Raw genomic sequence first — 1103273 nt, 5'->3', positions numbered from 1 at the left:
GTCATTGGCTGAGCCCTGTCAGTCCACCATTAGGTCATTCACTCCTGACCAAGTCCGGGCCTCATCATAAGACCCTATTGTTCTTAGATTCTCCATCCTTTTGGCTTCCTCAAAAATGTAACATTCGTTCAGGCACAAAACTTTACTTCCTAATCTTGGCAGGCAATTCGAACTTCCTGTCCTTGTTTTTTTCTTCAAGAACACATTCAACTCTACCAAAACGGCTTCTGCATTAAATGTTGTTTGTTCAGCAAAAAGCTCTTCTTTTCTGCGCATGAGTGAAACCTTCACTCTGGTCAAGTTTTCTTATTCTTTCCAGCACTGACAGTCATTTCTTAGGCCCATTCGAAAACTAATATTTAAACAAACACAAGACAATAATTAATTGAAGAATTAAAACTTATTCTGTTACCCACCCACCTTTGCTAAATATTAACCCATTAATATATGTTACCTAGCTTAAGCACAAGCCACATAATTTACAAACTTATGCCACATAAAAGACGAAAAGACATAACATAAGCACACAAATAAGCACATGCCATTAATTAATCAGCCGCATTTATTACTGACAAAGACAATAGACAAGGTTACTTTATTATTTACAACGTACTTGCAAGTGCAACATAAGAGCACATATATTAGTCCCTCGTGTCATGTAAATGTATTTTAATCTAGGTTGGTTAATAATTCACCACAAATCAGTTAATACGGTTATTTAATTATGGAAGTTTAACTTCGCGAGTCAGAACAAAATATTATTCTGAAACTCGCTCCATCACCACACATGGATTGTTGCAGGAGTTGGAAGTAAAATGTGAAGGACAGCTTGAGATTAATTAATTAAGAGGGCTGGCCAGTAACCCCTTTATGTAATGTTCATTTATTAATTCTGTTGATAACATGAAGCTGGTGAACCAACAAAAAGCTGTCTCTAGGCCAGGCCTAAACACAGGCACCTCGTTAATGTAGCATTACTAAAGTCGATGTATGCAGCTTCCTATCAAAGTATTTCATGCGACAAGCAGTCTAGTCAGCTGGACTGCAACATTCATCTTTTGAAAAGTATATTTAGTTTGACCCTAAATTAAGATCCGGGGACTTGTGGTAGATACCAGTGCCCAGGACACTATATGCAACAAACATTTGCAATGCAACAGGTCTCGAATTACTGAAAGTTTGTTCTAATGCTTGTTAGTTTTTTTTTTTATATTAAATAATATCCCAGCAGTAGCATAAGTAAGGGTGCAGTACCTCATGTGGCTAACACCTCTAGAGGGACATGTAGTTAAAGCCTGTGGTAATGCTCCCTTTTCTTGCTTCCTGAATTTAATTTTATTACTTATGCTACTGCTAGGATATTTTTAACTCCCTCCCCCCCAAAGAAAAACCAGTACAGTACCAAACATCATTTGCAACGCCAATAGCTCAACTTTTCGGCAATGCGAGACCCATTGCATTGCAAATGCTTGTTAAACCATCTTGGCGTTTTTTCCACTAATATTTTTTATATGTGATATGGGTTGTCACACCTATAGTTTGTTATAGGTTTAGGCTTCAAAGCTCAGTGTTCTTTGTTGACAACCTGAGTTAGCTGAAGGAGTCCTAAATGACGGTGTGTAATTTGGTAGCTGTTCTAAGTCTAGCTGGTAAAAGCTTTGTGTGGTAAAGGTGTGCTGTGCGGCAAATGTTCAATGCGATGTAGCTGTGTGGTAAAAGTTCACAGTAAAAGTTAGTCATTTAAGAACCGTTTGAAGGGGAAAAAGCGGTTGTGGCAAAATCAACCATATGGTAACCCTCAGTGTGATAAAACTCTTGGAAAGACCTGTGTGCATTGCTTCGGAGACATCTTTGTATAAAGATGTGCGTGGTGCAATTCCCGTATGAGGACACCGTATTTGAAAATAGTTGTCCTGGGGAGTGAATGTATCTTTGGTAACAGTGACATGTGTTGTCATTTGTGCTTGTTGTCTCAGTGCAGGCCTAGGGACGGCCTTGTGTAGTAACAGTCCATTGTGTCTGTGCAGAGGGATCTGTGAGTGTCCCATACAGGAATTCACTGTATCAATAAGGCCCGGTTGGGCCAGTATACCTTCCTACACATGAAACACTGCATCTGAGTGCAGGAATTTGTATCCTATGCAGTGAAATATGGTATGTACGTGCGGCAGGTTCAGTACTATTAACAACAATACACAGCAATACTACTTTGTTGGCAGGAGTACACAGACTGCTAAGAATACAGTGACTTTTTTTTTTAACACCAACCTGGAATGCCCCTAGCAGCGCTGCACTAACTAACAAATCAATTAGCCAACCATATATACCTAATTCACGTTATGATATTTAAAATGAGCTCCATGGGCAACCGATGGGTAGAGGAGGAGGAGGAGGAGGAGGAGGAGCTTCTCATGCAAGAAAGTCTGCGCAGGAGCACCACTGTCTGCAGGGAAAACGTAAGCCAACGCTCAGAAAACACGCAGTGTTGAGACTGCAGTACCACAAGATGTCACTAGGTGTCCCTGGGACCTCATTTGACCACACATGGTACTCCACTCTGCAACATGGTTAGGCAAAGGATATGACGCAGCGGTGAGAGCTGACGGCTGGGGATCCCGTTTCGAGTCTGCTGTCAGCGGAACATCCTGTGATAATGGGCTGATTGTTTAAATTTCTCAAGCCCATGGTTACGTACCAGCAAAACCGCAGTGGTCTCAGAGGAGTGGTGGGGGTCTGCAAGCTGCTTTGTGAGAGGGGGGAGGCACAGGGGATTTAAGGGATATGAACCAACCAAAGCAGTGTTTTGCGAGGGAGAGGCACAGGAGATAGTGACAGCAAGCAAATTATACCACAGAAGTTTCACTGCACATGTAAACAGAAGTTAACAAGCAAAGAGGCAGGCTAACTAAAGTAAGAGTTCTCTCTAAGTAGAAATAACTTGAACAGTAAGAACACATGTAAGAGGGCCAATCCACATGGAAGGATACAACATTTCAAAAGGAGGGACTACTAAGTGTATTTACCAATGAAAAGACAGCATTTCTCAAAGGACAGGAACTAATCAAAAAGTTGGGTGTTTTTTGAAGCCCATATCCTAGATGCAGCATTTCTCAAAGAGACTGCGTAGGGGCTGCCTCGGCGAGACCTAAGAATTGACTAAACTGGCCCTGAATCTTGAGCTAGAATTTGTATGAGATTTTATAAAGGCTACCCTTGTCAACCAAGAAAATGTCAATGCATCATTTTCCAGTCTTGTCTGCAGTAAAATACAAATCGTTTGTACAAAATTACACATTTCTTTTTCACAAAAGGCAGGAGGTGAGAGGCCATCGTGGAACTTTCAAGTCCGTACAAAGTTCCAACCTTGAACTGTGAGAGAGGGCTGAATAAAATCTCCAGACTCTCAAGCCCCAGATAACCGGCAGTTAGGATCTAATCTATGATGAAATACTTTGTTCTCCGATATGCTGGTGTGCAAGCCAAGGGGTAAAGATGAGGAAACGTATTTGCTCAAGAAAGGATGTATTCAACCATCTTGTGAATTTCCAGAATGCCATTTGCAGACTCAGATTAGCTGACACGAACAAGTTCTTTGGCTTCGGTAACACACTCTCATAAATTCTCTAACCCCAGATTCTCTACCTTGTGAACATCCCCATGTGCCAGACTAAATAAGGACAATTTTCTCAGCAACTTTCTCACTCGTTGGATGGGGACTTCTGCATCATCTCCTTCCTGCCCCAAACTTTGAAACCCATATATAATGGACACCCCCTGCTCTCACATGCCAGTTTCTTTCTGGACTCTGTGCCGTTGAATGCAGAGCAATAAACTCAGAGTAGACAGCGTGCAGATCTCTCATTTGGGACCTTTTTAGATGGAGAATAGAATCCTTCCTCAACAGGGAGGTGGAAATGTTTGCAAGGCATCTGACTAATGTTTTTCCCCTCTGAGGCGGAAGCCGGAGGTTAGCTTGCTCACTTGGACTGCTCTTTACAATTTGTGGAAACGATTGATTACTAATCTGTTGAATTTTAAAATTTTTATATATTTTAATCTGGTGCTATTTTACACCTCCGCCCCCCACCTCAACGCGAGATTAATTCGCTGAGGCATTTGATTTGTACATTTGCTCCCACAGCGCCGCTGCTCTCAGGCGCTGGGAAGCTTCGTCGAGCACTTTGGCCGCCATCTTGGTTTGGGAAGGCTGGCCGGTTTGCTCTGAGCCCTTCCCGCCATCTTAGGGTACTTAAAGGGCATTCAAACGATCTCAGTTGCTGACTAATGTTTTTCCCCTCTGAGGCGGAAGCCGGAGGTTAGCTTGCTCACTTGCACTGCTCTTTACAATTTGTGGAAACGATTGATTACTAATCTGTTGAATTTTAAAAATTGTATATATTTTAATCTGGTGCTATTTTACACCTCCGCCCTCCACCTCAACGCGAGATTAATTCGCTGAGGCATTTGATTTGTACATTTGCTCCCACAGCGCCGCTGCTCTCAGGCGCTGGGAAGCTTCGTCGAGCACTTTGGCCGCCATCTTGGTTTGGGAAGGCTGGCCGGTTTGCTCTGAGTCCTTCCCGCCATCTTAGGGTACTTAAAGGGCATTCAAACGATCTCAGTTGCTGACTAATGTTTTTCCCCTCTGAGGCGGAAGCCGGAGGTTAGCTTGCTCACTTGCACTGCTCTTTACAATTTGTGGAAACGATTGATTACTAATCTGTTGAATTTTAAAAATTGTATATATTTTAATCTGGTGCTATTTTACACCTCCGCCCCCCACCTCAACGCGAGATTAATTCGCTGAGGCATTTGATTTGTACATTTGCTCCCACAGCGCCGCTGCTCTCAGGCGCTGGGAAGCTTCGTCGAGCACTTTGGCCGCCATCTTGGTTTGGGAAGGCTGGCCGGTTTGCTCTGAACCCTCCCCACCCTCCCTGTTCCCGCCCAAACCATGCATAAAAATAACAGTTTTGCCCGGCCGCGCAGCGGGCGGGCGCAGCGGGCGCGCCAAAGGCGAGCCCGTCTGCGCCTGGCCCGGGCCTAGGGCCACCCCACCTGGTTCATCTCCCCTGTCCCCTCGTATATATTACTCGGCCGACCAGCTTCAGCGTCTCCGCCCCAAGACCAGCCAAACTTGCACTATTTCCCACCCTAACTCTCTGCTTTCCAACTCTGTCACCTTCTGCCCGGGTTGTCATACTAGGATATTTCCTATCTGCAAAGCCCAGAGTGACAAGATTCACCCCATGAAATCCCATATCATAGCTCTTACCAATGTCCGTTCGCTTGGCAAACATAGCCAAGATATTCATGAGTTAATCCTTGACCACAAAATAGATCTTCTGTTCATGACAGAAACTTGGATGGGCCAAACTTCCGATCCGGACCTAGTTATAGCTGTCCCGTCAGGGTTTACCACCCATAGATTAGATAGGCAAACCAAGAAAAAGGGAGGTGGGATTGCCATCATTGCCCGCGACACCTACACTGTAAGGTTCACCATTATCCCACAGACTTCATGCGAAGCCATAGAATTTGCTATTAAATTGTCCCCCTCATATACCTTCAAAGGGATCCTCCTTTATCGCCCCCCAGGGCCTAGACACAACTTTATTAGTTCTTTTAGGTCCTTTCTGGAAACGTCTGTACTTGACAATTCTTTCACCATTTTGGGAGATTTTAATTTCCACTTTGATGCCCCTGACAACCCTGATACAGCTACGCTATCAGCTGACCTGGCTACCTTCGGCCTTACCCCCTTGGTCCACTCTCCCACGCACGAAGGAGGTCACACCCTAGATGGCATTTTTTCCAATGCCACAGACTTTCAAGTCAAACAAATACTTCCCCTAACTTGGTCTGACCACCACCTCATTCTGACAACTTTGTTAATACGCGATTCCCTGACCACCAAATCAAATCCCAACCCTCGCCAGCCTTATTTGGCATGGGATGATATAGATGAAAGCAGGCTAAAAACTACGCTCAACGATACCTTCCCCACCTTATCTCCTAACCCAAACATTGCCACCACCCAATATCACAACTGGATCAGCACCGCAGTCAAAGACCTGGTTCAAGTTAAACAACGGTCACGTAACAGATCCACCCCATCGGCCCCGTGGTATACAGATGAAATACGCACACAAAAGCAACTGTGCCGAAACAGAGAGAGACACTGGCGAAAAGACTATAATCAGGAAGCTAAATCCCTGTATAAAGAGTCGGTAGCTATATACAAAAATCTTATTTTTGACGCCAAGAAAAAGTACTACAGTAGCAAAATTGAAGCCGCTCAAAATTCAAATAAATGCCTTTATGAGACTACTAAACAACTAGCTGGTTCTTCTGTGGATCTTACACCTCCCCCGTCCCAAGCTCTCTGTGATGCTCTGTCAAAGTTCTTTTTTAGCAAAGTTGACGATATTTATCGGATCTTTGCCAATTCCTCAACTAGCTCTCACAGGCCCCCCACCCACCTTGATGGACCCACGTTTCATCAGTTCAGAGAAGTGTCTCGTTCTCAGGTATTAAACATCACCTCTACCATCAAATCGGGGTCAGCCCTGGATCCCTGTCCCATGAAGGTTTTACGACCTATCATGGAAACAGTTCTTTCTGCCATTACCGAAATCTGCAATTCCATGTTTTCGACAGGCACCTATCCGGATACCCTTAAGAAAACTCTCATAAAACCGCTCCTCAAAAAGCCCACCCTGGATAAAGAAGAACTAAAAAGTTACCGACCCATTGCGAGTCTGCCACTATTAGCCAAAATAGTAGAGAAAAGCATGAACGAACAACTCTCCCTCTTTATAGAAGAAAACAAATGTCTGGACGACTCTCAGTTCGGTTTCCGTCGATTTCACGGAACCGAAACCGCCATGGTCAAGGCGGCGGATGACATTAGATCCATTCGGGATGCGGGAGGCACTGCTGTCCTGATCCTACTGGATCTATCGGCGGCCTTCGACACGGTCGACCACACCACCTTGGTCGACCGTGTCGAGAGTATAGGTATCCGAGGCAACGCTAAAAATCTTCTTGCCTCCTTCCTGGCTAACAGGACCCAGGTTGTCAGTGGAAGAGGTGTGGCGCCGCGGCCAGGGCGACTGACGCTGGAATCTGGGGACCACGGTTCGATCCCCGGCTCCGGCGGCAGGTTAGCCCAGCACCATGTGACTCTGGGCAATAGCTCGCTTAATCTTCCCGACGGCCCCCCAGCGCCTAGAGACCCTTACGGGTGATTGTGCGCTTTACAAATGTGGACTTTACTTTTACTTTAGGACCATTTGAATCACCTCCTTTGTCACTGCCATGTGGTGTTCCTCAAGGCTCATCCCTTAGTCCGACACTGTTTAACATTTATGTGTCGGACCTTGCCAATGTCATCAGAGCACACGGGATGAGCCTAACATCCTACGCTGACGACACCCAACTGGTCCTTTCTGTTAAGAATGACGGGCCTCAAAAAGCTGATATATTCAATCAGGGTATGCAGGCAATTGGGAGCTGGATGGCCCATAATTGCCTGAAATTAAACTCAGATAAATCAGAGGTCGTTATCTTTGGCAATCTTTCCCCGGAATGGTCGCCTTTATGGTGGCCCTCATCCATGGGTCAGCCCCCAGAACCGGTTAATAAGGTGAGGAACCTGGGTGTGCTGTTCGACGATCGTTTGAACTTCCTCCCCCACGCCAACCAGATCTCCTCTTCTGCCTTCTACAAGCTACGGCTTATTAAGAAAATCCTGCCTTTCCTGCCCGAAAATGCCGCCAAAACATTGGTTAGTGCCCTGGTTCTCTCCACCCTAGACTATTGTAATGCTCTGTTCCTAGGTGCCCAGGAGAGAGTGTTAATGAAAATGCAGGCCATCCAGAACGCGGCAGCCAGGCTGCTAGGGCGAACCACAAAATACCAATCAGTGTCCCCCATCATAAGGCAACTCCATTGGCTCCCAGTGAAGAAGAGGATCAAGTTCAAGTCATTGTGCTTGATCTACAAGGCCTTACATAACGCTGGACCAGTGTTCTTCACTCAGAATCTGACCCACTACTGCCCTTCTAGAACACTGCGTTCCTCCAGCTCCTTTGACCTGGTGGTCCCCCGAACCAAAACGGTTCATTGGGGTGACAGACGATTTTTTGTAGCGGCACCGAAACTGTGGAACACTCTTCCACTTTCTATCAAGGCCAGCACTTCCCTCTGGTCTTTTCGAAAAAACCTGAAAACCTGGCTTTTTAACTTATGATCCTGACTCTCACCTAGGCACCCCTTGTGGGTTTAACATTTCAGTTATCAGCGCCGAGATGCCCTAGGGCCTTCGTTCGCGCTCTACAAATGCTGTTATAAATAAAATAAATAAATCTGTGGCTAGCTAGAGTTTCTATCAGAAAGAGCATTACAGAAAGTAAGTAACTTGCTCTTCAGATGAATATTTCTCAACTCCGATACCTCACCTTCTTAAAAGATGCTAAAGCAGTGCTCCCAAGGTGTGGGTCTGTGAAATGTCTCAAACCAAAAGATCCTGTAGGACTAAACAGGCAAATTGGATCTCCCGCCGGACCTGGCTATCAAGGCAGTAGTGAATGTATGAACAGAGATACAAAGTCGCAGCGTGACTTCCAGGACAAGCGCTCCGCATGCCAAAACAGTAGCAGCATTGGTTGTGGTGGAATGAGCCTCCAAACCTTCATGGGCTGGATTTTTAGCCAATGTATAGCTAATGGTTATGGTGAGGACTATTCACCTTGAAACAGTTCTTTTCTGCACCCCCTTATATTTCTTTGCTCCTGTGAACCCCACAAAGAGACAATCGTCCACCTAATGGTCCTTGGTGCAATCAATATAAAATCTCCAGGCTTTTTTGGGATCCAAACAATGGAGGTATTTATTTATTTATTTATTTAGAAGTTTTCTATAGCGCTAACAAGACCCGAAGGTAGCAGAGCGCTTTACAGTAACAGGCGTGACATGGTGAACAAAAACACATGTAACAGGTAGAGGCAGTCCTCGAGAGACAATATTGGGGGAGGGAAAGTTCGTAAAGTGGGACTTTTGGTATAAGGATACATAGATAACACATAGTTCAGTAGGAGTTCTTAGTTATCTGGGACCTAGGGAGCGGATGAGGAACAAGGATTTGAGTTGGTTCTTGAATTCCGCATAGGACGGTAGATTTCTGATATGCGGAGGGATAGAGTTCCATATTTTGGGGGCTTTTCCAGTGAAGGAGCAGTCCGCAGTTTTCTTCTTTCTGGTTTTTGGAAGGATGAGCAGCAGGGAGTTAGAGCTTCTCAGATATCTGCTTTGGCCTGCTTTTTTGAGCTTGGTTGCCAGGTATTCTGGTTTACCGATGTGGAGGGCCTTGTGGGTTAGGCAGGCCGTTCTGAAGGTGCTACGCATTTCCACCGGGAGCCATTCGAGTTCTTTAAGTGCTGGAGAGATGTGGTCGAATTTTTTGCATCCTGTGATCATTCTTGCTGCCGCATGTAGTGTTGTTTTTAGTGGCGCCAAGTGTGATTTGGGGATACCTGTAAGGATTGAATTCCCATAGTCCAGTCTGCATAGAACTAGAGATTGTGTGGCTAGTTTAAGATCCTTGTTTGGAATGAAAGGTTTGATTTTGTTCAGCAGTCTGAGGTTGAAGAAAGCACTTTTTGCCGAGTTCTTTATGTGGTTTGTCAAGGTTAGTTTGGGGTCTAGGGTGAAACCCAGAGATTTGACGGAGTCAGTTGGCGTGAGTGAGCCTTTAAGAGCATCGATCGACTTCAGCCACTCGGTGACTTGAGGGTTGTCTTCTTTGTTGGAGATGAGAAGGGTTTCGGTCTTGTCGGGATTGAGTTTCAGGTGGTTTTTTGTCAGCCAATCTTGAACATCTTTTAAGACAGCATTTAGTCTATGGATGTCGTTATGTGAAGAGGTTTCCAGGTAGATCTGCGTGTCATCCGCGTAGAGGTGGAAGAGGATGTTGGCATTCCTGAGTAGTTTGGCGAGCGGTTCCATATAGATGTTGAAGAGCTGAGGAGAAAGTACTGATCCTTGGGGGACACCCTTGTTGACTTGCTGTGTTTCAGAAGTGTAGTTCTTCAGTTTTATTATTTGCGAGCGGTTATGGAGAAAGGAAGAAAACCAGTCAAGAACTACCTCGCCGAGGCCAGCTCTTATTTGCAGAGTTTTGATGAGGAGCTTGTGGTCCACCGTGTCGAACGCTGCGGAGAGATCAAGGAGTATTAGGAGGCAGCACTTGTCAGCGTCAAGAGAACCGTGAATGTCGTCTATAATGTTCAGCATTGCGGTTTCTGTGCTACGACCTTGTCTGAAGCCAGATTGGAGGGGGTCCAGGAGATTGATGTTATCCAGGTGATGAGTTAGTTGGAGGAGAACGCAGCGTTCCAGTGTTTTGGCGAGTAGAGGGAGGTTAGATATCGGTCTGAAATTGTTCAAGTCAGTAGAGTCGAGGCCGGGTTTTTTCAGCAAAGGGGTGACTTGTCCCATTTTTAGACAGTCAGGGACCACTCCGCTTTGTAGGGAGCGGTTTATAATTTTGCCCCAGATAGGTGCTAAGGTGAGCTTCATTTTTTTGACAAGTGAGGGGGGAATGGGGTCTGAGATGTGAGCTGATGGTTTGGAGGTCGAGATTAGCGAGATTATCTCCGTTTCATGCACGTGGCGAAAGCTTAGCCAAGGGAGGGGAGGGGGGCCGGAAGGGAGGGCCTGAGGGATGGTCGTGTTGCTGATATCTAGAGATAGTTCGATTTTTAGGACCTTGTCGTTGAAGAAGCTGGCGAAGTTGTCGCAGAGTTCTTTGGACGCCTGCAGGGGTGAGGGCCGAGGCTTAGATGTTTGATGTCTGATTATGTTGTAGAGTTCCTTAGGTCTGTTTTTGGCGTTGGCAAGTGCCTCTCGGAAGAAGTTGGATTTCTTGTTTTTGATATGGTTGTTATACTTCTTTCGGGCTGTTTTTAGTTGTAGCCGAAGGATGGTTGTTGGGTTGTTTCTCCATTTTCTTTCTTTGGCTCTCAATGTTCTGATGAGGTTGAGCAAACAATACATTAAGGAAGATGGATTGCCCCATGTGAAAAGGCATTACAACTTCAGGCAGAAATGCTGCCCTAGTCCGGAAAAAAGGAGGTGTATGATTGCTGAATGGATGGTGCTTGTAACTCATGCAACAAGCTGATATTATCAATACGAGGAAAAACGTTTTTAGAGTCAATTGACACAGAAGACCGCTATGCGTCAGTTAAAATGCTGTGCACATCAAGAATGTAAGGGCCAAATTAAAAGCCCACTGGAGGCATCACAAATAGCTTAGGTGGACACATTGGTCAATATCTTTAAACAAAAAATAAATGACAACAGGTGTTTTAAACAATGACTGCTGATCAGGTAACTACAGAAAGGCCAAAAGGTCTGACAATTAATCTTTAAAAGTAGCCACAATGCCTTCCTGAGCAAAAGAGAGCACAAACAAAATCATTTCAAGCTCAATTGTTTGATTTGGTATTTGCTGAGAGTCACACCAAGTGAAACTTCACCAAGCATCCAGCCTCGATTGTTTAGGTGTATAGACTCCTCGCTGTCAAGATAACATCTACTACCTTGGGAGGGAAGGAGGTCACAAGCAGTCAAGGCACTGCTCTAACTCCAAGCAAGGAGATGTAAGGCTGGATGCAGGACCCTGTCCTGCTGCTGTGTCAGAGGTTCCTCCCGAATCGGCAGTCGGATCAGAGGACAGATGATCATGGCCATAAGTCCTAGGTACCACTCTCCCCTGGCTCAATCCACAGCCACTTAGATGACTTGGTTGTTCCTGACCTTCTCCATAGCTTTAGACAAGAGAGGTAGAGGCAGGTAGGCGTACAGGAGTCCTAAGCTCCACTCTTTAAGTGAAGAGTCTCCAAGGAGGAACAGTCTTGGGAACTCTGACGCGCAAATGTGTTCACCACAGTGAATGCGCAGTGTTCAAACTGATCCAACCAGGGTTCTCCCCAGAAGACACCCTGTGCCAGCTTTGAGTGTAATTGCCATTTGTGATCCACTAAGCAACAATGGCCGAGTTTGTCCACCCTGATGTTTACAGATTGTGCCAGAGGGTGCACAACTACTGAAATACACTATTTCAAGACATACAAAGCCTCTTGGCATCAGTACCCAATGACCCCACTCCAACCTGCTTGTTGCAGTACAACATGGTGGTTGTGTTGTTCAAGAGGACAGGCACCAGCACCCCTTGATGGAAGGAAAGCTTTTAGTGCCAGGCAAATCACCCACAACTCAAACAAATTGACCTGGAATCGGGTTTCTGCAGGAAACCACAAATCCTCCTCCACCAGTCCCAGATAACTTCCTCAACCCAGTAATGAGGCCTCTGTCACTACAGTGAGCTTTGCAAGAGGCAGGAAGAAGGGCCTTCCACTGATCCAAGTGAGATTCAACAGCCACCACTGCAGATCTTTAGCTGTCTCCTTCGACAACTGGATGGAATCCAACAGGTTCCGTTTCTGTTTAGCCGACAGACTTCAGATCCCACTGCCTGCTTGCTCCATCTAGCGTGGTCCACTAGCAGGATGCAAAAGGCCAAGAAGTCTCAGAACTACTGTCACTGAGACTCAGGAAAAAGGCTGAAACATTGGGATTATAGCCAGAATATCTTGGACTTGTGGAGGTAGAGGGAAGGTTCGAAACTGCAGCATATCTATAATGGCTCCAACAAATGGGAGCTTCTATGAAAGAGTCTGGCGTACCTTGGGCATGTTTATCGAGGACCCCACAGATGTAAGGAGGCTTGCCGATGTATTGTGGTGGTCCACAACTGATGGAAGCGAGTGCGCCTTCAACAGCAGTTGTTAGAGTATGAGGAGACTGGTATTCCCAATCTCCAAGGATGTGCAGCGACCACCACGATCACTTTTCTGAACACCGGAGGGGCATGGGTGAGGCTGGAAAGGAGTACAGAAAACTTCAAATGCTCTTGGCCTACTTGGAACTGCAAGCAATGTCTGTGGGACTGATGGACAGTCCACTTAAGTAACCTCACCATAGGGGTCACCTGGATATAGGTTAGAACTTGGGCCAGGGTGACATATTTTTTTCAAAAATAAGTTCAAAGGGCGAAGATCTGAAATGGGATGAAGCCCTCTGTCATTTTTTGGCACCAGGAAATAATGGGAGTAGCACCAGTCCCTATTTTTGATATCGGCACACTCTGACTCCCTTGTTCAAGAGAGCCTGGACTTTCCTCTGGAGGATGGACATGTGGTCCTCTGGAAGCCTCTTTGGTGTATGTGTCAAGGGGTGGATAGGAAAGATAGAACATTTGAAGCAACCATCTGTCCGATGTGATGCTTTGACGCCCTTGAAGTAACACCTTATTCTGCCTCCAACAGGCTGACTGTGCTGCCAAGGGCAAGCTAAAAGGGTTTTGAAGCGGCGGCAGGGTGATTGGGTAGTATTCCTTGAAAGGGTGGGGAGCCTGTTATTGCAGTGCGGGACCTTGGCATTGCCTTCGCTGGATGCCCTTTGTGGAGCCCCGAACAAGGCAGACCTGTTTGGGATACTGCTGATTGAGTGCTCAAAAGCTAAGGACTCTGCTTTCTTTCGAGCTCTCCGGGGTAAAGTCTTCTTTGTCCCTGAAAAGACTTGTGCTGTCAAATGCCATGTGATGACTGGGTGACTCGGTGGTGTCCTACATAGATCGGATGACTTACTTCACAGTGTCTTGGCCAACTTGTATAATTTGTGGCAAATTGGCATAAAACTCCTCTAAACTATAGGCAAGATCTTGCTTACCATGAATAATGCATGCAAGTTCGGTTGTAGGAGGCAACTAAAGTTCACTGTTCTGAGAGCGAGTCTAGCAGATGAGAACATCTTTTTACCAAAGGTCTCCATATGTTTGGATTCCCTATCCGGAGACATAGTAGGAAAAAAGTTGTATGCATCGTGCTTGTGAAGCAGCAGTAGGGTGCTAGACGAGGAAGTGTGGGTCCCCCCAAAGCAGATTTGTGCCACCTTGCGATCTGTTTGCAAGCAAACGTTAATATAGGTTTTGCCTGCATACTCATTAAGGTTTCCTTAAGCGCCTCACTGAATGGAAGAAGCAGCTCTGTAGAACTCTGCAGGACTTCTTTGAGAGCATTTGGTTTAACCTCCAAACACAGCAGTTGAAGGTAGAGAACTTCTGCAGGCCTCCTGATTACCGTGACAAAAGAGGCTGACACCTCTATGGAAGCAGCAGGTGGAGAGTGTAGGGTGGTGTAAATTAATGTATGTGAGTGACTGTCATCCTGAAACAAATTGTCCTGCTTGTGGAATTGGCGATCTTTAGCCTTGTCGTCACCATCATCATGGGGTTCTGGATTTGAAAGACATCTTGATGTAGGGGCAATAACCCACACTGGTCTGAATGGGATGCGTCTGAGATTGAGGTGGGCGAGCCTGCTCAAGGTTGTTGAAAAGTGTTTCTTTTTTACATGGTCACCTCCACATTTTGCCCTAGTACTGAAGCTTTTAGGCTAAAAGTGCACCGGGTCCCTGCTAACCAGGCCCCCAGTGCTCTTTTCCTTAAAACAAGGTACATTTCTAACTGTAACACAGTTGGCACGGCCTTTAACACCCCTGTAAGAAACTATTAAAATGGTACCCTGGTACTTAGGGCGTGGATAATAACGGTCCCATAGAGCTGCAGCATGTAATATGCCACCCAAAGGGACCCACACACCAACAACCATCAGACTGCGTGATATGGTGCAAACTCTTTTGAAAACACGACATGGCACACTCCCTGTGTTTCATGCCCACAGACACTGCATGTAATATATGTAAGCCACCCCTACAGCAGGCCTTCTATCCCTCAGGCAGTGTGCACTATATTACAAGTGAGGACATATCTGCATGAGCAGGTATGCCCCTGTGATGTCTAGTTTGAGTACTATGGGGCAGATTTATGTTGGGAATGCGCCACGTTTGCGTCACGCAACTGAGGCGTAAACGTGGCGCATCCCTACGACCCATTTACAACGTGACGCATCTAGGCAGATGCGTCACGTTATAAAGCCCTGCGCAACTTGTGGGCGTTCCGGCGCAGGGTGGGCGTTCTGGGGCAGGTGTGCCTCGCAAAAGTGGCTGAGTGAAATCTATAAGATTTCACTCAGTCACTTTCAGGCCAATGTTGCGTCAAAACCCTGCGCCTGCTTGAAGCAGGCGTAGGTCTTGACGCAGCATTGTAAAGATGGGGCACCCCCGAGCCTTGCTGGAGCTGCGTTGCGCTTGCGACGCAACTCCAGCAATGCGCCACCTTTACGGCACAGATGCGTCACGCATCTGTGCCGTTTTTGCCCCATGGTGCGCCGCATTGTAAATGTGGCGCACCATGGGTGGCGGAGCAGCGGCGCAAAATAACTGGCGCATCCCTGGGGATGCGCCAGTTATCATAAATCTGCCCCTATATATTGTAAGGTATCAGGGAAGTCATGTTGAGGACATGTACTGGGCACTGGTCATTAAGAGTTACCCAGCTACATGGTGACTTCACTTAAACTAATGGTGTTTGGTATCAAACACCTTCTCTTAATAAATACTGTTGCCAGTATTAGATTTGTTATGACATGCACCTGGAGGGCACCTTATAGGTGCCCCCCTGAAAACCTACTAGTCCTCTGGTGTTATGGCTGACGGGTATCACCCAGCCTGCCACCACAGACTGGTTTCTGGCCCCCTGTAGGTGAAAGCCCACGCTCTGAGGTCAGGAACAATGCCTGCTACGGAAGGTGATCACACTTCCTGCAGGATGGGTAGTGATTTACCATATCCAGGCAGAGGCTTCAAAGCCTCTACTGCATTTGGTATGCAACTTCGGCTTCCCCAGATCTGGGAGATGCCACCGCCTACCCTAAAACCCATTTAGCACCAGGACAGGAAAAGCTAGCCATAAGGAGTGTTAAGTCTCAGGCTAGTCACACCCCTAAGGTGAGGTTACTGAAGTGGACAACGAAAGAAGGGTTTCACTATCTTGTTTTTGGTGAAACTAGGAACTCTGGGTCAGGATTATACCTACTTCTAGCAGGAAGTGGTCATATTGGGGGTGTAGTCACCCTAGTGGTAAGTAGCCTATTGGCTACTACCCAACAATCCCATTATCGGCCCGAAATTCTATATTTAGGTTGCCCCTGGACACCAGGAACTCAGATTCGACTACTGGGAATAGAGGAAGGACTGACTGAGCAAGAACAGTACCAAAGATTGGCGCCAAACCCTGCCAGGCTGCTAGCAGAGACTGGTTGTCCAAAAGCTGCATATTCTCCCCACACCTTGGAGCATCTCAACAACCAGCAAAGATCTCCCTTAAGGTAAGGAGCCACTCCCCTGCATCTGCAGGCACCAACTGTATCTGCCAAGTTCACTGGTTTGCTGACCACTGGGCCCACAAAGGTAGCTACTTGCCAGGAGGAGGTCACAGATTCCAGGAGGTCAGCCCCGTCACTTCACCAAGCCCTGAGATGCTGAGCCTTCCTGGGTAGTGGAGGCCTTGCAATTACCAAGGCTTGTTGTGTGTCCAGTCCAGACACCACCAATGCCAGCATTCACCTGCCAATGAGGGACGTCAGGATCTCCGAGGCCATCATCAAGAGTAGCCCTGCAGTCTATCTTTCCTCCCCCTGTCCAGGTCTGCCACACAAAGTGAAAGCCTCCAACTGCAGCGACCTGCTGGACAAAACACCTGCACCAAAATCCCAGCCCGGGTCCACTTAAAACTAACAGTCTCCCTGTTCTCCAGAAACCCTCGGGAGCCAAGCCTGCCTTTGGTTTCTGACAGACTTGTCCCCAAGTCCCCGCTTGCAGCCTTTCTTTCCACATACTTTAACACCATCACCCGGACACACTAGGGCAGGTAAATCAGAACTGCTGGTGGTTCTTTGGCCCTTGGCCCCTAAGCACCTTAATTCCAGGAGAGTAACCCTGAGAATCGCTTGTAAGTGTATCTATGCAGTGAATGTTTCCTCCATAGGCTCATGCCTCAAATCTGACAGCTGTGATTTTCTGTTTTACCTGTAAAAATCTATAACGTCTGAAGTACCTAATTTCCATGATCTTGGCGTCTCAAATTATTTAAAAATCTGTTATTTTTCTACATTGGTCTCGAATTTCTTTTTGACTGTGTATCTCGTTTATTGACTGTATGTACAACAAAGGCTCAACACTACCCTTTGACAAGCCTAAGCTGCTCGTCCGCACCACCACAAATAGAGCACTTGGGATTTTTAATTTAAGCCCTGTAAACCAATAATGGTCGTCCGAACTTTCTGTATAGTATACCATATTTTGGAACATAGAAAGCCAGCCTCCTACAGAGATTGTGGCAGATTTGCTTGAGTCCAAAAGAACAATCTTTTCTGCCTGAGGTGTGAGGATTTTCTGTGCTGGTTAAGAAGTCTGACAGGCGTTGGGGCCGGAGATGGGGCGTACCCTGCAGATGGGTCAAGAGGTACAGACCACGTTGGAGACAGATTTACTGGCAGTAGTCTAACTTGAGCCCGCCTACTGATGTGGAGGCACCCTGAAGCCTGCATGACTTCTGTTGATTAAAGTCATGGGTGGAAGGGGACCACATTTTCACTTCTTGGGCTTATTCTTGGACATTTTGGAACAGGAAGCGGACCTCTCAAGAACAGCCTTGAGTACAAGAACGTATCCGCGTCATAGACTTCGAGCTATACCAGGCCTTATGTGCTTTACGATGTTGTTCGGCTTGACCTGCTGGTCTTGGATGGCCTTTATTTATTTTGAAAGTTTTATAGAGCGCGAACAAGATCTTTGCAGATAACAGAACGCTTGGCAAGGGATAAGTGAGTGGTAGGGTGGGTACACGAGGGAGCATAGTTAGGAAGGTAGGTCATCAATGCAAGTAGTACAAATAAGAGGGAGCATGAACAATCAAGCAGGTCAATAATACAAGTAAGACACATGTGCAAAGGGATCAAACAAATAGTACAGATCGATGCAGAGTCTTAAAAGATCAAAAGTAGTAGTTCAAGTGTATTTAGCCATGAGGATAGCTTTAACTTCTTTCTTAAACATAAGAGTGGAGGAGATGAGCCTGGTTTCAGGAGGGAGTGAGTTCCAGATCCTAGGCGCCATTCCTGAGAAGGAGCGTTTGTAAGTTTTTTCTTTCTGGAATCTTCGAGGCTTCAGCAGAAGATTGTTTGTACTTCTGGTGGTTCTGGACCCGCCGGAAATTGTCAACTTCTGCGTGAGGTAGCCGGGTGATTTCAGGTGTATCGCCTTGTGCGTCATGCAGGCAATTTTTAGATGTATTCTGGCTTCAAAAGGCAGCCAGTTCAGGGAATTAAAGTTAGGGGAGATATGTGAGTGTTTTTTAGATCCAGTGATGAGTCTTGCTGCCGCGTTTAGTGAAGCTCTTAGGGGTGCAGTAGTAGTTAGGGGGAGACCGCAGAGGGCGATGCTGCCGTAGTCTATGCTAGGGATGACTAGTGCTTGTACTGCAGTTTGGAAGTCTTTGGCTGGGAGGAAGGGTTTGAGTTTCCTCAAGGTATTTATTTGGAAGTTCGCTCCCTTAGTTGCCTTGCTGATATGCTGCTGCATGTTGAGATTGGCGCCAAGTGTTATGCCTAAAGATTTTGCCGAAACCACGATGGTCGGTTGGACATTGAGTGCAGTTAGGTGCTTAAGCCAGGTTTGAGTGGTAGAGATTTTCGCGGGAGGGGAGATCAGAAGGAACTCAGTTTTCATAGCATTGAGTTTGAGGTGGTTATCGGCCAGCCAGGATTGGGTGCTTCTGATCGTTGAGTTCAGACGCATAATGTCTTTGGGGGATTGTAGTTTGAGATATAGTTGAGTGTCATCGGCGTACATGTGAAAGTGTACATTGGATGCTTGTAGCAGGGTGGTGAGAGGTTCCATAACTAGGTTGAACAAAGTAGGGCATAGGCAGGATCCTTGGGGGACACCTAACGATACAGGTACTGGAGAGGACATCAGGTTGTTGCTCTTGAATTTCAGAGACCGGTTGTGTAGAAAGGAGGTGAACCACTGAAGAACAGTCCCAGAGAGACCCATTCTTGTGTTTAAGAGTTCGAGTAAGTTCTCATGTTTCACAGTGTCGAATGCTGAAGAGAGATCAAGAAGGATGAGGAGGCAGGTATCATTTTGATCTAAAATTTGGAGGGCATCGTCAATTATGTGAGTCATAGCAGTTTCGGTACTGTGCCCTGCTCGGAAGCCTGATTGATGAGGATTGAGGAGATCAAACTGTTCTATGTGCTTTGTCAATTGTAGCTGAACGCATTTTTCCAACAGTTTGGCGAGAGTGGGAATGTTGGTAATCGGACGTTGTTTAGATCAGTGGGGTCGGCTGTTGGTTTCTTAAGTAAAGGTGTAACTTGTCCAACTTTGAGGGAGTCAGGGATGGTTCCTTGTTGAAGTGAGCTATTGATTATTTTAGTCCCGAGTGGGAGGAGTAAAGGGGTGAAGTCTTTTACAGCGTTAGCAGGAAGAGGGTCAGTGAGGTGATTGGATGGTTTCAGGGTGCTGAGTAGTCTGTCAATTTCTCCTTCAGAGTAAGTGCCAAATGATGACCACGTCACATTGTTTTTTGGTTCATTGGGTGTTATGCAGTGGGGTTTGCAGTAAAGGCTTGCGTCAATGAGAAGATCGTTCCTTATGTTGTCAGTTTTTTTGTTAAAGAAAGCAGAGAAATCTTCACAGGAAGGTGCATTGCCCATAGTGTCGACTGCTTGGGGTTGTTCCTTGGATTGTGATCGGATTAGCTCGAACAGTTTTCTTGGACGGTTTTTTGCTTGGTCGAGCTGGAGTCTGAAGAAATCTGTTTTTGAGCGTTTTATTTTCCTGAAGTATGCGTTTCTCTTTTTCTTCAGAGTTTTTAGGTGCAGTGCCGAAGGAACAGCTCTCCAGGTGCGCTCTGCCAATCGCATGGCCCGTCTGTCTTCATTGAGACTCCCGTCGTACCAAGGGTTGGAGATCTTGGTGGATACTCTTTTCAGTTGTATCGGTGCAACCTCATTGATTATTGAGGTCATAGCGTTGAGATAGTGGTCAGTTAAATACTGAACGTCAGTAACGCTGGTAGGGGGGGGGAGTAGGAGCTTGCAGCTGTTAGGGGGTAACTAATTTGGATTGAGTTTCTTCAGGTCTCTTTTCCAAACTTTGGGCTTGGAGGATTGGACCGGGATGCGTTTAACTTTTTCCTTGATGAAGAATGTGACAATATGGTGATCTGACCAGTCACAGGGTTGGATTGAATCAAGTTGAGTAGTACCTTCTTTGGAGATGATAAGGTCGAGGATAGAGCCTTTGTCATGGGTCGGGCTGTTGCAAATTTGGGTGAGGTCAGAAGCGTTAAGGACATTTTTGAGGCGATTAACCACTGCGTCCCTGCAGTCATTCCATGAAGATTGTAATTGCCAAGGTAAATTTGTGTGTTTTGCCGTCCTGAGTTGATTGAGATTGTGTCCATCTTGTACAGTTGTCACACAGCATAGAGTTGTGTGATGAGCTAGACACATGAGACAGACCCAGTGAGGGTCCGTCAGTTACCTATTTAGGACAGTGCTTGGCAGGGTTCGAAGCCAGTCATTTTAGGGAGAGACATATCCCTTGCACACCGAGTTGAAACTGATGAAATATTTTGTCATACAGAAACGTGAGGGAGCTATCTCCAGAGCTTTGTTCGAAGACTGAAAACAAAATGAGATAATGTTGGCGCACAAGGGTGTTGGTTAAATGTGTCTTCTGTGTCATTTCCGGGGTAGGATGGAGTCGAGAGCCGCGTGACTCCACCTATCGACGCCAGGGGCGAATTAATGCAAATTCTATAGATTCAGTCTGGAACATAAGGGTATTCACAAGATGAGGAATCTGCGGTTAGAAGTACCAATCAAAACATATCTCATTAGATCGGAGTGATATCGCACATCTGAGTTAATGGCAGGTGTGAGAATTAGCAAGGCAATGGTTTCCAGCCACTGACCAAGGTGAGTACACTTTTGCACTTTATATGCACAGGCAGAGCCACTTTTCTTCAGCACCTGCTTGCCAGAAGAATATTGTCCCTGCTAAAAAGGATACTTGAATTTTCCTGGTGATTAACTCTGTTGGATTAGCCCACTCTACAGGCCCCCCGCCCTTTGCCTTAACCCCTCCTGTGTTCTGAATGCATTTTTATTGACATTAGGACTCTGTGCTCTATACCACTGCTAACTATTGCTTAAGTGATTGAGATCTCGCTTTTAAACATGCTATAATGGGCCTACACCCAATTGGCATATTTGGCCTGTAAATTAAATACTACTAGCGGATTAGCAACACTCATTGCGTCACCGAGTAAAGTAGCACTTTAAACCATGTCTCAGGCCTGCCAGGTAAACCTGTGGTGCAGTTTTAAACTGCCAAGTTGACCTGCCAAAATAAACTGCTTCCAGGACTATACCTTCCTTTATTATACATGTCACCCCTAGGGTAGGCCTTACACAGCCCATAGAGCAGAGTGCATTGTATTTCAAAAGTAGGGCATGTCTTTTTAAGTTTTACATGTGCTTATAGTGGAAAAACTCCTAAATGTGCTTTTTCACAACTCTATGGCCTACCGCTCCCATTGGATAACATTCGGGTACCTTATTGTATCTAATAAGTGCTAACTTTTAATTAGGAATCGATGAGGATATCTAGTTTGGACTCAAATGAATTATAATTTAAAACCCTCTTGAATGATGAAGTTGGATTTTAGGTCACAATTCTGAAAGTGCCAGTTCTAGAAGACTGGCATTTTCTTGTCCTAACCATTTGGTGCTTGCTCACAGTATTGTGGATCACATGAGTATGAATGGCTTAGCTGTTGGGCTCTGTGTATTCCTTTCAGTGGGACAAAAAGGGGGTGGGCTAGGTGTTGGCAGGATGGCCAGGGGTGGTGTGTTCCCTTACACTTCAAATGGATTGGCTCCAGCACACACAAAGGCCCAGGACACTAGCCTTTTGCCACCCCAGAAATCTTGGAGCTGGGTGAATAGTGGGAAAACATGCAAACCTTTCCAATAAAGATGTAGCTTTGGTGTCCGACCCAACACCATAGAAAACAAATTTGAGTCCCTGTGAAGCCCCAGTCTTAGGTTTTTCAATTACAGCAAGGCATACCTCACACAAATATCCAAAGTCTATATCCACACAGAAATGAGCAGGGCAAAGGTATCTAAAGTATATGACCTCTCATAAAGGCCATGCTGTCACCGCCCACATTGTATCAATCTGAGCTTAACAATGCTATGGTTGGGGAGGGAATTGCGGGATGGGACATCTACGGAGTAACCTTGGTGGTAGACATTTACTGGGATGGAGAATTGCTCCCCTTTGAGGACTAGGCTGTGGAATTTGGCATTACATGTGGCCAATTCTTACACCACCAGGCAATAGTGGCCACAATCCAGGTCGGCAGGGGAAATCAGAGCCCACGGTGCATCAAGGCTGCCAGCTGCTTTGTTTGTACCACAAGTCGAGTTCAAGTGATTACCTGCCTATACCGAGCCATGCACACTAACATTCTTACTGCCCTGACCGACATGAAGGTAAAATGGGAGCTCGATTTGGAATTATAGCTTACAGATTCGGACTGAGATAGAATACGGAAGAATATCCCAGCCATCTATCGAAATGCCAAGTTCAAACTGATTAATTTTACTTCCTAAAGAGGGCAGGATTAATAGGTTTTATACCACCACAGTAGCCAAATGTACTCAGTGTGAGGAACTTGTGTGTGCCTGCCCCTCCTCGGTGGAGTCATGGGAAGCAGTGATAGATTGCATTAATATTATTAATCACTGGGCAATCCCTTGCGCCCCTCTGGCTTGCCTCCTTGGGATATTCCCATGCCCAGCCAATCGAAAAACAACCACTAGATGCACGGATTCTGGTGAAAATGGAACTCACTATGCACTGGAGGACCAAGACTAGCAAAATGGTGAGAGGAACTCACCAAATGGTCAGGTCTTGGAAGTACTACACCACTGCTGGAGCCGAAGAGGGGACTGAGAACAATTGCTACGGCTAGAGTATGGGAAACACCTGGTGGCTTGTCTTATGGCCCCAGACGAGGACACACTCTCTGTTGACCACTGAGTGACAGCGCCTGATCATCTTTGCATCTGAAGAAGGGCTGCTAGAGGAGGGAGCTGAACACACAGAGGATGCTCTAAAACTTTTTGCCCAGTGTGGGGATTTATGTGCAATAGCATTGCTATGAGTATGTGGGAATTAGTTCAATGTTAGTGGAGAATCCATTCTGAATATGCAATGCTCTTCACACTCGTAGGTAAAAGATGGGACCAGCTCTGGAGCTATGCAGTGCACGAAACTTTGAATAGGTCGACTGTGATATGTCTCACTTGCTACTGTTGTTATACGTAAAAAAAATTGTTTAAATAATTTTTATTTTTTTTAAACACAACACAGTGCCAGGGTTGGAGCAACCACCTGACAAGCATGCCCGACCTTCGGGAGCACTGACCAGACACAGAATTCAGGTTTGTTCCACTATTAATATTTTTCCTCGAGACCTTTTCAAAGCATGGAGTTAAAAGCTTTCGGGCAAACCACCAAGGTCATACAGATCATGTGTGCTTGTGTCTGGGCCAAAAAGTGCCCCTCGGTCCCTATGTACTGCATCTTCTACATTAGCATTTAATCTGACCTTCCCTTTATATCTTACAAAACCCCACAGCAAGCCATATGATCACAGTACCCACTGGCGCCGTCAAACAAATGAGTTTTCAGCCTTTTCCTTGTTAGATGGAGTACATGCCATAACTCTGCTCCGAATAAAGAGGGCTCTTTTACTACTTCTAAAGAACTTGAAGTTTCTCTAACAATCCAGAGATAGAACTTCAAGAGACAGATACTCACGACAAAAAACCTAGCCTGTATATTTGTTGTTCCAAGATTGCAGTTATGATCACTGCATCTATGGCAATAGGCGCCATATTATAAATGTTTGTATCCAAAGCATTTAAATGAAACTTGACGCTGGCTGTAATGACAATCTGTTACGAATCCTACCATTTGTAACTATCCTGGAACTACTTTGGACACTACTGTACAAGAAGATAAGAAGCAACCAGAAACACTGTTGAAAAAGACCGTAAAAAAAGAAAGAAAAAAAAAAGTCTCCTGTTTCTCCATTAACCACCTACAAAAAGAGGCAAGGAGCAACATTGCAAAGACATAATGGATGTTATAAATAACTTAGTGCATAAAATGCGATTTACAATTTAGTATCAAAACAAACAGTACCGGGTCTCCTCGAGAACCTGTTACAAGACACTGGAAGCAAGAAAACCAGGTATAGATTGCATTTGTGAAGACGAGAAGTTGGTTTCCTTTGTTTAGTAGTGAATTCCTCTCTTTGTAATTGGGTCACATCAAGTTACTCGTACAAGAGATTAAGCAACAACAAACTGGTGATAAAGCATATCAAATTAAAACAAACTTCAAACTTAACAGGTTATTTTTATTTTTTATATTACAATGTATTTACAGTGCAAACATATCACATTGCCATCAATGTCTGTTCCCAACTGAGAGCATCGTTACTTCGCAAGTGTCTCGTTTACTTCTTTCCAGATGCTCTCCTGCAGCTTTGTAGTATCATACTCCTTGAGCATGTCAAACTCTTCCCAGGGCTTTCCGGTCTTTTTGGCTTCTTCCATCTTTTCTTCACTGATGTAAAGATCAAATCTTATCCCCTTAATGTTGAACGTTGGTCGTTCCCATCGTTTAGACCAGGGTTTGGGCTTCATTCTGACTTTAGTCTAGGAGGAACACAGAGGTTATTAAATGAACTGGTGCAATAGAATACAACACTGTAATGTCTCTCAAAGCTCTCCTTCTTCCCAGCCAAACAAAGATAAAGTCTCAAGCAAATGTTGAGCTAATTAGTAGGTTATAAAAAATAAAAGTTCTAGGTGGAGGGGGCAACGAGCAAACCACAATAGCAAGCATAATAGATTGAGTCCCACACTGGCGGCGATTACTATTTTGCTGTCCTCAGCTCAGCAGGTATGCCCAGGCCCCGTTCCCACTAGTTCCATGCTGCAACCTACTGACGAATCCCAAAAAGCCGAGAGGGGATCTGACCTGGCGATTTAGGCTGGACTTGTTCCTATTGTAACAGTGCAAAGGCTGATTTGTATATGCCTGATTCCTGTCTGAGGTGCCAAGGTGGGCACAAATTAATGGACTGGGATGCAGCTTGAGTGACTACCAAAGGCTGAAATTGAATCAAGAATGCCACCAATCATATATTTTAGTTCTCAGTGCACTTCCCCAAACACAAGACAGGCCCTGGTACTTGTGACTGTAATGTCAGATTTCAATTCTGTTTTTAAATTTGTCAACAAGTTTTGAACACGTTACACTGCTCACTTTAGTTTGGCGCAGCGCCATTATTAGATTCACTTAATGTTAATGAGTTGCTCCAAAGAAACAATGATGCTATTTTGAACAAACTGCAGAACCTCAGTACTTATAACAGAAGCACATGGACTACCATTACCAGGAAAAACTATTTACTCACCAAGGAGCATTGTTACTGATTAGGCAACAGCACCATCATAGGCTCACCTCATGGGCCTAATGGTCCATGTCTGACATGACATTCAAGGTACCCATCAGCGGCATTGCTGCACTCCAAGAGATTGTGTGACTGAAGCACAGCTGACCCTACGCTGTAGTGTCTCATCTTTTGCATTTCCCTACACGTGCAGTATTTGCAAAAGAAAAAACGTACTCTTCAAGCAGACGAGCAGATGTCCGATGTTACATCGTGAAACAAAGTTTTGAATCACAAATTTAGCTTTCTTGCTCGCCTTCAGTGTTGAAGCCCTTCTTGTGTTTTCTCCTTTCACAGTTGTATCTAAAAAGATTATCCTCTTGCTTCCTGGATTTGGCGTCTTTCCGGCTACTGTCTTTAGCCGTCTGCCCCACTCGGTTCTGAATGTTCAAACGTGCTACTCTTTTTACTCTGTGATGGGAATAGTTTTTGCACCTGGAATCCTGACCTTATTTAAGCCTGTTTTCTAGAGGACGTTGATGGGAAAGTGGTACCTGCATTCAGAATTCCACTCCCCATGACATAGTGTTGCTCCTCTAGTGAGAGCTGGCATATCACAGCAAACTACTGCACAGGGTTCCATGTTAATTTCTGCTGCTTTATTTATAGAGTTAACATTAACAATGCCCTCAACCCCACCCTTCCTTTGAAAGCCTGCAAAATGTTTGCAAGTCCCTGCTCATTCCAGCTCTAATCCCTCAATCAGTTCTGTGTTGCAGAGCACTGTTTCCCCTCCTTGGTGGTTCTCATGCAAGGTTCAAAGGCACTGTTAACTGGTTGGATGGAAGGGATAAAAAAGTAAAGTGGGCAAAAATATCTTGCAACTGAAAGCAATTTATATTATCTACGGATGTGTATAATATTGCGCTACCTACCTGGTTTATAGGAACCTCTGCATTTGGTAAGGGTACCGGTTTTATATTCACATCAAAAGTACTGTATTCTGGAAGAGCATCTCTTAAATACATCAGGTTGTCATCTAGTCTCTTCTCCAACTTTAACACCTCGATAGATTGGATGCGGGGATTGTATAAATCGTAGCGAATTTCAATACCTGAAAAAGGTCATAGAAGAAGCAAACTGTAAAAAACAAACAATTTTGTCCTTTGCACACAAAAGCTGGTTCAAAATTGCTAAATGCTGAAAGCAAAACAAATTTGTTTCGGGTATCATCTCCATACGCAAGAACATCTTCATGCTATTTAATGCAATTTACAATAAAGGTACAGTACTCTGGACATCCGTGAGTACAATAAAATGATCTCAAGAGAACAAAAATCAAACTTGGTGCAATCTGATAGTCACACTATTGCCACCAGGTGATCACTGTGCCAATATAGGATACTGATTGAAAGCAGGAACACACTGGTGACCAATCATTCACTTAATGGCATTCGAACAATACATTTGATGTTAACGTCTTCCCATTCTTTGTCTTTTTGTTGATTGAGATTCTCGGATTCAGAAAAGAAGCATCACGCCCAGCTGATACATTCTGTCCATGAATGGCTTTCTGAAGACTCCCGTGTAGTTACTGTAGAGGCAATATTCTCATCAGGGTTACTAAATGTAGCATGCCAATTCTGGCGTCAAAATAGTTTTACTTGTTTGAGTTAATGAAACACATACAATAGTCTGTAAAAGATGATACATAAGGAGTTCTCGGTCCACATTTCAAGAGGTATTCGTTCTTTTGACACAGAGCTGTGGTACCTTGGAGTTGATCATTCTATATGAGGAAAAATGGATAGATCCTAAATCCATACATGTGACCTTCACGTTCACAAGTTGAGAGGTTTTCAACTCCCCTTTACAGTGTGTCCGGCGTAAGCTGTATCCATTTGCCAAATTAGACGTTGCATCCAAAATACGGTGAAAGAACTCGCATAAACCTTTTCACTACTATTAGGGTACTTGCCTGACTCGCTTACCACAGAAGACTTAAAGGTGCAGCATTTCATCTCACACGCGGGGCTGCGGATACTATCACCAATTCCAAGGGACCAAAACTCTGAATACCTTGAGTACTATCGACAGGAGATCTCCTCCGTTATCACCTCATACTTTAATTTAACCAAGCAAGACCATCTTAGAATTGATTCGCTGTACTTAGTAAATCTAGCTATATGATGAAGGTGAACATTTTGTAGAAATTCCGTTACTCCAATATTGGAACTTTCATTGATTCACATGCTAGAATCATTCCCTGTTGTTGAGATGGGAGACCATGGTACCATATAAAAGAGACCAAATTTATACTTCAGCCAATCAGACTGCACTGCCCTCTGGAACACTCCTGAGTTCCATTCCCTTAGATGTTCTACCGAATGTAGCATTAGTGTCTCTCCACTAAGCTCTGTTAAGTTATTTTCCTATTTGGAAACTTTCTCCGAATATTTCCCATATTTTGGTTCTGTGGAAGACTTTCTTGTTACCCACAGAGTTTGCACCATACAGATCTGACTTAGTCTTTATTTTAACATCTTGTCAGATAAGAAGAAAAGTCTATTCAGGTCCTTCAATACCTGCAGTAAAAAGACTTCAATCTAAAGACCCGCACCCAGATTGTATTTACTAGCACTAACCTTTTCATCCAAGACTTTAAAGGATAGAGAAGGAAGGCTGCTAATCTGGCTTCAAAAGCTCAAAACTAGAAAGCAAGCAGTGTCTGAATCAGAAAGTGAGGACTTCTCTTCGTCCTCTAAAAGATCTCATAAGAGGGAGAGATAACCTCATTCTTGATCCTCCCTTGAGAAGCCAAGAAACGCCTCAAAAAATACCACTCACTGGTCTTACAAAGGCTGCAGTCCTAAATTTCCTCACAGATCAAAATGATCTTCGGCCACACCCTAATATTTGTACAGAACCCACCATCGAACCCACCGCTCACCTCCATTCCCAAACATCTGCTGAAATTGGAGGTCAAGCCCATGCTATGGAAGTGGGGGGGCGATATAGAGGGTCCCTCTTTCGCAAGGAAAGGGATTCTATTCTTGTATCTTTCTGATTTGCTAAGAGAAGAAGGAATGGCAGCCTAGTCTGGATCTCCGAGATCTCAACACGTATTTCAATAAAACACTGATTCGGAATGGGAACATTACAAGATATTCTCCTACGTCTAAACCACGGAGATTACATCCCTTTCTAATAGCGAGACGCAAATCCTAAATAGCGAGACGCAAATAAATTGCAACTTGCTAATTGGAGTATGTACATGGCCCTTAGGTATTTTTGCATGCGCAAACCCGTGTGCACACGCAAAAATACTTTGTACATATGGCCCCAAGTGTCACTGTAATTAGACGACTGACTTGTTAAGGCACATTCCAGTCAAGCAGCACATACAGCAACAAACGCCTGCATAGCCCTGTTCACCCTGTTGAGTCTCACTCTGAATTGTAAAAAGTCAAGCCCACAACCATTAAGCAACACTAGATACTATAACCAACAAGGCCTTTCCCACATCAGAAAGGCAAGAGAAACTAATGTTATCGGCAATGCCCATCCAATGAAGAAGTCTCTTTCAATAAGCCTCTACAAATTGTTATTCGGTATGATGGCATCATGCATTCCTCTAGTTCCGCTCTGCAGGCTAAGGGTGCGACCCCCTACAGGAAGAACCAGACCTCCAATGGGTGCAGGTTGTTCGATAATATCATCCGAGTCATTCCAGGCGTAATCAAAGCCCTAGCTTTGTGGACTCAACAGACACAACTTTCACTTGGCCTTCGTTCCTAGCTAAACCCTCTCCACTGGTCATTCCCACCAACACTATCTTGGAGGGATAGGGAGCATACCTTCAAGACCACCAGGTCAGTGGCAAGTGGCAAAAATCTCATCAGCTCGCGTTCAAGGCAGTACATTTTGCCTCGCAGGCTTTCCTCCCCAGGATACAGAACTCAGATGTTCTCATACAAAGGGACAATGCAACAATGAGGCACTACATGAACAAGCAAGGAGGTACAAGATCACTTCTCTCTCGAGAATCACAAGACATCTGGAATTGGACCATCTAAATGGAGTGCATCTATGAGCAGAGCATGTCCCAGGAAAGCAAAACGAGATGGCGGACACACTCAGCAGGCTGAGGTCATCCTGCCATGACTACATATTCTCACAGTGGGGAAACCCCAATCTCGACCTCTTTGCGAACCCAACTTTGCGTGATGGCATTTCGATTCATGATCATGGGGGAATGCATTTTTGATGGCATGGTTTGGAATCTTTGCTTACGCCTTTCTACCCATTCCCCAGATTCCAAATATCCTCATGAAGATCGAATGATGCAGAATGATATTGACAATCCCAACGTAGCCTCGCCAACATTGGTTTAAAGATTTCCTCCTGCTGTCTGAGAAACATCATATCCCTTTGAAGGCCTCAGCTTATCTCCTGACGATGAGCAAGGGCCAAATCCTGCACCCGAATCCTAAGTCTTTTCCACTTAGGGGCCTGGCTCCTGAGCACGAGTTCACCTATCCATGCATCTCTCTTGAATGTAGGGAGATACTTTCCAAGGCCTAAGCAGACCGTACTAACAAGATTTATTCATCCAAGTGGAAGAGGTTTTGTGAATGCGTCAACAGGAGCGGATACATTCCTCTCTCCTCCTCAACTGAGCGGATATTACCATACCTGTTGCAATTGGCATGCTCAGGTTTAGCTCATGCATCCATGAGAGTTCATCTGGCAGTGATTTCACCATTTAGACAAACATCCAAAACACCTTAATTATTGTCTTCCAGGATAATCAAACAGTTCCTTAAATAGTTATTTAGAGAATTTTAGCTAGTCAGACCTCCGCCACCATCTTGGCATCTGAACATGGCGCTATCACAGCTTATGGAGCACTCATCTGAGCTCATTCACAGAACACATTTGAAGCACCTGTCTTGGAAGGTTGCTCTCCTTGTGGCCTTGACGTCCGCCAGACGATTTAGTGAGAAACAAGCCCTCGCTATTCAGGAACCCTACAATTTAGAGAAGACCGCATAATTCTATGTACAAATCCAAAGTTAATCCCTAAAGGCCCCACAGACTTGCACCTTAACGAGTCTCTGAGTTTGAAGACATTATTTCCAAACCCTTCAACACCAGCTGAAAGGGCTCTTCATTCTTTGGATATGAAGAGATGCATCAAGATCTACATTGACAGGACCAAGAATTTTCATAAGTCCAACCAGTTGTTCGTGTCTTACAGGGCACCACGGAAGAGGCAACCCCATTCCAAACAGAGTACTGCTAGATAGATATCTGCTGCAATTCACTTCTGTCACCAAGCAGCAGCAAAACCGTTACAAACTTCTGTGCATGCTCACTGTTAGAATTGGGGGTCTCTAGTTGGCAGAGGTGAGTACCTTTGACCAAATAGGGACCCTTACTTCTAGTCAGGGTAAAGGGGTACACACTGTAGATAACCCCTGCTCACCCCCTTGGTAGCTTGGCACGAGCAGACTGGCTTATCCCCAATGCAATGTGTAAGGTAGTTGCACCAACATGCACAATAACTTAGTGAATCGCCACAAATTGACACCACACAGGTATTTATAAAAATATATATCTCTTTATCTAGTTTAGGCAAGATCAAAAATCAACAGGGCAATGCCAACATACATAAGAACTTCTGTGGTAGATGAGAAGGAAAGCGGTACTTGTCTAACCAAACAAAAACGATGTCTGGTAATGTGGTATTCCAATAGTTCAATTGTCTTTGCCAATAAAAAAAATACAATTCCAGCAGTCATGTGAGGAGGGGCCTCAATTACGCGGTAGTCTCTATGTCCCACTAACGCAGCGAGTATGGCAATGCTGCGTGATTTCGCCCCGGGACTCAGACCATTACACAAGCCCCCGCTGCCCCCCCTCTCTTCGCACTGCCAGCGGTCCCTACACACTGCCGCGAGGCTCCTCTCAAGGCCTCCCCACCTCGGTTACTTATATTCTGCTCGAAGGCGCCGTTCGCGGCTCCTCTTCCCCGCGCCAGTTAACAGACTGTCTGATTACCTTCGGGTGCGGGGAAGGAGGAGGCCGCCACTCTGTCAGCTACCGGCGTTTTCGGCGATGGTGATTCAAGCGCTGCCCAATCCTAGCGCGGCTCACTGGACGAGCCCCCTCTGACGCGGCAGCTCTTCCAATCCGAGCGCGGTTCACTGGAGGAGCCCTCTCTGACGCGGCAGCTCTTCCTTGCGCTCAGCCAATCCGAGCGCGGCTCCACGGGACGAGCCTCCTGCAGCGGCCCAATCACAGCGCGGCCCCTTCGGTCTCGTCAGCGGACCCGGAGCTGAGAGCGACGAGGTTCTTCGGCGATTCTTTAACCCGGGCAGTGGCGGTGATGTGCAACCCGGGCTATTTGGGGCGTGGCAGTACCCCTCACAGGGCGTAGGTCGCTGGCAAGCCGCCCACGATGCCACAATGTCACTTAGGGGAATTGCTCACGGGGGGAGGCCCAATGATCCCACGGCCGCCAGCAGTTATGTGCCGATGAGCACACCGATCCTTCCACACGGCAGGCAGTTGAAATAAAGCACAGAGGGCGAACAAAGGACGTTTTCCACAGCGTCTTGGATCTTTTTGGAAACTTTTTAACCCTGGGTTTCCAGGAACAGGAGGCCAGCTCTTCTCAGGCCCTTGGAGACTCTAAACAGACACAGCAAAGTCTTGGTTGCAAGCAGGTGGGAGGGCACAGCACACAGCAAAGTCCCCTTCTTCTCTCCTTTAGTTGAAGCAGCAAAACAGGTCAGCCCCAGAGCACATAGCAAGGGCAGTCTTCGCCAGTTTCTCCAGATGTTCTTCTTACGGCAGAGGTTCCTCTTGATTGTAGAAGTCTGATTTTCTGTTGTCAGGGGTCCTATACTTATACCCCTAAAAGTCTTTGTTCTCTTTGTGCAAGTGGGCCCTGAGCCCGGTCTGAACCAGTTCTGGGTGTTCCTTGAGCACTTTGTTTTCCTGGCTTCTCCTTTCCTTTCAGAGTGAGGGGCAGGGTCGTCAGCTGCCCAGCAGGAGGTGGAGCCAGCATTGTGGTAGGCAGGCACAGCCCTATTCAGTCCCAGGTGCTATCTCCTCCCACCACTCCAGTTGCAAATGCAGTCATTCAGCCTAGGGCTGACCCAGCCAGCCTCCTGGGGGCTCCCCAGCCCCTGTCACCCTCAAACCAGACAGTCAATCCACAAGCAGGCCCAGGCACACAGAAAGGTCAGACAAGAGAACAGCTACTTTCTAAAAGTGCTGTTCTCAAACACAGGATTTAAAAATAACCTTTCCTAAAAGATGTGTTATTAAATCTGAGTTCAGGGATACCAGACTTTTATGTCCTATCTTGTTCCTATGGGAAGATATGCTGGTAGCCATTGTAGCCAGCATCCCCCATTATAGCCTATGGAGCAAGATAGCCTTGCTTGCAGCAATGACAAACAAAATGCCTGTCGTTCACTACCAGAGCATGTCACCTGCACCAGTACATGCTCTACCTTTCACATACACTGCACCCTGCCCAAAGGGGTACCTGGGGCCTTCCATAGGGGGGGGACCAATGTGCACAGAAAGGGAAGGGTTAGGCCCAGTCAGTGGGGACACAGACCAGGAGGACATGGCAGTTCACAGACTGCTCACAGGCACCGCGGTGGCAGGCCTGAGACACTATTTTAGGGCTACTCAAGTGGGTGGCACAATCAGTGCTGCAGGCCCACTAGTAGCATTTGTCATTACCAGCCCTGGTACACCTGGTGCACTTTACTAGGGACTTCTTGGTAATATAAATATGCCAATCATGGATAGCCAATCATAATAACAATTTCCATAGGGAACACTTACACTCTGGCACTGATCAGCAGTGGCAGAGTGTCAAAAAGCATCCAGCACAGCATCAAAAATACAGGAGGTAGAGGCAAAAAGATAGGGGGAAACCACGCCAAGGATGCCAGGTCTAACACGTGTCCCCTCCAGCTGAAAGTGGGGAGAACTACCCACCCTCTTGGGAGTTCTCTTGACTAAGGTGGAAGAATCTGGACAGACCATCAGTGTTGGCGTGTTCTGTACCAGGGCGATGTTCCACCGTAAAGTCCATTCCCTGTAGGGAGATGGACCACCTCAACAGTTTTGGGTTCTCACCCCTCACCTGCATTAACCCTCTGAGGGGCCTGTGGTCTGTCTGAACACGGAAGTGAGTTCCAAACAGGTAGGGCCTAAGCTTCTTCAGAGCCCAGACCACAGCAAAAGCTTCCCTCTCAATTGCACTCCACCTCTGTTCCCTGGGGAGTAGCCTCCTACTAATGAAAGCTACAGGTTGGTCCCCGCCCTCGTCGTTGATCTGTGAGAGTACAGCTCCCACACCATGCTCTGAAGCGTCTGTCTGCACTATGAACTCACTGGAGAAGTCAGGTGCCTTGAGCACCGGTGCTGTGCACATGGCAGTTTTCAGGGCATCAAAAGCAGTTTGGCAAGCCTCGGTCCAATTCACTTTCCTGGGCTGATTTCTAGAAGTCAGCTCTGTCAAGGGGGCAACAATGGTGCCATATCCCTTGACAAACCGTCTGCAATACCCGGTGAGTCCTAAGAAGGCTCTCACCTCTGTCTGGGTCTTGGGGGGTTCCCAAGCCAGAATGGTATCAATCTTTGCCTGTAGGGGCGCCACCTGGCCGCTCCCTACCTGGTGTCCCAAGTACACCACAGATCCCTGCCCTATCTGGCACTTGCTGGCCTTGATAGTGAGGCCTGCCCTTTGCAGAGCCTTCAACACTTCACAGAGGTGTTGCAAGTGTTCCTCCCATGTGGAGCTGAACACAGCAATGTAATCCAGGTATGCGGCGCTGAATTGCTCCAGCCCGGTCAGTACCTGGTTGACCAGTCTATGGAAGGTGGCAGGGGCATTCTTCAACCCAAAGGGCATGACCCGGAACTGGAAGTGCCCCTCTGGCGTTGAAAATGCAGACCTCTCTTTGGCCCCATCAGTTAAGGCAATCTGCCAGTACCCTGAAGTCAAATCAAAGGTACTGAGGTATGTATGTATTTTATTGCTTATTGAGCGCATCTGTCACCCAAAGGGTATCCTGGCGCTGAGACCTAACCATGCATCTAATAAAAACTACATTACTCTGGGAAACAAGTAAGTTTTAAGATCCTTTTTAAAAGTAAGCAGATCAGGGCAACTCCTTAATGCTAGGGGGAGAGTATTCCACAGCGTGGCAGCCGTAAAACTGAAAGCGCGACCACCCATTCTCATTCTATTGATTTTAGGGACTTTTACCAGGAACGCCGAAGATGATCTTAGAGGTCTAGCTGCCTGATACCAGAGAAAAAGAGTCTGAAGAGGTATTGGTCCCAGTCCATGCAGGGCCCTAAAAACAAGACAGAGAGCTTTAAACGCAATTCTCTGCTGGACTGGGAGCCAATGCAAGTCGGCCAAAGCTGCCGATGAAGAGGCGGATCGCGGTCGAGACAAGGCCAGTTTAGCGGCCATATTCTGTATCCTTTGGAGCTTTAGGACCAGATTCTTCGGGGCACCCAGAAGTAGTGCGTTGCAGTAGTCAATCCTACTGAGAATGGAACTACGCACTACCTCAACTCTGGAGCCCCGTGGGAGAAGTGGCAAAATTTTCCGTAGAGCACGGAGCAAACCCATACACGTTGCTGCTGTTTTGTTTACGGAGGCATCAAGCTGCAAATTGGGTTCGAATAGAACTCCCAGGTTACGAGCTGACTCTGCCGCTTCCACCGAGCCCGGGATGGACACTGGCCAGAAATCGGCCGGTAGTGTACGGGGAGTTCGGTCCAAGGAGCAGTGGAGTACCTCTGTTTTTGACCCATTGAATTGCAACGCATTGGCTCGCAACCATGCTGCTGTGGCTGCCATACAACGGTGAAAGGCATCCCTTGAGATGGACTCTGAACCCTCAAATGAAAAAATCAACTGAGTGTCATCGGCATAGTTGACAACAGATATGCCGAATGACTTTATCAGTGCTATCAAGGGACGGAGATATATATTAAATAGGATCGGACTAATTGCCGATCCTTGAGGGACTCCCTGTTTCACCTGCCTAGTGGCTGATCGAAATGGTGGTAACGCCACGGCTTGTTGTCGGTTATCCAAATAGGAAGTGAGCCAGTCTAGGGCCAGACCGCTCACTCCTGCACTCCGAAGACGGCCAAGTAGTACTTCATGGTCCACCGTGTCGAACGCGGCCGACATGTCAAGTAGCACCAAAAATGCAGACTTGCCCTTGTCGACTCGCGTTCTCAGATCATCCAACACGGTGACCAAGGCCGTCTCGGTGCCGTGCGCTGGCCTGAAGCCGAATTGTGCAACATCCAGACAAAGATTTGTTTCCAGGAAGTTGGATAAGGCTCTTGTGACCCATCTCTCCAGAATTTTTATCGCAAATGGTAATAGCGAAATTGGCCTGTAATTAGCCGAACAGAGAGGGTCCAGAGAAGCCTTTTTCAACAAAGGTGTTACAATAGCCAACTTCCAGCTGTCTGGGACTAACGCTGTGGTCAATGATTGACAGCAGATGGAATGCAGCGGAGGGAAAAGCTCATCTTGAAAGGCCTTCCAGATCTTATGAGGCATTGGATCCAGCGGTGACCCTGATGATACACTGCTTGCCAAGATAACAAATTCCTCTAATGAGGGAACGGGAAAGCTGGACAGCTGAGGCATATCTTCCTTGTCAGGTGCCCAATTGGAACCCAAGTTGTCAAGAGGGTCCAAAAAAGAGACTGCAGATGTTACAGATTGTTCAGTCTTTTTGAGTCCAGTCAGGATGATCCTGATTTTCTCCTCAAATGCAAGGGCCAGCGAGTCGCACAATGCCTGCGAGGCCGGGATAGTAGATGCCATGCAAGGCGGGTCAGACAAAGTCTTAACCAGTCTGAACAGGGTCTGAGATTTGTTAGAGGCCTTCGCCAGAGTGTCTTCCAAAAACTTAGCTTTTGCGATTCTTAGCTGGGCCTTGTATTCGTGCAGGGCTGCTTTATAAGCCGCCTTATCCCGCTCCCTATATCCTCTCCTCCATGTGCGCTCCGCCTGTTTGCAGCGAAGTTTGAAGTGCCCCAGCTCTTCACTGAACCAGGCATTTAGGCCTCTGGGCCTGTCTCTCACCTTACGCAAAGGGGCCAGGTCATCAAGAGATGATACAATATGCCGGCAGAGGGAAGCATAGCTCTTATCCACATTCTCCTCCATCTGAAAGGTTCCCGGTAGCAGTGTGGGTCGAATCGGCTCCCTAAGGAGACGACTCCATTGTCGATTCAACTTCCTGCCAGTCGGTTTATTGGGTCTCCATGGGACAGGCATGAGGAGGGACAAAACAATCAGGGAATGATCGGTCCAACCCTGGGCCTCGACCCTATCTACCACAACCAAGTTCTTATCAGCAAATACCAAGTCTAGTATGTGTCCCCTGTCATGGGTGGGTACCTGGATCAGTTGAGCAAGTTGGATATTGCTACATGCTTGGCACAGTTCTCGAAAGGCCGAGTCGTGGGGGCCAGAGGGCCACAGGTTGAGATCACCCAGTACTAGAAAATTGGTATGCGAGTTGGAAAGGTCGTAGATCAGATCAATCAGAGATTGAAGGGCTGTCGTGGGCAGAGAGGGCGGTCTGTAGCATAAAAGAACTGCTACTAAAGTACCTCCTTGAGCCACGATGGAAAAGCCCTTAAGCTCAAACCCTGCTACCTCCGTAATCACCAATTCGGTCAAGGAGATAGAATCTCTAAAAATGTAGCCTACCCCACCACCCCTACCTGAGGTACGAGGAGTGTGCCTTATCAAATAGCCTGGCGGGCAAGCCCAGCCCAGTTCCATGCCACAGTCCTTTGTGGCCCACGTTTCAGTCACAAATAGTATATCTAGCTGTGACGATTCAATTAATAGAGCAGTCTCAGCGTGATGCTTTATCAAAGAACGTGCATTCAACAAGCCGCAAGACAATGTCTTGTGCGGGATACGAGTGGACTCGGGCTCTAAGTCCTCAGTGGGAACAGGGCGGGGATCAGCAGGGTATGGAGAGGCAGGTGCGCCAGGGGCGCCCGGGACGCGAACGGGCGCAAACGGGCGCACCTCTGGCGCACCTCCGGCGCATCTACGGCGCCTCCGCTGCACGCATCCGCTGCGCGTCTGCCTACACATCCTAGTTATGGTATTACGCCGAGCGGGCTTCCGGTTGCTCGAGCCTCTGACCCAACCAATATGGCGCCTGAGAATCTCCCAGAGCGTCACGACCTACTCAAGATGGCGGCCGAATCACCGGGACCAGGGACCCCTCTAACTCAGTCCCGCAAACGCGGCTTGTGGGGGTACAATTTAGATGCAAGGTAAGCCTATCTAATCCCCAGGTGACAGAAATAACAAGCGCCCAGAAAAAACAAATACAGCAGCGCAAATACGGCGACGCAAATTTAAAATAGTCGAGCTGTGCAAGTTAAAAACAGAAGTAATGCGCGTGATGGCAGGGAAGGTCTAAAGAGCGGGAGCTAAGAGCAGCTTTTATAAGCTCTCCAAATGCGGGCTTCCGGTTGCTCGAGCCTCTGACCCAACCAATATGGCGCCTGAGAATCTCCCAGAGCGTCACGACCTACTCAAGATGGCGGCCGAATCACCGGGACCAGGGACCCCTCTAACTCAGTCCCGCAAACGCGGCTTGTGGGGGTACAATTTAGATGCAAGGTAAGCCTATCTAATCCCCAGGTGACAGAAATAACAAGCGCCCAGAAAAAACAAATACAGCAGCGCAAATACGGCGACGCAAATTTAAAATAGTCGAGCTGTGCAAGTTAAAAACAGAAGTAATGCGCGTGATGGCAGGGAAGGTCAGGTACCGGGCAGCTCCCAACCGATCCACAAGGTCATCAGCTCTGGGGATGGGGTGTGCGTCAGTCTTGGTGACCGCATTGAGCCCACGGTATTCCACACAAAACCAGAGTTCTGGAGGGGCGCCGGGCGCAGCAGCTTTTTTTGGTACTAAGACCACTGGGCTAGCCCTGGGGCTGCTGGAGGGCTCAATTACCCCTAGCGCCAACATCTTTGAAACCTTTTCCTTGATGCTGGCCCTGACCTTGTCAGCTACCCTGTAAAATGTTTGCTTCACAGGCAGACTATCTCCAGTGTCCACATCATGGACGCACCAATTGGTGACACCTGGGGTCAGGGAGAACAGGGAGGAAAACTGACCCAACACCTGGCGACAGTCCCTCTGCTGTTCTGGGGTCAGGGTGGGCGAGAGGACCACACCATCCACTGACCCATCTTGCTCTTTGGCTGCCAGGAGGTCAGGGAGAGGATCACTATCCTCTTCCCCTCCAGCATCTGTAGCCATGAGCATTGTCACTTCAGACCTCTCAAAGTGAGGTTTGAGGCGGTTCACATGCAAGACTCTTAGAGGCAGCCTGGGAGTCTTCAAGTTAACCAGGTAGGTTACATCGCTCTTGCGCTCCACCACCTCATATGGCCCATTGCATTTTTTTTTTGCAGAGTTTTATATAGCGCGAACTAGACCCGAACTGAATCAGGTATCAGAGCGCTTTACATAGCACCAGTTACGTTACATGAGGACACGCATTCATTTTAGGCACGGGGAGATTAAGTGATTTGCCCAGAATCACAGGAGGTTTTTGGCGTCGATACCGAGACTCGAACCCAGATCCCCAGGTCCGAGGTCGAGCGCCCTAGCCGTTAGGCCAACTCCTCTCCCCCACTTGTCTCGGAGCGCGCAAGGCTCCACCGGCGCCATCACCCACACTTTCTATCCAGGTTGAAATTCAACCAGAGTGGTATTCTGGTCGTACCATCTTTTCATTTCTTCCTGGCTAGATTCCAGGTTCTCCTGAGCAAGCTTCCTGAAGCGTTTTGTCTGATTGCGGATGGCCAGCACATAGCTGAACACATCCTGGGGGGTTTTCCCACGGGATTTCTCCCACCCCTCCTTCACCAGTGTGAGAGGTCCTCTAACAGGGTGGCCATACAGCAGTTCAAAGGGACTGAACCCTGAGGACTTCTGAGGCAACTCCCTGTAGGCAAACAACAGGCATGGTAACAAGACGTCCCACTTCCATCTCATGGGCTCTGCTAGGCCCATAATCATACCTTTCAGGGTGCGGTTGAACCTTTCAACCAACCCATTTCCTTGTGGGTGGTAAGGAGTGGTGAACTTATACATTACCCCACACTCCTCCCACAGAGACTTTATGTACCTAGAAATGAAGTTGGTACCCCGGTCGGAGACCACCTCTCTGCGGAACCCCACTCAGGAAAAGATCCCCATCAATGCACGGCCCACCACGGGTGCTGTGATTGTCCTGAGAGGGACTGCTTCCGGGTACCAGTGGCAATGTCCACCAAGACCAGGATGAACCTGTTGCCTAAGGCTGTCTTGGGGTCCAGGGGCCCCACGATGTCTATGCCCACCCGCTCAAAAGGGGTGCTCACCACAGGAAAGGGTTGGAGGGGTGCCAGCCACTTCCCCCCGCTCTTGCCACTGGCCTGACATGTTTGGCAAGACCTACAAAAGGTACCGACGTGCTTCTTCATCTAGGGCCAGTAGAAGTGGGTGACAAGCCAGTGGTAGGTCTTGTCTTGCCCCAGATGTCCTGCGAGAGGCACGTCATGAGCCAGACCCATTTGGAAGTTCCTGAAGCGCTCGGGTACCACCAGCACACGGGCTGCACCGGGCTCAGCGAACTTAGGCTCACTATAAAGTAAATCACCTTCCCAGTAAACAAAATGCTCCTTGAACCCTAGACCTGCTGCCTGGTCTGCAGCCTGTTGCTGCATACCAATGAGAGAAGGGCATTCCTTCTGCGCCTTACAGAACTCCTCCCTGGAGGGACCACTCTCTTGCTGCCAATGGGTCAGCTCAGGCAGTTCCCCCAGTTCGGCCACCTGCTCCCCTGTAGGTTCCAGGACATCCCCCTCAGGTTATGCTCGTACCTGGACCGTGGGAACGCTGGGGCTGGTTTCCCACGCCCCGGCCTCTTCCTCTCCTGGCAGGGCCCTGGGCCACTGTTTCAGGCTCCAGTTCTGCTGAATCACCCCTACTGGCTGCCATAGCACGTGTGGTCACACAGATCCACGCAGGCAAGCCTAATATCTCCAGATGAGTTCGGTGCTCCACATCCTTCCATGGAGAACTCTCCAGGTCATTACCTAGCAGACAGTCTACAGGCAAGGCATCACTGACAACAACTTCCAAGAGACCAGAGACTCCCCCCCCATTCAAAGGGAACAAGCGCCACTTTGCAGAGGCGCACTGAGGTGTCAGCTGCAACTACGGGCGGAGTACATTGGGAATGACCTGCTCTTCAGACACCACTGACACCTCACGGATTTCACACTGGCTCCGGTGTCTTTCAGAGCCTCTATCTCCCTCCGATTGATGGTCACCTTCTGCCCGTGTTTCTTAGTGTTAGGGGGCAGCAAGGTTTCCTGGACCATCTCTTGGTCTCCTAAAGAGACAAGGGTCATCACTGTTAATCCCTCCTCCCCACTGGAAATCAAATCCTCTCCCAAAACTACATTTGCTAACCCTGGGGCTTGGAGCACCAGTGGGTGCTGGGGGTTTGTTGGGGCACTTAGGGGCAATGTGTCCCACTTCCCTACATGCATAACTTGTGGGCTGCGCTCGGTTGTCCTGTCTGCCCTTAGAGGGCCAGGACCTCTTAGGCTTGGGCGGTTGGGACTCCTTCTCCTGGGAACTATTTTGGGACCCTTTAGAGAACTTCTTACGGTTACCTTTGTCCTCCCCACCCTTCGGCTGGGGACCCTGCCTACCTTTGGCTGTGGAACCCACCACCCCCCTGTGGACCCTGGTGCTCGTCCAGCGGTCCGCCTCCTTAGCAAGCTCACTGGGATCAGTTAACTTGCTATCCAAAAGATGCTGGCGCAGCTCTGGAACACAGACTACTCAAGAGCTCCCAACTAATTAAGTGACACAACCCCACATAATCAGTTACCTTGCTGCCCTTTATCCAACCTTCCAGTGCATGCGTGTACATACTCAAACACTCCACCCAGGTACTGGAATCAAGTTTCTTGAAGTTTCTAAACTTCTGGCGGTACTGTTCTGGAGTAAGACCATACCTGAGGCATAAGGCCTCCTTCATAGCGGGGTAGGTTAGGGTACCTGCTGACTCTAAGGGTGCCAAGACATCCCTCCCAGAGGCCTCAAAATGCTTCCACAAACCTGCTCCCCAACTCATCTCAGGCACTTCATTCATCTTCAAGGCAAGCTCATAGGATCTAAACCATGCATAGATATCCTCACCCCTCTGATAATTCTGTACCAAATCTTTGGGTATGTACACCTTACCCGCTGTTGAAAACTAGTACGGTTTGGTGAACATTATCTGCGCCATCTTGCCTCTTCCCCTGATGCCACACTTTTGTCGTGCGCACCCGCCATTTTAAGATGCCCTGATCAGAACGAACCCTCTTGCATGCCGCTGGCCCCTGACATAGCCCTTCACCCTCACCAAGCCTGCACGCCGACCAACCCCCCTGCTTGCACCTGCCTTGAATCATAAACCCCTCTTCAGCGCTGCTCTGCCCCAGGCCCTCATCCTGTTCCCAGCGCGACACCTCCCTTCTTCCCTTTCATGATCCCCGGCCCTTAGATGCAAACCCCCTTTTTCCCCGTGTGCCCGTTTGTCTTCCTCGTTCCCAGGCCGACACCCAGCTCTGCCGATACTGTTCCTTGCCCCTCCCCGTACAATAGAAAGCTTCCCCCATCAAGGGATCCCCTGGTTGATCAAAGCCCCCACCCCATGAGATCCGATCGAACCCCGCATTCCATGAATTGACGGAATATCCAGCTGCGCGATACTCATCACCTGTTGTGACCAGGAGGGGGACCTCTACTGTAAATATGTGTGGGAACGGACCCGGAGGGGGGTTTCCGGGAATGTCTTTCCGTACATCAAAGCTTTATCATGAGTGTGTAAACTGTAATAAAAACCGCAAACACTGTATATAAGGGGCCAGGCCTCAAACATAAGTTAGAGCACCTCAGAACGATACCTGCTGTCCGTTTTGCTGTGTTCTCCTCCGGAGAGAATAAAAACCTTGTTTCCTGCTTTCCAGTCTCCAGCGCCTGCCTCTTCTTTTATTAAATAATTCGAGGGTCACAGAGGCAATACCGCCGGGCAAATATCGATTGTCCCCGACTCAAACCTTTATTTTAACAATTGGCGTCCCAAGCGTGGGGCCCATCAGCGACTCGTGGATCCAGTGGGAGAGGTCCCGATGACAGAGTGAATGACTGCAACGATCGGGAGAGCTCTTGCCCAATAGACCCTCGTCTGGCAGCCGATCATCCGAACTTCACTAGTTCCGAACAGACCTCTCTCGAGTGATCTACGGTCCTGACTGGGGACCATTAGGAGTGCCGTGAGAAATACGAGAAAAAGAGGACGAACGGGCGCTGGATTCGGAAGACAAGAAACTGTCCATACGGTCCGGGTAAGGTCGTGTAAACACGACGGATTGCGAAAATAATTGATTGCTTGATTGTTTACAAAAAAAATATACTAGTATTACTCTTTGTTTGACCTATTTGGAGATTCACTGTCTGCACACGGAGAAACAGTAGGCTCCTTCTCTTTTGCAAACAGTGAAGGATAGGTAACGTAACCGTCGCGCCTATTTTTTTTCCCCCCACTGACTCCATTATTTCTTAACGGTTTTTGGGAGACTCCCTCTCCCTCACTGACTAACTGGGTTCTTTGACCCCGAACTACTGTTCGCAGATTGTCTTCTGGAGATTCTCTGTCTGCAAACCGGAAACAACAGATTCCTCTTTGCGGATAGTGAAAGGGTAGAGGACGCAGACTTTTGCGCCCTACTTACTCTCCCCATTGATCTTACTCTATCTTATTTATTTATTGATTGTTTGATTGTTCCTCGTTATTTGTTACTTTTTGTTCATGAGGTATTCACTGCCTGCAAACAACGTAGAATAGGAATATTCTGTCTAGTCTTTGCACCTAGTGATAAGATAGGCAGTGCTGACTTTTTAGTCCCTCGTTACGAGCCGTCATGTCTGTCTTCTCCCCACTGATTGATAATTGGTTCAGCCCGGACCGTGTATTAGAAGTGGACCATATAGCTCCATTAGAAGGCACCCCTAATAAGGACATGTTCATAAACTATGGATTAGTTACCATAGCCTATAATAAATTGTGGCACAGGTATACCAAAGAAAGTCAAGACAAACAGTGGCCACTGGCAGGATCCTTTGACCTTGATAAAATAGAAACGTTGGAAATAGCCCTTCGCAATAATAAGACAACGCCTATTATGCTCGACAGTCTCGGTATGTGGCGCAGAGAGGCTATGCAACGACAGAGAAAAGACGAGGACAAACCAGGTAGAGAAATATACCGACAGGACAACCCCGGGACACCACGACCCAAAAGTTATCCCCCGACACAACGCAAAAGACGGCCAGACTTAGGGCAAGACCAATGCGCTTTTTGTAGATATGTCGGACACTGGAAAGCCCAATGCCCGACTCTACTGAGCGTGAGTAAGGGCAAAGGGCCGACAGGAATGACAGGCCAGCAGAATGAGAAAAAGCGCGAGACAAAGAAAAATCCGACTCGCACGGACAGACCAGACAGAACCACCGCGTTTGATTATGCCCGATGGCACAGGTTCCGCCAGAACGATTTCAGCGACATGTTCGAGTTTTCCTAGGTCGGACAATATAAAAACGGGAACCCAGCCTAGCTCTAAATTAACAGACGGAAAAAGATAATTTTGGCCAAATAATCACTGTTTTATGTTTGTCTTTGGATCTTGTGTGTCATACTTTTCTATTACCCCCGCCCGTCTTAGTTTATGTGTACGTAAATCTGCGTCATCCCCCTGCACGTGCTTCCATGTTACATAAACTATGTTAATAGAAATTTTAGCATAAAACAACCTGGAAAGAAAGAAATGGGAAACGAAATCAGTAAGCCACTGATAAACACGAACTTTTATTTTAACATAACAGGCAAAGAAAAACACAATAACGCTAGAAAAACAAGAACGGTAAACTGTAGAACTTGAAAATCAACAGAACATTCGTCCCCCCCCCCCACCTTCTGCAACCTTCCAAAGCAGGGTAGGGTTACGGCTACGCCCAACCGGCGGCAACCCATATAAGGCGGGCCTTGCTGCCAACTCTTGGTCAGGAAATCTTAACGTATTGGGGAGCCGGAGGAGAGGAAGGGGCCAGCGGCCTGGGCAGTTACAGGTAGTCCCGCCACATGTCTCCTCGGCCAGCCGCAACGGGCCTGGATAGTCTCAGGTAGTCCCGCCACATGTCCCGAGAAGAACGAGACACCTCTTTCTTTTCCCTTCCGTAACAGCCGCAGCAGCTCTGGACGGCGGGATGTCCTGCACGTACCTCCGCAACAATTTGTCCAAGTTGGGCTGGGAGGGAGAGGCGACGCGGACGAGCCTCTCCCACCTCCACGGATAGGAGGTCTCCCAGCCCCCGGCCCAACGCCGAACACCCCCAACCAGGCGATGGTGCCCCAATACTTGCGCAGCACCGAACGTGCAATGGTGCCCATATTTTCGGAACACCGAACCTGCAATGACTGCACCGATACTCGTGCCGCACCGAATGCGCGCCACAGGTGGCCATACTCCCACAGCACTGAGCACACGACTTGGGGAGCACCGGATGGGGAGAGACCTTCGTGCGGGCCGATGAAAAAGAACAGCATGGGGTGCACCGGAAGAAGGAGACGGCGCGAACGAGTCTCCCTCGCCCCCCCAGGCGGGGGCATCACAGCTGCACCCCAGCCGAACGTCCCGCTTTCACAAAACAGAGCCCTCTTCCTTTCACTCCAAAGGATCTCTTCCACTCTTGCAAACTCGACGAGAGTGGCCCCTGTAGGGCCCCAAAATGGCGTCTGGGTCCGCTGGAAGGCGGGCCTCGGCCGCTAGAGTAACTTTGACCAGCAATATAACTCGGTGGCTCGCCCACCGGAGCACGAGCCCCCACCTCCGACAACATCTCCACAGCCTTGAAGATTCTACAAAGGTCCCCGAAGGAGCCCTCGGCCACTGCAGGCCTCCGGTAAGGGGCAACTGCCTTGATCGCCAACGAAATAAACATGACATTGCCACTCCTTCTGTTAGCATGAATTCTAGAACTGCCGAAAAGGACTCTGGTCCAACTGCCGGTTGTAGGAAACATTTTTCCCTGATGCTACTTCCGGACTAACCCGGCCCCGCCCAAAATGGCGCCGGTATCAATAGGAACTTACGAACACCTCGTGGTGTCCCTTTTCACTATACAAACTTAATGTTCTGATACATATATGACCCTTTGTACACTTGACGAGAAGAACGGAGAGCTCACTCGAGGAACATGTAAAAGGATCGCGTTAAAAATGATGATTATAAATGTACAATGTATTATATTTTTATAGCCGATGTATATCCTCGCTTATGATGCACGCGCACGGTATGCATATAGGAAATCTGATTGCAACTAGTATGACTATGCTTCTAAATTATGAAATAAACGCCCCCGAACCCCCCGGCCAACTGATAGACGTTCTGGTTTGCTACAAATGAATTGCTAAAACTTTCAGATGTTTTTTTTTTTATTGCTGCCAAACAACACCCCCCACTGTACGCACTTTAGCCATTGCCGTGCCCGGCCAAATACGACTGCACCCTTATGAATCCACATACTATGATCTCGCAAAAATAAAGGTCCCTTTTTTCCAAAATGATGAACGGGTATTGCTTGCTTTATTTAAAATGTGGGATGGGCGGGAGAGTTCTTTTCTGTGCACCCTACTATGCTCTCTCTTTAAGGTTATTAAGAAGATGGCTGCCCAGCCCTGGAGGACGGATCGGATCGACAACACAACGCTCTGCCTTCAAAGTACGCGACTGACTCATGAACTCTCGCATGGAGGAAGACCTCGACTTCCAAGGATGGGTAAAACGAACGGTATAAATGAGGGAATGTAAAAGAAGGGTAAAATAAAACGATGTAAATGTTATAAAATACGACGTTCAAAGGTATTAGGGAACAGAGCTGACCCAAGAACCGAAGAACCTTAGAACGTCACAGCGCTGAAGGAGGTTTAAGGATCCCGATAGTGAGATACATCTTTCGACTAGATACCTCGCACTAGACACCTCTGGTTCCCTTTTCACGTTTCCCCGCACACGACCTATAAGGACACACTGCCCCCCCCCCCCCGACTCCAGAAACGATACCCCCGGGGATTCTACCCCGAGGAGGAAAGACGAGTATGAGGTAAGTAAAGGATTTTCGAATCCATGTATTGGATGTGCGCGAATGTTGTCCCCCTCCCCGCCCCTCTTTTTTCCTCCCTCTACAGGGTACATCAGGGGCCGCAACCAAGGTATGGCGAAGATCTGAAGCCTTGCCATGTCTAATACACGAAACAGACCAGCGCTGCAAGGTGGCACCTAAGCACGCCTGCAAACTACTCACGTAGCAAACAAACCTGTAGAACTAGTATGATCTGATGAAAAGTGATCACTCTTAACCCAGGCTGCGCGAATGAACCTATGTCACAGATGAATCAAAACTATGAGAGAATGTGCATGTGTGACTGAAGCATTGACTCAACGGGTCGAAGGACCGAGAATGCAAGAAAGTGCGACACAATGGTACTTCCCTTTTCTTTTTTCCTTTTTCTCGAAGCATGTCCCCTCTACCCTGTCTAATGCTCAAACTGCATGATTTCAAGATTCTAACGCAGACCCGTGAATGTCCTTTACTGTGTAATGCACTAAATAGCCTTCCTTAAATACACTGCCACTCTCTCTGTCGCACGTGTACTATTTAGCCTGCCGTTGCACTCTCTCTCTCTCTCTCTCTCTCTCTCTCTCTCTCTCTCTCTCTCTCTCTCTCTCTCTCACACTCTCTCTCTCTCTCACACACTCTCTCTCTCTCTCTCTCTCTCTCTCTCTCTCTTTTTCACACTCCCACTCTTCCGAGCGATTAGCCCCGAAATTGACAGACTGCCACCCCTAGCACACCACCCAATTGGCTTCAAATACCGCCGGTATTTGCTCAAAACTTGTCTTTAATAAAATCACCCTAATACTGTGTCACCACCTCTCCTTTCCGGAAATGTTTTGATGAAATCGAGAATTGGTCAAAAAGGAAAGGACAGGTAAGCTGACTGAGGTTCCCTAAATCTGACCCGAAATGAGGGAACTACATGTTAGCGGCTACTACTATGGAATAAAAGTGCCTCAGATAACGCGCCCCTCCCCGTCCCAAATTGTCGCGATACCCAAAACCATAAAGGTAACCGAAACCCCCCCATCTTCTCAGGACGCTCCCAGTATTGCGTTCAGTTGCCCCCCCCCCCATCAACGTTTTCTATGTACCTAGGTGTCTTCCGATGAGACCCCTGTCTTCTCTAATTTAGTAATCTGGCCGCGAGAGGCTGCATAGGGACCAGAATGATGTTTTGCAAAGTTAAAGATTAGACCGGAGCAAAGAAAACCATTACACTGAGCCTTGTCGAAAGTGAAAATGTTTAGTTAAAGGGCAGAAGGCATTGAAGGTTTAGCCTATGTTCGTCCCTCAGCGAGAAGCCTATTAGTACCATGCGGTTAGCTCACACCACTTTTTATTAGCATTGCCCGGCTTACATTACAGAGGTGGGCCCCCATCAGATGACCTGTCGTGACTATATTAAACAGTTGTGAAGGAAAGCCATAGTAAACCCAGCAGGTCCACCATCGATCATTTATATGTATAGCGAACGTTCCTATCTTCATTTGCCTTGAGCTGGGAGAGAAATAGACTTATGTGGTTACTTTCCTCTACCAAATCTCTAAAAACTGTCTTTTCAAACTCCTTCAAGGGTACGGCTGTTGGAGGAAAGAAGGACCGGATGTGGGAGCACGTGGCCTGACTACGGACTGTGGAACGTCTGTGACATGGGCCAAGGCGAGACCGCGACAGAACAGAGCTACAGGACGAGGCACTACCTCCAACAAAGTGAGAAGAAAGGGCTAACCTGATGCCCCCGCTCTATGTTCGAATGTGTGCCGAAAGGTCCCCGCTCTCTAGACTCGGTCATGAGCCCGCCTATCTGAAGTCTCTCGTTCCCCTAGTTTGTTCCTGATTTGGCCTTGCTCCATCCCCCTTTTTCTCCGACCCACCCTATGGACTATTTTGTACACTCTTCTTCCACCTGAACTTTTGACTATTGATCCCAAAGGACACCGGGCGAGAAAGACCCTTTTTCTGACCAGAAACGCGAGGAAAGGGTCGTGCCCTGCAACACGGAACTTAGAATAGAGCTGGACTCGTAGCTCCACCGCCGGTGCTCCACAGTGCCAACGGAAGACGAAGAATTGCTGAAAGCTTACTAAACCTCGAACATTCCCGATCATTTCTGCCACGTCTCGTTTCTCTCCCAGCCAACATTGTATTGATTATGTAACAATCCATCAGTTCGCCTTATGAAATGTACTCACTGCTCTGCATTGCATTACTATGACTTTCCTGCTAAACAAGTTTATCAAAGTTTATCAAATAGGTCCGCCTCCTAAAGACTAGAAATCTCAAAATGTATTGTTTACAACTCTTTCATCCAGGGTTCCTACCGTCTTCTTTCTCATGCCCACCACAATAGAACCGAGTAGAAAATGAACCAGCAAGATGTCTTGAATATGTTAAAGGGAGGACTGTTGAAAACTTGTACGGTTTGGTGAACATTATCTGCGCCATCTTGCCTCTTCCCCTGATGCCACACTTTTGTCGTGCGCACCCGCCATTTTAAGATGCCCTGATCAGAACGAACCCTCTTGCATGCCGCTGGCCCCTGACATAGCCCTTCACCCTCACCAAGCCCGCACGCCGACCAACCCCCCTGCTTGCACCTGCCTTGAATCATAAACCCCTCTTCAGCGCTGCTCTGCCCCAGGCCCTCATCCTGTTCCCAGCGCGACACCTCCCTTCTTCCCTTTCATGATCCCCGGCCCTTAGATGCAAACCCCCTTTTTCCCCGTGTGCCCGTTTGTCTTCCTCGTTCCCAGGCCGACACCCAGCTCTGCCGATACTGTTCCTTGCCCCTCCCCGTACAATAGAAAGCTTCCCCCATCAAGGGATCTCCTGGTTGATCAAAGCCCCCACCCCATGAGATCCGATCGAACCCCGCATTCCATGAATTGACGGAATATCCAGCTGCGCGATACTCATCACCTGTTGTGACCAGGATGGGGACCTCTACTGTAAATATGTGTGGGAACGGGCCCGGAGGGGGGTTTCCGGGAATGTCTTTCCGTACATCAAAGCTTTATCATGAGTGTGTAAACTGTAATAAAAACCGCAAACACTGTATATAAGGGGCCAGGCCTCAAACATAAGTTAGAGCACCTCAGAACGATACCTGCTGTCCGTTTTGCTGTGTTCTCCTCCGGAGAGAATAAAAACCTTGTTTCCTGCTTTCCAGTCTCCAGCGCCTGCCTCTTCTTTTATTAAATAATTCGAGGGTCACAGAGGCAATACCGCCGGGCAAATATCGATTGTCCCCGACTCAAACCTTTATTTTAACACCGCCTGCACTGGCTGTGCGCTGCCACCATTGGAACTGGACTCCACTTGTTTAGATTTGAGATCCAGCTCCCTTAGACTCAACTCATGAGCCCACTGGAGTTTTTTTCCTTCCAAAGCGAGAGCGTTCCTGCTCTCCTCCGCCTTCTTTTTACTGTCAAGGCGTAACTTCCTCTCTTCTGCTTGAGCCTTGAGTTTAAAAAGCTCTAACTCATGGGCCCTGATCCTCTGATTCTCCTCCAGCTCTTCTGGAGAAAAGCCCCTACTGGAATGGGCGCTGCAGCCCTAGAAGCTGGCCTGCTCACGGGCAAATCCTGGGATAAAAAAAACATTCTCCTGTGTATCCCCATCTCCAGTGACATCCTCTGTCTCAACTTGTTTGGCCTCCCACCAGGCCCTTAAGGCCTTTTGTAGCTCTTCCTTTTTTGAGCTGTTCCTCATGGGACATCCAAACTTTTTGCAGAATTGATTCAACTGCTCCACCTTGTATGTGAGCAAATCCTGAATTTCAAATTCCAATTCCACACTTTCACTTGCTTCCTTCTGAGACATGATGCTTCCTAGGGCTTCCCAAAAATAGGATCAACAAAAATAGGTGCAGTATGTGGCTGCGACGTGGTCTGCGCTAAACTAGTGGTGTACACAAATTACTGTAGGTCAAGTGCAAATACCAGTTCAAATCCTCACCGCTGACCACCAATGTTAGAATTGGGGGTCTCTAGTTGGCAGAGGCGAGTACCTTTGACCAAATAGGGACTCTCGCTATTCAGGAACCCTACAATTTAGAGAAGACCGCATAATTCTATGTACAAATCCAAAGTTAATCCCTAAAGGCCCCACAGACTTGCACCTTAACGAGTCTCTGAGTTTGAAGACATTATTTCCAAACCCTTCAACACCAGCTGAAAGGGCTCTTCATTCTTTGGATATGAAGAGATGCATCAAGATCTACATTGACAGGACCAAGAATTTTCTTAAGTCCAACCAGTTGTTCGTGTCTTACAGGGCACCACGGAAGAGGCAACCCCATTCCAAACAGAGTACTGCTAGATAGATATCTGCTGCAATTCACTTCTGTCACCAAGCAGCAGCAAAACCGTTACAAACTTCTGTGCATGCTCACTGTTAGAATTGGGGGTCTCTAGTTGGCAGAGGTGAGTACCTTTGACCAAATAGGGACCCTTACTTCTAGTCAGGGTAAAGGGGTACACACTGTAGATAACCCCTGCTCACCCCCTTGGTAGCTTGGCACGAGCAGACAGGCTTATCCCCAAGGCAATGTGTAAGGTAGTTGCACCAACACGCACAATAACTTAGTGAATCACCACAAATTGACACCACACAGGTATTTATACAAATATATACCTCTTTATCTAGTTTAGGCAAGATCAAAAATCAACAGGGCAATGCCAACATACATAAGAACTTCTGTGGTAGATGAGAAGGAAAGCAGTACTTGTCTAACCAAACAAAAACGATGTCTGGTAATGTGGTATTCCAATAGTTCAATTGTCTTTGCCAATAGAAAAAATACAATTCCAGCAGTCATGTGAGGAGGGGCCTCAATTATGCGGTAGTCTCTATGTCCCACTAACGCAGCGAGTATGGCAATGCTGCGTGATTTCGCCCCGGGACTCAGACCATTACACAAGCCCCCGCTGCCCCCCCTCTCTTCGCACTGCCAGCAGTCCCTACACACTGCCGCGAGGCTCCTCTCAAGGCCTCCCCACCTCGGTTACTTATATTCTGCTCGAAGGCGCCGTTCGCGGCTCCTCTTCCCCGCGCTAGTTAACAGACAATCGGATTACCTTCGGGTGTGGGGAAGGAGGAGGCCGCCACTCAGTGTCAGCTCCCGGCGTTTTCGGCGATGGTGATTCAAGCGCTGCCCAATCCTAGTGCGGCTTACTGGACGAGCCCCCCTCTGACTCGGCAGCTCTTCCTTGCGCTCAGCCAATCCGAGCGCGGTTCACTGGACGAGCCCTCTCTAATGCGGCAGCTCTTCCTTGCGCTCAGCCAATCCGAGCTTGGCTCCACGGGACGAGCCTCCTGCAGCGGCCCAATCACAGCGCGGCCCCTTCGGTCTCGTCAGCGGACCCGGGGCTGAGGGTGGTGAGGTTCTTCGGCGATTCTTTGACCCGGGCAGCGGCGGCGATGTGCAACCAGGGCTGTTGGGGCGTGGCAGTCCCCCTCACAGGGCGTAGGTTGCTGGCAAGCCGCCCAAAATGGCGCTTAGGGGAATTGCTCACGGGGGAAGGCCCAAAGATCCCACGGCTGCCAGCAGTTATGTGCCGAAGAGCACACCGATCCACCCACACGGCAGGCAGTTGAAATAAAGCACAGAGGGCGAACAAAGGACGTTTTCCACAGCGTCTTGGATCTTTTTGGAAACTTTTTAACCCTGTGTTCCCAGAAACAGGAGGCCAGCTCTTCTCAGGCCCTTGGAGACTCTAAACAGACACAGCAAAGTCTTGGTTGCAAGCGGTTGGGGGGGCACAGCACACAGCAAAGTCCCCTTCTTCTCTCCTTTAGTTGAAGCAGCAAAACGGGTCAGCCCCAGAGCACATAGCAAGGGCAGCCTTCCTCAGTTTCTCCAGCTGTTCTTCTTCCGGCAGAGGTTCCTCTTGATTGTAGAAGTCTGATTTTCTGTTGTCAGGGGTCCTATACTTATACCCCTAAAAGTCTTTGTTCTCTTTGTGCAAGTGGGCCCTGAGCCCAGTCTGAACCAGTTCTGGGTGTTTCTTGAGCACTTTGTTTTCCTGGCTTCTCCTTTTCTTTCAGAGTGAGGGGCAGGGTCGTCAGCTGCCCAGCAGGAGGTGGAGCCAGCATTGTGGTAGGCAGGCACAGCCCTATTCAGTCCCAGGTGCTATCTCCTCCCACCACTCCAGGTGCAAATGCAGTCATTCAGCCTAGGGCTGACCCAGCCAGCCTCCTGGGGGCTCCCCAGCCCCTGTCACCCTCAAATCAGACAATCAATCCACAAGCAGGCCCAGACACACAGAAAGGTCAGACAAGAGAACAGCTACTTTCTAAAAGCGCTGTTCTCAAACAGAGGATTTAAAAACAACCTTTCCTAAAAGATGTGTTATTAAATTCTGAGTTCAGGGATACCTGACTTTTATGTCCTATCTTGTTCCTATGGGAAGATATGCTGGTAGCCATTGTAGCCAGCATCCCCCATGATAGCCAATGGAGCAAGATAGCCTTGCAGCAGTGACAAACAAAATGGCTGTCATTCACTACCAGAGCATGTCACCTGCACCAGTACATGCTCTACCTTTCACATACACTGCACCCTGCCCAAGGGGGTACCTGGGGCCTTCCATAGGAGGGACCAATGTGCACAGAAAGGGAAGGGTTAGGCCCGGTCAGTGGGGACACAGACCAGGAGGACATGGCAGTTTACAGACTGCTCACAGGCACTGCGGTGGCAGGCCTGAGACACTATTTTAGGGCTACTCAAGTGGGTGGCACAATCAGTGCTGCAGGCCCACTAGTAGCATTTGTCATCACCAGCCCTGGCACACTTTAGTAGGGACTTCTTGGTAATACAAATATGCCAATCATGGATTGCCAATCATAATAACAATTTCCATAGGGAGCACTTACACTCTGGCACTGATCAGAAGTGGCAGAGTGTCCAAAGCATCTAAACCAGCAAAAACGAAATCCAGCACAGCATCAAAAATACAGGAGGTAGAGGCAAAAAGATAGGGGGAACCACGCCAAGGATGCCAGATCTAACACTCACTCAACAAGGACTATTTCAACCTTTACGGCACTGTTTGCAGATGTTGCACTCCAGGACATTTGCAGAGCAGCTACCTGGCAGAATATGCATACCTTTAAGCAACACTACTGCCGGGATTCTACTCATCAAGGAGATGTAGCAGTAGGACAAGCCGTTCTAAGACATCTTTTCCGGTAAAGTTGAGCTACCTCTTGCTTCCCACCAACCTCTTACTAGTTCTGCACACTGCGTATAGCATAATGTGTTTTCTGTCTTTGTAGTATACAGAAACGCTTTCAGATGTTGGACAACTTGTTATAAGAAATATACATAGTTATGTCTTTGTTTATTCTATGGCAAAGGGCTCTCTCTATAGAAATGTATTCCTGACAAGTCACAGTTCAATGTGCCACACTACTGCTTTCTACTTGTTTCAAGGATTGGAATCTATGAAAGTTTCAATCCTGGAGTACAAAAATAAGTTACTTACTTGTAACTGTAGTTCGCCAGTATTGGAATATTTCATAGATTCACATGGGATGTACCCTCGTCCCCTGGGAGGCTCACCTGTCCCTCCTTTAAGTGGTTCTCTGGCACTCGTGCTATAAAACGGAATGAGGGAATGGAACTCTCAGGAGTGCTCTAGAGGGCAAAGCAGCCTGATTGTCTGAAGTACAAGTTTGGTATTTTTTTTAAATTGACTAGACTATGGTAGGATGCAAAAGTGAAGGGCCTATGGTTTTCATGCACTATCGTTATGTTATAAAGCCATCCTGTGCCCTGAGCCCCACCCAACTTTTTGCTGACTGATACTGGTGGTAACTGATTTTGACTGGCTCTGCCTAACCAGGCCCGGGGCCAGTGCTATGCTGAAAGACACATTAGAATACAGTTAATACACCTACATACACTAGGGTACACAATGGTATGGTGGGGTACCCATGTGATTGGCATGACCTCCCCTATAGGCTCCTAGGATATAATAGGGCAGGGGGATTGAAACTACCTAGATGATCCCAGTACCCTGGGGCATGGCAGTTTAGAGGCCAGCAGCCTTTTTCTGCACTTGCATGTGTGCACTGCTGAAGCCTGAGGTCAGTTTAAAAGCAGCACTGGGTGTCAAGACTGCTTTTAAAAAGGAAATCGTGCCCAAACTCGAGTTTGGTGCACTTAAAAATGGATAACCTACAATGTTGTGGCATATTAGGGACCCCCAGGGTCTCCCCTAGGTATCCCAGGGGTGGGGGTCAGGTATTTATAAGGTACACCCTTATAAACTGAGTTTTTATGTGCCTGGGTAAAGTGAAATTTCCCATTTCACTTCCTGCATTGTGGTAAAGTGCAGCTCAAATTCGACTTTCATGCTAGCAGCACTGTAGAGGGAGAATCTGCAATATTTCTACAGATTCAGAACCCCTAAAGTCTCTCCTAGTTGCACATGGTGGGGGGTTCTTGTAGATATGAGGCAAGTACTTATAAAATATGTTTTTGTAAGTCCTGGTTCTGGAGAAATGGCCCAAATCATTTTTCCCATGGCAAATCCCCTGTTACATAGGTTAACATGGTAGAAAGTTATTCATTAATAACTATTGATAGGAGGGATAGAAATGCCATTCAAAGACTTCCTAGAATGGTATTAATAAATCCAACAATATCATATTGTTGAATTTCCCCTAAAGTGTACATTTAAGAAGTTGTAAGACTTTCTTGTTTGTAGGTCCAAATTCAGCCTACCAGTGGTCTGCCCTGATTGGTCAGAGTTAAGTGGATTGGCAGGGCTGTCTTAAAGAGGTGATAAAGAGCCCCTGGGGTTAACCAGCTCTGCTGGCAGGGCAGTGTGCTGTTCCATAGGAATGCCAGGCCTGGGGAGGGGGCCTGGACAGGTAACCTCATATCTCACGCTGCTAACGCTGCTGTGCACGCGCTATTGGTTTTAAAAACGTCCTGTTTGCTATTTGGTTTCATTATTATTTACTTTTGTCCTGCTTTTAGCTGTTTTCTTCCCTGCCCACCTACCTGCACTCTAATTTGGATTCCACCGCTGCTCGAGCGGGTCTGGTCCTGGGGGTCAGACTTTGCGCTCGCCATATTGGGAGCGAAGGGGTCACTGCAGGGCGCCATTTCGGAGCGTTCTAGCGCTCCTGGCAATTCAGATCCGCCTACTTCAGGCGCACGACTCGCCGCGCAGCGGGAGCGCCTTCCCTGCGCCTGTGTCGTGCCAGAGTCCTGCCCGTCAGCGCTAAGACGGCGCTAGACGCGCCATCACACCCTACTTGAGAGTTTCCTTCGTAGATGCCATCAAGGTATGTTTACTCTAGGGCCGATTTGCTCGACATCAGATATTTCATTCCTCGCTGCCATTATATGCCGTTAGTCCTCCCTGCGGCCCTCATACCTGTAATTGTGGGACATGGTCCCTCACTGACCCCGCCTCGATTCGTGTTATAAGGGAGTTTATTTAGGTTAAACCCTCTGTCAAAAGACCTTCAGGCCCTCAAGATATAATGGTCTGGAATTTGAACATCAGATCTCTTCCGAAGCATTTTGCAGAACTTAATGATCTCATCAGTGAAGAACTGCCAGATGTATTTTTTATGACGGAAACCTGGCTGCAAGAGGCTGATGTGGCTGCGATTAATCTTGCCCTTCCATCTGATTATTCCATCTTCACGCATAACCGGCCCTCTCGGGGTGGTGGCATTGCTGTAGTTGTAAAATCTTGCTATCCATGTGAATGGAAAGTAGTGGACCTAGTGGGGTGTGAATGTGCTTTTTTAAAAATCTCTATTAGCCATCAGTTCACGCTATCTGGCCTCCTAATTTACCGCCCTCCTGGATGTGATGCTGCCTTTCGAATGGCTCTCCCCGATTGTGTTATCTCTTTGGCATTGGGATGCGCCAATTTCTGTATTCTTGGAGATTTGAATCTCCATTTTGATTGCACCCATATGCCCACTATTAGCAGTATTCTGGTCGATTTGGAGGCCCTTCAGCTTAGTCAACTGGTTACCTCCCCCACTCACTCGGGGGGGGTCATATTCTTGATCCTTTTTTCACCAACCTAACTGGGGTCAAGGTAATTAGACCCACTTCTGTAGCTTGGACTGACCATTCTTTGGTGAGAATCTCCTTTGTGATCAATGAGCACTCGTTCATGCCTCAAGACAAAGTAGTGATGAAGCGTAATTGGAAGAAACTCAAACTGGAAGATTTCCATCATCTTCTGGAGGTCAACCCACTAGGCTCCCACCTTAGTGTTGAAGCTTTGAAGCTGGGTATGACGCCTTCTGTGATTGGGTCTCCAGTGCGTTAGATGCTCTGATACCTGCTGCCTGGACTAAATGCCACTCTAGAGCACCCAGCCCATGGTACGACAGTTCCCTGGCTCAGTTAAAAAAAACCTGTAAACAGGCAGAAAGGGAATGGCGTAAATCGTACGAGGCTGGGAAAAAAACTGCCTATCTCGCTAAAATCAAACTGTATCATAGAGCGGTATGCAGAGCTCGTGCGGCTTATTATGCCCAGGAATTCAGAAACAGCCCTAATCCATCTAAGCTAGTTTTTAAAGTCCTTAAGGACTTGACGTCCAAAAGAGTTATGGACGCTGATGTCCGCTCCGCGGACCACTGTGAAAATCTGGTTGCCTTTTTCAGGGAAAAGTTCTGGCTATCTATCGTGCCTTTCCTACTACCAATCAGGATGATGAGTTTTCTTGTCCTGTTGCTACTAGAGGTGAGGCTTTATCTTCTCTACCCAGTCTCTCGATGGAGGTATTTTATAAACTGGTCTCTAAAATCAAATCTGGCTCTCCAGAAGACCCTCTGAAGCCTGTACAGTTTAGAGAATCTGCTGCTGTCTGCCTTCCCCAGTATGCCATCTCATCAACCTCTCTCTCACTTCGGGCATCGTCCCACCAAAATGGAAACAGGCTGTTGTGACACCCTTTCTCAAGAAGGCCACCCTAGACCCCCTTAAACTTGAGAGCTACCGTCCCATCTCCCTCCTCCCTTGGGCCGTGAAAATTGCAGAAGCCCATGTGAATGCAGTACTGACTGAACATCTTGCGAGGGAGTGCATTCTGGACTCTTCCCAGAACGGTTTCCGTGCGGGTCATAGCACGGAAACCGCCCTACTCTCTATGACGGAACATCTTCGTTCTGTGCTTGACTCCGGTCAGACTGCGGCACTGATACTTCTCGATCTCAGTGCCGCGTTTGACGCGGTTTCGCACGGAATCTTACTTCAAGGTCTGCGAGAGGCTGGGGTCGAAGGCATGGCACTCGACTGGTTCCGCTCATTTTTATCCCACCGAACCTTTAAGGTTGCTACTCCTCCGTTTGAGGACAAACTCCACCCCCTTGATCTGGGTGTGCCTCAGGGTTCATCATTGAGCCCCACTCTATTCAATCTGTATGTGAGGCCGCTGGCCGATGTCGTCAGGCGGTAGGGTCTGACTATGGCCTTGTATGCGGACGACACGCAGCTGGCGGTCACCTTGAGTGGGGACTCAGACCTTGACGCTCCCAGATTCCGGGAAGGACTCCTGGGAGTGGCTAGCTGGATGAATACCAACTGTCTCCAGCTCAACGGCAAAAAAACTGAGGTTATGATTGTGGGTAAGCGAGCGGACCTTGGGGGTGATGAGTGGTGGCCCCCTGAGCTGGGTGTAATCCCTATTCCTGTGACAGAGGCGAAAAACTTGGGGGTTTGGCTTGATCCTGCCCTCAGCTTTCGTGGCCATACGAAGAAAGTAGCGGCCACATGCTTTGGTATTCTTCGAGGGCTAAGACCAATCTTGAGGTTTTTTGATGCCTCAACTAGGCAGCTGGTCATTCAAGCATCTATACTATCACGGCTTGACTATGCCAGCTCATTACTTTTGGGGGCCAACCAGGCTGAAATCATGCGGATGCAACGTATCCAGAATGCAGCAGCCAGAGCCCTTGTGGGGCTTCCAAGGTTCTGTTCTGCTGAGAGCACCATCCGCTCGCTCCATTGGCTTCCGGTTACACACAGGATCTATTTTAAGACCCTTTGCTTGTCATTCAAGATTCTCAGGATGGCCTCCCCGCCGATTCTTAACAATCTCTTGAAGTTCTATGTTCCCTCGCGCGCTCTGAGATCCTTGGGCCAAAATCTGGTTGTGATCCCTCGATTCAGATTGAGTAGAGCCGGAGGTCGTTCCTTTCGAGTTCTGGCGGCTAAGCTGTGGAATTCTTTACCTTCCCGCATTCGAGAAATTGATGAGCTGTTGAGCTTTAGGAAAGCTATTAAAACTCATTTGTTCCCTCATCCCTTTTAAACTCCTCTTTAGTATATCTCTCCCACTGTTTTGATGTGTTGTGTGTGATGACCTTACCAGAAGCGCCGGGACGCCCCTTGGCTGGGGCAGCTGTGCGTTATAAAAATGTTATTAACATAACATAACATAACATAAACTATGCTCCTCAAAGGGGAGAGCAGAGACCATTGTCATTTACAGCTATGAACTTCCCACCTTAGTCAGATGGTAGGATTAAGGAAGGTATGAGCAGATACAGGGGGAGAGTAAGTAGATTAGCCATCCTAGGGGTGTGTTTAGCCAGCTCTTACCTCCCTGCTGGAAAATCAGCCATTATGGATTTGGAAGATTTGAGGAGTTATACTGCTCCTATTGGTCAGAAGTGACCTCCTGCATGACCCAGAGAACTTAGAATAAGTATCTAGGAGGGGCAGAGCACTCCAGAGCCGCTGCTTGAAAGTGAAGAGAATCAGAAGGATCTGTCTGCACTGAAGATTTTGAAGTGCATTTCCAAAGGCAAGGACTCCGAGTTTGCGCCTTTTTAGGTCTCGACCTCTGCCAATGCCTCTGGCATTGCAGATGTCGAGAATTATAGAGTTGGATCCAGGAAAGCTAAACCAGGTGGATTGCGCCGAGTGCATGTGAACGTGCACGAGCTTTCCATTTGGTCTCCGAGCAGCCTGCCTCGCATCATTGCATCAGACCCGCCACAGCAATGCCGAGAGCTTAACTTCAAAGGAATGCTCTCCCCCGCCCCCCTCTGTGCAATGCCCCTCCGAAGACTTTTTTTTAAACGCGATGAAATACAACCTTGAAAGTCAGTAATGTAGAACTGCTTTGCCTCTCTCTGCGCATCTTTTTTATTTTCTTCTCCCGTGCTTCTTGTGTTTTTTAAACGCGATAAAATACAACCTTGAAAAAGTCTGTAATGTAGAACTGCTTTACTCAGTTGTGGTTAAGAGCTATTTACAAAATTCCAACCCAGTTAATGTTTATCATGGGGCATTCGCCACCGAGGGGGAAGTCACAGGAGAGTGTGAGAGGAATCCCGCTGCTTCTGACAGCTGCGTACATTTGCATATTAAAAGGTGCAGCTCGGCTCGAGCCCCGGACACAATGCACACGCCCCCTCACAAGCCATGCAAGGAATCACCAGCTCTAACCAACACTTCCGCCGCCTCACTAAGCACTTTCAGGGTGATTGCTTTCTATTACATGTCTGGCGAAGGCAGAATGGTCTCGATCATACGTTTGTTTCCCTAACGTGGTTCAATGGCGAAGCTTGCTTGTACCTTTGCAATGTCCTAAATACATTTATTAACAAGTTAGAGGGCTCACTTAGAAAACTCGGGGCCCACCTCACAGACTCGTATACTCATGAGGTACACTAAACCAGTACCACCAGGCGGAGTGCTAACACTTGTTATGGGCTGAAAGGCCAAAACTAAGACCGGTCCTATATAATAATGCAACCCTTCGTAATACAACTAGAATAACATACTACCAGCAGTTAATTATTATATTACACATCACCAAGGAATTTTGGGAGATATAAATAACACGACTAAAGGCCCGGGTGCTTCATACAGTCCGCAGCCGTAAAACCGAACTGTGAATTATAATATCCACAATATGCTAGATAGGTGTAACTTAATATGTTACCAAATGAAAATACCACTTTCCTCCTTCAGTATAAAAGGGTGCTTAGAAGTTGGGGAAATGTATTTATAAAGCATGTCTTTCGTTTTTGGGAAAAGCAAATATTTGCAAATGAACACCTCCCTGGCAGGTTAGGAGGTTTTCGCGCATTATTTTATTGCTTAAGTTTGGCAGGAAGTGACATCATACTCATTTTGTTCATACATAAAACAAGTGCTTCCGTTTTTTTTAGCTGCTTGTGGGCCTCTTCTATTAACTGGAAGGATGTTTTGTTAGTGTTGATTACCCTCATGTTTACCACAAACATTGACTGCAACAAGCATAGGAACATGCAGTCTCCCATACCTTTCAAACCAAGTATACGGCGTGCCTTTGTATGTTCAAGACTGCCACGATTTAAAATCGTGCACACTTTTTAAGCTATCTGATTCGCCTATGGGTGCCACTTTTAATTTGGTGCTGGGCCCATTTCCTGACCCTGTCCAGCCCTGCTTTACTTAATCTAGCATTGTGCATATTAATATATACTGACTGCTTCTACAGTGTATTTCCATTCAATTAAGACCCTTGCATTGTGCATGAAAAGAGAAAAGCGGGTCCTCTATACGTCTGCATGCATTCACTTTATGGGTGGTTGCATTAATTATGAAGCATGACTGAAAAGCTTTGGAGTGAGTATTAAGGCAGTGAGAGATTCTTACAGTGCCTTTTGCTGGCTCATAAAAGTGATCGTACCACATGCTCATCCAATTATTGGCCTCCTTACAGAGAGCACATATTATGGTAAAGCCTTCCCTTATGGTAATCCACATAAGTGATGCAGTTCCTGTTTATATTTAACATTTTACCTGATCTTGCATTTCCTAAGAGTTAATCCTTTTTCCAGATGTGTTTCCATTTCTCGTGCAACATCTGATAATTTTATAGCACATACTGTGAACGAAGTTGCTTCTAGGTATCTGGAAGAGTTCAGATTATAGGTGGGTTGCAATTTAGTGCACAATTGGTAACTCTGGAGTTGAGGCTGACGTTAGAGAACTTTTCTTACAGTACCCCTCGGTAGGTCATAAAAGTTATTTCGTCCACATCCTCATCCGATCTGTAGCTTCTCTGCAGAGTGCATAGACCGACTGTCACACGTGCCAATTGTAATTATTATTTTATGGGAAGGAGATACACAGCTGTCTAAATACTGCTGTATTTATAGGGGAAACGAGAGAGAGAGTTGAGTGAGCAAGCAGAAGGTTGTGACACAAGGAAGTAATGCAGAAAGATGAGGTGAAGACAGTGGTGATGATGGACATGACATGTTAGATATGCAGATGAAAGATTTCTGATAGCTGTACGAAAACAAGCATTGAAAATGCAATAGGTCTCGCTTCTGATTAAGTTAAAGCTATTTGCTTTGCTAATGGTATTTTATAGCAAAGCAAATGGCTTTTTCTCTCTCTATCTCTCCTCCCTCTCTCTCACTCTCTCCTTTCTCTCTTATCTGTTGATCGTCCTCCCCCACACACAACACCCCAAACACATCCCCACACACACACAACCCCACACACACACACAATCCCACACACACAACCCCCCCACACACACAACCCCACACACACACACAACACACACAGCCACACACACAACCCCCCACACACACAACCACACACACAACCCCCCACACACACAACCACACACACAGCCACACACACAACCCCCCACACACACAACCCACAACACACACAACCCACACCCACCCCACACCCCACACACACCCACCCCCGCATGCACCCCCCACCCCCCCACACAGCTCCCCCACCCCCCACACACACAACCACGCACACACAACCCCCCACATACACACACAAACCCCACACACCCCCACCCCCCCACACACAGAAACCCCCCCAAACACACAACCATCTATCTATCTATTGCCCTCACTCTATCGCCCTCAGTATATCTATCAACCTCACTATCTATTTATCTATCGCCCTCACTCTATCTATCACACTCACTCTATCTATCGCATCCTCACAGCATCACTCAGCACCATCACTCAGGGGCACCACAACATCACTCAGGGGCGCCACAACATCACTCAGGGGCGCCACAGCATCACTCAGGGGCGCCACAGCATCACTCAGGGGCGCCACAGCATCACTCAGGGGCGCCACAGCATCACTATGCGCTACCACAACATCACTGAACGCCACAGAATCACTCGTCGCCACCACAACATCACTCAGCGCCACCACAGCATCAATCTGTGCAACCATTCAACAGCAACTGGTTCAAATATGTTCTCTCAATGTTTCAAGCTTTATTACAAATGTCACAAAAAGATGTTAATATTTAACTTCTGTTCTTGGATTTGTCGTCACAATAAAATACACTGAACATAATCTTCACAACAGTTATTTACAAAAGTTTAAGCTATTGCCATAATAAATTACAAAAACTTTAAGTATTAATTATTTTTTTTTAAAAACATTGTTATTTATAATATCAATACATCGAAGTCACGTAAATACAACACATATTGCATTACAAATGATATAGGTGTCACATTTGCGAAAGTTAAAAATATTGGCATTGTAAACGACAAAGCTATTCATTTTGCTATTTTCAAAACCAACACATAAATAAAATATTTGTCATTTACAATACCAATAGCTCAAACTTTCCTAATGCGAGACCTATTGTATTGCAAATGCTTGTTGCACCATTGGAAACTACAGCCCTGTGGATCAAAACCTGCTTCAAAAGGACTAAAGAGTGGACTCCCTGCAAGCTACAGGTTAACAGAGCTCACCTGGACAACCCCACAAATAATTCCCAGCCTGGAGTACCAGTGGATTTGTAAGGGTTTTGTTCAAGTGGATTGCGGAATTGAAGTTTCACACTTTCAAGAACCCTCTTGGAGATTCCAGAACCTTGGATTGTGTGTTGGATACTTTGGGACCCGCAAGCAGAACTTAAGGAAGGAGTTGTAACTGGACCCCGCCTGCTGAAGAAGGCGGCACCACACACTGGTGTGATTCTCCAGAACAATTTCTAAAGGGGTGTCCCTGTCAGAGAAAACAAAAAGACTAAAAGGGGCACTGTTGGTTTTTACGCACTAGAACGTGAGTAATCTTTAAAAATTCATATCACTGGTTCCCTACAGTGGATTTGTTTCGTTTTGGTGTCATTTAAAAGATAAAAATATTACCTACGTTTATAAATTGGCGATGGATTTTTATTTTGTGTTGTGTCTTAATTATTTACTGAATTGGTGTTTTTAAATGCTTTACATACCTGTCTTTGAAGTTAAGCCTGCCTGCTCGCAGCCACGTTACCAAGGGTTGAGCATAGGAATAATTTTGTAAGACCTATTCTGAGCCCTTTACTGTTTTAGTGGCCTTATTGCCAGGGGCAGATCTATATTTGCCCCTACCAAAAATCCCCTTTCCAACACTTTAACATTAGATTACTGGGGCTTCCCATCTCGCCGACAGGGAATGTTTCAAGCATGTGAATCTATGAAAGATTCCAGTATTTTAGGACTATAGTTGCAGCCAAGTAAAATATTTTCATCCAGGCCTACTTGTGAGTTTTTTCTATGCTCTTCTGATCTAAGCGAGAAATACTTACCTGTCCATGTCACAGATTCTATTAAGCCTTCCACTTTGTACACATTTCCAGAACAAATGTTACCTGTCACTTGCTTAGCAACCCTAATGCCTATCATCTCTGATAATGCAAGCTGGATGGAGTACGATTTCAATGATCTTTGGTGAGTCCGGCCTACACTATGCAAAAAACACAGCCAGTGTTTACCTGTGTGGCCTTTCTGCAGCACTTTGAATGCTTTGCCTTTGCCAAAGAGATGGCAGAGAATGCACTATCAGATTCAAACTGAAGGCCCTCAGAGACACTTCCATAGCAGGAAAATGCAAGGAAAACGGAAGGACAAACACAACCAGGGAAGCAATGAGGAGTGGAGTTCCATTTCCTTGCACCAATCTCTTTACAAATGCTAGGGAAAACCCTAAAGAAGAGAGCAGCAAACATATTGCAGAGAAGTGGTTGACTTACAAGGGAAGACAGTTCTTCTAAAGCAACCAGTATAAACAGGCAGTGGAACAGGTTGGAGGTAGGGATTTCTCCTGTATTCTGGCTTCTATATTTGTTTCCCATGTAAGCACCATGTGTAGTGTTAGGTTGGTTGGAAATGGAGGGAAGGACTGAGAAGGAAAGAAAAAAGTTGAAAGTCTAGGAAATTCTCCTGACTATATCATTCTGTATTCTTTTCGAGGAGAAACAATTCCAGGATAGGAAGTATTGATTATTTCCAAATGAAAGAGACACTGAAATCCACTAACTGTTTGTTTTGTGAAGTATATTTACTGAGAACATGGAAGTTAGAAAGTGCTTTTAACTTGCACTTGGATGCTATGGCATAAATCCCAACTCAATGTAATTTCCATTGAAATCAATGGAAACTCCATGACGAGTTACCCTTGTCATTAGCATCCAAGTGGTTAAAGTCTATATTGTATGAGACTTATTCACTCTTTTTGGTCTTGATAAGAAAAAAAACATGAATCATCATTTATTTAAGTCATGGTACAGGAAACTAAAAAGTTGACGTCCTGAATTACTCAAACTAAGAATATGCCTTTGAAATGTTATCCGACCAGACGAAATACACAATGGGTCGATAGTCTCACCGTAATCAGAAAAGGGGACTATAACAGATATTAGAACATTGGGAGCTGCATTGAAAACAAGGGAGTGTTCCGGGCTTCTAACGGATGGTAGAAGACCGGAGCTCCAACATTCCAAATTTGTCGTTCACAGGTGTTGCTGTGAACAAAGACCTCACAGAGCCCGAGGAGATTCTACTTGATGCCTTTGTTTTAATTGTTAGAACATTCTGCCCTCTCTTGGTGGAATAGTCTAATAGCCTCTGTAGCGGGCTATACCGGCATTAAAGTCCCGCTCCCTTGTTATAGGTTCACTGCTCTGCCCTTAAATGGTAAGTTTAGCCCTCTACGGCAGGCTATAAGGCTATATTAAAACTAAGACTTTCAAAAACATAAAAACATCAGGGAATTCATCTGCTTGGGCAATTCGTTGGAAAGAAAAAGCCTATTTAATATGAGAGCATCTTCCTCTGTGAAACCAGATAAGCAATATCAATTGGGTACACAATGTGAAATCTTGTAACACAAGTACTTAAGACGTGGCTCGGTATGCAAAGAAATGACAGCTGCAGCCTCAGAGCAGGGCAGCATGAGCAGAGCTGGCAGGATTGACTGTGAAAAGCAGATGCCTATTATTCACTTTATGCAATTAAACCTAGTCACTGGTGACAGGCCGTTCTACCTAGTAGTACCCCTTTGGCATACACAGAGGGTAGGTTTGCATTATCATACAACTTTAAAGTGTATTTTAGGGTCATTCAAAGCAGAAGTCATTAGGAGTGACAAAGTGGTAGACTCAAGGTGTAGGAAAACACGGGTCAAAGATAATATCCAGTTCACTTTGAAAAAGCATCAGTTTTATATACACTGGAGGCAAACAATATAGAAAAACAAAATTACAACAACTTACCCTGTCCTTCTATGATATTGCGAAGCACAAAGGTAGCACCAAGACCTGACCCCGATCGCTTAATGCATATTCCTACAAATCTGTTTATTTTTCCACTGGAATATGGGTCTGCCATGGTCACAGCCATAATGCTTCCTATTAGATGTAAAAGCAAGAAAGATATATATATATATATATTTTTTTTTTTTAAACCTTAACAGTATTTTTTTTTATTTTTTTTTAAATCAACAGGACTGTGAACGAGAGTGTTTTACAGATGTTGGCAGCATCAACTAGCAATAGGTCGACCATCGCTATGAATGGTTTAGAACAGAAAATATATTGCAATATACAAGGATTAGGTCACCTTTCAGAGCATTTACCATACCATTACAACATTCTTCTTCTGATGACCATGCACCCAACACAGGGCTCATACACTTGAGTTCGTCATTCGAAGACAGATTACATCAAACAGCCCCACCAGTATCAAGGAATGTTCTCTAATTAGCCCTACATTTACCACTGTTTACAAATGTCCTCCTAACTGAACTCACAGAGGCCAACAAAACACTAATGGCATCACCATGCTCAAACTTGGTGCATGGAGGCACATCTAAACACCCGAATCACACAGACTCTCACAATATTCCAATCCGGGGCAGGGAGGCACACAGAAAGACATGAAGTATATTGACCCTCACAATGTTACAAGCTACACCAGTGGTGTAGACGGAAAGCAGTGAGGCAGACAGAAAGGCATGAAGGATACAGACTGGCAATGTTTGAAGCAGGAGCAGGGCGGTCGATAGAAAGACGTGAAAGATATGGACTCTCACAATGTTACAAGCAGGAGCAGGGAGGCACAGGGAGGACACCCACTCAAGTTTGTATTTCAAGATTTGGAACTCATACGAGATCCCTTGAGAAATAGTATAGAAAACGGTAATAATATGCAAGTATCACATATGGAAGAGTGACAACAATCATACATATGTAAAAAAAACAGGCAAAAACTGTAAAATACACCTACATTTAATTGAAATGGCTCAATAAAAGAGGACTTGGCAAGTACAATTAGCTCCAATCCAATACAAATCTAAGAAACATTTAAAATTTAAAAACGCGTATACAAAACATTACATTAGGTGGAAACGAACATTAAATGAGGGGCTTAAGTGCCGTTCTTGCATGATATTTTAAAAACAGAGGTCTCATGAACCTGCAGTGAAAAAGAAGCTATACAGAACAAACAAATACATGGTTCACACCCTGTACACCATACTTACAAAACTTACATACATTATTCTTATTTACTGATTTGGACCAATTGGCAGTTAAGGCTTTTAGAGGCAGAATATTTAAGCTTAATAGAGTGTAAAAATATCTAACCCTGTAATCTATATTCCATGTCAAATATCGTTGTAGTTTTCTCAGGATGGAAAAGTTCGTTATCATATCAAATATAGCTTTACCACGACAGTATTCAGAATCTAGACATAGGCTTAAATTGCAATAGGAATGCTTGTAAAGGGATTTGTAAATGTGTTTCTGGACAAGAATATAAACATTCCTGGTTCAACTCTAGCAAGCTAAATGTGAAATAAAAATTCCTATAAAACAAAGCTTTCTTTTTCACTTTAAAGGTCTTTATTCACATGTAATTTCTTAATTAATTCACCACACCACTTTTCAAAAGCCGCAAATCCCATCGTAGCACAGCCATGAGACCATGTAGAAAAGCAATCTTAAACCCTAATTCTAATTGTATTGCCTGGGTAGCCGGCCTTTTAAAAAAACTGCACAGTTTCCTCAAATTTGCCCTTCAGTGTTGTCTAAGTCTAATTTCATCACATCAATTAGTTCTATAGCGTAAAATAAATTAGAATGATTTTTAGCCCAATACGCAGAGTAAATGAGCAAAATACTTTCGACCAGCCACTTAATAAAAAACACTTAACTCACTAGCCTGTGATTTGGTCTTACAGATGTTATGAACTATGATTTCGAGGTCATTCAGGCAGCTTGACATAATTTTCCCCCAAAAAAGGATAGGACTTGACTACCTCCAATTATTCTTTACTGAGGTATCAAGTTAATTGCGATATTTCTGGAATTTTTTACCATTGAAGATCAAATTTTACTTTGTGAGACATTCATTTTCAGAAAATGTGCATCAGCAAACTGCTGTGGAGATGTCTGTTCAAGCCCCTTGGATTCAAGTCAAAGATCAGAATGTAATGTAATCTACATGTAACAAACAAATTAATGAATCGCTAGAAATATTACCCACATGGGAAGGCAAGTCAGAGTCACAGAGAAAATAACATGGGGGCAGGAGGCCAGCCCAGTTTCAACCTGTTTGGAGGTTACAGTGAAGACTAATCTCAAACCATTAAGGGAGGTTTTCATGAACAAAGGGGTTGACAGGATTGCGAAGTGGGTGATTACTTTGCAGGAATATGATTTTCAAGTGGAATACATGCCAGGTAAAAGTAACGTGGTGGCAGATTGTTTGTCTAGAATGGTCGATGAGGGTGGCGGAGTAGATGAGGTGAAGATATGCATCATTGGCAAAGGCACAGTGGATAGAGAAGAATGGAAGGTGGAGGTTAATGTAGATGTTATGCTGCAAAAGGACATGATGATGTTGGGTGGATAAGAAGTTGTTTGAAGAGGAAGTGAAACCGTTTTGGTGTGTTAAGGATGACCTGTCATTGAATGAAGGTATGGTGTATAGGGAATCTAGGTTGGTTCTTTTCAGAGTCATTTTGTAAGAAGTTGATTGATATGGTCATCATGGTATTGTCAAAGCCAAAGAACATTTGCGGATGAACTACTGATGGCAAGCAATGGACAAGGAGGCAGAGAGGGAGGGTATGTGTGGAATGTTGTTCAAGTAACAAAGTGTGTTGGTCCAGAGAGCAGACTATCGTTATTAGGGGGCTGCCAAAGAAAGATTTGGGATGAAATTGCAGTAGACATAGAGGACCATTGAGCGGGGCAGCGAAAGATAAATGCATCATTGTGCTGGTTGATTTACTTTCCAGATGGCCAGAACTGAAGATTGTGAATGATGTTATTTCTAGCATTGTGACAGTTTTTATCAGAGGTTTTTGATAGAGAAGACTTATCAGGGTCACTAATGACAGAAAATGGAGTACAAATTTGTATCAAAAGATATGTGTATTTTTGAAGGAGAGAGGATTCAAACATAAAAAGTGTGTTCTGTATCATCTTGAGACGAATGGGGGACAAAGCTGATTGAACAGAATGACAAAAGTTGCCATACAAATGACAAGAAGTGTGGTAAAAGGATTGGAGAGTGGAAATTAATAAGTGGTTGTGGGCATATGGAGTTACCCTTCATGGAGTCAGGGGAGGAGTTCCATTTGAATTATTCAGAGAGAGGAAAACTAATACAGTGTTAGCCCCAGTGTGGGTGAATGAAGGGAAGAGTGTGGAGGGTGGGGTTTTCGATAGTGAGTGGAGAGGTAAAGAGAAGAGGATGGTGGAGGAAAGGAAGAGATATGTGGATGAGAGGAAGGCTGCCAAGCGTCTTCATACTGAAGTGGGTGATGTGGTGAAGGCTCCTGTTACGTGAATCGTATCAGTGATTCATAAGAAATGAACCATGACATGACAGAAATGGGAAGTCCCTATGTGAAGCTAGATTAGGTAACCCACTGGACGGTGGGGAAAGGAGACCAATCCTTTTGGTTTATTTACCCTTACACACCCTAGTGGTGTCCTGCTTCATCATCCGATCACCCTGACGCCCAAAAGTCAGGGTGGGCTCGACCATATTCCAGGGAGCTCTTCGTGAGATAATTGGCCAAGGGGAGTTTAAAGATCAAAAATCCGCAGGCAGATCCCAGTTTCCCTTTATTATTGGATCCGACAGGGACATTAAAAATAGAAATGACAGGGTCAATCAGGTTATTATGTTCCTAAGACCCTAGTGCCAACATATTTCAGTCCACTTCTGCCCCAGCAGGGTGCTGGAATCTCTTCAGTGTGATGGAGAGAACCTCCCTGGAACAAGAAAGGGGATTTCCCTATACTATTTTTTTTTATAAAAGGGCAAATAGCTGCTCCTTTTCTGGACACGATAAGTTTATCTTGTCTGGTACTCCATCTGTAATACAATGGAGAAAATGAAACCAAACAGTGTATCAATGATGGAAACACTGTTATTTCCAATGTGAGACGTGGCCGTCAATGCACCTGTGTACTTTTAACTGTCAGGTGAAAATGACATCATCCAACATACCTCTTTGGTGTGTGTAGGAGATTACTATTTAACGTTACCACACTCACCTAGGTGATCAAAGCAAGTGTGGTGGCGGCATTTGTCGCATACTGTCAATATCCACATAAATGCTCATGTAAAATCATTGTGAAACAACCGTGTCTCTCACTCCAAAACAGTAAACGCTGCTATCACTCTCCGTGTAATGCAAACAGACAATTCATTCACCCTGCAATTCTTACCCCAATGTGGGAGAAGACATGTCTCTCACGTATAATGGGGTAGCCCTGTAGTCACACACTTATGTAGTCATAAAACATGTCCCAGAACGTTAGCGAAAATATATGTAAAAGGAAACACAAAAAGAACCAATGGCCAGATCATTGTCCAGTAAAACTTGGCCCCGCATTGGAGCAAAGCTCGCACGTACCTTTAGTCAAAGTGGCAGTGCCAGAACTACTTACACCATCAAGAGTCCTGCCCCGCTCGGTAACCTGTCCGCGTGTGTCCCTGAGCTTTTTGCAGGGAGGAGACCAGGTTCAAATGTTTATAAAGACCCAAAAGAACGCCAAAGGGTGGGAACCACCCATGCGGGAGAACAATTGTAATTTTTGTGGTTTAGTGTTAACACACAGGAGGGTGTACTCCCTCTAGAGAGTTCCTCTCAGCCCTTGCGGTGTAGAGAGAGGGGTCACTCTCTCTCTTTATACCGTTTTGTGCATCACGAAGGCTCCTGTTACCCATGAACGGTTCTCTAAATTCAGCAAGTCTATGGAAGTCATCAAAGTGTTCAAGAATGTGGTGAAGACGGAAGATAATCGTATTTGGAATTTGAATACAGGAGTGAGAGTTAAGTGTGTGGATGATCAAGGAGGACGGGAAGAAGTATAGCACAATACATTGAGGAACTCGCCAAGATGATAGAGTATAAGTACTAGAAAGCCTGTAAGACTGAGGGACTTTATTGTATATAAAGGATTTTGTTGTTTATTATTGGTTTAGGTCTTTATTTGTAGTGTTCTTTTATCATGTGTTGTATATAGAAAGGGAGACTTTTGGCATCATGCGGTGGAATTCTGGAGTAGGTCCGTTGTTGTACTCTAGCATGATCTGATGTAAATGGGTTTGGAATGCGAGTGTGGTTCAGGTGATGCAGGGAGACATGGAGCTGGAGCGTTGTATGGAATAAACCAGTTACTTAATGGAGACTTTATGGCTGCTGGACTTTTTTACTTACTTGACTAGCTGAACACCGCACGATAATGTGTGGAAATCAGATTTCAGGACATATTTCTCACTTGCAAATCACCAAGTAAAGCGTTCGGAATGATTTTGATGCCTTTAAAATCTTTGTTTGCATCACACTTTATAATTACATAGAAAATGTGCTTTCCTAACTACAAATATATTGTAAATATTTGTGCAGTTCAGTTACAAGGTATTTGAACATTGTGTGTTAGAAATAAAATTGATGGTACAGGTTGTACCGCTTTTGTTTTTTTATAGGTTTGAGTTTATGAGTCCTTTATGTTTCCTGTTTATTTCACTTCTGTCATTACTGTTCTTTAGAGTGAGGTCAGGCGATAAGTATATCTAGAATTATACTTTTTTGAGTCCAGAGTATCTTTTACACATTGTTTCAAATTGGCACCCGCTGTTCAACATATGAACTATCAGTCAGTAAAGTGAGTTTAATGTTCAAGTTTCAAGCTACAAGATTTATTAGTGTGAGCAGCAATATAACAATAATAACATGTAAATAATTGAATACTAGCTTGAAAAAAAATATGGTGTGATCCAAATGAGGCCTATGGGGGAGGAATCAATTTTGTTCATGAGGTCCCATAATGAGGGCTTAAGTCCTTTAGGAAAAACCAAACAGAGCTCCAAAGTTCATCCATCAATTCTTAATGGATAAATGCCCCTCAATTATTGAAGAGTTGCCGGCGTGTTTCAACCTCAACCTCTTAATCAGAATTGCTGGATAGACTTTGAATCTTTATTTGGTCTCTCCTAAACCAATCAATCAGTCAGGGAATTGTAAGGGTGCTACTTACCCGTGAGGGTCTCAAGGCACTGGAGGGGTAGGGGGAGAGAGGGGTTTGCAGTTCCATTTAGTCGAAGAGCCAGGTCTTGAGAGCCTCCCTGAAGATGTTCAGGGAGGAGGCGTGTCTGCTGTCAATCGAGAGCTTGTTCCAGGTCTTGGCCACGATGTAGGAGAAGGATCTTCCCCGTGCTTTGGCTCTGTGGATGCGTGGAGTTTTGGTGAGGACGAGGTTGGCGGATCGGAGGTTTCTTTTGGGTGGGTGGAGGTTGTGTAGGCTTTGTGAGTGTGGGTGACTTTTCTCGATGGGGAGCAAGTGGAGCTTCCATAGAGGTTGGCTGATGTGCGCGTGTTGAAGGATAATGAGGGCGAGTCTGGCAGCAGTGTTCTGTATCATCTGGAGCTTGTGGAGTAAAGACTTGTTTATTCCGGCGTAGAGGAAGTTTCCGTGGTCCAATCTGCTGGTGATGAGTGCATGGGTAACTGTCTTCCTCGATTCGGGGGGGGGATCCATTTTAAAGTCTTACGGAGGATGCGGAGGGTGTTGCAACAGCTGGAGGTGACGGCATTGACCTGTCGGTTCATGAAGAGGGAGGAGTGGAGTACGATGCTGAGGTTTCTGGCGTGGTTTGTGGGCCACCAAGTGTTGTTCCATGTCGATGGGGTGGTTCCGAGGACGAGGAATTCAGTCTTCACCAAGTTGATTTTTAGGCAGCTGTTGCTCATCCAGGCTGCAACGTCTTGCATTCCTTCCTGGAAGTTGTCTGATGGTGGTGGGGTCCTTGGTGAGGGAGAGGATGAGCTGGGTGTCGTTTGGCGTAGCATACTATGCGGAGGCCGTGCTGTCGGATGATGGCGGCGAGCGGGGCCATGTAGATGTTGAAGAGGGTTGGGCTGAGCAATGATCCCTCTGGGACTCCGCAGTTGATTTCCGTGGGTTCGGAGAGGAAGGGTGGCAGTCTGATCCTTTGGCTTCTGCTGGTGAGGAATGATCAGATCCAGTTGAGTTCAGTTCCTCGAATGCCGGAATGGTGTAGTCTGGCTGCAAGTGTGCGGTCGGAGACATGTTGAATGCTGCTGACAGGTAGAGTAGAATCAGAGCTATGGTGTGGCCTTGGTCGAGGAGGGTGCGGATGTCGTGTGTGGTGGTGAGTAGGGCGTTCTTGGTGCTGTGGTTGCTGCGGAATCCGGATTGAGAAGGGTCGAGTACAGCGTTGTCTGCGATGAACCTTGTCAGTTCTGTGTTGAAGGTCTTTTCAGCTACTTTCGGCAAAAAGTGGAGGAGTGAGATGAGCCTGTAGATATTGAGGTCCGTAGGGTCTGCTGAGAGCTTCTTGAGCAGGGGCCTGATTTCTGTGCATTTCCAGACCCCGGGGAAGGTGCCAGTCTCGAAGGTGGTGTTGAGTGTGCGTTGTAGTTCGGGTACGATGGTGGTGGCGGCTCTGTGGTATACAGGGGTCTGTGTGAGCCCCCGAGTGGATGCCTTTCATTGTCGATGCGGTTTCTTCAGTCGTGACCAGGGTCCAGGAGGATATAGTTTGCTGGCTAGAGTTGCCTGAATACACTTAAATCTAATCTAGGAAGAGAGATTAAAGTGTTGGAATGAGAACATAGGAATAGTAATAACAGAATCACATTTGATCATATTAAAGCTCTAAAATATTAATCTAATACCATAGCAAAAGGTGAAGCAGTTCATGATAGATACACAAAACGCTTGTGCTTTTATTGGAAGATATAAACCAGGCAGAATGTTGGCTAATTATCTTTAATCGAAGAACAGTATCACACATATAATGTAGTCAGAACAAATGAAGGTCTGGTGTATGAATAATTAATTTGTTCCACTAGGAAACGCCCTAGGCCAGGATGTGAACAGCCAAATATATTTTATAAAATGTTTAACGATTTAATGACAATGTATCTTGTCAAGTTATTTATCAACTTTTACAACACCAGTATAGCACGAGGCGCTTATACTAAAGCATCCATAATATTAATTCCATAAGATGAACCCTTCAGAATTAACTGGCTACAGACCTATATCCTTTAGTTAGGAATGTAAAATATAGGCTGAAATTCTGGCTAAGAGGCTATTCCCAGTCCTACCAATATTAAAAGTACAAATGGACTTTATGAAGGGAAGACTATTAAGTGACAAAAAAAACGGAATATTTATACATAATATACAGCAAGCTTGCAAAGGTTTAACCTCAACAGCAGCAATCACGCTAGATGCTGAGAAGGTGTTTCATAGAATGTGATGGCCTTTTTTTACACAAAGAGAACAATTGATGGACAGAATGCAGAACAATGTCATACATTCACCCCAGTACAGAGATCTGGGCCTAAATCCATCGTTTTTCTGCTCACCATGCCATTCCACTGATTTGCATATGGCTGGGTCCAAACTGGGGTGTTGTGGTGAGCAAAAGAATGATGGATTAAACCCAGATCCGTGTGACTGGGGTCGAATGTTTGCATTGTCCAGCATTCCGTCCATCAATTGTTTCTTTTGCATAGGCTTTTTTTACAAGCAACAATGTGGAAAACGGAATTGGGGAATGCTTGATTTAGAGCAGCCATAGCACTCTATCAGAGCCTGAGAGAGAAACATTAGGATGAAAGGGCTGTCTTCAAATTTCTTTTCTTGAAACATGGAGCTAGACATGACTGTCCATTGTCTTCCCTTCTATTTCTTCAAGCCATTAAGCTACTCTTGAATCCTTCAAAAACAACACTTCCTTTGAGGGTGTTCAGATTGGACAGAAAACTTCTTAAATGGCTATTCTTGCTCTGAAATCATTTCAGACACAGCTTCAGATAAGTGATCATCACCCCATTTGGGGCAGACGTAGTTTGCTCCTATATGGGATAGTAAGAAAATAAAGCTAGGTGGCAAAACAAGAATATCAGGACATTGGATGTGGAGAGGGTATCCACTTAATAGGAGACTTCTTCTCTTCCATCGTTTACCCACATAAAATGGAGATTCAATTTATCCAATTTGGATTTTTATAATTTTCTGAAGCTGAAAAATGCCTTTTCAAAGGTCCAAATCTTATACATACTACCAACATTTCTACAACTATTTAAAATATCAGCGAAAAGAGGACATCATGCCTCCCCATCTATATAATTTTAATAGAATTAGCTACGGAGTCAGGGATCAACCAACCCGAATGTCGACAATGCCAGAGACTTAATGCACTGGAACTGATATGACGGGCAAGTAGAATCGGGAAAAAAACGTTTTTTGGCTTAAGGGCATAAAAGCAAATTACAATTGAATTCGATAAAAATATCGACAAATACATTACAAAAAATAAAACGGACATGTAAATTAAAACGGACATAAAAGTATAGCATTACAGCGGTTCCATAGTGCTTCTTTTTCATAAGTGCACTTATGATAACATTTAAAACAGCATAGCATATATCGAGTCCAAATAGTTTCAGTGCATATGCCAAGGCAGCATAGTGTTGTCTAATGTAGCAGCATGCAGATGGGGTGCCAAAAAACATCTCTAAGAGGAACGCTATTAATTGTGCAAAATAACAAAGTGGCTTGTTCTTTGAGGTTGGTGTAGATCGCAATGGCATATAGGTAGCAAATCAAACCACCTGCTCTGGTTTGGGAAAGCCAATATAAAATGCACAGTACTAAGTTTAAACGAGTAAAATAAAATCGGTTTTGAAAATTTTGGATTAAAGTCAAATATGGTTCTGGCCCTAATGAAACACTTAGGGCTGAATGTGCAACCACAGTCCTCAATGATTCTTCCTTTAAATGACACATCCTAGCCTTGTATGTTAAATATGTGTTTTTATGGTATCTTTAGAAACTATACCCAATACCCAGGCGTTATCACAAAAACTGGGGGATGCCCATGTCAGGAAGAGTATGTTTCAAATATAAAAACCACGGGATTCGGAGTACATTATCAAGACCCAGGCAATCAATTAAAAGGGATTCTGACAATCCAGGCTCCGGTTGAGGCAGATTTTATGCTACCATAAGATTGGGGCCAACCCAAACAAATCCTCCAGGCAGTTTATCCCTGCTTCAGTGTGACAGATTATGTTAGTTGTAGACCTTGGTACTGTAAACAACTTACATAGGAAGCTATCTTCAACTCTCTGAAGTAAGAGGGAGTTAGTACCCCCCAAACTCCAGCTCCATATAAAGCCGTTGCAGAGCATTTTTACCTTATAAATGTGAAGAAGTTCCTTCACAGGTATATGTCGGAGTCTTGATGCAAATCGAAAGAATGCATAGACAGCTCTCTGAAACTGAACAGACCTGACGTTAAGTAGAAAAGACCACTTTATTTATCAATAAGGACCCTTTTGCGTGTATTTTAACCTTAGGTTTTCTAGGTCTTGCTACCAAGGTGCAAGACTTGGACATATTTACCTTTAGCTCAAGCAAGTTCATAACGGAGGTAAGCCCATCTAACAAAACGTGTAGCCCATTTGCTTTTCTTGCAATAAGCACAGCATTGTCCGCATATAAGAGGACTGGCATATCTAGCTCCCCAATCTGGGCATATCCCTGCTACAGTTCGTGAAATTGTCATCCAGGCCATTTACATAAAGAAAGAAGTGGAAGGAGGCCCAGATACATCCTTGCCTGACCCCCAAAAATGTACCATTATGGTGCGGTTTCCATCTTGGGAGTACGCACCTTTACAAAGGTGTCCCAGTGCAGTCGACAAAGAAGACCAACCAACGCTTGTTCAACTCCCATGGATCTTAGCAGGTCCCATAGTTTTACATGGTTTACAGAGTCAAAAGCACAGAAGAGGTGAATGCCATCTGAATGACACCCTTCAGCTTTTACATACATCCCTAAAATCAACGATAGATTAAGACAGTGGGACACTTTATGGAGAGTACAATCTCACTTTAACAATCTGCAATGCACTGAACTATGGACGAGATTAGACTTATTTCTATAATTATCAAAACCAGCGCAAATCATTTTAACTTCTACTACCTTTAGGGAAGAAAATCACGTTTCCCCGTACTCCCACTGTTATATAATTCATATAATGTATAATTTAGGTCTTGTAGTAGTACATGCTTCAGATAAAAGTAAAATTCCACATAATCACAAACATATTTCTTTAATTCTTTCCCTCTTATGTTCCGCTTTCTTTTCCTCTTCCTTCCTTTACGACGTCAAATATGATTAAATGAGTCTTGCAAGAATAAACAAGCCAGGAGACACAGTTAAACGTGGAGTTTGTTTAAAAATTGGACTAACTAAAAGCCAATGTCAGATTAAATTAGAACATTCCTTATTATATATTTCTTTCTCAAAACTGAAAAACAGACCACACGGTCACATTAATAAACTGCCTGCATACTTCTGATTGAAATCAATAAAAATATATATTTTTAAAAGGAATCTGAAAGTTACCATTACAGCCTACAGGAGTCCTGTCTGTCAGCACATAAATTAACATTCTGGTGCTTCTCCTCCAGTTTCTACTATGCCCTATGTTGGTAGATTGTTAAGGGATGTTTCATACTCGCCCTCATCTTTCATAGGCTATAGCCTCAGGAGATAGACCAATATGACAGCATAGAGAATGAATGAAAAATGTGTTAAACCAACCTGGGTAGAACTCTGGAATGTTAAGCACTTTCCGTCTCTCTACCATATCTTTCCGTTCAGCATAGTATTTGAAAGGGTCTTTTCTTGATCTGGGTGGGATGAACTCCGGGCTCAGGTACCTGTAGAATGACAAAACAAAGTTCCAAACTCAGAATTATCATAACATTAAAATATTAGCACTATTTGGTTACCAGATTTGTTATGGGTATATGGCACATCTTTGCTTGCTCTTCATCCATAACATGAGAAAAAAACATTGTTATAAAACACAGCAGGTTAGAAACATGGCATTTTTAGGAGATAACTTGGTATCCAAAGAGCTGAAAGAAGTATGGGCTAGATATGGCTTTACAGAAGGTTGCCATTGAGAGTACCCACAACCAGCAGACAAAGGTCTGCATAACAGGACAGAAATGATGAAAGGAATAGGTGAAGTGTGCACTGCACAAAAACCCATGTAAGGAAATTTCCCACAGTTGTATCACAAAAACGGTTTCCTTTGGACAGTAGTGTAGCTTATAGGAACCATATGTTCTATATATTGCATTCAATCCAAATCTCACGCATTCGGCTAAACACCATATATACACAGGAAGTATAACCATATATCCCAGACAGATAATCTGGACAATTTCCCACAGCCTGCCAAATACACGTACCAGCTTTGAAGAGACAAAAGACACATTTTATTCCAAAGTCTGTCGTGGTCTTCTTAAAGCACAATGATTTGGAGACTGTCTTCGTAACAGAGTACTGTCCTGATTTAGTCTCACCTTCCTAACCCACTCCTGTAGTCGAGATCCAGACTTGAAATATTCACGATTGGTGGAGCATTTTGTCACCCTAAGCAGTGACTTTTGCCTTCAGTGTCAGAAGATGAGACAAAATGTTGCATTATAGGCACAATCTCACACTCTAATCTTGACCATCACCCGCCAATATGGCTGACAAGCTATGGCTATCCGGGGACTTTCAGCACACCCGCAGGACACCATCAGACTGCTCTGTCCATTTGAATGGAGAAAATGTCAGCAGGGCGCTGTGTTAAATGCCCACCATTAACCTTCCATCTGTTGCAATCAGACAGGTGCAAAAATATCCCCAGTAATGCACATTGTGAAATTGGACCAGGGTGTGTTGGAAAGAGGCATTAGAGTTTGGGAAAGAAACAGACAAGGAGGTGCGCAAAATAACTAAACGGTCCGTGATGAAGAAGAATCACAGAAAGGAAAGGAGTTTGTTGTTAGAGTCCTGAAAAACAAACACAATTAATTTCATCATCGATTATCTCATTCATCACCACTATCATATTCGGAGAACAGAAATCCTCTTCAAGTCTGGACTAACAGTAAATTCAGTTATTCCAGTTCATGAAACTCTATATTCCAAAATAGTTCTGGTGATGTGCAGCTGGATCATCTGAAGCAGTGAAGCAAATAACTTCTTTAGCAGTGTCAAAGAAAGAGTGGATCAAATACATCTCTTGCGGAAGCTTCAGAGAAAGGCAGATAAACTATACTTAGGCATTGGTGAGAAGCACAAAACTGAAAGGGAAGGTTCTTAACTAAATGTTGTTGAACGTCTGTCAGTGAAAACCATTTAACCACTTGGATGCTAAGGCTTTTCCCCTCCTGCGCTGACATTTATTGAATCCCATTATACATGACGAGTTCACCTTGTCATGAGCACAGCTCCAGTGTGCCTCATGACGAGTTCACCTTGTCATTAGCACTGAACAGGTTAAATGGCAAACCACATTAACACCGATATCTATTACCTATCACTGAGGGCATAAGGGATGAGGTAATAACAAATTCAGAGTGACAAAAAAGACCTCTGGGCCCTGGTTTTATGCCAGATTTTTCCTACTTGAATTTAGGGTCACAACATACAGATGATGGTCATTCATGACAATGAGAAATATAGATTTAATTACAAAAGGTCCACTCCCGATTTAAAAAGTGCTACTAGAGATCACTTTTTTGAATGCCACATTGACGGGTATGACAAATGTTAATCAGAAAAATTCATTAAGGCAGACTGGATTCAATAAGCTTCATTCAACTACAGATAATGGGCCAATTTTTCCAATAAGTAGCAGATACACCTGTTAAAAATAACAATATGTATGTATTGTATGTATGTATTGCAGTCTTATATAGCGCAATACTATTACCCAAAGGGTATCCTGGCGCTTTGACAGAACATAACTGGCACACGCTCACAGAGATCACACTACTCTTGGAAATAGATAAGTTTTCAGATTTCTCTTAAAGGATGGAAGTTCGCTTTGGCTCCTCAATGGAAGCGGAAGAGAATTCCAAAGACTAGCAGCGGCAAAGCTCAAAGAGCGACCTCCCCTTCTTGACCTCTGAAACCTGGGAACCGTTACCAGGCATGCAGAAGAAGAACGCAAGGTTCGAGGAGCAGTATACCAGGAGAAAAGATTCTGCAACAGAACAGGTCCCTGTCCATGCAACGCCTTAAAAACCAAACACGACGCCTTAAAAAGAATCTGTTGCTGGACAGGCAGCCAATGGAGATCAAGCAGTGCTGAAGTGGAGGAGGCAGTGCGCGGACGAGAGAGAGCCAACTTGGCTGCCATGTTTTGTATCCGTTGGAGCTTACCAACCAATGTTTTAGGTGCTCCCAAAAGCAGTGCGTTGAAATAGTCCAACCTCCTTAAAATAATCCCCCGCACGACTTCAGGTCTGGCCTGAGCTGGGAGCATAGGAAGGACTTTGCGTAACATACGGAGCAACGACATGCATGTGGCAACGGTCTTATTGGCGAAGGCATCCAGTTGTAAATTTGGGCCAAACATAACTCCCAGATTGCGGACAGATTCTGCTGCCGTCACTACCCCCGAGAAGGAAGAGGGCCAGAAATCCTCTATGTCTATGTTAGTGAATTAACTTCCACACAGCATTGACTCTAGCAGTAGCATGGGAAGTTGGTTATTCAAGGGACGTCTATATATTAGAAGTGATTTGCTTACATGGCACAGGGTTAAAGTTCAGTTGAGCAAAGTGGGGTTGAAGGGTCTTCCAAGATAAATCATGGTTCAACCCTTAAATGACAAAAGCTGTTTTCTTCACAGATGATTAATAAATACAAATACAGCTTTAGAGCAATACACATAACATACATTCACAACACAATAACTATAAGCTTTTCTTGCTTAGCCCCTAAGCTGTGGAACTCCCTCCCTCTCGCACTCAAGTCATCTTGTTCCCTCTTTTCTTTTAGGAAATCCCTAAAAACTACACTTTTTCCCCACTAAATTCGTTGTTCCCCTGTTTCCTCCCCTTCTTTCCCAATCCAATCAGCGCCAGGAAACCTCTGGTGTCAGTGCGCTTAAGAAATTTGTTATAACATAACATAACATAACATAACATAAGTGGGATTTATTTACATAGTCAGTCAATGAAACTCGTTTATTGGCATTGGTTATGCTGAGCATGGGGAATTGGTCTTACGCATCTGGACATGTGTAGACCACCTCTGCGGCTGACAAATTATGTTTTTATTATAACTAAACATGTTCTAAAAATCAACTTAAAAGTAAACAAACGTGATCATCTTTTCCAAGGTACATAAAGTTATCCCATCTGAGGTTATATGCAAAGAAATAACTGATTGTTCCTATGGTGCAACTGGATAAAATGAATTATGTTTTAGTTTTACTCGAATAGGAATTTACCTTGCAAAAACAAGAGGCGTTTGACAAAACAGGAACAGTTGGTTTAACAAAGCATGGAGCACAACTTAAATAAAAGTGTCTGAGGACTGTCTCAAAGTACAATCAATCTAAGCGATTTATATACAGTTTTGGGAGCAATAAAGGTACATCTGGCGTTCTTTCAGAAGAAGAATATGGGCCCTGATAAATGCAGATGGGCCTCTGCCTTGCGTGGACACAATTTGGGCCAGTGGTAGTGTGTCCAGATGTCCGGCATGAGGGGGCGCATGATTACTGTGTGTATTGTATCTTGATTGGCTGCTTGTAACTAGCTTTACACGGCATCTGACTTGATGGTGTTTTGAGAATGTGGGCACCCCTACAGCCATGTGTGCTTCATTAGGGCCAATTTACTTGGATCATTGTGGTGCTGCTGCACTTATCTGGGGATGGACCTGAGTTTTGTGTTTGCGCGTTTGTCTGCTGGCTACGTGCCACCCCACTTGTGACCAGTCAATCAGTTACCGCGGGCCTAGGTTGCAGAGCCTGTTTGAGTATGTATTTTCGAGTCTGGTTGATGAAGAGTTCATGACGGGCAAATTTGACAAAAGCGATGCGGTTTCATTTGTGTATGCAAGTGTACCATCATACTCATTAAGATAGCTTTTATCAAGATCAACATTAGGTTAAGAGTTTTTAATGAATTTCCCATAAATATCAGCATAAGAGTTATGTGTAAAGTTAATTGTATGGTCATGCTAAGACAACGCTTTAACACATAAAAAGGAACTAGAGTTACTCAGGGCAATGATCAAGCTGTCAAACTGGGGTGGAAGTCAGGGACAATAAGCATGAGAGGTCTATCTACAGACCCAATTTGCTTGCAAGGTACGACATGCAAGGTAAGCACAATAGCAGGGCTCAGCTATAAATGGCATTTACAAGAGACAAAATAGTATTTCCTGCTTTTAAATGTTGAGAGTGAAATTGGGTGTTGGGTAAGTAAAATACATTTTTCAGAAGAGAGGCCTTGTGTTAGGCTCCATACTTTTCAGGCTAAAAGGTCACATAAATGAAAACAGCAGACCACATCTGCCTTCTGTTGCTGACAGATAGTTTCAAATATAAATGTTTTTATAGCGTTCTGTTTATAATGTTTAATGTAGCAAAATATCATCCTCTATCCCATTCTGCATACAGTGGGAGCACAGAAGGTATAAAAGAAACAACTGTAAAGGACCCTGGATGAGGGTCCTTTACATTTGTTTGTGATTACAGTGAATTGATGCATACCACTGACAAAATTTGAATACTGGTAAAGCACAAAATGACTTACCCTTCTGAGGTCGTTAATCTGGTATTTACAGGTCTTAGAAACAATAAATGATATATTTGTGCATACATCACTACCTTTCGTTCATGCGCAAGCTTCATATTACCCTATTTAACAAAGGAGTTGGGTTTGGGAATTAAGAGCCCAATGCATCAAAAGGCTTTAATTCATTCTACGTTAATGGGGAAATATATTGATAGTTAAGGCCAAAGTCACAATTTTTCCATTCCCATTTCTGGAACAAAGATCCACATATAGGATTGAGAAGCTTTTCAGGTTTTCAAATTTGTAACTAGGCAAAATGTGGGCTAGAGTAGAAAAGATCTGAAAATTTTGGATTGTTCAGCATCTGTAGAGTAGGACATTGTAATTGTTGGTCTAATCAACTTTGTCCAGGCAAAAAGGCTCCTCTGGAGGAGCAATTAGTTGATTAGCCCCTTCTTTTGCATAAAGCTTGTTGCCACCTGCAATGAATTGCCTAGAGAGAGCAAAGACCTTCATCTACCTATCCTTTATGTCTATGTAATGTGAGGAGGTAGGGAACCTGCTGCTCAAAAGCAGAAAACTATTTTCCAAAATGGTGGATGTATAATAATGGGTTTCAGCCATCATATTAGTAATTTATTTTAATATTGTTTTTGTTACAGGTTTTCCATTGATTTAAATTTATAAACATGAGCGAAGCAGGTGGTCATAGAGGATCTTTACCTCCTGACACAGTGTTGCTAACTACAACATTTGATGACTCCTTCAACAAAGAAAAATGTGTCATATACTAAACAAATCCGAAAGAAAAGCGAACATCAACTGCGGCTGGACAGAAGAGAGTTTGAGATGCTGAAGAAATACAGCAAGACCAAGTTCACAAACGACTGAAAGTGATGGGTGAAGAGGATCAAATATTTTATCATTGTAACAACAAGTGCTAAAAGTCATATACAATGGAAAAAAGCCTGAAGAAAAATTGTCAAAGTTAGTAGAAACCAGTGAGTCACAACAAGATCCAAGTCTTCTGAGAAAGCGACGGCAACCAAACCCAAAGCCCATCCAATTAGAAGATCAATAGCTACCCCTCATCCACCTAAAACAACTGATCAGAAAGCAGAGGAGCTTCAATGTGTTATCTGTGGTTTAGTCAGAAAAAGAGCCAAAGGGATTGACGAAAGAACAAAGTACAGAGTATGTGAGTCTCAAAGGACAAACTTTTTTTATCTGCAGCTAGTTTCCTCCAAGATGACGTTTTCAGCTGAGTAGCTAATCTAAACACAGCTCCCAGCAGCAAAGTAACCGTCAGCCTTCAGTTAAGTTTGCACTCTATGAGAAATCAAAAGGAGTCTTAAAGCCACTTGAGTGCTGGCTACGGGTTCACACTCAGTGAAATCAGAGAATTAATGGTCAACATTGATGAAACTGTATTGATCTATAATAATAAAATTAAGATTATTTTGGTGAGAATGTACAATGACAGAATTTGTTTTTGTCAGTCTAACAAAAAGAATGAGCCACTTATGGTGTTCTCAGCTGATTTGACTCCTGAAGTTCTTGCTGCTAAAAGGAGATCCCAGGATGCAGTCAAATTAGCAGAAACCATTTTAAGATACGTCCTGAAAGATTTAGATTTTGGACTTAATGACAAATCATGGAAGTCAACAAAAATGAATGCCCGATGTGGTCTTAACATTTTTTACATTACTGTTTAATATCAGCAAAGCAAAAAACTGTTACAAACTAAAGTTTTTGAGTTTGGAACAGAAGCCGGTAACATTGATGATGGCTTTGAAGATATAAGCAAAAAAATGGAAACCAATCCCATAAATCGACAGGCTTATGCTGTACAAATGTACTGTCTTTTCCAAATAATGTTTTATGAATTACATCACAGCAAAAAGAAAACCCCGCTACACAGATGATTGCCCGCGCAATCTATGACAAGTGCAAAAGTAGAGAGCTAATCATTTCAGTGAATAGGACTGGAGTATCAACAAGTTATAATGACATAGCACAGACCAGGAACTAGGTAGCAGTTCATGCTGTAAAACCTTGTGAATCAGACAACACACCATTTCCAAGTCATTTTACCAGGAAAGGATTTACTTTTGCTGCTCTTGATAATTTTGATTTTGAAGACAGCTCTTCTTTGTCTGGATTTCCAGCACACATGATACTGCCATAGTGCTTTTTCAAGACAGTACCAATGAAATAGCTGCTAGAAAACAAGCTGTTTCAGCTGTAGGCATAAACAAAAGAAGCTGCAAAATTATATCTCAACAGGCCTTGCCAATGTGTGCAAAATCACTAGAAGACATCTAAACGTCCGAGTCTACCACAAAGTTTTAAAGTAGCTGATTACATGGATCTTCCTCTACCTGATGCTGCGATCCACAAAACTGATTTAACCGAATTTATCATATCGCTTATTCGGTGTGCACTGAAGGATAAAGAAAAGCCAGTTCCTGTGTGAGCTGGAATTCATGATCTGATCTCCCAGAATACCGTCCCACTGAAAAAGGTTGGGTTTTTACCAGTAATACCATCTCCAGTAATAAACTACGCATCAGTATACACACTCTAAAAATTTCAAAAATGTGCATGCTCAGCGTGAAGACCAGCATATCCTGCCAATTTTTTGCGATGAAGGTGTTTTCTGTATTGTAGCGGACTTTTTTATGAGCAATCCAGTCAAATTCGATAATCTTTATCCAATGATGGTTGTGTTCCACATGACAAAAGTTGTGTTGCGGTGTGTGGGAAGTTCTCAGTGGATGTGGCATAGACTATACACTTATTGAGGCTGAAATCTTAGGTAGCAAAACCGTCCTCTCAGTATTGAGCAGAACTCATCATGTTCGTTTGTTAAAAGGTATGCTCATCATATCTGAGGCTATAGAAACATTGAGTTAGAATGCTTTCTGGAACAAGAATGACCAATTGGGTTTTGCATACCTTATCTCAGACGTGAACAATGCACTCAGTGCACTTCATTCAAAAGACATAATGCAAAGCCAGGCAATGTTCAATGCACTCAGTTCAAAATCAAAAAACCTGAAAACAAAGTTTGTAGAGTCTGTCAAAGAATTTGAAGAAATATCAGAACTTTGCAAGTACTGGGGAAATGTTTTACACATTTTAGGAGAGTAGGGCCTGCTTCCTATGGTCACCCCCACTTTTTGCTGTGATTCTCTGGTTTTTCGACTTTAGTGTGTCTGTGGGCCTGCTAATCAGACCCACAGCCCAGCTGTTCTCTCTCTAAACTGATACCATGTACTTTAGGTACATACCTGATTGGGTATTGGGTCACCTTTGTGAGCCCCTGTATAGTGTACCATAGGTACCCAGGGCATAGGTGCATCCAAGGCCTACCAGGGGCTGCAGCATGTATTATGCCACCCCTGGCTGGCCATTCAAACTGACACCACAGGCTGATCACTCAGCTTGGGTAAGGTGGTGTAATCACCTCTTACTTAGATATAGTATATCTATATCTACCTTATATATAGACACATAGATTGATTGATTTAAAACTTATATAGCGCGTACTGTCACCCCACGGGTATCCTGGCACTTCAGACTAAAAAGACCAAGGTGGAAACAGGTCCCAGCAGAAAGAACTGAAGGGGACTAGGGCTAAACCTTGGGAAAGAGCCAGGTTTTTAGGTGCCTCCGAAACTCTACTAAAATGCTGAGCTGTCTAAGGCTCTGGCGTAGTTTATTCCACAGACGAGCACCAGCCACGCTAAATGCCCTACCTCCTAACCTAGACCGTTTAAATCTAGGTACCGTCAGCAGACCGGCACTGGAGGAGCAAAGCTGCCTTGTAGGATGATACCAGGAAAACCTTTCCTGCATAGGAACAGGTCCTAACTCGTGCACTGGTTTAAAGACCAGGCAAAGGGCTTTAAAATGAACCGTTTCCATTATGGGCAGCCAATGTAACTCCCTCAAAGCTAAATTTGTAGAGGAGCCACGTTGCCTGCCCAGGGCCAATTTGGCTGCTGCAGACTGGATTATTTGCAGCCCCTGGAGAATGTAAAGTGGGGCCCCCAAATACAGGGAATTACAACAATCCAGCCTGCTTCCCACTGTTCAGCATACCACCAGTGAACGCGACTCTTTAGGTATTAGAGGTAGTATTTTACGCAACATACGTATTAAGGCAAAACAGACAATGGCGGTCTTGCTTGCCTGTGATTCCATCTGGAGGTCCTCATCAATCAGCACCCCCAGATCATGTACCTTGCTGACCGGGATTAGTGGTTCCTCCTCTGGGGTGAGCCTAAATTCAGATGGAAATTGTCTGGGCATCCTACCAGAGGAGCAATATACCACCTCGGTCTTTCCACCGTTGAATTGTAGCGAGTTCCTTCTGAGCCAGTCAGTTGTCCGCCTCATGCATTGCTGGAACAAATCCATGGATAAAGCATGGTCGCCTTCTAGAGAAAATGCCAATTGCGTGTCATCGGCATAGTTGACTAAGCAAACTCCAGAGGACTGTATGATGGGGAACAAGGGCTGCAGATAGACATTAAATAAAATGGGACTAATCGCAGAGCCCTGCGGCACCCCATGGATGACTGGTGACTTACTGGAAGAGAACGGTGCTAGTGTTACCACCTGATGTCGTTTTGCTAGATAGGATTGTAACCATTGCAGGGCCCGGCCTTTCACTCCTATCTTCTTGAGTCTTTCCACTAGGATAATGTGGTTCACCGTGTCGAATGCGGCCGACATATCGATAAGCACTAGAACAGGAGCATTCCCGTTGTCGGCACGCATGCGCAGCTTATCCAACACTGTAACCAGTCTCCGTCCCATGACCTGGGCGGAATCCACATTGGTCTTTATCAAGCAGGGAGTTCTCCTCCAGAAAGCACGACAATTCCCTACTGACCTTTTTTTCCAAGATTTTCACCGGGTAGGGTAGGAGTGAGATGGGCCTAAATGTGCCGGTACAGATGGATCCAGAGAAGGCTTTTTGATCAGTGGAGTTACCACCGCCAATTTCCAGCCTTCCGGCACCACTCCTTCTTCCAAGGACTGATTGCAAATTTGCCTCAGCCAAGGAAGAGTATTTCGGCCCGATGACTTCCAGATTTTAGAGGGAAAGGGATCAAGCGGGGAACCTGAAGAGACACTATCCACCAAGCTGTCAAATGTAGCTTTTGTTAAAAGTTGGAAGTTGTCCAAGAATATCAACTGTTTCTGATCCTCAGCTCACCTCTGTCCAAGATTAGGTTGTTGAGCCTTATTGTTAACATGTATCCACGATCTTTGCGATCTTATCCTGGAAATGTAGCGCAATCTCATCGCATAGTTTTTGAGATGCTGCTACTTTATTATCCATACATGTAGGAGCGGACAGTGTCTTAATGATTTTAAAAAGAGCTTTTGTCCAATTTGATGCTTGTAAATTGAGCTGGCATAAAAATCTGCCTTAGCCTTTAGGATGCTCTCTTTATAAAATAGTTGTTTCAACCATAGATCTTTTTTATCTTCCTCCCGGTATCCATTTCTCCATTTCCTCTCCGCCTTCTTGCAGAGCATGCGGAGCCGTTTCAGCTCCTCATCAAACCAGGGAGCAGTGGCCTTCCTCCTATTTTTTAGCCTTTTCATAGGGATTGTCTGGTCTAAAGTGTCAGTAATGTAGTTGGTATAGACTATGTAGTTCTCTTCTACAGTCATCGTGGGGACAAAGCATGTAGCATCTGGGTCAAATGCAATAGTTCTAGTCTTGTCCAGTTTCGCCCATTCCCTGCCTATCCGGTAGGACCTTTGCTGACCCTCATTGTCCCTTGAGTACCTCATCCTAATACTCGAATGGACTAGATAGTGGTCCGACCAGTTCTGAGGCACTATATTTAGTACCCTAGTTGTGGCCTGGTTAGAGAATAGCAAATCAAGAACATGCCCCCCTTGATGTGTCGAATTTTCCACCATCTGGGTAAGATCCAAGTTCAAACAAGTATGCCTCAGATCTCGCAATTGGCTATTAGTCTTCCCGTCTTCCCAGAGATTGAAATCTCCTAAAATAATCGTTCTAGAGTGTGCCAACGTAAGATTAGTGATAGTATCAAATAAATTATGATAATGTGTGGTACCCCCCGGCGGCCTGTAGCATAACAATCCAGTGAGTAGACTCCCACTTGAAGAATGTAGGAGTAACCTATAAGTCACTCCTATGGCAGGCCATAACAATCCCGGAGGCAGAGTGCTGGGTTTTATGTGAGAGGGTACCCTAGCATGAGTTGAGCCCCTCTGCAGCTTTCGGAACCATGTCCTTATAGCTGTTCTAGGATATAGCCATACCATATACTCTTAAGTGCATTATAATCCTCGCGGTTAATGCTAACTTTGGTTTGGCTTTATCAAAACATGTAGTGTAAGGTGTCAAACACTTTGGAATACTACCCCCTCCCCTGCCCATTCTGGCGGCGGGGGTAGCATTCCACCCTTCCAGAGGTAAAAGACATGTATGTTACTGCTTTACCTGGTTAAAGTTAAACAGAGCCTCAGCATCACAAAATGGATGCTGCTGCCACAGACACGAGTCTGACCTCCTGCAGCTGGGGGAAACACCAGCAAGGGAGGCCTGGACAATAGGTTTCCTGTCAGCCTGTAGTGTATTGGGGCAGGGTGGGTTGAATGGAAAGATGCTTTTCCAAACACTGCCTGGGGCACACAAGGGGCTCCATGCATAGCCCGGCTCAAACCAGTTGCTGGGGCACTCCAGCCCCGCTCTGGCATGAAACTGGACAAAGGGAAAGGGGTGTAACCACCCCCTTCTCAGGTCCACCCATAGGAGGGACCTAGCAGGAATCCAGCCCATTTTCTTAGTATAAAGATAGGTTCTGTGTCCCCAGGACTTTGGATTATCCTGGAACGAAACTCTGAAACAAAACTCTTGGACCTACGACGTTCTATTTCGACTAGAAGACTGAAGACATCTCCCTTGGGGTCAAGGAGTGACCACCCTGTGCAAACAGGCACCACCAGTAACTTGCCAGTCTGCTTTGTCGACGCTCCCGACGGATCCCGAAGACTCAGCGACTCAGGAACTGGACTCTCAGACTTCTCTGACTCCGATCCACATCCACAGCAAAGCGGAGACCCGTGGCGGACACGAGAGATGTGGAACCGGACACCCTGGACATCCTGCATTTTGCTAACAGTGCAGCTACCGAGGCACCCTTGCAGTTGTGCATTGGGGTACGAGAAGCCCCAGACCAGAGCGCCATTTGCACCGAAGCTCAGCCCTCCACACTCCACGAGTGGCGCGTGGGGCCCGCTCTTGCATTTCAGCTCAACGCGTCTTCCCGGTTGCTAGCCCGTTGGCTAGTGAGCCCTCTGAAGAGGAACCTTTGAAACTAAACAGCTTTCCTGGTTGCTTCAGCTTCCCTACAAAGGAGAAGCTCCCCAGACCTTGGTAGTCTGACTCGAAGCCAATCTTCACTTCCTGCGTGGATTGCGTTTGCCATGGCTTGTTGGGTCCAGTCCGGATACCGACACCGCAGTCAACTAGATCCTCCGTGGGACAGCTCGAATACAGCTCCTGGTCGTTGTCGACACCTCCTGGTCCTCGTGGCTGCAGAGACAAGCTTCACTTCTTCACCTAATTTCATCGCAACAACGCCTGGTTCCTTCCTGGTTCCTTCCTGGTCACTGGCTAGTGCCCCCAGACTTTTTCCCCTCTGCTTTCAGGTTCTTCAGTTCTTCGATCCACCCTTGGATCCACCCGGACACTCTACCTTTGGCCGCCTGCAGCACTTCTTTTGCAGATCTCCATTGAAAGAATCGACGAAACCCGACACGAAAAGACACCTATGCACCCAGCTTACCTGGGTGAGGTAACTCGAGTACTCTGGTGGTCCCGTCGGTATTGACTATCCAAGCGTCCTAGTTTAAAGGGGTTTTGTCGTAGTCCATCTGGAAGTGGCCTAAAACAGTAACTTTGTAACTTCTTCGTTCTCCATTATAAGTCAATGGTAACTCGCGACTGTGTTCCCACACTGCACGCGTCTCCCGTGGGTCTCCTACTTCCTAACCTTTGGTTGTGTAGTGTAGCCCCAGCAATTCCCTAGCCCCTAGGCCTATTCACTATTCCTGAAGTGGTTCTTATACCACTTACTTAGTATATGGTTTGTGAGGCCCCTAGGACAAAACTGTATTTGTGCAACTTATTGTATGCGAATTGAGTAACTTGTGGTGTACTTCGATCTCTGACCTCATAAAGAGTGCAGAGGAGTTGTGTTAGAAATAAATACATATATATTTGATATATACCTTGTGTGGTGTCCTTTCATTTGGTATTCAAGGGATTATAATTGGTAAAACAGCTTGCTTTACATGCTCTCTGAAGTATTAGCCTATGACTGCTGGTCAATGCTACCACTAGGATAGCTTGTCTATAAGGTTGACTTTACAAACCACCATCAATAAGGGACGTTTAGACTGGTGCAAGGTGCCCACTAGAATAGTGGACATCATATGCCAGGCTAACTTCTCACACACATGATGGCTCAGTATAAAACTTGGTACATGCTGATCAGGAGCTGCATGATAAAACAGTGGAGTCACTGATTACTGTGTTTCGTGAATTCGATTGCATAAACTAACCGAGATATGGGTCCTGGCATTTGGAAAGAGTGAAGAAGCTAGAGGTGAAAAAACCATACCTCTACAGAAAGATCATCCAAGGACATTTTGTGGTGAAAGACAGAGAGAAGGTTCAAAGCTGTGGCTCCACATATGAAACGGGAACAGACGATCCAGAGATCACACAAAAGCTCCAGGGGGATTGTTGGTCAGACACATAAAAGTGAATATGTAGCTCAATGGCAGCTAGTTTACCATGAAGTCCTTAATTTCTGCACTGTTTTCACGGAGAGGACATTCTAAGTTAATGGACCATCATGAAGCTGTTCCTGAACACGAACTTGTGGGAAAGAGAGGGGAATTGTTTAGTAAATATGTTGACAGCCTACTTCATTTCAGGCAGCAGCCAGGCACCCCATTGAAATGACTGAGCCTGTGCAACCACACAAATTTGTGACCAAACAATATGTGGCTATCGATATGAAGACACATCTAATCGATGTCCTAGAACATGGATCAAAACTATATGCAGAACTGGTGCAGAGATTTGTATTGAAAGAGAAAAAGCTGTTTGACAATCATTAAAGCTAAACTTCCACGCTTTAATTGCCATAGTAAGAGTTTCGTCCAAACAGCCACTCCAAACAGGTTACATAAAAACAACGTTCACAAGCACAAAGGGAGATGGATCTAGCAAAAGAAAGGGGTGACTTTATCAAGGACATTCAGTCGCACGATCTTCTACAACAAATGCATTATTTGATGAAGATGGGGCAACCAAACCAGTTAAGCACAAACTTGTACAACAGCTCCAAAAAAAAACTTTCACCTGAGGAATTTCAATTCGAAAAAGTGTTCTCATTCAAAACTGCTATTATTGTGGACTATATGTCACAATTTCGAATGGTCAAGATTTCATCCATGCAAAACTTCAGAGGTCGTTCAGACTGTTCTACAGATATCAAAGTCAGTGTGCACCCTGCAAGAACTGCACAGTATCTTTGACAGTTATCTTGAAATATCTGTCAAAGAATGTGAGCGAATCAGACGAATGCCTACAAATGCAACAATTGACCTTACCTGCATCAAAAATTCGACACCTATACAACTTGATCAATTCTGATCATCAACATCGAACAAGATGAACTTGGGGATGTTAACTCGCAAAAACATTGCTGATGCTTCAGTGAACACTGAATTTACAATCATTGTAGTGGAATGATTGTTAACGAGGAGCTGGTGCCTCCAGAGATATATTCAAAATGTTGGGGCCATATTGTTCAATAACTTAACACAAATTGAAGGAAGTGACCTTCGTGTTGCACCACAAGTTGAGTGGGCTGTTCGAAATAGTTCCAATGAAGTCATTATACTGTCAAATAACATATGTTATTATTGTGCTACTTAGATTTGTTGCAATGTTCACAAGTCAAGGATTGTCTAAATTATGGAATAGGCGAGAAAAGACACTTAAATCCTGCTTCATATTCTGCCCAAAAACTTGACTAAGAGATGCCCAGTGTTCCTATGAAGGCACATATTCTTATGGGTGATAACACTATGAGTAAAATTGTAACAAAGCTTGGAGCTTTAACTGCTGAACCAGTGAAATGTCTAAAAGGATTTGCTGAGACATAAGAAGAATGTGACTCAGGCTTGTGTGGAAAACAAGTGTTAAATGTCATACATTTAACGATCTTCGTTACAGGGAGTTCAAAAGATCAGTCCATCTAAGTCACCTTCACAAGTGGTCTTCTGATCACTAAATTGGGGATGGTTAAGGGTCAAATCCCACACGCCGCGCACAGAGAATAGCAACAAACATATAGGCTGAACATAGGAGTGATTAAGAGTCCTGGTTTCGCATAGCTCTGACCCTTGTATCAGTTTGTTTGCTTCTAACTCACCTTCCACTGATGCCATATTCTGTGCTTATACACATTAAAAGCGTATTCTACTTGATCAGAAGATGTGTAAATGTTTGGATCATGCATATGTAAAGAAAGATCCATGTGATTGGGAAGATATTGATGGAGTGCTAAAACCTAAGAAATTTCTAAAGCCTCTACCCACAGAACTTAAATGTACAAGTACTCGCAAAACTTGTGCTACAAAAAGATGTCCTTGTCAGTATACTCTTTTCAAACATTCAACATTCTGCAAATGTACCATGAGCGATTTCTTAAACAAAGTGAACTATGAAAATGTGTCTAAACTGGAGTGATAATTATTTTTCTCGTATTCAGTTCATAACCAGAACAAGGATTAAAAACCATTATTATTTGTTTCGTTTATATATAGGTGTCTGCTACCTCTAATATAGTCGCCATTTTGGAAACTAGCAGAAGAGTTGCTCTGAGGAGTTATTTTCTGTCTAGATAAGATTACTTGACCCCCAAACCCTGTGTTTTAACACCAAAATGAAGTATATAGGTCTCATGATTCCTAAAATATTACATAATCACTGCAAAACATTAAAAAAAATGTTGTCCAGAGAAATTCGGCCTAGATCAGCAATGTCTACCGAAGCTAAATTACTTTTCTAGTGATCAAAAAACACATATCAAAAATGTAAATCTCTGGACAACAATTTTTTTTACGGAGGTATATCAGGGGGCCGGGATTAAAAACAGAATTTGAACTACTGTTTTTTTAAAAAAAATTGCAAATCAAACTTAAATATCTGATATGGACTGTAAAAAAAGAAGCTAGGAAGATCTAAAAAGTGCAAACTTTAGGAGGAAACATAGCCATGTGCAGCATATAAATTTTAGCCAGAAAACCTAGATATGGTTAACCAAGTAGAACTCCATTATACAAATCAATCCACAGTATCGCAAACTCAGTGACTTAAATTAGCTTTCCAATTTCAAGACGGCAATGCATCGGCCAAACCAAAATAAGTAATAGCATGGACAATGAAAGACATCTCATTGCTTGGAATAAGGATGTATATATCTTACTTCCTCTGGGATTCCTCGGATTTACGTTTGTCCAGAATCACTGGTTTCGGAGGGGGCTGAAATTTTGTTGGTTCTCCATCTCCACCTGAGGTGCTCAGAAGTCGATGTGACAAAAACCATAGTCCTTAAAAGACAAAAATGGGGGTCACTTTCAAATTAAAAATCTTTAACATAGAAAAGTAAAAAATGCACCTCAAAATGTAGGTACCGCTGACCAAACAGAACTCTGGTTTACTGCAGTACACAGCATATCTCAGTGTAAATCCTGCCTATTTCTTGTACGGCCAAATAGATTATCATATTTAATTATGAAGCTTCAAAGTTTATTGCATATTCAAATAGGATACAAATATGAGCATTCTCGTCTAAACAAATCTGCAGTTAGGTGTACACTATATTGTACCATATCTCCGATGTGTGTCATTTTGCACCTAGACTCATAGCAGATATTAACATTTTTGCATTGTTGTTATGTTATATTAGAGGAATTTGATATAGCACAGACAAATCACATGGAATGAGCATTTAGCTGCTCGGCCCAGTAAAAGGTAAACGAGAAAATCAGAATACCAAGTTTTTAAAGCTGTAGAAAATTAGAGCAAGACTGGATGTGAAAAGAAACTTTGTTCCAGTGATGGGGAGCAAAGTAAAAAAAATGACTGACCACCGAATTTAGCCATTCAAATGAGGGACGGTCAAAGGAGAAGTTGGACTTACTGCCTTTTTAGGATGGGGGGCTGCCCCCAACTCAGAAGGTCACCAACCATCCGAACAGTAGGCCGGGCCTTGCCAAATAGACGAATCTTCTTCTTATCTCCATTCAGCTGGAAGCAGTTTCAAGGCATCCAGAAGGCAACTTTCCTCATGCATTCAACTAAATATGATTGATTGTGTCATCTGCATACAAGATGATTTCAAAGCAAATAATTTTACAATTTGGGAAAGGAGAGCTAAATAGACGTTAAAGAGAGTAGAGCTCAAGAAGGAACCCCGAGGAACCCCCTTGCCCAAAGTCATTGTGCGAGATTTGAATGACTCAATAGACACTGTCTGGGTCCGGTTATTTTTTCTTTTTTTTTTGCAGAGTTTTATATAGCGCGAACTAGACCCGAACTGAATCAGGTATCAGAGCGCTTTACATAGCACCAGTTACGTTACATGAGGACACGCATTCATTTTTAGGCACGGGGAGATTAAGTGATTTGCCCAGAATCACAGGAGGTTTTTGGCGTCGTTACCGAGACTCAAACCCAGATCCCCAGGTCCGAGGTCGAGCGCCCTAGCCGTTAGGCCAACTCATCTCCCCTGGAGAAAGTCTTTGAGCCAGCCCAAATCTCTCCCACAGATACCAATCTCAGAAAGTCTCTGAACCAGGATGGAATGCAAGATGGTATTAAATGCAGCAGACAGATCAAGTAACCGCTACAATGATGGGAGGCCAGTATCAAAGGAAAGTCTGATGGAGTCCAGTACAGCCACTAGCGCTGTTTCTGTGCTGTAAAAAGCCCTGAAACCCTACTGGGTAGGGTCCAGTAGGGAATGGACTTCCAAGTAAGAGGAGAGTTGTTTATTTACTAAGTCCTCTAAAATGTTATTAAGGTCAAGGAGGAGCGAGATAGGTCTATAGCTGATGAGCTTATTAGGGTCAGCATTAGATTATTTTTCAGAATTGGCCTGGCTTATGTTGCTTTCCATTCCATTGGCATGATTGCGGAGCTAACCGAGGAATTAAATAATGAAGTAATGACAGGAAGGAGAGAGGCTAAAGTCACCATGATGTACGGGAGGGAGAGATCAGAGGTGAGCCTGATTTAATTTTACTTGTGTCAGAAACTTGCTCTAGAGAGTGTTAGGTTTTAACTCCGCCACTAAAACTGGAGGGTTGATAAGTGATTATGGGGGCAGCAGCAAGCAGCAATGTAGTATTAGGGAAGTTCTGATCAGGGCACAAGTCCTAAAAAAAGAAGTGGGGGGACGCTCCAAGGTAGGTGGTGTCACCGGAAGTGACGTCACGACAGGAAGTGACGTCACAAAAGGTAGTCAGTCCCCTCTCATTACAGGGAGTCCAGCTTCACTTGGGGGGGCCACGTCGTTAACCCACTGTGGAATGTAGTGTCATTGTTAATAAATCAGTTTATTTTATGTGATTGGAGGAGCCATTCGGGGGGAGAGTGTCACTGGCAGAGGCAGGGTTCTTACGTCACTCAGGCCCATGCACGAGTAGCTCGTCCTGTCCACGTTTTCTCTTTGCATTTTAGGACATATAATAGCCAATTTTACAACGAGATCCCTAGGGCTACAATTCTGATAATGCAGGAACTGGGTGAACGGCTCGCACCTGGACCTAGGACATTTTAGAACTACCTGTTGGTAAAATTAAATAAAAGACAAAGTTGGTTAATCTTGCCATTGTATCGCTGCAGTGCTCCAGACACTGGGCAGACAGTTTGTGGTTTCCATTTCCAAATCGCTTTTATCTGGGTGTCTTATTCCAGTGAGTTCATTTGAAGAACATTCCTCCAGAAAATGCCGAAGGGCACATGTTTGTAAAGACAAGTCCCAGAAATGGATGTATAGCACGGTTGCCGCCTGGCATGAAAGGGGTGCGGCGGTGATGTGGCTGGCAAATGTATTTCCTTCTGTGGCGACACAAAACGAATGCTTTGTTCTGCAGGCCTGAAATAAAGGTTTCATCTGTTTTTTCCCTTTGCGTCTAATGTGCGTAACCCCCAACCAATGTTATGTTTTTCACAACTCTCAAACAACCTGCAAGTTCCAGAACAAGTAACTTGTGCAAACGTGTAAGCCCTCTTGGGCGGTCGATAAAGTGTTAACTGCTGCTGAAAGCGCCTCTTAACGCTCGCAGGTGTGAAAGGTCGCTATCGAAATTATTAACCGCTTAGAAAAGAAACTGGAGGAGTCTCCGAGTGAAAAGAAATGGTTTCGCATCAGTCTTGATGTCACGCATTTCAACCTTCAAATAGTAAACGTGTTACAGTAGACCTCAGAGTCACCTGCAGGTGATTGGTGATCGATTCTTGTAAATAGGTATCAAAGTAAGTTACGGGCCAGGGGACCCATAACAAAAACACGCAGGTTTACCCACCTTGGGGAGCGGGCGGGCACATACAGTGCGGGTGCCAGAAATGCCAACGGCTCTCTTGGGCTATGTAAATGTATTAAATTGCATCGAAGGGCCGTGTTTGATGAGTTTCTTCTTCACAGCTTTTGGGCAGGGGGTATGGCGTCCACCCGGTAAAATAAGTGGGGGGGGACGCCGTCCACCCTCGTGGTACCCCGACTCGAGCCCTGGTTCTGATAGATTTTCCCCTAAAAATTGTTTGCCTAGGTAGCAGGTGAGCCCGCTGCTGCATCTTATCCTGGTAGCATTCTAGCAGAACAGGTAATGCATGGCACAGTCTGCTATCAGGATAGCAGTCTGTGCATCGTTTGATACATATCCATGTAAATGTTTTGCTATTGCCTTGCCTTTCTGCGTAGACGAGCTTGTTTCTGTAAGCTATACTGGCAATAAGCGAGCTAGGTTCTGCTCAAAATCTAGTTGGCAGCGAATGTGCTCCAGTGTGTCTTCTTGGGAAGCAGTTACCTAACCCTATCCTAGCAGCAGTGTGCGAGTGGTTCTTTGCGAGGAAAGCCAGAGTGATGGGGTCAAACCTTATCCCAGGAGCAGCAGGGCACTGTACAATGTCCTGCAAACCTTAAGCATTCTCAGTGCAATATCTCATTCGGACAGGAGATGTGCTCAAGTACGTACTCTGCTCTGATAGGAGTGGATGTCCTTAGCATCGTACTCCATCACCTTTACAGCAAGCAGTACGTTTGTCACTGTACCCTATAATGCTTGTAAGGGTGGTCAGCTCTGTCTTTTTTTGGCAGCAGCAGTTGAGCTTTAGTGCTGTTTTACGCACTATACTGTGCACTGACATCAGTTGGTGTGCTGCCTCTTTGCTGTCATCAGGTTGGTGGCAGGTGAGGTGTATGCCTTATTTACTTTGCAGCAGTAGGCGAGATCAGTGATGTACAATATATGGTCACTGACGGCGTGTTTAGGGATGTGTCCTTGCCTACAAACATCTTGACATGTTACTCTTATACGGATTGGGCGGAGTGTTTTTATGCAGTCCCATCGTGCAAGCTGTGGGCATGCGTGACCTTTAACCCATTACAGCGGTGGCGATTTGGTGTCAAAGAGCAGCTGCACTATACACACGTGATGTACTAGGATAGTGAGCATGGAGAAGGCGTGCTTATTTCCGTACATTTCCCCACCAATACTTGGTCTGTGCCTTTATTTTGCTAGTTGCTAAACTTATGATTTACTAGTGACCCCAACAACAGAAGTCAAGCACATGCTGTACTTGAGGTAACGGTCAGTGCCCTATCTCGGGGTCACTGTGCGACTCTTTCCATATCTGCAAACAGTGATGGTCTTCCCTCTTCCTATTCCGCTGCGCCCGTTTCTGCCTCAGTCTATGCTGCCACTTCATTTCATGTGCCAGGTTTGACTCTGTACTCACCACTCCTCTGTACTGCACAAAAGTGGGATCGCACAGTCCTACTGCAGGTCGTCGCCATGACTCCTCCGAACCCCCGTCCGAACGTATGCGTGGTCCGCAACATAGAAGAGGGACTGACGACTACAGACCGGTCAATGTGACTCCTTTCTCTGTGAAACTGACTGATAATGCGGAAGAGTGAAGGAATGGACCTCTGCAAGCGGCTGCCATCTTGGAAAAGGATCCGGTTTAAACGAATCGAAGTTACCACACCAGAAGCATTATTTGCGGAAAGGCTCCAAATGCTTCCTGCAATTTAAAACTGTTAAATTCTCAATAGTGACTTAAAAAATGATGGACAAAGGGTAACATTTACTCAGAAATGTTTAACAAAACCTTAAGTTTACGTACCAGAGAAAGTGAACTAATCATACGAAACTAAGTAAATGTGCGTCGGATACACATGAAGTCATAGTAACTTTTATTTCTATAATATGTAGCCGTCTTGAGGAAACACCAACGTCCGACCGATTTACAGGCAAGTGTCCTGCTCCCCATAAAGGCATCCTGGCAATAGCTCCCTCCCATACACATGCTCCTGCACACCTATAAGCAGGGCCACTGGAATTATGTGACTGGGGAGGACAAAATTTTATGGCACGACACGGAGGCCATATTATGCAAATCTCCTTTATTACCACAGCTCAGCAGCAATAATGGAATAGAACTTTGTGAACATTCTGAAGAGGTAACAAGTCCCTCTCTGACCAAGTATCTTCCTTCTTTGTTGCTGCTGCTCAGAAAGATAAGTACTACTGATAGAGCGCGCGAGGCCACCCGACCAATAGTTTTCGCCGTTTCCGGCTTCAGGGCCCATATACTTTTCAAATCACCATATACATCGATCAGGTGACTTCACGAGCTCTACCAAGTTGGTGTGTGTGTGTTCCCTGCTACCAATTTTCGGTGCACCCGACTTACCATCCACTGATGCGGGTGCCTAATGACCACAATGAATCAGGGAGCTAGCTGTAAAAGAAAGGCAGCAAAATACAAACCCAACCAATAACATTCAAATACTGTTTAAAATGACCACGGACAACTGGAAGTTTTAAAATGTTTATCTAAAGTTCATTATTTTCTTGCATGAGGTACAATAAAACAAGGCAATCAATAATCAAGATAACGTAAATCACATAGGCATAAAGAAATAATGACAGAGTAATCATCAAAGTACTAATAAAATGTAACGAGAAAAGATACTATGCAAGTCAGTATTATCTAAACAGGGATAGCCTAAGTGTGAGTGACTATAGGAGAGCTTATAATGAATAACACGCTTCACTTAAGATGAAGGGCCTTTGAACAATCTAGGCAATGAAGTTCTAGACCATATCAGGAAATGACACACTGCTATGAAAAATATAATTTCTAACCAGTGAGAAGGCATAAGAACAAAAACCTCACGGAAAAATATGTATTTAGCTTTCAATGGTTGCGGAAAGGCATGGAAAATATAACATATGCAATGATGAACTTTATTAAAGCAAAAGTCAGAAATTTAGAAGGTGCAAGATTTAAAGAGTTTTCAGAGCAATATTTACCTAGAAAGGTGTGGAAACCAAACCCTGGCCACGGGTCAGTTAAGGACAGGAAACCCTCAAGGAAGGATACCCCTCAAAGGACAGCAGGTGCAGAATGGACACCCAGGATAGGACAGGATACCCTCGGAATAGGAATCAGGACAGGACCCTCAGGACAGGACAGCAAACCCTCAGGACAGGACCCTCTTCAGGACAGGACCGGAACCCACAGTTCGGAAGCAACGCCTGCGCTCCACCCGCTCTGCAGCTATCGATCAAGACCCCGATTGGGTCAGCGAACTCCCAGCTAAGTGCTTTGCCAGCACTTTAAGGTTCAGTAGAACCTTAGCCTATGGTCAAATTCGGACAGAGTGCTCCGCAGCGCTCTGTATCTTCAGTCACCTATTGAGTGCGTTGGGTCAGTGACAGGTCAGCTAAACCAGACAAGTCGGACGGTTCACTAGGTGAACCCAGGGTAGATATACAGTTTGGGGACAGTGTACCACCCCCCAATGTTGCAAAGTGTCAGAATCCCTCAATTTCGATTGGTCCTAAGGTAGGATTTGGGTAACACACCAATCAAAACAGTCTATTTGTATGCCACATTAACATTTTCTGGTACCGCCTATTGAGATAGGGGTTCCCATGAGAGACTACACGGCAAGCAGCAATACATTTACATTGTAACATATAATAAGCCACATTCGCTGTTCTCGCAGGGCAGAGGTGACTTTCTCAGGAGCATCTTGCCCATCACTGCCAACTGGCGGTGTTCCATCTGTCAAGGTCCCTCGTGCTGCCGAATGTCGCACAGGCGCAGAAGGGACCTCCAATATGGCTCTCCTCTCACTCAGACCCCCATTTCCCGCGGTACATGAAAAGTAAGCGAAAACAAATTAATACATAATAATGTCATTATGAAAACACATCACAGGGTTTGTACTTTTAACTCATCATCAAGAAATAAACTTATTGCATCTAAAAGTTAGCTACATTGATACGGGCACAAGAGCAGTGGCACGAGCAGTACCACATGATAAGCACAGCTATGAATTACGCATGCGCATAACTTTCCCTCCACTTCTGCAGACGCGTCAGGACACGTGAGTGTGGCTGACGCATGCGCAGTAACTAAAATACAAGCGGCGGCCATATTAGAGGACACGGATTAAATTCATTAGAAATACACATAGGCAAGCTTCGGGAACTTTGCCTAAACAGAATAAATGTTAGTAAAACATACATTTTGTTACCTTATTACACATAAACGAGGTTCTTGACTTCGGCAAGCCGCAAAATATGCGAAGCTTTGCTTCATCAATCCCCTCTTTGATGATATTTACTATCATCACAAATTATAATGGAACCAGATGCCAACTTTCTTTCATACCTTATAAAGTTCTATTTCTTCCAGCAGCCGTTCTAACTTTTCTCTCTCAGTTTTAGCAGGGTGAGAAGTCTTCACCTTTTTGTATATCTGATCATTCACTTCCTCTAATTCAATCTCATCCACACTTCGTTTCACTCCTCTTGCATTTACCTCGTGCTTTTTGGTGCGCTTGCGGTATTTACAGCATAAGAAAATGGAAAGTATAATAAGACCTATAATACCAATTGGCATCAGAATTTTGAACAATAAGCTTTTACCTATGCTAGCAAGCCAATGACCTACATTTGAGAGACCATCTACCAGTCTCTTCCAGGCACTATCAACCTCGAGTGGTTTGAGTTCCTTTGCCAAATTAGTAATGTTTTTCACATATCTTTTGATCTGTACACTTTTATCCGGAATATAAGTGCAACAATGTTGCGCCTTCAACATCCGGCAGACTCCGCCCTCTTTCGCTAATAAGGTGTCAAGAGCAAGTCGATTTTGTAAAACCATTGATCTGATCGCAACCATTTCGGTATTGACCAGCAGAAATCCATGAGCCGTTTCAGTAGACAGCACATCTACTATAGTAGACAATTTGCAAATTCTGTGAGTGTTCAGAACCACTCCCACTCCAGGTATCAGTGCACTGAAAATACTACCCATAATTTCACCTATACTTTCTCTTTTACTACGCACTAAGCCATTAGTATCTTCATTGCTTCCAGCTTTTCCATTCACATGGTATATTTTCGGGAAGACAATGCCAAAGTAGCAGCTTCCATACCAGTGATCCGGCAATTTGAAATAAGCCTTGTCCCCACAAATATAATAAATTCCAGGAAACACAGGCTCTGACCCATTTTTGAAACCCCAACCTCCAATTACCTTGTAATTATGTTCGCATTCACTGGAACCAATGAAAACATTATTATAATAGCTAGTCTTCTCGCGGTGAAGACATAGCTTGCCTTTCTTTTCAAAATCCAGCAACAGAGCAGGACCCGCTCCACCAGATGAGGTGCCTTCCATGTTCTCTGCCCACTTTGGCTTTTTCTTACTTTCGTCATTAGCCTTCTTTTGAATTTTAATTCTCCTTTTCTCTGCCATGTTCAGGAACATCTTTTCCTGCTCACGCAAAGAACAAGTCAAGTTATCTCTGTGTGCGTCTGCTATGTCAATGTTACCTATAGTCAGAAAGTAGTCTCCCATATATCTTATGGTGTCAGTTTTGGTATGTACAGGATTCAAGTTCCCACGTATAGGAAGTTCAGAAAAGATCACGTCATTGTTAGAGTAATAGTACTGTAACGGTCCTCTTTTATAGAATAAACTAGCTAAAATGCTACAGGATATTCCATATGTCAATGGCAGATGATGGTATGTCACGCCCTCAGCCACCGAAGTAGGTAGCTTCATGCAGACATAGCAATCTTCAATTTCCATAGTCTCTACATAGTGTATTAACAAGTTTGCGAAAACATTTAAGTGTGTCCTGTTCTTCATTCCATGATAATGTAGTCCTCCCTCATCTGATGCTTCTAAGTTCTGCTTTGTTTGCCTCAAAGCTCTCTCATGTCGTGCTACACTCTGTGTTGTTAGCTCCTCATTATCGGTATTTACAACTTCAGTAGGGACAATGTTAGTATCTTTACTTACAGCAAAGGGAATGAAAATTGTTAATCCTATCCAGATAACTATCAGTACTACTACACTACATATACACACCTTGCAACACGTCTTAAAACGGCTGCAACTAGGTCTACCATTCACTGTTGAATCAGACATTTTGGCTCAGAAGGAGTCTCTCGAACCCCTCTTTTTGGCTTCACACAATTAGCTTACTTTGTGCAAATTCACGGTGGTTCGTCTTCCTCTTCAGCTGAGTACTCTGGGACGGGTTCTCCGTCGCTCACGTCAGTTATATCAAGATCTTCAAGTTCCTCCAAAACCAGTGTCCATTCAGGAGATTTGTACTTTTTGTTTTGTCTTTTTATTCGCTCACTCCTTCTTTTGGAAGAGTCTTCTTCTTGCTCTGCTATTCGAGCACTTCTTCTTGCTTCTGCACGTTTTTCTTCCACTGTCTTTATCCTTAGTCTCAATCTTTTTACAAACCTAGGCTCAAGGTTGTTTCTTTTCTTTAGTCTCTTAGTTGGTACTTGGACTTCACTTTCTTTTCTTATTCTCTTGTTCTCTTTATCTTGTGGTAATTCTTCTCCACTTTCTTCTCCTACTTCCCTTATCTTGCTAGTTCCAGGGCTAACATCAAATTCTTCTGCCTGGTTGCTAATCTGGCCTTGTTCAGGAATATTTTGTTTTTGGCTTTCGATTGTCTCTGTTTCTGTTTCGGTTTCCTGAACCCGTTCTTTTAACCCTCTCTGATCCTGTTCAAGCACTTCGATCTCTTGATTTTCTTCTGCTCGAACTATCACTCTATTTCTAGTCTCTCCCTTATCTGCATCAGGTGTTAGCGGTGGTGTATCGAATACCTGCTCTGTCCCTGTCTGACCTTCTCCTTCCTCAGTTTTTATTTGAATCTCAAGCGGCTGAGGTTCTTCGCCTGTGCCTTGCTTTTCCTGACTAGTCCACTCTCTACCTTCACTAAGTCGTTCTCTTGTTCTGATAGGATCTTCGGTCAGATCAATCATCGGTATCCATTCTTCTGGCCATATGCTTGGCAGCTCGTCTTCAGCTACTCCTGGCTCAGTTTCCTGGACCTCTTCCACAGGCTGGTTTCTTGGCAGTTCGTAGTCAACTACTCCTGGGCCAACGTCTGCTGTTCCTGCAACCTGACTGGTGCTGGGCTGCTCGTTGTCAGTTGCTTCTGGTCTGGCTCCTTCAGGGTCCTCTGCTGGTTGCCCTTCTTCTTCAAATCCTTTGTCTGGCAATACCTTCTGGGTGTGTCCAGCGTGGATCCACTGGGGAACACCTGCGACCTTCACTGCAGTGGTTGTTACCAGGATTACTTGGCGTTTCTTTCCCCACCTTGGTGCCAGACAGCTTGATCGAGTGTGCTTCTTTATTTTGACCCAGTCTCCTGGAACCAAGCTGTGGAGAGGAGTCGTTGGATTGAGGATGCCGTCGTCTCCAATCTGGCGAGAGATAGAACGCACTTGGTCACCCAATCTTCTGCAGTATTCAAGCACCAAATCATCAGTAATACTCAACAGTTTGCTTCCTGGCACCCATGCTTGTCTCATCACTCTTCCCATAATGATTTCATGGGGACTTAGGCCTGTCTTGCGGTCAGGAACACTTCTCAGTCCCATCAGGACCAGGGGCAGGGCCTTCACCCAGGTCATGCCAGTAGCATCTGTCAGCTTTGCTAGTCTGTTTTTGATAGTTCCATTTACTTGTTCCACTATTCCAGAAGCCTCTGGGTGGTATGCACAATGGAGTTTCTGCCTTATTCCAAAGGCCTTACACAGTTCAGCCAGTATTTCATTCTGGAAATGTCCACCCTTATCTGATTCAATAATGTATGGTATTCCGAATCTAGGTATCAGTTCTTTTAGTAAACACTTCGCTACTGTCAGTGCGTCACTTTGAGGAGTAGGGTAAGCTTCTACCCATTTTGAAAATACGCAAACAATGACAAGGACATATCGTTTCCCTTCACAACGGGGCATGGTGATGAAATCAATCTGTATCCTTATAAAGGGACCCCCTGATCTCCCAATCCTGCTCAGTTCAACCATTGTCCTCTTGCCTGGGTTCATCTGTTGACATGACAGGCACCTCTGGCAGAGGGACTCTGCTACCTTCCTGAACTTTTTACTGTACCAAGTCTGTTGAAATACCAGAATCATGGCATCCCTACCAATGTGTGATCCTTCATGTATTAATCTTGCCATTGTGCCAAGCAAGTGTCGGGGTAACACAGGCATACCAGTTGGGCCCAAAATCACACCATCCACACGTCTCGGTCTACACCCATCCTCCTTCCATTTCTCTCTTTCTTGCCAAGGAGCCGATTCCTGCCACTCTCTCACTTCATCCCACGTAGGCACTTCTTCAAACACCTGAAGCTGGCAGCTGGTTCCTGGCCCCCCTCGTTTTGGATTTACAATATACCGATCTTTGGCACACCATTGGGCCACTCGATCAGCATAATCGTTTCCCAGTGATACTTTGTCCATGCTCCTTTGATGAGCAGCACATTTTACCACTGCCAGTTCTTTGGGCAACTGGATGGCCTCTAAAAGGTCATGAACAACCTTCGCATTCCGAATGGGAGTACCTGAGGAAGTCATGAATTCCCTCTGTAGCCATAATTGGCCAAAGTCATGCACAACTCCATAACAGTACTGACTGTCAGTATACACTGTTATGCGTAAGTCCTTCCCAATTTTGCAAGCCTTTATCATGGCTATCAATTCGGCTACTTGTGCAGACTTGATGTTATATAGGTAACCTGCTTCTTCAATTTTGGTGAAAGACACTACTGCATAAGCAGCACTCAAGCCTCCTAGTTCATGTCTTAGACAGGAACCATCCACAAATAGTTCTTTATCATGCTCAGGCAATGGTACTTCTTTTATGTCTGGGCGTGGCTTAGTACTGAACTCTGTCAGGTCAATACAATCATGTTCATCATCATCCCCACCTTCTATTTCCAAGGGGTCGGGGAGTAAGGTGGCAGGGTTCAGAATACCGCACCTAACAATGCTTACATTTGCTGCACCCACAAGAATCCTCTCGTATTTAGTCAGCCGACTAGGGGTGAGATACTGTGTTTTAGTTCTGGTCAATAGAATTACCACTCCATGTGAAACATACACGGTCACAGGATGTCCCATGACAATGGACTCACTCTGTTCCAAACTTGCACAGGTAGCAGCTACTGCTTTCAGACAGCCTGGTAACCCAGCAGCTACTGGGTCCAATGTGGCAGAGAAATAAGCCACAGGCCTTCTGGTCGTGCCATGTTCTTGAGTCAGGACTGACAATGCGCAATTATCGCGAGTGTCACAGAAAAGGGCAAACTCTTTGGAATAATCTGGCATTCCCAACGCAGGGGCTGTACACAGACAGTTTTTCAGTCTTGTGAAAGCCATTAGACTTTCATCGTCCCACTCTACAACATCTGGCATTCCTCTCGTGGTCATTTTTATCAAGGGCCTGGCTAAAGCTGCAAATCCCAGAATCCACTGTCTGCAGTACCCTAATACCCCCAGGAACATTCTGACATCTTTTTGAGTACGGGGCAACTGCATCTTTTGAATTATTCTCACTCTTTCCGATGTGACTTTTCTGACACCCTTTTCTATCTGGTGTCCTAGATATTTTACTGATTTCGCACAGAACTGTAGTTTGTCAGGGGCCACTTTATGCCCTTTCTCACACAGATGATTTAGGAGGGCAATGGTGTCAACTACACAGTCCCTGTGACTTTTAGACGCCAGTAGAAGGTCGTCTATGTACTGTACTAACACAGAGTTCCCAGGTAAGATCAAAGTCTCTAGACATTTTTTCAAGATCTGATTAAAGATAGAGGGGCTCTCTGTATACCCTTGAGGGACCCGGTTCCAACAATACACGTGACCCTCGAAGGCAAATGAGAAAAGAAATTTGCTGTCGGGGTGCAGGGGTATCGAAAAGAATGCATGACATAAATCAATCACAGTGAACCATTCAGCATCCCAAGGAATCTGGTACAATATCACTGCAGGGTTTGGGACAATAGGGCAGCAAGGAACTACAATTTTGTTAACCTTTCTCAGGTCCTGCACTACCCTATACTTGCCACTAGGCTTTTTGATGCCCATAATCGGTGAGTTGCATGGGCTGCTCATCACTTCCTGTATGATGTCTCCTTCTAATAATTTTTGTATTTCCAGAGTGACACCTGCTTTCACTTCAGCATTCATTCGGTAGGGCCTAGTGTTAGGATATACTGCATTGTCCTTGATGGCTATCTGTATGGGGTCCACATCTTTCATCAACCCCACATCCTTTCCAGTGAAATCCCACACCTCTGGCTTTACGGCTTCCTGTAGTTCTTGGGGCAAGTCCTGCAGGGTCAATCCTTTAATTTCTGAGTCAGGTCTAAGTAACAATAATTTATAAATGCCATCTTCATCTGGGGTCTGTATTTCCACACCTTTTGGTGTGCAAAAGATGGTACAGTTCATTTTGCACAGCAAATCACGACCCAGTAGATTCACTGGACTGGTGTCACAGACGACAAATCTATGCATCTGTTTAAAATTTCCAATTGAAATCTCCATTGGTTCGGTAACAGGAGTACTAATCAATTGATTAGATACACCCACTACTTGGATATTTTCTCCCGAGAGGGGTAGGTTTGGAACGTCCACTGTTCTTACAGTAGAACGGGTAGCGCCAGTGTCCAACAGAAAGGTGACATCATTTCCGTCAACCTTTCCTTCAATATATGGTCCAGACTGGTCTACCGGCAAGGAAGCGCCAAGTACGCACTCCTCGTCCTCCCCTCTCAGGCCCCGTCAGTCCTGATCATTACAAAGGAAGGTATCATTCAGCAGATACTGCGAAGTTGCTGTATTTCTGTTCTCCCCGCTTTCCCAAACCTCTATCTCTTCATCTTCTGCCTGTCTTCCCCTGTATACCTGCTTGGGTGCTCGAGGCACCTGAACTGTTTTTACCTGGGGTTGAGTCTTTCTTGGTCTTTCTTTCTGCGTCTGTGGAGTTAAATCAGGAGTTTTTTCATTAACATCGACTAATTGAGGACACTCGTTTCGCCAGTGTCCAATTTCGCCGCACTGATGGCAGGGAAATTTCTTCATAGCCTCTTCCCTGCTAAATTTTGGCCGGGGCTTTCCTCCACCCCCTCCCCCAGGACCTTTGTTCTCAGCATTTTTAACCATGTTACTCAATTGTTTTTCCTGCTGTTCTGCGAGCTTCACCTGAGCCCACATCACCTTTTCCTTAAGGGCCTTTTTCTTCTCTGCCATCTCGTCCTCGCAGTACTTAGCGTACCGCAGGACCTCATCCATTTTTTTTGTATGCCAACAGATTTTATTATCTTTTATCCACTGACAAATTTCAGGTCTTAAACCATTTACAAACCTGTAAATAAAGTGCGTCATATCCTTCAGGTCGATGTTATCAATACCACTGTATGTTTTAAATACCTGCAATAACCTCTCATAGAAGGAGTGCACTGTCTCGTCCCTTTCCTGTGTTGTTCTATCTATTTTTGTCCAATCAGTTTCCTTTGCGGGCACCTTTTCTTTCAAATGCTGAATTACCTGCTCATATTTTCGCATGACATCCTTTGATGGCTCTCCAGTTTCCTTGTTTCTGGGGTACTCCTCACTCGGCCAGTCTATGTTTATTTTACACTGGGTCCATAAATCTACTGGAACCACAATGTCGAAAAACCCATCCAGGTCTTTCCACAGACATTTCTGTACCTTCACGAACCTTTCCACCTGCCTGTACCAGTCAACTGGTTTCTCTCGTAATTTTGGAAAATCGTTCGTGAAGGACACAATATCCTGCCTAGACCAGGGGACATGCACATATTTCCCTCCTGGAACTTCGCGCATGGGGCATAACTGCTCAGGTTTTTCTACCTCTCTTAAAGCAAACTCGGGAGTCACTTGTCGGGAGCGAACCTCTTCCCTCTTTTTCGCCCACCTGCTTCTCCATTTTTCCACATCTCCCCATTTCTGCAGTACCCCCATTAATTCTTTAATCTGCAACTTCTTCCCTGCCACATTCAGGTGTTCTATATCTTTGTCTGAGAAGTCTGCTCTGTACGGTTTCTGTAAGGGCTTGGATTTTGAGATATCTACCCCCATACTAACTGCTGTTTCGGTCAGTTTTTCGTGGAGCACTCTGGTGTTCCTTGTAAAGCTTTTACATATGAACGACAATTCTTCTTCAGAGTAGGTATTCAATCGATCCAACCCCACATTACCTGCCATTAATTCTTCTATTTCGACCCTCAGCTTGTAGAGGTCTAAAGGTTTTGTTTGCGGAGTCTGTTTCTCTAATTCACGACTCCAACTCTCAATTTCATCCGGAGTTACCAGAGAGACATTCCTAGTACCTGTTGCTGTCTCTAATTTAATTTCTTTTGTATTAAAAGGGTTATGCCTCTGCTGTATTCCCTTTCCAGTCTGTTTGTTTGGCAATTCCAAAAACGCAACTTCAGACTCGCACTCACTGGACTGATCATCTATGATGATCGGTTCCTGTCTCGGGGTTGCCATGACTGGGGTCATAACTGGAGTAATCGGATTTCCCTGACCATTTCCGTATAACGGGACCACCGGTCCAATAGTTACTGGAATAGTCAATGCCTCAGGACTGGTATTTAACTGGGAAATTTTCTGAATTATTTCTGTTCTTTGTCTAGCTAGAGCCTCTTGCTCCTTTTCCACTAGTACCCTTCTTAAAGTTGTGTCATGTAATATCTGTGGGGTCAACGGAGGAGTAAAACTCGGGGCAGTAGGATGCGTTTCACTTGGTCCTCCCCCATAATTAGGTTTCGGGAATAAAGTTCCAGTATTAAAGGACCTGCGCTCTTCCCCATATGGAGGTTGAACAAAAGGCAGTCCTGAATTCGATGGTTTCTCTTCGCTTTCATACAAGGGTCTGGGAAAAAAGATTTTCGTACGTGAATATTTTTCTTCCTGGCTTGCGGGCACTTTGGGATATATATCCCTTGTTTCCGTCGGTTCGGGTTTTTCAGGATAGGGCAATACTTGACCACCCCCTCCCAGTCCCAGGGACCTGTCTTCTTCCTTTAGGAAGTGGCGTCGGGGAACATCTCCTACACTGGAAGGTCGGGTTCCCTCATTGTAAGGTGGCGGACTTCTGGTACAGATGTCATCTATTAGTTCATCATCTGAATCCCCCAGGGCCCCCCAATGCTTACATTTTTCAGTACTTTTCTCACCCGCTCCAGTGTTATGACATGCCGGCATCATGGGAAACAGACCCTCAACAATCATGCTCTGCCTCCACTGTTTCATCCTTTTATCCCTGGATTCCTGTTTCTGCCTAGGGTACCACTTGGTCAAACCCTTGTCCATTCGGGGTCTTTCTCTTTCAAAAGCCTCAATCTCCCATTCCTCTAATGCCTCATACTGCGTTAGTCTCGGTCTGGGATGCAGTTCATTCATTCGGGTTCTTAAATTAAATAAGATCCTACCATTGAAAGTACCATCTAACGGAAAAGCCAATACTCCGTCATCTTTTGTGTACTTCACCCAATTCTCCAGCCACACACAGGTATTGTACCCTCGGTCAAACATCATGAATGAGGCGGGAGTATTGGGTGCTGGGACAAGAACACCTTCCCTAGATTTAATCGGTTTGTCCGTTTTAAAATAATTTTTCACCTTACTTACAAGGGACAATTTTCTCTTGGTTCCGTACATAATATCGTATCTATTAGTTTTCCACTGATCCCTTTCAAACCCTAGGTGCCTTGGATCAGGTCGAGTTCCTGTAGTCTGCGAGTGCCACATACGACTTCTGCGCTAACTTTGTTTACAAACTACCTCCAATCAGAACGCGCTTCAGAAATTCGTGCAACCAATGGGTGCGCGACACTAAATAAGCTCCGCCAATGGGTGCGCGGCCCCTTCGTGAGACAGTTCCCACGCTCCGGCGCTCACCCCTCCTTTACAATACCAGCTCCGCTACCCGCCCGCTGCTTCTACCAATCCCAGCGCGGCACAGAGTGACGTCAGAGGCGCTTCGCGACTGACTCCCTCCCTTCACAAGGTAACGGAAACTTTCTTTCTTTTAAAGTGCTCAGTGCTTGGTTATTTTACAACAAATACACATTCGCCACAGTGCTCAAGTGTCTAGACAGAGAAAGAATTGTTTTACTGCAAGTAAACTACTTCCATTTACTTTTCACGCGCTGCGGGCAGATCTCTTCCGCCTACCCTTCACTCTAGCATCGGTGAACCTGTTATTCCCCTAAACTCATCCACTTCTTTCCGGGATATATTCCGAGTTTAAGGTTTCTCAGCGGACCCCTCTGCTTTCACGCTAGCTCCGAGGAACCTGCTACTCTTCCGATGTGACCCTTACTAGGTTACGCCACTATGGGAATTTTGCCAATGAACCCCGTTACTGTCATTTATTCACACATGTATTCAGAAAACCCTAGTTAGTGCTTCCCGGTTATCCTAACCTGCACCTAACTTTCCTCGAACCTGTGACCTCAGGACAATGGATTCTATTCACCACTTGCCCTTTCAATTCCCCGGGGAGTTCGGACAACATACAACTAAACGATTGACAATTGCATGGATTAGTACATATAACAATATAAGAACAAGAATAATGGCAATACAGTAATTCATGAATTTCAGCAGCGTATTCACAAGAGAGTGATCAGTTCCCTCAGAACAGCCGCTCTTATAGCAGCATTAATATAATAGCAGCTTCCGACTTAACTAGTCCAACTAATCCCTGCCTTACTCTCAACTAGTCCCTAACCATCCTCTAGCTACCAGAAAACTGATAGAGCGCGCGAGGCCACCCGACCAATAGTTTTCGCCGTTTCCGGCTTCAGGGCCCATATACTTTTCAAATCACCATATACATCGATCAGGTGACTTCACGAGCTCTACCAAGTTGGTGTGTGTGTGTTCCCTGCTACCAATTTTCGGTGCACCCGACTTACCATCCACCGATGCGGGTGCCTAATGACCACAATGAATCAGGGAGCTAGCTGTAAAAGAAAGGCAGCAAAATACAAACCCAACCAATAACATTCAAATACTGTTTAAAATGACCACGGACAACTGGAAGTTTTAAAATGTTTATCTAAAGTTCATTATTTTCTTGCATGAGGTACAATAAAACAAGGCAATCAATAATCAAGATAACGTAAATCACATAGGCATAAAGAAATAATGACAGAGTAATCATCAAAGTACTAATAAAATGTAACGAGAAAAGATACTATGCAAGTCAGTATTATCTAAACAGGGATAGCCTAAGTGTGAGTGACTATAGGAGAGCTTATAATGAATAACACGCTTCACTTAAGATGAAGGGCCTTTGAACAATCTAGGCAATGAAGTTCTAGACCATATCAGGAAATGACACACTGCTATGAAAAATATAATTTCTAACCAGTGAGAAGGCATAAGAACAAAAACCTCACGGAAAAATATGTATTTAGCTTTCAATGGTTGCGGAAAGGCATGGAAAATATAACATATGCAATGATGAACTTTATTAAAGCAAAAGTCAGAAATTTAGAAGGTGCAAGATTTAAAGAGTTTTCAGAGCAATATTTACCTAGAAAGGTGTGGAAACCAAACCCTGGCCACGGGTCAGTTAAGGACAGGAAACCCTCAAGGAAGGATACCCCTCAAAGGACAGCAGGTGCAGAATGGACACCCAGGATAGGACAGGATACCCTCGGAATAGGAATCAGGACAGGACCCTCAGGACAGGACAGCAAACCCTCAGGACAGGACCCTCTTCAGGACAGGACCGGAACCCACAGTTCGGAAGCAACGCCTGCGCTCCACCCGCTCTGCAGCTATCGATCAAGACCCCGATTGGGTCAGCGAACTCCCAGCTAAGTGCTTTGCCAGCACTTTAAGGTTCAGTAGAACCTTAGCCTATGGTCAAATTCGGACAGAGTGCTCCGCAGCGCTCTGTATCTTCAGTCACCTATTGAGTGCGTTGGGTCAGTGACAGGTCAGCTAAACCAGACAAGTCGGACGGTTCACTAGGTGAACCCAGGGTAGATATACAGTTTGGGGACAGTGTACCACCCCCCAATGTTGCAAAGTGTCAGAATCCCTCAATTTCGATTGGTCCTAAGGTAGGATTTGGGTAACACACCAATCAAAACAGTCTATTTGTATGCCACATTAACATTTTCTGGTACCGCCTATTGAGATAGGGGTTCCCATGAGAGACTACACGGCAAGCAGCAATACATTTACATTGTAACATATAATAAGCCACATTCGCTGTTCTCGCAGGGCAGAGGTGACTTTCTCAGGAGCATCTTGCCCATCACTGCCAACTGGCGGTGTTCCATCTGTCAAGGTCCCTCGTGCTGCCGAATGTCGCACAGGCGCAGAAGGGACCTCCAATATGGCTCTCCTCTCACTCAGACCCCCATTTCCCGCGGTACATGAAAAGTAAGCGAAAACAAATTAATACATAATAATGTCATTATGAAAACACATCACAGGGTTTGTACTTTTAACTCATCATCAAGAAATAAACTTATTGCATCTAAAAGTTAGCTACATTGATACGGGCACAAGAGCAGTGGCACGAGCAGTACCACATGATAAGCACAGCTATGAATTACGCATGCGCATAACTTTCCCTCCACTTCTGCAGACGCGTCAGGACACGTGAGTGTGGCTGACGCATGCGCAGTAACTAAAATACAAGCGGCGGCCATATTAGAGGACACGGATTAAATTCATTAGAAATACACATAGGCAAGCTTCGGGAACTTTGCCTAAACAGAATAAATGTTAGTAAAACATACATTTTGTTACCTTATTACACATAAACGAGGTTCTTGACTTCGGCAAGCCGCAAAATATGCGAAGCTTTGCTTCATCACTACCTCTCCAAGCTTAGTACCATAACTTATGATTTAGCCTTACTTATAATGTATGCTGAATGCTTGATTGCTTAAGGGTTGATACAATGTTAATACGACAATCGTAGGGATGTATTTATCTGTTCTAGCATGATTTAATTGCCTCCTATCAGCAATGCTTTGTCAGCAGTGACTCTTTACTAATTCTAGTTTGGAAGCTCCCCCCTTTCTTTCTGTCCTTAATGGCCTCACTCCGCTCTTATTTCAAATCGATATAGTCCGTAATGGGTTGTTTTACCCAGAGTTAGAGATCATTGTACGAACTTCCAATACAATAACTTGACCGCGCCACCCCTTTCACTCAGGCGGTGTCGTTTGGGCTTTTAAAAGAGCTTCCGATACCAACAAATTTGACCGCGCCACCCCCTTTCCTCATGCGATGTCGTTTGCGCTTTAAAAGATTACACCTCATGCGCCGAGCAGCCTCGCGCTGCTCTCGCTCCGATCCTACCTTCACAGTTGACCCCACCGCTCCATTCCTCTCCCCGCGCCTTCCTCAATACGCCGTCCCCGCGCACACTACTCAACGGACATGATCCCTTCCTAAACAATGACGTGCTTTAGAGGAAAGCACCTTAACGGGAACCACGCACGTCGTAACCTGCGTGGCAACCATTTTGTATACCTCACAACCATTCCCTTCGGCATTAGATGAGCGACAACGGTCTTTTCCTCACGATCTGATACCTCTATTAGAACAACACCCCAACTTCGCGATTTTAATCGGTAATTTTTCCGATTAACTAGCTCTTTTCCCCTCATAAAACTTATAACATTATTAAAAAAAAAAAAAAAGAAAGGAAGCAGAGGCATACCTATTTACAAGGGGATACCTATCAATAAGGGGCATAATTACTAACATGTCTACATCCCCATCTCTCGATCAAAAGCTAGAGGAACTTGTCAATAAGGCCCCAGAGAAAGCCCTAGGCTCAATTGACGACGCTATTATTAAAACATTGGACTCCCTTTCCAATATACCCTCTGCACCCTCTACTAGTAAGACCAATGGGGTATCTAAAAGTAATAAGAAGAGGGCTATTATCACGACTCAATACAAGAAGAGCGCAAAGAAGCTAAAGAGCTCTATCTCTACAGGCCCTAGGGGCGCTGACCAGACTGGTGCCTCGGGCACCCCAGATGGGCAAGATATAGGCCCAGAATTTCCTATCCACATCAACAGCGACGAAAGCTGTGAAGAAGAAATTGAGCTATCATGCTCATCAGGATTTAATACAGATGTGGAGGATGAGAACGTTAGACAAAGCGGAAGCTTAGATGGAGCCTCTAAGGCCTCAGGTTCTAACAGTATGCCTCTAGACCCATTCGGGGAAGAAATGTTTGATCCCCTTCTAATTAAACACCCACTCTCTCCAGAATGGACCCCCTCGCAGCATATCGTTGACTACTTGTCATTCTGGCTTAGAAGGGAAATACCCCAAGAAGTCAGATCTAGACTCAGATCTGAATGCCCACGCCCATCCCTACCAAATAAAATCGCTATGACCCCAGAGTTAGACCCTAAGGTTGTGGCCTTTATAGCCAAAAACAACAGGGACCCAAGGAAAGGTCTAGACAAAGGACTAAAATCATGCCAAGATCGCCTTCTCGATGTAATAGGACCTCTTACTAAAATATTCGAAATGACAGAATCTGCTTATGTAGGGAATAACCAAATTGATGTCAAGGAGCTACGAGAATGGGTGCAAAGAGCGATATGCCTTGTTGGCAATGCTAATACGGCCATCTCCACAGAAAGGAGAAAAGGGGTCCTATTTAAAATAGATCCTAAACTCATTGAACTAGCCAAGAAAGACAGAGGTGCTGACTCACAAGGTCTCCTCTTTGGCGAGGACTTCATAAAAGAAATGGCCAAGTATGTGAGCGCCTTCAGCTCAATTCAAAAATCGCAAAAAGATATTAAAAAAGTATTCAATGATAGAGTTTTTGCCAGGGCCGGGAGAATACGGGGTCGTTTCCCCGGCCGCGGAACTCAATCTTCAAGACCCTTCAATACCCGCGGAGGAAGATTCTCCAACAACTACGGCTCCCAATTCTTTCCACAAAGACAGAGAAACCGAGGACGTACCTTCAGAGGCGAACGGAGACAACGTTCCTTTTCTTCAGGTAAGAACCTTAAAAGACCATTCAGATATCCCTCCAAGGGTGGGAGGGAGACTACGCCAATTTGCTGGGAACTGGAACTTAGTAACACAAGACAACTGGGTCTTAGATACAGTAAAGGGTTACAAAATAGACTTTCTAGGTATTCCCTTTCAAACACGTCGCCCTCACGAGATCACTTTCTCTCTCAAAGACCGAGACCTAGTCTCCAAAGAAGTACAAGAACTGTTACACAAAGGGGCAATAATCGAGACGGAAACAAGAGGTTTCCTCAGAAATGTTTTTCTAGTGGAGAAGAAGAACAAAGAACAAAGACCCGTAATAAACCTAAAAGACTTGAATCGTTGGGTAGTTTACCAACATTTCAAAATGGAGGGTATACACCTTCTGAGAGACATTTTGCGGAAAGGGGACTGGCTCACGAGGTTAGACCTGAAAGACGCTTACTTAACAATTCCCATCTGGGAACCTCACCAGAAATTCCTCAATTCACTTGGTTAGGAAAACTCTACCAATTCTGCAGTCTCCCTTTCGGCCTATCGTCCGCTCCCTGGTGTTTCACCAAGGTACTACGCCCTGTAACCGCCTGGCTCAGGGGGAGAGGGGTAAGACTGATCATATACCTAGACGACATCCTTATAATGGCCCAATCGAAAGAGACTGCATCTCTCCACACCAACCTTACAATTCAAATTTTGGAACATCTGGGTTTCATCATAAATACCAAGAAATCTTGTACTATTCCCAACCAACAAACACAGTTCCTAGGCTTTACGGTAGACACTCTCAAGGCGGAACTGAAATTACCCTCCGAAAAAGTCAGGAAAATGAGGAAGGAATTGAGGAAGGCTCTTGCGAAAAAGACCTTCCCTCTGAGAGTACTAGGAAGAATCGTTGGCCTCCTTTCCTCGACGATCCAAGCTATCTTCCCGGGACCCCTCCATTATCGGGCACTCCAAAGACTAAAGGCGAATGCTCTAAGATCGAACCATTCATATTCCCATATGATTTCTCTAGATCAAGAATCGAGGACGGAACTCCTCTGGTGGCTCAGAAATGCGGAAGCATGGAACGGCAGAGCCATTTTCGGGGAACAACCGGATCTGATAATAGAATCAGATGCGAGCTTGGCAGGATGGGGAGCGAGATGTGGGAAATACTCCACAGGGGGTCGTTGGACCACTCAAGAGAAGAGATTGCATATCAACTGCTTAGAATTACTGGCAGGTTCACTTGCAATTCGCTGTTTTACACCCAAAACAGCGAAATGCTGTGTGACATTACGCATGGACAATGTTTCGGCAGTCCGTTATGTCAACAAATTGGGCGGTCCACATTCCAAGGGCCTAACGGACCTTGCGAAGAGTTTTTGGGAATATTGCTTGAACAAAGGTATTTCGGTTATAGCGGAACACATTCCGGGCCTGAGCAATGGTGTCGCAGACTGGTACTCCAGGAATTTCAGAGATTCAAGCAACTGGAGACTAGACAGACAAACCTTTCTAACCATTCAATCAATATGGGGCCCATACAGGACAGATCTTTTTGCGGACCGTCTAAACACACAACTGAAGGAATTCTTCAGTTGGAGACCGGACCCGCAAGCTCAGAATGTAGATGCTTTTCTACAAGATTGGAGAGGTCTGAAACCTTATGCCTTCCCGCCATTTGCATTGCTTCCTCGGCTTCTCCTTCATGCTCGACGCTACCACGACATTATAACTGTAGTAGCTCCTCTTTGGAGGTCCCAAGCCTGGTTTCCAATCATTCTGGAAATGAGCATAGACTTTCCAATTCTAATACCCTCCTTCAGGGAAATACTCTCGGGTCCAGAGGGAGACGTCCATCCCCTCGTGGATCAGGGTCTTCTAACCCTGACGGCCTGGAGGATTTCAGGAGACAATGGCAAATCCCTGGGCTTTCGCCGAATGCTTTCAGACTCATTTCCGAGTCGTGGGCTCAAGGTACAAGGAAAGCATATCGACTGGCATGGAACAAATGGGTTCGCTGGTGTCTTCAACGAGATCACAATCCCGTTTCAGTTGATCTAGTTCATGTTATCAACTACCTTTCTGAACTCTTTACTTCAGGACTCTCCTATAGAACCGTGAATGTCTATAGATCTGCAATTTCTGCAGGTCATTCCCTCATTAATGGTCTCTCCGTCGGACAGAACTTGCTTACTAAAAAAATTATGAGAAGCATGAGAGTCATTAATCCACCAACCGCTAAATATTCCGCCCTTTGGGACGTAACACTGGTACTCCGAAATTTATCATCTTGGGGAGAGAACTCCTCCCTCTCTTTAAAACGTATCTCTTTCAAACTTACTGTTTTATTATGTCTGGTATCTTTTAGAAGAACCTCCGATGTCAAAGCTCTAGATATTTCTAGTAGATCCTTTCAACCAGAGGGTGTATGTTTCTACCTTAAGAGAAGAACTAAAACTTTATCTTCCTCTATCTTCTACCCCTTTTTTCCGCAGAATGAAAGACTCTGTGTGGTTAAATGTCTGAAAGAGTATGAGAGGAGGACCGCCAATCTAAGATCAAATGAGACTCAATTATTGATTTCCTTTAGACTTCCCCATAAAGGAGTTTCTTCTCCAACTCTAGCCAGATGGGTGAAAGAAGTTATGTACGAAAGTGGTGTGAACACCTCGATCTTTGGAGTTCATTCCCTTAGGGGCGCTTCTGCTTCTAAAGCCTATTTCCTTGGTGGTGGTTTACAAGAAATTCTTAAGGCGGCAGACTGGTCTAATGATACTATGTTTAGATCTTGTTATTTTAGACCGATCTCTAATGTGATTGATAATGTTCTTAATGCACTTTGAACTTGCATAATATGGCCTCCGTGTCGTGCCATAAAATTTAGATTTTTCACAGCCTGCTGGGCAGAAAATCTGGATTTTATTAAGGACACGGAGGCTAATATTATCCCGCCTCTATTTTTTAATCTGAATTGTAACCCACCCTTTTATTTGAACAATGTCTCGGAAATGTATTCTTCTTCTTTCAGAATAAGAATCTACTGGATTAGAAGTTGAAAGTTTACTCGTTGGAATCCTGTTCCTTTCTTCATGTTGGACATCTTTCTTCGCAGCCTGACAAGAAGGAAGATACTTGGTCAGAGAGGGACTTGTTACCTCTTCAGAATGTTCACAAAGTTCTATTCCATTATTGCTGCTGAGCTGTGGTAATAAAGGAGATTTGCATAATATTAGCCTCCGTGTCCTTAATAAAATCCAGATTTTCTGCCCAGCAGGCTGTGAAAAATCTAAATTATGCGGCAGAGGGGGAGGAGCCTAGCTCGCGACCGAGATGGCCGCGTTTTAGCTCGGCTCCGTTCAACCGCCTGTTTTCTTCGATTATCCTGTATTTCTCCTGCCCCGGGAAGCCCTCCTTGCAGTGTTTCGGTATTGCGGGCACTTTGCGGACACTTACCCGTTGCTCCGGTGATCCTGGGTGCTGTCGATCCTGTGCGGTGGTCCCGCTCGGAGCCTTCGGGGCGGACTGGCCTGGACCTCCTTGCAGCGACGGGACGTGACGGAGCGCGATGGTCGGCCCTTGCTGGCGCTGTGGATCTGGTTGCGGAGGCTGATGTGCGAATAGGCCGGCTGTGCCCGTTGGCGGACCCGTCTGGCCTGGGCCTTGGGGTGCGGGCGCTGCCTCCTGCGGGAGAGCCTCTTCGTTTATCCGGCTTGGTCCCCCCCTTTGTTCCCCGGCCCGGCCATTTTGGATTTTCCGCCCGGGCTCGGAGAACGGGGCCGGCGGCACAAGAGGGCCGACGAACATCCTTCTTCTGGTGGGTCTCCTTCCTGCCTGGGGGCGCCCCGCCGCAGTTCGGCTGACCTCCTTTTGCTTTGGTGTTGCCCCGGCCGGGGCCCCCGACGACCGAGGGCTTGCTGGGCTCCTAAGATGGCGGCCGACCCTGAGAGTCTCTGCCGGGCCTGGGCGAGCACTGGGGGCCCGCCGCACGGCCCGGATGTCGGATCTTGTGAAGGGTTTCCTGCACTTCAAGTTGTCCTGGATGCACTATACTCCTGGCGGTCTTCCGTGGCTGCGCCTGTTTCCCCTGTGGAGGCCGACCCACTTTTCGAAGTATGCGGGCCCCCATCGTCGGATTTGGCTTCCTCGTTGCAGGGTACGGCTGGTGTGCTCCTGGTCACTGTGCCTCCGGCGGAGACCGCATCCTTGGATTGGAGACTCTCCGACGCCCTTCGTCGTCCTGCTTTGTTGCCTCGGCCGCTGGTCTGCGGTCCGTTTGCATCCTGTCCAGGCCTCGATGATCCTTTCTGTTTCTCATCGCGTCGGCTCCCCGGCCGGGGCGCCTGTGCCGACCCAGCTGGGCTTGCCTCGTTGGACCTGTCCTTAGAACTGTGCCTGCGGTGCGAAGGTTGTACCGTAATTTCTTTGTATCCTCCGTATTTTCTTTCACGTTTCTTCTCAGGACTGCCGCTGGAATTACTCCTGAACCCTGTGTCCCTCGTCGTTTGGACTTTGTTTGTTTGGATGATTACAACCTTGGACAAAAGTGGTCAGGGCTGAAATGACTTATTATAGGCGGTAGTCTTGTTTTTGAACTAAGACCGACATGTGCTGTTGTGATGTTGCGTAACTTCGTGAGACTCCTGAAACTCATCCTGATATTAACTTCCCGTGGGCCCTGCTTCTCCCCTTTTCACAGGTGGTGGGATGGTTGCAGATAATCCTGTTTTTTCGCCCTCTCCCGTGTGTATTGTTCCCTCCTTTCCCTGGCCCTTCTCTTTTGCCTTGTTTCTACCTTGTTTCTTTCTTCTAAATTTCGGGTTCTATTTAGGGCGACAGGCACGCTGCTGGGGGGTTGGCCGTAGCCTTCTGCAGGGGTGTAGGGTGGGCTTGTAGGGTGGGTGGGGGGGTCTGTTGCTGTTTTTGGGGGATCTTTTTCCTCCTTTCTTCTCCCCTTTTGGTTCTATGGCCCTTGTGTATCCTCTCTTTCGGGGCTCTGTCTCGTCGTCTGTCCCCCTGGTGTCTTTCTGGGATATTTTTCCGGTAACACGATGTCTCTGATTTGCTGGGTGTGTTTTCATTATTTTTAATGTCTATTTTGTACCGGGTTATTGTTTTCCTGTTTCGTCACCCGGGGGCGGGTGTATGGGTGAGAGTCCCTTCCTTTTCCTTCTTCCCCCTTCCCTTCCCCCCCCCCCTTATGTGGGGTTCTCTTCTTTTATTGGGGGTACGTTTCGTATTGTTTTTGTAATTGGGTCCTTTTTGGTGCTGTTCGGTGGGACGGGTGGTAGCTGCGGTGGGCGGGCATTGGACGATGTGTGCAGTGGCCTTTCCTCATGTCCGTTGTTTTGACCGGTGCTTATTGGTATGCCTATTTCGTATTTGTTTCTCCTGTGTTTTTTACGATCGTTGTGTTGCTGCCCGCCGCGGCCCCACCCCTCTGGTTTGTTTCTCGGCCCGCCATACTCCTGTACTCCCTAACCAGTCCTTTAAAAAATAAGAAAACTACCTTTCTAATTCTTATCTCCTGTGACCGCTCTAAGATGCTTGTTATTTCTCCTGTTTCTTCGCCTTTGTGTACTCTGATACTCTGTGCCTTGCTCCTGACATTCGGCTCTGTGGTGGCCAGCCCGGTGGGTTGTAGGCCCGTATTTGTGAGCTCTCTCTGTACAATAAAGGTTTTAAAAAAAAAAAAAAAAAAAAAAATAAATAAATTATGCGGCAGAGGTGACTAAATTATGTGGCAAGAAAAGGTAAATGATGTGGTGTAATGACGCACATTTTATGGTAGTATTACATCATTTTGGCATTTTTACACAAGTATTCATTTTTAGGGGCAGTGATATCACTTCATTAGTACCACTTTGCTACCCAAATACAGAAATAAGCTACATAAAGATGACCAGACAACCTGAGCATAGGGCTGTGGTGCCAAATTTTAGTAACTTTCGATGCAATTGAGATTTTTTTTTGCAGGAATCTACAAATTATGCAGCAGATGATGGATTATGTCGCAAATGCAGCAAAACATTCATAACGCAAATACATTTCACATTGGCAAAATCGCACACTTCCCGTGGCCTTGCCATTAAGGCAAGCAGTAAAAAATGCGTTGAAGTACATTTTCATTACACATAGTCCTACTTAGGGTTGCTTTATTTCTCAGAGAAAAATACTGGCTATTTGTTCACATTTTAAGATTTTGCCAAGGAGTGGGCATGATACTTTTTTTATTTTTATTTCTTTTTATTGAGAGTTTGGTGAGGATATATGCAAGTACAGCAATTCATAAACATGAGATATGTTGCAATTCAGTGTCTAAAGTACTACCAATCAACAACAGTGGATTGTAGGTTTTATCCAGCGCAGGGCCTCTTAACATTGATTATCTGATGGGTCCTTCCTGTCGACTGAGAGGTGATGGGAGTTAGCATTAATTAAACAATCTAATTAACAGTGTAACCCATTTGGCTACACAATAAGGACCAGGAATCAGTGATAAAAGTTAAAAGGTGTATTACAAATTAGCAGTAAGGTTAAGGTATATGAATCTAAATACCATGCTGTAACAATACATAATATCAACAGGATAGCCTAAACTCCCAAAGAAGTTCAGGCAGATCAGCATCAGGCAAACAAGAAGTTCAGTTACAATAATACAGAAGATTAATAATAAAATTTGATGCTCAGAGAAGAGACTTGGGTCCTCTCTCGTCAACATGAGTAAAGTCTAAAATTATCTAATTTAAAGTCCAAACTAAGGAGGATGGTTAAGTTTAAAGGGATCTCAAAAGGTTTAGGAAAATGCAGGAAACGTGAAAAATATGGGAAGGTACCAGCATTTCAGAAGCTCGGTCAAGAGCCTTCAGGGGACAGGGAATATGTGTTAGCATAAGCCAAACTCAGCAAAGAGTCAAAGAGAAAAGCATAGAGGTCTGTACCTCTCAAAGTCCAAAAGAATAGTGGCCAGCCTCAACCTGTGAGAACACCAATTATTACCACACAAATCCTCTTGGGTAACACACTTGCTCACACCATGAGAGGCTCCATTGTTCTTTTCCATTACCACGTTGTGAGCTGCAACATTCATGGATTCTCCCACACCAAACCTGGGAACGATATCGTCCTTCGGTACCTGTATCTCCTCGCAACATTATTGAATAGAAACTGTCAGATAACTCTCGGGCTCTCTACGTCCTTTGGCAAGGACGTCTTCTCAGACTCGCTATCGCTAATACAGAGTTACATCTATTCCCATTCTAACAAACCACGTGAATGCACCTGCAAGGAAAACATGCAATCAGAATTGGGAAAAGCAGTATTTTATGGAAAAGAAATACAGGCAATGGTGTTATATTGCCCCTGTGCCCATCTGAAAATGGACCTGGGTTTTATGTCGGTGCATTGTCCCGCACAGAATAGATACTGGTTCCAACAGGTTGTCAAATTGTGCAAGGCTGATCCATGCCCTCAGTACTGTAAAACATAGTGTCCCCAGTTCATGATTGGTCTCCCATACCTGGTATAGCCCAGAATATTTTATGCCGTGCATTTTTCAGAGGCTCAGCCTCACCCCATTGATTAATCCATTCCATTCATCTCCTTCAACTGTACAAAGTACAACAGTTGTCAACAAAACAAGCAGAAAGAACTTAGCAGCAACTCAGTACATTCAGTTATGAATACACAGCTCCAGATACAACAAGATGGCGTACGGGGGCAGGGGGGCAGGCAGAGTCCCCACTCCTCAGCTGCCCTACACACTCATACCTCATATTGACCATCTCAGCTCTGGCTAGGGCAGGCATGTGGAAACAGCCTTGAAGTAAGTTAGGGGGTCTGTGGCTTCACCATCGTGAAGCCTGCAGGTACCTCCCCATCTCTCATTAGATCCCCAGTTTATATTGCGTCGTCCTGGGGGCACTCTGAGATAGCATCTTGGAACCATATGCAAATCAGTCTTGATCCTGCTCCCCAAGGGAACAGTTCAGCCCGAACTGCCAGGCCATGCCCTCCCTGGACCGGAAACAAGCATCCTGGGATTGGCTTTGGGGTTATCATCCCCTTCATCAGCAAGGCTAGTTTGAATCCAGTGGCATAGTGACCCATGTCTGGGCATACCCTTCCCACTCTGGGCGACAAAAGGAAAAAGACAGGAGGTGTGGCGGGGGAGGGTGTTTATAGAATAAGACTTTGTGGGATTGGTGTCTGGGGAGGCAGCAGGGTTCAAATGCAATGACTACAAGCGAGGGAAGGACGGGGAGGTAATGCTGTTTTACCCTTTTATCCGTCAGTTATTTCACCCTTCAATCCACCTTTTCATCCCTTTTGACCCTTCCTTCTTGTCAGTTTTATTTCCACTTGTCCTTCCTTTCACTCTTCCTTCCAGGCATCTATCTCTTCCTCTCACTCTCTTTTTCTCTTCATTTCTCTGCTGTGATTATGGTACAAACAGCCTGGTTCTGTGCAGGTCGGTAATATCAGCTCCACAAGTCCCAGTGCTCGCTATTGAAATACAGGCCGGATTGCTCAGTCAGGGTGGACTGATAGTTCTCGAATACCTGTAAAATTCTGTGTTTCTTAAATGTTTCACTAGATGGCAGTACATCCCTCTATAAAACGTTTTCCAGAGAAATTCACACTGTTTAAATACTTCAAAGCTTAGATTCGCGACTCCTTGGCAACGTACATGAATCCTCTCAACAACCATTGGCAAAGCCAATAGGTTTCGCTTTTTTGACCTACCTGAGTTACAAATGATTTTTGCCAATGCTGTCGACAATCGGTGAAAGCAAAGTGTAAAGGGGGCTGATGGTGCTGGCAGATGCATCATTCCATAGCAGCATGCATGTGTGATGACGTATGTTGATGTATGTATCACCACAGGGGTGCACCCCTATGGAATGATGCAGACAACATTTTATTTATTTTTTGTATTTACTGATCCAAGATGGCATCAGTCACTTGGAAAGTCGGAAAGGTAAAAACTTGGGGCCAGATGTACGTCCATTCCAAATTGCGACTTGCAATTTGCGCTCAATTGCGAGTCTCAAATTGTGAGTCGCAATTTGGAATGTACTACAGTGTCAGAGACACTGATTGTGATTACCAATGGATTGAGCCACTCGCAATTTGCGACCCCATTGGGAATGGCTGGTCCTCCCCGGGATGGTGGCCTGCTAGGCTCAGCAGACTTCCATGTATGGGACAGCTTGTCAATAAAGTAGTTGTTAAAAAAAAAATCCAGCCTGGTTTCCTTAAAGGAAAACGGGATGCATTTTTTAAAAAAATGAAAAGTTTTTTAAGGTCAGGCAGTCACTGCCTGCCCTTAAAAAATATTGTTAGAGGAAGTCACAAAGGGTAAGGGGTCTCCTGGGGACCTCTTCCCATATGCGATCCACTCCCACCTTCTTGAAGAGTTTTTTGCGTCTGCAATGGCGGTCGCAAAACATTCATACATGGCTACAGAGTCATTATTAGGAAGGGTACGCCACTTCCTAGTAGCGAGACGCAAAACACTATTTGGCGAGCCGCAATTTTTTGCGACTCGCAAAATAGTGTTTGTACATGGCCATGTATGTTTTTGAAGTGACCAAATGGGTCGCAAACCCGTTTGCGCATGCAGAAATTGGTTGTACATCTGACCCTTGAAGTTTTACGTGCGCAAAAGCACTTTTTTTGAAAGCAGAGAAGCTAAGCAGCAAATGGCAGTTGTCAGGCCCTCCAAAAAATGAAAATAACATATTTAGCAAGAGGTGAGGGCACAATGAGGCATGTGTTGCAGCTGTGGGGGTGTGGTTGGTAGGGACACCATGGGGAATGGTTGGGAGGTGCAATAGATAAGCTTCAGATCAGGCGGGGAAATAAATAAAAATAAACAAAGAACACACCAACGTAGGAGAAAAAATGAATGGGAAATGCAGCAAGCGGTGTAGCTTGGTCAGTAAGACTGGGGGAGTAGGGTGGGTTGAGCTTCAGATTTCCCAACTATGTAATGTTAAAATACACTGTACCACAAGCAGGATACTTGAGGGGATCTTAACGGGCAGCACAAAGAAGGGGAATGTGAATTTGTAGGGGTGCTAAGTGAAAGAATTCACAATATTTTGTAAAATAATCAACATTTTTGAGAACTTTAAAAACAGAGAAATGGTGTGTGATTTGATTTGATAAAAATTTATAGTGCGCAAGACAATAACCCGCAGGTATCAAGGCGCCTAACAATACCATCAAAAGATTGAATCATACATCCTTACATATAGGCTTGCAAAAAGAGGCGAGTTTTAAGCGCACTTCGAAATTTCTGTAGGGAGGGTAGAGACCTAAGATCTAGGGGAAGATCATTCCACCATTTGGGAGCTAGGGTGGAGAAAGCCCTGCCACCCCATTTGGCTCTTCGTATACGGGGAACTGTCAGGAGCGATTTCCCGGAGGAGCGCAGGTACCTTCCGGGAGTGTAGAGGGAGATGATGGAACGAACTCCCAGGTCACTGTCTTTTGCAATGGCTCTGTAAGTCATGCATAGGACTTTGAACCGTACTCGGTGTTCTACCGGTAGCCAATGCAACGTTTTCCTGGCCAGCGTGGCCGAGGAACGTCTAGGGACATCCAAAACAAATCTGGCAGTGGCATTCTGAACTACCTGTAAGCGCTGCAGGAGGCTCCTGTTTAGCCCCACATACAGCGCATTACAGTAGTCCAGACGGAAGCCAATGAGTGCGACAGCTATTTGCTTTCTGGACTGTAAGGAAAGGTATTTCCTGATCCTTCGCAAGGTGTGAATTAATCCCCAGCAGGTGGAGATAGTTCTACTCACCTGCCTGCCCATGTCCAGGGCAGGGTCTAGCATCACGCCAAGGTTCTTAGCAGATGTTGTAGGGGAGGGGCACTCTCCTAACGAGTCAGGCCACCAATTGGCTGACCAGATGTTCTCTTTCCCTCCAAACACCATTACCTCAGTCTTCTCCCCATTCAGTTTGAGTGAGTTCTGGATCATCCAATGACCAACCGCCTCCATACAAGATCTAAACTTGGAGGCGGTTTGTACATCTGAATGGAAGAGAGAGACGAGTATTTGGGTGTCATCTGCGTAAGAGACTACCTCCATCCCGAAAGTTCTTATAAGTCTGGCTAGTGGGGTCACGTAGATGTTGAATAGGGTCGGACTAAGAGCCGACCCTTGTGGGACCCCACACAGCACTGGTCGGGATGGAGATAGGAACTCCCCCAGCTTGACTCTTTGTTCCCTCCCGTCAAGGAAGGAAGTCAATAGATCTAGAGCTGCGCCCTTCACCCCCACATTCCTCAGGCGAGTTGTAAGAACTGAGGGGGAGAGGGTGTCGAAGGCCGCAGTTAGATCTAGCAGGACCAGGAGGGTGGTCTGGCCCCCATCCACTGTTGTGCGGATCTTGTCAAGCACAATGGTGAGGGCCGACTCGGTGCTATATTCCCTCCTGAATCCATGCTGTGAGGAGTCCAGGCAACCCGAGCTTTCCACAAAGGCAGCGAGATGCTTGTTTAGGTGTGCCTCAAGCATCTTCGCTGGAGCTGGGAGCAGCGAGATGGGACGAAAGTTTTTTAGGACCTCCGGATCAAGGGAGGCCTTCTTTAGCAGAGGTTTCACTACTGCACTCTTCCACTCCAAGGGGAAGATCCCCTCTCTCATGACTAGATTCATTATTTCTAGCAGAGGAGGTAAGAAGGTCTCCCTGCATTGCTTGATGATTTTCAGTGGGCAGGTATCCAGGGGGAACCAGACTTGATCTTATTAAGCAAAAGCTCCAGATCCTGCAAAGCCAGCGGGGGAAAGGAGTCCAGAGTGCACGATGGGGAGATGTCGGTGGTGGTCGTATTCATCTCAACCCGAACAGAGGGCATAGCGGTGGATGCTCTTTGCTCCTCAAGAGCCAGATGGATGTCCTGTATTTTAGTGTGAAAGAAGGAGGCAATCCTATCACATAGATCCTGCGATGGTACAACAGGATCAGGGGCTTGTAGGTTGACTAAGGAATCAACAATATTAAAAAGCTCCTTCGGCGAGGAGAGCGAAGTTGTCAGAGCCACAAAATGGTCTTGTTTGGCCTGCACAATGTCAGCCTTGTATTTCCTGACAAGAAGTTTGTGGGCTTCCTTGTTCTTAAGGTCCCAACTAGAGTGCCAAAGCCTCTCCTTCCTCCTCACCTCTTGCCTGAGGAGTCTGAGGGACTCTGAGAACCAGGGGGCAGATGGTCTCTTTCTGGCTCGGCGGCGGGTCTGTACTGGGGCCAGTTCATTCAAGGCCTTAATAGTAACCTGTTCGAAATGGCCAACCGCGGACTGTACGCTGTCCAAGCCAGTAATAGAAAGGCTGGCAGCCCATGGCGCAAAGGAGTCACTGCTAATGTTCCTAAAATTTCTGGCAGTTTCCATTATGTGAGTCCCTTTATTACTTCCATCCACCCTATGATATTCCAAAAGGAATGGAATCGCAAGATGATCGGACCACGATAGATGCACCGGCTCCTTGATGGTCAGACGACGGTCATTAGAAAAAATGCCGTCTAGTGTATGGCCTGCACGATGTGTGCCCCCACTAACTCGCTGCGTGAGTCCACAGGACATCAGGGCCTCAGTAAGGCATGATGTATCGAATAGGTCATGCCGTTCTAAATGATAGTTAAAGTCACCTAAAATGGAAAAGTTTTCTCGACCGAAGTAGGGTTCTAGGGACTGGAGGAGGTTGTGCGTGAAATCAGTCCTCGGGCCAGGAGGCCGATATAATAGAATTCCATTAAAAAGGGGACATTGCACTTCCTTTATTGTAAAATATAGCGCTTGGAAGCAGTCCGGAAAATCAGGTATGGGCACAGTGTAGCATTGCAGGTGGTCTCTGTGAAGGATCGCTATACCCCCTCCCACTCGTCCCTGTCTGTCCAGTCTAGCCAGGCAGTACCCTTCAGGGACCGCTTCGATTAGGTCAGGACCAGATGAATCTTTAGCCCAAGTTTCGGTGACAAACACTAGGGCAGGCATTCTGTCGAGGATCATTTCCCTAAACATTATCTTGTTTTTGACAAGGGAACGGGCATTGACCAAAATGCCCTCTACTTTCACTGTCCTAGGACTGACAGCGTCTGGTTGGCCAGGGGAGCAATGACGGGGGACAGAAATAGAAAGCCTACGTGCGTGGTGACAACCACATCGTAAAGAAATAAGAAGTTCGTCAGGCTCAAAGGAGTGCGAACATCCTAATCTTCGAGGTTTCAGGCGTAGCATCTCCTGGTGGGAGTATCTGTAGGGGGGTGGAATGACTTCGCCTGCGTCCAGAGTCCAGCCGCCCAGCGCGTCCTCAGCGTGGACGGGCGCAGACGGGCTGGACTCTGGCGTGACTCCGGCGTCACCACGGCGCACACGCTGTGCGCACACGCTGCGCGCCATTACGACCGGTTAATATAGAGCTCTAGGCAGTCCACCTGACTGCTAGAGCGCAGGACAATGGAGCGCTTCCCCGAACCCTCCCAAGATGGCGCCCAACCAGATCCAAAGCGCGAGGGTGTGTGCGTTGTTGTCTATGTTTATGTAAAAAGTCCTGGAGAAATCCGACAGACACCTCCTCAAACCAGACTGAAAGTACCTGTACCCAACTGTTTTAAGAAAATATATTTATTGGTGGGTATAACACACCAAACACCCCTCTTGAAGCTACACCCCTGAAAGCAGCACACAAAGTAGAGTGCTAGTGGGAGGACGGGATATCCACCACACTTCTCCTGGAGGAACCCATTCCTCAAACTCTAAATCAGTCCTATAGTCTTTACTCAGCGGTCTAGTTTTGTGGGAAGTAATGGTCTCTTAGATTCTTCACAGACCAGTGGTGGCTCCTCTGCTAAGGCGGAGGAGCATCGCCCCACTGCTTTTAAACAGTGTCACCAAAGTAAAAGTAAAATGTGAATAACTGTTATTGGACCAGATTCACAGAACTGACTTAAGACAAAATCCTAAACTTACTACCATTTACTCATTTTGGTATTCACACAAGGCTTTGTTGATATGTAAGAGTTGATCACAATCCACCCATGCCGGCGATTCAAAGTTGTTAATTTATCTTCGAAGAGAGACTTCTTCTTTGCTATATTAATTTCCGATGTACCAAAAACAACCCGGTTTACCAAGCTGTTCCATGTCATTTGTATGTCAAGTTCCGCCAATGATTTTCTCAGAGGGGCTCCCCATGAATTTGGAATGTCTTGATCCATCTGGATTTTAATACATAAAATCATAAAGTAGATGGCCACCGAGGCCAACAAAAGAGTGTTATAAACATCAGAGAGGGCACCACCAGCCCTCAAGCTATAACAGGATATGTAGTTGGGTGGAGACACCCAGACGGTCACATTGCAGAAGTCCCTCAGGAAGCACACCTATTCAGCAGACATGACCAAGTAGACCAGCCATATTAGTTATAGAGCAAGAAGAGAAGTAGTAATCAAGTTGAGAATCTGATCAGAGCATGAATAGGGAGAATGAAGGTATAGAGTTGAGTGTGGGAGAAAGAATATCAGTGTGGTAAAAGGAAGGAAGACGCAGACTAGTGTAGATGGGAGGCCTGATGGTTGGACAGCAGAAGGGCAGCTAAGAAAGAAAAGAGCCAGAGGGAAGTTCAAGGTGGGAGGGTGGTATGGAAGAAAGTGCATTGGAAAGATTTGAGGCATGAAAGGGCAGAGGCAGAGACAAAGGAGAAAGTATGGAAGAAAACTGAGGATCTTGGTCTTGGGTGACTCCCAAAGTATTTCCATAAAATAATTTTTTTCAGTGTATTGTGAACTTTCAGTAAGTTATTTTGCCATCTTATTGCGACTGTGAGCGAATTTCAGAGAAATGGGGTGGCTCCTGAAATGTAGCTCTTTCTGAACAGGACTGATGTGGTCGAATGTTCACATTTCAGATGAAAATTGGGCTGACAAATGTAGTGTCCCCATCAGAAGGGAGAGTGTGAATTTGGGAACCACAATGAAGATGCCATTCCCATAATCAGGTCAAGGGATAATTGGGGCTTCTACCACTATTCAAAGTCAGTTTGGGAAGAGTAGTGTTGCTCTGGTAGATTTTACAGTATGGCCTAACTGTGGGACATAGAGAGATTCCCAGAGTCTTTGTTCTATGTTTTAGGAGAGTTTAAACCCTTAGAATTTAGCCCATTTCTTGTTGAATTTGGGCTTTTAGTTTCTCTGAAGAAGAATATATTTGTTTTTCAAAGGGTTGAGCCTGTGGAAATGTAATGCTATGCAGTCAAGAAAGCCATTGAGGCATACTTTTAGGATTTGGATATCTGTGATACAGTTGGTTTCCAGGAAGATGTGAGTGTTGTCTGTTTATTTGTGTCTCAATATAAGCCTCTCCTCTATTAACTCCTTCAGTAATTCCATGTAGAGATTGAGCAGCATAGGAGCCAATATAGAGCTCTGAGGAACACTGGGTTGGAGGTAGCTGTAGTCATTCTGACTAGCTTTTTATGCTAAGTGAGAAAGGGGGTAATATATCAGAGGACCTTCCAACTGTTGCGTAAGATGTCACTTTGGCATAGTTTTACAAGGTTTGCTTTCCCACTCAAGGGAGACGCAAGAGAACTCTGTTCAATGCACAACACTGAATGTGAAAGACAGGTTATTGTAGCTCCACATAACACCCTACCCCCAATAACTTATTAAAGTAGTTATTGCATTTGGATTACCAACAATCCCTGCAAGGGGATCAGGGGAACTGTGGTAACAAAAACAGACCTATTTCATTATTCACAATATCACACACACTCACACACACGCACACTGCGCTAAGAAGAATAGACACTTTTAACTAAACATGTTTATTACAACAGGGCTAACATGTTTCTCAGCACATCTAAAACATCTACATAGGATATCATAAAAACAGCAAGAAGGCAAATTGTGAGTAACGAAAATAAAAAGGAAATTTCTAACAAGATAAAAATATCCTCTGTGCGCTATGCTAAAAGAGCATTGAAAGTAGAGAAACTTGCAGTCTAGAGTTTCTTAGGGAGATGAGATGCACTAGATACCTTGTTGACAGCAAGAGCTATTGTTGTAAGCGAAGGCGGTGTTCTCTGCGAAGGGCAAACACGAGCTGTGGTAGGACTCAGCTTTATCAGCATCAGGCTAGATGTAGTATCTTCGAAGTGTGCTAGCAGTAGGTGAGACCGTCTCTGGCATGATCTTGTGTGATAATCCGGGTGAAGGAGCTCTCCTGATAGCGGTCAAGTGGCAGCCCTTATATACCAAATTGTATCAGAGATTAGAATTTATGATATAAGTTTAAGAATGACTGGCATAGATTATGTACATCAAGGTGTGCATCCCAGATGTTTCATATGAAGGGAAAGAATGTCAAATCAAACTACACTATTTTGGCTTTATGTCTGTATTTACTTTTATTTGACCTTGACACTTTTTCCAGACTGATGTCGCATCAGGTGTTATAGCCATGTCATTATCCAAAAGACTTGACACTTTCATGGTTTCTAGAAAGATAAGGTCAGATTACATCTGCGTCAATGGCAGACATGACAATGATTTTGCATGAATCAAGAAAAGATTGTGACTTACAGTACCTAAGATGGAGTCGGGACCTACTCATAAATGGAGTCGGGCCATAGGACTTTACGTCTCCAAGACATAAGAATGAATGAATGATGGACTTATAGAGTATAGAGCTACTCCAAGGAGTGTCCTGGCCCTAGCCGGCATAGCCCAGGTGTGCAATCCCACAGCAGAAGATTTATTTCCCCCTACAGTAAAAACAAATGTTAACTTTTTTCAGAAGATGAGCTCAAAAGTGATCAAGCGCAGTTCCCGGGGGAGCTCATTTCAAGCCTCAGCAGCCATGAAGGAGACGGTTTTGCCACCTATTTGGACACACTTGATGCCTGGGATAACCAAAATGGAAGCAGAAGCTGAGCGCAGCAATCTGGAGGGAATATACTGAATGAATCTCTCCGCCAGTTAGCCAGGACTGGAAAGAAACACTGCCCTCTGAACCATCGCTAGTGCTTTTAGTAGAATCAGTTTCTTAACAGGCATCTAATGTAGGGCGTTGAGTGCAGCTGCCGTCGAAGAGCGCCTAGGCAGATTAAGAGGTAACATAGCTGCCACATTTTGGACCACCTGCCGGTGCTTTGGTAGCCCCTAAATATATGACATTCGTGTAATCCAGACGCAAAGTAATCAAGGCATGAATCGTTACTCTTCTCGCCTCCATAGGCAGGAGGGGGAGGAATGTCTTAATAGTACGGAGCAGCGTGAAGCATTAGCCTACCACTGCAGACATCTGAGCCCTCTTAGAGAGACATTATCCAGCTTCACCCCTAAATTATTAACCACTAGGGAAGTGGGTGGAGGGGCTCGCAACGCAGGGGGCCAAAGATCTTCCCACCAGTTGGACACATGTGACCCAAAAGCAGGGCCGGCTTTAGGGCAGTGCGACTGGTTTGGCCGCACTGGGCACTGACCTGGGGAGGGGGAGCTAACCCCAGGAGGGGCGCTGTGCTTTGAAATATCTTATATTTCAAAATAACGTCTGCAGAGTTCCTTGTGTGTCCAGCTTTCAGGCAGCAATGAAAATGTCACGGTAACGCTTGTGAATAATGTTCCTGTTAAAGAGAGGGATCGGAATTTTGTCTGGTGGCATAAAGTAGCACAGAGGGTTAATATGCCAGCTACAAATCTGTATATTGTATGGATAGCTAAGTGGATTACTGCTTTTGTCACAGAGATCCTTGTGTTACCGCAGTACTTAAGACACATCCCTAATATAGAAGAGTGACTGTTACGAACTCGAAGAACTGCATGCAAACTGCATAAAATAGTATGTTTTTCTCCAGTCTTTCATTATGTACTCCTAATGTTGCTAAAAAGGGTTTGTTTGAGTAGATATACATTCTTATACATGACCTAATGTGTACCTGTTGAACATACAAATATAGTAAAAAGCAACAGAAAGCTAGCCTTTATCAGCGTTTTAAAATGAATGAAATATATGTGAGAGAGGGTCTGTAGAGAGATAAAGGGCACTTTTACCCACTGGTGGTCATGCAATTTGAGGTGGAGGTCATGAGGGGGGCTCTAAAACTGATTGTCGCACCGGGCGCCAACAGCGCTAAAGCGGATTGTGCCCAAAAGAGATAATTGCCGTATTCTCTGCATTGCATTTGAGCTGGCTGCTCTCCATCCAATCAAAGACAGCACACATGCAGTCGGAGAAAGGAGCTACAATAGAGTCAAAGAGCAGTTCAGTGTCATCAGCGTAGGAAATTATTTTACATCCAAACGGCTCGACAATAGAAGGCAAGGGGCCATAAAGATGTTAAAGAGGGTAGGGCTCAGTGAATAGTCCTGCAGGACCCCTTGGTGACTGTCTTAGCCTCAGAAGAAAAAGGACCCAGCCCAAGCGATTGGCCTCTGGTAGTCAGGAATTACTTGCACCAATCCCACAAAGAACCTCCCACACTCAGAGCAGAAAGAAGATGCAGGAGGATAGAGAGTGGGACTGTGTCAATTGCAGTAGGCAAGTCCTAAAGAATCAAGGCTGCGTTTGTTCATAAGTCCAACATCCATTTAATATAGTCAAATATTTCCAACACTGCTGATTCCGTACTATGGGGGAAATGAAAGCCCGATTGACTCGGATGTAACAGTTTACCCTCCTCAAGATATTCCAAAAGCTGAGCGTTGACTAGCTTTTCCAGCATTTTTTTATAGACTAGGAGCAGAGAAATGGGCCTGTAGTTGCAAAAGATGCAAAGGCCCAATGCAGGCTTCTTAAGCAAAGGGACCACTTTAGTAAGTTTCAAGGTATCAGGCACATCCCCCAAAGAAAGAGAGAGATTAAAAATGGGGTTGATCAGCTGGTTGATAATGTCCACAGCCTCTGCAAGCAGCGTCGGTGAGCAGGCATCAAGGGGAGGGGACACAGATTTGCATTTCAGGATGGCATTCCTGGACTGTTCCAAGGATATGGGCCTAACTGAGTAAGCTTATGGCTGCACAGATCTAGATCAGAATGACAGACAGAAGGGGTAGACACCACCTCGACAGGTTGGGGCTGATTCACAGAACGAATTTGAGATAAAATCTTAAATGTACTACTTTTGGAATTCACAGAAGGCATTTAGTAGTAGTAAAGTTAGGAGTCCTAACTTTGCTACTACTAAATCATTTTTAAAGCTTTATTCGACATTTGTCATAAAAGCGTTCACCTAGCCCTAATACAATAAATACTACATATAAAAATAGTTCTAAAAATACATATTAAACATTAAATGCCGAATGAATACATGATAAAAATACATCAAAATACATCAGATTATCACAATTCTTAAAAAATAAATTTTCTAGGATAAAATACAATAATCGATATGACAAAGTGCAAAATACATAATTTCATTAAGATGCAATTGCCATTAACGATCGGGTACGAATTAGCCATGACCAAGCCAAAAATTTTGCCACAAGCAATGTGGAACAATCTGTGTCAAGTATCCTGAGGGCTTCGGATTGGCTACGGGTTCCCAAGTTTGAGCACAAGTTTGAGCACACAGGTTTTAACCATTTACGTCTGGGGGACGAGTACAGAGGACAACAGAACAAGAGATGGGAAATGTGTTCAGTTAGTTCATTACAATGGTGACAATGTTCATCCCATGCCGGGGACCAATGCTTCTTAAATGCATTCAGCGGAAGTGTGCCTATGCGAAATTGAAAATAAAGTTTTCGATCGTAGGGTTTTTCAATAATATCCCAAAAAGGTTCGCAGGAAGGGTACATTTTTATATTTAAGAAGCGAGATGTTAAATTTGAGCTTGTACTGTCACTGAACATTGTAAAATATACCATTTCCCAATATAGCTCTTTTAACTTTGTCTTTGTTGGGAAGCAAGTTACATCTTTGGATTCCCACAGATAATCCAATTTCAATTTTATAAGGAGTCCCCGGAGCTCCCTTAACCATGGAATACTATGGAAGCGGTCGAATTTAATGACGTCCGTCAATGCCGCTGCATAATGGCTTAGTTCTGGGGTCACCATAATCCGTCTCCAATATAGTAGAGGGCGTAGCCTCGCTATGTCCTCTATGGATTTTCTTCCCAGATCCAATTTAGCGGGATTGTCGGAGTACTTTGGGGGACCATCACAATCCCTCGTAAAAACCTGTTTTCAGCTCGACCCAGTTCTCTCAAATTTGAAAACCCCCATAGTTCAGAGCCATATAAACAAGCCCCCAGGACTTTCATAGAATAAATTTCCAGCACACAGTTTACTGGCTTTGTCAGCGAGGTGCGGTGTTTTAGTGTAATTGCGCCTGCTAGCTGCCTAAACTTTAATAAGGTTGTGGTTATATGTTGTTTCCAGCTCATATTTTCTTGAAGGGTGATGCCTAGGTAAGAAAAAGAGTCCACTCTTTCTAGGGGTGTACCTTTGTATTTTATTACACCTTTGAAGGTGGACTGCTGGTTGAGGCACATGAATTTTGTTTTGGTGGTGTTCAATTCAAGACCCCTCCCATCGCAAAATACACCAAAGGCATCAACCACTTTTTGGAGCCCACTGGGGGTGCGGGAAAGTAAGAGTGTATCGTCCGCAAACATGAGGACTGGTACACGAGAGCCAGCAATTACTGGGGCGTCACTAGCAATCTTCTCTAGATGTTCGACGATACCATTTATGTAAATAGAGAAGAGGGTTGGCGCTAGGACACACCCTTGTCTCACCCCACGTTCTACCGGAAAGGGATCAGTTACTTCTCCTTGTTTGCCCCATCTTATTCTTGCAAAATTATTTTCGTGAAGACGAACGAGGAGTGTAAGCAATTCCTGGCTTAAGCCTACGTCCGCCAAGGTCTGCCAGAGTTTTTCCCTGGGGACCAAGTCGAAAGCGGCTTTTAGGTCCACAAAGACTGCATACAATGTCCCCTTCTTTAGAGTAACGTTTCTCCAGTAGATGGTTAAGAAGTGGAGAACTTGGTCAACGCTACTAGTTGAGGGACGAAACCCAGCTTGATAAGGTGACAAAATATTTTTTTCGTCGATCCATTGCTGCAGTTTGTTTTGGACTAAACTGAGATAAAATCTTAAATGTACTACTTTTGGAATTCACAGAAGGCATTTAGTAGTAGTAAAGTTAGGAGTCCTAACTTTGCTACTACTAAATGCCTTCTGTGAATACCAAAAGTTGTAAAGTTAGGATTTTGTCCCAGTTTAGTAGTAGTAAAGTTAGGAGTCGTAACTTTACTACTACTAAATGCCTTCTGTGAATACCAAAAGTTGTAAAGTTAGGATTTTGTCTCAGTTTAGTAGTAGTAAAGTTAGGAGTCGTAACTTTACTACTACTAAATGCCTTCTGTGAATACCAAAAGTTGTAAAGTTAGGATTTTGTCTCAGTTTAGTAGTAGTAAAGTTAGGAGTCGTAACTTTACTACTACTAAATGCCTTCTGTGAATACCAAAAGTAGTAAGTTTAGGATTTTATCTCAGATTAGTTCTGTGAATCGGCCCCGAATTGTTTTCTGAATGTCAGAAATTTTGGTTTCGAAGAATGTTGTCAACTAATTGCAAAGCTCTTGAGAGGGACCAATAGCTCTGTGCCAAGACTGTGGCAAGAGAAAGGACTTCATTATCTGGAAGATAGAGTGGGAACTCTGCTCGACAGTATTGATTTTGTCAGTGAAAATCTGGCACCTGGCCTGTTTAAGAGAAACATGACAAGCTCTGCGGACCGATTTATATGCAGCTTTATTATCAGAAGAGTAGTCCTTGCGCCAAATGCTCTCAAGCTTTTTACAGGTTTTACGCTCCTCAGCCAAGTTGTGAGAAGAACCACGGGGCATGTGCATGTTGTTAGGATCTTGATGATTGTTTGATGATCAGTGGTGCCAAAGGCGGCCAAAATATTGAGGGGAAGGAGAACGCAAGTGCTGCTTTTGTGTAGAATACTTTGTATATAGGCTAAGATTTTTTGGGTAGCCATTTCTGTTCTCCATTCGTACAGAAGCTAGACCGGTAAGAGGCAGTCTCAGTTTCTGGTGGTGTGTGAGGATATCTGTATTCACACTCTTTATTGTTTGCCTTTACCCAACCGTAGGAGTTTAGTGAGTGATCTTTAGAGTGAGATCATTTGGGTCTGTCTCAGGGTTTCATTGTTTTAAACAGGGTGACTTGACTAATCTCTAGTATGTCTGGGAAGATACCCTCATTTAAGGATGTGTTTATTAGTTGGCACCAAATTGTTTTGAAGAGTTGATTCTTTTTGATGATAAAGACTTGCATGGGATCATTGTGAAATTAGGTTGGTTTAAATTTTTTATGATACTGTGTAGGTTAATGTTTGTTATTTCTGCATGATTGGTAGGCCAAGTTAAATCCTATGTTTGTTTTGGATGCACTTTAGAATGAATTTCTCATGGTTTATACTTTGTTGAGAAAGAATTGTTGAATTTCTTCACATTTTGAGTTAGTTTGAATGGGATGGTATTTTGTTGGAGGATATGGGTGTTTTTTTAACTATTTGGTACAGGTCTTTGGTTTTGTTAGGTAACTTATTAATTTTATTTGGGGATTCAGAGCTTTGAAGTTTATAGCAGCTTGTTTGTATGTTTTTCTTGATGGCCTTAAGGAAAAAAAAGGATTGTGGAATTTTGTCAGATCACCATTTTATTTCTATTTCTTTTCCACGTTTTTTTTCTTTTCATTAATAACTTGTCAAAGCACCAGGGGTTACCGAGTTGAAATGGTTCTACTTTGTTAATTGCTTAAGGAAAGGTTTTATAAAGGATTAGCAGCCCGTCCCGACGTTGTCCGGGTATGAATTGCTGCCGGCCAGTAGTATATTGTTTTGTAGGATTTCGTTTTGATAGCATTTCTTATCTGTGACAGGCCTGTGAAACGCTCCGATTCACAGTGCACTGCTGATGCACTTAAGAGTGCGCGTTCAGTAGTGTGTGAACTCGAGTTTCCCTACTTTATTTTTCCTTGCAATATTATATAGCGCGAACTCGACAACATGGCATGAGCACAATTTACATTACAGAAGAACACGTTCATTTGTGGTAGGCATGGGGAGACAAAGCGATTTGCCTGGAATCACAGGATGTTGAGCTGATACCGAGATTCGAACGTAGCTTCCCAGCTCTAAAGTTCGCAATTCTAGAACTTGTGGCGGGAGGTGTGTCTAAAAGTGTATGTCGGTGCTGGCCATCCATGAGAGAGATCTGTGCATTTTTCAAATGGGTGGTGAAAAAATATGAGTATGTCGCTGGAGATGTGGGCCACCGTGCCACCAATGTACTTACCGGGGGAGGGTAAATACCCATTATTCCGCAACTTTCTTTCCACATACCATCACTCCGCGTACTTTCATCACGAAAGTACCATGACTCCGCAATGCCATTATAACGCATGGCATTACATTTTATATGCTTTTGCCACGCACACATTTACAACGAAATTCGTTGTAAATGCATGAATGGTAAAAGCATGTTTTTTTTATTATGTTTGGATAAGGTAAGTATGGGTATAGGGGTATATGTTTTGGGGTACTGAGGTATATGTTATGGGGTGTTTGGGTATTTTAAGGGTTCAGATATAGTTTTGGGTTATGGGGTACAGGGGTAGTTTTAGGGTTTAGGGATAGGTCTGGGTTTTGGGGTACAGGGGTATTTTTAGCGTTCAGGGCTAGGTTTGGGTTTTGGGGTATAGGGGTATTTTTAGGGTTCAGGAGTAGGTTTGGGTTTTGGGGTACAGGGGTATTTTAAGGGTTAGGGGCTAGGTTTAGGTTTTGGGGTACAGGGGTATTTTTAGGGTTGAGGGCTAGGTTTGGGTTTTGGGGTAGAGGGGTATTTTAGGGTTCAGGGGTAGGTTTGGGTTTTGGGGTACAGGGGTATTTTAATTATTCGGGGCTAGGTTAGGGTTTTGGGGTACAGGGGTATTTTTAGGGTTAAGGGCTAGGTTTGGGTTGTGGGGTACAGGGGTATTTTAGAGTTCAGGGGTAGGTTTGGGTTTTGGGGTACAGGGTTATTTTTAGGGTTCAGGGCTAGGTTTGGGTTTTGGGGTACAGGGGTATTTTTAGGGTTCAGGGGTAGGTTTGGGTTTTGGGGTACAGTGGGATTTTAAGGGTTCAGGGCTAGGTTTGGGTTTTGGGGTACAGGGGTATTTTAGGGTTCAGGGGTAGGTTTGGGTTTTGGGGTACAGTGGTATTTTTAGGGTTCAGGGCTAGGTTTGGGTTTTGGGGTACAGGGTATTTTTAGGGTTCAGGGGTAGGTTTGGGTTTTGAGGTACAGAGGTATTTATAGGGTTCAGGGCTAGGTTTGGGTTTTGGGGTACAGGGGTATTTTTAGGGTTTAGGGATAGGTTTGGGTTTTGGGGTACAGGGTATATTTATAGGGTTAAGATGGGTTAGTGTTTAAGGGTGTTGGGGTATTTTAAGGAGTAAGGGTGGGTTATGATTATGGGGTGCAGGGGTATTTAAAGGGAGCAGGGTGGGATTAGCACACGATATGAGACTTGGCATGAAGGGCGGAACGTACCGCACGCCCCCAGCGTTTGTCACGCCCCCAGCACACGCCCACAGCACAACGCAGACAGGCCCACTAGGGACTTCTTTGCTGGCACGGTTCTTTTACCTTTTAAATGTATATGCTGGGCGTCTGCATAGCCTATGTCCTTCTCCTGCAACTGCCCTTTCCAACGCTGTATTGGGTGTTGTGATTGGTGCTGTGGTTCCTGAGATTACCCGCCTCAAAGGTTTGGGCTCTCTCTTTATTAAATTAGTATGGATAAAAAAAGGGTTTGGTGTCATTTCATTTTTGGACATTCATAGTGGCTGTGGCTATAGCAAGTGTGAGTTGTCTTTGGTGACACGTGTGAAGGACTTTGTTTAAATCACTTCTTCAGAGTTGTGTAAGGTTTTGGATAACTTTATGTGAAAGTCACACGCATGATAGCATGATTAGACCACTTCTACTGGTTTGTGGCAGATTACTGTGACACTGTCTGCAATTACTAGGTCTATTATCTTGCCTTTGTTGTGGGTGGTAAGTTAACATAGTAGTTTTCTGCTGAGAGTTTGTAAAATTTTTTGAAAGAGAAGGTTGGAGAAAAATGGAGAACCCTCCCCAATCGAAGTACAAGTCACTCGGGTAAAGATTTGTACATACATTATTTTATTGCTCTGCTCAATCTATACTAATGTAATAAAGAGAGAGCCCAAACCTTTGAGGCGGGTAATCTCAGGAACCACAGCCCCAATCACAACACCCAATACAGCGTTGAAAAGGGCAGTTGCAGCAGAAGGACATAGGCTATGCAGACGCCCACCATATACATTTAAAAGGTAAAAGAAAGTGCCAGCAAAGTAGTCCCTTGTGGGCGTGTCTGCATTCTAATGTTCTAATCTTGGTATGTGTTAGAAGATGTGAAGAAGAACGGTCTCAATGGCAGAAAATTGCCAAGCCGAGGGAAGAGGATGTGGCCTTACAGCTAGAGCGGTAGACCGCGCAACTGGGGAACCAGGTTCGAGTCTCAGCAGGGATGCTCAACATCCTGTGAGTTTGGGCAAATCACTTAATCTCCCCATGCCTACAAAATAAATTAATGTGTCTATTCGCGCTATATAAAACTCAACAAAAAAAGAAAACATTTTCTTTTTCAAAACTCTTTTTATTGATAGATCTGGTATGAGACACAGCACTCCGTACCCCGGAGAAGCTGCCTCAAGTACATTTTAGCATAATCAATGATCCATAAAACAATTTAATACATAATCCCCGCCCCCCCAACCCCCTCTTCCCCCACCCCATAGCTCTTGTCCTCCCCCCTCCCCCCCTGCACAACGTCTCGACCATTCTCTAGAAAATCGATAGTCAGCAGAAAACATAATGTGTATGATTTCGCCTCTATGACACCATCATCGTAACCCCCCATTCTCATCCAGCGGCGCCGGGGGTTCCAACCAAATACCCCTGTAATCCGCCCACTGTTTCCATATTTTGTGATGTTTCTTAGGGCAGCCCCGGCCTCAAATATCGGTCGCTCCAACCCCATACAAAAGTCCAGGCCTTTCTGCCATGCGACCACTATGGGGGCCCTGGGATTTTTCCAAGCCTGAGCTACGTCCCTCTTAGCTACTGTAAGACCCAGTAAAAGTAAATGCCTCTTGTAGATGTTGCCACCCACGCCCTCAAGCAAATGAAGCAATCCCAATTTGGGGGTACGAGGTAGGTTCCAGCCCAGCACCTCCGACAGACAGTCCCACACCCCAGTCCAGAACCCAGCCAAGCGTGCACAGCTCCACACAGTATGTATGAAGGTACCCTCTTCGTGTCCACACCTTAGGCACAGTGGAGACTCAATCAAACCCGCCCGCCACAATCGCTCCCTAGTGTAGTAGGCCCTGTGTAAGTACTTGAATTGTATAAAGCGCAGGCGCATGGCAATAGCCGCTCCTCTAGGAGCCTCGAGGGCTTCCCTCCAATCCTCCTCCTTCAATTTCCCCACATCCTCCACCCAGTGGTCCCGTAATGTTTGTAAGTTGGAGAAGCAGTGTGTAACTAGTGTTTGGTAAATTTGGGATATTTTCTTATCCTCCAGGTCCCCCATGAATATCTTTGCCTCTATCGCGCTGAATTCAGGCACGGAGTCAAGTCGCTCCAACGCGGGCGTGACGGCATGCCAGAGCTGTAGGTACTTAAAAAACTGCGTGAGAAAAACATTTTTAATGATTCAAAAGAATCGAGCAAGCATGCTTCTAGGTTTTTTTACATGCGAAAGAGCTCAGTTGAATTACTATTTTTTTTTATTATTAGTGTTTTATAAAGCGTGCAGCTACCCGCAATGGGTTTCCAATGCCAGCTCTGGAGAATTAGAACCTGTCTCTTCAATTTTAGGTAAACCGGGGGAACCGAATAAAATCCCCAGGATTCAGTTGTTTATGATGCAGATTTATAGTGGCCACACAGTGGCACTATTTCATAACAGAATGGACTTAAAATCTTTATTTTGTCCATTAAGCCATGTTTCTGTGAGGAATATGAAGTTTTACTTGAGCTCCTGAATTTTATCAACAATGTAAGCATGATGTGCCTTGACTAAGTTCCAGTTTTTAGTGCTTAGTTAACAGAAAGTTCGGAGTAATTTTTTTTGTTTTAGTGTTAGTGGTTATCCCTGGGTAATGTTTGAAGATAAGCTGCCTTCGGGACTGTCTTGATTTGTTGGGGTTGGTGATTGTTTGTGATAGTAATGGGATTTACATTATGATTGTTGATTAGTTGTGTTTTTTTATGAAGTTCTGTTATCTGTAGAGACTGAAATTAGAATTATCTGAGCGGGTGGGCTGAAGTAGTTCTTGGAGTTGTCAGTGCTAATTGCACCAAGTTAGTTAGAGTGAATGAGTAGTGCAGGCCAGAAAGGAAAGTGGTGATAGCACTTGGAATGAAAATAAGAGTAGTCAAGAAAGTAATGGTAGAATACCAGAACAGTGAGTCAAATACGGGGATTGCAGAGAGATGTTTTTTCTTAGTATGTTTTGGACAGGGTGGACCCCAGTATAGCTAGATGAGGGGTGAATTGTCTTTTGAGTTTAAGTATTCACTGTTAATTGTAATAAGTTTGCTACTTTTGTCTTATAGAAGTTGAAGGTTTTATGTTTTTTGCGTTTTCTTATTGCATTGTGATTTATGGTGTAGAGCTTATATTAGCCACAAGGTGGCGCTGCTAACCTGAAGCGTGATTAGTTAAACGACTGCAACTGGGACATGGCTTTTCAATTCCCGAGATTTTTTTGGCCCCGCTGGACCAATTGCTCAGAATTAGGGACACAGATCATACAATGCACTGATTTGTAAACGAAACGCAGAATTGGAAATTAATTCTGGTGTCCTTAAATTAAACATAGCCGACAGGATGACTGCCTCTCTCACCTGACAATGAGACTGTCTGTACTAAGTACACTTTCCATTGAAATGCATTGGTCTGAAGATATAATTTGTATGTCTGCTGCAGGGCAATGGTAATTTGTATTGACTTAAAAGTGCAACTTGGATTTTCCAGGTGAGTGGTGACCAACCTTTTAAGCTCATTTATATTAAAAAAGGGTAGCTCCCTCTCAACACAATTACTCATTACTCGGATCATAACGCTGGATGAGAAAAGTGCTAGGGATTTGGAGGGGGAACTGCGAAGTTCCTCAGGGATCCCTCTCGCGCATCCATCCTCAAGTTCTCCCTCTGCTGCTTACTTTCATTTATAGCACAAACCCAGACCCTCACCTTCATGGATGTGAAAAAACGAATTCCTCTTTCTAGCACCCTATTTAGCACACAATACATCCATATGTTAGAACACACACATACATCTGTACTTGATTTTTTACATGCTGCTTGTTACCAATGAATTATAGTTTTTGCAGCACTGTAAAAGTTGTTATTATTACCCAAATTACTGGTAATCATTTTATCACCCCCAGAAGGATGTAAAGCTGGGTTGCATGCTGCAAAATTGGAACTTGCGTTTGCTGCAGTAAGAACAGTATCTGCTGGCCAAGAGGATCTGCTGACATGACCATTCTAGCTGCTTAGATCAGTCTAGCATAGGGTTTGTCCTACCCTTCTGTTGTACAGTTCCTACTACTTCAGTAAGACTGTGCGTTTATGTAACATAAGCTTCAAAACTATGTGGGACCAAGTCCTCTCATATCATCAGAATATGTTGACCTGGTTCTTGGCTAGCTCACAGTGCCCCACCTGGACCTCTCAACCTTATAAGGTACTTGATGGTGTCTGCAACCTCAGAGCATGGCAACCCTAATTCCTTCAAGGAAATCAGGGAAACAGATCTACCCTTTCGCTGTTAACTGAAGCATGCACAAAGGGATACACAAGAAGTACACAAATTGGCGTTTCAAATATGTATTGAAGTAATTGAGATCTTGTGAAAAATAAGTTTGCTGCAGTCATTGAAGGTAATCAGCATTATAAGAATGGTGAAAAAGATGAACAATTCAACCATTGTGCTGTTGCATTGATTATATGAATACACATAAATAAATACATATAATTATACTCCTACCTAGTGCTTACTATTCTAGTAAGCATAGGGTGTGCGAGTCTTCTCGACTACCTTGTAGTGGTCTAACTCCCCATTTACCTGCGGGCATGTGTCATCTGGTAGCCTGTCTTGGTGTAGAACAGGCTACCATAATTCTCAGGATGATGATCGAATTCAGCTGGGCTAGAATTCGACGATGGGCAACCTCGATAATCCATCAAAATGATCCTCCGTCTAAACAAAGACTTGGTGCACTTTATATAATAAACTGATCCCATTAGTTATGTGACTGAGCTCTGGTCCGGCTGTCAATATTGATTCTACCCACCCAGAACTGTCCCCAAATGGACAACAACAAACAACGACATATTGCGCAGTGTATCCAGTCCTTGTACGTAATGTTCTAAGGCCTGATAATGTGCCTACGAAGAAGTGTAACTGTAAGCAAACCATTTCTGAGTACCACTGGCGTAACATAAGCCCCAGCAACCCCTGTGGTGTAGGGGGCACCCAAGCTCCAGGGCCCCCCTCAACAAAAGTGCTAGGTGGTGGGCCAGGGAGGGGACCCCCCTCCATGTACTTTCTCAAGTTTTGTTATGCCACTGCTGAGTACATTATTTCATTGCGGACGTGCAAGCAAATGTGGTTTAAAAGTCATCATTTAAAAAGATGTCAACTTTAAACATGAGCATGTAAAATGGAAGTGTTTGTGCCCGGGGCCTATGTAACCTCACAACATTGCCAGTATAAGTTCCATGGGCTAGAAAAACTCAAAGAAATACCATGCATTGGATGTGTGCTGTGCACTTCAGCACATATGCAATGTGTGGGTTGTTTTAGGAAATGAACACCGTTCCCTTATTTACTGCCTGCTTCAAGAAGGTGTTATTTTTTTATGCAGAGGCCATTCTTGCTATTTTATCACATCAGGATTTGTTTCCAAAACTATGGGTGCTTCTGCTAATACACCCCGGGTAACACACAGGAGTAATTCCTCCTGGCTGCAAAGCAATGCAAAGTGCTTTTTGTGCTGAGAAACTGACATCTTTCATCACAAACAGCCTGATTCATGTACGGGCCGTTTTGCGTGTCCCTAATAGCGATTAATAGCGACTCGCTATTGAGGAAACGCAAAACGGCATTCATGTACTTTTCGGGGAAAAAATAGCGACTCGCACGCGGGCGCTAAAGCCGTTAGCGACCGACAAAAAACGCAGAAAAATCGCTATTTCCGGCTGCCTGCGATCGGGATAGCGACTCGCAATCCCGATCGCACGGGATAGCGACTCGCAATCCCGTGGGATCGGGAATGCGAGTCGCTATTTCGCGGGATCTGGAAAACGGGAAGACGCATTACGAGCACCGTGATGACATCACAACCAGGAAGCAGCCAAATCCCACCCCCAAACAACACAGTGACGCTATCAGTCGAGTGTTGAAGACCGAAAGCTGCCGCTAAACTGCCGTTAGCGACTCACAACCCCGCCGAAATAGCGACCGCCATGTCGGAGGAACCCCAGCCAGGCCCCAGCAACAGCGCTGCCCGCAAGCGCAAACTGAAATTCTCCGAACAGGAGCTGGAGAACCTCATCGAAGGGGTGGTGGCCAACCACGACCAGCTGTTTGGTGCCAACTCCCGGAGGGTCCCAGAGCAGGAGAAGAGGAGGATCTGGGTTGGGATTGCCTCCAGTGTGAACTCTGTGGGCGTTGCGGACAGGTCTCTGGAGGAACTCAAAAAGCGGTGGTACGACCTCCGAGGCCGTGCCAAGGAGAGGGTTGCGGAGCGCCTTGGTGAGGCATCAGGCACCGGAGGTGGTGGACCGACTGTCCCACCCAACACCCCCCTGGAGGACCAGGTAGAGGACACGTTGGAGAGGGAGGCGTGTGTTGGCGTGACCCCTCTGGACTCCTCCCGCCCCACCCAAGACACCCAAGGTAAGTGGCATGCGACTGCGACCCTGTCCCCTATGACCGCCCCTGACCAAATAGGCTCACTCATTGGCCCTTAGTCATGCCTATGTTGTGCATCAGGAAATGCCCTGAAGCATTGTGGGAGACGTAGTATGTCCACAATGTAGTAGTACCACAATGCGGCCAGAAAGGTTCCAAAGTGCGCAAATACACAGCCACCCACGGAATGACACCCAGCATGCATGTAACATCTGCACGTCTGACAGTCACATGCACCTAATGAGTATCCACTTACCCTCACAGGTGCGGGAGACAGCAGTGACAGTGAGAGGCTGCTGATCGATGAGGAGGCCCAGGAGGAGGAATCCCTACCTGAGACACAGCCACCAGCCCCTGCAGCAGCGCCAACACCAGCAGCCAGGCCCCCCGCCTCTGCTGCATCAACACCTACAGGCCCACCGGCTGCCAAGGCCAGGCCCCCCGCCTCTGCTGCATCAACACCTACAGGCCCACCGGCTGCCAAGGCCAGGCCCCCCGCCTCTGCTGCATCAACACCTACAGGCCCACCGGCTGCCAAGGCCAGGCCCCCCGCCTCTGCTGCATCAACACCTACAGGCCCACCGGCTGCCAAGGCCAGGCCCCCCGCCTCTGCTGCTTCAACACCTGCAGGCCCACCGTCTGCCAGAGCCAGGCACCCCACCAATGTGCCTCCAGTGGCTGCGGCACCTGCAACACCAGCTGCAACAACACCTGCAGCACGGCCAATAAGATCTGGCCCAGCCACATCCGCTACACAGCGGCCCAACAGCAGGCGGGGCAATGGGCATCTCCATGCCTGCCTGAGCGTGGAGCGGCGCATGCTCCGCATACATCAGCGGCAGTCCCAGCAGCTGGGAGCAATCCAGCTCCAGCTCCATAAGATAGGCCGCAATGTGGCTGGAGTCGGGGAGAGGATGGACCGCATGACGGCGGCCATGGACCGCATGACGGCGGCTATGGAAGACAACACTGCAGCGCTGGTGAAGCACCGCAGTGTTGCAAGCAGGCGCCACCACCAGTTGCTGAGCCGGCTGTCCACCTACAGCCGCTCCAATTATGTCTCGGCAAATGCCACCACCCTGCTTGCGCGGCGCTCCCTGACCCAGCAGCACCAACTGGTCCAGTGCTGCGAAGATATTACCCGGGTGCTGGAGCATTTGACCACCGCCGTCACCGCACTGCACGCACCTGTGCTACCGGCAATTGTGGGGGGTGATGATGCTAGTGAGGGTGCCTCCAGTGTCAGCAGCCACTCTGCCACGCAGGCCCCCCCACCTAGGCGCAGCACAAGGGCTACGCCTGCTCCAGCTGCCCAGGAGGAGGAGGAGCCTCCCAGGCGCATGCAAATTGTGCGCCGGAGGCGCCAATGACATTGTGTCAGGGACACAGGCGCAGGCTGAACTTAAGCCTGCCATGGACCGTGTCATGCAGTATGCATGAATACTGCATTTTGTAAATAGTTGTTTCCAAGACCCATTATTTTTTGTGATAATAACAAATACATTTATTTTGGTGCACACATACGCCTTGTGTAATCATTACAGTTTGCATGCAATTGTGATATGTGGGGTGGGGGAAGGGGGTGGGCTAGAAATTGTTAGCTGTGATGTGGTTGCGACGTCTGTGGCCTTCAGCTGGGTTCTCCCCGCGTGCATGGTGCGCATGTGCTGGTGGCCGGTCGTCCCCCTCAGATTCACTGCCTGAGATGTCAACTGGTATCCGGCGCTTGGTTGCAATGTTATGAAGCATTGCACAGACAGCCACAATGCGGCAGCACGCTGCAGGACTGTAATACATGGCCCCACCTGTCTTGTGCAGTATACGGAACCTGCTCTTGAGCAGGCCAAATGTCCTTTCAATACAGTTCCTTGTCCGGATGTGCGCAACATTGTAGCGGCGTTGCTGAGGTGTGGCAGGGTTGAGGTAAGGGGTCAGGAGGTATTCCCGTAGGGCGTAGCCACTGTCACCTGTATGAGAGGAGCAGATGTTGATTGCCTGTGCAGCGCAGTTACTTCATAGCAATGTGACATTGTCGACAAAGTGTACTTACCGAGTAGGTGTCCTTCCCCAAACTCTCCCCTGATCAGTCGTGTGTGGAGTCCGCTGTGCCTGAAGATGAAGGAGTCATGGGTACTCCCTGGGTACTGGGCCACAATGTCAGTGATGATGGTCTTGGCATTGCAGACCATCTGTATGTTGAGGGAGTGGTACGACTTCCTGTTGCGGTACATATACTCCGTGCCAGCTGGTGGGCAGATGGCTACGTGGGTACAGTCTATGCAGCCAAGGACATGGGGAAAATGGGCAACATTATAAAATTGTAGTTTTGTGAGGTCCAAATCCTGTTGGCTCGTGGGAAATGTGATGTGCCGGTGGAGCTGGGTGAGCATGGCGTCAACAAAAGTGTGGAGGCAGCGTGACATGGTGGGCTGGGATATCCCCCCAGCAGCGGCTACTATGCCCTGGAAACTGCCGGATGCCAGGAGGTGCAGGCTGCACAATACCTGCACATGTGTGGGCACAGAATGGTTTCGCCTTGTTGGGTGCTGCATGATGGGGTCGAGTTCTTGTATCAGCCAGGTGATCATTTCCCCATTCAGCCTGTATTTAGCATAAATCTGTTCTCTGGTTTGCCCCAGCAAGGTGACCCGCTGCCGGTAAATCCTTGCCTGCCTCATGCGTCTCCTCCGTGCTGCTCGCTGTAGCCTTCGCCGCCTCACCACCATGTACATCCCAGGCATTGTGGAACGCCTATTGCTGCTGCTGAATGTCCTTATGTGTGATTGGTCAGGCCTGGACCTGTTGGTGATTGGCTAACAGTTTTTCAAAATTTGGTTAATCATGGCTTTTATGGTTACCACCTGCTTTGAGTTGTCCTTAAATTGCGCCGCGCAAATGTGCGATTTAGCGCTTTTTCGCTAATGTATTTCTTTCATGAATGCCGATTGAGACAATATTGCGTTTCGCTATTCAATTCGCAGATTCCGTGGTTGGTCGCTATTTCATTATCGCTAATGCTCGGCTTCCCGGAGTCTGCGACTTTTACAGCGTAATCGCTATTCCGGTCGCTATTATTTTTTAGCGATTTCGCTATTTCGTACTTGAATGCCGATTCCGTGTTTTGCACCCGCAATTGCGTTTTCGCAGCCATTGCGGGCGCTATTTCGCTTCATGAATCAGGCTGAAAATACCTTTTGCACCGGAAAGTAAATACCAATATGTCACTTTGCAACTTTTTGTGACTGCTTCACAAGTTAGTAAATCTGGGCCCGGCTGTTTTGTACCCTGATACCTGTCCAATCCTCACTTGTTTATGGAACATTAGCCTCACATCTTTAATAAAGTCAGGTCAAATGGAGAGGATCATTTGCCCTGCACTCTGCAAACTGGCCAATTTGTTCTAGGCCTGGTCAACATTTTAATTATCTTGGTGGAATTTGTGTGGTAGCTGAATGTCACTATGAAAGAAATTTGAAAAGTTTTTTTACATTTCATATTAAGTAATTTTGCATAATGTGTGCACACACAAGACTTGTTTGCACAGAAAAAGTCTCATCCAAGAGCCATTTGCTGCTAAAACTAGTCTTCTGCCAATATCTTGGTGGTCTTTATTTATGCAAGGTGCACACTTGTGTAACAAAAAGTCGCACAAGATACTGGCAAATCACATTTTTTAGAATGTTGTAAATTATTTATGGGACTTTGGATATTTTAATGCAAATAATGTGATTTTGCACTCCCTTCATTTGTAGAAGAAATGGGTGCAGATCATGCTATCTGCTCTGTACTGCAGACAGGACCTTCAGGGTGCAAGGAATAATGTACAGGCCACATAACATGGGCTCAAACAATTTCCACTGACCATTGCCTGCTAGAGATAACATGTCCAACAGCTACCAGAGGCAGGGTTATTTAGACTATAGGACATGTCTGAAGTATATGCACTGTGTATTTCTGGGCACCCTTGTACCAAAGCTAGTCGTTGCTTGTCAAACTCAGTCTTTCTACACTTGTTTCAAACCCCATATTCAACAGTATTAATGTCATGCCTATGAGTTATATTTTTTTAATGCTTAATTGAAATAACATTGTGCACATGAATTATAAATTTCAACCAATTAAGAGCATAGCAAGAAGTTTGATGTAGTATAGTTTTAAAAAACATTTGCTACAAAAAAATATGTCACAAATAACATGTTACAGAATTCTGGTGATGTTCACAAAATTACTCTGGATTAGAATTGTTTTTGATGTCATAAGAACCCCAGAGCGGAAGTATAGATTTACAGTTTTGTGAATTATAAACTTTCCAAACTTAGAATGATCCAGAGAAGGTTCCTTCTTGATCTCAATATCTGGATACAGCACTTCTTTTGCTCACTTTTTTGTTTAGGCAGACTCAGAACTCCATCCTTCCAAAATGGACAAGATAAGTTACATCAATTGGACAATAGCCCATCTGTTATGTCTATAGTGTTTAGAAATGGCAGAAATACAACATTTAGTACTGCATAAAAACATGTCACTGGGGGGGGCGTGGCCTGGACGCTGAAGATGGTGGGCACGGCTTAGGAGGCGATTACAATCTCGCTAGGCAAGCCCTTGGTACGACTCTGATCCGGAGGGCTTTCCTAGCGAATCGCGCTGTGCGAGTCCAACTGAATGAGTACGATGCAGCTGTATGTTGACGGACTCGGCTCACTCAGACTCCCATTCAACTCTATGGGAGCCTGTGTACCGACGTGTACACCGGCTCCCATAGCAAAAAAGGGGTGGGCGAGGAAAAGCATACATCCTGTGGCGGGTACCCCATGTTGCCCGCCACACTGTGCATGCTTGGATCGGGGGGACCCAGGCGCACCCCCTCGCGACTGATTCGGAGGGCTCCGGGTGAAGGGGGACCTGCTATGGCCCCCTGAAGTCCGATTCCGACAGCCGTTTCTTCTCGCTGACACCGAGTCGATACAGCTGTCCGAATCGTGCATTGTATTCGCTTGTTCGGAATCCTGCTCCATTGCGCGGCACGATTCAGCTCCGAACGAGTAGGATGGACAGGATCTGGTACGGAAACGATTCAGTCCACGCGGAAGAGATCTTCGCATCGTACTTTGTCGTTCGGAATGGGGGACGACTTAGTCAGATACATAAGCTCCGAATCAGATTTGCTCGTACTGGAACCCGTTTGGAGGCCTTCCTAGCGAGATTGTAATCGGCCCCTTATTACGGCTCAACGAACTGGGAACCCAATTTGGCATAATCCTGCCCATTTTCTACCCAACCACAGAGATGCTGAGGTGATGATTCAGTGCTCCCAACACCGGCGGTAGCCTGGGCCCAAACGACCTCTATTGGGAGAGGTGCTGCGGTGCATCATGATCTGTTGGGCTGTGAAGGTTCTCTGGGACTTGTGTGGCCGATGGCGAGAAGGCACCACCAACGTTGGTTGGGCGCTTATTTAACAGTCTTTCTGAGTAGTTCAGTTGTGCTGTACTCAGAAACTCCTACTCACCTTCAAACCGGAGACATCTGTGGTGAGAAGGAAATATCCACCTCAGCTGAGTAGGTACGCCCTATGTACTGGCTGTAGGTTATTTAAGCTTGTAGTATAACATTTTCCCACATTGTGTTAACCCTATCTCCATAAATTCATTTAATTAATTACTTTTTTCTTTTAACAATGACCGAACAAGCAGATGATGTTGAAGAACAACCAAATAGATTAAATATTACAGATAACTGCAGACATGCAGTTACTCTGACATTATTACATTACGGCCTCCCGGCAACGGGTGGTGATGTTACCTTTGTGATAAGTGTACTGGGGATGCTCAGACGTGAGTCCCAGGCACTCCACACCACTGGAATCAAGCCAGCCGGGCTGAAGAGAGGTGTTACCTCGAAACCGGGCCGGTCCTCGGATGCTTGTTTCCGTTCTGGGAAGGACATGGCTTTTGTAGTTCGGACTGGACTGTTCCCATGGGGCACAGGGTCAGCGCTGATTTGCATATTGCCATTGTCTAACCCAGGGTGGTGTGGAGTGGAAAAACTATGGATTTGGGCCCAGATCTTTGGACTGGGGTGAATGTGTGACATTGATCCACATTCTGTCCATCATTGTTGTGTTTGCAGTTACCGCTCTAAGTGTACTGGGGATGCTCAGACGTGAGTCCCAGGCACTCCACACCACTGGAATCAAGCCAGCCGGGCTGAAGAGAGGTGTTACCTCGAAACCGGGCCGGTCCTCGGATGCTTGTTTCCGTTCTGGGAAGGACATGGCTTTTGTAGTTCGGACTGGACTGTTCCCATGGGGCACAGGGTCAGCGCTGATTTGCATATTGCCATTGTCTAACCCAGGGTGGTGTGGAGTGGAAAAACGATGGATTTGGGCCCAGATCTTTGGACTGGGGTGAATGTGTGACATTGATCCACATTCTGTCCATCATTGTTGTGTTTGCAGTTACCGCTCTAAGTGTACTGGGGATGCTCAGACGTGAGTCCCAGGCACTCCACACCACTGGAATCAAGCCAGCCGGGCTGAAGAGAGGTGTTACCTCGAAACCGGGCCGGTCCTCGGATGCTTGTTTCCGTTCTGGGAAGGACATGGCTTTTGTAGTTCGGACTGGACTGTTCCCATGGGGCACAGGGTCAGCGCTGATTTGCATATTGCCATTGTCTAACCCAGGGTGGTGTGGAGTGGAAAAACGATGGATTTGGGCCCAGATCTTTGGACTGGGGTGAATGTGTGACATTGATCCACATTCTGTCCATCATTGTTGTGTTTGCAGTTACCGCTCTAAGTGTACTGGGGATGCTCAGACGTGAGTCCCAGGCACTCCACACCACTGGAATCAAGCCAGCCGGGCTGAAGAGAGGTGTTACCTCGAAACCGGGCCGGTCCTCGGATGCTTGTTTCCGTTCTGGGAAGGACATGGCTTTTGTAGTTCGGACTGGACTGTTCCCATGGGGCACAGGGTCAGCGCTGATTTGCATATTGCCATTGTCTAACCCAGGGTGGTGTGGAGTGGAAAAACGATGGATTTGGGCCCAGATCTTTGGACTGGGGTGAATGTGTGACATTGATCCACATTCTGTCCATCATTGTTGTGTTTGCAGTTACCGCTCTAAGTGTACTGGGGATGCTCAGACGTGAGTCCCAGGCACTCCACACCACTGGAATCAAGCCAGCCGGGCTGAAGAGAGGTGTTACCTCGAAACCGGGCCGGTCCTCGGATGCTTGTTTCCGTTCTGGGAAGGACATGGCTTTTGTAGTTCGGACTGGACTGTTCCCATGGGGCACAGGGTCAGCGCTGATTTGCATATTGCCATTGTCTAACCCAGGGTGGTGTGGAGTGGAAAAACGATGGATTTGGGCCCAGATCTTTGGACTGGGGTGAATGTGTGACATTGATCCACATTCTGTCCATCATTGTTGTGTTTGCAGTTACCGCTCTAAGTGTACTGGGGATGCTCAGACGTGAGTCCCAGGCACTCCACACCACTGGAATCAAGCCAGCCGGGCTGAAGAGAGGTGTTACCTCGAAACCGGGCCGGTCCTCGGATGCTTGTTTCCGTTCTGGGAAGGACATGGCTTTTGTAGTTCGGACTGGACTGTTCCCATGGGGCACAGGGTCAGCGCTGATTTGCATATTGCCATTGTCTAACCCAGGGTGGTGTGGAGTGGAAAAACGATGGATTTGGGCCCAGATCTTTGGACTGGGGTGAATGTGTGACATTGATCCACATTCTGTCCATCATTGTTGTGTTTGCAGTTACCGCTCTAAGTGTACTGGGGATGCTCAGACGTGAGTCCCAGGCACTCCACACCACTGGAATCAAGCCAGCCGGGCTGAAGAGAGGTGTTACCTCGAAACCGGGCCGGTCCTCGGATGCTTGTTTCCGTTCTGGGAAGGACATGGCTTTTGTAGTTCGGACTGGACTGTTCCCATGGGGCACAGGGTCAGCGCTGATTTGCATATTGCCATTGTCTAACCCAGGGTGGTGTGGAGTGGAAAAACGATGGATTTGGGCCCAGATCTTTGGACTGGGGTGAATGTGTGACATTGATCCACATTCTGTCCATCATTGTTGTGTTTGCAGTTACCGCTCTAAGTGTACTGGGGATGCTCAGACGTGAGTCCCAGGCACTCCACACCACTGGAATCAAGCCAGCCGGGCTGAAGAGAGGTGTTACCTCGAAACCGGGCCGGTCCTCGGATGCTTGTTTCCGTTCTGGGAAGGACATGGCTTTTGTAGTTCGGACTGGACTGTTCCCATGGGGCACAGGGTCAGCGCTGATTTGCATATTGCCATTGTCTAACCCAGGGTGGTGTGGAGTGGAAAAACGATGGATTTGGGCCCAGATCTTTGGACTGGGGTGAATGTGTGACATTGATCCACATTCTGTCCATCATTGTTGTGTTTGCAGTTACCGCTCTAAGTGTACTGGGGATGCTCAGACGTGAGTCCCAGGCACTCCACACCACTGGAATCAAGCCAGCCGGGCTGAAGAGAGGTGTTACCTCGAAACCGGGCCGGTCCTCGGATGCTTGTTTCCGTTCTGGGAAGGACATGGCTTTTGTAGTTCGGACTGGACTGTTCCCATGGGGCACAGGGTCAGCGCTGATTTGCATATTGCCATTGTCTAACCCAGGGTGGTGTGGAGTGGAAAAACGATGGATTTGGGCCCAGATCTTTGGACTGGGGTGAATGTGTGACATTGATCCACATTCTGTCCATCATTGTTGTGTTTGCAGTTACCGCTCTAAGTGTACTGGGGATGCTCAGACGTGAGTCCCAGGCACTCCACACCACTGGAATCAAGCCAGCCGGGCTGAAGAGAGGTGTTACCTCGAAACCGGGCCGGTCCTCGGATGCTTGTTTCCGTTCTGGGAAGGACATGGCTTTTGTAGTTCGGACTTGACTGTTCCCATGGGGCACAGGGTCAGCGCTGATTTGCATATTGCCATTGTCTAACCCAGGGTGGTGTGGAGTGGAAAAACGATGGATTTGGGCCCAGATCTTTGGACTGGGGTGAATGTGTGACATTGATCCACATCCTGTCCATCATTGTTGTGTTTGCAGTTACCGCTCTAAGTGTACTGGGGATGCTCAGACGTGAGTCCCAGGCACTCCACACCACTGGAATCAAGCCAGCCGGGCTGAAGAGAGGTGTTACCTCGAAACCGGGCCGGTCCTCGGATGCTTGTTTCCGTTCTGGGAAGGACATGGCTTTTGTAGTTCGGACTGGACTGTTCCCATGGGGCACAGGGTCAGCGCTGATTTGCATATTGCCATTGTCTAACCCAGGGTGGTGTGGAGTGGAAAAACGATGGATTTGGGCCCAGATCTTTGGACTGGGGTGAATGTGTGACATTGATCCACATTCTGTCCATCATTGTTGTGTTTGCAGTTACCTTTGTGATTGAGGCACACAAAGCATTCTGAACAGAGGTATTCTACATAGCACTCAAGGGGCTGTTGGACCATGGCAGGAGGAGCCGTTTGACTTTGGCGTGCCCAGCCTTAGTGTGGTGACGTGAGAAAAAACAGGGCTGGGCCTGGATGCATCTTTGGCGCCGGGCAGCCCCAGTCCGTTGAGGTGAGTGGTTGGGCCAGCTGGGAGTGTAGAGCAGGGGGCTGCGGCCAGTTGGGCAGCCCCCCTTCCTCCTGAGGTGCTCCTGTTGATATACTGCACCCGACCCACCTACTGGAACTGGCGAGGCGTGGCCTGTGTGCTCTGGCCTGTAGCCTCTGATGCCTAGGGCAGGGGCCATGACTGAGCCGGGTGTCTGCCCTCCCGGGCCTAGACACATACTCACGGGCACTGCTTGCCTCAGCAGGGGCTGCCATACCCTGTGGTCGTGGTCACCTGGTGTGTGATCTGGACCCCCTATACACCAGATGGACCAGTAGACTGCGTGTGCCGCCCTGCAGGCCTCTGTTGAGCACAGTCAGGTCGCCTTGGGTTACAGCCTGGCTCCAGGCCTTTCGGGTGTGCAGAGGTTCTGCGCACTACCATTTAGCACTCGTTTGCCCAGTACCTGAGAATTAGACACTAGAGGGCCCATTGTGGTACAGCTTGACATCTGTGGACCAGCAGCTGTGGCCTGGCCCTTGGAAGCCCCACCTGCAGGCGCCGCTTGCACTGCCAACAGCCGGTACTAGCTGCCCCCCATGCTACATGTCCAGGACAGCTCCTGTGTGACCTGAAGGGCTGAAGGGGGAAGAGTAGCCAACTGCTCATGCTGCCCTGTGGATATCCGTGTGGGGCTGGCGGGTCTGACCGAAGTGGCATTTGGGGCCCAGGCTGCAAGACCTGTTGTTTTATCATCCAAACCATGGTGAATGACAGAGTGCTCTCCCAAGGTAAACAAAGCGCGTTAGATACATTTACTCTAGCCGTGATGAAATCGACTGGGGCTTTGTCAGAAGGGGAGGAGACATCCACGCCACCAATCCCAACACTGCTATGATCCTGGCCTTGATAAATCAGTCCAGAGACACCCTGGAGGTAAAGATCATCACAGTGATGTATGATGTTACTGCATCAAGACCTACAAAAGGCCAGGGATAGAATCACCGAGATGGAAACCAGGGCTTCCAATGTGGAAGACATGATCTCTGACATGCTACTGTCTTCGATCTTCAGAGGCCTCACTGCACGGTTGGAGGATGCGGAGTGGAGGGAAAGTCGGAACAACCTCTGTTTCATAGGCTTCCCAGAGAGATGCGAGGGAAGCTCACCCGAGGCATTCCTAGATTAGTGGATCCGATCTATTATACCCGCCATGTCATTATACTCCTGCTTTGTCAGTGAGAGAGCACGCAGAGCCCTGTCCCAGAAGCTGCACCCTGGGGCCACTTACTGACCTATGATTACAAGCTTGCTCAATTATCTAGACAGAGATGCCATACTCTGTCATGCTCGATATCAGGAGTCACTGCTGTGCCAATCCCACAACATAACGATCTAACCGGACTGTGCTAAAATGGTCCAAGATCAACGCAGTAGGTTTATTGAAGCCAAGAAAAAATTGTGCAGCCTTAACATTAGATATATGTTATTGTTCCCTGCCAAACTTAACCCCTTGGATGCAGGTTTATTTCCCGCGCTGTGCAGGAGAAATAAACGGGCGGTGCGATTTGGACGGCCGTCATGAGCATACAAGGGGTTAAAGAAACCCTCTTTTCCGATACTCCGGAGGCGGTGTTCAGTGGGTTGATGAGTGGTGGCAGCCTCAGCCACATACCTCGCCTCCTCTACAAATACCAAATACCAGCATTTGTAAAGCACACAGCTACCTCCGGAGAGGTGTCCCAGCGCTGGGGGCTATCGGGAAGATTAACCGAGCTATTGCCCAGAGTCACATGGTGCTGGGCTAACCTGCCGCCGCTGATAGAACCGTAAACCCCATGGTCCGGAGTCAGGCACCCTGGCCGCTGCACCACACCTCTTCCACATACATTCTACATACACCCTTTCCACCTGATGTGATCTCTCAGCCTTCCCTGCGGAGGACAAGAAATAGGGTTAACAATAGGAACCTTTCACTCTCTTCTTGGCATTGGAAACCCAATAACATGATTAGGGCACATAGTACTCGAGATTAAGTGACCGGGCGGACTCAGCTTCCCCAGACGTGGAGATGACAAGACCCAGTGCGCCTCCTTAGGAGATTGTATGACGTGTCACAAACAGACAATTGCCGATGACTGCTATAGAGTGACACTTCTGGTACGTGTTCTCTGCTGCGACAGCCACCGGTGTTGAGTAGCTACAGGCATAATAGCTCTTAACTTATAACTGATTTTGGGGCTTTGGGTGCAGATGCTGTGGAAGTATCACCATGGATCCTCCCCCTCCCAGTATGTGGCTGCTTGCATTGGACAGGGTCTTAGCATTGGTGTTGGTCGGCTGCCACCGATATTAGTTTGGTTTACTAGTGGTGGGATCTATTGGGGCATTACTTCATTATTGTTGGAGGCCATCCTGTCCCGCAATAGACACCTCATGTTCTAGGAGTATGGGGTGGGGGTTGGGAAGATTACAATTGTGTTTCTATTTAATGTTGTCGGTTACTGTTATTGTTTAAAGCTTTTTGTTTTTCGGTAGATGGTGCTTCCAATACACCTGACGAACATTGTCCAACACATTCTTAGGGCCCCTGTTCTCCCAACTCAGGGTGACAGATGACGGTCAGTTTTGACTTGATTTGATTTACCTACTGTCTCGAAATGTTAATGACCTGCTGGACAGGATCAAGAAAATAGCCATCCTTCGCGTCGTCAAATATCTTCACGCTGCCGGCCTGTTTCTACAGGAAACCTACCTATTAGGGAACAAAGATATATCCAGTGTTTTCACTTGGGATTCACCAGTGGCTCCAGGGGAGTAGCAATTCTGCTCATAGGACACAGCCCCTATATGGTACACCAAACTTGGATCGACCAGTGGGGCAGATACATGGCTGTTACTGGACACCTGTTTGGGGAACCCTTGACACTAGAAAACATCTCTGCACCACCCCCGCTCACCAACTTCATCCTAGAAGTACTTACAAGACTCCTTGATATCTTCCAGTGGGACCCTTAGGGTTGGGCAGAGATTGGAATGGGGTAATGAGTGAGAACCTTGGCAGATTACACAAAGGTGGTAAACTGCTGCACAGCCACTCCTTATTGCAGCTGTTCATAGAGGCATTGGGTCTGTCGGAAGTCTGATATGGGTTTAATGGGGGAGACAGGGGTTACACATTCTATTCTGGGGCACACAACATGTTTGCCCAGCTAGACTACTTTTTTCTCCTGAAGACTGAACTCCATACTGTGATAGATGCGCAGATGCTTCCTCGTGGACTCTCAGGCTATTCCCCCATAGCACTCGTCTTACACACTGCACACTCACTACAGTCATTCCGATGGTGCCTGACCCCAGGGTTCCCTCCGAGACACGCCCCTCACCTCACACTTGCGGAAAACAGCAGTAGACACTTACCTCGCCCAAAGTCAATACTCCGTGACATCGCCGAGCATGCTGTGGAAGACCCTTAAACGGACGACACAGGGAAAATTATTAACTATTTAGCCGGTAAAAAGCGTAGGAAGCGGCCAACTGCTTGGGGTTTAGAAATCCAAATCCAAATGATAGAAACATGTTATATTTACAGCCCTGACCCTAGAGTGCTTAGAGGCAAACTAGATGCTGAATCCCAGTTGCAGCACCTGCTCCTGGATGAAGCAAAAATGATAAGCCTTGCTTCGCAGTCCTGGACTTATCAATGGGGAGACAAGGCCAGTAGACTGCTACAACACCTTTGCTTTAATATCTGACACCAAACTTTGATTCTATACTTGCTAGACACTGCAGGCTCACGTGTATCTGGAGATCGAGCTGTGGCTCAGCAATTCGGCCGTTTCAATGAAGATGTATACATCTCGCGTGACCACCTGCTAGACACGTAGATTATTAGATTACTGTTGGACCTACCCCTCAAAACCCTGCCCTCGACCGATAGAGCAGGCCTAGATGAAGATCAGGCTTCAAGGGAGCTAAAAACTGCTGTAGGTGGCCTGCAATCTGGTGCTGTAGGCAGTTGAGGCAGGGAGGCGTCCTCCTGACTTTCGCAGAGCTGAGATCATAGTTATCCCTAACCCAGACCAATGCCCCTCCTAATGCCCAATTTCTCTTATATCTCTCTCTTATATCATCGCGCTCTGCGCATACCACGTGGACTCAGGATAGCGCTCAAGCCCTCGCTATGTAAAAATTCCAAAGACTTTCAGGAACGATGGAATGCTATTTTAAACAAATGCAGCCTAGACCTAATCCTATTGATCGTGGAAGAGCTATCAAGCATACTTATGGACCTATCTAAAGAAATCGATTAAATTGAATAAGAGTTGGAACAATCCATCTCACCAGAGGATTTGACTAAAACCATGGAAGAAATTAATTTACAACTTGACAGACACACCAAAGACATCAATGAAAGGAAAATCCGGAAGTTCCGGCGAGATACTTTAGATTACAAATTAGGTGAAGTCTACACCTGGGCGGACATATACGCCCAAAGACGTCGCAACAAGCCCTACAGCCAACAATCAGACACTTCATCCTCAGGCAGCGAGACGTCTAATCGCCCACCCAAACGTACCACTTTCAGCTCGACTACATCAAGAGACACCCAAGAAGTTGGTCCCAGTATTAACTCAACTAAAATCAGCATCCCTACCCCGGAGCCTTTTTTAGAAGAGGGCCCGAGGAAATCGAAGACTCCGGCGGGGCAAAAGAAAAGGACACAAACCAAACCGAAACACGAAGCTCAAAGAAGACCAACAAAAAGAAGAATCGTTAGTCATTAACATTTCAGACACGACACTCACTCCACATGAAATCAAGCTTTTACAAAAAGGTACATCGTTCATCCCAACCCATTCCAGCAACCTTCTTGAATTGGAGATAAGCACATTCAAATTAACCAGAAAATCACGGCTAAGACACTTTTTCAGTAATGTGTTAAAACCTACCACAGACGTAAAACCGGATCAACTACTTGGCTTACGTCCCAAAAGCACCTATATGCCACCATGCAGTCACAAAAGCATAGATACCTTTGAGACCCTTGTCAAACAAGACATTGCTAAGATCAATTTCAAAAAGAGGACACATCCGAACATCACCCAAAAAGATAAGGATACTCTTAGGAAAATAGCCAACAACAATCAAATCAAATGCCTCAAGGCAGACAAAGGTGGCGCCATAGTCATCGTAAACACCAGCATGTACACAGCAAAAACTATTGAACACATTTCAGACCATAACACGTACATGCCCCTTGAAGGCAATCCAACCCTTGAATACATGAATGAATTAAGGGAACTCATCCTTAAAGCCACTAATGAAGATACTATAGACTACAGAACCAGAAAATATCTCACGGTTGAACATCCTCGAAGTCCGACTATCACGATGCTTCCTAAAATCCACAAAAATATGGTGGACCCACCGTTCTGCCCAATCGTCTCCACCCAAGGTTCCTTCCATGAACCGGTGGGGAAGTTTTTGGACCAATATCTAGAGCCGCTGGTTAAGAGCCAAAAAAGCTACATTAAAGACACCACCGAATTTTTGAGTAAACTATCTAAAGTCACCATTGAAGAAGGAGATGCACTCATCCTGTGCACTGCCGATGTGAACAGTTTATACACTTCAATCCCACACGGCGGAGGGATCGACGCCGTGGATAAAGCATTGTTACACAGCGACATTCCTACATCTTTACAGCCTTTTCTCATGGAGTTGATGGTCTACACACTTTATCACAGCTATTTCACTTATGACAAACACTGGTACCTACAACTGTCCGGAATGTCCATGGGCAATTGCGCCGCGCCAACCTACGCCAACATTTATATGGCTGAGTTCGAAAACACATTCATCTATGGCAACACAAACTGGACAGATAACCTTAAAATGTTTGTCCGTTACATCGATGATCTTTTTTTCATATGGAAAGACACAAGGGCCAATTTAGAAGCTGCTCTCACCGAGCTAAACACTAACGACAACAGAATCCAACTGACATGGCACATCAGTGATCATATTATAAATTTTTTGGACGTATCCATTGAACTCACAGAAGGAAAACTAGAAACAGACTTATTCAGAAAAGCAACAGACCGCAACAACACACTCCACCATACGAGCTTTCACCAAAATTCCCTCAAAAGGCACCTTCCATACAGTCAAATGTTACGAATCAAACGCATAACCTCAAATCCCATCACTTATCAAACTCGTATCAAGGAAACAGGCATCAGATTCATGAACAGGGGGTACCCTCAAGAGGTCATAACTGAAGCTACCATGGGAGTAAATAACATCTCACGCAATGAAGCCCTCACCAGAGCAACTAAAAAAGAAGACAATAGAATGGTGTTAGTTTCACAATACTCCCACAGAGAAAATAGCGCTTTATGCAGATGACGCCCTAATCTCCATAACTGATCCGACTACCTCTGGTCCTGAGTCCTCCAAATCCTTCAAATCTTTGAAGAAACATCAGATCTCTCCATTAATATGGCTAAATCTACTGTTTTCTCTGGTCCCTCTTCACCCTCATGATCTGGGATGGGCTACCGGCCTACATGTACCAGCACAGAACATCAAATATTTGGCAGCACATGTTGCACCCCTCCCAGCCATTGGGGATGAAGATCCAACCGCTTTTAGACAGGCTGACTGTAGACGTAAAAACGTGGTCAGTCCTCCCTCTTTCTCTCATAGAGCGCTCAGCCACATTCAAAATGGTCTCCCTTACCCGATCTTATACCACCCTTACAGTCTATTGCGCCATTTTTTCAAACAATACAATTCATACTGAGCAGCTTTCTTTGGAACAGCAGCTTGCCCCACATAGCCCAATTCAAATGCTTTAATTCCCCTTATGATGGGGGAATTGCTTCAGTTCATATTGAATCCTACAGTTGAGACGCCTACTTAATAATTAGTAATGAATGGGTGTATGACGCCCTAGGAGACTCCACATGTGCGCCAGAATAATGGGTGCTCCAAAACACCCCGATTCAACATCTTTTTCACAGGGGGAAGGCGTAGTCTCCGAAGCCTCTGGCAATGAGAGTGTGGCTGCAGAGCTGAAAAAATACGTTGGCGATGATGGGATGGAAGCGGAAACTCACAGCATTGACTCCACTAAGGGCAGGAACAGTGCTGCACAAGGTGACAATGCTGGAGGTCTCCTCTAAATGGGATGCAATAGGGATATCAACCCTGGGAGATGTGATGGAGGGCGCCACGTTGAAATCATATTCCTCCCATCAGAGTGAATTTCATTTTTCACCGTAATCAGTTCTATCGATACTTTCAACTACACCACGCCCTAGAACCATATATACGGAGGTTAGAGGAGGTACCTGACTTAGACCAAATTACTTTTGGGAGAATTGGAGGCTCTAAAGATTAAACTAGTCTATCGCTCCGTAATGCATCACATGCCCGCCTCCTTTGGTACACTGCGAACAGCCTGGAAGCAAGACATAGGGGCCTTAACGGATGAGGACTGGACAGAGGCTAGGGCGTCCGTGAGATGTTCAGCGATCGCCTCAAGGCCACAACTCATACAGCTGGAATACCTTCACCGAGTATACCTCACATGGCACAGACTTTGGGCCATGGGAGGTATCTCCTCCCACTCATCCATTCGCTGCTGGGTGTCAGAGGGCATTTTTTTGCACAGGGTGTGGGAATGTAGTGCGATACAAACTTTCTGGACTTACATCCTTGCCTGTCTGGGTCAAATACTGGGGCGCCCCATACCACGAGGCCCTAAATCAATCCTCCTTCACAGACCAGCCGTGTTTCTGAGCGAACGATACACAACCACCTTCGTATGGCTGGACCTGACACTAGCCAAAAGAGACATTCGGCCAGATTCATGAAACGAAAATCGGCTCGCAAAGGGCCAGATTCTGAGAATCTGGCCCTTTGCGAGCGCAATTATTGCATTTGGGATTCATCATCCCAAATGCAATAATCGCTATTATAGAATTCACAATTGTGCGAGGAATTGCATTTAAGGAATCTCTATTTGAGATTCCTTAAATGCAATTCATGAAACATATAAAAATTGCGAATTCGCAAATTTGGGCTGCTATTTACCGCGAAGTCAAACCTCGTGGTAAATAGCGGAAACTTAGAAAAATGCACTTAAGTGCATTTTTCTAAGTTGTATGTTACACACACACCAGCGTCCAATGTCATTTCAGGGGTGCAACAGGGTGTCCCTTGGACACCCCTGCAGCCTTGAAATCGCAAACTCAAAATGCAAATCGCTAATAGCGATTCGCACATTGATATGTCTTCCCATTCATTTCTATGGGCCTTTAGGCCCATAGGGATGAATGGGGAGTTACTCCTTATTTGCGATTAGCAATTAGCTAATCGCAAATAAGGAAGCTGTAGGACTCGCAAAAAAAACTGAGATTTGTACATGAATCCCGTTTAATAATCGCTATTACAGACTCACAAAAGGGGACTTTGATGAATCTAGGGGATTGTCCGGTACTGGAAGGCTAACATACTGCCCCTGTTTGCAGAGCAGAAGAGGGGTCTAGACTGGTGCCAGAATAGAGAAAAAACAATCTACGATGCTCGGGATATCCTCAAAAATATGTACAAATATGGCAGGGTTGAGCGGAGTACAGGGGGATCCTCCTTGCCCGCCCTGTAACTCATATGACCGTACTAGATACACATATTCAAAATGATGCAGCCGAAACATAGGCACTGATGATGGCACTGATTCTGGAGACCGCCCCCCTGGTGTGTACATGAGACCTCTAGTTCATCAGGGAGTATGCGGGGTGTGTGGTTATCACGTTATCTTGTATCGTAATATTTTGTTTATATCGAATCAACATAAAATCCAATAAAATGTTGCTGTTTTTAAAATTATAATTTAACTCAGTTTTATATAGCACATAAGTTAGGAATGGCCACACAGCAAGAAAACGTGAACCACTACAAGGCTAAGCATGTTCTATTGTTATGCCCATGTTCATTCGCTTTTCTTGAAAGTGAAAACATATTTTTCACATTTTTCTATCTTATTACAGTTGTGGGAGCCAAACCCCAAATGTTTAACTCTTACGATGCTGCTCCTGCACCCTTGATCTTGCGATAAGAGTCACTACTGTCCTCAACATCAGGCCCAGAATACAGTTAAGCAGAGTAATAGGATAGTGACTGGGTTCTATCAATAACTAAGTTCTAGATCAGTGAAAAGTAAAAGGGTTTTGTTACAAGGCTCTCAAAATAGACATTATGGAGAAATGCAAAATATACGCCATAAAAGCTCATATAGACAGTAAATTGTCAGAAGTCAGAATTATTCTAAATCCCATTATGCAACAAAATCAATAAAGCATTGGACAGTTTTTATACATATATGATGAATAGATAATCAGCAAAAACTGCACATTCAGCATAGCATGAGTAGTGATAGCAGGTATTGAGCAAAATGAAAACTCCATTAGCTTCCCCAGCAACAGCTCAGTTCGGACATGTACAAAACAAAAAGAAACAGTTTCAAAGACTCCTACACTACTGTGCTAACAGGCCTACATCATAACTTCTAGTGGAAGTGTCCTTCAGAATAATTCATTCGGTACATGCTGAAAGTTTCCTTCACAATACATAGGGCCTTATTTATGAAGGCCTTGCGCCACCGATGCGTCACTTTTAAAATGGGAAAAAGTGACGCACCGGTGGCACAAGTCCTTCATAAATAAGGCCCATACAGCCTGATTCATGAAGCTAACAGCCTGATTCATGAAGCTAAATTGCACACGCAAAGGGCCAGATTCTGAGAATCTGGCCCTTTGCGAGTGCGATTTTTGCATTTGGTATTCATCATCCCAAATGCAAAAATCGCTATTTAAGAATTCGCATATTTGCGAGGAATTGGATTTAAGGAATCTCTAATAGAGATTCCTTAAATGCAATTCATCAACCAAATAGAAATAGCGAAATCGCTATATTTGGTCTCAATTTACCACCAGGTCTGACTTGGTGGTAAATTGCGTAAATAGTGAAAAAAGCACTTTAGTGCATTTTTTTCTTTTGCATGTTACACACACACATGTCCTTTGGACATGTGTGTGCGCAACACCTGTTCAAATGTGCATTTAAGGGGTGCTACAGGGTGTCGTTTGGACACCCCTGGCACCCTTTAAATCGCTATCTGATTTGCGAGTAGCAAATTGCTACTCGCAAATAAGGGATACTCCCCATTCATTCCTATGGGCCTTTTGGCCCATAGGAATGAATGGGGAGTTATTCCTTTTTTTGCGAGTAGCAAATTGCTACTCGCAAATAGAGAACATGTAGGAATCGCTATTTATTTAGCAATTCCTACATGAATACCGTTTTGCGTGTCCTCAATAGCGAGTCGCTATGATTCGCTATTAGGGCCACGCAAAACGGCCCGTACATGAATCAGGCTGTTTATGCGCTCACAAAAGGGCCAGATTCTCAGAATCTGGCCCTTTGCGAGTGCAATTTTTGCATTTGGGATTCATCATCCCAAATGCAAAAATCGCTAATAAAGAATTAGCAAATATGCGAGGATTAGCATTTAAGGAATCTCTATTAGAGATGCCTTAAATTCATGACACATTTAAAAATTGCGAATTTGCAATTTTGGGCTGCTATTTACCGAGAGGTCAGACCTCTCGGTAAATAGCAAAAACTTAGAAAAATGCTTTTAAAAGCATTTTTCTAAGTTGCATGTTGCACACACACATGTCCCTTGGACATGTGTGTGCGCAACACCTGTTTCAATTTGCCTTTCAGGGGTGCTACAGGGTGTCCTTTGGACACCCCTGGCACCCTTTCAATCGCTATCTTATTTGCGATTAGCAATTTGCTACTCGCAAATAAGGAATGTGTAGGAATCGCTATTTATTTAGCAATTCCTAAATGAATACCGTTTTGCGAGTCCTTAATAGCGATTCGCTATGATTCGCTATTAGGGGCTCGCAAAACGGCCCGTTGATGAATCAGGCTGATAGTCTCTAAGGAAAATAACCATTTGCGTCACAGTATCCTGTGCTCTGCGAAGACTGTGGGGAGAGAAGACATGCAGGGGACATTGATTGGATGGATGGGTAATGAGCAGGAGCAAGATGAACAGAACACCAAAACAGCATCCATATCAATAGAATAGTGTTTCTTCAGACATGTGGCATAGATAAACGACATTAATAAACACCTACACTTCTAAATAAAATCATTCCAAGTGCAACTTTAATAATTCATCGGTTTTAATTATATTCATCATAATAATCATAGCTACTCAACAACAAAACAGTACCCAAAAATTGCACTTTTAGAAAATGCTTTGACATCTTTATTTTGTCTCTTTAATACATTATGATGGGACAGTGCTGTATTCTCTTTTGTTGTAGTGGGGGCGTCAGAGGATGCCCCTACATCCATTCATCTTTCATATCTCAGCTTCCATCCCTGCTGACTTTTCACATGCCCCCAGGCACTTAAAGTAGTGCAAGTCATTGTTGGTTATCATGAAAGTTAAGTGAGTAGGCCAAGAGATCTTGGTGCAAGCTTCATATGAACTATTTCTTTTAAAAAAGAACAAATGGTGACTTTCTAGCTGTGAAAAGTCCTTGGGTGGGTTAGGAGAGTCTCCTAAGTGGGCCTAACCCTCCTACCCTCCATGCTCCCCTCTTAAAACCAGGCTTAGTTCTTGCAGTTTGAAGTTTATTGTGGACAAGGTGGTTAACCATTCGCAGACAGCAATAACCAGCATGGTTGTCATCTTCATATAGGCGACGGACTGTTATCTGTTTTCACTCTGAAATTGACATCAGGCTCATCATTTTGGAATTTCTCTGTGATGGTCAACTTCAGAGCTGAGAACTAAAGTTTGTGGGCAGGATTGTTTTTTTCAGCCAGACAGTAAGGACCTGATTACGAGTAGGTCAGTTAATTCCGACCAGTGCGTAAACCCCTGTTTATGCGAGGTTCAGAATTAGGAGTTTGGTTGTATTTCACTCACTTTCGGAAAATTCAGCAAGGCAAACCTGCAGAAATTTAACAGGGGAAAAGCATATGGTATTTACCGTATCATGTCAATTTTATTGTGTTAAGCATCAAAATCTACATGTTATTCCCCACAAACTTGTAATTGGTGCTGTTTATCGCACCCGATAAATATCATACCCGCAGGCCTATAAAATTTGCAGTCTCAAGAAGCAGCTGTCATCTAAATTTAGTTACTATGGCTGGCTAGATCCAAAGCTAGGCAAGGATAGGTGCTGTTGATAGCCTGTTGGTCTGTGTCCTAAAGGTTAGCTCAAACTATTTTGTCGCTTGAAGTCTAAAAAGCTGTCTCAGCACTAGTGATGAGACTATTCCAGTAGGTTTATATTTAGGCCCTGATTGCTAGTGTAAGTTCCAATTATCCTAGCTGATAAATAACGATACCATGGGGTACGTTATTTATCAGGTGCAATAAATAGCACCTCTTACAAGTTTGTGGGGAATAACATGCATGTTTTAGGCCCTGATTATACTGGTACTATTTATCACAGCTTATAACGATACCACGGGGTACATTATTTATTGGGTGCAATAAATAGCACCTATAAAGAGTTTGTGGGGAGTAAAATGCAGATTTTGGTGTTTAACACTCTGAAATCTGCATGATACAGTAAATCCTGGAAGCTTTTCCTCCTTTAAATTTCAGCAGGTTTGACTTGCTGAAATTTAGCAAAGGTGTAGGGTTATAATACATGTGTTTATTATCGGATGCGTTAAATACAACAAACTCTTAATTCCAAACAGCGGTTAGCACACAAGTCGAAATTAACTAACCCACTCGTAATCAGGCCCTTAGCCTTTTTTCTGTGCTGCAGAGCACCTTTTTGTCAATTCATTCAGGCGCCGGCTAACGTTAGCAAAGTTTGACACAAATCGTTGACAATAAATACAGGAAGTTTTTTAACCCCATAAATGCAATGGAGCAAGCTGAACCGCAGATCAAATCGTTCTCGGCTTGCTACTGTGCTACCTTGAAGTCACTGAGGAGAATGTTGCATTTGGTACCGGTGGTGTCACGGAAGACCATTGTTCATGCCCTGGTTAGCTCAAAATCGGACTATGTAAATAGTCTATATCTGGGCCTTTTCATGCTACTTACTGCGATGGCTGGAGATCATCCAAAATGCGGCAATGCTCCTTAGTCTTAAGTCTCCTATGCATTATTCTGTTTCTGCTCATCTTCGTCAGTTGCACTGGTTACCGGTCATTAGCCACATCAAATACAAGGCATTTGTCTTCGTCTACAGAGTTTTGAAGCAGAAAGGTCTGCAGTATCTAAGAAGAAGACTTAAGGCCTATTGTCAGGGCAAATCCCTGAGATCCAATTCACATAGGGCCAGGCGAGGTGGGCGATCCTTTGCTTTCCTAACTGTGAAATTCTGGAACTCGCTTCTGACTGCTCTCTGGTTTGCACAGTGAGAAATGGTCTTTAGGAAAGGTTTGAAGGCTCATCCGTTTAATGCTTAGGCTGTTGACTGAGGTTGGTAGTCTGTTTTTGCATGTTCCTAGCAATTCGATGATGCATTTCTATTATTGCTTGTGGAATCTGCCTCACGGGTGACAGACATTGGTGTATTTTCTGCCAGAATGGTGCTCCACTAATGTGGGCCATCACATGACTGATTGAGCAAATTTGGCTGAGAGACCTCTGCATCTCTGGAAGATATGTTGAGATATCCACTTAAACGCACAGATGCTCAGAAGCAGTTGAATGTATTTTTATCTTGAGCTTTCTTACACATGTGAAACTGGTAATAACTACTGCTTGATTCCATTACATGGCAATCAATAGCCACAAAATAAAACAACATTATTCCAGGGTCACCATCAAATGTGGAAGGCCCACCATTGTGCTAGAGAGAATCCCTTTGTGCGCGTAGGTTCCACTGGATGCCATTGGTGGTCCTGGATGCAAAGGATTCCCATCAGAGCCACACTGCCTACCAGAGAACACCACCATACAGGCAACTCACACATAAACACACACACACATGAAGATACACAACTATGTGCACACACAAGCACCACATATATGCTCATATGCTCACACATAAACACACACATTTGTGAATGTGTGCACACACCACACCCATTCCTCTGCAGGAAGTGGGACACTTATGTATCTCCTATTCTGCTCTGGCTCCTGCTTTCCTCCCTTGCCGGCTATGTCAGTAAAGCAGTTAGGATTTATTTTCCTACTCTCAAGCCACAGCTGAAGGAACATCACTTGGTTTGCACAGGCCTCAAGGAGGAGCACCTGCTCGACATAGCCGGATTCTACTGAACCATGGCAATTCGTTTTTTGATGTGGGTTACTTACAATAACTCTTCACTGTATTTCACACAGGGTAATGTGTTTTCCCTAGTACATTGCTGACTGGTCCTATACCATATCAGAGCTTCTCCCCTGACTCTGGTTGTCATATAGAACTTCTAGAGTGGAAACATAACCTCCTTTGCAGTGATGCCTGGCTTTCATGTACAGTAATGTGCTTGGCTGTGTAGCTTCTCAGGCTAAATAAAGGGCCTGGTAGAACCAGATGCAAAAATCCTCTCCCGCTTTTGCAGTGTGCTGTGTTGGATTTATCCGGTTGTGGGGACTTCTCTCTTTCGATCTCTCTGGGGACAGCATCCTTATTACACACTTTCTTGGAGGCTGAGGTTTTTTTTGTCCTCTATCACCATAGTGTCTGCAAGACTCAGGCCGTTTTTACAGTTGCTGACCGACTCACAGGCTGCTGCATTCGCATTGGGCCCAACCGCACCAACCAAGCCTACATGCCCGTCACACAGAACGGAACCTTGGTGTAATCATAGGACCTCTCGTTCTGTCGACTCTGCACCCAAGATTCCACTCTACCTGGTGAAATCAGCCCATACCTTGTTTGCCCCGCCAGGTTTACCCTCAATGGATGCTGAGGTCTTGTGTATAACCCTGATCTCATCAGCAGCAGTATGGTAGTAGCTGCTATGTTGGGAATCCACTGCAGGACCCAGAACTGGTTATGAGTCTGGGTGGTAGGTGCTTCTCCGCAGGACGGATTATGTGAATCCCTGGCTTGCACAGACAGGGTACCATTGTGACACTGCACTGACTACTTGAACTGATACACTGAGGTCTGATCTCTTCAGACAGCCAGACCTCTTCCAAAGTAGACGAGGAAGATACTGGATGGAACACTGACCAGACAATGTTCTTTCTGGGCTCACTCCCTTCTGCAGTGATGCACGCTGCAGTATGTTGCTAGCCCACCAGGCCTCTCCTCAGGGAATGCCAGCAGCAGCTCTACAAAATGATTTGAGTTTTCAGGTCTGACAGGAAATCTGGTGCATAACAGAAGATTCCATTCTCTGTCCTCCCTGAGGGAGACTGCCCCAACGAGGCAGGAGTTCACCTAAAATGGGAAGTCAAAAGATATGGGGTGTCTTGAGAAGTATTTCTGCAGGGTTCTCTGTGCTGGAATTATATATTTATGAGGTGAACTTCCCTCGCCTCAGACCTTGTTTTGGGGGCGGTAAGGTGGTATAGAGAAATAGCAGGGCACTTGAGCCAAACACAGCTGGGAGAAATTGTGGGTATACCCTTCACTATGCATAATACCCACTTACGTGATGAACAACATTTACATGTACAATTGATGAGAGAATAGTACTTTTTTTTATTTGGTTACCATAGCAGCTAATCCTGGCTAGTGTAGACATGTAAACAATAACTTTATACACCATCAGTTTGGAGCCTAGTGTCCTGAGACCTACCCTCTGGGGCACTCCTTCCCCAATATTTAGCTGTGTTGGCATTCAGTTGGAGTACTGGGAGAACATTATGGTATAGTGGGAGCTGAGCAATGATATTGCATGCTGGAATTTGTAGTCCTGGTGAACCCATTATAAAAGCAGTACTACAAGTCCCAGAATTCAATGATCATTCTGGACTGGATGAGCTACTGATGCATGGAATTAGGTAACCCAAGTGCTCTGATTCATACATTCATGATTGCCACCCCGCCCATCCTTTCCATCACCGGCCCCCAACCTCAGACTGTGCCAAACCCCGATGGGACTCAGGCCGCTTCACTTTCAGCAGCAATCACTGTGCATCTTCCCTGTGTGACTCCATATCAGTGAAGCCTGTGATCTAAGGTAGCTGCATCACTGCAGCTAGACAAAATGTCAGCCCTCCTAAAATGATGAGTACATTAGCACCCGTTTTGCGAATTTATAGCACACTTCTGTAGGCAATTGTCTGGGGCAGTGTTTCCTTTACTGAGTCTGGCGAAATAAAGTCCATTTTCGCCTGAATGGCCTATCTCCCCTCTGCTCAGGTGCCCCAGGATTTGTGGTTGATTTCCTTGTATGATTGTAGATGCATGGTCCGTGATGTATCTGGGGTCCTATATCCCTTGTGTGTCTGTATGCCCCTAGTGTCCTCAGAGTACTGCTAGTTATACTTAGTTTACTTATACTGCTCTCACTAGCTTTTACGTATATTTATGCAATAGTGAATGGATGCTCACATCTAAAATTCCCCATTGTTTAAGTGGAATACGAATTATGCACAAAAATAAGGGACATTAGCAAGCTGCACTTGTTTTGTCTGACCACTACTGTGAATATGGCAATGGACTATGAAAGATCCTGAAAGTGGCAGCTCCATTATTGTGGTTCCAAAAGGAACCTGTAACCTCTGTAAAAGCTAGTGGATAATTCCAAAGTTTTCCTATGCATGGACTCATCAAATTCAAAATGAAAGCAATTTATGTGATTGAGATCTTAAAAGTTCAAGTGTTCACAATATATAAGAATTTGATACTTGACGATGTTTGCTTCTCAGCGCTGCCAGTTCTTTATTTGCAATCCATACACTTGATTAATTGAACTCGATACAATTGTACTATTATGCTATAAAAAACGAATTTCAAAATAAAATAGCAAATTAAAATATAGAAGTAATTGTAACACGAGCAGGCCTCTATACTACAAAAGCTAAAACAGAAATTCATCATTGCTAAGTTATAGTCACATGATCAAATATTTTATACAATTTATCCAAAAATGTAATTGAATTATAACAGATTACATTTAAAGAACTCTCCGGACATAAAACCGTTAAACTTCAACGGTGAGTAAATATAGCTACTCAAAAAACAGTGTTTTGCATATATCGGCTTCAAAGTCCCAATACCCTTGAGCAGTCACATTAAAATTGATAGAAGTTTCTGTGTCCAGTGCACATTAAAATTGATAAAATGTTCTGCATCCAGTGCACACACTCAGGAAGGTCTTGATTTAAACTAAAACTTCCAACTGTTCATGGTCTAATTCCAATGCTAATGCATTCCAAAATAATATAAACATTTGCAATGTTACTGGAAGAATAACTACTGATAAATATGTATGCGTGGGAAACCGTACTCGACCAATTTCTAAGGTATAAATCTCTAAATAATTAGCACAAAGACTGGATTTACTCCTTGCAATGTTCTCACGCAGTAGTGCTTTGATTGTGCAGTTGTAAGGTTTTAGCTTTATCTAAGTTGTGCATTAGGGCTGCCTTATCAGAGAACTTGCCAGCCCCTAGATGGGCTAAGTCAAGTCGAAGCCCTGGAGGAGCGCTTTGTCCTAAGCTCAATAAACTCCATGTGCTGTACCTTCAATAGTATTTACTGTGCATTATAACTGCATCTAAGACCTATGGAGCCATGACATATTATATTATGAATTTTCGCCTAAAGCACTTAACAGCAGAAAGCAGAGCCAAGGAACCACATGGATTATAAAACTTACTATTACCAGGGCCACTGGAATTATGCGAATCAGCGGCCGCTGCTTTTTTCACATAAGTATGGATTTGCAGCATTTGCCACATAATCCATCATCTGCTGCATATTCTGCAGAGTTTAACATAAAAATTGTTTCTAGCTCAGAAGAATTAAAAATGACTAAAAACATGGCAACGTGTTTGCGAGCGCCGTGGAAGGGCCTTCGCAGAGGTTAACTGGTCATCTTTCAGTTGCTTTTTTCTGTATTTGGTTGTTTAACTGGTACTAATGAGGTGAAATATTTGGCCAGACAGCATTGCCATGTGTCAAGATGACAAACTATTAAAGTAATATTAGAAACAAATGTGCCGCATTATGCCGCATAATTTGCCTTTTATTGCCACATCCATTAGTCAAAATTGCTGCATAATTTGGTGCTCCTCTGCCTCATAATTCCAGTGGCACTGACTATTACTAACCCTATCTCTCAAGCACTTTTGATTTACAGCTCCCCCTTCCCAACTTTGAGTAACTGTTAGACCAAATAATCATATTGTCTTACACCGTCAATGTAACAACCAGAGATTGTGCACTTAAACGTTTCTGCTGCCTTGTCGTAAGGCAGAATTGTAATCTTTCTTGGTTACAAAGGGTCTCTGCATAATGCCTATTGGCATAATATAATTTGCAAACCTCCAGGTTTTGCCTCAAACCTAGTTTATGGGGGTTGTGGCTCAAAACGTAGGCTCCTTTATGCCTTTATACATAATCATTAAAGGTTAGAATGTTGTTGGTAATGTCCAATTAAGAGAACAAGCAATCTTATCAATAACCAAATCATATTGATGCCTGGAGGCTTTGAACAATAGCATCACCAGCGTACTGTTAAATGCATTTCTTGCGGTATAGGCTGTTGTGAGAAATTAGGTTGTTGGTTGAAGGAGGTGTGAGCTCTTCTCAAGTAACATCCACAATCCTTGTCAGGGTGAACTATAAAAGTCATTAAATTAACCTGTGATTAACCATCTGGTAGATTGGCACAAAATATTCTGGCTTAATTTAAAGGCAATGCGTAAAATATATTTGCAGCACTTAAACAGTAAAAAAGTATGAAAAAACAACACAAGAAAAACTCCATATAAATTTAGAAAGATAGTGCACAATTTAATAAATTAATTGACACCAACACAACAAAAATCCAATCAGTAGAACTGGAGAGATGCAATTTCAAAGCCTTAGGTAAAAGTAGCACCAAGATGAGCAAAGCACCAACTGTGGTTATCTAGTCACGCCGGACCGGGACAAAGTCACAATTTCAGGCTGACCAGAATGGAGTGTGACCCAGATACAGGGACCAGGATAGTCATACTGAGAATTGTACCTTATGTCCTTGATGCGAAGCGCTGCGTCATGCTACTTCGGTTCCAATGAGGAGCTGTGAGGGCTGCAATGCGAGGTCCTGCATCAAGTTGAAATGAACTGCTTCAAGTTTCATTGAGGATCTGCGAGGTCTTGCGCTGAATTGTGCTGTGTTAGTTCCAATGAGGCCACTGTTCAAGGGCTGCAACGTGCAGAGATGCGAGATCCTTTGTCACAATGCGTCAAGTTGTGTCGGGATGAGTTTTGTCCTGAGGAAAACCACAGTTGGGCTAGAAGGAGTACACTCTGGGCCCAGCCAAGGTTCTAGGACCTGGGGGCAGCTCTTGGGGATCAGGACTCACTCCAGCAAAGGCTAGCAGCAGGGCACAGGCAGGTCCAGTTGAGTTTGTGCAGCTGGGCAGATAAAGGGCAGGTCTCTGGAGCTTATTATGTCCCTATAGCTCAGAACAGGAGGCCAGTCAGCCAGTTCTTGGAGTCACTGTGGTGGTTCTGAGTTCAAGGAGCAGATCCAGTCTTCCTTCCTCATGCTGCAGGACAGTCCTTCTTGCATCAGGGCAGTCATCCCAACAACAGGGCAGTAAAGTAGTTCTCCTTCTGAGTCTCCCACAGTTCCAGAAGTGATCTGGAAAGTGAGTCTGAGGGTCCAATACTTATACGTGGTGCCAGCTTTGAATTGGGAGTAACCTCTAGAGGCTTCCCCACCACAGAAGTGTCTGAAATTTCCTGCCCCCGTCCTTGTCCCAAACATGTCTGGGGGCACGAAAGGCTAGTGTGAAGTTCTTTGTGTGTGTGTGCTGAGGCATTACCTTGAAGTGCAAGTGGGGGTGTGCACAGCCCCCCCTCATCCTGCTTGGATGGGCCATCCTCCCAACACCCAGTTCCTCTATTGTGTGGCTGTCTGGAAGGAATACACAGAGGCCAACTGCCAACTGCATTTAGTCATGTGACCAAGGAACAGGCTGAAGGCACCAAATAGTTAGGAGAAGAAAATGCTAAATTTCTAAAAGTGGCATTTTCAAAATTGTGACTTAAAATCACCAAACATGACATTTGGCCCTGCCCCAAACAAAAGTTCCCACGTATTAAATGTAATACAGCAACACAATGTTATCCTATGGGAGAGGTACAACTCAACAGTTGTGAAAAACAAATTTGTGTATTTCTCACAACCCGGACATGTAAAACTTCAAAGTACATGTCCAACTTTTTGAATACACTGCACCCTGCCCCTAGGCAGTTTTGGGTCTACCCTGGAGGCGACTTATATGCATCAAAAAAGAAGGCTTAGGTCTGGCAAAAGGTTTACTTTGCCAGGTTGAAATGGGCGTTTAAAACTGCCCACAGAATGCAATGGCAGATCTAGACGTGTTTAAAAAGGCTATTTAAGCGGGTAGCATAATAAATGCTGCAGGCCCAACAGGAGCCTTTAAGTTACAGGCCCTGGGTACATGTAGTACCACTTTACAATGGATGTATAAGTAAATTAAAAATGGCAATTAGATATAAGCCAATTTTAGTATGTTTAGAGGAGAGAGCACTGACACTTTAGCATTGGTCAGCAGTGGTAAAGTGCACAGAGTCTTAAAGACAACACAAATGAATTCAGCAAAACAGGTGGGGTGAAGGCAGAAAGTTTGGGGGGACCCTAGGCCCCCCTCAGAGTTAATGGACCCTCAACAGAGAGGGAGGGCACACTGTGGAGATACATTTGAATTTGTATATGGAGTAAACAAAATCTCTCAAGACTCAATACGTCAAAACGAGTGCTAAGACTAAATAGATTCAATTGACTTTAAAGCTGTGGAATTAAAACTACACGATGTGTCTGAAAAAGATGTTGGTCTGGAACCAGCTCAAGAGAAGATGTAAACCAGACTAGGGTTTGTGCAAGAATATTAAGTGATTGTGAACACTTCCCTTCAGCAAATTGTTGCCTCTTAACAATGTAAAGTACAGAGTGTTCTGAAAATAGGAGCACTGGATAACCTGCTGAGGGGGTCACTACTGTGAGTACTGGTAGTCCCTTCCTCTATAAATGAGGGTGAACTGAAGGTGGCACTAGGAAATGTTCTTGATGAAAGGAAGACACTAGAAATGTTAGGTGAAGTCATGCTGCTTTTATCTGACCCATAGAAAGCGGATACAGCCTGCTCTGCTGCTCCTGCGTCGTGTAGGGCAACAGTCTCACAAGAACTTCCATATTAAAACCTAAAGAATACTCATTGTAACATTTTACTCAATCCTGGGCCAAAGACCCGTCATCAGGAACCAAACCATGAAAAAACTTTGACACACATGACAATAAGATACTACATATCCCCACCATTACCAAAGTTTTAAACAATGAGGACATTCCTGAACGACATTCGGTCACAATACAAATTAGCACAAATAATAATACAGGCGTAAGAACTAAAACCAAGAGCAAAACACGCATTGGATAAACCTATAGATCTCTTTGAGACCTAGTTGCCTTGCCTATGCCTTTAATTCATGCTGTGCAGCATGGGCAAAAAAATGTTGTTGCATGAACAAAAGAAACAGACGAAAAAATATGTGAGATCATGAATATGAAAATGAAGTAATATGAAAGCACTTTTTTATTTATAAAGCAGATGGGTTGGCAGTATTTTGCTGCCTTGCCATCCACAAAAATACCTAATACTATAAAAACAAAAAGGATCACAGGAGTGGGGCATTTTGAGGGAGACGGTTGAAATGGAAGTAGTGGGCGTGGGAAGTAAGGGGAAAAAAGCACATGAAGACGATGCAACAAGACGATTGCAAGCAAATGAGAGTGACAATAAAGTCAACCAATGGTAAGCATTGATTGGGCTTTACGCCTATTGTACATTCTCAGTAAGCTAACAGCAGGTCTTTTGCAACCAGACAGCTCATACTATCTAGTGGCCCAACCTAAACAGTAACTTGGCAGTCAGGCAAGTGTGGCAACAGTGAGGCAAAAATCAAGCACATTTAAGACAGGTGTCTCCAGGGAGTAAGTTGAGAGCTACTGGTTGCTCTCAACTTACTCTACTACCTGTAAGTAGCTTGCCTGTGTGCAACCCAGCCTACTAAATCAATATATATGTCGAAAAAAGCTACCCTTTACTTACCACCTGACAAAAATAAAGCTGACCTGGACACTTCCTGTACTTTGTCCTCAGGTCAAAACTCGACATCCCCTTTCCTCACGTCACTGTCCAACCTAATACACACCATGTCCGCAACCTTCAAGTCACGTCCTTTCACATAGTGCAGCACACTGTAACATGACTTGACCAGAAATTGCTTTTCTCCCACTCTGGACTCGTCAGTTCTTTTTCTACATTTCATGCACTCTACTTGCTCTACACGCCTCATCAAACAGCAAGGTTCCAAATCCCTAATCCTTTTACGTCCTTTTAACGCTTCAGTAGGTGTAATCCTGTTGTGGAATGCGGAGTAGAATCATAAGACCACCACATTTCCCTTATAATAATGCATTTTGCAGGGTTTTTCTGATGACACCTGTATGTTATATACAAATCAGGAGGCCTAAATGTTTGCCAAACATGAGTTCTAATACTTTGAACAGTGATAATAGATAACAGAAGGTAGGAGATTATCATATTATTTTAGAAGCAGCTTGTCATTAGTCATGTTAACAAAAGTAACAAAAATGCAGTGAAGAGGAAAATATCAATTTTGCTATCCAGGGAACTATGGGTCTGATTTAGATCTCGGCGAACGAGTTACTCAGTCGCAAAGGTGGCAGAAATCCCGTCCACCAGAATATAAATCCCATTCTATCCTATGGGATTTATATGTCGGCGGACGGGGTATCCACAACCATTGTGATGGAGTTACCCATCCACTGGGATCTAAATCAGGCCCTATGTATAGGACGTAATTTTGCAATGCCATCTGCCCCAGCGTGGGGCAACATGGAAGGAAGGGTGTGCTGAGACATATGCATTCCATCTGGACTTGTCTATAGTTGAGGCATTGTTTGTTCTGTGATGTGGATATGAGAGACTTCACAACATCTCCTCCTTCTCTCTCCATAGAAAATGATTGGGGAGAAAGGTATAAGAGAGCTAAGAGTCGGGGAGAGGCAGACACAAAGAATGGTTGCTTGGGGGAAATGCTAGATAGCAGTTTTATGATTTCAGACCTGGAAGCACATAATACATGGGATGATAATAATGTATATAAAACACTAATTCATTCAGTACAATGACCATGGGACTGATAATAACTTACATGTAGGCGTCAGGTAGAGTTTTGACCAGTTCACTACAGCTAGTAGGGATGTGCAATATGAAATTCTGAGAGTTTTCTGATGTTCCTCTTACTTTTTGTTATGGGTGCTAAGATTATTCTAATACTTTTCATCTTTCTGATACAAAATGTTTGTGTGCTGACTGTATATAAGAAATAACCTATTATTATAAAGCACTAGAGGCTGCTTGACTACTGCTTTCAAGGTTGAGGGTCCACACATCTACAAATATCCTCTGCAGATAAGAGCTTCTCTAGCAGGGTTATTTGATTCATAACTTCAATCAGCACCTGTCCAATTTCATTCCTCCTGAAGAGGGTGCAACAAGGGAAATCCCCATGTAGCACTCATGGCATGACACTCTTTCTGGAGAGCCTCAGACCCTGAAGTGAGTGATGAACACAGAATTTAACAGGAGACATCTGGGGTGTTTTATTCTCCTCAGAGATAGGAGAGGTGTCCCTACTCCCAATAAGGTTTATTGAGCACTTCACAGATATAAATGATTGGGCATTATCATGAGTACCATGTTTGATCCTTGTGAACAATGGCTGGACAGACAAGGAAAATTGGACTTGAAGAGGTAGAGAATGTATGCCCATTCCTACTGTGTTCTCCCGGAAGAACAAGGCAGCACATCATTTTGCTATCCCGCTCGACAACCCGCTAATAGCGCACCTGAGCAGGAGATTTCTTATCTTTCCATATCAACCCATACATATCCGCTGAGATTTTTTTCTCCCTCCTGACAGTTTGCAAATAGCGTACCTGAGCAGGAGTTTTTCCTATTTGTTTACATCAGCCCACCCATATCAGTTTGGATACTTTTCCTTCCCCGACAGTTTGCAACAAGCGTGCTAAAATAGAGGATTATTTACTCTGCTCCATTTACCCATCTGCAATCCTTGTTTATGTTTTAACAGACGGGAATTATTTCAACCTGCTCGAAAATCCTGCAAGCACGGATGGTAACACCTCTCGTGATCCCTTTCGGGGACTTTTTGCTATCGACTGGTTGTAGCTGGATTTAAACTTGCTTCTTCTGAAACTTAAACGCTACACCCTGCAGTTTATTGCCCAGCAAAATTGAAATGAGAATATAATCTACCTTCTACTGCGCCCTGATGAAGGAATACTGTATACTGGCACTGTTTCCGAAACGCGCGTCGGCGTTTTCTCATGTTTTGTGGTTCTAAATGTGTTCACAGTGTTCTGTTTTGAGATATATGATGATGGCTGTATGTATGTATGCCTGGAAGTATGAGTGGTTTTTTTGTATATAATGTTTCTTCTCCTTCTGTGCTGGGCCAATTTTGCTATGTATTCTATGGATGTTGGAAAAAATTCTATTTGAAGAAAAAGAAAAAAACCTTTTATGAATGTTTTTCTAGTGATTAACACATGAATATTAAATAAAATGATTTGATACCGTATTAGTTTTCTGTGGGCAATTGTCAAAATGATTTTGAACGCTTAGTCCTCTAGAGTTATGGGAACTTCCCTCTCATGTTTTTTCTGTGATTGAACTCCCTGGTGGGTTGTTCCCCTTATCCTTGCTTGAGGTTCAGGGTCCCTTGTTGTTTTTCTACTTGCCCATTCCTACTGCCCATTTGAAGGACAGGGAATTCCTATTAAAAGAGGTGAAGTAGATCAGGGGTGGGGAATTCCTATCTCCCGACGCCCGAGACATCTAGATTTCTTAGGAGGGCAAGAAGTTTTAATTAGCATTTTGTCCAAAGGACAAGTAGACAGTTTATTGGTGCTGGGGCCCGCACTTTCATTTCCCCAGAGCAGAACAACAGAGATAAAGCAGAGCTCAAAGTTGCAGCCAGCTCCATAAGCTTGGGTGGCCCCCAGGCCCGCCCCTGTTCCTTTTATTTTCTTTGAGCATGAGACAAACAGCGTGCTTCTGCAGCTCCAGAACACTCACAGCACTGTCATGTAAGAGGCTGCCTTATCTGCCTCTTGGCCCCTTGCTCTGACTTGAACTCTATGACCCCTGCGTTTTAATGCCTGCTCCACTCTTGGGCCTCATGCCAAGAGCAGTGCTTTCCCTTCTCATGCACCTCGTGCCCCCCCCTTCTTTGCACTTTTCCTTTCCTGTACACTTTATGTTTCACCCGGTGCCTAAACCTGCTAACACCGCCTCTCTGACAGCCCGGACCTGCTCCCCTTGGCCCCTCGTTTTCTCAGTCATTCAGGGCGTACATTAAAGCTCATAGGTTTCTCCATGAGGCTTCCATGCAGTCCTAAAGCCACCCCCATTTCTGTCCTTGCACTGGGCCTCTCATCTCACTTTGTGCATACACCAGGGGCATTTTGAACACACTGCCATAGCAACTACAGCAGCTGTGGAGTTCTTGATGGGCCTCTTCAGTCTGCAGGTCTGCACACAAAGGTCCATAATGGATTTGAAAGGGGTGGGTGGATGAGTGATAGGGTGGATGAATAGATGCATGGATGAATGAGTGAAAGGGTGGATGGATAGATGCATGGAAGAATAAGTGAGGGTGGATGTATAGATGCATGGATGAATAAGTGGAAGGGTGGATGGGTAGATGCATGTATGAATGAGTGAAAGGTTGGATGGGTAGGTGCATGGATGAATGGTGGAGTGAAAGGGTGGATGGATAGATGCATGAATGAATGAGTGAAATGATGGATGTAAGGAAGGATGCGTGAAAGAATGGATGGGCAAAGGTGAAAGGATGGATGGCTGAGTGGATGGATGGGGTGAAAGTGGATGGATGGGGTGAAAGTGGATGGATGAGTGAAAGTGGATGGATGGCTGAATGAAAGGGGGATTAATGGGTGAGAGATAGAGTAGATGAATGGATGGATGGATGGCTGGGTGAATCGGTGGGTGGTTAGGTGGCTAGCTGGGTGGAAGGGTGGATGGATGGGTGGATAGTTGAGTGTAAAGGTGGATGGAGGGATTAGTGAAAGGGTGGATGGATATATGAGCGAAATGGAAGATTGATGGGGTAAAAGGGTGGATGGATGAGCTAAAGAATAAATGGAGGAAGTGAAAGGGTGGAAGGATATACAAGTGAAAAGGAGGATGGGTGTATGAGCAAAAGGAGGGATGAGTGAAAGGGTGGATGAATATGAGCGAAAAGGAGGATGTGTGGGGTGAAAGGATGGATGGATGAGCAAAAGGATGGATGAGTGAAAGGAAGGCGGGATGGATGAGTTTGATAGATAGGTTTGGAGATGGAAGGATAGGTATGAACAGGGGCTTCGTGAACACCCCACTTTAGCAGCTACTGTAGAGGTGGAGCTCTTGATGGGCCTCTTCTGTCTGCAGCTCGACAGACAAAGGCTCATAATTAATGTGAAAGGGTGGGTGTGAGTGAAAGGATGGATGAATGTGTGAGTGAGTGTAAGTGTTGCTGGCTAAATGCATGGATGAATGAGTGACAGGGATGGTTGAGTGACGGGGATAGTGGATGGACAAAGGATGTTATAATGAAGGAAAAGCTGAATGGATGGATGGGTTACAGGGTGTATGGATTAGGGAGCGAAAGGATGGATGAGTGTAAAGGATAAATGGATGAGTGGAAGGATGGATTGATGGGTTGGTAGAAGGGTGGGTGGATGGATGGATGAGTGAAAGGGTGGATGGATGAGTGAAAGGATGGATGGATGAGTGGATGGATGGATAGATGAATGGAGGGAAAGGGTGGCTGTATGGATGAGCGAAAGGATGGACAGATGGCTGAAATGGTTAGGTTTGGAGATGGATGGGTGGGTTTGGATATTGATGAGCAGATGGACTGACAAATCAACAGATGGACGAACATATTGGTGAAAGGCTAATGGATGAAAGAATGGATGACCATGTAAAAGATGAAATGCTAGATATCAGTGGATGAAAGGATGAATGGATGGATGCTTAGATGGAAGAGACAGAGCAATTCTGGAGAGGACTCCAGTGACTTTTTTCGCTTGCTTGGTGGCATAAGAGCTTTGGATCAAAGTGGGGGGGTATTTCAATTTTCTGGTTACTCACTTGGCCTGCACTATGCTCCTTTCTCTACCTGGGGATTATCAGGTAGGTGTGGTGCTGTTCGCCAGCACGTTCTTACTAGACAGGCAGTATTTGGTCTCATAAAGGCCTCATTGCCATAGACATTCCTGGTACTGAACAAAACTACTTTGTAAAAGAGCAGAATGTTGTCACACACAATGAAAGAATTGAGTGTTCCCTGGGTTATTAATTCAAATGGGGAACCAAATCATTCATTCATCTCATTATATTGTCGCTCAGCCTATTCATCAACCCTGTGCTATAGTAGAACCACAAAAACATAGATTTTGTGTACAAAACTTCAGAATCTTTATTATAAAAAAAAATTTTGTTTAAAAAGTATTCAATACATTATAAAACATAAATTCTCCACAGATAGTTAAAAACAATTTCCGTCTGTTCAGTAGTGCCTAGGTTTCGGTATTTTTTTGGTCAAATACATAGGCACAAGATGTACAGATTAACACACTTTCCAAAACATCAAATTACAATAAAAATAATTATAAAATATACACATTTAATACATCCCCTGGTACCCCGCAGGGGATGTATTAATTGTGTATATTTTTATACTATAGCACAGGGTTGATGAATAGGCTGAGCGACAATATAATGAGATGAATGAATGATTTGGTTCCCCATTTGAATTAATAACCCAGGGAACACTCCATTCTTTTTTTGCAATATTACCCTGTTCCTGTGGGTGTTACTAGAAGGGTACTCTCTTTCCTTTTTAACTAGTCATACACAATGAAGCCAGCCGATAGATAGGATGAGAAAGCATTTAAATAAAAACAAAAAGTCTTGGTTAACTCAGATTGAATTAGGGGCTCAAATGTTAAAGTAAGTCACAAAAGTGCACCCAGGATATATGTCCTTATATTAAAGCAGATTTACGTTTTTCATGAATTCACATGAATTTCCTTAAGTAGGCCAGGAAACCGTAATTCTACAAAATATTTGCGAATTGCATTTTAGCATGAGCAAAGATAAATTTTCCCCTAGTGGAAATCTGAGTGTTTACAAGTTAACTTTTCCTCGAACCACATTTTCCCAGCCCTGGAAGAAACTTTACTTCTGCCGTTGTCAGGGGTAGTAAATTTCCAACCTTTCTCAGTATGGGAAAAGATTAGAGAAAAGCTAGTGAAAACCCCCAAAAGTCAAATCCTTTTATAGTATTAGCCTGACATTAACCAGAGAGGCTACTATCAGAGCTCTTCTATATTGAGATGGCTGCCATTATTTTACGGCGCACTATGTGGCACCAAAGGGACAAGTGGATTTTGTTACAGGACAAGTAGATTTATGAAGCTACTTGTCCTTTGGACAAGTACATATTTCATTAAATTCCACACCCCTGTAGATGCTCCTAGGTTTTATCTTAGCGAAGAGGGATATAGATAGAGCCTGGAAGGCGGCGGTTGTCCTTTCAGTTTCAGCTTGCAAAAATGGGCTGGACTTCTGTATGGGCCTTGAAGTTCCCATCTTTGAAGCTCGAGGGTGCCACCTGAAACATTACAAAATCTGGAGGCGCTGGGCAGATTATCGGGGTCTGGAGCTAGAGCCACCGCGAGGGCGCCGGGGCCGAGACCCGGAGTAACCTGTTGCCTCTCCCATACTTTGTGCTTTTCTCATGTGGTGCTTGCAGATCCTCGGCGGGAGATGGAATGGTGGACGTTGAGCTCTGGTGTAGATCAATGGCATTCTGAAACAGTGATATATTGTTCCGGAATAAGGAGACGGTGCACTGGGAGTGGGGAGGGAGGGGGGATGTTGGTTGTTTTGCAGGGATTGATTTTATTTGTATTGCCTTTCATATTTTCCTTTGCATAAATGTGTAAAATTGCCAAAGCCCAATTTTTGTATCTTATATGCGGCAGTCGTCTCTGGGACTCAAGATCCGCATTGTATGTACTACTATGACAAATAAAATCTGTTTAAAAAAAAAAGAGGTGAAGTAGTAGTAGTGGTTGGAGCGGATTAAGTATATACTACAGAGGAATATTACTCCTGGATTGAACTAAAAGTTGCAGATGCAGCGGAGCTATTCACAAAGTATGCCAAGATTGACTCTCCATCTGAATATAATACATTTATGTATACTGAAGTGCCTTAGACACACAGTGAAGACTTAACAGAATTTCAGGAAAAACTCCTACATGTGGTGAAAAGGGTACACTTAAGACCATTTACAAAGCCAAAACAAACTTGGCCATTGCTAGCTACATAGACTGCAACCAGAATGAGACCGCATCTCTATGCAAAAGACTAATGACATTCTCACTGAGTTTATAAATATTTATAGACAGCTGAGACCGTGTGTATTATAACATTTAGGTATTGACATGGTAGGGGCTGTGCAAACACCCACACAAAAACAAGCTACGGCTATTAATCCACAGACAATAAATGCTACAATGGGGCGTTGCCCAACCAAATAGAATGAAATACCATTTTGGTTAGCAAGAAAATGCTACCAATTAGACGTGTTATTCCCCATTATTATGCTCTGCAGCATAAACACGGAATACTAAACGTGTTTGGCACTGAGCATGGTACCAAAAAACACACAACAGTTTCAGTCATGGGGAAGTGTGTTTGCTACCCTATACATCACTACATGTGGTATGCCTTCAATTGCAATATTGCCAGAAATATTGAAACAAATACAAGAAGAGCATGGAGCTTCACACAAAGTAGAATTAGGAATGAAACTTATAGATAACACAGACACTGTAGCTGAGATAGGTCTTAATAATATTAAACGTGATACAGCATTATTGGCTATCGTAGGCAACTCCACAAGATCAGAAAGAGGTGGAATTACCCCCAAAAATTTCTCAAACCTATGTCTCCAGAGAGAGATATATTTGGGGGGGTCAGATTACAAAGACCCTAATTACAAAGGAGGGCAGAGAATGAAAATCTTCCAAAAGTAACGAAGTTGGAGCTACAACAGCCCTAAGGTGAGAGTAGGAAATTTTGAGGTGGATTTAAAAAAGCAGCCACAATTTCATTCTAAAGTAGAAGAACAGGGAAAATATAACCTGAGAGATAGAAAAGAAATAATGACTCCAAAAAGAAATCAATCCTCTGATGAGCGCAATTCTTATTTTTTGTGGAGATAAGAGGGCAAAGTCAAGTAAATCTGCCTGTTCTTTCCCAGGACCAGACAAGGGATCAAATTTGCAGCAGAAGAGAGGAGACAACCAAGGACTAGGACCCTCAAAACCACCAAAAAGGTAGATGGAGAGAGTTAACAAGATGCATCACAGAAAGAGTTGTATTGAGGAATATAACATGGGTAGTGGCCGTATTAGGCAGTGTGGTGGAAATAACTATAGCCCAACAGAAATTCAACCTTCCCCACCTGATTCTGGTGGAGACTAGTTATAATGTACAAATAGAAATGCCAGACGGGTGTCTAAATGAACCCGATTTAATCCGTAAAGTTCGAATAAAAAGTGAAGTTGATATTAAATGAACAGTCTCAATGAATTTATGGACTAACTTAATTGACTCCTGTGACGTAATAGTAACGGAAGAAGAATGGCCCCTCACAAGAATGGGAAGCCTTTAAAGTATCGATCCGGGGTGTTTCTATGGGTACGTTGGTGGGTGCCAGACGGGAGGTCGCTCAGGACATTACAGAACTAGAGGCACATTGCAAACACTAGAAATAATGGCCCAGACAGGTACAGATGTGGAGAAGAAACTTCAGGAGGCTAGAATAAAGTAGGTAGAGTTGTTGGAACGACTCAGAGTAATTGATCTAAATGCATATACCCTATGCACACATGCAGAGTCAGATAAGTCCAGTACATTATTAGCTCGATTGATGCAACCACACCCCTCACCTACACTAATACCGGCAGTATATGACAGACATTACACATTCGTTACCACCCAGGCCGAAATTAATAGGGTGTTTCAGGACTATTATACATGTCTCTACAAATCTCCCTCTCATGATGTAGCAGAAGCAATCACTGAATTCCTTGAGTCTGTAATGCTCCCAGTTGCCTCAGATGCAAGTATCGAAGATTTAGCGACTCCTCTTACCTCCACAGAGATCCGTGGTGCAATGAAGGAACTTGCTCGTAATAAAACACTGGGCTCAGATGGGCTTCCCATTGAGTTCTATTCCACATTTGTGCCTCACCTAATCCCAAAGCTACTGCTGTTATATAATACCTCACTTGAAGAAGGAACCCTATCACCCACAACTAGGGAAGTGATAGTAACTTCATTATTAAAACCTGACAAACCCCCAGCAGACCTCTCTTCCTATAGACCCCTATTTATTCTCAATACATAATATAAAATCCTCAGTAAAATTCTGGCATCAAGGTTGCTCCCCCATCTCCCTTGGTTGATACATATTGACCAGTGTGGCTTCATACCCAAATGCAGTACTTCACTGAACATTCTCCGATTTTATGCCTCATTGCATGCGGCTCAAGATCAATCTCCATGTGCAGGTTGTCTCTCGTTAGATATACAACAAGCTTTTGATACTTTGAGCTAGTCTTATATTCTTGCAACACTTGCTAAGTTTGGGATTCCTCCAGAATTCTGTCATTGGGTAAGGCTACTCTACACCAAACCAACAGCACGAGCAAAAACAGGTACCAGCATCTCCACTGCATATTACATTTTCCGAGGAACATGCCAGGGCTGCCCCCTCTTGCCACTATTGTTTGTGTTGGCATCAAAGCGCGAGCAGAGCATTTATGCCAAGTAAAGATGACATATGGCATACAAGTTGGCTCAGCAACCCACTCTGTGTCGCTCTATGCCGAGGATATGTTGCTATATTTTAACGGCATGGATTCAGACATGCACCCCGTAACCACATTATTAACTCAGTTTGGGATAATATCCGGCCTCCACCTCAATGCCTCCAAGACTGTAGCATATTCCTTTTATGACCATTATAATCTGCCCTGCCTGTAGTTTGGCCCGCTGCAACTTAAGATAGAGCCAGTTACTTTTAAATATCTGGGAATCCACCTATATAGAACCACTACTGACACAATAGATGGAAATGTGGTCCGTACAATTAACTCTCTAAAATCACAGATGGTGTTTTGGAACAGCCTGCCACTAATGACAGCTGGCAGGCTGGCTGTATCCAAGATGGTCACGTTGCCCAGGCTCCTGAACCAATTTGTGATCCTCACTGTGGTTATACCGACATGGATCTTCAAAAGTCTAACAACTTTGCTGTAGGGGTCGGGTCGCCACAGATTCGCCCTTACTAAAATGCAGCTGGCGAGCACTGGGGGAGGTATGGGAGCCCCAGATTTCAAGGCATACTGCATAGTTGGACAGTTGCAGTGGTTGGCATATTGGCTGTCTGGCCATAACTTCTTTGAAATGGGATACTCGTCTGAGCAGCTAAGACCTGGATCACTACCGGTGCTACTCTGCCATGACTTCGGAAGAAAATAGGGACGCCCCCTTCATTCTCCAGACGGCACTTCACTATTGGAAGTTAGCACTGAAATATCCCAAAGTATCTACTCCATATGCCCTGAATATTCCACTTTGTGTTCTGCCAACCCTATGGGGGTTCTGTTAGCTAGTAGTTTGAGGAGTTGGGCAGAGGCTGGAGTTAAGACGGTGGGCGACTTATTTACAGATGGAAACCTAATGCCCCATGATGAGTTTGTGCGAGTTAATACAGTACCATGCTGTAATTACACATTTTATATGTCGGCAGTGGCTGGTGGATCAGAGAGAGCCCCACACCTTTCAATTATTACAGACAGTTCACATAATGTGCCATGGAAGCCACCTGGTTAGATGGTTAAACTGAGGATTAGGGGGACACTTAGACATTTCGCTGTTGTCCCTTTGCTAGAAGTGAGAAACTGACATAGTCAGGGATCTCACTGACAGGGAATGGACGATGGTTCTAGAGCATCCTCAGTGAGTCTCTCGCAATGTCAGACTTAAATTTATATGGCTACTAATTTTGCACAGGGCTTATGTAACACCACAGTCGATACAAGCAATGTTCCCAACTGCTTCCTCAGACTGTCCTAGGTGTTGTCGATCGGATGCTGATTTCATCCATATGATGTGGTCCTGTTCCTCCTTGAAGAAATTTTGGATTGAAGTTACACTGGGCCTAACCCAAATATCCGAACGCTCTTCTTGGTCCACTATTGAGGCCTGTCTCATGGGTCTTTACCCGCACCCCAAAAAGGCAGTGGTACTGCGCCGCTTTACGGGGCTTTCCTCAATATTGGCTAAGAGATTGATCACGCAATGCTGGAAATCTAACGGAGCATCACATATCGGAGCGTGGAGAGAAGAAGTACTCAAGTGGGCTACTGCCGAAATGGCAGCCGTACAGCGTGAGGAGTACAGGTGACTTATGAAAAAAATGATTTCAATGGAATGGGTCCATTTGGTAGAACAGTTCAAAATAAATACTGCTGCTGATCAGGGAGAATGAATGAATGCTAACCCACCCCCCCATGTCTTTAACCGCATTGAATGTAATGGCGCATAATAGATGTTTTGCCGTAAATCACTGGCTTGATGGTGGTACAGCCCTGCCCCGCCACCCCCCTCTCCCTCGCTCTATCACTATCATCTCATATGGATATCATACACGAAACAGGTGCTGAGACCATAGTGGCTTCTTTTTAGTTGTTCTGTTTAAACGGGGTGGGAGGTTTAGAGTTGAACAAGTTGATTGCCTTAAATGGTTATCCTGATATATGTATGTAATACGTCAATATATAGACTCAATTAGAAATGTTTTTTTATTTTAAAAACTTTATTTGTAAATTTTCACATCAAACTGAGCGGTCATATACAGAATCCTTCAAGTAAATATCCATCGACTTGTTTTCAATACACACATTAGAGTCCCAGTCACATAGCACAGCTGAATACACTTGACACTTTTCACGGCTTAGCAGCAGATACAGCATCATATACAGTTAAGATGACACAGGCACCAACCTTTAGATACTATTGTCACCATCAGTCTCGGCAGTCTGTTCACTACCTGTCCCTGTTGAATTCAACAATTCTCTGCATAGCTCTCTCCAACTTGCTATGTCCTCTTCCCACCGTTCGTCCCTACGGCAGGCTTTCATGTGTAGTTCCTCCACCAAGGGCCACTCCCCCATGTCTCTCATCCAATTTACAAAAAAGGGGGCCTGCTCACCCATCCAGCAAATGGCAACCCTCCGTTTAGCCAATACCAGAGTTAACTGTTGTACCTTGTTGGCCATTTTCCTCTTCTTGCGTTGCGGTACTAGCCCTAGGAGGCACTGCTCAGGCATAGCCTCCAGCTCAATTCCCACCCTTCCATAGAGCTGGGCTACTACCTCAAGCTAATACTGATGTTATTCTGGGTATTCCCACACCAAATGCATGAACCCAGTATGGGCTTCATGACATCTAGGACATTCATGCGAGCTGGAGGCATTGATACGATACAGCCTCGCTGGGGTCATATACACCTGTTGCAAGAGGTTATAGTGCAGCAACGTCAACCGGGCATTGCAAGACACCTTGCATGTTAGTGTACATATTCTGACCCACTCCCTCTCCAGTAACGGCACCTGTAAATCCTCGTTCCAAGCATCCCACACCCAAAGCGCCAAAGACCCCGAGTCTGCCCTCATAGCCTTGTACAACAAAGGCACCAATCTAAGCCCCCTCTCGACATGTTAACAATATGTCCAAGGTCTCAGTGGTCTGGGGCATATCCGGATATGTGGGCCATGTCACCTTAGCCACTTCCATCAGGACAACATATTGTAGATATTGCCCCTGTCCCAAACCGAACCCTTCACACGCCTGCTGAAATGTAAGATAGGTATCATTTATATATAAATCTGCCAAAACCATGCAGCCACCCTCACTCCTTGCCTGGAATGAAATGTTTTCCACCATCCTGCGCACAGGGACCAACTGCCAGATTGACAATTCCGGGTGGAAGGGACCCGGCCCCAGCACTCGTCCCACAACTTTCTGCCATATATAGGCCTTTAGTCTAACAACATATGGCAACTCCGCGCTCACCCCAGCACTCTCCATCGAAATCGTAGGGAGATCCTCTGGCTGAACTCATCTGGTTAATAAACGCTTTTTCCAGTGTTCACCGTCATCCAACCACTGCAACGCATACTGAAGGTGCACTGCATAATAATAAAGATCAAATCTGGGTACTCCTAGACCACCCTCCTTATACCATTTCTGGAGCGCCTGCAGCACAACTCTACAACGCTTTCCTGCCCAAAGCAGGGTAACCAGGAGGGTATCAGTTGCCGAAACACTTTAGCAGGAATCAGGCACAACGCATTCTGCAAAGCAAATAGACATCTCAGCAGTATCACCATCTTTGTCACTGCTATTCTACCCATTAAGAACAGCGGCAGCATATTCCAAAACTCTACGGAGTGCCTCAGCGACTCAATCACCCTGTTCATATTCAGCTGGAGCAGCTTAGCGTCCACATGAGCCACCTGCACCCCTAGGTATCTAAAATGGTTTGTCTCCCATCTCAATCCCAGGCTAGTCAACTCCTGCGCCTCACTGTCTCTCAGTCCAGCTAGGGGGAATGCCAGGTATCTGATTCTAAACCGTTTAGACTATTGTAACCCGTTGCTGATCTCAGCCAATGAAAAGGACATATCTAGTACAGGTTGTCCAAATCACCACGGCCCGTCTGGTTACCAATGCCCCCCCAAGAACAGCCTCCCTCCCTTTGCTACAGGAAATACATTGGCTACCCATTCGGAAAAGGATTCATTTCAAAATATGCTGTATAGCTTATAAAGCCGTACACAGATTAGGCCCTAGTTATCTCAATGACAAATTTGTTAACTATGTGCCTCTTAGACCTCTCCGTTCAGGAGACAAAGCCCTGATCTCAGTTCCACGCTTTAGAAAGTCTCGACAAGGTGGTAAGGCCTTCTACCATCTTGCCTATGGAACGATCTCCCCATTCACCTGCAACAATGTACAGACTACCTGGCCTTTAGGAAACTCCTGAAAACATCAATCTTCTAAATTAGTCTCCTCAGTTTGCTTTTGTGGCTCGAGCGCTGAGATACCCTTATGGGGTGATTAGTGCGCTTTATAAGTGAAAAAGAAAATTAGATAAATTTGTAATTTATTCCTATTTATGCGCAGTCCTGAATAAGTCACGTACTTGTCCATCAGCCTCAGTAAGCACTGTATGACTTCATGCAGAGACGTAACATAAAACAGCCCATTATCCGCATGGAGTGAAATAAGATGCGTACTATGCCCAATTTGTATGCCCAGCGACCCAGTTCCTGTCTTGCTCATATTGCCATAGGCTCAATGGCCAGAGAAAACAGCAGTGGCGACAGTGGGCACCCCTGCAGCGTGCCCCACTCCAACAACCACTGCACCGATCTGATTTGACCCATTCGCACACATACCGCTGGGTTTGTATATAGTATTTTAACCCATCCACGAAAGTGTGGTCCAATCCCCAACTTCCTAAGGATTTCGAGCAAGTACCCCGAATCCACTGTGTCAAACGCCTTTTCAAGGTGGATGAACACCAACGCCAATTCCTCAGGGGCCTCCTGCATCTCATGCAATACATGCGCCAGCCACCTTTTGTTCACTGACGTACTACGGCCCGGGATAAAACCGCACTGTCCTTGTGGACTAAATGGGGCATATGTAGTCCCAACTGTTTGGCCAGCACTTACATAAAATTTTTACATCTGCATTAATCATCGTCAGGGGTCGAAATGCCGCCGGGTCCTGGACATCACCGCCCGGCTTTGGAATCAGACAGATTTTGCCCTCACACATCATAGGCGGCAATGTTCCACTCTCAAAGGACTCATTAAAAGTTTGCAAGTATTGCTGAATATGCTTGATAATACTCAATGCATAATACTCAATGGGCAACCCGTCCCCTATCGGTGTCTTGGCCCTAGGTATTTCTGCTATCGCCTTCATCAGCTCCTCCCCAGTGATCTGAGCATCTAGTTCCGGCCTAACCTCGTCAGATACTTGCCTCAACTGTAGACCCTCCAAAAAGGGGACATAATGGTCCGCACTTACCAGGGGGTCTGCCCTGTACACTGTCTGCAGGTGTTGCTGGAACACCTCTAGCATAGCTGCCCGAGAATAAACCAGCTCACCCGACAGCGCTCGAAGACTGGTAACTAAAGGGGGGGGGGGGGCTGTTCCTTTCGCAATACCCAGGACAATAACCAACCAGATTTATCTCCCTCTGCATCTAGCCACTGGCGATATTTCGTAAGGGTATACTTATCCAGCCTATCCCAAGCATCTGCAACCTGCTCCGGTAACACACGTTCTCGTTCCTGGGTATCATCTTGCCCCTGCGGCCCTGACTGAACTTCAGCTAACGTTTTCTCCATATCCTGTAGCTCACACTGTAATTGCCTCTGTACGCCATATGTCAGCCCCATTGCCGCCTCACTAACCACCGCCTTCATCAAATCCCACTCATGGGCTCTATTGCTTGCAGTGCCCCAATTAAGGGACATATACCCCATTAATGCGTACGAAATTTGCCACCTTCCCAACCGGATCCTCCAGAATATCAGCAGGGAGCCACCAACTATGGGTGCCCTGCTACCCCATTGCCCACCAAACAATAAACAGGCGCATGATCAGACAAAAAACGCGCCAGGTGTATAATCTCTGCTGCCATAAACGCTGGGTGCTCTGTCGCTAGTACCCTATCTAGACGACTGTGTGTGTTATGAGTGGGTGTAAAACAGGTGAGAATTTTCTGAGTCGGGTGGTGCTCCCTCCAAACATCCCGGATGCATAGGTCACTCATTAGTTTTTGCAACTGCTTAGTCATACGCAGCTTGGTGCCCCTTCGTGGGGGGCATCTATTCAACTCCGGCTCCACCATGCAATTCAAGTCTCCCAACCATAGTATGGGAGTGTCCAAGTCTACAGTAATCAAATCCTGTAAAGCCAATATTAGGGGCTTAGGTGTTTAGTATACTGATATATTTGCCATCAAGCTTGCCACGCAATAGCACTTAACAACCCTCTACGTCTACTTTGGCATACTGTGGTGTGACTGGGGCCCCAGGTGCCACCCAAATCAACACCCGCCTGGCAGAAGTAGAATACGATGAGTGGAACACCTGCCCCCTCCACTTTTTGGCCAGGCACCCCACCCCAGCATCATCCAGATGTGTCTCCTGCAAGCACGCAATCATTATGCTATGCTGCTTAAGGAATGAAACGACGCTATGCCGGTTGGTGCAGGTGCCTAAACCCCATACATTCCAGCTAAGGAAATTTACCACGTCTTCCATGATCATACATTTGCACTTTCTGTCTGGCAACACGCCAGGACTCCGCACTCTTCTGCAATGACTCACTCTTGTGCACAACACCACCAAAGTTCACACAATAACAACTAAACCAACAAAAAAAAACTCCCCCCACTCACGGATAATGCTCGACTACCATCACAGACGATTTTGCCCACCCACTGCTCATGCCAGGATGTGCACAGCATCCCACTAAGCCAAACAGAGGCAACAAGAAAGCACTGCATCCCCTGTCCTCCCACCCACCACAGATCAATGATCCCACTGCCCTGCTGAAACACACCAGCTTCATATATACTTAATCCAGGCAACATCCCCTCCCCTAGATCCTGTCAAGCCCACAAGTGGTGCCGTTCTCTCCCCCTCAAGTCCCAGAGTGATGAATAACACCATACAGCATTACCGCTCTCCTGCGTAGTAGTCCTGGATCAGCAAGCAGTAGTCCAACAGTCAATGATTAATCACTTTCACTGACATCCTCAGAAAGATCCTCCAACAAGGTCTATTGTTAGGTGCAGTGTCTGATCCTGCATATCCCGTTCAGGGGAAGCAGCTCCCAGCAAGTCGACCTCCGTAGCACTCTCCGCAAGGGCAGCAGACTGCAGCGTTCCATCATCTCCCACTGTTATGCTCCACTGCGACATCTCCATAGAATTTTGTGAGTCCGTTCGATTCTACTGCCGTCGCCAGCCCCTGTCCGGCCGTGTCCCCCATCGTCGCTTCTGACCCCTTGCTTCTCCAGGCGGCAATCCATCACCACGGATCTTCAACTACTTCCAAACATCTTCCGGGGAGTAAAGGAATTGCGTCTTACCCCCGAAATCACCTTCAGCTTGGCAGGATACAGGAGCATACATTGCATGTTTAGGTCTTCCAGCTTACGCTTTACACCCAGGAAGGATTTCCGAAGTTCCTGAACTTGCATAGTGTAATCTGGATATATAGTCACTTTATTGTTTTCATACTGAAGGTTCTAGTGTACCCTTGCCGCCCTCAGAATGCAGTCTCTATCCTAACAGTTGGGAATTTCAGCTATTATTGCTCGTGGCTGCAGCCCCAGAGGCGGGGAAGGGACGAAAGCCCTATGCTCTCTCTCAATCACAAACACATCCTACAATCCCTCGAGGCACAGCTGGGTACGAATCCAGCCCTCAAGGAACTGCTTGGCCACCCCGAGTTCCGGCTGTTCCAGGATGCCAAGCACTCGAATATTGCTGCGTCTTGCCCTCCCCTCGGCTTCCTAAGCACGATTTTCCAGTGCTTTCATGACCACAGTCATCTGCGCCACCTGCTGCTTGAAGGTAACCACCTCTCCTTTAAATTCTGCCATATCTCCCTCGGCACTTGTGACTTCATCAGCTACCTTCTGGAGGTCCGTGCGTAGTAGGTTCACATCCACAGAGGCAGTATCTATTCTGTCCTCCAGCGCCTTCCTGGAGCCCTGTATGGCCACCATGAGTTCCGCCCTGGTGGTCTCTGGGCTCTCCCCTCATGAATTCTGGTCCATCCACCCAGTTTGTCTGGTCAAGCGCTGGGTAGGGGTGCCTAGGCGTAGTATACTGCGTGATGCTATTCGGTCGTCTTCTGAGGCTTGTCTTTGCCCAAAGCGACCCCCGACGCGTGTACCTGGTGCACCCGCCGATACGATGCACGCACCAAGAGAGTCTCCTCAGTGAGGGTCCACTAATCAATCCAAGCCAGCAGACGCAATTACACACAGTGAGAGAATCCAGGTAAATGGCATACACTGCCCCCTCAGTCCCAGCACAGGAGCCAATGCCAGTTTTAAGCCTGCCCTAGCAAGTCCACACATAAAGCAATTCAGATCAGCAGGACCAGAGCTAGGGCACTACAATCCACATAGGCAGTGGGCGTGGGGAGGGCAAGATATTGCGCAATCAATACAGCTCTTGGGCTGCTCCCTGTTGTGTCCCTCTCCCTAAGCCCTCAATTATGCACTGCTGATTTTTCATGGGCCCCACACGCTCACCAGGAGCTCCACAGTAGAGCCGGCATATCAGTGAAACCCAGGGGGGCTTCCTTAGACCTTACCCCACGCAGAAGTAGAGATTTCAGTGGAGCATCGCGGATAAATGCAGGATTTTTGGGCGGCCGGACGGAGAGCTAAGGAGGCTCACGTCCTGTCGGCCATGTTGTTAGGCCACACCCTCTGACTCAAGTAGAAATGTATAATGAAATTAATATATCCAATACTATGTGTATGTAATAGAAGAATGGAAATATTGCACTGTAGACTTGTTAAACTTAATCTGTATTCAAAGCAAAAGTTGTATCATATGTATAAACAACCTGACAATGAATAAAATATGTGTTAAAAAAACCATGTATATAATGCTTTCAACATATAGCTTTATATTGTTTATTATAATAGTTTAAATTACAACAAAAGTTTTAATACAGACATTATTTGACATATTTTGTTAGTATACACTTACATATTTTTCTTCATCTTTTTAACATGTTATAATTTTTCTTTTTTCACAATATTATATATACCTATGTAAATATATTTTTCTCATTGCTGTGCATTGTTTTTTCACATATATTAAAATACTGCTTTTTTAACATGTACATTTCTGTTTCAAAATAAACATTTGATAAACATTTTTGTATGCAAATATTTATTTCATTTATTTAGTTATTAATATTTGTAAAAGTACTTTTAAATATATTTTGCTAGTAAATATGTACATGTTTAATACATTTTGGTCCATTTTATCAATACTGTTTACATATTTATTAATGACAAGAATGTTATACATATATTTAATAGTCATTTATTTTTATTGATGTACAGTCCTCTTTTATTTTTCGTTTACCTGCATTTTTTCATTTCTAAATCTATTTGTTGGTCTATTAAGTGGAGAAGTGTGGCTCACCGATTAGAGCGGCAGACCCTGAGGCAGGGGTCTGGCCCGGGACCAGGGTTCAATTCCCGACGCGGCAGGGTCTTGGGCTCAATGTCCACGGACTCGATAATTCTCGCCTCAGTGCCTACTCTAATCATGGGTCCCACTCTGCAACTCTGGGCAATAGCTTGCTTAATCTCCACAACTGCCTCGAAAGCGCTAGGATGCCTGGCTTCACCTTGGGGGTGCCCAGTAGAGGGCATCTCACAGGGAAAGCCAGGAAGGGTTCCACAGCAGTATACAGTGCCAGGATGCCTGAAAGGCGATAGTGCGCTTTACAAGTATACATACATACATACATTTACATTAACATCATTTTCAGTCATTCTCGGTTCATTTTGGTTGCATTTCCCTGCTGGTGCTCTCAAGATCAGATAAGACTACTTTTAAATAGTGTTTTGGGGTTTGGGGATTAGGAGGATGTGGTTACGGGTAGTAAACCTAATTTAGGGCCAGATGTAGGTAATTTGATTTTACCGATTCTTAAATACCGAATTTTACCGAATGGGTATTTAAAAATCGGTAATCGAGATGTAGAGGAAAAATCGTTATTTATTACCGAATCGGTAAAAATCGGTATCAGAGTTTCGGAAAATACCGAATCGGTATTTACCGATCGGTATTTCCAATGCATTCCTATGGGCCAAAAGGCCCATAGGAATGCATTGGAAATACCGATCGGTAAATACCGATTCGGTAAATACCGATTCGGTATTTTCCGAGTCGGACAGCAAACAAAAGTGAAACTTAACACAACAGCCAATCAGGTGCAACCACCCTCCCCCTTGCCACCAGGAAGTGGCTACACAGGCAGCTGCAACTAATTAGAAGGTTTTGGAAAGGCAGTTGGAGCAGAGAGACTGAGAGCAGCAGCAGCAGCAGACAGAGCTTGTGATTTTTTGAAAACTTTAACATGGAAAGCAGCAAGGACACTGAGCAGGCTGAAAGGAAAAGAAAGCTTAAATTCAGTAGTATGGAGCTACAGGTCCTTGTTGAGGAGGTGGTAAAGGTGCACCATAGACTTTTCGGAAAGCAGTCCCTTACTGTGTCAGAATCAACAAAAAGGAAAATATGGCTGGAAATCTTAGATAAAGTTAATGCAGTGGGAGTGACCACCAGAGTCACTGAAGATTTAAAAAAGAGGTTCTATGACCTAAGGAGCCTCACAAAGAAAAAATTGGCTGACCGCCACAAACAGTCACAGAAAACAGGTGGAGGAAAGAACACTGCACCCCCCTCACCGACCTGGAGGAGCTGGTAGCCACAACCCTGGAGGCTGAAAGTGTCCATGGACTGGGGGAAGTGGACAGCTCAGAGCAATCTGCAAAAAAAAAGGTAAGATGCATGTACAGCAATCCTCCTCCCACCCCCATCCATCCCTCACCCCTTGCAGCTAAGTTACCCCAGTTCCAGGGTGTCTGTGCAAAACTGTAGCAATGCATCATGGTACACGTAGTCAGTTATTGAAAGACCATGTCACACAGCACTGTAACCAACAAGTTATTTAAATGAATGCAGACAAAATGAAGGGCAGGCAGCATGTACAAAGTGCAATGTTATATGTTTAATTGTAGTGGCTGTGACACATTTGCACCTAGCTGATATGTGCTCATATGTCCACAGGTCACACATCCAGAAGGCAGTCTGAGGAGGCACCCGAGAGGGATGACAGTCAGGAGCCAGGGCCCAGTGCATCCCAGGACACAGGTGTTCCGAGTGGGCAGCCACCCTCCCAAGAGACTGACATCAGTGAAGAAATGCAGGGCTCCCCAATTCCTTCACAGTCACCACTATTGGTCTCATCACCAGAAATGCCTGCATCCCTTGTAGTAGTAACACCTGTTGCACACCCTAGCAGGAGGCATGTCGTTTCCCCACTGCTGGAAATGGAGACAGGTGCTGATGAAATGGTGGGTGAAGACTCACAGAACTTGTCTCAAGCTGACATCACTGCCACACTGCAGCCCAGCACAGAGCCTGTACCAAGTACCACTAGAAGGCGCACAGTACAAGGAAGGGGTGTAGGTGCACGTGGGGAGGGGTCCAGTGTCTTCCAAGGCCTGGAGGGATCCATGGTCAGGATTCAGAGGATGCAGGGCAAGGGCATCATGGCCTGTCAAAGACAAATGCGAAACCTGAACATCAACATGCAGGAAATTGGCAAGGGCATAAAAGAGCTGGTGGAAGTGAACAAGAGCATGGCAACAGGCATACAGCAACTGTGCACAAAACTTGACTCTGAAATTGCTTCAAGGCGCAGGGACAAGCAGCGCGCAGAGAGAACTGAGAAATCCATACACCGCCTGGCAACAGCCACATCCCTGCTATGCAGGCGTAGCATCAATAGTCAAGAAGTCCTGACTCATAATAGCAACCAGTTGACAAGGGGCATAGCTGGAATGACCGGGCGCTGGAGGCCCTACTCAATGCACAAAGTGCACAAAGTTCTGCTATTGACGTGCCGGACACTGAAGCTAGCACCAGTAGGAGCAGCACAGCTAGCCCCCATGGCGTAGAGCCAAGGAGGAGCAGCAGGCGACAGGGTGAGGCTACAGGCCAAACGCCCAGTGAACAGGCTGAGCCACAGACACCTGCCAGTGCAAAGCGTGGCCGAAAATGAACAGTTGTAACTATGGCCTACTGCCATTGGACATTTGATTCATAGTTAATAAAGTTTTATTTGCACATTTGTGCCATTTCAACCTGCCTAGTGACAATATACAACTACGGTGGGTAGATTCAACACTTGTCTGAGTGTGTTTGCTCACTGTGAGCGTTCCTGTCAAATGCTTACTGTTGCACTTTTGTTCTTTAACATATATTGACAAAATATAATTAAACAGAAGCTTGTGCTTTCAGCATAGCTCAGTGTCTTCACTTACTCAGAAATAGTTGTGTGTAATTTCATCACGTCTGTATCTGCCATCACTTGGTGTTGACACTCCAGTAGGTTGTCTTTCAGACACAGCAATGTTGTCGTCATGATCCTCATAGTCAGATAACTCCACCTCAGTCCCCTTCTTAACAGCCAGATTGTGCAACATAGCACAGGCAGCAATGATCTTACAGCAGGTGATGGGGGTATACTGCCTTGCACCTCCGCTCTTGTGCAAGCATCTAAACCTGCTTTTCCAGATACCAAATGTTCTCTCAACAACATTGCGTGTGCTCTTGTGTGCCCGGTTGTATCTCCTTTGGCTGGGTGTTGAGGGGTTGAGGTAGGGGGTGAGTATGAAGGAGCGGAGGTCATATGCACTGTCTCCTAAAATGAAAAGGGAATAATTTACTCACATGCATACATGTACTGCTTATTGCAATAGGTGTAATAGGTGTCGCACGCTGTCTCTTACCTACGAGGTAGCCTTCACCAAATTCCCCTGCAGTCAGGCGTGCATAGATGCCACTGTTTTGAAATATATAGGAGTCGTGGGTACTTCCCGGGAATTTTGCTACAAGGTCTGTGATGACATTCTTTGCATTGCAAATCACCTGCACGTTGATGGTGTGGCTTGACTTCCTATTGCGGTAAATGTATTCTGTGGCAGCAGGGGGACAAATGGGGATGTGCGTGCCATCAATGCATCCAATGATATGGGGAAATCTTGCCATCTGGTAGAAGTCAGATTTGGTTTGAACAAGTTCAGCATGGGTGGATGGAAAAGAAATGTAATGCTCCATCCTATGCAACATGGCGTCAAGGAAATTGTGAAAAAACCTTGAGAGGCTGCTCTGGGTCACCCCTCCCACCACAGCTACCATGCTCTGGTAGCTCCCTGACGCCAGCAGGTGGATGCTGCACAGCACTTGTACATGGGGTGGAATTGCATGCGCCCATGGGGTGGGGTGCTGCAACAGTGGTTTTAGGTCCCTGATGAGCTCCAAGATGGTGTCTGGAGCCAACCTGTACCTTTGTAGTATCTCTTCCTCTGTGAGCATGAACAGGGTCGCCCTCTGCCTGTAAACCTGCTCCTGTCTCAGCTATTCCCTCTCTCCTTCCTCCTGTAGCCGTAGCCGTCTTGCAATTACATAAAATGCCGCCATTGTGCAAACAGAATTGCATTTTGGGTCCATTTTTATAGGCTGCACCTGGTTACCACCTGATTTGAATCCATGGTGAATACCGACTCTTAAATACCGATTTTGGAGCAAAATCGGTATTTCAGGGCCTCCCTACATCTCAATCTTCAATTTTAGCTATTCTTAATTACCGATTCGGTATTTTACCGATCGGTAAGTATACCGATCGGTAAGTTTACCGATCTGTAAGTTTACCGATCGGTAATATTTCCGATTCGGTTTTTTACCGATCGGTAAGTTTACCGATTCGGTAAATTTACCGATTTGGCCTATTTTCTATCACCTACATACCGATTGCTCAATACCGGTCGGTAACGGCCGAAAATCGGTATTTTTGGCCGTTACCGACCGGTAAAAGCCTACCTACATCTGGCCCTTAGTGTATTGTTTTGAAGTGTTTGTGCAGACTCATTTTAGGTTTATTTGGCTTTTACGTACTGCAGTGATATAGTGTAGAAATAGACAAAATCTCTAAGACCCAAAAGCAAACTCCGTCACAACCACCTGAGTGAGAGAAAGAAAATGTATTTAACGTGCACAGGAGCCTCAGTTGGGTGCTGAGTGCTCGAATAAGCAGAATTAAAACACAAGCATTTATAGTTACAAACCACAACATTTCATTATAATTTTTCTCCATAACAGGTCATGTCTAGGCCCTCATGTCCTGGCAGGGGGTGAATAAACATTTTGTGCTTGGAAACTTACAGTACATCGTTACACAAGAATAAGTTTGAAACCACCCTAAGTGTACATGAAAATTCCCCTGTATCTAAAGTCAGACAGTTAACTATTATTCTATCTTTATCTGTGTCTGGATATACAATTGAGCCCTGTTGCTAAGGCAAGCAGGCAGAATTGCAGTAACATGGGAATGTACTCTCTAGTGCAAGCCTTGCAATATGTTGCTTTACTGGCAGGCAAAGTTCTAAATATCTTATTAGGACTGTCACACGAGTTCAAGAAATGATTATATATTTGTCCACAATTTGTCTACAATTTCCATCATAATTGAATTATCACAATGTCAAGTTATACAAAATGGATGCCAACATGGTTATCTGAACTTAGCTTCCACAATAGGACTAAATAAAATATGTGTAGTATATTTGTTTATTATATTTGTGATTACAGTTGCTTAGTGAATGTCATGATGTTTGTAATGTACTCTCGTTATTTGTTACATGTGGGTGGGTATATTATATTTGTTTTAAAAAATGTAAATAATGTTGTTTAGATTTTAAGCAGGATTACAATTTTAATTTCATTTTATTTTTCCCGTATTTGGGGTACTTGTTACATGTGGGTATATTATATTTGTTTTAAAAAATTGAAATTATATTGTTTATATTTTGACCAGGATTACAGTTTTAATTTCATTTTATTTTTCCCATTTGAAGGAGCGGTTCTCAAATCTACTTTTTCAGGTTTTTAAAAGTTTCCAAAAATTATGGATTTATTTTAGGGATAATTTCTTTCTCTTTCATTTTTGTATTTTGGGGGATTATTTTTCCCAATGATTGTGGATTTGCTTTTGTGGACTTAAAATCAGGGACATCAGCTATAAAATTGTAATTTAATTTAATTTATATTTATTTCTTTTTTGTGCATGGCAAATATTTTTTTTATAGTTATTTATTTTAATGTGTTATATTAACTGTTTTATATTTTATGTATTTCTTATTAATTGTTTGTTGGTTTTTACTTATGATTTAGAGTTGTATATTTGTTTGTAACATGTATTTATTTATTTATTTTACATTCATTTATTTTTACTTAGCAGTCTCACTAGATTTTATTCAAAATAATGTTTATATCTGACTGATTTGTAAAAAACATTTTAAGCGATATTTATAAGTAAACTAGCTTACCCGTCGCGCGTTGCTGCGATCTCAGAAGAAAGGAAATTCAAGGAAACTTGTTATGATAACATTCAATTTACATTGTGTCATTTTTATTGAAACTTATTAATTTTAATATGGAAAACATTTCAAAGTGTCGTTTTAATTCTATTTATTTATTCGAGTGCTTGTGGATACATAAATGGAAAAATTCAGTATTACTAGATTATGAGGGCCCTGGGGGGCCGATATTTAAAAGAAATGTATGCCAGAAACCTTCGCGGGAGTGTACTCAACAACTTCCCAAAGTTTCATGGCGATCGGATGAATGGTGTAGTAATGCATATGCCAGAAACTTTCGCTGGAGTGTACTCAACAACTTCCCAAAGTTTCATGGCGATCGGATGAATGGTGTAGTAATGCATATGCCAGAAACCTTCGCGGGAGTGTACTCAACAACTTCCCAAAGTTTCATGGCGATCGGATGAATGGTGTAGTAATGCATAAAGGACAAACAGACGGACAGACAGACAGACATACATTTGTTTTTATATATATATATATGTTTTGTTTTGTTTGTTTCCTAACATTGGTTTTAGTTTAATTTGGATTGTTTTGTTTTTGCAATGGATTCTAAGTAGTGCAGTACTTTGTTATGAATAAAATATTTTACTTTGTATTGCAACATTTTGTAGATTTCTGTGTTTTTCTGGGATATTTTGGTTTAATTTGGATTACAGATTGCTCTATTGTCAGTTACTGGTAGCTTTGTTATTTCTCTAGGCTTTCAAGAAATTTATATGGGGTAGGGTGGCTTCCGCTTAATGCGGCTTGGAATGTGTTGTGCCATGCTGCTACTGCATTGTTCATTTGGCTTGTTGAGCCATGATGCAATCATATATGTTCCACCATGGCATTTGGTACTTGGGTTGGCATCTGTGGCCATAACGGTGACGTCTGCCAACCCAAGCATCTTTGAAATGGTCCATTAGGGGACTAAGGGCCTGATTTAGATTTTTGGCAGACAGGTTACTCCGTCACAACAGTGACAGATATCCCATCCCCCGAAATATAAATCCCATATTTTGGCGGGGACGTAGTAACCTGTCCGCTGAATTGCATAGGCAGGTGGTCTCCGGAGTAGGTGGAGAGCATTTGTGAGTGCTTCACAAAAGGCTGTCCTCTGGGGCCTCTGTCTTGCCAAGTTGCAGGAGTGTCAAAGACTGGATGGCCCCCATATTGAATCTTGTCACTTCCAAGCAGCCAGTCTTTGGAGCTGAACCAAGGTGCAGATGTTTGACCCACCAATGGTCATGATGTATGCAGTAATTGATGAACGTGAAGCAAGGTGCTTCTAAGGGCAGCTGAACCAATGGACATAGTTACAGGGAAGACTTAAGTTGCTTGGAATCATTGTCCTTTAGATATTTGGCACACAGTCTTCATCACGTCCCTTTTATTCCTTATGTAGAGATTGCAGGCTCAGACTAATACTTAAGTTAATCCAAGAGGGGCAATACAATATAATACAGGCGATTGACCCCAAGACTGCTTGCATGATTGGTTGCTTCCTACCACCCAGAGTGAGTTCAAGACAAGAGTTTCTGGTACTTATGACCCACAAAGAAGATACTCAAACAAACATACCACTGTGTGTTGTAACAACAACGTCAACGTGCCTATGTGTAACAACAAGAATCCTGTATTTGAAATTGATCTTTGTCACACTCAAATCGTCAGCAACCAACAGCAAAGTTTTTGACAAATCTTACAAGCAGCCAGATCTTTGTTTTTAGATCTGGCTTGACAGCACAACTGTCTGTCAGACCATATGTGATAAAAAAGGGCTTTGGGAGTACTTCAGAGAGGTACTGTGGCTCTGCTCAGATATTGGTTTACCAGAGTACAGCTTTTGATTTGCCAAAAGCTGTCTACTTCCACAGAAAGAGTTCTTGCTCTCCAAATGGCTGTGATCATTTGTTGAGCCAGCTGCTTGAGACCAGCGCTTTATCAATTTTACTCACGCACATGCCACTGTGATGTGCGGATGGAGCTTGCCCATTACATTTCACATTTTTAGACACAGAGGGCCCGATTCACAGAATGAACTTAAGACTAAACCCTGCACTTACTACTTTCGGGATTCACAGAGTGAACTTACTACTTTCAGGATTCACAGAATGAACTTACTACTTTCGGTATTCACAGAATAGATTTAAGACTACTAACTTTAAGTCCGCACTCGGGCCGTAAATTCCGGCCCTGGGGCGGAGCTTCCGGCTTGGGGGCGGAGCTTCCAGCCCAGAGGCGGAGCTTCCGGCCCAGAGGTGGAGATTTTAGCCACGGCTAAATCCTCACCTCTGAGCCGGAAGCTCCGCCTTCAAGCCGCAAGCTCCGCCTCTGGGCCGGAAGCTCTGCCTCCAGGCCAGAAGCACCGCCCCCAAGCCGGAAGATCCGCCTCCGGGCCGGAATTTACGGCCCGAGTGCAGACGTAAAGTTAGTAGTCTTAAATCTATTCTGTAAATACCGAAAGTAGTAAGTTCACTCAGTGAATCCCGAAAGTATTAAGTGCATTCTGTGAATACCAAATAGTAGTAAGTTTAGGATTTAGTCTTAAATTCATTCTGTGAATCGGACCCAGAGAGATTAAGTGATTTGCTGAGGATCACACAATGTGAAGTCAAGCGCAAAGTCAAGATTTGAACCTGGATCCCCAGGTTCCAAATCTGGTAGTTCTAGCCACTAAGCCACGTCTCCTGAAAAGTCAGTGGGCGTGATTTATTTGTTTTAAAAAAGACGTGTTAAAGTCAATAAGCATTTAAGGGTGGATTATTATTACTCTATTAATATATGCACATGAGATCTTTTTCTCACAGTTTACTGTCATATGCAAGGGTTTTAATGTTGCTTACTGTCGACAATGAGCTCTGCTCATTTAATCCCATGGATTTTTTGCTTATTCACCACCTGGTTTTGGAATTTTACTGTAAGTGAGCCTCCCCTCTTTTGTCTTACTCAAAGTAAATTCTGGGGAAATAGATTGCGAGAGCTAGCTGCCGGTGCCTGCATTTTAAAACAAGATCGATGCAGAGCAGCTAGGGAAGATGCACTGGGCTGGTAATAAATGAACATGTCAGCCCATGTATATGCACACTTGTGCAGACTGGGCATGTGAGAGTTTTTTCTAGCTCAGCTCATTATCTATGCACAGGTAGCCTGTCACAGAAGGGACCCTTCAGGCATTGGTGCTGACCTAGTATAGTCCTTATAATGTGACTGGCCATTCATAGTGTAGGTCTATAGTGGTTACTGAAAAGGTTGTATGGTCACTGCATTATACCTTATGGCTGAAATCTGTACCACCACACAGTTTTTCTGTACTTATGGTAAACATGTACACCGAGTGCAAATCCATTGCCACTTTTGTGATAAACGTACTTCTGATAACCCTTTGAGAATTGCCATATTCCTTCCCTGGCTCAGCCATAATCAGATTCTGGGCCTGGACCAGGCCTCGATCAAGTTAATCAGTCTGCTGGCCAGCAGGAGGATCAAAAGCCTCTGCCCCGTTCCTGGGAAAGAAGAGTTAGGGAGGAAAGAGGCATGTGTTAGATAGCCCTTCACACTGCACCTGGTGTGGGCAAACCCAGGCCCACAGAAACAAAAGAGAAAAACCCGAACAGAACTACTCTGGACCTAAACACAGGCGGGGCCCCTCTTTCAGGTTTTGGTGGGAAGGGGGTCAAGCACCTGTATTAGTTGTGGATGTGTCTGAATCTCTCAGCAGTGGCGGCTCGCCGAGGGAGTGCTGCAGGGCGATGAGGCAGGGGAAGGTCAGGGGGTGGGGCAGTAAACTCCGGCATACGGCACAACAAAGTTCAGTAAATAAATAAAACAATGAGTGAGCTGCATCGCCGAGTTGGCGTTGCAGCGCGTGCAATTTAATTTTTTTTATTTATTCACTTAACTCCGTTCCGCCGTATGCCAGAGTTTACTACCCTCCACCCTACCCCTACCCGTCCCACCACCCAACAGCTCTCCCTTGGTGAGCCGCCACTGGCTCTCAGGGAAGGTCTTTCCATAGACCACCTAAAGTTGCCATTCTGCAATGTCCCAGAATGCTGTGCAGGAGGGTCAGGGCAGGGGCAGAGTGATGACATGGCATCCTAGGACTAGGCAGAGGTGCTTACCTTCCAGAACTTTCCACCCCTATTTTTAAAAAAAACAGCAAAAGGGAGAGACATTTGAGAAGAAAATGGACCTTGAACTGCAATGCAGGAAGAAGATCCCATAACCTCTGAACCGATCTGGCACCCAGGACTAAGATGAGTCTCTTCAGGGCCAGTGGTTCTGGCCCATTCGTGCCCCCTGAGGAACAGTAGGTGGAATGGACTTGCTGGAGAATTTTCATTTGAATTCTGTGGACTGGCCTCTCACTCAACTGACACACAGGTGCCTTGCACCTAGTAAGAAAGCTGAGTGCAGTAGGGAGGGTATTCTGCTTATGTCTGGGCAAGCAAAAGAGAGCATCAAGAGCTCAGGTAGAGGACAGGTTTCACAACAGAGCAGCAACATCAATATCTCCAACTAAAAAGTATTCTTTAGAGGCAGGGGACTTAAATAGAATACCCCTGGTGGCCTGAGCTGGACACCGGGAGCAAAATGAGACCATGATCAGTAGAATCAGCCCAAGGGGCCAGAAAAACAGCCCTCTGAAAATCCGCCCGCTGGGGGGACTGAGAGGGAAAAGGAGTGAGTAGTACCTCCACTACCCACATTTTAAATGACCCCAGGGAGGGCCAAGCCTGCAGGGGTGGGTGCGTCCTTGTGGTATTGACTTCCATTAGGAGGAGGCATGTGTGTTGCCCCCTTTCTTCTGAGATTCTCTGTGGCCCGAACATCCCTATCCACAGGGGCCCAATGTGCATGAAGATTGTCTGATGGGACCCCATCCCCCAGGACAGAAGGAGCCAGACTGTGTGTGGGGCAGACCAGAGCCACAGAGCTAGGCAGTGTCCCTTCCCGTTGCTCCTACCCCTTCCTAGGGGGGAGGGGAGCATACCACCAGCACCATCCCACCCTCGGGCGTGAAAACGCGTTACGCTGAATCCTTCTTCTGTCTGTGCTGATACCAGTAAGCAAGAGCGCAGAAGGACCCAGCAGGATGTGTGGAAGTGGGCTCTCTGTGTGGTGCCAGTGAAGCACTGACGGCGGGTGCCCAAATTAAAGGGGTAGGGGCACTCGGCCTCTAAAAAATGAAAAGTTGCAGTACAAGGCTACATGAGTATCAAAACAAAGTGGCCCAGGCAAGCTGCAAAGCCACTCATATATAATTCATCATTGGTGGGGAGGGGGAGGGGAACGCCCCAGTATCATAAGGGACACTCCGAAAAAGTGCATACTTGTTTCTTGTGGTGCTCCAGGGAGGGCAGGGGCACCACAAATATTTAGAGAGTGCATTTGGGGGGTGTGGGGACACCAGCAGCCCCTGGAAATTGTTCCCCAAGAGTGGCCCTGAGAATTTTTGTGCTGTTTCAGGTACTCCTGGAGCCTGTACTTTTACACATAGGATCTGGAGTGAAAGGACCTCTATTGGATGGTCCTTAAAATGCATTTGTAGCCAGTTAAAGTTAGAAATAAGACTCTGGGAAATGTTATTCAATCTAATGTTTTATTGGCATCACATGTGATTGACCATGCAAAGTTTCATATTCTAAGAAATTGTATTGAACGTTGACACTATCCCTATTGATTAGAATGGTAGATTATAACACGTTTTCTGTTTGGCTAATGTAAATGTGGAATGTGTGTACAGTCTATGGTCCTTAGTATGTTAGGATAGCCGGATAAGGTATGAAACATATCTTTGTATGCAGTACATGTATGAGAGTGAAGTCGGAATACAATGAGCAAAGCTGCTGTCACATGGCTTAGTATTTTTGAAAACCTGGGTGTGACATCCCATGCCCCTGTAAGCTGTGTTCTGCATGCTGCAAGGAGTTCAACAAATGCCAGAAATTCGAGGGCCCAGATTTATTTTAAGGGGGGTACACCCCTCTGTACCGCAGGTCCCCTTCCTGGCCTGTTTAGAAGCATTTTGCCACCTACAACTGCAGCGCTATTTAATCAGGCACTACAGTGCATGCAGCAAAATATATGTGTGTGCACCTCACTCACCCATTCCCCTATTTCTACCTCTCACTATTACTCCCTTCATTACTGTCCTCTAAACGCTTCCTGGTCTAACCTCCTACCACTTCTCACCCCCAAAACGTCTCATCTGATGCTGTTTTGTAGGATACATGGGGATCATTTATGAGCTTGCGAGGCAGAGCAGTAAGTTACCTTGCTGAGCTGCACTGTGTGACAGGGAAAGGGCAGAAATGTGCCGTATTAAAGTCAATATATTCCTGTCCTTTCACTTGTGCCGGTGACCTTTAGGCAGCCTAGTGCCAATGCAGGCACTTCTGCACCATGGTGCAAGGGTGCCTGTTCTGCATGCAGTATTGTTTTTGTGCAATAAGGAGTACCTTCCATCACAAAAACAATCCAGGGAGTCATACTCCTCTTTCTATGTGTGCTGCAGAATGTAGCACACATAGAAAGAGGAAACACATGGAAACTAGAGATATTTCTTCTTATTGCATCTGCCCTGGGAATGTGTAAGATTTTTGAGCATCCTCAGGTTTACAAGTTCTTGTAAATCTGGCGCTGCGTCAATATCCATGGGAGTTGAATGGGAACACCCACGCAACGCCTTCCCCGAGCAGAGTAACGCAATGCAGTGATTTGCGCTGCGTTGAGTTACTCCAGGTTTTTTAAGACACTCCGAGCCACGCAAAGTGTCTTTGCATGGCTTCGAAAATCTGACTTAGAGGTTTGCGTCACGCGTATACCACGTTGCGTGGTGCAAACACGGCGCAAGCCTCTCATAAATAAGCCCCATGGTGTTTCCGATAAGATCTTCACAGTTACAACACCTTCCTCTTCCCCTTTCTGCTATGCCCTGCTTTCCTCTCCACTAGTATTTTCTTCACATGATCTTTTGTACCTCCCTAGTGCTTTGAGGCCGCCTGACAGCGGGCTAAAGCGCTGTACAAGCAATCAACAATTCCAGGAAAAGAGATTTCTTTCCAATTATTGTTATTATTCCTATGTCATGTAGGAAACGCCATCACGGCGTCTGTTTCAACCCACTATCAATGAGAGCCGCTGCATTCCTTGTTTACAAGATACATTTATCTGCAGTTCTTCCTGTGAAGCTCACCAGTGGGGCGGGCAGAGGGAACCCGAGAGGCTGCTTTGAGGAGGGAACCTGGACCAAAGCCAAAAAGATGCTATCTGGACCTGTTGAGTGAGGTCATCATGGCGGAGACTTTACTGTGCTTTAGATTTATTTCATGCACACGGCAGGGTCACAGCTGCTCCTATTACCACCTGGGCAGGATTTCCCATATCTGTTATATTTAATGTTCTTGCAATGAATACGCATGCGCCTTTTTGTGTAAATCCAGTCTTTTAAGTTGTTTCGGACATGCTTCATCCTGCCAGATTAATTCAAGATTTAATCTGCAATAACAAATTATCATTTTCAACTGATTCTTAAGAAGTAAATTAGTAGCCGATAAAGTCGCCTGACGTGCTGAAGATTCCTGGATAAGCTCCGTTTAGGCGCCGAACACATAGGCTTTTCTGAAAATGTAATCGACAAAAAATGAATCCATTATTAGATTTGTGGTGAATACACGCGTTCCTTTGTCATTTTTCAGGAAAACAACTGTTCTGTTTCTTCCCTCAGAGTTCGGCCTGGGGTGATAAACCCTGTCGAGTTTTCGGAATATGATCACGCGATATCGAAGCCAGAGTCGGACGAGCCCAATTACGTCAAAACTGAGGGTGGTGAAAGATCAATGAATGCTCGGCACACTCCATTGTAGGGAGACGGGGGAGTCAGCTTGAGCCATTGCCGGAGCCCGGAAACTGTGCCTGACGTCCCAGGCGAAGGTAAAACCAATTCAGGCACTAACAGAGGTCTGACCTAATCCACTTATCAAATAAACCTTCAAAGTTTGTGTGTGGAGGAAAAAGGCACTATTTCAAGTGTTATCAATGGAGAGTGGATGTTATAAAAATATAGGGTATTATTTAGAGTGTGGCTGATGCCTCTCCAACCAAACTTGCATTTCATCCGCCCCATTTAGGGATGGAAAATCACTAGGGGTCATATTTATCATTTTTTCACGCAATACAGCAAGACACCTTGCTGCGCTGCGTGAAAGTAAGAAGGTAGGAATGCGCTATATCTATCAAAATCTGGCGCATTCCTGCTCTGTCCGTGCGCTGGGGCACTTTTGGCTGCCTAGCGTCAACGCAGGCAGCCTTGCGGCATGGTGCAAGGGTGCCCGCGGAGCAGGGAGGATTGTTCTTGTGCAGGAAGGGGCACCTTCCTGCACAAAAAGAATCATTTGAGTCTTTTTTTTATCCTCTTACTACATGTGCTTCAGAATGCAGCACACAGAGGAAAACACTAGTTGAAATAAAGACATTGCTCCTGTTTATGCCTCCCATAGGAAGGCACAGCGTTTTGACGCATTCCCAGGTCTACCATTCATGGTAAATCTGGGAATGCACCCAAATCTAAGGGTGGGGCGGTGGGAACACCCACGCTCCACCCATGGAACACCTCCCAGAGGTAGAGTAACGCAAGGCAGAGACTTGCGCTGCTGTGCGTTACTCCAGATTTACCAAGCACCACAGGACCACGCAATGTGGCCTTGCATGGTTGGGTAAATCTCACCTAGGTTTTGCATTACCCTTGTGTTGCTTCCATGGCGCAAGTGAGAAGCAAGACTTTGACATATATGCCAGTAGGTTTCCGCTTATTTTAACAAACAAGGGTGCCCGAAAAGTAACTAGGGACCTCGGGAGTCGATTATTTTTGGGACAGCGGTCCTTAGTAGAACATGTATAAAGGAAAACAGATACAATATAGGCCTTAATAGGTACTATAGTTTTTCAATGCCCAGCCGGACAGATTATTTTAATTTTCAAAATAAGAGAAGTTTTGTTACAATAAAGACACAAACAATAAACCGGGACAGAGTCCTGCACCCGATATTTAGGAAACAAGGGGGCAATAGACATTAAGAAGACAGAACAGAAAGACACAGGCAACAGTTTGAGCAATGGGAGCTTGATTTGGTCATACAGTGAAACAAGCTAACCCACATAGTAACCACAGAAAAACAGGGGAACCTGTCAGTTACAGTTATAGAATACATTTGCCAGCATATTGAGAACATGGACACCATTGAGTTGTGACTAACATAGCACTCAGTAGCTTGTTGAGAAATGACAACCAGGTGCTGGTGAACATTGTGTAAAAAAACATGTCTTAACAGTCGCAGGTTAGTCTCTATGACACCGTGGTGAGGGTGTGGCAGCGTTCGGATTCTGAAGAAAAAGGTATAGTCGTTTAATTACATGTCCCTGCGTGGAGCGCCTCATAGACGCGGACCCAAATGACAGGCATAGTGAACCGCTGTAAACTCTAAAGGGAACCATGCGTTCGTGAATCTCCAAACATACAAACAAAGGTAGAGATCCTCCGTTTTTGGTGATGCTATTCAGTGCACTAAACAACATCGGAAGGCACGGAATACCGGCAACCAATCTTGCTGAAATGCTAAGCCGTGCATCATATAATGGTCGTGTGGGCGGTTAAACTTGATGGTCGCGGGATGTCGAGGCAGTTTTTATCTTGAAGGCTATGGTGTGGGCGCCTTAGGTTGCGAGTAGAATGCCTGTTGGGTAAACGGCAGTGAATCCGAGCTGTGAGAAAAGAGTATATTGAATAAGTACCAGGGGCGTGGGTATGTGAAGGTGGGAAGGTTATACAAAAGGTTTTACCTTACGCAATATGGGGAAAAAACCATAGTCTGAGTACAGGGTATTTCCTAATAGTTTTTTGGGGAGAAACGATGATCCCAAAATGCCTCGTTCAGCATTTGTTAGGAGTCCGCTGTGGGGAGATAAAAGGGGAGGGCGGGTTAAGGATGAAGAAGGTGGAGGGGTAGCATCTAACGCTAGATGGAGGCGATCCACTTACCGCCTGTAGAGGTGACGGCGATGCGTGTGTGGTTCCTTGCAAGGATGGCAGGAACTCGGTAAGTGATCTGGGGCGTGAGGTATAAGGAGCTGTTAGGCACCATCTTGGGTGAGTGGTTGAATAGACATTGAAGAAAGACTAGTCGCAAGGCATAGAACGGGACTATCTGATTGCCGTCGGGCTGTGGATGGGCAGTGGGATAGAAAATGTCTGGTCATATTCATTAGTTACGTGCACATGCACTGAGAAGAAATATAATATCAAAAGATGGTTAATGCGTGCAAAGTAGAGTGAAGGGCAATAATTACACTCGCGGGAATGCTGCATTAATTACATACAAAAATCCACAAACTATCTAGAAAAAACATGCTGGTACTAAAAGAAAACAAGCGTTCCTGTTAACGCAATTATTAGTAATACAGCCCTGAGAAGAAATATAATATCAAAAGATGGTTAATGCGTGCAAAGTAGAGTGAAGGGCAATAATTACACTCGCGGGAATGCTGCATTAATTACATACAAAAATCCACAAACTATCTAGAAAAAACATGCTGGTACTAAAAGAAAACAAGCGTTCCTGTTAACGCAATTATTAGTAATACAGCCGCTAATGCACATGAAACCGATCATTGGTAACGGTGGGAAATTTCGCTGGCACGAAATTGCATTATGCTACATCTTGAGAAGTCTGGAAAACCAAGGTTAGGGATTGTAAAACACGTAATCAGTAATTGACAAGCACTCAAAGTTAACAATGGCATGGAAAGTTTAGGAAGGAAATCCAAAAAGAATTATAGACTTCCCAGAGGGTGCATCATTTCAGGATTTAAGGACAAACATTGATAATCTTGAAAGAAATTGCGCGTAGGTGAAGAACAAGTTATAGCAATGTTGCCCAGTCCTCATTTCTGTTCATTCCGCTTTTAATCGTGTCGAACATGATTATTGACTTCAGCTCCTCTCTGTTCAGTAGTGCAGCCAGGTTACCTCCTCTAGGTGGGAGTTTCAATACTTTCAAAACTGTCCACCTGATATAATTTTCCGAGTGATTTGATGATGTAAAGTGTTCCACAAGAGGGGCATTCAGTGTCTTACACCTTATCCTGCTTCGGTGCTGGCAAATTCTTGTCTTTAATTTCTGGGTTGTCTGCCCAACATACAGTAATAAACAGGGACATTGAATCAAGTACACCACATTGCACGTGTTGCAATTTGAGAAAGCTCGACTGTTTACAGTAATGTTGTTGAAAGTGAAGGATTTCCCTTCCATTGTGAATTCACAGACGTTACAACAGCCGCATTTGGAGTGGCCAACTAAGGGGGAAGCACCCCATAGAGAGTCAATTGTTGTAGAAGGAATTGGGGCAGTTAGTGCGCCACATACTAAGTGATCTTTGAGATTTTGACTTTTTCGAGGCATTTTGGGATCATCGTTTCTCCCCAAAAAACTATTAGCAAATACCCTGTACTCCGTCTATGGTTTTTTCCCCATATTGCATAAGGTAAAACCTTTTTTATAACTTTCCCACCTTCACATACCCACGCCCCCCGGTACTTATTCAATATACTCTTTTCTCACAGCTCGGATTCACTGCCGTTTACCCAACGGGCATTCCGCTCGCAACCTGAGGGGTCCACACCACTGCCCTCAAGGTAAAAACCGCCTCGACATCCCGCGACCAGCATGTTTAACCGCCCACACGACCATTATATGATGCACGGCTTAGCATTTCAGCCAGATCGGTTGCCGGTATTCCGTGCCTTCCGCCGCCATACTTTTCAAATGTTATTTAGTGCACTGAATAGCATCCACAAAAACGGAGGATCTCTGTCTTTGTTTGTATGTTTGGAGTTTCACGAACGCATGTCTCCCTTTAGAGTTTACAGCGGTTCACTATGCCTGTCATTTGGGTCCGCGTCTATAAGGCGATCCACGCAGGGCCATGTAATTAAATGACCATACCTTCTTCTTCAGAATCTGAACGCTGCCACACCCTCACCACAGTGTCATAGAGACTAAACTGCGACTGTTAAGGCATGTTTTTTTTACACAATGTTCACCAGCACCTGGTTGTCATTTCTCACCAAGCTACTGAGTGCTATGTTAGTCACAACTCAATGGTGTCCATGTTCTCAATATGCTGGCAAATGTATTCTATAACTGTAACTGACAGGTTCCCCTGTTTTTCTTCCCCTGTTCTTTACCCCAACAGGCAAATTTTTTATCTTAAATACCAGGCAAATCTATTGTTTTAGTCCTGATGATGATCCCTATTTATCTGAGCCTGGGATCGAAATGCCGTCGACATACTGTTTAGTGCCACTTATTTCTATTCTACATTTGATTAATGTGGTTACTATGTGGGTTAGCTTGGTTCACTGTATGACCAAATCAAGCTCCCATTGCTCAAACTGTTGCCTGTGTCTTTCTGTACTGTATTCTTAATGTCTATTGTCCCCTTGTTTCCTAAATATCTGGTGCAGGACTGTGTCCCGGTTTATTGTTTGTGTCTTTATTGTAACAAAATTTCTCTTATTTTGAAAATTAAAATTCTCTGTCCGGCTGGGCATTGAAAAACTATAGTACCTATTAAGGGTTATATTGTATCTGTTTTCCTTTATACATGTTCTACTAAGGACCTTTGTTCCAAAAATACCATTGGACCATTGGCAGACAGATTTGACCAGCAGCCCATCTACTACAAGGTCATTGATCAATTCAGGTCACAGGCTCTGCCTGCGGACCCACCCCTCTCCAGGGCCGTTTTCCCGCTTCTCGCTGTCCAGCCCTCCCCAATACTACTCAGTGGCGGCCTCTGCGCAGTGAAGGAGTGATCTTACTGACCTTATCCGTAAATTGCTTCCTTTGCCACATATCTCCGCCTGGTATCTGTTGGTCCCTGTTCCTTCCAGGTCCTGTGTTTGAGGCCCGATCCCTGGTGGTCCAGTGGGGCGCACATCTGCTCTGCTGCTGCTCTCTGCCTCCGTTTTTCTGCCTTTTGCTCCTCTGCTCTCTTTTACCTTCCTTTTTTCTATCTATTGCTTTTATTTCTATTTTTTGCTTTTTCACTTTCTCTTATTTATCCTCTATTTGCGCCTTGTTTCCCTTTCCTGCTCATCCCCCCACGACCCTGCCCCCCTCCAGTGCCGGTTTCTTGCTTCCCACCTCCCAGCTGTCCAGCCCTCCCCAACACTACTTAATGGTGGCCAAAGGCAAGCCCGTCTATGCCCGTCCGTACCTGGATCACGCCCAGCCCCAACAGCATAGTGATGACAAATATTAGCACATTTTTTTTTTCTTCTATTGTGAACAACATTTTTGTATGTCTTCTCGGACCATCCCTTGCAAGGAATCCAGCCCCTTCACTTCCTCCACTGCAGAACATCCAGAGCGCCTCTGCCAAACTCATCCTGAACTTCCCGTGCCACAGCCAAATCACCACCCACCTGAGAGGCCTTCACTGGCTACCCATCAACAAAAGAATTACCTTCAAGCACCTCACTCACACCTACAAAGCCCTCCACAACGCCTGACCTGCTTACCTCAACCACTGTCTCTCCTTCTATACTCCCACCAGACATCTCCACTCCTCCCAACTGGCCCTGGTCACCATCCCATGGATCCGCAAGACCACGTCTGGAGGAAGATCCTTCTCCTTCACCTCAGGCATTCACCATTGTTGCCACAATTCAGGAAGGACGTCAAGACCTGGCTCTTCGGCTGAACCATAGATCCTCCCGCCCCCCATTCAGCGCCATGAGACCCTCACGGGTGAGTAGTCGTGCTTTATAAGAAAACTGATAGATTGATTGAGTTAGGGTTGTCTTTCTAACATTTATTTTTTCTTTTTCAGGTCCATCAGGGAGACCCTTGTGGTCCAAACAAGAAACAAAAAAATTGTCCTAATGAGTTGGGACAAAACTTCCAACGAGTCATAGCTATTGATTTCTTGGTTCTCAGTAACAAACTTCCTCCTTTAGTGTTATGAAAACCAAAAACGTTTGCTGTCCGGACGTATCAAACATGGCTGCCACTCGCCACAGTTTCAGTGCCTTGAATGAAGCCATGATAGTAGTGGCTGTGCTAAAGGCAGAGAGATCTCCACCTTCCTGGCAGGGTTCTCATTACATGGCAGGTGGTCTTCTGTCAGGGGAGTAAAGGCCAAAGCCTCAACCTGGCCTGCCACACTTTAACTGAGGCCTATAATCTCTCTTGACCCATACAATCACTGAAAAGAACTAATGTTTAATTTGATATGTTATATATGATCAGTAGCTTCACAATATAAAAGAAATTAAAAAATTCTCAGAAAACGTTTCAGTTGAAGGGACATATTATCTGAAATTTTGAAAAGCACTGAACATCACAAGTTAAGGAAGCTAAGCAGCCAGAACCGTCTCACTAATGCACTGGCCATAACCTCACTACAATGTACATATACAGTGGTATTACTGCATCTCCCACCTACAGCTCCACCTGCATGCAATCCCCCACTCCTTTGGGCAATCTCTTTTGAAGTGTGCAACTGTGGTGCAGGGCAATACCACAGACCATATTACACTCCCAATCACTCACACCAACTTCCTGTTGGGCAGAGCTTTGGGCCCTGCCTAGTGGGTTTAACCACAGGAAATGGCCTGTGCCCAATCACTTTGCCGAGGGACTCAACCTGCAGTATCTGTTGGGCATATGCTACGGCAGTGTGAACTACACATGATCTGGTGGTGTGCCCAGCAGCCGCTGAGCATAGGATGTGGCCTTCACAGACATCTTTGTCCTCATTACCAGTTGTGGTACTGAAAATTCTGGACCAGTGTCATGAAACATCATCGTATCATGACGAATTTGGTATCAGCAGACTGGAAATGACGAGTATACTATGCACAATCATTTTCGTCGCATTCGGGTGAAGAAAGCACCCTGAAATCAGAGTTTCCATCTTGAACCCTCGGGTTCATTTTGTGAATAGCAGCCATTTCGTGGATTGCCCTTACAGTAGGTCTTCACTGTGGCAGAACAAGTATTTAAGGACATAACCTTAGCATGGGTTTCTCTGTCTCTGAATGAATTACAGAGAGTAACCCTTTTTCACCTGGAACTGACCTTTCTGTAAAACTAATTTCCCTAGCTGATGGTTGTCTAAGTGTTTCAATTACTGATTAGGACCTTGTTAACCATTAAGTTTCCTTGTGCATGTGTTATCTTAAACAACATCTAAATGTATTCTTTCCTTAAAGACTTTCTTTTCTGAAACTTGGGTTTTTGTTATGTGTCGTGACTGCCATCTAGTGTTACTTTTTATATAGGCTTCAGAAGTTAGTTTGTGAGCCAAACAGTCGAATCATATATACATATTAACCAGGGATTTCTTCGTGCACTGGAGTTAATTTTAGAAGCTGGCCTTTCCTTGCCAAACCAGTTCCTGCCCTTTAGTTGATCAAGATTATAGATCAGAGCATAGGACATTGTAAAGATTTATTACAGACAAACGTGCCTATCTTACTTCCATCTGTTCTTGTTCCTGCCTCCACGAGCTATTTATGACATGGGCTGTGACCTTACTGTTTTGGGTTTATCCGGCCTTGTCAGCTAGAGAATGTATGCATTATGTGGACATTGTTTATGGCCTGGACTTATCTTGAAAGTGGGTTTTGCATCTGTGTGCACGTTCTGGGAATGTACTTCAAATGTGTGCCTAGGGCACAATGCATGGTATAAAGGATCTGTGCTCAGACCATTCAGCAGACTGCCTCATTCAATTGCTAAGGCAGTTGGGTGACGTAGACTCACAATTAATTGTAATAAAGATGTATTTTCATATTTCAGATTCTCTGTTGATTTCTTTGCTGCATTTGAATGGATTACTTATTGGTAAGACCCCTGAGAAGGAGTTTGTGGATTTTTGGAACCACAAATGGCGCGACCAACCTGGGGCTCATCAAGAAGTGACTATCTGAAGGGGTAATCTTGTCAGAGGACAGAAATCTACTGGGGAAGGCAAGACAGAAATCTACTAAAAGAGGTACTGTGCACAGAGGTTCTGGGGGATTCTCTGTCTTTGCGGCCCAGTGTATTTTTGATTGTTCTGACTTAAACTCTCCAAAAGATGTCACTCCTGACTGAGGAACCTTTTTGGCGTAAGTGGTTTTTTTAAGAAAAGAGACTGTTAGTGCAGTTAGAACTTGGCAGTTAGAATTTGGACAACTATTTGTTTGGTATAGCTTTGATAGGTTTGTATATGCAAATTGCAATTTGTGTAGGCAGGTAATGAAGGGATTTTTTTCTCCATCTGCTTTAGTTGAGGTATAAGTGGGTCGCTCCCAGTCCTTTGTTCTTTGGTTCTGTGGTTCTTTGCTTAGATTGTTTGGTCCTTAGTTTATTTGAAGATTGCAATTTTCAATAACCAAGGGTTTTGTATATTTACAAGTGTATCTATAGAGGTAGCCCCTTGAAGTTGGAGGCTAGATCAGTGAGCTATAAGATGCCTGATCTTAGCGAATTTGGAGATTTGTGTTGGCCAACTTTGTATACGTTTGGATTTGCCGGCTTCCCCTAAAGGGAATATCTAAATAGGTTTAGATATACAAACATATTTCTTCCTTGGTGACTTTGTATCCCCAGGGAATTAAAATATGACATAATGCAAAACAAGGATCCTTTGCTCTGTGCAATTTTACATGCAAAACGATTTTTGGTGTTCTGCCACCTAAAGCTAGTGTATTGAGTGTATTTTTGGTTTCCTGCACATACAGTGGTCTGTTGAGCTGTTTATGCAGTCTTTTTTGAACACTATTGAGAAGTGTTTCTTGTAAATATGGTTACAGCTACAATGGTTGGGTCTTGAGTACAGTCTGGGCTGTCCTGTTTTCGTCCTGAGTGTTGATTTGTGGGTTTGATGTATGTTTAAATGTTTATGTGGCTTTTTCTCATTAGTGTAACTTTGGTATGTGAGTGGCGTTTGCGCAATTCATGAAACAGATGCCTGAAAGCGCTGTATTGTGCGTCCTCAATGTTTTAACACTTTCTGTTTATGTCTGCAATGAGCTCAATGTGTGTGTGTGTAGATCATGTACAATAGATATAAATAAGGCCCCAAAAAGAAAAAAAAGAAATTGTCTATTTTTGCAAAAATAAATAAACAGCTTTTTTTCCTTAGTTGCACTGTATTAGATGTTCACAGGCAAGCCTTTCAGCTGCAGTATATTTGATAGGAACAGTGGCGGTTTTCCCATGGGGGCGTTTGGGCGCCGCCCCCCCTGCTTTCTCGCCGTGCGAGAAGGCAGAAACAAATGGTAGTTATTTATAACTACCATTTGTTTCTGCCTTCTCGCACGTCGAGAAAGCAGAACTAACTTCCTGGTTTAGAGTGGGTGGTGTTCGAGGGCAGGGGGAGTGGCTTGGGGGAGTGGCTTGCCCACTGTTGGTAATACTGACTGTTTGGGCTGCCTGAGGCCGCCCAAACAGACAGTATTACCAATAGTGGGAAAGCCACTCCCCCAAGCCACTCCCCCTGCCCTCGAGTAACACCACCCACTCACTCTCCCCTGTTCTCTCTGTATGCATACAGAGAGAACATGAGGTAGCCTGGGGCAGCCGGCCACACCAATCAAGAACGAGGCGGTGGAGGGGCGGGAGGCTGCCTGCAGCGCCGCCTTCCTGATGACGTGCTGCTGCAGGACTTGAAATCGAGGATGGCGGGATTCGGGATGGAGTCTCGGACGGTGAGTTTACTTTTTTATTTTATATATTTTTCGTTTCCAAACCCCTCCCGCCTCCCCCCTCATCCCCTCGCGAGTGGGACCCCATTTCCAAACCCCCCTCCACCCGCCCGTAATGCCGGCCGCGACTGTGTGAAGTCTAGTTTGCAAATGAAAATCTAACTTATGGCTTTATTACTAGTTTGGAAATCTGCGGTATGCTCTGGCATTCCCCTTCCGCACATTGCTCTAGAGCACGGCTGTGTTCAAGGTGCACTTTGCAGTCAGAGAAAGGTAAATAAAATGCAGAGTTCTGTGTTTAAATAAGGCCAGCAGTTTGCCAAAAGAGTTTGCGTGATATTTTCCAGTCTTTGGAAAAAACAAAATTCTCCTGGGCCTCTTGTTTGTTTGGTGTGTGTTTACTCTGCCTCTGAAGTCTGAACTCTTTCAGTGTTACCAGAGGGTGTTGTAGCTGCTCCCGCATCCCTATTTGAGTCATTTTTTAGCAAAAGCAAATCAAGACCCACGGTTAGAATCTGAAAGGGAAGAAATAATCAAGGTCGAAGGGCTTCACTGCAGATTTCTTATGCAGGTTTATCCTTGTGTTTGTTTAACAGAGGACAACCGTTAGCTGTGAATACTTGCTGCGTGCTTGTATCATAGGGCCGGGGACGTCTAGTCTGGCTTAATTATTATACATGAAAAATATGTTTTAAAATGATGCTGCCATACATGCCAAAATAAAGCTATTTTCATTTAATACAGGTTGACTCAAAATGAAAGATGTTACCAGTAAACCAGCTGAAATAGTAAAATTGTTTTAAATTAATGCGATGTCCGATGTAGGATTTATAATCTGACAGCATGGATCTGGCTACCTTCATGTTATAGTCGCTGCATTGTATTTTATTAAAGCTTCCTGTTACCCGTGTTAGCAAATGATTAAACTAGCTAGAAAGGGAAAAGTGAAATATAAAAATGAGCAGCTGATTACTCTGGAGGTCCTCGTCTACTGTGCATATCCATACATACTTTAAGATTGTTTTATTAGTAGTCCTATTGTGGTTTGGTAGTACTAGTAGTATGTATTCTGGCGACTGGTCGATATATTTTGTAGCAGATTCTGTGGGCTCGCTATGCACAGTTTTGTAAATGATCTCTACAATGGTGTGCCAATAAAAATGTACACGAACTGTACAAGGCAGTGCTGTACTGACTGTCCAGGTGTGCAGTAGGAGAGGAGACATTGTGTACACTGCCAGTGCTGCATCAGCGTTGAAAGTGTGCAGTGTTGAGTGTGAACTTGTATGTTCAGTGACAAAATGCATACACAGTTGTTCCAAAGATGCTAGGGTGTCCCGGCCTGCTTTTGAGCATAGTGCTGTGAGGGGAGTGAACAGCGCTGTGGGGGTGTGCTGTATGCCCGGTGGTGTGAGGGGTCTGATAGCATGCACATGTGTTGTGAGAAGATTAAAAGTGCACAGTGTTGCACTGTCGTGCATGCAATGATGTTTCGGGATTGATGCTTACAGTGGTATCCCTGGTGACTGTGCACGGTACTGTGTAAGGAGTGCCAGTCTACTCTGCCCTAGAAAACCCTACACCAGCATTGTCAAACATCCTTCTGTGTGTAGGATACTGTATCGAGGTTGGCCTTGTGCACAAAGCTGCACAGAGGCTGGGCATGTGCACAACAATGCTTCACCAGAATTTTACGCCCACCACTTTCAAATGTCACCAGCCGCCACTGGATAGGAATGTTCATTTGGCCAGCACTTTTCCAGTTAAACATGGGTGGAATTTTGCATAACCGTCCTTTTTAGATGTGGCGCAGAAATGTGACGCAGGAATGTGACGCGTTTTAAGTTAGGCATATGCGCTCAGGTTTGTGAGTTAATGCATCCAAAATGATAGGCAAGGGATGCAATGGGCTCTTATATGTAGAACAATCACAAAAAGGAATAATTGGTTTTATTTGAAGAGAAAAATTATTAATTATGAAAAATAATTATTAAAAAATAAGTGCTACAAAAATCGTTTTTTAATATTTATAAAGCTTAACACTCATACTATGACCTCCTAGCATTAAAATTTGATTTAAGTTAGGTTGCATCACTAAAATGACAAGCATTCGTGTGTATAATTTTCCCTTGGCATAGGCGCAAGCAAGCTCATTTTTGTAAAATATAAGTTATTATTTTCAAATGCCTGACTCTTGGGATTTGTAATAGACATTCTAGTAATGCATATTATGCAAGAAAATTGTAGGATATTCATTTTTTAATGCCCAAAATATGAAAGTCGATTTTGAGTAAAAGCACTGTTTAAACTGCATTTTGCTTTCATTCAGAGTACTTTTAAAGTGTCTCAGCCTTAAGTAAATGCATACATTTAGGTTTTGATATATATATATTTGCAGGTTGTGCCTTCTTATGAGTCAGTGGGTTAATGTGCCAGTACAAAGGCTTGTTTTAAATATCAGGGTTGAAGGTTCTAGCTTCAGCTAGGCCTACGGAGAAGTCTGTTCATTTAAGATTGATGAAGTGTGTACCATAGGATTGCAACAAGCATTTACTCTAAAAAAACTGGTCTGTGTGTCTTTAGGTTTTGAGAAACATTGACAGTAAATGTAGTTTAATGATCTGGGAATAGAGATAGTTTTAGCGCCTAAAAAAAAAAAAGGAGAATTTATTTTTCAAAATAGAGTGAATTATTGCAGGTTAGGCCTTCTGGCTTTGACAACGTCAGTGTGGCAGAGGCTGAGGGCTGAGGTTATGCAGAGGCTGGCTGAGCCGCGCTGCTGAGATGTAATCTTTTAGTTTTCCTGTCGGGCAATGGAGAAGGCCGTCGTGTTGACATTTAGGACTCTTTTTATTAGGACTTTGCCTCTGAGGAATGCAGAATGACCTCTGAACGGGCCTCAAAGGTAGGGTTTCTGATTTCTCCGTGAGAACATCAATAAAATGAAAAAATTCAATTTAATAGGGAAAATAAAAGGGGTTTCTTTTCCAAATGTCGTGTTAAATGCTCTGCAGAACTGATACATTTGTGTCTCCACGCTAAGAAAATTAATGTTTGCCAGCTGCGTTTATTTGACAGAAAAAGAAGTGTTGCATTAAGTCTTAGATAGAAAATAAGATGCAGCCCTTTTCCAAAATTCTGAAGGCTACAGGCCTGAGTGGAAAATAAGATTTGCTAAAAGGAATTATTTTTCACCATGGAAATTATAGGTGCCAAATTAATATGGAATGTCAGTGTAACAAGAGGGCTTCATGTTGCAAGGTGATTGACAAGATGGTAACAGTTAAGTAATGGAAACTTATGTTTGTGTTTTCTTAATGTGTACCATGTTTTGTCTCCTGATTAAAAGTTATAATTGATATTCGTTTGTGGGCAAAAATGTCTCCCTTGTGTGTTGTGTATTTTTTTCTGTTGCTTCTGCCTACAGACCATTCATGGATTGTTCTGGGTGATTTAAAGCAGACAAGACACGTGAGTTTGGTTAATTGAAAGGAAATGTGTTTTTTGCGTGATTATCCTGTATGTTAGAAGAGAGACAGTACATTTGACAGTGGACTCCAACTGCGTTGTGTTCTACTGTCAAAAGGAGGGTACAGGCCTACAGGCCCAAATATTGGGTTTTTGGGCTGCAGGTTTACAGTGCATAAAGTACATGTGCCATGGTGCTGTGTGTCACCTCTTTATTTTTTGTATGTTTTGTTTTATGTTGTTACTATTATAAGTTCCCCAGTGTTGTGAAAGGATCCGTATGACGATACGTATTGTTTCACAACAGTTGGATGGATTTGGTATAAATGATAAATTTCACAGATATGATTTTTTCATATTGTGAACCAGACAGGCAGCAGTTTTTCCAGTGCACGCCTAAATTTGGCTATAATGATATTGAAGAAAACGAAAAGGTATACAGGTTCAAAGCGTATCACCTGATGTTAGTCACTTACTGCACATTCCCTTAAAGGAATAGGCAGCCCCAAAAATTATATATCCTGATTGGACGTAAGGATACAATTATAGATCTGTGACTCAAGGTGGCCTAATTTCTATATTGCATTACCTAATCATGTTCTGTTTCCCAAATAGCATATGGCTTTGTCCCTTGAAAGGAAACCAGGTTTCATTTTTCCCTGAAGAAGGAACTGGAACATTAGTTAGGATTACCGTATATGGTGTAGTTGCCAGTACTCTTGGTGCTGTGTCACAGGCCTGAGGCACCCAAGCAAACTCTTGTTCTTCCTATAGATTTTTCTTTTGTTGCTTCTTCCCTGACCGATGTCGCATCATGCTTAGTTATTGGGGATTTTAGTTGTGTCCTACTTCCATTTCCCTTTTCCATATTCCTTTCACCAGTCAGCCCATTTATTATTATGGGTGTATTGTTTATGCGCACACTTTTAGACTAGAGTGATGTATCAGGGACCCCCCATGTTATGTAAAATGTTTTTTTCAGACTGACTGTCGGGGTAGTGACAGGCTGGTTAACTGACCCAATATTATAGTAAGACACGTTTTCCATCTGAATAGGAGATATCTTAAGTTTACCTTTTTGAACACGACGAATTTTCAATGTCTATTTTTAATTTTTCAGTTCTCTTGTGTTCCTGCTGCTTTAATTTTTGGTGGGATCAGATGTGTTCTAATCATGCAAATACCAGGACTTTCTAGTGTTTGTCCTTTGTCTGCACATTTGATCATTAGCCTTTGTATTGCATAGTGCACTTAATGCACATTTTTTTAAACGGACTTTTCTTCATGTTCTTGATAATCTGTATTATGTTATTTCTCTATTTGAGATGTTCTAGATAAGGAATTTAGGAACACCTAGGCTTAATCATTGAGGAAAATATGTATTTGCACCATTAGACAATGCCACCATATGTGAAGACATCCATTTAGATAGAATTTTTGTGTAGTTATTTACCCTTAGATGATGAAGGATATGCTCTCACGCGGAAACCTAATTGAAAAACCTAGAGACACTGTTTTGCCTACTGCCTTTATGTTTGAATTGCTTTTTGAAAATGACAGTGCATTCTAGACCAACATTGTCCCATGGCGTGTGGCCACTCCCTTGCAGATTGCAGGCCACCTGCTTGCAGTCCCCTTGTTAAAACCCATGAACTATTTTTGTGCTTGATTTGAAGGAAACTAGCAATTGTGTTACATTTCCTATATCACTAGGTTCTGCGGGATCTTCCAGAGTCAAAGGAAGAGTGATACCCTGCAGACCTGTGATCAAGACTAAGCCCACTCCCCTACAGATGAATGCAGGTTTCTTGGCTCTACAATTTCTGCAACCAGAAAGTCGTGAGGCTGAACAGCGATCATCAGCGTGCCGTCAATGGTACCTCCCAAGCAAGGCGTTTGCTTCTTTGGAAGGCGTTGCAGAGAAAAAGAGGAGCTGGTTCCTTGTTGGCCACAGAATGACAGTTTTGTTTGTGCTCTGTACCTGTTATGTGCTGGAAACCTCTGTCAGTGTACAGTCCCTTGAGCTCTTGGCCCGAGTTTTGGCCACACACACACCTCTTTTCCTTTTGCTCCAACGGAATGGCAGTGCACTGGAAGGTCTAAGATTGGAAGAAGGCACTACATGTGTGGTATCCATGAAAGAGCAGCCTGAGCATCCTCTGACACTGAGTGAAAGTGTTAGAGCCTGAAAGTGTTGAAGTTTGTTGCTCTTTTACTTGAGTTTGCACGAGATGATCTGTGCTCATGATCCATGAAGAGCACACTGTCTGTAGTGTCTGCCACAAAGGAGAGAGATGAGTGCCATACCTTGAGACATTGAGACTTTGTGAATGAGCTATGAGTGTTTGCCAGGAGGGCACTCCAACTAAGCAGTACTTTTTTTCATGAAAAGCCTGAATGAAGAGGCCCAACGCGAAGAAGACACTGGAAGCGGATTTAATGGACAATAGAAGCCTGCCAGGAGAGGCTTTGACGGACTCTGGGTATTTTCTGTGAGCTTGTATAGAATTGGAGTTTGGAAACTGATTTTTTTTTGCTGCTTTGCTGGCATTGTTTTAAAGTACTATTCTGTTTAGTAAAAGCAGAATAAAGTCCACTCTCTGTGGAAGAGTATCCCTTTTCATCTGAGAGCATTGATAAGGAACACCACTGTTTCACTTGACATAATAAATTACTGAAATGCATAGGAAGCTATATAAAATGTACAAGATAATTTTAGGAATTACTTTTTGCTTAGGGTTGTGGAAAATTATGATTCATTTGTAATAGCGGTCACTATTTTGTCTATATGTTCTTAATGACGTGTTTTCTAGTGTTTTTTAAACATGGCATTGTCTTTATGGGTGGGATTGTTTTTGCTGCCCAATTCACATCTGTACCCACCTCCAAACCTATGTCTTTTCCTACTTCTACTTCTTTGCATCCTGTCCAGATTTTACCTGAACATGGATAGTTAGGAGATCAGAGTTTACTGATAATTCCTTTTGTACAGTTTCTGCATCAACACCAGTTAGTAGTTGAACATCACTGATTGTTGGGCGTGTGGTCTTATACCACATACTACAGATAGAGGCATTCCCTATTTGGTCCTGCCATATATGGCCTTTGTGCCACTACGTGTGTAAGGAGACCTGTCCCGAGAGAGTTGCTAAGTAATAAGATGATACTACAGCAACACCTTGATGATCTGATGAGTATAGACCTAGATTCAGACTGACATGGGTTTAGGTTATTGCCTATGTAAGGGCAAAAGGAGCGTCTGTGGTACTGAAAATTCTGGACCAGTGTCATGAAACGTCGTCGTATCATGACGAATTTGGTATCAGCAGACTGGAAATGACGAGTATACTATGCACAATCATTTTCGTCACATTCGGGTGAAGAAAGCACCCTGAAATCAGAGTTTCCATCTTGAACCCTCGGGTTCCATTTTGTGAATAGCAGCCATTTTGTGGATTGCCCTTACAGTAGGCCTTCACTGTGGCAGAACAAGTATTTAAGGACATAACCTTAGCATGGGTTTCTCTGTCTCTGAATGAATTACAGAGAGTAACCCTTTTTCACCTGGAACTGACCTTTCTGTAAAACTAATTTCCCTAGCTGATGGTTGTCTAAGTTTTTCAATTACTGATTAGGACCTTGTTAACCATTAAGTTTCCTTGTGCATGTGTTATCTTAAACAACATCTAAATGTATTCTTTCCTTAAAGACTTTCTTTTCTGAAACTTGGGTTTTTGTTATGTCGTGACTGCCATCTAGTGTTACTTTTTATGTAGGCTTCAGAAGTTAGTTTGTGAGCCAAACATTCGAATCATATATACATATTAACCAGGGATTTCTTCGTGCACTGGAGTTAATTTTAGAAGCTGGCCTTTCCTTGCCAAACCAGTTCCTGCCCTTTAGTTGATCAAGATTATAGATCAGAGCATAGGACATTGTAAAGATTTATTACACACAAACGTGCCTATCTTACTTCCATCTGTTCTTGTTCCTGCCTCCACGAGCTATTTATGACATGGGCTGTGACCTTACTGTTTTGGGTTTATCCGGCCTTGTCAGCTAGAGAATGTATGCATTATGTGGACATTGTTTATGGCCTGGACTTATCTTGAAAGTGGGTTTTGCATCTGTGTGCACGTTCTGGGAATGTACTTCAAATGTGTGCGTAGGGCACAATGCATGGTATAAAGGATCTGTGCTCAGACCATTCAGCAGACTGCCTCATTCAATTGCTAAGGCAGTTGGGTGACGTAGCCTCACAATTATTTGTAATAAAGATGTCTTTTCATATTTCAGATTCTCTGTTGATTTCTTTGCTGCATGTGAATGGATTACTTATTGGTAAGACCCCTGAGAAGGAGTTTGTGGATTTTTGGAACCACACAGTGGGGCACATTTTGTGCCATACTGTGCACCACTTAGCATAAGACATAGCTTTCATATATCTTCTGTGGTTAGTCCTGATTTGGAATGTCTGCTTTTGCTTTCTTACGTATACAAAATTGCGATAGTAATTTCAAGTGCAAGTTATGGAATACCCTCATAACATTCCCACTTCACCAGTTTGTATACCCCTCTTCATGATCAAACTTAAGTGGGCGTGTTTTGCTTTTGTAAAATTAATCTTTATTTGTAGTACAGGGTAAAAAAAAAACTCAAGAAATTATTTTTCAATGGCTGCACACAAATCCAGTGTGTGCAGTGCACAATGGGCATGGGCCGTTACACTGCACATATCGCTATCAGTGCGGACTTAAGGTTAGGAGTGTTGAGCTACGTTGTTCGGATCTCAGTGACAACCATGTACCAGATCTTTAAGCTAAATGGCCAATGGCGACACCCGCCATTGGATCCTTTCTGATCTGTTGCAGCCTTCATCATGGTCAACCACAAAATCCTGCTTGATATTCTACAGGATCATTCCTGTGACTGTTCTCAAATGATTTGCCTCTTACTTTAGTAACAGCCCACAGCAGATCATACTCTTTAATCCTGTTACTATTCTCCAAGTGATACCACAAGAGTCTATTTTGACCTTGTGATGTGTTCACATATTTTTTCTGTAGGTGCCCACAATGCGCCTGCCCACCATTGACCTAGGTCCTTTGATCATTCATTGCTGTTTCTGTATTATGAAAATATAAAATGCATTGCCAATGTCTTATGCATTATTAAAGTGGGTCTTTAGTTCATACATTCATATAGTATATGATCTTTTATTTTAGACATAGTGCTTTCCTACAGTCATTTATAGGTGGGACTGTAAGAATTCACATGAAGTTCTTCCCAAACTCTATATCTTCTCCAGTCAAGAGTATCCGCATTCTTAACAAAAAACATGTATAAAAATACAAAGCAAAATCAGGAATTGCTAATCCCCCACGTTCAATTGGTAAGGTCAAGAAACGCATAGCCCTTCTTGGTTTGCCCGGTGCCCATACAAATTTAGAACAAATAGACTGTAAATGTTGCAGTTGAAGCGTAGTGAATTCTAACGGTACCGCTCTAAACAAATATAGTACTTTAGCTAACACATTCATCTTAATGACATTGCTTCTGCCAATTAATGTGAGATGAAGTCGTGACCATTTATCTAATGAATCCTGAATATTGTGTACTAACGTAGCCCAATTGACATCTGCTATTTCCTGCATAGATGATCGAATTTTAATGCCTAAATAAGTCACTTCTTTTTCAATTCGGACATCATCCATAATGACTGTTTATGAAATTAGCACTTGCGTTTTGGCTGCGTTTAATTTATACCCTGATGATTGACTGAAAATTCTTGCCAACCATTCTATCTCTTGAAGTGCCAAGTAAGGATCCGAGGTAGCAATTGCTACAACATCCGCATATGCGAATACAGAATATGGGATATTATGTACCATAAAAGGTTTAATCAGAGGATTAGTAGCCAATTGTTCAATGAATGGATTGATGTACAATGCAAACAACAATGGTGAACAGGGGCACCCTTGTCGAGTACCCCTAGTGATGTTCACTATCTCTGATGATATTCCCATGGCAGAGACTTTAGCATTCGGTGAAGTGTACAAAACCTGAAGGGCTGTGAGGAAGCGTTGACCAAACCCCAAATACCGCATTAGCTCCCACAGGTATGCCCACTCCACACGGTCAAACGCTTTTTCTGCGTCTAATAAAATTAGACCCAGATCCCACTTTGCATGCGCAATGTCAAACAATATCACTACCTTATTAATATGCAAAGGTGTGTTCCGTCCTGTAATAAACCCATGTTGGGTCCATGAGACCAAAAAGCTGACTACTCTAGACATGCGAGTGGCTAATATCTTGGAGTAAATTTTGCTATCACAATTTAATAATGATATTGGCCGGTATGAGCCGACCAATGCCGGATCTTTACCCTTTTTATTGAACACTACTATAGTGGCCTCTGCCCAGGATTTAGGGGCCCCAGGTTTTAGTGGATTCAGGATTTGGGCTCCAGGATTTAGGGGCCCAATTCTTCAAATGCTGTTAGGACCAGTGGTATGTCTATTTAAAGATATAGATGGAAGTTACTTTAAATGGACAAGGTTTAAGGTGCTGATAGCAGCTTTCAATATTTGGAAAAAAATACGAAAGTTAAGTCAAATGGAAAAATTATCATGGGATACCCCTACTAATGCTACAAAACTTTTACCTTCCATTTTTTGGGATGGTGTAGCTATTGGGTGGCAGACCAGAGGCATTGTTCAATTGGGAGATTTTTTAGGTACACATGGCTCTTTACTATCCTTTGCGGATATGTCACGGTTGTATAACTTGCCTAAGTCACACTTCTTTAAATATCTGTAAATTCGTGACTTTATGTTACGGAAATGGATTACTTTGTCTCCCAATTTAGTGGTAAAGGCCGCTCAACGACAAGCTAAAATAGGGGAGGTGTATCAGCTACTATTATTATACAGGAAAGATGATTTATAGAAACAGGCAGGTAAATGTTCTGAATCTCTGGGGGTTGACAATTTATCGTTGAAAGATGCTATTTTAATATCAAGGGAATCATTACTTTTTGCCAATCTGCGAGTACAATGTTATAAAAGTTTTTTTATTTGTATTATACTCCGGCACGTATGTCTAAATGGGGAATGGGACAACATGGAAAATGATTTTGATGTGGGGGGGATAATGCTGATATGTTACATATTTTTTTTAGTTGTGGCATCTGGCGAAATTTCATTGGTAATATAGAAAAGTTTCTAAGTAGAGTTATTGGAACGCCGATTGTTATTACCTCCACAATTATGCTTTTCGGCTTGGGCCCACAATTAGAGAAGGGTGCCCCACTATTTAAACATCGATATTTGATTTTCATTGCTGTGACTGTAGCAAGGTTGTGCATTGCGACAGATTGGCTTCAGCCTATAGCTCCATCTTTTGTGTGCTGGAGTACAAAGATGTATAATTTGTTCAATTCGGAATTTAGCTTGTATTCTGTTAAAGGAGTGAAGAAACAAAAAATTGTTTTGGCAATATGAGGATTGTTTGCCGAACATATGCAAGTTTAAAGTGATGCAGTTGATGCTTTATTGTTTGTTGTTAATATACTGTGGAATAATAAAAAAAATGAAGTTCTTCCCAAACTACATCACTAACCATTGGAACAGTTTCTCAATATAGGTCTGTGAAACAGGACAAACAGTGCATCTTCAGGTTTTGCAGGCAGAAAGATGTATCTTGGATTTAAGGGAGTTCATTTTTCCACTGCAAGGACACTGACCCATAACAAACTGAGCTCTCGCAGACAGAGCTTAGACATGCAGGCACCGAGTAGGCAGCCTGCTTGTGCCAAACAGGTATGCAAGAATGTACTTCTCCTGGCAGACTGGAATATGACATTTCTAAGTAGCAAAGACTTAGGGCCTAATTTAGATCTTGGTGGAGGGGAATACTCCGTCTCAAACGTGACGGCTATCCCGTCCACCGTATTACGATCCCATTTTATCCTATGGAGATTGTAATACGGCTGACGGGATATCCGTCACGTTTGTGATGGAGTATTCCATCCATTCAGATCTAAATAAAGCCCTTAGTAGGAAGGACAGCTATATTGAATAACATGACATATTATTTACATCCTGTAACATTAGTGCCACAGTTATTATGATATTTGCTATCATAATTCTGCATACATTCTGCACTAATTTGGTATCTAATAAAAATATGTAGTAATAAATATCCAGCTGTCTTGCATATGTGCGTCCTCTTGAGAAAGGGTGGGTTGAACCCAAGAAAATATCTGTACTCTCCAGAAGGTGATGTATGTTCAAGGTAAGTTTGTGAGAAGTTCATGGGACATCTGTCCTTTTTCCCTGCTACAACAGTTTATCTGCACTGCCTAGAGCTAGGGAACAGCTACAGGGTGTGACCAGAACTGGCTATGTACTAAAAAGAACTCTGTTCTCGTTAACCTTTGTCTCAAACTTCTTAGAGCTCACATGTGATGAAGACCATAAGGGTCGAAACGTGTCATGCCTTTCTGGCTGGAATAAAATAATTTTGCAGTACAGGTGCTCTGGCGTGGCCCGCTTATATATATAGTTGTCACTCTTTACATTTGTTTTAAATAAATGCTATTCTCCTATCAGTCTGGGCTCCAGAGAGCAGGGTAATTACAGAGGCCACTTGGCTCTCTCTTAATGTGCAGAGTCCCCAGTTATCAGTTGTTAAGGAACTCACTCTGAACTAGAAATCTTGTCACTCAAATCAGTACAGAAAACAATATAAAACAAATTACTCTAACGCATCACATAAATTGTACAATGAACTGATGCTCTCACTGTAAGAATGATAATCATAAGGTGAGTAACAGCCAGAACCTTAATAGATATAAAAATACTATGCAGTAATACAACTAAGGCCCTGACGGAATGTCATCCAGCAGATGCGCGCTAACTTAGATGCTGGGATTGTCAGGTCTTTGCTTCTGCATAGAACAATACTTTTAAAATTGCTTTTTAATTGAATTTAATCTGAATATTATTTCCTTGCTTTGTTTACTTGTTCGGAGCTGCACTGTTCACTCCCCGGTACACCGCAAGTGCAGCTTGTTTGTTGTGGAGGGAGGTCCTGAATTTTTTTAACTTTTCACTCACTTCCGGTTGCGAGGGAGGTTGGCGCTCTAGTGCCCCAATCCCCTCTACTTAACCGGATGCCCCAGACAACGAGCAGCAGAAGCGCGCTAAAATAGATGCTGTGATTGTCAGGTCTTTGCTTCTGCATAGAACACTACTTTTAAAATTGCTTTTTTAATTGAATTTAATCTGAATATTGTTTCCTTGCTTTGCTTACTTGTTCTGATCTGCACTGTTCACTCCGCGGTCCACCGCAAGCGCCGCTTGTTTATTGTGGAGGGAGGTCCTGATTTTTATTGACTTTTCACTCACTTCAGGTTGCGAGGGAGGTTGGCGCTCTTGTGCCCTAACCCCCTCTACTTAACCGGATGCCCCAGATGACGCGCAGCGGATGCGCACAGCGGACGCGTGCAGCGGGGGTGCCTAAGGCAAGCCCGTCTGTGCCTGTCCGCGCCTGGACGTCTTCAGGAGCCAGGACCCCTGGTCAACCCACTTAAAAAATGGGCATACCTAGGCCTTACACTAGACAGGAGTTGCCTGACTTAAGAGTCAATTTTATACCTCCCTGCCACCCTGAATCCCTGCCATTCGTAAAAGGTCCTTTCGCCTGCAGAGTTTGTCAGTACTAGAGCAACTCTGGCGAATGTGGCGCCGACTTATGAAACACCACGTCATCCCTTATCCAGTCTTGGCCCCACTAGCACAGAGCCCATCACTTTTCAGGACCAACTTACTAAGAATTCTATAAATAAATCACAGATGGGATGGAAAAGTATGTTGTGTAACGTCCGTTTCCTGCCTAGACATTCCACTGAGATTTGGGATTTATTATCTACTGTACAGCCTGAGCTTGGGTTTCTAACTGAAACCTGGCTTAAGCCCCACTCCACTCCTTCTATTGCTCTCGCCATACCCGAAGGTTACAAGCTCATTAGGATGGAAAGATCACTCAGGGTGGGGGGGAGGAATTGCTATTGTTCATTAAGCCAGCATTAATGTCTTCGCACTGGATGAGTCTTGCAATGCGAAGATAGAAGTCCTTATCTTTCTAATTGACTTCTCTTCCCAAGTCAGCTGGAAGGAGGCCTTGGTCTATCGCCCCCAGGACCTTTAGCGGAATTTTCGCTATTACTTACCAAATTAATAGCTCCCCATGTGCTCGCAAGTAATAATTTCTTACTACTAGGCGATTTCAGCACTCACAGCGAATGCACCACTAACGCTGACTCACAAACTCTCTTGGATGATCTTGCACTCCTAGGCCTAAATAAGCTGAACGAAGGCCCCACCAATACTGCTGTCCATACCAGGAGATCATCTTTTCTAATTCTCCCAATGTTCAGTGTGAGCCCCCACTACAATTAACCTGGTCCAACCATGCACTAATTGAATTTTCTATCCAGGGCCCTAAAGAACTCAAGGGACAAAACTTGGCCTCTCATCTGACTCATAGAAAATGGCAGAAGGTCTCCTCGGAGAATTTCCAAGCCTCCTTTGAAATGCCACGGAATAATCCATCGGATAATTTAGCAGAAGCTCTAACTAAATACAATCTGGCACTAACTCGGACTATTGACCATCTTGTACCTCTGAAACGACCCCCTATTCACTCCAAATGCCCTCAGGCCGCCTGGTTCTCTCCCCAGCTGCATGCACAAAAATAACTCTGCAGGAAACATGAAAGAAGGTGGCACACCACCCATGATGAAAGGGATAAAACACAGTTTTTAGCCACCCTGTCCAGCTACCTTAGTAACATCAAAACTGCACGCAAAAACCACATTGCCACCCAACTTGCATTGGCTGGCAATGCTCCTTAGGTTTTATATTGCATTTTTCAGTCATTCACGAAACCCAAGGCCTGTGAGAACCCTGAGGCACCTACACAAACATTGTGTAACGACATCGCGCACTATTTTTCACAAAAAATAGAGTGAATCTATGAGAAAATCGTTTTGTCCGGAAGCCAGTATCTGGCTCCTTTGACTATGGATATCCCAGAATCAGCACCTCATCTGTTGCTTAAAAGCTTTCCCCCACTAACTACAGCAGATGTAATAACTTTAATCCGTAAAGTAAAATCTGGTTCGCCCTGTGATCTGATTCCAACTAGAGTGGCCACCACCCTGGCTCCTCAACTATCCCTGCAGATTGAATATTTTCTCAATCTCTCATTAAAAGCGGGTCACGTCCCGTCGGAATGGAAAGCTGCGCAGGTTATGCCGATCCGTAAGAACGCCAAGGCCCCTTTGACTGATCTGACTAACCCCCACCCCATCTCACTCCTTCCCTTCCTGAGCAAACTACTTGAGAGACATGTCAACAAACATCTCTCAAACCATGTCGAACTCTCTGGCTGTCTAGATCCCTCCCAGTCAGGTTTTAGGCCCAAACATAGCACCGAATCAGCTCTGCTAGCGGTCACTGACAATATCAGAATGACTCTGCGATTCTGGTGCTATTGGACCTATCTGCCGCGTTCAACACGGTTTCTCATCAAATACTGCTCAGGAGACTGAAGGAGATAGGACTAAGAGACTCCGCTTTCATTGGATGTCGAGCTTTCTATTTGGCCAATCTTAGACTGACAACTTGGGTCCATATCATTCGCACCCATGGAATTGTTCAAGGGAATGGAATACCTCAGGGCTCATGCTTGAGTCCCACTCTGTTTATTATCTATGTTGCTCCCTTGGCCAATGTCCTATGAACACATGGGTTTATCCCAATATCATATGCCGACGATACACAGCTGCTCTTCCCTTTCGACAAATTCACTCCTTCCATACAGATGACCTTCTCGTCAGGAATGAGAGCCATTTCACACTGGATGAAGAGTAATCTCCTCCAATGTAATGTCGGGAAAACAGAGACTTTGCTCTTCGGAGAGGCCCCCTTACTTTGGTCGCCCGAGTGGTGGCCGACTGACTTTGGTGCACCTCCTGTTCCTAAAGTCTCCCTTAAGAACCTAGGCGTCCGTCTGGACCAAGCCCTTACCTTTCTAGCAGCACGTCGCTCAGACAGTGGGCACCTGTATTTATACTCTGGGCCTACTTCGTCGAGTCTTTCCTCTCCTTCCCGAATCTATTCGGAAAACTCTGACTCAGGCACTTATATTAAGCCGCCTGGACTACTGTAATGGTCTTCTGATCTCTGCTAATGAGACCTCAATCAGCAGACTTCAGGTGGTCCAGAACACAACGGCATGACTAGTTCTTAATGTGCCATCAAGGACGGCCTCCCGTCCTCTCCTTCTGCAACTTCATTGGCTCGCCATAAGTAAATGGCAAAAATTCTAAATCTGCTGCACCATTCATAAGGCACTCTTTAATCTTGGTCCCAGTTATCTTTCGGAAAAATGTATTCCCTATCGACTCTCAAGGTCTAGCCGTTCTAGCTCCAAACATCTGTTGGAGGTCCCCCGAGTTAGGAGAGCAAGATTAGGGGGGAAAGTCCTCTCCTGCCTTGGCCCACGGTATTGGAATGAGCTTCCTTTACATCTGAGACAATGTTACAATCATCTCCACTTTAGAAAGCTGCTTAAGACTACCCTCTTCTGTTTCTGATTCCAGCTGCACTTGCATATATTTATGATGCCCATCTGAAGCGCAGAGATACTTCTTTGAGAGTCGATTCTGGCGCCATATGAACAAAAAAGTACATTTTGAGTTCCTTTGTTTTTTGTTGATGAAGAAGTCTGATTTGTAATGAAATTTCTAAGTTGTAGTATGACCTCCCTTTATCAAGTCAGTTTCGGTCACTTTGTATCCAGTTAAACCTTTGGATTTTACTGAACTATTCTGTTCTTTGAAGTCCACACTGTTAGACCTGACATCCTTGGCATGGTTTTCCCCCATCTTTTTGCCTCTGACTCATGTATTTTTGATGCTGTGCTGGATTTCGTTTTTGCTGGTTTAGATGCTTTGGACCCTCTGCCACTGCTGATCAGTGTCAGAGGGTAAGTGCTCCCTCTGTAAATTGTCATATTGATTGGGTATACCTGATTGGCATATCTGTATCACCAGGAGGTCCCTAGTAAAGGGCACTGTGTGTGCCAGGGCTGGTGATGACAGATGCTACTAGTGGGCCTGCAGCGCAGATTGCGCCACCCACATGAGTAGCTCAAAAAGGGGGTCTCAGGCCTGCCAGCGCAGGGCCTGTGTGCAGTCAGTGGACTGCCATGTCTGCCTGGCCAGTGTCCCCACTGGCTGGGCTTAACCCTCCCCTGTCGGTGCACATCAGCCACCCCTATGGAAGGCTCCAGGTACCCCCCTGGGTAGGGTGCAGTGAATGGATAGGGTAGAGCGTGTACTAGTGCAGGTAACATGCCCTGGTAGAGAGCAGCAGCCACTTTGTGTGCTCACTGCTGTAGGGCTGTAGGGCTCCCTAGGGTAGCCTGGGGAGGCTGGTCCCATTGGATCCCAGCCTATCTCCCTATAGGAACAAGATGGAACATCCATGAAAGATATCCCTGAACTCAGAATTAAATGACACATCTTTTGGTGAAGGTTGTTTTTGGATCCTGGGGTTGAGAATAGCATTTTTAGAAGTGGCTGTTCTTTTGTATAAACCTTTCTGTGTGCCTGGGCCTGTGTGTGGAATGCCTGCGTGACAGGAGCTGCAGGGCCCCGGAGGGGGTTGGAGTCAGCCCAGGGGTGAAAGGCGACATCTGTTGCCCGGGGAAGGGGAGAGAGAAGAGCCTGATAGTGCTGGGCTGTGCCTGCCTGACCACCGTGCTGGCTAACTACCCTGCCGACCCACTGTCACCTCTGGCCCTGAAGCTGTCAGGAAGAAGAACACCAGAAACATTCCAGAGCCAAGGATCCCCTTGCACAAAGGACTTCAAAGGCGTTCAGGGGTATAAGGGAAGGACCCCTTACTACAGAAGATTAGATTCTGAAATTCTACAATCAAGACGGACCCTCTGCTGGAAGGAGGACGGCGAGAGAACTAAAGGAAGATTGCCTTGCTGTGTGCTCTAAGGGCTGACCTGTTCTGCTGTATCACTGGAAGCTGAGGAGGAGAAAGGGACTTTGCTGTGGGCTGTGTCCCTGCCTGCTTGAAACTGCTGAGACTTTGCTGTGTGCTGTGCCTACAGCTTGAATCTCCAAGGGCCTGAGAAGAGCTGGCTCCCTGTCTGCAACCCAGGAACATAAAGGTTGCCCAAGGCTACAAGAATCTGCTGGCCCCCCCCCCCCTGAAGCTGCTGTGTGGCGAGGAGATCGTGCAACCGTGTGGTTTGCCTGTTTAGCGCATTGGCTGCTCTCTACTGCTTGAGAGCGCCGCGCTGACCCAGCCTGCTGCAGGGCCAAAGTCGACGTGTTCATCGACACGTGTGTGGGGCAGACCGGAGACCTGTGAGCCTCTGCAGCGCAAGGGGCGCTGAAAAACAATTGCTGGCCGTATCACCGCCGCTGCCCGGGGCCAGAGAACCTCCGAGGGAAGCGCCATCCTGATCGGCGCTGAACCGGCGAAGAACGAAGCCGCCGCGCTCCCATTGGTGGAGGGAGCCGAGCCCCCTCACTAACGCCGCGACGGGATTGGCCCGTGCGGCGCAGCGTCATCAGCAGTGCTGGGCCGTGATTGGCCTAGGGAGCGGAGCGTCATCGTTGCCTGTCCCGGGAGCCGCACTGCCATTGGCTGACTCCCGGGTGCTGTGGAGGCTCGCCTCAGGAGCCGCGAGGGGATTGGCTGCCTTCGCTGAGGAAGCCGAAGAAGCCGAGGAATCATCGCGATCCCCGCCGGGCCCGGGAAGAAGTGACCTGACCTCGCCGAGGGATCTCCGCATGTGCTCCAGCCCCTGGCCTGCCGTCTCTGCTCCCCGCTGCTCTTTGAAGGATCCAGAGCGGGCGGAGAGCGCCCGGAGACCGGCCGGGCGGGAGCCACACTGAGCCTTCCCCCGCGAGGTGCCCCTGGGGGACCCGCATCACCGCGAGCACGGGGAAAGACGTCCCCCCTCCCTCAGGATACCGGGTGAGACGCGCTAGGAGCGCTTGTGGTCCCTGAAGCCAGGGGACCATTGGGGCATAGTTTAATAACGCTGGCATTGTTTCTTGGCTCATTTGGAGAGCATTGTCAACCCAATAACTTTGGCATATCTTCTAAACGCTGGCATTGTTTGGACTGCTCGTTTTTAGAGCGTAGCCATTATAAATCGGTGGCATTAGGTTTAATACTGATTTGAAGAGACTTGAGACATTTGTTTTTATGTGACAACTTCCTGAAACTACGTACCACCATTAAGATTAAGTGCCTCATTTTAATAATGAAGTGATTATCGTGCAACTGCTTGATTTACCTTGCTGAAACTAGATAAAGTTATATATTTTTATAAAAATATACTTACCTGTGTGGTCTCAGTTTGTGGTGGATTGGGGATTATTGTTGTGTTAAGTGCAAATGTTATCCACATTGTCTCCGAGTTTAGCCTAGACTGCTCGCGCCATGCTACCTAGAGGGTGAGCAGGGGTTATCTCAGAGGGTTATTCCGTCGCCCTGACCGGAGCTAGGGGTCCCTACTTGGGCCAAGGTACTTACCTTTGCCAACCAGAGACTCCCGGTTCTAACATTGGTGGCTCGCGGTGCGGATTTTGAACTAATAATTGCACTTGACCTGCAGTGATTTCTTGTACATCACTAGTCTAGTTTAGCAGCACAGGTTGCGCAAGACTTTTTGGTGAAACCTTTTGTTGAAAAGGGAAGGAAGCATCATGTCTCGGAAAGCGCCAAGCGTGACTGTAGAAGTGGTAGGGGAATTTGAAATCCAGGAGTTGTTCATCTATAACAAGGATCAACTGAAAGCATTCTGCAAACAGCTTGGATGCCCAGCGAAGGGCAGCGCAAACAAGGAAGAGCTACAGAAAGCTCTGAGGGCCTGGTGGGAGGCCAAACATGGTGATCTAGCGGAAGCTACTGAAGTGGACGGCACACAAGAGAATGTTGTTTTGCTCAGTGATCTGCCAGTGCGGTCAGCATCTAAGGCTGGCAGCAACCACTCCAGTAGGAATATTTCTCCAGAGGAAGTGGAGGAGAATCAGAGAACTAGGGCCCATGAGATTGAGCTTTTGAAACTCAGAGCGGACGCCGATGAGAAGAAACTGTGCCTGGAAATTGAGAGAGAGGCGCAGGAGAGAGCGGCGCAGGAGAGAAGGGATGCTCTCGCTTTGGAGGAGAAGAAGCTCGAATTGGCTCATGAGAGGGGCATGAAGGAATTGGCCATCAAATATAAAGAGAGGGTGTCCAGTTCTAATGGTGGCAGCGCACAACCAGTACAGGCGGGTAAGGTATACATACCAAAGGATCTGGTACAGAATTATCAGAGGGGTGATGATATTTATGCGTGGTTTAGAGCGTATGAACTAGCCCTAAGGATGAATGAAGTGCCTGAGAAGAATTGGGGAGCAGGATTGTGGAAGCATTTTGAGGCCTCTGGGAGGGATGTTTTGGCACCCTTAGAAGCAAAGGATGCTTTGTCCTACTCCGCCATGAAGGAGGCTTTGTGCCTCAGGTATGGGCTCACTGCTGAACAGTACCGCCAGAAGTTTAGGAACTTCAAGAAGCTTGATTCAAGTACTTGGGTGGAGTGTGTGAGTATGTACACGCGTGCACTGGAAGGTTGGATGAAGGGCAGCAAAGTTACTGATTATGTGGGGTTGTGTCACTTGATTAGTAGGGAGCACTTAAGTAGTTTATGTGTCCCAGAGCTGCGCCAGCATCTTTTGGATAGCAAGTTAACTGATCCCAGTGAGCTTGCTAAAGAGGCGGACCGGTGGACTAGCACCAGGGTCCACAAGGGGGTGGTAAGTACCCCAGCCAAGGGTGGACAGGGTCCCCAGCAGAAGAGTGGGGGGGACACGGGTAATCAAAAGGAGTCTTCTAAAGGGCCCCAAACTGGTTCCCAGGAGAAGGTGTCTCAACCCCCCAAGTCTAAGAAGTCCTGGCCCCGTAAGGGCAAGCAGGACAACAGGCCCCCGCCTACCTGCTTTACATGTGGGGAGGTGGGGCACATTGCCCCCAAATGTCCAAAGAAACCTCCAGCACCCTCTGGTGCTCCAGCACCGGCATTGGCCAGTGTAGCTTTGGGAGGGGATTTGATTTCTAGTGGGGAGGAAGGGTTAGCAGTGATGACCCTTGTCTCTTTAGGAGACCAAGAGATGGCCCAGGAAGCCTTGCTGCCCTTAAACACTAAGAAATATGGGCAGAAGGTGACCATCAATGGAAAGGAGATAGACGCTCTGAGAGACACCGGGGCCAGTGTGACATCTGTCAGGTGTCAATGGGTGTCTGAAGAGCAGATCATCCCCAATGTACTCCGTCCTGTGGTGGCAGCTGACAGTTCAGTGCGCCTCTGCAAGTTGGCACGGGTTCCATTCGAATGGGGAGGAGTCTCCAGTACATTGGAAGTTGTTGTAAGTGATGCCTTGCCTGTAGATTGTCTATTAGGTAATGACCTGGAGAGCTCTCCATGGAAAGATGTAGAGCACAGGACTCACTTGGAGATGTTGGGTTTGCCTGCGTGGATCTGTGTGTCCACCCGGGCCATGACAGCCAGAGAGGGCGGTCTAGCAGAGCTGGAGCCTGGAACAATGGCCCAGGAACCTACCAAGAGAAGAAGGGGTAGAGGGCGCTGGAAACCGGCCCCCACTGTTCCCACGGTCCAGGAGGAGGCAGACCCAGAGGGGGATGCCCTGGAACCTACAGGGGAGCAGGTGGCCGAACTAGGGGAATTGCCTGAGCTGTCCCAGTGGCAGCAGGAAGGTGGTCCCTCCAGGGAGGAATTCTGCCAGGCTCAGAAGGAGTGCCCTTCTCTCGTTGGTGTGCGGCAGCAGGCTGCCGACCAGGCCGCAGGCCTGGGGTCCAAGGAGCATTTGATCTACTGGGAGGATGACTTACTTTATAGTGAGCCTAAGTTCGCTGAGCCCGGCGCAGCCCGAGTGCTGGTAGTGCCCGAGCGCTTCAGGAACTTCCTACTGGGTCTGGCTCATGACGTGCCTCTCGCAGGACATCTGGGGCAAGACAAGACCTATCACAGGCTTGTCACCCATTTCTACTGGCCCCAGATGAAGAAGCACGTCGCTGCCTTTTGTAAGTCTTGTCAGACTTGTCAGGCCAGTGGCAAGAGCGGAGGGAAGTGCGTGGCACCCCTCCAACCCTTTCCCGTGGTGAGCACCCCTTTCGAGCGGGTGGGCATTGACATCGTGGGGCCCCTGGATCCCAAGACAGCCCTAGGCAACAGGTTTATCCTGGTCTTGGTGGACCATGCCACTCGGTACCCGGAAGCCATCCCGCTCAGGACAGTCACAGCCCCCGTGGTGGGCCGTGCCCTGATGGGGATCTTTTCCCGGGTGGGATTTCCGAAGGAGGTCGTTTCGGACCGCGGGACAAACTTCATTTCTAAATATATGAAGTCCCTGTGGAGTGAGTGTGGGGTGACATACAAATTCACCACTCCTTACCACCCTCAAGGAAATGGTTTGGTTGAGAGATTCAACCGCACCTTGAAGGGCATGATCATGGGCCTGGAAGAGCCCATGAGGCGGAAATGGGATGTCTTGTTGCCATGCCTGTTGTTTGCCTACAGGGAGGTGCCTCAGAAATCCTTAGGGTTCAGTCCCTTTGAGTTGCTGTATGGCCACCCTGTCAGAGGGCCTCTTACTCTGGTGAAGGAGGGGTGGGAGAAATCCCGTGGGAAAACCCCTCAGGATGTGTTCAGCTATGTGCTGGCCATTCGCAACCAGACCAAGCGCTTCAGGAAGCTCGCTCAAGAGAACCTGGAGGCTAGCCAGGAGGAAATGAAGAGGTGGTATGACCAGAACACTTCTCTGGTTGAGTTCCAACCTGGTCAGAAGGTGTGGGTGATGGCGCCAGTGGAGCCTTGTGCGCTCCGTGACAAGTGGTCTGGGCCATATGAGGTGGTGGAGCGCAAGAGCGAGGTTACCTATTTGGTTAACCTGAAGACTCCCAGGCAGCCCCTGAGAGTGCTACATGTGAACCGCCTCAAACCCCACTTTGAAAGAACTGAAGTGACTATGCTCATGGCTACAGATGTTGGAGGGGAGGAGGATAGTGATCCTCTCCCTGACCTCCTGGCAGTCAAGGAGCAAGATGGGTCAGTGGATGGTGTGGTCCTCTCCCCCACCCTGACCCCAAAACAGCGGGAGGACTGTCGCCAAGTCTTGGGTCAGTTCGCCCCACTGTTCTCCCTGACCCCAGGTGTCACCAAATGGTGCGTCCACGACGTGGACACTGGAGACAGCATGCCTGTGAAACAGAAGTTTTACAGGGTGGCTGACAAGGTCAGAGCTAGCATCAAGGAAGAAGTTTCCAAGATGTTGGCGCTTGGGGTTATTGAGCCCTCCAGCAGCCCCTGGGCTAGCCCAGTGGTCTTAGTGCCTAAGAAAGCTGCTACCCCCGGTGGCCCCCCAGAACTTCGGTTCTGCGTGGACTACCGTGGGCTCAATGCGGTCACGAAGACTGACGCGCACCCCATCCCCAGAGCTGATGAGCTGGTGGATCGGTTGGGAGCTGCCCAGTACCTGAGTACTTTTGATTTGACTTCAGGGTACTGGCAGATTGCCTTAACTGACGGGGCAAAGGAGAGGTCAGCATTTTCAACGCCAGAAGGACACTTCCAGTTTCGTGTCATGCCCTTTGGGTTGAAAAATGCCCCCGCCACATTTCAGAGATTTGTCAACCAGGTACTGGCAGGGCTGGAGCAATTCAGCGCAGCCTACCTGGATGACATTGCGGTGTTCAGCTCCACTTGGGAGGAACACCTGCAACACCTCACTGAAGTGTTGAAGGCTCTGCAGAAGGCAGGCCTCACTATCAAGGCCAGTAAATGCCAGATAGGGCAGGGATCTGTGGTGTACTTGGGACACCAGGTGGGGAGCGGCAAGGTGGCGCCCCTACAGGCAAAACTTGATACCATTCTGGCTTGGGAACCCCCCAAGACCCAGACTGAGGTGAGAGCCTTTTTAGGTCTCACCGGGTATTACAGACGGTTTGTCAAAGGCTATGGCACCATTGTGGCCCCTTTGACAGAGCTGACATCTAGGAATCAGCCCAGGAAAGTGAATTGGACTGAGGCCTGTCAAACTGCTTTTGACACCCTCAAAACTGCCATGTGCACAGCACCGGTGCTTAAGGCACCTGACTTTTCAAGTGAGTTCATTGTGCAAACTGACGCTTCAGAGCAAGGCGTGGGAGCAGTGCTCTCACAGATCAATGATGAGGGAGGAGACCAACCTGTGGCTTTCATTAGCCGGAGGCTAATCCCCAGGGAACAAAAATGGAGTGCCATTGAAAGAGAAGCTTTCGCTGTGGTCTGGGCTCTGAAGAAGCTGAGGCCCTACCTGTTTGGGACTCACTTCCGCGTTCAGACCGACCACAGGCCCCTCAGATGGTTAATGCAGATGAGGGGTGAGAATCCAAAATTGTTGAGGTGGTCCATTTCCCTACAGGGGATGGACTTTACGGTGGAGCACCGCCCTGGTACCGAACACGCCAACGCTGACGGTCTGTCCAGATTCTTCCGCCTTAGTGATGAGGACTCCCAAGAGGTTGGGTAGTTCTCCCCACTTTCAGCTGGAGGGGACACGTGTTAGACCTGACATCCTTGGCATGGTTTTCCCCCATCTTTTTGCCTCTGACTCATGTATTTTTGATGCTGTGCTGGATTTCGTTTTTGCTGGTTTAGATGCTTTGGACCCTCTGCCACTGCTGATCAGTGTCAGAGGGTAAGTGCTCCCTCTGTAAATTGTCATATTGATTGGGTATACCTGATTGGCATATCTGTATCACCAGGAGGTCCCTAGTAAAGGGCACTGTGTGTGCCAGGGCTGGTGATGACAGATGCTACTAGTGGGCCTGCAGCGCAGATTGCGCCACCCACATGAGTAGCTCAAAAAGGGGGTCTCAGGCCTGCCAGCGCAGGGCCTGTGTGCAGTCAGTGGACTGCCATGTCTGCCTGGCCAGTGTCCCCACTGGCTGGGCTTAACCCTCCCCTGTCGGTGCACATCAGCCACCCCTATGGAAGGCTCCAGGTACCCCCCTGGGTAGGGTGCAGTGAATGGATAGGGTAGAGCGTGTACTAGTGCAGGTAACATGCTCTGGTAGAGAGCAGCAGCCACTTTGTGTGCTCACTGCTGTAGGGCTGTAGGGCTCCCTAGGGTAGCCTGGGGAGGCTGGTCCCATTGGATCCCAGCCTATCTCCCTATAGGAACAAGATGGAACATCCATGAAAGATATCCCTGAACTCAGAATTAAATGACACATCTTTTGGTGAAGGTTGTTTTTGGATCCTGGGGTTGAGAATAGCATTTTTAGAAGTGGCTGTTCTTTTGTATAAACCTTTCTGTGTGCCTGGGCCTGTGTGTGGAATGCCTGCGTGACAGGAGCTGCAGGGCCCCGGAGGGGGTTGGAGTCAGCCCAGGGGTGAAAGGCGACATCTGTTGCCCGGGGAAGGGGAGAGAGAAGAGCCTGATAGTGCTGGGCTGTGCCTGCCTGACCACCGTGCTGGCTAACTCCCCTGCCGACCCACTGTCACCTCTGGCCCTGAAGCTGTCAGGAAGAAGAACACCAGAAACATTCCAGAGCCAAGGATCCCCTTGCACAAAGGACTTCAAAGGCGTTCAGGGGTATAAGGGAAGGACCCCTTACTACAGAAGATTAGATTCTGAAATTCTACAATCAAGACGGACCCTCTGCTGGAAGGAGGACGGCGAGAGAACTAAAGGAAGATTGCCTTGCTGTGTGCTCTAAGGGCTGACCTGTTCTGCTGTATCACTGGAAGCTGAGGAGGAGAAAGGGACTTTGCTGTGGGCTGTGTCCCTGCCTGCTTGAAACTGCTGAGACTTTGCTGTGTGCTGTGCCTACAGCTTGAATCTCCAAGGGCCTGAGAAGAGCTGGCTCCCTGTCTGCAACCCAGGAACATAAAGGTTGCCCAAGGCTACAAGAATCTGCTGGGCCCCCACCCCCTGAAGCTGCTGTGTGGCGAGGAGATCGTGCAACCGTGTGGTTTGCCTGTTTAGCGCATTGGCTGCTCTCTACTGCTTGAGAGCGCCGCGCTGACCCAGCCTGCTGCAGGGCCAAAGTCGACGTGTTCATCGACACGTGTGTGGGGCAGACCGGAGACCTGTGAGCCTCTGCAGCGCAAGGGGCGCTGAAAAACAATTGCTGGCCGTATCACCGCCGCTGCCCGGGGCCAGAGAACCTCCGAGGGAAGCGCCATCCTGATCGGCGCTGAACCGGCGAAGAACGAAGCCGCCGCGCTCCCATTGGTGGAGGGAGCCGAGCCCCCTCACTAACGCCGCGACGGGATTGGCCCGTGCGGCGCAGCGTCATCAGCAGTGCTGGGCCGTGATTGGCCTAGGGAGCGGAGCGTCATCGTTGCCTGTCCCGGGAGCCGCACTGCCATTGGCTGACTCCCGGGTGCTGTGGAGGCTCGCCTGAGGAGCCGCGAGGGGATTGGCTGCCTTCGCTGAGGCAGCCGAAGAAGCCGAGGAATCATCGCGATCCCCGCCGGGCCCGGGAAGAAGTGACCTGACCTCGCCGAGGGATCTCCGCATGTGCTCCAGCCCCTGGCCTGCCGTCTCTGCTCCCCGCTGCTCTTTGAAGGATCCAGAGCGGGCGGAGAGCGTCCGGAGACCGGCCGGGCGGGAGCCACACTGAGCCTTCCCCCGCGAGGTGCCCCTGGGGGACCCGCGTCACCGCGAGCACGGGGAAAGAAGTCCCCCCTCCCTCAGGATACCGGGTGAGACGCGCTAGGAGCGCTTGTGGTCCCTGAAGCCAGGGGACCATTGGGGCATAGTTTAATAACGCTGGCATTGTTTCTTGGCTCATTTGGAGAGCATTGTCAACCCAATAACTTTGGCATATCTTCTAAACGCTGGCATTGTTTGGACTGCTCGTTTTTAGAGCGTAGCCATTATAAATCGGTGGCATTAGGTTTAATACTGATTTGAAGAGACTTGAGACATTTGTTTTTATGTGACAACTTCCTGAAACTACGTACCACCATTAAGATTAAGTGCCTCATTTTAATAATGAAGTGATTATCGTGCAACTGCTTGATTTACCTTGCTGAAACTAGATAAAGTTATATATTTTTATAAAAATATACTTACCTGTGTGGTCTCAGTTTGTGGTGGATTGGGGATTATTGTTGTGTTAAGTGCAAATGTTATCCACATTGTCTCCGAGTTTAGCCTAGACTGCTCGCGCCATGCTACCTAGAGGGTGAGCAGGGGTTATCTCAGAGGGTTATTCCGTCGCCCTAACCGGAGCTAGGGGTCCCTACTTGGGCCAAGGTACTTACCTTTGCCAACCAGAGACTCCCGGTTCTAACACACACCCTACCTGTATATAATACATTCCCACCTAGATTTTCTAAAGACATATCCCAGGTTGCACGACAACTATTATGCAGGTTGGTTGAACCAGTCGTTGCCAATCAACTGTTTCTCTTTTAATGAAAGACTGTATTCATTTTCACTGTTTTAAAAAAGGTGAATCCTGACCCAAATCCAAAATAACTTTCATCACATTGCCAGCCTTTCTTTTGATTGAAAATGTACAGACAGTGTTACATTTCCAGGACCAACAAAAACACTACGGTAGGGGGGGACCTAGGGGAAATTTAAAGACCAATCTCTGGATACAATCCCCAAGAAAGCCTATAAACAACAAAGGTACCAGAGGGTCTCGAAGATGTGCCCAGAAGTAACGGAAAGCCAACCAGTCCCTAAATTCCAAAGGGATGCGTCACAGAAGGTTCTCAGCAGGATGGGAAAAATACCCATCAGTCACCATACGGATCCGCCCTTCATCATTTGGGATTTTATCCGTACCACCCGTCTGAGAAGATCGGTGCCACAATCAGAGGTCAACCCGGTGGTAAGGGGGTTCCTCAAAAGGTATAGGCAATGACAGTGTGGTATGCCACTCGATGTTTATGAGTGGCCAGAGACATGGGACTGGGGTGTGCAGTGCTGGAAAAAGTGAGGGAGTGAGAAAACCAAGAGAGAGTGTATTAAAATTGGTTTGAAGAAGGCACTTGACAAAATTTATTCGGTGTGTGCCTAACATACCAATGTTAAAAATCAATGCAACCTAAGGCTGTCTGATTATGTAGACCGCCTGAGGTAAAAATGGTCGACTAGTTTCTGCAATTGAGGGACTATTGTGTCCTTGCATTCATCAGGACCAAAATACAATTAAAGCTACTGCACCAAGTGAACTAAGTGAAGTGAAGGGTGACACCAGGATATCAAAAACAAGTGCACATGGTCACCTGAATGCTCCGGGTGCCCTTACAGTCTGTGTTGATCACTATGGAAAGAGAAGAGGGTTAAGTATAGCTATCATGATCTAATGGGCTGACAGGAAAGTCCATTTTATGTGGATCAAACATAACATCACACTCAGAGTATTGGAATACAGGCACTTAATACTCGTATGGCCCGATTTTAATTCATTTGGAAAGAAATTTCATAAGCCAAATGTCTTTCAGTCCTTACCTCGATCTGTAAGGTAGACTGACCTCACCCCACCTGGCAGCGGCTCAGGGGAAGATGAAGCACCGCTCTAGAAAACATGTAAAACACACGTAAAACACAGTATGCACATACAGGGACAATGCACTTCCTGTTATCGGTAGCCGACAAGAAATGGTATCGGTATCTTTAAAAAATAGTACCCAGCAGTAGCGGAGCCGAGACCCCGTTTAAGAAAAGACACCTTTTGTTGGAAGAGCGCAGCATTGCGGAAAGAAGAAGGAAGGACTTCTCTTACCTATCCGTCGGTACTCCAGGGCCGGCGTCCTGGCCGACTGGGGAGGTAACGAAAGGCCAAGGTGCGGCTGTTAATAAGCTGCGCTGCCATTGGTCGCGCGGTCACGTGGGGCGCTTCGCTGACCCGTGTAATTGGTTCAGAGTCGAACAAGCCTGCGTTCTCATTGGCTATTAGACTAAAGACCGGGAGAGGTCATTGGTCGATCGGTCGCTTGGTAGTCATAGCGACGGGAATAAGCACATTGCGAAGGCGAGTGTAACCTGACCATAAACACAACGCGAGCGAAGTCCCGTGGGGGCTAAAAAGGCTAGGAAAAGGAAAACAATTCGGTCCTGTATTACTAGTGATGGAAAAAATGCAAAGCTTAAGGTCGGTGACACCGGATCAAGTGGTCAAAGGTGGATTTGCCCTACGGGTCAAAAAAGCTGAAAACTGCCATTCATGGCAGCTGACAGGTACAGTGCCTTGTTCAATGAGCTCTGAATACAGATAAAATACAGAAAAAACTTTCACCCCACCTTTATCTTAATATAGTCCAGCTGTAATAAGTATGGTATTGTAAGTGTTAGAGCGAACAGCTGAGAGAATACGGGAGAAAACGGGAGAAAGTCCCAAATGTGGTCAAGATGGACAAACTCAGTAGGGTGTTGTCACTCCACCCAGTGTGTTCATATCTAAGAAGGGGAGAGTGTCCAAGCAAGAACATGATTTTAGTACCCTCCTAATCTCTAGGGCAAATACTGTCACAATGGACAAACTCTCACAGGTGTATTCTCTACGACCAGTGTGTAAGCGTCAAAGAAAAGGAGAGTGTCCAGACAGGAAACATGATGTACTGGGGCCCTGCTCTGTTCACTATGGCTAAATCACAAAGCAGACCAAGGAATATCATCGTTCAAACCATCTTTGTGAGTCTTCAATTTAAGTACCCATCTTTGTTCTTTAGTCAGCAGGTACTTAGTCACATCTGCTGTGTGTTTTGGGATAAAAGGTTGCTCCAAAACAGTCCATTGGAATTCAGTGGCTAGATGTTTCGCCTCTAGAAAATGGGCAGTTAGCTTTGTGGCTTGTCTGGCACACCTGATGGTACTCTTGTGCTCAGATATCCGTATGCGGACCTTTCGTGTGGTCATGCCCACATACTTGTAGCCACAGGGGCAGGTAATGAGATAGATCACATGATCACTGTTGCAATTGGTAAATTTTATTTGTTTCCACGGTCTAGCAGTGCCAATATCGATCTCCAATGATTTCGTTGTTTGCGCACAGACCTGACAATTGCCACAGGGGTGGTGTCCCTGAACAGGAGGGAGATTCCATAGTGAACCTATCGCCCTTGGCGGATCTTCACGTGGCCTAGTATGCACCAGTCTATCTCTCAGGTTTGGGCCCCTCTTAAATGAAACCAAAGGGCGAGAAAGAGTTAAGCGTCCGGAATTCAGTATTGGCCAGTGTTTCCTGACAATGCTTTGAATGCTGTTGGAGAGGCTTCCAAAGGTTTGAACAAAAGTGAGGCGATCTAAGTCAGGCTTGGGAGGTCTAGGTTCCAGCAAAGCTTCACGATTGTTATTCATTGCCCTTTTCATGGACCTTTGAACAAGTTTGGGGGGATATTTTCGGGCCACCAATTGCATGCTTAAATCCTTGGAATGTTTTTTGAAAGCTGTTTTCGTAGAGCAATTCCTTTGAACCCGTAAGAATTGACTGAAGGGTAGACTCTCTTTTAATGCTTTCGGGTGGTTGCTGTCAAATAGCAGCAGAGAGTTCCTTGCAGCGGGCTTCCTGTAGAGCTCCGATTGTAGGCCCTCGGGACCAGCAGTAATCAGTAGATCGAGGAAAGCTAATTGTTGTTGACCAATTTCGATGGTGAACTTGAGGTGGTTATTTCTACTATTCAACCAACCCAAGAATTCTAGGCACCTGTCACTTGTCCCTCTCCACACAACAAAGACGTCATCGATATACCTTTTCCAGGTCTTGAGGTTATCGATGAAAGGGTTCACATCGTTCAATACATGATTTTGTTCGAACGAGTGAACATAAAGATTCGCTAAGCTGGGGGCGTAAACACTCCCCATGCTGGTACCCGATGTTTGTAGGTAAACCTGTTCTTCGAATTGAAAAAAGTTTTGTTTCATGGCCAGAGTGGCACAGGCCATTATAAATTGGACGGGAGTAATGCTGTTTAATTCCCTGGACTCCAAAAGTTGGTGCACAACGTCCAATGTCTCATCCTGGGGGATGGAGGTGTAGAGTGCCTCTACGTCAAATGAGACTAAGAGATCCCTATCTGTATCAAATTCGATGTTGGGTAGCAGTCTTAACAAATCAGTGGTGTCTTTGAGATAAGTGGGCATTTCCTGCACCATCGGTCTCAAAAAGTGATCCACAAAGGTGGAGAGGGGTTCCAGGGCTGATCCTATCCCCGAGATAATCGGGCGTCCTGGAGGCGGTCGTTGCTCTTTGTGAACCTTGGGTAAGGTATAAAAGTAAGGCATCTTGGGGTGTTCCGTGCAAAGGTACAGGGCTTCAGCTGGTGTGATCCATCTCTCCAAAGATGCTTCTTCAACCATTGTTTTAATGTTCCGTTTCAAGTCGTCTGTAGGGTCGTGATTCAAGGAAGTATAGGCATGTCTAGTGTTAAGTTGTCTGAGGCACTCAGCTCGATAGACCTCAGTGTCCAAAATCACAATCGAGCCGCCCTTGTCGGCTGGCTTTATTGTTAAGTCCTTGTTGTCAGTAAGAGATTTTAGTGCTAAATGGTGTGATTTAGGCAAATTTCCAGGACCACCTTGCTCAACTGATCAATATGGCTTTCAGTGCAGACACAGTATAGAGATGGCCAGTTTTCATGTGGTGGATGACATTCTATGAGCTGCTGTTGAAATGGGCACCAAAGCCTGGAGGGTTTGGAAGACAGGCATTGGAAATTAGGTCCACACAAACACTAGGTTGCCCAACCAACTTCACCTTATGTCCCCACTTCCTGGTTAGCTTGATCACTTCCAGGAGGTTAGCGGGAAAGTCATTGTTACTGTTGTTCTCTGCTTAGCTTTAGTATGCAATTGTTTACATATCTGTGTACTTTTGTTGTTTTCTCCCTTTCTCTGCCCCCATGGTTAAGGTTTCACTTTAATTCATTTCATGGTCTCTGTGTTTGGCACCTGGTGTTTCCCTGCTTACTGTTTTGATCTTTAGCTTGCGATCTGTCTTCTTGTTTTCTGGCGTTTCCGTGTGGAATCCTGGTCTGATGGGAGCCCTTTACAAGACAATCTGCCATTACGAAAGGTGAGCCCCATTCTATCCTCCTGCCTAGTCTTTTTGGAATCCTTCATCTGCCATATTCCAGACTTTTAAATGAGTGAAAGTGAAAGTCCAATCCTGGTTTTCTCTGAGCCCTGTAACCTGTTTCCCCCTAATTCCTCTGACCAGCATTTCAGTTACCTGATACCTCCATGCAGGAATTTAGGGACATCAGGAGTTCCCAGCAGATATGACTGATCGGAACCTGACAGTCTGCTAATGGTGCTGGATCTCTCAGTGGCTTTTGATACTGACAATGGGACTCTAGTTCCTATTCTTCACAATCATGTGAGATTAAATGGAAGGGTCCTGTATTGGATATCATGTTTGGCACTAGTCACATCTAATGTGTCCAGATAAGTCCATCAACCACGTCATCCACTCACTGCCAATATGCTGTGGTAGGTCCCAGCTATCCACTTTGTCACTCATTGTTTTTGGTTTGCATATGGAGTATGTCCATGCATCAGCATGCTGAGATAAACTCTGTTACATCCAAGTAAGCTCCAGGACTGACAACTAGCGCCTTAGGAGTTGCCTCTCTGGAACTAAAGCCTGGATGAAGGTGTCCTGCTTACATTCCAATCCTATGTTTCTGCTTATCTCACCAAGAACACTATGTGTGTTTTCTAATTCCTGATTATCACTTCTTACAGAGATTGGAACCCTTCACCTCATTTAACTCTTCAAAATACCATCAATTTTTGTTTGATTTCGAGCGTTCTCTTTGTAATAATGTTGCAAAGAAGGTGCAGTCTGCTCAGGACCGGACTGGGAACCCAAAGATCCCTGGCAATTTTTCCTGACCAGCCCCCCATGAGGCAAGAGTGAAGCACTGCTGCTTTGTTATTGGGGGCCGATATTGCAGTTTCCCGGGGAAACACCTGATGCTCGCTACAGCCAGTCCGGCCCTGTGTCTACTGATTATCTGCTCTGCCTTGCAAAAAAAATCTAATCCTTTCTCCCTGCTGACAATCTTTATTCAGTGGTTCAGGCTCTTGTGCTTTCCTGTGTAGATGGTGATAGGGCAATGTAGTTCTATTTGGGCTCCTCAAAGCACATGTTTGCCTCTAATGAGTGTCTTCAACTTTGCATGCAACATATTACACATGCATGGCAGTATAAAAGGCTCACTTTCATTTTCTGGTCCCTCCATTGGCTGTCCCTTAACTCTAAGTCTCAATTTAAGATGGGGTGTTAGTTTCTAAAACTCTAATGATGGATGAGGCCACCAGTGATTGCTAGATGGCTTGTTCCAGCTAGATGTAAAGAAGTCTTATGTCTTCAAATTCCTAGAGTTCCAAAATTTTGATTTTTTTCACAGGCTTTTTCAGTATTAAATCCCGATATCTGAAATTCCCTCCCTTTAGCTGTCTGTCTTGCCACTTACCATATGTCTTTTAGGAAGGAGTTCAAAACTTATCTTCTAACTGTTGTCTGTACTTTATAAATGTGTTATTTTTGGCTATGCTGAAGATTTTATTTTTGTATATTCATTAATGCTCTATTTGTTGCTATGTTTTTTCATTGTTTTAAGTGTACACTTCTCCGTGAGCTATTTTTTGACAGCAGTGGTGCTTAACAATGGAATACAATAAAGAAAGAAATACAAATATTTGTTGCAGTCATCTTTCAAGGATGTTTTGGCCTGTGGTTGTTTAAGTGACAGAAAGTAATTCAATATTATTAAATTCATTTAAAGTCTTAATAAGGAATATGCCTTTTCTGTGTAGTCAACGTTGATTTTTCACCTTTTGCCGAACCCTACTTTTTCAGTAGGTGTCCCACCTATACATGGTTCACATTAATATTAAGTTTGAGCATAAAATCATTAAAACCATTTAAAAGATTTTGGAGATCATTGGCTGTCAGTGCTAAGAGAAGGTGTCATCCGCGTAAGGCAGTACCGGGACTGCCTGGGTGCCGATTCAAATGTTATCTTTTCTGGATGATCTTAAAGCAGTGTCTAAGGAATTGATATAAAATAAAAAGTGGAAGGGGACCAATATGTAATGCCTAACTCCTCTGGCAACCTTTATTGGGCCTGTACAGTCACCATTCTGCGTGTAAAATACTTTTGATGGAGAATACCAGTGCAAGCAACTTACAAGGTCTAACAGAGGGGTGTCAACTCCCGCCTGCTCAATCAATACCCACAGCATACCCCTGTCTACTAGGTCAAATGCACAGGAGAGGTCCATATAGGCCATGGGCAATGCTACTCCTGTGGTTTTGATGTATTTGCACAGGATAAGTGTCAGATTGAGAGTTTGCTCCACAGTCTCTAGACCGTGTTGGAAGCCATATTGAACTGGTGAAAAAAATGAGTTAGCCTCTGCCCAGGACTCCAATTTATCCAAGATGGCCCGCCCTAAAATCTTTGTTGTAGAATCAATCAATGAAATTGGGCGATAACGGAGAGTGCATGTGTTTGTGGAGCAAGATGGCGGCGGTATGGTAGACCGCTGTTAGATGCGTCCTGACCAGTGCCAGTGGTAATGGAGACCGCGAGAATGGAGCACCGCTAAAACTCGGGATACTGCTGCACTAATCAACTTTAACCCGGTGATGATGATCGATTGGCTTTGAAATCGTTAATTTCCCAGAAGATGATGAAGACGGGAGTATAATTCCCCCTTGAACTTACGGAAGCAGCAAACAACGAAAGCAGGGCGGCATTAAAAACCCAGCTTTCCCTTTTTACTTCCCTGATTGGTATTACAGTTCTGCGGCTACTTGGGGGCTCACGGACAACAGAGTCGGGCCAAGATAGTATACAGCAGACTGACTCTGAAATTGACTCTTACCTGGTTCCCGTGTGTGACGGTGCAATCATGGCTCCGAAAAACGCTACAGCGCTGGCGGCGGCAGCCGCGAAGACCAGAGCGGCAAAGCAGGCTCTGCGAGACCGCAAACTAATGCTGAAGCGGGGGAGGCGCTGCTGGAGCTGGCAGCGGTCAAGTAGGAGGGCCTGATGCGGAGGTAGCGTTAACCCCGAAGTTGACTAAATAGTCGGTAGTCACGCCTGGGCCCTCGGTTGTAGACATGCTCTGTAGAGCCCCTGGGATATCCTCCTCGAAAACACCCCTGAGGCTACCTGTTTCTGGTGGGGAGAGTGCTCAGCCGGCAGCGCTGACTCCGCTGAATACACGGGAAGAAGCGGAAACCAGGGGCGGAGTACCAGTAAAGGAGCGGACCGGAGGGGCTGAGGCCGATACTGCCTCTACAGAAACGCTCGCAACTGTAACTACTACAGATGGACTGGAGGTTGGTGAACCATCCGTGGATGAGGAGGAGATGGTACAGTTTGAAGGTATGACCCCCCAAACAATAATTGCAAATCTCCCCAAGTCTGTTTTATCAAAAACTGTTGAGACACCCAGTGAAGGAAACGATATGACTTGCTTGTCAGCTATCCTTGGACCTCCAGTAACACCAGGGCTGGTACATGATGCTGGGGAGGTTAATCCTGTCAGTCAGGAGATAACCGATAAAACTGAGAGATTGGAGGGAAACGAATCGCGCATCATTAATGTTGCTGAGGCAGTAGCCGAGACAGTAGATACAGTAGAGACGGACAAAGACCCTACAGATTTTTTTTCATTTTCTGAGGATGCCGGCTGGTCGGGTGATACTGAGGAGGATCTTGAGGAAAATCCCGAGTCCAATTTCACCACAGAAAGTGACCAAAATTTGAAACACAATGACCCTAGAGCTGGCTGAAAAACAGCCCTAAAAAAGAAAAAAAGTCACCATGGTGCGACAGACCTGACCTGGGACTATTCTCCATCACTGCAGGCTATAAATCAAAATCACCATCCCCATTCCTCGCGGTCACTGCCACTAGATCACCCAGATCAATCAGGGGCTACACTCACCTCAGTTATGGACACCGTTCTTCAGGCTATTGCCTCACATCGGGAGGAGACTTCCAGAGATGGGTGCAAGGCTCAGGCAGCCCTTCATAAAGTTCATGGGGTCGTACGTAACTTAGCAAAAACTGTGGGCACTTTTAACGAGCGTATGACAGAGATGGAAGCTCGCATACTGTCCAATGAAACCGAGGCCGTTGCAACCCAGGAACGAGTCGACTCCCACGGTGCAGAACTAGAGGACGTAAGGTGGAAGCTGGAAGACTGTGAAAACCGCCTACGTCGAAACAATCTGTGTGTCCTAGGTATTCCAGAAAAAATTGAGGGAGACGATGTCCGTGCATACATTATACAGCTATTCCGAGATACCCTCCCTGAACTTTCCAGCTGGAACTGGGACTTGGAAGTACAACGCGCCCATAGAGTCCCACTGACATTTAAAACTGTAGCGAAAACGGGTGGTTACCCCCGTGCCATTCTAGTATACTTCGGGAACTTTCTTTTAAGACAAGCCATCTCTGATAAGGCTAGGCCCGAAGCACGACGCAGCAGAAACCCTATCTCGTATTTCGTCCGACCGGACTTCTGCCACGTTACAGTGGAAAGGAGATGGCGCCTCCGACAACTGATTAAGCCATTCTTAGAGAAAAATGCGCAGGCATATCTCAATAATCCGGCCAGACTGAAAATAGTTTTTGGGGGCCAAACAAGTTTTTTTACCTCTGAGATTAAGGCGAAAGAATATTTAGATAGCCTGAATTAATCATAGAATTAGGAGAGTAGTGGGGGAAAAGTGGAGGACAATATTGCTATAGTATCTTCATGGGTACATACAGAACCCTTCATTTCTGCTCGGCAGTGGTTTAAGCATGTGGCTTCTTCTTCTTTCTTTTAAAGGCCTAATGAGATTAAGATCATTTATATTGATATTTAAGAGCAGAAAAATCTGCTCGGCAGAGTAAATGAGTAGAATAACTAAGAGGGTTCTGTCTTCTGTCCATATTCTTTCCTCCTCCTATCCCTCTCTCTCCTCGTCTTTCTCTTCTGTCTCCGCATAGTAATTTTTTTTCTTTTTGTTCACTGTTTAAATACTATTAAGCACTTGTTAGGTAGCATTACTCCATCACCACAGACTCTCACAGAGTCTCATTGCCCAAATATTGGGTTCGAGGGAAGGGGGGTTTGGGGGTGGGTGGGTTCTGAAGGGGAGGGGGGAGGGGAGACAGCAGAAAAATAAAAAGAGCAATCTCAAATGACCAAAGGCTATATTAAAATTTGTAACAAGTGATATCAAATTAACTTGAAGGAAATTTGGAAAGTTGAAATTGTGGTTATATTTATTTAGGCGAATAATGATATAATGTGCTAGTGATGGTCTGACTGCTCAATATCTAAGATGGGGAAGTTAAAACTTTTTTGCTGGAATGTCGCAGGTCTCAACGATAGGGATAAAAGAGCACAACTCTATCAGACAATTCGGCAAGGCTCGTATGATGTACTCTGCTTACAGGAGACCCACATTTCTGTGGGGGACAAGGAGCTGCTAAAAATACCTGGGTATAATGTTCTTGCTCTAACAACAAAAACGTCTAAGACACAAGGGGTTGCTATTTTAGCAAAAATCGCTTTGGGTCAACCCAGACGTAGACTAGTCGACCCCCATGGTAGGTGGGTGATAGTTCAATTGGAATTAGGCATTACCATCTGTTCACTTTATGGGTCGAACCAAGATGATTCCCAGGTATTTCAAGATCTTGAGCTCGAATTGACATCTTGGTCAGGCTCATTAGTGGTCTGTGGTGATTTTAATATAGCCCTCGGCTTTTCACAGAGTAGTCAATTACAGCAGACTTATATGGGACGTAAGCCTAAAGTCTATAGGGCAGTAAGGCAACTCTTGGATAGCCACAATTTAATTGATATTTGGAATCTGAAAAATAAAAATGATCCTGGATATACTTATTTCTCCTTTCCCCACAATAAATATGTCCGGATCGATTATATAATGACATCTATGGAATACGCTGTAACCGCGGTGTTAGCTAAAACCCCTAAAACATTGTCAGACCACAATGCGCTTATCCTCACCCTTGATATTACCAACTATAAGAGGCCCTACTCTCAGTGGTCATTTGATCGAAAGCTTCTGGTAAACAGAGAGTATATAAAATATATAACGCTCTGGGCACAGGAATTTTTTGACTATAATCAGTGTAGTGCCTCTAGACTAGTGGTCTGGGATTGCTTTAAAGCAGCGCTAAGGGGGGAGACCATCGCTTTTGTGGCTAAAAGTAAGAAGGACCAGGATAGGGCAAATGAACAACTTAGTTCCGAATTAGCAAACCTAGAAGAGCAAAATGCCACCCAGATTCACCGTGGGGAAGAATGTGAGAGCACTATGCATAAAATATTAGTCCTTAAAACAGAGATCAATAGTGGCCTGACCCAAAAAGCAGCTGAGACTTTTCAAGCGAATCAAAACAATATTTAAGAAAATGGGGAAAAGGTGGGGAAACAATTAGCCCTCCGTACACGCCAGAAACAATCCTATAATGCTATACAATCTATTGAGTTTGAGGGGCAGAAACATACGTCATCTGTAGACATTGCAGGTGCTTTCCAATGTTACTATCAAAAGCTCTATCAAAATGAGGATCAAGCTTCAGTAGCGGCCACCAAAGATTTTCTAAGTGACTGGTTACTTGATTCTGACTTAGTTAGGACGCTCGACGAACTAACTAGGGAAGATCTGGAAAAAGAAATCTCAATTACCGAGCTTGAATTAGCACTTTCCGAGCTTGCTAATGGAAAAGCCGCCGGTCCAGATAAAATTCCTCTGGATCTTTATAAAGTACTTGGAAAGCAAATTATGCCATATTTATTAGACCTGTTCCTTGGCGTGCAATGGCACGGCAGTCCACCTGAATCATGGAAATTCACAAATATAGCCATATTTCCTAAAAAAGGAAAATCTCCCGAGTTGCCGTCTTCATATCGGCCCATTTCGCTCATAAACTCCGACTCGAAGCTCTATGCCAAGATCCTCGCTAACCGACTCAGCAGGATTGTCGAACATCTGGTCTCCCCGTGGCAACATGGCTTTATCCCTGGAAAGGGCACTACAGATCACACCCGTAGAGCCATCTCCCTCTTTGACATCATGGGAGTGACGGGGGGCCAGATGTCGATGATCCTGCTTGATGCCGAGAAGGCTTTCGATCGAGTCTCTTGGCAATTCCTATGGGGAGTTTTGGAACTAAACAACTTCGGTCCAAGCTTCGTTAAATCCATCAAAGCACTATATGTCGATCCAAAGGCCAAACTTACCATAAGGGGCATCGAATCGGAAGTTATCAGTATTCAATGGGGCACGAGACAGGGATGTCCGTGCTCCCCAATCTTATTTGCCCTCTACATCAATCCACTAATTTCAAAACTGCTTATTTCCAATTTAATAGAACCTATGACAGTGGGCATATTTCATACCAAAATTCTAGTTCATGCCGATGATGTGGCGGTATTAACACCTAACCCTACTGAGGCAATTCAGGAGATTAAACAAATCACCCAGACCTTTGGCTCCTACTCAGGGTATTCCCTGAATAGGGACAAGACAATGGTTTAATGTACAGAAAATATTTCATTTGAAAGCTCGTATAGAGTCAGTCAAGCTATATATCTGGGAGTATGTATTTCTCCTAAGGTAAAAGAAATCAACCAACTTAACTATGATCCACTGATTAAGAAAATTAAAAAAGATCTTTTAAGAGTTAATAATCTCCATCTGTCAATCGTAGGTAGGGGGAATTACCTCAAAATGAATATTTTCCCGAAAATATTATATTTATTTCGAGCAATTCCGCTGATGGTCGAGGATAACATCATTAAAATTATGGACTCTTGTATGTCTAAATTTATATGGAACTATGGAAAAATTAGGAGGGCAATGCCATATTTGACATTACCACAGCACAGGGGAGGGTTAGCCATTCCAAATTTGACTCTATATTTATGGGCGACTCTCCTTCAGGAAATGGCCCCTCTGTTTAACATCAAGCCAACAACAGCTGCTGCATTAGATCATAACATACCCTCGATATATGAATTGGCACTAGGGGACAAAGCTAGAGGGCTGTTATTAAGGCAAGTAGAGCCCTCATACTTTAAAAAAATTAAATGTAAAATTATTACTGACGCATGGAGGATCTGGAAACGCACATCAAAACATCTAGCAATTCCGAAATACACCAACTATACCCTCTGGCATAGCTCGATCGTACCATCTCGGCTTAACGATATCACTTCTAGAAAATGGGAGAACTTAGGGATTGCCATTGTGGGCGACTTTCTTGGTCAAGGACCCACAGCGTCATTTGGGGATCTACAGCAGAAATTCTCGATCCCTTCCACTGACTATTTAAAATACATACAAGTTTATACTACCATTCAACAACTCTCACCAAAAATCCAGTCAGAGATTATCCCCTTCTTTGAAATTATAGCTAGGCAGGCCACCAGGGTAGGGGTTATATATGATCTGTTGATAAAGAGCCACCGGGATGATATGGAGCGTGTTGAGAGAGGATGGGCAATAAAACTAGACAATCCTAATGTAGATGTTGACATGTCACTGATGTTATCCTCTAAATTGCTCTTAACATTCAATTTAAAGGCCCAACACTATAGAACAATATATGATCTTTATTATACACCTGCAAAATGATTTACCTGGGGCCAAAGGCCTAATGATCAATGTCCAAGATGCGGTCTGTCACCAGCGAACCTTATACACATGTTTGCCGACTGTCCTAAATTAGATCTAATTAAAAGAATGATCTCCGACTATTGGACAGAAATCTTTCGGCACAATTTAAGAACTTCGTCAACTTTTTACGTATTTGGCTATAATGAAACTCTTTGGGGTATAGCAAAGAGGAAGTAATGTCTGTATTTTTAGGCATGGCTGTGTTGTGAATCATACTTGCTGCCCGCTGGAAAGATCTAGAGCCACCTACCTTTCAAATGTGGCTGAGCCGATTTCTGGGGACTTATAAACAAGAGACAGCAATCTACGCAATAAGAGGGAAGAAATCTAGATTGCTTGGGGCCTAGATTTGGGCTCCTATTACTCTTTGGTATGAGAATGAAAGGGGGTCTTAAAATCCTCATGGGATAGTAATTTGAACTCTATACTCCTATTATGACTGTACATTTATCATTTTCTTTCTGTATAATTGGAGATCATGACTTGGGAACCTTGGATGTATCTTTGTGGTATTAACCATGTATGTTATTTGTTACATATGACTTATTTCTTTCTTTGATTGTTGTATACTTTTGAACTTGCTCAAATAAATACAAAAAAAAAAAGAAATTGGGCGATAACATGCAAGTGAGTTCCAGTAAAATGTTTTGTAAATGGGTACTATGGTAGCTTCTTTCCAGGAATCAATAAGGTTGCCCCTCACTGCCGCCCTCGATACACCTTTATCCAGTGGAGTCCAGAACTCTACATTGTATTTAAACAAATCAATTCGGACTCCTGCGGGACCAGGTGCCTTCCCATTTGCGGAATTCATAAAAGCCTTGGTGACAGTAGCAAGGTCTACAAGCACAGATACCTAACTCTCATTGATAGGGTGGGTATCCCATCAGTTATCCTTAACACCCCCCCTTCCCCTCCTCTTTGTCTGAGTTCAAAATGGGGGAGAAGTGTTTATCCCAGTATTGTTCCGAGATATAACACTGAATGTTGGTGACTGGGGTACTTTTTGACAGCAGTGGTGCTTGACAATGGAATATAATAAATACATAAAAATATTTGCTGCAGTCATTTTTTAAGGATGTTTTGGCCTGTAATTAGGTGACAGAAAATAAATCAATATTATTACATTAAATAAAGTCCTTATAGGATATATGCCTTTTCTGTGCAGTCAACTTTGATTTTCCACCTTTTGCCGGACCCTATATTTTTGCAGGCTTAAGAACTGTGTGATCTTCACCCCTCTTAACCAGTAGTCAAGTGCCTGTGCCCTTCTTTAACCAGGGGTAAATTGGCTCATTCTGGAATAGCACATTTACCTTGCCTGTAAGACCCTAAGACCCTAGCATATAGTGTAAAAAGTGCACTCAGGGCCTGGAAGTAACATTCCACGTGTATACTGCAGCACCTATTGTGCCTTCCACTGTGGTGGCAGGGCACACATGGCTTCAAGCCTACCCTGTATAGCCTGACTCTTGCATTGTAAACATGCATTGGGCTATGTCAAAAGAAACCCTTTTTGATAGGTAAAAATCTCCCTTTTAAATATTAGCAGGTCCCCCAATGTAAGCCTGTAGTCCACAAAGTAAGGTGCAGAATATTTAAAAGACGGACAGCTAGAACTTTAATGTTACCATATCCCTACTGTGACAAGGCCTTACAAATATTTTCACTGTAGCAGTTCTAGCCATCTTATGTAGAAAACCAAATTACAAGTCAAAATACTAATATTGCATATTGGGAATGGGACCAGCTAGAAAAATATTTAAACCATTATATTTAATACTTATTAATTTCCAATTCAGGGCCCGATTCTGATGCGTTTAGGATGGTTGGAGATGTTCTGACCGCATTGAAATTGCCTGTTCGGATTCCTTTCCAACCGAGCCATTTCGATGGCCTCGGTCGGAAGGGAATATGAATCGGATTACCGAACGGCATCCGACGGGCTCAGAGAGCCCGACCGCCATTCAGGAATCTTTTAGTAATCCCTCGGCCGGCTCTTTCCGGATGAGAGATTACGATGGCAGTTTCCCACTGCCTTTCTGTGCCGGCCTTTCCAACACAGAAAGGTATTGGGAAACTGTCTTTGGGGGCCTCCAGCATGGCCCCCATGGTGCAAGGCCGCCGAATGGCTGCTAGGTGTCCACCTGTTGATCCCTGCACTGGGTGGCAGGCACCTTATGGTACCTGCCACCGGGTGCAGGTATGAACTGCCCCTCTCCTCTTTGCTATGACCATAGCAAAGTATAGGATGCGACCGAACAGGGTTCAGTCCTAATTGCTGGGCTGAAACCGATGACAGAAGGTCTTGCGGTTCCATTTCCAGAGCAATGTTGGACGGACTCCGTTCCATCCGACATCGGAATCGGGCCCCCAATGGTAAAGTCAGATCTTTAATGAATATTAAAGAAAAGTATCTTTTATAAATTTACCCTTTACCTTCCTGAACTCTCAGAAGGCTAATCAGTATAAGTGTCTGCCAGTTCTTAACCTGCGCTCAGCCTTGAGTAGGTGTGAAAAAAGTGCAAAAAATAGGCTGTCCTGAATGGGCAGAGATGACTCAATAGAATACGCAGGGTGGGAGGTAGAGGGCATCCTTTTTGACACTGCAGTGTCAAATACTGCTTGACAGGTCTGTTATACCACATGTAACACTTGGGGCATAATTGAAAAGGAGAAGACAGGAAGCTAAGACAATTCTTGTGCATCTACTGTCTCGTGGCTGCAAAACTGTGTTTGTCCTACAGATCTCTGTCTCTTGGTTGGTTATGGGTACAGTGCCTGCCTCCAACTGCATATTAGTCTTAGATGTGGGAGGGCACTAGGATTACTGTATTACACTCCCCTTACACACACACAGTCCTCAGAGCCCAAGTTTAGTGTAGTCAAAGGCTTTCGTTATCTTGAAAATGCTCTGGCACATGGCATTCTGGGCCTGTTTTCTGTGAGGCAAACAGGAACGGCTGCAAAAGTGGGTACGGTTACCACAGGGAACTTTTACGGTATTGGTTATCCCATGCCTATGATGCATTCCCACCCTCTAGCTAGTGCCAGACATAAATGTTGCACTTCCAGGTGCCCACCTCAGAACACTCTGTGGATCTGAAGAAGATCAGAAGAGGGCTGGACCTGCTGTCTGAACCTGAGAGGAGCCCTAAAAAACAGGACCTGCTCCTTTTTGTACCCAGGAAAAGAAGTGGCTTGCAAGGGTCAGTTGTCTACAGGGAGACAAAAGGTTGTAAGAAGTCCTTTCTTGGAAGTACCCAGCTGACCAGTGGCAACTGGATATGGACTAGTGTTGGCCTCTGCCTGACACCCTGTGAGTCTCTAAGTACCTCCCCATAGGTCCTGGGGATGGGGGGAGACTTTAGAAGTATCCTCCTGTGGTGGATTGGAACTTAAAAGACTAACTAAGAAGGTAAAATCTTTTACCGGGACAAACCTGATTAATGTATCCGAACCATGATCCATTACAGTCAGCTTGAAACTGCGCCTGGTTTACTACGATCATAGACTGTAATTGACGCCTTGTGCTTTTTGGCACAGTTTTGACTTAAAACTTTCAAAATTCTTATCTCTGGATCCCTTTATTGTATTTTTGTCATTTTTATTGCTTTCCTTTTTGACTTTATTACTGTTTTGATGCTACATAAATACTTTAAAGCAAAACCAAAGGGAATGATGGACAGAGTGTTGAACATTGCAAGCACTCACCCCCAGTCAACTGATCTGGGTTTAATCCATCATCATTCTTTAGTTCACTCCGCCACCCCAGTTCAGACATGGCTATATGCAAATCAGTATGACCCTGTGCCTCATAGGAACAGTCCAGCCCGAACTGCCAAGCCATGTCTTCCCTGGACTGGAAACAAGCATCCTGGGACCGGTTTCGGGCTCACAGCCCTCATCAGCCAGGCTATCTTGAATCCAGTGGCAAAGTGAGAAAGGGACCCACTTCTGGGCATACCCTGCCAACTTAGGGCGAACACAGCAAAACCAAAGGTGATGATGGACGGAGTGTTGAACATTGCAAGCACTCACCCCCAGTCAACTGATCTGGGTTTAATCCATCATCATTCTTTAGATCACTCTGCCACCCGAGTTCAGACATGGCTTTATGCAAATCAGTCTGACCCTGTGCCTCATGGGAACAGTCCAGCCCGAACTGCCAAGCCAGGTCTTCCCTGCACTGGAAACAAGCATTCTGGTACCGGTTTCGGGCTCACAGCCCTCATCTGCCAGGCTATCTTGAATCCAGTGGCAATGTGAGCAAGGGACCCACGTCTGGGCATACCCTGCCAACTTAGGGCGAACAAAACAAAACCAAACGGGATGATGGACGAAGTTTTGAACATTGCAAGCACTCACGCCCAGTCAACTGATCTGAGTTTAATCCATCATTATTATTTAGCTCACTCTGCCACCCCAGTTTAGACATGGCTATATGCAAATCAGTCTGACCCTGTGCCTCATGGGAACAGTCCAGCCCAAACTGCCAAGCCATGTCTTCCCTGGACCGGAAACAAGCATCCTGGGACCGGTTTCAGGCTCACAGCCCTCATCAGCCAGGCTATCTTGAATCCAGTGGCAAAGTGAGCAAGGGACCAACGTCTGGGCATACCCTGCCAACGTAGGGCGAACAAAGCAAAACCAAAGGGGATAATGGATGGAGTGTTGAACATTGCAAGTACTCACCCCTGTCAACTGATCTGGGTTTAATCCATCATCATTCTTTAGCTCACCCCGCCACCCCAGTTTAGACGTGGCTTTATGGAAATCAGTCTGACCCTGTGCCTCATGGGAACAGTTCAGCCCGAACATCAAGCCATGTCTTCCCTGGACTGGAAACAAGCATCCTGGAACCGGTTTCGGCCTCACAGCCCTCATCAGCCAGGCTATCTTGAATCCAGTGCAAAGTGAGCAAGGGACCCACGTCTGGACATACCCTGCCAACTTAGGGCGAACAAAGCAATACCAAAGGGGAGGATGGACGCAGTGTTGACCATTGCAAGCACTCACCCCCAGTCAACTGATCTAGGTTTAATCCATCATCATTCTTTAGCTCACTCCGCCATCCCAGTTCAGACATGGCTATATGCAAATCAGTCTGACCCTGTGCCTTATGGGAACAGTCCAGCCCGAACTCCCAAGCCATGTCTTCCCTGGACCGGAAACAAGCATCCTGGGACCGGTTTCGGGCTTACAGCCCTCATCTAGATGGAGCTATGACATTGTACAGTGCAGACAAATGTTCTATCACCATTCCAGGTGGAGCTAGGACATCGGACTGTGCAGACATACAATTGCATCTATCAGACCATCCACCCATGTGCTGACCAAAATTTGGTAAACACAAGGAGATGATGGACAGAGTGCTGAAACTTTTCAGACACTCACCCCCTAGTCACAGATCTGGGTTGAATCCATCATCATTCTTAGGTCACTCCTCCCCCCTTCTCCCCCCCTCAGTTGGGACCCAGCCACATGCAAATCAGTCGTGACCCTGTTTCTCATGGGAACAGTCCAGTCCAAACTGCCAAGCCAGGTCTTCCCTGGACTGGAAACAAGGGTTTTGGGGAAACACCCCTCATCAGCCAGGCTAGCTTGAATCAGTGGCAAAGTGATCAAGGGACCTACGTCTGGCCCTTCCCTGCCAACTTAGGGCGAGCAAAGCAAACACAAGGAGATGATGGACGGCGTGCTGAAACGTTTCAGACACTCAACCCCCAGTCACAGATCTGGGTTGATTCCATCATCGTTCTTTAGCTCACTTCGCCACCCCAGTACAGACCCAGCCATAGACAAATCAGTCTTGACCCTGTTCTTCAGGGGAACAGTTCAGCCTGAAGTACTAAGCCAGGTCTTCCCTGGACTGGAAACAAGCATTCAGGGACCAGATTCGGGGTAACACCCTTCCTCAGCCGGGCTAGCTTGAATCCAGTAGCAAAGTGAGCAAGAGACCTACATCTGGGCATACCATGCCACCTAAGGGTGAACAAAGGAAACACAAGGAGATGATGGACAGAGCACTGAAACCAAAATTCAGTGACCCGATATGCTAGATGGGGGTGCTGTGCAGAGCAAGGGCTGTCTCCCTGGTACACCAAATGCCACGAGGGAGTTCTGTCACCATGTACAGCATGTGACCACGAAGAACAATGTGTGCCCGGAGCCCTGACTGAAGCATAGGAAGTGGAATGACTGCCCCTGACTTGTCAGCGGGATCAGAGGAACATGCTACATCATCAATGGAGGGTGGCGGACAGCAAGCCACCTTGTGTGCAGCGACGAGACTTCCACTCTTCGCTGGCAGCTGCTCCAGTCCACCGCAACACTGGATTGCTGAATACTCCCAGGGTCCTCTATATTGCAACACCAAGATTGGGTAAGACTGATCGTTACACAAGAGATCCCAGGGGAACTTACTCTGCCTCATAGCGCTAAAGAATTGGAACAGTTTGACTTCTAAAAGCCATTGTGGAACTTATAAGACTCTGACTTCTGAGGGGGCCTAATCTGAATGCTACCTATCGTAAATGGGGTACAAAGACTGCCAGTAGACAGGGATGCGGGAGTCAGGACACTGCCCAGACAACCTCATAGAGCCAATCTTAGGCGGGCTGTGTATATAACTTTTGTGTTTGTCATAGTTCACTTTGTGTTGTATATAGTTTTGTCATGAAAGTGTCTATCTGGATGGATGCTAATTTTGTTGGGGTTGCTGAACGTATTTTGAGTATTGCGCCTGTGTTCACCTTGCACCTACCTCTACGCCAACAAGCCTTGGACAGCTCGACACACACTACTACTGACAGTCAAGCACTGAGGGGGAAGTGCTTGGCCCAGTCACTCAGGACCCATAGTTAGTCATGCCCCAAGTCAAAAAACATTACCCTTTTTTTCCCTTCATTTTGGGTATCTCCTGACAAGGTACTGTGAGTCCAACCCCACCAGCTGACAATAGAAGACATGGCGGTGGCTTGACCAGCCTACACAATAGTCAGGAACTGCCTATAGAATACACTGGACCTGGACCTGCGGAATACACAAACTCTGTCTGCAAACTTTGTATAAATATGGGGCAGAACCCATATGCCTGGGTACCAGGATTTCTCAGAAAGTAGTACATGTGGCTCCACACTCATGGATTCTGAAAAAGACCTTTGAGCTCTAGGTTTGGGGTCCCCGACTCCCAACTCCTCATTGCCATTAGGGAATAGGAACCTAGAACTTCTGCTTCCTGCCAGAAATGCTGTCTTGAACTACTTTGAAGGAAAGAACTCACTGGCTGTAGGTGGAGGCTATTGGCGGTATTGGTGCAAGCAGAACCCAGTCACTCTTTGGAGTAACTGTGCACTTTATAAATCATTCATTCATTCATGAAGGAAAGACTGCCAAGAAGAGGAAGAAGTCAAGGGGTGTGCAGGAGAAACTGACCCATTGTAGCTCAAGGAGGCATATTCACCACCAGTCCCTTCAACATGACCAAGAGTGAAGTGACTTTGTCACCGAACCTGTACCGGCCTGAGGACATTTGCTCCACCCTGATGAGTCCACAAAGAGAGGCAGAAGGCTGCCAGAGAGAAGGGAAATCACTCCAAAGGAGAGAGTATCAGAAGAAACCAATGTAATGGCTTGGTGCTAGAAACATCCACAACTGTGATTGTTAGTCTGACAGTCATAATTTAAAAAAAGTACATGTGACAGCTTGATGCTGGAGAAATTTGGAATTGCGAGTGGCGGTTGCATCTCATCTGTGATTTGGAGGGGGCTCTTCGTTTAGGGGGCGGGCTTGATTTTGAGCCTGAAGAAGCCTCTACCAAGGAGACTTCCCATCTCCCAACAGACGCTGATGAGTCTGGCTTTGAACTGCGTGTACTTATGCTGCCCCTTCTTTCTCAAATCAGGGATGTGCACCTTCGCACCACCTATACACTGTCCACACCTTGCAGGAGATGGTGGGGCAGAGGCCGAACCCTGTGCTGCCATCTTCTCATAGCGAGTGTGATCCATCCTGGGGGAAGTGAGCTGTGCCCCCCAGTCCTTGGCAGCGGCTGAAAGTGTTGTTCCTGTACCTCTGATTTTCTTGTGCTACAAGTGAGATCCCTGGAGCATCATGCGGTAGTACTGAATTAATACTAAGTATTACTATTACCGACATTATGACTAATATTATTGTTAGCGTGGGTGAGATTGCAATTGTTAATACTGTTACTACTAATAATATTATTATTGTCCTTATTAGTGATCGTTTGTATTAATTATGCTATCCATTCATATTTGCATTGTATTATTATTATTATTATTATTATTATTAATAGTAATAATGTTAATGATAATTGTAACAATAATTGCAATTATAATATTGCCACCTATTCTTATTTTTATTGTATTTTTATAAACATTAATAATAATAACAATTGTAATAATATTAATTATTATTATAACAATGCCACCTAGTTGTATTTTTATTGTATTTTTATTATTAACAATAACAACAATAATAATAATAATTGTAATTATAATCATAATAATGCCACCGATTCTAATTTTTATTGTTTTTATTATTAATAATAATAATAATTGTAATAGTAATCATAATAATAATACCAGCTAGTCTTACTTTAATTTATATTATTATTGTTATTATTAATAATACTACTACTGATAATAATGCCCAGTGCTGCGCTGTCCATTATCCGGTGCTGAACTGGACGTCCAGCGGTCGCACGCAGCACTGGGGAGGTAGTGCCCGTGACGACCGTTGGCCGACGGCAGCACTTAAGGGGATACCACATATGCTTATTTGTATTGTATTATTATTGTTGTGTTATTATTATTGTAGCTATTATTATTTCTGTTAATAATAATAATAGTCATCATCATCATCATCATAATCATAATATTATTACTAGTTACATAATACCAGGAAAGCGAATACCGGTGGGGGAAAAATGATGTTTTCCAAAATTTTGAAATACTTGAATTGAAGCTTCTTTGTTTTGATCTAGCCTTGAATGGAGCTGGTATAATTTCTGCTGTCTCTTCAACCAGCATGTTAATTCACCATTCCTTACTAGTACGGCGCAGCAATGTGTTCGAAGCTGTGGGTGAGCAGGTAAGACGCATGGCCTTGTATACAAACAAATGCCTGCTGCGTCACAGGGACACCTTTGGATGGGTCGGGGGCCTTGGCATCCCTGAGGCTAGTGGCAGGAGCCGGCCGTGCTTAGGACCCCGCGGACGCCGCGCCGCCTCAGGTAGGGCTCTGAAGTGCGCTGAAGTTTCTGCCTGGGAGTGCTCGGTCCCATTCATTCCCGGGAGGGAGGCATGTGGAGGACCGGGAAATCCCTGCTGTCTGCCCTGGCGATGGGACCAGCAGCCTCCGTCTGCGCCGCGGAGTGACTGGCAGGCGGGAGGCGAGGGTCGGACTGAGCCCCGTGGAGTGGAGTCAGTGCAGCGGCGCCGGGGCACCGGGATGGACCCCCCAAGCCCCTGCCCGGCTTCTGCCCTGCTCCTGGGCGTCGTGTACCTCACTGCCTGCAGCCACTTCGTCAGGACGTCCCCCGAGTTCTCAGGTAGGCGCTCCATGAACCTACCTCTCCCCTGGGCTGCTGTGCGCGCGTTTCATGTAGAACGGTGTAGTTGTTGTGTTTGTATTTTCAGTCAGTGGAGGGCTAGTGTTTTTCCTCACAGGACTTGTAAAGAAGAACATGTTTTATTTTCCGCGTGTAGTAGTTGCAATGCGGTGCATTTGGCAATAGTAGGACGTGTTTACATGCTTGTTCTTGGCCTGTGGATGCTATTCCATACTTTATATCAGAGCATGCGAAAGTTGTGTTTTCCGTGTTGCGTACAGGGCTGATGATTGTCTTCTGTAGCAGGAACACCCCTGGCTTTAGGGTGTATTTCAGGTTTGTTGAGTTGGCTGGCAGCACATTCATCTGATGAGATCTTTTATTGCGAACAGAACTGGTCTTTTATTATTATTATCTTTTAATAGTTTGCAGCTTCTGTTTCCCTCTGTCAAGTTGCTTTTTGAAGCCACTAAAGTGTGACCGCGGTTTTGTTGACACACATATAATGGAGTGACTTTCAGGAGGGGGCGTCCCCCCTTGCACGTTGTATTGTTGAAGAAGATGCTGCGTCGGACCGTGGGCGCGGAAAGCACCATGCTGGACGCAGGGGTCAGGAGAGGGCAGCCGATCATCCTGTGTGGCATTTCTGCTTTGTGCTGCTGAGCCTGGCAGCCTCTCCTCGCAGCGCATTCCTGGCGTCTTAGAGCTCAGCTCCCGCGTGCAGAGGCGCACACTGAGCATCTGTCGTGGCTGGCTGTCTCTAAGGCGCTGTGATGCCTACAACTCGGAAATGTGGTTAAAGTGATGACAATCTTAATGACACTTTCTATATATCACTCTATGGTATCTGTAGTCTATTTTATTCAAGCCTGATTAATGTGATTAATAGCCTTAATGTTAATGCATTTATACATTCATATTCACAAAGCCAGATTTGTACTACTGAGTTTGGTTATAGCTGCACCTGTCATTCAAAGCGCTACAAAACAGCAAAACCGGGACAGAAACAGCCATATAGAAAAGGCTATTTAACACAAAAACTATTATTATATAGGATTTTGTATAGTTGTGGACATAAGTGCCAGCTTCTAAGCACTTCCTTGTTTATATAAAATGTAGGTGATCAATGTTTTAATCGGTTTCCAGGGCTCTTTCTTTTGTCCTGCGATAAGCATCAAAAGACAATTTCTGTGATGTTGGTTGTGTTTGCAATCATGATAAGTAAAGAAAAGTAAAGGTAGCAAAATACCTTATTATGGTTCAATGTTCTCGTATTTGGAATGGCCTGTTGGGGGAACTACGCTTGGCCAGTTACAACTGGGCTTCCTAATGGATCCAGTTCAGCTGGAAAAATGTCCAATTGGTTCCAATTTCATTACTTGTGACTTTTGCATGTAGTTGGTCGCCCTTTATCAGAACTGTATGCTGGACTAGTCCAATGGCAAAAAGCAAAGCCCAAGACCCTGTAAAAACCATTTACAATTGGTCTTCTGGAAGTTCCACCAGTCTCCAACAGATTCATTCTTAAAAACAAGTATATTTTGTAGTAAAATCACCTTCTGAGTTGTTTTTTTGTGATCTGTTTTTTTTTGTTGAGTAGAATCATCAAGAGCTGTTGCCTGGCCACTCGGGCCTTTCTACGAGTGTGGTCGGTGTTGTGACAAATGCTGTGAGTGGAATGTTTGCCTGGCAGCGTTTGTTGACATGGTGTGTGCAGCCTCCCTCCCTGCTCTGGGGCTCGGTGGAACACAGCCTGTCCTCGCTCGCCTCGTCTCTCCACACTGTCCCTGCCAGCTGAGGAATTAGCATTTTACTGAGGGGATTTTATTTGGTAAAAGGAGGTGCTTTCTCAGGCCTTCCATTGAGAGGGGCTTGGGCTACAGTGGTCTCACGCCATTCACCCAGAGGAATGAAAGGGATCAACCTGCCTGCTCCAGTCCCCCCCACCCCCTCCTTCTTCAGGGCAGGGCAGTCCCTTTCCTTCTATTCAGGGAGGATTTGCTTGCGCTCGGAAAGCACCAATGTTTTTCCAATGCGATGACATTTATTGAAGGGCTGCGGTCAGGTGGTGAAGGTGCATTGATAGAATGAATGGGCATTATCGGACCATTAGATGCCCCTTAGACATGCACGTCTGGAGCTCTGTGAGGGAGGGAGCTTGGGAGTCATCTGGGTCCTTGGGGCTTGGGCCACTTAGGGCCTCTGGCACATTAAGGGCCAGTGTGACCCTTTATGCAGCAAATGTGGCCCACTGGACTCATGCATCCTTTGACACCAAGGCCTCACTTTCAAACTCAGGTGGGTCTACTCAACCTTTCATCTTTCCGAGGTAGATAAAATGACGTTTTGTTTGGGTTGGGCTAAAGCAAGCATTTGTTATCCGTCAGTGCCGCCAAGAGGTACCCTCTGGGGTGAATCTACACCCTTCAAATATACCTGTTACGTTATTTTCAGGAGAGTAGGCAGTGTAAACTTACTTAGCCTTTAGCAGCATACACCATTTCACCCCTCTGATGCCATGTATAGAAAGGTATATCTTCCAAATGGCCCCATGCGTGACGTTTCTGCCAATCCTAGTTTTTTTTAGCCAAGAGCATACTGCAATGTCGGAGCTGTAATATAAACTTCAACAGTGGGTAAGTTTGGAATCAGCAAAACTTGCACACAAAGTAAAGTCAGTCCTTCACTCCATGTCATTAAGGACACTGTTTTCATTTCTGGGCTTTTTACCTGCGAATAACTGGTCTCAGATGTGTTAGTTTATTTAGTGCGCTGTATGCAAACCAAGACTACATTACCCAGAATGCATTTGGTTGTCACATAAAAGCCGCAATGACATGAACTGAGGTGGTCTTCGTAACACAAAGTGCGGTTTAGCTAAAAAGCCAGGAGTGGCTGAAGGTACCACACATATTATGGGCTGTGGCAGGAACAGAACGAGTAGTCGACAGAAGTAGTTCACATTTCATAGGACGCTATAGTGATCTAGTGGCTAAGTAATTTCCCTTTTGAAATTGGAGAAATGCCTTTTTTTTCAATTCTTTTTTTTATTAATGACATAATAATGGTACAATAAATAAAAACAAAGAGAAATATATTTAACATTTTTAAATGTGATACCAATACATGAGACCTGTAGATTACATTAATTACAATATAAACATAGAAATGTTACATGTCATATATGTTTGCCTTTCCCCGACCCTTTATTGGCCCCAGAGACCCCATCTACAGGGGGCCTTAACACCTATAGGTGGGTGCTCTGAAGCCCACCCAGGGCACCCACTATACTCTTGTTGGGGGCTGCAGGGAGGGGGCAAGGCTTCTGGGGGGGAGGCAGGCGGCAGAGAGCAATATTTTGATCTGTTTCCCTGCCTCCATCAGCGTGGGCAGGGGAACAGATCAAAAGCCCGCTCCCAGCTGGCGGGTGCATTTTTAAACCTCCCGCCTACTGGGAGTAGACTTGGTGTTTGCTCATGCTTGGCAGAAGATTAAAAAATACTCCTGCCAAGCGGGACATAGCATGTGGGCAGGCCTCCTCCCCATTTTATGTAATTTCATCCCTGGGGTGGGCTCCCCCTGGCCTTTAGGGGCTTGGGGAGGGTGCAAATTTCAGCCCGGGTGTGGTCTCTCCGTGGCTTTTAATGGCTAAGGGAGAGGGACCGCATGGCCCGCTCACCTTTTTTGATGCTTACGGCCCAGGGGCAGGTTTCCCGAGGCCTATAATGGCTCTGAAAGGGGGCCAAGCAGCTTCGCTTCCATATACGAATGCAACCCCGGGGGTGGGCTCCGTGGCGCATAAATGTAACAAATGCGGCTGGGCTGCCCTTTATAAAAAAAAATCCAATCATGCATGAGTCCCACAAGATCTCTGCATATTTTGCCAATTTTTTGTTTTGGGCTGGGTGGGAGGGTCCCTCTGGGTCCCTCCCCATTGGCCCTTGGGAGTCAGTGTATCTTTACACTGACCCATTATACTTATTTTTCTTTTTGTACTTCAGGACAGTAGTCTAAATCCCCGAGTTCGGTAACGGTTTGCAGCAACATTTTTCTCATGTTGCTGGCAGCCAATCTTGCGGGAGCGAGATTACCCACCGGAAATAAAGCTCCCATGGCCAATCAGAATATTCCATCTTAAAATCGTCACTCCCGCAAGAGTCTCTCAAGCCTCTCAGTGACCCAACCGTCCAGATATACAAATATTTTCTACCCATAATTTCTTAAAAACTACTGAAAGGATTTACACCAAATCACAAAAAGCGCAATCTGCGGACCAAGATCTAGCTTCCTGCCAAATTTGATTTAATTTTGTTCAGAAGTTTTTGCATTACCCCGTCTTGAAGAAGTCTGTGGAAAATGGATGGTGATTTTGAATTTTGTGACCCCCCTTTCTTCTTGGCCCCTTCTTGACCAATCACCCTGATACTTTCCATGCACAAACTAGTCAAAAAGTAGCTCCTTTTTATAAAGTTTTGTGGAGATTTATCATACGGTGCCAAATTTATTAACAAAACAAAAAAGCTATATATAATATACTGTGGCGCCCCTGCCTCTGTTGGCATCCATTACTTCACGCCTCTATTCGCACACATACCCACCCGCAGTGGTAGCGTGCCGAGGGAACTTGTCCAATTAGGCGCAGATGGACAAAGGAGAGGCAGAGACTCCCAGAGAGTAACAGAATGATAAATGAAATAGTGCAACAAAAAGTTTCTTTAGCTCTAATCCTACATTCAGCCCCGTTGAATGTGGGCGGAGCAGACAGATAGACTTATTTCCAACCTTAGACAGACAAAATAAAAGCATTCTTGGTTGTAGCAAGCCGAGTTCACCTCTGATGCCTTTCACAATACTGAACAAGCATTTACAATGCAATAGGTCTCGCAGCATTAAAGTTTGAGTTATTGGCATTGTGTATGACAATGCGTTGATATGCTGATAATAAAGATATTAGAGGGCTTTACCTGAGCACCAATTACCTTACATGGAGACACACACATGATGAGCCAATAACACAGGCAGGAGGCATGAACGCACAGGCAGGAGGCAAAGACTTACAGACAGGGGGCGTGAAGCCACATACGGGAGGCGTGAGGGCACAGACAGGGGGCGTGAGGGCACAGACAGGGGGCGTGAGGCACAGACAGGAGGCGTGAGGGCACAGACAGGAGGCGTCAGGGCACAGACAGGGGGCGTCAGGGCACAGACAGGGGGCGTCAGGGCACAGACAGGGGGCGTGAGGGCACAGACAGCGGGAGTGAGGGCACAGACAGCGGGCATGAGGGCACAGACAGCGGGCATGAGGGCACAGACCGTGGGCATGAGGAGGAATGCATGAGAACCCAAAGTCTGGAGTCAGGAACGAGCAGGCAGGAGGCGTACAAAACACACTGCCAAAGAGGACAGAGTTAAAAGGAAGCAAGTCAGAGGAGGGTTTACACTCACAGGTAGACAACAGGGAGGAGGTGAGAGGACAGACCGACAGGGAGCCACAGGACGGACAAGACAGGATAGAGGAGGAAAAGATCGAGGCAGCAGTACACCCTGAGATAAAGGGAACAAGAAGCACACACCAGGAAAGACGGAAGAGGAGGACGCAGGGTGCCCGCTCCCTAGAAGCACCCACAGGGGTCGTGCCAGGACAAGCACACCACAGGGACATCGGTGGGACATAAGGCCGGGCAGAGCAGGGCACACACCCGGGCAGGTGCAGCGGGACCCCCCCAGACAGTGGCAGCTCACTCAGTCATCCGCAGGACACGCCCAGACAGGAGCCGCAGATCACACAGTCAGGACGACCCAGGCGGGCACGCCGGGAGCGGGTGACTTACCGGGGGCCTGGCAGTCGGCGCACACGCTGTTCCCCGGCCTCTGGATGAGCTCCTGCAGGGCTCTCTTGTTCCTCTCCTCTGCCATGGTGCCCGCGGGCGGCTGGAGGTGCCCCGCTCCCCTCTCCGGTGCCTCCTACCTCCGGGCGGACTCTGGGCGCAGGGGCTGAGGGCAGGCGGCGGGCTCCTCTCTCATCGCGGGCGGCGCGGCATTACCTGCAGCTCCGGAGTGTATCCCAGCCGGTGCCCTCCTCCTCAGCCATTCAAAGTGCAGCTCATTTAAAAGCGCTATTGTGTGCTTCCGCTTTGGCCGGCAATGCTTCCGGGTCGCCGCAGGCAGCGCGGCGGCCCGCCCTGCACGGGGAAGGGAGGCAGCTTTCGAGGAGGACAGCACCTGGCCGCAAGCGCGTTCTCGTGCGCGTGACCTTAACAAATCGCCGCGCGCGGCCAGTGCTGTCCTCCTGGAAAGCTGCTGGAAAGCAGACACGCTGACTATAGGTCTTTGGCGAGAGCGAGCTTCGCTCGCTTTACCGAGACCTAAAAAGGGAACTAGTGCATGACTTCAATACATTGCCTATGAGAAAATGAAAGGGTTGGTCAGGTTCTGTTCATTGTCTTCGCAAGCAACAAGTAACTATTTACAACCAAACCTGCGCACAGCTGATTTAGTGGGCTTGATAAAATGGTGTGTGGGAATTGGGCACTGAGATTGGGCAGCAAGTTTTGTAACTGGACTTTGTGCCTTTAATGCAAGGTTAACTCCCCTGCGTATGTATCACTGCTTTTGCTGATGTTCGTATACTATGTAATCAGGTGAGGTAGGATCTTGGATTTCTTCAACAAAAGGCTTGTGAATCATTTAATTTCTTAAAACATAATTACTGTGCCCTTAATGTTTTGGAAAAGTTTTATTAAGAACTTAGTGAAAACTGCTAGTGACCGGACACCCCAGAATCTGTGCTTCTATCCCACCATCAACATCCAACACAAACTCTTTGGCTTTATCCTGTGTCTATTTAAGCTTCCGGTTACTAGCACTCATGCAGGCCTGATCCCCACCTCAGTCGCCCTCAACCAGCAGCTAACTCCTCCCTCTGGACCCTCTCCCCGGCACCTCGCCCACATTGTAGTTTTAATGTTTTTCTGTATTTCTGTGCTTGTACACCATTCCATTGCTTTGTAACAAGGTTCATGCTTTTTAAGTTGCTAACACACACATACTAAAATATGGTGCTTGTGTGTGTGAACCCAGGCATGTTTGCTGTTTGTGCTATCTGGTGATGCAGGTTTGTATAACTGTACGTGCTTAGTGCAGCTCTAAACATATAATTACCCCATTTTGCAAGAAATTGTCTCTTTGATCAGTCAATGACGTAATCATTCATTATTAGATCTACACTAACAAATCTTTTCTTCTAATAGACTCTGACCATATACTGACAATCACATTGCTAATACATGTAGCAGTTCTCTTTTTTGTTAATACACCCATTATATACATGAACAACAATATATATATATATTTAATTCACTGCCTTTATCTTACATTTAGATTTAATGTCACCTAATGTAATAGAGTCACCTAATGTAATAGAGATTGGCTTTGTGTTCACGGTCATGGGAAGGATCATTAAAATATGTCCCCATTCAGTCTCTTCTTAGTTTAATACAGTAGTCCAGTTTTGCCAATGAGGTGTTTCAGTACAATCCAATAGCTGCTGCCTTCCTCAGGATGGAGTTTACATTCTTTATTTCAACCTTCTGTTTTCAGCAGTCAGTTAAGCAAGGAGTACATGCTCCTGGGAGACACACTTTATAATGAGTGAGGGTCACATCTGTTTTTGTTGTGGTCTCTTTATATGTTATTCTGAGTCGATCTGTCCGGGGCAACCCCTTTGTTGATAATCATCCCCTGGATTTGCCCTTGGTTAGTGACTTGATGGACAGCCAATTCCCTATGACAATTATAAGGAAGAAACTATCTTTATCGAGGTGCATGATAAACAAAAGTCACTTAGCGTTTTGTTGGGATTAGGGGAAACTGATGCATAAGTGAGATGGGGCATCTCCCTCACTGTGGTAGTCGAGAGGGTATGTATCTGTGGTTTGGGGTATGCATTGTAATATCGACATTTCATACTTGTATTGCATTGGACAAGTCGCTTTCACTTTGTGTGCCTCAGTTACTTTAGGAGGCAAATTTGGACAAGGCTACACCAAAATATGTGGCAGATTCGAACAAATTCTGTTGCATTGAAAAAGTTGTTTGTTCTGCATTTTGCATGAGAAATAGCTTTTTATGAGCTATAATCTGTGGTCTTCTTATTTAAACATTACCACCGTTAACATATTTACGTATTGCTGTAGACACATTTTAAATGTTTTTACATGTCAGTTCAGTGGAGACCAAGGAAATGTTATTCGCCCACAGTTAAACGTTTTGTCTCGCATTGAAACACCATTTGAGTGTGATCTCCACCATATCCTCTCCTATCTGCATCTCAAAGTAAATTTGTTTGTAAAGAAAGAAAACCTACAGTGTTGCAGTTACATGTGTACATCTCTTGCAATTACATTTGTAACTGGTTTCATTTGCCCCTGCCAGTACTGTATTAAAACTCACCCTTACAGTTCAGGGTGCAATTTTTTGTGTTTTTTCTGTTCAGGGGTAATTATTGGATTTGCCGGTCTGCAAATCAGTCCCAGGATGCTTGTTTCTGGTCCAGGGAGGACCTGGCTTGTCAGTTCGGGCTGAACTGTTCCAATGAGGCACAGGGTCAAGACTGATTTGCATATGGCTGGGTTTGAACTGGGGCGGCGAGTGAGCTAAAGAACGATGATGGACTCAACTCAGATACCTCTTGACTCTGGGTGAGTGTCTGATTCATTCAGCATTCCGTCCATCATCTGTTTGTGTAACACCACCTGCAAATCTGGCATTGGTTGATGGGCCGCCCAGACAGACCAGTGTTCAGGCTGTGTGTTTTTAAGTTCCGTGGGCAGTTTTTTTGCTCCCTTGAGGCAGATTTTGGCAGCATCCAACCCGCTCTATTACTGTACAGCCAGCAGGTGCCACAGGACAATCACTGTGTAAACCATGCCATTTTTGGGGGAGGTGGGCCTGTGACACAGGTGGTGTCACCTTGGGTAATTACATTTAAAATCCACAAACCATGCCAGCAGCAACCTATATGTGTGCACCCCTCAAAGACCATCAAGGAGATATGTCACAAGGAACCACTGTATGAGCTTTATCTAATTAGAGATTGATCTTTTTCAATTACCCCCTCGTAAGCACCGCCATGTATGCTTATCTACAGCACTTAACGACGGTAGGGTTAGTTCATGTGTTTTACGTTCTTTCTCAAATGCTATTGGATGGTGATGAAAGCAGGCGATGGTCTGTCCTTGACCGTAGCACGGCTTGAATGGGAACAGTTGATGTGGTGGTTATATGATAGCTCTTGTCTACCATGGCCGGGAGGTTGTGAGCACCAGAGCATCTGTTACAAATGTTGAGATGTAGTTTATTAGTTCTAAGTAGGACTTGTTGTTCTGTGCTATCGCTTCAGGGACATGCCAGATCAAAATGTAATGTTAGTTATGCCAATGGTTGTGAATTGTAAACTCAATAAAATATGTTAAAACAAATAAGATATGTCACAAGCTGCCACGATTTGCAAATAAGTGTCACCTTTTATTTACATAAGGCAACTTTTTTTTCTGGTGTAGGTGACACTTTATTTTGGTGCCAGGGCCTATCTTTTGTCCCAGTTCGACCCTTTTGATGGGTGCTGTAAACACCACTTTCTCAGTCCCAACACAGTTTCAGTTCAGTAGGAGAAAGTACTCTTGACTTGCATGATTATGTAACAGTGGCTTTGAATTTGCAACATAATCGTCCATCTGCTTAATACATTTGACATTTTAACAAAAAATAATTGTTTCTAGGTCAAAGGAATAAAAAGTTATTTAAAATGTCACACGGGTGAAACACCACCACCTTGCAAAGGTTTACTGTTCACCCTTCAACACGTTGATTGCTGGACTAGGTTCTTGGAGAGGTGATCATTTGGCCAAGATGGTATAGACATTCCCAAATAAGATACTGAGTGAAGTGCTTTGTCTGCAGCAAGAAACAACATTTTTGATATTTAAATGTAATCACAAATGGAGGAAATAATAATTCCTTCTTAGTCATCAAAATATTTTGCCTTAATATTAACACAAATTCCTGCTTCCATCACAGTCACCATTGTCAAAACTAAATCTATTTCAAAAGCGCTCTAGTTTAGAAGAATTCTGAACACGTTGCATCTATTTTTTGGTCTGGTGTCTTGAATTCCAAAACACTTTCCAGTGAAACATGTTCATAATAAATATGGAATGTACTATGTGATTCAGCAGGGTTGTTTCTTTAGTGTTTTCCAGAGATCACATTGAGTGAAATGTAAAGATAAGTTGTGAAATATAACTGGAGTGCACAGAATAAATGTGACACTCCGTTTATTACAAGATGTGTATACACTCATTTTTTGCATAATTCCATAGTGTACATATTTCCACCAAACTGTTTTAACTCTGGGAAGTAGAAAGGACAGTTTCAAAAAAATGATGAGCTGTTGCATCCTTTGAAAGTGAAATCGTCAATTATAGATTAATGCAATTTTTTCATAACATATTTTATTTATAAAGTTTTATATAGCGCGAACTTGATCCCGAAGGATATCAGAGCGCTTTACAATTTGAGGCAAAGGTAACAAATCAGAACATTAGTCTAACATGGGGAATCTAATGATCATTGAATCAACTAGTACAAGCATAACAGCTCAATATATCCTGAGTGCACGAAGATCATAGGATGCCTTTTAATTCAGCAAAATCCTAACAAAAACATATTATTTCGCTTAAAGACAGTGCTTTCTAAACCAACGTAAGCATCTAAAATGATAGTGTACATCATTTTGCATTTGACAACTGAAAACCCAATTGAGACCATCACTAGAAAATACAGTATGTCTAATCTAATGTCAAATTTAGAAAAAATATATGTGATCCTTTTCCAACAGTTACAGAGCCACGTGAGGTCAATGCAACCTGTTTACTACAGATGCTTTTCAATGTGGTTTCCTCTAGGAACTATATATGCATGCAAACCAGATATGCCTAAGCAATGACACCCCCAATGGATTTTGCCGTAACTAGTCAAGACTGCAACAGTGTATGTTTCATGCTATGGATCAAAGCCCCTTGAGGAAAAATAGGTGCCGGGGAGTCCCACCTACAACCACCAGCTTAAATTAAGCACTGCACCTGCGTCGTAATATTTACAGTTCTACAGCTTTGGACAACTATGTAGTCTTATAGAATTCAGATGCCATTACTTTCAATGTGGGTTAACATTTCAAACTGCGTAAACTGCTATAGAATGTGCTACATAATTTGTTTTTAATTTCATCCTATGCAGAAAAACTTGTCTCGAATGACCTCATAATTTGCATTTCTTTGCCATATAAATCCTGATGCATATCGTTGTCCCTCCATTGGTGGCCCCGGATAGGAGGCATTTGAGGATTCATCAGGAGTACCGAAGGTGCCAAAGATATCCCAAGTTAGGAAACAAATGTCAAATCTTTACAAAGCTTCAGATTTTGTCACTGCTCTGTAAGGAGAAGTGATCCTTTGACCTTGCTGGCATGAATATATTTATGCAGCTCATATTATATTTTCTTTGTTAAAGCTTAACTGTTGAAAGAATGCTGACATGTCTGACTAACACTCAGTTCGCAACAATGGTGGAATTATTTTCTCCACTATGCTGTTCAAATAGATTTTTCGTCACTATTGATGATTTACCTTATACAAAGCATAGAAACACCTCTCTCTCCTCACTGCAGCGTTTAACAGGTGTCTGGAGCCTGGGTTTGATCTTTTGAGTCTCCAGAGCTGCATTTGGATTTTCATATAACAATTGATCTCTTGGAGACAGATATAGTTTTTGCTTGAATCGATAGCTAGTGTAGCAGATGATGGATTATAATTCATATGTGGCAAACCCCAATTATGCATATTGCATTAGCTTAAGGACTATCATAACTTCTCCTTGGTATCGATCAATCAATCAATCAGGGTTCTTGTAAAGCGCGACTAATCACCCGTAACGGTCTCAAGGCGCTGGGGATCGTTACGTATCGATACATGTGAGCTCTGCATACTAAGCATTGTAGGTTACAAATATACGGTTATATATATGTTTGGGTTGGTTGGCTGCATTATGTCGACATAGTCAGAGCCACTAGAACTATGTACAATGGAGAAAAAATTATGCGGCACGTTTGAGTAAACTGTGTGGCAAGAAAATGCAAATGATGTAGAAGTCACTTAGAATCTCTTTCCTTTGAAAGCATGTCTGCAGAACAGTATAATACACATAGCTAGTTTCAGTAGACGGTAGTTTTGGATTCACAACATGGGACATTAAAAACGTACACAACATGCATGGTCAGCGACTAGCTGCCGCCTCCCCCCCAATCCGGCACCCAATACCCAGGAACGTGGACACGAGACGTCTTTTACTTTTTGGAAGGCGGGCGCTAGTCGCCCGGCCGTATTTATTAAAGTATGAAATTAAAAAAGGTTTTTAATTGCATAATCAACAATTTATACAAAAATTCTGCAGGACATTTAGGTACATCATCCTTAGCAACACGTTTGAGAGCCTGACTTTAACAAAACTCTAATACATGTTATTTTCCTAACTTATACTAAACATCCTCATCTAGAATTTTTGTACATTTCTGGCCATATGGCAGGGTCACTACCGGTGTCAGGTCCTACTAGCTGCGCCTCCCCTCTGGATGTGCGCATGCGCAGTGTTACCCCGGGAATTGCCCGGTCTACGCCCTGAACTCCATTTACCCACTAAAGGAGGGCCCTTACTCTGCGCCGGTGGCGTCGTGAGTCCACGCGCGCGGGGTGGCTACCAGCCTAAGGAAAGCGTGAACTACTCCTACCCGCGCTCCTTTGCTTTGTAGCATCCATTACCTTGCCCCTGGAGTTGTGGGAGTGGCCCGCAGGCCCCTCCCCCTGGGCGGGAACCTCCATAGGATGATGCCCGCCCCCTCAGACCTCAAATATGTGCTCACCGATAATGACCTTACCGCATGCCCCATACCTAATAAATACGACGACCTATGGGAAAAAATTCTAAAGGACAGCTACACTGGCTAATAAAACCGTATCAACGTATAGCTACAAAGGGAAAAAAGGCCTAAAGACACATAGCATTAAATACAGTTCACTTCAAACAGTATCAACGTATAGCTACAGCGGGAAAAAAGGCCTAAAGACACATAGCATTACATACAGTTCACTTCAAACAGTATCAACGTATAGCTACAAAGGGAAAAAAGGCCTAAAGACACATAGCATTAAGTACAGTTCACCTCACACATGACTTGCTAAGAAGGGGAAAAAGTTCCTTAGACAAAAGCATCAACAAAATACACCAACAGTTCCTCTCTATTACCCTGTGAGACCCGTGGACCGTACATCCAGAACTTACGCTTCAACCAGAGATAATAACTGCTACCAAACTTTTGTTCCAAGGGATGGTGGGTGGGAAAACAAAGAAGCCCCGAGCGCGGGGCACACCGTTTCGGCGAGGGAGCGTCCAGGGACAAGGGGGTCTCCTGGGCGCTCCCTATCTCTTTATTCCCGAGGGGCCAGGTGGCCCCTCCTCTAGCCCGCCCCCCCTGACCCGGACCCACTTCCCAGGATCCGGGTCAAGGAGGCCGCCAGCCAATCGGCGGTGGGCCGCGCCCCCCAGGGCACGCCCCCACCGCCGAATGGCAACAAAGGAGACAGTGGGGGCGACGGTCGCCGCGCCGCCATGCGTGCGGGGGGGCCGAGGGCCCCCCCTTTTCACATGGTCAGCGACTAGCTGCCGCCTCCCCCCCAATCCGGCACCCAATACCCAGGAACGTGGACACGAGACGTCTTTTACTTTTTGGAAGGCGGGCGCTAGTCGCCCGGCCGTATTTATTAAAGTATGAAATTAAAAAAGGTTTTTAATTGCATAATCAACAATTTATACAAAAATTCTGCAGGACATTTAGGTACATCATCCTTAGCAACACGTTTGAGAGCCTGACTTTAACAAAACTCTAATACATGTTATTTTCCTAACTTATACTAAACATCCTCATCTAGAATTTTTGTACATTTCTGGCCATATGGCAGGGTCACTACCGGTGTCAGGTCCTACTAGCTGCGCCTCCCCTCTGGATGTGCGCATGCGCAGTGTTACCCCGGGAATTGCCCGGTCTACGCCCTGAACTCCATTTACCCACTAAAGGAGGGCCCTTACTCTGCGCCGGTGGCGTCGTGAGTCCACGCGCGCGGGGTGGCTACCAGCCTAAGGAAAGCGTGAACTACTCCTACCCGCGCTCCTTTGCTTTGTAGCATCCATTACCTTGCCCCTGGAGTTGTGGGAGTGGCCCGCAGGCCCCTCCCCCTGGGCGGGAACCTCCATAGGATGATGCCCGCCCCCTCAGACCTCAAATATGTGCTCACCGATAATGACCTTACCGCCACAGGCCAGCATTGTTAACCGACGATCTGGCCCCCCCCCTGCCTTGACCTACCCTAGAAAACTCTCACTTTTAGGAAAAAACCTTCCAACCAGGCCCTCACCTTATCAGACCCCAGGACCTTCCCCCCCTCCGTCTGGTAATCCCTCCAACCAGGCCCAGCTACTGTCAGACCACAAGACGTTACCTGATCCATTCAAGTGAGCTCCATCCCCCACGTAATACCGTCCGCCCCCCGACACGCCCATGAGGTATCGTCTGCAACAGGGGGGGCTTGACATAGCTTTTCAACTGTGTGTCGATCCTCTTTACCGAGTGATTCAATGCCCTGACCGAATCCCCCGCCCACCCCTGCGACAGAGTTATGAGTTGTGACCATACTACCGTGCAACCCGGGCAGATCCTGGCACTCCACCCTGCAGTTGATATAATCTCCTCAATCAAAAAGGCGCCTTCCCAGTGTATCCCAATCATTCTCCCCCAGGTGAAGTATCACCACTGAAGGGGGAAAGTGTCGGCTCGCTAACAGCCCTCGGAAGTCATCCCTAACCTGGTTGAGACATAACCCCCCTCTCTAGAAGAATGAGATGTCCAGGAGACCCACCCGCAGTGGAGATGAGCTCATCACTGAGTATTCGCCTCCCAAGTTTGGCCAAGTCATTCCCCCCTAGGTGAAGTATCACCACTGACGGGGGGGGGGGGGGTCGGGCTGCTGCGCTAAGAGTCCCTGAAAGAAGTCCCTGAAGTGACCAAAGCACAGACCCCCAAACCAAATCTACCCTGTCCCGTGTCCAGCCTGTTGCTTGTGCTGGCACGTTGTAGCTCCTTCCCTTCCGGTGCTGCGTTCCTCCCCTGCGTCACAGGTTTGGGAAACTGCAATAACCAGGAAAAGACCAAGAAAAACCTGGGGGACAATTCCCACTTCCCCCTTAGGAGATGGGTAGCACTTACACCTGCCAGCAATACTTGGGCCCTTGGTGTCCTCTTTCTCAACGTATGCTTCCCTTTTGACGTCCACCCGCTGCAGATGTTGCGGTGTGGAGCAACCCCTCCGGTATCCGCCATGGACCCGGCCGTGACTGACGTAAGCATCCTTTGGGCTGTCCACCTGTTGCAGCTGTTTGTGATGTGGAGCACTCCGGGTATCCACCATGGACCCAGCCATACATAAAATGGAAAGATAAACACACACCATTAGTGTTTCTGGCGATAACTGCTGTCCACGTGCTAGTCTTACATTACCCTTAGTTGCTAAGTTTCAGATGATATTAGTGCCAGGTGACCACTCACTAACACGTTGACAGTAAATGTTAAGCCAAGCCTCAGCTTGTGCTCCATGTATTGCGATTGAATTAGTGCTACCAAGAGTGCCCTGCAGAACGACCTCTATTAGGCGTACTACCCCGTGTGCAGTACAGTGACCCAGCGGCAGTGTCACACTATCCCGTGTGCAGTCCAGTGACCCAGTGGCAGCGCCACGGCACATTTATGGTTCTTAAAAAGGCTGCCGTAAACCAGGACCTCACCTCCTGTTCCTGGTTTTCCACCCATTTTGCATAGGATCTATGTGTGACACAAGACAGTCTACTTAACAGTGCAGCATCACAGTCTACAGCTAAAACATTTAGCACAGCCCTAACTCCGCCAGGCCATAAGCTGGCCCCAGGGCCTTTTTGGCTCGCCACTTTGGCTTCCGGGAAACATCATCCTAGCCAACCGGACATGATCACAAGCATCCCCAGAACTATGTGATGCCACAACTAAGCTCATGGGCACCTTTTTATGTGTGACATGAAGGTGTGTGTGATTATCAGAACCCCAAGTAGTCTTTCTACAGGCTCTAGGCCCCATCTCTATGCCATTCGTTGTACCCCTACCACAATATTAATATATGGCTGTGGTACACCCCTAGAGTACCACGTATATGGTGCGAAATAACTGTGTGCCTTTAGCCTCGGAAAGGAAGTAAAGGGATGTGTGTGGGACAAATACGTATATTTGTTAAACGCCTGTTCTTTTTCATTTACCCATTCATGAAGTCATAGACTGGTAAAACACGCTGCTCCACATTCCCTTCAAGACTTAGCCTGAAGGCTGTACGCAATACGGTTACCACTAGGATAGCTCACTAATAATGTGGACTTTAACCTATCATCCATGAAGGACCATTTGGACTGGTGTAATGTCCCCCCCCCCTGGAATAGCGAACAGCACCTCAGATGTTTATCACCCTCACAACGAAATAAGTCCCTCGTTTGTCGATCCACGATTGTTCTAACTATCCCCTCAGCAGACACCAATAATAGTACTTATAGAGTGTAAAATTTAACTTCGGTCAATGGTTGTTCCTTGCGCAAGATAAATAAGGAGCAATCATGGCTTGGATAAAACATTGCAAGTGCCTGGAGGACATCAGTAAAGAAGCCCAGGAATGAACCCAAAGCGCTTATTTTTCCAGAAGGACAAAAAGCATTTCCAGGCAAGGTCTGAGAAGGGGGGGAATTATTTTGCAAATGTCCCTAGCACCAAACATTCTATGCAATATGAATGCATTATACGCTCGCTGTGTAGGGGAATCCTTCAGCACGTGCAGATACAGTCCACTACTAAACCTGCATCCCATACATACGCATTGGCGAAATCCTTGAAATACCTGTACAGCCTTTTATAAAGCTGTAACCCCAATATGCAATGATAACAGTGCCCTGTCTCCATATCTATGCCAAAATGTCCTATGGAGCAGACGGGTAGTTCATGAATCCCGCAAAAGGCAGTGCAAACTGCGCTGTGTTTCAAAACTCATCCTTCCCCACCCTGAAGTCATTAGCGAAACAAGGAGAAATTCTTTTATTTCCCCTCATTTTTTGCTCCCTCTGTGTGCTCCGCATTCTGCGGCCCAGACAGAAAGAGCAGACCCCGGCCCAAGGCAAGACCCAGTAGTTTTGTCGAACCATTTGTAAAACGCTTTATAGCAAAGTACGCATTTTACACTTCGGCTAGTGTATTTGCAATAAAACACCTTCAAATTTGATATTAGATGTAAAATGAAGACTCCTTAACATATTAATATCCTTACCTTGGGCACGGGTGATTACGTTATTTGCCCTGCATCACAGGAGGTTAGACTTGTGCATTTACTACTATTCTTATCTTAATAAAATAGTCGAAAGGACCGATGCAAAGGCCACAGTAGGGTGTGAACTTGCTGCCTCGCTTCTTCACTGGGTACCCGCCAGGACCATGTGGGAAACCATGCCACTAATACAGTGTTGATATGTCCAGGAGTGGTCCACAATGACGCACTTCTCAGAGACTCATCATTAGTGATTAAACACTGAAAACAGCATTCGGAGGCAGTTCTCGTGATGTAAGCCGTTTTTTCTGTGCTGCCACTTTTACGAGGCCCTCTGGCCTTTCGAATCACCCTCTACGCTTAACCTGGGCATATCTGCTTTTCCTGGCCCGCCACTGATCCCTGAAAACGCCCAGCTATAGTTCGCGCGCGTGCTGTGTGCCAGCACGAGCTTTGGACTGGGAAGTGATGATAATTCGAGCCTGAAAGGCGCTTCTTGTAAGCATCACATTAAAGAGCCCTTGATCTGGGTATAAGCGATGGGGCCGGAAGACTCAGCCGCCCCTGGGCTAAAACACAAAAGATTTTTCGATCAGCTAAATGAATCTATTTTCCGCCAGAAATTACTTCACATAGTTGCATCAAATTAAACTTCTGCCAAAATGCATGAGCGTGCATGAAGGGAACCCCCAGCCCGCAGTTAATGAAACTTAAAAAATACACATTATAAAGAGGAAAACACCGAAATACATTTGTTCGCAAATTGCCTGTATCTTGAGACACCGTTAAAACTATCCCTTGTTTCTTTAAGATAGGACAGCTCAGACTGTTGAGTGTTCACCGAAGTGATGTGTGTGTAACTTCAAAATTGCATAAAGCCCTCAACCGTTCATTCTTCCAAGGTTGACAAAACAATTGCCAGCACGTAATCCAATGCATATTATTTAAATGCCAAACTAAAACGGGTTTTGAGTGTCACCGCTGCTCCAAAATGGACTTTCTCGGAGGTGTGGGAAGGTGAAATTCGTGACCTAGAAAGGTTACTTTCATTCTGCTCAGATGACCATAGTAAACCACGCCTACTGTCATTAGACCTTTTTGAGAAAAACACGCCTCGCCTAGGCTTACGCAACATACATAAATCCAATATGAAAATTTTTAACACAATCACAACACCGCACACATCCGCCTCCAGCAGTACACATTATGCAGGATATCCGAGATACAACCTGCATTCAATCTGCCCGATCAGTCAAATATTACACAAGAAAATAATAGCTACACTTTCCCTTATCCCTCGTGCATCCTGCTGTATCTCGTAACTTCCGTCCTTGCTAGATATACTTTCAACTTTTCCTCTAGCTATTGGCATTCGTTTAAGCAGCACTGAAGACAGATAAGACATTGTTTAAGAGAAGCTAACGCTACAGAGTATTACACCAAGGGCGCCTTACTCTCCAAGCAGTGGAAGCAAACGAACAGCTTGCTGTACAAAATTGGCTCAACTTGACCGCGATAGCTGCTTATCTCGCTATGAAGGCGGGGCAGAGATTGTAGCCGTATTATGCCTCATTTTCATGCAGAGAGTGTAATAAATCAGGAGACTCCCTCTTTAATTCCAGAGGTCAGTTCAAAAACGAAATAAAAAGGTGTATATATCTTATGGCACAAAAGCCAAACAAACAGGAGGTCAGATTTACGGAGGGGAAATGTCAACCCGCCAAGTAAGGATTTTCACTGACGATGGGGAAATACTAAACTGACCAAAGAAAAAGTGACAACCTAACCTGTACTCATATAAAAGACAAGTTTCAAGTAGAAGGCCATGCACATAGATAAATAGAATGCTGCCATATTTACATGTAGTCTGCAGAAAACTACCAAACGTGTGCAAGCATGAACGTATAAAATGCAGTACTTTCGCTTCCCGTACCTGAGCGAGTTTCATTTTTTGCAGAAACACATTTTTTGGCGTCGTTTGCGAGACTCGAACCCAGATCCCCAGGTCTGAGGTCGAGCGCCTAGCCGTTAGGCCAACTCCTCTCCCTCCCAGAATGAGCAAGCATGTACGTATCCAAAATTAACACCTTGCAGAACTCCCAGAATGAGGTTACCTTCTGTCTACTCCGCAAGGACATACATGCTATTTCGCGCGCTCCACGACTGGATTGTTTGACAAACCTTTACACATATAGCGCGCACTAGACTCGGAGAGAACAGACACACAGTTAACGTCATCCCCGAGCTCCTTAACATTCACAACCCAGAGCCGTCCTGCTACGCAAGGGAAAACCCGTACTAACATCGCATGCCGAGCCCATACTTAACTTGCGCCAAGGTACACTCTGCCACGACCCATCCTCAATCCGGATCCTTCCTTGGGCGGAAAAACTGGCCCCCCGGTCCTTCTGTTCCTCGTGGAGCGCCCATTCCTCGTGGAGCGTCGCCTTGTCCCATTGTCCCGTCCCACGCAGGAGCACCGCAGTCCTTCGCCAAACTGCTCCTGTTGACGGATTATTCTCTTCCCAGCGCTGGTCCCACACCGGAAAAAAGGTGACCTGGAAGAAAAACGAAAGAAATTACCAAAAACAAAGAAGCCCCGAGCGCGGGGCACACCGTTTCGGCGAGGGAGCGTCCAGGGACAAGGGGGTCTCCTGGGCGCTCCCTATCTCTTTATTCCCGAGGGGCCAGGTGGCCCCTCCTCTAGCCCGCCCCCCCTGACCCGGACCCACTTCCCAGGATCCGGGTCAAGGAGGCCGCCAGCCAATCGGCGGTGGGCCGCGCCCCCCAGGGCACGCCCCCACCGCCGAATGGCAACAAAGGAGACAGTGGGGGCGACGGTCGCCGCGCCGCCATGCGTGCGGGGGGGCCGAGGGCCCCCCCTTTTCATTAGTGGTTGATCTAAAGTCCGAGTGTCCTGTTGAAATAACTCCCACTTTCGGAACATTGTCTGGGATATTTGCATTACAATAATCAAGAACAGAAAGTGACTAGTTACATTTCACAAACTGCCCGGTGCAGAACTTCATCCCTTCCGCAGTGATTTAAATAAGGTTAGATTCGTTTGAACTAGAAACACTAATTTTTACAAACTGCAAATTATACAGTTGATGATGGATTATGCGGCAAGTGTAGCGAATGCATTTTTATGTGAAAAGCATTGCGGCCACAGATTTGTATTTTTCCAGTTGCCTGGTTTCTGCATAATTAGGAATTTACTACAGTTGTCTCGTAATAGATCATCTGCTGCACAATTTGCAGATTTCAACCAAAAATGGTTTCTATCTCAAAGGGATAAATTTAATTATAAAAAAACTCTACAAATAGTGTCTTGCAGTGGCAGACCTGATGCAAAGGTTAACTGTCCACCTTTTAGTTGCTGATTGCAGTATTCACGTGCTAAACGGCAACTGATGAGATGAACCAAATCCACACAATATTAATGCATCCAAAAATGATACAATAAGCATGCCACAAAATACACATTACAACCCCCAATTGATTTGATTTGATTTGTGGTTTTGTAAAGCGCGCATATGCCCTTGGGCGTCTTGGCGCTGGAGAAAAATGTGTGACTAAATGCAACAAGTGGAGGCATAGTTTATCGGGAGTTGAACCGCCAGGTTGTTCCGGATTTTCTAAAGGACAACAGGGAGTTGCTGTTTTTGATAACAAGAGGGAGTCGGTTCCAATCCTTGGCTGCATGCAGTAGGAAGCTTCTACCCCCCCACCTAGCTTGTTTGAACCGGAGGACCTGTATCAATTTTGCCTGGCTGGAACGTAGTTCTCTTATGGGGACATATGGCTTGAGATGCGTTCTAAGGAACAGTGATCCCGAGCCCTGGAGTGCCTTGTATGTTAGACATAGAGATTTGAATTTAATTCGTTTTACCAAGGGGAGCCAGTGTAGAGTATCCAGGTGATGAGATATATGTTCTGATCTAGGGATATTTAGTATCAACCTTGCTGCCGAGTTTTGCAGACGTTATAGTTTGGCCAGATGTTGGGCCTGCATCCCGGCATACAACGCATTCCCGTAATCAAGTCTCGACAGAGCTAATGTGGTAACCACAGTTTTACGGGAATCCATAGGGATGTAGGGTAGTAGATTCCTGATCATTTTCAGGGTAAGCCACATAGTGGCTACTAGTTTGTTGGCTTGGGCATCAAATGTAAGTCTGTTGTCTAGCATCATACCTAGATTTTTAACTTTATTAACCGGTGATGGACAGTTACTGACATTGGCAGGCCAACAATCCGGGGACCAGATTTAGTTATTTGTTCCCAGTGGCATAACTTCGCTTTTGTCCCCATTAAGTTTTAAACAGTTTCTCTCCATCCACAGGCTGACCTGCTTCATGCAATTTTTAAATTTGTCTGCAGTATCTAGGGTGTCATCTGTGATTGAGACCACAATCTGCGTATGACACAGGAAGGAAACCACATGCCCTAATGATTCCGGCTAGCGGCGCTGCATATAGATTAAAATGAGTTGGGCTGAATGATGACCCCTGTGGGACCCCACACGGGGAGCTGAAAGGTTTAGATTTTACCTCTCCCAGCTCCACTGTGAATGTCCTGTTATTCAGGAATGACGCCAGCAGTTCTCTTGCATCTCGGTGGACCCCCGCTGTTCCCAGTCGATCCAGGAGTTTAGCCTGGTTTACCGTATCGAAGGCCGCCGAGAGATCCAACAGGATCAAGACGGCCTTCCCCCGGCATCCAGTACACTCCTGAGTTCTTCCACTGCCATCAGCAAGGCTGTTTCGGTACCGTGCCCCTCGCGGAAGCCGTACTGAGAAGGGTCAAGGATATCCGCTTCCGCAATAAATTGGACAAGCTGTTTGTTCAGCAATTTCTCGAGGACCTTGGCACCGAAAGGAATCCTAGCTATTGGTATATAGTTTCCAGGTTCTGATGGATCTAAGTTGGGTTTTTTGAGAAGAGGTAGAACTGATGTTGATTTCCAGAGGACTGGGTAGATGCCTGAGTTCACTATGTGGCCCATGAGCCCGACCAGTTGCTCACTAAGAAGCTCCAGAAAAAGATGGAATATTTTTGGTGGACATGGGTCCACAAGTGCCCATGATTTCGTTGACATAACTACCTGATATACCTGCGGTTGCCCTGGGGACAGAAATTGAGCGGCAGTTTGGATTCTGTGCCAGGACTCGGTTCTTTACTTGGGTTGATGTTTTCAAGAGTGGGGGCTTGCGGTTTAACCGATTTAAAGGATTCATATACAGAGGTCACTTTATCAATAAAAAATTGATCCAGAGTGTTACAAAAATCCATACTGATGGGCATATTATTGTCAGTTTTTATTTTAGATAGTTTTTTTGCAGTGGAGAAGAGTTCTCGGCTGGAATTTTTTTGCCTCCTCTATTTTCTGGATAAAGAAGTGGCTCTTAGCTGAAAAAATCAGCAGACATGCTGGTGACAGGAGCGTCATGATTGGCTAAGGGAGTCTGGGAGCCTAGGTACTGGCCGCTGAATCAATGCGGAAATGTGGTCTATTATACAGCCTAAGGCAGCACTGAGCGTGCAAGCTTTATCCTGCCAGGCAGGGGCCAGACCCACTGAGGTGCACAGCAGCTATGAGTAATGATGACAGAGACGAGACGGTGCAGTACAGTGTACTGGACGGGTGACAGGGCACCAGACTACAGAGAGGAGCAAGTCTGCCTACTGCTGCTGATCATACAACAGACAGGCTATATATAAAACAAATGTTGCTCGTGGTCCAACTTACTCTGACCCTGAAACATTCCAATACTCTAGTGCATTTCAATGGAAGTGTAGGGATGACCAGCACTTTAATGTACATCAACTCATTACTTCTCTGGAAAGGGTATCACGTGTGGTTACTGCTTTTAATCATGCAAGCAACTATGCAAACATTACAGCTAAATACTACCACAATGTCTCATAAGCCACTGCGCCTGTAAATTCATTAAAGAGAAACTGTCATGTAATGAGAGTTCAACCTGTTTTTTTTAATACACACAGGACAAGTTATGACATCTTTTTCAGACACGTCCACAATTCGAGAATAAATGCATGCTTGAAACGTTCTTAAACTGTGGATCAAGGAAAAGTAACAACTAAACAGCAGGACTGGAAACAACCCGGCATATACTAATTTGACAATTTCATTTTCATCAACTAGGCAAATATACCTGCAAAAAACAGCATGCAAAACATATTTTTAGGTTTAGGGGTCCCTATGTCCCCGAAAAAAACAAGTCTTGGTATTCCATTTCCCCGTTTCGCAGTTATTTCTTTATGTCAAATAGTTAAAAACAAACAGTAAACTAGTACCCAAAGAGATAGTTGTTGCTTAATTCACTGTAAATTCCGTATAAAGGTGCTTTGAGGAGCAGGGATGTACCCGATCCCAGGCAGTCGCGTAAAAGTATGGCCGACACCTGTCAGGCCAAGCCGGGCCAGGCTGCGCAACCATTGTCGCCTACCTGTTGGTATCGGCCGCTGCTGCTGGGATCCGCCATGGCGGTGCTGGAGTTGAAAACACTCACAGGCAGCGGCTGGGGAGGCAAAAATCCACCATTAAAGGCACTCCGGCCTCCGAGGTTTTCCATCACTGGAGGGGGCTACTGGGAATGGGAAAACTCCGCAGCTGGGGGGGCTCGGATCGCGTGTGGTCAGCCAGCATTACAACAAACCGCACGGGGGCTGGCCAGCAATGATACAAAGGGCCGTCATTGGTAGCGCGCTCGCGCGCTACAAGATTGACGGCCCTGGAGGCTGGGATGGACCAATCCACCACCAGCAGTCAAGCAAAGCAAAAACAAACGCGGTTAAGCGGGACATCGTCGCGGCTGCGGCGGCAATTTTGGCAACACTGTGCATAACTGGGCCGCGCGCGCGCCACTGGTGACCCGTTGCGGCCGCAGCAGCCTTTATATATTATTTGGGGACACTGTGTTCCCAAATAAATTATAAAGGCGGCCATGGCCGCAACGGGACACCAGTGCCGCGTGGCCGCCCCAAAATAGTGCCGCCTGGGGCGGACCGCCCCCTAGCTACGCGGGTGCACCCAGGCTGTGCAATACATTTGGTTGAGAACATGCTAAGTATGCATGGCTGTTTGGCCGGTCCAAGACGGCCAGTAAACTGTCATGCACACTTAAGAGAGTGCCCACCTTTCCTCCCCGTGCTCTGCACAGCCCAGCCCAGGCCCGCCTCAACCAGCACCTAGAACTGAGCCAGTAGAGAAAAATAGTGGGATAATAACATTGTGTTATTATTATATAATTTTTCCTTTTTGAACTGCTCACAGAGCAGTGGGGCGACACTCCTTCGCTTTAGCGGAGGAGCAGCCACTGCTTATATATAGCTAGTTGTATACAGAGAGCAAATGTTGTTTTGTTGTATTTACTGCATCAGGCTTTCTTAAAATATTTTATTGAGGACCTAAAATGCCAGACCGACAGGCCTTGCCACCAGTGTTTGATTATTTATGTGCTTTCAGGACCAAGTTGAAACGCACAAATGGTAGTGTAATGTCACTATTGTACTGAGCAGTACATTTCTATTTGTTCCACTCTCATATCAATTTATAAAATTAAGTGAATCCTTAAGGGAAAGAATAATTAGTCAGATAATTTTCCATACTTACTTTACTTAAATATCTGGCAGATGCATCAAAGTTATGTTTTGCAAGTCCTTAATAGCGAATTTTAAGGAATCGCTATTAAAGACTCGCAAAACGGGATGCATGTAGGAATCGCAATGTTATTAGCGATTCCTACAGATTCCTTATTTGCGATTCGGTAATAGGAATGGCATTCCAATTCATTCCTATGGGCCTAAAGGAATGAATTGGAAAGCCATTCCTTACTAGCAATTAGCTATTACCGAATCGCTAATGTTCCGCTATTTCAAGGGTGCCAGGGTGTCCAAAGGACACTCTGTTGCACCCCTGAAATGGACCTGTGCACAAATGTTACACACACACATGCCCTGAGGGCATGTGTGTGCGCAACATGTAACTTTGAAAAATGCACAAAAGTGCATTTCTCAAAGTTTTAGCAAATTACCACGAAGTTCAACTTCATGGTAATTTGCTCCCCCTATTAGCGAATTCGCTATTTTTTTGGGTTTCATGCATTGCATTTAAGGAATCTCATTTTGGGATTCCTTAAATGCAAGAGCAATTTAAGTAATCGCTATTTAGAGATTCCTTAAATTGCGATTTCTGCATTTGGGATGATGCATCCCAAATGCAAAAATACCGGGAGCAAACGGCCAGATTCTGAGAATCTGCCCGTTTGCTCCCGGTATTTTCTTTGATGCATCTGCCTGAATGTTTCTTATTTTTTCCTTGCTTTCCCAATAATGGTAGAAGGGACAGTCGTATATTCCATTATAGAATTTATTTCCCAAAATGGGTTTAGGAAGGGCTAACATACAGAGATAGTATGTCAGCTATTCGGCGCGCAGACAGATATATTTGACAACGAATGTAGTAGTTGCACTAGGCACTATTGTAAATCTTTATCAGATGCCATATGTTTGCGCAACATGTCTAAGGGCTTTTCTGCGGTTTACATTTTGATGGTTTATATAAGACCCTCGGGTCAGAGCTTCCCACTACAGTTACTTTTAATGTTGCCTTTTTCTATACGAGTGCCTATACTGCCCTTTACTGGAGCACAAGAAATACAAGTGAATGGAGTTGGCTGTGGGGGTTGGAGCCGATGTACAGGTTGCTTAGGACTGAAATCGCTCCTTCTACACTAGTCATATACATTTCATTTTGGTGACAGGGCAATTAGTACTGGCCAGGGGGAGTGGGTGGGAAGTTGAGAGGCTCCTGGGTGATGGGGCATTAGGTTACCAGGAAAACGAGTAAAATAAATTAAATCTTGAACAATTCCTTAAATTACAATGAGTGTCAACACAGGGCATGAAAGTAGACCATGGCACAATGTTTGCAAGTAACATAACGCAGGGCTTTTTTTGAGACACTGGTGAGAATTATATATTTATTTATGTCATTAAGTATTTATTCTTATGCATTTATATAATAATTCCGCTGCTGGCTTAGTGCCATGCTCTCTGTGAGGCTGTTGCAGGGTGCTTTAAATTGGCTTCATTTGCTGAGATGACGTAACCATAATGGTCAGCCAATCTATAGGTGTGTTACACTTAGAGGGGCAGATACCACCACAGGGTACAGGAATAACTATGGTTATGGTGGTTGGCTGATCGCGATCTTTCAGCACATGGCTTATTGGGCTAGGCTTCGCTCAAGCATCTACCTGAACGTAAGTTGTCCGGAGTTGGGAATTCCACGCTTTGTCAATCACAGTAGCAGATATTGTACCCTAATCATGAACTTTTGGGTTCAAATATTTGTATTGGTTTTTGCAACAGAAAAAACTGAAGGTTCTAGGAAAAAACACGATTTCATAATCTGAGAAAACGCGAAGCAGCATGGATTACTAAACTTAGGTCTGTGAACTATGGTCTAAATAAAGATAGGGAACTCTTTGTATTTCTCAAAGATTGAATTCGTACAGTATAAAAACAATAATTCTTTTTGTTTGAGATTTTATATGCATTTGTAAGTTTGATGAACATGAAGTCGTCTCTGACATAGCCTTTTACTTTGACCTACATGTAGCTTGTTTGTACTGTGTTTGCTATTTATGTTTCTTTGTGTCAAGACGAGACAATCATGTAAGCATGTTTGAACGGCAAATGAGTGCTGAAAATGGCTTTGTAATGTCGTTCTAGTATGCATAAAAAGATAATAGCATGTTACTATTTATTACTACCTTTGAACAACTTTTCATCTATCTTTGCACGGATGTTGACCTACACGCTGTCTATGAATTTTTTTCCCCTCTGTTCCACGTGCTGTTTCTTTGCTGGGGATCTACTACTCTGGCTCTAACACACTGGTGCACCCACAGAATCTGTACTTTAAAACGTTGCCTGCGGCAGGAATTCCATCCCGGTGCTGGACATTACAATCGGGGGCGGGGTCGTGACAGAACCCAGCCGTAATGCGCACAGGCCACCCGTGGCTCATGACGGCTGGGTTCCGTCACAAGCATCGAAAGGGTTAAGCAGTTGTGTGTTGCTGGGTAGAGAATACTTTCCGTAGTCACTACAAAATGGCTATTATGTTTTGACTGATCTTTGGGTCCAACACAGTCCAATTTCAATGTCGACCTGCTCGTGCACAACATCGCAGCTTTAAATGTTTCAGCCGCTCGAAGCGCACAGACCTGCGTACTCGCTGAGATGCTACGATAACCGTTACGGGTGAGTTACATGGCTCTAAGTTCAGCTAGAGCCGCTATATGGGTGTTGTGACACCGACATAGGTTGGCTTTGTCAGCCTTGACCTATCTTTAATTTAGATTTTGCCTTACATTTTGCAGGCACCTTCCTCTTATTGGGCCGACAATAGCCCTTATATCTAATCGAACTTTCACTACACATTCGAGAAACATGCTATCAATTTTGAGGTACGGGTTGTCTTATTCCGTTCTTATGTTCATAATTGACTTGATCATTCTAGTCTTTGTGAATTACTGGCCTATCCAACAGTGTTTAGTGACTGACTAGATTTGCTGCTTGTACTACAAGGGCGTGACTTCATGCCGTCAACATTAACAGGATGTTACTTATGCTCACTTTGTTTATATGTAGTTTTGGTGCTCGGACTAGCTTACACACAGACCCGTACGGGACGTATCGGTGTGCCACTGTCTAATGGCTAGTAAAATATATTTATGAAGTAATACTGAGGCTGGTCATATTCGTGGCCCTAGTCACATTTTGGTGTTCAGACAATCGAGCTTGGCTGTCATTATGTTTCGGATCTTGATGTACACAGGACACATTACATTCGTGTGTCTGATTAGTTTATTCACTTTTTACTATTGCAGCATATTTATCTTCTGAGATTACTCGTATGTAAAGACAATCATTTTGATTAATTGATGTTTTAGTGGCTCCAATGACCCTTTATTCCGAAGTATTACTCAACATTATTCTTCGTGAGTTCACTGCATCTCACTTCGGAATACTTGTGAGGTAGTTTCAGAAATCATCAGGAACAATTTTTACACCTAGAGGTGTTTTCTCTATTGGTACTTTTTTCTTTGGGACTATGTGGGTTAATTTCCATAATATGTGGAAATAATGGCCCCCTTTCCTCGCTTAGTTTGTAATTTTTTCTTAATGGCTCTGTTCTTCTGTCTTTTCACTTTAACACAATGGTTTTTGGTGAATTCACTTGTGCACTTTTCTCTTCTTGGGAATCTTGATTATGAAATTGTGATTTGCTGCATGTTAAAGTCAGCTTCCTAAACATGATGTAATTTTTTTCTCCCATCCTTCTGTCGGGTATACGCTTGCTCTTTACATGTTTTAAGATTGTGTTAATATGAAAATAGTTCTTTTTAGACTACATATTGAATTATAATGATTGCTTTTTTAATCATCAGCCTTGAAAAAGTCGTCTTCTCGACGAAACACGTGTCAGCTGATTGCTGTCATCTGATACTGACCTGTGTGTCAACAGAATTTTTGATTCATGTGCAAAATTAAATGCTGGATCTGTGTACATTGTCAGATCAAAAACATAACATTTGTGTAGTGCTCCGGATTTTATATATAATTTGTTAATATAGTTTAGTGTGTCTACTCTCTATTTATCTACGCTACTTGGGTGGCGTAGTGTTTATCCATTGTAGCACACGTGCTTACTGTTGTTATATTTACCCACCGTAACTTGATAGTGACTGTGCTACCCCTTCTTAGTTCCACTGCCATCTTATTTCTTCTTTACATAATAGCAATGGGATCAAGCATCCCTTAGGAGAGTTCACCTGGTAAGCATGTCTGTCTGAGACCCCTATGATGATATCAGTCAAGAACTTTTAATGTTGGCACTTGTTCACTTTTGTGTGGTCACAGAATGATAATTCTTTGTGCACAGTAGATAGACAGAAAAGCAGAATGATATTGTGTCCCTCAGAAAATCGATGGAGAACCTGGAGGATGTGCATTATATGGTCAGATTCTTAAACTGAAGGATTTTGTTTGTGTCAATATTTGGATTGCTTTTAGCTTTTCAGCTGTAGTTATGGGGACCTACTTTTGACAGAATTGAACAATTCTGACCTAAAATAAGGCTCTGAGTAGATATGTTTTATGGTCAGGAGTAAACAAATTAATTATAATTAAGGCTCCCGGTTTTCTGTTTTACTGCTTTTTACAGATAATTTCAGACAGAAAACAAAGTGTTTCCTTTCTGTATTTATTTTTAAAAGCGGAAAAATGCAGAAAAGTGTGCTTCTTGTGAATGACTCTACATGCTGTTTTCCGTGAGTTCTAGGACAACATGTGAGCAGATAAGATAGGCTGCATGGCAAGTTAAAAATAGGTTGAGATGTCCCTGCATGCAGGTGTATGGTAACATATATTTGTATTATAATGCTGATATTCACCTGAAGGTGTAGTATTTTACTATATATTTGGCTGCTTAACCTGCTAAAATGAGACAGGCAGCAATGCATGAGTGCATGTTTATCAGTTAAATAAATATGTAAATATACCTTTTCATGACTCCATATATTCGCAAAACACAAAATAAATATGGATAAATACCAGTGAGATGTTCAAAAAATAAATATGGATAAATTCAGACCGAAATGTTAAAAAAAAATACCAGAAAACCAGGAGCCCTAATTATAATCTCAAAGCAGAGAGTGTAAAAATGGATTTTATGACAAGTTGATTTCAGGCTGGTGAACATTATCGCGTGAACAAGACTCTATGGGGTCCATTATGATGACGGGCGGACTTAGTCCGCCCGCTATCACATCGGGACCCGGGACCGCCCGCCATAAGGGCGGGGGTCCCGATCAGGGCATTAGGATGCGCCCGCCACACAGGCGGGCGCATCCTGTATGGTTGCAATTGCGGCGGGCGGAGCAGAAATCTCCGCCCGCTGCTATGTGAAAGGTGCACGTTTTGCTTTTCAAATTGCAACATGACAGGCACCGCGCGGTGCCTGCCATGTTGCACTTTGAAATGCGGGGGGGGGGGTACCATAGGTACCCCCTATGTGCAACCACCAAGCCACGGACTCCGAGGGGGCCCGCAACGGGCCCCCACAGGGAGTCTCCGCATGCCTTTCCGTGGCGGCATTGCCGCCACGGAAATGCATAGTGAAAAGCACATTGTAATATGGCGGGCGGTGTCTACAAGACACCGCCACCATGTTACAGGTTTTCTGCCCCGGACGCTAGGCGACCGGGGCGGAAAACAGGCGGGCGGTGTTTCGCACCGCCACGGTCCCCTCCGCCATCCTAATATGGCGGAGGGGAATTGTGCTGATGATGTTGGGCGAATTTCCTCCGCCAGGCTGGCGGTAGCCACCGCCAGACTGGCGGTGGAAATCCGCCCGACATCTTAATGGACCCCTATGACTGTACTAGGGTTATCAAGACTGGCTCTTGATTGTGATACTTGGATAGATGGAAAGGAATTTTAGGGGAGGAATGTCGACTACTTAAGAAGTCAAACCCCATTTTATTGTCTGTACAAGATTCTCTATTGATTCCATGAGTGTAAGTAAGAATGTGACATTCTGAAACGTCAGCTTGGTTTGGATGCTGCTTAGAATATTTTATCCACAGAGATGGGAGAATCCATGTATAATCAACGTCCGTTTGGGTTTCAGGTAGCATCAGGTGATTGTGTCAGTCACAAGGCATACGTGAACGCAAAATGGACTTTGCAAACTCTATCCTTACCTTCCTCAAAAATATAGATTAGATGGCAACCATTATGTCTTCATAATACAGTTAGAAAGATTGATTTACCATCTCAATATAAGAAGTTAATGGAGAATCAGTGGCCAGGACCAGTGTGCTGAGTCTCATGGGGATTTAGTTGAATGAATTCTAGGTACATCTGGGAGATAAGCTTACAAAATCTCCTAAGATTTACTGCGCCATACCGAACAGCGCCTTGCGTCTCACAGCTAATGGTGATGGTAAAGAAGCATAAGTTACATTTTCAATTTATGGCCATGTAATAACAGAATGACCAGCATTTTCAGCATTTTGTAGATTTGGGGGTCTTTTGGCAGACCACCAAAGGTGTCAGGGTCACCCTATAGTCCACGGGGGTCCGGAATACAAATTGAGACCAACACTGGAGCCAGAGAGAAAGGATATTTATTACAATCTCATGAGATGGAGAGGCATCAACAACAGACACCCATAGCTGTCTGAGGAGGCAGTCTGTAGAATGGTCTTACTTCCCGTGTTATACTCTTTATCGTGCCCCAGGCATGTAAGGGAGTTGTATCACTAATCTTTTATTGCATTCCTAAACAAATAGCCAATCTGGAGAATCAGCAGGTGAGTAGCCTTTGGGTTTTTTCGCAGTATATGGGCAAAACATTATAATTACATAGTACACAGAGATAACTCTGATTAATTCGTACTGCAGGGCATAGCCTGATTACCTGTCAAACAAAAGGTTAATCTGATAAGCACAGGTAACGTTGAGGACCCTGCAGGGTGTAGGCAAAAAGCATATTTATACAATCGAGTCCATAAATATTTGTCGTTTGGACTACAGCAGGGAAAAGGTGAGAGGTATGATTACACAGCAAGCAGAGATAAGTCTTGATAAGCCTCTTGAAGGACGCCTGCAGGGCATAGTATGCAGGGTGATGACGTCTAGGAAACTCCATGTCCGACTGGTTGAGCATTGGCTGGTCAGTTTGTGGCAGGCCAAAGCATGAACAGAGTGTCCGTGCAGGAATGTCACAGGTCAAAAGTGGAGCTCCAGAGTGTTCGTGAGACAGAGAGAAAGTCAGTCATGAAGGTTGAAGCACAAAATGGCGGAGTGAGTGTCAAGATAAAAAGTCTATTTTCCACAGTCCTTCCTGTTGACAGGAGCGAAGCAGAAAGTCAAGAGGTATTGTCTCAATCGTTGGTACGTGTGGCTAGTGTGACTAGTTGGAAGACTGTCTTATTTCCTGTTGCACTTTTAAAAACTTTCCCGAGGAGTAATGCAGAGTCTCAGTGGTTGTACTTGTAAACAGAAAAAGCAACCGTTGGTGCCTGTCTTCAAGTAATTTGAGAGGTTACTAGCACTTCTTATTACTAGGCACTTCCAAATATGAAGAAAGCAAAATGGAGAAGAAGGTAAAGATGTTTTGTTGCCACATCTTGCAAACTGAGGAGTTGGGTGTTGGTTTCTCCGGACGTTATTAGTTGATGTAAGCTTGGGGTCTGCTCACACACACACTCTTCCTTTCTCAGCTGTGTGGAGCATGTGCAACCCTTCAGAATGAGCTTGAGATGCCATTTTTACTTGGTGGTTTCGGTGGAACACATGTAGTTTCTGTGTAGCTCCTAGCCCCTTGCGCAACCCCTCAATCGCATGTGGGATGAATGCCAGTTCATTGTCAGAACCGAAAAAAGGAGATGGTACTTTAAAATGCAGTATGAATTCTTTCAGGATGCATTTGGCAATCGTTGGTACATTGCAGTTCTTGTATCGGTATGCCTCAGTCGGTGTGCTGAACATGCACACAATAACCAACACGTACTTGTAGTTTGAGTGGGGGGCAAGCTGAGGAAGTCCATTTAATGTGGGGAGGAGTGAGGTTCTGTGAATTCTGAACCCGTGGGTTCCATTTTGTGTACGGCAGCCATTTTGTGGTTGCCCTCACATAGGCCATGATTGTGGCTGAAACAAGTCTTTTAAGGACATGTAGACCTTAGCTTGAGTTTGTGCTGACTCCTGTTTGACCTGAGTGAACTGACCCTGTTGCCTGAAGCTGACCTTGTTAAACCAGTTCCTGCCCTTTAGCTGATCAAGATTGAGGATCAAAGCACAGGACATTGTAGAGTTTGGTGTGCACACACACACCCCTTATCTGTTTTCTGTTCCTTCTTTTATGGTCTGTTTATGATATGGGTTGTGGTCCTTTTATTATGGGTTTGTCCGGCTTGTGTAAGAAGGAATGTTAGGTATTTTGCATGCTTGCAAAAGCTAGGACTGCCCCTTACTTGTAGGCTGAAGTTTGTAACCCTGAGAGCATATAAAAGGCCTCTGTTCTCTGTATTCCTCAGACTACCTCATTCAGTTGCTACGGCTTCTGTGTGACGTGGCCTCACTTATTAAATTTAATAAAGATGTCTTTTCATATTTTCAGCTTCTGTGCCAAGTTCTTTTTATTAGTAAGTATTCCCTGGGAATGAAGATTTCAGTTCTTCAAATGGCGCGGCCAACGTGGGCTTCATCAGAGAAGTGACTATCTGTGGGAGTGATGTGGTCAGAGGACTGAAATCTACTGAGGAGGACAGAACAGGATTCTACTAAGGAGGTACTCTGTGCACAGGGATTCTGGTTATTCTTTGATTCTGCAGCCCAGTATATTTCTGATCTTCCTGATTTTGATCCTCCACATGCTGTCACTCCTGACTGAGAACCTCTTTGGCGTGAGTATTCTAAAAAAGACCGTTAGGTCATGTAGAACTTGACAGTTAGAATTTGGATAACCTTTTGATTAGTAAGAATAAGAAGTACAAGTGGGTCGCTCCCACGACTTTGTTTGGTTTCTTGGTTTTGATTTGGTTATTGCAATTACCAAAGCCGAGGGGTTTGGTTTCTTGGTTTTTGATTTGGTTATTGCAAATTACCAAAGCCGAGGGGCTCGTATATTTGCGAGTGTATTGGTAGAGATAACCCCTTGAAGTTTGAAGCTAGATTAGTGAGCTATAAGATGCCTAATCTTAGCATATTTGGGACTGTAGCTTTGGAACTTTGGAATTTGTGTTGGCCAACTTTGGATTTGTATAGGTTTGTATATGCGAATTGCAATTTGTGTAGGCAGGCAATGAGGAGATATTTCTCCATTTGGTTTAGTTGAACGGTGCACGTACGAAAAGTACCTTAAGCACCACTTTGATTATAATACTTGCGTATTCCGCAGTATTTTTTTGGCATGTCTGTTCTCAAGCTCACATGGAAAAATGTGTTGCTTTTTTGGAAGGTACCATAGTGTGATGTGAAGTAAATTAGCCGGCCCCCCTAGCGGGAAATATTTAAATAGGTTTAGATTTACAAACATATTTCTTCCTTGGTGATTTTGTATCCCCAGGGAATTAAAATATGGACATAATACATATAAGGATCCTTTGTTCTGCGCAATGTTATGAAGGAAGATATGCAGAGCGATTTTGTTTGGTGTTCTGCTAGCCAAAGCTAGTGAATTTAGTGTATTTTCGCTTCTTGGACATACATCAGTCTGTTGGGCTGTTTTTGCAGTCTTTTTGAAACACAATTGAGAAGCGTTTCTTGTAAATATGACTTACAACTAGTATTTACAAATGGTTTGGTTTAAGTACAGTCGGTGGGCTGTCCTTGGTTTCTGTCCTGAGTATTGATTTGTGGGTTAAATGTGTGTTTAAATGTCTATGTGGTTTTCCCATTAGTGCAATTTCTGTAAGTGAATAGCGTTGGCGCTATTCACGAGATGCATGGCTAAAGCGCGCTGTATTGTGTGTCCTTAGTGTTTTGACCCCTTTCTGTTTATGTCTGAAATGAGCTCAATGTCTGTTTGTGGTTTTTCTTGATGTTTTCAGTCTATTAAGCAACATTTTGTAAGCATATTCTTGGGTCTGTTGCTAAATAAAATTGCCCTTTTTAGAAAGAAAAAAATGGCGCAAACATTTTGTCATGTTTCAAGTTAGGCGTCTGTGCTTGGGCTTATAAATGAATGCATCTAAAAATGATAGGCAAGGGATGCAGCTTGCTCTTATATGTGGAATTATCAAAAATAATTGGGTTTATTAAAAAAAATATTAATTATGAAAAATAATTATTAAAAATAAGTGCCACAAAATTCGTTTTTTACTATTCATGAAGCTTAATACTCATACTATGACATCCTAGCATTACAATTTAATTTAAGTTGTGCTATTCCACATAATGAGAACATTAGCATATGGAATTTCACTTAGCGCAGGCGTACAAAACTCATTTTTCTAAAGATTTACATGTGATATGTCTGATTAAAAATCTCTGTAATTTGTAAAGAACATTCTGAGGATGATTAATATGTATCACAAGTATAGGATATTTATTTTTAAGTGCCCCAAACATCAAAGTCGAATTTGGGTAAAATAGACCATTTAAAACAGCATTCTTGCCATTTATGATAGCTTTAAAGTGCTTTAGGCTTCAGTAAAAGCATACATTTAGGTGTAATACAAATTTGCAGGCTGTCCCCATTTGGGGTTTGCTTTTAAATGGCCCAGTGAGATTCATTTAATGTTGCTGAAATGAGTACCATTGCATAGGGTAATAGCAAACATCTGTTCTAAAGATGGTATGTTATGTTATTATGTTTTGCAAATTAGTCACAGTAACTGTTTTAATAATCTTAAGTATAGAAATAAATTGTAGCCCCTAACAGGAGTAATATATATATATCATGTGTTTTAAATAGGGTTGGTTATTGCAGGTTAGAAAGAGTTGGGCAGGTTTTTTGTCTTTTTTCAGCCTTAAGAGCGAGGAAGAGATAGAGGGCTGAGGAGCCCGCAAGGCAGATTTTGACCTTAAGGTCAGTAAGGTGGGAGTTAGGAGTAAGTGTAAACAGATGGAGAAATGATTGCTTGGAAAAGCAGGGCCTCAAAGGGTGTTGGCGCACGGGACACGCAGAGTGTCAGTGAAAGAATTTTACTTTTGGAAAGTTAAAATGGCTTCATGTTGCAAGCTGACTGACAAGATGGTAACAGTTATTATTATTATTATTTAAGAAGCTTATAAAGTGCGCAGCTACCCCAGTCGGGGGTGTCCCGGTGCTAAGAGAACAAGTTAATCACTAGAGAGGGAAGCCTGGGTCCTACCATCCAGCCAAAGATTACAAAGGCACACCTGATCAGAGTTGGGAAAACAGCCAGGTTTTTAATTTGCGACGGAAGATCTGCTCTGACTCAATGAACCTGAGGTCCAAAGGGAGGCCATTCCAGATTTAGCCGCCGTCACACTGAACGTTCTGCCACCACTCCGGGCGAGCCTAAATCTAGGAACAGTCAGTAGACGGAGACTATTGGATCTTAGGTTCCTTTCTGACATGGATAATTTGAGTCTTTTACTCAGGTATGCTGGGCCAATTCCATGGATAGCCCGAAAGGCAAGGGTCAGGATTTTAAACTGAACCCGACGGGCGATAGGAAGCCAGTGTAGGTCATTGCGATATGCTTTAACCGATTTGCGGGTAGGGATGTTTCCAATAAGGCTAGCTGCCGCATTTTGAACGATTTGCAATTGGTCAATGAGATAAAGGGGAGCTCCGGTATACAAGCTGTTGGCATAATCCAGATGTGTCGTGATAAGAGCATGGACAATCGTTTTACGGGACGTCTGAGGGAGGTAGAGAAAAATCTTCCTAATCATGCGCAGCTTGCCAAAGCAAGCCGCGGTGACTTTGTTGACCTGAGCTTTACAGGACATGGTGTTGTCAAAAAGGAAGCCGAGATTGCGGGCTGACTGTACTGGAATGGGGGGGGGATTCAGGATCGTAGGCCACCATAAGGCGGCAGGGGGAGCTGATTTCTGGCTAAAAAAGAGTACCTCAGTTTTGTCTGTATTTAGGGCCAGATGATTGGAAGCCATCCAAGAACAGATGTTGCCAAGGCAGTTACGAAAGTTGGAAAAGTGCGAGTCAGAATGGTCTCTAAAAGAAAAGACAAGCTGAGTGTCATCAGCGTAAGAGACCACCCTGACTCCCCACGATTCTACTACCCTGGCAAGAGGGCCCAAATACACATTAAACAAAAGAGGGCTTAAGGCGGAGCCCTGGGGCACACCGCAAACAAGGGGTTTGTCCTCTGATTCGAAGGGAGGCAAAAATACTCTTTGGGATCTCCCTGAAAGGAACGATTTGATCCAAGCCAGAGCTGTGCCTCCAATTCCCAGCTGCTGTAACCTAGTCACAAGTATATCATGAGACACAGTATCGAATGCGGCGGACAGGTCGAGGAGAACCAGCATGGCCTCCTCGCCCCTGTCCACCGATTCGCGAATTGTCTCCGATACCTCTAGAAATGCGGTCTCGGTGCTGTAACCGGTTCTAAAACCGGACTGTGAATCGTGCAGCAGCTGGTTGGATTCTAAGTACAAGGCCAATTGTTTCTGGACCACTTTCTCCAGAATTTTAGCAGGTTTAGGCAGAAGGGAAATGGGACGGTAATTGCTAAATTGGGATGGATCCGCATCTGTTTTTTTTAAAATAGGGAGCAGCCTAGCTTGTTTCCAAACTGAGGGGAATAGGCCAAGGGTCAAGGAAGCATTCCATATTGAAAGGAGAGGGTTGATTAAAACAGGGGCGAGATTACCCATCACTTTAGCGGGAACTGGGTCCAGCGGAGATCCTGACTTGACCTGGTTTAAAAGTGACAGAGCTGCATCTGGAGTAAGCCCATCAAAGGAATTGAATGGGCAATGCTGGATGTCTGATACTCCTGGCTGGGGACTAAAAGATGCGGGATCAAAGGAAGACGATAGTTTGATAATTTTTTCCTGGAAAAAATCAGATAGTCCATTACAGAGGGCTTGAGTGGGGGAACACAGGGCTTTCAAAACAGGCGGATTCACGAAATCCTTCACAATAGTGAAGAGAGTTTTTGAAGAATTCTCTGCCAGTTGAATAAGTTTAGAGAAATAAGCTCTCATTGTGACCCGCTTAATTTTTTGAAATTTGTTTAAGGCCGTTTTATAAGCTAGTTTAATAGTAGGGTCATAGGACTGGCGCCATTTGCGTTCCAACTGTTTGCACCTGCTCTTTTCCTCTCTCAGCATGGGGGAGAACCAAGGAGCAGATGGGCGAGACCTAGAGGAAGTCATAGGGACTAGAGGAGAAATGATATCTAAAGCAGTGGTGAGAGCGGAGTTATATCTCACTGTTTCCTTGTTAAGGTCTTCCGATGAGTTAAAATGATAATAAAAACAGGGATCAATGGCCTCACAGGTAACTTTAGACCATTTACAACCTATATCTCTGTTGATGGAAGTAGGAAGGGGCAGGGAGGGAATAGTGATATCAAAAGGAAGGAGGAAATGGTCTGACCACGTGAGGGGTAGGGAAGGAAGAGGGGTAATGCCAGGATGATTCGTAAAAATAAGATCAAGCGTATGTCCAGCATTGTGGGTAGGGCCCTTAATTAATTGGGGCAGGGTTAATCCTTGTAAGGTTTCAAGCAACAATGATGCTTGGGCACAGGCGGGATTGTCAACATGAAGATTGAAATCTCCCACCACTGTGAAATAAGAATGTTTAAGGGAAAAATCCGCGATTGAATGTAGCAAAGAACAGAGAGAGGCGGAAGTGGCAGTAGGGGGAGTATAGACCCCAGTTAAGTAATGGAAATCTTTTTTTTGTGTCTGTTAATGTGTATCATGTTTTGTCTTCTGATTAAAAGTTATAATTGATGTCTGTTTGTCATGAGAAATGTCTCTCTTTTGTGTGTTGTGTATTTTTTTCTGTTTGCTTCTGCACACAGATCATTCATGGATTGTTCTGGGTGATTTTAAGGTTGACAAGACACGTGAGTTTGGTTGGTTGAAAAGAGATGTGTTTTTGCGTAATTTCTTTGAAAAGAAATGTTTGTGCATTTGACATATTCTTGCATTTTATCCTTTTATGAATTGTTCCTGCCGGTCCTGTGTGTCAGAAGTGACACACAGTAAGTTGCATTTGACAGCCAAATCTCCACTACCTGGTGATTTGCTGTCGAAAGGAGCTGAGGATTTTAAACCTGACAAATTAAGCAGGCCCGAATATTGTTAGTACATGACCTGGTGTTGTGCGTCACCGCTCATTTATATATGCTATTGTTTTGTCTATGCTTTTTGTGCTTGATATACAGTGAGTATATCTGATGGCTTGACATGTCCGTTTTGTGCGTTTTTTTGCATGTTTTTGTTTTATGTTGCTGCTTATAATACTATTACAAGTTTACCTGTGTTGTGAAGGGATATACATGACGATGTGTATCCTACAAACAGTTGGGTAGATTTGCTTTGACACTAAATTTCACAGAAAAACAGACAACATTTCATCAGTGTATGTCAAATTTGGCTTTAATGGTATTTGAAGGAAAATAAAAAAGAGATATACAGAACCAAAGTGTGTCACATGCTGTTAGTCACGTACTGCCCCTCCCCTTAAGGAACAGGCAGCCCTAAAATTATGTATCCTGAATTGGACGTAAGGATAAATTATAGATCTGTGACTTTTGTGCATGGTGACCTAATTTTTATATTACATTAGTCAGTTTTGTTCTGCTTCCTAAGTAGTGTATGGCCTTGTACCATAAAGGAAACCAGGTTTCATTTTTCCCTGAAGAAGGAACTGGAACATTAGCGGAGATTACCGTATATGGTGTAGCGGCCAGCGGTAGAGTTAAATTTGAAAACTATTTTGACTTTTTGTGTATCACCCATACTCTTGGTATTGTGTCACAAACTTGACTATCACCTGAGTAATTTCTTGTTCTTCCTATAGATTTTTCTTTTGACATTTCTCCCCTGATTGATGTCACATTGTGCCTAGTAATTGGGGATTTTAGCTGTGTCCTAGTCCCATTTTCCCTTTTCCATATTCCTTTCACCAGTCAGCCCTTTTATTATTGTAGGTGTGTTGTTTAGGTTCACACTTCCAGATTGCAGTAATGTACTAGGAACCCCTATATTATGTATAATTCCCTTTTGTATGACTAGACTGTTTTTTTAAGAATTTTCTTTAGGCCTAACTCAATGTTTTTTAGTCTAACCGTCATGGTAGTGATGGACTGGTTAACTGACTCAATGCTATTATAAGACAAGTTTCCACATTTTGATTATTAGCCTGTGTATTGCGTAGTGCACTTGGTGCACAGTTATTAAAAGGGAGGTATCTACATGTCCCTGATAATCTATATTATGCAATTTTTCATTTTGAGATGTTCTAAATAAGGAATTTAGGAATACCTAGACTTAATCTTGTCGCTATCTACCCTTAGATGGTGAAGGATATGCTCTCACACGGAAACCCAATTGAAGAGCCTAGAGGCACTGTTTTGCCTACTGCCTTTGTTTTTGTATTACCTTTGAGAATGACAGTGTATTTCAACGCAGAATTGTCCCATCGTGTATGGCCACTCCTTTGAAGATTGCAGGCCACCTGTTTTCAGTCCCCTTGTTATACAATGAACTGTTTAAAGCATCGCACTTGCTCCATCAGACGGCATTGGACATCACAGAACCAGAATTTCAGTGCAAAAGAGCGCCGGTCATGTACTGGTAACCTCTGGCAGTGTGCAGTCCCTTGAGTCCCTTGGCCTGAGTTTTGGCCACCCCCCCCCCCTTTTCCTTTGCTCCAACGGAAGTGCAGTGCACCGGAGGATCCAAGATTGGCAAAAGGCACTCCATTCTGGTGCCCATGAAAGAGCAGCCTGAGCGTCCTCTGACACTGAATGATGAGTGTTGGAGTCTGAGAATGGTCCCGGGTCTGCACGAGATGATTTGTGCTCATGATCAATGAAGATCATGCTATCTGTAGTGTCTGCCGCAGAGGAGAGATACTGGTGCACTGCCTTGAGACATTGAGACTTTCGAATGAGCTATGAGTGTTTGCCAGGAGGGCACTCCAACGGATACTGAGAAGCATCATTTACATGAAAGGCCCGAATGAAGAGGCCCATGCGGAAGAAAACAACAAAAGAAGATTTGATGGACAATAGAAGCCTGCCAGAGAGGTTTTTGAACGGACTCTGGGCATAGTTGGTTTCACAAGTGGTTTCCGTGCGATTGCATATAATGGGTGTTAAGAGACTGATTTTTGCTGTTTTGCTGGCATTGTTTTAAAGTAGTATTCTGTTTAGTAAAAGCAGAATAAAATCCATTCTTTGTGGAAGAGTATCCCCTTTTCACCTCAGAGCATTGATGAGGATCCCCACTGTTTCACCTGAACATATAATAAGTTACTGAAATGCATAGGAGCCATAGAGCCATAAAAATGTTACTAGATAATTTTAGGATTTGCGTTCTGCTTAGGGTTGTGAAAAACGATAAATTTTGTTTGTAATAGTGGTCATTACTTTCTCCTGTTGTCTATATGTTCTTAAAAACGTGTTTTCTAGTGTTTTTAAGCATGATGTTGTCTCTGATGGGTGGGATTGTTTTCACTACCCAATTTACTTCTGCACCCACCTCCCAACCTATGTCTTTTCTTACTACTACTTCTTTGCATTCTTTTCATATCTTACCTGAACACGAGCAGATTAGAAGGTCGGAATTTGTGAATAATTCCTTTATACAGCTTCTGCATCAACACCAGTTAGTAATGAACACCACAAATTGTTGGGTGTGTGGTTTTATGCCACATACTACAGATAGAGGTATTCCCTATTTGGTTCTGTCATTTAGTTACAATGGGTCTGTATGGGCATATCAGAAGATGTTTATTTATGCAACGAAGTCTATCCCTTGCGTTCCATGAAAGATAATTCGAGTAATAATGCCTTAGTGAAGGGAATAACGGATAATATTGACATCGATTCAGATACAGACTGAGTGATTGCCTATGTAAGGGAAAAAGGAGGGTCTGAGGTTCTGTGAATTCTGAACCCGTGGGTTCCATTTTGTGCATGGCAGCCATTTTGTGGTTGCCCTCACATAGGCCATGATTGTGGCTGAAACAAGTCTTTTAAGGACATGTAGACCTTAGCTTGAGTTTGTGCTGACTCCTGTTTGACCTGAGTGAACTGACCCTGTTGCCTCAAGCTGACCTTGTTAAACCAGTTCCTGCCCTTTAGCTGATCAAGATTGAGGATCAAAGCACAGGACATTGTAGAGTTTGGTATGCACACACACACCCCTTATCTGTTTTCTGTTCCTTTATTTATGGTCTGTTTATGATATGGGTTGTGGTCCTTTTATTATGGGTTTGTCCGGCTTGTGTAAGAAGGAATGTTAGGTATTTTGCATGCTTGCAAAAGCTAGGACTGCCCCTTACTTGTATGCTGAAGTTTGTAACCCTGAGAGCATATAAAAGGCCTCTGTTCTCTGTATTCCTCAGACTACCTCATTCAGTTGCTACGGCTTCTGTGTGACGTGGCCTCACTTATTATATTTAATAAAGATGTCTTTTCATATTTTCAGCTTCTGTGCCAAGTTCTTTTTATTAGTAAGTATTCCCTGAGAATGAAGATTTCAGTTCTTCAGGAGAAGTGGCCAGGGGTAGCGGAAGTACCTTTTCCCAATTCAAACTTTGTACCAACATCAAGGAAAACAGTCTGATCATTCCTTTACGTCCTACAAGTGGTGAGCCATGAAAAAGTAGGGTAATGGGGGCAAGCATTATCGCTGTTAAACATATCTTTCCATGTGGGCCTACCCATATTCCTTTTCTGTTCGCATACATCCTCCCCTGTTCCCTTCTTCCTTTTCCTCCACCCAGCCCCTGCAATGATATACTTAGGGTCATAGTACATATCATTATCCTTAATCTTTATACCATGCTATCGTAGGTAGCAGACGCAATTTGAAACATTGTATATTCACAACCATGATACATAGTACTTGAAAAAGGTGGGTGCAGCACACTCTATAATTGAAACTTTGGCAGCAACAGGCCTTGCAATAGTTGTGCTATTAATGGCGCATGCTGTATCTGTTGGCTTAAAAAGAAATCCATTATCTCCAAAAGCAAAAAGAAGGATTAGAACATTGAGCTACAGTTTGTCCTAAAATACAGTTTAAAATCTCTGTCATAGTGACACCTCTGGGAATCAAAATTCTTGTAATTGTCAAACTGTGTCAATTCTTTACCTTGTAATCCCATTGCAAATACCTTTAAAGACTGCACCTGTATACTGAAAGACATATTAGATCTATACCAACGGTATCCCAAAACAGTATAATATGAAGCACAGTTATTCGATGCACACTGTCCTTCTGTATTTACATATACTAATTCTCATTACTAAACCTCAATACATAAATTTATTCCTACTATATATTATCCATCCTCGGTGGTCCCTGGTGAGTGCACTGCAGTTAGAATGCATTTTAGCACATTCCACCTTACAAAGTAATTTTGTTACAACAATATTTTCTTTAACTCTGCAGAATCTGGAAATAAAAACATTGATATGCCTATATATTATTTCTTTCGGGTAGATATATATAAAATAGTACTTTGACAGAGATGCCAGAAAAATCCCACAGATGTATGAAATTAACCTGAGAGGGGAGACCTGGGAAACAAGCATTGGAAATGCAATAGGTCTCGCAGCATTAGAGTTAGTGCTTTTAGAATTGTTTATGGGTTTTTTGTAAATCTTTAGCATTTTTGTTTCCTGTAGCCAATGCTAAAGAATTAAAAAAAAAAGCCATAAACATTTCTAAAAGGCCCGCAAGTCCTTACCTGCCAGCGAATTACGAAGGATTACTAAATGGCGTGTTTAGGCATTCGGAGCAGATGTAGACCCTCCCTCTTAGGGTGCCCGCACACCTGACTCGGTTCGCAGCCAGGGAGCATTTGATTTCTGCATTCTGTGCCAAAATCGTATTTTGTCTTTTGCAATTCTGCAGCTAAGAGATGAGCTTTTATTGTTAAGTAGGCGTATTCGAATTGCATAAAAATTGTACATTTCAATAGTATGATATTCTACACATTGTTGCAGCAGGGCCTACTGTTACAAAGGCTGGATTGGAAAGATGGGCCGTTTTTTTTAATATACATTTTTTGATTTTGCACCGATTACCGTACATGGTCGTAGTGCCAGCACATGGGGGCATGTGTATTTGTGTAGAGTAAAGGGACGAAAGTAAAGACATGAAAGGCGCTGGCTGGTGTCCATATCACACACATGCTTTGTAGCCTTTGTGTTTTTCGCTCATTCGAGTTATTAGTACCCGTTGTTACTTTCCTAAATCACAAGGGACTAAAGCCCTCTTGTTCGTACTCATTCTGGTGGCAGTTTCCAGATCAGGGCGCGGTCTCTTTGAGAGCAACAAATGAAAACAAATGAACTAGGAACACAGCTTCAAGTCATAACAAGCCGGCGTTGTGGGCTGATTCTGCTTGCAAAGGCATCATCAGCCTTCATTAACCACCAATGCCAGGCCCTGCCCAAGCCTCTAACCAGCTGCAGCTCCACTGACTTCACACATGGGGAGATTACAAATGACACGTCGGGTTACCCTGGGCCGCAGCCTTTTCTGCAGCGAGCAGCTCACCAGGCTGAAGCGGTTTAAAAGGGTCAGCGAAATCAAAAGAAAGTATTCACTCCTAGACTGACCGACTGTGACAGCGTTGTGCAAATTAGTGAGAAGGCACGAGATGAAAGGGGCTAGCGTGCTAATTAACATGTGTAATAGTTACTGCAAACAAACCAGTTACACCATAACTTGTTAGCCCCGTTTAAAGGACTCGAGAAAGTACGGGACCATGTAGGTTCCAATAAAAAGAAGAATAGTGGCATCTCCCAGTCGCAGTGCGGAAAAAAACCGAAGTGCGGTATCAAGCGCTAGATAACATACGTTATTGGAATAATTATCAGTTTCTATAGAGCTTTAACTTATTTTAAAACGGAACTCTCCCGACTTCCTTTTCAAATTGCTTTGACAGCATTTTCCATGTAAAAGACGTTTAAAAAGTGGAGTTTCAACAGCATCAGCAGTGCACCAATCTCACGCCCCCACTACACACACACGGAAGCCCATTTTCTGTAATTTCATTACAAGCCTCTCTCATACATGCATCAAGCATGTTAAAGCAAAAACGGTAACGAAACAACCCATACCCACAAAGGTAAAGCGCAAGAAGCAGCAGATAGCCCCAAATGACAACAAGACGGAGGGAAGAGAGGGGAGGGGGGAGGAGAAATGCGACACGGCGGGAAGGGGCAGGCAGGATGACTCAGGGGAGGGGGCGGACCCGACTTCCTTTTCAAATTGCTTTGACAGCATTTTCCATGTAAAAGACGTTTAAAAAGTGGAGTTTCAACAGCATCAGCAGTGCACCAATCTCACGCCCCCACTACACACACACGGAAGCCCATTTTCTGTAATTTCATTACAAGCCTCTCTCATACATGCATCAAGCATGTTAAAGCAAAAACGGTAACGAAACAACCCATACCCACAAAGGTAAAGCGCAAGAAGCAGCAGATAGCCCCAAATGACAACAAGACGGAGGGAAGAGAGGGGAGGGGGGAGGAGAAATGCGACACGGCGGGAAGGGGCAGGCAGGATGACTCAGGGGAGGGGGCGGAGCGGGGCAGAGCGGCATGTGGGTGTGAAGAAGCCGGGCCTTTGAAGTGAAGCTAAGCTTCACTTCAAAGGTGTCGGAGGAATGCGGGCGGCTGTGCACGCGCTTTTAAGCTCAATGCACATGCGCATTGAGCTTAAAAGTCACGGGCACTGCAAGGAATCGCCACGATTCCTTGCAGTGTGGATAAAGAGTGGATAACTCGCAATACTCTCGCCTTGCTCGATGCGCATGCGCATCGACAGGCGAGACCTAAAAAAGGGATTATGAACTATAGACACCAGGAACTCATGCTCCCCCCCCCCCCCACGGCACAGTAACATAGGGGCCAGCTGTATTAACTGGTATCATGAATCTTTTTCTGCCCTTCCTAGATCGCCCTGTGGACTGTTTTCAAAGGTATTCAAATCAAATGTCAATAGTCATCATTGTAAAAGCTTCTGCCTGTTTGTATGCTTATAGTGCGGAAATCTTTGACACCATATTTTGATTCTTAGATCCTCTCGCAGAATCCACAGCCAAGCAAATATACCTTGGCAAAGGCTGTTTGTCAATACATGGAGTCTGGTGTTTTTCAATAAAAAGGTCAAAATGTAACGCATAGCCTTCATCTAATCTGCCCTTGTCCTGGCTAAATCTCCCCCCCTATGTTTGGTTTCATCTCAATCTGTTCTGCTCTTTCATCAAAATCTGCCTTTCCCTCTTCTGCATCTATTCTCTACTCTGCATCCTTCATTTCTACATTGAAGTCTTAGTCTGAAAAGTGTGATTGCACCAATTCTGCTTCTATTCCTTGTGACTGAATTACCCCTTCCTTTTGCCATCGTTGTTTGGCCCTGCAAGTTAGGGCATTCGTTCTTTCAATAACCCTTCCTGTAAATCGTAGGCCCACCTATTTTGGCCTAGTTCTCCACCATGTTGCTGCGCCAGATCCGGTGAAGGTTGACCAGCCTCTTTTCCATTGTCCTCCTCCTCTTCTGCATATTTCCCATTAATTTCTGTCTCCTCTGCAAAAAGACCTGTTATAATAACATTCTAACAAGACTTTCTTTGTTCAATTTTAAATAGCTTTCATAATAACAATATGTCTGACGAGAACAACCCTGTGCAACATGGTCTGTAAAAAGGCATTGTTAATTGTACTTTTTCACGTTAACTGTGTTTTTATAGCATTTAGCATCTAGACACTCTAATATTATCTGGGGTCAGAACTCTGGTCCAGAGGGTTGTAGAGACATCTGGTTTTCACTGTTCGTCCTAATTTTATGTGTAATCTAATTCTCCTGGGTGTAATAAAATGCTTTTCTTTTTATAAAAAGTAAAGCACTGACCGGCCATTTAGTCCGTCATCTGGCAGTACAGGGGGTGCTGTATTCTGAATGTCTAACTGCATCTCACCTCTTTGAGTAAGCCTTGGACTACCCTGTCTTTCTATCATCAGAGCCAAAAACGAGTAGGGAACTCTCTAGTTGATGTAATTGGAGCATAGCGACCCTTGGATCCCCCAGAGAGCTTGTTCGAAGAGGCTGTGAACCTGGGGCGGAATGTACCTTCACAGAAACAAAAGGACACAATTGAATGGGCTAGCATTTGCATAAATCCCTGTTAGAGCACCATGTTTTGTGCATCCTAGGCAAGGGGGTGCCGTCAGGCCGTTTGACTAGCTGGCCCATGTGGTGGTTGACTTGGTAATGACATTATCACCTCGGCAGGAAGCATAATAATTTGGAACTCTTTTATCACTAATACATTTGTAAAACAAGGCATACAGTAGGAGGGCACTGTCATTATAGCATCATTTTTTCCTTTTTTTCTTTCATTGAGATGGCCAATAAAGGTTTCCCACTAACGTGTAGTGTTACTGACAAAGGTACATAGTGTACAAACAATGTTTGGAGGTCGATATTCGGCAAGAATACCTAAAGTTTGCACATCAGCAAGCAAATCATTCTAATTTGTTCTGATCCTATAAAAAAAGATTATTTTTCCTATCAACCCAAATTTACAAGAGATTGTTTTCATAATTGGCAAAGTATATTTGAAATGTTTGAACTGTTCACTTATTAGCTATTTCAGTGCAGTTTTGGAGAAAAAAAGGAAAAGAACCCTGGCATCAAACAGCCCTTCATTTCACATGTTTTTCACAGTGCAATTGTTACACAGTTTACCCTACAAAATCCTTTAATTTCAGTCACAGAAAACAAACTGACTTTTGACCTCTCTTTCTGGTTGACTTGGTAATGACATTGTCACCTGGGCAGGAAGCATAATAATGTAGAACTCTTTTATCACAAATACATTTGTAAAACAAGGCATACAGTAGGAGGGCACTGTCATTATAGCATAATTTTTTCCTTTTTTTTTTTCTTTCTTTGAGATGGCCACTAAAGGTTTCCCACTAACGTGTAGTGTTACTGACAAAGGTACATAGTGTACAAACAATGTTTGGAGGTCGATATTCGGCAAGAATACCTAAAATTTGCACATCAGCAAGCAAATCATTCTAATTTGTTCTGATCCTATAAAAAAAGATTATTTTTCCTCTCAACCCAAATTTACAAGAGATTGTTTTCATAATTGGCAAAGCATATTTGAAATGTTTGAACTGTTCACTTACTAGCTATTTCAGTGCAGTTTTGGAGAAAAAAAGGAAAAGAACCCTGGCATCCTACAGCCCTTCATTTCACATGTTTTTCACAGTGCAATTGTTACACAGTTTACCCTACAAAATCCTTTAATTTCAGTCACAGAAAACAAACTGACTTTTGACCTCTGTTTCTGAAAGCTGAGAAAATGTTGCACGATAACAATATTTAAAAGCATTGTCATTTCTTAGTCAGTTTGCTGAGTAAGCAGGACACCTGTTGTCAATTTGCCATGGTAATCCTTTAAAATAGCTTGTTTACATTAAATCTTTCTCGACACTGTGCAAGCCCTGCTAATGTGGTGCATGTTTTTTTTCCCATTTTCGAAAGCTTTCATATTCATCTACCTTCATTTTCCCTTAAAAAACGTAAATACTGTAATTTTGTTTTAAAATCTAAGGCGCCATCCAGCAGCCACTCAAACCTTCATTGTCCTTTGTATATGTCATAGATATAAAAAACTCTATTCCAAAGAGTCACCTCAAATTTCACCTACATCCTCCAATTTAGAGGTAGGAAGCTGAGCAATCTGCTCAAATGTGGGATCCCAAAACGACATAGTAATGAGAAATGCATTTCCTTAGTTTACTCGTTGTCCCCTAAAATCAGGGACCTTCAATAAATGAAAAAAACTAATAACTTCAGTCTCCAATCTCCCAAAATGACGAGTGTCTCTAATTCAATTAATTGCGCAAGCATGCATTTAGAGCAGGGCTCGCCAACGAGTATCTCGGGAGCTTTTGCTCGGTTAAATTAATATAGGTATTCCAAAATTGAAAAAGGGTTTATTAGGTAAACATGTGAACTCATAAGCTGATGATTGGAGAAAAATGGTTGACATTATTTAAACGTCGTGAAAGTAAATGAAAAATCATCTGGCTTTGGGCAAACCTAATATTCCTCTTACGAACTTTGGGCCAGGAGTATTGCTGTTGGCAACCCCGCCTGATGTAATAATATGAACCCTGTTGGTAATCTTGCATATGGTGGTCATTAATTTAATCCTGGCTGAAGTGGTCACTATTTCAACTTTCATAATATGGGTAGGTCAGGTCGTTTTTCATTGAACATAAATATCTCTCATTACAGAAGAGGTTTGAGACCTTGAATTTGGAGCAACCTCACCAAGTGAAGGTGGGGGTGTAGGATTAAATTGTCCTCCTGGGGGTCTGATCGTACTAAGGGGGTATATCGCATAGGCCAGGCAATATCTGAAGCCGCCTTCTCTTGTTGTGATTCTGCCATACTGTCTTCTGGGGTCGGGCCTAAGCTCTCCTCTCTCTTTTTATAATTTCCTCCTTCCATAACTCCCAGGAATCAAACATGGATTGTCTAGATCTGCGCCCATGCGATTGAGCTTCTACTGTCTCTATTTTCTGAGGGTCAAAGGAGCCATATTTTGGCCAGGTATTATCCCTATCCTTTGACATGTATTTGTCCCAAAATGTGCTGTACATTTATAGGAGAAATACAGTACTTTATGTATATTTCTCTACTCTGGATACCCTCCGGGGGAGCCGGCTGACTTTCTTCCATTATTTGAGATCAAGAGGTGTGACAACAACACCATTCGTGCAAACTTTACTAAATGCGGGCATGTTTTTCTAATTTCTTAAACGTCTCTACAAATTTCAGAAAACTGGACAAATAGTCCACCTTACCCGCTTAACTTTTGTTATTTGCAAATATCGAAATACCAAGTCTGGATAACCAAAATACCAAAATGAGGTGTCATCAACAACCTTATCAAGCGGATTTACCAAGTACGGGCATGCTTTTCTGTTATCTTAAATAATATTTCTACAAATTTCAAAGGTCGGACAAAAAAGTCCACATTACCCGTTTTATCTTCAATCTTTACAAAGAGTGAAATTAAACAAACCAGACAACCAAAACCAAGTACAATCAAAAAGGTGTCGAAAATCAGCGACCCTACCAGAATCCTTTGTCTCGTTCTCCAGGTGGTCTCTTTACTGCAAAGATCGTCCAAGTCTATCGAGGGCCCGAGTCAGGACTGGAGCCACTTGCGGGGGTCTTTTTGGATGTAGTGAAGGTCGGGTGGTGGCTACGAAGACAAGGGTCTTTTTCACGTAGACCGGCCCCACCACCGTCCGTTCAACTTCCTTGTCGGGACCCCACGACTGGGCAACCGCATCTCTGATCGTCCCCACGTTGGGTGCCAATTGTCGATTTGGGGGTCTTTTGGCAGACCACCAAAGGTGTCAGGGTCACCCTATAGTCCACGGGGGTCCGGAATACAAACTGAGACCAACGCTGGAGCCAGAGAGAAAGGATATTTATTACAATCTCTTGAGATGGAGAGCCATCCACAACAGACACCCATAGCTGTCTGAAGAGGCAGTCTGTAGAAGGGTCTTACTTCACGTGTTATATACTCTTTATCCTGCCCCAGGCATGTAAGGGAATTGTATCACTAATCTTTTATTGCATTCCTAAACAAATAGTCAATCTGGAGAATCAGCAGGTGAGTAGCCTTTGGCGGTTTTCGCAGGATATGGGCAAAACATTATAATTACATAGTACACAGAGGCCACTCCGATTAATTTGTACTGCAGGGCATAGCAGGATTACATGTCAAATCTGATAAGCACAGGTAACGGGGAGGACCCTGCAGGGTGTAGGCAAAAGGCATGTTTATACAATTGAGTCCATAAATATTTGTCGTTTGGACTACTGCAGGGCAAAGGTGAGAGGTATGATTACACAGCAAGCAGAGATAAGTCTTGATAAGCCTGTTGAAGGACGCCTGCAGGGCGTAGTGTGCAGGGTGAGGACGATAAACATCTGGGAAACTCCATGTCCGACTGGTTGAGCATGGGCTGGTCAGTTTGTGGCAGGCCAAAGCATGAACAGAGTGTCCGTGCGGGAATGTAACAGGTCAAAAGTGGAGCTCCAGAGTGTTCGTGAGACAGAGAGAATGTCAGTCATGAAGGTTAAAGCACAAAATGGCGGACTGAATGGCAAGATAATAGATATACTTTTATATAGAGTACAAAATGGCTGAGCAAGTGTCGAGATAAAAAGTCTATTTTCCACAATTTAGCCAGCAATACTTGAAGAGCTTTCAATGGCAGCTTTATAGATAATACGGTATAGGTTTCTGGTGCAAATGCAAAGGGGCAGGTTCACACAGGCCTGGTTGCAAGGCTGAGATGCACACACTGCTCAACACAGCTGTTACACCAGGGCCAGATCACATGGAAGTTCCTGATTGACAAAGATGAAATGTGTGCTGTGGCATAAGAAAAAGAAGATTGGTAAATGAATAGGATGGGCACAGACCTAGATACAGAGTACAAAATGGCTGCGCAAGTGCCAAGATAAAAAGTCTATTTTCCACAATTTAGCCAGCAATACTTGAAGAGCTTTCAATGGCAGCTTTACAGATAATACGGTATAGGTTTCTGGTGCAAATGCAAAGGGGCAGGTTCACACAGGCCTGGTTGCAAGGCTGAGATGCACACGCTGCTCAACACAGCTCACATGGAAGTTCCTGATTGACAAAGATGAAATGTGTGCTGTGGCAGAAGAAAAAGAAAATTGGTAAATGAATAGGATGGGCACAGACCAAGATCAGGAAATGGAGGTACTTTTTAGCTTTACAATTGACGGTATTGTGTTTAAACATACCGCCTCACTTTGAATCACGTGTCTTATCGTTTGACTTCATTAGAGTACATCATGTATTCCTATGATCTTTTAAAATGGACAAATGCAACACTCGAGTCAATGTTGGGAGTAAGCTGCCATTACTGTCCAGTTCCACAATGTCCTCCTACTGCTCGCGTCCTACTGCGGGTTACAATAGGGCCTTCGAGCAGTGTTCTTGATGACATGCTGCTGCCTGATTGAAAAGCATGCAGGGTAATGGAAAGTGGAGAGTGGCGAACAACAGACCACACCTGAAAACTGTCAGTGCTCTTTCTGCTTCCCTACTTATTCTTTTGGAACGTTTGGAGCTGGCCATAATGAACAGTGCCACTAGCTTTTCCTCATAGCAAGGTGTGTAGGGGACCAAAGGTCACCGCACGCCAATAGTTTTATACAAAATGAATGTAAGATAGCCCCTCAGACAAGATTAAAATCCTGAGGAGGTCATGAGATTGCAAGAGCTATTGATGTTTGGGGGTCCATGGGTGTTTAAGGGGTCCATGGGTGTTTAAGGGGTTCCGAGGTTAATGTGGACTAGATCACACTCATTTATTTAAGTTTGCCTGAATATTTGTAAACTGGTTATATTTCCTGGCAGAGCTACTGGCATCTGGGATGACAACCATGGCAAAAAACAATAGGTGGGAGGTGTGAGACGGGAACTCGAACAGTAGGTGAAGAAACATGTCAAATACCACTGCTTCCTGAAATAAAGCCTGCCTGTTTATCAGCGCCGCGCACCCCTCTGCAGACTCCCCCTGCATTCCAAAGTCAGTCACGTGACCTCTTCCCGAGGCGCGCGACGTGATCCGATTCTTTCTGCCATGCTGAAACAGCAGAAGTTCACGCGCGCAATGTAATCCTATGGCAAAGTGATGCGCGTGGCCAGCTCTTGTCTCCACTTTCCTCTCGTTGTCGGCTGAGCCGACAGCTATAGTTCTCTGGCGAGAACGCGCTTCGCACATCCTAGCCGAGACCTAAAAGGGCATAGATTGCAATAGTAGGTCCCAGTCTCGCGGGTGGGGAGTTAAGGGGACCACGCGGGAAGGGGTGAGTCGTGCGGGGAGAGTCACGCAGGGGTGTTCATTTAATTATTAATAATAACAAATATTTAAACCTACCTGTTCGCCGGCCGTGGTCCAGCATCTTCAGGAAGCAGGCAGCCTCCCTCCCCATAGCAAATCACAATGCTCCAGGGGAGTGTTGTGATTGGTCGGAGACGCCGCCCAGGAAGGGGTTTACGGGGAGGCCATGTTCTCCATGTAGGCTGCATTGCATGGAGAACGATAGAGTGTGCATGACTTTTTTGGGCGGCACCAGAGGGCCGATCAAACAGTCAGCTCCCTCAGTAGTGGGCACACCACTCCTCCCCTGCCCTAGAGCAGACCTGCCCGCCCCCAACTTAACCCTTCTGCTTTCTTGCAGTGCAAGAAGCAGAAACATAAAATGGTAGTTATTATCATTTTATGTTTCTGCTTCTCGCACTGCGAGAAAGCAGTGGGACGGCGCTTCTCCGCCCTAGTGGATGAGCTGTCTCTGGTAGGTCCTCAAAACGTTTGCGTAACAGTGCTGTTTGCAACTATTTCATGACTAGTGTTTATACTCTTCGAGATCTTGGGCTCGATTTACAAACATTTTGCTATGAGTTGGTGTGACTTAATCTGTTGGTACTCATTGTTTACTCCTGAATTCCTAGCTTACTTCTGGCTTGGTTCTGGAATTCAGGAGTAACCCAGGAGCACTATAAGAGTCGATTCTTTTGAATATGGTGCCTGGATTAAATAATTCTAGCAGGCTTTATTACTTGTACCTGTGGAACTCTTTTTTAGTGTCCTACCCTTCAGAGGAGGGTCCTGGATACCTTCTAAACCCCTAACTATTGTTTGTTAGATCTCAGAACTGAAAAGGCTTTGGCTTGTTCAAATTTTGTGCAGAAAACTCTGCTTCTCTGACATGACGTGAGAGCATACTCTGTAATGGTGCAAGGATTATCAGCACCATAAGCACATTGCATTTTTGCCTGAAGTACCTCTTCCCCCAGCAAAAAAGTCTGAATGTGCCATACCCGCATTCACTACGACAATCTTCGCTGTCCTCTGCTGGTAGAGCCTTAGAAATGCATAGCTTTGGGGTGTTACAAAAATAGGGTGACATTGGTTCAATATTCCATGGCCTATTGCTGCCTAGTTGTCTGCCTCTTTACAGCAGCATAAATACTCACATTGGTAAAGACCTCGGCTACACACAGTATCTAAGAGGCTCTACCAACTCGAGAGAGCCGACTGGTATGTCAGGGGAGCTGGGGCCATGGGGGATCTGTGGCGCTTGCCTTGGGCCGTTGAGGACGTCCCAGGGGAAGGCGTGGTTACTGCAATGTGACCCCCAAAGCGTGCAAGCGGCAACCGCAGAGCCAAGAGCCCCACCCATTAAAAGGAGCTGCAAGCTAGTCTCTTTTCTCCTGCTTGCCACCTGAATAATATCACCCCATTGCTCCTCGCAGTCTTTTTGTAAGACACGCCCGCCCCACATCAGGATACCAGGATGGCCACAGCACTATAGACGGACCCTTTCTATTGCCCCTCCGGAAGACCTTTGCACGCCTCACATAGGAGTGGCCCAACACCAGTACCTCTTTAACACCGCTTGTCCTCGCGTTAACAGGAGCCAAAGGAGTGTCAGGCAGCCTCATCACCTTATTATGCCGTCCACCTGCGTTGCCAGGAAAATACAATAAAGAAATGGAAAAGATGAATGCCAGAACATCACAACATGTACATTTTGACATAGCGCTCGTAACAATCAGATTTCCACCTGCCTATTTTTTGCCCTGATTATCTTCCCAGTCCCATGCCTGCTGCCGCGGTGGCTGCACCTATCCTGAATGAATGAAAGCTATATTCATCAGGGTCTAACCCCACTGACATCAGGGCCCTACTGAGGAGCCCGTCAAACTGAAACTTTGTTTGTGCTGTCCCATCTTCGCCTACCAACACGGTGCCCACATCCATCTGCGCCCGTAGGGCCATAAAAACCTACACATTCCCCAGCAGACAGCACTCAATCCCCGGCACCCTGTGCAGTAGTATATGGTTCCCCACTACCTATCTGGTCAGTCTTATAGCAAATGAAAGTGACTGCCAAAAAAACATTTGGCCATTGAAACCCCTACCTGCAAGCCACCATATTTATCCTTTTGCTACTTGCAACTAGTTCCCCTACTCTTAGCGCCCCATAGAATGCCAGGGAGAAAGCTGCCATGAAAAGGTGAACCTCCGCTGGTGATCTGCACACCTTCTCCAGGCTGCCCATGATCCTAGACAGTTTTAACATGTCTATGGGACGCCTGGAATCTTGTATGGTCCCCTCCAGTCTCAGCCAGCCTTTAGGCACCCCTTGCAAAAGGTAATCATGAATTTGGGAGGCAATGACTTGGTAAAGTTAGGGCACAAAGACTTTTTTGAGCTGATTTTATTTTATTTTGAAGGTCTTATATAGCGCGAACAAGATCCTTGCGGATATCAGAGTGCTTTACATTCAATCAGGTAGGGTATACAAACGAATAACTTACCATGAGCCATGAGAGCGTGGTCCAAAATTATCCCAAGGATGAACTGGAGAGGTGGCAAGTCTGTCAGGGCCCACAATGAGTCGGCATAGTGGTTAAACAAAAAGGTTGGCAAGTTATTGAACACGGTCAGTTTATCATCTATTCCTAATTGGTGCATCAAGGGTGATCTTTGTTTTTTGAAGGCTGGCATACACTTATCACAGGAGGGTAACTCAATGTTTTTGGAGAACTTGCTAGCTTGGCTGGTACAAGGCACATGGTACGGAGGGTGGGGCAGATAATAGGGGAACTCTGCTGGCCTGTGGCGGGTGAGATCATAACTGGTGGGGACATTTCCAGTGGCGTAACAAAGGCCCCTGCAGCGTCTGCAGTGCGGAGTGCCTCGAGCTCCAAGTGGCCCCCTCAGTGCAGCACCCTGGCCTGAAAACTCCTGAGTCCGGAAGGGGGTTCCTCTATGTACTTTGCAGGGTGGCCCCCTCAAGTTTCATTATGCCACTGGAAAATTCGGACTCCTACAGAATCTTTTTATACCAATAAACATCAGCATCACTGAACCCTCGGAGGGGTGCTGACAGCAAGTGTTGAAAATTAGTACGTTTTGGTGAACATTATCCGCGCCATCTTGCCTCTTCCCCTGATGCCACACTTTTGTCGTGCGCACCCGCCATTTTAAGACGCCCCGATCAGAACGAACCCTTTTGCATGCCGCTGGCCCCTGACATAGCCCTTCGCCTTCACTAAGCCTGCACGCTGACCACCCCCCCTGCTTGCACCTGCCTTGAATCATAAACCCCTCTTCGGCGCTGCTCTGCCCCAGGCCCTCATCCTGTTCCCAGCGCGACACCTCCCTTCTTCCCTTTCATGATCCCCGGCCCTTAGATGCAAACCCCTTTTTCCCCGTGTGCCCGTTTGTCTTCCCCGTTCCCAGGCCGACACTCAGCTCTGCCGATACTATCCCTTGCCCCTCCCCGTACAATAGAAAGCTTCCCTCCTCAAAGGACCCCCGAGTTGATCAAAGCCCCCCCACCCCATGAGATCCGATCGAACCCCGCATTCCATGAATTGGCGGAATATCCAGCTGCGCGATAGTCATCACCTGCTGTGACCAGGGTGGGGATTTCTACTGTAGATATGTGTGGGAACGGGCCCGAAGGGGGATTCCTGGAATGTCTTTTCGTACATCAAAGCTTTATCATATGTATGTAAACTGTAATAAAAACCACAAACACTGTATATAAGGGGCCATGCCCCAAAACGTAAGTTAGAGCACCTCAGAACGATACCTTCTGTCCGTTTTGCTGTGTTCTCCTCCGGAGAGAATAAAAACCTTGTTTCCTGCTTTCCAGTCTCCAGCGCCTGCCTCTTCATTGATTAAATAACTAGAGGGTCACAGAGGCAATACCGCCGGGCAAATATCGATTGTCCCCGACCCGACTCAGGTTTCAACAATTGGCGTCCCAAGCGTGGGGCCCATCAGCGACTCGTGGATCCAGTGGGAGAGGTCCCGACGACAGAGTGAACGACTGCAACGATCGGGAGAGCTCTTGCCCAATAGACCCTCGTCTGGCAGCCGATCATCCGAACTTCACTAGTTCCGAACAGACCTCTCTCGAGTGATCTACGGTCCTGACTGGGGACCATTAGGAGTGCCGTGAGAATTACGAGAAAAAGAGGACGATCGGGCGCTGGATTTGGAAGACAAGAAACTGTCCACATGGTCCGGGTAAGGTCGTGTAATCACGACAAGGTGCGAAATGATTGCTTGATTGTTTGATTGCTTGATTATTTATAAAATACTAGTATTACTCTTTGTTTGACCTAATTGGAGATTCACTGTCTGCACACGGAGAAACAGTAGGCTCCTTCTCTTTTGCAAACGGTGAAGGATAGGTAACGTAACCGTCGCGCCTATCTTTCTCCCCCACTGACTCTATTATTTCTCAACGGTTTTTGGGAGACTCCCCACTCCCTCACTGATTAATTGGGTTCTTTAACCCCGAACTACTGTTCACAGATTGTCTTCTGGAGATTCTCTGTCTGCAAACCGGAAACAACAGCTTCCTCTTTGCGGTTAGTGAAAGGGTAGAGGACGCAGACTTTTGCGCCCTACTTACTCTCCCCATTGTCCTTTTTCTATCCTATTTATTTATTTATTAATTGCTTGATTGTTCCGCGTTCTTGGTTACTCTTTTTTATTTTTGTTCATGAGGTATTCACTGCCTGCAAACAACGTAGAATAGGAATATTCTGTCTAGTCTTTGCACCTAGTGATAAGATAGGCACTGCTGACTTATTAGTCCCTCGTTACGAGCCGTCATGTCTGTCTTCTCCCCATTGATTGATAATTGGTTCAGCCCGGACCGTGTATTAGAGGTGGACCATATAGCTCCACTAGAAGGCACCCCTAATAAGGACATGTTCATAAACTATGGATTAGTTACCATAGCCTATAATAAATTGTGGCACAGGTATACCAAAGAAAGTCAAGACAAACAGTGGCCACTGGCAGGATCCTTTGACCTTGATAAAATAGAAACGTTAGAAATAGCCCTTCGAAATAATAAGACAACGCCTATTATGCTCGACAGTCTCGGTATGTGGCGCAGAGAGGCTATGCAACGACAGAGAAAAGACGAGGACAAACCAAGTAGAGAAATATACCGACAGGACAACCCCAGGACACCGCTACCCACAACTTATCCCCCGACACTATGCAAAAGACGACCAGACTTAGGGCCAGACCAATGCGCTTTTTGTAGATATGTCGGACACTGGAAAGCCCAATGCCCGACTCTACTGAGCGTGAGTAAAGGCAAAGGGCCGACAGGAACGACAGACCGGCAGTACGAGAAAAAGCGCGAGACAAAGAAGAACCCGACTTACATAGGCAGACCAGATAGAACCACCACGTTTGATTATGCCCGATGGCACAGATTTCGCCAGGACAATTTCAGCGGCATGCTCAAGTTCTCCTAGGTCGGGCAACGTCAAGACGGGAACCCAGCCTCGCTTTAAAATTCACAGACGGAAAGAGATAATCATGACCAATAACTGTTTTATATTCGAAGCTGTGGGGAACGGGTTTTTTAGAAGTTCAGGGAAATACTGGGCGCACAACTTACGTAAGTGTAAAGAAAGGTTAGGTCTGGGTGCAAAAAGGTGAGGGGAAAAAGGCCCTAAACCCCTCTAAAGAGTGTGCAGGGCACACGTTTAACAAATACAAAACAATTACCCAATGCACACCAATAAACAGTACAGAAAGAGATGTCTCAATGGGCATAATATTGTACAAATGACCAAGTTCAGAACAGAAAAGAGGGAAGCGAAGTTGTGCGGTTCCTCTTTAATTGTATGGATGGCCAGCCGACACGTGTTTCGTCGTTAAGCGGTAACAATGCTTGTACGACTCATCAGGGCTGTAACGCGATGAAATAGGGCCATAGGTCGCTAAGCCGGTGATACTTCCAACCCGGCCCCTGCTCGAGACCAGGTTACTGCTCGTCGGTAATTGGTGCTCCAAATATCGAGAGTACTGCAGTTAGGGCACGCTCTGTGTTTCAGAATCGGTGCTCCAGGCACCGCACCCGGAACCGCTGTGAGGAGTTACACATCCCACAGACTGTGCCACCAGCAACTCGCTTCAATCTCTGTACGCACATACTTGTGCGAGCACTAGCATCTTGGACCACCACTACGGATCGTCCAACCCAGACATTTAAGCACCACGTAAACAGAGGCTTCGCTTTATTCATTTGTGGCTCCGTATACACCATAATTGCCTGGAGCACCGATTCTGAAACACAGAGCGTGCCCTAACTGCAGTACTCTCGATATTTGGAGCACCAATTACCGACGAGCAGTAACCTGGTCTCGAGCAGGGGCCGGGTTGGAAGTATCACCGGCTTAGCGACCTATGGCCCTATTTCATCGCGTTACAGCCCTGATGAGTCGTACAAGCATTGTTACCGCTTAACGACGAAACACGTGTCGGCTGGCCATCCATACAATTAAAGAGGAACCGCACAACTTCGCTTCCCTCTTTTCTGTTCTGAACTTGGTCATTTGTACAATATTATGCCCATTGAGACATCTCTTTCTGTACTGTTTATTGGTGTGCATTGGGTAATTGTTTTGTAACTGTTTTATATTCGTCTTGGGTCTTTGTATGTCGTACTTGTACTGTCCCCCGTCTGAGTTTGTGTGTATGTAATGTACGAATCTGCGTCATCCCTCTACACGTGTTTCCGTGTTACTCGACCTCTGTTAGCAGAAACTTAGCATAAAAGCAACCTGGAAAGAAAGAAATGGCAAAACAAAATCCGTAGACCATTGATGAACTTGAACTTTTAATTTAGCACAACAAACAAGGAATAATAACGGTAAAACTGTAGAAAATGAAAGTCAAACAGAACATTCACCCCCCCCATTCTGGAACCTTCCAAGGTAGGGCAGGGTTACGGCTACGCCCAACCAGCGACAACCCATATAAGGCGGGCCCCGCTGCCAACTCTTGGTCAGGAAATCTTAACGTATGGGGGAGCCGGAGGAGAGGCAGGAGCCAGCAGCCTGGGCAGTTGTAGGTAGTCCCGCCACATGTCTCCTCAGCCAGCCGCAACGGGCCTGGATAGACTTAAGTAGTCCCGCCACATGTCCAGAGAAGAACGAGGCACCTCTTTCTTTTCCCTTCCGTAACAGCCGCAGCAGCTCTGGACGGCGGGATGTCCTGCACGTACCTCCACAACAATTTGTCCAAGTTGGGCTGGGAGGGAGAGGCGACGCGGACGAGCCTCTCCCACCTCCACCGATAGGAGGTCTCCCAGCCCCCGGCCCGACGCCGAACACCCCCAGTCAGGCGATGGTGCCAATACTTCCACAGCACCGAACACACCATGGTGGCACCCCAGTACTTGCGCAGCACCGAACGTGCAATGGTGGCCATATTTTCGGAACACCGAACCAGCAATGACTGCACTGATACTCGTGCCGCGCCGAATGCGCGCCACAGGTGGCCATACTCCCACAGCACTGAGCACAAGACTTGGGGAACACCGGATGTGGAGAGACCTTCATGCGGGGCGATGAAAAAGAACAGCATGGAGTGCACCGGGAGAAGGAGACGGCGCGAACGAGTCTCCCTCGCCCCCCCCAGGTGGGGGCATCACAGCTGCACCCCAGCTGAACGTCCCGCTTTCACACAACAGGGACCTCTTCCTTTCACTCCGAAGGATCTCTCCCACTCTTGCAAAACTCGACGAGAGTGGCCCCTGTAGGGCCTCAAAATGGCGTCTGGGTCCGCTGGAAGGCGGGCCCCGGCCACTAGAGTAACTTTGACCAGCAATATAACTCAAACATTTGCCCGCTGGGGCACGAGCCCCCCATCTCCGACAGCATCTCCGCAGCCTTGAAGATCCTACAAAGGTCCCCGGCGGAACCTTCGGCCTCTGCAGGTTTCCGGTAAGGGACGGCTGCCTTGATCGCCAACGAAATAAACGTGACATTGCCACTCCCTCTGTTAGCATGAATTCTAGAACTGCCGAAAAGGACTCTGGTCCAACTGCCAGTAATGGGAACATTTCCCCCTGATGCTGCCTCCGGACTGAGCCGGCCCCGCCCAAGATGGCGCTGGTATCCATCGGAACTTACGAACACCTCGTGGTGTTCCTTCGCACTAATATAAACTTGATGTTCTGAGACTTTATATGATCCTTTGTACACTTGGCTAGAAAAGACAAGGAGAGCTCACTCGACGAACAGTATGAAAGGATCGCGTTACAAATGCTGATTACAAATGTACAATGTATTATATTTTTTTATAGCTGATGTATAACCTCATCTACGACGCACACATACGGTATACATATAGGAAATCTGATTGCAACTATTATGATTATGCTTCTAAATTATGAAAATAAATGCCCCCCCCCGAACCCCCAGCCAATTAATAGACGTTTTAGTTTCTTACAAATGAATGAATAAAACTTTCCGATGTTTTTATTGCTGCAAACGACACCCCCCACTGTACGCACTTTAGCCATTGCCACGACCGGCCAAATACGACCGCACCCTCATAATCCACGTGCTGAAATGATTTTGCAAAATAAAGTTTTTTGAAACTATGGACGGGTATTGCATGCTTTATTTTAAAAATGTGGGATCGGTGGGAAAGTTCTTTTCTGTGCACCCTACTCTGCTCTCTCTTTAAGGTTAAAAGAAGATGGTTGCCCAGCCCTGGAGGACGGGTCGGATCGACAACACGACACCCCGCCTTCAAAAGTACGCGACTGACCCATGAACTCTCGCGTAGAGGAAGGCCTTGACTTCCAAGGATGGGTAAAACGAACGGTGTAAATGAGGGAATGTTAAAGGAGGGTAAAATGAAATGGTGTAAATGTTATAAAGTACAACGTTCCAAGGTATCAGGGAACGGAGCTGACCCAAGAACCGAAGAACCTTAGAACGCCACAGCGTTGAAAGAGGTTTAAGGATCCCGATAGTGAGATACATCCTTTTGACTAGATACCTCGTACTAGGCACCTCTGGTTTCCTTTTTACGTTTTCCCCGCACACGACCTATAAGGGCACACTGCCCCCCCCCCCCTGACTCCAGAAACCATATCCCCGGGGACTCTGCCCCGAGGAGGGAAGACGAGTAAGAGGTGAGTAAAAAGGACTCTTGAATACATGTATTTAAATATGCGCGAATGCTGTCTCCCCCACCCCCTTTTTCCTTCCCTCTGCAGGTTACATCAGAGATTACAGCCGAGGTGTGGCGAAGATCCGAAGCCTTGCCATGTCTAATACACGGAGCAGACTAGCACCGCAAGGTGGTGCCTAAGCACGCCTGCAAACTACTCACGTATCGAACAAACCCGAAAAATTAGCACAACCTGATAAAAAGTGATCACCCTTAAACCAGACCGGACGAATGAACCCATGTCACATATGATGCGAAACTATGAGAGAATGTGTGTGTGTGACTGAGGCGTTGACCCAACTGGTCGAAGGACCGAGAATGCGAGAAAGTGCGACAAAATGGTACCTCCTTTCTTCTTTCCTTTTTCTCAAGGCGCGTCCCCTCTACCCTGTTTAATGCTCAAACTGCATGATTACAAGATTCTAACGCAGACCCATGAATGCCCTTTACTGTGTAATGCACTAAATAGCCTTTCTTGAATACACTGCCACCCTCTCTGTTGCACGTGTACTATTTAGCCTGCCGTTGCGCTCTCTCTCTCTCTCTCTCTCTCTCTCTCTCTCTCTCTCTCTCTCTCTCTCTCTCTCTCTCTCTCTCTCTCTCTCTCCCTCTATTTTTGCACTCCCACTCTTCCGAGTGATTAGCCCCGAAATTGGCAGACTGCCCCCCCTAGCACACCACCTAATTGGCTTCAAATACCGTCAGTATTTGCACACACAAAAAAAAAAAAAAAAAAAAACTTGTCTTTAATACAATCACCCCGAGACCGCGTCATTACCTCTCCTTTTCCGCTAGAAGTCAATGAACCGAGGTTGGGCCGTAAGGGAAAGGACAGGAAAGACGACAGAGGTTCCCTAATCTGGCCCGTAATAAGGGAACTACATGTCAACGGCTCCTATGGTATAAGAAAGGACCTCAGAATACGCGACCCTCCCCACCCCGACTTGTCGCAATACCCAAACAGGAAAAATGATCACCCCTGTTACATCCCCTGTATCAGCCGCCCAAAAACGGTAGTTATGAAACTACCCCTCATTTCCGGTTGTGAGAGATGGGTCGATTTACGCCCTTACCACAAGTTTCTATGTCCCTAGTCGTCTCCCACAAAACCCCTGTCTTTTCTGATTAAGTACTCAGGCCGTAGGAAGTTACGTAGGACCCAGAATGATGTTTTACAAGGTTAACTGACTAGTCCAAGGTGAATCATCGAAATGAACCCCGTAGTAGTTGAAAAGCAGGATGCATCGATAGAAAAGAAATGTTTAGCCATGTTCGTCTCTCAGCAAAATGCCTGTGTAGTACCATGTTGACAACTCACAGTACCCTTTGTAAATGTAAAACTCTAGAGAACGGCATATCTTTGCCAGGTTCGTCTCACGAAGGTGGGTCACCATCAGATGAACTGTCGTGACTGTAATAAATAATTGTGAAGGAAAGTCATAGTAGATCCAACAGGCCCGTCACCGGTCATTCATATGCCAGTTGTGAACACTAATATAACGGGCATTTTCATTCTCTGCCTGGAGCTGGGAGAGAAATAGACTTTTTGATTATCTTCATCTGCAAATTCTCTAAAGACTGTCTTTTCAAACTTGTTTAAGGGTACTGCTGTTGGAGGAGAGAAGGACCGGATGTGGGAGCACGAGGCCTGACTGCAGACTAAGGAACACCTGCGACATTAGCCAAGGCGAGACCACGACAGAAAAGAGCTGCAGGACGAGGCACTGTTTTCGACAACATGAGAAGAAAGAGCCGACCTGATGCCCCTGCTCGATGTCCAGTGTTTGCCGACAAGTCCCCGCTCTCTGAATTCGGTCACACGCCCGCCTATCTGAAGTCTCTCGTTCCCCTAGTCTGTTCCTAATTTGGCCTTGCTCCATCCCCCTTTTTCTCCGACCTACCCTATGGACTGTTTTGTACGCTCTTCTTCCATCTGAACTTTCTGACAATCACCTCAAAGGACACAGGGCGAAAGGGACCTTTCCGACCAGAAACGCGAGGAAAGGGTCGTGCCCTGCAACGCAGAACTTAGAATAGAGCTGGACCCGTAGCTCCATCGCCGGTGCTCCACAGCGCCAACGAAAGACCACAAAGAATAATGAGAACTCGTTAACTTCGAACATTTGACATCCTCAATCACCGTTTCTGCTATGCCTCATTTCTCTCCCAGCCGCCATTGTATTGATCCTGCTCCAATCCGAATCTGAGATATGTAATAACCTGCCAGTTCACGTTATGATATGTACTTGCTGCTCTCGCTACAGAACCGTTTTTTTGTATTACATTCCTATGACTTTCCTGCTGAACAAGTTTATCAAAGTTTATCCAATAGGTCCAGCTCCTAAAAACTAGAAATCTCAAAATGTATTGTTTACAACTCTTTCATCTAGGGTTCCTACCGTTTTCTTTCTCATGCCCACCGCAATAGAACCAAGTAGAAAATGAACCAGCAAGATGTCTTGAATATGTTAAAGGGAGGACTGTTGAAAATTAGTACGTTTTGGTGAACATTATCCGCGCCATCTTGCCTCTTCCCCTGATGCCACACTTTTGTCGTGCGCACCCGCCATTTTAAGACGCCCCGATCAGAACGAACCCTTTTGCATGCCGCTGGCCCCTGACATAGCCCTTCGCCTTCACTAAGCCTGCACGCTGACCACCCCCCCTGCTTGCACCTGCCTTGAATCATAAACCCCTCTTCGGCGCTGCTCTGCCCCAGGCCCTCATCCTGTTCCCAGCGCGACACCTCCCTTCTTCCCTTTCATGATCCCCGGCCCTTAGATGCAAACCCCTTTTTCCCCGTGTGCCCGTTTGTCTTCCCCGTTCCCAGGCCGACACCCAGCTCTGCCGATACTATCCCTTGCCCCTCCCCGTACAATAGAAAGCTTCCCTCCTCAAAGGACCCCCGAGTTGATCAAAGCCCCCCCACCCCATGAGATCCGATCGAACCCCGCATTCCATGAATTGGCGGAATATCCAGCTGCGCGATAGTCATCACCTGCTGTGACCAGGGTGGGGATTTCTACTGTAGATATGTGTGGGAACGGGCCCGAAGGGGGATTCCTGGAATGTCTTTTCGTACATCAAAGCTTTATCATATGTATGTAAACTGTAATAAAAACCACAAACACTGTATATAAGGGGCCATGCCCCAAAACGTAAGTTAGAGCACCTCAGAACGATACCTTCTGTCCGTTTTGCTGTGTTCTCCTCCGGAGAGAATAAAAACCTTGTTTCCTGCTTTCCAGTCTCCAGCGCCTGCCTCTTCATTGATTAAATAACTAGAGGGTCACAGAGGCAATACCGCCGGGCAAATATCGATTGTCCCCGACCCGACTCAGGTTTCAACACAAGTCGGAAGGAGGTGGTTGCAGTAGTGCAAGAGTTTAGGGCGGTCTCTGACATGTGGTCGTTACCTGTCAACCACGAGTTTGGGGGACGAAGAACTTGGGTACAGAGGGTGCCCGAGGTAGGTATCCTAAGGGCAGCCAGACCCCTTCCAGTGCGGGAGAGCGAAGATGGAGACCTCTAATATGGAAGGTCCTATCCTCTAGATGGTGGTTTGAGAGAAAGGGTCACGGAACCAGTCATGATCTCACTCTGGAATGGTTATGTTCTTGGTTGCACAGGAACAAACTAGTTATGGTTAGGTGACTCCCATGTACTTGAATCTTTCTTAAGGTTAGAATTTCACTTATAAACAATATGTAAATAATGTAGTTATTGTGCAAATTTTGATGTCTTACAAAATTGCGTTGTGTGTAAAAATAAATACGGCCCAAGAGATCTCGCGATCCCTAATCCAAAGAGTTGGTTTCAGGCCTGGTCATTGATGAACAGGTGCTGGGCGGGAGATTGTTGTCTACAAATGCTTCTCACTTTGGAGTCAGAGAAAGAAAAGCAAGGAGAATTATGTGACAATCTTGCTGGAGTACAGAGAGTGTGAAAGGAATGACTTTTAGGGTGTCCGATTTTTTGTAACATCCAACAAAAATGTAATTACCTGTAAATGAACTATGCACATTCAGCAGTTTGGAAAGCAAAAAGGAAGCACATTTTTTGTAATTCTGTAATTTTAATTGGATCAAAACAAATCGAGACACTTTACTTGGTGATGCACAAATGATAAATATTCACTGAAAATTGATCTCTAACTTTAACATTTGTGTGCAATATAGTTTTATCAGTAAAAAATGTATGTCTGTGTAAATTTCGTGGCTATTTCAGTGGAAAATGTGTTTTCTGTAAATTACAGCGCAGTACTACACAAAGTTTTAGGTACATAAAAAAACACCTGTTGCACGTCCATTAAATCTAGGTGGGTCACGAAAGTTTGTCATGCTGAAAAGTGGGCTGTGGTTCTAAAAAGCTTGGGCATCACTGTATTAGGTGCTGATTTTGACACAAGTACAGATTGTATTTGTCCTTGTAGCCCTACTGCATGGGCTAGAGCAGTGGTTCCCAAACTTTTGACTCCTGAGGACCCCCATTGAGTCACCACTGGAAGCCGGGGACCCCCAAGCAATTTGTATGAGTTAAATTTTAAACATTAAAACAGTAATTCGAAAAAAATACACACGTGTGCACACAAGACAAATACTCAAAGTACTAAGGATTTTGGGGCCAGATGGACGACCATTTCTTTTAGCGCCTCGCAATTGGCGACACATTGCGAGTGCCAAATTGCGAGTTGCTAAATGAAATGTACAACAGTGTGTTTAACACTGTTTGGGATTCCCAATTGGGTCGCAAATTGCGAGGTTCATTAATATTAATGAGCCTCTTGCAATTTGCGAGCCCATTTTTTTATTTATTTTATGCGATTTTTAGAGCGCGCAAATACCCGTGAGGGTGTCTCGGCGCTAGTGCTACTGAACTCACTCTAGAGGTAAAGGATGGGTTTAAGATGAAAACAGCCAAGTTTTAAGGTTCTTTCTGAAATATAGTAGCGAAGGGGCAGTTTTAATGTGGAGTGGTAGTGTGTTCCATTGGGAATGCCAGCCCTCCCAGCGATAGTGGCCTGCTGGGCTCTGCAGGCCACCGTGTCTCGGACTGCTTTTAAATAAAGCAGTTTAAAAAAAAATGCAGCCTGTTTACCATGCATTTAAAAAAAAAAAAAAAGAAACTTTTTCGTTTCATTTTCTAAGGGCAGGCAGAGGTCCCTGGGACCACTGCCTGCCCTTAAAAAATAATTTTGCATGCATTTGCAAAAGGGAATGGGTCCCCTGAGGACCCTTCCCATTTGCGAATGCATTACCATCTACTTGAAGTAGGTGTTAATTGTGACTGTTTTGCGACCGCAAAACATTTGTACATGGTTTTGAGACTCGCTATTTGGAAGGGACTACCCCTTCCAAATAGCAAGTTGCAAAACCTATTTAGAGAGTCGCAAACAAATTGCGACTCGCTAAATAGGCTATGTACATGGCCCAATAGGTTTTTGCATGCGCAAACGGGTTCGCGAATCCGTTCGCGCATTTAAAAACAGATCGTACATCTGGCCCTTAGTATTTTATATTGAAGTAATAGACCCTCTGTCACATGTATTTCATTTGTTTGATAGCATCTCTCATACCATTGTAGGATGTCAGAGCACTTTACATCACACACACATAGAGACATTGAATCATACATGTAAATCAGTGTGTATATAAAATGTTTAAAGAGTGCTTGGTCTGGAAAAGCACAAACTCAGGATTCAGAACATAACACAGTGGCTAGCATTGACTTTAACATTAAAAATGTATTTCCACCCAAATATATCTTTTTAGCAGCATCAGGATAATGAATAACTGGGACAGAATAGAAGTTACTAACTGGTACCATGCAGTTTGCAAGCAGCTCTTTGATGACAGTTTATAGGTCCCTATGCTAGATTACGATTGTCACTTATGAAGTGCACAGTAACAAAAGAAACTCTGTGACAAAAGCAGTAACCACGAACCTAGGCACAGAAAATACTGCTTTTTAAGATGCATGTTACACGTTCTTTGCAGTAGGCACATTAACCCTCTACGCTACATTTGTTAAATCAAAGCTGCCACTGAACAAAACTCTCCTCGTTCTCCAGCAGGTACATTAATCACTGGCATTCTCTTGACACTTTTATTGTTGCTGGAAAGCTGCTAATTATACTAGAAACGTTCTGTGTTTTTAAAACTGCTGCCTACGGACCCCCTGGGAATGTGTCACGGACCCCTGGGGGTCCGCGGACCACAGTTTGGGAAACACTGGGCTAGAGGATCCCTTCGGTCTGGAACACTTTCAGTACAGTCAAAAAGATGCAGACACCCTTGTCTCCAGTTCAGAAAAAAGTCCATGAATCTATGGCTGACTGTTTGGAATTCTGAAAGAAAACTAGGAATATACCTTGGAGCCAGTGACAACCACAGCTTTCCAGAAATACTCAAAATACTAAACAGTTAGACAAGGATAATTCTTCATGGTGAAAAGACACCGTCCTCTATGTTTGCATCAATTGTGTGGGTGTTCCTGTTCCATTCCTATGCCGGCAAATGATTTACTCCCATTTTGGGTAGGAGTAAATCTCCAACCATTTCTATGGTGGGCAAAGCTTAGTGAATATGGGTGTGCACTATTTTTTTCAGGCATCCATGTTTGAAATGCCCCCTCGTCGCAACTGGTAGAAAATGTACTCACATGAAAATCTACGTGAGTAAATCGTTCTTCTACAAATGTAAAACCTCGTTTTGCGTCACGGTTGTAAAAAACAGGCTACCTTGCAAATGGCTTTGTGAATCGTGACCAAGGTTTCTTCTTGACATGCATGTTAATATAACTTTGAAAAGTCAAACTGCTTTGACTTCTGCGTCAAGACAGGCTCCATTGACTGAAGGGCCAGCCCATGTTCATATGTCAGGTTGCTACATGCCTGCCTGACTCGCGTTATTAGGGAGAATCCGAGCTGGTTGATATTAATTAATGCCTGCTCAGTGCTCAATGCTCCGGTGCCCGAGCGTGGGACATGTTTCTTCATGCCTTGCACAAGGAGAGACATTTGGGAGCTGGGAAAGTTTTGTAAATTAAAATAAAGAAGATGGTTTTTTGGTGGGGGAGGTGCCACAGACGAAGGAAGGGCGGTGGGAGGCCTTGCATAAACAAAGGGGGAAGAAAGAACATTTTTGAAAGTAAGCGGGCATAGCTTTGTTTTCATGCACACACAGGGAAGGATTTTTCAGATATTTGAGGACCAGCGGGAAGAGAAGAGTGGTTTGAAAAAATTCCACACTTTTCGTCTTGAGTGATAAGGTGTGGAGAGATGGGATAAGTGAATGGAAAGAGGTGGGAGCTGGTGAGGCGGACAGTAAAATGAGATATCTATAGGGGCTATGTTTATGGGGGTAGCTGTGCTCTCACAGAGCAGTTTAATGACAATAGAAGCAAATACAGTTATAAAATCCAGGTTAAAACAGAGTTCCACTACATATATATTTATACTCACTCTTATTTGTGCATAACAAACGTGAGCGAGAGCACACCCTTGCACGCGCATGATATTTACGATGCAAAATGTCAGAATCATCCCCCAAATCGTCATCAGTATAGATTAATTCTTAACAACTTTCACTTCCCCCAATACACTTTTTAAAACTTGTAGACAGCTCGGAGAATTAAATACTGTTGACCTTTGCAGCAATGTGCAGTTCAAATAATAGAATGGGGTACTCAGCCTCTATCCTTTTATTGTCGGTAAATTGAATACCCTCAGATTGAGCAATGCCAAAGCCTGTTGTTTAGAAAACTTAGAAACCTCGCAAGTGCAGTATGAAGAGCTACATACATAGATAAAGGTTTTTACATATTATATCGGAAATCATTGACATCGACCTATACCATGGTTCATGACCAGTAGCGTAGCCAGTGTGTCAAGGGCCCTAGTGCAATGAAGACAATGGGCATCCTGGCTGTTAGAATTATAAAATGCAACAATAATCTGGGTTCAGTGGCCCACCTCAGGCACCTGGGTGTCACTGCACCTGCTGCACCAATGGAAGCTACGACCCTGTTCATGACTTAAAAAGTTAAAAAGAAGGTTTGGGTGGAATGCTAATTAAATCAATCACACTACTCACACAGCTCCACCCCACCGTTTCTTGAGGACCCAAATGAAGCACATATAAATCCACAACTAAGTTTTTATATAAAAACATGTATTCCTCAAATTTATTTTATCAAAAATGGTTTCACAAAATACAAATTATACATCATTATACTTCATATCAATACAATTAAAAACACAACAAATATTAAAAAGTTTAAAAAGGAGAAACTACAAAGACAATGCACTCTGTCTTTACTTGTGTTAATTGGCTTAATCAATAGAGAGCCTAGAGCATCGATCTGTTTTTCCTGTCTCTAGTTTGATGCTAACTTCGGCCCAATTTAACACCCCTTATCATCAGGCGTCGACGCGGTTCGATGGCATATCTAATATTGATACCATCTTCTTCAGGACATACACTTTGTTCTCCCTGTATGATACAATTAAATTTCAGAAATCTGATCAAAATCGAACCGGTGCCTTACTGCACTCTGGAGTTTTATCCCTTAATTATGTTGTCACGAACGAAGATTATAGACGGATGATTTAAAAAGGTTCCTCACGGATATTTTAATCTTTTCCGATATTCAATATTGGGTTGGTGGTTAATATGCCGGTAATCCCCAGGTTGCCTCTGGTGAACACTCCACCATCAATTGTTTAGTCCGGCGGTGTATCAATTTTACGGCACCGTCTGTTTCTTATTCCTTTAAAAGAACGTTTTCCTTTGTGGTTTTCAATCAATCAGATACTTTGCTCGTGGCTTTTTATTCCAACGAGCGCAGCGTTTCACCGGGTTCCATGACATGACTTTAAAAGTACAGATTTACCGGTCACATGTTAGCCAACTATCAGCACACCTGGTTAAAAGTCGGCCGGTTTTTAGGTCTGGTTACAGGCAGCTTTTTATGGTTTCACTGCAAACAGCTTCTTGCTGATGATTGTACGGCTTTCCTGACTATGTCAGTTCCTTGATTCTTATTGAATGGCGTTTTCCCTAGTCTGTGTTTGTTCCTCTCTGAGAGCGTAGTATTGTTTACCATTGCTAGTCATTGGATAAAGTGTATCCTTCCACTTCTAATGTATCAGGCAACCTGGCAGACACCTTTACTTACAAGATAGCCGCCATGTTGCATCATCAAGTTTCTGTCACACAAGATGGTGGCCATCTTGAAAGTAAAGAAAACAATGTGCTCTTTAGCTTTAAGATGGCCAGTTGCTGTTGTGGGATTTGCCAGTGCCAGAGTATTTTAAAAGCATCCCGCCTCACATCATTGGCAACAAGAACAATTGGCTTTGCCAATGCTTATTTGTGTGCATAGTCGACAAACCTATTTACAATTATAAATACTTTTCAGTGGGCTCTTTCCACTCTGGATTTCTTTCTTGTTTCTTTAAATAGGTGGTCCTAAACTGTGATGGTGGATGCTATTTAACTGACATAACAATTCTAAAAAAATTGGAAATATGCTGACCTTGGACTTTTTTGTATTATTAAAGAATTCAGGGCATGATTTGCAATGGTACTTTGCACTTCTATTAAAAACATCCATGTACTGGTGTAAATAAACGTTACTGACTCCCATGGCCTGAATTACAAAGATTTTGCCATTAGTTGGTGTGACTTGCTCTTTTAGTGCTTGCGGCTTTAGCTATATTTTGGAGTCGATATGTATGTTCAAGCCGATAGTTCTGGTGTGAATATTTTGACATATAACACCCACTGTGGGGTGCTGCTGGAGTTTAAAGTATTCTGCTATAATTGTTATGTGCTCCATTTTAAAGCCACGATACCAGTGCCAAAACTGGAAAAGAGGCCCACTGCACTGTAGAGAAGAAACAGGCCACAAAGGTTTGCTACATGACTCCACGCCACTGAGGACATCATATCCCAGCCCTGGAACTTCAAGGCCTTCAATAAACTGCTATACACTTATTATATTGCATTGTAGTTGCATTTATGTAGCACTTTCTCTGTCCTTCCCTCTCCTATATATTCCTTTGATGGTGTAGGTTCTGTCCCTGGTCTACACTAGCTTGGTGTCACCAGGAGAATAATCCTCAAATTAAAATTGCATCGGGTGGGCTAAATCATTTCTATTTCTTCCCAGATCACACTGCAAAAGAGGCCTTCTTCATGTCCTTTCTCTGTGTTTCTCTCCCACTGTTTGTTTGTTGCGGTTCTGGTTTGGTGGGTCTGTTGCCTGTGGGTCTTAAAGTTTTGATGGCATCCTCTAATGCCGCTGTGCTCTTGTTCTCCGGGCTTCTTGCAATGCTCAGAGTGGTGCATGCCTTGTTGGGATTGAGTAATGGACTTCCTGCTTTGGTGTATCCTCATGTAATAAGGACTGGGGAGCAGAGGGTTGAGGATGCAGTGTACCTACTTCTAACTGATAATCATCATTACTCGGATTACTGTTACTCATCCTAGTATTCATGAACCTTCCGCCATTTCCATTGCCATGGCCTCAATCCACTGTGCTTTGGGATGCCAAAAAGTCAGTTTCACTGGAATTATGCAACTGTGCGGCCGCAGCGTTTTTCACATAAATATGGATTTGCCGCATTTGCCACATAATCCATCATCTGCTGCCTAATCTGATTTAAAAAATATATATATTTTCTAGCTCAAACTGTTCAAAAGTTACTAAAAACGCAGTGAGGCGTATTACTACGAAGTGGAATGCCCTTTGCAATGGTTGACTGGTCACCTTTATGTTCCTTGTTGCTATCTTTAGGTGTTAAACTGGTACTAAAGAGGTTAAACCTAAACCCAGAGAGTGTGAACAATTGTACAAAAGAGGAAATGATAGTATCACAAAATGTGCTGTGTTATGCTGCATAATTTGTTTTTTCTTGCCGCATAATTTAGTTAACCCTGCCACATAATTTGGCCCTCTCCTGACGCATAATGAAGATTACTGGTAAGAAATTATTGCATTAGCCTATGAGAGGCCTCGTCGAAGATTATTCAGTTAACAAGACAGCCTGTTGTTTACCATACCTACATCTGTCCTAATACCAAGCCAAGACTTGAAACGTGTTTACTTTGCCCTTCCCGGCCTGTGTGTGAACTGTGCATTTGATCAGAGTGAGTCCCTCAGTGATAAAGTTTGTGGCTGCTCGTCATCAGCTTTGCAGGTGGGGTACTTGCTGCTTCCTTCCAGAACAGTCTGTGCGCGCCATTTTTGTTTACCTTCGAAGGCGCTGTTTTGTCTCCCTCACAAAGAGATGTTGGGATAGAGGGGAGACAGAGCGGAAAGATAATACAGTTTATCTGTAAACTCTCGGCCTGTTTCGACCACGTTGTCTCACCAAGGGCTGGCATTCCACACTTAAAAAGCAACCAAGGGTGACCCTTTAATGAAGGTGAGCGCTGGAGCGCGGGCCGATACCTCAGGCAAACGTGTCCTTGATCAGTAAACTTGTTTATCAGGGGATGCCCTTAATTATACAATTAGCCGCTGTTAAATTACAACGGAACGTAATCTGTTGGCAAAAGTGTTGTTTGAAGTTCTGATAATGATTCATTAATCAACGTGTCTGACAATTACACACATCCACACCATTACAGGGTGACCACAAACTGTTTAACTAGTGCCCGTGAAGGGAACCCCCCATACTAATGTGAAATGGAGCTCCTAGGGTGCTTAAGACACACTGTTCAGATCAGACACCTCAGTGCACCTGGCCACGTGCTTCTTTTGAGAGCCCTCGCCAGTTTTACTAGTTTAATTAATTTGTACCTTCCTAATGCCAGGTCGAACGAACCCAACGCTAGCCAACCTCTAGTCCAATAAACATATCTCTAGGTAGTAATCTCTTAGTTTAACTAACCTTAAGCTAACTGATCTTTCTAATTACTTAACTACAACTAGGCGGTCTTTAGCCTAACTAATCTTTAGCTAGTGATCGCTAGTCTAACTAATCAATAACTAGATATTTCATTTTACTATAGCTAGCTGGTCTCTAGTCTGACATACCTATAGTATAGCTAGTGATTATGATAAGGCAGATCAGTTACCTACTGGTTAGGTAGCCTACAGCTAAGTGATGTATAGTCTTGCCGACAGCTATCTGATCTGTAGGCTAACTGACGCATAGCTAACACATAACCGTCTAATTAACCCTTTAGCTAGTTGATCTTTCGTTTTGATTAACTATAATTAGCTTTTCTCTAGTTTTACTAGTCTATAACTCTCACTACGCCAGTCAAAGATATTGCTAGTAGATTTAATGAACTGACCCATAGCTGGTAAATAATTGATGGAACTTACCCATAGCTACTTGACCTCTAGTATAACTAATCTTTATCTACCAGATGCCCAGTCTTATTAAACAACAGGTAGGTAATTCTAGCTTAACTGAAATACAGTTTACTGCTTTGAAGTCTAACTGCTAGCTAATTGATCTCTACTCTCACCTGTTACAGTGTAATCTCTAGCTTCACTGACAACTGCTAGCTAGTCCCATAGTATGACCTAGATCTAGGATCTTTAGCTATACCTGTGATCTAACTAAAAAAGCTAACTGATCTCTACTCCAAATCACAGTTAGTTAATCTCTTGACTAACAAAACTACAACTAATCATTCCATAGGGGGAGCCTTTTCTGTTCCAGAGTGCCGAGTGTAGGCACTAGGCAGGATCTAAGTGCCACATGTCATATACTATGCTAGACTGAGGTACACTACACTTTTGAAAAGCATATAAAAGTTGTCCAATTCTCCAGGCTCTAAGATTCCACAAAGGCCCGCTTTACCTCCACACTTTCTTGATTCTCGCAGTCATTATTACTTTCAGGAGATGACTTTGAGTCCTCTGGACAGGCTCTCCACTTCTCTAATTGTCCTCGTTAGTAAAAGCTTGATTAAGCCGCTCATCTGTCCTGGGTGTGGCCATAAATGACCACATAACAGACGTCATCCTGTTGTGTTTGTATAGCTGGAAAGGCAATACTTTATTCCTCGAGGCGCTTTATTTGCATGGCTGGAACCAAGCACAGACCATTGTTTGCATGTGCAAAGAACGGCTTCTTGTGAGGTGTGGCAACGCACAGTAAAACACAGATGAGGCCAGTGACGGGTGCATGCAGATAAAATAAAAATATATAATAAAAAACACTTACCTCACTACAGTACCTCCTTGCTCTGGACCTCGTCGCGACAGCAGTGCAGGCCGAAGCAACTCCTTGACAAATCCTGGCGCTGCTCTCTCCAGTATGAGAACAGAACCCTGATTGAAGGGATTGGCCTGCCTCGCTGCTCCACAGCGCTCTGCAGGCCTGCACTTGCTCCAACATATCTGTCTTAAGACAGCTGGGTTAGAGGTTTCAAAGTGGGCATGTCTGGATGAACGTCTCAAGATAGCCGGCCTAAGGGACATGCGCACTTCGAAAGGTGCACATACAGCCCACCCTCTTCCCTGCTGCTGCTCTCACTAAGTCCCGTCCTGACTCTCGGTTTGGGAGGGGAGGCTGAAAAATAAAATGGTAATGATTTACCATTTTATTTTTCATCTCAGGGATCAAGGGACATTTAAGTGGGGCGACGCTCCTCCGCTTCAACGGAAGAGCCACCCCTGGATCATGAGGCTGAGCGATGGGGAGAAGGCTGGAAGGGTGGGTGGTTGAAATGATGGCATGATGAATAGATGGCAGGCGTTTTGGATGGTGGACAGAGAGATGAGGCAGGATAAAGGATGTCCAAGAACGCAGGTAGCTGTAAAGGTAGATGGATGCATCAATGAACTGATGAATAGCAGGGTAGGTTGAGGAATCATGCAGATGGATGAATGGTGGAGTGGAACAATAGATAGATGGATGAATGGTTCAAGGAATGGAAGGATAACTGATCGGTGGACAGATTTTTGTAGGTATCGGTGGATGGATAAATGAGCTGATGAATGGCAAGATGGATGTCGTGAAGGATGTGGAAGGAGGGATGCAAGCATGAACGAATGGTGGGGTGGATGAATAGATGAATTGATGCATGATGGTTTGATTGGTTTGTGAATGGGTGATAATATGTATGAATGGAGGTATATAGATGGGTGGAGAGTGAGATGTAGAGGTGTGGATGAAAATGGATAGATGGATAGATGGAAGAAGGCATGGATGGATGGATATATAGATGGATGGAAGATGGGGTGGATGGATGTATAGATGGGTGAATGAATGGAGGCAGGGGTGGATAGATGGATGGTTGGAGGCAGGGATGACTGGATGGATATATGGATGGATGGATGGAGGCAGGGATGGATGATGGATGGATGGATGGAGGCAGAGATGAATGGATGGATAGATAGGTGGATGGAAGCTTGGATGGATGGATAGATGGATCGATGGAGGCAGGGATGGATGGATAGATATATGGATGGATGGAGGTAGGGATGGATGGATTGGTGGTGGCAGGGATGGAGGCAGGGATGGATAGAGGCAAGGATGGATGGATGGAGGCAGAGATGGATGGATAGATGGATGGATGGATGGAGGCAGGGATGGATGGATGGATAGCTGGACCGATAGAGGCAGGGGTGGATGATGGATGGAGGTAGGGATGGGTGGATAGCTGGATGGAGGCAGGGATGGATGGAGGCACGATGGATGGACAGATAGATGTATGTATGTATTGCTAGAGGCATGGATATATGGATGGATGGAGGCAAGGATGGATGGATGGATTGATAGATGGATGACTGGAGGCAGGGATGGATGATGGATAGATGGATGGATGGATGGATGGATGGATGGGGCAGGGATATATGGATGGAGGCAGGGATGGATGGAGGCACGCTGGATGGATAGACAGATAGATGGATGGATGGATGGATGGAGGCAGGGTTGGATGGATGGATAGATGGATGGAGGCAGGGATGGATGATGGATAGATGGATGGATGGAGGCAGGGATGGATGGATGGAGACAGGGATGAATGGCATGATGGGTGGATAGATGGATCGATGGAGGCAGGGATGGATGGATAGATGGCTGGAGGCAGGGATGGATAGATGGATAGAAGGATAGATGGATGGAAAGATGGATGGAGGTAGGGATGGATGGATAGATGGATGGAGGCACCATGGATGGATAGATGGATGGATGGAGGCAGGGATGGATGGAGGCAATGATGGATGGATAGATGGAGGCAGGGATGGATGGATGAGGCAGGGATGGATGGATGCATGCAGGGATGGATGGATGGATGCAGGGATTGATGAGTGGATAGATGGATGGAGGCAGAGATGGATGGATGCAGGAAAGGATGATGGATGGATGGATGAGGAAGGGATAGACGGATGGATAGATGGAGGCAGGGATGGATGGATGGATGGAGGAAGGGATAGATGGATGGATGGCTGGATGAGGCAGGGATGGATAGATAAATGGATGGAGGCAGGGATGGACACAAGAACTAATTAATGGGAAGAGGCTGGCATGGATGTTTGGATGATTTTTGTAGGTAGATGGGTAGGTGGGTGAATGATGGATGGCCGAGCATATAATTGTACCATCCATTGTTGTTCATCTGCTCGCCAATTGGGAATTTCGGTTAGGATGTTTTCTAATGTTGATTTATGTATGTACATTACGTATATGGTATGAACTGTGCCAATACTAAGGAGATTGTTCAAATTATTTAGTTTGTATTTGACAATAAATATTGCCTGAGAATGCTATCCTCAAACCCTGGTCATGGTACTCTGGCTGCTTCAGTGCTTGGGTACTGATCGGGGCATTAGTTATGGTTGGGTGAGTGACTTTTCTTGCTCACAAGTGGGGGGGGTTCCTTGCCTACATTTTATGGCAACTCCCTGGGGCCGACCCGATATGCAGCTTCTCTGGTAGTTTCCACTTGTCGAATTATCAGCTGCGGTTTAAAGAGGAAAAATAAAATGGTAATAACGCAATCTTATTATCATTTTATTTTTCCGTTCCTGCTTAGGTGCGGGCTGGGCTTGCCACAGCAGGGGTCAGGGGAGGAGTAGTGAGCGCACTCTTAAGTGTGCCTGACGGTTTGGCCGGCTGTCTTCGGCCAGCCACACTGTCATGCACACTTTGCTTGCTCTCCACCTGCTGTACTGCACATCCTGGGTGGAGAACATGCACAAGCTCATAGTCCCCGTCTGAGTGCCGAACCACGCTGCTCAGACCAATCACGACCTTGCTGGCAGGAGCATCATGATTGGCTAGTGGAGCCTATGTGCTTCCTGCGTGTTGACGACCGAAGAGAACCGGCCACAAGACAGACGTAAGTCTTTTAAGAGTGCTGGCACGGAAATAACTGGGGGTGGGGGATAACTAGGGGTCAGGAATGACTACAGTTCATCTAAAAGGAATGACTACAGTTCAGACTTTGCTGTATGCCGGAACCACCCTGCACTTACTCCTGTCACTCCTCACACCCGACACTCACACGGGCCCTCCTCTCACATTGCATTCATGCAGATCCCACTCCAGTGATAGATAACTATTTAGCAGGAATTTCGAGTAGCAAATTTCAAAGAAGAGGCAGAAGTGGAGTGCACACACACAGAGGCAGATTTCCCAGCATCCTTTTAGCCCGCGGCTCCGTCAAGTAGTATGTGCTTCTCTTGGGATTATTCCTGATTCAGCAGCTTCATCATTCCTGAGGCATTTGTGACTGAGACCAGTGGCGTAAAGTAAAATGATAGGGCCCCCTGCAGATAGGGCCGGACTGGGAACGCAAACCGGCCCTGGAAAATGAGTGGGGGGCTGTGCGTGGAAAACACTGCAGCTGCTTTTGTTACAGGGGGCTGATATTGCAGCTATGGGCAAACCGGCCCCAGAACAAAACTGGCCCCCCAGGGGTCCAAAACCAGTCCCCTTCTCCCCCCCCCGCAGCCCTCCAGGGAAACACCCGGTGCCTGCTACACCCAGTCTGGCCCGGCCTGCAGAATATGAACAGGAGTCTTTGAGTCTACCATATACCACAGATATCCACTGGACATGGGCCACAATGTGGCCTCCATAACGTCCCTTGGTAACCTACTTTACGCCCCTGACTGAGCCCAGAGCTTACACCTGCTATTGTGCGTGTTGTTTCCTCATCACGGGTCCCGTACTGGTGTATCTCTGTAAGGTTAATTCAGTGATGTCTTCTTCACCCGAGTAACTTCTAGGCGCCTGCTCTGATGTCGTCAGAGTGAGCCCATAAATGCCCTTGAATGCGAGGCCTGTCTTTTGTTTTCCGGGTCAAGGTATCCTGACAGCTTTGGTTGGTATGAAAATAAATGACCCTGAATCTCCTTCCCAGACGGTTCCTGTCCATCCTTTGTAGTCACGGTGTTAGAAGTGGACAAGGCGTGCTGACCTCTGAACTCTTCCCATACCCTCGGATACAATGCCCGGTTAGTACAGTGACTTCTCTTTGTGAACGGGGTAAAAGCCGCCGCTCGTGAATCTCTTTCTTCCTCCTCCCTGGCGCCCACAAAAAAACCCCTTTTTTAGCTCAGCCCTGCATCGGTCAGCGGGTATAGGGCCTTTCAGTGAAGCCCCGCCCCCAGGGATGAAGGATTCTCTCGGAAGGCGCCTCTAAAGGTTTTGTTTCCTAGTTATTTTGTAAAACCTAACTTGAGTGTCTCTCAAGGACGTTTGGGGTCAGAGGGAGGTTGTGTGCCAGTGTGGTGGGTATAGGTGTGTTTGGCAAGGAGGGCTTTGTTCCCACTTGCGATGCACATTCTCTGTCCCAAAGAGCTGTACTATAAGTGTCAACATGGCAACGACCTCTCATCTCTCATTTTATCACTGGAGAGTGAAAGCCCAGCCAGCTGAGCTCTTTTGAAAACACTGATCTAAATGGAAGTAAATGAGGATAATATCCAGGCAGCATCATGCTTCAGTACATGGTAGGTGTCAACAAAGGGCCTGGCTTAAGCCCGATGTTAATGCTAAATTCCTCAGATTTGTGGAAAAAGTGCTAAATTCCGAGGAGAGAATGCACCAGTGGAATTTCCTCCACCACAGTGATATCATACAGTAGGATATTCGGCGGATGAATGCTCTCTTGGATTTAGCACTTCCCCAAGAAATTGGAGGAGTTTCCTCTTAATATTCAGCACTAAATCAGGCCTCTGGTACCACGTCCTGGAAAGCAGTTGTACATTTTATGTACATCTTTATGCTTTTTTACAAAATCCACCTTGACAGTTTTGTTTTCATGAGCGACTCCAATTAAATGTACTTTGCTGCTGTCCTTTCCCCCACAATGGCCCTCGTTGTGAGTTGCACATTTAATTCCAGTATGTGTAGTAATTGTCTTTAAATATGCACCACTTATTATTTCTGAAATTAAATTTTCTTAAGATATAATGTAATATATCCAGAGTATATCTTGGTAGCCTACTCCGCCAGCGAGCTGAACTTGACGCGCACCACTATCATAATCTTGCAAGCTGCACAGATGCTTTCTTTGGGGAGATTACCATGTCTCTGTGTGCAGGAGGATGGAGTGCAGGAAGTGGATGTCTGAGGCTCGATAAGGGATCTCTTACAATGGAGTGTATATGAACTGCACTTTCTCACCATCTCCTTGAGTGACTAGTTAAGCTCGGTATACAATGCACTTCTTGTCTCGATTATAGGTCTTACAAGACATTGTCTGGTTCTTCCACGAGGAGTGTTTTTAGCTATTCAATAAAGCAAGTAATACAGCAGAACCCAGAGAGCGCTGTGTAAACAGCACGTCTGTGACATGAAGGCAGTGTTGTTGCAAGAGATGTGAGTGCGAATGGGTTTTTAAAGGGCTGTCATGCTCAACAAATGTTCATCTGACAGATAAAGTCCTTTAAAAGGGTCCAATAATCACATTGAGCCTTGGGGAAGTGTTGAGATATGTGGTGTACAGCCTTCTCTTCTTATAAGAAAGCAGAAACTTTTCAGCAATCCTTGGGTGCATACCTCTTAACTCACACGCAAGGATGGAGGCGCTCTGGAGGGTGTCTGTGCCCTTGGAGTCACCTTCACCCTCCAAACAAGCCAACAAGCCTTCCTTAGACTTTACTGTGGTCACTTGCACTGAAAACATGTATAACTATAATAACAATTGTTTACCTCGTAGACTTAAATGGGATCATCCTTCAAAAACATCTACTTTCACCCGCTCAAGAGATAGGGAAATATGTGGACAAGGGCCTTCTGAACTTCCCAGTCAATGGTCTCGGAATGCGTCTAGTCATCCACAAGTAGCGCTTAGATTCAGGCATCACTTAGCACTCTAACAGCAACAGTTTTGGGACATTTAGTATTTCTGTGTGTTGCTCTTTTATAGAATTGTGTGACTTTCAATAAATGATTGTCTTGAAAAATGCGTGCTCTATTGATTCTGCAAATCATTTTAATGGAAATGTTTAAGTTTGATGTTTACAATATTGTTATCATTTTGCAAACTAGAACTCCCAACAAATTCTACTTCTGATATTAAGTAAGAAATGTTTAAAATTATGTATAGTATGGTGCCCAGCATATTTCAAGATTCTCTATGCTGATTTCCACAAGGCAAAATCTTACTATGACTATTCAGTACCATAAAATTGTATTATAAAAAAAATCAAATCAAATTATTTAAAGTGATCAAATTCATCTTAAAAGACATCTCAATATTTGTTATATTTAGTAGCTGTTTTTTCAGCTACTAAAATGAGCCATTGTTCATTAAAAAATTTCCCATCAATTGCCTTATTAATATTTTGCTGCCTTGAATTTTTGGTAAAGATTCTTTATTTTCAAAGATTATACAACATCACTTCTTGTGGTGTTATCAGAGGTCAAAGAGCATATGATGTCACTTCCCATAGCCCTGTGATTTCGGCAAACTGCCCCAGTATGACTATTTTATGGATCTTAAAGGCCCTTTGAGTTGTGCTTCAATTACTTAAAGCAGCCTTGCTATTTCTTACTTTTAGTGTTTTTTAATGTATTTTATAATAACGCACCATCCCCAGGAAAGCGAAAGAACAGCAGGTATTAGGATGGGTGTTAGGTGGATACGTAGTCGGCTACGGTGCATGCTAGGGAGTGCTAGAAGGAAGGACATGAAGAGCAACAGTTAAAGAAGATGTGATGAAATCAAGCTGTACACATGGCTTTTTTGCAATCAAGGAGCCTAAATGGGAGTTATAGGCCAACAATCTGGGTATAAAGTCTTACACAAGAGTGCTCTCCCATTGGTTAAATATGCGGAAGAACACTGAGAGACTGTCATGGCCTCGGAGGCGTATCCCAATTAGTATAACATATAGGAAATTAGTATATCTAAAAGAAGGGAGCCAGCTTGGCGTAAGATACAGTCGTTGGAGAATAAGGGCTTTTCATCATTAGTTACCACATCAGGGGAAGAGAGTGGTTGGAACTACAGAAAGGATGGTGGTAGGTGGGTCTCATTTTCATTAAAGTTAGTGTAATGGGGGGAGTTTTAGCTGTAAGAGTTGCAGTGGGCAATAGTATAACCAAGAGTGTGATCAACTTTTTGGTTAGGTGGAGTTTACATATACGTCAAGGCTAAGTTGTAATTTTAGAAGAAGCATCGGTATTAGCATGTTGTGGAGTCTGCAAGGCTGTGGGCATGGCAGTGGGGCTATGCTAATGCATTTGTCTAGATTTGAGCAAATACTTTGTGGACACTTTGATCAGCTCCAGGAGTCATGGAAAGAATGTTTAATCCATTTTTAGACATACCAGCTTATGCAAGCAACATTGACAACTGCTATTGGGACTTAAGTAGAACAGTCGTCGACACTCATCCTCATCAATTTAAATGTACCTAACTTACATTTCAGTTTATATTAGAACTAAGGTGATATTTAAGTGTAAATTAGCGGATAACATGGCTTGCGTTTTCAGGCTTCAGTGCATTGTTCTATCACTGTTAAGCACTCAAATCAAGTTTTGTCGAGAGTGGTGTGGGTGAATAAACACTTTCGGAAAAGGATGGATGGTTCCTTGGAAGGAAAACAAGGGTGTTGGGGACCAGGAAGGTTGTAGTTTGGAGGAAGTAACACAATTCAGATGCAAGGGAGTTTTGTTTGCGTGGACTCTGGGCATGGATTTACAATTCATTTGACTATGATGATAGGTCAGTTCTTCGACTCATCTCAAATTCACGATGTAAACCCTCACTCCTGCTGCTGACAGGCTAGAGGATGGCATAAGACTGTTTAGGTAAGCTTGGGTGGGCCGGTGGGACTGAGATGGACTGAGATGGTGATGCCATGTTTTTATTGCAAACAGACTAGCCCGGTTATCCATTAGGTCCTGAATGGTGAGGAAGGCCTGGCAGGTTCAGGATATAAAAGAGGTTTGGTAGTTGCAGAAGGTAGGCGGGACAGTAGTTCCCAGGGACAGTAAGACAAGTAGTTCCCAATAGGTGCCAATGGCAGAAGACTAGTACTACCAGGTGGAGTGGGAGGACTAGTAGTTCCAGGAGGTCAGTCCAGTTAGTCTTAGAGGTTAGACGAGAGCTGGTAGGCTAGTGAAAAAGAGACTGAGCAGTTTGAGCTAGTAAATTAAAAGAGTGCTTGTCGCAGGTAGGGACACCTAGAAGACGACAGGGGTATAAGTGGGTTACGGGGAGGGTTGTGGAAATAGTGAGACAAAAGCGAGTTATGAATTTCTAGATATTTTGTTTGCTTGTTTTGGATAGTTTTGAAAGGCAAATACCTAGATGACTTGAATATTTTCCGACCTTGTAGGGGTCGTTTTGGACCAGTCCCTTTCTCCTTGAAAGTAACCTGCTTAAACACTAGGTCTCTTCAAAGGCACCATCTTGAAATCTTTTCTCTCCTCCAAGATGAGGCTATTGATATTTTAACTCTTACGGAGACATGGTTGGGCAAAAATTCCCTGCCAGACATTATAGCTGCCCTTCCCAGTAATTATGATGCGGTATGGCATAACCGCGCGGAAAATGCTCGGGGGGGGTAGCAATCCTGTTTAAGAAAAACCTAAAAGCTGTCAAAATAGTTGCTGAGACCATAGAACTAGCTGACATACTTGGAGTAAAGATCGCTTTGAATAACTCATGTCTAGTGATCCTTACCGTTTATCGTCCTCCAAACTCCACCTCAGTCTTCAATGATTTATTTGCCCCGATCATGTCTGATCTATGTACTAGATACCAAAAAATTGTCGTGACTGGGGATTTCAATATGCATTGGGATAAAGCCCAGAAAGACCTGCCAGCTAGACATCTGGAGAATACTATGGCCTCACTGGGTATTAGACAGCTTGTGGATGCCCCCACTCATGTTAAGGGGCACATCTTGGACCTTATCTGGACATCAGACCCAAGGGTAAACCTAGTGGACATTGTACCCTGTATTTGGTCGGACCACTATCTGGTGAACTGTGAGATCCCTATAGCAAGCTATTTGTCCCAAAAACCTCCTAAATTGAAGAAGGTCCGGCAATGGGCAAAAGTGGATTTACAATCCTAGACCTGCAGCCTTTCTGATCGGGTCCAAACTTTAGTCTCAAATGGAGACCTAGAACAGGACTATAAGGATATAATGCGGAACCTGAGTCAGGCAATTGACCAGATAGCTCCTGAGAAACTACAAATAGTAAAAGGAGTAGTAAAAGGTGCTCCATGGTTCACCCCGCTCCTGAGGGACCACAAAAGGAAACTCCGTTGTCTAGAAAGGACCTGGAGGAGAACTAAAGATGGGACAGACAGGGAGCAATACAAAATCTCACTTAAGTCATATAAAAAATTGATTATGGCAACAAAAGCAGATTTTTACGAATCCTGTATAAGCCAAGCAGACAACATTCAGAAGGAAACGTTCAAAATTTTAACTGAGTTGAGCAAAAAACCAGAAATGACGGAAATAACAATAACTGCGGATAGCTTTCAAAGCTTCTTTCTTGAGAAGGTGGAGATTATTCTCTCTGAGATCAAGAATAGTGCCCTGAAGGGCCCCTGTCCGTCACAGGAAACTCAACTCTCCTTCGAAGTATATATTTCTAAGCTTCCTGAGCTAGATTCTCTAAGTCTTGAGCAGCTTATGGACAATATAAAGTCAGGCTCCCCAGCGGACCCGTGTCCCCCTAGGGTCTTTCGTTTGGCGCGCCCTATCCTGGAAGATTATATTATCTCCCTTCTTAACAGCTCAATGGAGACCGGCCATCTACCATCAAGTTTTAAGGAGGCACGTGTTAAGCCTCTGTTAAAAAAGCCAGGAGCCGACCCGGCCATTTAAAAAAACTATAGGCCGATATCCCAACTGCCCTTTCTGTCCAAGATTCTAGAGCAACATGTGCTGAGGTCCCTTTCCTCTTCCCTGGAATCACACCATCTTCTCCAGGAGCGTCAGGCGGGGTTCCGTGCACATCACAGCACCGAGTTGGTGATGCTCTCGGTGCTGGATGAGCTGAGAGGTATCGCTGACAGTAAGAAACCGAGCGACCTGATACTTTTAGATCTATCGGCGGCGTTCGATACTGTCAGCCATTCCCGGCTATTGGACAGATTGGCTGCTTTTGGGATAAGGGGTCAGGTCCATCAATGGCTCCAATCCTTCTTGACCGGTAGGACCCAGGGGATCCAAATGGGGGACGCTATTTCTGAGGTGGGCATTCTGGAGTGCGGAGTCCCTCAGGGCTCCGCACTATCCCCACTGCTTTTCAACCTTTACCTCCAGCCGCTAATTGACTCTTTAGCTAACATGGGTTGTCGTGTATTTAATTACGCTGACGACACCCAGTTGCTGCTGAGTCTAGACAATACGATCCTGGCACAAACTAGCGCTCAGAATATTCTCAGACATACGGTCAGCTGGATGACGGCAAATCTGTTGAAAATAAATCCGGAAAAAACAGAGGTATTGGTGGTCTCCACCTTAGCCTCGCCCTGGAGTGACCTTCATTGGCCCCAGGAATTAGGGCCCTCACCGATACCGCGTGACACAGTAAAAAGTCTTGGAAGCAAGATTGACAATGAGTTGTCAATGGCCAGTCAGATTTCCTCAGTAGTAGGGATGTGTACTGGCTTGATCAGACAGTTACGAAAGCTGGCCCCTCTCCTTTCCTTCTCCGCACTCTGTATGGTAGTCTCCGCCACCATCGTTTTGAGGCTGGATTATGGGAACGCCCTCTATTTAGGTCTGCCTAAAATCCTGATTAATAGATTGCAGGTGGTCCTGAATGATGCGGCGCGTCTGATCTTCAAGGTACCTAGAAGATCCCATGCCTCTCCTCTACTGCTCAAGCTACATTGGCTCACCATTGAACAGAGGGTGGAGTTTAAGAGCCTGTGCACAGCCCATAAGGCTATCTATGGGCAAGCCCCTACGTACATTAAAGAACGCTTGGAGGTGTATACCCCCAAGCGAGTCTTGAGGTCCGCCGAATCCCAGCTTCTGGTCTGCCCTCGCTACAAGTTAAAAACCAAAGGAGGGAGGTCTTTCTCGGTTCTGGTCCCACAGATCTGGAACAATCTACCAGAATCACTTCGGAAAGAAGCGAACCTCCTGTGTTTCAGGAAACTGTTAAAAACCTTTTTATTTAGGGAGGCACTTGACCCAGTTAAATAAGTCATATTACTCGTCCCTGCCACTCTCTTGTCCTCACTCACTGTTGTTTGTTATCTGGTCTTGAGCGCCTAGAGACCTATAGGTGAGTTGGCGCTATAAAAAACTAAGTTAATAATAACAATAACAATACCCAAGTTTAACAACATTTTGTGAGTTGAGACCTTTCAAATTAAAGTACCCTTTTGTAGACTACTTGGGTGTCTGTAGTCGATTGTGCCTCTTTGACTTAGTAATACTGCCATTCAGTGTCTACATTAAGTAAAACGTGGCCCCTGTCAACTGCAGCCATGTCGTGAGAGGGATGTTGAGCCAGTCCTAGTCTGTCAGCACTAACTATGCTGAAACATGTACCCGCACAGTATCAGGGAAATTATAAACTATTTACCCTGGCTGTTGACTGAAATACCAGAATTGTCTCAAAGTCACCCTTTTGACACTGACCTATTCAAGACTTGACAGGGCGTAACGGACGAAGGAAAGAATCCAGTACAGTTGATAGTGTTCAGAGTGAGATAGACTAATGTCTTCTCAGTCCACAAGCCATGAAGTAATCCTTGACAGAGGAGCAAAATCTTTTTAAAGTCACATGCATTATCTGATGCTGCTACATATTCATGTAGTGACGTATTTCCTATTTTTTCAGAATGTTCCTAAAATCAATGACTTATCAGGTAATATATCTGGACAATTGTGCTGAATATTTAATAATGTATTCCCATATAGATAATAAAGCTTGGACGATTTTAAGATCATTAGTTAGTATGATGTTTTTTATAATTAACATAAGAAGTTTTAGTTGATAGTGGGCCCATTTTTAGGTCGAAGCCTGCCAGACAGCGCAGCTGGTTGCAAAAAGACTTCTTGTGGGCATTCTGAAAGCTTCCCTTGGAATTCATTCCACCAATTGCTTACCATTGGCTTTGTGGTTTGGAGCTCACATTTTCAGGCTTTTGCTGACTTTATTTGTTTTAGGCTGTCCAGCATGTCTTCGTCTCTCCAGTGGAGCAAAGCATGTTCACTATCGCTCCTTGTATTCTTACACAAATCTTCGCTTTCTGTAAACAGGCCTTTAAATTTTATTCTTATCTTGTCACATTTGCTGTGCGTTCCGAGACAGAGGTAAAATGTCCGGCTCTGTCATCTGAGGGAGCTTGGTGTTTACTTTTCTTTCTCTGACTTCAAACTGAGAGAGTTTATGTGACAATCTTTACGGATACTAGGAAAGAATAGGTCTTTTTCTAGCACACAACAAAAATTAAATGTCTGTAAATCAGCTGTGCAAATATTTCAGAATATATTAGAATTAGGAAAGCATAAATAAAGAAATTGTTTTTGTAATTTGGAAGTGTGGTGGATACAAATGTTTTAATATGATCAAAACAAAATCAGTACTCCTGATATGTGCAATTGTAGTGGTCATGTCAATTGAAATGTGTTGGCTGTTATGGCAGTGTTCTAACACACTATGCATACTCCACTCTAAGCCACTCCAATCTACGCCACTCCACGCCACACCACTCTACGCTACAGGACTCCAATCTACGCCACAACAATCCACTACACGATACTCCACTCTCCTACATGACACTCCACACCACCCTGGCCCACTCTGCTCCACTCTACGACACTCCATGCCACTCTGCAACACTCTATTTATAAAGTTTTATATAGCGCGAACATGACCCAAGAGGGTATCAGAGCGCTTTACATTTAGGATTGTTGTGCTACAAGTTACATCAGATACAAGAGCATAGTAAGGTACAGTGCACATAAACAATGTTTCAATAATTCGTAGGAGGGAGGGGAGGAAGGAGTAATAGCGGGGAGAAGAGGAGGAACTATGCCCAATGTCCGGCTGGGTAGGTGACGGTCAAGGGGGAAACCAGGGCCAATCTCCTCATTAGCTGTCAAGCAGCTCCACCGGTCATCAGCCATGTTGCTCAGGTCTCAGAGTTTAGGAAAAAACAGTTTTTAGTTTATTTGATTCGCGACGGTTATATAGCACTATCTAGACCCGGAGGTATCAGAGCGCTTAACCAGGGGAACGTTGCATTAGAAGGTACATCAAAAAGATTATAAAGCGCTGGCTAGACCCGTAGGTATCAGAGCGCTATAACAGAGGAACATTGTGTTACAAATTACATCAGTTGCAATAACGTAACGCACAGTAAACAAACAACGAGGTTGAGAGAATTCCTAGGAAAGTAGGGGAGGAAGGAGTCATTGCAGGGAGACGAGGAAGAACTGTGTCCAATGTCCGGCTGGGTAGGTGACGGTCGAGAGGGAAACCAGGGCAAATCTCCTCATTAGTTGTCTAGCAACTCCATCGGGCATCAGCCATGTTGCTCAGGTCTCAACATTCGGGAAAAACAGTTTAGAATAGATGTATAGGTTACGAGGATAGAAATAAGAGAAGAAGGTGGGGGGAAGGGCATAGAAACAAGCCAGAGAGGGAGCTGAAGACTCTCCATGCCACTTTACTTTACTCTATGCCACTACTTGCTACACCACTCCAGTCTATGACACTTTACTCTTATCCACTCCACTCTACACTACTCCACTTCAACCTACAATACTCTACTTTACGACACCTTACTCCACTCTACGCCCCTCCAATATATGCCACTCGACTTTAGCCCCTCAACTCTGACACTTTACTCTACTCCACTCTACCACACCCTACACCACTCGACTTCACTCTATGACAATCTACTCCATTGCTTTCCACTCCACTACACTCTACAACATTCTACTCCAATCTATGCCACTCCACTCTACCCCACTTCAATCTAGGCCACTCTACTGCACTCTATGCCATTCCACTCTACGACTCTACTCCATTTCACCCTGTTCTACGCCACTCTGTGACATCCCACTGAGCGACACTTTATTCCAGTCCATGCCCCTCGCCTCCATGACACACCACAACACTTTCTTCCACTCTTCGCCACTCTGCTTCACTCTACTCCATTCTTCCTCACTACAATCTATGACTCTCCACTCCATGACACTCTCCTTCATGACACTCTCCTATACGCCACTAACCTTTAGCCACTTTGAACAGCAGCCACACTGATGTACAACGTGGCTAAAACACAACATGGCTAAAACATAATGGCAAAGTCAATAACGCTTGCATAGGCGAGATCTGTTGGCTTTGCCACTGCTTGTTTCATAGTAGGTATGTGTGTCTAGATTAAGTCTGTTGTCTAGTGCGAAGACATATGATTTGATATTGTGCATTATTTTAGAACAAAGACTGGCTTGTTAGAGGCTTATCTGCCAGTTCATGTTAGGGTCCTGACTGATTATGAGCAACAGTTTTACCTCGATTTAGTTTTCATTGCTGAGCAGTCATCCATTTCTGTATTTTAGAAATGCAATTCATGACATAATGAATCAATAACTCATAGTTGATTTTAACATACATTTCCGTATCATCAGCATATTTCATGCATTATTGTTCAAGAGAAGTCAAGAATTCTCCTTATGGTTCTGAATATAAATAAAGCAGAACGAGGTTCAGTATTGCTAACTATAGGACTCCAAAAGGAGTTTTTATGGTGCACGAGAAAGTGCCATCGGTCTTAGCAGTCTTACTGTACTCATCCAGATAGGAACCACTTTAGAAAATCTTATGAATACCAAAGTGAGTAGAAAGGGTGCTAAGCAATATGTGGCGGTCATACTCAAGGCAGCAGAACTGTCAATCAGGATCAGTAGGCGGGCTTAACCTTATCCCGCATCTGATAGGCATCATCTAAGATGCTGATCGTAGCAGTTTTGCTCTTGTGCCATGATGTGAAGCCAGGATGAAAGTTATTCAGTTGTGCATGTTTGGTGGTATATTATTTTAGTAGTTTATCTACACTTTTTTCAATAATTTCCCAACAAATAGTAGACTAATTATGGGACAGTAACTTCCGGGGCTGTCTGTGTCAGACTTTGCTTTCTTTTTGTTTTCAGAGTTGGCCTACTAATGCCTTTCTTTGAGAAGATATGAGTGAAACCAAGTTCAAGAGAGGTCTAAATGAAACATTTCCAAAGAGGATGGAGAGAGAAACAGGATTTGGCATGTTGGTATGGGTCCAGTGGCTCGCATGATGTCTTAGCAGAGGAGACTATTTCTTTCCAGAGTTGTAGAGATGATGAGGTTACAAGATGTTTCTGTCTGGAATGTGTAATAATATCAGGGGTTTCTGCTGTAGATGTAGACCTATATCAGATCTGTCTATCATTTTTGTTGAAGCAATTCACCACCAGTTTACAGCACCTACCTAGAGTTTGGGAATTAACAATGTTAAAGAGGTTCCTGGTTTGAGTTCTAGCTGCTTTTTTTTATCTTTGAGACAGAGTTCTAAAGTGGGGAGTGGGCTGGATATGTATTTAGCGGCCAGTGGCTGAAGTGGAGAAAAAATAGTAGGGAAACTGTGGGTGGAGAATTAGAGGGCGGGAATAACCCAAGGACTGGATCAGTAGGTGGGGTCAGAGGTTTGGCAGAATGCACAAAACCTGCCAATGTTTATTATTTGTTTGGCATTTGACTGACCAGTTACATCATATTATGTTATTTAATTCAACCAATAGACACACATGATTATTTAAGGTTTAACATGAGTTATTGACATAAAAATACGTTTAAAAAAGGGGTATATGTTTCCAATCACAGAATGTCCCACATGTGCTTGAAAGTGGAAGCACAAGCCATTTGTCTCAGTGGCATGCAGTTTCTGTCATCAGCACTTCTCCTCCCTTCACAAGAGCAGGTCAAACATGAGTAGCAAAATATCTAGTTTGCAAATGTTTTCCAGACAATTATGGCTGTGCCATATTTTCCACATTATATAACATCTGCAACATAATCTGACAATAACTAATACATTGTTTGTAGCTCAAACGGATCAAAAGTTACTAAAAATGTGACTTGTGTTGCTGTGAAGTGGACGGCCCTTTGCAAAGGTTGACTCAAGACCTTTCTCACTGCTGCATTTGTATGTTACACTGGTACTAAAAGGCAAAATTCTTTTCAGAGACTGTTAGCAAGTGTAAAAATGTCAAACTAATAACGTATCAGAAAATATACTGCATTACTCTGCAGCCTTTTTTGCTACATTATTTTGTCAGCACTGCAGCATCATTTTGTCCCCCTTAGCTGCATAATTCCAGTGGGCCCAAAGCAGGCAGCACATGCTAAAAGTGCTTGTGCATGAAGCAGAGAGACTGTGAAGTTTGCAAGCTAAGTTTGGTGTGTGTCCAAATCCTGCATTGCCGATCACTTGTGAGTTGCAGCGACTACTGCTGAAACATGGCCAATGAAGGTACCAATGGGTGAGGTAGACTGGCCTCAAGGCCTGGGCCGGCTTTAGCTCTTGTGAGGCCCAGTGCAACGTTTATTGGTGGCCCCCAATGACCACCTCCACCATGGATCGCCTCACTACCACCCTTTAACAGTCCCCCGGATGTATGACATTACAATGCATGCTTTTACCATGCATGCCTTTACAACGCGGTATTTACAACGCATGCCTTTACAACGCATAGCGCTTTGGGGTGCTGGATTGTGAATAGTTTAATTTACTATTCCAACTCCAGTCCCCGTGGATAGTAGGGAAGGTGTTGGATAGTAAATTAAATCTATTCCCTATCCTAGAGCGCCCCCCAGCGCAATGTGTTGTAATGGTTTGCGTTGTAAATACCGCGTTGTAAAGGCACTACGTTGTAAAAGTTGCGTTGTAAAGGTTGTTCACCCAGTCCCCCTCAAGTCTCCATACTCACACTCTCTCTCAGATGCATTTAATGTGTTTTACAGCACCACTCATACCAGTGTAGGATGTTGTAGCACTTTACATCACATACATTACACAGAGACAATCAAAGACTGGGGGAAAACCCATAATGCTCTAATTTATACCTTGCAGTTTGCATGCGGCTCTTAGACGATAGGTAATAGTTCACTGTTCTATGTTAGGATTTTGACTTATAAACTGCAAGTAACAAAAGGATCTCTCTGACAAAAGCAGTAACCCAGTGACCCATTTAAATTATGTGCACTTTGTGATCTGCATGGTACATGTTCTTTGCAGCAGGCACATTAACCCTCTGCGCTACCTTTCCATCAGTCACAACTTCCACTTGACAAAACTCCATCTCTCTCTAGGAAGAACATTAATCACTGGAGTGATCATAAAATCTTTATTGTTGCTGAAAATTGCTGGAGGCCAGGAAGGAGGCAGCAAGCCCTTTTAAAATAATAATATGTTTGCAAACCCCCACCCAAAGTCAGCACCCGTCACACCGCCCTAGAGCCGGCCCTTTTCAAGGGTCCTGTGACCTCTGTGACAGAGTTACTGTTGCTCTAGGGAGTGCTGCTTTATACGCCTACCCGCCAGACTGGAGGTGAACTTCATTATGGATTGTGGTGGACAGGCTTTCAAGGTTAACCCACACTTGCCACCACTAGGGTCCACCTGCTGGAGCTAAGAATCCAGAGCTACTAAGGTCTTGCGGGGACTTCTAAGGTCTAGATTGGGAATGTGTCCCCTCAGGAGAGTGATCTGGGGCACTGATCATGAATGCTGGACCTGGTTCCCCAGTTCCAAATTCGGCAGCTCTGACCATCGTGACACATCCTCTCCCCCACTGACCACCATACTGCCACACTGAGAGAAACTCTTGCTGCCTTCAACTACAAACCAATTGTGACCACTATAAACACCTGAATGGTACTCAATTCAAATTATGCACTAGACAAGAGTAATATCCTGCCTAAAGAAAAGTAAAAACATCCTGGAAAAAGCAAACAATCATAAGGGACCCCAGATTAAGTAAAGCATGTGAAATGTAAGCAGAAACAACATGGTTACCTTAACGCTTTTACACTCATTATTCAGAAATCAATGAGTTTGTACCTGAAAAGTTAAGGACATGACTACAGGGCCCGTAAGGGACCCATTTCAATGTCCATTGCTTATATCCTTACAAAATGTAGGCAGTATGGTTTAAAAAGACCACATCTGTAAACACAGAGCTGCCGTACACACATTGTTTTCCAATCCACCCATCAATCAGGCATCCCAGTACCTCCAGGACTGGTGCACTTGCCCATCTGGGAAAAACAATGCTGTTCAAAGAAAGAAAAGAAAACAAAAGTAGCGCTTCTCTGGCAAACTCGGTAAAGTGACGCTAATGTGTTTGGGGTGAATAAAATTAATCTGGCCAATTTGCGACCACTCTGTCTTGCATTATTTGAGTACTTATTTATTGTTCATATGTTAAAACCTTTATTCCGGAGGCTGCACTTAGAAGAAGAAAAATGTCAGAAAAAGACAAAATTATTACGTGGGCTGTGGGACGGAGATGGCCTCTTGCTAGACGACGAGAAGTGTAGGGAAGCGGTTGCCTCCCCTAGGGAGGTGGCGATCTCTGCACGTTTCCGTCTGGTGCAATTGAAACTCCTGCACAGGGTCTATATCACCGGACCGCAGCTGGCCCGTATGGAACGTGGAGACGGCGCGGACTGTAGGAGGGGGTGTGGACAGATTGCCACCCTAATGCAGGTCATTTGGGAATGTGAACAAATTCAGGTATACTGGAGAGGGATACATACAGTTATGAGTGAGGTCCTGCGTAAATCTGTTTGCCCCGAGGCTAAGAGATGCCGCCTCAATGTACGGGAGTCCACAGACTTGATAGGGGCGGAGCAGCTGTGTTCAAAAGGGACATCGCTCAATTGTGGCGTGGGCTGTCGCCCCCTACTGTGGCGGCGTTGAAGCGAAATCTTGATTGGTGTATGTTTAGGGAGAAAACCGTCTATGTGGCAAGAGGGTGCCCCTAAACATGGTCCCGAGTTTGGGCTAAGTGGAACACATATAGGGGGATAGCTGTGTTGCTCCTACAACCCCCCAAGATGAAGAATCCTTGTCCCCCTGACTTCTCCATCCTGTCCGCAGGTCGGACTATCTGATTGCATTGTATCCCAAATGAACTGCCATATACGAATGTCATTTGTTTTCTGTCATATGTGATCTTGCCGGATGTTGATTTCTTTGTTAATAAAATCAATAAAAAGATATTTTAAAAAAAGAAAGAAAAAAGAAAAAGGCGAACTTTCCAGCAAAAGTGTTTTTATTTTTTAGATCAATTTCACGGATGAACAAATAAACTAAAGGGGCGGAAAGATGGAGTAATATCCGCTCCTTGAAGTCACAGTTTTCAGCAAGTGAGGAGAGGCTAGACAGAATGAGAGGGAATAGGAGGAAGAAAGAGAGAGGGGACAGCTGCCAGCGGCAGAGCAGAAGTGGACACTGTCCTTGTCTTCTCTGGGTAAGAATGAAGAGACAGAGTCCTTTTCCTTCTCTGTCCACCTGTCTGTCCCTGAATGGCCACGAACGACGAGCCTTCTCTAAAGGCCTTGGCTATTTCTGCCATTCTGGGACGCTTGTTTAAAATAAAAAAAGTAGGGTAATAGAATCTACGGAATTAGAGAAGTAGGGACACGCCGTGCCCTGCCGATCCCACCCACTTCCACCACTGATTTAACCAGTTGATGCTTCAGGTTTTAGCCATGATAAGAATAATTCATTTTGACCGTTAATCTTTCAGACACATTTTTAAAAAAGGCGAACCACCCTTTGATATCTCTTTTTTAGTTATTTTTTTTCAAACCAGAAGTCGAGTTGCCTTGATTGCTCGAACAATTGTAGCGTTCTCCTAAGGAATAGTCATATCTCTACTAATAGGTTAAAGTAGTTTATTGTGATAATAGCTGTGTTCAGTACCTCATGAGATCAAAGTTTTGTATTTCTTACTGACTGTACTTGGCTTTGGGGTGGGTTTGTAGAGGTTTGTAGAGGTGTTGAATAGATGGTGGTAAAGAATGGGATTACAGAGTGGTCAGAAGATTAATTTTGAATGGGGATAGTAAAATCAGCAATAACTAGGTCATGATCAGCTCTCATGCGATGAGTGTTTTTGTGACAGCTATGATAGGCGATTATCCAGCCGGAATGAGGACAGTTTAGTCACTATGCATTTTTGTTATCTTTGGAGGGTATTGTGTTTGTGGCGAGGGCAATTGGCCCTTTGTTACTTAATTTCTTATTACTTGCTGGATGGGACAATAGGGTGTCATGAATTTACTTGTATTTAGGGAGCTGAAATTTAGTTTGAAAGCGTCCTTCTGAATTTATTCTGGGAAACATCCATTACAACGCAGTCATTACATCGCACTGCTTTTACAACGCAACTGTTACAACGCAACTGCCTTTACAATGCATGCCATTACAACACATGCCATTACAACGAATGTCACTACAATGCATGCCATTACAACGCATACCATTACAACGAATGCCATTACAACGCATAATAAGGTAAGTAATGGAGATTTTTTTGTTTTAGGGTGGGTATGGGTTTTGGGGTAGAGGGAATAGTAATTTTTACCCCTACACTATCCAGCACTTTCCCTACTGGGAATAGTAATTTTTACCTCTACACTATCCAAAACTTACCCTACTGTTGCACTCACTGGAGTGTGAATAGTAATTTTACCCCTACACTATCCAACACTTACCCTACTGTTGCCCTAAAACTATAATGCATTGTAATGGTATGCGTTCTAATGCAATGTGTTTTAATGGTATTTTTAAAAAATGCGTTGTAATGGCATGCATTGTAAAATCATGCGATGTAATGGTAGTTGCGACATAAAAACCGTGTTGTAAAAGCATGCATTGTAATTGTTTGTGTTGTAACGTCATATATTCCTTGCTGGATAGGACAATAGAGCGTCATTAATTTACTTGTATTTAGGGACCTGAAATGTAGTTTGAAAGCATCCTACTGAGTTTATTGTTAAGTGAACTGTGTATTATGGCCGGCCAGTGCACCTCCCATTTTTTTCCTCTTTCTTTATTCAGAATGTTGAATTTTTGGATTGCCCAACAGGCCCGTGTGGGGTTTTCTGAGTGGGAGGAGCAAAGTTTAGCTTAAAAAGCAGATATCAAGATCGTATTGTCACATGACGACATCAACGATAGATGTGGCAATTCAATAGAAAATAATTAAGCTTATTTGTTGGCAAGTTCTAAGTGAGAAATAGGTCTTCTCTTAAGATCAGCGATGCTGAAGGAGGATAAAGAGGCTAAGCTCCAGGGGAGACACAAACACACAAGATGGACAAGGGAAGCCACCAAATAAGAAGCAAGCAAATGAGAGTGAAAATAAGGCCAACCCATGGTAAGCAATGGGTGGGCTGTAAACTTGGGATAAGCCCAGAACAGGCCTTTAGGTTCGACTGCCCTGTCACTGTGAACGTGTTCTGTCACCCCTGATGGTTTTCATTCTCAGCAAAGGATGGTGTGCCCCTCCTGACCACAGAGTGCCACCCTGGGTCACATTCTGTGCCCCACAGGAAACCCTTAGGGCACACTCAAGATTATGCATTCTGAGGCAAAAAAGACAGAAATCTACAGAACTTTCTTGAGGAAACACAATGCAGGTGCAGGGCTTAATTTGAGCCGGTGGTTGTAGGAGGGACACACCAGCACTTATTTTTCCTCAAGAGGCTTTGATCCAGAGCAAAGGATAGAAAAACCCAAAAGTGGAAAGACGAAGGAGACAGACGAAAAAAAAGATTCAAAAGGAGAAACCAGGGATGAAAAGGAATTAAAGAGGCATGAGGTGAAATCAAAACTGCGTAGCCTTGGTTTTCAGCACTCCTATCTTCCATAGTGCCTGCTGTGGGCTCATGGGGAACACTATTGGGCCCCGGCACTTACTCTTTTACAAACTAAGCACTGTTATGCATGCCTGCTCTCCAGAGCTATGCAGCGGACCAACCTTTTTGTGTCCCAAAAACAGTATGTTTTTAGGTCTCGCCTGGCGTTGCAGTGAGCATGCTCTGCTTGCTCTGCAAAGTTAACTTTCTGCTCCGCCCTTAATCTACATTGGTGTGCGTCATTTTGCATCATTGCTTATGCTAAACGATGGCTTCTGATTGTAACTGAGGCTTTTTAGTCCCTCCTGGTTACCACCCTATCCTCTTTTGGCCCCGCCCACCCGAACTGGATGTTTTACTTGCGGCGTTACACGTTCGGCATTGTATACTCGGTGAGGACTCTTTTCTTTCAGCTGCTCAGCAGCCCCATCGGTGGCCGGCTGCGGTGCATGTGGCTCGCTGTCCGGATGTGCGCTGTGAGTGTCTGTTCTTGTTTTAATTGTAAAAAGCTCTTCATGCACGTTTGTGCATTTCTCCAATTCATCTTTAAAATACACGGCAAGCACAGTGTGCTCGAGACACCTGATAATTCCAATTGACAGCTGGTAAGCTGTTATATTGATGCACTCTATTGTACACGCGCGTGCAAGTAAGATTTTCAGGCTCTGAAAGTTTTGCACCTCAGGTATTTTCTCAGCCAGCCTTGCAAGCTTCAACAGAAATATTGTCCCGTAGCGCAGTTCTGTCTTCCACCGTGTTTTCTGTTTTCTAAGGCCCGCAACCGGCAATGTGGTCTCTTAGTTTTCGCACAGTATGGACTGTTGATACCTTTGTCATGTAGCTCATGATCATTATGGTCACAACCGCTGTAGTTATGCAGCTTTGCTACGACAATTTTACAGAATTGGAGTACCAAATTATGTGGCCAAGTTGTCTACATTGCGCGGCTAAGAAAGACTAATTATGTGGCTTATAATTCCGTTAAAGGAACTCTTAAGAACCCCATGGTATGTTTACATTCTTTTTAAGTTTGATTGCTGTTGTGTGAATCTGCGTGTATGCTAATAGTGAACACATTACAAAGAATGACTGAACTTAATGTGCAACTTTTTTTACTTCGCTTTTTATTCTCAAAGCACATATTTTGTCAATTTATGCAGCAGATAATGTATTATATTGAGCGTGCTGGACACTGACTACACAGGAACACTGATGAACAATGGGGCTTTTCCAGTAGCTCTGTGAGTATGGTGTTCCATTTCGATGGCCCTTCCCTCAGTGGATGAGTCTGTGATGTCATTTCTTACGGCCTCTTGCCATAGATGTTTCCTCATTTAACTTGATTGAGGTCGTTTTACCTGCCTCAATGACATCCGTGCACAGTGGTACAACCTCTACCACATGTCCAGTTACCACTTGAGAATGTAGGGCACATGATCACCTTTATCTTAGCTACAAGGGCACAAAGAAGCAGGGTTAACACCGTATAATGCTCCAGTGTAGTGTCTTGTCAGCGGCTCCTGGGGATAACAGGTTTTCTTTGTCGTAAAAATGCACACTAGACATCAGTTCTGATCAAGACATGGGTACATACAGCTTATTTGGCCAGACTAGCCTCCAGGCTAAGATTTCTCTCCTCTGATGTGAGTGAATTTGCCTTTTTGCCTGTCTCCAGTGGAGACAGGATTTAATAACTAGCACAGATGTTGTGAGGTAACATTAACAGCTACAACTGCCCTCATCCCCACTTTTGTTTTAGGATAGGGTCTTGTTACATTAAGAAGTTGTGTGCTGTTAAGGAGACACAGGAAGCACGCATGTACAGGTACCGTTATTCAGGAATAAGCTACAGGTATATAAACCTAACCACTCAATAACACATAGCTAAAAAACAATACCATTAGCATAGCAAATGGCTATAACTTAAACAAATGCGAGACCCATTGCATTTCCAATGCTTGTTATAGGTTAGTTGTTACACAGCCACTCAGTATTTTCAAAGCTGACAGACCCAGACAAGACGGTCTCCAAACACAAACAGGAAACTACTCAGTTATTCACCGTTTTATGGCTTTAGTAGGTGTTTTTTCTTCACTTTGAAGGCTAAGGCACATATTTGCCAGCCTCTCTGCACTATAAATCTGGTCTGCCAGACAGAATGAGGTTTTCAAGGTTCCCCTGGAGTTCAGGGACGAGGAAGTAACTGTGGAATAATAACACCTCGGGGGATTCTTTCAACAAGTGTCCAGACACAGTTTGTCCATTATTTATGGGGGGCAAATGATCTCTGGCGGGAGGAGGTTCTTGTGTGCTGGCTGCTGCAGCAGAGCTAACAGAGTGACACTGGCATACTGCAGGAGGCATTATTTACAACGAAAGCCCTGCAAAACACACCTATTTGTTGTTGCTAGCTATTAGGATTCTGATGAATGGCGAGCGTTCTCGTACCTGTGAAATCCTGCACAGTTTCTGTAATTTGCCACTTTCTTTGAAGCTGAGGCTTTTTCTCGCTGTCGACAGGTGGTACCAAGAAGCCCAATCCATGACTGCAAATAAATAAAGCATCCTTTCTGATACTAAAATAATAGTTAGCACAGTAATAATGATAACATAAATAATATTAATTATACTATACTAACTCATCACTAATCCTGTTTGCGTTCAGGAGTAGCGTACTACTCCTCGAAAAGCACTTTGATGCTTCATCAGAGGTACCAAGCGCTATAATAATGCACCCCCCTCCCTCTTCTATCCCTCCACTATCCTTTTCAATCCAAATAACAGGCTCATATCCACCGCTCAAAGAAATTTCATATTTCCCTATGCCAACTCACCACAAATCCTTTTTGGGTTCTGGAGTAGCGTGCTGCTCGCCAAAAAGCGCTTTGACGCCTCGTCAGGGTTAGTAAGCGCTATATAAATGCAATTACAATTACAATAATAAACAACACAAGTGCTAATAGTAATAGCGGTAATAGTAACCGTAGTGATACCTGTATTAATCATTATTGTAATAATTACACCAATAGTGGTATATGTGACTATTAATAACTTCTTTTATATAGCCCTTTATACCGCATATGTGACGTTTTCAAGCAGTGTAAATAACAACTCTCTGGCACGCGATTTACCCATCTTGGAAAGACAGTAGCCTGCCTTGCAGGGTTTGAGTGTGTGACCTTGAAATGACTGCAGATGTCAGCAGCAGGCTGATTCACTGTACCGTCTTACTGGGTAAATGCCCCATACAGCCTCCAGGCCAAACATTGCCTAGGAAGGGCAGTCGTGTTAACATAGTCAATTCTCAATTCTTTTGGTTAATATATTCTGTGTGTCACTACCTCACCTTGCAAGGGCCTTTTTACCCACAGGCATGCTTTTGTGATATGGAGCATGTGCACCTGCATAAGGTTCAGACCCTTGTGCATAGGGCCAGGCCTACATATAATTATGGAATGCGGTCCGTAGAGTGGACGCCTACTGCAAGGTCAGCTCATTCTGTAATGTTAATCTCAACCTCTGTTGGGCAAAAGGACCATTGGGCAATTTATGCATGGGGTGCAGAATCTATAATACATTGTAACATTTAATTTATGTAGCGCTAACTACCCCAATTCCAGGCGATGAGGCTCCTGCCTACATGGGTAGGAGGGCACACTGTGCAGGGTTTGCGGATAGAAGAGTGTTGTCCTTGTTTTGATCTTATGTGGGAAAGGTTTCCATGTTGTGAATGATAACCTCAGAGGTGCGGTTATCATATTATGGAACAAAGCTTATAGCTGTGTGATGGATGCACACGTATGAGAGACAGGCACACAGTTAATGGTTTTAAGTTAGCTTTGGTCTGCTCTGTAGGTCCCTTTATGGTATTTATTAAGATCACTGACATTCCACTAAGATGGTTACTGCAAAAGTTTGTTCATTCTGTGGTTGTAGTTTATGTTTCTGAAACTGAGCAGGCTGTTTGAGAAGCTGTTCCTTATCTGTGGATTGTAGACCGTAGATTGTAATTCAAGAAGTGATTATTGCTCCACATTCTGTTTCAGGGTTATGGGATGTTGCAGTTATCTTGCACAGAATCATATTTTCACCTCTCCTCTGTACTGTAAATGCTCCTAGAAGCTTAAAATCTTGGTTGGTGCTGAGTTACAGAGCGTGGGGACTTGTATTGAGAACATTGTGCCTCCTTTGGATTTCTTATGGTAAGGCTGTATGATGATCTTTGGTGCAAGCCTGGAGACACAGTCCTATTTTGCTTATATTACTTGATTTAATTTTTAGGTATAGTGGTCCTTTACCTTGGGAGGTTCTGTGGACAATGTAAAGTGTCTTGAGCTTTGCTTGCCTAACTACAGGTAACCAGTGAAGTGTTTTCAGGACTGGTGGCATGTCTTCTTTGGGGCGGAGGCAGAGAAAGAGTCTAGCAGCAGCATTTTAAATGAGCTATATTTTGTGTACGATGAAAATGGAGGTGCTGAGGCATATGCGTTTGACAGGGTCAAGCTTGGAAATTACAAAATTGAGGATAAATTGTAGCCTTTGTTGATATCCAAGGTATGGGAAGCTGAGATGCAGAGATTTCATGGTGGACAAGGTGCTTCTTGTGACCTTGCTGACAGGGACAGGTCTGAATCTATGGTACTCCCTAAGTTTATTGACTCTCTGGATGTAGTTGGAGGGCCTTGGGTTTCATGGGCCATGAGTCGGTAGGCTTTTGTGCCATTCTTCACAGGTCATGAACTCTGTCTGTGCAGTGTTAAGCCTTTACATTTAAGACACAGTGGCAGTTGTCAAATCTTGTCTTGTAGAGTCTTTCTGTGCTATCCATTTTTAGGATGATTTAAGTATCATTTGCATAATTGTGATACATGAGGTTGAACAATGTAATTGGGTCCGGTAAGGTACATATTGACTAAATGAGGAGACACGATGGACCCCTGAAATGTTGGGTGCTAGGAACTGATTTAAAGGTGAAAGTTACACCAAGCTTTGCCTTTCTTTAAGGTCTAAGGTAATCCATTTCAGAAAATGTTCACATAGTCTGAGGATATAGGGTCTTTGTAGGAGCGTGTGGTGGGGGACGGTGTCAAATGCCGCTGATTGGTCCATAAGCATTAGGATGGCTGCTTCGTTCATGTCCACTGCAAGTTTTAGGTCATCCCATATGGATAAGAGGGCTGACTCGATGCCTCAACCTCGTCTGAATATGGATTATTGGTCTGATATCAGATCATTTTCTTCTGTAAACTTGAATCGTTGTGTAAAAACTGACATGTATGTGCGACATATGGTACTTTTAAAAAATCAAAAAAAGTGCTTTTTTAAAGTAGTTCTCTGATTGGCCCCAAAGAAGAGCCATCGTAAGTTCTGAATGAATAAGCAGTGTGACCTCCAGATTTTACCTGTGTTCGCGTTCAACAAATCCATTTATTTGTCAGAAGAATGTCCTAAGAACTCTGCGGATTTCCTTGGTAGCCCTCCTGTCCTATAGATATTCCTGAATATTGTACTCACAGCAGACTCAAGAGTAAGTGCTTTAAGCAGCTGCTCCGTAGTTAACTGTTTTGGGGGGTTACCGCCTGTACTTCAAAGCGGAGACAGAAATCCCTCTGTAGACTGCACCCACCTTCAGGGTTATGTCTGGGGATCGATGGAATCCCCCTTCTCCCCTCCATTGTGCTGCCCTCAGGGGTCACAATAACTATGTGCCACCTTTTTGTGGTGCAGAATCAGTGCAGCTCCTGACAGTCTATGTGCATCTGCACCAGTGTCCATAATAAAGCAAAGTGTTTCCCTGATTGTCATGGGGCCACGCCCCAATGCAAATGAGGGAACACCCTCTTAAGATAGCACCAGTGTAAATATGTGCACTGGCTGTATCTCTATTACAGTAGGCACAGCACAAGTGACTGCAGCCTTTTCTTTAATGCAACAGTGCCCCACAGCGCAGAAAACAGATGCACGTACCTGTTGCGCCCCGGGACACTGTCTGTAATACAGCACCTGATTACCACATGCTTTGCTTCTTTCCCATCATATCTTTCCTTCCGGAATGTGTTCAAGGAAAATTAAGGGAGGTGCAGGAATTGCTATAAAACTATGAATCCCCTCCTCACAAACTCCTGTTTGCTCCCACATTAGGTCTTACATGGCGCTCCCTAGGAGGGCATGGATCTTCCTTACTTTGATCCACCCTAGCCTACTACGCCTGGTCCAGTACATGCAGATTTCCTCATTCTTTGACCTCTAGTCCACATCTCATCCCATGTATGAGATGTCAGAATACTGATTTACGTGGTTTGGCTAAAACACAGCCTGACCTGAGGCTGTAGACATTCTTAACCTATAAATAAATGTTCTTATTTTATGGGAACATCATTTAAAAACTCTCTCTCAGTGAGGGGATGCAGAATGTTTGAGTGGGAAGAGATTTCATTACTGTTCTCCTTTGATCTTTGCCTCAAGTTATATTTAAGTTTTCAAAAATACCCTTTTTTGGAAAATAAATATTTTCCCGGCCCCTGCTAGAGTATTTTGAACTCTTTTTCACTCCCATATCTTTTTTTTGTATTCACATGCTCAACTTTTGGAGGACAAGGGGACAGCCTGAGCACCAAGCTTTAGGTGAATTTGTGGATTTGATTTCTCACATTTACAAATGAGGGGCCTGGGGGCGTTAGTGAAAGTGCAGCGTGATGGGGAATGCCGGCAGGCAGCCACGAGCCCGGCAGGCCCCTTTTCTAAGTGGTGTTTTCCTAACACTAGCCTGCTGCCTTTATAAATGGGGCCTGCCACAGCTGTCAGAGCCGACACAGCCTTGATAGATGGTGTGGGAGGGGCACTAGAAGCCTGCAGAGTTCAAGGAGGGCCTGACCTGCGAGGGAACAAAAATCCACCACAGTCGATTAAAGCCCGCCGTTTATCCACAGGGGAAAGGTCACGCCCCGCCCAGATAGGCCCCCAGTGCGGGGACAGGAGTGGGGGGAAAAACTCTCTCATTGCTGAAGATTCTAACTGTGCAAATACTCCTAGACATGAAAAGTAAGGGTACTGTCCTATTATCTGTACAATTACATGACAACACCAGTCATACACACGTACAGTGGGAGGAACACTTGCTGGCACGAGTACAACACTTTGTGCCCTTGCTTGAGCCATATCACATTAATGTACATTTTTATGTAACGTTTCATACTGCACATCTGCTTTTTCTAAGCGCTGAAACAGCAGATGATTCTATTACCCAATCTGTGGTGCTCAAATGTAAAAATGAACTACATTTTGCTAAAAAAAACCTAATCGCATTATTTGGGATGGGGGAAGGGAGATGGGAGGGTTGAACTAGTGACCTGCAGTGGAAGGACGAGTATCTGTAAACAAAAATAAAATGAAATGGTTCTAAATGTTACAACATGAATTGGGATAATGGTTTCTTCTTTACAGCCGTCTAGATCATCACATTGCAATAACTGTTGAATTTGGTACACTATTAAAGAGTAAATCGTTGTAACTGGTTTTTTTTTTTTTACTGAAAGAAATTTTCCTTTCTATTACAATGTTTTTAACTTTGAACGGACAGGCTTTTGTTTTACAAACAATAAATAGAGATATTACCACATAGATCTATTAAATATGAAAAGTTAGTGTTTGACTCCAATAACCATGCTGAAAACTCAAATGGAATGGACTGGAATTTTCTCTGCAGTAGCCCAGTAGCAACTTAAAAACCATACGTCTTGGCACACAGGCTTAGATTAAACATTAATGCCTTTTCACTAAGAACATGCACTTATTTGGTGATGAGTGTTCCTGTCACAGTGTCTTATTTAACGACTAAAATGTCCCTTCTTTTTAACTTTCAGTATTTAGTGTGCAGTGTCCTAAAACCTATATGCTACAACTTAGTCCAGGAGAAACCATTTGTAACTGGCCAACTGGAGTATCTACCAGGGTTCCCTAAACCTGCAAGCCCCCTAAAGTGCGTCCTACTGTCGTAAACCAGGCATGCACCCAGGTCGGATCCCACCCCCTCCTCCAACTCACCCAAGATAATGATACGACCCGGAAAACTGGAACTAGGAGTATTCACTATATTGGTGATAGTTATTCAAAACATAACAAAAGCAAAACATTTCTGATTGGCTCTACAAATCTTCATCTTGGCAGCTCTATCACACAACTTAAGATCAGAATAATTTTTATGTTAGGCAGTGTCATCCTGCTCTATTTTAAATAAATATAAGAGCTTGCTGGTTGCATACTTGCTCACACTGAACTCAGGTACTCATTCACATTCCTTCCATCCTCGCAGGTGCAACCACCCGCATCCCGGGGGGAGGTGCCTGACCTCTGCCTTTCCAGACTCCTGCCATGGTCCTGCCCCAGCCGGCTGCCCGGTCTAGGAGTTACACCCCTTGCCATGTGTCGAGGAGCTATAGCCAGATGCTCTACTCTGCTGTCAACACCATTGACCTTCAACCCCTACCTGGCATTAAACTTCCCAAGGAATATAAATACCATTTGCCCACCTCAGCACCATCCCAACTTTATTGTGGTGAGGTCAGACTCTACTTGGAATGTCTGCTGACCTGGCCTGCATCACCAGTTACAAATAGCTACCAGGCCAGATACTCCCAAGTAGCCAGGAATTAACTAATTGAGAGGGGTGGGTGGGGGTTTCATTCTCAGTTAATGCTACAGAGCTATGATCAATGGAATTAAAAATCCAGCACCAAGGTGCCGACCTAAATAGCCAAATCGTTCCTACAATACTTGCATACTTTGATGTCACACTCTTGTGAAATGCTTCCTTTCCCCCCACCCCTACTCCTAGAGTACCCAGGAGGATGGAGCAGGGGGCAGAAGGTATGCTGGGTAAGAAGTACCCGCATGATTACCTCCCACCCTCTCAGTCGGCGAAGGTCAAAGGGTCACGAGAATGGGGGAGAGGTAAGGCTCCTTGGGTGACCCTGGTTTGCCACTCACACCTAAGCAGGGTGACCGCTTTCATTAGGAGTATCTGTGGATGCATGCTTTGTGAGTTCATCTACTTCCATTTATAGAGCATCAAAATCTATTGTAAAGCAGCGGTGGCTTACTTCGCTAAGCCAGAGGAGCGTCGCCCCACTGCTTTCATGCAATTCAATGGAAAAAATTAAATGATAATAAAAGAAGTTATTATCATTTTATTTTTTGCATTCCCGTTGCCACCAGGTTAGGGTGGGCGGGGCTGTCTCCGGCCGGCCAAACAGTCATGTGCAGTTTGCATGTTCTCCACCCCGGCTGCATTACAGCCTGGGTGGAGAACATGCCCAGGCCCCCAGCTCCTGTCTGAGCACCGAACCACAGCGCACAGACCAATCGCGACGCTATTACCAGCAGTGTCATGATTGGCTGGGGGCATCTGGAAGCCTGGGTGCTTCCTGTTCCTGGTTCCTGGCGGAGAGGCGGCGGCTGGTGACAGCAGCGGCGACAATCAGGTATGACTTATTATTTCCTAACTGCCCCACCTTCCCCAACCACTGTCCCCTACCAGCCGCCACTGTTGAAAAGACATAATAGGCAATGGCAGAAAGGCTGGGTGAGATAAGCTCTGGTGCTCTGGGGTGCACAGCAGTTCTCAACTGTGAACCCTGGCCTTTCGAGATTGGTAAATTGAGTATCATTAAATTAAGTACCATTACAATGGATAACAGTAAAACCTGTTATTTGTATTACTTAAACAAGCAAAGCTGTGTTTTATGTATGTAATAAGATATTTATAAATACCAAGCAATTCTGTCACAGGCCCTTTCCTGCATCAGCAAGATACCAACATTGTATACTTGCTACCACCAGACGTCAGTTTGTGGTTCTAAACTGACAAAAAGATTACGTCCAGACAACAAGGGTCATGGTGGTAATAATGAGATTCAATAGAAGGTATTACATATAGGGACCGAACTGTAGGCCAGATATACAAGACACGTTTGTGGTTACAATTGATGCAATTTGCAAAATCACATAGTTTAAAGCTGCAAAAGAGTGTTTTCAAATGTACTAAACCCGATTTGGGAGTCAGTAAAGCTCCCAAATATTCTCATTCCAAACAGAAACCAGGAGGGGGCCTGTTAGGGAGGGTTCCCTCTTAAATATGATTCACAATGACATGTATTACTGGAGTGTGACTGTAATTAACGTTTGAGAATGCGAATGCATGGATAAATGTCTGCTGTTGGCCACCATAGTTGCATTTGTAGCCAATCAAAAGACGTCACAAATTGCGGACTGCCTAATAAATAATCATTAGGCAGGTAATTAAAAGTCCTCTGCAAGTGGAAAATTTACAAAGCAACCTCTTTGTACATATTTTGCATTAGAATTTGTACTTCTATTTACAAATCACTAGAAACAAGGAGGCCCTCACGCAGGATAATCATTGTTAGCCGCCACTAGAACTGATGAGGAACTCGCTCTACAGAGTGTCTATCAGCAACCACGAGAACTGATGGGATCCTCCCTTCAAGGGCTCTTACGACTGCAGTGGAACAGACCAGCGGAGCCGGTCAACACTACTGCAATAGTCTCAATGGTGTCTTCAGAAGGGCTTCCTAGAGATCCCGCAGTCTTCACTGACCTGGGGCTTGGAAGCAGAATGGGAGATGAGTGGAATATATGGATGATACTAAGATACTGCAACATCAGGACCAGAGCTAACTGAGCCATCTGTTGGACCTCATCTCAGCTCTTAAACATCTGCATCCCCTGGCGTGGTGGGGGTGGGGAGGAGAGGAGGAGGAGGGAAAGGTAGAGGAGGAGAATTTAATAATAATAATAATAATACACCCTTATTTTTAGGTTTTGGCTCCGCTGAAATATTGGTGGACAGCACTACATGTTTTGATCGGGCAGAAGTTACGCGCTTCCACATAAAAAGTCCTTCCCCGCCACACAGACCTGATTATTTTGTTTGCTTATCCAGCAGTACGAGCAATCAGCAGTATAGCTGCCCAGGGAAGGCTCACTAACATGCAGTACGATATCAAGCTTACAATGGGACGAAGCTTGAACTTTCAGTGGCATGCACATGGCACTTTTAAAGTGTCTTAGATAAGAAGATAATTTACAGTGTTTGTTTTTATCTGGCAGCAGAACAGATTCTTTTTCCTTTTCATCATTAACGTTAGGCTTCAGAGTGCAGGTGCATGGTTGAGAGCAGTAGGAGATGCCCAAGGCTATAACAATCCACATTTTAGGTCTGTGTTTACAACGTATTTGTTGCTGGACCGTATGTGATCAACAAAAGAGAGCTTCCAGAGTGCTATTGGGAGAGGTGCATATGCTCCACCCACATGTTAATTTTCCTTAGTAGAGGATTTAATTGAGCCGGAGTTGTGTGATTCCACCAAAAAGAATGCTCTATTGCCCTTTTTGGCTTGTGGAAACACTTATACTCAATACAGCAGGACAGAGTAGGTTAAGGTGACAAACCAAAGATCATGATCATGGGCCTGACCTGTTTACTACGAAATGCTACAAACAAAACAGCAGACCTGATGTATTTATTGTGGCAAGCACATGGAAAGGTCAATAGGAAAATCGGCATTTAAGACTGGTGGTTACACTCCATATTAAAACCAGTAGATTAGTATTTTGTTGAATGGAATCTCACAGATTACTGAAGCAGACAAGGCTACAGTGTTGGTTACTCCCTCTGGCACACCATGGGTATAGATTTCCACAGTGAGATCCCTTGTGAAGCCCTCTTAGGAGAGACAGTATTTTGCTTTGCCTACTGTAATTTTGTGTACAGTTATAATTTTTGGAGGGAATGCCTGATTCTTCCCTTGTGGGAAAGCTTCTGCTCAGATCAGTAGGCCTGAGCTGGTTATACTGACAAGCCAATCATAACACCTCTGGGCCTGATTGTTGCACAGGGAAAAGTTATGTCAGATGCCCTAGCACTGGTCTGTTTATTATGGAAAGTGTTGACAAAGAACGTAGGTATGGTTTATTTTTTGTGAACAGCCTTTGGTAAATCCATTAGGCTTCTAATAGTGGATTGTTCTCACACTAGGTTAAATGTATTTAGTTGCATGTAATCTCACCGAATACCATAGTTGGAAAGTGTTTTGGTGTTGGCCATCCACTCTGACACACTCTCACTGTGATGAGTCTTGTTAGGCCCTCTTGAGAAGGGTAGCATATTTTGTTGTCAACTGACTGTACATATTTGTAATTTTATAATTATATGCATGTGTACAAAGATGAATGATAGAGTACATGTATGATGACTTACCTAGAGCCTAAACCCATAAATGAAACAAAAGGCACTTCCATTCTTAAGCCAGACCTATTATTATTACCAGTGGTTGTTGATATAGTGCCTAATATGCCATTCCTGCTGCATGAAGGAAAATGTGTGGGGAGCTTTCTCCTTTTTATCTTTCCACATAGACAACATTTTAGCTTGTGTAGAAAAGCAAGCTTCTCTTACAGACCCCGGAAGTATGGAGCAGTTTCAGAAGCATTCTGTCCCAATTTGCTCACTCCAACCATTTTCAACACTAAAGATAGGTGTTCAGGCAAGTTTGGGAAAATACATTGGGAATCTTAGGAATCGTTTGGTTGTTCCACACAACCAGTCAGCTGCTGACAATTTTTCTTGAATCTATTCCAGGTTAATTTACCTCATTCTCTACCCAAGGTGTCTGATAGAACCAACGTCAGAGAACATGTTTATTAATGTATTTGTTGATTATGTGTTTGACCATTTCACAGTTTTGTTTGGTATGGTCTATGCGTGATTAGGTCTCAGAATATGGTAATCACTTGTGGACCTGGCTAATAATGTCTAAGAGTTACACAATAAGGTTTTACGGTCACTGTTGAAGGGTGTGGAAACCATCTAAACTTAGTTGGGCCGCTGATTCCTAAAATAGCATGGCAAAGCCAATAGGTCTTGTTTTTTTGACCTATTGATTTTGTCAATCCTTTTCAAGCAAAATGCTTTTTACTAATGCTGGATATTATCGGCCCAAAAAAAGTAAAGGAATAATGAGTGATGAGCAATACTCGCATGAGCGCATTCACAGCATGACATAATTTATGTGAGAACATATGCACGCACATGCGTCATCATGCATGCACACACCTAGTGAATGACACCTGTGCCATATTATGTTTTTTTTATGTATTTATCCAAGATGGCTGACACCACTTACCATGGTAATATTTCTTTAAAATAACTTGTGAAAATTGGGTTGCCCGGTAGGAAATGGGAACTTCTGGTCTGCAGGGAATGAGGGAGCAATGAAGGAGCACGTGGAGGGAAGGAGTGGCAAGTGGGGAAGCAATGGACAAGCTTTAGACAGGCTGTTGAATTAATTTAAAAAGCCAGTGCAGAGGAAGATGGAAGCAACAAAGTGCTTGGGGTTGGGCGCAGGTTTGGGTATCAAACTGGAAAAGCAGCACAGGATGGAGAGATCAAGTAAAGGAGGGTGGAATAAAACAGGGTATGGGGCAGGTTGTTTGGGGGATACAGAACATGAGGGAGAGAGTTCTAAAACACTTTCACTGTCACAGGTTGCTTAAAGAAAAAGATATAGTAGTTTATAAATGTGAGCAGTGGAAGGAAACAAGTTAGCCAGTCAAACAAATAGTGAAGAGGCTATGCCCCAAGAGAGGGGAAGGCAAGCTATTAAATAAGAAACAAGCAAATGAGAGTGCCAATAATACAACCAATAGTAAGCAATGGGCGGGCTCTAAGCCCGCTGTAAGTTTCTGGTATAGTCTACAATAGGCTTCCGTCTGTGGGTGATACCTAAAAAGTATGGTTTGCGTTATTACATGAAGCAAGTAAGCTGTGTGTCTGGGCACAGGACAACAGGAATGGAGTGCTAGATGTCAAGGTGTCATCAAGAGAAGTGTCTTGTTGCCCTCTGACGTTTGGCAGCCCGAGATGGAGGATGCTGTGTCTGTGCAGTGTGCCGCCAAACATGGTGATGTTTCTTATCCCTTGGATCATAGCGTTTTGATGGATGGTGTTGCATATCAGACTGGCTATCTTGAAAAAGGGGAGCTAGTGTTTGGACACCAAGACTGAGGCGGTATGATTGCCATTACAGTCATGTGAGTTTTTGCATGATGCGATGCACGCATGCTTTTGTGGGAGCCCGTCAACAGTGAATTTCCTTTCTTGATCCTGGACATATTAGTGTCTGTACCACAGTACAGAGGTCAAAAGTGGACATTTATATTTGTATTTTGCTCTGACAAAAAGCTGATCTAATCTGGACCAAAATGAGCCACTAAAATGCTTATGGAGTGAGAGGAGCTCTCAGAATGTTTCAGTTGAATTCAAATGTCAGGCAGCATTCTCTATTCTCTTTAGAAAGAAACCTGTCAAAAGATTGAACTGGAAACTGAATTAAATAAAACAACATTAAGCTGGGATATGAATAGAGGCCTGGCTCCTCTTTGATCCTGATTAACACCTAACAAAGTATGGACTTTCGACTGTTTACAGAAAAGTCCACAACCTCACTGTTTGCTTATTTAAATCATAACTATAAGGTAAAATACACCAAAATACTGTTGTCCTGGTTTCTGGTATGATGCGTATATGGGAAACGACCATAGGACAGGTGACTGGAGCACATATTTATGGTGCCTAGAGATAGTTCACACTTCCATAGAAGTTTGACTCCTTGATTTGTTTGTCACGGTTGCCATAATTGTTTTTCCTGACTTCAGATTGTGACAAACAGTCCCGTAAAATCCTCCGTTTGCTCAAGACCATGAAGATTCTACAAGAGCAGAACAACGCAAGACTCCAATCCGGGTAGAGCCTCACATAACCCTGAGTTAGTTCCTGTAGATGTACCATCAATACCAACCGACCAAGATGAAGTCTATAGCATCCAATAACGAATCAAACTCTGAAGCAGCCATTGTGTTTGATGGTAACCCCTCATTTCATTAATGAAAAGAGGTTACTTAGAGTCTGAATGAAGTCTCTACACCTTCAGTTTACAAATCAGCTGTGAAGAAGCTCATAGCCGAAGAGAAGTCCAGCAGAATGAGAAAGAGCAGTTTACCCATGTTGACTGCTGACAGATGCTCACCACTCCTCTGTGGTTGTGTTCATGCGGTTTCTTACTGTGAATGCTCGCCCTCGGCCAACAAGCACAATTACTCACTTCACTTTGGAAGAGTGTAGGTCTATTGCAACTCACCTCTGGCTGCCTAAACCGGAGGATTAGCCACTAACGCAGCAATTATCCACTCCATAGAATTAACATCTGCACTTTATTCTCCCACGTTGCTCAACTTGGAACCAGAAAGTATCTCACTGAGGGCCTTGTGCAATTACCGTCACTAAATAACAGGTGGAAAAGGATTAGAAAGTGCACATTATGGCAAGAGGGAAGGTGCTATGTTTTACTTTCATGGACAAACTACCTGTTTTGCACCTGTGGTTGGGGGCAGAGTTAAGTGGGGATGGGGTCATCACCTTTGGTTAACCACACAAGAGGGATCAAACCGAGTAAAGCCCCTCAACCTTAGAGGTGCAATCCTCACACTGAACACCCTTTTTTCTGGAGGCCACATTTGTAGATTTCTGAAGTCAGTTTGGGAGAAAACCCAGAGATTGATAGGCATAATGCAGTATGGTTGAGACCATGGGTCTTGAAAGGGGAGCACTCAGTGACAGAAGTACTCTGATAGAAAGAAAGAACACAATAAATATGATAGTGAGGCTGACATTTTTTAAAGAGAAGAATACAATCAGGACAAGCAGCAGCAATTTTAGCTGAAGGGATTGCACTCATTATACTAGAAATGATGCGAGACGGAAGAATATGTGTCGCTCAGGAGTAACATTATATTTTCCCAGGTAAGGTTGTGAATGCATCATACAACTTCATAGCAGAAATGACAGAGTCTAGAGTAAAAAGTGAATTATTAAGCACTGCCAAACGCCAATAGTTCTGGCTTGCATTTTGAGTCCAGACTAACACAATTAAATAACACTGCTGATTTGGAAAACAAGACAAAAAATGATTACTTTCTTTATAGAATAAATCTATGAGATAAAATATTTAATGCGGGAAAGTTCAGTGTACTTTTTATATGTAAAACAGTCCCTCTTAAATTACCCTGGCAACACTATATAGAAGATGTTATGATGGAGCAGTCAATAACATGAGATACAAGAGTAATACTCTTCTAGGAGGAGCCAAAGCCCACTCCTTGTGTATGTTAAAGAATTGGTAGCAACTGGTCAAGCCAGACCTGCTGGAGACACGGGTGGTCCAATGCACTCCAATTGCAGGGCGAGAGTTGGAGATAAAAAAAGGTGCAGAATAGGTTGGGCTAGCATATCTTATTGACCATTAAATTCTACCTTTCTAATATATGTTGTTTCCTGGCTTGCGCGAGATGGCTCTCAAAGACAAAATGGTTTACTGCTCGAGCGGTCGAAGCTTGGGAGTCAGGTTCAAGTCTCAGCATGAACGCTTAACATCCTGTGATTCTGGGCAAATCACTGACCCCCAGATGCATCAAAGTTATGTTTTGCGAGTCCTTAATAGCGAATTTTAAGGATTCGCTATTAAAGACTCACAAAATGGGATGCATGTAGGAATCGCAATGTTATTTGCGATTCCTACTGATTCCTTATTTGCTTTCCCATTCATTCCTATGGGCCTAAAGGCCCATAGGAATGAATGGGGAGTCATTCCTTATTTGCGATTCGCAATTAGCGAATCGCAAATGTGCCGCAATTTCAAGGGTGCCAGGGTGCCAGAGGACACCCTGTTGCACCCCTGAAATGGTAATGTACACTGGTGTTGCGCACACACATCCCAAGGACATGTGTGTGTGTAATATACAACTTAGAAAAATGCACTAAAGTGCATATTTCTACGTTTTTGCTATTTACCACGTAGTTTGAATTCGCGGTAAATAGCGACCCCAGATTGCGAATTCGCAATCTTGGAATGGTTCATGCATTGCATTTAAGGAATCGCAAATTGTGATTCCTTAAATGCAATTGCAATTTGAGAACTCGCAATTATTTGCGAATTCTTAAATTGCGAGTGCATGAACCCTTGATGCATCTCAAATGCCATTTTTGCGGGCGCAAACGGCCGAATTTTGCGATTCGCACCGTTTGCGCTTGCAAGAAGGCTTGCTGCATCTACCTGTTAATCTCCACTGCCTAACAATATGAAAGTGTCTGTTTGTAACGCAACTGGTGCTCATGTAAAGCGCTCTGATACCTTTGGGTCAAGTTTGCGCTATATAAACACCCCCCCAAAAAATCCCAAAAACATTTTCAAAGTCTGTCTTTTGCTAATTTGTGTTTTGTATATACCTGTCCTGGCAACCGTCACATTGTCTAATAATATAATTACTATGCTTTGAATAGTCACGTGAGAAATGTTATTAAAAGTCAATCAGGCCTATCGCGACCAGAGAAGAATAAGTGAAAGACAAGGCGTGACACTGACAACCATCAAGTGAGATGGGAAGTTGTGAGCCTTATTGGTGTGTTTTACTGTGTGACCACTGGTTGTGTTGGAATAGAATGTGCTCTTCTTTTTCGAGGGCCTACAACAGAACAGTCATTATTTGAAGAGAACAGAAGCTTGGATGAGAAGATGAGAATAGGGCCTCGCCTATGTTATTTTATTAGCATTTATATAGCGCCTTGTAGCATTAGTAAGGCACCAAAGCACTTTATGAATCTGGGTGCCCTTTGCCACTGTCCTGGGATTTTCATTAACCGATTGTGCATGGTTGTTTGGTTGTGGATGGTTAGAGCAGATTTAAAAATACAAACAACACAACATTTTCCCAGTTAATAATTACTTTCTGTCACTCACAGACCCGCTCCATAATTGCACAAATAATCGACTAGTTGCTTACAGTAGCATAGCCAGTGTGCCGTGGGCCTTAGTGCAAGGAAGGAAATACCCCCTGGCTCTTTTGTATAATAAAATACAGCAATAATCAGGCCACTTAGACCTCTGTGTCCCGGTGCCACTGCACCCGCTGCACCAATGGAGGCTATGCCCTTGTTTGCTTATAGGAAAACGTTTACACGAATCCTATTACAGTATGCTGTATTGAGCATAATATATGGTTCATATAGTATCGAAACGGCTCCATAGCTGATTTATTTTATTTTTGTGAATTATGTTCATGGCTTCTGTCCCCCTAGCCGCGTTATATTGCACTGTGCAGTTGTTGTTTATATGTGCCTGTACGTATATAGGTGATAGACAACTGTACAGCAAACCCACACCTATCCCAATATATTTCCGTTGTATTGCGTTTCATTTGCAGGACTGCAGGCTTGGTTGTGCGCCTGTAGCGCAAAAACATTAATATTTTATATAACTCTATGTTTTTATCTCATTTAGGGCGGCTTCAAATGTCCCATTTTATCGCTCAATTGACTTCAAAAGTGGTTTGCGGCAACTTGCCATTCTCCCTTTGCGTGGTGCTGAATGCAGCGAGATCTTTAATATTTCCATGCCTTTTGTCAGCGAACATTAAGACCGGCCTAATGAGCTGTGTGAATAACCCGAGGCGCTTTCCAAGGCCAAAGCGTCCAAGCGCCTTCCCTTCCCCCACTCTGCCAACAAAGATCCTAATTGGGGTTTAAAAGAGGGCGCGCGCTTTTTGGCTGAAATGCAGATTTCGTTTCTGAGACGAGTGTGTTTGGAGTTTAGGAGATCCCCTCGCAGTTCACAACCTGGCATACCTTGGTTTTGCTTCCTGGGTCAAAGTTCATGCATCATTCATTCCATGGGCATCTGTCAAGAAATGGTGATTTCTGTTGGGTATTGAAGGAATTTGTTTATCCCGGGCAACTCTCATCCATAAAATACCGTTTAACTAATCGGGCTTCTGGTTTGAAGAGAAAGGAATTTCATTCACCCCTTGAATTGCATTGGGCACTACTATTACTTTAGTGGACTGTTGTCATTTTATGTATAAGACCAATAACGTCACAAATAGGTCTGTACTCGGTAGTCAAATCTAGTCGTTTTCAGAATAACAGCAATTAATATACTTGATAAAAAAAAATAGGCCTATTGGAATTTCAGTGGAAATTACTGTTCGGTGCCATGTGCCGCCCCCGGCAAAAATAACATTTTAAGAGACCTCTCTGAGGAAAGATTCTTGGCTTAGTAGCTAAGCCCTCCCTGATGGGTCTCTTCAACAGTGAGTTGGGGCCAGATGAACGACCATGACAATTTGCGGCTCGCAAATTGCGCTCGATTGCGAGTCGCAGTTTGCAAATCGCAAAATGCCATGTACAATAGTGTCTGAGACACTGTTTACAATTCCCAATGGGGTCGAAAATTGCATGTCCCATGAATATTCATGAGCCTCTCGCAATTTCTGGCCCCATTGGGAATGGCTGACCCTCCCAGGGATGGTGGCCCGCTGGGCTCAGCAGACCTCCATGTCTGGGACTGCTTTTAAATAAAGCAGTTTTTTAAAAAAATGCAGCCCTTTTCCTTAAAGGAAAACGGGATGAGTTTAGAAAAACAAAAAAAAGAAATATTTTTGTTTCATTTTGTAAGGGCAGGTTGGGGTCCATGGGACCACTGCCTGCCCCTTAATAAATATATTCCCCTGCATTTGCAAAGGGGAACAGGTCCCCTGGGGACCCCTTCCCATTTGCGAGTGCATTACCACCCTCTTGAAGAGGACGGTAAATTGCGAGTGTTTTTCGACCGCAATTGAGGTCGCAAAACATTCATACATGGGGTAGAGAGTCACTACTAGGAAGGGACGTCCTTGAAATGCCCCTTCCTAATAGTGAGTCGCAATTCCTATTTAGCGAGTCGCATAAAAATTGCGACTCGCTAAATAGGAATTGTACATGGCCCTATTAGTTTTTGCATGCGCAAACGGGTCGCTAACCCGTTTGCGCATGCAATTAAGGGTCGTACATCTGGACATTACATGAGCTTTGCACACCACAGTCTATAGAACACGTATGAGCATTTGTGAAAAGATTGGCATTCACTATACTCACTTGAAAGTAAATAAGAGTAAGCACAGAAGTGAGAGGGTTAGGCTTTGCCAGCTGTCCTGGTTAAACCTCATCACTCCTGGTTTGTGTGATCTGTTTTGGTCCAGGGTAACACCTGCCTCAGAAGGGTATATGTGATCAGTCCTGGACGAACCTGTTGTTCGTGATAGAGAGAAGCCTTGCAGCTTCTTTGGCCCTATGGTATTTTGTTGGTCAGTGCTCGCTTTAACTAATAACTAAAAAAATGGCAATGCCAAGGCGGGGTCAAGGTGGGATGTTATATGGGAGACATCACGTAATCCATGTCAATATGCGAGCCTGCTTTCTTATAATTGGTCTGGTTTATTAATTCATTACCACTAAACACACTAGGTCGTATGACGTCAGCAAAACAGATAGTAAGAGAAAAACCCAGTAGTGTTGAGACGTATTGCGGACAATTTTTTTTTTATCAGTATATATGATTTTACATTAATTATTTTCATAGCTGTATCCTTGAGGGAAAGAGGTTGGATGGGGTTATAGTGGGTTGGTGTTCCCTGTTTGGCTACCCTGTGTTTCCGGAGTGCATGCATGCACACGACGCCTCCCCCCCGAAAGCGATAGGGGGCATAGAAATACCATAAAATGTTTCAAGACAGAATTATTTGCTATTTGAACTTCTTTCTTGCAGATCTTTTGGGGAAGTGTGTTTTTGTAAGGCGTTGAATATTCTAAGACTGAAGTTACAACACTAAATGATCCTGTTCTGGAATATTTGGGGTATATCTGTGCATCCACTTCACTCTTAAGGGGAGTCATAGAAATACTGCTTGTTTTTACCAGGCACAGAACCGCAGTTCCTATACCTCCCCTCTGCTTTTTCGGGAGTGATAGAATATGGCGGGACGTATAAATATGGCAATCAGTTGTATGTCTGTACCTCCAGAAGCTTCCAATAGGCACAGAAATTCAGGGCTCTCAAATGGTTAAAGCCCAGGTGATAATTTTGGCTATCATCTCTAGAACCCAGGATCTTCCCATGAATGATATAAGGTACAAAATGAGCAAATAGAAAATACGCCTAAAAACTGAATCGACTGCTTGCATACCTTTAATGGCAACGTCCCATTAAAAGTATTTTGAACTCTGATTAGCCTTTAATTCCAATTGGTTTGCATTTTCAGGAAATAAACAGATTGCACCTAAACCTTACTGGGACTCACACAAAGTACTTAACAAGCCGTAACAAAGCCAATCATTTTAGTTTTTGTATAGTGATTAGTTTATGCGTTAGTGCTTCTTTCATTTGGGCTGGTCAATACTTTAGTATAGCCTATAGCGTGGGCAGTCACAATATAAGTGGTTTGCTGCAGGTGTGCTTTTCGATGTGTAATTCTCCCAGATTTATTTTATTGTTTGTGCTAAAAAGTAGGCATGAGAGTATGTAATGCTTACAACGCAGGCGTAGCCACATATTACCTTTACAACACAACCATTACCATTACTTAGGTAAATAACACACATACCATATTCTGGCACTTTACAATGCGGGACATAAGCACCCAGGTAGTGTTTTTCAGTAGCGGTTGGCAACATTAACATCTGGTGGGGCGTGATGCCCAAAAACTTCACCAGAGGTATGTTGCTGGCCATAGGGTTGGGTCGCTGTCTCTCTGTTCTTCTGGCGCCCTCGGGCAGAAAGGGCGGAACTTCCTCCCCTGTGCCTTACAAATCCAACCAATCCGGGAGCTGCAGCTTGTTGCATCTCAGTTCATAGGACGGGACTCTATTTCTTCAAATTTCTCAAGTCTGGACACTTTCTTACTTTTTCCGCATTCACCACAGAAGTGTTTCCATGCGCTATTGTTGCTTAACTTGAATTCTCTTCAAAGGAGACAGGTTGAGTCTTGATGTCATCAAGGCCTGCCTGCTCCTCAGTGTCTATAGCAAAAGCAGTCCTTTTAATGTGGCTGCAGAGGCGATGTATTTCCTCATCTTCACTACTCTAAACCAGCCTAACACTTTGATTCTTTCTAGTATTTCGTACAGTTTTTTATAGCGCCAACACCATGCAAAGGTAGTGGGGCGCTTTACATTGGCACCAGTTCCTTTACACAAGGACACATTCATTTTGTAGCCATGGGGAGATTAAGTGATTTGTCCAGAATCAAGGATGTTAAGCCAATGCCGAAACTCAAACCCGGTTTCCCAGCTCCATAGTCGGCAGCTCTGCCCCTTACGCCACATATTCTCCCAAGAGGACGCACATCATCTCCTGTGCCTCGGCTGAACAGCAGATGTGCTGCTAGACAAAATGGCTAAAAGACGTTCACATTGACAAGGCCAATAGCTCTGGCAATGCTGAGGCCTATTGGCTTTGCCAGTGCTTGTTATTTATTTATTTATTACTTTTATTTTTTTATTTATTTATGTGTTTTTATATAGCGCGGACTTTACCCGAAGGTGTCAGAGCGCTTCACAATAGGAACAGAACTGATACATGAGAACATTACAAGTGAACAAATGACAAAAGTAAACGTTACATTACATGAGGCAAAAGTGACAATCGTGAGCAAACAAAATACAAGAGGTAGCAAACGGTGCATTACAGGAGGAAAAAGTGACATGTGTGCAGGTTACAAAAGCGTACAAAGTACAAGTAGAGGTATAATACTGCAATAAATGGAGGACACTCAAACACAAGAACAAACATTACGTAGGCAATGGTGGCACTTGTGCAAGTATCGAAAGCAAACAAAATGTAAGAGGTAGCAAACAGTGTGTTACAAGAGAAAAGTGACGTGTGCATGTTAAAAAAGACTACCAAACACAGGTAAAAGGGTAGTACTGCAATAAATGGCAGACTCTCAAACCAAAAGAACACACTGGGAAGGCACTTCCATAGTCATGGAGAATAGACATTTTCTATTTCTGTGCTGCAGTTGGGGGGGGGGGAAAGGGGTGCTTGCATGGGGTATGGGTGGGGCTGGAATCTAAGACATGCCAAGCACACTGAGAACATGTCATGTTAATGACATTTAGAAAGACATGGCTGCCCCCAGCTGTGCCTTCTGCCTTTTCAGAAATTGACAAGCAGGGCCTGCATGGTTAGAAGAGCCAGGTCCTAAGCCATTTCAGGAAAATCTCTTCACTTGGGCCTTGGCGTAGATACAGGGGTTAGGTGTTGTAAACTGTGGGTGCCATAGATCAGAAAGAGGCCCTCCCCCCACCGCACCTGCCTGGCTCGATTGATGTTGAGGACTTGAGCCAGCTTGAAGATTTGACAGTAAATTGCTTAAGGTCACTCTGAAGATAATTAGGGAACAGAGAGAGTTTTGCAGTGGCGTCTGGCATTGATCAGTGGTGGCGGGGGGAGGGGGGCATTTTTTTTTAACGTACCTCTTCGCCGCGTCCTTCCTTGCCGCATCCTCCTCATTGCGTCCCTCCTCTTGTAGGAACGAGGCACAGGAAGCACCCAGGCTGAGGCTCCCCTGAGCCAATCACAACGTTGCATTGCAGTGCTGTGATTGGTCTGAGCGACAAACTATGGCGCTCAGACGGGGATAGGGAGCCTGGGCACTCCACCTAGGCTGTAACGCAGCCTGGGTAGAGAACATGCTAAGTGCGCATGTCAGCAGAGCAGCCCCGCCTGCTCTGCAAAGCTGCCATGCCTGTATACAGGAACAAATAAAAGGATACCTTTCAGTTATCCTCATTTTATTGTTCCGTCCACTGCTGAAAAGCTGTGGGGAAATGCTGCCACTGGAGGTTTGAGTGCACAGAATATCTCTTCTGCCAGGGTCTATTGATGGGAAGGGTCAGTAGAGACGAATGCGAGGAGAAAGAGAGAGTGTAAGCCGAGCATTCCTGGTTTCCGGACAACACAGGCACACAAAACCATCCAGCAGGCAGAGCTGTGCTGGGAGCACCACTCCAGGCCTGTGAGGAGGGTGGAAGAGCGCCTACAGCAGGTAGCAAAGGAAGGGGTTATTTATAGTGGTGGCGGCCCGGACAATAGGCTGAAAGCCCCATTCATGTGCGGGTATGGATTAGAGAAAAGGACCGCAAGCCTCTGCTTTTCAACTTCTCAACTAGTCGCCCCTGAAAGGGAAACTGGATATCCCCGAGGTCCTGGGAGGCAGCCGAAAATTAGACTGGAACTAAATTCCTCTTGCGGCAGACGTTTATTAGGAGGCATCTGTTGTGCCTCTCAACTTTGTTTTGGGGCCTTTCTGGTAAAATCTGTAAATTACTTCCAGTCTACAAACACATGCGCTCTCAATTGAGAAAGTTGGCCGCAAATGGACGGAAGCTCATTCTGAGATCGTATTCTGACACTAATGGCCTTATCCTGTCACAATGCATTCTGGTCTCTGTAGTTTGTGAATTGCCTGCATTACATTAAACCAGCACAAGCTGGTCTACGAAACAAAATGGCTCTTACAACCAGAAGCCATCACGAGGATGATGCGGTATGTGACACGTCTAACCTTGTGCATCATTTTTTTTCCCCAGTAGTTCTTTCTTGAGTTTTGTATCATACAAACATGTGCACTCAAGAGTATTGCTCGGGACACCAACAACAACAATTAAAGAATGCACGTTTCAGTCTGAGTCCTCTGTGGATTTACACCTCAGGTATCACTGATGTGTTTAACCAATCGTAAACAAGTCCGATATGCTGGACAGGTAGGTAGGTGAGGGACACATGCGCCTCCTACTCAGGAGATCAACTACAGCTTTTCATGGTAACTAAACAACAATTCTTCTGGCCCCAACGAGGGCTGTTAGTGCCTGATGTGTGTAAAAAACAACCCATTAGTGCCCTTTAAGGGAGAGCCGTGCCTTGAGATGAATCAGTGTCAGCAAAATGGGGGAAGAAGAGGGGAGGTTGTGTCCACCCCTCAACATGATCAAGAAACAGTATAATTGTATGTGATGCATTGGTGGGGAGGCGGCGCAAGGTTTCAGAGGGCGGTCCAGGTATACAAGCAGTGTATCGCCAATCGCCACAGGCCAAAGGGAGGGCACCCCCTTTGGCCCCCCACATCCTGTACAAAGGCGGCCTAGGTCAGCATTTGCCGGACCTCAGGGTGTCTTTGCCTCAGTTTGTCTAAATGTATGTCTGAAGCATCAGATTGTGTCGCCGCTTCTCGCTGTACTGGAGTGAGTGCCATGTGGTCATCTCAGTAGTTGGCCATTTAAGAAGTTCTCTAAGCCACAGGGAGAGTGTAGGAGCCATAGCAGACTTCCACACCACGTCAACACAATGAACGCCAAATCCACAAACTTTGTAATGTATTTGTTCTTACATGTGTGAGAATCCAGCCCCAGTAAGCAGTGTAAGGGGTCTACCTGAAGAGGCTGTTCCTTTATGTCTGTGAGGGCCATCACTGCTGTCGTCCAATAGCGTTCAATCTCCAGGCAGACCCACACCATAATAGAAGTCTGCCTCTGGGCATATACACAATGGGCATTTTGAGACTATTCCGGGGGAAATGCGGTGCAGCCGCTTGGGGGTGAGATATGTTTGATGTAAATATTTAATCTATGTATATTACAGACGCCGGTTCCTAGACTCCCTTTAGACCTGCTTCAACGCAAGGGACAATTGTCTATCTGTGAGCTCCTGTCCAAGCGAAAGAGTCAATTTTTCTCTCAGACTGTGTAGGTTCGGGCTGCGGGAGTCCAGCAGCAACTTGTGGAGCATTGTAATTGACCTTCTGCCCAAATCATGCTCCAGTAGTAGTTGCTGCATTAAAGACACAGTGGGCTCTGTGCGGTCAGGGACCCATAGGGCACCTATCGCAACCACCAGGGCGTTTTGTGTCTGGAACTTGCCCCCGTTAAGATCGCAGCATTCTCTAAGATCTTGGAAGGTCAGCAGGATTTTATGTCCGTACAGGTCACTTATCTTGAGGCAGCCTGCCTCCGTCTATGGTCTTGTACTATGACTGCCCACTTGTCTACAGCATGCCGGGACTACCCACAGCTGTAAGGAAGGCACATATGGTTTAGGGCAGCGCCTGGGATGCACGTACATGTCACAATAACGTTTGGCCACCTTAGCAAGGTCTCTTCCGGATCGATAGGCCAGTCTAATATACCATACCACCCCATGGCCTGTATAACAGATAACCATTCAGGGTTGGGCACACCCAACAGCCAGCGCATGGGCCATTGCATCTGTGCCACCACATAATACAGCTAATAGTGAGGGGCCCCCTCTCTCCGTTGGGGCATACAGTTTGGATGGACCCACTCTATTTCTCCCCGTACCCCATATCAAGTCAGATAAAACTATGTTGAGAATCGTCTGGGGCAGGGGAATTGGGAGTGTCGAGAATTGGTAGAGCAGCCGGGGGAGCAGCAACATATTCCCTATTACACCTTTTCCCATTGGGGAGAGCAGTAAAGACTTCTAAAATAGGAAGAAATGACACAAGCCTACCATCACGGCCCCCAGATTGCCCTAAACCAAGTCATCATCAAGATGTCGGAAGGAGTAATACTAACATATTAACCTCAAATGCTGATGTCCTTCCTGTTCTGGTTTCTGGAGTTTACAGAGAAGGAAACGGCAGCATTTAGTTAAGTTCACTTTTAAGCGAATATAGCATGCTACAACTCATACAATAACATTGCGTTCCATAACAACGACCGCGTTGTTAGAACGCGATGCCATTACAACGCAAGTCATTACATCGACTTGCAGTAGATGGCGCTCTAACATTCGGAGTAGTATAATTTACTATTCCAACTCCAGCCTGCGCAACAGTAGGGAAGGTGTTGGAATAGTAAATTATACTTTTCCTTAAGTTAGAGCGCCATCTACTGAAAGTCAATGTAATGACTTGCGTAGTAATGGCATTGGCTTCTAACAACACAGTCGTTGTAACGACTGCGTTGTAAAGATATTACAGTCTAATGACTGTGTTGTGAAGGTTGTTTCCCCTTTTAAGCCTGAGATCGATCCAAACTCGTCCATCATTTTCATCACTCAGGGTACGTTCCTGCATACGTCTCTAATGTATGTTAGGGCGTCATCGGCATAAAGCAAGATTGCCTCTCACATGTCGGTATCCCCCATCAAATGAAGGTAAAAGGAAATATAGTGTACGGTCAAATCACTTGTTCTGCAGCCATGGGGATAAGAAGTAGGTTTGACTTAAGTTCTTGTGGGATATCATCCAGGGTATGGGCGAATTCGCAGAGAGGTCGGGCGAACTTGCCACTAGACTATTTTGAGACTCCAGTTTAGCATTCGCCAGTGCCTTCTCTCTTGCTGATTGCTACTGCCTATGGGGTTACCGTGTTGCTGTCACCTGGGCCTCTGATGGAGCTGGCCTCCAGGTCCTGATGATGCGCATGGAGGTGGGGTAACTCCCTTGGATTCCAGTCAATCCCAGGCCTCAGCCTGTGTCATAAAGAAAAGTGTGCATCCCGAATTGATAACACAGAACTTGGCTGGAACCATGAGTGAGTATCAAAGGCTCAACTAACAAAGCTGCTTCATAAGCATGAAGGAGCCCGACAGCTCTGCACTTCTGCCATGTAGCCTGGGTAGATATTCACTGGGCTATTTTCTATCTGCTAGGGGCCCTTCAGACGGGCATCTTGTAAGAACCTATCTCTGTCATGATAATTATGCAGTCGTGCCACCACTCGCCTAGGTCGAGCTCCAGGGAGGAGAGCCCTGCTGGAGACCCTGTGGTCCATTCATTTGTGGCACGAGCATCCCTCCACATCTTCCGCTCTGCCGTCCAACACCACAACTTCTGTTTGAAGGGCTTTGATTTGGGCCTACATGTCCACCGTCGCATTCCTGTCAATGCGGATTTCTTTGATTCCACTCTATCCCGCAGTATGGCTGGGTCAGTTCTCAAGAGGCCCTTCTCAATCATCAAGGCATCGAGATTTGGATCCAGCGTGGTTTTGATGGTCTATAGGAGGTCATTGAACCTGTCCATAGGTGTTGGGCTGGACTTGAGCAGTGGCACCATCCATGTCCCCAGTTACAGCGAGGACGACCGGGGGATGAGACATCCCTCCCCCACTTTAAGGGGCCTCTTTTGTCAAGCGCTGCTTGACCATGATTGCGAAGTCTCCTATCTTGAGGGAGAAGATCCCAAAGCAGTGTGAAGAATGCCGTTGGTAGTCAAGCTGCTCCTTGTTTCACAGTCTAGGTGGCATGTCGCCTGCACTTTGAAGGGGTGAGATGGATCCCCTTCCAGGCAGGTGCAGTAAGTAACTTCACCCACCTGCAGAGTAAAGTCTTGGGAGTCCATGGGACTCCCTTTCTCCCCTCCAGGGACTGAAAGTGGGCCTCCTAAGGACCTGTTTGCCGCTGCACCAACATCCCTAGTAAGGCGCAGAAGCAACGTGATTTCCTCATTTGCGTGAGGCTGCACCCCATGCAAATGAGGGAACGCCCTCTCATGATAGCGCGGGAGCTACATGTGCGCCAGCGCTACTAGTATTACAGAAAATACTGCACAAACACCTGCAGTCCCTTATGTAATACCATTGTTCACAGGGGTGCACAAAGCAGGGGCACACTCCCTTTGCGCCCCCGGGATCATATGGCATGTGATGTAGTGAAATGTTGAATGTCATTAGGGAGTTTCTGATATGGCCAAGGTTCACCATAGACTTGTGTGTTGGGATGCGTCATCTTTATCAGAATATAGGGGCAGATTTACTAAGATTGTGCATTGGAATTGCATCACTTTTGTGGCTCAGCCCTGAAGCAAAATAATTGTTGCTATTTATTAAGCCATGCAAAGTCACTATGCATGGCTTTGTGTGGTTTAGGTAATACAAAGTTACAAAAGGCAGCACAAATTACTAGCTTGTGTTACGTTGCGTTGGGAAGGATAGATGTTCCATGAATATAGCGTGGGCGTTCCCATGCATTCACCCATAGATATTGGCACTTTCCCAGAGGCCTAACAAGGTGAAATACCTTTCTTTCTCTTCGTTATTTCTTCATTTCACTTGTTCTACATTCAGCAGCACACATAGAAAGAGGATAATGCTGTTAAGGATTGTTTTTGTGCAGGAAGGAATCACCTCCTGCATAAAAACAATCCTGCTTGTAAAGCAGGCACCCTAGCACTATGCTTCAAGTGTGCCTGCGTTGGCGCTAGGCAGCACACAGAGCACCAGTGCTAGGAGACAGCTGAAATTCACCATACATTAATCGCTATGGTGCATTTCTGCTATCTCCCTTTCATGCAACGTGGAGCAGAAAGTTGCCTGGCTGCATTGCGTGAAATGTAAGTAAATCTGCGGCTAAATTCATGGCTTGAGGTTATGATTTTCTTTCAAGAAGTGTTTTTTTTTATATGAATCTTTGAGAAGATAAGAAAGGCACACTATAATGGACTCCCTATGATTACTGGTTTGGTTACTGCCTATGTGACAATATGGACTCATTTTGTGTATCTTGGCATATGTGCATATTACGTATGTGTTAACTCTACGGGTATGTTTCTACTTAGAGTGTTATCTGTTTGAGGGTGGAAGGAGATTTATTGCGTGGAGAGCACCACATTGTACTGCATAGATATCTATATGACTTTCCAGCTGAATTGATGTATAGAAGTGCATTCGCAACTAGCCATTGCCATCTTTGCTTTTTGTGGAACGACTGATGTATAATTATATCCTTCAACTTTAACTTGTCACTATCATGGCTCGTGGCAATAATAATCTGGGCTAACGAAATAGCAGCTGGTGTGTTTGATTTTACAATGAAATTAATATAGGCCTCAGCCGTCTTGGATGGAGTACTATGACCTTGCATAGACACTCTGAAAAAGTAGTCAGCAGGGTTCTGATGTTCCCTGGATGATGCTCAATGGTAAAACTGTACTCTTGTAACCATAGTTCCCATCGTTCAATGTGAGGAGGCATTGTGGCCTTTGGATTGCCAAATATAGTCCGTAATGCTTGATGATCAGTTACCATTGTAAAAGGTTTTCCATGCAGGAAAACATGGAAATGTCCACAAGGCCATACCAAGGCTAAGCTTTTTTTTCAGGTTATGTGTAAGCATGTTCTGTTTGGGACAAACTTCTATTTGCATATTCCGTGATATGCCTTTGAGCATTCATGTGTCCACTGGGCTGTGCTGTGCAAGGATAGTGCCTAACCCAACTAGGCTAGTGTAAAAATTAATTCTGAGTGTAAGCGATGTCACACCCTAAGAAGATAGGTTTTAAATCCTGTAAGGACTGCTGCAAGCAGATGTCTGTGACAGATGTCAATCAGGTATGCCTGTGGGTGCCTGGGGTCGGGCCAGGACGTCAAGACCTGCAGAGACGTCAATGAACCCGAAGGCCATCAGGGAATGTGAGGTGAAACTTTATGTCACCAACCACAAAAAGACGCAGAGTTGGGACCGCTCCAAGTCCTGCTTCAAATCCAAGGCTCAATCCGGGTCCCACTCCCATTCCTGGAGTCGATGGAGCAGCTCTAGAGGCAGGTCTTTGTTGCGCTCCAAATTCTCCGATAAGCACAAAAAACACAAGAAGTCGAAGCAGAGCTCCACTCCTCCACGCCATTCCTACTCTCTCAACAAAGCCCATGGGCGGCGCCAACTTTCTTGCTCCCATTCTTGAAGTTGGCTGCCTTCAGAGCCGATTCTGCACCTGGTTCTGGTAAAACTTGAGTTTCTACGGCCTTCATCAATGCTGCACCAGATTAAAGAGCTCCACGCAGCTGTGCTCCGTGTCTTCAGATCTCTACTGACTCCATCTGGTGTGCCTTCAGGCCCCACAGAGCTGAGAGGCCTTCCACCTGGATTACCACCAGCATGTTTGCCCTCTCAGCTAGCTGGACCCTCTGAGCCACTTCTGCTCCCACTCCAGTTCCGACGGCTCCGTGGGTGCCTAAACCCATGTTAGATCCGGGTGCATCAATGCCGATGCTGACCTCACCTACCAAGGAGGTGGTTCTGTTTGTCCTTTCTGATGCTGATTCATCGCTTCTCCAAATTAAACTGACCCCGTGCCCTATTCCGAACTTCCACATGGCAGACAACGTTCTCTGCAATCTCCCTCTTTGGCACTGACTCTGACAACTACTATGAACAGGGTACTGGGCTCGCTTAGCCCCATATCAAGAACAATTGTTATGATGATTTGCAGAAGGCTATTGGGTAGATACCTCATTGAGTTAATCAGGAATGGACCATGGAAATTCTTGACTCATTGGAATTCACAGCTTGCATCTAGTACACTCAAAACAGCCTTCCATGCAGCTGCCAGGCTGGACATGGACACAAGAGAGTTAGACGACTTTTCATTGATTTGCTATTTTTCTTAAGTGGCCTACCCTGTGAATGGACACTGATATTGCTGTTAGGACTTGTCTCTTCTCCTGACCACAGTTTCACAGCTGGAAGAAGAGGGAAGCAAGACACAAACCATGTATAAAATGACACCATTTTGTTGAATATGGCTTGCGAGTCTCACTGCAGAGCTGCTCCAAAAGGCTGAGAGGCATGCACGAGGTCAAATTAAATCTACATATTTGGCAGCCTGGCTTTTGACAACATCAGTGGCGGGGTCCTAGGAAACTCCTTGGGCCCCTGCGCTTGTTTATTTTTTTTTACACAGTAAACACTGCTTGCCGTCTAAAGATCCCCTGAGTTTATATTGTGCAAATCTGAATTTTCAGCTCTGATCCCAAGCGGAATTGGCGGGTCGGAATAGGTCCCAAGTCAGTGGAGTAAGCGGATAGAACCAGGGCGCGCGCCAGTCCTGTGGTTTGTATGACGCGCGTGCGTGCAGACGGGCAACCTGTGGGCCGTAAACGGTGCCGCAGGGATCTAAGATTGCACATTGTCCTGCCCCGAGTCTGGTTATTGTGCGAGTCGGTCTTTCATCCTTTGTGAGGGCGGCGAGGCACAGACTCCCCGTCTGAGCTGGGCGCCTTTGAAGCGCTCCTGTCAACAAAACATAAAACTGGTGGTTTCTTCAGGTAAGGATCAGCCAGACAAGTTTGGACCGAAGATTAGTATAGTTTACAAGACCACACCGCCTACTTCACCTGCTCCTGTCAGACACCACAGAAACCCGTTCAGCACAGGCGGGAAAGGCAGGGCGAGCTGGCCTCATGCACAACAGCGAGCTGTCAAAGTCTTCCCACCGCATGTTTCATTATCCGGAAGAATACTTTTAGTCTCGCCCATTGTATCTCAATTTGCTTCCTCCATCCCTTTATTTTCTTTTTCTTTAAGAAAAACGTTTTTTTACTGGCTTTGAAAAGTCCTGGATTAAAGGCGCTCAAAATTGGATTATTTTTCATGACAACCTTTTAGACTGTTTTTCACCACAAAGCAGCAACCACTAAGCAAAGGGAATAAAAACAACGAACTAGAGGAAGCAAACATTAAAGGGACAAAGAGGGCGCGCACTGATGCAATTATTGCTTCGTCAGGCAGAGGTAACGTAGAAGTGGCGGGAAGCTTCTAAGGACAGCTTTGATGTAGCTTCTGAAACAGCATAGTGCAGTTGGGCCATGACTCTGGAAAAACTAAGAAATCAGAGAGAGCAGCCATAGCGTGACTACTTCAAGCGCTTCTTTTTTTTCTTCTTTTTTTACTCAAATGTTTATTTTATTTTATGTAAACACATGGAGGTGATGCAGTCTACTTTTCGTTGGAACCCAGCCACATTGTAAGGCATGGGCTAAGAAGTCATATGCCCAGAGCCCCACCTTCAAAAGGGCCCCCTGAAAAGTGAGCTTTCTCTCTAGTTCACTTCTGTGTATTTTTGTACATCAACCTTCAACATATAATTCAATATTGTTAGGCCAGATAGGGCTTGAATTACCAGAACATGGGTAATGAAATTCAAAGTTGTTCCAAACGGGGGTCCCAAAATATTTCTTTCCATGGGCCACCAGAATCCTTAAAATTATACTATTAGAAATTAAAGTCTTATGTGAACAAAAGTCGCCTGATCGTGTACCAGTCACGTAAGTTCTCATTCCCATGTATAGGCCACACAAATTTGTGTTCGAACGTGGTTTTTCTCCCGATTCCGCATTACAGGTAGTGCGATCTTGCAGACTTGACAGCTACACATATTTCGCCAAGTTATATGTAGTAAAAAAAAATTGCAGGGAATGACTGCAATTTTCTGCAGTATGCAGCTCAAAATGGGGGTAAGCATGTGGTATTGCTTATACATTAAGCAATACTTGATGCATACCGCGGGACCTTGAAAGCTGTATCTGTGCTAGATTCTCAAAATATCTTCAAGAGCTACATTTTCTTTCATTTAATATAATAAATGGGAAATAGGCATGTGATCTTGAGTCATCTCCCAATCCCACAACAACGAACAGTGATTTATTGCCCCAGCTCAGCTTGTGCTAAATAAATACCAAGACATGCCCAAGTGTATATTTCCTTCAATATCTGATAGAAGAAAACTTGTGCACAGTGCTTACCTTCTGTACTTAATGCTGAAATTAATCATATTTTACATCATCATGGTTGCTAGCTGCCTTACATTTGTTGAAGGTTCCATTCTGATCACCTTCATGGATTGTTGCAGAATGACAGACTCAAAAGGAAATGCATTCACTTCTTTGTACTTCGCGACTGAAGTGTCTCAATTTCTCCTCACAACCAATGTGGATGGCATCAAAACGTTAGAAACACAAAACTTGGACAGTGGACCAACCAAAAGCACTTGCGGCACCAATCACAAAGAAATCACCAATGAAATCAAAATCTTGAATTATCTTGTGTGCAAGCTACTAAAAGTGCCCCCTGTCCAAGAGCACCCCCCTTTCCCCAGGGGCAATTGTACAGATAAACTAGATCAGATCTGCACCACTTATGAAGTAATCAAGTCCATACAGGTAGGTATTGCTCAATGAGGCGTGGAGTAAGAACATTTCTTCGTTATAATTTCATTCTTGAAGAGCAACAGCCTATGCATTTCGTCCTATAATATAGGACTTCTTCACGGCTGTAAATTTAAAACCATATAAAAACGACATTTACAATACATAAACTGTACAACACGTACAACATTAATATATACACACATATATAAGGTGTTTGAAAACATCAAATAGTTCACATATATACAAAAACTAGTCACATCTAAAAAATACATATCAAACATTGATATAAGACCATACCCAACATCCATCTCATGTAAGGATATTGATTAGAGATTAATAGACAGATAGAAGATTTGCTGTCTGTCTTTTAGTCTCTGATCAATATCCTTACATGAGATGGATTTTGGGTATGGTCTTATATCAATGTTTGGACCAAGCTGAACTATGGTAACACAACGATCACGGGCTCCCCTAAATCACACCTCATTCCTTTGAAAGGTACACTCATGCAGCAGCCAAACTACACTCTGGGGAAAGTTGCTTTGACCACAGCACTCCCACACTCAAGAGACTCAACTGGCTACTAGCCGAAGCAAGATGTATATTCAAAACTGCCTGCATAACCCAGAAAGCTCTCTACACTAAGAAACCAATCTACCTTGCTAATAAACTATCAAAAGCCGGCCAAAAGAGACCTCTCCAACTCCCTACTCCTGATACAGCCCAAATGTAAGAAATAAAAACCACGCACTTGTTCCTTCTCCAGGAATGCACCGAGAATCTGGAGTTCGCTGCCGCACAACTTACATAACCAATCATTCCTTCACTTCAGAAACAAACTAAAACTACATCTCAACAAATATCTAAACCCTCTTCCTTAAACCAATTGCCTTGCCTGACGCTCCCTCCGACCCTCCCTCCGACCCTCCAATGAACCTGAACACCACTACCTCAGGGAAAAAAGCAGTGGCTCCACACCCCCTAATCATGAAGCACCCTATTTAATCTACCGCCAAACTATATCATCCACATTCCTACTGTCTATTTTAATCTTCTTTTATATATTGTAACTATGCATTGTGTATTTTCTACTTACCCATATGCACCTCATAAAATTGCTGCCCTGCTACCATAACTACCTCCAAACTAACCCTGGGCAAAGCACTACGCTACGCTCGCGTAGTTTGCGAAGTTTCCGCTACTTCGCACTACGCAAATTGCACGTTGCACAGTGCAAACACGCGTAGCGTAGTGCCGCGGTCATTTTTTGCTTGCTCGCGGTTCTCAACGTCAAGTTGGCGACCGCGAGCAAGCAAAATGACATCCTGGCGAGACTTTTTCCTCGTTCGTGATCAGCAACATCAAGTTGCCGATCGCGAGCGTGGAAAATAAACCTCCCGGCGAGATTCTCAACGCGGGGAGGTCAGGTTTCTCATTGCGAGTGGTCGCGTATGCTCGCGACCGCTCGCAATGAGAAACTACCAGCCCGTGTTGAGAAAGTTGCCGCTCGAGTAAAAATCTACTCAAGCGGCAGAAAACTACAGCTCGCACTGTGCAAGATGCCGTTTTCAATGATTGCACAGTGCCGGATACTTGTCCGAACTGTGCAATCATTGAAAACGGCATCTTGCACAGTGCGAACAGGCTACTACACAGTTCGCGTAGTGCTACGCGGAGCTCGCGTAGGGCGAAGTGCACTTTGCGTAGTTTCGCGTATCGCTACTTCGCAAACTACGCCCAGCCCTACTCCAAACTATACTGTCCACAAATCCTACTGTCCACTGTATTCAACCTTTATATATTGTCACTCAGTATTTTGTATTTTTCTTTTTTATGTACTCCACATGCACCTCATGTACTTGTTATTGTGCGAACGATGTAAAGCGCTCTGATACCCTCGGGTCAAGCTCGCACTATACAAAACTCGGTGTGGGAACAAACAACCCAGTTTTATCAGCTGGTTAATCTGACTGGTATAATCCCCTTATAAATGTACTGCAGTACTACCCTGCACCGTTCCTTGGCCCCTCCCTTGACCCCGTTTCAGGGCACGGGAGGAGCATGTAATGCTGCGCCCCACCAAGCATCATCCTCCCCATCCTTCTCCCACCCTCCTTACCCCAAGCCTCCCACTAGACTCTGTGGTGAATACACACATTTACCACCTGCTTTGTGCATTAAAGGACAAAAATTTGGAATTTTGTGCAGCATTTCACTGCATAAAATGGATCTGCACAGTTATTCTCCATTCTGTGGGGTGTAACTCATAATGCGTAAATATGTGAATAGATACTGGCCAGAAACTAAAACTCAGGCACCTGGAATCACTCATATATACTCGTAGCCTTGGTGCTGAAAAAGGTTGGAACAGGTGCAGGCAAAATATTTTTCAGGTCTGAGATAAAAAAAAAAAAAAGGTTTATAAACTTTTTCAGTAGCTCCTGAACCGCCAGGGAGTTTGTGCTCGTATTTATATTGTAATGTGAATTTCTGCTGAGGGGTCTTGCATCAGACATTTGTGAAGGTGCAGAAATTACCAAATTGCTGAGTCAGCTAGTATTAGTGGTACCTAAAGGCATGGTCTTATAGTGAAGTAGAGGTAGGTCCAGTCTAATACTGAAGATCAGCTTCCCTAAGCCTTGTATACATGAGGTTACACTTTGCTGCTACCTCACAGACCGCTCTTTAACTTTTTTAACTCATTAAATGTGCTTTCTAATTATTGGAATATAATGTATTTTGGGCAGTGCCATTTGCAATTATGCATTCCTTACTTTTTAGATATTCAGTAATTTCAATAAAAAATGCATTAAATAGCAGTAGAGACAGGATGGACGAATCCGACATTTGAAGAAACGGGTTCAGCCTGAGTGCCCTTTGCTGCTCCTCAAGTACCCAGTCGTCACCTGTTATGTTATGTTATGTAAATAATTTCTTGTAGAGCGCACGTTCACCGGGAGGTTTCATGGCGCTAGCTCTAGCGTATGCTGGGACCAAGCAGGAGTTATACGTGGGCCTGTGTAAATAGCCATGTTTTGAGCATTTTCCTAAAGCTTAGGAGGTTGTTGCACGATCGAATTTCTAACGGAAGGGATGGCCAGGAGTTGGAGGTTGGTGGAACGAAGGATGCTGGAGGGGGTGTACCTAGGGAGAAGGCATTTGATGAATTGGGGGCTGCGGCCATAGAGGGACTTGAAAAATGATTCAGGCAGTCTTAAATGCAGTGCATTGGGGGATGGGGAGCCAGTGGAGTTTTTTTAGCAGGGGTCTGGCAGATTGCCAGCGTGGTTGCTGGTGAATCAGTCTGGCCGCCTGGTTCTGGACCAGCTGGAGGCGACCCCACCAAATCCCCCTCTTGATGAAGGCAAAACGAGCAATGTTTCCAAAGAATGAACCCTTAACCGGCTGCCGTCCTGCATCCAGGAACCTCTCGTAGGGTCAACACTGCCCGAGAAAAGAGGTACGCGCCAGAGACCTCCGCCCCACCTGGTCCTTCTCCGGAGCTCTGCCCCGCGCCCCTTCCAGCAGCAGCCTCCCGCCGGTATGAGTAATCTCCACATACCGGTGTAAGAGGGGACAGTAAGGCGCCCGGTAGCGGTGCGGACGGGCTCGCTACTCTGCGGGAGCGGCGACGAGGTCCGAGCCGGGAAGAGTGCAAGGAGCTGCAGCTGAGGGACGCTGGTTCTCGCGGCGACTGCTTGATGGAAATCCGTAGTTGAGAGGCCGTGGGCCCCACGCCGGTCCCGTTGCGACGCTACAAACCGCCGGGGATGCCTGACGCTAAGATGGCCGCCCGCCTTTGAAGCTAAAGGCTAGCGAAGAGAATCCGAACAATAATTACACCGATTGGGCCCCCGCATCGCCAGCCTGACGCCACGACCAGAGGCCGAGCGCCAAGACCAGGCCGAGACCAAGCGCCGATCTACAGGGGCGCCCTACCCTGCCCCCCACACAAGTACCAGTTCATTCTTCACCTGCTAAGGGCCGCCTGGCCCCAATATGGCCGCCACCTCGGACATCACTTCAACTTGAAAAGCTGACTTATTTTGCCCAATTTAAAGTGTTTCTTTGCTTCAATCACAATATAGTAAATTCTCCAAACAAAGGGAGAGACTCTTCGCTGGCTAGGTTGTAGAGTTCCCTCCGATGTAAACACTGGCCTCTCTTGATCCTATCTCACCTCACACTTTAAGGGAGGCCTGTCTCTAAAATGGCCACCAATTCGGACATGTTCTGCCCGATTCCTCAAATCAAAGAGCTTTAACTCCGAGCCGGAATATCCTCTCCCAATGAAGGTGCAAGGGTGGTCTCAGGCTGAGCTCCTCTCTCCTGATTTTGCAGCAAAGACACCCCCTACTGACAACACCGGACACGCCAATTACCTAGCGGCCTCACTCCCCAAGGGCCACCTGTCCCTACAACCAACGCACCGCCACGCTCGTCGTCCTCAAGCTCTCTAGGCAGGTTGGTCGCCCGACTGTAAAGAGTCGACCTGTTTAGACTCCAAGTGTCCGTCCAAGGAGCTAGAAGCCCGTCGCGTTCCCCCGTGAACTCCTGATCGCCAACCCCGCACCAACAATTCGACCCCACCCCATGCGACCAGTGAGGTCAGGAGCAGGTCACTCAGCCCTAGCTCCCTCCCTCTCAAAGGGGTTACCCGATCTCTGTGCTGACCTCCTAAGCGTCCCATTTAAGCCGAGGGCTTCTTCCTGCTGGAGCTCAGGGCTCGCCCACAGAGAGGCCCCCTGACCGCTCCTCCTATTCCCTCCTCCTTCCGCCTAGGTATTCGGCCGCCCTCCTCGCCTCCCACCTCCAGACCACCCCATCTGAGGTCCCACGTCCCCCCTAGACCTACTAAAATGCCTTCGGCCGTGCAAATGGACAAGCATCCCTGCCCATCCCTCAACCACTTGTCCCCGCTTGGACAGAACACCTTCGCTATAACATTCCCACACAGTCTCTCCTTCAAAGCAAAAAAAACGCTTTAAGCAGAATTTAATTAGGCAACACCCCAAAACACTAATTGTGGACACCTACCACTGTTCATCTAGAGGGCAGAGGAAAATGGACTTCATTTTTCATACCATCAGGCCCGACCTGTGGGTCACCATCTTTAACTCACTCCTCCCTGTCTCCAAAACCACATTCAAAGAACATAACCGTAAACTAACAATATCATCCCTGAACCAACAGTCCCTGCCCGGAGACATCTCCATCACCATTTTCGTGAATGGCACCATTCTAATTCAGGCGAAAGATGAGAACCTAGAGTTCTTCGACTCCCTCTTCCCCACACTAAAGACGGCTACTGCTCACTACCCTCACCAGCCGTTCACCTCCCCCCCATTGGCTCCCTACAAACTCCAAAGCCTCGGAGCATGCTTCCATCACCTCAAAGATCCCATCCCCCCGTGCTTAGTCACTACGCCAGTCATACGTCTCCCCCAGCCCTAGCCCCCCCTACCTTCCAACCCCCGGCCTCCTCCCTTTTCACCCAACCTTCCAGGACTCTGCCCCCCCTCCTACCCATCCGACTCCCAACCCTCCACCCCACGACTCCCAAAGCACTCACAGTCCTCAGTCTCCCGCCCGTAGAGATCCCAGACCACCGATCAACTCCGAGTCACAGCCTTCTGCACCAACCCCCACTCCACTAGTTCACATCGTCCCCCTCAGTGAAGATAACTATCACCTCCAAAGGGACCGCAACCCTCTTCCCTCTCTAGCCCTCTCACAATCGAACTCGAAACCTGAATCAGATCCTCCCACTCCTGTTATCCCCCTAACAGTAACTCGCCCCAAAGCCCCTCTCCCTCTCTAGCCCACTCACAATCGAACTCTAAACCTGAACCTGATCCTCCAACTCCTACTATCCCCCCAATAGCGACTTGCCCCAATGCCCCTCTCACTCAGGGTTCAGTTCCACCCTCCCTCCCCTCCCCAGCACTCAAGCTGACGCAACGCCTTGACCTTCTAGAAGCGCAGATCGATACCCTCATTTATGGCCTGAAGGAAACCTTATCCTCCCTAGAGAAACTCCAGCTGCCCTCCCCTCACGTCGCACCAACCCACATCCATCCGCCTCCCCTTAGGAATGACTCTCTGCCCCCTATCGGGTCCCTGCCCCCCCCAGGTTCCCGGCCTCCACTCACTAAACCCCGGACGGAGTCACGAGTTGACAGTCCTAGAAGAACTATTCCCTCCCTTTCCCCCCAGGAAGTGAGCACCGTCGTCTCATCCTACGAACCCCCTTCTAACCAGCCAGCCCAAGCCCAACCCCTATACTCTTCTCCCTTCTCCTCGATTCAAGTCATCACTGGACTGGGTAGGGACCCGCCCCACCGAAAAGCAGCTAGACCCCCAGCTTATCTCTCCTCCATACCCAGAGTTAAACCTGACACCCTGAAATCAAATGAAGACCCGCCCATTAACTGTATGCTCATCAATAGCCGATCCGCCGTCAAACATGCAACGGAAATAGCCCAAGCCATCCTCTCCCATGACCTGGATGTAGCCTTCATCACAGAAACGTGGCTAAACACTCTATCCCCCCCCATCATGGACATGCTGGTGCCGCCCGGTTTCTCAATTATCCACAAAGACAGGCCCGTACACAAAGGTGGCGGAATAGCAATTATCCACAAAAGTGACCTCTCTATCACTGAATCCCCCTCCTACCTGTATAACTCGTTTGAATGCCTTTTGGTTAACCTCAATTCGCCCTACCACAGTCCATTTCAATGCCTTCTCCTTTACCATCCTCCAGGCAACTCTACCGAATTTGGTGCTCAGTTGGCGGATCTGATCACTCAAGCCGCTCTTAATAGCGACTTCAGAATAATTCTGGGTGACCTCAACCTAAGATGGAATGAAACCAAAAACCCGCTCATCCAATCTCTCACCACCCTTCTGCAAGACTACGATAGGATCCAGCACTGTTCAGAGGAAACACACCATAGAGGAGCGATCCTGGATGCAATCATTGCGGACAAAAATGCAATTTCGATTGATCATATCTTCCCGGTGGACTGGTCAGACCATCACGTCATTCTCTTTCATATCAACCATTCGGCTCTATCCCTCCCACCTACTCAAACCTCCCTCAAGTGGGTCAGAAACACATCGAGAGTCCCCCCAGACAAGCTAGAAGAAGAACTTAGCTCACTCCTCCCGAACTCGACGGAGCTCCTCTCAACCACGGAACTCACCTCGCTCTACAATTCCAACCTGGAGCTCATCCTGGATCAGCTGGCACCTCTGAAACTAAAAAAAACCAGAACCATCCCCTCCAGGTCTTGGTTCTCCACTGACATTAATGAAGAAAGAAGACAACTCAGATCCCTGGAAAGAACCTGGAGGAACAACCCCACCTCCCTCAACCGGGACCAACTCAAGGCAGCACGCAAAATCTACTATAATCATATCAAGAGCAAAAAGTCATCCTTCTTCTGTTCTGCTCTAGACAATGCTAAAAACCGCCCCAAAGAAATCTTCAACATCATCAGGAACCAAACCTCCAATCCAGTGATAGCCAGCATGGCGGCGTCCAAATCCCACTGTGACGACTTTGCTAGTTTTTTCAACGAAAAAATTGCCAAAATTGATCTATCATTCAGCGCTATGCCCTCCTCCCGCACAGAGTCCCGCCCCCCTGCAACTAACCTCATCAGGCCAGCAACCACAGCTATTCGCTGGTCATCCTTCCGGCCTACCCAGGATGAAGTGATAAGCAACCTCATAGCCACCGCTAAACCCTCGTCACACTCCCTTGATCATCTACCCCCGAGACTGACCAAAGACCTGAAGCTCACTCTAGCCCCAATTTGGGCCAAGATCATCAACAGCTCTTTGAGCGAGGGCTCCATTCCTGATTGCCTCAAACTAGGTCAAGTCACGCCACTCCTAAAAAAAACCAGCCTTGACCCCAAGGACATGAACAACTTCAGACCAGTTTCGAACCTTCCGCTCTTATCGAAAATTCTTGAAAGATGTGTGCTGTCACAGCTAACCCAACACCTAGAGAACACTAATCTACTCGACTCACACCAATCAGGGTTCAGAAAGGGCTGCAGCACTGAAACCGCAATCCTAAATGTCCTGGATGATCTACACATGTCGCTCGACTCCAACCAATATAGCCTTCTCATCCTCTTAGACCTCTCGGCTGCGTTTGACACAGTAGATCATACCCTGCTACTCAATGTCCTCCAGGAGAGAGCGGGCTTGGAAAAGATGGTTCTAAAATGCTTCTCCTCCTTTTGTCATGTATTCCTATAGGTTCTGAATCGATCCCCCTATTCCTGACCCTATTCTAGTTAAACAAATCAACAAGTTAACTAGCAGTCAGCCCATGAGGCAGAAAACCCCCATGATGCAGATACCGTTATCTGACGCAGTCACACTACGGCACAGGAACGTGTTATCTGATTAGGTCATAACGCTTGCGATCTAATTAGACAAGCGATATTCCTCCAGCCCCTGATAAGGCATACGGAGTTCTCATAACAAATCAAACCTATGACAACCTGGGCAAAACCCTGCGGCCATTGTTTTGATTTCACCGAGAACTTCAGTAAAAGAATGTGCTAACGAGCAAGTCGTATGACATCCTTATTGACGTATCTATGTCCATCCTTACGTCAATCTCGGCACCTTAAAGGTATAAATATTACCGATCTTGCCCTATGCAAACACACGCGTGGTGACGAGACGGAGCAGCCATACTTGCCGAAGCCAAGAGCAGAGCAGACCCCGCTCGCAGCAGCCCCGCCTTTCTGACGCGCTGAGAGACGCGCTGCTTTCTCCTGCCGAGAATCCAGCACTGGCGTTTCTGGGCAGCCCTCGCAGGCAGCCTGGAATATCGAGACCAGAGAGAGAGATACCATTCCTCATTCATCCTAACTTCCAGGTACAGAACTGAATAACCCCTCACAGAGAATTCTTTAGTTATTCACTTGGCAAAAACAAACTTAACTTAAACTGTAACTTTCTATTCCCGCCCTCGTATTAGACTTAGGTCAGGTACACGGGGTAGGCGTATTTAGAAACACCAGTTGAGTACGTTTAGTCAAATGTATATATGTGTATATAATATATTTTATTCATTTTAAAACATCATATGGCTTAGAAACCATATCAATGTTTTTACAGTATTATTTTATACTATTGCTTTTAATGTATGCACTTTACTTAGCTATAAGTATTGCAATAATATCGATCCATTTCTCTTGTATGAGAAAAGAGACTGATCAATAAATAACACCTTTTTATTGAACACGCCCGTCTCTTCCTTTTCTCTACATTCTGATGAGACTAAGAATGCACGTACTGACTGAGTAAAATAAATTGCCTTTTGTTCACACGACTCTCGAGATTTACTCTTGATTAGGGGAGAGCAAAGTTGTCATGTTCTATGGTTGTCAGAAACTAAATCCCTTCTTGTCTAATCAGGGAAGTTAAGTCCTCCTTGAACATTCGAGAAAGTTTCTAGTGAACTCTGAGCTAAGCTGGCAAACCCAAAACTTTAAGTCTAGTATCGACAGGTATTATTCCAATGCGCAGAGCCTATTGGGATGATAGGAACTACACTACATGGCGCCCAACGCGTTTGGAAAGGGCGATAAAACTAACGTAAGACATTTAGAGTAACTCAGTCGTGCTTTCTCACTCAGACCCCTTTTCCCAAATACTTCAAAGACGTCTGGAGTGGGTGAAAGGTTATATCCGCCAGACCTCGCAGGAGGGAACTCCTATGTATGGTTCTTGGTATAAGTCAACGTTGAAGGATAAACAGTTCCAAAATATTGTGCATCTAATCTTTGTTTCCATAAGAAACCTGATCTGCAAACAAAAGAAATAACCTTCAGGACAGTAAAATGTCAGACAATGAAGAAGAAAGAGAGGCAGTTAGATTAGCAGCTGAACTCGCAGCGGCTGATGCTGCAGCACTAGATGCGGACGGGGATATAATACTCATCCCGGTCATCAAAAGGAGATCTATAACCCTAAAACTTATAGAAAATGGACTGACACCCAGAGGTGGCACAGTCATATTCGTAATTGAGGCACACGAATATCGGCAGACAGAGGTATACTATTCATGGATACATTTTCCAGCAGCAAATGCTGTAACAAAGTACTTCCACTATTACAAAATAGAGGAACCTCCTAATGAGTACACTCCTTTCGAGGAGGTGGAAGTACCACTCAAATTCCAAGAGCATTTGCTCTTATTTGATGGCGCCCTAAAACATAACAATCACATCACCAGGCTCGGTCCTTTAGGTAGACCAGGAGCAACGTGGCCGGTCCTAGCCGGATACACACCACATCCAGACATCAATGGGATGTCTGTAGCAGAGCTGTTAACACAGCTAAAACAATTAATAAAAATTCATAGACAATTAGTTCAGTATGTGATGCGGACTTCAACAATTCAGCCAGCGATTAAACTTCCACAGCTGACCCCTCACCAGGGGAACACAAATAAAATTACACCACAGAACATCCAATCCTGCCTAGGTAAAGTACCGGCTAAACGGGAACAAATACCATTCTGGTTGGCACAGAAAATTACCCAAATTGAGGCGGTGTTTCCTGACACCACCCCGCTAGAAAAGCACAGGATTCTGACTATCTGTCTCCCAATGGGAATCGCACCACACATTGAGGACTGTGACACTTGGGGTACAGTCTTTGCTTCCATCTACACAAAAACGCACGGTGTTCCATCCATTTCGGTAATACCAGATGTGCTAAAACAAATTCAAGATGAATATGGTCCTGAACCCGCTTTAACTCTTGGTATGAAATTACTGAAAGACTTCAAGCAGGTCTCGGCTATATTATTAGCCAACATAAAAGGTGAAGCAGCAAACGTGGCGATCCGCCAGAGGTTAAAAGAGACAGATATAGCAGACCAACCAGCTGAAATTGCCAGAATCATAGAAAAATCCTATGAGGAACTAGGTAGAGATAGTTTAGGTGGAATACCAGTAAAACCACAACTGACTGAAAGTCCAGAAAAAATATTTTTTAATAATAATTCACCAAAAAAGAACTGGGATGGAAACAAACAATCCAATCCTAAAGAAAAGAAATTCCAGTCCAGAGGAAGGTCTCTTAGGCGAAGAGAGAAATCTCCGAACCAAAGACACAGGTCACCCCAGAGTGACCCCTCTGGGAAAAGATATAACCTTAGAAATAGGGATAATATAAAAAAGCCTGATAGATATCAAGACATTGATACACGTCCCTCTCAATCTTTTCAGACTTCCTCGCTGAAATCGGAAAGAAGAGGACGATCAGAACAAAGAGAAGAGCACACCAAGTCCAAAGACAAGGAACCTGCTCAGCTAAAAAAGAAATTACAATTTCCAAAAAAGAAGGTAGCCAGTATCAAGGTAGTTAACAATGCCGAGAATACTGAGGACACAACTGAAAAACGGAGAATGGGCTCAGACAATGCTAGACAGTGCAGCAGAAGTGAGCATAGCTCGCAATGTCCTTATGAATCATCTGGAGACAGTGGACACGAATGAATATCTTCAAGTGGAAACTGCGGACACCAGAGTTAGCAAACCTCACAAAATATACGAAATAACATTGCGTATAGAGGGGGATAAGACTAGGAAAATAAGGGGACTATTTTGGGATAATCTCTCCAAGGGCTATGATATCCTTCTAGCTGAAAAAGACTGGCCACCAGAGTTTGTCAGGGAGTGCCCTCATGGCGAAGAAGTAATTATGCCTGCCTTCTCAAATCAAATTCCAATTCATAAAAAATACACACTTGCTAGAAAGTGGGCAGTGGCTCTAGCTCCTGCTTTATATAAAAATCACGTGGGATGGGATGAGGATTCTCCTCCTCACAAAATCCAGTTAAAATCACAACCTACTGCACAAAGGCAGTACCCAATTAAGCAAGAAGCTAAAAAACAGGTAAATGAAATACTAGATCAGCTAGAATACCAGGGGGTGATTGAAACTTGCACCTCACAAATGAACAACCCTTTGTTTCCGGTCTCCAAACCAGACAATTCATATCGTCTAGTTTTGGATTACCGACATCTTAACACATGTTGCAAAACTTTTGCAGTGCAAAACTCACACAGTGCTGCACTAATGAATAACATAGTGCGCAAAAAATACAAAACAACATTAGACATCTCTAATGGATTCTTTTGTCAAAACATAGCACCAGAGAGCAGATATTTAACTGCATTCTCAATAAATGGCACTCAAAAACAATTCTGTCGGTTAGCCCAGGGGTACAAGAACAGCCCGGGAGCATTCTCAGCGAGAGTAACAGAATTACTACAACTATATGATGATGAAGCATTATCTTATGTCGATGACATTTACTTAACAGATGATGACTTGGAGACTCACTTGAAAAGAGTGAACACCATAATACTTGGGTTCGCAGCAGAGGGTTACAAATTCAACTTTAAAAAATCCAGAATTGCCCATCTAACAGTCTTATACGTAGGATATGAATTATCAAGTGAAGGCAAAAGCCTGGCCGACAATTTCCTAGAGAAATGTGCCGTAATCCAAGCACCTAGAACACTAAAAAACCTACAGTCGATTCTAGGCTTCCTAAATTTCGGAAGAACATACATTGCAAATTACGCAGAAAGGGTCAAACCCCTTTATGATCTGATAAAACCAGATTTTAAAAGATCCAATTGGACTCAAATACACACAGAAATTTTGAGATCCCTACAAACAGACATGCTAATTAAAACAAAATTAGAAACACGTGATAACACACGCAATCTTGTGATTCGAGTCATCCCAGGGAGATGCGGATTCACATACCTGACCTCTAATGAGGGAGAAAAGGTACCAATTGCATTCAAATCACACTTGTACACTAAGGCTGAAATGAAATTTAGCCCAACGGAAAAAATTCTTACGGCAACACAGACAGCTATAGCAAAAGAACGAGCCCTGGCACAAGGTAAACGAATAATAATCGTGACACCAATACCAGCCCTAGAGGCGGTAACAAAGGCAAGCATTCCAAATGCTAAAGCACTCCATCCGAGATGGATACAATGGGCTAATTCTCTTGCTGCAACAGACGTGGCGTACGAATTTGATCCTTACTTAAAAACACAAGAATTTCTCCAATATGAATTTGAATGTCCTCCGCCGACCGAAATTCTGCCTCTAGACCAGTACGGCTATATAATATATACAGACGGATCAGCACAACCCGCAGTGGGGGGTAAGCAAGCTTACAGTGCTGCGTGCGCGATCGTTAAAGGTCGCTGGCACGAAGGAAAATTTAACCAGCAATCACTAAAACACAATCTTTAGGAGATTGTACAGCTCAGCGAGCTGAACTACTGGCGTTCAAGATGGCGCTTGAAAATACCGATCGAGAATTCCCCACACTCATAGTGTGCGATTCGTATTATTGCGTTCAGTCTTACAATGAATACTTGCAGATCTGGCTTCAGAATGGTTTCAAGGATGCGAAAGGTGGCACAATCAAGCATAAAATGCTCTGGGAACAAGTAGTTCTTTTACAAAAAGAACTACCAAAGACTCACGTGATACATACACTGAGTCACCAACGTGATGGCGTTCACGTTGCAGGGAATTCATTGGCTGATGAGGCCGCGAAGGCAGCTGTGCAAACGGCTTCCGTAGCTGCCATCACCCGGTCAAAAACAAAAATAGACAGCGAAATATTACAAGCTGTCAGCGTTTCAGAAAAGGATTCGATAGAAACACTCCCGAAAGGCTTTCCAGTAAAATACTCATACATAACTGATGCAAACAATGTTCCTTTTGCTCGAATCCCTGGAGTGGGGGATAGGGCAATTCCAAACATGGAACATAGGTTAGGACTAATAATAGCGGCACACGAAGGGCTTGCTTCTATCCATGCTGGCGTCTCAGCCACAGTATCATTATTAAAACAGAGATACTGGTGGCCACAAATGAGAAGACAAACAAGGAACTATGTTCTAGAATGTGAGATATGTCAAAAAATGAAAGTATCAACTGTGAGACGTCCAGCTCAGACGCCCCTTCTAATCTCGGATAAACCATTAGCCTGTGTTTACCTAGACCACTGTGGTCCCTTACAAAGGGATGGTAACTATAAATATATCCTGGTCGCAGTGGATTCATGCACGAGATTCATATGGATGTGGCCCCAGCGAACGGCTGACGCCAGAACTGTTATAAAAGCTTTGCGAGTCTTTATCGGCACATACGCAATTGGCATGCTGCATTCAGACCACGGTCCTGCTTTTAGCTCTCGGGCTTATAAGGAGGCGATGGTCAGCATGGGCGTGCAATTGCGGTACTCTTGTCCATTTCACCCTGAGGGGAACGGAATTGTTGAAAGAAAAAAACGTGACATAAAGCAATCTATAACGGCGAAGGTATTAGGTTCGGGAGCTGGGTGGGTCAAACATCTAATAAGTGTCCAACGTAGTCTCAATAACTTGCCAAGAAATTCTCTGAAGGGATTCAGTGCGTACGAATTATTATTTGGAACTAGGATGATGATCTCTGACATTGATAGTCAGACTTCAGTGGTGAAAGAAAAAAGCTTTGATATCAAAGACCGTTTGGCTATTTTGCAGGACTTAAACAAAACAAGAAAAGACCTGAGCAACATAAAGTTGAAACAACAGCCAACAACCACTGAAGAACCACCACCTGTCCCAGCAAGACCTGTCTGGATTCCAAAAGTCGGGGATCTAGTCAGGGAAAAGATCGCGGTAAAGAAGGAATTTGGGCCTTCTTACAGAAAAGCAGTTCCTGTCTTGTCTGTCAACGGGACAAGATCAGTTGTACTACCGCCACTTGCTGGAAAAAAGGAGAACCGAGTTGTATCCATCGACCTGGTAAAACCACAACATGTGGCCGATAACAAACAGTAGGCCAAGTGGACTCCCAATAAGTAGCAGAACACCAAGGTTTGCTACCAGTACAGAGGTTCTAACAAAGAGGCTCATCACATTCGAAACGCCTACAGAAGAACAACAAGCACTATGCAGCAATGCAATAGAACTCAGACCTCTGAAAACCCAAATAAAAACATTTAGCAGAGACACACCAATCTATAATGAAGTACCAAGTGAAAATGCAAGAAACAGAAATCCTGAACCAATTGGAACAATTGACAGAACAGCATCCGGCTACTTCATAAACTTCGATGATTCCTCTGAAAGCTTCAGTGAATCAAAGACACAGCCATCATCAAAAACCTTTAAAGATAAAGCTAAGGAACTTTTGAAACAACTGAAAGAAACATATCTGATTTCCCCATGGATTGAATTTTGGGTGGGTTTTGGTGCATTTATCCTCATACTTTGGCTCATCATGATACTAACATTGGGACGCTTCATTGAGGGAAAATATGCAAAAATGGACACAGCAAGTCAGAAAATCAACTTGATCCTCAAACCACACACATCTTCACACGTCGAGAAAAGAGAACTTTCTTCAGCCAACTTCACAGCCAATCCGATACCTGGTGGGGTAGCCTGGGACAACACTGACTATGAAATTTATGGTCCGGTCGAGATCCTGAAATATCCACACCAAATTAAGATCTCCTTGAGTGACTTTGCAAAACCAAACTCATTTGCTGATGATTGGGACTTCGAAAGCATTAATAATATGATGTCTGACTTAGTAATGTCTGCTAAATTTACCAAACATGATTATTTGCAGGGTTCTACAAATTATGATAGTATGTATTGCTATAACCACTATGGTAACCAGTTTTTACATAGATCTGCACAACCTAGAAATGTTTTAAATTATAATCAATGGGAACATTGTGCAACACCTCCAAAAGGGAGCTCAAGAACCGTTTACGACAAATATTCATATTTTTCAGGTTTTAACACAAGTAATGCTGAAACATTTTATTTTAAATTGTCAAACAAAACAGGGACCAAGACCATGATAACCAACAAATTGTTATATTCAGACTCATTCTTTGAAAAAATGAATACTTTTGGATTTGATTATTGGGACAAAAATGTTGAATTGAAAAGTGTTTGGGGTACAAAAGAATGGCAAGTACAGGGTATAGAAGCTTTGTTTAGAGCCTGCATGATCCCAGAACAAATGATATTTTTAAATGACACTGTTCAACAAACCACCTGTCTTGGCCTAGCCAAAATCAAAGATTTAAATAAACCGTCTATTCCAAAGCCAACAATGTTTAGCAATAACTCTGATACAGATGAAGAGATAGACGTACACCATATATTAAACCAAAACAGAACACATCCTGATTGGAAACAGTGGTTGATCTGGCCCACAGATACTAATAACTGTCAAGACAGATTCCTGAACAAAACACAGGGGTTCAAAATGACCAGGCCAGACCCTAGATATCCTCAAAGACATCACCCAGGGATAATAACAACCTACAGTGTGGGCAAATTATGCCTTCAGTGGCTACAAACTTCCACACTGGCAGAAATTAAGCAACACCTAACTTTACTTACTAATGGTGCTGACTTGCGTGATTTCACTTTGGGACCACGCAAACAGCGTCAAAAGCGTTTCATAGCAGCCTCTGTATATGCAGCATACAATGAGGCCTGGAAGGTTACTCAAATTGAAACAGCAGAGAGAATACGGGAAATTGACCGTATTAATTTGGAAAAATCACTTTCTGTAGTGGACAATGGGTTAATGACTCTGTCCTCCAGAATTTTTTCTTTGGACAGCATTGTGTCTTCAGCAATCGATATACTATCGCAAGACTTACTGTTATTACAACACGGTCAGTCACAATTGCGTTCTATTGTACAGCTTGGCTGGACGTTACAAAATCTGCGTTCAGGCTATGTGCCTTGGCGTCTAATCAACACAACGTCATTGTTGGACAGGCCGCATGTTCGAGCTGTCCCCCCTCCCCGCAATGGGACCAGGACCCTGGCTCTCCCTGCATCCCCAGCCAGAGTCCACAAACGACCACCCGAAGTACCCTGCAATCCCCCCACTACAAGACACCAGCTCCGGACCCAGCTGGCCCGGGTCACCATCTACCCCACGACATCGACCCGGCCGCCATCTTGGGGCACTGCAGCACGAGGCCGCGTGGCCTCAACTCGACCCTAACCCCGGGCCCGGCCAGCCCCGACATCGAGGCCCCACCATCCTCCCAGGAGGCAGAGTGACCACTTGGCGAGTCAATGGGAGAAGGAATCGTCAACGGCTCTCCCCCGCCAGGTGTCGATCACCCCAGGCCGCCTGGGCGCTGGCTCCACCCCCCTGCTGGGTGTCTGGACTCCCTCATCCCGGACCTCCCGGCCCCCAGGCGCGAGGGTCCGGACATCAAAGGGGACCAGACCTATAACTGGGGCAGGACCAGACCAGGAAGGCAGTTGTATCCTGGAGTCGAGAGACCCGAGAAGAACTCATCCGTGACTTGGCCTGCTGGCGCTGCCGCGGCCCTCTGCCTCGTGAAACCATCGTCTTGGCCTGCTGGCGCTGCCGCGGCCCTCTGCCTCGTGAAACCATCGTCTTGGCCTGCTGGCGCTGCCGCGGCCCTCTGCCTCGTGAAACCATCGTCTTGGCCTGCTGGCGCTGCCGCGGCCCTCTGCCTCGTGAAACCATCGTCTTGGCCTGCTGGCGCTGCCGCGGCCCTCTGCCTCGTGAAACCATCGTCTTGGCCTGCTGGCGCTGCCGCGGCCCTCTGCTTTATGAGACTATCACCTTGGCCTGCTGGCGCTGCCGCGGCCCGATCCACAGACACTCCAGCTCGAGGATTGTGAGCTCGCCTTTTTACCACTACCTGTACCGATCCGGTACCAAGACTGTCCCGCTACCCCCTTTCCCTACAGAGACTAGAAGTGAGAGGACCCCCGGGTCCAAGATATCCTGTATCGCTGATATCCTTGCCTTAAGAACCTTATATAAAGCCTTGAACTCGACTTGGTGTGGTGCCTGTTTGTGGGGAGGGAGGTAACTTGTCTGTACGATCGCCGGAGACGGTCCCCCTCGGGGATCTCTCCCTCGGTATCCGGCCGACCCTCAGGGTCCCCGTCTAACATTGGTGGCCAGCGACGGGATCCGAACCTACGCATAATCGTACAGAAAGTCACTCGCCCCACCACACACAACAACCATGTCAATAGAGAGCGGAACAACGGAAAAATTTCAGATGGAAAAATTGGAAGACTACAACCACCGGGAACTGAAGCAATATTGCATAGAACTTGGACTTCCAACCACAGGTCTTAGCACAAAGGAAGACTTCAAACGAGCCCTAGAAGCTTGGGCGGAAACGGGTACGGCCGTACCCCGAACACAAACAGCCGAGACGAGCCCCGCACCAACTAAAGAAAGAGATGTACCGCCAACGGTTCCGCGACTGCAAACGGATTCCGGGTACAACTTGGGTGGAGTACGTGAACTTTTTTAGCCGAGCCTTCGAGGGGTGGATCAAGGGCAACAAAGTAACCACCTACGAACAACTCTTTGACCTTATCGTATGGGAACACCTGTCGAACAACTGCTTCGTGGAGCTCCGGCAACACCTCCTGGACAGCAAGCTAACCGACCCTCGACAACTCGCCGCCGAAGCCGACCGGTGGGAAAGCACCCGAGTTGGCCGGAGCGCACCCAGCGAAGTATCCAGATCGTATCGCCCCCGAGGGGGAGGAGGAAGTCAGGGTCGGGGGAGAGACCCCGGCCCCTCGTCACCCCCCAGAAACCCCTCGACCCCGGTTGGCCGGGGAAGCCCTGCCGTCCGGGCCGGTTTCCGGGCCAACATTACGTGCCACAGGTGCCAGCGACCCGGCCACTACGCCAGTGATCCCAACTGCCCAAAGAATCCGAACACTACTCCCCGCCAAGTTGCAGCGGCGGCCCTAGGGGAAGAAATAATCCCGGAAGACCAAGAGGAGTACGAGACCGATCCCTCTGAATGGGCACCCGCCGCCATGGCACTGGTCTGCTTAGGGGAGAGAGACATGATTCCGCGGGCCCCCCTTCCCGCCAACACACAGAAGTACGGTCAATGGGTCAACATCAATGGCCGCCGGGCGGAAGCCCTCCGCGACACCGGGGCCAGTGTAACGGCGGTCCGACGCCACCTCGTCACTCCAGACCAAATCTTGCCGAACATTCTTTGCCCTGTTCGATCAGCCGACAACTCCGAAAGCCTATGCCACATGGCCTACGTCCCCTTCGAGTGGGGAGGAGTAACAGGGATGTTAAAAGTAACTGTCCGCGATGATGCCCCCGTGGACTGCCTCCTAGGAAACGACCTTGAAAGCTCTCCCTGGGCAGCTGTCGAACGGAGGGAGCACCTGGGGATGCTTGGCCTCCCCGAATGGGTCTGCGTCACGACCCGGTCCATGACCGCCCGCGCGGTCCCCAGCCCAGAAGAGCCCGAGTGGCCAGAACCTCCTCCCGCGCTCATCCCAGAGGAGGCCGCCCCAGAAGCCATTCCCTTGACCCAAACCGAAGAAGGACCCGACCAGCTTCGGGACGTCCCTGACCTGGCACAATGGCGGCAGGAGGGAGGCCCCACGCAGGAACAATTCCGGGCCGAGCAAAAAACCTGTCCTTCTCTCGAAGGACTCCGGCAGCAAGCCCTGGCCCAGAGCACCGGGGATACCTCGGGGGCCCACTGGATCTACTGGGACCAAGACCTGCTCTACAGCGAGCAGAAAATTGCAGAACTAGGGGCCAGTCGGGTGCTGGTGGTGCCCCTTCGCTTCCGAGACTTTCTCCTGAACTTAGCCCACGATGTCCCCCTTGCCGGACACCTGGGGCAGGATAAAACCTACGACCGCCTGGTGACCCATTTTTTCTGGCCCCACATGCGGAAGGATGTCACCAACCACTGCAAGGCCTGCCCCACCTGCCAGGCCAGCGGAAAAAGTGGCCGAAAAATCAAAGCACCATTACAACCCTTTCCGGTCGTCACCACCCCGTTTGAACGAGTGGGAATAGACATTGTGGGGCCCCTCGACCCTCGAACAGCCCAAGGACACCGGTTCATCCTGGTCCTTGTAGACCACGCCACCCGCTATCCCGAGGCCATCCCTCTTCGGACTGTGACGGCCCCCGTGGTGGGCCGGGCCCTGATGGGGATCTTCTCCCGGGTGGGGTTCCCCCGGGAGGTCGTCAGTGACAGGGGCACGAACTTTATCTCCAGATATATGAAGTCCCTCTGGCAGCAATGCGGGGTCACCTACAAATTCACGACCCCCTATCACCCGCAAGGAAACGGACTGGTCGAGAGATTCAACCGCACCCTCAAGGGGATGATTATGGGTCTAGAAGAACCCCTTCGACGCCAGTGGGACGTACTGCTGCCATGCCTCCTGTTTGCCTATCGGGAGGTCCCGCAGAAGTCCCTCGGCTTCAGCCCCTTTGAACTACTGTACGGACACCCCGTCCGGGGCCCCCTCAGCCTAGTCAAGGAAGGTTGGGAGCAGCCTCCCCAGAAAACTCCCCCGGACATCTACCGGTATCTCCTGGCTCTCCGCAACCAGACCCGGCGGTTCCGAGACACCGCCAAAGCCAACCTCGAGGCCAGTCAGGAGGACATGAAGAGGTGGTACGATCAGCACACGTCCTCCATTGAGTTCGAACCTGGACAACAGGTCTGGGTGATGTCCCCGGTTGAGCCCTGTGCCCTCCAAGACAGATGGTCCGGGCCCTTCAAGGTAATCGAACGCAAGGGGCCCGTCACCTATTTAATCGACATGGAGACTGCCCGGAACCCCCTACGGGTCCTCCATGCCAACAGGCTCAAACCCCATTTTGTGCGATCCGAACTCAGCCTCCTGATGGCTACCGATACTGGGACAGAAGAAGACTCCGAACCCCTTCCGGACTTACTGAGGGCCCTCGAGCAGGATGGCTCAGTGGAAGGGGTCCAGCTCTCCGAGGCCCTGTCCCCGGAGCAACGCCAAGACTGCCAAACGCTCCTGAGGCAGTTCGCCTCCCTGTTCTCCCTCACCCCCGGAGTCACCCCCTGGTGCCTCCACGATGTGGACACCGGGGACAGCCCTCCTATTCGACACCGAGCATACCGCGTACCAGACCGGGTACGAGCCTGCATCCAGACCGAGGTGTCCAAGATGCTGACCCTAGGAGTGATCGAACCCTCAGACAGTCCCTGGGCGAGCCCAGTCGTCCTGGTTCCCAAGGCAGCTGCCCCGGGCGTTGCCCCTGAGCTCCGGTTCTGCGTGGACTATCGAGGGCTGAATGCAGTTACCCGGACCGACGCTCATCCCATCCCCCGGGCCGACGAGCTAATTGACCGGATGGGGGCCGCCCGCTACCTGAGCATCTTCGACCTAACAGCGGGCTACTGGCAGATCGGCCTCACCCCTAGGGCCCAAGAACGATCCGCCTTCTCTACCCCAGACGGGCACTACCACTTTAAAGTCATGCCCTTCGGCATGAAAAACGCCCCGGCAACGTTCCAACGGCTGGTAAACCAGGTACTGGCGGGCCTGGAAGACTTCAGCGCCGCCTACCTGGACGACATTGCGGTGTACAGCCACCAGTGGACCGACCACCTCCGCCACCTGCGGGAGGTTCTACACGCCCTCCAGCAAGCCGGGCTCACCATCAAGGCCAGCAAGTGCCAGGTTGGCCAAGGGTCCGTGACCTACCTGGGACACCAAGTGGGAAGCGGGCTGGTGGCCCCTCTCCAACTCAAGATTGCTGCCATCCAGGCCTGGCAACCCCCTACGAGCCAAACGGAGGTCCGGGCCTTCCTGGGGCTCACCGGATACTACCGGCGGTTCGTGAAGGACTATGGCAGCATCGTGGGGCCCCTCACAGAGCTCACCTCCAAAAAGAGCCCCAAAACCGTCAACTGGACCCCGGACTGCCAATCAGCCTTCGAGAAGCTAAAGACCGCCATGTGCACGGCCCCCGTGCTCCAGGCTCCCAACTACAGCCGGGAATTCATTGTGCAGACGGACGCCTCCGATCATGGTGTGGGGGCCGTCCTCTCCCAACTCAACGCCGAAGGGGTCGACCATCCGGTGGTCTTCATCAGCAGACGCCTCTTGCCCCGAGAACAGCGCTGGAGCACCATTGAGAGGGAGGCCTTCGCCGTAGTCTGGGCACTCAAGAAGCTCCGGCCATACCTCTTCGGCACCCACTTCCGGGTGCAAACAGACCACCGACCCCTGCAATGGCTGATGCAAATGCGGGGGGAGAACCCGAAGCTGTTGCGCTGGTCCATCTCCCTGCAGGGGATGGACTTCACGGTGGAACATCGTCCAGGCCAGGACCACGCCAACGCCGACGGCCTGTCACGCTTTTTCCGCCTCAGCGAGGAGAGTCCCCAGGAAGATGGCTGACTCTCCCCGCCTTCAGCTGGGGGGGACGCATGTTGGACAGGCCGCATGTTCGAGCTGTCCCCCCTCCCCGCAATGGGACCAGGACCCTGGCTCTCCCTGCATCCCCAGCCAGAGTCCACAAACGACCACCCGAAGTACCCTGCAATCCCCCCACTACAAGACACCAGCTCCGGACCCAGCTGGCCCGGGTCACCATCTACCCCACGACATCGACCCGGCCGCCATCTTGGGGCACTGCAGCACGAGGCCGCGTGGCCTCAACTCGACCCTAACCCCGGGCCCGGCCAGCCCCGACATCGAGGCCCCACCATCCTCCCAGGAGGCAGAGTGACCACTTGGCGAGTCAATGGGAGAAGGAATCGTCAACGGCTCTCCCCCGCCAGGTGTCGATCACCCCAGGCCGCCTGGGCGCTGGCTCCACCCCCCTGCTGGGTGTCTGGACTCCCTCATCCCGGACCTCCCGGCCCCCAGGCGCGAGGGTCCGGACATCAAAGGGGACCAGACCTATAACTGGGGCAGGACCAGACCAGGAAGGCAGTTGTATCCTGGAGTCGAGAGACCCGAGAAGAACTCATCCGTGACTTGGCCTGCTGGCGCTGCCGCGGCCCTCTGCCTCGTGAAACCATCGTCTTGGCCTGCTGGCGCTGCCGCGGCCCTCTGCCTCGTGAAACCATCGTCTTGGCCTGCTGGCGCTGCCGCGGCCCTCTGCCTCGTGAAACCATCGTCTTGGCCTGCTGGCGCTGCCGCGGCCCTCTGCCTCGTGAAACCATCGTCTTGGCCTGCTGGCGCTGCCGCGGCCCTCTGCCTCGTGAAACCATCGTCTTGGCCTGCTGGCGCTGCCGCGGCCCTCTGCCTCGTGAAACCATCGTCTTGGCCTGCTGGCGCTGCCGCGGCCCTCTGCTTTATGAGACTATCACCTTGGCCTGCTGGCGCTGCCGCGGCCCGATCCACAGACACTCCAGCTCGAGGATTGTGAGCTCGCCTTTTTACCACTACCTGTACCGATCCGGTACCAAGACTGTCCCGCTACCCCCTTTCCCTACAGAGACTAGAAGTGAGAGGACCCCCGGGTCCAAGATATCCTGTATCGCTGATATCCTTGCCTTAAGAACCTTATATAAAGCCTTGAACTCGACTTGGTGTGGTGCCTGTTTGTGGGGAGGGAGGTAACTTGTCTGTACGATCGCCGGAGACGGTCCCCCTCGGGGATCTCTCCCTCGGTATCCGGCCGACCCTCAGGGTCCCCGTCTAACAGTCATTATTCCAAATCTTTAACCTTACTGATAGACAAATCAGTATGGCACAAAAGGGTGCTGATTATACAATCTTGAGCATTGAAAAACTCGAAAGATTACCAGTGACAATGTCAGAACGACCTGTCAGTGAATGGATAATACATGGGATAATAAATATTCCAATCTCAACCTTCAGGTTTCAATACTGCCAAAAATATATACAGGCTGGCATGTACGAGAAATTGGGAAAGGGGTACCTTAAAACAACATGGAACCTGCCCTATTCACATGCATGTGTCAGTAATAAAGGACAGAAAGTGTTTCTTAGTGGCAACAATTGTGCGATGTCACTAAGTGGCACACTTCTGTGTAACAGAATTAGTTTGCATGGAGCCTGTGAAGGGAATTCATACAACCTTTCATGTCACCAGCAAGGCGCACCTGCAACAGAAATAGAACCATTCTTTCAAAGACTCTATAATGGGAGTTACATTCTTATTGTAGACCGTAGATGTTGTAGTCTTATGCCCGGGACTCCTTATCTAGTAACTACGACTGCGAAGGTCAAGTGCTGTGGACGCTCATTGTTCCCCAGCTCCTTCCCAGACAGGGAGGCAAGGGCATGGCCCGATTTGAAAATTACTTCTATTCGAATAGATACTTTAAGCAGAATGAAAACAGTGCTTCTTCAGACGCCTACCAGGCTCACGTCATCAAAAGAAACGTATGATCTACAAGTCGCAAGGACGACTGCAGAGATACATACATTATTATCAACTAATTCCCCCGTACATTTCGCGGAAATCCTGAATGAAATCTTAAATATTTCTGATACCAATGGGGTCTCAAAGGTATTTAAGACAGTATTTTCGATGGCATTAACACCATTCAAAGCCATACTGGGTATTTTTCCAGATTTCGTCCATTCGATTTTTGGCGGACTTCCCCTGATCTTGGGACTAATTGCAGGAATCCTATTCTTAGTCCTTATTTTTCGTTATGGCAACCCATGTCACAGACAAAACTCTTGCGACAAGGGAAGAAACAATCCTAGCCATTGGATACCGGGACCGGATATCAAAAATCCTGGGACTCTCCCGGCTTAGAGACCTGAACATGACTTGGTTTCTATCATTTCGACCAATGTGGCAAAGATGTGTTTTACCTGTATTGAGGTGTCTGCTATGCGGAGAAGAATGCGTGTTAGACACCTGTCTGACGCTACAATCGGATGCGCCGATGGATGCAGAAACATTGTTGAGCCCGATCAAGGTTCATGCTTTGTGCTGCCCTCAAAGGCTACCAATCCTGATGACGGCATTCGTGGAAGCTTCACCTCTACGATTGATGGGTAGTGAAGTTCAAGATGAAAGCAGCATCGAACAGGTACGACCTTCTGTCAGTAATGCAAATCAGAATGTCAATGGAGACAATCATGCGCAAGAATGCATGATTACACCTATTTCCGAGTTAGTGGAACTTTCCCAGAAAGCTGTTGACAGTTTTTTCGAAAGCCTAAATGATATGATGTTCTCACCCGAACAGAAATAGAGACTTTTGAGCAAGCTCGCACACGGCGTTCCCTGAATTCGGCCTTCAACTTTAAAAATAAAGTCACATGAACAGATTTTCACTCCAGTTCACGGACAGCAACTCTTTCAGAAGCCCCAATTTATTTTTTCGGTTTTTCGGGACACTTATCTTCTGCTTAAAGTAAGACACTATTCCTAAAGAACTAAGATTTCTATTTTTTAGATACTTTATAGACTTTAGCTGCCCGCTGGTATGTTCACAAATATTTTATTCTGTGATGGAATGGTCTCGAAACTTTTTTCTGTATTTAAGAAACCATTTCATGTGTAATTCTCATATACCAAATAAGCAATAATGTATACAAATGCGTGATTACTTTAGCATTATTCCATAGCTTGAGTGCATACAGTATATATGTCTGAAAATTTTCCGTATATTTGAAGAATTTCAAAATGCATTTATGTATTTTGGAGTGGTAAGGTATACACACTACTCTATAGTATGTTGTACTATGTTATACTATGCCTAGATTAGTAGATATGTCCATAGTTAGCGTGGAGTGGGTGTCATGTATTCCTATAGGTTCTGAATCGATACCCCTATTCCTGACCCTATTCTAGTTAAACAAACCAACAAGTTAACTAGCAGTCAGCCCATGAGGCAGAAAACCCCCATGATGCAGATACCGTTATCTGACGCAGTCACACTACGGCACAGGAACGTGTTATCTGATTAGGTCATAACGCTTGCGATCTAATTAGACAAGCGATATTCCTCCAGCCCCTGATAAGGCATACGGAGTTCTCATAACAAATCAAACCTATGACAACCTGGGCAAAACCCTGCGGCCATTGTTTTGATTTCACCGAGAACTTCAGTAAAAGAATGTGCTAACGAGCAAGTCGTATGACATCCTTATTGACGTATCTATGTCCATCCTTACGTCAATCTCGGCACCTTAAAGGTATAAATATTACCGATCTTGCCCTATGCAAACACACGCGTGGTGACGAGACGGAGCAGCCATACTTGCCGAAGCCAAGAGCAGAGCAGACCCCGCTCGCAGCAGCCCCGCCTTTCTGACGCGCTGAGAGACGCGCTGCTTTCTCCTGCCGAGAATCCAGCACCGGCGTTTCTGGGCAGCCCTCGCAGGCAGCCTGGAATATCGAGACCAGAGAGAGAGATACCATTCCTCATTCATCCTAACTTCCAGGTACAGAACTGAATAACCCCTCACAGAGAATTCTTTAGTTATTCACTTGGCAAAAACAAACTTAACTTAAACTGTAACTTTCTATTCCCGCCCTCGTATTAGACTTAGGTCAGGTACACGGGGTAGGCGTATTTAGAAACACCAGTTGAGTACGTTTAGTCAAATGTATATATGTGTATGTAATATATTTTATTCATTTTAAAACATCATATGGCTTAGAAACCATATCAATGTTTTTACAGTATTATTTTATACTATTGCTTTTAATGTATGCACTTTACTTAGCTATAAGTATTGCAATAATATCGATCCATTTCTCTTGTATGAGAAAAGAGACTGATCAATAAATAACACCTTTTTATTGAACACGCCCGTCTCTTCCTTTTCTCTACATTCTGATGAGACTAAGAATGCACGTACTGACTGAGTAAAATAAATTGCCTTTTGTTCACACGACTCTCGAGATTTACTCTTGATTAGGGGAGAGCAAAGTTGTCATGTTCTATGGTTGTCAGAAACTAAATCCCTTCTTGTCTAATCAGGGAAGTTAAGTCCTCCTTGAACATTCGAGAAAGTTTCTAGTGAACTCTGAGCTAAGCTGGCAAACCCAAAACTTTAAGTCTAGTATCGACAGTAGTAGACCTAGTTAACGTCTGGCCTAGGCCTTTACTGCTGTAGGTATTATTCCAATGCGCAGAGCCTATTGGGATGATAGGAACTACACTACACTTTCTCAACAACCGCACACAAAGAATCAAAATCAAAAGCTTCGAATCGGACCCCCTCCCCATTAGTAGAGGAGTCCCACAGGGGTCAGTACTCTCCCCACAACTTTTCAACATCTACATGGAGCCCTTCACAGCAATTCTAAGGAACTCCAACATCCCCTTCCACCTCTACACGGACGACACACAACTCTATCTGGAAACCACATCGATCGCAGACACTCACAGAGGTTCAACATTGGCTCTCATCCAACCACCTCAAACTCAATGAAGAAAAAACAGAAGTGCTCCTCATCTCGAACAAAGATGAAAACCCCCAAATAGTAGAATGGGTCAAAGCCTTAAACGCCCTTAATGTTCCTCTTGTGCCTATAGACTCTGTAAAATCCCTAGGGATTGCTCTTGACCCCAAACTGGACATGAAAGAACACATCTCAAAAACTGCCAAAAGTGCTTTCCTTAACCTGAAGCTTCTCTACAAACTGAAACCCTTCCTCCCCTCGAAAGATCTGAAACAGGCCACTCAGGCACTGGTGCTCTTCAGAATTGACTATGGCATTGCAGCTCTGACTGGAACAGCCAAATCTCACCTGGGACCTCTGACCACTACCCTCAACGCCGCAGCAAGAATGGTCACGGGAACAAAGAAATACGAGCACATCTCCCCAGCACTCAAGGATCTGAAGTGGCTCCCTATTGACCAACGAGCCAGCTTCCGTACAGCTTGCCTCACACACAAAGCCCTGCATACAGGCAAACCAGAATATCTGGCCACCAAACTCAAAAGGGCCGGTCAGTCTAGGAACCTCAGAAGCTCCAACACGCTCCTACTCATTCCTCTGAAATCACAGAAACACAAAACATCTAATAAATCCTTTGAGGGTAATGCTCCCAAGATATGGAACTCCATCCCCCCCATATCAGAATGACCGCCTCCTTACCGAAATTCAAGATGCTACTCAAAGCCCTCTTCCTTGAGCGCTCTGGATCGTAACGAGAACCCCACGTTTGACTTTGAAAGACTACTATCTCTATGATCCCAGAGCCGTATGTTTCGCTTTCGATCTCCGCCCTGTAGTGCGCGCATGTTGTTATTGTGCAGACTTTTACTTCCCGCCTGTGCTCCCTGTTCTTGTTTACCGTCCACACTGTCTTTTTGGTGCTTATTTGTATTTACTGTGAAGCGCTCTGATACCCTCGGGTCCAGCTAGCGCTATACAAAACTTCAATAAATAAATAAATAAATAAAATAAAATAGTTTACTGAGTTATTTGGTTTTTTCACCTCTGGCACCTCAGCACAGGTGAACAACATGTTGACTCATCATCCCTCCTCGTTCTTAGCCAAAAACGTGCCACATAAGGAATGGGCTTGGGTACCCAACCGTTTAAAGCAAGCTGCATAAGGATAAGCATTAGGATTTCTTAAGGCACTTCGACCGGCCTGCTTGGAAGGCTGCCAAACTGCTTTAGACTCAATTTTTCTATCTCAGTTGCACTTTTACTGCTAAGTTAGATGATCCAGTCATTCGGAAGCAAGTGAAAATACGGACTTGTCATATTGCTACTTCTTCTAGGGGTAGTAACTGGGCCTGGATGGAGTTCTGCTATGCGAAACTCCGCAAAGCGACAAAAAAACTCTTGTCGCGCTATACGGGGTTCCGCGAGCTACGTAGTGGGTTAGGATAATGCCGTTCACGGTGATTTTGAGCGCTGGGTGTTTGTCCCGTGCTGTAAAATCATTGTGAACTGCACCATGTACAGTGAAAGAGGGTGCAACTTCCTTTCTGCTGCGCGAGTAGATTTTCTGTTGGAGCTGCAGCTTTCTCAATGTGAACGGAAGGTTTCTCAACGTGAATGGTCGCGACCTGCCTCGACTATTCACATTTATTTTTATTTTTATTTTTACAGTTTTCTACAGCGCGAAGATGACCAGTAGGTATCAGAGCGCTTAACATCTTATGGTCTGGGTTGCAAACACAATATATATATTAAGATCGTCAAAGTCTGTAAGTGGAAAACAACAACAGGATGGACTTAATTGAGAATTAAGTTACAATGATCTGAGGTAGCATTACTTTAAGGTTCAGTCAGTCAAATCCTGCTCCCATATAGGGTATACAGTCAAATAATCAGCGGCCCCGTCTTCGGTAGAGATAGTCTTGTTATGGGAGGAACTTGCTCATAAGATGGTTCTTGATTTCCTGCTTGAATGTTATCGTGTTTGTAATTTTTCTGATGTTTCCTGGAAGGGCGTTCCATATCCTGGGAGCTACGCCTGAGAATGTTCTCTCATATGTGAGAACATATGAGATCATGTTCCGACTTGCGCTGGAGGGCGCTGTAGGATAGGGAATAGTTTAATTTACTATCCAAAACCTTCCCTACTATCAGCGGGGATTGGAGTTGGAATAGTAAATTAAACTATTCCACTATCCAGCGCCCCCCAACGCAAGTCGTTGTAACGACTTGCATTGTAATACCTGCGTTGTAAAGGCATGCGTGGAAAAAGCATGCGTTGTAACGACATACATCCTTCTGCACCAGATGTAATTGCCACGCTCCCCACAAACTATTTCATTGTAAGAAAAGACAGACAGAATAAAATGGGCAATAGAATTGCTTTATCTTCAGAGATGAATTTAAAAGTAAAATTGAAGATCTTCCCATTGCTTTTTTGTGAGGGAGTACTCTTTTCTCTTTGCTTCACACACTATATTACGGTTTCTGGGGCCTTGTTTTACCGGCCCCCAAGGTATGCTGTGAATTGGTGGACCACTATGTCTGATCATCTTTCTCCTTTTGTCGTAGGTGTGCTAATTTTACTCTGCTTGGTGATTTCAATATTTATGTGCAGCCAGGCTACTACACTTATAGAGGATAGGAATGTTTTAATTCTGGTTCTTTGTAGTTCAACCCCCTCTCACAAGGCTGGCCACCTCCAGGATCGTCACAGCGGCACCCATTTTCCGTCCTTGGTAAGACCACTTGGCAGTTCCATTTACTATCAGGACCCCATTACTGCCAACCTCAGGAACTCCCAAACCAGTAACCCAGGCCAGGAACTGGTCCACACTAGATGTTCTTACCTTGAATTCACTGCTTCGAAGCTCCAAACCAGATCTAAAACTGGAGGACAAAATTGCTATCAATAAATATCATGCACTCTGCAGAGCAGCACGGGCGTCGTATTGTTCAGATAAAATTACCCATGCTCAAAACTGTCCTAAGAGGCTTTTCAATGTGGTCAACGAATGCTCTGATCTGCGTGAACTGTCCACAGCACCTGAGATTTTCCACTCCCAGTGTGCATAACTTGCCCACTTTTTTGTGGTAAAGGTGGCCACAGCTCAATCGCAAGTAGCGGCGAGCCACATAGCAGGAATGCAAGTTGTGGAATCCGATATTGCCGTGGGGGAACACCCCTTTTTGGGTCTTAATTCTTCTTAGGATATACCACGCCCGGTTCCAAAAATTGAGTCATACCCCCTATGGAGATTCCAGGAATTCTGTCCATTCTGCAATCAATTACATCAGACTCTCCCCTAGATCCTTTTCCTCCAGCTAAGTTTGGGCTCCAAGACCCTGACCTGTTACAAGAGGTGATGGATTTGCTTAACACCTCACTTCATGAGGGCTGTGTCCTCTGGTCATCGAAACACACTATGGTCCTTCCACTTTTAAAGAAGCCCAATCTCGATTCAACTAATTGGGCTAATTTTAGACCCATTTCCATGCTACCCGTCCTTTCCAAAATTTTGGAAAGATATGTAAACTCGCTGGTCACCACCTTTGTGGAAGCCCAGCAATTCCTCCACACTTCTCTATCAGGTTTTTGGACCAGGCACAGTACGGAGTCCACTCTCCTTTGAGTCACAGAACATCTAAACTGACTCCTGGATGGGGGCGGAACAGCCACACAGATCTTATTAGATCTCAGCGCGGATTTAAACACTGTGTCCCACTCCACCTTGGTGAATAGACTGGTGACACTGGCCTTGACGGAACAGCCTTAGCTTGATTGACCTTCTTCCTGAAATGAATGAATGAATGAATAATGGGTACTTCTTGCAAGAGTGTCCTGGCACTATTATTGGCACCCATGGGAGAATTCAGCAGGGAGTCGCCAGCCCTGTATCACCTCTAAAGTGGAAATATGAGTGTTTTCAGCAATTTTTAAAATGTATCATCCTCCGATATGAATCTCAAGTATACAGGCAGTTTATTTCATAAGACTGCTGCTATAACAGTAAAGGAGGAGCCTCCTCTCCGTTGTTCTGAAAGCGGGGTACCGTAATAAGTCCAGCCAAGCTAGAGCGCAAGATCCTTCCAGGGCTGTATTCCTTAATGCGTTTATTGAGGTACATAGGTCTCCTGTTATGGATAGGTTGGTGCGTTAGAGTCAATGCCTTGTACATTAGGCAGTGCCGAACAGGCAGCCAATAAAGTCTTTCCCGAAATGGAGAAACTGAGGTACAATTAGGAATCCTATATAATAAAAATACTGCCGTATTCTGAAGACCTAGGCACAAGACATTGGCATAATCCAACCTAGATAGGATCAGTGACCTAACCACTGTAACTTGGGCCTCGTGAGGCAGCAAATAAAGAAACTTCTTCAACATGCGGAAAATCCAGAAGCAGGCTTTCACCACTGCTGACACCTGTGCCCCAAACAAGATATGGCCGTCAAACATAACCCCCAAATTTCTGGCAACCGCAGCTGGATGGGGAGGGGGACACTGTTGGGCCAGACACCAACCCAACCTGGAAGGTTCCTAGTTTTTTTGTCAGACACACGGTCAGACTTCTGGAGTCCCCTAGCACTCAGTGTTGAGTCCTATGTTGTTCAACCTGTATATTCGCCCTCTCGCTGATGTGGTGGAAAGTTGTGGCTTGACTCTGTTCTGACATGCAGACGACACACAAATTATCTTTTCCTTGTCACCTGCATAGGGGCACAACCCAGGTGCCCTTAATCTCGGTCTAAGACATGTCACTTCCTGGATGAATAGTAATTTGCTTAAACTCAAGGGTGATAAGACCGAGATTATTGTGCTTGGCCAAGAATCCACATTTCTGGGCTCAACAATATTGACCTGAGTCCCTGGGGGCTCTTGCAACACTATCTCCAAAAGCAAAAAGCTTAGGTTTTTGGTTGGATGAAAACCTTTCTATGCGACCCCAAGTGCCCGTAAGTGGCCTTCACCTGTTTTGCCCTGATGAAGTGGGTGAGGAAAAATATTTGGATTATTCCTCAGTCGGCACAAAAAAAACGAATTTAGGCCTTGATACTCTCACGATTAGATTACGGTAATATTCTCTATTTGGGAATCAAAAGGGCCACTATTCGTTGCCTACAGATTGTACGCAATTCAGCGGCGAGACTCCTTTATCAACTTCCGAAACATGCTCCTGTTTTGCCTCTCCTTCGCGAACCGCACTGGCTCACAATTGAAAAGAGAGTTCAATTCAAAGCTCTATGTTTTATTTTTAAAGCTAGGGCTGGACTTGGCCCTCACTACATCCAAAATCTGGAGACTCTCTATCAGCCCAGAAGGACATTTAGATCAGTTAATCAGGCGTTATGCCTGGTGCCCAGAATCTGTCTGGTGCATGTGGGAGGTCGTTCCTTGACATACTTGGGCCCAAAACTTTGGATTTCTATCCCGGATTCTTTAAGACACTGTACGTTTTGGCTGTTGTGTCGCCAGAACCTTGAAGACCTGGTTATGGTAATCTCCCAGTTAGACATTTCTACCTATGCTTAGCGCCAGAAAATCCGCCGGATAGCCGTGCACTCTATAGTGGAAATAATAATAAGGCATGGAGGTAGGAGATATTCACCTCCATTAAAATGATAAAGGGAAAATTAAAAGATAGGAAAGTCGAAAGGAGGTGTGCTGCAAGATGGTGGCGGTCTGCTGAAGCCAAGCCCAACTCAATTTCCCGGTTGCGCCCACCTCCATGCCAGCACGGCCCTCTCCCACTACCCTCTCCTTTTCTGCACTTTTCACCAGAGCCACAGAAGCGTTTGGCTTGACACAGACGCTAACTAAAAAGTATGCCAGGCTGGGGTAAACAAAACTGAAGTCCTGGTGATCAGTTGTAGAATCTTCTTTGGAGGAGCTCTCATTCTAATTTGGTTCAATGTACTCTCAAGTCTTCTATGAGGAATGGAAATTCAGGTATATCACTTACATTCAGAGCTTAAATTATGATTTTAGGAAGGAAGTCATACACTTTCATGCATAGCATTTCGAAAGTCCTTTTACTTTTTCAGGAGTATTAAGTTCATTCATTCACATAATAGTGGGCGTTGCTTATTTGCATGACAAACATACAGGAAGCCAGGAGTCAGGTGAGGAGAGCAGAAGGCAGAGAGACCAAAGGCATGCACAGCAGCCCTGCTTGGGCAAAAAATGAAGCCGTCGGCTGGGGGAGATGACAAAGGGGAATGCAACTTTGTTTTACCCAGTTAAGAATATATCTAGTGCTTCGACTGAAGCCAATTTATAAATATAATGCAATGTGTGGAAGCCTTTGTCTTTCTCGTATGTACATTGTGAGATTTATAACTTATTTCAGGACTTAAAATGTCTCAGACGGCTTATGTGAATGTGTCTTATGGGTAGCTATGCCTCAGTCATGCGAGGCACCCTTGGTACTGCTGTTGCTATAGGGCCCGGATCCCCCAGCCTGCTCCCCGCCTGCTCCGACACCCTACAACCCACTTGTAAATCATCAACAGAGATTGAGTGGGTGTAAAAACGGCCATGTTTAATAACCATATCTCATAAACATGACAAACGTTTCATCTTCATTATTAAAATCAATGACACACTTTTAATATTGACATTCCAAATTTCTTCTGTAAGATCCTTTTCCTCCCAGCACTAAGGGACCCTCTGGCATTCCACGCAAGGCGCAACACACCTGCGCCCCTGAGTGGTGGGCCCCAACCCTCTGGTCCTTGTCCGCCATCTCCGGGGCCCACCCCTCGACCACCCGGCTGCCCAGGAACCCAGGAGGCTCGAAACCTGTCGCCCTAGCCTCCCCAGCCGGTGGCCACATTCTCCTCTCCCTGCGGAGAGCTTACCATCTGGCCCCTCAGTTCTGGCCTAGGGAGTCCGCACGGCGGCCTCCCGTCCATTCTGCAAGTCCATGTCACTGTTCTAAGGTCTCTTTACCGCAACACGCCTACCCCAGACTACTATGCTAAGGGATGGGTGGGTGGGAGTTACTTAAAGGATTTAACAGTGACTCTAAGAACATAAAGGGGGGGAAAGGGGCGAAGATCTCCGCTGACGTCCGACCCGATCGATCCGGTGTAGGCGAGGAGGAAGAGGCAGTGACCAGGGCTCCTAGCCAATAAATAGGTCCCTGGCTCCGCCTCCTCCTCGGCCCCACCGGATGCCGCAGAGTCATGCCCCGGAAGTAAAAAGGTGGCCGGTCGCCTATTGGGCCACCGGCCGCCTACCTGGCTATGGGGGCGTGGCGGGGGCCGGGGGGCCGGGCCCTAGAGACGCACTCGTCGAGCCTCACGCTCAGCAAACTCGGTTTTGGGTCGAGAAGTCAAAGTTAGGAACTGAATCAAACACATTTTGGGGAATTCTACCTCTGATATCACTGCTCGTGGTTTGGAATGCCCAATCAATGTCTAGCAAATCATACCCTATTGTTAAAAGTGCTTCTTCACTTGAAATTATAAGGATTATTTTGACTACATATTTATCCATCTGTATCCTTTGTGAAGACGGTAACCCAAAATGTATTTGCATATTTGCTTCTCACAATTTTCAATGTACTTCAGTTCTTTCAATATCTTCATCACCTTAAGTGAACCTCCATTCTTCTGGTTTACTCTAGTCTCCTTTATGGGGAATGCCCATGAGTAACCATCTCCAAAAATAGCTCTCATTTGAACATGTCTAATTACTAGAATAGTTAGGCATTATATCCAGGTTATCACAAGTGCCAGGAATCCCTTCCAGGTGAGATGTGTGCACATAACATAACATAAAATCAACAGGCATTGAACACTATAGGCAGACACCCCAGGATATTGCGGCATAGATTTGCAAATTTAGAGCCTCAAAAGTTCAAATTTAGCGGCACAAAAATTGAAATTTAGCGGCATTATTGTGGCCCTTTATTTTACTCTTAATCATTCTTTTTCAGTCTTAAATCAATGGAAACTATTTTAGCAGAGTACTCCACTTTCAAATAGGCATGTTTAAAGTGTCAGAGTATGTGCTTGCTATGCTAAGTCCCCGAGTCCTGTAATGACTGGCAGCAACATTTTTCTCATGTTGCTGGCAGCCAATCAGACAAGCTGCGAGACTCTGACTTCCGCAGGACAATATGGCCCAAGGGAAATAAAGATCCCAGGGCCAATTTTAACTCTCTACTTTTAAATTTGCATGCCTGTGAGAGTCTAAGACACTCTTGCAAGCCAAATTGCACCCCTGCAGGGTCCTGAAACAAGAAGAAAATGCATTGTTGCCCGACCCTGCAGCCCGCTTCCTGTCTACTCTCGCTCCAGAACAGGGTGCAGTCACCCCTACCCTGATCAGTGGCATCAACCCTTGCACTCTCCTGCCACCGACCCTGCTTACAAGCCTCCAGCATGGTTTGCTGTCGTTCGATTCTCTGCCGGCTGCTCATGCACTTAAAACTGTGCAGTAAACAAAAAGTTGCACACGTTATTATACTGACTGACGCCCCCTTTACCCCCACCTCCCACCACCCTCTCCGAAATCCTGGAAGGTCTGTATAGGTCTGTGTGTTAACAAAACTGTAGCATTAGCTTCTGCAACCTTTCAAAATATAGTGGTTCCTTTCAAGGAACCCATTTGGGTATCGCAAATAGTTAATAGGGACTACATAGTGAATTGTGTCACAACTGGTACCAGACACAGTGAGATCTGATCAAACAGAGGGACCTTCTTGAACCCTTAGTTATGTATTTATTGGTTTTGTATTTTGCATGTCTACTTTTGGACACTGCATTGTACCCTTGACTCAGACAGTGCTAATTGAGAGGGAAAAGCCACGCAGAACTGGAGCCAGGTCAGATCTGGAAAGCATAACCAGGTGTCCCGACTGATGATTGGAAATCAAAGGCTCTTGTTCCTTTTTGAAGGGGACATGATGGTAGTTCCAGAGGTGCAATGGTACTAATCAAAAACGTTTTTTTCACACATGTTCCCCCGGTACGTACTTAAAAGCAGGTATGGGGGGTTAGATCTTCAGAAGCTGATTTAGTTTGTTCCAAAGCCTAGAGACTTTTCTCTTATTTTTTTACTTACCAGCCAGGTTTTTTTGTAGTACGTGGCTGCCAGTTTCCAAGTGATCGAGTAATCTATAAAGTGAACCAGTATCTCCCAGCCACAATTAAACCACCACTACTCTCCGTCCATGAGTCACTGCACAGGTAATTAATTTGACTGACAGGTGAGGCAGCAGCAATCAACCACAAACCAAAACCACAGACCTAGAGATGTGCTCTGTTGCAATGATTCACTGTATATTTAACGATTATGATTGACAGATGATGCAAAACCCCACAACCACAAATGTGAAAGTTCATCACCTTGTCAGAAGCAATTGGCCCACCTCAAGTACAGCAAGAAGACGAACATCACAGGGGCAGGGACATAAAACTCCTGTGCTCCTAAATGAATGTTATTTGATGTTCTTTGCACAAAAGGTGCATCTGGGTCCACAAATGACAAAGCCTAATAGAAGTACTGCAGAAAATCCAGCAGAGAGAAATATCAAAACTCTAAATGTGGGTTTGATGCAGGAAAATCGATGTTTTCATGAAGCGCCCTACGCAGTGGCATTGATATTATGATGAACAATGACAAAACAGTGTGATAAATATGGTGGTGATATGCTTTGATTCTTTTATATTGGCTTTGTAAACACAGTGTAATAAATACATCAGTTATTCCAAATTCTGGCCCAGTTACCAGTTTCCATAACTCGCGACCCATAAACTCCTGTACTGTGCTGTAACACCCTGCCAGTAATATGATGTTACAAGTGAATCCCCGTGGAATGGGGAATAACTGTGAGGATTAACCGTGCAGACCCAGTATTACTATGCAGAATTCTGAATGATATCCCCTTTTCTCTGAGCATTCACATTCATCTTTACCACCTGCTCTCAGAATGTGCTAAATGTTAGCGGGGACTGGGTGGAGGAGGGAGGGGGTAGAGGGTAGGGAAGGAAAGGAAAGGAGGTTGCTTGGCTTTGGGGTACATTACATGCACTCCCGTGACTTGGGTGGAATTCGGGCAGGCGCCTGCGAACAGTGGCTGGATGACGTGTTATAGTCCTTTCTAAAGGTTATCTTACCGGCCAGACTTTCCGCGCAGTTCCGGTGGTGTATTACGGCATGGTAATCGTGTTTATGGGTGAATTATGTGCAACTTGTAATCAAGCCCTAGGTGAGTCCCAAATAGCAATAACGTGTGACAGGATCACTGTATTTAATGTTGTTTATGGTGGACATCCCATTCATGTTCCATGGCTAAATAGATGACTAATACTTCATTTTATGACAAAGGTTTATCTGAATTCCAAGACTATCCTATCCCCCATGGCTAGGTTAACTTGGCACCACCCTAGAAAGCTTTTTTAACTTTTAAAATATGTTATATCTTCTAATGCCACTTTGGGGTCATTTCACTCTTTGCATCTTTAAGTTACTACCCATGAATTGTGGTAACGTCCTGTACTGTGAAAAGAAACACGATTCTGCTGCATAGGCGTGCATGGATGGCTATGCAGGGTATATGCAGCAGAAACATGAGCTTTAATGCAGTTAAAGACCTTGTGGCTGTGGTCAGGACTCCAGTGCCAGGAAAGACATGGAAGACAAGGAGGCAAAGTGGGACAATACGACGATAAGGAAAAAGGCGCACGCTTTGTCCAATATAGAAGGCACCATCTTTCAGCTGTGCGCCCACGTAATGGAAAAAATTACCGGATAAAACAACATATAGATGGCAGAAAAATAATCTTGTTTAGTTTACCCTTGCCAAGGGTCATAACACTGTCACATGTGGGCAACTGCAGATCTAGCCTAAATGAAAAAATGTCCCGCCTAATCAGAAGTCTGTTTCAATATGGAACCAATCAGCGAACGGGTCTGGTTGTAGACAACAGTAGTACTCCATCTCAGGGCATTTTATCTGCTGGTTAAACTGGTCCGCGGTGAGGCTTCCAGACTACAGCATCTGCCCATGAAGATACTTCACCACTTGCTTCCGTTTTATTACCCAGTGCACTTTATGGTGGACGGCCTCTTTAGTGTATTGTTGTTTCTGTAGCAATTGCGAGGCAGGTGCGAGGCAGGTGTTAGCATTACAAACCTGTACATAATGTTTGACAATGCTTCTCGTTCACAAGCCATAGCTTTAGGAGCAAATTGATGATATGACCTTCTCTCTGACTTATCATAATCCCAGTCTATACCTATTGCAACTCTGCAACATGTGTTGTCATTTGGTTCTCGCTGTGAAAGGCAGTGTCCTAAACCAGCCAAGTCCAAGCATCCTGCAGAAAGCAACCTGTCATTATGCCATGCCGTTGTCAACTTTCAACCAATACATTTAGCTTAGCATTTGGTGCGCAACAAATTCCACCAAAACCATGCTTCATTAGACTCTCGCTGGATGTCCTGGGCCGCACCACCCACAGCAACAACCCCAATTGACTAACAATCTCATTAGACCTGACAGAACACCAAAAAGACGCCAGACTGAGTACCAAAACAACGCTGCTCCAGCCTCATAGCTGCCAGACACACCATCACTACCTTCTGCTTTCTACCAGTGATACCGAGAGGACTAGACCCTACCAAGTCTCCAGAATATGCGCTGTACGAATTAAAACAGAAGTGCATTTATTGTGTTTATTTACTTGGTTGTTTTTGTAGAGTGCCTATTTTACATGTTATAGCAACTTCGCAGCACTAAGATCAGATAGGTCTTAGAGAACAGTTGTTGAGTTACGTGGGATCTCAGAAGAGCTCAAAGGCACTCTGTTCTATGGTGGCTTGAACGTGAGAAATAATAGATACACAATATTAATACATAGTCAGAAGCCTACAATACATTCTATGGAAAATCGTAGGAATTGAAATTTCATACTGGGTGAGTTGTTGCTTTTTTGCTTTTCTTTGTTTTTGTTGGTCTGTTTTTCCGCATGCTCTGAGCACATACGATAAGCAACAGTGTTCCATTTAGGCGTGAAGGCTTGCAGTCTCACAGACCTGGCTCACAGTTGAACAGCATGTGGTTCATAAGGTTAGAATAAAGCTTTGGAGCCACTGACTGGGTGGGAAAGTGATTTACAAGTCTTCCTACACCTCCTTAGGAAGGGTATTTACAGTAATTTGCCTTCTGTCATCAAGTTGTGGTACACAAGTGGTTGCATTCATCTTAGCCAGCCATCAATTTCTAGATTATGTGGGAGCACTGGGTAAGGGAAGGCACAGAGAAACTAACCCTTGGGGATGCAACCTGAACCTTTCAAGATACTTTGTGGGTCTTTTATTGCATTCCTACACAGTTGGAGGCAGGAGTAACACAGCGAGTGTGTGTGGTACAGGGAGGCCCTGTAATTTCAGGCATTGTGCCATACCATTTTCTTTGAGCTGCAGCTATGTTCATTTTATTGGATAATCAGTATTGCCTTGTTATATGAGGCATCTTATGGTAACCAGATTTGGCCTCTGTATTACGTCGCCTTAGTTTGATGCAGTTTTTTGTTTTCTTTCATGTTTCTTTCAAGCCTTGTTGTGGTGTGGGAACCAGCTCTCTTCGGGCTCATTTAATGCCCCTGTTCTTGGCCTGGGTGCCAGGGTGGTTGCCCATGATGCTAAGGTGGCATCTGATCTGTAGTGCACTGCAAAACCTGTCTTTCCAGAGACATTCTATATATGGTGCCTGCACCTCTCATGGGAGTAATGAATTTGTAACTAGTGAGACGCTCCGAGTAGCTTCACCTGAGAACAAGAGGAGTCGCACGACCGAAGATTCAAGTCAGTAGAAGTAAGAAGATAAATGAGGAGCTTGAATGTTAGTGATTCCCACAGGCTCAACCACCACAGGAGGGGACCTGGAAAGAACTAACTCGTCTAGTGACTGGAGAAACATGTGAATGACCAGCTATCTACGTTTGTGGAATCCTCTCACTTTCTGCACATTTCACAATCAGGTTTTAGAGCAGGGTTCTCAACGGAGACCACATTGCTGTGCGTCACTGAGATGCTACGCCAGCGTCTGGATGCTGGTGATACAGTGGCCCTTATACTATTAGATCTAAGTGCCGCGTTTGATACGGTTTCCCACACCGTATTAATAAAATCCTTACAGGCATTGGGCATCTCTGGATCGGCGCTTGGCTGGCTGTCCTCCTTTTTATCGGAGCGAACATTCCAGGTGTTCTCCACTAGGGCCACTTCAAAGTCCTACACATCCCTGTATGGGGTGCCACAGGGCTCAATTTTAAGCCCACTCTTTTTTAACATCTTAGTGCAACCCCTGGCAGTGATTGCTGAAGCAGCAGGGCTGGCACTGTTTTCATACGCCAATGATACTCAAATCATCTTTTCCCTATCGGCCGATAAGAAACAGGGTCCTTCTACTCTGCAATTGGGCTTGCGCAATATTGCATCATGGATGCAACTTAATTTACTCAAGCTCAATGGGGAAAAGACGGAAGTGCTTATCTTTTGGAAAAATTCTGAACATTGGGGCCCTCAACATTGGCCAGCTGAAACGGGGCCTTTACCTATACCTTCCTCTCAGGTCCGCAATCTAGGCTTTATTATTGACAATAAACTGTCAATGAAACAACAGGCAGTACAAATTGCGGCCACCTGTTTTACCACCTTAAAATGGTTAAAAAAAATCATTTGGATGCTCCCTGTTGATACCCAAAGGACGGTAGTCCAGGCACTTGTAACATCTCGCCTGGACTACGGTAACGTTCTTTTTCTGGGGTCTAACAGGGATGTATTGCGGAAGCTCCAGGTGGTGCAGAATTCTGCAGCCAGATTGCTGTGTGGACTTCCCAGAATGTCCAACACGGGAAATGCCCTGAGAGAATTACATCGGCTTAAGGTAGAACATCGCATAACATTTAAAGCCCTATGCTATATGTTCAGAATTAAGATCGGCTCTGCTCCTAAATACTTACAAGATTTGGTACGCCCTTACCATCCTTCTCGCCTGCTTCGCTCCTCTTCAGAAGAGTTATTTGAAACTCCTAGGATCAAATTGACGAGAATGGGAGGCCGGTTCTTCTCTCTCCTTGGTCCTACTTTGTGGAATTTCTTACCGGATGTGATGCGGAAAGGGAAGCTGTATCCCAATTTCCGTAAGCAATTAAAAACTTGGCTTTTCAATCAACATGGCTAATTCAGATTTCTTGAGTCTCTTTTATGGCCTGTGCTGGGAAACCCTTGTTGGGTAGCTGTGCGCATTAGAAAAATAAATTAACATAACATAGTGTCGGTGCTTGGTCCTCGACTTGTCCTTCGGCGCACCACACACTCACCTGCTCGTCACTTCTAGATGATGGTGAGCTGAGGGACCTCAGTGTCTTTGTTGCTTGCTGACAGACTGCATCCCTGAGAGACCCTGGGTCGCCTGCTGCAGCTATGCGTGCTAAGCAATGCTACTGAGCCAACCTCAGTAAGTGGGTGACGTGACGTCTACGGGAACGCCAACTGACGCTCAAATGCCAAGGTTACCGACTGTCACACTGAGAAATTCCACTTCTTGCCCCATCAGATGATGATTGGTCAGTCATCATCATACTGGAGGTTTTAGGTTAAGAAGAACATAGTAAATAAACACTACCATATCCAGATTCTTTAGACGAGTTTACTATAATGCCAGCTGCTTAAGGGGTATTGTTTGAGCGATTGAATGTCAGCAAAGTAATTTTGGATTAGGCACCTTTATAGTTTGAGCTCCTACTACAGGTTCAACTCTTGAATATGACTACACTCACTTTTATCCCTTTGAGGCCAATTAACTGTACTCTAATGCTAATAGATTGCTATTGGATGCAGTCACTGAAAAGGTGTTCCCACTCTAAGCGTTCATGTATATTGCACTCTGAGAGGTAGTCTAGGTTTAATTTACATTTGGCTAAACTAGCAGACTACAGTTATTTCGCTGTGGTGTACTTGTATCTTACATTTTGTAAGATAAATTCAGTAGGACAGTTTGCACTATTTGGATTTGGATTCTGTGTAAGAAGAGTTACTCCTTTTTTTAGGTCTCGCCTGTCGATAAAATGCGCATCGAGCAAGCGAGACTATAGGGGCTCATCCAGACTTTATCTAACTTGCAAGGAATCGTGGCGATTCCTTGCAGTGCCCGTGACTTTTAAGCTCAATGCGCATGTGCATTGAGCTTAAAAGCGCGTGCACATGCCCCCAGCCGCCTGCCTTGCCTACTCTCTCTCACAGCCTCCCCCAGCTCCGCCCCCTCACTACTTGATTGCACGGCCGCTAGGCCGTGCCTCCCCTACTCTCCTCCCCCCTCCTCCTCTCCTCCCCTGCCTGCCTGCCGCTAGGCCGTGCCTCCCCTACTCTCCTCCCCCCTCCTCCTCCTACTGCCGTGTCGCACCTCTCCCCTCTCCGCCCCCTCCCCTGCCAGCCGTGTTTGTTTATTTTACCCGCCGTGTCTCTGCTGCTTCCCCCTGTCCTGTCTCTCCTCCTCTCCCTCTCTATACCCTCCCCCTCCCCCCCACCACTCCCATCAAGTCCCTCTGGCCCTTCCCTCCTCCCCGGACCCCTCCTCCCCTGCCCCCTCCTCCCCTGCCCCCTCCACCCTTTTTGTTTTGTGCATGAAGACGCACACAGATTTATCATCGCCTCCTGTGGAGGAGAAGTTGCTGAACCTTTATTACTCCGCGGCTCTCCCGCCTCCTTTACAGTGCATGATGGGCTTCATGGGACACTAAACAGTGTGGCTGTAATCTCTCTCTGACACAGGTAACCTTTCCTTATCACTTGTAATTGTTTTTTTCCGCCTATGTCTTTCTGCCCGTGTTTTTAAATGTCGGGTTCACCCTACGGGAGTTCGTTAGTGCGGTTAATTATCTAAATTCCATCGGCACATCCACCCCGTCTGCACTCACTTTTATCAGCACGTCCTCCACTTCTGCACTCGACCCTTCAGGTAGGAGCCTCTTTAAACGTGTGCACGACATTGTTGTCATTTTATTAAATAAAAAATAAATGCCTGCATTGCATGTTTACTTTTTCAGAAACTGACTGGGGTCACCTACTGATATGGCAGGGATCTTACATTCCAACCCTCCAGAATTGGGTGGGAGGTTCAGGGCGCTTGCTTTTATTTCCTCCAACTTCGTCGTTTTACCCTGCTGCACCGAAAGAGGCATTCCTGGCCTTGTTATACCGGCCATCAATCACAGTGAGCCCCCACAATGCATTTCTTGCATTCAATGTGCTTTATAAACACAGCACGTTCACCTGACGGTTTTTAAAATAAACTAACAGTTTAGATTTCTGTTTTGCTTTTCTTTTTTTCCCAACATGGAATGCATTTTTAGGACGCATTTTCCTTGGTACTTAAAAACCGAAACATAAATCATTCCTGTTAGTTTATATACAAAAATAAACTCCCATCAAGTGACAGCATTCTGTTCAAATGCATCTGTAACAACATTAGCTATAAAGTGCCCGTCCTATATCTCGCCTCCTTATACCGGCCATCAATCACAGTGAGCCCCTGCAAATGCATTCCATGAGTTTTCTAAACACAATTTGGAATGCAACAGGTATCGCATTTGTGAGTGTTTAGCTATTGGCATTCTAAATGACAATGCCTTTTATTTATGTTTTAAAAACCAAAACATAAATAAAAAGGCATTATCATTTACAAAGCCAACAGCTCAAACTCTGGTAAATGCGAGACCTATTGCATTGCAAATGCTTGTTTATAATGCATGCCAGGCATGCGTGTATGTATGTGGGAGGGCTGCCAGTCCTGCATTTTTGTCAAGAGCAACTTTGAAGGGCATTTATTAATAGACTATTACTTTGGGCAGAAGGGGACACGTTTTAATGTTTATCTCATTACATGGACAGAACTGTGATGAATTGTCACACATTACACCAAAATGTCTGACATAAGTACACTCCAAACTTGGCAACACTGGGAAAGCAACGATACACTCTTCAATCACCCAACCATAGATTCCTTGAGAAAGGATCTAACATTTGATACAAAGACTTTTATTTCTGAACAGCATATATAGGATGCAATGAACAAGTGACTGTACTGTCTGTGTATAGGTATGTTATTTTAAGTCTATAGTTTATTTGTTTTTAATTCATAATTTATTATTCCTATGGTTGTCTTTCATAGGTAGAGAAAAATGTTGTGTAGCCAGGAGTTGTAGTTTTCTGGTCTCCCAGGATATACCGGAGTCTATTCCAGATCATGTGCCAGGGGCCAGCGTGGGCCGCGGGAGGGATAGACGTCCTGACTTGTGAATATAAGAATGCTAAGAATGGTATCTCTAGCTGCGTCTGTTTGTGCAAGGCTCCCCACACTGGAGTTGGATGGTTGAGGAGAATTTGCTTCACCACCAACCACAATATTCCTAGGGAGGAAAGTACTAACTGGGGCAAAATGGGTCAGCAGATACCAGAAAGGGAAGATAATGTCTGGAAGGGGACTTGCCTAGTGAGTAAACAAACAAAACAGACAGATGGGCTAAAACAAATTTAAAAAAAACATGAGTCAAACAAACAGGATTTATTGTCTCTGCTTGTGGAGAGGCAAGGGTTAGTGCAACAATTCTGTAAGGCATGACATATTCCATCATAAGGGGCGGTTTAGTTCCTGCTCAACACTCTGATATAACTCGTTTTCCCAGTTGACACACACAGAACACTAACCACAGAACTCTGACCACAGCATACATCCCACCAGTCGAAGCAGACATGCAACATCCGGTTGTGTTGTAAATCTCAGGAGTTGAAGCAGTGAAACTCATGGACATAGACAAGGGACAGACCATATCTTGCTTCATTATTATACATCTCAGGAGCTGAGGTAGTGAACCATGGATTTAGACAAGACACAAGGGGCAGAGGACAACACAGGGCGCCGCAAACAGCTGTCCAAACCCTTTTAAAATGGAGCCGGGCATCGAAGGCACAGCTGCTCATTTCTGAAGCTGCCCACTGTGAATATCTTAAGATGGAGGAGCCAGGGGTGGCAGGAAGACGTCACACGTGTTTTGTTGCATTCTTTCGACACCTAATTGAACTCGTTGTATAATGAGGAACCAATAAACGCTCAAGTAATGTCCTGACTCCTTGTTAAATACAGGGAAAGCAATTACTAAAGGGTTTGGGACCAAATGGAGAAACAATTAAGAAGGTATCATCAAGCAGCAAGTGAGACAGTAAGTGTCCAAATCTGGGACTGTGTGAGTTCAATAAATATGACACCAATGCGGACATTTGGCCAAAGCCCACCCTTTCTGACACGATGGGGGTCTCTCAGGCGCATGTTTACTCTGTCTTCGAGAGGCAGAATTCAGGTTGGTCACAGTCAGGGGAAGAGAATAGATTATGCGTTCTGCCTTTCCATCCCTCCTGGCTACAGGAAGATATTAAATGGAAGATTAACAGGAGGAATACAAGGTGAAATTCATGGTGAACTATAGATGCATGTTATACTAAGCAAGCTTGGTGGCTTTTGTGTATTAAAAGATATCCTATATTAGCCTCTCTGATGCAGGGCTGCCAGGTTTCCTCATTCCATCCTTGAGTACCGCATCCAGTCTAGGTTTATTTCTTTGCTATTTGGTTCTTCCGATGCTGTTTATTCAAATTTTAATTCAGGAATACAAGCCCCATAATGCAAAGAAGAAACCTGGACTGGATGTTAAATTCGTGGACTATAAGCTCTCTATCGATGTGAGATGTATCATGCAGAGCCCAGAGGGCTCATAATGAAATGTTGCGGGGAATTTCATTGGTATATAAAAAGTACGTGAGACTTGATTAAATGAGTGAAATGAAAGGCTGGAAGTTAGCGACAGGAGAAAGGAACTAGACGAGCAGACGTCCACATACAAACTCAGACACAGCATTACAGACATTTCTTTTAAAACTCCTTCTGTGAGTGTCCCAATTTATTCTCTCACTCTCTTTTTCCCCTCTCCAACACACATGCAAATACACACACAAAAGCAGACATTTACTAATAAAGAATCACACATAAGATTGAATTCATTTTTTAGTTCTCGTTTGCCGACACAGCGTGTGCTGTTGCGAGGGGTATTGTTTACAGTGAAGGGCTTGGAGCCTGCCCATTGCTTACCATTTATTGTCACTCTTCTTTGCTGCCTACTAATTAGCCAGTGCGTGCTGTGTGTCACTTCCTTTTCTTTCTGTAGAGCATGGAAGAAGCACAAATTGATTTTTCCTAATTAGTGAGCGTCCGCTGCCCACACTGTGATTGAGGTGCTATTTCTTCTTTCTCTCCCACCCCCCTTCTCCATGGTGCTTCTTACCCCTTTTAGCCACCCACTCTCTGTGTTGCTTCTTCTAACACCCTCCCTCATACGATTGTTTGAATTATCATAGAGTGATTGTTAGTTACTATCAATCTCTATCATGATTGAGTACTGAGCTCCTCTGCTACTCCTGGTTGGAAAAGGATTTTAACATTTGTAGCTTGATAACAATGCAGTCCCCCTGGGTCCATTCTCTTTATCCTGAACCAGTACGACATATGTTGCTCCCTCACTCACTAAACCCTCATAGTTTAAATCACATTTTTTGTAAACGTGTAAACAAATTAGTTCTTGCAGATGTTTTGTACATACTAACAAGCTACTGCATCAGATCATGGTAGCATCAGATGCTTACATACATTTATGATGAGATAATTGGTTGCATATTGTATTGTAATTGCATTTACGTAGTACAAGGCTTTATAGAACTATACTGCAATACAGCGCCAACATGGGCAAATTTCCATACTACACAGTGCCACTCCACACCACACAATGGCACTCAATGCCACACAATGCCACCCCACTCCAACCAATGCCACTCCATTCCATGCCACACAATGCCACTCCACATTAGACAACACCGCTCCACACCACACAATTCTATTCTACTCCACACCACCCAATGCCACTCAATCCCATGCCACACAGTGCCACTCCACTCCACACAGTGCCACTCCATTAGATGTTGCACAGTAAAACTCCACTTCACTCCACACCACCCGATGCCACTCCACACCACACAATGCTACTCCACAACATTCCACACAATGCCACTCCACTTCACACAGCGCCACTCCACACTCCACAATGCCACCTATTGCTTTCCGGATAACAACAGTCATTATGTGATCTTCCAAAGCTTCAAGAAGTGTGTAGGCTAATTGAGGAGAAAACATTCTCAAGGAACTCGTCTTGCAGTTGGGGATCGCTTACTAATGATCAAGAGAGAGCAGAATATTGAGCCTCATACTCTGCCACTATGTTGTTAATATCTCTATACTGAGTCCCCTCCCTGTCTTCTACCTGTTTAATGTGATTCCATCCTTTTCTCTTTATTTTATATGCTAATAGTTTATTTCCCTTATCGCCTTTCTCATTGTGCTGTTGTCCAACATTAAGACATTTACTCTGTCAATAAGTTCTCTAGCTCTCTTCTTACTTTCCTGAGATCACTATAGACTTCGCAAGAACATGTTCTCTGTTGTCGTTTCTCTACATCAGTTAACTGTTGATCAGGCTTCCGTGTTCTGGGAGAATAATTTGCCCCTTCTCACTGCATTTTCAGCATTCTGCACAATAAACCAAAGTATGTCTTGCTAAGCATTTTCAGTAAAGTAATGGTAAATGATGTCAGCTATGGTCCCCTTCAGAGCAGGTTCTTGCGAACCTGGTTATTTGCTTATCATTCTCTTGTTTTAGGCAGAGGAATAGATGGCAAATATAACTCAAGAACAATGGATGCAAGGTTAGGCAGGACTCTGCAGCTATCTCTAGTCAGGCCAATTGTGAGAACATCACTTAAGATGCAAAAAAAATCCATTCCGAAATAGGATATTGGAACCAAGTTTCATGCGCCACAACTCGATCTAGTCAAACTCCTGCATTCCTTGTTGTAATGCAGGAGTGCCTTGGAACAGTCTACAGTGGGCTCAATTATAGTATTGAAACCCCTCCATGTTATCATTTCATCTTCAGAAAACTGGACAATAAGCGGGACCAGGATAGCATGAAAGGGATTCTTGTCTTCATCTGAGCCATATACTAAAAAGATTGTTCAGTGTCAATCACCAGTCTGCCTTTAATTCCTAAAACTCTACCCTCAAATGTCAGAGTATAAAGCATCAAGCTTGAATTTGGATCGAAGTGTATCATGTTTTCGCAGGTGGAGAAGGATGGTATTGGACTGGGAACCACCAGGACTTCAGTCGCTGCCTATCTGATTTAAGGTGTGACTCCTAAACTAGGGTGATATCACACTCTTTAATGTACAGCCAGGGTAACGCCAATTTATGGTTCTCCACTGAATTAAGTCTCTAAACATTCAGGCAAACACATTGTGAGATTCATAATGTAACGTTTTTCACAGTGGCTCACTATGACTGTCCTATGTGAAAGCACCTGCCTTCTTCATGTATTCCTTATCTCCCAACTCACTAAGCTTAATCCCCCTTCACCAGGGTACTCATCGGTGTACTGTGGCTCCAACTATAGAGATTTAGATTCAGTGAGGGGGGTAAAAAAATGCAAGTTTAGGTGATAGACAACTAAAAGCAGTAATTGAGGAAGATGTTGCCCTTTAGCCCTTAGAGACCACCCTTTAATCAAGGATATTGAAGAGGAACAGGGGGACCCCCCCGCCCCCACTGACTCACCCTCACTCATTAGACTATGAAAACTATTTGACAAATCATCTACCGAAGCTTTTTGCCTAGGAGCAACAGAGTGCACGGTTCTCAGCAGCAGCAACATGTGCCTTTGCTATGTTATCATGAGCCATCTGAAGATCGCCCTCAATGGCTGCAATCATTTTCGAAGGAGATGCCACAACAGCCTCCAAACCCAGAACTGCATATGTAATAATAAACAGAGAGTAAGGGGCCATCCTAAAATCTCTTCTAAGTAGCTGTGTTCTAACTCAATGTCTCTTCGCTTGTCGTTCCACTATGCGGCTTCTGGAGGACCTCTGTGTTTGCCATTCAAGTTATGGAGGTTCAGGCCTTTTGGATGTGGTTACCTCGGGATCTGGTCATTGCAGCCCAAGGATCATTTGTTATTGATCTTGAAGCTGTAAAAGTACATTTTATTGGGTGTCCCTATTTATACAGAATATTTTCAGCTAACTAGTGAGCAGTGGTGTTGATTAACTTGTTTTTTACTTGAGCAAAGTCACCGCTGAATTGTAATTGTATCTGCTTGAAACACAATCTCACTGGATTATGGGCTGTCGTGAAGACAGGCTCCTTAAATTGAAAGTACTAGGGGAGGCACATAAGTGCATCTGGTGTAAGGTTCCTTCTCTTTAAAAGGGGGAGAAGACTGTGAGGACTGTGAGTTCTGTCTACCAGGATTTCAAGGTCACGCTGCGCTTTAAGGAGGTTGTGGAACAGAGCCTCATGATAGTCCTCTCGGTCTAGGTTAGTTACATCTTCGTTGATAAAGCGGATGCGAAGATTATTTACCTGGAGTGGTTTTCTCAATTGTCAATTTTCGCCATCTGTTCAGCTTAATTTTATTCAAGAGAGGCAGCTCTGGCTGAAAGTTCATCATGCTCATGAAGTTGTTCTGTCATGCTTGTTTTCAACTGGTCCAACATGTTCTCTGTTTTTTGTAGAGACTGATCTAGTTAAGGACTTTGCAAAATTATGCCTTACTGTTTCCTTGTGAAATTCTAATATCAGGTGGATGTCTCCCTTCGTTGCTATGGCAGACAGACCAACAGTAGGTGAGTAACATTTCAGAGTCTTATATTAGTTGTTGCAGCTCCGGTGTTCTGACACATGTTCTCAGGACAATCGCAACATGTGCTTTATTGATATCGTTATCACCCACCCCCCCAGGCTTGTGCTTGCCGTTGATGTATTAGGTGTCAATGGGAGGATGAGAACCCCCCTACCGTCAGTTACATAGCCAGGTCACTTCTTAGCCATGGTGTAGTTTGTGGAGATGATAGCATGGTTGACTTTATTAGATCATCAGCCTAAAGTAGTCTGGCGAAGGAAGACCAGGGATGTGCCAAAGGGCAGTTTCAAAACTTCAATTCCTGCCATACTCAGCGTTCCACTTTGGGAAGAAACCTGCAAAGGCGTCCTTGCTTTCATTGAACCCAGATAGCCTGGGTCCCACCATTCCTCTCTGTGGATACTGTTCCTGAGCAGGACTCCATTTTGCCACAGTCATGTCCCTGAAAGCACTTTGTGCGAAATCCAGATCCAGCCTCCATGCCGTGCTTCCATATGAAATTGTGGCTTTCACTATGTCGATAAAATCTTATGCAGGCCGCACTGTGTATTCTTCTAGCCAGGGGAGCGGGTCATTCCTCCATGCAGGCTCAAGCCTCACTTTGAACCACTCCTGCTCTTGAATGGGGGGGGGTCTTTGCAGGTGCAGGCATAGGACTGGGGGCCTTAGCTAGTCAGGGCTTCTTATATGGACTCTGCAGCCCCTTTCTCCACACCTGCTGTCCACATCTTGATATGGGCGTGGGAAGAGGAGGGATATGTTTTCCTTCGGGTTTCCAATCGATTCAGACCTTATTGATACCTCATACATCGCTCCTGTGATGCAGAAACTCTTGCAGAATAGATTTATGGTTGTCTTGTAGATAGATGGGTGCCTCCAATGGGGGATATTCCCATTCTAGGGAACCCAAAGCCCGAATATCACTAGAGACGCTGCATGTCATCTCTCCAACCAGACCACCATACTATGTGTATTTTAAAGAATTAGTAACAATAGGTTAAAAGACAGATGCATTTTCCAGCCAGACCTAAAAGGATGCGAAGCATCTTTAATAAGGAAACCAACCAACACTTCCGCTAGCAAACAACTACCACACGATCCTTAACCATGAAGGAGCTTAAACATGAAGTTGTTGCACCTATTGTAATCTCTGTTTCCGAGCCACAAAGAAGCCCGCCCCAGGCATAAGGACTAATTTCAGTCTTACTAATAACGTCAATCTGCTTTGCTCATTTCCTGTGATGCGACCAAGGCATTACATTCAAGGAGGGTCTTTTAGAATAGCAGAAAGAATACCAAGAAAGAGTCTTGCCCTTGGGCAGTGCATGCTCTGAAACCCCAAGCCTGACCCCTTTTACTTTGAAAATACATTAGCGCTGAGTTTTTGGGGCATTTGAATTCTATGCGCGACTTTCTCATATTACAAGTGGTTGGAATTGAAACGAAGAGTGGTTTTGCAGATCCAAAAGAAAACCAGTGCCATGAATTGAGCCACTGATATGCAAGACCTGTTTACTTTGTTTAACAAAAACTAATGGGTTCGGTATCAAAGAGCTTAGAGACAGTTGTGTTAGCACATTTTTAGACTTTATCTTCTTCCTTCGGGGCACATGTTTTTATTAAGCTAAGTGAATGACCATTGAGTTCATTTTTGACTATTGATCATTGAGTTCACTCTTGGCTATAAGTCCAAATGTTAAGAGGTGTTGAGGCATCATGGCTGTATTTCTAATTCCTAACCACAGAAGGTGGAGAGAGGCATTGGAGACTTTGAGGCCTTTCAGTCTCTTTTTCTTGATGTAGGAGTGAGGTTTCGATGCTCCTGCGACTGCCGCGACCCGTCGCTAGTCCGCCGCAGACCTGATACATTATCTTAGCCATGTGTAGGCCTCAGAGGCTATATGCCATCTTCAATGGCATTCTTTTTTTTTTTTTGATAACTTTTTTTATTATAATAAACAACACAAAAAAAACAAACAAGGCAATACGGCAGTGTTACATGAAACGGGAGAGTGCTCAAGGTGGGCGGGAGATACATAATAGTATGATACAGGAGTTATTGTACAGGGATGAGGGGGTCAGGAGCAGAAAACTCAAAATTAGAACAGAATTTGCTATACTACATCAGGAATGCCGGGTCAGGGAGACTGGGGGGGACTAGGGATCTCCGTGAGAGGGGGCGTACAGATAAGTCCCCGATACGAGTTCCATTGATTCCAGATCTTCCCCACTTTCTGGGTCTGCCTCTTGCCACATATACAGTCTTCTCTCTAAACATACACCAGTCCATGTTCTTCAATGGCATTCTTGCTTAGCATACTACCAGAGGACGTTCTTGGGAGAACCTCATAAGATAATGTCAGTTTCCTGAGATTTTGCTTAAAATTAGTGGAGTAGCAACGGAATACTCCTCAATGAAAATATGACTGTCGTCCCCTGCTCGGCTTTGAACCCACATTTAAACCACACGATGGAAAGTGTCATGGGGTGTGCACAATGTGGGAGCAATAAAAGGCATTGATCCTGTTTCGGTTTTAACCCTACACAGTTTTTTGAAGAAAAAGAAGTTGTGGGAAAAATAAAATAGTTGCCTAAAATCACACAATTTAAGTGGTGAATCCACAATTTATTCAGGTATTGTGGTCTAACTTTGTACAAATAAGTCACAAAATGGGTATTTATTTGTCCGTCCTTTTTTAAAAATTATTTTTATTCGAATTGGTAATGGTCATAAAAACAGCAATACATTTTATATTAATGTGATGCCAGATTTGATTTGAAAAAGGACAAAGACTACTCTGAAAGTATGGTAGCAACAATATAATTACTCATATAAAAAGAAAAAAGTACAAAAATAATACTCTGAAGGCAGCATCCTTGATCACCTATCAAATATAGTGGCCCAAATATATTTAAAAGGTTTATATCTCTTAATCTTCTTAAGCTTGGAGATGGCTGCCTCAAGCTTAAATATCTGACAAAGTGCCTACCATACAGCAACGCTGAATAATGTATGCCATTGCTACATGCAGATGAGCAACAGTAATGGCAATAGAAATAATAACAGATAGTCTAGAACTATTGTCGGAACTATATATTATAATATTCTTTGTAGATATCTGTAAATCAAAGCCCACATACTGAGAAAGAGACGCAGATACATTAGACAAATAATAATTCAGTGATGGGCACCCAGCAAACATATGCACATTATCTGCTGCTTGCAGACCGCACTTTGCACAGTAGCACTTGCTACTGGTTTTATTCAAATCCCACTTTGAAGCTTTATCCAGAGTATATTAAAACATTCAGAAGGAAGATCATAAAGTGCTTGCAGTGTGGTGAACATGGACAGCACACTTGTCTTTCCATATTTAAGGGTTTGTTTTATTCTCGTTATGCATCTTTTGGCAGTTTTTAAATAGCTCAAACTTGGTCCACAGGTATTGATGCACTTTACATGAGCACCAATTACATTACAGAAGGTCACATTCACTTCTCATAGGTATGGGGAGATTACGGGAATTTGTCCAGCAACACAGGATGTTGAGCCGAGACTCGAACCTGGTTCCCCAGTTTCAAAGTCGGCAGCTCTGGCCAAAACACCACATCCTGAGTAGAAGGAGATTGGCAGGCAGAAACCAAATAAAAGCTTGACTCATTATGGGCTTAAGGTTCCATTGCCTAGTCCAACTGTTATTTCAAAAATGTAATGACTTTCCATGAGATTCGAGTTTTCCATCGCAGATGAAAGTTTAATTCAGTTTGTGATGGTTTTATGCTGTCACAAGAAATTGAATAGGACAATTCTACCATTAGTATGATACTGCTCTGTTTTGGAGTGTAGAACCAGTTAACATACTGGGACCTTTGTTGATTGGAATCAGAGTGGCCTCTGTATTACTGACATTGAGTCCTGTTCTCCGGTATCTGACGGTGTCTTATTATTTGAGCTCTTGGTGTATGGTTTAGGTGTGTAACGGTTCAGTCGCAGCACTGTACTAATCACTTAGGCATCTTCTAGGTCAGTTAACTTGCCTAGTGCCTGGTGGATGATGATGTGTATTAATGTGTCCATAATTTCAAGTACATAGGTTTGTATACAGCACAGATGGTTGTAGGATCAACTAAAGGGCAGTGACATATTGGTGTTTTAATAAATGGCAGGGTCCAACTTCCCTCTGCGTCACAAGGACCCAACCAACCCCATTCGTTTTTTCCTGCATGATCAACAAATGCACCATCATTGGTATTCCACCAGTATACTGGAATACTAAGAGTATAAAACTGTTACGAAAGAAAATGTTTGATGCTGTGGAAACCAGGCCGCAGCTCTAGCAATACTAGCTTGTGAATTGCTCAACGGTGGCGACTCTGACTTCGGATCTAAAGTCTATATGGAGTATTTACAGCACTTGTAATTGTCAGAAGTGTGGTGTGATGTACTATATAAAAAGTCGAACATAAGCTGAATCTCTTGGTATGCCCAGCCAGCACTTGCCCTTGCAGTGTCAGTACATGGATTTCTGGTACCCTCGATGATGTTGTTGTTTGTTCCTCCTCGCCTAGGTTCATATTTGATGGAGGACACCCTGCATATCAACACCAGAATATTGATGGGACAGATTATCTAGGACAAAATATCGAAAATTAAATATTGACAGGTAACTCTAGATTTTCTGTCCCTAACTCCACATATATATGCCATGGCGATGTGTATAACTTCAAGTTACATAGATGTTGAGTTAGAGATAGTAAATCCAAACTTCTCTATATGCACTTAACTTTCGATATTTTGTCCCTCGATAGCCTGTCCAGGGAAACATCCTTTTCATCGCGGTGATTACACTGCAATGCATTTAGAACGCAGCCGTTACAACGCAAGCGTTACAACGACTTGCGCAGGATGGCGCTATAACCTAAGGAATACTAAGATTTACTATTGCAAAACCTTCCCTAATTAGCGTAGACTGGTGTTGGAATAATAAATCTTCCGATTCCTAAGTCCAGCACCGTCCAGCGCAAGTCGTTGTAACGACTTGCGTGGTAAAAACTGCGATGTTACATACTGCGATCAAAATACATCATATATTCTTCTGTCCACGATATACCAGGGGCCGATATCAGCAGTACAACCATGTTTGATGCGCCTGGCTGCAAGAGACGCCCTTCCTTGCTTTCGCTGCTCCACCTGGGCTCCTAGCTTCCCGAAGCTTAGTCCCTCTGCTGCGACAAAAAGTTGCGTCCTCCATGAAGTTAGAAACCTCAGGAGATGCTCATTTATCCATTGGCTCGGGATTATGTGTCTTTTAAAGAGTTTAACAAGTTGTGTTGTTATTGCAGCCCTTTCTCTTCCTATCCTTTTACAAGCACCTCACCGGGGATGACCTTCCCTCGACTCCAGCATTGTCCAGATCCACTCAATAAACAGCACTTTGTTTGTCCCGTCATTAAAGCGGAAACCGAGCCCTGGTGAGTTGGAAGGCTGCCCGCATCAAGCCCTGATTTATGCCCCGCGCTGTCCTCCTGAAGGCCCGGTTCTGCTTCACGGGGCGGGAGGCATCTGACACAGTCCCCGCTCCCTGGCAGGTTGCCTCAGACCCCTGACCTCGTCGCCATTGTAGGTTCTAAATCTGAAGCGGAGGCAAGATGGAGTTACTGTTTATCCGCCGTCTCCGCAGCCCTGCCCTTTGTCCACCAATGCCAGTGACAAGGCTCCCCTTGTCGCAGATACCTTGCACGCGGCTCTCTGGGCATCCGCTGGACGCGGCCTGAATGCCGCCCATTAATCCTGTCTTCCAAGGTGTCTTTCACCCTCTGCTCAAAGAGTCCCTCGTTTCGTGTCCTCTAATTATCCCCGCGCGGAGGAAGACACGGTGCTGGCACCCAGACAGGCTTCTAAGCAGCTCCGCCTGCTATGATAGCTCATGTCAAAGATTATAAACATTTGGATAACTATATCCAAGTAAGTGTACATGTGGGTTTCCTGGGATCCACGTGACACATTAGTATGTCTAGTAGTAGAGAACGTGTGTTTAGGAATGCAGCGAAAAATGACCGAAAAAGAATGTGAGAGTGTGTGATGGGATTTGAGAAAATGTACCACATGCAGATGGGCAGCAATTTGAGGTGGAGTCTTGTTGAGGAGTTAATGGTGAGAATGACTCTCTCCTCGCCTCTCTCGCCCCCTCCCCTCCCTTAAGAATGCATTCCCAATGAACCTAAGGCCTCCTGACCAAAGGAGACCAAAGTCCCCTCAGAATACACTAAACCTGTTTGTGGTCCACAATCATCTCCCTCCTGTGGGAATGTCTCCTGACCGAGAGGATGCGTATGCAATTGGCAATGTCCTCCGGCCTTAATCCTTAAGTGGTGTGGGGGTAACGACAATGCAATGGGCAAAAGTCTTAAGGGGAAGCAGCATTTGCATTGCATGCGCTACAACGCATGTGATTACAACGCAAACCCTTACTTCGCTAGTCGTTTCTACGGAATAGTATAATTTACTATTCCAACACCTTCCCTGCTGTTGCACACGCAGGAGTTGGAATAGTAAATTAATCTAGTACTAAGTCCAGTGTGCCCCCTACAGCAAGTCGTAGAAACGACTTGTGATGTAATGGTTTGCTTTGTAACAACGCGGTCGTTTTAACAACAGTGTTGTTATCACATGCGCATGCGATGTAACGTTGCATATTCGTGTTAAGAGGCCAGAGCAGTTTCAGAGTGCACACAACACAAATGACGCTGTCTGCATCGCACTTACGGTGACAATTTGACAGAAGCAGTTTAGCAGATAATTTCCCTGCCCGGCTGTACACCCTTTTATCTGCGTTAGCCTCATCAGATCTTGGTGGACGGGTGTGGAGTGCTTGCCCCTAGGGAGGTAGACTAAACTGCCTCAGTGAAGTCACTTCCGGATCCTCCTTATATATGACATTGCTCCAGGGGCATCCTCTTTGGTCAAGCCAGTAAACCCATTTTGAGGTGCAGAAGTGGGGTGAACCCCCAAAGGTTTAGTGTCAGCCTACTCTTCAAAAGGCCCAGTCTGTTGTCACGTGCTGCCTTCCATCAGTTCGAAGGTTGTTTGCTGCGCAGTACATGATGTGGCGTTCTGTTTATTTTCAGAAGGTCTGACTTGTATTCTCAAGGTTTTTCTTTTTAAATGTGTTTTTATTAACAGTGGTATATTACATATCATGACATTGCAGTACATATGGTGGTGTCATAAACAGTTGTACATCTCAGTCCGACAACGCCCCCATTCAAAAGGAACACTTTTCTACACGTGGGGCTGAGAACCCCTCACACTGGCCTCATCAGGCCTGACATGTAACTACACTCCACACTAGCAACAAGCTAAAACCACGCCTTCCTTTTTTCACCTGCACAAAAAAAGGAAAGAAAAGAAACCCAGCAAAACAACAATAAGAAACCAACATCAGCATTAAAGCATAGTGGTATCCCCTCCCCATGACCCCCAAACTGACCCCATGGGAGGAAGGAAGAAGAGGGGGAACATTCTCAATGTTACACAACTAGAAAGACCTCCCCTCACTTTTCTTTAGTTTTTGATGAGGAGGGATGAAATTCCAAGTATTGTGAACTCTCTTAGGCCCACCCGACAAAGAACTGTGCGGCAAGAAGTTGCAGATGTGACATCGGATAAATTATTTGTCTGGGAAATCATCACTGGAAATCTTCATGTTTCGTCACATATTATTTACAGTCCAAAAATATATGCATGCATACTGTGCCTCTGTGCATTTCCATTACCCCAACCCTGCCGTCCATCTATTAATGCGAAACCCAGACTGAGTCTGGAGTTTCCTGCTCCTGGAATGGTCTCGTGTGGCGCCCCGTGTACCTTCTCGGAGTCCTATGAGGGGTGCTAGTTGGAGCTACGTCACTGTGCACAAGCCTTGGGACAAGTTGTCTTTTGGCCCCATCATCTGGCAATATTGCTTTGCAGACAGACCTGACTGTACCATTACCACCTGAGAGTGCCTGCTGACTCCCATCCATATGCTGTGAACACAGGCCGATTCTCCTGAGTTGGTACCTCTTCTAATGGTCAAGTGCTCGGGGCAGCGGCACGCATCCATAGGTCTCCATGTGTCTGTATGGTCCTTTGTGTCCCTTTTACCACCCTGGACTGCGACTAGGTTTCCTCAGGTAACAGCTCTAGGTTCTTCTTGAAAATATTCTATGGGTACTTGCAAAGATATCGCCCATGGTGCATCCTATGTAGGTCCGCCATTTCAGTGCAGCTGAATGCAAGACTCACAGGTACCAATTCTTTGAAATATACATAAAGTGGGCTTTGCTCCACCACCAAGGTCATTCTTGCTCACCTCCTGATATTGTTTTTTTGGTGTAGCAGTCCACCTTTCTGCAGAGCATGTGGGACTCTTTTACATCTCAACACTGATCAGCATCTTCACATAATACATACTTTACCAAGTTGATGCATTATATTCATGAAGCAATCAAGTTGTGTTTTATTTTTTTATTAAAGCAGGCTTTTGCCAATGCCTATTAGTCGGTCAATAATACTTTTATTTTATTTCGTTAAAAATCGTAAAAGATTGTACAAGCTTGTTATGCGCAATGGTTTAAAAATGGTAATTTAAGAAGTGCAATGAATAAAGACATTGTGCCGTCATTACTCAATCCTCAGCAACAGTTGAAAATAAGAAGTATTAACTATATAATCAATACAATACAATAAAAAAAACGCTGGAATATTCATTGAGGAGAAATCAGAAAATTGTTCAGGAGCGGGTGAGGAGAGACCAGTCTATATTTTAAGAGGCACTCAAGTTGATTCTTGTGTATTATCTAGTTCTTTGTCTCCCATTTCCCAAAACGTAAAGGCTTTGCAGGACAGTTGGATAGACAGACCTCCGAAGCATTCGATGACAGCTGCTCTGCATGTCCTTAATTGTTTTTTCCTGAAGTTCTCACGAAGGATATTTTTTCGAGTTTCTAGAAGTGAGGGGCAGATGCATAGGAGGTGTAATAATGTCTCTTCTCACTGTCCGCACAATCGGCATTCTTTCGTCGGCCATGTGCACTTCCATTTCGGAGTCAAATCCTTTGTGGGGAAGTGTCCCAACCTTAGCATTGTCAGATAATGTTTTTTTGTGATGTGCAAAGTGTTCTGACAGATATTGTTGTGGTTTCAGCATCTGATAAGATTGAATCACTGCCAATGCGTGCCTTTTTTTTGCAAACATGATTTTGTCCATTAAGAAAGAAGTACGTTTGGTTGCAATGTTCATGACGTTTTTGAACACAGAGTAGGAGGTAACTGTGTGCAAGGCCTCTTCAAGGTGTAGATCTGCGAGTGATTTTTTTAATGCAGTGCTGATGGAGTTGTTTTGCCTTGCTTGCTGTTCAATTTCTGCCCAGCAAGAGTGGGCTAAGGTGTTTTCCTCTGCTTGCCTCATCCGCCAGTAATATTTGGCCATTGCTCCTTGTCTGGCTGGTTTCTGGTTTTTGAGCCCATATTCCAGTCGATTCTGAGACTGGGAGATATGCCTGAGTATGCCTATTATTATTTTTCACTTTGGAAACACGATCGTCCTAGAGAAGTAAGCCATAACGTCTAGGGCGGTCGACCTCGAATCTGGGGAACCGGATTCGAGTCTCGGCAATGACGTTGAATATTCTGTGATTCTGGGCAAAGCACGTAATCTTCCTGTGCCTAACAAAAATAACAGTGTCATCATGTAACGCAACTGGTGCTATGTAAAGCGCTCTGATACCCGATACCGGGTCAAGTTCGCGCTATTTAAAACTGTAATTTTTTTTTTTATATATTACACTTTAACACACCAATTTTTGACTGAGTGACATCTGCAGTGACTAATATATATCATCACGCTCAAGCTTGTACCAACAGGCGGGGGGAACGCATGCACGGACACGGGCCTCAAGCTGCAGCCCAATACCAATCCGTGATCTAGAAGCTGCCTGTTTACCACATCCTTTAGCAGCCCCAGACACCACTGCCTGACGCGTTTCGATAAGTTTTCATCAGAGGCTTCGGTGAAGGAGAAAGACACACATATGCCAGTACTGCAGTTAGGCTTTATTATTGGCGCACTGTGGATCAGCTGATAGCGCAATAACGCATTGATTGCTGGTACCTGCAGTCCAGAGGGATTTGGATATCTCCTCAGCATATGAGCGAAAACATTTTCTGCTGGCAATTTCGGCCCCGCAATGGGCCCCGGCAAACAGGTGGGTTCTGCATTCAGTGTCCGTGAATCCACGAAGAGAGGGATGCTGGATGCACTCCTCTGTGGCCCCCAGGGATGGAGGGTTGGTTCGCTCCCAGCGGCATGGCGGCCGCTAAAACATCACGCTCAAGCTTGTACCAACAGGCGTTTCGATAAGTCTTCATCAGAGGCTATCAGCTGATCCACAGCGCGCCAATAATAAAGCCTAACTGCAGTACTGGCATATGTGTGTCTTTCTCCTTCACCGAAGCCTCTGATGAAGACTTATCGAAACGCGTCAGGCAGTGGTGTCTGGGGCTGCTAAAGGATGTGGTAAACAGGCAGCTTCTAGATCACGGATTGGTACTGGGCTGCAGCTTGAGGCCCGTGTCCGTGCATGCGTTCCCCCCGCCTGTTGGTACAAGCTTGAGCGTGATGTTTTAGCGGCCGCCATGCCGCTGGGAGCGAACCAACCCTCCATCCCTGGGGGCCACAGAGGAGTGCATCCAGCATCCCTCTCTTCGTGGATTCACGGACACTGAATGCAGAACCCACCTGTTTGCCGGGGCCCATTGCGGGGCCGAAATTGCCAGCAGAAAATGTTTTCGCTCATATGCTGAGGAGATATCCAAATCCCTCTGGACTGCAGGTACCAGCAATCAATGCGTTATTGCGCTATCAGCTGATCCACAGCGCGCCAATAATAAAGCCTAACTGCAGTACTGGCATATGTGTGTCTTTCTCCTTCACCGAAGCCTCTGATGAAGACTTATCGAAACGCGTCAGGCAGTGGTGTCTGGGGCTGCTAAAGGATGTGGTAAACAGGCAGCTTCTAGATCACGGATTGGTATTGGGCTGCAGCTTGAGGCCCGTGTCCGTGCATGCGTTCCCCCCGCCTGTTGGTACAAGCTTGAGCGTGATGACTAATATATATATATATTTTTTAACTTGCTACACAGAACCAAAAATGTCTTTTAGAGCTTTGCAAGAGGAATCTTGGTAGGTTCACAGCATACAAGTGACGTGTCTGCAAGTGCTTAATTTGTAAAATAATGAGTGCCGGAGCCCTGGCCAGAAGGCCACTGCAGCTTGCACCACCCATTGCTGTCATTGCTACCGATGATGGTACCAAAACAGCTCTCACGCCTGCAAGTGCGACAGTTCAGATTATTCGAGGTCCCCAAAACTAAAGGAATGGCTGGGGAGGAAGGTATTAGTAATTTTTGATGTATATTGTATTCATAAACAACCCTTATTCTGCTCATCTTAACGCCTTCCCTGCTGGGCACATTCCCCCGCTGTTCTGAGGGGAGAGGGGGCGCGCAAAGCGCCCCTGTGCTCCTGACGAGCTCAGCTGAGCTCGTCATGACCACACCTGTTTCTTTAGAACGCTCGCACAGCAGGGGAATTTGCCCAGCGTGCTAGCGTTCTAAAGGTCAGGACGAGCTCAGCTCGTCATGAGCACACGAGAACCGTGGCTCATAACGAGCTCATGGGAGTGGTTAAAATTAGATGAGCAGCACCACCATGTGGCAGACTGTCATACCTGTGAGGTTGACAAGAAGAGCCGGTGTCGAGCACCGGAAACCAATTAAGTGCTGGTGCTGAGCACCTGGCTCAAATTAAGCACTGCGGTCTTCCAAAGATACGGCAGATGCCAGCTGCGTAGGTGTGTCCAGCGAAGCATCAGTTGCCGCGTAGGCCTGGTGATTGGAAAGAAAGGATCAGGCTGGTGGAAAAAGAAACAAAATGGTGATGTCCTAAATGAAGGCTGTGATTAATTTGAGCCAGTGGTTTTGGTGGGGCGTACCGGCACTCATTTCTGGTGATTATTTTTGCTCACCAGACTTTCACCTAGAACAAGAGACAGAAAACAAACTAAAGGGGGAAAGAAAGACAAAAACAAAGACAAAAAAGTGTCAAAAGCAGAAAGCAGGGAATGAAAAAGAACCTGCTACAGTGAGATAGCAGAGCAGGGAGTGTAGCGTGGTGGTTGAAAGAAGGATGAGGCGGAATCAAGATTACACAACCTTATTCGGCACCCCTGATATTTGTAGCGCCGGTCACACTCTTCTGAGCAAAACTTTGGGCGCAGGCACTAACTGTTTCACAAATTAAGCAGTGCCTGGAGGAGACCAGGAAACATTAATAAGCAGGAATACTATTTGGAGGAAGAACAGTAATGGGTCTTAGTCATCTGACTGGACCTCTATACTCCACAGTAAAAGACTCGGTGACAACTGGAGAGAAGTTGGTTACGTTTGCAACCTGGAGAATTGTGGGCCTGCAGCAGAAAATGCCAGTTTACAAGCCAGGTGGCACTGCATCTTTATTTAGAGGCCAACTACAAACCAAGAAGTGGTGTATGCTTTATTAACAATTCACACAGCTCAGATGAGTCCTAGGGTCCGAAGAAACTACATAAACATTGTTACTAAGATGGGAAACTTCCTTCCTCACATTATTTTTTTTAAAACAAACACACGTCCAGTCCTTCATCAATAATGCTGTAATGAGCCTCAGCCAGTCTGTGGTGACCCGGGCCTGGTCAGCAGTGTAATCTTAAAACAACAGAGAGGTACTTGCAGTCTGCCTGATCACAGACAGCCAGTGCAATAAATGAGGTGTCTCCATTAGCTGCCTGTCTGCTGCTCCAGTGATGAACTGCAGGCCAGAGGTGCATTGCTCAGCAGTCAGTGTTTTTCTTCCTCTGAAAGCTTAGGCACTGATATGAAAGAATAATACTGCTCTCGTGTTTTTGGCTTAGCACGGGATATGCACATGTGGGCAGGGGATAGCGAGAGAAAACACAAGAGTTCATTTCATGAAAAATAGAACACCACATGGAGAAATTACAATAAGCATTGGCAAAGCCAATAGTTCAGGCATGTGCTGCCCGTCTTTTGGCTTTGTGAATGCTTGTTTTGTCTTGGTGAAGCTGACGGATCCTGTAATCTTAAAGCAAGCATTGGAAAAGCCAATAGATCTATTCTATGAGAGGGCTATTGGCTTTGTCAATTTCTTTTAGCCATATCATACAGCAGTGTGGCTGCTATGCAGCATAGCTAAAAGCTAGGGGGGAAAAGCTCTATGACGTGGCCAGCGCTGACCGCAATGGGCAGTGACCGGTTTGCTTAGTATGGGATTATTCTCTGCCTTCACCCAAAAAAACGGTTAATTATCTTACATCCGAGCTGAAGTTTGCTATATTGGCACCGAATGAAGACAGCGCCAAGAAGGCCATGCAGAGCACAGAGTGCAGCACCATCTGCAACTTTGTAGCATCTTGAAACCCACTGGCACAACTTTTGGGAACTTTTTTGTGGTTGGATGGGCGGGGGCAAGCAATACGGAGAGAGGAGGTGTGGAGTGGACAGGGTAGGCAATAACGCAGCAGGATAGTGAGGGGGCAGTTCAAGCAACAATGTGGGGGGCAGAGGGTAGAAGGGATACTAGTAAAAGAGAAAAAAAGAACCTTTGAAAGCAGCGAGCAGTGAAAGGACACTAAGAAATGGAAGCAATACTTGGGCCATGCTCTAGGGTACGGACAAACACACAAGAAAAAAGTAAAGCGGCACTCGCTGACCAAAGAAAAGCAAGGACATGAGAGTGCAAGTGAGGATAAGGTCAACCAATCATGAGCAACAGGCTGGCCCTAAGCCCCCTGCAAATAAACAGAATGTCTCGCAAGCCACAGAGCATGGGCTGTCTCAGGCGAGACCTAACGTATGGGTAGGGTGTTGGGCAAGGGCATAGAGAGGAGGCAAATGGTCATAGAGGTGAAGGTGCTGGGGAGTCTTACTGAAGGGCACATAACAACCGACAGTTCCCCAAAACATTTAATGGGCGCTAGGGTGAAGGCAAGAGAGTGTTTAAAGAAGAGACAGGGAGGTATCCTGCATGAGAGGAAGCAGCCTTTACCATGCAGCTTTTACCACACAGAACGTTTACCACGCAGTCTTTACCATGAAGGCAAGTCTTTCAATTTTTTTTTAAAAAGACTACTTGTGTTATTTCAAAAAAATTATTTTACTGTTTAAGGATGGGTAGAGGTAAAGGGAGGTGAGGGTGACTTGAGGGTTCAGGGGTGGGTAGCTGTATATAGGGAGGTAAGGGTGACTTTAGGTTCGGTGTGTATAGAGATAAAGGAAGGTGAGGGTCACTGGAGGGTTTGTGGTGGATTGAAGGAAAGGAGGTGAGGATAACTTGAGAGCTCGGTGGGTAGAGCTGAAGAGGATTGAGGGTGACTTGAGGGCACTTGAGTGGTAGAGTTAAAGCGAGGTGAGGGTTCGTGAGGGCTTGGGGTGCCCAGAGGTAAAGTGAGGTGAGAGTGACTTGAGGACTAGAGGGTGGGTAGAGGTAAAGAGGAGTGACGGTGACTTGAGGGCACTGGGGTGGGGAGAGGTAAAGGGAGGTGAGGGTTCTTGAGGGTTATGGGGTGGATAGCTGTATATAGGGAGGTAAGAGTGACTTTAGGTTCGGTGTGTATAGAGATAAAGGAAGGTGAGGGTCACTGGAGGGTTTGTGGTGTGTTGAAGGAAAGGGAGGTGAGGATAACTTGAGAGCTCGGTGGGTAGAGGTGAAGAGGATTGAGGGTGACTTGAGGGCACTTGAGTGGTAGAGTTAAAGGGAGGTGAGGGCTTGGGGTGCCCAGAGGTAAAGTGAGGTGAGAGTGACTTGAGGACTAGAGGGTGGGTAGAGGTAAAGAGGAGTGAGGGTGACTTGAGGGCACTGGGGTGGGGAGAGGTAAAGGGAGGTGAGGGTTTTTGAGGGCTTGAGATGTATAGAAGTAAAGGAAGGTAACAGTGACTTGAGGGCTCGGGTGGGTAGAGGATCTTGCAAGCAACAAAAAAATAGTACCACTATCCAATAGCAAGCAGCGCACAAGAACACTAAGCACAAAAACAGTCAGCTCTTGGTTCCTGCACTAGGAAAGAAAACAAAAACACACAAAGTAAAGTCGAGAGGCGCTGACAAATGATCACCAATGAAAAAGAAAATAAGTTTGACAGTGAAGCCAACCAATAGAAAGTAATGGGTGGGCTAAAAGCCCCATTTTAGATTTTTTTCCTAGGAATAATAGATCGTCACACGCAACATTGCATTCACTGTCTCAGGCGAGACCTAAAAAATAATTGGCTAAAATATTGTTTTGGTTTCAAAATCACACATTGCTATAGTCGGCCCTGCACTGAACGGAAGTACTTTATGCATGGATTTGCTCCTTGTGAAAGAGAAAAATGCCATTCCTCATGTTGTCTGCTCTGGCGGACAGAAGAAAAATGAGAATGACTCAATGGCAGACCATTATATAAGGAGCGGTGGCTTAAAGCCCATATAAGTAGATTAGACATTGTTGAACTGTATTTTAAAATGACCCACATGACTCCATTTTGTGTTGCCATGCTCTCGGCAACCTGGTGAAGAATTGCTTTCCCCGTCCCTGTTGAAACTTGCACAACCCTCCCCGCTCCTTGGGGTCGAGTCGATTCCAAGAAGCTGCCTGTGTGCCTCACCCCCCCCCCCCAGTTGTGCCAGAGACTCAGTCACATCCTGTCCATTGTTGGCAACTCAGCCTGTCACGACCAACTGCCCTGTGACCACACCAACTGATAGAGGAAGCACGAGGCTGTGCCCTGTGACCACACCAACTGATAGAGTAAGCACGAGGCTGTGCACTGTGACCACACCAACTGATAGAGGAAGCACGAGGCTGTGCCCCATGACCACACCAGTTGGGCAAGGAAGCACAGGGCTGCGTATATTGTGCAATCAGAGACAGATGTCCCCTTGCCACGATTGCACCACACAAGACTGACAAAGAACTTGTCAGATGAGGAACTTATCTGAATAAGGAACTTGTACTGTGCAAATGGGCGTGGCTAGCGCTATAAATATGTGTAGGCTGCGGAGTAAAGCAGCAGTCTCCGTAGAATTGTCTTTGTGCCATTCTGGGACCCTGTCCTTTGCACGAGCTAATAAATAACTTGCTTCCTTCCACGGCTGGTTGTCGTGGTCTCTTTGGTAATGTATTTATGCAAGAAGAACCCGTAGATTCTAAGGTGTCCCCTGCACCGCTGGCTTTGACTCTCCTAGTGCGGAGGGGTCTCCAAAAGCCGGTTCTACAATTTAAAACACAGGTTCATCCAGAAAACAGCAATAACATTGCACAAAAGTCAAATGATGAGAAGCTGCAAAATAATACAACACAAAAAAGCAATCAATATGTAATAGTAACAGGGGCATGAAAATCAGCTGCACTGCATGGCATTTATGGGAAAATATTGGGCAGCACCATTTTCTAGCCAGAGTTAGGCACTACCGATATCATTGGGAGTTCTCAAGCTAAAAAACAGTTTGAGTACAAAGCTTAGCTTTTTCAAACCGCACAAAGACAATCAAGCACTGGCATGCATGAGGTTTGTATTCAAGATGCAACAGCACAAATTTCAAAACAATGACAACCATCCAAAGATAAGTCTCATGAAATTACTCATCTTACATCCATGGGCGTTTGCACTGTTCTTGCCCCTTTATGCCCCTTGTGCATAAATAATGAGGAGGGATAGTGCTCTGTAGTGTAAAGTGATTCTTGCACTGTGCACAGGTTTTGACACAAAGTAGTTTTGCACACAAAAGTTGGTCAGCACTGCCCTTTGTGCAGCTAACCGTCACAGTAAAATGTGCCAGGATCTGCACATACACATAGTAAGTATGGGCCTAAGCCGCCCGGAGTAGAAACCTTCAGTCTTGTACAATTTATTTATGCGTGGGTAGGCCATTGTGTGGGTGTTCATTTGAAGAGTACATTCTGCATGCAGAACTTTTCCAGTCTCATAGGAAACCCTTCTTTTAGAATAACATGCTCTTCTGGTTCCCTCTAGCCTCGTGATGTTTGGACGTGACAGGGACTTGCGTATACTGTAGAGAAAGATCCTTAGGATAGAATGCTTCAAGGTGTGGTTACCCATGAAAGTTTGCGAACAAGCAGACAATTTGAGATTGTGAGTACTCACACCCATCTCTTCTACCCCTGTCCGACTTGGAAATAGTTGGATATTTTACTCCTGTCAAAAGCTGGAGTAAAACTCAGTTGCGAGTGGGAAGGAGAACAGAACAGTATGTATCCCAAATTTCATGAGACATAGAGAAAGGTGTTTCCTCACACGGAGAAATATTTCTCCCACTGAGAAATACAGAAGAATATAGTAATGTTTGCCATTAAATGATGCCTAATAGAACAAAAAGTGCAATTCCAAATTTCAGGAAAATGCCAACCAACTCCAACTTCAAAAAAGAAATGATAAATGTTCAATTCACCATTACACCGAAAAAAGTCCAGCATAATTTCTAGGCATAACTGAGACAAGTGTTCTGAATCGTTAATGCATTACAATTTGCCTATGAAGATGTGATTGTGAAAGGAAATATCTGGGCGAGGTTTTAGACATTTGTTTGTGGATTGGGCCTATAATGTTTCAGTCATGGGACTTGTCCTTGAAGGAGTGATACAGCCTTGAAATTCAAGACTGAAAGGGCGTAAGAAGGTAGTGAGAGGTTAGTTTATACTCTCTCGTAAGCTAAACGAGTGACTTGAGCACTTCTGTGGCTTTCCAATGTCTTAGCCATCCAATTAGATTGTGTGTGGAATTGAACTAATTAACTGTCCCCAGTCAGGATGGATGGGGTGGCTCAATTGCCTAAAGTGCTAAGAATTTGACATGGACATGCTTCTCTTCACTAGATGTAAGGTTTCAGACTTAGGCATTGCTATTTGCCTCGTGTGATAAAGTACATACCATCACAGTGCTCTGGGGAAGGTTATGTGGCCAATATCCAACTTATAGAAGGATGATGGAGGTTACCATGGCGACTGCATGTACCACCAGTAATAGATACAGGCCAAACCTACTGATCCAGCTCAGGCTGATGGGCATAATGAGAGGCTGGAGAGGCGAAAAACTGATAGTGACTATTTAGTCTCTGCAGAAGGTACACTTGAGTGTCTATGTAATGAAATGGACACCACTTGTCTTGGATTCGTGTCACTGGCAGTTAAATGTTACGAGCCAAATGGTGCCACAGATGGGATGCGTCTTGTAAATTGCTTGTCGGGAACAGTAAACGTCCCCGAGCCTTAAAAATTGGTGCTTTTTTCAGTTAGAAAGAGTGCACCTCTTTTCCACGGATTACGTCGCAGGGTTGCACTTGCATGCAATTTTGTGCTCATACGAGCAAAATGCTTCAAGTACATTTTTTAGATGTTTTTGTTCTATTCTTTAGACTTCTACTAATTTCACTTAAAGATTGTGTTCGTTTTGGGCATGTAATATTTGTCGACTTCCAGCACATTGGTTTCAACTGTATCCAGCGGGTAGAATTGATATTATGTTGGGACGTATAATAAATAGGCAATTGAGACATTTTTTCAGCGGCATGATAACCCTGGTTTTGGAGGCTACAGGTGTCTATTTAGTTTTTCAGGCAATATATTTTAATTATTAGTATTTCAATACTGGAGATATTATCCAGAATCACCTATCCATATGCAATTGGTCAGCTGGATTTTAGTTAGCAGGGATTTAGTAAAATAGCTTTAAAATATGAATCTGTTGTATGATATAGTGGTATATGTTATTGGTATCATTTGTTTCTGTGTATGGAGATATGTTACTCAGTATTTACATTGAAACCTTAGGCTTCTGCACTTCTTAACGATGGGAAGGGGGCAGTAGTTAATTTGAGCCTGTGAGGGCCACCGGCACTCAGTTCTGGGGACTGGCACTTATTTTTCCGCATCAGGCATTAACAAAGAGCTAGAGGGAGAAAAACACGTAGGGCCTGATTCACAAAGGTAAACTTACACATTTGTGTAAATGGAGGGGCCCCCTCCGGGCTTAATCAGGAGCTCTCCGGCCAGAGTGCAGTGGTGCCAAGGGGGCCCCTTGGAGCTAGAGGCCCCCCCGCACTGCGGGGGCTGCGGGGGCCTGTGTTACGCCCCCGTGTAAATGTACAATGTTTTTGCTATTCACAAACTCTGATTTAATAGTAAGTTTACGACTGCAGGGACTCCGCAGTCGGGGTGGAAAACTCAGTGCATAAAAAGATAGGACAGGCGTAACTTTTTATGTGCGAAGTTCTCCGCCCGACTGCGAAGTCTTCTCAGTTGTTCACAAACTCCAATTTAACAGCAAGTGCACGACTGTAAAGCCCCTGCTTTTACCTCCGAGTGACCATACAAAACATTAGGAGATGATTAGTTTCAGGCTCCAAGAATACTTCAGGTTACCTCCCATTATTTTCATGATGTTGGAGGTCTTTGCTTGTAAGAATAACTCTTCTGGGCTCTATTTTCCATCCATCTATTTAAAAGAGGTATATATGCAGTGCTTAATTTGAGCCGGTGGTTTCCTGGTACTCGTCACTGGCACTTAATTGTCAACACCGGCGCCTGTGACGATCTGCCACGAGGTTTCGCTGTCTGGCTAATTCCAGATGATCACAACAACAGGTAATTATTTATGTAATATACATTAAAAATGACTATTACCTGCTGCTGAAGTCCTTCTTATAGCTTTGGGGGCCTAGAAAAGTCCGAATTGTCACACTTGTAGAAGTGTGATGGTTAGTAGTTGTGTTGGTACTGTCATTGGCAGTGCTGGCAGGGCTGATGGGTGTTGTAGGCTGCAGTGGCCTCCTGATGCGAGCCCTGGCACTTATTTATCTACAACTTAGGCACTGCATGTATGATTGTGAGTCTGAAGGAAGGAGAGCCCTCTCATTGCCGTGCCTGGAGGCAGCAGTGCTGACTGAGTCTCTCCTTGGCTTATTAAAGGCTGATGGCCCAACTTGGGCAGGGACAATAACGTATTATGCATTGAAGCCTTTCCAAGCAGTTCCTTAACATAAGGACACTGCTATTAGATTCCAATCCTAGCTAAGTCTACAGCAAAGTAAATTAATGTTATGTGTTATCCCTGGTACAAATGTATGATGTCTCTAAATTAGTTTGAGGCATGGAAGTTTCATCCCAAACTACACTTACTTTTAAACATTCATGTTAGTCACCCCTGCTCCTGGGAGGATCTCTCTAAAGCCTATTTCGATATATCCAGAGGTTTAGTGGCACATGGACTCAAGGCTTCTCTGAGTATAAATGTGTTGGTAAAACCCAGGGAGACAGAAATAAATTGACCATTGTGTGTAGTTTTGATCAAATTGATATCTTAGTCACATGTCACTCTCATATTACCAACAGAGGGGTCGATTATGATGGTGGAAGGACCTGCATCCTCCGCCACCCCCGAGGTGGAGGGACGGTCTGCAGGGGCAGCGGCGTTCCCTCCGTTGGAATTAGGATATGACTGCCACCCTGGCGGTCACATCCCGTATATTTAACATTGCGGCGGGTGCTGCAAAGTTAAAAATGCCTGCTGTGTATTTGCATGCACAAAGCAACAGGCACTGCGCGGTGCCTGCCGCATTGTGCATGCAACTGCAGGGGGGTACCATAGGTACCCCCATGTGCACCCCCCACCACCCCCTTCACCCTGGGGGCCCGCAACGGGCCCCAAATGCAAGGACCGGATGCCTTTTTGTGGCGGCATTGCCACCACGGAAAGGCATAGCCCCAGCACATCCTAATATGGCTGGCGGTGTCTGATAGACACCGCCACCATATTAGAGCTTTTCCGCTGCGGTCGCAAGAAAAGCGGCAGACTGTCTTCCCGTCCGCCACGGTCCCCCCCGCCATTGTAATATGGCGGGGGGAAATAGGTGGCGGACGGGCAAGGATGGCGGACGGATCGCCACTGCCTGCATGGCGGTGGCGATCCGTTCACCATCCTAATTGACCCCTTAATCTGCACATAAATAAAAGGCTCTCTCAGTTTACAGAAACACACGAAGGCTGGGACAGTTATCCAGGCCTCAGTCTTCCATGGAGGTAAAAACCGAGGTACAGAAGTGGTACAGTGCTTGGAGGCTCATATCAGAGCCGATGGCATCCTTACATACGGAATATATCAAAACATGTTCATTTGACCGGGGCACACTGCCCTGCTGTGAGGACAAGCAGGCTCTGTGACACAAATTCTCGGCCTACAAAACTTAAAAGCAGGTTAAATGAGCGCAGCTCGGGGTCATGTAAGCAGCACACTTCTGCAGAGCTTTAAAGAGTGTTGTGTTTGTGATAAATCTGTGTTGAAACATTCCAGGTCACAAGAGCCTGACTCCTGCCAATTGAACAATTTGAAAGTATTTATGGAGAGAGCCCAAGGCGTTGGGAGACTTGCCTGGTTAATAATTCATATGATGTGGTCTGACATACAATGTCCAGGGGTTGAAACTTCCTACCACTGGCGGGTATCACGGGCATGAAAAATAAGCCGGTTCTCTAAACACCACCCCCTCCACCCGTACAAACCCCGAGGCGAAAGAAGCGAGGGTGTGAAATGTAAACTTCTGCCCAGAGGTTCCAGACGAGGCTTCGGGCCGACAATCAGACAAGGGGGCTTAATTAGACGAATAAATAAACAGTTCATCCTACTTAACAGTTCATCCAGACTTAACAGTCTGTAACTGAGGAGCGGCCGGGGGACCTCTAATGGGAAACATCTGCTCTGGGCGCACAGCTGCTACAGTGTCCAGACGGGCTCAGCCTGTGACCTTGGTGCAAGGTCATGCCAGGCTTCTTGTCAGCAGATTCTTTTGATCGATAAGCAGGAAAACACATGTTATGAAGGAATTGACTTGAGAAACGTGTATTGTATTTAGTTTTATTTAACTGTTGTGAACTACATTGGTAATAGTTTCCTCTGCTGTTTACAGTTCTGAAAGTGTCTTTGGAATAGAAGAGATTTGAGGTCCGCTTTGAAGATCTGGATGGAGGTGATGGCACGGAGCAAAGAAGGAAGCGAGTTCCAGATTCTCACCGCATTACCTGAGAACGATTGAGCCATACATTTTTCCCTTTTGAAGGAGGGGGGCTCAAGCAGGAACTTTTCCGCATTCCGAGAATGTCTTGAGCCTCCAGACAATTTCAGTTTATTCGCCAGATAGTGAGTGGAGGAAGAGTGCAAAGCTTTGTGGGTGATGCATGCCGTTTTGTAAATAGCTCTAGCCTCGATGGGAAGCCATCGGAGAGAAGACAGGATAGGAGTGATGTGGTCACTTCGTTTGGAACCTGAAATTAAGCGAGCTGCTGAATGGAGGACGGATTTTAAGGGGGGAAGGGTGAGATTTGGGAAGGCCAGTCAAAAGAGAATTACAATAATCTAGTCTAGAGAGAACTAGCGATTGGACCAAGGTTTTTAGGTCAATCTCCGGGAAGAACCGACGAAACCCCCATAAAAGGCATAGCTGATAACGTGCGCTCTTGGCAATGGAGTTGATGTGTGAGATTAGGTTGAGTCTTTTGTCAAGTATGACACCTAGGGATTTAGCGCAGCCAACAAGGACGGGTTTACTGTTGAGTAAATTCAACTGATCTATCCAGGATTGAACAGGAGGCGGGGAGAGAGAGCTAGATATGATGAGGAATTCCGTTTTGGAGGGATTGAGAATGAGTTGGTGAACTGACATCCAGTTGTGAATAGATTTGAGAGTAGAGTTGAGAAGTGAGAGATCATGAGAGGAAGACACCTTGAGGTAGATTTGGGTGTCATCCGCATAGAGATGCTAGAGGTAGAGCATGAGGGAAGTTCCTTAGGGTCACCCTTATCCAGAACAGAGATTTTTATAGCGGTGTATTGTCACTAATAAGGCTTCCCAGCGCTGTCAAGTTCTGGCACCTTCACGCCCAGGTCTCAAGGATTCTATCTGTTTTCTGTTTTGTTGGGAGGTAGTGATTTTACTATTGTGTTTTGTACTGTTGTGAACTCTATGATAACCTACAATAAGGAATACCTATGCCATGTTGCATGTGTCCAGAGTGCTCTTTCTAATGTGCTCTGTTAGGTGTTGTCTTTCACCTATTGGAATTGTTATGTGCACAGTGACATCTGAATACTGGTAGGGTCCTGCTTATAATGGATCATTGTGTAAGGTATCTTTAGAGGCCTGCACTAACACTGTAGGGCCCCTGTGCTCTCTGTTCCCCTCTTCTTAGTCCCATCTGGGCTGTGTGTGGGAATGTGTTGGCAGGCTGATGCAGTAAACTGTCTCTCCTTGTCGGGGTGAAGGATGCATCAAGAACTAGATTTAGGCTATATGGTATTGATAATCCCTGATCACTATTACAATATCCCTTTGCAAGCTTTATTTGTAGTGTGTTCCTCTGCACAATTTAAAAACAGTTAATTGACATGTCTTTACCTTGTCAAAGGTGGCTGTATTAGTTTTAGAGCTTCATCAGGACACCTATTTGCCTAGACTCCATTACTTATAAACCTTTACACGTTTTCATGATTGCAGTGCCTGGTTCCACAGTGCTTATCATATAATCGTGTTTGCTCTGAGAGCACTCATTGTTTCTTTTTGCAAATGATCTGTACAGTTAGGAGAGAAAATATAGATAATGTGGAACGCACCCTCACTTAATGACTATTAGAAAAATGGTTCCTGCTCACACTATTGCTCTCAGAAGGCTATTCACAAACATTACTGTTTTGGAGGGAAAAGCTTCTATATTGTAAGTATAGTTATGTTGAGTTGGCAGTGGTTAGAATTGTCCCCTCTTTGTATCTTGAGGCGGTTTTCTAATGGTGGTAGGGCCTAAGTGCTAATGGAGGTAGAGAAGGAGTTTCGCAGAAATAACAAAATGCGCCTCCATAAAGTTCTCTGTTTGTCAGTGTGTTAGATCTCACCTGTTGTACAGCCCTTTGAAGTGGGTGTTGGGTACCGCATAATGTGCTGCACCTGCCTGAGGCGAATATCTGGGGAGGGGGGTCAATCGCACTCCCTTTTTCCCCTTCCGATCTGTGCCTTGGGTTGGGGAGACACTGACTGACACCTCCTTGTTGAGCATAGTTAGTGTGCTTCCTTACATCCTCTTTGCCTCTGTACTTGCGTCCATACTACAACACGGTCACAGCGGCAGAGTGTTACCCTCATGTGCATGGGGCCACATTCTCATGCAAACGAGAGAATGCCCATTTAGGATAGCACCAGCTCTACATGTGCACTGGCGCGATTTGTATTACAGAAGGGGGCCTGCCTAGGCCCTTTTCTGTAATAGTAAATTGCCCATGGAGTGCAGAAAGCCGGTGCACAAGCCCGTTCTGCCCCGGAATACTTCACTTAACACGGCCTCAAATCAGTGTGCTAGACCTTCTTTTATTCCTGACTCTTCAGGAGAGTTTTGGGCCATACTCATACACAATGTACACATAAGCAACCCTACCCGGGCAGTGCACACAACGAAATTCGTTTTATTTATTTATATGTTTACTTACCTGTCAAAGTCCGTAATCCATACATTACAACCCCCCACCCTTCCCCTCCCCCTCCCTACGTCACCGCCCTGCAGTTACACCTACCACCGGCCGTGGCTGCTGGTCTGGGCAACTGGACCATGTCTTGCTCCCCTAGCAGAGATTAGATCGTCCAACCCTTAAAGGGCCCATACCACGAACAATATGGTGCACATCAATGAAAGGGGGGAGTAAAGGGATGCAGAGAGTGACCCCTCCACAAATTTGCAGATTATTTAACAAATTCTACAAGCACCCCCTTTGAGGTTCCATGACACTATATGCCAGCCAATTAGGGATAGGGAATGTCCTGGTACAAGGGAAGAGCACACCTTAGCTTTTGCACCCGAAATATAAAGCGAGGAGAGGGGTGAAAAAAATGTTTTGTCACTGAGGGGTAATTCCCAGAATGTGTACGGTCAGTGAACAAATTCAAAACTTTTTTGTGGAGTAGGTCTTTCCTAATTCCTACTCACTGCAAGCTACTGATCAGATTCAGTCTGTGGATTGATTCAAAGTATTAGCTCATTATCTTGTACATTAAATGAGTATGTATTGACTATGGAAAATATGAATGACTTAAGACAGTGGAGAAAGATGAAGAGTCTAAAAAGGCAATAGAGCATATCGGTTGGCCTCTGCTAAAAGTCATCTAGGGTGAATTTACAACATGTTGGCAAATTAATTCTGAATTGTCTTTGGTTGCCAGTGGGATACTGAGAAGGCTCCTGTAGCTCTCAGACCTAAATTGATAGGGCTTGCTCAAGAAGATCAGATGTGCATGACCAGCACCATGAAAAGAAAGGATGGAGTATTGCGTCCTGTCACGGACCACGATGTAGAACGATGTGAAACACAATGTAGAACTGTTGACAGAGAGGTCAAACATGTCCTCTTATAACATTTACTTTACTGGTCCTTGGCAGAGGGTCTGTATCAACTTCAATGGCCTGATGAGCATGTTACCTGCTATTGTACATTATGCTATAGTCCTCATCCATTATTACAACAAACTGTTGTGACCAAGCCTATAACCCAGGAGCACATTCTATTCCTTAGACAGATGTTTGCTGAAGATGTTTTATAACAACAGTCAGTGGCAGTGAAGAGCAGTTTATAGACAGGGGAGCAAAGCAATAGGTTAGTGAAGGAAACAATTCAACTGGCACATATCACTGGATTTCTTTTATGGAAGCATTTAACAGTGACTTAGGCATATCACACAGCACCACACAACACAAAAGGGAATATCCCATTTGAGCTGCTGGGGGGCTGGGGGGGGGAGCTTCCTATATTCAAAGTATGCCCACATTGGCCAAGTCTGTGGGAGAAGCAAGAGCATTATAATATTGCAGAAGTAAAAGAAGAGATGCAAAAGAAAGTGCAGCTGTAGCAGTGTATCTCAAACTAACACTATGATGCCAGAAAGGCTGTTTTGGTGATACAAATCATTGTGGGTCTCAAGACTGGGATTAGGAAGCCTTGCTTCAAAGCAAGTGGAAGTTAGCTCAGTGAATTGTGTCGAGTTGCCTGTTTCAGAGGTTCTGCGCAATGGTGAAAAGGCGACAGGAGCCTGGGACAAGTAACGACTGTTAATGCACCTTATGTGGATTCAGTGAGCCCAGATGGGAGACTCACAGGAAGTACTCATGTTAAAGTGCCTGATAAGGGTGACCCGAACATGTGAATCACAGTGGAAGCTGCAAACTTCAACTGTGGCCCCGAGGGGTGCTGCTAATTATGGTGTAGTAGGTTGTAGCAGGATGGATGGTTGCATGTCTTGCAATGTTAGTCTATTGTATACCCACAGTTTATATAATTCTACAGAAAGAGGCAGAAGATCCTGCTGGAGTCCTTTGTTTATGTCCTTGCAGGCCAGCCTATGCTAATGTGCTGTAGTTAGTAGGCACGGTCTTCATACAAGAGTCTGGAGCCATTCAAGTAGGAGGTACATTTTTTAGGTCGAGCGTCAGCGAAAGACCTATTGTTGCCCGTATTTGGGAATGTAGACACGAGAGGGGCACAAGTGCAGATTTGACCTCGTGGGCGCGCACGGCGCCGTGCCCCTCTCGTGCCTCATATTTCCGTGCGCACACAGCCAGCCCCCACACCCCTGCACGCACACCACACAGGCTCACGTACACACGCTGCTGCCCCCCCACCACACACACACTTACACGCAGGCAGGCACACACACAGGTACAACACACGCAGGCACATCCAAGCGCACCCCCCCCGGGCTTACATACACACACAAACGCGCACACACACACTCCCAACCCCGCTCACCGGGCACACGCAGTGCTTCCATCACTGGGGGGGTGGGCACCATCAATGTGCCCCGACGCCCCCCCTCACCGGCTCCTCTCGTCCTGTCCCTCCGTGTCCAGACTCCGCAGTCCGCTCCGTTGTTTCTCCGCCCCTTCAGGACAGTTCGTGCGTGTCACGCCTCTCCTTTCTCCCGGCCGGAAATCCTATTTGCGTGTCAGGCCTCGTTTCACCACACATTTTTTTTGTTTTGTTGCTGTCTTGTTATATGTAAGATGCTACAAAATCTTAGTGATGTGTGATTCAGTGAATTACGAATGTACCTATAGAGGACGATCCTGCGGTAAGGTCGTGAGCATCACAGCAGAAGGATAGCAAGACTAGTAAAACAAGCGTTGGCGCGATAGCGCCCCCGAGGCTGGGAATATGTTGACAGACAGAGATTGCTTGTCTTAGAGCACCACAGATTGGGAGCTGAACCGAGGAAGTTCTGCCACCTTTCGTTGCTAGATGAAAAGCAGGCATGGGGAGAAGTCAGATGAGAGTAAAGAACGCCTCAAGAGGGATTTGTGAAAAATACAAGACAGCGTGTTAGTCGAGTCAAGGTAAAAGCAGGTTATCTTGGACAGTGCCTGTCAGAGATGCCAGCATTTCCCCAGTGGCACCGTGATCGGTGAGTAGCGTCTTTTTGTGTGGACGTCACGTGTGTGATCAGTGTCGCTAGCATGAAAGTTATTTCATTAGGCCGAGTTTGAGTTTATGGACACTTGCATGGCGAAAGGACTTACGTTTTATTTTTGTTGTTTAGAAAAAAGGGCCTTTTTGAGCCAGTAGCCTCTGTCGATTGTGCAAATATAGAAGAGAATCCTTAGCACACTTACTACTTTGCTGTCCTGCTTTGTTACATGCTTGTCGAACTTTACTCAGGCCTATAATTCTACTGCATGGGTCTTAGTTAAAGAGGCTGTTCCCCTTCTATATTCTTTGGAAACAGGGATCAAAAAGGCTACATTTGGGACATTTATTTCGCTAGCCTGCAATCAGCTAAGGAACAGGACCAATCAACCGCCATATCAGCAAAGTCGTCTACCTTCCATCAAGAGCAGAGTCTCACAGAGTGGCCTGTTTCACAATAATCATTCTTAATTAAATCTGTTGTCATGGAGAATTATATGGCTCTCACAAGGGCACCATATGCCACCATAGTCATCCACTGCATCCCCATATGCCATCAGCACTTCATGCGCCGCACTTTGCCGGTACAGCAGCCTCTACTCTAACTTCGTGCCACCTCGTAGTCAAGTACCACGTTATCACCTCTTGGCTTGGGCCCACTCCACTCTAGTAGTTCCAGTTCAGCCCACATACCTTTCATACCCGGCACGTACCGTGAGCACTGTGCTTCGCACTCTAATTCTATATCCTTGCAGTTTCCCAGAAATTGCACCTGGCACTTAAGTGTTCACACCCTTGTGCGGTCAAGCATCATGCTACCTTCTTTTGACTTGGGCCTGCTCTTTACCCACATCACCAGATCACCCAGCATATCTCCCATATCCTCCCGCCTCCTCACAGCGCTACACGAAGGTTGGCACCCCGGCTTGTTAGTAATTAGGTCTCAGAAGGATTACATGTTAAAAAGTTAGCAGACGTCAATTGCAAACCAAATGCTATGCAAATTCCTCACGTCCTGCCTTGCCGGCACAACCTGTCCGCAGCTATATCAAGAGGGGCTCTCCTGTCAGAGGTTAAGCTTAGGTCCAACGCTTGTGCCACATGGCGCATTTCAGCATGAGACTGTGACGGGCTGTGTATGTGTGTGTTGTTTATTCTGATATTCAAATCAACTTTCCTCAGATTTCTTCAGCCCTAAACTACTCCTTCTGTCATGCCGATGCTCACTGTCTCAGCCAACAAAGTTTGCTTTTTCATTGACAACGGTCTACAAAAATACCCCTCTTTCATAAAACGTGGTTTCATAGGCATACGCTTTTGTTACGTTGGATCTGCTTACTTTCCTAAATGAAAAATTCGAAAAGAGGCACATTTTCTAACTTTCATTTGAGCACCACTGCATATCAGAGTAACTGAGAGATAATTGATAGGTGCCTTTTGCTTCTAAAAAGGACTGTAATTAAGCGAAAAAAGGAATGTCCATTCTAACCAATGCATCCTTTCCTACAGAAAGACTGTCCTCCCAGCTGTGGCCTACCTGCCCATAAGCAGCCTTTATTTACTAGATATCCATCATATCGAATTAGTCCAGTAAAATAATAAAAGTGATTGCGCTTAGAAAGGAGTAGAAAGAGTACTTTTTTTTAAGTGTGCCCACACGCAGTAATGTATGTACAACTCCTACATACACACTTTCTTATACACTCTTTCTCTCTCACACACACACACTCTGCCTCACACACTCTCTCTCACACACACTCTCTCTCACACACACACTCTCTCACACACAGTACAGCCTTCTACCACCAACACTCTACCACTCTATCCGCCACCACCCTATCCATCACTCTATGCACCACCACTCTAGCGCACACACTCTAGCGCACCCACTCTAGCGCACACACTCTAGCGCACACACTCTAGCGCACACACTCTAGCGCCACCACTCTAGCGCCACCACTCTAGTGCCACCACTCTAGCGCCACCACTCGATCCGTCCACCGCTCGATCCAACTCCACCCTCCAACTCCAAAACCACCCTCCAACTCCACCCTACAACTCCACCATCCAAACCCACCCTCCTAATCCAACCTCCAAATCCACCCTCAAAATCCACCCTCCAAAACGACCCTCCAACTCCAGACTCCAACTCCACCCTCCAAATCCACCATCCAAAACCACAATCCAAGTACCCTCCAAATCCACCCTCCGACTACACCCTCTAACTCCACCCTCCAACTCAACACTCCAAATCCACCATCCAACTCCATCCTCCAACTACAAATCCACCCTCCAACACCACCCTCTAACTCCACCCTCCAACTCCACTGTCCAACTCCACCCTCCAACTCCACCCTCCAACTCCACCCTCCAAATCCACCCTCCAACTCCACCCTCCAAATCCAACTCCACCCTCCAAATCCAACTCCACCTTCCAACTCCAACTCCACCCTCCAAATCCACCCTCCAACTCCACCCTCCAAATCCACCCTCCAAATCCACCCTCCGAATCCACCCTCCAAATACAACTGCACCCTCCAAATCCAACTCCACCCTCCAACTCCACCCTCCAAATCCACCCTCCAAATCCACCCTCCAACTCCACCCTCCAAATCCACCCTCCAAATCCTCCAAATCCACCCTCCAAAACCACCCTCCAAATCCAACTCCACCCTCCAAATCCAAATCCACCCCCCAACTCCACCCTACAACTCCAAATCCACCTTCCAACTCCACCCTACAACTCCACCCTCTAACTCCACCCTCTAACTCCACCCTCTAACTTCACCCTCTAACTCCACCCTCCAAATCCACGCTCCAAATCCACGCTCCAAATCCACCCTCCAAATCCACCCTCCAAATCCACCCTCCAACTTCACCCTCCAACTCCACCCTCCAACTCCACCCTCTAACTCCACCCTCTAACTCCACCCTGTAACTACACCCTCCAACTCCACCCTCCAAATCCACCCTCCAAATACATCCTCCAAATCCAACTCCACCCTCCAAATCCAACTCCACCCTCCAAATCCAACTCCACCCTCCAAATCCACCCTCCAACTCCACCCTCTTAACTCCACCCTCCAACTCCAGCTCCACCCTCCAACTCCAACTCCACCCTCCAACTCCAACTTCACCCTCCAAATCCAACTCCACCCTCCAACTCCAAATCCAAATCCACCCTCCAAATCCACCCTCCAAATACAACTGCACCCTCTAAATCCAACTCCACCCTCCAAATCCACCCTCCAAAGCCACCCTCCAAATCCACCCTCCAAAACCACCCTCCAACTCCACCCTCCAAATCCAACTCCACCCTCCGTATCCAAATCCACCCTCCAACTCCAAATCCACCTTCCAACTCCACCTTCCAACTCCACCCTCTAACTCCACCCTCTAACTCCACCCTCTAACTCCACCCTCTAACTCCACCCTCTAACTCCACGCTCCAAATCCACGCTCCAAATCCATCCTCCAAATCCACCCTCCAAATCCACCCTCCAACTTCACCCTCCAACTCCACCCTCCAACTCCACCCTCTAACTCCACCCTCTAACTCCACCCTGTAACTACACCCTCCAACTCCACCCTCCAAATCCACCCTCCAAATACAACCTCCAAATCCAACTCCACCCTCCAAATCCAACTCCACCCTCCAAATCCAAATCCACCCTCCAAATCCAACCGCCAAATCCACCCTCCAACTCCACCCTCTTAACTCCACCCTCCAACTCCAGCTCCACCCTCCAACTCCAACTCCACCCTCCAACTCCAACTTCACCCTCCAAATCCAACTCCACCCTCCAACTCCAAATCCAAATCCACCCTCCAACTCAGTATGAATTATTTAAAAAAACCATTGTTATTTGTAAAATCAATACTTCTAAGTCACGTAAATACAAAACATGTTGCATTAAAAATGCTATAGGTGTCACATTGTCAAAAAATAAAAGTATTACCATTGTAAATGACAAAGCTATTTATTTCACAATTTTCAAAAATAACACATAAATAACAAATTTGTCATGTACAGGACAAATAACTCAAACTTTCCTAATGCGAGACCTATTGCATTGCAAATGCTTGTTTTACTTGATGTTAGACTCCTAGGTTACTGCAACAGCAGGCAGGTCCTGTCAGGGCTGTATCCTCCCTCCAACTGTCCCTTTATCCTAACTTCCTTTCCAGACCACACGCTGACTTGAGTGGAGGAGCGCCACCGCACAAGCCCCGGAGCTGAAAAATAAAACGATAATAAAGTTTGTTTATTACAGTTTTATTTTTCAGCAACACGTCCTGAACTAAGTGTCAGGACGGGGCGGGCCAGCACTGCCGAGTGGCAGCAACTGAGAGCTATGCGCTTTAAAATCTTGAGCCGGCCAGACATGCTGATTTTAAAGTTCTCTAACCCAGCAGTCTTAGAGAAAGTGCAGGCCTAATTCAATTAACCAGGCGCCCTTGAGTAGTCTTTCTTCAAGGCCTACAGACCTGCACTGAACATACATCAGCTTATATCCTCTTTCTTAAGATCAAAGTCTTCATAGCCAGTGCCTCCAGTCTGACACCCAGGCCTCAGTTCAAAACTTCTCTTTGCCGAGCAAATTGCTCTCCTGCTCCTCCAAACACAACATCCTCTTCTTTCAGCACAGACTGACTCATGCCAGAGAGGAAAGTTTCCATTTACCAAGTGCTGTGCATTGTCACAAGACCTCTGTCCATCGCCTTGACCGCAGGGCTGGAGCCACACCATCTCCTCTGCTCACTCTGTGTCTTAAAATATAAAGAAAGTCTTTAACAGCATTACAACAGGTGCCATCTTTCGTCACTGCACTGCCCTCCACAGACAATTGTTCTCTTACCTTCTAATACACTGCCAAACCTTGCGATTACATGTTTCCGCTAGACCCCTCACTCAACAGATAATTCTTCCGCTTGTTCAACATGACATCTTGTAAACTTGCTCACCACCAGACCTCTTTGGTCAGTAATTGATGTACCTCTGCCATCACTAAAAGCCCCTGCACACTCTTCAGTATTGACCTTGGTCAACATCACTTCTTGACCAATAGACAACTTCGAAAGACAATCTGCTCTGACATTGCACTAACCCGGAATGAGTCAGTGAAATGGTATTTGTATAACTTTGCTAATAAACTCATCAACCTCAACGGCTTCATTTTTAGACGGGAGTGACTCCAGTGGTTTGAGATCTGTTCTCATCTGAAACTCTCTTCCCTACAAGTATGTCTTGAAGAATTCCACACTCCAGGCACCCCCTAAAGCCAGCATGCAATGGTCTAATTACAAATCCTACTGTGCATCGACACCCCCTCTCTCCTGACTCAAGACCACCCTTCCTCGCCTCTCCCCAGCCTGAATTTGTTGGGACCCCCGTTGGACTTTGCAACTGGGCTTGTCGGTCCACCGAAGAGTAAAATCTAGGCACGTTTTCAAAACGAACGCACATGAAGGTAAAGTCCATTGTAATTGATTGGATCTAAATTTGCCCCGTGCTGACGGTGCTGGGGCGATTGCGTAGCGATTTAAATGTTTTCTGCTGACTTCTGCAGGTCATGGATTGGAAGAGTCCAAGCCATCAGGATCAGTGCACTGAGTACCATGAAACTGGCAAGAGGTCACACCTGTTATTTATAGCCCTTAGAAAAGGCAGGAATGAGACAGCAAAGACGGTATAGTAAAGAATATGTTATTCCTATATGCTTGTGCAATACTAGGAAATCTGACTGGATTGGAATTTACTATTCGGCCGGTGGTTGCGTATATCCCTTGCTTTCTGAGACCACGCGGGATGTTTTCAATTGTACAGGGGTGTCCAACTGAAAAAATGCACAGATGCAGGCCAGGATTTCAGGATAACCACAAAATGTAAATTCGTTCCATTTAGATTTCCGGTTGGACATTATTCTTATCTGTTTATCGGAAAATCTGGCATCGATCTAACTCCTGGACCAGTGTTGGAACGCCTCCGACACTCTCCCTCCCCCACCTCCACCCACCAGAGTTGTGGGTGAAGTTTGTGGGAGCTAAGTTCCCAGAAGCCTTGCATCAGAGGGGTTGCCGGAAGGAGCGAGGGTGCCTGCCAGCTCGCGCGTGATTAATGTACGGCGCAAGATTAAAGCTTACAGAAAACAGAACTAAACAGTCTCGGCGAAGACGCATAAAAATAGAGTGAAGTTTTCCCTGTGATAAGACGAGGCCGAATTCTTCACAGGTCACGAAGTTGAACCGAGGCTTGAAATTAGTTCTTGTCATCTGAGCTCGGTATGAATGAGCGTCAGACCACACAGCCGCGATGAGGCGCACGGACTGGATGAGGGGGCGGCCCTGGGAGGACCCCGTCGGCCGCCAGCCCTTCGTTTCCTCAAGGGTTTCCCTCGCACAAAGTGTACTCAGTCTGTGTGAACAGCGCTTCGAAGCTATTGACTCATCGACGCTCGGTGGCGCTGTTAAAGCCTTCATCCCATCCTCTGCCAAGCAGGGAAGGCCGTCCCCTGTGGCCAGGAGGCTCGACTTGTTTATACAGCTCTGTGCGACATCCCTACCTGTTGAAGTGAAGGTTGCTGGGGGATTTTGACTTGACACCTCCATTTTAGGTCCAGAACGCAGTTTTGTGTGAGGTGTGACAAAGGGCCAGATGTACAAACCAGTTTTCCAGGCGCAAAGGGCCCTATTTGTTTGCGACCGGAAAAATGCTTTTTCAAATTTACAAAAGGCGAGTTACCGAATCGCATTTTGCATTTGCGATTGGTAGGGACGTGTTTAGGGCGCCCCTTACAAATGCTGAATCGGTATGTTATGTATGTCTGGTTGCAAAACACTAATATGTTATCACCAGTTTAAAACTGGTGCTAAGCCTTCACAAAGCACAAAGAGGAAGGGGACCCAAGGGGATCCCTTCCTCTTTGAGAATGTAAAACAATTTTTTTTTTTAAGAGCAGGCAGTGGACCCACAGACCATTTCCTACTCTTAAAAAATTAAACTTCAAGGTTTCATTCTTTTCTTTTTACACACATCCCGTCTTCCTTTAAGGAAAAAGGGCGGCATTTAAAAAAAAAAAAAGATTGCTTTATTAAAAAGCAATCACAAACATGGTGCTCTGCTGACCTTGGCAGGCCACCATCCCTGTGAGGGCTGTGATTCCTAATGGGTCGCAAGCTTAAATATTCATGAGGTAGGTCGATTTGCGACCCACAAGGAATCCTAAATGAAACTGAAAGAGTTTCATACATGAGTAATACCGATTTCCTAATTCGGAGGAAATCGGTATTCCTAATATTTGTACATCTGGCACTGTTTCTCGGAAAATTCTTGATGGTAGCCAAATTACTTTCATCCCCCATACCTTCTTAGTGCTCCCAGTTTTCCCACCTAAGGGTCTTAAGAGAGGTAAAGTGCTTTGCCAAAGATCGCGGATGCGCAGCAGTAAATGTTACAGGCACAACTTTGTGATTCTACGTTAATTGTCTGCCACAAGGCCAGTGCAAGTAAACTCAGTTCTGGACACCAAGCCATGACTAATAGAACATGATGTTATTAGTCCTACTCCTGTTCACGATATTACAGGTGAAGGAGCTTGACATAGTTCCTGGTTACGAAAATGGCAGCTGTGATTCTCCATATCTGTCATCCCTGTCCTCCCTCTATTGCTATTTTCTTTGCATTTCTCCATCGTGGACTTTCTCATTCATTATCCCAAATCTGGCACTGGCAAGTCCAATTTGATGCCCACAGCTTAGACACATATTGGGAGTCCGGATAAGCACATTCACCAGATAGCTGCCGAGAGATAATTTGTCCAAATTGAATCTTCAGAAATTTGCAACTGGCACAACCACATGGACTTGCAGCAAGCAAGGGGCACACATAAGTATTTGCATTCTGCATTGCGAGCCTCATACTCAGCATATGCACATAATATAATGCATTTTCCCTGCTTCCTTCTTTATCAGGATTAAGACCTTAGAGGCCATTTCATGACCTTCTGATAGGCAATGTGTGTAATTGACCAGAAACTGTGAACTTTTGTATTCTTGATTGGCAGCTTTATAGTTTGATGCGTCGTGGTACCTTATGGCTGAAAACATGATTTTACACTGCCAGTGCCTGACCTCAACTTGGGCACACCTTAATTACATATTCTGACAAGCTGTCTTTCAACCCTCCAGAAACCTCACAAGACAAGCCTGCCATGTGGATCCTTTAAAATCCCTAAAGCAAAGAGGAAAGGTTAGGGTCAGCAAAGAAATAGAAGTGAGCAGGTGTGCCCGCATCATGTCGACAAGACTGTATTACAAACTGTAAACCAGCTCTCAGAGGTATCTCCCTTCCTTACCTCAGCCATACATTAGACATGTTTTTTCCCAATAATATCAGCTTCAACAGGTTTGAAACCAGGTTTGGGATTCTTCCGTCACCATGACTGTAGAAACATAAGTAGGATTAATATAATGTAAGATGCTATGATTGTGCTGGTGATTGCGGCTCACAGGAAGGTTGCTAGTCCCACTCCTTTAAGTACACCCCATAGTCTCAATGGCCTATACTGTAATATCAGGTCCATGTCAAAACACTCTACTGAAGTATGGGTCCTTATTTCTTCGCTTTCTCTAGACGTATGCTTCGTCACAGAAACACAGCGGAATTCATCCACTCGTCTTGTATTCCCCTGGCCCTAGCACAAAACTACCAACTGGTCAAGCTGGACACAGACCAGACAGGGAGGTGGCGTTGCCATTGCATTCTGAGGCACAGTCAATGTTGTAGTTACTGGCACCCTTCTAACTGACTGGGTGGAAATGTGAATTTTTCGAATTTAGATCTCCACTACGAATCACTTTTTCCTGCCATTTACAGTGCACCTGGAGCGAAAAAGGATTTCAACCGATTGTTAGCTGATTACATTGCTCCACATGTACTGGCATCTAATAAATGTACCGGCATCTAATAATTTCTTACTTTTGGGTGACTTCAATTTTCATGAGGAAAACACCACAAACACTGAGGTGGCCCAAAGTTTGTCAGACATGGAAATGATAGGCCTGCAACAGATAGCGACAGGCCTCGCTCATAAGGCAGGCAATACCTTAGACCAATTAGCAAGAAGTGATTCACCACTACCCCTCACGTGATCTGACAACTACCTGATTAAGTTGCAGAACAAAGAGACAATGGAAATTAGTACACTGGATTCCTTCTCCAAAGTTTCTGAACCTATAGAGACCATGCAGAGCAATAATTGGAACAGGGTTCTGGCTGACTGTCACAGCACCTTCACACAGGCGTTAGATAAGCTTGCCCCACTTAAACAAATGCCAACTATCACAAGCAGAGGCCAGGCCCCCTTCTACTCACCTGAATCAAGAATTGAAAAAGCTAGTTGCAAACGGCTTGAACTGAGATGGCACCAGACCAAATCCTCTTCAGATAAAGAAGTTTATAAATCAATGCTCAACAGCTACCATAAAAATATTAAATTGGCCCAAAACACATACAACTACAAAATTAACAAATCTGGTAACTCAGCGAAATAACTTTTTAAAGCTCTTAATGAAATTATTAAACCATGAGCTTGCAATTGGGCTATCTCCTCATCACAGGACCTATGTGATTCGTTGGCTGACTTCTTTGAAGAGAAAATCAATACAATCTATAAGAGCTTTCCTACTAATCATGGACAGCTAAAGGAGGTAGTCAATTTCCACTTGCAGCCTCCAAATGCCACTTTCTTCTTAGAGAGGTTTAAACCATACACCCTTGAGCAAACACAGGGGCTGTTAGCTCATGACAAATCATGCTCTCCTTGTATCGCTGCCTTCCAATCCAACTCTATTGCACCTTCCATTATGGCCCTTTTTAACCTCTCCTTGGACTCAGCTAAAATTTTGGCAGCCTGGAAATCCTCTCAGGTTTTTCCAATTTCAAAGAAACAAAACACCTCCTTTGTAAACTTCTCCAACTACCAATGCTTCAATCTTCTAGGAAAAAGCCTAGAAACCCTTATAAATAAACATCCAGCTGCTTTTCTGGGAGAACATGAGATTCTGGATCCTTTACAATCGGGCTTCAGAGCATTGCACAGCACCGAGACCACACGGGTTCCAGTCACAGATACTGCCAGACTATTCCTGGATGCTGGTACTCCAGCTATGCAGGTGTTGTTGGACTTGCCATCAGCTTTTGACACCGTCTCTCATGCTATACTAATTTGCAGGGTGTATGGTGTGGGCATTTTTGGCAAAGCACTACTTTGGCTCATGGATTTGCTGGAAAACCGGAAACTGACAATTTATTCGGACTTCTTCAATTCGCAGGGCTCCTCTTTGAGTTCAACATTATCTAATATCTATGTGTCCCCTTTTGTGCAAATTGTCAAAACAAGTGATTTCAAGATTATATCCTACGCTGATGACACCCAACTTATCTTCTCTTTTGTACATGGCCCTGATAAGGTGAAATCTTGTTTCTCTGACTGCATGAGAAAAATTGTGAATTGGATGACAACCAACGGTCTTCAATTAAACAGCGACAAGACTGAGATACTGTTATTTGGAAAGGCTCAGGAGCTCTTGGCCGCTGACTGGTGGCCCATTGAACTAGGTCTGGCCCCATCCAGAGGCAGGTAGTAAAAAACCTCAGAATAAAGTTGGACCAGACACTATCAGTGTAGGATCAGGTTATCGCTACATGTGGCACATTCTTTGCTACCTTGTGCCTGCTATGGAAAGCTTTTCCTTGATTTCCATCAGCCTCTGGTAAAACTATAATCCACTCCTTAATTATGAGTCGCCTGGACAACAGAAACGCGCTTTTGGCTGTGGCTAATGACACGCTGATGTCCAAATGATAGGTTGCGCAGAACACAGCCTCCCGATTGGTTTGCAATCTTCCCTCAAGCTCTCATTCAGCACCCATTTTGAGCGCCTTGCATTGGTTACCAGTTAGGAAGCGTACAATCTTCAAATTATGTCTCACTCACAAGGTGCTAACCAGCAAAAGCCCCAATTTTATATGCACAGTATGCTCTGCCATTATAGGCACCCTCAGACTGCTTAAATCCACTAACAAAGCTTTAGTAATGATTCCTTGAATCTGCACCGCGAGATTTGGTGGCAGATCGTTTTCGAATATTTCCCCGCTCCATTGGAACAAACTCCCTCTGCAAATTTGCTTATGTACGGAGCTAGGCAAGCTCAAAAGATTTCTGAAGGTGTGGCTGTTTTGATGTATTGTGCAGGCCTGAGGTAGTGAAGTGCCGAGATACACCTTTGAAAGTGAGTCATTGTGCTATAACAAGCAGGGTTGTGGAATTCCTATAGTCCGACATCCAGGGCATATTGTTTGGGGTCAAGAACAAGTACGTTTCCATGTGTATTTTGTCCTTAGGACACGTAGGCCCAACCCCATGCAGCATAAACCCTTGGCTGCCAGTTTACAGTACCACATTATGGATCATGCAAGAGCACTGTCTGCAGTTAGGGTAATTGTTGTGTTCATATGTTGATGCTGTTCGAACTTGTATTTATGGTTCATTAATGCAAAGCATTTATTATTAGAGTGAGCGTTCTGAGGAAAAAGCTCGGACTGCACTACTGGTAGTGGTTCCAGTATAAACATGTGTACACAAGTTTTCAAAGTTTAGCAGTATGAGGCTATGTTTAATGCTCACAGAATGCTCTCTGATTAGATGCAAATATGTGCAGAAGTTTGAAAGCAAGATAGATGATTCTTTGCTTTAAAAATAAAATGTTCACAAAAAAAATACAACTCGGAAAAAAACATTTAGTTAAAATACTGTAAAATCATACAAAAGACATAAAAAGGTGGATTTGCTACAATTGACCTGCACATCGAATAGTATCCCCTTATTTATACGAGCTACGTCCAGATATTAAATTCAACACATCAAGTTTCGAGTGCAGCTTTAGTGTTTGATGCACATCCACCTAGGGCATCAACAAGACTTTCCACCTACAACAATTGTGGCAGAATGTCACAACATCTAAGACCAAACACCAGCGCACATCACATATGGTATCTTATATCCTTTGTGTAGTCAGCACTTTTCTTCCATTAGTATTCTTGTTGGAACTTTCATTATTATTCCAAAAAAAGCAGCGTTGTGTATCCAATTCAAATTTTTATTGTTCTTAAAAGACAATGCTTCACAGCCAACGCGCGTTTCGCCCTATGCGGGCTTCCTCAAGGCTTAATCCAAACGTAAAATGTACTACCTTTCTAAAATCACAGGTTTGGCAGTATACCTAGTTCTTTATATAAGATTCACCATTCATAGAGTCCAATTTTGTCAAGCATTAACAATATATATATCCTTGTTACCAATAATCATGGAGCGAGATATGTTCCATCATGCAAGTTACAATCTCCTCAACTCTCCATAAACGATTTGCAGCAGCGTTGATGGAACTTATCATTGCTCCATGATTATTGGTAACATGGAGGACAAGGATATATATATTGTTAACGCTTGACAAAATTGGACTCTATGAATGGTGAATCTTATATAAAGAACTACGTATACTGCGAAACCTGTGATCTTAAAATACTGTAAAATCTTACCTGTTTGCCCTGGCCATGGAGCCGCTTGCGGCCTGGGTGAGGATGGATGCCCAATTGCGCGGTGTAGAGTGGGTAGGGGGCCCATCTGACAGAATCGCACTCTATGCAGACGACGTCCTATTCTTTCTCACGGACCTCAATAAATCGGGATCGAGGGTCCTTGAAATAATGCGCATTTTCGGTGAGGTATCGGGTCTTCGGCTTAATTCACAGAAGTCGAAATTGTGGGTCCTGGGTGACAGGGGGACTTTGGGTCCCTGGGCCTCGGTCCTCCAGGAGGCAGCAGGAGGCCTCAAGTACCTTGGGGTCTTTCTGACTGATGTGCAGGGAGTGTCGTGGTCCCGTAACATAGTGCCTGTTTGGGACAGGATCCGCTCGGATATGCTGATGTGGTCCCGGATGCCCCTGAATGTCTATGGCCGCTCGGCCATTTTTAAGATGGTGGCCCTACCCCGTATTCTATATCAATTGCAGAATCACCCCTACCCAGTTCCGCAGCAGTGGTTTCGACAAGTGAACTCAGCCTTGGGTCGGTTCCTATGGACCGGGGGAGCGATAAGAGTGGCGCTCCGCACCTGCTTCCTGTCGACCTATTGTGGAGGGCTGGCCACGTCTGATGTCCAGTCCTACTATCAGGCATCGCACTTACTTGTCCTCAACGAATGGTGGTACGGGGATCGCAGTGACCCGACCTATGCCCTGGAGAGGTATATGATGGACCCGCACACGCTCCATACTATTTTATACTCAGCGACTATCCGGAAGAGACTCCCGAGGGTCACCCAAGTAATCTTCAAAGTGTGGCGCGATGCGCTCCGCCGCATGGGATGGTGGAACAGGCTCACGGGCGAAACTCCATTGTGGCATAATGGGAGGCTGCCCGGATTGGCTGCACTCCGGGGCTTCGAGGGCTGGGATGCTATCGGCATTTCGGCGCTGGGCCACGTCCTGAAGGGCACAGTCCTCAAATCGTTCCAGGCATTGCAGCATGAATACAATATGCCCCGGTCCCAATTCTTCAGGTACTTACAGCTCCGACACGCCCTGGCCCCCGCAATAGCGGGCATGCCGTCCTTGCCGGAGTTTAGTCCCCTAGAAGCGAAAGTCTTTATGGGGGAGTTGGAATCGAAGAAAATCTCAACCATATATCAAACCTTAGTTACACACTGTTCCCCTTCTCTTGATAAGTTGCGGGCGGTCTGGGAGAGTGATCTGGGAAGTTTGGAGGAGGAGGACTGGAGAGAAGCCCTGGAGGCCCCTAGGGGAGCAGCGATAACAGTGCGCCTGCGCTTTATCCAATTTAAGTACCTTCACAGGGCATATTACATGAGGGAACGATTGTGGAAGGCGGGGCTGATAGCCTCCCCGGATTGTTTGAGGTGTGGCAGTGCGGTAGGCTCCTTCTTGCATACAGTATGGGGATGTATACGGCTGCAGAGATTTTGGACCGGTGTGTGGGACTGCTTGGAGGAAGTGTTGGCATGGGAACTCCCTCGCACGCCGCAGCTGGGCCTTCTTCACGTTATGGAACAAGTGGGGGGTAATCTGTATAAACGGCACTTGCTCCTACTGGGACTTACGGTAGCCAAACGGGATATAGCCCAAGCCTGGAAGGCCCCCAAGACCCCGTTGGTGGGGGTGTGGAAGCGGGGCATGGACTTTAGTATGGGATTGGAACGCCCGATCTTTGAGGCCAGGGGCTGCCCCAGGAAACATTATAGAATTTGGAAGAAATGGGCAGACTATAGGGGCCTGCTGCTGGACCCCCCGGTGCCCCGAACTGCTGCTATAGACCACGTCTGTACTACCCCTGAGTGAACTGACCACACGCTGCTATCATGATGCTTAGGCTCCTGTTTCTGGACAATGTGAACACCGTGCAGGGTGGGGGGTGGGATCCGGGTGGGAATGTGGGGAGGGGGGAGTTGGGCAATGTTGATTGAATTGCTTGACCACTATTGCTCTTATATGCTCACTGTCTTTCTGCCACTATGGAAGCAGTGTTTCTTTTCTATTTCTATCAACTGCTACAAAACTAATAAAATTTGGTCTGAAAAAAAATACTGTAAAATGTAGGTACCATTTCTTTGTAGCATCATTTATAAAATGTGTTGATGCATGTTAGTATTTCCCCAAAATATTCCTAATGGAAAATCGGTGAAACCAGTTTCAACAAGATTATGGGAAACATAACAATAAACAAGCATTGGCAAATTCAGTAGGTCTGAAATTGGTAGTCAGCCTTTTGATTTTGTCAAAGCGTGTCTGTTTTGGCATAGTTTTTGTAAAACCTTATTGCCGTGAGAGCTGCCAAGCCCTCACCATTAAAACAAGTATTGGCAAAAAGCAAAATACATTTTTGGTCTCAAAAAGCACACATTGCCACATTAGTTCCTGACACTGAACAAAAGTACGTTGTGTGCTAATATGCTCCTTGTGAAAAAGCAGAATGCTGCCACTCATAGTGAATCCAGCCGATAGATAGACAGAGAGAGAGATAACATTTTAATAAACACAAAAGGTCTTGCTTAACGCCAGACCTAATTAGCGGTCCATTTATTAAAGATACTTATTAAAGAAATCGCAAAAGTGCACCCACTGTATATGTCCTTGCATTAGTGCAGAATCACGGCTTTCATGATTCAGAAGAATTTACAGAACTAGGTCAAGAAATCATAGTCCTAGAAAATATTTGTGACCTACATTTTAGCACGAGCAAACATGCATGTGTAGATTTGCTCATGTGAAAATCTGTTGAGCCTTTGCAAGCTCACTCTACCTCCAACCACTTTTTCCCAACCCTGGAAGAAGTTTTACGTCTGCCATTGTCAGGAGTAAATTTCCAACCTTTCTCAGTACGGGAAAAGATTATAGAAAAGCTGGTGAAAACCCTTAAAACATGCAAGTTATTAGGTTTGCGCAGACTCAAAAGGGCATTACAATCCTGGAAATATTGCTTGCCACTCCGTTTAGCCCCAGTATGTAGTTCTGCGAAAAGGTGGCAAAATGAGGGAATTGCTAGTATTCAATCCCTACTATGGTTTTAGCCCTTGCATAATCAGAGAGACTATATCACAGCTCTTATATAATGATATTGTTGCTATAATTTGTCACTACACTACATGGCACAAAAGGGACAATTGGATTTTGTTACAGGGCAAGTAGATTTATGAAGCAACCTGCCCCATGGACAAGTAGATATTTTATTAAATTCCACACCCCTGCCATCTCATATCACTGTATTTCATGCTGAATTTTGCCAGCATATCAGAAATGTAATTTTTTATTGTAATTGCATTTATATAGTGCTTATTACCCTTGAAGAGGCAGTGAAGCGCTCTCAGCTGGGTTGGTTAATATCCTTTATGGATACAGGTGCCCGAGGAGATGAAGCCGTCTTTTGAGTAAAATGTGACATTGTCATCGCCTATTGCTGCAAGCAATGGGCAAGCCTGATATTCTATGTGTTAAAGCTACCCATCTTTCCATGCCCATCCACACTGCTATGCATGCAAACCTATTTCCCACATGTGCAGAGACATCCCTTTATTTTCAGTTTCCCTACTTTTTGGGGCTCTGGCATGGTACCCACAACTACATGTCCCCTGAATATTCAATTACTCTTCTTAGAATAGTAAATTATCCTGTTGTTGAATATTTGAGCCCATTTCTCTGCCTAAATTTTGCCTAAATTCTGGGAAAGCATAATAAAACAAGCATTGGCAAAGCTAATAGGTCTTGCCTATGCGAGATCTTTTGGCTCTGTCAGTGCTGTTTTGTAGTCATTTTGTAGAGCAAGGATATGACGGGGTCAAGAAATATTGTAACGTTTTGTGTACCATTAACACAATGAGCTGTTTGAAACCAGGTCCAAGATGCACCTTGCTCTAACTAGAGTTTAATTCAGGGCTGATAAATGAATCACTTACTAGGGACCATGTAAGCCGTCAATGTTCTGTACTAAAGGTTGACCTGTCAGCTTGCCTTGTAAATGAGTTGTTTTGTATCTGCTAAATCGCCCGAGAATGTTCAATACCGTGCTAGACTTCGTCTGGTGTCCATGGCTAGTTTTCTTTTTGTCGATGGACAGAGGTCTTGACATTTTGGTGTAAAACTAGTGTCAGAGTATTACAGTACATCTTTCAAGAGATGGATTCCTTGGCAAGAAGTAACTGATGTGTTCTTGACATATTCCTTGCATTCAATTGTGTGGCTTTCATTGCTTTAAGAAAGTAGGGCTATTATCTCAGTGCATGGGCGTTAAGCCGGCTATTCAATTTGGCGCAGATGCATCATTGAACTTATGCTAATGACTTTCACCATCTTGCAGTGACTGCCAGAGCTTTGACTAACATAGTTGTGTTGCTGAAACTGGAAGTGAGACTGCAAGCGACAGCAGAGTCACACATGTACAGAGTGCTGGCATGGCGTTAGCATTCTCCAACTCTGTTTGCACCCGTCAACATGGCCCCCTCAGCAAAATCCCTTGACCTGACCCCATTAGACTTTCCAAAGTTTAAACACTTCCTGCAGCAGCAAGTAGACTGTGGCATAAGCCTTAAGGGCCCACATGTGGGGCAGTTTTCTCTGATTACAGGAGACACATCTTCTATGATACCCCTACAATCAACTATCACCACATAGTACCCACAAAGTCTAGGTGTCCAAATCGGGTGTGAAACCGCACAGGCTATGTTGGTTACCATCTGCAAAGTTAAGATTTTGTAGATCTTCATTAGATTCCCAATGGTCACCCCTAACAACTCTGCTCGGAATACTGATGTTTCCACCTCAACCCTAACACTTATTTGTCGGTTTTCCTAAGTTTACGTTCATCAGCAAATCATAAATATTCGCAAATCCGCTGTCTATGAATTTGAACCTATCATTTCTACCCAAGGAGGACACTTTTTGAGCATCTAAGTGAAACTTGGGTGAGCAAATGTTATGTATATTTGTGTTGTATTATAAAATCTTAAAGTTGTATTACTTCTTGTTAAAATGTTCCCATACTGTACTGTATTGTGCAACTAGCCTCTTGCCACACACTAACTTTAAGCCTAATTATTGGACCATTTGTTTTAGCATTACGTACTTGGGAGAAATATTGTGTTAAATTATGAGGTTCGATATGTCAACGCTGTAACTTGACTTGCTGAGTCACAAGGATTAAAGAACAATTTTTTTTTTCCTTGGCAGGCTATATTTCAAAAGTGTTAAGAAATTATACAGACCACGCCTGCGACGGAGAATATATTTCGCTCCGTTGTCCTCATAGAACCACCATCAGTATACAGTCTTCCTTTTATGGCCGAAACATTCCGAGTCACAAGATGTGCCCTTCTCGGTATCAACAGTCCTACGCAATGTTCCTGAAGGAAGACGTCTCTTGTTCAACGGATACGTCACTGCAGGTACGGAAGTGGTTCATGGTCTATGTTTCACTTATCCGTGTAGTATCTTATAACGCACTGTCGGCCATTAATATGGCCTCATAGCGGTATCACCTGTAATACCATAGCTAACATTTTTCTACCCAGTAATCATTATCCTCCATAAGGAAGGAAGATAGTCCCTGTGTCGACCTTTCATATATTCTGTTTGTCTGTAGCTTTACCTCCTGCACCACTGTGAGATGATTCACAGAAATGTACTACTTTTTAAAAAAAACTGTGCCCTAGTTTTGGCTCCTTCGTTGTGCATAAAAGGATAAGAAATGGATAACTGAGATCTCAATTTTAACTCAATTCAATTAAAAAAAACTTTATTCGATCATTTTAAAAACAATCAGAAAAGCACAAGAATACACATCAATACATATTAAAAAATACAGTGATGATAAAAACTGGCACATGGGGGGAGGTGGGTGGGCATACGCAGCATATTACAAAAAGCACTAGACCCAAATTAGCTACTGAATTCCATACTTTTCCTTGCCGAAATACATTTAAGAATAAATGTCGCTGTAAAAAAACACACCCCTGGATCCTCAAGAACAAATAGAAACTTCATAGCGGCTTCAACAGTTCTCACTGAATGCTCTTTAAAAAGGGGTTTAAGGTATACAGTACGGAGATGCAGATATAGTGGGCAAATAAGCAAAAAGTGTACAGTGCTCTGCTTAAAAATCCCATTACAGGGACAGGGCGTAGTCGTAGGCTTTTTTATCTTGGGAAAAGCCACCAGCTTATGAACCATACCTAGACGCAATCTAGTAAGCACATACTGGTGGGAATGCCAGGTAGCAATTTTAAGATATTTACTAAAGCCATATGTTAGAATGTTATTAAAATAAAATTGGTGAGTAAAAAAATGGCTACTGGCTTCACAACGCTCTTTAGTCTTGGCTCCCAAATAAATACGTTTAAGTTCCTGCTTCGAGAGCTCGGTGGCACAATTAGGGTCTAGGGAAACATCCTTACGGAACACATCTCTATATGAGGTAATAACATAGTTGAGCCATGGGATCTTATCACGTTTCTCTAAAAGAAGGCAGTCGTTGATAATTCTTTTGGTAAAGCCTGTTTCCTCCTTGGCCCAGATCGATCTCCAGGTCATTAAGGGCCTTAATCCTATCAAATCAGTCAGAAAAGCGAGCCCCACTTCATGATGAACTAGCTCATTGGATGCAGAAGTGGGTAGACAAAGAAGTCTTTTTAAAAAGTCGTTTTCCGCCACTTGTAGTTCTCCATGGCGACAATGACCCCAGACCCCCGAACCGTAAAGTGCCATTGGAACGCATCTATGTCGGTAAATATAGAGCATATCATAGATACGGCGACTACCTAGTTTTTGGGCAAATTTAAATACTCTGTGTGCACCCTTACCCATTTTGTCCTTAGTGTTCGATATCTCCTGTGCCCATGCCCCATTACTGCTAAAGGTAATTCCTAGGTAGCAGAACTTATCTACAACCTCTATTTTTTGATCGGTAAGATAAAACGGCCTTAGCTTCCTCACCTTCTTGCCACATGTCATAATGAAAGTCTTGAATTGTTAATTTTGAGTTTCCTCCCCTTTATAAAATCACAGAACCTATTCATTAATTTCTGCAAACCCACCGGTGTCCGGGACAATAAAACCGTATCATCTGCATAAAGCAGAACTGGGGTCGCCTGGCCCTCAACAACTGGAGCATCGGCCTTAACTGTTTTTAGATCAGAATCCATAGCGTTTATGAAAAGGGAAAAAAGGAGGGGGACAAGGACACATCCTTGTCTAATGCCAGATTTGACTCTAATATTGCTAGTACATTCCCCTGCCTGTCCGAATCGTATCCGGGCAGACAGTTTACTGTACAATCTGGCTAAAAAATAAATAATAGGCGCGGGCCCCCATGTCCAATAAAGTGGACCATAGCAAAGCATGGTCCACCAAATCAAACGCACTAGATAGATCAGCGAAACAAAGGAACAGTGACCCCTGCTTAGCAGCAGTGTATTTACCAATTAATAAATCCAAGTTGATACACTGTTCAATAGTGCCAAGTCCCTTGCGGAACCCATATTGTGAATCCGCAAGGATACCATTGGCCGCTGCCCATTCCTCTAACCGCAACAGGAGGACCCTACTCATGATTTTCTGGGATGAGTCAAGGAGGGAGATGGGGCGGTAGTTTTTGGCCTCGCCCCGATCGCCCTTCTTGTAGATAGGTATAATTATAGACTCTCCCCATGTGGATGGGGTATTTTCCACCACTGCTGCATTAAAGACCTGTGTCAAAAGGGGACTCCATAACACCGGATCTGATTTGTAAAGGTCAACCGGTACCCCATCGGGTCCGGGGGCCTTCCCTCCCTTGCTTTTCCGGATAGCATCGTCTACCTCCAATGTAATAATATTAAGGGCAATTTTATACTCCGGGTCTGAGCCCCTAAGACATCCAGTTTCATCCCCGCCATGGTTAAAGATACCAGAAAAGTACTGGACCCAACTCTCCTCGCTGACCTGGGCAGACAGTACAGGGAATTCCTCTTTTTGGAGAAAAGGGCTATTTACAATACTCCAAAATAGCTTGCTATCTTGAAGATCTACCGCTTTGGACAGGTGGTGCCAAGCTTCCTCCTTTAATTCTTGCTTCCTACAATTTAGATTAAATTTATAGGCTGCCCTAAGTGTTTTGACTGCTTCCTTATCCCTAGGGCGGCTCGAGAGGGCTTTCTTTAATTCCTGTAGGGATTTAGTACATACCCCATTGAACCAACACAAATGCTTATTCGTGTTTCTGGCCCTGGTATTCGTTAGGACCCTAAGAATTATAGAATTTAGTTTCTCAAAGTCTGCTAGTATACCGATTGCATTGGCATTGGTTTCTAGACAGCTCTGCAGCACCTCAATACTAGCAGCCACGATTTTAGTCTGCAGCTGATCAGAGTTATCTCCGCACCATTTAATCCTGGTGCCATTCGGTCTACAGGGTATTATGTCTACCACTGCCCTATGGGCAAAATCAACCTTCCTCCCCCGGACTAACGTGGTCATAGAAATACCATTATGGTCACTTAAACCCAGCTCAACAACCTCCGGGATAGAGCAGAGGGGGCCAATGTGGGTCGACACCAACAAATGATCAATAGTGCTGCCTGAATTGCTCCCCACAAAGGTCAGGACCGTGTTACCCTCCTGGTCACGTCCCGGCTGGAAGATTGTTACATCTAATTTCAGCATAAGGGAGTTAAGAGCCTCTCCGTAAGGGTTATGTATAAAATGAGCTTGATCCCTTCATGCATCCCCATCAAAGCCACAAACGCTCATGAAGGTGAAGGGGCATGTTACAAGGTTAAAATCCCCTCCCCAAATGATATCAAAGGGAACTGGATTGGCCCTGCAAATTTGGTCGACTACAGACTCCAGCTCATTAACAAATATAGGACACGAAGAGTCAAACAAATTATTATAGAAATTAATTAGAAGAATGTTACGGCCCCCACTATGCTGTAACCAGAGTACATGTGAGTGGAAACCAACAGTCTTATGAAGTTTGACCCGGTCAGGAAAGTTCACGGCCAGAAGGACCACCAGACCTCCCTTAGCCCTGCCTATGGCGGAGTGCTGCGCCGGGCAATTATAGGACACAAATCCATCAAAGGAGATCTCTTCAGTGGACCATGTCTCCTGGAGACAGAGTAAATCGTAGTTTGAGACATACTCCCTCCAGCCCAGTGACTCTTCCTTGTTCCGCCATCCGGCAATATTCCAACTCAATAGTTTATACCCGTGGACATTCTGAGTAGCCTTTGCTCCCTCAAAAAAGTCATCTTCCACTCCTTTTAGAGGTGAGTCCGGGTTAGAACAGTAAGTAGACAATACAGCTTGATGCCCATGGCTGGAAAGCTCAGAGACAGTACGGTCCAAGTGAATGTTTGTTATTGAAAAGGCAGTGACCATAGGCAGAGGTACAACACGGTCTTGCTCTAGAAAGTCTGTACTAATAGACAATTGATTTTTGGACGAGTCCAGGATTTCTACCCCTGAGGGTGTGGGGGTGACAGAGGGTAGTCAGTCCACAGCGTCCAGGCAGCTGAAGCGATTATAGTCGCAAAAGGGTGCCCGGGATTGCATAGGGGCGGGTCTCATATCAAATCTTCTATTGCTACCCCTACGCTCTACCCTTGTCCATTCGTCCACCCCTCTTCCCTGTGCTATATAGTTGGGGGGGAAGAAAAAAGTCAGGGGCAATGTCTGAATGGTGGAATCAAAAGACCTATTGAACCCGGCACAGATATGGGAGACAGTCCTGGGATCTCTAAAATTAACTATTATACAGTCTCCTTCAATGGTCTTACGTGTCTTCCCCACCCAGGGCACCCTACTTACCGCAATAATTTCATTACAGAGGTGGACAGGCAAAGGTCTATTCCAATTCAGCCATTTGACAACCTTGGATTTTAGGGAGCTATAGTTTTCCCCCTCCCCCTCTTCTAAAGCAGGGGCACCGGCCATAATCACAGTATATTGATTAGCTTCAGGTGGGAAATCTGGGATTCGGGTTCTAATATTTCTATTTCCTTTATCTATTGTCGTTGGGGTTGCATTGGGTACCTCAGCATTCCCCCGGGTATTACTACGACTGGGCAGAAGGGCTGGAATCTGTTTAGGAGGTTGTGAGTTGGATAGTCCTACATGCTGGTTAATCCCCAGACCCGGGTGCACGGGGGGTATACTATTAAGGTTGGATTCTCCCATCCCCTAGGGGTAAACTGCCCCTTGCCTGGCATACAGGTGTTTGTACAAAAGCTTCAGCAGACTTACTAATCACACTAAGGTCAGCTGATTGAGCAGAAATAGTTTTCTCAATAGCTGCCAGCCTTAGATCGATTTGTTCCATTTTAGCTTGCAAAGGTGATATAATAGTTCTAAAAAGTACTGCAATGCTTTCCAAGGTAGGGACGTTGACGGGCAGGGAGCAAGAATAAGGGGCAGGGGGAGGCATAAATAAGGCACCCGCCCCAAGAACAGACTCAGGGGTCCCCCTATAGGTGAAACTAATTTGGGCCCATTATTTTGTCTCTTAGCTATTTTCGCCTTATTCCCTTCTTTTTTATTATATGTCCGTTTCCTTTTAGGGACGGCGAACTGTTGTCAGCGGTTGCGGGCTTGGATTGTATGGGCACAAGATTACCAAGAGCTAAATTGATATCAGATAGAATTTCACTAATTAGAACATCTAAGTCCTGGGAGTCATTTGTCTCCACACCGGGTGGAATATTAGATTCAATTGTACGGGGTTCAGATGTGTTGGCTTGGCCAGACCGTACAGGAGTTTTTACTAAGGCCATTGCTCCAAGGGAAGATCTCTTATTAGCCGGCATTTCCAGAGACATTCGCTTTTCCAAAACGGAGATTTCTGTATTAATTATGGAATTATCTCTAGTTAAGAATTTCTCCATTCCTCCCACAATGGAGCCCCCAGCAGATGATACTTTGCTTCTTAATTACCGGCCAGACATAGTTCACGATCAATGGTATATAATTATATACTGTCAAGAGAGAAATTAAAGCCAAGGGGGTGGCCCGGCCCAGATCGGTCAGAACGGTCAAAACGGTCCCGCCCTTGTCCCGGGCTTCTCCCCGGACGCTCCCGCGCAGCAGAAGTACTGGCGTCTAGAAATAGGATGGGTGGGGGGGCAGGGCTTGCAGGGAGAGCGGCCCAGGTGTTCTCAATCGGGCTATCAGGGACTCCTGGGAGATGGAGTCCCTGAACACACTACTCGCAGCCCTGCAGCGCCGACCACACGCCCCACAGCAGAGTTTTCTTTCCCAGTCCTTTCTCCTCTGGCGCTGGCTCAACCCGGGACCACGATGCGGGACCCGCGGAGCGGGTCCGGCGAGAAGTTGAGCGAAACAGCAGCAACCCAAGCGCCCACAAACAGGTATGCAGTGATAGAGTCCCAGGGAGGGAATGCAGGCGATGCTATTTAGGTCCGTAGGTGGGGGGCTGGGCTTGCAGGGAGAGCGGCCCAGGTGTTCTCAATCGGGCTATCAGGGACTCCTGGGAGATGGAGTCCCTGAACACACTACTCGCAGCCCTGCAGCGCCGACCACACGCCCCACAGCAGAGTTTTCTTTCCCAGTTCTTTCTCCTCTGGCGCTGGCTCACCCCGGGACCACGATGCGGGACCCGCGGAGCGGGTCCGGCGAGAAGTTGGGCGAAACAGCAGCTACCCAAGCGCCCACAAACAGGTATGCAGTGATAGAGTTTTAACTCTATTTGCAGTTAATTGAAATACAATCTGGTTTGTATGTAGGTAGCTCCAACATCCAATTGTGTTATGTGTATCTGAAATGATAACACCAGTCCAAGCATTTATGCAATTTTCAAATAGGTAAATTTACAAACATACATGTGAAAAGACCCGATTCAGGCGGGCACCTCCTCTTCCACTGCACCAAAACAAAGAAGTTCTGGAACTCCATAAACACACTAATAAATGACGTAACAGGAGCCACACTATCAATGGACTTTCACCACCTAATTCTGGGATACACCGACCCATCCATAACATCCGAAAATGACAGAGACCTGATTGACCTCCTGCTCACAGCAGCGGTCAAAACGGTGTTGAACAACTGGAAGGACACAGCAAAAGCCACCTTTAAAGCCTGGTTCAACTGGGTCATTTTCCTAAGAGGAGCCGACACCATAACGACCAACAGCCAAACGAACTCAGGGAAAAAGAGCGAGATATGGCTGTCACTAAACAACTACTTGTCCTCTCATAAGCCACCCTAAACACCCAGACCAGACAATACTGCATAATCCACACACACATCCTACTCAACAACATAATGCGCCTATGTCTCTCTCTACTCCTACACCTCTATTCTTTTGATCTTCTATCTCCTCACACCACCAGGGGTGCGAAAAGATAACCAGACAGGTTGCAAGGGGGCAAGGGGGGAAAATGGAAACGTGCAAGCCGGGCGAGAAGAAGATGAAACAAACTGGAGAATGGACTGTCAAGAGCCAAACTAATATAAGCCAATCTAGACAATGCTTGACTCCCCCCCCCCGGTGCTTTTTTCCTTTACTTTTTCCCCATGTGATTCACCCTGTACCATGTATATATGCTCTTTATTTTCAATAAAATTACTGAAATAAAAAATAAAAAAAAGTCAACTGTATCTTTATTTTAGCTGACTCCTAATTAAAATATCCTCTGCTTCAATGTAAGTTAAGAGGCAAAAAATACCTGCCCTATTTTTTTCAAATCTTCCACGATCCTGTTTCAAAATGTTGGCATGTATGTACTAAAGTGAACATAAGGCCAGCTGTCAGGATGCTTTAGTTGTTTGAATTGGTTATTGCATATTGTTTGTTCATTCAGTGTAGTCCTTCATGTTAAAAAAAAGACAAAACTAATTTCTATGGTGTATACCACACATTCTGCACTAAGGTGCGTGCGTATGTATTAGAATTCATTAAGCACAAGCCTAGCCGGGGCAAATCTAAGCGCTGTACATTAATATATTTTGGAATTAAATAATTACAGTTCACATATTTACATTTGCATTTCATATATTTACATTTTTAGGCAGAGGGAGATTAAATGGATTGCCAAGAGTCACACGATGTTCAATTGAGTGCCAAGGCTCAGGTTCAAAGTGTGCATGTTGACCTCTTGTAATTTCCTCAAGTAATAATGCCCTTCAAAGGCAGAAAACTAATAAACCTATGCTCATTTAGACAGTGTGCAGACACGCCATCCATCTTCAATGTTCCTTCATAAATCACAGATCGATAATAATACTCCGAGCAACAATGTTTGCAATGGTGAGAACAGCGTTGATTGAAGGCAACCTGTGGCTGTGAAGTCAAATTCCTTTACTCTAACCTCCAGGGCCTGTGTGAACGCAATTTTTTTTGTTGGCTGCCTATCACAAGTGTTGTAAACTTTGAAATCTAATAGCAATCTAAAATGTAACTGTCTGAACATGACAGATGACTGCAATAAACGAAGATTACTGGCATGCATAGCGTTTGTTTAAATAATACAGACAGGCTTCTACACTCCTATGTGGTGCAGATTAAAGTTTACATTGAAAATGAAGATCATAGCATGTGATTTCAGCCTACTGTTGTTCATACTGCAACATATTTTGAGTTTCTTTAATAATATGAAACTAATATGAGCTTATTGCACTCCGCTCCCAACCAGCGAATAGGACCCTCTACAAAAGTTGTCCAGCGAGATAAGACATTTAAAAAGAAGCCAGGATTGCTTCATAACGAAACATTAGCTAAGCCAATTGGTCTAGTTTTAAAACGGCCTTTAAATTCCTGAGCTATTGGCTTGCCAGTGCTTGTTTCTATTTCCAAAGGAAAAAAATGGATTCCAGTGCGTTATGACACATTTGGACGCATGGGTGGCCATCTTGAAATATTTTACCTACATGAGAGAAATCATTCCAAGAGATGAGCAGGAGAGGGAGGCGGTGAGTAGATGGGGTAGAGAGCTTGTTTGCTATGCACTGAACCTGGCATGTGGCCAAATTATTTTTTGTGAATGATGAGTAGGGTGTGAAACCAGGCAAGGACATCTCTTGTCCATAACACCATTTCTATAGCTATAAAACAACCAGCTTGCAATGATAGGAGACACTGGGGTTGAGAGATGACATACCACAAAGAGGCACAATCTGGATTATAATCCATTTTCACTGCTTCCTGCAACCCAGGCCAGGATAGGCAGGGCCAAGGACCCACAGATTGCTTCATGGGCAGTGCTCCAAGAGCTCCTTACTCTCTACAGTCTCAGAAGAGTCTAATCTTTGGAAAACGTCAAGACCTTACATGCACTCATGTCCCTACAGAAAATATCCAGCATACTCCATTCGCTTTTAATAATCTTAGAATCGACGTATAACATACCCACTTGCTGCATCCTTTCTTATTATCCAGGGATCTATGGCTAAGCTTCCTCCTCGGCCTCCCATAGGGCTCTGCAGAATGTTGAACCCGCTGCCATCTTTCTGCACTTTGCATTCATGCTAACATTTACACTTACGTATTTTTTTAGATTCTATGTTGTTTTTAGATCTACGAAAAGAGATTTTATGCCCGATATTTAAAAAATACAGGATCAGAAATAGGATGCAAGCTGCTAGTCTTATAGTTGAAATGACGAATTTAGATATTGCTTGTGCTGTGGGGAAATTTATGAGCAAAGTCAAGGCGTTCCTTAAGTGTACAGAGTAAATATCGTATCCTGCGCATTTGGGGCAGGATGTGGCTGTGCATGTAAAGGTTAACGATATGGCATGGAACCTCTTGGAAAGGATTTGATGCTGACTTAATTACCCAAATGTGGACATTTGTATATAGTATGAAGGAAAGTGCTATTCAATGTGATGTACATATGCCACGTTTTTAATATGATCCTGCTTATGTTTTTATAGAATTTTATGTATAGGGTATACTTTTAAGGTTGTAACTAACCAAATAAAGTTTTCTTACTGACTGACTGATACTGACTGACACTTACGTATATGTTAGGCAAGTTGTCCAGAGACTAATGGGAAGTTTTTTTCATAGTACTAAGTGTAGTGTTAATTGGGGGAATGCGGGTGATCGCAGGGGAAAGGTGACCACGATAAATGTTCAGACACCTACAAAGTTGGACCTTTATGGGTATTTACAAACATTTAGCTTGCTTCAACACCATTAACCATCAAGTGCTACTAAAGTGATTGGATGGTTTCGATATCAGAGGCTTAGTCCTTACCTGGCTGGACATTTTTTCGTCAAACAGCACCCCAATTCCCAATGGACCCTTTTTTATATGAAGTAAAGATACTGCCTTATGAAGTTCGGAAAGCATCAGTGCTATGCCCTTAACTATTTTATTTGTTTATGGTCCCTTTGGCACATTGAATACATTCAGTTGGAGTGATTGTATTTGTGTGCACTGGCAACACACAATTTCTGACTACAGTGGAAAGTAACTCTCATATGAAAATGTAAAATGTGTGTAATTGCTTGACAAAACCTCAGATAAGGATGTCACAATACTGCTTGAAACTTAATAGAGAGAAAACAGAAAGTGTTGCTTATTTTTGTAACTCATCTGTGTAGAGCGGTTCTGGCCATTGTCTATAGATTCAAAAACCTATGCCAGTTTATACTGTAAGAAACCAGGGTGTACGGTCTGATAAGGGCCTCCCCCTGAAAGAGCGGATTATGTCAGTGGTGAAGGCCTGCCTTTTTTAGTTCAAAATTCTGAAACAAATTATGAATCTTTTCTTAATTCCCAAAGAATTCAAATCTTGAAAAGGCTAATTTCTAAAAGATTAGATTATTGCAATGCAATAGACATATACCTACCAGATAAACTGATGAATACATTACAAATTGTACAAAAGTTGCAAAGAGGATGATTCTCTACCTTCAAAGATTTTATTCTATATCCCCGGCTCTTGCCAGACTACCTTGGGTTCAAGCGAACAAAAATATATTGTTTAAGGCCCTCTGTTTGGTCAATAAATCTTTATATTATTGTCAGCCAAGTCCACTTTCAAAGCCATGTTTTTTTGCAAACCTAGAAGATCTTTGAGATCTTTCAAGGCGTTTATACTGGCTGCCCCTAAATTTCAGTGGATTTCTAGTGGAGGTAGAGCTTTCTCAGTGGATGCGACCAGATTGTGGAAGTGTATGCTTAATAAACTACCTGCTGAAACAGTTTTGTTGAATTTAAGGAAGTCTTTAAAGATGTGGTGCTTCAATTATAAGATTATTTATTAATCGGCAGGACGCTATAGATTTTTAAAAAACTTTTATGAATTGAAGCATTAGGTACATTTGGGTGAAAGTTGCACATTTGAAATAAAAATTTATCAAAAATAAATGATAAAAATAGTAATTTTCACTCGCCAAACACTGGTGTAGATAAGCGTGATTATGTGGTGGGAATAATATACAAATACTCCCTTATTTCATGGGGAAAGGATTTGTCTACTTAGAAATAAATATGTGTTAGATGGAGAAAATAAAAGTAAGGTTATACCAGCTAATACATTTTCCTTGTTCATTTTCTTCTGTGTACAATCTGCATGGCTAAGCATAGGGAGGGCTTCTGAAAATCTGCGGTTCGCATTGATTTATTATCAGTGCACTTCTGGGATTTTTTGTGAATTCCATAAAAGATAGATATCTGTGCAAATCATAAAAGGAAACCATGTAAAGCACTCTGTAAATCCTGTGCTTGCAAACTTAACATAGCGTTATCCATTGTTTGCTTGTGTCTGTATTTGTGTACCTAGCAATATCTAGGCTTACCTGATATCTAAAGAAACTGATATATCCTCTGCTGCTTTTAGCAGCTTTTCTTTCAGAACAATGGCTGGGATTTAGGCTTTATATGCACACAGCTTACTCTGATGGGTGGGGTAGGCACTGTACTGTGAATAAAGGCAGGCACGTTTACACCATAATTCCAGGGATTAGTGCCATGCTTTATAGAAGGTACAGCCCAGTGGAGGAACATGAAAAAACTTACTGAAGCTGCTTGGATGAAACTCTCTACACAGTGTGAAATAAATATATTTTAATATAGTAACATTAAGGGCCTGAGAGGGGAATGTACAAGACTCTACTTTAAACTATCCAGGTACACACCGGTTAGGCATTTCTGAATAGTATGTTTATATATATATATATGGAATAACATTTTTGAGAACGAAGGGACCAAGGCACCCACTTGGGATTTGGCACTATTGAGTAGGGCAATGTACTGCAATAACCATAATGCTTCTTTGCCACACCCCCACATGGGTGGGACTTGTATATTCAAATAAATCATGTGCCTGGAACTAAAGCCTTGTTTTCCGTTTGTGCAGCCAGTGAACAAGGGCGTGAGGACGCCCGAAACGCGTATGGCATCAAAAGGAATGGTGTGCCTGGCAGGCTGGAGTGCTGCTACCGGCAGCATTTGTGCTGAAACCCTTCGTGTGTGGCGTTTCCAACAGGGCAACCTTTGTGGAATAAATCTTATGCGGCTGGTCCAGTCGCGGAAATGCCCCACCGTTGAAACAAGCGGATCCACATTGCTCAGTTACCCGAGCAGTGATAAGAACGAAGGAAGCCTGAGCTGTCGGCAGATATTGGCAGCACAACAGCGCTGTTCACATCCCATTCCGCCCACTGTGGAATAACATTTTTGAGAACGAAGGGACCAAGGCACCCACTTGGGATTTGGCACTATTGAGTAGGGCAATGTACTGCAATAACCATAATGCTTCTTTGCCACACCCCCACATGGGTGGGACTTGTATATTCAAATAAATCATGTGCCTGGAACTAAAGCCTTGTTTTCCGTTTGTGCAGCCAGTGAACAAGGGCGTGAGGACGCCCGAAACGCGTATGGCATCAAAAGGAATGGTGTGCCTGGCAGGCTGGAGTGCTGCTACTGGCAGCATTTGTGCTGAAACCCTTCGTGTGTGGCGTTTCCAACAGGGCAACCTTTGTGGAATAAATCTTATGCGGCTGGTCCAGTCGCGGAAATGCCCCACCGTTGAAACAAGCGGATCCACATTGCTCAGGTACCCGAGCAGTGATAAGAACGAAGGAAGCCTGAGCTGTCGGCAGATATTGGCAGCACAACAGCGCTGTTCACATCCCATTCCGCCCAGTGTGGAATAACATTTTTGAGAACGAAGGGACCAAGGCACCCACTTGGGATTTGGCACTATTGAGTAGGGCAATGTACTGCAATAACCATAATGCTTCTTTGCCACACCCCCACATGGGTGGGACTTGTATATTCAAATAAATCATGTGCCTGGAACTAAAGCCTTGTTTTCCGTTTGTGCAGCCAGTGAACAAGGGCGTGAGGACGCCCGAAACGCGTATGGCATCAAAAGGAATGGTGTGCCTGGCAGGCTGGAGTGCTGCTACCGGCAGCATTTGTGCTGAAACCCTTCGTGTGTGGCGTTTCCAACAGGGCAACCTTTGTGGAATAAATCTTATGCGGCTGGTCCAGTCGCGGAAATGCCCCACCGTTGAAACAAGCGGATCCACATTGCTCAGGTACCCGAGCAGTGATAAGAACGAAGGAAGCCTGAGCTGTCGGCAGATATTGGCAGCACAACAGCGCTGTTCACATCCCATTCCGCCCACTGTGGAATAACATTTTTGAGAACAAAGGGACCAAGGCACCCACTTGGGATTTGGCACGATTGAGTAGGGCAATGTACTGCAATAACCATAATGCTTCTTTGCCACCCCCCCACATGGGTGGGACTTGTATATTCAAATAAATCATGTGCCTGGAACTAAAGCCTTGTTTTCCGTTTGTGCAGCCAGTGAACAAGGGCATGAGGACGCCCGAAACGCGTATGGCATCAAAAGGAATGGTGTGCCTGGCAGGCTGGAGTGCTGCTACCGGCAGCATTTGTGCTGAAACCCTTCGTGTGTGGCGTTTCCAACAGGGCAACCTTTGTGGAATAAATCTTATGCGGCTGGTCCAGTCGCGGAAATGCCCCACCGTTGAAACAAGCGGATCCACATTGCTCAGGTACCCGAGCAGTGATAAGAACGAAGGAAGCCTGAGCTGTCGGCAGATATTGGCAGCACAACAGCGCTGTTCACATCCCATTCCGCCCACTGTGGAATAACATTTTTGAGAACGAAGGGACCAAGGCACCCACTTGGGATTTGGCACTATTGAGTAGGGCAATGTACTGCAATAACCATAATGCTTCTTTGCCACACCCCCACATGGGTGGGACTTGTATATTCAAATAAATCATGTGCCTGGAACTAAAGCCTTGTTTTCCGTTTGTGCAGCCAGTGAACAAGGGCGTGAGGACGCCCGAAACGCGTATGGCATCAAAAGGAATGGTGTGCCTGGCAGGCTGGAGTGCTGCTACCGGCAGCATTTGTGCTGAAACCCTTCGTGTGTGGCGTTTCCAACAGGGCAACCTTTGTGGGATAAATCTTATGCGGCTGGTCCAGTCGCGGAAATGCCCCACCGTTGAAACAAGCGGATCCACATTGCTCAGGTACCCGAGCAGTGATAAGAACGAAGGAAGCCTGAGCTGTCGGCAGATATTGGCAGCACAACAGCGCTGTTCACATCCCATTCCGCCCAGTGTGGAATAACATTTTTGAGAACGAAGGGACCAAGGCACCCACTTGGGATTTGGCACTATTGAGTAGGGCAATGTACTGCAATAACCATAATGCTTCTTTGCCACCCCCCCACATGGGTGGGACTTGTATATTCAAATAAATCATGTGCCTGGAACTAAAGCCTTGTTTTCCGTTTGTGCAGCCAGTGAACAAGGGCGTGAGGACGCCCGAAACGCGTATGGCATCAAAAGGAATGGTGTGCCTGGCAGGCTGGAGTGCTGCTACCGGCAGCATTTGTGCTGAAACCCTTCGTGTGTGGCGTTTCCAACAGGGCAACCTTTGTGGAATAAATCTTATGCGGCGGGTCCAGTCGCGGAAATGCCCCACCGTTGAAACAAGCGGATCCACATTGCTCAGGTACCCGAGCAGTGATAAGAACGAAGGAAGCCTGAGCTGTCGGCAGATATTGGCAGCACAACAGCGCTGTTCACATCCCATTCCGCCCACTGTGGAATAACATTTTTGAGAACAAAGGGACCAAGGCACCCACTTGGGATTTGGCACGATTGAGTAGGGCAATGTACTGCAATAACCATAATGCTTCTTTGCCACACCCCCACATGGGTGGGACTTGTATATTCAAATAAATCATGTGCCTGGAACTAAAGCCTTGTTTTCCGTTTGTGCAGCCAGTGAACAAGGGCGTGAGGACGCCCGAAACGCGTATGGCATCAAAAGGAGTGGTGTGCCTGGCAGGCTGGAGTGCTGCTACCGGCAGCATTTGTGCTGAAACCCTTCGTGTGTGGCGTTTCCAACAGGGCAACCTTTGTGGAATAAATCTTATGCGGCTGGTCCAGTCGCGGAAATGCCCCACCGTTGAAACAAGCGGATCCACATTGCTCAGGTACCCGAGCAGTGATAAGAACGAAGGAAGCCTGAGCTGTCGGCAGATATTGGCAGCACAACAGCGCTGTTCACATCCCATTCCGCCCACTGTGGAATAACATTTTTGAGAACGAAGGGACCAAGGCACCCACTTGGGATTTGGCACTATTGAGTAGGGCAATGTACTGCAATAACCATAATGCTTCTTTGCCACACCCCCACATGGGTGGGACTTGTATATTCAAATAAATCATGTGCCTGGAACTAAAGCCTTGTTTTCCGTTTGTGCAGCCAGTGAACAAGGGCGTGAGGACGCCCGAAACGCGTATGGCATCAAAAGGAATGGTGTGCCTGGCAGGCTGGAGTGCTGCTACCGGCAGCATTTGTGCTGAAACCCTTCGTGTGTGGCGTTTCCAACAGGGCAACCTTTGTGGAATAAATCTTATGCGGCTGGTCCAGTCGCGGAAATGCCCCACCGTTGAAACAAGCAGATCCACATTGCTCAGGTACCCGAGCAGTGATAAGAACGAAGGAAGCCTGAGCTGTCGGCAGATATTGGCAGCACAACAGCGCTGTTCACATCCCATTCCGCCCACTGTGGAATAACATTTTTGAGAACGAAGGGACCAAGGCACCCACTTGGGATTTGGCACTATTGAGTAGGGCAATGTACTGCAATAACCATAATGCTTCTTTGCCACACCCCCACATGGGTGGGACTTGTATATTCAAATAAATCATGTGCCTGGAACTAAAGCCTTGTTTTCCGTTTGTGCAGCCAGTGAACAAGGGCGTGAGGACGCCCGAAACGCGTATGGCATCAAAAGGAATGGTGTGCCTGGCAGGCTGGAGTGCTGCTACCGGCAGCATTTGTGCTGAAACCCTTCGTGTGTGGCGTTTCCAACAGGGCAACCTTTGTGGAATAAATCTTATGCGGCTGGTCCAGTCGCGGAAATGCCCCACCGTTGAAACAAGCGGATCCACATTGCTCAGGTACCCGAGCAGTGATAAGAACGAAGGAAGCCTGAGCTGTCGGCAGATATTGGCAGCACAACAGCGCTGTTCACATCCCATTCCGCCCACTGTGGAATAACATTTTCGAGAACGAAGGGACCAAGGCACCCACTTGGGATTTGGCACTATTGAGTAGGGCAATGTACTGCAATAACCATAATGCTTCTTTGCCACACCCCCACATGGGTGGGACTTGTATATTCAAATAAATCATGTGCCTGGAACTAAAGCCTTGTTTTCCGTTTGTGCAGCCAGTGAACAAGGGCGTGAGGACGCCCGAAACGCGTATGGCATCAAAAGGAATGGTGTGCCTGGCAGGCTGGAGTGCTGCTACCGGCAGAATTTGTGCTGAAACCCTTCGTGTGTGGCGTTTCCAACAGGGCAACCTTTGTGGAATAAATCTTATGCGGCTGGTCCAGTCGCGGAAATGCCCCACCGTTGAAACAAGCGGATCCACATTGCTCAGGTACCCGAGCAGTGATAAGAACGAAGGAAGCCTGAGCTGTCGGCAGATATTGGCAGCACAACAGCGCTGTTCACATCCCATTCCCCCCACTGTGGAATAACATTTTTGAGAACGAAGGGACCAAGGCACCCACTTGGGATTTGGCACTATTGAGTAGGGCAATGTACTGCAATAACCATAATGCTTCTTTGCCACACCCCCACATGGGTGGAACTTGTATGTTCAAATAAATCATGTGCCTGGAACTAAAGCCTTGTTTTCCGTTTGTGCAGCCAGTGAACAAGGGCGTGAGGACGCCCGAAACGCCTATGGCATCAAAAGGAATGGTGTGCCTGGCAGGCTGGAGTGCTGCTACCGGCAGCATTTGTGCTGAAACCCTTCGTGTGTGGCGTTTCCAACAGGGCAACCTTTGTGGAATAAATCTTATGCGGCTGGTCCAGTCGCGGAAATGCCCCACCGTTGAAACAAGCGGATCCACATTGCTCAGGTATCCGAGCAGTGATAAGAATGAAGGAAGCCTGAGCTGTCGGCAGATATTGGCAGCACAACAGCGCTGTTCACATCCCATTCCGCCCACTGTGGAATAACATTTTTGAGAACGAAGGGACCAAGGCACCCACTTGGGATTTGGCACTATTGAGTAGGGCAATGTACTGCAATAACCATAATGCTTCTTTGCCACACCCCCACATGGGTGGGACTTGTATATTCAAATAAATCATGTGCCTGGAACTAAAGCCTTGTTTTCCGTTTGTGCAGCCAGTGAACAAGGGCGTGAGGACGCCCGAAACGCGTATGGCATCAAAAGGAATGGTGTGCCTGGCAGGCTGGAGTGCTGCTACCGGCAGCATTTGTGCTGAAACCCTTCGTGTGTGGCGTTTCCAACAGGGCAACCTTTGTGGAATAAATCTTATGCGGCTGGTCCAGTCGCGGAAATGCCCCACCGTTGAAACAAGCAGATCCACATTGCTCAGGTACCCGAGCAGTGATAAGAACGAAGGAAGCCTGAGCTGTCGGCAGATATTGGCAGCACAACAGCGCTGTTCACATCCCATTCCGCCCACTGTGGAATAACATTTTTGAGAACGAAGGGACCAAGGCACCCACTTGGGATTTGGCACTATTGAGTAGGGCAATGTACTGCAATAACCATAATGCTTCTTTGCCACACCCCCACATGGGTGGGACTTGTATATTCAAATAAATCATGTGCCTGGAACTAAAGCCTTGTTTTCCGTTTGTGCAGCCAGTGAACAAGGGCGTGAGGACGCCCGAAACGCGTATGGCATCAAAAGGAATGGTGTGCCTGGCAGGCTGGAGTGCTGCTACCGGCAGAATTTGTGCTGAAACCCTTCGTGTGTGGCGTTTCCAACAGGGCAACCTTTGTGGAATAAATCTTATGCGGCTGGTCCAGTCGCGGAAATGCCCCACCGTTGAAACAAGCGGATCCACATTGCTCAGGTACCCGAGCAGTGATAAGAACGAAGGAAGCCTGAGCTGGCAGCACAACAGCGCTGTTCACATCCCATTCCCCCCACTGTGGAATAACATTTTTGAGAACGAAGGGACCAAGGCACCCACTTGGGATTTGGCACTATTGAGTAGGGCAATGTACTGCAATAACCATAATGCTTCTATTTACTACAATAAAAAGCATATATATATATATTTAAATAAATACAACATTAAAAAACGAAGTAATCAAAAGCAAATTATTAACTACATTACAAAATTACATAAATATTAAAGAATTACTACAAACATTTAAAAAAAGGTATTAAAAATATACATATATATACATATATATTATATATATATATATTACGAAATTAAACATAAACAAATAATTATACTATATAAATTCACAAAACAACAAAAAAAAGTATTAAAATGTGGGAGTAATACGTATCCTATACCCAGTCCAACCTGTGCAACAGTAGGGAAAATGTTGGGCAGTAGGGAAAACGTTGGACTCCAGAGGGGCAAAATGTATTATTCCCACTTCAGTCTGTGCAACTGTAGGGAAGCATTGGACTCCGGAGGGGTAACATTTACTATTCCCACTCCAGTCTGCAACAGTAGAGAAAGTGTTGGACTTTGGAGGGGAAAAAATTTACTATTCTCACTCTAGTCTGTGCAACAGTAGGGAAACCGTTGGACTCAGAGGGGGTACGATGTACTATTCCCACTCCAGTCTATGCAGCAGTAGGGAAAGTGTTGGTCTTCAGAGGGGTTAAATTTAATATTCCCACTCATGCACAACAGTAGGGAAAGCGTTGGGCTCCAGATGGGTAATATTTACTATTTCCACTCCAGTCTGTGCAAGAGGAGGGAAAGCATTAGACTTCGGAAAAGAAAAATCTACTATTTCCACTCCAGTCTTCGCAACAGTAGGGAGTGCTCTGGGCTTCAAAGGGGTTAAATGTACTATTCCCACTCCAATCTGTTCAACAGTAGGGAAAGCGTTGGACTCCGGAGGGGTAACATTCACTATTCCCACTCCAGTCTGTGCAACAGCAGGGAAAGCGTTAGACTCCAGAGGAGTAACATTTAGTGTTCCCACTCCAGTCTGTGCAATAGTAGGGAAAGCATTAGAGTTCGGAGGGGTAAAATGTACTATTTCCACTCCAGTCTGTGCAATAGTAGGAAAAACATTGGACTTTGGAGGGATAAAATGTACTATTCTCACTCCAGTCTATGCAAAAGTAGGGAAAGTACTTCACTTCAATCACAACACATAAATGAAACATAACCCTATTAATTGAATAAAACTATAAAACTCTTAACATAAACTTTATGAATTAACCCAAAAATATATATGTATAAAAAACGATTAACATAATTATTAACCAATTTAATCATTATCTATTTAAATAAAGTGGCCATTATTTAAAGCTTAATTAACTTACCCCACTATACCCCTACGAACCTAGCAGCCCACACTTAAAATATATCTAAAATAAATAAATGTAACCCAATTAACAGCTAGTTACATATTATTTAATCCATTAATACTTAATCATGAATCATTAAATGAAATAGTTATTTAAAAAAATATATATATTATAATTAATTTCCCACCCTATACCCCTACAAACCCACCAACCCACACCGAGCGAATAACTTACAAAATATAATTATTACACAATTTGCATAATTAATAATCAATTAAATAATCAATAATACATTAACAATTAATTAATAAGTATAGCTAATTACCTTCCCATCCTACATCTCTACAACCCTAACAACCCACTACGACAATATAAATTACTATTATAATATAATTATGAATCACTTAACATTACAAACTATGTTAAAAAATATTATTAATAATCATACAATCATAACCTACATTTTTTATATATAAACTAACAGATGTAAGGATAATTAAAAACTATATTGTTTTACAACTGTATTATTGAAAACAATATTTACAACAACAATATTCTTGAAAAAGATATTACTTACTAAGAAAATCGATATTCTTGACAAATATATTTCTCCTTCACCAAATTGTTTTGTTGTGATATTTTTGGCCGATATTTCTGCATCCGATATTTCCAACTCGATATTTTGTCCAAACATCGGTGTGGTGCCTAGATTTGGGGTGATTCTCCTACAGTTGGAGCCTTGAGGTTTTACACTTATGCTGTGATATGAGCCTCAGACTGGAAGTCTGCTCACCCAGCTCACCCACCAGCCCTATTGAGCCAAGCCCAGACTGAATAACTACTTCAACTCCTGCCTGCGAAGTTTAGTCACACACCCATGCAGCGCCTCAGCCGGCAACAGCTATTCTCAGTGCTGACATCTTCCAATGCAGCATGTGTCCTTCTCAAAGTAAAAAACAAGCATTCCATTTCTGCTCTACTCATTTGGAGCACATCCCATGTTTGCTTTCTTTAATGTTGCAGTTCTGTCAGAGCTTATGGCTTTTTTAACACATTTAAATGTAAAATTAACTATTTAACATAGTTCTTTTCAGAATTTTCTCAGGGTAGAATCTCTGGAACCTCATCCTGGCTTTGAATATTGTCCAAAAGGGTAGCAGATCGTGCTTGTGCTAGAAGTGCACAGCCCCGCTGGTGGATAGATGACACCAGTGGCGAAGTAGGTGATGGACTCATGTCAAAACGATTGGGCACCCATGCTTATCTGTATACAAACTAAGCACTGAATGTACCTATGCTTGATGGCTATTGGTTGCACCATAGAGCCACCGTGTTGGTGAATAGGCTGGGTCTTCAAACTTCCAAAGCCTTAGAAGAGGTGTCAATATTCTGTGAGTAGATAATGTTGTTTTCATGCATGCTCTCTTTGCGCAGTGAATTAGACAGAAGCTTCTGTGGTGCTGCCACTGATGAAAGTGCTGGGTCCACTTTTGGTTACATAGAATGTGGCTTTCACTCTTTATTCCCAATTCCACACTGGAGTCTCAAATAACCCTGCTAACAGAAGAGGCGCTTGACCTCCATGTGGGTAGATGTGGGCATTTGTTAGGTTTAGCCGCAAGATTTCAGTTGAAGCTACTGCTTTCTGTCCGGCACCCCTCTGTGGATGTGGCTATGAGAAATAATCCTTATATGATTGATCTTCACTTGGGTTGTGATATTACCGACTTGACATGTCGGCCTATAAACTATATCTGAATTATTGTTCATTGGAGCCGGTTGTTGATGCTGGTACATTCTTCCTTCCTTGTAATCACTGCACCCTGCATTATTGGACTCTTACTGCCTTGTCTTGATCTTTGTTGGTCCAGTTAGATGCCAAATCTTGCAAGCAGGCTCCAGAGTGACTCATGATCATGGTTTCATGCATGTCATAGTACACAAAATGGATAATCAGAGTCAATGTTTGTGGATTGGAGTGTGCCTATAATGCTGCCACCACATTATCACAATGATTGTCAGCCCAATGTCGGGAGGATTCTTAAACGTTTAAAATCAGTTCTACCCGTGCGCTTTATTTGACTGTACAGAGCTACCTTAAGTGAGGCAGTGTGTCATTTAGCGGCTGCAAAATTCACTGATTTTGGGGCGCTATGATTGGTTGTATATTTAGGCGCTTCCTGCCCCCAAGCCTGACATGTCAGATCGAAATGTGTTGAAAACAGGACGGCCCCGCTTACGGCCCTGAAAATGAAAAATGTAAGGGGAGTGGGTGAGATAATGAGATGCATAAATCACAGAAGCGATGAGATTGGTGTTTGTTGTTTTGCCTCAGCACAAGGGCTTCCCTCCAGGGCACTGTCTGTCAGGCTCGGCTCTGACTTACCACTTGAACCCAGGATTAAGCTGTGCCGTGTGTCTGTTTCCACCGCCCTCTGCCATTCGCCCCAGGCATCATTCCGCCCCCATCTTCACCCAGGATATGCTGGTGTGATTGAAGGAGGGCTGTAAAATTCCGCAGTGTGACAGGTAAAATCATTCCGCCTGACTAATTCCTGCCTCTGAGAAACATGCACTGCGCATGTGCACAGACAGGCGGGAAATTGGTACTCTGAGCTACCCAAGCCTGCAGTGCAGTGAGATTCTAACATTACAGTAAGGAAGCTGGTATGCTGCCATGCCTTGCTATGAAGAAATATGGGGCCTAGTCACATCTCGAATCTAGGGCAGATTTGTGTGGAAGGTATTAACCACACCCGGTAAATACACATTTCCTATGGGGCTTTTTAGGTTTCGCCTGTCGAGCTTTTCGGCGCAGGCGAAATCTAATGTTTACAGTATGTGTGTGTTGTCCCACCCTCTCTTTCCATTGGCTAGCTCCATAAATGGAGGCTAGCCATTGGAAGAGAGATCTGCTCGTCATTCTGCGAGCAGATTCGTGAGCGTTCCCGCGATTCTTACTCATCCCGCCCCCTTGCGCTCGTCATGCGGCGGTGGGCGGTTGTCTATTTTTTTTTTTCTCGGCCATGCGGGCGACATTTTTTCGTGGAGCTGGGGCGGGCGGGTCGATTTCTCCTGGCGGCCACTGCCTTGCGGGACACGCCGTCTGCCGTTTCATGCTGCCTTTTGGGGTCCGGGAGTTCTTCCTTGCGGTGAGTCCTCAGTTTGCCCCTCCCGCCCCTCCTTCATCTCGGATGCGGCAACCAAAAGGCCATTGCCTGGGGGGGCTTGCACGGAGGGGAGGGGGCGAGGCTCCCGTTGTACGGACCCCACCCCACGTCGAGGTCATGTGTCGCGGTCTAGGGGGGGCGCAAATGACCCAGTTCACTACCAAGTAGCGGCGGGGTACGCGGGTTTAGAAGGCGTGGGCGGCGTGAGGGGCCAATGCCTTTTGCATCCTGCAGAGCGGAACACACTGGCAGAGTCACGGGTGACTTTTCCCTGGTTGAGCGGCTCTTGGGGCATGGTGGACAAGTGCGGTGCTGTTGGCGTCCCCCCCTCCAAGCACAGAAGGCAATCGGGGGCGGCGGGGGTGAGCGCGTGCGTGTAGCCACGCGGGGCACTCGCACCAAGTAATATTTGAACATGCCAGACCTGAATAGGGTGCCAGACGCATGGAGAGGCCCAGAAGCGGGTGGGATGGCATTGTGGGTTCTCCACGCTTTAGAGGAGTCTGTGCTAAGTTGTACTTTTCGGCGGGAAGCTGTTTAGCGAGCCAGGAATCCATTGTGCAAGTCCAGGGTTCTGTCACTTTACCCTTGGCCCTACAGGCTCCATTTCGTAGGCTCATTTCAGCAGGCAAAAGGGGGACCAGCGGTACCAACCAGCTACCTTCTCCCTATTCTGGCTGGTGCTCCGAATAGGTGGCGGGCAAGGAGTTCACACTCCCCATTCGAGGAGCACCAGTTACCTGGTGGTCTCCCCGGCTTGGGCGCCGGCCCACTCCGATTAGGGGGGTGGCCTTTGTGGCTCTGCCGTGTGGCAGCGGGCCGGGTAGACTACATTGCCTCGGGCCACCCTCCCCCATCTCCGGCGGTAGGGAGGTGGAGAGGTCCCCCCCTGGCCCACGCTGGGCAGGCTCCCAGGCGGGGTCATGTCGGAGGGAAGCGGGCAGCGAACAACTAAAGAGGCACGTGGTAGTGCCCGGCGGGGGTTCAGTACCCCCGCGCCATTTTATTGTCCCCTAGCCTCCCTGGCCAGGCTATGTGCGAGCTGCGGTGCAGCCGGGTATGGCACGGCCTACAGGCGTGGCTTGGGAGTGTGGACAAGGGGCGCAGCTATAGTTGCTCAGAGGTCAGTGCAAGTCCCAGAGGATATATTACACTCCAAGGAGCTGGAATGGCCGAGGATATGACTGCAGACAGTAATCCCGCCCGAGCGTGTAAAGTTTGCACATTTCCCTTTTCCCTACATGATAAAGGCTTTCATAAGAACTAACATATGCCTTTACTGATTATGCCGTCTCCCAACGGTCCCGTGCCCCTGGGTGTTTATGTAATTGGTTCGGCTGGCATCCTGTTGCCCTTTCTGGCACAGTTGGTGTTCCTGTGTAACACAATAACCCTTTCGATGTTATCTTAACCCCCACGGTTTGTAAAGCAGGGGACGGGCAGCTTGCCCTGCATCCGGAGCGTGCAGAGTAGAGAGTGCAGAGTAGAGAGTGCAGAGTGGTGAGTGAAGAGTGGTGAGTGCAGAGTGGTGAGTGCAGAGTGGTGAGTGCAAAGTGGTGAGTGCAGAATGCAGAGTGACTAGGGAGTGCAGAGTGACTGAAGAGTGCTAGGGAGTGCTAGGGAGTGCAGAGTGACTGCAGAGTGCTAGGGAGTGCAGAGTGACTGCAGAATGCTAGGGAGTGCTAGGGAGTGCAGAGTGACTGCAGAATGCTAGGGAGTGCTAGGGAGTGCAGAGTGACTGCAGAACGCTAGTGAGTGCTAGGGAGTGCAGAGTGACTAGGGAGTGCAGAGTGACTAGGGACTGCTAGTGAGTGCTGAGTGCAAGGGAGTGCTGAGTGCAAGGGAGTGCTGAGTGCTAGGGAGTGCAGAGTGCTAGGGAGTGCGAGGGAGTGCAGAGTGACTAGGGAGTGCAGAGTGACTAGGGAGTGCCAGGGAGTGCAGAGTGACTAGGGAGTGCTAGGGAGTGCAGAGTGACTAGGAAGTGCTAGGGAGTGCAGAGTGCTAGGGAGTGCAGAGTGCTAGGGAGTGCAGAGTGACTAGGGAGGGCTAGGGAGTGCAGAGTGACTAGGGAGTGCTAGGGAGTGCAGAGTGACTAGGGAGTGCTATGGAGTGCTAGGGACTGCAGAGTGACTGCAGAGATTAAGCTAATGGCAATGTAAATAACAATGCCATTTATTTATCTGTTTTTAAAACCAACACATAAATACAAATTTTGTCATTTACAATGCCAATAGCTCTAACTTTTCCAAAGGCGAAACCCTTGCATTGTAAATGCTTGTTTTGCAGTGTTATGGAAATACCACCAATTAAGAGTCTACCAGGGAAACACGAGGAATTTTAAAAGAAAAGACGTGTATACTTTGCAATTTCTCCCTCAATTACTTTCAACATTTTTGACCTGTCAGAATTTGTCAGGGGAAAATTGTGGGGGTGATGTTTACCTTAATGGTGTTTACCTTCAAACTTGCGCAGGGATCAGAATTGACCCTCCTATTCTGAATCGGGACCTTAGATTGGCAATTACATAGTGCATACTATGCAACTCGGCCCGTGTGATGTGTACATATTATATGCCTATGCATGTGCATAGATTACATATGTTTGGGTATTCATCTGCATTTCCTGGGTAAGGGCGCACAAAATACAAGTGTTGTAATGTACTGGGTAAGTGGTCAGTATTTTTGTACTAATCTGTTTTAAAATAATTTTTAACAAATTTTTCCATCTCCTAGTGGTCATGCTTGCGGAACATACACAGTGTTTGGAAAATGTCTTACTGAACTGTTTTCCATCACTGCTACGAATCCTATGGCAGTAATAATGACTTGTTTTTATATATAGCACTCCTTACCACACTTGTGCCATTTATAAGTGACGTAAATGAGAAGTACTACTATTATCTAATTTCATTTACCGACTTTGGAAATTAATTTTGTGCCCGCTGAAGGTGAGTTGGATTCGAACTGAAACTCGTAAATTTGGATCACCACAATCCTCATCAGCAAGTTTTTAATGCCCCATGCCATACTACACTAACACCGGAACTGTTTATTTGTATTTGCCTAAGTAAACGTGGGAATTGTAACGATTCACCAAAAATAGTAGATGAATATGCAAGTGTATTCTGTCCATGAGGTTACCTCCAGCGTACAGCTTTCCAATCCACTCCTGCCTCAAGCCACCAGAGAATACATTTTCCCCAGATTCTAATTTCTATATTCCATATTCAAAGTTCTACCAACTCTACACATCTCCCTCCTTACACTTACAGATGATAATCATCAGCAAGAAGAAAACAAAAATCATATGCTTTTACAACCTTAATGCAATACTAAATGAGCATCTCTAAAAACATTTGTACACGAGGAATAACTTGTAAGCCATCATAATGAAGTGTGGAGGCATACAATGCATGCACTCAGTAAATTGTCTATAATATGCAAATTGTGAGAAGTTGGCCTGATGTGCAGTGTTCACTATTCTAGTGATCACTATATATCAGTCCAAACAACCCTTATTGATGATTGGTTGTAAGTCAACCTTATAGACCAGCTATCCTAGTAGCATGGATACGAGCAGTCTAAGGCTAAGACTCTAGAGGGCGTGTTAAGCCAGCTGCTTTACCATCACATTACCCCTTGAACACCCAGTGAAAGGACACCACACAAGTGTTATGAAAATAAACAATGTATTTATTAGAATCACAACAACCCTGTACTCTTTATGAGGACAGGGTGCTAAGCACACAACAAAACTCTTATGAAAATACTTAAGTTAGCACGTTATACACAAATGCCCGAGGGGCACGAAAAACCATATATTCTAAAAGTGGAATGCGAAATTACTAGCAGGTAAGTACAGTACTAATAGGCTTTGGAATCGCTAGGACTTGACTAGGGAATCGTTAGATTACTACTAGGAGACCTAGGGGACTCGGGTGCAGAGTGTGCACTCTCACGCGGGATGCGGGACAAAGTCTATGGAGGCTAGTAAAGGCAAAGTTAGTGTTCACGGGCGAACCCGACCTGGTAGGAAGAAAACGACAGTGGATCCTGACCCTAGGGTAGTGAGGCTATGCTGGGACACCGAAGTGCCGAAGTTACCTAGCCCAGGGGCTGCAGCTGCATAGGTCTGAAAAGACGTCGGGGGTCTCGTTGCCGGACCAGGAGCCTGGAAGGAAGATGTTGCTGGCAGGCGACCAGTGAAGGAAAGTTCGATGGATCCAAGCCTGGATCAAGGAAGAAGAAAACCTGAAAGCAGAGGGGACCAAGTTCTTGAATCACTAGCCAGTGATTAAGTGGGCACCAGGATGGCACCGGGCGAAGTCACCGCAGTCAGGTGAGTGGGCGCTGCTGGGCTCTGCAGTCTCTCGGACCAGGAGGCGTTGTCGGCGACCAGGATGGAGGTGCGAGCTGTCCCACGAAGGTTCTTGCTGTCGACGTCGCTGGACCCAGGATTGGGCAACAAGTCTTGGCAAATGCAAGGCCCACGCGGTGGACCTAAAATGGCGTCTTGGGCGGACCAGGAGGGTCCAGGGTACTTCTCCAATGGAGGGAAGCAAGGGCCAGTCTGGAGCAACCAGACCAGCAGCAGAAATGTCGTCGGGCGTCGTCAGGAAGGCCACCAGCCAGCGGGCTAGTAGCCAAACAACGCGGTGAGCAGTAAAAAGCAGAAGGGCCCCACGCAGATCGTGGAGATGCTGGGGGGCTGCTCTTCGGTGCTGGAGCTGCTCAGGGTGGGGGCTTCTCGGACCCCAAAGCACTCACCAGGAATTCACTCGGCGGGCTTGCTGGAAAGAAGTCGTGCAGTCTTGCAGATGGCCGGTCCCTTGAGGTCTCGTCGCACCCACGGTTCTCAGCTGGGCTGTAGAGGCGGGTAGAGGTCAGAGGTGCCAGGGAAGCCGGTTCTCGTCGAGCTGGGCAGTCGGATTCCGGAGGAAGGACTTGCAGCAGACCGCAGTGTTCTTAGATGGTGCCTGTGGATGCAGGGTGACTACTCCTTAGTCACAAGGGAGAAATCTTAGGAAGAAGTCTTGAGTTCCTTTCGCAGAAAGTAGTTTCAGGATTCAAAGATGATCTGATTTGGAAGGGGGCCAGTCTCTACCTTTATCCTGTAAAAAGGGGCTGGCACGCGACTAAGTCCTGCCCTATGGGTGGGACTAGGAGGGGGGTGGTTACACCCACTTCCTTGGCGGGCTTTTCCCCAGCACAGGGTCTGGAGTGACCCTGGAACTGGTTCCAGCCAGCCTATGCACAGTGAGCACCGGGGTGCCACGTGCAGTCACCTTCCTCTAAAGCCCTGCCTACCTACAATACACAAAACCCTGTCTGGGACGGTGCTGGCACCGCCCCTGGCAGGAAACCCTTTGTCCTTATCTCCTGCTCTGGGAGGACTCCCAGCAGCAGGAGGGCAGACTTGTGTCTCGGTGGCAGCATCCATTTTGTGGATGCTAAGGCTCTGTCTGACTTTTAACCGGGTTATAGGTTACATGCATGTCGTGTCCCTCTAGAAGGGTGGAATGCTAACCCCGTCGCCAGAATTGGTGAGGGGTTAGTATTCCAATTCGTATGACACCTTACTCGACATGTTTTGATAAAGCGATACCAGAGTTGGCACATAACCGCGAGGATTATAATGCACTTAAGAGTATATGGTATGCGATATCATGGAAACGGCTAAGGGATAGATCCCGAAAGCCGCAGACAGGCTCAGCTCATGCCAGAGCACCATCTCACACGATTCCAAGCACTCTGCCTTCAGGATTGTTAAGGCCTGCCATAGGAGTGACTGATAGGAGATCTGTGTGTCCATTTTAGGGTTAGATATAGGTATACTATATCTAAAGCAAAGGGTGAGTACACCACCTTGCCCCAGCTGTCGTGCAGCCAGTTGTGTCAGTTTTAGTTAGTCAATCCAGGGGTGGCACAATACATGCTTCAGCCCCTGGGAGACTTCTGGGTGCACCTCAGCCCTGAGTACAGGGACTTGGAGAGGGCCCAGGGCCAATTCAGTACCTGAGTACAATTTGGATAGAGAGAACAGCTAGGCTGTGGGTCTGATTAGCAGGCCCACAGCCAGGGAAAGTCGTAAACCAGTGCAGCAAAAAGCAAAAATCTGGGTGATCATAGGATTGCAGACCCTACTCTCCTACATGACCCCCCCCCCAAACTTTGGGACAATAAACTAACCTTGACCAGGTGAGTCTTCTTGCTCTAAGTGGAAATACCTGGAGAGCCCATCAGCATTGCTGTGATCAGTCCCAGGTCTATGCTCCACTGTAAAATCCATCCCCTGTAGGGAAATGGACCACCTAAGCAGTTTGGGGTTTTCACCCTTCATCTGATTTAGCCACAAGAGGGGCTTATGGTCTGTCTGAATGGTGAAGTGAGTGCCAAACAAGTAGGCCCTCAGCTTCTTCAGGGCCCAGACCACAGCAAAGGCCTCCCTCTCAATAGCTGACCAATTTTTCTCTCTGGGTGTCAACCTTCTACTAATGAAAGCAATAGGCTGATCATTACCATCAAAATTCAGTTGAGACAGAACAGCTCCCACACCCAACTCAGAAGCATCTGTTTGGACAATGAATGGCTTGGAGTAATCTGGACTCTTGAGGATAGGTGCTGTGCACATGGCCTGCTTTAGGTCATTGAATGCTTTCTGACAGCTTGCTGTCCACTGAACTTTCTTTGGCATCTTTTTGCTTGTCAGGTCATTAAGGGGGGTCACTATGGACCCATAATTTCTGACAAACTTCCTATAGTACCCAGTCAGGCCCAAGAAAGCTCGAACCTGAGTCTGGGTGATTGGAGGAGTCCAGTCCTTGATGGCCTGTATCTTACTCTCCAGTGGCTGAACCTGGCCTCCACCTACAAGGTGGCCCAGGTATACAACCTGTGACTGCCCTATCTGGCACTTTGTGGCCTTGATAGTGAGGCCTGCCTTTTGCAGGGCCTCTAACACTTTCCTCAGGTGGACCAGGTGATCCTCCCAGGTGGAGCTAAAGACAGCAATATCGTCAAGATAAGCTGCACAGAAGTCATCCAGCCCAGTGAGGACTTGATTCACCAACCTTTGGAAGGTGGCAGGTGCATTTTTCAGTCCAAAGGGCATTACCACAAATTGATAATGCCCTCCAGGGGTAGGAAATGCTGTTTTAGGTTTGGCTTCCTCAGCTAACCTGATTTGCCAATACCCAGCTGTCAAATCAAATGTGCTTAAGAAGTTGGCAGAAGCCAATCTATCTATAAGCTCATCTGCTCTTGGTATTGGGTGGGCATCAGTCTTAGTGACTGCATTGAGGCCTCTGTAGTCTACGCAAAACCTCATCTCTCTCTTACCACCCTGGGTGTGAGGCTTTGGCACTAGAACTACTGGGCTAGCCCAAGGGCTATCTGAGGGCTCAATGACTCCCAGTTCCAACATTTTCTGCACTTCAGTTTTGATGCAGTCTCTAACATGATCAGGCTGTCTGTAGATTTTACTCTTGACAGGCAGACTGTCTCCAGTGTCAACATCATGGGTACACCAATCAGTTTGGCTGGGTGTCAGAGAGAACATATGTCGAAAGGATTGCAGAACTTGCCTGCAATCCTGTTGCTGATGTTCAGTGAGGCTGCCACAAAAGACAACACCATCAACTGACCCATCATCAGGATTCTGAGTGAGCAGGTCTGGGAGAGGGTCACTCTCTTCCTCCTGTCCCTCATCTGTGGCCATGAGCAAGCTCATGTCCTTCCTGTCAACATATGCCTTGAGCCTGTTAACATGGAGCACTCTGAGAGGGCTCCTGGGAGTTCCAAGGTCCACCAAGTAGGTAACCTCTCCCTTTTGCTCAATGATGGTGTGGGGCCCAGACCATTTGTCTTTCAGAGCTGCTGGGGCCACTGGCTCCAGCACCCACACCTTCTGTCCTGGCTGGTACACAGTCAGTACAGCCTTTTGGTCATGCCAAGCTTTTTGAAGTTCCTGGCTGGCCTCAAGGTTTTTGGATGCCTTTTCCATATACTCAGCCATCCTGGAGCGGAGACCAAGTACATAGTCCACTATGTTGGTTGCAGGCTTTTTGAGAGGTCTCTCCCATCCTTCCTTCACCAAACACAGGGGTCCTCTTACAGGATGCCCATACAGAAGCTCAAAAGGGCTGTAGCCAACCCCCTTCTGTGGGACCTCTCTGTAAGCAAACAAGAGGCAGGGGATCAGGACATCCCATCTTCTCCTAAGAGGTTCAGGTAGTCCATGAATCATCCCTTTCAGGGTCCTGTTGAATCTCTCAACAAGCCCATTGCATTGTGGATGATAGGGTGTGGTGAACTTGTAGTTCACACCACACTCTTTCCACATGGCAGTCAGATATCCTGACATGAAGTTTGTACCTCTGTCAGAAACGACCTCCTTAGGGAAACCCACTCTGGAGAACACTCCAACTAGGGCTCTTGCCACTACAGGGGCTGTAGTGGTCCTAAGGGGAATAGCCTCAGGATACCTGGTGGCATGGTCCACCACCACCAGTATAAACTTGTGTCCTGATGCTGTCTGGGGTTCCATTGGACCAACAATGTCAATCCCCACTCTTTCAAAGGGAACCCCCACCACAGGTAGTGGTATGAGGGGGGCCTTTGTTGTGCCACCTGACTTACCACTGGCTTGGCAAGTGACACATGAGCGACAAAACTCCTTGGTATTCTCATTCATATGGGGCCAGTGAAAGTGTGAGACAAGCCTGTCCCAAGTCTTTGTCTGACCTAAATGACCTGCAAGGGGAATCTCATGGGCCAAGGTGAGAAGGAAACCTCTCAGAGACAAGGGGATGACCAGCCTCCTGGTTGCACCAGGCTTGGGGTCTCTTGACTCAGAGTACAGGAGTCCATCTTCCCAGTATACCCTGTGGGCACCTGTGGCATTCCCTGCAGCCTCAGCAGCAGCCTGCTGTCTGAGGGGTTCAAGGGAAGGGCAGCTCAACTGTTCCTTCCCCAGGTCTGCTCTGGAGGGTCCCCCTGAGCCCAGAAACTCAACTTGATCAAGTTCAAGCTCTTTAGGCTCAGTTTCCCTCAGCTCTTCTAGATCAGCCTCCTCAGAGACTTGATCCTCAACCTGGGGCAAGGGGGAAGGCAAAGCCTTACCCTTACTGCTCTTCTTCTTGGGAGGTGTCTGGTCCATAATTTCAGGATCCAGCACCTGTTCAGTGGGGCATCTTCTGGCCTGTGACCTAGTCACAGCAAGCACATGTGCTGGCAAGCCTAACATCTCCATGTGAGTCCTCTGCTCCACTTCTGACCATTGTGATGACTCCAAATCATTGCCCAACAAACAATCAACTGGGAGGTCTGAACTGACTACAACTTTCTTTTGTCCCTTCACTCCACCCCAGGAGAAAGCTACAATTGCCACACTATGACTAGTAGTGACATTGCTGGCATTGGTCACCAGGAAATCAGTACCTGGCATGATCTGTCCAGGGTCCACAAAGTTTGGTGTCACCATGGTGACACTGGCACAAGTGTCCCTATAGGCCTGAGCCATTTTGCCATTAATCAAAGGTGTCTGCCTGTATTTGCCCAAAGTATTGGGACTTATTTCAGGGGACATATCCATATCCCCTGTACAGACAAGGACAGCCTGAGTGAGTGTGCCAACTAAGTTGTCAGACCCCTCAGAACCCAAGGTTAACCCAACTAATGCCTTGGGAGTGACACTACCACTACTGACTGTACTAGGGGGTGCAGTTGCTTTAGGAGCTGTAGTGGCAGGAGTTTGTCCTCCTCTTTTGGTGCACTCACTAAACCAGTGAGATTTACTTTTGCAGTACTGGCACCACCTTTTTGACTGGCCTTCTTGAGTCTTCTTCTTCTGGGAAGCCTGACCCCCACCCTCTTTGGTTTGTTGGGGACCTGGTGAAGACTTCTGGTCATTGTGCTCATTCTTAACATTACCCTTCTGGTCTGCTTTCTTCTGACCACCCTGGTTCTGGTTCTGGTTCTGCTTGATCCTTGTCCTGACCCATTTGTCTGCCTTCTTTCCCAATTCTTGGGGAGAGGTCAGATCTGAATCAACAAGGTGCTGGTGCAGCAACTGGTTCTGACAATTGTTCAAAATTTGTTCTCTCATCATTAGATTATACAATCCTGTGTAATCTGTAACCTTGCTACCCAGCAACCAGCCCTCCAGAGCCTTAGTGGCACAATCCACAAAATCAGACCAGTCCTGAGACTGAGTTTTCTGGGTGTCTCTGAACAGCAACCTGTACTGCTCAGTGGTTAAACCAAACCCATCAACCAGTGTATTCTTCAGGACCTGGTAATTGTTAGCATCCTCCACTCTTGTAGTGAGGAGCTTATCTCTACCTTTACCATCAAAGGAGAGCCACAGTATAGCTGCCCACTGACTCTGGGGAATGCCCTGCACAGTGCAGGCCCTCTCCAGAGCAGCCATCCATTTCTGGATATCATCCCCTTGCTTAAAGGGGGGCACTATTTTAGTCAGGTGTTTAGTATCTAAACCCTTCTCTCTATCTCTTGGGAGATTGCTGCCACCAGTGGGAGCTAGCCCACTCATCTGCTGCTCTCTTGCCAGGGCAAGCTTCTCTTTGGCCAGGGCAATTTCTTCCCTTTCAATCCTCAGTTCAGCTTGTCTCATCCTAGCTTCATGCTCCCTTCTCTGAGGGGAAGCAAACCTCCTCTGTGGAGGATTCCTTCTTCCCTGAGAAGAGGCATTAGAGTGCAGAGATCTATTGGAGTCCCTAGAAAGAGATCTATCTCTCCTAACTCCAAGGTTAGGCCCACTTCGGGTTAGTACTGGGGGGCCCCCAGATCCTAGCCCAAGTAAGTCTAAGTTGGTCCTAGTTAGCCTTCTGACTACCTCAAGACCTTTGTCTACCTCATCCCCAGAGAGTACCTCTTGATCCTCCTCCTCAACTGCTGAATCAGTGTTGGGGAGGTCTGGATCCCCAGAGGTTCCCTCTAAGGCTGGCATGTTCTCATGTAACTGAGAAAGCTTTCTGGCATCATATGTCTCTAAGAGACCTATCAGAAAGGGAGTGGTGGGGTTAGACCCCTGCTTCAGTTTTCTGGAGACACAGATTTGTCTCATCTCCTGGAAACTGAGAGCTGCATATCTTGAAGTGACCTGTGGAGGGTCCACACTGACCAGGGGAGTCTCAGTAGATTCTCCCTGGGTAGACATGCTTTTCTAGTGAGGTGTAAGTGGTGCACTTACCTACACTATATGTTTGCCTACTGATCCCTTGCTAGAGTTGCAGTTTAGGGTGTGCTAGGCCCTAGGAGCTTCAACAGCTGGTTCAGTAGAACTCAGAGTATTCTAAGCTAAGTTATATGTACCTTTAGTACTTATGTGATCTTTCACAAGATATTCTTAGGGCATGTGTGGTAAAACAACAGCAAGCTCAAATCCCAACCGCTGCTCACCAATGTGAGAAGTTGGCCTGATGTGCAGTGTTCACTATTCTAGTGATCACTATATATCAGTCCAAACAACCCTTATTGATGATTGGTTGTAAGTCAACCTTATAGACCAGCTATCCTAGTAGCATGGATACGAGCAGTCTAAGGCTAAGACTCTAGAGGGCGTGTTAAGCCAGCTGCTTTACCATCACATTACCCCTTGAACACCCAGTGAAAGGACACCACACAAGTGTTATGAAAATAAACAATGTATTTATTAGAATCACAACAACCCTGTACTCTTTATGAGGACAGGGTGCTAAGCACACAACAAAACTCTTATGAAAATACTTAAGTTAGCACGTTATACACAAATGCCCGAGGGGCACGAAAAACCATATATTCTAAAAGTGGAATGCGAAATTACTAGCAGGTAAGTACAGTACTAATAGGCTTTGGAATCGCTAGGACTTGACTAGGGAATCGTTAGATTACTACTAGGAGACCTAGGGGACTCGGGTGCAGAGTGTGCACTCTCACGCGGGATGCGGGACAAAGTCTATGGAGGCTAGTAAAGGCAAAGTTAGTGTTCACGGGCGAACCCGACCTGGTAGGAAGAAAACGACAGTGGATCCTGACCCTAGGGTAGTGAGGCTATGCTGGGACACCGAAGTGCCGAAGTTACCTAGCCCAGGGGCTGCAGCTGCATAGGTCTGAAAAGACGTCGGGGGTCTCGTTGCCGGACCAGGAGCCTGGAAGGAAGAAGTTGCTGGCAGGCGACCAGTGAAGGAAAGTTCGATGGATCCAAGCCTGGATCAAGGAAGAAGAAAACCTGAAAGCAGAGGGGACCAAGTTCTTGAATCACTAGCCAGTGATTAAGTGGGCACCAGGATGGCACCGGGCGAAGTCACCGCAGTCAGGTGAGTGGGCGCTGCTGGGCTCTGCAGTCTCTCGGACCAGGAGGTGTTGTCGGCGACCAGGATGGAGGTGCGAGCTGTCCCACGAAGGTTCTTGCTGTCGACGTCGCTGGACCCAGGATTGGGCAACAAGTCTTGGCAAATGCAAGGCCCACGCGGTGGACCTAAAATGGCGTCTTGGGCGGACCAGGAGGGTCCAGGGTACTTCTCCAATGGAGGGAAGCAAGGGCCAGTCTGGAGCAACCAGACCAGCAGCAGAAATGTCGTCGGGCGTCGTCAGGAAGGCCACCAGCCAGCGGGCTAGTAGCCAAACAACGCGGTGAGCAGTAAAAAGCAGAAGGGCCCCACGCAGATCGTGGAGATGCTGGGGGGCTGCTCTTCGGTGCTGGAGCTGCTCAGGGTGGGGGCTTCTCGGACCCCAAAGCACTCACCAGGAATTCACTTGGCGGGCTTGCTGGAAAGAAGTCGTGCAGTCTTGCAGATGGCCGGTCCCTTGAGGTCTCGTCGCACCCACGGTTCTCAGCTGGGCTGTAGAGGCGGGTAGAGGTCAGAGGTGCCAGGGAAGCCGGTTCTCGTCGAGCTGGGCAGTCGGATTCCGGAGGAAGGACTTGCAGCAGACCGCAGTGTTCTTAGATGGTGCCTGCGGATGCAGGGTGACTACTCCTTAGTCACAAGGGAGAAATCTTAGGAAGAAGTCTTGAGTTCCTTTCGCAGAAAGTAGTTTCAGGATTCAAAGATGATCTGATTTGGAAGGGGGCCAGTCTCTACCTTTATCCTGTAAAAAGGGGCTGGCACGCGACTAAGTCCTGCCCTATGGGTGGGACTAGGAGGGGGGTGGTTACACCCACTTCCTTGGCGGGCTTTTCCCCAGCACAGGGTCTGGAGTGACCCTGGAACTGGTTCCAGCCAGCCTATGCACAGTGAGCACCGGGGTGCCACGTGCAGTCACCTTCCTCTAAAGCCCTGCCTACCTACAATACACAAAACCCTGTCTGGGACGGTGCTGGCACCGCCCCTGGCAGGAAACCCTTTGTCCTTATCTCCTGCTCTGGGAGGACTCCCAGCAGCAGGAGGGCAGACTTGTGTCTCGGTGGCAGCATCCATTTTGTGGATGCTAAGGCTCTGTCTGACTTTTAACCGGGTTATAGGTTACATGCATGTCGTGTCCCTCTAGAAGGGTGGAATGCTAACCCCGTCGCCAGAATTGGCGAGGGGTTAGTATTCCAATTCGTATGACACCTTACTCGACATGTTTTGATAAAGCGATACCAGAGTTGGCACATAACCGCGAGGATTATAATGCACTTAAGAGTATATGGTATGCGATATCATGGAAACGGCTAAGGGATAGATCCCGAAAGCCGCAGACAGGCTCAGCTCATGCCAGAGCACCATCTCACACGATTCCAAGCACTCTGCCTTCAGGATTGTTAAGGCCTGCCATAGGAGTGACTGATAGGAGATCTGTGTGTCCATTTTAGGGTTAGATATAGGTATACTATATCTAAAGCAAAGGGTGAGTACACCACCTTGCCCCAGCTGTCGTGCAGCCAGTTGTGTCAGTTTTAGTTAGTCAATCCAGGGGTGGCACAATACATGCTTCAGCCCCTGGGAGACTTCTGGGTGCACCTCAGCCCTGAGTACAGGGACTTGGAGAGGGCCCAGGGCCAATTCAGTACCTGAGTACAATTTGGATAGAGAGAACAGCTAGGCTGTGGGTCTGATTAGCAGGCCTACAGCCAGGGAAAGTCGTAAACCAGTGCAGCAAAAAGCAAAAATCTGTGTGATCATAGGATTGCAGACCCTACTCTCCTACACAAATGCATAAGATTTTATACATTGACTGTTGGTACTATTCTTCTTCTTCATCATTCTTTTTAGCCTCACTCCACCAGAGAACACATTTCCCCCACATTCTACCAACTCTACAGGAATGCGTCCCCAGTGTCCTAAACGTCACCACTTTACAGGTGCTTGCATGTTTTGTGTTGCATGTCCTTGGCTGCTGCTCCAACAGTCTACTTTCATAGCTGCCAAGTTTTCAGATTGCCAAGTGTGACATTTTCATAATTACTGTGAAATTATGAGTGACATATCAGCGACTATGAGTGACAGTTTCTTGCAAACAAAAATCATGCAAAGAAGATGAGGGAAACTTCTAAATATTAGAAAGTACAGCCAGTTGAGCAACAAGAAACTTCATGAAGTTCTTGAAACTACTGCAGAGCACCAGAAATGGAAGGGCGCTGACACTAGTGCTCCCTCCTCTAACCTGTCTGTACTGTAAAGGACTGCGTAACCGTGAGATTAAACAACATGACACTTAGGCCGTAACAACACACTACAGTCTCAGTGGCAGCAGACTGCCTCACACAGTGACCAGAGAATTACGGTAGTAGTTCCTACTGTTTCTGTGTGACTTCAACCAGACTGTACTACTATCCGTCGAGTCCAGTGACTGTAGCTGCAGCTGGCACTCCACTGGCTGTGGCAGGCAATGCCCTGTCTGTGAGCCATGCACCAGGGGTGACGGGTCTGCGGCCGCAGCAGTGAGCCCTGAGCCGCGGTACTGGGGGTCCGTCAGCGGCCATACAGCATTGCATGCAACTGTGTGTCTACCCGCACACAGCGCTGCCATGATGAATGCGAGACTCACTCTCACGTCGAATCGATGATGCCAGTGCCTGCCCTCCCGGCCGCGCCGGTGGTCCAACGCCGGCCGGGTAATTTACGCGCAGGGCCTTAGCTCTCACTCGGTCACAGTCTGATTGGGACGGCCGTAGGCGACGGGACATCGACACCAGCAGTGCTAACTCCAGTCGGTGGAGTCTCCGCCGCTTCTGAGAGGCCGACCTCACTTCCTGTTGAGCTTCCTGGGGTCATGATAACGGGCGCCACAGCCATTAACGCACAACTCTCAGGGCAGGCCCCGCCCGGGGTCTCAGTAATTGGGCAGCAGGTGAGTAAGTGACTCACTGAGGTCAGCATTGCAAGCGGGAATTAATGCAGGCAGAGCAGCACAGCTTGGCCTGCCCTCGCAGACATTGTAACATTGTAGCAAGCATTGTTGCACAGTGAGCACTCTCAGTCTCACCGAGAGCAAGCACAATCATGTCAATCACTGTCTCCCGAGTCCTGCTGGCAAGTCTGCAGAGAACGAGTAGCAGCCTGCGCACATCGTGTCAGAGGCGTCAGCGCGCGCGCTGGCACCCTGGCGTTACTGTAGCGAGTTTTGGTGCTATCAGCAGAGTGCAGTCTCAGTGGGCAAAATGCGTGGCAATGCATTTCAGTGCGGTGATGCGGAACACCACACTGAAATGCGTTAGGGAGTCACGCCTAATGCGTGACACTTGGCAGGACTGTACTTTTAAATCCCACATTCCCCACAACCTTAAAACGTACGTCTATCACACAAAAGATCGTGAGTTGTGTGCACTATGCATGAATACAATGCACATACCTGCCTCTTTGTGAATCATATGTAGAGTATGCAGGCGTGCTTTATTACTTATCCCAGGCGTAAATTAGAATTAGGACTGAATACAAGCTTTGCGGCCCTGTGCCCGCACAAAGATGCAATTCTCTCATGTTAACACACACGTACACAGATGTTTGTCCTCATTTAATCACTCCACTCTTCGACGCTGTCAACACACCTCAGATCCAACACACAACTTCCTAGCATCCACTGTTATTCTCACCTCCTGTCACCCTTTCCTCTTTTCTTTTGCTGTATTTTTTTTAGTATTCATGTAGTGCAGTTCTATCTGTGCAGTACCAGAGTTCTCTATGTCCATTGGGGATTTGCACATTTGCATTTCACAATTGCATTGCTTGTCAGACATATTTACACATTTGGACATAGAGATATTTAGTGAATGCCCAGAATCACACAGACTGCAGTGCTAGAGCCAGGATTAGGACTAGGTGTCCAGATTCCAACGCTGGCAGTTTAGTTGCTAGATCGCATCCCATGTATTAAGATGCTATTTGTACAGCACGTTTTAGTGAATCGAAAACTACTTAGACCATGAATGGAACTAACAGTGTATTCTTGTTTCTTTTCATGCTGTTATGTTGTCTTCATGCCAACGGTAGCGGAAGTGACAACACATAACCTCTCACTACTGATGACATCAGAGGTTTGACTCCGTGTCCTATCACAGGTCACTCATCAGACTCCTATTTGCTGCTGAGTGGTCATGGAAGGACCAAGTCTGGAAACGTTATTTCCATTTTCTCTCGCTGCTTCTGTGACCAATGAGATCCGTAGTAGTGACGTCATTTACAGAGGCACTGAAATAGAAGCTGGAAGTACCAGCCACCACTCTATGCTAAGCTTTCTTGGCTCCAGGGTTCTCTGTTCATCCACTTCTGCAAAACTCTGGCACCCTGATGGCTTATATAAATCTTCTCCAGTAAATATATTATCCTAAAATATGTCTTTCCCAATACAGTTTTGAGCAGACAAACTGTCTCCTTTGTGGAATGGAAGCAAAGTTGTTAAAACAAGAATAAAGTTTACCGCAGGCATAGGAAGTATAACAGCCTGTTCTTTAAAAGACAAACTTGGGCATTGTTCTCGAGATGATTAAGATTGGTTTTTCAGATGCCCTTCAACCTTACACACCTGAAAGGCTGATAAAAATATTGCCTCTCACAGAAGTATTTCAGGTGTCTGGCTCTTCCTGTCGCACAATAGACGCTATCACTTGATTCAACAAGTGAGTCAACACACAGCAATGTTCGGCTTGTAAGAGCCTTTTGTGTGGCAGGAAGGCCTGACTACCTGGGTTACTGAAAAGAAAAGCGAGGTGGGAAGTGCGGTTGGCTCTAATAACTCGGAGGTGCTAATCTACTCCAAGTTATCCATTTGACACTTTTGTTGAAAAGCCAAGACTCTGAAAACAAAAACGTAAATGTGTGAGCTGTCTCCACCTGCACAGACAGAATATTGTCTCTTATGAAACAGGCACTCCTTTGCTAATGGTTCATATTTCCCGGGGGAGGGCATAACAATCTGATTGCATACGCAAGCAACACTGGAATGGAACTTGGATTCCTTGGGGGTTTCCCTCTGGCAATTTTGTTTTCTGTGGGGTTCAAGTTTGTAAACACAATGCAAGTTAAGCTACATTTAATCAGATAAAACTACTGACCTCAGATATACGTCGTATGCCGAGTGTGGTGGCTTAGTGGACTTAGGACTAATGCATCCACTGCAGGGTCCTGTTTACGACCTTATGATCACAGGTTCAAATCCTGGCGGATGCATATTGAACTATTTAAATCTGAAAGGTACACTGAACGATCAAATTGTATATCACATTCTTGATCTCCTATGTGCATTCTGTACAGGAAACAATCTTTTTTTGTAAATTCCCCCTACATTGGACAAGTATGTAGGTCTGACTTTAATGTGCTAAATTCCATTTGGTCAAGCAAGAAATACAAGGAGCATACAAGGAAATACAAGGAGCATTTGTGAATGCCTGTGGTTGTATGTGTTGGTACTTTAAAGCCAGGCCCATTGACTTTGATGATGCTTATTTATGAGACTGTTAATGATCTCATGGTGCAAAAATATGCTTTGAGACTGTGCATTTAGCAAGAATTTTGCAGACATTAATACAAAGCATTGCAAAACAACATTGCAAAGTAGCGTAATGAGGTTTGGGGAAAACATTGTGGCTGGATGCTGTTAAATAGAGGTGTGGGGAACGACAGCAAAGTCTGTTTTCATCTGTGCTCTATTGTTTTGAATGAATTGCAGTTTATTGATTCATCCTTCAGACAGTCAAGCTTCAGGGAGATCAAATTGTTGGCTAAAGTCAGGACCCTAGGAATGGGTGGATTTAATGTCACCACTGAAACAATAGTGTATCTATGTGACTATCAATAAGGGGCAGTAGAAAAGAATACTGAAGTGTTTGCAAGGTGGGCATCCCTTCTAATATAGAAGCTTGGTACCTAGTACTTTATCTCTCTCAACCAAGAAGGAAACAACCATTTTGTGTTGCTTTCTGATGCCAGTTAGGACCTGCACCGTGTCTGTCATTCAGCTTTCAACAGGGGAGGTGAATTTGGTGGGAGTGGGAGACTAGCCTGTTTGATCAAGGGGTGCACTGAGGTGCTTCTGGTTATTGTTGATTTCCTGTCCTGTGTGTTTTCCCTCTCAGCCTAGGCCTCTTACACCTTATAGGAAGTATTAAACAGCATCAGGGTCAATGCCAAGCTCTACTTGGCTGTGTCCCATATTCCATGTTATCATCGACAGTGTTTCTCGTCCTGAAAGTCTCACTGACACATCATTGTTATTAGTTGGGGGCAGTGGGTGGGGTCTAAATACATCAATGGACCACCTTTGCGGATGGGTTTGGCTGCCACCCACAATCCTAGGACTGGACATTGTGTCCATAATAACACGGAGAGAGGTGATCACTTTAAGCTCTGATGTGGAGAGAGCCGAAAGAGCACTGAAGGGCCCAAGGATAGTCTTTAGTTGTGTTTAAGAAAAGATGGTTCTGAGAGGTGGAGCGGAACCCATAATATTGAGTACTTATGGAGCCTCACGGCCATGCAAGACACAGAAGCAATGGAGTGAGCTGGGGAGAGCATATGGTAATTACTTTGGCAATGAAAAGTATTTGGATATTTTCTTGTACTTGTTTGTGATGTCTGGACTGGTCCTTCTGAGAAGGGGTTGCCAATGGCTTGATTTTGTGCACAATACACACTGCCCTTCACTTGCATTCAATTTGTTAGGAAAGTGAGACTGCGGCCTAGACTGAAATAGAGCCCTTTCAGAGTCAGATAGGTCATTGGATTAGAGTACAGGTCAATGCCTTGGTCATGGATTTGGCAAGTGCTGTTCATTATATTATGTGCTGTTTGAAGAGAGGCGATGCTTGATGTGGGTGAGGGTATAAGTCTGTGAAGTGTATGGAGGGTCACATGTTGAGGCTAGGCGTGACGAGTCATTGGAAGTTTGAATATGGCACAAAGGAGTGTTGGATATGCCTCAGAAGTATAGTTTAGGAATGTGATTTGTGCTCAGCAAGCTCTGGATGTAGGAGGTATTTCATCTGCCGATTCAATTTGTGATGAGTAGTTTGATTTTGTTATAGGGTAATCCTTCTGCTGTCCTTCCAATAAACAGTTTCTGGGCCACCAGGAGTGCGTGTTTGTATCCCTTGTTGACAGCTTGCTGAAGAGCAGCAGTAGGGCATTATGGTTTGCTCTTGACCATTAACCACATGCGTTGTTGTTAGGCTTGCATTACTTTTTTTTCATTCTTGTGGTGGACCAGGCTTGTGTCATGGTCATATCCTGTCCTGTGAGAAGTGGTTTTCCAAAAATTAAGGCAACCTAGTTGGCCACATGGAGTTCCTGATTCTTGCTGTGGCCGTTTGATGAGGAGCGGGCTCAGGAGTGTTGAGGTAAGACAAACGCTGTGAAAGATTTGCTTCTGTATTCTTCCCATGTTCAGAACCTAGTGGGAACCACATCATTTGTGTTGAGGCATCTGGTGCAATCTTAAAATTCTTAGTGTGTCTGTCAGTAAGAGGCTGGAGTGAGAGGCTGATGGATATAAAACCTTTAGGTAGTGAGTGTGTAATCCAGTGATTGTGTAGTCCAGCTTATTCAATCATTCAGTCTGTCAACCCCAATTGTGTGTTATACTTTTGTCAGTCTGAGAATGTGTAGGAGAAAGATAAACAGCACAGTGCTTTCAGAAATGTAGGGTTGATATGCCCCCTGGAAGAAAGCTTATGCCTGGATTTGTCTGACTCAAGCAAGCTATGTGAACTTGACATTTTTAGAAAATCAATAACTGCTTATGCCACGTCAATATATGTTAAATGTATTGATGTGGAAGATGGGCAGTTTTTTTGTCATGTATTGGTTTAAAAAGGCATGTATCGTCATTTTGTGTACTTGGTATATGTTTAAATAGATTTAAGTTAGACACATAATTCTTTGGTGTATTCCACACCCTGTGTAAAAAGATGGATCTCTCACTGGTGTCTCATTAAGTGTTTTTTGCTGTGACTGGCTGTGGAAGAAATCCCTGTGGCTTTCTGTTCTGTGCATCCTGCGTTTTAGGTCGAGCCTACTGATACTGATTCCGATCTGTAACTAAAAACAAAAAAAAGAAACAGCTGTGTCATTTTGTAGCCGTGCATTGGTTGGTGCATGAGCCTACAAAATGATGCAAAAGTATTATGTTTTTTGTTTAGCTTTAGCCATTCTGTACATCATCAGGATGCTTTGCAGCCTGGCTAACAATCATTGTCAAAGTCAATAGATCACAAAGGCACAGCCTAGTGGCTCTGGCAATGCATTCTTTCCGAATACAAACATCAGTGACTTTACTAGAGAGATGTTTTGTTGTTTCCTTTGGTGAATGGATTTCGCTTGCAGAGGCTTCGATTGTAGACATGAAAGACAGATGTAGTAAACGTTAGAACAAGGAGGGAATCGATGCCTGAATTTGTTAAGGTCATGCTTAATGATTACTGTTACGAGCCACATTCATTCTGCTTATCTATTTACTGAAATCTTAACTAGCTGCTACACTTTGTGTCCCCAATTGAGCTCACAGTGATCAGTAGGCCACATAAGTTATCCTAAGATCAAGTCTATTATTCATCTGGCCTCAAATTGTTTATAGGCTGAACAATTTCACAAATTGGGCCACACATTTTGACTTGACATTGCAGAATATCTGTGCCCTAAATGTAGGTATTTTTAGATGCATTGTCTCTTAAGAGTCTGAAAAAGTTAGCCGGTGTGTATTTTTACTGAACTTGACATTTCTGAAGTCCAGACCCCTGTTAAACCTGGACTAAAGACAGATTGTCCCCCGGGGGCTCATGCTCTACATACTAAAGGGCCTCTGTTTTCTTCTCTGTGCACCTGCCTTTGTAGAAAATGTTGGACGAGTGCCAGGACCGAAGGAACTGCCAGCTTCTTGTCAATAGCCGACTGTTTGGTGCAGACCCGTGCCCCGGAACCAGCAAATACCTTGTTGTGTGGTACAAATGCAGGCCCAGTAAGTATGTTTTACACACATGTCACCCAAGTAGTTCCTGTTTGTAATCTGTCGGCCATCTTAGATGCACTGTTTAAAGGAAATAACATTGAAAAACATTGCTGTGTATTGGAACAATTGCCAGTAAACCAGACAAAATACACTGAAAATATTTGTGGACTGTTCAGGCCCAAAGAACAGATAAATAGGATTATTTGTTGAACACAGCCTAGGTTGTTTCATGTTTGTAGGTACCGGACTCGCATTAGGATGAGGCTAGACATTGTGTAACACCCTCTATTTAATAGTGTGCTGGTAAAGTGGGGATACACTGACAGTGAGGGACGGAGCAGGTACAGTACATGTGACAATTCAGATACAATCTCTCACAACTCATAGCATAATACATATTGACTGACTATTTGAGGACAGGGGAAGGATGACGGAAAGGAAGAGTATCACAAACAGGTTGAAAGGTGGTACAGAACTTTGGGTTGCATGGCTCGTGCCTTTCTTGTGTTTAATTTGATCTTGGGTGCACTATTCCTGTTCGTTGTAATAAGTTATCTTGCCCCAAAAAAACCAAATGGAGATATTTGCCGCCTATAGAGATAGGAAACTTCTAATGTAAATGTTTCAATTCACTAAAGATACAAACCCTAGGAATCTAGTCCCTAAAAAAAGAATGGAGTCATGGCTCCGGATGCGTTGACCCATAAAATAAGAATACAAAATCTTGGGACATTGGTGAAGAACTTTAGTGGTCTGGAGGAGATGAGAGCAGGACAACAGCTCAAACGAGCAAGCATTGGCAAAGCCAGTAGATCACACCTTTGGGACATTTTAGTCTTGCCAATACATTTTATCCATGCTGCACAAGATCCCTGATACTATGCAGCATGGCTATAAAAGGGCAAATAAGCGATTGCATCATTTTGTCGGCACAAACACCACCCTTGCATGCATCTACCAAATGATGCAGCCACGTTTTTCTTCTTTTTATTTGCAAATCCAACTCGGAAGAAAATACACTAAAGCTTTTTGGTTTTGGAAAGTGGGTGTGGGAAGCAACACAGTGGGGGAAGCAACATAGGTCAAAAGGAATAGTGTAGCAACACGTGTGTGGGGGGCACAAAAGCAACACAAAGGGGACAGTGGGTCTGAAATAATATGGGGGAGCAAAAGCAGGGTGGGGGAAAGCAAAAAGAACAGCATTGGGGAGAAAATGTGTGACAGGGAGAGCAACGTGGCGCATAAAGGCTGGGGAGAAAAGCAAGCGAGCAAGAGAGAGGGGAACATGGAGCAGGTAGAAACACATGGGGAGAAAGCAATGTAGGCAGGGAGCACGCAAGGGAGAAAGCATCATAGATGGTGGTGAGGAGGAAAACACATGAGAGAGCGGAGTGTAGAGAGGGGAAGAGACGCACCATAGGGAGACTGCTACAAAACATGTGGACTCTCATGGAGTGCTTAAACAAAAAGAAAAAATAGTAGTACCTGAAGCGAGCAGTGGAAGGACATAGTAATGCGTTCATGCTCCAAGGGAGGGACAGACAGAAGAAGAGAAAGAGAAACATACACTCTAACAAACAAGAAGCAAGCAAATGAGAGTGACAATGAAGAGAACCAACGGTAGGCCACGAGCAGGTTCTAAGCCCACTGTAAGCTTACAGTATGTCTTGCAGCAGACAGCACACTCTCTGATACTCAATAGCTGGTGGTTTAGACATGGCAATAATATGGGCACTAGTAGAGTTGATAAATTACTTAATTAGCACCAATATGCAAAAATACTTTTGCAGTTTCAAGTGATGTAAGCAAACAAACAACACAATGTACACTTTGTCGATGCTCTTGAGACAGTGGGAGCTTAGGAAAATTCACCTCTTGGATACAAAATAGAAACCTTGATATCTGTCTTGGTTGATTCTGGTGCAGGCATAGGCCATAGTGGAGATCTGCCACACCTTGTCTCCCTCTGCCCTCCATTCTCCCTACCTAGCATTCAGAAAAAGCCAGAGAGGCTCAGGATGCCCTAGCAGGCCATGGATTCTTGATGCAGGTCTCAAGGGTGCAAGTGTCACATCTTCCTTAGGTCCTGGTTCCCTTTTTGACTCTCTCTGGCCAACAAAGCACTGCAGTTGGTTTTGGGGTCTTCGGAGGTCAAACTTACACCTGTAGTATAGGATGCCCCTGTCAGCACACAACACATAACATAACGTGCTATGCCATACTATATGGAAACCTTCACAGAGTTGCATATCAGCCCTAAAACACATTGGGTGGTACAAGCTGCACTACATTTTCGGACTGCTCACCCGATCCGCACGCAAGTGTTCACTACCTTAAACAGGTAACCCAACTTGAGTATTACTTCTGACAGTAGTCTAACAATGTGGTCACAGATTGTAGTTACAGGAAAAATAGACTATTAGTACCTCCATTTTATATGCAGGTTGCTATTGCTGTTGTGGAGTCACAAATTAATAGTGTGGGCATTTATATGGGATGGACACGTCGAGTCCCTTCTGCACCCAATCAACTAATATACAGGCACCACCCCCTTCCTCCCGCTTGTCGGTAAACAATACCCTTCTAAACATCCTGTGAGTCCTCACCATTGGGATTTTGGTTAATATTTGTAAAATCCCAGCCCGTATTTATTTCACATTCAAACTTTTCTCATTCAAAACACAACTCAAAAATGTACATGATTTTATATTGTTTCCCTATGTTTAACAGAGTTAGCTAGACATCGAGTTACCTAGTCCCTCCCCTACCCCGGCAAGAAGCAACTTCTGTGAGCTCATGGTTGGCCTGTACCTGGCTCGCTCCATGCCCAACTCTGAATGTAACGCTCTTACGCGAAAATCCCAATATTTGTCTTTCAAAGCGCTGTTTAAGCAAGATAGCAGAGCCCATCTCCATGCGGGAGGCCTGCTCACCCCAGACTGTTCGCTCCTTGGGCACCCTCCACACTCATCAGCGAGCCAATCTGGGCAACCAGGCCATGCCTTGGTCCACTGGTGCAGACTGATCCTCAGTCCCTCCAAAGGGCCCGTGTCCCAAAGCGCCAACGTGCATGGGAGGCTGCACTAAGGGCTTTGGAAGAGACCATCCCAACTCAGCCAATCGCAGCTTCTCTAACGAAAGCTGCAAGCACACAGTGCTTCCCTGAGGCACATCTCCCAGTGCTCCCACAGGGCACTTCAATCAGTGCTCTCTTGAGCGGTATCACTAGTGCTCCCTTGGTGTGCCATCACACATTGCTTCACTGAGCACACGACCCAGTGCTCCCACAAGGCACATCAAGGGGTCCTTTCTTGCGCTGCATCAGTAGTGCTCCTTTGGTGTGCCATCACGCTGTGCTCATGATGCACACCAGCCTTTGTTCTGCTAAGGCACGTCACCCAGTGCTCCCTCGAAGCACATCAAGCCGTGCTTTCTTGAGCGGTATCACTAGTGCTCCCTTGGTATGCTAGCACACAGTGCTTCTCTGGGCACATGACCTGGTGCTTCCCTGAGGCACATCTCCCAGTGCTCCCACAAGGCACTTCAATCAGTGCCCTCTTGAGCTGCATCACTAGTGCTCCCTTGGTGTGCCATCACACAGTGCTTCCCTGAGACACATCACCCAGTGGTCCCACAGGGTACATCACCCAGATTTCTCTTGAGCGGTATCTTCTGGTGTGCCATCCCGCAGTGCTTCTCTGTGACACATCACCCAGTGCTCCCTCGAGGCACATCAAGCAGTGCACTCTTGTGCGGTATCCCTTGGAGTGGCGTCATACAGTGCTTCTCTGTGACACATGGCCCAGTGCTCATCCAGTGCTCCTTTCGTGCAAGGTTATGTATTAATATTGGTCTGTGTATGGGTGCCTGTATGTTTGTTAGACGGTGTGCTTGGGTGCATCTATACTGGTTGTGGTTGCTCTTTGTGGAAATGGCTGTCTTAGTGGTGGTTCCTTCTATGTGTCTATCAGCATACTCTATACATGCTCCTAATCTATGTGCTTCTTCCACAAAATCCACACAACACGATTTTTGGACATTTATTGACACCTTTACAAAATCCCAAAATCATCTAGTGATATGTTTTCCACGGTTAATTCTGTCACATTTTCAAACCTTACCGGCAGAAAGTGAGCACTTGGCAGCTGCAACATAAAGTAAGAAAGTACCTGCATATTTGTATTACCATAGCTGGAACATACACAGAAGCAAAGAAGCACTTTACACTTCGAATGACAGGGAGAACTGGGTGTTTGTGTTCGAGGCAAGATCATGCACATTAAGTGGGGATTTGCATTTTAAGTAGACAGTTACACAGGGCAAGTAATTGTCATCACTATCTTTTCACTCTATGAGTACTTACTTGTATCACCACACCATCACCATCCCTGTCTCTCTTTCCCTGTAAATACAGCATTTTCTTTTCCTTGGCGCTGTTAGTATTTCGCCAACTATGTACCTCCTTCACACAATTTCACTTAAAATGGTAATTACAGTTGGCACATATATGACCATCATTCTGTGTGCTCTGCTGAGAGGTCAAGGACTGGATGAGAATGCAGTCTACTGTCGGTACTACTTTATGACTCACTGACAGGCATTGGGAGAGTTTCAAACTGCCTTCAGTCTCAACTCCAGAGCTGCAGTGGTGCCTCCTCTTGAACACGCACCCAAAATCTCAATTCACCCACACACAAATAGGCGACTCAAATCACAGTATGTGCTATACAATAGTCATATGTTTCATGAAAAAAACCTACAAGAAAACGAATTTTTAAAAGCAAATATCATATGTAATGCAAGATGAAGTAAACGAATATGCCTCCTTATTCCGTATGCCTTCACTTCGCATGCAATTACAACGCAGTTGTTACAACGACTGCGTTGTAACAACGCATACCATTACCCTGCAAGTCGTTAGAACGACTTGCGGAGGGGAGCGCTGGATGTTGGAATAGTATAATTTACTATTCCAACTCCAGTCTGTGCAGACAGTAGGGAAGATGTTGGATTTTAAATCCAACACCTTCTCCCCCCTCCGCAAGTCGTTGTTGCGACTTGCGGGGTAATGCATTGCGTTGTTACAACAGTCGTGTAACGACTGCATTGTAATTGCATGCGGGCTGACTGATTTGTTATAATGGGTGTTAACATTTGGAATCTAAACAGGGACTGCATCGCTGACATGGTTTACCTTAAGGGCTTTAATCATCATTATTAAGAAATCGATTCATATTTTTGCCTGTAAAGTTAAAGACATGAATATAGGGTCGGAAAGGGACCAGTTTAAAAAAAGTTTTATAACTTCTTCCGTATCTGAGACTCTAACAGACCTGCCCCACTTAAAGCCCTGCACGTGACAGTCAGCTGGCCTGTGCTGCACGGCATCTGATTGCCTGTGTGCGAGGATGAGATTGGATCAAATAATACACAATTTATTTTCCTCCAAGCCTCGCAAAGCAACATCATTTGTGCAAGAATGGGCTTGCATGCTTCACCATAGTAAAATCATTATCAGACCTGTTGGCTTTGCCATTGCTTGTTTTTACACTTGGATTTAATATTTGTTATTCCTCGATGTGGGTAACTGCAAAACTTTGTTTTATTACGTTTGCATAATTTAATGATTTTAGTTTTTTGTTACATGATGTCTGGAATGAAGTTATTCATTGCTGAGTTTTTTAAAACTTCGTTATTATTGTTTTACCTGACCACGGTCTACATACTGATTCTAACATTTCCTGACATCTTCTAATAACATTTCCAAAAAGACTCAAAAACGCCCCTTTTCAGATTGCATTGCAATAACTACTATGCCCAGTTTGCATCTCTGTGCATTATAAAACTTTCTCCTACCCCCATATTTGCTTGATTCCTTGGTTACCTGCCCCCTGAAGCTCTTCCCCGGCCATGTTCAAAAGTTTACTCTAATAAATACATTTAAAAAATCATATTTAACACGTCCAGCAATCAGGCAAAAGATCATTTATTTACGTAGTGAACAACAAAGACAAAGCAGAAGCAAGTTGGAAACTTGTAATCAGTACACGAACCCTTGTTACCGCATGGCAAAGACATGTAGAAACATGTACATGTAATAATAGTCTGTGGGTTTTACTTGGGTGCCTGTGAATAATATGACGTAATGTCGGTGAGAAGCTGTCAAAGCCTTATCTTCGGAAATATCCTAAATATCTTGCGCAAGGCGTCCAAAGGCAGCCATGGTCTGCTTGTCTGCCGGTTTTTTAAAAACATGTCTGTCTTGTTCACTCTATCTGATTGATTTTCTTTCTAGGTGTTTTTCCAACGTTGATAACGAATGCAGACCGAATCTGTTACTCCAAAATACATTTAAATGTCAGATATTTTGAAAAAAAAGTCTTTTGAGGCCATTATTTTTTAGGATATGGCTGTCTGCTAAGTATATCACTGCTATAAATTAGGTTCTTCTGTTTAACGACCATGTGTTAAAAAAAATGCTCACGACGCAGCCCTTGTTTTTTGGGGCCTGGAGTGGGAAGGATGGACCATGTCATATTGACCAATTGTAGGCCATGTGGAAGCCATTTCTCAGTGTCAGCCACAACGCAGGCCTGCAGGGCACGGAAAGCGCGCCCACAGCGCACAGAGGCCGCGGATGGGTCTGAAGTCCCTACCACTTTTGTATCCGAGGTCAGAGGTTGTGACCTTCGACTCCCAGACGGAATGCTGTTTACCCACCTTCCTTTGTGAGGGCTGTTCCGAGAGACAGGAATTGCTTTGGCGCATTGTCATCTCTCGGAGTCCAAATGGAGCTGAGAGAGTTTAATGCCGCCATTAGACGCGGGGTGCAATTGGGAGGGCGGGGTGCAGACTGAGTGCTGCAGGTGCACGGGTCAACTCCTGGCCGGCCATAACTGCTTAGAGTTAACTCTAGAGTGATTTACAGGCGGACTTAAAGGATGTTCACTCATGGTCTAACAACACTTGGGTCTATAATATAGCCACTCACATTTTCCCAATGGCAAGACAAATATTATCCCAATTTTTTTTATTCCCAATCGGCTACACGTTTTTTTCTGTTTTTAGGATGCAATTGTATATTTTTTATTTTTGCAAAACAATCTTTCAAAAATATCTTGACCAGTAAAAACAGTTTTATTTTAAATAAAACCATCGCATGGGGGAAGCAGAGGGCCCAGCGCTACACTTCTAGTTGTATTAATGCTTCAGAAAATCGTGTAGGCTGAAGTAATGTGTGTAGTGAGTAGGGATGTGTTTCTTGTAAAAGTTATTGTGTGCCTTTAATGCTTTGGAGTGGGAGAACCAGGTTCGAGTCTCGGTGTCCTCTCAACATCCTGTGATTCTGGGCAAATCACATAATCTCCCCATGCCTACCAAAAAGGAAAGTGTCCGTCTGTAACGTAACCGGCGCTCATGTGAAGCGCTCCAATACCTTTGGGTCGAGTTCGCGCTATATAAAATTGCAAACAAAACAAGCACTGGCGTTGCCAATAGGTTTCGCATTTGGAAAGTTGGAGCTATTGGTTTTGTAAATGACATTTTATATTTATATATTGTTATTGACAATGCCAATAACGATATATAAATATAAAATGTCATTTACAAAACCAATAGCTCCAACTTTCCAAATGCGAAACCTATTGGCAACGCCAGTGCTTGTTTTATACGACGCCTTCCCAACTCTACTAGCCTTTCAGAGGAACAGGGAGGCCAACAACCTCCGGGTTCAATCATGACCCACTTCAACGGTGCTACTCTCGACCTGGAATGATTGAAGGCTGAGTCAGCCGTACTTGAGTATAGCTCACCGATCCTCACCGGGCGCCTTCGAAAGAGACCGGCCTGTAACGATAGCTCCAGATTTCCCGAGGGGCCCGGCCTCCCCAGAGGAGCGGACCTCACATTTCTCATTAGTTCCCGTGAATGGGTTGCTGGAGGGGGTTTCTTTGCTCGCTCTGCCTGAATGGAGGTGATACTGCTGAGCTCGTTGACATCAGCAGCCCAGCAGTGGCTGGTTTGACGGGACGTGGGGGATGGGGTGAGAGGAAACTCAGTTCCGCAGGAATGAGTAAACAGAGGAAAGAAAAGAGAAAGAGGTAAGGTAAGAAGTAGAAAAGCACATCAGGGCAAGGAAGTGAAACGTGGAACGGAATGAGTGAAGACAGGAAATGAAATAGTGGAGAGAGGAAAAGAACGAGTGGAAAGAGGAAAGAAAAAGTGTAATAGAGGAAAGGAGTAGTGGATAGAGGATGTGACAGTGGAGAGAGTAAATAATGGCAGAGTAATGAATGGACTGAGGAAAGAGAGGAAAAAAGGGGAATCGAGAGGTTGAAGAGAGGAAAGAGTGGGAAGAGGAAAGCAGGAAATAGGAATTTGAGACAAGAAAGGAGAGAGAAAGGGAAATAGGGAATGAAAGAGTGAAGTGTGGAAAAAGGTGCAGAGAGGAAATGGTAGGAGGGAAGTAAAGTGGAGAGTAAACAATGGAGAGAGGAAAAGAAAGAGTCTTGGCTGGGGTGCTAGAGCAGGACCATGCCAATCGGTGGGAATGGGAGAATGTATGCTGGCAAATGGCCGGAGGGAAGCCGGATGGGGGCGGGAGAGCCTGGTGGGGGGGCGGGAATGCGTGCGAGGGGAGGAGAAGTGTGGCAGGCAGATGCGCGGCCTGGTGGGGGGGCGGGAATGCGAGCCTGGTGGGGGCAGGCGGATTAGGGAGATGCTCGTGCGTGTGTGGTCACGTGACCCGCTTTTGTGGTCACGTGACCTCACATGCACTGGGAAGAAACCGCAGTGGTTTCACTAGTCGATCAAGCCCTTGAATTTTCGCCTATTACATTCGCAAGCGAATGATAATAGGCGAAACCTAAAAAATAATTGTATTGTCATTCCACTTGAGTCAGTTGACCTGTGGCTGGCGACAGGAGGGTGTCGTTTCTTTATGCTGCTCGAAATTTTTTTACAAAGCCTCCGTGGGAGTCCTGCCTTTCAATCACAACATAGGCCTGCTTTTTTTGGCTTTGGTCATGTACTGTTGACGAGAACTGAAACTGCAGCCACCACTAAGCTGCTTCAAAATGCATCCAAGTTTATTGTTGTTTTTTTAAAGAGGTGCGCGTGCCACCGGAAAACGGTAGCAGTCCTTTATTATTATTATTAAACAAGTTTTATAAAGCGCCCAGCTACCCCATTGGGGTTTACCAGCACTAACACATCAGGTAACGGTTATTACAATTATGCTATATTAGAACAAAGGAGTCTTGAGCTGTTTACAAAAGATCATTAACGTTGGACAGCTTCTTGAGACCTCAGGAAGTTCATTCCATAGTATTGGACCCTGAAATGTAAACGACCGACCTCTCTGCATAATGTATGTGACTCAGGCCCCAGAAGGCCATCTGACGGGCCTGAATTTAACCTCTTCCATGCGTCGGACGAACCCTGGCCGTCTGACGTCATGATGGGCGTGTGCGTCGGACGGCCGGGGCCCGTCTGATCTGCGCACACGTCAAACACTGCGGCAGAATTTGCGCCGCCGCGCAGCCGTTTAGGGCCTGTTGTTTACAAAGCCGGCAAACCGGCTATCTTCGTTACTCTGAGTCCTGGTTTTCCTTGTAACAGTCTTATTTCTAGTGATCTCCTCTGTTGTGGCTTAACGTAGCTTGAGGAGGTCCCCCTACAAAGTACCTGGACCCAGTCAGGGGCTTTCAGGCCAGGGGCCCACTGCCTGTGCACATGACAGAGGCGTCCCACCCGCCCCGCAGGAGCTGTGGGGTCTAAAATTACGCCACTGCTTTGTTGATTTCATCTGCCAGGACTTGTGGCTGTGTGCTGTGTGTTACTGCTGTTCAGGCCCTACATCTGTGTCGAGTCTCATGGGCAGTGCTTGAAATGGAAAAATAGAAGTGCAGGTACTCTGTGCCAGAGTACCTGCTTGTTTCTGAGAAGTGCCGGTACGCTCCAATTAAAGGTATTGCATTTCTCTTGAGAAGTGCTGGTACTCTCCTCCTCAAAATAAAAAAGTGCCGGTACTTCGTACCGGACAGTACCGGGCCATTTAAAGCACTGCTCATGGGTAAAGTGGGTAGGGCCAGGGTGAATGGAAAAAGGAGAAGGGCTAAGTTCACAGGGCTGACAGAGGGAAGAGCTATCTTCCCAGATGTGAAATAGTGGTTTATCTGTATCAGGTATGAGAGAGAGAGAGAGAGAGAGAGAGAGAGAGAGAGAGAGAGAGAGAGAGAGAGAGAGAGAGAGAGAGAGAGAGAGAGAGAGAGAGAGAGAAATCATAGATGAAAGTAAGGTTGAAAACAACAAATGAATGCGTTCTTCTCTACGTAAGGCATACCTTTCTATGTATTTTTTTTATTTTCTCTTCCTCTCCATGTGTGTTTTGTTAATATATTGACAAACAAGAGAAGTTAAGAAAAGTTCACCAAGAAAAGCAAACCCAAATTTAGTAAATGATTTATATGATTTATATTTTAAAACGCCAATATGATATACTAATGTGCCTTAGATACTTGTCCATTTCCTCTTCTGCACGTTTCTCCCGTGCACCTAGTGCACACTGCTAGTTTGTTTACATTTACATAATAAAAGAGGGAAGCAACTCTGACATGAAAGTGGCTGCTTTCACTGGTTCAGGCTTCATGTAGAAGTGGAATGCTCACTAAGAGGGCCTCAAAAAGGTCTTGGGGGTGTCCCATGTGCCCCCTGGGCAGTACAATGAGGATATGTAGACTACGTGGTAATGTGCAACAATTGAAATATGAGCCAGTTCAAAGTATTAGCAGAGTACATAAATAAAGGTATACAATATTACTTACTGGTGATGTTCAGGCTGTCACTAAGAGCTCCCATAGGAAAGATACTGAGGCACAGAGAGTGAGAGTGGTTTGTCGGGGAGAGAGTTTTTTTTCGTTGTTCCCACCAGTGCAGTAATCTGCATTCCCGTTTCATAATTTGTTAAATTGCATCTTTATGCATCAGCTGTGTGCTAGGAATGCAAAGCTCTGGGCAGTGAAATTAAAGAGCTTGGTCTGTTTTGGAGATGTAATGGGGTTGTTACTGCAAGAGTAGCAGAGGCATGCGGCATTTTCTGGGGTCTTTCAATCAAACGTTGCTCTGCAGACACCACCCACTGAAAGCAGCTAAGTCACTCTGAACAATGGCTTGAACTTCTCTTGCCACCAATAAAACTGTCTGCTCAGAAAGAGTAATGCTTTTCTGAAAGGGCTGATGAGCAGCGAATTACCAATAAACGCCAGCACGCGCATCAATCAGCGAGGCCAGAAAACAAGCAGAAGCACGTGACCTCGGGTCCCCTGCTCTGCTGCTCCTGCAGTTGTAAAGAAGACATGTTTGCGAGCATCATTTACTGTGCTCGCTGCAGCCTGCAGAGGATCACACGAGGCGCAGTTCACAAAGCCTTGGGAAGAAGGCAGAAACATGTTCTACCCTAACTTTTAGAAACTATTGACAACCCCTTATGCATCACTATAAAATGAAAGGTTTTTCCCTATCCTTACCCATCTCGAAAATCCAGTAGCCCCAATCTTTTTTGGAATACCTTGTGTATCCAGGGAGAGAATGGTCGGTTAAATGTTTAATACCCGCAAACTTACAAGTGCATTTTTCGTAACACCCACCCCCTGTTTGCTCATAACCATACAATAAAAAATATGTCACTCTGGCAGATGCTCGAAAATTCCACTTATCCCAATTGTGTGAATCAGGAATTGGCATTTTAAATCGTAAATGTTTTGTCTTTGCTCTCTTACATTTTATTTTGTGTGCAAAGGTGTTTGTTACTCAGGCTAGTAGAGGGATATAAGACCCTGAGTCTTGGGGCCAGATGTAGGTGGCAATTTACCGGCCGGTAACGGCCGATTTCGGCCGTTACCGACCGGTAAATGGGTTATTGGGATGTAGGGGGCCAATTTTACCGATTCGGTAAATTCACCGAATCGGTAAATTTACAGATTCGGTAAAATACAGAATCGGTATTTTTACCGATTCAGTAACTTCTAGATGTAGGTGGGACTCTTCTGAGTCCCAAAGACCTTTCAGATTCGGTATTTTACCACCCAATCCAATTGGGTGGTAAAATACCGAATCCAGGTGTGCATGCACATGTGTGCATGCACACCTATGCCATGTGACAGACAGACATGCCCTTAGGGCATGTCTGTGTGCCACATTGCACACATGCCTGTATTTGGGGTGCTAGAGGGTGTCAAAGTGACACCCCCTGCACCCTTGCTGGAATCGGTATTTACCGAATCGGTAAATACCGATTCGGTAATGCCCATTGATTCCTATGGGCTTCAATGCCCATAGGAATCAATGGGCATTACCGAATCGGAATTTTCAGAATCGGTAAATACCGAATCTTAACGATTCGGTATTTACCGATTCTGTAATACCTACACCCTCCCCCCTCTATTTTACCACTTCTTAAATACCGAATCGGTAAAATTCGGTATTTAAGAAGTGGTAAAATGAAATTACCTACATCTAGGCCTAGTTGATTTGCCCAGAATCACAGGATGTTGAGCATTGTTGCCGAGACTCGAACCTGGTTCCCCAGCTTCGAGGTCAATCGCTCTAGCCATAAGGCTACATCCACTTGTAATACGGTGGACAGGATATCCGTCATGTTTGCGATGGAGTAACCTGTACATCAAACTCTAAATCAGGCCCAATGTTTAAATGCATGTGTGGAGTACACATAGTGCACTACTTGTGGGTGGCATGGGTAGCCCTCAGGTCATCAGGCACAGCCCTCAGCAACTGGCTATTGAACTCTTGTGGTGTTTTTGCATAGTTCATTCAGATAAACAAAACGAGGCCTGCCATCCTAGGTTCCATACTGTGTTTAAGGCATGCTGAAGGTATACAGAATGTAGATCATAAAACCGTGCACTGATTACACCACTCATAGACACCACACTTTGCCCTCCGTCTTTGTCTTCAGAGAGTTTTTAAGAGTACGAGCAAGGCCAGTCTGCTCTTGCCCATTGGCCCACTGTGTGCTACTAGGTGCAGCACTTCCTCCTGAAAGTAACAGGCAACTCAGTTTTATGCTCCAGAAATGTTTAGGACGCGATAATGAGCTGACAGAAGACAAAACTGTGCATCAACAAAGGGGCCAAATCACAAAGACATAAAAGTACCGGTAGTACTATTTGACATACTTTTTAATGCCTTTGTGAATTGGCCTTAAACAATCTCACATGATTATAAAATAGGAACATTCAAGGATTATTCATCTACAATTAGCACACATAGAAAGGACTGTCACCTCTTTCCACTTTTTCTAATAGGGAGTTGGACGTTTTGAGGCTGATTCATAAAGGGTAAGTAAGAGTATGTAAATGAATACTCTTGTAGCAGTATTTCTCGTAATCATAGATGCTTTTGTGAGTCGTTCCCAAACTATTTGAACTCAGCAGATATATTCCAGTATGACATCCTGTGGGTAGAGTTAAGAAACATCATAAACGTGAGACCCTACTGAGAATTGACAATATTGCATCCATGGTATCAAACCTATTGCAAAGTTGTAGACTTTGCAACGTCCTTATTTACCCAAATGCAGATCTGACTGCACTCTTAACTGGGGCTAGCTTCAATTGTCAACCTACACTTCTATATGGTATGCAGCTTTCAGCACACCTCGGTGCCCTTTTCCAGAAAAAATGCTGTTGCTAATGCTATCTTTTGTCAGTACCTGTATCACACGTCAGTATCTACAAATAAAGCCTGGAATTCTAACCAGAAACTTCTACAGTAGACAGTTTTTCTTTTCATTTTAATGTTCAGTAAAAGTAAATAGACATGGAAATACTAATGAAAAACTACCAATTTTGTTAAGAATCCCTGAGCAAAATATATTCTTGTATAATCCGACGCCACTATCGCCTCGTATTATACATGCCGGGAGGATAACAGGAACAACAGGGACCAACAGTCCTGGAGAAGTAAAACTGAATCGGATGTTGGGCTATTGGGCCATTATGTTTGGGATTAATATACTGGAGATTGAATCATATTTGATAAGCTACATTTATATACCAGAATTGAAAATAAATAGTGCAGGTTACTAGTTGCTATAGCCCTGATGAAGTCTTTTGGAGAATAACCATAGATGAAACACGGGTGTTGGCTGTATCTCTGGCTGTATTGCTGTATTTGATTTCAAGATTCATGGACTGGAAAGTTTGTTAAAAAGTCCTCGTGGAGGAGTAAAGAAATACGACAAATAAAGAAAGCACAGACTTATATTGAACTTTTTCTGCTTGAAATTATCATTGGTAATTTTATTTTAATTTTTGATATTACAAGAATATATTTTGCTCATGGATTCTTAACAAAATTGGTACTTTACGCAATTGGGAACAATTGTGGTTTAGCAGCACAGGGTGGTGGCTGTTTAGACTCCCTTTGAAGCATATCATAAATATTGCAAAATAGGATACCTAATCCATCAGACATTGCGCAATAGAGACCTCACTGCCCATTTATACAATCTACTAATGAAAAACTATCCACCACAAGCAAGGCCTATCAATATAAGCTTTTTGTTTTAGATAAAGGAGACTTATAAAATGCATTATATTCAATTAATAGATATTCCTCATGGTCTACCGTAAGATCACCCTCTCTTGTCAATGTCCATTACTCCAGAGTTCTCCTATGAAGCCAAGTCAGTGAGGTCACCCTCATAAATGTCTTATTTCACCCTCATTTAGAAGGTTTGTTTCTGGTACCCAACCATTAATTGCCAGCCTACCGTGTGTGAATTGAGTGTCCGGCTAATGACCTCACTAACACCTTCGCCCAAGCTCTCATCAGGTGAGGCTGCCAAGCTGTGCCATAGCCTAAAACTCAGTTTCTTTAAAATACCGAAGCTTCAGATCTTCCTTGTCTGTCTATGTCACTGAGGATGATCTAGACGTGAAGGCTGAAAGCGACACATAATGATTCACCAAGCCACCGGTAGAGAAGCAGGAAAAATATTCTCCAAGGTGCCTTTTTTGCAAGTATTTAGGGCCTGGTCCATTATCGCCCCAGAAGTTACGACCGCCACTATGAAGTCCATCCACTCAGGGGCCTCATCTGACCCCTGTCCCCACCATGCCTACTCCAGAGGAGTGTAACCCATCAGCGCCTTGCTCACACCCATTGTAAATGCCTAAACCTCTTCTGTGACCTTCCCAGATGCTTGGAAACACGCAACTCTCTTTCCATTGCTTAAGAAAACCTCTTCGGAGCCTTCAATGCTCTCCTACTATAGACCGATGTTCCTGCTACCATTCCTGGCCAAGATCATAGAGAAAACCATCAACAGACACCTCACAGAATACCTCAAAGACCACCAACTCCTCGACAAGGTAGCTGGACTGCAGGTACACCCCCTATGCAGGGATCAACAAAAAGTCACCAGAAGGCTGCAGTCCATTTTGAACTCTGATACCAGAATCACTCTCAACCTCCCACACTCCACTCATATCACACCCCACCGAAGGGACTCGACTGCCACCCTATACACAAACAAACACAACTCAAACTCTTCACCCACACTTTCAAGGCATTATATAACACTGGCCCAGAACACCTGAATAATCAAATCTGTTTTCACAAACATTTCAGACACCTTCGCTTGTCCAGACTCCAGCCTGCACATATGAGGCACAGGGTCAGACTGATTTGCATATGGCCATGTCTGAACTGGGGTGGCTGAGTGGGCTAAAGAATGGTGATGGATTAAACCCAGATCAGTTGACTGGCGGTGAGTGTTTGATTTGCTCAAACGCTCCGTCCATCATCCCCTTTTGTATCGCTTTGTTCGCCCCAAGTGTGGCAGGGTATGCTCAGACGTGAGTCCCTTGCTCACTTGGCCACTGGATTCAAGATAGCCTGGCTGATGAGGATTATAAATCCAAAACCGGTCCCAGGATGCTTGTTTCCGGTCCAGGGAAGACATGGCTTGGCAGTTCGGGGTGGACTATTCCCATGAGGCACAGGGTCAGACTGATTTGCATATGGCCATGTCTGAACTGGGGTGGCTGAGTGAGCTAAAGAATGGTGATGGATTAAACCCAGATCAGTTGACTGGGGGTGAGTGTTTGATTTGCTCAAACGCTCCGCCCATCATCCCCTTTTGTATCGCTTTGTTCGCCCTAAGTGTGGCAGGGTATGCTCAGATGTGAGTCCCTTGCTCACTTGGCCACTGGATTCAAGGTAGCCTGGCTGATGAGGATTATGAATCCGAAACCGGTCCCAGGATGCTTGTTTCCGGTCCAGGGAAGACATGGCTTGGCAGTTCAGGCTGGACTGTTCCCATGAGGCACAGGGTCAGACTGATTTGCATATGGCCATGTCTGAACTGGGGTGGCTGAGTGAGCTAAAGAATGGTGATGGATTAAACCCAGATCAGTTGACTGGGGGTGAGTGTTTGATTTGCTCAAACGCTCCGTCCATCATCCCCTTTTGAATCGCTTTGTTCACCCTAAGTGTGGCAGGGTATGCTCAGACGTGAGTCCCTTGCTCACTTGGCCACTGGATTCAAGATAGCCTGGCTGATGAGGATTATGAATCCGAAAGTGGTCCCAGGATGCTTGTTTCCGGTCCAGGGAAGACATGGCTTGGCAGTTCGGGCTGGACTGTTCCCATGAGGCAAAGGGTCAGACTGATTTGCATATGGCCATGTCTGAACTGGGGTGGCTGAGTGAGCTAAAGAATGGTGATAGATTAAACCCAGATCAGTTGACTGGGGGTGAGTGTTTGATTTGCTCAAACGCTCCGTCCATCATCCCCTTTTGTATCGCTTTGTTCGCCCTAAGTGTGGCAGGGTATGCTCAGACGTGAGTCCCTTGCTCACTTGGCCACTGGATTCAAGATAGCCTGGCTGATGAGGATTATGAATCCGAAACCGGTCCCAGGATGCTTGTTTCCGGTCCAGAGAAGACATGGCTTGGCATTTCGGGCTGGACTGTTCCCATGAGGCACAGGGTCAGACTGATTTGCATATGGCCAGGTCTGAACTGGGGTGGCTGAGTGAGCTAAAGAATGGTGATGGATTAAACCCAGATCAGTTGACTGGGGGTGAGTGTTTGATTTGCTCAAACGCTCCATCCATCATCCCCTTTTGTATCGCTTTGTTCGCCCTAAGTGTGGCAGGGTATGCTCAGACGTGTGTCCCTTGCTCACTTGGCCACTGGATTCAAGATAGCCTTGCTGATGAGGATTATGAATCCGAAACCGGTCCCAGGATGCTTGTTTCCGGTCCAGGGAAGACATGGCTTGGCAGTTCGGGCTGGACTGTTCCCATGAGACACAGGGTCAGACGGATTTAGATATGGCCATGTCTGAAATGGGGTGGCTGAGTGAGCTAAAGAATGGTGATGGATTAAACCCAGATCAGTTGACTGGGGGTGAGTGTTTGATTTGCTCAAACGCTCTGTCCATCATCCCCTTTTGTATCGCTTTGTTCGCCCTAAGTGTGGCAGGGTATGCTCACACGTGAGTCCCTTGCTCACTTGGCCACTGGATTCAAGATAGCCTGGCTGATGAGGATTATGAATCCGAAACCGGTCCCAGGATGCTTGTTTCCGGTCCAGGGAAGACATGGCTTGGCAGTTCGGGCTGGACTGTTCCCATGAGGCACAGGGTCAGACTGATTTGCATATGGCCATGTCTGAACTGGGGTGGCTGAGTGAGCTAAAGAATGGTGATGGATTAAACCCAGATCAGTTGACTGGGGTGAGTGTTTGATTTGCTCAAACGCTCCGTCCATCATCCCCTTCTGTATCGCTTTGTTCGCCCTAAGTGTGGCAGGGTATGCTCAGACGTGAGTCCCTTGCTCACTTGGCCACTGGATTCAAGATAGCCTGGCTGATGAGGATTATGAATCCGAAACCGGTCCCAGGATGCTTGTTTCCGGTCCAGGGAAGACATGGCTTGGCAGTTCAGGCTGGACTGTTCCCATGAGGCACAGGGTCAGACTGATTTGCATATGGCCATGTCTGAACTGGGGTGGCTGAGTGAGCAAAAGAATGGTGATGGATTAAACCCAGATCAGTTGACTGGGGGTGAGTGTTTGATTTGCTCAAACGCTCCGTTCATCATCCCCTTTTGTATCGCTTTGTTCGCTCTAAGTGTGGCAGGGTATGCTCAGACGTGAGTCTCTTGCTCACTTGGCCACTGGATTCAAGATAGCCTGGCTGATGAGGATTATGAATCCGAAACTGGTCCCAGGATGCTTGTTTCCGGTCCAGGGAAGACATGGCTTGGCAGTTCGGGCTGGACTGTGCCCATGAGGCACAGGGTCAGACTGATTTGCATATGGCCATGTCTGAACTGGGGTGGCTGAGTGAGCTAAAGAATGGTGATGGATTAAACCCAGATCAGTTGACTGGGGGTGAGTGTTTGATTTGCTCAAACGCTCCGTCCATCATCCCCTTTTGTATTGCTTTGTTCGCCCTAAGTGTGGCAGGGTATGTCCAGACGTGAGTCCCTTGCTCACTTGGCCACTGGATTCAAGATAGCCTGGCTGATGAGGATTATGAATCCGAAACCGGTCCCAGGATGCTTGTTTCCGGTCCAGGGAAGACATGGCTTGGCAGTTCGGGCTGGACTGTTCCCATGAGGCACAGGGTCAGACTGATTTGCATATGGCCATGTCTGAACTGGGGTGGCTGAGTGAGCTAAAGAATGGTGATGGATTAAACCCAGATCAGTTGACTGGGGTGAGTGTTTGATTTGCTCAAACGCTCCGTCCATCATCCCCTTCTGTATCGCTTTGTTCGCCCTAAGTGTGGCAGGGTATGCTCAGACGTGAGTCCCTTGCTCACTTGGCCACTGGATTCAAGATAGCCTGGCTGATGAGGATTATGAATCCGAAACCGGTCCCAGGATGCTTGTTTCCGGTCCAGGGAAGACATGGCTTGGCAGTTCAGGCTGGACTGTTCCCATGAGGCACAGGGTCAGACTGATTTGCATATGGCCATGTCTGAACTGGGGTGGCTGAGTGAGCAAAAGAATGGTGATGGATTAAACCCAGATCAGTTGACTGGGGGTGAGTGTTTGATTTGCTCAAACGCTCCGTTCATCATCCCCTTTTGTATCGCTTTGTTCGCTCTAAGTGTGGCAGGGTATGCTCAGACGTGAGTCTCTTGCTCACTTGGCCACTGGATTCAAGATAGCCTGGCTGATGAGGATTATGAATCCGAAACTGGTCCCAGGATGCTTGTTTCCGGTCCAGGGAAGACATGGCTTGGCAGTTCGGGCTGGACTGTGCCCATGAGGCACAGGGTCAGACTGATTTGCATATGGCCATGTCTGAACTGGGGTGGCTGAGTGAGCTAAAGAATGGTGATGGATTAAACCCAGATCAGTTGACTGGGGGTGAGTGTTTGATTTGCTCAAACGCTCCGTCCATCATCCCCTTTTGTATTGCTTTGTTCGCCCTAAGTGTGGCAGGGTATGTCCAGACGTGAGTCCCTTGCTCACTTGGCCACTGGATTCAAGATAGCCTGGCTGATGAGGATTATGAATCCGAAACCGGTCCCAGGATGCTTGTTTCCGGTCCAGGGAAGACATGGCTTGGCAGTTCGGGCTGGACTGTTCCCATGAGGCACAGGGTCAGACTGATTTGCATATGGCCATGTCTGAACTGGGGTGGCTGAGTGAGCTAAAGAATGGTGATGGATTAAACCCAGATCAGTTGACTGGGGGGTGAGTGTTTGATTTGCTCAAACGCTCCGTCCATCATCCCCTTTTGTATTGCTTTGTTCGCCCTAAGTGTGGCAGGGAATGCTCAGACGTGAGTCTTTGCTCACTTGGCCACTGGATTCAAGATAGCCTGGCAGATGAGGATTATGAATCCGAAACCGGTCCCAGGATGCTTGTTTCCGGTCCAGGGAAGACATGGCTTGGCAGTTCGGGCTGGACTGTTCCCATGAGGCACAGCGTCAGACTGATTTGCACATGGCCATGTCTGAACTGGGGTGGCTGAGTGAGCTGAAGAATGGTGATAGATTAAACCCAGATCAGTTGACTGGGGGGGAGTGTTTGATTTGCTCAAACGCTCCGTCCATCATCCCCTTTTGTATCGCTTTGTTCGCCCTAAGTGTGGCAGGGTATGCTCAGACGTGAGTCCCTTGCTCACTTGGCCACTGGATTCAAGATAGCCTGGCTGATGAGGATTATGAATCCAAAACCGGTCCCAGGATGCTTGTTTCCGGTCCAGGGAAGACATGGCTTGGCAGTTCGGGCTGGACTGTTCCCATGAGGCACAGGGTCAGACTGATTTGCATATGGCCATGCCTGAACTGGGGTGGCTGAGTGAGCTAAAGAATGGTGATGGATTAAACCCAGATCAGTTGACTGGAGGTGAGTGTTTGATTTGCTCAAACGCTCCGTCCATCATCCCCTTTTGTATCGCTTTGTTCGCCCTAAGTGTGGCAGGGTATGCTCAGACGTGAGTTCCTTGCTCACTTGGCCACTGGATTCAAGATAGCCTGGCTGATGAGGATTATGAATCCGAAACCGGTCCCAGGATGCTTGTTTCCGGTCCAGGGAAGACATGGCTTGGCAGTTCGGGCTGGACTGTTCCCATGAGGCACAGGGTCAGACTGATTTGCATATGGCCATGTCTGAACTGGGGTGGCTGAGTGAGCTAAAGAATGGTGATGGATTAAACCCAGATCAGTTGACTGGGGGTGAGTGTTTGAGTTGCTCAAACACTCCGTCCATCATCCCCTTTTGTATTGCTTTGTTCGCCCTAAGTGTGGCAGGGAATGCTCAGACGTGAGTCCCTTGCTCACTTGGCCACTGGATTCAAGATAGCCTGGCAGATGAGGATTATGAATCCGAAACCGGTCCCAGGATGCTTGTTTCCGGTCCAGAGAAGACATGGCTTGGCAGTTCGGGCTGGACTGTTCCCATGAGGCACAGGGTCAGACTGATTTGCACATGGCCATGTCTGAACTGGGGTGGCTGAGTGAGCTGAAGAATGGTAATGGATTAAACCCAGATCAGTTGACTGGGGGTGAGTGTTTGATTTGCTCAAACGCTCCGTCCATCATCCCCTTTTGTATCGCTTTGTTCGCCCTAAGTGTGGCAGGGTATGCGCAGACGTGAGTCCCTTGCTCACTTGGCCACTGGATTCAAGATAGCCTGGCTGATGAGGATTATGAATCCGAAACCGGTCCCAGGATGCTTGTTTCCAGTCCAGGGAAGACATGGCTTGGCAGTTCGGGCTGGACTGTTCCCATGAGGCACAGGGTCAGACTGATTTGCATATGGCCATGTCTGAACTGTGGTGGCTGAGTGAGCTAAAGAATGGTGATGGGGGGAGGAGCCAAGATGGCCGACGAGACGGACGTGTAGGCTCCCGGCTCCGCGAGCCTTCCACTCCTGCATCGACATCCTGTTGTTTATCCTGTGCCTATGTTACGTTATTACAGCGATCTAACGGCGCTGTTTCCGATGGCGTTCTTCCGAGGTCTCTGCCTGCTGATTTGACGGAGGACTCGATGTGTTGGCTGTTCTCCGTGGTTGTCCCTGGACCCTGTGCTGGCCGCCGCCGCTGGGCACTGCTATAGCGGTGTCGTTGGGACGATCTTGGGATGCTCTGACGCTTGATGGGGCACTGCTGCCTGCAGAGGGAGATGGTGTGTGCCCGTTCCTAAGTGGCGAGATTCCCTACATGGCTGAGGTCCGTACTGGCGAGGCAGGTTCCCTTCTCGTGTCGCTTCTCTTTGTTCAGCTGCTGACGGGCGGGGCTGACTCCATCTTGGTGCCCGTTCCTCGCTGTGGATCGCCCTCATCGACTGGAGGCGCAGGGGCTCTCCCTGTGCGCCGCACTGGATGGTGCTCCGTGCTCCTACCGGCGATCCGGCATGAAGCTCCCCGGTGTTGAGGTCGCCCCCCTCCCTCCGTTGTGGTCTCTTTGACGGAGTGGTAATGGCGCCGGTCCCCCAGGGTGCGGAGTTGTGTGCCTCTTTGTCCCTTGGAAGTACTATCCTGCCTGGGTGTGAGCGCTATGACGGACCGATGGCGTCCACTCTCGGTGAGACCCGGTTAGAACGGCGGCGGGTCCCGACCTGCGGCGACATCCTGGCAGCTCTTACCGATTTGAGGGCTACATGGCTGCACTACGCCCGAGAGCTGGGTCGTACGATTGACAGTGCATCTGGTCTGCGGCGCCCGTGGCGCTCCGGCTCCCTGCTGCCTTCAGTCTCTCCTGGAACGGATACAATGTTTCAGCCTGCGAGTGCACTAGAGCTGACTGTCCCTGGCATACATGGGTCGTCTCCATCTACCGACGGTGCCGCGGCTACAATGTCTTCCCCCGCCCTGAGATCTGAGACTCTGCCGGAGCGATCGCTGCCATTACTTCGTTTGCCGCCTTCCCAGTTGCTGGCCCTCCTGGCTGCCTTTGCCCCCGGAGCCTCTTTCCTACGACGATGGAGTGTGTTTCATCCTGTACTCGAGGGGACACTCGTTCTTTGGGACACTGGACTTCTTGGTAAAGGGGGATACTCATTTCCGCTTCTTCTGCTTCTTCTCTATTGGGGACGGCCATCTTGTCCCTTTGTTCTGCCTTCGGTGGGGTCCCAGCGGTGGCCATGTTTGGAGGGCTTTCAACGTTCGGGCCAGGGCTGATGGTGTTCTTCTTGCTGATCCTGTCTGCTTGACTGGCGGAGACCCGGACTGGAACGTTTTTTGATACATTTTACTGCGCTGTATGTACTGGGGGTTTTTTCTCCCCACTTCAGGTTGCGCCTGATATGTCCTGTGTTTGATCCTTGTTGGTGGGGTTGGGTTCTGTGCGGGCCGTGGAGTCCGGGATTAATTAATTGATTCTGGCCCTCCTCCGGTTTTCTGTGTTTCTATGGGAGTTTTAGATTAGGTTGTCCTTACTTACTCTCATAATTTGGGTTTTATACCACTTCTTCTTTCTTTCTCTTCTCTTTTCTTGTTCTATATTTCGGGTTTATTGGGCGACAGACACACTGCTGGGGGCGGGGTAGGCCGTAGCCTCTGCATGCGTGTTGGGTGGGGGGTTGGGGGAGGGGTTTTTAGTTTCTTGTTTTTCGTTTCTATGGAGCCTTGTATTTTTCTTCTTTTGTTTTGTCTCTTTTCTTTTCTTTTTTCTCTTTGGGTCCGTGTTTTGGCCTGCTAGCTGGCGGGTGGCAGTGCATGTTGGCTAGATTGCTGGCTCCGATACCCCTGTTGCACACGTTTTGCGTTGCCATGCCGCCTGGTGGGACTTGACTTTTTGATTCTTGACCTGGATGTTGATTTATTACTCAAGCTTTGTTTTGCCTGCACGGACTCTGCTCTCTTAGTCTATGGTTTATGTCTTTATTTGAAAAGCCGAAAGTCGACCTTACTAGTTGCAACGGAATTGAAATCACAAAAAACATTTAAAATCAACCTTCATCGCCTCTGCGACATGGTGGCATGCTGATTTATGGTGTAACTTCTCCTGCTCGCTACTGTAGCCCTGTGTTATTGTGTCGCCGGCTTGCATGCGCTCGTGCTTTATAAGTTTCTGTGGCCGGCCTGTGGGTTGTGGGCCCGTATTTGTCTTTTTATTACTGCACAATAAAGGTTTAAAAAAAAAAAAAAAAAAAAAAAAAAAAAAAAAAAGAATGGTGATGGATTAAACCCAGATCAGTTGACTGGGGGTGAGTGTTTGATTTGCTCAAACGCTCCGTCCATCATCCCCTTTTGTATCGCTTTGTTCGCCCTAAGTGTAGCAGGGTATGCTCAGACGTGAGTCCCTTGCTCACTTGGCCACTGGATTCAAGATAGCCTGGCTGATGAGGATTATGAATCCGAAACCGGTCCCAGGATGCTTGTTTCCGGTCCAGGGAAGACATGGCTTGGCAGTTCGGGCTGGACTGTTCCCATGAGGCACAGGGTCAGACTGATTTGCATATGGCCATGTCTGAACTGGGGTGGCTGAGTGAGCTAAAGAATGGTGATGGATTAAACCCAGATCAGTTGACTGGGGGTGAGTGTTTGATTTGCTCAAACGCTCCATCCATCATCCCCTTTTGTATCGCTTTGTTCGCCCTAAGTGTGGCAGGGTATGCTCAGACGTGAGTCCCTTGCTCACTTGGCCACTGGATTCAAGATAGCCTTGCTGATGAGGATTATGAATCCGAAACCGGTCCCAGGATGCTTGTTTCCGGTCCAGGGAAGACATGGCTTGGCAGTTCGGGCTGGATTGTTCCCATGAGGCACAGGGTCAGACTGATTTGCATATGGCCATGTCTGAACTGGGGTGGCTGAGTGAGCTAAAGAATGGTGATGGATTAAACCCAGATCAGTTGACTGGGGGTGAGTGTTTGATTTGCTCAAACGCTCCGTCCATCATCCCCTTTTGTATCGCTTTGTTCGCCCTAAGTGTGGCAGGGTATGCTCAGACGTGAGTCCCTTGCTCACTTGGCCACCGGATTCAAGATAGCCTGGCTGATGAGGATTATAAATCCGAAACCGGTCCCAGGATGCTTGTTTCCGGTCCAGGGAAGACATGGCTTTGCAGTTTGGGCTGGACTGTTACCATGAGGCACAGGGTCAGACTGATTTGCATATGGCCATGTCTGAACTGGGGTGGCCGAGTGTGCTAAAGAATGGTGATGGATTAAACCCAGATCAGTTGACTGGGGGTGAGTGTTTGATTTGCTCAAACGCTCCGTTCATCATCCCCTTTTGTATCGCTTTGTTCGCTCTAAGTGTGGCAGGGTATGCTCAGACGTGAGTCCCTGGCTCACTTGGCCACTGGATTCAAGATAGCCTGGCTGATGAGGATTATGAATCCGAAACCGGTCCCAGGATGCTTGTTTCCGGTCCAGGGAAGACATGGCTTGGCAGTTCGGGCTGGACTGTGCCCATGAGGCACAGGGTCAGACTGATTTGCATATGGCCATGTCTGAACTGGGGTGGCTGAGTGAGCTAAAGAATGGTGATGGATTAAACCCAGATCAGTTGACTGGGGGTGAGTGTATGATTTGCTCAAACGCTCCGTCCATCATCCCCTTTTGTATTGCTTTGTTCGTCCTAAGTGTGGCAGGGTATGCTCAGACGTGAGTCCCTTGCTCACTTGGCCACTGGATTCAAGATAGCCTGGCAGATGAGGATTATGAATCCGAAACCGGTCCCAGGATGCTTGTTTCCGGTCCAGGGAAGACATGGCTTGGCAGTTCGGGCTGGACTGTTCCCATGAGGCACAGGGTCAGACTGATTTGCACATGGCCATGTCTGAACTGGGGTGGCTGAGTGAGCTGAAGAATGGTGATGGATTAAACCCAGGTCAGTTGACTGGGGGGGAGTGTTTGATTTGCTCAAACGCTCCGTCCATCATCCCCTTTTGTATCGCTTTGTTCGCCCTAAGTGTGGCAGGGTATGCTCAGACGTGAGTCCCTTGCTCACTTGGCCACTGGATTCAAGATAGCCTGGCTGATGAGGATTATGAATCTGAAACCGGTCCCAGGATGCTTGTTTCCAGTCCAGGGAAGACATGGCTTGGCAGTTCGGGCTGGACTGTTCCCATGAGGCACAGGGTCAGACTGATTTGCATATGGCCATGTCTGAACTGGGGTGGCTGAGTGAGCTAAAGAATGGTGATGGATTAAACCCAGATCAGTTGACTGGGGGTGAGTGTTTGATTTGCTCAAACGCTCCGTCCATCATCCCCTTTTGTATCGCTTTGTTCGCCCTAAGTGTGGCAGGGTATGCTTAGACGCGAGTCCCTTGCTCACTTGGCCACTGGATTCAAGATAGTCTGGCTGATGAGGATTATGAATCCGAAACCTGTCCCAGGATGCTTGTTTCCGGTCCAGGGAAGACATGGCATGGCAGTTCGGGCTGGACTGTTCCCATGAGGCACAGGGTCAGACTGATTTTCATATGGTCAGGTCTGAACTGGGGTGGCTGAGTGAGCTAAAGAATGGTGATGGATTAAACCCAGATCAGTTGACTGGGGGTGAGTGTTTGATTTTCGAGTAGTTCCTCAAAGCCATAGGTTTGGCTAAACTCACACCTGCTCAGAGCTTCAATACCCTCCTGGGTGATAGTGCACACTACAAATCTGCATAACATAACGTAACCTAACATAATATATGACCCATCAGTGTAATACAGAACTGAGATTCTCACAATCCTGAATAAAATATATTCTCCGCTCTTGACCAAATGGATCTTTAAAACATTGCAAAACCGGGGCGTGGCCAAGATGGCGGCGGAGTAGGACGTGCTTCTAGTCCCCTCCGGCGCCCGGCCCTACAAAGCATTGTTTAGCGTGGACCCCGGAGCCTCCTCGGGCTGCTAGTAGCTCCGGAGACCTGCTACAGCGGTGGTCGGCAGTGGTGTGGCCCTCGACGGCGCGGAAGCCCGTCCTCGCGGTGCCGGGACCAGCGGCGGTGCCAGGGCCCGATGCGGAGCTGAGAGCTGCGACGCACGAGAGCGGCCCCAGGAGACCTGGAGCGGAGCGTAGAGCGGCGGCTGCCGAATCCGCCTGGGCACTGTGGTGGGACGGCGAGGGGACGACTGGCCGGCGCTGTATTCCCGGATCCCCGGGAGGGGGCGGAGCCTAAAGTCCGCGGGCGCCCGGAGCCAGGGCACGGCAGGCTGCCTAACTGAGACCGCGGTCTGCGGCCTAGCGCCGGGAGCGGTCGGCGCCGATCCCGGGCCCATGCCTTGGAATTGAACTGACTTCTGGCTTTGGAGGGGTGCAGTCGGCCCCCGCTGGCATGTGAGGCAACTCGGCTGGAGTGCAGCGGCGAGTGTGACGGCCCTCGGCTGATCCTCTGACCACGTGGTGACCGGTAACGTTGCGGCCTGACTCCTCGGAGGGAAGCAGTGCTGCAGAGGAGTGCCGGTGCGGGCCGCAGGTGAACGCGGCCAGTGCCACAGCTTTGGGGGGACCGGAGAGTCGTGTAACAGGACAATTGCTACGGGGGGACCCATTTGGCGCTATAACGGAGGCAGGCACTGCGAGTTGGGTTCCCCTCCCCCTCCTTCCCCCAGCGCGGGAATAGGAATCCTGCTAAAGCACGAGGGCACGAGGGATCGGACTGCTGAATGGCACCGGGAGGGCCCAGGAGGACTGTGATCTGACTATTCGACGGCCCTACGGTAGTGAGCAGAGGCGGTCACGAGGTGGAGCGATCTGGGGCCTCCTGCTGGGTCCCGAGTGTGCCTGCTCGGCTTGGCCCGGCTGCTGGTGGCTGGGAGGAAGCACAGGGCAGCGCGAGCGCTCGGCCCTTCGGCGGTGAGCACTTCTATGGGACGGAGACGGAGCAGGCTGCAAGTACGCAGATCGCCCGGGGATCCGGTGAAGGCACGAAGGCACGCTGTCACGGACTGGTGAGGCCCTGCGCGCCGCTCTTTCGACCTACCACTGGTGGTAGTCTGCGACGGCGATGGCCACCTCCCTACGCAAGGGGAAGCCTGGCAAGGAGGGGTCGACTAAGGGCTCCCAGCCCCCGGCCTCTCCCGGCCCTAGTGCATCTCCAGGGAGGTCTGACGATGAGGCCCCGGCTACTAAGGCCTTCATGAAGGAACTCTTCGCCTCCATCAAATATGATATCTCCGAGCTCCGAGCTCAGCTGGCCTCGGATCTCCGCGAGGTGCGGAGGGATGTCGACGGCCTTGGGGAAAGAGTGGCCACTCTGGAAGACCATAACCTCAGCATGGCCAATGATGTCCATCTGCTGCAACAGGGCGTGCTCCGTCTCATGGAACAGAACATAGACCTGCAGGCTCACGCTGAGGACCTGGAGAATCGTTCCCGCCGGAATAACATCAGCATTCGAGCGGTCCCTTGGGATGGCGAAGCGGGAGACCTCAGGGGATATGTGCAGGCGCTCTTTCTTCAGATTCTGGACGAGGAAGACTTGCAGGAAATCAGAATGGATAGAGTCCATAGAGTGGGGCTACCCAGGCGGCTACCCAGGCGGAACGGGGGCCCTCCCCCTGACATACTTGTATGTGTACACGATTTCCAACTCAAGGAACGAATCCTTAGGAAGGCGCGGGACATTCCCTCCCTGCAATTCCGGGACCATCGTCCTCAGCTCTATCAGGACTTAGCCGCTTCAACGCTCCAGAAGAGGCGTGAGTTTCGCCGGTCACTGCTTATTTGAGAGAGCACAACATCTCCTACTCGTGGGGCCATCCTTTCCGCATTGTCTTCCATTGGCAGAATAGACTGGCACAGATTCGATCTCTCCGGGAAGCAAAGGAGCTCCTGGGGATTGAGGAAGAGACCCCGGCGCCGGAACATCGCAGTCCTTCACCACGGAGAAGACGCCGCTCCTCGTCTTGGCACAGAGTGGGTCCGAAGGCAAGCCGCAGGAGGCCTGATCGCACGACTAGCCTACAGGAGCGTGGGAATGTAGTGGCGTCGGTGGCCTCTGCCACGCTGACGTTGTCACAGCAGAGCTCTGGGGCGGCCTGATCTTCGGGCAGATTACCTTGGTGCCGGAGGGGCACGCACATTCAGGTACCGGGGTTATGTATGTACTTTTCGAGAAGACACCCCGTCCTTCGGCCCTGGGAGATCCGATGTTGGGTCCCCGTCCACACCCCCTGAGAGGGTTCCACCAGGGTATGTTTCCTTCAGGACTCTGTTTGTTTTTGTCTTGGGTCTTTGGGGAGTTGGGAGGTTGGGGGGGGTGGGGAGGGAGGGGGGGACGAAGGGGTGGTTTGGCTGGGGAGGGTGTTTGGGTGGGGCTGTTGGTGGTGACGACGGTTGGCTGTTTACTGTCCGGATGGATGGGTTGCGGGTTCTGTGCTGCAGGTTCTGGATGGCATCTGTTACTCCGTATTGTGCTCCGGGGAGACCACTTAGCATCTGTGTCTGGAGGACTTGGCCGCTGGAGTCTTGGAGCTGGGGAGGGTGGTGGTGTGGGAGGGGCTTGCCCTGGGATGAGCTAGGTGGACCGCCTGTCGTGAGAGAGTGTGAGAGATGCGCGAACTGGGGACTGCAGGGACCTGTGATTCTAGCTACTGCGAAGCGGGGGTGGCCTGACATATCCTTATGCCTCTTAGCATAGGCACCTGGAACGTAAAAGGCCTTAACTCCCCGCAGAAACGCCAAAAGCTGTGGAAATATCTACTGGACCATCACTTGGATGTCGTGGGCCTCCAGGAGACTCATCTAGCCCGCAGAGACGAGCTCCGGCTCCGTCATAAACAGTATCCTCTCATCTATAGGTCCTCTGCCTCTACTAAACACAGGGGGGTGGCTCTGCTGTTTCGGGCTTCCGTTCAATTTCAACCTATGGGAGTGTGTGGCGACAAAGAAGGCAGGTGGTTGATGGTCAAAGGGATGCTTTGTGGCCGACTGTGTACATTTGTGGTTGTCTATGTGCCCAATGCCCAGGAAAATAACTATGTCCAGGGCTTATTCGATAGGATGGGGAGCTTTGTTGAGGGCCATCTGGTTGCCATGGGGGACTTTAATATGGTTTGGGATCACGCTCTAGACTGTTCCCGGGCCCAGAGGACAGAATCTGGTGTTTTCTCCACCACGACTAAAGACAAGATGGGGGAGCTGGGACTCATAGATGCCTGGCGCGCTGTTCACACACAGACTAGGGACTATACCTATTTCTCCCACGTACATCATACTTATTCCCGCATAGATTATGTGTTTTTAAGCCAGGCCCTCAGGGGAGATGTCCGCGAATCTAAGATCTTCCCGCTCTCTGTCTCGGATCATAGTCTGTTGGTGCTTCTGCTGCAATGGTCGCCGAGGGGGGATGGATATCGGAAGTGGTACTTCCCGGCGGCGCTTGTACGGGACGACACCTCCTGTAGGGAACTCAGGAAGGCCATTCGGGAGTTCTTGGCGCTTAACCCGAGCTCGGACACCTCTGTGTTCAACACTTGGGACGCCTGTAAGGCCTCCCTGAGGGGCACCTGCATAGGTCTTAATGCGGCCCTTAATCGCTTGCAGAGGGTTGAGCGGGAGAAATTGGAGGAGGAACTCGAGGGTCTGGAACGGGCTCACAAATTGAACCCCTCCCGTGCGACACTTCGCCCGCTTTCGGCTGTCAGGGGGAAGCTGAAGGCGCATTATAACAATCGCTCTGAGCTTGCCCTCCTACGACTGCGTCGAGGATCGTACGCTCAAGGGAACAAAGTTGGCCGACACCTGGCACGCCAACTTCGAGAGAAGAGGGAGAGGGAATATGTAGGGGGGATTCAGGATCCGGGAGGCTCGGTGCATCATCGGGATGGGGATAAGGCGGATATCTTTGGCCGGTTCTATGCGGCACTATATGCTGGTGACTCGCTCGACCCGAGTGCGCAGGATGCCTTTCTGTCGGGCCTCTCCTTCCCGCAGGTTTCTGTTAGTAGCAACGAACAGCTGACGGCTCCCTTTACTAGGGAGGAGGTCCTTGAGGCGATCAAGGCCTTGAAACCTAATAAGGCTCCCGGGCCGGATGGATACACCGCCTATTTCTACCAGTCGTTTGGCTCTGAGCTAGTCGATTGCCTAGTCTCGCTCTTCAACGACATGGCGGCCACTGGGGTGACCTCTGGCACTATGGCCGAGGCTATGATCACTGTGATCCCTAAACAGGGGATGGATCCCTCTAGATGTGCCTCATACCGCCCCATAGCCCTGTTGAATGTGGACGCTAAATTGTACTCCTCTATCATCGCCCGCCGGTTGCAGGATCTGATTTTTTGTTTGAATATGTTTATTATATTTTGTCATTATACAACAGTACACATATGCAAGCATAGCTAGTGAAAGACGCTGTCACTTAAGTCATGAAGTCCCAGAGTATGCGGATCATCCCCCCCCCACACAGAAGCATGGCGGTAAGGAGCAAACTATAGCGGTGCACAGGTAGACCGCATAACAAAGTGGGAATGCAATAGCTGTTGTGTATTACATTTACGTCCAGTAATGACAGTGCCCAGTAGCGGCGTAAAGGAACTGCTGCATTGTGTCAGCATACCTTAGACTCGTTTCGTATAGCGCTCAAAGCATACCATGACCGGAGAAACAGAGCTAGCATTGACATTGGCAACATATTACACATTTCAAAATTGCATCAGTAAACTAGTAACTATACAAAACAATTCCAGATACATAGGAAACCATAAACCAGGTGGTGTCTGTCATCAGTCATGGGTGTGTGTGTGGAGCTGGCGGTGCGGTGAGGAGTGTCATTCAAATGTGTCATAACAACAGAGATGTAATAGTCGTAGGAATCAGCACCCGTGCAGCGGGGTGTGAGGGAAGTGCCGCGGAGAAGGGGGGGGGGCAGGGAGGAGGGAGAAAGAGGAGGGGGGGGGGAAGGCTGGGAGCAAGAGGAACATTGGATGCGTCACAGGTGAATATGATGTAAACACTCATTCAATACCATTCCGCAGGCACTGCCGGTGGTAGGCCACCAGGACACCATCCCACTCCAGCGCAATAGGGTACATCCGGAGACCCGCCGTCTCCTCCCGGTGCAATGCCACACTCTCAGCACTCGCCCAAGCATCCAGTGAGCGACGCCACTGCACCGCCTGGGGGGGCAGACCATGCTTCCAACGCCTGGTAATGAGACGTTTCGCCGTTATCAGGCCCAGATCCCAAAATCTCGCTTGGACTTTAGTCTGCTTCGTCCTTTTAAACAGCCCCAGCAGGCAAGCTTCCCATGTGTGTGGTAAGGTACCTCCCGTCGCCCCCGCCAAGACAGACGACACTGCAGTCCAATACGGCTGTAGTAGAGTGCAGGACCAGAGGACATGCAGGAACTGCGCGTCCACTAGACCACATTTAGGGCATCCTGTCGTGGTGAGTCCAAAGTAGCGATTAATTTTGTCCGGGGACAGATACGCTCGATGGATCACATAGTACTGTATGATCCTGAAGCGCGCATTACGTGGGACATGTAGAGCTCCGGCTAGCACCCCCGCCCACTCCTTGTCTGTCCAGTCCCGTCCTCTATCAGCCACCCATTTGTCACGTAGGCGCTGAGGGGAGAATTGAGTGTGCGTGTGCAACGCCTGGGCAATCCAATGTACAAGGTGAGAGCCATGTCCCATCACGTGTAAGTATTGAATGAGCAGGTGTGTTGGTGGTTCCTCCGTCAGCGGTCCCCAGGCGTTCGTCAGTGTGTGTAGCAGCTTCGCATATGTCAGGAACTGTCCTGCCGGCAGTCCAGTGCTAACTGTCAGTGCCTCGAAAGGGAGCAACGCACCCTCCTCGAATAGATCGCCCAAGCTCTCTAAATCTGCCGCTCCCCAGCTGTCCAGCAGAGGCGCCGCAAGCATCTCGGAACCCCAAGGCGTGCCCAGCAATGGCAGGTTAGGCGCGTAGGGTGTCACCGCAGCAGTGAGTTTCAGGCTTCTCAAGAAGCACCTTCTCGCCACCTCAAGGTGGAGTGGGGTCTGAACAGGCGGCCTAGCCAAAGGATGAAACAACGCATGCACCTGCGGGACCGTCAGGATAGTCGTCATCGTGGCCGTATCGCACAAGTTGCGCCCACTCAGCCAGTAGGCTACCCATTGCAGCTGTGCTGCCAGGTAATACAACTCGTGATTGGGAACCGACAGCCCGCCACTATCTGTCGCGGCATATAGGGTTTTTAAAGCTACCCTGGGGCGACCTTTGTTCCAAATCAGTCGCCTGTGTATAGTCTCTAGCTCGCGAAAGGTGCGAACCGGCACATATACCGGCAGGTTTGCATAATAGTACAGTAGCCGAGGCAAAACAACCGCTTTCGCCAGGGCAATACGGCTGGGCACACTCAGCGGGAGAGTATTCCAGAAGGAGACCTGCGCCGTAATCGAAGAAATCGCTCTCGTAAGGTTGCCTTCCAGGAGGTCCGCGGGGTTGCGGTACACATAAACTCCTAGATAACGGAACACTGTGGGGTACCAGAGGAGCCGCTCGCCCATTACCATGACGTCGCACTCCGGTACATCTGCTGCAAAAGAGTACACCCCCGACTTTGCCCAATTGACGCGCAACCCCGACATTTCACCAAAGCTGCTGAAAATGTCCGTGAGCGCTCAGGGGAAGCAGGTCAGGTCCCTGACATAGAGTAATAGATCATCGGCATAAAGCGACACCGAGTGCATCCCATCCATCAATGGGATCCCCCAATTCTCACCAGAAGCGCGCAATTGCGCCGCCAGTGGCTCCATCATGAGTGCAAAAATCAGGGGGGAGAGGGGACATCCCTGCCTCGTGCCCCTGCGGACACGAACCCGATCTGAGAAAAGCTTGCCCGTTCGAACCCGCACCACTGGTGCAGAATAAAGGAGTTCCACCAGGCGGAGGTAGGCTGCGCCCAGCCCAAATTTCTCCAGTACCAGCGCTAGGTAGGGCCACTCCACGGAATCGAACGCCTTTTCAAGATCAAGGATCATGCACCCCGAATGGGGCCACTGGGTCACCGCCAGATTCTGCACTCTAAACAGTCGTCTAATATTGTAAGACGTGCTGCGGGTAGGGACAAACCCGTTTTGGTCCGCGTGCACTAGGGTCGGGACCAGTGGTGCCAGCCTCTGGGCCAACGCTGATGCCAGAATTTTATAGTCCGTATTAAGGAGGGCAAGTGGCCTGTACGACCCCATATTCAATGCATCCTTGCCTGGTTTCAAGAGGGAGATCACATTGGCTTCGTTGAGAGACGAAGGAAGTACTGCATCCCGTACCGCCGCCCCATACACCCGCAACAGTTCGGGAATGAGAATGGTGGAGTACGCCTTATAAAACTCCGCCGGTAGACCATCAGGCCCGGGGGACTTGCCATTCGAAAGGGAGTATATTACAGCTCGGAGTTCTTCTGCAGTGAACGGCGCACCCAATTCCTCACTCTGCGCATTAGTGGCCGCCGGCAAAAGGACGCCTGATAAATACTCAGCAATCTCCACTGCGGTGACCCTCAGGCGAGTGCAATACAAGGATCTGTAGTGGCTCGAGAATGCCTCGTGGATGGCCCTCTGAGTGTAGACCACCTCGCCCTGTGTAGTGCGGATCGACATTACCGGCAACGCTTGGGCGTCTCTCCTGACCAGCCAGGACAGAAGCTTGCCAGCTTTATCACCAGCATGATGCACGCGCGCAGAGTGTGCTGCATAATTCAAGTTTTTCAGTCTCTCAAGGAGTTGCGTGTGCTTACCGCGAGCATCCAGCAAGTTCGAGTCGTCCCCTCCCACTGCCTCCCGTTCACCCGAAAGCAGTGACGTCTCCAAATGCGTCAGTTCCCTTTCCACCTGACGTCGCAATCCGGCCTGTGCTCCCAGGCAATGCCCCCTCACTACCACCTTGAATGCATCCCATTCAACCTGCGGGGTGGAGGCGGTATCAGTGTTGTCCTCAAAGTACTGCAAGACACGATTCGAGAGCAGTTCCCGAAAGGGAGCATCCAGCAAGATATCCGGCTGGAGGCGCCACGTGGGCACCGGTGGGTGCGGGCGCACCCAGGCAAAGTCAAGCGTGTGTGGGTTGTGGTCCGAATGAGTGCGACCCAGGTAGTGGGAGTCAGTGACTAAGGGCAAGAGGTCGCTGGTCAGCATAAACCTATCGAGCCTAACATGTAACGCATGAGCGCCTGAGTAGTACGAGTAAGTCCGTGTGTTAGGGTTGCGGCTGCGCCAAGCGTCAGTGAGGTCCCATTGTGTCGCCCAGTCAGCAAACGTGCGCGCCGTACCGTGTATTGTCGCATGCGCCAAAGGAGGAGTAGATCTATCCAGCACAACATCCAGGACACAATTATAGTCGCCCCCCAGTAGAAGCGGCACCCCTGGCCATGTCGCAATCGCCGCCGATAAGTGTGTGAGGAAGCGCCCGTGGTCAACATTGGGAGCGTAAATAGACGCCAGGGCAATGTGCTGGCCGTCTAGGTTGCCCTGAAGGAAAACATATCTGCCGTCTTTATCAATGTTGCTATGTGTCATGTCAAAAGGGACCCCCGGGCGAATCCATATGAGAGCCCCACGCGCGAAGGCCGAATAACCTGTAGCATATATTTGCCCCCTCCAGCGTCGGCGCAGTGTATGTGTCTCCGATTCCGTCAGGTGTGTCTCTTGCAATAGCGCTATCTGCACCTGGTGCCGCTTGAGGTACGAGTACACCTGATAGCGACGTGAGGGGGTGTGCATACCGCGTACATTCCAAGTGCAAAATTTAACCACCGCCATTACTACATTTCTTCCCCTCCACCCAGCGCCCCCACCCACCCGCCGCACCACAAACTATGACCCACCATTGCAGATCGACACAGAACATCACATCCTGTACCCAGTGAATCGCATCAGCTCTCCCGCACACATTAGGGGGAGGGGAACATTGCACCAGACCTGTAACATCAAAAAACATAATAACAATGCCAAAAGGTCGACTGCAAACCATGCCGTCGTCCAAACGCTCTAATGAGCACTAACTGTTCGTGAATTCTATGAGAAAGAAGGGGGGTTCACTAAGCACAAATTTTAAAGGCACTAATGATACATACAGTACTGTCATGGGCTCTCCACCCATGCCACAGGCGTCCAATATCAAACAGCCCAGCGTCTATAGAGATGCACTGCTCCAGACATCAATAAGGCAGCAATGATCCCGCAGCCGCAGCAGACAGGTCGCATGTGAAGACGTACCACCACGGGGCAGCACAACCACATCCCCCGTTGAGACCCTCAAGAAACGGGGCCCTCAGTACTCATGGGCCAACAGTCTGCCCAGCAAACAGAGCCAGTATGTCTGAAGCCAGGCTTCCACCCCGTGTCTATCAAGTCAACATCAGAGTCATTCCAGACTACAATAAGTGCAGGGGCACTTAAGTCGCAGGAAAGCGTCGTTCTCCTTGTTGTAGCTGCCAGTGAATCTGTAACAGTATTAATTCAGTAAATCAGCTGTCTGTGGTGTGACATCCGGGAGTTCAACTGACACCGGTGAGTCCGGCAGGCCATATATAGATTCATCATCACTCCCCACAGCACTAGGACTGGCACCCTCGGCCAGGGCGTCCGGTTGCGAACCGCTAATTTCCGCCACTCTACGGATAGCTTCCTGTTGCTCCTCATTGCGGTGCTCAGGGGTAGGGCCAATGTTCGCCTCAGGATGCACCGAGCGCGCCGTCGAGTGTCGCCTGCGCCTGCGACGCCGAGCACCTCCTCCACGACGGGACCTCATGGGTGGGCCACCCGGATCCGGGACAACTCCAGAGTCCAGCCAGGTCTCAGCAGCCTCCGGGGTGTTGAAGAAGTACGTTTTATCCTGAGCTACAACTCGCAGGCGGGCAGGGAATAATAGGGAGTACTTGAGTGCCATGCGGCGGAGTCGCTGCTTGACGTCCAGAAAAGAGTGCCGCTGCCGCTGCACCTGAATTGTATAGTCCGGGAAGAACATAATCGTAGCGTTGTCCACCCTGACCTCCCCTAACTTCCTGACCTCCCGCAGGACAGTGTCCCGATCTCTGTAGTTCAGCACTCGGATGAGCATGGGCCGAGGATTGGAGCCCTCATGGGGGGGGTTTAGAGGGCACGCGGTGAGCGCGCTCTATCACAAAGTGTTGCGAGAGGGTACCCTCCGGGAGAATGTCCCTGATCCACCTCTCCACGTGTTCCGGCGCCTCCCTGGGCTCCCATCGTTCCGGCAAACCCACGATGCGGATGTTGTTCCGTCTTGCCCGCCCTTCCGCGTCTTCCGCTCGGTCCTCCAGGAAATCCACCCTGTTGAGGAGATTCTGTACATTCTTATCCATCTGGGATACTTTGGGCACCAGGTCCGTTACCGTGGTCTCCAGCGCCGTCGTCCTCTCAGATAGTTTTTTATGGTCTGCACGGAGGTGCGTCATGTCTATAGCCACGCTATCAATTTTAGACTCCAGAGATGCGCGGGTTTGTTGCATCGATTCTTCAAGCCGTTCCATGGCCGCCAGCATTGTGTCCAGCTTGGAGGCAGTGTGATCCGTCTCCACCTGCTTCGCCATTTTTCCCTTCACCTGTGCGTTGCCTGTCACAGCTCTTGTTTTAGGTCCCCCCGACATGAGCAGTCACGACGTGGCCAGCTGGTCGAGCAATGTAAAGAGACCCACTGCGGCACAAGTGGCGCAGGGTTCGATGGGAGGGGGGAAGGGGCAGAGCAAGCCCAAACAGTCAAGACAGGTACACCCTCAGTGCCACATAGATCCCCCGATGGTCTCGTGAATACCACTGTCCCACTCAAGCAGCCTGTAGCTATGCTAGCACGCTGCGCGCGTGAGCAAGCGCCATGGGCAGGGCAAGACGCGGGCAAGGTCCGTTGCTACCCCCACGCAACGGCGCGACAAGGTAGGGTCCAGTCGCCAGGACAAATCAGGGCCAGCAGCACGCCGCCAGGGGTACCTCCGCAGCAGTCCAAACCTCCAGGTGTCTTCCGGGTAGCCCAAGCTCTCAGCCCCCTCCCTGTGCTGGTCTCAACAAGGGCCCAACAAGTCCTCGCAGTCTCTGTAGAGCAATGGGGGGGAGGAGGGAAGCACCGCGACTCACCAGCCCTCTTGTCTTGCTCAGTTCCGACCTCCGAGTTGCCAGTGTCCGCTGCTCGCCACCTCCGCCGCCACGTAGGGTCACCAGTCAGTGCCGCGCCGGCCTCACTCGTTCCCAGTGTCCCACGCCGGCGCCAGCTCCAGCGCGCAGGCCTCACCCCCAGTCCCGGACAGTCTCTCCTCACAGCGTCGAATGTCCCAGGTGTCCAGCTCTGCACCCCAGTACTATCAGGTCCGTGGGGGCTGAGGGGCTGAGTAGGTGCTTCTCACCGTGTTCCCCCAGTTCGCCGCCTGCAATCGACTGGCACCTTCAGCTCTGGGCTCGCAAAGTAGGCCGCATCCCCGGGCTCAGTTGGGCACTTAAGCCGGCATCAGGGGCCACCGGTCCCCGGGTCCGTCGATGGTGGGCCGGGACGGCCAGCACCCGGGCAGCCCGGAAGGCACCTCGATGGAGCCCTCAGTGAAGCCTTCGGTCGCACCACTTGGTTGCTGCAGCGAGGGGGGGGGGGCACATCCACACAGACCCGGGCACTGGGAAATTACAGTCCAGCAGGGCCGGTCCCGTTCCGCCGCACCAACCTCAGAAGCGGCTCACTCGGGGAAGACAGAGGGGCAGGTCTCACGGCGCCCAGCCGCTGCCAGGGGGCACAAAACAGCAGCTCGCTCCGGTGGGCCCAGAGGGCCGGCTGGATCCCCGGCCTCGCCCAGCTCCTCACGCCGCTGCGCAGCGAGGGTCGGTCAGGCAGGGAGCGCTCGTCGCCACCAGAGCGGCCCGAGCAAGTCAGCCGCCCCAAACTCCGGCAGTCAGCAGGGAAGTTCTCGATAGGCACTCGACAGCAGTAGCAAGGTGTGGCGGGCATAAACTACGGATAAATGGCCTGTGGCAGGGGAGTCTCTCTCGGAGCTCTACCCAGGCATGTCCGTCGCCATTGCGCGCTTAGCCACGCCCCCGCCGGTTGCAGGATCTGATGCCGGCCATCATTCACCCGGACCAGTCCGGTTTCATTAAGGGTCAGCAAACCCATGACAACTTACGGAGGGTGATGCATTTGATAGAGAAGGCCTCCAGATTCCACATCCCAGCCGTGCTGGTGGGTCTAGATGCCGAAAAGGCTTTCAACCGGGTAGACTGGGGATTTCTGTTTCGCACCCTATCCGCCTTTGGCTTTTCGAGCCACTTCCTCACGATGATTCGGGCGAACTATAATCATCCTACCTCGAGAGTGCTGGTGAACGGCCATCGATCTGCCAGCTTTCCTCATTCCAGAGGTACGAGACAGGGATGTCCCCTTTCCCCTCTCCTCTTTGCCTTAAGTATTGAACCCCTGGCCCTGGCAATACGGGAGAATGACCGCATCACGGGCCTCCCCTTCACAGGGGAACAGCACAAAATATCCCTTTTTGCGGACGACGTCCTGCTGTCCCTTGGGGATCCACTCCAGTCTTTACCGCCTATTCAAGAGGAGCTCTCCCGGTTTGAAGTGGTGGCGGGCTTCAGAGTCAACTTTGATAAGTCACACATCCTGAACCTGACCTTCTCCTCTGCGGAAGTCGACCGGGTACGCTTACTGACGCCCCTGCCATGGGCGCCCACCTCCCTCATATATCTGGGAGTGCGCCTCACACCTACTATAGGATCTCTGTTTGCGGCCAACTTTCCCCCCCTGCTGGCTTCGATACGATGTGACCTGGATCGATGGAAGCCAAAATTCCTTTCATGGCTCGGCAGGATACATGCTCTTAAAATGGTTCTATACATACCTACATTTTTATACCTTTTTCAGGCCCTCCCCATACCTATTGATCTGGCCTTCTTCTGCAGATTGAAGACGCTGATGCTGAAATTTGTCTGGCAGGGTGGTCGGGCCCGTATTCCCTTTACGACGATGCACCGGCCAAGGGGAGAGGGAGGTGTGGGGCTCCCTGACATGCTTTTATACTATAAGGCCGCGCAGTTGCGGGTGATAGTGGATGGGTCCCAGCAGCTCTCAGAGAAACACTGGCTGCATATGGACAGGGCCGTGGCGGGGAGATCTATCTGGGATTTGATCTGGAAGCCCAAAGTGGACCGCCCGAGGAATGCTTACATTAGCACTCCCACTAGTACGGTTCTGAAGGTGTGGGACTCGGTCGCTGGCGACGACCGCTGGACCACATTTCCGTCTCCCTTCACCCCCATTCACTTTAACCCGGCCTTTCCACCGGCCTCGCAGGACGGACCCTTTCGGCAGTGGCGGGAGGGGGGATGTAGGGCGCTTACGCATTTGTTTCACGGGAGGGCTCCCCTCACCTTTCACAACTGCATGCGCGACTATGGACTTCCGGTCACTGAGCGCTATCACCATGCCCAGCTTCTTCATTGGGCGACATCGCCAGGAGTTAGCGAGGCCGCTACACGTCCTCCTTCCCTTTTCGAGTCCTTTCTACTACGCACGTCTACGATGCGGGGACGATCTCCTTCCTATATGGCCTGCTTCTGGCCACCACGGTCGCCCCGCGCCCTCGATACATGGGACAGTGGGAGGTGCTCTTGGATCGTGACATCACTGATACAGAATGGAAGTACCTCTGGAGGGATATAGCCACGCACAACCACTCCGTGCGCCTTAGGGAAGCCCACTTGAAGACTATGTATGACTGGTATTTATATCCAGTCAAGCTCCACCGTATATTCCCTGCTACTTCGGATAGATGCTGGAGAGGTTGTGGCCTACTGGGAGATTTCCACCACATTTGGTGGGACTGCCCGATCATTCGGCCCTTCTGGGCGGAGATCCTCGCCCACATCAAGGAGATCTTGGGATATCCGATTTCGGTTTCGGTGGCCCATGTACTATTGGGCCTCCGAGATCCACTGCTGGAACATCAAACTAAAGCGGACAAGCGCATTCAATGGCTATGCTTAGGAGCAGCTAAGCTTACGCGGGCGGCGGCATGGAAGAAATCACATGCCCCGGCTATATCATTGTGGCACGCGAGACTGTGGGAGCTATTGAGCATGGAGAGAATGGCGGACATCTTCCTGGGCGATTTTAAAAACTTCTTATTCCGTTGGGGGCCTCTTGTCCGTTTCTTGTCCTCTGGGCTGCCATCTGTGGTGTGCCCACCCACGCTACGGGCCCTACACCTGTTTCAAGTATGACCTGAATGCATGACTACCCGGTTTACTAAAATATGTGAATGTTGCGTCGTCGCCACTGGGGGAGGGTGGGGGGTGGGGAGGGTAACAGTTGGGGTCCGTTTGGTGTTAATTGTTGCGACCATGCTCAGCTCTTGGGGATTCCGAGCTTCTGATTCGCTCTGCACCCCGCATCTACTGCCCACGGACTACTTCTGAGCATACCCAGCGATCTTTCGAATGGGCTCTAGACTTGCAGTTGGACTGGCTGTTGGAATCTCCAACCTCCTTAGTTGCTCATTGCTCTATTCCCCAATACACTTTATGGGCTCCCCTGTGCGGGATTTGTGGCGGAATTGTCGCCTATTTATTTCCTTTTTCTTGTCCCCTTTTCTTTCTTCCCCCTCTCCCCTTTCTGAAAAACTTTGAATAAAAACACGTTTTACAAAAAAAACATTGCAAAACCTCTACTTCCACTACAAGAGTTATGATTGATTCAAAATATGATCGCCACAAAATGAAATAGAATGTGATAGCCCTATGGCGCCAATCAAAAGAAGCATTGGACACCATGGAGTTCTTGGGGTCTGAGCTAACCACCACTAAAGCATAGAAGAAATATTTCAGACCCGATAGAAAATTGAGAGTTTTCTCTAAGGAGCTGTTCCAAATCTACAAGGAACTAGTGCTCCCAGAAATAACACAGCCCGCACCTACTCTTTTCAACGAACTCTGAAATAGCCTAATAGTCTACTTCTGTAACAAGATTATCAGAAGAAACGTTGTATTATAAATTCATGCCCATTCCTCTTCTAAGACCCCTAATGCTGCCCGGTGCAGGGTTCACCTTTACATCACCTTGGATTCGCTATCAAAATAATGAGGCAAGCGCTGGAATCTGGAAGACAAGAAAAAGGTTTATTTCTCATGAGGAGACCACGTCAACTGCAGACACCGGGATGTCTGAGGGAGGTGTTCTGCTGGCATCTCTTTTGGCTCTTCCTTTTATACAGGTTTTACACAATGCATTTGTTTCATCAACATGGTTACACAAGCTTGGAGTCCCCGCCCCAGGCAGGTTCCCACACAAGCCCAACAGTAATTCTCTTCCCACCCAGGTCAAACAGACAATCTTATCTTGCAGCTGGACCTTGCTTCAGGGTCTAAAGCATGTGAGACCGGCCAGATCTAAGAGTACGTTCTGTTGATAAAAACAGGTCCCATTGTTGGTAAATCAAGTCTCGCTGTTTGTAGTGCAATAAATCATGTCTGCAAGGGTCATTTTGGTAAACGTTGTTTACAACGCGGTGTTTACACCGCACGACCTTTACCTCGCTGCCATTACAACGCAAGTCGTTACTACGACTTGCGCTGGATGGCGCTGTTGGTTAAGGAATATTGTAATTTTATATTCCAACACCTTCCCTCCTGTTATGTGGGCTGGTGTTGGAATAGAAAATTATAATAATCCTCAAACCGCGCCCTCCAACGCAAATCGTTGTAACGACTTGCGTTGTAAAATCCACGATGTAAAGTACTGCGATCAAAATGATCGCGTTGTACTGTCATACATCCGTCATTTTAGTGTCTGGAACTGGTTTGAGTAACTAGGTGTGGTAAGGGGTAGATTGTTCAAAGGTTTGCCTGCAAACAGAGATCAAAGGAAAAATGAGTTTGTTGCAGCAAGTGGCGCTGAGGTTTGTCGTGACAATAGGGTTTATAGCCCCCAGCACACATATCTGGTTTGGTCAGAGGGTCAGATGGATGCAGGTAAGAGCAGGGTGAAACAAAGGTGACCAACAGAGTACAAAATGGCTGTGATGGATAAAATGGCTGCAGTTTACGCGCACATAGAAATTCCCACATTCCTACATGGCGCAGGCAATGTTCACGATCGTCATTTTACTTTTAACACTCTATGTACATAACAAGATAGCAGTGTCGGATGGACCTTTAAGAATTCTCCATAGTCCAGGAGGAAGATTGTATCAAACTAATATCGTCCTCTAAAAATGTAACCTGGCAACATATTTCTGCAATAACAAGGTAATCAATTTAAGAATGACAGCATTGACCCTCAGTCCCTCTCATCCCCATCGACATGCGAAGCCCCAGTCAAACGCAACCCTAAACATGCTGTAATGGCATCATTTTTAAATATGCTAAAGGAAAAGCTCGAAATCTTGTTCAGACAGAGGGTCATCTTGAGTGTCCCCATTGTGAAAACTCTGCACACCATGATATGCAGGAAGCTCTCTGCACAACAAGGAAGCCAAAAAGACTCCTGACCAGACAGTGAAAGCAAAATCATACTACACTGCTGAACATCAGTGAGAAACTATTCTTTGCTATAGAAAAAGGGTAGACCTGAGCCCTCATTCTGTTACACTACTCAGCAGCACTTGACATTGTTGACCACACTCTGCTGATTGAATGCGCTGAAGTTAGGGCAGCGGCATGTCACAATATTCAAAATGCCTCAGTGTACTCATCCAATCACTTTTCATAACCATTACCAGTTTCCATGTTGTCCCTAAATGTCCAATTAACCAGTTTTTAAAATGCACAAATATGTGCCCATTATCAGATTTAAAAAGGCCCCAAATTGCACTGTCATTAATTCCTCAGTATTCCCCTGCAACCAATTTTCTCATTTCCCTAATAGGCACACATTGCCATTTTCCATTATAACTCACTACACCCTTATCTTTAGCTTCCATAGTGCCCCTCATGCAACACAACCAGTTTCTATAATGCTTTACTAGGACCACATTACATTTTTTCATTATGCCCCAGTAAACCTACCGAATCAGTTACAGCATTGCTCAATATGGTAGCATAAACAGTTGGAATACTAGCACAGTGGGCCAAATTACCAGAATATAAAATGTTGAATCATGTACACTTTGGGGCCTATTTAGAGTTGGGCAGATGCGGGATATCAGCCGAAAAGCACCAGATGTCCTGGCCACCGTTATGTTATGTGAAAGCGACTTATATAGTGCTCAGCTGCCCCAGCAAAGGGGCGTCCCGGCGCTTCCAGCTAACAAACAATTGACTACGTATTGAGTGCATTGATGTCAATGGCCCTCTAAATACGACGGACACAAATCTGCCAATTTTTGTTGGATGCCCATCAGTTTCCATAATTCCCCAGGTCAGCACATATCTAAAGATCTGTAATGTCAAAGTTTGTCCAAATAATTAGCTGACATAATGTCCAATCGTCCCATATCTACATTAATGCTTTCGGTAATGCCCCAGCATACACGCATTTCCAGTTCCGTATAACATCCTTACCCAGTTACTTTGACACCACCCCACTGCATGCCCAATTTAACAGTTTCCTTAAAGCTCAGTGCGTTTGTCTATACTTTCTATCAATAAAGCTCACGCACTATTAAACTGATGCTACTCTTGTAGGACTTTTTAAAGGAAGTTTCCTTCAGGCTATTAGGAAAGAGTGGCTTTCTTAACATTATTGTTCAGTGTCTTCTACAAGGCCTTCATGTCTCACCAGCAGTTCCTTGTCACTACCATTCAGTATCACTATCCCACTGACTTTACTTCAGTCATGCATGGTTTGCCCACTAGCCCTGCATCTCCTCATCAACCCTGCCTCTCTTCCCATCAGCTTATATTTTTCCCCACTAATCTTTCATGTATTCCTAAAAGCTCCAGGATCCCTCATGGCCTTTCTATAAATCATCAACGAGTCTCCTTAGTAGCACCCATCCCACTCTGTTTGCATACATTATCTTCCCCATGTTTTGTGGACATTTGGATATAGCTCCCTTTTTCTGCCCCAACCCTCCCCAATGACATTGCAAGCTGTGTGGTATTCTTGTTTCCTTCATACCCCGGAACCTTCTTCAGCCACTACATGTCTTCCAATTTGGCATGCAAAAGAGAGCTGGCTTATGAGAAGGGATATATTTTTTTATGTCAGAGTGAAATATTCAATTTAAGCTTAAATTTCCAGGTCTTGGGCATTAAACGTGTAATACTATTTCCCCAAAATTTGCCTGCTTGAATCTTGTGTCTTTTTTTACAAAGCCGATAAGTAGCTGGGCACAGGGCTCCAAAATGGCAGTAGGCCTTGTGTATATCATTATGGTGTTCTCCTGAGGTGCTCCAGAGAACTCCATGTACCAAACTGGCAATTTTAGAGGAGAAGTTAACTTTTCTAGAAAATGTGAGGGAAAAGGGGAAAGAGCAGCCGCTTGCTTGAGAGCTGATAGAAATGTCACCCAAAGTCTGACCTGATATATGGTTGGCCTACGAGTGTTTTCTGGTAAATTGTCAGAAACTGTGAATAGATAAAGAATTTAAATGCATAGTCACCACCACAGTGTGCTGCCAGTGGGGAGCATAACACATACATCATGCCTTGCATGTGGCAGTAAATCATCTGGAAAGGGTCTGGATATAAGCAAGATTCCATAAGGCAATACTGTTTTTGCTCAGTTACCACTCACTCCAAAAGCTTGGCCATGGATATCAGCCTGAAGCTCACTGGATCAGCAGTAAAAATATTTGCTTTTGTAACTATGGCTGGTATTACACCAAATACGGTGATGGTGGTGGTGAGTATGTGTGGTGCAATTATTTCAAGTAGATATTAAGGCTCCACTTATGGTGGATATTCTAACATTCCTGGTGTCTCAAGGGCCCTAAAAACCAGGTCCACAGACTCGGACTCAATGATTACAGGCTGGGAAACATCTGGCCCTGGCTTTAGAGTGGAGTTGTGGTGGCTGCAGATGGATGCTCTGCTGGGCCCCCACTCACGCTCAAAAGACATCTACCACCTGCTTGCATGCCAATTTTATGTTTCCCAGTGGGGGGGACCACACAGATTTGGATCCAGTCTCATGAAATTCATTCTCTCCCTCTCAGACAAGAACCAAGATCACCGCCTGCATGAGCAAAGTCGCTAACTGGATGAAAGTAAACTGTCTCAAGATTAACACCAACAAGACCGAAGTAGTGATCTTCAGCAAGAGCACCACACAATGGCATTACCACTGGTGGCTGGCAGTACTGTGACCCAACACCCAGTACCCAGGCCAGGAACTTCGGAATCATGATAAACAGCAAACTGGACATGACTGCACAAGTCAACACTGACTGCATCCTGCATTCACATCCTGGAAATGGTGAGGAAGATATTCAAGTGGCTCTCAAGAAACACAGTGTTTCACACCTTAGTCACCAACAAGTGGAATAACGGGAACACCCTCTACGCTTGGATCTGCAAGAAACTCTCCAGAAGACTAGAAACCACCCAGAACTCTGCATCTAGAGTCATCCTCAACCTCTCACACTGAACTCACATCACACCACACCTCAAGGAGCTCCTCCGACTCTTGATACACAAACACGCTCATTTTAAACTCTTCACACACATATTCAAGGTACTACACAACTTAGGACCCACCCACTTGAACAGTTGCATCTCCTTCCACAAACCAACCAGACACCTCTGCAAGATTCCTGCTCACACACATCCACAGAATCAGGAGACTTACATCGCTCCTAAAACATGGAACAACCCTCCCCCCCACTCCACATCAGAACCTCTTCTTCCTCACTTCTTGAATTCTGCAAGAAGCTGAAGGCCTGGCTTTTCAATTAACCAACCTACCCTAGGAAGGGCTAGGTGCACACCTGCTCAAATCTAGGATACCCCAGCAGGTTACAGTGCGCTTTACAAATACTCATTACATAAAATAAGTGGTGTTCTGTGAACATGGGCACCTCTGTGCATTGGTACACCAGCAAATGTAAAAGTGTGAAAAAGTGTGAAAGTTAGGCATTCACTCAGCGTTAGTGAAGGAACTAGATTTTGGAACAGGCAACATAGCTGATTTAGCGTAGATGCCATACCCAAAATTCTTTAGGAATGTAGGCTTTTTTTCTTGGAGTACTTGACGCTGTATTTCCTGCTCTGGATTCCGGCACAGTGAATGTGGTCCAGAAGGGGTGGGGCGACGAAAACATGAGGGAAAGTAATTCATAGAAGGATAGAATGGACAAGTTGAGGGTGGTGAAAGGGATGCGTTAATCAATCAATTAGGTGATTATAAAGCGTGCCATATGGGGGTCTCAAGGCGCTCGGGTTGGGGGAGTGGGTGTGCAGCTCTGGATCAGTCAAAGAGCCAGGTCTTGAGGCACTTCCTGAAGATGTGCAGAGTGTGGGAGCATCTGATGTTGACTGGGAGCTCATTCCAGGTCTTTGCTGTGACGTACGAGAAGGCTCTTCCGCCTGCTCTGTTTCTGTGGATGCGTGGGGTCTCTTCCAGGGTGAGGTTGGCAGAGCGGAGGTTCCTTTTGGGTACGTGGAAGGAGACGCTTTCATTGAGGTATTTGGGTCCGATGTTGTGGAGGGATTTGTAGGCGTGGGTGAGCAGCTTGAAGGTCACTCTCTTCTCTATGCTCCTGCCCGTAGAGGTCTCGTAGGTGCTGGGACATATGCTCGTGGCGTGGGGTTCTGAGGACGATGCTTGACAGTAAATGTGCTGCATCAGGATTAATGTCCATAACAGCAGGGAGGGAGAAATGAGAAAACGGTGGGCCTACAGTATGAGCAGGGATGTGAGATAACGAGACCTGTTATTCCACAGTAGGAGCAAGTTGACAGAAGCTACAAGGCTTGAACGAATGGATGCCTCTTGAAAAAACTGGCAACAAAGTGCAGCAATTAAGTGTCGTTAATCAAAGTAAGAGCGTGAGGCTGGAGTTGGTACTGGCAGGTGGGACATGGAAGACATACTAGGAGCAGTGAGGAAGGTTCTAGCAATTCATAGACCCCTGTACCAGGTCTTCTGCCCAAAGTTGCATGCAAAGCAGGATCGGATGATAGCACAGCCCCTCAACAACAAGTCTCAACTTGATCGTATAACATCCCTCGCTCATAGTGTTCAGGATATCAATGCTCCCTTCATAGTCCCATGTACAGCATGGTCTAAGCCCACTGTAGCCTCACCACTGCAGGAGCCGCCACCTTCCCTACAATCAGCGTCAGGCTGTACAGAGTCAGTTGACAGGAAATGCATGTCAACTTGTAACAACAAGAGAGGAAGGGAAATGAGAAACGCTCCTATTCCCCTCGGATTAAGATGCAATCGAACAACGGAGGATCGTCACTGCTAAGAATGACTACAAAATAGAGCAAACAAATGGTCTAGCACATAGTCTTGGTTGCTTGTGAAGAAAACCTTAATAGGTTGGCTTGAAAGCCCTCACTCACCGACCTGGTCGGTGACATGCTTCATCATCGGGCCCCACCAGGAGTGGCCGAGTGTGAAGTGAATAAGGAGTGCGAGATAAAGGGCCATATGTATCAAGGTACACATTTGCGATTCTGAAATAGCGATTTTTAAGAAATCGCTATTTCAGAATTGCAAATTGGTATGTATGTTCAAATTCGCATTTATTTTGCGAATTCTTAGTATTCCTTAATTGCGATTCGCAACTTGCAAATTGCAATTAAGGAATACTTTCCCATTCATTCCTATGGGCCAGGAGGCCCATAGGAATGAATGGGAAGGTATTCTCAATATTGCGATTCGCAATTTGAATATCGCAAATTGAGAATAATTTCAAGGGTGCAGGGGTATCCAAAGGACACCCTGTTGCACCCCTGAAATAAGCATGGGTGCACATGTGGTGCACATACATGCCCTAAGGGCCTGTATGTGCATCACGTGGCACTTTGAAAAATGCAAAAATTGGCATTTTTCAAGGAATTCGCAAATTACCACCAACTTGAAGTTGGTGGTAATTTGCGATTCCTTAGGGACAATTTGCATTTTTTTTTTGCTTCATACATTGCATTTAAGGAATCTCAAAATTTGTGATTCCTTAAATGCAATTGCAAAATAAGGAATCGCAAATTTTGCGATTCCTTATTTTGCACCATATTTTCCTTTATACATACCATTTTGCAAATTTGCATTCGCAAACGCCGAAATTCATCGAATTTCGGCGTTTGCGAATGCGAATTTGCTTCATACATATGGCCCATAAAGGCCAATTGAGTCAAAAAGGGAATTTATTTGTTTCGCCAATTGGACAAGGATAACAAATATATATAGGATAAAGGACCAAATTATAAGTTTCAGCCTATGTGAAATGGTATATCAGGCATTTGTCAGGACCAGTGAATTTAAAAATATATTGAAAATATATGGTGTGTCAAACCCAGGTGGTGTGGGCGTGCTAAGGCCCACCCAAGCCTGGCGTCATTTGTGTGAAAAATAGAAACACTTTTCTAAGATTCCAACGTGTTAGAGTGGAACCAAGTTTATTCTGTAAGACGAAGACGATAACATACAACAGACACAACAAATAGAATAAAGGGAAAGAAAGCATAAATTAAAATAGATACTGAGATATCCGTTGTTGTTCAGTACTGTACAAACTTGCTTGGGTGCTCTTTGTGTGTAACTGTAGCAATAACCTTAACACGAGTGAGGTTCGAAGTGAGCTTGTGCTCATAACAAGTTAGCAATAACCTAGTGGAGACGCATGGACAAAGGTCCAAAATGAGTCTCATAGCGTGGGTATGCTAGTAAAATGCGGGCAAAAGTAGGTGAAATGCCCATATCCATAAACCTGACACGTGATTATACACGGCAAACAGGCAGCTCGGCTGCTCGGTGATTTTTGGGCTGTTTAAATAATCACAATTAATCAAGGATAAAAACAGAAACGTCCTTACCGGGGCGCTAAAATTTAGAACGCCATGGATCTCGGGAGGGGGGTGGTAGCAAAATGGCACACCCTGTAGGAAGAAAGGGAAAAGGCTAGTACGAGCAGAATAGCCTGCAAATGTGGAGAAGTACTTATCTTGATTCCGTAGTACTCACGCCCTGTTAGCTAAGCACCCGCTTGGCACCTGCATCGCCCTTGATTGCCGGACCCTGAAGAACGCTGGACTGAGAGTCGGCGGGGCAGATATAGGCGAAGAGAAGGTCCGGAAAGCGCCATCGGTGCGCAAGCGTCATCGTTCACTACTCGGAGCTACTCAGTTGCGTGTTTGGGTCAGACCGCGAACACGTGTCTGTCAGGCAACCAATAGGAGCCCGCAAGGAACAATGTCCAATCTGGGACTCTCTACAGGGAACACGGAAGAGGAACAGCCTATCAGAGGTTGTTTGAGAAAGAGGCTATGCCCGAGGAGATGGTTGGCATTGACAACAACACGAATCCAAGTGAAATAAGAACGGGAAATATTCCGTACGGAAGATCAAGCAAGTCGGATATTCCGTAGTTGCGCATTGAGTAGGGAGTTAAAATAAAGAGTTAAAAATAAGGAGGCGTAAAAGTAAAGGAATGTCACATGGTGTCTTAGGCATAGAAAAGACATGTAGAGACAAGTAGCATTACACGCCCATCATGACTCCGTAGCGTGCCAGCATAGATGGCCTGGCGTAATGGTGAGGTCATAAATGATGTGAAGGTTATCTCACTTTCGCTTCTGGTGAATGGGCTGTGATAATAGTGCACTGCTTATGATCCCAGTGTAATTTGTACCTCTTAAAGCCCAAAGTTAGCAGCTGGAGTGTGAGAGATATATATCAGAGAGCTCAGAAGTTGCTAAGCCGACCTAATGGGGGAAATGTACACGCGCGTATTCGCGTTAGCAGACACACAAGGACGAACAAATAGAGGAAGAGTGCACGTGTGTATTAGCATTAGCAGACCCCAATGAAGCACAACATGTTCATTAGCCAGATAGTAGGTACCTGTGTTGTGAAGAAATAAAGGGAAGGAGTCTTAGTTGTTTAGCACTGTGCCCCAAGGGATGTTATCATTTAGGCCGTTTATGTGGGTACCCAAACGGTACACCCACCTTTGCTCCTTTTGAAAAAGAATACTCTGAGTGTTTTTCTTAGCGTCCACCTGTTCAATTACTGTCCAGCATATATCATTAGTGGTGTGATTGTTCTGTATGAAGTGATCACTCAGTTTGGTTGTGACGCGACCACACCTGATATTACTGTGATGTTCTCAGATTCTTTGTTTCACTTTACGCGTGGTCATACCAACATAACGCAACCCACAGGGGCAGGTTATTAGATACACCACATGTGTGGAGTTGCAATTGGTGTGTGCCCTCTGGGTCCATACTTTATCTTGCTCAAGATTAAGAATCTTTGTGTGTGATGTGAGGTGACAGATGCTGCAGTTGGAGCAAGGATAATGTCCGGTCACTTTAGGTAGCCCCCATGCATCAATCACAGATCTGGTCCCATTGGGCGTGTTCATTATCGGGCGTGTGTTGACCAGGGTGTCTCGCAAACTGCGGCCGCGTTTAAAAGAGAACAGGGGTTTTTCCCAGTTCCTATTATTGCTGTTTATGATGCGCCAATGTTTTTGAATGTTTTTTATCAGCATTAGAGGCTGAGCTGTAGGTGGTGACACACGCCAATGGAATATCACCTTGTAGTTGCGGATTATCTTCAAGGAGAGCTTCCCTTGGTTGGTTCCTTGCCCTTTTATAACCTTTTGATAGGACATTTTTTGGGTACCCTCGGTTCTAGTTTCGTGGTTAGGTCATTTGATTGATCCCGGAAGTCGTCTAGGTGAGTACAGTTGCGCCTAAGCCAGAGATATTGGCCATAAGGCAGATTCTCTCGCAGGGCTCTAGGGTGAAAGCTTGTGAATTCCAGCAGGTTATTCCTAGCCGTAGGTTTATAATGTGTTTTCGTGGCAAAAGACCCATTCTTCTTGGATATGACCACGTCTAAAAAGACAACCTCTTCTCTGTCAACTGTATGGGTAAATTTTAAGTTGGGATCCAGGGTGTTGATCCAAAGGAGGAAGGTCTGTAAAGAGTGAGCTGTGCCATGCCATGCCATACCACCAAAACGTCATCAATATGCCTCCTCCATAAGCCTATGGAGGAGAAGTACGGGTTGTTAGCATTTTGCATATTCTTCTGTTCGAAGGCATGGACATACAACCCGGCTACACTTGGGGCAAAAGTACTGCCCATGGAAGTACCAGTGCGCTGCAGGAACAATTTGCCCTTAAATTCAAAGAAGTTCTTTTTCAGTGCCAACGTGGCACATTCCAATATAAACTCCTTAGGAGTGTTGTGCTCCCAGGCCGTGGTATTGAGAGCTTCACCCAGGATTCTGATGGTATCATTCTGGGGAATGCTCGTATACAGACTCTCAATATCCAATGTGACCAGTATGGTATTAGTCATGTCACATTGTAAGGCGTTCAAGAGGTTAAGAAGGCTTTTTGTGTCCTTTAGGTACATGGGGGTCTGTTGCACTAGTAGTTTTAGAAAGTAATCACAAAACCGCGAGAGGGGCTCAAGGAGTGACCCAATGCCCGAGACAATTGGACGGCTCGGAAGGGGGGGTGTCTTGCCTTTGTGGATTTTGGGCAATGTATAAAAATACGGTATGATGCCCTTACGCTCCGTCAAAAAAGCAGCCTCGTTCTTTGAGATGTGGCCATTGGCTTCCGCATCATCCACCAGGTCTGTGATGACTCTTTTTAGATCCTGAGATGGATCCTGCGCTAATGGTAGATAGTTTTTCGTGTCTACCAGCAGTCTACAGCATTCAAGCTCATAATCTGTTGTGTTCAGAATTACTACCGCACCTCCCTTGTCTGCAGGTTTTATAGTGATCAGGGGGTTGTTTCGTAATTTGTCAAGAGCCAGAAAGTCAGTTGCTGTCATGTTTTTAAAGATTGTGGATGTCTCCAGGTTCTCAATCTCATTGAATACAGCCTGTTCAAACGCTGTAATTTCAACTGGTATAGTATGTGGAGGAGAGGTGAAGAAGGATTTCACCCGTAATGGTGTGTCCCCTACAGTACCTTCCTGTGTAAATTCTTCCTTCCCATCGAAAAAAGCTTTCAGTTTCAACTTTCTAAAAAAATTTGAAAGCTCGCAGTGTAAGCGAAATTTGTCTAGACGGGCGGTCGGGACAAAGCCTAGACCCTTCTCCAGGACTGCTGATTCGTCAAATGACAGAGTGGTGTTTGAGAGATTAACAATCAGACTCCCTGTGCACTCATGCCTGCTTGAGGTTGTTTGCTCCGAGTGTGGTTCCCCACTGGGTCGTCTTGTTCCTAGTGTACCTGTGTTTTCCCTCACCATCCTTCTCTGGCTCAGTGTCAGCACCAGCCTCTACACAGCCAACCAGAAATGTACACACAACAAAATGCCATCACTGACTTGACAAGCAGGGCTTGTTAGGGATTATAATCCTGGAAAAAAGTGATGGGTGGAATGCTTGAATTGATATCAGCCTCTGATGATTACTTTGGGTTGCATTTTAGTCCATCATTTATTTGTTTATGATGTCATTTGAGACAGGGAGCAACCATTTGCAAATTCACTTGGTCCTCTTTTAAGAAGAATACTCAATACTGAGCAGAGGTGTAGCTTAGTCAGTAAAATGGATGTGGGTGGGGCGAGAAAGGGGAGTGAGCTTCAAATTTCCCATCAATCACGCTGGCATATCATGGTAAAATACATTATATGGGAAGCATGGCATGAGGGGCTTAAGGGGAGGTGGAAAGGGGGGGCAATGTTGATTAGGGTTACTTTTAAAGATACATTGTTGTAAAATAACCACCAGTTTTAAGGACTTCAAAACAGAGAGGAGAAAGCGAGGGTGTTAGTGTCTGTGTGTGTGTGTGTATGTTTCTTTGTGTGAGTGCTTATAAAAATCCTTGGTGAAATCCAACAGGCACTTCCCCATACCCAACTGAAAGCTTCCCAACAATTTACTAGAAATCCATTTATTTGGGGGCTGTAACACCCCAAACATCCCCATTCCCAAAGTTTTACCCCTCATCCTGAGCTGCAGGGCTGTGTCCCTTTTGATGGGAACACAAGCAACCCCAGGCAATTGTTAGCCTTGTAGGGCTGCCTCGGTGTGGTGCAGCCTCAATGTAATGGCACTGTGAACTACACGACCCACGTCGGGGCCTACTTGTCGCCAATAGGATGCCACACTGAGAAAAACAAAACAATGATGGCAGAAAGCGTGAATTAATATCAGCATTCCAGCTCATCGTCCTACTGCTCACCGTGCTACTTCAACCGGGAGGCAAACAAGCATTGATATTGGTCCAGTAGGAGCAGTCCAATCCGACTTACAGTCACTTCCCCTCTGAACGAGAAGACAAGCAACTCGAGTGGTTCAGTCTTATCGGTGAGCCGCAGTTTGAATCCTATGGCATATCTGGGCCTACCTTGGGCATGTCGTGAGAACAGGCCAAGTGGATGGTGGTGTGAAGAGCTCTAAAGTTGCGGCTCCACTCGGGCTGTGAGGGCGGCCATATTCTGCTGCATCTCCATGGAGGACAGGCCTGTTAATGTCACGTCCATGATAATGAGGTGCCTCTCCTACTTGCGTTTACTGCTAACCACATTGCACAGCATTGACCATTTGGACGTCAATTCACCAAAATGTCAGGGGTAGCGGCAGTGACATCTCATGCCATTTGACCTTTACTTTCACTCAAACTCACATACTTACATATACACACACATTCACTCATGCACACACTCTCTCTTACATATCCACGGAACATACATGTAAAAGCATTTTTTACTTACCTCAGCTGCCAGATAGGGTCATATTTCAGCTAACTGTACTTCATTTTTATACTACACTAATAATGAATAACATGATAATATTAACTATTTATGTAATTTAAAAAAACTGATTGAAAACAAGGAAAGTAGTGCCTCAGCCAACATCTATAAGGGCGAGCTGCCTCAGGGTTCCTGGCACTGCCTTTGCCACCTCTGAGGTCAGGGTTCGCAATGGCAGTGGCAGCGGTTGCAAAGCTCAAGCCAGGGGTCGCAGGTGCGACCCCTAAATGACGTCCATGATTGACCACCCCAGAGTGTCTCCCAGGTGGACTTCTTGCCTTCCTGGTACAACCTCTTAAATATGATGTTAGACAGTATGAGGTCTACATTTTGTCTCTCACGCTGCCTGAGGCCCAAACAGTGACTGGTTGTCCAGTGGGGCAGATCCAAACCTGAATGATGCCGGCAGCAAAACTAATAGCTAAAGGGGATTGACCCATTGGCCCATTCTATGTATGCTGTATTCTGTGGCTGATCTAACATGCTACTGACATTCAACTGGGCAATGACTGAAGGGGGCTAACCTCAAGTCCCTCTCTATTACTATATATATATATATATATATATATATATATATCCTTCACCCAAAAAAAAATGATTGTCTGCACACGTCCAATTGCTATATATGCGGGTATTTATTCAAGAGACTCAAGGAGCCCCATTCACCTACGCGTTTCGACCGCAGGTCTTAATCACAGTGTGATTAAGACCTGCGGTCGAAACGCGTAGGTGAATGGGGCTCCTTGAGTCTCTTGAATAAATACCCGCATATATAGCAATTGGACGTGTGCAGACAATCATTTTTTTTTTGGTGAAGGATTAATTGTGGGGGAACGTTCATCCCTGCTGTCTGGCACCGACCGTTAACAAGCGTGCACCTTCTAAAGAACGTATTGGTGGCAATATATATATATATATATATAAATATATAAATATATATATATATATATATATATATATATATATATATATATATATATATATATATATAATGTATTACTTTCAAGAGATCTGGCAAGACAGCTAAATCCTTTACCCCAGACCTAATAATGAAGCATTAGCGCATGCAAAACGTGAAAAGGTGTATATGTGTCTGAATCCCTGATTTCTTTATTTCCGGGTTCACCACCTGGGTGAAAAAGATCCTGCAAATTACGTGTTGCTTAATTTCCAAACAAAAAAAATGGCTTAAGTGACAAACGCACCAAAAAATCCATTTTTTCTTCTTCATTAGATACACCCCTCATGTCGCTATAATGTATGTAATGTCATGAGCTTTCCTTCACTTGACAAGAAAGTCCAGCTCAGTAAATCACTACTATCCTTGGGAAATTATGACTGACATTCTTTAGAAAGCTTGATTACACTTACAGAATAAAACGCTGGCAGACAGGATTTTTCCTCTGATGGAAATGGCAGGGTGAGTGGGAGTTTGAAACACTGCAAGATGGATGAGCACATCACATAAGATGGTTTTAACAGGGCCAGGCACGTTTTACCCCCAGGGGCGCTTAGATTTAGATACAGCTTAGCAGTGAAATCTTCATTTTGAAGGATTGCTGGTAATAGATTTATACATTAGGCACAGTGGTATGTTAGGGAAATATGCACATTTAGTGTCTTTTTAGCTTGTCTTTATCAGCTTTACCCTGCTGGCTTGGGAATACTCATGGTTTTCCTCCTCCTGTGGGGAACACATAAGATTTAAATATAATGAACTGAATTAATTGTCGCTAAATTCAAAAAGCACCAATGTGGTGGTATTTTTGTCTTGCCATTAAAAATGAATGTGGCTCAGTAAAGCATGTTGTTTGGATCAACTGTTCTAAAAACCCTACACCCATAGATCTGCTACCACAGTGCAAAAGTCAAATACAGTGCTATTAATGTAGTGCAGCCTAATGTAAGAATCACTGATCACTGGATCACAAATGTGTTGCCATTACTGAGGGGGAGGGGCATCACGACTCACCAAGAATAGGGTCAAGCGCCAGTCACATGATCACTCAATATGATCTCCGTCAAGCAATTAGTGATTTAATTAATATCCCAAATAGTCAAGCACTGAACAAACAAAAAAAAAAGCAATTGAAACCAAGTAACGGTGATGAGTCTTTATTGTGCTGAGAATGAACCCATCCTATGTTGGCACCCCCGCCCTTTGTCTGAATATCATCAATATGATAGTTGTGCCTGGGCATTTTTGTTGGTGCCCAAACAGTTGGGGTTGTCCTTGGCATTTGAGGTTATGCCCCCATGCACATCTTGCCTGCACTCCTAATGGCTTTTGTATTAAAATATAGTTGGTAGCTAAAAGACATGTTTATCTGTTATAGGAACCTTTTTTTCAACTTCTGTGCTGCAAATTTCCTCTTCTTCACGAACCCCATTTTTTTCAATAAATCACAATATATGCACAGGTATGTCGCGACGTAGGTCCCTAGCGTGCTGTGCCATTAAAATGTAAGCTAAGCCTCAATATGAGCTCAGCAAGAGTAATTGTGTCTGGAGTTGCGTGTGTTGATGTTCAAACAGAACCTAGTCTGTCACTTCGGGTAGGACTGTCCCTTTTGAACCAGGGTTAAGAGTAATTTGCATGTAGTTGGTTCCCTGTCTGTCATGGTCCAGTGAAGAAAACAATGACATAGAAGTCACCCATAGTAATTAGCAATAGTGGATTTGTTCAGCCAGTCCATCCATCAATTGTTTTCACTTGTGATATCATTGGTGTGAAGGGTCATAGGACATCCCTTCCTGTGATACCATTAGTGTGAAAGGTCATAGGACATCACTTCCTGTGATTTCATATGGAGAATCAAAGAGTGTATGTCTCCATGTCCATTGCCTCTGGCAGTTTGGTGGATTGCTGCCCATGCCACAGCAGGGGCCTACCTGTATGTAAGGCATGTGAGATGCCCTTGCATTTGGTGTGGATTGAATGAACAAAGTTACATTTATAATTGTATTTTTGATATTAGAAGCAGCATTTTGAGGATTTAAATTGTGAGTGAATGTAGGAAAGGAGGTCAGTACTGGTAATATTTTTCTCAAACCTCAGTACATCCTTACGCATTCTTTTCTGGGCCTCGAATCTTGCGCAGTTTTATTATATATAGCCGTAAGATAACATAATGTTGTTAGTGGTGGCAACCTGAAAAAAGAGGGGTAGGGAGTGAATCATCTTGCTTTAACTAATAACAAAGAACCGAAAGGAGCTGCGCAGGTGGGAAATCTAATGGGAAAATGATTAATTCTCCAGATAATGTACGGATGATAAATATAAGCTTAATTGCCTTTAACTTTAAGACAAGAAGTTGTATTATATATAGAAAACGGTAACCCCTTTCTATAATATAAGGATATTGCATCCACTGAGGAGTTCTTTGACCATGTAGATGTAGGACGAAGACTATTTGAAAAGTCCAAGAATTACGCGGTGATTTGCAATTTCCAATAGATGGTAACTTACAGTTACTCCGAAAACATGGCTACCTTCTGCAAAGGGCAGCACCTTTGAATGAGAGGGCTCTGTCTTAGTATGTGATAAAAATGGATTCCATAGCTTAGGAAGGAGAGCGGAGAAGGATCGTGTGTATGAGGCAGGATATTACCTTAAAGTTTCACAAACCTCAGGTTGCTGGCAAATATACTGCAAACTGAATTGTTTCATTTAAAGCAAGTCAGCTAGAGAATTACCTGTTAATTTGTGCGTATTCTGTTTGCTTTAAGATGATTTAATCAAATGTGGAATGCTTTAAAACATCTCTTTCTCATCTGTCCACCTCTTGCATAGGCCGAAATGTTCATTTTGACGTTTGCATAAAGTTATGTGAAATTCTAAACTTCTTTGTAAGAGAAGTAGGCATCTGAGGCAGAGAACGCCGACATAATAATATAGTATATTTTTTTTAATTGACAACTGGAAAGAGTAACTTTTGGATCAAGAAATTGAAATATTAGTATCTTCATCATCTTCATTCTATAAAGCGCTGACAGACCCAAATTGGGCATCTGCAAACTGTATAGTCTACAGGTGGCATAGAGGACTCAGGAAATCAGTGTTTTAATTAACTTCCTGAATGCCAGAAAAACATTCTCTCATGGTTATTTGCATGGTTGATTTAGTGGCTGTAGCTTGCACCTGGTGAACGTTGGCTTGGAAAAATAAGAGGTTTCAGAGGTCTGAGAGCAAAACTGCCTCCAGGTTTAATGCATCCCAAAATGGAAATTTATGCTGAGCAATCAGACAAGCGGCATTGCCCTGCCCGTTGTGCCGAATGCCAACCTGAGGAGCAAAGCATCGCCTGTGGAATCATATCGTATGTCACTACCGGGTTCCATGCAGACCAGATTTAGCCATCATACCCCAGGCCTTTAGTTGGCCTGAAATCCTCTTTGATTCTTATAATAACAAACAGGAAGAACACGTTTCCTCTTGCTTGTTTCTGTTCTGAGAGTTGATACTGAAAGCCATCTGACAAGAAGCACTCAATAAGAGGGAACACACATATGCAGAGCTGAGGCTGTAACTATGGATTCTCCCGCAGAAAGAGAATTTGAGAAAGAGGGCCTGAGAGAAGATGCATGGGAATCGAGAAATCCAGAAACTGCTCGCGAGACATCACCCCCAATAGCACTCTGCCAGGGCGGACCATCAACAACCTGTAGTATGAAGCAACTATATCTGCTATGGGGAGGACGAGGTACCCTCAGTTGAGTGTGGTAGGAAATTCAGTCTTGAGAACATTAAAATTTGAATCTAGCTATGAATTTGCAATGTGAATTCTCAGAGCGTGAGTTGATGATTTTCTACCTGAAGGCCATCAATCTAGCTATGATGACTGACAGGCCTCAGACATCAGCTTTGAACTACTCCCCCAACCAGGCCCAGCCCAAGACCACAGTTATTGAACCATGTGGCACCTATAAAGGACTCCAGACCTTCCGCTGGTTGTGGCTCGCCCTACGGTCCCTATTTCATGCAGGTTTCACCCTTTCAAGCCACCTAGCGTCCCATTGCAATTACGCTGTCAAAAGTACAGTTGATAATCAGGTTCCCCCACCTCCTCCCTGGTTGAGCACTGCAGTATGCATAGAAGTCCTCATTCCCAAATCAGCTCCCTGAGTAATGTGCTCAGTGCTCTGAACCAAGATGGAGGGACCCAATTTGATAAGAAAACCAGGACTCTCGGGACCATCAACATTTTGAATAATGCTGCCCTGCTCATTATTGGCAACTGAAAGAATGAGCCATTATTGGCTCATTATTTCAGTGTTGTTCTTACTACAAACAGTATTATAGTGCCTAGACGCTAAGCACTACAAAAACACGGTTAACCTGCAGACACCCAGTTAGCATTGCATATTACAGACCATGTTGTACAGGGATGCTCTCATTGGCTAGAGCCATGATACCAAACTTTGTATTGACATTCTATCATTTCAGCATTTGATGTGAAGTCAAATGTTCTTGACTAGCCCTTAATCCACCACCCAACTGAAATAAAAGTGTCCTCTGGTCCTGAGAGAGGACACTGCTCTTGTGGCGCCAGGGAACCAATCCCAGGTGCCTGATGTCTTGGCACAGTTAACTGGAGTCCCACTAGTCCAGTAGCCACTGGCTAGCTGTAGGAGGTTAGTCGCTGGCCAGAGTGCCATTACTGGAAACATTCATTACAACGCAGTCATTGCATCGCAGTGCTTTTACAACGCAACTGTTACAACGCAACTGCCTTTATACCTCATGCCATTACAACGCATGCCATTACAACGCATGTCACTACAACGCATGCCATTACAACGCATACCAATGCAACGCATGCCATTACAATGCATTATAAGGTAAGTAATGGAGATTTTTTGTTTTAGGGTGGGTATGGATTTTGGGGTAGATGGTAATAGTAATTTTTACCCCTACAATATCCAACAATTTCCCTACTGTTGCACTCACTGTAGTGGGAATAATAATTTTTACCCCTACACTATCCAACACTTACCCTACTGTTGCACTCACTGGAGTGGGAATAGTCATTTTTACCCCTACACTATCCCACACTTACCCTACTGTTGCACTAAAAGTATTATGCGTTGTAATGGTATGTGTTGTAATGGTCATTTAAAAAAATGCCTTATAATGGAATACATTGTAAAATCATTCGATTTAATGGTAGTTGCGATGTAAAAACCACGCTGTAAAAGCTTGTGTTGTAATTGGTTGCGTTGCAACGTCATATATTCGCCAGTACACCCTGATACCCCCAGATGTCACAAAAAGAAAGGCGTGGGCCTGTACCACACAACACCCTTCTCCAACTACAGATTGGAACTGGAAGGACCACACAGGCACCCACAGAATAGGGAAGAGGTCTGGCCATAGTGACCTTACCTTCAAGGACTGGGATCATGCTTCCACGTCTCCCAATGTCTCCATTGATATACTTCAAGCTTCCTTATCTTGAGCAGCTGTTTGCAATTTCTTTGTACTCTGAGTGGCAGCTCACAAGCCTCACAGAACAGACTGGTTCTCTGATTAACGCTGCTGATCGATGCCCTTGCTCTTCGTCAAACTGGCAAATACCTTTGCAGCATAATCCATCAGTTACAGAGAAAACTTCATTAAATTCAATCCCTTTCGAGGGGTTTTCAGATTTTCAGACATGGTTAGCAAGCTTCTTATTTTGCCTTCTCACCACAGGTTGTGGCTTGCTTTCTTTGCCGCCTTGAGAGAACTGTAAACTAGTCTTGAACAATAACTGACTGCTAAGGCCAGCCTTTTAACTCCTATGATTGTGAGAGAGCGCAAACAGACCTAAATGTATGAGTGCATCACACTTACCTGTAGTAAGCACAAATCATGAGGAGAAATGCCATGAGTGCTAGTAGTATCTGCAATTATATTCTGAATGTATAGCTAATGTAGAGATTTAAGTAGAAGTGGAACTAATACAGAAATGTGTGACACTATATGATTTTATTAGATGTGATTATTCCTGAATCCATGTCGTGTAGCCGTTAAAATGTAAGATGGCATGTGGTTAAACGCAGAATGTGGTAGGCCTCAGGGCCAGAGCTAGAAGGTGTTTCTTTTCACGACATAGATTGCACTAATGTTTTGGTCATTGCATTAATGGGCCATGATGTACAGATGTGTTTACTGAATAATAGAATAAGAGTATTAACATGCTTTAATTAATGAAGAAGTTGAATGCTATAATTATTATGAGAAATGCTGTAGGCCTGAAATGTTTTAACATTGATTTACACGTACTGGTCTGGGCCGAGAAATGTTGCGAAACTTTTTGGAAGTCTATGAGAGTTGGGATCTTGGCTGCAGATGTCTGTCTGCAAGAGAAAAGGGGGGATCCAATTATAAATAATATGAATAGAGGTCTGTTCAGAAGACGGCCCAGACATGGAGGAGGGTTCCGGAATGTTTTAAGGGGTATCAGCGGGCCGGAGAAGAGTCTGAGAAGCAAGGTCAACTCCAACGTATGAGGCCCAATACAAAGCAGCATGGAAAAAGTCAGAAGCTACACCACGTGAGGGGCGTCTCACGAGGGGCGTCTCAAATGTTGTTGACTGTTTTGTATTAGGGACAGCACCCCTGGGTGGAGTTAGAGCAGATGCCTGAGGACCCTTTAGAGAGCGGATGGGTAGGCAGAGAGGGGTCATGACTGGAGAACTATAGGTTTTCACCAAGAGACTAAGAGTGAGTGACTTCCCTTGGGGGTCATTCACTGCTGACACCTTTTGTTAGGTTGAGACTTGGTTAAGTAGGGATACCATCTAGAGCAGGGTAGGGACAGCCTAACCTGTGTGTTTTTCCTCCAACTTAAATGAAGGAGAGATCTCAATATGCGTCAATGCTGATAGCTTTATTATTCTTAGAACTTGTGCTGGTAATTTCCGTTGCTCGTCTGAGGGCTTTCAGAGAGCACATGTATGTAGTTGGACCTGTGTATCTCGTGAATCTCATTCTGAGATGCCTGTATTTGCAGCTTATCCTAACCTTACAATAAACTTTTGAAAGCTAGAAGTTGTTTGTGATCTTTTGGAGCGGGGTCCTTTATTGGGTGAACTAGCTTGGTAAGAGATGCACTTTCTTCCCTCAATGACAGGCAACAAAGGTTCAGTCGACCAGATCGAGGTTTAGATCAATAGTGATAAGGTATCGATCAAAATCTCGCCCTTCCAGTTGGTAGCTATAGAGGATGGTTGCCTTCTTGAGGACGGTGACCTAGGCCAGGTTAGCTTACCCCAAGGCCCCTAGAGATCGAGGATCGGAAGAATCGCCCGCCGAAGAAGATCCGGATGACGTGAGACAGAAAAAGCAGCAGTATCGGTCGAGAGTGAGTATAAAGGGTCATGCGTGTTAGATTGCGGTGTTTTTGTATTGTATCTATGTTGTAATGTCTGGCGGAGTTGAATGTCTGTAGAGTGACTGTGGAACAGGTTGTGAGCGCGCGCAACCGGTGGAAATCTTAAGTTCAAGGAGAGCTTAAGTGGTTCGGGTGTATCGGACACCCAGAGTAATTGTCAACTAGTGTGAAGGGGGTCATGAGGTACCATTGATCACCCGAAAGACCGAGATAGGGGGAACGTAAGAGTGAGTGCGTGAGTAACGGACGCTGGTCGGAGGTTACTGTGTGTGTAAGCAACCTATCAGAGAGACGATAGACATTTCGTCAGTTGTGTTGACAATTACATATAGACTGTGGACGTACAGTCGAGGGAAGTGACCGCTTGGTCGGAAGTAGTCATTTTTCGGTGTATGAATGGGACGCATGCATGACCGGGAGACGAGTTGAGAAAGGAGGGGTGCTGCTGCGAAGCGGAGAAAAGTGACGTCAGGAAGTGTCGCGCTGTGATTGGCCGACCGGAGAAAGACCGCGCTGTGATAGGCCAGCTAGCAAAGACGTCAGAAAGTGGCGAGCTGGGATTGGCCGACCGGAGAAAGACCGCGCTGCGATAGGCCAAGTTAGCAAAGCCGCGCCAGGATTGGTGGATTGTCATCAGGAAGTAAACAGAGTAGCGAGGCTGGATATTGTGCGTATAATTATGAAGTGTTTTAAATGGCTGAGAGCGGCGTTTAAAAAAGAGAAGCGGGGATCGGATGAAGGGGAAGAAGCCCCGCCGGAGGGTACGCCGGCTCGTTACATGGCAGTGAATGTTGGGCTGCATACGATCCTTTGGATAACAGAGTGGAGTAAGATTACGGAAGGAAATGAGGAATTGACGTTCCCGAAGTACGGGACGTTCAGATTAGAGGTGTTACATCGATTAAAATCAGTCATGACCTCAATGAGACCCTTGCCTAGACCGACCCAGTTTGAAGCCCTTGATGCATGGATTAGGGCAGCGCATGTAAAGAATATGAACAGACGACAAGAAAGGGTGAAACGATCGGTAAGGGCAGTACAGGATGCCAGATGGGATGCGGATGCTAAAAGATGGAGAGTGCATAACATGGAAGTCAATAAACTGTACCCAGTGTTAGAGGTGCCCGGAAATAAAAGCCCCCTAGAAGAAGATGATGAGAGCGAAACAGAGGACAGCCTGATAAACAGATTATTGACAGACAGGCCACCCCCGTATAATAGAGCAGGGGGAGAGGTCGAGCATAGTGAAAGAGAGAAGGGGGGCAATACAGGAGAGCATGGACCGCTTCCCAGTTCAGAGTGGGATCCTGAGGCAAAGAAAGAGCTGTCCCAGCCTAGTCAGGTGCAACAGGTAGTCGGGAGGTTTGTGGTACAAAGAGCGCCGGAAACGGAGTGCGCCACATCCTACGCATTACCAGATGCACTACAGGTACCTGTTACCATAGGTCCTATAATATCGATATATGACCCAGAGAGAGCAAGAGGGGAAGAACGGGTACGGAAGGACAGAGAAAGAGCAGAGACGGCAAGGAGGAACGATACGATCAATTTCCCAAGTCAGATGCCGATACCAAGAGAGTGGAGCACCCCGGTGCACACAGCAGGGGATCCAGGAGGGGATCCTGGGGGCCCTAGATGGCCAGTGGATATGAGGGGATCTGGACGAAAATCCTTTCAAGAGCTAAATGAGTACATGAAGAAGTGGGATGAGGCAGTGGAGGCTCACAAGAGCATCATAGCTGCGGAAGCTGAAAGGGAAAGTCAGGACAGCAGAGCTCGGACTCACTGTGGGGCTGGGGAGAGCAGCCCGGAGTGGGACTGGAGAGAGAGAGATAGTAGGGGAGTCACCCATTGGGCCCGGAGTGGAGATAGAACGGACCTGGAAAACGGGGGCCCCGGGAGTGGAGGGGTGGCGCGCCCAATACTCAGTGAAGGGGAGAGGAGAACGCAAGAGTACAGAAACAGCTTTAAGTGTACCCACTGTGTGCCCGGCACCAGAGAACTGAATGGGAGTTGTGAGAGGTCGCACCATAGTCCCTGTGATGACGGACACGAGCGCAGCCCAGGGAATATGGGGAACCAGGAAGGATCGTATCGGATACTGAGCGATACTAGGCAAAGGGAGAGTAGCGAACAGAGGGAAAATAACAGAGAGGCGTACGGTGAAAGGAGAGAAGAAGGAGAGAGTGGGCAGAGCAAGAGTGGGGGTAACAGGCCCGTGTTCCATCACCTTCCAAGATCGGATGGCCGAGCATGGGACCTGGAGAGATGGGAGCAAGGGAGAGCACTCATTAACTCTCCCGAGCCCAAACGTAGAGCTCGGAGTTGGGATGGTAGGGAGACCAGTGAGCCCCCTTCGAAAGATATATTGCGAGCTGAGATAAAAGCCAAGAGACTCGATGTCGCCAGCTTAAGGTCAGACCTGGATGACATGGTAGATGGTACCCTGCCTTTAGAGAGAATGGAAATGTATGAGCAGGATGAAATACTGTATATGGCAAAGGACATCACTCGAAAGGCGAGAGCAATCCATGAGAAGTTAGTCGAATTAGCAGGCAAATATATGGTGGACCTGTCAAGAACCAAAGCATTACAGGGTAACCACAGGCTACATTACACAGATCGAGACCTAGATGAGAGGAGAACGATCGGGCTGAAAACGCACATAAGGGAACTGATCACTGGAATAAGGACATGGAGGGCACTAGATAAGTGGGAAGAGAGGTGGTCCAAGAAAGGGACCGTCAGGAGAAGCACGCTTGGTACGACACCAGGAAGGCTGCAGGGAATAGAAGCATACCCTTTGCGTGAAGTCGCAAATGGGAATTATGTGCATGTCCCTTGGAGTAGGGGAGATTTAGCTGCTTTTACCACCTCCTTCCCCAAATTGCGGGAAAACCCAGTGGAGTGGTACAAGCAAGTTGAGAGATTTGTAAAAATCTCAAAGGTCCTATGGATAGATCTGAACACGCTGTTTGACATTGTAGTACCAGGAGATCTGTGGACAGCATGCAAGGTTAGCGCTGAGTGGCCCACAACGGAGCCGGAGAGAGATGCTAAGACTAATGGGCCGTCCGAGATTGTGATGGCAAAATTCGAGAGAGTGATGACTTGGCTGAAAGAGAAAGTGCCAATGCAAGACATAGATTGGGTCAGAATAGACCGAACCAGACAGGAACCCAAAGAGACAGTCCACGAATATTATGAGAGATTGCTGAAGGCGTTTAAACAGTATAGCGGCCTGGATGTAATGGATCCAAAAGACATAGGGCAATTTGTGTCCAAGTTCGTCCTGGGACTGAGACCGGATATTAGTTTAATGATTCAGCAACACTTGATTTGTTGGCAAAATAAACCCCTAGACGAAATACTGAGATATGCCAGGTACTGCTGTGATGAGATAGACTCCAAGGCTAAGAAACTAAAAGAAAAATTGATGGTGGTACAGATGCAGGCAGCAGGGAAGGGGGGACAGCAGCAACAGCAGCAAGGAACAGGTACAGGAGGAAAGAAGCAGTACAGTCAGAACAAGGGCAATGAGGAGAGTTCCACCTTTAGACCCAGAATAGACATAGCTGCCTTGAAGAAAACGACTAGGTGCCACCAGTGTAACGAGGTGGGACATTGGAAACGCGAGTGTCCCTACAATGTAGAGATAGGAGAACAAGAGATAGAGGAGGAAGAGGTCCAGAGCGCGCCTACAAGAGGGGTGACGCCATACCAGGGAAAGGTGCTCAAAGGGGGGGGGGCTCCTCCCCGAGCCCAGTTCCCGCAACCTCCCCGAGTAGGGACTATGGGTAAGACCTATAGACAGATGCCCCTGTTTGTAGAAGGAGAAGAGTGCTATTATGTGGACCCATTAACCGGACAGAGAGTGGAAAGAGAAGACTGCACCCTCGGGGCAGCCTTGGAGGTGGACCAGAGGGGACCCTATGTCGAAGCAGAAGTAGCAGGGTGCCCCACGACATTTCTGGTGGACACAGGAGCCACTAGATCCACGATCAGATCAGCTGCAGTTCCAGACCTGCCCATGTCTGGAGAGACCATACAAGTGGTGGGGGTCGCAAACAGGAGAATAACCAGCCAATTGACAGAACCGGTACAGGTGAAAATAGGGAAGTACAGCGATGAGCACCAGTTTGTGGTTTGCGATTCAAGTCCTGTGTGTCTGCTAGGCAGAGACCTGTTGTGTAAATTGAATTGTACAATATACTGTACACCTCAGGGAGTGGAGGTATTGACCAATGATGATGACGCAGACTTCAAAGTTGCAAACTCAAGAATATGCGTGGAGCTGTACCCTACTTTGACAGTAGATGAGCTCCCCTGGGACTTGAGAGAGACAGTGGCACCAGAAGTATGGGACTTCACTGGGGAAGAGATTGGATTGGTCAAAGGGGTGGACCCAGTGAAAATTGTAGTGAAACCGCATGCTGAGTTCCCAAGAACACCCCAATATAAATTGACTCCAGAAACGATTGCAGGCATAAAACCCGTGATCGAGTCCATGATTAAACAGGGAATACTGAAAGAAATCGTGGGTAGTCCATGCAACTCCCCGATTATGGGTCTGCAGAAACCAAATGGGAAATTCCGGATAGTGCAGGACCTCCGAAAGATTAATAACATAGTCGTTTCGTGTTGTCCAGTGGTACCGAATCCATCAGTGATACTGTTTCAGATTCCATTCCAAGCTGAGTGGTTCACTGTGATTGATCTTTGTCAGGCTTTCTTTTCGATCCCTCTGGACGAAGAAAGCCATTTTCTTTTCGCATTTAAGCTGGAAGGTCGCGTCCTAACATGGTGTCGTATTCCTCAGGGGTATACAGAGAGCCCATCGATCTTCAACCAGCTTTTGAAGAAAAATCTTGAAAGTCTAGTGCTGCCCCAGAAGTCAGTTCTGGTCCAGTACATAGACGACCTCCTCGTGGCGTCAGAAACAGAAGAAGCTTGCAGGGAGGACTCCATTGCTTTGTTAAATCACCTAGCTGCCAATGGGCACAAGGTGTCCCCGGGAAAGTTGCAGTACTGCCTGACAGAAGTGCAGTACTTGGGACACAGAATAGAGAAAGGCAAACGAAAGGTGTCACCAGACAGGATAGAGGCGATCATGAAAATGAATGCGCCTAGGACACAGAGAGAGGTCAGGATGTTCCTAGGGATGGTGGGTTATTGCCGACAGTGGATCGCGAACTTTTCACTGAAAGCAAAGCCCTTGCAAAAACTGACGCATAAGGAGGTGAGCGATCCGGTACCATGGGACAAAGACTGTTTGATGGCATTCCTACAGCTGCGAGAGGACCTGTGTCGTGCTCCGGCATTGGGAATGCCTGATTACAATAAACCATTTTTGCTTTACTGTTGTGAGAGAGAAGGTTGCGCGTTGTCTGTGTTAGTCCAAATCCATGGGAATGCCCGTAGACCAGTTGCTTATTTCTCGGCTACTTTAGACCCAGTAGCCGCAGCGTTGCCCGGATGTCTCAAATCCGTTGCTGCAACGGGTGTCAGCATTGAGAGATGTGAAAATATCGTCATGGGGCACCCGTTAGAGGTGTACGTGCCCCATTCTGTTGAACTGTTGATGACCAGGACCAAAACACAGCATCTGACCAACAGCAGGCTCACGCGCTATGAGCAAGTTATTCTTGCTGCAGAGAATGTGACCCTCAGGAGATGCTCTGTTTTGAATCCTGCCACCTTGATGCCACTCCCAAATGATATCGAGGATGATGATGAATGTACAGACCATGACTGCCTCGATGTGACTGAACTATGCACCAAACCCAGACCCGACATCGTAGATGAGCCACTGACCGACCCAGATGAAATTTTCTTTGTCGATGGCTCATGTGTAAGAGACGAAGTTGGGCAGTTGAGAGCAGCTTACGCTGTTTGTACAATTACTGGAGTTGTAGAAGCTGGGTGCCTGGAAGGAGTACACTCCGCTCAGGTAGCCGAGATTATTGCCTTGACACGTGCTTGCTTGGCAAGCAATCAAATTCGAGTCACCATATACACCGACAGCCAATATGGTTATGGGGTGGTTCATGATTACGGGCAGTTATGGTCTCAAAGAGGGTTCATGACCTCTTCAGGCTCTCCCATTCGCAATGGAGAGTTTGTGCGCCTGTTGTTAGAGGCGTTGCAATGTCCAGCAGGTATCGCAGTTGTAAAGTGCACCGCACATACCAGAAATGTGGACTTCGTCTCGAAAGGCAATAGATATGCCGACGAAGTCGCGCGGTATTGCGCGGAACAAGGGTACTCTTTCACAGAGGTGGAAGTGGGTGGAATAAATGTAAGGACTGAATTAGCCATGATATTGGAAACTGTTGATACTTGGGACGAACTGGCAAACATGCAAGAAAATGCTCCTGATTTTGAAAAAGAAACATGGGAAAAGGCAGGATGTGTAGTGGGTGAGTCCCATTTTTGGGTCTCAGCAGATGGCAGAGCAGTGTTGCCCAATGAGATGGTGAGCCCAATGGCCAGACACATACATGGTCCCGTACACCTAGGGAGAGACGCTATGCTGAGAGTGTTTAGACAGACTTGGTACAATCCTAAGTTTAGAATAGCAGCAGAAGCAGTGTGCCAGCGTTGTGTGACCTGTCAGCAGCTGAACGTAGGGAAAAGAACACCAGTTGCACTAAGCCACATAGGAAGGTCTGGAGGTCCATTCAATCGAATGCAGATAGATTTCATTGAAATGCCGAGGTGCAACCGCCTCCGCTATGTCCTGGTGGTTGTTTGTGTATTCTCCAGATGGGTTGAGGCATACCCTACACGTAGGTGCGACACCCTCACAGTGGCCAAGTTACTGCTTAGGGAACTCATTCCGCGCTTCGGGGTGCCGGCCTCTTTGGAATCAGATAGGGGAACGCATTTCAACAGCGAGCTTGTGAAGATGATTTGTGCGGCTCTGAACATAGATCAGAAATTGCATTGCAGTTACCGACCAGAAGCCTCAGGAATTGTGGAGCAGATCAATGGCACGATCAAAGCCAGAATTGCAAAAGTGTGTTCCTCAACGACCCTGAGTTGGCCTGACGCCCTGCCATTGGTCCTCATGAGCCTTCGTAGTACCCCAGACAGAAGAACGGGGTTGTCACCACATGAGGTGTTAATGGGGAGAGCAATGAGGCTGCCATCTGTCCCAACTACTGCACTGTTAAATATCACAGATGATATGATCCTGGACTATTGTAAGGGGCTGTCTGACGCCATTCATTCTGTGTCCCTTCAGGTGCAGGCTGCCGAGGTTCCATCGTGCCAGGGCCCGTGCCATGACCTGTATCCTGGGGACTGGGTCCTGGTGAAAAAACATGTGAGAAGAAGCTGCCTGGATGTTCGTTGGCGTGGGCCCTTCCAGATCATTCTGATCACGAACACGGCTGTGAAGGTGGGAGGCCTGCCCAATTGGATCCACGCGTCACATACGCAAAGGGTTCCAGCACCTCTGGAAGAAACAGCTCCTCTCTCGGATAGACGTCCAGCAGAGGACCGAGAAGCCATAGAGGGGGCTAGCCAAGCTGTAGAGGTGCCAGCGGAAGCAGGGAACGAGTCTGACCAAGCTGAGGACGGTCAGTACAACAGCGAAACAGACGACGCTACAGAAGGAGAAAGTAGCTGGGAGTACGAGTCAGACACTGACAGGTCTGACAGAGAGCGAGAACAGACAAGAAGGAGAAGGAGTAGAAGGGCACGTGGAGAAGCTAATTGGCCGCAAAGAAGGAGCTCTAGCCTGAGGTCAACTCCAGAGATAACCCTTCCTCCGATATCAGAAGACTCAGACCCGGAAGAAGGTGCTCAGGGCGCTGAAGCACCGGACCGAAGAAGGTCAAGAAGAGTGCGTGTGCCTAGCAGAAGATACTCCACCCCTGAGTGGACATATCTGGCGACAAATGTCTTTGAAACAGGAGACAGGGAGGATTCGAGCGGTGGTGGTGTCCAGTTCTGAGCCCATCGTCACCGTGGAAATACGACTGTTGGTACCCGGAGTCGAACAAGAAGGGTCACTAACATTCATGCTCCCCAGACCTCCCCGCCTCAGCAAGTTAAAACACATGTTTCTCTCAGAATTGCAATTCCCCGACTTTGGTACAACGATAACAGCCCATGAAGAGCACAATCTTCGTTTGGAAATACTGAACTTTGCTATCGAAGCTGCAGGCACAAACCTGATAGTAGATGCTTAAAGGACTTTGTAAATAAAGCGAGCAGAAAAAGAAGATTACCTAGCGCCCAGGAAGCAGAGAATATTAGGGACCTTCCCTTGAGTTGATGGAGAAGGGCTAGGGTTGTCTTTATTGAACTGTTAAAGGACCTTTGCGAAGAAGGTTGTCAGCTTCCAGTTGTGTGGATTTTAAAGACAAAAAGAGTAAAAAGAGACTGTAAAGGAACGAGAAGAAAAGAACTTTGTGCCAAGATAAGAGAGAGCCATATTGTCTGACGAAATGGAAGCCGGCACCCAGAACCGCAGAGCTAAATGTATAATAGGTACACTAATAGTAGGAGTGATAATATTAATAGCTTTAGTGGTAACAATTTCTTATGTAAAGGGACATGAGGAAGAGGCGAAGGTAACTGATGTGAAATCTGTAGAAACGCTTACACCCACTGTTGCTGGTGAGAAAAGGGAAAACACTCAAGAGAAAGCGTTATTAGCTGCAGAAGCCCGCAGGTTACACGTAGATGAGTCCCAAGGAGACTTTAGGTCAAATGCTTATGCTAAACTCTTATATGAATACGTGGATGCCATGGAGGTTAAGGACTGTTACGTCTGCATGCAGTTGCCGGCGTCTGTAGATGAAGGCATTAGATATCATCACCTCCCGCTGACATATGGCATTACATGTAGCTTATTGCTTAGTATATTTTATGGGAGAGATAGTTTTGAATACTATTTCTCCAACTATGATTCAGTGTTGCCAGAAGTCCCAAATTATAAGCAGATGAACAAATGGGACTACTGGAAGAGTGAAGACAGATTGGCCAAGTTCTTCATTCCTTGGATTACCTTAGATACTTCACATGCCCGTAGAAATAACCTGACATGCAAAGTGTCAGAAGTCGAGAAGAAGTTCATAGGGCAGGTGGATGATCGTTACAGGAGACAAAAGATTTTGAAAAAATCAGGACAATGGAAAACAGATTGGACCGAGGAAGAGAAGGCACACAAGAGAAAGGGTAGTAGTGGTCCAATAGCTTTAGATAAGACGCAGAGAGGAAAGCTATGTCTTCACCGAGCCAAAACGTATTACGAAAATGTATACGTGGGAGAAGTCAGCTGTGAACATGCTTTCAATATAGAGTACTATACTAAGGATTTCCTGAAGGGAATGCAAGTGATTCCAAATGTGTATTTTGTATGTGGAAGAAATGCCTACGTGAGACTACCTGACAACTGGTATGGATCATGTTACCTAGCAATTGTCTTCCCCAAAATATATCATGCACAAGACTTAGAGATCATCGAGGGCAAGACATCATCGAGGGGAAGGAGAGATATAGGAGATGCAGAAATGGTTGGAGATGTCTTTGGAGCTGTGTTCCCTCTTTTGGGACTAATCCTTAATGATGTTAAAATTAGACGATTGGCAACAGTCGTCGACAGGTTGTCTGCCAGCACTGCTCAGTCCTTAATGCTGGTAGAAGGAGAGATGCAATCGATAAGGGCTATGGTTCTTCAGAACCGTCTTGCGTTAGACGTCCTACTAGCAAAAGAGGGCGGAGTCTGTAAGGCTTTGAAGGTCCAGGAATGTTGTACTTACATTCCAGACAATTCAAAGCCCCTTGAGAAAGTTATTAGGAACATAACTGATATTCACAAGGAGATCGAAGACTTGAGTAGAGAAAATGTCTGGGAAAAGGTGGGCCACGGAATGAGTGAAGTTGGAGGGTGGATCTCCACCCTAGGCAAAAGCTTTGTGTGGTATATACTAAAACCTATCATCATAATATTGATCTGTGGGATCATATTGTGGGGATTGGTGAGGGTATTCAAATGGTACAGAGCAAAAAGGTCAGAAAGGGCCCAAAGAGAGCAGCTGCAGAGATTGGCTGCCATACAAGATAATCAGTACAGGAGTCTGAGGGCTCTGAAAGCGCAGAGACAAGTTATGCTAGCAATAACTGCAGTTTAAATGTTAGTGATGACCCCGAGAGGTCATCAAAGGGGGGAACTGAGAGAGCGCAAACAGACCTAAATGTATGAGTGCATCACACTTACCTGTAGTAAGCACAAATCATGAGGAGAAATGCCATGAGTGCTAGTAGTATCTGCAATTATATTCTGAATGTATAGCTAATGTAGAGATTTAAGTAGAAGTGGAACTAATACAGAAATGTGTGACACTATATGATTTTATTAGATGTGATTATTCCTGAATCCATGTCGTGTAGCCGTTAAAATGTAAGATGGCATGTGGTTAAACGCAGAATGTGGTAGGCCTCAGGGCCAGAGCTAGAAGGTGTTTCTTTTCACGACATAGATTGCACTAATGTTTTGGTCATTGCATTAATGGGCCATGATGTACAGATGTGTTTACTGAATAATAGAATAAGAGTATTAACATGCTTTAATTAATGAAGAAGTTGAATGCTATAATTATTATGAGAAATGCTGTAGGCCTGAAATGTTTTAACATTGATTTACACGTACTGGTCTGGGCCGAGAAATGTTGCGAAACTTTTTGGAAGTCTATGAGAGGTGGGATCTTGGCTGCAGATGTCTGTCTGCAAGAGAAAAGGGGGGATCCAATTATAAATAATATGAATAGAGGTCTGTTCAGAAGACGGCCCAGACATGGAGGAGGGTTCCGGAATGTTTTAAGGGGTATCAGCGGGCCGGAGAAGAGTCTGAGAAGCAAGGTCAACTCCAACGTATGAGGCCCAATACAAAGCAGCATGGAAAAAGTCAGAAGCTACACCACGTGAGGGGCGTCTCACGAGGGGCGTCTCAAATGTTGTTGACTGTTTTGTATTAGGGACAGCACCCCTGGGTGGAGTTAGAGCAGATGCCTGAGGACCCTTTAGAGAGCGGATGGGTAGGCAGAGAGGGGTCATGACTGGAGAACTATAGGTTTTCACCAAGAGACTAAGAGTGAGTGACTTCCCTTGGGGGTCATTCACTGCTGACACCTTTTGTTAGGTTGAGACTTGGTTAAGTAGGGATACCATCTAGAGCAGGGTAGGGACAGCCTAACCTGTGTGTTTTTCCTCCAACTTAAATGAAGGAGAGATCTCAATATGCGTCAATGCTGATAGCTTTATTATTCTTAGAACTTGTGCTGGTAATTTCCGTTGCTCGTCTGAGGGCTTTCAGAGAGCACATGTATGTAGTTGGACCTGTGTATCTCGTGAATCTCATTCTGAGATGCCTGTATTTGCAGCTTATCCTAACCTTACAATAAACTTTTGAAAGCTAGAAGTTGTTTGTGATCTTTTGGAGCGGGGTCCTTTATTGGGTGAACTAGCTTGGTAAGAGATGCACTTTCTTCCCTCAATGACAGGCAACAAAGGTTCAGTCGACCAGATCGAGGTTTAGATCAATAGTGATAAGGTATCGATCAAAATCTCGCCCTTCCAATTGATAGGCTGAGCCAATCTAAGTGTCTGCTACTTTTGAATCCTGGGTGCCCCTCCAACCAAGAGATACATTTATGGCATGTTCACTGTGTGTCCAAAGCAAGCAAAAGATGACTTACTGTCTTTCCTGTACAGACTCTTAGTGCCAGCTCTGGCTATTCCGCAGAGAGGAATTTAAATTAACTCCAGACCTGAAGGCCCTGACCATCACCCAACAGAAAGGGGGGAGAGGGTCCCCCCTAGCAGAGTTTGTGCAGCTAAACACAGATAAGAGCGAGTGTCTGCCCCCGGCTCACCAGGCTCCTCCAAGGAATAGGGAGGGGTACCGGGGGAGCTGGGATGTCCAGCAGAAAAGCTTGGTTGTCATTACACACAATGGCTTAACTCTTCATCCCCATCTAGTACATCCACTGGATCTCAAAACACACGTCCCAGGTAGACAAAGGCAGCAGCATCACAGTCAAGGGAGACTGCACATACTTGATCAGGAGGGTGGCTAGTAACTCACCCCAACTCAGGTATAGGGATACAGGCTATAGATGTATTGCTGCTATCACTGCCAGTCTACCACAGCCTGGGTAGAGGGCAGTAGCCACTCTCTGTGAAATAGGGGTGCACTGTGCATGTCCCCCTCGACCTCAGAGTCAAGCTCTAGGGTCTCAATCCATGTAAACAGGGAGACCCGCTGTGGACAGACATGATTGTCATGTTCACTGAGGTAGATAGCTAGAAAACAAGTTGTAAGTGACTTGCCTGGAGAACAGCATAAGGGAGAGGAAACACGCTCTCCAGAGACATGCATAAGGCTTCCCATTCCATCAGGGACACTTGGAAAATACACATTTTTGTCCTGGTGGTTTTAACACCTGACAATGTCTTGAGCTCCTCCAGGCATCTCACACTCTGGCATCTCCGAGAAACAAAAGCATGTTGTCGACATATAATGAGATAACCTGTACTCCATCTCTCAGAGATGTTCTTCTCATACCCCTCTGTCCAAATTAGGTTGGCAGAGGGATGAACCCATTTTGGTCACTAAGGACCAGGACCAGTTCCTGTAGAAGGACATAGAGATGCCCAGCCAGTAAGTTACTAAGAATGTTGCAACCCAAATTTAACATGGATAGATGCCTATAACAGCCACATCCAGGTTGAGTTAGTATAGTTTCTTGATACTAAAGCCTTCCGTTTGGTGGTGGGCAATGTGCCACACTCCAATGTTCTCACATACATGTGAATGAGATGTGGTGCTATCAAGGAGGCACATGTCCAGTAGAATTTGGCTGGTAGTCCATCTGTTCACAGCCTTTTACACCTTGTAAGATCCTTGAGAGATGCTGTTATCACCACTGCTGTTATAGACCCTCCCAGTGTCCCCTTAACATCTTCAGGCTTTAGGTTTGCTCTCTTAAAGTAAGCCTCAGTATCGCCATCTGGTGCTTGTGTTCGGTACTACATAATTCTAAATGGAGCAGGAAGAACACATCATTAATTACATGTTGGGAGCGCATTATTGCCCCGAAGTGGCTCCTTATTTGTGTTATTGGGGTTCCCCTACTCCCTGATTGTATCGAAGAGGCCAATAACCTACCAACTTTGCCTCCTTCAGCATGCTTTTTGGTAAAAAAGTCCCCGTGATTGACACAATGCAGCACCTTCCGAGTAATGGCATATTTTTCTTTCTTCTTTAAAATCCTGGTTCTTATTGATGGGTTTACTGCAGCTTCCCCTTCCAGTGCATGAATGGGTCTTCCCATTACAGGCAGTCTTCCTTCTAGGGACATTGGCTATACAATTTTCCTGCACTACTAAATTAAAGACCTCCAGTACGGTAGACACATGCACAGCTGTGTTGTGGTTTCCCTGAAAGTATTCTCTAATTAATTCCACTTGTGGGTCTCCAAATGTTGGGTCTTGTAGAAAGGAACCCTGAAGCTACGATCTCAGAACAGTGGATGTTTGACGTCCCCACTGCAGGAGGGGTTATGGTCTGACAGTGTGTAGCCAAGGTAGTCTATGTATAGAGTTATCTCACTGGGCCTGTGTGAGCTCATCATTTTGTCAAGTTTGACATCTAAATCATTAACTGGGGAGTAGAAGAAATATTTGTTATTTAACCCAGTCCTCAGGTTCCATATATCTGACTGGCCCCAGTCTCCCACCCATTTCACAAACTCCTTTGTCAACTTAAGTGCCCTTGTGGTTTTGTCCATAGCAGGATGGAGCTGTCCAGGACAACATCCAAGACACAGTTGTAGACGCCACCCAAAATCATTTGGGCATGGATGCCTTGGTCCAGGATGTGGGTAGAAGTTGCAAAAAATTGGGCCTGCCAAGTTTTCGGGACATCTATGCTGCCAAGTGGCATTGCAACACCATCCTGCCTTCCCTGCAGGATAACGTTATGTTCCTTCAGAAAATAATTATTGGGGCTGCAGTGAGTTGCCTCAACGTGGAAAAATACATCAGGCCAGCTGAATGAGGGGTAGAGGGTAATCAATCAGTAGATATGTAGAACACTTATTGTCACCCATGAAGGTATCCAGGCGCTGGCAGGGTCCTGTTGATTAGCCGAATAACAAGGTCTTCAGGGACTTTCATTACTCTGGAAGAGATGGGGAGGTCCGGAGATAAAAGGGTAGCTTGTTCCTTCTGTTCGCTGGTAGATAGGAGAAGGAACGACATCTGCATCTGCTACGTCGGGGTGAGGGTTAGAGAAAGGGAAGCGTAGCCGAGTTGTCTGGTGGGTTGATGAAAGTTCAAGTGGTTCAAGTAGGCGGATCCGCAGTTATGAAGGGCCTTGTATGCGTGGGTCAGGAGCTGGCTGAAGCTGACATCTTTTCTGTATAGGGAGCTAGTGGAGTTCCCTAAGGTAGGGGGTGATGTGGGTTAGTCTACAGAGATCTAGGACGAGTCTGGCTGCTGTGTTCTATATGATTTGTAGTTGTTGGAGGTAAGCTGCGATCCCTTCGGATAGAGCGTTGCTTTAGTCCAGTCAGCTGGAGATGAGGGGTTGGGTGATTGTGCATTTTGGGCTTTGGGGTATTAATTTGAACATCTTATGAAGCATGTCAAGTATGAAGAACCAGGAGGAGACGGGGTTGACCTGAGACGTCATGGTTAGCTTGTTGTCCAGAATGATGCCTAGGTTCCTAGCGTGGTCAGTGGGTGAAGTAGTAGATCTGAATTCTGAGGGCCACCAGGATGAGTCCCATGAGGAGCTTTTGTTTCCGAAGATCCGTGCCTTTCTCATGTCCGTGTTGAGCATTAGGCAGTTGTCATTTATCCAGTTGGCGATGTCTGTCATGCAGCTGTGGAGTCGGTCTTAGTGGTGTCTCGGAGAGAGAGAGGATAAGTTGCGTGTTGTCAGCGTAGGGTATGATGTTGAGTTTGTGGGTTTTAACTGTGTCAAAAAAGTATTGAGGAGAGTGGAGCTCAGCGAGGATCCTTTGGGTACTCCACAGATGATTACCTTGGGTTTAAGGTGAAGTTTTACAGCCTTGTGATGAGCATGTGGTTGGAGAACACATCAAAGGCTGCTGAGGGGTCTAGAATGATCAAAGCCGCAGTTGAGTAGGGCTTGGATGTCATTGGTAGCCGTACTGTCTCAGTGCTGTGGTTGCTGCGGAATCAAGATTGGTATGTGTTGAGTAGGAGGTTCTAATCCAGATGTGAGGAGAGTTTTTGGTTGATGGCTTTTTGTAACACTTTGGCCGGGAATTGGAACAGGGAGATCAGTCGGTAGATATCGTGTTTGCTGTGGTCTGCCGATGGTTTCTTTAGTATGGCGTTTACTTCTGCATCTTTCCAGGCCTTGTAGAAGCTGGCTCTAGTAATTGAGGTGTTGAACAAGGTTGGGAGTACACTGCTGATGCTGGCTTTGCCTAGGTTGAAGATGTGGTGAGGACATATGTCGGTTGGGGCCTCTGGGTGGATTAAGTTCCTGATGGAGGCGGTGTCCTGTGGGGCGAGCTGGCTCCATTCAGTTAGTCCAATGTCTGTGGTGGTAGCAGGGTAATTGTGTTGGTTGAAGAAGTTGGTGGCCTTGGGATGGGGTTTGAAGTTTCTGTAGATGTTGGCAATCTTGTTGTAGAAGATGTTTGCAAGGTTGTTGCCGGGTTCCTGTGAAGGGGTTATTTTGTTTGTTGCAGGTGAGATGTTGGAGACTTCTTTGACGATGTTGAAGAGTTCTTTTTTGTTATTGGAACTTAATTCGATGCATGAGGCTACGGCCTTTTATCTTCGATTCTCTCAACTGTCTGTGGTAGAAGTTGAGGGCTGGCTTCAAGGTGGTTTTGTCTGTTGTGTTTTTGCTCGTGTGCCATCTCCTTTTCAGTTGTTTATAGTGTTGTTTAGCGGTTCTGAGGTCTTCAGTGTACCAGCTAGCCTGCTTGGTGGACCTTCTGTGGGTGTTTTTGCCAACAGGAGTGATGTTGTCGGTGCAGTTGGTGATCCAAAGATTGAAGTCTCTATTGTTCTGGTCTAGGTTGTTGGAGGAGATGGGGTGGGTGGTGTTGAGGGCATTGATCCAAATGACTTTTGTAACTTTGCTCCTGCTAAGCGGGGGGCATTGGGCAGAGTGGGGGTGGAGGTTCAGGAGCTGGTGAATTTGAAATGACTGAAGGAGTAGTCGGTTCAGGTGAATTTCGTGGTGTAGCTGTACCTGATGCGGTCGCTGGATGTGAAGATGGGTTTTAGCATGTGACCTGTGGTGTGGTCGTGGACAAGTTGGATGAATCTGATGTTGTTCATGGTGTTGGGGAGGTTGGTAGTGTTGATGTCATTGTGACAAATTTTTTTTTTTTGCAGAGTTTTATATAGCGCAAACTAGACCCGAACCGAATCAGGTATCAGAGCGCTTTACATAGCACCAGTTACGTTACACGAGGACGGACACACAATCATTTTAGGCACGGGGAGATTAAGTGATTTGCCCAGAATCACAGGAGGTTTTGGCGTCGTTACCGAGACTCGAACCCAGATCCCCAGGTCCGAGGTCGAGCGCCTTAGCCGTTAGGCCAACTCCTCTCCCCAATTGAGAAGGACATTGAAGTCCCTGAGGAAAAGGTAGTTGCTGGAGTCTATGGTGAGGGAGGGCGCTGAAGTTGCACAAGGCTGGATGTGGTCCTGGATAGCAGTAGGCAAGAGTGCCACCGATGGAGATTTTGCTGCATGTTTGCAGTCGGAAGTTTAGGTGTTCCATGACTGGGGTGATGTCATTTGTGGTGGTGTACTGGATGGATTCGTTTTGTATGATGGCCATCCCTTCACCAGGCTTGTTGATGCGGTTGCACTGGGTGATCTTGTATCCTATGGGTATTTCGGTGGCAATGTCAGGCATGGAAGTGGGTCTGAGTTAGGTCTCAGTGAGGAGGACGCCGTCGGGTGTGAGGGTGGAAATTAGGTCCCAAATCTCAGTGGTGTGCTTGCTTAGTGAGTCTGGGTTGAGAAGGGCGCATGCGAGATGGTGTTTTTGTTCAGGTGGTGTCTGCGAAGTGTTCGGGCTGGGCTAGGATGTGCTGGTGTGAGTGTGCTGTGGCTGGTGAAGTGGCAGTGGGTGCAGGTGAAAGGTCCTACCATGTACCGTGGGTCAGCGCAGTGGCAGTGTTTGTTGCTGCGTCCGGGGTCGAAGGTGTAGAGCTCGGAGCTGGTGTATCTGCGACTGGCAGGATGGCCAGGGGTCGTGGTGCTGGTCGCGGTCCAGGCTTGAATGGGCACAGACGGGCTTTCCTTTGGGAAAACCTGGGTGGGAAAACCCGGGCAGCAGCAGTGTCACTTGGTTAAATGGCGGCCCCTGGATAAGGTTGGAACAAACAGGAACTGAAAGCTAAGACAAGTGGCAGTCTAGGTGTTCCCATGCCTACTAGTGTGGTGGCGCTGCACCCTGCATTAAGTAGGTCCTAGGTTGGGAGGGCCTTATATTGGTGGGGAGAACAGTGAGCGGGAAAACCTGGGTAGGAAAACCCAGGCAATGGCGGTGTCACTTGGTCAAATGTCAGCACTGGATCAGACTGGAGCAAACAGGGACTTGAGGCCACAGGCAAGTGTCAGGCGAGGGGCCCAAGTGTCAATGATCGTCGTCAGGCGAGGGGCCCAAGTGTCAATGATCGTCTCTCCACTCGTTCAGGACCAACAAGACACTACTCCAGGACTTCACTTAGGGGTCAGCAGGGGTTTCAGCCAGTACTGCTCCTGTCTTGCCTCTTGCAACCCCTGGCATTGGCTTTGCGACCCCTCACCTCAGAAGTGGAAACATCACTACCAAGAACACAGGGGCTGCTCAGCCCTCATTTTCTGACCATGTTTTATTATGCTGATAGAGACGAATACTCTATAATGGTCATATGATGTTACTTCCATTGGTGCCATTAAAGTCAAAGGGTGTGTGATGTCACTTCTGCTACACCTGGCATTTTGGTGAATCGACGTCCATGACTTTACTAGTGCAAGGACATTTAATGAGTCCTTGTGAGTGGTTCTGCTGCCAGAGTTCTTGTGCACAACCCTCATCATTTGAAGCAAACCTACAAATACATTTCCACTGTGTGGCTGGAGGTGGACAGGAGACCTTAGTGAGGAAATGGGTCAGTGTCCACGGACAGAAGCAAAGGATGTTGGGTTCACACCGGTGGAGCACATGGTTAGAGCTATTTCCTAACTCTCCTCTCGTGAACTAGTGACAGCAGCTGAAATTGGTGGTGGGTGTCAACACGTGTCCTGAATTGTGCCAAGTGAAGTGAGTGAGTTCATGTTTTTCAAGGAGGGTTCAAGGAAAAAAGGGAGACCATTTGGTAAAACTGGGGTCAAAATGGTGGATTTTAAAACACATTTTCAGGAATATGCCAGGATGTTTATAAGTTAGAGGCACCAGGCAGTGCACGCGTCATACTCTGCTTTCTGACAATGGAAACCACAAAGAGAGCTTGCACCGAACTGTCCATACCATTAACATGGATGTGGGAGCCATTGATGTGAGCCTCACAGAAGACACTGAAGGTTGGTAGCACCTTCCAGCTTAGCCCTTCTGTTTCATCCACAGCATTCGGTGGCCCAATATCAGGGTCACATAATACACAGTCTAATGTATAGGACCTTTCAGGAGCTTGTCTCAAGAGAGGGATTCTCTGGCAGCTGCTTCCTAGGCTGAAGCATGTTTGAGTAAGTAGTCAAACAACGAATTGATGTGTCACTGTCTAGGTTGCCAAGGTGACATTGTCACAAGTTTGGTGGCATTTTCTTCCCTTCCCCAGGATGTTCAGAAGTTGTCTGATCAGTTTCAATGTACCTGTTCATGCCCCTCGTCCCTCCAACATAATGCTTAATGTATGTGAAGTGTTTTACCATCGGCAAGCCGTATACTTATATTGCAATTATGAGTGTTTATAATACTTATGGAAATTATGCCCTTGTGATTAGTATGGGTTTTCATCACAAAAATCTGAATATACCTATTCACTACTCTAATCTTGTACTTCCGTGAGTATTTAATTTTATTACTTTTCTCATGCCACCTTGTTCTAATGTTTCTTTTTACACATAAAGGTGCCAGTAGGATTAAGGGCTGATAAAGGATGGGTTTGTGGGTACTGGTTTGTGCCTGCACATCCTGCTGCCTGCATGTGTAAGCATTTAGGGAATGTGAGGGGCTTATTCACCCTCCCTCGGAAGTTTACTCTCTTCATCTCCTGCATTAACCACATGCTTTGTTTTAATCCATTACTTACGTGGTATGTTTATACACCACATAAATTCAACAATGCTTCTTATTTTAGAATATGTGTGAGAGCTCTGTCGAACAAGCAAATTATCTTAAAGAAAAGTACTTGTATTTGGTGACTTTAATAAATATGAAAATGTTTCAAGGATTTTAAAAGTAATTCCCTAGCCATTGTACAGCTATGTTTATTGATGTTTGTGCGTCTATGCAAACAATTGCGTAATTGCTGTCTCGACCTGGTAGAAAAGCATAAATGGAGCTCTCAAGAAGTAATTAAATATTTGTCAGTTCGACTGACCAGTGCTCAGGGGCAGTAGGGACTTGGACTCCTGATATCCAGATTAAGGGATGGTGTATAATGACTTAAATGCACTTTCAATATCCCATCAAGCCACAGACTTTCCAACAGGCAATCGCCAAAAATAATTTGGGTAATTGCCCCGGTTTCAAAAGCACTAATTTGCAATATGATGAAGTTACTGAAAATCATACCAAGCGAGACACAGAATAGAGGCAAATAGAATGTGGCTTCTGATCCAATGTACATCATAACTAGGGCTCCCGTTTTTATAATGTTTATTTTTTTTTACATTTCCGTCTGTATTTATCTATATTTATTTTTGGGCCATTTTATTGGTATTTATCCAGACATATTTAATGTTTTGAGAATAAGTGGACTCGTAAAATAGCATATTTCCACATTTATTTAACTGATAAACATGCACTCATACTTTGATGCTTGTCTCGTTTTAGCAAATTAAGTAGGCAAATATAACAAAACACTACAACAACAGGTAAATATTAGCATTATACAAATATATGTTAACATATGCCTGTAGTTCAAGGAATTTGATTCTGTTTTTAAATCCCCAGGGTGTCTATCTGCTTATCAGGTGATCTGTAATTCATGAAGGACAACAAGGAGAATCACTTATGAGAAGCACAATTTTCTGTATTTTTCCGCTTTTAAAAACATAATACATACAGGGAATAGATTGTTTTCTTTCTCTATTTATCTGTAAAAAATCAGTAAAAACTGAAAATTGGAAACCTTAATTATAACACATAAATTACATCACATAATTGAGATGGTGACCATGGGCAGCCTCATTAAAACCTCTTACAAATGCAAAATTGTCACCTGCAAACATACCTGTGCAGTGTTGACCGTTACTCACTGAGCTGCAGCTGCAAGGTATTCTTTTCACAACATTGAGCGGTTTGAAGGGAGTAGGCACATATTTATCTTTATGCACAAGGAGCAGGATTTGATGTAATCTAATTAGGCGTCAGAGCCCAATGTCGAGGGCATTAACAGTTGTTGAAGGAACCAAATCAGTGTCATAGATGTGGCCTTTTATAGGTAGCTGCTGACTTTAGCTAATACACAAAAGGGGCCCCCTGTGAACAATACGGGCAGACGTCAGGGGAAAGAGTACTATACTAGCGGGAGAAGCCTACCCTACTAATTAGAATAATGGCCCAACATAGGTCCCAACAAAATAGATTACCCACAACACGGAGCTCACCTGAGGGTTAAAGAGCGGTCACCGCCGAGAGAAGCCCGATAGACGCTGACTAACGTCCTGCTGCTAGAACATGCGTGAGGTATAACCCGTGGAACCGCTGATGTGGATGGTAATTAAAGGAGCAGAATCAGAGGTGCCCTCAGGTCGTTGGCCCCAGTAGGGACGCGTCAGCTCGCCGAATCTGAAGCAAGGAATGAATAAATTAATTGTCCCAAGGTGGCTGCTTTGACTGTTTATACACAGGCGTTACCGGATTTATTCTGCAGTACCGGTTAATGCCTTAAAGAGATGCCACTACCTAAATAACTGTGGAAACTTACAAGCGGTACTAAATATAACGAGAGATCGAATACGGATTATGTTGGTTCATGTGTTGTGTCCCCCTCTACCTCGACGTGAGAGCCCTGACGAAGGTGCGCCTGTACATCTAGGCTGAGCACCGAAACGCGCGTTGGCTTTACGTGTGTCCTGGATCCTGTGAATAACAACTTGGCAATTGGCCACAAAGATCTCCCAGGATCCTACTATTGATTTTGCCATCCTAGGGATTCCGTTGAGGAACGTGTTTTTGTTTTTTTGATGATTGTTTGGATGGGAGCGAATGAATGATTTGAGAGGATGTGGTGCGTGTGAGGTGAAGTGGGGTGACCATGTTGAATATTTATAATTAGAATGTTTTAAACTCTATTGATCAATGTATCAGAACACTATATTTTGCTTATGAAATTTGTTTGGATAAAATATATAAAATATATGGAAAAAAGAAAATAAAGATTTTTACACTTTTCTATAATTCCTGTTGTGTGCCGTGTGACCGCTCTTTAACCCTCAGGTAAGCTCCGTGTTGTGGGTTATCTATTTTGTTGGGACCTATGTTGGGCCATTATTCTAATTAGTAGGGTAGGCTTCTCCCGCTAGTATAGCTGCTGACTTATTATTATTATTATTATAATTACATTTATTAAGCGCGCAGCTACCCGGAGGTTTCCCGGCGCTAAAGCAAAACAACAGGGTAAGCTAAGTGTGAGGAAATAAAAGACATGCAGATTAGGTATTAAAAAGCCAGGTCTTAATTCCTTTACGGAATGTCAAATAACAACCTTCAGAACGTAGAGTTTGGGGTAGAGAGTTCCATAAAGAAGGTGCTAACAAGGCGAACGAGCGACCGCCCATCTTAGCTCTGTTAACACGAGGAATCCTGAATTTGTTTTGAGTGGAGGACCTCAGTGTGCGGGAGGGAACATATTGCTGCATCAAAGAGGATAGATATTTCGGAGCTTTGCTGGTCTTAATATGGTGCATTAAGCAGAGTGCTTTGAATTTTACTCGGCTCTCGATTCGTAACCAGTGAAGTTTGCGCAGATGAATGGTGGCCGATGATCTAGCAGGGAGGTTACAAATAAGGCGAACTGCCATGTTCTGTACCACCTGGTATTTCTTTATTACCTCCTTACAGGCACCCAAAAGTAGAATGTTCCCGTAGTCCATACGTGAGGTGACAAGAGCCTGGACTACAGTCCTCAGGGTGTCAGTTGGAAGCATCCACGTTATTTTTCTTAGCCACCTGATGATGGTGGTACAGGTGGCGGAGACTTTTACAACGTGTTGCTTAAAAGATAGCTGGTTATCAAGGAGGACCCCCAGATTGCGGGCTGTCACAGATGGAGTTGGTGGAGGGCCCATCTGGAGAGGCCAATGTTGCGGGCCCCAGAGTGAAGTATCAGGACCAAACAGGAGTAGCTCGGTTTTGTCCCCATTTAATTTTAATTTATGTTTGTACATCCAGTCAGATATGTGTTTCAATCCAGACTGTAGGGAGGACGTGGGAAGATGCTTATTGGTAGAGAGAGAGTAGACGATCTGCGTGTCGTCTGCGTAAGAATAAATTGTGAGACCAGCTTGCTCTGCCAAGAATGCCAGAGGTCTCACATATAGATTAAAGAAGAGAGGGCTAAGAATAGAACCCTGGGGAACACCGTGAGGGGAGGGGAGAATAGAAGAAACAGAAGTAGAAGAAAAGACCTGAAAAGTGCGATCAGAAAGAAAACTAGCAATCCAGGCTAGGGCGGGTCCACCAATACCCACAGATTTCAAGGTGGACAATAAGATGGAATGGGAGACAGTATCAAATGCGGCACTCAGATCAAGTAAAATGAGTGCCACTGTCTCCCCATTGTCCACCTGTCTTCTGATGGTCTCCGACACACCAAGAAGAGTGGTCTCAGTGGAAAAGCCAGCCCTAAACCCTGACTGTGAGCAGTGAAGGAGATTAGAAACTTCCACATAAGAGCTAAGTAAGTAATTGACATGCTTCTCAAGAACTTTGGAGTAACATAAGAGCAAGGATATAGGGCGAAAATTGGAGGGGTTGTTTGGATCGGCGTTGGCCTTTTTTAACAATGGAACCACCATCGCGTGTTTCCATTCATTAGGAACAGTGGCCTCAATCAATGAAGCATTCAGAACATCCAGAATAATCTGGAGTAGGACTGGGTCCAGGGTACTCAAAATTTGAGGAGGCATCGGATCAAGGGGGGAGCCAGATTTAATATTTTGAAGATATTTTATAAAAAGCATGGGGGAAATTGGTTCCCAAGAAAGGAGTTGGGGAGCAGTGGGCGTTAGATTGGCAGCATCAGCAAGAAAGAGGGTAGGAGGTGTATAATCAGAGGGAGAATATGCAGCAGAAGTAGCATTAAAAGTGTCGTAAATCCTGTCAATTTTGTCTAGGAAGAAGTTTGCCAGTGCATTGCACTGAACAGTGTCCAGACAAGGGTCTTTAGGTAAGGAGGAGGCACCTGAAAGATCTTTAATTATTTTAAACAGGGCCTTTGGCCTATTTTGAGCGTAGAGTATAGTACTATTGGCAAAGTTAGCTCTGGCAATATCACAAGCAGAGTGATAAGCTTTGAGGGCAGCCTTGTATTTTGTTTTATGATCTGTGCAGTAACTGGAGCGCCAAATGTGCTCCAGTTTCTTGCAGCGAGATTTTTCTAGGCGAAGAGAATCATTGAACCAGGGTGCCGGAGGGTGATGAATCTGCTATTTATTTCTTTGGGTTGGGAGGCAGGAATCTAAGGCTGTTGTCAACCAAGAGCTGACAGCAGACACCTGTTTAGTAGTCGCACTGGAAAACGAAGGTTTCGAGTTAGCAAGGAGGGTGTTTAATTTGTCTTTGTCTAATCGTTTCCAGTTCCTACTAGCTTTATGAGGGAGTGCGGTACTAGAAGAATTAGGAGCAGATATCTTGATTGCAAAATTGATAATGAAGTGATCAGACCAAATAACCGGAGAGGAAGATTGGTAAGAAATGCAAGTAAGATTAGAAATAATAGGATCTAATAGGTTGCCGGCCTTGTGCGTAGGGCCGGAGTTGTGTAAGTGAAGATCTAAAGCTGCAAAATCCTGTAAAAGGCGTGAAGTAATGGGGCAGGAAGCAGAGTTGAAGTGGATATTTAGGTCACCCACGACAAGAAAATTTGTGGATTGTGCTAATAGAGGGGCAATGTGTTCGGGAAGAGAAGAGGCCCAAGCACCAGCCGAGCCCGGTGGACGGTAAATCAGCGTACCCGTTAAAGTAAAATGGGGAGAAAGAAGAAGTTTAAAGAGACCAGCTTCGCAATTAGGAAAATCAAGGTCTTCCCATTTGCAAGAAAATTCTCTCTTGAAAATTATGGCGATACCTCCGCCCTCTTTGAGAACCCGGTTACGCCCCACATAGGTGTAATCATTGGGGAGAGCCATGGCAATGTCAGGGCCAGAGTTCTCATTTAGCCACGTTTCAGTTAGAAACATGGCTGCTGGGCTGGCTGTCACTAAGAGATCAAATATATCTCTCTTATGTTTCGAGAGAGAGCGACAGTTAATGCTAATAAAATTCAGGGAAGAACAGGTTTTATGGAAGGTGGAGGGAGCATGATGCGTGGAGGGAGGAGTAATCCAGAAAGTAGAGGACAAACAATCTGTGACCGGGGAGATAGAGTCTAATGCAAGGGTGCAGGTCGAACAAATAGTCGGTGCATCCAGACAGTTCAAGATGGTGGCAGAGGTACAGGGAGGTCGACGTAACCTAAGTAAGGCAGTGCGGGAGTATGTTATGTAACCGGGAGCAGATGGAGTAGCCCCTGGTCCAGTCATGGCGCGGACGGGCGCAGACGGGCGCAGACGGGCGCAGACGGGCAGGACTTTGGCACGACTTCGGCGCGAAGTCGGCGCTCCCGCTGCGCTCGTCCGCTGCGCTTCCGCCATTGCGTCATAAAATACTCAGGGATAGAGACTCACTAGTCCGCTAACCTGCCAATTAGCCAGCAGGGCGGAAGTGAGGATGTAGGGGCGGAACGGAAGTCGCGCTCGTGTGGCCACCGCCGCTGCAAACGGCACAAGCCGTGGCGGATCGGCGCCAGGAGCAAAAATTCAATGTTTATGCAGATGAGGGAACGTTGCGCCGAAGAGCGGCGATCATGTGCAGGTAAATTGTTATTAAAATCAACAAAAGACCAGTATTACATAGCCCAAAGAGCCGGCCAGGTAGACTGTAGAATACACAACAGAAAAGTTAAAAGTTTACAACTACACCAGTAAATGCACGGAGCCTCAGCGGCCTCTCTTACCAGCTGTTAGCCCCGACTGACGATTACACTGGATTTAAATAGTAATAATTATTCCAGTCACTAGTCCGCTAACCTGCCAATTAGCCAGCAGGGCGGAAGTGAGGATGTAGGGGCGGAACGGAAGTCGCGCTCGTGTGGCCAACGCCGCTGCAAACGGCACAAGCCGTGGCGGATCGGCGCCAGGAGCAAAAATACAATGTTTATGCAGATGAGGGAACGTTGCGCCGGAGAGCGGCGATCATGTGCAGGTAAATTGTTATTAAAATCAACAAAAGACCAGTATTACATAGCCCAAAGAGCCGGCCAGGTAGACTGTAAAATACACAACAGAAAAGTTAAAAGTTTACAATTACACCAGTAAATGCACGGAGCCTCAGCGGCCTCTCTTACCAGCAGCTTTAGAACTGGGGAGACAGGTTTGAGTCTAGGCTTCGAGTCATATTCTGGACAATTCACTTTATCTGCCTGAAAAAGCATGAATGTGACCTTGTGTAATGTAACTACAAAAAATACCGTCAGGTCGAGATGGCAGTATATGAAACTACAAAAAAAAAAAAAAGGAAAACAAGCGCCTATAAGTGTGAGGACTTTTAATAACCGGTGTAGCCTGAGGCTGAGTGACCATAAGTAAGCCTGAGGCTGAGTGACCATAAGTATATTATCACCTTCTACCCACTGTGAGTAGAATGTTATAAACTAAAAAGAGAGAATCAAAAAGACACGCATTGGAATGTTGGAGCAGAGACCCTATACCAGTCATTATGGGCCATTCGCCACTCCCTTGTCCTCAATGGAGCTCTTAGCAGTCTAATATGACTGGCTAGGGTTCCTGAATAATATTCTACTTTGTATTAGCATATGCCGGTTCGAAAAACCGTGCCCCATAGAACCAAAAACGATTAGGTTATGTTGAATCCACTGATTTACCTCCTGTGTTTTAGCTACCAGAAACCTGAATCAGCCACAAAGTTTTAGTGTGGCCCTGCCTCAGGACATTTCAAGGTCATTCACAAGCTCTTAAGTAGCCTCCAGTGTGGGTGCTATACAGAACCACAAATTCATTAGATATTGAGAAACATGAAAAGAACATTTAAAAATGATTTTATCTGTAGCGATCTGATTGCATACTAATAGATGATTCCCATATTTGACACCTGTAGAGTGTCTTTAGTATTCAGACACCTGACTGTACATCCAGCTGCAGATAAATGTCTTGTCTCAACTGTCCCATCCCCTCTTCCTTGCCTCGGGTGGTACTTCAGACCCGAATGGCGTGCTATCATAATATTGAAGTTTAAATATCAGCTTGCTCTCATATTGACTCCGCATTGTTGACAACCAACATTTTGCCAGGTGAGTAGATGTGGAAGAATACAAAATCCGTGCTTCCTCATGTATGCTTAGTTGCAGTGCTTAATGTGAGCCAATGGTTTCCGGTGCTCGGCATCGGCACTTAATTGTCAACACGTGCTAGTCTGCCACTAGGTGGCGATGTCTGGCTAATTTAGAGATGACGACAACAGTCAGTTTTTAATTCAATATACATTAGAAATGACTATCACCTGCTGCCCAAGCCATTTTTATAGCTTTGGGGATCTGGATTTGTCCAAATTGTCACACCTGTAGGAGTGTGATGGTTAGTAGTTGTGCTATTTTAATTGTCAGCTTAGCACCTCTGTGTGGTGCAAGCTGCAGTGGCGTCCTGACTAGAGCCCTGACACTTTTTTTTTTTTTTTTACAAAGTAAGCACTGCTTAGTTGCCAGGAGAACATTGTGCAAGGTTATTTTGCCCTTGTTCACCAGAGCAGATTGTACTTGTTCTCCCTCAGCCTCTATGTGTGAGTGACTGACAACCGTATACAATGCACATTGGCTCCAAACATGGCGCGTGCCCATTGTGTGTGATTGACAGCAAAGGGGCAGCAAACGTGGTGCTTTACCCAACCGCTTTAGAATAAAGGCCCATTTTGTTCCTTTTGCCACCCTGTGCTGTCATTCACACTGAATACTACGCCCGGTCTGCTGCAACCTGCCTCTGCCAGGCATTAATGACGCATTCTTCGCAGTGAAGAGCTAGACTTGGCTGTGCTCCATCAGAGCCCTGGCTTTCGCGCTGGACTTTAAGTGGGGCGGGTCCCGCCAGGCCCATGATTTGGTAATAATTAAAAACTGAGATCGAAACTGGTCTCTATTGGTCTGTATATTCAAGTCCTTAAGTTGAAGTTAAGGCAAAAAACACTGTTCGATTTCTCAATAAAGACTATATAAAATCCTTAAGGCATTCCATGTCAGCGATACAATCTTTGTATATGTTTCACATGTTTTACTTCATCCTGTAATTTCTGAGGATATTGCCTTTTTAAAGATGCTGTGTTTTGTAGTATTTTTTAATGCAGCATGTGACTCTTGCATAGTGCCTGTTTTAGTATTAAATCTTTTTATTGAAAAATCAGAGCAAATACACGGAAAGCGTACATCAATATCACCCCCTTCACCCATTGCATAGCAAAAGTCAAAGCTTAAAAGAAACGGATAGGACCATTCCAAAGCGTGGGGTAAGGTTCGAAAAAGGGCGTTTGGTATGTGCAAACTATCAGCGTTGGATAAAAGAAAGAAAACAAGCAAACAAAACCCCCCTCCACCCACCCTAACCCACCCCTATACGTTCCAAGTCCACCAATCCAGTCATCCAGAAGTTCCTCTCCACTAGCCTGTCGTCGAGTCCCCCACATCAGAGAGGTGCAACAATCGCAAAAAGCGAGGACAAGTGACCTCCCGAAACTCCGAGGCCAACAAACACAGAAAGGGTTGCCATAGCTCGGCATATTTGGCCCCATCCCCAGCCAAAGTCAATGAAATCTTCACCATACCAAACACAGCCCACAAGCGGTGGAGCCAACCTTGAAATGTAGGAATATGTGTAGTACGCCAATGGGAAATGATATTCTGCCTGGCAGAACCTAACGCAATCGCAATCAGGCGACCCCTGTGGGAGCGCAGTGGATATGTGAGTGGGTTTGGTAGGCCCAACAATATATACAAAGGTAATCATGGGATTTCTGTTGCAAAGTGTGCGTCCACCTCGTCCAAAATTTGCTTCCAATATCCCTGAATATGAACACAGTCCCAGGCTAGTGAACCAGCGTGCCCACCTGACTACAACCCCGCCAGCATGTTGCCTCTCTAGAGTGATCCATCTCATGCAACCTTTCAGGGGTATAATACCAATAAGTGGCAACTTTGGTGAGTGTATCTGTAAGGCCCATGTGGTAGGCAGAGTGTCTGGCTCTATCAAAAATGCCCTCCCATTCCTTATGGCTGAACGTCCTCCCTAGTTCCCGTTCCCAGCGCACCTTCCCCAAGCTATGGGTATGCGTGTATTTAGCCTGCAGCATCTTATACAAATCTGAAATTAGTTTTTTGTCGTATGTGCGTGTGATTAACCAGTGTTCATACGGTGAAACCCGCCTATCCGCCTTAGAACGTACCAGTTCGCTAAGCACCCAGTGCCGCGCTTGCAGGTAACGGAGCCTCTCCACCTCCGGCAACCCGTACTCTTGATGGAAAAGGTGAAAAGACATAACACCCTCAGCTTTGTACAACTGGAAAAGGTACCTGCACCCCGCCGGTCTCCACCTCGCGTAGGCCACCGAATCCAAGCCTGGAGTGAAGTCAGGGTTATCCATTAAAGGGGTTATAGGGAATGGAAAGGTGGTAAGCTCATTCTTGATATTCATATGATCCCAAACCTCCATGGGGACCCTGGTGATATATGAGGCATACAAGTTGGGGGGTCTGTGCTGCCTACGAAGGAAGGGGATTTCCTGTAATGGGCGACCCGCCACAGCCTGGTCCTGAAAAAGCCAGTGTTTGCTGGACTCCCATCTGCTCCACTCCACGAGAAGGCGCAACTGTGCGGCCTGAAAGTAGAGCAAAAGGTCCGGTAAGCCAAGTCCCCCCAACTCAGGGGGAATGGTAGCCAACTTCAGCTTTAGGCACGGCTTCCAAATAAACGGAGCCAATTCCGACTGTGTCTGTTTGATCCAGCCCGCTGGTGGACACAACGGAATAGTGCGGAACAGATAGAGGATCTGGGGCAGAATCGTCATCTTCACTGCCGCCACTTTACCCAACCAGGACAAAGGATAATGCTTCCACCGCCAAACTCCAGCCTGATTTTCTGCCGCAGCAAGGAGTAATTAATGCTAACTGTGGCCGGGAGCGAGGGGGCAACTGGATCCCGAGATAGGGAATCGCATCCGTCGCCCATTGGAAGGGGAACGAGCCCTGCAAGAACTCTCTAGTCGATTTCTCTAAAGACACGTAGAGCGCCAGGAAGAGGATGTAAACCACTGTACTCTCTGTTGCAGTATTAAGAAAGTTTTTTTTATTTGTTTTGGTGGTTTGCTAGCGCCATGATACCTGTCTTGTGAACGATGCGCTTTAAAATGGCTAATAATAATAATAAAACTCTTGAGAGCTATGAAGTTGAGGCACAAAGAAGTGCGTGGTTCTCACAGTGTCTGTCAGTGGATCATAAAGATGTGCAGACTGTATGCCCATATAATCCTTGGTCTCTTTGTGCAGTGCACAGAGCAATGGTCACATTATGCTAATTGTAATTGTGGGCACGTGTGAGGTAAGCAGGTGGCAGATTTTGGAAAGATGAGGGGAGAAAAAGGGCATGAGCGGCTAACAAAGAGCCTACACAAGAAAGTGGTGTGAAGGGGTGAACGGGAGTGTCTGAAACACTCCCAAAAGCCACTGGCCCATCCACAGACCTTAGTAATGTTTAATTCACTGGCTCATATTTTCATAACTGAAACATTTTCAATTGTAATTATTCATGACAAAATCATTTTTGCTGTTTCTCTACCTGATACAACTAACGTGCATTGGGAAAGCATATAGGGCCAGATGTATGAAGCTCAAATGGGTTTGCAAACGCTGAAATTTGCAGGTAGCAAATTTCAGTGCAAAATAAGGAATCGCAAATTTGCGATTCCTTATTTTGCGATTGCATTTAAGGAATTGCAAAATTTGCAATTCCTTAAATGCAATGTATGAAGTTTTAAAAAATTGCTAATTGTCCCTAAGGAATCGCAAATTACCACCAACTTCAAGTTGGTGGTAATTTGCGAATTTCTTGAAAAATGCCCATTTTTGCATTTTTCAAAGTGCCATGTGATGCACATACATGCCCTAAGGGCATGTATGTGCACCACATGTTCACCCATGCTTATTTCAGGGGTGCAACAGGGTGTCCTTTGGACACCCCTGCACCTTTGAAATTATTCTCAATTTGCGATTTGCAAATTGCGAATCGCAAATTGAGAATAATTTCATATTCATTCCTATGGGCCTCCTAGCCCATAGAAATGACTAGGAAATTATTCCTTAATTGCGATTAGCAATTTTCTAATCGCAATTGAGGAATTTTAAGAAATCGCTAAAAAATAGCGAATTTCTACATACATTCCATTTTGCAATTCTCAAATAGCGATTCTTAAAAAATCGCTATTTGAGAATCGCAAAAGTGTATCTTGATACATCTGGTCCCTAGGCCTTTCTTGATTTAGTTATCACATTGGTTGTTGTATGAGATGTCTGGATGCAATAACAGAAAACTCACAGAGAGGGAGTGAAATATTGGTCAGGTGGCATGCTGAGTGAAGCACAGGATTTTACTTTGCATGTTTAAAGCCACACAACTAACTGCATAAGCCATGCATCTTTAAAAGGATTCCTAGTGCCCGTTGTTTGGTCACACCCCTTTTAGACCCCCTCATCCCATGTTCATCACACTTAAATCACTGGTTCCTCGGTCTGTGTCCCCTGATCTCCTGATCTTTGATGGAGTGAAGATTGTGTCTAACATTAGAGTGAAATGCGCATGTGCAGCTAACCACCCAGCCAGTCCCATGAGTGCGCTTTAATTCACTGTGTCAGATGCTGCCTGTCAGTCATAATGATGGCAGAGACATTAGCCATCCCCATATGAAGCATGATAACCTAGATGTGGAGGGTCGAACCGGCTGACCAGCATTATATTAAGGAAAACAAAATATGGACAAATGTTGTCATACACTGTTGGAGCTTAGGTGATGGGTAACCGCCCCAACACCCATATGAACTAGCCTCTACTGGCTGCATGCATGTTATTGTGCAAATGCAGATATTCTCTGTGCCACACAAAAGTGGTACAAGAAGATGTGTAAAACTTCTGAAACAAGCACCAAACTCCCAGATGCTCTCCTTCATCCCCTTGTGCTCTGAAGGAAGCTGTAGGAAAAGGAAAGTGAAGCAAGAGAAAGACATTTTTTCACATTACCTACAGCCATACACAGAAGGAAACAAAAGAGACAGATCAGGAGGGCACATGTGGAGCCTTCTGAAACGTGCATGTGCAATTCTGTGTCTCATTGGTGGCGTTTCCCAAAAAGTTACTCATTATTGAATAAACTGTACACCCCAAGAAGTGCCAGGTGAATTGCTTAATAGCTGGGTAAACACCACAGACTGCAATCTAAAAAGAAGAACAAGAGTATGAAGTACCATAGGAAGAAGGAGGTACATCTCAGCTGAATCTGGAATGAAATATCCTTATTCAATATTTCTCCAGCGGTTCTCTTGTGGATGCCGTACAAGAGCCGAATGCCTCTCTAAAGAATTCAGTCTTAAGGTGTTTTCTGGACATTAGGTGGGCAGGTCCTACCCTACCCATAGCGTCCTGGGGCTTCCAGGGCTCTACCTTCATATTCTTTCATCTTTAAAATATTTTTTGATGGAGGGGGTGTAGATTTGTCGATTGAAGGTTCATGGGGGCTACGTTTTTAAGAAGGCTGGGTCCTTTCTTCACGTGGTACCCAAGGGTGATGAACATGACTTTGAATGTAACCCTAATTTCCACTGTGAACCAGTGAAGGGACATCAAAGATGGTTTAGCATGGTTGTGTTTCTGGAGGATGAGGCAGTATGGCTGCGTGGCTTTTCAGCCTTTCAGTAAGATTTTTGGGGCCCTGTGTAAATTACATCACATAAGCCCAGTCGACTCATGGCTGAGGCTCTTTTCAGTGACTGTCTTGCAATAGTGGCAAGATCTTCCAGAGTGAGCTGTAGGTGAATGCCACAAACAACAGTGTTGAGTTATGCGGAGAACGAGAGACCTGAATCAAAGATTATTCCTACATTTTTAATTCCTGAGATATAGGCGGTGGGTGTTAGAAAATGACCCTCTCTGAAGGATTGTGATAGCTTAAAAATTATACCTTGTATTTTGTTGTTTTGGTTTTCTTTTGTTTATAATACAATAACTTATTTTTGCAAACCTGTGTGGAGTCTTTTTGTGGTGTATTCATTGTGTTACTGCATGTGTGTTGGACGAGTACTTTGCACTTTGCCTCTTTAGGGAAGCTTGATTGCTCTGTGCCAAGCTACCCGAGGTTGAGCACAGGTTATGTTAGTTGTGTATCTAGCTTTCCCTGACTAGGGTGCTTGGTTTTGCCTGGCATGGGTGTATACCTTAGCCAACTAGAAACTCCATTTCTAACAGTGGGGGGTGCATGTTCTTGGACCATTCAAAATGAAGCTTGTTAACGTCAGGACTACTGATGGAGAAATACTGGCACCCTCCCAGGAGCAATTGAATGAAACTCACTATACATAGAAGGTTTGCTCAGAAACAGAGTGAAATGTATTTATTGGTACCACATGCATGCATTATTGCTAATTAGCAAGGAAGAAGTCAGATCTGCCACCTTAGGGACTCTCAGACTGCTTCTTCCCAGAGTGACAAGTTTCTAGGTGCTATATACAGTTTGAATTGCCATGTCAGCGGAACTAGAATAAGGCACCAAACCAAATATGGCTAACATGGATGTGCAATGTCTGCACCATGCAAATTATAAACAGCCAGATATGGGCAGACTAGAAAGGCTGGCTCGGCACTGTGTAAGCAACTTGCACAACCAGATTAACCAGATCGATGCTCAGCATATTCCCCTCCTGTGCTGAGATTTACATATTCCCTTTATTCATGACGAGCTGGGCTCGTCATGAGCGTGCGAGGAGGCTACCTCATGACGAGCCCAGCTCGTCATGAGCGTGGAAGGGGTTAAGAAATAGCATGTAGTCAGGACAAGCAAAGTGACCTCTAAAGGGGGTACAGAATAGCTTGTTGAAGATTGTCCAGTCAAGGTCAGATATCAATCAATCAATCATCGCATTTATATAGCGCACTACTTACCTAGTGGGTCTCAAGGCGCTGGGGAGGGGGATCTGCTACTGCTCGAACAGCCAGGTCTTGAGTTGCTTCCTGAAGGCGAGGTGGTCCTGGGTCAGGCGGAGGTGGGTGGGGAGGGAGTTCCATGTCTTGGCGGCGAGGTAGGAGAAGGACCGTCCCCCTGTGGTGGCTCTACGGATGCGGGGGACGGCGGCGAGGGCGTGGCTGGTCGATCGAACCTGGCGTTTGGGAGCGTAGAAGTTGAGGCGGCTGTTGAGGTATCTTGGGCCTTGGCTGTGTAGGGCTTTGTGTGCGTGGGTGAGGAGACGGAAGGTGATTCTCTTGTTGACCGGGAGCCAGTGCAGGTCTCTCAGGTGTCCGGAGATGTGGCTGCGGCGGGGGATGTCCAGGATGAGTCGTGCTGAGGCGTTCTGGATCCGCTGGAGTCTCTTCTGGAGTTTGGCGGTGGTTCCGGCGTAGAGGGTGTTGCCGTAGTCCAGACGGCTGGTGAACCCCTATGGAGCTCCAGGCCTCATGTTAATGTGAAATATCTAATCATGATATCTTTTAAAGTGCATACAGTGCATACACATGAATTTATATATGGATATTCATATATATATTTTGCAACAATCCTCCCTTTTGGATAGACCTATCCATTTGCAACAACCACCAAGTACCAGGGTCTCCTATTGAGATACAGTCAGACAAAGGAATGTTTATTTAAGCTATTTGAAAGTGTGGTGAGTTCTTTCCATAATGTTTGTCTATCCTTTAAGAAGTTGTCCAATCAGAAGTGGATTTGCGTATCATAATACATTTGGAAGCTGGTCTGTTGATGCTGTAGTACCGGGGTACTCAAACTTATTGTCAGGTATCAGAAAGTATAGTTTGTAGCATGACTGAGGGCCTCTTTGATGCTTCTGAGGGCTGGTGAGCAGAACATAGATGTACACAGACTAGGATTTCACACCGCCATTCTCTAGGATACGCATCCAGTCACTTAAAGAGATATAGATCTAACCAAATGTTGTGTTTCTCAACTGTGATTAGTGTGCCATACTGCAGCGTAGTTTGCCTCTGATTACCTCCTCGTGGAGTTATTCTTTAGGGGTTCCTATTAATACGCTTGAGAGGTAGATGTAGAAGTGGAATGCCTTGGTCATCAGATTAGTATTTAAATAGTATTGGGAACATTCTAAGCATCAGTATGAAACACCTGTACTGCTCAGTAATCATCTATGGCGCTAGGACCCAGAGGAAAGACTGCACAATCCCCTCATGTCTTTTTATTCATTTACCTGCAAACAATGAGGTTGCTTAGAACAAGGTTTAATTAAGTTAGTGATTTCTATTAAAAAACCTTGAGATGACTTGAAGAAAGTTGGTCAATTTAATGACATAGTTAGACATCACCCTCAGTTCCCATCCTTAGGAGCGGTACAGTGGGTATGATTTAGACTCGGCTCAAGAAGAGATGTCATGTAATCCCAGCTTTACAATTGTGAAAAAGTATTTAAAAATCTGGGTACAGCCCACTGACATTGTCTTTTCCCTGTGGATGTCAGTCTCTGTGTCTCACCTGTGTAGCCACCCCCACCCAACTGTGGTGCAGGGGCCACGCCTGAAGCCGTCGCATCAGAAGATGTGGAGTTTAGTCAGTCAAGATGGCTCTTTTGAGTTTAAACGTTCTCTGATGGCGAATTTGGTACTTAGATGATCACTGTTTTGAATCCCGGAAAGACAGATTCAGCTTTCCATCCTTTTGAGGTCAGTAAATCGATTACCATAAATTGATTAGTGTTAGCATCAGTTATTTATTTACAGCACATAGAATTAGTATTGTGTGCTATAAACATTATACTTATTAACATTTTCTCTAAAATTCTGTATTTTCTCTTACATCGTGATCGGTATAGACTTGCATGGAATTGTTAAACTTCCAAAACTCATTTAGTGACGGAAACAAGATTCCTAAAGTCACAAAGTTGTGTTTTGTATTTTTTTCTGACAATAAATTTGTTCATACTGATTTTTTTCATCAAATCCCATTGATTGGCCGTTACTTATAGTAAAGTGAAGATTTTAGATCAACTGCTGCTTTTGGACTTGTTGCAGTATTAGTTCACGTTTTTATTTCTTGGCAATTCTGACAGTACAGGCTTCGGGTACTGCAGCTTTTTAATCACATTAGGTTTTTAGTAAAAGGCTGACTCTACACCTCTGTGCAGTTCTTTTTCATAGTGAGATGTACATCCTGGCAAGTACCCGAGGCTTTTCAACCCTACTGATTCTCAGCAGTCCCTTGGTAAATAGCAGCAGATCGATCCTGTTTACCAGAAAGTCACATGAAAATTGTGTATCGTGGTGCAAAAAGCCCACTGCCCATGTACTGAGCATCCCTGATCTAGAATGTGTGTCAGTAGAGTTGATAAATATTGAAAAGTAGTGGTGAGAAAGAGGAACTCTTTGGCGCACCGCAAATCACAATTCATTCTGATTCGCTCTAGTTGGCTTCTGTTATGGAGCAGAGAATAACTTCTTTGTGAGGCTGTGCCAAGTAAGACTGCCCATCCATTGATCCTATCCAAACAGATCTCGTGATCCACAATATTGCGCATTCGAGAGAAATCAAGGGGGATTCGAGAGCTTGCTTCCCTACCTCAAGGGTGGAGAGGAGGTCTCCCCTGATGCTGCTGGTGTGGGTTCTAGACATTTCCCTGCACGGCCCAGAAATGTAGCTGCAGAAGGTGATTTAGTATGTGACTGGATTCAGTGTCTTCTTGTAGCTGGATAATGTTCACCTTTTAGAGGTTTTTGCTGATACAGGACAGGTTAGTGTAAAAGAGTGGGTTAAAAACCTGTGTTATGTCGCATGCCGGTGGAGGAGATAACTGCTTTGTTTGGACCGAAGGACAGGGTTCAACATCCAGGTTGGAGACTCGAATTTGAAATGCAAAATCACCGCTTTGTCTGTTTCCACCTATTTGAATGATAAGAAAAAGGCCACACAGGGAGGTTTGTATCAATGTATGCTACTACTTGAAAGTAGTGTGCCTTTGATATCTAGATGCTAGAAATGTTGTCCACAAAAACCCTCAGGAGAGCCTTGCAGTGCCCTTTAGGACACAAGATTGTCTTTAGGGCTTCTGAGTTACTCTGGTTTTGTTTTGTGATTAATGCTGACTAAATATATTTTTTATTGCCTGGTACCTCGTTGATACAAGTGAAAATTTCGCCTTTTTGGAAGTTCTGTGATGTCCTCTCCCCCCCTCTCTCCTTACATCAAATGTTTTCCAGGATGGCATTTTTATTTCTGATAGCCCAGGGTTCCATTGAACCACTCATTTCAAACGTTTAGTCCATATTTTCATTAATGCTATTTAATGGCGAGCCACCATGTTGACGATGCCCATGCTACTAGGATGTAGCCTATTTAGACGGATCACTAAATTGGAAGTATTTTGTGTTCCCTTCTAGGAGTGTTGTTTGCAGCTTTAAAACGTTCTCTCATCATCTCCCACCTGCTCCTAGTGGTCATGGGACCTGTCCTTTTGTGTACTAATGCGCATCGGAGCATGCTTCAGCGACTGACTATAATTAACGATGATTTGACTATACATGCAGCATTACTGCAGGCCTTGTGACTTCGATATCGAATGTGAACCAAGTTCAGGGTGTGACCTGCAGGATGTAGGGGTCCTCTAATACACATTACAGACAGCACTCAAATAAGTTTATAACAAGTCAAGTATTACTTTGCAGTTAAAATCTGGTGTTTTCTACTGGCCAGGTTTGATGGCTAGTGACAAAAATGAGACTACTAATAGAATGCTAACTGCACCCTGGAGATTGTGGGGCGAATTTGGCTCTGGGAAATATGGATCTGTATGAGGGAGCAGTTTTTTTAAGGCAGCTAGTGTGGAAAATGACTTGCTCTACTAAACTCTATTCCCAAACCTCAAAGGGGCAAAGAAAATTCTTAGGATCGGTTCCAAATTCTGGTATTTATTTGGCAACCTACAAACTGATGTGTCAGTTATAAAGGGAAAATGCTTTAGTTCACGTAGACAAAGGCAGCGCCAAAGTTCGAAGTGAGGGTGGAGGGAAACACTCTGCAAGAACTGCTGAGGTAGGATTTGGTTGTGTAGTGGCATGTAAATTTTGAGAGCAGATATCATTTGCTTTTTATGTAGTTATTTTAAATCCACTGACACAGAGGGAAATATTGTCATTAAGCATTTGAGGTACACCTTCTATTCACTTAATCGATAAGATAAGTCGCTTTATAGCTTGGTTAGACCCGAACCCCTATTTCTACATTTAACTTAAAGACCATAGAGCTGTGGTTTGCAAAATTCACAGAGATATTCGATACAGAGTATATCTCTTACATTTCTGTTTATTTGAGACATTTCTGTTAAGTATGACCATTTTGTAGTGGGGAAGGATTGATAACTAACTTCCACAAAACACAAAGACAAGACAGACGAGGAGAACTTCTGGGTCCAGGTGAATGGCATGACCAGTTGGCAGGCAGGGAGAGGAAGAAAGCATGAACACAGGTAAAGCTGATCTCCACCAATGCCAGAGTTGAATCTGTTCAGTTCTTCTACTTACGTGAAACCTAGGTCTCACCACAGAGATTCCCAAAATATACCCAAACAGATCATCAGTGTGCATCAGACGTGGGGCATCGAGGGTGTGGTTTTTGCATATGGTCTGGACGTGCCTCAACATACAGGGGTTCTGGGATGCAGTGGTGATGAGCTGTAACATAGTGACTTATTTGTTGCCAGAAAAAAATATTGAAAAATGTCTGCATGGGAAAACACAAAATAAGGCATACGTTTGTGGCACTGGGAACAGTGTTAGCAAAGCATGGATTAGCGATTTGGACCAAATGAACCAAAGAGAGAGCACGGGGATCCGAGTCATGGAGGAAAGATATTTTAGAGTGGGCATTGGCAGAGAAGCAACATATCCGGGCTAGACGAAAAGATCAGAGGGTGACTGATGATCTTGCAGAATGGGCAGAAATGCTGAGAAGTCTGAAAGATCCGCCTGCTACCTGGCCACAGTGAATACGATTTAAGGACAGAACGGTGTTACATAATTTAAGTGTTATGAGGGAAGGGAACGAGAAGTTAATATCCATGTCACTAAATTTCTCTATGAACTGTGGGGAAAACAGAGAATCTATATTAGCAGAAAGAGAGATGCAAGTCCGGAGACAGGAAATGTATCCATGATTTGGTTTGTAGCCTAAAGTTACACATTTGATGATAAATGTATAATAGATCAATCCAAAGTGTTGTTTCTACACAGTGGTATGTATTACAATGTATTTCTTACATAATTAAAAAAAGATATGATTTAAAAAGTACGAACATTTTGTTTATTCATCAAAATGCCTGTACAAATATGAACCGTCCTAAGAAAATTAAACATAAAAACACAAATCAGGAACAGTAAACCAGTGATTTTAGTGGCTTTGCACTCTTCGTTTGTAATAAGACACAAAGAGATGGTACCTAATTTCCAGTGCCTTGGGTTTCCTCCCGGTATTCCCCGTTCCACAACCCCTAGGTTACTGATACCAGGGTATCAGTAACTCAAGAAGAGGTCAGATTGGGGGATTATGAGGTGTATCCTGAGGATACCCTCAGAAGTGACTTCCAGAGGAATCCATTATTCCATACCTCAATCTCCTCATTTTCCAAAGTAGTTTCGCACAAAAGTTTTACATTCTGGGAGAGGGGTGAAGCGTGACAAACATCAAATCCGCAGTTGATATGTGGATCTCGTGAATCCAATGGGACCAGTACCCACTGTTACCAGCCTCATCGTAATTACTGGAGTACTTGTGATAAAGCCTATTCTACATGGTATACATAAAGCACCACATCTGCTATTGAGGCGCCATGGTAAAAAATGTTGAAACTTAATTGTTGCGTTGTCTATTTTATACGTATTTGTAAACTGAAGATGCCTCTCTCTCTTCGTAGACGAGTACAAGAGCAAAGTAGCCTGTGAAGATGACAAGCTGAGGCTGAGCTGCAAGAGAAGCATGGTGATTGCCATCTATTCTGCCCTCTTCGGAAGGTCTCAAGGTGGCAGCCTGGAGTGTCCCTATCGAAATCTGGGAGCTCCTACAATAGGTAAGAGAGGCATCGCTAGGGTATTCCCACCTGTCGCCATGTAGAAGTGCAGTAAAATGACTCTAGAACAAGTTCATATCAGAGAATGGAATGGACCTAGTATTTTTATTGGGGGAGGGGAGGCACTAAGGGATGGTGGCTCCTGGACTGGGACAAGCAAGACCGGATTGATTTTGGAGGAGGCCCTGGTCAGTCTGTTTGTCCTCCGCAACCAGCCAGCAGTCAAGGCATGATGGGTTCACCAGGATCACTGGGAGTTTACTTGTTAGCTATAGAGGATGGTTGGGGTTGGGAGTACGACCAGTGTGGTGCTTCTCCACATAAAGCCTTTAATTTCATCCTAAAAACATATTGTATCCAGAATATCGACTACCATTAAATTTTCAACCTAAATGTATATTGGTACGTCTATATTTACTGTTCTAAACTCCTCAGCAGCGTACCTTGTTGATATATAGATGTTTATAGTATGTGGAGCTACTTATAGTAAATCTATACTTACCTTTTCTATACTGACTTTGCCAATATATTTCTATTAATTATTTTGGTAGGTATGCTTTTGTAGAGGAATATATCTGTTCTTAATATTCTGCTATACAGCCAGGAGCTGTCTTTCTCAATAACATTCTAAGCATGGAGAGTCCGAGTAGTAAAGATGCTATTGAGAGTCGAGTGAAACTTTTGGGTTCAGGGATTCCAAAATGACTGCAGGTCCTCACTATTTAGAGTACCTGTTTTCTCCGAGTAACTGTCGCCACTCCCTCGTTAAATGTATAGCAGCAGTGCTGAAAAGTGCAGGTTCTCTCTCTTTCATATTAAAGAAGTGCGGGTACTCGGTACTGGACAGTACCTGACTATTTAAAGCACTGACTGACCAGTTGTAATAAGGACCTACATTTTGAGTTTGCCTTCATTGACCCTGTAATGTACATCAATTGCTAACTGCTTAACCAACAAAAGGACATTAGCTTTTAATAATTACGAATTTAGTTCATGACCATTTACGCCGAAGTCACGCGAAAGGCAAGCCCGCCTGCGTCCATCCGAGACCGTATGGGACCAGAGGCCACAAACTGCCCAAATGTCAGTACCTCCGCCCACAGCTAATCCAATATTCATTTGAACAACTGCTGAATTTTCGCGGTAAGCTCCACCCTGACTGTAGCCTATTTTATCCTGTAGATGACTTTATTATTTGTTCTCATTATGATTTTACCTTTTGCACAATACCCTCCAGTGAAGCAAATAGTACAATCATAGACTGTGCACCTGCTCAACAAAATCACTGTCTCTCTTCTAACAAAGTGTTTAACTTTTGGACTATTAATTGTCGATCCCTCCCTAAACATAAGGAGGATATTTTTAATTTATTAAGTAGTGAACAACCAGATGCAATTTTTTAAACTGAAGCATGGCTGCACACAAGCTCAGGACCAGATGTGGCCACGGCTTTACCCGCTAACTGTGCCCTAGTCAGAAAATATAGAAATCTAATGGTAGGAAGAGGCATTGCGCTAATCTTTAAAAAATGTTACTCATGCAAATTTGAGGATCTGTCTATTTCTGGTTGCAAAGCAGCTGTATTCAAACTTACCCTGACTTCTCATTTCACTTTCTCCGGTACGCTGGTTTATCGCCCCCCAGGACCGCTCAGTCCTTGGGCGTCGTCATTCCCAGACCTGATTGCCCCCTATCTACTTAAAATGGTTAATTTCACCATTTTAGGTGATTTAAATCTTCATCTTGACAACACTGAGTGCACAACTAGCTGCGCATTGATCTCGGATCTGGCTGCTATGAACTTACTACTTTGCAACTGTGGCCAGGCGCATACGGCAGGCCACCTATTAGACTCCATCTTTTCCAATTTATCTCACATTCATTGTCCTCCTGCCATTCCCTTATGTTGGTCATATCACTTTGTGGTCAAGTTTTACTGAACAGCCCCAGTGAATTTGTTTACATCTGGATCGCAATCACAATCCAGAAACTGGGGGAAATTGGATATGGAAGCGTTTAATCGAACCCTGTCCAACAGTGCTCCAATTATGGATTCAATGTCGATGTCTTCTTTGGAAACTATTTACAGCTGGATTTCTAATGCAACTGATGACTGCCTCCCAATTTCTGTTACAAAATTGTATAACCATCATCCCCCCGCTCCTTGGTTTACAGAATAACTAAAAAACGAAATAAGTAAATGTAAAGCATTGGAAATATGCTGGAGGAAAAACTATTCCTCAGAATCTAAAATTGCATACAAAATTGCTTAAAAAAAATATCAAGTTCTATGTAAACTAGCTCGAGCGAAATATGTCCCCTCCACTATTTCCAATGCAAAGAACTGTTCATGTACTCTGTTGGGTTAAAAAGTTAGCTGGTTCAGATACTCAGCCTACTTCTCCTATTCTAGATGAATCACAATGTAACACTCTTGCTACCTTTTTTTTAAAATAAGGTGGAGAAAATATATCTGACATTGGATAAAACTAGACCAATGGCGCCTATTCAGTCAGTTTCCTCTCCTGAGCCCATTTTTACTGCTGAATTGTCCCCAAAATTGGAAACGTGGTCACCTCCCTATATTAATTCTTTAAAAAGAATTTTAGGCAGCATTAAATCAGGGTCTCCCTTTGATCTCGTCCCTGCCCCAGTACTTCAGCAACTTGAGTTGCAATCCTTGAAAATTGTTATGGGCTACTTAACGCTTTGCTCCAAGAGGCCATGGTTCTGCCTAATTAGAAACATGCCATGGTCCTCCCACTTTTGAAAAAGGCTAATGCTGATCATCCAATTTTAGGCCCATTTCCCTGCTTCCAATTTTTTCCACAATCCTGGAAAAACATGTTAACCTACAATTAACTGAGTTTATTGAATCTTCTAACTTTTTGTATTCTTCTCAGTCTGGCTTCCGAGCGGGTTTTTCGACCAAAACGACTCTTCTTGGTGTTACTGAAATGCTACGGCACCATTTAGATACAGGTCACACAGTGGCCCTCATACTGTTAGACTTGAGTGCTGCATTTGACACTGTCTCTCACACCGTGTTAATTAAATCTTTGCAGTCACTTGGTATTACTGGTACAGCACTTGGCTGGCTGTCTTCTTTTCTATCAAGCGGACTTTTCATGTTTTTTCTTCTAGGGCTGCATCAAAAATACACTCTTCTCCCTATGGGGTACCTCAGGGGTCAATTTGAAGCCCTCCTCTGTTTAATGGATATGTACAACCTTTGGCAGGTATTGCAGAAGAAGCTGGGCTGTCTCTCTTTTCGTACACTGACAACACCCAAATAATTTTTTCCCTTTCTGCGGAAAAGCTGCCAGGACCCTCAACTCTTCAAGTAGGCTTGAGTGACATTACATCTTGGATGCAAATCAATCTACTCAAGCTCAATGGTGAAAAAACTGAGGTCCTTATTCTAGGGAAAAATAAAGACCTTTGGGGCCCCCAACATTGGCCCAGTATAATGGGTCCTCTAGCTGTGCCCACCTCTCAGGTCTGCAACCTGGAATTTTTCATTGATAGTCATTTATCTATGAAGCAACACACGGTAAAAACTGCAGCCACCTACTTCACCATTTTAAAATGGTTGAAGAAAATCATCTGGATGCTCCCTAGTTCTACCCAAAAGACTGTAGTCCCGGCACTTGTAACACCTAGATTGGACTACGGGAATATTCTTTACTTGGGAGCAAATAGGGATGTATTACGTAAGCTTCAGGTGGTGCAGAATTCTGCCGCAAGATTGCTTTGCAAAATCCCAAGAATGTCTTCTACATCTAGTGCCCTGAGAGATCTACACTGGCTTAGAGTGGAAAATCGGACCAAGTTTAAAGGCCTGAACTATATGTTCAAGATCAAGACAGGTACTTCTCCTCAATACCTGCAAAATCTAGTCCGCCCCTATCAGCCCTCCCGCCTGTTGCGTTCCACGACTCAGGAAAAAATTGTGGTTCCTAGGGTCAAACTCACAAGAATGGGTGGTCACTCTTTTTCTTATATTGAACCACTCTATGGAATTCGCTCCCCATAGCGATTCGTAAAGAAACACTCTACACGAATTTCCGTAAATTACTAAAAACTTGGTTGTTTAATCAATAATTTTTCATTTCCTTGGTTCCTTCAGGTCTGCGCTGGGAAACCCTTTTTGGGTAGCTGTGCGCATTATAAAATTATTTTAACATAACATTCCATAACCCTCAAAATAATTAAAAGAAAATACATATATGATCAAGTTGTAGAATAGTGTAAATGCACATTTTATCGTATTGCAATAAAATCCATTTACTTATAAAACTGATCAGGCAGTGTGGCACACTTGCCACAAGCCTGCATAAGTCACAAACCAAAGAATAGGCTTTGGCTCCATTTAACCATCTTCATCCCACTTCCTATTGTGGAGCCACTGGCGAAGATAAAGATAACTATTGTAACACCCTTTCGGCTTTCTGCAGACCGTTGCCTAAAACCTTCTTCAGGACATTTGCCTCAATTTAGACAAAATACAAAATATCACCATCAAGCCCTTGCATCTTTTCCTGGAGTGTGAGCTGCACCCACCTTTGCCTCTCCTGCACCTCTACCATCTGCCTCTCGCTTGTACAGAGCTCCATTGCTTTATAACTAGGTTTGCAACAGATGGATCCTGTACATAGTTTTAAAGATAATTATAACTAATTCATACAGTCTAGGACTGGTGCTGGTAAGGATTTCTTCAGGATTAACCTTTTTGCAGGATTAACTATTTTCTGGTTTGAGATCTTTACAGTGAATAAATAAGGTTCTTCAACATTCAGATGTGTTTGTTTTTTGGTATGTTCCCATTAGGGCTTTCTAGACCGCTTTACCTGTCTGCAAACATACTGTTTTTAGTACTTCATCATATGCTTTGAGTGGGACTTCGGTCTGCCCCTTTTTCACGACTGTATGGCTTCCTTGTCAATCTCATCTCCCCGCTTGCAATTGCACAGCTAGTCTCCCTAGTCTTTTGTTTATCCCACCAGATGATCAGTTCAGTCTCACAATGTTTTGATTAGTTGATGCTTTGTATCCTTTTGCCCTCTCTTGTACACAATAAACATGGTCACCCACCTTCCGCCACCACTGCGTGCTACTTATCGCTGCCCGTATTTGCTTTATAAATTATATTCTAGTCTTTTCATCTAAACGTAATGCCAGGTTATATTATATTGCACATAGACATGATGTCGCGCAGTATGGTGCAATGTGGCAGCCATCTTGAAATTCTGTTTTGTTGAATTAGTGAACCCAATTATACCGTTCCAAGAAAGCTGTTAAATTATTTCTTGGCACAATGTGATGGTCATCTTGAAATAGTGTAACTATATTGTACAATAAAAGAAAAATGTATTCCATGATGGCCTCCACATTATGTCACATTGCATATAGAATCAATGTGATGCAACACCACACAAAGTGGGAGCCATCTACGTTATTCTAATATTTAATATCAGTTATACTGCGCCAAGAAGGCTGTCATATGGCTTTAAAGTGAAACCTGATGGTCTTTAGTGCATAAATACTTCTGAAATAATGTTTGTGCTTTTGTCCTGGGAAGAAGTTTAATGTTAACAAGCATTGGAAAAACAAATACAAGCATTAGCAAAGCGAGCCCAGTTCCCTTTACCTGTACTTGTTTTTAAGTAGAAAGGAAGGATTGTGGATCAAGCAGCGCAGTGAATAGAAGTTCGTTCACTGTTATCTTCCCAGACACTTATGTTGTCTTGCCTCCCATTTGTATGGTCCACAAGATAAAAACTCCTTGGCTGTAAACATTCTAACCTAATAAAAATTCTGTACAGTGGAAATATTCTATTTTGGTATAGTTCTGTCCATCTCCCTACTTTACCTAGAAGACTTCTGCCACACTGTGTTGGGTGTTCAATCAACATTAAAATCAACTGTAAACATTCAATAAGTGAACAGAATAGTCACTCATTGGCAGATAACACAGTTCTCTGATATTTTTAAATCATGTCTGTTGACCTGCAAAGCTGACAGCAGCACTAGAGCAAAGGATTTATGGTAGCATAAGGGAAAACAATATTTTGCTGTTCAGGCGCTCCTTCTCTCTTGAGCATAATACAATTTTTTTGAACCAGTACTTTAGCGCTCTGTTGTGATTCTTGTGGCGCAATAATACAGCAGCCTATCTTTGGTTTTATAAAACACTGGCCCTGATGGGGGCGTGCTGCCCAAACGCACGATATAGAACAGCCCTGCTTTTCTGCTTTTCTATATCTGCTGTGTTTTCCCTTAAGTTTTCTACTATTCTTATAGCCACGGTCTGAAACCACGGGCAACCGGTACTATTTGGAGGTTGAATCAAAAAAGAGTTGTGTTGCTCTTCAGATGCAAGATCCCTGGCCTGCAGGACAGAGCGGTGCATGCTGGGATACTCAGTCAGAATGCACATGGCATCCGGTGAGATAGAATATTTATCCATTGTGCCCAAAACTGCAAAGGATATAGCTTTAAGCTACACTTCGTTTTGTTTCCCTCTAAGTGCGGGATAATAAGAGACTTTGATCCAATAATCCAACCGCCTCCGACACCGATGCGAAATGTAGATTAGTAATGAATGAGGAGCATAAGGCGTTGTTTGGTAAAGAAAGGGCAGCTGTGTGTATAAGGATGAACCTGGAATGAAAGACACGAGTCTCAGAGCTCAGACTTCAATTTACAGGCAAAGTGCTCTCACTTTTTAAGACGCCATTTTCTACCACCTTCATTCTGTCGAAATATGGCAGCCGCCATACTTCTGTGGTCATGTTCAGACCGAATAGAATTATGTCACCAAGAAGTTGTTCAATCGTTATTTGTATCTTATAATTTTGCGTCTAATGCTTTAAGTGCAGCTCCTATTACAGGAGGAAGCGAGAGTTGCAAAACAATTACTCATAAAGGGCAGGAAATAAAACCCCCTTCATTCCTTGGTAAACATGACTCACCCACCCTTAACAGTCTAGGAGTAGTAACAAGTCAGGCTGAAAACCAAAAACCCTTTATCCTGAAACAGAACCCATATAATGAGGTCACTCCCTTTCTCGTAAACCTAACTTGGTCTCCTTACACAGAATTGTAGTAACGAGTTCAGTAAATGAAGTAATGCACATTCGCAAGAGAAACTACAATGGGTCTCTCTGTACAGTTTAGAAGTCACTCTTGAATTAACAAATGAAGACATGTTGAAGAACTGAGATATGTATAAAACAAAAGTAAGGGTGTTTGCCTCTGTTGGCTTATTCGTTTGTTTGGGGAAAATGTAAAACTCTTATAGAATGTTTAATGAATTTCAAGAGTACTCTTAGAAATCATCAGCAGTCGGAGTATGCCAGGTGTATTCACATTTTTAACAAATATATATGTAGAATTTTCATTTGATAGAATAACTGCATATGGATGTGTAACATAAAAGTGCCTTGTCACTTGTAACTTTTTCCCACAGGAAAAAGCGCATTGTACCCATGGAGTAACCCCTAGCATTCACCCGTACTGAATCCTGTGCTTTGAAAGAGTACATTTTCCGAGTTTCCAAAGCAGGGGCCTCCAAACCCAGTGCTTAATTTGTGCAGGTGCTTTCAGGTGCTGAGCACCGCCACCTATTGAATTTTTCTCCAATGCATAGCCAGCACTGTGCATAGGCCATTAAAAAGCCCCAGCCTTGAGCGAGGCTTGTGCAGCTGTATGTTCAGATTTGGTGCATGCTGCTAGTGTGCTTGCTTTTGCGCGCACCAGTGCCTGGTCTTCAGGGTGGGGGAAGGGCAGGTGTGTTGTGTCATGTGCAGTATGAACTGCGCAAATGATGAACTGGGAGCATAATTTCAGCTGCGCTACCCAGCAGTGTGCGCTTTCCAGTATAGCCAAAGCTGCAAGTTTAGGTGAGTTGTGTGTGCGTTATTTTAATAATGTCACAACTGTTATCCTACAGGTGACAGAGTAGTGCTTGGCTGTGGGACACCATCGATAAATTCCTGCACAGTTGCACCCGCAGGAAACCGCCCAGTAGCTGCCTGCCTCAGGAGCCCAGACAAGGCCTTGCAGCATAATAACAAAATACGGGAAGCAGCTGAGGGTGGTCCCAAAGGGAAAACATTTCTTCCTGCCAGTCAGTGTATTAGTACCATGCTCCTACCTGTCCCAGTACCATCTCGTCTCTATCAGACCCGTCCTCTCCCTTCTGCAATGGGCACCATTGCAGCCACAAGCACCTTGAAGAACACCTCCCATCCCTGCCACTGTGCCTGTGCCCCACCGCTACCTCCGACAGTGCCCCTCTCTCCACAGTGGCCTTCTCCCACTATCCCAGTGCCCGTCTCTCCACAGTGCCTTTCTCACCTGTATCTCAGTGCCCCTCTGCTTACAGTCCCCTTCCCCTCTGTATCACAATGCCCCTCCCTGCAACAACACTTGCTCACTCCTGTTACAGTACCCCTTGACTCCCTCCCTCACTCTCAGAGCACCCCTCCCCACCATCGCTTTGTATTAAAACATGCACTGGGCCCTGAGTATCCATACTTTGATTTTGCACGTGAGACCGCAAAGCCCTTCTCAGTCTTGGCCACTTGAACCAGGAGGCTTTTCAAATCTCCCTAATCAGAGAGAAGATACACAGGGAATTTCTCAGCTTTGACCTGGAGAAAAAAAGCATTGATTCAAGACGTGCTATCAATGGGGCTAGGCTGTGTTGGGTGCTCTGTAACTCCCCCCACCCCCAAAAGCCTGCTGAGATCTATCGCCCCACACCTTCTCTTCACCTCCAAAACCCATGTCCCGTAAACCCCTGCTGCATACTTACAGCCTTATGTCCCTGTTGGAGAGAGAGGGGTAAAGTAGAACATGTACCATGCAGATGACAGAACTATATTATGTGGATAGCTCAGTGGGTTTCTGTTCTTTGTCACAGATGCCCTTTTGTTACACGCTGATCATAAATTACAATCCTAATATAGCACAGGTGGCAGACTCAGTTGAACTTTGTGCTTTATTAGTTAAAAAGTATGTGTGGAAGCCTGTCTGAATGGAGTTGAATGTCTGACTTCATTTGAAAATAGGTGGCAGTGGAATTTTGCGACTTATAGTCTGATCATGTAATAGAACTATTTGTTTGAAGCATGAGAGTGTGGTTCTCCATCAAGGCGTAATCCCAGTGGTATAGTTGACACTTTATTATGTTTTATTAGGAATACCTATTGTGACATAACAAAACCTCTTTTTATGGCATAAAACTTAACACAGTTAAAGAATCACTATTGTGTGTCTTGGACAACACTGCTGTGCATTGATGAGATAGGCCAAGAATGATACACTCCTGTCACCTCTCAACTTTACATAATTAATGACTGTATATTTAATAAACGCAGAGGTGTACTCTTTGCTTGCTCTATCTCAGTATCTGCTTTTCTTCCTCCCCTTCACACCTCACTCCTTCACTTCTCTCCAATCTTACTTCACTTTCTGCCCTATATCTGCGTTTTTCTTAATCCCCACCTCCCCTCATTAACTGCTTTTCATTGTTCACCTTTCCATCTTTCCCTTCCTCTCTACTCTCACACACTCCCCACTGTTCGCTTTTCTTCCCTTGCCTTTCTCCACTTTTCACTTTTCCTTCTCATCACGTTCCACTCCAATCTTGCAATCCCAATCTCTGCTTTCCACATTTCTCTTCACATTGTCTACTGCATCTATCTTTGCCTTTGCACCTCTCCTCCTCACTCACTCTCCCTTTTAATTTTTTCCTTCTTGCACATGTGTTAATATCTACTCCAGGAATCTGTGTTCTATCTCAGTGTCATACATTGAAATCTTGGTGTGGTCACTCAGTCTTTCATCTTTAGATAAATTTAGTGCAATTGAGCTGGATAACCACATTTTTAATTTGGTGTCAAGGCCCCCTCTAGTTGAATATGTGCTTTTCAAACATACATGGTTTCTCCCTCTATTCCTTAATTTCTTCCTTTCACATTCCTTTCTTATTTCCTCCTTCTCTCACCCATTACTTATTTATTTCCTTACTCCAGTGCTCCTCTTCCTGTCCACATTTGTTACTGCCTTCTTTAATGTATTCCTTCCTTCATTCTTTCCTTTCTTTTAAACAGAGCAGTGCAAGCACATTTTCTTTTATTTGCAAAGCTGCCTCAAGTCCTCAAATGACCTTTCTCTAATTTGAGTTCACTTTTAAGTTTTTGTCATAGGCTTCCAATATGTTATATTGATTTGTATAGCGCACTAATCACCCAGGAGGGTATCCAGGGATTTGGGCAGGAATGTAGGTGTGAGGTGCCGGAGTTGCTTTTGTAAAGAGCCAACCCTTCATTTTTCTTGCGGAACTCAATAAGGGAGGAGGTAACTCTGATGTGTCGAGGCTTGTAGATGTGGGTGGAGCCAATAAAGGAAAGTGGGTGGGGCCACTGGAGGAAGTGGGCGGAGCTCAGGACATGGGTGTGGCCTTGTTAAAGACTGTGAGCACCTCCACTTCATATTTGACAAATTAAGCACTGTCCAAACCTTACTGTAATAGGAGCTATGAATGTTCAATAAATATCGGCCTGAGCTTCTAATATTATCGCTGCACCGGGCAAGATTGCATTAGTGGCCTTTACAGGCAAATATTCCAGCAGTGATCACTTCAGTGCATCTGGCAGGGTTACCAGCAATAATGTAAAATAAAAAGGTTTAATCAATTTGGGATCAATTTGCCTCTACATGGGTAAAAATACAAATGCTACAGCTCAAATTTCCATGCACCAAGTCAAAAATATGAGTAATAAGTTCTCCCAGGGTCTAATGATTTATCACTCAAACACCAACTTTAAATATAACATGCATTTTAAAGCCCATGTTCAACCCGATGTATGATAGTACAACGCGATCATTTTGATCGCGGTACTTTACATCGCAGATTTTACAAAGCAAGTTGTTACAACGACTTGCGTTGGAGGGCGCGGATTGAGGATTATTATAATTTTCTATTCCAACACCAGCCCACATTACAGTAGGGAAGGTGTTGGAATAGAAAATTACAATATTCCTTAACCAACAGCGCCATCCAGCGAAAGTCGTAGTAACGACTTGCGTTGTAATGGCAGCGTGGTAAAGGTTGTGCGGTGTAAACACCGTGTTGTAAACGACGTTTACCGTTCAACCTGAAGGAGTGTCTTAGCTCTGAAGTAGCATATGTTTATTGTTGCCCAAGCGAACGGCTGGAACGGTTGAAATGGAAATTCAAATGGAAATGCAACTATTTAAGACAAACATCCACTTAGGAGTTCTGAAAATACACACATTTTCATCTCAAATACACGCTGACAATTTTGGAAAACATATTGTAATTGCATTTACATAGCACTTACTATCTCTTATGAGGGATCAAAGGGCTGTTTTGGCGAATAGCACGCTACTCCGGAACCCACACACAGGAGAGCTACTTACAGGTAGCCTGAGAGCTATCAGCAGCTCACAAGCTACTCGTTGGAGAAGCCTGTTCCAGAGTAGGACACGGTCTAAAAATTGTTGGTGGATATCCACAAACCTACCAAATAGGATATGATGACATTCACAGGAACCCCGAAAAAATGCTGCTCTGCAACCAAATTTGCAAATCCAGAAGGTGCGCCATATTCTGAGGAGGGAAAATGTAACAATGAAGATTTTGTGTAGTTTCATTGTAATCAGGTGCACAAAATAAGTTATGAATGGGATGCTGCCTGGGCATGTTTCACCTTTCAGGCATAGTACTACACTCTTTTTTTCTTTTGAATTTTCATGAAAACATTACGTATGTATAATTTACAGAAAAAATAACTCCCAAAACGTCTCTGGCTGGAGGGTGAAATATGAGATCTAATATTACCTGCGATTGCAAAGTGGGATGTTGAAAGAAAAATGGGAGCAGGAATGGGGTGGGGGTGAATGAAAAACAGAAAGACAGACAGGACTCAGCCTCAGAAAGGGGCCCACCTGTTTCGTTTTAGGATGGCCAGTAGGCAAGAATTTTTAGGTTTCGCCTGGCGTCGGAGCTCCTAGCTCCGCCCAGGAGAAATCTTATGTCCCTACAGTGTAGGGCTTAGTCCCGCCCTCTGTTTCATTGGCTAGCTCCATAAATGGAGGCTAGCCATTGGAACAGAGATCTGTCCGTCATGGCCGGACCAGATTCGTGGGCGTTCCCGAGATTTTTTCGCTCTCCGCCTCTGCGATGTCGTCATCGCGGCCGTGGGCGGGGTTTATTTTTGTTTGTCCCCGTTCCCGCCCCCTTCCCGTTGTCCTAAAGCAGCGCTTTATAACGTCTGTAGCTGCGTTTCATGTAGAGCACGTAGTCATTCTCTCCTCCATCACCCTTTCTTTACATCTTTAATCCCTGCCCTTCTCCTCCATTACCTTCCCCCCTCCTTCATTACGCACAACCCGCCTGCCTTTTCTGTACCCTCCCACTCCACGCAGTGTAGACATCGACTGCTTTAATTAGTGACCGCTTGTTTGAAGTTGTGCAACTCGGAAAGTGCTCATATGCAACCTTCAGGAACTTCATTATTATTATTCGTAACCGTGCATTCAAACGGAACAGTTGAGCACTTTATTCAGACTCTTTCAGAGTGTCCCCATAACCACAGCGATGGGCACATTCCTATCAGTGGCTGGATGCGCTGCAGCTTCTGCCTTGTAAAGCCAAGGTTCAACTCTCCTGAAGTGGGCACGGCTGCTGTGCAGCCGTATTCCACAACACCGGAGAGCGGGCGCTGAGGCCAGCAGGTAGGAGGCTACAGAAAAGCACGGGGAGAGGCTGTTGTGAATGCATGCTGGTTTGCTTTCACACTTTGACATTCTCTGTTACTGTAGATCAGGCATTTGAAAAAACACAAACCATGTATCATCTGCTGGTTACTCCGAACATTTGCAATGAGTGCACATTGAGAAAGTAATGAAGCAACTTCTCATTTAAAAAGAATGATAGTTTATCTGTGCTCCCCACCTTTAAAAATACACAATATCAAATCACACGAGCGACTCCTCTGGGGGAATCTTTTGACAAGTGGAACCTGCTGGGTGTCTCAACAGTGAGATACGAGGGGAGGGAGGATAAGACCATTTACAGGAAGACTACAACTTAGCCCCCGCCTAGGCGTTCCACTATCTACGACTCCGTCACGCCCTACAGGCAACCCTCCCGAAAGGGGTCCCTCTTCCAGAGTCATCCCCGCTCGAAAACCGATTATTGGAAGAGTACATCACCAAAAGGCGACCTCACTAACATCTAAAAAACAAATAAATCATGCACCAGATACTTTAACACACTTAAAAGTGAAATGGGAAAAATACATCTCTGATTTGCAAGATGATGAGTGGCAGGAGGCAATGGCCTCCCCCTGGGAGGTTGCGATCATAGCCCGGTTTCCATATAATATGGGCTTGCCCCAAAATTCAAGAATACCGGTCGAAAATAATTCAATGTTTAAATGAAGTGTACAGGAGTGAGTTGCTAAGTTCGGCAAAATTGTGTCTCCTAAATGTGTGGGAGGCAACGGATTTGGGAAGTGGAGACCAAATAGGGGTGACTCTAGCACTGATTATCGCCAAAAGAAATATAGTACATGCTTGGGTTTCTGATGTGACTTCCTCCCTGGGAGACAGGAAGAGGGATATGGAATGGTGTATGGTGGCGGAGAAGGCGGTGTATACCAGTAGATGTTGCCCCCCACAAATGGAGGAAGGTCTGGAGTAAATGGAATGACTTTAGCGGCAACCCATGTACGGCGCCAGAGCTTCAGAGGAGGGTGGAGGAAATGCAGGAGAGATAGATTGAGGATGGAGTGATGGAGGAACAACTTGCCAGTAGGACTGTAAGAAGTGTCAAGAATATTAAAGCTATAATCAGGAGAAAGGATGGTATACTCATTTGTGGTGAATGTATCTGCTTGTTGGTTCTTGAAATAAAAAGATTTATATAAAAAATTATAAAATACACAATATCACTTGCTTCATATGCAGCTGTTTCATAAGAAGGTCAGTTTTATTCTTGAACAACATTTATCTTTAGTACTCTAATTTACTGTCTCCTGATTTTAATCGTTTTAGACAAATGCTTAAAAAGGCCTTCTAGGTCTGTGATGGTTTCAAAATAACACGCGCTCAATAACACTTTATATGGAGACACTGAGAGAGCGCTTGATGTAGCATGATGAGAAAAGGATATTACAGGAATGATACACCAAAATGACCCTTTTGCGGAAAGTCACCCAGCAGGGAAAGAGAAAAGCACATATAGTAAATTTGTGTAATTGAAGCAAGTGGGTGAGCCGTGTCGTTGTGACCGGGCGCTGCATCCCCTGTACAATGTGTGACGCACCTAAAAAGTATATTCTGAGAAGTGCATCCTGGTGTAAGTACAGCAGCTCTAATGAGAACTGTCCCGCAGGAGTTAGGGTGAAGGCCTAGAATAATTTCTCCTTTTAGCATCGGCGCCTAGAGACAAATCAGTTTGTATAGCGCCATCAGAGTAAATATAAAGATTAATTAACTAACTGTGCTCATCTACAAACATGTTATGATTTACGATTTTAATACCATGAAACCTTTAACCAAGTTTCTATCTTATAACTAATTTAGGCATTAAAATGTAGACTTCTTGTTTTATTATGAACAATATTTCAATGTAAAGGTGAAAGCTCTGTTGTCGGACTGTCCACTACCACACTGAAGGGTTCAACATCGGATCCCGCTAGAACGAACAAGGCAACGTGCCAACATACAGCAAGCCCCATAAATGGCTCACGCTGAGCAGATTTTGCAAATGTGTGTTATATAAACGATAATCAGTTACTTGATGGACTCAGAAGTAATGTTTCATTCACAGGCAGGGTGGAAAAATAAGATTAAATGACATTTAGTGTAATTTAAAAAAATGTTAACCTCGGACAGCCAGTTAGTGATATTACGCAGAGTGAGTGTGTAGAGTGTGAGTGCAGAGTGAGTGTGCAGAGTGAGTGTGCAGAGTGCAGAGTGAGTGGGTAGAGTGTGAGTGCAGAGTGAGTGTGCAGAGTGAGTGTGCAGAGTGCAGAGTGAGTGGGTAGAGTGAGTGTGCAGAGTAGTGAGTGCAGAGTGCAGAGTGAGTGTGCACAGTAGTGAGTGCACAGTAGTGAGTGCACAGTAGTGAGTGCACAGTGCAAAGTGAGTGTGCAGAGTAGTGAGTGTGCAGAGTGTGAGTGCAGAGTAGAGAGTGCAGAGTAGAGAGTGGAGAGTGGAGAGTGGAGAGTGCAGAGTGGAGAGTGCAGAGTGCAGAGTGGAGAGTGCAGAGTGGAGAGTGGAGAGTGCAGAGTGCAGAGTGGAGAGTGGAGAGTGACTAGGGAGTGTAGAGTGACTAGGGAGTGCAGAGTGACTAGGGAGTGCAGAGTGACTAGGGAGTGCAGAGTGACTAGGGAGTGCAGAGTGACTGGGGAGTGACTAGGGAGTGCAGAGTGACTAGGGAGTGGCTAGGGAGTTCAGAGTGACTGCAGAGTGGCTAGGGAGTGCAGCGTGACTGCAGAGTGCTAGGGAGTGCAGAGTGACTGCAGAGTGCTAGGGAGTGCAGAGTGACTGCAGAGTGCTAGGGAGTGCAGAGTGACTGCAGAGTGCTAGGGAGTGCAGAGTGACTGCAGAGTGCTAGGGAGTGCAGAGTGACTAGGGAGTGCAGAGTGCTAGGGAGTGCTAGGGAGTGGAGAGTGACTGCAGAGTGCTAGGGAGTGCAGAGTGCTAGGGAGTGCAGAGTGCTAGGGAGTGCAGAGTGACTGCAGAGTGCTAGGGAGTGCTAGGGAGTGCAGAGTGCTAGGGAGTGCTAGGGAGTGCAGACTGACTAGGGAGTGCTAGGGAGTGCAGAGTGACTAGGGAGTGCAGAGTGACTAGGGAGTGCTAGGGAGTGGAGAGTGACTGCACAGTGCTAGGGAGTGCAGAGTGCTAGGGAGTGCTAGGGAGTGCAGAGTGACTGCAGAGTGCTAGGGAGTGCTAGGGACTGCAGAGTGACTGCTAGGGAGTGCTAGGAAGTGCAGAATGCTAGGGAGTGCTAGGGAGTGCAGAGGTGCTAGGGAGTGCAGAGTGACTAGGGAGTGCTAGGGAGTGCAGAGTGACTAGGGACTGCTAGGAAGTGCAAGGGAGTGCAGAGTGCAAGGGAGTGCAGAGTGCAAGGGAGTGCAGAGTGCAAGGGAGTGCGAGGGAGTACCTAGGGAGTGCAGAGTACCTAGGGAGTGCAGAGTGACTAGGGAGTGCTAGGGAGTGCAGAGTGCAAGGGAGTGCAGAGTGACTTGGGAGGGCTAGGGAGTGCTAGGGAGTGAAGAGTGATTAGGGAGTGCTATGGAGTGCTAGTGACTGCAGAGATTAAGCTAATGGCAATGTAAATGACAATGCCATTTATTTATCTGTTTTCAAAACCAACACATAAATACAAATTTTGTCATTTACAATGCCAATAGCTCTAACTTTTCCAAAGGCGAAACCATTGCATTGTAAATGCTTGTTTTAATAGCTAACAAATGTTCACTTATAAAGGAAGAAAAGAAGAAGTCTTGCTTATCTCCTGCTCTTTCACTCACAGCGCTTGGAAGAAGTTAAGTTGTCTGTTATGTGCCATACAAAGTAAACATTGTATTCAATTTGCATTTATATAGCATTTCTTGCCCCTGATGTGGTGCTGAAGCGCTTGCAGATGGTTAGGGTGCTCTTCTGCTGTGGTACCATGGATGCATAGTGTTGTGGTCATGCATTATGACTAGAAGCGTGTTCTTCTCTTGTTTGTGTCACTCTGTCTGTGCATAAGTTGGAGGCAAAAAGGAATAAAGGAAGTCATACAGGGGGACATGCAGGCAGTCACATAACTTCGGGGTTTGTTGTAAAAGAGTGCAAAAATTATTATTAATGCACTCCCAAACATTGCAATTAATGTCACTGTTAGTTTGAGCCAGTTTAAAGGGGCTATCTGGTGAATTATGTCACATTAGGCCTCAAAACACAAGCAGATATCATCAAACAAAGGAACATTCTGGAATGCTTACTGCTGGTGATTGTTAGTGATGCAGGACTAGGTGAAGATAATGTTTGTCTAATAAAAGAGAGGGACCCAACAAACAAAGGGGGTAGGGTACCAAAAGACAACTGTCAGTAAATGAAATCCCCCTTGGACACTTTCAATCCTAAGCATTCACTCAACACACTAACTCTAATCAAAGAACCTTATTTCTCACATGCGATAAACAAAGAGGAAATGTAAAAATTATATAAAAATGTATACAATTTATTCAAGGCAAAAGATTAAAAACAATGCAGGCTTGTAAAGAACACATGATCCAAACCCATCATAGACATATTAAAAACAATAAAAAACACATTAATATCAGCCTAGACACAGTATGGGAACAGGTTGTTTCCCATGCCCAGTTTTTGGAATTATGAGTAATGTGATGTTTATCACCTAGTAATAAGTAGGTTCAATAAAGTTTGCACCATCCGTTAAACTTCAGCAAATAAACCTGCTGGAATTTAACAGGGTAAGAAGGACTGGTATTTTGCCGGACAGGCAGATTTTGGTGCAATAAGCGACAAAATGTGTATGTTAGCCCTCAAAAATTCGGAATAAATAATACTTTTTCAATCTCAATAAATTCAGAACACCTTTGTGTCAGATTGTATCAGTGCGATAACCATCCTGTCCGACACAGGCAGTCCGTAATCAGCGCTAGATGCTGATGATATGGACGTAAATGCCCAAAACGGATCCCTCACGCCTTTTGGGCCAAGTTTTCTATTTTATCCATGACACTTCTCACCATATAATATGACACAGTTAAATAATAAGGTCAGCCGGCCTCCACTCGATGTTGAGTTGGATTTCAGGTGATCCTGACAACGCTGACTCACTTTTCTGATCACGTCTTTCCCATTTGGATATTCTAGACTGAGAAGTTGTGGATGCTAGACGGGAGCACTGGGTTTCAAAGCCTGGCACTATGGTGTCTTACCTTTTTTTCCCCCAATTACAGCCTGAGTGACTGTTGCGCCGCCATTTTATCCCTCCTGTGCTGCCCTGGGGATGCATTTGAAAAGACATTCTTCACCCATATCCTTCCATCCATATTACCAAGCAGCACATCCTATTGTTAGCGTCTGATATTTTTACACAGACTTTTTATATTTCCTTTATGTTTTTCCTCTGGCATAAGCAGCCATCATCTGTAACCTTTTAACTTACTTCAAAGCTAAACTTGAATATAAAGTTAGCAAGTAACTAACACGTATATTTTTCGGGGAATTTTGGTGCTGAAAAAACCTGTTTTTTTTATTGTTTCCCAACTCAATGGTACTCATTTATCGACTTCAGAAGGATGAAAAATTGAGGGTCCCAACAGGATTTGAACTTGTGGCCATGAAAACAAACACAGGCTTCGTGGAGAGGATGTATTAGTCCACTAAGCCATCAGACAGGGCAGTCAGAGCCAGGCTAGCCTTCTGCTCTATTCGACACCCAATAGTACCAGGTGATGAAGTGCATGTCTGTGCAGGCTTTCAGTACAAGGCCACAACAAAACCCTCCCTTTGACCTAGAGGGTCCTGTGGTTAAACCACTCTGACACCCTCTCATTTAGTCCAGCCCACAAGCAGCTGACCTCAATTCTGGGTCACTGAACTTAAAGCACATTCATTACTGGCTGCTTGAAGCTGACAAGCGGTATTAATTGAACAAAGACTAACCTTGCCCCTTTCTCACTTGTTTCAACTAAAATGCTCTGCTTGCAGACAATACCGGTAAAGGAAGTGCATGCACGCCGGTGGGTGGCCCCACTGCTTTTTGACTTGGCCCTTTTAAAACTCTCTTTGGATCAGTATTCAATCTTTCCTTTGGGAGCTTTCTCAGCCTATCACAACCACTCTCCTGCCACACAATAAGCACATGCCACAAACCTGCTCTGTTTGTACCTTTTAGATACTACCCTTGAGTGTGGTGGATACTTTGTGAAAAATTCCTCTTCATTGTATTAAAGCAAGATTTCCCTTTTTGTGAAGGGAAATTCCTCCCACCCATAGTTTAGTTAAAACATTTTAGGACGTGGAGTTTTTTTGAGTAATGATCATTTTGGGTTTTTGAGCCATTGTTATAGTAATATATCTGAAATGTGATTTTATATTTCAATCAAACTCAAACAATAAAAAGTATACTGTCAAATCCAGTAGTACCTAGTTTTAGGCCTGAATGAGAACCTAAGGTGGCACGGATGCTAAATATTATCTGCCATATTCGATATGGCAGACCACTTGATCCTTTTCAAGTGCTAAACCCAATATTCTGCTTTGAATTGGCACAAATCCTTTCGATAGGACATATCCTACACCGCCATCATATCAATGTATCCATTTGGATGTACTCCTCTTAGTTGTGGGGGCTCGTGCAGCTCAGCGTTCCGCTAATCAATTCGTTTATTTAAATTTTTAGTTTACAATGGCGCCAATTTTACTTGGACGACTAACTCTCAACACGTTTGTCTGAGGATAAATCCTCCAATTGGATTTCAACTCGTTTCCAGTTGGAGGATGCGAGTCGGAAAATGCAATTCCATCTTTACTTTTTTCCAGTTGAAAATATTTTTCAAAATCTCAATTTTGTATGTGTTAGTAACCAAGCTGCTGTTCTGAGCATAAAAAGTAGAAGATGGGATAATGAATGCCTCGCATACCAGTCTAGGGGCCAGATGTAGGTGGCCCATTACCGGTCGGTAAACCCGAAATTCGGTAAATTTCAGGTTTACCGACCGGTATTGAGCCATTTGGTATGTAGGGGAGGATTCGGTAAATAACGAATCGGTATTTACCGATTCGGTATTTACCGAATCATCATTTACCGATTCGGTATTTACCGAATCGGTAAATGACATGTAGGAAGCACTTTAAAGAGTGCTCCTGTGCTTTAAGGATTTGTTATTTACCACCAACTATTAGCTGGTGGTAAATAACGAATACCTTTGAAAATGCAAATTTGTGCATTTTCAACTGTGCTATGCGACAGACATACATGCCCTTACGGCATGTATGTTTGCCACATGTGCACACAAGCACTATTCAGGGGTGCAACAGGGTATCAAAGTGCCACCCTGCCACCCTTCACCCTTTCCCTATTTTATCGAATCGGTATTTACCGATTCAGTAATTGACATTCATTCCTATGGGCCTCCAGGCCCATAGGAATGAATGTCAATTACCGAATCGGTAAATACCGATTCGGTAAATACCGAGTCTTAACAATTCGTTAATTTTTACCGAATAATTACCTACATAGGATTTACCGATTCTAAAATACCGAATCGGTATACTTCGGTATTTTAGAATCGGTAAATCCTATTTACCTACATCTAGCCCTAGATTAGCTACAAGCAGCAAAAATATTGTTAAACGCAAATAACACGCTCTTTCCTTGCTCGATGAGAGTGTTTGAATATTTTTCAACTCAAATTTGCACACCTAAGCAGTCTTTTTGCATGAAGCAATGGTGCACAAAATGTACATGAAAATACTTAGGGAAGAACTGTGAATACCCACAAAGGTACAACTTTGTGAGTGTTCAGTACCTTGCAAATGGACGCCCATCCCACCCTGGAACATATATTTTTATATTGCTACATCTCTACTACATTGAAAATCCACTGTATTTATCGATTTTCTACATCGAATATGCTGGTTTAAGATTTAGAAAACCTCATTCTTCCTTTGGTCACTCACATTGTACCTAATTGTGCAAAAGTGTGTGTAAACGTGTCACATAATCTTCTAGTGCCTTCATCTGCTTGATTGGATTGCTGAGAAACAGACCAAACATCTTTAGAAAACACACTAAAAAAAGCTTTATGCCCATAAGACTTAGCCTAGTGACATATTTGTCCATGCAAATCTTCTCACTGGAACATGTAATTTATTGATGGAGTTGACTCGAATGACTCTCCTGCACCATGTGAACATGAATGAATGTTAAATATATACCAAGTCCTGATCAATGCCGCGGATCGATAGATGCCACAACAGCGAGAGGTAGAAACATGTTGGCATGTCACCAGGGAACAGCATTGTATGGAGTCCCTGTGCATTTTGATTTTAATTATGCATTAGGGAGGTACTAATAAAGAGTAAAGACTTAAACACCTTCTACACATTTTTAACTCTTATTGGTCCCATGATCAGCGTAATCAACTTTCCTTCTGTACACAAGGCTTTTTCCTCTTAAAGAGTTCCCAGGGAGGCATTTGTTAATAAAACTTGCCTGTCACAGTGAGGAGGGGCCTGGTGATGAAGCACGCCACTTTAACGGGTGAAGGCCTTCTTAGGTTTTTTTTGTTGTGAAATCCGCATACGAATTATCACAATTGTTGCACCCGTGATAGTATTTTTTTAAAAACAAATGTTATTAAGTTTTGCATAACATTTCTAGATACCATTGATGTTACGGATTTGCCACTTAACAGGAGTCTCAGTTGACAAGTTCGCTTTTACATTTAATACAAATAAAATAGCTTTGCTATGGGTTAAGTCTCCCCTTCCTCCCCTGCAATCTAAAAGCAATATACTAGTCCGTTTTCCTTTTTGCACCCATGATAGTATGATGTGGTTACCTAACTGAATACTGTAAATCTTAACTTATTTTTATTTATTTTTTATTTATTTTTTTTATAAAGTTTTATATAGCCCGAACCAGTATTAATATACACCAGTCTCGTACAATCTTCACAGGATAGAGTGTCCACCTTGCTCCATTTCATTGTAGACAGTGTTTTCCATCCTAAACTTTTTTGTGAAAGCCAATTGCATTCCTGATGTTGTAGTCCCATTTTGCGTCCATTGAACTAATTAGAATAACACTCCTGAAATCCGTGATTAGTAGGTGAAAAGTTCAGGACCACAGTGTCCTTAATGACCAGGAGTGAGGTAGTCACCCCCCTAGCTGAGATCCTGTGATATATTCACATACGGCCTCTCAAGTTGCATTTTGCATGTATTGAAGAACAGAAGCATTTCTGCAAGAAATGTGCGTGTAGTAAAGTCCCACTATATATGCACATGATTCGCTTGAACAGTAAAGGCGAAGAGGAGGATGAATTGAAACAAAGAGTAAGAAAGGCCCTACATTAATACGACAAACACAAATCATATATTAAGCAGCACAACAAAAAATAAATACTTGCAATATAGACTTACATCCTTCCAAAACAGGACACAGCTAAAATCATATTCTCATAGTTTGCATCCACTGCTGCGAAGCTGTGCTCAAAACTACCTCCACATTCTACTTTGCAAGTAAAATGCTGCTAAACTGCGCTATTCGAGGCCTGAAGCGCTATCTATGAGTCTCACTTTCAACAACTACGCTCAGCTCTAATAAATGACACTGCAAACAACACCTTTTCCTCATCCGTGCACTGGACAATAGGGTTACTACCTACTGACCAGTTGGAGAGTGCTTTGAGGCCTTGACAAGAGCTAGGAAAGCGCTATAGAAATGCCACAATACATTGCTAACTTCCCTCTACGATTCTGTTCCTGCTAACAGTGACATGATGTTTTTTTCTTGAATTAACTCTTTCGCTCCGTCACCTAATGTGAATTTGCAAACAAATTAATAAGTGCCGTGTAGTATACTATTAATAATACGTGGAGTCTTTTCTGGTGAAATAAATAGTGTCAGACAACATTATGGGAACTGAGGTCATCTTTTCATTCGTGGACTTTCTTTGGAGCCACAATTCTGATCTCCCCCCCCAACATGGCAGGACATTTTTAGTGCATTTTTATTTATTTAGTGCATTTTTATAAAGCGCGGACATTACCTAAAGGTGTCAGAGCGCTGTACAATAGAACCAGTTACGTTACAAGAGAAAAGTGTTACATACAGAACGTTACAAAGATATACATGAGACTTAAAATGAAGGGTACTCAAACACAAAATCCAACACTGCATCCAGGGTGAGGAATGTACAGGAAAAAATACAACGTTATAATGAAGAGCAAACTTCCTAGAGGGGCCTGAGAATGAAAGTATTAGTTCTGAAAGTGTCTTTGAAAGAGGAATGTGCTCTGCTAGGGCCGCCCGGGGCGGGTTGTTCATAGTTCAATGAGCCCGCATTGAGGTCACGGCGCTGACGAAGCAGAGCGTACGTACGTACACGTAACCGAACGCAACGTCAATGGGATCCTTTTGTGAACCGAGCCCAACGGGGCAGGCAGGAACCTTAGAAAGCACGCATAGCATTTGATATTGGCCCGGGGAGCTGATGCTGCCCTCTTTACCTCGGTTGATACCACGGACAAGCCTCCTTGAAAGGGCGGCCTGTCACGTCCAATAGGGAATGGGGCCGGCATGATTTATGGCCGAGCCTGATAGTCATCCATCATCCAGCTGCCTGACAGATGTGTGGATGACACCTTCCACACACAGAAGGAAATAATACAGGCTTCAGACTAGGACATGTCGGGACTCAAAAGAGTGAGGGCCCCTTTTTTTATCGCAGTCTTTGAAGTAAGGCTGTTCTTTTCTTTCGAGAAAGATCCAGAAGGAATCCATATGTAATATGACCATAGATACTTTGTATACATAAAACGAGGTTTACTTAATAAAATAATTTGACACTTCATCAGACTTCAGAATTGTTTTATTGATCTGAATTTTGAGTTACAGTAAAAAAAAAATTAACACGGTAATAAGCACGCATGTTTGTAAAGTGCACACTCACCCCTTGTGGGACTTTTGCCCCACAAAACATTTTTTTTATTGCTTTTCAATTTAATGGTGATCATTTTCTCGACTAGAAAAGGGTGAAAGGATGAGTGGACTCACTGTTTCAAACCTGTGACAGGGAAGTTAAACACAAATTTATATGGTGGATGCTTCTGTTCGCTGAGTCATCAAACGCAGTTAATGTAAGGTGCTTCCTCAAATATTGGTTGAATGACATGATGCCAACAGAAAAATAAAACGTATAATGTCTTCAATGTAAGGTGCTTCTTCAAATATTGGTTGAGTGACATGATACCAACAGAAAAATAAAACTATTATAATGTCTTCAAATCAATCCCTTTAGTATCCTCTTTATTCAAATGTGATAATAATCGTCTCTGTGAGATGCCAGTGAAATGTTTCTGACAGGAAGTGAAGTACTAGCAGAAAGGGGCCTGATGGGCGGAGCAGGAGACTATCGTTTGCGGGTCTTGGAAGTTTATTGTCCAATGTTAGGAAAAACGGATCAAATCCTTTCTCTTGCAGACAGCTTTTTGGGGCAGTAATGTCTCCTGCATGGAGTTCCTCTTCCGTGGACCTAGATAGATTTCATCTGGTGTCCTGACTTTTTGACAACGCATCACATTAATCTAGTGTGTGCACAAAGGCTCTTGACATGAGTAAGATACTCAACCTGGAGGGCATACTAAGCGCACCTTCATTGACAGACAGTAGAGTACAGTCCTTGTCCTGGGTTTACCAGTGCTTAATTTGAGCTGGTGGTTTCTGGTGCTTGGCACTGGCACTGAATAGCCAACACCGCCATTTATGGCAGTCTGCCACTTGGTGGCGCTGTTTGTTTTATGTAGAGATGAGCACAACAACAGTTGTTTTATTAAACCAATATACATTCAAAATGAATAAACCTGCCCCCCAAGCCACTTTTGGCCTGGAATAGACTGAAGAGCCACACTCATAGGAGTGTGATGTTAGTAGGTGTGTTTGTACTGTCTCCGGCAGTGCTGGCTGAGGCAATGGGTGGTGCAAGCTACAGTGGCCCTGTGACGATGGCCCAGCACATATTCCTTTACAGATTAAGCAAAGAGAGCAATGGCGGCTCCGTTTTTCTTTTTTGCAGATCTATATAGCTCAAACTCGACCCAAAGGTATTGGAGCGCTTTACATGCGCACCAGTTAAGTTTCACAAGGATGCTGAGCCGACGCCGAGGCTCGAACCTGGTTCCCCAGCTCCAAAGGCGGTAACTCCAGCATTGAAGCTACATCCTCTCTGCACAGTATTTTGTGAATCCATAGTTTTGACCAGCCTTTTTTTTGTGTTGCTAGCGGTGCTAGAGTGGAGGCCTAGTAGCCCACTAATGAGCTCACCTGTCTACAGCTGTATAACAGTGTGACATTTTCTGTTTCGTTAGAAGCCATGAAATCCTCTGAAGATGTACGAATATTCTGAGCACACTATGCCCCTTGGCTTCTACACCCCCTCTGGTAAAAAACATACTTCTCACCCCCAGATCATGCTATAGCTGAAAGGATTGACACAGTTCCACAAATTTAGGCACAAGGCTTAGGTAGAGTCCCTTTCAGGGTCATCATTTGTCAATGAGAAAGAAAACTGGATATACACCACATACCACCTTTGGGCCCCCTCCCCTTCAATCAGGAAGCACTGTGAGGCACTGACGTCAGGTCACCAGAACGCCAGTGATAGTAGAAGTGAAAACAATAGCCCTTTAAGACCCTTTCAAGTTGTCAGAGGAAGTGACATCACATGACACTGGATCCTGATGATGTCATTCATACTGTAACATGACTTTCGACTTGCACCATAAAAAGAACATTTTTAGCCATTTATTGTAATTTTCCTTGAGGTAGTTTTCTTAGCACTCCAGAAAGCTATCTGACATCTTTGCTACAGTATTCTATACATATTTATAAAGTACATACGTGCCCCGATGTGGCGCAGAAGCTCTTCACAGACAAGTAGCATGTTATTTTATGTGAGCACTGTACTAGTGATTGTAAAGTATAAGGGTGACATTTGATCATGCTATTTTAATGCAGCGTCCTGCATTTTGCATCACATGCAAATTAATTGTGCTGTTCATTATATATATAGGTAACACTGTAGTGTGTTCTGAGTTATAGGGAATGCTGTATAAAATCAGGGACATTTTCTCAAGGCAGATTGTACTGTTGTGATATTGCTTGCCCTCTAGATGTAGCGCTATTTGTGAACAATTCTTCATGTCGCTAGTTATGAGACTTTGCAAATATCATGCAGTTTAAACACATTTTTTATTATGTCTTCTTTGAAGTTCTCCCTTTTTTTGGTTCCATTCTTTCACGCTATGAAGGAAAAAGCATAGTTTGAAAAAACAATCGTATAATAAACAGACAGATGGCATTTTGGACAGAGGGACTGTATAAAATGTTTTTTATGCACTTTCTTTAGCCCATATCAACTGAGGATTGGTGGATGAGAGGAAAACATCCAAGAATTGTTTTACATCATTTAATAGATTTGTAAACCTTTTAAACAAACAAGTCATTAAAAAGTGAACGAAGTGCAAATCATCTGCTAGTTCAAATCATGTACATGTTACAGTCTTGTTTGTACTCTTTACATTACATCTTACTTCCTACTGTGGTGCAGCTTTGTACTTAACTTTAGAAAGCTGAGGACATATACAGGGTATTTGGATAAAGTAGTAAGTATAACTATTGTTTCTAGTTTGTAGTGAATGGAGTGTTCTTATCACCCTTGATACCCCATTTTCACTTACTTTCATTTTCACAATGTGTAAAATGTTCTGAATTGCAGAGTGGAGTAATGATTGACTTTCAGGAAGTGGTAGGAGAAGAATAGGGGTTGCAAGCGTAATCCCAAGGGCAACTGCTGCTCCATCATTTCAATGCTTGTCTTTTTTCACACTTCTTATCTGAGAACATTCAGCCCCCAGTGAGTGAAATGCTTTATACCACCCCATCACCTTTTGTGTGTTTAATGTAACACCCTGAGTGGCCAAGGGTATTGCCAGATGTGGGTCCCTTGATTTTTGTGGCATAGGATTCAAGCTATATTTTACTTATGAGGCCTAGTGGGGCAGAAGCCGACCTGGGGTTGCTTGTGTTGCCATTTAAAGGGGGCTTCGTTTGGCAGTTAAGGACAGACAGTTCCTCAGACGAGCTGGGTCAGTATTGATTTGCATAAGGCGCAGTGGGTACAGTGGGCGAAAAACAACAGAATGGATGGATGCTCCGAAACCGGTCCCAGGATGCTTTTTTCCGGTCCAGGGAGGACCTGGCTTGGCAGTTCAGGCTGGACTGTTCACATGATGCACAGGGTCAAAACTGATTTGCATATGGCTGAGTCTAAACTGGGGTGGCGTGGTGAGCAAAAGAACAATGGATTTAAACCAGCTCTCTTGACTGGGGTGAATGTTTGATTTACTCTGCATTACGTCCGTCATCTGTGTGTCTTTTGCTTTCTCACCCAGAGTGAATGCCCGCAGCTTAAACTATTTGATTGTAGAACTTCTGCCCACAGGCTTTACGGTTGATAAAGGGCCTTTACCTCGTTGTGGGCCCTTGCGTGAAGTTTAAGCCTATATCTTGGGTTTGAGGCCTTTAACAACCTTCAAAGCTCTTGTCAGCAGGCTATAATGCTTAATTATATCATTAGCATAGACCTGTTCTTCCAAACCATGTCTCCTTTGTTCACATTTTTAAGATGAATTCTCATAAATGATATATTGTCAGTCAGTCAATAAACTTTATTCGGTTTTTGATTACAAAACCATAAAAGTTACACAGATGCGATGCATAAAAACAGTAAATTGTTAACATAATTTAAAAAAACAAACTCCGTTACCACATATATTGAGATACTTGTAAATCTCATTACTAAAGCCTCTCAAACATTTTCAGATCAGCTTTGTTCAATAGTAATGTTCCTATGCTTCTTTTCAGAGTGCCAGTCAGCCTCTGCCCTGCAGTTGATGACACAGCGCTGCCACGGCAGGAGAAGCTGCAGTGTGTTTGCCAGTACTTATGAGTTTGGAGATCCCTGCTACCCAGGAATCCACAAACACCTCAATGTCATCTACACCTGTGGTAAGTCAGACTCCTTGTACTGAGACCTAATTTGTTAACCAAGTTGAAAATGTTACAGCGTATTACAGAGTAAATGTTTATCCCTGGCTTGTTCTTACTGACTGTTTTTGGCATATGATTGGGCCACTGAAATTATGTGGCATGGTGGACCTGATTATTCGGCAGGGTGACTAAATTATGAGTAAAAAAAGACAAACTATGCAGCATAATGCGGCACATTTTATGATATTATTTCTTCATGAATTTGTAATTTTTACACTTGTTAACACTTTCAGGGCAAATGTTTCACCTCTTTAGCTCTAGTATAGCACACAAATACAGCAATAAGCAACTGAGAGGTGACCAGTGAACCTTTACGCAAGGCCTTTCATTGTGCAGCAACGGTAACTAGTCATAATATCGAATTAAAAATATCGAATGGACTAAATATCACGTTTTTAATACCGAGTGGACAGGATATCGACTTGCAAAAATATAGTGGTTAAGAATATCTACATGCACGTGAGAAATATCGATTTAAATAATATCGAAGTTAGTAATATCGATTGTCAAAATATCGTTGTTAATAATATCACTTTTTTGTGTGTTTTGTATGTTAGTATTTGTGTTAAAAGTATGTATATATTTTGTAACGTGTGTTTTGATTTTATTTTAAAGTAATGAATTTTATGTTAATTAATTTCTGCGTAATTTAATTCTGTAGCGGGTTGTGGGTTTATAGGGGAATAGGGTGGGAAGTAATTTAATTATAATATATTTTTTAAGAATTATTTAGAAATAATTAATTATATGTTAATTACTTTTTGTGTAATTTAATTCTGTAGCGGGTTGCGGGTTTACAGGGGAATAGGGTGGAGAGTAATTTAATTGAAAGGTATTAATTATTTTATTAATTATTAATTCAGTATTTAATCATTTATATTGGTTATTAAGTTAATTCATATATTATTAATTAATTTTAAATTGGCCAATAACAATGAATAATTAATTAGTAATTATGTTAATCGTGTTATTTTTTATTAATTAGATATTAGTTCTGAATAATTAATTTGTAAATATGTTAATTGTGTACTTTTTTATGAGCGGGTTGACGGTTGATAAGGGAGTAGGGTGGGAAGTAATTTAATTTTAATGTAGTTTTTATTATTTTGTATTTAATATTTATTAAAAGTTATTTTATAGAGTGGATAGAGTGAATTAATTTAGATTTTATGGTTCTTCATTTTATTGTTATTTGTTATTAGTTAATTAAATATGTTAATTTATTAATATTTTACAATTTTGTAAGTGAGGTTTATTGGGGAAAATGGTGGGAGGTAAATTAATTTTGAAAAATTCCCACCCGCTACCCACACTTTCCCTACTGTTGCATTCGCTGGAGTGGGAATATTAATTTTTACCCTCCCGCTATTTAACACTTTCCCTACTGTTTCACTCTTTGGACTGGGAATAGTAATTGTTACCCCTACACTATCCAACACTTTCCCTACTATTGCACTCACTGGAGTGGGAATAGTAATTTTTACTCTCCCGCTATCCAACACTTTCCCTACTGTTGCACTCCCTGGAGTGGGAATAGTAATTTTTACCCACCCGCTATCCAACACTTTCCCTACTGATGCACTTGCTGGAGTGAGAATAATAATTTTTACCCTCCCTCTATCCAACACTTTCCCTACTGTTGCACTTGCTGGAGTGGGAATAGTAATTTCTACACACCTGCTATCCAACACTTCCCCTATTGTTGCACTCGCTGGAGTGGGAATAGTAATTTTTGCCCACCCGCTTTCCAACATTTTTCCTACTGTTCCACTCTATGGAGTGGGAATAGTAATTTTATCCCATAGGCTATGCAACGTTTTCAGTATTGTTATATTTATTGTAGTGTAAAATATTATTTAAAAAAAAAATATTAATTTTAATATTTTAACTTATAATATATGATTTATTTTTATATTTATATTATAGGTTTATTTATATATATGTAATTATATTTAAATTATGTATTTAATATTGTATAATTAAAAAATATTAATTATTCTTTAATATTATTAAGTTACTATATATATATATATAAATATGCATGTTTTTTACATTACATTTATTATTTATTAATTTTAATATTTTTAAAATTATTGTTAAGTATGTTTTACTTAATTATATTTATTATTTCATTAATTTTATATTACTTTTAAGACATTTAAAAATGTCTATATTTTAGCAAACTATAATATTAACAACGATATTTAGGATTCGATATTTTTGTACTTACCTGTTCGTAGATAGGAAGTCGAAATTCTGTCACTCGATATTTTTACCTCGATATTGTGGTAGGTCGATATTCTTCTCAATATTCTGTCAGTGATCCTGCAGCAACACGTGTTGCTGCATTTTTAGCAACTTTTGATCCATTTGAGCTAAATACAGCATTTTTTGTTAAAATCTGCAAATTATGTAACAGATTATTAATTATGTGGCAAATGAGGGAAATCTATACTTCTAGGGAAAACACAGTGGGCGCCGAATCAAATAATTCCTGTGGCCCTACCTATAGTCTCTTTTGCATGGTAAAGTAACATGAAACAGTTAGGCACTAATTAAATCATACTGTTTTCTCTTGTTTCATGATGATGTTTGACATGCTTGCATACACCATACATGAACATAAGTTGATCTTATTCATGATTTATCCTCGCATAGTCAGAAATATTATGTGAAAGCCACCTATAGTGTATATTCAAGTGCATAGTTCGTGAGGTGTTTTCTATGCTGGGGGCAGGGGAGGTGGAAGGGGTCACCCGTGGGGGGAGATGGGAGACAGGGAGAAGTGAACAGCTGAGTAGAGAGTGACATGTTGCTAGTTGGTGGGCCTATTTAGTGTGTATTGAAACAACATACTTCTTTTTTATGAACTGCAAATTTTCCATAGTGTTTCAAGAGTAATTTTTTAAACTTACATTACAGGGTGCTCAAATGGAGTGATGCAATGGACTATTTATTATAATGAGTTTGGGGCGGAGCCATGACTCACTCAAGGCGAAGTGATTCATGATTCCCCTCTCACAAAAACAGTAATATTTAGAATATTTTACTCTGGGTCTGATTCATAAAGGTAAACTTACAGAACACTCCTAACTTTTTATAAGCAGAGGCTCCACACTCGTAAAAATACTACTCGTAAATCCCATTGTGAATATCAAACAATTGTAAACTTACACAAAAGTGTAAATTTACCCTTGTGAATCAGACCCTCTGTGTATTTGCTTGTATGATTTTTGCCTTGGTAATTTTTTCATCTCTATTTATTTTAGTACATGTATTTAAGTAAAAGTGTATGTAAGGGGTTACCTTTGTGAAGCAAATGTAATCACACTCAAGAGGTATCATGACTATTAGCAGAGTTGTTTCCATGTGTAAAATAATTGTTGCATGCAATCAGTGAAGCAGAAAAAGTTATTTTTTGTCATATATCCTTTGGTGTACTGTAGTCAGACCCTCCAGGATTTCGCGATTTGCAAAATAAATGGCGAAATCGGCAGTTTTGTAAAAATGCTGCGATTTTTACAAAACTGCCCGCAAAATTTCGAAAATGTGATCCTGGGAGGTGTGCTTAGTACTGTGCCGGTAGTGAATGTGTGCACGTGCCCATTATTTGGATTCTGTTGAGCCTAAAACGTTGAATAAGTTAATTGAACTTCCTGCCCGGTGGGTGCTCAGCGCACAACTTTCTAAAATGTTGTTTTGTAATATAAGAGGCAAGACCGGTTTGTTTAATTTTCAGTACGTTTCCAACAGTAGATAACTACGTTAATGAAAGACAAGTACCTGGAGGAGGAGGGCGCGCACAGTGTGCCGTTCTCTTGCTTTCAGCTCTCTAATGAAAGCTCCTACTCTTAGTTGTGCGGGTCACAAATTGCATGTGAGCTGATGTAAACGGAGAACAACTCTTCCGGGTGACCTCAGTCTGGACACAGCGTTAGATCACATTTACATGGCAGCAATACACAAGAATGATAAAGAACAGCTTCAGTGAATCATTCCACCTGCATCCCACCAGAATAACATCCTGACAAGGCAAAGTCAGTGAACAGACTAGTGGCGCAGTGGCATGCTTACTGGAAATCCAACAATTCTAGCGCCTTAAAGAGAGAATTGTTCCATTTGGACTGTAATTGGTGATTACTTTGCAGAATACATTTTACTTACCCCTAGAAGTTGTCGTGAGCAGCCTAACGTACATAGGTCATTTATCTTAGAACCACATGTGCGTGTAGGACAGACTTACATATGCAAATGCTCATATGTATTTTGAAAGAATACTGGGTTTCCTCTCATAATTGTATATACTCTATCTGAAATTTCCATTTTGGTAAACCCGCTACTCGCCAGTGATTTGCTTACTTCAATCGGAAAGGTGTTCCCTCTTCATAGTGGGGGAGAGGACGTGGCATTAGGGCGAAAGCTTCCGATTTTGGAAATGGGAACCAAGGGGCCCATTAGGATGACGGGCGGACTTTGTCCGCCCGCCCTCCCATCGTAGAAAGGGACCGCCCGCCATAAGGGCAGGGGTCCCGTGGGAGAAATTAGGATGCGCCCGCCACAGTGGCGGGCGCATCCTGTATTTTTAACATTGCGGCGGACGGTGCTGAAAGCACCGCCCGCCGCAATACTAAGAATACATGTTGTGCATTTCAAAGCACAACGTGACAGGCACCACTGGTAAAAAATCTTTCAGAAATGTTTATTGACTGCCCACATTAAAGAAACTGCAGCCATATATGCTCAGATTTGAGGTTTTGCACAAACACGCACACCGTCATATGTCAATACTGCGCAACTCAAACACGCACTCCTTCATCTAACAATATTGATTAGCTCAGCCATTCACATCATCATATGGCAATACTGCATAACTCTAAACATGCACACCAACATAAAACAATAAAACATAAAACAATACTGTATTGTGGTTCATGCTTGTATTTACCCATGGGAATGATTCTTCTGTTTATTGTTTAGTTTTCTATATAGGGATTGTTAACTGTGAAGCTTTAGGGCGCTTTACATAGAAGCAAGAAATACAATCAGATGAACACTGGGACGGAGTCACAGGAAGGAATGTGAGCCATGGCTCAGAAGATTCCTGTTTGGGTTTGGAGAATCCTCTGAGGCTAGGTGAGGGTCCTAAATTGCTTTGGATGAACTCATGGAAACTAGACCCCACTCAGAGAGGTCTACTTAAAAAATTACATTTAGAAATACAGCTCCCTCCTACGAGGTTAGGACTGGAGCTGTGCTTCCGTAGAGCTGCAGACACTTTAAACATGCCTATTTCAAAGTGGAATACTCTGCTAAAACAGTTCCAATTTATTTCAGGCTGAAAATGAATGATTATAAGTAAAATAAAATGCCACAAAAATGCAGCAAAATTTCCTATTCCATGCCGCAATATCCTGGGAGGTCTGTGTAGTAATAAATGTTTGAATGTGTCTTTATTAGGGCAGTTGCTTTAGATAACATGTGTTAATGGCATAAAATTGTTATACATAGTTGATTACACTTCTCAATAATTTAGCTTAGGTGTACTCCATGATGCCCGTTTCCATCTGGGTTACGATTATTGGATATTATAAAAAGTCTGACACCTAATTTACAAAATCAACCTATTTTGTGCTTTCAGTGGTCCCTTTTCTTTATTACCCATTTCCATTAGAAATGCAATAATTTCAGTTAATATATCTAAACTCAACTCACTGACTTAAATTTTGTATTTACAGGAAACTAGACCCGAATTGTGTCAAATCATATTGTAATACAGTGTGAAATATCTTTTACAAAGGAAAGCCTCGTTAAATGTAACCTTTGGATTAAGCAAATGTATTTAAGTACTTTTAAGTGAAGGTGGCACAAAATAATTTTTTGAATAAATGAACAGTTGACCCAAGAAGATCCAGCGTGGCACAGTCATGCTTCTGCGTAGTGCTACATTACAGAAACAAAGTGGCTCTGTTGGATAGACAAAAATAGTTACTTAATAAGCGGTTACATAGTCGCTTACACATCATGATTCAATCATTTAAAGAAACAAGCATTTGCAGTGCAATAGGTCATGGATTTGCGAGAGTTTAAGCTATTGGGTATGTAAATGACAATGCCTTTTATTTATCTGTTTTGATAATTAACCCATAAATGAAAGACATTATCATTTACAATGCCAATGGCTCAAACTCTTGTAAATGCAAGACCTATTTCACTTCAGAGAAGCAACCGCCATTGTCCCAAGCTGCTTGGAAAGTGAAAGTGCGCATGGCGCACAAAATTTTGCGGGAAAGCATGCCATGCCTACAGTACTGCCGCGGGTCGTGGAGGGAGTTACGGTGGGGCAGGGAGGCGGGGAGGGGGAGGGGTGGGATGGAGGGTGCTAAAAACAGGCATATGGATCATTGCAGGTAAGTACAAAATTTAATGAATAAAACGAAATTCGTAGCGCGCACAGCATTGCTTTTTTCCATGCAGTGCGCTCTACGAATTTCGTTTTATTAATTAAATTGTGTACTTACCTGCAATGATCCATATGCCTGTTTTTAGCACCCTCCACCCCGCCCCTCCCCCTCCCCGCCTCCCTGCCCCACCGTAACTCCCTCCATGGCCCACGGCTGCTACAGAAGGAGAAACTCGTTAAAGAAAATAGTGCTTACAGACTAAATAACACATCCCGTGTAACAACAGAAGTAGAAGGGCCAATACTCATGAGAAGTTATATATGAAGACAAAGCGGTACTAAGGAGGTTCATAGAAGCCTATTAACGAATCAGAAGCCAGCATTTACAAAGGGCAATGACACAAGCCAATAAAAAATATGGGCGGAGAGTGGGCGGAGCTTCAATCTACAGAGAGGCAATAAGGAAATATAAGTCAGAAATAAAAACTGCACAATCCTCCTTCTACGAGGAGAAGATCAGCGCTGCTGCAAACTCCCCTAAGGAGATTTTTCGCATCGCTAAAACCCTGGTCACCATACCCCAAAAAAAAACCAATCCAGAAGATGCACCCGCCCGATGCAACAATCTTGCAGAATTTTTCCACCAAAAAATCGAACTAATTTCCCATTCCTTCCCTCTGTCCCAGAACGACACCTTTGAGTCCGACACAAGGAGTCCTCCTCCCATTTCCCGTTGCTCCCTTGCCGAGTTCCCCCCATTAGATGAAGATTCCCTGAAGGCAATCATGCCTAGAGTGACCTCGGGTTCTCCACTAGACCCCGCCCCTCCCCGATACCTTCCCCTAGTTGCCAATATCATATGCCCAGTCATCTTGGCTATTATAAATGCCTCCATTTTAGCAGGCACGGTCCCCCGTGCCTGGACGTGCGCCCAGGTAAAGGCCCTCCTGAAAAAACCCAGCCTGGATCCCTCTAACCTGGCCAACTACCGACCTATATCCCTTCTCCCCTGGTTAAGTAAGCTAACCGAGAGACACATAAACTCTGTCCTAGTACAGTACCTAGAGCTTAACAATCTGCTTCATGTATCACAAACAGGTTTCCGCCCCCGACTAGGGACGGAGACGGCCCTTCTGGCCGTAACCATAGAGGCTCGAAGACTCATGGCCAGGGCGGCTCAGCAGCTATCATCCTGTTAGACCTCAGTGCCGCCTTTGACACTGTAGATCACAAGATCGTGCTGAGCCGGCTAAAAAGTCTAGGAGTGACCCACTCTGCTCTCTCCTGGCTTCAATCATTCCTCAAAGACTGGGTCTTCCAGGTCTTCGAAGGTAATGCCTCCTACGACTGCTGGCCGCTCAGTTGTGGGGTCCCTCAGGGCTCCTCTCTGAGCCCCACAGTATTTAATACATATATGGCACCCTTAGCTGAAGTAGTTCTGCCATTCGGTGTACAAATCATAACATACGCTGACGACACCCAGTTGGTGGTATCACTGAACCACCCAGAGGGCTCATCTTGCTCCCTCGGCAGCTGCCTAGAGGCTGTAGCCGACTGGATGAAACTCTCCCACCTCAAACTAAATGGCGACAAGACTGAGCTCATGTTCTTGGGTAAACTGCCATCCCCCCTGTCTGCACATCTTTGGCCCACCTGCCTCAACCCAATGCCCGCTCCAAAACAGCATATTAAGAGCCTTGGCATATGGCTTGACAGCTCTCTGTGCTTTGGCCATCAGGCCGCTTAGCTAGCGGCTGCCTGCTTTGGCCTACTGAGGATGCTTAGGAAAGTTCTCCCCCTGCTTCCCTTTAAGGCCAGAAGGATCATGGTAAAGACCTTAATCCTTTCACGCCTCGACTACGGGAATGCTCTGTACTTGGGTGCCCCACAGGCAACCCTACAAAGTCTCCAGGTGATCCAGAACAGCGCTGCCCACCTCCTGCTCCAAATCCCCGGAGACAATCGGCTAAACCCGCCCTAAGGACGCTGCACTGGCTCCCTATCCAGGCCAGAATCCAGTTAAAATCCATGTGCCTGGCTCATAGAGCCATGTGGAAAACTGGTCCAGCCATTTCACACTCCCTGATCACGCCCTATCAACCCTCAAGAAACCTCCGGTCCAGCTCAGCCTTCCTTGCCACCGCCAGGAAAGTCGTTGTGCCAAGTAGGGTGGTCGCTCTTTCACCTTGAATGCCTCGAACCTATGGAACTCCCTGTTCCCCTCTCTACGAGGCGAACCAAACATACTGGCCTTCCGCAAGCTCCTCAAAACCCACCTATTCCGTAATGTGCCCTAATTTGATTTGTCGTCCCCAAGCAGTCCACAAGCGCTACGAGGCCTTAGGGTAGAAATGCGCTATATAAATATAATTTCATTCATTCAGAGCAGTGCATGCGCTGCCCAGGCTCGACCTGAAAAGAGTTATGAGGAACACAGGGTTACCCAATTGATACTTAACGCCTGCTAAGCACTACAGCACACCTCTCTCTTAAACATTTCCACTCACTAGTAAGGCAATCTGTTTCTTTGTTTGTTAAAGCTTAGCTTTCAACTGCATATTCCGAATTGTTGACATCTATTGATGAAAGTTTGTCACAAGCACCATCTAAGCCAAGTAGCATCCAATGTACAAAAAATATTATTCAAAATGGAAAAGATCAGGGTGTAAGTTTTATGCCACACATCTAGGAAACCTTAGGTACATGTGGTGAAGTTAGCTGTGCATCACATACCAACTGTATTTTGAGGCTTAAATGTTCTCTGCAGTTGTAATAGACGAAGGAGTGCCTGTGGCTTTTTAATGTAACAGTGTTCATAATTACAGGCTGCTAAGGTGAGGGAGCGGCCACCGATGACATTGAAATTCGTCTGCACTTGTGACCATAATGGTTTTCCCAAGAAAAGTTCCTTGACTCGCTATAGTACCTTTCTGACGGATGGTCATGCTATGGACGCTCCTAAAGGACCAAGTGGCAGTGCAAGTTCACCAGTACTCGCATGGCTTTTGGCAATCTTTTCATCGAGCGATGTACATTATCGCAAGCCATAGCAGGCTCTTACTATTGTCCTTGGGGACCTCTGTATACATTCCCATTCTGCGGAGTAAAGGAGTGTTGCTCTGTTCATGAATGTTCCTTCTTCTAATGTCTTGCATTAGTATATGTGAATCATTTGGGTGTGAATTGAGATCGCTGGTTTCTGCACTTTAATGATCTCTGAGTGGATGGTGTACATGAGACACTGGCTTAATTGTTGATGATATTGACTTTGCAGCAGTAAACATTTTGGGGCAGACTATGCCCTTTATTTGTGTGCTTCCTTCTTAACAATGCTTTTCTTAAGGTGCATTTCGTGTGTGCTCTGCTGTTAATGAATCATTTCCTCCACATATGTCTGTGTCTGTTCTCCTTTTGTTGTTGTGAATTGCTATGAGTGGCCGTGCCTTGGCGGGTGGGTGTGTGATGGAAGTTTTGATCATTAAACTGAGTTTATCTCTGTGAGTGTTAGTCTTCCGGTTGAATTAGAAACTTTGTTGGAATGGGAATATCTTCCCTCTTTGCTCAATGTAATATTCCTGTGATTACTCTGGACTTTGGAAGTCTCTCTGGCAAAGTGACTCTGTAAATCAAATTTTCTTGCACGGGTTGGTTTAATGGATTAGACCCTCAGAATTCACTGTTGCATATAATGGCCCTGTTGTCCTCACTAACTAGAGGCCAATTGCTGGGTCCTCTAAAATCATGAGAAGGCGGTTGTAACATAGATGTGCAACACGTTAAGAGGAAGAACAAATCCAATACAAACTGAAGCCATGATTTAGTCCTGACATGGAATGGAAACAGGACTGTTAGTGGTGCTGGAAGATATCCTTTCATGAATGAATGAATGAAAATACGTTTATGAAGCATGTCTGTAACCCAAATGGTATCTGTAAACCAAGGGGTATCCTGTCACGGGTAGATGATAGGATGCTATTCTTCCTGATGTGTTGGATCTGTCCCTGTCCTTTCACATTGTAGATAGATCACATTGTTCGGGGAAGAAACACCTTACTGACAACCCCATCAAATACAAGAATGCTGCTTTCCCAGTTAATACCTGGAAAGGCACTTTCTTTTGCTCATGATAGTAGTAAATTTGCTAGCATTTCCTGGGTGAGAGACTGTCTGAAAAGCCTACTTGAATGCCTGCATAACTGAGTTTGAAGTCAAATGTGATGGCTCTATAATGGCATGCATGTAGATAAACGTCTCGGATTTTGATGCTTTAAGCACAGAAAATACGATTTAATTTGTTGTTTACTTCTCAGAATATTGTCCTATTTCCTACTGACGCCTTTATCACCCGCCACCCTCTACCACCCCAATACCCTTCACCACCACCGTCCCACACACTCTCCCTTGAATCTGAACTCCCGCCTGTGCCACTAGTTGCATCTTTATAGTGAGGTTCACCCAGCTGCTTTTTGGTAAATATTAGATTTAACATTCAGTATTCACACAGACTAAGATACACTCCTGTTCCTATTATAATATACATTTTGAGATGCTCAGTCTTTTCAGTGGACCATACTTTTGGTTCGATGCGAGGGGTGTCTAGTCAGGAATATTTTATCGAAGGAGGAAACCTATGTCTAAAAGAATGGAGTTGCCATTGCAATCATGATCTATGCTTTCTGAATTAGTGAGGAACGTAGAGAAAAGGACCTTTGTGTTTATGTTTTGTTTACTGCAAACACCCATTGTGGTCACAAATATTTTTAAGTCGACACAAATATATTCATTCTGTGTTTCTTCTTACGATTTGTGTACGTTTTCTACTTTTAGGAGTTTCTCAAAGACCCCCAAGATTCCACATGGACATCTTTGCAAATCATTAATTTCCATGCATTGCCCTCCTTCATCATACTTACTCCTGAGGATTCTCCACCAAGTAGACAATACATAGTATCTCAGACATGTGCACCTGAACATGAACTTCGTTTTTCTTAATTCTCCACCTGAAAAATATTTTTCAGTGTGAAGAAATCCATTCATGTGCCTTGCCATGAACTATGCTTACGGTTTCTAACCTGAAAACACACTTACCTTTTCAGGATTAGAAACTGCATGCTTTTAGGGTGGCAGTTGCCATGCAAAAAAGTTTTTGAATAGCCCTACTTTATCAGTCACCACAATGCCATGAGCTGCGTCCCATAACATGATAACATCAACCCAGTGGTCCTCACTCATGACATTGAAACACTCTACGCATAGGATCACAAATCGAAGACAACACCCTTCTAACTGCACACCCTACATGGTGTAGCTTCTCACAATATAGGTAAGCACTTCAGATCCCTCATAGGGGTAATACATGCTATATCAATGCTGCACTACAATGCAATACAAAGTTCAGGCTCAGGGATTTATTTAGAGGTAGCCGTATTAAGAGAGTATTGATGTCAATGACATTCTTACTGCGGTGGACAGAGCAGCCACCATTTTGTAATGATGTCCCTTTCCGCCAAACTATAAGTAAGGTGCTTACTGGGTGGCCAAGTATTTTGTATGGCTTCTCTCTTATCTACCTCCTCCATTCTCTCCCAATAAGCCACACTTACCACTGCAGAAAGTCCACCATATTGGTGAATGTTCACAGTCCATTCTAGTGGATTTTCTGGTTTCAAACAAGTGAAATTCCTGATTTTGTGAATCAGATTTCGCAAATTCGACTCCTGCACGTATAACTTGCTCTTACAGGCATAACAGTCTTTTGCATCGGATTTTATGTTCTCAGAAGGGCGTGACAATGCTGACACTATAAATGCTGTTATTAACTACTACCGGCTGCAAGTATCCTGTGATAAATTTAATCTCACTTGGGGATTTGCACTCTGTATTTCTAATGCCTGCTGCCTTTATTGTTGGACAGCCTGGAAAGTGATGTTTCATGCTGCACTATATCTCCAGAGCCTTCTGCAGGACAGAAGGAAGAACCGGGATCTTCTGGCTTGCTAGTAAGTGTCAACTGGGAGTAGATAAAAGAGTTTTAGGTCCATTAGGAGTCCATTAGCCCAGGCAAAATAACAGGTTAAAAAGCTTCCAGTTGCGAAAAAGCAAAAATTCCAAACTTGCAACCCAGTGAGAGTGAAGTAATAGCGCTGGGCACGGTGCCAACCTGACACAAAGGTATGGTATGTTGGTGGATTTAAAGGAGTTCAGCTCAGCATTGCGGAATCGACAAGTGAAGAGCAAGTCTATTCAAGATGAGCTCAAGGGGTGATACACAGACCACCTTCAGACCACCCGCGGCTCAGGTAAGTGCTCTTTTGGAAGAGCATCTGTGCTTTTTCACTGCCGCCTGGGTGCCTGTCACACGTCAACAGGATCAATGATTTACCGAAACTGAAAGATAACATCGAGGTATCCAAAAGAGAAGTGGGTTTTGGGCATCTTACCAAAGATTGCGCACACACAAACATTTATTACAAAGGGTTCTTATGTTTTTTTACTTTTCTCAATATTTCCCATAGTAGGTTTTCACGTGACAGTCAATAAATCACCTACACAAAGTGAACAGCGACCGCTTTAATGAAAGTGTGATATAAATCCAACGTAGGCCAGGCCCTGTTTACAGTATATTCAAGAATCATTTCAGCCACTCTTAATAGTGACAGGGTTGAAGATCATCCTGTAACTATTCCACCAAGGTTACCCTCAGTCGTCACTATGTAACTTTCGAGTCTATAAAGAGGTCCTCATTATTAACGAATATTTGGAAACCTAGTAGCAATACCTCTTCCCAACACCACTGGGCACCTGTACACGGTAATTAATTTATGGGAAAATAAGAGCCACCCGCTCTGTCAGTGCTGCCAAATGCCAGTACCAGTACCAACTACTTACCATTACACTCCTGCAGATGTGAGAATATGAACTATTTCTGGCTACCCACAGCTGCGAGAATGACTTAGAGGTAATGGCAATTGGTTTTTTTAAATGTATTTTGTATTATTAAATCGTCTGCTGATGTTTAAAATGAATGAAACAGAGAGTACCACCAAGTGGCGGACTTTCAAAAATGTAGTTCCAGTGTGAAGAAATACTTGCCAAAGCCGAGCACCAGCAAACACTGGCACAACTTAAGCACTGGGCTATATTGAAGAACGCAACCTGGTTTTATTTATAAAATTATTTGTACTGATTAGACATTTAATGCAGAGGGGCTCCTGTTTCTCACCATGTGATCATCGGAGCCTGGTCCACTAAAAGGAACTTCAGGAATGTTCTATGGACTACCAACAATTTTCATCCCCTCTGTGGCAGGCTCTCTCCATCTTCCATTTTGTGAACCACTCTTATGCAGTAAATCCAAAGTGGCTTTATATGTCCCTGCACTCTCACACATGTACAAAATCTGTAAGGTAATTCTACCACACAGCACAATGCAAACATGAATGAGCCTTCCATGCCACTCAGGGTGCTGGCAGAACGCTTATTTTAGCAGCATACACTAGAAGGCCCCTCTTCGGAAACATGGAAAAGCCGGCACCCACTACTAGAAATATCCGCTGGCCCCACTGCCAGTGTTTTCCAATCCATTGAAAGTACAGTAGTTACTCTCCACTCAAAAAAGATGCCCTTGGTATGCCCCTCTTAGTCCACGGAGCCACACTCTTGGCCTCACATCATATTACAAGCCTTTGGCCTTTATGCATGATTCTTGTGTTTGATGAAACTGAAAAATCGTTCAAGGCACAAAGGCTTGTTAAGAGGAACTCCGGGAAGGGACACGCCCTGCTTTGAGTTAGGCAAGGGGCATTCCTGTCTCAACAGTAGCCACATTTATATAATCTGATGTAATTCTATCAACAAAATTAGGTATCTGTAGGTGTTTCGAAAACATAGTCTTATTAATATACCATTCTGATTGGATCCTAATAAAGGGGCGTAATAACCCATCTTTAAATCCCAGGCCAGATTGAATCCCAGCCTGCCACAGCATACAGCAGCTGGCCCCCTGAAACATTTTTGGCAACGAAGAGTCATCCCATATTGAGGTGTACCTTATGTATTTGTTTATATTGAACATTTTTGCAACGTCTGTCGTAGACAAGAACCGGCAATATGCTTGAGGCTGGCGTGTGTGTATACATCTATAGATATACATACTGCTCTCTCTCTATATATATATATATATATATATACACATTCATTCATTCTAAGAATGTGTGCACAGACCCAACAGCATGAAAAACAACAAGTTCCCTTCTTTTTCTTTTAAATGAAAATAATTCTGGGATTCCTTCAAGTTAGGCAAACATCCAAAAGTGTGCATTCTCTGTACATGAAAGACCCCTCAGACATGATGCATGCCTAGTAGACCTACGCTGACAATGTGAAAAGGGAAGGATTTTACTCTGGGGTAGGTACGACTGGTGCAAAATATTCTTTAACATTGATTGGTTTGCACAAAAGTCTTTGCCTGGTTCCTGTAAATGTTGGTGCAAAATTGTAACGCACTCGTCCAACTTACACAACTGATCGCTGCCAGTTTTCTATCTGCCAGACACGTAAAAACTGAAAAAGGATTATAATAACTTGCGTCTAAACAGCGCTTCAAACTACGTTTCTGCCATTTTTGATAACTCTAAATAGCACTCAGTTTATTGGCACTCGATTGCCCGCATCAGGATGAAGGGCTGAGTCAGCTTTGCTGGGATTCAAACTCATAACCGTCAGATGACTGCCTGTTTAAGCACCAACTTCCAACTCACTGAGCCCCATCGTATATATTCAAATCACAGGGCCAGTCACAGTGTTTGAAATGTTTATTTGTACAAACCGTTTCTTTATGGCAAAGTGCATATTATCAGAATATTTTAAAAAACATAGCAGAACTCTATCATACATCTGTTGTTCAAATATAACAACATAAGCCTAGACTGTGAAAAATGTAATTTATTACGGATAAGACCAATCACAAAAACACTTTTCAGGCGTCGCCTAAGACAGTGTGCATGCGCTGTTGCTTGCAAGGGTATTGTGTACAACAAGGGCCTTGGATACCGCCTGTTGCTCCTCATTCGTTGTCTTCATTGCCACTTTTTCCTACTGCCTCGTAATTGGATAGCGCATTGCAGCTTCTCTTTCTCTTTTGTGTGGCGCATGGACCAAGTACTTCATCTTGATTACTGTCCTTCCACTACTCCTGCTGAGCTTGAGATACTATTTTCTTCTTTCCCTGTTGTACTTGTCCGTGTTGGTTCTCCCTCTCCCAACCCCTCCTTGTCCATGTTGCTTCTTCCCCTCCCTCACCCTTGTCATGGTTGTTTCTTGCTTCCACCCTCTACCCTCCGGTTGTCCATGCTGCTTATTTTATTCTCTCACCCTCCCTTTGTCTGTGTAGCTTCGACCCGCCTCCCGTTGTCCACTTTGCTTCTTCTCTTCCGTGTCCATGTTCCTTCTTCTCTCACTTCCCCTGATGTCTGTGTTGTTTTTTCGCTCCCACCCCTCACCATCCTGTTGTCTGGTTGCCCCGGCAAAAACAAAACATAGCATAGTGCCTTTTTGCTGCCCGTTGCATCCCTCCCATTGTCCGTTCTCTCTCCCAATGTGGGAGAAAATTCAGCGTGCCTAATTCACATACAGCAGTAAAGTGGAGTACTGACTAAAAGTGATTTAGGTTCAGGGAGGTTTTGTGATGGGAGGGTCTGACACTTTACCATTTTTAAGACGTGCTGAATGGAAGCAGCCAAATAGCAGCAAACACGCAATCTGTGTTTTGAGCTGGTTTATCGCCATCTAATATTCAGAAAACTGGAGCACTGGAAAGTATACCAATGTGTAAAGTAAAGTCCACATTTGTAAAGCGCACAATCACCCGTAAGGGTCTCTAGGCGCTGGGGGGCCGTCGGGAAGATTAAGCGAGCTATTGCCCAGAGTCACATGGTGCTGGGCTAACCTGCCGCCGGAGCCGTGGATCGAACCGTGGTCCCCAGATTCCAGCGTCAGTCGCCCTGGCCGCGGCGCCACACCTCTTCCGCAATGTGTGCTTTAGCTACCTGATGAAGAAATTGTGGCTCATTGAAGTGACTGCCACAAGTAAATGTATCAGTCTCTCCTTTAACGAAGAATAGATTTTATATTCCCATCCATTAAAGTTTTTTTTGGTTTCCCAATTTTTTTTTATGGGTATTGCACTGGGTTAGGAAAAACATAAGAACAAACTTTTTCTTCAGAGTTCCTGCGACAGGTCTCCTTCCATGCCTTCTTCCTTTAAAACAAGCATTGGCAAAGCAAATAGGTCTCGCCTTGCAATATATATTGGCTGTATCAATGTTTTTAGCCATGTTGCACACAGTCGCAGCCGGCATGACTTGCATGTGGGACATTCGCGGGAGGGGGTAATTAAAAAATTTTAAGCATACCTTCCTGGTTCCACGCCCCCTCTACTCCTGGCTGGGTCCTACGTTTTCGAGCTGCTCTCCTGCTTAGCAGAACAGGAAGCAGCCACAGCAGCCATCCTCCCCTCCCCTAAGTCAATCACAAAGCTACAATGGCAGCGTTGTGATTGGTGGGGATGGCGCCCAGCTGGGCTCCCATGAGGAGCCCATTTCCTCCATGTAGGCTGCATGCAGCCTACATGGAGAAAAGGGAGAGTGCACATGACTGGTTTGGTTTGCCCCAGAGGGCCGACCAAACAGTCATGACCCACAAAATTGGGCAAGCCACTCCTCCCCTGCTTTCGAGCAGATCCGCCCACCACCAACCAAATCCTTCTGCTTTCTCGCAGTGAGATAAGCAGAAACATAAAATGGTAGTTTTACCATTTTATGTTTCTGCTTCTTGCACTGCAAGAAAAAGCAGTGGGGTGACCCTCCTCCACCATAATGGAGGAGCTGCCCCTGGTTACACAGCAGCACGGTTGAAGATAAAAAAAAAGTGCTATGGCTTGGCCCGCGTTGACTGTGCCAATGAACTATTATTTTGTTAATGTCAGCCATGTTGCACAGCTACCGCAGTGTTGACTTCTATCCCTCCACTATCCTTTTTCAATCTAAGTAACAGATTAACAGCTCAATGCTCAAATTAATTTTATATTTCCCTATACTAATTCACTAATAATCCTTTTTGGGTTCCAGAGTAGATTGGTTCCCGCCAAAAAGCGCTTGCACACCTCATCAGGAGTAGAAAGGGCTATGTAAATGCAAACCCTTCCCTCTACTATCCCTCCACTATCCTTTTTCAATACAAATAACAAACTTGCATGTTCACCACTCAAATTCATTTCATATTCCTCTATACTAATCTCCCCACTAATCCTGCTTGGGTTCCGGAGTAGCGTGTTACCTGCCGGAAAGCATTTTGTCTCCCCATCAGGGGTAGCAAGAGCTATGTAAATGCAAACACTTCCCACTTCTAACCCTCCACTATCCTTTTCAATCCAAATAACAGACTAATATGTCCACCGCTCAAAATAATTTTATAATTCCCTCTACAAATTCACCATTAATCCTTTTTGGGTACCAGAGTAGCGTGCTACTCGCCGAAAAAGCATTTCGACGCCTCGTCAGGGGTAATAAGTGCTATATAAATGCAATTACAATTACATCTTGGCTAAAAAAAATTGACAAAACCAATAGATCTCACATAGGCGAAAACTACTGGCTTTGCCAATGCTTGTTCTGTTAGTAACTCTGTAAACAAAGAATGAGCCTTAACTCTAGGGGCCCAATTATGTACCGGTAGCAGAGATCTGATCTGCGCAAGAGAACTCCATATCGAAAGCGCCGGAGCAGCCAGAGCAGTGTTCCCAATTATGAGAAAATGCAGCCCTGAGCAAAGTCGCCAGTGCTAGGGAGAGCACTGCAGAGAAAGAAGGAGAAGAGGTTCATGGGACAATTTTTTATATAAAAGAGGGAACACTTATGTGAGATCATGCAGGCGTAAAATATATGTCTGAGGGATCCTTATTACAGAAGAGGACACAGAAGTGTCGGTAGCCTCTGCTGGAGTACAGAAGGCCCCTGGGGCACAACAAACTGGTGCAAATCACCGTTGCACTCTAGGTACTTTTTTGTTTTTTTTGTTTTATATAGCGTGAACTAGACCCGAGACATCGGGTATCAGAGCGCCTTGCATGAGCACCATTTTAAGTTACAGATGGGCAGATTAATTTTTGTTAGGCACAGGGAGATTAAGTGATTTGCCCAAAATCACATGATGTTGAGCGTCGTTGCTGAGACTCGAACCCGGTTCCCCAGCTTCGAGGTCGACAATGTAACGGATCAGTTTGGTAGCCCCATGAGTTGTTTGAAGCGCTACATCCATGCTAATAATACAATCTGAAATAACAAACATCCCACAGATAGACAAAATACAGCAAGCTCTCCATTTACAACAGCTCAGATTTACATTTGAAAACGAATGCGCCGCATAACTTAAGCTTGTGCATGCGCGAGATTTACGACTATGTCCCTTTGCATGATGTGCACGTGTTGTAGGGGATAAGCGTAGGTGCATAGCATTCATATTTGTTTCCAGCTTATGCGTATTTCCCTCAGATGTACTCAAATCCAGCATCAAAAACATTGTGGAATTAAAAAAACCAAACACTTTTTTCATGTACAGAAATATTTTTTTTTTATCTTGTAAAAATATAACTGTTTGGTGTTTTTTCTCATACTAACACTGCCTTTTAGTGTCAGTGAGGACCCCAAAACATGTGCGGGATGAACACCTGAAATCTTTTGTCACAATTTGCAGTGTTAGTCCTTCCTGTACGGGCACTTGCCTCATTTGCATTCTTTTTTCCTGTTCATTCTTCTGTGATGTCATTGTTCCGCCCTCTCTGTGAATCTACATCGCTATGCACTTGTGCATACATTGCGTTCAATACACACACACAGCTCTCATCCACCCAGGCATGTGCCTACTCCCTTTGGTAAGTCATCATGATGTATGCACATCTGTACATTATGGCACTTTTCCGGGTGTAAGCAGTGCTTAATTTGTAAAACTAAATAAACAAACTGATAAACAAATGAAAGCTTTTCTATGAGCCTGCGACCGGTGCTGCCAAAGGCCAATTTGCTGAATACAAGGACTGCCTAGTCCTAATTCTTTCCCACGTATCATATGCAGAGCTACTGGCCAAAGGTTCCTTATTCGGATATAAAGGAAGATTTTATCACGTTTGCACCATTGCAAAGTCATAAAAAGTGATGCAAACCGGCATAACGTCTTGCTAAACTATCTATTTTCCTGCACAAAACTTGTTTTACTCCTGTTGTTGAAGGTTAATGCAAATCGGGCTTTGCTATTTGCACTATTGCACTACTTTGCTTCACGGGGGTATTCCACAGGTAGTACCTGGGCGTTCCCATGCACTTACTCCTGGGTTTTGAGGCAAAGCCCTAGCTACTAACAATGGTAGACAAATATTTGCTCCAAAACATAGCACCCTCTCAAGGCAGGTGTTAAAAATGAGAAATGTTTGTATTTCTCCTTACTTTTCCAACATTGCATGTGTTCGGTACTGTAAACAGATTCAATGCTGGAAAAGTTAGTCTAAGAATTGAACTTCGTACTGGAAGAATCACCTTCCAGTACAAAATCCATAGTAGACATAACACACATACCCTAGGAGCAATGTGACAATGGATCCATATTTGATCCTACCAGTTGTGTTTTGACACTGTAGCCCTTTAAGCTTTACTGCACCCAGCCTGTCTGTACTTGAACTGGCAGGGAAACATATCTTCATTGGTATGAGAATATAAACAAAGGCACAAAATAGGTGTATTATTTCAGATCACTTAAATATTTTTGTTTCCTTTAAACTGTTCACCTAATACAGATGCCCCACCACTAGCCAAGCTGGAGAATAAGAGGGCAGTAATGGCAACTTATTCACTGAGGCATGTGACAGACCCCACCAGAAACCCAAGCCATCACCCAGAGATGGGGAAACGTGCAATGAATTTGAATTTTGACTTTAAAATAATTTATAAAGCGCACTTATACCATGCGGTTTCTTGGCGCTGGAAGGAAGCTGAGAGTCCGGGGGAGGGGCGTAGGATTTAGGATGGGAAGGCTTGGTGAAAGAGATGAGTTTTGAGAATCTTTCGGAACTCAATGTAGGAAGGGGCGGATCTAACAGCAATGGGGAGTGCGTTCCTAAAGGTGGGGGCAAGTACAGAGAATTTCAGATTACAGAGGCAATGCTGCCTCGCAACTTCAGCTCCTCTCACTGACAGCTATATCAACAAAAGGACAACTGTGAAAATTGTTTGCTTAATGGTAGCTCTCTCAGAAATTCCCCTCCCTCCAGGCATATTATGGGATTTCTAAGCATAGTGATGACATTGACACAAGGTGACACTTGACTGATAAATGAGGTCATTCTGCAGTTTGTGGTGGGACACTTCTGGTTCTATGTTTAACATTTGGAACCTAATTGTAGTAGTCACGGATGTAAGATGTCTATCCATGGCTACCATTTGGCATCCTGAAATAAAGCAGACATCTCTCACATATGGTGGCTACCACTAACATGTTATATGTATCTGTGATTTGTAATTGATGGATAGGGGAGGCTGATGTTTGCAGTGGGGAGTAATTTATGAATTGACAATCTAGTATTTATGAATCAAACTCATGGATTCACCTCAAATTTAAAACTGTTATAAAGATTACAAAAAGTTGATTGAAAGAACTGACAGGCTGTCTGTCAGTTGATTGAAAGAACTGACAGGCTTTTATCTGGGGGGGGGGATTATGTGCTCACAATTTAAACTGACATTTAGAAATATCTGTGTGTTTACATGGTTACAGAAAATGTCTAATATTTGAGTATAAAACTTTTGTAGTCACAAAATGTATGTGTAGCTGAGTTGTGAGTGATACTGCATGCAAAGTTGGGGGACGCCTATTCCTAATCTTATTCGCTTGGTGCCGGAGGGCAATTTATGGCATGGATTGTATATCGTGGCTAAAGTGGAGGTATTTCACGATCTACATTAATAAAGAAAAGTATGATATTTTTCTCACTTCTGCTCGAGCCTGTAAGATTGGGGAACCCTTGCAGCTATGTGTGTTATCTGAACATATAAGGTATTTGCAGCCTATGTGGTAACTATAGTGCCTACGTCTATGAGAGATGGCTAACTTGAAGGGCAGTAGTACTGTCCATTTAGTAAAGTTATCAGATCTGTGCAGGTTTTATTCTTTTTAGCATGTGACAATGTTTTTCGAGGGTCACGGTAGGAAACTTGAAGAATGGTGAAGGTAGACGTAAAGAGAGATGTTAAATGCTTCTCAAAAATGTATAGCAGGCCATGTGAAGATTCATGCGTAGATTACCTGAATCTGCAAAATATTTGTTTTTTCTAGCCAATGTTTGCGGACCCTAAGGATACTCTGCATCCTTGGAGTCTAAGAGGGCTACATAGAACTGCCCTATAGTGAGTGACACATTTTATGTTTCTCTGTAGCCGATTGATTGTGAAATTAATTTAAATGGATGTGCTGTATGTTTTTCATCGCTAAATATGTTCAGGGCCCTATTTATTAAGCACTTTAAATAATTATGTAACGTGGTAGTCCCTGAATGTCCACTGCACCCAAACCTGAAAATTAGTTCGGAGGAGTCTGTTACTTTCAGGGAAATTACTCAATTTGTTTTGTTTTTTCAGGTGAGTGAACCCTTTTTCTGTCAGTAGCCTGTACAATTTATATGACACATTTGCAAAGTTTTACTTGCAAGCAAAAAAAAATGTAGGGGTCAAGAAAACCACATTTGTCTAAAAGAAAAAAATGAGACGTGAACATATGGCAGCAATGTATTTATTTGTAGGTAGCGGTGACGTGTATTTTAAGAGCGCACAGCGCCACTTACAGGCCACTGCGTAAAATACCATCAACACAAACCTGCAGACGTTTTGTTGTTTACTTGGCTCGGGTTTTCAGGAGGCTCCACAGAAGCCTGAGAAGTATATGTATGTTAAACTTACTTTTAAACAAACGGGGCAGATAGTGTATATCGATGCAGACAGTTCATAACGCGAAACAAAGAACGAAATATAATTGTCCAAAATAAAGTGGGTTCGATTCGAAAAGTCACTTACGCCAGTAAATGCACTACAACAGGATAACTAGCAGCTGTAAATTCTTCTGCTACTACTGTGTTGTTGTATGTCAGGCCTATATATAACTATGCTGCAGGTAGCTCCTTGATGGGAGTGGACGGAAACTCTGTAAATGTCAACAAACTTCTGAGTTTGAGGGCATTCACAGATTCCTCTCTGACACATCTTCATTCCTCTCTGATACATCTTTATAGAATTATAAACAAACGCAAAAAAAATAGGTGTATAGTTTCAAATCGCTTAAATATTTTGGTTCCTTTAAACTGTTCAGCTCATACAGATGTGCCAAAACTAGCCGTGCTGGAGAATTTAGGGCAGTAATGCCTGAGTTTGAGGGCATTCACAAACTCCTCTCTGACCCTTTCCCAACCTAGAAAGCGCCTGAGATTTGCTTGGAAATACCCACATAATTCTTGTTGTGTTTGGGATGTGGTTTGGTTTTCCACTGGGGTAAATCATTCACCCTAGAGAAAAATAAAGAAATACATGTGAATTTGCACAACGGGCGGCCCTTGTCCACTGCATGGGTACTGTGCATTGAACTCCACACTCGGGGAATAGCAGCTTGAGAGAATGTTACATGACAATCCCATGCAGTACTGTGACTGTTGCTCCATATGTACTGCTGGCAGTGTTAATCGGTACCCACAACTTGTAAATCTACACCCGTGCTGAAGTACAAGTATGGGTGTATTTACGAGTGCTCTTTGTAAATCGCACCCAAGGTGACCTTGAAGTCCAGACTGGACCAAGGTCTTTCAGATTCATTAGCACATCAAGGATGCCAGGGGCCCTGGTGCAACAGAAGGAAATGGCCCCTTTGCCTGCAGTTGGGGCAGTAAAATACAGCAACTATCAGGGTTCAGTGGAGTACTTAGTGCGCTGGGCCTCGGTGCCACTGTACCTGCTGCACCAACAGTAGCTACACCCTTACTCAGATTACGTGAGTTTTCGCAGGACAGACAAAATAGTTACCCAGTTTCACAAGGACATGCAACCACGTACCAAAAATCCCAAAGCATAATCTAGGACACCACTTTTTCCTGAAAGTGACGAAAAGGAAAGTGGAGCGTTTTGGGTTAGAGTTGGTCTCATGGGCAGGGCAATTTCTATGGCTAGGTTCAGTTGTAGGGTTAGCATTAGCCTTGTAGGCATACAACCAGCACCAGATTTAGGCCCAAACATTAGGGTTAGCGTTAGTCTTAGGATCAGGACAAGGTTTCGTTTTTAGATTAGGTTACGGTCAGGGCTTGGAGTAGGTGTAAATTTAAAATTAGCCGTAGAGTCAGGGCTAGGGTCACATTTAGGTTTACGGTGAACATTTGCTAAGCTTGAGCGTTTACGATTATCATGAGTCTTAGGGTCAGGACAGCAGGCCGGAGTTACTAAAAGGATCATCATTGGATTTACAGTCAGGACTAGGGTTAAACCTATTGTAAGAGTTAGTGTTAATCCCTAGATTTGGGTTGTGTTTAGTTTTTAGTTAGCATAGGCTTATATTTATGGTTTGCGTCAGTGTTATGCTTACGTTTAGATCAGCTTCATTAGATTTTTTTTCCTTTTTTTAATGTATTTCAAATTTACATTCTCCTCATTATGGTTATAATATTTATAATTTTGCTTTTATATAATTGCCTGTATTTCGTTAATATAATTTTCCACATTACAATGTAAGTATTATGATCAACAAGAAAAGAACTAATGTACAGCTGCAACGCAAGACACACTTGTGACACAAAAAGAACCGTAATAAACCACGCGCCTGGAATGGGTCTAAGCAGTTACTTATTGATTTATGTATGTGTACGTATGCATGTGGTATTTTTACAGGACCAAAGGCAGGGGTACAGGGGTAGTACAGTCAATGGGCGATGGAGGTGCTAGCTGGGTGCTGAGAGCGGAAGTAAACTGTTACTGCACCCTGATGTAGTGTTATCGAGAAGGGGTGTCTTCACCTCTTTCCTATTGGGGAGCATGTTTGGGAGGTGCTAATGGATGTTGGATGTCGTTCCAGATCCTGAGTACATCACCGGGGAAGGCCTGTGATCTTGATTTTTCTTTGAGGACTGTTATATGGCAATGCAGTAACAATCCGCTAACCAGCTACCTCTCCCATCACTCGTAGACGTAGATGCTTGCCTTTGACCCTGTACAACTCTCGGCTGCGTTTTTGACTATGATCGTGCCACACAGATACCAGATACATGCAGCAGCACTAAGCATGCTGGGACATGTAGTTTTACTTTCCCATTATAAGTACAGGCCTGCTAGTCCCAGCAAGCTTGCTGGTTATTTATCAGTGGTATAATGTGCAGAAAAGCTGTGCTCCACTTGCAAAACTTGGTGAGTTTAAATTCTAAAATAAGATGTTCGCCTCGAGGATGTACAAAGGCCCTTGTTTTGCACCTGGTGTTCTTAGCAGGCCTTGTTGGAAGTCACCTTCATGACATGGGAACCAGTTGGCAGCAATGACAGACGATTGGTTTTCACTGGCCCTCTTTGTACTGCATTAAATCATGAGTGGAAGCAGATTTCGGTTATTCCTCCATTCCGCCTCGGATCCGCACAGCCGCGTATGCCTCATGCTTTTAATCTTTTAATTAGAAAAATGTCTGTCACATTCTTCTCACAACGGGGCTGGACAGGAGCCGAGCGCTGCCCCCTCGGCCCCGTGAAGCAAGCCAGAGTGGGGTGACACAGTGCGTTATGAAATCTGCCCGCCATGTCACGCCTTGATCAAAGGGGCCCGGCTCCCTTCCAGTAAAGCCACGGCGGCCTTCCCGTCAAGAAGAAAGGTGAAATTTCCCGTCGTGTGAGTCAGTGTTTGGGAACGGTCTGTGTACGGCTGGTATGACAGGGAAAATGGGGGCGTACGGCCCCGCAGCCCAGATACTCCTCAGTCGAGAGGAGACGGCTTGTTAAAAGAAAATGGCGCCAGGTGAAACTCGTGCTTCCTATCAGAGGTACTACGCATGACTGGTGCGCCGCCTCACTGGTACACTCAGGGCCTACGCATGTCTGAAATCACCGGTTCTAATTGAGTGAAGCCTTTCACGGATCCCTGTTGCGCCAGCCTTTTAATTGCTGCCAACATTTGTCTCAGATTAGAGTTAATGCATAATATTGTTAGGTGAGATAGAATATTATTTTTATCTGCGCAGGGGAATAATGCAGACAGAAGTAGCAGAGGCGGGGAAGGTCTCCTGTGTTCTTTTGAATGTGTTCCGCAAAGCCCCCATCATGCATCACATTTTTGTTTGCTGAGTATTTACAGTAAATATTGCAAAGTGCGCCATCCGTACAATTAGATCACTTGCATGAGGGAGCAAATGCATTTTCATGCCTCGGAACGGGAGCCGTGGCCTGCGGCAAAGGGTGGTTTCATAACATTCAGATTTCTTTTTACATTTCTAGAAGCTTCTGTTGCGGCTGCATTCAGAGGCTGTCGCTATTGATTTGGAGGCCTATCCCAAATGAGCCGGTGGCTACCATCTTATTTGGCAGCCCTACAAGGGAGGGTAAAATCGAGTGGGCCTATATACTCAGCTGCCACAGCCTTCTATGTGTCTTTTTAAAAAAAAATCTGTTTATTAAATGCAAGCAACAAATAAACAAAGAGAAAAAACAGAAAACAAGGCAATACAGTACAAATACGTCATGTCGGTGCCGGGGGGGGGGGGGGGATACACATTCAAATCAAATGCCAGAAGTAGGTGATGAGACTGGGGGAGGGGGAGGAGTCCAGGAGGAAGCAAGGTAGCTAAATTCCCGTGGAGGAAACACCAGGTTGGGGGGACGACGGGTCAGTATCCAGTCCCGAGGGGGGGGGAGTACAGATGCCACCACGGTATTCGTTCCATTGATTCCAAATTTTCCCCCATTTGCGGGGCGTGCCACGGGAAACGTATACCGTCTTCTCCCTAAACATGCACCAGTCCCTGTTCTGTTGCCACACCATAACTGTTGGTGGCCTCTGGGCACCCCACAACTGAGCAATGTCTCTCTTAGCAATCATATTACCCAAGGTCACCCATCGAAGCTGCACCAGGCCATAATCATTCGGCTCCCAGACATTCAACAGACACACCGCCTCGCCTCCGGCATGGATCGCACACCCGTGACCTCACTCATCACCTCATGCACACGAGTCCAATAGTTCATAACCGCAGGGCATTCCCAAATAATATGGAAGAACGTACCCACCAGACCACAACCATGCCTGCACAGACCATCAACAGAGAACCCCATTCTCACCAGACGAGGACCAGTTACATAGACCCTATGAAGAATTTTGAGCTGGACGAACCGGAGGCGCGCCGGGATAGCCACTTCCTTCAGGGAGGAAATCGCCGCCTGCCAATCCTCATCGTCGAGTTCCAGACCGTCACTAGTCCACACCTCTCGAAGGTTACTCAGTAAGTCGGTTCTAGCATTGATCAACTTCTTGTAAATGAGTGAGATCGTGCTGTCAGGGACATGCCCGTCTAGCACCCGATCTTCAAGCGGGGACGCCTCCGGAATATCCGAGCCCAGGGGAAACAGAGACAAAACCGCGTGTCGGATTTGCACGTATCGAAAGGATTCTCTATCATTCAAGTCATACTCTACTTTCAGCTCCTCAAACGTCTTGACTCTACCCCTGATCCATACATCATTCACCCTGCTGATACCGATCACGTCCCACCTATCGAAACCCTTCGACTTCCAGAGGGAGCCAAGTTTCTCCGAGGCATAAAGCGGGGTAGCACGGGTCGGCTTATCAGCCCAGCTCAGGGCCGCTGTAGCGCGATGCCACACCTGCACCGCTGTCCTAGTGGGGCCCTTGAGAGATCCGCCAACAGATTTCGCATACAGAGCCTGTTATAGTCTCCACCAGGCAGCAACCATCTATCCATCTCAAACGCCGGGCTTGGCAGAGGACCGTAAGTGCAATGATTGATGGCCCCCAGTTGAGAGGCCCAATAGTAGCGGCGGATGTCCGGGAGCGCGATACCCCCGTCGTACCACGGGAGCGTCAGCTTTGCAAGAGCAATACGAGAACGGCCCCCCCACACCAATTGTCTCTGTAGACTTTCAATCTCCCGGAAGTAACGGGCGGGCACAACATCAAGAGTATTCTGCAACGCATAAAGGAACCGAGGGAGCGACATCATCTTAAATAACGCCGCCCATCCCAGAGGAGAGAGAGGGAGCCTACCCCACGCTGTCACGTCGGCACGGAGGCGTTGGAGAGGGGGCAACAAATTGCGTTCGTAACGAAGCACAGGGTCCAAGGTGATAAAAATCCCCAAGTATCTGAATCCCTCCCGCACCACCGAAATAGGACATCCACGAGGCAGGAGAGGGGCCTCGCCGCATAAAACATAGATGCAAGACTTCGACCAGTTGATGACCAAACCGGAGTTTTTACGGAAAGAAGTTAAAACGTCAAAGAGGACGATCAACGACTTCTGAGGCGACGTAAGATACAGGAGTATATCGTCTGCATATAAGGATATTCGGTCCTCAAACTCCGGAGTCCATCTAATGCCTTTCAAGGACGGTTCCCATCTCAGCCATGCCGCCAACGGCTCCAAAGCAAGGGCGAACAAGAGAGGGGACAAAGGACAGCCCTGGCGCGTTCCCCGACCAAGAGCAAAGGAGGCCGAGACACGACCGTTGACCACCACCTGAGCTAAGAGGTTGGTATAAAGCAATTGCACCCAGGCAATAAACGAGGGGCCGAAGCCAAATTTAGAGAGAACCGCCCACAAATAAGGCCATTCCAACGTATCGAACGCCATGGTGGCGTCCAAAGACGCCAAGATGGTAGGTTCACGCAGAGTCGCCGCTCGCGCGAGGACTCCATGCAAGCGCCGAAGATTAAGCGCTGTGTTACGATGGGGTATGAATCCGGACTGATCCGGATGAACCAGATCGCCTATAACCGCGACTAAGCGAGTGGCAAGTACTTTGGCCAGAATCTTCGGTTCGGCATTAATCAAGGATATGGGCCTAAAGGAGGCGCAGCGGTCACGCGGCTTGCCATCCTTGTGGATCACCACTATGGAAGCCAGCCTTTGGTCGGGAGGGAGGGAGCCTGCCTCCAATGATTCCAAGAACATCGACCTCAAATATGGTGCTATCACATCCGGACGGAGCTTATAGAGCTCCACCGGGAGCCCATTAGGACCCGAAGCCTTCCCCGAGCGAACCGAGCGAATAGCCGTGGCAACCTCATCAACTGTAGGCAGAGCCTCTAGAAGATCCCTGTCAGGGTCAGACAAACGAGGCAGCGAAATATCACGCAGGAGCACGTGGGAGTCCCGTTCCGGTCTATCAGAAACGGGAGAGTACACTCCCCGAAAGTGGGCAGCGAAACATTCAACAATATCAGCAGGGTCGGTGATACTCATGTCATTCACATCAACAATCACAAGAACAACCCGACTCGCGCATTCCCTCTTATCCAGCCAAGCAAGCAATTTCCCCGCCTTATCCCCCACATCATACAGTCGTCCCTGTTGCTCCCTGCTCATCTCCCTTGCAGCATCAGTCACCAGTGCTCTATACTCAAGTTGTTTCAGACCCAAAAGGTGCAGCCTCTCCGGGGTGACCTCGGCTTCCAACTCCCCCTCAAGAACGGTGATGTCATTTTCAACACGAACAACTTCCTCCCGCCTACTTCTCTTGACACTGCCAATCATGGAGAGAGCCTGGCCCCGTCTAACAGTTTTGTACGCTTCCCACAACGTGACAGAGGAGGACACAGAACCCACATTTTCGGCAAAGTAGAGGTCAATCATTTTAATCAGTTCCGCCCTAACCCTGGGGTCGCGGAGATACCGGGAGTGGATCGGGGCCACCCTACCCTCCGACCCCAAATGAGCGTCCACCACCAACCACAGCGGGGAATGATCCGAGATACCCCTAGCAAGATGTTTCACCTCCCGTATGGAGGAGGCCTGGGAGGAGGGCATCAGCACATAATCTAATCTCGAAAGACTGCCATGGGCACCAGAATGAAAGGTATACTGCAATTGCCCAGGATGAAGTAGGCGCCAGCAGTCGGTGAGCCCCAAAGCCTCCAGGAAATCCCCCAACCAGGACTGTGACTTCGCAATATCTCGGGGAGGGTAGCGATCACACAGCCCCGACACTACAGAGTTAAAATCCCCACCCACTACAAGCAGACTCTCGGGGAATCCCAAAATCACTCGTCCCAAATCAGCATAAGTGGCAGCCTGGAGACCCGGGGGCACGTAGACAGAGAGCAAGGTGACAACCCTTCCCTCCCAGCGCCCCACAATGGCAGCGTACCGTCCCCTGTCATCAAGGATAATATCGTCAACAGCAAGAGGGAGGGAGTTCCGAACCAGAATGCCCACCCCCCTGGAGCCAGAAGTGAAACCCGAGTGCGCGACGAGACGATAGCCACGTCTATTCATTGCGTGGCACGTATTGCCAAGCAAATGCGTCTCCTGAAGCAGGACCACATCAGGGGACAACCGTCTCAAGAGCTGCAACACCACGCCCCGTTTAATCCTATCTCCTAACCCGTTCACATTCCAACACAGTACCTCAAGTCCCCTAACCCCCATCCCAAAGGTCAACCCCATCCCCACCCCACACCGTGTGCGACACTATACGACAGGAGATCATCAATAATATGCCTTGAAGAAAACAATGAAACAAAAACTGTAACCCCCCAACCCCCAGTCAACCCCATACATCATACCCCCACCCCGCACCCCTGCGTAAGACTCAAGAGCCACCCCAACTTGCAGTGTGCCTGTCGCCCTAACATACAACTATTCTACAAAAAGAGCCCCAGAGGAGGAAGACTCGCCCATCCCCCCGCCCGCACCCCCAGAAGACAGTATGGCAGCAAGCAATAGTGGCATAGCACCAAACCACAGCCAAAAAGTCAACACGATGGACCAGGAGCCGATTCAGCCCCTTATTCCTGCTCCACCGGGCCTCCCTCCACACCACTGGAGTGTCCAGAGTGTTCAGAACGATCCGGGCCAGGGGGCAATGTGTCCAGCCAGTCACTTGCCGCCCCCGGATGATCAAAGAAGAATGTGCGCTCGTTGTACACCACACGTAACCGGGCCGGGAAAAGCATGGCGTATTTCATGTCTCTAGTCCGCAGTCTCTTTTTCACCCCCTGGAATCCTAGCCGCTGTTTCTGAACCTGCTGGGTAAAGTCCGGGTAGAAGCTGACGGCAGTGTTCTCATAAGCCGTAGGACCAGATAGGCGCGACGCTTGCAGGATTGCGTCCCTGTCCCGAAAATTGAAAATCCGAGCAATGATGGGTCGCGGAGTGGCGCCCAGCTTAGGCGGACCACCCGGGATCCTGTGTGCACGTTCAACGGCAAAAAACTTGCTGAGGCCTTTGGGTGCAAGATGATTCAGGACCAGATCCTCCACCAGCAGGTCCACCGAGGAAACTTCCGAAGTTTCCGGGACACCAACCAGACGGACGTTGTTTCGTCTTGCACGGCCCTCAAAGTCGTCCAGGCGGCGAGTGAGATAGTCACGGGCGGCACGCAAGTTACCGGCCTCTGCCTGTAAATCGGAGACGTCAGTAACAAGACTAGATGTCTGTAGATCGAGGGATTTGACCTTCTCATTAGTTTTCGCGAGGTCAGCCCTGATCAAGGTAACATCAACAGCGACCGTATCCAGCTTGTGGGCCAGGGCCTCATACTGTTGACCCATTGTGGCCTTCATCCCGGCAATGGCGCCCATGACGTCCCTCAACGACAGCTCATCATCCAGCGGGGAGTCTTCCCCCATCGTTCCGGGGATTTAGTTGGTCCACCCGGAGAGCCCTTTACGAGGGTGTATCTGTCCATGACATTTGATTGCACGGAGCCCCCTCTCTGCCGGTCTGGTCTTGCGTTTCTCTCCCTCAGGTTTGGCAGCCATCTTAGTTCGTGCGCCCCGAAGGGTAGCCCTAGACCTAGTAAAAATGACTAAAATCGATGCGCCCGCAACAATATAGAAATGAAGATGCAAACCAATCACCAAGTGATAAGTGACAGGGGGCCGAGGCACCAGTCGGTGAACAGCGGTGAGGTGAAAAGCGGCATGCCAGGGCGATCGAAACAAAGTCAAGTAGGACTAGGCGCCTGAAACGAAACTGAAAGTAGACAACCGGGCAAAGGAGGCTCGCGTGATCCGATGTTGTTCAATTACTGTCCGGCTGGCAGAGAACCAAGCCCGGGGGCAGCACCATGGAGCAGGCCGAAAAAGTTAAAAAGTCCATATCTTCAGCTCCCGATGTCCAAATCAAAGTCTGAAAACGGATAAACGATCAGCAGGGCCGTGCCAGTAATAACCCGTCGTCCAAGTCAGGATAGAGTTCAGGATAATCGGTGGAGGTGGCGAAGGTCCGGGAGCCCTAAGCTCACGCGACCATCTTGGGTGCGCGCTAAGCTCCTCCTCTCTCTATGTGTCTTTTTAATGGAGCAATGTAAGTTAAATGACACCTTTACGGTTGTGTGGTTAGCTGCAGGAATTACGGTCGCAGGTGTGTACAACATACTGTCCTTACACTGGATGACTGGCCGGTCAGTCCTGCCACTTCGTATAATACTTCCTATTTATTTTTAGAATGCAGCACAAACTGATGGGCCACATAAATTAAATAAATAAATACTCAAATTTGTAGAACGCGGCTAGTCACCATTGAGGTATCGAGGCGCTGTCCAAAGGCATGTAGCGATTAAGTGATTTGCTCAGAATCACAGAATGTTGAGCTGACGTTGAGACTCGAACCTGGATTCCCCGCTGCAAAGCCGGCAGCTAGAACCTATGCTTCAGTTTGTGGCACTGCAACGTCTTGACGGCTGAAATAGCCACAGTAGCCCCATCCTCAACACACAAAGAATCCTGCCACCTACTTCAGATAAGAGGGGTGAGGAGCCACAATGTCTTCAACTAGGCTTCACTTCCATGAGCAGAAGTAGGGGTCTGTGATCAGAAAACTTTGTGGATCTGAGACTTAATAGATAGATAAATATTATAGGCACCGTAGTGCTGTCACTATTGCCCCCTACCACTAACGGCAGCACGTGTTCAGCTATCCATCCCACATGAGTGTACCTCCCAAATTAGCGGGGCAGCCCTGTGAGGTCTAGGAATGCATGCACTGTGCCCTCAAAGTAGCTGGGGAGATTGAGAAAGATATTTGGACGGGGATGAATTAAGTGTAAGGCCAGGCTACTTTGAAATGCTAAGCATTGGATTCATGCAGCATGGTTCACCCAAGGTGTCCATGCAGTGCGTTCCACTAGTGAAGATAGTAGTGTTGTCTGCTGCTCCTGTGCAGGACGCTTGGGGTTTCAGGGTCTCATGGGAAAAGTGATGCATGTACCGCCCATTCACTATTTAACCCCTTCGGGGCTGATGACGAGCTCCGCTCGTCATGAGAGTAACCTGCCGTGCGCTCATGACGAGCTGAGCTCGTCATGTAATGCGGTAATTTCAAAATTGCCGCGTACAGCGGGAAAAGCCACCGCATTGATGCGGTTAAAGCAATGTGAATATTTTAGACAGGGTTTTTGTTATTTTATTAATTTTACAGAAAATCTGTTACCCATTTCACTTAAAGTACTTATTGTGAGGTCACTTGCATTGATCTCGTGACAAGTCTTTAAATATGCCAGCTAATAGTTACTACTACGAACTAGTTACTACTACGAACTATTATCCCTTTCTGATTTAAATTGTTATTACTCTGGGGTTTTGAGTTGTTTATGGACTAGCTCTTTGAATACTCTGTCAAGTGAACTGCACTCCATACATTCCTCATCCTCCCCTCCCCCCATGGCTGTGGCTAACACAGAACAAAATGGTACTACTGCATCTCCACCACTGTGCAATATTGCGTTCCCAGGTCCACAACTCCTTGGTGAGTGTTCACTGTGCCACAGTACGAAAAAGGCACTGTGGCATAATGAGCAGGTAAATAACCAAGACAAATCAAGTCAAGCACCAAATTGCCATATTTTCCACCACAGAACTCAAATGCACAAACCTAGTACACACAAGGAATTCTAATAGCTTTGAAAAGTTCCGTTTGTGAAAGGTAGTTATGGTCCACCACAGCAAAATATGAGCAAAAACTTTAAACTCACTTATACATACAAGGACTTCAAAGATAGTTTCAGGTTAACCACAGCCAGCAGGTACAGAAGTTGTACCAGTCCATGCCAACTTTCAGAGGCAACTGAGTTAGTATGATGCAGATTTTTTTTAAGTAATAAAGGAGCAACTCTTGAGAAATAAAACGAATCATAGTCTATAGCAGTTTTTGTTTTATTACACAGTTAAGTTGTACTACTAGGAACATATGTTGTTAAGTAAATTCACATCAGTGGTTGCACTTTTTTAAGTTTCACCTAAACTTGTGATTGACGTCCAAATTATTTCTGAGACCACAAAGCAGATTTAAACTAGAGAAAAAGCAATGATTTATGGTAATGGTTTCTGGAAGCAATGACTCCAAACCAGAACAAATAGCTGTTTTGACCTCAGCAGTGAGCCCGCTCATTCTGACCGCACTTAGGAACCAGTGCACGCATGCTTTCATCAGCTTTGTTTCCAGAGTAAATTGCACCACCGGCCCAAGTGAAAGTGACAATAATAATTAAATTACCTCATCTAATGAATGATTCACGTTTAATTTAACAGTAGGTTTCATGCAGATAGCAAAGGAGTGATGTTAGAAACACGTAATTGAACTCGAGTGCGACAGCGCGTATGACAGTACAAATTTAATTAAATTCGAATTGATATCGTGTTGATGACAGACTGACTGGTCAAGCTATTTTTCTCTCAGTGGGATTTTCCCAATCCATCATCTTCTCACCTCAACACAGTACATCTCTTTTCTCGTTGATGGACTTTAGAATAGTGCCTTCTATGAGATATCCTAAGGTCTTATGCAGAAATCTAATCCATTGGACAAATTTAATGGACGCTTTTTGAAGCCGTCAGTTTCCACACCCAATATTCTTGAGGGCTTTTTAATATGTTTTTAGCTAAACTTTCATTCTGGTTGGCAGATATATTCTTGAGCTCTGGCTGGAATGCTATGTGATTATTATTATTTTTTTTCCTAATGTGGTTGGGTATATGTGCATGTTTATATTTGTTATTTTCCTGCTTGAATCTGCCTATACATTTGGAGTCTGTGTTGCACCATGAGACCCGCATGGGTTCAGCGCTGGCTGGTGTTGATGGGAACGTGTCTGTTTGCATCATGGTTTCTCAGAATACCCAGGGTAATTACTTGCCATCCCTAATGCCACCCGGGAGGGAGGGGTGTTAGAGCCACAGGGTCAGGACATAGAGCTAGAGAGAGTATGACAAAGAACCAAGACCTGGTTTTTCTGGTGACCCCAGCACTCAACGGAACCTGTCCCAATCCCCCCCACTCCTCCCCCCAGCACCTTGAGACCCTCACGGGTGAGTAGTTGTGCTTTACCAACCATGATTGATTGATTGAATCCAAAGGCAGACAGTGGGAACATGGTAGAACCAGAATTGAATCTATCACTAGGAGCTGTATGAAGGATTGCACCACCAAATCTGGGTACCAATGGTCCCAAGAGAGGGGCAGAAGATGCTCTTGCCAGGAGGATTATGGACAAATGTATGGTCAGAACTGGAAACTTGAGCTGAAGAAGAAACCTTGCACTCAAGCACAAGGGCTAGAATAACTCGCAGTTTTCACAGGATACATATATTAACTAAACTTAGAGAAATTTGAGTAACCTTTTTTCCTCGGGTCCCACTTCTATTTATTCATCTCTGCACTCCAGCAAGGCTGTCATTACAAGTGTCCGTCATAATTCCATTATGTGCAGTAAATAATTCTACAGCACATTCAGGGATTATGAGTTTGCTGGCTAGTAGCACACATCCACATTTTTCCACCAATAAATGTTGTCATGTCAAAATTTATTGGGGTAAAAATGTCAGATAAACACCACAATTGTCAAGTTGTTCCCCGTTATTGGCGTCAAACTCTTAATTGGGAGATATTTATCACACTTGATAAATTCTGAGCCAGCAGAGTCGGATTTTATCGAGTCCAAAAAGTATTAACCCAACCACAAAGTTACACGTAATACGGTCCCAAGATTCCAATTCTATGCCATCAAAATCTCAACCAGATGTGATGTTACTCTGCTGTGGTTCAGGAAAGGAATAGGGGCAGTGTTTATTAGACAGAGCTAATAACTCAATGTTTGCATGGTTAGCAAGACCCATGACTGCTTGAACTCAAGAAAGAAGTTGTGTTTTTAGAAAGAGCTGGCTACGAGACTCTTGTATGACCACAGAGTCTATGAGATCATGGGACCTTTCTGTAACAAGGAATGTAAATTATGCAATAAATGTTGTTTGTATGGGTAATATGAATGGGGCAAAAGAGGCATAGTTAATCTGGGATCCCAGATTAAGTCCTGAATCCATTTTAAACCCAAGTGTTGTTGTTAGCGATGGAGGGATCAGTAGTTGCCTGATTGAGAGTGGCCAGAACGAAAATGAAATAAAATCCAGTATTTGTAAAGAGCGAACAATTACCCAAGGGTGTCAAGGCGCTGGGGGCCGTTGGAAAGATTAAGAGCTAGATGTAGGTGGCCCAATACCGGTCGGTAACGGTCGAAATTCGATAATTTCGGCCGTTAGCGACCGGTATAGGGATGTAGGTGGCCTAAATTGCAAAATCACTAATTTACCAATTCTGTATTTTAAGGAATCTGTAAATTACGGATTCCTTAAAATACCGAATCGGTAAATTACCGATTTTGCAATGTAGGGAGCACTCAAATGAGTGCTTTTCCCATTTTAGGATTCGTTATTTACCACGAACTATAAGTTGGTGGTAAATAAGGAATACCTTTGAAAATTCAAATCAGTGCATTTTCAACTGTGCCATGTGGCAGACATACATGCCCATAGGGCATGTATGTGTGCCACATCTGCACACAAGCACGATTCAGGGGTGCAACAGGGTGTCAAAGTGACACCCTGGCACCCTTGAATGTGTTCCCCATTTTACCGAATCAGTATTTACCGATTCGGTAATTGCCATTCATTCCTATGGGCCTCCAGGCCCATAGGAATGAATGGCAATTACCGAATCGGTAAATACCGATTCGGTAAATACCGAATCTTACCGATTCGGTAATTGTTACCGAATGTTTTGCTACATAGCATTTACCGATTCTAAAATACCGAATCAGTAAAATTCGGTATTTTAGAATCTGTAAATACTATTTACCTACATCTGGCCCTAAGTGAGCTATTCCCTAGAGTCACATGCTGCTGGGTGAAATCTGCCGCCTGCGATCGAACCGGGAGCCCCCGTGTTCCGGAGTTAGGCGCCCTGGCCGCTGCTCCACACCTAAAGGACGTCAGAGTTCTGTATTTTGGTTGGCTAACAAAATCTCGAAAAGAAGAATATTGTGTCAAAAATATTGAGACGGTATGTGTAAATAGGTAAGTATAGATTTATTATTCTTAACTCCACATATATATATATCATCAAGGGACATATATGTATGTGGAATTAAGCATAGTGAAGATTTGCTTTCCCATAGAAACTTACTTAGATATGTTTGTCCTCAATATTCTTGACACAATATTTGTTTGGTCTACAGGATATTTTTTCTACGATGTTTTGCCCAAACACCCTGCCACCACCACTATCTCCTATTAGCATCATTCAGATTGTGCTAGTTCCATGGTCACGAAGTTGTTCATCTGCATCAAACGAATTCCGTACTTAAATGACTTGAAATACTGAGTCCAATCTAATGGAGTGGGATGCGGCTGCAGCCATGTAGATAGAGAAAGGAAACCCCTGAGAGTAATAAGGGGAGATAAAGACCAAAAAAGAGTCAGTGGAACCTCATACAACTAACAGTGCTCAGTTAGCTAGATACAGGTGAAGACAGTCCAGTAGAGAAGCTTGAACCTCATCCCCATAAGTCATCCGATTATAGAAGGACAAACACCACAGAGTGTATCTGATAATACTAGGGTTCTACCACCACCACCATAATCAGTCAATGATAGGTCGTAAGGACAGACACCAAGACAGACTCTGTAATTTCCTACAGCAGAATCCAACTTGTTACTCATCTGAATGGTCATTTATCAACATTTTCCAACCTTATTGGGGCTGTCTGTTCCAAAAGTTATACAGAAACTTTGCATGCTTATTAAAGTTTCTAGTAGTATTTTTGGCAACAGAAGTATTGTAAATCATTTCACACAGTTAGATACTGAGCATGAAATAAGGAGAACCTTAATAACTTAAGCTATTCAAGGTCTTGCAACTTTGTAAAAGCCTTGTAGGTTAGCGACCTTGAAGGAAATCATTTTAATACTGCAAACCAGTGGTATAATTTTAGCTTAGATGAGTATTTGAAAGGTTTGCCTGCCAGCATTTACACATATGTTTTGTGTAACATTGTCATCTTTTTCTTTAAATATTTGTTATGTTATTTATACTTATAAAGCGCACCATACGCCTAAAAAGTGGCTTTGTGGCAAGGAGTCATATAGATCTAGGACAGTAGGGCTTAGGATCATCTGGAAGGAGAAAGAAAATAATTCTCAGTGAAGATAACTGTCTTCAGGGCTTTCCTCAAAGGCTGGATGGTTCTCTGTCCTCTCAGTGTATATTGGCAGCTTGTGCCACCACAGCTTTTGCTTTTTATACATGTAATCCGGAGTTGCAAAAGATTATCCGAGTGTAGACAAGGAGCAAAAACGTATTTTAGAGGGTGACTGATGTGATCCAACATCTTGCGCATCAAAAAATATTTATGTACCAGCCATGAGCACTTAAATTGAACCTGCTGCTGAACTCTCGACTGGTGTAAACCTGTCCATTCCGCAGAGATATGATTACATTTACAGGGAGTTCACACAATTTTAACTGCAAAATGATGTACCCGTTGCAAAGTGGTTAGTACGTAGGCAGGCAGAATTAAGACGTACTATTTCAGCATTCAAAGCTCAACAGTGGCGGAAGCAGGAGTTGGAGACTTCTTTGAACTTCGCTCTTATGGAGACAGACTGGTCCACAATGGCTCTCTATATTGTAATTTTTGGGGCTGGTCTCAGAGGAGACTCCATACTAGGAGGCTGATGCTGCAGGGGTGGGTGCTGGGTCTCAGTGTCCATCCCCTCGGTTTTTCCCACATTGACCTTCAAGAAGTTGTAGCCCATGCATTGTTGGGCGGCCTCCAGGCAGCACTTCGTTCTCAAGGCAGAAGGCGATGCCTCTCTTTCGAGATGAATAATCAGCCGAGGGTTGTCTGCGAATGAAAGTGCCATGCAACCTACTGATCCGACCAGCTCCGTCAGGGGCTTCATTTTCTTTTGTCATTCTTTAAACATGTGCATCAGTCTGGATTTTTCTGCACTGACAGAAAACATCATAACCCAGTTGCTGAACCCTGATGTAGCCTCGTGATGGTATTTGGTACCTTACAAATCACCCCAAATAGATCAATAAAAAAACTATATTGAGGTACATATATATTGACAACCTCAACCTGTACATTCAGAAGCTGAAACTTTGCCCTTTGGCTTCTTCACTACTACAGGAATAACTTTTACCTACTACTAATAATGCCAATAATCTGGAAAGAAGGCTGAGGGTAACACCGGGAGGAGGTGGAGCTGGTGGGGGTTTAAGTCCCCTCATCTTCAATTGATCTGGGGTCAGCACGGTAACAGGCATGTGCCAAAGGTTCCTGGCAGCTAGGCCTAGTGGGTATTTAGAGACATCTTCCAGAAACAGCTAGGACTCACAGTGGACACTGCTGATCCTCACCGCATGAAGCATCACTGACCATGTTTTATGTCTGAGCAGATCCAATTGGCTTCCTTCGTCCCATATAGGAATGAAGAGTGGGGTATAGGTATGTGACCTCTCGGATCACACAGACAGGCTTAGGAGTCAAATGACTTCAAGAAGGAGCTTTAAGGAAGTAGCCTCGGAGAGCCACCTGGTGGAAGAGTTCTATTACTGCAGAAGCTCTGAAATGTGTATGCTTTAAATGGTTATAGGTAAACCCACTGGAATTATGCCGCAGAAGAGGGCCAAATTATGTGTTGAGTAAATTATGCGGAAAGAAAATACAAATTATGCGGCGGCATAGTGTAGCACATTTTGTAACAGTATTACCTCATTTTTAAAGTTGACAACAATGCCTGGGCATTGATTGCACCTCATCAGTCCAAGCTTAACACCAAAATATAGCAGTAAGCAACAGAAGGTTGACCAGTCCAGGTTCTCAAAGGGTTTCCCGGGGGTGGTAACACTTGTCGCTGCATTTGTAGTAACTTTTGAACTGTTTGAGCTAGAAAGAAACTTTTTTTGTTGTTGAAATCTGCAGATTATGTATGTCGCATTATTCCAGTGGCCCTGTTTATAGGTAGCACTCCTGCAAGCATGTTTCTGTTTTGCCTGAAGCGCTAAAAGTATTTCTGCAGGCGAGAGCAAGGGGCATGTCGCTTCGAATGGTAGAGTAAAAAGTAGAATGCAGCTCGTCTGAAATTTGAGAGTTTTAGTGGCCAGGCAGGCATGGCTATGACTCCTGAGGGAGCATTTGTAGTTTGCAGTTGTTAAGGTGCTTACCTTAAAATGTCTACCGTGCTACCATTGCCTCAGTACGGTGAAAATGTTGGGGACTGGCTCTCTTGAATTCCTTCTGAGGGGTTTGTGAAAAGGGGGATTTGCATCTATTGGATGTATTAAGTATTCACGTAATTTGGGACTCTGGCAGAGACGCTTCGTGTTTTCAGTTTTTGATCATCAGTATCTTATCTTGTTAGGCAAAAGCCAAATGGACAAATTAAATTTCATTAACTAATTTCCTTTGAATTTTCCTGTTTTTGGGGTGTGAGTGAGCATGCTTACTCATGATACGCCTCTGTACAGCTTCCATCCCTGTGTTAAATGCCATTGGGGAAACCCTTTCCAGACCGCGCTGCTTGAGGGTCTCTTGCAATGTGAACCCTCTAGGCACAGAGACACGTCAACGTTGAAAAGTCTTGGGATATGTTTCATACTGGAGCTCATTAGTTCCTGTTCTGAGAAAATCTTTCATAGGCTTTAGACTGTGAACTTAATCTGGCTGGCGACTACAGCTTTGTTTATTGCAGAGGTGCAAGGATACTATTCTTCAGGCATTCAGAAAATAGTTGAGTATAACTGTCAATCATCAAGTATGAGTTTTCAGTTGGTTGGGTGTAAGTGTCAATCATCATGTATGGGTTTTCAGTTGGTTGGGTTTAACTGTAATTCATCATGCATGGTTTTCAATTGGTTGGGTATAGCTGTCAATCATCATGTATGAGTTTTCTCCTCTCTAGTTTTGACTAATGCTTGGCAAGAGGGTTCCACGAGTTAAATGCTCGCTGCTGTCATCTGAATGTGACCTGCAGGCCATGATTTTTATTCCTGGCAAGTCTTACTCTGCCTTTCTTCCTCCTGGTGTCAGTTAACTATGTACAGTGAAATGGTGAATAGTAACACTTGTTATGCGCAGGATATAGAAATGGCAACCAGTTGTTTTAAGTGCTAAATTAATACATATTATTATTAGTGATAGCACATCTAGTCCATGTGTGACCTTGCACTACCAGCTAGTGATCAACTACCCAATATGGTACCGGGAGTTGTAAATGTATTGGAATATATACTAGGAGTTATTGCTGACCTGCACAGTTACATAGAAAGAGACAGCAGAATCAGGGGTGTAGCTTGGTCAGTAAGATTTTCCAACAATAATGGTGGCATATAATGTAAAAATACATTATACAACAAGCAGGGTGCATGAGAGGAGCCTAACAGGCAGTGGAAAGGGACGGAAACTAGATTGGTAGGACTGCTAAGTGAGTGTAAAGACAATATTTTGTAAAATAACCAACATTTTCGAAGACTTTTAAAAGAGCATTTTATCTGTGTTTATGTGAAAATTCCTGGTGAAATCCAACAGATAATTCCTGGTGAAATCCAACAGATAATTTATTAGGGGGTGACCATCCCAGACACCCCCCCTGAAGCTATGCCTCTGAGCAGAATAGAACAGCGCAGTCTTAAAATATGACAATTCCCCCTATCTGTTTATTCAGTTTTGTACACTATTTGCTTTATACCTTTACTCTAGTGCCGACTAAGTGTAGTAATGGTCTCTCCCTCTACGAAATATAATTTAGTGATTAGACAAGGGAGAGGGCCCTCTCTAAGCAATTGGATAAAGTGTTTAATGTTTTAATCCTAAAATGTGCAGTGGGGAGATGGTAGGGCCCAGGGGCCATATCTAAACGTGGCCTAAAACAGTGGGTCGCTTATAGGCAGATTTCTAAGAACTGGGGAGACCTGAGAATGCGCGTAACCTGTGGGGCACAGGGTAAAATGTGGCTATGGAACTCATCCTGTCTGCACAGATTGTGATTGGAACCTCCCAAATCACTCTACTGAAACCGTCTCCTTAGATTAATTGACCTATCGCCGTGCAGATCACACCAGATTCCCTGGCCAATCGAAGCATTACTATCCCAGCCCTCAGTTCTGCCCGGTTCGCCATAGTATGGTCAGTCTACGACCGAATCGTACTTACTGGCCTATTCTGCCCAGTAGGTGGCGCCCTAGGGCTCATGAAACTCATCTAGGCCTTGATCTATGTCCCAATTATCATCACGTACAGCTTCTAGTCAGTAAGTACCTGGGGGCAGATTTACAAGCCCCTTGCGCCACTTTTGCGTCATTTTTCCCCATGTTAAAAATAACGCAAAAGTGGCTCAGGGGCTTGTAAATCTGCCCCCTGAAGCGCAGACATTCACCAAGGGCGGGGTCTCTACCTGCCAGTGCCTGGCAGTCTCTGTTGTGCATTTAACACGAGGGGTCCTTAAGAAATAATAAATAGAAATAGCTGCATTTTTCGGTTTTTCTCTGTTCACGTCGAATTGAGCCATGGGCTGCTCCGTTGGCGCCCGGCCTTGCCAACAGCCCCTCAGACTCCCGCCAGTGCCAGCCGGGCTGGGAACGGCATGTGCTGGCTCTGCAGCCCTGCCCCTCCCTCCATACCCGGCTGTTTCCGCTGCTCTGGCGGTAACCTCTCGCCCGGTGCACTCAGCTGCACGAGGCTCCCGCTCATCACGCTGCCCGTCAGTCTGCTGCTCATTTCTCAATCCGAGCTCGTGGGTCTGTGACGCAAGCAGCAGATGGGCGCGCGGAGCATCCCACCAGCCCGTCGCCTGCTAATTGCTGACATGTTACTTTAACGCATCTTTTAGGATAATTGCGCTTGTTGTGATAGCGTTGCAGATGAACGGTGTCTTGGAGCATCCTTTCCCCTTAGTTTAATGGAGGCCAGGAAAGATGCAAGCATTATAAATGTCACGAGCTTACATCAAGAATTTAATTTTTTTGTTGGCGGTGCTTTTTCGTACTCCCGCAAAATGACAGTGTTTGCAATTCTCTGCTGCAGAGTGATTGCTGCTGTTCCCTTCGCCTTGTTGACGTGAGAGACAGGGGCGTAACGCAGACCCCTGCGACGCACGGGTGGCTCCAAGCTTCCAGTGGGCATGAGGAGCGGCCTTGGGCTTTCAAAACTGGCCTCCAAGTGCTCCAGCCCACTGGGGATATGCCTGGTGGAATAAAAGGCGCCTGTCCGGACCTACATTGTCCACAGAGCACTGCAGTAGACACTCAGTTCTTGAGTTATCTCACTGGCATGGAGTTGATAACATGCAGGTAACAAAGGCCACCCATTCGATCTGGGGAGCAGTCCTGCCTCTACCCTGTCTTGATTGTGCTTCTACCTCTCCATGCCCACATCAATACCGTCAGTGGTAATTGCTCTTGATTTCAGGCCATAGCGGGACAGTGGCAGGTAACAATATGGCGGTCAAGCAGCCTCATGCTGATTCCTTGTTGCCTCTGGTGACCATGTTAATGCTTAACCACTTGGATGCTAATGACAAGGGTAACTCGTCATGGAGTGCCCATTCATTTCAATGGAAATTACAGTAAATGTCCAGGCACGGGCTTAGCATCCAACTGGTTTGGAAACAGCTCCTGACAGAGGTGTCTGGATCCTGATGAATAGCTGGCATGCATGGCAGTGCAGGATGGCAACAGCGCCTGAAAGTGCCCACTGTTCCTGAATCACCATTTTATTCCAAAGCTCTGTCTCCTTAGGGGTGTGCAAGAAGCCCATAGACTAAGGTGTAATCCACTAACTAGTGGGATATCAGCAAATGAATCTCCAGTGTCCCCATCGCGCAAGAAATCATTGTCCACACCTCTTTTAGGAGCAAGAAAGGCCACTTTATTTTAGGACAGGTGCATCATAAATTTCATGAACACATTCATTATTTATTTATTTACATAATTCAACTCTACAGTGAGCCTACGAAACCTAAATCCCAAAAACCCCGAATAAAAACTCCTGCCTACTACCCCTAGCCTACCCAACGCTACCCTCCAGGATGGCCAACCCGCTCCAGGCTGCCCACCCCCACTACCAAAAACCCGCCTCTAAAAAGAACAAAGGCACCCATCCTAACAATGGCAAACCCACAGAAACGCGCAGCACCTAGAGCACCGCAAAAGAAAAACCCACCCAAAAACGAAAAGAAAAAGAGGGAGGGTGGGTGGGGCAAAACAAACCTCCCTTCCAGCCTCCCGCCACGCAGTTCCCAACCGCCAGCCTGCCTCCCTTATATCTGCTCGCTAATCAGACCCCACCTGATTACCTGATCCTCGCGCGAACCTACCCAGGAAGAGACCGGCTCGCGCCTGGCTCTCCCTGGGTCCCCCCTCGCGCAAGAAATCATTGTCCACACCTCTTTTAGGAGCAAGAAAGGCCACTTTATTTTAGGACAGGTGCATCATAAATTTCATGAACACATTCATTATTTATTTATTTACATAATTCAACTCTACAGTGAGCCTACGAAACCTAAATCCCAAAACCCCGAACAAAAACTCCTGCCTACTACCCCTAGCCTACCCAACGCTACCCTCCAGGATGGCCAACCCGCTCCAGGCTGCCCACCCCCACTACCAAAAACCCGCCACCCAGGAAAACCTTTAGCGTTTTCCTGCCCCACCCAAAGGAAATGAAGGAGCACACCACAATTGTACCTGAAGAACTTTACTAATCAAATCCCTGAGTTCCAGAAGGTAAAAAGAGATGCCCAAAGCAGATAGATGCACACCGTCCTCACAAAATAAATGATGTTCAGAGACTTTTAAATGATAATGGTCCAAACAGTAGATACCCAAATGGTGACAAAACACTCGCATTGTCCTGTTCACTTTCCGCCGAGCCTTTTCCAGGGCGGAATGGTTCCTCGCCCCACGCCATTGCAAACGAGGCACAAACTCAGTCCATACCAGCATGGTGCTCACCCATGTGGTCTTGATGATTTCCAGGTCTTGCTTCATTAGTTTTAACAAAGTCAACCCAGAGAGAGAAACCAAGTCATTCTCGCCCAAATGTAGCACCAGGAGATCCGGAGGGCCCCCCAAACACTGTGAAACCAAAGCAGCCAAGGCGGGAAAAAGCCCACCCCAGCGCATGCCCCCTGTTCCATGCCAGGAGACATCGTGTGTCATGCTGTTTAGACCAAGTGATCTCCCACAGAGCTGAGTGGCAGCGGCTAAAGCTGCTCGTTTAACAAAAGAGTGCCCCAGTATCCACACCCTCCGTTTGCAACCGGCGACTGATGGCCAAGGACCTAGGAGAAAAAGAAATGTTAGACAAGCAAAATATTGCACTATTTTCTCACATATTTTTCACAGCACTTGGAACGCCAACGACCAATGCGACGAATCTGGGACCAGTCCCACCCCAATCGAGCGGCCTCCGTCGCCGCACCAATTCTGAATGAATGGGTACCAAATTGAACAGGATCCTTCCCCAAGCGCAACAAAACCTTGCGTAACACAGCCAACAATTGGGATGCAACTATGGGACTACCATCCGCATGACAAAAGATGGTCCCCTGGAAAAAATGAGGAGAGGACACAAACACTTCCCATTCCCCAACCGGGCAACATGCAGAGACACCACTCCTGCCAAGGAACACCCACTTACCCCTCCCCATCTGGTCGGTTTTGGATGCCCGCAGCCACAGCCGCACTCTGTCACTTTCCAACACCACCTCACTGCTGGTCATACCTACCTTGCCTCGTAACCCCAGCAACTCCGATGCCCGAAATGCCCCAAAGAACAACCAAACAAAACACAAACGAAATTTGGCACACTCAAAAGCATCATGGCAACACACCTCCAATTCCGGCAACAGCAGCTGGAGCAACTCAAAAGTCACTGGTTGCCGGAGCTGCTGCCCACCAGCCCGAAGCCTAGCCAAACCTTTCAACACTTTACGAACCAACACCCCCCCAACAGGATCCCTCCCCCACCAAAGCTGCCCATAAAAAGAAACCCCAGCCAACTTGCCAGAAATGGTAGTGGGCGATAGGCCTTTGTCCGCCAAATGTAAAACAAACTGCAAGATGCGTTGTTCATCAGACCAACCCGCCCTGGGCGGCCCCATCAAATCCTTACCGAACTGCAGAAACTCATTCCAGGCCTTCACATAACCCCGCCTGGTGGAGTCAGCCACAGAATTTTCGACCAATTGGTGAACCCTCAATCCCCCAGGTCCCATACGTACTGTGGGATCGCTGTTGGTTCCAGGTCCGCCCCAGGAGCTAACTTGCGGAACTCGGACCACTGAAAGCGAGACAAAGAGTCAGCGATGCAATTAGAAGTACCAGGAACATGCCGTGCTTTAAAAACAATATTTAATTGCAGACACCGCAGCATGAATGCGCGCAGGAGCCGCAAAACCCGCAAATCGCGAGCCTTTTGGCGATTGACAAGGTGTACTACTGCCAAATTGTCCACATGAAACAAGACTGAGCGATTCTGAAACTCATCCCCCCATAGATACAAAGCAACCAGCAGCGGGAAAAGCTCCAGAAACGCTATGCTGCGACCCTGTTCCTTCCAGTGCGCCGGCCAGCCGGCCGCGCACCATCGACCTTCCCAAAAGACTCCGAAGCCGTGGGCCCCTGACGCATCAGTGAACAACTGTTCTTGCCACACCATGTCCTCATCCGCAAAAAACAAGGACACGCCATTGAACTCCTGCAGAAAACGAAGCCAGACAGTCAAATCGGCACGCACAGCGGTGGTAATGCGCACCCGATGATGGGGAAGGCTTGCGCCGGACATGGACAGACCCAGACGTCTGCAGAACGTCCTGCCCGCCCGAACAACCCGGCAAGCAAAATTGAGGTACCCCAACAGCTTCTGAACAGTTCTCAAAACGACTTTCCGCTCCCCCAACACCAGATGTATGAAAGCAGACATTTCCTTCACTTTAGCCTCAGGCAATCTCGCCACCATAGACAGAGTATCAATTTCAATCCCCAAGAAAGTCAGGGACGTACAGGGACCTTCTGTCTTGTCCGGCGCCAAGGGAACACCTAAGTCCTCCGCCAGAGCCTGAAAGACGCTCAAAGCCGACTGACATTGCCCAGAGCGACCCTCGCCAATGAAAAGAAAATCATCAAGGTAATGACAGACCAATACGTGGCCACTAACAAAAGTGAAGCGCCACTGCAGAAAGGTACTGAAGGTTTCAAAAAGGGAGCATGACACTGAACAGCCCATGGGCAACACCCGATCCACGTAGAAACTACCCTCAAAATGCATACCCAACAGACTGAAATCCCAAGGATGGATGGGCAATAGCCGGAAAGCCGACTGAATGTCGCTCTTTGCCAGCAAAGCCCCAACACCAGCCGTGCGCACGAGCCGCAAAGCATCGTCCACCGAAGCATACGTGACAGTTGAGTCAGCTGGATCAATAAAGTCATTAATTGAGGTACCCTCGGGCCAGGACAGGTGATGTATAAGACGAAACTCCCCTGCCGCCTTCTTAGGCACCACGCCCAGGGGTGATACAATCAAGTCAGGCAGAGGACAATTCACAAAAGGACCAGCAATCCTACCCGCCGCAAGCTCGGCATCCAGCTTTTTCCGCACAACATGGGGACTCTCCTTCGCAGACTTCAAATTGTCTGACCACCTGCCGACCCTGGGACCCTGATACCCAATCCGAAAACCGAGTTTGAAACCCCAAGACAAAATCTTAGCGGCCTCAAAATCCGGATAATCCACCAGCCAGAGATCGAGAACCTCCTGCCTAATAGGAGTAGGAGCCCTTGTAAACAAACTGCTGCGGCTGTCCCCTCCCCCCTGAACCCCTTCCCTGATCACCCAATCGCTGTCCGGGAAAACACTGAGTGAGGGCATGCTTCCCTCCACACTGCGAACACTCATGTTTGTACCTGCAAGCTGGTCTGTTACAGGAACCCCTGTTAAAATGCCAGCATGTGCCAGAGGCGGCTGATTGACCTCTGCCCCAAACCCCCGCCCCAGACTGAGCGGGGCGAGCCGAAAAGGGCCGATAATACACTGGCTGCCCGCTAGCCGTGTGGGTCGTAGCAGGCGGGTTTGCCGATGCCATCCATTGCAACCATAACTCGGAATCAACCTCACCCCACGAACGCTCAGGGAAAGCGCTCATGCGCGCCCTGAATTCGTCATCGTAGGACAACCATGCAAAGCCGCCAAAATAACTGTGAGCCTTGCGGATGACATCTGCATATTTAAACATGTCTATTGCCTTCTCAGGATGACGTTGACAATAAACACTGGCATAAATAAGAAAGGCCGAAGTCCAATTCTCTATTGACTTCGGAACACGAGGCCTCCGAGCCAATTCTAATTCCTCCTCCTTCGACCCTTCTTTTGCCTGGACATCCCTATGGAGAAGTCAAAAAACATCCACAAATGCCCCAGACCATATCAGATTCTTTGTTTTTTCGGACAAATGGGACCCCAAAGGCATCCCCACCCCAGAATAAGGCAACTTTTTCGGTAGGATACTATCCTCCGTAACCCTTTTGGCAGCCACCCCACCATCCCCTGCTGTAGAAAACTCTTGTGCAACTTGCCCAGTAGAAACATTTGAAATGACAGGCCGCTCAAGCCTCGGTGCCAGAGCGACTCGCTCAACCACAACCCCATCCCCCGTACCAATAGATCTTGTACTCTTAACAGGGAGACTCTCCCTAGGCTGCCACACAGACCACCACCCATCCTTACCTCTTGGCAACTGCTCCGACTGTGACTGAACCGTCACTCGATCCCCTTGAGTAGGTCCAGACCTCACTGCCCCTCGTACTGCTGCACGGTCCGCACGAGACGCCTGCAAAAAACGAGAAACAGGGGGGTGCCCCAACCCACCCCCTTGGGCCCGTGCTGCCAAAAGCCCAACATCTTGGTCCCTCAATTCCCCCTCTTCCAAATCAGCATCATGAAAATTCCCACCGAAAACTTCATCAGAAAATGCGACTTGCGCGCTGCCACTGGGCATAGCCCCATCACCAATACCCCCATCATAAAACTGCCAATCAACGTGCTGAAAGCTGTGTGTACCGAAAGCTGTAGAAGAGCTATCCGCTCCAGATAACTCCCCCGAAAGCCCACCACTGGAAACAGCCGTGAGGACAGTTCCCGGGCCCGTAGAAACAGCCAACAGCCGCCCAGCCGGAGGCGCAGATTGAAAACTGCGGCCGCTCGAGCCTGACGAAGTGTTCGCAACCACATGCTCCCTGAAAGCTGAACCGCAAGCTCCCCCCAGAGGACGACCCACCGACGCCAGACCAAGGGCACCACCTGACCCAGACGTAGGACCACCCTGGGGGCCACCAGGCCGACCCCTAGGGACCGGGAACAGGGCCTGCCCGGGATGCGGGGGCGCCCCCTGTTGGAACAATCCTCTCTCACCGGGGTCCAAGGGCGGGGGGGTGGCAGGTCGGGGGCCAAGTACACCGGAGGCCGCAGACTTAGTGACCATGGGGGGCAGCAAGCTGGGTGCAGTGCCCACTGAAACCACGACAGGGGCAGGGGAGGGGGTCACAGGGGGGGGGTGGGCCGGCGGCGCTGCAGTGTGTGTCCCAGCGGCAGGGCCACCCATGTGTGGGGGGCCAAAAGCGGGAAAGGGAGCGGTACCAGGCCCCGGCGTGGCAGGGGAGAGCATGAAACATTGGCCATTCAGCCACAAGTAAGGGGAAACCCCTTCCGGCAAGGAGGGCGCTGTATGGAAGGATTCCACAGGCATCACAACAGGGGGAGGGGTCAGCGGGTGCCCGTGGGAATCCAGGCTCCGCCCCCGCTTTGGTTTAGGGCCCGCCTGCGGCTTCCCCGACTTCCCCGAGGCCAGGCCGCCTGAACGCGGAGCCTGCCGGCCCACGGAACGCCCCCGCCTCCCCCCGGGCGCCCCACGTGAACCAGCGCTAAAGAATGGTAAATCGCCTACCTGCTGGAGGGCGCCCGGGTCACCCGGCGGGGGCTCCACAGCTGCGGCGTGCACAACGAGCATGGGCCCGTCCCCCGGCATGGCCGCCTCGCCGTCTTCCTCCTCCTCCGGGCCCGGAGATAAACACGCCTCCACAGCCCTGGAAACGCCCTCCGAAGATTTGCGAGGGGGGCGGGCCATTCCGACCCACGCCTCCGCCGGAACACCCGGCCGCAGCAGGTCTTCGCGCCCGGCCTCGCAGAGTATCTGCACGGCCCTCCTGACCTCCGCCGCCTCGTCCATGTGACCAGTGAAAAAACAAGGTACACTAAACGCGCGCCGCAAAACAAACCTCCCTTCCAGCCTCCCGCCACGCAGTTCCCAACCGCCAGCCTGCCTCCCTTATATCTGCTCGCTAATCAGACCCCACCTGATTACCTGATCCTCGCGCGAACCTACCCAGGAAGAGACCGGCTCGCGCCTGGCTCTCCCTGGGTCCCCCCTTCCATCATGGAAGGCCTCCTCAGCCAAGGGATTAATATGGTTCAAGGATAGGAGGAAATGCCAGGGAACGTCTGAGCCCCTGGAATAGGGAGATGTGAGTGATCAAAAGATCTGAGCTGAGGGCTCACCACCATGGTTCTGTCCCATGCTTTCGGCCCATAAGTCCCTCTAAAAATTAGATGGTTGATAACACCATCAAATTCATACAAGGTAGGGGATTGGCAGACCGGGGTGGTGGTAGGGGCCGGTAAGCTTCCATCTCATTGGTGCTGTCCCAGCCTTCGCAATGTAATTAGCAGATGGGTGGTGGGTGGGTACTGAAGAACCGGGTTTTCAGAACCCAGCGGCGCCAGGGGCACGCCCAAAGTCTTAGGATTCACCTGTCTTGGTATACAGAGACACGGAATACTTCTAGGTGGCGTCAGAGATCAAATTTATTAGCTGCAGCTAGTAACAGTAATCCCATCAATACAACTCAGGAAACTGCTCAAATTCGTAGAGCAAAACATCACTTTTTATACACAATATTCTCATTACAAATGCAACCCACTGCGACAAATACTGACGAATGAAATACATTTTCCCACACATTATCACATTGGAAAAAGCTCAGTTTACATTGTACCAACCCACAAGTTAATTATTAGGAATGTCCCAAATTCAATTTCCACAAGCCGGACAAACCCATAATTGAATGCACTACCCATATAATGAAAAGTCGTAAGAAAAGAAACAATTCAGATGCTGAATAGGATAAGATATGTGCAAGGAAACTAAAGTTAACGATCTCCTGAACATTGATTGGCAATTTCAGACAACGATCAGCTAGAGAAATTGGCTTCGCAAAAGGGTCAGTTTCAGGTGACGGGGTCAGCGTCCTGCAGTTCACTCACAAGTCAGAAAAGGCCTAGTTAATGCGTACATGAACAACGAAGCCCATGCAACTTTGTTCGTTCGGTTACCTCTGATAAGCGTGGCTAAAATACCACCCGAGTGACTTACCTCACTCACCTACAGTTACCCAAAATAAGTCAGCCGGACAGTGGAGAAGAATAAACAAAGCAAGTTTATTAGGCCACAAACTCCCATATGAGAGGGCCCTATATCGACCTCACCCCTAAGAGTGTGCCGAGAAGGACTGACTCACATCATCATGGTGATACATTATATTACGAGAAGGCAGAGTAAACACGCCCATAATGGAAAAGTACTGGTCCACCAGGAGTGTGGACAATGGCCTCATACAAGAGGCATCTGCACCTGTAATAGCAACACTTGTTATCATCTCCCAAGGACACAGAGCCAGGCCGCTACATCCCCAGCGCATGAGAACGGCCTGATAAGGAGTTTCGCTAGCAGGAGCCTCAGCTACAGTAAACCAAGAAATGCATATATGCTGACACGAGGAGTTATTCCTATTCCTACGGGAGGGGGAATGAGCAAGTACAGTTTGCACATAGAGAGAAATAATTCAAAATGGTGGCACACATGCTAAGCTAAGAACACTGCAAACGATATCACACGCATAAGTGAATAACTGCATAATGAGAACATAAACGTAAATGCGTAAATGCAAGTAATTAGTTAGACACATTCCGCTAACTCATAAGCATAATGTACGAAGGGGGCGGGGCTTGGAATTGACGCCTATCAGACCCTCCTTTTAGCGGACTGTGGCTAACACGTTTGTTTCCATTTATTAACCAAAAGGAGGGCCTTTACAGCAAAATCTATGGGCTGGGCAAAACTGGAAAGACATACTTAAACCAGAACATCATCATGAATGAGTATCAACCAATTAGCATCAGTAAGCTCAACAGCATTGGAGACAGGGTATTGTTTCAATCTGTTCGTAGACTTTTTCATATTGCTGGCACACATGGAGCAACAAGGGGGAAGGCAGTAAACGCAGAGGCAGCATGACAGTAGGAAACCTATAACACCTATAATGACCATTAATATTTTCCAACCCCAGGAAGAGAAAAGACCCCACAACCATGTCTGTAGGGACCAGGTACCAGTATCTTGATGAAGTTCAGCAGCCAACCTATGAAGTTTCTGCACAGCCAAGTTAACTGTCGGGCGGAGTCAGGAATATACACGCAGCAAGACGTCCCGATGACGCGGCAAGCTCCACCCCTATCTGCCAAGATGACGTCAAGAACCATTCTATTCTGAATCGTAAATAATCTCATAGCCTGCATCTCCAGTGACATATTAGCTGCAATATCAGCTTCAGTATTCACTACCTTTTCCATAACCCGTGAAAGACGTCTGATGCACCTACTATTTATTTATTTTTATTTATTTATTTGCTTGTTAAGCGCATGAATCAATTCCCGAAGGGATATCTCTGCGCTGGTGCTAGCATTTAGAGGGTTACTGCAAAGAATAAGGCTGAAGAGGAAGACCTGATAAATCTAAGGCATGGTGAAAAGGTAAGTTTTCAGTTTCTTCCTAAATAGTTCTTGGCTCCTAGTCTGTTTTAGTTCAGTGGGCAGGGAATTCCAGAGAATAGGTCCTTTGTAGGACAGTGCTCGGCCTCCTTGTCTGGCCCTTCTAATCTTTGGGACCTGAAGCAGGAGATGGTTGCTGGATCGAAGTGTGCGGCCAGGGATGTAGGGCAGGAATTTTTCTTTTAGATAGCTGGGGCTGGTGCTAAACAGGCATCTGTATATAACGTTACAGATTTTAAATTTGATGCGCTGCTTTACGGGTAGCCAATGAAGTTGGCGAAGTAGGGGGCCGGACGGCGTTCTGGGAGGAGCATTGAGGGCCAGTCTAGCCGCTGTATTCTGGACAACCTGAAGTTTGTCTAGCTGTGCTTCATTTGCTGAGATGTATAGACCATTGCAGTAATCCATTCTGCTTATGATAAGGGTCTGGATGAGAGTCTTCCTATGGTTTGGGGGTAGAAACGGGAAGGCTCGTCTCAGGAGCCCCACCACATGGAGGCAAGCACCTGCTACTTGCGTGGTGTGCTCTTTAAGCAGAAGCGCCTGGTCTAGCTTGACACCTAGGTTTTTTGCTGTTTGTTTGGGATAGGGGATGGGGCCTAATTCCAAAGGCCACCAATCTGGGGACCAGAGAAGGGTTGCCCCTCCAAACAGCATGACCTCCGTTTTGGATACGTTGCATTGTAAAAAATTTTTAGCCATCCAGTGTGCTACAGCCCTCATCCCGTCTGCAAATGATGACTGAATTGCCGGAGTGAGGGTTTGGAAGGGGAATAGCAACTGGGTGTCGTCAGCGTATGATACAGGAGTAAATCCAAAAGATCTTATCAGATTAGCTAAGGGGGCCACATAAATGTTAAACAATGTTGGGCTGAGACACGAGCCCTGTGGCACACCCTTAGTTAGCTCCCTTGATGGTGATGAATGGGAGCCCAGTCTGACACCTTGAGTTCGGTCGGAAAGGAAGCTGTGCAGCCATGATAGAGCTGTTCCTCCTACCCCTACACTGCTCAGTCTTTCGAGAAGTAGAGCATGTGATACCGTGTCGAAGGCAGCGGACAGGTCCAACAGCACTAGAATCACGGATTCCCCCCTGTCCAGTGACATCCTGATGTTATCGGTCACGGATAGGAGGGCTGATTCAGTGCTGTGGTTGGGCCTGAAACCAGATTGCGAGGGGTCCAGGCCCTCCGCTGCCTCGATGTAGTTCGACAAGTGAGTATTCACATGCTTCTCGGTAAGTTTACCGAGATAGGGTAGGAGGGAGATGGGCCTGAGGTTCGATAGATCAGACCAGGGCAGTGTGGTATTTTTCCGAATTGGATTTACAACTGCTTGTTTCCACTCAGATGGCACCCGTCCTTCACTAAGGGATTGATTTATGATGGTTTGTAGAAGGGGGCCTAGGAAGGAGTTGAGGGGGGCCATCATTCTTGCGGGTATGAGGTCGTTAGGAGAGCCAGATTTTATATGATTAGTTAGATGATGGAGATCGATGTCAGATATTGGGGGAAAGGAGAGTAGAGATATTGGTTTATGTTGTACGGCAGTGTTAGCGGAGATGACATTTAGAGCAGGGCTGCAAGTACTGGTAGAAGTGTTGTTCAGGATTTTGTCGTAGATCAGGTTGATTTTATTCTCAAAAAACAGAGATATCTCTTCACAAAGAGGCAGTGAGAAATCGTCCAAGCTAACACATGCTGTGGGTTTCACAAAGGATTCGAGTATCTTATATAATTCCTTTGATGAGTTGCCGGCCTCTGATATTTGCTGGGCCAGGCTAAGCTTGCGCGCTGTTTTAATGTTTTTGTAATATTTGGATTGTGCTTTTAGATAGGCACTCTTGTCATCTGGGAGGTGCGACCTCCTCCACTTCTTCTCCAGCCTTCTACACCCTTGCTTCTCACTTCTTAAGGTGTCTGTGTACCATTTTTCCTTTTTGTGAGTGGGAAATTGTTTGTGAAGTTTTAGCGGGGCTACTTTGTCTATAGCCTTCAGAAGAGAATCCTTGAAACTGGATAGAGTGTCTTCTACATTATCAGATGCGAGGGATATGGGTTTTTCCCAGACCTTCTGTAGTCCTTCTACGGTAACTTTATGCCACTGACGTCGCCATATGGGGGGAAGAGTTTTATGGGATGGCAGTTTGGTTGCTATTGGGAGATTAAATTCTAGTAGATGGTGATCTGTCCAGTCCAATTGAGAAGTGACTATACCGGACAGGGTGGGGCCGTTAGAGAAAAGTAAGTCTAGTAGATGTCCCCCTTCATGGGTGGGATCAGAGTTGTGAAGTTGGAGCCCTAGAGCAGACATATCTGCGAGCAAGGCTTTGGTTTCACTTAGTTCTGGCTTGTCTACATGAGTGTTGAAGTCGCCTAGAAGGATAAAGTCTTCCTTAGCTCTGATGTAGGGTGCCAGTAGTTCCATGAGAGAGAGGGAGAACCCAGCATTGGGTCCCGGTGGGCGGTATATAAGTGCCCCTTTCATGGTTAGTTTAGAAGAGATATTGATCCTAAAAGACATGAATTCTAGACTGGGGCTGCATTGTTTCTCTATAATGGTGACTTTCAGGTGTTCCTTATGAATGATCGCTAATCCGCCACCTATCTTGACTGGCCGGTCCATATTTAAAAGCTTGTAACCTGAAGGGATAGCGATCGTAATGGCTGGAGTTGTGTGGGGTTTGAGCCATGTTTCCGTCAGGAAACATAGATCTGGCTGGGATGAGTGAAGAAGATCCCATATCTGAACTTTGTTCTTAGGCAGGGACCGGACGTTTAGCAGTGAACATTGAAGTGTTTTTTTAAATTTACTAGCTTCAGTAATGCTAGGGTCAGGATGGGGTCGGATATTGGCTTGGTAATGACATAGTTTGCAAGAGAAAGGGCCTTCGGGATAAGTCCAATTCTCATTCTTGCGGCATAGTGACTGAGCTGGTTGCAGGGCCAGGAGGTTTGCGGCGGAATACCTGATGGGACTCTGTAAAGCTGGATATCTGGACATAACCCCTGGCTCCTGGCGCCGTCCTGGCGCGGACGGGCGCAGACGGGCAGGTCTTTGGCTTGTCTTAGGCGCCGTCGAGGGCGCCCCGCTGCGCGCAGTCGCTGCGCGCCAGATCCGACGAGGGGCTAAATAGCCCTCAGAAGTGAGCAGCTAGAACGCTGCCTGCTCGACTTCCTGTGTGTGTCTGGCTCTTGCCTGCCCCGCCCTCCGCACTACGGTATTGGCTACCGAGTCGGACCGGGGCGGGCAGGCTGGAATATCGAGCTCAGACTGCTGCCTAATGCGATGTAACCCTTAGCAGAGTGCCGATGGCAACACAGGTGAGATGCTGTAGGAAATAGTATTCAAACCCTACAGCTATCCGCTGCTAGAGCAAAGTGCAAAGTGCTGAGGTATTTTAAAAGTGGTTTATAAAATTAGTAATCAATTTTAAAACTTGTGCTTTAAAAACAATGGTACAATTCAGCATATATTTCTACAGAGCATCCGCTCTAAATTGCTAGCAGGCGCCAAGCGGGGTCAGGAGATGCTGCCACCGTCGTCCCTTACCGCAATGACTGCTGCCTCCTCGCCGCCTAAGTAGCCCTCAGAAGTGAGCAGCTAGAACGCTGCCTGCTCGACTTCCTGTGTGTGTCTGGCTCTTGCCTGCCCCGCCCTCCGCACTACGGTATTGGCTACCGAGTCGGACCGGGGCGGGCAGGCTGGAATATCGAGCTCAGACTGCTGCCTAATGCGATGTAACCCTTAGCAGAGTGCCGATGGCAACACAGGTGAGATGCTGTAGGAAATAGTATTCAAACCCTACAGCTATCCGCTGCTAGAGCAAAGTGCAAAGTGCTGAGGTATTTTAAAAGTGGTTTATAAAATTAGTAATCAATTTTAAAACTTGTGCTTTAAAAACAATGGTACAATTCAGCATATATTTCTACAGAGCATCCGCTCTAAATTGCTAGCAGGCGCCAAGCGGGGTCAGGAGATGCTGCCACCGTCGTCCCTTACCGCAATGACTGCTGCCTCCTCGCCGCCTAAATAGCCCTCAGAAGTGAGCAGCTAGAACGCTGCCTGCTCGACTTCCTGTGTGTGTCTGGCTCTTGCCTGCCCCGCCCTCCGCACTACGGTATTGGCTACCGAGTCGGACCGGGGCGGGCAGGCTGGAATATCGAGCTCAGACTGCTGCCTAATGCGATGTAACCCTTAGCAGAGTGCCGATGGCAACACAGGTGAGATGCTGTAGGAAATAGTATTCAAACCCTACAGCTATCCGCTGCTAGAGCAAAGTGCAAAGTGCTGAGGTATTTTAAAAGTGGTTTATAAAATTAGTAATCAATTTTAAAACTTGTGCTTTAAAAACAATGGTACAATTCAGCATATATTTCTACAGAGCATCCGCTCTAAATTGCTAGCAGGCGCCAAGCGGGGTCAGGAGATGCTGCCACCGTCGTCCCTTACCGCAATGACTGCTGCCTCCTCGCCGCCTAAATAGCCCTCAGAAGTAAGCAGCTAGAACGCTGCCTGCTCGACTTCCTGTGTGTGTCTGTCTCTTGCCTGCCCCGCCCTCCGCACTACGGTATTGGCTACCGAGTCGGACCGGGGCGGGCAGGCTGGAATATCGAGCTCAGACTGCTGCCTAATGCGATGTAACCCTTAGCAGAGTGCCGATGGCAACACAGGTGAGATGCTGTAGGAAATAGTATTCAAACCCTACAGCTATCCGCTGCTAGAGCAAAGTGCAAAGTGCTGAGGTATTTTAAAAGTGGTTTATAAAATTAGTAATCAATTTTAAAACTTGTGCTTTAAAAACAATGGTACAATTCAGCATATATTTCTACAGAGCATCCACTCTAAATTGCTAGCAGGCGCCAAGCGGGGTCAGGAGATGCTGCCACCGTCGTCCCTTACTATTAAAGATAGGGCCCCAGAATGGCAACAGGCCTTTAGAAAAATCGTTAAACTGCTGTCCAGCGGTGTCCGTCTGATCAACGTCATCAACTTGAAGATCCCTCCTTTTTCGCTGTCCTTGCACCACATCAAACCTCCTATGTGTCTTATGATAATCCGAAGGTGCTACATAAACGGGAGGGAGTAAATATGCCAGGTAACATGTCCCACCCCAACCCTCAGGCAACCACAGGTACCCGTTATCTCCACATACAAAGTAGACATTAGGGGGAGTGACAAGCGAAGGACTAAGGGTCAGCCGAATCGATGTCGTCACATTACAAATACTGTCGCCCACCTTAATCGGACCTCTACCCTGTATACAGAAATAAGGCGAGGGTCCCACCACTGCTAGGGGCACCAGAGAATGACCACTACTGTTTGTTACAGGAGGGCGTCGGTATGCTAGAGAAGAGTTTAACTGTAGAAAACTCTCTCGTACCTTATCAGTGTCATTAGGTATCAGAAATTTGTCCAACTTTTTCGAGCAAGTCTCTAAAAACTTTTGGTCGAAACGTCCATCAGTAAATAATCGTCCAAGGGATGAGGGAGGCAAAGGGCGTACTCGCATCGTCAGTGTAGACTTACTGTCAGGGAGTCGTGGGGTGAGAGAGTCAGGCTGCTGGAAAAACTTCACCCTACCTATCAAGGTATACCAGCCCACGCAGCTATTCACAGGGGTCAATTGCAGTGCCAATAACCTGTCCTTCTTATATGCTGCAGAAGGAAGCAACCCACATACCCAGCAATCTGTCACATTGTATACAGCGTGTGCATGATGTAGCGTTTTTATGAAGACATTATCACGGTAACCTTTTCTCATACATTGTTCACCATAATCAACAGTAACCATATTATGTTCTGGTAAGGGAGAAGGGGTAGGAACTAATTTGTGGACGGGGTAAGCTTTATCCAGAAAAAACAGTATTCCAAGCATTATCAGAAAGACAATAATGAGCACCACAATAACCACAATTTTGCTTTTTCGTGATAGGGCACGCCATGGTGAATCTGGTTCTGGTCTGCGAGGGGCAGCAAAAGGCTGTTCCTCATCTGGTATTGGACGGCCAAAAGGATACATTTCTGCTAGAGAACGGGGCAAGGGATATCCTAAAAGTTCAAAAGCTAGGGACACTGCTAAAAGTTCAGACACTCCAAAACCGGCCAGAGGGGTTCTTCACCCGTCGATGGGCTGTTCTCCCTATGTCCGTTAAAGCCTCATAGGCAGGCTTTCGACTTCGCAAACCCTATTCCCTCGACGGAGTCACACAACTGCAGTGACTCAGGAGCACAGAACTTGGGCCCACGTACAACTGTAATGTTCCATTCAGCAATGTCTCAGAAGCAATGTCTCAGAAGTGCACCAGGGCTCCTTTCAGCAGTCCATCCCTATTGCTACAATAACCTATCGACTATAGTCCACTCCTAGTCCCTATCTCAGCCCTTCTTCCAGTGCTCAATGCGTTTGCCTCTCTTTCCTGGGCCGCAAGTTATAGCGAGTGCTCCCTCGCACTTCGGGGTCTGAAAACAGAATTGGTGGGTCTTTTGAAAAGAGGTGGCTTCGGTCGCTTGAGCACCGTGACCGATAGAAGCCTCGCTACTCGTACTCAGGGCTGGCTTCCGTTCTTTTTCGTCGTGCTCCTCCCCAATCAACACAGCATCAGAAAAGGGGAGGTACTTAGGCAACGATTCTGTTTCGTGATCTGCAATGCCACCTCTTACCCATGCATCATAGGGTAAAGGTAGTGGAACTTTCCTTACGTGGGAGGCATGCGTCCACGCCTTTCGACCCTCCACTCGAAGTGCGGTGCGGGTGGTGAGCAGCACCAATCGTGGCTCAGACCACCTGGGCTCCAAACAGGACTTCCGCTGGTACTTCTTAACGACGACCCAGTCCCCTGGGTTGATGCCGTGGCCGGGCCCCTCAGGCAGCGGCTTCAGTGTGTCTGCTACCTGCTGGTGAACAGAATGGAGATCTTTAGTCAAAGCATACAAGTAGTCTGTCAACATAGGATATTCTATCTCTGAGAAACATTTAGGTCTAGGAACTCCCCACACATTGGCGGGCCTGCCGAATACAACTTCGTGGGGAGAAACACCTGTCTTGGAATTTACTGTAACTCGTGTGGAGAGTAGAGCAAGGGGGAGAGCGTCTGGCCAGCGTAGCCCAGTACTTTCCTGTATTTTGGCCATTTTCAATTTCAGTGTACCATTAAATCTTTCAACTAAACCCGCAGCCTGTGGGTGTAGGGCTGCGTGGAATTTTTGAGATATTTGTAATCCCTTACAGATATTTTTCATCAGTTCAGCATTGAAGGATGTACCGTTATCACTCCAGATCACTCTAGGTAACCCGAACCTACTAAAGTATTCCTTAATCAACATTTTAGCTGTCGACATGGCTGTACAGTCTTTTGTTGGAAAAGCCTCCACCCACCTGCTGAATGCGCACACCACCACAAGTACATACTTAAGGTTGTTCACTCTTTCCATTTCAATGTAATCCATCTGTATTACTTCAAAGGGGTATGTTGGGGGTGCAAAATTACCCACAGGGACGGGTGTTCCCTTCCCAGGATTGTGTCGTAAACAAATCATGCACTGTTGTACCAAACGTGTGGCCACCCTGGAAATGTTCTTATTACTCCATACTGGGTCTAATAATTTACATATTCCCTTGGCACTTATATGAGCTGGTCCATGAGCCATTGTCACCACTGGGAGGACATATGCATTTGGGAGCAACCATCGTCTTTTGTCTGTCACATCCGTCCAACACTCATCCGAGTCCAACTGCCCCTTTCCATTCTTCCATTCCTTCAGCTCCTCCTCAGTCACTTTCTCTTGTATGTTCCGCACACTCTGTACAGTGTCTGCAAACATGTTAACGTCTGGTACCCATCTAGCCGGTCCAGCCACAAACATTCGCGGGAGTCTGTTCCTGGCAGTTTCTTTAGCTGTCTGATCTGCAAACGCGTTTCCCCGCCCTACGTCATCAACCACCGCTTTGTGTGCACTGCACTTTATTACTGCTAGCCGTCTGGGAAGCGTTAGAGCCGTCAGCAGGCGCAATATCAATGGGCCATGTTGAATTCGTTGTCCGTGTGATGTCAAAAATCCCCTCTCTGCCCACAGTCTTCCATAACTATGAGCCACGCCAAAGGCGTATTGGCTGTCAGTATAAATGTTCACATCCAATCCTTCACTCAGTTCACATGCACGCATCAACGCTATTATCTCTGCAGCTTGGGCTGAGTTGTACGGGACTCTAGAAGTCTCCACCACTGTTTGTAATGTCGTGACTGCATATGCTGCTGTTGTGGTACCGTCGCTAGTTTAAAACAAGACCCGTCGACATACAACTCTCCGTCAGGGTCATCTAGAGGCTTATCCGTCAAATCTACTCTCCCTTTTGTCTCCTCCTCTGTTCGGAACAGGCAGTCATGCACTTCACCATCTTTCTCATCTGAAGGGAGAGGCAACAGTGTGGCTGGATTCAGGGTAGCGCATCTTTTTATCGTTACATGTGGGGCAAATAGTGTCATCTCATAACCAGTCAGACGAGCGCTAGTTAAATGCTGCGTCTGTGTTCTGTTCAGCAAAATGTCCACTGCATGTGGTACCATTACCGTAAGAGCTGAACCCAGTACGAGCCCTGCCGATTGTCTTATCGAGACTGCAGCAGCCGCTGTAGCCCTTAGACAGCTCGGAAGCGCTCTTGCCACGTTGTCGAGCATTGCAGAGAAGTAAGCACACGGTCTCTGTTTCCCTCCAAAATCTTGTGTTAAGACAGACAACGCGCAACCTTCCGCCTCGTGCACATAGAGTACAAAAGGCTTCTGGTAATTGGGTGTTCCCAAAACGGGTGCAGAACATAGAGCAGTCTTCATCAACTCAAACGCTTCTTGGCATTCAGGTGTCCAAGGTAGGGGCTCGCACACCTCTTTTGTGGTCAGATACAGCAGGGGTTTCGTTAGTAAAGCATAATTAGGTATCCACTGGCGACAGTACGATGTTATGCCCAAGAACGCGCGCACCTCTCGCTGTGTGTTAGGTACTGCCATGTTAGTTATTGCCTTGACGCGCTCTGGTGTCAGCCTTCTCCCGTCCTTCGATAGGAGGTGACCGAGGTAGGTGACCTCCTGTCGACAGTATTGGAATTTAGGGAGGGACACCTTGTGTCCCTTACGAGCCAAATGGTGTAACAATTTAACAGTAGACTCTCGGCACCCCTCCTTAGTATCGGAGGCGATGAGAATATCATCCACGTATTGCAACAAGACATTTCCTTGCGGGAGCTCCAAATCATCTAACTGTGCTTTTAATGCTTGGCTGTAAATACTAGGGCTTTCTGTATAGCCTTGAGGAATTCTACAAAATCTAAAACTGCGGCCAGCCAATGAGAATCCGAAGAGGTACCTGCTATCTGGGTGTACAGGTATACTAAAGAACGCATTCTTAAGGTCCAACACTGAAAAGTATTTAGCTGAGGGGGGTATCATAGTCAAAATGGTAGTAATGTCAGAAACCACTGGGTACTGGGGCTCAACAACCTTGTTAACATGGCGTAAATCAATCACAAAACGATAGACATCAGGTGTATTCTCACCAGCGTCACCTGAGGATCTTTTAAGTATCGGAAGTATCGGACTATTACAGATATTCGAGTCCGTTTCCTCGACTACCCCCGATCCAATCAAATCCTGTATAATCTGCAACAGAGCCCTCTCTCCATCCCTAGAGATCTTGTATTGAGGTATGCGAGGCAGCTTCGCTCCCACCTTAACATTTATGGACACCGGTGCAATGTCCATTTTTCCCACATCAGTATCGCTACTGGCCCACAGACTCGGGGGGACATCCCTGAACTCAACTGGGAGGGGCTCGTCCTTTGAAAAACATTGCTGCGCACGCGCGACAGAAGGACCCATCGTAAGGTACACACCATCCGGGGAACAGTAAATCGTAGCATGCAACCTTTTTAACAAATCCAAACCCAGTAAATTCTCACCACAATTCGAAGTCAAGAGAAAGGAGGAGTCAACAGTGAAGGGGCCAATCGTAAGTGTCAAGGGCTTAGAGATGGGGCTAACCACCGGGGTACCAGAGAACCCCACTGAAATATTAGTCTTGCCAGACAGAGCCGCCCCTGGAACCTGAGAACGTGCTACAGAACTTTTCGTAGCACCTGTATCCAATAAAAATTTCTGATGGGATCCCGACAAGTCTGCCGTTACATAAGGCCCACGTTGATCAACATCCACAGAAACAGGTCCCTCACTCTGCCCTACGCTGTCCTAGTTATAGGAAAATCCTGTGAAATCATCCATGGCGTACGTATCGTTGTAGAACTGTCTATCCCTGCCGCCATCGCCCTCCCTCTGAGAATGCTGTCTATCCTTTCCTCCGTCAAAATAATTTCCTCCCGGTCTCCTGCCCTCCTTGGACTGTCTAGTGTCTCTATTCGCATCTCCCCGACCTCGTCCTCTACCAGGTCCACCCTGGGACCGCAGTAGTGGACAATCTTTCCACCAGTGCCCTTCCTGTTTACAGTTAGCGCACTGGTTGGGTCCCAAACGCTCTCTTCTCTCTCCCCTTCCGAAGCTACTTCCTCGACCACCTGACACGGGCGGGGCTCCCCGTCCTCTGCCCTTCGCTACTTGCTGCAACAAAACCTTTGTCTTCAAATCTTTCGCCTTCTTTTCTTGCCTGTCCTTATTCTCATTCTCTCTATGTTCATAATACTGGGCCATGCTCAAAATTCCTGAGGGGGTAGATGTTGTCCATGTACTCTCTGACGCTTGCAGTCGGGCCGATATTTCTGGCAGCAGATTCGTAACGAATCTGTTGACAAAAAGACGGAGCCCTCCATCTTGAGAGATATCTTGTCCGCTAAAATCCATAAATGTTTCTTCAAAACGAGTGAAGAAATCTGAAACTGCCTCATCCTTTTTCTGTTTGCAAGCCGTTAACTTATCCCAATCTACCTTCTTAGGAGGAATGAGTGAATGCATATATTTAATAATACGCCCGGGTAATGCTAGTATCTCGGGCTTCGGCTTCTCACCTGGCTTTCGTTCCTTATCCCAATCTGTAAATTCTTCCCAAGTTCCGCCTAACTCCTCTCTATGTTCCGAGCCCTTCACCTGTCTCCACACATCCACGGGGACCAATATTCCGAAAAACAGTTCAATATCTGCTAACGTCATTACTGTTGAGGAGGCTGCCTCCGTTAATTCTTTGTAATAAGCCGTTGGATTTTTCGTTGAGTCGGGTAACTGCGCCTTCAGAGCTAATACCTCGCTCCTTTTCCAGGGCGTATACACCCATTGTTCTTGGAAATGAGCATCTACACGTGGTCTAGTCACTACTAGGGTGGTCGGGTCTACTATTTTAGATACCTCAGGGTGAAATATAGGGTGTACTTCACGCATTGGATGTATCCCCGGGAAGTGGGTCTCACCTGTCGCTGTTAGCTCATTCCTGTACTCCAACAAATACCTCAAACTACGGAGCACTTCCGCTGCTCCAGTATTAGCCCTGTAAGCATGAGTCTTAATATCGCGAAGAATCGCTGGCGCCACACCACCATATCCCTGCTCCCATAGCGCTATTAGGGTCGTTGACATGTGCCACAAAGCATGCTGTTGCATCAAAGGCTCATAATCCTTCATAGTAGACCAAATATCCTCTAGTGAATAAATATTATTCCTGGCCCATTGACAAGCTTGATTAGCTACCATGGTCTTCTCGTCTAGGGGTACAGTAGCACGTGTGAGTAACTTTCGTACCTGAGTAAATAGTCCTCCCTCCGCTCCTCTAGCAGGTGTTCGCAACGCGCTCTGAGGGGTGGCGCTGGCAGAAACAGTGGGGATAGCGGGGCCGGCAGAGAACACCGGGGATAGCGCAGCAGACGCAGGGCTCGCCTTCGAGAAAGGGAGCAAGGGTGCCGTGGTAGAAGGGGAAGTAGGTCCCCCTGCAGAGGAAGCAGGTGTACCGGACAAGGGAGGGGCACTGACTTGGGGAACTGAAACCACCGCCTGTGGGGCGGAGTCTCCGAGCACGGGGTACAGCGGCTGTGGAGCATATGGGGGAGGGGGTCGGGTGCTCAAAATATCTTCCATCTCGTCTATATCCTCTTCCTTTACCACATAGCACTTATTTTCCAATAACCTAAAACACCTATCTGCGCGCTCAATCCGCAGCTCATTCTCTTTCTTAGTGTGTTCCTTCGCCTTCTGCGCCATGGTCTGTGCCGATCTTTTCTGAGCTACCTTCTCCTCCCTTATCTGCCGTTCTCGTGCCTCCTTCTGCCACATTCGCAAAGAATCAAACATACTCTGACGGCTGCGCCTAGCAAACAATTTGTCTTGTAAATAGTCTAATTTTTCTGCGTCAAAAGAGCCCAGCAAAGGCCACTGCAAGTCCACATTATCCATTGTATACTTATGCCACAAAGAGGAAAACAAAATAGGAGGTAAGCCATGCTTGACGTACATGTCGAAATTCGGAGAGCCTTCCTGCGGGGCAGGTTGGCTCTTAGCCAATCTCACATCTGAAATCTCCTCACAACACCCGAAACACCGCAATTTACTAAAGCACGGCATTTTGTTCTCTTACAAACACACAACAGCACAAAAAAATTCACAGCTTCAATATGCATATATCGATCAAATAGAATCCGCACCAAAACACGTGTTACCAAAATGGGACAAGGCCCGTCGACCAAGTCCTGGGAAACCTGGACCCTACCGCAGACTGAACAGCACACACCCGCCGTTCCGAGACTGGGAAACCAATCCGTTTCCCGGGCAGCACTACAAATCGGCAGGCGCCACACCGCGCGGGACCCGGCACTCTCCCGCAAATCACCACATTAGGTGTTCGGGCGAGCCCAAAATCCTCGCGTAGCAAGCCGCTCACCAACCCGCAGTACTATCCAGTCGGATTTTCACAAACCAACGTTCCCCAATCTCCATCAAGTCTGTCAGAGCGCTATCTGCACCCTGAGTTTCCCGGAGCACACTAGCCCCAGAAGCACACCGGCTCCTCCAATCACCAGAGACACACCGGTCTCACGGAGCACTCCGGCCCCTCAATCACCGGTCGGACCACTTACCTTCCGTGCGCGGTCCCGACCTCTACCGTTCTCCACTTCCGGCTGGCTGGACCAACACGGTCAGCTCCAAGGTTCCGCCTTCCGGACTCCGGCGTAGGATCTTGGACCGAGACCTCCTCCGATCAGCAGGGTGGGGCAGCGCTGTGAGAACCAAGCTCGGCATCAAAGTGGGTACCCAGACCCACCGTGCCGACCAGGGGGTCTCCGGCCTTCTGCTACCCACTTACGGGTGAGAAAGGTCCTAATCGCGGAGTCCCTATTCGGGCGCCATCTGATAAGCGTGGCTAAAATACCACCCGAGTGACTTACCTCACTCACCTACAGTTACCCAAAATAAGTCAGCCGGACAGTGGAGAAGAATAAACAAAGCAAGTTTATTAGGCCACAAACTCCCATATGAGAGGGCCCTATATCGACCTCACCCCTAAGAGTGTGCCGAGAAGGACTGACTCACATCATCATGGTGATACATTATATTACGAGAAGGCAGCGTAAACACGCCCATAATGGAAAAGTACTGGTCCACCAGGAGTGTGGACAATGGCCTCATACAAGAGGCATCTGCACCTGTAATAGCAACACTTATTATCATCTCCCAAGGACACAGAGCCAGGCCGCTACATCCCCAGCGCATGAGAACGGCCTGATAAGGAGTTTCGCTAGCAGGAGCCTCAGCTACAGTAAACCAAGAAATGCATATATGCTGACACGAGGAGTTATTCCTATTCCTACGGGAGGGGGAATGAGCAAGTACAGTTTGCACATAGAGAGAAATAATTCAAAATGGTGGCACACATGCTAAGCTAAGAACACTGCAAACGATATCACACGCATAAGTGAATAACTGCATAATGAGAACATAAACGTAAATGCGTAAATGCAAGTAATTAGTTAGACACATTCCGATAACTCATAAGCATAATGTACGAAGGGGGCGGGGCTTGGAATTGACGCCTATCACCTCCACGGCCTACGTGAGGGCAACACAAAATGGCGTCACAAACAACTCAAACAAAATGGAGTCTGGTCCCGAAAACCACTGAACCTCAGTCCCTCCTTTTGCCATTACGTAGGCAATAACCTAAACTCATGTCAATCTGAATCCATGTATATATCTATTCTCATCAGGTCATCAAGGTGTTGCTGTAGCATCGTCTTATTATCCTTTGCTTCTCTCGGGATAGGTCTTCTCACACAGATCGTAGCACAAAGACTACAAATGGCGGGACCACACTGGATGCATAAACAACACGAGAAAAGGATAGCTAAAGCCATACCAAGGAACATCAGAATCTTCCATCCCCATCTGAACAACAGTCCCCAAAACCATTCCATCAATGACCAGTTCCCTTCGTCTACATGTATAGACTCAGCGGACTTATGTAACCTCAAGATGGCTTGGTACACTGTCAGGGCATTATCTGGAATGAAAACACAGCAACTAGACCCGATCAATTTACATACTCCACCTCTATCTGCAAGTATAATATCTAAAACTATCCGATTTTGTTAATGTCATAAGACGATCCGCTTGAAGCTCAGCTGTAATATTGCTAAGGGCACCTGCAGTTTCATTTATAGTGGCCTCAACCACTCTCGTAAGCTGACGAATATTCCTACTGTTAGCCATAGGACCCCAAAAGGGCACGAAACCCTTAAAGAAGTCTCCAGCTTCTTGTGCAACAGTGTCTCTCGCATCAATGACACCTCTACCATATCTTGTCTTATGGTAATTGAAAACAGCAGTGTTTGTAGGGGGAAGCAAAAACGCCACATAACATGTGCCTGAAAAATCAGGAGGCAACCATGTATATGCTCTGTCGTAACAAACAAAATACGTGCCTTTGGCTGGAACAAACGGTGGAGATTTCTGGGATGTATAGACATAGGTGTGAACACACACACTCTTACCAAGCTGAGCTCTCGGATTCTGACCATTACCTTGCAGACAAAAATGACCTCGGTGGGGTACAATCCAAATAGGGGGAGACCTTTTTCGTCTCTCCTCTGTCAGGCTAATGCTATATCCAGTCTTGTTCGTACCTCATCCTTAGGGATAGCATTATACGCATCAATATCTCTGATCATATCTACTATTCCCTGTATCAAGGCATTATTACTCACATTATCTTTGACGGAACGTACAGGAGATGCTTCATTCGCATAAATAAACATTGCTTGGAGTGCCCATACTGACCCATTAGGTGAAAAAGGCAAAACTAAATATGGCATTCCCTTATCTGTCGTATGCGGGATAAGACCACACACCCAGCAATTCGTGGTATTTACTACTAACTGATGCTGATGCAACATTTGTATAAATGAATTGTTAACAAATTCTGATCTTCGTGTCTGTTCATGTTCAGGCAACGTATGAAATTCATGTGGAGAAACAGTAGAAAAAGAAAGAGTAGGTTTGGACGTAACTGCAAGCGTCTGTTGTGTAACATAGACAATCCAACCCTGAAGAACCGGGTTATTTATACCCAGCGGTGCCAGGGGCACGCCCAAAGTCTTCGGGTTCCACCTGTCTTAGAATACAGAGACACAGGACTCTTCTTGGTGGCGTCAAAGATCAAATTTATAGGCTGCAGCCAGTAACAGAAGTCCTAGAAATCATCACGGTATGAGTTCTCAGGAGACTGCTCAATTTTACACAGCAAGTCTTCCCTTTTTATGCCAAACATTATGCTTCAGGCAAACATTCCTTGTTTACAGTTTAACCAATCACATGTTTCCACAACTAAAGTATCGCATGACGACAAACCCACTTTTCAGTTGCCCAGCCCATGATCAATCATCGGTCAAACCCAACATTCTTCTTTAGACAGGTCAAACGAACCCATAATAGAAAAGGCCACAACCCAATCATAAAATAGACCATAAAGAAAGGAGCAGAAACAGGTGAGAGTAGGATAAGGCATATTTGTGTGCAATAAAACTTTTACGATGTCCTGTGCTCTGATCCTTAATCTTGATCAGCTAAAGGGCATGAACTGGCTTAACAAGGTCAGCTTCAGACAACAGGGTCAGTTCACTCAGGTCAAACAGGAGTCAGCACGAACTGGAGCTAAAGTGTACATGTACTTAAAAGACTTGTTCAGCCACAGTCATCGGCCTATGTGAGGGCAACCACAAAATGGCTGCCATACACAAAATGGAACCCAAGGGTTCAGAACGAAATCCCTAAATACGTAGTGAATCCATCAGTCTAACATGACGAAAACACTCATACTTGCCGCACGAACTAGTTACGGTTCGCTAATATCAAATTCATAACGAAACCATGGCCTTTATGGAACGGGTTCAGAATTCACGGAACCTCAGACCCTCCTTTTGCCCTTACATAGGCAATAACCTAAACTCACGTCAATCTGAATCCAGGTCTATATTCATCAGATCATCAAGATGTTGCTGGAGCATAATCCTATTACTTAGTACCTCTCTTGGGACAGGTCTCCTTGCACACGTAGTAGCACAGAGGCCACATATAGCAGGAGCGCACTGCACACAAAGACAGAACAGGAAAAGAATCGCTAAAGCCATCCCAATGATCATCAGAATCTTCCATCCCCAGGTCGATAACAGTTCCCAAAACCATCCAATCAACGACCAATCTCCTTTATCCACATTTATAGACTCAGAGATCTTATGTAACTTAGAAATGGCCTGGTATACTGTAGGCCAGGACTCTAGGGTGCACAACATAAAAATGAGCGAACTCTTAATCCATATAAACTTTTCGTTTGTATTTAAACCATCATTTTTTGTATATATACAATATACATCTCATAAAACATGTCCATCATCATCAAACATAATTTTCAGTGTACAAATCAATGTGGTTTATAATGTGCATAAAAAAAGAATCATTTCAAAATATAAACCCAATGCATTTCGGGACCTTCCGTGGCCCCTTCGTCAGGGGTCGTTTATGGCAAGTTGCTTGAAGTAATGAACGATACTTCTGCGAGCCTGTGCGTAACGCGTTGGTCTCGCTTCTGTGGCCAAGTAAAATAAATTTATACTGTTCAAGAAAGCGTTTCTAAGTCTTCCTTATTCTTTCAGCGAACTGTTGGTACCAACCTGCGGTCCTATGCTGTGAAGCTTCGGTCCAGCAACGCTTGTACCTCTGCTGATTTGACTAGAAACTTAGGTTTGATCTCCGTGTATTTGGAATCCACGTTAAGGCGTTTGCTGGCAGCCAGTTAGGTGTCAGGCTTAATACATTGTCTATATGGTGTAGCAGGCACCAATCGAAGGTAGCACACGGTTTTGATTAAACGCCCCTAAATTCAGTAAAGCAGAGTGCAGTACCCACACACATACACTGGTATACTGTAGGAGCATTGTCTGGTATGAAAACGCAGCAACTCGATTGGATCACTTTACATACCCCACCTCGATCTGCAAGTATGACGTCTAAAACCATTCGATTCTGTAACGTCATAAGGCGATCCGCTTGAAGCTCAGCGGTCAGATTACTAAGGGCACCGGCAGTTTCATTTATGGTGGATTCAACCACTCTCGTTAATTGCCGTAAGTTTCTACGGTTTGCCATAGGTCACCAAAACGGTAGGAAACCCTTAAAAAAATCTCCCACTTCTTGTCCAGTGGTATCTTCCTTACTGAAGACACCCCTAACGACTCTCGTCTGTGGTAATCTACGGCAGCAGTGTACGTAGGAGGCAACAAATATGCAACATAACATGTTCCCGAAAAATCAGGGGTCAACCATGTATATGCTCTATCATAGCAGACAAAATACGTGCCCTTAGCTGCTAAAAACCGTGGGGAAGTTTGGGACGCAAAGACATACGTCTGAGTACAAACACTCTTCCCTAACTGAGCTCTCGGATTCTTGCCTTTCCCTTGCAGACAAAAATGACCACGATGGGGTACAATCCAAATCGGAGGTGACCTTTTTCGTCTCTGCTTCTCACCCAGACTAATACTATATCCGGTTGCATTCCAACCAACATATGCTAGTAACTCATCCTTGGGAATAGTCTCATACGTTTCGATATCTCTACTCATATCTGTAATTCCCTTCACCAAGGCTTTATTACTTGAGTTATCTCTCATGGAACGCAGGGGATATATTTCGATGGCATAAATAAACATCGTCTGATATGCCCATATGGACCCATTGTAACTGAATGGCAGAACCAGATAAGGAATACCTCTATCCATAGTATGTGGCATAAGACCACACACCCAACAATTAGTGGTGTTTACTACTAACTGGTGTTGATGCAGAAGCTGCACAAAGGAATTATTAACGAATTCCAATCTTCTGATTGATTCATGTTCAGGCAAAGGATGAAAAGAATGCGAAGTAATAGTAGTAGGAAAAGACATAGGTTGTATGGTGGGTGCAAAAGTCACTTGGAAAGAAAAAACAAGATATCCCACTAAGAACATCGTTATGCTAAGTAACATTAAAAGACATGTTATCAAAAAACATTTGCTACTCATTAGTCTACACAGCCTCGTCTTAAAGTTCATTTTTACAACAGCTCTCTCGATCTCAAAAAACTCCATCCTCTAACCGTGCTGTTCACGGCGGTTGGTCTCTTCTGCTAAAGAATGCTTCTGTCAGCCCGGGGAACTCCCTTAGACCAACCAGAACCGTTGACCTTGCGTCTTCGGCTGCACTCCCTAGTCTTTACACCGTGACCCTACAGCTGAACCCGGATGGTGGTTCACAACAATATACCAAAAAAGTTTCTTGGCTGAGAGAGTTCAATTCCTGAGAGAGTTCAGTTCCAAAAATCAAAAAGGAATTATTCACTTTATTAGTTCATTGTCCCTAGGTCGTAGATTATAACGGTCTTTTCCAGGCTTCGTTTGACTTTGGAATAATAGTTCAGGTTCAGTAGTGTCCAATCTTAGAGACAAAGGCACAGCTTCTTGAAGGACATCGCCATCTTCTTTCTCGGAGCCTCTCCACACCAACTCAGCGTTGCTAAACGGTGCAAACTTCGGCACCCTTTCAGTCTCTGAATCTGCAATACCTTCACGGACCCACTGGTCGTACGGCAGAGGCAACGGCGCCCTCTTACAATGTACGCCGTGGATCCAGTTTTTCTTCCCGAAAACCTTTACTGAAGTCCCCGTAGATAGCAGGACTTGGTACGGTCCATTCCAGCGGGGCTGATCATTCTTAGTCCACTGAAAATTTTTCACCAGGACCCAGTCACCGGGATTGAGGATGTGACCTGGGTCCGCAGAAGCTGGCGGCAATTTATCATGAACCTGTTGATATAAGACACGCAATTTAGTCGTCAAGTCATACAAGTAGTCCACTAGCATAGGGTAATCGATGTCACTGAACTTCGTTGGCCTCGGCACTCCCCACACATTTGCCGGACGGCCAAAAACTATCTCATAGGGACTAAGGCCTATCCGGGAATGTACTGTAGTTCTAGTCGACAAAAGCGCCAATGGTAAAGCATCAGGCCATTGAAGACCAGTGCTCGCTTGAATCTTAGCCAGCTTTAACTTTAACGTGACATTATAGCACTCAACGAAACCAGCTGATTGGGGATGATTCGCAGCGTGGAATTTCTGGTGAATTCCCAACCCTTCACACACTCTCTTCATCACCTTCCCCACGAATTCACTTCCGTTATCACTCCATACCATCCTTGGCAACCCAAACCTAGGGGAAATATTTTTTGACCAGGACTTTAGCAGTGGGCGAGGCAGTATTATCTTTTATGGGATATGCTTCTACCCATCTAGAAAAGGCGCAAACAACTACAAGGACATACTTTAAACTATTGCACCTTTCCATGTGGATGAAATCCAATTGCAAAACCTCGAACGGATACGTCGGAGGAGCAAAGTGACAAGCTGGATTTGGGGTCCCCTTGCCAGGATTATACTTTGAACACACCATGCAATTCTTGACCACATTCTCCGCACACTTGGGAATTCCAGCATTCTGCCATACTGGAGCCAACAACTTACAAATCCCTTTCACACTGATGTGAGACAAACCATGTGCCATAGTAACCACTGCAAGCACGTACGCATCTGGCAACATCCATCTTTGGTGTTCTGACAATTCAACCCAACAACCAGTCGAATCCAATCTACCCGTAGTTTCTCTCCAAACATTCTTCTCACTTTCAGTAGCTTCAGCCTGTATCGATTTCACACTCTCAATCGTATCTTCGCACATTCCAACATCACCAATCCATCTCGCAGGGCCTGCCACATACATTCGACTCATCAGATTTCTTACTGTGTCTTTCGCAACTTCATCCGCAAACGCATTACCACGGCCAACATCATCCGTAACCTTCCGATGAGCACTACACTTCACAATCGCAACTTGCTTCGGCAAAGTAAGTGACTCGAGGAGCTCATTCACCAGCTGTCCATGCTGAATCTTAGTCCCATGGGATGTGAGGAATCCCCTTTCTTTCCACAAACGTCCGAAACTATGGGCAACACCAAACGCATACTATCGGTATACACATTCACTCTCTTTCCTTCAGACAAAGCACACGCTCTCGTTAATGCAATCAATTCCGCTGCTTGTGCTGAATTATAGCTCACTCGTGCAGTTTCAACAACTGTACTTAATGTCGTGACCGCATATGCTGCAGTCGTATCACCATTCGGAAGCTTGTAGCATGAACCATCAACCCATAACGTACCATCAGGATCCGGAAGAGGAGAATCTTTTAAATCGATCCTACCCTTCGTCTCCTCTTCCGTCCTCAGAAAACAATCATGCTGTTCCTGACTGTCTGTATCCACAGACGTCGGCAACAATGTTGCTGGATTTAATACATTGCATCGCTTAATATGCACATGACTAGCCAAAAGTGTCAACTCGTAACCCGACAACCTTGCACTAGTAAGGTGTTGAGTTTTTGTCCGATTTAATAAAGTATCCACTGCATGTGGAACCATCACAATCAACGTATTATCCATCACCAGTCCAGCAGACTGTCGGATAGAAACAGCCGCTGCCGCTGTAGCTCTCAAGCAACTCGGCAACGCTCTAGCTACCGGATCTAACGTTGATGAAAAATACACGCATGGACGCTGCTTGTCCCCAAAAGATTGTGTCAACACTGACAACGCACATCCCTCTCTCTCGTGCACATACAACGTGAAAGGCTTGTTATAGTCTGGAGTACCCAACACAGGAGCAGAACACAATGCATCACGCAACTCAGAAAAACTTTTCTGACAATCGTCAGACCACGGAAGAGGATTCGGTGTATCTTTACAAGTCAAAACCAACAAAGGTTTCGCTAATAGAGAGAAATTTGGAATCCACTGTCTACAATACGACGTGATACTCAAGAAAGCACGCACTTCTCTCTGTGTGCTTGGTACAGTCATTTGAGCATTTGCTTGAATTCGTTCTGGGGTCAACCTTCTTCCCTCCTTTGACAAGAGATGACCTAAGTAGGTCACTTCTTGGCGACAATACTGCAACTTAGAAGGTGACACTTTATGATGCAAGTCCGACAGATGTCGCAACAAAGAAAGAGTAGCTTCTTTACAAGTTTTCTCATCATCAGCGGCCACTAACAGATCATCCACATACTGAATAAGAGCAGCACGAGCAGGCAACACAAGAGTATCAAGTTGAGTTTTCAAAGCCTGACTATAGATAGAAGGACTTTCACAATAGCCTTGGGGAGCTCTCTTAAACCGGAAGCTTCGGCCTCCTAAAGAGAAGCCAAAAATATCTCTACTCTCCTCAGCAATTGGAATGCTGAAGAAAGCATTTTTCAAGTCTATGACTGAAAACCAGGCAGCTGAAGCAGGAATCAAAGTCAGCAAAGCAGTAATATCCGGAACAACTGGAAACTGTGGCACGACAATCTTGTTGACCTCTCTAAGATCGATCACAAACCTATAAACAGGTGGCTGAGTAGAGTCAGTGCGCTTCAGGACAGGCAAAACGGGACTGTTACACACATTACCTCTCGTTTCTTCAATCACATCTTTCTCAATCAAATCATAGATGATCGCTAAAAGCGCTCTTTCGCCATCGCTAGAAATCCTATATTGGGGGATGCGCGGCAATTTAATATTCGCCTTAAGCGTTACAACGTAAGGTGGAATCTCCAAAAGACCCACATCATTAGGACCAGTAGCCCAAAGAGTATCAGGGAGAGAACGCAATTCCGGTGGAAGCCGATCTTTAGACAATTACATTCACTTTCTTACCCAATGTAAGCTGTACTCCCGAAGGAAAACAACGTAATGTTGCATGCAACCTTTTCAACAAATCCAAACCCAACAAATTCTCACCACAACCTGTCGTTAAAATGAGAGGTGCTTCCAACTCACAAGGCCGTATAGAAAGAGACAAGGGACTAGAAACTGGGTTACAAACTGGGGCGCCAGAGAATCCTACTGAAACATTAGTTAAGCCAGACAAAGGTGCGCCAGGGAGTTTAGAGTGCATGATAGAACTCTTGGCTGCACCAGTATCCAAAAGAAAAGGCTCTACCACACCCGATGTGGCTACTGCAACATAAGGCCCACTCTGATCTACTGGAACCGACACTACTCCCTCTCTTTGTCCATGGCTGTCCTAGCAATCATTATAATCAGCATTCTCACTCTCAACATAATAGTCATCAGCATAGTGCTGAGTCGACTGACCAGATGCAATTTTCTGTTGATCAAAACAATTCTTAGAATTCTGTGGGGGAAAGGAACGTTCGTTCTGAGGAAACGTACCACGTCCTCTACCCCTAGACACTTGCTGAAAACCACCACCACAGCCTCTCGGGGCCGTCATATCACTCGCACGCTGTCGCAACACAGGGCACACAGGGCACTCATTTTTATAATGGCCATCCTCCCTACAATACGCACACTGATTTAAACCCAAGGGTGGTCTTGGAGGAAAATACCCAGCGTTCTGTGGCGGTCTCTGAAATGGGGGAGGTTGCTGAAACTGTGGGCGTTGCCGTGACTCTTGCTGATTCAAGCGAGGTGGATACGCCTGCTGCAAAAGAACCTTTGTCTTTAGGTCTTTAGTCTTTTTCTCTACTCTGTCTTTTTCGTCCTTATCCCTATTCTCATAGTACTGTGCAGTCGCCAATATCTGGGCCGACGAGGAAACAGCCCAAGAACTCTCAGAATCTTTCAACTTATTACATAGTTCAGGGAGCAAATTAAAGACAAATTTGTCCACAAATAATCTTTGCCCACCTTCCGTACTCATGTCCTGACCACTATGATCTATAAATGTTTCTTCAAACCTAGTGAAGAAATCAGATACACTTTCATCTTTCTTCTGCTTACATGCTGCTAACTTATCCCAATTCACTCGTAAAGCAGGCATCATCGTCTTCATTAAATTAATAATTCTGCCTGGCAATTCCGTAACCAAAGGTTCAGGTTTAGCACCTCCCTGTTGTCTACCATCCGCAGCAATAATATTTGCCCAAGTATCTCCTAATTCTACCGCATGATTCTCATGACGAATCTTTGCCCATAGAGGTTGAGGTACTACATTACCCAACAGCATATCTATGTCTGCCAAATTCATGATACATGCGTCAACTGTCTGGGACAATTCTTTGTAATAGCCAGCAGGATTCTTACGGGGATCAGGTAAGGTCTGCTTAAGAGCCAAGACCTCTGCTCTCTTCCAAGGGACACGTACCCATACTCGCTGAAAATGAGCCGGTGCGGCAACAATACCCTGATTTACATTAGCCTGAACAGCTTCCTTCCATACAGGAGGAACTTCTCTCATGGGATACTGTCTCGCTTTTCTTCTAACAGAGGAATCAGGTTCAAACAGTCGCTGAGAAGGGAAATCGCTCCTTAACGCAAGTACCATCGCAACTGCATTCTCAATTCCAGGAACCACTATCTTCCCTTTCGCAAACTCAGACTGGACATTTAGCAATTCTACAGGGACTGAACCCAAATCATTATCTTCCCATTCCTCATGAAGGAAAGTACACATAACTTCAAATACATACCTTTGCTTGGGTGCTTCCCACTGCTGGAAAACATCCATAACTGACTCTAAGTTATACCTCGAAACCTTCGAAACCCATCTGCGAGCCAAGAGATCTGACACTGCCCGTTCTTCGGGACCAGGTAGCTGACTACGCATTTGTTTACGTGCAGAAACAGGGGTCATACTCAATGACCCAAAGAAAGGAGACAAAAGACCAGTAACAGTATCAGTCATTCGTTTTCGAGCAGAAGGAGAAGCTGTCATAAGGACAGGAGACAAAGTATTTTGAGGTGATAGAAGCGTAGGGTTAGTAGCAAGAGAAGTTGAAGGTACAGGAGAATAAGGCAAAGTAGTTCCAGACAAAACCGATAGCAAAGTTGGCGGCCCCAGAGGAGGCTGCGCCGTAGGAGGAAGAACCAGCTGAGGAGGAGCCGGTGGCGGAACAGCAACAGGAGGTTGTGCAACTGGAGGTTGCGGAGGTGCCGCAGCACTCTGTGCATAAGGGGGTGGTAGTCTCAACAAATGTGACATCAAAGGATCCTTCTCAGGGTCCCTTGTTACATTCTCAGGAAGAGATGGCAAAGCTGGATAACATTTATCAATAGCCATATTATGTTGCCTATCTGACACCTCAATTGCTTTATCTTCTTCGCTTTCTTTAAACTGCCTAGCAGCTTGCATTATTGATACATCCTTTTCTCTTTTATCTCTTTTAGCTTGTTTAATTTCTCGTTGTCTGGCTTCTTTACGCCAAAGGCGAAAGGAGTCAAACATTGCCGGCCGGGCTTTCTTCCTAAATAGTTTAACTTCCAAATTATCTAGAATCTCTGTGTCATAGCTACCATGATGTGGCCATTTTAAAACACCGTCTTTCCTAGTGTATCGGACCCATACTTCATTAAACGTAATGGGGCCCACGCCGTGTTTAGAATAGAGCACATTAGTCGGAGTTCCAACTGGAGGTATCGGACATGAATCCTCCAATCGGGAATCCTTGTTGCAACCACAACCAAACCAAGTACCAAATTTGCTACGATTAGGCATCTTCGCTCACTAATCAAGCTTCAAACTTCAAGGGATTATCTCTACTCATACACTCGTAAATATACAAGACCCTCGGCTTTGGAAATTGCAATTTTCAAATCAAAACTAAGGACCTAACAAACTAAGAACTAAAGGACCAAAAACTAAGGACTGGGAGCGACCCACTTATACTTAACTGAGGTATCAGTCACACCACCAGAAGACCCGTCAATCGTCTCGCCGTACAAAGCATCACAAATGGGTCCAAGACAGGGCGACAGTCAGGGCAGCAGTCCTTCGTAGCAGTCAGGAAAGCGGGAAGCCTCGCAGAAAAGACCTTCAGTCCACATTCGACATGCCGGGGTCGATAAAGTGGTGGCCGTCCTCCAGAATTTCCTCACGAAGCTCCTCACGATCTTCAGGCTTGGACCGGTACCGCTGAAGTCGCCCCACGTTGGAAGCGCCAACTGAAGAACCAGGTTATTTAATACCCAGCGGCGCCAGGGGCACGCCCAAAGTCTTCGGGTTCCACCTGTCTTAGAATACAGAGACACGGGACTCTTCTTGGTGGCGTCAAACATCAAATTTATTGGCTGCAGCCAGTAACAGAAGTCCTAGAAATCATCACGGTGAGTTCTCAGGAGACTGCTCAATTTTACACAGCAAGTCATCCCTTTTTATACCAAACATTATGCTTCAGGCAAACATTCCTTGTTTACAGTTTAACCAATCACATGTTTCCACAACTAAAGTATCGCATGACGACAAACCCACTTTTCAGTTGCCCAGCCCATGATCAATCATTGGTCAAACCCAACATTCTTCTTTAGACAGGTCAAACGAACCCATAATAGAAAACGCCACAACCCAATCATAAAATAGACCATAAAGAAAGGAGCAGAAACAGGTGAGAGTAGGATAAGGCATATTTGTGTGCAATAAAACTTTTACGAGGTCCTGTGCTCTGATCCTTAATCTTGATCAGCTAAAGGGCAGGAACTGGTTTAACAAGGTCAGCTTCAGACAACAGGGTCAGTTCACTCAGGTCAAACAGGAGTCAGCACGAACTGGAGCTAAAGTGTACATGTACTTAAAAGACTTGTTCAGCCACAGTCATCGGCCTATGTGAGGGCAACCACAAAATGGCTGCCATACACAAAATGGAACCCAAGGGTTCAGAACGAAATCCCTAAATACGTAGTGAATCCATCAGTCTAACATGACGAAAACACTCATACTTGCCGCACTAACTAGTTACGGTTCGCTAATATCAAATTCATAACAAAACCATGACCTTTATGGTACGGGTTCAGAATTCACGGAACCTCAACCCACACAAGCCAATATAATATTCAAAAGCATTAAAAAACACAATATCAAAAAACATTTGCTACGGACCAATGTACACATTCTCATTTTAAAATCAGTTCTGTTAACACCCTTATCAGATTCAAAAGACTCCATCCTCTAACGTGCTGCTCACGGCTATTACCTTCTTCACTTAAGTGTGCGTCAAGATCGTACTAACGACCAGGAACCACAGACCTTTCGTCAATTCGCGGCTCACCCCTTAAGGCTGTACCGCGACCCTGCAGCGAAGTCCGGATGGTGACTCGAAAAAGAAAAAGAAAAAAAAGTCTCTTGATCTGAAAAGATGTAATTCACAACAAAAAATTCAAGTTTTATTTGTCCATTGATTTATCCTTTCTCGGTCTCAGATTGTAACGCTCTTTGCCAGGCACAGTTTGCTCTTGAAAAAGTGTTTCCGGATCCGTGGTATTCAACTTTCGATGCGATGGCACAGCAGTGTGCAAGGTTTCGTCATCTGCACGTTCTGACTGAGTCCATACCAAATGTGCGTCACTAAAAGGTACAAATCTAGGAATTCTCTCACATTCAGAATCAGCTATACCTTCCCTCACCCACTTGTCATACGGTAAGGGCAACAGAACTTTCTTACAATGGGTACCATGTACCCAATTCTTTTTACCAGCTACTCTAACTGCAGTTCGAGTTGACAACAACACTTAGGGGGTGATTATGATGGCGGACGGACTTGCGTCCGTCCGCCACCACTGAGTATGAGGGACCGTCCGCATGGGCAGCGGTGGTCCCTCCATGGCAATTAGGATGTGACCGCCACCCTGGCGGTCACATCCTGTATTTTTTACATTGCGGCGGGTGCTGCTTGAAGCAGCACCCGCCGCAATGTAAAAAATGACAACAGTGCATTTGCATGCACAAAGCGGCAGGCACCGCCCATGTGCACCCCCCACCCCCCCATTTACCCTGGGGGCCCGCAACGGGCCCCCAAAGAAATCACCGTATGCCTTTCCACGGCGGAGAATCCGCCGCGGAAAGGCATCTGTTCACCCCCATCCTAATATGGCTGGCGGTGTCTGATAGACACCGACAGCCATGTTAGAGCTTTTCCGCCGCGGTCGGAAGGCGACCGCGGCGGAAAAGCTGCAGACCGATTTTGAGACCCACCGCCATCCTAATTTGGCGGTGGGTCTTTTGTGCCTCCCCAGCGGTTTTCCCGCATCCTCCGGGCCGGCGGTGGCTTCCGCCGGCCCGGAGGGTGCAGGAAAACCGCGATCCTAATCGGCCCCTAAGTACGGTCCAGTCCACCTTGGCTCCAAGTTCTTAGTTCGTTGAAAGTTTCTGGTGAGGACAAAGTCACCAGGTTGAATCGTGTGGCCTGGATCCGCAGTCGCTGTCGGCAAACTGTCATAGACCTGTTGGTGGAGAACACGTAATTTAGCAGTCAAGTCATGTAAGTAATCCACCAACATAGGGTACTCAATGTCACTATATTTCTTAGGCCTCGGCACACCCCAAACATTGGCCGGACGACCAAAAACAATTTCATATGGGCTAAGTCCCACACGAGAATGTACTGTTGTCTTTGTTGACAAAAGAGCAAACGCAAGGCATCTGGCCATGTAAGACCAGAGCTCGCTTGTATCTTAGCCAATTCAATTTTAGAGTGCCATTATAGCACTCGACAAGTCCAGCAGACTGGGGGTGATTCGCGGCATGGAATTTCTGATTGATACCCAAACCCGCACACACTTTCTTCATCATCTGACCCACAAATTCACTTCCATTGTCGCTCCATACAATTCTCGGCAAACCATATCTAGGGAAATACTCTTTGAGCAAAACCTTGGCTGTAGACAAGGCAGTATTATCCTTTAGGGGGTAGGCCTCTATCCATCTGGAAAAGGCACAAACAACCACAAGGACATACTTTAGATTGTTGCATCTCTCCATGTGAATGCAATCTAGCTGTATCACTTAAAACGGATACGTTGGAGGAGCAAAATGACCAGCTGGAGTTGGAATTCCCTTTCCAGGATTATACATCAGACAAATCATACAATGCTTCACCACATTCTCAGCACATTTAGGAATTCCAGCATTCTGCCATACTGGAGCCAACAACTTGCATATCCCTTTTGAACTAATGTGAGCCATTCCATGAGCCATAGTAACCACTGGGAGCACATACGCATCAGGCAACAACCATCGCTGGTGCTCCGACAACTCAACCCAACAACCTGTCGAATCCAACATACCCGTAGTTTCTCTCCACACACTCACCTCCTTTTCCGTAGCTTCAGCCTGAATCAACTTTACACTTTCTATTGTGTCTTCACACATTCCACCAGCCATAACCCAGTTAGCAGGGCCTGCAACATACATTCGACTCATCATATCCTTCGCCATTTCCTTCGCAACTTCATCCGCAAACGCATTTCCTCGGCCCACATCATTCACAACCTTCTTATGGGCACTACACTTCACAATTGCAATCTGCTTTGGGAGAGTAAGTGATTCAAGAAGCTCATTCACTAATTGCCCATGCTGTATTTTCGTACCATGGGAAGTAAGAAATCCTCTCTCTCTCCACAAACGCCCAAAACTGTGGGCCACACCAAACGCATACTGGCTATCAGTATAAACATTCACGCGCTTTCCTTCTGACAACACACACGCTCTAGTCAATGCAATTAACTCTGCCGCTTGTGCCGAATTCTGTGCTATACGTGCTGTTTCAACAACTGTATGTAAAGTTGTGACAGCATATGCTGCAGTCGTCTCTCCATTCGGAATCTTAAAACACGAGCCATCTACCAATAGGGTACCATAGGGTACCATCAACATTCGAAAGAGGAGTATCTTTTAAATCAACTCTAGCCTTCGTTTCCTCCTCTGTCCGGAGAAGACAATCATGCTGTTCCTGAACATCTGTCTCTACAGAAATCAGCAACAACGTAGCTTGATTCAACACATTGCACCTTTTGATGTGCACATGGCTAGCCAAAAGCGTCAACTCATAACCTGACAAACGCGCACTAGTAAGGTGCTGTGTCTTGGTCCTATTCAATAAAGTATCCACTGCATGTGGGACCATCACAATCAACGTATTATCCAATACCAAACCAGCAGACTGTCGGATAGAAACAGCCGCTGCCGCTGTAGCTCTCAAACAACTCGGCAACGCCCTAGCTACCAGATCTAACGTAGCTGAAAAATACGCGCATGGACGCTGCTTGTCTCCAAATTGTTGCGTCAACACTGACAATGCACAACCTTCTCTCTCGTGTACATACAATGTAAAAGGCTTACTGTAGTCCGGGGTACCCAACACCGGAGCAGAACACAATGCATCACGCAATTCAGAAAAACTATTCTGACATTCGTCAGACCAAGGGAGAGGATGCGGAGTATCTTTAAGAGTCAAAGCACACAGAGGTTTTGCTAATAAGGAAAAATTCGGAATCCACTGTCTACAATATGAAGTGATACCTAAAAAAGCACGCACTTCTCTGTGTGTGGATGGCACACTCATTTGGGCAATCGCTTGAATTCGTTCTGGGGTCAATCTTCTTCCCTCCTTCGACAAGAGATGACCTAAGTAGGTTACTTCTTGGCTGCAATACTGTAACTTTGAAGGTGACACTTCATGATGAAGGTCAGACAAATGTCGTAACAAAGAAAGAGTAGCCTCTTTACAAATCTCTTCATCATCAGCAGCAACCAGCAGATCATCGACATACTGGATAAGAGTAGCACCAGAAGGCAATGCAAAATCATCAAGCTGAGTTTTCAACGCCTGACTATAAATAGAGGGACTTTCACAATAACCTTGAGGTGCGCGTTTAAACCGGAAGCTTCGACCTCCTAAAGAGAAGCCGAAAATATCTCTACTTTCCTCAGCAATCGGAATACTGAAGAAAGCATTCTTCAGGTCGATAACTGAAAACCAAGCAGCTGAAGCAGGGATCAGAGTCAACAAAGCAGTGATGTCAGGGACAACAGGAAACTGTGGCACGACAATCTTATTCACTTCTCGAAGATCGATCACAAACCGATACACAGGTGGCTGAGACGCATCAGTACGCTTAAGGACAGGCAAAACAGGACTGTTACACACATTACCTCTCGTTTCTTCAACTACACCCTTCTCAACCAAATCATAGATAATCGCTAGAAGAGCTCTCTCACCATCACTAGATATTTTATATTGCGGAATACGAGGTAGCGTAGCATTCGACTTAAGGGTAACAACATAGGGTGGAATCTGCAAAAGACCAACATCATTGGGACCTGTAGCCCAAAGTGTATCAGGAAGAGAAGGCAATTCCAGTGGAAGACAATCTTTAGACAAATACATCGGAGAAATCACTTTCTTACCCACTGTAAGATGTACTCCCGAAGGAGAACAATGTAATGTCGCATACAATCTTTTCAGCAAGTCCAAACCCGACAGATTCTCACCACAACCAGTCGTTAGAAAAAGGGGAGTTTCCAATTCACAAGGACCAATAGAAAGGGGCAAAGGACTAGAAACCGGATTACGAACTGGGGCGCCAGAAAATCCTACTGAAACATTGGTCAAGCCAGACAAAGGTGCGCCAGGAAGTTTAGAGTGCATAATAGAACTCTTCGTCGCACCAGTATCCAAAAGAAAAGGTTCTACCACACCTGATGTAATCACTTCAACATAATGTCCACTCTGGTCTACTATAACTGACACTACTCCCTCACTTTGTCCGTGGCTGTCCTAACTATCATTATAACCAGTACTCTCACTCTCAACACAGTAATCCTCAAGTAGTACTGGGCAGACTGAACAGTCGGAACATTCTGTCTGTCAAAATAATTCACAGAATTCTGAGGGGGAAAGGAACGCTCATTCTGGGAAAACACACCACGTCCCCTACCCCTAGGAGCTTGTTGGAAACCAACACGACCTCTTTGACCAGATACACCATTCGCACGCTGTAGCAAAATCGGACAACTGTTCTTGGAATGACCTTCCTCTCTGCAATAGGCACACTGATTAGGTCCAGGAAAGAATCGCGGAGTATAAGGCTCAGGCTTCTGTAACAATCTCTGAAACTGTGGAGGTTGCTGAAACTGAGGCTGATTCTGACAAGGTGGATAAGCTAGCTGCAAAAGAACTTTTATCTTTAATTCTTTAGTCTTCTTCTCTACTTTATCCTTCTCATCTTTATCCCTATTCTCATAATATTGTGCAGTAGCCAATATCTGGGCCGACGAAGAAACAGCCCATGAACTCTCAGAGTCCTTTAACTTATTAGAAAGTTCCGGAAGCAAATTAAAGACAAATTTGTCCACGAACAACCTTTGACCACCTTCAGTGCTCATGTCCTGACCACTATGATCGATGATCGTTTCCTCAAACCTAGTAAAGAAATCAGACACGCTCTCGTCTTTCTTTTGTTTGCATACTGCTAACTTATCCCAATTCACTCGTAAAGGAGGCATCATAGTTTTCATTAAATTAATAATCCTACCAGGTAATTCTGCATCTAAGGGTTCAGGTTTGGCACCTCCTACCTGCCGACCATCTGCAGCAGTAATTATTCCATGTATCTCCTAACTCTGGCGCATGATCCTCATGACGGATCTTCGCCCATAAAGGTTGAGGAACTACATTACCCATCAACATATCTATGTTAGCTAAATTCATAACACACGCATCAACTGTCTGAGACAACTCCTTATAATAACCAGCAGGATTTTTACGGGGTCAGGTAAGGTCTGCTTAAGAGCCAAGACCTCTGCTCTCTTCCAAGGAACATGTACCCACACTCGCAGAAAATGAGCCGGTGCGGCCGCAATACCATGAGCTGCATCAGCCTCAACTGCCTCTCTCCATACAGGAGGAACCTCTCTCATAGGATACTGCCTCACTTTCCTCCTAACAGAGGAATCCGGTTTGTACAATGTCTGAGACGGAAGCCTAGATCTGAAAGCAAGTATCACCTCTACGGCGTCTGCAACATCAGACTCCACTATCGTCCCTTTAGCAAATTCTGACTGGACATCAAGCACTTCCTGCGGAATCGGACCCAACTCATTATCTTCCCATTCCTGACGAAGAAAAGCACACCTTTGCTTAGGCGGATCCCACTGAAAGAAAACATCCATAACCGCTTGCAAATCATACCTAGAAGCATTTAAAACCCATCTACAAGCCAATAGATCCAACACTGTCCGCTCTTCCGAACTAGGTAGCTGACTACGACTCTGCTTACGTTACGAAACAGGGGTCATATTCAGTGACCCAAACAGTGGAGACAAAAGATTAGCAACAGTCTCAGTCATTTGTTTTCGAGCAGAAGGAGAAGAAGTGGACATAAAGACAGGAGAATGAATGTTTTGAGGCAAGAGAGGTGTAGGGACAAAAGTAGCAGGAGTTGGAGATACAGAAATGGAAGGCAAAGGAGTTTGAGGCAAGGCTGGTAGCAAAGCTGGCGACCCTAGAGGAGGTTGCGCAGTAGGAGGGAGAACCATCTGTGTAGCAACGGGTGGCTGAACAACAGCAGGAGGCTGAACAACAAAGGGTGCAACAACCGGGGGTAATGGAGGTGCAGTAGCACCCTGCACATAAGGGGGTGGCAATCTCAATAAATGAGACATCAAAGGATCTTTTTCAGGATCTTCAATCACTTTTGGAGGAGAAGCTGACAAGGCCGGATAACATGTATGATTTCGTAGTGCAAGAATAAGTGAAAAAACAAGAGAGAATCTGATGTATTCTAGGGTCGGCGCCGACACGAAGTACCGACGGAGAGAGCGGTGCTTCCCCTTTACCCTGAGCCGTGGCCAGGTGGGGTGAGGTCTATACATCTTCCATGTGGGCAATATCCAACTTGGAATGGTGAAACCACCGATACAGACATCTAGTGGATACAGGTGATCTAAGTATCGAGTTTGAAATTTATTCACAACTTTGAGCACTCTTTTTTCTTTAAGAGCACTAGTTCGTAGTAGCAAATAGTGTATAGCGGTCCTGATGAAAGCAATGTCAACCATTGCAGAAACATGTTGACCCTAGAATACATCAGATGATCCAAGATTAATTGGGTTGTCCCTGTCTACTTTTTTAACATTGGTAGAGTGGGTAGCAACAGAATAAAGCTACGTTCAGCACCCCCTCATCCAATTTTATTTCACACACATTCTCTCTTGTTTTTTCACTTATTCTTGCACTACGAAATCAGTCCCCTTTCTTAACATCCTCTCCGTTGAGAAGCAAGACCACGTTAATCTATCTGACCATGAGAGGTTCTTTACAATCATAGCCCTCCATGAGAAATAGAATAGATAACACCATCAGTGGTCTTAGGAGGAACCCAAATGATGAAGGGCGGTTCCGTGTGGTGACTGATGGGCATCCTCATATGATCACCAGCTGGGTTTAATGTTAGGGTGACCCTTGTCTTTTCAATTTCTTAAGTAGTATGTTACTGGTAGTCCTCTGTAGATGTACATTTAGCGCCCTTTTTCTTGTTACTTCAGACCCTCTGACACTCATTTTCGTTTAGTATTGTTGGGGCCGTATCAGAGTGTGGTCTCTAAATCCCCTATGACCCTCAATAACTGTATGTTGTTGTTGCAACCACAACTAAACCATTTCCTAATTTTGCTAAGACCAGGCATCTTATAGCTCACAAATCTAGCTTCAAACTTCAAGGGGTTATCAACTATCGATACACTCGTAAATATACGAGCCCCTCGACTTCGATTGTTGCAACGACCGAATCAAAACCAAGAAACAAAACAAAGTCGTGGGAGCGACCCACTTATACTTAACCAAAATATCTGTCACGCCACCAGAAGACCGTCTATCGTCTCGCTTTACAAAGGATCAATCAAGGGTCCAAGACAGGGCGACAGTCAGGGCAACAATCGTTCGTAGCCGTCGGAAAGCGGGAAGCCTCGCAGAAAAGACCTTCGGTCCACGTCGACATGCAGGGGTCAATGAAGCGGCGGCCTTCCTCCTGAATTTCCTCACGTGGCTCCTCACGATCCTCGGGCTTGGACCGGTACCGCTGAAGTCGCCCCACTTTGGGCGCCAACTGAAGAACCGGGTTTTCAGAACCCAGCGGCGCCAGGGGGACGCCCAAAGTCTTCGGATTCACCTGTCTTGGTATACAGAGACACGGAATACTTCTAGGTGGCGTCAGAGATCAAATTTATTAGCTGCAGCTAGTAACAGTAATCCCAGCAATACAGCACGGTGTACAACTCAGGAGACTGCTCTAATTCGTAGAGCAAAACATCACTTTTTATACACAATATTCTCATTACAAATGCACACCCACTGCGACAAATACTGACGAATGAAATACATTTTCCCACACATTATCACATTGGAAAAAGCTCAGTTTACATTGTACCAACCCACAAGTTAATTATTAGGAATGTCCCAAATTCAATTTCCACAAGCCGGACAAACCCATAATTGAAAGCACTACCCATATAATGAAAAGTCGTAAGAAAAGAAACAATTCAGATACTGAATAGGATAAGATATGTGCAAGGAAACTAAAGTTAACGATCTCCTGAACATTAATTGGCAATTTCAGACAACGATCAGCTAGAGAAATTGGCTTCGCAAAAGGGTCAGTTTCAGGTGACGGGGTCAGCGTCCTGCAGTTCACTCACAAGTCAGAAAAGGCCTAGTTAATGCGTACATGAACAACGAAGCCCATGCAACTTTTTTCGTTCGGTTACCTCCACGGCCTACGTGAGGGCAACACAAAATGGCGTCACGAACAACTCAAACAAAATGGAGTCTGGTCCCGAAAATCACGGAACCTCAGTACCTTGAAAAAGAGAGACTGCCTCCACTCTCTGCCAAGATCAAAATCATGTTAAAATTTGAGGCACATTTGTAGATTTCACCTAAACAGCGTAGGCCACAGCCTACATTACAATTTGTTATGTTCAGCATCGCTCTCATTGGCTTTATTCCTGTTTGTCAATGCATGAGTGTCATGTCCTTTTTTTGAGTTTGGCCCTCCCCTGGAGCATGGACCTAGTACTTTTGTCCATCCATTGCTTCTGTTTTTTTAGACACTTTTTTTGTGTTCAAGCACTTCATATGAATGCTTGTGTTTTCAAACCATCTCCCATATCTCCGTCCATGTAGGTTGTATTCCCTTCCACCTTTCCCCCTTGCATGTTGCTTATTTTCCCTCTCACCCCCTACCCTGTACTCTGTGCCACTACACTATACACCACTGCAGTCTATGCAACACTACTCTACATCACTTTATTCTTTGCAACTGCACTCTATGCCACTCTACTGTGCACCACTCTATGTAACTGCATTCTATACCGCTGCACTCTACTGTACACCATTCTACGCTGTACTCTGTCACTGTACTCTGCACCACTCTACTCTATACCATTGCTCTTTACGCCACTCTACTCTTCCCTGCACCACTCAACTGTAAGCCACTCCACTCTGCATGACTTTACGCCACTCTACTTTACCCTGCACCACTACACTCTACGTCTCTAAGCCACTGCACTCTATGCCACTGCACTCTACTCTGCACCACTGTAGTCTATCCAACTTCACTCTATGGCATCTCACTTTATGCCACTGCACTTTACGCCACCCCACTCTACTCTGCACCACTCTACTCTGTGCCACTGCAATCTATGCCAGTGCACTCTACACCACTCTACTCTGCACCACTGTATTCTATGCCACTCTACTCTACTCCCTGGAGTAAGCATAAGCTATACAAATGCCATTTCATTCGTTCAGTTCATTCTGCAACACTCTATGCCACTGGACACTACCCCACTGCACTCTCTTCTGCAGCACTGTTCACTGTGCCACTGCAATTTACGCCACTGTACTCTCTCTGCAAACTCTACTTTATGGCACTGCACCCTATGTCACTGCACTCTTCTTTGCATCACTTCACGTCACCGCACTCTATGCCACTGCACTCTAAGCCACTCTACTCTGCATCACTGCACTCTACGTAACTGCACTCTATGCCACGTTACTCCACACCACTTTATGCTGTGCTGCTGCACTCTACGCCACTCTAGTCTGCTCTCCACCAATCTACTCTATGGTACTGCACTCCACGTCACTCTACTCTGCACCGCTCTAGTCTAGGGCTACTGCACTCTACGCAACTGCACTCTACTCTGTGCCAGTCTATGCCACTGTACTTTACTCTGCACCAATCTACTCTGTGCCACTGCACTCTATGCCAGTCCACTTTAGTCTACTCCACTCTACTTTATGCTACTCCACACCACTCCTCCATTGCTTGTTGACGTTGTCCCTTCCACCCCCCTGCCCTCATCCCTCTCTTATTTCCCTGTCTGTTCTTCCTGTTGCTTGTCACCCCAACCCACTTGCCGCCTTCGCTTGTTTATATTTAGTGCCAACTCGGCCCAATTACATTGGAGCACTTTACATGATCACATGTTACCTTACATAAGGTTGCATTAATTTATTAAGCACAGATGGATTATTTGATATGCCCAGCATCACAGAATGTTGATCCGGTGTCGGGACTCAAATCTGGTTTCCCCAGTTCCAAAGTCACATCTCGCCCGTGTGCTAATCCCCATCCTGTGTTTTGCTTGAACCCCAACCCCACCTACCTTCCCCACCACACCCCTAAACACGGCCCAAGGGCACTAGCACGCTTTATGTGATTACCAATTACATTGCACAAGGGCATGGCGCTGTAAAAAGAAATTTGCCAACAGAAACAGCCACTTGTCAGATTGTTTACTTAAACACAATGCGGTGCTAAAAAAACAGGTCCTGGAATGCAGACAGTATGACCTGATGCATATGATATATTATTGATATTGAATCTGCGTGGTCCATCGGGTCACTTTGCATTCTGTGTAATTTTCCTTTAATAATCTACTGCATTGTGGAAGTTGAAGTTTACGTTAGGTAGATGTGGTATCTATGGTTCTGTCTCTCTATATTCTCTCCTGTCTCTATTGCATAGAACGCTCTCTCTAGGTTCTTTGCTGAGTATTCTACCTTTGTCAGTTATTGCCTGGTTCCTGCTCAGAGCTGACGTTGCTTCGTGTTTGCTGTGAAGGTTACTAATTAAAGAACCTTTTCTTCACCAACTTCATCTCTGCCTTTCATTGGAGTTTGGATTTAACATTTGGCGACGTTTTGGGATTTTTCCTGGATTCCTTCACATCACCAGCATCCACAGAAGCACTGGGAGGCCTTCTCGACCATCCGAATGCGCAACAACGTCTTTTCAACAACAAAAGCGCAACCTCTTCAAAAGGTCGTATACAACTTATATTGATTGCATTACCCCTTTTGTCTTGTTAAAGAAACGTTTTGGCTCCTCCAAGCTTAGCCCTTCCTGGGTCCTTGACAAGACAAAAGTGGATGAGAAATTACCCAATGTTGATCAGGTTCGCAACAGGGTTGTTTCCATGCAAAACAAGATGAAAATTGCTTATGATGACAAATTCAAAACCAAAGTGGTTCCCTTCAAGGTGGGTGATTCCGTCAAGGTCAAAAGACCTCTGAAAAACAGTAGTCATTCTTCAAAATTCTACCCTACTTCTAAAATTGTCAGAGTTTCCAAGAATGCTGTGTTACTTTCTAATGGGAAGTGGTGGAGCAAGAGAAATGTCGTTATTGTTAATCCTTTTGTTTCCAAGGACTTAAAAGGCCAAGAGGACAACTACTTTTCTAATTCCTCGTCCTTGGATTTTCAGCCCTCCACCTCTTCTCCTCAAAGAGACTCTGGTGTCGATGATTTGGAACGTCCAGGTCCTTCTTCCCTGCTGTTGGACCGATGTTCTCCTTCTGATCTCATCAATGATGGTTGTACCTCTAATGTTCTTCCTGTTGGTTCTGATTCTCCCTCCAATGTCATCTCTGCTCAATTTGAGCTTCCTCCTGCGCTCAGGCGGAGTTCTCGCAACACTCGTGCTCCTGCTTATCTAAAGGACTATTGTCTCTAATCTGTTTCTTTTTCTCTCTTTCTTTCTTTTCTCTTTTCTTTCTTCCTTTTCTGTTTTTTGTGGGAAAGGGAGATGTGTGGTATCTATGGTTCTGTCTCTCTATATTCTCTCCTGTCTCTATTGCATAGAACGCTCTCTCTAGGTTCTTTGCTGAGTATTCTACCTTTGTCAGTTATTGCCTGGTTCCTGCTCAGAGCTGACGTTGCTTCGTGTTTGCTGTGAAGGTTACTAATTAAAGAACCTTTGCTTCACCAACTTCATCTCTGCCTTTCATTGGAGTTTGGATTTAACAGTAGACTAACATCTTAACACAAGGCAGTGTGAAAGGAGAGCTGCGGAGTGAATTATTCTATGTTTTTAACATGTATATAAGTGACTGCATAAATAAGTAAATCTTTTATCTACAATTGCTTCCCTATCGAATTACAAAAAAATGTAAAGTACAACACCACTTGAAAGCATGAGTTTATTAAATGCATCTTTAATCTACATATACTACCTTCCTTATGAATATATATATCTTCCATATACTTATGTATCTATATATTTTTTACTTTTCTTCTAATTCAGCCTATCCAATGAACTTCCCTATTTCTCACCCTATACCGCTCTCAATATATCCTCTAACTCAACACTGACTCATCTCAAACCTCATTCTACTACTCTTTCCAATGCACTACCCTATTTCTCACCCTATACCTCTACCAATATATCCTCTACCTCCACTGTCTCATTACTATGATCCCCCAAATAACCCTTTCCAGACTCTTCCCTCCTGTACCCCTCCTTGCATCATCTCATACCTCTTTCACTACTCAGATCTCCCAAACCTGCCTTTCTAAACCCGTACCTAATTCTTCCCCCTCCATCTCCCTTTTAGTCATCCCAAACCTCTCCTACTGCTAAGAACTCAAAACAATAAATTCTTCCCTCACTTTCCCTCCACTATTATTTTTCTTTTCATTCTAAAAACAGAATAACATGTCCACCACTCAAATTAATTTCATATTTCCCTCTACTAACTCCCCTTTGCCTCCCCTTTACTCACCCCAACCTTCCCACCCCCCTACGGGTATAAACAAAAAAAAATGCCTAGACCCTTCCCTCTTTTACCCCTCAACTATTCCTTTTCAATCCAAATAACAGGCTAACATGCCCACCGCTCAAATTAATTGCATATGTCCCTATACTAATTAGTACTAATCTTGTTTGGATACTGGAGTAGCATGCTACTCACTGAAAAAGCGCTTCAACACCTCATCAGGCGTAGCAGGGCGCTACATAAATGCAAACCTTTTTCGCTCTTCTATCCCTTCTCTAGCCTTCTCAATCTAGATAACTGACTAACATATCCACCACTAAAATTACTTTCATATTTCACTATACTAATTCACTGCTAATCCTTTATGGTATCCGGAGAACCGTGCTACTCGCCAATAAAAGCTTCAACACCTCATCAGGGGTAGCAAGCACTGTATAAATGCAAACCCTTTTCCCTCTTCTATCCCTCCACTATCTGTCTCAATTCAATTAACTGACTAACATATCCACCACTCAAATTACTTTCATTTTTCAATATACTAATACACCACTAATCCTTTATAGGTTCTGGAGTAGTGTCATCAGGGGTAGTAAGTGCTATATAAATGCAATTACAATACAGTACAATCACAGTGTCCGTGGTGAGGTGGAGTCATCTGATTCCAGTTAGGGGAAGAAATGACCTCCTATCACCAGAAACGCCATGTTTGAGCCCCAGGCTTTCCTCTTACCGCCTAGTTGCACTTAGGTGTGGTCGTCTAATTATGGGATCAGCCAAAGCGAAACAAAACTACAAGTCCCAAAACACGGATACAGTTCGTGTTTGTGCTGCAGTGTACAAGTCAATTGTGTAAAGAGAGACACAGCGCTTTGTTTTAATGAAAACAAGTTTGTGATGGCTGCTTCACTGCAAATCGTTTACCCTACAAAGTGTCTGTCATTGGGAAAATGGTTAGATGTATTGGTTTATTTGCACTTTCCACGAGGTGCATCATGTTACACACGGACACATTCATTTACTTGTCACGGGGAGATTTATTGATGTGCCCAGGATCACAGGATGTTGAGCCGATGCCAGGACTGGAAACTGGTTCTCCAGTTCCAAAGTCGGCAGCCCTGGCTGTAAGCCACATCCTTTGCACCATCCTCTTTTCTTTCTAGTTGCTAAAACAAACAAGCATTGTCAAAGCCAATTGGCACACATACCTAAGACATTTTGACTTTATCAGTGTTTTTCAGCCATGAACAGCAGCACAGCTAATAGATCTCGCATAGGTTGTTAAAAATATTGTTTCATTTCACTGATACCCTTAACAGCTACAACCCCTCTATACTTTCACTGCACTTTGAGCACAGCTCATGCCAAACGCGATGGTGATTCTCAGTAAACCTCACATCCACCCCTCCCCTCCCTCAATCCTTTGAGCAAGACACTCTCCTGGCTGTCGTAAGCCGAATTCTGTGATATTATATAACATGCCTTTTGAGATATCTTCAGGCCCGGACTGGCCGTTGCGGGCACCGGGCAATTCCCCGATCGGTCGCAAGGGTGGGGGCCGTTTTTGGGCCCCTGGGGGCCGTTTTTGTGACAGGGCCTTTTTTGCAGCAAAGCTGCAAAATCGGCCCTGTAACAAATTCGGCGCAAAAGCGGCCCTGGTAAAGAGCTTGGTGGCATCCCCCCCCTCCCCCAGGGGGAGGAGGGGGGCCGGCCGAGCACTTTGCCAGGGCCGGTTTTGGTTCCCAGTCCGGCCCTGGATATCTTCTCAAGTCACGGCCAGAGGGCTTCGGTCTTATTTTGAATTCTACAATGCACCAAGAAGTCAAGTTATTGCAATTGTTGCACTTTGCAAATGCACAGAAACACAATGTAGCATAGTACCCCAAAAATGTCCCCTACTATCTCAAGTAGGGGGACATTTTTTGGGTAACATGCTACATTGTGTGACCTCCAAATCTTTACTACCTTGTCAGTAGTGTAGCACAGAGCCCCATACCCTAGATATTTGAGAAGATATCTCAAAAGGCACTGCGTTAGGAACTGTCTCACCAATCGAGACGTTTCATCCCCTCAGCCCACCATTTTGGGATGTTATTAATTCTACTTGCCGACCAGACGAGAGGTGAGGAAAATTGTTTTTTTTTAACTGTGCTTTCATGTGGTACTCCTCACATGTAGGTGCCATAGCAACAGACCTTTGCACCATCTATATGTGTTAGAGCGCCATGAACCATGCACCCTACTGATGGACACGTACAGGTGCCAATAAAACCTGATACCTGAATCCGTGTATAACCTGTGTACAAATACTTGCGAAACATGTACGACCTACAGCCCAATGCCACAAAAATGGATAGGGTTTCGGCCTCGTCTGTGTACAACCAAAGTACAAGAAATGTAAGCAAATATCCCCTAAGGATCCAGCTAAAATTGTTGTTGTCCTGTTTGTGTTCTTTTCTACTTACTGGTCTGCAGAGTGGATGAATTCCCATCCTTCTAAAATACACATGAACTCATTGGGAGTTACTGGACAGTGATTAAGAAGTAAACCACACATTTCTACCTTTCCCACTCATTTGAAATACTGCCATCATTCTGGTCTTCTTCTTAGAAATTACCACCATAACATAAAGTGTGTATTTGTAAAGCGCATGTTCACCCGTAGGCATCTTGTCGCGGAATAACAGATGTTTATTGTTACCCATCTCAATGGTACTAATTTTATCAACCTCAGATGGATGAAAGGCGAGTGGACCCGCCAGGGTTTGAACCTTTGACCATGATATTGAATACAGGTCCCTATATTGGACACATTAGTCCACTGGGCCACCAGACTTGGCTGTGGCTGATGGCATTGAAGAACAAAAAAGTGGTAAAACCTGCACGACTTCAGGTGCGGTCCTCGCACCCACTGTTCTGCCTCTATTTCTGCCTTCTTTTGGACTCTTGACCTTAAATCCTGTTGTAATGTTGAACATCCCAAGCACTGTGACATCATTTCCATATAATGGTGTTAGCCCAGGATTCAGCTCCCAGTGCTAAAAGCGTGTTTTTGTACTACAAAGAGTAAGGATAGCTTTGGAAACTAACAGTATTTCTTTAGCAATCCGCCTGACCCAGGACCACCTCGCCTTCAGGAAGCAACTCAAGACCTGGTTGTTCGAGCAGTAGCAGACCCCCCCCCCCAGCGCCTTGAGACCCTCTGGGTGAGTAGTGCGCTATATAAATACGATGATTGATTGATTGATTGTATGAACAGTGTGTATTTGGAGAGCAAGAGTGAGTATTTTTTAGGTATGAGATATTGCTAACTTAGCAACTATACCCGACTATGGTGTGCTCCCTGAATATCGAATCAACAGTATCGATGGAACAAACTATTGAAAATAAAATATCAAGAGGTAAATAAGTCTAGATTTTCCATACCTAACCCCACACATATGTACCTTTGTAGTACATATATCTTCAATAGATGTGGAGTTAGGAATAGTAAATCTATACAGAATAGTAAATCTATACTTCCCTACATGCACTTATCGTTTGAAATGTTGTCCCTCAGTAGTCTGTCCTCAATATTAATATGCCACAATATTGTAGGTGTCGATAATTAGTAATACAATCCTCAACTATATAACTGTAATTTAGCAACTATACCCATTTATACCCAACTATTAACTCAGCAGTTTATTCTGCAGTGCCTTGTGAGTAACAGCCTTTCACTGACTGATACAATGACAAGTAGGTGAGTGAATTTGAGGGTCACCTTTAATCCTAAGTCTTACGTATTAGCTTGGTAGACCAGATAGCTGCGAAAGCTCAAAGCTGCACTTGTGTACCACAGTTGCTTACTTGCATTGCAACTCCACTATCTCCCAGTCAACAAGAAAGTCACTTTCAAGCTCTTCACTTACGCCTACAAAGTCCTATACAACGAAGGGCCAGCATACCTGAACCACCGCCTCACATTCCACGTACCCACCAGACAACTCTAATCCGCCCATCTCGCCCTCGCCTCCATCCCCAGGATCCACAAGACCAGAACTGGAGGAAGATCGTTCTCCTACCTCTCCACCGATACCTGGAACACCCTACCCCTTCACCTCAGTCAACCAGCATCACTGACCGAATTCAGGAAGGACCTCAAGTCCTGGCTCTTCAAATGATTCTCCACCCAGTCCGACCAGCAGCCCCTCCTCCCACCCCGAGCTCCTTGAGACACTCACAGGTGAGTAGCTGCACTTTACAAGCCCCTGATTGATTGATTAGTTGCCTGAGCATGGAAGACAGGCTGGCCAAAGGGAGGAACCTGTTTGTGTGGCCAATAAGAGCAGGCAGGAGGGAGCGGGAAGGAATGGGGATCTACCAATTTGGTGAAATTGATTATGATACATTTAAAGAGCGCACTGCTGCCCACAAGATTTCCTGGAGTTAAGTGGCAAGTGCAGGTCTAAACAGAAGAAGAGAGACACGTCTGGAAGCTCTTCCAAAATATCTTGTAGCCCTGGTGTGCCTGAGAAAGATTGGTGGTGAGTTTCAGAACTTGGGCAATTTGCAAAAAAACAGAAGAGCAGGCGGATAGGCATTTAGCCTGTTCTCAAGAAAGGGGGTTTAAATCTGTCTGGCCCAGTGGCCCACAAAGGTGACCTTAGATAGATTTAATGATGAGATTTGAGAAGAGCTGAAGTGACCTTTGATTTGACTGTGACACCAAGGGTAGGTATAAAACTAAAAGCCTGAAGAGCTGATGAAAGTGCCAAGGAGAGATGTAAGTGTTCATCGACACTGCGCCAATAGGTGTAGGGGGTTGAATGAGGAGAAAGCTGACAGTGGAAGGAAGTCCAATTAAAATGCAATTGTTGTGTCAGAAGGTGACCAAGGAAAATGAAAATAATTTAGAAATGTTACAAGCTCGGCAAGGTAATGACTTTGTAAGCAATGCCACGAAAAGGTCCTGTTATTCATCGGTAATTCATTAATAATTAATCAGTGGTCATTCATCCCTCTGTACATTGAACAAATGTCGATGCTCATTAGATGGGAGAATAGACATGACACCAGGCCGCCCATGAGGCGTGCACATAAATATTTCAGGCTTTTTCTGACACAAACAGAAACAGATGTGCAAAGCATTCTGTTGTTGCTCTTGACTAAGCCAAGACAAGCTATGGATTTTGTGAAACCCAATTTCATAAAAAGTGGCTTTTCTTGCCGAACTTTTGGCGCTTTGATGAAAGCCAAGCTCCAGCATTATGTGCTTTATTTGGCTGGTAGAAGATGAAGCTTATGTGCAGAAACTCAATTTTTTCAGATTACTGGCTCCCAAGACTAAATTTACCGCTCAGTCTACGGAATTTCCCACGATTTCCATTGCCAGCGATTCAGCCGCACGATAGTCGTTTGCGTTTTAATATGGAGTGCTTCTGCAGACCAGACCCTCATCCGGAGAGGACTGTTATTTTGTGCAATATTACCACACCCGGTAATACAGATATCGCTAGGTGTGTGTTTGTGTGATGCCACATCATTCTCAGTCGCACACCTCGGAATGAGGGCCTTCGAAGCCATACCACCTGTTAGATGTGCATGTGTTCCCCACACAAATTGTGGCAGGTTTTACCTGGCAAAAATTGGGCAGGAAAAAATCTGTTTGATGCGGTAATTAACACTCAGTTTTAAATCCCAAATTCAGGTGCAAACTATTCTTAGCGAGTAAATGGGGATTCTCAGGGGAGTAAGAAAGAAGCTCTTAATCCTTTCTGTTTTTAACAGTGAAAATTATTTATTGATTATCCATTAGGCAGAATACGACAAACAGTAATAGGTTTTCCCTGGTGAGTTTTCCCTCAATGAAGATGGCAGATGAAGGGGTGGAGACACCGATTGCAAATCGCCCTGAGCTCTGTCAAACCAGTTTGCCAAACTGAATGAACCCTGTTATGTTGAGGCAGACATTTTGGGAGAGGGGTGTGGTAAGTATCACTGACAGAATGAGTTTAGCTGGTCTCCCACGAGGGTACCACCGCTGCCATAGCACTTTTGACTCTTTTGGTCAGATGGAAGGCTGACAGCTTAGGATAGAGAGAGGCGAGATTGAGTGTCCATTCACAAAACCTTTTGTGCAGCTCTATTTTACTTAGGTCAGGAAAAAAAATTGGATTTGAGGTCGTAAAATTAAAATTCGGGTTGCCAAAATTTATTGTTTGGTAAGATTTCTGACAGTAAAATCTTCTTGAAACTGGTTATGGTTAGGGGGGATAATATGAGGGTACTCGTGGTGTGTGTAGTAAATAGTGAGCACCCACAAATTGGTTTGTGGGTATTTATATACCTTATGAGAGGTCTTGACGCGTTAATTTATGCACCCAGGTTTAGAGCCACAAAAGGCTGGTGCAAGAGATCCATTATGAGAGGCCATAAAAGGCCCCGGTATCCATCCCATCCTGCAGATACTACTCTTGTGGGCATGGCTAATTCAGGGACAGGGAATTATCAGCTATTACATGTCATACCCCAATGGTCCCCAAAAAAGAGGAATAACCAGGGAATCAGGAATGCCACACCAATTACTGCGGATATTCCCCACTACCACCAGGAGTTTCACCCAGACATTTGGCTACTTTTTAGGTCTTGCCTGTCAATGCGCTTGCGCATTAAAGGCGAGATATATAGGGGCTTATCGAGAGTTTACCAAACAGGCGATTTGATGCTGTGCCCGTGCGCTTTTAGGTCAATGCGCAAGCGCATTGAGCTAAAAAGTGCGTGCACAGCATCAAATCGCCAGCCATCTGTTCCCCAGCTTGGTGCCGCCAGCAGCTCTTCAAAGGATTTCTCCTCCCCTAATTATTCACGGCCGGCCGGCCGTACTTTCACTTTCACGGCCGGCAGGCCGTGTCTCGTTTATTTTTTACTTTAAACACAACTCCAGGCTTTCACGGGCGGTAGGCCGTGTCTCGTTTTTTTTTTACTTTAAACACAACTCCGGGCTTGTCTTTAATAACGAGAACAATGCTTTAACTTGTTGATTCTTGTGCTGCAACAGTTTACTTTGTCTGAACGTGTAAAGCTAGTCCATCTGGTTATTTTTTGTTGATTGTGCAGCCCAGTCTCCCTCCCACAAGCTTCTCCCAGCGTGCGCTCTGCCTCAGGCCGGCATTTCTCCTCCCCTAATTATTCACTGCACAGCCTGCTGCTCCCCGTGCGTCTCGTTCCTAACTGTGCTGACCACATGCTTAAAATGCTTTTACTTTACATTACGTGGTTAAGTTTTTTCTTAAGTACTTCCCACTATCCTGCAGGCGGATTGCCTTTCGCTAAATATTTTCTCTCGTGGTGTTTTTATTCTTCTTCTTACTGAGGGGTTTTCTAACTCTAAAATATATTGGCACACAAAGCTCTTCCTTGGCAATACTTTGAATTCGCTTCTGTATTGGAGGATAAGCATTGATGGGTACTTGGAATGCTATTCTGTATTATGCCATACATTTCATAAATAACAAACATTTTTAGTCTTGAATGCAGCTATCTAGACAGCATTGCATGGTGCGAGTCTTTGGATAGAGTTCTTGTTCAGAAATGTATTTTACTTCTGTTTGCTAAATACCAATGACTGCCAACCATATTCCAAAACCAGTCGTTTTTTGACCGTTAGACTGTCTAGAAGAATATATTTTAGTTGCAATTACTGTTATTGTTCACAAAATGTTCTTTTTTCTCCTTTGGCCACTGAAAGACTATTTAATTTTTTACAATCGTTTCAGTAAATAACTAGAACAATGCCTTAAGTTGTTGATTGTTGTGCTGCAACAGTTTTCTTTGTCTGAACGTGTAAAGCTAGTCCATCTGGTTATTTTTTGTTGATTGCGAAGCTCTCCTTGGTTGCTAATCTCTTAAAGTTGTGACCAATATATAACCAGAGTAACTGATTTTTAAGGAACCAGTAAATATCTACCGCCCTCATGCCCTCACTCTACTGCACTCACTCTACCGTCCTCATTCTACCACTCTACCGCCCTCACTCTACGCCCTCACTCTACCACCCTCACGCCCTCACTCTACCGCACTCACTCTACCGTCATCATTCTACCACTCTACCGCCCTCACTCTACCACTCTAGTGCCCTCATGCCCTCACTCTACCGCCCTCACTCTACCACTCTACTGCCCTCATGCCCTCACTCTACCTCCCTCACTCTACCACTCTACCGCCCTCATGCCGTCACTATACCGCACTCACTCTACCACTCTACCGCCCTCACGCCCTCACTCTACCGCACGCACTCTACCACTCTACCGCCCTCACACCCTCACTCTACCACTCTACTGCCCTCACTCTACCGCCCTCACTCTACCGCCCTCATGCCCTCACTCAACCATCCTCACTCTACCACTCTACTGCCCTCACTCTACCGTCCTCACTCTACCACCCTCACTCTACCACCCTCCTGCCCTCACTCTATCACCCTCACTCTATCGCCCTCACTCTACCGCCCTCACTCTACCGCCCTCATGCCCTCACTCAACCATCCTCACTCTACCACTCTACTGCCCTCACTCTACCGTCCTCACTCTACCACCCTCACTCTACCACCCTCCTGCCCTCACTCTATCACCCTCACTCTATCGCCCTCACTCTACCGCCCTCACTCTACCACCCTCACTCTACCACCCTCACTCTACCACTCACTCTACCACTTTACTGCCCTCACTCTACCCCCTCACTCTGCCGCCCTCACTCTACCACCCTCACTCTACCACCCTCCCGGCCTCACTCTACCGCCCTCACTCTACCACCCTCACTCTACCACTCTACCACCCTCACTCTACCACTTTATCTACCACTCTACTGCCCTCACTCTACCCCCTCACTCTACCGCCCTCACTCTACCACTCTACCACCTTCACTCTACCGCACTCTACCGCGCTCACTCTACCGCCCTCACTCACTCTATCGCCTTCACTCACTCTATCGCCCTCAATCACTCTATCATCCTCACTCACTCTATCGCCCTCACTCAGTCTATCACCCTCACTAATTCTATTGCCCTCACTCACTCTATCGCCCTCACTCACTCTATCACCCTCACTCTATCTATCACCCTCACTCTATTGCCCTCACTCTATCTATCTATCTATCTATCGCCCTCCATCCCTTTATCTATTTATCTATCGCCCTCCCTCCCTCTATCTTTCTATCGCCCTCCCTCTATCTATCGCCCTCCCTCTATCTATCGCCCTCCCTATATCTATCGCCCCCCTCTATCGCCCTCCCTCGATCTATCGCCCTCCCTCCCTCTATCGCCCTCCCTCTATCTATCGCCCTCCCTCTATCTATCTATCGCACTCACTCTACTATCGCATCAACACAGCATCACTCAGCACCACCACATTATCACTCAGCACCACCACATTATCACTCAGCACCACCACATTATTACTCAGCACCACCACATTATCACTCAGCACCAACACATTATCACCACAGCACCATTCAGCACCAACACAGCATTACTCAGCATCAACACAGCATAAGTCAGCACAACAACAGCAACACAGCTCCACCACAGCAACACTCAGCAAAACACCAGCATCAATAAACACCACAACAGCATCACTGTACAACACCACAACAACACTCAGCACCAGCCCAGCATCACTCAGCAACACCCCAGCATTACTTAGCACAACACCAGCAACAATCAGCACCACCACAACATCACTCAGCAACACCACAGCATCACTCAGCAGCACAACATTAACACTCAGCGCAAAAACAGCATCACCACACCACCACTCAACACCACCACAACACCACTCAGCAACACCACAGCATCACTCTGCACCGCAAAAAGCAACACCACAGCATCACTGAAAACAACAAAAGCAACACTATGCACCACCACAGCACCCCTCAACACCACCACTGCATTACTCAGCACCACCGCAGCAAAAGTCCGCACAACAAAAGCACCACTCAGCTACACCACAGCACCACTCAGCACCACACCAGCATCAATAATGAACACACCAGAATCACTCTACACCACCACAGCACCACTCAGCAACAGCACAGCAGCAATAAGCACAATAACAGCACCACTCAGCATCACTACACACCACCACAGCAACAATCACCAACAACACAGCTTTATTACAAAAATCAAATAAATAAAACATTATTACACTTTTATTCCAAATTATTAAACCAAAAAAAAAAGAAATACAATTTTTTTAATGACAAACGTTTAATCTAGTACCATTAAAAATTACAACAAATATTATGTCAGTATTAATTATTTAGAAAATGTATAAGCCATTGTGATTTGTTAGTTCAATACATGTAAGACAGTGAAAAACTAAACATGTAGCTTTACTAATGCTATAGGTGTCACATTTGCTAATTTTATAACTATTGGCATTTCAAAGAACAAAATTAATACTTTTATTATTTGAAAAACATAAACAATAATTAAATAATTTTTACATTTACCACACCAATAGCTCAAACTTTTCTAATGCGAGACCTATTGCATTTCCAATGCGTGTTTATAATGTATGTGTCTGGGCAGAACAGACCGGATCCATAAAGTTACCACTTATCTTTTATCGCTGCAAATTTGGTTATCGATCATATCCAAATTAGCTGAGTCTTCATAATAAGGCACTGATTGTGTACCTTAGCTGTGAAAAACGACCTCACACCCTCACATTTCAATAAGCGGTAAAGCAGGATTCTCCAACGAGTAGCTCGTGAGCTACTGGCAGCGCTCCGGCTACCTGTCAGTAGCTCTTCCGTGTGCAGTCCAGCCTAATATTTATGACACCTATCTTGGCTGAATTAATATATTAACAAAGTCTATTGCAAAGCTGCCCCAACAAGGGGGAAGACTCCTCTGAGCACTGCAACAATACCATACCAGGGAACTTTACCAACCATCCCATGAAAGGATATAAAGTGAAACTCAAAGTCAACGCCACATGTAACTCTTCAAACGTAATTTACATGCTGAAGTGCCCCTGTGGCTCCTGCTACATAGGCCACACAGAGAGAAAGATTCGAACTCGCATCCTGGAGCACAAAAGTAATATTCAGACAAAAAATGTTAAGTCTACTGTGGCAGCACACTTCCTCAAGAAAAATCACACAGTTGCCCAATTGAAATTCTTGATTCTGGAACAGATTAAACCTACGAGACACAACAAAAACACACTCCTTTTCTTGAGTGAGAACTTTTGGATCCGCTATATGGCGACGATGCAACCGCATGGGTTGAATGATAGGATGGAATTCCTATGTTATCTATGATTTATCATTGAACTGTTGAACTCCAGCACAGCACTATCAGACATGTTTCTTTATATGTATTCTTTATATGTATACTTTATCACCTTTTTATATTACATGCTTTACCTGATTCTTTATTATAATATGTGTATTTATTGTTATTCATCACCATTGCACATCATTGGTTCCCTCCAGGTCTTGTAACTTATGTACACAGTGTTTCCCCCGATCCTTGTTACCTTGTGACTTTAACCAACACATTCACCACTCCGAAATGGCGCCCATTACGGCGGGTTAAGTCCATCCACTGTGTTTATATCAGTTGTCTCGCCGGATTAGCGTTACACTATTGAAGGGGTCTTATCCGTTAACTTACCACAGGGATATCGTTCTATAACACCACGCGGAGTCGCACTATCCTATTGTAAGTACCTCTCTTAGAGGACCCCTTTTAACGAGTTTACGAGTTTGTATCGCCGAGCGTTAACCGCTCGTGTGCATCTTTGTGTACTTTCAGGCTTATGGACTCGCTATGGTCACGTACCAGTGAGTTACCAACGTTGGTGCAATCACGCTTGCTAACTAAACGGGATCATGGTTTCTATTCCACCCGCTTCTTTGTATATCTACGCACCGCGTTCTTTGTCATTATTTTGGGGATATACGGTTTCTATTTTACCCGTTTTATTGTAAAACTCACCACCGCGTTCTTTGTCACTACCTTTGAGATACATTTCTCGCACACCCGCCAAACCAGCATGTTGCTCGTTTTGATATGCACATTGTTGTTTTTTCACCGATTTTTCACCTCAGCACATGAATGCCCATAGATATTGCAGCCTTTTTACAATCACTGGCGTTTAGTCACCCCAAGCATGACGTTCACCCTGTACCAATTATAACACCATTATTTTGCGTTCAGGCTGATAGCCATTTCTTTTTTCTTCTTGTAGAGTAATCCCCTGATGAAGGGCTGAAGGACAGCCCGAAATGCATTGGGACACGTAACATTTGTTGATATATGCATTTGATGATACATGCATTGGACAATATGTTTGAGATCGTTGCAACCATGAAAATAATGATTTGATATTAAAAATATACACAGTAAAGCATTTGTGTTCAAAAAACTTTATTAAATTCATTCAAGTGAATAAGACTTGTTTAGTCTTTCCTGCAGTGCTCGGAGGAGTCTTCCCCCTTGTTGGGGCAGCTTTGCAATAGACTTTGTTATTATATACGCTGTAAGGATCAGACAGCGATACCTCCTCAGCACGCCACAGATCGTAACACAGATCAACATTGTTGAACTGAGCAGTGCAAGCCCCATTTATTCTCTTTTAATTAATATATTGACAGTAACATCTGGAAAAAATGTTTAAATTTCCAAAATACATTTAAAGTTGATATTTGAGTGACAAATAATGCAGCACTGGGGCACTTATTACTAGTAGTATTACCTTTATGCCAAAAGCTTCTAAGCTATACCGGCAATGTATTATTACTCATTTAAAGGCATTCTAAATCAGCAAATCTTTTTTACATTACTGCTGTCAACCGTGCCCCGTGTTCTTTGCTAGTAATCTTGCATATGGTGGCCAATAATATAATCCTGTCTGATGTAGTCCTCATTACAGCACTAATGATATTAGTAGCTTGGGGTGATTTTCATTAACCATAAGTAGCCCTCATTACAGAAAAGGTTGGAGACCCCTGCTGTTGAGAAATGGATTTGCCCAACTGGAAAACATTCTCCAGGTGCTGAAAAAATGAAGTGTGCTCATGCGTGCTTCCACCACACTCATGCATGTGGAGTATCCTCTGTGTACAATCTGCGGGAATAGGCATTGGGATGGAGGATGATGAACAGAAATCTACAATCTGCAAATATTTCCAAGCTCACTCTTTGCATTTCTGTAATTTTCCTAGAAGTCTTAAATGTTTGCAAATCATAGAATCAGACCTACAATCGGTACAGTTCTGATTTTCTCCAAACTACTTTGAGGATTGGGCACAAAAACAACAGATAACCACAGGGGCGTAGCTTCGGGGGGTGGGGCGGGGGAGATAAATAAATGTACTTTATTGGAGCTTCAGGGGTGGGTAATAAATAAATGTATTTTGTTGCAAATAGTTGGGTACAGATGATTTCAGTTGGGTTTGGTGAGATGTCTGTTGGAGTTTTACATACACACCGGCAAAAACGGGAAACATCCTTTACATCGTGGTAATTACACCGCGATGCAGTTGCAACGCAGCCGTTACAATGCAAGCGTTACATCGACGTGCGCTGGAAGGCACTATAACCTAAGGAATAGTAAGATTTACTATTCCAACACCTTCCCTGCTGTACGTAGACTGGTGTTGGAATAGTAAATCTTACTACTAAGTCCAGCGCCCTCCAGCGCAAGTCGTTGTAACGACTTGCGTTGTAAAGACTGCGATGTAACATACCGCAATCATTTTGATCGTGTTGTTACATCACATATTCAGCAAAAACACAAATATGCTCTCTCCTTCTCTGTTTAGAAAGTCTTCAAAATGTTGGGGTATTTTACAAAATATTCTGTTATCCCTCAGTTGATACCCCTTCCAAACCGTATTCTTCTCCCTTCCGACTGTCCTTTAAGCCCCTCTCATGCGCCCTGCTTGTCGTATTTTAACATTATATGGCAGCGTGATTGTTGGAAAATCTGAATCCACCCCGACTCCCTCCAGTCTTACTGACCAAGCTACACCACTGGATAACCACCTACTCTTTGCTCAGTGGCTCTTTGATGCTAAGTGTTTCTGGGAAAGAGCCCCCCAGATGTTATCATTGCCAAGTTATAGCTACGGAAAAAGTTTGTTTGAAAGCGTTGACTAACTTCTTGCACTACGATTCTGTGACCTTCTTCAGGCGTGGTGTCTCAACTTTTCAAGAGCGCCAAGTGATTATAGCGCCGATGCCTCGTAGCAAAGCCTTGCTTCTGCATCAGCCAGGAGCACCCCAAAGAAAATGGGGAGCTACTTAAACGCCTGAGTAACGATCAAAAGGAGATCTCAGACGTGAAGATAAAAGCCACAGAAAACGACTATATTCATGCATTTGAATACTGCCACTGTTTGATAGAAAAAGAAAGTGCAATACTTAGATGAAAAGTGGTTCCTGAGGAATAAAAGCTTACTACTTTTTTTGAAGATTAAAAATGGTCCGTAATTGTTTGTTCAGACGCCGGCCCAGTTCTCCATCTCTCCTCCCCGGGCTTAGTTTCCAGTTCTATCGGTTAGCGCCATGAAACCCCCGGGTGAACGTGCGCTGTTATATTTTTGTTAAGATAAGATAAGATAAGATTCTTCCCAGGCCCAATGTTTTTCATTTTCAAAATGTATCTTCCCTGTGGCTTCATTACCCATTGCGACCTCCGATTTCTTATTTTAACATTTTTTCTGAATTTGTTCTTTTTTTGACGGGCCCTCAGCTTTAAAGTGAAACAAATCGGTCAGTCAAACAAAGACATAAAATGTCTTTGTGTTGGCGTGTTGATTTTTTTAGCCCTGTATAGTGCTTTGAGCTACTGATGGGCTGCTTCAAAGCACTCTATGCGAAACAGAACAGATCATGGCTTGAAGAGCTTCTGATCGATGAGTTTAAAAAAAATTAGCTTGACTCTGGGGTGACTTTCATCGATAAAAGATTTCCGGGGGTGGGTGTTGGGCAGATGTTTATGCAGGGGCTTTCCTTACTACAATCCTATATCAATGACAATGGTGGCAAAGGCTTGTGTCTGTGTGGGGCATGAGGAACTGACTGGCAGCTGGCTCCTTTCCCCATCTGTTAGTGGCCTAACAGGATCACCTCCCTGTTGCTGATGCCTGAAGCAGGGATGGGTCATTTACATTAAAACCGTAGGTGCATGACACAAAGAGAACAGGTGGTAAAGTTCCTCCTTCCATACCAGTGGCAGTTCGCACAGGTAACGCTGTTGGGCAGTGAGGCGGGCGGGGGCAGGGCTGGGTGGGGGGGATAGTGGAGTGTGCCATACGACGGGAAAGTGGAGAGGAAGGAAGTAAATAAATAAAATCACTCACTTTGCGCTCGCAGCATCACCGACTCGGTGATGCTGCGATCGCAAAGTAAGAGCTTTTATTTATTTATTTATTTCTTTCTTTCTTTATTTACTCTCCACTTTCCCCTCGTATGGCACACTCCACTACCCCCCCACCCAGCCCTGCCCCCGCCTCATCGCCCCACAGCGTTACCTGTGCGAGCCACCACTGTCCAAAACCATATCTTGCACTTGATCATGTGGCCTTTGTTGACGTTCAGAGACTTGCCAGGTTCCCCCATGGCGGAGGAGCATCGCCCCACTGAAAAATAAAATAATAATAGAACCATTTTAGTATCATTTAATTTTTCTCACCTTATTGCCAGCGAGCTGAGGTTAGAGCGGGGCCATACTGCTTAGAGCCACGTCAGCAGTAGGGAGGAGTGGTAGGCACTTATAAGTGCACATGTTGGTTGTATGACAGAAGCACACATGGCTGAACCACGCTTGCCTCTATAAAGTAGTGCACCCACAAATGCTTCTCAACCATACATTCCTTTACCATACATGTCTTTACAACGAATTTCATTGTAAAGGCTTCTTTGCTAAAGGTATATGCATGATAAATTACCATTACACTGACCCTTCTCTCCACCCTAAGCCCCAAAGTCGTATCCCCCATCCTCGCCACCCCGCCCTGAGCCCTGAAACTGACATTGCCCTGCCCTTGAAACTACCCTTGCCCCCTGCCCACCCTGAGGCCTGAAACCCTGCCCCCTATCAAAAACTACCCAGGCTCCCAGCTCTGAGCCCTAAAATCCTGCCCCCTTCGAAATAACTATCCCAAACCCCCCCGAACCTCAAACGGACCCGTCCTTTCAGTAAAACTACCCCTTTCCCTTCACCCGCCTGAGGCCTGAATCTCTACCCCCTACCAAAAACTAGCCCAACCCCAGCCATCCGACCCTGAGCCCTAAAACTTACTCTGCCCTTAAAAATACCCGCCCACCCCTTTCCTGAGACCTAAACCCCTTCCCCCTTTAAAAAGTTTACCCGCCCCCACCCTAAGCCCTAAAACCCTGCCCCCTTTAAAAAGACTACCCGACCCCCTATGCTGAGCCCTAAAACAGACCCCATGCCTAAAAACTACCCACCCCCAAACTCGGCCTCAGTCCCACTTACCTGCCCGTGTCCGGAGCTTCCTGTTCCGATGCTTCCCGTTCCTCTCTGCCCATTCGGACACTAGACTGATATCTGCCATAATCAGGCAGATGTGTGGTTCTGGCAAGCTTTGTTACGCTTGCGAGGAAATGGCATGCGTGGCTCAGCCCGCATTGTAAAGGCAGTTTCCCGCGCACGTCAGTTTGGCTAGCCGTCTTAGGCCGTTCAAATAGACATGCGCACTTAGGTTTCTCCAACCCATCTGTGTTGTACAGCCGGGTTGGAGAAAAGCTGCAGGCTCCCTGTGCCTGAGCAAGTGTAAAACCAGCCTGCTCAGTCCAATCCAGGTGCTACTCTCATGCTAGGTATAGCATGAGAGCAGCGTCTGGATTGGGTGGGGAGCCTGTGCAGTGAAGCCTATCCACTTCTGGATGAGAGGAGCAACGAGGCGGTCGGCACCGGGGACAGAGCATCAGGGAAGCCTTTTTATCATTTTTTGTTAAACACAACCTTAGCCCCATTCCCTGCCCTACCACTTTACTATTGAGGCAGCCGCAACTGGCTCCACAGGCTATTAAGTGATGACCGCAGTGGAGGCCACAGACATGGTAGGGATAGAAACCAATATTTGCCCACCAGGACACCTGAACCTCCATGTTACCAAAAAACTGGCGACACCGCTTACACTTCGTCATGACAACAGCTCCCGCCATCCTTGCACCATTGTGCCAGGGGTAGAGACATGTAGGGCATGGTGAAAAGTTCTGGGGCACACGTCCTGCAAGATTGCATGTATTAAGAGACAACTTTAGAGGGAATGTAGTGTATCGGGGCAACACTGTGCGTGTCCAATGAAGGAGAAACTTGGCTACGCCTTCTCAACCCACAAATCAGTGTGCCAGCGTTAATTCTATCATTGAACATAGACTGGCGAAGATCTCACCATGACCATGATCCAGAAAACATCTGCAAAAGTGTGGTCGCTGCATATGATTTCCTGCAGCTACTGTATATCCACAAGGGAAATGAGAAATCTTCAGCCTTTCCACTAGCGCGTACAGTAGCCGCCTACGCGTCGACCACCGCATGGCTCTCGCGTCATAATAAACACACTCCCTTTCCTTTAAACCCTAGTTTGCTTCTTGAGCTCGTGGTGGAGACTTGGACATGACGAATGTATCACACGAGAACCGCAGTTTGGAAAAATCCCTTCGGATAACTTATTCATTAACATTTTTACAAATGATATTCTCCATGTGTATGTCTCTTCCTGACAAATTGCTTGGCTCATGGTTCCAGGCGGACATATTTACAGTTAGTGGAATACAGATGTTCTGCATTAAAAGGGTGAGCGCCTGCTATGTATTTTGAAGTACAATCCTGTGAATGATGTCACAATACGTCTCAAAACCCAAGCACACATCATCAAACAAAGGAATATTCTGGAATACCTATTGTTTCTGATTGTTAAAGATGCAGGATGGGTGAAACAGTTTTTTTCTCCTACACTGGATGAGTACTTTAATGTATTCTATTTATGTCGAGGAGGGCCATACAACTTGCACATGAAATAATGCTTATTCCAAACTCCATTTTGAGACACTTTTTGGCACCATTTTCCACTAACACTTCAGTTGCTTGTTTTGAAAGTATTGTTGTTTTTATAGCTGTTGAAGCAGCGAATATAGGACAAGATGTATCAAAGGGTTTTACCCATTCTGTGTCTATGGGAAAATGTGTTTGTACATATGGCCCATCATTATTTTCCCTAAGGTTTAATAAATTCTGTTGACCTTCGTTTCTAACCATCTTGCTTGGAATTTTAATAATTTCATCCCGAACCCAAATTACGTCATTTGATGGAATGAGTGGTGAGTCAAGCTGCGGTTCTAAAAGCAAAGTGTGGGGGCCTTACGGGTCAATATTGAACATGAGGGTGGTCGTTTTTCCTCGGGCATGTCTCTGTTTAGCGCCTTGATGGAGCATAAAGGGTCTTTGTGGGAGCTGGCAGTCTCAAGCACGGCTGTGCCGCTGTATCGTAAAATAAATTACATCTGTAAACTACTGCTGTCATTTTAAGAACTGCTCAGTTTGTTATGAATGATTCATGAAAGTGTCTTTTTTATTTCTCCTGGCCCTGCTGTTGACACTGCTCAATCACCCGGGGCAGCCAGTCCACTGTCATATTTTGTACACTCGGCACATTCACTGTCCGTCACGAGCTTGTGGGAGGGTATTTGTGTTTGGAGGGTCTTTCTGAGACTGTGGGTCTTTGAAAAACTCTGTAGCATGTGTTGTAGCTCATGTTCGGAGTTTGTTTCGCAGCACGTTTAATATGAGTATGCACTGGGACTTCACACTGTGGAGGCAATCACTGCCTTTCACATGAAGTTGGGCCAGAAGTGTTCGGTCTCTGCTGTTTCAGGGTATTTTGGTCTTTCTAACTCCCATTGGACCTCTGACATGTATTGGAGTCTGTATATTGTCACCCACCCTTTAAAATTACTTTCACAATAAAGACAAAGCTCCGTGCTAAATAAGCATTGACAAAGTCAATAGGTCTGACTTTGGTACAGGCCTTTTGGCTTTTCTAAAGGTTGTTTTTTGGTTTTTTTCAAAAACGTTATCTTAGGGGAAGGTGTTGGGCCCCCAACAATCTACAAGAAACATTGTTTAAAAGAAAAAATTGATTTTAGTGTAAAGAAACTCACAGTGGGGACTGAGGGCTTAGTACACTAGTGCCTCCACTGTTGGGGCCTGTGTTTATCCTCATGGTCACAGGATCAAATTCCGGCAGGCCCACTCAGCCTTTCATCCATCTGAGGTTGATAACATGAGTACCCTTGAGTTTGGTAAAAATAAACACCTGTTATTCAAAGCCAAGATGCCCTTGGGTGTATGTGCGCTTTACAAAATACTCATTATTGCCATAGCAGTCTCTGACACTGAAGAGAACTACTCTGTGTGTGAATATGCTCCTTTTCCCTGTGCTTTGTTGTAGTAGGTAGAAAAAAAATGTGAATGGCACAATACTAGACCTATGAATGAAGAGGGATGGCTGAGAGCCCCTAATAAGCAAATATATTATACATGTGCAGGGCCACTGGACTTATGCAGCAGGGGAGGGACAAATTATGCAGCAGGGTTGAGTAAATTATGCGCCAAGAAATGACAAGTGTCACACAAAATGCCGCCCCACCTTCTTTATTGGCTCTTACTTATAAGCAACACATCAATCCTAATTAGATATGTTAGGTATATTTATTTTTACCTTTTCTTTTCAGTTCTTTTTATGAACCAATTTTTGATTCTATGTCAGAGTAGGAACACAACACATATAGCATATAAGTACATCAACTTAAACATAACATTTACCAAAAAAAGAGGACATCACTACATAAACATACATTCACTATACACAACATGGCATATATCTATTTCAAACTGTTCCAAAGGGCAAGTCACCATTCCTCGCCTCATTAACCATCAGTAATTAGAAATATGAAGAACAGTGGTAGACAAAATCACAGTTAGAAGGAGATATCAAGACACATTAGTTCTACGAGTCAAAGGTTGTCGGTATTACTAAGTTTCTATCTCCTTTTTGCCGACGCGTTTCGAACTCCATACAGCAATTATGGGTTCTCTTCAGGGCCTTGTCACTTCTATCTGCATGTGTGCAAGGAAAAAAGAACACTGTTTCAGTGTCTATTCTCATAGCCTCATGTTATCAATCCGCTTGTACTACGTTTAAAATACGTGTTACCTTAACTGTAGCCGTGGTCATCCTATGTCTGGTTCTGGGTCTTTATAGCTGCAATCTGAGGGACATTCAAAGATCCCATTTAGTGTAAAGCTCAATACTAACCCTGCGGTCACTTTAAGCGAAAACACTGCAATGCATACCTTAGACTGTCTTAAAGGTCCGTGTATGGGCGTCTCCCTATGGCACGGTGATGCTCCTAACCTGGCGCCAGCGAGATCACTGGCACAAAGGAGGTTGCGGGCATAAATAGCTGGCACAAATAAAAACAATGCAGGCAACGATACCAGGCAGAATACAGGTCGCTGGCACAGATAGCACGATACCAGGCACAGAATGCAGGTCGTTGGCACAGATAGCTGGCACAAGTGGAAATAATGCAGGAGGGACGAGCTGCGAGTGGAGCGACCGGTTCTGACCAGGTCAGGACGGTCACAACTCCTTGTCTCGCGTGAGCAGCCTAAAGTTTGTTTGTGGGAGGGAGGAGCAGCTGGGAGGCGGGAGCGGGGTGGGGAGTGTGGAGGGTCAGTAGGAGCTGGAGGGAGCGGGGGTGGGGCCGCGGGGGAGCAGCGGCAGGGACAGGCTAAGGGCACAACAAAAATGGCAAAACAATGCTGGGCGAGATCACTGGCACAAAGGAGGTTGCGGGCATAAATAGCTGGCACAAATAAAAACAATGCAGGCAACGATACCAGGCAGAATACAGGTCGTTGGCACAGATAGCACGATACCAGGCACAGAATGCAGGTCGTTGGCACAGATAGCACGATACCAGGCACAGAATGCAGGTTGCTGGCACAGATAGCTGGCACAAGTGGAAATAATGCAGGAGGGACGAGCTGCGAGTGGAGTGACCGGTTCTGATCAGGTCAGGACGGTCACAACTCCTTGTCTCGCGTGAGCAGCCTAAAGTTTGTTTGTGGGAGGGAGGAGCAGCTGGGAGGCGGGAGCGGGGTGGCGAGTGTGGAGGGTCAGTAGGAGCTGGAGGGAGCGGGGGTGGGGCCGCGGGAGAGCAGCGGCAGGGACAGGCTAAGGGCACAACAAAAATGGCAAAACAATGCTGGGCGAGATCACTGGCACAAAGGAGGTTGCGGGCATAAATAGCTGGCACAAATAAAAACAATGCAGGCAACGATACCAGGCAGAATACAGGTCGTTGGCACAGATAGCACGATACCAGGCACAGAATGCAGGTCGTTGGCACAGATAGCACGATACCAGGCACAGAATGCAGGTTGCTGGCACAGATAGCACGATACCAGGCACAGAATGCAGGTTGCTGGCACAGATAGCTGGCACAAGTGGAAATAATGCAGGAGGGACGAGCTGCGAGTGGAGTGACCGGTTCTGACCAGGTCAGGACGGTCACAACTCCTTGTCTCGCGTGAGCAGCCTAAAGTTTGTTTGTGGGAGGGAGGAGCAGCTGGGAGGCGGGAGCGGGGTGGCGAGTGTGGAGGGTCAGTAGGAGCTGGAGGGAGCGGGGGTGGGGCCGCGGGGGAGCAGCGGCAGGGACGGGCTAAGGGCACAACAAAAATGGCAAAACAATGAATACAGGTCGCTGGCACAGATAGCATGATACCAGGCACAGAATGCAGGTCGCTGGCACAGATAGCACGATACCAGGCACAGAATGCAGGTCGCTGGCACAGATAGCTGGCACAAGTGGAAATAATGCAGGAGGGACGAGCTGCGAGTGGAGCGACCGGTTCTGACCAGGTCGCTCATGTAACAATGTAACAATGTATCCCTTGCTATCACTTTTGTCAAATACCCATAACAAAGCACCATACAATCTGAGGCCAGTCCCGAAAGGCCAGGCCTGGCCTCGCTCCTTCAATAATCAGCAAAGCAACACCAATGACCCCTAACCCCATCTCAACCTGGCCCGAATCTTGCTTGGCACAGGTGATCTGAACACGGCAGATGTGAATGTGGTTAAGATGGACTGCGAAGGAGCAGGTTGTTTCTGGTGGATATGAACGGACCATGACCGAACAACCACCCCCCACCACCACCCTCCACGCCTGGACCCCGATCAGCACCGAAGACACCATCCGCACGATGAACTCCATCCACTCCGGATCACCGACCGACCCCTCACCACGTCTTCAACAAGGCCGACGCTGTCATCGCACCCCACCTGCGAGACATCATCAACACATCCTTCGACACCGCCACCTTCCCTGAGAGCTGGAAGCACGCCGAACTCAGCGCTCTACTCAAGAAACCAACAGCGGACCCCACCGAACTCAAGAACTACCGCCCCATCTCGCTCCTCCCGTTTCCAGCCAAAGTCATCGAGAAGACCGTCAACAAGCAGCTGGCCGCCTTCCTCGAGACGAATGGATCCCTCGACCCCTCACAGTCCGGCTTCCGAGCCAATCACAGCACCGAGACCGCCCTCATCGCCGCCACCGATGACATCCGAGCCCTGATGGACAACGGAGAAACAGCGGCCCTCATCCTCCTAGACCTCTCCGCGGCATTCGACACTGTCTGCCACCGCACCCTAGTACAGCGCCTCAGCAACGTCGGAATCCAGGACGAGGCGCTGGAATGGATCATCTCCTTCCTCGACGGAAGAACACAGAGAGTCCGCCTACCACCGTACAAGTCAGAGGCCTCCGAAGTCATCTGCGGCGTCCCTCAAGGATCCTCTCTGAGCCCCACCCTCTTCAACGTCTACATGAGCCCCCTCGCGGCCATCGCACGCCAACACAACCTCAGCATAATCTCCTACGCCGACGACACCCAGCTGATCCTCTCCCTGACCAACGACCCCGCCAACGCCAGAGCCAACCTACACGAAGGGATGAAAGAGGTAGCCGAGTGGATGACGACCAGCCGCCTGAAACTGAACTCGGACAAGACGGAGGTCCTCATCCTGGGCTCTTCACCCTCCGCCTGGGACGACTCCTGGTGGCCTCCCGCCCTGGGCACCGCACCCAAACCGACAGACCATGCACGCAACCTGGGCTTCATCCTGGACTCCTCCCTCTCCATGACCAGGCAAGTCAACAACGTCTCCTCGGCGTGCTTCAACATCCTACGCATGCTACAGAAGATCTTCTGGTGGATCCCCACCGAGACCAGGAAGACCGTCACCCAGGCCCTCGTCACTAGCCGACTGGACTACGGCAACGCCCTCTTCGCCGGTACCACCGGCAAGCTCCAGAAGAGACTCCAGCGGATCCAGAACGCCTCAGCCAGACTCATCCTCGACATCCCACGACACAGCCACATCTCCGGACATCTGAGAGACCTTCACTGGCTCCCCGTCAACAAAAGAATCACCTTCCGCCTCCTCACCCACGCACACAAAGCCCTACACGACCAAGGCCCGAGCTACCTCAACAGCCGGATCAACTTCTACGCTCCCAAACGCCACCTCCGTTCAGCCAGCCACGCCCTCGCCGCCGTCCCCCGCATCCGAAGAGCAACTACAGGAGGAAGGTCCTTCTCCTACCTGGCCGCCAAGACCTGGAACTCCCTCCCGACCGACCTGCGCCTGACCCAAGACCACCTCTCCTTCAGGAAGAAGCTGAAGACCTGGCTGTTCGAGCAGTAGCGGCACCCCCCCCTCCCCTAAGCGCCTTGAGACCCTACGGGTAGGTAGCGCGCTCTATAAGTGTCATTGATTGATTGATTGATAGTTCTAATGGCTGTGTGGTGTTTGAATTCACTGTGTGGGGCAGGTTTGTTCATATTGGGAATGGGGTTCTAGTTTACTGGGTAGAAAAAGCCTTTGAAATGTCAATCATAATTGCACTCTGGGCACGAGTTGGGGTACACCTGGGTGGATGGCGTCCACCCACTTTTTTCACAGGGCGAATGTGGTCCACCCTTCCAAGAATTTGGGCCCCACTGAATAATGTTCTGACCTCCTCGTGGTGTAATGTCAAACACTGGGACACTTTCAGCAGCACCTGTATGTTTTCTGCTTTCCATCTGCAACAAGCAACAACGTTCAGGTGGGGGCAGGGCTTCCTTATTTAAGATTCCTGCTGGGCCCATAACAAAGTCAGACTTTGAGGGGTCATCAGGCCTCCTTTTGTTCGAGTCTCTTAGCCGTACTCATTCCAATGCAGGGTGTCAAAGTGCTTTACATCAACACGTGCATATTACATGTAGAATACGTTATATACGTTTTTTAATTAATGTACAGGATGTGTAACATAAAACTGGGGGATTGCGAGGTGTAGAAGTCACATACCCTCTTCCATAGCGCACTGTGCTATTATCCTCGCAATGCTCTGAAACGTACACATGATAGACCTGCTAAACATATATGTGAAGGCTTTAGATCTGATGTCACTTCCTGTAAAGTCGTGGCTTGTGATTCCACTTTCTATTACGTCAATTCCTGTGATGCCATGTGTGATGTCAATTCCTATGATGCCATGTGTGATGTTGTGTGCCGTGATGTTGTGCGCCTTGATGTCACTTGCATACTGCCTAACTAGGTTAGTCCCCCCACTTCTTTTTTTTAGGACTTGTGCCCTGATTGCACTGAAATTTTGAAAAAGTCACCCATAGCAATCTGAAACCTTGGCAGCTATGTGTAGTCCATTTTCTGTTTGAGTGAAATGTCCCGTTTTTGGCTTTAAAATTCTGGTCGCCCTCTACAAAAGGCACACAGCAAGCTTAACAGCACTTTTGGGATTCCCTGATTGTCTTTTTCAGTATCAAAAGGTCAATTTCCTGGAACCTTTGTTGTTTCTGTGTCTTTACTGCCCCTGGTTCTAGTGTGACGTGGCTGTTTGTGTGAGTGGGTAAGTACTGGATGCTATAGGTGGGTGGTTGATAGTAGTATGAGAGCAACATGGCTCAGTCCCAAAAGCTTTGTAGATTCAGAATGACATTTGTTAAAATTAGTTCTGATTTAACCAGTGCTTGATTTCTAGAAAAGAACTAAGTGCCGGACCCAAAGGTTATCCTCGAGGCCTGCCACCAGCGCTGCCATATGCCTGGATTGCTAAATCCCAAGGCTGCCTGCTTGTGATTCAAACTCCTTGCTCTTACTTCCAACACCCTACACTTATGTCTCTCTATATCACTCTTGCTCTATCTAGGTCAAGGTCTGATACAGAAAAACAAGTTCTGGTCCACAAAAGTAAGTGGCCACCACCTGAAACACCAGCCCCAATTAGACACTGATTATAACTCCAGGTGGGGTTGTCTTTGTGAAGACTAGGAATACTCCTGTGATCTGTGTCATGAAAGCACCACTTGCTATAGTTCCATACACCATAAAATACGTTTTCATCATGTTTTTTCTGCCTCCTTTAAGTTTGTCAAAATTTGACTCAGGGCCAGGCAAGAAGTCGAAGAGACTTAAGTGGCCAGTCAGTTCAAGCAGACATAAGTGAAAAGTCACAGATAATAATATTACGATTTATATATTTCAAATTGCACGCTGGCATGAGTACCATACTGCGATAATTTAAGTCTCGATTACGAAGGAAACCCGTTAGATGCATGTGTTTGCTCTTTGCTGACAGCTTTAATAAATATACGGTTGTCAGCAGTTACAATAAATGAGAGAACATTTCTTGCTAAAGTGATCATGAAAAAGAAAAAACTTTTAAATATGCCATTAAGCCGATCCAAGGCTGTGCATCCCTCTGTGGTCATCGCGTGTTATGCTACTTGAGAAGCAGCCAGGAGATACCCACGACCAGATGCACCTGTTGTCCTCTTATACTTCTTCACCATCTCCCTTTTAGAACTTAACCATCTACTGAATCCCTGACCAAAAGGAACTTCCACCAAAGCATTCCATGGCTGTAGGACCCTCTTCATACATCTACTGCTGCTAGCTGTCTGACTCTGCCTGCATGAATTGAACGGGAGTCTTTTATTTTTGGCTCAGCCCCACCTGCAGCCGGCCACGGTTCCTTCGGAGCTCGGCTTGCCATTGATTCTGCTTTTGCTAAAACCACCCATATACAGTTTCAGAATATTTCTATCCTCTTATTGAATTAAATTAGATCCACTATAAAATGTTAATGGCCATTTTATTCCTGTTCATCTTAATTTCACTCTCATGCTTTCAGGGATTTAGTACTGAGAGAGCGCAAACTGATTTACATGTATGAGTACATCACACTTACCTGTAGAGAGCATAATTCATGAAGAGAAATGCCATGAGTGCTAATAGTATTTGCGAATATATCCTAAATGTATGGCTAATGTAGGGATTTAAGTAGAAGTGGAACTGATACCGAAATGTGTGATATTATATGATTTTAGTAGACGTGATTATTCTTATTCTATGTCGTGTAGCTGTTAACGTGTAAGATGGACTGTGGTTAAACGCAGAAAGTGGTAGGCCTCAGGGCCAGAGCTGGAGCTAAAAGGAAAGGTGGTTCTTTTCACGACAAAGATTGTTTTAACGTTTTTGGTCCTTGCATTAATAGGCCATGATTTATAGAAATGTGTACTTATAAATAGAATAAGAGTATTAACATGCTTTAATTAAATGAAGAAGTTGAATATTATAATCGTTATGGGAATTATTGTAGGCCTGAAATGTTTTAGCATTGATTTATACGTACATGTCTGGGTTGAGAAATGTTGCAAGCCTTTTAAGAAGTCTATGAGAGTTGGGTTCTTGGCGGCAGATATCTGTCTGCAACAGGAAAGGGGGGATCCAATTATAAATGAATGAATAGAGGTCTGTTCAGTAGACGGCCCAGACATGGAGGAGGGTTCTGGAATGTTTAAGGGGTATCAGCGGGCCGGAGAAGAATCTGAGAAGCAAGGTCAACTCTAACGTCTGAGGCCCAATACAAAGCATCATGGAAAAAGCCTGAAGTTGCACCACGTGAGAGGCGTTTCGCAAGGGGCGTCTCAAATGTTGTTGACTGTTTTGTATTAGGGACAGCACCCCTGGGTGGAGTTAGAGCAGAGACCTGAGGACCCTTTAGAGAGCGGATGGGTAGGCAGTGAGGGGTCATGACTGGAGAACTATAGGTTTTCACCAAGAGACTTAGAGTGGGTGACTTCCCTTGGGGGTCATTCATCGCTGACACCTTTGTTAGGTTGGGATTTGGTTAAGTAGGGATACCATCTAGAACAGGGTAGGGACGCCTAACCTGTGTTTGTTTCCTCCAACCTAAATGAAGGAGCGATATGCGTCTATGCTGATAGCTTTATTGTTCTTAGAACTTGTGTTAGTGATTTCTGTTGCTCGTCTAAGGGCTTTTCGAGAGCACATGTATGTAATTGGACCTGTGTATCTCGTGAATCTCATTCTGAGATGCCTGTATTTGCAGCTCATTATATCTTTACAATAAACTTTTGAAACCTAGAAGTTGTCCGTGATCTTTGAGAGTAGAGTCCTTTCTTGGGTGAACTAACTTGCAGATGAGTATACTGTTTTCCTCCAAGACAGGCAATAAAGGTTCAGTCGACCAGATCGAGGTTTGGATCAATAGATATAAGATATCGATCAAAATCTCGCCCTTTCAGTTGGTAGCAGAGGATGGTTGCCTTCTTGAGGACGGTGACCTAGGCCAGGTTAGCTTACCCCAAGGCCCCTAGAAATCGATGATCGGAAGAACAGCCCGCAGATGAAGATCCGGATGACGTGAGACAGAAAAAGCAGCAGTATCGGTCGAGAGTGAGTATAAAGGGTTATGCGTGTTAGATTGCGGTGTTTTTGTATTGTATCTATGTTGTAATGTCTGGCGGAGTTGAATGTCTGTAGAGTGACTGTGGAACAGGTTGTGAGCGCGCGCAACCGGTGGAAATCTTAAGTTCAAGGAGAGCTTAAGTGGTTCGGGTGTATCGGACACCCAGAGTAATTGTCAACTAGCGTGAAGGGGGTCATGAGGTACCATTGACCACCCGAGAGACCGAGATAGGGGGAACGTAAGAGTGAGTGCGTGAGTAACGGACGCTGGTCGGAAGTTACTGTGTGTGTAAGCAACCTATCAAAGAGACGATAGACATCTCGTCAGTTGTGTTGACAATTACAGATAGACTGTGGACGTACAGTCGAGAGAAGTGACCGCTTGGTCGGAAGTAGTCATTTTTCGGTGTATGAATGGGACGCATGCATAACCGGGAGACGAGTTGAGAAAGGAGGGGTGCTGCTGCGAAGCGGAGAAAAGAGACGTCAGGTGGTGTCGCGCAGTGATTGGCTGACCGGAGAAAGACCGCGCTGTGATAGGCCAGCTAGCGAACACGTCACACAGGGTCGCGACGTGATTGGCCGACAGGAGAAAAACCGCGCTGTGATAGGCCAAGCTAAAAAAGCCGCGACAGGATTGGTGGATTGTCATCAGGAAGTAAACAGAGTAGCGAGGCTGGATTTTGTGCGCATAATTATGAAGTGTTTTAAATGGTTGAAAGCGCTGTTTAAGAAAGAGAAGCGAGGATCGTATGAAGGGGAAGAAGCCCCGCCGGAGGGTACGCCAGCTCGTTATATGGCAGTAAATGTTGGGTTGCATACGATCCTTTGGATATCAGAGTGGAGTAAGATTACTGAAGGAAATGAGGAACTGACGTTCCCGAAGTACGGGACGTTCAGATTAGAGGTGTTACATCGATTGAAATCAGTCATGACCTCAAAGAGACCCTTGCCTAGACCAACCCAGTTTGAAGCTCTTGATGCATGGCTTAGGGCAGCGCATGAAAGGAATATGAACAGAAGACAAGAAAGGGTGAAACGATCGGTAAGGGCAGTGCAGGATGCCAGGTGGGATGCGGATGCTAAAAGATGGAGAGTGCATAATTTGGAAATAAATAAACTGTACCCAGTGTTAGAGGCGCCAGTAAATAAAAGTCCCCTAGAAGAAGATGATGAGAGCGAAACAGAGGATAGCTTGATAAACAGATTACTGACAGACAGGCCACCCCCGTATAATAGAGCAGGGGGAGAGGTCGAGAATACTGAAGGAGCAAAGGGGGGCAATGCAGGAGAGCATAGACCGCTTCCCAGTTCAGAGTGGGATCCTGAGCCAAAGAAAGAGTTGCTCCAGCCTAGTCAGGTGCAACAGGTAGTCGGTAGGTTTGTGGTACAAAGAGCGCCGGAAACGGAAAGCGCCACATCCTACCCATTACCAGATGCACTACAGGTACCTGTTACTATAGGTCCTATAATATCGATATATGACCAAGAGAGAACAAGAGGGGAAGAACGGAAACGGAAAGATAGAGAAAGAGCAGAAGAGGCAAGGAGGAACGATACCACTAATTCCCCAAGTCAGATGCCTATACCCAGAGAGTGGAGCACCCCGAAGCACACAGCAGGGGACCCAGGGGGAGATCCTGGGGGCCCCAGATGGCCAATGGATCTGAGGGGATCTGGACGAAAATCCTTTCAAGAGCTAAATGAGTACATGAAGCAGTGGGATGAGGCAGTGAAGGCTCAAAAGTGCATCAATGCTGCAGAAGCAGAAAGGGAAAGTCAGGACAGCCGAGCTCGGACTCACTGCGGGGCTGGAGAGAGTAGCCCGGAGTGGGACTGTAGAGGGAGTAGGGGAGTCACCCATTGGGCCCGGAGTGGAGGTAGAACAGACCTGGAAAACGGGGGCCCCGGGAATGGAGGGGTGGCGTGCCCAATACTCAGTGAAGGGGAGAGGAGAGCGCAAGAGTACAGGAACAGCTTTAAGTGTCCACACTGTGTGCCTGGCACCAGAGAACAGAATAGGAGTTGTGAGAGGTCGCACCATAGTCCCTGTGATGACAGAAATGAGCGCAGCCCAAGGAATATGGGGAACCAGGAAGGATCGTATCGGATACTGAGCGATACGAGGCAAAGGGAGTGTACCGACCAGAGGGAAAATAACAGAGAGATGTGCGGTGAGAGGAGAGAAGAAGAAGAGAGTGGGCAGAGAGAGAGTAGGGATAACAGGCCCGTGTTCCATCACCTTCCAAGATCGGATGGCCGAGCATGGGACCTGGAGAGATGGGAGCAAGGGAGGCCACCCATTAACTCTCCTGAGCCCAAACGCAGAGCTCGAAGTTGGGATGGTAGGGAGACCAGTGAGCCCCCTTCAAAAGACATATTGCGAGCTGAGATAAAAGCCAAGAGACTTGATGTCTCCAGCTTAAGGTCAGATCTGGATGACATGGTAGATGGTACCCTGCCTTTAGAAAGAATGGAAATGTATGAACAGGATGAAATACTGTATATGGCAAAGGACATCACACGAAAGGCGAGAGCAGTCCATGAGAAGTTAGTCGAACTAGCAGGCAAATATATGGTGGACTTGTCAAGAACCAAAGCATTACAGGGTAACCACAGGCTACATTACTCAGATCGGGACCTAGATGAGAGGAGAACGATTGGGCTGAAAACACACATAAGGGAACTGATTACTGGAATAAGGACATGGAGGGCACTAGATAAGTGGGAAGAGAGGTGGTCCAAGAAAGGGACCGGCAGGAGAAGCATGATTGGTATGACACCAGGACAGCAGGGAATAGAAGCTTACCCTTTGCGTGAAGTTGCAAATGGGAACTATGTACATGTCCCTTGGAGTAGGGGAGATTTAGCTGCTTTTACCACCTCTTTCCCCAAGTTACGAGAGAATCCTGTGGAGTGGTACAAGCAAGTGGAGAGATTTGTAAAAATCTCCAAGGTCCTTTGGATAGATCTGAACACGCTGTTCGACATTGTAGTACCTGGAGACCTGTGGACAGCATGTAAGGTTAGCGCTGAGTGGCCCACAACGGAGCCAGAGAGAGATGCCAAGACTAATGGGCCGTCTGAGATTGTGATGGCAAAATTCGAGAGAGTGATGACTTGGCTGAAAGAGAAGGTGCCAATGCAAGACATAGATTGGGTCAGAATAGACCGAACAAGACAGGAACCCAAAGAGACAGTTCATGAATATTACGAGAGATTGCTGAAGGCATTTAAACAGTATAGCGGCTTGGATGTAATGGATCCAAAAGACATAGGGCAATTCGTGTCCAAGTTCGTCCTGGGACTGAGACCGGATATTAGTTTAATGATTCAGCAACACTCGATTTGTTGGCAAAGTAAACCCCTAGATGAAATACTGAGATATGCCAGGTACTGCTGTGATGAGGTAGACTCCAAGGCTAAGAAACTAAAAGAAAAGCTGATGGTGGTACAATTGCAGACAGCAGGAAAGGGGGGACCGCAACAACAGCAGCAAGGGACAGGTACAGGAGGTAAGAAGCAGTACAGTCAGAACAAGGGTAATGAGGAGAGTACTACCTTTAGACCCAGAGTAGACATAGCTACCTTGAAGAAAACGACTAGGTGCCACCAGTGCAACGAGCTGGGGCATTGGAAACGCGAGTGCCCTTACAATGTAGAGATAGGAGAGCAAGAGATAGAGGAGGAAGAGGTCCAGAGCGCACCTACAAGAGGGGTAACGCCATACCAAGGAAAGGTGCTCAAAGGGGGGGGGGCTCCTCCCCGAGCCCAGTTCCCGCAACCTCCTCGAGTAGGGAGTATGGGTAAGACCTATAGACAAATGCCCCTGTTTGTGGAAGGGGAAGAGTGCTATTATGTGGACCCATTAACCGGACAGAGAGTGGAAAGAGAAGACTGCACCCTCGGGGCAGCCTTAGAGGTAGATCAGAGGGGACCCTATGTTGAAGCAGAAGTAGCAGGGTGCCCTACGACATTTCTGGTGGACACAGGAGCCACTAGATCCACGATCAGATCAGCTGCAGTTCCAGACCTGCCCATGTCTGGAGAGACCATACAGGTGGTAGGGGTCGCAAACAGGAGGATAACCAGCCAATTGACAGAACCGGTACAGGTGAAAATAGGGAAGTACAGCGATGAGCACCAGTTTGTGGTTTGCGATTCAAGCCCTGTGTGTCTGCTAGGAAGAGACCTGTTGTGCAAATTGAATTGTACTATATACTGTACACCTCAGGGAGTGGAGGTATTGACCAACGATGATGATGCAGACTTTAAAGTTGCAAACTCAAGAATATGCGTGGAGCTGTACCCTACTTTGACAGTAGACGAGCTTCCCTGGGATTTGAGAGAGACAGTGGCATCAGAAGTATGGGATTTCACTGGGGAAGAGATTGGATTGGTCAAAGGGGTGGACCCAGTGAAAATTGTAGTGAAGCCGCATGCTGAGTTCCCAAGAACACCCCAATATAAATTGACTCCAGAAACGATTGCGGGCATAAAACCCGTGATCGAGTCCATGATTAAACAGGGAATACTGAAAGAAATCGTGGGTAGTCCATGCAACTCCCCGATTATGGGTCTGCAGAAACCAAATGGGAAATTTCGGATAGTGCAGGACCTTCGAAAGATTAATAACATAGTCGTTTCATGTTGTCCAGTGGTACCGAATCCATCAGTGATACTGTTTCAGATTCCCTTCCAAGCAGAGTGGTTCACAGTGATCGATCTTTGTCAGGCTTTCTTTTCGATCCCTTTGGACGAAGATAGCCATTTTCTTTTCGCATTTAAGCTGGAAAATCGCGTCCTAACATGGTGTCGTATCCCTCAGGGGTATACAGAGAGTCCCTCGATCTTTAACCAGCTTTTGAAGAAAAATCTTGAAAGTCTAGTGCTGCCCCAGAAGTCAGTTCTGGTCCAGTACATAGACGACCTCCTTGTGGCGTCAGAAACAGAAGAAGCTTGCAGGGAAGACTCCATTGCGTTGTTAAATCACCTAGCTGCCAATGGGCACAAGGTGTCCCCGGGAAAATTGCAGTACTGCCTGACAGAAGTACAGTACTTGGGACACAGAATTGAGAAAGGCAAACGAAAAGTGTCACCAGACAGGATAGAGGCGATCATGAAAATGAATGCGCCTCAGACACAGAGAGAGGTCAGGATGTTCCTAGGGATGGTGGGTTATTGCCGACAGTGGATCGTGAACTTTTCACTGAAAGCAAAGCCCTTGCAAAAACTGACGCACAAAGAGGTGAGTGATCCGGTACCATGGGACAAAGACTGTTTGATGGCGTTCCTACAGTTGCGAGAGGACCTGTGTCGTGCTCCGGCATTGGGAATGCCTGATTACAATAAACAATTTTTTCTTTACTGTTGTGAGAGAGAAGGTTGTGCGTTGTCTGTGTTGGTCCAAATCCATGGGAATGCCCGTAGACCAGTTGCTTATTTCTCGGCTACTTTAGACCCAGTAGCCGCAGCGTTGCCCGGATGTCTCAAATCCGTTGCTGCAACGGGTGTCAGCATTGAGAGATGTGAAAATATCGTCATGGGGCACCCGTTAGAGGTGTGCGTGCCACATTCTGTTGAACTGTTAATGACCAGGACCAAAACACAGCATCTGACCAATAGCAGGCTCACGCGCTATGAGCAGGTTATTCTTGCTGCAGAGAACGTGACCCTCAAGAGATGCTCTGTTTTGAACCCTGCTACCTTAATGCCACTTCCAAATGATATTGATGATGATGATGAATATACAGACCATGACTGTCTCGATGTGACTGAACTATGCACCAAACCCAGACCCGACATTGTGGATGAGCCACTGACTGACCCAGATGAAATTTTCTTTGTCGATGGCTCATGTGTAAGAGACGAAGTTGGGCAATTGAGAGCAGCGTATGCTGTTTGTACAATTGAAGGAGTTGTGGAAGCAGGGTGCCTGGAAGGAGTAAACTCCGCTCAGGTAGCCGAGATTATTGCCCTGACACGTGCTTGCTTAGCAGGCAATCAAATTCGAGTCACCATCTACACCGACAGCCAATACGGGTTTGGGGTAGTTCATGATTACGGGCAGTTATGGTCTCAAAGAGGGTTCATGACTTCTTCAGGCTCTCCCATTCGCAATGGAGAGTTTGTGCGCTTGTTGTTAGAAGCATTGCAATGTCCAGCAAGTATCGCAGTTGTAAAGTGCATCGCACATACCAGAAATGAGGACTTTGTTTCGAAAGGCAATAGATATGCTGATGAAGTTGCGCGGTATTGCGCGGAACAAGGTTACTCTTTCACAGAGGTGGATGTGGGTGGAATAAATGTAAGAACTGAATTAGCTATGATACTGGAAACTGTTGATACTTGGGATGAACTGTCAACCATGCAAGAAAATGCTCCAGATTCTGAAAAGGAAACATGGGAAAAGGCAGGATGTGTAATGGGTGAGACTCATTTTTGGGTCTCAGCAGACGGCAGAGCAGTGTTGCCCAATGAGATGGTGAGTCCAATGGCTAGACTCATACATGGTCCCGTACACTTAGGGAGAGATGCTATGCTGAGAGTGTTTAGACAGACTTGGTACAATCCTAAGTTTAGAATAGCAGCAGAAGCAGTGTGCCAGCGTTGTGTGACCTGCCAGCAGCTGAATGTAGGAAAAAGAACACCAGTTGCACTAAGTCACATAGGAAGGTCTGGAGGTCCATTCAACAGAATGCAGATAGATTTCATTGAAATGCCAAGATGCAACCGCCTCCGCTATGTCCTGGTGGTTGTTTGTGTGTTCTCCAGATGGGTTGAGGCATACCCTACACGTAGGTGCGACACCCTCACAGTGGCTAAGTTACTGCTTAGAGAACTTATCCCTCGTTTCGGGGTGCCGGCCTTTTTGGAATCAGATAGGGGAACACATTTTAACAGCGAGCTTGTGAAGATGATTTGTGTTGCGCTAAATATTGACCAGAAGCTCCATTGCAGTTACCGACCAGAAGCCTCAGGAATTGTGGAACAAATTAATGGCACGATCAAGTCCAGAATAGCTAAAGTTTGCTCCTCAACGACCCTGAGTTGGCCTGATGCCCTGCCATTAGTTCTCATGAGCCTTCGTAGTACCCCAGACAGAAGAACAGGGTTGTCACCACATGAGGTGTTAATGGGGAGAGCAATGAGGCTGCCATCTATTCCAGCTACTGCACTGTTAAATATCACAGATGATATGATCCTGGACTATTGTAAGGGGCTGTCTGACGCCATGCGTTCTGTGTCTCTTCAGGTACAGGCTGCAGAGGTTCCAGCGTGCCAGGGCCCTTGCCATGACCTGTATCCTGGGGACTGGGTCCTGGTGAAGAAACATGTGAGAAGAAGCTGCTTGGATATTCGTTGGCGTGGGCCCTACCAGGTCATCCTGATCACAAGCACAGCTGTAAAGGTGGGAGGCCTGCCCAATTGGATCCACGCGTCACATACGAAACGGGTTCCAGCACCTCTGGAAACAGCTCCTCTCTCGGATGGACGTCCAGCTGAGGACCAAGAAGCCATAGAGGGGGCTAGTCCAGCTGTAGAGGTGCCCGCGGAAGCAGGGAACGAGTCTGACCAAGCTGAGGACGGTCAGTACAACAGCGAAACTGAAGACGCTACAGAAGGAGAAAGTAGCTGGGAGTACGAGTCTGACCCTGACAGGTCTGAAAGAGAGCGAGAACAGACCAGAAGGAGAAGGAGTAGAAGGGCACGTGGAGAAGCAAATTGGCCGCAAAGAAGAAGTTCTAGCCTGAGGTCAACTCCAGAAGCAACCCTTCCTCCGATATCAGAAGACTCAGACCCAGAAGAAGGTGCTCAGGGCGCTGAAGCACCGGACCGAAGAAGGTCAAGAAGAGTGCGTGTGCCTAACAGAAGATACTCCACACCTGAGTGGACATATCTGGCGACAAATGTCTGTGAAACCGGAGACAGGGAGGATCCGAGCGGTGGTGGTGTCCAGTTCTGAGCCCATTATCACCGTGGAAATACGACTGTTGGTACCCGGTGTCGAACAAGAAGGGTCACTAACATTCGTGCTCCCCAGACCTCCCCGCCTCAGCAAGTTAAAACACATGTTTCTTACAGAATTGCAATTCCCCGACTTTGGTACAACGATAACAGCACATGAAGAGCACACTCTTCGCTTGGAAATATTGAACTATGCTATTGAAGCTGCAACCACAAATCTGATAGTTGACTGTTAAAGGATTTTGTAAATAAAGCAAGCAGAAAAAGAAGATTACCTAGCGCCCAGGAAGCAGAGAATTTTAGGGAATCCCTTGAGTTGATGGAGAAGGGCTAGGGTTGTCTTTTTGAACTGTTAAAGGACTTTTGCGAAAAAGGCTGTCAGCCTCCAGCTGTGTGGATTCTAAAGACAAAAAGGATTGAAAAAAGACTGTAAAGGAACGAGAGGAAAAGAACTTTTTGCAAAGAGAAAGGGAAAGCTAGATTGTCTGACGAAATGGAGGCCGGCACCCCGAACCGCAGAGCTAAATGTATAATAGGTACACTAATAGTAGGAGTGATAATATTAATAGCTTTAGTGGTAACAATTTCTTATGTAAAGGGACATGAAGAAGAGGTAAAGGTAACTGATGTGAGTTCTGTAGTAACGCTTACACCTATGGTTGCTGGTGAGAAAAGGGAAAACACTCAAGAGAAAGCGTTATTGGCTGCAGAAGCCCGCAGGTTACATGTGGACGAGTCCCAAGGAGACTTTAGGTCAAATGCTTATGCTAAACTTTTATATGAATACGTGGATGCCATGGAGGTTAAGGATTGCTACGTCTGCATGCAGTTGCCTGCGTCTGTAGATGAAGGAATTCGCTATCATCACCTCCCTCTGACATATGGCATTACATGTAGCTTATTGCTTAGTATATTTTATGAGAGAGATAGTTTTGAATACTATTTCTCAAATTATGATTCAGTGTTGCCAGAAGTCCCAAATTATAAGCAGATGAACAAATGGGATTACTGGAAGAGTGAAGACAGATTGGCCAAATTCTTCATTCCTTGGATTACCTTAGATACTTCACATGCCCGTAGAAATAATCTGACATGCAAGGTGTCAGAAGTCGAGAAAAAGTTCATAGGGCAGGTGGATGATCGTTACAGGAGACAAAAGATTTTGAAAAAATCAGGACAAGGGAAATTAGATTGGACCGAGGAAGAGAAGTCACATAAGAGAAAGGGTAGTAGTGGTCCAATAGCTTTAGATAAAGCGCAGAGAGGAAAGCTATGTCTTCACCGAGCCAAAACGTATTATGAAAATGTATACGTGGGTGAAGTTGACTGTGAACATGCTTTTAATTTAGAGTACTACACTAAGGATTTCCTGAAGGGAATGCAAGTGATTCCAAATGTGTATTTTGTATGTGGAAGAAATGCTTACGTGAGACTACCTGACAACTGGTATGGATCATGTTATTTGGCAATTGTCTTCCCCAAAATATATCATGCACAAGACTTATTGATCATTGAGGGTCAGACATCATCGAGGGGAAGGAGAGATGTAGGTGATGCCGAAATGGTTGGAGATGTCTTTGGAGCTATGTTCCCTCTTTTGGGAATAATCCTTAATGATGTTAAAATTAGACGACTGGCAACAGTTGTCGACAGGTTGTCTGCCAGCACTGCTCAGTCCTTAATGCTGGTAGAAGGAGAGATGCAATCGATAAGGGCTATGGTTCTTCAAAATCGGCTTGCATTAGATGTCTTATTAGCAAAAGAGGGCGGAGTCTGTAAGGCTTTGAAGGTCCAGGAATGTTGCACTTACATTCCAGACCTTTCGAAGCCCCTTGAGAAGGTTATTAAGAACATAACTAATATACACAAGGAGATCGAAGACTTGAGTAGAGAAAATGTCTGGGAAAAGGTGGGCCACGGAATGAGTACAGTTGGAGGGTGGTTTTCCACCTTAGGAAAAAGCTTTATTTGGTATATCCTAAAGCCTATCATCATAATATTGATCTGTGGGATAATATTGTGGGGATTGGTGAGGGTATTCAAATGGTACAGAGCAAGAAGGTCAGAAAGGGCCCAAAGAGAGCAGCTGCAGAGATTGGCTGCCATACAGGATAATCAGTACAGGAGCCTGAGAGCTCTGGAAGCGCAGAGAATGCTACCCATAACTTCAGTTTAAATGTTAGTGATGACCCCGAGAGGTCATCAAAGGGGGGAACTGAGAGAGCGCAAACTGATTTACATGTATGAGTACATCACACTTACCTGTAGAGAGCATAATTCATGAAGAGAAATGCCATGAGTGCTAATAGTATTTGCGAATATATCCTAAATGTATGGCTAATGTAGGGATTTAAGTAGAAGTGGAACTGATACCGAAATGTGTGATATTATATGATTTTAGTAGACGTGATTATTCTTATTCTATGTCGTGTAGCTGTTAACGTGTAAGATGGACTGTGGTTAAACGCAGAAAGTGGTAGGCCTCAGGGCCAGAGCTGGAGCTAAAAGGAAAGGTGGTTCTTTTCACGACAAAGATTGTTTTAACGTTTTTGGTCCTTGCATTAATAGGCCATGATTTATAGAAATGTGTACTTATAAATAGAATAAGAGTATTAACATGCTTTAATTAAATGAAGAAGTTGAATATTATAATCGTTATGGGAATTATTGTAGGCCTGAAATGTTTTAGCATTGATTTATACGTACATGTCTGGGTTGAGAAATGTTGCAAGCCTTTTAAGAAGTCTATGAGAGTTGGGTTCTTGGCGGCAGATATCTGTCTGCAACAGGAAAGGGGGGATCCAATTATAAATGAATGAATAGAGGTCTGTTCAGTAGACGGCCCAGACATGGAGGAGGGTTCTGGAATGTTTAAGGGGTATCAGCGGGCCGGAGAAGAATCTGAGAAGCAAGGTCAACTCTAACGTCTGAGGCCCAATACAAAGCATCATGGAAAAAGCCTGAAGTTGCACCACGTGAGAGGCGTTTCGCAAGGGGCGTCTCAAATGTTGTTGACTGTTTTGTATTAGGGACAGCACCCCTGGGTGGAGTTAGAGCAGAGACCTGAGGACCCTTTAGAGAGCGGATGGGTAGGCAGTGAGGGGTCATGACTGGAGAACTATAGGTTTTCACCAAGAGACTTAGAGTGGGTGACTTCCCTTGGGGGTCATTCATCGCTGACACCTTTGTTAGGTTGGGATTTGGTTAAGTAGGGATACCATCTAGAACAGGGTAGGGACGCCTAACCTGTGTTTGTTTCCTCCAACCTAAATGAAGGAGCGATATGCGTCTATGCTGATAGCTTTATTGTTCTTAGAACTTGTGTTAGTGATTTCTGTTGCTCGTCTAAGGGCTTTTCGAGAGCACATGTATGTAATTGGACCTGTGTATCTCGTGAATCTCATTCTGAGATGCCTGTATTTGCAGCTCATTATATCTTTACAATAAACTTTTGAAACCTAGAAGTTGTCCGTGATCTTTGAGAGTAGAGTCCTTTCTTGGGTGAACTAACTTGCAGATGAGTATACTGTTTTCCTCCAAGACAGGCAATAAAGGTTCAGTCGACCAGATCGAGGTTTGGATCAATAGATATAAGATATCGATCAAAATCTCGCCCTTTCAGTACATATTTGGTTGCCCATTCCCCAGAGGTGCTGGCAGGTGCTAGTAGAGGAAGAAATCTTCAAGGATGCTTTGGTTCACCTGTGAAATAGAAACATTCAAGGTGTGTCGAAGCTCGCTCGCCTCACGCACATTAAGCGGTCAGTATCTCTTCCACCTCCTCTCTGTCTGCGACGTCATCATGCAGAAACAGATAGGTTTCTCCCACTGAGGCAGCATCCAGCAAAGTGGTATCAAAAGGATAGTCTGAAAATGGCTTATGAATATTGCTCTGGATATAAATTATTTAGAAAATTGAAAAAGAAGGGGTGCTGGGAAAATATGTTTTGCGGTATAAGCAATATCTGAAAATTAGAGGGCTGCTGTTCCTCAACCTTCAAACTCCCATTCTTGGTACCTGTGCTTTTTGTATTGAATGATCTGTATTTATAGCTTTTTTTAATGTGTTAACTACTTTAGTTTAGTTGTAACTCATAAACATTATTTATATTTAGCTAACAGGGCGATTCTCTAAGTGTCTGTCTTTCATTTTAAGTTGACCCAGGACATTGACACTTCCTTAAGTTCAAAGCCGGGGAAAAAAGGCCCAAATATGGAACAGCTCTTAGTGGTGGGCTGATTATCGGGGTTTGTATCTTGAACCTATCCCCCCTACGCTACACAATGAAGATTTGCCATAAAGACCTATTGCTGGGTACTAATATTGAGAATGATCATACCTGTACTCAAATATTACGATTGGAGATTTTGTACGATAACATATATATAGACTTTGTGACACCGATGTTTCTTGTTTCTAATGTTTATTTACATTTAATTCAGATTTTGCATATTCCTATTTTTGACAACTGTATGTTGTAAAAGTTGACATCTTTACCATTGCCATGATACGTATATAATATGTTGCTCTGGCTTCACCTGGCCTTTCTTGTCTGTCAACAATAAAATCTGTTGTGAAGAAAAAATATGGAACAGCTCTTAACAACACAATTAACTGCTTCATCTGTGGCAAGGAAATGTAGAGTGGTAGGAATGTGGAGTTCAGGTGCAAAGAGAGACCAAAGCCAAGTAGTTCTATGTTTAGAAGCGCATCCAATCCACCGCGCCCTCCTCGTGCAGCCCTGCATGTGGAACCAATCACTGGGCTACTGATTGCTGCAAATGAGGGCGCCGAACGGCTCGCTTTGTAATTGACCTGGCGTGGCAGACATGAGAATGTTCTCATTAGCTCTGAAGAAACGGGAGGAGGACTTCTGATTGGTTTGATTTGCCCTGAAATTACTTCTAATTAATACACGCAATGTAGCAATTTTGGTTACCCGCTGCCTGTTCAGCTCAATGAGCTGACGTCCACAAGAGGTACATTTTTGTTGGTAAATACACATGCATTACAAGAGGCAAAATATACTGAGTGCAACATTAAAAAGGCAAGATTTGGAATACTTTGGTATTTCTGTCTCAGCCTCTTTGAAGATTAGGGAAGATTGTGGACTCCCATGGTATCAAGCAGTCTTTAAAGGAGATGCCGCCCTGTGTTTATTTTGTAATTGTGTGCTGGACAAGGGTTTAACGCAGGCTTCAGCAGCCCCTGTGGTGCAGGGGATCTCCAACCTTTCAGGGGACCCCCATGAGTCCAAGACCAATGCATAGGTGTGAGATATGGAAGTCTCAGGGCCCCCTCAACATATTCTACAGGGGGGGGGGCATAATATTTTATTACGCCACTGGTACTGGAGGATTCCACTGGGTGGATGGCAGCTACCGCACTGCATCTATTCGCGTTATATGCATTTAAATATTTATGTATTAAGGACTTTAGTAAATTAGTAGGTAACCATATCTAATAGCCTTCGGTGGCGACTCATGCTTCGTGTGGAGTTCAGTTAAAGACAAGTCTGAAATTTCATGGGTTACCAGAAGAACTTGTGGTTGGATTCAAACCTCAGGCTGTGTCTGGGGGCGTCGAAGAGCCTTGGACCTGTTTCTCCCAGGAATCTGCTCCCATATTTCACTCTCTTTAAGTATCGTTGGTGGTTGAGTTGGGTGCAGATATTGAGTGAAGGTCTCTTGGTAGGACGAGTGCGGTGTCAGTTTCCGCAGGTATCACCCAGAGTATTAGCATTAGTTGAAGTTTTAATATTCAGGAAGCAGTGAACGTCATCACACTCACAGGCTGAGAAAAAGGTGAGCATTTTTAATACTGACCTTTTAGTAAAGATGCCTGCCTCTGACTGACAAAGCCAGGACTCGTGCTTAGAGTATGCCGTTATGCTAAGCTTTTTCTTAGAATCACTCATTTTAAAAAACATGAAACTTTCCCAGTGAGAATTTGCATAACCCCAGCTCCTGGCATTTCCTTCTGACTTAATGTCCCATGACAGCAGACTGCCGAGCAGTTCTGTGCTGCACGTAGAGGATCAGGCGAGCCCTGCTTTTTGACTGCACTCTGCAGTGGCCCATTTACTCCATATGTATTCCTCTCCCTATCGACGAGGATGATTAGTGTCTACATTTGTGTAATTGCATTTGTGGCTTCTTTACTTTTCTTCACACAAATAACTTGATAGTGAAGTAACAATTCGTGCTCCAAATAAACCACATACAATTTGTATGCGTTAACCATCACACGCCTACAAGTTTGACAATTTGGACTACTTCAAGCCCTCAAAGCTAAAAGAATGTCTTGGGCGGCAGGAAATAGTAATTTTTTATGTATATTGAACTACTATTTAACTGTTGTTGTGGTCATCTCTAAATTAAGTAAAAAAATAACTCCCTTTGGGGTTATTATTTTAGCATAACAACACTACATTCACCACATAAATGTGTGTGGTATGCTAATATAATACCCCAAAGGGAGTTCTTTTTTGACTTAACCGTCTTTGTGGTGTCCTGTCCCTTTGGTGTGTTGGACCCCTCTCTTTTTTAGAGGTCATCTGTAAATTAGCCAGAAAGTGCCACCTTGTGGCATACTGTCACACGCTCCTGTGCATAATTAAGTGCTGGTGCTGAGAACCGGAAACCACTGGCTCAAATTAAGCACTACCATATGGTTGGCACAAACAACAATTTCTGTGTTCTGCCACAAGAACAGAACCAACATGCAGGAAGGATACCTTACAGAAATGTTAGATTCAATTAAAGACACAGAGGCAAGTCGCAGAACACAGATAGGAAATCACAGCAAAAGAAAGGTATCTGATTGACTCACTGATAAATAGTATTTTAGCCTCGTAGTGTGTCATATTTTGTAATGGTTCCTCCCTGGTTTGCCATGATTCAACTGAGCACAGCCATAACCAATTGGAGCGCAACAGGATGATCACATGTCCTCTCGGTCGAAGGGTTCCTGAATATTCTACGTCATCCAACACGTTGTCTTTTAAGCTGTCATTGTATTGCTACCTAGGAACACAGGATTAAGAAAACATGAGAGTAACCCACAAAAGTCTCAAACAAAGAGCTTGTTTACCATGCCCACAGATATGTGTGTGCAGTAGGGAAAAAAGGAAACTCTTTTACTCAGGTTTTACTAAGGAATGATTATTCAGCAACACTGTATGTGGCATCACAGTGTAGTGGGACTTTAAAAAAATAAAAATAATGACCTCATCAAACGCCATTAACAAAACCATGGTCATGATTCCAGTATCCCACATGTGCTAAGAATGCTTGTGTCCCAGTTCAATACTCAACACAAGATATTCCCTCCAGATCATCGTATATAGGATGGGTGGGGCATTTCCCTCACCATGGCTTTATTGGAATCTGGGCTTTCTGGTTTATCATCTTGTAATAAGATTATTAGTCTATGTTGACATAGGAGGCTCATAGAAATTATTAAATGCCACAATGAGTCAGCACAACATATCTTTCAGCCTGTCTGCTGCACCAAAGACTTAGAGACCATGTCCCCCATGTTTAGAATCAAGACCAAAACCATAAGTGTAAGTTTCAGCTTTGTCTTAATTTCCTTAACCCATCTAGCAATCTTTCTCAATTGTTCAGAAACAAAATCACCGCCATTTGAAGAAACTTCAACCCGCAAGCGGACCCGGCACACCTCGCCAAACGCCTCCCAATCTTATTCAAAGAACTAATGCTACCCACATAGCCTGTCATCACCCCAGAAAAAACATACAATAATACAGTCCATTATCTCTCAAAAAAAAGTCCAGACAATCATTTTTTGGTAAGGAATGCCTCTGTCTTTGGAGCCATAAATGAATGTATTGGATGAGCAGTCCAGGTGGGCCTCGACCTTGTGTGGACACAATGCGGCCAGTGGGTAACGTGTCCAGATGTCTGGCATGAGGAGCGCGTGATCACTGCATGTGCAGTGTGTGTGCCATGTCCTGATTGGCTATGTGTTCCTAACTTCATGTGGCATCTGCACACTCCTCCAGCCATATGTGCTTTATTGAGGCCAATCTCCCTGAAACATTGTGATGTCGCTGTGCCTATCTTTGGGAATGATCTGTGATTTTCTGTTTGAACGTTTGTCTACTGGCCGCGTGCCACTCCATCTGTGACCTGCCAATCAATGACCTCGGGCCTGGGTCTCCGGGGCTGCCTAACTATGTATTTATGAGTCAGGGTTGACCTGGAGTTCACATTGGGCAAATTTGTCAATAAATATGCGATTTCATTTTTATACATGAATGTATTGTTCATATTGATATCGTCTTTTTGCAATGTTAACACCAACCATCCTCCTTCAACGCCTACATGGCATCAGAATCATCCAAGGACATGCACTCTGATGGATCTGGTCCTTTCTGACTGGAAGTACCCAGTCAGTCAGCCTGGCACCGTACAGCCAGACGCGTGCAACCTCATCTGCAGAGTTCCGCAAGGATCCTCCCTGAGCCCGACCCTCTTCAACGCATACATGATCCCTCAAGCCAACATCATTCGCTCTCACAACATCAACGTTCTCTCCTATGCTGACAACACACATCTCATTCTGTCCCTCATGGACAAGATGCCCAGTACCCTTATCAAGGACAATGCCTGTGTGACAGAAGTCACCCACTGGATGAGCCCAACTTTGTAAAGCTGACCACGGACAAGACTAAAGTCATGATCTTCAGGAAGAGCACATCACTGTGGGATCAACCTGGGGGTCCACAACTAGGACCTACAGCCACCTCTAGCACCACGCCGAAGAGCTTTGGATCATCATTGACAGTAAACTCATAATGATCGCATATGTAAATGCCTCCCCTCCTCATGCTTCCATACCCTGAAGATGATGAGGAAGACTTTCAAATGGCTCACTATCAGCAGCCACAAAACAATCATGCACGCCCTGGTCACAAGCTAACTGGACTACAGGAACACCCACTATGTCCAGATCACCAACAAACTCACCAGAAGGCTGCAGACCATTCAGAATCAGCATCCAGAATCACCCTCAACCTCCCACGCTGCTCTCATATCACACCACACTTGAAGGAGCTCCACTGGCTCCCAGTTCACAAAGAACCACAATTCAAACTCCTTACCCACACTTTCGAGGCAGTACCTAACACTGACCCAGGATACCTCAACAATCGCGTGTTTTTTCACAAACCTTCCAGATACCTCCGCTCATCTGGACTATTACCCGCACACATCCCACTCATACGGAAACCCAGATCCGGAGGTTGAGCATTCTCCTACATTCCTCCTAAGGCGTGAAATGACCTGCCGCAGCAAATAAGAGCCTCCTCCTCACTTTTTCAATTCTGCAAGAAGCTGAAGGCCTGGCTTTTTGAGTGGTCCCACTAAGCCCTAGGAGAGGAGTGGATAGATTCATACCTGCTCAGCGCCAGGATAGCCTCCTGGGCGATAGTGTCCTGTGCATACAAATCTGCATAACATAATGTAACATAACATAACATTGGTAAAGAAACTGTGCCAGCAGATCTGCTGCCCAAAATACACTGCTAGCTCAAGCATTGTGACCACTGCTTTCTAACCCTACCTTTATAAAATTTGAAGCCACTTGCCATAGGCAGCTTGACTTTTAAAGGTAGTGTGCAGCGGGTCTTGCCACACACCCACCTGCAGTGGGAGGTGGCTGCAAGGTCTGTCTATCAGCTGTGTCTGTGCTCAAACCACCTCGGATGACTAACTGCTAGGCACGGCTGAAGTCTGTGCCGAGTGGGAGTTGGTAGGGGGCTGACCAAAGGGCCAGGCCAGTGACCTTCCCCTGCAATCAACCTGCTTTGGTGCCTGTTGTGCATGTCCCTTGGCTGGAGATAGCTGCAGAACCTGGTCTTTGGTCAAGCCCAGCTTTTTCAGAATTGTATACGTTTGCAGACCCTGCGGGGTTGCCAAACCTGTGCTGACGTTCGGACCCATGTTGGACCTTCCACGCAGTTCACGGGTCCAGTTACAGGGCCACAAAGCCTGCAGAAGGTCAAATATGACTCATATATGGGTTCAAGGAACTTGCTCTGGGTTTTCAGTTTCTTGACCATGATTCCCTTGGCTCAAATGGCCACACTGGGTGTGTAAACTCAGTTCTGGCGTCTGCATACCCTGTGGCAATATTATTTTTACTTAAACAACCTTGGATTCCCATCCCAAAATGTATGACATTCTAAAAGCCACCTTGTCTAATAAGATTTGAATTTTTTTCAATATCGGGCCTGCCGAAGATACGTAAACCCAAGTTCACTGACGTATGCAGATTAATGGTCCTGATACCTCTATAATTTAACCCTTTCAAGCTCACCCCCAAAAAACATTTAAACACTCATTTCTGTACTACTGAATGGATTTACACCAAAGCAAGCAAAGGCTGTTCTTTCAGTTCTACTCTTATTCCATCAGCATTTTCTTCTGTAGTGGAGAGCAAAGTAAATTATGGGAATTAAAATAGAAAATGTCAGTTTATTTGACGACCTTAGTGGTTTTGCACAAAACTTACCCTTCATGGACCAAACTGAACGAACATTTTAATAGAAAAATCATGCAAATGAGTCAAACAGTAAACAAGTTATAAAGGAAACAGAAAACGGCTTTTCAATGGAAACTCTGACCTAACCACAACTACAGAGGCCCTGTCACCGCGCGTGTAATGAATATATTTAAAAAAATATTTTTTTAATTCATGTATGCTATTTGACGAAAATTTGAAATAACCAAGGAACGCGAAGTCTGAATATTTTGAACTCATGTGAGGGATCCTTCTTTTCCCTACATTTTAGATAACAAGCAAAGCTTGTTTCGAGTAATTACCCCATAAAGAACCTACAAGTGCCAGACAGGTACAGAGCTGCACGAGAATCGAGACGACGACATTTATTTATGCGTCTCACTCCCATCCACACACACCATATTTTCAGATTTTTCTCTCCAGCGAAATAAAACCGCCTTCCTTCAAAATAACGAGTCAGGTAAATCAAACAGGGCCATGTTAAAGCAAAAAACCTTGTTTGAAATGGCGGGTCACAGACGTTTATATAAGGGCACAAGGCAGACAGCTGGTCTGACTTCAACATGGCCGCATTGGGCTAAAAAATAAGGCGCCTGGTCTCAGCTTACTTACCAGGGAGCGCGAGGCCCTCTGAGAACAAATAAACAATTGAGAACTAAAGCACGCGCAAATTTGCACTGTTGAAAAAGTGTGCCTTGCATCTGGTGTGTAAGATAAACATTGTCTTGCGTTTCTGGGCATAGTAAAGGGTAACTGGTACAAAAGGAGGCACTTTTAATGATATAACACCCACTAAAGGATTATGTATGGGGTTGTTTACTCGAAATATCTTGACGAAACCCCACATCAGGCAGATCTGTCGGGCATTTCACACAAATACACGCGTTTAGCTTAATTTGGGCATCATAAAATTACTATTTTAATGTATCCATTGGAAGGAGGAGAGGTGGTCCAATCTCTACATTTTTGTTTTTAAACCTATATCAGCCTCATCACTATAGCCTCAACTGTGATCCTGGACAAATTGCTTTAAATCCCAGTGTCTCAGTTCTCTTATCTTCGCAACAATTTAGATCACTTAGAAACGGGCTAGCTTTAAAGGGAAGAATTTTGAAAAAAGTGTGATTTCTCATTCACTGATGAAGGAGAAACCTACACAGACGCCAATGCTCAGAGTGCGCCGAAGAGCACACTAGCACACTTTACTATTCGTTGGTAAAATAGTTGACCAAAACTGATTTCTGAGCCAATGGTAATGATTTTGCCAAATAGGGCTCCTTGTATTGAAAGTAGTGCACCACAAACATACCCAAATGACAACATACCCGAAATACAACAAATATACTTGTTGCAAATGGCAGAAGAAGAGGGCTTCCTCAGCCGTCTGGAGCAGATGGTTGGTGCTTTCTGTCTACTTGGCCATAAGTAGGAGTTTCCCGCTGTCCTCCTCCCGGGCAGGGATTGGCAGAGACGCATCCAGCGACACGCTACATGGGTTGTAAGATGGGCTGAAGGCGAGTGATACAAGGCGCCTCTTTGGACCTGCGCCCAGGGCCTCTTGGGCTATTGCTTCTCTGCTCTTCCTTTCCTGCTCCCCACCTCGTGGGACTTCACATATGACATCACTGGTGATATCAAATTTATGACCAATAATGTCATTGTCACTTTAATTAGCACACAGAGTTAAAACCTTTCTATCCAAAACTGATGTTTTAATATTACGGTGTTGCTAAAATGAATGCCTCAGGAACACAGGCAGGTGACAGGGTCATGAAGTAAGAATGAACTGTGGTCTTCAAATACATTATACAGAGCTGAAGTCTTGTAATGCTATACAGATGTTTTAAATATATGTACAAAGCTGCAGTGCACCTGACCGTCACTAGGTGTCACTGTAATTTTTGGCTTGTGAAGCAAGGTCACAGAACCATTGACTGTTTGTTACTTGATGTCCACACAGTTTTCCAAAGCTGAAAGCATATTTAAAAATATTCTTTTCTGTGGCAGCATGCAATACCAGTTTGTACCAATCTTAATTTATACAGGGATTTGCTTTAAAAAAAGAAAGAGATGTTGATGTCTCCCGCTGGCTGTGACTAATTTTAGTTTTTGTTGGTGAGAGAAGTGTGCTTGTCACCACTCAATTGGAATAACCTCAGCCTATCCTTTGTTTCCGAGCGATGTCCGAAGACAACAGTTCAGTGTCCGGTGGATATCATCTTTTGCTCTAGTTACAAGGCGACTAAAATTATGTGGTTCTGCAGCTTCAATATTTTCTTTATGAATACAGATCTCCCACCAATGTCCCACATTTCAGCGTCTGCTGATAAATTTACAGATTTCAATACAAATGTGTTTCTAGCACATACGAATCAAACGTGGTCGTTCCCAGCAGAGGCATACCCGTTGTAAAGGAAAGGTCCCTTATCAGCGGATGATTGCTGCATTTTACTATTTAACTGGTGCTAATGAGGTGAAACATTTGCCTAGACAATATTAATATGTGTTAAAATGACACATTAGCAAAATAATGTTGTTACAGAATGTGCCACATTTTGCTGCACAATATTCCCTCTCTAGCCGCATAATTTAGTTCTTCTTTGCCACATAATTCCAATAGTCCTACTTCAAAATAAATTGACATTTTTGAAACTTCGGAAAAACACTGAACTAATTGCACTAATTTGGAAAAGTGTTCATAAGAAACTGAGCTCTGTACAAAGCAAACTTGTCATTCTGCCCTGCAGATTTTTTGGTCTAGAACTCCTTTGCCTGAACAGCCTGCAAACTCTCCCCTGTTCACCCCCATCTCCCCTCACCCACCCACCCTCCTCATGGCCAATGTGCATGAAACTTTTAAGGAGCAATCTATTTGAATACAAGTGGTATCTTCTTGCAGATTTGTCAATGGCAAAATTATTATCAAAATAAAATGTGCTTTTCCTATGAATTTACTAATCTAACCATAAGTACTCATGCACATTCTCTGCTCTCTGGGACATATGTTTCTATATAATAATTCTGAGTTTATACAGCGCCTGGTTACACTAACCAGTGTGTCCCCGCGCTACTTACTTATATAGTAGCAAGTTGAAGGTTAGCAGTAGAGTTACTTATATGAATGCAGTCAACAGACTGCATTGATATGCACAGAGCTGCACTTGGATAGAAAGGGAATATCAGCATGTTTTTTTGTGTGAAATCATTTGCATACCACAGCTGAGAGGCATTGCAGGTATCTGGGTAATTCTGTGGACTGGCCTATTGCCTAGCAAGAAAAACATGAATGGACTACAAATACCCTCCCAGCAGCAACTTGCTGCATTATTTATGGACTACAGTTGCTCCTGCTGCCAGAGGGTGTCCCGCCCCCTGGTTTATGTTCCCTCCAGCGATTTGCCCCACGTTAACACTTGTCACTCAAAGGCTGGCATGATTTATTTATTTGAAGACGGGCTGGATTATTTATAAACCATGTGTCTTCAGCCTTCTTGGGTGCAGCAGTATCCCCCCACTGTACACATTTTTAATTGTGCTGGTTAATTATTAGCTAGTTTAGCCCTTTCTGAAAGCAGCACTTTGCCTGGGCACCAGATGTACTGTAAACTATCAACGCTTTGTAATGCAAGTGATTAGCAATGATTTCTACTTCCTGTTTGAAAACTCTGAAGCTGTCTGTAGGCAGATTCAAGGAATGCTGCTTATGTGCCTGAAGCAAGTCCCCTAGGTTGGCATTTGGCACATGCTAACATCAAAAACCAATGAGATATGACAATTTTTGTTTATTTGCAGAAATATATGTATTCATTTAACTTTCAACTGAAAGTATATTTATTTTTTAACTATAAATGACATCAAATATAGATTTTTTTTTTACAGGGACCCACTGAACAATTACAGAAAATCCTGGAAAATTAGAGTCATGGAAATCTTTATATATATATACATATATAATTTTTATTTTGTTCATGTGGTATACGAAGCGTAAAGTATTTGCCTGCCTAAGATCAACTTAGGCACACAAATAAGATGGTGGTGTGGGTAAATTCTTAAATTTACGTCCTGGTGGATTTGACTCTTCTAAAGACTTTTGTAAATGTGGAAATTCTTCCAGAATGGTGGAATTTTCACACTGGAAAATTTTGGGTTACGGCAGGTTTGTGGGCATTTCTCTGCAGTCCTTCCTGCACAAGTAAATGTGCATGAATAGAAACGTGTAGATTTACGGGTTATCCCCTACCTTTTGTAGATAGTTTTCCAACCTCTTGGAAGAACACACAAATGTAATCCGGGAAGAGGCAGGATTATTGGTGTTTCCAGACTGGGGATTTGTGGGGGCGTAGAAGAAGAGATTTCTCCATGGTGAAAGCGTGGTCCTTGTGTAGTGAAAACATGTGTCAATGCCTATTGTATCATATGTATGAATGCATAATGATAGAGAAGGATCCGCATGCTTACATTTCAAATGTGTGAATAATGCTGGAGGATTACGACTAGGATAGCTTTCCAGGAGTACAGAGTAGATTCTGTATAACCCTGTGAAGTCGTAAATGTAATCTAATTTGAGAAGTCATCTTATAAGAGCAAATTCTTGACTTTAAAAGCTGGCCATTTTGTGATCTAGGTGAAAGTGCTTAGACTCCCCAGGACCACACGGATCAAATGTCCAAGGCCCTCCAAGGATTCTTCTAAATTCGGATTTTTATTCGGGGTCAGGGTTGAGTTCCTTTGATCTTTGCTTAGAGGGCCTGTAGTTCCAGGCTCTTGGATTTACACATGAACTCATCCACTGTCGATGCATGGGCTGTTCTAAGAAATTGGCCAATTAGCTGTGTTGGCTTATGATCAGAGCACAAAGCAAGGGCCATTGTAGAAGAGTAAAATTTATCGTTTTAAAGTCCAGGGTGAATGTTCCAAAAGGGCTGTTAGGAAAATTATGATAAGTTTATTTTCTAGTGCAGTGATGTGTGCAACATAGGTCCAGGAGGGCCACATCAATGCCAAATATTTAGGATACCCACATTACATGAATTATATTAAAAACTAATTTCTCATAACTCACTCGCATCGTTAGCAGCTATCCTAAAAATCTGCCCTTTAGCTGACCCTCCTGTGAACAGTCATCCAAAGAAATCTGTGACAACCCTTGTTAGTGTTTATGTTTTCCCAGTGCAGCTTGGGGGGATAGTGTTACAGCTGTGTTGGTGGGTGTAAAGAGACAGCTCCTGGCTATAATTGGCATGTGTGGGAAAGGAGTGTGTTCAATGTCAGTACACGTTCTTCTGAAGTTACTTCAGTGCTTGAGGGATCATCTGAATTTAAGGCAGTGGTTTGTGGGTTCTTTAACGCAGCTCACGCAACAGCCCCCATATTGTTCTTTTGGGCGCGCACTTCACTTTGGTTGTGATGGGTCATTTTGTGGAAAATAAGAAATATACTGGTGTTTATGTTTTTCATGGGACGGGAACAGGCACCCATAAATATCCACTGATCTTGGTGAGGATTCGCTTATGCAGTTGAAGGGTTTCCATTTTCGAGGTTTGTCTCGCTACCGGCATGTCACGTCTCATTAGGTCCATGTTGGTGCATTGCTTTGGAATGTGCTTTGAAGTTCACCATAGTATGGGTGGAGTTATGACAACATTACTGGAAGATTGAAGGTACTCGATGATCTGATGTGACTGTTGAAGCTGAAGAAGTCCCTCATGTATCAGCAAATGTGTTATCGAATTGTGAGTTTGGGATTTTGAACTTTTGCTGCTGAATTTTGAACTTTGTAGCCTGAAAGAGGATTGGCTATTTTTAAGCACCAGGACTCTCATTATGAGTGACCGGTATTTAGTCCAATGTTTATTGCATCTAATAACATCTGACTAGGCTTGGGCAATAAATAGCACTTATTACAAGTTTTGGGGGAATAACATTTGGATTTTGGGGCTTACCACACCACAATCCACATATTTTCGAGGGCATGTTTGCCTCCAATAAGTTCCAGTAAGTGCCAACATTTACCTGTGGAAATTATGTCTGTGCGTTTTTAGCCGCAAAATTCCATAACTGGAGGTATCACACATAGTGGACTTTAACAGCTTATCACACATGCAGGAATGTAATGGTTGCACGACAGCCATGTTGAGTACCTGGATTTTTCTGTTTTGTCAGGTGTTAGTATATTTTTTTATGGTGCGAGATGCTCGAGAATGTGTACATGTGTCACATATCTGTAATAATGCATGCATAGTTGTATGTTTTTTAGGCTGTCATGTTTGAGTTTCAGGTGTGCAAAAGATTTGCTTGTATGGAATGCTGAATTATTTGTATGCCCAGTTATCTTAAACTAAGTCACTTATTGCACCTAATGAGGATTTTCCTTGCAATTTGATGTGTGCTATACTTTGTACGTTGCACCCATCTGATAGATGAAAATTGTGCTTCAAAAGGTGTTAGAGAAGTTGCTATTCATACTTCGGTTTACCTATTAGTGTATTTATGTTGGGTGCCTTTTTCATCAGTTTGTCTTTGTGTTAGAAAGGCAGGGACATTGTTCTATTGAAGATGAGTTAGAAGTTGAAGGATTGACGTTGTTTGATGTAGTGACGGCTGACACAAATAAAAAGTGGTGACGCAGGTGTAGGAGGTGCAGGGGGAGCTCAGGCTTAATTATACATAAATAAAACTGATCTGATGCTGCCGGCACCTCGCGCCTCGGTGCTCCTCTGATTCTTGTTCCCAGCAGTCCCTGGGATAGCATCAAAGACTCCCCATCGAATCCCCGTGCTGCTCTCATGCTATATTACCACATATGAGATCAGTGCAGTGATTGGCCTGAGCAGACTTGTTTAACACTCGCTCAGGCACAGGGTACACAGGGCACAGAGTCTGTGCTGTTTCTCCAACCCAATTGTGCAATTCAGCAGATTTGAGGAAATTTAAGTGTGCATGTCTGTTTGGCCGGCCTAAGATCGCCGGCCCAATTGACATGCAAATATATCAGTGCACCTCAATCCTCCTCATGTGCCGTGGCTCTGCCCCTCCCTAAACACGCTGGCTCATACAGCTGCTGAAAAATAAAACAATGTTAAAATGTTGTTTTACTTTACAGCTGCTGGCTCTGAGCCAGTCGGGCGACGCTCCTCCGCCATTGCGGAGGAGCCGCTGGTGATGTGATGTTTTACTGTTGCTGAACATATACAAGTCCACTTAGTGCTGCTAAAGCAGTGTAGTTCTTTGACCGGTTACCAAGGCTGTGTGAACATGTATGAGGTTGCTGTACCTGTTGCTGAGGACATGTAATTAGTGTTGCTGTATGTGAGGGTTTATGAGCCTAAGTTGCTGCCCTGCTGCTGAAATAAGAAATCTAATGAGTTGATGTCCCATTCAACTAGGCAGTGATGACGTTGGTGACCTGATGAAATGAGCAGTCCATGGTTTGGTACCCTTCTGATAGCGGTGCTGTCTGTTGAGTTCCTTGTGTGTGTATTCTGTCTTGGAGTACTTGGGGGATGTGCTGTGAGATGTGGGGTTCAGTTTTAGTTTGCATGGATGCTGCTGTATTTAGTTGTTGTACAGAGGGGTTGTTTTTGTGCTGGAAATGTGTTATATAATAGTGTGTTTCCCATGTGATGTCTGGGTGAGTGCAGTGGTATGTGGAAGGGAAGAAGGTTGGGTAGTGGTAATTTGTGGTTGAAGCTGGCGGTGTATGGTAGCCAATAGCTGGTGGGACACGTGTCTGATGTATCTTATCTTTACAAGCAGCCTACAATGCAGACAATTAACTACAATCTTTTCTACAAAGTACCAGAATCTGTGTCTCATCAGATGTGTACCATGTCTTTACCAGCATTTATAATCTCGCTGGTTTCCCACTGTATTGTGGAACCTGTAGTTTTGTATTTCACATTTCATCTGTTACATCAGAATGTCAGGTTTCTATAGCCCTCCTTTGGATGATCCAATGTATTATGCATTGGGGCATGCATTATGCATCCTCATTGTAGCTGTTTATGTGGCACGTGTTTCCTATGTGTTTGTTTAATTGCAGCTTCCACTACGGGTTTTACTCTGCTTGAAGCTCATCAGAGCAGTGTGTGTGCGTTGATCTGTAAGCAGTTGAAGAGCAATTAGATGGTCCCACCTCATAACGTTTCAATAAGTTTTCTAAGAACAGCCTGTTATGCAAGACAGCATCTACTCCTGTGCTCTGCGTAGGCAGATCAGGATACCTCTAAATTATTCAAACAAAGTGCTACAAAGCACTACATGAAAGCACAGTCTGAGAGCCGTATCCAGTCAAGCGTCCAGGATTTCCACAAGTAATATTCCTGATACCATTTTACATGCAACGGATCTGAACTAGAGTCATTTGTATATTTAGTATTTATACTGACCACCTAAGTTGGAGCGTCGCGGAGGGCCATCAGCGAGCAACCAAAGCTCAAAGGAAATTGTTACGTGGTTACCTAAGCCATCATGACCAGCACTCCCACTTATCTTGCAGACAATCTGGGTATCTCTGGTGGTTACTGGCATACACACACCCAGGACACCACCAGACTGCAGCCGAAGAAGTGTAAAAAGATAAAATAGGGAAGCAGGCCATTTCCATCTATGCAACCAAGATCTGGAGCAACATGACCGTATCCATCAGGATCACCCCAATGCTGCTTCAATGTAGGAAATTGATGAAGCTGTGCCTCATTAAAGAACACTATTTCACAAAACATAAACCACCCACCTTCTATCACTGGTTGACTTTATTCTTGTCTTTGACCCTGTACTCCTCTCTGCTGTCTTCTGGCTAGTTTTATGCTATAGAAATATCACATACATGATATTTTCATGGGAATAAGAAGTTTGAGTGCTCCAGATACTATTCATTTTTACGGTTCTAGTTGGCTTGGGGATATAATCACAAATTGTGTCCTATATGTCAATCAATCAGTCAATCAAGGGATTGTAAGCACACTACTCACCCGTGAGGGTCTCAAGGGGCTGAGGGAGGGGCCAGCAGGTCCGTTTAACCGAAGAGCCAGGTCTTGAGAGTCCTACTGAAGGTGCTCAGGGAAGAGGCGCTTCTGATGTCTGCCGGTCACTCGTTCCAGGTCTTGGCCGCAATGTGATAAAAGTATCTTCCGCCTTTGGCTCTGTGGCTGGCTCTCTGGCTCTGTGGATGCGCGGGGTTTCGGCCAGTGCGAGGTTGGAAGATCGGATGTTTCTTTTGGGTACGTGGAAGTTGATTCTGTTGTTGAGGTATTTGGGTCCGTTGTTGTGCAGGCATTTGTAGGCGTGAGTGAGGATTTTGAAGGTGACTCTTTTCTTCACGGGGAGCCAGTGGAGCTTTTGCAGGTGCTGGCTGATGTGTTCGTGCCGGGGATGCCAAGGACGAGCCTGTCGGCGGTGTTCGAGTTTGTGGAGTAGGGACTTGTTGATGCCGGCTTATGTAGAGGAAAATTTTTTTTTTTTCATTTTTCATGGACCAAGAAGGAAAGAATAGCAGAGTGCTAGAAATAATTCCTCGAATTTTAGTAATTTTGTTGATAAAAGCCATATATCACAGATGTATTAATACTTTCTAAAATGATACAGGCCCATACACACAAGCAACCACTTATCAATAGTTCATTACTTTAAATAGCATTTAAAAAGTCCTAACAAATCATCCATATTGTACAGTGTCATATTTACCAGATGCATAAGGCTATTAATTTGTCTATCCGTCGCACTGTGTTAACCACCATCTGACTGTCCAGTTGACTTTGGTATATTGCTTACTGGACACTGCACTTCCTGTGGCTAGTGAACGTGTCTTCTTACCAGTCTGAAGATTTTTCTTGCTCTGCAGAAGCTTCTCTTGAAGTTGTGGCATTGTGTCCGTTTTTTATTTTCACTGTGGATAATATTTCTGTGAACTGCTTTTGTATACACCTGCAGTAGGGCACGTGCTGTTTGTTTAATCTCCTTGTGGCTTCTTTGTGATGAGGGAACAAAGCAGCTCAGAACTTCCAAAGGCAACATGATAAGGCCCTGGAACAAACCATGTGGTTACAGCCTCGCTGGTAGAAACCATTGAATCTGTGAATTGTCTGAGGACAAAGACGGGCTGAGTCACTGCGTCACTGACGGGGGGAAGGCTCAGCATGGAGGGCTCAGCTCCTCGGTTAAAAGAAATGTGAGCTGAAGTGAAAGTTGCAGACACGGACGTTCCCTGATGGCAGATTCTTAATTGTAATGGCGGACGATGTACGCCTATATTTGGATTTCTGACATTGTGTTGACGGGTTTCTTCAAAGGGCTGAGTTGTATCCCTCTAGGGCACGTTCTGCCACAGTCCGGGCAGCGCTGGTACAGAATACAGTCATTGTGCAGCGCTGTCATTCAACCCAATTACTGCGGCATCTTTATATGAAATGATTGTTCTTTCTTAGGAACTGTAACAAACCTTTTGCACGTCTAGGTTGACTTTCAAAAAGTTACTTCACGAATTGGACCCTACTTTTTTTGGGTAATAAATATTATTGGTCATGTTTTAGGATTCTAATAAAAGATGCAAGGTCACTGGATCATGTTAGAAAATCTCAAGTTTTACAAATATAAAATGATGACTTCCTTTGCGAATAAAGTTGGAATTTTATTCAGATGGGTGTCAGGACATTTTGACTCAAGACCTTGCAACAAGTATTGTGTGTTGATCTACGAACCACTGGAACAACACTCTGCTACAAGCTAAAGAGTTATCAGCATCTTTCTCTGCTGGCTGAAGAGCCAAAGCTAACTCTTGAAGGTTGATGTGGGATCGAACATTAATATAGCTAGCACAAGGATAAAACACAATAAATACTTTGTGTTTTCAAAGCGGTGTTGTACATTTTTAAAAATACACAAAGCTTTTATTTATGTTACCTTCAGTTGTTAAGTCAAAGTGATTTCAGTAGTAAAGTTAAGAGAAAACTCATATCGATTCCTGTAAGAAAATGATGCTCTGATAAGATCCACCTGATAAACGCTATTCCATCACTATACAATGTAGCCAACAGTTTTGTGAAAATGAAAAAATAAAGTTTTGAAGAAAAATAAAGTTAAGAGAAAACTCAATTTCACCTCTGCAAGAATCTTCTGAAAGTCCTTCTGCACAGTGGTTCCTTTAGGTACATAAGTGGGGCTAGCATGAGTTTTATACCTCATAGTAGTCTCACACAAGCTGTGCCTGATTAATGAAAAAAGGTTCAATAGCTCGGTATACCCTCACTATGTAGCATTTGTTATACCGCATAACACAAATTATGCAACTACAATGACTCAAACACTGCATTGCTTTGCAAGTCTAGCAAGTTGACGTGGAGGTCAAAATAGTAATTATACTCTTTCCATGATGTTGTAGTAGTAGGCAGTGTACTGGATGCAATTCTATTGCAGATTGATGTCGTCTACATTTATATATGGTCATAAACAGATAGCTCCGTTCCAAAACCTTACTCATCTTGACGTGCATGTTGGCCCCACGTGGATGGAGATCACTCATCGCGGCGTTTGCAGTTTCATCCAAGTAGACACTTAGGTTCATTGGCACTTAACAGGATCTCCGGCCACTCGATGAAGACTTCTCATATCCTTCAGCTCTCTCTGTCAAGCAACGTTGTTCATCAGGGTTCACCTCTACAAGGCAGAGGCCTGATGTACTTTAAGATTTGTGGTCAGCAGCGGCAATGAAGAGATCACCAGCAGTGGCACTAGAAATGGGTATTAGGTGGTGCAATCGTGGAGGGCAGAGTGGTTAGGGACAGTGGCCCTGGGTGCCACAGAGAAGACCACAGTACTCAGGGTACACCAATCAGCGGAAAGTCAACCTTAGGGAGAGGGAAACATCCTGCTGGTGGTCTGTCCCATGGGCTACATAACTCTTCCCACTGTCTCACCAGATAACGAATGTCATAATGGATTCGATAATGTCTCTGGGAAGTAGAAAGGTGATGGTGAGCTCTGCTCTCGAGGCTGGTGATCTTGGATCGAGTAGGTTGGTTCTCAGCCAAAAAATCTGTCTGTTTCCGGTTTGGCTATTGGCAACAGGACATCTCTTCCTATCTCCCCAAGCATGTTCCAAATTCCTTTAACGGAGACAGACAATCTTTCTGCTGTAGATCAGCCCATACCGTTGTGCTGGTGGACAGAGTTCCTTCAAGTTACAAGGTGAACATTTCACCAGCTATATTTTTTTTAAATGTGGCAGTTGGGCCTAGGCCAGGCAGCCATTCAAATTCACACGTGCATTCAAACTTTGCAGAAACCAGTCAGTATTATGCACATCTTGCTGGATATGGTGTTGAGCTACCTGGAAACCAGCTTACTAAAAAGGTGTTCTGGTGAGATCACTGGAGATGTGTGACAGGGTCAGAGGGTTTCCAGTTAATCAGGTGCTACTGTGTGGCTTGTACTCTCTTAGTAGAGCTGGCAAACGACACATCAGATTGGAAGGTAGCCTTCTCCTCAGGGAAGGTGAGTTGTATTAACTCTGCCTTTTGCCCTATCCTTTTTGGTGACCCTTATTGAAGGACGCACCTGACGGGTTGGAATTTGCTTGAACCAGGGGACACAAATTAACTTTCCTGCTTTATTGAATGACTCCAAATCAAGAAGCACAACATTTGGCTTTCAGTGGCTAATACCAGCCGGGGGTAGAGAATGTAAAAGGGCATGGGGTGTATAGCAAAGAGTCAACATCGCTGTTTGTCACTACCACTAACCACATGAAAACTCTAGAAGCTTGTATCTTTATATACACACACACAGTGGAGTAACAAAGTCCTCCACAGCCCCCGCGGTGCGGGAGGGCCCCAAACTCCAGGGCACCCACTCAGCAAAGTACCCTGGTCTGAGCGCTCCTGAGTGAGTGTGGCGGGGGGCCCCCATGTACTTTGTAGGGGGGCCTCCTCAAGTTTCATTGCGCCACTGACCACACACACAGGGATACCCCCCTCATGTATGCATGCACTGCTTCACACACATCTCATACACCCATACTCAAGGGGAATGATGGAGCCCGGCCATGACATGAGCAATAATAAGGCATAAAAAAGAGTCCATCATGAAGCCCGCTGAGAAGGGGGGGGGGTGTCAATTGTAATACAAACGAAGACAGCATGCATGTACGAATGCCATAGAATTTTAGGAGACACAAGAAACTATCGGATCCTTGAAGAGGGCCCAACTAATGCACTAAAAATTAAGATCAGAGTGAAAGTAGAGGACGCTTTCAACAACGGTTGTATGACGGAACTCGGCATGCAGTTATATAGCATGCCTTAACAACGCGGTCTTTATCACAACTGTGTCTTTACCACGCATGCTTTTATCACGCATGCTTTTACAACAAATTTCATTGTAAAGGCATGATTGGTAAACGCATATGTGTGGAAAAGATTACACCCTAGCCCCCCGCCCTGAACCCTGAACCCGACCCCTTGCCCTAAAAAGTACCCTAGCTGCCCTGCCCTGAATCCTAAAACTCTACCCCAGCCCTAACAACACCCCTGCCTCCCACCCTGAGCCCTAAAACCAGCCCCAGCCCTAATACTTACCTAGATCCCCCGCCCTGCGCCCTAAACACAGCCCCCAGCCAAAAAACGATGCCGACCCCGGCCCTATTCACTAAGCCACAGATGTATGACATTACAATGCATGCATTTACATCACATGCCTTTACAACGTAAGTATTACAACGCAGTCCATTACAACGCATAGTGCTTTGGGGTGCTGGATAGTGAATAGTTTAATTTACTATTCCAACTCCAGTCCACGTGGACACTAGGGAAGGTTATTGGATAATAAATGAACCTATTCCCTATCCTAGAGCGCCCCCCAGAGCAATGCGTTGTAATAGTTTGCGGTGTAATGGTTGCGTTGTAAAGGCTCTGCGATGTAAAAGTTGCGTTGTAAGTGTTGTTCACCCCAAGCCACGGTCTGATCCTTCCTGCTTCTTCCATTCTCCCCACCCATTCGCTCTAAATCTAGGGCACTAACTGCCTTTACCACGTCTTTGCGTGGTAAAGGCAAGCGTGGTAATGCTTGCGTGGTAACAGAACGCATGGTTCCGTTTACTTTGTAAATGCCGTTTCCCATCAACAACTAATGGATTTCAAAGGATAGACGACCTCAGGGTGGGCCGTAGACGCTGCGCTTCCATCGCTTTCTTCCATCTTGGTGCTTGAGCTCCACTCAGCCCCCTTTGCTTCTAGCTTTCTAAGCCAAGTCCTGATCCACCGAAAAATAAAGCATTCCTTGTAACATAAACCAATGGGGGGGAAGGGGAGAAGGTGTCAGTCACTCTGGTCATCCCAGGAGGGCTTTTAGTCATAGACAAATAGTAACAGACTTTGCTTCTACTTTAATCCTTCTGTTTTCAGAGCTCACAGATCCAAATGTATCTGCTTTTCTGCCTCCTTAAAGGGTAGGAATCGTACTTAAAAGGACAGGCGCAATCTCAAAGAGATATTACATATATTATAGAGAAGTGTATGACATATATTATGGAGAAGTGTGGCTCAATGGTTAGAGCAGGCAGACCTTGATGCAGAGCTCTAGCCAGGGACCAGGGTTCGATTCCCGCCTCGGCGGGTCTCTGGCTCATTAATTCCCCTGACTGGATATTCTCGCCTCAGTGCCTGTTCTGATCATGGGTCCCATGCTGCAACTCTGGGCAATAGCTTGCTTAGTCTCCACAACGGCCCCAAAACCGCTGGGATGCCTGGCTGCACCTGGGGGGTGCCCAGGAGTGGACATTTCCCAGGAAAGCCAGGAAGGGTTCCTAAGCGGTATACGGACAGCGCCGGGACACCTCCGGTGGAGGTAGCTGTGCGCTTTACAAATTCCGACATTTACATTTACATTTATATTGCAGATTGCGGTCCTAACTAAATCTTGCCAATTTCACAGGTTTTTTTAGTTTTAATTCTTAACCATAACGCCACTCTGACTTTCTAAAAAAAAACTCTAAGCCCGGCACTGTCGGGGTGTTAAAGTAGCTGCCTATTTAGCCGTACACTGTGTGTGGCCAGGAAGTTGAAGGAACAGAATGGCAAGCAAACCCCTAGCAGGGCCTATAGAATTTGAAGTGGTTTTCAAAGATCACTTGTTTATTTTACCACCTACCTCACAACGAATTGTCCGACTTCCTTCTGACCCAATTTTATCATTGTGTCATGCACAAGCACAACCCCTCTCTGTGCTTCAAATAGAACAAATAAATAATAACGAATTGACTGCAAACGACCCAACTGTTCGGAGTCATGGAACATCATTAAATGGTGCAGTGACAAAACATAAATAAAAAACATATTTTGCAAAAACATAGGCTTTAAAATATAGACTGTCAAAATACTGACTAACAAAAATTTCAAGCAGAAAATAATTTATAAAACCCGCCGAACTGACATCCCTCATACATTAGGAGGCTGATTATGATGGAGGATTTTCCGCATCCCCTGGGCCGGCGGAAGCCACCGCCGGCCCGGAGGGTGTGGAAAATCCTCTGCGGACCCACCAAAGACCCACCGCCACATTAGGATGGCTGGTGGGTCCTGGTTTCCGTCCGCAGATTTTCCGCCGCGGTTGGCTTACAGCCGCGGCGGAAAAGCACTAATATGGTGACGGTGTCTCTTAGACACCGTCAGCCAAATTAGGATGCCCGAAAAGAAATGCTTTTCCACGGCGGGGTTTCCGCCGTGGAAAAGCATACGGAGCTTCACTGCGGGGGCCCGTTGCGGGCCCCCTGGGTGAAGGGGGGGTGGGGGGTGCACATGGGGGGTACCTATGGTACCCCCCTGCATTTGTATGCAGTAATCGGCAGGCACCGCGCGGTGCCTGCCGCTTGCTGCATACAAATGCAATGTATGCATTTTTAACATTGCGGCAGGTGCAGCTTGAAGCTGCACCCGCCGCAATGTTAAAGATTGAGGATGTGACCGCCACCCTGGCGGTCACATCCTAATCTGCACGGAGGGACCGCAGCAGCCCCTGCGGACGGTCCCTCCTACTCTATGGTGGCGGACGGACTCAGGTCCGTCCGCTATCATAATCGGCCCCTAGGTCCGCATTACCACACAATTCTAACTTATGTCCTAGATCTTAGGGCACGTGCTTGATGGTGGTATTAGATGCGTGTTGAAATATTTGTAGTGCGGTGAATCTGTAAGGTTGCAACTCCGAGCCCATGTTTTCAATCTGTTTTTACAACGTATGTTCACACTGTCTATATTTCATAGCACAACCTCTGACCACATGCAGTGTGCAGTTGGCCACAGAAACAGGGACTGCACCCAACGCTTCCCCCGTGAGCAGTCAACCTGTGCGAGTGGCCACGCACCAGCTGCATATAACCTATGGCCACATGCTGTGGGGAGTTGGCCACAAACCTTGTGGCTAACCCCCCACTGCATGTGGCCATAGGCTGTGCGTAGATGGGGGAGGGGTTGGTCACTTGCAAAGGTTGAATGCTCATGGAGGTACGGGGGGGGTGAGTGCAGTGCCTGGCTGCAGGCTCAGCCCTCCCTATTGTGCGCAACCTTTGACCATGTGCAGCAGGGGGTTGGCCGCACCATCCTTGAAGGGCCAACCTCGAGCTGGACACTCCTCTAGAGGCCAACCTCCAAGTTTCTGCACCATGGTGTTGCATTCCCTTCCTTACAAGTGTCATTCACTACAATTGATACTGTGGTACCGGTACCCCAAAGCGCAGCTTGCTCATTACTGCAGCACCATAGTAGGGAAGCTTAGTATATTTGTGACGCCTACTGTAGTACTGCGGTACCAAATGGGGAGCCTTGCTGGCTCCTGTAGGCGTACTGAAATACCACATGATGGCCTCAGAAGGTGCTGCTGCTATTCCTTTTTTTTAAAATTGCAATGGGAAAATGGGCCGAAGATCTAGATTGGTGTATGTTCAGGGAGAGGGCAGTGTACGTGGCCAGGGGTTGTCCGGAGAAGTGGGGGAAGATCTGGGGGGCTTGGCATAGTCATCGCGGCGAATTATGCACCCCCCCCCCCGATGCGGCAAACGGAAGCAGAAGCACAAGAATCCCCATGATCCCAAATGTATGTATATTATAATACATGATTCTGTACGAATGACAAATCGAACCTCACAATGATGACAATCCTTGTTCACCTGATGTTATTGTTTCTTTTGTTCCTTTTCAATAAAAAGAACTTTTAAAATAAAAATAAAAATTGCAATGGGAGTTCCCTTTGTACCCACCTCCTGCTTAGGCGGCAGGGTGTGTTCACCCTGACCCCTTATGTGCCAATTGTAAACAAATTATTTCATAATTTAGGGACAGAGGCCCCGAGCCCTATAATGGCAACTGCAACATTTTTTCCATTGCTGCGGCTATTCAATCAAATTGTTTTGATACCACGGTTCCTTCTTCAGACCTTCAGTAACATAATCACTGACAGGAGTAGAAGTTCCTGCAGCTAATCAGAAGAGACTATTTTTTTTAAATGTTGATACCCCTGAAGTACCTTGATACTCCAGTGGAACCCAGCAGTCTAGATGTCTTTAACTTTTCTGAGGTTTAACCTCTTCATACCCAACCCAAAACGCTTATTTCTCTAAGACGGTTGACCAGCTACACCAAATCACAAAATGCATGGTTTCAGAAGTAAGTTCTAACATTCTACAAAATTTGGTTTAATTCTGCTCAGCCATTTTTTCTGTATCAGAGACAGCCAGGGCCCGTGGAGGGAGTTGCGGTGGGGCAGAAAGGCAGGGCGGGGGAGGGGCAGGGTGGGGGGGGCTAAAAAACGGAATAAGGATAATTGGAGGTAAGTAAACAATTTAATAAATAAAACGAATTTCTTAGCACGCCCTGCATCCATCAGCAATTCACAGTGGGGCACGAGCCCTTTCGGTTAGTTGTGCTCTCCTTTGCATTGCTGCTTGGGTGTTCATGAAAGAGATAGCGGTGGTTGGAGCACATCTTTGAACAGCAGCGGTTCCAATCTTCCCCTATCTTGATGACTGGCTGCTGAAGGCAAGGCTGGCCTATGCAGATGTCACCCACCTACAGACTGAGGCGAATTTCTTAAAATCCTTAGGGGTTCACTATCAATGTGCCGAATTCGCACTTGACTCCTTTGCAAACGCTCCTCTTCGTCTGAGCCATTCTGGACATGGCGTACTTTTGCGCCTCCCGCCGAAGCGAAGAGTCCAGAACATTCGGGCTATGACCCTAATGTTTCAGCCTTGATCCTGGATCTCTGTGTGAATGACTCTTAGGCCGCTGGGACTGTGGGCCTATGGCATCCTGCTGGTCAAGCAAGCCAGGTGGCATGTGTGAACTTTACAGTGGGACCTGAAGTCTCAGAGAGCACAGCATCAAGGTGACCTTTCCAGTTACATCCAGATTTCATAAGAGACTCCAAAAGACCTGCTGTGGTGGCTGGCGGATTGCAGTACCCCCCCACCCCCTTACGCTGCCTGGAGCTGACAGTGGTGACCGATGCATCACTTCTGGGAAAGATGGAGAACAGAGGCATATGGTCTCCGGCGGACGCCAAGATCCACATCAATCTATTGGAGTTGCAGGCCATTCGCTTAGCTTTGAAAACCTTCCTGTCATTCATCAAAGGGAGACTAGTGCAGGTGCACACGGACAAGACTTCCGCCATGTAGTACTGCAACAAGCTGGGCGAAGTGGGGTTGTGGACCCTGTGTCTGGAGGTGGTAAGCCTCTGAAAGTGGCTAAAACACCATGGAAGCTTTCTAGTCACCTGGCAGGATCTTTAAATGCCAGAGCAGATAAGCTCTGTGGTCGATACCTGGCAGATTGAGAATGGCAGCTACACTTGGAGGTGGCACAAGGTCTCTTTCACGCATGAGGAGAATCTTGGCTCAATATTTTTGCCACCACCGAAAATGAGCAATGTCAGAAATGTTTCTCATTGCGTTTGAAATAAGGTTCTCTTTCTGAGATACATTCCGCCTTGATTGCATCTACACCAAGAGGTGACACAGCGTCTCTGTAAACGGGGAGAATCTTGACTAAATCTTTTGTCCACCAGCAACATTGCGCAGTGTCACCAACTTTGCACTTTTGAGTTCCCAAGGTGGCTCTCTCTTGGAGATGCAATCTGCTTAGATTGGAACTCGGCACACCTGTATGCCTTTCCGTCGCTATCTCTCCTGTCCTGATTTCAGAAGATCAGGAACAACTGAGTCCAAGACACTTTAGTGACAACTGCCTGGGCAAGGAGATTGTGGTATCCCGGAATCCTGAGCATCTGTCCTGCAAGTCAGGCTGCTGCATCAGGAAGATCTTCAGTCACAGCAACAGGGCAGATTTCTGCACCCGAGCCAGCACAAACTCCACTGCCATGTTTGAAGATTGAGTGGAGTTGACTGCATTAAACCTTCTTGTAGATGTTGCTGACATAATCTTAACAGCCAGACGTCCCATTACCAAATTGGTATATGCCTGTCATTGGGACAAGTTTATAGATGTGTGCACTACGTAGCAAATTGACCCACTTCAAGTCAAACCTTCTGATGCGTTGCTTTTTGTGTTTTCCTAGCCCAGCAAAGACTTGCTTTCAGCACAGTTAAAGGATACTCGTTTGCTTTTTCAGGTTTTCTGTGATCATTGGATTAGCCCTCTTGGTTTAAATCACCCATTTTTATGTGTTTATTGAAATGTGACCATTGTGACTTTCTTCTCTCTGTCAGTGCCTTCATGTATGGGTGTATGCGGACCCTCAGCTTAGCACCAGGATGCTCGATTACGAGTGACAGTGCACTCTATAAGTTCACAATTCATTCATTCACCCTCAACACATTTTTACTCATCGCCATAACATCAGTGCGAAGGGTGAGTGAGCTACTAACCCTCTTTGTCAACCCACCCTACATCACATTCTTTCCAGATAAAATGGTTCTGGGAAACCAAGCCTCATTTCTTCAGAAAATAGTGACACCTTTTCATGTCAGCCTCTTAATATTCTTTGCTCCGTCTCACCCATCTAAAGAGGAGGAGAGACTCCATCGAAAGGATTCTAAAAGAGCTCATGGCTTTTATATCTATCATACCAGTTAACATTGTGTGGACAATCAGCTCTTCATTGGATTCAATGGGATGAAAAAAGGCAAGGCGGTCCAAAAGAATTGGATCTTGTTGGATCGTGTTCTGCATCAAAATCTGCTAGACATTGGCTAAGAAACAACACTTGCAAGGTTTGCGGGTTCTTTTCACCAAAGCCAAGCCTACGACCACTATGTTGGCATGCAGAGTGCCTGTTCTGGACATCTGCCAGCCTGCTATGTGGCTCTTACTCCACACGTTCACGAAGCACTAGGGTCAGGACAGCCAGGTCCATCGAGATTGGCCCTTTGCCCGCTTAGTCCTGCAAAGGTTTTTGGTTTGAGCCAGTTCACAGACCCTTTCCATGTGAGGTACTGCTTTGGTATGGTATCTGTTTAAAAAGTGAATAATCAGTGGTTAAAATTATCTATTGGACGAAAAAGTTAGCTACCATCGGTAACACTCTTTCAGTTAAATACTCTATCCACAGATTCTCACCGACCCTCCCACCTTCCCGTTTGTGAACTTGGCTCTTTTTTTCATATATCAAGGTTCCAAGTTTAGAGATCTGCACACTGGCCAAAGCCAATTTGTTATTGGGCTCTGTGTCTGGGGTCACAGACTGCCTAGAAAGCTACTGACCATAGTGCACATGAATGGCGCTTATGTCCGACTCTGTTCATTACTTCTGAAGGGGAATGACGTTGGCGCTGAGCTGCATGATACCACCTACCAGTGTGCAGGGCTACTGCTAAAGGTTTTCCGGATCCAGTGTGATGCCTGGGAATATTCAGAAGGTGAGGAAACTACAGTTAGATAGAGTATCTACCAGAAAGAGCATTATTGAAGGTAAGTAACTTGTTCAATAAACACTGTGTTTGTGTACCTTTTTCTTCATATTTTGTTATTTATCCCCACACAGAGTGTCTCATTGAAATTATCCCTTATACCCTGTTTTCATTCGCAGCCTTAGAATAGTGACCGTTGTAAGGAACCTTGTCTATGCAAAATGACAACACGCACTTAATTGAAAGCCGCATTAATAATTAAGATGGAAGGGTAATGAAAAGGCATTACATCTCGTATATTCAATTATTTAATAATAATGTGGTTGTTTTGTAATGTCCTGCTTCCTTTGTATGGTGTTTTATGATTTATATAAAAGTATTTGCCACGATGTGTCATGCAACAGCAATGTGTAGTCACTTTTATGCGGGTCATGATTAAGCAGAGTAGTGTTTAAATATCTGTCTGAAATCATTTATGCGTTGCATTTATAAGCCTAGCTATAGCAAGGCCTTTTGATGTCACTGAAACTATATAGGTAAATGTTTTTATGTACAGGGGCTTTCAGTCATCCCTCTTCATCGGTTGGTCTTTTGCTGTGTCAGTAACATTTTTCTTCTGCCCACTACAGCATACACATGAGTTAGTGGGTCAGCCCCTTCAGTCACTGGCTAACTTCACAGGAAGTGACAGCATTCTGCTCTTTCATAAGAAGCACATCTGCACACAAAGTAGACAGTCCCCTTCAGCACCGGGGACTACAATAGCAATATGTGGGTTTTGAGACAAACAACTGTTTTTGCTTTTAGCCATTGTTTTATATTAACTACTTTATAGTAAAGTTTCATGTAAGTCATGACAAAAAAACCAATGACATAGACAAAAGACTTCCTACCAAAACCAGACCTATTGGTTTTGCCAGTGTTTGTCTACTTGGCATTTATAATTACAGCAGGGGCTGTGAATGCTGTTTATTTATGATTTATTCCTCTATCTTTTCATGTTTGTCTCTTATCTGCACCAAAAATCATCAAGTAACGCAACATGTTAGATTTTAAATGTACTTTACTTGAATTTTCAATTGTTGCTCATGATACCATCTGCTCTGACAGTATGGTATTTTGCAAGTGCAATTTTGTATTTTTGAGACCTTTTGCTATTTGCAGATGCTTAGTACATTTGTATTTTTTAATTTTGTAATCACAATTTAAATTAATATTTGTGATTATGCACTTTTTGTTAATAAGTCAATTCTTTGTCCATCGCAACATGCTGTTTTGCAATTTACAAGCCAGTTTGCGACTGATTTACAAATCGCAGAGTGTACATACATCTGGCCCTATACAAATAAAAAATACAGGACCTTCTTCAGGTTGAACGACTTTGTTACATGTCTGATGCGTGTGTTCTGTAAAAGCCACTTATTGTCTGTATCCACAACTTTGCGCATCTCTTCACGTTATTATAAAATCCCGTCCTTTTATTTCCCAGCAGCAGTCCTGTTTTTATATGTATTTAGTAATAGAATTCTTAATGTTGTGCTTGCTAAAACAATGTGCTGTTTTGTAGTGCAATAAATTACAGGTGGTCCTTGAAACCATTTTTAATGGTACTGGATATATTTGTTGATTCTAGAAGCAGCAAGTTCTGAGTAGGCCCTGCAAAGCTGCGCTTGCAGGTCACACGGATATTGAGGGAGCTAAACTAAGCTTAAAGAGCTACCTATCGACTAGATCAACTGGTCACATGTCTGTCATCGCCCCCTAGATAGGTAGGATCCAATAACACCAGGGTCAGGGATCTGGACACACTTCAGTAAATCAATGGGTATAGATTGACCAGAATGGAGACAAGCGCAGTGCTAGCCCACTCTGCTACCCTAAATCCCTCTAATTCCTCCCTCTCATGGTTTCAGAGAGAGCTCCCTTGTCCTGTACACAATCTCCCAGCCAAATAAATCTGATTGGCCGGCTCTGCTCGTTGCCTTTGAAATCCTAAACACTGCTGTCCTGTCTCCCTTAATCTGCTTAGTTCTGGGATAAAGTTAGCAAAACAGCTCGCCTTTCCTCATCACTCCTCTCTGACAACCTATCTGTCATTCATGCCTCTCCTACAGTTTCTTTTCCTTCTCTTTAGGAGAAAAGAACATCCCAAATGCAGAAATGTTGCAAGTTTTTAATTTGTGGTTTCCCATGACATGTGTCTCCTTCCGCCTCAAAGTTCCATTAGATAAAGACTCTTACTTGCCTCACTTCCCGGACCATGGTGCGCTGATTGTGAAATCCATTTTAAACAGCAGTGCAAGGCCTGTCTGTGAATGTATTTAATTAACTATGTGTCTGTAGAAGTCAGTGCCCTTTTTATCAGATGACCACTCTGTACAGGGCACGTGGAAAGTGCACAAGAACAACTTGTAATATTTTCAGTGCGGGAGCTGAGCAGAAGGTTTAGGGGAGAGAGAGGTTACTATTATATCTTTTTTTTGCTGTGTTACATAGCTCGAACTTGACCCGAATTGATGCGCATTTCATCAGCCCCAGTTGCATCACAGAAGGACGCATTCATCTTTTTTGGTAGGCGCTGGGAGATTAGGGGGCATATGTATCAAGCCCTTTCCCCGTTCGCAAACGGGCCGATTCTCAGAATCGATCCGTTTGCCAACGGGAAAAGGCCTTTTGGGATGTATCATCCCAAAAGGGAATCGCAAAAAAGAGAATCTCAAAATTTGCGATTCTCTATTTTGCGATTGCATTTAAGTGATTGCAAATTGCGATTCCTTAAATGCGATGTAGAAAGCACCTAAGTTGGGCGAATTTGGCATAAGAAATCACAAATAACCACCAACAGACAGTTGGTGGTAATTTTCGAATTCTTTGAAAAAAACACTTTTTTGCTTTTTTCAAAGCGCCTTGTGGTGATGCCCTTAGGGCATGTATGTGCGCCACATGTGCACACATGCTCATTTCAGGGGTGCATCAGGGTGTCCTTATGACACCCTTGCACCCTTGAAATTGCATATGCAATTTGCGAGTACCTAATGGGTATTCGCAAACTGCAAATGTGCAAATGTCTTCCCATTCATATTGGCCTCTAGGCCCACAGGAATGAATGGGAAGCCATTCCTTAATTGCGACTCGTAATTTGCGAGTCGCAATTAAGGAATACCAAGGAATCGCAAAATATTTGCGAATTATTTATTACATCTCGTTTTGCGATTCTCAAATAGCGATTCTCAAAAAATTGCTATGTGAGAATCGCAAATACAGTATTTGATACATATGCCCCTAAGTGATTTGCCCAGAATGTTGAGCCAACGCCCAGACTCAAACCTGGTTCCCCTTCTCTGGATGTTATGCCAGACGTGGGGAGATGTTGGAGGGTTCATTGTTTGGGTTCTTTAGAGCAATACAGTTAGATTTGGGGCCTTTCCTGAACATTTTTGGGGCTGCGGGCAGCGCTGATATGCTAGTGGTGGGCCACGCCTGTAAACAATCCGAACCAGAGAGGGGAGTAGGTTGCAAATGTACAAATGGAGGAGGGGTGTGGCTAAGTGTGAGGGAGATGGGAGACGTGTACTAGCAGCTAAGTGCAGACAAGTTGCTGGCATCACCTGAGGCTGGGTTCTAATCCTGGCTTTGGCACTTGACCAGGTGGTTCTGGACAAATCACTGTGTCTTAAATTACAAAAAACTTTGAATGTAAAAATGTGGACTGTAATATGTACAATAGATTGTCCCAATCACCTCAGACCAACTTCGTCAATTCTTCAAGTCACCGATCTGCCTCCAGTGACAGACCACTAACACAGCGTTTCTGGCCTAATACTTTATTTTTAATTATATCAAATGGAGGCATGTCAGGTGTTGAGCGGCTGGACCCTGGCAGTGTAGTGATGGAGGTAATAAGGGAACAACAGAGAGCCATCGAGTGTCTGATGGCTGTGAGGCAGACCGAGATTTTGGTTTGGAGAAGAGATTTGACTTTAAAGACAGGGAAGAAGGTAGTTGTGCCGCTGGAGTATGGATGGAAAGAAAACCAAATGCTTGCATAGAGGGAGAAGGGGGGAAACCCCAGGATTGTTCTCTAGGGCACATAAGAGGCTCCAGCAATGGGGAAAAGAAAGAGCAGCGAGGACTCCAGAAGGAGCGGTTAATGAGCCAGGAACAGACCTGTCCCAATGTGAGGTCCAGGTAAGTGAGGGCTGCCGGCAGTTAGAGGTGAGTACGTGAAATGAAATGAAATGAAAAGGAGATTTATAGAGTGCAAAACATTAACCCAAGGGTGTCAAGGCGCTTGCTCATCAGACAGGATTAAACTGGGCGGTTCGAAAGCACCTTAAAGACTGAACAACCATGTCTTCAAAGCCTTCCTGAAGGCCAACAGATGGGTTTCTTGTTTCAACCTCATTGGAAGAGTGTTCCGTATTTGGTCGTGCCTACCAGAAAACTTCTTCCACCCCAGGAACATTTTTTGACCCTGAGAACAATCAGATCATGGGCAAGGGATGAACGAAGATGACGGACTGGAATATAAGGCTGTAGATTCAGTTTTAGAGAAACCAGGCCCTATGTCATGCGTGGCCTTAAAAGCACTGCAAAGAGCCTTAAACTCAATTCCTCTCTTTACTGGCAGCCAGTGTAGATCTTTGAGCGCCCTTGATACAGATGTGTGTCTTGGGATGTTCAACAAGAGCCGTGCTGAAGCATTCTGCACCAACTGTAGTTTGGACAGGCACTTTTTTCGAAGATTGATAAAAAGCCCATTCCAATAGTCTGCTCTAGATAGAACAAGTGCTGAGACCACTAGTTTACTTAGCTCAGCTGGAATGAATGGGAGAATCTTTCTCAGAAGCTTTAGCGTGTAAAAGGTAAGGGAAGTAACCTGATTGACATGATTTTCAAACGAGAGCTTAGAGTTATATATGACTCCCAGACTCTTCACTTTAATTACTGGCATTGGTAACGGACCCAATTCCAAGGGCTAAAGATCAGGGGACCAGAAATTGGTGTGGGCACCAAAGAGTAAGTCCTCTGTTTTACTAGAATTCAGTTTTAAACAATTGGTAGCCATCCAGTCACCAACCTGACAAAGACAGCTATGAAACTGTGCCATAGTGTCAGTGGGCGAGCCTGTCATAGAGACAATGATCTGCATGTCATTGGCATAAGAAGTAGCCGAGAAACCCAGGGACCTGGTCAGCCTCGCCAGCGGTTCAACATAGACATTAAAAAGAGTTGGGCTCAAAGACGACCCACGTGGCACTCCACATGGTAAAGTAAAGTTAGGTGACTTAAACTCATCTAGGGCCACAAATTGCTCCCTGTCGGACAAGAATGATTCAAATAGAGGGAATGCTTTCCCTTTGATAACTATCCCCCTCAAAACTTCCAACAGTTTCTAGTGGTTCACCGTATCAAATGCGGCTGAAAGGTCAAGCAGCACAAGTGCTGCATTGCCAGCCACGCCAACTGTCTGCCTAATCAGTTCAGATGATGTAATCAAAGCCAGTTCGGTACAATGATGTTTTCAGAATCCAAACTGGGAGTCCTCCAGAAAACCATGTCTCTCGATATATTCTGATAGAATGCCATTCATGGCTTTCTCCACCATCTTTGCCGGCAGCGGAAGTCTAGAGATTGGGCGGTAGTTGTTGGGATCTACCCCATCTAATTTGGCTTCTTCAGAATATGGAGCACAGAGGCCAGCTTCCAGCTAACGGGGAATATACCAGAGGAGAACATTTGATTAGGAGTCAAATGGAAGGCAAAAAGCTCTGGTAAAAGATGTAAATTTTTGGGGGGGCAAGGGTCCAATGGGGAACCCGATTTAGTGAACCACAGAAAGTTTATTGTCTCTTCTGTGGTCAGTGTCGGGGAAAGCAGATAGTTCGGGAAGGTCCCTAGATTCAAAGAGGGCTCCGGGAATGATGCTAACAGCCCCAGACAAGGCTAAAGCCTCTAATGAGGGTACCGTTTCTTGATCCGTGGATCTGGCAAATCCATTATAAACCGCCTTAACATTCTCTTGGAGAAAAGTAGCCACTGTGTTACAAAATGCCTGGTTCTTAGGTAAATCTACCACCTCAGAGCATTTGGCTGACTTTTTTACCGTCGAGAAAAGTTCCTTTGAGGATTTTTTTGCTGTTAGTATGGCCGTGGTAAAATAACAGGTTTTTTCCTTAGAAACAAGTTTTTGTACTCGAGCAAGGCTAGTTTATAGATAACTTTATCCTCCAACTCATACGAGGATCTCCACTTCCTTTCCAGACAGCTACATTTTTGTTTTTGTAGCCTAAGCTTTTCCGAATACCCCGGTTCAGTGGGTCTAGACCTAGAAATGCATTTGGCTGGTAGAACCTAAGTGCTCAAGCAGAGTGACAAAAAGACACTAAGTGCTCAAGCAGAGTGACATAAAGACACTTAAGTGCTCAAGCCTAGTGACATAAGGGCACTCAGCGCTCAAGCACAGTGACATAAAGACACTCAGTGCTCAAGCAGAGTGACATAAAGACACTAAGTGCTCAAGCAGAGTGACATAAGGACACTCAGTGCTCAAGCAGAGTGGCAAAAAGACACTCAGTGCTCAAGCACAGTGACATAAAGACACTAAGTGCTCAAGCAGAGTGACATAAAGACACTCAGTGCTCAAGCAGAGTGACAAAAACACTAAGTGCTCAAGCAGAGTGACAAAGACACTCAGTGCTCAAGCAGAGTGACATAAAGACACTCAGTGCTCAAGCAGAATGACATAAAGACACTTAAGTGCTCAAGCAGAGTGACATAAAGACACTCAGTGCTCAAGCACAATGACATAAAGACACTAAGTGCTCAAGCAGAGTGACATAAAGACACTCAGTGCTCAAGCACACTGACATAAAGACACTAAGTGCTCAAGCAGAGTGACATAAAGACACTCAGTGCTCAAGCAGAGTGACATAAAGACACTCAGTGCTCAAGCAGAGTGACATAAAGACGGTCAGGGCTCAAGCACCGTGACATAAAGACACTCAGTGCTCGAGCACAGTGACATAAAGACACTCAGTGCTCAAGCAGAGTGACATAAAGACTGTCAGGGCTCAAGCACAGTGACATAAAGACACTCAGTGCTCAAGCAGAGTGACATAAAGACACTCAGTGCTCAAGCAGAGTGACATAAAGACTGTCAGGGCTCAAGCACAGTGACATAAAGACACTCAGTGCTCAAGCACAGTGACATAAAGACACTCAGAATGATTCAAATAGAGTGACATAAGGCAGAGTGACATAAAGACACTCAGTGCTGGAGCACAGTGACATAAAGACACTCAGTGCTCAAGCAGAGTGACATAAAGACACTCAGTGCTCAAGCAGAGTGACATAAAGACTGTCAGGGCTCAAGCACAGTGACATAAAGACACTCAGTGCTCAAGCACAGTGACATAAAGACACTCAGAATGATTCAAACAGAGTGACATAAGGCAGAGTGACATAAAGACACTCAGTGCTGGAGCACAGTGACATAAAGACACTCAGTGCTCAAGCAAAGTGACATAAAGACACTCAGTGCTCAAGCACAGTGACATAAAGACACTCAGTGCTCAAGCACAGTGACAAAAAGACACTAAGTGCTCAAGCAGAGTGACATAAAGACACTTAAGTGCTCAAGCCTAGTGACATAAGGGCACTCAGCACTCAAGCACAGTGACATAAAGACACTCAGTGCTCAAGCAGAGTGACATAAAGACACTAAGTGCTCAAGCAGAGTGACATAAGGACACTCAGTGCTCAAGCAGAGTGGCAAAAAGACACTCAGTGCTCAAGCACAGTGACATAAAGACACTAAGTGCTCAAGCAGAGTGACATAAAGACACTCAGTGCTCAAGCAGAGTGACAAAAACACTAAGTGCTCAAGCAGAGTGACAAAGACACTCAGTGCTCAAGCAGAGTGACATAAAGACACTCAGTGCTCAAGCAGAATGACATAAAGACACTTAAGTGCTCAAGCAGAGTGACATAAAGACACTCAGTGCTCAAGCACAATGACATAAAGACACTAAGTGCTCAAGCAGAGTGACATAAAGACACTCAGTGCTCAAGCACACTGACATAAAGACACTAAGTGCTCAAGCAGAGTGACATAAAGACACTCAGTGCTCAAGCAGAGTGACATAAAGACACTCAGTGCTCAAGCAGAGTGACATAAAGACGGTCAGGGCTCAAGCACAGTGACATAAAGACACTCAGTGCTCGAGCACAGTGACATAAAGACACTCAGTACTCAAGCAGAGTGACATAAAGACTGTCAGGGCTCAAGCACAGTGACATAAAGACACTCAGTGCTCAAGCAGAGTGACATAAAGACACACAGTGCTCAAGCAGAGTGACATAAAGACACTCAGTGCTCAAGCAGAGTGACATAAAGACTGTCAGGGCTCAAGCACAGTGACATAAAGACACTCAGTGCTCAAGCACAGTGACATAAAGACACTCAGAATGATTCAAATAGAGTGACATAAGGCAGAGTGACATAAAGACACTCAGTGCTGGAGCACAGTGACATAAAGACACTCAGTGCTCAAGCAGAGTGACATAAAGACACTCAGTGCTCAAGCAGAGTGACATAAAGACTGTCAGGGCTCAAGCACAGTGACATAAAGACACTCAGTGCTCAAGCACAGTGACATAAAGACACTCAGAATGATTCAAACAGAGTGACATAAGGCAGAGTGACATAAAGACACTCAGTGCTGGAGCACAGTGACATAAAGACACTCAGTGCTCAAGCAAAGTGACATAAAGACACTCAGTGCTCAAGCACAGTGACATAAAGACAATCAGTGCTCAAGCACAGTGACATAAAGACACTCAGTGCTCAAGCACAGTGCTCCTCTAGGTGAGAGGTTTCGCTGTAGTCTTGAGAGGCCTAGTCCTGAGTAATGTTGAAGTGATTTATATTTCTCTAAACAGGGGAGGGTTGGGCATAATGCCAGATACTTGAAGCAAGAGCTCCAAGTGTGGTGAAACCTGCTGCTCTCGGAGGACTGACCAGAAGGAAGGGACCGCGCGTTCTGCACGGAGTCCGTGTGAAGTCCTTCCGCTGCCTCAGATTCCTTCCCCGCCTAATTTGCTTTTTAAAATTGTAGCCTCGGGGATTCTTGGCACCTTTATTTATGTTATTGGCCGTTGAAACAGTTGTACCAGCCGTCAAAATGTGTTGTCTCCATTCCTCCAAGCAACCTGCCAAAAAGCGCATTAGGAGGCCCTGAGGTGTGTTTTCTTTGACAGTTCATCCGGTGAAACTCGCCTCGGCAGCTCTTTGGCTGCAAGTCCAGCGCTCTGAAGTAACCGGAAACTGACCGCAGCCCTATATAAAATCGATAATTAGATAAATATGTTTGCGGCATAGCACTTTTTTCTGGCATGACGAAACAGGCCAATCCACCACCACTACCCCCTCCCCCCACACTCCACCACAGAGGTGGACTCAACCGTACAGCTAATTGGAAGAAGTTGCTGGCACTGCTCCAAGTATGTAATAGAGGCCCCTTCAGTGGGGCAGGGTTCAGCCTACAGAGGGTCCCTGCTGCTCTTTGCAAATGTGTGACACAGACGACTTAAGCAAAACATTATTGACCCTTGTCCAATTTTGCAGAATGTCACTAAAGCACGGACATTTTTGAAAACTTCCGAAGTTTGAAAAAAGGCCAATCTACTCCCGATGGAAATCACAATCGACCAATTCCCAGGGGATCCAGTTGATTGCACACAGAATGTTGGACATCTGCTGAATTACTACGAAGAACATCCCTGGTGGGTACTGTTGCATCCTGGAACTGTTTGTTAGTGTTTAATGGCGCCTGTTGGTTTCAGTTGATATTTCCTTCTTTGCTTGTTTTCCTGTCTGGACACGCCTGTCCCAGTGTTCAAGAACCCCTGTCGTGCACATTGAGGAAGCAGAAGGCTTTTGAGACTGGTTAGTTGGAACTTCCATCAGGGCCTTTGGGTGCCCCTGAGCTCCTCTGACCTTTGCATGCCCGCTCCTGACCTTGAGAAGTTGGTTCATTTGGGGCTCACTGAGCCATACAGACAAAAACAATTTTCAGTGGCGTTCAGCTCCCAAGTATAAATCCACCTTTATTCAGAACAAGAGCAAAGCCACACAGAAGTGTAGGGTTATAGATGTATTTTATTCAAGTAGATGGATCTTTGTAAAAGTGAAGAAAGCCCAGACCTGAAAAACACATTAATAAGACCCTGTTGCCAAGAAAACATTAGCAGCATTTTTTAGTTATATTTGTCACTATTGGTCATTTACTTTATGAGGTACCCAACATCTCACCTAACCCCTCAACTACATGCATAACTCTCTCCAGGATCGCCCCTTAGACATGCGCAAACCCCTATATTTGTGGTTATGGTTTTTTTTTCTAGTTAATCGGCTTCTCCCTTGGGGTAGAAATGTTGACATAAGGCCAGCAAGGCATGACCACTGTTTTACATTTGATTGAGGATTAGAAACAATTCAGTGATTTACATACAGTTATTTTTCCTCTCCTTTGGTTTAAGTTGTGAAGATTTGCCTTTGGCTCTTCTGCAGACTAGCTTTGATCATCTTCCACTTCCAGCCGCACGAGTTTTCCCAGTCTGGCTTGTGCCCTGTTTCCCAACACCCAGAAGCTGCAGCTAGATAAGAACATACTTGCGGTTCACAGCGTGACTATAATTTTTAAAGCAGTGCTCAGGTCAGAGCCCTAACTCAGGAGGGGTGGACAAAGCCGGAATAGCTAGTTCAGGACTTTTTCACAAATTGCATTTAGAGTCAACTCAGTAGCAGTTTCTCTTGGACTCGATAAGTAATCATCACTACTTCTCACGTTTATTAACTTCTTATCAGTGTAAAGTAATTATTATGTGGTCAATTAATACTCAATCAATCAATCAAAATTAGCTTTATTCGATTTTAAAATGTAAAATCATAAAAGCATACACATAGTCCAATAATACATATGCATTCTATACATAAAAGATATAAGCAACAGTCATATTTGATAGGTCTGACTTAAAAATCGAAATAAGTTCATTCTTCCATTTGTCTTGTAAATCTGAGCAGTTATCCCATAATTCAGTAATTAACACCTTTTCTAGTCCTCATAACATTCTTTAGCAATCCCACCATAGAGCCTATGCAGTAATAATTTTCAAGCATCTGTAAATAAATAAAGGCAGGGCGACATTGTCTCCATCCGCCCCAATTTAATAAGGGTATTAACCATCTTCTCCTCTCTTTGTCATATAATTTACAGAATAAAACTATGTGCATTGTGCTTTGTCCGGATTCATTATCACATGGGCATTTGCATAATTCTTTTGTCCAGTCATTTACGGTTGGATATGAGATTAGATGGTGGAAAATGCCAAACCTAAATCTTGTCAAAAGATATCCGTCGTATCCAATTAATACTCAATATTGATTGCTATATTTTTATTTAGAATATTGCAGTCAGCTTCAAAAACAGTGATACAAAGAGCATGAGATATGTGAGAAGTGCAGTGTTGCGGCTAGTCCCAAACATTGTAAAAAGCTAGGAGGTAAGCAGGGAGGCTGGCTGAGTGATCTGAACCCTTGTCAAAGAGATAATGAGCTAATAGGCAGGTAAGTAGGGAGGATGGCTGAGTGCGCTGAACCCTTGCTAGAGATAAGTGCAAGCAGGTAAGCAGGGGGATGTGTGAGTGAGCTGAACCCTTGTTAGAGATATGTGCAGGCAGGTAAGCAGGGGGATGGGTGAGCGAACTGAACCCTTGTTAGAGAAATGTGCAGGCAGGTAAGCAGGGGGGTGTGTGAGTGAGCTGAACCCTTGCTAGAGATACGTGCAGGCAGGTAAGCAGGGGGATGGGTGAGTGAACTGAACCCTTGTTAGCGATATGTGCAGGTGAGTAAGCAGGGGGGTGGGTGAGTGAGCTGAACCCTTGCTAGATATATGTGCAGGCAGTTAAGCAAGGAGGATGGCTGAGTGATCAGAACCCTTGCCAAAGAGATAATGTGCTAATAGACAGGTAGGCAGGGAGGATGGCTGAGTGAGCTGAACCCTTGCTAGAGATCTGTGCAGGCAGGTGAGCAAGGAGGATGGCTGAGTGATTTGAACCCTTGTCAAAGAGATAATGTGCTAATAGACAGGTAAGCAGGGATGATGGCTCAGTGAGCTCAACCCTTGCTAGAGATATGTGCAGGCAGGTAAGCAGGGGGATGGGTGAGTGAGCTGAAGCCTTGCCAAATATATAATGTGCTAATAAGCAGGTAAGCATGGGGCTGGGTGAGTGAGCTGGACCCTTGCTAGAGATCTGTGCAGGCAGATAAGCAGGGAGGATGGCTGAGTGATCTGAACCCGTGCCAAAGAGATAATGTGCTAATAGGCAGTAAGTAGGGAGGATGGCTGAGTGATTTGAACCCTTGCTAGAGATATGTGCAGGCAGGTAAGCAGGGGGATGGGTGAGTGAGCTGAACCCTTGCTAGAGATAAGTGCAGGCAGGTTAGCAGGCGGATGGGTGAGTGAGCTGAACCCTTGCCAAAGAGATATTGTGCTAATAGGCAGGTAAGCAGGGGGATGGGTGAGTGAGCTGAACCCGTGCTAGAGATATGTGCAGGCAGGTAAGCAGGGGGATGGGTGAGTGAGCTGAACCCTTGCTAGATATATGTGCAGACAGTTAAGCAAGGAGGATGGCTGAGTGATCAGAACCCTTGCCAAAGAGATAATGTGCTAATAGACAGGTAGGCAGGGAGGATGGCTGAGTGAGCTGAACCCTTGCTAGAGATATGTGCAGGCAGGTAAGCAGGGGGGTAGGTGAGTGAGCTGAACCCTTGCCAAATAGATAATGTGCTAATAGGCAGGTAAGCAGGGGGGTGGGTGAGTGAGCTGAACCCTTGCTAGAGATAAGTGCAGGCAGGTTAGCAGGTGGATGGGTGAGTGAGCTGAACCCTTGCCAAAGAGATATTGTGCTAATAGGCAGGTAAGCTGGGGGATGGGTGAGTGAGCTGAACCCGTGCTAGAGATATGTGCAGGCAGGTAAGCAGGGGGATGGGTGAGTGAGCTGAACCCTTGCTAGATATATGTGCAGACAGTTAAGCAAGGATGATGGCTGAGTGATCAGAACCCTTGCCAAAGAGATAATGTGCTAATAGACAGGTAGGCAGGGAGGATGGCTGAGTGAGCTGAACCCTTGCTAGAGATATGTGCAGGCAGGTAAGCAGGGGGGTAGGTGAGTGAGCTGAACCCTTGCCAAATAGATAATGTGCTAATAGGCAGGTAAGCAGGGGGGTGGGTGAGTGAGCTGAACCCTTGCTAGAGATAAGTGCAGGCAGGTTAGCAGGTGGATGGGTGAGTGAGCTGAACCCTTGCCAAAGAGATATTGTGCTAATAGGCAGGTAAGCAGGGGGATGGGTGAGTGAGCTGAACCCGTGCTAGAGATATGTGCAGGCAGGTAAGCAGGGGGATGGGTGAGTGAGCTGAACCCGTGCTAGATATATGTGCAGACAGTTAAGCAAGGAGGATGGCTGAGTGATCAGAACCCTTGCCAAAGAGATAATGTGCTAATAGACAGGTAGGCAGGGAGGATGGCTGAGTGAGCTGAACCCTTGCTAGAGATATGTGCAGGCAGGTAAGCAGGGGGGTAGGTGAGTGAGCTGAACCCTTGCCAAATAGATAATGTGCTAATAGACAGGTACGCAGGGGGCTGGGTGAGTGAGCTGAACCCTTTGTAGAGATAAGTGCAGGCAGGTAAGCTGGGGGATGGGCGAGTGAGATGAACCCTTGCTAGAGATATGTGCAGGCAGGTAAGCAGGGAGGGTGGCTGGGGGATCTGAACCCTTGCCAAAGAGTTAATGTGCTAATAGGCAGGTAAGTAGGGAGGATGGCTGAGTGAGCTAAACCCTTGCTAGAGATATGTGCAGGCAGGTAAACAGGGGGATGGGTGAGTGAGCTGAACCCTTGCCAAAGAGATAATGTGCTAATAGGCAGGTAAGCAGGAGGATGGGTAAGTGAGCTGAACCCTTGCTAGAGATAAGTGCAGGCAGGTAAGCAGGGGGATGGGTGAGTGAGCAGAACCCTTGCTAGAGATAGGAGGCATGTAAGCAGGGAGGATGGCTGAGTGAGCTGAACCCTTGCCAAAGAGATATGTGCTAATATGCATGTAACAAGCTCCAATCCTGGCACGTCTATTTCTGACTACTACGTTCACAAGTTTAGTAACTTTAGATCGGTTGTTACTTGTTCTCATCATCTCACTGGTGCACGGGGCCATGGAAAAATATAGTCCCACACCTACTCGAAGTCTGAACAAGTTCATTAAAAACAAAAATCAATAAGTCACATAAATTGGGCAACAACAGTTCCTCCGACACACTTAAAGAAGATACAACAAAGGTACCACTTTTTCATGCCCAGGCACCAATGGAGATCACATGGCTGAAACCAAAACAACAAAAACGTTGGAAGTGCCAACTGGGCCCATGAAACAGAGAACATTCAACCCAAAAACTGATACAAAAATGTACACTTTCTGGCTCTGAGCAAGCAACTTGAAAAGTCTCCCTTACTATTGGAAAGCAGGAAAGTGAGGCTTAATACAGCTGAGAAAACACACCTTGGTAAAATTGTTAGCGTATGCAAATGAATGGAGTCAGTGATCACAGTTGCTCCAGGGCAAATCAGAAGGGTTTCACAATCGATAATCAAGTGCCAAGCACTTGAGGTTTCCTAGAAGTTGCTTGGCTGGGATCTTAGTTAAATGCTTTAAAGAACAGTTAGGTTTTTAATGTATCCCTGCAGGTAAAAAGATCTACTGTGAAGAGACTCAGCTTGAAGTTTTCCAAATCTTGGGGGCGGAACATCTGCCAAGGGAGCAAAGGTTCTCCAAATTCAACAACCCTACATGATTTCCTCCCAGCCTCATATAGGTGCGCACTCCTTGATGGTAGGTCAGTCATCAAGCATTCTTCAAGCATCAAACAGCTGACTAGCAAATGCTCTATCCTTCCACTACCTGCAACCTCACAGCATCCTATACTGATCAGTGCACTCTCTGTCAGCCTCCTTCCACTATCCAAGACCTGTCATAACCAATATCTATCAAAGATCTTACAACCTAGTCCCGGCTCTCTGTGTTATCTTGTGTAAAACATAACCTTTGGCAGAAGAGGTGGATCTTCCATCACGTCCACTGTTTGTAACATTCTTGAACAGCCTAGCAATGAGAAGTTAGACCACCTCCTCTGCAGAAGGACCACCAGCTCAACTAACTTTTTCATTTGCTCACTGGCCTACCATCTCCCAAGAAAAGCCTCTACATTGTAGTCGAGCCATTCACAACACCTACGACTTTGTCAAAATAGCTCCTTCTCCTGCGTGATGTGAATATATTTATTTTATTTATTTTATTTAAGAAGCTTATAAAGCGCGCAGCTACCCCCAGAGGGGGTGTTCCGGCGCTACAGAATACATGCCAGCAGAGAAGGAGAAAACAGGAAAATTGCTTTAAGAGGTGGTGAACATCCAAGTCTTAAGTTTGCGCCGGAACACTAGCTCCGACTCAGCAAACCTGAGATCCAGTGGGAGGCCGTTCCACAGTTTGGCCGTCGCCGCACCAAACGTTCTGCCTCCGCTCCTGGCTAGGCGAAATCTAGGTACCACCAGGAGACGTAGGCTGTTTGATCTCAATGCTCTGACGGATATGGATAATTTGAGTCTTTTGCTCAGATAGACCGGGCCTGATCCGTTAACAGCACGAAAAGCAAGGATCAAAACTTTAAACTGGATGCGGCGCGAGATGGGAAGCCAATGCAGTTCTTTCCGATAAGCTGCAACCGAGTGGCGGAAAGGGATATTTCCAATTAGTCTTGCGGCAGCATTTTGTACAACTTGTAGCCTTTCAATGAGGTAGAGAGGGGCACCGGCATAAAGACTGTTGGCATAATCTAGATGCGACGTGATCAGGGCATGGACAATAGTCTTACGGGAGTCCAAAGGGAGGTAAGGAAAAATCTTCCTGATCATACGTAGTTTGCCAAAGCAGGCAGATGTAACCTTGTTGATCTGGGCCTTGCAAGACATGGTATTATCAAATTGGAAGCCCAGATTACGAGCTGATTGAACTGGGGTCGGGCGGGGATTCAGAACAGTAGGCCACCACAGAGTAGCAGACGGAACGTTTTTTTGATTAAAAAATAGAACCTCGGTTTTGTCAGTGTTCAGGACCAGATGGTTAGCGGCCATCCAAGAGCAGATGTTAGCAAGGCAGTTGCGAAAGTTGGAAAAATGGGTGTCAGAGTGATCACTAAAAGAAAACACAAGCTGTGTATCATCAGCATAAGAGATCACCCTGACACCCCACGACTCAACCACCCTAGCAGCGGTCCTAGATAGATATTGAACAGAAGAGGGCTCAAGGCCGAGCCCTGCGGCACTCCACACAGGAGAGGTTTGGCCTCTGATTCAAAGGGCCGAAGAAATACCCTCTGTGTCCGCCCTGTAAGAAATGATCTGATCCAGGTCAGCACAGTGCCTCCAATTCCCAACTGCTGCAACCGGTCCAGTAGGATATCGTGGGACACCGTATCGAAGGCGGCGGACAGGTCGAGAAGGACCAACATGGCCTCCTCTCCCCTGTCCACACACCCACGAATCGTCTCCGAAACCTCCAGCAGGGCGGTCTCTGTGCTGTAACCGCTTCTAAATCCCGACTGGGAGTCATGCAGCAGCTGGTTAGCTTCTAGATAATTGGCCAATTGTCTCTGGATCACCTTTTCCAAAATCTTAGCCGGTTTGGGAAGAAGGGAAATCGGGCGGTAATTAGAAAATTGTGAGGGATCCGCATCCGCTTTTTTCAGAATGGGACCAGCATAGCCTGTTTCCAAGCTGAGGGAAATTGACCCAGACTTAGCGAGGAGTTCCAAATGGAAAGAAGGGGGTCGATTAGAACCGGGGCTAGGTTACCCATTACCTTAGCTGGGACTGGATCCAATGCTGACCCCGAACTAACTTGAACAAGTAGTTTAGAGGCCATCTCAAGAGTAAACTCCTCAAAAGAATTAAATGAACGTTGCTGAGAGTCAAATACAGCAATCGGAGGAGGGGACAAAACTGGTTCAAATGAGGAAGATAATTTAATAATTTTGTCCTGAAAAAAATCAGAAAGCCCGTTGCAGAGGGCCTGGCTGGGAGAGCTCTGGGCCTTCATAGCGGGTGGATTAACAAAATCCTTCACTATCTTGAAGAGGGTTTTGGTAGAATTCTCAGCCTTCTTAATTAACTGAGAGAAGTAACCTCTCATTGTGGAGCGTTTTAATTTTTGGAATTTATTCAGGGCAGCTTTATATATTGTTTTTGACTCAGGATCATAAGTCTGCCGCCATATACGTTCCAGCTGTTTACATCGACTCTTTTCCTCCCGCAAAGTGGGAGAAAACCACAGTGCAGAGGGCCGAGATCTAGCGGAAGTAATGGGGTTTAATGGGGAGATGACATCAAGTGCAGCAGAAAGGGCGGAATTATATCTAACTATTTCCTCATTGAGGTCCATAGTAAAGTCAAACTGATAGGAGAAACAGGAATCAAAGGCATCGCAAGTGACTTTATGCCATTTTCGTGCATTCTCCCCATTCAGAATAGAAGGGGGGGTAAGAGGGGGAAAAGAAATATCAAAAGGGAGGAGAAAGTGATCTGACCAAGCAAGGGGCAGTGCAGGAAGGGAAGTGACATGAGGGTGGTTAGTGAATATGAGGTCAAGAGTATGGCCTGCTACGTGTGTCGGGCCCTGAACTAATTGGGACAAAGTTAGTCCTTGCAAGGTTTCAATTAAGCGAGACGCTTGAGTGCAGGATGAATCATCAACATGTAAGTTGAAATCTCCTAACACCGTAAAATAAGCATGTCTTAGGGAAAGATCTGCTATTGTGTGCAACAGGGTGGTAAGTGAGAAAGCAGACGCAGTAGGGGGATTGTATACCAGAGTGCCCGCTAAAATAATAGTGGCGGAATCCAGGATTGTGAAGTACAAAGCCTCAACAAGTCCCAAATTAGTAAGTTTCTTGACGGTCAGGTTCAGATGTGATTTTAAGATAATAGCAAGGCCCCCTCCAGTTTTGTCGTTATCACGATTGACAGCCACCAATCGATAGCCCGGGGGAGTGGCCAAGTATATATCAGGTTTAGACGTATCTTTTATCCAAGTTTCAGTAAGAAATAGGATGTCCCAGTCCTGGGTGTCAAGAGATAGCCATATCTCATTGCCATGTCGAGGCAGAGAGCGACAGTTGACTAGAGCCGCCTTTATCAACCTAGGGGGACTCGGGTGTTTGGTGATCTTCAATGACGAGGGGCAATGAATCCGCAGAGAGGTAGTAGCAAACTCACAAGATGAACAGTTGTAGGGGAAGTCCTCTAAGCTAAGAGGGCAACAGCAAATACCTGGGGTACAGATACCTTGTCTGAGCTGAAGAAGCTGGGTACTGGTCCAAGTAATTATCCTAGGTCGGGAGACAGGGGCGCCGGCGCTAGGTGCGGGCCAGGCGCGGACGGGCGCAGACGGGCTTGCCTTAGGCGCGCCTTCGGCGCGCAAACGGCGCACCCGCTGCGCCCGTCCGCTGCGCCTCCGGGGTGCGCACATGTTTATAAAGTGGGGAAAGGGGGCGTGGCCTGAGGATAGTGGGCGTGGCCGCAATCAACCCCTCGGAGTGGCAGCAAGTGAAGAGAGATTACTCGAGAGCGCTAAGATCCGCTTCACGATAAGAGCAAGCAAGGGAGAGTGGCAGGTAAATATTAAAAAACACATATATGGGCTGATGAGTTTGGAAATGCACATGCCCTGGGAATAGTGCACTACAAGGAAAGCCTAGCCTTCCAACAAATTGCGAAAGGCTTCATACACCTTGCAGCTGCAGCTCCTCCATAAGAACGGAGGACCGTCGCCCCTTCTGCTGCGAGCGCAGCAGGCAAACACACATAAATAAAATGGCATGATGATGCCACTTTATTTTGCCACCAGCTTGCGTTGTGTACAGTGCGAGCGTGAGGCAGCTGGAGGGGCTAAATCCTGCTATTGCAGGATCACTGCTGCCCCTTTCAGTGAGCATGTCGGGTTGGTCGACTGGCTATCTACGGCTAGTCCGACATGCTCAGTGGGCACCCAGCAATCTCCCTGCCTCACGCCCTCAGCCTCAAAATGAGTGCTGAGTTAGCCTGCTCCAACCAATCCTGGAGCTGCTCACACGCTGATGAGAGCAGCTCCAGGATTGGTTGGATTTGCTTTCCACTGAGCAGGAAGGAAGTTGTTCCATTCCTGCTCGTGGAACTCTGGGGAGAATGGCAGCATTTATGGTGAGTTTGTTCCATCACTCCTCACCGTATTTTTTAACACTTGAGCGCGTGGCCGTGATCTCCATTTCTTCCTCATTTTCACCTTTCATCACACTGCGAAACCAATTACATCCCGCTGAAATCCCAACTAATTTCTAACCTTTACTGCCTGCCCCCAACAACCAAAGAGTTATGGTCCTGTCTTCTACAGAGAAATCTTTCAAATTCCATCTTAGTGCTTTCCTGGAAGTATTTCTGGCACTCTCAGCACTTTACTTCAAGTATACAACCAGTGGGTGGGCGTAAATACCGCTATATTAGTAATTACGACCAGGAGTACTTTAATTCTGACGTACCACCTGTAGGTGGGGGCAAATACTGCCGATAGTAAATACCGCCGGCTGAAAAACAGCAAGAATTAATGCAGCTGTTTCCATGAATTTAGCAGGTAATTCAATACTGCTGGGGGCACAACTCACCACAGGCCAATAAAAATGTAGCTGTCCGGAAAATAAATCCACAGGCCAATAAAAAATGTAGCGGTTCGAGAAAATAAATGTCATTTTTGGGATCAGGAGTAGACTCTATGCAAAACAAAACATCCCTGCATCATTGACTCTTCAGTGACCGATGGCTGACACTAAGTATTCCTGACATTTGTCTTACTCGTTTTAAGGTCAAGACAGGGCTCATCTTGTGTTAAGTGGTAAAACCCATCAGTTTTGGGCACTATTTCTTTCCGTGATGTGGACTGTCGGCAACCAAACAACACCAGACCTCAGATCATCCTACGCATCTGGCTTCACTCCAGCTCTAACCCATTTACGTGTTTTCCTGTTACTGTGCCTGTGCTCTGAAGTGGCCTAAGTCACATATAGCGCTATATAAACACGTATAGCGCCGTTACAAAACAAATCGTAAATTAATAACGCTGTTGCCACTGGTAACAATAACACCAGCGTTAATCTAGCAGAGATTTATCTGGTGGACAGGGATGTAGCCAGTGCCCAGGACTTTGAGGGGCCTTCGACGACCCAATTCTGGATGTTTTACCGCCCAATAAGTGGCAGGATCGCATATTCTATGCTTGTGTCTTGACCCCTCACACCACTGCTACATACATCAATGTGGCTGGAAGGACTTCTAAGGGTTAGTTACTATCCTCGTCTGCATTATCAAATGCCACCTTAAATATTACTACTACCTTATAAGCAGGGGCACATGAATTATTAATTCTGCAGCCGCTGCTTTTTTCCCATAGTTATGGATTTGCAGCAGCTGCCACATAATGCATCATCTGCTGCATTATCTGCAGATTTTACCACCCAAAAAATGTTGTTAATATCTTAAACCGATCAAAAGTTACTAAACATGTGCGATATATTCACGACACTAGAAGGCCATTCGCTAAGAATAACTGGTCATCTTTTAGTTGCTTATTTCTCTATGAGTGTTAAACTGGTACTAATGAGGTGAACTCTTTGCCCAGACAGTAGTACCAGATGTAAAAATTACAAAATAATCAGGTAGTACTATCAAAAAAATGTGCTGCGTCATGCCACATAATTCCAGTGGTCCTGCGTATAAACTCCACCGTGGCCCAGTGTTGTCAAAGTAAGAGGGTGGCACATCGGTGACCAGGGAATGGGTGACCGTCTTTGCTCGCCGACCCAAGGTGAAGGCCAAGGTGACTTTACCAGTAGGGTGTCCGGGGCTCACTCATGCCCCTGTCCGCGCGCGAGAGCAGAGGCCCAATCACAACAAAAACAGGAGCGCGTGCTCATCCGCAGCCTGCTCGTTGCACGGTCCAGTTATATTATTAACCACTGCTTGAGGGCGCGCGCTGGCCCCAGCTTTCTCACAAGAGGCCTGCTGACGTCATCCCTCAGAGTCAAAACAACCTTTTAAAGCCAGAATACAGTGGTAGAAGGCCGGCCCCAGGCCTGGGAGGGTGGAATGGTAAAAGCCTGCAATGTTTAGAGCTTTCCCAGCGTGTTTTATATTTAGAATGGTGACGCCGGATCGGGCGAACTTTTTCAACATTTGAAGTAATACATAATCATCTTGGTATAATGAATGACGCAGGGTTTGATTTTTATTGAGATTGTTTTATAACGAGCATGCTGACCCGATGTCGGTGGTCACATAGGAGTGGAGATGAGCTGCTTGGAAAGGTCCGTGCCTACGTCAAATTGGAGAGACGTGTGTGAGAGAAACCTACAGAGACAGGTCTCTTGGGAGGGAGGGCGAGGGGTGGGAGAAAAGTAGACCAAAAGTTGTATGTGTGTGTAAAAGGCCGCTTTATTAAGACACAGGTGCACATTACAAATACCAACCTTGGCAACGCCTTACAAAACTAAACCTCACTAAATAAATAAATAACTATAAACTCAGCCCCCCGAACCCTCCCCCACCCCTAAAACATTTGAGCCCTCCCGCTCCCAACAATACATCAATAAACAATATAACAGCATTATAACATTACGTCATCAATAAAACATTACATCATCAATAAAACATTTCGTCATTGAACAAACATACGTCATCGTTAAAACTTTATTCGTCAAACCACAATTGCAATAACAACGGTCAGGTCCTCCATAACCATAACCCTGCCTGACCCTGCACTCCTGCAGATACCCCCCTCACAAAACTGAACGGTCAAACCATGACCAACATACCCCAGCACTTGTCAAAGAAATACTCGAACTAATACTCAACCAGCAATCTGCCTAAAACCGTAATGATACCCAAAAACACCGCACAGCACCTGTGTCTAGCGACGAATGCAAATACAAGATAAAAAACCCCTGCACACCGGTGTCCCACAAAACAGCCTTTCACGTAAAAAAGAAAATTGGAGCAAAAAGCACCAAAAATGGGAAAAAACGAGACCGCGAGGGGAAAAAAGGAGCATTCATGCAAAAAAGAGGGAGGGAGGGTGGGACAAAAAAGCTACAAGCCCACCTAGCCACCAGGTCACCAAACCTAAAATGGTGGCTGGTAGGCAGTGGGAGGGGAGTTTATAATTGGGCTATACTGGTCCTACTAGACCAGCCCAAATCTAGAAACTTCTGTCTCCTTAAAGGGGAAACCCCTCGCAGCCCTCCCAAACCGCCCGGGGGAGGAGACCTCCCGGCGGTCGGCTCCCTCCCCCAAGCCCCCCTTGGGAGGGAGGGCGAGGGGTGGGAGAAAAGTAGACCAAAAGTTGTATGTGTGTGTAAAAGGCCGCTTTATTAAGACACAGGTGCACATTACAAATACCAACCTTGGCAACGCCTTACAAAACTAAACCTCACTAAATAAATAAATAACTACAAACTCAGCCCCCCGAACCCTCCCCCACCCCTAAAACATTTGAGCCCTCCCGCTCCCAACAATACATCAATAAACAATATAACAGCATTATAACATTACGTCATCAATAAAACATTACATCATCAATAAAACATTTCGTCATTGAACAAACATACGTCATCGTTAAAACTTTATTCGTCAAACCACAATTGCAATAACAACGGTCAGGTCCTCCATAACCATAACCCTGCCTGACCCTGCACTCCTGCAGATACCCCCCTCACAAAACTGAACGGTCAAACCATGACCAACATACCCCAGCACTTGTCAAAGAAATACTCGAACTAATACTCAACCAGCAATCTGCCTAAAACCGTAATGATACCCAAAAACACCGCCACCCAGAAAGGTAGGCGGGGAAGACACGCCTCCCTTTCTGCCCCCCAACCGCGAAGCGAAAGAGAAACCAGAAAATCAGCGCTGCATGGCCAATGCCCGGGCTAAGACCTCACGAATCTCCAACAAGTAAAGTTCCATGCCCACACGGGACAAATGAACTCCATCATCCCTAAAGAACTCAACAGACTCAAACTTAATGTCCCTGTGTGAAATCCTGCTGAAACCAAGGCTCCTACAGCAACGAGACACCTCCGAATTCACTTTCTTCCTAGCCCGATCGACAGCCCTGGGATTCACCGCTCCTCTCCATATCCTGCGAGGGATTAACTCTGTCCAAAAAACATGACACCCAGCCCACCGTTCCTTAATGAGGCCTAAATCTCGTTTCATAGCTCGCAGCAAGACTACACCCTTCGTTGCACATAGGTCATTTTCTCCCAAATGAATGACTAAAATATCCGGGCAGACACCGCCCACCATGTTGTTGTTCAAACAAGGGATCAACTCTCTCCAGAGCATCCCGCCTTTACCCTTCCAAAGAACGTTAAACATTCGATCATTGAAACCAAGTAGATCTCCAAAGTAACTCCTCGCTGCCTGGACTCTGGCCCACTTGACAAAGGAATGCCCCACTATCCAGACCGTTACCACCGAGGAGCGAGGCCCAGCAACGGATCCTGAAAAAGAAAAGAGAGTTAGAATCATGGGAAGGAGGATGACGCATGCGCCTCCTCCGCCGAGCTCCTCACATAACGCTGGAAACAGTTAGAAGACCAGCGCCCCAATCGCTTAATATCCCTTTCAGACCAATTTCTGTGAAAAGCTTCAGTGGCTGCACCTATCCTGAAAGAGTGAGTACCATAAATATTGCCATCGAGACCTATGTGCTGTAGCGCTTTGCGCAAAACCATACGTAATTGATAAGGTGTTACAGGGGTGCCATTGATATGTTGGAAAACCAGGACTTCATCGCCACCCCCACACAAGGAACGCCAGCGCCGCGCCAGCAATAGAGGGCAAGTAAGCTTTGGAGCACATGCCTGTAACCACACACCTTTCCCCTTACCCGTCTGATCAGTTTTAGAACTGGCCAACCATACATGAACTCCCTCATCATAACAAAAAACGTCCTTCCAAAACATCCCACACTTATATTTTGAACCCAACAACTCCGATACCCTGAAAGCACCAAAAAACATGAACGCCATCAGCATTGAGAAAAGACATGCCTCAAAATCATCCGAACAAACTAAAGGCAAAACCGTAATTAACCTGGCAAGAACTTGCCAAGATATAGGGCAGTGGTTCCCAAACTTTTTTGACCCGTGGCTCACTTGACCTAATTGGCAGTTGGCCGTGGCTCCCCACCATTTTTTTTTACCGGTGGGCGGGGAGGGGGGGCTGTACGCACGACCTCGGGAGTACTTACCGTCAGCTACCTAAAGTAATTGGGATGCAATGAAGGTATTAAACTCATTCATTTTTGAACAGCACTGGCGAGATTACGTGATTTGCCTAGATTAGAATCTATGCTGGCATTTGCGGTAAGTGTTTACTTTACTAATTGTCCTCTTCTGCAAAAGTACGATTTGTGCTTTTAAACTTTTACTCGCTCCCTGGAGCCCGCCTTTTCACAGTCAGATTATTAATCAAGCACCATGCTGATCTTCGGCACAACCTCCGTTTTACAGTAAAAATAATGCTGGTGATAAGAGTGTAAAACAGACTACACAGCCTTTCTATTTGGTATCCTGACTTTCAGTAGCACCAGACATGGACTTCTAAGCACATGGGCCCCGGCAGTGCATATTTTTCAAATTAAGCACAGGATGGTTCCTTGCATTAGCATAGCTCACCTGGTTAGGGGTGGACGCTGGGTTACCATATTGCCCGAACTAGATCCAGAAACAAGAACTGTTGCCGTTCTAAATTGTGGTGGTGGGGGGGGGTGCTCTCGCCTGCAATTACACGTTTACTAGTCAGAAGCATGCTCCCCTTTCGCACATACGAAGAACGTGGTTTTCTTTCACCACTAGCAATAATAATCGGTAAGGAAGTGTACATCTCGCGGTGATAAAATATTCCTGTGTCTTCGTAACACAACAAAAGGAGCGCTTACAAAGAATGAGTGCTGTAAAAAAGCAACTTTGAACTTTCTAAAGCGACCTGTAATCTAAAATGCAAGAGACACTGGCGGGTCCCGAGATGATGGTCTCCCGAGATAACCTGACACATTGTTCTCAGCAGTGAGTGCCATCGGTGGGCCTTCCTACCTCAGGGCAACTGCATTTCATGTAACATTTTTTTTAGCCAATAGCCACTGCCCTGTTCGACAGTCATTCGATGCAAACTCGATCACCGTCTATCAGGCAGACCTGTTCTCTGCATTTCTGGTGCGTAGCTGTGGTGGTCCGAGCCCGCCCTCGTTACAGGAGACTCTTTAATCAGGAGGCGGCGGGGAGCCATTCCAAGGCTCATCGAGGCATCCACTTAGACGCCCCAGTACTCTCGTGCCAAACTATGTACTCAGATTATGCAGGGGGTGCAGGGGGCACGTAATTTGCACTACAGCTGACACTAAGTGCACTTTCCCACATTGTGAGCGCGGCGCCCCTGGCACCTCATAGCGGCGCACCGGGGTGCCGCGGCGCACAGTTTGGGAACCACGGATATAGGGGCTCTGGATCTACCAACGTGCCCTTGCTCCCTGGCCCAGCCCTCAAGCATCCTTCTACCAATTTCCCCCGCAGATGGAGGATAGCCCCACCACAACTTCCCCATGAAAGCAATCCCCGCCAGTTTCCCAGCAATGGTTACTTTGGTCAAACCCTTATCCATGAGGTCCAGTATAAAGTTGACCACATCATCCGACCGACTCGACAGATCCTCCCTTCTGACAGCACCAGATTCCAGAAATTCCTTCCACGCAAGGGAATACGCAGAACGCGTGGACACAGACAGAGAACCTACCACCAATTGAACGACCCGACCTCGCCGACGTGCCACAGATGACTCGGCATCGGAGTCGGGGATCTGTCCGCATCCCTCGCCAGTCCACGGAATCTCCCCCACTGTGAACGAGACAGAGCATCCGCAATGTCATTGTCCACGCCAGGAATGTGTAAAGCACGAAAATGAATATCGTGTTTCAAACAACCAAGAACAAAAACTCTCATAAGTTTCAACACTTGTTCGTCCCTGGCCGATTGGCGATTCACTATCTCCACCACCGCCATGTTATCCACACGAAACAGCACTTTCTTGTGCGCCAATTCCTCCCCCCACAGTGTCAAGGCGACCAATAAAGGGAACAGTTCCAGGAAAGTGATGCTGCGACCTCCATTCAACCATTCATCGGGCCAACGTTCCGCACACCATTTGCCATTCCAAAAGAGCCCAAAACCATCACTGCCAGCAGCATCCGAAAACATTTGTACATCCCACTGAAAGTCAACCTCTCTGACCAAGGGGACACCATTGAAGGAGTTCAGGAAAAACTTCCACATTCTCAAATCCTCCTTGACACCAGCAGACAGACGAACACGATGGTGGGGCAAATGATGACCTGCCAAAGCCCTGCCCAGTCTCCTACAAAAGGTCCTGCCCGCTCTCACCACTCTGCAGGCAAAATTCAAATGACCCAAAAGCACTTGAATCTCTTTCACCAACACTTTTCTCTTTGACAACATCACATCCAGTAATTCAATCATGTTGACCCTTTTGTCCTCGGGCAGTCGAGCAGACATAACCACAGAGTCTATTTCAATACCCAACAAGCATTAGAAATGCAACCGGGCTCGGATTTATTTGAGTTTGAGCTAATGGCATTGTAAATGCCAATGTCTTTTTGCCATGTGTTATGGAGTGTGTGCATGTGGTGTGTAGTGGAAGTATCTTGGTTAAATTGTAATTTTACCAATGGTGGCATGCTGTGCTTTATATGAATATGTTTAAAAGTAAAGTGTACCATACTGCGATTGCTTGGTGGAAAAGTGCACTGCCGGCTGGAGGTGTGTGTGCCTGGTGGAAGGGTGCACTGACGGCTGGTGGGTGTGTGCTTGGTAAAAGCGTGCACAGATGGATGATGGTTGTTGGTGTTTGTGCATGGTGAAAGCATTCATTGACGGCTGGGGGTGTGTTGTTGTGTGTGTTGTTTTCTGTGTGCTGGTGAGTGTGTGGTGGTGAGTCTGTGGGGGTGAGCCTGGGGAGTGAGTGTGGTGGTGAGTGTGTTGTGTTGAGTGGTGACAAGTGTGTGGTGTTGAGAGACTGAGGTGTGTGGTTTGTGTGTGCGTTATGTGTGTGTGGTGTATGTGTGTGTGGTGTTTTCTGCACACTCACACACTGCCCCTACACATTCACACACTGCTCACCCGCACACTCCCAATGTCACCCTGCATAGTCACACACTGTTTACCCTGCACACTCATTCTGCACACTCACACAATGTGCACCCTGACTCACTGTCACTCTGCACTCACTGTCACTCTGCACTCACTGTCACTCTGCCCTCACTCTGCACTCACTCTGCCCTCACTCTGCCCTCACTCTGCCCTCACTCTGCCCTCACTCTGCCCTCACTCTGCACTCACTCTGCACTCACTCTGCCCTCACTGTCCCTCTGCCCTCACTGTCACTCTGCCCTCACTGTCACTCTGCCCTCACTGTCACTCTGCCCTCACTGTCACTCTGCACTCACTGTCACTCTGCCCTCACTGTCACTCTGCCCTCACTGTCACTCTGCACTCACTCTGCACTCACTGTCACTCTGCACTCACTCTGCACTCACTGTCACTCTGCACTCACTCTGCACTCACTGTCACTCTGCACTCACTCTGCACTCACTGTCACTCTGCACTCACTCTGCACTCACTGTCACTCTGCACTCACTGTCACTCTGCACTCACTGTCACTCTGCACTCACTGTCACTCTGCACTCACTGTCACTCTGCACTCACTGTCACTCTGCACTCACTGTCACTCTGCACTCACTGTCACTCTGCACTCACTCTGCACTCACTGTCACTCTGCACTCAGTCTGCACTCACTGCCACTCTGCACTCTCAATCTGCACTCTCAAACTGCACTCTCAATCTGCACTCTCCACTCTCAATCTGCACTCTCCACTCTCAATCTGCACTCTGCACTCTCAAACTGCACTCTCAAACTGCAATCTGCACTCTGCACTCTGATTCTGCACTCTCAATCTACACTATCAATCTGCACTCAATCTGCACTCTCAAGTCTCATACTGCACTCTCAAACTGCACTCTCAAACTGCACTCTCAAACTGCACTCTCAAACTGCACTCTCAACTCATACTGCACTCTCAAACTGCACTCTCAATCTGCACTCTCAAACTGCACTCTCAATCTGCACTCTCAATCTGCACTCTCAATCTGCACTCTCAAACTGCACTCTCAAACTGCACTCTCAAACTGCACTCTGCACTCTCAAACTGCACTCTCAAACTGCACTCTCAAACTGCAATCTGCACTCTCAATCTGCACTATCAATCTGCACTCTCAATCTGCACTCTCAAGTCTCATACTGCACTCTCAATCTGCACTCAACTCTCATACTGCACTCTCAAACTATACTCTCAAACTGCACTCTCAAACTGCACTCTCAAACTGCACTCTCATACTGCACTCTGCACTCTCAATCTGCACTATCAATCTGCACTCTCAATCTGCACTCTCAAGTCTCATACTGCACTCTCAAACTGCACTCTCAATCTGCACTCTCAACTCTCATACTGCACTCTCAAACTATACTCTCAAACTGCACACTCACACTGCACTCTCAATCTGCACTCTCAAACTGCACTCTCCACTCTCAATCTGCACTCTGCACTCTCAAACTGCACTCTGATTCTGCACTCTGATTCTGCACTCTGATTCTGCACTCTGATTCTGCACTCTGATTCTGCACTCTGCACTGCCCGTAGTCCCATCACACGCAGGCGGCTATGCCCGAAAACAAATGGAAGCGCACTAGCTGGTAAAACAGTCCTGAGGGTTAATGCTCCTGCTGCTGAGGTATGGGTGTAGCCTGCAGGTCTCAGGGAAGAATCCAATGGACAAACCTAGGTGAGCGACTGTACATTCTCTAAGCTCCGTGTTTAATTTGCAGATCACACCCTCGTATCCGGGTAAGATAGCTCAGTTGGTTAATGTTGCTGCAATCTTTGTATATTCACGAGGCAACAGGGTTGAACGCTGGTCGAGTACATCAGTGAGTTAATGGTTCTTCAGCCAGTGTCTCCTTCTGCCCATGGTTACGAGGAGCCAAAACAGGGGCCAGGCCCACCCAAATGTGAACTTTGGCCCACCCAATCACGGCAGAAGAGGCCACGGAGAAGGCACCTGTTAAGTGCTCCATCAATCTCAACGTCAGCATGTCGAAATGTTGTTTTCACCGTCTTTAAAATTGAAAATGGGTTTTGGGGTTAGAGGTGAGAGAGGAAACAAGTTAACAGGGACAGCCAAGCTCAGGCTCTGGCTTGGCTCTTAGAGCCATGCACAATCCGAGCCCTGAAAATGTTTGCTATGTAAAACATATAACAAACATCATGTAATTTGTTATTTATGGTGTAGTTTTCTCAACTATTGGGTGAAACCTGACGATTTTATATCTCTGCAACTGTAATGTTAATTGTGCTTATATAGAGCTTCATGCCTCTGACGCGTCGCCAAAGCGCTTTACCGAACGGGTACCATCTGTGAGGAAGTGCTTGATCGCAATAATTTGCAGAGGTCTTGTGGGAAGAGTTTAGTGTCACTCATGAGTGACTGACCAGAGTGGCCCTCTTATTCTGTCTGTTCAGTAGTGGAGAGAAGAGAGTGAGTGATAGCGGACACATGGTTTAACATTAGTTGGTTTCTAACACACACACGCCCGCTTGTAAGTATGTTAAGTTGCATGTGGCTGCTTTGAAAGGGGCATCTTTTACCCAATTCGAAGCGCTCCATGGTGCATCTAGCCAGCTCCTAGGCACTCTTTATTGCATCTGTCCTGTTTCGCCGATACAGATGAGGGAGGGGGCCTGTCTCAGCGCCGGATGAGTGAGGCTAATGAAGCCCTTTCCCGGCCTGGCATGCAGCAGCTGCGCGCTGAGCGCTGCTGAATGGTGAACGCGCCCGGCCATCTGGATTCACTTATGGAGGCACCCTGACAGCTCCTAATTATAATTAATGTACTTCTTTGCGCGCGCACGAACGAAAAATGCCCAACATGGCGGAGGAAAACTACATTTACCCTATCACTTCAAGCCTATTAAAACGACACCACAACGAAGACGAATCACTGGCCAGATGACAGAACACACTAAGGAATGTGTGGAATTTGTCTCGCCAAAGCCCTAGGAGATACTTTTTTTTCTCTTCTTTAACATTAGGATCTCGAAACTCCTCCCACTTACGTGGGCGGAGGCCTCGCCCTAAAAAGGAGAGGACAGTGGCAGGGCCCATTGTTTTCTCGGGAGCCAAAGGAACTCCCAAATCCTCCATGAGCCCTTGGAATGTGTCCAGAGCCTTCTGGCACTCCGCGGAGCCCGGGGATCCGACAAAGAAAAAATCATCGAGATAGTGTGTTACCAGTGTATGACCGGACTGATGGGAAAAATACCATTGCAGAAAAGTACTAAAACACTCAAACAAGGCACATGATATGGAGCAGCCCATCGGCAGCGCCTTGTCCACGTACCATTTACCAGCGAACTGAATACCTAAAAGGCTCCAATCGTCCGGGTGGACAGGCAATAACCGAAAAGCAGACTTGATGTCACACTTAGCCATCTCAGCGGCTGCGCCCGCTGTCACAACAAGTGACATGGCCACGTCAACCGAAGAGTAAGAGACAGACACTGCCTCTGGGTCAATGAAATCATTAACAGACGACCCTTCAGGCCATGACAAATGTTGAATCAGTCGAAACTGTCCCGGTTCTTTCTTCGGGACAACTCCAACCGGTGAAACAATCAAGTTATGGATCGGCCAATCGTGAAACGGGCCAGCCATCCTCCCTTCATGTACCTCCTTACTAAGTTTGTCTTGTACCACTGTGGCATGTTCAGAAGCTGATTTTAAATTGGCAGACCACCTCCGTTCCCTAGAACCTAAGTAACCGAGTCGGAACCCAAACTGAAAACCTTCCAACAGTGTAACTTTTGCTGACTGATCTTCGAAACCATGGAGGGCAATACGCAGCCTTTCTAAATTAACTGGCGTACGAGCCCTTGGACCCAGCACCCTTAGCACCTCTGTATCCCCTTCCTCCTGAAAATTGTGAAGTCGTATTTGATGTTCCTGAAACCGTTTGCTTTCCATGTGTACCCTCCGATGGCTGATTGTCCCAACACTTGGACAACGGGTGCTTCCTACCACAACCTGAGCATTCATGTTTAAATTTACAATACTCCCTGGTACAGGAGCCCCTATTAAATTCCCAACAGAAACCAGACCCTGAGTGCAAAGTTGCAGTGGCCCCCACCCCTCCCCGGGTGGGCTTCCCTTGAAAGGGCCGATAAACTAACGGCAAACCACTGGCCGTAAAAATGGTTTTCCCCCCTGACGCCGACCCCATTGTGTGTTGCCACAAATCATTATCCAGCTCCCCCCACTTAGCCTCCGGGTCCCAAGCCATCCTGGCCCTAAATTCCTCATCATATTGAGACCAAGCAAAACCACCCCCGGTGATCTGGGCCTTGCGAATGACGTCCATGTATTTAAAAAGGGACACGCTGCGCTCAGGGAACTTTTCGCAATATACACTGGCATAAATCAAAAATGCAGCTGTCCAGTTTTCAATAGTTAAAGGCACTCTGGGGCGTTTTGCCAGCTCAAACTCCTCCTCCTTAGACCCCTCTTTAGACCGGACTTCCCTGTGGAGTAGCTTCAGTAGTTCCACATACTCACCATTCCAAATTCGTTCCTTGGTACTTAACATGAGATGAGCACCTAACGGTTTCGTAACCCCCATGTAAGGCATTTTCTTGATTTTTAATTCTTTACTGGCCACAGGCTCTTTAACCTTGCTGGAAGCACCAGCCATAACACCACTTACCACCTTGTTCGTAACGTCTACCACATCATCTGTACCAACTGCTGTGTCTTTTACATAACGACCTTTGACCAGACGGCCATCACCACTAATCACTTCGGTTTCACCACCTGTACCCACAGACACCATCGTAGGTTTGGCCTGTGTGGCTGATTGCTCACCTGGCAACAGAGAGACCACTCTCGATGGCTCCGCCCGTGTCTCCGAGGTCAATGCATCTGGTCTGCGAGGCGCCCTACTCGATGGGCCGTGCTCTCTTCTCCCTTGCACTTGACTTTGGACCACTGGAGCCTGTAACACACTACAAGAAACATGAGAGGGCACCCCCCCTTCCGGATCCCGCACTTCACCTTCTTCAGGACTCTCCTCGTCGTAGTCCAACACCACTGAATCAACACTGGTATGTAACAAATCACCACGGGTCTTACCCAACCCGGTATCAACCACCGTACATTTAAATGATTTTGAAACTCCAGGAGGGGGAGCAGACTGTACGCGCCTGTACCTCCCTGCGCGTTGACTCTGCAGCTCCATAGCCGCCGGCAAGGCCTGCCACCTATACCTGCTACTCGTTGGGGCCAGCGGGGTCACGCCAGACCCTCGTGTGCTGACCGCGGCGGGATCCCTCGGTGGAACAGAGAGGGCCGCGCTAGGCACTCTCCTCACTTCCCCTTGGCGAGATGGGACTGGACCGCGCCCTGCCAAGTCTGGACCTCCGCCCCTATTCCTATCCTGAAAAGAAAAAGTTTGGACTGGTGTGCTAGGGTCCCTGAATACAACACCTGAAATAGACCTTGGCCGCTGCATATTAGCATCACCCATCGTCCCCTGAAATCTCTCGAAAGAACGTCCCCTAATACAACTTCTCAAAGGCCCTCCCCTAATCGGAGAGTCGCCTATCATCTCTTCCTCATCACTCACATCCAAATTATCGCCCGCTGCCGCTGAAGAGGAGGCCTGAAGAGGGGCCCCTGTACTCCCCACTTGGCCCTCATTGTCCCTGTGAAAACCGCGCTGCGCCAAACCTGCCGTGCCGAAATGCTCCCAACCAGGAGAACCGAACATGAAATAAGGACCTCTAGCATCCCCTGGTATGGGTGCCCCACTCACCTGCTTGGGAATCCCCTCATGCCCGAAAAACGTGCTCGAGACACCCACAGCCCCTGCAAACCGTACATCCGGATGAGAAAACCCTACAAAAGCATCCCCATCAGCCCTATCAATTCCCCCCAACCCCGGGCCATGCACCGGACCTGACCCAGTGCCTTCACCACTAAAGACGCCAAGACCCCCTAGTGACACTCTGTGACCATCCCTCCGAAAAAGGTCACTCCCCTCTTGAACACCATGGAAAACAAAACCCCCAGCCCGTGAACCATCCCGGCCCAAATCAAGACCAGACATAGAACTACTTACACCCATCTGTGCCCACTCGCCCTCCCCCCTGGATCCCCCACCAACAGACAAAACAGCACCCACAGAGGAACCAGGGGTAGAGAATAACAACGGGCTGCCCACATTACTGTCCACCTCCCCATGTTCAGCAACAACATCCTGTGGAATAACAAAAAAGCTACAAGCCCACCTAGCCACCAGGTCACCAAACCTAAAATGGTGGCTGGTAGGCAGTGGGAGGGGAGTTTATAATTGGGCTATACTGGTCCTACTAGACCAGCCCAAATCTAGAAACTTCTGTCTCCTTAAAGGGGAAACCCCTCGCAGCCCTCCCAAACCGCCCGGGGGAGGAGACCTCCCGGCGGTCGGCTCCCTCCCCCAAGCCCCCCTTGCCGGCGGTGGAATACTTCCGGGTGGCCCAAAACCGTCCGGGTACCCCCATCAGCAGGGGTGGGGGTGGGGGGGGGGTCATTTTGCGTTATACAACTGGACGGACCTCTTTGCCTATAAACGCAAGCGACCCTTTTGCCGTGTTTCTGTATTTTATTTCATTGTTTTGTAAAGCGCTGGCATGGGATAGATAGCGCTTCTTGGTGCTGACGACAGCGCCGGTGGCAGTCCGTTCGTTAGCTCCCTTGCTGGGTGATGGTCAGATGATGACGAGGATCGGAGAAGACATGTGCATTTAAAAATCCGATCTGGGGGTGGCGACTGAGGGGCCAAACTGCACTGGGGGAAGAGGTAGCAGGAGGATAGAAATCTTCTTTGAAGATGTTTGTTTTCGGTGTTTTTAGGTCTTTTGATTGTACTAACATTATAAATATAGTATACTTATAGCAGCTCTAACCAGCCCTCTTCGTCGATTGGTCCGTCGTTGCGTCATTCACATTTTTCTTCCACCCTCTACGCGATACAGCTTGGGGCAGTGGGTCAACCCACTTCACCCACTGGCTAACAACCTCTCTGTACATGATGGCATTCTGCCCTTTCACAAGGAGCACATCCGCAAACAAAATAGTTCCCTTCAGTGGCAGACACTACTATGAAAATATTTTTCCTTGCGCAAAAAATATTTTTGTTTTTAGGCAATTATTTTTTGATATTGGCAGAGCCCAGCTGTTCCTCTAGTAATAACGTTTTACACAATCCATGACAAAACAAAACATTGACAAAGCCAAAAGGCTCGAAGCCAATCATAGATCCAGTGGTTTTGCCATTTCATGTTTATTGAATATGATTACATCGGTTGAACCCTCAGATCCAGCTGTAATCGTACCAGAGCAGAGCTCCGACAACACGGTATATGGTTTGGGTATTCTCTGCAGTTGATCACCAGAGCTTGAAAGACAATGCACAAAAGTTTCACCTTTTTTCACTGTGCCATTGTGGTCCAATGTACTTCTGGGAGGACAAACGGGTCCCCGGATGGTTTTAGTTGTATGTCATTAGCTGTAATATATATCTGGATGCAATAACAGTAAGCTCAGAGGGGCAACAAAATACCAGTCGAGTGGCACACTTTGGGAATCACATAATTTTAAATTTACATGTTTAAGCCACGCCCTTAATTACACAAGCCACTCCCCTTTAAGAGACACCACAAACACACACTTTTTTCATCCCACATAAAGCCCTTTGTAGGCTGGTGGAAGAAAGAGGCTTGAGGTGGAGTCAGATTTAACTTTCTGTTGCACGGATGGCAGGCCCATAAGAAAACTTTTGGACCTTGCACTTACTTTTTTACAAATTAAGTAAAGCTTACTTGCAGACTGGCGATTTTCTTACAGTCCAGCATGTTTAAAAGATTAATTCAGTTAAATCTGACAGGGAAAACCTATTGGGTAAAGTGAGAGTTTCTAACGGACTCTGCCCTTGAAAAACAGACCTGGGACTGCATCATTCACACACATAAGACTCATCAGACCTGTAACTAAATTTGGCCCAGTCAAACACAGTAGCGGCTCACGTCCTGGCAGATTGGCGAGGCGGGAGCACGACGGACGACAGACAACAAAGGAGACATACAAAAATAAAGAACTTACCTGCTGCATTGCCGCATCACTGCTCTTCTGCTCTGTCCTCACCAGCACAGGTTCATAGAATCCCCTCTGGCCAATCCTGATGCTGCTCTCATTCTGCTGGCAGCATGAAAGCATTGTCAGGATTGGCCTCAGTGCCGATGATTTGCACTCCCAGTGAGACTGGGAGCTTGTGCTTGCTGTCTCCAACCCAGCAACACAGTTGAGGTTGGAACCAGCTTCAGTGTGCATGTCGGTTTGGCCGTCCAGAGATGGCCGGCTAAACCCACATGCGTACTGACAACAGTGCCCTGCCCACCACTCCCTCTCTAAGACGGCCCCCAATTAGGACCCCCCCAGACTCGGTCACTGAAAGAAAAATAAAACACTAAGGGCCCGATGTAGGTCGGTCAGTAACGGCCGAAAATCGGTATTTTCGGCCGTTACCGACCGGTATTTCAGAAATGGTATGTAGGGCCATTAATTTTACAGAATCGGTAAATTTACCGATCGGTAAATTTACCGATTCTGTAAAATACCGAATCGGTATTTTTACCGATTCGGTAAATTTGAGATGTAGGTGGGACTCTTCTGAGTCTCACAAGCCTTACCGAATCGGTATTTTACCATCAAATACAATTTGATGGTAAAATACCGATTCCGGTGTGCATGCACATGTGTGCATGCACACCTATGCCATATGACAGGCAGACCTGCCCTTAGGGCAGGTATGCCTGCCACATGGCACCCGAGCCTCTTTTGGGGTGCCAGAGGGTGTCAAAGTGACACCCCCTGCACCCTTGTGAAATTCGGTATTTACCGATTCGGTAAATACCGAATCGGTAATGCCCATTCATTCCTATGGGCTTCAAAGCCCATAGGAATGAATGGGCATTACCGATCGGTATTTACCGAATCGGTAAATACCGATTTTTCTCCGATTCGGTATTCCAGCACATCTGGAATACCTACATACCCACCCCTCTGATTTACCGATTCATAATTACCGAATCGGTAAAATTCGGTAATTATGAATCGGTAAATCAATCCTACCTACATCTGGCCCATATAAAAACTTTTATTATCATTTTAGTTTTAACCTCTTCCGTGCTCGTGAGAGAACCACGCCGTCATGAGACACGGGCGGCGTGTGCTCATATCGGCGTGGTTCCGTCATGCTGCGGCCGCTCCGCCCACGCGGCATTAATTCCTCACCTGTGTGGGCGAATTAACGAGCGGGCGGGGATGTGACGGAACCACGCCGTCATGAGCACATGCCACCCGTGTCTCATGATGGAGCGGTTTCATCGCGAGCATGGAAACGCCGTGCTCACCCCCCACCACGCCATGGCGGAATTCGTGCTGCGGCGAAGGGGTTAAAGCTTTGAGGCTGGTATGGGGGGTCAATGCTCCTCTGCCATAGGGGGGAGGAGCCACCAATGTGCAAACAGGCTTTGAAAGAACTAATGTGTCCTGAAATTAGTGGAAGCTTTCAACACGCAGGCAAGTAAGGGCCAAGAGACGCCAGTCACTCATCAGGCATATGAGATCTTGCAACTATGAATTTGCCAGATAAGTAAAGTCCTGGCCTGAAAACTTTATTAAGGATAATAAAAATTAAAAACACATGTCAATGAAAAAACTTAAACAGCTCTGGGTGACGTGGTACAGGCATTTACAAGAGTTTTGATCCCCAGACAGAGTCAACTAGACATCGACGTCCTGACCAGTGAAGACCAATGGTTGTCCGAGTGGTAAGGAAGCAGCAGGTCTGGCAGGCAGGTTGTGTTCCCAGCTTGCCAGCCAACGTTGCGTTAACTGTTACCCTTAATTCATCAAATTCAAACAGTTGACACAAGCTTTGTTCTTGATTTGGATGGAAAAGAGATGGAGAAACAACAAAACCCCAGAAACCCATGCAACCTTCAAAGCTGCTGTCACCGCACACTACCTCCTCCTCAAAAACACAAAGAAAATGCCCTTCCAACACAGAATCAACACCAACGCACAAAACAGCAAAAAACTTCGCCATTGTCAAGGAGTTTGCCATGCCCAACAGACGTCCCACCCTCCCAAGACTTCCGCAAAAAACTTTGCTCCTTCATCCACCACAAGATCAGGCAGATCTACGACAGTTTTGACACCCAAGACCCTCCCATCATGCCTGACACCATCACACCAAACCACACCGTGCCCCAACAGATCCTGCTCAACTGGACCCCGCTCACCACAGAGGACACACTCAAGATCATTAAGAACATCCACTCCGGAGCCCCCTCTGACCAATGCCCGCTCTAAATCTTCCATAGAGCAGTCACCTCCATCACCCCAAGCTTCGTGTACCATCAGCTGCTCCCTCGAGACTGCCACCTTCCCTGACGACTGGAAACACACCAAGATCAACCCCCCTGCTGAAGAAGCCATCTGCCGACCCAACAGACCTCAAGAACTTAAGACCCATATCCCTGCTCCCCTTCCCAGCCAAGGTCATCGATAAGGCCATCAACGCCCAACTCTCCGAGGTCATCTAAGCAAACCATGTCCTGTACACCTCCCAATCCAACTTCCGAAGCAACACAGCACCGAGACTACACTCCTTGCCGCCAAAATGACATCCGCTCCCTCCTCGACTAGGGTGAAACCGCAGTCCTCATCCTTCTGGACCTCTCTGCCGTGTTCGACACCATAATCAGCAGACTCCCTTATGCCGGCATCCACTACAAGGCCTTGGCTGGATCCACTCCTTCCTCACCGGTCAAACACAGCGAGTCAGACTACCTCTGTTTCAGCTGCAGACTGCCCCAGGGCTCCTCCCTAAGTCCCACTCTCTTCAACATCTACATGGCCCCACTCGCAGCCATCGCTAGGAACCATGGACTAAACATCGTCTCCTGCGCCGACAACACCCAGCTGATCCTCTCCCTCAGCAATGGACCCAGTGCCGCCAGAAACAACTTCCACAGCAAGATGAAAGCCGTTGCCACCTGGATGAAAGACAGTTGCCTCAAACTCAACTCGACTAGACCGAAGTCCTCATCCTGGGACCCATCCCCTCAGTTTGGGATGACTTCTGGTGGTCTGTTGCATTGGGAACACCCCCACAACCCACCCCCATGGAACATCTGCATCATACTGGACTCCTCGCTTACATCGAACCTCCAGATCAACGCTGTATCCTCATCATGCTTCCACATGCTTTGCCTGCTTCGAAAGACATTCAGATGGATCCACATTGAATCCAGAAAGACGGTCATCCACGCACTCATCATCAGCAGACTCAACTATGGCAATGCACTTTACGGTGGGTTCACCCAGAAACTCCTCAGCAGACTACAGAACGTTCAAAATACTGCAGCCAGACTGGTCCTCAACATCACCCGCCACATCCATGACCAAACACCTTTGAGAACAACACTGGCTCCCAGATAACAAAAGAATCACTTTCAAGCTCCTCACACACGCCTACAAAGGCCTCCATGACGCAGGCCCCGCATATCTGAACCACTGCCTCTCATTCCACCTACCCACCGGACTCCTCTGCTCCACCCAACTGGCCATGGCCACCGTCCCACGGATCCAAAAGAACAGAACTAGAGGAACATCCTTCTCCTACCTCACCGCCAGGATCTGGAACACCCTGCCTCTCCACCTCAGGCAATCCCCGTCGCTGACCTAATTCAATAAGCATCTCAAGACCTGGCTCTTCGACTGAACCTCCACACCAGATGGATCAGCAGCTCCCTCTTACCCCTTCCCTCTCACGCCTTGAGACCCTCACAAGTGAGTAGGCATGCTTTACAAATCCCTGATTGATTGATTAAATTCCACCCTTCGACCTACAAGATGCATCTATAGCTTTGCATCAGCTACTCAACCTACTGAACTATCCTGCCACAGAAATGAATAATGATCCCATTCCTGTGTGATTGAACTAGCCTTTAGGGTAATATACAGCCGTGTAAAGTCACGATAAAATTAAAGCTGGTGGACAGAAATCTCTGTAGACCTAAACAGAAATAAGGAAATATTCTACTGGGAGAAAATCTGGCAGTAGTTTTTCCCTTCACATGAAAAATGTTTTTCCAGGTGGAAATTCCTCTTCTTCTGCAGCCCCATTCAATATGTTTTGTTTATATTCTTTGACACCCTTGAAGGACCCTTTTTATTAGCATCTGTACATGTGTGCTTCCAGGATTAAAGGGTCATGCAAAATATTTGGGAATCTCCACAAAGTTCTGACTTTGCCAAGCGCGAGTCTAAAGGAGCGCGCACTTAGGACCCGGCCCCCCGGGCCCGCCTCCCAGTCACGAAGGTAGGGGACGGTTGGCTCGCCCAATGTGCGCCCGGCCGTCAAGTGCTTCTGGGTCAGGGGGAGTGACGCACATCCGGTGCAGCAGGGGGCGGAGACCTTTAGCCTATTAAGGGTCAAGTGCCCGTGGCCTCGACTTCTTTTCCCTCTGCTGCACCGGGACCGGCTGACCTCGCCTTATATGCTCCCCCCCCGTTGTCTACCCTTAGTCTTTGTTAACTTTCCCAGCCGTGGGTTTTTTCTGGAGCGGAGGCCGGAGGATTTGGGAGCGGCGGCGAGACAACACGGCTGAGCCCGGTGGAGAGGCGACGAGGAGGAGCACGTGGGACTCGGAGACTGTCCATCTCGCCAGGTAGGGAGCCGGGTGCTCGGGGGGCCTGCTGGCGGCCGCCGATGACGGGAGGGGGTCGGTGGTGTAAATTAGGTGTAGGACTGCTCCGGTGGTCTGTGGCTGCCGGTGGGGCTCCGGGGTGCGGGCTCCTTCGGGGGCGACATGGGCGGTCTTCAAAAGGGTTGGGGTAGCTAGGCATCCAGGGTCTCGAGCAGCCTGAAACCGAGAGGGGAGCAGTGGCACGTAGGCGAGAGGCAGAGACGGGCTTGAAACCGCGTGGTCTGGGGCCATTAGAATCAACCAGTAGACAGCAATAATCTCAAGCGTACCTCGTGGCTGGACATGGGCTATGGGTAAGCTGACTACATTGCTAGTTGTGGGGGTTAATGCCCATTCGTGGAGTGAGTACTAGTATTTGGACCCCAAAGGTTTTAGTGGCGGCACTATGGCATGTTGAAGTCTTTAGCGCTGCTCGCTCGCTAGGGAGGATCGCAGAGGGGGGGTCTGCCCAGGGCAAGCTGTGGTTGCCATGCACGTGGTGTGGTGCTCAGGTGCCGACCGGATTAGCTGCGAGGGTGCTGCCAGGGAAGGCAGGGAGCTTGGGGCCCGGCGGGGGCAGTGCTAGAGGTCAGGTAACGGCTTGTGTGATTTGGCAGCAGGGCGTCGAGGGCTCGGCGCGGGCAATGGTGCCACAGTGTGTGTTTAGCAGTGAAAGAATGGTCTATTTACTTTTTTCTCCCATGGGAATCAAACAAGTGGATAGCCTTGTACTGGACCCGCATTGGGGTTTTATCGTAGGATCACAGCCCATCATAAGGCAGGAATCAATTGCAAATGGTTGGTGGTATATGTGACCCTCAGATGAAAGGAGGTAAAGCTGGTGTTGTCGTAATAGGCGGAGTCCAAGGAATGTTTGTGTAGTTGAGCAGGTGGGGATGGTGAGTGTGCGGCGTTACCAAGTCCTGCTCAAGCTGGGATACCCTTGGCTTCCATTATGTTGTCTCTGTGATGGCTATGTGAGCTGATGCCAAGAGTCAGCTCTTGGCTGATGATTGCCCCTGTGACCGGCGGTAGTGGTCAAAAAGTAGAAGATCTTAAATGGTCAAGTGCATGTCTTCATGGCTAGCAACCCGGAATATCAGACTCTTGTGCCAGTAGTCAGTCAAGATGGTTGCTTTATATCGTGATGTCTGTAACCCGAACTTACGCTTACAATCACCACGGGTTACATCTGGTTCTGGGGGGAGCGGCACAGTGCGTCTGTTTCTGTCCCTCTGAAAGTGCAAAGGTATAGCTGTTAAGGCGCGTGGCAACAGGCTGCGATCATCTAGGTTTGTTTTGTTACTACTCGTGGCACTTGGGAATAGTTATGTCATCATCGCCTCCCGGGGGTTTTGATTGTGCACGAGAATAAGGGTCACTCATAGTTCGTGCGTTTTCACTATTTACACTGAATGGTGGAGCGGTCACACACAGTAATCTATACTTTGGCAGCTTTGTCCTAGGCCCTCCTTAGTCGAACCGGATTCTCTATGGTACGTTGAAACACGTCGGTTACATCATGCAGCGTGTCTGTTGATTAGTGTCTCGGCCGTGGGCAGGCGCAGTTCGTGTTCTGGCCAGTCGCAGTGATGAATGTTTTACGTCATAATTGCCTGTGTAGGTTTAGCCGATGCGGTCATTGCATAGCGCATAGTCTTCGCCCCCCCCGCCTAGACACGGTTAAGAGCCATGACCTAATCAGCGTTCTTCTTATTTAATGTAGATGGCTTCATTGGGTACAGTCGCTTCACGTGTCGCTGCCTTTCGGAGATATGTAATAACGCACATATGGTATGTACACTAGGCAATGTGTAGTCGACAGGCGGCATATTATTTGGGTTTCAATGAAGGGTATTGTTTGATGTTCCCTTCTCCAGAGGTCTCCACTCCGTACAAATCCCTTACTCCAAAGATACGGGGTGCTTTATTTCAGATTTCAATATGTCCGACTTCCACGGTTGGCAGAGAGTGAGAGAGTCTTGCTGCTTGTTGGCTCAGTGGGTTAATGCATCCGCGGTAGGGGTCTATGTTTGATGGAGTAGAACCCGTAACAATTTTGCCGTGGGTGCCCGCACAAAGGTGGGTAGTGTAGTATCACACGTAGGAGAGACTTATAAAGTCGGCGGAACCTTACCCGAAGGTGCCAGAGCGCTTTCACAATAGGAACAGTAATGATGCCTGAGGATGGGGAAGGAATGCAAGGGCACACCAATGATGAAAGCAATCGTTAATTTACATGAGGTAAATATGACACTTGTGAGCAACCGAAAGACAAGATGTAACAAATGGTACATTACAAAGGAAAAAGTGATATGTGTGCAGGTTACAAAAGCGTGCAATGCACAAGTAGAGGTGTAATGCTGGCTAGTACACGCGATCCCGGCCTGGGGACCTGGGTTCGAGTCTCGGGCACGAAGCGAAACATGTGTGCTGCTGGGCTAATCACTTAAACTTCCCCTGGTTTCAGAGAACATAGCGGGTGCTACAACAAATGTATGAGAGACCTCTTCGAAGATTATTCAGTTGACAGGACTGCCTGTTGTTTACCATACTTACATCTGCCCTAATACTAAGCCAGGACTGGAAACGCGTTCACTTGGCCCTCCCCGGCCTGGGTGCGAAATGTGCGGTGGAACAGGGCGAGTCCCTCAGGGATAAAGTTTGTGGGTGCTCGTCATTATCTTGGCAGGCGGGGGACTGGCTGCTTCCCTCCTAGGACAGTCTGCGGGGCCAGATTTTGGGTACCTTCAAAGACGCTGTTTGGTCTCCCTTGGGATAGAGGGGAGACAGAGCGGAGAGATAATGCAGTCTATCTACAAACTCTCTGCCAGTTTAAGCCACGTGGTCTCACCAAGGGCTGGCATCCCACAGTTATAAGCAACCACGGGTGACCCTCTCGTGAAGGTCATAGCTAGAGTGCGGACTAACGCCTCAGGCATATGTGTCCTGGATCTGGGAACTTGTTTAGCAGGGGGTCCCCTTCAGGAAACAATTAGCCACTGTCAAACTACAACGGCACGTAATCTGTGGCAGAGGGTGTGTCAAGGGCGGAGCGCGATTCATTATCCAACATGACTGACAATTACACACAGCCACACTATTACAGGGTGGCTACAAACTGTTTAATCAGTGCCTGTGACGGGAACCTCCCATACTAAAGGGAGATGGAGCTCCCAGGATGCGTAAGACACACAATTCAGATCTGACACGTCAGGGCACCTAGTCACGTGCTTCATTTGAGAGCCCTTGACCGTTTACTAGTTAAGTGAATCCTGCCTTCCTGACACCAGGCCGAAATAACCCGAAGCTAGCCTACCGCTAGCCCAGCAATCAGAATTTTTTAGGTAATAATGGGGGTCCTCCAGCCCAACTAAATCGCTAGCTAGTGGTCACTACCCGGACTACTCGGAGAACTGGATCACCTACCATTACTACAGCTACCCTCTCTCTAGCCTGACATACCTACAGGGTAGCTAGTGATTAGGAAAGGGCAGATCAGTTACATATCAGTTAGGTAGCATACAGCTAGTTGTATAGTATTGCGGATAGCTCGCTGATCTGTAGACTAACTGATTCCTAGCTAACAGGTCACTCGTCTAATCAACCCATTAGTTAGTGGATCCTCTTGTTTGATTAACTAGGGTGGAGCTTTTCTCCAGTTTTACTAGTCTGTGTCTCTCACTACACCAGTCACAGATATGGCGAGTAGATTGAAGGAACTGACTCATAACCTGTAGATGATCATGATAGGTGATGTATAAGTCTTAAATCAGCAGATGGCTTGTACTAAGGAACCGACGGCCTCAGTTGAATTGTCTAGAATTGGGACAGCAGCCTTAGCAGCAAGGGCAGGCTCACCATCTAACACTGTGAAGAAAATAGGATACTGGTGGTCGGCGTGTTTCGCCGTCCTATCAAGCCTGGGTGGCTGTGGAATGATGTTTGCAACTTGGTCATGACTGTGCCTGACTTTTCCATTTCTCTCCTGTTCAGTAGGGTGCACTGCCACGGTGGAACAGTACTGGGGCACTCTTCCCCGACGGTCGGAGAGGTCGGCCAAGAGCCTGGAATGTCTCGGTGAGGCGGCTCAAAGAGGAATGGACTGGGTTGGGCTCAGTGAAGGGCCGCTCATGTCACATTCCACACCGACTGGTTATCGGTAAGGTGAGGTATCACAATGATCGCAGTTGCCGACAGAATTTGCGTGATTAGGAGAATTCCCATTGGCCAGAATCGCCTGGTATGCCAGGATATCACGCAGAACGTTGGGCCCCGGAGTGCGGGCGAGATCCTTGAACCTGGCAGTGAGGCGGCTTAACGGGGAGTTGGCAAGTTTGCGCTCAGCGATGGGCCGCTTATGTCACATCCCACACAGAATGATCTCTGGGGACGCAATGTATCATCACGATGGAGTGCAGTGCCCTGACTTGGGCATGGATACAGAGATCAAGGGACCTTGGTCTTTTTTCATGCAGAATGCAGGTGGGGAGGGTGGCAGACCCGAAGGCCTTGGCCACCCTTGTGGCGGTAAAAAGACCTGCGAACAGTGACATTGACTTACAAAATGGAGGGGAGTCCGCCTTGCGAACTACCGAGGCCAGCACTGAGGGGAGAGACGATAAGCTCGCCCGAGGAAAAGTGACCACCGGCTGGGGAGGCTAGGGCGACAGATTACGAGCCTCCTGGGTCCCTGGGCAGCCTGGTGGTCGGGGGTGGGCCCCGGTAATGGCGGACAAGGATCAGAGGTGGGGGCCCACCGCCCAAGGGTGCAGGCGCGCTGCACCTGCGTGGAAAACTCCGTTTTGAGTGGGGCGAGCCAGGAGGCCCCTTGGTGCTGGGGGAATAATAATCTTGCAAATCATGAAAGTCAATATTAAAAGTCTATTGTAATTTTGAAGTATGAAGTTGATTTGCCTTGTCATGTTTATGAAATGTTGATATTAAACATGGCCGTTTTTAAACCCACACAAATCTCTTTGGTTGATTTAACTGTGGGGTATTTTATGCTTGAAGAGGGAGGTGGGGCAATGCTGGGGGATCCGGGTCCTATGCCAAGCGCGAGTCTAAAGGAGCGCGCACTTAGGACCCGGCCCCCCGGGCCCGCCTCCCAGTCACGAAGGTAGGGGACGGTGGGCTCGCCCAATGGGCGCCCGGCCGTCAAGTGCTTCCGGGTCAGGGGGAGTGACGCACATCCGGTGCAGCAGGGGGCGGAGACCTTTGGCCTATTTAGGGTCAAGTGCCCGTGGCCTCGACCTCTTTTCCCTCTGCTGCACCGGGACCGGCTGACCTCACCTTATATGCTCCCCCCCGTTGTCTACCCTTAGTCTTTGTTAACTCCCACCCACCCGTCCCATAGTTCAGGGTTTTGAGGGGGCATGTTGCGGTAAAAAGACCTGCGAACAGTGACATTGACTTACAGAATGGAGGGGAGTCCGCCTTGCGGACTACCGAGACCAGCACTGAGGGGAGAGACGGTAAGCTCGCCCGAGGAAAAGTGACCACCGGCTGGGGAGGCTAGGGCGACAGATTACGAGCCTCCTGGGTCCCTGGGCAGCCTGGTGGTCGGGGGGTGGGCCCCGGTAATGGCGGACAAGGATCAGAGGTGGGGGGCCACCGCCCAAGGGTGCAGGCGCGCTGCACCTGCGTGGAAAACTCCGTTTTGAGTGGGGCGAGCCAGGAGGCCCCTTGGTGCTGGGGGAATAATAATCTTGCAAATCATGAAAGTCAATATTAAAAGTCTATTGTAATTTTGAAGTATGAAGTTGATTTGCCTTGTCATGTTTATGAAATGTTGATATTAAACATGGCCGTTTTTAAACCCACACAAATCTCTTTGGTTGATTTAACTGTGGGGTACTTTATGCTTGAAGAGGGAGGTGGGGCAATGCTGGGGGATCCGGGTCCTAAGTGAGTGTGCAACGTCCATTTTAACAACCAAAAACGAGGATACGGTGGGTAAATCAACACCAGATACCATCAGGGCATTATGGTCTAAATATCCAAATACAAAATAAATTACCTTGACGTGTAGAATATACAAGTTAATCTTGCCAACCCAACCCCAACAGTAGGGATTTATGGCCTATCACTCACTAAAAGACAGAATCTTAAATACATGAATATGTTGTTTTATTATGCACTTTATATATTCTCTCATATAACATGCATGTCTCTTAAATACTACTGATGTGGTAATATGCACGTACTGTCAATACTACTGTTGTGGCAATATTAGGTTATAAAAAGTCTGTATTCTTTAGCAGATCTTACAGAAGAATATTGAATTGCGAGTATTGAAACTCCTGTTTTGGAAGTTTGATAATATGGAAACAGTTGTATTATACGCTGCATTTGTGTAAATAGGTATGTCTTTGCATGTCAATTTTCATGTCTATTTTTTACTCTATTCTATTACCTTTGTCTTGGACCTTTGCACAGTTTCTTTTCCGTGTTGCCACAGGCGACTTAGTGGCCAGTCGGTCTGTGGCACCCGTGAATGTATCCACTTTTGGACTTTCCCTAAATCACTTCTTCTCAGGTCCCATTTACTACCTTACTCTTTGCACAAATCTATTAATTGGATCTATTTAAGACTACACGTTAATCTGTAACCACAACCACTCTCTCTGTGGCTTGTCGCACTTTTCCTTCACGAACTATACAGTGCATATCTAAAAGTGAGCCTTGTTGCAAGTACAGTGAAAATAATGGGCTCCTACTGTTTTCGTCCATCGAAAACACATCAACCACTCTCCACTCCAGGTGGTCTTTTTCCGTTCTTTGGGGTCAAGTGCAATCTCTTAGCACTTCAAATAATTCATCTGTCTCTCTCCACAGCCTTGAGAAAGGCCCGGCGCAATTCGCCATTAGGGGCGAAACACGTGTCGGCTGTCCATGTCTCACAATACAACAATAAAGATGTCACACCGCAACTTGAAGTAGTCGTGTCTTCTATATGAAAATCTGAAAGAACGGGTATTTATCCCAAAAAGCACAATACTGACTTTTCACGGAGTACACACTCTCCCCTTCTTAAACTCGCTTACCTGTACGAAGCTCAAGAGGTCCAGAGCTTTGAGTGTGTCTCCTTTTACCTATGAAACCAGCTTATTAAGCGTTGTTAGCCTTGTAATCCTTGGACCTTCCTTGCTTTGCTAGTAACCCTAAGTGAGTGTGCCAAGCATTTTATTCTCCCTTAGCCTCTGTTTTTCCATGCAGCGACCCCAAAAATCATGACTGTAGAAAACCCTATATACTTGTACCTTTCCACCACCCATGAGTGGATTTTGTAGTCAGAAGACTTTGCAAATCTTGAGTGTGGGTGTCAGGAAATGTGACCCTTAACTGTAAATTCAATGTTTTGCGCTCACAAGTGACAGTTGCCTCAAAAAAAAATTCAGTCGGGGTCGCAATAAACAAATGGTCCAAACACTTTGACACATTGAAAAAAAATCGTTAATTCTAATCTGTAAATATACAACTAAGGTAGGACAGTGACACAACTGATATTACTGGCCTGGAAAACACCTTAATTGAGATGTCCATAAAGGCAAACTACACCTCCTGACCTGGCCTCATTTTTTAAGTATTCAAAACGACTGTGCCATTTTCTCCAGGATGACCCCCATCCCTGTGACATGTGTGCATTATGTAAACGCATGGGAAAAAGGCACTCAATTTAAGGACATTAGCCGCTAATCCCGCCACTTTTTCCACACATGGTGCAATGGCGCTAATCTGATTGCAGATAGCTAGCACCTCAGCACCGGACAAGCTGATTGGCTAATCCAACACCGATCATGATGATTGGCTCCTCGGAGTTCATTTGAGCTCCGACCTGAACACTTCTTATATTTCATTGACTAATTGGGAATCAGCGCTTGTTAACTGTGAAACAGCTGATACCTAAAAACCTCACATTCAAGTCCCCCTTGAAGGTCAAGGAAGTGCTTTCAGGGTTGGGGTCGTGACCTCGGCTAACATCAAAGCGATTGGAGGACAGTGGCGGGATGACAGATCTTTGAAATACGTTTTGTAATCGGGGCTGTTTGGGCTTAGAGTAGAACACCCGATACCTCTATGTCATAACAACAATGGCTATTTTTCAGAAGGAATTTGTGCCTGGCGCTGCAGGATACAAGAGGCTGTTTATCCGTTTAGCCCCCACCTCTGCTTCTGGGCACCAGGGATCACAAATCAATACCAAAGGGATCGCCAGCAGGAAGACTGGGAGGTGGAGTTTTAAATGTCATGTTTGAGATTATACCACGTACAATTTATAACTGCTTTCAGAATTCGAAATCTTCAGTTTAAAAATAAAATGTGAGTGGGCTTTTTCAGACACACAGGTCTGGAAGGGGCAGGTGCACAGCGGGTGACTTGGGAAGTAATTAAAAAAATACTCGTCCACGGGCACACCAGTACTAAATGGGTATTCATTATATTTTCAAGATGCCCTTTACTCTGCAGAAATGAAATGTTGTTGCCAACATGTCCAGTCTTCTTCACGCAACCATCCATGAAGAAAATGTCTGCAAAGAAGTGCCTAACAATTTCCTGCCATTTTAAGATTTTTCTTCTTTCTGCATCACAAAATGACATTCCCATGAAGGATAAACAAAGATTGTTTGAAATACTTCTCCAAATCACCCACTTTTGGACTTTGGAGGGTATTTCACCAGTAGTCAGATTCACATAACATGACGCAGCCTACTAAACAGATTTTCCACCTTTTTAAATGAAGTTAGTCTTTTGAAAATTCCAATACTCATGACTTTGTGGTTCAGGAAGTGGAATTTTGATTGCACTTTTTTTTTGCACAAGTAAGTGAAATTCCAGTGTGCATGCCCTGTTGTGAATGGGCCCACCGAAGAAGAGTACGGTATCCTAAGAAGGGCAGGAGTGGTTCATGTTGCCAGTGTGCCCTACCACAGTGTTCCGGGTGTGAAGCCTGCCATGCCCCTCTGGAGGCCTTTCTTTCTCTAAGAGCACATCTTACATTTACACCAGTTCAAGTACAAGTGCCTGTACTCAGCGTAAGAGCTAATTCAAGTTTTAAGTAATTAACTAGGGAATTAAGTTGTATTGTAGTTTTTTGACGTTTTTCGTATTAGAGACTGATATGTGTCCATGCACGATTTATTTGTGTATTCAGTGCTATATGTATGAACACATTTTTTCATAGACACAGAATGGGTAAACCCCTTTGATACATCTGGCGCTATATGCGGTTCTAATGCTATGTCCTTCTTTAGGCAGTCAGGGCATTATCCCATAGATTATAATTTTAAGATTACTTTTTAGCAGATCTTGCAGTTGCAGGGCTTGTGCTAGAATGTTACATTGGCCATGAGGTTTTCAGGTGAAAATGAATTAACCTCTTACCCGTCTATTCTGGTGTGTTAAAGTAACATTTGAAATGTCTAACTTGAAACTTCATCCACTCTTGTCTCAAAAAACCAGCAGTCCTGCTCATGGGCCTTCCCCTTGACACTACTTTCTATGTTTTTGAGCTCACCTAGAGGAGATAATAACCTTGGAAGCTGGTAGTTCACTGCTGCCATCACCAGCCACGCCTGCCCTCCCAGTCTCCCTAGTTGGCTGCTTACAGTAATGTCAAATACACTTAACAGTGCCTCTGTGTGTGTTTACGGTGCCGCGGTGGCATCAGTGCCAGGCTGTCTGGATGAAGGTTTGGAGTTTTCACTGGCAACTTCTGAGATAAGTAAGACTTCCATAGTACCTCAAAACTCCTAAATGGTCCCAAGGACGGCATATTCATGATGTAGGGCCTGTTTTTCAGTTTTTTAGGGCTCGGACTCCTCCCCACTGTAAGTGGGGGAGGAGTTTCGAGATCCTAATGTTATAAGAAAAAAAAGAAGAAGTATCCTTAGGGCCTTGGTGAGAGGAATTCCACACATTCCTTAGCGTTTTCTGTCATCTGGCCAGTGATTCGTCTTCCTTGTGTTTTCGTTTTAATAGGCTTGAAGTGATAGGGTAAATGTAGTTTTGTTCCGCCATTTTGGGCATATTTCGTGCGTGCTTGCGCAAAGAAGTACATAAATTATAATTAGGAGCTGTCAGGGTGCCTCCGTTAGTGAATCCAGATGGCCGGGCGCGTTCACAATTCTGCAGCGCTCAGCGCGCAGCTTCCTTGTTCTTGTTTATTATTTGAGAAGAAGGATCGACTTCCCTTGTAGTGGATCGGGAAAGACAGGGAAAGAGATTTATAACAATACATGGGTGCACTGAATTAGAAACGACAGCTCCTGGCCCTCTCCTCCCTTGCGCCCACCGCAAAGATGTCTCAGCTGCGCTGAATTAAAAGTGCATGAGGTTTTGAAATTTTTTTTTCTACGCGCTCAGTTTCTTTTGACAACCTTCCCTGACTGCATCAAGGGAATGCTTTGTAGCCGGGGGGTGACAACTGCTACCAGCGCCAGTTCACGGCCGATGCATAGAACTGCAGTAAAATGTCACATCTGACATTTGAATCACTGCCCCAGAGCCTTTGTACAGTCAGAGCTGCCGTGTGGTATTTCTAGCTGTTGCATTCATATAGATTCTGCCCCGCCTCTCTCCTCTTCCGCTAACATTTCTGAGCTGATTCCAGGTAGACTCAAAAACACTTATCACGTCAAACAAATCTACTCCCTAAACCACGTCATGCGCACTTTATTTACATTAAATGCACATCCGCAAGGTGTTTAATGATGTATTTGTGACGCTGACGTTTATTCTTCGTCAAATCAGGTTGTGGTTTGCTTAAAGAGACCGTGTTGGTTAAGGATAAGTGACTCGCATTCTGTAGTTTGTTATCAACTGGCAACTACATCTTTTCTGAATGGATTAGCCAAAGTGTTTTTTCTAACAAAGACTTCCGACTTAATTTGTTTTGTCACTTTGTATAAAAACCCTGTTTGTAAAATCTTTAGAGAAAAGAAAATCACCGCAAAAAAAGGGTGGCAGACCGTTTTCAGCCCAACAGATGGCTAACTTCTAGAAGCAACTACGTGATAATAAAAATAAATGGAAGTTAACTAACATTAGCGCATGGAAAGACGGCAACCGACTTGTAAAGCAACCTTTCAGGAGTAAAAGACTTGATTTGCGTTCCTAGTTTCCTTGTAAATAAACAGGAACTACGTTGTGGCCCCATTTTAAGGCAGGCAGGTCGGTGTTCAGCCATTCCCAGGAAATGATGAGGCAGATGGGCCGCGCCCGGCAATGGTTGTTCTCACATTCAGTAACTAGAAATGCTTGTGAGGAGTGTCACTATCAACAATGGTCCCCAGCTGCAACTCATTGTAAAGGGCCACATCCACTAATAAGGTTCATCACGATGCGTATCTATGGCAACAGACAATAGTAAATAGAACTGGGGTGCCCTCTGGTTTACCGATAGAGCTGCAACTGTTCCTTTTCATCTACCAATAATCTGATAAAATCACGTGATTGGGTTCTTTTCAGGTTACTTCTTGTTTACCGTTTTTCCCACCATTGAAAACGCAAAAAATTGCATCATTTAAGGTTTCTAAGAATTGCTTACGTTTTAACGTAGTATATTCCAGTGATGCTGTCTTCCTTATGCTCTTTATACACTGTGAACCTTCGTTCTTAGGCTCTATCAGAAACCGTCAATTTCACAACATCACCTTAATACAAAGTTACAAAAATGTAAAAAAAAATACATTGTATAATATTTCTAAAAATGGATGCCAAGTCTGTGCATGTAACATGTTATATTTTCATAATGCAGTTTTGAGGTGATATTGATATTTTTAAAAGGCAGTGTTCAATCTTGGGTCAATCAGAAACCCTCAATAGCTTGATAAGCCCATATAACACACAGTTTAGCTGGCTGTTAACACGTACTGTAACTATCATGGCTGTACACAACAGACAATGTTTCATAAAACAGAAAGTCTTCACAGATATAATCTATTTCACCCAAATGTGCCACAGTTCCAAAAGAAAGGCCTTAGTGACAACGAAGTGCAGAGTGCAGTTTGAGAGTGGAGAGTGCAGATTGAGAGTGCAGTTTGAGAGTGCAGTTTGAGAGTGCAGTTTGAGAGTGCAGATTGAGAGTGCAGTTTGAGAGTGCAGTTTGAGAGTGCAGTTTGAGAGTGCAGTATGAGACTTGAGAGTGCAGATTGAGAGTGCAGATTGATAGTGCAGATTGAGAGTGCAGAATCAGAGTGCAGAGTGCAGATTGCAGTTTGAGAGTGCAGTTTGAGAGTGCAGTTTGAGAGTGCAGAGTGCAGTTTGAGAGTGGAGAGTGCAGTTTGAGAGTGCAGATTGAGAGTGCAGTTTGAGAGTGCAGTTTGAGAGTGCAGTTTGAGAGTGCAGTTTGAGAGTGTAGTTTGAGAGTGCAGTATGAGAGTTGAGAGTGCAGTTTGAGAGTGCAGTTTGAGAGTGCAGTTTGAGAGTGCAGTATGAGACTCGAGAGTGCAGATTGAGAGTGCAGATTGATAGTGCAGATTGAGAGTGCAGAATCAGATTGCAGAGTGCAGATTGCAGTTTGAGAGTGCAGTTTGAGAGTGCAGAGTGCAGATTGAGAGTGGAGAGTGCAGTTTGAGAGTGCAGTTTGAGAGTGCAGATTGAGAGTGCAGTTTGAGAGTGCAGATTGAGAGTGCAGAGTGGCAGTGAGTGCAGACTGAGTGCAGAGTGACAGTGAGTGCAGACTGAGTGCAGAGTGACAGTGAGTGCAGACTGAGTGCAGAGTGACAGTGAGTGCAGAGTGACAGTGAGTGCAGAGTGACAGTGAGTGCAGAGTGAGTGCAGAGTGAGTGCAGAGTGACAGTGAGTGCAGAGTGACAGTGAGTGCAGAGTGACAGCGAGTGCAGAGTGACAGCGAGTGCAGAGTGACAGCGAGTGCAGAGTGACAGTGAGTGCAGAGTGACAGTGAGTGCAGAGTGACAGTGAGTGCAGAGTGACAGCAGAGTGACAGTGAGTGCAGAGTGACAGTGAGTGCAGAGTGACAGTGAGTGCAGAGTGACTGTAGAGTGAGTGCAGAGTGAGTGCAGAGTGACAGTGAGTGACAGTGAGTGCAGAGTGACAGTGAGTGCAGAGTGACAGCAGAGTGACAGTGAGTGCAGAGTGACAGTGAGTGCAGAGTGACAGCAGAGTGACAGTGAGTGCAGAGTGACAGTGAGTGCAGAGTGACAGTGAGTGCAGACTGAGTGCAGAGTGACAGTGAGTGCAGACTGAGTGCAGAGTGACAGTGAGTGCAGAGTGACAGTGAGTGCAGAGTGACAGTGAGTGCAGAGTGAGTGCAGAGTGAGTGCAGAGTGAGTGCAGAGTGACAGTGAGTGCAGAGTGACAGTGAGTGCAGAGTGACAGCGAGTGCAGAGTGACAGCGAGTGCAGAGTGACAGCGAGTGCAGAGTGACAGTGAGTGCAGAGTGACAGTGAGTGCAGAGTGACAGCAGAGTGACAGTGAGTGCAGAGTGACAGTGAGTGCAGAGTGACAGTGAGTGCAGAGTGACTGTAGAGTGAGTGCAGAGTGAGTGCAGAGTGACAGTGAGTGACAGTGAGTGCAGAGTGACAGTGAGTGCAGAGTGACAGCAGAGTGACAGTGAGTGCAGAGTGACAGTGAGTGCAGAGTGACAGCAGAGTGACAGTGAGTGCAGAGTGACAGTGAGTGCAGAGTGACAGTGAGTGCAGAGTGACAGTGAGTGCAGAGTGACAGTGAGTGCAGAGTGACAGTGAGTGCAGAGTGACAGTGAGGGCAGAGTGACAGTGAGGGCAGAGTGACAGTGAGGGCAGAGTGACTGTAGAGTGACAGTGAGTGCAGAGTGACAGTGAGTGCAGAGTTACAGTGAGTGCAGAGTGACAGTGAGTGCAGAGTGACAGCAGAGTGACAGTGAGTGCAGAGTGACAGTGAGTGCAGAGTGACAGTGAGTGCAGAGTGACAGCAGAGTGACAGTGAGTGCAGAGTGACAGTGAGTGCAGAGTGACAGCAGAGTGACAGTGAGTGCAGAGTGACAGTGAGTGCAGAGTGACAGTGAGTGCAGAGTGACAGTGAGTGCAGAGTGACAGTGAGTGCAGAGTGACAGTGAGGGCAGAGTGACTGTAGAGTGAGTGCAGAGTGAGTGCAGAGTGACAGTGAGTGCAGAGTGAGTGCAGAGTGACAGTGAGTGCAGAGTGACAGTGAGTGCAGAGTGACAGTGAGTGCATAGTGACAGTGAGTGCAGAGTGACTGTAGAGTGCAGAGTGACTGTAGAGTGCAGAGTGACAGTTAGTGCAGAGTGACAGTGAGTGCAGAGTGACAGTGAGTGCAGAGTGACTGTAGAGTGAGTGCAGAGTGAGTGCAGAGTGACAGTGAGTGCAGAGTGACAGTGAGTGCAGAGTGACAGTGAGTGCAGAGTGACAATGAGTGCAGAGTGACAGTGATTGCAGAGTGACGGCAGAGTGACAGTGAGTGCAGAGTGACAGTGAGGGCAGAGTGACTGTAGAGTGAGTGCAGAGTGAGTGCAGAGTGACAGTGAGTGCAGAGTGAGTGCAGAGTGACAGTGAGTGCAGAGTGACAGTGAGTGCAGAGTGACAGTGAGTGCAGAGTGACAGTGAGTGCAGAGTGACAGTGAGTGCAGAGTGACAATGAGTGCAGAGTGACAGTGATTGCAGAGTGACAGCAGAGTGACAGTGAGTGCAGAGTGACAGTGAGTGCAGAGTGATAATGAGTGACAGTGAGTGCAGAGTGACAGTGAGTGCAGAGTGACAGTGAGTGCAGAGTGACAGTGAGTGCAGAGTGACTGCAGAGACAGTGTGTCAGGGTGCACATTGTGTGAGTGTGCAGAATGAGTGTGCAGGGTAAACAGTGTGTGACTATGCAGGGTGACATTGGGAGTGTGCGGGTGAGCAGTGTGTGAATGTGTAGGGGCAGTGTGTGAGTGTGCAGAAAACACCACACACACATACACCACACACACATAACGCACACACAAACCACACACCTCAGTCTCTCAACACCACACACTTGTCACCACTCAACACAACACACTCACCACCACACTCACTCCCCAGGCTCACCCCCACAGACTCACCACCACACACTCACCAGCACACAGAAAACAACACACACAACAACACACCCCCAGCCGTCAATGAATGCTTTCACCATGCACAAACACCAACAACCATCATCCATCTGTGCACGCTTTTACCAAGCACACACCCACCAGCCGTCAGTGCACCCTTCCACCAGGCACACACACCTCCAGCCGGCAGTGCACTTTTCCACCAAGCAATCGCAGTATGGTACACTTTACTTTTAAACATATTCATATAAAGCACAGCATGCCACCATTGGTAAAATTACAATTCAACCAAGATACTTCCACTACACACCACATGCACACACTCCATAACACATGGCAAAAAGACATTGGCATTTACAATGCCATTAGCTCAAACTCAAATAAATCCGAGCCCGATTGCATTTCTAATGCTTGTCTTTATTTAGGTTCCTCTTTTAGCTGTGCTTCTTTATGCAGTTGCTTGTGCCTCGTTAGGTGTATATTATTTCCTTTTAATATTTGATTTCCAGAAAGGGCATCCTGAGGCACAGGTGACGGAGACATGATTAGTTGTGTCGTGTTCTTGAGTTAGACATTAGCTTTCCCCATGACTACCAGGAAATGGGTCTATTTTCCCAGACTCTGGTACAGACAGCACGTTTCTTGCACTGTATCACAATCAGTTTAGCTGGGATGACATTCACGCTTATCATCATGTTGTAAAGCAAAAACTCCCACTATTGAGCTAAACACGTGTCAACTGTTGAGCGAAACATGCCAGCTGAATGTTCTACAAGTTTATTTGTCAGCCTCTAGGTGAAGTAACTAAGATGCATGGAACAATATCTAGTGACACCACACAGCACGTAAATGATAAAAATACTCCTTGTGAACCAGAGTGGAGCAAATTTATTATACTCAACATATTGAATACAAATATTGATTTCCTCTCAGTACGAGCAGTGCTTAACTTCTCGAAGAAATAGTGTCAGTGCCCGAAGCTCCGCTCAGAAGTAGGCAGCTGGTGCAGTTGAACATCAGTGTGGCGAATGCCAAGGCTTGTAGTCTTTAATCCCCTACCACACAGTCCCTGCCCTGTTTTCTTGCTCTCGTAGGTTCCTTCTTTCTCCATTTGTGACGGTTTTGTGGTCTTTCTCCATCTTCCTAATCTGTGTGTTTTTCTCTCTCTTGCACTTGGTAAATATCTTATGTGGGGGAATAAGTGCCACGCCAAAAATGAGTGCCGGTGTCCCACAGTGACAACCACCGGTTTAAATTAAGCACTAAGTGTGATTGGACCATACCACCTTAGAGAAGACCTTTGTGACATGTTATGTATAGGAACAATGTTCAAGTGTTTGTGGAGAGATGGTAGCTACTCTTCTAGCCTCGTATAAAAATATTGGGTTTCAGGGGTGGTTTCTGTATGTGGTGCTCGCTAATACATTGAAATGAGGGCTAGCTGTCTGCCAGCTGTGATGGGTTAGTGTAGTGAGGGGGGCTGTGGTCCAGGTGGTCAGTTATGTCTGATCTGTGAATAGGAAATGATCAGGGATTGACCTGACCAGTAACATATATATTTTTTGGTATTATTATTGTTTGAGTGTACCTTTATAGCTCCTTGCAAGCTCTTTGACACTATATCGAGGTCAATAATGACCTACAAAATGATTGCATCCACTACTCCGCTGATCACAACATTGTCGTGGTAAGTATATAAATACTATTCTTAATGCCGCATCTAAGTAGCTACACTTACTCTTCACATTAGTAGCCAGGCCAGTTGAGTTCACGTTTTCGTCATGCGGTGTTACGCCTGCGATATAATGCTCCAAAAACGTGGATACATCTGGCATTCAGCTGTTCATTCAGTCTAATACAGCCAGTGCCTGTCACTACAGATTGCACACATACTGCCGGGTTCACAGTACGGCTGCTTCGGGGCGCTTTGTTAATAAATGTATTATTGGTGGGTGGGTGGCGTGTGCACATGTTCATTGTGTCTGAGGTAAATTCAGAATTAATCACACGACATACTCGACATGCGTGCTCATGTGCAAAGGTGCCTGTCAGAAACACATAAACACTGGGCCTGTAAAAACCGAACGCCACTTAGTGTCCCAATGTCAATGGAACCGTTCCAAGGCCATAAAGAGCATTTTTTTCGTACACGTTTGAGATTTCTTGGAAAAGATTCTCTTAAATCCTTGTTTTCAAGAACTCCATGTGAAGAGTGATAATTTGCAGAATTGTGCTGACTCGGTCGAAGAAGTCTGTAATTGCAGACATATTACAGAGGCGAAAACAACTGTGCTCCGCTGTTACACAGAAATTACCTAAAAGGACTATGAAATGACAAAGAATAGTCGCAAACACAGATCAACGCCCCGTGCTCGAGTTTAGTAATTCCTTTATGACACGAGGCAGGGCTTGACGGGGTTTGTTCGCAAGTATACCATTATTAATAACTTGTTTTTAAAGGCAGCGTGTAAATCTAGATAACAATATGATGGCATTCCTATCGACCTTGGAAAGATGAGACAGTGGCCGTCTCAATAAGGAATAAAGACGGCGCCAAACTCTACGCTTTCACACGAATCTCTGCAGCAGGCGCATTAACCCGCTGAAATAGCTCACAACATCTGTTCATTGCCGGTGCAGCGTTAAAAGATTAGCTCCCACCTCTGTATCTGAATTCTGGTTCACTTTGAAGGGGAAACTGAGGTTGGTTTATGGTTTTCCCTATTCTGAGCACCCTTGCATTTCCCAGGTGGGGTTGCAGGGGTCTGACTTCAGAGGGGGTGGGCGGCCATGACCAAGCCTTGGAAGCCCCTAAGACTCTATTTTAGTCGAGACACTGTTGATTAGAACATGTATGTCAAAGCTGGGTTTAGTTTCCAATCTGGCCTTGAAATTGTGGATGCAATCTGGGGGGTGCCCAGGAATCCTTGCATGCCCCACCCCCCTGTGCGGAACCCATGCCACATTACTACCATCCCTCCAGGCAGAGCTCACCCAGCGTCACCCATTCCAAACCCCATGATGCGGATCCGTGTGCGCCTTCATCTCTGCACCAGACCGGTCACACCTGTTTGAAGCCATGTTACAGATGAGTACATTGCTCTCAAAACAAACCGGTGCGGAAGAGAGGGCATGAATGAAAGCACAACCCCCTGTCCTGCGTCTGTCCTTCCCTCATTCCTCTGCCGACTGTGCGGGCTGCCGGAGGGTGACTTTCAACACAACCAGAAACCTACCCTCGCATTCCAGTTTACAAAGAAAACTGTGATCCTCGGCACATTCCCTCGTCTGCATCTTTATCTGCTGAAGTCGGGAGTTCCAAGAGTTCTAACTTGTGAAATGTGGTGAAATGCGTTCTTAAAAACTATGGGGCTTATTTAGAAGCCCATTGCGCCACTTTTGCGTCATTTTTCGACGCAAAATGACGCCCCTGGCTTATTTACAAGCCTCTTGTGCCACTTTTTCCCCCACGTTAAAAATGACGCAAAAGTGCGCAAGGGGCTTGCAAATCTGCCCCATTTGCAGTGGGTGCTCATAGAAGCTTTGAAGCGCTACAGGCTGGGTCGTTGGTTCTTGCTAGCAGATGGCACGGGTCGGTGGCTTAGAGAAGTCCTGTCACCCCTCGCCTTCTTGCCCCAGCTCTGAAAAGACAAACTGCCCTGGGTGGAGGGGGTGGCTCTGGGGCTCTGGCCCGGCCCCTCCAACGCTCCCAGTACAGGGTGGCTTCTCGCCACTGTCTCTGCCTCCTGTGCGGTGCCCGCGGGGGGCGGCTCAGAGGAGGCGGGGAGAGCCGCCCGACGAGCGGACCAGGCCGGGACTGGCTCTCGGCGAGGGGCTGCGTGTCATTTCCTGTGTCTGCCCAGTCCTCCGCCGCCTTCTCCCCTCCCCTTTCTGTGCTGCCCTCCCACCCTCCTCCGCCTGTGCCGGCAGGACCAGGCGCCGCTCCTGCGCTGCTGCTGCTTGGGCTCTCGGAGGCACGGAGGGACCGTCCGGGGCTGCCACCCTCTGCCCACCGGGTGCCCATCACAGGACCCGAGGTAAGACCGCTTCACCTCGCAGCGCTATGTGCCCTCGCCCGAGTTATGCGGACTTGCGAAGTGTGTAGAAGTGCCCGAGTTACAAGTGCTGCTCAGCTTTTTGGGGTGACGTCGGCAGCTCTCTGCAAATCTATTTCATAGTTTTCCGTAGTTTTCTCATTGTGTCTCTGGTGCCAGAGTTGTAGTGCGCGGAGAGCTAATGCAAGTTATTGCTGCTGCACTTTATTTTCAGTTATTGCTATAAAGTGCACTAGTCCCTGAAGTGTTCGAATGTTTCGGCTGCAAGAAAGCGATGCTTGGCATCTTTGTGCACATTTTGTTTCTGCAAAGCAGCCTCGTCCATAGAGCATCCTGCCTCTGGCTGGCGGCCGCAGCATCCCTTTAGCCGTGTTTGCCCCCCGGATAGGATGCAGGGGGCACAGACTGAGCTGGGAGGCATTCTGGAAAGGGCGAGCTCTCCCGCGTCAGACGAGTCCTCCATTCTCCCGGGCTCTGGTGCCACCCACCCCCGTCTGGACCTGGTGCCATGTCCACAGCCAGGGCAGCCAGGGCAGGACCACCCACCGCGCGCTGTTAGTGATATTGTATTTATTTTATCACTCGGCCATGCCCTTCTCCTTAATGGCATTATTTCATGTGTGGCTTTCATTGAGCCTCTGGCCGTAGAGTTTCATTGGGGTCTACACGCAGCCTCGCTTCGACGGGTTAATTGGCATTCACAGTGGATGCACACTTGTGTGTGGTTGCACACTTGGTTTTCACTGTGGGTGCGCACTTGGTTTTCACTGTGAATGCAAACTTGGTTTTCACTGTGGATGCACACTTTTTTACGCTGTGATGCACACTTGGTTTTCACTGTGATGCACAGTTAGTTTCACTGTGGATACACACTTTGTTTTTCTGTGATGCACACTTTGTTTTCACCATGGGTGCACACTTGGTTTTCACTGGATGCACAATTGATTTTTACTGTGGATGTGCACTTGGTTTTCACTGTGGGTGCACACTTGGTTTCACTGTGGATGTGCACTTGCTTTTCACTGTGGATGCACACTACCGTGGGTGCACACTTGGTTTTCACTGGATGCACACTTGGTTTTCACTGTGGATGCACACTTTTTTTCGCTGTGATGCACACTTGGTTTTCACTGGATGCACACTTGGTTTTCACTGTGGATGCACTCTTGGTTTTCACCGTAGATGCACACTTGGTGTCACTGTGGATGTGCACTTGGTTTTCACTGTGGGTGCACACTTGGTTTTCACTGGATGCACACTTGGTTTTCACAGTGGATACACACTTGGTTTTCACTGGATGCACACTTGGTTTTCACAGTGGATACACACTTGGTTTTCACTGTGATGCACACTTGTTTTTCACTGTGGATACACACTTGGTGTTTACTGGATGCACACTTGTTTTTCACTGTGGATACACACTTGGTGTTTACTGGATGCACACTTGTTTTTCACTGTGGATACACACTTGGATTTCACAGTAGATGCAGACTTGGTTCTCGTAGTGGATGCCCATTTCTGATTGTTACACCGTTGCACGGTGGTTACAATGCCTGGTGTTCTAAAGATAGCACAGTCGGTTACACTGGCGGCAAGGCTAGCATCCGGATACAATGTTTGCACAGCAGGAAGCCGGAAAGTGTGGCATAATTTGTGAATAAAGGCTCATCTTTCTTCTTATCGGCCAATCTCCTTCACTCTCGCTTTCTCCCCCGTGTGCTTTCTCTCCTTCTAAAACGTTTCCGTTCCTGTCTGTCTCCCTCTGTGCCCACCCCTCACCCTCAAGGAACGGCTAGAGGGAAAACACGAGTTCAGCGCACTCCCAGAGTGAGCACAGACCGGCCTGGTGACGCCTGGACTTGCCTCGTCCTCGAGCTTGTCGATGAGTGAGGGGGCGCAGACAGGGCTGATCAAGGAGAGCCCTACGTCACCTGACACCCCTCCCCCAAAAGTCACCCTACACCACAGAGCAGCTTGTCCAGTGTATGGCAAGAAGAACCCTCAAGAAGGGTTAAAGAGCTTCGTGGATGAAGCGGAGACGGAGAGCACGTTATTTTCTGGTATATTTGGAAGAAATATGGGCGACCCTCAGAATAGTGCCTACTTTCCGAGACCCTGAGATTCTGGGGTCAAACATAGGCTTTGTAAAGACCTGAGCTCAGCTAGGAGTATGCCCCAGAGGGGCCACCTTGGGGGGAGGGGCGGTAGTAAGCAGGCAGACTCAAGGAGTTGATGCTGTACTTTCTGGCCCTCTGAGTTTGAAGACGTCCTTGTACCGCTGACAAACTCTTCTTGAATTTTTGATAATTGGGAGTCAGCTTTATTCAACCCTTATTTAGGGAGTTGGGAGCTCTGCCCTACTTTCACGGTCCTCACAAAGTAGATGACGTCAACAAACTATTTCCGGTTCCTAGTGCATGAAAGATCTTCAAAAAATGCCAATATTGCATCTTAGGCGGAAAGAACTCCTAGTTAGTTGATTTGCATTTTGTGTTTGTTTCTGGTGTCAGCATTTATTCCTCAAATGCTGTAAGATTGTTACAAAGAATGCCATTGGTTTATAGAGGATGATGTCATAAACCAATAATGGACGCCTCATCGAATCCTTTTTTGTATGGGCACTTGATCATGGCCAAGCCTCCTCACTTTAAGATCGCTATGTCCAGGCCGCTCTTTGCCACGAGCCACCTCACCTGGCTGGCACTGCAGGCTTTCTACTGCCATATGAAGAGCAGCACAGCGGCACCATGTGAATTGTACTAAGGGCATGGGGTATGGGAGTGCATTTGTTTAGTCTCTTTTTGTTAACTCTGTTGAAAAGACAATTTGTTGGGACTTTTCCATTAAAAAATGCCACAAAATGTTTTTTTGTAGATTTATCAGATGACACAGGGATGCACATTTTCAAACCCAGGGTTTTTCCTTTTACAAATCCACATTTCCATTTTTGTTAGTAAAATTGATTTAGTTGAACAAAATCAAGACTAAAATTCCCAGAATGCACTGATTTGCTAAATGCAAGACCATGGACTGCAAATATGTTTACTTATGTCCGTGTGGTTTGTAAAGTGCTGCATTCACCCAAGGGTCTCTAGATGCAGAAATGCAGCGGTCACAAACCAAGAGGAATGTAAGAAGAGAGTTTTGAGTTCTTTACTGCACTCCAAATGAGAGGCTGTGGCTTTAAGACTCAGGGGTAAGGCCATCCAGGTTGTGTACCAGGATATGAAAAGGAGGGACCAGCCACAGCTGATTTATAGATTATTGGTACATGTAGCAAGAGCCAGGTCGTAGAACGGATGGTTTTGGTGGTAGCGTGAATCTGGATTCAAGAGGATCAAAAACTGATGTGTGAGTGGATGTACTGGTAGATAATGCAGCGGGCCTTCTACTGGACTCTGGTGTGAAGGGAAAGGGGAGACGGATTCTGATAAGGCTGTGGATGCTGATGCAGGCAGTAAAAACAGACTGGCGGCTTAGTTCTGATTGTATGACAACCAATGCAATTGGTTTTCACCAAGATCATGGTAAGGTGAGTGGTAATAATCCAACATAGAACTCTTGAGGGTGCTGACAGGGGCTCCGCATCCTTCCTGAAAGAGGAAGGGAGCTATTTTTCGTAAGTTACTTAGATGATAATTGAATTTAGATGCCACTGCAGGCACCTGAGCAGGCATGCTCATCTTCTCATCTAATTTAACACCTTATCTTTCCACAATGGATGAAGTAGCAAAAACTGGGGCGAGTTCGATGGATCAAAAGATGGTGGTCCAGTCTGCTGGAGTATCAATCTTTCCTAGTTCAGTTTCAGTCAGTTTTGAGACATCACAATTTGTTCTTATGGAGACAGTGTTGAAGGTCACCTTCGCATTGAAGGGGGCATTTAGAAAACAGAGCAGTTGTGTGTTGTCTGCATGGTTGTAGAATTTCAGCCCGCAGAATCGAATCAAGGAAGCTAATAGTTGGAGGTAAACACTGAGCAAGTAAAGGGGCAAGGTGGAGGGAACCCTTTGGAACAACTTAATCAATAGTGAAGACTTTGGAAGTGTAGTAGCCAAAAATGAGTTATGTGTGTCCACTTCCTTAGGAAGGAGGAAACTTGACATCCTGGTGACAGTCACATCTGGTAATGCTAAATTTGAGAGCAGGAAATGTTGTGGGGGCTGACTGACATACCACCCACCCGTCGAGATAACTTCTGGGTAATTTGGGCTATTTGAACGAAGACTAATTCTGCACTCTGGTTCTATCAGTTAAATACTGAATTATGATTTGGGTTTAGTGTTCGGCTGGAGCAATGGCAGTTGAAAGAAGACCTCCGCTGCATGGAATCCACACCTGGAGCAGGAACAGAGGTTAGGATGCTCTACTCAAGATTTCAGCTCGTTTGTTGATTTGTGGCCCTTAAAACTCATCATGTACCCGGGCTGTAGAACAGGACAAGCACAATGATCTGCCAACAAAAAACACAGCACTGTAAAGTTGAATACAGTTGACAGTCTGTGCAAATGTCCAATCCACATTTCTTATTGGGTTTCAACTAAAGGACCTTGGCTGTCCGTGAAGTGGTCACAGCATAAGGTTCACTCATTTAGAATTTAAAAACCACCCACCAAGCAGTCCACCCGAGGGATACATTGGCGCACCATGGTTGCCATTGGTTCACCTGTGACCAGGATTCACAGTGGCTACCAATTTTGCTTGACTTTGTAAATTCTCAGGCAAGAGGTACTGTGCTCAGTTTTGCTCTCTGCCCTTTATCGGTACAACTGCAGAGCGAAAAAGCTAGCAGTGGCTTCTCAAAGTTGTGCACAGTGTAACATCAGGCAGCAACAAATGCTGTTGTGAGTAGGGATGACGTTGCAAACAGTAGAAAATCCTCTTTCCTAGCTGACTTTTTTCTGCTTGAAATCTGTGCACCACCGCTGCCAGTGCCACAATGCCACGCCTGCACCAACACCCACATCCCACCTCTGCCACCATCCTTCCTCCAGCCTCTGCAGCCTCTAATGTCTGTCGCCCAGCTGCTGGCACACAGGCACCTCCAGCACAGATGACCACAGACACACACCACACCACCACCACACTATAGATAAATATTTGCATATGTTTCATGAAGTTATTGTTTACCAACGAGTGCTGCCAGTTGGCATTGCAGACTATTGAATTGATGCTCTTTTTGCTACAGATCTCTGCTGGAAGTGAGTCTCAATCTGCCTGGGGCATTTCCAGGCTCAGGAAGGTTCAGTCTGGAATCTCTGGGTTGGATTGCACGTATGCTTTCCTGAGTGTGCATTAACTTCCACTGTGTATGCAACAGGAAGCACTGTTATCTGTTGTTATAGCAGGAAGAGAAGCGAGATATGGGTGTGTTGGTGTGGAAGCTCCTGTTTTTTTGGCACTGGTTGGCAGTGGCACTCACAAAGCACTGTACAGAGTAAATTGACACAGTTGTACGTCTTTTGGCGCCGCATGTGTCATTTGATTGCATAACACCTCTGATTTAATTAATAACTTGGATCAAGAGGAAGGAAGAGCCGGAAGTGGGAGGATTTAATGAGTACGAACAAACAAGGTCACAGCATATGTTTGTTGTCTTTAGCTTGTCGCATCCGGATTGTTGATGGGAAACTATGAGTGTTTGTTTTTCATAGCTGATTATGAAAGGTGGGCTGTAGTGTGCTGGACCAAGAAAGAGCTGCACATTTGTGGTTTGTCACACCTTTCATTAAGCAAATAAAGATCAAAAACTAAGGTCAGTATAACAGGGGAACATCCATTACGACGCGGTTGTTACACCGCGCTACCATTACAACGCGGGCAATACAGCGCAAGTCGTTACCACGACTTGCGCTGGAGGGCGCTCTAGACTAAGGAATAGTAGATTTACTATTCCAACACCTTCCCTACTGTACGTAGGCTGGTGCTGGAATAGTAAATTTTACTATTCCTAAGTCCAGCGCCCTCCAGCGCAAGTCGTGGTAACGACTTGCGTTGTAAAGCCCGCGTGTAATGGTACTGCGGTGTAACAACCGCGTTGTATTGACATACTACCGTATAACACGTCAACATGCGGTATTCCGTAGTCTGTTTGTCCTGATGCTGCACAATCTGTTTTGTGGATGTAACAGCAGTCCGAAAGAGATTTCCTGCCGCATCGTTATTGCAGAAATGTTTTACAAAACTCTTCTTTTCCTTGCTATGATTTTGTTTCAGCAGCCTTTCAAAGTATACCTTCAAAGATGTCAGAAACTGCTCTGTTATCTTTGAGTCTGTTAGAACCTGCACAAGTCAGCAGGCAGGGATGACGAAACTCGAGGCGTGGCTGCCACTGTCACCTGTGCGTGAGGGGTCGGGATGCCATGAGCTGCAAACAGATCGACAACTTCCTTCCCTCGCGTACCTTGTGGATCAAGAACTTAAATAAATATGGTGACCTGTTTACCAAAAGGTAGCAAATCTGCAGCCATAGAAGTACTCTTTGAATGGATATAAATGTACTACCTTTTAGAATTCACAGACATTGGCAGTAGTGGGCTTGGAAAGCTGTGCCAGTCTCACGTATCCAGCCATACTACGGCAATCAAACACCCAAAAGGTGATAGGACTAATGCTTGCAAATAGTCTAGCCACTGGCAATCTCTCAGGGGTAACCCTCCAAACCATTGTTTTTATCCCACTGTAGTACTCTAGACAGGGAGGGTGGGGGGGCTGATTGAGGGTTAGGCAGTTGGAGTGAAGGCAGATAGGGTGGTGGAGGACTTTACTGCCTTTACTCTGCCTGACAAGTTTAGAGATGTCTGATCGCCCCGCCGACATCTTTATAAATAGGCAGGAACCACCTTCATAGGGGTGTAGGAAAAGTTTGATGGATGGCACCGTGAAACATGACTGCTGGCCGTCAATATTTGATTAAAGTTTTTATTTTTCAAAAACAAACTCCCAAAGTGGAAGTTTGTTTTTGAAGAAACCCCCCCCACTAATTATAAAGATCTTTACACCATGGGAGTTTTCTCCCAATGTTTGGGGGGATTTGTTGATTGTTCTTTTTTGACTGTTTCTCACCACTAGGATGTGCCTGGCGTTAACACACAGTCAATAAACACTCCAACTGTCCACTCTAAATAGGGCTTAGCTCTGATGGCATCTTCTCAGTCAGGCCATCGGAGAAAGTTTTACACCGAACAACTACATTTTACTCAGTCGGTGTAAAACTTGCGGTCTGCCTGACTCAAAATGGGGCGGGCGGACCTTGAGTTTGGTGGACACGGCACATCGTTACCAAATTTTAAATCAGCCCCGGAGTCCCACCTAATTCAAATCAGAACTGACCCTGCGCCTCCGTGGATCCCTCCATCACCCTTTCACCCTACGGCCCACTGCTTTTTCAGCTGGGAAATTTGAGAGTCACCCCTCAGGAATCTCACTGACTTTAAATATACCCCTGAATGGACCAGCCAATCACACAAGAGTATGAGAGGATGGCCCTATAGAAGTCCTCTACTTTACAAGGCTCGCTCCAGTACAGCATTGTGGAGGGCTCTGCCCTCATGCCTGACTGACAGCACTCGTGAGCTGTAGGGTTTCTCACAGCAATGCCCCTGTGTTCAGTCGCACTCAAGCGGCGCCTCGCCCCGGGATCACTCACGGCTCGCTGAGCTCAGAATGGAGGTTTGCTTTTCTCATCTGAGCTTGAGAGGAGAGTTGGTCAACTTTTTTTGTCCCTCTGTGCTCGAGCCACGAGCCCTTTGTATCGCCCTATTATTCATGTCCTGACAAAATCCAGCTGATGAAAGGAAAAGAAAAAACATTTCCTTCTTGAACTTGTTGCTTGCCTCCTTCTGTGTTATGTCTGGATTCTGTCACAGATCAATTTAGCAAATAAAGATATGTAATGCATGTAGAGTAGTCCCCACTTGTAGTGGATTGGCACCAATATTTTTCCTTTAAAAAAAAAAAATGTTTTATTGTTCAGTTCATAACAAAGATATAACATATACGAGTCATGCATAAACCAACATATTAAGCAATATTTTGCAAAGAAAAAAAAGAAGGGAGAAGAAAAGAGGAACAGAAAAAAATAAGAGGAGATCCGAGCATTGCAAAAACATGTGGTTAAACAATAATGCACAAAATCAATCTAAGCAGAGACAGAAACACTAATCAGGACATTCACTTTCCATATGATATATCATAGGCACCAATATTTTTCCTGTGAATAATCAAATAATATTCAAGACATTACCATTCTCTTGAAATGCTCTTCACGCTCAGGACCCCAGGTTTATGTAGGAAAAGATCACCCCTTGTTCCAGTTGTCACATTCAGTTGTTCCTCTGACCTCAAACGCCTTTTCGCTCCCAAACTGGAATCTTACTGGTCCAAACTGTGCAAAGACTTGTGCACCAATGGTCATCGAGTTATAGCTGTTCGGGCATCCTGCTGCGATTTCCATCTGAGATTTAAGGTTCTTTAGCGCTCTGCGGCTTTTGAAGCACCAAATGCTTTTTTCCCCAAACACATCAGCTTGAAAACCTTTGGGAGTCTCACCAGTGAGTAGAAAGTGATAGGTGGTCCTATGTTTTTGGAAGCGACAGCTGACTTGTGGTTACGCTTTCTTCCTACTGGCGCTTCCTGGGTTCCTCTAACTTGAGTGACCAGCACAGGCTGTGCATGGAGGAGCGGCGGATAGCACCCTGATACAAACCTTGACGTTGGGGATTCCAGTCACCGATTTGCAAAGCCGATGATGTTGAGAAGGCGGCACAGAGGTGGGGGGACCTTGTTTTTTACACCCAGAACAGGGCCTAAAATAACAAGTAGTAATGAATAAATACACATAACCTACCTTTAACCTTTTGTTTCCTCATCGATGCGTATGTTGATTCCCCAAAAGCGACTCTGCATCCGAGTGCCATACCATAGTGCCATGGTCTACTAGGCCACTAGTGGTTATTGCTTCACCTTGAATGCTCATATGGCTGACGCACCCTAGGACTTGAGTGTCACCGCACAACAGGTTAATATTATATTCTGGGCCTCGAGGGCAATTTTTATCGTATTTGCATTATTTTTGTTAAGTCTTTTTTGTACCCGGTAATAGTTGCCTTTTACCCCCAAAGATGATGCTGTTCTTTGTATCTTATAATCAAGGGAGAAAGGATCACTTGTCCTGATCAACCTTAGGTCTGCAGGATGGGTGGGGGGGATTTCTGTCCCAATATTAAGACCCTCATGCACGTGATGGGTATGGTGGTGTCTTGAAGCGGTATATCTTGATTCTCCGCTTATATTTCACGTGTGTGCATAATCATCAGGTCTACTTAGGTTATGCAGCCTCCACCAGGAGGATTTTACCCAAGGTTGGTGCAGTAGTGAGCCAGAGATAAAAAGACCAAAAACCAGGAAGACAAAAATTTTAATAAATCTGATTTCAGGTCTGGTAAACTCAACGGTAGTGCATCCGATTTTACTTGTTTAGGAGTTACAGTTGCACTTTGAGTGAAAAGGGGGTTAAAAAATTGGTCGACATGTTTCTGCCTCTATTGCCTTATTTCTAGGACTTACGGGCATTCATCAGGACCGTGAAATAACGTGCAAAAAATATAATACAGTGTTCAAAAGTGAGAAGAAAAGGTTATTGACCTGTTTCTATGTCTTGGAGGTCTTATGGTACCTGTAATGAGTAAACACATAGTTGTAACACACACACACGGGGTGGGGGGGAGGGGGGGGACACACACCCACAGCAGGTTACCGCTGTCATTTTTACAATAAACAACTACAAAATGGCAATACTTTTAGACCGTTAGCGTCCATTTGAGTGTCAACTCTCTCATCCTCTCCATACTCAGGCACCGTCCTATAGCATGCTTCCAGAGGGACAGTGCAGGACTACAATGGCATCGTGCATTTATATTCATTTGTGAACTCTCGTGACAATGATGGTCGTGAATTCTCGTCAGTTTCTACCAGGGCAAGTGCTTAATTCAACCGACATATGGTCGTGACATGCAAGACATACTACGCGTCTTTGTGAGCTGAAAAACGCCGTTATCTTAGAGGGCGCCATGAGGCATGCATACGTTGTTTACGCTCGCGTTTACCTCGCGCATTGCTTATGCACACTTCCTTCAGCCGGTAGATATATTGGAGCGGGCTAAAGGGGGGGGGTTTAAAAAGAAGCATTAATGTCAAGGCGGCTGGTTTGTACTTGCGGTTTTGAAGACAGGGTGAAGTCTATCTCCTTACTACCTCTTGCGCCTCGTCCTTAGCTTGCTATTGTGCGCGCTGCTCTGCTCTTACCGAACCGGAAGTGGTTCCTGTCTCTTCCGGGTTACTTTTCAGGAGCGGCCTCGTGGGCGGTGCTAACGCTCCCTGCGCGTTCCTATTGGGCTAATAGTATTTTCTGTTGCGTGATTGTCATTGCGGCTATATTATTATTCCCAGACAGTGAGCCTCTCTTCATAACTCATTACGGCGATTTTTGTGAAAGTTATCAGGCTCACAGAATAATTAATCAGGCTTGCACAATAACTTCTGCACAAAGGAGGTAGTGTTTTCTGACGAACGATGTGTTCTCAGTCTTAACTGACGAGCGATGTGTTCTCAGTCTTTATAGTTCATTAGTGGTAGACTGTAAATGGTTAAAACACATGGGTCATATTCTAATGTACGTTACTGCACGCGGTTCATGTTTCGATTGTGCAGATCTCCACAGCTTGTTGCATGTTGGAATCTTTTAGTTCCTTTTATCTCTTCCAGAGTTGGTGTAGTAGTAGAATCTATCATTAAATCGTGGCATTGTTCCTGTTGTGGTTTTTGTACAGATGGTCTTATCAGGGTGAAACGGGCATAGTTCTCTTTTTTGGAAGAAGTGCCAATGACTTCTCGCTGTATATATTAAAGGGGCAGACTGTAGTTTCCAGTACTCAGAGGGCCCTCTATTTTTTCATCATGAGGGGTCTCACTGGGTTATCATATCTACTCGTAGAGTTAAGGATGGGGTCCTTATTTTCTTGCCACCGTGAGCCAAGGTATATTATCATTCAGCCCTTCGGTATCTGTCTTGAGTCTGTGTACCCATCTCTGCTCTTTTTCAAAAAGGATTTTTTCAGCATTGTGGTCTTTGTTTGGTAATGTTTCCAGGATTACCCATTGCAAATCTAATGTTGTGTGGCCCTTCTCTAAGTAGTGGGTGGCCATTTTCGTGGTGCTCTTTTTGCACTTCACATTGCTCTTGTGTTCACATAGTCTTTGCTTGGCTTTCCTGCATGTCATTCCGATGTAGTTCATTTCACATGGGCATGTAATCATATAGATCACGTGGGTGGTGTTGCAGTTTGTATGACTGTTCAGGGTCCATTTGAAATTTGGCAAGAGTTGCAGTTCCTTTGTCGCTTTTGTGAGGTTGCAGACTGAGCATGAGCCACATGGATAGTGGCCTTTCACTTGTGGATTGCCCCATGGGTTGAGGTTTTCTCTCGGTTTCTTTGGGGGAGGCCTCGTATGGACCAAAATGTCCTTCAGGTTCCTGCTCCTTTTGTTTGCGAATCGTGGTTTCTGCCAGGTCAGATCACCCGATGTCAGTATACGCCAATTCCTATTGACCATCTTCTTAAGATTGTTTGTCATAGGGCTGTACGTGGTAACACACGTGAGTATCTCTTCCACGGGTTTCTTTGGTGCGATCTCGAGGAGTGCTTCTCTGTTTTGATTCCTCGCACGTTTCTTGCAATTGTTGATGATCTTTTTTGGGTAGTCCCTCCTCTCTAGTTTCTTACAAAGGTCATTTGCTTGTACTTTGTATTCTCCAGGGTTGCTGCAATTGCGCCGTAGCCTGAGGAACTGGCTGTAAGGTAAGTTCTCTCGTAGCGGGCGTGGATGGAAACTGTTAAAGGATAACAGGCTGTTTTTTGCAGTCGTTTTGAAGAATGTTCGGGTGTGGAGAGTGTTCTCCGCAGCATAGACAGTTATGTCTAAGAAATCGATGCTCTTGTTATTTGCACAGTGAGTGAACTGTAGACATTCGTCCCTCTGGTTTAGCCAAGTATGGAATGCTGATAGATTCTGATGGTCTCCTTCCCAGATCACAAAAATATCATCAATGTATCGTTTCCAAAAACGTATACAATGATGATAGGGGTTGTTGGTTTCATTAAGAATGTGAGTCTCCTCAAAGGAGCTCACGTACAGCCCTGCCACGCTTGGGGCAAATGTGCTGCCCATCGATGTCCCGTGGCACTGTAGGTATAGTGTATCTCTGTATTGGAATTTTTTTTCCATCAGGGCCAGTCGGCAACATTCTAGAACAAAGTGCCTGGGGGTTTTGTGTGACCATGTGGTGTTAAACAACGTATCTTCTAGAGTTGCCATGGTTTTCTCCTGGGGTAGGCTGGTGTATAAACTTTCAACATCGAAACCCACCAGGAGCATAGTCTCTGGTGAGTACTCGATGTTTTTTAGTTGATTCAGGAGATCCCTTGTGTCCCTTAGATAAGTGGGAGTGCTTTGAACAAGCGGTCGCAGATATTGGTCAGCGAACTGGGAAAGGGGTTCGAGAATCGAACCAATCCCCGACACTATCGGGCGTCCTGGTGGTGGTATTCGTCCTTTGTGTGTCTTGGGAAGGGAATAGAAGTAGGGGGTTCTTGGTGTTGTAGTTCTCAGGTAATCCCCCTCTTTTTTGGAGATCCAGTTATTGGTCTCCCCTTCTTCTATCATCATGGCTATTGTTGTTTGCAGTCTTGGTGTCGGGTCTGTTGATAAGATTTTATAGAATTTGTCATTAGACAGAAGGTCCATACACTGTTGGTTGTACCCTGTACTGGTTAGTAAGACCACCCCTCCGCCTTTGTCGGCTGGCTTGATGACTATGTTGTTGTCACTTGTCAATGCATTCAAAGCTAGTTGTTCTGATCTTGTAATATTCTGGAATGGTTTCTGTATATCTCGGGCCAGATCGTCAATCCCCTTGAAAATAGCCTGCTCAAAGGTCTGGATTTCGATTGGGACCTGAGAGTTGAGAGGACAGAAGGAAGATTTCTTTTTTAAGTTTGTGTCTCCTTCTTCTTTTCTAGGTCCCTCTCCTTTGAAGAAAGCTTTCAATTTCAATTTTCGGCAGAATTCCGCCATTTCGCACTTGGTTTTGAAAACGTCCAGTTTCGGTGTGGGAACATATCCCAATCCCTTGTTGAGTATGCTTTCCTCATCTTTTGTTAAGATTCGGTCTGTGAGGTTCACGATGAGGGATTCGTTGATGTTCCTGTTTGAGCCTTTGTTACGCTCCTTGTTTGTACCTGTCTCGTCTGGTCGGACCAGGTCACTCCTCTTCTCCGTGTTCTCTCGGACGTGCGGCCATTCCCTAAAAAAGGAATGCGTGGTTGGAAATTTTGTCCACCATGAGGTTGCATCTGATGATTCATCATCTGTGGGCCTTGGAAGTATGGATTCATCCAACCTTGAAAATGGGGATTGAACGGCTGGAAGGGCATCCCTTGGTTGTCCATTTGAAAGAAAGGTGGGCGCCAGGAGTTGCCTCCACGGCGGTTACCTCTTTTTCTTTGTTGGTTGTGTCTTGGGTTGTAATTGCTGCCTCCTTGGTCAGAACTATTACTTGATGCACTACTGTATGACCCATTGTTGGAAGCATTGTCATCTGCCTTGTAGTCCTTGCTGCTATAGGGATGTACTTTCTCCAAAGAGAACTTTTTAAGTTCCTTGGCCAATTTCTGTAGCTTGGTCTGTACCAGGTACTCATGCGAATCACTCATTTCTTTATTAATTTCATCTAGTTTTGTTTTGTATATGGTGATATCGACTGTGTTGTTCAGATTTGTTTCTAGAAGGCGGATTTTTATTGTCAATTCATCCGCCAGTCTTGAGGCTGTTTTTATAATCAGTACCAGGTAATCTCTTGTACATTTCCATGAAATGGCGGACCAGTCTTTTCTAAATGCTAGATCTTTCAGGAAAATTCTTGGAGCTGTGGTGACCCAGAGGCCTCTGGGTGCCGCGTTCACTCTCAAGTACTCCGTCATAATTATGCCATGTACGGCGGTCCTGACTCTTTCTTTTTTTATTTCGGTCAGTTCATCCCATTCAGTTGAGCTAGACAGGGTTGCTGAGAGGTCACTGTTCGTGAACGGTGGTGGTCTTGCGAGTATTGCATCAATCTCTTCAATGGAATAGCTTAATCCTAGATTCTCTGCCATCTTGGAATGTCTTCGGCAGTCAACAGGATTTCTTGATCCAATTTACGTAGAGACTCCCACAGCTGTGCGCTGCTAATAATCTTCTAATCAGAAGTGGGGGAGATGGAATATTGATCCATTCATTTTCCAAAGGATATCTTATAATCAAGGGAGAAAGGATCACTTGTCCTGATCAACCTTAGGTCTGCAGGATGGGTGGGGGGGGATTTCTGTCCCAATATTAAGACCCTCATGCACGTGATGGGTATGGTGGTGTCTTGAAGCGGTATATCTTGATTCTCCGCTTATATTTCACGTGTGTGCATAATCATCAGGTCTACTTAGGTTATGCAGCCTCCACCAGGAGGATTTTACCCAAGGTTGGTGCAGTAGTGAGCCAGAGATAAAAAGACCAAAAACCAGGAAGACAAAAATTTTAATAAATCTGATTTCAGGTCTGGTAAACTCAACGGTAGTGCATCCGATTTTACTTGTTTTGTATCTTACCACTCCTGAATCTGTAGTCTCTGGAGCATTTTCAGATCATACAGGGAGACTTTTGCCGCATCATCCATGTTCTTTCTGTCTATCTTTCTTTTCTTCCCATGTACCTACGTACGTGTTTGTAATCACTATGGACTTGATTCCCAAATAATTGTTTGGTGAGTGTGTTTTAATCTGAGACATTCGGGTCCTATTCTCAAAGGGATTTGCACAACTAAGTGGAATTTAAATACGCAAATACCTGTATTTCTAAGTGTAAGCTCACATTTATCATTCCGAAAATGGAATGTTACAACTATGAATTGACTTGCAAACACATTGAATTATATCAGTAGGGTGTCATTTTATGTGTGAGCAAATCTGGTCAAAGGGGCAGGCTCTGAGAGTCCGTCCCATGGCATCGATAACTACGTAGCTGAGAAGTAGGCAACAACCTTTCACTATGGTATCATGCAAGCCAAATGTATTAATTATAGGACACATGTGTAGTCCAAATACACTCATTGCAAAAAGACAATGCAGCATGAAACTGCAATTCCGTGCAACAAACATATTTAATTCAGTACAATTTGTTAAAAACAAAGATGAAGAAAATTCGCCGGGGGCTAATGGTGAGCACACAGTTAGAGATAGACAGGTATTTTGTAGCTATGTGGCTGCTTAGGCATGAGATCATTTAGAAACCAGTAACCAGCCTATGGAAACCAGAAAAAAATCCTGTTCTAAATGCTGATAGTAACAAAAAACTAAACAAAATAGCCTGCCTGATCAAAAAAATAAGCGGTATACCTCGCCAAAATTCTAAAGCGCTAAATCAGGGGTCTCCAGCCACTTCTGTTGTGAGAGCTACTTATGGTTAATGAAAATTATCCCAAGCTACTGATATTATTAATGCTGTAACTATGCCTACATCAGACAGGATTATAGTAGTGGCCATCATATGCAAGATAACCAGAAATAGACACCGCTGTGCACCTGGCATGGTTGACAGCAGTAAAAAAGATTTGTTGAGTTAGAATCCCTTTAGATGAGTAATACATTGCATGTATCGCTTAGATGTTTTTGGCCCCGAGGTAATAATACTAGTAATAAGTGCCCCAGTGCTGCATTATTTATCATTTAGATATCAACTTTAAATGTATTTTGGAAATGTAAACATTTATCTCCAAATGTTGGTGTAAATATATTAATGTACTATTACAAAGCTACCCCTGATGAGAGGTAGGCTCCCCAGTGCACAGCTTGAACATGACACGTGGTCTAAAGTTTTGAAACACGCTTCACATAAAGTTCAATCCACAAGATTCATTGATTCTTCATTCTTTAATGAATATACATTCTACTCCATGTATAATTCATCATGTTCCAAATATTGATAATATATATCATCCACAAAGGTAGTTCTCAATATTCAATGATCCCAATGCATTTCGGGCTAAACCGTAGCCCTTCCTCAGGGGATAGCTCTACAAACAAAGGAAATGTCATCATCAGGTCTAATTCGATTTGACATAAATAATACTGCAAGTATGAAAGTACTGAATTATCCAGACTGTGTATAGAAATCATAAAACCAAGGGTAAAATAACGTGAAAGAACCCAACTTGCCAAAGATGCATGTGTCACCACAAGCAGAAAGCCAAAGTACCAAAAATGTAAGAGTTACTACGTGCCTCAAGATCTTAAACTCGCAAAAGGAGCCACAAACAGCCCCAACTTCCTATATCCAGTTCCACCCAGGGCGTGTACAGAGCATGTAAATAAATGCGTGATACTAAAACTTAAAGAGAAGCTCAAAATGCACCTCGGTGTAATTAACGCGCAGTTCGTGAGCACAGTGCCTGCAATTCTCGCCCGCATGTTAAACAAGCGTCCCCCCCAGGAGGTACTTACAGCAGAACGCGGTCAGCGTCAGACCGTGTTTGACATCGGGTTGACTAATGTGAACGCGCGAGTATACTGCTAGATAAGAACAACGTTACATGAACATAAAAGATGGACAATGAAACGTCCAAGATGGGCGCCATCTTGGACTGGTAAACAAACTCCCAGATCAATGTATATATCTTCTAAGTAAAAACACAAACGGTGGAATAGGAATGTAAAACAAAAACGTTAAGATGAGAAAGTAAAGCAACATAAAACAAGGGATGAAAAGAGCAGAGAAAAATAAACAAGAAAACAGCAAGTATACAGATGAAAGGTAGATAACACAGGGATAATTCACAGATAACACAAAAACTCCATGCGATCATTGAGCCCGTGCGGCTGCATGGTCGCCATGTACCGGATCCAAAAGTTCTCTCTTTTCAACAGAGTTTTTTTGTTGTCGTGGGTCAATGGTATTTGTTCAAGAATTTGATATTTCAACTGGGCAACAGTATGCTTATGATCCAAGAAATGTGCTGCAACAGTGGATTTTAAGTTGCCAGTCCTAATGTTGCTCTTGTGTTCCAACAAGCGTGTCCTGATTTTCCGTTCTGTGTGTCCAATATAGCATTTGCCACAAGGACACTTGAGTAGATAAATGACATTTGCAGGGTTGCACGTGGCGTTGACACGCAGTTTAATCGGGTGACCTTTCATGGGATGATTCACAATGTTCCCTTGAATACAATTATGACAATTGCTACAGTTGTAACAAGGACGTAGGCCCTTGTAATTCACAGGTAAACATTCCAATTTGGGTTTGCATAGTATCTCCTTTAAGTTTCTTCCCCTGGTGTATGCAAACAACGGTTGTTGTGAGAAGGCTCCCTGAAAATCCGATTCCAGGCTTAGTAGTGTCCAATGTTTAGAGATGATGTCCTTGAACCGTTTGCTCAACACTGTGTACTTGGATACTACAACCATCCTAGTATTTTCAGTTTTGGTGCGAGTCTGTAATAGTTCATCACGGGTCATATTCCCACACCGGGTGACAGCCTTTTGAAGAGTTTGTACTGGGTAGCCACGAGCCTTGAACCTCTCAACCATATTGTTCATTTCAAGTTGGCAAGTTTCATCTGATGTAACGATGCGTTTGACACGCATCAGTTGGGATAGTGGTAAGTTCTGCTTTAACCCCAATCGATGAAAGCTTTGGTAGTGCAACATTGAGTTGCGATCAGTGGGTTTCCGAAAAATATTGGTGGTCACTGTGCCTGCATGTCTCTCCACCCTCACATCGAGGAAGTGAATGCTAGATCTATCGAAACACCATGTAAACTGTATGCGGTCGTTGACTTGATTCCATGTATTCAGAAAATCAAAGAGGGCTTGTTCAGAGCCAGACCATAACATGAAAATGTCATCAATGAATCTTAAGTACAGTTTCCCACAATTAATCCAAGCAGTTTGGTTCAGTATGTGGGATTCCTCGAAAGATTTCATAAAGGTATTCGCGTACGACGGCGCCGTACAATTGCCCATGGCAGTCCCGCAGAGCTGGTGAAACCATTTATCAGATACGGTGAAGTAACTATGGTACAAGGTGAAGACCAATAGTTCCATCAACAGCACCTGCAAATCCGAGTCAAGATTGGAATGGGAAAGTTCATGTTCAACTGCCGTTAAGCCTAGGTCATGAGGTATAGATGTGTACAATGAACAAACGTCCACTGTGCACAATATCAAATCCTGATCTTCTAGCTCAGTAACAGCCTGTTGAAGCTTGATCAAAAAGTCAGTTGTATCCTTAACGTGAGATCTGGAGTTCAACACGAAAGGCTGCAGATATTTGTCCAAAAACTTCCCAGTGTTCTCATGAATGCTCCCTCTAGTTGAGACGATGGGTCTCATGGGTGGTTTGGTGGGGTGCTTGTGCACCTTGGGTAACATGTATAGTACAGGTGGCTTCGGATTAATGGGTGTCAAGTACCGTCTTGTTCTGTCATCGATGGTGCCATTGTCAAATGCCTGACCTATGATTTTCACTAGAATTGTGGCGAACTCATTGGTTGGATCAGCAGGTAAAGTAGCATAAGTGTTCGGGTCTGACGTGTGTTTTTCAATTTGTTCTGTATAGTATGTTGCATCCATGATCACCAGGGCACCGCCCTTGTCAGCAGTTTGGCAGACAATCGAAGAATTGTTGGCAATCTTCTGAATGATGTTCTTCTCAGTTTTTGTTAGATTCTCACGTTTCACCTTGGATTGGAATGGAAGTTTAGCAATGTCACTTTTTACTAAATTCTCAAATGTATCAATTATTTTATGACTCACAGGAGCCATAAAAGTACTGTGGGGACGTAGTCCTCTCAACATGTCATCATCACGTGACGGAATGGTAATCACGTTCTGAAAATAGTGTCTCAAGCGTACATTGCGTAGAAGTTTGAAAACGCTCACTTCGAGCTCCAAGGTGTTGGTTCCAGTAGTAGGAACGAAAGATTGTCCTTTTTGTAGCACTCGAATTTCTTCCTCATTCAGTTGGGTGGAAGAAATGTTGATTACCAGGTTCTCATGGTCAATTACTTGCGTCGATTGTCTCTCTTTGTTTTTGCCTGTTCTTTTGCGGCCTCTGCGGGTTTTGCCCCGCCTGGGTCGCTGGTTTGATCCTGATCCTGTTCTAAAAAATGAACCGCAGAATTCGAGGTACCAGGTTGTTGAGCTGATTGTTCAGTGGTAGGCTTCTGGGTTTTACGTGTTGTTTTGTCACCATCAGATGATGAAGTCTCATTCTCAGAGTACGGATTGTAAGGACGATTTGGGCGTCGGCGGGCGTACACTTCTGCCCAAGTGTACACCTCGCCGAGCTTGTAATCGATGGTGTCCCTCTTATATTTCCGAAATTTCCGTTCCTGTGTCTCCCGAGTGTGTTTGTCTAGTTGGGCATTCACATCTTCCAACATTTTAGTAAGCTCGGCTGGATCCATGGCACTGTCAAGCTCAGTACGTACGGTTTGTATTTCTTGGGCCAAATCATCCAATGTTTTGGACAGTTCCTCCACTATGAGTAGAATCAAATCCAACGAGCATTTGTTGAGGATAGCGTACCACCTCTCAACAAACCTCGTATTATTTTTGCATAGTAAGGGTTTAAGGGGGACCCGTAGCCCCCTAGGGATCCGTTGGGCGCGATGGTACCGCACGAGGGTACATGCGTGTAGTTTTTGATTCGATTCCTTCTTTAGTAAGTAGAGCAGTTGTTTAATGTTGCTCTCAGCGCTCCTGGAGCTGGTAGCAGCAGCCACATCCTCCTGAATCATGCCATAGATTTTGTCGGCATCCCCCGTCGTGAAGGCGAAGGTGTCGGCCTTGAGTTCTGTCATATTGGATACCAAATCATAATTCATTTTGCAGGTTAGAATAGCGTGCCAAATCCTCGGGACAGGAAAATAGTGGACTCACAAAGATCAGAGAGAGGTATTTGCACAGCTGTAGGTGATCTGTGATTTCAACAGGTAACGATGTGTAGCGTGCAGCCAGGGAAAAACGCTGTCTGTACCGGTCAGCGTATATTCAAAGACTATTACAAAGCTACCCCTGATGAGAGGTAGGCTCCCCAGTGCACAGCTTGAACATGACACGTGGTCTAAAGTTTTGAAACACGCTTCACATAAAGTTCAATCCACAAGATTCATTGATTCTTCATTCTTTAATGAATATACATTCTACTCCATGTATAATTCATCATGTTCCAAATATTGATAATATATATCATCCACAAAGGTAGTTCTCAATATTCAATGATCCCAATGCATTTCGGGCTAAACCGTAGCCCTTCCTCAGGGGATAGCTCTACAAACAAAGGAAATGTCATCATCAGGTCTAATTCGATTTGACATAAATAATACTGCAAGTATGAAAGTACTGAATTATCCAGACTGTGTATAGAAATCATAAAACCAAGGGTAAAATAACGTGAAAGAACCCAACTTGCCAAAGATGCATGTGTCACCACAAGCAGAAAGCCAAAGTACCAAAAATGTAAGAGTTACTACGTGCCTCAAGATCTTAAACTCGCAAAAGGAGCCACAAACAGCCCCAACTTCCTATATCCAGTTCCACCCAGGGCGTGTACAGAGCATGTAAATGTAAATAAAAGATTGCCAACAATTCTTCGATTGTCTGCCAAACTGCTGACAAGGGCGGTGCCCTGGTGATCATGGATGCAACATACTATACAGAACAAATTGAAAAACACACGTCAGACCCGAACACTTATGCTACTTTACCTGCTGATCCAACCAATGAGTTCGCCACAATTCTAGTGAAAATCATAGGTCAGGCATTTGACAATGGCACCATCGATGACAGAACAAGACGGTACTTGACACCCATTAATCCGAAGCCACCTGTACTATACATGTTACCCAAGGTGCACAAGCACCCCACCAAACCACCCATGAGACCCATCGTCTCAACTAGAGGGAGCATTCATGAGAACACTGGGAAGTTTTTGGACAAATATCTGCAGCCTTTCGTGTTGAACTCCAGATCTCACGTTAAGGATACAACTGACTTTTTGATCAAGCTTCAACAGGCTGTTACTGAGCTAGAAAATCAGGATTTGATATTGTGCACAGTGGACGTTTGTTCATTGTACACATCTATACCTCATGACCTAGGCTTAACGGCAGTTGAACATGAACTTTCCCATTCCAATCTTGACTCGGATTTGCAGGTGCTGTTGATGGAACTATTGGTCTTCACCTTGTACCATAGTTACTTCACCGTATCTGATAAATGGTTTCACCAGCTCTGCGGGACTGCCATGGGCAATTGTACGGCGCCGTCGTACGCGAATACCTTTATGAAATCTTTCGAGGAATCCCACATACTGAACCAAACTGCTTGGATTAATTGTGGGAAACTGTACTTAAGATTCATTGATGACATTTTCATGTTATGGTCTGGCTCTGAACAAGCCCTCTTGGATTTTCTGAATACATGGAATCAAGTCAACGACCGCATACAGTTTACATGGTGTTTCGATAGATCTAGAATTCACTTCCTCGATGTGAAGGTTGAGAGACATGCAGGCACAGTGACCACCAATATTTTTCGGAAACCCACTGATCGCAACTCAATGTTGCACTACCAAAGCTTTCATCGATTGGGGTTAAAGCAGAACTTACCACTATCCCAACTGATGCGTGTCAAACGCATCGTTACATCAGATGAAACTTGCCAACTTGAAATGAACAATATGGTTGAGAGGTTCAAGGCTCGTGGCTACCCAGCACAAACTCTTCAAAAGGCTGTCACCCGGTGTGGGAATATGACCCGTGATGAACTATTACAGACTCGCACCAAAACTGAAAATACTAGGATGGTTGTAGTATCCAAGTACACAGTGTTGAGCAAACGGTTCAAGGACATCATCTCTAAACATTGGACACTACTAAGCCTGGAATCGGATTTTCAGGGAGCCTTCTCACAACAACCGTTGTTTGCATACACCAGGGGAAGAAACTTAAAGGAGATACTATGCAAACCCAAATTGGAATGTTTACCTGTGAATTACAAGGGCCTACGTCCTTGTTACAACTGTAGCAATTGTCATAATTGTATTCAAGGGAACATTGTGAATCATCCCATGAAAGGTCACCCGATTAAACTGCGTGTCAACGCCACGTGCAACTCTGCAAATGTCATTTATCTACTCAAGTGTCCTTGTGGCAAATGCTATATTGGACACACAGAACGGAAAATCAGGACACGCTTGTTGGAACACAAGAGCAACATTAGGACTGGCAACTTAAAATCCACTGTTGCAGCACATTTCTTGGATCATAAGCATACTGTTGCCCAGTTGAAATATCAAATTCTTGAACAAATACCATTGACCCACGACAACAAAAAAACTCTGTTGAAAAGAGAGAACTTTTGGATCCGGTACATGGCGACCATGCAGCCGCACGGGCTCAATGATCGCATGGAGTTTTTGTGTTATCTGTGAATTATCCCTGTGTTATCTACCTTTCATCTGTATACTTGCTGTTTTCTTGTTTATTTTTCTCTGCTCTTTTCATCCCTTGTTTTATGTTGCTTTACTTTCTCATCTTAACGTTTTTGTTTTACATTCCTATTCCACCGTTTGTGTTTTTACTTAGAAGATATATACATTGATCTGGGAGTTTGTTTACCAGTCCAAGATGGCGCCCATCTTGGACGTTTCATTGTCCATCTTTTATGTTCATGTAACGTTGTTCTTATCTAGCGGTATACTCGCGCGTTCACATTAGTCAACCCGATGTCAAACACGGTCTGACGCTGACCGCGTTCTGCTGTAAGTACCTCCTGGGGGGGACGCTTGTTTAACATGCGGGCGAGAATTGCAGGCACTGTGCTCACGAACTGCGCGTTAATTACACCGAGGTGCATTTTGAGCTTCTCTTTAAGTTTTAGTATCACGCATTTATTTACATGCTCTGTACACGCCCTGGGTGGAACTGGATATAGGAAGTTGGGGCTGTTTGTGGCTCCTTTTGCGAGTTTAAGATCTTGAGGCACGTAGTAACTCTTACATTTTTGGTACTTTGGCTTTCTGCTTGTGGTGACACATGCATCTTTGGCAAGTTGGGTTCTTTCACGTTATTTTACCCTTGGTTTTATGATTTCTATACACAGTCTGGATAATTCAGTACTTTCATACTTGCAGTATTATTTATGTCAAATCGAATTAGACCTGATGATGACATTTCCTTTGTTTGTAGAGCTATCCCCTGAGGAAGGGCTACGGTTTAGCCCGAAATGCATTGGGATCATTGAATATTGAGAACTACCTTTGTGGATGATATATATTATCAATATTTGGAACATGATGAATTATACATGGAGTAGAATGTATATTCATTAAAGAATGAAGAATCAATGAATCTTGTGGATTGAACTTTATGTGAAGCGTGTTTCAAAACTTTAGACCACGTGTCATGTTCAAGCTGTGCACTGGGGAGCCTACCTCTCATCAGGGGTAGCTTTGTAATAGTCTTTGAATATACGCTGACCGGTACAGACAGCGTTTTTCCCTGGCTGCACGCTACACATCGTTACCTGTTGAAATCACAGATCACCTACAGCTGTGCAAATACCTCTCTCTGATCTTTGTGAGTAAATATATTAATGTAGCCAAGATAGGCTGCAAAATTAGTAGGCTGGACTGCACACAGGAGAGCTACTTACAGGTAGCCGGAGACCTACCATTAGCTCACAAGCTATTCATTGGAGATGCGCGTTTCGGTGAAGACCCAAATTATGGACACACCTTCTTCAGGGGGCACAATAGGTGAATCCAGCTGGGATGGCGAGGTCTCATATAAGGCGATGCAAGAGAATAACTATATATAATACCGGTCGAAAAACATGGCAAATAAGATTCTGCACAATAAGGAGGAAGTTCCCTTTACAAGGACCACAATGCCTCAACCCCAAAAGAAATCATCAAAGGATTGATCAAGAGTGGGGGAGGGGACATCCCCTATTCCATAGGTAAACTGGCGAAAACACTCTGCAGGTTCGATTCTGTCAAGAAGCTTCACATGCTACAATAAGCAATGATAAGGGCGTCCAAGCAAACTTTGCCTTCCTGTGTACTGTTGTATTCAGGGGTCCTATTTTCTCTTTTGCTAAATGCTGATAGTGTCAACAGTGTTTCGGCTTGTATTTTACTGATGGACCATCATCAGGACGCCTGAAATTCACAGCACTTGAGCAGGGTTTTGAACATCGGGTCATTTAATCCACAAGAATGATGCCCTCAGGGGTCAGGCTCAGTGGAAGTTGCACAGGCCAGCCGGTCCTGTGCTTTCATCATCCACTGTATACCTAGTATGAGGTAATTTGAATATGCAGTTGTGTTAAAACAGCAATCAAGAATCATAAGTCACAGTGTTGCGATGGGCCACCCAATACCAAGGGTACCGGTGGTATCCTATACAGTCACATAAATCGTTCATAAGGCATGTCTTGAAGAGATCAACTTGTTCCAGTTAACAGAAGAAATGGAGTATGATGAACTATATGAAAAATTAACCAGGGCTCTAAGGGGCCGGGTCTGAGCACCAGCAGCTTTTAAAGGGGGCCTGGAAACAGGTCTCGATCTGGTTCTGTATTGTGCCCTGGCACAGGCGGTCCATTTTTTTCCGGACTGCATTGACAGCAGGCACATCGATGTGCAATGCTCACTTCCCATTAGTGGAGAAGTTATGGCATGACGTCATGCCAGGTGAGCGTTGTAGGGGAAGGGAAATCCTTTAAAGAAAGTAATTTTCTCTCTGGATTTCCCTCCTCTTTTTGAAACCCAGGAGCAGCAACATTGTTGTGGTGGGACCAGGGCTTTAAGTGGAAGCGTTTTCAATATTATATACAAGCAGCTTATTTATCTTATGCAACTAACAACCATTGTCAAAGCCCATAGTCCTGACTTGTTGTATGTATGATGTTACTTGTTGTTGTATGTATGATGTTACTTGTTGTATCATATATCTGGATGCAATGACGAGAAACAGCAAAATACAAGTCGGTTGGCACACTATGCAAAGCACAGATTTTTCGCTTATATGTTTTTAAGCCACGCCCTTAATTACATTGGCCACGCCCCTTTGAGAGACCTCACCCAGTTTTTTCATTCCTTTTAAAGCCCTGTCATTAACTATCTGGATCTTTCTCAAAAGGCTAAATATGTAAAGGATACATAATCGAAAGAAGAGCAGCGTCTGTGTGTGAGCACCGCGTGCCTCTCATTGGCTCTGTCAGAGCGCGCGCCAAGGTACACCCCCCTCCACCCGCCTTAATGCGGAAAACAGACCTGCAGTGCTCTGCATGTGAGGAAGCGACTCTCACTGGGGCTTATCAGAGCGAGCTCATTAAAAGTACATTAGGCTATAATAAAACACATTCTTCCTTTTCAGATGTCAACAAAGGAGAGAGTTTGCCGGCTGGAGTGAAAGGCTGACACCGCGGCATAATCACATCTAGTCCTCCCTGATAAATGCACACACAGGTTAGCAGGCGTCTTCTTAAATAACCTTTGTACAACGCCAGCACTCCTGGAAGCCTTTTCCTGCACTGTACCCAGCCGAAAAGGAATTGAGCTCTGATCATGGGAGCTGGAATTTCTCGGAGAGTGTGTGTGTGTGTGGGGAGGGGGAAAGGAGCAGCCCCACTGTTGAGAGTTTGTTTCTTTTGATTAAAATGAAAACAATAATTAAATTCTCTTAAAAAAATGTATTGAGGAATTAGGAATTAAAAGGGTACAGACAAACAACGTGAAAATATATGTACGATCTGCTTTTATATACTTGGGCCCTGATTAGGAGTGGCAGAATTTCAGAATTTCCACCACTGGGTGGAATACCGCCCAGGATTACCAGGTCTGCAAACTCCATCGTGGTTAGATTCATCCCCTCCACGCCAATGTCCTGACTTCCCGTTCCCAGTGAGCCATACCCCCACTCCACCCACCCCACACAAACATGCGGAGCAAGCGGAAAATAGCAGTGACTTTTTCTCAGTCTCGGAGAAAACATAAGGGAAAAAAGCCAATATATCTGCTTCCCTGTTTGGTTATTCCCCATTCTATGGAGATAACTTGTAATACAGAGTGATACTCAGGCTGTGTTATGTTGACAAACTACCTATCACAAAGCAAACACTCAAAACAACAGTAGGATTTATATGGCACCCAGATCACAAAATCTGCACACATTTTTCTCAAACAGAAGGCATTGTGACTGTGGACTTCGTGGCAGCTTCTCTTGCCCAGTTTTCTGAAGCTGCACGATTTTAGGGGCATATTACCAAGGGTGGCGATAGGCAATTATCGCCGGTTTAGCGGCCATAATTCTATCGCTCTATTAGCAAGCTGTCGCTAACTGATGTTAGCGACAGATTTTAGGCGATAGCGAGCGGTTTGGGGCCTGCTTTGCATGTCAGCGATATTTATCGCTAATGTCATGCAAAGTGGGCGTACCCAACCTGTTAGCGACTGAAAGCAGTCGCTAACGTCGCTATCGCCTATTAGCAAGGCAGGCGTAGCGATGGAAATATTCCTGCTATCGCAAAAAACTAACGCCTGCTCAGACCAGTTCTTAGCCATGTTATCCAATGGGATGTGGATAACATGGCTAAGAGCATTTCGTCGCTAATGCGTGAATATCGCTGTATTCTCAGCGATATTCACGCATTTTGCCGCTATCGCTGGATATTTTAGCACAATGGAGAAAAACGTTGCTAATATCATGTTTTCTACGCTAACCTATCCAGCGATAGGCAGCGATAAAAAAAATTGTCGCTAAGCCTATTTAGCGATAATTATCGCTACTTGTTGGTAATATGCCCCTATGTCTCCTTCGTAGCCTGAAGTTATTTGTGAAAATCAGTTTTATCTGTACACGTTGTTAGTTCCTGAGTTTAAGCAAGATAATTCTTAATTTTTTTTTATTGGAAACAAGATTCAGATCTGGAGAAATTGTGTATAGTTCAACACTTCTTTAAAGGCTGCTTAACATTAACCGCAAGTCGACAGAAGATACATTTCAACAAACTGCAGTCAGCGCCAAAGTTAGCAAAGAGCGAAACTAATACACGAAGGATAAAAAAAAAAACAGGAGAATTGAAGGAGGTGGGATGGGACTGGTGGAGCCAGAAGATATGGATTCGATAATGGAGATACCTTATGGGAAGGTTACAACAGATTAGTACAGGTTTCAAGAACTGAAAACATTAATAGTGCCTTCATTTCATCTCCTAACATTACTTGTCAAGTAAAGTTCACAACACTCCCAAGGGCTTTTATGTTAATGCAGAGGTTATGTAGCTAAAACGCCCCCTTGCTGGTGAAGCACGATTCACAGATCTGCTTGGCTGCCTTTCTTGTTTGTAGTCGGTCTGGAGAAACAAGATAGAATTACAAAGCTAGGGAAAGAATTATAAATAAATTTTTGACAAGTAAGATAGAACCCTGAATGCTGACCCAAGTCTGGTAACAGAGTCCCACCTTGAATTCCCTCCAGGTCCTGTTGTGGTATCCCCAAAGCCCTGATTGGTTGTTTGAAGGGGTGGAGCTAATGGTATCTCCCCGCTCATTTCCACCACAGATTCACTAAAACAACATTGGCTTTTCACCTGAGCCCGCTTCTGTTTTTCAAGATCCAGACAGTAGATCAGACCAGGAAGGACCAAGCAGACCCACTCGCCTGACGGACCCCACTGTGTGTTTGATGTACCATTTATGGCCGACTTTAGGGCGGTGCCAGCAGTGCGGCCGCACTGGGGACTGACGCGGAGGTACTGACCTGAGGGAAGCACTGTGTTTAGCAATAACTTATGATTTAAAAGCACCTGTTGCAGAGTTCCTTGTGCATCCATCTTTCAGGCAGCAATAAAAAATGTGAAGATAACTCGTGATTAATGTAGCTGCTACAGAGAGAGATCGGAGTGTTGCCTACTGGCAGTTTTGACTCACCATAAAGTAGTGCAGACGATTAACATGCCTGCCGCAAAGAACACGTCCCGTGCAGATCACAGGTCTGTATTTTATGTGGCTAGCTGAGTGGATTAGTGAAGTCAGCCTTTACCAGTGCTTTAAAACAAATGAAATGTTTGTAAGAGAGGGCCTGAGGAGGGATGAGGGACCCTTATGCATGATGGTAGTGAGGGAATTCGAGGAGTAGGTCATGTGGGTGGGGGTGGTACCAAAAAAGATTGTCGCATCAGGCGCCACCAGCGCTAAAGCCAGCCCTGGTACCATTGATAATCCAACATCACAGCAAATTTCCACCCACTTACGTATAGCCCTAAAGATTTACCATAAAATAATTGTGAGAATTGAAAGCCACCTTCTAAGGCACTACACCTAACCAAACTCAACATTGGTACCGAAAATGCAGGTAGGCGCACCCAGAATGTCTCCTCTCAGTAAATCTACCAAAACTCCCTACTGGTTTTCTAAATGTTAGTATTTTGTCACTTTGGGGGAGTTGGAGGTCGAACCATTGCACATCATTCAAAAATTAAATCATAATCCCCAAAGAGACGATGATATACAGGACTATAGATTGATCGGGCAACAACCTGGTAACCTATGTGATGTAGTATACATTGGATGAGGAAGACTCACCAACACTTATGTGGCATGTTTCATCATAGGTTGTCTATGATGATGCATGCCACTAAAGGTTTGTCATTCCACTATATACTGTATAACATAGGTTCCTAGGTTGTTGCCTGATCAATCTATAGTGCTGTATGCCATTGTATCTTTATAAATAGTGTTTCTGATTGTCAGGCCTGAATCGGTTCATGCAGCGGACGTCTGTGAATTAATATAGCAGCATGCAGGCTTGTTAGAAGCTTTTGTGGGGCCGGGGTCAGTAACGTCATGTGCGGCCCTGCCTGGTGCTTTACCATTTCATTTAAAGGAAAACAATGCTCTGGCATGTATTTCCAGCTAGCTCCAGTATATAGTGCCACCTAGTTGAAGCTGGTGTTACCTTTTTCATAGATATAGCACTACAGCGACTATCCATACGTTAGTGCTATATAATTGCATTTATCAGTGACAGCTGGGCATGGGGTACACAACCTGGGTCCACCTCTCCCCTCCCGCCCCCCCATCATGGTTCTGGTTGCCTGCATGTGATCTGTTGGCAGTCTCTGTGGCACGGTTGCATGACACACCATGGCGAGCTCAATATGCTTTAAAGTATCACAAGACCCAAACCTCGATAATAAATTCAAGGAGTGTCATGAGATGCCTAAAAGCTGGGTGGATACTTGCCAGTGGGGTTTGAAGAACAGATAAAAACAGTGTCAATGCTGGGCAGCCAAGTGAATCAGCTGGTACTCTTCAAATGCCTTTGGTACTTGTGGAATGCCTTTGCTGTCCCTGGTCTAAGGAGTCAAGAAGAAAGCATCAATAACAGGCAGTAAACAGGGCTCTTGAAGTCCTCTTTACTTTCTGTAAAACCCCAGTAGATGTTTTCCGCAATCTTGTCCGTGGCAAACAGGAGGTTGTTGGACGGAGCTATAGGAGGGACTACATGGCGTGACATCATCACGGGTAGACAGAGTTTGTGACGTCACTTCTGCTGGTCCCACCCTTATGGTGAATCAAAGCCAATGAATTTGACTACACTCAGTATGAAGCACCAAAGATGACCAGTAATGCTGTGTTGTCCGGGTAAAAGTGGGCACCATTTCTGCTCAATGGACATTGGCGAACTGAAATGCCCTGTATTCAATGAGCAAAAAGAAAAGAGTGTTAGCAAAATATTCTAGGTGCTGTGTATGGAACACAGTTTGATTTGGGAATTGCATATACATTCCTTGTACGATTTCAGCGCCCCTCAGTTGCCCCTAAGAAAATACTTAAAATGATACACAAACTATTTGACCTTAAAAGCAAAATTATCAACGTTTGCTATGTGTCCTCTGAGATTGTCTAGTGGTAATTTTTCTCCACATCCAGAGTCAAGGACATAGTCACATTGCTAGAAAGTGAAGTATTAGTTGAAGGGGGTGAGTACCCACCTCAAGTAATAACTAAATAACCAGAACTTTTTTCAGGGTGAACCACTAAAGTCACTAAATAGACCTGAGCGTAACCCCCTAGTAGCTATGGCACAGAACAAACAGGATTAATTTAGAGGCAACGTGTCTATTATCTATGCACTATGGAACAGTAATATAGTCCAAACACAACACAAGAAAATTCACAAACCAATTAAGAAAAATAGTGCATGTTTTAATAAATACAATGACACCAAAATGACAAAAATCCAATAAGGGAAAACTGAGTTATGAATTGTTAAAGTTTAAATTTCAAAATAGCACCAGAAAGCGTTATGTGCCATCTGCTGTCATCTGGTGGCATTTGACTGGTACCTTGAAACATGTTAAGGCTGACCATGGGGAGTGTGGGTCGAATACAGAAACCAGGTTCGACCTGGTAAAATGAAAGTCTCAATTGTTAAGCAGGGCAAGGCAGCAAGCTCTGGCTGAAGAGGGCTCCACTGGACAATGTTCCAGTGAAGCTGTTTACTTTTGATTGGAAACCTCAGAGTGGGAGAAATTTGAATTTGGTGCCCAAAACAAGTCTCTGGTCGGCTAGATATTTTTGGCGCTTGCGCCCGGTGAAGATTTCTACCTGCTGACTTAAGTCACTTTTTGAGGCCTGGATTCTTCAACTGGGGCAAGGATCAAGCTAAAAAGGGCTACACGAGGCAGCATACCTTCCCTGCAAGGTCCTGATGAATTGGATTTGCTCCTACGGAAAAGTTCAAAGCAGGAACAAACTGAATTTTGGCCCGGTCATTTCTGGCAATAGAGCTAACCAAAATGTCTTGAGTGGTCTGTTTTTTGCCAGTTTGGGTTTGATTTGTGGCCTGTATGGTCTGTTTTCTTAGCCTCTTCCGTGCTCGTGACGGAACCACTCCGTCACGAGCCACAGACGCGATGTGCTGGTGACGGAGTGGTTCCGTCACGGCGCGGCCGCCCCGCCCACGCTGCAGGAATTCCGCGCCTGCACAGACATTCCATTGAGCGGGAGGGGACGTGACGGAACCACTCCGTCACAAGCGCACTCGTGACGGAGTGGTTCCGTCACGAGCATGGCGGCGCCGCGCGGACCCCCTTCCCCCCCAGCGCCGCGGCGGAATTACCGCCGCGGCCAAGGGGTTAAGGTAAGTGGATTACTATGAGCTGTAGTAGGTGGGCAGAACAGCAGCTGGAGCAGGGGCTGAAGTGCCAAAGGAGGCCGTTTGTAGGGACGGAATCTGTAGGAAAGTATCGCATGCATACTAAACGTGCCCTGCGGTCACCTGCCACTGCATACTTTATATGCACTTGCTGCCAGGAATTCACCCCTAAATTTCTTAAGAGAATATAATATGCCCAGAAGCCTCTGTAAATAATACGGTAAAAATCTGTCCTGCTTGGCACCATGTTACAGTCTTAACTTGCTTGAAAAATGTACCACTTGGTACAATTTTTCACCAGAGTGCTTACCACTTAGCACGTCAAGAAAAGTCTTGAATCACAGTTCGTGAATACAGGGTGCATTTCTTTTTGGTGCCGGAGCCGGTTTTGTCCCGGGCCAACCCAGAGCTTAGAAACTGCAGAAGTATGTTCTTTATCGCTATATAAATACATATAAAGGATGTAATTATACTCTTTATTATTTTGGGTGGAGGAGTCTTTCTGTAAAGTTACTACGAACCTTTGCTGTTATCTTCAAGTTGATCCTGGTGTCTGGGGCGTTGCGAGGCACAGCGGGGAGTCACCTCCTCAGCACTTGCCCATGGCCAGGGGGTGAGAAGGACAGAAGCTGCCCCCGAAGGTGGGAGCTGGCGCAGGGTTCACACGCCGGGTCACCGAGGCCCAGCTGCCACCAGCCCTCCCATCCTTGCATTCCTCGGGACAGAAGACACCGCCAGGGCCTCAGGAGCGTGTATTTCTGGAATAACGCGAAAAGCTGTTGACCTCCGCAGTTGCTGATGCGGCTGGACTATCAGTCAAAGATTGTCAGCGGTGCAGGGAGGACATGCTCCAATTAGACGTGATTAAGGGACTGGGACGAAGAGGCGGGGCTCTACGCAGTGACGCCCTCTTGAGTGATGGCAAATCAATCCAATACACTTTTGATGACGTGAAAGGCACAAGCATGGAGCACTGTGAAACGCAAAGGTCATTGCTGAGTCGCAAGCTACTCCACAACACCACTCTTCTTACCTCTGTGGTAGGGTAAAGCTCATGTACTCATCCGCGGCTCTCAAGTCCACATCAGAAGGTCTGCTACTGCATACCAGTAACTAACCATAGGGAGAGGCAGGGCTTTAAGTGGGATGAAAAAACTGGTGGGTCTCCCAAAGAGGCGTGGCCAATGTAATTAAGGGCGTGGCTTAAACACAAGCTAAAAATCTGTGCTTAGCATAGTGTGCCACCCGACTTGTATTTTGCTGTTTCTGCCATTGCATCCAGATATATTATACAACAAGTAACATTGTGCCTACAAGTCAGGACTATTTGCTTTGTCAATGGTTGTTTGTCAATGGTTGTTAGTAAGATAAATAGGAAGCAACTATGGCTTGTAGATAATATTGAAAAGCTTCCACTTACAGCCCTGGTGACACTAGGCCAATGTTGCTGCTCCTGAGTTTCAAAAAGAGAAGGGACATCCAGAGAGAAAATGACTCTCCTTAAATGAATTCCCTACCCCTACAACGCTCACCTGGCAGGACATCATGACGTAGCTTCTCCACTAACGAGAGGTGAGCAGTGTGAACATGTGCACATGATGTGCTTGCTGACACTGCAGTCAGGAAAAAAACGGACCACCTGTGCCAGGGCACAAAACATAGCCCGATAGAGACCGGTTTCGAGGCCCTTTTAAAACAAGCATTTACAATGCAATGGTCTCGGCTTTATTAAAGGTAGAGCTGTTGGCATTGCTCATGACTTTTTTGTCATTTTTTTTTTTAAAACATAAATAAATTGTATTGTCATGTACAATAGCAATAGGTGAGCATTAGAGAGTAGTAGAGAGTATTCGCGGACACAGAGCCGCGCACACGCACACACACAGAGCCGCGCAGACACACACAGACAGAGCCACGCACACACACACACACAGACAGAGCCACGCACGCACACACACACACAGACAGAGCCACGCACACACACACACAGACAGAGCCACGCACACACACACAGACAGAGCCGTCTGTCTGTGTGTGTGTGTGTGGCTCTGTGTGTGTGTGTGTGTGTGGCTCTATGTCCGGGAATATTCTCTACTACTGTCTAATGCTCACCTATTGCCATTGTAAATGACAATACCATTTATGTATGTTTTAAAAGAAAATGAAAACAAATGTTATGAGCAATGCAAATAGCTCTACATTTAATAATGCAGAGACCATTGCATTGTAAATGCTTGTTTTGTAAGCGGGCTGCTTCATTTCCAATAGTGTTGCTGTTCGATCCACATGTAAACTAAAACATCACCCAGTTCACTGCTTTTATAAAAGTCCATTATTTTTTACACTTGATGCATAAAAACTAGCATTGACAAGGCCTATGGTTTTGGCATTTGAATAGCGCATACACAAAATGTTTTTTCGAAGCATCCCTAACACACAACGCAGATATTGCATAGGTAGTAGCAGTGTAGGTTTTTCTAACACAACACAAGTGTACTAAAAAAATGTGAGTGTGGGTGAATGCGTTTGAGCGTATAAGAAAGTGTGTTTGACAGAGTGAGTGCATTTATGGGTGTGTGTTAGGTTAACAACTTAGCAAAGTGCAGAGATTTAATATCATGTGGAGATGTTGGAATTTTAGTGCTAATGGATAGCCACACTGATCCAGAACAATGGATCTGCCCCCCCTTCCCATCCCCCCAAAAAAGGGAATAATTAAGCGCACTGAGCATCATAATAAGAACCGCCCTGAGGTGTGGGTCCTTTGTTATCACCACCCGCACCTATAGCAACTGAAACAGTCTGAATTTAGAAGATGAAAAGAAGGCCTTGTGCCGGTGCCTCTGTCCCCGTGCAAAGCCAGTCTGTGGTTCATGGTCAAAAGCCCCCAGTTGATATATTGTTGAGTCTCGAACATCACTGAAATTGGCACCCATGTAATGGATGTATCGAGTCCCCTATTAGAATAAATGGATCCGAACTGGCTTCAGACCGTCAGCACTTATTAAATGTACATGGTGTGCAGGACTTACATATGTTTGACAAATATAAGGTGACTATGGAACAGTAGGAAAACTTTAGAAAAGTTGCTGAGTGAGCATGGGACACTACACATTATTTCTCGTAAATATTGTAGAATTGTTTGACTGAGCTCAGTTTCTCTGACATGTGGGAACAGTTCATAAAAGGCGCTTAAGTAGAATGGGCATTTGGCGCAGCTGATTATAGAGTAGGCATGGAATGTCAGGTAACATGTATAAGCAGTGGCGTGAAGATGTGACATAAGACACAGTTATCGCCGTGGGTAAGGAAGAGGAATCAGGGGGCGTTTATAAATTATGTTGTGAGAAATTAGTACAGATATTAGAGAGGGTGTCCGTTTTAACAGAGCATTGAGCTTGGGACATAGGGGCCGTTTATAGGCCATGGCATGTAAGACACGACATTAGACCAAGTATCAGAGGGGGTGTTTACAAGAGAAGCTGAGTGAGAAACATTAGAAGCAGTTATCAAAGTTGGGCGTCAACATCTAACATTTATTAGAGCTACTGTGTAAGTTGCAAGTGTGCGATGTCGTAGCTGCAATTTGAGTAAAAGGCACCGGTTTATCAGACCTCTGTTAAGTATGGGACATCCTGTGCTGCTTATTTGAACTAAAGTAATATCAATGAAATATTAAGTGGACTAACGAGAGCAAACAAAAAGAAACTATGACCGTAAAGTTTGTAACACTTTTGGAAACAATATTTACACCCGTAGGAGTTATGACTCTCTTTTACAATAAATGTTTTAATTTTCCAATTCTTTTTTTTTTTAAGCAAAACAGACTGTTGTTTTTGGACTTTTATTTCGCATGGCCTCCCAGGCACAATTTCAGGTGAAATGTTGGGCCATTTGGAGAGGGTGGGAGATAACTTTTTCTTGCAAATGGGTGTTTGACATGAAAAAACATCTACCTACATCACCACATAAGACGGTTGCCTAAGTCCCTGACCAGTTCCATGTAGTTTATCTAGCTTGTTAACTTAGGTGACGATGTCCCACACACAAAAAGGTTTCTCTCGTATCTCTTCTCCAGCAATAAGATGCTGATCTTCAAACTCCCCTCTCTTCACTTTGCCTTCCCATAAAATACTTCAGAGAGGACGTCCAAAATGATACTTTATCACAACTAAAAATCGATTCATTGTCAGGAAGATAAAAAAAAAAAAAAAAAAAAAAGGACGATGCGGCCTTGGGACACTGTGTAGGGAGGAGTAATACTCGTCAATAGATACAACACGTTGTGCAGTAGACAAAACAATGCAAGCCACCAAGCAATTCGAGGAGTAAGGGAGATCTCAAAAGCTCTTATTACAGAAAAGGTTGGAGACCCCTTCTCTAACCTCAAGCACCACCAATTGAAGAAAAAATGCATTATGGGGGGCGGGGGGGGGGGGGGCATGAAATCACCTGCTCAATGTGAAATAATAAAACACGAACAATCAGGCTGACCTGCTCGCAGATTGCATGATCATAGACAAATATTTTATTTCACCCAAACTTCTATTTTATCCTTATCACATATACGTGCACCTTAAATTGCGTGATGTGAACTGTACAAAAAACACATTTGTGTTTGATTTAATACACAATAATGATACTCCATCTATAATAAAAGTGTAGGCTACATTTTGGTTATACATGACAACTGACTGCTACCTAGTCCTGGCCCGGAAGTAGGGCTGCGTGAAGTGGAGGAATGTTCAAGTATCGGTGCTAATACGTTTCCCTCAAAGTGGTGATGTGTTGGATGTACTTGGGTGAAATGCTTCAGCGTGTTAAATAGTTTGCATTTTGAAGAGATGTCATAATTTTACATGAGGGTTGCATGATTTACATGCCAAATATTTTCAGAGCCCGGCTCGTGCTCTTAGAGCCAAGCCAGGCCCTCGGCTCCCTCTGTAAATGTATTGGCTGGTTCATCTCTAAGGTGAAGACCAGTTGTAAACAAGAACTTGCCCCGCAGCCGGCTCCTTCCCCACATTTAAAGCCCTCTCACCGCACTCGAAAGACGTCGCCCCTCTTGCAGCTCGTAAACAGGTCGTTGGTGTCCATGGCCCGAGGGTCCGGTCTCCGCTGAGGGGCATCGAACCAGCGGTCGGGTGCAGGGCAGAGGAGCTGGCAGGGTGCACCGGGCGGATGACAGAGCTCGGGCGGACAGTGGCGACCCCTCTACAGCTGCAGCTTCGTAAACAGTGACAGCCCCCTGTTCCAGAACCCCAGCACAAAATGGAGGCGAGCTGCAGAGGGCGCCCGGGAGGAGATCATAGAGTCCGGGACAGTCTAGCAGCCAAGACCACCGAGAAGGAAGGTCCAGCCACGCCACTCTATTGGTGAAGCGGAAAATCATCGAGTGGCAGGAATGTCTAGCGGAGAGGCCATAGAGTAGAAGACACAACAAAACACAGCGACGCACACCGGTGGCTGAACACAAGTAAGCGACGCACACCGGCGGCTGAACACAAGTAAAAACCAGCAGGAGGTTGCGCGCCGCGTGCTGAGAGCAGAGTCCCCGAGATTGGCCAGGTAAGTTCAAAAGGGCTGGGGGGGCTTGGTGCACGTGTGTGTGTGTGTGTGTGTATGCTCGTGTGTGTGTATGTATGTGTGCGATGGTGGTGGCGGCGGGGGAGGTGGGGGGCCTCGGTGCACTTGTGTGTGTGCGCGCGTGTATGTATGTGTTTGGGGGGTGTGTCTCTCTATGTATGTGCGTGCGTGCATGGGCGCTTGTGTGTGTGAATGCGCATGCGTGTGTGGTGTTTCGAGCTTCCCAGGAGACAGCGCCAGGCCACAGCGCGCGTTCGCGTGCGCGTGGCAGTTTCAAATCGCCGCGATGCGCGTGGCCAGGATTGTCTCCTGGAAAGCAGACACGGCCACAATAGGTTCTCGGTGAGAACGCGCTTCTGCGCGCTTAGCCGAGACCTAAAAAACTGCTGGTGCTTGCAACCGGTGAGACCCGGCCCACTTAAAGCGCTGGGGAGAGGGATGTCATATGAAGGCAACCCATAGGGACAAAAAAGTGAGCGACGATTTGAGGGCATGGACGGCAATGTTGGCGGAGCTGCTAACACCACCTGATGAGCTACACCATAGTTTGTTGTGGACAAGTGCAGATCTGAGCCATAACACATGGTTATATCGCATTGGGGGACTTGAACAGATGTGGCGCAAAGTGCTTGATTCCCACATAAGGGGACACACAGATGGGGGTAGTGGTCGTCAAAGGATTCCCCTCTGATACAAAGTAGTCTGGATTCACCTGGACAGGTTATAGGTTTACTGAGCCCGAGGTGGGGGGGGAGCCCGGGGGATGTTGATAAATTATGTATACAGTCATACGGATGAGACAATGATTTGATGTAATGAGTGAAATGTATACAATGTTATTACTTATTCGAAATGCCAATACAAACATATATAACCATAGAGGGTAAAACTTCTGCCTTCTGACTTCCACAATATGGAATCCACTTCCGGTCTTCCCTAACTTAAAATTGCATGTCTTCCAGTAGACCAGCCCCACTGTTTTATTAGACGTCTTTGTTTCATAAAAATTTAAATGTACCTATATCTAGATATAGATATGTACAATAGATGCTGCTGTTAACCAAGTTATGGCAACCACTTTTCTCACCTGAGAAAAATGGATGGCTGAGTCTGCACTCAGACTCTCATGAAGGTAGGAACACTTAATTTGTCAGTGGCAAGCATTAGCTCACTGAGCCATCTCCCCAGCATATGCATCTGATGGCAACAAACCTCTCAGTCCATAGGTGTGGGTAACCCGATGTACATTACAGTAGGGTGAACAATTCATCAATCAAAATATTACTTCTGTCCACTTCATCAGCTCAAATGACATGCCCCTATGGGTAACACATTCCATGAAGGTTTTGTTTCGCCTGCATCACAGTATGGCCAGAAGACAAAAGATCTCCTCGATGTTATGAAAGAATGGATATTGGCTGGATTTATGTAGCCAGTGTCTATGTGTGCATCTATTTTACATTGAGACAGAGCACACTGTTTTTAGGTCGAGCCTGGGCAGCGCATGCGCTGCTCTGTCAGGGATGCTGTATTCGAGTATGGACTTGAAGCCCCACCCACTCTCCGCCCATATTTGTCATTGGCCTGTGTCATTGTCCATCATAAATGCTGGCTTCTGATTCGGTAATAGGCTTGTTAGTCCCTCCATAGTACTGCCCTGTCTTCATTTGTAAACTCCTATGAGGACTGGCCCTTTTACCTCTGTTGTTACACAGTATGTCTTATTTACTCTGTAAGCACCACTTTCTTTAACCTCTTCCGCGCTAATGACGGAACCGCTCCGTCATCTGCCGTGGTAGCGCTGTGCTGATGATGGACCGGTTCCGTCATGGCCCGCTCGACGCGCCTGCGCGGTGCTGATTTCGCGCCTGCGTGGCACGTTCTATTGAGCGTGCGGGGCCATGACGGAACCGCTCCGTCATGAGCACAGCTCAACCGAGGCTGGTGACGGAACGGTTCCGTCACCAGCATGGGCGCGCCGCGCCGCCCCCCGCCCCCTTAGCGCTGCGGCGGAATAGCCGCCGCAGCAAAGGTGTTAATGAGTTTCTCCTGCTTCAGGCACAACATGCTTTCCTGCAACAGTCAGCGCACCATGATACACTTAGCTTTAGGATGGGACTTTGGTTGCTACTAAATAGGTCCAAAGGAAGCCAAGTTCATGTCTGTTGTACTATGGTTCGGTATTCTATATCTGCCTGTCGTGCAGATCTTTTAACGAGGACCCTTTGTAATGCAGATACCCCCATCTTAAAATTCCTTTTGAAATATATTCTATAAGATCATTTCTACCGAGCGTAAGAGTCAAGAAGGCTGAGGTAAAAAGAAGCGGTCTCATTTCATTAGTATCACATGTCGGACGGATTCTCGCTTATGAAATTAAAGAGACCGCCTCTGATTAAGGACGATAAAGGTGAAGAGGTTATGGAGGCTATTAGTGGTCCATTTCAGAGCCTTAACCAGCCCCTGTATCATGTATATATCCTTGCAAAGAACAAGACTTAGATATGTTTCTTCATACAGTTCTCAGAAAAGTGTGGCTCCAGAAGAGGTTGCCCCTTCGGAAGCCCCAAGCACAGTAGAGAAAATTAGAGCCACTATATTTAGTCTACAGTAGAGAAAATTAGAATCACTATATTTAGTCTACAGTAGAGAAAATTAGAATCACTATATTTAGTCTACAGTAGAGAAAATTAGAATCACTATATTTAGTCTATCTAACGGTAAAGTTACTGGGGAGGATTGCATTCCAGCAGAGTTTACAGGTCATTAAGGCTTTATTTGAAAAAAGTAAAAAAATGGTTTCTTGAAATTGTATATAAATATTTGTTTTTCCAAACAAGGGGTGAGTCAAAGGCTGATGGGGAATCATATCAGCCATTTCTTTTATTAACTAAAATGCAAACATGTATTCAAAAACTCTTGCAACCCATCTTGGCGGGATGATTTTAATTGTTTTTAAGAGTCGCTTCATGATGATGTTGATTGATTGGATACCTGGTGGACCAAGAAAATGCATAAAGAGATTTTGGAGGATTTGCTCAGACGAAGAATTATTAGAAGCACAGAAACGTTATTAGTTGCAAATCTGGATTTACAATACTACAGAACATTATATATGTTGTATTATAACCTTATTGGGTTGTTGCTCCGAGGACGTCGGGTGGATTCGAATTGTCCTAGATGAGGTGCAGAAGATGCAGATGATCTGCGCATGCTCATCAGCTGTCAGACACTTGGACAGTTCTGGGATACCATGTTGTATAAGTTAAGTGACACCAATCTTGCTGTGGCTACTAAAACTATAACTTTTGGTATCAGTGATAATCTGGATAGAAGCAGAGCTTTATTGTTTTGATTTATTGCTATGATTGTAACTCAATTATGCATTGCCAGACACTGGATGAAACAAGATCCTCCAAGTTTTGAAGAATGGTGGACATCGCTGTGCAATATTTATGAAATTGAAATTTCACGTTATGGGAAGATGGGCCAGGTGGTAGATGGAAGGATCTTGCTATATGGAGACAACTGACAGAATAGCTGAGTTGTAAAGGCCAATCTAAGCAATGTAATACAACATGCAAAGGACTATTCCTTTCTGCTCTGTACCTGTGCTTTATATTTTTGGTTGTTTATTTGTATTTTCTTTGTTACTAACACATAAAAAGAATTGAGGAGAAATTTTGTAGAGGGTCACAGGTCAATACTCTACAACGAGAGACCACACATTATGTGCAGCCGGTATAGGGTAGGTACACCCAGGTGTTCTGCTACAATTGATATACGTTTTGTTTTTTGGACTCCTTAAACAATGACAAGAGAGGTATAGCAGTAAACCGGTTTGAAGTTGGTCAAGTAGGGTTGGGCTCATTTCACCATCAAATGGTAAAATCCAACTACTTGTCAGGATAACCACAATCAATATCCACGCCGAAAATGTAGTAGATGAAGTTCGATTGATTTTTGTCTATCAAAGAGTTCTGAAAACTCCAGTGGATGTAAGTATTTGGGTGTTCAGTGAGGTGAGACACTTCAGTCCAAAAATATAGGAAATAAATAAGTGGTACTTGACAAGAATCTGTGCTCACATTTCATATCAGAAGGATTTTTAGTTTTTAAGTATAACAATAATAACAAAAATAATTCTTTCAGCCGGACTAGTGCATATTTCCAAGCCCTGCTGTGTAGCTAGCATGTGGTTCCCTCTGGAACTTGGACATCTTATCTGGCCGTGATGCAATTTCCTGTGTCTCGTGCTGGTGGTCTGAGGAGCTGTCAACACTTCCGGCTTCCTTTGGCGACGACATATGGCGGCCGGAGTGAGTGACTTATTAATATAAGATGGTTTCCTGCAGTCGGCGGATGGCGCAGTATAATAACGGCATAATATTACATAACGTGATTTTGGCATCGATGCAAGAAGCCCTAATAGTCGCAATTCACATCTTGCCTCTGAAGGGCTGAAAGATGAGGAGACGTGGGCTCCTTAGCGCTGACACGGCTGCCCTCACAGAGAGAGGACGTCCTGTGCAGTGTTGAAAGGCCTTCAACCAGCAAGAGGATATGAGCCCTCTGGGTGGGGGTTTAAGGGATGCACCAAAATCCCCAGTAATAACGCACTTTTTATGGTGCAAGTCTTTTTATTAAAGTTTTATAGTGAACAGGTGCCCTCAACTACATCCAACAGACTGGTGATGAGGGGGAAGAACCGAAGGAGGGGAGGTGGGGGCATGAGGGGCAATTGAGGTGTGGGGAACAAGGGCAAACTTGAGGCTAGGAAGGGGGAAGTGGATAGTAGGAAGGGAGGAGAGGTTGGGAGAGCTCAGTGCAATAATGTCTAACGAGTGTGAGTCCACTGAGGAGGCAAAAAATTGTGTGTAGCCCCATCTTCTAGGTAGTGGGTGAATATTCAGGTCTGTAAGTCGGAGGACACGTAAATATCTGGGGCAGGTGAGTTCTCGGAGTTCCTGCGCCAAGAATTGTACACATAGTGCCCACATTTTTATCAAATTGCGGCGGGGTGTTCGCCACAGCTATTGCCATTTTTTCATCCCAGCTATGTCACAAAGTTTGTGCATCCAGTCGGATTGGGTTGGCTTTTTATCTGTGACCCAACTAGCTAGAACCACTTGCTTTGCTGTGCAGAGCTAGTGTCGTCACTCTCTCCTTGCTGGGCCGCTTGGAGTATGGCAGCACATTGGGTAAACCCAATAAAATGCAGCTGGGGAAGGGGAGCAGGGACGTTCCGCGTCGAAGATTCTGTCGATATTATGCAGGACTTCCCAGTATCTGTGCAGTTTGGGGCAGCGCCAGAGAAGGTGGGTGAGGGTGCCCGTCTCTCCGCAGGAGCGCCAGCATTTACCTGAAGTGCCCGGGTTCCATGCTGCTACTCCAGCTGGGGTGTAATAATACCTGTAGTGAGTGATCTTGAGTAGGGTTTCCATTCCTGCCATGCAGGTGGCAGAGGAGCGGGTGCTATGCAAAATATCTGCCCAATAATACACTTTATAATGTATTGTACCATTACCACCCTACTGCTGTTTCAAAGTGCTGTACATAAAATATGTCTTCACTTCCTTATTTAATGGTGCTCAATTGACCAACCTCAAAAACATGGAAGTCTGCGGCATAATGCAGGACCCTACTGTAGAGGGGGCTCTCAGCCCTCCAGGGGCCCTTACCCCATCCCTTCTAGGGGCCCTTGTTCATCCCAAGGCCAATGAATAACAGTGAAATATGGGAGACTGCAAATGGGCCCATTATTTTCCATTACACCACTGAAAATGCCTTTCCAGGATTCAGACTTGTGGAAGACAAATTACTACAAGTCAGTGTCTGTTAGCTCGCTGAGCTATCTTGCTGGGTAAGAGTGATAAGGAAATCCACCAAACTCATAGATTTCTACTGCTTGTCGACCAGAAACATATTTTTCCCTTTTGGAAGTATCTCCACTCTGCTAGGGCCTTATGAAATATGTGAATGTGTGGGTGTTTTTCATGCTAACTTTACACTCTCACTGCAGCCTTTTTATTTAGCATGCTATGCGGGCACACAAATTGGGCGTCCCAAAAAATTGACAAGGATTGTGAATAGCCAAATATGTATGACTTTTTGATAGTTCACTACCTTTTCAATTGCAACATCGTTACCCTTTACTAAAGGAACACACTTGCTCCGAACCTTACCCCTAAAGTTTGTGAAAAATCAGCAGGACGGGCTCATTTTCCACTGTACTAAGGTCCATCATTGAGGGAAACAAAAAAGTGATGATTGCAATGCTAGAAGTAATTTCAGCCACTGGTAATTCCTCTTGGCCGCATCCTAGTCCGTTGTTCTCTGTGCTCGCCATGCCCCCTCTGACATGAACCAGCCAGGTGCCAATCAGCTTTGGCCCTGCTCCAATATAGGAACCGTCCAGCCCGAACTGACAGGGTCCGTACCCTCTGAAATCAATCAAGTCGTATTTATAAAGCGCCGCTCGTCACCCCAGAGGGTATCCAGGTGCTTGCTGAAGGGATCAGTCGGAAAGCCAGGCCACATGCCCCTTCCTGAAGTTGGTCAGTGGCTCAGTGAAGCCTCGTCCGATAGGTGTACCTTGAATCCTGTGACGCAGTGAGCTAGGACCCAAGTCTTGGCAGGCATCGTAGGCCATGACTTTTTTTTGTCCACAAAACGCCACCGAGATCGGAACCAGACATATGCAGATGAGCCTGGAGCCTGGTCCCAGCACGAACAGTCTAGTTCAAATGCGAACTGTCCGGGAATGAATAGCAGACGTTATTCAAACGCCAAGAGATAATTCAGTGTATCGTGGCTTGTATCAAACGGTGAATATCCTTATATTATGCAGCTGACGCGGTTCGCCGTTTGTGCTGTGCTCCCAGCGGGGGTGCGCCGGAATCACCCAATCAAAGAGCTCCTTGGCTGAGATTGCAGTTCTCTGCTCTCCTTCCAGTGACGTATTTCCCGGCACTTCCACCTCTCCTGAGGATGTAAGGTTCACAAGTGAGGACAGCACGGCAGCCTGCCTGCCTCGGTTTCCTGAAGTCTGCTCTGACATGGACTGAAGATGGCTCGCCCATGTGGAACATTTTCTCCTGAGGTCACAGTTTTCTGGGAGTAAACACGCACTAAGCACGAGACATTTTCGTCTTGTCGTAGCAGTTTCTTTTTTATATAATCCAGAGAGATATGGGGCATTGATTCTTCAGCCTGCAGTCTTCTTAATGACAAACTCCAGAAATTTGCAACATTTCCTCTTGAGGCAACAGCCTCTTTCAGGGACTGGCGCATTTGCTTCTGATATTTGAGACAGTTTCTCTTGAGGGAGCCGAACAGCCTCTTTTAGTTTACTCTCAGATCTGTGCTGCTGTTGCCCGAACCCTCTCCGCTACCTTCTGGGATCATTCTGCAGAAGCAGGGCATAGGCTGGGGCCAGCACTCTCTGACCTCGTCTGCTGTTCTGCTTAGCTGTCTCCCCTCTGTCGTGACAGACTGACTGATTCCGTACTAGTCTCCCCATATCACAGTACCCACGACAGTGGGGCTGTGGAACGAGGAGGGTTTGAAATCACATCCACAAAACTACCTCCTCCTCTTTTTTTTTTGCAGTTTTAAATAGAGCGAACTCGACCCGAAGGCATCAGAACGTTTTACAAGAGCACCAGTTTCATTACAGACGGGCACATTCGTATTTAGGCCCGGGAATATTAAGAGATTTGCCCAGGATCACAGGATGCGTGAGCCTCTTGCCAGACTTGAACCAGGTTCCCCAGCTCCAAAGTCGGCCGCTCTAGCCTGCATGTGTGAGGTTCACGGACGCATCATTCTCATAAATCCATTTCAGATTGGCATGTTTAAACACCTTGTTCATTGCCACACCTACCAAATTAATCTGCCTAATGCAAAACCGGAAACGCTTCCTGGCCCACACTGCACATCTATTTGGCTTTCAACTCCAGGAAGTTCTGCACACGCACCACCAACATAAAGAAAACAGGGCACTGTGGAGTGTTTGCACACTTTGCATCCCCACTGTTGTTTCAGGCCAGCTCTGGACGAGTCATTTCCAGCTGCCCCGTGTTCTTGCCCCTCTGACCCGGTGGGCAGGTTCCCAGGGTGCAAATGTTGACATTAAGTGAGACCACTTGTCCCCCTTGATGTCACGGTCTCCAGGGGGGCATGAATTACAAGGCCCCTCGAGTTGATATGCACGCCTGGGCTATGACCCCGGAGGAGGGGGGGGGAGGGCAGTCGCAACGCTTCAACAAGCATTGGCAAAGCTCATAGCTCTGCTGTTGACTGCCAACCTTTTGACTTTGTTAATGTTTCTTTTGTTTTGTCATGGTTTTTGCAAAACCTAATTGTTAGGTGGCAGCCAGGCCCTTCAAACAATGAAACATGCTATATGGTGTGATGGGTGAAAAAAATGTGAATGACACAATAAAAGACCAGGAGAGGTGTGCCGCTGCGGCCAGGGCGACTGACCCTGGAATCTGGGGATCACGGTTCGATCCCCGGCGCCGGCGGCAGATTAGCCCAGCACTATGTGACTCGGGGCAATAGCTTGCTTAATCTTCCTGACGGCCCCCAGCGCCTGGAGACCCTGACAGGTGATTGTTCGCGCTTTCCAAATGTGGAATATTATTATTATTATTATTATTACCAGTGGCTGAAGAGGGCTGCCTGACTGCTCCAATAAGGTGTAGTAAAATCAAAATGTCCTTGCTAATGCCTGACCTTAAAATTGTGATTGTTCAGTGCTCATCTTCTGTTAATGTCATTGATAAAGGATTTTACGTTCTTTACTGTGTCTTGAAGGGACCTGCCACAATCTCTAATTACCCAAGCATTCGGTGGGTAGGCCGGCACAATGTTCGGACCTGTTATATACCTTTTATATATGTAAAGTAGTTTTAAAACTCAAAATCAGCAGGACTAGAAAATGGATGCATTAGCAGATCTCATTTGAGAGATCCAAGCATTGTGCCACACAAATCCATAAACACACCTCCACCCAGGACGCAACATTGTAAAACAGTTTTGGTTAGGTTGTCGTCTCAGGTTTGTGGTGGTATGTCCTAGTGTTAAAGGCTCTAAGTTTTTTTATTTGTTGTCTAGTTCTGGTTTTCCAAAGTGTTCTATTATGTGGATCTGGAGACACCGTACAGCCAGCCGAACCTCCTGCGATTCTACACTCAGCGGTAAATCCTGCAACAAGGTCTTTTGGATTGCATGATGTTGTTCAAACCCAAGAGTTGAATTTCATGCTGGGGCCTAGTTACAGCATTGCACGGTCCATGGTTAACAGGCACAGCAAATATCTCAGGATACCAGATCTCCCAGCTAGACGGGACTCACCGGCCGCATTCTGCTGAGGGAATTGTGCCATGCTTAAAGATTGGAGCGATCGAGGAAAATAGCATTGTTGCATGATAAATGACAATCATTGTGGTTGAAAGCCAAGTTTTACCTTGTCACATGTAAAGTAGCAGTGGCAGCGTAGTAGGCCATTATTGGTGTGGTACAATTGACATTCCGAGGGGAAAAGGCCTGGATACACGATAGGTTTGTCTGTGTTTTCCAGCTTAGTCCAGATCGTATGTCTCCTGATTGATGATGTCTTATTGTCTAAAGTTGTTAGTGTCCGGTAGAAGGGCCAGTTGAGAATTCAGTAGTTCAGATTGGTCTTATATTTTGGTTTTCACTGCAGGAACCGGTGCTAGTGCCGGAGACAGATCAACCGGAAACCCATATTGTAAAATTCTGAATGTCAACAGGTTAGGATCTATGATGTCTTCTTAGAGCACCAATTAGTTTAGAGAACACTCAATTCTCGGCCATCTTTGGAACAGGACAGACAATTCAGTTTTATATTTAAGTACAGACCACACCAAGGAGGCACTGTTGAGTGGCTGCTAATAGATTGGGTTATATACTAATAGAATGTTTACCTGTATCTGGTTAAAACAAGGATCGCGCTCTGCTCTCTTTCCTTCTCTCAGCCCCATTCTTTGGAGCACATGACCTGCCTTCTCAAAACAGGCCCATTAAATGCGAACTTTAAGTGACTTGTGAAAAAAATACACTAATACTTAAGTTTGCCTTTACTACAAAGGGGAAATGTACTCTGTTTAATTTATTTACAAAAAAAAAATAAACAATAATAACGAATAAAAAAAAGTGCAGGGGATCAAATGGTTTTCTTGGGATCCCCTTGACACAGCTGCTGAATGCCGGGGTTGCCGAATGCTGGGGATGTCTAGCCTAGATTCGACCTCATGCCTGTTTCGCCCACCACCCTATACCTTCCTGTCTCTTTACCTCACTCTTTCAGATTATTTTTCATTCTTGCGCTCTCTCCCCGTCACTGTTTTCCCATCTTTCTTTTCTTCATTTTTCCCTTTTCAGCCTTTATCTCTCTCTTGCTATGGGTCATAGTCTAGTTATGAAAAACCAGCCCCTGTCCCAAAAATTGGGCACCGGTTCCCATCACCTGCACCACCTGGACAAATCAGGCACTAGAAACCACACAGTGCTGATGGAGTAAAGTTGCAAAGATAGTGTTTTTATTTTACGCCCGAGTGGAAAAGCATATGCAGTGAAACATAATTAGCTCATAAGAACTTCACCAGAGAGAGTACTGCCTGTGCCTGGAGGAGGGGTGGTAAGTGCATTACAGAAGTTCACGCGGTAGCTACCTGTTCCTCAACCCAAGAACACAGACTTTAACGAGGTGATCTCATCATTTGTTTTCCTGCTCTCTGTTCACTGTACCTGAAATAAACAATGATTTCATATGTAGTGATGCCCAGTATTCTGGGCGTGGGCTGTTTGTAGGTATGTTGCTTGCCATACCTATTAGGCTGTTCAGGACTGAGCTGTGCCATTGAGCAATCTGGCAGTGAGGGACAGTTTTTTGGCTGTTGGTGGACCTGCTTTATGGTCTGGTGGGCCGGTTTGGATGGTTGATTCGCCTGATATTAGCACAAATGCTGCCTGCAAGCACAAAGGACATTTTTTACAATTGATTCGCATAATAGTAGCACAAACGCTACCCGCAGCACATACAAATTCATAGTCTCCTATACATTGCTAAACACCTATATTACATGTTAGTTCAAACTGCCCCTATTTGCAAATATGACCCATTTCTGACCTATAATTGAAGATTTTATCCCTGCTGTCTAATAAAAAGAAGAAAATCTTCCCCTAAACTTTAAGGCCACTGTATCAAAAACTGGTGTGCACAGACTGAAATTACACATCCATTTGGGAAATGCTCTGGGGCAATCTCAGGGGCCATAGCCCAGATCACCAACCCTGCCTTCACCTGCCCTCTGGACGAAACAAAACTTTTAAAACACGGAAATGTTTACATTTCAATATCCACAATGTGCAAGCTTCTTAAAAGAAAGCGATTAAAGGTATCAGATTTTCTCTAACACCAACGTCACTGTAGAACCATATTAAGTTATTTAAAAAAAAATATCACCAGCAAAACAAGCTGTTGACCCCTCACCAACCAACTAAACAAAAGGCTGGCTATGTGAGTAGGAAAATGGATGGGGGCAGTGCTAAAAAATGGTGAGTTTTTGTTGGGGCTTGGACATGAAGCAGCAAACAGGCTGCAATTGCCATTCACGATGACATTCTGATGATGTCACTTCCGGACTGCGACGGGTGCGTGCCCCGGAATCAGTTCCATTTGGGTTGCAGGGGCCATAAGGGACTACAACGTTGCAGGAAGGGTACTTTCTGCGTGCCCCCCACTTTCACATCAGGTTCAAAGCCAAACGTATCTTCCTGCACCCAATCCGGTGAGTGCGTTTTTATTTTTTGAGTAACCTGCAGACCTTTGTCATCTGTTTCCCATCAAAAACATGCCCAAAATGTTATTGTCCAAGTGAAGTAAAATAAACACCCTCTGTATGCTGTAGTAGAACAAAAACATTCCCTACCTCCAACTGCACACCATGCATGCTGGGTAGCCCATAATCAAAGTTTGTTCCCCCTAGAATCAGGCCACAAATTGAACGGGAAAAGGGTTGCGCAAGGCAATATTTATCATTTCAATTATTTTAAACATGGCTGCTAATTGGGCAAGGCAGGGTTCTGTGGTAGTCAGGGGCTCCACCAGCAGGGGTCGCCGCCCTAGCCAAAGAACACGCAAAACTTGGCCTGGTCAGCAATGCCCCTTTACTTTGTGGCATAAAACATTGGAGCCTTTTTTTAATAAACAATTCTTTTTGGATTCCCAGAACCACGCAATAGTCGGGCTCTTGAGCGGTGTTTGGTATCCGAGCGGTGCCTGTCCCAGAGCCCTGCCCTCTGACCCCGCCCCGAGCGCGGGAAGTCTGCCTGGGCTGGTTGCGATCAGGCTGTGCTCACTGTGTTCGAGGTGCCCTTCGAATGCGCTTCGCACATGTTTCCCAGGGCCGGGCCCAGATGAAAGGCGCCCCCGTCACCTTTCTTCCGCTCAGCCTGGCTGAGCCCAGGCGGCGGCGGGAGGGCAGGGAACGGCATGCTGTGGAAGCTGAAAAATCCCTCTCAGCCGGTTGCGGGGGCAAACATTTTTTTTAAAAGGAGCATACATTTTTAGACTTCTATACTTTTCAAAGATTGATGCTTAAGGAGTCGAGCCTCTGTATAAATGTTTATTCAATTTCATCATATTTCCATTTATCCTCACTGTACTGTGTGACTATATTTGAAAACAAGATTGCACTTAGTCCAGGAATCCATCTTTGTTGCAGAGTACAATTTTATAGCACCCAATATGACATTTTGCTTAAATATTACACTGCATCCATGCATCCAATAGGCGCGTGCGCAATAATGTATAAAAGATGTCTAGGTGTGTTTAACTTTAAAAATTGAAAACCTTAAAATGAGGTAACCACAAGGCTTTAAGTGGGATGAAAAAAACTGGGGGAGGTCTCAAAGGGGCGTGGCCGTTGTAACTAAGGGCGTGGCTTAAAAACACGTAAGCTAAAAATCTGTGCTTAGCATAGTGTGCCGCCCAACTTGTATTTTGCGGTTTCTGTCATTGCATTCAGATATATGATACAAGTAATTTGTATTTGTATTTGTATTTGTTTTTGTATCGCGCATAGCTCACCCATTAGGTCTCATAGCGCTGACAGATGGATAAAACAGAACCGGTAGGTATGGAAGGTGGTTGACTAAGGTTTGAAGAGCAGAGTTTTTAAGTTCTTACGGAAGATAGTCAAATTGGGTTCTGCTCTCAGATCTAGGGGAAGTAAATTCCAGATGGAAGGACCAATTTTTGAGAAGCATCTATCACCGTTCCTCACTGTGCGGACTCTAGGCGTCTTTAACAGTAGCTGGTTGGAGGAGCGAAGATTTCTCGTTGGGCTGTATCGGTGCAGTTTATCTCTGATATATGCTGGTCCTTGTCCGTTTAAAGATTTGTGGACTAGGCAGCAGACCTTGAACTTTATGCGTCTGTTAACTGGTAACCAGTGTAGTTGATTCAAACAGGGGGCAGACGCGGTTCTTGGTGGAAGGTCCAGTGCGAGCCTGGCCGCGCTGTTCTGAATGGTCTGTAGTTTGGCTATGTTAGAAGCATTTATATCAGCAAACAATGCATTGCCGTAATCCAGCCGGCTAGTTATTAAGCCTTGTATTAGTGGTCTTCTGCTAGTTAAAGGAAGCCATTTGAATATTTTTCTGAGGCTTCTCATTAGGCCTATACAGGTGTGTACCACTTTATTAATGTGTGGTTGCATTGTGAGTTGGTCATCCATTGTACTTCCTAGGTTTCGGACTGTACCTTTAGGGGGGGGGGGGCATTGACCAAGTTCAATGGGCCACCAGTCCTGTTCCCATAATTGGTGTGCCTTTCCGAACAGCATTATTTCGGACTTTTCTGCATTAAGCATTAGAAAGTTCTCAGTAACATCATACTTACAACAAGTCAGGACTATTGGCTTTGTCAATGGTTGTTAATTGCATTAGATAGATAAGCAGCAACTATGGCTTGCATATAATATTGAGAAACCTTCTACTTAAAGCTCTGGTGATCCCATGATGTTGTTGCTGCTCCTGAGTTTCAAAATGAGAAGGGAAATCCAGAGAGAAAATAAATGACTCTTTATAGGATTTCCCTTCCCCTAAAACGGCTCTTGCCAGGTGAGCCGTCAGGCGCGGTGCGTCCATTGGGGCGTATGGGCGTAGCCCCCCTAAGCCCCATGGACCCACCGCGTCGTCACTAAAATACAATTAGCAATAGTAAAATAATCGCGCTACCCGCCGGCCGGGAATCAGGGAGACACCAGACTTTCCCGGAGTGCGCAGGGGGGGTGGAGGGGGGGGGGGGGATCGGATGGGCCTGCTGCAGGTGCGCAAGTGGAGTTTTGGGCACAAACATGCCCGCGCATGCGCAGATTGTTTCCATGTGAATTTCCCCTTAGAGAGAGGACCAGGGGGCGGGCCGCAGCCCCCGGGGTTGCACAGGGCGACTGGGCGAGCAGTCATGGTGCCCCCCCAGCCAATCCTGGCTGGGGGGGGCACCAAGTACTTAGAAAGCTTAGTCAGACGATCTGATTTTATTTTTACCAACAGAGCACCGTCATAGGCCACGGATGTACGAAAATAAAAAAAACGTGCATCTTTCCAGGTAAATAATGTCAGCATTTCCTCTGGGCTCTTCTTTATTCACCGAGTCATTCTTTTTTTGTTGCGTTTTTTTTTGTACAGTGCCACACGACTTGTATTGATTTTTTCCCCTAAAAACCTAAAATACTCCAACGTTTCATTTGCAGCTGTGTTTTATGCAAGCATGAAGGCATGAGGGAAAAGGAAGATTTCTGAAAAAGCTTGAACACCCTGCTTAGTTTTGAGCAGCAGCAGGGTTCGCGCGCTGCCGCAGATGTTGTAGAAAGCTGTGCTGCGGTCATTGCCCTGTACAATTACAACTGCCTTTGCCAGGACTCTGGAAATTGTAACTTATCTCTGGGCAAACCTCTTTCAGCAGCACCTTATGGGATGGCCCTTGATGTTCAATTAAAATGGAAGTTTATGACTGTAAGAGATTGACAGGAATTCTCGTAGTCACACACTTTTTCTAATGTGAATTTCCCCCCAAATGGAAAAGGTGCAGCAATAAATAATCTGGAAATATACCTATACACAAGTAATGTTTTTCCCCTCAGTGAAAATATTTTTCCCTGAGGAGAAACTTGCTCCATTCTCTGATAAACTATGGAGAGGAAGGGAAGTGTATCCCGTTCTCTTCCTTGAAAACACTTTCTCGTGCCTTAAAAAGCAATACTTATGTACTACTCCTGCTCATCCATATGTTTAGATGTTTGCCATAATACCTCTTTTGGTAAGGTTCAAGCCACATATATGTGCAAAAAGTAAACGTTTGATTTTAAGGAGGTTCGGGCTCGCTCGCTGCGGTGCAATATGCAAATTAGCTTACGCCTCACCACTGTCAAATGTCACCAGCCGCCCCTGTGAACCGTAACTTCTCCACTAGTGAAGTGAGCAGTGTGAGCATGTGGACATCGGTGTGCCTGCTGTCACTTCGGTCCAGGAAAAAAACTGACCGTCTTATAGCCTTGTGGAAGGCTTTGTAGTCATGTGTGAGAAGCTTGAAGTGAAGGTCTCTCAGGTGGCCGGTGATGTGGTTGCAGCGTGGGATGTTCAGGATGAGTCTAGCGGAGGCATTCTGGATGGTCTGCTCTTTCTTTTGGAGTTTCTGGTTGGTGCGGGCATAGAATGGATTTCCGTTGTCGAGTCTGCTGCTGACGAGCGCATCAGTGACCATTTTCCTGGACTCGGTGGGGATCCACTTCAAGATCTTACGAAGGAGGCAGAGCTTGTGGAAGCAGGTGGACGTGCCGGCATTGATTTGGTGGTTTATTGAGAGTGAGGAGTCCAGGATGATGCAGAGGTTTTGTGCATGGTCCGTGGGTGTGGGGGGATTCTGAGCGCTGTGGGCCACCAATAGTTATCCCAGGCAGACGGTAGGAGCCCAGGAGGAAGACCGGAAGACTTCGGTCTTGTCTGGGTTAAGCTCGAGGCAGCTGTCCTTCATCCAGGTGGCGACTGCCTTCATCTTGTCGTGGAAGTTACTCTTGGCGGCTGTCGGTTCATCTGTGAGGGAGAGAATCACTGCCAAACCAATACCACTGTCACTTCCATACACCATAGGAACACTCAAATATAATTAAAATAAATATAGCTCAACCTTATGCTCACAAAGTTGCATCAGGATTAGCCAACAGGATTGTGATGCATATATAGAAAGCACTTTTCTTCAGTCGAATATTAAATAATCGACCTTCCATTCCTAAGAAAATCAAAAAAGTTCTTTGTTACATCCATCGAGACACATCGTAGGCACCTACAAAGATTTTCTAAGAGGAAACTCTTTTTACTTTCACATTAGCCTATTTAAATCACCTATAAACGAATCATTAAGCAAAATGTGTACTAACGTCACCCAATTATGCAGTACAGTCAGTTAATGACACTGCCAGACATGCGCTAAAGGGTGCCGTGATGCAATACTAATGGCAGTAAATGCCATAGAAATTGCAGTAATGTAACACATGAAGCGCCTTCTTCTATCATTAGGTGGTCTCCCAATGCGTTCAGCCTATCACACTTTGATATAAACTGTCTGGAAAAGAGCCCCACTGCCTATGCACAAAGGATCATACTCTCACAAGCAAAGCACACACACATTTTAGTCTTTATATCCATTTAACAGTGGATTAGATCCTTCTTAAGTTTCCAACATTTGATAGTAGGAATTCACTAACAGAGATCCCAAGGCAAACGAAAGCATCTTATACGGATGCAATATCCGCCCTTCACTATTTCTGGCTGTACTCTCACGGGTGGAGAAGAACAACCTTTAGTAGGTCTGTGGTGGTCCCAAGCAACACTCGCTATGAAGATATAAAGCTGCAGTTACTGGACTCTAGATACACCAATAGGTAATTCAAATGTTCCGGATCTAACAAAGCTCTAATGGCTATCTTTGACTCATGGCGCAGGTTCTCAGAGGTAACTAATGCCAGCCGCGGTCGGTAGGGGGATGACCTGCAGGGCGGTAACGTGGGGAGGGGCAGGGTGGGGAGTAGTAATGTATGGATTACGGAGTTGTACAGGTAAGTAAACATATAAATAAATAAAACGAATTTCGTTGCTTGCACTGCATCACATTTGGTGATGCAGTGCACGCAACGAAATTAGTTTTATTTATTTATGTGTTTACTTACCTGTAAAACTCCGTAATCCATACATTACTACCCCCCACCCTGCCCCTCCCCCTCCCCACATCACCGCCCTGCAGGTCATCCACCTACCGACCGCGGTTGACTAATGCATATTAAAGGAGAGAAGGTCTAAAGGCCCAGAGCTAGAGATGCATTTCAGCATCCAAGCTGCTATGTTTTGTACTAGTTGATCTTTCTAGTCACTTACTTGGAGCTGCGAATAAAGGCAGTACTATATTAAAGATCAGTAACACTGTGTAAAGGGAAGGTTTACTGGTTTTTAATAATGAGTAAAAAACATTCAACTTTTAGTAAAGTTCAGTCTTTGTCATGAAGAAATATTTGGGAGGGAGTGTGTGGCACAGATGGTCCAACAGCATGGTTTATGCGTGTGTATTGTTTGAAATTGATATTGAAGTAAACCTTAAAATCAAAATTAGCTTAACTGGGACAATCTCAAAGTATAATCGCTCTTTGCAGGGATGCTATGAATCCCCTCAGTGTATTTATAGCTCACTGTCGGCTGGTATACCAATTTTCTGGGGTTAGATGTGTGTTAGACAATAGAACACTGACCTGCCTTGCACATGCAGATAAGATAACAGATGAGGCTGGCTGGGACTCATTTCTCAAACTACTTCCTGCGTGAACAGGAATGTATTGTGACAGCAGGTTGAAAAACTTGTTTGGGGTGTCAGTCATGTGCGATGTAGGTTTTCTTTTCCTTAAAACTTTGTTTTTAGCTAATTGACCAGCGTGTCCAGTTATTAGAATGTGTTTCTCTTCTCTGATCTTTTTAAAAGGGCCTATTCATACGGGCATTTTGGAGATGAAAAGTAGCACTCATCTGGTAGTCTTTTACACACTCCTGCCTTTGTGAATCAACCCCAAGACATCTAAAATGGGAATAAAACGGGGCTAATTATGGGAATATTCAAATACAATTAGTACAAATAGAAAGGCATATGCCCTCTTTGTAATGTTACTAGCAAAGAGTTGGAAACTTCTGGGACAATTACCAAAGTTATGTTAGACTATCTAAAAAAGTTCCCCTTGTAGAATTACCTCTCCTATTCATACATTATTTTTGGAATTGACCCAGTCTGTCTTGTTTGTGCTAAGTGGATTGCCTACTGGCTTCTTTTAACAGACTGGGACAAGACCCTCCACTCGTCTGTAGAACTAGTGTAAAAGAGATGGAACAATATTACAGATACGATTTCTCAAAACTCCATAGGGTGACATGCATTATGCCCTGATGTTACATTTACTTAAAGGAATGATTTTAAGAGTCTGTCTTTGATAATCAGAAACTGCTTCAACTTTATTTTCTCGGGTCTAATCCATTAAACAGAAGTGTTTTTGTTGTTGTACCCTTTTATGGGGAAGTCACAATACATTTCCAAAAACTTGATCATGAAAATAAATTATAACGTAATTAAATCATGTATTTTATGGAGAGTATTAAGACTGCAGGGAGTAAAATCTAATGATATTAACTTTGAAGGAATGGTGCAGAGATAGGTAACATTGTTTTAACTAGTGATAAGCCTATAAGGATGGATTTTTTTCTCTTCTTTTAATTATTAAATTAGTTACTCTGGATAATTTTTCTTAATCACTGTCTACTCAGGTCAAGTAAAAAAAATCTTCATTCGGCCAACAAACGCCATAAACGTGCCTAGAGAAGACAATAAATGCTAAAATCAGACAGAGACAGGGCATGATGGTTAAAAACAGACCAACAATTCATATACAATTTCCATTGAACCGTCTAAAACCTTGAGTAAAAGAGCTAAAACAAGGCAGCATTAATAATGCACAAAGAGTGCACAATCTAAGCTGACTACTCATTTAGAGTGGAGATGGACTTTGCTTATTCTACTTGAGTTCTAATACCAAATAGTCCCCACACGTATTTAGAAATGGGAAAGGCAGAGGAATTAGACACCTCTATGATATTGGTTTATCTTGGTTAACTATGCAGTGATAAAATAGCAGATCAATTTTTTTCCTGCAGACTGTGGAGATAAGGTCGAGGGAAGAAAATGACAATCTTAAAGAGAGGCAGAAGCAAAGTATAAAAGTGTGATGGATGCTTAAACCTGTCTGAGAAGAGTTTCATGATACTAATCTTAGATTGCTTTATAAATATAAATGTCTCCCTTTCTCAATTTTATTAGCAGATTCTGTCTATTCATGTAATCTAAAGTTGGCAGTGACACGTGGAATGTTGTGGAGCACTGGTCAGAGCCATACAGGTGTTTTGTTACAGACAATACTGCCCACAACCTCAAAAAACGTTTGAACAAAAATAAAAGAGCTCCCCCCCCCACCAATAGCCATGTGGCAAGATATACACAGAATGTAAATCTATAACTACTCAAGAAGCCAAACTATTTTAACAAGGAAGTGTCTATTTTCTTTCATAGCTTAGTCTGAAGCTAGAACATTTTTCCCCTTAGATGGCTAAAAAGAATCCACAGATCATGTAATATGTTCTTTGGATTAAGTAGGACAATTAACTTTTATGAAAGAATATTCCTATTTATTTTGCTTATAATCTTTCTTGATCATTGAAACCGTTGCAATACAGTAGACAATAAATGTGTTTAAGAACAAAACACATATGCATAAAACAGGCACGGTTCCTGCACTATAGCTTCAACTGTGTCGCAATACAGTACACTATCAATCCGTTTGAGAAAAAACACGTATTCATAAAACAGGCTTAGTTCCTCCATTATAGCTTGGCCCTCAAGCAATGTGTGGAAGCTGTCTGGACTGCCGGGATATGCATACATGAGACACACCAATACAGCCGATTTCCAAGCATATTAAAATCAATAAAACCATAAAAAGTGCAGGAGCGGCAAGTAAAGTGCAATAAACCTTGTTGGTGTTCCGTCTAGTGATCAACATAAATAAAAACAGCGGCCAAGTGCAAGGTGAATAAGGTGCGAGGAATGTTGTCGAAGAAAAGTGCAAGTGCAGCGGTCAAGGCATCTAAAAGCTTTATCCGGCCAGTGAGCCATCATGCCCGAAGTGAAGCAGGGGTAGTCACCGTTGGAGCTCCAAGTAATGAGCGGTAAAATCAGCGACAATTAAGAAGCGGTGACCAAGGACAAGGTACATAGAGTGCGCTGGCAACAAATGACTTTCCCCAGCTTCTAAAGCCTACATACCTGTAAAGAGTCAGGGTGGGATTGAACCTAAATAGTAAGCAATATATTATCTAGTCACCTCGCTCCCCTTCCACTACTTGAGCCTTGTCCTCAACCTTTTTAGTAAATCCCCGGAGGAATTTCACCAAGGCACAGTTTAGCCTGACGTCAGATGGTTCAAAACAGGCCATCACTGTCTCCCTGCAGGCCCTGATGCCACGTTGGTTTCATATTCTTCTAAGGAGATCTCGTTGATCCCCCATGAGTGTGGGGCACAAACAAAGTACATGAACAATGTCTTCTTAACCCTGAAAGCATAGCCGACAAGACTCCAGCGCCTCCCGCCTTTTCCATTCCGGCCAGTGATTTAATATCAGTAATAACCCCATCCTATATTTCATGAAGAGTACCTTGGTCCAGTCATTGAAGGTTTCACAGAAGTACATATGTGGTTTCAGCCTTGTGTAGCTTTGGAGCGTCATCTAGCCGTGTCTTCTTTGAGACAAGGAGTCCTTATCCTCAAGCAGAGAAAGAAGATGTGTGCTATGCTTTTGCCAGGCTTTTAAACTCCTGAGGGCTCATAGGAAAGTCCCAAGTGCTTGTTAATCCAGGGTGCTCAAGGCCTGCGACAGGTAGGTCCTGGCCGGGAAGCTATAGTTTGTTTCCAGTTCGGTCCAATGAAAACAACCCAGTGAGCTTTTGTTTACCAGCTGGAGTTTACGGCAGCATATCATGAAGTCCGACTTCCGTGCAAGCGAGTGCTTAACAGTGCCAAACTCTAGCCTAATCTGGGCTGGGGATGAGTAAGAGTGTTGCTGAAAAATGTATCTATAGACCTTACGTAAAAAAAGTGTCCATTATATTGCTGTCCTGTCCCTGGAGAGCTTCACTTCCATAGGATGAGGTGGGGAGAACTTTTGCTTTTGCCACCTGCAGCATCGACATGAGCATAGTGTCTTTCAATTTTGTGTAGAGAGACCTCAACCCATAGGCCAAGGTGTTGCCCTTTTTTTTATAATTCCTTCTAATTGATCGCGGTACCTCCCGTTCTCATTAAAGAAAACTCCAAAGTACTTAAAAACTTTTGATTGACCCTAGCTTTTCTTGATCCAGAAACCATTTCTGTTTATGTGATCTGGTGCTTTGAACTGCGAGGATTTTAGTTTTCTTCCTATTAATTGTCAAACCATTCCTTGCTGAGTAAGCTGAAGTTGCATCGAGAAGGCGCTGCAAGCCAACCTTAGTTCTACTAATCAGGAGCAAATCATCCGCATACAGCAGATTCAACAGATGGAAGCACCCCAGTTTGGGCGGATGGGAGTTCACTGCATTTAATGCAGGGGTGAGATCAGATAAAAAGGATTAAATAATTTAGGAGCAAGGACTCAGCCCTGCTTAAGTACTTGTGTGGTTTTAATTGGCCTGGACAAGCGAGAGCCATCTCCAATTTTAATTCTAACCCATGTGTCTTCATTAGGGCTGGGCGTAGTTTGTGATGTAGCGCTACGCGAAGCTACGCAAAGTGCACTTCACACTACGCGAGCTACACACAGCACTACGGGAACTGCATAGTACCCTGTTCGCAATGTGCAAGATTACGTTTTCAATGATTGCACAGTGCAGACAAGCATCCAACACTGTGCAATCATTGAAAACGGCATCTTGCACAGTGCGAGCTGTAGGTTTCTGCCGCTCAAGTAGATTTTTACTCGAGCAGCAGCTTTCTCAACGCAGGCTGGTAGTTTCTCATCGCGAGCGGTCGCGAGCATACGCGACCACTCGCAATGAGAAACCTGACCTCCCCACGTTGAGAATGTCACCGGGAGGTTTATTTTCCACGCTTGCGATCAGCAACTTGATGTTTCTGATCGCGAACGAGGAAAAAGTCTCGACGGGATGTCATTTTGCTTGCTCGCGGTCGCCAACTTGACGTTAAGGACCGCGAGCAAGCAAAAAATGACCGCTGTACTACGCTACGCTACGCGTGTTTGCACTGTGCTACGTGCAGTTCGTGTAGGATGAAGTAGTGCAAACTACGCGAGCGTAGGATAGTGCTTTGGCCAGGGTTAGTCTTCATGTAGTAATTCCAGGTCCTTTAATAGGCTATCCAGAATGTTAAGCTCGGCCAGTTTCCACCAGAGCCTCCCACTGTCAACCCTATAGAATGCAGACTTGTAGTTGATGAAACCCAAGTATAATGGTTTTCTGTTAAGCTTTGCCAGATCCGTTAATAGGGAGAGTGCCATGATGTTGACGCAAGTCCTTGAATGCTTGGTGAACCCAGTCTGACTCTGCCGAATGATGGTGTTAGTCGCGGCCCAATGTTCTAGCTCTTCCAGTAGCACCCTCGTAAAATATGAGGCGTTTTTGTCAATTAGGGCTAACAGGTGGTAGTTCCCAGGGGTCCCTTTATCCCCACCCTTAAATATTCCTATATGTAGATAAAGAAATAAAAAATGAAGTAAGCCATTGTTGGTTGCTTCTTATGAGATTAACAAAGAAGAACACCATTGTTATATTCACAGTGGAATTGATAGAGAACAATTGATCCCCCTAATTAGTGGAAATAACTGACAATGTATTATTAGAAAATCACCTAGAGAATTGGACATCATTTAAGAATGGCTTATACTGTGATTTACAGGAGGAAAATAATCGGCAAGTATGCATGACATCCCATTATGATTATAATTCAAGTATATATTAAAGTTTGGAGTGTGTATTTAGACACAGAAAAGATTCTACTTTATTCTGACAAGAACATTGGTTGCAGTCAAAACATCCTAATAAAATGTTACAAATGTTATGTGAACAAAGTAAAGAAATCTACATAGATCACATCAGAAGTGGTAGAATGATACCAACATACATGATACAAACGCTGTTAAAGGAACTTTGTGCTTATTATTCACTTTCCCATAGTGTGATGCAAATGTAAAATAGGCACATATTATTCACCATGTAAATCTAGGTTTTGCAGGATTCTCAGAATTATCAGTTGTGGTAATACAGTTACTGTGACCTGCTCGAGGCACTATAGATGAGGGCAATAGTCTTACTTAGCTGTGCACTAAGAGAAAATGCAGTTTAACATTACAGGTTGAGAAGACTGATATTTTGATATTCTTATGTGAAAACTAAATGCTGCCTCTAATCGTTGTTTTTTCTTGTTTAAGAGTGGGTATACTACCAAAAACTGTACATTGACCGTACCTCAGTGTGTGCACTGGCAATAAAGAGAGTGCCTGAAGTTATGCTTGCTTACTTGAGTGACTAAAAGGGGGAGGGAACAGACTGCTTAGCATATGAGCACACAGTTCACCCAGATGCATTGTGGTCAATGCAGTGCATGATAAAACTCACTTTAGTTGAATGTCTTTCGTATTCATCGGTGTTGGTTCAGCCAGTGCTTGGCATCTCTAAACATACGTTTCAGGATTTTTTGTCCTGGTAACTTTACCAAAGTGGGGATAGTTGGCATGTCATGATATCCTCGAGTGGTTCTGGGGACTCAAACTGCAAAAAATGGGTCAGTTCCCCACTTAGCGCTTAGATTGAGCCATTTCATATAGGTTGTACGGAATCCTTCTTCGGTTCCCGATCATTCCACAGCCTCCTTACTCTAATTCAATGGTCACATGTGGCTCCGGCCTCAACTACTTGATCAATACAAGGGTCACTTCCAAGTGTGCACTGGTGACAGCCACACGAGTGCCTTGAAAACAACGTAGAGGTCCACCACATTACCAAATCGTCTAACCACATGTGAAGACGGGATGAGAGAAAGTTTCCTTTGCTAAAATTGCCAAACAAGAAGTTTTCTCCTTTGGAGGGCAAGACAACTGCCTGTGTACCATTTCTCTGGCTTTCCACTCTAGAACAATCTCCCCCCCCCCCACTCTGGAAGCAAACAGTCTGGGAATAATCTTTAATTTAATACTTTTATTCACCCCCCTTCCTCCCAAAATCAACTCCGCAGTCAAGTTGGTAAGTGTGCACCTCTCCTTACTCCCCAAAAGCCTCCCTCCTCTGCAACCCCTTTGTTAAACTTCAACTTAGAATGTGCCTCACTTTTGAGCAGTTTCATTATTGCGGTGAGACCTATAAAGGCTCGCCAAAGAATTGGACCGGTAGACTCCAGGACTCCCAACATCAAGATACCAAGATTTGCCCAAACCCTGGTAAATTTCTACATGCCAAGGCAGCTCTGAGTGTGCACAAGGTGTACCCAGTGGATGCGAGGATTAAATAGAAGTCATCTGCATCATCCACAAGGACTTCTGGAACAAATGCCCAGCATCCTTACAAAACACGTGCCTTCAGAACATCCCTGCTACAGGGAACCTTAAGTCAGCAGCTTTATGCCTGATTACTCGCTATCCCTTCAACCATCAGAAGCACAGAAGCGATCCCTGGGAGTGCTGGCTTGGTGAGCAAAATAACGATGGATTAAACCCAGATCTGTGACTGGGGGTGAATGTTTTGCCATTGTGCAACATTCCGTCCATCAGCTTGTGTGTTTTGGGCTTCAAAACCCTGGCAGGGCTCGAAAAATATACGCAATAGCGCGAGGCAGATTTAATCAGAGCTTCCACCAGGTGTTCTGCTTGCTCACAAAGTGAATGATCAGAAAAATGCCTTTAAATCTTATCTTGTGACATTTCTCTTCTTTCAGAGACAGAGGTCAAAAGTCAGTTTATCTCTACATTTACTTTTCTTTCTGTGACTGAAGTTAGAGGATTTTGTCAAGCCAACTGTGTGACAATTAGGATGAGACCAGTTCACGGGTCAAGTACTTTACAGTTAGGTCGAGTACTGTAGTCAGGTTACTAGACCTGCAGGTCTAGTAACATTTTTATAATTTTTCGAGCCCTGTCTGGAAGGCCTTTGACTTAAAACTGAAAGCCAAAACTAACTACTTTGGAGACAGAAAACACCTCAAAACTGAGCTCTAAAAGGAACACCTTGAGCCTGCCTTATAGTTTGGTGGATTGGCACCCCGTCACATAGTGGCGCAATATCAGTCCCCGCAGAGCGGGGTTGCCCCTGAGATAAAGGAGGCTCCCTCAAGCACTGTGCACGGGCAGCAGACCCCTGGCCTGCGAGCTCCTGATTGGGTCTGGGGGGCGCTCCATGTGCTTTGCAAGGGGGTGTCCTTAAGTTACATTATGCCGCTGCTGTCACAAACAAGTGCATTTGGATGTAATGCACTTGGAATAAGGCAGATGTGAGATCTGTCTCATCTGTGATGGAGTAACCCGTCCGCCAAGCTCTAAATCAGGCTCTTTGTCTAAGATGATAAGAGGGTGCACGATGGAAGAGTGTCAGAAAAGATGACGTCACACGTGACTAGACTCATAGCAACCTGGCCCCTAACCTGTTGCACGGAATAGAAAAATACGTTTCCCCCTCTGTGATCTGTAATGTCAGCGCCCCGAAGTTATTGGAAGATGACATTCAGCGCTTTACAAAACATCCAAATGAATGATGCAAAACAACAGAGTCCGTTCAGATTTCCTGAAGGTCGTGTGGGTCCTGCCTGCACATCTCACAAGTCAAGAGGTGGATGAAGCCACCGACAGCCACAGCACCACGTGCGCCGGACTGTGAGGGAGGAATGTGGAGCCGGAGCTGGGCTGGGAGTGGACAGGGAAGGGATGGTCCCTCTTCAGAGAGGCCCTCCCAGCTGGGGATGCCCGGCCCGGCCCGGCCGCCTCTCGCGGTCGTGTCAGTGCCTGTCGGTGCCTTTCTGTTCAGGATTGTGGGGGTTGGAGCTTTAATGGCGTGGAGAGTGAACATTATACACGGAAATGAGAGATGCTTCTTCCATGCCATAACTCCTCTTACCCTCCAAGCATTTCAGCAATGTTGTGTATACATTGCGCTGTGCACTGAGCTCTCGCGTGCTCAGGTGTAAAAGGGGGAGAACCATTCATCAAAACAGACACAGAAACGCCCGAACACATTAACACGGGCCCTGCCCAGTGGTGCTCTACGTTTTATTTTGAGCTAGCCACCTGATGCTTTTAGCAGAGCAGCATGTGATGTGTGCATGGTTGTGGATTATATTTGTGTATTTAAGTGTGTATTTGTGACTGTAGAGTGGAGCTGTCTGTGTTTGTCCTTGCCTAGTACTTTTGGGTGCGTTAGAAGTGGCGAAGATTCATCTCCATGTGCATGTTTTTTGTGGGCCCGTGTGAGTAAAACACGACTGTGTGCAGGGCGGGCTAGCGGGCGTAATTTTGTTTGGTGTAGTCTGAGGGAACAGACGTGGTTTTATGTGTGTGTGTGTGTGGGGGGGGGGGGGGGTGCGTGAGTGGAGAGGTAAATGTGTGTGCGCGTTTGGGCAAGACAGCGAGGGTTGTTCATTGAGTAAGTGCATGCTGTGGCTGTTTATGAGTGTTTTGTGTGTTTGTAATACTGTGTGAGTGGATTGCGCATGAAGCGGTGGGGTGTAATGTTTTTGTGAGCGTATGTGTTGGATGCAAAAGTACTTTTCGGGGTAGTCAGGAGCAGGTTAGGGCGTGCGTGTGTGGATAGGTGTATGTGTGCAACTGTGCATCGCGTGTATGGGGGGTGTAAGTTTGCGCTTGTGTGCACTTTTGCTGGTGTGTGTTTGTGCAGTGTGGCCAGGCCCAGACACATGGGTGTTTTGACAGTGCGAGGATTGGTTGGCATGTGTGCTTTGGTGTGTGTGTCTGTGTGGGAGCGCGCTGTATTCCTTGCACGAGGAGGGCAGATGACGTCGCCCTGTGTGCGTGGGACTGTTTTCCCTGGCCGCGTTGTCCAGGCAGGGCAGCGGCTCGGGTTCTTTCATTCACGGGAGGCCGGCGCTGGAATAACACAGATAATGGGTTTAGCTCTTTCAACTCACAAAGCAGATGTGCGGGTCCCTGCGCCTGCTGACGGGGGGTGAAGTCTCGGCGTTGTGCTGCTGCTCACACACACCCTTGTCCCCGGCCTTGGGAGACAGCCCCTCTGGCGGGTCTGCCGGCTCTCTTTCGGGGTGTGCAGCCGGAGAGGGCGACCCCCCAGCCGGCATTGTAGATCTCCTCCTTGCGCTCCACGTGGGACCCTCGTCCTCGGGCACGGATTCAAGGGCCGGCGTCGCATTTAACTTGCTGCACCAAAGGTAAGATTTTGGAGAGGAACAGCAGGAAGCACTGGTTTCCAGGCTCAATGCTCTGCTGATCTGGCAGATAAGTGAAGCGTTGCGCGGGGAGGTGATGTGCTGCCCAGGAGCGCACGTTTCTGTCGAGGCTGCTGGGATTAAAAACCCGGTCTGCTTGTTCATACGTCAGCAACGAAGTCACTCCAGAGATGGTCGGAGTGCATGTCTAGGTAAAGACGCGCTCTTGTGACTAGGGGCCGGATGTACCAATGTTTTTTTTGTTGCAATTTTATTTAGTGCGAACTCGACCCGAAGGTATCAGAGCGCTTTACATGCGTTACAGTCGGACACATTAACTTCTAGGCAGGGGACGGGGAGATTAAGTGATTTGCCCAGAATCACAGGATGCTTGAGTCTCCCGCCAGCCTTGAGCCTGGTTCCCCAGCTTCAAAGTTGCCCGATCTAGCCGTTAAGCCACCCCCTCCGACTATCCTGTCACAAAATATCGGGTGCAAATTGTGACCAGTATTTTTGCGACCAGTACAGATTTTGACAACTTCACCAGTTTACCAATAGATCAGTTCTTAGAAGTCTAATTTTCAATCTAAACATCCCCATGAATATTAATGTGGTAAACTGCAAATTGCGGAGCACTATAATTAGAGGCTATCGCAGGGATGGTTGCCTGGTTAGAAACGCAGAACACCATGCCTGTTATTGACTTACAGTAAAATAGACTTGTTTTTACTGTTGCCTGATTTACTTAAAAGAAACAGGAATGCGTTTAAAAAGAACATTTTACTTTTTGTTTGTTTGTTTAGTGGTTTTGTGGACCACTGCCTACCCTTCAAAAGTTTTTTTTTGTAGTCCCCCTCCCGTTGCTGCCTCCCTCACTTACTCTTAAAAAAAGCTTTTACACGTTATTTAATTTTTTTATTTACCAATCCAGCTTGGAGCGCTAAATAAGACAAACGGTGCCGGCATAAGTTATAGGACCATGAGTGTGTGGTGCACATGCCTACCAAACAACATTGCAGTTGCATCATAGGCTATTTTTTTATTCGTTTTTTTTTGGCCATGCTGCACAGCATGGCCAAAACCATTGACAATCCAAGAAGTCCCAGAGTCAAGATCTAGTGGCTTGGCCGCCAATGCTTGTTCTTTCATCTGGTTGCAGATGGAGTCCCAAGAATTTGCACCAGAGAAACCTCAGCATCCACTGCCTTGGACTACCCCTTGCTTCTCTCTCCCGCCCATCCCCCCTTGGGATCGCACACATTCTGTCATATTGAAGTGATTTGCTGGTCTCAGCTGGGAGCAACACCATTCATTACCTGTGTCTGCTTGAGCATGTGGGAAATGGCTCTGCCCCCTGTTAGGCTGGCCCTGTGGAGGCTGGGACTGCCAGCCAAACACATGTGGCAATTAATCAAGGTGTAGCAGGCATCGCCACCATCAAAGGGCAGAATAATTGGCAGAAAGGTATCTGCTTCTGTTTTTTGTATTTGAAGCAACAGCACACATTCCGCCTTTGGTATGGCCTCTTAGCGCTTCCACCATTTCAGACATTTTCTACATGGTTCCAGGGTTATCATAACAGACTATAGAGTCTTGTGCAGATGTGTCATGGGTATTGTGTCCTGTTGCATTCTTTGTTAGGCGGTGTGTTATTCATTCAGCTGTGGGTGTGTTGCTTTTATCAGATCTGCTTGTTTTAATCTTCAAACAAACCCAACGCTATTCCACTTTTGCTGGGATGCATTAGATATTTATGAGATCTTGCATACCAACAGCTTTTTGGGTGTTGCGGAAACACCTATTGTGTACAATACCAATACTTACAATGGGGTTTGGTCAGCTCATTGCTAATCATTTCATGGATTTGTAGTCACATTTCATCTGCTTGCTTTTATTCAATGGCATTTTTTTTCTCCTCATCTTGTATTTGTCCAATGTGGAGAGAAGCTTCTTTGCCAGCCTTTGGATGACTTGTATCCTTCCACTGCTTACATTCTGGGAACCGCAGTTGTTTTTTCTTTTGGCTCTCCATGGGAGTGCATGCGCTTTCTTGTTCTCTGACCGCTCCCCTGTGGGCTGCTTCCCCCTTCACATCTCTTACCTCTGCTCTCTGAATTTTCCCCCCAGGCCCTAGCTTGGCTGTTGCTTCTCCCACTCCATCCTTTAAAAAAAAATAATGTTATGCCCCGCGGCCCCTCCATTGCTCCTGCACCCCTACCTGCCCATTGCATTATCTTGTTCGCCCCACCTCCCACTCTTTTTTTTTAACCCCTTCACTGCAGCGGCTATTCCGCCGCAGTACTAAGGGGGCGGGGCGACCGCATGCTGGTGACGGAACCGCTCCGTCACCAGCCGCGGTCAAGCTGTGCTGATGACGGAGCGGTTCTGTCATGGCCCCGCCCGCTCAATAGAACGCCCAGCGCAGGCGCGCAATCTGCGCCGCGCAGTCGCGGCGGCAGGGCCATGACGGAACCGCTCCGTCATCAGCACAGCGCCACCTCAGTTGATGACGGAGCGGTTCCGTCATCAGCATGCAAAGGGTTAAATACATCAACCATTTCCCACTTCTACGTACCTTTCCAGCCGCTCTGATCCAGACTTATTTTCTTTCTACTTTTTAAAACTTTTTACAAAGACCCTGCAGCTACTGCACCTCTCCTATCTTTAGATGTACTTTCCCACACCATTTATTTTGTATTTTAACTGCCCTACGCTGGGAGTTTGCCAGAGTAGACTTCTCAGTGCAACATCACCCAAGCTCTTCTCCCCTGGCAGCATGCACTGCGGGGCGCTTCACTAGGGCTGCATCTGCCTCTTGGATACTTGAAAAGGTCTGAGGGTGAGTGGAGGCTTCTGTGTGATGCTGTCATACTTGGAACTTATCATGTATTCAACACTATGGAACTTGAAGGGTCCGCCGGCCAGCTGATCCAGCCATACTATGATGAGATTGGCAAGTGGCGGGTAAGCTAGGGGACACATCACCAATAGGACGGATCTAGGGCAGGTCAGACATGGGCAGCTGAAGAGCTGCCTGGCAGTGCTTAATTTGTAAAAAAACATAAGTGTCAGGGCCTTTCTCAAGAGGCCACCGGAGCTTCCACCAGCCTCTGTCAGCACTGCCAAGGACAGCACCAGCACAAGTAATAACCATCACACACCTACAAGTGCGACAGTTCTGACTGTTCCAGGCCCCCAAAGCTATAAGTATGTCTTGGGCGAGAGGCACTAGTTGTTGTTAATGTTTATTACATGAATAAACAACTGTTGTTCTGCTCATCTCTAAAATCCATAAACAGTGACACCATGTGTCAGATCTCATAAGTGCCGAGCACCGGATAACACTGGCTCAAATTAAGCAATGCTGCGTGGACTGAGGCACATGTCCTCCAAAGGGAGTATCGAGAACACGGTGAAAGAGAGGAGAGTCAGGCAGATGTTAGAACTATTCACGTTTAAGGGGAAAACATAATACAATTTCCCAGTGAACTGTGGGGTGTCCAACGCAGCACCAGAAGGGCTGGATTCAGGCCAGATTTTTGTTAGATGACCATTGACGACGTTAAACAGTTCCATTAGGATTCATTGTATGAAATTGTATCTTATGTGGATAGACATTTTTCCTAGATCCACTTTGAGTACCTGTGTCTTACGCATGTTAGTCATGTAAATGATTAGTGGGGGCTTCAGAGTGTAATAAGGAAATCTATATTCACAGATGAAGTAGTTTGTTCTTTGAGCAGCTTTCAGCTGGAGTGGTGGAGAGAAAACACAGTAAATGACAAATATAGGGAGCAGCACACCAAGATAAAGTTGGAAACCATGTACAACCTATAAGATAGATCTGAGAGGAAATTGGCAGAGGGAATGGATCAGATAGTCGGTGTTTGCTGTCAGACTCTGCATTTCTATCACCAGTGCATGTTCATTTATTGTGACAAAGAATTCAGGATGATGTGGTCTGGCTGCTAAATTGAATTTTGGAACCTGGGGAACCGAGCTCTTATTCTGGTCTCTATGCCTGACTGAATTATCTTGTGATTCTTTAAAAAGCACTGGCACCCGTTTGCCTAAAACTTGTCACAAATATGTGACAATCATGATATTTAACATCTGTGTCAATTACCATTCGATGTATAAATGATCTTAATTTGCCTCGCAATAACCCCCATTAATTGAGAGAGATATGTTGATCTCCCACTAAGTTTGTTATGTAGGCAGGGCCACTTGAAATATTCGACCTTGCGGCCGCGGCATTTTATGGATAATTAGGAATTTGCTGCATTTGCCAGGTTATCCATCATCTGCTGCATAGTCTGCAGATTTCACCAAAAAATTGTTTCTAGCTCAAACAGATCACAAGTTACTAAAAACGCAGCAACATGCTGCCATGTAGTAGTAGGCCTTTCACACAGTTTCACTGATCATCTTTCGGTTGTTTATTTCTATACCTGGTTGTCAAAGTGGTACAACGAGGGGGGGGAGAATCCTTGCCCAGAAAGCATTAAAAGAGTAGAAATTCCCAAATAAAGAAGTAATTCTATAACAAAATGTGCTGCATTTTGATGTATAATTTGCCTTTTGTTGCACATAATTTGTTCACCTTTGCCATATAATTTCGTCCTCTCCTGCCACATGATTTGAGTGGCCCTGACTAAAGGAGTATTAAAACGTACATACACATGATAGAAGGGGCATACCTCCCATCTATATGTGAGCCACGCTGCTCAGTATGTACACCTCGTGTGAAACTTGCATAAATGACTCATGAGGAAGTTCTCACTCTTAAGCGCTCCAAATGAAATCTCCCTCCTGCAACTTTGGACTTCTGTGGGAATGGCATTCACAGAGTGCAAACATGCCATAGTCAGGCCCAAACTGAATATAATTGAGACCAGGCCAGTGTTTGTGGTTGCTGAAAATTATATTGCAGTTTTTTCTAAGGCAAGGTAATGGGTTGATTTACGAGCGATCCAAGGGCAACCGGTTATGGTAAGACCTAAGCAGTCTGCCTGCCTGATTAGCCAATAAACACCATGACTGCACAATGTCTGGTGCCAAACCTGTGGGGTTTGCCTCCCATCGAAACCTCATAGCCCAGGAAAATTAGCTCTGGTGCAGGAAAGAGCAATACCAGGCAGGCCTAGTTGCTCTTAGGAATAATGTGTCTGTCGCCTTCATCCCGGCGCTCTGCTGTAAGGGCTCCTGGCTTATTGGCATGGGGCACCCCTTTGGGATCTTCCTTGGGGTTGCTCTCTGCAACCTAAGTCTTCTGGGTTGCCCTGTAACTCCACCAAGCGTCCTTTGTTTGTTCCATTTTGCGGGAACATACAAAATACATACATTTTAGGGATTCGGTGTTGCTGTGGCCAATTTAGGCGAAATGTGATAACCAGTGGTGGCTCCTCTGCTAATCGCAGAGGAGTGTCGCCCTACTGCTTTTCAGCAGTGTAAAAAAGTAAAAAATAAAATGATAACTGTACAAGGTTATTATCATTTTATTTTTCCCTGCTGAAGCAGTTTAGCGGGACGGGGCTGGGCTGCACTGCTCACAGAGCAGAGAGAGGAGTGGTGAGCACTTTGTAAGTGCGCATGACATTTTGGTCGGCTGTCTTCGACTCACCAAACAGTCATGCGCACTTTGCATGTTTTACACCTAGGCTATATTACATCCTGGGTGGAGAACATGCCCAGGCTCCCTGGCCCTGTCTTTTTGGTGTTGAGACCAATCATAACGCTGCATTGCAGCATTTTGGTGGCTCTGGGGAGCCTGCATGCTTTCTCCTTGGTGCCGGCCGGAAGAGACGCAGAGAGACAACCGAAGAGGAACTCAGAGAAAAGGTAAGTGATTTTAGAATTTTTCTCCACCGCTCTACCGCGCCACCCCTGATACCTGCCAGCCGCCACTGGGGATACCATATGTAAAGTAAATATGTAAAGTGCTTATGTCTATGTTAGAACATGCATTTGTAAAGGGCGCCTTCGCCCCTTTCCTTCGAGCTTACTATTAGACGTATATTGTTATCCAACTCAATGGTATTCATTTTATTGACCTCAGAAGGATGAAAAGCTGAGTGGACCCATCGAGACCATGAACTGAAACACTCACTTCGGGACTGGATGCATCAGTTCACATAGGCAACAGATAAAGCTCTAGCCTTATTTTTGGTATCCTTTTACTGATTGCTATGTAATATATCAGCATTTGTGAGGTGCTGCCATACCATTTGCGTGGAGCTGTCATGCCTTTGGAGTTTGGTCGCTCTTTCCATACAGTGCTGGGTTTTTAATCAAACAACCGGTTGGATTAGGTTAGTGAATATTTGTTTGTCCAATGAAGTATTAATGGTTCATATTAATTCATGTGAAAAATAAAATGTGTCTGATCCTGTCGGTTGCATGTAAATTGACCGTATGTATCTGACAAAGAATTGGTAGCGCCTAGATGCGATTCCCTTTAGTGTCCTCTAGTCATCAACATGTATAGATTCACTTCTCTAGGAGTGTCCTCTTTTGCATCCCAAACAAAACACATGAAAAACAGGTACAACAAAATCTACTTCGATTTTTGTGAATCGTGTGCACTTTAAGCATGCATAAATTAGATCGTTTTTTTCTGGTGCTTATTCATCTACATGGTATCACGGGAAAGGTGTTGCTTCTCTTTGTAAATATTTCCCTGAAAATAAGATTGGGAAATTCTGCTTTACTTGATAAAAAATCCCCTTTAAATGACTACCCTTTGGTCAACATGTTAGATTTAATCTAATTAGCACATTTACCAATTCCTAATAAGCAATACTATCTGAAGCAATAAAAAAAATCGAGCAGGATGGTTGGAACAGATCATAGGCTAATCACCCTTATACAGTTCCCTCTTCTCCTCCAATAATATTACAAATAAAAAAATGCCAACCAGGATAACATTTTTCATTTCTCTGCAGGGTTTAAAGCTCATTCACTAGACATTTTCCACAAGTAGTTTCTTTTTAACAAAAAGTTTTCATGGTAAAAAGATGATAAGGAATATCTTATGGGGATGGGTGCAAAAATACTGCTGAGCTTATTTAAAGAGTTGTTTACACGGGGGTCATACAATATTATTTTGCGTAAATGACTGTTAGCACGTGGCTCTTGTGAAAATTCCTAAAAACTGAATGGGTGCATCCCCCACGTGAGATAGTTCCTATTCTTATTGACCTCTGCAATCATTTTGTTGCTGAGACATCATAACTATGGGTTTGCGATTATGCTCCTCGCAATCTTATGTGGAAAACATGAGCAGAGATTGATTTTGAGAGAAAATGATTTCGCAATGTGATCGAAATTCGCGAGCAACGGGCAGGAAAACTGTGCACGAGTAAAAGTGATCTAAAAACAGGACACTGCAAACCTCCAAAATGGTGAAAATCGGAAATTGTGCCTGCGGGAAAACCTTTGCACGCTACTAAATAACAAGAGACAGTCATTTATTTAAAAAAAAGACCTTTTCCAAATGCACTTCTCTTTCACTCTTAATCTTATTCCTGTTGACCCCCATGCTGAGGTTTAACCCTGTGGGGTACACCTCCTCCCCCCCAGCTCGAACATGGTCAAGCCTTTCACAAAACCCTGGATCTGGAGTACTGTAAATAAGGGATTGTTCCATGTTTTGTCTTTTTGTAAATGCCCTGCAGTGTAGAGATTGTGTAGAAAGGACTCCGCATTCATAAGAGAGTGACTCCAGCTGTTACACTTCCTAGGCTGACAAAAGGCTGCTGGTGATACTGACCTGGTGTGTGTCTCTCAGAGCCACAGCTGATGCAAGCCCCATCGCCTGCTGACACATTTGAGCCAATATTTGTTCCCAATGGAGCTGAAGACACCACAGGTGTTAGGCTGTGGTCTCTTGCAGCCAACTTGGAAACACTTTTCACAACCACTCCCAGGGCGAGTCTCCCTCTCCCTCCCTTTGCCATTATGTGGAGAAGTGTGGCTCAATGGTTAGAGCGGCAGACCCTGATGCAGAGATCTGGCCCGGGACCAGGGTTCAATTCCCACCTCGGCGTGTCTTGTGCTCAATTTCCCCGGACCTGATGATTCTCGCCTCGGTGCCTATTCTAATCATGGGTCCCACTCTGCAACTCTGGGCAATAGCTTGCTTAATCTCCACAACGGCCCCAACAGTGCTGGGATGCCTGGCTTCACCTTGGGGGTTCCCAGGAGTGGACATTTCATAGGGAAAAGCCAGGAAGGGTTCCACAGCGGTATGAGTACAGTGCCAGGATGCCCCGTTGCTGGGGCAGCAGTGCGCTTTACAAGTACAAATTAATTAATTCATTCATTCAACTGCGTCCCTCTACTTTCAAATACCCCACTGACAACGTCATTTGGTGCCTTAAAAGGTCACACTTTATTCAAACATGCATAACATGGTTGTACATTTCGCAATTACCATGGTCATTCATAAACATCCATGTTATTGCATACTTTAATTTTCTCTGTAATTGTCTTTGTTCCCACCACTCCTTGTGGTTATGTGCTCTCAGTGTCTTTTTGCAAGGTGCCCGTTTGTCCGGTCCTCTGTGTCTGCGGTTCCGGCTTCAACTTGCTACCGAATTTGGTGGGTGTCCGTCAGGCCCTGCCCTGGCTGCAAGTGCTGTTCCGCTTGCCCTGGACCCTTTGTTGGCCCTTTGCCTTCTCCTCAGGGGCCCTGCCCTGTGGCATCCCACGGCCCCATGTGTGAGTATTTCATCTACTCTCCTCTACTCTGTCTGTGGCTGTACGCCGTCATTAGCTCCCTCAGTACCCCTGCGTGAAGCATCCCAAGGACACTGTGTGAGCCTTCCATCTACCTCTAATAATTTTTCTCTCTTTTGTCTATCTTTCCTGAGTTTCTTCTGCCACGCTATCTACGGTTCTACGATTGTAGGGAACTCCCCCGCTACAACTTCTCCTGTGATCATACAGGGCCTTGCGCCCTATTTAACCCCCCAGCCACCTGACAAACCGCCTCCTGATTGGGGTGGGCAGTAGGCTACCTTAGGGCGACCGCAACGGGGGGGGGGAGGGGCGGTGTTTACCGCCTCCAGGTGGCGTTTGTCCCTGCCCCAATCGGGTCCGGCTGGCCTAGCGCTTCGTAGTGACTGGAGTTTCGGGCCTCTGAGGGGGTAGGTCCTGTAAATGGGGCATAGCTTTTAGGCTATCACAGCCTGTACTGGTATGGTGGGTTGTTGGAAAGGGTGAAGGAAGCTTGGAGAAGGGGTTACTAAAGCCTCTTCACGTGTGTGACCTGGAGCAGCTTTGGAATCCTTAGCAGAACTCTTGGTGCTCACCATTTGATATTGGCTCTTCTCCAGATGACCATGTGAAGAGAGCCGATATTGTGTGACACACGGTGACATTGTGCGAGTTGGCAGTGATGCAAGAGCGCACTCTCTCCCAGGAGTCACAGACAGTCAGTGAGAAAAGTAGACCATAGGCCAAATTACTTATGTTTGTACTGGTGCATAGAAATTTGGCACCGATCTTTACAGTGGCCAACCAGTGCAAAAATGACATTTTCACTAACCAACATAAAATATCACGTGCATTGATGATCAGTTAGAAACAACATTTTTGGATAGGTTAGTTGATGCAAATGCTGTTTTGCACTACTCAGTTGATACGCATTTGTGTCCAAAACTGTCTTGCGCTGAGCAAATTTATAGACTTGGACTCATGTCCATAGTTCCTGAGTGACTTTGTGTGCAACGAATGGGGCAGGTTTCCAGTGAGAGGTGAGATGCGCAGAGTTCCAACGCTGTTTCATAAATCCTGGACTTACATGATCTAAGATTTTTTTCTTGGCAAGTGCACAAATCCGTGTTGGACTGGATTTATTTCACTGAAAGACTACTTACAGTTTGTACAGTTTTAAATGTAATCCATTCCTTCCCCGGGAGGCAGTGAATATCTTTCAGGGCAAAGGTGATATGACCTGACCAGCCGAAGTTCTGCTATTAATCACTTGATTGAATCTGGATACTTTTGGAACATCTGGATATGTCATGTGGTGCTCTGGTGTAGGTTATTTTGTAGTAGCCAAATTTGGACAACGTTTGCACCAACTGGGGTCCATTCTTGCTTCGCCTGCAAAAGCCATGGGACAGACTCTCCTGTTCAAAACCAGCTGATGTTCTGACTTCACACAACGGCGGACATTGGCCAAATAGCACTCTTTTTACAATGCATGCGTTTACAGCTCAATTCATCACAACAACGCGTTGTTACGTCGCATCGCATTACAATGCAAGTCATTACAGCGACTCGCGGTGGGGGGGGGGCGCTTGAGTTTGTAATAGTATAATTTACTATTCCAACTCCAGCGTGTGCAACAGTAGGACAGGTGTTGGATTGAAAGTCCAACACCTTCCGCAATTTGTTGTAACAAATTGCGTTGTAGTGGCATGCGATGTAACAATGTATCAACTTGCGTTGTAAACAAATGCGTTGTAAACGATGCGTTGTAAAGGTTGTTTCCCGCTGTGCTCAGCTCCTGTGTCTGTGGTTAGCTGTTGACCTTGCTGTCACTGAGATCTCAGTCTCAGGCACACTGTGGCAACAACAAAAAACTCTCCCTCATCCTGTTCCAATAATATGTCATGTTAGCTGCATTTGTATAGTGCTTTAATATAATTTGTATGGTCCTGTTACACTTTGGGAATCTGGGCCAACTCGGAGTAGTTTGTTTAACTTTCATTTGGTTCTGCTTCCTATCTAGCGGTGAAACGCATGAGATTACCTCCCCTCCTCATGACAGTCAGTTCTCTTGCATGTTTTTGTATACCTGTGAGGCTTCCCGCCAAACTGTGACCGCTATTTTGTATGACTCATAGTGTCTAGCAATTGCTTTTACTTTTTTATCTAGATGTCATGTATCCTATGTGGACTTGTTCTTTTATTATTCCGTTGTCTGTGCTTATAGACACTGTACCTGTATGGAAACACCTTGTAAAGCGCTCTGATACTCCTGGGTCCAGCCAGCGCTATATAAAACCTCTTAAATAAATAAAATAAATAAAATAAATAAATAGTGGCCTGCGAGGTTAGAACTGACCAGCATGCTGTTTAGTGATGGATTGTGGTGAGTTGGCCCCTGGTGCATGTGTTGAATGAGATATGTGGATACCTTGTTGCGATCTGAACCCGTTTTCTAATTTATGCAAACATTTCCCAATTGATACACACCTGCAGATTATTTACTTGCACTTGGATTTGTAACTGTTGCTGCACAGTTATTTTTGCCAGTGTGTGGTCTCATCAACACCTAAAACAGAGTTTTCTGTAATATTTTTTAAGTTTTCAGTAAGTTCTGTATTTAACAGGTGCCACTATTATCCAATTTTTAAGGCTACCCAATCTGTTTCAGAAGGATGGAAGCCTGGGTTGGCCCTGCCAGCTTTCGGTCATGTATGCACGCAGGATATTGGAAAAGCACAAAGCAGGCTGCAAAACAACAGAGCCCAGTGCAATAGAGGTTTCAGATACAAAGTGAGGGCAAGGAATACTTGCTAACAACTGAGAGAGCTCTCTTTAAGCGCTGCGAGGCCTCCGGGTAGTTACGCGCTATATAAGTGCAATTTTTCATTTCATTTCATTTCATTTCTTGCTAGCTGTCCCTACGGGGTAAGCAACAAGCCCTTAGCTCGCTGAGCCAGCTTTCCAGCAGCACTGTGGCTTTTACTTTTCCTGATGTAAACAAAGCATCGCCATCCAAGTTAACTCAAGGTTTTTGTGAGCTAAAATGCCAGGACTTCCTGGATACCTTACTCCAGGCAAAGAACAACTTGAGAGCCATGCTTTTATCTGTTTGGAGTCATCAGATTTTTATGTGGGTGAAGTCTCTTTTCTCTATTGTACACAGGGCTTTGAGTACGTAATTATATGACGCGCAACCAGTAATTTGCTGTAATGACTCTGCCCCTCCTCCACCACTTTTGGAACCTGCCTCCTTTAACACACTTACTTTTATACCTCCAGTGCTTGGAATGGTAAAGGAGCACGTGCAGGTCGGGGCTTGCTTCCGAAAGTGCCAAGACAGCCTCATTAGAGGTAACGAGGCCCTGGTGAGAAAAGCCAGGGCTCTGCCTTCCTATTACATGATGGGATTTGTATAGCAGAGGGTGTTCCCTCTGGGGGCTTCTCTGCACTAGATCTGCTCATCTGACAGACATAACCCAGCTCTTCACAGGAGCCAGCTTGGCCCTCTCACTGGAACAAGACTTTAGTGCTTTATGAAACCGGAGGTGTGAACCCCTCTCCCAGGCTTTCAGGGAGGTCCTTCTGTGCCTTTGTACACACACTCGAAAGGCCACAACCACCACATCTACAGTTACTGCTACCAGGATCTGATAACATTAACTCTAACTCTTCTTGGGCGTGCCCTCTAACATTTTTTGCAAAATTGCCAGAAACCCTCCTAAATCCTATCTCAATGAACAATGCACAAAGATGTCAACAGATTTATTTTGTAATTATTTTCAATCATATCATAGCCCGAGCTGCAGCATACTGTAACCTCTGGAGTCTGACCCATAGGTAATCCCAGGTAGACAACATTCGAGAAATCCACTCTGAATAAAACCAATACAAAGTAATAATGTCTGGGCGCCTCCGCAGACGCCCCCATGGGCTTGGAACCACCCCAACTCCTGCCACACAGTCTCCCTGCTGAGATTCAGTGGCCCATCAGTGTGGCCGGAACGCGCTATACAACCACAGTGCAAAATAAATTAAGTTTAAAAAATTCAAGCAAAGGGACACTACATCCTCTCTCCAGCTAAATACTCGTTCTCAAACCTAACTCCAGAGAGATTCTGTCAGGCAGTGAGAGGGAGTGAGAGTCTGTCACTCCCACTCACTCTCACCGAGCCCCCCCCCCCCAAAAGAGAAGTTTGACCCTGGGAGAAGGGGGGACACAGACGGGAAGTAAGGCAACACTTTTAAACAACAGGAAACAAGTAGTAGGTGGTGGGTTGGGGAGCAAGCCAAGCGATAAAGGGGGAGGGGGAAAGACAAGGGACAAGCAATAGGGCAACACAGAGAGCACAGAGAGAAGCGAAGCAGCACACTGGAGAGAGAACAAGAAAACACTTGCTCCCACATGGAGTCTGGAAACGAAAAGAAAACGTAGTTTCCCAATGTTAGCCAAAAAAGGATGCAAGTGGATGTAAAGAAGCTATGCTCTTGGGGAGGAATAAACACAAGAAGAGCGAGAAAAAAACATTGTTTAGGAAGCAGTGGGCTGGTCCAAACCCTACTCTAAGTATTGAGATCTTGAAAAATACTCCTTTAAATTTACTCTTGCATTTGCAGTAAATTTATGATTTTTTTTATAATTCTTTCAAAATAGCAGCAGTACTCGTGGGAAGCTATGAGTCACCGTTTTCAAGGTGGTCTCACCACTTAAACCATTTACAAAAGCCTATGTTTGTATGATGTACAGTTAATGCCTCTATAAATGCATATCCAGAGTGCATTTGCCTTTGTAACTTTTCTCCCCATTAATGTATGGAAAAACCCCTTACTCTACAGCACCGCCAATTATGGGACGTGTTCTATCCCCGTTCCAACCTGGATAGTGATTAGCACCTTCCTTTGCCGGGAGCAAAGCTCTGTCCATAGTCACAGTCCACGGCATCTCCACCCTGGAACACCCACTGCCTGCTCGTGGGAGTGGAATAACTCCCACGTCCAATTACACGTTGGTGGTGTAATTGTGTGCCTCAGTAATTGAGTGTATGAGAGTGAATTCATGTTTTGGTAGTTTGCCACTTAAATGTACTCCCATAAACCATGTCCTTTGCGTACTTTAGCTGAATCTAGGTGTGCAAATGTGTGTTTAGATCAAGCTGGCAGTGATAAACCTGTTGGCAGAGTTCGCCTTCTCCTCTCACCTGGACTGTCCACGGATGCAAATACCTTCTCAAATGCATACTTTTTTTAAGGGGGGAGTTTTATGTAGCGCCAACTGGACCCGAAGGTATCAGAGCGGTTTACATCAGCACCTCTTGCCTTACAGACAGACACCTTCATTTTGTGAGGCACAGGGAAATTAAGAGATTTGCCCACAACAGAGGCGCAACTAGAGTCAAATTTCGGGGGGGGGGGGCTGAATCTTTAGGCAATCGGCAGAGTCGAGCTGCAGGGGCTCTTAGAAGGGGTGAAACAACAATAAAGCTCCATGCACGTGGTCTTTTAAAGACCTGCCAGTGCTCATCCCGGGCTGCCACACACGAGGGGGGCAGGGGGGTGGGGTGAAGCCTTTTGAGGCCAAAGGGTGTTGCGCGCCTGGCCCTCAATGTTGTTGAGCGTGCTCGCTGAGACTCTTCAGCTTCTAGGTCGACCGCTCTAGCCGTTAGGCCACATGTCATTCCCAAGGCAGGGAGGTTCGACTCAAAAGTCTGCGAGGGCAGGGAAAGGGGCGGGAAAGAGGGAAGCCTTGCATCCTACACCACAGGCAGGCCGCTGCAGATATATTGTAATTAGTATCCCAGCAGACTGCAGAGCGCTAATCCGGCCACTAAACTTCAAATTGCCGCTCTGCTTACTTTGTCAGACAGATTGCTACACCAGGGCTGACGGGAGGCGTCCCGGGGCGCGCGCCTCCGCCAATCAGCAGCCAGCCCCGGGGCACGGCGGCCATTCGTCATTAGTGCGCCCTCTGGTTTCAAGGCTGGAGGTATGTGTCTACAACTGCACAGATCTGTTTCCTAGGAAATTACTTCTCATAATGATAGGGCTGGCAGGGCTTTGCAGGCGGCACCGCTTGTTAACGTCGAGGTGGACGTTTAGTGGAGAGGCTTCGGATGGGTTACTGCTTTTTTTATACTAGGGCTGTAGTTGTGTGTTAGAAAAAACAATATTTCAATATGGTGAAATGAAAAAAATCAACTGTGGGACACCAGCAACTAGTCCCAGGATGAAACAGCAGTCAACTGCAGTGTTTTATACTTTTTGGAACTCTATCTGTCTCAACGTGAAGGGGTGTTTCCTTGACGAAAAAGGTATTGCAGCTAATAAGAACACTGGAAATATATTCTGATCGGATCGCAAGGTTTGGGAAGTCAATTTATCCATTGAATGACATTCAGCTGCGGAACGTTTTGGTCGTGAGAGCAGAATGTGCTGGTTAGAGTAATTCAAAGCCAACAGTGCCTTTTCTTTGCACTAGGTTAATTCATTATCCTGAGATGTGCATTAAAACTAAAAAAGATTTGTATGTCTGTTCCAGATACAGTAGTCTGTTAAGAAGCACCCAGTATATTGCGCATGATATTTAATAATTTAAAAAAAACTTTAATTAAATGCATATGGCTGCCACACTTAGGAGGCGGCTTGTGTTCTTATTTTAATTATTTTTATTTTTGTGGCATATACTTGCAGGGGGTTTAATAAATCACGCATAGACTTTGACAATGCTCGTTGTTTTAGAAAGCCGAGGCTGTACCCCGAGCAGCTCAGCCAGCAGCCCCCCTCCACTCTCAGTATTTCCCTGTAGCACGCTGCTCGCCCACGTGTGCTGCTAGCTTCGGGCTGCCCTCAGCGGGCTGCTCTCCTTGGAGGAATGCGAGCCTCCAGTGGGGCTGGGGAGGGGTGGGTTTGGAGCACAGTGGTGGGGGGCGGGGAGGGGGACTTTTGAACTGGCAGGAGCTCTAAGCATCAAAGAGGGAGCAAAAGAAAGTTTAAAAAATAATTGGACCAAACACAGAACAATGAGAGGCACAGAGTGAGTTGGACACAAACCAGCCGTCTCCGCAAGGGCTTTTTCTTTGCCCCTCCCCCGCCGTCCGGGGCGTCTGTGATGTTCTGTTCTCTGTACCAGTTCCTGGAGAGCTTTGGTAACTAACCTGCCTCCGCTGGCTTCTGCCTGCTCCGCCCCTGCAAGTCTAGGGAGTCCCTTTCTTCACCACCCCCCCGGCGAGGGGGCATTGATGAGGGTATCAGGACACAGAGGAAGCGGGTGGGCCACTTTCTCCCTGTCCATATTATGCCAAACAACATTTAGGAACGTTTAATAGGGAAGTTTAGAGGGGGGAGGAGGAGGGGATGGAAGAAATGAATTTCACCATTAACTTGCATTGGGGTGGAGGGACTTTTAAGAGGGATCCGGCTGTGTGTGTGGGGGGATGAGACTGTATTATCGGCCTCCTTCACCCTCCCCACCCCCCATGATTTCTTTCACCCCAGTAGGGTGCACCGTATCTGTCATCAGGGATTTCAATATCAGTTCAGGAAATGTGGAGCAAAATTGAGGCAAAGTAATTTTTTTTCTTTAGTAAATGGATGATGCTAAATCCAAAGCAATTTTCACACTTGTCCAACACAGAAACAGAGATAAAGAGCTCCACAGACTGAGATGAATGCTGGCAGAGGTGTACAATGGGAGGCGGGAAGGCCGACTGAAAGACTGGGTGGTGCTGAAAAACAGCAGACCAGCATCACTCTGCATTGTGGTGTGTACTTGGCAGTAAGGATGTTGGATTGTAGTGTGGCCTCTTTGAGAATTGTTGTGGTGTTCTGTGTGAAGACCTGACTAGTGCCCTTATCCAGTCACTGCTTTTAAGCATGGAGTGTCTCAAAGAGAGGTGAGGGATAGAACACTCGAGTTTGGTGTTAGGTTGGCGTGTGGGTTATAAGTGGTGTATGTGGGGTGGGTTATAAGTGGTGTATGTGGGAAGTGTTGTGGTATCAGTTGTGATGAGTAGCAGATTACAGATTACATTTCTTTATCCTCTGCAAAGGCCTCGCTACGCATCTGTGTACAGTAGAACGAAATGGAGTGAAAGCTAGTTGCCCCTGTGATTGTGTGGGGAAATCTGTCTGGTTCTTTGGAGGGTTTGATCTCCAGTCATCTGATGTCTCCACTTTCCTTACGAGGGTGATTGGATCTGTTGATTGGGTGTTATGAGCTTCCAAAATCTGTTTGGTAACAGCCAGATGTTTACCTCCTTTCTGAATTCCAAGTGATCTTGGATATTTCTTGTGTTTGCTGCAAGGGAATTCTATAATTTTGCTCACCCGGGTAATTCCAGGGGTGAGGGAGGGGCTAATGGGAGAATAATGGATATTATGAGATTTTGGGAAAAGGACCTGCAGGAATCAGACATAGCATACCGATTCCTCTTTATTTTTACCTTGTGTGGTGGAATCTCCAGGTGAAATAGCGTCAATTCCAATGGGACCGATAACTTTGGTTGTTAGCTCCATTGGAATTACTTGTCTACTCATAGATAGGGTTTAGGAGATGTATTGTGTTCAGTAGTGACGTACAGTGAGGTATGTGATTGATGGTGGGGGTTGGTCAACAAGTAATTACTTAATTAGCATGGATTTTTCCTTTGTATTACTGTTCTTGGCTGCCGCTATAGTAAACAGATGGCTAAAATGAAAGTGGTTTACTTTAGGGTTGGCACAGGGGCACATATTTGTGTGGCTTTGGTACTGGTTGGTGTATAAGCAAGAAGATAGAACAATATCCAGAGGTATTGCCGGAAGGCGCCACCTATCACGTAAGCTAGCTCAGACTGTGCATCATCATGGAGGGGGGGCAGTAAAGGTGGCCAGGAGCAACACAATGGTGGAAACAACACGGGCGGGTATGAGATGTAACGTACCAGACAGCAACGTGGCACAGACGAGGGAGAGGCAAATGGGCAAGCAAGCAGTGTGGGCAAAGTACGAGGGTGGGGACGAGAACGGGCAAAGTGGAGGGCGTGGCTGGAGAAGAGAAGCAATGGGTGAAAGAGGAACATGAAGTGGATGGGGTGAAGTGGTAAGCTGGGACACAAATAAGAAGCATGCAAACGAGAGTGATAGAAAACCAACCAATGGTAAGCAGTGGGTAGGCTTCAAACCTTGTCTGTCTTGGGACGCACACAATCTGTCTCGTAACAGACAGCGCATGCGTTGTCCAGTAGGCAAGACCTAAAAATAGTTGTTTACAATTATGCTGGTGCAGAAAAGAATTGTGTTTTTCATATTTATGTATGGGGTGAAAACAAGTTATTTAGAACTAGTACAACTATTTAGAACTATTTGTTCTAAATATCAAAACTGGTTTCTTTTATTTACATTAGTATACATGTGTTTCTCCAGTGAGTTGTGAAAACAGCGGGTTCCGCTTACATAAGCAATGCTTATATATGTGCATCAAACACACTGTTCCATGACATGTTTTGACCCGCACATTCCTCCCAGTTTTAAAAGGCTTTGTGTCAGACTGTGGCCGTTCTCTCACTGAGCCCCTCGTGAAGCCGGCGGGTCTCTCTACCCCTTCTCCTTTGTGACTTTCATAACTCTGGGCTAATCGCTTGTGGGCACAAGTTACATGCATGGCTGCATGTGAAGAAAGACTTACACAATACGATTTCCATATTCAGCGGCTGCATCCGCTAGCCCGCTTTCAGCGTGCCTTGGATATCCACGTTTTAGCGTTCTAATGATGGTCCTTTGACGTCACTGCGTTGAGCCGGTGTCAACTTCAAATTAAAGGGCCATGGTGATGTGAACATCTACATCACAGTTATTGTATTCCCTCTCTTTCCTTCTTTAACCTCCTCGCTTACTGACTCTCTGGCACACAAGGAGCTAAGAATAGGATCCTGAACAAATACACTGGACTTGATGTTTCCTTTCTAAGTATCTGCAACTGTTGGTCTATTGGAAGCTCCTTCCTTCCATATCTAGACGCTGACAGATAAGGAAAATCACTGGATTTTCCAGTGCTTTTTTTCTCCCTAGATTGTGCTAATGGTACTTGTGTAAAGCATCAGTTGGGACAGTTTCAGGATGCAGCCATCACACCTCATTAGTTGTTTTCCCCTGTAGTTTCTGTAATGGGGGAAGTAAGTGCACAAGGAGGAAGCAAGAATCTGTGAGCTTGTAGGCTGACAGACCGAGACCTAGCTTGAGACTTATATTTTGGGGTGAGTGGAGGAAGTGGGATAACACCTCTGCATTTTACGTCACCTCTGACCCCTATGCAGCTTGAATTCTGAAGCCACTTGCAGAGCAATGGGCGATTAATAATTCAATTCATACACTAAAGAATGCATTATAGACTACTCGGCCATCGACTCCTAGCCCGTCACTCCCTGAGAAGACTTTCCTTTCAACTGCTACAAAACCCAGAAAATATACGGGAAAGATACCAGGATTCTTCAGAGCCATACAGGAGTATTTTTGTCCCAGCACAACTGTAAATAAATAAATAGCTTGGGATTTTTAACTAATTAGGCTATGGCTGAGTGCAAGTAGGACAATAAAGGTAGACAGAAAAGTAGTTTGGCTGGATAGGGGAATTGGCGGGATTAGATTGATACGCATTTACACGCATATTTATAGAGCATTTTAGATTTAGTATGGAAAATACTAATTAACAAATCAATATAGGAAAAACGTAGCTGCACGTTACTGCTTGAAGGAAATAGGTTTGTGAAGAAAAAAGTGTTTAGACAGTGACACTTATGATATGAAATAGGCCGCCAGTAGATGCCCTACTTGCAGCAAAAGTTCAGGTTTTACAAATTGGAGCTTATGATATTGGTCAGCAAAATATTTTACAAGTGATCCGTTAGGATCTGATTGCTCATTTAAAATAAGATTGGGTTATTTCCAGTTGGGTGTATTTTTTCTGCTTTCCATCGGCTATTTTTATGCCTGGGGCAAAATTACCTCCTTAATTATAATAAAGATGTGCACCAGTGTTGAGCCACGGTGACCGTAACTTATCTACAAATACCAATAGGACACGTTTGGTCCCTTACAGAAGGTAAAAAGGCGGCACCATCAACAGCGATTTCCAGGTGTCCCAAGTGTCAGTACATCATCCACTCCTGGTATTGGTAGTCCTGGGAATTATAATGGAGAAACCAAACTACAAGTACCAGCATGCAAAGTGTGTTATTGCCAAGAGGCCTGCAGCTGCAGTGTTGTGCAGAGGTTGGAGAGAGATTTAAGTGAGTGAGGAACGCTAGGGGAAAGGAAATAAGACCAGAGACATAGACAGTTTAGGTGTAGTCAGATATACATAGATCAAACCGAAAGTTACTTTGATAGTAAATGATGCAAGAAAAAATACCAGCACAGTGTTGAAAGGGAGGTAAAGTGGGCATTGTTAGATTTTCTTCTGGTTTTCCTGTTATCCCAAAGTGGCCGCCTTTCTAATATTGTCATGGTGCCTTCTTCCTGTCTTGGTTTTGTGTCAGCTTGCCTCAGTTTGAATGACCCTAGTCCAGGTGTTTTATTAATGCGCATGTGGGTTACTTGTAATCGGGCCACGGGCAATTCCTTGTGGCTGTTTTATAATGCTACTTTATGCTTGCCAACATTTTAGAAGAGGAAACTAGGCGAATTAAAAACATAATCGGGGGAACGTGCTTCCCCTGTTGACTTCTATTGAAGCAGAGGCAATTTCTGATGAGAAACAGCCAAAATGAAGCCATTTTTGGCATGGAAAAATATTGGGAGTCTCCCGCCCGAATTGGGTCTGTTGGCATGTATGCTACTTGTACAAAGCCACTAATGTTTTACATAGAGAAGGCCCTGGTTTTAGTGGCAGTACTGCACCAGGTGAATTGTGCGGTATTTACCTGCCTTGTGTAGGACCCACCTAGCTCTGCGGATCAGAATGAAGCATACCACACACTATTGGAGCTCGTTCACCCAATTACTGAATTGTGTCTGTTTCCATACAGTTTTCCTCTGACAAATGATGGCAAAATGTTCCTATCAATTGCAAATGTGTTGTTACTACCTCCAAATTCAGAATCCTGTTTCGGGTGCAAACTGTTTGCGCCCAAACTCGGATTTACACCATGAATGTCAATTCACCAAAATGCCAGGGGTAGCAGGTGACAATGCACGCCCTTTGACCTTTACTTTCACTCACACACACATGCTTACATATACACACACATTCACACGTACACACACTAACATAAACACACTGTCACCCGCGAGCATGCGTACAACATACATTTAAAAGCATTTTTTAAATACCTCAGCTGCCATAGAGGATTATAACTGACGTCCATAAGGATGAGCTGCTGCTGTGTTCCTAGCACTGATTTTGCCACCTCTGAGGCTAGGGGTCTCAAAGGCAGTGACAGGGATTGCAAGGGGCAAGCCAGGGGTCACAGCAGGCCCCTAAATGACGTCAATGACTGTTATTCTGTAGGGTTGACAAAAAAAGAGAATCATCAAATTTTGAGGCCTAGTCAGGAGTAGGCAGCGCTATCTAATGTATTCAAATCAATACATTACTGACTTCCATAGATTACTGATATTCAGTATCTTAGTAAAAATGTGAAATGTTCTCGATAGCCACATTCTCCCTGAATATACTTTACCTGCATTATTACGGTCTTGTTTCCCTAATTTTATTTTTTTTTATACTGAAAAATGTGAGTGCCCTTTTCTTTTACTGCAGCTTCCCTCTGGGATGCTGCGGGACCTATAGACGTGCCTTTTAAATAAATGTTGAAAAGTAATGCTTGCAACTTTCTCGTGGAACAAGAAGCGTGGCTACGAACGTAGCAAATTATTTTAAAAATAAATATGGGTAATGTAGATGGCAAAGTCGTAAAAAGCCTAAAGTATTAATCATAAAGCCATGGGGGAAAGAAGAGAGACCAGGCCTTTCGTTAGCTCCAAGCTCTTGGTTATTAATGCAGGAGTTCGTGTAACATTCACCTTGGTGTTGACTGTTCGTGCTTTTCGCACTGTAGCAGAACACCTCGTATAGATTTTGGGGCTGTTTCAATACCCCCTTGACCCGCCGTTCGAGGGTGTGAAAGGATAAAGTTCACGCGCACAGGCTCGGCATTGTGCCCGGGTCTCGCTACACCTGAAGTGCGCAATGCAGGCCTTCAGCGCACCCGCGCCCAAGAATGCGGGGAGCCAATCGGCCGGCTTTGATCAGTCTCGCGCTGCTCGCTCATTGGCCGGGCTGCTTCCGCCTCCATTGTTCTGCTGTCTCACCTGAAACTCGGTGACAGATGTCATACACGCCTCTAAAGGGAAAGCAAGTTAAAAGCATTCCACAAAATAATGGTGAAAAAACAGTCTGAGGAGAATAAAAGGCACCTTGTAGTCGTGTGGGAGGAAACACACTGATTATCGATCTTTCCGTCTCTTACCTTTTTTTTTCTTTAACTGACCTTTGCTTGAGTTGTTATAATGGGTTACCAATGAGGCTGCTGTATTTATTGAAGTAAAATACCGGTGTCATTTGAGAGGATGGCACAGTTTACGGCAATGGGCAATGCCAGGTGTGCATTCTTTTTTTCCTCTGACCTGTAAGCGTCATATTTTAGCGAGAGATTTTAACATCTAAGACTCAGCTCGTATCACTTGGTAAATTCGTGTTCTGTAACTGGTGCTGTGCTTTGTTCTGTTCCTAGGGTTTGGCTTGGCTTATTGAAAAGGCACATCCAGTGGCGTTTCAGAGAGATGAAGAAAAATGTCACTGTTTCCACTCTGCACTATCTGTAAATCTAGCTTACAAATAATCTTTGCTGTTATACTGAAAACATTGCTTGATTTTAAGGCACGAGTCAGGCAATACATTGTGGGCAGACACCCACAATATATGCCTAACTCAAAAAGTGATTTCTGGACCTCACCCGTGAGGAATTGTAAGCCTCGAGTGGAAGAGGCAAGAGAAAATACGACCATAGATTCAAAACACAGTCTCACCAGTTGGCAAAGGTGTTCAACCTAGGTGTCATTTAAAGTAATGCAACAGGCTGCAGCTGAAGATCCAGCTTTATCTACAAAACAAAGGTAGTCACACAGTCAAAAAGGTGCACATTTAAGGACACTTCATACCTTCATAGTCCTACTACTTTTTCGGACAATTAGGTCAAATATGTAGGTGTGCACAGGGCTCCCAGTTTATTTTGGATGTCCTGTGTGTATCTATTTAATGTATTAATTTTTTGGGGTAAAATATTAACCGTGATGCAAAGACTATACCTAAAAATGGGCCAACGCTGGATTCAATTGGTATACGTTTCTCCATGGCTATCTTACTGATGTGCAAGGTCACATGTACTGAATGTATTCAGAGCAGTTTACACCTGAAAGTACTTCACAATGGTTTAATGACATTGCATCATTGGCCTTCAGATCAAGTAGATTTGCCTGTGACCTGCGACAGAACACCTGGGCGAGACGCAGACTTACCGTGCTGTACAACGGACTGGAATGCCATGCACATGGGAACTCTGTTCCATTTATGAGAAAACAGCACCTGTATTGAACCAGTCTTCCAACTCTATCAGTCCTTTGTAGAAATAGGATCACACATTGAGTCATACCAGAAGGCGGCTTCCTAAATAATGGCTTGCTGACAAGGCTAGCTGTCTGCAGGCATTTGGGCCCAGTGAGGCATACTCTCATGCTAAATGGAGCGCGAGGGTCAGAGCATGTGATATCAGATGTCCTCGCTGGTTATGTTTCAGCTTCAATTCTCTGATACATTACTTGTGACATTTCTGTGCGCCTGACGTTTACTTAGTTGTGAAACAAGAAGCATTTGATACAGCGCTAAACCACTTCATTTTTTTGTATTTTTTTTTCCTTTACACTGCCCAACTGCAGGGTCAATGTAAATAGTACATTTTGCTCAGACAAATCCTGTTTGCAATATCTGTGTCCAATGCAAACAGGAGGACTGTATCAGGCCAACTCATACTCTCCTTTTCAGACAAGACACACATGACCAAGACCAACTTCAACACCTGCATGACCAGAGTAGTCACGTGGATGAGGCCCAACTGCCTCAAGCTCAACACGGACAAAACCGAAGTGGTGATCTTCAGGAACAGAAGCACCCTGCGGGACTCCACCTAGTGGCTGGCAGACCTCATACCGCCTCAAACCTTTACCACCCATGCCATAAACCTGGGACTCATCTTGGACGATAAACTGAACATGACAGCACAGGTCAGCATAGTTACATCCACATGCTTCCACATGCTGAAGGTGCTCCAAAAAATCTTCTGGTGGCTACAGGATAACACCAGGATCAGGTCACATAAGCCCTCATAACAACAAACCTGGACTACGGCAACACACTCTACACCAGAATCAGCAAACAGCTCCTGAACAGACTCCAAACCATCTAGAACGCCGCAGCAAGACTCGTCCCCAACCTCCCGATACACGCCCATACATCTCCACACCTCAATGAAAACCACTGGCTCCCGTTCACAAATGCATCTACTTCAAACTCTGTACGCTCACCTAAAAGGTTCTGCACAAAGTAGGTCCTACTTCCTTCAACACACGCATCCACTTCCACCAACCCTCCAGGCACCACTGCTCATTCGGCCTCTCACTCGTGCACGTCCCCCACATACACAAGATTAGAGCAGGAGTTCACGCATTCTCACACATCGCCCCCAAAGTTTGGAATGACCTCCCGTACCACATCAGGTCCTCTGTGTCAGTCCTTGAAATCCACAAGAAGCTGAAGACCTGGCTCTTCGATTAACTCCAGGCAAGATTATTTTGCGTGAAAGCACACTTAAAAAAACATGGGGTGGGGTAACAGAGGAGCGAATGGTGGAGTGGGTGGGAGCTCGGATAGGAAAAGCATTGCACGAGGTAGAAAGCAACATGGGGGCAGGCGGAGAAGCACTCATGGAGAGAATAATACAGCGCACTGGAGAGAAGAACACAAAATGTGGGTTGGGGCAAAGGAGAAGGGGAGAAGCACCGGACAACAGGAAGCACACAAAAGTGACAGTAACATGGACAGCAAGCACATGAAGAAGACTACAACATGGAGTGTGAAGGGACAAAGATAAATACTTGAGAAAGAAACAGAGAAAGAAAAAAAGTGAGCAGTTGAAGGATAGAAGCCAGCCAATCAGAGAGATGTTAAAGAGGCTATGCTCCGGGGGAGGGACAAAAAGATGGACAAGTTGTGACAAGGAAAGTGTAAGGAAATGCCCCTTTTGTATGGTCACCCCCAAGTGTTTGGATTGATGCTGCTGTTTTTTTTAACTATGAGAGTGCATTAAGGCTAGCTAACCATACCTCAGTGCCTGTACTCTTAAACTATGTCTAATCGGCTTTCATCAAATTGACTGAGCTAGCTTATCTGCAAGTCCCTTGTAAATGGTAACCAGGGCTTGTAAGTTACAGGGCCCCCCCCCAAGGATTGCAGCACTGGTTGTGCCATCCTGTGGGGGCACGAGTAAAAGAAGACTCCTATCCTGCCATTTGCAGGCTGGAAGTGCACTCTACCTGCTGGCCTGACTAATGGCAAAGCCAGACTTTTCCTGGGTATATGTGTAAGTCACCCCAATGCCAGGCCTGTCGAGTCCTAAGGCAGGGTGCAACATATTCCATGGGCAGAACATTTAACTTAGCATATTTTCACAATACAAATGTAGATCTGTCGTTTTTACTGTGGAAAAGCTTGGTCACCCAATTGGTGAGTTCAGGATTACACGCTGAACCCTCAGCTGTGCTAACTCTGGAACGGTGCGATCAATGTGGCTCATCCATGGTATCAAACAACTAGTTAAATTACGCTCAGCCTGATTCTCAAGTTGAATTCAATGCACCAAGTGCAGTGTGCAACTTTAGCAAGTTGCCACTTCGTTGCCTTCTGTCCCCTGTGCCCATTCTGGTTGCACACGGGGTATTGTAGCCGAAACAGCTTTCTGCCCTCCTGGGGTCACATAGGTAAGACATGGGAGAGGTGCAGCTCCATTGTTCAGGCAGACAGGCTGGCACTTGGGGCAGGGGTGTTTAGTGCCCTTGGTAGTCACACCCCTGGGTTGGGCTAGGGAGCTCAAAATGCTGAGAGAGGGGTCCTGCCATATTGGAAGTAGGCAAAATGGTGCATCCTGGGATGACCAAATGCCACACTTTGCATGAAATGGTCATCAGGTGGAAGGGAACCTGATAGCCCATTAGCTACCAACTTCATCCTCTCTTGAGGGCATTTTCTTAGCATAAGTAGGGCCCCCCTGAACTCAGATCTCAACTGGACTGGAAAGGACCAAAGGAGCACTGCTCTGCTGCACCGTGGAACTAACAAAAAAAGGCTGCACTGGCGTGCACTGCACCTGCTGAAACCGGTGACTAGTAAAGGAGAGGGATTGTGCCTGGTGTGTCCTTCTCAAGGAGAAGATGACCCTAGAGCCCAGCCACAGTCAAGAGACTCCAAGGATCAGTGAGCTGGCCTCCTGTTCACAATAGCTGAGAAACCTGCTGAGACAAGTTGGTAGCCAAATGTCGCCACCAGTCGCTACTGTGCAGCACCAGGGACCAGGACCTAAGGCACCCGAGATCACCGAGCCCAGGGGTGTTGTTGGAGTACAGCTGGGACCCCCAGAGGACGAGTTATCGACCCAGGAAGGATTGGACCTTTGACCGAGATACTGCGCTACGGGTAGTCCAGTGACGACTAGACTTCTGCCAGCACAGAGAGGGCTTCAAGGGACATCGACCGTCTGACTAGGACTGCCTCACCCCATTTGTTGACATAGGAGTTGAGCCCTGTTAACTGCAACACATCCTCGGCATCCTTTATCCCTCGCATCAGGACCACTTCCATAGGAAAGCCCGCCCTGCAAAGGATAAAAGCGTCTGAAACTGACTAAAGACTACTTCACCTGCTGCGGTAACAGTTTCTGAGGACCTTGACTGGCTCCCTAATGGAGTTGGTCACCTAAAGTGACTCTAAGTGATCACATTCCAACTAGCCCAAACTTTTTAGTAAAAAAGTTTCTAAGTGTCAGATTCGTTGAATTTGCCAAAGGCTGTTCACAGTTGAGTGAAATAACCCAATTTACTAAATCTTGTAAATTCTACATTGCCGGAATCCTTCATTGGCTCTCTTTCAGTTTTGTATTTAATAATACATCAAAATACAGTCTATTTTTATGAATCTGTATCAAATTTCATTGGTGTCTTGTAGATCTCTTCTTCAGTTGTTGGTGCTGTTAAAAGCATTACACGTGTTCCTTTCTGTTGCTCAGAGCCACAGCTACCCTGGGTTCAGCTGAAGGTTTAACAAACAAAACCTAAGGGTCTTAAAGGGGTTGGTAAGCGTAGAACATGGTGAGGTTGCGCAACCACACTGTATAAAATAGCCCATTTCCTCACAGAAAGCCATCAAATAGGAGGAGCCAAGCAAATGAGGCTGGCAATAAAGCCGACCAGTGGCAAACAATGGACGAGCTGTAAGCTCTTGTAAATTCTTGTTAAGCCCACAATAGGTCTTTTGCAACCAGACAGCTGGTGCTGTCAGATAGGATTGACCTAAAATATAGTTTGTTCCGCTTCATTTTATTTACTTTCAATTTTGCTTAGAAAATAAATGTGTGCACTTGTTAATGAACTCCCAGCTGCATCTGTTACATCCTGTTCGCTGAAAAAATGGCCAGCTGAAACAAGTTTAATAAGGTTAATAGAAAACAGAAAAACACAATTTGGGAATTATTTTTTGGGGATCATTATGTTCCTTCACATCATTGTTTCCTTCTATTGCCCCTTCCGCCCCTTTTCTTCTTCTCCCACTGCCTCATTTGCTTTATTCTTGATTTTTTTTATTATTCATTGTTCTCCCATTGATTTTTGTCTTTTCTAGTGATAGTCTTTTTCCACATTCTCAGCAGATTGAAACCCGTGGGTTTAGGTGTTGAATAAATCCACCTGACATAATGCTTCATTTTCCTTGCCAGCCATACATTCCAAATGTTCTTGTTCTGCGATTGTACTGGGATGTGTCACTTCCAACTTTCTCACATGCACATTTTGACTTTATTATCATGCGTATTTTGTAAAGCGCATGGCTACCTAAACAAGCATTTACAATGCAATGGTCTCTGCATTGTTAAAGTTAGAGCTATTGGCATTGCTCATGACAGGGACGGGTCAATAGATACTTCTATAGATACAGCAAGGCCCACATTTACTAAAGGTTTGTGCAAGAGATCTTGTGACACAAGTAGCAGAGTAAATCAATTTTTGCATGAAAAACGCCAATGCAGTCAGGCACAGGCAATCGGTATTATGGTATATTGCCTGAAGTACCTATTTGTACTGGGGGGTTTTCCCTGAATCACGCATCTTCCATGTCTGATGTCTGTGCTGCTGTCTAAAAATAGGAATGTGTACTGGAGGATGTACAGCGAGTATACGCTAGGCATGGCTGGCTCACTTAGTGTGTGTGCAAAATGGAGTGAGGAATAGGAAGCGGCGTCACCGAGGCTGCTCACTTTCACTCTGTATAACCCGTCATTTTTAGTTGTTCCTTGTTTTAGGTTTGCTGACTGCTTAAAATGCGAGACTTGCCAAGATAATTTCACTCTCGCACAATCCAAGAAGTGATCCACCTTCCCACGAGGATTTCAAATGTGAAAAGCCAACAAACACAAAAAGACTCGGCCGGCCACTGTCGCGCCGTTTTCCTCTTGTTTTTTCGGAGCATGCGTCCAGGGTGCAGCGTTTCCACAGAGTTTACATCTTTAAGGATGCTGTGTGATGCTAAATACAGCACCGCTCTCTACTAACCTGAGACTTAAATGTAGGCCGCAGCCAGCTGCTCGGAATTTTTTTCTTGCATCTGCTACTGTTATTCACAAAGGAGCCTGGAAGGAAGACTTTCAGGTTTTAAAAGCACAGTTGTGAATATTTCCCTTGGCACACTTGGTTCCCCGGTATCAGCTGCTTGGTGCCAGAAGGCTGCACTACTTTATTCAGGAACGTCTGTCAAAGTAAAATGGCGCATATCGTTCTGACTGGAATTTAATTTGAGAACTTCTGCACGCGCTAGAAAACGAAAGACTTTATCAAATCTCGATAGTTTGCTCGCGTACCCCCATTTAATGAGGGGAACACTCGATGCGCGTCATCTAAAAATAGCTAGCACATGGCGGAATTTCAGCCGGAGGTTGTCATCCCAGGAAGTGCTCCCCTCGTTCCATGGCGGGAGCGGAGAGGGTTGCTTGTTAGTTATCTGATGCGGCTGATAATCTTGGTATTTATGTTGGCAGTTGCGCTGGGACAAGGCTGCAGTTAGACAGTTTGATAGATTGTGTCTGTCATCCTATTTTTGTCGATTAAACCTTTTAGCCAGCAATTTTATGGAAAATATCTACACTTGATCTAAAACTTAAGCTTGTCAGAAATACCTCATTTTTAAGTACAGACAGTGGAAATATATTGATAGTTATTGTGCTTATCAACTCCTGTCACACATTTATTGCTGTTAACTAAAGCGAAAGGGTTGTTCAAAATTCTGTGAAGTACTCCGTGCGTCTGTAAGCCTGCCTCCGCCTCTCCCGCACTCAGTCTCCTCTTTAGCAGCGCAGCGCGCTGGTATGCAGACTCCCCCTGCATTCCAGCAGGCGCGCGTCGCGATCCGGCCTGCATTAGCACTGTGGAGACAAGACCTGGCCGCGCGCACAACGTTATCCTTATGGGGAAATGCTGCGCGCGGCCAGGTCTTGTCTCACTTCGGTGTTCTCAGACTGCTGAGACGCCGACAATAGTTCTCTGGCGAGAACGCGCTTTCAGTGCATTATAGCCGAGACCTAAAAAGGTTTCCTAGCGCTAAGGTTTCCCTTACTCAACTGCGTTGAACGCTGGGATAGCTCACAAAACTCTCAACTAGTGGCATGTGTGGTTTCTCCCTTTCCGTCCTATTCCAGTAGCATCATGTTCTCCCCAGGCTCCTGTCCAAGTCAGATCCTCTTCCTGCCCTTCTGTGAGTTCCTTCCATGGGTAACTTTATGTGGGCCAGATTCCCCCAATATCCATATTTAGGGTCTGAGAGGGGAGACCAGGATGATACAGTAATGGGTGTCCTTTCACTTTGTTACTTACAGACAAATTCTGGAGTGCAAAAGAACAATGAAGACAAGTCTCACCTGTGTATTTGTTCAGAGATGATCTGATCTACTTTCTGCTGTCAATGTCAAGCTCTTTTGGGTTTGTTTCTCTTAACAGAACTATACGTGCCTTTTCTTAACAAATAAACATGTAAAGTATGTTTCAGTCTGTAACATGTATTACATCTTAACTCTGCAAACACAAGGAGACACTCACAGACTTGGTGTTGAGTTGAAAACAAATGCGATATTGTTTTTCATATTTCCTCTGGTATGATTCACTTACAATTATCTAGAAACATCATCAATTGTGTTTGCACATTTTTTGTTTTCCCACATCATTTTTGTTCTTTTTCAATAGGTACAAGATTAGATGTACGTGCATTTACTTTACATCCATGCAGGGGCGCGCACATTCAGGAGCTTACAGAGAAGCAAATAAAGTACATAAAATGTCTATCTTTATCCAAAAGACCACATAGATTGCAAGCCTCCTTGGATTCAAGGGAGGCCATCTTTGGTGTCTTTCCAAAGGTTGGTTGGTCGATGCAGGACATAGGAGTGAGTGATCATGCCTGGATCATTTCCTTGGTGCATTCAATACACGGATAAGCATATTCCAGCGAGTGGGACTTCGTGGAACCTTTCATAAGACCTGGACCCCTCTGCGATGCTTGTTAGCAAGGCTTCCATAGGTCTTCCCATAAGGGCTGATTACAGGCACATACATCTATAGGCATTTGACATCGTCTGTGTATGGGTGGGGATGGGAGACTGATTACAGGCATATTCCCTCTATTTAAGATGTCAATTACAGGCATAAATCTCTACTGGAATTGCGAATTACAGGCTCATATCTTCTGCTGAACGGTTCTGTTTACTAGCAAATGAAGCCCTCAGAGAGGATGGAACTGATTGCATAGATACAGCGTCGGCTAAAGGAGCTGATTACAGACATCTGATTATAGGCCTCTACCTAATACCGAGAGGGCTAATTGGAGACATATTACATCGGCTAGAGAAGGGGGTAATTACATCTATATACCAAGGAGACAGTGGTACAGTTTATTGTTAAGTAGCAGTATAACAAATATTTATTTTGTAAAAGAAACAGTAGAGTGGTGGTCTAAAAATAGAGAGCCAAAGTACCCGAAATAACCATTGAAAAGGTTAGTGTAATTAACCTTCTTTCCTAAAAATCCTGATTGTAGGTTATCCTTCTTGTAATTATATAGTGCTTATTACCCTCGAGGCCTCTTCTAGCTCCCTCATCCATGTCTTCCCTGCCCCACCCCCTGCCCCTTGATGGTAAGTCATCAATGTCGCTATGTCCCATTCTGAGCTCAAGCACACTTAAATGTCAAAAGTAGCAAATGTAGACATACTAATCAGGAATGTAACCCTATAAAAACCATAATAGACTTTGCCATTAAAACTGAAGGATGGACATACATTGACAAGTGTATCGCACTTTTTTTTTAGATTTAGTATAGTGCTGCTTTATGAACACTGGAATTAAACTATTGCATTAGTATTGTGCTTAAGTAACCCAGACTGGTTTTGGTGTATTTGGGCCTCATCAGTAGGGTGCAGCTTGAGTTCTATGGCACTGTGAACATGGGACCCATGCCTGGGTATACCTGTCTCACTGAGCAAAACAATAAGCGATGAGTGGAATTCTTGAAATAATCTCAGCCACTGGTAATTACTTTGGGCGCAATTCATTCCATCATTTTTCTTAGCCTGCTATGCCACCTCAGATAGCCAGCCATATGCAAATCATCCTTGGCCCTTCCCTAATAGGAACAGTCTAGCATAAACTACCAGGTCGGGTCCCCACTGCCCTGAAATACAATCAACCGCAGACCAGTTTTGGCCTAGTCAATACTGCAGCTTGAGACATTTTCGATTTAAAAATAAATAAATTGTTGTTGCATTTAATAGTGTTACATGCTATTAAGGTCAAGGCTAAAAACTGATTTGTAGTAAGGAACAAAATAGGGTTTGTTTGAGCCCCATGAAAACGTGTTCATCTTAGACATAAAGAGATTACTTTTTGAATTGATCAAACTAAGGGGTCGATTAGGATCGCGGATTTTCCGCATCCTCCAGGCCGGCGGAAGCCACCGCCGGCCCGGAGGATGCGGAAAATCCGCTGCGGACCCACCAAAGACCCACCGCCAAATTAGGATGGCTGGTGGGTCTTGGTTTCAGTCCGCCGCTTTTCCGCCGCGGTCGGCTTACAACCGCGGCGGAAAAGCTCTAACATGTCTGGCGGTGTCTATCAGACACCGCCAGGCATATTAGGATGTCTGGAGTACTATGCCTTTCCACGGTGGCATTTCCGCATGGGGGGTACCTATGTTACCCCCTTGCCTTTGCGTGCACAAAGCGGCAGGCACGGCGCGGTGCCTGCCGCTTTGTGCATGCAAATGCACTGCTTACATTTTTAACATTGCGGCGGGTGCTGCTTCAAGCTGCACCCACCGCAATGTTAAAAATAGAGGATGTGACCGCCAGGGTGGCGGTCACATCCTAATTGCACAGGAGGGAACGCCGCAGCACATGCGGACGTTCCCTCCTACTCAGGGCTCGCGGACGGACGCAAGTCCGTCCGCGATCGTAATGTGCGATCGTAATGTGCCCCCAAGTTCATTAATGGAAGGCTTTACATTCAGCTGCAACAAAGAATTAGGCGGAATGTGTTTGAGACAGATTTAATTCTGTTGTATTAATAGGGCATATTAAATACATTGATTATCGCTTTTGTGCATTGTGACATGCATTGCAAACGCAAACTTACCAATGAGGCAGAATGCCTCACGCGCATTAGTACATCCTACCTGCACAGTCACAGGTCCTCATACAAAGGAGCATTGATAGGGTGCGTACATGAGCTCTCTTGGGAGCTGGGAAGTGGTGCAAATATGTCCTTGGTGGCAGGAGTCTTCAAAGGTGCAGTGATGCCAGGCGAGGTGTGGTCGAGCAGATTCCGCAACCCGATAGGTGGATATGATACAGCACTCGCCTGCCATTGTGGTCTGCATCGCTGCACCTGCCCGCCATCAAGCCGACTCAAGTTCATGTTGACCAGCTCAGCCGCCTCATGCACAGGGCCTTGGTGCCAGGATGGGTAGGTGCAGTGTACCAGCAACTCACACTGTACTCTCAAAAAGACGCTGCAATGCAAGGGCTTTCCCAATAGAGCATTCCTGGCATTGCAGCCCTTAAGCCTGACCCTTAAAATGGCTAGTCTAAAAGAGTGAGGGTTAGCAGCAGAAGGGGTTCCTGCTAACAGGAGGTTTTATTGATTCCCAGGTATAACAACAATACCTAATTTTACCTAGCAACGGCCTGGGTCAGCTGCTCGCCCTTTTAGGAGTTATTTTGTGGAAATATTTAGATACATTTGCAATTTAGATACAACCTAAAAGGTCCTATATGACATGATGTCAATCTAGACTCTCCCAAGTTTTAAACGTCTATGGGAACAACTCCTGGCAGATCAAAATCAAGCATAGCTACCCCAGCAGGTTTCTTAGCTTGCCACAGAAGCTCCCCAGTGATCTACAAGGTTTGCAGACTCTAATGCGGCACCACACCAGGGGCTTCAGGGCTAGCGGGGAGGTAGGGCTTCAGCGGCTTACAAACTAAACATTAGCCTTTTAAACACTAGCCTTCTAAAGGACTACCTGTCCCCACAAGCCCATCATTGAAGCTGAACAATACTTCCTGCTTGCTCTTGGTTTAAAGATTCTATTTCTAGCAAGAGCTTTCAAATTCATCTGCGACAATAGCATGATAAAAGAAAATTGAGAAACAGCCATCAAAATAATTTGATAGCACCTTTGCTGGGCATGTTTGACAGCATTTGTCAGGAGCGCTCCGGTACCCTGAATGACATACTAAATACTCATAGAAATGTGTACTGTTGACACCTGCATGGGCAATACTACTCTCGTTTGATATATGCGGCTCCAAAGCTCGTGCAGATGTGGCACTGTGCTGGCTGAATTCCAAATTCATAAACTCTCTTTTGGTAAGTCCTTCGTACATGGAGCTTAGTCTACTGATCTTCATTGTATTATATTGCAACATTTATGTAGAGCTTACTACCCCAACGTGGGGTGCTGAAGTGCTTGCATACACGGGTAGCATACTACACTGTGTAGGGTGTGTGGTTAGAAGGGTGTTGTCTTTGTTTTGATCCTATGTGGGAAGTGTTTGAGGACCAGGAAGATTTAATACTCGCCATAGTCCTCCTCATGACCGGGGGCTTCAATTTACCCCTTCCATGCTGATGATGCCCCCCGGCCGTCATGCATCACGGTGGGCATGTGCTGATGACGGCTGGGGGCCGTCATTATCCCGCCCACTCTTCAAAACGGCCGCACAGGCGCAGAATCGCGCCCGCGCCCAAGGGGTTAAGATTTCTGACTCCCAATTCACCGAACTCAAGGCTAAGTCGCGATACCTCTGAGTAAAAATCCGACCTGCTGGTTGCCCTGGGGTTTAAACTGAACGTTCACTGCAATCGGATACAGAGAAGACTCGTCCGGAGCTGCCATTACCTGCCCGAGGCTTGTAACTCAAAGGAATGTTTTTCTTGGTTAGAGTACTCGCTCAGGCGCTTATTAACTTGTAAAAGAACCTTACGCCATGCATTGTTGTAAATAATGCCAACGAGTGACAAGCACCCATAAAAACTCTTCCTTATGGTTCTGACAACCTGCCACTACTCCTTTCAGTAAAGAGAAAACTAGCTTCCTGTAGGACCATCTCATAGTTAGTCTCTGAAACGTGTTAGCTGGCACAATAGGCAGGGGGCGTTGCTTGGTCAGTAAGATTGGGGGGGGCTTCAGATTTTCTGACAATTACGCTGCCAAATAATGTTTAAATACATTATACAACAAGCAGGGTGCATGAGAAGGAACTAAGGGGCAGCGGAAGGGGAGACAAATGTGGATTGGTAGGAATACTAAGAGAAAAAACACAATATTTTGTAAAATAACCAATATTTTTTAGGACTTTCAAAACAGAGAGTGAGAGTGTGTTTGTAAACATTCCTGCTGACATCTCACAATACCCAACTGAAAGCATCTGTCCCCAACTATTTATCAAAAAATACATTTGTTAGGGGGGGTGTTACACCCCAAACACCCCCACTGAAGCCACGTCCCTGACAGTAGGCCTCCGCCTGAAAGGGGCACTGGAGAACCCCAATATAAAACAGATGCAGAGAAGAAACAGACAAGAGAGATTTTTACTAAAAAATATCCCAACTTCAGAAAGTCTTGTTTGTGATTGACCAGTCCAAAGAATGTCAGTTATCTGCAGAAAATAGATGGCAAAGGAGGAGTTTGTTTTGGAATGGGATGAAGGTCGACTGTGAAAGATTTATGTGTAGCTTTGTGGGCTTGCTGTTTATTGACAATTCATGAACTTGCCGTTCAATTGAAATTTCCTGGCATGTATCCATGCATTCATCGAGACAGGCGGGATGCATGCAAGCGCACATGATGAGGGGTAGATAGTAAATCTTGCGCGCCATGGAGTGGCTGCGGTCAGGTGCATTAAATGACTTAGTGTTTGGGTAAGCTTTTCAGAGGCAAGTGGATTCCTTATGCCAACTGGTTATGCTCCCACAGGACATGCACAAGCAGAAATGTAGCAGTCTAGCATAACCTAGTTGTTGCCCAAGGGCTGTGGCTCTTAACCAGTGAGGCCTGATCCAGAGAAGAGTCCCAACTACTGTACAGAGAGGTAAAGGAATTGTAGAACTACAAGAGACAACGAGCATTGGCAAAGCTAAGATATCTGTTTTTTTTTAAAAAGACATCAGCTGGCCTTTTGGCTTTGTCCTTGTTGCCGATGCTAAATAGCAATGACAAAAATACATGTGTGTTGCCAACGTGGATCAGCATCAGCAAAAAAAAAAAAATCATCCAAAAGTTGCTCCCAGCATGGTGGTGTGAACGCGCATACATCATGATGCAGAGTTCATTTTGGCTTCAGGCCCCAGTGTGAATGTATGCGGCACGTGTCACAACAAATGAGCACACATAAGGTATGATGGGACAGGCATTTGTTTTTATTTAATTTACATTTCGAACATGATGCACGACCTTCTTGATGTGCTAAATTACGAAAATATAAAAAGTGCACAAAAGTGCAATAATCTCCTAACAAGTAGAACAAAGTTGTTATAACAAAATAAAACAGGATGGAGAGAAGTGGAGGGAGCAATGAAGGAGTGGGGGTTGGCGGGAGAAAGTCAAGATGCCCAACAACTGGCAGTAAGCAAGACGTGGCAGGTGAATAGCAGAAGATCCTGGATGTGGCACGTATACATTAATAGCCAATCCAGACGTTGAGATGTGGGGCTAACAGTGGACGAGCTGGGGGTAGGCATGGGTAGGGAAGCAGCACACAGAAGAGAGGAGGGCAGGGGGCAAAAGCCAGAAGACACATAAGCTCACCTGGAGTGCTGAAAGCAAAATAAAAAAGTAGTCCCATAAATGCAAGCAGTAGAATAATATAGTAACAAAGCTATGTTCTGTGGTAGTGACGAACACAAGAAGAGTGAAGAAAGCCGTCAAAAAAGAACCAAGAAAAACAGATTGATAAACAAGCCAAACACAAACAGTGTTGAGCAATGGGCTGGCCCAAAGCCCACTGTAAAGTGTTGCTATTCTCCATATTAGGTCTTTAAGCAAGTCTGTAGGCGAGGTCTAGACAGAAGGAGGTTAGTGCTTTGAATTTTCTGAGTGCATTTCTAAATATTGTGAGTCAAGAGAGAATATTCCTTTGCATGCGGGGGCCACTGCCTTTAAAGCTGTGGTATCGACTCAGTCGTAACAGAAATGTACATGGATAGAACAGATATGATTGTCAGCATATCCTTTTCGAGGGTCCTGCTTTCATTAATTACCCAAGACAATTTGTACTGTGACCTTCAAAACATTAACCTTGCACAATCTAGTATTCTGGAGCCAGCTTTTCCGAGGTGAGAGGGGCAGGCACGGCTCGTGCCGGGTGTTATACTGGGGCGGTGACGTCAAGCAGGGGAGGGTCAGGATGTGGGGGTTGTAAAATGCGGGATATGGACCATTAGAGGTAAGTAACGATAAAAATAAATAAAACAAATTTCGTTGCCCACGCTGCATCACATTTGGCGATGCAGCGTGGGCAACGAAATTCGTTTTATTTATTTTTATCGGTACTTACCTCTAATGGTCCATATCCTGCATTTTACAACCCCCCACCCTGACCCTCCCCTGCCTGACGTCACCGCCCCAATATAACGCCCGGCACGGGACGTGCCTGGGGAGGGGTTGACTGAGCGTGCAAACATGCGTGCACCTCTGTGTACGTGTGGGTTTGCGTAGCAAGGGTGCCATGGGCCCAGGTGTAAGCAAAGAAAATTGACCCTTGACTGCTGCTCGTTTAATATAATTATCAGAGTTCAATGGGCCCCTGGGGACTCTGTGCCACTGCACCTGCTGCACCAGTGGTAGCTACCCCCCTGTGAATGACCCACCTAGTCCCATGTCTGACCTCACAATAAGCATGGGCAAGCAGAAGGTTGTGAAATAGGGAGCTGTGCACTAAGACTGGACTGGCCGTACCGGGCATTTCTCTAGGAGGCTTGATGGGTGGGGGCCGTTTTTTTGTTACTGGGGGCCGTTTTTGTAGCAGTACAGCAGTTTTAAAAGCACTGCAGATTTCCTTATTTATCCAACAGTTTCAGATAACAAGTAAAGTGCCAAGATAACTCTGCTGATTAATATTCCTGCTGAAGAGGGATTGGAGTTTTGTCTAGTGGTAGTTTTGATTCACCTAAGGTAGCACAGAGGGTTAATATAACTGCTGCAAAGAGAGTATACTATGCAGCTCACAAAACAGTATTTTATGTGAATAGGTCAGTGGGTTACTGCTTTTGTCCCAGAGATCATTTTGTTACTGTGCAATATATATAAGTTACAATCATCATTTATATTAGAAAGTTATGTTTATTTGTCCTAGTCTTTCATTATCCTAATTTTGCTGAAAAGAGTTTGTTTGGGTAGAAATAAATTCTTATTAGTAAAGTCTACCCTAAGCACTGTGTTACGTTCTGAATCCTGAGTTTGTTCTTCCCCAGACCAAGCACTTTAAAAACGAATATATATGATGTTACAAAGCAAACAATTATAACGCATGCCTTTACATTGCGGGTTTTACATCACAGCTAAGTTTACAATGCATGATTTTACAACGCATGCCATTACAACACATTTTTAGAAACTACCTTTACAACACATTCCATTACAACGCATAATACTACGTAGGGTAAAAGTTGGATAAGGGTTGGATAGTGTAGGGGTAAAAATTACTATACCCACTCCAGTGAGTGCAACAGTGGGGGAAGTGTTGTATAGTGTAGAGGTAAAAATGACTATTCCCATGTACCCCCAAACCCATACCCACCCTTAACCAAAAAAAAACCTTCATTACTTACCTTATAATGCATTGTAATGGCATGAGTTGTAATGGTGTGCGTTGTAATGGTCTGCGTTGTAATGGCATACGTTGTAGTGATATGCTTTCGTGTAGTGGTCAGGCCTGCTTGCTGCACTCACTCATAATCCACTGCATGAGGGCTGGTCTGCCAGTGCCTGCAAAGCGCTTTGTTACTTGTAAGGGTCTTGTTTGCGCTATATAAAACTCCAAATATATGCTTTGGGTTCCAAATCCGGCCCTGCAGGGCACAGAGGTTCAAACAGACTGCGCCGAGTTATTACCCTCATTACAGCCCAAATTGTAGTGCTGCTTATAGCTGGAGGAGACGCGGTTTCATTGTCCCTCTTCCAGTTCCTCCAGAACCATGCTCTTCACCCTGGGGGGTTTCCTACAGGGCAAATGTCAGGCAGCTCGCGGCCTGCTGGACGCCATCAATGGGTGCTTGTCAAGATTGGCTGGAGCAGGAGGAAGTGTCGACACGCGGGCGCCGGAAGTCAGTGGAAGGCCGGCTCAATGAGGGAGCCATTGTGTCGCAGCCAAGGACAAAGAGGGCCAGCAGCCGCAGGACAAGTTCATTTATGACCCAACCTCCCCGCGGGACGGGTGAAAGGCCGTTTCCGAGCCTGTGCCATACAAAACATTGATTTGTGGACGTTTCATGTTGTTTTTATCGGAGGACGCCTCTCTGCTTGGCCTGTGATGCCGCCTCCCTCCGCCCCTCAGAGCTTTGGGGGCTCGTGGCCTTTTCTCAGCCCGCTTGTGAGAATTGCCATTGGATTTAAGCGCTGGGTCTCTGCTCGGCTCTGGAGTTAGTGCCTCGGTGGCAACTAGTCCAGCATTCTCGCTCCATGCCACATCTTCAAGATATCCCCATAAAACATACGATAGGTCTAAATGGAAACAAGATAGTCAGTGGTTGTCCTGAAAATGTGGAATGTATTCGGCCCTCTTAGAGCTGTGACGTTTTAGTGGGACCGGGGACCATGCTTCAAGGCACTGTGAAATGAATGCAGCAAACGCTTTTGAAACAGCTACAATTTCAATAATCCATGAACTTTAGCCTACAATGGACCATGGGGGTCTCTCATTAAGGAGGCGGAGCTTGTGAAGTTCAGAGCTATCAGAAAGTCCATTGTCCTTGCAGATCAGAAAGTCTGTTCCTTTAGGGTAATTTCGTTACCTGTGTAATGAACAGGTAGGTACAGCTCTCCACCAGGATGTTCTCTCAGTCCAGTCTACGCTGAGGCTCCCAGCACACACCAGTGGAATTCTGTCTGGCTTTTCTGTGGCACTGTTGTAAAGTCACAGTGATGAGTGAAAAAGCGGCTTGGATTTTCACTGAAGAGAAGTGAGAGCAGCGAATAAGTGGATTTTGACAACTCTGGTGATAAACGGCATATGTGAGAGAGCCGTATATTTTACAACCTACACATGCACATGTCTATGTATGTCTTTTCAAAGGAGAGTGCATGTAAATGCCATTACCATCACATCACCAACTGTGTAGTATCTATTCCCAGAAACGGAAGATTCAGACTTGCTGCAGTTAGCATCGGTATAAATGTATTTAGATTTAGTGGTTTTCGCCTAAAGTCATCTAGCAACTTAATTTATAAGATTACTTCTCACTTTTCCATAGCAAAGGTTACATTTTCATGTTGTAGGGTGTACCATGTACCTGGCACTCACGAGTTTTGATGACCCAGCCTGCAGAGCTAACATATCATAAAGTTACCAGGTGACTCCCTATCACTGAGTATGAAGCCGTGCTGAAATACTGGGCGTTCGGCTAACAGTGTAATGCATTATGTGAGTTGTAGTCCGAATTCACTTCCGTTGATCCAGTTCCTCTGATTAAACTGAGAACGTTTGTGGCTGAGGACTAAGCGCAGAGGACTGAGAACGATCTAAACCAGAAATGCTAGACTTTTGGTGAGAGGAAGGTGTCAGTGCGAAGGAGGTGTTGCTGTATATACATAGTCCAGCAGTGCCTGTCAGTCAGGAGAAGTACAGGGAGTTTTTTTTTTTTTTAGTATTGAAGCAGTTCTGTTACATTTGTACAGTCAGAGGTCATAGCAGTGGTCATAGAACCTTTATGATGTAATAATGATGCTCTAAGTTAAAATATATAAAAAAATAAAAAGAACACTCATTGTGACAATGAGCTGGAATTCCTGTAACTACCGAAGTGCTCTGTGACGTCCCAGTAGACTAGGCTAAAGGTTAAATGATTGTGTGATGTCACAGATACTAGAGGAACTGGATACAACACCATACGATGGAGTTACAGGCAGAGTTTATCCCAAATAAAAAACATATGTATGACCCCCTTGTCCTTGCAGGTAAAGACAAGGGGGGGGGGAGGAGAATTTGATGTCAGAGCAAGAACTGTAAATTCCACCAGTCTCAGCTTGAGCCTGATGTCAGAATTGTACTGACATCAGTTTGTATGAGATATCGGCTATAAACATGTACATCACAGTGGTATTAGCATGTATGTAGTAGGTACCTGATTAATTTTCTACAATTTTTAACTTTTATGTGACCAGCTAAACCTAGACCATGGTGCCCACTTTGGCTGTAGGCCTGTCTTGCAAAGTTATATCTACTAGTTTTAAGTTAAGAAATGTATTTATTAGGAAAAAAACAAGTCTCAATGTAACTAAGAGAGTAACAACATAATGTCACATGAAGTAGCCATTGAATGGAAAGAAACGAAGGGTATGTATATAATCATAGTTAGCCCATCTAAGCAGAGAAACAAGATCACAGTATCAATAATAAAATCACACAATATACAACTGTAAGACATATAAAAATCATAGAGCATATAAAACAAGAAATCAAGGAGGTTTGGGAACTTCTTGTTGTGTAGGGGTTGGAGAAGATGAACGCTTAGCACTAGCTTCAATGAATGTGGTAACAGGTAGCCACAGACACAGACGTTTCGTGGCCATGGTAACAGGGTATACAAAAGCTGTATCTACTCTATGATTATAACAGATAGCATACCACTAAGCTTGATAGAATAATTTGGTGAAGTCTTTCCAATTTTTAGTGATCTGTTGGAAGGCAACTGCCAATAGGAGGTCAATAATTCTTGTATTAGGTGAATGATCTAACCATATCTGTGACAAGCTGCTCAAAAATATATTGGGAACAGAAAAAGGAAATTGAGAATTGAAAATTAAGTTGATTTGAGTCCAGACCTTTCTCCAGAAAGCCTGAACCGGTGGGCATGTAAAGAGTAAATGGTGACGGTCTGCCTGGGAAGAAGAGCATGTCCAACATGCATCTGAACCACAAGCGTGTTGTCTGTGCAGAGTTGCTGGAGAAAAAAGTAACCTGTTATAAATATAAAAAAGTGTTTGCGTGGTATTAGCAGCTCTTGAGGATTTTCTAATCTTACTCCATATTTTGTTCCAGAGCGTGATTGGCCAGTCAATGTCAAGATCTTTTTACCAAGCGAGTTCTGTCTTGGATTTGTTACGTGGGGCACCCACATTTTGTAAATAATTATAGATGGTATAGGCCTTGGGATTAGTTTGTAAAAGGGAATGTAGTATATCAACCCAGGGAACATGAGGGGTGGAGAAAGTATTAGGGGGTGTGCAACAAGCATATGCTTCTAAGATAGCTTGCTTTAGGAGTGTGTATTTAGGGAGAAAGGAAGATGGTAAATCAAACAAACTTTTAAGTTGTGTGAAGGATATGAATTGGTCTTACTGATATAACTGATGAACCCATATTAAACCCCTTTATCTCCACGTTTTCCAATAAAAGGGTTAATCCCGTATTAATATCATGTTGTTATGCCATATCATGGAGTAAGAAAGGGAAATTCCACTTACGGAGTCATTAGAGTGTGTATGTTGCAAAACCTTAGATGTATATTTAATTATGGGGGTTGAAAGATATTGTGGTTTCCGTGAGACCGAGAGGTACTCTTGAAAGGAAAATGGGGATAAATAGGAGAGTTCAAGTTTAGTCATAGGGGACATCCTGCAGAGGGATGTGAAAGCCATCTAGATGATTGCTGTAGCAAAAAGGATTTTTGATATATGGGGAAATTAGGAAAATTAACACCGCCCTCCGATTTTGGACGGATCAGTTTAGAAATGGACATATAAGGTTTTTATTGCTCCAAAGGAAAGAGGACAGCAAATCATTTATTTTTGTAAAACATTTTGAAGGAATGGATAATGGAATGTTGGATATTGTGTCAAGGACTATGGGGGATAGCATAATTTTTATGGTGTCTAGACGACCCCACCATGATAAGTAGAGTGGGTGCCATTTAGTGGTTAAAGTAGATATTCTCTGTATGCAATTGTCTATGCATCTAGAGATTGTATTTGAGATGGAAGAAGTGAAGTGGAGGCCTAAATATTTAATATACTGGGGACACCATGCAAATAGTCCTCTTTAAAAGTGTGTTTTGTCAAGGGTAATATTTCACATTTATCTTTATTCAATTTATATCCGGAAACTGCTGCAAAGGAATCAACCTCGGTCAAAAATGCAGCTATAGAGGAATGGGGTTGAGAAACAAATAACAATATATCGTCAGCATTTAATATGGGTGTCATTAAAATTAAATCCATGAATATTTTTATTCTGGCGAATCCATAGGAGAAATGGTTCTAAGGCTAGATTGAAAAGATACGGAGATAATGGTCATCCTTGACGAACACCTCTCCCCAAGGTAAAAAAAAGAGGAAGACATGCCATTAGCGCACACTGCTGCTCTTGGGTTAGAGTACAAAAGTGAAATTAAAGAAATTATTTTAGGTCCGAACCCGAACCACCTAAGGGTCTGGAAAAGGTAGGACCATTCCACCCTGTCAAATGCTTTCTCAGCATCCAATGGTATGGCAGCCAGAGGGTGTGTGCTGTGTGAAGATATAAAAAAATAAGTGAGTGTTGTCTGTAATAAAACGTCCTTTAACAAAGCCTGACTGTTCTAAGCCCAGCAAGTCAGGCAAGTGTGAATCTAGTCGAAGAGCTAAAGATATCTACTAGTTTATCTTACTAGAAGGATGTTTTTGCTTTGTCTGGTACAGGCCTCTATGAAAAGCTACCCTAACACTTAAAACAACAAAAATATACTTTCCTGCTCGAAAAGAAAATCAAACATTCGCCTTTTCTCAAGAATATAATACCATGTGTTGTTTTTTTTCTTCACTTGTTGGATCTAGGTTGGGTTTGGATTGGCCGATGTTCTGTCACCCCGACTGCATCCTCTTGGTGCTCAGAATAGGTTTCCGGTGGATTATTTGCTCTGCTTTATTGGCATGCCTTCAGTAATTTATCATATACTTGTTCAGGCTACTCTTATTTCATTTCACTTGTACTGATGTTTGAGTTGGATGTCTCTTTCTTCATTTATCACCCATATGTTGTATTTTTAGGTCAGCTTTGTACTTGGCTTCAAGGGAAAAATACTGGCACTTCTGTCCATGACTGGAATTCTTTTCAATGAGAATAATCTATTTTAGAAATACATCAGTAATTATTAGTAACTTTTGATCTGTTTCACCTAGAAATATTTTTTTAAATTAAAATCTGCTGATTTTGCAGTAGATGCTGAACTATGTGGCAAGTGTGACAGATCCTTAACTATGCGGAAAACACAGTGGACACAATATTGCAAAATTCCATTGGCCCTGCTTAAGGACAGAATGCACTTTCTGTAATACGGAAAGTGTGTCTATCTGTGCTAGGGTCGCCACCTTGTCCAGAGAAACATACTAGCCATTTATTCATGTTTTAAATTTCTGCAAAGGCCCGGACATGATACTTAAATAAAACTTCAAATAAAAGTGACTGTTTTCATTTTTAAATTGCCCTTTCTGTCTTTGATTACTTCAATTATCAGTCAGGGGTCACTTGGGTAGCTCTGACAAACATTGTAAAGTGCTTTGTTCTTATATTTACTCTTTTAAATGTGTACTGATAAGTGAAAAAATAAAGGCTTCCAGTGATTTTTCAAATTTGTGTACCGACTGGGGCATAAAAATACTGGTTTGGTGGCACCCTACCTGTGGAAGAAATGTAGTCACGTATGTGTGTTACCTCATTTACAAATGGCGGAATCCCTGTTCATTCACATTCTGTTGTTATCAGAGCATGCGTACAGACAGAGGATATGGACAGAAAAATGTGCTATCCCAGAAGTTCTCCTCTGGTTGGATGCTGCCTGGCACTCCACCATTATGTAGGGTGGCCAGGCCCAGTTTCTGAAGCATCTCAACTTTCCAGTCTCTCTTTCTATGATATCTCACAAAGGGAAATCACCTCCTTCTTTGACTACTGCTACCAACCCACCAGGAATTTATGGTCCACCAACCAGAACTTGCTGGTCACATCCAAACCTCTATTGCAGACCCCTGATTCTGATCTCTCTAACGCAGTGGTCGAAGTGGGGGGATGTGAGGGGCACGACGTGCCAATACATTTTTAATTAAAAAAAATTGTTCCTCTACTTTTGTGAAAAGACAACGGTCCCTGGATGGTTAATTCTGATAACTGGTCAATCTGCAAATGTAAAGGGTGCTTGAAAGCCGGTATTGGCTTTAATTGATGGAATAACTTGAAGCTTCTTGATGATACACATTTATTCTTTTTAAGAGGTATTGTAAGGGAGCTACCAGCTAAGTTGAGCAGTGTGTTATGTTATGTTATGTTATGTTAATATTATTTTTATAGCGCGCAGCTGCCCCAGCAAAGGGGCGTCCTGGCGCTTTAGACAGGTACTATAACATAACACAGAAAAGGAATAGGAAAGAAAAAAAGGGACAACTACTCAGAAGCAGGAAACAAGAAAGTTTTGATTTGCCCTACGTCCTGTCTAGGTATTACTGAAATATATATTTTAGAAGCACTTTTTTTACCTCTAACCTTTTTTGCGTATTTTGTAGCAACCTAATTATACTGTGTGTAATGAAAGTTCAAAGTAATGTCTTTACATGTTCACAATGATTTCTGTCACATACTGGGACCTTATAGCAATAAACATTGACAAGTCCATATTTTCTACTGTGCCAACAATGATTCAGTTCTTTGGCTCTCTGGTGCAGTTCATTAAATAATAGGTTTCATAATATGTGATAGTGCATTTCCCACTGATTAACATAACTTGCTTTTCATTTTGTATGTGTGTTATTCTATATATTGTTGCCTGAATATATTAAAAAAACAAAAAATTACAGAATATTTAGTTTTCTTAGCCAGACCCATGACCACGCCCCCCACCCCATTGCATGCAGCATCACAGTTCCCATATGTTTGTGGGTCAAAACCTGGGCTGCGCATGCGCTGCTCTGCAAGGCATGCTGTATTGAGGTAGGGACTTGAAGCTCCACCCACATTTTTCATTGGCTTGTGTCGTTGTGCACTGTAAACTGTGGGTGTTCATTGGTCAAAAGGCTTAGTAGTCCCTCCTTAGTACGCCTTGTCTCATTTTGTAACCTCCCATGGCGACACCCCCTTTTACGTGTGTTGTTGCTGGATAGGCTTTAATTACAGCCTCCGAGCACTATTTTCTCAAATAGCTTTGTCCTGCCTGGACACGCTCTCTCCGAACGCTTTAAAAAAAATTTATAGCACGCATTCGCAATGCAATAGGTTTCACATTACCGAGAGTTTAAGCTATTGGCATTGTAAATGATAATGCCTTTTACTCATATTTAAAAAAAAACACAAATAAAAGGCTGGTTGTTTACAATGCCAATAGCTCATATTATCATAAATGCGAGACCTATTGCATTGCAAATGCTTGTTTTAAATACACTTCAACCCCTGCCCTACCATCTAGGTCTCACTTCATTGCAACCCACTACCTCCTAAGACCCGTGCTTGCCCTTCACTAAGTGAGTTTAAAACTACCCTGAAATTTAATTGAATGTGATCACAACAACTAAAGACACACATTGTCGCTTTGTTATGATTTGCTGTTGATCCATCACAAACACCTTTGGCCCATCACTCTGCTTTATGGTATCCATCTTACCTGTCCTTCTAGTTATGTGCAGCTGTTGTCCTTTTGTAGAACGTTTCTGTCAGAAGTGTCTGGCCTATCGTACAACTAAATAAATAAAAATGTATGTTTTTCATAAATTCACTGAGACAAAAGCGTTTTCAAGTTGGGCAACATGGGCTCTGGCCAAGGGCCCCAGCCTTTCAGGGGACCCCCTCATGGAGCCAGCTCTGTTCTGCGAGAGTCTTGCCCTGATCCCCTTTAATAATTGTTAAACAGATTGTTTTAAATACCGTTGGCCGTCAATTTATTTTTAATGTGAGTGGTGTGTGAAAGTCTGCCTATACAGACGTTTTTCAGAGAAATGTTCTCTTTATGTTGCATGCAACATCATTAAAATTTCTTTTAGATCAGTACAGGACCTCACATATGAGAAATGACAGTGGGGTCACAGAGATTATTTGCAGTAATATTAGTAAGCTGCTGTTGTGTTACAATAATGAAAACACACGTCAATATCCCTGAATATTAGATGTAAACACATTTGGTTGCTGGACAAGTGTTTCCGTGCACTGACCAAAGAGAGCATGAAAGAGCTGAAATTGCATCATGAAATCAAATCTGTTCCAAAAAGTAGCCCCCAAAATACTTTTACCCAGGGCCCCACAAATCTGTAAGATGTCCCTGAGGTCAAGCATTTATTCCACCGTTATTTGAAAACAAAGGCAGTCATGCTGCAGGGAATTTTCGGTCACAGACTAAGGAAGGGGCAAGGTCTTTGAAGCCTCTAGCTCTGTGGTACTTATAGTAGAGCCCGCAGGCATGCAGACTTTGCAGGAAATGTACCCATGGCCCCACAGAGAGAAAAAGAGAGAGTGGAGAGAGAGAGTGGAGAGAGAGTGAGGGAGAGAGAGAGAGTGGAGTGAGAGAGAAAGAGAGAGATGAGAGAGAGAGGGGAGAGCAGGGCTTTAAGTGGGATGAAAAAACTGGGGGGGTCTCTCAAAGGGGCGTGGTCAATATAAATAAGGGCGTGGCTTAAACATGTAAGCTAAACATCTGTGCGTTAGCATAGTGTGCCGCCCAACTTGTATTTTGCTGTTTCTTTCATTGCATCCAGATATATGATACAACAAGTAACATCATACATACAATAAGTCAGGACTATTGTCTTTGTCAATGGTTGTTAGTTGCATAAGATAAATAAGCAGCAACTATGGCTAGTATATAATATTGAAAAAGCTTCCACTTAGAGCCCTGGTGACACCACAACAGTGTTGTTGCTCCTGAGTTTCAAAAAGAGAAGGGAAATCCAGAGAGAAAACGACTCCCTTTAAAGGATTTCCCTGCCCCAACAACGCTCACCTGGCATGACGTCATACCGTAATGTCTCCACTAGTGAGAAGTGAGTAGTGTGAGCACGTGCACATGATGTGCCTGCTGTCACTGCAGTCCGGAAAAAATCGGACCACCTGTGCCAGGGCATGAAACGGAGCCCGATAGGGACCTGTTTCGAGGCCCCCTTTCAGAAGCTGCCGGTGCTCAGCACCGATGAGACCCGGCCCACTTAAAGCCTTGGTGGAGAGATAGAAAGACAGTGGAGAGAGATAGAAAGACAGTGGAGAGAGATAGGAGAGACAGTGGAAAGAGAGTAGAGAGAGAGACTGACTGATCGAAAGACTGAGATACGACTGACAGAGAGAGACTGGCAGACTGACTGAGAGAGAGACTGACAGAAAGAGAGAGAGACTGACAGAGTCTGAGAGAGAGAGAGACTGACTGACTGAGAGAGACTGACTGACTGAGAGATACTGACTGACAGAGAGAGAGAGACTGGCTGACAGAGAGACTGACAGAGATACTGACTGACACAGAGAGAGAGACTGACTGACTGAGACTGAGAGAGAGACTGACTGAGAGAGAGAGAGAGAGAGAGAGACTAACTGACTGAGAGAGAGGCTGTGATGGAATTGGGGTCAAAGTGCGTATGGTGTGTATGAAGCTATGAAATGCCTCTTAAGATTGCTATTGTCTGCTAATAAAAATGTATTATCAAAATGTGCTCTTTGTAGTTACATCTGCTTTTGAAATACAGCATTGTCTAATGTTTTGAAATGGGTTCGATTTTTTTTACTCTAGCCCGACCCCTCCCCCCCACTGACCCCACCCCTACCGGTGCGGCCCTCGGCCACAAACCACACTGTAATTTTGGCCCCAACAGAAAGTTTGTGAGTACCCATGCTCTAGATAAAACGCCTGCCATAGACCTATCCTGGGACAGCTGACTTAGATGTGCGGGCGATGGATACGGTTAGGCAAGCCTTGGAAGCGCGTGGGAGGCTCACCGTATTTCCCAGAAATTAAACATCCCTTCTAATCGGATTCCCGCTCGGTGCTTGAAGTGTGTTTTATTTGCGTGAGTCAGTTGCCACGTCTTCTGAAATTCTGTACTTTTCTATGTAAACACGTCTGCCTGAGGTTAGCCGTCTCCGGGCATTCTTCAGCATTTAGTTTCAGGATGACGAGTCGAGGCAAAATCTCTTAATGTGGGTAATTTTTCAAGCAGTTAAACATATGATCTCATTTGAACTATAAAATATCTGATTTTAATTGTTCTCCTTTTCGATTTCAAAACAACAGCATCATTGTGACTTGGAAACAACATTGTATGCGTGTTCAGCCCGGTTACAAGCCTCTCATTCACTGAGAGGTGGTACAGGCTGACTGCATGAGATCAGATAAAATTGGTATAAAACCACAAACCTCAATGCAAGTTTTACAAACCCTCCTCTGACAATTAAGAAATAATGGTTTAAAAGTGCATGTGACGTCGCTGGGGAGGTTCACTTTCAATGAGTTTGTCTCACATTTGTTGACAAGCTGTAGATATTCTGGCTTTGCAGGTCAGAACGTAGAACATCTAAGTAAAACAAGCATTGGCAAATCCAACAGGTCTAGCCTATGTAAGAGCTATTTACTTTGCCAATGAGTTTTAGCCATGTTGTACACTAGTGTTGCTGCTGTTCAGCATGGCTAAAAGTGATGTACAGGGGAGTGGCACGTAGGAGCCTTGAGTGGAATGGCGTAGAGTGGAGTGGCTTAGAGTGGAGTGGCATACATTGTTGTGTATTGGAATGAGTGGCAAACAGTGGAGTGGAGTAGAGTGAACTGGTGTGGTGTGCATTGGCATTGCAGAGTAAAGTGGTGTAGGTCGCAGTAGGGTAGAGGGGAGCGGCATAGAATTCAGCGGTATACAATGCAGCATCACAGAATGCAGTGGCATAGATTATAGTGTTACATAGAGTGCAGTGGCATGGAGTGCAGTGGTGCAGAGTAGAGTAGCATAGAGTGCAGTGGAATAGAGTGGTGTATAGTGCTGTAGAGTGCAGTGGCATACAGTGCAGTCGCGTAGAATGGAGTACTGCAGAGTGAAGCAGCATAGAGTGGAATGATGCATAGTAGAGTGCCATACAGTGCAGTGGTGTAAAGTGCATTGTTTCAGACTATAGTGGTGCAGAGTATAATGACGTAGAGTTCAGTGGCGTAGAGTGCAGTGTTGCAGAGTATAATGCCGTAGAGTGCAGTGGCATATAGTGAAGTGGTGTGGAGTACTGCAGGGTGAAGTGGGGTTGAGTGGAGTGATGCAGAGTATAGTGACGTATTGTGCAGTGGCAAAGAATGCAGCAGTGCAGAGTAGAGTCACGTAGACTTCAATGGCATAGAATGCAATGTTGCAGAGTAGATTGTCATAGAGTGCAGTGGTATAGAGTGGCATATAATGCAGTGGCATAGAGTAGAGTGGTGTGGAGTAGAGTGGCCTCGAGAGTAGAATAGCGTGCAATGGTATAGTGCTAACAGTGGAGTGGAGAGGCGTAGAGTGGATTGGTATAGAGTGCATTGGCGTTGGAGTGCTGCAGAGTACAGTAGTGCAGAGTAGAGTGGCATAGAGTTCTGTGATGGAGAGTAGAATGGCATAGAGTGCAGTGGGGTAGAGTGCAGAGGTGTAGAGTAGAATAGCATAGAGATCAGTAATGTAGACTACAGGGGTGCGGAGTAGGGTGCAGTGGCATAGAGTGGAGTGAAAGAGTGGATTGTTTCAGAGTAGAGTAAAATGGTGTAGAGTGAAGTGGTGCAAAGTAGAGGGAAATTGCGTAGCGTAGAATGGTGCTGAGTAGAGTGAGGTGGCATAGAGTGGAGTGGTGCAGAGTAGAGGGTGTTGGCGTGGAGTGGTGCTGAGTAGAGTGCAGTGTCATAGAGTGCTATGGAGTAATGGTGTAAAGGGGTGTAGAGTGCAGCGGCATAAAGTGCAGTTATGTAGAGTAGATTAGAGTGGTGTGCAGTGGATTGGCATAGAGTGCAATGGTACAGAGTGGAGTGCATTGGCGTAGAGTGTTTTGGCTTAGAGTGCAGTGGCGTAGAGTAAAGTGTTGCAAATTGGCGTAGAGTGGAGTTGTGCTTAGTAGAGTTGAGTGGCATAGGCTGGAGTGGTGTGGAGTGCAGTAGTGTAGAGTACAGTGGCGTATAGTGCCTTGGCATAGAGTGGAGTGGTGTAGAGTGCAGTGACATAGAGTGGAGTAGAGTGCAGTGATGTGGTGTAAAGTGGAGTGGTGCAGAGTAGAGTGCAGTGGTGTGGAGTGGTGCAGAGTAGAGTGGAATATGCATTATGTGGTAGCACCCTTCCATTACAGACAACACATCTTCAATTGAAATCGCCATTACATATGCAGGCGTACAGTTTCACTGATAAAAGCATACAGCGCAGAAATGATAATGTGTGGAAATGTCAACACAGTGTATTGATTTGTTGTGATTGTTTTAAAGTATTTATTTCCTCTACACTTCAGAATGACCCAAAAAATTTGCTTTATTTGGGCATTTCTAATTCTGAAATATCTGCACACCACATTTACAGGCATTTACATTTTGTTAAGTGCTGGGAAAAAAACAACATCATGCAGCCTTCCTAAAACACTCTCCCAGAGCCAGCATGATTGTCACATAAATTCTCTCACTTTGAAGTCTGAGAAAGAAAAGTAAACACCAAGCTCTCTGGAAGAGAGAACCTGACATTGACCCCTGTTTTTGAATGAACAGCAAAGGTGACCAGATAAGAACAAGAGTCAAAGGTCTATTTACAGAAATCAAGCATTGGTGGATGAATACATTTGGTTTGGGCAAGGGAAGGGATGAACTCTAGCTGGATAGCCTAAAACAAATAGAGCCAGCAAATATAAAGCAAGCAAATGTGAATTACAAACCACAAAGCCCATGGTAAACAACGAGCGGAATGCATTCCCAGGGAAGCTTTCCGAATGTCCCCAAGATGCTGTTGGCAAACCAGACAAATCTCTGATGTGCCATGTCTTATGCATGCACAGGCATGGGGTCACGTGTGCATGCATAACTTCACAAACTGCAGCTGCAGTTTGGCTTTTTTTGGCCAATGTTTTTCAGCATCAGCAACAAGGATATTCTTTTTGCCGATGCTGTTTGGCAAAGCCAAAGTTCAACTAACGCCTTTAAATTGGGCTTTTACTCATTCTTGCTTTGTTTGCTTTTGTACACCGCTTCTAAATGTATTAAGAATCTTCTTTCAAGACATTCCATAATTGCCAGCTGGCATTTGGTTTGCACACATTTTTATAAAACTTCAGAGATAGAAAATACATTTAATTAGCCTAGTTTGATAAAAAGAGAAATAAAACAAATGTAATTACCTTTTTTCATTTTTACGTTCCCTATTTATGTAAAAGCGGCACAATAAAAATAAAGAATTGCCGAACAAAATACAAAAAAGACAGAATTATATAAAAGTGAACATGTTATTTATCCATAAAAAACGTAACATGCTTATTGAACCTCATGAATAAAATTGAAAAAAGCGATTGAACTTGTTTTTAGGTCTCGCCTGTCAATGCGCATGCGCATTGAGCTTACGAGACTATGGGGGCTTAAACAGACTTTAACCAACTTGCAAGGAATCGATGGCGATTCCTTGCAGTGCCCGTGAAATTCAAGCTCAATGCGCATGCGCATTGACATTAAAAGCGCGTGCACATGCCCCCAGCCGCCTGCCTTGCATGTCTTTTCCCTCAGCCGCACTCCTCCCACACCCCCGCTCCGCCCCCTCCCCTGCCTGCCGTGTCGCATTTCTTCAGGGCACCTCCCCTCATCAGTTCCCCAGCAGCATCTGTTCCCCAGCCTGCCGAGAGCAGCTCTTCCTGCTCCGCCCTCTCCCCACTCTCTCTCCCCTCACGACGCTCCTCCCGCTCCGCCCCCTCCCCACTCTCTCTCCCAGCACACCTCCCCCTCCAGCATACAGCACGGAATTCAGGCATCAGCTGGACATGCGGAAAATTCCCCAGATTCTTATATCGCAACTTGTAGAGATTGCATAAACTGCTCGCTAAAGAAAGAAAGTTACACACTATTTTGTTCTGCAGCTCTTCCCGCTCCGCCCCTTGCTCTCCGCCCCCTGCCTCCCCAGCCGCCAGCACCTCCCCTCATCCGTTCCCCAGCAGCATCTGTTCCCCAGCCTGCCGACTCTTAGTCGATCAGCCTATAATCCACTTTACTGCTTGTCTTCCGTGAAACTGTCTGTTCTGCCTCGAGCGGAAGGAGGCTCAAGACGCAGCTTGCCTCTTGTGTCATACACCTATGCATCACCGCTTACAGTGCGGCTTCTTTGGTTGCAAGTCGCCTCCAGCACAGCCCCTGCCCGATAGCTTTCAGTCTCTCCTACCCATCTGTTGGCGGAAGCCTCTGCTCTCCACACCGATTCCTCTCACAGAACGGGGCATGTTTCCGAGGGCGCCCATAACAAGGATGCTCCGCCAGCAGCTCTTCCCCTCCCCACTCTCTCTCCCAGCACACCTCCCCCTCGCTCCGCCCCCTGCCTCCCCAGCCGCCAGCATTCCACACTGACACAGCCTGCCGAGAGCAGCTCTTCCTGCTCCGCCCTCTCCCCACTCTAAAGTCCACATTTGTAAAGCGCACAATCACCCGTAAGGGTCTCTAGGCGCTGGGGGGCCGTCGGGAAGATTAAGCGAGCTATTGCCCAGAGTCACATGGTGCTGAGCTGACCTGCCGCCGGAGCCGGGGATCGAACCGTGGTCCCCAGATTCCAGCGTCAGTCGCCCTGGCCGCGGCGCCACACCTCTTCCACTCTCTCTTCCTCTTCCTCTTCCACTCTCTCTCCCCTCACGACGCTCTTCCCGCTCCGCCACCTCCCCCCAGCACTCTAGCATACAGCACGGAATTCAGGCATCAGCTGGACATGCGGAAAATTTCCCAGATTCTTATAGCGCAACTTGTAGAGATTGCATAAACTGCTCGGTAAAGAAAGAAAGTTACACACTATTTTGTTCTGCAGCTCTTCCCGCTCCGCCCCTTGCTCTCCGCCCCCTGCCTCCCCAGCCGCCAGCACCTCCCCTCATCCGTTCCCCAGCAGCATCTGTTCCCCAGCCTGCCGACTCTTAGTCGATCAGCCTATAATCCACTTTACAGCAACACATCGCCCATAACATGGATGCTCTGCCAGCAGCTCTTCCCCTCCCCACTCTCTCTCCCAGCACACCTCCCCCTCGCTCCGCCCCTTGTTTAAAGCTTGAAAATACATCCCGCCTCTCCTCCCCCTTCCTTCCCTCCCCCCGGCTTCTTCCCACCCTCCTCCCTTTGCCCGAGGACATCACGAGAGCCGCTAACCCTCCTCCAGGAGCCAGATGATGAGGGAGGAGACGCACAACTGCGGACCTCTCCTGCTGGCACACGAGCAACGTCACCTTCTTCACTCTTCAGCACACCAGCCATATTTTGGGGGGACTAGCCAGAGTTGTTAAAGTTGAGCTATATGTACTGTGAAGCCAATGCAGACAGCGGCAAAGTGGCTTTGAACGAAACTCAAAACAAGTCACTCTCACTAGGGTCCGCAAGGCTTTAATGTCGAGAAAGAGTGCATGCTCTAAGAGCTGAAAAAATAGACAACGTTCGCGTTCACTCAAATTCTGTGATGCTTCTATCCACAGCTCGAAAAGTTATTTATAAAGAAAGAGACATCTCTCACTTTCCTCTCGTTCCTGCCAGCTGTCACCTCCACATTCCATATCCTCCGTACTTTTAATTTTGAATTAAGCATGTTGCCCTCCTTCTCCGTAACTCATTCTTTCTCCCGACTTTTCTTCCCTTTACTCCTTTGTTATCTACTCCCAACGTACTTCTCTCTTCTAATTTCATATAATAGGTCGAGCCTGGTCAGCCCATGCACTGCTATGCAAGGTGTGCTGTATTGGAGTATGGACTTGAAGCCCTGCCCACTCTCTCCCCACCACCACATCCACCACATCCACCATCACCACCGCATCCACCACCACCGCATCCACCACCACATCCACCACCGCCACATCCACCACATCCACCACCACCACATCCACCACCGCCACATCCACCACCACCACATCCACCACCACCACCACCACATCCAACACCACCACATCCACCATCACCACCACATCCAACACCACTTCACCACCGCATCCACCACCACCACATCCACCATCACATCCACATCCACCATGATATCCACCGCCACATCCACCACCGCATCCACCACCACATCCACCACATCCACCACCGCCACATCCACCACATCCACCACCACCACATCCACCACCGCCACATCCACCACCACATCCACCACCACCACATCCACCACCACCACCACATCCACCGCATCCACATCCACCACCACATCCACCACCGCATCCACCACCGCATCCACCACCACCACCACATCCACCACCGCATCCACCACCACCACATCCACCAGCACATCCGCCACCTCATCCACCACCGCATCCACCACCACCACATCCACCGCATCCACATCCACCACCACATCCACCACCGCATCCACCACCGCATCCACCACCACCACCACATCCACCACCGCATCCACCACCACCACATCCACCAGCACATCCGCCACCTCATCCACCACCGCATCCACCACCACCACATCCACCGCATCCACATCCACCACCACATCCACCACCGCATCCACCACCGCATCCACATCCACCACCACATCCACCACCACATCCACCACCGCATCCACCACCGCATCCACCACCGCATCCACCACCACCACATCCACCACCGCATCCACCACCACCACATCCACCAGCACATCCGCCACCTCATCCACCACCGCATCCACCACCACCACATCCACCACACCCACCACCAGCACTTCCACCACCACATCCACCACCACTTTCACCACATCCACATCCACAACCACCACATCCACCACATCACCACCACATCCACCACCACATCCACCATCACCACCACCACCACATCCACCACCACCATATCCCCCAGATCCACCACCACCACATCTATATGTGTGTGGCTCTGTGTGTGTGTAGGTGCAAATGCAATGTTCTTGGATTTTTGTCACAATAAAATACACTGAACATAATCTTCACAAAAGTTATTTACAAACGTTTAAGCTATTGCCATTATAAATTAAATAAATTATTTAAGTATTAATTATTTACAAAAATTAAAAGCCATTGTTATTTGTAATATCAATACATCTAAGTCACGTAAATACAAAACATGTTGCATTACAAATGCTATAGGTGTCACATTTGCAAAAGTTATAACTATTGCCATTGTAAATGACAAAGCTATTAATTTAGCTATTTTCAAAAACAACACATAAATAAAAAAAAATCATTTACAAGACCAATAGCTCCAACTTTTCTAATGCGAGACCTATTGCATTTCCAATGCTTGTTCAATTGGTGAGTGTTTGGCACATAGCTACTTGAGACTTAGGGTGCCTAGCCTGCATAGAAGCACTAGATGAGTTAGGCTCACTGTATTTAATGGCTGTGCCCGTGGCATCTGAATTTCAAAAGTAGTCTTAGCCATCCTTTGCAACTTCTTTATCACATGTTTCATGTGCGTAAACCGTGCCTAACAACGTTATAGCCTGTTCACTGCGCAGGATATAGAGTTACAGCTGAAGTAGGAAATGAGACCTGAAAAAGCAGACACTCTTTGTGTCAAAACTTTAGAAGCATAATTGGGAATTACCCCTTATATCTTTATTTTAGAGTTTCTTTCAACCATTACAGAATTGCAATGTGTTAGTTATAAATATTGGAATCCAGTACAGAGCTCCTGAAATCAAATTTACTAGGTCCATTCATGGGCTGGGCTCAGAAAGACGGCGCTTTGCACAGTCCTACAAAATAAGCTACAATTGTTGTAAGGGACATGCTATTATTATGGGATTACTCCAGGGGCTCACGGGATAGACAGTGTGATGAAGTCATGAGAAATCAAGAGATGTTGTAATGTTAAAAATACCTACTCAGGAGATAGATTACAACCTTAGCTTGAAGAAAAAAACACTGCCACATTATTAGATTTTTAGACCTCACTGCAAGAGCAATGCATAAACTCGGTTTTTCCTTGGTCACTACCTAGACACAACGGCATTGCTAGGTAAAAAGTAGAAAATACAAAAACAGCTTCTGAAGTGAAGTTGGAGGTGACTCCTTGTTTTTTCAGATTTTGTATAATTTTGAATAAATTATCAGGCGATTAACACACCATATTTAATGGATATCAAAGGGCTTGCCATTATTTTGAGAACACTGTCCCTTGGCCATTAGGATGTTTCCTTGAGCTGATGGGCCTGCTGCCGCCATCTGTGTGTGAGTACAAGCAAACTGGTTTAAGCCTCGATGGGTTTGACTTGGTATTTCATCTTCCAGAGGTAGAGAACATCTCTTTTCTAGGTGTCGGTGCCACAGGTATCACATGTGACTTGACCACCGTCCCACAGACAGACAGTTTTAGAGCTAGGGTGAGAACATATACACATTCAACCCTGTGGTTTACTCGCCAAAAAAAAGACAGCCTATCTAAAAGTGGACATTCCTATAACATATCAAGAATCGTCACTACAGATTATACACCACACACACACCAGGGTACCTTCACACCATGACTATGGTCTGTGAGAAAGTATGGAAATGCTTGCCCAGAGTGCTATGAGGCCATAGATTCAGCAGAAGTGCGCTATAACACAGAGTTACATCTGTGTCAATGCACACATTGAGTTTAATTGAATTTTAAAGCAAGCACAGTCATTGGTAAGCTACCAGGTCAGCAAATGTAAAAAGATCTTTGCTACCTATGTTGCCTGACTCTGATAGTTGTAGCAGTCAGCTTGGACTATTATTGCGCCTCATCGAATACTAACTTGCCAAATTGTGTTCGAGTTTGTTGTTGAACATGAAACGCTAACCCACATTTTACTTCCTCGCTCAGGTCTGCGCTCAATAAGGCTCCACCTCCTAATGTTTCCATCTGCATGCTCCTTTTCTTTCAGTGCCTAAGAAACTCCTCCATGAATCCCAGCCAAAGCCAACCAACTACCAAGGACCCCAGAGACCTCATTTCCCACAGCTGCCAAGAGCCTACGATCCCAACGTGATAGGCGATGGTGCCTTCTTCCCCGACGTCTCTCATTTCATAACACAGCACCGCCAACCAGGTATGGTAGCCTCAAGCTGAGGTTTTACAAATTGTTTCTGGGTTATTTTTCATTGTTGGGCATTAGTTGCGTCACCCTCGTTAATCGTGTCTTGCCCTAGGTCGAAACTGATGCATTGAGCATTTTTAGGTATTGGTTTTTATAACCCAGCTGTCAAACCGACCTATTGCTAGTAGTATTCAGAGTGGGCTTTCATTAAATTCCCTTCAACCATTGGCTTTCTTCGACCAGACCCTTCAGCCACTGGCTTGAGACTTTTCCAATTGCATCTTGACTCAGCATATCGGAGTATTCATGTCTTACTTAATGCTTTTGGCTATTTGGGTGTATCCTTCCACCTCTGCTCAAATGCTTCCACTGAACTACGCCAGGGACTACTTTACAACCATATCTCTCCCTCTCGACTTCTGTCGCCTCCCTCTTGTGTGTGCTACTGATAAATGTGTTAGAACCCTACACCAGACCTTTTAGCTTTGGCAGTGCTTGTTGGTGGGTGGCTTCTTCCCGCACTAAGACTGATAGTTATGGGGCTGTGCTAGTTTTTGAGCGGATGAAGTGGCGGAGTACAAGAAAGAGCAGGATCTCTGTTTAATCACAATGGTCTATACAAGTGTCTTTAATTCAGCTCTACAATGCAGGCCTGTCTCATTGAAACCCCCTCATCTTCTGTCCAATACTTAAATCCATCATTGTTTACATGAAGACAAAATATGCGTTTTAAGGGTTGCCTTAGTCAAGTGAGTAGATGAGCATTCACTGCTGCAGCAACTGAGGTGGTCTACTTGGCTGCTTGTGACACAGATATTTGTTTTCTGTAAATTCCTGAATGAGACTGCAGGTGAAGCCTTGGTTATGTCACAGATAAACAGATCTCCTCCACTTCTTCTCTGATCCAAGTTTTTGAGTACTTTTTCACTTTAATTTATAGCGCCTGTACTGCTCACATCAAAAACCCGAATTTCTGAGGACAGAACATGGGTGACTGCATTGAACACATACGGGGAGAGAGGCTCCCCAGCCCTGCTCCTGGTTGCTGCTTGGTGGGGTGTTTTTTATCATGTTTCTGGAGGAGGTGGGAAGAGGCAGGTCCTGATCTCTGGTGGAAGATTGTTCAAGGGCTTGGAGCTTGAAAAAAGTTGAATTGGTCACCTCTTCCTGTTTACCTGGAGTTATGAATGCTTAGGCAGTTGTGCTTCTCTGGCCTCCTTGGTAGTCCATGGCATATCTTGATATATTGTCACAGAAGTAGGTGAGCATTTTTTTCAGGTATTTGTGAATGAAGCAAAGAATTCAAGACTTGACCCTGCCCCTTATCGGGAGAGGAGTTTGGCAAGGACTGGATGATGTTATCGTCTTTTTTAAAGAAGGGTGGAAAGCATATTGACTGTTAGTTCAACTTTTTGGAGTTTGTTCATTTAACATACTCTGAGAGACCAGGTGCATTGCCGTTCTCCACTTTGGCACCCGTGAACCCACCAGTGACAAGCAACATGGAGGACTAGGTAGCTGTTGAGTAAAGCCTCTTTTAGGTAGTGCATGCATCTGGTTGACCATACTCACATCACCTAATTGATGAATACTACAATTTTTACTAGGTTAGTAGAGGTGAGGGGGGATTGAAGAAAGCAGAGTGCAGGCCTTGCGGTCAACTATTGAGGTCAGTCCATTGTGTTTGGGGCTTCCAGCAAGCATTATCCTCAAGTCCTCCATATACACGGTTTCCTTGCTGAGTCAGCCCTAGCTGAATTCACTCATTTCCAATGTTCCCTTCTCCCATACATCCTCTTCAGCTGGCGACAAGGCTAAGTTGCAGGGAGGAGGAACATTCCCAAAGGCTCTGCTGGTCACATCCCTCATGCATCCTCTGATAGTACTTAAAGGGAACGAGTAGACGGGCCAGGTATTAGCCCATCTGTCACCTGTTTTCTCGGTTGTTGCTGACAGCACACTTAGTGTTAATCGTTGGACTGAATTATGTTAGTGTGCATAGTTTGCAAGGAAGCAGCCAGTCATGTCTCCCTACCTTCCTATGATGAGTAGGGGGTACATTGCTGAATCAATGTACTATTCTTATTACAATGGTAATATCTGAAACTTCGCATTGCCACCTCGCATGACTGACAATGCTACTACTCATCTCATGCCTTGTATGTTTCACTGTCATTATGTTAACCTTTTCACCACCATTATTTTAACCATTTCACTGTTAAGGGTGTTCATGCACTGATGTGTGCGAGTTTCTTTAAAAATAGAAAAATAGTGTTAGGTTGTACAAATACATGTACCTTTTTGGGCTCTTTGTGCCCCCCATACAAAATATATGTTTAATTTTGGCACATTCAGAATGATTTAGTTGTGTAATCTTTGCTGCCTGAAGATATAAGGAATAATAGGAATACATTTTGAGTTTTCAACAAATTGTCTCAGCTCTTTGTTACAAACCTTAATCCCAGAACGCTAGCCAGGGAAATTATGCCAAAACGTCTAGCGCCAGGCAATACTAAATATAAGTGGGTTTTCCTAGGAATGTAGTCTGCACAATCAATTACGAAATATAAGCACACATCACTAAATTGAAGCAGAATCACTGCTTATGGCACACTGTTCTTTTAATAGCAGATATCAAAATCAGGACTATTGGCAAAAGTATAACAATTATATTTTTTTCTACTAGTGTATAATGTAAGGAATCTAGTGATGCAAGTCAGACCTCCTTTGACTTGTTCCAGACATGTATAGGGATTCTGTGCCCCTGCAAAAAAGAAACAAATCTTGCAAAGTCTGTCGCAGGTCTAGGGCACAGACACACAATTCAGAATTTTTCTTTGGCAAAGGAAAAACTCTCAGCAGAGCCTAGACTCTTGCCTGAGGCACAGAATTGTACGTCTGTGTCCCAGAAAAGAGGCAGGCTCTGCTTTGTTTTTTTCTTATTCTTAGAAAAAATGCCACACACTGTTTAACTTTTTAACGGGAGCATTGGCACACAGGTCCCTTCTTTCAAAATGCTTCTTATAGATAGAGAAGCATTGTGACAGCTGCAAGAAACTGTGTAACTATAGCCCAAAAAGGAGCCAGGCGCCATTTGCATTTTTTTGCTTATGCTAAGAAACAACCCAAGCCGCATGTAGCTCCTTGCTTGGCATCAGAAGGGCTTGCCTGTGCTGACAGCCCTCTACTGCAGCACAAGTTCTCTTCATGAACAAAGGTGAACCTGCACACTTGAACAGCCGCCCGCGCACAAAAAGTACAAAATTAATGTGCAGCGTAGCCTAGACTCTGGCAGGCAACGCCATTTTGGTGCTGTAATTCCACTGTATTCTGGAATTTCCCCTATGCTGAAGGCTGGCACCTGTGAACATGCCATTAGTGATGCCAAGCATTCCTCGGTGTTCCATTTTGAGCCAGGCACACATAACATCAGTCCACTGAGCCATGAAGGGCACCGCGCTGAACGCTTGTTGTGCATGACTACTCTCTGATTTGATTGTACATAACCACCTTAATGGTGCACTAAGAATTCCACGCTGGCCTTGGAGGCCACTATCCAACATGATGCTCTATTGTCAATAAGAAACACAACCAATGCAGTGTCAATAGATCACTTTGACTCCAGCCAATGAGAATTCGAGATCTGCTACGGGTACCAAGATTGCAAGTGGTAAGGACCATACTGATACTAGGGTTGCGTCCATACAAATGTAGGTAACAACAGGATGATGTATTGTGTGGCATGTAAAGCGTCAGCATCAGATGAACCTGTGCTACCCGTTTCAGTATAAAAGATTAAAGAGTCTCTCTCCTCCCGCAGTCACCCCCTTCCGGGGTGCAGTCAATATCAAATCATTAACCAGCAATCCCCACCCTGCCAAGGGAAACTTGTGCTCTGGAGAAACTCAATGACAACTGACTCTGAAAGAAGCAAGGAGTCGAGAGCCACCCTGTTATTAATACTGCGCCGGGGCACGGCCTTTCCTTGCCCATTGCTGTAGAATTTGGGTAAAGTCGTGCGCGCGTGGAGGCGCGAGCCCGCCCTGGGCTGTCTGAAGCACGCCAGCCTGTGTTTACTGCTGTTACAAAGCACTTTGGAATGGCGCTGATAACGCCCCTTTGATTTACCCCAACACAGATTACACGTTAGCTTTAAAGCTACTAATTTCATCTTGTGTGTGTGTTCAGTGTGTAACAAAGTAGGGAGGCGATGCAGAACAGGGGGGGACATTGGGGGCTGCAACCACTGAGCAGGTAGGAGCTGCAGAGGCGAGCAATGAAGAGAGGGGAGAAAGAGAAGGAAGAGAGAGAGAGAGGGCGAGGAGAGGAAAGAGTGAGGGGAGAAAAAGAGGGGACTGAAAGATGGAGAGTGGTACACAGAAGTCGATGGAATGTGAGAGGAAGGAGCAGGAAGCAAGTGAGAAGGTTGGGTTGGGGTTCGAGACGATGGTGATAAAAGATAATGAGGTGAGTGACAAGAAGGGTATGGCTGGGGATGGATGGATACAGGAGACCTGGGTGGAGAGAAAGCTGTAGATAGTGGTAGACTCGGTGCTTTAAATGGGCCGGTGCTGTCAGGTACTGAGTACCTGCACTTCTCAGCAGAGCTCCAATACTTTTAGTTGGAGAGTACCTGCACTTTCCATAAGCAAATAGATACTCTGGTAAAGGGTACCTGCACTTCTATTTTTTTTATTTCAATCACTGGGTAGAGTGGGAGACAACTAGAGATAGGAGTAAATGTAGAAAGCCCGGTAGTGAAGCCAGGGCGTAGCTTCCACTAGTGTAGCAGGTGCAGTGGCACCGGGGCACAGGGGCCTGAGGTGCCCATTCAACCCTGAATATTGCTAACTTTTACAATTCAAGCAGCGGTCGGGGGGCGGGGCGGGGGGGCAGTCTTTTCCCTTCTTTTTCTAGGGCCATTGACACCCTGGCTGTGCAATTGTAGAACGCTGGGAAGGGAGTCAGCTGTGAAGGAGGGGGGGAGACGAGAAAGGAAGGAATGATGAAGGAAAGGGCGCAGACAGGGTGGATGTAAAAGAGAGAAATGGGGAGGGACAGAAAGAAAGAGCTGGCTACAGGAAAATATAAAGTTGTTTATCTCTGTTTGCACGATAGTAGTGCTTCACAAGTATTTCACCATGAGTCCTGGTGTCCACTCCCCAGAGGAGAATTTAAGGACTGGTCTAAAGGGGCACTACTGACTTGGATTTTTATCGGCCTCTTTCCTTTCTGCCCACAGCAGAGAAGAAGAAGGGGAGGTCGGCAACCTTTTACCCGATAGAGCGCCCTCTGCTGCCTCGTCTGGATGAGACGCCAAGGATGGGCTTCAACACCAGCACGGACCCCGTGGGCAGAGTCAGCACGGAAATGGCGCTGATCAGCAACCTCCTGGCGGCCTACTCCTTCATCTCAGGTGGGTGACGGTCCTGCTGCGCATGCGCGTGAACTCCATGGTGGCTGACATCTTTCATATGCGCGCATCCAGCGCCCCAGGGCCCGGAGCGTCTGTAGGAGGAGGCTTCCAGCCCACATCCGCTCGGCTCTGGCTAGCGGGGCTGTTGCAGCCCAGGAAGGTTCTACCATTTCCCCAGGAGGCATTTTAGGCACTCAATATGCTCGTTTATCAAAGTAAAGCTGTACTGAATTACCAAGCCTTTCACTGTCCTGAATATTTAACTTGCCTTACTTCTGCAGAACAAGCTGTTATGGACCACTGGAAGTTGCGGATATTGTTTTTACCTTACCCACTCAGGGCTGCCAAGTTTCCAGTTTACTTCGGTGTGACGTTAGCAAGGAGCTCGTGTGTCACACTTCCCAGACTCCTGTGAAACACTTCGAGTGACGCGTTATTGCAAACTCGAGTCATTGGCTCAAGCAGGGACATTTCATCCATGAGTAGTACAGCCCTGCCAAGAAGTAAATGTGTGACCGGCTCCTCCATTACAGGTGTTTCTTTGCATTATGGGACTTGCATGTTGATTCATGCCATTATCAACCCAGTACTACAAGCCCCAGAATGCAAAGAAAAAACCTAAGACTGGACCATCTACCCTCGCATGGACCTGGAAACGGGAACTTGGCAGCTGTGGTAGCAGGAATTTTCTTTAAAGGTATAACCACTGCCCCTTAGCAGAGGAATTGCCTTAACACCAGCAGGACTTATTGTAGCAGCACAAATTGACTTCATTGTGGCCTCCCACATAATTGGGACTCCACATGCAGTAATGTTGCCCTGAAGGGCTCTCTTCATCATCACATACCCTATAAAATCATGGGCACAGCCCCCCTCCCAAGTGTCACTAGACCTTGTACTGCTGCTATAGTATGGTGACTAATCCATACACTAAAGGTAGATCATAATTTGTAAACGTAAATGATTGAAAATAGCCCATGCTGTAGAGTGTTCTTGCTTTGGGAGCTACCAATATGAAAACCATAACACACCTAAATGGACAAGGAACACGAGTCCCAAATGTTCTCCACAAGTCATTTACAAGGCCCTGATATGGAAACCTTTACATTTTTCTGGTGTAACAGTTTATCCAGTTCATGTTCATCTATTGCATTCTAGTATTTGTAGTCTTAATTCTAAAATGGCTCAAGTTAACTTGTAGTACCATAATGCAAATAAAAAAGACAAGACGCACGCCTAACATTCGACAACATGAGCTCTTTACAAAAGGCAGCCTTTAATGAGAATGCTTGTTCAAATCACTGATGCCTTTTGTGTGAAGGTGGAACAACTTGTTTTGTTTATTGCTCTTGATTTTCGAAAATATAAAAGGACTGCATGCAAATAATAAAAGCTGATCAAGTGCATGCACGAGTGCCAGTTCTATTGTTTTCATTGCATAGACAAGACACATCTTTTTAATCCAGAAGTGTTAAGGTGTTTTTTCGCTTTCCCTCTGACAACTGTCCATTTATCCAAAGTTTGCCAGTCTTAGGTATGCGCTTTTTTTCCCATTCATATAGTTGTGGTTTTAAAAAATTGTATAGCAGATTGAAACTCAAAGTCAGTCCACAGTGGCTAACGAATTTCTAGTTGTTGTCTTTTATCTTCTGACGTTCCAGTCATGATTACCTCTGAACACATTTTAAATAAACATGTTACCAATGTTAAGCTGCGAAGAGGCCCTTTATCATGTATGATACCTCCTGCCAGTACTGACAGTTAAATCTACAAGTCTTCGAGATCTGCTGTGGCTGCCAGTTAGCAGACTGATCCAATTAAAGACCTGGTGATTTGCCTATGGGACTTTCTCGAATAGTGGCCAAAGCTTTCTTCACAATCTGATAATTTCCTATATTCAGTCAAGAACCCTTTGCTCATCTGATTCTCTGTTGGCCGTGATGCCTCGAATTTACAACGCGAGATAAGAGGGACGCTTGTTTATATACCTAGCCCTCAAATTAAGGAGCATTCTGCCTCTTCATCTGTAGAAGAACCCCTCCAAAGCAATTTTTATAAAACATCTGAAAACATGGCTTTTCTAACCCTTCCACGCACCTCGGGTTAGGTATTCCTCCAGACAGAATCGTAGCGCTGGTTCAAAGCAGCCATGAAGTCTACAAGTGAAATAAATATAAACATGCACATATGCGCATTATGCCTTTGATGGCGCATTATCTGCTGTGTGTGCATTCTACAATGTAGGAGTAGGTAAAATGTTGCACATTTTGCCCAAATTCTCTCCACACAGAATACATGTTCAATGCAGAGGAATAATGTTCCCTACATCCGTAAATATGTGTTCTGGACCTAGGGATCACCTTCTCTAAGAATTGTTGCTGGGCTAATGAGCATAAGAATGTCAGGACTAAGATGATGAGAAGTGCAAATGGGGTGTTTACTTTTGCTACCAAACTAGGGAATAAACGGATAAAAGACATGCTCAAGATCTTCCAGTCTAGATGTCTTTCCGTAGCCCTGTATGGGGCAGGGGTCTGGGGTCTGGCCCCAGTTGGAAGCCTTCAGGTGGAGGAAAATGCTTTCTTTAAAATACTTTTGTGCTTGCCAAAATCTACCTCCAACGACTTAGTCCATAGAGAACTGGGAATTCAACATTTAACTGATTTGATTCTTCTGCGACCTTTAATGTTGTGGCGGTCAATTTGGCTGAATGAAGAGACATCCTTAACCAGAGCTATCATCAATGATTGTCTCACTGTTGATTACCATCTAAAGATCCCGTGGATTAAATATATTATCAACAGTTTCCAGGAGATCTATGGCCTTAATATTATTGGGGATCGATATGGGGCTTCAGACTTTTCTAAGTCTGAAATGAAGAAAATCTTTTTTAATCACAAATTAGAGAGGCGGGTAAGTAATGATGGAAAGTTATCCACCTGTGTGTTTTATAACAGTCTGAATGAAATAGCGGGCTTCCAATCGTATTTGACTCTAGTGACAAGAGTTTCCCATCAGTTTGTCTTAACAAGGTTGAGGATGGGGACTGTGCATAATCTAGTTGCCTTCCCTTCGCTGAACCAGCATCCTGTTGGCCCTTGTCCATGTGACAATACTTCTGCACAAAGCACTACGCACTTTCTCCTGCTGTGTCAATTGTATGGGAATTTTTGTAAAACTTTTTAAAAACCTATTTTTATCAAGTTTGGTGTTAGAACAGTTCATGATTCTATGAAATTGCTTTTTAATTTGCACCACCCCGATGTATGTTTTTATACTGCTACCTTCCTCCTTAAAGCAATTAGTGTTAGGAAAAGCATGAGTTTTTAACTATTTATTCAGTCCCTGCCTGTATAATATGTTTTTTTTTTTTAAATCTTGAGCGTTGAACTGAAAAAGTAATTGTATTGTAAATGTTGTATGTTTTGCATTTATTATATGTGCGCTTTTATGGACATGTTTTTTTGTTCCAAATAAAGCCTTATGAAATGAAATGATGTGTTCTGGACACTTTTCCACCACTAATGCATCACGTTTGGCTGGGTGAAGTAGGCTTAAATTCATAATCCCAAACAGGGAAGAAGACATGTCAAAGTCAGGACATTGTGGGTGTCAGTCACAGTGGCAAAGCCTCCTCCCAATGTACTCCTATTGGCCATCATCTGGCCCGCCCCCAACCCACATCACAACTGCAGAAACCCCAGCTATCTGTCACATATTCAGCAGTAGTATGTACCATTTGAGATCCCAGAAATCCACTGATCCTGGTTCTGTGAATTTATGCCATTTGCAGGTGTACTGTTCAATATAGTTTTCTGACTACTTCTACGGCTCCTCTGTCATCTTCCAAGCATTAATGGCATATACATTGTATGTGCCTGGAAAGACAACCACACATCTCTGGCCTATTGTAAATTTTTAGAAATTGTGCAGTTCTTTTTAATCGTTTGTTGATATTGAACAACAAAGGAGAACACGTTAATAGAATGGGTTTGGAGGCAGACCTTCAACACTACGAGGCAGGGTGGATGCTGCAAGGTGAGGGTGACCTCAGACACATCCATTCTGCTGGACCTGGTGCCTGTTCTGTGGAGGTGCTCTTCAGGTGGACACTTTGGGCAGTACCTTTTGAACCAGGTATTGAATGGGTCTCAGACATGGACTGAACATACTGATTGCTGCAGTGTGTTTATCTACTGCCTTGTTATATTTTTAAGTTGGTGGGTGTTTACACAACATATGTTTTATATTATAAGTATAGTTTATGTGTGGTGCATCTCATGCATAAACCTCATGTATTGTCTCAAAATAACGATTTCTTTGCAGTGAAAGGTAAGTGGATAAATAATGTGTGCTGCAAGGTCAGTTTTTTATTTACTCACTTGCCTCCCGCCACATTGACAGCTTTGTTGGTGGGGCGCAAGGGGAACCAGGACAAATGGAGCTAGGGCACGGGTCCCAGCTGGCTCCCCTCTAGAGATGCCAGTGGCATCTGCTCTTCTAACCAATCACGTAGGGACCCAGAACACCATACACTGTACAGCCCTGCCTGCCCCTTGTGCCACGCGAGGCATACACACAGACACACACAGAGACACACACTCTCTCTCTCTCTCTCTCTCTCTCTCTCTCTCTCTCTCTCTCTCTCTCTCTCTCTCTCTTTTTATGTCTGGGAGGCTGGTGGTGTCCTGCAATGCCTGGCGAGCGCTTCTCCTCTAAATGTCCTCCAATAGCGGCCCTTTTTACTCCACCACCCCTCCCCCTCTGGCGTTGAAGCATATCAGCGCGGAAGGGATTATTACACTTTGATTATTACTTTTGGCGACGAGGAGGCTTGAATATGATCCCACATCGCAAATACAGTGAACTTGCGGGATGTGAATATCCATTAATTTAAATAAATACATTTGTGCACCTAAAATAAGATGTGGAAAAAGATAACCATCCTGAGAGTAAATGAGTGTTTTCATAAAGCACATTTCAGAACTTCAGCTTCAAGGTGTAGAGCAAATTCTCAGAAGAGATATCCACCCAGCAGACAGAGCGATACAAAGTTGTCCTCTGGAGCCTTCTGATGCTCACCTGCCAGTCTTTCATGGGTCTTAAATAAAGAGTGAGGTCGTTCTAGATTTTATTTCCCAGCATCCTCCGGCCTCCTTTTGCTTTTTAAAATTTGGGATCCCAAGTAGAGTGTGCCAACCAAAAGGGATGGGTTGGCGAGTCTACAAATGGGCAGGACATAATCCAGAAACGTAAAATATCCAAAATCTTAAACCTAATCCTGGTGGGAATAGAGAACAGGTGCACCCTTGAGGACCTGATCGCCCATTTGACATCACACAAGGTGAGCTTATAAACACACATAGTATTTCGACATTATCAACTTGTACTCACTGGAGACCACATGTTTCCAATAAGGCAACTCACCGCCCTCACAAGACTTTCCTGTGAGGGGAGTTTATCTTCTAGCATACTGAACATTCCACCCCTTCACTGATGGCTTATCTTGGTGGCGCCTGCAACCTGTTTACCTTAAGCATCTTCTGCTCTGCAGTGTGAGGTGTCAGTGTTGCCTCGCCTTTCATAACTATGCGGGTCATTCTGCTTAATTAAAGGTGTAGTCTCCACTGCCATGCCTCCCTGTCGTAGGATTTCAGCACCGCAAATCATTACAATTAACAGATATAAATGTCACAGTGATATGGCCTTGCATCACATGATAGGAGCTATTTATCCTGTGCAATCCGGAAAATAAAACAGAATTGAATGTTATATATCTATTTATTACACCTATACTAGTAATATTTGTTGTAGGTGGGCATTTTAGAGCACTGATGCGTATTCTAATTCAGAGATGTGCTGTGCGGAGGGCTTAACTACTTTTTCTGTTTTTGTGTTATCTAACAAGTCACTCCATTGTCCATTGTCTATGCTTTTTATCATCATTGCCAGCTGTGATCAACTGTGATAATTTTCCTGATTTTGAAGCATGAATTAAATATAGATTCAGAGATTCTCATGCTGTGTGCAATCCCAATATACAATAGCTGGGCTTGAATGGCATCTTGTGTTTTTTGTCAGATATACAAAGGTGCCCATCAACAATATCTAGAATGACTCACAGTGAGCAGCAGAGACCCATAATACCACACACACCATAGCAGCTATGCTCGTTTGTATTTTTTATATTACAGTATAAAAAAGTTGTCTGCGAAAGTATTGCTACAGGAAACTAACTTCTACATTTTCTGAGGATTATGAATAAATGATAAAACAACGAATAAGGTCTGAAGCAGAATAGCAGGTGAAGTACTGTGTGTTTTGACTTTTGGGGAAGTCGGAAGGCAGGTACGGCTGGATAGTTTTGCGACACAAAGGGATGTACAAAAGTTCCCCGGGAAGAGTGACGGAGAGGGGTGTGTGTGCTAGTGAGTGGGGGGAATCCCCTAGTTGGAACTAGAACCCTCACACACCCAGCAAGCTAGGTGTCATGCTTCATCATATGGGCTCTGCTCCTCGTCAGACTGGCGCTGCAATGTCTGACGGGCTCCCGAAACCGGGGCTCTTTAACGGAGATCTTCTGTTCCCGCCATATGGTGCATGCGTGTGAGAGGGCCTGTGGAGTGTGGTCGTGACGTGGGGGTTAGGTTAAAAAAGGTGAGTCAGTCTACATACCGAATTTATTCTCGTAGTAGACTCCCTTGGTTAAAAACGGTGGTGTGGGAGGGGAGAGACAATGACCCTAACACTATTAGGGTGAATTGGACTACTACCCTCAGTTATCGGTCAACATGTTTCTTGCCTAGTGGCAATTCTTCAGGACCTAAGCAGGATCGTACCACACAGTGAAAATACTAGTGACAAATATATACAAAAAATAGAGGTAGGGGGTCAACACTTGCAGGCAGGTATACGTCAGTAATACCAAGGTGCAGGCTAGTCAGTCCTGCTGCAATGTGAATGCCTGTAGGAATGAAATAAGATATGAAAATAGACATAATTCACAGCAACTGCAGTGATAGATTTTGTACCTCAAAAACATAGTGAGCGCACACACACCCACAGTAGCCGTGCAAGTTAAAACCCGAGCATAACAGTTGCTAATAGTGGCAAACCATCAATGTGATCAAATGGTACCAGTCATTGCATGCATCGGTTGAAATAAAACTGAAGAAACAACAATTAACAATGCTGTGCAGTCTGAGGAGTGTAAACTGAATAACCTTACCCTAAACCGGATCCCTGGTGGACCTCTCAGTCTGCTCCCGTGGGACTGGCAGGGGAGGTATAGTACCTAGTTATCAGGAGACAATTGTATTTTATGGGGTGTATAGGCTCCTGACCATATTGTTTGGGGTGCTGCCAAACAGGTGTGGTCTAAACAAGTGGCCCACGCGATGAGGTAAGGTAAAGTACCTTCCCCTGCGCCCCGAGCACTAGAGTCGTCCGGTGTGTCTCCCGCTGCCATGACAGGCCAGGACTACACCAACAACAAGGGGGCGGGAGCGGACAACAGGGCCAGCGCCCGCCGTCGCCGTGCTGTGACCCAAACACTGTGTTTAAGGAGCAATTTGCGAGCTGGCAAAGCAGCTGGGCAAAGTGGCCGCGCCCGCCCCACACCTATGGCAAGGCGCGCTGCACCATAGTGCAGCGGGAGACGGCCACCCAGAGAGTCAGATACTCCTGGGATGCAGTGGGGGTTACAAGAAGAGCTTACCCGGTCCGTCGACGATGTTCCACGGCGGTTACCTAAGGAAATCCCTCACCTTCAGTGGCAGCAGTCCGAACGGGTTCACCTACCCCACGAACAGCGTCTAGGCAATGACGCGGAGCAGCTGGTGACGAGCTCCATGCGCAGGCAGTATTTAAGCGCCATAGAGATTGCCAGCAGTAGCGTCGCTCTCAATTACAGGGCCGCCCCCACCCATGACAGCGCATGTGTGGTATGCAGGGCGACTTGTTGGTAGATCGGCTGACGACTATGGCGGCCATCTTAAGGAGATAAAACTACGAGGCAAACAGGAGGGGAACTGGGCTAATGGTTGTACTGTTTACACTGTTTCGGCAGTCGAACAACTGCAATTGTCCAGACGCCAGGGTAGTCAAATGTTAATACATTTCTGTGTAGCCAGGAGACAGGGGACGCCCCCACCCCAGACTGCGCAAGAGTTTAAAATGCGACTTGTTAGGGGGCCGACTGTCGGCTGTGGCGGCCATCTTGGAAAGGTGACAACAAGAAGGGGAGGAGGGTGATAGTGACTCAGTCTACAGAGCTGGGCAGTGGGACTGTAGGTTAGTGAAAGTCTACCTGACTAGATGTTGAATTGTCAATTGGTCTAGACTCAAATCAGAGGAACAGTATGTGAAGCGTACCATAACCCATACTAGACACTGCGTGAGGTAGGGTCACAGAGTCATGTTCCTAGTGAGACCCACGGGACAGAGTCATTAAGTCCGACCTGGTCCAATCGGAGACGGTGGACCCATCTTTGTTCAATCCTGAACAAGGCTTTTCTGGAAATGGCTGGGTGGGCTTCTAACACCAACCAAGTGAGGCTGTCTGCTGTGTGGTTGTTTTGGGAAAAATGTTCATACAATCTGGTATGTGTTCTATGGCACCTGATGTTACTCTTGTGTTCTAGAATCCTTACTTTAACGTGCCTCATGGTCATTCCTTTGTACTTTTTGCCACAAGGGCAGACAATCATATAGACACACTTGGTGCTATTACAATTAGTGTGCTTACGTAGTTGCCACTGAAATGTGTCAGACAATCTCACTTCTTTACATTGAGATGTCTGAGGGCAGGCCGCGCACCCTCCACATGGGAAATGACCCACTACTGGGGGAAGGTCCCACAATCTCCTCTGGTTATCACTGTTGTTATGTCTCGGACGGGTGTGTATTAAGGCGTCCTTCAGGTTAGCAGTTCTCTTAAATGCGAACCTGGGTTTTGGAATTTCCAGCCCTCCCGAGTTGATTATTGGCCAATGTTTATTGATGGTTTTTTTGAGGAATGTGGAGTTGGGAGTAAAAGAGGTCACACACGTTATCAACTCGTCTTGGACTTTAGGATGTTCTTCCAACAGGTTTAACCTCGGGTTATTCAAGGCTCTTTTCCGTGACTGTTTTACTAGTCTGGTGGGATATCCTCTGTCTTGTAGTTTGTGTTGAAGCAGAGTGGCCTCCCTTTGGAAATCTACAGTGTCCGAGCAGTTGATGTTTTTTGCTCTTTGGCTAACGGTGTGTCGTCAGGCTCTCCCCTGGACCCGCTACCTCATAAATTTTGGAAAACGTTTCAAGAGGAGCTTTTTCCCCCTCTTCATGCTATCTGTTGCCAGTTCCATCTGTACCGCCAGAGTCCCGCTGGATCCCACCTGTTCGGCGAACTATAGGCCTATCTCGTTGCTTCCTTTTCCTATTAAGATCTTGGAGAAACTGGTCACCAAACATCTGTCCAGCTTCATGGAGACTAATATCTGCCTGGATGTGGCTCAGTTTGGCTTTAGGCCGGCTCACGGTACTGAGTCCGCACTGGTGGTCATTCTGGACGACCTACGTTCGCGAGTCGACTCCGGTCGGGCAGCCTTCTTAGTGCTGCTCGATATGTCGGCCACGTTCGATACGGTCAGTCACGCTATTCTGGTCAGCAGACTGGAGGAAATCGGGGTGTTCGGCCTGGCTCGGGACTGGTTGGTCTCCTATCTTGGTGATAGACACCAGGTGGTAGCCTTGCAGCCCTACAGATCTGACATCAAGAAAGTAGGGCAGGGTGTACCCCAAGGGTCGGCTATCAGCCCTATTTTATTTAATCTGTATCTCCGTCCTCTGGTCAGGCTGATAAAGTCTTTTGGTATTGCGGTTATCAACTACGCTGATGACACGCAGCTTATCTTCTCTTTTGAGGGTAGCGATGCTGTGTCTCAGGAGACTTTCCACTGCTGCATGACGGCTACTGCGGAATGGCTGCGTCAAAACTCTCTGCAATTCAACAGCTCAAAAACGGAGGTATTGCATTGTTCCATGGATCGCACCCCACGGTCCTTGCGGACGGACTTTTGGCCTATTTCCTCTCAGGATACTGTTGTGGCAGCAGATTCTGTTCGGAATTTGGGTGTTATGTTCGGATCTAACTTACAGCTGGATGCGTTCGTGAATAAAACAGTGGCTACTTGTATGATGCTGCTCCGCACGCTACGCAGGATCCTTCCAATGCTTCCGGCCCATGCCCGACCAGAGGTAGTGCGTAGCATCATCTTAAGTAGGCTTGATTACTGCAACGCACTACTTCTGGGTGCGCCCGACACCCTGATTGGTAAGCTGCAGCGAATACAGAACATGGCTGCCAAGATGGCTCTCTCTCGATTGCGATCTGATTCCTCTTCTTTGGCGCTTATGGACCTTCACTGGTTGCCAATCCACCAGCACATTTATTTTAAAGCATCATGCTTAGTTTTTAGGGCCCTTCATGGTCAGGGGCCGTCTCCGCTGCAGGAGCTGTTTTCCTGGTATACGCCAGCCAGACCTCTGCGGTCTTTGTCGGCATGCCTGGTGGTAGTCCCCAAGATTTTGAGGATTCGGATGGGCCGACGCTCCTTCGGATTCGCTGCAGCAAAACTGTGGAATTCTTTACCTCTGTCCCTCAGAAGTGCTGGGGAATTTTCCTCTTTTAAAAAAGGATTGAAAACTCATCTTTTTCCTAGGATAATGTAAACATTGTGGCAGTGTAACATCGCGTATGGTCCTAAAGAGTCAAGCGCCAAGATACCCTTTGGGTGACAGTTTAGCGCTATACAAATACGCGATACATACATACATACATACATTTGTTCCCAATGTCCTTGGTTAGGTTGCAGTTCTTCTGTTATGGGCGGGGCCCTGACAGAACTAATTATTCAGTATATATGTTATCTAAATAGCAATCCTGTGCAAAATAAACAAGCATTTACAATGCAATAGGTCTCGGGTTAATTAAGTTTGAGCTATTGGCATTGCTAAATATTGCAACACCAACTGCAACAAAAGTCTATAAATTGTAGGCCAAAAAAATGTGTATTTATTTTTGTAGCAATGGTGGCATGCTGCGCTTTAGATGAATGGGCTACTCCCACCCCGACATTGTTCTTGTTTTTTTCCTCAAGTTGAAGCCCACTAATGCTTGTATGTCAGTGGAGCGAAAGGGGGAGGTGGGGGGTGGGGGGGCTACTTTGCTACTGAAAACCACTAGAGAAACCGAGCTGGGTACTGTGAAAGCCAGAACCAGTTCTCAGACAATGATCACAGACATGGTTAGTTAAGTTCTATGTGGGTCTGCAGACAGTAAAACAGTGCTTAATTTGTGCAGGTGCCCGTGGTGAGCACCAGCGCTAATTTTGGGGATCAGGACTTCTTGAACATGGTTGCTTGTCTGGTTCCACCTGTGCCTGGACGTGATCTACACTTTCACAGCGCCATTCTCATCCACAAAGTCCTGTGAATCTGGAGTTAGCTGCACAGCTAAATGAAACCTTAACTCCGAGTGGCCAAAGAGAAATCTGGCATTCTGCGCTCTTTGAAAGATGAGGTGGCCTGCAGTCTTGGCTCAACGCCCATTGGTTCTGGATTAATCACGTGCTAGCCCGTTCCTAAAAACGTGTAACTGGTCTGGTTCTCGCAATGCTTTGGGCTGAAGTTCGCTTCATTTAAAACTGCAAAAAAACAAACATGATTGCAAGCTTTGCATAATTGAATTTCCTTTGAGTGTTCCTGGGACAGGCATAGTTTGTGTAACAACAAATAAACAAGCTGCGCGAAAAAAAAACGCCAGCGAGTGGTGAAAGTCTTCAGCCGGTTGCTAAAGTCGTACATCTCCCAGTACTGGTGCAGTATTTCAATCTTCGCAGGGGAGCAGAGGCGGGAGATTACTAGGGTACAGAAGGCAAGAGGGGGAAACAAAAGGCAGCAGAATGGGGCAAAAACAAGAACAGGACAACAGAGGCACAAATTAAGCAGAAGCAGCAGGAAAAATAACTAGTCTTCCACACATCCGGCGTGCACACTATTACGTTCGTTGATTTGCTTTATTCTCCTGAAAATGAACGCTCTCTGCAATTGCGTAGGAAAGACATGATACTTTCTGACGGATAAAGGGTCCCTGAGAAGAGGGCATCCTTCCAGCCTTTTGGTAGTGGGGCACAGCAGCAACCTTCCTCTCTCTTATCCCTGAAGCCTACGGGGGGAGCTCTCCCCAGCCCCTCGTCTGCATCTACTCCCCGGATAGGCGTGGGGGCTCCAGCAGGACGGAACAGGGACCGGGTCTGAGAAAGGAATGCGCGCTGGAGTGAAAAAACAAGCTCACGCGCCGCTTCCAGACCTGATATTACCATAACCATTGCCTGCAGCTTACTGTACTGATGTGATTTCTTGTACTGATGCACCTTCCTACAATGTACTCATGTTTTATGGTAACTGTAATTGTTTTTATGTTTGTTGATAAAACTATGTAAAGTAAAATAATTTAAAAAAAACTGTAAACACAAATACATGAAGTTCTCTCACACGCCTTGCAAGATACTCGTGCAGCGTGACTTTAAAAGCTCAAAACAGGCTTGATTTGAAAATGTAGGCTACTTTTTTCAGCTATGTGGTTTGCTAATAGGTGCTCAGTCCTATTTTTTGTCCCAGTCTGACCCTGCTGTACACCATTCCTCATCTTCATGTGACTCATTTTATCAACCTCAGATAGGTGAAGGGCTGCGTCTATTCCACTAGAACCGTAACCAGTGACCGGCTACAAGCAAGGCTTTGTAGCAGATGCATTAACCAGCTAAGCTGCCTTGTCATCCATTGAAGTATGATGGTGTTTTTTTACACGTTTTGTGTTCAGTAGGCCTGTTTTCATAATATGCCTGGTTTGAATTCCTCATGGCGCTTGCTGCCAGGGTTGTATACGTTTGTAACCCATTAGTAGATTATGCTACCTCAATGGTATTCTGTTACTCGGCCTCAAAGATGAAGCATTGATCCAGACCTGTAATGTGCAGATATACGAGGCGAACGCATATGCACTGACCCCACTACTGGCAGCCACTGCAGACTAGTCAGGCACAACTCTGAGCTATGTTGTCAATTTGCTTTATAGCACAGCAGAGGCACCACCAGGCCAACTGGGCCCTCCACCACTGCTGTGCCAGCCGAGTAAAGCCATGAACCGCATCCTATGGGAAAACGCTGCGCGCGGCCAGGTCTTGTCTCACTTCGGTGTTCTCAGACTGCTGAGACGCCGACAATAGTTCTCTGGCGAGAACGCGCTTTCTGCGCGTTACTAGCCGAGACCTAAAAAGGCGCATAACAATTATGAAGTGATAGAACATGTATTCGAACATTGGAATGTTGGGAGCTTCATTGAAAACAATGGAGTGCTTGAGGCTTATAATGGCTGGTAGAAGCCCGGAGCTCCAACATTCCAATGTTTCTTTGTTCACAGCACTGGCTGTGAACAAAGGCTTCAGGGAGCCTGAGGGGATTCCAACACCCTCACACTCCCTGAAGGCTTTGTTTTATTTGTTAGAACATTCTGCCCTCTAGTGGCAGAAGGTTCTAATAGCCTTACAGCCCTTCGTAGCAGGGCTATACCGACTATTAAAGTCCCGCTGCCTTGGTAAAGTCCCTCGCCTTCGGCTCGGGCCTTTAACGCTGCAGCGGGCCTTTAATAGCCGGTAAAGCCCGCTACGGTGGGCTATAAGGCTATAATATGTCTAAATGCACATTATGTTGGAGAGGCTAATTCTCACTACTAGAGAGGGGAAGGTCTTGGTCTGAGTATCTGTGCCTTGTTTTCCTTGAAAACCAATCTGGGAGCCCATTGAATTGTTTGAGTTCAGAGCATGCAAACAACCTAACTCGACTATAATTTACTAAACTACTATAATATTGCTCTATACATAGATATCTAATAATATTACCCAAACATATAGTGCGCCTTACAAAGTGACTTGTCTCTAAGATCACACATGGCAAAGTTGTCTAGGCATAAGGGGAAGGAATTCTTGAATCTTTTAAAGCTCCTGTTCAGAAATTATTGGTTTAAAATGTGAACTCAATTCACTTATGTCAGAATATCGAGAACAAATATCTACATGCAAACTATTGTGGCCAAAATGTACACAGTCAGAATATTGTGAAGATAAGAAAATATAGTTAAGTATACAATTACTCTTCTTAAGTATACATCTTCATGCCTTGAGGATACATATATTGTCAAGGTACATATATGTGGATTTAAGTATACTAAACTTATACTTACTCACATATACTCACTGTTATGGTAATCTGGTATTCAATATTCTGGGCATTATAGTTTTTCATGTCGATTTTTAAAACACCTTATTCTGGCACCAGACCTTGAATTCAGTGATATAATATGATGTACTAAATTGAAATAATTAGTTAAATAAAATACATTCTGTTCAATTGTAAATAGCATTACCATCTGGAGCTCGACTGCGGTATTGAAATGCAGCCTTACGAGGTTGCAGGACAGTAGTGGAGATCGCTCTGCTCCTCCTTTACAGTACCTTGAAAGTGAACCTAGTTGATATCCTTCTTGCCCCGAGTTTCAGCGCTCACACACCAGTATTGTGCATGCCTGCAGGAGTGCGAGCTCTTCAAGCGCTCGTCATGATCAGCTGGATTGGCCCACACACTAAGACATAGAGCAGGTTGGTAGCAAGGTGCTTTCCCAGCTGAAACTGGCCATTGTCATTCTGTATGTGATAATCAGCCACAGACAGAATGGCAATGGGCGGGAGGGGCTGCGAGGAGGAGAGCGAGGCGCCCCATCAGGGAGCAGAGGCCTCTCACAGGAGAACAGCTCTGCTCCCTGCAGGGCCTAGAATTATAGACAAACGGCGTCTGTAAAAGCATGGAAGTCCGCAGGGGGGAAAGGAGGGGTGCTCCAGGGGGGGCAAGCGCCCCTCCTTGCCCCCCGCGGACACCCATGCCCTGATAGCCTTCTCGATGACCTTGGCTGGGAAGGGGAGCAGGAAGATGGGTCTTAGGTTCTTGAGGTCTGTTGGGTCGGCAGATGGCTTCTTCAGCAGGGGTTTGATCTTGGCGTGTTTCCAGTCGTCGGGGAAGGTGGAGGTCTCAGGGGAGCAGTTGATGGTGCCATGAAGCTTGGGGCGATGGAGGTGACTGCTCTATGGAAGATTTGGAGCGGGCATGGGTCCGAGGGGGCTCCGGAGTGGATGCTCTTAATGGTCTTGAGTGTGTCCTCTGTGGTGAGCAGGGTCCAGTTGACCAGGATCTGTTGGGGCATGGCGTCGTTGGGTGCGATGATGTTGGGCATGGTGGGAGGGTCTTGGGTGTCGAAGTTGTCGTAGATCTGCCTGATCTTGTGGTGGAAGAAGAAGCAAAGTTTTCTGCAGAGGTATTGGGAGGGTGGGACGTCTGTTGAGCATGGCATACTCCTTGACTATGGTGAAGAGTTTTTTGCTGTTGTGAGCGTTGGTGTTGATTCTGTGTTGGAGCGGCATTTTCTCTGCTGTCTAGAGTTTGGCCATGTCAGATTTGCAATTCTTGAAAATGCTGGAGGATACTTTGAAGAAAATACCCTAAAAGGATGGACAACTCTAGGTTATACTTGATTCTTTTGCTGCTTCACTTTAATCTAATTCAAGCGACAAGCATTGGCAAGTCAACAGGCATTTTGAGTTCCGATTAAAATATTATTAGAAAGCCTGCTGCAGTGAAAAACAAAACAAAAACAATTGTGTTTTCTATTATGAGATAGACATTTAAAGGTGTGATGATTCAGTGATAATACATCATGCTTCCAATAACTGTGGTGTGCTGTCAAGTCAGATCTTGACTAGCATTTGAGGCTTATTGGGTTTTCCAGTAGCTTTAGCCACGCATCCCAGCATCCCGCATGCTGCTCTGCATGGTTAAAGAATATATATTTTTAAAAAAACTTTTGATGCAGCCGGTCATGTCTTTTGCACGCCCTACAAAATTACACAAACACTTTTTTCTCTGCTTTTTAGCTATTAATTCAAGTTGAATTGGTAATTAAAAGAAAAAACAACACAAAAGCATTCCACCATTAAGTGGGTGTGGAAAGCAACATAGGGAGGTAGTTGAGGGATGAAAGCAACATCGGGGTGGGGGATGGCTGGTTTTTAAAGTCAGAGGGGGAAGCAACACAAGGGGAAAGAAACAACGGGGGAGGAAGCTGCATGGTCATGCATGTCAGGGGGAGAAGCAACATTGGGGATAAGTAGCGGAGGCAACACAAGGGCATGGGTGGGGGAATCAACATGGCTGTGGATGGTGAGATCAAACTGGCATAAGAGAGCAATGCCGAGCTGGCATGGAGAAAGCACATGGGAGAAAAGACAACACAGTGATAGTGGAGGAGAGGAATATGAGTGAGAGAGAAGAACACGAAGTGCTGTGGGGGGAGAGAAACAAATGAGATAGACAGCTGAAAACACATTCTCTCTCGTGGAGTGCTTAAACAAACACAAAAAAATAGCACATGAAAAAGCAATCAGTGGAAACCCATGGTAATGCCTCCAGGCTCAGAGGAGGGACAAACACAAGAACAGGAAGTAAAGCCCACACAGTTAACGAATAAGAAGTAACCAAATTCGAGTAACAATGAAGTCAACCAATGGTAAGCAATGGGTGGGCTTTAAACCCACTCCAAGATAACAGTATGTCTTGCAACAGATAGTGCATGCACTGTCTTAGGTGAGACCTAAAAGTGACTTCTTCTGGAACATGCATTGGGCAACTAAATATGACCTTACGTTTCTTGCTGGATGAAAACAAAAGATGGAGGTATATTAAGATGTGAATATATTAAATGTGTAAAGAGGAAAGAACTGAGCAATTAACAACTTGTATTAAAAGACTAATAACATCTATTCTTTTTTAAATGAATAGCGTCATACTATATTCAGCACTTGATAAAAAGTCAGGTAATGCATCACTCTTCTTTAGAAGTCGTAGTATATTTTCTCACCGTTTTTGCATGTCTCATTCGATTATGCCTGTGGAGTTGCATTACTGGATGTCGCGTTTTCTTTTGATTTGTGGGACATTTGTTTGAACTTTTCTCATCTGATATTAAAGTCATGAAATGTATCTGTGGTATTAACAATGGAATGTCATTCTTTAAAGATCAAAGTGGTTTCTTACAAAGTTAGACCGTATATTAACTGGATAAATTTAAAGTATCAATTGTCAAAAAATGAACGCTTTAAGATAGCCTGGCGAAGAAACCCAATATGCTGCATGGTGTAATTACCATAATCCCCATTCTTGTCTTAAAATAAAGGGAAGCCCTGTATTCTTTGGTATCATGTGGGTTGTAAATTTAGCGAAAAAGACACAAGAATATTGTGTTCTTGAGCACAGTTTAAATAAAATGTTCTAAATGCTTCAATGACATACTAACACCTAGATGTTTCAAACCATTATGACTTTTTTCAATTCATAAGTCAAAGGTGCCTGCCAGACATCCGCTTAACGTTAAGATAAATATGCATTTGCACAAGTTTTTTTTCTTCCACACAGAGATCTTTTTCTGTGTATAGATATTGTTTTCTTTGCCCTTAAAAATTGGTGTAGCAGCACTTTTGTATACTTACTACACTATTTGCACCAACTTCTTTAGTTGTAGTTTACAAACTTGGAACGTATGGGGAGGTCTTTGTTTAACCACAATGTTTTCATTGTTCACTCCTTTCATAGGCCAAGGGAAAAAACTGTTTCCCCAAAATACAATGGTGAATAAATCTGCATATCTTGTATTGTTCCTGTTCATAAGGGGAATGTCCACGCAGAATTATCCTCAGATCCTAATTTTGGGGCTCAGGACCTAGGATTGATTAGCAGAGATTCCATACTTTGCACCCATAAGTTACACCTATATGTGACAAACGTTTGTGATGGCGCCCACCGGTGTCTAGTTTGTGCTGTTTAGGTCTTGCCAAAGCACTGCATAAGCTCTATCTTGCAAAACGTATTGTTTACAATAAAGTGCTTGGAGCTGTCCCATTGCTTACCATTTGTTGACTTCATTGTTACTCTTCTGTGCTGCTTCCTAATTGGCCTCTACATGCCTGGCGTCACTTCCTTTTCTTACTCTGGGGCATGGACCAAGCACAGATTGATTCAACGCAATTAGTGTCCCCCCGCAGATAGCGCTGTGAGGCAGTGGCGTAACGATAATTGAGGGGGCCCCCCTGCCAGGTACGTGGAGGGCCCCCCTCCGGACTCTATTAGGAGCTCTCAGGCCGAAGGGCAGTGCTGAGGGGGCCCCCTTGAGCTTGAAGGGCCCCCGCACTGCGGGGGATGCGTGGACATGTGTTACGCCCCTGCTGTGAGGTACGCCTTCCTCACTTTTCAGTTCTATTTCTGTTTTCTCCATTTGTTCTATTTTCAAACTCAGTTTTGCACATTGTTTATCTACACAACAGCAAAAAAAAGGGTATTAAGTATATGGGAAGTATTGGCGCTCAGACAAAATTTGCGTGCATATGAAATGAAAAAACAGCAGTAGCTGGTGCAAGCAGGGAGGGGAGACCCCAACAACCCCTCAATCAAAAATGTGAGAATTCACATCTAAGGATATAGAAACAAATCCCGCGCACACAGATTAAATATCAGCAAGTAGAGTGCTACTATATGTTATACACAGCAACAAAAGTCCAACGTAGATTCTTTGAATTTTGATGTGTAACTCCTTTTATTAGACGGTCACACCAATGGAGATTTGACAGCCAGCCAACTACGCCTACTTTTTTTGGCTTACTCGTACAACTAAAATAAAATTACATTTTACATGGGTTGGGTGAAGCCTTTATAATGTTTAAATGCTACACTAACAACACATTTACACCTTAATAAAGCTTGCTGCTGCACCCCTATTTTAGTTGCCTTTCAGTTATTTATCCCCTCTATGCCTCATACCTTTCCTCTGATTTTAAGTCTGGTTGCTTGTTTAAGTTACTTACACCCACAACTGTAATTCTACACAACTCTACTCTATGCAACTCCACTCTATTCCACTCCACTCCATTCCACTCCACGCTATACTACGCCACTCTACAACACTCCACTTTATGTCACTCCATTCCAATCTACGCCACTTCACTCCACACAATGTCACTCTGCGTCACTCTCTATGCCACTCTAAGCCAATCCACTCTACACAGTGCCACTCTACAGCACTTTACGCCACTTCATTCCACACAATGCCACTCCACACCACTCTATTCAATGCCACTTTACTCTGCGCCGCGCTACTCTACGCCATTCCACTCTATGCCACTCTACCCCACTTTTCAACCCTCCATTCCACACATTGCCACTGTACCCTATGCCACTTCACTTTCTGCTGCTCCACTCTATCATGCCACTTCACACCACTCCACTGCACACCACTTCATACATCTCCCCTCTATGCCACTCCACTCTACCCCACTCCACTGTGTTTTACGCCGCTCTATTCTACACTCCTCCATGCCACTGTACATGACTGTACAGCACTCCATGCTACTCTACACAACTCTATGCCACTCCACTTACTCTATACCAAATCAATCTACTGTACTCTACTATAAAACTATATGCCACTCAAAGCCACTCCACTGCATATAATGCCGCTCCACAGCACTTTACATCACTCCATTCCACACAATGCCACTCTACTTCACACCACTTCACTCTATGCCATTCCACTCTATGCCACTCCATTTTACTCTGTACCACCCACACCACTCTACTGTACACCACGCCACCCTACACCACTCCTCTCTATGCCACTCCAATCAATCAGAAATGTTTTAGCGCGCACTACTCACCCGTGAGGGTCTCAAGGTGCTGGGGGGGAGGTGGGGGTGCTCCTACTGCTCGAACAGCCAGGTCTTGAGAAGTCTTCTGAAGGTCAGTAGGTCCTGGGTCTGTCGCAGGTGGATGGAGGGGGTGTTCCATGTCTTGGCGGCGAGGTGGGAGAATGATCTGCTGCGGGTGGTCGTTCGGTGGATGCATGGAACGGTGGCGAGGGCGAGGTCAGCGGAGCGAAACTGGCGAATCGGGGTGTAGAAGGTGACTCGTTTGTTGAGGTAAGCTGGTTTGGCGTTGTGGACTACTTTGTGAGCGTGGATGAGGAGCTTGAAGGTGATCCTCTTGTTGACGAGGAGCCAGTGCAGGACTCTCAGGTGGGCAGTTATGTGGCTGAGGCGGGGGAGGATGAGGCGTGCGGAGGCGTTTTGTATGGGTTGGAGTCTTTTCTGGAGTTTGGCCGTGGTTCCCGCATAGAGAGCGTTGCCGTGGTCCCGCCTGCTGCTGACGAGGGCCTGGGTGACCATTCTTCTGGTTCCGGTGGAGATCCATCTGTAGATCTTGCGCAGCATGCCGAGGGTGTTGAAGCAGGAGGAGGAGACAGCGTTTACTTGCTGGGTCATTGATAGTGATGAGTCCAGGTTGAACTCCAGGTTGTGTGTGTGGCCTGTGGGTGTCGGTGCAGCTCCCAGGGCGGCCGGCCACCAGGAGTCGTCCCAGGCGGATGGGTTGGAGCCGAGGATGAGGACCTCCGTCTTGTCTGAGTTCAGTTTTAGGCAGCTGTTCTTCATCCATTCGGCGACGGCCTTCATTCCTACGTGGAGGTTGGTTTTGGCGATTTGCGGGGTCCTTGGTGAGGGAAAGGATCAGCTAGGTGTCATCGGTGTATGAGACGATGTTGAGGTCGTGTGATCGGACGATGTTGGCGAGCGGTGCCATGTAGACGTTAAAAAGGGTTGGGCTGAGGGATGATCCTTGGGGTACGCCGCAGGTGATCTTGGTGGCTTTGGATCGGAATGGGGGAGGCGGACTCTCTGGGTTCTGCCAGTGAAGAAGGAGGTGATCCACTCCACTCTACACAACTTTATTCTATGTCACTCTACATCACTCAGCACCATTCTATGCCATTCCATGCTATTCTACACCACTCCACTCTATGAGACATCAATTTGCTCCACTGTACGCCAATCTACTCCACTCACTCTTCTGTATGCCACTCTACACCACTCCACTCTACACTCTGCCAGTCTACTCCACACTCCTCTATGCCACTAACTTGTAGCGATTCTGCGTTATGACATAGCTAAAAGATACTTTCAAAAACAGTAGCTCTTATGTGGGCGAGACCTGTTGGCTGTGCCAATGCATTTAAGTTAGATGGGCTTAATATCAGCTTGAGTACCCATTCAGTTCCAGCACCCAGTTGCTAGCTTTTTTCAAGCTTAAAATTCCCAGGCACCATGCCCTTGAATTGTAAGGCATAACACTGTGTGACTCCACTTATTCACAGTGCAAAAATATTTGCTGAATCCAAGACCAATAAATAGAACAATTCATCAAATGCAACTTTGCCATTATGCAAGCAAATTGCATGACGTCGCCTATCATGCTTTGACTCCAATGATCTTTGGCAACGTTCACATCAGTGGTATTTTGCTGATTGCTCCGTTGTAACTTAATGATGGTGTGATCCTGGCGTTCTTTATGGCGTTAAACAGAGACCCCCTGAGTAAGATTAAATTCCTGGATCAGGGCAAAGCAATTGATAGCAAAAAAAATCACATCCAGGCAATAACAGTGTAAACAACTGGCAACAACTTAATATGACATTATAAACACAAGTAAAAGAAAAAGGTATAACCAATAATTATGATAACATAAAATTTAATAACAGTGATAAAATTTGATGAACACATTCATTTAGATACAAAATATTATAAAAAGATAAAAAAAGAAGAATACAATATTCAATTGCAGTATTCACTCTAATATTAGGGAGAGATAAAAAAGCTGTGATAACTCCCAAGGCTGATTGTCGGAATTGATGTCTATCTGTCGACGCGTTTCGACACAACCAGTGTGTCTTCATCAGGACAACATCAGCGTATTTCTATGATTTAAGAGATACCAATTTTAGAATAGATTTACTTGTGTTTTAAACATATACAGATTCTTTCCTTTTTCTTTTATTAAACTTTTTGTCTCTTTTTAAACCTCTTTCGATTGTACTCTTACAAATTGCCAGATATGTCTTAACATAGAAACAAATTAAACCACGATATCAAGACACATAGCAAGAGACACTCAACAGTAAAGGTGTTCAAATAGAGCTTTTAAATGTTACCCACTAATCTAAGAAAATATTCACAAACGGCACTTGATATAGAGACATATCATAGCTGGTTCAGTTCACAGTATTAACGCTAACATTTTGCATTCCAGAATTAACTATCCGATAACATTTCAAAGTATAAACCTTAGAGACAAAGGAGGAAAGGTAGAAAGAACATTGGTGCTAATATCCTACATGGAATGAATTTTAAGATCAGGAATACACATTATCTAGAGGATATAGCTATAATCTATATGTAGTCTAAATATTGTCTAATTGGCAAAAATATTCCTAGAATCGTGACTCAAAACGTAACTAGGGTATTTTAATCTGAGGAAAAACGTTAGGATGTTTTACAAAGTCCTATAATTCTTATCGTAAGGACTATTTTTTCTCTATCCTTCTTATATCTATTACTCTTTTCAATGACCCCATTCTAATAACTTTATAGCATCAAGATTGTTAACTTTTTACCGTGAGAACATACCTATCGATTTCTTCATACGTTTTCTCAGGATTCGTGGATAAAAAATATAGTACAGTATATGATAGACTGTCCTTTTGTTACCTCAAGGTCTGCAAAAAAGAATATAATTTACCGTAAATGATAATACCCTAATGTATATATATATAGATAACAATGGTACATTTCTCAAATTATTTTCTCTTGACACTGGCGAGTTTTACCTTTAATCTTTCATTTAAAAACGAGTGTAACAATCGTATCGAGTTTTTTCATCATCTGGAGCTCATTGTAATTAAGGCCACTCTAGTTAATTCTGCAGAGAAAAGATAATAATAACGGACTTTAATATAAAGTACCCCTTACTTATAAATCCTAACGGAAACTAGATACTTTGGCTAATCTTACCTTGTCCCATTAAAACATGCTCATTGACAATTAGCGTCCGAAGTTCTGCACTTGGGTGACGTCGTATGTATCACGTATAAGACAGGCTCATGAGCAGATATTATTATCTGTGAATGATGATAAAGAGCACAGAATCGCTATTTTAGTATCTTTACGAATCGCTATTTTAGTATCTTTACGAATCAGTTGGCATTAAATCTGTCCAAACAAATAAGAGTTTTTTCTCTTTGAAACGTACGTTAAAATGTTGCGCCTCGCACGTTCGCGTAACGATGTCCAGATTACTTGGAATACGTTCGGAGGTTGGGACGATGACAGTATGTGGAATAGCAGTAGTAGACTTCCAATGTAATAACCTTATGTTCCCAAAAAAGAAAACCACACATAATGTTAGGCGTATACATGGGGGAATATATACAAATAAGCTCGCTAGTGGAGACGTGATCACGCACTATTTTTTTATAAAGAAACAGATACGTCTCCAAACCAGACTGTTAAGCAGGCCACCCAAAGCGGATATTTCCATGGGGACATGCATTAGTTTGTTAATAGATTATATTCTAAGTTTATATTCCTAATACGCAATATTCGTCTACACGACGCATACCTGTTTAAGGGTCAGGGCCCGGCGTGTTCAATGGCGGCGGCTGAGTCCGTGACAAAAAGAAAAGGATTGTAAGGTGTAAACCGATAGGTGTATATATAGTGATCTCAGATAGGTAGAGCGGTACGGCCCCACCTTCTCTTAAAGCCGTCCCGTACCGAAATGCGTACGAAGGGTATGCATCCACATTAATTTTAATAGCGGTTAATCAGATGTAAAACGAGGTAGATTACTAAGGACATCATACGATATAGATCACAACGCGAGGGAAAGGGGGCCATTCGGAAAATATTTCCGCAAATGGATGCATCATGCTTTTTCTATAGAGGTCTCAGTGCAAGTAAATCTTATAGTTGAAGATAACCTTTTGGTACTAAAACACTAGGGGGGGTCTTTATCATGTCAACAAACAAAGGGATGTCATGAAGTACACTATCTATTGATTCCCTTATGTAATCGCGTTTTCCCAGGGCAGATCCAAATTCAACCCTCGTTCAAAAGTGCCCAGGGTGAAAATCCAGTACACTTCTTTTTTCTTTCTTATTTTCTCACCTCCTTTATTGTCAGACATGTGTATTTTTTCTAGGACACACCATTTCATCTCAGTTGGCAAGTGGTTATGTTCCACATAGTGGTTCACCAGCGGCGCCATATATTTTTTAGTTTTGATAGCGGATCTGTGTTCTGTTAGGCGCGTTTTAACGGCCCGTGCTGTTTCACCCACATAACCTAAATTGCACGGGCACACGATTAAATAGACCACATTACGAGTGTTGCAGGTACATAATTCCTTTGCATTAATGGTTACATCATTGAATGTTACAGTCTCACCAGTGATGATTGAGTCGCAAGATTGGCATGTGCTACAACGGGATGTCCCACTCACTCCGTTCTTTCCATCAATGGATTTCTGCACATACGGAGTATTTGTAGATTTGGTGAAGCGAGATCGAACGATGAGGTCTTTTAAGTTTTTATTTTGCCGAAGGGCGAACATGGGTTTGGCAAGTTTATTGCCATTTTGATTAACATTAAGCAGGTGCCAATTTGAATTGATCACCTGTCTTATAGTGGCATCTAAGGTCGAATGTCTGGTAATACATACAAGCTTTTGTTCTTTTATTTGTTTCTGAGAATTCAACAAGGAGTCACGGTCAAAATACCGTGCCGTTTTGTAGGCCTCCCTCACCAGCCGGTGTGGGTAACCTCGCTCTAAAAATTTCTTCTTCATTGTAGTCGACTGAATATCGTAGTCCATAAGGTTGGTGCAGTTTCGCCTCACCCTAAGAAACTGGGAGAACGGGATACTCTCTTTTTGGCACCTAGGATGATAGCTTTTGAAGTGTAATAAGGTGTTTCTAGCAGTTGGTTTCGTATACAAGTCAACTTCAAGGTGCCCATCGTTGTTACATCTGATATAGATGTCTAGAAATTCCACTCTCCATTTATCGGTGTGAGCAGTGAAACGTAGGTTGATATCAGTTAGATTCAACCACGTTAGGAATTCTTCCAGAGTCTGTTCCCCATCGGTCCATACAAAAAAGATGTCATCAATGTAGCGGTACCAATGGGAAACAGACTCATAGAAGGGGGCAATTTCATTATAAATGAAATTAGATTCGAAATGCGTCATATATATATTCGCTATTGATGGAGCCATGGAAGCCCCCATGCTCACACCCTTTGTTTGTAGGTACATATTATCCCCAAACTCAAAGAAATTTTCCTTCAGTGTTAATGATAAACATTCTTTAATAAAAAGCTTCGATCACGAGATATCGTACCTATCAATAAACCACATCGTTGCATCAATAGCTTCCGTCTGCGGAATGTTGCTGTACAACGATTCGACATCTAGGGTGACTAAAATATCTCTATGTCTATTGAAAGGAAGATTCTCTATTTTTGAAATAATATCTCCAGTATTCCTAATATACGATGGAGTCAACGAAATATAAGGGCGTAGAATTTTGTCCAAGTATTTAGAGACAGCCTCAAGTGGAGTTCCTAAGGTGGAAACGATAGGCCTATAGGGGGGATCCAATTCATTCTTATGGATCTTTGGTAATCCATATATGCAGGACACTTTTTTCTCTGATGTATTCAAGAATATAAATTCCTTTTCAGTTATGATACCTGTCTCTTTGGCTTTCGAAGTTATTCTCTGTATCGTTTTCACAATTCTCTCAGTAGGATTGAGTTTAATTTTCTTATAAAAAGAGGTGTCGTTCAGCATGTTTAATTTCATATTTGATAGTGTCCAACAGAACAATACCTCCCCCTTTGTCGCTACTCTTGACAACAATAGATTTGTTGTACTTAAGCTCATTCATGGATATATATTCTTCTTTTGAGATGTTATATTTTGGCTTTGGAATAAAACGAAAGGCTTGTTCTAACCGATTCATTACCACTTTTTCAAATATGGCAGTTTCCGGACCTATTTGATCCAAGGTTGGAGTAAAATTCGAAGGGAGGGATACTATATTTGTTACTCTGTTATCTGTTTGTAAATGCTCGCTATCCAAGAAAAACTTTTTCAATCTGATCTTACGGAAGAATGAATGGATGTCCTGATATGCCTCAAAAAGATTAGCGTTGGAATGGGGGACAAAAGAGAGGCCTTTGGAAAGCAGAGACACATCATTAGTGGTTAGGTTATGGAGGGACAGATTAAAAATAGGTATCACATCCCGTACCTCCAATACTGCTTGTTCCGGGTCTCCAGATATTGCTGAGGTTCTTGGGGATATTGATGATTGTGATATTGGCCTCTCGACTGAGTCACGATTCTAGGAATATTTTTGCCAATTAGACAATATTTAGACTACATATAGATTATAGCTATATCCTCTAGATAATGTGTATTCCTGATCTTAAAATTCATTCCATGTAGGATATTAGCACCAATGTTCTTTCTACCTTTCCTCCTTTGTCTCTAAGGTTTATACTTTGAAATGTTATCGGATAGTTAATTCTGGAATGCAAAATGTTAGCGTTAATACTGTGAACTGGACCAGCTATGATATGTCTCTATATCAAGTGCTGTTTGTGAATATTTTCTTAGATTAGTGGGTAACATTTAAAAGCTCTATTTGAACACCTTTACTGTTGAGTGTCTCTTGCTATGTTTCTATGTTAAGACATATCTGGCAATTTGTAAGAATCGATCCTGGCGTTCACAACAAATATCTATTTATTGTCGTTTTGGGCGTAGCACCACTGGGGTTTTCTCTCATGTAGGAACATGTCCATAGGTTTTAAGGTTAAAATACGTCCAAGTAGTATGTAAAGAGGTTTGAAACAAGCCCATCTCTACATAATTGTGTGTATATATGTGTTTATAGTAGACATTCATCAGAAAGTAGGAAAGAACACTCTGCATGGCAATGGTATTTTGTATAATGTAACATCCATATGAGTGACAGAGAGAGTCTTTTACCATTTTTACAGCAAAGTCTCCTTATGCTTGTATTTTCATGAAGTAATCCCTGGTGAAATCCAACAACTGTGGGATGTGTTATTTCTGTGGTTTTCTTCTAAAACACAAACCTTAGTTGGTAAGGTGAGAATGTCATGGTGCATTACAGTTTGCACCCCTGCAACAAATTCTCCAGGTTTTCCCAAATAACTTGGTATGTGGAGTAAATCCGCACTATTTGGATTCTGAATTTGTGCACACGCGCCCAATTTGAGACTTCTAGTTTACTCCGAATAAGGCCCACAGTTATATATATGTATATGTTTAGAAAAAGCTTTGTTGTAACGGGCCCTTTAATGCAGGAATACTACACAAACTCGCAACCAGAAATGTTTGAATGTGAATCCAAGAGTTAAGCCCATCTGTTTTCTTGCAAATGTGGTTTCTGGCAGGTTATAAGTTTGATCGTGGATCGCAGGATAAGCCATTGACCTTCAATAAGTTACCAAAAATGAGCGTTCTATAGAATACCTAGTTGCTGGGTGGTACCATGCTATGTGAGACTACCTTATATTCTGTTTTTTAGCCAACAACACTTTTCATGCTGGAATTTTTGGGCCTTACGTAAATTGTCAAAAGTAAAACTACAAATACCAGAAGGCAGAATGCTGCTGGATAGAAACCCAATCCTGGCAGAAGGTCTCGTCTACGACCAGGGACATCTTGGGAGGGAGCTCTGTGGGTTTTGTTACCACGCTTCGAGGGCTACTGCATTCTCCTTTAGACGCAGCACAACTCAATAAACATATTTGCCTACTCGAAGATTGTCAATGTGTGAAGAGGAGGCAGGGTTTTCTGCTGGGAAGCAGCTACGAGACACTTATGAACCCAGCCCCCCCCCTCCAGTCCCAACCTCCCCCTCCCCCCTAAAAAAAAAAAAAAAAAAGCTGACTGGGGCCGATGTCCAGGGGTGTTATCACACCCCTTAATGTTGTCGGCAGTTCAAAGCCTCGGAATAGAGGCTGGAAAACCATAATTTACAGTGGTTGTCAGCTCGTTTCCCCTGCCACCGTGTGATGTCGGCTCCTCACCTGGAGACCTTGTGATGGGAGCCGACATAGTGTGTCACACGGTGGCACCGTGTGAGTTGGCAGGTATGAATATATTATCAGTATCGGGAGAAATGACCAACGCTTTAGCCATTGAAAGGGTTCACGCTGAGAGGCGTGGTGAACATTTGCGGCATGAGATTTGTATGTGCTGCTGATTTGAGTAAACTCTAAACAATACCCCACTGTGCTGCTGTGCTGCCTCCGCCATGCCTGCAGGCGACTGGTGGAAACAGGAAGCCGCTCGCGCGCGCTTCCGGATCTTGACCTCCCAGCGCGAGGACATCATTAGCGGCCTGTGGTGCCGGCTGCGCTGCTCCCATTAGCGGCCATCAGAGGACAGGGACACCTGCTGCTGGCACCTGGCGGCCCTTCAGGTGGCCCCGGCGGTGCAAGCCACAGAAGATCACACTTTAAAGCTGTCCTCGTCACTGAACAGCACCAGACGCAAACAGCAACCGCGGGAGCCGTGTTGGCCATTTCTGCCTTGTCATGTTAATACTGCATGTGTGACCTGCAAGCTCCATGCGTGTCTGTGCCTGGGTTAGAGTGTGCGTCCTGCAGACTAGGCACAGATTTGAGCCCAACAAAATGTATGCCGCACATTTTAGGCACGGTATCTCCCACGATTAGAAATGGTGCCCCGCAGGCAGTTCTGAGTTCAGATTAGAATGTATGCCAATGCACAGATCTCTGCTAGGATTAGAAACTGTGCCTTATAGATGGAACCCAGGATTACAAGTTTTGCCCTGCAGACAACATCTAGTTTTTTTCCCTCTAGAATAGAATTTCTGATCTGTAATTTTGATTAGATTTTGTGAATTTAATACTACAGACAGATCTCACTCTAGATTAGAAATTGTTATCTACTGACCGCACACAATAGCTGGCACACTCTTCATCTGTTCCACCGGGGAAAAGTGCAACCCTGCGATAGTTCACTATTTCCGCAATATAATGGCTTATAAGAACAGAGAATGATACTGGCTCCATGTTTATTGGTACTTGACCACTCCAGTGAAGAATGTGGGGCATACAAGGGGTGTTTGATGGTGGTCCTGCAGCTACGCTTGGTGCGTCCACACCTTCCCAGGATTTCATGGAGCTCTTGTAGGCCTAGGTGTTCATGGGGCTACCTTCCATCTGGGACGAGCAGGGCTTCAAATCACAACTTCCGCCAACGTCTAAAGCGGTCATCATTATGTAATATGAAAGCCAAAGGGGTGCCGCTCGCCAGAGGTGTTTGTTGCCGCCTGACTTTGTCAACAGCTACAGGAGTAGCACACTCGGCTTTTTGTCACCCATGTGGAACTTTGAGGAGAGTTTAACCCCGTGGCCGCAGAGGAGGTGAGAGGCGCGGCGCACGGGACTGCGAGGACCAGCATTCCTGCTAACACCAACAGCTGGTTCCTCTTCCCGGCCGCGCCGCGCCCCCTCCCAGTGCCACGCCTCCTTCACAAACTTAAGCAGGCCTAATAACGCGCATCGCGGGACGCGCGCGGGGCGAAGACCGGGCAAAGAGCGGGCCGTTTGAGGCCGTTCGAGAACGTTAGAGACCGGACCGGGCCTCCTTCTTTATATTCTGCCTGACCCCACTATCCGTTTATCTGGTCTTTCCCTGCATCCTCAAGATACATTGCACACCATGAGTAAAATGGAGACGAGAAGCAAAGCGAATCTGGCAGCCACTGGATCTACGACAAACGCTCCTGCCCAAGGTAAAATTGATAAATATTTCCTCAAGGCAGGATCTCTGTTGATCGATGATATCACTCTTTTAGAAAGACGCATTTCGCAAGAAATAGAGTGGGTTCGGAGGTCGTCGATGGGTGCCATAGCAATGGCAAAAACTCCTGAGGATAGACGGATTATAGACGGTTCGCAACTTGGAGCATGCGGAGAGGTCCAGCCAATGACCAGCATAGATCTCTCAGTGGAAACCTTAAGCGACCTTGAAGACATGAGTCTTCTCTCATTGCCATTGACACAAATTACGCAACCACTTAATAAATCAAACACGGGTGAAGATATTGAATTTACTATATATAGCCCTACTCCACCAAGGGAAGAACCTCCTCCTATTACAAACACCCCAAATTTAACAGGGCTATTAAACACCGATCGGGGTGTGAGGGAGGGCGCAATCCAAAAAAGAAAAAAAGGGAACCAGAGCAACAAGGAAAGGAAAGCAGTAAAATCAAATACAGGGGTAACACACAACATACCCAGCACTGATAACGCTACACAGGTTAGATCGCCATCCGAGATATTGAATCCCCCTCTCCTGGAAGTCGGCAGCAATACTACTTTTCTCCAGTTAGATCCTGCAGTAGAACATAATATCGAGCCAGCTGAAGAGGACATAACATTAGCAGACATAGGAAATCTCCTTAAGTCAATCTTAAGTCCCCTAGAAGCCCGTCTTATAAAAATAGAAGCGAGGCTAATTAAATTTGAAAAAACTGCCTCACAGTTCATGGACTGCTGGAAACCCGGGGTTTCTTGTCTCACAGCCCCTATTACGGACTCGAAACACAAAAACAACCCTGATCCTCCGAAAACTGTTAAAGCCAATGAGGCCGTAATAACATCAACCGGCAGCAAAAATTCCAAACAACCCAGTCACCAACCACCGAGCCTGAAAGCCAAACCATCTATCCCAACGACCCCAGCAGGTGCCCCTAATAACCAACCTTCTAGTGCACAACAGACATCTTCAGCCACTGATATCACGCACTCCCACCCACAGTATAAAAGTCCATCTAAACCTTCATTAACTACTAATCACAATTCCCAGGACCCTAAAAACATCGCGCCAAAATTACAAAAAACAGTTACTGTCAATCTCCCGCCAGAGGTAGCTCCATATACCGTCATCTTAGCTGGGGTACCTGAATTAAAATCGGCTGCAAGCGAGACAGGGGTATCATTGAAAAACAAAGTAATCAATTGGCTATCTACACATAGACCGCTTCCTAGAGGTATGACCAGCGATATTCGCATGGTAAGAAGAGTATCGTGGGTAGGAAAGAGACCCAAAACAATCAGTGGTGACTGTATACTGGTGAGCTTCAAAGAACCAGGAACAGTCTTATATATCTGTGGTTCCTTTTTAGAGGATGAGGGGAATAACATTCACCCACTCCCCCTTTCGTTTTTTTATCCAATAAACACTCACATAACCAATGACCAGAGACGAGGGTACCACCAGAACCCACGAGAGAATCAGGGGGGCAACCAGGGTGGGAGGAGAATCCATTACAATCAAATGCGAACACCTCTTGATTATCCGACAACTTACGATGATCTCCAGGGGTGGGAGACTGTAAATAGAAGAGGAATGGGACCGGGTGGTTTTGGAAGAGAAGTAACCTGGCCGCCCAGACATTATCAGCCACCGTTTCTATCGCTTTCAAACCGATACGATTGTCTTGAAATGGTGGACTGACAAATGGCCCCTAAAGAAAGGGCACATAGGCAAACATCAGGGCAGGATGAAGGCATTCAAAATATCCACAACCCCACCGATGGGGAGGTGAACTCTCCTGTTAGAAATGTAGGTTCTTCCCAACAGAGAGAAGAAAGGGGAATCACTCTGGAGGGATCATTTAGGGGTCAAGTGCAAACACAAAGGCTATCCCAACCAGACCATACAATACAAATGCCTAATCAAACCACGATGCAGATTGGGCACCACGTCTCTCAAACAATTAAACTGCTTTCATGGAATCTGGCAGGCCTGGCCAACAAGATAGACTCAGACTCATGGGCTGAACTAATAAATTCACAAAGTATCTGTCTCTTTCAAGAGACCTGGGCAAGGGAGGAGACCACGTACAGGGGCTTCCAGACATTTTCGATACAGGCTAGCTGGGGAGGGAGAGGCCGACCATCAGGAGGGCTGGCAACCTGGGTGACTTCTGACCTAGGTTGCTCAGCTTCACGATATACCGTGGATTCGGAGGATATATTGGCTGTTCTACTCGAATGGCCAGGACTTTACAAACTACTCGTAATAAATATTTACTCTAGGCCAGTCCCAATAGCTGCCTCCTCCAAAACCATTGAGGCACTGTCCCGCCTTCTAGAAACCATCTCAGAGGATATACCATACCTAATAGGAGGGGATTTTAATTCACATTTTGAACCGCTACCTGGACTACTTGATGGACCCTCCCTAGAGGAGGATTCAAGTTGGCAGGTTCCCCCCACAGAGGCCCCACCTCCTAGAGCTTGGACACCGCTGGCCGTTCAAATAAACACACTAAATCTCACCTATGGTTTGAGAGCTTGTAACGGCCGCACTAGGTCTGATATCCCGAGCAAATGTACGTTCAACAAAGCCGGGAGGGAATCCAGATTAGATTACTTCCTGGTACAGTTGCACGCTTGGAAAAGGGTGATGGATTTCAGAGTAACGCCGAGACAGGACAGTGATCACAACGCATTAATATTAGATTTTGCCATTCCCTGTTTGGAGGAGAGTGCGTTAAGTGGGCAAGAGCCCGCAGTGGGACACCTCTTGGAAAATAACAAGAGGAGGATAAGATGGGAAAATCTTGTATCCAGCGAAGATAAGTTAGCCTCCCTATACGCTGGAATTATTCCAACCCTAGAGGAGGCCTTCCATCTATGGAACTTAGATTCCACTAAGGAAATTAGTGAGGACCTTGCGCAGGTACATGAACACTTAATTAGGAAGCTTGAAGCCGATCTTTTTAGCACCAGACCACCAAGAACTCAGGGACTGAATAAAGCCACTTGGTTCAACAGTGCTTGCCGAGCTGCAAAACGCGACCATCTATCTATCATAAAAGCAGGTGGTCCGAGGGAAGAGATCTCCTCTAGAAGGAGGGCCTATAAAACACTTATAGCTAATGCCAAGATAGAGTGGGACATCCAGCACTGGGAGAATCTATCGGAGTCCCTAGCAGCAAGGGACTCCCACAGATTCTGGAGAATAATTAATCATGGAAGCGGGGATCTTCCCACGGCTATTGAACCTAACATTGCTGCAAATGTCTGGCAGAAACATTTCGAGCAGTTATACTCCTTAGAGAATGAGGGGACAGAAGCAGCACTGCCTATTACCCCTCAGGGACAGACCGCCAAACCCTTCACTATAAAAGATATTAGGATGGCGATAGCTGGGCTATCCTCTGGGAAGGCACCGGGCTTGGATGGGTTGCCGGGCGACCTTTTCAAGCACGAACCGGGAATCTGGGCACCCTACTTCATGATTTTATTCAATGCAGTGCTGGGGGGAATGAAAATACCAGATACTTGGCTGGGAGCGGAGGTGGTCCCGATATTCAAAAAGGGGTCGCCCCTGCTCCCAGCCAACTATCGCCCAATCAGCCTCATTGATGTGTCCCAAAAGTTGTTTGGCAGGTTAATTCTTAACAGGTTGTTGAGCTGGATGGAGGAGACTGACATTTTAAGCCCTCTCCAGGCGGGATTTAGAAAAGGAGTTTCAACAGTCGACCAAATACTCAGACTAAATATTATATATTGGAAGACGGTGCTCTTAGAAGGTGGGACATTGTATGCGGTATTTGTGGACCTCCGCGCCGCCTTCGATTTAGTTCCCCGGGCTAGATTGTGGGCGGTGCTGGCTGATCTGGGCGTCCCAGGAGACATCCTCCATATCTTAATCAGGCTGCACTCTAACAACTATGCCCGAGTCAGATATGGAAAGGGCGGCAGGCTGACTGATAGATTCCCCGTCCGCAGAGGGGTGAGGCAGGGCTGTGTATTGGCCCCGACCCTGTTTTGCTTATTCGTGAACGGGGTGATAGAGTACTTCAACAGGATCACTAACACCGATGCTCCACAATTGAACGGCAGCAGGGTGCCAGCAATCATGTTTGCAGATGACACCCTGCTGCTGTCAAAAACACCGATGGGGCTTCAGAGGGTCCTGAGTGTGTTTTTGGGGTTTTGTAATGAAAGAGGTCTAGAAATAAATCCAACTAAGACCAAATTTATGATTCTCAGCCCCAAACCCAAACGCTGCCCAAATCCTCGCCTGGGACTTACAACCCTAGAAAGAGTCCAAGTAATAGAATATCTTGGCATAACCCTCAACCAGAATTTGACTTGGTTGCCATATAAAACAAAAGCAACGACAAAACTGGTCCAGAGGGCAGGTGCCATTACAAGAATCGCCAAAAAATAACCTTTACGCCCATTGACACCCGCCATCCATATTTACAAAACCCAAGCCAGGGGGGGCATTATCTACGGGGGTGAGTTATGGGGACATATACCTTTACACACGGTACAAGTCGCAGAAAGACAACTGGCTGCTCTCCCCCCGAGCACTCCACTCCTCCCCCTAAGAATGGACTTGGCTCTACGACCAATCATGGAGGAATTGGGCCTTAAACCTCTGACCTATTGGAGGCGTCTGTGGAGCAGTGTGGACCTGGTACACTACAGAAATGAATTGCAGGAACTCCTTAGATCGACCTATGCCACTAAAATCCCGTGGATAAAGTACATCAGGGACATGTGTATCTACCTCGGAGTTCCAGAGTTATGGTCCAACCCGGAAGTAGCGTCCGTAAGGCTCTCTAGGAAAGAACTTTCACATTTATTTTATAGTGCTATGCTTCAGAAAGCTATGAATTCTCTCCGGGAAGGATCCCTAACCGACACATTCATTAAGATAAAAGATTCTTACAGTCCTGAATATGTACTGGACGGTATGACACCTGTGTCTGTACGGAAGATCTACATGCAATGGAGGTACGGTTCTCTCCCCCTGAGGTCCCTTACCAAATCTTGGGAAGGTAATCTGGACTCAGGGGCGTGCCCAGCATGTAACTATAAACTGGAAAGCGATCTTCACGTGGTCCTGTTCTGCAGAGCCTACAGCAGAATTAGGAGTTATTGGTTGGTCCCTCACTTAAGGAACTTGGGCTTTCGAACTTTTGCTCCGGCGTACAGAGTCCTTAAGACAGACTTATCGGCTCCAACTGTGTTCGTAATGGCAAAATTCCTGACGGCAATGTGGCGATCACGTGCATTAATTATCAGGGACACTAAAGCTACATGAACACCTCCCTTCCTTCATTTCTCTATATCATAATGTACTTTTTAGTAATCAGATTTTAACTATGAGCCTTTTATAGCATATCCTTACAGTTTTTAATGACAAAAATTATTTGTATATCTTTTATGATCTTTTATGGTCGAAATAAAGATTATTTGAATTTGAATTTGAATTTGAAAGCCACACAGAAGAGCACTTGCTTAAAACCACTCCACAGACATGCATCATTTCTGCTACACCGTGACTCAGCGGTCTCTGTTAATGCACAAGGATTTATAGTTTGCCAAATCCCTCAGTTTTAATCTAGCAGTGTTTTAGGTGGAAGGTAGTCTTTATAATTGGCACTCTGTGCCTGGACGTCATTTAAATGGTCCACCACTGGCACTGTAAAAGCAATGCCAAGAATAGAACGTAAACAGTGTTCTGATGAGCACTTTTTACATTCTGAAGTGTGGGATGAAACTTGTTGTTAAAAAATACTTAATAAATGTGCACTTTTTCGAAACAAAATAAAATTAAACTAGTTGCGATATTTCTTTGGACAGTACAGTTAACTGTTCTCCGCTGGTGTGATAATTCCTTGCAAGTGATCATAAAATCATCACTTATTAACAATGATACAGTGTAAATAAAGCCATTAATGCGGTTCATGTGCAATAAATGGTCCATATAAATTAGTGCCATTTGGCCTGGCCCCTATTGTCTTCTTAAATCTCGTGTCCATCACGTTGTGAATTAGCAACACAGTTTCCCTTAGAGTAATACGCTTGGCTTCAGTGAAGTCAATTATTGTGATGTCATCAAGATTATGGTATTGCGGTATCACTTCCTAAGATTCATGTCACAGGATGCCATTTTATGTGATGTCATTGATGACAAAGGTTGTGTAATGTCATTTCTACAACCTGTGAAATCATGATGAATCGATGTGCATTGTTCTGGGGTGCTGTAGGTGTACATGTACTCTGCAATAGATATGGCCTCTCAGCATCATTTCGGTCTGGACCTTACCACCCTGATTTTGAGGAATCAGCTGGAAGTCTGGTTGGCTTTATGAGCTGTAACTTGAGCAGTGCACTTGAAGTTCAGCATGTTGTAAGTGTGAGGACATTAACTGGAGTTAGTAGTACTGGTGTTGTGGAGCCATGCCATCCCATCCCTCTGTTAGGCTTAAGGAGTTCTTGTTTTCATGTTGTGTTGAATTGTTTTCGGGGGAAGTGTCTGATATCGGGGTCTCTATTTCGTTGGCTAGCAATAAGCACCCTATTTACCAAGTATAACTCTGTTAGAACATTTTTTTTTTGCACTGTTGTCTGGTAAGGCACCACATATTGTACAACCATGCTGCTGGCATGCAACAGGGTTGACCACATAAAAGTAAAGATAGGAAGACCAATCAATGGATGTGACTGAAACCTGCCATAGACTGATAAGGAATGTGCCACAGGACCTTGCATTACACAATGCAGCCGTTCTTCCCCTGCCCCCCATTTCCCTTCTCCCCGGAGACATTTTGGTGTGGTCCATCACTCTGGCATTTTAATCCACCTCCCCCAGGGCATTGTCTGATTAGTGTCAGGAGACTCACCTTAAGTGCGGATTTTCATTTTCAGAATCCAGATATGTGTCTTGCAACCGCGGCTTACCATCAGTGTCTTTGGGCAGGTGTCAGGTGGAAAGTGCAGTTAGGTGGAAGGTGCGGTGCAGAGAGGAAAGTAGAGGGGTTTACGGGGGAAGCTCAGGTACATTTTAATTCCTGCTGAGTTGACATCCGAGGGTGTCTCTTGCCTCCCCTGGTGTAATGAGGGGCCATGCAAAAAGGTCAGGGGTCACAGGATCACCACTGATGGGTGATTCCACCTGTACACCAGCAGCTTACAGTATGCCGTGGGTGCAGCTTCATTGCGTAAAGTTTGGTGAGCTGCGTAATTAGACTGCAGATTGGCTACTATGTATTATGGTGGTTTTACTTTTTTTTGTGACCAATACAGGAATTGACATTATTAATTACTTACAAGCATTTGGAGCACATGTGGACATCTTGGTTTTTGAGTTATACATAGCTTAAAATAATATACAGTAATTTGTGTCACGTCTATCTTTCCTTCATCATCGTCAGAGAGGGCAAAACACATGAATCTATGTAAGTTGATTAGTATGCAGGACCTATGGTTGTCTTTGCACAAAGGAAGGAAACTGTTAGGAGTATTACTTACAGATTCATCATAGTTATGTTTAGGGGAAAACACGTTAATTCTCCAATTACTGTTTGCATAATGCAATCACTATAACAGTTGTGTTTCCATTGAAAGAATATCTTTGAACTCTGGGTGTTCAGCTCCAGTGCATGTTTACTTAGCGCTTTTTGGAACTTCATGGAATAAGACATGTTTGTGTTCAAGCTAGTGGGGTCAACAGATACAGGTGTACGTGGTAACAGCATAATTACGCAGCTATCTCACCGCGACCACAATTCAAGATGAAACGTGACTCAATGTGCTTGGATGATCTGAGCATGCGTTGTGGGACATTGGTGAATCATGTATACTATTACTTGCTGTGCTTATTTACATATTCACTATCAAGTGTATTTTCTACACATTTTCTACCATCAACTGTCTTGTTACACATTCACTTACAGAAGGGTTTTCCTAAGTCAATCCTGGAAGGCCGAATCCATGTCAGATTTTTTAGATAACTACATTTATCTAAGTGAGGATATACTAAAAATCTGGCATAGATCTGGCACTCAAGGACTGACTTTTGAGAACCCTGACTTACACCAACAGTTCGCCTTATATTGAGATCCACTACTGCCAGCTGTGTACATTTATGCATTCATTAGTATCACCAGCTCTGTCCTTATCTATTGACTTTCTGTCTCAAGGGGCGTGTATTTCAGCAATTTAAACCTACCCCCCCTCATGTGGGTATTTACAAGTGAAGCTTGTGTCGCAATCTATGAGGCTTTATTTACACAAAGGAAACTGCAATGGCTCCCAATCCAGAAAAGATGCCAGTTCAAGATACTGATACACGCCTACAAGGCCCCCCACAACCAGGAAGCAGCACACATCTACCACTGCTTGTGGTGAACTATCACAACTCTTCAGTCACCTGTGCCCTCGCTCACAACCCCTGCATCCGCCATTGCTACAGCGAGGACACTCTTTCTACCTCGCTGCCAACTCCTCAAACAACCTTCCCCTCCACCTCCGAACATCATCCTCCCTCCCGGAATTCAGAAAAGGACTCAAGACCTGGCTCTTCGATTGATCGCAGCAGGATCCTAGCTCCTGAATACCCTCACGGGTGATTAGCCATGCTCCTCAAATCCCGATGGATTGATCGATTGACAGTTGCAGGTTATGCACCTTTACACATCTATCAGAATCAACGTATGTGTTAATTTACAATACATCTGTCAATCAGTGTGTGTGTCTTTCAGTATCTGCTACTCCCACAATATATGGCTTCTACTGTCACAAGCACAGTGCCTTTACGTATACATCACATTCAATGGATCTGTACTTTTACGAATCTGTCAATATTAATTTATAACGAGTATTATATAACTCCACACGATGACTTAGTACCAATACTAAGGGCTCTACATCCAAAAAGCACTTCTAGAGATCACGATTTAGTGGTAGCTAGAGTCAGGCTAGGTGTAAGGAAGGGTACTCTCAGAGGTTCCCAAGTGTCTGCCCTGGGTACAACTAAAGTCTGATGCACTTCTGACGAGCACTATTTTGTGAGGTTTCTTGAAGATCATTTATGCTGCAGGTTCAGTAGGTAGTAGAGTTTGGGACCATGCATCTCCGTGATTGACAACCATATTTTTAGCAAATTGTATTAGGTATTTTTTGTTTTGCACTATTTTTTCCCTTTCCTTTGTATAAAATCCATAGATCCTCGCATAGTCAACAGATGTCTCATTCCCATTAAGTTAAATGAAGCACAGATATGTATAGCGCACCTTATCACCTTTGATGGTATTCAGGCCCTGTCCATAGGTACTGGGAAATGAAGTAATTTGCAGGATGATGAGCCGACGCAGAGTCTCAAACCTCTATCCCCAGCTCCGAAGTTGGTCGCTCTGGCCGCTAGGCCACATCCTCTCCTTTAGCAACAAACTTTATCTAGGTGGTGTTGTAAATAGAACACGTTTTGTGAAGGCCGCATGAAACACTGACTAATGTACAGAATAGTTATGCTGTGGGAGCCCTAATGTACAGTCAAGTTTTTATTACTTTCTGGTCATTCCCCAGTTGGATAGGGATTTGCCTCAGAGGTGCTTCATAAGAAACCATCTGCGTGGCTGATATATTCATGATAGCAATACAGTTCGATAGGAATGGGGCTTTGCGGGAGGTGGCCGACCGGAGGGAGGCTCGCCCCCCCGGGTATTTTGGGGCACCGGGAGGAAGGGGAGGGGAGGAATAAAAAGGGGACACAGGAAGGGACTTTGGGCTGGGCGGCGGTTTTTGGGCTCCTTTTGGGCTGGGAGGGTTAATAAGCGGCCATTTTGGGTCACTGGTCACCATTTCATGGGACAGTGACCCAGCAGCCGGGGGGCTAGGAGAATTTTGTGAATTTTGTGGTGAATTTAGTTTTGGTGCGGAGTTATAGGTAAATTGTGTTGGTTGCTCTGGGGGGTTAGCGGTAGTGACAAGGGGCGGGATTGCGTGGCGGTGTGCAGGTCGCGGCGTGGTGCGCGAAGAGACGTTGCTGAGGTACAGGAGGAGGCGGGCTGTCAGCGCGGTTACTGGCGATGGCGGATGATGCGTTAGCTGATCCCCGAGTACGGGACGCACTTCGCCTCCTCAGCGAGGCGGGCAGGACGGACCTTCTGAGGAGCGACCTGAGGGTAAGGCCACCGCGGCGCGCTGCAGATGGCGCCGCGGCGGCGGTGGCGGCTTGCGAGCCGCCTAGGTCTCGCGCTAAGAAGGGGGAGGGGGCGGGAGCACCGAGGAGAGCGGCGCGTGGTGGCGGCCAGAGGGCGGCTGGGGCGGCTAAGAGGGGCCGAGACCTCAGCGCGGCGGCCGGAAGAAGGCGCCTTTGAAGTTCGTGCAAGGCGCGGATGGCCTGGGGGGGCGGGGGAGGCGGGGGGGGGTGCAGGGGGGAGCGCAGGTGGACGGTATTGAGGTGGAGAGAGTTGAAGGGGGTACAGGTGGGGCAATGGCAGCGCGGGGGGCGAAGCGCAGCTCCAAGGGAGGGGGGGTTGGAAGGGGACAGGCGACGATGGAAGGGGAGGGAGGGGTGCATGGTCAGGCGGAGGGGGCCGGGGGGGGACGGAGGGGGTGGAGGGAGTGGTGCCTGGGGGTGGGGTCGGTGGGGCAATGGGGGAGGGGGAGGCAGGGGGGCAGGGAGTGACAGGGGGGAATCGCCACTCATGATTGAGGAGTCGGAGGGGGGGGAAGAGGAGGGAGATGGAGGTGAGAGTGAGCTGGGGGGGGAGGACTCCGCAGATGACGACATTGTGCCTCCCAGTAGGGGGGGTTCCCCACGGGGCGGGGGGCGGGGTGCGCGGCACGGAGGGGGTGCGAGGGGTGGCAGTGGGGGGCCGACCGGGGGTCCGGGCATGCATCAAGGGTTGGGGGCGGATGGTGGATGGGGGAGGGGGCAGGGGGGGCTCGGCGGGGGGGGGTTACGAGGCAGGTGGAGCGGCAGGGGGTAGCGGAGGGAAGACGTTGGGATGGGGCGGTTGGGGGGGTTCAAGGGGAGGCGCGTGGGAGGGCCAGGGCGGGGCGGGGAGCGGGGGGTAGGGTGAGAGTGGGTGGGGGGGGCGTCCAGCGCGGCGAGGAGGGCATTCTGCGGCGGGGGGAGTGGGGGCTGGGGAGGTAGCAGAGAGGGTTTTGCCCCGGCATGCTGGACTTCCCCGTTTTTCTCTTGGCAGGAGCAGTTGGGTAGGGGCTCGGGTGAGCAGCATGCGGCTCCACCCCGCCGAGTGGATGGGCCGGCTCTGCCTAGTACGGGCGGTCGCGCTCCAACGAGGGACCTGGTGTGGACAGACGACCGATGGATGGGCCATAGCTCTCCGACGCCCCCCTCCCGATGGGTCGATCCGGCCGCCGGGGGACGGGGATGGAGCAACGATGTGACGGGTTACTCAGCTTACCACCAAGAGAGTAGGAGGAGAGTGAGTGTGGACTTAGGTACTTTGATGATGGAGTGTAGGGATAAGGCAGGTCTAAGCAGGGTGTCCACAGGAAGGTTTTTTGCTGTCGGAGAGGGGAGTGCGGAGATGGAGTCAGAGGAAGAGGGGGAGCTGCGGGAGGACGGGGGGGAGGTCAGTAATGTTGTTGGCAGTGTTTTGCAGGAATGCCCCCGGCAAGTGGTGCCGCGAGTGACGGCCCCCCCAGCTGAAATGGTTAGGCGGCGGGATCCGGTGCGGACGCCAGCCTTGACGCCAGGTAAGACCAGTACGGGGTCGGGGAGTGGCTTGGGCGCGCCTCATGGAGGCAAGGCGGGTGGAAGTAGGGATGGCAGTTGCCAAGTGTCGGTGGGGACTGATGCTGTGGGTGGTGATGAGGTGAGACTGGTGAAGGGTAGGTATGTGATGGATGCCGGGGTGTGTACGGAAGCGGATGGCGCGGCGTCGGGGAGTTCGGGGACGGGCGTGGCGGCTGGCGGGTCGACGGCGGCGGGCGCCGGGGCGAAGGAGAGCTGCGAGGTTCCGGTCAAGAAGCTGCCGTACATGGGGGTAGCGAAGCCATTGGGGGCGCATTTGTCGATGGCAACTAGGGAGAAGATATGGAAGGGGGAGTACGTGGAGATTTTGAAGTTGCTCCACCGGGAATTGATGGCCAAAGAAGGTTCGAAAGAGGAGGAGCAGGAATTGGCGAGGCGGCCGAAAGTGCCGGTTACTATCGAGAATTGGCCGGCGGCTTTCTTGATTTATGCGAGCGTGTATTGTGAGAAGTACCCTGATAGGGCGGTCGCGCTGTTTAAATACATGGATGTGGTGCGGCGGGCGCAAGTGACCTACGGGGGCAATGCTTGGTCGCATTACGATGAGGAGTTCCGGGCGAGCATGGCGTCCGACCCGGGGGCTCAGTGGGGGGAGTTGGACGCGGACCTGTACCAGCAGACGATGAGTGGGGCGAAATTTGGCCGCACTATCTACACGGCCAGTGGCTTGCCGCTGGCTCCTCCCCCCTTTTCAGCCCGCCCCACCCGTGGGGGGGTGGGGACGGGGGGAGCCGGGAGCAGTCCCGGCTTTGGGACATGCTGGGATTTTAACAGGGGTTCCTGTCTCCGGCAGACGTGCCGCTTTCGGCATGAGTGCTCCGCTTGTGGAAAACGTCACCCAGAGGCGCGATGCTGGGGGCTTTGGGGAGGCCCCTCACAGGGTCAATTCCCGGCTCCCGTGCCCGGCAGGGGGAGGGGAGGGGGTAGGGGGGGAGCGAGTACCATGGGAAAAGGCTCGTACACCGGTTAGGCTGGATCGGCTGGAACCTTTCTTGGAGGCGTATCCGCGGGCGGACGATGCGACGGTGCTGCGTCGGGGTTTCAGGGAGGGTTTCCAGTTGGGGTACGAGGGTCCGCGGATCGCTCGATGGGCGGAGAACCTGAAGTCCGTGAACGCACACAAGGGTATCGTCCGGGAGAAGCTCTTCAAGGAAGTGAAAGAGGGGAGGATGGTGGGACCTTTCGAGGTTGCGCCATTGAGAGATTTGATCATTTCACCCATTGGTGTGGTCCCAAATAAAGAGCAAGGTCAATTCCGCCTGATTCAAGATCTCTCATGGCCGGTGGGCGCGTCGGTGAACGACTTTATCTCGGCGGATTTGGCATCGGTGTCCTACTCGTCCGTGGACGTTGCGAGGAAGTTGGTGACGACGGCGGGTCGGGGGGTGCTCATGGCAAAATGCGATGTAAAATCGGCATTTCGGTTGCTTCCGGTTCACCCAGCTGATCATCATTTGCTGGGGATTCAGCTGGATGGGTTCATTTTTGTCGATAGAGCGCTTCCAATGGGGAGCTCCGTGTCGTGTGCCTTGTTCGAGCGTTTCAGCTCTTTTTTGCAGTGGGCTTTTTCCTGGCGCACAGGCTCTGAGGCGATTACGCATTACCTGGACGACTTCTTCCTGGTGGGCAGCCCCGGTTCGATGGACTGCCAGCAGCAGCTGAGCAGTTTTACGGACCTGATGGATGACCTGGGGGTGCCTTTGGCGCCAGAGAAGACGCAGGGGCCCAGCACAGTGCTGTCGTTTCCTCGGGATAGAGCTCGACTCAGCGGCCATGGAAGCACGCCTACCGGAGGACAAGCGGTCGGCGATGATGGATTTGGTGAAGGGCATGTTGGCCAAGCGGAAGGTGTTGGTGCGAGAGGTGCAGGTGTTGCTGGGGCATTTGAATTTCGCGTGCCGCGTTGTGCGAGCGGGGCGGACCTTTTGTCGGCGGTTGGGATTGGCCTTGTCCGGTTTGTCGCTGCCTCACCATCATGTACGGCTATCGGCGGGCACGAGAGAAGATCTGTGCATGTGGTTGGCCTTTTTGGAACGATTCAACGGTGTGCCCATGGCGCCCCCGGAGGAGTGGGAGTGGGATGTGACGATGTCATCGGATGCGGCGGGAGTCGGAGGTTTCGGACTCTACTGGGCGGGCCGGTGGTGCGCGGAACAATGGCCGGAGCAGTGGCAGGCGGGGGGGAGAAGCATTGCTTTCTTGGAATTGTTCCCGCTGGTGGTGGCTGTGACAGTGTGGGCGCGTGAGTTGGCGCACAGGCGCGTGTTGTTCAAGGTGGACAATATGTCGGTGGTGCAGGTGGTGAACCGGCAGTCTGCGAGGGAGCCCCAGGTGCTAAAGCTGATGCACGTGTTCGTGTTGAGGTGCTTGGTACACAATATCTTGTTTCGGGCTCAGCATGTGCCGGGAGTGGACAATGACATTGCGGATGCTTTGTCTCGTCAACAGTGGCAGAGGTTCCATGGGCTAGCCACGGAGGCGGCGGCGGTCAAGACGGAGGTGCCGGAGGAGATGTGGTTGGTGGGAGAGTGCGGGTCGTTCAATTGGTGAGGTCGTCCATGGCTGCGTCCACGTGGAGGAGTTACGAACAGGCCTGGCTGGAGTTTCTGCGTTTTGGAGCGGTAAGGCAGCGGGACAAGTGGCGTCGGGAAGAGCAGGTGGTGCAATTCGTGCTAGGGTTAATGGACAAAGGTCTGGCGAGAGTGACAATTGCGGGTAAACTGGCAGGTTTGGCGTTCATGGGCAAGCTTTTGTGGGGTTATGCCCCCTCGGCGGGTGAATTGGGAGGGCGTCTTTTGGAGGGTTGGGAGAGAGAGAGAGGGGCTCAGGTGCGGAGGAGACGGCCAATTACAGAGGCGATGTTGGGAGGACTGGTGGGTTGTTTACCGGTTGTGTGCAGAGATCAGGGGGAGACGGTGCTTTTTTCCACATTGATGTCGTGGATGTATTTCGGGGACTTCAGGTGTCGGAGTTGGTGGGTTTGAAGGGGCGGGCGGGGCTGACGTGGGGGGAAGTGGAGTTCCGAGGCAGGGAGGTCGCAGTGCGGCTTCAACGTTCCAAGACTGATCAGCGAGGGAGGGGTACTTGGGTGTTGCTGGGTCCTGGGGGAACAGAGGCGGTGTGTCCGGTGGAGTGGGGGAGACGGCTGGCGGACGGAGGGGTGCAGGTTGGGGCGGAGGTGTTTGGCAGGAGAGAGGCGGGACGAGTGACGGCTGCGCAGTTGTTATGGGTCCTGCGGCACGCCCTGCGGTGTATGGGTGAGGATCCGAAAGACTTCGGGACGCATTCGTTTCGCATCGGGGCGGCGACGGAGGCGGCGCGTAAAGGTTGGGGGAAGGAGGAAATTAAACAGTTGGGACGATGGAAATCGGACTGTTATAAGACGTATGTCAGGTTGTGAGGGGTAGTGGTGGACTAAGCTGGATTTTGGATTGGCTGCTCATATATGTTTCTTTCCAGGTGCGGTGGCGGGGCCTACAGCGGCAGCAGTGTCTATATACGTGGTGGGCCATTCTTTTGTAAAGAGAGTGGAGAAGGCTGAGTGGGAAAAATACAGGAACCTTAACCTTGAATTGGATGAGCAATTGTTTAGGTGTCATTGGAGGGGTAAAGGGGGCATGCGTTGGCACGAGTTGGTGCCGGTGTTGAATAACGTTGTGCGGGGAGGGGTGTGCCCGGATGTTTTGGTGGTTCATCTGGGGGAAAACGACCTGGTTCAGTGTAAGGGACTGGCACTGGTAAAGCAGATGAGGAGGGATTTACTAGAGATCAAGAGGCAGTGGGCAGGGTGTTACGTCATCTGGTCGGAGTTTATACCTAGGAGATGTTGGAGGGGAGCGGAGAGACCAGGGGCTATTGACAGGACTAGGAGGAAGATTAACAGGGAGATGAGGGCCTTTTGTGAGAAGGAAGGGGTAGGTAGAATGGAGCATCCGGAACTGAGGTATGGGGCGGTCTACTTTTTTATGGAGGATGGGGTACATTTGTCGAGATACGGGATGGAGCTCTATATTGTACAACTGAAGGAAGCATTGGATCGGGCAATAGGGGTGCAAAGGTATCCAAAGGTGCAAGGGTCCTAGGGGGGGGTCGAAAGCGGTAGGGGGCTTTCGAGTGGCGCTTTTCCCTAGTTATAATGGGGGGGGTAGGATAGGAGGAAGGAGCTTGACTGGTTGAAGGGGAGGGAGTGTATATATGGCAGATGTTACAACAGTTGAGGCAGGCGTTTGGGTAACTGATAAGGATTTTTATGATGTTGTCGGGGAACTGTTTAGGGGTGGGGGTGGGGGGATTGGTCAGGTATATGTATATTTAGTTAGGCCTAGTTTTGTACGGCAAAGGCCAAGGTTGGGGTATGTTTTCAGGATGCACCTGTTTTCCAATAAAAGCGGCCTTTATCACACCTTACACCTGTGTCCGGTCGGTTCTTCCCCTCCCCGTCTCCCGATGGGCCCCAATGGGGCTTTGCGGGGGGTGGCCGACCGGAGGGAGGCTCGCCCCCCCGGGGATTTTGGGGCACCGGGAGGAAGGGGAGGGGAGGAATAAAAAGGGGACACAGGAAGGGACTTTGGGCTGGTTGGGCTGGGCGGCGGTTTTTGGGCTCCTTTTGGGCTGGGAGGGTTAATAAGCGGACATTTTGGGTCACTGATCACCATTTCATGGGACAGTGACCCAGCAGCCGGGGGGCTAGGAGAATTTTGTCCCACCCGCCCTCCCTTGGGATGGGGTGGGGGGGGGGGTTTCTTTCTTTTCTTCTCTCCGAGGTTGGAAAAATTAAGGGGGTTTTTGTTGGTTGCAGGTGCTTTCTGTGTTAGGGTTGAAAAGTGTTGTCGCTGGGAGCAGGTGCTGGAGAGTTTTATGTAGGATGGCGCTTTTCCCTAGTTATAATGGGGGGGGTAGGATAGGAGGAAGGAGCTTGACTGGTTGAAGGGGAGGGAGTGTATATATGGCAGATGTTAAAACAGTTGAGGCAGGCGTTTGGGTAACTGATAAGGATTTTTATGATGTTGTCGGGGAACTGTTTAGGGGTGGGGGTGGGGGGATTGGTCAGGTATATGTATATTTAGTTAGGCCTAGTTTTGTACGGCAAAGGCCAAGGTTGGGGTGTGTTTTCAGGATGCACCTGTTTTCCAATAAAAGCGGCCTTTATCACACCTTACACCTGTGTCCGGTCGGTTCTTCCCCTCCCCGTCTCCCGATGGGCCCCAAGAAGCCGCTCCATCATGGAAACCCATATGTACTCTTTCATGATCGACAATCATGGTGTAGTGAACCATAAGCCATACAGTGGTTGAGGCGGGTCAGGCCAGCTTGTCGTCTTCATTGAGGGTAATGGGAAGGTGCTCTCTAATTTTTTTCAAGGCGAATTTTTTTCCTTTGAATGTTCTATTTCTCTCAATGACGTAAATCCACAAAAATGCTTATGAAAGGGGGAGTTTAATTCAACATATTTTTGTAACCCTTCTTTTCTCGCCAGCACTTCTCCGTAATCCGTCTATCACTATCACCATCTCTATTTACTGCGATAGACTCCTAGAGGGACACGCCAGATACATCATTTTCTATGAGCAGCAAATCCGGGAACAAGAAGCCAGATGACAGGCGGTCTCAGGTGAACAGTCACCAGAGAACTGAGAGCCTTGGAAGTCTACATATCATCAAAGGCATCAGATTTTTTAGTTATTCATTTTAGAGCTAAAACTATTTGTCGCATCTACACCTTTTGGTAGATCTACTGAAAATATTAAGTATAATCGTCGGGCTCAAACACATTGCTATTACAATCCCTTTTTGTTTAAATTTTTACGAGACAACACTCCTTCCATATATACTTCATTTTGTGACCAGTTCTCTCTGTCTAATTCTAGAAAGATTAAGAGAAGGATTCTAGGGATTTCGAATTATTTTTTAGCATTTACCAAAACAGTTGGTTGTCCACCAGATCAAGTGCAGCACAAAAGTTTAGAAAGCACCAAAATTGGTTAAAATTTTGCTCAATAGACGTTTACACTAATGGCCACAGATGGAAGCAATGATCTAGGGTGGAATGCACCTCTTTGAAGCCTCTTTGATCAACTGATATTATGTTCTTTGATTCAGACCATCCTTTCAGAAGGTCAAAAAAATGTTATAGAAGGCAGTTTTTCTCCCACATCTAACAAATTTATCAGCCTGTAATTTTGTTGGGCTATTGGCACTTAATCAATCCACCCGGGGAGGCATTCCATTGGGTAAACTTGCTGTTACAACCTCTTTTAAAAGTAACGGTTACATGGCGACGACAGTCTCCAAAATGTATTTAATGATGGAGTAGTAAAATTTACAGGACCAGAGAAGCCCTCAGTCCAGATCACAATGGCTGGCTGGCTGTGGGGCCGGGATGTGTCGGCTGCGCCAGAAGCAAGTAGCAACAGTGGTGAACAGCTGTGAACTTCCAACACGTCTGACGTGAGCAGTAGGCTCTGGGAGGGCACGGTTTGCGTATGAGTTTGCTTGTGTCTGACATAGACCATGATATGACAGTACGGTGGTATTTGGCAGTCAAGGGAGACCAAAGCCCTGAAATCCAAGAGGTTGAGCGCACAGCGAAGGCTGCGGACAAAAGTTGTTCCAGTCGACAGGATGCATAACTGAAAAACCTTTATCTCCTCTTGATTTTTCTAATTTTGTCTAGAGAAGGTTCTTCTTCATCTCCCTCATGCTTTCATTTTAGAACAGTAATCTAGATAGACCCACAACACTTCTGCTACCATGGTTTTGTAGCTTAAAAATTACTCCTGATTTTTGTTCCTCTGAAAAATGGGCAAACAAAAACATTACTTGGTGATTTGCTTTTGCTCTTTTCTGGATTTTATTTGACACTTAGCCAAATACAGTTCTCCATGTGTCTCTCATTCTGCCTGTATATATTTCTTCCACTTATCCGCATTTTAACACATTGGTTTACCCAATCAGTGCTCAAATATTAAAGAATAAAAAAAATGTTGACTTCGTCTTTAGGTGAGGGGAAAGCCTGGGACACCCTGTTACTTCCTTTGCTGAAAAAAGAATTTCAGGTGTATTAGACCACTTGGGTCAGTGTAAATGAGCCAAGACTACAAATCACAGACTGCAAACGCCCAGAAGTAGATGGTTTCGCTGATGACATAGAGGCATCCAGTAATTTTAGCTCCTGTTGAAACAAAGGAGTTAATCATGTAGCAATCAGAAAAATAACGGATTACACACTAAAATTAACGAAATCAGAAGTACACACTTGTGTTACTAAAAGTTCAAAGTCCCAGTCCTTTAAGTGGGTCAGGTGCCCCTTAGATAAGACATTGTGTCAATACAATCAGCTCTAATGCATGTGGAGCAGCCCAGCTCTTTGAGTCTGTGAGCTCCACGCTGGTTCATTGATTGTTTCCGGTTGCAGCCTCAGTGCAGATTGGCCTCTGGCTGTCTTTGTTACTTACAGCATAAGGGGTTTGTGTGTTTGCACATGAAAGTTAATATCTGAGCATAGGAAATTGTGTGCTGCAAGGTGGAACACAGCTCTCACGTTTCCTAGGTCCAGGTGTGAGTAGCTTATCCAGTGCACTTCAGAGGAGCCAGAGGCAGCTTTAGCAGTCTTGAGAGCCTTGTTTTTTCGTATATAAGAAACTATAAAATACAAATATATATATAATTTTTGTGGAAGCAAAGAACAGAAGAAGAATATTGGTGTAGGTGAAAAGGCCAAGTGACAGTTTCACTGTCAAGCCTGACCTTAAAATCCATATAGGTTAATTACTGCCCTCTTCCCATCTGTGCCACTGCCAGAGTAAAACAACATAGATTATCTAGTTATCAAATACGCTTTAATAGCATTCCATTGTCATGTGTGTGCCCCTGAAAGTTCAAGCTTTGGTAGCTGGATAAATAAACAAAGCGGCCATAGTTGCTAGAGGGCAAGCACTTTTATGTGCAAGCGCACTACTGCTGCCCAATCAAAGCATGTACTCCTGGGTCCCAAAATGTGGGTGGAGCCAAAGCCCCTCTTTAGTAGTAATCACATAATTGTTTGACGACAGCTCTGCTGTCAAGCCAGATCATAAACATGAAATTACGTCAAGTTAAGGCTTAGTGGGTATCCATTCACGACACTTTCATAGTAAAATAAGTAAGATAAGAGACAACCTTAATAAGATCTCTTTTCATTATGTGATCTCTTTGAGTGTCACAGATACTGGAATTGCACTTCACAACTGTATTGCTATTGCAGAGGAAGAGAGCCAAAACCCCAGACTACTAGCAAACCTTCTACGTCTCCGCAGGACATCAGCCTAGCCTTTTATCTCTAAACGTTTGCTTCACTGTTACACCTATGGAATGCCAGACTATTAATTCTTAGCTGATGGTTATGTTCCACTTGACTTCAAGAAGGCGGTCATTAAACCCATCCTTAAAAAGACAGCACTGCAAGCCTGGATGATCCTGCAAACTTTGCATTCATCCTGCACTCACACATTGTCAGGCTATTTGAAAGAAATTTTATAAAACAACTTGATTCCGACATGGAGCGACATAACCCGCAGGGGTTTACAAGTTTACGCAGGCATGGTTTTGCCCAGTATGGCACTGAATCAATCATTAGAACAGCAATTGATGATCTAAGGATGATTGCAGAAAAAGGTGTTTCAGGAATAGTAATACTCATTACCACTGTGTTGTGTTTGATAATTGGATCATTAGACCCTACTGCACTGACTCAAAGATCTCCACACAATAGGGGATGCCTTTTCTTGTTCTGACTGTTTCATTACTGACAGGTCCCAACAAATCTCTGTTGGACTCCTTTCCTCGCCTACTTTGGGGCATACTGCAAGGTTTGCCACTCTCTCACTTTTTAGTCAATGTAGATCTTCTGCCCTTAGCAACCATCCTACCCACAGCTTAATGTTGCAGCTTACCTGTATGTGGATGACACATAGACCCTCATTAGCCTAAAAGATGGTCCATCTAATCCCAGCACAGACCTTTTTGCCACTATGAATAATATTACCCAATTGATAGACAAGAATTCATCTTTCTCTTAACCCAGCTCTAACCAAAATACTGCCCGTCTTTAACAAGTTAATTCCTGGCATACCGCACTATGGTCCAACAAACAGGGAGATTGCCTTCATGGTGTCATGTTAGACTCTGAGATGATTGTGAAAAACCATACCCCTATTGTGACAAAATCATGTTTGTTCCAAATACATACCTTTCAAGGCATTGTGCCCTTTCTACCATTCTCTGATAAGGTTACAGTAGTAAATGCATTTGTCCAGTTCAGCTTGGACTATGGCAATGTTGCCCAGCTTGGTCTCCCTCTCATTTTCATACGTTGCCTTCAGAAGATTCAAAATGCTGTAGTGAGAGCTATCTTCAATCCCATAAAATCAGAAATGGTGTCTGCTAACTATACTGGTTGCTGGTGAAAAAGACATCATGTTTAAAGCAGCATAGATGATGTATAAAGTCTTTAAGGGTACAACACCCAATTTCTTCTCTAACAAAATTCAAAAAGAACAATTACATAAGAGATCTCAGATCCGCTAATAATGCAAACTTTGTAATTGCCCGCTTTAAGTCCAAAAAAGGGGCGGCAGAGGCCTCTCGACACGAGGAGCAAAAATCTGGATTCAATACTGCTCGAGATGTCCTTTCACCTCAGCTAATAAAACTCAGGAAAGCATTAAAAACCTGGCTCTTCTCAATCTAACCCATAATGGCCAGTTCTCTACATCGAGGATCCTCAGCTCCACGAGACTGCCTGTATTTTACAAATAAAAATAAAGCCATTGTTTGGTCAGGTATCATTCACATTTTGCTTCTGCCCACCACAAAATACAACATGGGACAATGAGTCAGTCGACTTCAACCATTTGCTTTCTTTGCTGTGAGTGACAGCATTTTGATTATCCACATGTGCACATATGCCTAAAAAGTAGTCCACTTCAGTACAAAAGCTGGTGTACTAATCTGTTTTCATTGAAGTTTTAAAATTGTTTTGTGATAGGTTAGATTTTTCCTTTTTAAGTCTTGCCTTGTGAGATCCTTTGATACTTAAAAAAATATAAATAAACAGGCTATTGGTTAGCTCACAGTAACTATCCTTTCCTTGCTTTTTATTGGTCAGCACTTGCCACTTTCACTTTCTCTCTTTGTGTGTTTGTCTCTTCGATGGAGCATGGACCAAGTACTGATTAATGTCTCTATTAGTTCTTCCCGCTGCTTATTCTCGTATTCAGGTACTTTTTTTGTTGTTGCTGCTTCCATCAGTTTAATTTCTTCCTCGTCATTTTTGCTTGTTTTTTTCTTTCTTTCTTAGTTACCTTTGAACTCAACTTAGCTGCCCAGATTTCTCCATTTATCTGCTGACTCTGAACTAAGTTATTTGAGCAGTGTCTTTGTCACATTTGTATCAAGGGTGTGTGCACACTGGAGGTGATTGCAGGATGAGACTCTTGGGTAAGGTTACTAGATGACGCATTGTGATTGGAGATGCCGTGCCCAGTCCTGAGCATTTCTCTAAACCAGGTGCATTCTGGGAGCGGTAGTCTTGGTTTGCTTCAATTGCCAAATTTGATTTCTCTTCAGACATGTCCTAGAGGTTGACCTTGCACCCTGGACCTGGCAGTACACACAGTGCAGTGGCAACTCACAATCTGCTCTGACGCACTTCATCCTGTTTGTTTTTTCTTCACTCCTTTAATTTTCCTTTGATTTAGGCTGTTGCCTTTTCATCCCAGCTCACACAGTTTTCCAGTACAGAGACCGCACTGGATACTATTTTCCCTATCTCCTCCAAACCCCACTCCCCCTTTACCACTCTGGCAACTTTCTCCCAACTCCCATTTACACAAGCTCTCATGCTCTTAGCATGCACTTGGGTGTGCCTAGAGAATATTGGATTGTTCTTCATTTTGAGACTTTTCCAGATTCTCACAAAAATAGCCCCGACTTAAAATCTTCACTCCACTTCGATTTCTTCCTAATTTAGACTTCTGTCCTTTCTCACTCGATATGGCTTTCCCTTTAATCTCACACAGCTGATCATTATAACTAGAACACAAACTGAGATAAGGGCTTCATACATGCAACAATGATTTCTACGTACATGACAAAGAGTATGATCACATTCTGGGAGGTTGGCATTGAAGTTAAGTTCTGTGGAATGCTAGCAGAATACAGATCTTCATGGAAATATGTGTTTTAGACGGCTTGAAATCTACTTCCTCCATTGGGCAAAACAATAGTACTTTACAGAAGGAAAGAGGCACAGGGAATAGTGTGATGATGCACGTCTCCATCTATTCCAAAAACAGATGAGAATAAAGATAAAAGAAACAGGCGACCTGGTGAGTCTCTTTGTCAGAACGCAGGGAAGCCCCGCCCCCTCAACACCCAAGGTTAAGTGGTTTCCCCAGCATCTTAGATAGATAATTGAGGTAAATACAATAGAAATAAGCATTGGCAAAGCCAATAGATGTCACCCATGCAAGACTTATTGGCTTTGCCAATGTATTTTTAGCCAAGGTATATGGCAGCGCAGTGGAAAGAAAATAAAATAGCACTATAAGACGGTCGCATTAATCGTGTCATAGTTTTTTTTTCTTTTTTATGTACTTTCAACCGTGCTGCACAGCAGTCGCGCTGCTGAACAACATGGGTAAAAAAAAATTAACAAAGCCAATAGTTTTCACATAGACAAGACTATAGTATATGCATGTCACTTTTAGATAGCAACAATTTTACTTTTCAGTACTTATTACATTGCAATGTTTATTGCATACGTTTGTACAAAATTGAAAAATAAACATTTCAGCCTTTCTTGTTTTATTTGTGTTTTTACTGCAAGAGGAATTTTTAAATATCTTATTTGGAACTCAAAATGTAAGCCAGACCTAGTGGCTTGGCTAATGGTTATTTGGTTTACACTGTGGTATCACACCATTATAATTTCAAGACTACGACTATCAGAATGCAAAGAGATAACTTGGACTGGATGAACTACTCATGCACGGAATAGAAAACTTGAAAGCTCTGGAGCTTGTACATTTTCAGGAAAAAAAATGTAAGACTGATATAATAAAACCAGGGTTGTGTGATAACACAGACGGCTCAATAGGGCAACAATCATCTGTGATTGTGGATGGTATTTGAGAGATGAATGAACCTGAAGTATGTAGCCTAGTTAATAGTAGCTGTTCTCCTAGACGTTATGTTGGTGTTTTCTATTTAACTCATAACCAAAAATATTTTTTTCCCTTTCAGAATATATACTGTAATTTTTTGTTGCTGTGTACAATATTATAGAAAAGACATATTAGGGTTAAAAGGTCATGAGAATATATTGAACATCTTTTTAAAAGGTGTCCTTAACATTAATTTGTACATAAAGCGGTATAAATATAACATTTGATAGTCATTTAGTATAACTAACACATAGCAAACATCATTTTCAGTCAGCAATTATTATGTTATGTACAGCTGAAGACAAAAAAACATATTAAATCATTCTGTAGTAAATATTATGGATGACTTGACGGTGTGATAATTGATGGCATAATAACTAAGCGCGTTTCGGCCAAAGGTGCCTTCATCAGGGATCCATCGCATCAGTATCTAGAACAGCGTGGATATTGTCAGCTTAGTGGCAGTGATTATAAGGATAGCCCCAAAAGCTTCAGAAGGGTCTATTGTGATCAAACTCGGCCAACTTGTGATGTTTGACACTGATTTATTTGTAATGTTGCATGTTGATTAGAAAATCTGTATGCCCACAGATCTATATGAACTATTCCTAGCCCAAGCATGGTTCCAAATGTATAGACATTCTTCCCTGCTTTTGGCAAGTTATTTGCATGCAGAGGCCACTTTTTTTTCTAAAATCGGTGTTTTCTATTCAAAACATACACAGCTTTTGTTTGAACCTTGGTTCGAGAGTATAAAGGTTTTGATAGCATGTGCATGATCTTGGGTATGCTTACCACATGATTCCATTTCTGCACTTTCTTTTGCCCATGGAGTGCTTTCTGTAAGAAATAGTTTTGGAAGAGATGTGCATTTCACCATAGGTTATTTGCTTATTTATTAGATATTGTAAAGAGCCACTGCATTACTTCACTTCCGGTTTGTTGTGTCAGGGACTCCAACCCTCCTCACCATTTATAACCGGGGACTTCATGTTCCACTTCTGGGATTTGCTCTTACAGATTTTTGCTTTTAGTTGTGTTGGTTCAAACTGTTAAGCTGACGTGTTCCTAGAGTACACTTTTCAGAACACATTTGGCTGTTGGAAGTTCCCAGAACCGTGCATAAACAGTGCCCTTTAATAACGAGCAAGTGGTAACTCTATTACTGCCAAGCCCATGTTGGCCTCACGCCATGTTTCCACTCCATGGCGTTTCTTCAACTGAATTAAAGCAAGACTACAACTCCCGTGATGCATTTTTGTAAAACGAAAGCCAAAGATTAGAGACACTTCGGGATTTTAAAAGGGTTACGAAGTAAATGATGCGACTTAAATACCTCAAGACTCAATTTGCAATCCACAGTGTTGAGGAAACAGGTGTGGGAAAAGTTATAATCTTGATAAAAACATTTTTTGAGGGGGGTTGGTACGTACGAAAGAGAAGTAGCAGATTTCTAGTGTTTATTCAGGGGCAATTGTAGGTGGGTTTGTAAACGGGGGGAGGGGCGGGGAGAGAAGCCAGCTCCTCTGAAACCACCCAGACTGTAATTCAATCTTTTCAGACCTGTCTGCTTCTTTGACATATGGCTGTGGTTTATGAGACCTTAATAATAAACTTTTTTTCCCCCCGAAGAAAAAAAAACGATAAGTCGCATTGCTTTTCTTGGGGTCCTCCAATTCAGGAGCTAATTGGAAACACATTTCAGCAAAGCGGGAATCGAGGCTGGGTTTGCAGAGCTCTCCTGTTCCATTAGTCATGATAAGTTCGGATCTTTCCCTAGAAACCTCCTGAAGTCATCGACAGGGTTAGACAGATCTCAGTAAAGAAGAGGTATCGACCACTTACCAACGCCACAAAATGATCTGGGTTTGAAGTTTCTCCAAGGAAGAGGGGGTTAATGTCTCCAGTTCTGTCCTCGCTGGTCTGTGTGGTTGGTGCACTCTGGTGGTCTGGGAGCAGAGCCAGGCTGCTAAAAGATGCACCAATGGGGACTATAAAAAAGGGTACAACTTTATTGCTGAAAAACACGTTGTTTTTGGCATGTCACATCCTAAAAACAATCAAACGCTTCATAGTTGGATCATTGGCGTCAATAAGCAAAGGCAAATATATTTTGTGGGAAAGGCTCCCTTTTTCTTTTGTAATTTGTACTGTTATCGAATTCCCTTGGTTTAACTGTAGTTTTCACGTCATCCTATATGCATATATTATAATTCACAGCCAGGGCATTAAACTTAAAAACGAGCTGCACCTTCCTTCACTTCTGAAGTTTAGGAAACTATTAAATATTATATTCTCACGTTTCCTGGGTCTATGCATGAGTTGGTCATACGCTCGGGGTTAATGCTTTGCATTCTGGCATTAATAGTCCTCATTTTATAACAAGTCAAACCGGAAGCCACAGAATAACAGTGCTTAAGTTGAGCCAGCGGTTTCCGGTGCTGCACCTACACTTAATTGTCAACACCGGCACTTACGGCTGATATGGTGGCGCTGTCTGTCTAATTTAGAGATAAGCACAACAACAGGTGTTTATTAATTCATTATTCATAAAAAATGCCTAATACCATCTGCCCATACCATTCTTATAGCTTTGGGGGCCTGCATGTTATTACCATGGCAGCAATTTAGTTTTTTGTGTTTTTTCTTTAATTTACTTTTCCAAGAAGGATAACACCTTTTTGGAATGGTAAAAAACAAATGTTTGCGTTGCTGCTGCGGAACTGAATGGAAGTGAGTGGCCCGCTAGCCACGTCCAGCTGTCGGACCCTCAACAAATAATGTGGGGAATAAACAAAACCTAGGGAGTTTTTTGGGTAAGTTATATGGGAGCAGGTGGTGGTTCTCTTTTGGAAAAAGCGAGCAGCCACATGGTAGTGTGCAGCTGTCAGCCCTTCACATAAAGGGGCTGATTCCGATCTTGGTCGGAAGGGCACTGAATCGGGTGCGGCATTAGTGGACCCGATTCGGAGGATGAATTTTCGTGCGAGTCGTACACGGGTCCAGACGTCGAAGTACATGGATGCGAACAAGCACGTACGACTCGGTCACAAGCAAACCGTGGCGCGCAATGTAGACCATTCATGTCCGAGCTAGTACAATGCTCGATTCGGACAGCCGGATCAAGTCGGAGCGTCTGGCTCGCAATACCTCCCGGAGTTGGACTTCGGGTGTCCGCGTCGCTCCCCCTGTTACCCGCAGCCTTAGGACTCGGACACAGGGGGAGACCCATGGGTCTCCCCAACACAGGCATGTACGGTGCGGATGGCACTGACGCGTACCCACTGTAGGGAGCGCACTTGTCCGCGACGTACCCATTCAGTCAATGGGAGCCCATGTACGTGTCGTATGACCACTCTCCCATTGACTTCTATGGGAGTCCGACCGAACCGAGTCCAACAGCATACGGCCGCATCGTACTCGATCAGTCGAACTGCAAGAGTCTGGATCGGTCGGAAAACACCCAGGATCCGGCTCGGTCGGAGTGCTTCCGACCCAGATCGGAATTGGCCCCATAGAATAGAAAAAGCACATGAAAAATAAAGCTGGAGGCAGCAAAGAATTCACAGAAAACTCAATTGTCCCTGGTAGAAATGCACCTTTGTTTGATGGGAACTGTTGCCCTGTAGATTCGCTGCTCTATTTATGACTGTGTTTTTGAGGGTACTACACCTACACCAGATATTCCAGACCTGTTGAAAACCCCACTTAATTAATTTACCACCTTAGGAGTAGAAACTTCAATGTACTTATTGTTGGGCTGCTTTAAGTTAAGCAAATGTTTATTCCATTTGGGATCACAATATTATCAGCTAGCAAATTAATGTGAATGTAATCATAATTCTGTTAAGTCAGATTGGCAGCCTCTTATTCCTTCTTCATTTTACTTACTGTATTTTTTTATACTTCATTTCTCACATGTGCGACATGAGCACTTCTCCATCACATCAATTTTCCTCGTAGCACCTTGATGTAATTACAATACAATTATTTTGGCTGTAATGGACAGGTTATTCTTTTTCATTGATAACTGTCTGACCTGACCTCAATACTGCATATTTTTACTAGTTTCTCTGTTTGGGAGGTTGCTCTTTCCAACGCCCATACAGGCCAATTTACTAGTGATGCTGAAGAATGTATCCAGGCCTAAGATTAGTTTTTTGCATCTTCTCCTATTCACCCCAGTTTATTGACTGCATCCCAGGGAGAATGAAAAAGTAGTCGAGGAAGTCAAGAGAACTGGTTTCTAAAATAGAATGTGCCTTAAAACAGTGATACTGTGAGCACACAACCAGAACTTCATACATGTCTCTACTGAGTGACGAAGAGAGCAGGCTGGGAAATGATAGACCGATGTACATGTTGAAGTGTGGAACATAAAAAATAAATAATTTAACAGGACTATAGAGCTCTCAAATTGATCCATTTCAGCCATGATTGATTTATACAGTAGTGAGCTGCTTGTTGGTATTCATTATAGTTTTGCCTTTCCCAGTACATGCAGGATACAATACCCGCTACTCTATTTTCTAAGGGTATTGCAAGTCAGTGAGGACTTTTGTGATCTTATAGAGCAACAAGGCTATAGACCAAGTGTTTTTATAAAGTCACAGAACCAATACCTTAGCCTTATTTTAATTAAGTTCACACAATTTACTGCCCATCCAGTCCTAATCCTTCACCATTCATTGCTAAAATCTAGCTCCAGCCTCAGGCAAGTTGTAGTCTGACCAAAAGCAGAACATCTTGTAATCCAAATTCATATATAAGTTGAAGTCCGAACTCTGTCCACGTATCTATTGAACAGGCCAACGGATAGTTAAGAACCATGCAGGACTTTAAGGCTAATCAGGAAGGAACTGGAACATTTTAAAACAGGACCTCTGTGTTCAGTGACATTGGCCACAAGAAGTACTGATTCTGTAATGCAATTCTACAAAACACCATGTGAAGCCAATGAAAGCAGTTATTGGATTCAGACGTGGACCGGCCATATGGAACACAGGCAAAGATCTAGTATTCTGAGGACCGAGGGCAGGTTTGAGAGCTAGATGGATGGAAGGATCATCAGCTATCAGTCTGGCAAACAACCTAAGGGAATACACAAACGTTTACTACATGCACATATAATTTGATTCACTTGCTACAGTGTCTAGGTACAATATGTGGTTGTTGCATGTTTCCTAGGGATTAGATTATCTCCCAATTCACCACTGATTGGTTTCTTGCTAAATCATCAGTAGATGAATCTCATCATTTGCTTGTGACATTTTATGGGTAACTGACAGTAAATTTGAAACTGAAATCATGTATATTGGAAGAATTTAAAACACGTTTCTACATTGAATGCAGTTGTTGAAATATTCAGGATCTCTTCATGACAAATTCTACCTTGCCTCTTTCTACTATTGAACACAGAAGAGTGGGTCTATACCTTACAGAATTTGCACCCTTGCTCTTACGAACAGGGTAACAATGCTTTCTGCACAGTATCAAACTCTTGGTGTGCAGTTTTGATGGCAATGCAAGTTTTCTTCTGCGCATTGGTTTTGCATTTGGGCATGCTGTACTGTTGGACATCCCCACTTGCCCACAGCGTTATCTTTCTCTCAGTCCAAACAGCATGTTACCTGTGTCTGTTGAATTTCACTTATTGTTATCTAAATGTTGTGTTTTAGCATCTGATATATCTGTTGTATTTTATGTGTCTCAAAAACAAATTCTGTTGTGTGCTGCATTATCTAAAGAAGTATTGACAAACCCAATAGGTGTCACATTTATAATGCGAGTGCCAAGCTGTTGTTTTTGCTAACAGTTGTTGTTATACCATTGTTGAAAACGAAAGTAAAAAAAAAAAAATCTCTTGGGACAGGTTTTCCCCAAATAAAAAACATTTCCACATAGCGACTAGTATGTGTACATGCATTGTGATATAATAATCGTGTCCATGCAAAAACCACGATTTTGGCTTTTTATTTTGAAATTTTAATTTTTACCATTTTCGAGCAGAACATTAAATTAGAAAAATGAAACTGTGCAGGAGTGCAAAAAGAAAAGAACAGAGTGGCTTGGTAGCATTGTGCAACTTCCAAGCACTTATGAAAAAATATTTTTATTTTCTTATAAAATAAAAAAATGTAAAACAAAGTAGGGACCAGTGTACTGTTGAGAAGCAACAGGTGAATGGAGGTAATAAGGAGGAGTGTGCCTTTTTAGGGTAAATGAGAGGTTTGGTTGGGGCAGAGCAATGGAATACGCCATCCCTTGGTATGCTAAAAATAAAATGAAAATAAAGTGAGGAACGATGAGGGCGCAATTGAGAAAGTAGGGGCAAGCAACATTCACAATCGAAGAGGAGGCAAAAATGTAAAACAAAACAAGCAAACCGGAGAGAGGGAGTTAAAAACCAGTACATTCCTTGGGAATGCTCAAAAAAGAAAATAGTAAATTCCTGATTGTAAGCAGTGAAAGGATACAGTAACGCATCCAGTTAGAAATAGTGTAAATCAGCTGTGCTCCAGGGAAGGGCAAATATAGGAAGAAAAATCATTTATTAAATAGCAAGGAAACAAGATTGTCAATAAATACAACCAAATGGTAAGCTGTGGGCTGATCCAAAGCCCACTAATTATTGGTATTGTATGCAATTGGCTTGAATCGAGCAAACTGTATTGAGGTTCTGTGCAATAGGTCTCTCAATAGTAGACAGCAAAAAGTCTCGGTAGGCGAGACCTAAAAACCATAACATGTTAACTGATTGAAAATGCTGATCTGATAGGACATTGTTTACAAAGCAATTGGCGCAGTTATACTGCTGTTAAATTATTGGGATAAAATTGTTAAAAATTAGGTATTGTATTATTAACACGTTATTTCAGATGCTCTAATAATCCATGAATAATGTACATTTTACCTTCAATGCAAGCTTATATCGTTGTTCAGATGTAATTTGCTGTCCTAATCTTGACTTTTAGCAATATTTGAAAAGTTGTCAATGTTTTGCATCAGCAATGTTAATAAGGCTAGTAATAATAATAACTGTGACACGTATAACTGTTATAGTTGATAATATTAATAACATGATCATTTGTATTTTGACTGGGTGTGCATTATTTTTGATCTGGCTTTCGACTTATATAATACTTTATTCACAAGATAAATAAAATAAATTTTCCTAGCTTCGTATGAAAACGTGTATTAGTTAATTGCACTATGCTTCAAATAATATATTTATGTGATGTTTAGTTAGATGCTTTGTTCGCTGTATTGTAACGTAATTCTTAGTTCTATTTTCTTGGTGTAATAATGACTGCTGTATTTTCTTTGTTTTCCACCAGAAAATCCAGAACGGGCTGCTCTCTACTTTGTGTCCGGCGTGTGCATTGGGCTGATATTGACACTGGTGGCTCTGGTTGTGCGGATATCTTGCCAAACAGACTGCAAGCGCTCCACTGTAAAGAAGACCCCCAGAAAACAAGACAACGACAGTGACAGCAGCGACAGCGACGACAACTCTGATACCACTTCTGACCTGTCAGCCAGGCGGCACCGCCGCTTCGAGAGGACTTTGAACATGAATGTGTTCACGTCGGCCGAGGAGCTGGAGCGTGCACAGAGACTGGAGGAGCGGGAGCGGATTATCCGCGAGATCTGGATGAATGGGCAGCCGGATATCCCAGGGACTCGAAGCCTCAATCGCTACTACTAGTGCTGCAATGGGATGTGCAGCTCATCCTATCACCTACTACCACCATTCAGGAGCTAAGGACCTTTCTGTGTCTACAGAGGAAACCAGATGGTCGGTAAAGGGAAATGACTCACTTCCTTGACCCTACAAAATGGTCATTCAGTGATCAAAATACTCAAGGAGCACAGTTGTCCACAAGGTATATTTTACCTTTTTTGGTCATCCAGAAGTGCTGACCGAAGGCCAAGCAAATTGCCAGTGAGTGTTGTACTGCGGAGTTCTATTCACAAGAAATAGAGAAAAGCAGATGGGAGGGTACTCTCCCTCGGCGTGCTCACCCTCAGGACTTGGTGCAACGACAGAGGGACAGAGATTAAAATGAACCTAATTGTTTTATTTTCAGCTAGATATGCTGTTGGGAACAACTATGTTTACCTAGAATGGATGCTAAATGATCTAATTTGAGAATGAAGAAAATGGCTGTAATTTCTAGGTGCTTGGCGGGAGGGAAGGGGTTGGATCCGTGCAAATTCTGAAGACTTTGAAGGGATATCAAGCAAACCTTTGACGATAACGTGACTGCTAAAAGAAAGGCAACACTGACATAAAAAGAGCGAAATGATCAAGCGTCCTGTGGCTTTGGGAGAAAGGAGATCAAGCTAGCTGATGTGACTTTATAGTAATTGGAGACTCCTATAGAGTGATATCATCTCGAAATTGAAGCTGTATCCATTCTGTTCTATTATTTAACACTGTTAATCTTCTTCAGTGGCAGCATTTTTACTGACACCTCAGGGATGAAATCCTATTGTATTTGAGAAATTTGTGGACAGTAAAATATGGTATTATAGGAGACGTGTCAGAGATCTGAAAAACGATAACCTCAAAGAGGTTGTTATTTTAAAGATATGAAAGTATATATTTTTTGAAGTCGCAGCACAGTGATGTGCCTTATTCTTTCTTTTTGTTCTTTTTGTTTTTGTCGTTTGTTCAAATATTAATTTCCCCATGGATAGCAATGCACAATGTTTTATATATTTTATTAAAAAAAAGTTTGTAATTCAGCGAGTTAACGGGTTCATTGAGACCAATTATGATGCTAACAAAAGTAATAAACAAAAATCGGCTTTACATATGATTCCTAACCCCTCTCGCATGAAATGGATTACTGAAAGAATAATTGAGATAACGCCAGGTAAAAAACCTCCATGTCTGAGTCTGGAACTGTCTGAAGCCAGTGGGATATATTTCCTTTGTCTTTAGCTAGTTCAAGGAGAGTATGTGTTTATGGTTCAGTTTATTTGATTAATCCCAGAATTAAGCCAAGACTTTATAGTACATTATCCTTCAAATTATGCAGATCACAGGATGTGAAATGGGTGGATAGCATAAAGACCAGAGCAAAGACCTTAGATGAAGTTAAGATAAGCGATTCCCGCAGTAAGTAGCAAAGTCTCATGCTTCAGATGCTGAAACAACTGATTTCGGATTATTCGATATCTTGGGCTGGACCTAAGCCAAGAAAAATCGACTTTATTTTGCACTTCTAGTAGAGATATGTGAGGCTTTCATGTTACTGAGAGCATTGTGTCACTACTCTGTACCTTTTGCATAGCAGCTTAATGCATTCTATGAGCTGTAATCTTGCTTCATTTCAAAAGAATCAACCAAACCAAGAGACAGACTGCAATATTTCTGACAAGAAACTATGGGCTCCAAATATGGTGACACACTGCATCTGAAAACACTACCGTTCATAACATTCGAGCCATTTCGGGAAAGGTGGAGATGTAAAATGTCAGTATAATTAAAAGGTGCTGAAAGCTTATTTTTGAGCTTAGAATTTTACAGTAGGAGTTTATCAGGGGATCCTCAACAAGTTTAGTCTGTTGAAAACTCCTAAGTGACAAACTTACATACCTTTTTGTGAGTAGGTTTACTGGCTATTATCTTTGCTTCACAAATGTGAAAGGAAAGAAAATGAGGAGCAGGTGGAAATCAGATGTGTAAGTATTAACTCGAAATATGTGATTATGTTGCTGGAATGCCAGGAAAGAATACGTTCTCATGTGACTCAACTCACATGGCCAAAACAACAGGTGATGGACAGAATGCATAACAATGTCATACATTCACCCCAGTACAGAGATCTGGGCCTAAATCCATCGTTTTTTTGCTCACCATGCCTTTCCAGTTTGAACCCAGCCATATGCAAATCAGTCTTGACCCTGTGCCCCATGGGAACAGTCCAGCCCGAACTGCCAAGCCAGGTCCTCCCTGGACTGGAAACAAGCATCCAAGGACCGGTTTCGGGCTTTCAGCCCTCATCAGCCTGGATAGCTTGATTCCAGTGGCATGGAGAGCACGGGACTCACGTCTGAGCATACCCGTCTCACTCGGGGTGACAAAAGCGAAAACAACAGGTGATGGACAGAATGCAGAACAATGTCATACATTCACCCCAGTACAGAGATCTGGGCCTAAATCCATCGTTTTTTTGCTCACCATGCCATTCCAGTTTGAACCCAGCCATATGCAAATCAGTCTTGACCCTGTGCCCCATGGGAACAGTCCAGCCCGAACTGCCAAGCCAGGTCCTCCCTGGACTGGAAACAAGCATCCAGGACCGGTTTCGGGCTTTCAGCCCTCATCAGCCTGGATAGCTTGATTCCAGTGGCCTGGCGAGCACGGGACTCACTTCTGAGCATACCCGTCCCACTCGGGGTGACAAAAGCAAAAACAACAGGTGATGGACAGAATGCAGAACAATGTCATACATTCACCCCAGTACAGAGATCTGGGCCTAAATCCATCGTTTTGTTGCTCACCATGCCTTTCCAGTTTGAACCCAGCCATATGCAAATCAGTCTTGACCCTGTGCCCCATGGGAACAGTCCAGCCCGAACTGCCAAGCCAGGTCCTCCCTGGACTGGAAACAAGCATCCAAGGACCGGTTTCAGGCTTTCAGCCCTCATCAGCCTGGATAGCTTGATTCCAGTGGCATGGAGAGCACGGGACTCGAGTCTGAGCATACCCGTCCCACTCGGGGTGACAAAAGCAAAAACAACAGGTGATGGACAGAATGCAGAACAATGTCATACATTCACCCCAGTACAGAGATCTGGGCCTAAATCCATCATTTTTTTGCTCACCATGCCTTTCCAGTTTGAACCCAGCCATATGCAAATCAGTCTTGACCCTGTGCCCCATGGGAACAGTCCAGCCCGAACTGCCAAGCCAGGTCCTCCCTGGACTGGAAACAAGCATCCAAGGACCGGTTTCGGGCTTTCAGCCCTCATCAGCCTGGATAGCTTGATTCCAGTGGCATGAAGAGCACGGGACTCACGTCTGAGCATACCCGTCCCACTCGGGGTGACAAAAGCAAAAACAACAGGTGATGGACAGAATGCAGAACAATGTCATACATTCACCCCAGTACAGAGATCTGGGCCTAAATCCATAGTTTTTTTGCTCACCATGCCTTTCCAGTTTGAACCCAGCCATATGCAAATCAGTCTTGACCCTGTGCCCCATGGGAACAGTCCAGCCCGAACTGCCAAGCCAGGTCCTCCCTGGACTGGAAACAAGCATCCAAGGACCGGTTTCGGGCTTTCAGCCCTCATCAGCCTGATAGCCAGAAACCGGTCCTTGGATGCTTGATTCCGGTCCAGGAAAGACATGGCTTGGCAGTTCGGGCTGGACTGTTCCCATGAGACACAGGGTCAAGGCTGATTTGCATATAGCCATGTCTGACCTGGGGTGGTGTGGAGTGCAAAAAAACGATGGATTTAGGCCCAGATCTCTGTACTGGGGTGAATGTATGACATTGTTCTGCATTCTGTCCATCTATTGTTGTTTTTGCATTTGTCACCCCGAGTGGGATGGGTATGCTCAGACGTGAGTCCCATGCTCTCCACACCACTGGAGTCAAGCTATCCAGGCTGATGAAGGCTGATAGCCAGAAACCGGTCCTTGGATGCTTGATTCCGGTCCAGGAAAGACATGGCTTGGCAGTTCGGGCTGGACTGTTCCCATGAGGCACAGGGTCAAGGCTGATTTGCATATAGCCATGTCTGACCTGGGGCGGTGTGGAGTGCAAAAAAACGATGGATTTAGGCCCAGATCTCTGTACTGGGGTGAATGTATGACATTGTTCTGCATTCTGTCCATCTATTGTTGTTTTTGCATCAACTCACAAGGCCAGCATGAATTGAGGGTAGGTCAAGAGAAGCTTGTCCGTACCTAAAATTCAACATTGAATTGATAAAAATATGGCAGAAGCCACTCAGTCACAACACTTCCTTCTGAAGCATTTAAACATTTATTTTAAATGTATGTTTTACTGGGTACAGCACTGATAAATGCATATTGCTACTAAAGCATTTTTTTTATTGGTCTAACAAACCATTTATTGATATCAGCCATATTTGGATCAGTATTGCAGATCATACCATAGCATCCAGCATTATCAGTTTCTCACCAGCATCATGGATGTCATCTACAATACGTAACAATTACTATAACTCAACCAGCAGTACGATGTGATTTTGAATACATATACAACAAATACACCTGTAAATAAACAAAGATGAAAATCTTAAACAATTGATTTAGACATATTACTCTAGTTAATCAATCAATCAATCAGACATTTGTAGAGCGTGCTACTCACCCGTGAGGGTCTCAAGGCACTGAGGGGAGGGGGGAGCAACTACTGGTCGAACAGCCAGGTCTTGAGACATCTCCTGAAGGTCATCAGGTCCTGGGTCTGATGCAGGTGGAGGGGGAGGGTGTTCCATGTCGTGGCGGTGAGGTGGGAGAATGATCTTCCGCCGATGGTCGTTCGGCGGATGCGTGGGATGGTGACGAGTGCGAGGTCGGCAGTGAAGCTGGCGGTTCGGGGTGTAGAAGGACAGTCATTCATTGAGGTATGCTGGTCCGGCGTTGTGGAGTGCTTTGTGAGCGTGGGTGAGGAGCTTGAAGGTGATCCTCTAGTTGACCGGGAGCCAATGCAGATCTCTCAGGTGGGTGGTGATGTGGCTGTGGCGAGGGAGTCCGAGGATGAGGCGTGCAGAGGCGTTTTGTATGCGTCGGAGTCTCTTCTGGAGTGTGGCCGTGGTTCCTGCGTAGAGGGCGTTGCCGTAGTCCAGCCTGCTGCTGACGAGTGCTTGGGTGACCGTTCTTCTGGTTTCGGTGGGGATCCATCTGTAGATCTTGCGGAGCGGGCGGAGGGTGTTGAAGCAGGAGAATTAAACTGTGTTGACTTGCTGGGTCATAGAGAGCGTTCAGTCCAAGATGACTCCCAGGTTGCGTGCGTGGTTGGTGGGTGTCGGGGCAGCTCCCAGCATGGCCGGCCTCCAGGAGTTCTCCCATAAGGAGAAAGTGGAGCCAAAGATGAGGACCTCTGTCTTGTCCGAGTTCAGTTTCAGCCGGCTAGTCTTCATCCACTCTTCGACGGCCTTCATTCCCTCATGTAGGTTGGATTTGTCGGTGGCCGGGTTCTTGGTGAGGGAGAGGATCAGCTGGGTGTCGTCGGCGTATAAGAGAATGTTGAGGTGGTGCATTTGGACGATGTTGGTGAGCGGTGCCATGTAGATGTTAAAAAGGATCGGGCTAACGGATGATCCTTGGGGTTCGCCGCAGGTGATTATGGTGGCTTCGGACCTGAAGGAGGGGGAGACGGACTCTCTGCTTTCTGCTGTTGAGGAAGGAGGTGATCCAGACCAGGGCTTTGTCTTGGATCTACGTCTTGGAGGCGTCTGCGCAGGGTGTGGTGGCAGACGGTGTCGAAGGCGGCCGAGAGGTCCAGGAGGATGAGGGCTGCAGTTTTGCCTTTGTCCAGTATAGTCCTGATGTCGCCGGTGGCGGCCTTGAGGGTGGTCGGTGCTGTGATTGCTGTGGAAGCCGAATTGGGTGGAGTCCAGGATGTTGTTCTCCTCCAGGAAGTGGGTCAGTTGTCTGTTGGCGGTCTTCTCAATGATTTTCGCCGGGAACGGGAGCAGGGAGACAGGTCGGAACGGGAGCAGGGAGATGGGTCATTCTAAGCCTTGTAAAAAAATCTGTAGATATATTTTTATTCCCTGTCCAGATAATGACAATATCACTATGTTATCTACGACTCAGACATAGATGTTCTTTAAAGAGTACTGTCTATGTAGGTGGTTATGATCTTAAAGTGATGAACATAGAGACTTGCCATACTGCAGTAAAGGTTGTCCCCATAGATGTATAATGCATTTTATGATAAATTACCTTTTCAACCTCAAATTGATTTTTTTAGAATGCCAGTCATGCACAGTCTGTAACAAAATGTATATTCTATCATATGTGACCAAGTAGTAAGAAGACCCTCGTTGACCCCAAGAGATCATTCTCGTGGAATGCTTGCGTACATTGATTTTTTGTTTTTGTTTTTGTGTTTTTTAATTATCATTTCTTTATTTTAGTCAGCACTGAAGCATACAACATACATTGATAACCTTATACGGAATGAAAGCAGAAACAGTCAAGTCTGGACAACAACTCTTTCTTTCCCATTCATAACAACAATTTGTAATCTCATTGACAAATGAGAAGAAAAACATACAACTGAACAGTGATTCAATGTCATGTGGAATCATGTGTTCACTGTTAGAATTGTAAACCAGATTCTGAATGAGATTTAACATAACTTTAGTTCCATGCACAGGAGGTGACCAAACGTCTCATGCAGTAATCAAAGAGCTTAGGCAAGTATTTGAGTACTAATCCCTTATCGGAAACAATAGGGCCCACTGTTGGGCTTCTGGGTCTGTAGATCTTAGGTAGTGTTGTCAAGACCTCAATGGAGTTCAGGGTTGGGACTTCAACGCTCCAAACAAGGCTTAACCCATAACTACTGAAATGATGCAAGCACCACAGATACAAAGTCTGATTTGTTTTAGTTTTAAAACAAGTCTTGCAGCTGAGTTCTAGACTAATTGTAGTTTCCTTATTGGTTTTCTGGTAGGTGAAGATAAATTGCATTGCAATAGTCAAATCTTACAGCTATAAAAGTATTTAAGATCTGAATTTAATGAGAAGAGGTGAAAAAGTGGATGATACCATGACCTCTGAATTTATCTGACCTAATAAAGTATGTCCTGAATCAAATGTTCTGCCCAGATTCCTTAAAACAGATTTAGCACCTGCGCATGATGGCCTGATGGAGAGATTCCAAATTGTCGATTCTCCAAACAAGAGTAAAATCTCAATTTTAGCATAATTTAACTGGTGCACACCAATCTATGCGTTAACTCACTGTAACTGATCCGTGCACGACATAGGTCCTTAGATCAGTTACCAAAGATGGAACAGAAACATGGACTTGTCGGTTTAATAAGACACCGAATAACTCGTCAATTGCAATATCCTTAACTCCAAAGGATTGATTTAATTTGTTTAATAAGAGCTGGTTTTGACTATATCAAAGGGTGTGGAGAGTCCTAAAAGGGCCAGTGCCATTGGAACACGGTAATTGGCTAATATGGAGTTTATCCAGTGCAGCTGTTTAAACTCCTTCAATATTGGTGCCAGCTCAAAAGTCAGTTTGCAATAAAAAGAGAAGATTATTATACTTCACTACTCTGAGAGTTAATTGTAAATAGAGTTTTCCAAGAGTTTGGACAAGTGTGGCATTTGCAAGATTGATCCATAACTATCAGCAACTCTGGGACAAAAGCAGTTTCATGAGTAACTTGGGCTATTTTCCACGGAGAGCACATAATGCATGTAGTTTAGGAGGAATTTATGATCATATTTACCCCTCCATGGTTAATTTGTAACAGGTCGTTGTGTAGTTTAGTTGATTAGAAGTTTGATCACAAACCAGAAGGCTTACTGTATTTTTCAAGGGCTGTAATTTTTCATTATATAGTAATGAGAATGAGGAAAGAGGTGGTTTTATTTCAGGAACTGGAAGCAGCTACACTCCACAGGCTAATGCTGGAGCTGCATGATTGACAACATTAGCTCTAATTTTCTCAGTTTTGCCTCTGACTCTGAAGTGGTCTGCAAAGTGGTTACTGAGCCATTGATGTAAGTTATTTTAACTCCGAGGTTGGCAAAAATGGTTGCTGAGATATTGGGAGCCATACAAAATTCTGCATATTAGGCAGATTTAGCCATCTTGATTTTTAAGTATAATGAAATTTTGCCATTTCTTTTTAGCTTAATGCGAGTTATACCACCTGGAAGTCCATTCTAGTTTGTGAAGAGTAAGACACCCGTTGTTTTTGGAGATCCAAATTGCTCAGTGTTGAATTTAATTACCGCTGCTTTTAATTATTCATTATACTCACTAAGAAGGCCAATCTGAAAGAAACAGGTTAGTATTAGATTCCTTACCCTAGAATGTCGCCAGGCGTCAGACTGGATCTGGAAATTTTTCTGTAGCAGTACCCCTGCGCGTGGGTAGGCGTCGTCCACGTCCATCGTCGGCGTCGTTAGCACCGTGATGACATTGTGGGAGTACTTTGACGCCGCCCTCGCGCGCTGAAGTCAGTTCTTCTTTTTCTGCGCCAGCAAGCGCCGATCCGGAAAAAGTGATACCCTTAGTCGTTTTTTGACTAAACTTTTTCGATCTTTTTGATCTGTTTTTCGAGTCGAACGACTCCATTGGTGCCGGTAGGGATGCCCAGGTTCAAGCCCTGTGCCGACTGCGACCGACTGATGTCGGTTACTGACCCCCATTGCCGGTGCCTACATTGTTTGGGGTTCGACCACGATGACAAGTCATGCCCCGACTGCCGGGCCTTGACTTCGAAGGCTAGGCGGGAGCGGGCCAGTAAGCGCCTCGAGCTCCGGCAGTCGGCCCCGGGCCATTCGAGGTCCCGGTCCAGGAGGAGGTCGAGGGACCGGTCGCTGGGCCGGAGTCATCACAGCTCGTCGAGTCAACACCACTCGTCGGGCTCCAAATCCTCAGGTAAGAGGCACAAGAAGTCAAAGCAGCGACACCGCTCTTCTGACCCCCCTACGCTCGCGCGATGCGGCCGGGGGTTTGGGCGACACCGCCCACGCGGCTCTGCCTGGAGCCGCAGGCATCGCAACCAGCCCCACACCCGCCGGTCCCTGGGCTTAATGCGACGCCGGAGGAGATTCATGACTTCCTTGTGGCCATGAGGACTCACTTCCCTCTGTCGAGGGTTGTCGGCGCGCCTTCGGGCCCCACAGTCCCGACTTGGGGCCTTGGCGGGCCGGCGGCTTCGGCCCCGGCGCCGTCGGGTGCTTCGGCCCTGGCGCCGTCGGCGACTGTGGTCCCGACGCCGCAAGGCCCCACTGGATCTGGGTCCGGATCCGGGTCACCGCTGGTCGACCTCACGACCCCTCCGCCAGCGCCGACCCCCAGGGTGTCGCCCCCGACGCCGTCCCCGGACGACGTCGTCCCCGATCCTTCCCTCGGTCCGGATCCGGCGTCGGACCGGCGTCACTCGACGCCGCATTCGGCGCCGGCCGAAGAACTTTTCTTCTTTGATCCGGCTCCATCCTTTGACCCTGAATTTCAGGAGATGGAGGACGAGGAGGGTTGGGAGGGGTCTGAGGACCCTCTGACACGTGAGTGTCAGTCCTTTCAGGACTGGACAGAGGAGCTAGGGGAGGCCAGTGGTCTAGACACCTCACCTGACACTGGTTTTGTCTCCCCTCCTACCGTGGCTACAGAGGAGGGGGCTGCTTATAGTGTGGTGCTGATGCGGGCAGCCAAGGACTTGGCGCTTATGCTCCCCGTCGCTACTGTGAGGCCTAATATCCTCACTGAGGTGCTTAGACCGCAGGCTGGCTCTCCGGAGCCTTTACTGCCGTTTAATGAGGCTCTCATGGACGTCCTGTTGGGCACTTGGTCCAGGCCCGCTACAGGCCCTCCTGTAGATAGGCACGTCGCCAGGCACCACCACCCAGCTCCGGGCGACCCTAGCTTCCTGTCCTCCCACCCCACCCCGAGAGCCTAGTTATCTAGGCCTCCACTTCCCAATCCGTATTCCGGACTGCTCCCCCAGGTCGGGAATCCAAGAGGTACGAACAGTTTGGTAAGAAACTGTTCTCTTTCCTTAGCTGCGGACTGCGGTCAGTCAACACCGCGTGCCTCTTGGGCCGTTATACCCAGTCTCTGTGGGATACGGTTGCGGCCGTGCTGCCAGAGTGCCCAGAAGGGGCCTGGGCAAAGCTCACTCAAGCCCTCGTGGAGGGATGAGACGCAACGCGGTATTCTATTTAATGTGGACTGGATACCACAGACTCACTGGGCAGGGCGATGTCAACGGCGGTGGCGGTTCGCCGCCACGCCTTGTTGAGGTCCGCCAACTTTTCGGCTGATGTCCAGAGCACCCTCATGGACATGCCGTTTGATGGCAGCCACCTGTTTGGTGGCAAGGCAGATCATGCGCTTGAACGCTTCAAGGACTCTAGGGCTACGGCCAAGTCCTTGGGTCTGTCGGCCCCGCGTCAGCAGCAGTCTGCCTTTCGCTCCTTTCGTGGCCAAGGAAGGGGCGCCCCCACACGTCCTGCCAGCCACGGGCCGCAGACTAACATCCAGCGTGGCGGCGGACGTGGTAACCGCCGTGGCGGTGGCTGGGGACAGTGGCGAGGCCAGTCCACATCCACCCCTGCAGCATCCGCCTCAAAGCCCTCCTAGTCCGAGCTTTCAGGCCCATTCGACACCAGTGGGGGGCAGGGTTCGCCATCACCTCCTCCACTGGCGCACCATCTCATTGGACAGGTGGGTGCTGCAAATGGTCCCTCCCCTTCGAGGCGACCCCTCCAGCCATGCCATCGCAATACCATCGCGTGTCGGGGGATCACTTGAATCTTCTGCAGGAGGAAGTTACGGCCCTCTTGGCCAAGGAGGCCATCGAGCGCGTTCCTGGGCCAGAAGTAGGGTGTGGTTGCTATTCCCACTACTTTCTGGTTCCCACGAAGGGCAAAGGGGGCCTATGCCCTATCTTGGACCTCCGGGACGTCAACGGCTTCCTCCGGAAGGAGAAGTTCAAGATGCTGACTTTGGCTCAGGTCTTAGCTGCCCTAGACCCAGGAGACTGTATGGTAGTGTTGGACTTGCAGGACGCATATTTCCACATCCCCGTCCTGCCGGCCTACCGGCGCTACCTGCGGTTCACGGTAGGCCACGAGCACTTTCAGTTTACCGTGCTCCCCTTTGGCCTTACCAGCGCCCCTCGGGTGTTCACGAAAGTGATGGTAGTGGTCGCAGCTCATCTGCGCAGATTAGGGGTGTCAGTCTTTCTCTATCTCGACGACTGGTTGTTGAAGGCGGGCTCGCCCCAGACAGTTGTCAGCCACCTCCAGACTACGGCCGACCTCCTGCACCTGCTGGGGTTCTTCAGCAATGTGCCAAAGTCACACCTGTGCCCCTCTCAGAAGCTCCTGTTCATCGGAGCGGTTCTGGACTCGGCGCAGTTTCGAGTTTTTCCTTCTGAACAGCGGGTTCGGGATATTCAGGCTCTGATTCCGATCTTTCAGCCTTTATCACGAGTCTCGGTCAGGTTGACGCTGCAGCTTCTGGGGCTGATGGCTTCCTGCATCCTTCTGGTGCATCACGCCAAGTGGCGGATGCGGGCTCTGCAGTGGGACCTGAAGTTTCAGTGGGCCCAGCATCAGGGCAACTTGTCCGACCATGTCTTGATCTCGGAGTGCACTGCAAGTCAGTTGCAGCGGTGGCTCATGGACCGCGATTGGGTCAGCGGCAGATCCCTCTCCCCCAACCAGAGCACGTAGTTGTGACGGACGCGTCCCTCCTGGGCTGGGGGGGCCACATGGGAGAGGCGGAGATCAGAGGCCTCTGGTCTCCGGCGGAGTCCCGGCTCCACATCAACCTTCTGGAGCTGCGTGCGATCTGTCTTGCGCTGAAAGCATTCCTCCCCTCTGTCCGGGGGAGTGTAGTGCAAGTGTTCACGGACAACACCACCGCCATGTGGTACTGCAACAAACAGGGCGGGGTGGAGTTGTGGACCCTATGCCAGGAGGCTCTGCATCTCTGGCAATAGCTGGAACATCAGGGTGTGACCCTGGTGGTTCAACACCTGGCAGGTTCTCTGAATGCCAGGGCGGACTAACTCAGCCGTCGGTGCATGATGGATCACGAATGGCATCTGAACTCGCACGTGGCGCAAGGCCTCTTTCAGCAGTGGGAAGAGCCTTGGTTAGATCTATTCGCCACAGAAGAGAACGCGCAGTGTCATCAGTTCTGCGCGTTGGAATTTCCAAGGCGGCACTTGCTCTGAGACGCTTTCCGTCGTGAGTGGAGCTGCGGTCTGTTGTACGCCTTTCCGCCTATACCACTTCTGCCCAGAGAGCTGAAGAAGATCAGGCGCGACCGGGCCCATGTCATCCTTGTGGCTCCGGACTGGGCATGAAGATCCTGGTATCTCGAAGCTACTCAGCATGTCAGTCGATCCCCCGATTCGTCTGCCTCTTCATGAGGACCTTCTGTCGTAGCAGCAGGGGACGGTCCTCCACCCGAACCTATCTAGTCTCCACCTCCATGCGTGGAGATTGAGCGGCGACAGTTGAGGCCATTTGACTTGCCTCCTGAAGTCTGTGATGTGATTCTGGCAGCCAGGCGTCACTCCACAAAATCGGTATACGCCTGCAGGTGGAACAAATTTGTGGCATGGTGCACAGCAAAGACTGTGGATCCACTCTCTGCCCCTCTTTCTGAGGTTCTCCTCTTTCTTCTTTCTCTTGCCCACCAGAGCTCTGCTCTGGGCACTATTAAGGGTTACCTCTCTGCCATTTCTTCCTTTTTAAGGCTACCTGATCAGCCCTCTCTTTTCAAGTCCCCGGTTGTAAATAGGTTCTTGAAGGGCATCACTCATATGTTTCCTCCTGTTCCTTTTGTGATGCCTCAGTGGGACTTGAACCTTGTTCTTACTTATTTGATGTGCTCTCCTTTCGAGCCACTTCACAATTGCCCTCTTTGTCTTCTTACTCTTAAGCCTGCTTTCCTGGTTGCCATCACGTCTGCTAGGAGAGTGAGTGAGCTCCAGGCTCTTTCCTCTAAGCCTCCCTTCCTTTCTGTTGATCCGGACAAGGTTGTGTGGAGAACGCGTCCCTCTTTCCTGCCCAAGGTAGTCACAGCCTTCCACATCGGGCAGTCCATCACCTTGCCCACCTTCTTTCCGCATCCCTCGAAAGAGGAAGAGAGGCTCCACAGTCTGGACCCAAAAGGGGCGCTCTCCTTCTACCTTGATCGCACACTCCAGTTCCGAGTGGATGACCAACTCTTTGTTGGTTAGGTGGGCGCTAAGAAGGGACGGGCGGTGCACAAACGGACCATCTCTCGGTGGGTCATGTTGTGCAACAAGGCATCCTATTCTTTGACTTAAAAGGAGCCTCCTGTGGAGCTGAGGGCCCATTCCACTCGGGCCGCGGCGGATACTACGGCCCTGGGCCGGCGAGTCCCCTTACAGGACATCTGTCAGGCAGCTACGTGGGCCTCGCTGCACACGTTCGCAAGACACTACTGCCTGGACAGCCAAGTCCGGAGAGATGGCTTTTTCAGCCATTCCGTTCTCCAGGACTTTCTGGTGTGATTATTGGTTCGCAGACCCACCTCCGGGGTTGGTATTGCTGGGGTATCTATTCTAAGGTAAGGAATCTAATACTAACCTGTTTCTTTCAGATGCACAAGTTACTTACCTTCAGTAACGATATATCTGTAAGAAACAGTAGTTAGTATTAGATTCCTTACCGTCCCACCCATCCTCCCCATTCTGCGAACCGATATCTAGGGTTAAGGTTCATCCCTTTTAGGGCCCTAGTTTCATGGCACCAGTGTTGGTTTTTATCATGGCTCTGCGTTTCTGTCGCGGAAAAGCTGTGTATAAGAACTGACGTCAGCGCGTGAGGGCGCGTCTAAGTACTCCGACGATGTCATCACGGCGCCAACGACGACGGACGCGGAGCCGCGGATGACGCCTACCGACGTGCAGGGGTACTGCTACGCAAAACTTTCCGGCAGTCTGACGCCTGGGGATATTGTAAGGTAAGGTATCTAGTACTAACTACTGTTTCTTACAGATATATCGTTACCGAAGGTAAGTAACTTGTGCTTTAGGGCGACAGCCCACAATGGACAATGTTTGAAATTAGCGTAATTTCGACACAAAAATGTTCATTCAAAAGAATTGGGTGACATGAATATCATGTAAAAAATATCTTCTTTACAAAAATATAGAGTGACTAAATGTAGAAGGTAAGAATATAGCTTTTTCTGTACATGATATTTTTGAAAATATTGTATGCAATATAGTTTATTAATATAGTTGTATTAAACATAGCTTTTTAATTATTGTAGTGTTTATTAGATAATATATATAAATATATTAATTTTCGCTGTTAATATCATTAATGTAAATGTCAAAGTATGGGGTGTAATTTTTAATGTGTAATTAATTTGTTTAGATTTAATGAGTAATTTAAAATTTGGCAGCGGGTTGGTGGGTATGTTGGGGAATATGGTGAGAATTTATTTCAGTTGTAAATTATTTTTTTCTTTTTATAATTTGTTTATGTTCATTAAATATTTAATTGGTGATTTGTTATGTAAATTGAATAATTGATTGTTATTTAAATTATTTAAATAAATGTTTCGATTTTCTATTAAGATTTTATTTTTGGATAGTTAAATTAGTAATTCATATTTTATTTCCTTGTATATTGGGTTTGTAACGGAGTAGGGTGAAAAATTGTTTAAATTATATATATTTTTTATAGAATCTTTATTTTTTTAAATATTCAATTGTGTATCACTTATGTTAATTTTTTATTTGATTATTTACTGTGCAAATGTTTTGTTGTTTTTTAATTGTTAATTGGCTATTTATTACATTTATTAAAAACGTGTAAAATGTATTTTATATGTATTTCTAGTTTTAATTGTGTTTGTTTTATTTAATTAATATTGTTATGTTATTATTGTATTGAAAGTTATTTTTGGGGGTGGGGGATTGGTGTTTTTTCAGGTAGTATGGAGGGAGGTACCTTTGTTTTGTTTCTGTTTTATTTGTTGCATTATTGTTATAATACTAATTGCTTTTTTACTTTTAATTCTATGTATTTATATAGTATATATTTTGTATTTTGAACATGTTCTAATAATTCTATGTTGTAAAGTATTTAGATGCTTGTTTAAAACGTATTAGTATTTGGAATGCTATATGTAACCCTTCCTAAGTACAACACTTTCCATGATTTTGCTTATATTAGAATGGAAATAGTAATTGTAACCCCTCAGTTCAGTACTTTCCATACTGTTAGTTAGAATGGAGTTAGAATGGAGTAGAAACAGTAAGTCAAACGTCTTCAAAATGTAACTCTTTTTATTGTTGCTTAGCTTGGGCATGTGAATGGTAACCCTAACCCCTACTGTTTAGTTTGCAGTTGTGTAGTAAATCAAACGATTCCAAAGTCCAACACTTTCTCTGATTTTGCTTACGTTGCAGAGGGAATAGTAAATTGAACCCCTCAAAGACCAACACTTTCCCCATTGTTGCTTAGATTGGAGTGGGAATGGTAAATCTAACCCCGTGTACATCCAACACTCTATGTACTGTTTTTAAGATTGGAGTGGGGATAGTAAATGTAATCCCTCCAAAGTCCAACATTTTCCATGCTGTTCTTCACATTGCAGTGGGAATAGTCATTCTAACCCCTCAAAGTCCTAAACTCTCACTGCTTTTGGTTACATTGGAGGGGGAATAGTAAATCTAACCCCTCAAAGTCCAAAACTCTCCCTGCGTTTGCTTATTTTGGAGTGAGAATATTGAATACGACCCCTCAAAAGTCCAACACTTTCCTTGCTTTTGATTACCTTGGAATGGAAATAGTAAATCTAACCCCTCAAAGTACAAACCGTTCCCATCTTTTGCTTACGTTGGAGTGGGAATATGGCCCCTTCAAAAGTCCAACACTTTCACTGCTTTTGATTAGGTTGGATTGGAAATAGTATATCTAACCCCTCCAAACTCCTGCAGTTTTCGTACATTTTCTTAAATTGGAGTTAGATTACTTAATCTGACTTTTTTGAAGTTCAATACCTTTTCTAGTGCTGTTTTGTTTTGGACCCGGCAGCAAGAAGGCCCCATGGTTCACCGACGAACTCAAGAGTTCCAAGAAGAACTGCCGAGCCCTCGAGAAAGCCTGGAGAAGGGAACCAACACCAGACAACATGACCGCCCTCAAGCTTGCCACCCGGAAGCACCACCAACTGATCCGCGCCACCAAGAAAACCGCATTCAAGGTGCGGCTGGACAACAACGCACACAATTGCAAGGAACTCTTCAACATCGTCAAAGAGCTCTCCAACCCCAACGCCGGAATCAACGACATCACCCCATCGCAAGACCTCTGCAACTCCCTCGCCTCCTACTTCCACAACAAGATCGCGGACATAAACAACAGCTTCACCACTCAACCAACGCACGCCACAACCGAACCACCGCCCCCCACCACCACCCTCCGCGCCTGGACTCCGATCAGCACCGAAGACACCATCCGCATGATGAACTCCATCCACTCCGGATCTCCGACCGACCCCTGCCCTCACCACGTCTTCAACAAGGCCGACGCGGTCATCGCACCCCACCTGCGGGACATCATCAACACCTCCTTCGACACCGCCACCTTCCCGGAGAGCTGGAAGCACGCCGAACTCAGCGCCCAACTAAAGAAACCTACAGCGGACCCCACCGAACTCAAGAATTACCGCCCCATCTCGCTCCTCCCGTTCCCAGCCAAAGTCATCGAGAAGACCATCAACAAGCAGCTGGCCGCCTTCCTCGAGACGAATGGATCCCTCGACCCCTCACAGTCTGGCTTCCGAGCCAACCACAGCACCGAGACTGCCCTCATCGCTGCCACCGATGACATCCGAGCCCTGATGGACAACGGAGAAACAGCGGCCCTCATCCTCCTAGACCTCTCCGCGGCTTTCGACACTGTCTGCCACCGCACCCTAGTGCAGCGCCTCAGCAACGTCGGAATCCAGGAGAAGGCACTGGATTGGGTCATCTCCTTCCTCGACGGAAGAACACAGAGAGTCCGTCTACCACCGTACAAATCAGAGGCCACCGGAGTCATCTGCGGCGTCCCTCAAGGATCCTCGCTAAGCCCCACCCTCTTCAACGTCTACATGAGCCCCCTCGCAGCCATCGCACGCCAACACAACCTCAACATCATCTCCTACGCTGACGACACCCAGCTGATCCTCTCCCTGACCAACGACCCCGCCGCCGCCAGAGCCAACCTTCACGAAGGGATGAAAGACGTAGCCGAGTGGATGACGACCAGCCGCCTGAAACTGAACTCAGACAAGACGGAAGTCCTCATCCTGGGCTCCTCGCGCTCCGCCTGGGACGACTCCTGGTGGCCCCCCGCCCTGGGCAGCGCACCCAAACCAACAGACCACGCACGAAACCTGGGCTTCATCCTGGACTCCTCCCTCACCATGACCAGACAAGTCAACACCGTCTCCTCATCGTGCTTCAACATCCTGCGCATGCTACGCAAGATCTTCCGGTGGATCCCCACCGAGACAAGGAAGACGGTCACCCAGGCCCTCGTCACCAGCCGACTGGACTACGGCAACGCCCTCTACGCCGGAACCACCACCAAGCTCCAGAAGAGACTCCAGCGGATCCAGAACGCCTCAGCCAGACTCATCCTCGACATCCCACGACACAGCCACATCTCCGGACATCTGAGAGACCTGCATTGGCTCCCCGTCAACAAAAGAATCACCTTCCGCCTCCTCACCCACGCACACAAAGCCCTACACGATCAAGGCCCGAGCTACCTCAACAACCGCATCAACTTCTACGCTCCCAAACGACACCTCCGATCAGCCAGCCACGCCCTCGCCGCCGTCCCCCGTATCCGAAGAACGACAACAGGAGGAAGATCCTTCTCCTTCCTGGCCGCCAAGACCTGGAACTCCCTCCCGACCGACCTGCGCCTGACCCAAGACCACCTCTCCTTCAGGAAGAAGCTCAAGACCTGGCTATTCGAGCAGTAGCAGCACTCCCCCCCCCCCCTAGCGCCTTGAGACCCTCCGGGTGAGTAGTGCGCTATACAAATGTCTATGATTGATTGATTGATTTGTATTTTTTTACTCGCTTAATATTGTTTATTTCTTAATGTTTATATTATTATTATATATTTTTTTTTAATGTAACTTCTATTTCCACAATAATTATATATTTTTAGTAACTGTGGTATATGTTATTGTTAATATGTTTATTAATTTTAATTTTCGAGTCAGAATTAATATTAAGGTGTTCTTAGTTATTTATTTAATATTATTTTAATATGTGTATTATTTGCTCATTTAGTTAACAGTATTAAGTATAACAGTTTTTTATATTAATGTTCATTTTTTTAATCAATCAATCAATCAAAGCATTTGTATAGCGCACTACTCACCCGGAGGGTCTCAAGGCGCTGGGGGGGGGGGGGGCGGTCCGCTACTGTTCGAACAGCCAGATCTTGAGCTGCTTCCTGAAGGCGAGGTGGTCTTGGGTCAGGCGGAGATGGGTCGGAAGGGAGTTCCAAGTCTTGGCGGCCAGGTAGGGGAAGGACCTTCCTCCTGTGGTGGCTCTTCGGATGCGGGGGACGGCGGCGAGGGCGTGGCTGGTCGATCGAAGCTGGCGTTTGGGAGCGTAGAAGTTGAGGCGGCTGTTGAGGTATCCTGGGCCTTGGTTGTGTAGGGCTTTGTGTGCGTGGGTGAGGAGCCGGAAGGTGATTCTCTTGTTGACCGGGAGCCAGTGCTGGTCTCTCAGGTGTCCGGAGATGTGGCTGCGGCGGGGGATGTCCAGGATGAGTCGTGCTGAGGTGTTCTGGATCCGCTGGAGTCTCTTCTGGAGTTTGGCGGTGGTTCCGGCGTAGAGGGAGTTGCCGTAGTCCAGACGGCTGGTGACGAGGGCCTGGGTGACCGTCTTCCTGGTCTCGGTGGGTATCCATCGGAAGATCTTACGTAGCATGCGCAGGATGTTGAAGCACGACGAGGAGACGGCGTTGACTTGTCTGGTCATGGAGAGGGAGGAGTCCAGGATGAAGCCCAGGTTGCGTGCCTGGTCTGTTGGTTTGGGTGCGCTGCCCAGGGCGGGGGGCCACCAGGAGTCGTCCCAGGCGGAGGGTGAGGATCCCAGGATGAGGACTTCAGTCTTGTCCGAGTTCAGTTTCAGGCGGCTGTTCGACATCCATTTGGCTACGTCTGTCATCCCTTCGTGCAGGTTGGCTCTGGCGGTGGCTGGGTCGTTGGTGAGGGAGAGGATCAGCTGGGTGTCGTCGGCGTAGGAGATGATGTTGAGGTTGTGCTGGCGTGCGATGGCTGCGAGGGGGCTCATGTAGATGTTGAACAGCGTGGGGCTGAGCGACGATCCTTGTGGTACGCCCCAGATGACTTCGGTGGCCTCCGATCTGAACGGGGGGAGGCGGACTCTCTGTGTCCTTCCGGCGAGGAAGGAGATGATCCACTCCAGTGCCTTCTCCTGGATTCCGACGTTGCTGACGCGCTGTACTAGGGTACGGTGGCAGACAGTGTCGAAGGCTGCGGAGAGGTCCAGGAGGAAGAGGGCCGCTGTTTCTCCGTTGTCGAGCAGGGCTCAGATGTCATCGGTAGCTGCGATCAGGGCGGTCTCGGTGCTGTGGTTGGCCCGGAAGCCAGACTGCGAGAGGTCGAGGGAACCGTTCGTCTCGAGGAAGGCGGCCAGTTGCTTGTTGACGGTCTTCTCGATGACTTTTGCCGGGAACGGGAGCAGCGAGATGGGGCGGTAGTTCTTGAGGTCCGTGGCGTCGGCTGATGGTTTCTTAAGTAGAGCGCTGAGTTCGGCGTGCTTCCAGCTCTCCGGGAAGGTGGCGATGTCGAAGGAGGTGTTGATGATGTCCCGCAGGTGGGGCGCGATGACGGCGTCGGCCTTGTTGAAGACGTGGTGAGGGCAGGGGTCTGTCGGAGATCCGGAGTGGATGGAGTTCATCGTGCGGATGGTGTCTTCGGTGCTGATCGGGGTCCAGGCTCGGAGGGTGGTGGTGGGGGGCGGTGGTTCGGTCGTGGCATGCGTCGGTTGGGTGCTGAAGCTGTTGTGTATGTCCGCGATCTTGTTGTGGAAGTAGGAGGCGAGGGAGTTGCAGAGGTCTTGCGAAGGGGTGGTGTCGTTGTTTCCGGCGTTGGGGTTGGAGAGCTCTTTTACGATGTTGAAGAGTTCCTTGCTGTTGTGTGCGTTGTTGTCCAGTCGTTCCTTGAATGCGGTTTTCTTGGTGGCGTGGATCAGTTGGTGGTGTTTTCGGGTGGCGAGCTTGAGGGCAGTCATGTTGTCCGGTGTTGGGTCTCTGCGCCAGGTTTTCTCGAGT

General features: G+C 45.5%; 2 protein-coding genes across 2 annotated transcripts; one reads left to right on the top strand and one right to left on the bottom strand.

The window, feature by feature from the left end:
- Positions 1-24517: 24517 nt before the first annotated feature.
- On the bottom strand, positions 24518-99604 carry MRPL19 (mitochondrial ribosomal protein L19). The gene is made up of 6 exons (XM_078647697.1): positions 99456-99604; positions 94918-95041; positions 78351-78469; positions 66453-66587; positions 26515-26693; positions 24518-24839 (listed from the first exon to the last, which is right to left on the bottom strand). The coding sequence occupies exons 1-6, from the start codon at positions 99556-99558 to the stop codon at positions 24618-24620; spliced, it is 882 nt and encodes a 293-aa protein (XP_078503823.1). The 5' UTR covers positions 99559-99604; the 3' UTR covers positions 24518-24617.
- Positions 99605-272815: 173211 nt separating this feature from the next.
- On the top strand, positions 272816-1083964 carry LOC144762482 (protein eva-1 homolog C-like). The gene is made up of 8 exons (XM_078647696.1): positions 272816-273096; positions 500185-500399; positions 544226-544349; positions 646655-646807; positions 674529-674672; positions 1015741-1015905; positions 1021136-1021309; positions 1082551-1083964. Exons 1-8 carry the CDS (start codon positions 272997-272999, stop codon positions 1082919-1082921), a joined length of 1446 nt encoding a protein of 481 aa, XP_078503822.1. The 5' UTR covers positions 272816-272996; the 3' UTR covers positions 1082922-1083964.
- The last annotated feature ends 19309 nt before the right edge of the window (positions 1083965-1103273 follow it).

This window comes from Lissotriton helveticus, chromosome 6 (genome assembly GCF_964261635.1).
Source record: "Lissotriton helveticus chromosome 6, aLisHel1.1, whole genome shotgun sequence".
Classification (NCBI taxonomy): domain Eukaryota; kingdom Metazoa; phylum Chordata; class Amphibia; order Caudata; family Salamandridae; genus Lissotriton; species Lissotriton helveticus.
Note: the sequence above shows the minus strand (reverse complement) of the source record. Positions and strands in the feature narration are given on the sequence as shown.

Bases quoted from the DNA above. Each gene is read 5' to 3' on its own strand.
- MRPL19 (XM_078647697.1), bottom strand. From the start codon at position 99,558: ATGTTGCGGACCACGCATACGTTCGGACGGGGGTTCGGAGGAGTCATG. The intron at 78,470-94,917 runs GTAAGATATATA...GTCATTCTACAG, and splicing joins TCCGAGGAATCCCAGAGGAA to GTACCTGAGCCCGGAGTTCA. The intron at 66,588-78,350 runs GTTGGTTTAACA...TACATCTAATAG, and splicing joins CATTCCAGAGTTCTACCCAG to GAAGCATTATGGCTGTGACC.
- LOC144762482 (XM_078647696.1), top strand. From the start codon at position 272,997: ATGGACCCCCCAAGCCCCTGCCCGGCTTCTGCCCTGCTCCTGGGCGTC. The intron at 646,808-674,528 runs GTAAGAGAGGCA...GCTTCTTTTCAG, and splicing joins TCTGGGAGCTCCTACAATAG to AGTGCCAGTCAGCCTCTGCC. The intron at 1,015,906-1,021,135 runs GTATGGTAGCCT...TTCTGCCCACAG, and splicing joins AACACAGCACCGCCAACCAG to CAGAGAAGAAGAAGGGGAGG.